General features: G+C 41.6%; 6 protein-coding genes, 2 long non-coding RNA genes and 3 other non-coding genes across 16 annotated transcripts; 4 read left to right on the top strand and 7 right to left on the bottom strand.

Moving 5' to 3' along the window:
- Nucleotides 1–29,260: 29,260 nt before the first annotated feature.
- ncl (nucleolin) lies at nt 29,261–40,923 on the bottom strand. 2 transcript variants are annotated; one of them, XM_063045697.1, is made up of 15 exons: nt 40,767–40,923; nt 38,809–38,904; nt 37,862–38,006; nt 36,941–37,051; nt 35,709–35,882; nt 35,054–35,140; nt 33,023–33,149; nt 32,240–32,364; nt 31,858–31,987; nt 31,618–31,766; nt 31,127–31,244; nt 30,772–30,896; nt 30,551–30,674; nt 30,108–30,331; nt 29,261–29,629 (listed from the first exon to the last, which is right to left on the bottom strand). In XM_063045697.1, exons 1-15 carry the CDS (start codon nt 40,782–40,784, stop codon nt 29,574–29,576), a joined length of 1,809 nt encoding a protein of 602 aa, XP_062901767.1. In that variant the 5' UTR covers nt 40,785–40,923; the 3' UTR covers nt 29,261–29,573. The 2 variants fall into 2 exon arrangements, with proteins under 2 accessions (XP_062901767.1, XP_062901768.1); XM_063045698.1 differs by having other exon boundaries at nt 33,023–33,146.
- On the bottom strand, nt 29,961–30,038 carry LOC134346042 (small nucleolar RNA SNORD20). Its single transcript, XR_010017804.1, has one exon. It is a non-coding gene; the product is annotated as a small nucleolar RNA SNORD20 (small nucleolar RNA).
- On the bottom strand, nt 31,431–31,509 carry LOC134346041 (small nucleolar RNA SNORD20). The gene has a single exon (XR_010017803.1). It is a non-coding gene; the product is annotated as a small nucleolar RNA SNORD20 (small nucleolar RNA).
- LOC134346040 (small nucleolar RNA SNORD82) lies at nt 33,227–33,292 on the bottom strand. The gene has a single exon (XR_010017802.1). It is a non-coding gene; the product is annotated as a small nucleolar RNA SNORD82 (small nucleolar RNA).
- Nucleotides 40,924–92,583: 51,660 nt separating the features above from the next.
- On the bottom strand, nt 92,584–116,520 carry LOC134345930 (erythropoietin-like). Its single transcript, XM_063047281.1, has 5 exons — nt 116,441–116,520; nt 116,047–116,174; nt 103,465–103,545; nt 101,236–101,400; nt 92,584–92,592 (listed from the first exon to the last, which is right to left on the bottom strand). Exons 1-5 carry the CDS (start codon nt 116,451–116,453, stop codon nt 92,584–92,586), a joined length of 396 nt encoding a protein of 131 aa, XP_062903351.1. The 5' UTR covers nt 116,454–116,520.
- A 209,327-nt stretch (nt 116,521–325,847) lies between these two features.
- chrd (chordin) lies at nt 325,848–365,646 on the top strand. The gene is made up of 23 exons (XM_063044856.1): nt 325,848–325,986; nt 326,303–326,406; nt 327,791–327,917; nt 328,029–328,178; nt 328,801–328,915; nt 337,666–337,762; nt 337,855–337,996; nt 338,622–338,762; nt 339,074–339,156; nt 339,941–340,088; nt 343,276–343,382; nt 344,834–344,950; nt 345,054–345,210; nt 346,987–347,228; nt 348,429–348,542; nt 354,238–354,444; nt 354,559–354,652; nt 354,894–354,944; nt 357,837–357,940; nt 359,938–360,040; nt 360,375–360,529; nt 361,966–362,059; nt 364,374–365,646. The coding sequence occupies exons 1-23, from the start codon at nt 325,848–325,850 to the stop codon at nt 364,457–364,459; spliced, it is 2,877 nt and encodes a 958-aa protein (XP_062900926.1). The 3' UTR covers nt 364,460–365,646.
- A 41,293-nt stretch (nt 365,647–406,939) lies between these two features.
- On the top strand, nt 406,940–431,618 carry LOC134344768 (uncharacterized). Its single transcript, XR_010017517.1, has 4 exons — nt 406,940–406,999; nt 411,395–411,469; nt 413,421–413,727; nt 430,483–431,618. It is a non-coding gene; the product is annotated as an uncharacterized LOC134344768 (long non-coding RNA).
- Nucleotides 431,619–442,672: 11,054 nt separating this feature from the next.
- On the top strand, nt 442,673–998,731 carry LOC134345279 (chloride channel protein 2-like). Of its 2 annotated transcripts, XM_063045695.1 has the most exons (24): nt 442,673–442,811; nt 547,480–547,636; nt 687,925–688,056; nt 707,045–707,173; nt 722,746–722,879; nt 743,052–743,129; nt 754,981–755,059; nt 762,926–763,051; nt 763,168–763,252; nt 779,105–779,206; nt 782,844–782,928; nt 792,563–792,718; nt 832,827–832,896; nt 849,851–849,961; nt 850,076–850,289; nt 894,368–894,501; nt 900,872–901,062; nt 910,769–910,871; nt 930,269–930,339; nt 932,302–932,355; nt 961,738–961,776; nt 975,254–975,358; nt 984,234–984,320; nt 992,673–998,731. In XM_063045695.1, exons 1-24 carry the CDS (start codon nt 442,761–442,763, stop codon nt 992,865–992,867), a joined length of 2,688 nt encoding a protein of 895 aa, XP_062901765.1. In that variant the 5' UTR covers nt 442,673–442,760; the 3' UTR covers nt 992,868–998,731. The 2 variants fall into 2 exon arrangements, with proteins under 2 accessions (XP_062901765.1, XP_062901766.1); XM_063045696.1 differs by lacking the exon at nt 932,302–932,355.
- A 13,446-nt stretch (nt 998,732–1,012,177) lies between these two features.
- Nucleotides 1,012,178–1,020,812, bottom strand: LOC134345278 (heat shock protein beta-7-like). The gene is made up of 3 exons (XM_063045694.1): nt 1,020,539–1,020,812; nt 1,016,192–1,016,337; nt 1,012,178–1,015,263 (listed from the first exon to the last, which is right to left on the bottom strand). Exons 1-3 carry the CDS (start codon nt 1,020,729–1,020,731, stop codon nt 1,015,078–1,015,080), a joined length of 525 nt encoding a protein of 174 aa, XP_062901764.1. The 5' UTR covers nt 1,020,732–1,020,812; the 3' UTR covers nt 1,012,178–1,015,077.
- A 42,847-nt stretch (nt 1,020,813–1,063,659) lies between these two features.
- On the bottom strand, nt 1,063,660–1,147,701 carry fam131ab (family with sequence similarity 131 member Ab). Of its 4 annotated transcripts, none has more exons than XM_063045693.1 (6): nt 1,147,600–1,147,701; nt 1,143,320–1,143,459; nt 1,100,894–1,100,987; nt 1,094,017–1,094,199; nt 1,074,260–1,074,388; nt 1,063,660–1,065,139 (listed from the first exon to the last, which is right to left on the bottom strand). In XM_063045693.1, the coding sequence occupies exons 3-6, from the start codon at nt 1,100,961–1,100,963 to the stop codon at nt 1,064,640–1,064,642; spliced, it is 882 nt and encodes a 293-aa protein (XP_062901763.1). In that variant the 5' UTR covers nt 1,100,964–1,100,987; nt 1,143,320–1,143,459; nt 1,147,600–1,147,701; the 3' UTR covers nt 1,063,660–1,064,639. The 4 variants fall into 4 exon arrangements, with proteins under 4 accessions (XP_062901763.1, XP_062901760.1, XP_062901762.1 ...); XM_063045690.1 differs by having other exon boundaries at nt 1,147,416–1,147,634; XM_063045692.1 differs by lacking the exon at nt 1,147,600–1,147,701 and adding an exon at nt 1,143,671–1,143,807.
- Nucleotides 1,147,702–1,148,376: 675 nt separating this feature from the next.
- Nucleotides 1,148,377–1,153,225, top strand: LOC134345277 (uncharacterized). The gene is made up of 3 exons (XR_010017647.1): nt 1,148,377–1,148,500; nt 1,150,546–1,150,632; nt 1,153,117–1,153,225. It is a non-coding gene; the product is annotated as an uncharacterized LOC134345277 (long non-coding RNA).
- Nucleotides 1,153,226–1,153,433: the final 208 nt, after the last annotated feature.

The following is a 1,153,433-nucleotide window of genomic DNA, read 5'->3' as shown; positions in this document are numbered from 1 at the left end:
CCATGACTAATAAAGAATCTATCAACTTCTGTCTTAAATATACCCAAAGATTTGTCCTCCAGAGCCATCTGTGGCAACAAGTTCCACACATTCATCACTCTCTGGCTGAAGAAATTCCTCCTTATCTCCATTCTAAAAGGATGTCCCTCTATTTTGAGTGTGTCCTCTGGTCTTCGACTTCCCTACCATAGCTAACATCCTCTCCGAATCCACTCTATGGAGGCATTCCAATATTCCATAGGTTTCAAGGGGGTCAGCCCTCATTCTTCAGCATTCCAATGAGTAGAAGCCCAGAGCCTTCAAATGCCCCTCATATGACAAGCCTTTCAATCCCAGAATCATTTTTGTGAACCCCTTTTAAACCTCTTCCAATGTCAGCACATCCGTTCTTAGACAAGGGTCCCAAAAATGCTCACAATACTCCATCTGAGGCCTCATCTGGGCTTTATAAAGCCTCGACATTACATCCTTGCTTTTATATTATAGTCCTCTCGAAATGAATGCTAACATCGCATTTGCCTATTTACCACCTATTCAACCTGGAAAGTAACCTTCAGGGAATCCTGCATGAGTACTCACAATTTCCTTTGCACCTCAGGTTTTGAAATTTCTCTCCATTTAGAAAATAGTCTATGCTTTTATTTCTTCTACCAAAGTCCATGACCATACACTTCCTGATACTGTATTCCATCTGCTACTTCTTTGCCAATTCTTCTAGTCTGTCTAAGTCTTTCTGTAGCCTCTTTGCTTCCTCAAAACTACCTGCCCCTCAACCTATCTTTTTATCTTCCACAAACTTGTCCATAAGGCCATCAATTCCATTATCCAAATCATGGGCATATAACATAAAAAGAAATGATCCCAACTCAGCCCTCTGTGGAACACCACTAGTCACTGTCAGACAACCAGAGCAGGTTCCCTTTACTCCCATTCTTTGCCTCCTGCCAATCAGCTAATGGTCTCTGTATGCTAGTATCTTTCCTGTAATACCATGGGCTCTTAACTTATTAAGCGGCCACATGTGTGGCACTTTGTCAAAGGCCTTCTGAAGATCCAAGTACACATTATCCACTTTGTCTATCCTGCTTGTTATTTCTTCAATGAATTCCAACAGATTTCTCAGGCAAAATTTTCCCTTTAGGAAACTATGTTGATTTTGACCTATTTTATCATGTGCCTTCAAACACGCCAAAACCACATCATTAACAATCAACTCCAACATCACTGAGATCAGACTAACTGGCCTATAATTTCGTTTCATCTGCCTCTCTCCCTTCTTGAAGAGTGGAGTGATATTTGCAATTTTCACTCTGGAACCAAGCCAGAATTCATTGACTCTTGAAAGATCATAACTAATGCCTTCACAATCTCTTTAGCCACCTCTTTCAGAACCCTGGAGTGTACAACATCTGATCCAGGTGACTCATCTGCCTTCAGACTTTCTGTTTCTCAAGAGCCTTCTCCCTAGTAATGGCAACTTCACACACTTCTGCTCCCTGACGCTCTCGATCTTCCAGCATATTGCTAGTGTCATCCTCAGTGAAGACTGATGAAAAATACTTATTCAGTTCATCCACCATTTCCTTTGTCCCCATTACTACCTCTCCAGGATAATTTTCCAGCAGTCCAATATCCACTCTTGTTTCTCTTTTACACTTTATGTATCTGAAGAAAGGTTTGGTATCTTCTTTAATACTATTGTCTAGCTAACCTTTGTATTCTACCTTTTCTTTCTTTATGATTTTTAGTGGCCTCTGATAGTTTTTAAAAGCGTCCCAAACCTCTAATTTTCCACTAATTTTGGCTCTATTATATGCACTCTCTTTAGCTTTTATGTTGGCTTTGACTTCTCTTGTTAGCCATAGAACATAGAACATAAAATAGTACAGCACAGTACAGGCCTTTCGGCCCACAATGTTGTGCCGACCCTCAAACCCTGCCTCCCATATAAGCCCCCACCTTAAATTCCTCCATATACCTGTCTAGCAGTCTCTTAAACTTCACTAGTGTATCTGCCTCCACCACTGACTCAGGCAGTGCATTCCACGCACCAACCACTCTCTGAGTAAAAAACCTTCCTCTAATATCCCCCTTGAACTTCCCACCCCTTACCTTAAAGTCATGTCCTCTTGTATTGAGCAGTGGTGCCCTGGGGAAGAGGCGCTGGCTGTCCACTCTATCTATTCCTCTTAATATCTTGTATACCTCTATCATGTCTCCTCTCATCCTCCTCCTCTCCAAAGAGTAAAGCCCTAGCTCCCTTAATCTCTGATCATAATGCATACTCTCTAAACCAGGCGGCATCCTGGTAAATCTCCTCTGTACCCTTTCCAATGCTTCCATATCCTTCCCATAACGAGGCGACCAGAACTGGACTCAGTACTCCAGGTGTACTCATGCATTAAGAAAAGTTCCCTAATCAAATCTGGTTAATTGCACAACACCTAATCCAGAATACTTGATCCCCTTGTGGTTCAAACATGAACTGCTCTAAAAAGCCACCTTGGCATTCTACAAATTCCCCACTTGGGATCCAACAACAATTTGATTTTCCCAATCTACCCTTATATTGAAATCCCCCATGACTATCATAACATTGTCCTTTTGACATGTTTTTTCTATCTCCCATAGCAATTTGTAGACCACATCTTTACTACTGATTGAGGGTCTGTATATAACTCCCATCAGGGTCTTTATACCCTTTCAGCTCCTTAGCTCTATCCACAATGATTCCGTCCCTATGGCACCTCTTTTTAATGATTTGTTTTCATTTTTTATCAACAGAGGCATGCCACCCCCTCTGCCCACTGCCTAGCTGCCTGTCCTTTCAATACAACATATATCCTTGGACATTAAGCTCCCAGCTATAATCTTCTTTCAGCCACGATTCAGTGATGCCCACAATGTCATACACGCCAATCGTACCAGTGCTACAAGTTCATTTACCTTATTCCATATGCTGCATGCATTGAAATATAACACCTTCAGTCCTGAATATACTCGTTTTGATTTTGTCCACCTTTTATGTTGCAACTCATCCTGTTGACTGCAATTTTGCTTTATTATCAGTCTCTCTTTGCTAGCAGTCTCACCACACACTGCCTCTGTTTGTAAACCAAGTTATCCATCATCAGCACCTTCACTCTGGTTCCCATCCCCCTGCCAAATTAGTTTAAACCGTCCCGAACAGGTCTAGCAAACCTGCCCACAAGGATATTGGCCCCCCTCAGGCTCAGACATAATCCATCCCTTTTGTTCAGGAGAGATCCCAATGATCCATGTCCACTGCATGAGTTCTTCAGCCACAGATTCATCAGCCAAATCATCCTATTCCTACCCTCACTGGCATCTGGCACAGGCAGCAATCCAGAGATTACTCTTTGCTATACAAAGATTTTTACTCCCTCATGTTGTGGGATGGGTGTAAGATTTAAATAAATTCGATTCAAATTCACTTAATAATGAATGCTACCCTGGAGGTTCTGTATTTGAGCTTTCTACTTAAAATCTCTCTTCAGGATCTCCTCACCTTTTCTCCCTCTGCCATCGGTGTCAATACGTACCAAGACTTCTGGCTGTACCCCTTCCCCTTTCGAATACCGTGGACTTGATCGGGATACCCTGCGTCTAACACCTGGGAGGCAACATACCAACCAGGTGTCTCTATTCAACCTCTCGTCTCTGTTTCTCTGACTATGGAATCTCCTATCATCACTGCAATCCTCTTTACCCCTGTTCTCTTCTAAGCCACAGCGCCAGTCTCAGTGCTAAAGGCTTGGTCGCTGCGGCTACCCTCTGGCAGATCCACGTCCCCCCCCCCAGACAGTGTTGAAAGTGGTACACTTAGTATTGAGGGGAACCGCCACAGGGATACTCTGCACTGGCTGTTTGTTTCCCTTCCTTCTCCTGACAGTCATGCAGTTACCAGCTTCAAGCAAGCTAGGGGTGACCACCTCCCTGTATCTCCTATCTATCATTTTTTCAGCCTCCTGTATGAGCCAAAGGACAGCGAGCTGCACCTCCAGTTCCTTAGCACGTCTCCAAGGATCTGCAGCTAGGTGCAGATGTGGTTAACAGGGAGGCTGGAGGTCTCTCAGAATTCCCACATCTCACACACAGAACAAAACACAGCCCCCGGAGCCATTCTCACTGCACTCACTGTGCCTTCACTGATGAGGAATGAAGAATAAAGGAGAAACCTATCAAGTACTTACCTTGCCCAAGCCTGATGAGTCAAAGCCACTACAACACTAGCCAACTCACAATGACGACCATTCCATTTGACCCTGCCTTATTTTTATTCGGCCTTTCTAATGAATCCCACTCACTGATTGGGCACAGTCAAGCTTTGAAAAACTGACACAAACCGCTACCTTTTTAATCTCCAACCACGAACCTAAATGAAAATGTATTTTGTTGCTGTGCTCCTGCTCACTGCTTGGGTGCAGTCCAACTCCCTGTATTTATCTTGGAGATGTTGCATGGTAAAGATGTGTACGAGAGGTGTACAAGATAATGAGAGGCATTGATCGTGTGGATAGTCAGAGGCTTTTTCCCAGGGTTGAAGTGGCTAGCACAAGAGGGAACGGTTTTAAGGTGCTTGGAAGTAGATACAGAGGAGGTGTCAGGGGTATGTTTTTTACGCAGAGAGTGGTGTGTGCGTGGAATGGGCTGCCGGTGATGGTGGTGGAGGCGGAAACGATAGGGTCTTTTAAGAGACTCCTGGATGGATACATGGAGCTTAGAAAAATAGAGGGCTATGGGTAAGCCTTGGTAGTTCTAAGGTGAGGACATGCTTGGCACAGCTTTGTGGGCCAAAAGGCCTGTATAGTGCTGTAGGTTTTCTATGTTTCTAAAATGATGTCCACTATGATACTCAATGGATGCAATCCGCACTGCATCTTGGGAGCAGTTCTTCAACCACTGGGTGGTCTGCGCCATTGACTTTCCAGCTGACAACAGGGAGTCCCCTCTGCAGTTATCATGGTTGGATTTCTTTCTTTGCTTGAAGATGGTCATAATGATGGCATTGTTAAGATTTCTTGGCATATCCTCTCCTTCCCAGATGTGGATGATGAAGTCGTGGACTTCTGAATTAAACTCCTCACAACCTTATGTTAGAAATTCAGCAGGATCTCTGCCTTTGCATGAGGATTGTTATCCATTAATTGGGATATGGCTTTTTCAATTTGAGTGTCAGAAGTAGCGGTGTGGCTAGACTAATAAGACTGTTTAAGGATGGAGCTAAGGGAGGCAGAGAAAAGTGAAGTGATATATTCCAGTAGCAAGGAAGAAGAGAGGCAATTTAAAATGGAATGCAGAAACAGAGTGATGTGTGTTATGATAGATAGGTTTCATGGCAAGTTGGAAAAACTGTTGAAGCGCATATGGAATCCATGTATTTGCTAGTGAAAGTACATACAGTCATCCCTAGTTGTGATTAGTAGTGGCTGTGCTTTCTACTCTGATTCTGAACCACTGTAGAAGTTTCAGAAGAGGAATGGAAACCATATATTGCTTTTGAGTTGTTACCGATATTTCTCTCATACACATGACCCTCTTCTCTGTTACAGGAAAATGCAAACGTTGAATAATCTGAGCTCTCCCAGCAAAAATCAAAAATGCTTCTGTCCTTCCTTTGATGATATCTTCAAGTGGACAGAGCACAGAGAGATTGAGTAGGCTGGGCTGAGTGTGATAACAGAGTAATACAACTAGTGGTAGCTTTTCCTCTATAGCCTCCTTGTTCGAGAGATTCTTTCAATTGCTATTTATTTTAATAGGTTTTTGCAGAGCAGACTCACTTGCAAGTTGTATCCTAGCATTTGGATCCCTAAAGGTTCATGGCTGTAAGGACAACATGGCTTTAGTTTTGAGCTGCTATTACATTTCACCTAATCTTCATCACATTTGTCATTAAGTTTTGGTAGCAACAACACCAGCTATTGTCCATCATTCCTACTTAAATGTATTAATTTCATTTCAAATATTTAAGCAGGAAAAGTGATATTTTGTTGAAACAGAAACATTGTCTAAAGCATTTCTTTTCTGGAATTGAGGCATTGTATTTTTTCACAACTTAATCTGAATATGCTACTAATTGTTAAATGATTGCCTTTTTTTGCTTGTTTAGCTTGATAGCAATATATTATACAATACAGAACTGAGAACAGAGATTATCCTGAGGTCATTTTTTTACGGCATCAATTGCCTTGTCTGATGATGTTGGCATGATGTTGTTCTTGGTTTGGCCTTTATTTAATAAATCTGAATATCTGTGCAGATGAAGCTTGTTTCTGATAGGTGGCCTATTAACCTCATCTAATTGGGGAATGGGACCTTTGGAAACAGCACTGTGTTCTGTATAGAGCACCATATAACATCAAAAGATGCAAGCATTCTGCAGGTTGCTCGGGATTGGAAAATGGACGTGGACTTGGGAAAAAAGCTTGTGTTTCCTCCAGACATTGCGGCTACAACACTCCGGCCAGACATGGTCCTGTGGCCCACAACAGCCAAGCTGGCATATGTTGTGGAATTGACAGTACCATGGGAAGATGGTGTCGAAGAAGCTTATGAGAGGGAAAAGACCAAGTACTCTGAACTGGCAACTGAAGCTGCCCAGAATGGCTGGAAGACCACGATTTTCCCTGTAGAAGTGGATGCAGGGGATTCGTTGCTACATCTACAAGCAGTCTATTGAAGAAGATGGGGGTGAGGGATCACTCCCTCCAACAAGCAATCAAGTCCTTGTCAAATGCAGCAGAAGAAAGCAGCAATTGGATTTGGATTAAAAGGAAAGGAAAGACTGAGCTGCAAGATGACGACAGGAGGGGATGGAACTGAGGGGGGTGTATCTGGGACACCAGATAGCACCGTTGAGCCCTCTGGAGATGTCGTGGGCTTGTCAACGAAACGTCAAAGAAGGAGGGTGCCCACCTGATGACCCTAATGACGTACCTACCCTCCCTCCTTGTCACCACTCCAAGCCCACTGCCAACATTGAGAGTGCCGACTTACCATAGGGATTGAAACATCAAGTCTTAGTAGCTCTACTGTATTGTACTAATAATCTGGTGTGAAAACACTATCAGTTAGCAGCATTGGGGCGGGGGGCTGAGTTAATCTTTCAGGTTAATGATGTTTTATCAAAATTGAGAAAAATCATAAATCTGAATTATCTGAAGTTGCAGCAAAGTGGAGGAATGGAGAGAAGGGAGAAATTTGTGATAGAGTAGAGACTAAAACAAATTGAATGAAACATTTGATGAATAGAATGTGTTTACAGCTCAGCAGTTTTGCCAGAGAAGATGTAAGTAGAAAAAAGCAATTAAAAACAAGAGGTGAGTGAAAAAGCAAAAGGTTGTGTTGTGATGCAAATCAGCAGTGGGACTTCTAAATGTCCATTGAGTTCATGAAACCATTACATCAATTGCAGCAATTCAAGAAGGTGGATTCTCATCTTTTAGAGGAGAGCTGGAAATGCGAAGGACATAACAGCAAACATTTGTGGAAAAAATTAAATATGTTGCTTTTGATTTTGCGGTCAGCAATGAATATATGACATTATCACGTGCTTACAGCTGCATAGAAATTTTATATGCTGTGTGATAATTCAAGATCCTTTTTGGCTTTCTATTCCACCCCTCCACCCCCACAGGAGAACAAAGAACAGCTTAAGCAGAAGGATGTGCCTTCACACAAAAAGGTAGAAGAATTCTTAAGGAAACAGAAAGGTCTACATCTGGAAATGTAAAATAGGAAATTTTATTCAATACAAGGCCTTGTAGAAAAGGTAAAATAAAGGGATGGGTTCCAAATTCAATCAATAAGAAAATAATATAAATATCTCCAGTACTACAGCTTCAATGTTTATAAGTTTATAATTTTTCTGTTGATGAAACAGGATAATTTATGGAGCCAATTTTGAACAGGGTAATTAATCTTGGTTATCTCTGTACTACTTTTGGTTTTGATCTCTTGGACTTCTTTAGATTTTCTATCAAATAAACCTCCCAAAATCACATATTATTAGTTCATTAAATAAAGTTCTAATTTCCTACACTTAATCTAAGATTTTGAATGGGCAATAAACCTCAATGGCTCAAAGCAAAGACTCCCACATGCCTCACAAATGTATTTGCCACCTTATTTTACTCACCTCCGTATTTGGTTGGTCTTTTTTCTTTACAAATGAAAGTATGCGGTGGAGTTGCTACCAGCCCTGTAAAGAGCTAATATGGATATTGAAGCCCTGATCATGTTGGTCAAAACGTGTAGGCCCTGATGAAGAGTTTTGTCCCGAAATGTCAATGATTCCCTCCCTCCTACAGATGCTGCACAGCCTGCTGGTTCTTCTGGCACATTGTTTGTTGCATGCAAGTTAAATTCACTTCTGAATGAGTTTGCATTAAAAATTCCATTATCCAATTGGACTGGAAACGGTTGATGTCTCAGTTTATATCCCATGTGATTTTTATTTCCTGACTGCGAAGGAGATTCAAAATCAGTTCTGCAAGCTCCAGCTTCTCAAATTCAAATTGCACACTTTAATTCTGAGTCTCTTTCTGAGGAAGGAATGTCATCCACTTCAGTATAGAAGAAATTACTGCAGATCGATTTGAATTGTGATCTTGAACTTATAGCGATATGGAAATGAACTGCTTTCAAATAGCGATACAACATTTAACTGATAAGTAAAAGTGAAAAATGAACAGCAACAGATTTGAATAGTAGTTCTATCTGAAATGATACAAATATCAGAATCAATGTGAATTTTGTTTTAACGTTCCAGTATATTGGTCCATGGCCTCATCTTGGTACACCCTGAAGGTGGAGGAGCAACACTTTAAATTCCATCTCGGTGGCCTCTAGCCTGATGACATGAATATCGATCTCTCCTTCCAGTAAAATAATATTTTCCTCCCCCTTCCCTCTTTTTTTATTCCCCACTCTGGCCTCTTACCTCTTCACCTCCCCCGGGTCCCCTCCTCCTTCCCTTTCTCCTATGGTTCACTCTCCTCTCCTGTCAGATTCCTTCCTCTCCAGCCCGTCACCTTTCCCACCCACCTGACTTCACCTATCACCTTCTAGCTATCCCCCTTCCCCTCCCCCCACCTTTTTATTCTGGTGTCTTCCACCTCCCTTTCCAGTTCTGAAGAAGGATCTCAGCCCAAAACGTCAATTGTTTATTCATTTTTACAGCTGTTACCTGACCTGCTGAGTTCCTCCAGCATGTTGTGTGTGTTGCATCAGAAACATTATTTTGTGGGTAAGGAGCCCATGTTACAGGTGAGTGAGGAGAATGAGAATCTTTCCAAGGCTACATATTTTGACATCTAAAGGATTAATGCTCTGTAATTTCCCTTTCTGCTTGCTTGCTATACTTGAAAGACAAATTCATACTGCTGTTTTAGTGTATTAACTTCTTGAACTTGTGTGGAATAGTCACAACTATTCACCCACCATTCATTCAATGAATGCTGAAATTAATGCTACCTTGTGATTTATTAGCAAATGAAACTGTTCTGATACTTTTTGCAGCTGCTACTTGTGTAGCTGACCAAATATTTAGACATTGAATCTACTTTTCCCCCCAACAACTTTACATGCTCTATCAATGGCAGATTTTTTTTCTCGTGCCAAAGCAATGAATGTTAGTCCAGGGGCCCAATGTAATAATACTGGTTTTAAAACTTACTCAATCAGGCAATTATGAAGGACCCATCATCCCATATGATTAAGCAATGGCAGATGGTGAGGATTTGGATGAAGACAGGAGAAGAAGCAACTTCCAGAGCCCATTTCACCCCCAACAAATAGTATCACTTTGTACACTCTGAACTTGGATTTTTATGTTCTTTGCTATAGTTATGGTATAGTTCCACTATTTCTCAGTAGCTACGATCAGCACAAAACATGATATAAAGTTATTGAGGCTGGTGACTTCAAAGAATCATGTGATTCTTAATACTTCTCATTCATTGATGCCATCTCACCTTAACTTTAACTTGCTCTCCACCCATCTATCCCTTTGTCACCTTTAGATATTGTTACTGGTGTCTGATTTTCCAGTTCATGCAAAATCCTGTGTCCTTACATACCAAACTATGCTTTCAACCAGCAAAACCCTCTGCTTTGGACTTACCTTCCTGAACCTCTCCACCTCTATGCCTTTCAATTTTTTTAAGGTTTTCCTTAAAACCCAACCATTTAACCAAGATGTTCCTATATAAATGCTTGGGATGAAGCGAGCAAACTCTCTGAATGTCCTGAACGTGGGCAGCAGGATTTCTGGAGACACTTTTCAGGTAGCCTGTTTTTCTTCGTCAGAAAACAGAACTCTGGAAAAATTCAGAGGGTCAAGCAGCTTCTGTGGAAGCAGAAGACACAGGCTCATGTTTCGCATTGAGACCTTGCATCAGGATCGAGGCGGGAAAGGAAAGATGGATGGTGTACGTCAGTATGCTGGAATAGGGTTGGGATGGAGACGCCATGATGATGGGTGGAAGCAGGTGGAGATGGGGTGATGGGCAGATGGAATGAGATTAGAGAAGTATGTAGATAGGACAGTGGCCCATTCCCCATTTACTTTCACCTATCACCTACCAGCCACAATCCCCCCCCCCCACCCCCCCACATTGCTGTCAGTTTTTCCTCTTCCTTCTTGATCCTGATTCAGGTCTCAACCAGCAATAATGTTATGCCCTTTCCCTCCACAGATGCTGACATCTTCTGATTTCTTGCAGGATTTTTTTTTGTTCCAGATTCCATTATCCGCTGCCTCACCTGCTAGGTCTTGCATCACAAAAGTCCTGGTGCCCGGAAAAGGCATATAAGCTGGCATTGCACACCAGGGCAGTGGAAATCGGCCTTGAGGGGCCTGACTGCAGACTACGACGCTGAGACTCGGGAGGCTGCATGCAATGTGCCTCAAACAGTATGCTCAAAAGTATCTCCTCACTGCCATGTAGCCGTCCTAAAGCCTTCACCCTCTTGAACGACGTGTGTATTGGCTGAAGTTAGGGGAGTGAAGGGTTTGGGATGTGTACATGGTCAGTCAGCAGCCAGTGAGGAGAGAGGGAGTATCAGTGAGGAGTGGGGAGATGTGGGATAGAGGGTCAGGCCAAGGAAGTATTGCTCCACTATTTAAATTAAACAGGATCTACCAGGCTGCTCGCCACCACCAGATGCCCTTAAACCAGGTGCAGCACACAGAGTACTGGAGCAGCTCGGCGGGTCAGGCATCATCTGTGGAGGGAAGTGGACGTTCGACGTTTCAGTTCTAGGGTCCCGACCTGGGGCATTAACTGTCCAGTTCCTCTACAGATGCTGCCTGGCCCGCTGGATTCCTCTAGTGCTTTTTGAGTTGCTGCAGATCATAGTATCTGCTGTCTCTTGTGTCGCTTTTCTCCCTTTTGTCATAACATCGGGTTTTTGATGTTACAGAGTATTAGCAATAACTTTTCCAATTAACTTGGACCAAGTACCTGGCAGGAGCATAGTAACTGTATGCTATACAACAGCTTTAATATCAATTTGATCCTTGAGTTTGATGGTTTTTAGTAAAAGTTGTAATATCTGGTTCAAGTTGTGACAGCAAAAGCCTTAAGTCCCCACGTGTAACAATGCCCAAGCGGTTTCTGGTTTTTATGAGTATGTGGTTCACTGCACTGAAGCCTCTTTCATCAAGGTAGGAGGTTGGAAATGCAATGAAGAGTAGTTTGGCTGTTTTCCAAAGACCAGGAAACGTATGGCAGTGTAGCCACATACCACAAAGCCAACATTTTTAAAAAGCACTTTTGCTTCATCATTCTGAATTTAGATAATTTCTTCTTGCAAGCTCTCTTCCTGTTCTTCCACCTTGCAAAGAAATGGGTTAATTACCCAGTCTGGAATTTCCAGATCGTTCAAATCCTTGAATCAATTCTGAAAATCCTTCTTCAGCAACTGCAGACATAAGCAGTACTCTTGCAAATCACTGTCTGTGAAAGGGGGTGCCTTACTCTCCATGCAGGGAAACCATGAGAATACTCTTCTTCCAATGTTTTCCAATTTTCCAATAAAAGTGAACACTGCACCTTTTGCTTGGATTAAATCAAAATTGTCACCCTAAAGTTTCATATTTAGAATGTTCATTTTTGTATACAGTTCTGGTCACCAAATTATAGGAAAGATGTCAACAAAATAGAGAGAGTACAGAGAAGATTTACTAGAATGTCACCTGAGTTACAGAGAAAGGTTGAACAAGTTGGGTCTTTATTCTTTGGAGCGTAGAAGGTTGAGGGGGGACTTGATAGAGGTATTTAAAATTATGAGGGGGATAGATAGAGTTGATGTGGATAGGCTTTTTCCATTGAGAGTAGGGAAGATTCAAACAAGAGGACATAAGTTGAGAGTTAAAGGGCAAAAGTTTAGGGGTAATATGAGGGGGAACTTCTTTACTCAGAGAGTGGTAGCTGTGTGGAACGAGCTTCCAGCAGAAGTTGTTGAGGCAGGTTCGATATTGTCATTTAAAGTAAAATTGGATAGCTATACGGACAGGAAAGGAATGGAGGGTTATGGGCCGAGTGCAGGTCGGTGGGACTAGGTGAGAGTAAGCATTCGGCATGGACTGGAAGGGCCGAGATGGCTTGTTTCCGTGCTGTAATTGTTATATGGTTATATGTTATGTTTGTGTTAGATTTTGCTTGATAGTCTTCTGATGTACCTGGAATATATTAGTGTTCAAAGTGCTTCAGAATACTGAATTCTAGAATGGTCAAGGAGAATTGAGAGGATATGGAGAAATGATAGCTGGGTGGGATCTTTATTGGATATCGCTCCGTGGGCTTAGATGTAATGGACAATCAGGTTTCAGTGCAGTTTAGAAAAATTTAGCAGAGTTTTAAATTACCTTAACTTTACATTGGTGTAAGACTTGAGGCTGGATAGGAGAGAGTGGTCTAATATACTGCAGGAGGAATTTATTTTGAACTTTGAAGATGAGGACAACTTTGAGAACAATAGCTTTTATAATTTTAAGAAAGCAAAATAGCCTTAGTGGCCACATTATTAGGTATAGGAGTGGAACCCAGTGTGGTCTTTAGCTGCTGTAGCCCATTCACTTCGAGGTTCAACATGTTGTGTGTTCAGAGATGCTCTTCTGCACACCACTGTTGTAATGCGTGGTTATTTGAGTTACTGTCAACTTCCTGTCAGCTTGAACCAGTCTGGGTATTCTCCTCTGACTTATTAATAAGCCATTTTTGCCCACAGAACTGCCACTCAACAGATTTTATTTTGTTCTCACACCATTCTCTGTAAACTCTAGAGAGGGTTGTGCGTGAAGATTCCAAGAGTTCAACAGTTGCTGAGATACTCAAATCACCCCATTTGGCATCAACAATCATTCCTCGGTCAAAATCACTTAGATCACATTTCTTCCCTTTTTTGTAGTCTGAACAACAAATGAACCTTTGACCATGTCTGCATGCTTTTATTTATTGAATTGCTGCGACATGATTGGCTAATTAGATATTTGTATTAATGAGAAGATGTACCCAAAATGTCGTCCTTGAATGTAATTTGTAATACTTTTCTTTTGTAAGTGAATAGTTTAATTCATATGAAGAACAATGAACTCCACCATTGAAACAAATGTGAAAGATATCCACTCGGGTCAAAATTTTGGTAAGAGGAATACCAGTCAAGATTATTGGTGCATTTTGGTCACAGGCTAGAAGGAAAACTGGTGCAAATTTGATCTAGTAGGGTCTGTACTACCCATACCAGCTTATGCTTTCCGCAAGAAATGGATTTTAACTTGCATTGATACTTGATGCAGATCTATCATTGCTGCATAGCTCAGGTGGTTCCTCTGCATGTCAGGTTACAAACTGGTACAGGGGAGTCTGCAAGAAATAGTTCAGATGTTGGTCTGAAACACTCAGGATATGTTGGATTTTGGTTTCAAGTGTACATTCATACTGTTTTTTACTACCCAATGATTAGCAGCAGCTTGCCAGCTGGTGGCGTAGTGGCATCAGCGCCAGACTTCGGAGCGAAGGCTCCCCGGCACTCTTTCTATCTGTGCTGGGTTGAGTGTCGAGCTAGCGACTCAACCTCGTAAAAAAGACCTGCTACAGAAACATCAACAGCAAAAAGTTGATGGCCTGTGCTCTCTTGTGAGTTTAAAAGGCAATTTCTTCTTCTTCTTAGCAGCTTGAACTTCTTGGCTCCTGCTGTTCATCGTTGATCAACTAAAAGGGGTTCTGAAAGCAGTAAATATCCTCAGTATAGGTCAAACAAAATACATGAGCAGAAAGAATAATGACAGTAAAAACTTTTAACATAGATATCTGGTAAAATGTTACATATGGAAGAAAGCATTATTACCACCTGAATTCTATAAATAGAACAACAGTTGAAATGCAAAACCTAATACCTTCTAAGGTTTAATGGGCCCTAAGACTGAGATCCTAGTCTAAAACCTCTAAGAGTAAAGACTAGAGAACTATTTGGCAAGGAGACAGCTGATAAATGATTTCATTTTTAAATTCTTCAATCAGAAATTAAACGAAGGAATACCAATTTAAGCAAGAGAAAGATGCCCTTGAATGTCATAAATTCTCCATTACAAAGCCTAATTAATATTAAGTATACATTCTCTGAATGGAATAGCCTAGCCTTTGTATCAGCAAGCTTTTATACTAAACAGTTCTTTCTCAATTTTTAATTTGAGCAAAATGATCTAATAATCTCAAAACCTTAAACTTTGCAGAATAGGGGAAGCTCATCAAAATATTTTTGTTTAGAATACATATTAGATTAAGTCATATGAATGTTTATTAAGAATGTAATACAGTATACTTTCCCAGGTTCTGATCCAGCCGTTCTGTACAAGGTGTCTTTGAATTACAACTGTTTTTTATAGTAAGGCTGCCATCTACAGTACAGAAGTTGAATGACATGGAGGGATTGCACATCGTTTTAGAAAATGGCTGAAAACCGTTCTGAAATAGTGCTCAACAATGTAAATAATTCGTAAAATTAGAGTGATAAACTCTAAAAAATGAGGGTGCTTTTTAATTTCATTCTTTGAAAGGTCAGATAAGGGATGTATTAACTTTTGACCTCTTCCACTTTAAGGTGCAAAGTCGTTAATTTTTCTCACTTGATTGCTCATTCTCTGGGGTGCTCTCTTTAAATAAAGTTACATAAAAATAAAATATTTACAGATGAACATAGATATTAACAACAAGAGTTGTAGTGCATGCCTAAGATTAAGGTTTTGAAAATCCATTGAAGTAAATCATGGTGCACATTTATAAAGCTTCTGCAGATGCTTATTTACAGTTTGTCTTTCTGGGTTCGATGACTCAAATCTGATAGTAGGAATGCTCCACGTTTAGATTGGCTATAGGGACTTCCAACGTGTTAGCTAATTCTGAATAATGTGCATTTTACCTTGGATTACTGCAACGTCAGAACTGATTGGGGCTGGAATAAACATGTATTCCATGAACAGTTAAAAGATTAAATTAAGTTTTGTTCTAAACTCTATTAGAAAAAAAGGAATGTTATGTAGGTGGGAAGAGTTACTAGGTTAAAAGGTTAATATCAATATCATGGGCGGAGGGATTGTACTGTGCTGTTTCTTACAAAGCAAGACAAGTCTTCACATTAACCAAAAGTGAATCTTTCCCTGAAATTCCAGTGCTATGCCTAAATGCCCCAATAATGCCTGTCATCTGGTAAATATTGGATGGGGAGGGATTTAAAAAGTGCTCTCAAGCCTTTCACATTTGTTGAGCAGCAGCAACAGGGATTTTTAACAGAGCACGAGTTTCAGTATCCAGTTTTTTTAAATAAGTTGAAAACTATCTCTCTTCAAAACCTCATATGTTTTATATACATGTTGCTTTGATTGCTTCAGATCAGAGAAATGATGTCTGAGGTACGCCTTTCCTGAACAAATGACCAAGTGAATGAAAAACCAAATGAATATTGTGATTTGCAAGGTGGGTTTGCTCCTGCTTCCATCCTTGGTTGAATGATGAAATCCACAATCTCCTTAAAAAAACAGGAGTAATGCAAGCCTTTGTTTCCATATCTAGCAGAATCCCACACCTTCAATTCTTCAAAGTCAAGCCAAATAGATTCTCAAGTTGTGTGGTTAGCAATCTCAGTGCACAATTAGTTCATGGCTCCTTGAATATGTGGAGCATCAACACACATTTGGACATTCACCATGTTCTATTTTTGTTCTAAGTTTCGTGGTCGTAGCAGGATAGCCATTTTGCTTTGTCATTCATCAAAGTTAGTAACTTTTCTTTAAACTACGCTTCTATAGAAAATCATTTTCAAACACCTCTAGAAAATACTTATTCTAAAGCTGGTATAATTGTGTCAAAGATTTTGTTGTAAATCTCATTCATTCATATCACCACACGATGCATCAAGTTCAACCATAAAATGCTGGAGAAATACTCAGTAGGCCTGATAGCGTGTTTGGAGAGAAAAACAATATTAATCTTTCTGGTCATTGATTTTTCATTATGCTCTCTCTAGGAGTTGTTTGGACCGAATATACCAATGACTTAGAGAGTACCCCTGTGACTGTACCCCTTGTCAATAAGTACTCCTGCTTGAGTACTGTTGGGGGGGACGGCCTACCTGGGGGAAGCAACAGTGGCTGTGCCTCTGGCACAGAGTCTGGCCCTGTGGCTCAGAGGGGTAGGGAAAGGAAGAAGATGGCAGCAGTGACAGGGGACTCTATAGTTAGGGGGTCAGACTGGAGATTCTGTGGACGCAGGAAAGAAACATGGATGGTAGCTTGCTTCCCAGGTGCTAGGGTCCAGGATGTTTCTGATCGCGTCCATGATATCCTGAAGTGGGAAGGAGAACAGCAAGAAGTTGTGGTACATATTGGTACCAATGACATAGATAGGAAAAGGTAGTAGGTCCTGAAAGCAGACTACAGGGAGTTAGGAAGGAATTTGATAAGCAGGACCTCAAAGGTAGTAATCTTGGGATTACTGTATGTGCCACACGACAGTGAGTATAGGAATAGAATGAGGTGGAGGATAAATATGTGGCTGAGGGATTGGAGCAGGGGGCAGGGATTCAGATTTCTGGATCACTGGGACCTCTTTTGGGGCAGGTGTGAACTGTACAAAAAGATTGGGTTGCACTTGAATCCCAGGGGGGGCCAATATCCTGGTGGGGAGGTTTACTAAGACTATTGGGGAGAGTTTAAACTAGAATTGCTGGGGGTGGGAACAGCACTGAAGGGACAGAGGGAAGAGGCGGTTGGCTCACAAATAGAGAAAGCTTGGAGACAGTGCGAGAGGAAGGATGGGCAGGTGATAGAGAAGGGACGCACTCAGACCAATGGTTTGAGATGTGTCTATTTTAATGCAAGGAGTATTATGAACAAAGTGGATGAGCTTAGAGCATGGATCAGTACTTGGAGCTATGATGTTGTGGCCATTACAGAGACTTGGATGGCTCAGGGGTGGGAATGGTTACTTCGAGTGCCAGGCTTTAGATGTTTCAAAAAGACAGGGAAGGAGGCAAAAGAGGTGGGGGCGTGGCACTGTTGATTAGAGATAGTGTCACGGCTGCAGAAAAGGAGGAATTGTCTATGGAGTCTCTGTGGGTGGAAGTTAGGAACAGGAAGGGGTCAATAACTCTATGGGGTGTTTTTTATAGATCACCCAATAGTAACAGGGACATTTAGGAGCAGATAGGGAGACAGATTCTGGAAAGGTGTAAAAATAACAGGGTTGTCGTGGTGGGAGATGTTAATTTCCCAAATATCAATTGGCATGTCCCTAGAGTGAGGGGTTTAGATGGGGTGGAGTTTGTTAGGTGTGTTCAGGAAGGTTTCTTGACACAATATGTAGGTAAGCCTATAAGAGGAGAGGCTGTACTTGATCTGGTATTGGGAAATGAACCTGGTCAGGTGTCAGATTTCTCAGTGCCAGAGCATTTTGGAGATAGTGATCACAATTCTATCTCCTTTACCATAGCATTGGAGACGGGTAGGAACAGACAAGTTAAGAAAGTGTTTAATTGGAGTAAAGGGAAATGTGAGGCTATCAGGCAGGAATTTGGAAGCATAAATTGGGAACAGATGTTCTCAGGGAAATTTACGAAAGAAATGTAACAAATGTTCAGGGGATATTTGTGTGGAATTCTGCACAGGTACGTTCCAATGAGATAGGGAAAGGATAGTAGGGTACAGGAACCATGGTGTACAAAGGCTGTTTTAAATCTAGTCAAGAAGAAAAGAAAAGCTTACAAAAGGTTCAAAAAACTAGGTAATGATAGAGATCTAGAAAATTATAAGGCTAGCAGGATTAAGGAAAACCCCAAGGCATTCTACAAGTATGTGAAGAGCAAGAGGATAAGACATGAGAGAATAGGATCAATAAAGTGTGAGAGTGGAAAAGTGTGTATGGAACTGGAGGAGATAGCAGAGGTACTAAATGAATACTTTGCTTCAGTATTCACTCCATAAAAGGATCTTGGCGATTGTAGGGATGACTTACAGTGGACTGAAAAGCTTGAGCATGTAGATATTAAACATAGAAACATAGAAAATAGGTGCAGGAGTAGGCCATTCGGCCCTTCGAGCCTGCACCGCCATTTATTATGATCATGGCTGATCCTCCAACTAAGAACCCCGCCCCAGCCTTCCCTCCATACCCACTGACCCCCGTAGCCACAAGGGCCATATCTAACTCCCTCTTAAATATAGCCAATGAACTGGCCTCAACTGTTTCCTGTGGCAGAGAATTCCACAGATTCACCACTCTCTGTGTGAAGAAGTTTTTCCTAATCTCGGTCCTAAAAGGCTTCCCCTCTATCCTCAAACTGTGGCCCCTCGTTCTGGACTTCCCCAACATCGGGAACAATCTTCCTGCATCTAGCCTGTCCAATCCCTTTAGGATCTTATACGTTTCAATCAGATCCCCCCAAATCTTCTAAATTCCAACGAGTACAAGCCCAGTTCATCCAGTCTTTCTTCATATGAAAGTCCTGCCATCCCATGAATCAATCTGGTGAACCTTCTTTGTACTCCCTCTATGGCAAGGATGTCTTTCCTCAGATTAGGGGACCAAAACTGCACACAATACTCCAGGTGTGGTCTCACCAAGGCCTTGTACAACTGCAGTAGTACCTCCCTGCTTCTGTACTCGAATCCTCTCGCTATAAATGCCAGCATACCTTTTGCCTTTTTCACCGCCTGCTGTACCTGCATGCCCACTTTCAATGACTGGTGTATAATGACACCCAGGTCTCGTTGCACCTCCCCTTTTCCTAATCGGCCACCATTCAGATAATAATCTGTTTTCCTATTTTTGCCACCAAAGTGGATAACTTCACATTTATCCACATTAAATTGCATCTGCCATGAATTTGCCCACTCACCCAACCTATCCAAGTCACCCTGCATCCTCGTAGCATCCTCCTCACAGCTAACACTGCCACCCAGCTTCGTGTCATCCGCAAACTTGGAGATGCTGCATTTAATTCCCTCATCCAAGTTATTAATATATATTGTAAACAACTGGGGTCCCAGCACTGAGCCTTGCGGTACCCCACTAGTCACCGCCTGCCATTCTGAAAAGGTCCCGTTTATTCCCACTCTTTGCTTCCTGTCTGCTAACCAATTCTCCACCCACACCAATACCTTACCCCCAATACCGTGTGCTTTAAGTTTGCACACTAATCTCCTGTGTGGGACCTTGTCAAAAGCCTTTTGAAAATCCAAATATACCACATCCACTGGTTCTCCCCTATCCACTCTACTAGTTAAATCCTCAAAAAATTCTATGAGATTCGTCAGACATGATTTTCCTTTCACAAATCCATGCTGACTTTGTCCAATGATTTCACCGCTTTCCAAATGTTCTGTTATCACATCCTTGATAACTGACTCCAGCAGTTTCCCCACCACTGACGTTAGGCTAACCGGTCTATAATTCCCCGGTTTCTCTCTCTCTCCTTTTTTAAAAAGTGGAGTTACATTAGCCACCCTCCAATCCTCAGGAACTAGTCCAGAATCTAACGAGTTTTGAAAAATTATCACTAATGCATCCACTATTTCTTGGGCTACTTCCTTAAGCACTCTAGGATGCAGACCATCTGGCCCTGGGGATTTATCTGCCTTCAATCCCTTCAATTTACCTAACACCACTTCCCTACTAACATGTATTTCGCTCAGTTCCTCCATCTCACTGGACCCTTTGTCCCCTATTTCTGGAAGATTATTTATGTCCTCCTTAGTGAAGACAGAACCAAAGTAATTATTCAATTGGTCTGCCATGTCCTTGCTCCCCATAATCAATTCACCTGTTTCTGTCTGCAGGGGACCTACATTTGTCTTTACCAGTCTTTTCCTTTTTACATATCTATAAAAGCTTTTACAGTCAGTTTTTATGTTCCCTGCCAGTTTTCTCTCATAATCTTTTAGAAAGAGGATGTGCTGGAGCTTTTGGAAAACATCAAGTTGGATAAGTCAGGGGTCCCCAACCTTTTTTGCACCGCGGACCGGTTTAATATTGACAATATTCTTGCATACTGGCCGACAGGGGTGGCGGGGGGTGCTGTTCAAGTTCAACAGTGCGTGACAGGGAATGAGGTAAGCTGCAGCTGACCGGTATTGTTTCATATCGCCAAATCATATCGTTTCCTCACGGCCCGGTAGCACATGCTTTGCAGCCTGGTACTGGTCCGCGGCCCAGTGGTTGGGGACGGGACCAGATGAGATGTACCTCAGGCTACTGTGCGAGGCGAGGGAGGAGATTGCTGAGCCTCTGGTGATGAACTTTGCATTATCAATGGGGATGGGAGAGGTTCTGGAGGATTGGAGGGTTGCGGATGTTGTTCCCTTTTTCAAGAAAGGGAGTAGAGGTAGCCCAGGAAATTATAGACCAGTGAGTCTTACTTCAGTGGTTGGTTAGTTGATGGAGAAGATCCTGAGAGGTAGGATTTATAAACATTTGGAGGCATAATATGCTTAGGAATAGTCAGCGTGGCTTTGTCAAAGTCAGGTCGTGCCTTACAAGCCTGATTGAATTTTTTGAGGATGTGACTAAACACATTGATGAAGGTAGAGCAGTAGATGTAGTGTATATTGATTTCAGCAAGGCATTTGACAAGGTACCCCATGCAAGGCTTATTGAGAAAGTAAGGAGGCATGGGATCCAAGGGGACACTGCTTTGTGGTGTTTGGAATTAGGTACAGAGGAGATGTCATGGTTAAGTTTTTTACGCAGAGAGTGGTGAATGTGTGGAATTGGCTGCTGGTGACAGTGGTGGAGGCGGGATTCGATAGGGTCATATAAGAGTCTCCTGGATAGGTACATGGAGCTTAGAAAAATAGAGGGCTATGGGTAACCCGAGGTAATTTCTAAGGTAAGGACATGTTCGGCATAGCTTTGTGGGCCAAAGGGCCTGTATTGTGCTGTAGGTTTTCTACGTTTCTATCCTGCTATGACCACAAAAATTAGAACTAAAATGGAACATGATAAATGTACAAATGTGCCTGGATTCTCCACACATTCAAAGAGCTATGAACTAATGTGCACTGAGATTGTTAACCACACAACTTGAAAATTTATTTGACTTGACTTTGAAGGATTGAAGGTGTGCATGTGTTAGATATGGAAACAATAGCTAATATTACTCCAGTTTTTTTTAAAAACGGGATTGTGGATTTCAGTATTCCAGCAATGATGGGAGCAGGAGCAAGCCACTTTGCAATCACAATATTCCTTTGGTTTTTCATTCACTGGGTCATTTATTGAGGAAATTACTTAATTTGGCACAGACATCATTCTTCTGATCTGTGCAATCAAAGCAACACATATAGAATACACATGAGGTTTTGAAGTGAGATAGTTTTCAATTTATAAAAGAAAAATTGAAGACATAATTGAGATGTAATAGATGTGATAAGCAAGGATAAACAGTACCAGGCTCTTAATTGACTAATCTGTGTGACAACTATCACATCATCAACAGCGCTGCATTTACATTCATTGCACCTGATAGGGAACATCCAATATCTTAATATTGATTCTTAAAGTGGGTGGTCTCAAACTACTTTGTAAACATTAAAATTAAATCATGTAGTCCAAGATAGGCGGCTACCATGTTTTAGTATATTATCAAAATCGATATTTAGCTTTGGGATGTTTTGGTTTGTTGTCTGTCTTGTGGAGTTTACCAGATTATAAACAGCAGTTATTGCCAATGGATTGGCAAGGAGATCCAGAGCCTAAGGGAGTTTGAAGGGCTGTGGGAAGAATAAGGTGGCCAGGCAGCAACTCTCAGACACCTATCCCCTCATAGAGGACCCCACTCCGGACCGTTAGAAAACTGTCTCCAACACATCATCATGGTTCCATCCACTGCCACCAAATTCATTGTTCCCTTGCCCTGCATTACTCACTTCCACCTCCTACCCAAGATCCACAAACCTGACTCTGCAGCCTCTGCCTGCAGCTGTCCCACTGAACCCATGTCTTCCTACCTCGAGTCCCTTCTATCCCTCTTGGTTCAGTCCCTTCCCACCTACATCCGTGAACCTTCTCATGCTCTCTATAATCTCATCAACTTTCAATTCCCTGGCTTTGACTGCCTCATTTTCACTGTGGCTGTCCAGTCCCTATACACTTCTATCCTCCTTAAAGCTCTCTGCTTTTTCAATAAAAGAGCAAACTAGTTCCCCTCCACTGCCACCTCCTGTCTGGCAGATCATGTCCTCACCATCAAGGATAATTTCTTCTCACTTTCTCCAGACTCGACTGGTAGCTCTGGACACCCATATGGGCCCCAGCTATGCCTGCCTTTTTGTTGGCAACGTAGAACAGTCCATGCTCCAAGCCTTCCCTGGTAATGCTTCTAACTCTTCCTTTGCTACATTGACAATTACATGCACGCGTGCTGAGATTGTTAATTTCATCAACTTTCACCATGCCCATAAATGAACATAAAAGTCCATTTTTGACACCTCCCTCCCCTTTCTTGATCTGAATCGATCTCTGGAGGCAAACTGTCAACCAACATCTTTTATAAATCTACCAATTCTCAGTTATCTTCCGGCCTGACTCCCATAAAAATGCTATTCCTTTTTCTCAGTTCCTTCGTCTCTGCTATGTTTCCAGGATGTGGCGGCTTTCCTTTCCAAGGCATCAGGCATGTTCTTCAAAAAATGGGGTTTCTCTTCCTCCACCACCAGCACTGCCCACACCCGCACCTCCTCCATTTCTTAAACACCCGCACTCGGCCCATCTTCACACCGCCTTTAGCATTATCTACCACCCCATGAGCCTCCACATCCAACACATCATACTCTGCAACTTGAACCACCTCCAAAGGGATCCTACTACCAAACCTATCTTTAGCAACCACCTACCCCCTTTCCACAGTAGTCGCAATCTCCGTGCTTCCCTTGTCCATTTATCCGTCCCCACAAATCTCCCTCCTGGCACTTATCCATGCAAGCAGCTAAAGTGCTACATTGGTCCATTCAGGGCCCCAAGTCCTTCCAGGTGAGGCATCACTTCATCTGCGAAGCTGCTGGGGTTGTGTATTGTGTCCAAAGCACCTGTTGCAGCCTCCTCTACATTGGTGAGACCCATGATAAATTGGGGGACTGCTTTGTTGAGCACCTCCACTCCAACTGCAGAAACAGGAACTTCCCAGTGGCCAAGGATTTTAATTCTGATTCCCTTTCCAATATGTCAGTCCACAGCCTCAACGCCTTAAATGGATTCAGGTTAGCCTCCAACCTGATAGGGTGAATGTCCATTTCCCTTACAGTAAAATTTCCTTCCCTTCCCCTCCCCTCTTCTTGCTTGCCTGTCACTTCCACTGGGTTCCCTTCCTCCTATAGTCCAAGTTAGAGTGAATTTTTTTGGGTAGATGATTTGTTTACACTTAAATGACTTTGGCCACCAGACTTCTATTTTAACTGTTTGACGAAGTACTGTGGATTGAGTCCACAATGTGCTTCCTAAAAAGATATGAATACCAGATGCTTCTGGTGCCGTAGTTTGACCTGATGCTGTAGTTTCAAAGACAGTATTATCTATACATTATAAATATTAATTGTCTTCTATGTTAGCACGGGAAATGCCAAATAAATGTATCGTAGACTTAATTTACATTCCTAAAGGTTGTGGATACCAACCCAGACACGTTGGCGTCGGAAGGAAAGGCCAGTGTGATATTTTGCATGTAGCTTCAATAGGAAGCATTGTCTATAACTTTTTAAGTAGCGATTGCCTTTGTGTTTAGCATATAATTATCGAGCCCACATTGAGCTAGCAGACCTTTCTCTGGAAAGCGTCTCCGTCCGTATGATGCCTGCTTGTTGTGTTGAATAAAGAAGCTGCTTAATATCTACCAGTGACTCTTGTCTCTCCAGTGATTTCATCCACACTGCAAGTCCACTCTTCTATCAGGTCCCTCCCTCTCCAGCCCTTTATCTTTCCTACCAACCTGGCTTCTTCACCCCCCCTCCCCAACTTTTTTATTCTGTTGTCTTCCCCATTCCATTCAATACCCGAGAAAGGTCTCAGCCCAAAGTTGACTAATTTATTGATTTTCATAGATGCTGCTGAGTACATCTAGCATTTTGTGTCTTACACTGAAATGTGTAAATTGCATTAAAAACCAACATACCCAAGAATAGTAACAGCCCTTAAGTGTTGCCAGATTCAGGCACCAACATTGAATGCCCAGCGGCTTGGCTGCCAACTCTTCCACATATTTGTCCCAAGACCCTAAAATTACCTCTAATTCTCCCAAATTCTTGTCCCTAAAGCTAAACCTGACCCCTAACTCTCCTCTGTCCCTGAACCATCCCAACATGTCCATTTCCACTACTCTTTTTCCTACCTAGAGGTATCACCATCATTGATATTTCCATCAACTATTTCCAAGTCCTCTCTAGTGCAACACATCCCTTACACTGCTTTACACTTTTACTATCAACCTCTCTCCTACACAAAGCAAGGATTGAACAAAAACAATGATGGTAAGAAGCTAGCAAGTCAAGCTGTGGAAGGTAATCTTTAAGGATGAGACCCTTCACTAGGACTCAGGAAGAGCAGAGAATACTGCCAATATGAAGTAGACTGTCCAACAGAGGCTAGGCAGTGATAGGTGGAATGAGATGGTTAGGGGGTTTCAAGTGTTACATACCTTGTGGGTATCCTGTGACTGTCTTATGAGAATGATGTAATAGTTTTGTGGAGGTCACATGATGTAATTTCCCCGCCAATGTGAGGTCACGTGTGGATATCTTCACGATAGGTATAAAAGGGAGACCCCTGGTGTGAGATAGTTTCAGTTGAGTTGTTTGCTTCGTTTGTTACTCTGTTATGCTGCGCATTCTGAGTGCATTATGAGTTTTTAAACCAGAGTTTTACTTTCTATTTTAAGGTAGAACCTTTGTGCTGGTGGTTTCCACAATATCTGCCAGGTTTTTGTTTTAGTTTTACCTTTGCAGTTCAGTATTGGAGAGTGAAGACCTTTATCAAAGTACAGGACCTGAAGGATTGAGAAGTTGGTGTCGTTCAGCAGTTTCATAAAGGATCGACCTTATTGAGCCTTCAGTCAAGTAGTGACCTGCATCTGAGATAACTCCTGCGGAAAGAGCAAGGAAGTTCATGCAGGGTTCACTCGTCAGGAAAAGATCAGTTCCTTTTAAGCCATTTATTTCCTTCGTCATGAATCCTTCGGACAGAACCAGCAGAAACGTTGCATCTATGAAGAAATCCTTCTCCAGAGAAGTCTCTCCTTATTGACTATGTAAATCACTTGGCCTTTCGAATTTACCACTTGAACTGTTTTCAAATTTACCCTTTGAAGAATTGTTCCAGAATTGCCGTATAGCAGTTAACTTAATCCTTTGAATATATTTTTCGCTATTGTTGAGCAGTTTAATAAATGTTCTTTTAATATAACCAGTCTCAATTTGATATTCATTGTTGCCGGTCACGTGCCACAAGGCAGGTAGAAGGTGGTAGGAGGGGTGAACAGGAAGAAATATAGGTGGGACTGGTGAGTGTATGCCAGTTCACTGGATGACACACAACTGAAGATATCCATGTTTATTATCGACTATATAACCAAATGAAACATTCCTCCAGACCACAATGCACCCACAAAACACAATATAAACCAAAATATCATATAAGTTAATAATTCAAATAAATGCAGCACAGTATGCAGTTCCCTGACCTCGGAAGGGAATTCATTAATCTCACAGCCTGAGACATAGATTGGTAGTCATACTAATGCTTCTGTAACTCCTTCCTGACCATAGCGGGGATCCTCAACAGCGCTGTTCCCAAATGTCACAAATGGGGGGGGAGAGGAAGATTCCAGTAATCCACTTGGCAATTTCAACTTTCCTCCATAGGGTCTTGCAATCTGCTGCCTTGGAGCCTCTATACCAGTAATGCAGCCAGACAGAACTCTCTCATTGTTGTCAGCTTTCTGTAGAAAGTTAGAATGGGAGTGGGGAGACTTGCATGCTCCCCTAAGTGCAGCCGTTGTTATGCCTTGACTAGCACAGGTTAATTGTCATTATGAGCATACTAAGTACCTTTGTGCTCTTCACTCTCTCTACAGAAACACTGATGTGCAATAGAATGTGGCACCATCTCGACTTGTCTGCATTGAGACTCAGGTTATTGTTCTCACACCATCTGACAAGCCTCTCAACCTCCTTTGTTTGCTAATTTATCATTGTGGCTAGTAAGGCCAACCACTGTAGAATAATCAGCAACCTTGATGATTCTGTGCTAAGCACGTAGCCCCATAGAGCACCAGTGCTCAACATTAGGGGAGGTCCAGAACGAGGGGTCACAGTTTGAGTAGGATAGAGGGGAAGCCTTTTAGGACCGAGATTAGGAAAAACTTCTTCACACAGAGAGTGGTGAATCTGTGGAATTCTCTGCCACAGGAAACTGTTGAGGCCAGTTCATTGGCTATATTTAAGAGGGAGTTAGATATGGCCCTTGTGGCTACGGGGGTATGGAGGGAAGGCTGGGGTGGGGTTCTGAGTTGGATGATCAGCCATGATCATAATAAATGGCGGTGCAGGCTCGAAGGGCCGAATGGCCTACTCCTGCACCTATTTTCTATGTTTCTATGATGGCACTTGAGATGTTGCTGCCAACTTGGACCGACTGAAGTCTTTCCATTAAGAAGTCATGGTTCGAGTGGGCTATAGAGTCCCAATAAACTTATCCATCGGCCTAAGGGATGATTGTGTTCAACACTAAGCTGAAGTTGATATACATCTGCCATATGAAACATCATTTTCTAGGCACGACAGGGAAGGCATTATCACTCACCAGGAAGGGTTGTTTGGCTCTTGAGCAGCGGTGAAGCGTTAATAGTTACCTCAATGGCAGGGATTCACATCTCAACTATATCTTGACTACATCTCTCCCCAGCAAGTATGCCAACTCTTTCTCAATTTATTTTATCTCCATTACAACACAAGTATCTTGGAGAACTTGCCACAGTTCTGCAGACTTTAGCTGTCTCAGTTGTTTCTGTCTCTCCAGGTAATCCCAGCCTCACTGTAAAGATCAGGACTCTGGAGGCTCTATCATCTGAAACCATATACCGAAAAATATAGGGTGATTAAGACTTTTGCACAGTTCTGTATGTGTCTTTTCACCTCCAGCACCCAACCACCACCTATGGTCCTGCACCTCTTCCAAGCTAGTCTACTGTATTTGATGCCCACAACTTGGCAAAAGGAAACAGACTAGGCAACCATTTTGGAGAAATGCACTGTTCCCTCAGACCTGCTGGGAGATCTCAATCCAAAATATTGACTTGTACCTTTTGCTTGAACTGATTTCTTCTAGTATTATTTTTGTTCTGGACTCCTGTTGTCTCTAGTGCAAGGATAGTGTGGAATTTTCATCCACCACTAATATTCTTCCCATCTCCTTTCAATTTGCCAAAGGGACAATTCCCATCCTGACTCTTCAACAAAGAAGCACAACCTATCTTTTCCAAACTGCCTGATCTGTTAAATGTTTCCATGCTTACCAAAAATCAGTTATCCTGCTTCATTTTCAGATAGATGTTAAAAGGCATCAAGTTAGACATGACTAAATACAGCTTTGCTAAGGGATAGAAGATATGACAAATCTCAGTAAAGCACACTAATTCATGTAATGTTAATTCAGATGAAATGTTCATTTATACCACCTGCAGATTTTTTTTTAACGTTATATACAACACAAAAAAAAAATCACTTCTGAAGCTTAGAATCTCTAGAATGCACCCGAATTCTCAGCCATGACGGGTAAAGGAGAAAACAAAAAATACAAATTGTACCCAAGGTCAATAAATAGAGGTTAAAAAACAACATTAGTCTCAAACTGGCAAACCTCAAGGGCTTTTTTCACAGCTTACAAAAGACTAATGCACATTCAACAGGAGAGCAAGTCCATTTATTCCATTTTTAAAAATATTTTCTACAATCTTACACCTTGGATACTTTCATTTTGTAAAAATTAAATTTTAAAAAACGTGTACGTATATACAATTGACATGTTCCAGCACCCCCAAATCTACAATTGATAAGTTTAACAAGTACTGGGTTATGGGATAGGCAAATAAAGGTTGCAAGTCCCAATTGTCAAGTTGTCCGGTTATTAATGGGAGCATGCAGCCACAGACATTACGTGATCAATTTAAAGGCAGCAAGCTCTTGGCTATAATCACCTGGAGATATCACTTTGTTGAATTGTAAATACAAACGTTTGTACTTAAAATGCCCCAGAGTGAAATCATTATAATCACCATTTAATGGGACAATTTTAGCATTACTGGAATAAGTTGCTAGTGCAGATAATTCTTCGTCTATGCCTTTAAAACCAACGTTAATTTTTCCATTAGAAGAATCGGTGCTGTTGACTACCTTGAAAATCTTCAAAATAATAGTAAAATGAGTAAGCTGTAAATTTAATCTGTACTTGTGCCTAACCAGTTAATCCTTGCCACATCCATGTACTGACCCCAGAATCAGAACCCAGACCAGTTTTCCAGCTTGTCTAGTAATTGCAACAGGCAAGATGCCCCGAGTTGAATGGCAAAATTAATCTACTTCAAACATTACTGTTATTAACAATCTAAAATGGAAGTGCCAGCTTTGAACTTTTGGTGGTGCTTAGGTGAAGTATTTTAAATGTCACAGTATGCATACTATTGAATACCCAAAACATGAAATAAGGTATCTTTTAATCCATTAGACAGTATGCCAAGCACAACATTCTAAAACATTATTTTGCATTTACTAAAAAAAAAATCAGAAACAGTACATTTACACATTAGTGAAACAGAATACTTAATAAATTTGACAAAAATCCACAAAGGTGTACCAACAATTTCTGTCTTAATTGCCAGTCCATTCAGAAACTTGGAGCTACCATCACACTCCAACCTGCACAGCTTGCCACAGCATGCAGAACTCTGGAATGTCCAATTGAGGCAATCAGAGGCTCTGTCCGAACATGATAAAACAGTCTTATCAGCCTCTAATCAAATTTTATTTTCTTTCCCTGAGGACCACCCATCTTTCCACCTCTGAAACCTGCAAAAGAAAGTAGAGACCCAAGTTATAAATCTGCAAAGTCAAGCAAATTATCTCTGACAAGAACATGAGATTTTTAGTGGGCAAACAGAAAGCAACTGGGAAAATAAATCAAAATATTTGAGTGTTCATGGCATGTGACATAGGAAGTTCAAATGAACAGACAGTCTCATTTCAGTTATAAATGGGGAACCAACATCAAGTTAATATAGACTGAAAACTGGATTTATCGAGTCATCCATCTCCATCTTTAATGTTGTAACAGGTTACTAACAATTGTTTCCAAATGCCTCTATTTTGTTCTTGATTCAGTTTCTCTGCCACCCGATAGCTGGATCAGTACTTGACTATCTGAGGAATTTTTTTTTAAAAATCATCACATTGATCAGATGGTAATTCATCATTTCCAGCTAGCGGATTTCTACACAAATTTGTTCAAGATTGTGAACTTAATCCAGAATAAAATAAAATCTTGTACCTCCAAAGCCACCCCGACCACCACCTCGGCCACCTCGACCTCTGCCACCAAATCCACCTCTGCCTCTTCCGCCTCTTCCAAAACCTCGACCACCACCTCGCTGGCTTTCAAACTTGGGTCGAGCAAAGTCCAGTGTAACTTTGCATCCATCAATTTCTCCATCTTCCATCATTTCCTTAGCTGCTTTCGCATCTTCTTCAGATGTGAAGTCCACAAAGCCAAAACTAAAACACATGATAGTTGTATTAACTTATAAAATACAAATGTATCCTTATACAAAAAAAAATCTGTAACACAACCTGACCTCTCACAATTTGAACTATTGCGACTGACAGACAGGCAGTGTTTCAATTTTCTTCTCTTGCGAATCCATCTACTGTCATTAATTAAGACAGCAAGGAGCTCAATGAGAAGGAACCAAAGAACAATTTAAAATGTTGTACCCTTTTGATTTTCCAGAATCTCTGTCTGTCACAATTCTTGCATTTTCAGCTCCTTCAAAGGCTTCTTTTAATGTTTCTTCAGTTGTGTCTTCAGAAAGGCCACGAATAAATAACGTTTTGCTGACTGTTAAAAGATAGAATTGGGAAGCAGGATTAACTATAAAACTACCGATTAGCAAAAATTTCAAAACTGCAAGGGGTTATGTGTGCCTTTTACTTACCATCACCACCTCTTTGTCCTTGATTGTATTCTATTCTGACATTTCTCCCTTCAATTTCTGTATTGTTGTGACTTTCAAGGGCTTCTTTGGCATCTTCAATTGATTCAAATTTGACAATTGCAAATCTAGAATTGAAAAGCATGAAAATATTCAAGTGTTGTGAAATGAAACCATAGACTTATCTACAATTGAATATTACACTGGGCATTTTTCTATTTTAACTAGTTGGAAAAATTGAATCAAAATTAACGCATGCCTCTAACATCTAGTTTGCTTTTAAAGGACATCCTGTCCTTTAATGTTATGTTGAAGTACACATCTAGTGGTGCAATAGTTCAAATAAAAATGATCTTACCCCCTTGGCTTGCCATTCTTCTCTGGTATTTTGATTGATGACGCTTTTTCAAAAATATTCTGTAGGGTTGTTTCAGTAGCAGAATATGCCAAATTATTTATTGTAAGTGTATCAGAACCTAAAATTTGAAATGAACTAGTCAAACTTCCAATAAGACACTGGAAATTGGAAAGTAAAAAATTTTCAAGGGAATAACAAGTTTAAAAAAATAACCATCTCTTTCCACAATGCAATCCTCTCTTTAAGGATTTTCAGTGATTTATCTAATTTGTTCTTGATTCAGTTTCTCTGCCATCCCCAATAGCTGGATCAGTACTTGACTATCTAGAGGAATGTGTTCAAAAACTTCATCACATTGATCAGATGCTAATTCATCATTTCCAGCTATCAGATTTCTAGACAATGCAGGACTGCCAATTAGTCAATTCAAATTCCACAGGAATTTAAGTCAGAAACACTCAAGTACATTTTGGATTAAAACATTTTCCTACCTGGCTGTGCTTGCCCACTTTTTGCGTTGAATGTACTCTTAGCACCGGCGTAATCAATAATGATGGACCGACCCTCAACATCAATGCCCTGCTTCTGCTTCAGTAACATTTCTGCAGTAGCTTCAGTTTCAAATTCAATATACGCAATACTAAACGAAAGAATGTAGAGTTGGTTAGAAACCACCTTTGTAAAGCAGTATGATAAACAATTAGGAAGGGAATAACAGTTATAAAACATACCCACGAGTTCCTGAACCATCACGAGAAGTAGGAATCCTAATGTCGATAGCGTCTTCAAAAATCTCCTTGAGATCATCCTGAGTTATCTTGAATGGAAGATTCTTTACAAACAATGTTCTGTTATCCCTGTCTGTAAAAAAAAGGGGGGAATCTTATTAGTCTTCCAAAGCTATTACATTATGAACACATGGCACGAGCCATATCCACAGCTTCATTTTTGGGGGTGACAGGGGCATGGTTGAAGCACAACATACCCATTATAGTGACAAAAGATGACTTTTATAGTGACCAAGTGGAGATTGTGTGCTCCTTGTCAATGTCCACCAGAATGATTGAAAAGCCATGGCCAGAGAATACAAAAGACCACCTGTACTTTAATTACCTTGATGGCTTTCCTTGCTGCGTGCTTTGTCAAGTTTGACTACCTGCCCCAGCACTTTGTTTCCATTGAACTTTAATGCCTTTTCCAGTTGTTCTTCAGTCTCAAAATCCACATATCCAAATCTCCTAAATCAAGAAATAAAAAACTGAAAACAATGCTCAAAATGAAAAGTATAAACAAATTCCCTGTAAGACTGACTGAAAAATGCAAAACAAGAAAATTACCGGGAACAGAAATCTGACCATAGACTCAACCAGACATGAGCAACTTTCTACAGGGCACTCTAATCAACCATCACTGTTTGGTCAGGTGGGGGGGCTACCCAGGACATGCCTCTTCTCATTGCTACCATCACTGAGGTGGTACAGGAGCCTGAGGGCACACACTCGACATTTCAGGAATAGCTTTTCCCCATCATCAGACTTCTAAATGGACATTGAGCCCATGAACACTACCTTGTTACTTTTCTCTCCTCTTTTTACAATTTCATTACATATTGCCATGTACTGCTGCAGCATAACAAATATCACAACAAACGCCAGTGAGATTAAACCCAATTCTGAAATAGAATTGCCAATAAACGTTCATCCTAAACAGCATATTAAAAGATTAAATTCACCCCCTTGGGAGAAGAAACCATCACAACACGGGGGGGGTGGGCTCAAATCTAGCCCCACAGTAGTCAGCCAGCATCAATGTGTCCTTCTCTAATACACCCACCCATAAAACACATACAGTCATCATTAACCTCAACTAGGGGGTTACATCAGGAGGCAAAATTACCTGCTCCCTCCAATTCGGACACCTGCGACTGTAAGTTTCTTTTTAGTGAAGAAGTCGTTTAGAGCTTTCTTCAATTCTTCAAAGTTCTTCTCTGAGTTCAGGTTTCCAACGAAAAGTGAAAATGCTGCTTTGAAGACATGTAGATGAGAAAATTTAGTAAGTGTACATTCTTGAAGCTTCAATTATCAAGGTGATGCACTACCAACACATCAGAATGAAGCAGCATCACATACTTCAGTATTAAGTCCCTTCACAAGATCATCATGTGTAAGTAGAAACATTGAATAATATGAATTGGCTCAAAGATCTTTTAATGCTTTCCAAATGCTAACCAAGATGCTTGTGTTACAATCAATTGATTCCCGTTTACATCTAGCACTGTGAATGTGAAAAAGTTAAATAATCTAAAGCCAGGATATTAATCTATCTAGATAAAGCAAACTATGAAGATGAGGAGTAATTTAGCTATGATACTTTAGAAAATCTGCATTAAAAGCAATGCAGAAATTTCAATTGCAATGTACTGCAAAAACTGAACAGTAAGAATTACCCATCTAGGACTAACATGTTGAAGCACCATTAAGTTAATCATGAGAACTAGCAGGGTCTAAATTCAAAGCCATGACCATCCTCATTTAAAGAAACAAAATGGAACACAAATGTAACCTAACAAAATCATAGAAGTTACCAAGGAACCATAAGAGGAAATAGAAAGTTAAAATAGACCCTTCTGCAAATCAAAAATGACTGTGAAAAGGCAAACAAACCTTCCAGTCAGACTTGCTGTGGCAGGGGTGCTACACAGGGAGACTCGTGCTGTGGGAGAGGCAGTACTGGACGAGTGTCACACAGAAGATATTGAAAAAGGTGGCAGCATTTGCGATTGCTCTGAATTTACAAATTACAGATATTAAAATGAGAACCAGTCTCCAGGAAATAAACATTTTAATTCTCTCTTCAAAATTACTCAGGGATAAAATGAAGACAAGCCTTCATTTATAGAACACACCAAAAAGTTGAAAGTAGCATTAACTGGCAAAAAAAAAATCCTTGGGAAAATTAATGCAACTGAAAACCCTATAAATTTCAATGGCCTCATGGTCCATATCCCAGTTTTGAACAAGGTAGCTTTAAAGGTACTAGACGCATTGTCATGTTCTTAAAATTTAAGATTCTGTAATGGTTTGATCTGCAGAGAATGAAGTGGCAAATTAAATCCTATGGACTCCACAAGGATTCAGAGAAAATAGGGCGCCAGAGAACAATTACAGAAGAGTGCTTAAAATCTATTACTAAGAAACAGGTTACATACAGGAGGTTGCAGAACAGGTACAGGAAAAAACAGGTGTGTAGCACTTTTGGATTTTCAGAATGCATTTGATAACAGTGTGTAAAAATTAAAACTAAAGCACACAGGACCACATTTGAAATACTGGCAGATTAAAACTAGTGTTCATCTTGTACGCAAATCACTTGAGTTATGATAGTGTATCCTTTTGCAGTAAGGGGACAGATAAATGAACGAGAATAAAATTTATTTTGTTTATGAAGGATAATACAAGTCTTATTCTCAGTTACTACCAAATGTATTCCCAGCAGTATTTAAGGTTTATTTCTAACCGAGATGAAGCCACAAGTTTTGCACCCATGGCAATTGTTTCCATTTCAAGTTAACTCAACATCTATTTTTAACACTTACTTTGCACTATTCTCAACACAAATGCTCACAATATGGCCAGTCATCTCCAACACATTCCAAGGGCCTGCAAAAGGTTAGTGTGAATGGTCTACGGCTTAATCCCTTTCTACATCAAATATCTACCCACCTCTCCTAAAATAATCTCCACCTTCTTTTAACATCTGTGATGTCAAATGATTTCAACTCAATGCTTACTTAAAATTATGTACTTCTTACTTATTTTGTATCATTTTACCACACTATCCTGAATAAGTTGATTAACATTCGGTACTACAGAATCTTTGGAGAATTTTCACAGAATGCTTCAATTTAATGAGTTTCCCTGTACTCACCGCTGTCGGTCTTCTGTTTCTTAGCCGGTGTCGCTGCCTTCTGATCTTCTTTCTTTCTCTTCCCTGCTTTCACTGGCACGGCTACCTCTAAGAAAATCCAATCAATTTAAAAAATTATCCATCAAGATGGAGCAACTGACTTAAACAGAAGAGCTCCCAAGTGTTTTGTCCTCAGCAGTAGGCATTTCAAACGGAATAGGAAATGCTTAGACATGGGATTACAGGGAAATGGGATTTGTGCAGAAAGGCATCATGGTCAGCATGGATGAGATGGGCCAGATACCATAATTATATGAAATCATAATAGAGGATTATCAGTCCCAGCCATTCATAAGTACCCAAAGATAGCACTGCACAGTCCAGCCACAAAATATGACAGGTGTGTAACCTTTTCTCTACAACAAGCCATCTGGGGGGGTGGGAGGAGGAACTCTACTTAAAATATTGAAGTAGCAATTCCAAAATCTACCTGTTGGATTTGAGAAATGTTCAGTGTCTAAATGTTGGCTGTAAAACTGGTTCCCTTAGCTTACATTTTTAATGCTTAAAAACATGAATGAACAAGCAACAAGAAATCATGAATGACACTAACGCAGAAAGTTGAATTCTCACATTTGATACATCTATAAATTCCCTTATAGGGTAGCAAACTTACCATCAGCACCCTCTTCCTCCTCCTCATCCTCTTCCTCGTCATCATCCTCTTCCTCATCATCCTCATCATCATCCTCTTCCTCATCATCGTCCTCATCATTCTTAACTTTTACTAACCCAGTTTTTTTCACTTTGGCAACTGGTGCTGTATCCATTGCCTCTTCTTCCTCAGATTCTAATAGGGGGAAGAGAGTAAACAAGTATGTCCTTAATGCTGTTCATTCCTGCTTAAGTGTACATAAAAACCAGTTTGAAACTAAAATGGGAAATAACCAAGTAGAATACAAGCACCATGTGTAGAACAGATTTTGTACTAAACTTCCAGTGAAGAAAATCAATACCACAGGACATAACCTTTCTGATTGGTTTCATCAATGCTGACTCTACACATGCCACGGAATTTCAGCATTCATCAACAACTGAATCTAATACTTCTGATTGTGTTCTCAAGATGAGCAACCCAAATTAAGTCCTTCCCATTTCTATTAGCAGGCCTTCATATTTGATCTGCTAGGAATCAATGGGTAAGTATATTCTTCAGAAGTTACAGGGTATTGTCAGTCTTCAATCTAGGACAAAGATAGGAGCAAAGAATACACACCTTTTGCAGAGGGAGTCATCTCTCCAAATGTTAAAGGGTACATGGTTTCCCAAAAGTGTTTGAATATGCAGATATTCCTGTCAGTTGAAAATTGCTTCCATTGTAAGTAAGCATTTCTAAAGCTATTTACCTCTACCTATAAACTTACGTTGACACTATATTTAATCAATCTGGTGTCACCCTGGTGGCATGACCTCAATGACCAAATAACATTCTACAAGTTTCTTCCACAAAGCCTGCTTTTGATGCCGGATAAAAATCTTATGCATCTACTACTAAAGTTTGGTGTCTCACTCAAAAATCACAACAGCATCAACATCTGGGCATGAACACATTTGCTGCACAGCTAAAACCCAAATATTTGGAAAAATGAAGAACAGAAGAATCTGAATTTATTGAAGAAATAAGAGCAACTTTAAAGAGGTCCCCTTGGTTACAAATAACCCAATGTATGAGGAGACAATCTAAACTTGACCGAAGAATAAAATTAACCCAAGATACCCAGAAATCCATACAGTAAATTTTAAGTAGGCTTGTTTCAATCGTTTCTGATGAGGAAAAATGTTTCTCATAAACATGGTATAACAGTCAATGCATGACTATAACCTATTCATTACACATCAAATATTTACCATCTTCCTCGTCATCCTCTTCTTCGTCATCTTCATCATCCTCTTCTGCTTCTTTTTCTATCAACTTATCAACTTTTTTAGTGACAAGTTTTTCTTCTTCAGATTCTTCTTCTGAAAAAGAAAGTATATTTACTGCAAAAGCCTCTGAAAATGATGAGTTCTCCAGAAAATCTGAATTCATGAAAATGTTGCAATACCTTTCCAATTTTACATCTGAGTGAATAATGAATAATGCCAAATTATTTAGTGCAAGATTCCAGGTATATCAGAAGTCTGAACCATGCATTAGCCAATTACTAGCTTACATTGAGTTTGGTCTGGGGGTGGGACAGCAAATATTCAAACTCCATTCTGTATTCCTCCTGAAGGATGTACAGAAGCCTGAAGGCATACACTCAGCAATTTATGAACAGTTTCTTTCCCTCCATCATCCAATTTATAAATGAACACCACCTCACTATTTTGCACTAATTTCAGTTCAGCGTTTAATATTACTGTAATTCATTTTTCCCTATACATCATATATTGCATCGTACTGTTGCAGCAAAGTTAACAAATTTCACGACATATGCCAACATTAAACAGAATTCTGATTCTTCAGATCCCAGGTCACTTTGGGTTTCTTGTCTGTAATTTCTTCCAGTTTACATTCAGATTTGTACCTATCCAAATTTGGACTGAATATCCACGTTTACCATCTGTCAGTTATCTAGATCCCAATTCAAGAAATGCCTCCTCAACTCTGTGACTTTCTTGCATTGGAATCCTCTTAAAACATGACTAAATCCTAAAAACACTGGCTTATTTGTCATAGCAATGCCTAGTAAAAGTGCGCCAGTGTGAAGTTTTATTATAAAAATATTAGACAAACAGACACTGCTACACTGAGTTAGATAACAAGTACCGACACTGCATACTCACCAGATTCTTCATCTTCCTCCTCATCTTCACTGCTCTCCTTTTTTATAGCTTTACCATTCTTCTTGTTGACAGACTGTGGGGTTGCCTTAGCAGTTGCCTTGGCAGTTGGAGTAGCAGCCTTTTTAACAGGAGGTGCTGGCAGATCCTAAAAAGAATGCAAATTAAATCCAATTACTTTGGGTAGTATTAAGTGTAGCAAATCCTAAAAAGCCACCCAAAGAAGCAGTAGCCTAATAAGCACAAACACAGACAGCACTAATCCCAAAAGCTACCAATCTGATTCTCATTTGGCAGCCCTGTGCAAAAAAACACAATTAACACCTAAAATTGGCCCCACAAATATTCTCAGCTATTACTAACACTAAATTGGTAAACACCATCCATTGTACAGACTTCCATTCTCATGGTGCCCTTTGGAGATAAATCTAGTTGAGTTCCAATTTGTACTGCCACAAGAGGAAACAGAATGAGGGAACAAACTGGTGATATAGTGCAGAAGGGGTAAATATTGGACAGAAGACTATACTGGCTGTGTGCAAGCATAAGCTTCAATTTTTTATTTCCCATAACCCTTAAATTTTCCTTTTGAATACTTAGATCCTGAGCCTTCAGGAACGCATCTTGTCTTTTGGCAAACAACTTCATTCCTTGCCGTCTAATTCCTGAACTTCTTCCCATCAAGACGCTTCTTTATTTTTATTTTCTTGGTTTCTCTCTCAACTTAAGTTTCAAAGAGAAACATCTCAGTGACTGCTGTTTATCCACACAACTGAAGTTATTTAATCTTTAATTAAAATATTGCATTTCTTTCATCCACATTTTCATAAGCAAAAACTTATCATTTTCAATAGGCTATTGGGACTAATCAACAAATCTGCAGACCAGTCATGGATATCCACGTTAATCTTGCAAGAAACTACTCCATGATTAACCCAGCATTACATTACCTCTTCTTCACTTTCCTCTTCAGAAGTCGATTCTTCAAAATCTTCTGGGGGTGGAGGTGGTGCAGCCTTTTTGGGTTTTGCTTGCTTTTTACCTGCCTGGTCAAAAAAGCTAGTATCGTAACTTTGCACTACATTCGAAGTACAAACAGAATCACTGTAATTTCAATGCATGAGGTCTGGTGAAGTTTACTGATCGACACTGCCATAGTAAAAGTAAAATTCTGAAAACTCGTTTCTTTTAACCATAATCCCTCTCCCAAGAGTTTTTCAAGTGAACACTTATTTTTTTAAGATTCACATTTCATACAAAAGTATCTGACTGGCTGTAGTATAAATAAGGCCTTGATTCATCTTCTATAAGCACAGATTGAATTTTCCCCAAATTGAAGTTGTTCTTAACTTTGCTGTGAATAGTTTCTGTTCTAACAATTTTTATAAACATCAATTATTTGGATAGGAGATGCAAACAATTCAGATGGTATGGTTATAGCAAGGAAGGTAATCTTGCGTTCTAGTTCTAGACAGGTTAAGATGGACGCAGACTGAATTTAAATGTATGAATGATATAGGGAAAATACACAATAAACGCAAGAGCTTGATGAACATCGGTATCTTGCTATACAACAGACTCCTTATGGTGGCAGTATGTTGAGGCGAGATGTTTGGTGCAATTCCGAAAACTGCAGATGGTGGAAATCCGAAATTTTAAAAAATTGATACTGGAGATGGTCAGCAGGTCAAAGCTGTGGGAAGCAAAGCTAATGCTTCAAGTTGTAGACCCTTCCTCCTTAGTGGTTAGGGAGGCTAGCAGCATACTGCCTCCTGAGTAGTAAAGTCATGGCTCTACTGCATAAAAATAATTGGCCACTAGTATTGGACACAATTCTGGTCGCCACACTACAAGGATGTAGTGGCACTGGAACTGGTGTAGAAGAGAGTCACCAAAACTTAGCCCTGAGAAGCATTCCACTCATGAAGAGATCGGCTAGAGGTTTCCCTGAAGTAGAATAAACTTGGAGTTGGGCAAAAACTTACCAACGGGTTAAAAACTACATGCTTTGAATAAGAGGTTAAAATTATTTAAGGGGAGCTGAGGGTTTCTTTTTAATCCAGTGTAGCAGAAACTCTCACAGTCGACATAACAAGACAGAAATTCATAGGTTTAGTATGGTCATCATGGCATGTAAACCCGAAAAGTTTTACTAATATGCTTTATCGCTATGACAGTAAAGTCATTAGTTTGTAATGTAAACTACTTTCATGTTCATAGATTTCCACTTTATGCACATTTCATAATAACTAATTAAGTGTTACTTCCGCAGACTATCCCTTAGGGAAAAAAAAACAAGTTAAAGCAACTTCAATCCCAAAGAGGGTCGCGGCTGCACGTGTTTTCTGAACCTTGGCTACTTCCACAAGGGCAGCACATGCTCAGACCTCCCTCTTCCACGTTCCCCGATCTAGCTCGAAGTGAAGACCGGATGGACAGTGAACAGCAAGTGACAGCGAGCCCCGCGCGAAACAGGCGCTGGCTCCCTTTGCCATCCATCCACTCGCGAGATGTGTAACAGGAGCCCGGATGGCGTGAACAGAACCAACCCCATCAACCATACGCGAGGCCTCCCCGGATGGACGGTGCTGAAGGGGCGTCAAGGGAACAGTAGCTGAAAAGTAATCGGAATACTAAAGCACAACTTTCAGGGGGCCGAGAAGTTGGGAGAAGTGCTGTGAAGCACCTAAAGCGTTCAGTATCTCTCCCCCACACCACCAAGGAGGGGGTGGTGAAGAACTGAACACCACGCGGTCGAGCGCCGCGTTCTCGGGCTCAGCGAAAAGAAATCGACCGAAGGCCTCACTCTCGGCGCCCAGCCAGAACCGCCACAAATCGGCGTTTATTCGGAGCCCCCCGCCCTCCCTCCCGTCTGGCGATCGCGCGAATAAATCGTTAATAAATTTACCTTGACTAATTTCACCATTTTGTAATAGAATCGCTGGCTTTCTCCCTCCCGGCAAACAAATCGGCCGACTCTTCAGAAATGGTGACCCACGTGTTACAGCAGAAGCGACCTGCGCAGCAAAGAGAATGTCCTGGCCGACGTCACCGCTTTGAAAGGCACCCTCCAGCACGTGATCGGCTTTTTATGGCTCGGAACCGCCCCAGAAGTCAGTCAGCCAATCGCACGCCAGTGTGTGGGTCCCCTCTTCACCAATTGCTGCCCAGGTTACGGACCAATCCAATTCGACCATTTGTGATCAGGATTGACCAATCAGCGTTGCCATCTATACGTGGCAGCCAATCAACATTAGAGCAAAAGTTTGACGGACGCGTAACTTTTAAAATGGCTGACAGAACGTGGTTCTGTGGTAAATGGTAATAACTATCTGGAAGTTTTTTTGTGTGGGGGAGGAATGGAAAAGAAAGTCATTGCTTACGATAAATTCTATTGATTTATTTAATCTTCTGTAATCTTGTGTTATACGTCATTAAAGGTTCTTTTTTAGTGTTTATTGAGTCGCAAACGTGAAATTATAAAATGGCTCTCAACTGGAGGAGGAGCAGGAAACTTCTCGAACTGCTTTTGTGATACTTTAGTGTGCTACAAATTAGAAAATGTTGTTGGATGTACATCTGTAATTAGACGTTGGAAAATATTCCCAAGGCGTTTTGATTTTGATCGACTTATTTCTTATCCCATTCACGTGTGTAAGAGCCAAGGTGCATTAAACAACTCTCGTTTTTGCCTCCACTACCTCACCTGGCAGGGCGTTCTAGGTACTCAGCACTTTGTGTAAGCAAAACTGTTGGTCCACACATCTTTGAATTTTCCCCTTACCTTAAATGTTTCTCTAGTTTCAGACCCTGGGGTTACTGGCTGCCTGTCTCTATCTCTCATAATCTTATAAACTTACATTAGACCTCTTCTCAGCTTCACCAAATCCAGAGGATTTGTTCAATACTTTGTTCAATATGGGCCCTCCTCTAGTTGGACTATTTACATATTAATTTAAGAAACCACCTTGGATGCACCTAACAAATACTGTGTATTGCACTGAAGAGGTCCCAGTCTTTACTGGGCTTGTTGAAGTTGCCCACAACAGCAAACCTGGTGATTTTACATCTTTCCCTAATCTGCTTGATTATTTGTTGCTTTATATCCTGGTGGTGGTGGAGTATCTAGTAAAATCCCATCAGAATGATTGCTCCTTTTCATATTTTTGTGTTCTACCCATATAGGCTCATTGGATAGACCTTCCATTATTTCCCCTCTGGGTGCAGTTGTGATATTGTCTCTGATTAATAATGTAACTCCCCCCCCCCACTACGTCCTCCATCATTTCTAAAACTTTGAAACCCAAGAACATTAAGCATCCAATCCTGTCCATATCTGTACCAAGTCTCTATCTGGTCTCAAATCATAGTTTCATGCTCTAATTTCTTACCCCTAATATTCCCAGCTTTAGAATAAACACACTTCAACCTGTCCATCCCATCTTGTCAATTTTCTTGCTCCTGCCTGTCCTTCATTACAGACATACTGGTCATGATATAAACCTTCCTCTCTATGCTTCACTTTGTGACATGGTGCTCTAGTTTCCATTTCCCTGTCAAACTTGTTTAAACCCATCTGAATAGAAACAGTGAATTACCTTCCTCTTTTTTTCCCCTCTTCTTCCATCAGTCATCCATCCTTCTGCCTCTGAACTCCATCCTTTTCTGTCTGGCTCAATGTACCCATTGTTCCTCACCCATCCCTTTTGCCCGCCTCTCGCCTTTGTCTCACCACTCACCCTCTCCTCTTTATGTTAGCTATCTCCTCTCTGCACAAGGTTCCGACCTGAAATGTCGACAACTTCTTCCCCCAACAGATGCTGCTCAACCAGTTGAGTTCCTCCAAATCCAGCCACCTTACATATGTAGAGTTGATAATGCAAAATAGAGGTAAAACCTGAAGCTGTTATTTTGAATGATGCCCCAGACAGTCCTTCCAGGTGAGGCGATACTTCACCTGTGAGTCGGCTGGGGTGATATACTGCGTCCGGTGCTCCCGATGTAGCCTTCTATATATTGGCGAAACCCGACGCAGACTGGGAGACCGCTTTGCTGAACACCTACGCTCTGTCCACCAGAGAAAGCAGGATCTCCCAGTGGCCACACATTTTAATTCCACATCCCATTCCCATTCTGACATGTCTATCCACGGCCTCCTCGACTGTAAAGATGAAGCCACACTCAGGTTGGAGGAACAACACCTTATATTCCTTGTGGGTAGCCTCCAACCTGATGGCACGAACATTGACTTCTCTAACTTCCGCTAATCCCCCGCCTCCCCCTCGTACCCCATCTGTTATTTATTTTTATACACACATTCTTTCTCTCACTCTCCTTTTTCTCCCTCTGTCCCTCTGACTATACCCCTTGTCCAACCTCTGGGTTCCCCCCCCCATCTTTCTTCCTGGACCTGCTGTCCCATGATCCTCTCATATCCCTTTTGCCAATTACCTGTCCAGCTCTTGGCTCCATCCCTCCCCCTCCTGTCTTCTCCTATAATTTTGGATCTCCCCCTCCCCCTCCCACTTTCAAATCTCTGACTAACTCTTCCTTCAGTTAGTCCTGATGAAGGGTCTCGGCCTGAGACGTGGACTGTACCTCTTCCTAGAGATGCTGCCTGACCTGCTGTGTTCACCAGCAACTTTGATGTGTGTATTTTGAATGATGATGTTGAGTTGAAGCTTTGGGACAATAAGCATGAGTGCTGAAGGAGTCAATGATATGAGGCGTTAAAGTTGAATTATGTGTTACAAAGTGTGTGGACAATATCTTCATTCTATGTATGTAGACCAAGAAACATTCTGCTCAGTGGTTTGAGTAGCACCTGTGGGGTGAGGAAGAAATTGTTGACATTTCAGTTATAAACCTTGCATCAAGGTTAAGAGTGGAGAGGTGAAATGGCCAGTATAAAGAGAACAGAAGACATGAGAAAGGAGTCCAGTGGCAGTTATGCACCTTTAAGTTGGACTGCCAACCGCCATTAGAAGTCACAAGAAGAAAGGAGCTTGATGGAATGAGGGGTGTTGAAAGATGATAGGCAGGTTGTGCCATATCGGGAATGGGAACAGGGGTTGAAATAGGAGGCAATGGTAAGTGAATGATAGATGGAGGTGATCAAAGAAAGAAAGGAAAGAAGAAAAATGGTTAAATGGGGTAAACCAGGTAGAGCAATGTGGGGTGGGGTGGGGTGGGGTGGGGGGAGTGTGAAGTTTGGAGATAAGCAGAACACAAAGGACCACCAGTGCTGGAGTTTGATCAGTCAAAGAGGTGAGAATTAAAACCATTAGAGAAAAGGCAATTGGAACTTGAACCAGAACTGCAGAGAGGGGGAGGGAAATGAAATCTGTATGTGAAATTCCATATGTGTTGTGGTCAAATTGAACCAGAAGTAGGAGGGAGGATGAATATGGGTGAAGGGGGATGGGGGGTGGTTGAGGGAAAGGAGCAAAAATGAGAGGACTAGAAGAGAATCAGAGAGGGAGGGGGAAGGGAAATGGAGCTATTATGTATGGAGTTCTAATAAAGACAAAATAACTTGGTAGACTCCATTTGAGATGGAAATGTACCAGTACGGAGGGGGTTCAGATTTTTTTTTTGTTTTGTTAAACAACAGAGGCAATTGAATCAACATACACAAAATTCTGGAGGAACTCAGCAAGCCAGACAGTATCTATGGAAAAGAGTAAACAGTTGATGTTTTAGGCCTGGACTCTTCATCGGGATGGGTTTAATTGAAGTCCTTAAGTTCATATCCTATGTGAGAGAGGAAAAGGTTTGCAGTGGAGAGAAGCTGCACTTTATATTTTTATATGATACTGAGCAAATTTTCTAGAGGAGAGGAAAGCCTGAAAATCTTTGTGCAGTTTGGTTAATCCAGTTGACTCTCATACCAAAAAAAGCCTGTGCCATTTGGGCTTGAGGTGCGAAGGTTTAAGGGGCAAGAACCTGATAAGGGGAGGAAGCTCATCGCTTCTAAATGAGGTGAACACATTCTATGCACCTTTTTGAATAGAACAGAGTGCAATGTCACCACATACTCTGACAGCCTCCAATACACCTGAACCCATGGTCACTGTTGCAGATGTAAGATCAATCTTCTGAAGAGTGAACCTGCAGAAGGCATCTAGCCGGGATTGTATTCCTGGCTGTATCCTCAGTTCCTGTGCAGATCAGCTGGTGGGCTATTTGCAGACATTTTGAATCTCAGTCTGGGGTTCCCACCTGCTTTAAGAAGACCACTGTTAATTTGGTACCTACGAACAACAAGCTAACCTACCTTAATGACTACAGCCCAGTCGCTCTGGCCGTGCTTTGAGAGGCTGGTCATTGCACGCATTAACTCCAGCCTCCCAAAATACCTCAACCCACTGCAGATGGCTGACTGCCAAAGCAGGTCGACAGCAGGCACCATTTCTATGGCCCTACACTAATCTCTAGAGCATCTGGAGACTGCTGTTGATTGATTACAGCTCCATTTTCAATACTATAGTTCAAAGTAAACTCATTTTCAAACTCCTAGACCAAGGGCTCAACAACTCCCTTTGCAACTGGATCCTTGACTTCCAGACCAACAGACCACAATGAGTAAGGAAAGGCAGCAACATTTCCGCCATGTTTATGCTTAATACAGATGCCATGCAAGGCTGGGTCCTCACCCTCCTACTCTACTCCCTATACACACATAACAAAAGACCAGTGGTGGACGAACAAGGCCAAGGAGTTACAAGCCTTCGCTGACTGTAATGACTCAAGAAGCTTCTATGAAGCAATCATGGTTGTGTATGGTCCGTCAGAAGAAGGCACCTCACAACTCCTGAGCAAGGACAGTACATCCATGAGAAGTCAGAGCACATGAAAAGATGGCAAGAATACTTCCACGAGCCACTGAACAGACTAGGAACCATCACCGATGAAGCACTGGGCAGAGTACACCCTCGACCCATACTGTTCGAGCTAGATGCTCCCCCTACTCTTCAGAGGTCATCAAAGCCATCAAACAGCTAAAACCCAACAAAGTACTAGGGCCTGATAGTATCGCAGCCAAGATCTACCAGTATGATGGTAACACACTGACATCATGCCTGCAACAGCTGTTCACAAAGTTGTGTGGAGCTGCAGAACTACCACAAGACTTCAAAGACGCATCAATCGTGACCACCTACAAGAACAAGGGAGACAAGAGAGACTGCAACAATTACCGTGGCATCTCTCTTTTGTCAGTTGCGGGAAAATGCCTTGTGAAGATCATCCTTAGACGCTTGGTGTCCAACATCAGTGACAACGTCCTTCCAGAAAGCCAGTGTGGTTTTTGAACAGGTCATAGTACAGTGGACATGATCTTCTCACTGAGGCAGCTCCAAGAGAAATGTGTTGAGCAGCAGAGAAGTCTGTATGTCACATTTGTTGATCTAACCAAAGCGTTTGACACTGTTGGTAGAGATGCCTGTGGAAGCTCCTACCAAAATTCAGTTGCCCCACCCCTATGCCTAACCAACATCATTTGTCAGTTCTGTGAGGGGATCCAGGAGTACCCCTATTAACTGTTTGGAGAGAGACATTTATCATTGATGGTTTGTTTGAAAAGGAGAGAGAGACAGAGTTATTTACCACTGATATGTTGCTTTTGAAAAGAGAGAGAGAGAGAGAGAGAGAGAGAGAGACGAAGATTAACAGTTGGACTGTCACTTTAAGGCATTGGAAGTAACTTTGGATTTTTACTGAGTTTGGAGTTAGAGACAGCACCGAGCAGCTCGAAAGTTGCTATGGTGACTAAAAGGCAGATTGTGGATATTTCTTCAAGGACAGGTTGCCTGCTTGCATTCCTTTACAGACAAAGGAAGGAAGGACTCTTTGAATGACAGGTGGTGCTCAGCCTGGTGAAATCATTGGGAAATCAGATGATACAGACCTCAGGACACATGATCTGGACACTGAATGAGCATTGTTGTGCCCGCAGGAAAAGTGGGTTTTGGAGGATTGATCAGGCGGATCGATCCAAATTGCTATTCCATCAGTAAAGAAGGGGTTGACTGGTGGGGAATTGTCTATGTGTCCACCCTCACCTGGGTGATAGCTCCACCACAGAAGACCGGTCTCCCTGGTTAAAGTCACAGTCGGTGACTTGTGGAGGATTTCGGAGGACGACGAGAAGATCGACGGCATCAGCTCACCTGAAGACTCAACTCACTCTCTCTCTCTCTCTCTCTCTCTCTCTTTCTCTCTCTCTCTCTCTCTCTCTCTCTCTCTCTCTCTCTCTCTCTCTCTCTCTCTCCCTCCCTCCCTCCCTCCCTCCATCACTACTCAACTAAATACCACGAACTGAACTGAACTTTACTCAACATTGTCAGACTGTATCTTTTTACCCCCTAGACGTAAAGAAGCTTGGTTTTTTCATACATATATATTCCACACTTACTTTTATATACAATCATTGCTAACCTGTTTGATTTATTTACATTTATATTACTGTATTGCATAGTTACTAATAAATATTATCAGTTTATAGCAATACAAGACTGCAAAGTGGTTTCTATTTCTGCTGGTTCTTTATCCCCGTCACGGGGTCCGTGACAGTTCCATGAGGGCATGGAAGGCCACATCAACATGTGTGGTGAGTTGTCAGACCCATTTCCCATCAGCAACGGCATAAAACAGGGTGGTGTTCTGGCTCTTACTCTGTTTGGACTATTCTTTGCTGCTGTTCTTCAGGATGCCATATCAGACCTGAAGTCGGGGGTCTTCCTACAAACGAGGGTTGATGACAGACTCCTCAACCTCGCAAGACTGAGAACAAAAAACAAAAGTCAGGGACATTGTGGTGCATGAGCTACAGTTTGCTGATGACTGTGTACTGGTTGTCCACTCTCTCGAAGACTTGCGGGAGATGACTAGTCGCTTTGCCAGTGCAGCCAAAAGCTTCGGACTGACAATCAGCCTGAAAAAGACAGAAGTTTTGTACCAACCAGCTCCTGGCTTAAGCTACGAAGAACCAACTGTCCTCATTGATGACACTCGTCTCAATGCAGTCAACAAGTTTTGCTACCTGGGCAGCATAATAACATCCTCAGCTTCTCTGGATGTAGCGATTGAGTCAAGAACCAAAGAAGGCTGCTTTGTCTTTGGTCAGCTAAAAGATCAAGTTTGGTCACAGAACATCAGGTTGGCCACCAAGTGCAAGGTATACAGGGCCGTTGTCATATCAGCCTTGCTATACGGATGTGAGACACTCACGCCAGCTTGACCAACTGCAGCAGCGTCACCTACGTTCTCTGATGAAGATCACCTGGTGAGACAAGGTCTCCAATACTGAGGTCCTGTCTCGAGCCGGAATGCCAGCAGTTTCAGCCTTGGTGATGTCAGCCCAACTGCACTGGGCAGGACATGTTGTCAGAATGCCTGATGAAAGACTGCCCAAGGACACCTTGTATGGCCAACTGTCCAGTGCTACCTGAAAATGAGGAGGCCAGCGACTACGGTACAAGGATGTTCTGCTCAGGAGCCTCAAGAAAGCTGACATTGCCCCATCAACATGGGAGGATCTGGCTCAAGATCGCTCACAGTGGAGGGACGCCATCAGAAAAGGTGTGGACGCTGCTGAGAACAAGCTCAATGAGGCAACAGAGGAAAGGCACAGGAAGTGCCACAATAGAGCTTCTGCCCCTGCTGCCCCTCCAGGCCTCACCTGCCAAGTATGTGGCAAGCGGTGCCTGTCAAGGATTGGCCTGTACAACCACTCCAGGATGCACATATCCCACTAACTGACTGAAAGGAATCATCATCTTCCTATGGGATGGAGGGAGGGAGGGAGAGGGAGAGAGAGAGAGACAGACAGAGAGACAGAGACACCTCCTACTCTACTCCCTAAACACACATGACTGCATGGTCAGGTTCTGCTCCAATACCCTCTAAGTTTGCAGGTGATACCACTGCCCATCTCCAGATCTCAGGGCTCTGGGAACAGGTGGATTGAAGGTTGGTGTCCTGGTCTGGTGTGTCGTGAGATCTGGAAGATCTTTGGCTGTGTGCCCAGAGACCTGAGATGTTTGGGCACAGAGTTGGGAAAAAGTGACGCAACGTACTTTTAACAATGTAAACCAGTGAATTGTTTGTTCTGTCTCCCCTCTCGCTGTGAAACGGAGATATCTCTTTCTCCCTTATTAGGGGAGAGAGAGAGACTGTGGTATGTCGAATACCGGGTGAAACGCGAAGTCGTTGGAGTACTGCAAGTCTAGGTCTTTGCTATTGTTTTGCTCATGCTTGAGTGCTTGGTGGCGGGTGCCGATGCTTTTTTTTTCCCATTTGGGGAAGGGGGATAGTTGCCTGCCGCTGCTTACGTGTGGGAGGGGAGCTGAGGGGGGACTTTGGGGTTCTAACATTTAACTGTCATTCATTCTTTGGGGCATTCCTCTTTTCATGGATGTTTGCAAAGAAAAAGCATGTCAGGATGTATATTGCATACATTTCTCTGATATTAAATGTACCTTTGAAACCGTAGACAATATCACCAATACTGATGAGTCAGAGTATAGGAAGGAGATAAAGAGCCTAGTAAAATGGTGTAATGACAACAACATTTCCCTCAATGTCAGCAGACAGAAGAGTTGGTCATTGACTTCAGGCAGAGGAGTGGAGCACATTTTCCTGTTGACATCCATTGTGCTAAGGTTGAGAGTTTTAAGTTCATAGGATTGAGCATCACCTAGGCCCAGCCTTCATCCAGTCATAAGATCATAAGACATAGGAGCAGAATTAGGTCATTCTGCCCACCATGGTTAAGAAAGTTCACTAGCACCTCTACTTCTTCAGGAGAGTAGAGAAATTTAGGATGTCCCCTCTGATCCTCACCAATTTTTATCAATGCATCATAGAAAGCATACTATCTGGATGCATAATGGATTATAAATACCTTTGTGTTATCATTTCAGAGGATCTGTTCTCGATCCAGCATGTAAGAAAGCACGGCAGCGCCTCTACTTTCTTAGAAGTTGGCAAAGATTTGGCATGTCATCTAGAACTTCAACAAACTTCTCTTCATGTGTGGTGGAGAGTACATTGACTGCTTGCATCATGGCCTGGTATCAATGCCTTGGTACAGGAGGTCCTGAAAACAGACTACAGGGAGCTAGGAAAGAAGCTGAGAAGCAGGACCTCAAAGGTAGTAATCTGGGGATTGCTGCCCATGCCACGTGACAGTGAATATAGGCATAGAGTGAGGTGGAGAATAAATGTGTGGCTGAGAGATTGGAGCAGGGGGCAGGGATTCAGATTTTTGGATCATTGGGACCTCTTTTGGTCCAGGCGTGACCTGTACAAAAAGGACGGGATGCACTTGAATCCAAGGGGGACCAATATCCTGTCAAGGAGGTTTGCTAAGACAATTGGGGAGAGTTTAAACTAGAATTGCTGGGGGCTGGGAACTGAACTGAAGAGACAGAAGAAGGGGCGGTTGGGTCACAAATAGAGAAAGCTTGTGGACAGTGTGAGAGGGAGGATAGGTAGGTGATAGAGAAGGGATGCACTCAGACTGATGGTTTGAGATGTGTCTGTTTTAATGCAAAGAGTATCATGAACAAAGTGGGTGAGCTTAGAACATGGATCAGTGCGTGAGCTATGATGTTGTGGCCATTACTGGTACTTGGATGGCTCAGGGGCAGGAATGGCTACTTAGAGTACCAGGCTTTAGATGTTTCAGAAAGAGTAGGGAGGGAAGCAAAAGAGGTGGGGACATGGCACCGCTGGAGATGGTGTCATGGCTGCAGAAAAGGAAGAAGTCATGGCGGGATTGTCTACTAGGTCTCTGTGGGTAGAAGTTAGAAACAGGCAGGGGTCAATACTCTACTGGGTGTTTTTTTACAGACCACCCAATAGTAACAGGGACATCGGGGAGAAGATAGGGAGACAGATTCTGGAATGCTGCAGTAATAACAGGGTTGTCGTGATGGAAGATTTTAATTTCCCCAATATTGATTGGCATCTCCCTAGATCAAGGGGTTTAGATGGGGTGGAGTTTGTTAGGTGTGTTCAGAAAGGATCCTGACACGGTATGTAGATAAGCCTACACGAGGAGAGGCTGTACTTGAATTGGTATTGGGAAATGAACCTGGTCAGGTGTCAGGTCTCGCAGTGAGAGAGCATTTTGGAAATAGTGATCACAATTCTATCTCCTTTACCATAGCATTGGAGAGGGATAAGAACAGACAAGTTAGGAAAACGCTTAGTTGGAGTAAGGGGAAATGTGGTGCTATTAAGCAGGAACTTGGAAGTATAAATTGGGAGCAGATATCCTCAGGGAAATGTACAGCTGAAATGTGGCAAATGTTCAGGGGATATTTGCGTGGTGTTCTGTATAGGTTCGTACCCGTGAGACAGAGAAAGGATGGTAGTGTTCAGGAATCACGGTGTGTAAAGGCTGTTGAAAATCTAGTCAAGAAGAAAAGAAAAGCTTACAAAATGTTCAAAAAACCTAGGTAATAATAGAGATCTAGAAAGTTATAAGGCTAGCAGGAAGGAGCTTAAGAATGAAATTAGGAGAGCCAGACAGGGACATGAGAAAGCCTTGGCGAGCAGGACTAAAGAAAACCCCAAGGCATTCTACAAGTACGTGAAGAGCAAGAGGATAAGATGTGAGAGAATAGGACCTATCAAGTGTGACAGTGGAAAAGTGTGTATGGAACTGGAGGAGATAGCGAAGGTACTTAATGAATACTTTACTTCAGTATTCTCTATGTAAAAGGACCTTGGCAATTGTAAGGGTGACTTACAGCAGACAGAAAAGCTTAAGCATATAGATATTAAGAAAGAGGACATGCTGGAGCTTTCGGAAAGCATCAAGTTGGATAAGTCACCGGGACCAGATGAGATGTACCCCAGGCTACTGTGGGAGGCGAGGGAGGAGATTGCTGAGCTTCTGGCAATGATGTTTGCATCATCAATGGGGACAGGGGAGGTTCTGGAGGATTGGAGGGTTGCAGATGTTGTTTCCTTAGTCAAGAAAGGGGGTAGAGATAGCCCAGGAAATTATAGACCAGTGAATCTTACTTCAGTGGTTGGTAAGTTGATGGAGAAGATCCTGAGAGGCAGGATTTATAAACATTTAGGGAGGCATAATATGATTAGGAATAGTCAGCATGGCTTTGTCAAAGGCAGGTCGTGCCTTACGAGCCTGATTGAATTTCTTGAGGATATTGCTAAACACATTGATGAAGGTAGAGTAGTAGATGTAGTGTGTATGGATTTCAGCAGGCATTTGATAAGGTACCCCATGCAAGGCTTATTGAAAATGTAAGGAGGCATGGGATCCAAGGGGACATTGCTTTGTGGATCCAGAATTGGCTTGCCCACAGAAGGCAAAGAGTGGTTATAGATGGGTCATATTCTGCCTGGACGTTGTTGACCAGTGGTGTGCCTCAGGGATCTGTTCTGGGACCCCTTCTCTTTGTGATTTTTATAAGTGACCTGGATGAGGAAGTGGAGGGATGGGTTAATAAATTTGCTGACGACACAAAAGTTAGGGGTGTTGTGGATAGTGTGGAGGGTTGTGAGAATTTACAGCGGGACATCAATAGGATACAAAAACTAGGCTGAGAAGTGGCAGATGGAGTTCAACCCAGATAAGCGTGAGGTGGTTTATTTTGGCAGGTCAAATATGATGGCAGAATATAGTATTAATGGTAAGACTCGGCAGTGTGGAAGACCAGCGGGATCTTGGGGTCTGAATCCATAGGACACTCAAAGCTTCTGTGCTGGTTGACTGTGTGGTTAAGAAGGCATATGGTGTATTTGCTGTTATCAAGAGCCGAGAGGTAATGTTACAGCTATATAGGACTCTGGTCAGACCGCACTTGGAGTACTATGCCCAGTTCTGGTCATCTCACTACAGGAAGGATGTGGAAACTATAGAAAGGGTGCAGAGGAGATTTGATATATTCCATCTGGGTCGCCTCCAACCTGATGGCATGAACATTGTTTTCTCTAACTTCTGTTAATGCCCCTCCTTCCCTTCTTACCCCATCCCTTAGTTATTTATTTATTATTCCCCTCCCTTTTTTTCCTCTCTCTCTTATTTTCTCTCTCTGTCCCTCTCACAATCACTCCTTGCCTGCTCTCCATCTTCCTCCGGGTTCCCCTTCTCCTTTCTTTCTCCCTAGGCCTCCCATCCCATGATCCTCCCCCTTCTCCAGCTCTGTATCCCTTTTGTCAATCAACTTCCCAGCTCTTAACTTCATCTCTCCCCCTCCTGTCTTCTCCTATAATTTTGGATCTCCCCCTCTCCCTCCCACTTTCAAATCTCTTACTATCTCTTCTTTCAGTTAGTCCCGACGAAGGGTCTCGGCCCGAAACGTCGACTGTACTTCTTCCTATAGATGCTGCCTGACCTGCTGTGTTCCACCAGCATTTTGTGTGTTGCTTGAATTTCGTCATCTGCAGATTTTCTCATGTTTGCAGAGGAGATTTACAAGGATGTTGCCTGGATTGGGGAGCATGCTTTATGAGAATAGGTTGAGTGAACTTGGCCTTTTCTCCTTGGAGCGATGGAGGATGAGGTGATGTGATAGTGGTGTATAAGATGATGAGAGGCATTGATTGTGTGGGTAGTCAGAGACTTCTTCCCAGGGCTGAAATGGTTAACATGAGAGGGCACAGTTTTAAGGTGCTTGGAAGTAGGTACAGAGGTGATGTCAGGTGTAAGTTTTTTTTACGCAGAGAGTGGTGAGTGCGTGGAATGGGCTGCCGGTGATGGTGGTGGAGGCAGATACTATAGGGTCTTTTAAGAGACTCCTGGATAGGTACATGGAGCCTAGAAAAATAGAGGGCTGTGGGTAACCCGAGGTAGTTTCTAAAGTAATTACATGTTTGGCACAGCATTGTGGGCCAAAGGGCCTGTACTGTGCTGTAGGTTTTCTATGTTTCAAGAAAAGCCTACTAAAAGTAGTGGATATGGCCTAGTCCTTCACAGGTAAAGCCTTCCCCATCATAGAGCATATCTACTCAGAGCGCTGTCGCAAAAAAGCTGTAACCATCATCAAGGCCCCCTTCATCCAGACCATGTTCTCTTCTCGCTGCTGCCATCAGGAAGGTGGTACAGGAGCCTCAGGACTTGCACCACCAGGTTCAGGAGTAGTTATAACCCCGCAACCATCAGGCTCTTCAACCAGAGGGGATAACTTCACTTGCCCATCACTGAACTGTTCCCACTTCCCTTTTTGTTGTTTTGCATCACATATTAATTATGGACTCATTTTCAAAGACTCTCCATCTCATGTTCTTAATACTTATTGCTTATTTATTATTACCATTAATACTGTATTCTTCTTTTTCTCTTTGTATTTGCACACGAGATAAAAGGTAAACTATTGCCAAGGGGCTGAGATGTCACAATTGTAGAAGGCAAGGGGAGTCACAGAAAGTATCCTATGTATGGGAAGCAGTGTGCGCAATGTGGACTTGAAAGTAAATTGTACAGTGCAGATTGAAGATAAGATCAAAAGTCCATGGAATTGGCAAGATAAACTGTACAGGATATGATATGGGGCCAAATTTAGGACACAATGCACTGGTGTGAACAGAGGACAACTTTGTGAAAAGAGTATCTGTCAGATACGTTCATCTCAAGATATCAGTACATGGTAAGATGGTCACAGATTTGATGAAGCAGATGTGAGTGTATTGGATTGGAAAGGAAGGAGCAGAAGCCAGAGTAAAAAGGGAGGATGGGAGAAGTACAAGCTGGCAAGTGACAGATGAGTCGAGTTGAGGGGGAAGGTAGGTACATCTATAACCAGGGCCAGAGAAAGGGAAATGAGAGAGAAAAACAAAAAAAAACAACTAAACATTGTTTAACCTAGTGCATGAATTGAAATTGATAAAGAATGGATATGATCTCATAGCCATCTGCCAGGTGACCAACACTGAGAATTGGATTTCCCAGGCTAGATGACTAATCAGGTATAATTAAACAAATCTGAAACTTTAAAAAAGTCAGTTTTAGTTACATAAACCTTGAAACTTTTGCATTGATTTTAAGAATCTTTCTGATTCACTAATGTTATTCAGGAAAAGAAATCTGTCATCCTAAGGCTTCTGATTATCATTTTCTTATCAGATTCCCCCACTGGTAGTCTTTGTGTTCCTATATAACACTCTCCTAGCTGTCTCCAACTACACTCTGGCTACCTGAAATGTTGACATTTCTTTCTCTCCTCAGATTCAAAGCACATTTATTATCAAAGAATGTATAAATTATACACCTTGAAATTTGTCTGCTTGCAGGCAACCACAAAGCAAGAAACTCAAATAACTCAATGGAAAAAAAACCAAAACCACAAAAAGAGTGAGAAAAAAGACCATGCACATCATGCAAACAATAAAAGCCACAGCATTCTGAACTAGACGGAGCCCCCAGATCTGCTCCCGGAGCAGTCAGAGTAGGCCCAAGCCTCGGTCTCAATTCATCACCATTTCAGTGGGACAAAAACGCAGAACAGCCTTGGTGCCGTGGAGAGAGCAGGTGAAGACAACCCGACTTTTGCAGGAGAGCCAGCAAAATCAAGCCGACCCTCGACTCTGGTCCTGACATTGGGGCTTTCAGTCTATCTGGGCCGACATTTAAATTTTCCAAGCACTGGGTAGTGCCACGGTCTAGGACCTGGATGCCAGCATGGTGACATGCTTGGGCTGTCCAGCCGGAATCCGTTCTCAATTTCACCAAATCGACTCGGCACTTGGAGCAATCCAACCTCGCACCAGGGTTAGGTGGATGGGCATCAAAACTCTTTCACATCGATCCCTCTCCAAATCACAAAGTCCATCTCTGGTAGCAATACGAACTCCGCCTGTCACCCTGGCTCGAACACGTTGCATCTCACAATGCCCCAGCACGGTTCATCCCCCAAACCAGCCTCACCTCTGCCTGCCTCCTCACTATCTGCTGTGATAGTTCATAACAATTTGTTTCAGAAAAATGCTATAAGTAATGTTTTTAGTCGAATGTCATGCTGTACAATCTACCACCAAACTCTCTCACATCTTTGGTAGCACCATCTTTAAACCGGATGCCACTCAAGCTATCTTAGAATTATAGAGTAATATAGGATTGAAGCTGGACCCCAGCCCAGCTCATCCATGCCGTATGGTGCCCTCCAAGCTAGTCCCATTTGTCCACATTTGGCCAATATCTTTCTAAACCCGTTGTCATTGTACCTGTCTCAACCACTTTCTCTGGCAGCTCATTCCATATGCACACCCACCCTCTGTGTGAAGAAGTCGCCCTTCAGGACCCTTTGAAATCTTTCACCTCTCACCTTAGGCCTATGACCTCTAGTTTTAGTTCCCTTTCCTGGGGAAAAAAGACCATGTGCATTCACTCTGTCAATACCCATATTGATTAAATGAACATAGAGTAGTCATAGCCTAGCCAGCCTTTTCGTATAACTCAGGTCCTCAAAGCCTGGCAGCTTCCTTGTAAATCTTCCCTGAACTCTTTCCAATTTAATGATGCTATTGGGATGACCAAAACTGTGCACAATTTTTAAAATATGCTCTTACCAACATCTTGTACAAATGTAGTATGATATCCTGACTTCTATACTCATTGCCCTGACTGATGTAGGCCAGTGTGCCAAATGCCTTCTTCACCATTGTGTCTACCTGTGATGTGGTTCTCAGTGCTCTATATGCTTGTATTCCCAGCTCATTTTGTTCTACAACATTGCCCAGGGCCGGACCATTCATTTTATAAGTCCTACCCTGGTTTGACTTCCCTAAATACAACACTTTCCACATGTCTGAATGGAAAGTCAATTGCCAATCTTCAGTTCATCTACCTAACCCACTGTGATTTTTGATAATTTTCTTCACTGTCTGAGATACTGCCTATTATCGTATCATCTGCAAACTTACGAACCATGCTTTAAACATGCACATTCATATCATTTATAGAAATAAAGATCAACAAAGATCCCCACACCAGCCCCTGAAGCACACCTCTACTCACAGGACTTCAGTCCGAGAAGCAACCTTTGACCATTGCTCTCTGCTTCCTACTATTGAGGCAATTTTGAATCAAGCTAGCACATCTTTTCCTTAGATCTCGTAGGATCTAACTTTCCAAACTCACCTACTATGCATGACCTAACTTCTTCTATCTTCTTGGAAAAATTTTATGATTTTCCGAGCACAGATTTGCGTTGACTATCCCTAACTAGACATTGTCTATCTAAATGTCATTGGGTCCTGTATCTCAGAATTCTCTCCAGTAACTCATCAACCTGTGATTCCCTAGCTTGTCTTTGCTGCTCTTCTTAAATAACAGTACAACATTAGGTACCCTCAGTGTTCCAGAACATCACCTGTGTGTAAAAATGAAGCAAATATCTCTACAAGGGTCTCTGCAATTTCGTCCCTAGCTTCTCACAAGGTCTGAGGTTGCTCTGAGTCATGCCCTGGGGATTTACCTAATTAATGTGCTTTAAGGCAATTTTCTTGGTAATTCATATGCAGTTCAAGATGTTATCACTCATTTCCCTCATTTCATTTGCATTCATCATTTTCTCAACAGTAGAAACTGGTGAGAAATACTCATTAAAAATTTTGCCCATCTCCTGTGACTCCACACATAGGTAACCATGCTGATCTTTAAGGGGACCTATCCTGTCCCTAGCCACCTCCTTACTCTTAATAAAACTGAAGAATCTCTTGTAACTTGCCTTTCTGTCAGATCCATTTCATAACCTGATTTCCCTCTTCCGTGCACTCTCACACTTCTTACGACAATCAAGGATTTCACCTATTACTGGTTGCCTAAACCCAAAGATTCAGGAATAATCCAGTCTGTTCTCTGTTTGTCCATCACTGTCTGGTTTGGATCAGCTACCAAACAAGACAAGAATAGACTTCGAAGAACCGTCAGGGCTGCGGAAAGGATTATTGGTGTGAAGCTGCCCTCGATCCAGGACGTATATATGCATCTAGAGTCAGGAAATGAGCAAGCAGCATCATTGTAGACCCATCACACCCTGGACATCATCTGTTCCAACTCCTTCCTTCTGGTAGGCACTTTAGATCATTGTATGCCAGGACAAATAGGTACAAGAACAGTTTCTTTCTGTCTGCCATCAGTCTTATGAACACTTGGATTTTAGTCTATTACAAACCAAGTCCACCTGTACATACACAGATATACCTCATTGTAAACAACAGAAATTCTGCATATGCTGGAAATTGAAGCAACACACATCAAAGTTGCTGGTGAACGCAGCAGGCCAGGCAGCATCTCTAGGAAGAGGTGCAGTCAACGTTTCAGGCCGAGACCCTTCGTCCTGATACCTCGTTGCTTATACCTCATTGTATATAGTTTACGATTATTTGCACTATTGTTTTGTTTGCTTTTTGATTCTGTACAGCGAGAGGTCAGGGAAACCGGCATCAAATTCCCCGTATGTGTCCACATACTTGGCGATAATAAAGGATTCTAATTCTGTATGAATTGTTTAATTGGTGTATTATGTGCAAGGTTTTCTGAGGTCAAAGCCAATGAACTAAAGGCATGATGTTATGATTATAACTAACCATGCAACATAATTCTTTTGGAGTTTAACTTACCTGTTAAACATAGAAGGCTTGTAGGTTTCAAAAACATTTATTGAAATATTGCTATGAAACAATGGTTACTTTCAGTCCTTTAATTCTCCCATCTTTGCAAGGATTGAGCAGATGTCATGATGTGCAAATTGCAGCTGTCCGTAACACTAGATGTTGCAAAACTACTGTAACAGTTTCAATTAATTCTAGAAGCCAGTATTTAATTCTGGAAATGAGATAAGCTGTTTACTGCTAAAAACAAATCTATAAACCCAAAACCATGAGAATTAATTATTGGAACTACAATGCTTCAGATATTCATGATATTGCCCATTAATTTTTCTTGCGAATTTTGTTGTAGGACTTCTGTATAGCAAAGTGAGTGGCCACTGTGTCAAAGAACTATATAGAAGATGGTTTCTATTGTAGATGGAGGGCTATTTAATTGTCTGGTAGAGTGAATGGTCTTCAAAGATTAAAAGTACATTTATATTTTAACTATATATAAATTATACAACCTTGCTTACAGGCAGCCGCAAAGCAAGAAACCCGAAAGAACGCAATTTAAAAAAAGGAAGACAACACCTAATGCGCAGAGAAAGAGAAATAAGACCAAACAAATCATGCAAGCAACAGCATTCCGAACCAAATTGAGTCCATGGATCCGAATCCCTGAAGCAGCTGGAGTAGGCCCAAAGCCTCAGTTTCAATTCATCACATTAGCGAGCAAATCACCGTGAAGCTCACAGACATGAAGCACAGCAGCTCTAACAACTACAGTCAAGGTGGAAATCATTTCAGTTTGCAGGTATAACTTGTTAGATAAAGAAATTTACAAGTTGTCTCACCACCTGTTTTACATCTGTTGGCATCTCTTAGTTTGCATTTTAGAGTTATATCGCTCTGAACCACACATTTTAAAATGATAACTTTATCACCAACACTGGGGCATTTGGACAGCAAGGAAGGCCATCAAAACTTGCTGGACCAGCTGGAAAAATGGGCTGAAAATGGCTGATTGAATTTAATGTGGACAAGTGTGAGGTGTTACATTTTGGGAGGATAAACCAGGGTAGGACTTACACGGTGAGAGATAGGACACTGAGGAGTGGGGTAGAACAGAGGGATCTGGGAATACAGATCCATAATTCTTTGAAATTGGTGTCACAGGTAGATAGAGGCATGAAGAGAGCTGTGTTGCCGTTAAGGCATTTATTTGACTTTGTTGGGTCTATGCTTTAAATGATTTGTTTGTAACTATTTTCTAGTTAAAGTTAAAGGTTGATAATTAAGTTACAATATAACAAAGGTAAATTCATTGTCTATGGTATATCGCGGCATGCGATAATGTCACTTATGGTTTCGCTGCATCTTATGTGTAACCGGTTCGAAGAAGGTGTGAAGGTGGGTGTCATGCGTGCAGCATGATCATGAACAGCTCCGTTTCTACCCACAAAGAAACATTATAGAAGCAACACCTTTTCACCATACGATGTTAATGTGGAAAAGTGAACAGTAAATGGTTAACCTTACTACGACTCTGTCTTCATTGGCTCCGGTTTAACTTGGTGTTTAGTCAGAGTTTCAACACACTGCACGAGAACACTACAAGAGCTTTTGGCAATTTGCCCTCATAAATCAAAGTGTTGAGTGCAGGAGTTGGGATGTTATGTTGAAGTTGTGCAAGATGTTGCTGAGGCCTAGTTTGGAGTGTTGTGTGCTGTTCTGGCTACCTACATACATGAAAGATAACAATAAGATTCAAAGAGAGAGGAGCAGAGTTAATGACACTATTGGTTTTATCTGATGTAACATAACAGCCCTTTTTTTTAGTTTAGTTGATTAGGTTGATTTAGATTAGGGTTTTTTTTCTCCTTCTTATTGGGGTATATAATTTTCTTTTTTTTCCTCTTTCCATGATACTTTTCTATTTTTTTTCTATATATTTGTACGCTAAGATTTTGGGAGGTTAATATCTGTGTGTTAACTGTGTTTATATTTATACAATCGTTTGTATATACTGTACTAATTATTATCAATATAATCCCAATAACTTGTATCAATTCTTTGTAATGTTTAAGAACTTGATATTAATAAAAAGATTGAAAAAGAAAGAAAGATTCAGAGAGTGCAGAGAAAGTTTACAAGGATGTTGCCGGGACTTGAGGAAAAGAGAAAGATGGATTAATTTAGGATTTTATTTCCTAGAGTGTAGGAGAATGATGGGAAACTTGATAGAGATATACAAAATTATGAGGGTATAGATAGAATAAATGCAAGAAGACTCTTTCCACTGTTGGGAGAAACTAGAGGTCATGAGTTAAGGGTGAATGGCGAAATATTTAAGGGGAACATGAGAGGGCACTTCTTCATTCAGAGGGTGGTGTGAGTGTGGAATGAGCTGCCAGTAGAGGTGGTCAATGTGGGTTTGATTTCAGCATTTAAGAGAATTTTAGGTAGATACATGGATGCGAGGGTTATGGTTGGGTGCAGGTTGATGGAACTAGGCAGCATAATAGTTTGGCACCAACTAGATGGGGCAAAGGGTCTATTTCTGTGTTGTACTTTTCTATGTCTTCCCAGGAATTAGCTTTGTGAATCTCTTCTGCAATGCCACCAATGCTACTACTGTAACAGAGGAGGAATTTTTTTCCCAGACGGTAGAGAAACTCCGGAAATCATTGCCACAGACAGCTGAGGAGGGCAAGTTATTATGTATATTTAAAATGAAGGTTGATAGATCCTTGATTAGCAAGGGCATCAAATGTTATGCAAAGAAGGCAGAACAATAGAGTTGAGGGAAAATAAATCTGCCATGATCAAATGACCGGCCAAGCAGAATTGATAGGTTAAGTGGCTTAATTCTGCTCTGATGTCTTGTGTTCTTATGGTCTTATATCCTTTTTTTACTTAAGGAGGCCAAAACCTTTCACTGTATTCCAGGTGTGGTGTCATATCTGTTAAAAAATTCCCTATTCTTGAACTCCAGCCCTTCACAAGGTGCTGTTTTCCTTCTTGTTAGTTTTCCTATACTTCTTAGATTTGCCTGCTAACCTGCTAGATCAGTCATTTACAGTTTCTCTCTAATAATAAAGAATAAATTGTCTTTTGCTGGTTCCTCTTGTTGAAGCACATGACCTTGTACTTCCTCAAATTATTTTAATTTGCCAGATTTTTGCCCAAACTCTCAATCTTTCTCTATCTTATTGTAGAATCACCACATGCCATTCTCTGTGGCCAATAATCATTTCATCCTCCAGGTCATTAATGTAAATAAAACAATTCAGGGCCAAGACTAGATTCCTACGGCACTCCAGCAGTTACATATATCCAGCTTGAAAAGGACCCACTTATGTCGATTTTTTCCCCCGATCTTCCATCATGCAAATACCCTTTCTCCAATATATACACCAGTTTCGTATGTGTCACTTGGCCAAAACCCCCTTTTAAGATCCAAATGCACCATATCAGAATCAAAATAAGATTTGTTATCACTGGCATATGTCATGAAATTGTTGTTTCATTGTAGCAGTACAGTCTAAGACTTAAAACATTACAATAAATAAATGAGCAGTGGGAAAGCAAAGTCATGAGGAAGTGTTCCTAGCTTCATGGACCACTCAGAAATCCAATGGCAGGAAAAGCTGTTCTTAAAACTTTTGGGTATGGGTGTTCAGATTCCTGTACCTCCTCCCTGATAGTTGCAATGAGAAGAGGGCATGTCCTGGATAGTGAGGGTCCAAAATGATGGATGCCGCCTTCTTCAAGCACTGACGAGCCTTTTGAAGATGTCTTTATGATGGGGAAGGTTGTTTCTGTGATGAAGCTGGCCGAGTCTACAACCGTCTACAGCCTCTTGATCCTGTGCATTGGAGCCTCTGTACCAGAATGCTCTGCACCATTCATCTGTAGAAATTTCCTACATACCAAAATTCCACAAACATCTAAAGTAGTGTGGCTACTGTCATGATTTTATTATGATTGTATCAATATGTCGAGCCCAGGATAGATCTTCTGAGATGTTGAAGCTACTTATCCTTTCCATCACTGACCTTTTAGTGTGATCTGTTGTGTGTCCCCCTGACTTCCTCTTTCTGAAGTCCAAATTGAATTTGTTGGACCTGCTGACGCTGACTGCAGAGTTTTTGTGACATCAGTCAACCAGCCAATTTATCTCACTCCAGTACTGTATGCTTCTTTGTTGCCATCTGAGATTCTGCCAACAATTGGCAAATTTATAGATGGCCTGGTCACACACTGATGTGTAGAGAGAGTATAGCAGTGGGCTAATCATCCTTGAGGTGGGCCTGTGTCAATTATCAGTGAAGAGATGATGACATTACCAATCCACACTGACTGTGGTCACCAAATGAGTTGAAGAGGGGGGTACAAAGGCCCAGGTTTTGAAGCTTGATGATTAGCAGTGAGGGGATGAATGTATTGAATGCTGCTGGGTGAAAATCGTTAAGGCAGCTCACCCTGCTCTTCTTGGGTATTGCTATGATTGATAGTTTTGAAGCCGGTAGAAACCCTTGACTTTGAATAGTGAGTGGTTGAAGATGTCCTTCAACATTCCAGCCAGTTGGTTGACATAGGTTTTTGGTATACTGCCTGATAAACCATCGGGTCCTGACCCTCTTGAAGGATGTTCTAACATCATTCTCCAAGACTGAGATCACAGGATGCTCTGGGGATTCTTATAGATGTAGCTTTATTCTCCATTTCAAAGCATAAAGGCATTGAGCTCATTAGCGAGTGAAGCATCACTGCCATTTATGCTGTTACGTTTTGTCTTATAGGAAATAATGGCACGCAAATTCGCCACTGCTGTATATATTATACCTATCTACAGGTTATCCTCTATTAATTTTCCCTGGCACATCCTCAAAGTGTTTGAAAACATTTTTCAAACATGATTTATCTTTCATAAAACAAATTTAATTGTATAAAGCATTCATAGTTCAATAACTATTTCCTCTTTGATTATTGATTCTCGTAGCATGCTAGCAATAGTTGGAAGGTAACAAATTTTAGAAGGAAAATCATCTGAAAACAACTGCAAAATGTAATTCATCCTTCTTTCTTGCGAGTGTTAAAATATCCCTTCTAATCCCTTCAACCGTCTGCATGAGATGATGGGACTTTTGAGAGACCTTGAGAATGTTTTAAACATGCCTATGGTCTGTTCTTCATCAAATTACGGTATTGTTTTGCACTGTTGTAACTATGTGTTATAATTATGTGGTTTTTGTCAGTTTTTTTAGTCTTGGTTTATCTTGTGTTTCTGTGATATCATTCTGGAGGAACAAATTGTATCATTTCTTAATGCATGCATTACTAAATGACAATAAAAGAGGACTGTGTGTCCTCATAATCTAATCTAATAATAATGAATGGACTCCTAAATCCTGTGTCAGGTTTCACTTTTACTGGATGGAAGAGTAGATTCCCAACATAAGTGTTGGGAGTTCCTGAAAACTCCTGCTCCACCGCTTGACTCCATGCAAAAAAATACTGAAAAATTCTCTAGAGCACAGTTTTGTGCATCATAGGTTAAAAAATGACATTTGGCTGTCACATCCCTAAATAGTTAAAGTCGTAAGTTTTCTAAAAAGTACTCTACATGTTTTTAAGATGTTCAAGAATTTTTAAAGCACAAATCCCAAAAATAAAATTTAAGTTACAAAACAAAATATAAAGGGTTAGATTGATCTTAAAGTGGGTAAAAATGTCAGCACAACATCATGGGCCGATGGGCCTGTGCAGTAATATTCTAAAAAAAAGGGACATTTTTTGATCTATATGCATCTTCTGAAAAATCAACCTGAGAAAGCTATTAGATAATATAAAAATAATCCTTGGGAAGATTATTTCTAACATATTTATAAATCTTTATAGGTTACTAAGCTCTTACCTATGGCTCTAGCAGCTGTTTCATTCCATTAATCTTGTGAACAGGGGAATACCTTGGCATAGAATTTTCTGGCAAGCTTGTATCGGAAATTCATGAGTGTTGCATAGTTGTATCTTGGATTCCCACTGTTGTTCTGAACACAATGCAGCCTGATGTGTGCGCGTGTGTTTATATCCTGAAGTTGCTCACAGCATCATGGGGTCACATTGGCAAATGCTAACAGATTTATCAATATTATTCTGCAAGATCCAGGCCGATGTGCGTTGTGGAGTTGATGGGCCTTTGGTTAAATACTTACAAGTGCTTTCAATTTACCCTTTATAAATCTATCATGATCTTGACACCCCTATCAGTTCTAACTTTGTAGTAAAACTCTAACAACCCCAGAACCATGGTGGTAAATTATTTCTGCACCCTTTCTAGGACCTTTAAACTCATCCTAAGGTGTGGCCATTTGGTCACAGACTGCTGGAAGAATTCAAAGGCCGGGCAACATCTATAGAGGAACAGGGATTGTTGATGTTTCGGGTCAAAACTCAGGTGTTTAGACTGAAAATGTAGAGGTGAGATAACCAGTATAAAGAGGTTAGGAGGCATGAGCCAGGGACTGACAGGTGACTGTTAAAGTCAAAATTAGAATCAGAATTATTGTCACTGATGTATGACATGAAATATATAGCTTTTCAGCAGTAAAGTGCAAAAACACAAAAATCTATAAATTTCAAAAATAAAGAGTGCAAATAAAAAATAATGAGGTAGTGTTCATGGTTTCACAGACCATTCAGAAATCTAATGGTGGAGGGGAAGAAGCTGTTCCTAAATCTTCGAGTGTGGTTCTTCAGGCTCCTGTACCTCCTCCCTGATGGTAGTAATGAGAAGAGAGTGTGTCCCAGATAGTGAGGATTCTTAATGATGCATGCTGACTTCTTGAAGGTTTCCCGAATGGTGGGGAAAGTTGTGCCCATACTGGTCTGGCTGAGTCTTCAGCCCTCTGCAGCCTCTATGCATTGGAGCCTCTAAACCAGGCAAGCAATCAGAGCACTCTTCACCATGTGTCTATAGAAATCTGCAAGTCTTTGGTAACATACCAAATCTCCTCAAACTCCAAATGAGTCGAGCCACTGGCATGCCTTCTTCATGATTACATCAACGCGTGGGGCTCTGGATAGATCCTCTGAGATGTTGATGCCCAGGAACTTGAAGCTGTAAACCCTTTCCACCGCTGAACCCTCAATAAGAACTGGTGCATGTTCTTCCAACTTCCCTTTCTTGAAGACCACAACCTTGGTCTTGCTGACATTGAGTGTGAGATTGTTGTTGAGATACCATTCAACCAATTGATCCACCTCACTGCCATATGCCTCCTTGTCACCACCTGAGATTCTGCCAGCATCAGTGCTGTCATCAGCAGTTTAGGAGTGGGATGATGGGCAGATTGATACTGATAAAGCTACACATGCTGCCAAAACTTTACTTGAGCAAAAAACAAACCATAGTTGGACAGCAGTGTTAGACTTGTCAGGCTTTGGCTCTAAAGGCTTGGGCAAATACAAGCCTGAGAAAGTTTTTAGTAAGTATTTTTTTCTCTTTCTTTGTCTATTAGTACAGGGGTCCCCAACCTTCTTTGCACTGTGGACCGGTTTAATATTGACAATATTCTTATGGACTGGCCGACCTGGGGCGGGGGGTGGGGGGCTGTGGTGGTAGGGTTGCCAATGGACAAGAGTAACAGTCAAATACGTTGTGTTTACAACAAAGACTACAATGACTGCGAAGCCGTGCGCGGGCACCAGTGCGCATAAGTGACTTGTGCATACGTGTACGTGCTGATTTTTTTCTACAAATCATTTTTGGTGATTCTGTTCGCGGGGGGGGGGCGGGGGTGTTAATCACGACCGGAATATAGGTGATAAGTGGCTAATACACTCAATTTCGTTTCTAAAAGGGTTTATCTAATGAATTTAATATTAAACACACAGCGCATATTTTCCTCGCATGAAGTCAATTATCAGGGGAGGACAGGGGAGCTTGAAGTAAGTGTTGAAAGAACTTCCAGTAGAAGTGGTAGAGGCAGGTTCGATATTATCATTTAAAGAAAAATTGGATAGGTATATGGACAGGAAAGGAATGGAGGGTTATGGGCTGAGTGCAGGTCAGTGGGACGAGGTGAGAGTAGCGTTCGGCACGGACTAGAAGGGGAGAGATGGCCTGTTTCCATGCCGTAATTGTTATATAGTTATATAAGTCATTTATAAGTCAATAGCATCATAACATTTTAAGTAATGTTTGGATATTAAACACACAGCGCATATTTTCCTTGTATGAACATGTAAAATCATTGAAACACACCAATATCGCTGAATCAGTGGGAGCCCTGGGCTTGTTTCCCTGCTACAACACCGTCCTATCGAGGGGTGATGGGAGACAGCGATACTCGAAAGGGGTTCCTTATGTCCAGTCTATTCCGCAATTTAGTTTTCGTTGCATTCATTGCAGAAAACCCCGCTTCGTAGAGATATGTTGGAAATGGAAGCAACGTTTTCAGTGCTTTCGTGGCTATCTCAGGATATTCAGCCTTGACTTTGATCCGGAAGGCCGACAGAGATGTAATGTCAAACATACCTTTCAGCCCGTCGTCATTTGCAAGCTCAAGGAGTTGATCTCCTTCCTGCGCTGACACGGATGACGCGTGGGTAATGACCTCACGTGTGTAATGGCTCAACAGTGGCCATGACAGGGAATGAGGAAAGGTTTCCTCGCGGCCCGGTAGCACATGCTTTGCAGCCCGGTGGTTGGGGACGGCTGTATTAGTACATAGCTAGTGGGATGAGAATGGGACCAGGGTTCGTGGTATGTTCTTTGTGTGAGATATGGGAACTCTGGGAGACCTCCAGCCTCTCTGATCACTACTGTATGTCTGCATGAAGCACATTGAGCTGCAGCTCCTTAGAGAACTGGAGTTGCAGCAGTATGACCTTCAGCTCATACAGGAGAGTGAGGGGAGGCGAGGCGAGGCGACGAGACAGAGGAAGGTGGTTACCCCAAGTTGCAGGAGGCTGGCACATGGGTGACTGTCAGGAGTGGGAAAGGGAGTAGGTAGCTGTGCAGAGTATCCCTAGTGTCACTCCCCTCAATAATAAGTATACTGCTTTAGATACCATGGGGGTGGGGAGGAACAACTTACCAGGAGGGAGCCGCAGTGACCAGGTCTCAGGCACCGAGTGTGGCTCTGTGACTCTGAAGGGAAAGGGGGAGAAGAGGAGAGCAGTAGTGATAGGGGATTCCAGAGTTAGAGGTGGACAGGAGAATATGTGGGAAAAGACACCTGGGTGCTATGTGCCTTCCAGATATCAGGGTTAGAGATGTCTCGGATTGGGCTCACGGCATTCTAAAGGGGGGAGAGTTGTGGTACATATTGTTACCAACGACATGGATTGGAAGAGGGAGGAGGTACTGAGAGAGAATATAGGGAGTTAGGTAAAAAAAAAATGAAAAGTAGATCTTCAGAGTAGCAATCTCTGGGTTGCTGCCTGTGAGGGTAGAGATAGGATGATTTGGCGAATGAATGCATGGCAGAAGTGTTGGTGCAGGGAGTAGGGTTTCAGATTTCTGCATCATTAGGGTCTCTTCTGGGAAGGTATGACCTGTACAAAAAGGATGGATTACATTTGAATCTGAGGAGGTACAATATCCTTGTGGCAGGTTTTCTGGAGCTGTTGGGGAGAGTTTAAAGTAATTTGGTGGGGGGGGGGCGTGAGAACCAAGTGATAGAGTAGTTGATATATAACTAGATGCAGTGTGTAGAGAGAGTGTGAGGAAGGACAGGCAGATGATAGAGCAAAACTGAAGTGTAACATGGGGCAAAAATCGAAAGGGTGATGAATTAAATTGACTAATTACTCACATCCTTCATATACATGAGTAAAAATCTTTACGTTTGTAGTAATTTATAATAAATAGTATATACAACAGGACAGTAACCAGATGGTTAAATATGAACAGTCAATATAACATGGTAATACAGTGTGTCAGCATGAATTAAGCAGTCTGATGGCCTGGTGGAAGAAGCTATCCCGGAGCCTGTTGGTCCTGGCTTTTTATGCTGAGGTACTGTTTCCCAGATGACAGCAGCTAGAACAATTTGGGGTTGGGGTGACTCGAGAACCCAATGATCCTTCGGGCCCTTTTTACACACCTGTCTTTGTAAATGTCCTGAATCATGGGAAGTTCACATCTACAGATTTGCTGGGCTGTGTGCACCACTCTCTGCAGAGTCCTGCGATTGAGGGAGGTACAGTTCCCATACCAGGCAGTGATGCAGAACCAGCATCAGGTTTATTATCACCGGCATGTGACGTGAAATTTGTTAACTTAGCAGCAGCAGTCAATGCAAGACATAATATAGAAAAAATAAAATAATAATAATGAATAAATAAGTAAATCATTTATAGTATGTGTATATTGAATACAGTAGATTAAGAAATGTGCAAAAAACAGAAATACTATATATTACAAAAGTGAGGTAGTGTCCAAGGGATCAATGTCCATTTAGGAATTGGATGGCAGAGGGGAGGAAGCTGTTCCTGAATCACTGAGTGTGTGCCTTCAGGCTTCTGTACCTCCTATCTGATGGTAACAGTGAGAAAAGGGCATGCCCTGGGTGCTGGAGGTCCCTAATAATGGACGCTGCCTTTCTGAGACACCGCTCCTTGAAGATGTCCTAGGTACTTTGTAGACTAGTACCCAAGATGGAGCCAACTAAATTTGCCAGTCTAACTGTAAAATTGAAGTTTATTAAGTTCTACTCACTGTTAACCATACTTCCAAGTTTTGGTGTCATTACAAAGTTTAAATTTCTAATGTACACAACCACACTGAAGTCAATAACATGTATAGAAAGGCATCAATAGTTCCAACTCTGGCTCTGGGGAACAGACCATCAGAATCAGAATCAGTTTTATTACCACTGACATATGTTGTTAAATTTATTGCATTTTGGTAGCAGTACAGTGCAAGATGTAAAAAAATTACTATAATTTTACAATAAAAAGTAAATCAATACTCCAAAAGAGGAAGAGTGAGGTAGTATTCACGGGCTCATGGACAGTTCAGAAATCTGTCCATCAACCATCCTCCAGTCTCACCAGCAATCATTTTCCATTGCATTGCAACACACTGAAACTGCCACAAATTTGAAATGAAAGCAGGGAAGACTGGATATACTCAACAGGCTGGGCAGCATCTGAGGAGGATCAGAGTTAAAAGATTATGAGAGAAAACTGGCAGGGAACATAAAAACTTACTGTAAAAGCTTTTATAGATATGTAAAAAGGAAAAGGCTGGTAAAGACAAATGTAGGTCCCCTGCAGACAGAAACAGATGAATTGATTATGGGGAGCAAGGACATGGCAGACCAATTGAATAATTACTTTGGTTCTATCTTCACTAAGGAGGACATAAATAATCTTCCAGAAATAGTAAGGGACAGAGGGTCCAGTGAGATGGAGGAACTGAGTGAAATACATGTTAGTAGGGAAGTGGTGTTAGGTAAATTGAAGGGATTGAAGGCAGATAAATCCCCAGGGCCAGATGGTCTGCATCCTAGAGTGCTTAAGGAAGTAGCCCAAGAAATAGTGGATGCATTAGTGATAATTTTTCAAAACTCGTTAGATTCTGGACTAGTTCCTGAGGATTGGAGGGTGGCTAATGTAACCCCACTTTTTAAAAAAGGAGGGAGAGAGAAACTGGAGAATTATAGACCGGTTAGCCTAACGTCGGTGGTGGGGAAACTGCTGGAGTCAGTTATCAAGGATGTGATAACAGCACATTTGGAAAGCGGTGAAATGATCGGACAAAGTCAGCATGGATTTGTGAAAGGAAAATCATGTCTGACGAATCTCATAGAATTCTTTGAGGATGTAACTAGTAGAGTGGATAGGGGAGAACCAGTGGATGTGGTATATTTGGATTTTCAAAAGGCTTTTGACAAGGTCCCACACAGGAGATTAGTGTGCAAACTTAAAGCACACGGTATTGGGGGTAAGGTATTGGTGTGGGTGGAGAATTGGTTAGCAGACAGGAAGCAAAGAGTGGGAATAAACGGGACCTTTTCAGAATGGCAGGCGGTGACTAGTGGGGTACCGCAAGGCTCAGTGCTGGGACTCCAGTTGTTTACAATATATATTAATGACTTGGATGAGGGAATTAAATGCAGCATCTCCAAGTTTGCGGATGACACGAAGCTGGGTGGCAGTGTTAGCAGTGAGGAGGATGCTAAGAGGATGCAGGGTGACTTGGATAGGTTGGGTGAGTGGGCAAACTCATGGCAGATGCAATTTAATGTGGATAAATGTGAAGTTATCCACTTTGGTGGCAAAAATAGGAAAACAGATTATTATCTGAATGGTGGCCGATTAGGAAAAGGGGAGGTGCAACGAGACCTGGGTGTCATTATACACCAGTCATTGAAAGTGGGCATGCAGGTACAGCAGACGGTGAAAAAGGCGAATGGTATGCTGGCATTTATAGCGAGAGGATTCGAGTACAGGAGCAGGGAGGTACTACTGCAGTTGTACAAGGCCTTGGTGAGACCACACCTGGAGTATTGTGTGCAGTTTTGGTCCCCTAATCTGAGGAAAGACATCTTTGCCATAGAGGGAGTACAAAGAAGGTTCACCAGATTGATTCCTGGAATGGCAGGACTTTCATATGAAGAAAGACTGGATGAACTGGGCTTGTACTCGTTGGAATTTAGAAGATTGAGGGGGGATCTGATTGAAACGGATAAGATCCTAAAGGGATTGGACAGGCTAGATGCAGGAAGATTGTTCCCGATGTTGGGGAAGTCCAGAACGAGGGGTCACAGTTTGAGGATAGAGGGGAAGCCTTTTAGGACCGAGATTAGGAAAAACTTCTTCACACAGAGAGTGGTGAATCTGTGGAATTCTCTGCCACAGGAAACTGTTGAGGCCAGTTCATTGGCTATGCTTAAGAGGGAGTTAGATATGGCCCTTGTGGCTACAGGGGTCAGGGGGTATGGAGGGAAGGCTGGGGCTGGGTTCTGAGTTGGATGATCAGCCATGATCATAATAAATGGCAGTGCAGGCTCGAAGGGCCGAATGGCCTACTCCTGCACCTATTTTCTATGTTTCTATGTTAACGTGTTGTGTCAATGATTATTTATTAAAATTGCTGGAATTTTAATTTACTGTAAGTGCCTGCTTACTTTCCTTAAACCTGTTTCTAAGCCATACTACCACTCATCTTTTTCTCATTATTCTGTAAACTTTAATTTTGAAACTTAAGAGTGATACTTCACCAAATACCTTAAGAGAAAGGGAAAGAAAGAACTTGAGTTGACAGCAAATGATGGCAATGAAGCATGGCAGAGAGACTGGAGGACCGAAGTTATTGAAAAGGAAGTAGGGACTGTAACTGAGGAGGAATGATAAGGAAATGAGATAAAGTTAGGGTGCCTCATCATGAGTGAATATAAGAAAGACCATGCTGTGGGATTACCCGATTTGCATGCTGTGGGTTAGAGTTTAGATTCTCATTTCAGTGTGATTTTTTTTTTTGATTTCATTTGTTCCTGTATGCCATATACTGTAAATAAGAAAAAAATATAAGAACTGACCCTGTTTTTAATGCTTAATTCATTTTTCAAAGCATTTTGGAAAATACATGATAAAAATGAAAATGCTTTCAGAAAATATTCGGCATTTATTCCCCAGAAAATACACTAGATGGCACTCTTTGATTAGTAATTACCACAAAATGTATTTGATTAGGCAATTTAATATATATTACGAAATCTTCAGAAATGTCTGGTGTAGCAAGGTGATTGGAAATAAATGATGGTACAATAGTGACATTTAAATGATTCTTAGATAGGCACATGGAAACAAATGGAGGGTTATGGGCTGTGTGGGAGAGAAGGGTTGAAATGGTTGTGAAGTAGGTTTATATAGGTCATTGTGGGCTGTCGGGACATTACTATGTTGCACTGTCCTATGTTCTAATATGAAAATACAAGAGAAAATCTGTAGCATCTCAGCTCAGCTAACTGTTGCTAGCACAGTATGTAGTGGGGAATTAATTAACATACACGTTCTCGAGAGGAGAAATCTTCAGATGACGGAATATGAAGAGCAGGAGAAAGAAAATATACTTTAGAGGAAGTAGTTTCATCACAATCTCATCACAGCAGGGTTAACTTTTCATGGAAGAAGTCAGTATCACAAAGATTTTCAACAGCATGCCTCGCAAACCTAACATGCGTTTCTCCAATGTCTATGCAAAAATTTCACAGTGTAGTTGGGATGTTCCAAAAGTGTCCTGTTCCCTGAAAATGCCGTGTCCAGTTGAGGAGAGCTTGGAGCACCCTGCACTCTGAGGTGGACTGCTAACCCCGTCTTCACCATCCACTCTTGCATACTCATCTTGCTTGAGTACGAAGGTGAACAATTCCTGCGATGATGCTTCTTTTTAATGTGTTACTTCATGTCCACCCCATTGGATGAAGGCCATGTGGGACGAGGTACTTATAAAGTGGAACTGCCAGACAACCAATTTTAAGGTTTTCTTTGTGAAATTTTAAGAAATGTAGTGCTAACTTCAGGTCCTTGTTAGTGAATTTTGTTTTTCTCTATCATTAAATTCTATCACCAGGTAGTTATATTCGTGTCACTGTCTTTGTTTTTACATGCTAGTCCTCTGCACATGTTAGTGCTGAGATTGCTGGAAAGTACCCAAGTCTCTCCTTGGTATTTGGAGTTTTCTGAAAGGAAGGGGCCTTCAGGTCAATAAAGCTTGCATCAGGATCTCCAGTGGTATGCTCTTTGCTCCAGATTATAGCATCTGCAGTCTCTTATGTCTACAGTGTCTAGAAACACCATCTTGAATTTAATTGGGAGAAAGTTGGTAGATTAACTGGTCATTAAAAATTGTCCCGTGATTAGGCTAGGAGTAAATGGGGTAGGGGGCGGTGTTGCTGGGTGGTGTGGCTCATTCCGCATTGTATCTCAGTAAATAAATAAATAAATTTAAGTAAATAAATTTAAGTAAATAAATATAGTAAAATGATAAATTGAAGATTCTTTACAGGAATGCACAGAGATTTGGCAACAAGATCGGTGAATTAATGTACAAATATAAATAAATGGGTATGATGTAGTAGTCATTACAGACACATGGTTACAAAGTGATCATATTTGGGAATTATGTATTCCAAGATACTTTTAAAAGTTCAGAGTTTCATTTTATTGTCAAAGTATGCATGTACAATACAACTCTGATATTCATCTTATCCACATAGCCATGAAATACTGAAAAACCATGGGAGTTGTTCAAAGAAAAGACATCAACCCTCCTTCCTCGCATAAAAAGGAAGAAGAAGCAAAATTCACAACACCCCACCCCTTCCCTCGCACAAAATAAGCTAAAATGAGAAATGGCACCTGGAACATCAAGAGACAGGCAAAGTGGAAACAGAGGAGTGAAAATCATTATGACAGTTAATAGTATAAAGGCAACAAAGAGAAATGATCTTTGCTCATAAAATCAAGAAGTAGAATTAGTTTAGATGGAGCTAAGAAACAGCAAGTGCTAAAACACATTAGTGGGAGTTGTCTCGAGGTCCCTAAACATTGGTGGTAATTTGAAGCATAGTATAAATCTGAAAAGTGTGGTGAAAAAGCAAAGGTAATGTCAGCAATCATAGGGGACTGTAGTCTATATTCAGACTATATTCTATATAATCTAGAATTTTCTCCATGGCAAATCCATGAGGATTTAAGAGATCATTTTTCTAGGTCAGTTTATTGTGAAACCAACAGGGGGTGGCAGGCAGCTATGTCAGATTTACTTTTGTGTAGTGTGAAGTGGTTATTTAAGAAAAGGTGTCCTCAGAGGTGAGTAATGGTAATACGATAGAATTTGTGATTGGTTGGAGCTGAAACTAAAAGACATAAATCTAAACAAAGTAAACTATGAGAATTGAATTGATTTTGATAAAACCCAGCACCTTTAATAATACCTTCCAAAATGCTGCTGATGATTGAAAACAGACTGATTGGGAACTCTTATTTTTTATGAGATTACACATTCAGTCATGAATGATTACTGATGGATGATTAAACTGCTAACAGCATCAAAAAGTTCCTGTTTGGGCAGAGATTTCCTGGATTGTTATTGGCTTAGGTTGTCAGGTAGCCGGTGGTGTTGCAAATCAAGCTGTAAGTGCTTGTTTGGAGATGCAACTTGTTCTGGAGCGCTGGTATTCAGTACTATAGCTCTGCTGTTCTCTGGCCCAATGGTCTTCGCTGCATCTGATGCTCTCAGTTGTTCGGTGATGTTACATGAAGTGAAACAAGTTGGTTGAAAGGTGACTTCTGTTTTGGCCTCAGGAGGAAGATGAGATGAGCCTGGCTGAAGGTAGTTAAGAATACTCTTGTCATCCCTGTCTTTTGCACTCACTTGTCAGCCATGCCATCACGGAGGATGCAGATCTTCTTTGAGCCTTGTGATCTTGTTAACTGTTTAATTGTTCCCATTTTTTATGATAAGCTGTGTAAACTAGTTAAAGTAAAAGTATTCGACAAATACCCATAACAAATCTAGGAGGTTAATGAGGATATTATGTTGTTAGATAAAAATTATGGGGGGGGGGGGGAAAAAAATAAAGTTAAGTCTGAAGAATTATCTAACTTTAACATTAAAATAGAGACTTGTCTCCCCTTTCGCTGTGGAAGGAGCAATATCTGTCACTCCCTTATGAGTGAGAGAGAGAGAGCCTGTGGAATGTCAAAATGTTGGAGTGAGCAGTTAGCGTTTGATGGGCTGTAGACCATGGTCTCTCTGGGGGCTTTGCTGTTGCTTGTATGGTGGGTGGTGGGAATGCTGATGCCTTGTGCTAGGATAATTGGGGGAGGGTTGATGCTGCTAGCTGCTGCTTGTGTTGGGAGGGCTTTGAGGTTTTCGTGTCTTTTTTCTGTCATTCATTCTTTGGGTTTATCAAGGAGAGTAAGAATTTCAGGCCGTAGATTGTATACTTTCTTGATATTAAGTGGAACTATTGAACTATTGAAGAATTGGATAAATTCACAATCTAGAAAAAGAGAACAAAATAGATAATAAAGAGAAAAAAATAAAATATAAGCTCAAACTAGTGAGTAAAATAAAAATGGACTTAAGAGTTTATTTAATTATATAAAAAAGAAGATGGAGAGTTATAGAACGTACTTTATACTTTATACTTCAATGTCGCCAAACAATTGATACTAGAACGTACAATTATCACAGCGATATTTGATTCTGCCTTTCCCGCTCCCTGGATTACAAATCAATAGTAAATATTAAAAATTTAAATTATAAATCATAAATAGAAAATAGAAAAATGGAAAGTAAGGTAGTGCAAAAAAACCAAGAGGCAGGTCCGGATATTTGGAGGGTACGGCCTAGATCCGGGTCAGGATCTGTTCAGCAGTCTTATCACAGTTGGAAAGAAGCTGTTCCTAAATCTGGCTGTAGGAGTCTTCAAGCTCCTGAGCCTTCTCCCGGAGTAAAGAGGGATGAAAAGTGTGTTGGCTGGGTGGGTCATGTCCTTGATTATCCTGGCAGCGCTGTTCCAACAGTGTGCGGTGTAAAGTGAGTCCAAGGACGGAAGATTGGTTTGTGTGATGTGCTGCACCATGTTCACAATCTTCTGCAGCTTCTTTCGGTCTTGGACAGGACAACTTCCAGACCAGGTTGTGATGCACCCTAGAAGAATGCTTTCTACGGTGCATCTATAAAAATTCGTGAGGGTTTTAGGGGACAAGCCAAATTTCTTTAGTTTTCTCAGGAAGTAGAGGCACTGGTGGGCCTTCTTGGCAGTGAACTCTGCTTGGTTGGACCAAGTCAGGTCATTTGTGATATTGACCCCGAGGAACTTAAAGCTTTTGACCTGTTCCACTTGCGCACCACTGATGTAAATTGGGTCATGCGGTCCGCTACTCCTTCTGAAGTCAACAACCAATTCCTTCGTCTTGCTGACGTTGAGGGATAGGTTATTGTCTTCGCACCATGCCATCAGGTTCTTAATTTCCTCTCTGTACTCAAACTCATCATTACCCGAGATACGGCCTACAATTGTTGTATCATCAACAAACTTATATATTGAGTTTGATGGAAACTTGGCTACACAATCATGGGTGCACAGTGAGTACAGCAGGGGGCTGAGTACACAGCCTTGTGGGGCACCGGTGCTCAGAGTGATTGTAGAGGAGAGCTTGTCCCCTATTTTTACAGCCTGGGTCCTGTCTGTGAGGAAGTTGAAGATCCAGCTGCAGATCTGAGTGCTAAGGCCCAGGTTCCGGAGCTTAGGAATCAGTTTATTTGGAATGATAGTATTAAAGGCAGAGCTGTAGTCAATGAAAAGGAGCCTTAGATATGCATCTTTATTCTCCAGGTGTTCTCAGGAGGAATGTAGGGCCAGAGAGATGGCATCTGCCGTTGACCTGTTGCTCCGTTAGGCGAATTGCAAAGCGTCGAGGTTGACCAGTAGGCTGTGGTTGATGTGCGCCATAACTAATCTCTCAAAGCACTTCATAGCAATTGAACATAGAACATAGAAATTTACAGCACATTACAGGCCCTTCAGCCCACAATGTTGTGCCGACCATGTAACCTTCTCTAGAGACAGCCTAGAATTTCCCTAGCGCATAGCCCTCTATTTTTCTAAGCTCCATGTACATGAAGAGGCTCTTAAAAGACCCTATTGTATCCGCTTCCACCACTGCTGTCGACAGTGCATTCCATGCACCCACCACTCTCCGTGTGAAAAACTTACCCCTGACAGCCCCTCGATACCTAATTCCAAGCACCTTAAAACTATGCCCCCTCATGTTAGCCACTTCAGCCCTGGAGAAAAAGCCTCTGGCTATCCACACGATCCACATCATCTTATACACCTCTATCAAGTCACCTCTCATCCTCTGTCGTTCCAAGACAAAAGGCCAAATATGCTCAATCTATTCTCATAAGGTTCGCCCTCCAATCCAGCCAACATCTTTGTAAATCTCCTCTGCATTCTCTGTATAGTATCTACATCCTTCCTGTAGTGAGGTGACCAGAAATGAACATAGTATTCCAAGTGGGGTCTGACCAAGGACTTATATAGCTGTAACATTACTTCATGGCTCTTGAACTCAATCCCACGGTTGATGAATGCCAACCTACCATGCGCCTTCTTAACAACACTGTCAACCTGCACAGCAGCGTTGAGTCCTATCAACACAGACCCCAAGATCTATCAGATCCTCCACACTGGCAAGAGTCTTACCATTTATATTATATTCTGTCTTCAAATTTGACCTACCAAAATGAATCACTTCACATTTATCTGGGTTGAAGTCCATTACCACTTCTCAGCCCAGTTCTGCATCCCATCGATGTCCTTCTTTAACCTCTGACAACCCTCCAGACTATCCACAACACCCCTAACCTTTGTGTCATCAGAAAACTTACTAACCAACCCTTCTACTTCTTCATCCAAGTCATTTATAAAAATCACAAGGAGGAGGGGTCCCAGAACAGATCCCTGTGGAACTCTGCTGGTCACCGAGCTCCATGCAGAATACAAATTATCTACAACTATCCTTTGCCTTCTGTTGGCAAGCCAATGCTGGATCCACAAAGCAAGGTCTCCATGGATCCCATGGCTCCTTACGAGCAGTGATTGATAAGTTCGTGGCCTAAGGTAGAAGGAGTCAATTTTAGAAAACCTAGCACATTTATTTTTCTACATAGGCCCCTCCTACATTTACACACTTAGTCCAGTGGTCGTGGAGCATACGGATCCCTTCTTTGTAGAAGTGGGCATCTTGGACCTCCAGAAAGTGGTCCACGGCAGGAGTGAATGATAAGTTTGTGGCCAAAGGTAGAAGGAGATGTGTTATTAACTTCAAACTTTCTGCATAATCACTCAAAGAGTTGAACTGCACGTGCATGTAACGAGAGCTGTGTAACTCATCTCTTTCTACCTTAGTCCATGAACTTATCAATCACCCTTTCCTGGAGGTCCAAGACACTGACTTCTACAAAGAAGGGATCCATATGCTCCACGACCGCGGGACTGAGTATGTGTATATAGGCGGGAACTATGTTGAAAAATAAATGTGCTAGGTTTTCTAAAACTGACTCCTTCTACCTTAGGCCACAAATTTATCTATCACCCTTCATACTTTGTGAAGAAGCCTCGCATGGGGAACCTTATCAAATGCCTTACTGAAATCCATATACACTACACCCACGCTCTACCTTCATCAATGTGTTTTGTTACATCCTCAAAGAATTTACAAGTGAACATTTTGCAACCTTCCCCTTCCCAAGAAGATGAGACTGGAGAAACTTAAGGGAATAGGCCAATGCCAGAGGGGTTAAACAGATATTTAGCATCATTCTTAATGGAAGAAGATATGAGAAACATCATAACTAGTCATGTAAGGTGTGGACAATCAAATTGTTATCGGAATGACAAAGGTCCAAGTATACCCCTGTCATCAACGATGGCAAGATCAGCATGTGAGTGCTAAAGACAAGGTTTGATTTGAGAATTATTATCGGGCAAACCAACGAGGGTAAACTCTGTAAAGTTCCCTGGTCCAAATGACTTGTATCCTACAATCCTATAAATAGAGGCTTTCAAGGTAGTGGATACATTAATTACAATTAAACAGAGTTTTATTTTAAATGGTAAAAAAATGAAAACAGACTGCTGCAAACAGAAAGCCAGCACAACAGATATTATGTAATGCTCATGGGATATTGGCTCTGATGTCAAGGGGGCTACAGTATGAATGCAACAAAAACCTACTGCCATTATACAAGGAATTTATGAGACCACATCCAGAATATTGTAGGAAACTTTGGTTCCCCTGTCCAAAGACAGATTTTATTTTATTGGTGTTTTTTTTTCAGAGAAGATTAACTAGAATGATCCTAGTTATTGAAGGGGTGTCAATGAGAAAAGGTTGGTATTCCTGAATGGTTGAGGACATATCAGATCAAACATAAAATGGAATATTTGAAGTTATCCACTTAGGTAGGAAAACAGAAAATGATGTAAGATTGAAATGTGTTTCAGAAAGACCTACATGGGCATGTACATGAATAGCTGAACAGGTAAAATGCAGTTGCAGCAATATATGAGGAGATCAAATAATATACAGCTCTTTTTGCAGGAAGATTTGAGAAGAACGTGTGATGGTATCCTTCAGGGTGACACTCTCAGAGTCAGGGGATGGCCAGTCATGACTGAGATGGAAGGAAATGCCACAGGCTATTGTTCAGAAGGGTGATGGAGGTTCAGTTGCTGAGTCTATTCAAGATAGCGATCAGTAGATTTTTAGAGTATTAGGGGAATATGGAAACTGACGTTGAGGTAAAAGATTGCCTGTGATCTATTGTCTGTCAAGGTAAGAATTAGGGGTTTAAGGGTAGCACATTATTTGACTTCTTTTAAATTCATCCTTGTCAACATCTTCAAGCATCTAGTCCTAGGCGCAACATGTTGATGCAATCACGAAGAAGGCAAGTCAGCAGCCCTACTTTGTTCAGAGTTTGAAGAGATTTTGTATCACTAAAGACTTGCAACTTTCTATATATGTAAGATGCAGAGTATTCTGAATGGTTAATTCACAGCATGGCATGGAAGGCAGCTACATCATAGCCACAACCCTCATCACCATCAAGGGCATCGTCAAGAGGTGATGACTCAAGAAGTTGGTATTGATCATTATGGGCCCTCGCCATACAGGACATGCCCTCTTCTTGCTACTGCCATCAGGGAGGAGGTACAGGAATGAGTGTGAGCAAATCTGCAGATGCTGGAAATCCAAGCAACATGTACAAAATGCTGGAGAAACTCAACAGATCAGACATCATCTATGGAAAATAGTAAGGAGTTGACATTTTGGGCCGAGACCCTTCATCAGGACTGGGAGAAAAAGATGAGAAGTTAGAGCAGGAAGGGTGGGGGAGGGGATGAAGAAATACAAGGTGGTGGGAGATAGGTGAAACTGGGAGAGGGGGAGGGATGAAGTGGGATGAAGTAAAGAGCTGGGAAGCTGATGGTGAAAGAGATAAAAAGTTGGAGAAGGGGGAGTCTGATAGGGGAGGGTAGAAGATCATGGAAGGGAAGGGAAGGGTGAGGAGAACCAGAGGGAGGTGATGGGCAGGTAAGGAGATGAGGTGAGAGAGGGAAATGGGAATGGAAATGGTGAAGAAGAGAGGGGCAATTACTGGAAGTCAAGAAATCGGTGTTTATGCCATCAGGTTGGAAACTACCCAGACGGAATATAAAGTGTTGCTCCTCCAACCTGAGTGTGGCCTCATCGTGGCAGTAGAGGAGGCCACGGACTGACATGTCGGAATGGGACTGAGAAGTGGAATTAAAATGGATGGTCACCGGAAAATCCTGCTTTTTCTGGTGATCGGAGCATAGGTGCTTGGCAAAGCAGTCTCCCAGCCCACTTTGGGTCTCACCGATATACAGGAGGCTACACTGGGAGCACCAGGTACAGTAGCTGACCCCAACAGATTCACAGGTGAAGTGTGTTGCCTTACCTAGAAGGACTGTTTAGGGCCCTGAATGGTAGCAAGGGAGGAGGTGTAGCGGCAGGTATGGCACTTGTTCCACTTGCAAGGATAAGTACCAGGACGGAGATCAATAGGGAGGGACGAATGGACAAGGGAGTCGCTTAGGGAGTGATCCCTGTGGAAAGCAGAAAGTGAGGGGAAGGGAAAGATGTGCTTGGTGGTGAGATCAGGAGGCACAGGAGCCTGAAGACCCACATTTATTGATTCAGGAACAGCTACTTCCTCTCCATACTTAAAGGATTGACGGTGGATATGCAATGGCAGGCATTTAAAGGTTGCATGGATGAACTACAACAATTGTTCATCCCAGTTTGGCAAAAGAATAAATCAAGGAAGGTAGTGCACCCGTGGCTGACAAGAGAAATTAGGGATAGTATCAATTCCAAAGAAGTAGCATACAAATTAGCCAGAGAAAGTGGCTCACCTGAGGACTGGGAGAAATTCAGAGTTCAGCAGAGGAGGACAAAGGGCTTAATTAGGAAGGGGAAAAAAGATTATGAGAGAAAACTGGCAGAGAACATAAAAACGGACTGTAAAAGCTTTTATAGATATGTAAAAAGGAAAAGACTGATAAAGACAAATGTAGGTCCCCTGCAAACAGAAACAGGTGAATTGATTATGGGGAGCAAGGACATGGCAGACCAATTGAATAATTACTTTGGTTCTGTCTTCACTAAGGAGGACATAAATAATCTTCCAGAAATAGTAAGGGACAGAGGGTCCAGTGAGATGGAGGAACTGAGCGAAATACATGTTAGTAGGGAAGTGATGTTAGGTAAATTGAAGGGATTGAAGGCAGATAAATCCCCAGGGCCAGATGGTCTGCATCCCAGAGTGCTTAAGGAAGTGGCCCAAGAAATAGTGGACGCATTAGTGATAATTTTTCAAAACTCGTTAGATTCTGGACTAGTTCCTGAGGATTGGAGGGTGGCTAATGTAACCCCACTTTTTAAAAAAGGAGGGAGAGAGAAACCGGGGAATTATAGGCCGGTTAGCCTAACGTCGGTGGTGGGGAAACTGCTGGAGTCAGTTATCAAAGATGTGATAACAGCACATTTGGAAAGCGGTGAAATGATCGGACAAAGTCAGCATGGATTTGTGAAAGGAAAATCATGTCTGACGAATCTCATAGAATTTTTTGAGGATGTAACTAGTAGAGTGGATAGGGGAGAACCAGTGGATGTGGTATATTTGGATTTTCAAAAGGCTTTTGACAAGGTCCCACACAGGAGATTAGTGTGCAAACTTAAAGCACACAGTATTGGGGGTAAGGTATTGGTGTGGGTGGAGAATTGGTTAGCAGACAGGAAGCAAAGAGTGGGAATAAACGGGACCTTTTCAGAATGGCAGGCGGTGACTAGTGGGGTACCGCAAGGCTCAGTGCTGGGACCCCAGTTGTTTACAATATATATTAATGACTTGGATGAGGGAATTAAATGCAGCATCTCCAAGTTTGCGGATGACACAAAGCTGGGTGGCAGTGTTAGCAGTGAGGAGGATGCTAAGAGGATGCAGGGTGACTTGGATAGGTTGGGTGAGTGGGCAAACTCATGGCAGATGCAATTTAATGTGGATAAATGTGAAGTTATCCACTTTGGTGGCAAAAATAGGAAAACAGATTATTATCTGAATGGTGGCCGATTAGGAAAAGGGGAGGTGCAACAAGACCTGGGTGTCATTATACACCAGTCATTGAAAGTGGGCATGCAGGTACAGCAGGCGGTGAAAAAGGCGAACGGTATGCTGGCATTTATAGCGAGAGGATTCGAGTACAGGAGCAGGGAGGTACTACTGCAGTTGTACAAGGCCTTGGTGAGACCACACCTGGAGTATTGTGTGCAGTTTTGGTCCCCTAATCTGAGGAAAGACATCTTTGCCATAGAGGGAGTACAAAGAAGGTTCACCAGATTGATTCCTGGGATGGCAGGTCTTTCATATGAAGAAAAACTGGATGAACTGGGCTTGTACTCGTTGGAATTTAGAAGATTAAGGGGGGATCTGATTGAAACGTATAAGATCCTAAAGGGATTGGACAGGCTAGATGCGGGAAGATTGTTCCCGATGTTGGGGAGGTCCAGAACGAGGGGTCACAGTTTGAGGATAGAGGGGAAGCCTTTTAGGACCGAGATTAGGAAAAACTTCTTCACACAGAGAGTGGTGAATCTGTGGAATTCTCTGCCACAGCAAACTGTTGAGGCCAGTTCATTAGCTATGTTTAAAAGGAAGTTAGATATGGCCCTTGTGGCTACAGGGGTCAGGGGGTATGGAGGGAAGGCTGGGTTCTGAGTTGGATGATCAGCCATGATCATAATAAATGGCGATGCAGGCTCGAAGGGCCGAATGGCCTACTCCTGCACCTATTTTCTATGTTTCTATGTTTCTATACTTCAGAGCGGTTCATTTACTCATGATCACCACCTCATTAGTCATAGTCATAGTCATTGTCATCAGTCATAGTCATATAGTCATTAGTCATAGTCAGTCATTGTCATTGTCATAGTCATTGTCATAGTCATAGTCATTGTCATTGTCAGTCATTAGTCATAGTCATGTCATAGTCAGTTGTCAGTCATTGTCATTAGTCATAGTCATTGTCATAGTCATTGTCATTGTCATAGTCATAGTCATTAGTCATAGTCATTGTCATAGTCATTAGTCATAGTCATGTCATAGTCATTAGTCATAGTCATGTCATAGTCAGTTGTCAGTCATTGTCATTAGTCATAGTCATTGTCATAGTCATAGTCATTGTCATTGTCAGTCATTAGTCATAGTCATGTCATAGTCAGTTGTCAGTCATAGTCATTAGTCATAGTCATTGTCAGTCATGTCATAGTCATAGTCAGTCAGTCATTAGTCATAGTCATAGTCATTAGTCATAGTCATGTCTCATAGTCAGTCAGTCAGTCATAGTCATATGTCATTAGTCATAGTCATTGTCAGTCATTAGTTATAGTCACAATCATAGTCATATGTCAGTCATAGTCATACTTTATTGATCCCAGGGGAAATTGGTTTACAGTTGCACCGTAAATAATAAATAGTAATAAAACCATAAATAGTTAAATAGTGATATGTAAATTATGCCAGGATATAAGTCCAGGATCAGCCTATTGGCTCAGGGTGTCTGACCCTCCAAGGGAGGCGTTGTAAAGTTTGATGGCCACAGGTAGGAATAACTTCCTATGACACTCTGTGTTGCATCTCAGTGGAATGAGTCTCTGGCTGAATGTACTCCTGTGCCCAACCAGTACATTATGTAGTGGATGGGAGACATTGACCAAGATGGCATGCAACTTGGACAGCACCCTCTTTTCAGACACTACCGTCAGAGAGTCCAGTTCCATCCCCACAATATCACAACATTACGAATGAGTTTGTTGATTCTGTTGGTGTCTGCCACCCTCAGCCTGCTGCCCCAGTACACAACAGCAAACATGATAGCACTGGCCACCACAGACTCGTAGAACATCCTCAGCATCGTCCGGCAGATGTTAAAGGACCTCAGTCTCCTCAGGAAATAGAGACGGCTCTGACCCTTCTTGTAGACCGCCTCAGTGTTCTTTGACCAGTCCAGTTTATTGTCAACTCGTATCCCTAGGTATTTGTAATCCTCCACCATGTCCACACTGACCCCCTGGATGGAAACAGGGGTCACCGGTACCTTAGCTCTCCTCAGGTCTACCACCAGCTCCTTAGTCTCTTTCGCGTTAAGCTGCAGATAATTCTGCTTACACCATGTGACAAAGTTTCCTACCATAGCCCTGTACTCAGCCTCATCGCCCTTGCTGATGCATCCAACTATGGCAAAGTCATCAGAAAACTTCTGAAGATGACAAGACTCTGCAGTAGTTGAAGTCCGAGGTGTAAGTGGTGAAGAGAAAGGGAGACAAGACAGTTCCCTGTGGAGCCCCAGTGCTGCTGATCACTCTGTTGGACACACAGTGTTGCAAGCACACGTACTGTGGTCTGCCAGTCAGGTAATCAAGAACGCATGACACCAGAGAAGCATCCACCTACATTGCTGTCAGCTTGTCCCCCAGCAGAACAGGGCGGATGGTGTTGAACGCACTGGAGAAGACAAAAAACATGACCCTCACAGTGCTCACTGGATTGTCCAGGTGGGTGTAGACACGGTTCAGCAGGTAGACGATGGCATCCTCAACTCCTAGTCGGGGCTGATAGGGGAACTGGAGGGGATCTAAGTGTGGCCTGACCATAGGCCGCAGCAGCTCCAGAACAAGTCTCTCCAGGGTGTTCATGACGTGGGAGGTCAATGCCGCCGGTCTGTAGTCATTGTGGCCACTGGGGCGCGACGTCTTCGGCATAGGGACGAGGCAGGACGTTTTGCACAGCACAGGAACCCTCCGGAGCCTCAGGCTCAGGTTGAATACATGGCGAAGTACTCCACATAGCTGAGGGGCACAGTCTTTGAGCACCCTGGTACTGACACCATCCGGTCCTGCAGCCTTGCTTGGGTTGAGACGTTTCAGCTGTAGCGCTATTTATTTTGTTTGTAATTTATAGTGCGTTTACATCTCGGCACTGTACTGCTGCCACAAATTTCCTGTCATAATAGATGATGGTAATAAACCTGATTCTCATTCTGCTGCTGAGACACAACAGAGACTGCTGATAGATGTTGCCTGGCCTGCTGAGTTCCTCCAGCAGTTGGTGTTGATTCTCACTCGGATTCTGATTCTAGTTAATTCCTATACCAGTCGGTGAACTTTCGGTGATTTATGTACACGGACACCCAGCTATCCATAGTAACACTTTTCAATCTCATTTTGTCACCAAAATAGATGACTTCATAATTTTCCACATTACAAACCTGACATGTCCTGACCCATTCACCTATGCTTACCTATGACACCTGCAAAGGTAAAAGCTTGGGCACTCTTACACTTCAAATTGATAGGAAGTCATTGAAGGACAGGAGGAGAATTTGTGTGGAATAAAATCGTGAAAAAATGCTGACTGGTGAGACCTAAACGGTCAGCCGCCAGCTTTTCTGGCCTGTGTCCAGTAATAATCCCAGCTGAGTTTCAAAATGCATTAGTTGGCTCCTCTGTTCTGCTGAGCCTTTGATTACCTTCTGACTCCTTTCAGCCCTCTCTGATTCACTTCATTTTTCAATGTCATCCTGAAGGCCAATGTCAAGGAAAGGGTAGAATCTCTGTTTGTAATTGGTTCATCTACTGCTATGCAAATCATAGAATCACAATTATTACTTTGGTGGTGATGAATGCTGTAGAGGAGAGGGTGAATGTATAAAGTATTTTTAACTTGGTAACTTATCTATAGAACAGCTGGAAAATGAAGCAAGAAAGTAAGTCCTTCATTCCAGAGGAGATCGTTAGTATATCTTTTAGGACTTCCCAAAGCATATTACAGTATTTTTGAAGTGAGGTCACCAATGTAATATAACAATTGCAGTGGCTGGTTGATGCACAGTGAGCTCCCACAAAAAAAAACCATTGTGATAATGACCAGATAATCTCTGTGTTAGTGATGCTGCTTGACAGATAAAAATCTTAGCTATATCAAAGGCTTGATGAAGCAACTCTGATTATTGTTATATTTTTATGATAAAATGTAAATTGATTATGCTAGCATAACATAATGCATTGAAATTGCTATTTCCTGAATAAACAATCTATATTAGGTAGGATCATGCACCAAAGAACAATTGCGTTAAAAAATTAAAGAGTGAAATTGTAAGAAAGAATATTAATAATAATGCTGACTCTGTTCTTTGAGCTTGAGATTCATTGGAGCACTGATATATAACGCTGTTTATGGATAAAGGTAATTTAGTTGAGAAATATTTTGATGCATTATTCTGAGAACATGAAATTAGGTATGACTCATTCTGGCACTGAATTACATGGTTGTGGATTGAAGATCTGTTCTAGAGAGCTGACCACGAAAAATGCAGACTGACACTCTGAGATAATGTTGCATAGCTGGTGGGCAGACTTTTGGACATGATATAAATCTGACTCCTTATGCACTTGCACAGGCAGGTGAAAAAGTTTCCATCATACTACCAAATTTATTTGAAAGGAAGATGGAGATTCATCCCAGGTTACATGACCAATATTGTTATTACCTTACCCTCCTTCCAACTGAAATGCCACCAAAAATCCAACAGCCATATTTTTACTACTGATGAACCGATTGTCTCTTCTGAGTACCAATATATCACCCACTGCATCCTTCTTCCTTCTCCTCCCTCCCCCTCCTCAGCCCCAACGACTACCAATTGCAGCCCAGTTACAAACCCGACCATCCTCCCAGAGTTAGCACAGGTTCTATTTCCAAATGCCAACACCACTTCTGGGTCATGGTCTCTTACAACCTCATTATCTTCTACCTCAGCTCTGGATTACTAACAAGAGAAGGCTTTTCCTAGGGTAAGCCATGTTCAGGAGAATACATCATTTTACACTATTTTGCTGTCAAATTCGGCAGCAGTGGGCCCTCAAACAAAAAAAAAAGGCAGATTGAACCTCTGCATGCTGACTATTTATAGCATAAACACAAGAGGTTCTGACGATTCCGGAAATCTTGAGCAACGCACACAAAATGCTGAAGGGACTCAACAAGTCAGGCAGCATTTATGGAGGGGAATAAACAGTCGACATTTCAGATTGAGACCCCTCATTGGGACTAGAAGGGAAGTTGGGGGGGGCAGAAGACAAAATAAGAAGATGGGAGGAGGGTCAGGTGGAAGGTGGACAATCTGGCAGGACATAGATGAGAACTGGTGAGGGGGAAAGTGGGTGGGTGGGGGAGGGCGGATGAAGTAAGAAGCTGGGAGGGGAAACAGTAGGTGGACTATAACATATTTACTAGCACTGTTTGATTTCTAAGCAATTATCTGGTCATTGATATATTGTGGTTTGTAGAATCTAGCTGTATCTCCAACAACAATGAGTACATTTCAGAAGTATGTCAGTGGCTGTAAAGTCCCCTCAAAACTAATCAATTATCTCCAAGGCCTAGGCCCCGATACCTCCTTGTGCAACTGGGTCCTTGATTTCTTCCTTTGCAGACCCCAGTCTGTTCAGATTGGCAACAATATCTCCTCCACCATCTCCATTGGCACAGATGCACCATAAGCCCCCTGCTCTGCTCACTTTATACTAATGACTATGAGTCTAAGTACAGCTCCAATGACATATTCACGTTTCCTGATGATACCACCATGATTGGCCGAACCCTAGGTGGTGACAAATTGGCATACATAGGTCTGAGATTGAAAATCTGGTTGAATGGTGGTCCAACAACAAACTGTCACTCAACATCAGCAAAACCAAAAAGCTGATTATTGACTACAAGAGGAAGAAACCAGAGGTCCATGAGCCAGACCTCATCAGGGGTTGCATGTGGAGAAGGTCAGTGACAACGCTCCCTCTAATTTTTTTTTAACAGCTGCACAGACCAACTATTGCTCCGAGCAGGAAATTCTTACAGCTGTACTGTATGGCTCTACACCCACGCAGGTTAGAAGGAACAGTGTTCAGTAACTTTAAATTCCTTGGCGTTATCATTTCAGAGGATCTGTACTGGGACCAGTTCACAAGTGCCATTGCAAAAGAAGGCACAGCAACACCTCTACTTTCTTAGAAGTTTGCACACATTCAGCATGTCATCTAAAACTTTGACAGACTTCTATAGATATGCAGTGGACAGTATACTGACTGTTTGCATCACAGCTTGGTGTGGAAACACCAATTCCCATAGATGGAGAAGCCTACAAAAAAAAGTGGATGCGGCCCAGTCCAGCCTAGGAAAAGCCCTCCCCATATCTCCAACAAGTGCTGTCACATGAAAGCAGCATGCATCATCAAGGACCCCCACCATACAGGCCATGCTTGCTTCTCTCTGCCGCCTTTGGGAAGGAGGTGCAGGAGCCTTTGGTCCTTTACCACTAGGTTCAGGAGCAGTTAGTACATTTCAGCCATCAGGCTCCTGAGCCAGCGTGGATTACTTTAACACTGAACTATTCCACAATCTATGGACTTGCTTTCCAGGACTCTATATCTCATATTCTCAATATTATTTATTTAATATTATTCACTTTTTCTGTAATTTCACAGTCTGCCTTCATCTGCAAATTGGACATTTGTCCTTTGTTTATGTGTAACTTTTCAATGATTCTGTTGTGTTTCTTTGTATCTGCTGCGAAGGCCTGCCAGTAAATGAATCTCATGGTATGATGACATATACGTACTTAGATAATAAATTTACTTCGAAAATTGAAGACTTTGGGAAGTTCTGAAAATGACATTAAAACTAGTTGAATTAGCAAAAATAATTGTTATGCTTCTGCATTTCTAGCTTTATGTTGCTCCACAGCAGTAAATTCAATTTACAGATATTCAGATAAGAAATGGAACAAAAGGAATTGAAAGAGGTTTGCATTTTATTACACCATAAAATATAACTTTCATGTCAGCTCTTTCTCTATCCTTTGCAATGTGACATTGCTTTAGTAATTGGAAGCCATGGGGATAGCTTAGTCTTAATTTCCCTTAAACAACATAATTATAAACACATTTTCTTAGAATTTTATTTAACATTCTTTAAAAAAAGGACTGTGTAACACCATAAAGAACTTTTCATTTAATGAACTGCTTATCCTCCACTGCTGTGCACTTGAAATAATTTCTGTTGTTCATAACGCAGTTTTTATCCTTAAGGCATTTGCAATGTAAAAAGAATAATATTGTATAAAACTCATGGAAATTAAAAATTCAGCCACATCATAATTGAAGATGTATGCAAATAAAATGTAATTTTGCTGGATGTAAACCAAACTTTCCATAAAGACTGGCAGGACTGAGTTTCAACAGTAAATTTCTTTTTTGGATGGATTTTACTCTACAAATACACTTGAACTGAAGATTATTTTCTCATTGGAGCAAAGCAAATGGACTTAAACACCACAGAAATATTGGATCTCATTGCTTTTGTCCCATAGGATTTTGCAAGGTTGTAAAAAGCCAAGGAAAGAAGAGAATACTGTTACACACATGAATTGTGATTGCCAGAATTCTGGGTGAACAGCAGGAGTCAGTTTTCTTCCTGAGAAAAAAAGGTTTTCTTTCTTGTGCCCAATTTACAACAAATATGATTTATTTCAAAACACTGCATCCTATATTTAAAAACATAATCTTATTCTTAACTTCAGCATTCTTTTATTTTACATATAGTTTAATGTTACATTCAAATAAAAAATGATGAGACTGAGTGCTGAATTTTGGACACTCCTTTCTATCTGGAAGTCATCTCATCCCACCAGGAGACTGAGAAGAGGAAATTTATTTCAGATTTTAACTCGGGATAGGAATCAGACAGGTGGGAAATAAACCACCCTGAAGTCATCCATAAAATTCTTGTGCGATTTTAACTCTTCAGGGTTACTTTGCTTGGCCCAGTCAGTTGTCTGCCCAAAGTAGCAGACAGTTATTGACCAGGGGCTAGTGTGTAACAACAGACAACAGAATGTTATTCATGGAATCTTAAGCAATAGTTTTTGACACTATAAGCTGATAGAAGGAGGGTTCTGTAGACAGAATAGACTTGGAAAGACTAGAGAGCACTCCTGTCATTCTGCGTCACAAAGAAATTTGAAAAAAAATTACAAATTGACCACTGTGGGCCTCTTTTCACTCCAACTCTATTTCAAGCTTACTTCAGTTGGTGGAAAAAGCACAAAGGTTCTCTCAGTCACACCACTGGTTAGAATGCAAGTTCAGCTCCCAATGATCTCATCATAGTTCAATCATCATATTTATGTAGCAGCTCAAATGGTTTCGTAAATATCATCCTATTTAGTCTCAAGAAGAAATGAAAATCAAAGATTGTGGGAGCAACTGGACTGTTCGTGAGCAATTCTCCAGGGCAATTCTAACTATCTGCCCATTTGCTCAGTTTTTCATTTTGCATTCCTTGGGGGTGTCTATAATTTTGAAGCCTTAGCTTAATTTGCATTTGGGGTGATCTCCCTGTATATTCTGGGCAGGCAACGAATGGAAGCAGATGAGAAAGATGAAAAATTAAGTTGAAGATATTCTTTAAAGTGATGTATAAATTTGAAGTAAAGCCTTGGTTAAGGAATAATGGCAATGATACATTTTGCAAAGACTGCTAATATTCCTAACAGTTTGGAACCATTTTAAGATCTGAAGTGAAAATGTCAGCCAAGTGTAACATAAAATCACCACTGATGTTGGAAAACTTTTATGGAAATGGCATTCCTTCCAAATTCCGTTGATAACATTGAATGAATGTTCCACATTTGCACCTCTTTTAGGCTCTCTCACCCTTTTGTAACTCCCATTTTCCACTCTATCGTGAACCGTCCCTTTTGTTCTACCCTCCCCAATTCTATGCATCTAAAAATCTGTTAATCTCTGTCATTAAATCTGATGAAAGGTCATAGACCTGAAATGTTAATTCTATTTGTCTCTCCACAGAATTTAGTTTATTTAAAGATACAGCACAATAAAGGCCATTTCAGCCCAACGACCCTGTGCTGTCCAATGACATCTATATGGCTAATTAACCTACTTATCTGTACATCTTTAGAATGTGAGAGGAAACCCACATGGTCACAGGGGGGAATGTACAAGTTCCTTACAGACCGCGGCGGGAATTGAACCAGTTATTGTTGGCATTGTAATAGTGTTATGCTGTTACACCACCATGCCACCTAGATGGTGTACCTCTACCACTAATAGGTAGTTGGAAGAAGGTTGCCAGATGAATGCAGTCTTCTCTGACCTTTCTTGTTCCCTCATTGCTTTTCCTTCACTTTCACTAAAAACATTTCCAAAGGCAAACTCAATAATGTAGATCTGCCAGAATAATGATGTCCCATAACACAAGGCATAGGCCATCTTGCTGTGCTTGATCGAGTTAGAAAAGATAAAAGAAAAACAAAGCACACCCTTGAAGTCAGAAACTCATACTTTGAATGTTGAAAATCTGAAACAAAAACAGAACATTCTGGAAATACTGAGCCAATTAGACTACATCAGTGGAGAGAGAAACAGAGTTAACATTTCAGGTTAACAGCTTTCATCAGCTGTCCCTGTTAACAGAGGTTCCCAATCATCAGTTAGTGATAGGGGTGTATGGCATAAAAAAGGGTTGGGAATCCCGCTTGTTAATGAGGTTGGAAGTTTAAATTTTAGTGTTCTCAAATTGTAAATGTACTTTGGATCAGGTGAGAGGTATTGACCTGAAATGATAACTTGACTAAAAATTTGGATGGGAGCTAAATGTACAGAAATCAGTTTTGATGGTTTCCATGCATTTTCCAACTAATTGTGACCACTTTGATTAAATGTTGACCAGTTCAAAAGAATGTATCTTAGCTTACTTGTCTTTAAAATAGTATGTGATTCCATTGCACTTGACAAACATCATAAATTGTATGTATATCATCAATAACCCAGCAGTTCTTCCTACAAAGCATCGATAATGCTTTATGTATAATATAATGCTCAATCTGACTCAACAAGGATTACTCTGACTGATACTTTCCAATAGTGTTGTTTTGGATGAGATTGATGCAAGTTCACTTATTCTGCAAAAAAAAATGACAGTAACAAGTTATTAGGGTTACAAACTATAAAAATGAATAGAAAACTGCCAAAGTAAATCGGGTAAAATATTCTCCATGTTTTGTATTATAGCCACAAACTCGTGCATCCAAGTGAGACCTTGGAATTTGTTGGCATTGCAACATGCATTTGGCAACTTCTCCTAAATTCAGAACTTGCATTTTCTTCCTCTTGAATTGCACACGATAGTCAAAATTTCAGTGCTGAACTCCACAAAGTGCAGAATATACACATGCAGGAATCTGGTTGTTGGCACCTTCAAAATTTCAGTGCTGAACTCCACAAAGTGCAGAACATGCACATGCAGGAACTGGTTGTTGTCACCTTCTTCTTTGTTTGCAATATTCTTCTGCCATTTCCCGGTAAAATATATTGATCTTTCCACACATCAGGCGGGTGTATGTGTATAATACGTTCTGTACAGTTCTTCCCATTAATGGCTTTGTATGTTCATAAACCTGGCTTGATGTGTCCTGTAAGGTACAACAGGGGTTTATAACCTGCAATGGTTTGTTGAAATAGCATCAGTATTTTCCACCAGATCCTTTGACACTGAACAATATCCTATAGGATTTATAATGGCTTGGGGAGAATGTGCTAAAACTATCATGTCTTTCCAGAATTAAATCTCCAGACTGAAATTGAATTGATTCCATTGAAAATAAAAGAGCTGAATTCCAACTAAAACAGTAAAAGTACCAAATTTTCAGTCACTTTCTTTAGATAAACAAAATTGTCAATCAGGATGGGGCAACACATAGCTTAATATGATTTTAATGTATAACATATGTTCCTGCCTATTTTCTTCCATATATCTCACCTAAAATGCATGAGAAATATTGAAATCTCTTTTCATGAAGCAATCTCATAAAAGTGAATTAACCTTGGATTGTCAAAAACAATTTACTATGGCCAAATAAATGACAAACTGCACAATATAAGCAAGTTTCACCTTGAAATTCATTCTAGGCTGGTATTGTTAAATGATCAGTATAGTAACAGCTACTTCTGAAATTTGTTTCCACTGCTTAATATGACTAATTTTGAGTTGCCATTTTATAGTTCATTTCATAATATTAATTAAGGAGTAATTTCTACCTGAATTATCATGTTAACAGTAAAGCAAGTTACATTGTATTTGGTCAACTGAATGGATGTATATGTGTTTCTGAGACTAACACACCTCAAAGGTGTGATGGTCTCAGTGCTAAGTTAACCATGGGAGTCACCACTGAAGCCCTGTTCCTGGCAGATGCCTTGCCTGCCTTCGATGGGAGACAATCTGACAAAATTGAAATAACTGTAAAATCACTTAAATTTCTCAGATTTGTAGAAGCACTTAAAAACAATAAATAATTCAAAGGATAATTAAAAGTTTATCAAAAATAATGACATCAGGGTTAATGAAAACATATTACTATGAAGTATTGAAAAATATTTAACATAAAATTATATCACTAATCAGAGTGAATGGAAATTTCATTCCATCTGAATGGAATGAAATGGAAATTTCATTCCATTCAGATGAACGGAAATTCAATTCTGAGGCTGAACCTGGATTCCTCAGCATAATGTTGAGGAACTGTGCTGATCTGGTTCCATTTTTGTACTCTATAAGGTGCCCATAGGCAGAGCCAATCACACTTGTGCTGGCATCTGTTATTCAGCATGACCTACAGTTACGGTGGGTCCGTGATAAGTTTGGGACTTAGCCGAAAACAGCTGAATGCCATGATTCTTTTTGAAGCCCCAGCCACAGCCAATGCAAGTCAACCTATTAACTGTATTAGAAATAAATCGGGTTATATGGGACTGAATTCACAACAATATTAAGTACCACTGTACTTCTATCATTTTGTTTATATGTCCATTTGGAATCCATTTTTTCTAGTAGACAAGATCTCATATGCTGAAAAGCAAGATCATAGTTCCAACTATACACCTCAAATTCCAAAAGACCAATTTAGACTTTTAATAATAACCTGTATCTCTCCTTCCGGATCACATCTGTTAACGTGCTTGAACATGTTCATTTTTAATACCATTTTTTTTCAGAAGCTAATAGCCCACAATGATGCACTCTTCTGTACTAACAGCAGCCTTCTCTTTCCTCAGCCAAGCAAACTTTCTTTACTAACTCTAGACAGGAATGCACTGGGCCAAGTGTCCACATTGTATATTGACGTCACTCAATGTTCACACATTAACAACCTTTGGGTGTAACTGAATATGGATCAGGAGCAAAACTCTGCATCAAGTTAGTTAGCTAAAAATCATTTGCATTCTTACAAGGCAGTTATTGGCAAATTAATCACTCTGGCACTGGGAAGCTTGATCACAAATCAAAAGATAATTTCAAATTATCAATATGACTAAAAGCAAATTGCAAACAGATTGGATCAAGTGACATATTTCAGTTCTTTGCTAATTGTGCTGGTGTGTAATGAAGCACAGCCATCTTCATAGTGGTTTCTCACTATCTCTCCAGGGATAGGCTGGAGTTGCTGTTCACATCCCACACAACAGTAATAAAAGAGCCCCAGAGTTGGGCCTCTTGTCCAGTCCCACCTGGTGGTGTGAACTGCATCAAATTTCACCTCCTAGGCAAAGTGCCGGAGTATTATTAACATCCTCCTTGCCAGAGTCGACAATCCTAATTCACTAAATTAAGATTATTAGAACGTGGAAGCAAGTAATCTAGATAGTGTTCTTTTACTTTATAATTATATGATTTACAAAAGTTTTGCTTTGTTGTGAATAATGCAGAATGTGCATATTCCAGTTTTAAATGAAGAAAACTATTTTACAGCTGATAAGTTTGACATCAAATGATAAATTTGAATTCTACACTTAATCTCTCTGTTCGCTCTGGTAACATTTCAGTAACTCCTTTGAAAACTTTGGCTCAGGAATTACTGTTTGTTGTATTTTCCTGAAAGTTTTTTTTATGCTGTTGTAACAAGAGAATGAACTCTTTGTTTAACTAAGTTGGTGACTTCATGAAAGCAGTAGATATACAGTGTGTGTGTGTGTGTGTGTATATATATATATATATATATATATATATATATATATATATATATATCCTCTGCTATTTGTACTAACCATGAACAAAATAGCAGCTGCACATTGTACACTGTTTCAAAAGTTCAATTCACATCAATTTAAACAAATTTTTGAAGTAGATGGGCTATCAATTTGTGAATTCAATTCAAGCAATCAAGAATTTCTTCATCACAATGCCTAAAGGTGTTAATGATTTTATACATTGCACACTGGTACCGATATCTCTATCACTATAAACAACTACTCTGATTTAAAAGCAATGTTAAATATAAAAATGCAGTATGTTGGGAAAAATGCAAATCACAGTTCTTAGTTATCCTGGTTTTCATCACCTTAAGACTTATTTATCTTAATCACCTTTGCTAAAAAAAATCTATCTGTCACTGGGGAATATGCTAGGGTTCAGAAATTAAGAATTATTTTGCAAAAGTACTTAAAAATTGCTTTACATCCTCTGTTGGATTTCTGATCCTCTAGGGTTTTGAGTAGTTAAGCATATTGTCTGGCTGCTTTGTTTCTAAAGTAGGTTTTTAGTAGTAAAGTAATATTTATATCTATTAGCACTTAAAAGGATTTATAACAGCTTTCAGAAAAATAATTTAGCCCATAATTACTTGAGATTTCTGAAAAGAACGGAAACAAGAATTCTCTGGAGAAGTTATAAAGAAAGAAAATTGAGATGTTTTTGTCTGAAATTCTACTACCCTTTTTGTAAGTCCTCCAAACCTTGCATGGTGTCATTGTGCGCTTTGATAGGTATGATTTTCTTTTCTATACTTGTAGTAAATATACATCAGGAGTTGAAAACAGATGCTTAGCTCTCGGGTGTATATACCTTTCTAATGAGAATCGATGATGTACTGGTAAATAGAAGTAATAAATAGATCTGCAGAGAGCAACTTGCAAAGAGTCACCGTGCTCCATTTACCCATTTAGCAACTGCTGATGTTTTTGTTCGAGACTCTGTATTGGAACTGAGAGTAGAGAGTACTAGGAAACCATTCAATGGTCTTATAACTGCAGACTAGAATGTGTCCTTGAGCCCAGTGGGATGTGCTTTCAGGCTTTTGTATCTTCTGTCTTATGGGAGGGGAGAGGAAACAGAATGTCCTGGGTAGGTGAGGTATTTGATTATGCTGGCTGCATTACTGAGGCAGTGAGAAGTATTATCAGAGTCCATGAAATCTGCTCTGCAAATCAGCTCTTCTGCACTTGGCCTCGCTGGTGTAGAAGAAGCCACAATGGTAGTGATGAATGCAATAGATGCTAGAGGAGGTGTATGTGAATCTTTGTCTTCCCTGGAAATGCTGTTTAGGTCACAGATTGGTGGTCAGGAACAAGGTGTTAGAAAAGTGTTGCATCTCTCAGGGTCAGAGAGGAATTGGTCATGGGGAATGAACAGATCAGGAAGTCAGGGAAGGAGTTGTCCCTGTGGAAAGTGGAAATGGTTGAGGAATTCAAAGTAAGAGGACATGGGCTTAAAATGAAAGAGGAAATATTTGTAAAATATCTGAGGGGCAAATTGTTCCCACAGAGTGTGGTGGATAGATGAAATCAGCTGGCAGAGGAGTTGGAAGAGTCAGGGAGAATCACAATGTATAAAAAACATTTGTCAGATATATGGATAGGACGGGAATAGAGGGTTATGAATCTTCATATCTTTCAGCTTCCCTAGCATCTTCTCCATCATAATAGCAGCTACACTCACTTCTGTCCCCTGACACTCTCAAATTTCATACGTGCTGCTGGTGTCTGAATTATTAAGTTCTTCCACCATTTCTTTTTTCCTCATTACCACTTCTCCAGTGTCATTTTCCAACAGTCTGACATTCAGTCTTACTGAGTGGAAAACTTTTGCTGTCCACTTTTATATCATTTGCTAGCAAATCTTCATATTTCATCTCTTTTCTCCTTATTGTTTTTTTAGTTGTCTTCTGTTGGTTTTTAAAAGCTTCCCAATCCTCCAACTTCCCTCAAATTTTTGCTATATTTTGTATTCCCCCTGTTTTGCTTTTTTTGCTGTCTTTGATGTCCCTTGTTAGTCATGGTTGCCTCATCCTCCCTTTAGAATACTCCTTCTTCTTGCCTCCTAAATTACTCCCAGAAACTACAGTCATTGTTTTTCATCCCTGCCAGTGTCTCCTTCCAATCAACTTTGGCCAGCTCCTCTTTCATGCAAAAATTTACTCCCAACACCTTTCATCTGCAAATTCCTGATCAATCCTTGTGCATTCACATCCAGATCATTTATATGGATAATCAATAACAAGGCTCCCAACACTAACCCCTGCAACATATTATTAGTCACCAGCCTCCATTCTGAGAAAGAGCCTTCAACCACCAGCCCTCTGCTTCCTACAACTGAGTCAATTTTGAATCCACCTGGCTTAGCTGGGTTCCATGGGACCTAACATTACAGGCCAGGCTGCAGATCTTGTTGAAGGCCTTGCTGAAGTCTAAATAGATGACGTCCATCACTCTCACCTACCCTTTTGGTTGCCTCTTTAAAAACTCTAAAAGATTTATCAAACACAACTTTCCGCACACAAAGCCATGCTGACTCTTCCTAATCAGACTCCGTCTATTCAAGTGTTGATAGAGGCTCTCCCTCAGAATTCCCTGCAGTAACATGCCCACCAATGATGTCAGGCCGACCACCCTGTAGCTCCGTCTTGTTCTTTTCTTAAACAGCAGAACATTAGCTACCTTCCAATCTTCAAGAACTTCAGCAGCGGCTAACAGTGAAGTAAATATCTCTGGAACAGGCCTCCCTCACGGTCCAGAGATGTACTTGGTCAGGCCCTGGAGATTTATCCACCTTAATTCATTGTAAGGCTAAAAATACCTCATCCCTGATAATACAAGTATTCTCCAAAACATCATCACTCTTTCCCCCTATCTCTTGAGCAACCATAATTTTCTCATCAGTAAACACCTAGGAGAAATATTTACTAAAAATCCCACCCAGCTCCTGTGGCTCAAGACATTGTCAGCCCTGCTGATCTCTAAGGGGACCTACTCTCTCCCTCACATACTTACACTCCACCTATATAACCTGGGATTTTCTTCAACTTTACCTTTCAGGTCCAACTCATACCCTCTTTTTGCCCTCTTGATTTCCCTCTGAAATGCACTCTTAATCTTTTTTAATAACCCGATGTATGAATCTGTCTTTTCCTTGACTCTTTGATCCCAAATTCAGTTCCTTCTTGCCCAAATCATATTTTAGTTCAATTTTGTGTGGTTCGTCGCTCTCCAGAATCTCAGTTGAATTGCTTAACTTAAACATCAATGCAGAAAGGATATTCAAGGATGAACTCTTGCAATGTTGGCAGCTGAGTATGATTCTGTGCTGATGCAGTCTCTTAATTATATCTTCTAGCAAATGTTACTGAATACTAATCTGGAGTTAGGAAACCTAATTCATCTTTCTTCTTCCTAATCCAAAGTTTAGAGGTTTCAATGCCACGCTGACTTCAGCAATCTAACTGAGAAAAGGTGATATTCTGGTTTGTCCTTATTATTTATACAGTCTTTTCCATAAAAGTGGGCAAAGGAACTGAATGTTAATCTAGTAAGATAAATAAGAGAAAATATTTAAAATATTGCCACTAGTTTGAACAGAGAAAACTATTGATTGCTGACTTACACACTCTCAATCACTTTAAGTTCCCTGGCCCTGATCACCTCATTTTCTCAATGGACGTCCATTCCTTATGCACTTCTATCCCCCGTCTGGCAGTCCCTAAAGCTGTCCGCTTATTTCTGGCCAACAGGCCTAACCAATTCTCCTCCACTACCACCCTCTTCCATCTGGCAGGATTGGTTGTCACTTTCAGGAATATTTCTTTCGCTTCTCCCACTTTCTCCAAACCTATGGGCTCTAGCTACATCTGCATTTTCATCATCTATGTAGAAAAGCCCATGTTTCAAGCCTACATGGTAATGCTCCCCAACTCATTCTATGCTACATTGATTGTATTGGACTGCACTAAGGCTGAACTTGTCAATTTCATCAACTTTGCCTGCAATTTCTACACTGCCATCAAATTTACTTGGTCCATCTCTGACACCTCTCTCCCTTTCTCAATCACTCTATCTCCATTTACTGATATCTTTTACAAACCCACTGACCCTCACAGCCATTTTGACAATACCTCTTTCCACCCTGCCATTTGTAAGAATGCTATTCCTATTTCTCAGTACCTCTGTCTCCAATGCATTTGTTCTCTGGATGAGGCTTTCCTTTCCAGGTCATCTGCGATGTCCTCCTCCTTCAAAGAATGGAGTTTCCCTTCCACCACCATTGATACTGTCTTTCCGTGCATCTCCACCATTTCCCTCACATCTGTCCTAACCCCATCCACCTGCTACCATAACACAGAGTTCCCCTTGTCCTTACTAACACCCACGAGCCTCTGTGTCCAGCAGGTCTTTCTCCATAACTTCTGCTGCTGTCTACAATGGAATTGTACCACTAAGCGCATCTTTCCCTCCCACCCCCGACTCTACATTTTCCACAGGGATCACTCTTATGTGACTCCCTTGTCCACTCATCCCTCTCCACTGGTCTCCCTCCTGGCACCTATCCTGCAAATGTGATAAGTGCTACACCTATCCCTACACCTCCTCCCTAATCACTATTTAGGCCTAAAACAGTCCTTCCAGATGAGGCAACACTTCACCTGTGAGTCTGCTGAGGTTATCTTCGATAGCTGGTGCTCCCAGGTGAACTGCAATGCAGATTGGGGGACTGCTTCATCAAGCACTTTGCTCTGTCCACCACAAAAGCAGGATATTGCATTGGCCACCCATTTCAATTCAACTTCCCATCGCCATTCTGACATTTTAGTCCACAACCTCCTTTACTGCCACGATGAGGCTACACTTAGGTTGAGGGAGCAACAGTTCATATTCCATCTGAGTAGCTTCCAACCTGATGGCATAAATATCAATTTCTCTAACTTCTGGAAATGTCTCCCTCCTTCCCCTTTTCTCTTTGTTCATTCCCCATTCTGGCTCCCCTCTCACCCCTTCTCTGCCTAGCGCCTCCCTCTGGTGCCCCTCCTCCCTCCCTTTCTCCCATTATCACTATGCCCTCCTAACAGATTCCTTATTCTTCAGCCCTTTTCTTCTTCTACCCATTACCTTCCTGTTTCTTATTTCGTCCCCCCGTCACCTTCTCAGTCAACTGGTTTCACCAATCACCTGCCAGCTTGTACTCTTTCCCCTCCCTCATCTTGTTATTCTGGCTTTGTCCCTGTTCCTTTCCAGTCCTGATAAAGGGTCTCGGCCCAAAACATTGACTGTTAATGTGTGAGTGTGTGAGTGTGTGTGTGTGTGTCTGTGAGTGTGTGTGTGTGTGTGTGTGTGTGTCTGTGAGTGTGAGTGTGTGTGTGTATGTGTTTGTGACTCTGTGTGTGTGTGTGTGTGTGTGTGTGTGTGTGTGTGTGTGTCTGTCTGTCTGTCTGTGTGTTTCTCAAGATTTTCAACATCTGCAGAATCTCTTGCGTTTATGAATTGCTGACTTAACATCTTACCGGCACATCCATCAATTGCAGTATGTGGATGAAAGTTCTAGTATTCCTGTAAATCTTATCTAAGAGAGGTTCTGTAGAATTATTTGTGATAAAATGTTTTGCTGTCTGTGTTGCATTAGAAAGCATAATTAGGCCTGCCTTGATTTCTTCATTTTTCAGATGTTTCTGTAAAAGAAAATAATATAAAAACACTGTTTAAGAGACTTCTGGACTCAAGTTCACATTACAGTTTATAGGTACACAGTGTTATTACCTTGGCTCAAAAATACTATGCTGTTCTATTTGTGCCTTGCCTGTTAGCAGGTTTTGGCAGTAATCAGGCTAATGTGATGCCCAGTGAAAGTAAATAATTATAGCACTGTTGATTCCAGATTGGTGTTCCTCTAAAAGGTTGTGTGTTTTAATGTAAAATTATATAATGACATCTGAACCATAAACACAATACAACTATACACTCCACAATACTGGAAGTTACTTACCTCCCCGCAGTGAAGTGTTATTTAGATTTAATCCATCTGAAGGAAACTAACTAGAAAAAGAAATGACTTGCTATTATTATTTGCATTAAAATACTGCAGCATTTAGAGGAACTGTACAAATAGGCATCAAAAGTAGGGACTGATGGGAGCACTCAGGAAGAAACACACATTGGCAGGGAGCCGGGTCAGAACGACTGGTGAATGACTGTACAAATTGAGAAAATAAGATTGTTGAGTAGCAGAGAGAGGAAGGAGTGAATTGACAATTGTCCGTGTCAGGGTACATGACAAAGGTGTCAGGGCAACAATCACTTTTAAAAAATGGCTGTTGGAGACCAGAAGAAAAATTAAACACATTTTGATTGGAGGAAAGTATAGGGTGTCAGAAGTAGTTCTTTTACACAGAGAGTGGTAAATGTGTGGAACACACTGCCAGGAGCGGTGGTAGAGGCAGGTACAATAGGGAGATAAAAGGGACTCTTAGATACGTAGGCACATGATGAAAGAAAAATTGAGGACCATGTGGGGGGGAAATATTAGATCTTGGAGTAGGTTAAAAGGTTGGCACAACTTTGTGGGCTGAATGGTCTGCACTGTGTTCTACTGTTCGAAGTTTTATGTAAATTGAAACAGAGACATATATTCACATCTGACTGAAAGCCAAGGGTGGCTACCTGAAATAGTCATATTCAATATTAAGTCATGAGGGCTGTAACATAAGATGAATCAGAAGATGTTGTATTCTTTCTTGATCCAAGCTGTGTTTGCTTTCACCATTGTAGACCACATGATAGGCATGGAATACAACACACTAACTAAAGTGGAAAAAGTGCAAGGGAATTTCTGCTTCACATCGCAGGAGAGTTGGTCCTTGGATGTAAGAAGGAATGAGGTAAAAGGGCAGGTATTGCATCTTGACAATCGATGGGAAAGGGTGTGGTTGAGATGGAAGCATGGCGATGGGAGTCTTGGAGGGAATAGTTCCTTCAGAATGCTGGAAGTTAATAAGAAGAGAAGGCCTGTATGGTGGTGGATTTGTATTGGAGGTAACTGAAATTGTGCAGAATGGTCCATGGAATGTAAAGGCTGGTGAGATGGAAGGTGACAACAATGGGAAGACTAAACATATTGTAACTAGAAGGAGAAGTAATAAGAGCAAAAGTACAGAAAATAGAGGAAAAGTGTTAGGAAAAGAAAAGCGATTAATATTATGACAAAATTTGTTACCCTTTTCCCTTAGCTGTCATTTTCAATTATATATAGTTGAAAAGTAATTGAACAACTATAATTTTAACTTGTTTTCGGAAAGTGATTAAGAAATCCTTTGAAATTTATTTTATACCTTTATAAAATAGTAGCCGGCTGGTGGCGTGGTGGCATCAGCACCGGACTTCGGAGCGAAGGCTCCCGAGTTTGAATCCAGCCGGCTTCCTTGCACGCTTTCCATCTGTGCTGGGTTGAGCATCAAGCTAGCAACTCGGCCTCGTGAAAATAAGAAAGCCTGCTAAAAAAAAGGCCGTCATAACGGCGTCCCAATGACTCCACTCGGAGTTAAGGGCTTTCTTCTTCTTCATAAAATAACGTTGTTAATGTTAAGAAAGAGCATCTGTGCCATCCTTCAAATTTCTACATCAAAATATTAACAATTTGGCATCTGCAATTAAGTCCTGCAAGAAATTCTCATAAGTTATGTAATTGTTTTAAAAGCCCCAGATTAAATGTGATATATTTACTGAACAGGGGTACTTACACTTTTGGACCTCCATGCTCGCAGATTAAGACCAGTACTTGGAAGAGGAATTGCATTAGGAAATTGAAATCTTTGGTTACACTGAAGGAAAAGACAAAACAGAAAGGCTGACTAGGTTATTCTGGAAAAATAACAGAGGGTTAGTTGTATAAATCCATGCTCCCCACACTGAATTTTAGGTGCAAATCTGTAACAGTAAACTGTTTTCCCTTTTATCCCATTCTGTTCTCCTCCAAATTATTTGTTCCCTTCGAGGTGTATGGTTCCAAAGTCTTGTTAAAATACTCTGCCCTAAAGACCAATATTCATATCAGTGCCATAAAAATATCATCAGCCTTTAATGTTGCTCTTATACTTCCATTGTTTGCCCAAAAGCAGACCATATTTTGTCAATCAAGCTTTCAAAGGCCCATAGCAATTGCATCTCCTTGCATCTCAATCATTTTCTTACATTTTTGATGATCACTAACCTCTAAAATAAATTGAAGAATGAATTTTTAAAAGACAGTTGATTTGTGGAAAAATGGGCATAAATGCAGGAAAATTAAATGTACTTTATTAGTTGTGATAATCTGTTAAAACCAGTTAGCATATTTTTTCCATAGTGAAAAAGATGACAACAACTTTCAACTGCATAAACAGTTAATTGTTTTTCAAACAGTTTCCCAAATATTTAATTGTGACATTAAATTAGATCTCTGGGGTGTTTTATCTTATTGAATATCATCTTTCCTTTAATTCATATGCAGTTCATTACTCCAAACCAGGGATATAGCTGGTTTGGCTCCTGACATGTGCTGCAGAAATAGTTGAGTTGGGAACTCAAAAACAGATGGGCAGATGGCAAGCCCCAGTAGTGCTCTAAACTGGAAGAATTGGATCAGCCCATGATTGAATGGTGGAACAGACTCAATGGGCTGAAAGGCCGACTTCTGCTCCTATACCTTATGGCCTAAAGCCCGACGAGCAGAAAAAATGGAGGCCGCCAATCCTGGAATGGTTGAGCGGCAGGGCCAAAATATTCGATACTTGATGAGTCCATTGCATTGGAGACCTGTCAAACCAGGTACTGCTTTAATTTCAAGCAAAGCTTGTCTGCAGTTATAGAGCCAACATATTTGTACTCAAACCCGTCAGATTTGATCTGCTCAATGGAACTGTTAGCAAAGGCAAGGAGGCTATAAAAGGAAAATGCCACTTTTTTTTTTACTAGCCAGAAATTTTGAGGCTACAGGCAATCTGGATGTGGTTTGTGCACAGCAGCCACAAAGCACTGTAATGTAGTGGCTTTAATAATGCAATGGGTCTCTTCAGCTTGCAGCACTATTTGGATTTGTGTCCTTTTACTGGCAGTGAGCTCCTGGAAAATAGGTATACTGCATCTCAGGGAATTCAGCTGATTAAGATGATTTTGCATTGGAAATATAGGTTGTTTCAAGCTGAGTGCTTTATCAGAGCAATTTTTCTTTTGCCATTTAAAGTAAATATTGTAATATGTTTCTAAAGCAGCAGTCGGCAGAATGTCCCTTTATTTTGTCATCTGTTCACTAGTAAAGGCAAGTCATTTCTGGTACTTAATGACCAAGATAGGAACTACCATATTTAGAAAAATATAAATCTGTTGCTTTCTGATCATCATTTCTTAAAATTATAATAGTAATCTTCTGATTTTATGGAGGTATGACTGGATGATTTTATAGAAATGTGAAGTACATTCATTGCATTGTCTCCTAAATACGAGGGTTTTTTTCACATCTCGCATTATGTAACTGAAAACCAGGTTTTATTTTGTGACTTCTGTTTGTTTAAAGTTCAGGAACATTTTTTAATATCAATTTCCTTCCTGTATTCCTGTCTCATTTTGAAGCTGTCTAATTCTCTGCCGAAGTTCAAAGAATAACTGAATGCCTTCAGGTATTTAATTCAAGGATCATTTCTCATTTATGAGCAGCATGGGGACAACACAGGGAATCCCAGAATCTATAAACTGCTGGACGAACTCAATGGGGGAGAGGGATTGTCGACGTTTCATGTTAAAGGCCTGTAACCCTGAGAGTGGAGAGGGGAGTAGACAGTATAAGGAAGAGAGGGGGAGTGCTGGTGAGATGGGGGGCCCCAAGAGATTAGTGCACTGAAAGGGGGTGAAGGATGATGGGCGGGTCAAGCCAGGTAGGGAAGGTTTGAGGGGGAGGGGTGGAGTTAGGAGCCAAAGACAGGTGGATGATGGAGGCAGGCAGAAAAAAAAGACATGCAGTTATGTTTGAGGAAGGAAGGCGGAGGTTCACTCTCTCCCTCTTAGTTCCATCTACGGATAGTTCACCCACAGATATCTTCCCTCCCCACTTTTGCGAACAGGTTCTGTTCCCATCTGCCATTCACTTCTTCCCTAAAGAACCCCATTATCATCTCCCTGTCATGGTCTGGTCCGTGAAGTCCATATTCCAGTTCACGGTCTGGTCCATCGATCCTTGCTCCAGGTTTTCCTGTCTACCCTGTTTCTGTTCTTGTTGAGCTCTAATTGGGACAGCTGATGCTCATTGGGGCTGGCTGCATAAATACCTTCAGAGACCAGGGTGTGGCGGTTAGATTGTTCTTGTCCTTACTCCTTGTATCCCTTCCTCTGCCTTCTGTTTCCTTGCCTGAAGCCTTGCCGGTAACTCTCGCCTCGCCTGAAGTTCTCGTTTCGCCTTGCAATGCCTGAAGCCTTGCCTTGTCTTGCCGGTAACTCTCATAGAAACATAGAAAATATAGAAAATAGGTGCAGGAGTAGGCCATTCAGCCCTTCGAGCCTGCACCGCCATTCAGTATGATCATGGCTGATCATCCAACTCAGAACCCTGTACCTGCCTTCCCTCCATACCCCCGATCCCTTTAGCCACAAGGGCCATATCTAACTCCCTCTTAAATATAGCCAATGAACTGGCCTCAACTGTTTCCTGTGGCAGAGAATTCCACAGATTCACCACTCTCTGTGTGAAGAAGTTTTTCCTAATCTCTGCCTGAAGCCTTGCCTTGTCTTGCTGTCTTGTCCTGGAGCCACCCCGTACCTAGCTCCCTTCCTGTCCCTTGCCTCCATCGGGTAAGCCAGGCCATCTTGCCGTTACCTGCGGTTGGTTCTGTCCCTTGCCTCCGTCGGGTAAGCCAGGCCATCTTGCCGTTACCAACGGTTGGTTCTGTCCCTTCCTGTCCCTTGCCTCCATCGGGTAAATCAGGCTGTCTTGCCGTTACCTACGGTTGGTTCTGTCCCTTCCTGTCCCTTGCCTCCATTGGGTGGAGATCTGTGCCCTGCCCAGGAGTACCGCGCCCTGCCCAGGAGGAGCTTCCAGTCTCCTGCAGCCTTGCCTCGCCCTGCTCAGAAGGAGCTTCCAGTCTCTTGCCTCCAGCCTCCAGCCTTGCCTCGCCTCAAGTCTCCTGCCTCCAGCCTTGCCTCGCCTCGTCTTCTGCCTCCAGCCTCACCTCGCCTCAAGTCTCAAGTCTCTAGCCTCCTGTCAAGCCTCGCCTTAAGTCTCAAGTCTCCAGCCTCCTGCCTAGCCTCAAGCCTGAAGACCCTGGCCTCCTGCCTAGCCTCAAGCTTGAAGACCCCGGCCTCCTGCCTTCTGCCAAGCCTCGCCTCTAGTCTCCAGCCTCAAGCCTGAAGACTCCAGCCTTGTCCTGCCTGCCAGCCTAGCCTCGTCCTTGCCTAGTTCTGGAGTCCGAGCCAGAGGCAAGACCCAGGTACTGGGTCCTTGTCCAGTCTCTGGCTCAGAGTCCAAGCCCGGGCTCCTAGCTCTCTTGTCCAGTCCTGTTCCGGGTTCCCGGTTTTTGTGTCCATGTCCTTGCCCTCACCCTGTATCCTAGTCCTGTCCCTAGTACTTCAGTGTCTGTGTCTTGCACTTGGGTCCATCCCCAGCCACCGCCTTATGACAGAACGATCCAGCCACCCATGGACCCAGCGACACAGTCACTGTTATTTTCCTCTTGCCACCCGGGGATCCTTTCTGTTAAATACCCTCCCACCCGCCCGGGTTGTCCATAGTTTGGATACCCTGTTTGGTCGCCAGGAGGCTCCCGTGGAGCGGGGGGGCGGGGGGGGGTGGTACTGTCACAGTCAGGTCCGAGAAGTCCATATTCCGGTTCATGGTCCGGTCCATCGACCCTTGCTCCAGGTTTTCCTGTCTACCCTATTTCTGTTCTTGTTGAGCTCTAATTGAGGCAGCTGATGCTCGTTGGGGCTGGCTGCATAAATACCTTCAGAGACCAGGGTGTGGCGGTTAGATTGTTCTTGTCCTCACTCCTTGTATCCCTTCCTCTGCCTTCTGTTTCCTTGCCTGAAGCCCTGCCGGTAACTCTTGCCTCGCCTGAAGTTCTTGTTTCACCTAGCAATGCCTGAAGCCTTGCCTTGTCTTGCCAGTAACTCTTGCCTTGCTTGAAGTTCTGTCTTCCCTTGCACTGCCTGAAGCCTTGCCTTGTCTTGCTGTCTTGTCCTGGAGCCACCCCGTACCTAGCTCCCTTCCTGTCCCTTGCCTCCGTCGGGTAAGCCAGGCCGTCTTGCCATTACCTGCGGTTGGTTCTGTCCCTTCCTGTCCCTTGCCTCCATCGGGTAAGTCAGGCTGCCTTGCCGTTACCAGCGGTTGGTTCTGTCCCTTCCTGTCCCTTGCCTCCATCGGGTAAACCAGGCCGTCTCGCCCTTACCTGCGGTTGGTTCTGTCCCTTCCTGTCCCCTGCCTCCGTCGGGTAAGCCAGGCCGTATTGCCGTTACCTACGGTCAGGGACGGTGCTAAGGTGGTGCTAGCTGGGGCTATAACCCCAGCAGAAATTGCAATAGCTCCACCATAGCACCACCAAGAAATTAACTGCAGCTGCTTTGTTTTCTCTGTATAGTTTTGAATACAGCTTGTTTCTCCAGTTGATCTAGTGAAACAGCGCCCCCAATTACCATAGCACCCACGCAGCAATAAAGCGATAAACTCTGTCAGATCCACCCTACACTTCTGCTTATTCGTTCGTTGTCAATGTCTTGCCGTTGCTGTCCTCAGATCAGTTAAGCTGATCTAAGATCACTTAAGGTGGTGATGTCACTCACTTTCACTCACGTGAGAGATTGATAGTATACATCCAGGCGTAGATCCGTGGTCTCGCGAGACTAACGGATGCCACACGTGCATATTGTTCTTTTGCAAGCTAGTGTCAACCTGGCACATGCATTATTTTGGCCGGCGTGAAAAATGGATCGATTTTTAGTCAGAAAACGACCTCATCCAGAGGAATCAGTGGTGTCTCAGCCTGAGCCTGTCTTAATTGAAAGTGACATGCAGAAAGGAATAAGTGGGGATGAGGACGACAGCAGTTCATTGAAGGAGTGTGAGGGCGAAGTAGAGGAACAAGAAATGGAGCGGGATTCAGAAGAGAACTCGGATGAAGCTGCTCTTAGTGCGAGTGGGAATACTGTTAGCGATGTTAGCCAGCAGCCTGAGGAAGGACCCTGTCGGCCAGCATTGAAAAAGTACCCTTCACAACAGTTTGGCAATCAGCAAAGGAGTTTTATTCGTGGCTGGTTTGACCTGTACTCCTGGCTGGAATATTCAATCACAAAAGATGCTACATTCTGCTTCGCATGCAGGCATTTCCTGTGTGGAGAACATGGGTTCCATTCTGAGTCTACCTTCACTGTCACCGGTTACCACAACTGGCAGAAAGCTACAACAGCTTTCAAAACCCACCATGTAAGTGCAGCTCATAAGTTTGCGATGGAGGCATGGGCCGAATTCAGATTGAGAGAACAAGACGGTTCAAGACTGGGAAATATGCTTGATAAAGGACGTGCAAAGATTGTCCAAGAAAATCGTGAGTATTTGAGAGTATTGGTTGAGTCTCTACGCTATACTACATGCCAAGGCATTGCCCAGCGAGGACACTGGGAAGAATGATGGATCTGGCAATAGGGGAAACTTTGTTGAGTTGCTCAGTGTAATTGGGAAGTTTGATAAGACTGTAGCTAAAAAAAAAAGAGGACAATCCTGGAAATGCAAAAAACATCCATCACGATATCCAAAATGAAATTATGGGTATTATGGCAGATATGGTCAGACATCAAATAAGTGCAGAAATCTAGGAGGCTGGACATTTTGCCATCAAAATGGTGGATGAAAGTAAAGACTTGAGTAAAAAGGGGCAAATATCAGTGGTGGTGCAGTATTTGAATAACGAAACAGTGCTTGATGAATTCTTGCACTTCACTCCAGCAGAAGGGTTGGATGCAGAGTTGCTTCTTAAAAGCATTGCACAGACACTCGCCCAGTGTGTTATTGATAAGAACGTGTGTATAGGTCAGTATAGGTCCTCATGCGAACGGAGTTTCTCTTGCCTCAGACGCGTCAAAAACTACTTAAGGAATAGCAGCGGCGATGCTCGGAACAGCAACTTGGCTCTGTCGGCCATAAACAGCCGGAGGACCAAGGCACTTGAGATCCAGAAAATCATTGATTCTTTCGCCACCAATCACAACAGATGGATTGTGCTTCTCTGAAAACATTAGTGGTGAGTGCAGTTGATTTTTTTAAAAATTTGGGCCAAGACTAATGCTGATTATTTTTACTATTATTTTGTGGTGGATACCCCATAGTCCTTATGTTTCCTGGAAATCCTAAAATATTACATTTACTGCTATTAAGCCTACTGGTTTTGCTTAGACTTCCAAGCGGTGATTCTGTTGTTTTTGTTTAAATTCAATAGCCGAATTAATTGAGGTATTGCATGGTCAGAGTACGATTTGTCCAACTCCTGGTAAAGCCTTGCATCTGTTGTTTGCTTTATTTGACTTTAATAACGGTGTATCTTTTGGCATTGCTGTCTATGTAATGCGAATAGCAGTGGGTTCATGTTGTGCTTTTCAGTTGAAAAGCATGCATTTGACGCTGATTGCGGGATTGGTGCGTGATTCACCTTGTCCGCTGTTGCTCAGATGCTCTGTTTGTTTTTTTTGTTTATGCTCCATGTAGCCCAGGTTGTCTCCGATGCCGTTGACACTGTAACAGTTCACTTCTATATTAGATCTATCAATTGCTGTTGCTTGTGAATCAACAGAGGCATTTATAGTAGGCACATAATGCTTGAAACTGACTTTTTAACGCCACGCATCTGGCCTTGCGAATACATATTACTATACAGTGCATCCCTCAGCACCATCACTGAATCATTTTGCCCCTCTGTAGCACCAGCAAGAAAAAATCTCTGGCGCCGCCACTGCCTGTGGTTGGTTCTGTCCCTTACTGTCCTTTGCCTCCGTCGGGTGGAGATCCGCACCCTGCCCGGGAGTACCGCGCCCTGCCCGGGAGGAGCTTCCAGTCTCCTGCCTCCAGCCTCGCCTCACCTCGTCTCCTGCCTCCAGCCTCGCCTCACCTCAAGTCTCCTGCCTCCAGCCTCGCCTCAAGTCTCAAGTCTCCAGCCTCCTGTCAAGCCTTGCCTCTAGTCTCAAGTCTCCAGCCTCCTGCCTAGCCTCAAGCCTGAAGACTCCGGCCTCCTGCCTAGCCTCAAGCCTGTAGACTCCGGCCTCCTGCCTAGCCTCAAGCCTGTAGACTCCAGCCTCCTGCCTCCTGCCAAGCCTTGCCTCTAGTCTCTAGCCTCAAGCCCGAAGACTCCAGCCTCGTCCTGCCTGCCAGCCTAACCTCGTCCTTGCCTAGTTCTGGGGTCCGAGCCAGAGGCAAGACCCAGATGCTGGGTCCTTGCCCAGTCTCTGGCTCGGAGTCCAAGCCCGGGCTCCTAGCTCCCTTGTCCAGTCCTGTTGCGGATTCCCAGTTTTCGTGTCCATGTCCTTGACCTCACCCTGTATCCTAGTCCTGTCCCTAGTACTTTATAGTACTTCAGTGTCTGTGTCTTGCCCTTGGGTCCGTCCCCAGCCACTGCCTTATGACACTCCCTTACTTATCAGATTTCAGCACGGGTAGTCTTTGTGTCCATGATTATCACAATCAAGCTGCTGCCTTCATATTCACCACCCCTCCCCCAACCCAGTCTTCTCCTTTACTTGTCTAATTCTATCATCCACCTACCTCTATCTCACCACTCCACCACTTCCCCTCCCTGTCCCCTCCATGGTTTGACCTGCCTCCTGCATCCACCAATCACTTCAGCCTCTTGTCTCATCACTCCCCCCCACCCCGCTCGTAGTCCCGACACAGAGTGTTGACCTAAAACATCAACCATTCCTTTTCCCTCACAGATTCTGCTCGGCCTGCTGAGTTTCTCCAGCAAACTGTCTGTTGCTCCAGACTTCAGCATCTGCAGTCTCCTGTATCCAGAACCTATCTTCATTTATTATGCTGAATATATTTACAGTGCCTGCAAGGCAGGCTGAAGAGCAATTAATCACAGATATATGGCCTATTTCCTTTTCCCACAGTGAGGGATATCCCAATTTATTGCATTTTATCTGGATTTCGATCCAGATTACATTGCATTACTGAATAGAGGAACCATTCTCAAGAATAGCAACTGGCCTATAACAGCCACACAAGTGGAACATGTAAAAGGCTGTTGCCTTGTGATATTTACTTGACTCCTTCACTGCAAGAGGAACAGAAGCACATTCCTTTGGCTCGAAATGGTCTTCGTCAATCATTTGCCCTGACATGAATAAAAGTTTGGACAGCTTTGTCTGTAATTCTCAAATAGTCAACTCATTCCTCTGGTTATACTTTCAACTGTACAGACTGGATAAGCAGTTCCCACTCACTTACTCTCAGGGACTACCCCAAATATGCAGAAGGTATTAATTTAGCTCCTGTGCATATGATATCTTGAGTTTCGATCCAGCCAAAATCTGAATGTGATTTATTTCAGACATTTTCCACCAGTCTGATGTGAATTTCTTGAATTCCAGCTCAAGGTAGCTCCGAGGGGAACATATGAGTATTCTCATTCTGGGGGCCATTTGAAGTGCATAATTCTTTTGCATGTATGATCAGTTTATATTCTATAGTCACAACATTGTTTGAAAAGTGTAGCACAAATAGCTACTCGAGAAAGCAAGTTGTAAAGCTGGGAGTAAATTTACTCAACCACTTTGTCCATTCATAGATCATAATTAAATGATTTTTGATGTTCAATTTTAAGAACATTGGCTCTAGGGGGGAAAATTAGCTAAATTCCTTGAGTATCAGTAAATCCAACTCAAGTATGAACAATTCAGATTTTTTCCATTCCATAGAGAAGTATTCATTCTGGAAGATTATTCTGCTCTGTCCAATTGTCTCATTGTAACATCCACATAGAAACCCAGAAAAATGAATAATGATCATCTATCCAGGTAGTTAAACAGGGTGGGAAAATTCAGGACTGATCTTCAAATGGTACATGCTGGAAACACAGCACATCAGGCAGCATGTGTGGAAAGAGTTAAAATGTTTCTTGTTGAAAACCCTTTATCAGTTCTCAGTGTTTCCAGTATTTTCTATTTTTATGAGTAGATAGGAAACTCTAGTAAAGTCTAGCTGACATTCTTCCCTCTAGTGCAAGGACACTGAAACAGGTTAGCGTGTCTATGCCCTTATTTTGGTTGAGAATGTCAGGAACAATATCACATTTTTAGGTCACAACCCAGTTCTTCGACAAAAGGTTTTCACTGTAACTATTTACATCATTATGAGTCTATCATTTATTTCTTTATTAATCCCATTACTGCCCCCTTTTGTTAGTTGATCATCCCTGTATTCCACTTTTCAACAAGTACTTGTTTACCATCTCCTGACCCCCTTATCATTTAGCTTGGCTTTGTACATGCTTAAAAACAGAGGCAGGATTTGCCTTTAGGGCCGTGCTATAAATGCATTGTAAAAATGGCCGTCTTTGAGCTCCATTTCTTAAGAATAATAACAGCAGAAACAATAAAAGCAGAAATAGACAAGTTGGCCTATCGTGTGTGCTTCACCATTCAGGAAGATCATGGTGACCTTTCACCTCAACTGCTCTTTCCTGCACTTGATTCATAATTCTTCATTCCCTTATTATCTAAAAATCTAACAGCCCCATTACCCCTCTCCTTATTTCCCTTCATCTCTGCCACCATTTCTTCTGACCCACACATATCAGCTCCATCAAAACCCTTGTGATAAACATCTTTATTCTTTATTCTTTATTCTTCAGCAGTAATATGAAGCTATCTACTTGATAGCTCTCTGTTTTCTCTCCTTCCTTTAATAAAATACAGGGTTACATTTGTCATCTCCTTAAATGTGGGAACATTCTAGAAATATGGAATCTTGGAAAATGGCAGTCAGTGAATCTGCTATCTTCATAGCCATTTCCTTCAAACCCCCCCCCCCCCCAAACCCTGGGATGTAGGTCATCAGGTCCGGGAGATTCATTGGCCGCTTGGTCCGATTAATTTCTACATTGCCAATGCTAACTACTTTCAGTTTCATGTGCACACTAGATCTGTTGCTTTCCAATTTTTTTTAACACATACATAAAATATTTCTTTGATTTCCCTGCCACCTCCTTATTCGCGTATAAAGTCTGCTATCTGTCTGTTTAATACATATGACCAAGGTCAAATTTCTGATCCAAATCTGTCACCTTTACCAGTTCTAATTGGAGGTTCTTGATTGGAAACTCTGGGTTGAGCTGTGGGATGCAAAATAGAGACAGGTGCTCAGTGCACACTTTATTGGGTACTTCCTGTTTGTAGCCTTCTGCTGCAGTAGCCCATCCATTTCAAGGTTTGATATGCTGTGCATTGAGAGAGAGAGAGAGACCGACCACTGTTGCACCGTGGTTATCTGAGTTGCTGTTGCCTTCCTGTTAGCTTGAACCAGTCTGGCCCTTCTCCTCTGACCTCTCTCATTAACAAGGTATTCTCACCCACAGAACTGCTGCTCACTGGATTTTTTTTTGTGTTTTTCACACCATCCTCTGTAAACTCTGGAGACTGTTTGTGAAAATCCCAGAAGATCAGCAGTTTCTGAGATACAACCCTATCCTGGATCAACAATCAACCCACCGTCAGAGTCACTTAGATCATATTTAACCTCATTCTGATGTTTGGCTTGGACAACAACTGAACCTCTTGACCAGGTCTGCGTGTTTTTATGTATTGAATTGCTGATTAAGTATTTGCATTAAAGAGCAGGTGCACAGGTGTACCTACTAAAGTGGCCACTGAATGAAGATCTAGTCCTCCCCTCTTCCTCAAACCAAAATGTTTTAAAATAAGAGTTTGGGGACACTCCTGCACATATTTGTTCCATAATAATACGGATGAGTTCACCTCATAGGCTGTCTGATTTAATTGCCTGTACAGGACCCAGGAAAACTTCAGCCGTTTCCCCCTCCGTAGATGTTGCTGTTGAAAACATTCAATCTTCTCTGCCGTTATTTCATATTTCCACCACTTATCTTTTTTTTTGTTTCTGAGGACTCCGAAAGTACCAATGTAGTGTAAAATAGGTGCAGGGTTTTCACCCGAAATGTCGACAGTTCCTTTCCTCTCAGATATGCTGAGTTCCTTCAGCAGATAATTGTAATATAGATTAATTCTCACAAGCAGCGAGAACAAAAAAAGATAATCTTTGTCATTGGTGCCAGTTGAGATAGAGGCACGGTGACTGGATAAAAATCTGGAGGCATTCGCTATCTTCGCTTACTGACGTACCTGGAAGAGGCTGCCGCTGATCCCACTGACCCCACTGACCCCGACACGGGTCAGCAACACGAAGGCGCCTATGAAGGCAACTTACTTATAAACTAGAAATATTTCCACATAAAACATGTACAAAAAAATAAAAACGGAAAAGGCGGGAACTGGCGATAAGGCTGTTAAACTGCACAAATATTGCTGAGCTAGCAGATGTGTCTGAAACAGTTCTGACAGATGCTTCCGCGACATATTGAACTTGAAACACAATAAATAAAAATATACACATACAGACAAATGGAAAGATGAAATTGCGAAACTGAGTTGGAAGAGTGTTTTATAAGAGCTGTGTGCATATATTGGTCTGATTCCCCCCCCCCCCCACCCCGGGCACATCTTGAATTCCCTTAATCTGGGGACGTGTCTTATCCCACATATTTCTTGCTTCCCTCACCTGGTTCGCATTTTAGCAGCTGGCCATTTCTAACATTTCATATATTTTACAGGCACTTAAAAATCATATTTATTTTGGCAATTACGTTTGAGCAAAGGAATGTCGAACCCCTGTGCTTTTCCAACAATCACAGCGCTCGGGTTTATTTATCTAAGTTTCGTTTGTTCAAATGCAAGAGTTCCCGGATTACCCATCATATCCTTTGGGGAGAAAGAAAAATCACACGTTGCCCCCTTTCCGATTACTTTAAGCATCGGACGTTTAAAACTCCACAGTCTAACGTAAAGCACGGAATCTACCCACTCAAGAGCTGCTTAAAATTCACTGTCGGTGCAACATGTGGGCACATGACAGCTTGGCTTGATTTCACACCCTTTTCCTTTCGCACCAATATCATTCACTGTTAGCTGCAATGGGTTCTTTTAGAAAGCGCTTGGGACATTGGAGTAGCGGTTCTGTCATAGATCACATTAAATATAACGTACAGCTCAGTGCAGAAACTTGCAGTAAGTGCTCTTACCGAAGCCTTCAATAGATCTTTAGCTTCCCTGATATATCGGTCCATTACGCGACTATCACATAGAGGGCGTAACAGTATCATCTTTGCAAGTCTGGTCTGTACTAGGCATGTTACGAGGAGCAAAAGTCCTGCAAATCAAATTATAAGGGACAGTTAGTAGCCCTTGATACACTTTCAGTTATTGGTTTTTATAGTACATTCATTCTTTGCACCGTGCAATCTCTGGGCAAGCCCGAGAGGATTGCAAGATCCGGATGAAATCCATGAGTTTCCTCTGCGGTGCATTAATTGAACAAACTAATTAACAAAATGCAATTCTCTGAATGCTACTCCATTAACAACAGCAAAAAGAGAAATACCATCTTAACCGTACAAACATTTTCCAGATACTTACTATTTAAATCCATAACCAGCGAGTTCTATTTTCCTCTTCTCTTACATGCCTTGATCCCGCTTGTCTGAATCTGTTTTCCATTTATATAATGTGCAAGATAGCAAGAGTCCCAAATTTCACAGGAATTTTTCTTTTGCGTTGAAAGTTAAGAAGACGATTTTAATCTTATCACTTATAATAAGTTGTGAGACTTCCGGTTATTGAATTGTTCTGCATATCTGAAACAGAGTGACATCTCGACAAACTTCGTGATCTCACTAAATTTCCGCGACGTCAAGCGAAGAGATCAAATACGTTCCCGCTTATATGAAGCAAGCACATCTCGAAGCTAAGTGGATACTTTTAACATTTAACAGATTGGAACAGTCTTCCTTCCAAAGTCCTTTTAAGAAATCTTTAGTTCATTTCAGCACTGCAGATAGCTGCATGCTAGTCTCTGTGGGATTTAATAGCAGTGTAAAGCACATCTCGGCATTTGTTCCACTAAGTAACCCATAGGTTTAATATACCGGGGAAACTTGGAATGGGTGGAAGGATCCAAGGAGCGGTAGAGCATGGTTGTTGCGTTCTCCACAATCCCACAGCTGCAATTAGTGATGCCTGCCGTTTGCTCTGCTTTACTTCGCTGTAACTTATTAAAGCAAGCGCTTGCCATTTAGTTCTACAAGTTGATACTTCTGTCAATGTAAGAATAAACCTGTTTTGGTCATAGATCTAACGATGGGGCATGCTATATCGAACATATGGCACTAATTTTCGTACTTTCGTCTAACTTACTGGTCAAATTTTAAGACAGATTTTCGTTAGTTAGTTGAACCTAACTTCTCTCCTAGACGTGTAATCCGGCAAACATCTGCTGGCGAGCATCTGCTGGTGAGCAAAATAAACTTGCCATTGATCAGGGTTGCGAAACTGTGGAATTCAGTATTGAGGAGGGCACATGGGATTTTTACTGCTGGTTGCGTGGAGTACTAGTATCAGCAGCGACCGGGTTTAGTTTTATTATGTAATTCTGTTAGTTATTTTTGATTTGATGTGATTATCTGCAGCCTGACGTTAGTAAGAGCGAATATTGGAACCTCTACAGCGGATGGCCACCTATACAGAAAAGACCGCAATCTGCACATTGGGTTTGGAAACTAACCTCAGGTTCAGTTTGGAGATCAAAAGTCTTGGCTTCAATTCAGATTTTACAGCCATTCCAAATTTGGTTTAAAATACCCCATGATACTTTTACAACGGTTGGTTTACAAATGGAGAAGTTTAGATAATTTTCTTTTCATTACAAAGTCATAATGTGTTTATCATTTGTCATATCACCACAGCATGGAAAATACGTTAGCAAAGAGCCTAGAGCATGATTAAAGATAGTATTTCTTTTGTCTGCATTTTCAGATTCAGAACCAAGTTTATTATAACTGTCTTATATGACATAAAATTTGTTGTTTCATTGCAACAAGACATAAAATTACTGTAAATTACAACATAAATAAATAGTGCAAAAATAAAAAGGGAATAATGAGGTCATGCTCATGAGTTCATGGACCATTCAGAAGTCTAATAGCACCATTTTTGAATCATTGAGTGTCTGTCTTCAAGCTCCTGTACCTCCTCCCTGATGGTAGTATCAGGAAAAGAGGGCGTGCCCCCGGTGAGGGTTTTCTGTGGTAGATGCAGTCATCTCGAGGTACGGCCTCTTGAAGATGTCCTCTGGAGTGGGATGGGGGTGGGGTTGGGGGTTGTGTTAGTGATGGAGCTAGCCGACTCTACAACCCTCTGCAGCTTCTTGTGATCCTGTGTATTGGAGCTTCCGAACCAGGCTGTGATGGGGCATTGTAGAGGAAAGATCCTGTCATAGCCAATGATGCAACTAGTTAGAATATCTTCCTCCATATATCTATAGAAATATGTAAGTCTTTGGTGTCTTACCAAATTTCCTAAAGCTCCTAATGAATTAGAGCTGCTTGAGTACCTTCTTCATGAACACATCAGTGTGTTGGGCCCATGATAGATCCTCATAGATGTTGACACCTAGGACCTTGAAGCTGCTCACTCTTTCCACTACTAATCCCTCAATGAGGACTGGTTTGTGTCCCCCTGACTTCCCCTTCCTGAAGTCCACAATTAATTCTTTGGTCTTGCATGCAACCTTGTTGTTGCTGATGTTGAATGCAACCTTGTTGTTGCTGCACCACTGAAACAACCGATCTGTCTCACTCCTTGTCACCATTTGAAATTTTACCAAACCATTTGATGTGGTTTGCTGCTGTCTAGGTTCTCCAAAGCAGAGCAGAGAGCCAGTGAGATTGCATCCACTGTAGACCTGTTGCAGGTGAATTGTAGCGGGTCCACATCCTAGCTTGGGTATAATCATACTTTTGAGAAAAGAGAAACTGAGATGACATGTCATCAGAATTGTGAAAGAGAGAAACAAATTCGCTCTGATGAATGGGTGGGGCATCAGGACAGAGGGAGGCTTGGGTTACTATTGGGAGAGGTTGTAATAACCCACCAGTCAAATTGGTTATCGAGGCTAGTTAGAGGGTTCTCTTACAAAGGAGTATGCTACAAATGGTAAGGCTGTGGTCTATGGCCCGGTCAGACTGCACTAATAAAGAAAAAATGGAACCAAAGTCACAGATGGATGACTTTCATCAGAAATAGCCAGTTCTGATACTGATGGAAAGCAAATTATCCGAAAATTAAAAGCTATAGGTTACAGTTGCTGGAAATGGGATAATTTGGCTGAAATTGAAGAACTGAAAGCAAAATTTTAAAAAACTGCTGAAAGAACTCAGAGAGGGTCAGGTTGCATCTTGGGAGGGAAATGGACAGTCGATGTTTTAGTTGGAGACTCTTCATCCAGACTCAGTTGAAAAAATTCTCATTGAGCCTGGAAGGCTGTCCTGATGCAGATTTAGGCTGTTCAGCTCACCAAGTCTGCTCTGCTAGCTCTTGACTTCCCAACCTTGGGGAAAAAAGCTGTGTAGATTCACCCTAACTATGATCCTCATAATTGTATATGCCTCTATAAGATCGTTCTCCTTGGCTCAATGAAAAATGTCTTAACCTGCTCAATTTCTCTCCATATCCTAGTCCCTCAGGTCCTGGCAACATCTTCATGAATCTCCTTTCTAGTTTAATTGCAGCTTTCTTATAGCCAGGTGACCAAAACCGAACACAACATTCCCAATGTAGCCTCACCAAAATCTTGTGCAACTACAACTTAATGTACCAACTCTATACTCAGTGCACTGACTGATGAAGGCCAGAGTGCTAGACCCATTTTCATCACCCTGTTTATCTGCAATGCCACTTTCGAGGAACCGCGTACTCTACTCCTAGATCTCTCTGTTCTACGACCCTCACCAGAGCCTTAACGGTTACTGCAAAAGTCCTACCCTCGTTTGCTTTTTTCTAAATCCACACCTTGCATTTACTGAATTAATCTACATTTGCCACTCCTCAGCCCACTTGCCCTGCTGATCAAGATCCCTCTGTAAATCCTGACAACCATCTTCACTGTCAATAACACCAGCTGCAAAAACTTACTAACCATACCTCGTATGTCCTCATCTAAATCACTGATACAGATGACAAACAGCAATGGGCCCTGCAACAACCCGGAGGTCCTCCAATAGTTATGGGCCTTCAGTATAAGAAGCAACCTTACATCATCACCCTTTGTTTTCTACCATCCATCCAATTAGCTAACTCTCCCTGGATCTTACACAATCTAACTTTCCTTAGCAGCTTACCATGTGGAACCTCACTAAGAGATGCTCTCTTTTCTCAGTAATTACAATATTTCCTTTAATTCAGCTGACCATATACCGTATTTTATGCTGTATTTTTTGATTTACATTGTTAAATCTTTTCTTGTTTGTAAAATTTTAGCCATGATTGTAAACCTTGAAAACCAAATTTGGCATACTTGAGAATTCTCATTCATCTGATGGGTCAGAGCTATACAGCGTGAAAAAGTCTCTTTGGCCCACAGATTCCATGTTGTCTTTCCCACGCATACATATTAATCCCATTTTATTCTCATGCTATTCACTTCAATTTCCTCCCAAGTCTACCTATGCATTTGGGACAGTTTACATTCACCAATTAACCCAGTATGTGGGAGGAAACTGAAGCACTTGGGAAAAATTTATCCAGTCAGGAGAAGGATGTATAGATTCCACACAGGCACCACTGGAGGTCAGCATCAAATCCAGGTGGCTGGAGCAGAGAAGCAGTCACTGTGCCAGCTGTACCACTGTGCTGCCTACACTGATTCACCAACCAGATCACACTGTTATAAGCAAACCAAGTTCCACACACCTTCTAGTCAAAATTTCTGGTAAACTGGTAATTTTGATGGGTCATGCATCTCTAATTGTCAATTTTTAAAGTTCTGTTCCCAATATGAGGCACATTAAAACAACTCATCTAATTGACATTTTCAATCTCCCTGCAAGTAGCATCCACCAAAAAAGGCACCCACCTCCAATCCAGGTATAAGATAAAACTGAGAATTAGACTTAAATCTGTTTTGCTGTATGATACAGATCATACAACATGGGCACTCAAGTGATCCTTAACATTAGAACACCGTTTCAAGTATACCTGTTTTTTATGATTCCACATATTTATGCTTGTATTATACTTGGTACCTGAGACGAGTCTGAAAAAAAATCTAGATTATTATTAATTAAGGTGTAATGTTTGTTGAAATTTAATGAAACATTAATCACGGATCCACAATTATCAGTTTGCCATTTGAATGGTTAAGAAATGAAATAGTTGTAAGTCAAAATGAATTGTCAGAATCTTTGGAGTCTTGATCAGACAGAAAAGCCTTTTCCTTGATATAAGTTGTCATCACTGTTAAAAAGATATGAAGCAAAGGTGACATCAATCACGATCTGAGGCTCCGCGCAATCCACAAGGTAATTCTTGGATGATGTTACTATCCAAACAAATAGTGTTTACAGAATTTGGCAAGAGGTTACTGTGAGGCAGCACAGTCAAAATAGGAGAGGTCTTAAGCCATAATAAACTGAAATTGTATGACATTGCAAGGTTCTGCAAAGAAGCATAATCAAACAGAAATTGTTGCAGAGCCAAAGAAGGAAAGACTGCAAATAAGTCAATAAAAGATTAATCCAAGGCATAGGTTTTACTAATGAACCTACAGGAGGGCTGGAAATACAGGGCAAAAACCCTGGGATTTTTGGCCCTAGCCATTTGAAGCTTGGCTGCAAAAATGGTACAGAAGGAATGAAGAAAACACAACATTTTAATCTAGAGATGCTTTCCCCACGGGAAAAGCGTTGAAAAGGGAGAACCTCAGCCAACCTCTTCTCCTTCCCAAAGGACTTTACAACCCATTGCATTACAATAACTAAGGCATTGATTCCACTCTTGAAGTACACATACACACAGTGGCCACTTTATTGGGTACCTCTGGTACCACTTTAAGGTTCGACATGTTGTGCATTCAGAGATGCTCTTATGCACACCAGCATTGTAACACATGGTCATTTCAGTTACTGTCACCTTCCTGTCAGTTTGAACCAGTCCGGCCTTTCTCCTCTGACGTCTCTCATTAACAAGACATTTTCACCCACAGAAACGCCGCTCACTGGGTGTATATTTGTTTCTCGCACCATTCTCTGTAAACTCTAGAGACTGTTGTGGGTGGAAATCCCAGGAATTCAGCAGTTTCTGAGTTACTCAAACCAGCAACAATTATTCTACAGTCAAAGTCAGTTAGATAATATTTCCCTTCCTCCCCATTCTAAAGTTTGGTCTGAACAATAACTGAACTGCTTGACCATATCTGTATGCTTTGCTGCATTGAATTGCTGCTATATGATAGCTGATGAGATACTTGCATTAACAAACAGGTGTACAAATGTACCCAACATAGAGGCCACTATCTGTATATGAACTTGGTAAGCTATTATTTTAAAGTTTTCATTTTCATTTTACATTGAATGCAACTCAGCTACAACAAAAGCAATAGTGCCATCTGGACTTCGTTTTGCACACTTCTTGCCATTCTGTATCTCCTCCACTGCCCATTTCTTCTCTTAATCAAACAATAATTCAGAATAAGTATCAATGATGTACGTCCATGAAAGATTAGTTTCAGAAATTCAGGAAGCCACTATTTAATTGCTTTCCAACAATAAAGGGAAGGAAATGTATTTGTATGTCATTATTCCATAAGTGAGATGTTTAGATGTTCTTGCAGCAATAGCTGGATACTGTGTTCTTTGAGTTTGAACATACATAAGCTAGTGCTATTGCAATGAAAGCTTGTTATCTACATCTAATACTTGGTGGTTTTAAGATGTTAATGCACACAATCTCAGAGTATCATCATTATCTTCTAATATAATTCATAGTTTTGGTTTTAAAAATACATATCAACTAATGAAAACATAGCCGAGAGGCATCATTCTTGACCCAAGTATTTAAGGCACACACACACACACACACACACACACACACAAAATTCTGGAGGAAATCAGCAAATCAGGCAGCAGCTATGAAGCAGTTAACGTTTAAGGCTGAGACCTTTCCCACCTTGTCATCGTTAAAGCCACCAGTACTCCAATTATCAGAAAATGTTTGGTCTAAACTCTGAAGTGTTGACAAATGCTTTGCCATTGTTGTTGGTTAATGTAGATAAATGTTACACCACAACTATTTTGTGTGGTTCTGTTTGTGTGTGCAATGGTAGCACAGATTTCCCATTTAAAAACTAATCCACCAGATGGCACAAGACACAGAAGATATCTTTTGTCCTTGGTTGAACTTTGACCACTAAAGTAAAACCCTGAATTGGTGTTCGAGAATTATCAGTGTGGAGTCGTGTATCAAAAACTGCATATACCAGGTTGCACTGTAGTTCAATAGCTTATAGAGTTTTGAATGATATTACTGAGTAAGTATTAGTCAGAGTAAAAAGAAATTGCACCTTGGAGCAAGAAGTGGTTGTACGAGGCAAAGCCAGACTTCATTTATGCAAAAGTCCACATCTGGCTGTGCACTCAGGCTGAATGTTTCTGTTTTACAGTCGCTCTGTTTCAAAATGTTGGATTGATTAAATTCTGGCAGCCCTTCATGTGAGCTCAGCCAGGAGTCTTGAGCTTTGAGGAGATTTCCAGAGGCAAGGCCCTTAAAGATACCAAGTGGCATTATTAACTGTAACGGTGTAGCATCAGGCTAGTGGCTAGACCCGTGATCATTAAAGAATGTCTAGAAAAAGAATATACAGCTGTCTTCTTGTTCCAACAATTAATTTTGTGTAAAGACTTTGACAATTTTCCTATTTTTCTTCTCGGTTCAAAAATGATAAAGGCAGTTTGGCTATCCTAAATATCTATAATGAGGCACTTGTTCAACTTATTTTCTTCTTTAATATCACTGTAAGAACATTAAAAGTGTCCTTTTTAACATTGAGCATCACTGGCAAGGGGACAGAGCATGTACGAGCAAGTTTTCACATTTTTGATGAGATGCCGTTGTTATAACAATACTGAACAGCTTGCCTGGAAACTGGTGGATCTGGAGCGCAAGTCTTCTCATATTGCTGTCATTGGCAATATTCATCCCATCCGTAATTTCTTGTTCAAGCCCAATTACCCCTGAGAAGGTAAAAGTGACTCATTTTGCATTTCCACAGTTTTTCTGGTGAAAGTGCTCCCACAATGCTGTTGGCAATTCCAGGATTTAGACCCACTAAGGATGAAGGGATGGCGATATATTTCCAAATTGTGATGTTGTGTGACTCAGAGGGAAACATGCAGCTAGTGGTGTTCTCATGCGTCTGCAGCCTTGATGATAGAGGTTAAGGTGATGCTATCAAAGTAACCAGTTTGTATAAGAGCAAATCATAATTTAGAGGCGACACTATACATGCAAGCTTTGTCTGTAATGGAGGAAGTAGGTGACCAGGGTGATTGACCAGGGTGATTGATAGAGTGCCAACCCTGTCAGCCATTTTGTCTTGGATGATTTTGAGCTTCTTGAGTTTTGTTGCAGTTAATGAAAATCTAGGAATTATGCCTTTGCTATTTCAGACAGTCTATTCCAGAATCATGGAATTAATTGTACTTAAATTCCACTATTATCAGTGAGATTTGAAATCATATCTCATTAATTCAGATCTCTGAATTAACTGTCTATAAAAATTCTCTTGGAATTCAGCACAGTGCTTGAAAATTGCCATCCAGAATTGGATGCTTTAAAAGAGAAGTAAATCTAATACTGTCCTATGGATAAAACAACATTCTATGTCTTACAGTCTGCAACAATCATTTCCCACTAATAACTTCAGGTCAGGAGACTTGAAAAGTTCAAAAGCAGTCTTAAGAGGGATATCAGGAGGGCAAAAGAGAGTATGAGATGGATTTGTCAGACAGGGTTATTGATAATCCGAAGAGGTTCTTCAGTTATTTCAACAGTAAAATGGTGATCAGTGAGACCTTTTAAAGACCATCAGGGCCACCTATGTGTGCAGCTGCAGGAAATGGCGAGATACTTAATGTCTATTTCTCATCTGTTTACTAAGGAGAATATAATGGTTGCCAAAAAAAAAATGAGGGTCATATGTAGTGAGATTTTGGAACAAATACATATTACAATGAAGAAGGTATTTGCAACCTGCAAAAAATGGGAAAATCCCCAGGGCCTAACCAAGTACATCCCCAGACTCTATATGTGACCATGGAAGAAACTGTGGAGGCTCTTGTGATATTTAGTTCATCATTAGCCACTGGTGAAGTTCCAGAAAACTGGAGGGAAGCTAATGTTGTTCCATTATTCAAGAAGGGTAGCAAGGACAGGCCAGGAAGCTGTAGTCTAGTGAGCCTGGCTTTAGTTGTTGGGAGGTTACTAGAGGGAATTCTGAGGGACAAGATCTATCTTGACTTGAATAGTCAAGGCCTGATCAGGAATAGTCAGCCTGATGAATTTTTTGGCATTTATTGAGGAGGTATCTAAAGGGATAGATGATGACAGGGCAGTGGATGTTGTGTATATGAGCGTTCGTAATGCCTTTGACAAGGTCCTGCATGGTAGACTGATCTGGAAGATTAGGTCACAAGAGACTTAGTGGGGAGCTGGTGAGGTGGAATCAGAATTGGCTTGATGAATGGAAGCAGAGTTTGAAGATTGATTCTCCATCTGGAGGCCTGTGACTAATGGGATGCCCTGAGGGTCAGTGTTGTGACCTCTGTTATTCATTATTTATGTAAATTATTTGTATGTGAATGTACTGTATATAGCACAATTAGTATGTTTGCTGATGATATTTAAATTAGGGGTTATGTTGATAGTGAACCAGTTACAATGAATTACAAAGCGATCTTGATCAGTTAGGGAGATGGCTGAGGAAGAGAAAATGGATTTCAATTTAGATAAGCATGACTTGCTACATTTTGGACATTCAAACCAGGGTAGGATCTATACAGTGAATGACAGGCTCTGGTGAGTATTGTGGAACAGAGGGATCTGGGAATACAAGTACACACTTCGCTGGGAGTAGCCATACAAGTAGACAGAGTGGTGAAGAAGGCATTTAGCATTCTGGCCTTCATCAGTCAGGGCAGTGAGTTTAGGAATAGGGACAAAAAGGTGTTGGTGAGACTGCACTTGGAGTTTAAACGCAAACAACAGGAATTCTGCAGATGCTGGAAATTCAAGCAACACACATCAAAGTTGCTGGTGAACGCAGCAGGCCAAGCAGCATCTATAGGAAGAGGCGCAGTCGACGTTTCAGGCCGAGACCCTTCGTCAGGACTAACTGAAGGAAGAGTGAGTAAGGGATTTGAAAGCTGGAGGGGGAGGGGGAGATGCAAAATAATAGGAGAAGACAGGAGGGGGAGGGATAGAGCCGAGAGCTGGACAGGTGATAGGCAAAAGGGGATACGAGAGGATCATGGGACAGGAGGTCCGGGAAGAAAGACGGGGGGGGGGGTGACCCAGAGGATGGGCAAGAGGTATATTCAGAGGGACAGAGGGAGAAAAAGGAGAGTGAGAGAAAGAATGTGTGCATAAAAATGAGTAACAGATGGGGTACGAGGGGGAGGTGGGGCCTAGCGGAAGTTAGAGAAGTCAATGTTCATGCCATCAGGTTGGAGGCTACCCAGACGGAATATAAGGTGTTGTTCCTCCAACCTGAGTGTGGCTTCATCTTTACAGTAGAGGAGGCCGTGGATAAACATGTCAGAATGGGAATGGGATGTGGAATTAAATGATCCTCTCGTATCCCCTTTTGCCTATCACCTGTCCAGCTCTCGGCTCTATCCCTCCCCCTCCTGTCTTCTCCTATCATTTTGCATCTCCCCCTCCCCCTCCAGCTTTCAAATCCCTTACTCACTCTTCCTTCAGTTAGTCCTGACGAAGGGTCTCGGCCTGAAACGTCGACTGCGCCTCTTCCTATAGATGCTGCTCGCCTGCTGCGTTCACCAGCAACTTTGATGTGTGTTGCCTGCACTTGGAGTATTGTGTACAGGTTTGGTCCCTCCGTCATAGGAAAGACATTGTCAACCTGGAGAAGGTGTAGAAAAAATTTATGAGGATGCTGCATAGACCAAAGGGTCTGAGTTATAGGTAGAGGTTGGGCATGCTGGATCTTTATTGTTTGGAGCGTAGAATGAGGATGACCTCACAGAAGTGTATAACATCATGAGGGGTATGAACAAAGTGAATGGCCATAGGTTTTTACCTAAGGCTCAAGGAGTTCAAAATGAAAGGGCACAGATACAAGATTAGAGGGGAGAAAGGGAAGTACTGACCATCTGGAATGATCTGCCAGAGGAAGTGGTAAAGGAAGATATAAATGCAACATTTAAGAGGCATTTAGAACGGTAGATTGAGGGGAGCAGCTTGAATAAAACCTTCAGTTGCATTATATTTGAAATAAAAACAATAAAGTGTTGAAAATACTTAATGGGTTTCTGCACAGAGGGAAGCATATCTGATGCCCCAGGTCAAAAAAGATCATTGACCTGAAACGGCAAATGGACAGAATCTGTACAGGAGTAGAAATGACAGCAAAACAAAATTTGAACTCCTGTGTATTTGTCTATGGTTCTACAAGTAATAGCTGATTTTCTTTTTTGCTATTTGTGTAATAACAGGACCTTTCAGTTGACTCTTTGATTAGGTGAAGCGATAATTCTTTGACAACAACTAGGAGCTACTACCTGCTCATAGTCTTCTGCCTGCTTTGGATCTCTTTATCACTAACTGCTGACAGGACATCAACCGTCTCGACTTCACCACACCTTGTTCCCATTCCAACCTTACTCCTTCCGAACGCTCTGCTCTCCACTCCCTCCGCACTAATCCTAACATTATTATTAAACCCGCTGATAAAGGGGGTGCTGTTGTAGTCTGGCGTACTGACCTCTACCTTGCCGAGGCGCAGCGACAACTCGCGGATACCTCCTCTTACTTACCCCTCGATCGTGACCCCACTAAGGAGCACCAGGCCACTATCTCCCACACCATCACCGACTTTATCCGCTCAGGGAATCTCCCATCCACTGCTACCAACCTTATAGTTCCCACACCCCGCACTTCCTGTTTCTACCTCCTACCCAAGATCCACAAACCTGCCTGTCCTGGCAGACCTATTGTCTCAGCTTGCTCCTGCCCCACCAAACTCGTTTCTGCATACCTCGACGCGGTTTTATCCCCGCTTGTTCAATCCCTTCCTACCTATGTTCGTGACACTTCTCATGCTCTTAAACTTTTCGATGATTTTAAGTTCCCTGGTCCCCACCGCTTTATTTTCACCATAGATGTCCAGTCCCTATATACTTCCATCCCCCACCAAGAAGGTCTCAAAGCTCTACGCTTCTTTTTGGATTCCAGACCTAATCAGTTCCCCTCTACCACCACTCTGCTCCGTCTAGCAGAATTAGTCCTTACTCTTAATAATTTCTCCTTTGGCTCCTCCCACTTCCTCCAAACTAAAGGTGTAGCTATGGGCACCCGTATGGGTCCTAGCTATGCCTGTCTTTTTGTTGGCTTTGTGGAACAATGTATGTTCCAAACCTATTCTGGTATCTGTCCCCCACTTTTCCTTCACTACATCGACGACTGCATTGGCGCTGCTTCCTGCACGCATGCTGAGCTTGTTGACTTCACTAACTTTACCTCCAACTTTCACCCTGCCCTCAAGTTTACCGGGTCCATTTCCGACACCTCCCTCCCCTTTCTTGATCTTTCTGTCTCTATCCCTGGAGACAGATTATCTACTGATGTCTACTATAAGCCTACTGACTCTCTCAGCTATCTGGACTATTCCTCCTCACCCTGTCTCTTGCAAAAATGCCATCCCCTTCTCACAATTCCTCCGTCACCGCCGCATCTGCTCTCAAGATGAGGCTTTTCATTCCAGGACGAGGGAGATGTCCTCCTTTTTTAAAGAAAGGGGCTTCCCTTCCTCCACCATCAACTCTGCTCTCAAACGCATCTCCCCCATTTCACGCTCATCTGCTCTCACTCCATCCTCCCGTCACCCCACTAGGAATAGGGTTCCCCTGGTCCTCACCTACCACCCCACCAACCTCCGGGTCCAACATATTATTCTCCGTAACTTCTGCCACTTCCAATGGGATCCCACCACTAAGCACATTTTTCCCTCCCCCCCTCTGTCTGCTTTCCACAGGGATCACTCCCTATGCGACTCCCTTGTCCATTCGCCCACCCCCCCATCCCTCTCCACTGATCTCCCTCCTGGCTCTTATCCTTGTAAGCGGAACAAGTGCTATATATGCCCTTACACTTCCTCCCTTACCACCATTCAGGGCCCCAGACAGTCCTTCCAGGTGAGGCGACACTTCACCTGTGAGACGGCTGGGGTTATGTACTGCGTCCGGTGCTCCCGATGTGGCCTTCTATATATTGGTGAGACCCAACGCAGACTGGGAGATCGTTTTACTGAACACCTATGCTCTGTCTGCCAGAGAAAGCAGGATCTCCCAGTGGCCACACATTTTAATTCCACGTCCCATTCCCATTCTGACATGTCTATCCACGGCCTCCTCTACTGTAAAGATGAAGGTTGGAGGAACAACACCTTATATTCCGTCTGGGTAGCCTCCAACCTGATGGCATGAACATTGACTTCTCTAACTTCCGCTGATGCCCCACCTCCCCCTCGTACCCCATCCGTTATTTATTTATATACACACATTCTTTCTCTCTCTCTCTCCTTTTTCTCCCTCTGTCCCTCTGACTATACCCCTTGCCCATCCTCTGGGTTTTCCCCCCCCTCCCTTTTCTTTCTCCCTGGGCCTCCTGTCCCATGATCCTCTCATATCCCTTTTGCTAATCAACTGTCCAGCTCTTGGCTCCATCCCTCCCCCTCCTGTCTTCTCCTATCATTTTGGATCTCCCTCCCCCTCCCACTTTCAAATCTCTTACTAGCTCTTCCTTCAGTTAGTCCTGACGAAGGGTCTCGGCCCGAAACGTCGACTGTACCTCTTCCTAGAGATGCTGCCTGGCCTGCTGCGTTCACCAGCAACTTTGATGTGTGTAACTATGAGCTACCGGTATTTCTAGTATTTTCTGTGTTCTTATACCTTCTCCCTTCTTCACTTGCTCTGTTTCTGGCTGTATATCAGCTTTAATTCATGTTCATCAGCTACATGTTTAAAGCTGCCTGTTAAACATCCCGTGACCCTGCTTGTTCTCTGTTTTCCAATGTGCTTTTTCCAAAAGAGCAATTATTTAATTTTCATTTCCAAGTCCAGAATTCTGGACAACAGTTCCATACTGTACTGTAAATCTTGGCTGCTTTGTGCTTTTATGGGTCTTAAGTGAGCACTGGATCTTCCTGCAGCCTTAGAGTCCAATTTCCTGGACCTTGCTGGACGTTCATTAGATTACACTGTAAAATAAGAGCTGCTGTGTCTTTGTTTTCTTACTCAGCTCTAAAATGTTATTCCACTAACCAGTTTCCAACTGGCATTTTTGTGTCTGTTACTGGGAAAATCTGGTTCCTCCCTCGAGCTCACCAGTTTCTGTAGTATATTTCTCTGATCTGTTTGAATCTAATGATAACCTCCAGTTATAAACATCTGTTTCATTTTTATGCCCCAAAGCTGATTTTGTTTGGATCTTAAATTTTACAAAAATATAGTGGATTAATAGTCAATTGGGCCATTGGTTAATCGGGGCAGCCTTTTATTTGGGACAACTTTAAAAGAACAAAAAATAATCCAGAAAGTAGCAGGGACTCCCTTCATTTATTTGGGATGCTATGCCGCTTAATTTGGACAGGAGACTGTTACTAGAGTTTCTAATTAGCATCAGTCGCATGCATTTGTGTGGCCATTAAACATTACACCATGTTTAGAATGAGCAGTTTTTAAATAGCGTCAGTTGTGTTTGTGTTTGTGTTCTAAAAGCAGTGGTTTTGGTCACTGATAGTTGGCAAGAAATAAGCAGTAAGACAATTCAAAACTGTTTTGCTCACTGTGCTTTCAAACACTCATTGAAAATCCCAGACATGGGCGGGAGTGAAAATGAAATGATTTCACTACTTCAAAAAGTTAGGAACCACAAAGAATTTGAAGATATTGGCAATCATCTGCAATGTTACAATGAAAATGAAAATTGGAGGTTGCAATTGTCCACTGTATTGCTTGAAGGTAATTCATGATCTGCACTAGGTGTGTGTGCTGATTTTGTTCATTTACAGTCAATCAAAGGAACACAGCAATGTACACTGGATGAGTTCTTCCATCAATAAAGTATTAGGAACTATAATTTTATAGTGCTAAAGTAGTATTGATAGTGTTCTAATTTTTCTGTATTTTAGTTAAATACATAATTTGTTGCTCAGTTAAATGGTAGTTTGTCTTTTTTATACCTTTTTAACTATTTTGATGAAACTTTGGCTAATTAGGGAAGCCGCTTAATTGGGCCATAATGTACTGGTTCTGATGTGTCCCAATTAACATAATCCACTGTACCTCCATCGTTTTTCAATTGTTTTGCAATTTCGTGCACTTGTTATATTAATCTGCAAACCCTGACAATGATTTATTAAAGGCCTATGTATATAATCCTGTATTGAATAGTTACCAAAAAAATCTGGCAGCCACTGCAGTAGAAGCTATTGGCATAAATCCTGTATTCAGCATTTTTCTGGTTTGACCTGTCTCATTTAGTGTTTGTTAATACCCAGCATGAAGTAATATTTTATTTTTTCTTTGCTATTTGTGTAATACAGGACTTTTTACTTGCCTCTTCTGACTTAAAAACTACAGGTGTGTCTTTGACAGGAACGTGGCATCTCAGAAGCATGGGAAATTTAAGTCAATGGTATTCATAAGCAGTACAAAGAAGGATGGTTATGATTGTTGGAGGCCAACCAACTCACTGTTGAACATGGCTACAAAAGCTGCCCATCCACCAACAACTGCACCACCGACCATCATCTTAAAGTAAGAGACGAAGATGTTTATTGATTATTGCTCAGTTCCATTCACAACTACTCTGAAAATGAAACAATGCAGGCCTGCATGCAAAAAGAGCTGGATCATTTACAAGCTTGAGGTGATATGTGTATAAGCAACTTCCATGCCAAACAAGAGTCTAGCAACAGCTTCTCTCCAACTTTCAATGACACTTGCACGGCTGAAAATGGGTTTCATTACTGATGAAAAAGAACTACTTGGATAAGCAACAGAAATGCAGTATTTACAAGAAAGGTTTCAAAGGTTGAGCTTATTTCATGACTTGCCAAGGCCATGCACCGTCTGCAAGAAACAGGTTAGGAATGTAAAAGAATATTCACTGTTTGCTTGGATGAGTGCAACATGAACAACATCCAAGATGTTTATCGACATTCAGGAAAAAGCAATCCAGCATGTTCATTATAATAAATATTCAATTTCATTCTTGAAAATGTATCACAATTCCTTCAATGCCACAGAATCAAACTGCAGGATCTCCTACCTGACAGCACAGAAGAAGTATCTTCATCACCACCATCTCATCTGCATTAAGGGAAGGGCAGTAAATATCTTACCATGTATCAGAAACAGAATCAGATTTAATAGCAACGTCACATGTTGTGATATTTGTTAACTTTATGGCAATAGTACAATGATAAACAAATATAGAGAAAAATACTGAGTTATACTTAATCTATATATCTATTAAATAGTTAAGTTAAACTAAGTAGTGCAAAAATAACAAATATAAAAGTAATGGGTTCAATGTCCGTTTAGAAATCGGATGGCAGAGGGAAAGCAGCTGTTCCTGAATCGTTGAGTGTGTGCTTTCAGGTTTCTGTATCTCCTTCTCGATGGTAACAGTGTGAAGAGGACATTCCTGGGTGGTGGGATCCTTAATGATGGATGCCACCTTCTTGAGGAACCACTTCTTGAAGATATCTTGAACACTATGGAGACTGCCAACCATGACAGTGTGCTAACTGATGATTTTACACCTCCCTGCAACATGAATAAATAACACCTACCAGAAGGTTCTCCAGTCAATTGACCAGAGGTAGCACCATATTCAATACAACACCACAGAGATAGGTCATAATATTATGCAACTTAGATCCTGCAGTTTTGCTCAAATAATTCAGCTTTCCATTTACGTTATTATCTTTAGGGTGACTTAGATGTAGAATTCTTGTGGGTAGAGTTAAAAATTTGCAATGGTAAAGAGACACTGAAGAGAGCTATATTCAGGCCTTCAAACAATAGCTAGGGAACAAATTACAACAAGAGATAGATGTTACGATAATCATGGGGGATTTCAATATGCAGGTACATTGAGAAAATCCGGTTGGTGCCGGATACCGAGAGAGGGAATTTGTAGAATGTCTACAACATGGCTTCTTAGAACAGCTTGTGGTTATGCCTTCTAGGAGAAATGGCAATTCTGGTTTGGGTCTTGTGTAATGAGCCAGATTTGATGAGGGAGATTAAGGTGAAGGAACCCCTAGGAGGCAGTGATCATAATATGATAGAATTCACCCTGCATTTTGAGGAGAAGCCAAGAGTGGATGTATCATTATTACTCTGGAGTAAAGAGAATTAGAGGCATGAGAGATGAGCTGACCAAAGTTGACTGCAAGGGGACACTAGCAGGGATGACAGCAGAACAACAATGGCTAATATTTCTGGGGAAAATTCGGAAGGCACAAAAGAAGGATACATCCCAAAGATGAAGAATTATTTTAAAGAGAGGTAGAGCCAATCGTGGCTGATAAGGGAAGTCAAAGACTTCATGAAAGCAAAAATGTGTGCAAAGTTAGAGGATTGGAAAGTCTTTAAAAATCGACAGAAGGTCAGAACACCTCACAGACCTATGCATCCTCCCAGGGAGGGCTGCAGGCTTCCCTCTGAGCCTCACATCTTGATCTTAATCACAGACTCTCGTGCACTCCCCATCGAGCTGCCTCGCCTTTCTCTGATATCCCTCCAGAATGGGCTGAAGGACCATCAGGTAGGAATGTTCCTTCCTGAATGTGAAGCTCCATCAGTAACAACAGCCATCGAAGCTGCCTGAGTACCTCCAGAACCCCACCACCCGGGACATGCCCTCATCTCAGCAAGGAGGAGATACAGGAGCCTGAAGACGCACTCAATGTTTTAGGAGCAGCTTCTACCCTGCTGCCATCAGATTTCTGAATGGTCCATGAACCCATTAACACTACTTCACCACTTTGCTCTCATTGCGCACTATTTATTTAAAAACATTTATTTATTTATTGAGATACAGCAGGGGATAGGCCCTTATGACATTTTAAGCTGCATTGCCCTGCAATCCCCTGATTGAACCCTATTTAGCTTTATTTGTAATGTCCACCTCGAAACATAGAGTGAAATGTGCTGTTTGCTTCAATGCCCAGCGCAGTTCAGATAGTGCTGGTGAGTCAACCTGCAAGTGTTGCCATGCTTCCCCTGCCAACAAAATACACCAGGTAACGTAGTGGCTAGCCTAATGGTTTACAGCACCAGTGATTGGGGTTCAATTCCCACCGCTGACTGTAAGGAGCCTGTACATTTATTTTTATTTATTTACTGAGATACAGCACAGAACTGGCCCTTCAAATCGCGCTACTCAGCAACCCCTGATTTAATCCTAGTCTAATCAGAGGACAATTTACGTTGACCAATTAACCTACTAACCGGTACATCTTTGGACTGTGGAAGGAAACCGAAGCACCCAGAGAAGAACGTATAAGCTCTGTTCTCCCCATGACTGCGTGAGGTTTCTCCACATTTCAAAGACGTACGAGTTAGGGTTAGTGAGTTATAGGCACATGATGATGGTGGTGCAAAGCGTGCCAACAAATCCTTAGACCATGTTGGTCATTGATGCAAACGACGCATTTCACTGTATGCTTTGATGTTTCAATACGCGTGTTAAGCAAAACTAATCTTTAACCTTTTCCCTTTCTGATGCAGACATTCTGACTCCCTCCTACCTCCACGTTCTTCAGTACTGCAACATTTTGTTGTCTCATTCAACAGAACAAATCATACTTTGTTTTTAAGTCTTCCCTACAGTATGGATAACCTCACAATTCCCAATTCCCAGCATTATGCTCCATCTGCCAGCTTCTTACCTGCTCACTTAGCCTGTTGACAGTTCTGTGCCGACTCTTTGCATCCGCCTCTTGCTAACCCACCTCTCTTGGTATCTGCAGTGAGTCTGGCTACAGTGCGCTCAGTCAGTGTAGGCTGTAGATAATTGTGTCCAGCACCGATCCCCATGGCACCCACTAGTTCCTGACTGCCAGTCTAGAGGTTGTTATGTTCTTGTGATTTCAAAACATTAAACTAATTCAAAGGGAAAAAAAACCCAACAGAAGGTAAATAATTTAAAAAAAGGAGAGAAAAGATGAAATATGAAGATAAGCTAGCCAATAATATAAAAGAGGACACAAAAAGTTTTTTCAGGTATATAAGGAGTAAAAGGGAGATGAGAGTGGATATCTGACCACTGGAAAGTGATGCTGCAAGGGTAGTGATGGGGGCAAAGAAATAGTGGAAGAAATTGATAAGTATTTCGTGTCAGTATTCACTATGAAAGACACTGGCAGAATGTCAAAAAAGCAAAAGTGTTAAGGAGCAGAAGTGAGTGTCGTTGCTACTACTAAGAAGAAGTTACCTGGGACACTGAAAAGTCTGAAGGTGGATAAGTTACCTGGACCAAATGGACGACACCCCAGGCTTCGGAAAGAGGTGACTGAAGCAATTGTGGAAGCATTGTTAATGATCTTTCAAGCATCACTAGATTCTGGAATGATTCCTGAGGACTGGCAAATTGCAAATGTCACTCCTCTCTTTAAGAAAAGAGGGAGGCAAAAGGAAGGAAACTATAGGCCAGTTAGCCTGACTTCTGTAGTTCGGAAGATGTAGTCCATTATCAAGGATGAGGTTGCAACGTACTTGGAGGCTTATGATAAAATAGGCCAAAATTGGCACAATTTTCTAAAGAAATCTTTCCTGACAAATCTTTTAGGATTCTTTGAGGAGATAACAGGCAGGTTAGACAAAGGAGAGTCAGTGGATGTTGTTTATTTGGATTTTCAGAAGGTCTTTGACAAGGTGCTGCACATGAGGCTGCTTAACAAAATAAGAGCCCATGGTATGGGAAAGATACTAGAATGGATAGAAGATTTGCTGACTTGCAGGAGGCAAAGAGTGGGAATAAAGAAAGCCTTTCTGGTTGGCTGTTATGACTAGTGGTGTGCCACAGGGGTCGGTGTTGGGACTATTTCTTTTCACGTAGCATGTCAATGATTTGAAGGAATTGCGGGATGTGGGAATGCAGGGAGGTCTCCAATGCTCCTGATGACTGCAGCTGCAAGAGGTGCATCCAGCTGTGGATTCTAACAATCTCCGGATCATTTGGGTGGCCAAGGGGGTGATAGATAGGACAAATAGGGAGGTAGTTACACCCAAAGAGCAGGATACAGGAAACTAGATGACAGTCAGAAAGAGGAAAGGGTTAAGGAACCAGTGCAGAGTACCCCTGTGGCCATCCCCCTCACCAACATGTATATCACTTTGGACACTGTTTGGGGGGGAGGGGGAATGACCTAACAGAGGAAAGTCACGATGGTCAGGTCTCTGGTACTGAGGCTGGCTCTGTGACTCAGAAGGGAAGGGGGAAGAAGAGGACTGCTGTGGTGATAGGGATTCGTTAGTGAGGGGAACAGACAGGAGGCTCTGTGGGAGAGAATGAAATTCCCAGATGGTATGTTGCCTCCTGGGTGCTAGGGTCTGGGGTATCTTGAATCGAGTCCTCAGCATTCTCAAGTGGGAGGGTGAGCAGACAGAAGTCGTGGTCTATGTTGGTACCAATGACGTGGGTGGGTTGAGTGACAAGGTTCTCTGTAGGAAGTTCAGAGAGTCGGGTGCTAGGTTAAAGGATAGGACCTCTACGGTTGTGATCTCAATAGTGCTACCCATATCATGTGCTAGTCAGGCCACAACTAGGAAGATTATACAGTTTAATACATAGCTAAAGAGTAGTGGGGAGGACATAAGATTTTTGGATCATTGGGCTCTCTTCTAGGGAAGGTGGGAACTGTACAGAAGGGACAGTTTGCACTTGAACTGGAGGAAGACTAATATCCTAGCAGGAAGGTTTGTTAATGATGCAAGGTAGGGTTTAAACTAGAATTGCAGGGGGAGTGGAATCAGAGTTCCAGAACAGTTAGTGGAGAGCTTGTGGAGGCAGATATTGCTGAGACCTCAGGCAAAGTTAGGAATCAAAAGGTTGAGCATGGTGCGACTAGTGTCCTGAGCTGCATAAACTTCAGTACAAGAACGATGATAGTGCTGAAGATGAGGTTGCTTGTTTACAAACAGAGCCAATGTGTAGTGAGGAGAGGCTGTTGATAGGGCAGAATTACTGTCAACAGGATGAGTTGCAACATAACAGGCAGACAAAATCGAAAAGCGTGAATACAGGACTGAAGGTGTTCTATTTGAATGCGCACAGTATACAGAATAAGGTAAATGACCTTGCAGCACATACATGATGTTGTAGGCATCATGAAATCATGGCTGAAAGATTATAACTCGAAGCTTAATGTCCAAGGATACATGTTGTATCAAAAGGACAGGTAGAAAGGCAGAGGGGGCAATGTGATCTGTTGGTAAAAAAAATCAAATTATTTGAAAGAGGTGCCATAGGTTCGGAAGGTGTTGAATTGTTGTGCAAATGAGCTAAGGAACTGCAAGAGTAGAAAGACCTTGTTGGGATTTGTATACAGATCCCCAAACAGACACGAGGAATTTCAATATGCAGGTAACACTCACAACAAGCTGGAGGAACTCAGCAGGTCAGGCAGCATCCGTGGAAATGATTGAGTCCTGATGAAGGGTTCCGGCCCGAAATGTTGACTGATCATTTCCATGGATGCTGCCCGACCTGCTGAGTTCCTCCAGCTTGTTGTGAGTGTTGCTTTGACCCCAGCATCTGCAGAATATTTTGTGTTTTCAATATGCAGGTAGATTGGGAAAATTAGGTAGGTGCTGGATTCCAGGAGGGGGAATTTCTAGAGTGTCTATGAAATGGCTTTTTTTCAGAGCAGCTCATGGTTGAGTCCACTAGGGGGATCAGCTATTCTGGATTGGGTGTTGTGTAATGAACTAGAATTGATTAGAGAGCTTAATGTAAAAGAACACTTAGGAGAAGTCATCAAAATATGATTGAATTCACTCTGAAATTTGAGAAGGAGAAACTAAAGTCAGATGTATCAGTATAAACAGTGGAGTAAAGGGAATTACAGAGGCATGGGAGAGGAGTTGGCCAGAATTGATTGAAAAAGAACACTGGCAGGGATGATGGCAGAGCATCAATGGCTGGAATTTCTGGAAGCAATTCAGAAGGCACAGGATATATACATCCCAAAGAGGAAGAAATATTCTAAAGGAAAGCTGACACAACTGTGGCTAACAAGAGAAGTCAATGTCAATGTAAAAGCCAAAGAAAGGGTATACCGTATAATACGAGAGGTGATTGATAAGTTTGTAGCCTAAGGTAGAAGGAGATGAGTTATACAGCTCTCGTTACATGCACGTGCAGTTCAACTTTTTGAGTGAAAATGCAGAAAGTTTGAAATTAATAACTCATCTCCTTCTACCTTAGACCATGAACTTATCAATCACCCCTGCTGTGGACCACTTCTGGAAGTCCAAGATGCCGACTTCTACAAAGAAGGGATCCATATGCTCCACGACTGCTGGACTAAGTGTGTAAATGTAGGAAAAATAAATGTGCTCAGTTTTCTAAAATTGACTCCTTTTACCTTAGGCCATGAACTTATCAATCGCCCCTCATAAAGCAAAAATGAGTAGAAAGTTAGAGGATTGGGAAGTTTTTCAAAACCAACCTGAGACAACTAAAAAACTCATTAAGAGGGTAAGGATGGAACATGAAAGTAAGCTAGCAAATAATATTAAAGAAGGCACCAAAAGTTTCTTCAGACACACAAAGTGTAAAAGGGAGGCAAGAGTGGATATCCAAGAGTGGAAAACGATGCTGGAAAGGTAGTAATAGGGGCAATGAACTGAATAATTATTTTGCATCAGTCTTCACTGTGAAAGAAACTAACAGGATGGTGGATATTCCCGATGTCGGGTGCGGGAGGGGGCATGAAGTGTGTGAAGTTACCATAACTAGCGAGAAGATTCTTGGGAAAATGAAAGGTCTGAAGGTGGATAGGTCACCTGGACTAAGGTTCTGAAAGAGCTGGCTGAAGAGATTGTGGAGGCATTAGTAATGATCTTTCAAGATTCAATTGATTCTGGCATGGTTCTAGAGGAATGGAAAATGACAACTATCACTCCACTCTTCAAGAAGCAAGAAAGAGGCAGAAGAAAGGAAACTACAGGCCAGTTAGTCTGACCACAGTGGTTGGGAAGATGTTGGAGTCGATTATTTAGAATGAGGTCTCAGGATACATGGAGGCACATGATAAAATAGGCTGTAGTCAGCATGATTTCCACAAGGGAAAATCTTGCCTGACAAATCTGTTGGAATTCTTTGAAGAAATAGCAAACAGGTTAGACAAAGGAGAATGGTTGAGGTTATACACTTGGATTTTCAAAAGGCCTTTGACAAAGCGCCACACATGAGGCTGCTTAACAAGCTACAGCCCATGGTATTACAAGAAATATTCTAACATGGATAAAGCAGTGGCTGATTAGCAGGAGGCAAAGAGTGGGAATAAAGAGAGCCTTTTCCGGTTGGCTGCCAGTGACTAGTGGTGTTCCACAGGGGTCTGACTTGGGACCGATTCTTTTTAATGATTTGGATGATGAAATTGATGGCTTTGTTGCAAATTTTGCAGACAATGTGAAGGTAGGTGGAAGGGTAGATAGCTTTGAAGAAGTATAGAGGCTACAGAAGGCCTTAGACAGCTTAGGAGAATGGGCAAAGAAATGGCAGATGGAATACAGTGTCGGGAAGTGTATGGTCATGCACTTTGTAGAAGAAATGAAAAAGCTGACTATTTTCTAAAAGGAGAGAAAATACAAAAAACTGACATGTAAAGGGACTTGAGATTCCTTGTGCAGGATTCCCTAAAGGTTAATTTGCAGGTTGAGTCTGCAGTGAGGAAGGTAAATGCAATGAATATAAAAGCAAGGATGTGATGTTGAGACTTCACAGAGCACTGGTGAGGCCTCACTTGGAGTACTGTGAGCAATTTTGGGCCTCTTATCTTAGAAAGGATGTGCTGAATCTAGAGAGGATTCAAAGGAGGTTCACGAAAGTGATTCCAGGATAGAACGGCTCGTCATGTGAAGAGTGTTTGGGTCTTTGTATTTACTTGAATTCAGAACAATGAGGGGTGACTTCATTGAAATCTATTGAATGGTGAAAGGCCTTGATAGAGTGGATGTGGAGAGGATGTTTCCTAAGGTGAGAGAGTCTAAAACCAGAGGACACAGCCTCAGAATAGAGGGGTGTCCTTTTGGAATGGAGATGAGGAAGAATTTCTTCAGCCAGAGAGTGGTGAATCTGTCTAATTCTTTGCAACAGGCAGCAGTGCGGGGGGGGGGGGGGGGCGCGGAGGGCAAGTCTTTATGTGTATTTAAGGCAGAGGTTGATAGATTCTTGATTGGTCAGGGCATGAAAGGGTATGGGGAGAAGGCAAGAGATGGGGGCTAGAAGGAAAATTGGATCAGCCATGATGAAATGGCAGAGCAGACTCAATGGGCTAAATGGCCTAATTCTGCTCCTATGTCTTATGGTCTTTTGGAATTGTTGGCTTTGAGGCCAAGTTTGCAGGCAATATGAAGATAGCTGGAAGGGCAGATAGCATTGAGGAAGCAGGGTGTCTGCAGAAGGATTTGGATAGATTGGGGTAACGGGGTGGCAGAGGTGGCAGGGGGAATATAGTGTAGGGAAATACATGGCCATGTACATTAGCAGAACAAATAAAGGTGTGGACTGTTTTGGAAATAGGGAGAAAAATCAAAAATCAGAGGTGCAAAGAGATATCCTTGTGCAGAATTCCCTAATGGTTAACTTGCAGGTTGAGTCAGTGGTAAGGAAGGCAAATGCAATGTTAGCATTCCTTTCAAGAGGACTAGAATACAAAAGCAAGGATTTAATTTTGTGGCTTTATAAGTCATTGGTCAGACTGCACTTGGAGTATTGTGAGCAGTTTGGGCCTCCTACTTAAGAAATAATGTGCTGGCATTGGAGTCCAGTGGATTTAACGACAATGATCCCAGGGATAAAAAGGTTAACATATGAGAAACATTTGATGGCTCTGGACTGGTACTCACTGGATTTTAGAAGAGTGAGGGGAACCTTATTGAAATCTATCGAATATTGAAAGATCTTGGTAGAGTGGATGTGGAGAAGATGTTTCTTAAAGTGGGTGATTTAGAGTGAGAGGGCTCAGCCTCAGAACTGAGGGACATCCATTTAGAACAGAGAGGAGAAAATTTTTTAAGCCAGTTGCTAGTGAATCTGTGGAATTCTATGCCACTGTTGGCTGTGCAGGCCAAGCCATTGGGAAGATTTAAGGCTGAGGTTGATAGGTTATTGATTATTAGTGCCTGAAAGGTAATGGGAAGAAGATTGGAGAATGGGGTTGAGAAGGATAATAAATCAGCCATGTTGGAATGGCAGAGCGAACTCCAATGAGTCGAATGGCCTTGTTCTGCTCCTAGATCTTACAGCCATATGGTTTACTTCATGACTTAAAGTTCTGCCATGATTGAATGACATTTATTAGCTGATGTTGGTGACATATCTATAGGAAATATCATTTAATGACAGTGTGTAGGTGAGGGATGAGGGTTTTAAGGATTTGATGTTTGTGAAGGAATTTTGAGTGATAATAACACAGGTTAATTTCTGGACACATACTGGATAGATTTTGGATAGGTAGAATGAAATGAAGAGGATATCAAAAGCAGTGGAGGGAAGGTGAGTGAACACTGAAACAGTTAGTGTAACTTACCATGGTTACCTCTGAAGGTTATGTTACTTGTCATCCATATTGCATTAATTTATGATTAGCCATTTATGAAGCATCTTGAACCATATACTCATCTTCCAATTTTAAGAGTTACACTCAGAAAAAATATGCAATGTTTCAGATGTGGATTGTCCAAATGAGTAAAAATAGTTGTGATTTTAAGAATCAATTGCTAAGAGAAATATGACACACAGAAGCTCTAACGATTTTAATAAATTCACTAATTCATTGTTCAATTATCAGAGCTCAGTAGCAGCGCTCTGATATGGTTCATCTTTCCCAATGAATCTGTTGCTGAAACCTTTGCCCATTCGTTAGTTTCTTCCAGATTTATCTATTCCATTGCATATGAAACTGGGTTCTCTTTTTCTATCTTCTAATTACTTTCCTAGCTCATCATCGTCTCCATATGCTCTTTGGTTTTCAATTGGACAATGTATTGGTTTTAAAATTTGCATCCAAACAAAATCTCTAGGCTTTACTGAAAAAATCAGAATCAGGTTTATTATCACCAGCATGTGTTGTGAAATTTGTTAACTTAGCAACTGCAGTTCAGTGCAATACATAATATAAAAGAAATCAATCAATCAATTACAGTATATGTATTTTGAATAGATTAAAATGTGCAAAAACAGAAATAATATATATAAAAAAATGAGGTAGTGTTCATGGATTGAATGTCCATTTAGGAATTGGATGGCAGAGTGGAAAAAGCTGTTCCTGAATCGCTGGGTGTGTGCCTTCAGGCTTCTGTACCTCCTTCCTGATGGTAACAGTGAGAAAAGGGCATGTCCTGGATGCTGGAGGTCTTTAATAATGGACGCTGCCTTTCTGAGACAGCACTCCTTGAAGGTGTCCTGGGTACTTTGTGGGCTAGTACCCAAGATGGAGCCGACTAAATTTACGAACTTCTACAGCTTCTTTCTGTCCTGTGCCTTCAATATCTTGGACACTTTTGTATTCTGGTGTTTTGCCAGCAGTTGGCCATTGGTGCCATTGTCTTCAGTTGCTTAGACCTGATGGTTTGAATTCCCTTCCCAAGTTATTCACTTCTCTAATTTTTGCCCATCTTTAATTTGCTTCTTAAAATCGCTCTCTTTCAAAAAGTGTTTGGTTACTTGTTCTAATATATGGATAAGATGAAGGATCTTGAAATATACTGCTGTATTTTTTTTTAGTGTGGTACACTTTTAATCCTATTAAGCATTCAATAAGAATGCATGAACAAAAAGCAGTTTGCAATTACAATATATTGCAAAATTCCCTTCCATTACAGTACTTGTTTAACAGATTCTTGTTTCTGTATTTGTTGGAAAGGTGCTTTGTGGCCAGCAGGCCGATGTATAATATGTGGACTCCTCACGAAATATTGGCATGTACTATAGCAAAAATAATTGTTTATCTGGAGGAGGACATACACTATTATCTAAAACATTATTGATGGTTTTGTTGAGCCAGCTGGGATATGATAACAGAAAACAAATGAGGCCAATATGTGAATATAATGATCAAGTTGGAAATGATACTAGGATGTTCATTACATTCAATGAAACTAGGCATCTGCTTCAGATCGTGTGTCCTTTTTGATTTGGCCAAACTTCCTGTATGCAAATGTCAGCTTACAGATAAATTGATGCTTTACTTTAACAGAGGAAAATCTGCACTTCAAAGAGCATTGCCTTCTTAGGAATTAGTGACTGTCTGTCTGTAAGTATTAGCCTGCTTAAGTTGTCTCTAGTTTGAAGGAAGAGAAATTTGGTTTATGAAAAAGATAACTAGGGACTAGCAAATCTTTATTCCTTTTTAGTTTTATCATCTGTGAATCAAAATTTCATGACTGGGTCTTAAGTACCCTTAATTGATAAATCATGATCTCTAACATAAATCCAATTCAGAACTTAATCCAGTTTCTATTAAAAATTATTTTCTATTTAAAAAAGTACTAAACTTCTTTTGAAGTATAATTTATCTGTTTACATATCCAGTAAAAAGATTTTTTTTTTGTTTTGGGCTGATCCTTTATCAAGTAAATCAACTTGCTGAATTAAAGCAACCACCTGTAAAGTGTATGTTTTTCTGTGGCCTTCTGAATTTCATCGTGAGCACTTGGTTGCAATTGTAGCTGCATAAATCCAGGGCCATTGATGTCGTTTCATTTAAATGTGGCTAGCAAATATTCTCTAAACAGATAAGACACAAATATAAAATTAACTAAAAATGGTTTCCCTTAAAAAGCCATATTTTAATTAAAACATTTCATGGGGAAACATCGTGGTCTTGTTTATGTAGTTGAAAGGTTTAAGAACAGGAAGTGAAGATGATTTAATCCCTGCCTGAAAAGTATATTTTCTTCTGCATGTGAACCATTTGTCTTTGAACAATTTCAAGTTTTCTGCATCAATGGTACAGGTAGGAATTGCACAACTCCAAGGCTTGAAGATTTTAAGATACCTGTAGTACAATGACTGTCAAAAATATAGAGATCATTATTTTTGCCCAACTTCTAGGCTGTGTGTAAATTCTTTCAAGATGCTTGGACCAGTTCTCTGAATTTTAACCACCTGGTTTTATTCAGACATTTTAAGTCTTTCTTTGCCTTCCAATTTTCTGAATGGATGAATGCTGCCTGGATTCTAAGGTATTGATCATGGAATATAACAGAAGAAGAATAATTGGATATTAAATTCTGTGCTAATACATTGTTTCAATTGATGTGAATGATTTATTACATTGAAATGTTTAGGTCATTCAGCCCCTGGAGTTTGTTCTGCCGTTTACTCCTGCTTTGTGCCATGTTCTGAATACCTTTGCCCAAGGAAAATCTTTTCATTAAATGCTGGAAAAGGTACTCAGCAGCTGGGCAGCATTGGTGGAAGAGCAATAGTCTTAAACCCTTAATCAGAACCAGGGCCGGATTTAGTGGGGCTGGGGCCCCTGGGCTGGAGGCCCTGATGGGCCCCTGGGCTGGAGGCCCTGATGGGTCCCTGCCAACACTGTAAAATGCTGCTGTACCAAGCAAAAAAAGGCAAGAACAAGAGCAAAGGTCGTACTGGTCTAAGTATCAAAGCTGTGGACCAAGACAATGGTTTAGTACAATACGTAGGCTATAAACTTACAGACCTTAAGAGGGAGGACAGAAAGTAATGCAGATTCTTAGTTTGAAGGACAGCATCTAAAGCACTCAAAAATTGACCTAGGCTTAGTTGGTTTAGTAAAATTATGAAGGAGACGAAGTATAATGTACCCAATCTTAAATCTTTATTTGGCCATCTTTAATAAATCTTTAATAGGCCTTATTTCTCAAACAATGCCGAAATATTTTTGTCTAGGTATTTTTCTCAACCATGTGTTCTCAGAAAGTAAAATGGAAATGAGAGACAAAAAGGCCAAGAGAGATGGCACGATGGCAAACTAGGAAACTTGACAATACTCCAACAATTTTTTTGAAAAATGAGATCTAGCACACACTAACCTATTGCTGTGCTGTGTGGCTTGCAGAGTAAAGACCACTTATTACTGACTAGGTTTGTAAACAGTCAACTGTTAGCCTTTTGCCACAAAAACAGGAACAGCACTGACACACAAGCCTAGATATTTACAAAGTCAGGTGCTTGTTTTTCAAAATTAAAGCCTAGTTCTTCTGGATTTCTTCGCAGCAAAGTCCTTGATCAGATCACTAAGATCCAGTTTCTGAACAAGATCACTTTCAAGTGACATCAGAGTAAGATGATTCAGCTTGTCCTGTCCCACTGTGGATCTGAGCCCATTCTTCACTAGCTTGAGCTTGGAGAAAGATTGCTCACCACTTGCACTTGTGACAGGGAGAGTCAGGTAAAGCCTCAAAGCAATGCTTACATTTGGGAAGATGATCTGAAGTTTTTTTCTCTGAGGAAGCATAAAAGCTCTGTTGCGGATGAAATATCTTTGCCACTTAACAAATTCTCTGAAATAGACAATCTCCTCCACAAAGTCTAACTCCAGGTCAGCTGAATATCTGCTTTGGAGATCAGATGCTCTCTTGCGCAGATCTCATACAGAGAGAGAAGGGATATTGTTTAGGATGCCAAATGTGTTGTTAAGGTCATTATATATGATGCAAATCTGCAATCAATTTCTGCAAGTAATTGATCCATCATGACCAAAAAAACAGTAGCTGAGAATTTTTCTCTGGCTGACAAGCCAACATCAGGTGTTGTGGATTCACCCAGAAAGGCTTTACGTTTTCTTTGTCATTGGGTGTCTTCTTTGTACCCTTGTGAGACTGTTGGAGACATAGTTTCAAATTGATCACGCAAGCTTGCTATGTATCCCTGTAGTGATCTCACCAAATCCACAGCATTACACAGGTCTAGATTTACGGCTTGCAATGCAACACCTGCACTTTCAAAGCGCTGAACAACGCAATGCCACAATTTGCTCAGAAAAGCCATCTCAAGCTTGTCCATTTTTTTGTATAGTGACCTTGCTTCATTTCTAGTTGCCACATTCTGATTAATATCATCTGCAGTGCTCTTTAACGAATCTTGAACATTGGCATAATTTCCGCACAATGCCTGTGTGGCTTCTGCATGTGCTGCCCATCCAGTATTAGAGAGAAACTTCAGAGTTTCAATGCGCTTGTTCGCATTAGGCTGAAGTCCTGCGGTCACCAACTTCCACCTAGAAGTTGACTTGGAGCAGAAGTTGAACACAAACTGCATGAAGCTGAAAAAATCAGCTGTTTCAACAGAATATTTGACACTGTTGATTCCAACAAGATTCAATGTGTGTGCTGCATATGGAACCCACTCAACAAGTGGATTGATTTCCTTGATGTGGGATTGTAAGCCTTTGTATGCACCAGACATATTTGCAGCATTGTCATAGCAGTGCCCCCTGCAGTTGCTTATGTCAATATTCACCTCTCCTAAAACTTTGAGCACAGACTCACATAAAACCTCCCCTGTGTGGCTCTCAATGGGTAGAAATTGTAAGAATCGCTCCTGAATGTTTCCATCAGTTAACACATAACGTAAAATGAATGTGAGGTGATCTACATGTGCAACATCTGTGCTTGAATCGATGCTAATAGAGAAGTATTTGGCCATTTTGACTTCACTGATGATCTCTGACAGAACTCGATCGCTCATGAGCTCAATAAACTCCTTACATGTTTTAGGTGAAAGATATAAAGGGGTGCCTGATCCTGCATTTCCAAATTTCTGTCTGTGTGCCTTCAAAAACGGGTCAAACTCACTTATTACCTCTAGAATGCCCATGTAGTTGCCGTGCCTGCCAAATATGTCACTGGAGCCTCGGATATCCAGTCCCCTCTCGACCAAAAACTTCACAAACGCCACCGCTCTTCTCAATACGTCGGTCCAGTAGACACACTCTGACTCGAACTGTTTTTGTAGTTCTGTATCTATTCTTCTGCTGTCAGACGCTAGTGTAACATAGGTCAGTATCGTTTTCCTGTGGTGTTCGCTATTTTCATGCTCTCCTATGCGCTCAGCGGCACGTTTCCAGTTGCTAAAGCCAGTTTTAAAGGTGGACTGACAGTTACCATCACTGAAGATGTGGCATGCAAAACAAAACACACAGCCGGTGGAAGGGGAATATAAGAGCCATTGCTTTGATATGTACTCACCATTTACGAGCTTGCGTTTGAAGTGAAATTTGGAGAAAAAACATCTCTGCTGTTTGTATACTCGTTCCGAAGCTTTGATATCCACATCCTTATTCTGGTAGGACTCTGGCCCTTTCTTAGCCCAGTATGCTCGGACTGAATCATCTAACGTTTCCTTTCCCCAGAGAGCAGGATCGGTGCTGTAAGGATCCTCAGTAGCGGTAATGTTAACATTATGGCGACCCGACTTGGTTGTTCGGAGGCCTCTGTGGTCGGGAATCCCAAAGTCATGCTCTCTGCCTCTTCAACGTTAGCTGCTGACTGTGGCAAGGACGGTGGTCCTGTGCTAACGCTGGTGCTAGCACTAGCTGTTGAACAAGTCTCCATTTGTCCACTGTCTCAGACTGTGACAAGAGCGATGGTACTGCTGCATCATCAAGAACAGGTTTAAAAAATTCTATCAATTTCAGTGTCTTTTTTAATGCTTCTTTCTCACGGTCTTTTTCATCTTTCTTTTTTCTTTTCTGTGCTCCATCCTCGTATTTTTTTTGTCTGCCATGATGATAGCTACCTGTTTTAGGCCCCTCTGCAGCTCTGGCCCCCGGGCTGCAGCCCAACCCAGGCTAGCACTGCCTAAAGACCGGCCCTGATCAGAACTGAGAATGAGTAAAGGCAAGTTAGTTTGCAGTTGCAGAGGAGTTGAGGGAGAGATGGGTCAAACAAAAGGATTATCTCTGATATGGTAAAAGCAAATGTGTTAGAATACCAATTTAAAAAAAACACATGGTGCTTCTTTATGTGTGTAATGTGTTAATAATAAGGCTGTGAGACATGCCAATGGGCTAGGCTTGTATGAATAGAATAAGAAAATTGAGTCAAAGTGAAGACAGGCAAAAATGGCCAGTTATACTCAACAAGAAAAAGTGAGTTACCCAGAACTGGAGGATTCAATATGGAGTCCAAGGTGCTGCAACATGCTCAGATGGAAGATGAGATGTCGTTCCTTAAGCTGTCATTGTACCCGGAGGTAACAATACAGGAGGCCATAAACAGATAGGTCTGTGTGAGAAAGGGCTGGGAATTAAAGTGACAAGCAATCAGAAATTCAAGGTCTGAATGGAAGTGCTCAGCAGAATGATCACCCAATCCACTTTTGTTTTCTCCTATGAAGAGGAGACCACATTATGAAAAAGGACACAATACAATACAGTAGATTAGAAGAAATGTATTTGAATTCTTGGTTTCATGGATGGTGAAGGGAAGAGGCAAAAGCACATCTTTTGTACTGCCTGGCCATGCACAGGGATAGATTGCCAAAATCTTAATGAGAGAGATAGCTTTTAAGAAAGAAATAATGATGAATTTATGAGGAATTTCCAGAGCTTAGACCTTGGCAGCTGAAGGCAGTGGTGTCAATGGTGGAGTGATTAAAGTCATTCAAACAGAACTGAATTCATAGACCTGAGAGTTTGATGTAGGAAATACTTACGTATTTAAGGAAAACATGAAGCTTAATGTACAGAACATATGCACTAAATAAACATACAATAATCAACTGCTGAATGTGAAACTAATCTCTGAAATTAGTGAGGGACCAAGTCAAGTAAACTTAAAAAGAAATTAATTGAAATAAGTGTGTTTTGGGTTGCATCAGCAACAGCCAAATAGCTCTGCAGACACATAGTTAAACCTCTGATATGATTAAATGAATTATCAACAATCAAGTCAAATTATGTCTTTGTAGTCTCCATGGCTCTTTAATTTTTGTGCATTCTGTTTGAAAACTATTGTTTTCTTGTTAAACATGGCTTTCAAGGGATTTAATTTTATAACACTTGTTATTTGTTTTCTACATAAGAACAAGTTCTTGGGAAAGTAAAGATACCCAGGAAAATAAGAAACTTGTTATTCTTTTGTACACTATTAATGCACATCTGTAGGTTCAGAAAAATTAATGTTAAATATGATTTATCCATGCACACTTGAGTAACTTGAGTAAATTTTCTAACTGTGATGTAGGTTTGTCTTCTTATTCAGAGATTAATTGCTTTCTCGTGTTCTCAGTCTTTGGAAGATGACCTATCATTTCAACCAGTAATAAGTCAGCTTGTCAAGACAGATATAATTTATATACAATAGCGATATTTTGCCTATATTCTGAGCAGGTCAGGCAAAATTTCTCTCTTTTTGGTATAGGTAATATTCCAGAATACTAACTGAAACTAATGGACAATTATTTACCTGTATGGTGCTACATTGAAGATTCTTCCTCTAAAATTTTATGGAAAGTCAGCAGTGAAAGTAAAACAGGTTTCTACAAAGAAATCTATTATATAGGCACCAGGACAAATCTTTAATTACCAACAAAATTAACTTCAGACTACATATGAATTAGAATATGATGCACCCCACAATGTAGTTACAATCAGATTACAAAATAGACAGAGATATACTTTACACAACACACATCAAAGTTGCTGGTGAACGCAGCAGGCCAGGCAGCATCTCTAGGAGGAGGTACAGTCGACGTTTCAGGCCGAGACCCTTCGTCAGGACTAACTGAAGGAAGAGTTAGTAAGAGGAACTTACTATATAGTTTATACTTTATTGTCGCCAAACAATTGATACTAGAACGTACAATCATCACAGCGATATTTGATTCTGCGCTTCGTGCTCCCTGGAGTACAAATCGCTCAAAGCACTTCATAGCAATTGATGTCAGAGCCACAGGTCGATAGTCATTCAGGCATGCCACCTTGCTCTTCTTCGGCACTGGGATTATTGTTGCCTTCTTAAAACACGAGGGGATCTTAGACTGAAGCAAGAAGCAGCTGAAGATGTCAGCAAACACTCCAGCTAGCTCGCTTGCACAGGCCCGGAGAGCCCGTCCCGGGACGCCACCTGGGCCCGTCACCTTCCTTGGATTTATCTTTAGGAAGGCCCTTCTAACGTCCTCCTCGGTGACGATGAATCGCGATGCCACCAGGTCCGGTTCATCCAGAGGGAGCGGGATGCTCCTCTTCTGTTCGAATCTTGCGTAGAATATGTTAAATTCATCAGGAAGAGAAGCACCACAGTTATTGATATTCCCAGCCTTTTCTTTGCATGCAGTGATCTCATTTAGACCCTGCCATAGTCTACTGGCATCCCTTTGGTTAGCCTGGGCTTCCAATTTGGCTCAATATTGCCTCTTGGCGCCCTTAATGGCTTTCTGGAGTTCACGCCTGGATTCCGTGTAGCAACTGGTATTCCCGGGCCTAAAAGCCGCAGCTCTAGCCTTTAAAAGGGACTTAACCTCATAAATCATCCAAGGTTTCCGGTTAGGGAATACCTGGATCGTCTTGCGAGACACACAGTCCTCCGTGCATTTCCAAATAAAGTCTTTGACACTGAGGCATACTCATCGAGCTTAGCTGCCGAGTCTTTGAATACTAAACCAGTCCACCGATTCAGAGTAGTCACGGAGGACCTCATCCGTTTCCTCCGTCCAACGCGACACTACTTTTGACACCGTGACCTCCCGCTTCAGTTTCTGTTTTTAAGCCGGGAGGAGGAGTATGGCCTGATGGTCCAATTTTCCGAAGTGAGGTCGTGGGATCTGTTTACATACAGTATATAAACAACAAATACACACTTACAAATCCCCATCACTAAAGAAACGGAATATTCCACCGTGTATGGCAGGAGAGGCACCAATAAACCAATCCACACACTTCAGCTTGGTTTCCGACCCAGCAGACACCACGTCAGGTACAAATAAGGAATGAAATTAAACTAAACCTTGGTGTCTGACTCTGAATGTATGTAGCAATGCTGAGGGAAAACAGTGGGTTAATTATGAGAATATACCGGGGAAGACATTGAAGTGTGTGCAGTCGCCTCAGTGTTTGTATGTAAGTGAATGTGTGTGTGTGAGGAGTGTGTTTACCGAGTGCTGTCCATCACACTTGCATATCAACTTCAACAGCTAGAACACAACATCCATGGTCAACTGCAACTGACAGAGGCCACCAGTTTCCAGCTGGACCAGATCACCCTGCAGGCTTTGACATCCTTCTCACTGGTCACTACACCCCAATCTTGGTGTCACTTGCAAATTTCCTGATCCAGTTTACCATATTATCATCTAAATCATTAAAATATATGATAAACAACAATGGACCCTGCAAAAATCACCGTGGCATATCATTAGTCAGAGGCCTCAGTCAGAGACACAACCATCCACCACTACTCCGTGTATTCCCTGCTAACCCAATGCTGAATCCACTTTCCTACTTCATCCTGAATGCCAAGCAGCTTAACCTCCCAGACCAGCGTCACATGTGGGACTTTGTCAAAGGCTTTGCTAAAGACCATGTAGACAATGTCCACCCCCTTTCCTCCATCAACCTTTCTCGTAATCTCAAAAAGATTGGATACACATGACCCACTGCACACAAAGCCGTGTTGACTATCCCTAATCAGACCCTGTCCATTCAGATACTTAGAAACGTAGAAACATAGAATACAGGCCCTTCAGCCCACAAAGCTGTGCCAAACATGTCCTTACTTTAAAAAAAGCTTTTTTTTTACCTTATCTTACCATCTTTGATGGTGTGTATAACCCAAGGGCTTTCTGTTCCAGAAACCCCACTAACATTGCTCCACTGCATTCTTTCCAGCAAGCTGCTCCCATCCATATTAGGTCAAGTGACTGCCATTCTACCTATCCATTTTCTGCTGCAGTGATAAAGTGACTCAGGCCAAAATGTCGATTGTTTGTTCCTCTCCACTGATGCTGCCTGACCTGCTAAGTTCCTCCAGCATTTTGTGTGTGTTGCTCCAGATTTCAAGCATCTGCAGATCCCTTGTGTTTATGCTCTGTTACAGTCTCATTTGTGTTTTAACATCTGCAAGCTTAAACAAATTTGGATTATTGATCACATATGTCCAAAAAGGAGCAGTGGTCCTGGTACTGTCTACACTCTATGCTTCCCAGCCGTCTGGAAGACAATCATTGATCATTGCTCTCTGCTTCTGCTGTTGTATTCCCATGGTGGTGCCTGCAGAGGAAACTGTCAGTGCTGTTGTTGCCACCTGCATCATTTTCATGTTACTTGGCATATTGTGTGTGATCCGTTTTGTATTCTCACTGAACACATTTTAAGTGTCCTTGCCTGAGCAGCGCTGAGCCAGTTGCCTTGAAACTGCTAATTGACGTACAGGGTTCCCATCTCACATGTAATCAGCTGTTTATTTTCACTTGGCTGGTTTGAAATTATCTGCCGTGTTCTTTATGCTTTATTTTACAGTTAATGTTCTGTAATATCTCTACGGTTGGGAGCAGGTAGTGGTGAGGGAGGGATGCTGTACTGTAGGGATATTACTCTTCGATCAACACACGAATCCTGGAGGAGCTCAGTAGGTCAAGCAGCATCTAATAATCCCTGTATTTGGTCTCTCAAGCATCCTACTAACAGGGACACTGATTGCAATGCTCTGGGGGAGGAAATGAATGGGGTCTGGTAAATTCCTCAGTAGGCCAAATGCTGTAGCGATTCAGTGGAATGCAGGCAAGATGATAATTTGGTGCTAATTATAGTGATTACTGTGTTCATTCACCACTGACTGTGCTGCTCATTGCACGGAAACTCCCGTGAGGGGCCAAAATGGTGACTAGCTGGCACTAGACATCGTTTATCTGTATGGCTTAAAGGTAACTGGCATCTCTTGAGCATTGCAGTGGGGGGGGGGGCACTGGCAGGCCTTGTACAAGTGCAGCTGACCAGAGATGTCAACAAAACCAAAAAAAAACACAAATGGCTGAAGGAACTCATTGTGATAGGAATTGGACAGTTGTATTACTGGTTGAGACTCTCCATGTGGACTGGACAATGACCAACACAGGAGGGAGTGCCCTCCACAGTTTACAGGCATTTGGTGGAGGAGATTTGTTGGCTGCTGTGGGGCTGTGTGGAAACACGGTTCAATCTGCATATCTGACTTGTGAACTGCCCAGGTTATGACAGTTGTGTGGTATGGTAGTGCAACAGTTAGCTCTTTGCTTTGCAGAAATTAGCAATTGGAGTTCATTTCCCGCCACTGTCTGTAAGGAGTTTGTATGTTCTCCCCGTGACCACGTGAGTTTTATACTGGTGTTCCAGCTTCCTTGCACTTTTCAAAAATGTACAAGCTGTGTGTATGCTATGCTGGTGCTGCAGGTGTGGCGACACCTGCAGGCTGCCCAGAACCGTTCTCACTGATTTTACTTGAAGCAAAGAACGCGTTTCATTTAATGTTTCGATGTACACATGCCAAATAAAGCTAACTTTCTTCTTCTTCTTCATTCATAGGAACAGGACGCTGACGTAACCTGGGAGGCTCTCAAGGAACACGGGAAGGAGGAAGCGGGAGTAGATTGCCTTGCAGTTCAATCCCAGCTTTGGAGTTCATTGCCAGATATCAAGCCCCCGAGAATCTGGATTCCCTACCGCAGGAAAAAGACACGTGACTTCATAGGAGTGATTGTGGTCCGAGTATCTAGTGTAGCTGCCAATTTCACAACTACACGTAGTTGCAGACACTGATCACTGCACTGCCCGGAGGCCCTCCACTGGCCAGGGTCAGCAATGGATGTTACATCCCAGTTGTCTACATGATACGCAAGCCAGGTCAGTACGATATGGAGAGCAAGCTGTTGCCCATGCAGCAGGCCCCCCCTCTCCGCGCAGCTGATGAATCCAAAGGAACAGGAGAGGTCAATACAGTTTGGCACCAGCGAAGTCGCAGGAGCTGCCAGTCAACATTGAACTCAATGTGGGATTGCCTGAGGGACTCCAGCTCTGCATTTTTCCTCAGGGTTTACTCCCGAAGCCTTCCTCATAAGTGGGTATAGCCACAAGATGGCGGAGGTTTGAGATTAGAGTTTTTCTTCTCCTAGATGAGCTGCCAAGTGACTGGTTTTAATGTGTCAGTAATCCACTTTACCCCTTCTTCTATCAGTAGAAATGGTTCCTCCAGGCTTAAGAGCTAAGCCACACTTGAAAGCCAGGAGCAGGACTTGGTTGTCAGAGGCTATTTGAGACACATGCCATTGGGAGCATTTTATAGGTAGCTGGAGCTTATCCCATTACCAGCCCCGGCTATGACAACCTTAAGGCACCATTGCACCCCTGTCACTCAAAAAAGCACCGATCTGGTGCAGGTTTGATCGGTTAAATGGTTTCCTCTGTGTTGCAATTATTCTATCATTCTGTAATTCTATCACCATCATCTGGGCCCATTCTGTATGCTGTTACATATCACATCACAACAAAAGGGAAATCTACAGCTTCACATAGTGTTAGCAGCTATGGTTTCCGAACACATTGCAAGATATCATTCTTTGTCCTTCAAAGTACGGCATGGAGGAGGGGGGAAGCTAAACCAATGTGAATAAACTCAGATTATGGCATATCAGTTTACAAGCGTCTCTGACTCTGATTATGAGCTGGATGTTGAGAGCACGGAAGCCCTTTCCATTTCAGTACAGACCAGAACCGAGAAGCAGTGCTCACAAAGCATGTTGTATGCACTGAAAGGTTAAGCACAAGGGAAACCTGCAGTTCTATCAAAGTCAGGTATTTTCTCTCCTCTCTAGCCTTGGGCAGGAGAAACTGAAATATGGCCCAATCTCTTTGACAGAGTTGGTTGTGTGACCTCCCTTCAGCTAAAAGTGCAAACATTGCAAGTCATGGACCTGAATCATTAAATTCCATTGCCATTGTCACCTTGGCGACCGCTGACAATTCAACCCCTGCCCTGGTTGTAGCTTAGTAAGTGGTAGATGCTGTGCACATAAATGTGTCACATATGTGCACATGTGCAGAATAGTTTTGAGAGTGGAATAAGTAAGAAACATGTGTTTTAGCAATTCTTCATCTCTTCAGTGGTTCAGTATATATTACTGACACTAAATGCATTGAGAAAAGAACCCACTTGGATGTTGCAACCTGATAATGTGGATGTAAAGAATAATGAAACAACCTCTTAATGAGAAAAAAAAACAACAGGTTTTGAATGAAGCAAGAAAACTTAAGCTGGGAATCGGTGGTAATGGCAACTATACCACCTGCAGTCAATGAAGTTAATTTTATAACCCTGATTGCCTTCCTCAATTGAATATTTGGCTCTTACTCACAATAATGGTTTCGAATAACAGCAGGGTTAAGCTCAAGGGTGAAATTAGTTCCACTGATAAAACTTCAATGAAGGAGAATCCAGTCCAAGCCCAGACACCTTGAAATAATAAAGTTTCAGTAGCTCATCTGGGTTTCTCCGGTTTTAAAAGTGCCTGTAATTTATGACACTGAGTGTTAAGGGGACAGGTTAAATATAAAAGGAATAGGTTCACAGCAGAGCCTGAAGCTGCTCTCATTGACGTACACAAACCTATTATCTCTACTGACCTGTAAAGACCTGTTACTCAGTTTTTGCATTTAGTAATGATTTTAACAGGGAAAATTATGAAGGGCCTCCACTTCCTCAATGAACATAGCCCAAGCAGTTTCCCTCCATCAATACAGGCAATCTCTGTGTTGTAGACCTTCAGCTATAGAAATTCACCCTTACAGTATTCACAAGTCTCTACCTAAGGTTTGAAGATACAGAATAGAATCCTCACAGAATTTATGTAAAAAAAGGAAATAGACAAACACAAAATTGATTTCAACTTGTATTTCTTGGTGCATGCACAGATATTGTTGGTTACCATTGTGGGAAAATTGTGATATGAATAGTTTTCAATGAACACAACCCTCCCTAGTAATGCAGAGATCACTTTTACACTCATTCACCTTCAAATCCATTTATTTTCTGTAGATCACAGGTGTACTTAACGGCCCAAGTTATACCTGCCTATTTGTGGGATACGTGAAACAGCCTCTGTTTCAATCCTACTCAAACTCGCTCCCCCATTGAGAAGCTGGGAGAGGTTAAGTGAAAGAGGCAAAGCACTGAAGAAGCTGGAGTCGAATAGGAGAGGACAGTAGACCGTGGAAGAATGGGAAGGAGGAAGGCAACCAAAGGGAGGTAATAAGCAGGGGAGGAGAAGGGGTGAGAGGGGAACCAAAATGGGGAATGGAAAAAAAGAGGAGAGAAATTACTGGAAGTTAGAGAAATCAAAGTTCACGCCATCAAGTTAGAAGCTACCCAATATGAGGTGTTACTCCACCAAGCTAAGTTTGTACCCTTGCTTCTGTAAGCCCTCCATTCCACCATGAGGAGCTCCCACTCACTGGTCTGTGCTTTCATCAATGTAATATGGCACTTTTCCAAGTAACATAATACCTTTCCACCTCTTTCCTTTCCATCATCCACAAACCAAGCTGTCTCTCCAGGTTTAGCACTGATTCACTTGCACTTTTTAACAAAACAACAAATTTCACGACGCATTCCATAGAGGACTTTCTCTTAGGGCTTAATTCTGTAGAGCGTAGGAGATTGGGAGGAGATTTAATAGAGGTAGACAGAGTTATGAGGGGTATAGATAGCATAAATGCAAGCAGGCTTTTTCCACTGAGGATGGGTGAGACCGGAACTAGAGATCATGGGTTAATGGTGAAAGGTGAAATGTTTAAGGGGAACATGAGGGGGAACTTCTTCACTCAGACGGTGAAAAGCTTCCATCTGCTTGCCATTTTAATTCGCTATTGCATACCCATTCTGACTTTTTAAAAATCTGTAACAAGTTATTTGTGAAGAATAGGAATAGGAAGTATATCTGTGAGGCCGGTGTTCTGTACCAGGTGTCGGATGTGGATATTTGGGAGACTCCCAGCCTCCCAGACGGCCACATTTGCGCCAGGTGTGTCAAGCTGCAGCTCCTTACAGACCACGTTAGGGAACTGGAGATGCAGTTCGATGACCTACGTCTGGTCAGGGAGAGTGAGGAGGCGATAGAGAGGAGCTATAGGCAAGCAGTCACACCAGGGCCTCGGGAGACAAATGAGTGGGTAACAGTCAGGAGAGGGAAGGGCAAGAATCAGATACTAGAGAGTACCCATATGGCTGTCCCTCTTAACAATAAGTATTCCTGTTTGATTACTGTTGGGGTGGATAACCTACCTTGGGGAAGCAACAGTGGCTGCGCCTCTGGCACAGGGTCTGGTCCTGTGGCTCAGATGGGTAGGGAAAGGAAGAAGATGGCAGCAGTGATAGAGGACTCTATAGTTAGGGGGTCAGACAGGAGGTTCTGTGGACGCAGGAAAGAAACACGGATGATAGTTTGCCTCCCAGATGCCAGGATCCGGGATGTTTCTGATCACGTCCACAATATCCTGAAGTGGGAAAGCGAACAGCCAGAGGTCGTGGTACATATTGGTACCAATGACATAGCTAGGAAAAGGGAGAAGGTTCTGAAAGCAGACTACAGAGAGTTAGGAAGGAAGTTGAGAAGCAAGACCTCAAAGGTAGTAATCTCGGCATTACTGCCTGTGCCACGTGACAGTGAGTATAGGAATAGAGTGAGGTGGAGGATAAATGCGTGGCTGAGGGATTGGAGCAAGGGGCAGGGATTCAGATTCCTGGATCATTGGGATTTCTTTTGGGACAGGCGTGATCTGTACAAAATGGACGGGTTGCACGAATAAGAGGGGGACCAATATCCTGCTGGGAGGTTTGCTAAGGCTAATTGGAGAGAGTTTGGGAGATGGGAACCAAACTCAGGAGACGGAGGAAGGGGCAGTTGGCTTACAAATCGAGAAAGCTGGTAGACAGTGTGAGAGGGAAGATAGGCAGGTGATAGATGTGCTCAGTCTGATGGCTTGAGATGTGTCTATTTTAATGCAAGGATATTATGAACAAAGCGGATGAGCTTAGAGCGTGGATCAGTACTTGGAGCAATGGCCATTACAGAGACTTGGATGGCTCAGGGGCAGGAATGGCTACTTAGAGTGCCAGGCTTTAGACATTTCAGAAAGGACAGGGAGGGAGGCAAAAGAGGTGGGGGCGTGGCACTACTGATCAGAGATGGTGTCATGGCTACAGAAAAGGAGGAAGTCAGGGAGGGAATGTCTACTGAGTCTCTGTGGGTGGAAGTTAGGAACAGGAAGTGGTCAATAACTCTACTGGGTGTTTTTTTATAAACAACCCAATAGTAAGAGGGACATCGAGGAGCAGATAGCGAGAGAGATTCTGGAATGGTGCAATAATAACAGGGTTGTCGTGATGGGAGATTTTAATTTCTCCAACATTGATTGGCATCGTCCTAGAGCAGGGGTTTAGATGGGGTGGAATTTGTTAGGTGTGATCAAGAAGGTTTCCTGACACAGTATGTCGATAAGCCTACAAGAGGAGAGGCTGTACTTGATCTGGTATTGGAAATGAACCTGGTCAGGTGTCAGGTCTCTCAGTGGAAGAGCATTTTGGAGATAGTGATCACAATTCTATCTTTTACCATAGCATTGGAGAAGGATAGGAACAGACAAGTTAGGAAAGCGTTTAATTGGAGTAAGGGGAAATATGAAGCTATCAGACAGGAACTTGGAAGCAAAAATTGGAAACAGATGTTCTCAGGGAAATGTACGGCAGAAATGTGGCAAGTGTTCAGGGGATATTTGTGTGGTGTTCTGCATAGGTACGTTCCAATAAGACAGGTAAATAGATAGATAGGTGGACATACTTTATTGATCCGGAGGGAAATTGGGTTACGTTGCAGTTGCACCAACCAAGAACAGAGTATAAATATAGCAATAAAAAACCATAAATAATTAAATAATAATATGTAAATTATACCAGATGGAAATAAGTCCAGGACCAGCCTATTGGCTCAGGGTGTCTGACCCTCCAAGGGAGGAGCTGTAAAGTTTGATAACCACAGGCAGGAATGACTTCCTAAAACGCTCAGTGTTGCATCTCGGTGGAATGAGTCTCTGGCTAAATGTACTCCTGTGCCCAACCAGTACATTATGTAGTGGATGGGAGACATTGTCCAAGATGGCATGCAACTTGGACAGCATCCTCTTTTCAGTCACCACCGTCAGAGAGTCCAGTTCCATCCCCACAACATCACTGGCCTTATGAATGAGTTTGTTGATTCTTTTGGTGTCTGCTACCCTCAGCCTGCTGTCCCAGCACACAACAGCAAGGACAAAGGATGATAGGATACACCAGGAACCATGGTGTACAAAGGCTGGTGAAAATCTAGTCAAGAAGAAAAGAGAAGCTTACGAAAGGTTCAAAAAACTTGGTAATGATAGAGATCTAGAAGATTATAAGGCTAGCAGGAAGGAGCTTAAGAATGAAATTAGGAGAGCCAGAAGGGACCATGAGAAAGCCTTGGTGAACAGGATTAAGGAACACCCCAAGGCATTCTACAAGTATGTGAAGAGCAAGAGGATAAGACATGAGAGAATAGGATCCATCAAGTGTGACAGTGGAAAAATGTGTATGGAACCAAAAGAGATAGCGGAGGTACTTTAATAAATTCTTTGCTTCAGTATTCACTATGGAAAAGGACATTAGTGAGTGTAGGGATGACTTAAAGTGGACTGTAAGGCTTGAACATATAGACATTATGATAGAGGATGTGCTGGAGCTTTTGGAAAGCATCAAGTTGGATAAGTCACCGCGACCGGATGAGATGTACCCCAGGTTACTGTGGGAGGTGAGGGAGGAGATTGATGAGCCTCTGGCAATGATCTTTGCATCATCAATGGGGACAGGAGAAGTTTCAGAGGATTGGAGGGTTGCAGATGTTGTTACCTTACTGAAGAAGGGGAGTAGAGATAGCCCAGGAAATTATAGACCAGTGAATCTACTTCAGCGGTTGGTAAATTGATGGAGAAGATCCTGAGAGGCAGTATTTATAAACATTTGGAGAGGCATAATATGATTAGGAATAGTCAGCATGGCTTTGTGAAAGGCAGGTTGTGCCTGCCAAGTGTGATTGAATTTTTTGAGGATGTGACTAAACACATTGATGAAGGTAGAGTAGTAGATGTAGTGTATATGGATTTCAGCAAGGCATTTGATAAGGTATCCCATGCAAGGCTTATTGAGAATGTAAGGAGGCATGGGATTCAAGGGGAAATTGCTTTGTGGATCCAGAACTGGCTTTCCCACAGAAGGCAAAGACTGGTTGTAGATGGGACATGTTCTGGATTGAGGTCGGTGACTAGTGGTGTGCCTCAGGAATCCGTTCTGGGACCCCTTCGCTTCATGATTTTTATAAGTGACTTGGATGAGGAAGTGGAGGGATGCGTTAGTAAGTTTGCTGATGACACAAAGTTTGGAGGTGTTGTGGGTAGTGTGGAGGGCTCTCAGAGCTTACAGCGGGACATCGATAGGATGCAAAATTGGGCTGAGAACTGGCAGATGGAGTTCAACCCAGATGAAAGTGTGAGGTGGTTCATTTTGGTAGATCAAATATGATGGCAGAATATAGTACTAATGGTAAGAGTCTTAGCAGTGTGGAGGATCAGAGGGATCTTGGGGTCCAAGTCCATAAGACACTCAAAGCTGCTGTGCAGGTTGACTGTGTGTGGTTAAGAAGGCATACGCTGCATTGGCCTTCATCAATTGTGAGATTGAGTTCAAGAGCCGAGAGGTAATGTTACAGCTATATAGGACCCTGGTCAGATGCCACTTGGAGTACCGTGTCCAGTTCTGGTCACCTCACTACAGGAAGGATCTGGAAACTATAGAAAGGATGCAGAGGAGATTTACAAAGATGTTGGCTGGATTGGGGAGTATGCCTTATGAGAATAGGTTGAGTGAACTTGGCCTTTTTTCCTTGGAGTGACGGAGGATGTGAGGTGACCTGATAGATGTGTATAAGATGATGAGAGGCATTGATCGTGTGGATAGTCAGAGGCTTTTTCCCAGGGCTGAAATGGCTAACACAAGAGGGCACAGTTTTAAGATGCCAGGAAGTAGGTACAGAGGAGATGTCAGGGTTAAGTTTTTTATGCAGAGAGTGGTGAGTGCATGGAATGGGCTGCCAGCAATGGTGGTGGAGGCGGATACCGTAGGATCTTTTAAGAGACTCCTGGATGGGTGTATAGAGCTTAGAAGAATAGAGGGCTATGGGTAACTCTAGGTAAGGTAAGGACATGTTCGGCACAGCATTGTGGGCCGAAGGGCCTGTATTGTGCTGTACGTTTTCTATGTATCTGTGTTTCTATTTTCCTGGGCATATTGCAATTTTTGGGTTCCAATATCATGTTCTTTAAATTTAGAGAACTTAACATTTTCTATTTGTATTAGAACAGGCCATTTCTGTCCGTCATCTTGTTGGTTTTTTTTAACAGGTATAGTCTGGCCTGTGAGTCATTTCCCACAACCACACTATTATTAGCATAGTATGTGGACAAGAAACCATGCTATACTTTGAATTGCTACTTTGTTATATTAACTCATTTATACTGATACTATCAGAGATGCAGCCTTTGCTCTTCAAACCACTCCTTCACTTTGCCACTGTAAACTATTTCGAGAAACAAGAGATGCTGGAAATCGAAGGGTCTCAGCTCGAAACGTTGACTGTTTATTTTCCTCCGTAGATGCTGCCTGGCCTGCTGAGTTCCTCCAGCATTTTGTTTTGTTGCCAAAAGCTCATTTATTATCTCTCTTTCCCAGTTCTGACGATGGAATTCAACAGATAACCTTACAAAGATGCTGTCTGACCTGTTTCATTAAGGAAAAATGCATTTTAGAAGGAAATGTTTTCTTGATTACTCCGGGTACCCCTAACGTTTTACTAGAATAAATTATATACAACCAAGTGGCAATATGCAATTCTGACATTTTTATGAAACATATTGTTTCTCTTATTCATTAGGTGTGAAGTTGCTAAGGACCTATTTCCGACGTCACTTTCTGGTTTTCAGTTTTACCTCTGTGGGGAACGTAGTGGAATTTTTCCTGGAAATGTTTTAGATGCAGTTTTTCTTGTGGCAGTATGTAAATTCCTTATTTTCAGGACTCCCAAGGCTCCTTTCAGAGCACCTGTTAAATCTACAGCTCCCATGCTTTGAAAATAGGAACAATGTGCCCTCCAGGATGAAGGCTATCCTGGATTGGAAATCGATTGCCGGACAAAAATCCTGGATTTCTTTACTGAGCAGCCATGGTTCAGGAAGACGGCTGACTGCCACCTTCACAAAAGCAACTAGAAATAGGTAATAATAAGCACATCATAATGCCAACATCCCATGAATTTGAAAAGAAGTGCCTCATTTCATGATTATCTAGTTTGTCCAGGTTCTTCTCCTGTTTGAAGAAGCTTCAGTGATTGTTTACTTAACTCAATCACATCTTTTTTCAATTATCTAATAAAATGGACAGGTACAGTACAAGTTCTAATTCCATTTCTTCGTTTTTTTCTTGAGATGTGATTAGAATTAATTGAAAAACTGTTAAAAGCAATGAACAGTGAAATATCTCATGAAGATCACTGACAGTAATTTCCACCTCTGCATTTTTACCAGGGCAGCTGGGCTACATTGAAGCATAGTTATCCTCTTGAGTTATAAAGCTGTGGTTTCATAGTCTGAGGTGGCACTTTCACTGCAGTCTAGGATGAGCTATTAAAGAGTAGGCCTTGAGCTCCCGATTGAAGACAATATAAAAGATCCCAGATAAATGTGACATAGCTGGGAAATGGTCTTTGATTAGTGTTCTTACTAACTAACAAATAAAGATTTCCACTAGTCATTCATATAGTTGTTTCTGAGATTTAGCTTTGTAAAACTTGGCTACTCAATTTCCTTGCAACACACATCAAAGTTGCTGGTGAACGCAGCAGGCCTGGCAGCATCTCTAGGAAGAGGTACAGTGGACGTTTCGGGCCGAGACCCTTCGTCAGGACTAACTGAAAGAAGAGATAGTAAGAGATTTGAAAGTGGGAGGGGGAGGGGGAGATCCAAAATGATAGGAGAAGACAGGAGGGGGAGGGATGGAGCCAAGAGCTGGACAGTTGATTGGCAAAAGGGATTAAAGAGGATCATGGAAATCATGAATTTCCTTGTACTATTGTGGCTAGATTTTCAAAGGTGCTTCATTATCTCTGAAGTATTTTGTACTTCCAAAGCTCATGAAATGCATAACATAAATGTGAATTTAGTCTTTGTATAGAAGATATGTCTTCTATTGGTGCAAGTGACAATCCAATATTCTGTGAAATTTTTCCTTTGCTATTTGTAATGAATTCCCAAACACAATTGTGTTCAGAGAACTTTTAAGTTGTGCCAACTTAAATGTCCTCATGACCTCATGGGCAAAAGGCCCAGAACTGTGCTGTTTTATCTTGATCTATGTTCTACATTCAAACTTTGCTCCCATGCTAATGTATTTTATAATTTCAACAGTACCTCGCATGGACGAGGAGGTGTACAGGAGTGAGATAGATCAGCTGATTGAGTGGTGTTACAACAGCAACCTTGCACTCAATATCAGTAAGACCAAACATGATTATGGACTTCAGGAATGGAAATTCGAGGGAAAATCCACCATTCCTCATCGAAGGATCAGAAGTGGAAAGAGTGAGCAGTTTCAAGTTCTGGGGTGTCTACATCTCTGAATACCTACCCCTGGCCCAGCATAATGATGCAATTACAAAGAAGGCTTAACAGCAGTTATATTTCATTACGAGTTTGAGGAGAGTTGGTATGTCATCAAAAACTCTTGTAAATTTCTACAGATGTACCATGGAGGGCATTCTAACTGGTTGGATCATTATATGGTATGGACGGGCCATTGCACAGGATCAGAAAAAGCTGTAGAAAGTTGTAAACTCAGCTAACTCCATCATGGGCACTAGCCTCCCCAACATTGAGGACACTTTCAAAAAGGTGGTATCCATCTTTATGGACCCCCATCGGCCAGGACATGCTGTCTTCTCACTGCTACCATCAAGGAGGTACAGGAACATGAAGACACACACTCAACATTTCAGGAACAGCCTCTTTCCCTCCAGCATCAGATTTCTGAATGGACAATGAGACCACGTGAACTGCTTCAATTTTTTTTTCCATTTTTGCTCTCTTTTTGCACTACTTATTTATTTGTCCCCTAAAACCCTCACTAATTTTTATAGATGCACCGTAGAAAGCATTCTTCTAGGGTGCATCACAACCTGGTATGGAAGTTGTCCTGTCCAAGACCGGAAGAAGCTGCAGAAGATCATGAACACGGCACAGCACATCACATAAACCAATCTTCCGTCCTTGGACTCACTTTATACCGCACGCTGTCGGAGCAGTGCTGCCAGGATAATCAAGGACATGACCCACCCAGCCAACACACTTTTCGTCCCTCTTCCCTCCAGGAGAAGGTTCAGGAGCTTGAAGACTCATACGGCCAGATTTGGGAACAGCTTCTTTCTAACTGTGATAAGACTGCTGACCCGGATCTGGGCCGTACCCTCCAAATATCCGGACCTGCCTCTCAGTTTTTTTTGTACTACCTTAATTTCCCTTTTCTATTTTCTAATTATGAGTTATAATTTAAATTTTTAATACTTACTATCGATTTGTACTCCAGGGAACGCAAAGCGCAGAATCAAATATCACTGTGATGATTGTACGTTCTAGTATCAATTGTTTGGCGACAATGAAGTATAATGTATATATATGTTTCTTATTGTAATGAATGTACGTTTATTATGTATTGCAGTGTAGTGTTGCTGCAAAACAACTACTTACATGACATATACCAGTGATATTAAACCTGATTCTGAGTTATCAGGAAATGCTGAATAACATAAATTTATTTATATTTAGCAACAAAATATATTTATATTTCTCCCTCTGTAGCGTGGTGGTAAAAAAATCATCTGGCTTGATGGTACTGGGGAAGTGCAAGCACCAGTGAAACTTTAACTCAACAAGGGTTCTCTGGAGTGTAAAACTGCCAGAATGTGAACGATATCATATTGTATTCTGTATGTGAAGCAGCCAAAAGAAGAAAAAGATTTATAGCTCAGGGTGTTCCTTCATTTTCTAAAGGGATAAAAGAACATAAATAAAATCATTCTATAATGTCGCCAAGACTAGAACTATTGTTAAAGATGTGCCACAATATATACAGTAGGCTTTTATTGAAACTCTTTTCTTTTGTGCAAACAATGCTTGCATAGATTAAAAGTAATTTGAGAATTATAGCCAAAGCTCATAACATTTAAAGAAAATTTGCCAACTTTCCATGCAGAAATTGAGCAAAGAATCTTTATTTTTGAGAAAGACATGCTGCATTTGGCAGTTCTAAATTATCACTTTATCATGGAAGTGTCAGCATATATATTAACTGTAGGACATTGTCTGCTTCCATTTTGTCTTTCCTGTTTAATCAATCAAATGGAAGAAGTACTTAAGTGTGTACTTTAGGATTTCTTTTCAAATACAGAAGCTATATTAATTTCTAACTTTGCAACCTAGCTCTAATACTACTTTGCTCAACATTTTATCTCTTCTAAAGGTTTACATGCAGCAAATATTTCAGAGAAGGTATAATGAAAAAGAAGGCATTAACTGGTAATCAGCCATGGGCATACTTCATTTCTACAACTAATTGGATTTTGGACACATGAATGTTATTAACAAAAATAGAAAAGGGATCATGATCGTTTGGAAAACGCCTTAGATAATATTTGTTACATAATTAGAGAGTTTAACTTTGCATATATTCTCAAAATTTATTCAAGCCAATTAATTTACTCAAAACTATTTAGAGCAGTTCTGATAAAAATGTGTCCACATGAAACTTGGCAATATTACATGGACTTGTTTTGATGCAAATTGCCAGCAAGCAATAAAATATGATATCAAAACATCATAACAAAATCTTGCAGGAACTAAGTTATTTGATCATTTCATTCTCACTTTAACTTAAGCAGAGAGAAAATATCACAGTCCAAGCACCATGACTTAAAGCTGAAAGAAAGCCTGGCAGGCGGAGAACTCTGCTTCCTTAATGCGATGGAATGTGATGGATGTCATTGGTTGTCTTTTGGCAAGAATGGAGTTTTATATTTGGAGAGTATCTGCTTGGTTTGGCAAATATAATTGGAAGCTCAAAATGGCACAAAGGTCAGACTGAAAAACAATGACTAACAAATCTATTAACAATTTGTTGCAAAGCTCATTGTACATTACTGGAAATGCTTCATAATTTTTCAACAGAAACCTAGGAAAAATTGACTGTATTTTAATATTGGAAAATTCTTATTGCATGTCTGCTATTGTTTCGGCCAAAATCATATAGTTCCATAATGCAAATTGTAATGATTTTCTGGAAGCACATATTATACTCAGATTATGCCTTTGTATTCTACATAAAAGTAATACAGTATGCCAATTTTGTTCTGTGGTTTGCTTTGACAGAAATATGCAGTACAAAGCTTGCTGATCATGCAGCACTCTATAACCATAATGAAGAAGCAGCCGAAGGCCTTATGTGAAAAGCAAGAATAGACACGTAGAGAAGAAGTGATCAGGTAAAGAAATAGTGCTATAAAAAGCCAGTAAGTACAATTGTCAGTGCTGAAAATTTTAATATCTGTTAAATCAGGATTAATATAATACACTTCTTAAAAACTGACTGTATAGTGAATGTTGGAGCAGATCAATATTACAACAGAGGTGTTGAAATGCCTAAAGGTGGATATATCCCCAGAGCCTAAACAGCAGTATCCGAGATGATATAGGAAGCAGGAGAGGAGATTGCTGGGGCCTTGGCAGAGATATAGCCACGAGTAAGGCAGTAGAAGACTGGAGGATTCTGCCTTTATTTAAGAAAGCCAGCAGGACTAAGCTTGAGAACTTCAGGACAGTAAGTGAGAAAGTTACAGGAAGGGATTCTGAGAGACAGAATTTATTTGCATCTGATAAGGCAAAGGCTGATTTGAGATGTTATGCTTGGGAAATCATGAGTTGGATTGAGTTTTGTTGAAGAGGTGATCAAGAGAATTGATGAGGGAAAGGTGGTTGATTTAGCAAGCCCTTTCACAAGGTGCCACATAGTAGCCTGTTCCAGAACGTTAGAACATATGGGATCCAGAGTGAATTTGTAAATTGGATACAAAGTGGGCTTGGCAGTAGGAGGGAGAGAGTGTTATTGGTCGTTGTTTCATAGATTGGAGGCTTATGACCAGTGGGGATTTGATAGTGTGAAAAAAACTCATTAAGATAAAGTACACAATAATAAAAAAAACACAACTAATATACTGTAAATGCATATGGTAGCTTATATACATAGATTGACTATATGTTCGTAAAGTGACGCTAAGTACTGGAGTACGTAAACTGACTGATAGGACATTATAAAGTGGTGGTGGTTGGGGGTGTTGAAGGATGGGTGAGTGAGTGGATCAGTCTTACAATTCGGGGAAGATAACTGCTTTTGAGTCTGCTGCTCCTAATGTGGATGCTACATAACCTTCTCCGTGATGGGAGTGGGATAAGCAGTCCATGAGCAGAGAGTATGGGATCCTTCATGATGTTACTGGCCTTTTTCCTGACATCTTTTTGTATATATGTCCTTGATGGCAGGTCGGCTGGTGCCAGTGATGCATTGTGCAGCTTTAACTACCCATTCTAGAGCCTAGCTGTCCACTGCAGTGCAGTTTCTGTACAATGCAGTGATACAGCTTGTTAGGATGCTCTCTACTGCACACCTGTAGACGGACGTGAGTATAGATGTGTGTCGTCCAGCTCTCTTCAGCCTTCTCAGAAAGCAGAGGTGTTGGTGAACTTTACTGATTGTGTAGAATGTGTTCTGAGATCATGAGAGGTTGTGTGAGATGTGCACTCCCAGGGGTTCAAAATTGTTGACAGTGTACCCTGCTGTGCCGCCATTGTAAAAAGGGGTGTGAGGGTGTGAATTCTCCCGAAGTTGATAATCATCTCTTTTGCCTTGCTGGCATTGATGAAGAGGTTATTTGCCTGTCACCAGGCCTCAAGCTCTTCCTTCTCCTCTCCCTGGGAAGTCTCATGTCTGTTGGTGATGACCCCCACCACTGTTATGTCATCGGCGAACTTGACGATGTGATTTCAGTGGATTCTGGTTAACTGGGACACATCTGGACCAGTACCTCTTTGCCCGTTTAAGCTGCTGTCCCAATTAGCCAATATTTCATGGAAACAGTTAAAAAGGTATGAAAAAGACAAAATAATTCTAACTGAGCAACAAATTATGTATTTAAAATTAAAAATTTAGAACACTAAATTAGAACACTACCAATACTACTACAGTATGATAAAAGTGTGTATTACTTCCTAATAATTATTGACAGAGGAATTCATCCAGTATATGCTGCCAGGTTCTTCAGAATCAGGTTTAATAACATTGGCATGTGTCCTGAAATTTGTTTTGTGGCAACAATGCATTGTAATACATAATAATAAAATACATAAATTGCAATAAGTATATACATATTAAAAATTTAAAGCAAATAAATAGTGCAAAAAAAGAGGAAAATGATACTGAGCACATCCTCAGCGGCTGTGCAAGGGCACTTGGTGAGGGACGGTACAGATGGAGGCATGATCAGGTCCTGAAGACCATCGCTGAAGCTGTCAGTACAGGAGTTGAGTGGGTGAAGCGGTCCCGACCCTCCAAGCCTTTGTCAGAGCTGGGGAGCAGCCAATACCTGCCAAAAGAACATCTGCAGGCATTCTGACCTCTGCAAGGGACTGGTAGCTGTTGGTGGACCTTGAAGGGCAGCTGAAGTTCCCCAACCATATCGCAGCCACCACCCTGCAACCAGACATTGTCCTAGTGTCTGAGTCTACTAAGCAAGTGGTGCTGCTGGAGCTGACAGTCCCATGGGAAGATCGCTTGGATGAGGCCTTTGAAAGGAAGCTCTCCAAGTACGCAGGACTGGTCAGCAACTGTCAGCAGGCTGGATGGAGAGCAAGGTGTCTCCCAGTGGAGGTTGGTTGTAGGCGATTTGTACCCCATTCCTTAGTTAGAGCCTTCAGCATTTTGGGCATCGAGGGAGAGAGGAAGAGGAGAGCCATCCGCAGTACCACCGATGTGGCAGAGAGGGCCTCAAGATGGCTGTGGCTCAAAAGGGGGGAGCCATGGAGTCATAAGTAGCTAGCCATCTGGACAGAAGCTGGGGTCTGATCAGCCCCAGCTGGGTCACCTGGAGGAGGTTGTATGATGTTGAAAGACCCGAAACACCCGATAATTCCAGGAACATCACTGAAGATGTGTCCAGAAGCATCAATAGATGTATATACACAGCAGTTAGTGTTCAAGGTCATTGTTCATTTTCAAGAGTTTGTTGTCTTATGATTGACTGTAAAGGAACAAAATCAGTGCAGATAATGAACTGCCTTCACACAAAGCTTTCGATGATCGCCTCCTCCAAATCTTCATTTTCATTGTTACATTCAAGGTGATTGTCGATACCTTCAAATTCTTCATAGTTCCTAACTTGTTGAATTAGTGAAATTGTTTCATTTTACTCCAGGCCATTTCTCACAATCCCAAGCCTGAAAGCTTGAAATTGGAGTGAGCAAGTGAGTTCTGAGTTATCTTACTGCTTATTTCTCGCCAGCTATCAGTGACAGACATCACTGCTTTTTGAACACAAACACACGCTGTTTAAAAAGAGTTCACTCTAAGTACAGTGTGTTGTCTAACAGCCACAAAAGTGTACACAACTGATACTGGTTAGAAACTTTGGCGACAGTCTTCTGTCCCAATTAAGTGTAATAGTGTCACAAATAAATGAAGGAATTATGGCTATTTTCTTGATTAGTTTTTGTTCTTTAAGTGAATCCCAAATAAGTGATGAACTAGTGGCTCTATTAACCAGAATCCACTGTACTCAGTTGATTGGCCATGCAGTCAAGTGTGAGCAAAGTGTACAGTCATAGGCTCAGTACATAGCCCTGGGGGTCACCCGTGTTGAGGATGATGGGGAGGGAGGGACGATTGTACAACCTGACTACTTGAGGTCTTTTGGTTTGGAAGTCCAACATGCAGTCGCACAGTATTCAGTCCAAGGAGTAGGAGTTGGTTCATCAAGGTCTGTCAGACAATAGTGTTGAATACCAAACTGAAATCTAGAAACAGCATTCTGACATGTGTCCTTATTTTCTAGATGTGTCAGGGCCAGTTGCATCTGTCGTGGAGTGGTTCTGTTGGTAAGCATATTGGTGAGCGTCCAGAATGGCAGGAATGGAGTTTCTGATATGTGCCATTACCAGCTGTTCAAAGCAGCTCATGATAATTGGCATCAGTGCCACCAGCAGAAGTCGTTTAGTTCTGAGGGTGTAGAGTTCTTTCCTTGATGTGAAGTAAGCTGAGAGGTGATATGATGCAAGTATATAAAATCATGCATGTCATTAGTAGAATAGATAGGAGCATTTGTTTCCCTGGTAGGAGTGCCTAAGATAGTGCATAGGTTTAAGGTGAGAAGAAGGTTTTCTCACAAAAAATGTAGTTAGTATTGAGAATGAGATGCCCAAGAAGATGCTTAAGACAGGAATATTTAAGAGGCATTACTTCAGGTCTTTGAATGAGCAAGGCAAAAAAGGGATATGGAATTAATGCAGACAAATGGGATAGTACAGAGAGGAATGATGGTCTGCATAGATGCTATGGCCCAGTAGCCTATTTCTCAGCAGCACATCTCTATGAATACAGTGTATAATCAAACTAGAGAAGATCTGAACTGTTAACCCTACAACCCAGCTCATTTACTTAAAGTGGCTGCTTTTCCTTGATTTTAACCATTAGTGCCTGTGCCTTTAGCAATGGAATTCCGTTATTGAGCACAGGGTGTAGACTTGAGTGAGTCTTATTTTGTTGCTGCTTAGTTACATGGTGGAACTGATTGTTCATCCATTGCAGAGCTTGTGCAATTTTCTTTATTGAAAGCAATGAGATGGAAATCAAACCATTTCTGACTAACCATTTATTATACTCTGCCTTATTACTGCCCAACTGGATATTGCCCATTACATGCTCCCTCGTCGTACCAATGGCATTTGATGCATTTACTACCGGCACAATCAGTGCTATTGAGCAATTTAGTCTCATTTAGAAATCTTGATAAGAGAAACCTATGGATGTGCATGATGTATCTTTATGGAATAATGTATTGGTTCAATATAATTCATTAATGTTGCTTTCAACACTTCTATAATTAGTACTGATCATATGCAACACATTCTGTTACACTGCAGACAAATACCAGGGCCAGTGCATAATAATAGGCTCATTTTTACTAGATACTATTTCAGTTACAAAGGAATAATGGTATTATTGCCAAAATGTCAATGGGATCTAGTGGTGACATCTTTAGAGAATTAACAATTATTATAAGGGAGTCAAAACATATTAGAGAGGCATTAATAGACTGGATGTGAGCCATTGTGGCTATGCCAGTCATCGCAATCAGACATCCATTATTATTCTCTGCAAAATAATTGAATCAATTACCAATTATCAACTATCTGATAATAGTTTACCATGAATTAGATTAAGACAAAAAAAAACAAGTGAATGAATAAAATTTGAATTTACACTGGTTATATTGTATCTGAGAAGGTTATCTTCATCAATTAGATTAAAAAGAACACTGAGTATGTATTAGCATCTGTAGTAGTTTATTTCACCAACATTGAGGGCTAATAGGAACTCAGAGTATTCAAGTTGCAGCAGAAGTGCTACCACGGAAATTAAGCACAATGTGAATCATACACTAAAGACATGATTAGGTTGACAAAGTAATTTTGGAAACCTGAACAAGAGGAAGATATTCACATTGATGTTGATTCTTGTATGGGCCCATAAGAGTATTTCAGATAGGCAAATTGTTTTCTATAGCAGATGATTTTAAGAGTTTCTCTACCCTGCAGTGATATAGAAGTATTTTATGAGTTTACAAAGCCACTTTTCTCAATGAGCTTCTCATAGAATTGGACATTCATTGGAATAGATTTGCTTGATCATTCAATGGTGCAACATTATTCTTTTAGATCAAGGGTTCCCAACCTTTTTTATACAATGGATCAATGCCATTAAGCCAGGGGTCTCTGGACCCTGGGTTGGGAACCTCTGTTTTAGATAATGCAACTGTAATTTTTTTTAGGACTGAAATATGATAAGAGCTATTTTTATGTTTTTACATGACCTCAATATAATTTCTGCATTGGGGCACACTTGCTGATGACATATTTCCTCTTGGAACCATTTTGGAGAATGTGGATCTTTTATTCTGTTCTTGGACTCTCAGGGTAGAAATGATTTTCATTGAACTGGAGAGACTTTCAAGATAACATTAATACTTACTGACATCTTTAAGGCACATCACAACATATGCTTTAGCAATATCCCCCATAATCTATTATAGTCTGCATCTCCACCAGATTACAGATTGCAAGAAACCACAAGCCCATGACTAAGGCCCTAAGACCATGATTTACCCACAAAGCTCATGATTCCTACACACACACACCAATGCAATGACTTGCTGTTTTGCTCCAATTTTTCTCCAATTGTTTTGTTCCCTGCTTTGTTGCTGTTCTTGACATCAACCCACTCATCACCAACCTCAACATCATGAGAATCCCCAAAACTCTGTCTGTCAATCCACACCAACTCTTCGCTACAGCCAGAAATCCAGTTCTCATCTCCTGCCTCCTGGCTCTGCACATCCATCACAAATGATTGGGAGGTTGTCAGCCTGTGGTTAATGACCTCCCAAACTCAGCCTCAAGAAACGACAACTGGGCAGCATACTTTACTAAGGAAGATGTGGTCTGTCCAAACCATTATGTCTCAGGACTCTGGCACAGCTGAAGTTTTATGTGGTTGCCTAATATCCAAAACAATCATCATGACCTTACACTAGTGTCATTCTGGAATTCCGTGATGGCTACACCGAAATTTTTATTTTATTTTTGTTTAGAGATACTGGGCAGTTGTTTCAAGATTGAACTGACTGAATTATTTCTCATTTGAAACCCCATATTTATCTCTCCAAAAGCAAAGTTCTGCACATCTGAAGTAACAGAATTTGGTGTTAGGTGCTCAGCAGATCAATCTCTGGAGAGAAAATCAGGATTAATATCTCAGGTCAATGATCTTATATAATGGATCATTCAAAGTTCAATGCAATTTTATTATCAAAGTACATATACGTTACCATGTACTATGCTGAAATTCATTTTCTTGTGGCCAATCACAGTAAGTACAAAAAACACAATAGAATCAATGAAAAACTGCACACAAACAGACTTAGAGCATTAATTCATTTTCTTTCTCCACAGTTACTGCCTTTGATAACTTTGATAAAAGGCCTCCTTTAAGATGAATATAAGTTAAACTGGTGAGTTTTTCCAACAGTTTTTCCAAGAGGATCACAACTCTTATGGTGATGCACTCCCTGCAATATTTAGGAGTTATCTAGATTATATTCTGGTGTTTCTAGAAAGTAGGTTTTACCATTTCCCTCCAAGAGGGCTTGTACTGACCCAAAGCAAATAACATTTCAAAAGATTTAATCCATTAACCAGCATTGTCTTCCTTCACTTTTAAGAGGTGCACACCAGCCCCTTCACCAGTATCCAGGGATCTGAAAAGCCCTTCCATGTGAGCAGAGATTCACACATGTCTCCTCTGTAACCTTGTCTATTGTATTTGGAGCTCTCAATGTTGCCTCATCTATGTCAGCAAGATCAGGCACAGATTGGGTTACTGGTTTGCCAAGCACCTACACTCTGTACACAGTAGCCTTCATGAGCTCCAAGTTCCATCTTTTTATCCACCCATACAGTCCCCCATCACCGCCCATCCTCCCACTGTCCCCATTTTGCCTAACATCTTTCCTTTATTTCATTCCAGTACCCCCTTCCTTCCGCATCAGAATCCGTAATCTGCAGCCCTTTGTTTTCTCCATTTATCCCCTCCCAGCCTCTGTCGCTATCTCCACCCTTCGATCTCCCACTTCAATCCATCAACCACTGCTCACCTGGATCCACCTTCCATTCAATTCTCTATATTGGTTAACTCCTCTTGTCATTCTCTTAACAGTCTTGATTCAGGGTCTTGGCCCAAAATGTCATCTATACAGATCTCAATGGACCTGCTGAGTTCCTCCAGCTTTCTGATCTCTGCTTCACTTTAAGACAGTTGGAAAGCCATTACTTATGCCTTCAATAATATTTTCCACAATGAATTATTTATGGTTTATTTAGATATACCTTGCAGTAGCAAAAATATATATAAAGTCTTCCATTGCTTATATTGATTGATGTGCTACACAAAACTGTTTCTAATAAATTTGGCACATCACTGGCAGACAAATGCAACTTTATATATATTCAATCATTTTTGGAATGCAAAATGCAGCAATTACATTTTATTGTGGTTTTTGTAGTGGTTTTCCATATGCAACCAGTTAAAGTTTTTTGAAAATTTATGAAAAGTAACAGCATGTGTCATTGTCGCAGAAATGTGCTGCCCTACTTATAAACACTGATCAATTAGGAGGAGGAAGAAATTTTACTTGTGTACTGTAATAATGTTCACAAACTCAGTTTTGCTGAAGACACACTATACAGATTGAATTTAAGAAGAATATTACTTCATTACACTTGATTACATTATGATTTAAAAGTAATGCCACAGCTGCCTGTTTCTCAAATAACCGTCCAATTCTCCTTTATCTTTTTCAACATTACCTCCATTGCTATTCTTTGCTAGCCATGCCCTAGCGAAAACAGTTAAATCTAAATTCTGTCTGCACCATTGTTTGAGTTCCAGCTTGTAGATTTTGTTTTCCATGATGGCAAATTCAATCATGTAAATTTTATTTAACTGTTCTCTTAAGTTATCTCAGATGCTTGAATAATATCTCCCCAAGGTCTCTACTTTCAAAGATAAACAATGCTGATTTTTCATTTCTTATTGTAATTATGGCATATGAAAGAAACCTTTTCATTATCTAGAATGTCTGAATATATTTTTTATAGTACAATAAGCAAAATATTTGCATCTCTGACTGGACCAATACACTGTACACCTTTATAAATACATAAAGTTCTGTCAAAATGTGTGCAGAGGGAGGTATACCATCTTTTGCCCGTTTTAAATTAAGTCTTGATAATCCTGGAAGATGGATGGAAGTTGGGAGGGCTAGATCTGTCCTTTTCATTAAATTGCTTGAAATCCATGTGGAGGCACAGCTCCCTCAGCATTTTAAACCGAATTACAATTTCAGATCTCCCCTTCTTGTCAAGTTATTGAGTGTCACCTCCTTAGATCTCTGCTTTATTATGCTCAGAATTTATTTGGTTTTCTTTTGCTTTTTTTTTGCTTTTAATCCACACAGAAAACTGGCATAATCCTAACTGTGCAAACACAGAAGGTAGATTCCTTTACACAATAACTATTTTATTATGTGTATATTTGCAAATGGATATGTCTAACTTTCTATCCTAACTTCACCTTCTATTTGAACTTGAGTGACATATTTCTTCAATTTCTTTTGTTATCTATGAAGGAAGAACAAGGGCAACAAGGGAATGGAAACTTGGATGTTGAGAAAGGTGTTGAATTAAGTCAAAAAGGAAAATGAAGTGTATGAAAGGTTTAGGAAGCTAAAATCTAACAATGTCTTTGAGAATTATAAGGAGGCTAGAAAATAATTAAAGAAGGGAATTACGAGAGCCAGGAGGGGGCATGAAAAGTCCTTGGCAAGTAGGATTAAAGACATTCTATGCCTACATCAAGAGCAAGAGGACAGCAAGGAGCAGGGTAGAACCACTGATGGATAAAGGAGGAACACTTACTTGGAGGCAGAGGATGTGGGCGAGATCCTAAATGAGTATTTTGTGTCGCTATGTACCGAGGAGAAGGAGAAAGAGGCTGGTGTACAGCATGCTTTCATGTTAGGACATACTGAGATTTAAAAAGAAAGTGGTAGTGTTTGGTCTCTGGAAGAACAGTAAGGTGGATAAGACTCCAGGGCCTGATGGAATATACACTAGGTTGTTGAGAGAGGTAAGATATGAGATTGCTGGGACCTTGATCAATAATTATGTGTCCTCCCTAGCCATAAACAAAGTCCCTAAGGACTGACAAGTAGTTAATGTTGTCCTGTTCTTCATGAAGAGAAATAAGGGTAATTCTGAAAACAATAAACCAGTAAGACTAGTGCCAGAGGCAGGGAAGCTATTGGAGAGGATTCTTAGGTTTGGATTTATCAGCATTTGGAAAGCCATGGTCTAATTAACAACAGTCAGCATTGCTTTATATGGGGCAAGTGATTTGGATGAAAATAGAAATGGGTGGGTTATTAACTTCATAAGTAATCAAAGTGAGGTGTTGCATTTTGGGAAATTAAATTAAAAGTACACAGTTAACAGCAAGACTCTTAATTATGCCTAAACAAGGGAGACTGCAACGGGATGAGGGAGGAGTTGAATAGGGTAGACTGGGAACACAGGCTACATGGTGGGACAGTTGAGGAACAGTGGAAGTCTTTCAAAGAGATTTTTCATGGTGCTCAACAAAAGTATATTCCAGTTAAAGCAAGAACAGTAAGGGTGGGGAGAGCCAGCCATGGATAACTAAGGAAATAAAGGAAGGGACATCAAATGAAAAGCTCATGTGTACAAAGTTCCCAAGTGTAGTGGGAAACTGGAAGATTGGGAAAACTTTAAAAAGCAACGAAGAACCACTAAACAAACAATAAAGAAAGGGAAGATAGATTATGTAAATAAACAACCACAAAATATGAAAAAGGACAGTAAAAGTTCTTATTATTATATAAAGCGGAAAAGGGTGGCCAAAGTGAACGTAGGTCCCTTGGGGGACAAGAAGGGGGAATTGATATTGGGTAATGAGGTAATGGCCGAGGCTTTGAATGACTATTTTATGTTGGTCTTCATGGTGGAGGTCATGTCTAACATGCTGAAAAGAGATGATATGGATGTGATGGGAGGTGAGGACCTCGATGCAATAGCTATCACAGGAGGTGAGGGCCTCAATACAATAGCTATCACTATAGAGGTAGTGCTGAGCAAACTTGTAGGCCTAAAGATAGACAAGTCCCCTGGTCCTGATGGAATGCATCCCAGGGTACTGAAAAAAAATGGCAGAAGTTATAGTAGAGGCTTTGGTGATAAATTATCAAATTCTCTGGACTCTGGGCAGATCCTGGCAGAAGATGGATAATGTCATACCACTGTTTAAAAAAAGAATGTAGGCAAAAGGCAGCTAACTATAGGCCAGTTAGTTTAACATCTATAGTTGGGAAAATGCTTGAAACTATTATTAAAGAAGAAATAGCAAGGCATCTGGAAAGAAATGGATCGATCAGGCAGGTGCAGCATGGATTCAGCAAAGGTAGGTCCTGTTTGACCAACTTAATGGAGTTCTTTGAGGATATAATGAGCACAGTGGATAGAGGGGAACAGATGGATGTTATTTACTTGGATTTCCAGAAGACATTCAATAAGGTGCCACATAAAAGACTTATCCAAAGATAAGGATGCATAGAGTTGTGGGTGATGTATTAGCATGGATAGAGGATTGGATAACTCATAGAAAGCAGAAAGCTGAGATACATGGGTGTTTCTCTGGTTGCCAATCAGTGGTGAATGGTGTGCTGTAGGGGTCAGTGCTGGGCAGAAAGACTTGGGAGTTCTTGTACATGAATCGTAAAAGGTTTGTTTGCAGGTGCAGCAGGCTATCAAAAGGCAAATGGAATGTTGGCCTTCATTGCTATAGGGATTGATTTAGGAGCAGGGAGGTTATGCTGCAACTGTACAGTGTGCTGGTGTCCCCACACCTGGAGTACTGCCTGCAGTTCTGGTCTCCTTACTCTAGGAAGGATATATTGGCTTTGGAGGTGGTGCAGGAGAGGTTCACCAGGTTGATTCTAGAGATGAGAGGGTTAGACTATTGGGAGAGATTAAGTCAGCTGGGACTGTATTCGCTAGAATTCAGAAAGATGAGAGGAGGTTTTATAGAAACATATAAAATTATGAAAGGGATAGATAAGATAGATAAGTTGTTTCCACTGGTAGGTGAGACTAGAACTAGGGGACATAGCCTCAAGATTCGGGGGAGTAAATTTAGGATGGAGATGAGGAGGAACTGCTTTTCCCAGAGAGTGGTGAATCTGTGGAATTCTCTGCTCAATGAAGCAGTGGAGGCTACCTCAGTAAACGTATTGAAGAAAAGGTTGGATAGACTTTTGCATAGTTGGGGAATTAGGGGATATGGGGAAAAGGCAGATAGGTGGAGATGAGTCCATGGTCAGATCAGCCATGATCTTATTGAATGGCGGAGCAGGTTCAACAGGCCTGATGGCCTACTCCTGCTCCTATTTCTTATGTTCTTATGTTCAATGACAGTGTTGATGTTCAGAAGGACCTTGGAGTCCAAGTCCATAGCTCCCTGAAAGTGGCTGCACATGTTGTTTGGGTGATAAAGAAGGCATCCTTGACTTTATTAGCTGAAACACTAAGTTTAAGAGTTTGGAAGTCATGTTGCAGCTTCATAGAACTCTGATTATTCCATATCCAGAGTATTGCATTCAGTTTCAGATGCCCCATTATAGAGAGAACGTGGAGGTTTGGTGAGAGGTATCAGGATGCTGCCTGGATTAGAGAGCATGTGCTATATGGAGAAGTTTGATAAAGTTGTGTTGTTTTCTCTGGAGTGGCAGAGGCTGAGAGAAGACCTGATAGAAGTTTATAAAGCCCTGGGCCTTTCAGAACTTTCCGTCGGGATGCTATCACTGTGGTCTTTTAGGCATTCGTCAGTGGCCAATAAAAAGATGCAAGGTGAAAGTGGGGCAACCATTGTGTGAGTGGGCCAGTGGTAGCGTAGTAAGGCTTTGACTCAACAAGCTTGGGCTAGAACAGATGCAGGCTAGAAGTTAAGCTTGAGAAGTCAGAGGCTTCTGACTGACAAGGTCAAGAAACTGGAGTTGGAGCTGGATGTGCTCAGGACAGTCTAGGAGGCTGGAAACTTCACAGATGAAACTTTTACCTTGGTGCTCACACCCAGCATGCAGGCTTCAGGTTCCCCTGTAGCCATTCCCCTCAGGAACAAGTATACCCCTTTGGATACCACTGGGGTGGGGATGGGGGCACAGCAGCAGCAGCCAGGCCAGCAGCGCTGTGGTGGGCTCTGAGGCTCAGCAGGAAAGCGGAAAGTCAGGCAGAGCAACACTGATAAGAGAATCTATAGTTAGGCAGATGGACAGAAAGTTTTGTGGCTGCGAAAGAGAAGCCAGGATTGTGTGTTGCCTCCCAGGAGCTTGGGTCCAGGATGTCTTGGAGCAGCAGCAGAAGGTACTCAAGATGAGCAGCCAGAGGTCGTGGTGCACATTGGCACCAATGACGTAGGTAGAACAGGGAAAGAGGTCATGCGCAGTGAGTATTGGAAGTTAGGGGAGAGGCTGAAGAGCGGGAACTCCAAGGTAGTAATCTCTGGATTAAACCATTACCACATGCTAGTCAGGGCAGGAATAGGATGATAGTACAGATGAATGAGTGGCTGAGGAGGTGGTGCAGGGGGCAGGGTTTCAGATTTCTGGATAATTGAGATCTCCTCTGGAGAAGGTATAACCTGTACAAAAAGGAGGGGTTACACCTGAACCTGAGGTGGACCAACATCCTAGTGGGCAGGATTGCTATGGTTGGTCGGGAGGGTTTAAATAAATTTGGCAGGAGAATGGGAACCAGAATGATAGGGCTGAGGAAGGGGAAATAAGTATACAAATTGATGAATTGTGTAATGAGATTGTGAGGAAGGATAGGTAGATGATAGGGCAAAATCGCAGTCAGTGGGATGAGTTGAAGTGTAACACAGAGGGAAAAATTGAAAAGAGTGATGAATAGGGAACTGAAGGTTGAGCATGGAGTGAGTGGTTGCGTGTGAGTTTGGCTCCCGATTTTTATTGAAAATCTACTGTTTATCTTTGCCGTATTCTCGAGATACCTGAATATTTAACATTGTGAACAACCCGGGACATTGCTGGACACTGAAATGGCAAATAAAATATACCTTCCAAGTAAAACTGGGGAAAAAGATGCCTCAAGCAAGAAAGCTGATGTTACAGTAATGGCGTCGTTGCACACTGCTGGACCTGGACCTGCGCTACCCGATGACCTGGAGAGGTTTCGTTTAGTACTTCTTACTGACATGATGCAAGCGGTGCATTCTGCCTTAAAAAGAGAACTTGAAGATGCTTTATCACCAGTGAATGCTACCATGGAGCAAATTATGTCTTATTACGAGTTGCACGACGAACACATTCGTGAGGTTGAAGATGGCCTGAATGATTACAGGGACCGACTGGTGAGCGCCGAAGCCGCCATTGCAGCGTTGCAGAGTGAAAACGCATTTCTGAAGGGAAAGCTAGATGACCTCAAAAATCGGTCACGGAGATCCAATTTGAGAGTGGTCGGCATTCCTGAAAATTTGGAAGGCTCGGACCCTGTTAAATTTATTTCCGAGTTTTTTGACGGAGTGCTGGGGACAAATTTCTTCCCAAGGCCTCTCGTACTTTCGCGTGCTCACTGAGTCAGGCCTAAACCATTCGGTGTCTCTGAAGCCAAGCAAACGAGACCAAGAACGTTCCTGGTTTGCTTTCACTTCTTTCAAGATAAGCAACGCATCATCAATAGATGGAAGCAAGAGCTGTATTTCCGCGGACTTCGCGTGTTTTTTCATGAAGATTTTAGTGCGGAGCTGGGGAGAAAACGAGCAGCTTTCAAGGAGGTGAAATTCCTGCCTTACGGGAAAGGAGTCAGGTTCGGCCTCTTGTATCCTGCCCGGCTCTGGGTCATGCATGAAGGTAAAAAGCATTATTTCACTGCACCAGAGGCAGCCCAAGAGTTTTACCATTCGCGCTGGGGAGAAGAAGAACGAGAGGAGCAATGACGTTTTTTTAGGTTATTCATATAACATTGAAGGCAAACTGTTAATTTTCACAATCCACTTCTTTGTTCATTTTTTCCAGTTTAATTTGTGGAACGCGATCGGGTCAAACTGCTATGCTGCGGAATCTGATAAACAAAAACTTTCAACCAGCAAAACGTAAATATTTGGGATTTGTATCTCCGGCGTTTAGCTTCCTAAATTTTTTTTTTGTTTTTAATGCTTTGCTTGACCTGTGTTATCCTTAGCCTATATATATTAAAGGTAGAATAAGTGATAGTATAAATTTTAAGGAGGGGAGCCACCCTAGATTAGATTGAAAGTTTGGTTGTATGGGGAATGCTTTGGAAGTTTTTTGTTTGGTAATGCCTGAGATCATCCTCAGTTGGGGAGGTAGATCTAGGTTTCGGGGGTTAATTGGGTTTTTTTGTTGTTTGTGTAAAGGGGTGGGGGAGTGTTTTGGGGGATTACCATGGCAGTTTATTCTTTTGTGTGTTAAGGATTGGCCAGACTGACTTTTCATTGTGCGTTATTGTGTGCAACCTGTGCCCTCACACTGTTTTGGATTGTAGGCCCTGTGTGTCTTCTGATACGGTTAACATGGGTGATGCTGATGGAGGTCACCCTGTGAGGTTTATTTCTTGGAATGTAGAGGGGCTCAATGGTCCTGTTAAAAGAGTTAAAGTTTTCTCTCATCTGAAACAATTAAAAACAGATATACCATTTCTACAAGAGACACACTTAAGAGTGGAAGACCATAATAGACTTCGTAAAGCATGGATTAGTCAGGTTTTTCATTCCAGATTTAATAGTAGGTCCAGGGGGGTGGCAATATTAATCACTAAAAGAATGTATTTTACACCATCTGATGTAATCAGTGATCCTAATGGTCTCTTTATTATAGTCTCTGGATCTCTCTTTCAGATACCTGTCATTTTGGTAAATGTTTATGCCCCTAATTGGGATGACATCCACTTTGAAAATAAGGTTTTGTCATTAATACCTAACCTGACTACACACCAGCTAATCTTTTCAGGAGATTTGAACTGTGCTATCAACCCACTGCTTGATATTCAGGTCTAGCTCTAGGGGAACATTTTCTGGTATGGCAAAGGCCTTCTCGATGTTTATGCAACAAAATGGTTATATGGATCCTTCAAGATTTTTGAATCCATCAATTAGGCAATTCTCTTTCTTTTCTCATGTTCACCACTCCTATTCCAGGCTAGACTATTTCTTTATAGATAGCTCCTTGATAGATCACTCGCCCGTGAAACTGGACCTATGTTTTCCTTTAAACATTAGAGAACGGCCTCTGTGGAGACTTAACCCCCTTTTGCTTTCCAATGAGAAATTTTGTAGTTATATATCGGCTAACATTGACACATTCTTCGAGACTAACAAAACTGAGTCGGTATTGTACTCTTTACTTTGGGAAACTTTAAAAGCTAACTTGAGGGGTCAATTAATATCTTATACTTCACATGCCAATAAAGAGCGTAGGAAGGAAATGCAAGTGTTATTGCAATCTATTTTGGACTTGGATAGGCAATATTCTTAGGCACCCACTGCGGAATTATATAAAAGCCGGGCTGATTTGCAGGCGAAGTTTAATCTTCGATCTACAAACCTATCAGAACAATTATTTCTTTAGACACGTGGCCTCTATTATGAATATGGTGACAAGGCAAGCTGGCTTATGGCTCATCAGTTGAAGCATCAAGCTGCATCATGACTTATTCCCCAGGTAAAAGACACGCACCAAAACTTGACAAGCAATCCAAAAGAGATTAATAACATCTTTGCAACTTTTTATTCCTCTCTGTATACCTCAAGAGTACCCCTCAGATATAACAAATATGGAACGTTTTTTAGATAATTTGGAAATACCAACTCTTGAACCAGAGGAAGTGGAGAATTTAGATTGGGCTCTTGGGCAGGAAGAGATTAATAATGCCATTATGACTATGCAGAGTGGTAAGTCCCCAGGACCTGATGGTTATCCGTCAGAATTTTGTAACAAATTTAAGGATAAGCTCATACCAGTCCTTCTAGAAGTGTTTCAGGAATCTTTGGAGAACAGTTCCTTACCCCCTACTCTTTCACAGGCATCTATTTCACTTCTTCTTAAAAAGGACAAGGACCCGACTCAATGTGGATCATATCACTCCATCTCACTTTTGAATGTGGATGTGAAAATTTTGGCTAAAGTGCTTGCGTGCCATTTAGAACATCCCCTTCCCAAGATAATCTCAGATGATCAAACAGGTTTTATTAAAAATCGCCATTCTTTTTTTAATATCCGTTGACTGGATGATGTGGTTTATTCACCCAGTGATTCTCCGAGTCTGGAGGTTGTTATCTCCTTGGACGCGGAGAAGGCGTTTGAGAGAGTGGAGTGGGTATACTTGTTTAGTGTTTTGGAGAAATTTGGAATTTGGCAGAATACTTGTAGTCTGGGTTAAACTATTATATCACTCGCCTTTAGCGCCTATACAGACAAATTATTTTCGATCTATTTCCCATTAACACATGGCACTCGCCAAGGCTGCCCATTGTCCCCTCTTCTTTTTGCAATTGCAATTGAGCCTCTTTCTATTGCACTTAAGTCAATTACATTATTTCAAGGTGTTAAGAGAGGGGACATGGAACACCGTGTATCCCTAAATGCTGATGACCTCTGACTTTATGTTAGTGACCCTGCAGGTTGCAGTCCTGCCATTGTGTCATTATTAGGTCAATTTGGAGCCTTCTCTGGCTATAAGCTGAACTTTTAAAAAAGCAAATGCTTTCCCATTAATAACTTGGCCCTACAGATCCGACAGGAATCTTTGCCTTTTCCTTTATCTCAAGATGGTTTTGTATACCTAGGAATCCACGTTACTCGCTCTTTTACATCTCTGTTTGAAGCTAACTACAGGCCTCAGGTTAGCCAAATGAAGGCTGATTTTGAGAGATGGCGCAGTTTACCCCGTACTATAGCTGGGAGAATTCTGTCAGTGAAAATGACTATACTTCCCAGATTTCTTTATTTGTCATAGTCATAGTCATAGTCATACTTTATTGATCCCGGGGGAAATTGGTTTTCGTTACAGTTGCCCCATAAATAATAAATAGTAATAAAACCATAAATAGTTAAATAGTAATTTGTAAATTATGCCAGGAAATAAGTCCAAGACCAGCCTATTGGCTCAGGGTGTCTGACCCTCCAAGGGAGGAGTTGTGAAGTTTGATGGCCACAGGCAGGAATGACTTCCTATGACGCTCTGTGTTGCATCTCAGTGGAATGAGTCTCCGGCTGAATGTACTCCTGTGCCCAACCAGTACATTATGTAGTGGATGGGAGACATTGTCCAAGATGGCATGCAACTTGGACAGCATCCTCTTTTCAGACACCACCGTCAGAGAGTCCAGTTCCATCCCCAAAACATCACTGGCCTTATGAATGAATTTGTTGATTCTGTTGGTGTCTGCTACCCTCAGCCTGCTGCCCCAGCACACAACAGCAAACATGATAGCACTGGCCACCACAGACTCGTAGAACATCCTCAGCATCGTCTGACGGATGTTAAAGGACCTCAGTCTCCTCAGGAAATAGAGATGGCTCTGACCCTTCTTGTAGACAGCCTCAGTGTTCTTTGACCAGTCCAGATTATTGTCAATTCGTATCCCCAGGTATTTGTAATCCTCCACCATGTCCACCCTGACTCCCTGGATGGAAACAGGGGTCACCGGTACCTTAGCTCTCCTCTGGTCTACCACCAGTTCCTTAGTCTTTTTCACATTAAGCTGCAGATAATTCTGCTCACACCCTGTGACAAAGTTTCCTACTGTAGCCCTGTACTCAGCCTCATCTCCCTTGCTTGCCAGTTCCAGTGCTTGCCAGTTTTCTTATCTAAGTTATTTTTCAAATCAGTCGACCAAGCTATAACCTCTTTTATTTGGGAAGGTAAGGTCCCAACGGTTAATAAGCGCACTTTCTAAAGAGGTCGTGACGTAGGTGGAATGGGCCTTCCTAGCTTTATTCATTATTGCTGGGCATCGAACATTCAAAAGGTATTATTTTGGCTCCACTGGCCAGATATAAACTGGTGCCTTCTTGAGACATGGTCTTGCCACTCCTTGTCTCTCCCAGCTTTAGTGTGTTCTTCCTTACCATTGAAATCCTCTCAATTCACATCTAACCCAGTCATGCTCTCCACCCTGGAAATTTTTAATCAATTTCGCTGCCATTATAAGTTCACATCAGCTTCAGTTTTGGGTCCCATTCATAGAAACCTTCTATTTCTTCCCTCCACACTCGATTCAGTTTTTAGACAATGGGATTTGAAAGGTCTTATGCGCATTAAGGGTTTGTACATTGATAACATATTTGATAGTTTTCATAAACTGTGCGGTAAATATGGCCTTCCGCATAATAATTTTTTAAAATACCTGCAGATTCACCACTTTGTCAAGGAAAAATTTCCCTCTTTTTCTGATCTACCACCTGCTATGTTGTGGGGAAAAACTCACTCTTAGCTTTAATAATAAAGGGCTGATCTCTGTACTATACTCTCAGCTGATGTCTTTGGGAGTTCAAGATCTAAATAAAACTAAGACTAGGTGGGAGGATGACCTTGGTATGGATTTGGCTGAGGAATATTGGGCAAAAGCATTGAATAGGGTTCATTCCTTGTCATCATGGGGCTCATACAATTTAAAGTTTTACACAGGGTACATTTAAGTAAAGCCAGGCTTGCTGACATATATCCTGGGACAGACACTGGCTGTGCAGGTGTTCCTTCTCTCTGGCTGGTTTAGTGCATGCATTTTGGTCTTGCCCTCGGCTTGATGGCTATTGGGCACTGGTTTTTAAAATTATCAGTGAGGTTTTGGGGGTGACACTGAGACCTTGCCCACTTATAGCTGTATTTGGTGTGGCAGATGATGCTTTGTTTAAATGCAAGCCAGTTGGATATCATTGCATTTACATCGCTATTGGCCCGTAGGAGAATCTTGCTGGTCTGGAAATCTGCCACTCCCCCATCTGCTGCTGCTTGGTTAGAGGACATAATGTTTTTTCTGAAATTAGAAAAGATTAAATTCACTTTGAGGGGGTCTGTGAAAAGTTCTATTCGAAATGGGGACCTTTCTTGTCATATTTTGGGAGTCTTAAGGAATTACCTACTAGTTGAGGGCATTTGATTGTACTTGGGAAATTGCCTTCCTTTTAATACGCATATGGTTTACCTCACAGGGTGGATTATGAATTGTAATATGAGTGTATTTTGGATCATCTGACATGTTGTGGATGTGTGTGAGCCTTCGTCTTGAAGTATTGAGGGGGTATGGCTGTGATATGTCCGTACTTGTATTTGTGAATTGTTGTATTGTAAATACATTAGCTACCATGGTATGTTCGGGGAGGGCGGGTGAGGGGAAGTTTGTTTAGGGGTAAGATATAAAAGCAAAATGGAGAAAAATGTAATCCATTATGTATTATGTATTGTATCATTCCTTCAATAAAAATATATTTTTAAAAAAAGAAGAAAGGCAAGTAGGCAGAGGGGTTGGGTGGCTCCATTGGCAAAGAATGAAATCAAATTCCTAGAAAGAAATGACATAGGATCAGAAGATCAATTAAGGAACAAATGGCTAAGAGCCATGAGTTTGAACCCCAAGGGGTAGGTCAGAGTGTTCACTCTCAGCCTGCTCCAGAAAGGCACTCTGAACCTATGCCATATCCAATAGCACAGGATGCTTCTGTGACATTGGTTTACAGTATGATGACACTCGTGTTCCAGATGGTAAAGATCTAAATGCTGCGCTGGAGGCCATAAAGACACGAAGCAAGTGATGCAACAATAACGCATTGTATCTCGACCTAAAAGAAAGATTCAAATCTTCAATGGCAATCTATTGCAGTATCATTCATTTATGAGGGATTTCAAGAATGGCATTGAAGGCAAGATTTATAATTATGGTGACTGCTTCTATTTTCTCAATCAGTTCACTGAAGGTTATCCTAGAGAGTCTGTCAAAAGTTGCCACCGGGCCAGCCCAGAGCAAGGATATTTAAAACCCAAGCTTTACTGCAGAAACATTTTGTGATGAGCACAAAGTTTCTGTGGCCTACTTGGGAAAGGCTCTTCCTTGGCCACATATCAAATCAGAAGATGTGGAAGTTCTTCAAGATTACAGTCTTTTTCTTAGAGGCGTTTGCAACGCCACGGAAAACAACCGGACATGCATAAGATGAACGTGCCTGTTAATATGAGTATTGTCGTGAATAAATTGCCTAATGAACTTTGGAACGTATGGAGATCGAGGAGCAATAAACTGCAAGAAAGGCACATCTGTAAGGTGACTTTCACTGACATTGTTGATGTTATTGAGTGGCAGGTAAAGACTGCCACACACTCATTGTTTGGGAAAAGATACAATATCCTATTGCAGTAAGTAAAGATGTGAACAAAACAGGATCACAAATTCATTCTCAAGCAAAAGGAAGCAGCTTTGCCACTGCTGTGGCTACTGTGGAATGTGAAACTGAAACTGAACCAGGAGTCGTTCAAAAGGGTTCGGATTCAAAACAATCCATGAATGAAGCAGACTCTCAGGGATCTAATGATCTTACGGGGGCTGGTGGTTATGATTGTAAACTTCCCATATTTCCAGTTCAGGTGAAGTCTAAGAATAGTAACAAAGACAGTGGTTGCTTATGCTTTCCTAGATCAAGGAAGTATAGCAGTGTACTGCACGGTGAGCCTCATGAACGAGTTCAACCTGATAGGAAAAAGAACACGCATTCTGTTATGCACCATGGGTCAACAGAAGATTGTGTTGTTTCAGGATTGGAAGTGGCTGCCTTAGATAGTGAAAACTATTGTGAACTGCTGAACATCTCTATGCAGGAACAAAGGGAACGTTCCTCATCAGAGAGATCTTCAGGAATGGTCTCACCTGAAGTGCATTCATTTGCCAGAAACTGAGCTGCTGGTAGGAATGAAAGTTCCTAATGCATTGGAGCCCTTACAAGTGATTTGCAGTGTTAATGATGGACCCTTTGCAATCAGAGCAATGCTGGGTTGGACTGTTACTGGACCATTGAAGGGAAACCGTGGTGATGGAAGAGGTTATGCTTGGCCAGAGCTAGCAGTTAATGGGGCTTCAGTCTTGCACTTGAATGGGCTTTGGCGGCAGCAATTCAAGACAGATTTTCTTGAATGCAGTCAAGAGGGGTAACCTGATTTGTCATGAGAAGATCGCAACCCAGGATAGACTGCTGACCAAAAGAGGACATTTGTGTAACAGTTGAGATTTCATGCCTCCTGCGTCTTGGTAGCATGTACAGTAGTTGTAACAATTAGGGGGTTGGAATGTAGGAGTCATGCATCTGTTCTCTGTGTGTTCTGCGTTTTGCGTCTATTATGGTAACTAGTCATAACTGGAGGTGCGGTAAAAGTGAAAATAAGTTATGTATTCTTGCTTATTTCATTGTAGTCTGTAGCTTGGAACCAGCGGAGGTCGTATCTTTTGCTGAGATAATGCTCAATAATGCTTAATTGTATGTTTGTTAATTGCTAATAAAGCACCGAATAAAGGGTTTGACTTTTAGAGCAATCATTGGAGCTGAGGGTGCATCACGCAAGTATAACACGCTGTAATGGCTTCTCTGTAATGCTTCACTGCTAAGGCCAGTGAAATGGCTTCTCTGTAACGTTCACTGCTGAGGTAATGGTTTCTCTGTAGCAGCAATGTTTGGGTTATGGCTGGAGATAACAGGACTGAGGTATACAAGTTAGCCAATCAGTATTTTGTTGCTCCGTCTTGTGAATCTGGAAGTAGATTTTTCGCGGGCTTTTGCCGGGGAGATGATGAGGAGAGAAGACACGAATGGAGAGAGGTGGTAGACCGCCAGACGGGGTGGACTTGGAGCAAGGGTCCGAAGGGAAGCGATGATCAGAGGAGGTCGATGGTGAACGATTGATTTATCAGTGAGCTCCAACTTTGCGCAACAGACTGTTTAATACGATTGGGCCCTTTTTTTCTTTTACTTTGTTTCTGTACTAACCATATAGTCAAAGTAAGAATTATAAAGATTAATGGTTTAATGGTATATTGTGTACTGTTTGTTATTTCGGGGTACTGATTTGTAACGGATGCATTGCGCAGCATCCACTCAAACAAGATTTCTTAAGTTTGGCTGGGCAGGGGGCTATCACCCCCTATATTAAGCCGCTAGCCGAAGCGAGAGTTACCCAAGCATAAAGTATAGTCACAGGCAAGCGTCAGTTGTTGGATTTTGGATTAGTTTTGCCGTTTCACGGGGTACTTAGAGCCATATGTTAAAATAGGCCAAAGTCAGCACAGTTTCCTTAATGGGAATCTTGTTTGACAATTCTGTTGAAATTTCTTGAGGAAATAACAGACAGGATAGACAATGGAGAGTCAATGGATGTTGTTTACTTGAATTTTCAGAAGGTCTTTGAAGGTCAAAGACCATCAAGAATGCCTACCGTGCTATTCCATGCCCTCACTTTGGGAAGTCTGATCACCTGGCTGTACTTCTACTCCCTGAGTATAGGCAGAGACTGAAGACTGCTGCACCAGCAGTGAGGACCAAGAAGGGTTGGACAAGGGAAGCACAGGAACGCCTACAGGACTGCTTTGAATCGGTGGACTGGACTGTATTCAGGGATTCATCTTTGAATCTGGATGAGTTTGCTGCAGCTGTTACTGACTTCATTAAAACCTGTGTGGATGAGTGTGTACCTGCAAAGACTTACTGTACATTCCCAAACCAAAAATTGTGGATGAATCAGGAGGTATGTCATCTGCTGAAGGCTAGATCTGTGGCATTCAAGTCCGGCAACCCAGGCCTGTACCAGAAAACCAGGTATGATTTCCGGAGGGCTATTTTAAGGGCGAAGGGACAATTTCGAACGAGATTGGAGACAATATCAGATGCACAGCAAGTGGCAGGGACTGCAAGATGTTACTTCCTACAAAGCAAAACTCAATAGCATGAATGGCAGCAATGCTTCGCTACCAGATGAACTCAATGCCTTCTATGCACGCTTTGATAGGAAGAACACACTACAAGCTATGAAGATCCCTGCTGCACCTGATGACCCTGTGATCTCTGTCTCAGATGTCGATGTTAATCTGTCTTTAAAGAGAGTGAACCCTTGCCAGGCAGAAAGTCCCGATGGAGTACCTGGTCAGGCTCTGAAAACCTGTGCCAGCCAACCAGTGGGAGTATTCAAGGACATTTTCAACCTCTCACTGCTATGGGCAGAAGTTCCCACTTGCTTTAAAAAGGCAACAATTATACCAGTACCAAAGAAGAATAATGTGAGCTGCCTTAACGACTATCACCCGGTAACACTCACACCGACAGTGATGAAATGCTTTGAGAAGTTGGTTATAACTAGACTGAACTCCTGCCTCAGCAAGGACCTGGACCCATTGCAATTTGCCTATCCTAACAATATCGACTATAGCTCAGCATTTAATACCATCATTCCCACAATCCTGATTGAAAAGTTGCAGAACCTGGACCTCTGTACCTCCCTCTGTAATTGAATCCTAGACTTCTTAACCAGAAGACCACAGTCTGTGCGGATTGGTGATAACATATCCTCCTCACTGACAATCAACACTGGTGCACCTCAGGGGTGTGTACTTAGCCCACTGCTCTACTCTCTGTATACTCATGACTGTGGGGCTAGGCATAGCTCAAATACCATCTTCAGATTTGCTGACGATACAACCATTGTTGGTAGAATCTCAGGTGGTGATGAGAGGGCGTACAGGAGTGAGATATACCGACGAGTGGAGTGGTGTTGCAGCAATAACCGTCAGTAAGACGAAAGAGCTGATTGAGGACTTCAGGAAGGGCAAGATGAAGGAAGACATACCATCACATATACATATACACATAGCAAGAGGATTTGAGTACAGGAGCAGGGAAGTACTACTACAGTTGTACAAGGCCTTGGTGGGACCATACCTGGAGTATTGTGTGCAGTTTTGGTCCCCTAATCTGAGGAAAGACATCCTTGCCATAGAGGAAGTACAAAGAAGGTTCACCAGATTGATTCCTGGGATGGCAGGACTATCATATGATGTAAGACTGGATGGACTAGGCTTATACTCATTGGAATTTAGAAGATTGAGGGGGGATCTTATTGAAACATATAAAATCCTAAATGGATTGGACAGGCTAGATGCGGGAAGATTGTTCCCGATGTTGGGGAAGTCCAGAACGAGGGGTCACAGTTTGAGGATAAAGGGGAAGCCTTTTAGGACTGAGATGAGGAAAAACTTCTTCACACAGAGAATGGTGAATCTGGAATTCTCTGCCACAGGAAACAGTTGAGGCCAGTTCATTGGCTATATTTGAGAGGGAGTTAGATATGGCCCTTGTGGCTAAAGGGATCAGGGGGTATGGAGGGAAGGCTGGGGCGGGGTTCTGAGTTGCATGATCAGCCATGATCATACTGAATGGCGGTGCAGGCTCGAAGGGCCGAATGACCTACTCCTGCACCTATTTTCTATGTTTCTATACCAATCCTCATAGAGGGATCAGAAATGGAGAGAGTGAGCAGCTTCAAGTTCCTGGGTGTCAAGATCTCTGAGGATCTGACCTGGTCGCAACATATTGATGTAGTCATAAAGAAGGCAAGACAGCGGCTATACTTTATTCGCAGTTTGAAGCAATTTGGCATGTCAACAAATACACTCAAAAACTTCTATAGTTGTACCATGGAGAGCATTCTGACAGTCTGCATCACTCTCTGTATGGAGAGGCTACTGCACAGGACCGAAAGAAGCTGCAGAAGGTTGTAAATCTAGTCAGCTCCATCTTGGGCACTAGCCTACAAAGTACCCAAGACATCTTTAGGAAGCAGTGTCTCAGAAAGGCAGCGTCCATTATTAAAGACCTCCAGCACCCAGGGCATGCCCTTTTCTCACTATTACCATCCATCAGGTAGGAGATACAGAAACTTGAAGGCACACACTCAGCCATTCAGAAACAGCTTCTTCCCCTCTTCCATCCGATTCCTAAATAGACTTAGAAGCTTTGGACACTACCTCACTTTTTTGGTATACAGTATTTCTGTTTTTGCACATTTTAATAAACTATTCAATATATGTAATTTATTTATTTGTTTATTTATTATTATGTTTTATTTATTATTATTGTTATTTTTTCTCTCTCAGCTAGATTATGTGTTGCATTGAACTGCTGCTGCTAAGTTAACAAATTTCACATCAGATGCTGGTGGTAATAAACCTGATTCTGATTCTGATTATGAAGGTCGGTATTGGGAATGCTTCTTTCACATTATATGTCAACGGTTTAGATCATGGAATTGATGGTTTTGTGGCAAAGTTTACAGACAATACAAAGATCAGTGGAGGGGTAGTTGGTGTTGAGGGAGCAGGGAGTCTCTTGAAGGACTAGGACAAATTAGGAGAATTAACAAAGTGGCAGATGGAATATAGTGTGGGGTAGTGCAAGGTCATGCTCTTTGGCAGAAGGAATAAAGGTGTAGACTATTTTCTAAATGGGACGAAAATTGAAAAATCAGAGTTACAAAGGGAATTGGGAGTCCTTGTGCAGAATTCCCTAAAGCTTAACTTGCAGGTATGAGTCAGTGTAAGGAAGGCAAATGCAATGTTAGCATTTATTTTGAGAATACTAGAATATGAGAGCATGGATGTGATGCTGAGGCTATATAAGGCATTGGTCAACTGCACTTGGAGTATTGTGGGCAGTTTTGAGCCCTTATCTAAGAAAAGATGTGCTGGCATTGGAGATGTTTCAGAGGGGTCCACGAGAATGATCCCTGAATGAAAGAATTCATGTATGCGTACGGTTTGCTGGCTCCAGGCCTGTCCTTGCTGGAGTTCAGAAAAATTGGAGGGAATGTCATTGAACCCTATTAAATATTGAAAGGCCTTGATAGAGTGGATGTGGAGAGGATGTTTCCTTTAGCAGGTGAGTCTAGGACCAAAAGGCACAGCCTCAGGTTAGAGGGATGTCCATTTGGAACAGAGATGAGGAAGAATTTCTTTGGCTAAGGTGTGGTGAATCTGTGGAATTCACTGCCACAGAAGGCTGTGGAGGTCAAGTCATTGGGTATATTTAAAGTGGAGGCTGATAGGTTCTTGGTTAATCAGGGTGTCACACGTTGTGGGGAAAAGGCGCGAGAATGGGGTTGAGGGGGGATAATAAATCAGCCATGACAGAATGGCAGAGCAGACTCGATGGGCCATGTGGCCTAATTCTGCTCCTATGTATTATAGTCCAATAGTCTTATGAGAGATGTAGACAGACAGGCGATATCTTTTCCCCAGGGACAAAATGTCATATACCGGAGGGCATGCGTTTAATGTGAGGGGTGTAAGTTTAAAGACATGTGTGGAGCAAAGTTTTTTTTAATACAGAAAATGGTGGATTCCTGTAATGCACTGCTTAGGGTGGTGGTGGAGGTAAATCCAATAAAGACACATTTAACCAGCTTTTAGATAAGACCTTAAGACCAAAAGACATAGGAGCAGAATTGGGCTATTTGGCCCATCAAGTCTGCTTTGCCATTTGATCATGGCTGATCCTTTTTTTCTCTCCTCATCCCCATTCCCTGGCCTTCTCCCCATAACCTTTGATGCTGTGACCAATTAAGAACCTATCAATCTCCGCATTAAATACACCCAACGACCTGGCCTCCAAGCTGCCTGTGGTAACAAATTCCACAAGTTCACCACCCTCTGGCTAAAGAGATTTCTCTGCATCTCTGTTTTAAATGGATGCCCCACTATCCTGAGGCTGTGCCCTCTTTTCCTAGACTCCCCCACCATGGGAAACATCCTTTCCACATCTACCCTGGCTAGGCCTTTCAACATTCGAAATGTTTCAGTGAGATCCCCCCCACCTTATCCTTCTAAATTCCAGCGAGTATGGGGCCAGAGCCATCAAACATTCATCATATGATAATGCTTTCATTCCTGGAATCATCTTTGTGAACCTTCTCTGATTCCTGTCCAATGCCAGCACATCTTTTCTGAGATAAGGGGCCTAAAGCTGTTCACAACACTCACAGTGAGCCCTACCAGTGCCTTATAAAGCCTCAGCATCACAGCCCTGCTCTTATATTCTAGACCACTTGAAATGAATGCTAACATTGCATTTGCCTTCCTCACCACCGATTCTACCTGCATGGCACATGATGGGTTCATAATTATACAAAAAATGGAGAGACATGGACATTGTGTAGGTAGAAGGAATTAATTTAGTTAGGATTTTAATTACTAGTGTGATCAATTCAACTCAACATTGTGGGCCGTTGCCTTATTCCTGTGCTGTATAGTTCTATGTTCAACTTCCATATCCATCACAACCCTCATAATTTTATAATTCATTAACAATTGATTTTTTTCATTGTACTCATTCACTGTAGGTTTTTTTCCAATTGGTTTTCACGTTTTTAATTCATCTTCCTCATGGAATTGCACGGTTACAGAAAAGATACTAGCATAGATAAAGGAAAGGCTGACAGGCCGGAGGCAGTAAGTAGGAATAAAAGGGGGCTTGTTCTGGTTGGCTGCCAGTGCCTAGTGGTCTTCCTCAGGGGTCAGTATTGGGATCGCTACTTTTCACATTGTTTGTCAATGATTTAGATAGTGGAATTCATGGCTTTGTGGCAATGTTTGCAGATGATATGAAGGTAAGTGGAGGGGTAGGTGGTACTGAGGAAGTAATGCGCTTGCAGAAGGACTTAGACAAATTGGAAGAATAGGCAAAAAAGTGGCAGATGGAATACAGTGTTGGGAAATGTATGATAATGCATTTTGGTAAAAGGAACAGAAGTGCGGACTATTATCTAAATGAGGAGAAAGTTCAAACATCAAAGGTAGAAAGAGACTTAGGACTCCTTGTGCAAGACTCCCAGAAGACTAATTTGCAGGTTGATTCTGTGGTAAAGAAGATAAATGAAATGTTGGCATTCATTCCAAGGGGAATAGAATATAAAAATAAGGAAATAATGATGAGCCTTTATAAGACACTAGTCAGGCCACACTTTGAGTGCAGACATCCCACCCTGCAAAAACTCATTTCAGGGAGGTAGCACCCCCACCCCCCGCAACCCCATATCCCCCCCCCCACCGGTTGACCTCCAAGGGTGCATGTATACAAGACATTTGATTATGAAAGAACACAACAATTTACTTGATCACATATTGAAGCTATTTACACACACATACACGTTTGTATGTGTGTGTGTATATATATATATATATATATATATATATTTTTTTTTTTCCTTATTGAGTATTTTGTTGGCAGTCTCAATGCTAATAGCTAAACGCTAATGCAAATAGCTTTTCTATTTCTTTTGGAAACTTTCCTTGTACTGTGATGTGGCTTGCTTGGCAAATTTGAGCATTTTGCCGGAAGTCTCAACCTCATCGCAGTTTGTGTCAATGAATTTGTTAATTTTGCAAGACATCAGATTCACAAGTGTTTTGTGAGACAGCTGACTTTTGAATTCTGTCTTAATGTGACGCACCATGCTGAATGGCCTTTCTACATCACAATTAGAATTTGGCAGCACCAAAAGCAGCTTCATCAACTGGCACAGCTCTTTGAATCTCAACTGCCCTGTGCTCACAGATTTTACTTTGGACAGCTTCCCTCAGAACTCATCAACTGGAAAACTTTTGTAGTTTGGCACCAGTCCTTCAAGGTTAGTTGAGCCATAATCCAGGACTTCCAAGTCGAGCTGTTCTCTTGCATCTGCCTTGATCACGTTTGGAAATCTCTCTGCCAAAGTCAAAATCTAGTTTGGATTCACCTCATCTTGGCTCTCTGTATTGACTACTGACCGATTTTTCAAGATTTAGTCTCTCATTGGGAACTTCTACAAGATTTTTTGAAAGCACCTGACATAGAATGCTCTGGCATCTTTGAGGAACTGCTTTGACTTGTAAGGGGGAATCTCTTGTGCTTCCTCGCTTAGCAACTGCCTCTTTGCCAGGTACCCAGTAAAAAGCTCTTCATCTGGCCGGTGAATTTCAGGGTTGCTCACATCTATCCCCTGAATGTTCTGTTCTCTCAGTACCTTTGGCTCAATAAATCTGCTTGCTATGTGATGCAGGAGCTCTTCTACACTCTGATCCAACTTGAAGAGGATAGTTGTCTTGTTATGAAAAATCAAATTGAATTTGTCGAAACATTGTGTGACATTATGGAGAAAGCATGTGTATATTTTCATTTGGGGGTCTTTCAGCCTCTTCTGAATTTGAGATGACTTCTGATTCTCACTCTTTGACTCAAAATATGAAATAAAGGCTGGCCATTGGTGGAGCAGATGGTCCAAACCTTTTCCTAAAGAAAGACAGCGTGTAGGACAATGCTTTTGTACTCTCTGCTGGGCAACACTGCAAAACTCTTGAAACTGTTTTAGCTCTTCTCTTCGTTTGGAACTTTTCTCAAAGTAGTGGTAGATGGCAATGAACAGTTCTTCAGGTGACATTGAGAACTCCTTAGCAGCAGTTTTGGCACAAATGTTGACCAGGTGACTCGGACAGCCAACGCTGTAAATATGAGGGGCCTGTCTTATCAACTCTTGATAAGACAGAGTTGTTTTTGCCAATCATCCCATTGCAGTTGTCACTGCTAAATCCTACACAATTAGACAATTCAAGGCCTTTGTCCTGCATGGATGATGCAATGCGGTTGAATATGTTTTCAGCTTTGGCATCATTGCATGTCTACAAATCCAACTGTTACCAAATCCTGTGTTTCATTCTAGTACCTGGCTAAAATGGCACATGATATCGTTGCTTTCATCAACCAAAATACTGCATGGCCTTCTTTCTGTCCGGATGAACTTGTACAGATCCTCTGAACATTCAGGTTCCAGTGCCATGGTCACAATTGCTGCTGTCTTGGTTGATGAGCAGGCATAGTTTTTGGCTATTTCTGTACTTATATTGTACTACATTATCAATAGACAATAGGTGCAGGAGTAGGCCATTCTGCCCTTCGAGCCAGCACCGCTATTCACTGTGATTATGGCTGATCATCTGCGATCAGTACCCCGTTCCTGCCTTCTCCCCATATCCCTTGACTCCGCTATCTTTATCATGGAGTCGTTTTTTTTTATTCTGTTACAACTTTAAGCCTGACTACAGGGAGTTTGGCCTCATCACGTAGGACATCAATAGAGTGGCTCCTTAGCAGCCAGGCAGCTAGTTTAAATAATGTTAGCTATGCTAATGAACGAATGACACCTGTTAAACTCACTTCAATGTGTATTTTACAGTCATTTGGGCAATAGAAAAGTCACTGTTGCAAACAGTGCAGCGAGCAACACTGTCATTATTTTTGACCCCTATTAGGCAGAAGTACACTTTACTGTAGTCTGGGGTGAAGTGTGTTTTATATATTTTTTTGAAACTCTCTGCCATGGCAGTGCAGGACACGAAACTGAACTGATGGAGAGACAGAGGTCGACTGTAAAGCCCGCCCACAGAGAAATCTGATGAGTCTACTTAGCACAAAGAGAGATCAATCAGGATGCTTGCTCTCGCTCTCGCTCTCCCTCTCAAAAAATCAATTTCCGGGATATTGTATATAATTTGTGGGTGTCAGGGAGCTGCCATCAATATGCGGGATACTCCTGGAACTTCCGGGAGAGGTGGGATGTCTATGAGTATCGTCAACAGTTTTGGGCCTCTTATCTCAGAAAGGATGTTTTATCATTGTAGAGAGTCCGGAGGAGGTTCACGAGGGTAATTCAGGAATGAATGGGTTAACATGAGGAGCATTTGGCAGCTTTGGGCCTGTGCTCATTGGAATTTAGAAGAATGCGGGGGGTGGTGTGGTGATCTCATTGAAGCCTACTGAATGTTGAAAGGACTAAATAAGGTGGATGTGGAGAGAATGTTTCCTGCGGTGGGAGTATCCAGAACCAGAGGGCATAGCCTCAAGATTGAGGAGCAACCCTTTAGAACAGGGGTATGGAAGGATTTTTTTTAGCCAGAGATCCGTGGAGGCCAAGACCATGGGTATATTTAAACCGAAAATTGATCGTTTCCTGATCAGTCAGGGCATCCAAGGTTATGGCGAGAAGGCAGGAGGTTGAGTGGGATCTGGAATCAGCCATGATGGAATGGTGGAGCAGACTCGATGGGCTGAATGGTCCTAATTCTGCTCCTGTGTCTTATAGTGTTTATCTGTTTTGGATTCTCATGAACACTATTTCCCAATGTTATTCACAAGATGTCATTTATAACAGTTTTGTCCAGGCTATTACTTCTATCTGATGTTTTAACTCCTTTCTAAATTTAAATATTTTCCATCATAGTCCAATCTGGGATTTGTCATAATGGTGACAGTTAATTGTGTTCTGTGACTAACTGTGCAACTAGCACCTTGTTATTACTAAATGACAGGTCCAACAGGCTTTTCTTACGAGGGCCAATTGACTTACTTCTTGCATGAAATATTCTACTGGGGTACCAGGATCATGATTTGTCTAGTATCCAGCCTGTGAAGTTAAATGTGACTGGACTATATACATACTGAATTAGCTACAGAGTCTTTGAATTGTCCTCAGGATTGAGTCTGAATTTTGTGTAAAATAACTGATGGACAGACATATAATATTTTTAGACTTTCTCTATTTTTTACAATATGACTGCGCAATTTAAATGCAGCTTGAGACCTTTACTCCTTCATGCATAAAATGCTAAGATTACTTTTAATATATCCATTAAAAATCTATTTCCTTTTCTTGAAAGAATTTGCAGCGCAAATCAAAAACATTCAAAATATAAGACCATAAAATTTAGGAGCAGAATTAGGGCATTTGGCCCATCAAGACTATCCATGAAATAATTCTTAAAATGTCACTTGTTGCAAAGTGAGTTAAGTTTTGATGTTGCAAATTAATTTGACATTTGCTTTGAGACTTCCTATTGCCGCTAAGCAATAACAGACTAAAAGGTCAGAACCAATACAACAGACTTTGTTAGGTGAACGTGACTGCATGTAGCCCCAGTCAGCAGCAGAGGAAATGCACAAGTGCATAGGGATATGAAGAGATACTATGAGATTTTGTACTATGAAGAATCTCAACCTCCCAGAATACATACTGACAATGTAGGCACACATTTCCCAGAATTTACCACTCCTGAAATTGTAAAGTTATAAACTTTCCCAGATTTTCTGTTCATCCTAAACACATGCAATTGTCATTGTTTGAAGTAGCGAGTGAGGGAGCAACATCTTGCAGAGCAGAAGTTACTTGAAAACAGTGTCTTCTGGGGAGTGAGTCTTACTTGAGCCAATAAAAAGAAAGGAGATGTAGACAGCCATTGTGGGTATGGCTGTTATGGAGTGGGCCAACATTAAGAGTGATCAGGCTTTGGCTCAACAGGCTTGGGTGAGAACCGGTGTGGGCTAAAAGTGCTGAGTCTTTTGGAGTCATCTAGTTGATTGTAGAAATTAAGTATAAGAAGTTAGAGCCAAAAGTATAACTGGTGTAGCCAGGTTGGTAGTTAAGGTAGTGGAATCTCCTCCTCTAACATGTGGGATTGCAGGGTACCTAACAATCTCCCTGATGACTACATCTGCAGAAGTTGCACCCAACTTCAGCTTCTGACTGACAACATCAAGGAACTAGAGCTGGAGATGGAGTGGGATGTATTCAGAACCATCCGGGAGGATGGTTCTCCTTCTCAAATCTCATTGATAAGATTTTCACTGAATTGGTCACACCCAGAGTGCAAGTTTCTGATAGTAGATGGGTGACCACCAGGAGAAGTAAGGGGAGTAAGCAGTTAGAGCAAAGTTCCCCTGTGGCCATTCCCCTCAGAGATGAAGGTCTCCCTTTTGGTACTACTGGGGGGAGGAGGTGACCTATCAGAGCACAGCAGCAGCAGCCAGACTAGTGGCACCATGAACAGCTCTGAGGCTCAACAGGGAAGTGTAAAGTCAAGTAATGCAATAGTGAGAGGAGATTTGATAATTAGTGGGATGGCACTGTTCCCTCTACGCTGCACAGGTGCCCGGCCGCGCAGTAACTGAAATGCTCCCGTGCACATTGCCTTTGTTGCTGCACAGCTGGAATTTTCTTTTCTTTCTTTTTCAATCTTTTTTATTGAGTTTTGATTGATAAACATAACAATGATAATGATGCAAAGAGATCTGGATTACATTAATAACAGTTACCGTATACAGATACAGACTCTGAGTAACATATTTAATTTAAACCTCCCAATCTCTTAATATCTGAACATGAAAAAGATTCAAAAAAAATTTTACCCCTACACTAAAAAAAACAAAACAAAACAGAAACCAGGCTGCCATATTTCATCGGTTAAAATCAATATTTGTCATTAACTCTGCTCCTCTATACACAAACAAAAAGTTATTAAAAAGGATTCAAAAATGAAAATGTTGAATAAATGGCCTCCAAGTTTCTTCAAATTTAACTGAAGGATCAGTGGTACCACTCCTAATTTTTTCCAAATTTAAACATGTTATAGTTTGGGAAAGCCATTGAAATGTAGTAGGGGGATTAGAATCTTTCCATTTAAATAAAATGGATCTTCTGGCAATTAATGTAACAAATGCAATCAAACGACAAGCTGAAGGGGATAAATGAATAAAGTCTATCATTGGTAATCCAAAAATTGCAGTAATAGGATGAGGTGGTAAATCAATACGTAAAACTACTGAAATAAAATCAAAAGTGTCTTTCCAATATTTTTCCAAAAGAGGGCAAGACCAGAACATATGCTTCAAGGAAGCTACCTCAGAATTACATCTGTCACAGACAGGATTTATATGACCATAAAAACGAGTTAACTTATCCTTGGACATATGGGCCCGATGAACCACCTTAAATTGTATCAAAGCGTGTCTGGCACGCATTGAAGAAGTGTTAACTAGTTGGAGAATTTTCTCCCATTTCTCTATGGGTAAAGGTATTGGAGGTTCTCTTTTCCATTCATTCTTAATTTTATCAGACATACGTAAATGTATTTCTGTAGTTAAATCATAAACAATTGCTATTAAACTCTTCTGATAGGGGTTTAAACCTAAAATATTTTCTGTAATTTCAGTTTGATGTGATATCGGAAAAGTAGGTAAAATAGCCTTCAAAAAGTTTCTAATCTGTAAATATCTGAAAAAATGTGATCTAGGCAAATAATATTTATTAGACATCTGTTCAAAGGACATGAGACAATTATCCATGAATAAATCACGAAAACATGTTATTCCCTTCGTTTTCCATAAAAGAAAAGCGTGATCAGTTAGGGATGGTTGGAAGAAAAAATTAGATATAATAGGACTTGACAGGATAAATTTATTCAATCCAAAAAATTTACAAAATTGAAACCATATTCATATTGTATGTTTAATTATTGGATTAATCATTTGTTTATTCAGTTTAGTAAGTGCAAAGGAAAGCAAAGCCCCTAAAATAGAAGCCAGTGAGAATCCCTGTACAGACTCACACTTGAGGTTCACCCATCGTGGACGTTAAATTTCATCCAAATCTTGCATCCAGATTAGCTATCGAATATTGATTGCCCAATAATAGAATCTAAAGTTCGGCAATGCCAAACTGCCATCCTTTTTTTGATTTCTGTAAATATTTCCTACTTAATCTAGGATTTTTATTCTGCCATATATATGAAGAAATTTTAGAATCAATAATATCAAAAAAGGATTTAGAGATGAAGATTGGAACAATCTGGCCCTTAACACCCAGAAGACCAAGGAGATCATTGTGGACTTCAGGCACGCCAGGAGTCACACTCACACCCCCATCTACATCAACGGAACTGTGGTGGAGCGTGTATCAAGCTTCAAGTTCCTTGGTGTCCACATTTCCGAGGATCTCACCTGGTCCCTGAACTCCTCCACCCTGATCAAAAAGGCACAACAGCACCTTTATTTCCTGCGGAGCATCAAGAAAGCTCACCTCTGTCCCAGGATACTGACGGACTTTTACCGCTGTACCATTGAGAGCATACTCACCAACTGCATCTCAGTGTGGTATGGCAATTGTCCCGTATCGGACCGCAAAGCACTCCAGCGTGTGGTGAAAACTGCCCAGTGGATTATCAGCTCCCAATTGCCCACCATTGAGAACATTTACCATAAATGCTGCCTGGGCAGGGTGAAAAGGATTATCAGGAATGCATCTCACCCTAACCATGGACTTTTTACTCTCCTCCCATCCAGTAGGCGCTACAGGAGCCTCCGCTCCCGCACCAGCAGGCATAGGAAGAGCTTCTTCCCTGAGGCTGTGACACTGCTGAACCTCTCATCACAGCGCTAAGCAGTATTGCATCTATATTGTACTGTCTCAGTACTTTTATATTTGTGTGTTGTAGCACTTTTTAAATTCACAATTATTTTGTGAATAACACTATTCTTTGCATTTCTGGTCAGGTGCTAAATGCATTTCATTGGCTTTGTATCTGTACTCGGCACAATGACAATAAAGTTGAATCTAATCTAATCTAATCTGATCTAAATAGATACAGAAATTTAGGTAAAATAATCATCTTAATAGCATTGATTTGACCAATTAATGCTAGGGACAATGGGGACCATTTAGTAAGCAGTTGTTTAACATGATCAATTAAGGGTAAGAAGTTAACTTTAAATAGATCCTTATGCTTCTTAGTAATTTTAACACCCAAATAAGTAAAATAATCAGTAACCAGTCTAAATGGTGATTGTCTATAGATTGGAACTTGCATATTTAATGGAAAAGCTCACTCTTATTAAGATTCAATTTATAACCAGAAAAACTAATAAACTGAGCAAGTAATAATATTACTGCAGGAATGGATTTCTCTGGAGTAGAGATATATAGTCATCTGCGTATAACGATACCTTATGCGTCTCATTCCCACGAATAATGCCAAATATATTGGGTGAATCACGAACAGCGATTGACAAGGGTTCCAAGGAAATATCAAATAGTAAAGGGCTTAAAGGACAGCCGGGAATTTTCTTATATATAATGTTAATATAATTTTCAAATTATGTTAATATATTCTTTACATTATGCTCAAATAGTTCAAATCTATATTAATATTGTTGTGAAATGCCCTGTAATTAATTATGTTAATGAATATAAACCATAAATGTTCTATATAATAAATGTACCACAACCTTTACTTTCAAACATTTTAGAACTTCAGTGTATTTACATTGTCAGTGTTTCAAGTTACAACACTGTTAAACATTGTAACAATAAACACAGAGTGGAAGCTCATTGTTAATAAACCCCTGGTCTGCTGAATGTCAATGCCATCTAGTCAAAACATTTTACTTTTGCCATTGTGCTTGTCAGTCCATTAACTGCCTGACGTCATTTACTTGTGTTGTGAGTTGTGGTTTGTGTTTTTTTTTATTTTTTTATATTGTATATATATTTTTTTGCTCAGCATAACAAAACCTTCAATTTCCAGGTACATTTACATTTCTTTCGCTCACTGATATCAGCTATCAGAACACTTCCATCAAAGTATAGACATCACCACCACATCCTATGCAAAAACCTTTATGAGTATAGCAGACAGGTTTACATCTACATATTGTAGAAAAGGTTGCCATGTTTTATGAAAACTATTTGTTTTTGAGTTTACCATACATGTTAAAAAGTCCAAAGGAATGTATTCCATGATTAATTTACTCCAACCAGAAAGTCCAGGGGCCTTATCGGATATCCAAGAATGTAAAATGTTCTTCCTCGCACAAAAAGTCAGGATATTCAAAAGTTTTTTCTGATGTGCATTAATAATACGACTGCTGGGTAAGCCTAAGAGAAAAGACACTGGGTCCAGTTCAAGCTCCATCTTCAGAATCTTTTCCATTTCACCCAAAATATCACCCAAAAATACCCTCTTATTAATTTGCTTTTCCTCAATAAGATGAAATTAGTTAAGCAATATTGTCACAATCCAATAATAATTAACACAATCAGGACTTGGAGGGTAGTGCGACAGAATGAGGGCAACACAGCGAAAATATCACCCTTCGCTCCAATAACCGGCAGTCCAGATTTTCAGCCTGGCATACTGGATCCTGGATTTAAACTTTGGATTTCTAAGGATATTTTCCATCTAGGAGACTTGTTTGATGAAGGAACAGTGATGTCTTTTAGTCAAGTAGTACAGAAATTCAACATACCCAGCGAGGATCTTTTTTGTTTCTTTCAGATAAGAGATTATTTTGCATAAAAAAAATCATTGTTAACTGATTTCTACAGTTCTGACATAGAAAAGAGGGTGTTTTGTTCTAAGGGTGAAGTCTCTATTACTACTTTTTACATCATCCAGAGGGAATATCCTTGTGGAGAGGCTGAGCAGCTGGGAAGGGTCTGGGAGGGAGAGCTGGGAGTAGAAATTACAACTGAAACATGGGAAGACATCTGTGATAATCTAAAGAAAGTTTCAGTTTGTAGTAGAACTAAAGCATTGCAACTCAAAATTCTTCATAGAGCCCACCTGACTCCAGATCATCTCTCAAAATTTAAGACATGGGTTTCTCCAATGTGTTCTATATGAGCTTTCACCCATTGTTTTTGGACCTGTCCCAAACTTCAGACATATTTTGGGTGAAATGGTTTCGGTTTGTTTGATGTGCATATAACAAAAAAACATTTAAAGTGCCACACAGATTTCAGGCCATGTAAAAATTTCCTGCTCAGAGCAATAATTGGTCTGCGCAGATGTAAAAAAAAGAAGGAACGTTGGGGGACAGACAGGAGATTCTGTGTCACATAAACAATGCCTGGATGGTGTGTTGCCTGCATTTCCTCTGTGGCTGCAGAATATTCTCAAGAGGGAGAGTGAGCAGCCAGAGGTCATGGTGCACATTGGCACCAATGACATGGGTAGAAAGGGGGAAGAGTTCCCGTGCAGTGAGTATACAAAGTTAGGGAAAAGGACGAAGAGCAGGACCTCCAAGGTAGTAATCTCAGGATTATCAGAATCAGAATCAGGTTTAAAATCACCGGCATATGTCGTGAAATTTTAAACGAGAAAATCTGCCTATGATAGAAAGCAACACACACAAAATGCTGAGGGGAAATCAACAGGTCGGGCAGCATCTGAGGCAGCACCAGCAGTTATTGTACTGCCCTGCACTGTTTTGTGCACTTTATGTAGTCTTGTGCAGGTCTGTAGTCTAGTGCAGTTTTTATGTTGTTTTACATAGTCTAGTGTACCCTTGTGCAGTCTCACATAGTCTAGTGTAGTTTTGTGTTGTTTCCTGTAGCACCAGGGTCCAGGAGGAATGTTGTTTCATTTTTACTGTGTACTGTACCAGCAACTTCTATTCTAAGCTGTATAGTTCTGATCCTCCTAAAGATAATATTGTAATGAATAATTTCTTCGATTATTTAAACATTCCTACATTTTCTGAGGATAATCGAATATTGCTGGATGAACCCATTTCTTATAAGGAAATTGCGAGATTGTTCACTCTTTGCACTTGGGGAAGGCTCCGGGTCCTGATGGATTTTCTGGAGAGTTTTATAAGGCTTTTTCCTCTTTGCTTATACCTCACTTATATTTAGTCATTTCGGACTCTTTTAAATTAGGTAGGTTGCCACAATCCTTTTATGAAGCCTTTATTTCGCTTATTCTTAAAAAAAAGGATCCAACTGAATATTCTTCTTATCGACCAATTTCCTTACTTAATGTTGATACTAAAATTTTATCTACACTTTTGGCTTGTAGGATTGAAAATATTTTGCCATCTATTATTTCTGATGATCAAACTGGATTTATCAAAAATCAATACTCCCGCTTTAATATCCGTCATTTATTGAATGTTATTTATTCTCCTTCCAAAGAGATATCAAAATTTGTGATATCCTTAGATGCTGAGGAAGCCTTTGGTTGGGTTGAATGGAATTATTTATTTAAAGCTTTAGAAAAATTTAACTTTGGACCCAATTTTATTCAATGGATTAAATTACTTTATTTATCTCCCTCCGCTCAGGTTCTTACTAACTCTCAGAATTCTAAACCATTTAAACTTCAACATGGAACCAGACAAGGTTGTCCTTTGAGTCCTTTGCTTTTTGATTTGGTCTTAGAACATTTAGCTATTGCTTTCCGGGAATCTAATGATATCACTGGTGTTTTAAGGAGAGGTATTACTCATAAAGTGTCACTTTATGCTGATGACCTTTTGCTCTACATTTCTAACGTGGAGTCTTCTTTACCTTCCGTACTTTCTTTACTCTCCTGCTTTAGTCAGTTTTCAGGATATAAACTTAACTTTCATAAGAGTGAACTTTTTCCTTTGAATAATTTGGTATTAGTTAATACTAACCTTCCTTTTAAAATTGTAAGAAATCAATTTACTTATTTGGGCATAACAATTACTAGGAATTATAAATTCCTTTCTAAAGAAAATTTTTTAATACTTCTGAATTATGTTAAGAAGGCACAGCAAATTGGTCACCCCTCTCTTTATCATTGATTGGCTGAATTAGTTCTATTAAAATGAATATTTCACCTAAATTTTTGTATTTATTTCAGGCAGTACCTGCTTTTATTCCTAAATCCTTTTTTGATTCTCTGGATTTTATTATATCTTCTTAAATATGGAAAAATAAAATTTCTTAATTAAATAAAGTTCACCTTCAAAAAGCTAAAAAGAATGGAGGTTTAGCCTTACCCAGTTTTAGGTTTTATTACTGGGCAGTCAATATATGGAAGCTTACGTTTTGGTTATATTATATTAATCGAGAGGTCTGTCTGGTCTGGGTTTCTTTAGAAGTTAATTCTGTTAATAAATTTTCTATCATTTCTTTCTCGGATCCTCAATTCCTTTATCTTTATGTAATTTAACTGATAATTTTGTAGTTAAATACACCTTGAGGATCTGGGTACAATTTAGAAAATATTTTGGGTTATTGAGTTTTTCACTTTCAAGTCCCATTTTTCTAACTTTTTTAAAACCTTCTATGACTGATATAGTTTTTAAAGAGTGGAATAGATTGGGTATTAAATGTTTTCAGGATTTGTTTGTTGGAGATTATCTCTCTTCATTTGAACAATTGTCTGCTAAGTATAGCCTACCCAAAACCCACTTTTTTCGATATTTACAAAGTAGAGATTTTTTGCGTTCTCAAGTACATACATTTCCTAAAAGTCCAAATAAGAATTTACTTGATACTAGTTTTAATTTGAAACCCTTCCATAATGGATCTATATCTTATATCTATGGTATGTTGTTGGGAATGAGAAATATTCCTTCAGACATAATTAAACATCTCTGGGAACAAGATTTACAGATTCCATTTTCTGAGGATACTTGGAATGAAATTTTTAAATTGGTTAATACATCATCATTATGTGCCCGTCATTCCCTTCTTCAATTTAAAATGGTTCATAGGGCCCACGTGACTAAAGATAAGCTCTCTCGTTTCTATTCAGATATATCTCCCTATTGTAACAATGGAGAAGCTTCACTAATTCATATGTTTTGGACTTGTCCGAGTCTTGAAAAATATTGGAAGGAAGTATTCCAAACTTTTTCGGTGCCTTTTAAAGTAAATGTTAAACCTAATCCTTTGATTGCCTTATTTGGTATTGTTGGAGGAAATTATATTATATTATTTATATTTAAATTATATTATTTTGGAGTCACATGATGTGCATATTTTGGCCTTTATTTCTCTTATAGCCAGGAGGGCATTGTTGCTCAAGTGGAAGGATGCCACTCTGCCTGCTCATACTCATTGGTTAAATGATGTTATGTCATGCTTAAATTTAGAGAGGATTCGCAGTTCAATTTCTGAACCTAGACAAGATTTTTTAACATTGTGGGGACCTTTTTTGAATTATTTTCAAAATCTTTGATTTGCTTTTAAGCACAGATATTGGCTAACAATATGTTTTATTATATGATAAGGATTTTTTTCCTTTTCTTTTTTTTAACCAAACAGCTGTTTTTTTTCTGGTAGTGGGTTTAGATTTTTTCATATAATAAAATTATCTCATTTCAATATTATGTTTAAATTTAATGTATATGGTATGGGGTAATGAGAGTATGTTTGTTATTTCAATATATTGTAATCAATATATATTACATATCGTACTGTACTCTGTAGACCAGGGGTCCCCAACCTTTTTTGCAACACGGACCGGTTTACTATTGACAATATTCTTGCAGACCAGCCGACCCGGGGTGGGGGTGGGGAGGGTTGCCACCGGACAAGAGTAGTAGTCAAATACGTTGTGTTTACCCCAGAAAGACTACAATGACCATGAAGCCTTGTGCGGTACCAGGGCGCATGCGTGTACGTGCCGATTTTTTTTCTGCAAATCCTTTTTGGCGATTCTGTTCGGCGGGGGGGTGGTGGTGTTGAGTGTTAATCACGACCAGAATATAAGTGATAAGTGGCTAATACACTCAATTTCATTTCTAAAAGGGTTTATTTAACGAATTTAATATTAAACACACAGTGCATATTTTCCTCGCATGAATATAGTGATAAGTCAATTATCAAGGGAGCTTGAAGTAAGTGTTGAACGAACTTCCAGTAGAAGTGGCAGAAGCAGGTTCGATATTATCATTTAAAGAAAAATTGGATAGGTATATGGAGAGGAAAGGAATGGAGGGTTATGGGCTGAGTGCAGGTCGGAGGGACTAGGTGAGAGTAGCATTCGGCACAGACTAGAAGGGCAGAGATGGCCTGTTTCCGTGCTGTCATTGTTATATGGTTTTAGGAGTCACTTATAAGTCAATAGCATCATAACATTTTAAATAACGTTTGGATATTAAACACACAGCACATATTTTCCTCGTATGAACATATAAAATCATTGCAACACACCAATATCGCTGAATCAGTGAGAGCCCTGGGCTTGTTTCCCTGCTACAACACGGTCCTATCGAAGGGTGATGGGAGACAGCGATACTCAAAGGGGGTTCCTTATGTCCAGTCTATTCCGCAATTTAGTTTTCGTTGCATTCATTGCAGAAAACTCCGCTTCGCAGAGATATGCTGGAAATGGAAGCAACGTTTTCAGTGCTTTCGTGGCTGTCTCAGAATATTTAGCCTTGACTTTGATCCAGAATGCTGGCAGAGATGTTATGTCAAGCATACTTTTCAGCCCGCCGTCATTTGCAAGCTCGAGGAGTTGATTTTCTTCCTGCGCTGACATGGATGACGCGTGCGTAATGACCTCACGTGCATTCAAGTTCAACAGTGGGCGTGACAGGGAATGAGGAAAGGTGCAGCTGACTCATATCGCCAAATCATATCGTTTCCTCGTGGCCCGGTAGCACATGCTTTGCGGCCCAGTGGTTGGGGACCGTTGCTGTAGACTTTTATGTAAGAGATCAATAAAAATATTGAAAAGAAAGTGCTGGGACCATCCATTAGAATTCAATAGTCTGACTGGCAGTCTTCTGAAAAAAGTGGGATTTTTAACAAAATTAGAAGAGGCCTTGATGGAGTTTCTGCAAGTTAAGTCATGCTTTTCCATTCAAGGCTCCCGGGTATTTTTTACACAAATTGAAATTCATTGTTGCATTGAAATGACAACAGAAGTGCATTGCATGCCAATGTACATCACTGCTATTCATCCATCACTCTTCATGCATAAACCTGTCACACATGTGGAGAGCTACAGATAGAATAAAGGAGCTGATTGCTGTTCGTGATCGTTTTTGGCAACAAACATACAGTAAATGAAAACTTCACCGCATGTGATAGTACTAACATCCTGTGTCTCTTATGATCCAAAACTTAAACTAATCAATGTAGTAAAAACAGTAAATTCTTGAAATATTCAACAGGTCAGGCAGAATTTGTAGAGAGAGAGAGAAGCAGATTTAATGTTTTGTCAGCAGCCTTTTCATCTGATCTGTTTTAAATTAGGATTGAAATGAGCTTTAAGCTGCAGAAGAAGCAGGGAGAGATGGGGAAAGCAAAAGGGAAGGCTTAAGTTTTGCAGAGAACATGAGAGAGTGGCATATTATGTTGGCTAAAAATGGTGATAAAGGTATGTCAAAAGGAGCTGTTAATAAGAGGATCAATGTTATTGATGTGGAATTGACTAATCATCATGTTCTGCTGAACTTTGAAGTTCCAGTTGGCAACTATTGCATCCACCATTGGTCTGGACAGGTATTCAACACCAAAATGATTTGAGTCATCTTTCAATATCCATGTTACTTCCTGTAATAACACAAAGAGAGGTCATTCAGCCCATGTAGGGCCATGTTGGCTCCCAAGAGAGCAATCTCATCAGTCCCCTTCTTGTGTTCTTACTTTCAGTAGTTCTGCAGATTATTCACTCTCACCTGCTCAAGGGTTGAATTTCATGCAGTCACTGGTAGGATGTTGCCAACTCCACACTGCTACCAACTGTGGTCAGAATTTCTGAGTCACTGAGCAGTGAGACAGCCAATTGAATTACTACACCACTATGCTGCCCATATCTGAAGTATAGCTCCCTCTTGGCACTTAGTTCTGCAAGCAGAAGAAATGCTGCACCTACCCTTACACCTTCTCCCTCACCACCATTCAGGTCCCCAAACAGTCCTTCCAGGTGAGGTGACACTTCACCTGTGAGTATGTGCGAGTCATCTGCTGTATCCAGTGCTCTCACTGCAGCTTCCTCTACATTAGTGAGATCTGACATAAATTGCTGGGCCGCTTTGTCGAGCACCTTTGCTCTACCCACCTCAAAAGACGGGAGGTCCTGGTAGTCACCCATTACAATTTAACTTCCTATTCTGACTTGTCAGTCTGTAGCCTCTTCCACAACCACAATGAGGTCACACTCAGGCTGGAGGAACAACACCTCATATTTCCTGAACAGACTCAGGCACGGACATTGATTTCTCTCGCTTCCAGTAATTTCTCCCGCTCCCCCTTTTTCTATTCCCCTTTCTGACTCCCATGTTACTCCTCTTCCCCTGCCATTATTCTCCCTCTGGGGGCTCTTCCTCCTTACCTTTCCTCCAGGGTCTATTCTCATCTCATATCAGATTCCTTCTTCTTCACCCCTTTACCTCTTCCACCTGTTACCTCCAAGCTTCTCACTTCATCACCCACCTACCTTCCCCCTCACCTGGTTCCACCTATCACCTCCAAGCTTGTACATATTCCCCTCCTCCCACCTTCTTATTCTACTTTCTTCCACCTTCCTACACCGATGAAGGGTTTCGGTCTGAAATGTTGACTATTTCTTCCCTTCCATAAATGCTGCCTGACATATGGAGTTCCTCCAGCATTTTGTGTAAGTTGTAAAAGTGTAGTAATGTGCTGATTTAGACATTCTGGTTGTATCTGAATATAGCAGCAGTGAGAAAATAAGGAACAATGCTTAACTATGTGTGTTGCCTGACAACGAGCTGGATCAGCTGATCTTATAATTTCTGTGGTTCCTGGACAAGATTGAGGACTTGTAAAAGGACAGAACAGTGAACAAGTTTACCAATGGAAATCCAAGGAGGAGGTGCATAAGGTCTGAATCACTTTGCACTTTTGACAGAGTGAATGTTCAAAGCTGCTGAAGCTGGAGGAGCCCGGAGATTTTGTAGAGCTTGGAGGTACCAAGATAAGGAACTGGAAGTCAATGTTGGCATGGTGAGGGGAGGGGAGGATGAAAAAGATAGCATGAGGAGCAGAAAGCTATGTGAATCTCGCTTTACTGGATGGAAAATAAGAAACCAAGGGAAGTGACTGTTGGAAGGTTTCAGTTTGAAGATAACAGCTGAAATAACTGCTCCTTTGCTATATATACATGTGAAATAGAACATTGATTCTGATGTTTACCTCTCTCAACTCAGAGCAATTGCATGCATAAGCACCCCTAAAATTCTTTCAGTAATTTGATAATCCAAAAAAAGCCACAGTTACTGGAGATCGGCAGTGACCTTTTTGATATCATAAACAGGACTTGTTTACGGTGAAAGCAAGTTGTTCATCCACGCAGACCATCGAAATTATCGGTGGTGTCTTCTGTATCTACAGTATGTGTGCATGTGTATATGATTACTTGTCGAACTTCCCAGAATTAACTTAGTACAGCTGCTCCCCATGTGTAAATGTAGAAATGTTGCAAGAATGCACCAGTGTACAAGAAAACGAAGCAAAGCGACAGACACTAAATAAAATCCACATCTACATATCTTGCCACTAAAGAAAACTGGATAGAAAAGCGATGACTAATTATGTACTAATTAACAATCTAAGATATGGAAAAATTAATACTTAAATCAGAGACATCTGCGCACAGACAACCAGGAGTCGTTTCCAGTTACCAAATGACGGAGCCTATAAAGCATCATGTAGCTCAGTCGAATAAACACTGAGTCAGCATTACAGAGAAAAGTGCCACAAATGCCACTAGCATTTTGGGGGGGAAAAATCAGTGATTATTTTGGTAACTCAACTTTGATTAAAATCATGCTGTTATCTGCAGGGTGGTTTCACTAAACTGTAGCTTAATTGAAGTATTTAAAGGACTCATTTAAGGGTAATTGAGACCAATTAACATGAACATAAAGGTGAAATGTGACTAGGCGAACGATATTAGCTGTTAAAAAATTAACCACAATAATGCCTGCTCAAGTTGACACATACATACAGATTGTGATATGCTGCAATTGTGTGTATCAGAGCATTCTAGAGATTACTATGTGCCAAACAGACAGAAAACATTTTTCATGTGTAGCATAAACTTTAATAACTTCCCTCTGTTACTGCTGGCAATGATACCATTAAGTAAAAACAGATGGAGTTGTTGAAGGTCTTTTTTTAACAAGAAGCAGATTTCAACCGCAAGTGTTTTATCACTGTATCATTAATTACAACTGCAATGTAGTTTCAAATGTGCTTTAGAACAGAGAAGACAATTGATCAGTTAACATTTCATGTACTTTTCTGTTATGCTTAGAGTGCTTAACACTATTTTGTAGCTTTCAAGCCACATAACACAGATGTAATTTTTTTTGCATGCATTACCACATCAAGAGAAGTGACTACATAGCCCTGCTAAGAGTAAACTTGCCTCTGAGTCACAAATTTCAGTTGCCCACCCCCACCCACCAGGATTTGAGCATCCTAATACAGACCAATTAAGTGTTAGATTGTCACTTGTTGCTACCTTTTCGCTGGTTTGTTAAACAGAGGCTCTCTCTTCAGTCATCATAAAAGTTCCAACTGCAGCTTTTCAAATTAAGTAGTTCAAGCCTCCCACTCGCCCCCCCCCCAACCACATTCTGGCCAAGACTTAAATCCTCTGACGTCACTATCAAAGCATTATTAACAGTTCATTCATCAAGAAATCTGGTGAGAAGCTACCATCAGTCTCCTGAACCAGTGTGGATAACTTCACCTCACACCTCAGCATTGAACTGATTCCACAACCTATCAACTCACTTTCATGGATTCTGCAATTCATGTTCTCAGTATTATTAATTTGCTTATTTATTATTATTAATATTATTTTGTGTTTGTCTTCTTTTGTACAATGGTTGTTTTTGGTCTTTGTGTGCAGTGTTTCATTGTATTTCTTTGTTTTGAATCTCAGGAAAGTATATGGTGACGTATATGTACTTTGATAATAAATTTACTTTGAATTTTGTCATTGTCCAATGAATGGGCTTCCATCTTTAGTAGGAGTTGCCATGCCTATTTAACTTCCATAAAATTTGTACAGACAGAGTTCAAAATGTGACATAGAAACAGAGCATCTGAGACCAAAGCCAATTGAGCAGCTAATGACCAATTTCCTCCACTTGAAAGACTTTGAAATTAATAGCACCCAATCCAAACAAGCATTATTGAAAATGATAAATATAATGTCATATTGGATATTTGTTAATAATATGATACATGAAATGAAACAATTTGAATTTTTGCAACAACTCGAGGCACAATAACAGTAAATTATGAACATTACATTGTTGGTTGCATTTGATTAAAGCAGGCAGTGGAGCAGCATATCTGAGGCAGAAAAAGTTAGAAGCAATTAATTGTCCAAGTACCCTCTTCTGAAGTTGCTGTGGCATTAGGATCAAATTATTTTACAATTTATTGGCCTTGCTATTATTTTGACATTTCTGGGCTCTTGTGCATAAATTGATCACCATTTATACCTAGATAATAACAATGATTACTGTAACTGCACATGAGAAAATCTACAGAAGTTGGAAATCCAAGCAACAAAATGCAGGAGGAACTATGAAAAAGAGTATAGTTGATATTTCGGGCTGAGACCCTTCATCAGCATTCCAGAAGTCCTTCACATAAGTTTCAGGGAGTTAATGCTATTGTAGTAACGCTGAAGCATTCTTTTTCCCAACAAATTATAATAATCATAATAATGGTGATCTATTAGTTACTGTAACTAAGTGGTTGTGAATTACGGTGACACATCTCTAAAGAATGAATTATGCTGTGTAAAGTACTTAATACGTTTACATTTAATGTTTTGACGCATAGCATTGTGTATGTAAAGGAAGAGCGAATTGTTCGCTGAATCTCTGTGGGAAGGAAGGCCAGGCAGATTATCATCTATTATTTCTCCTTTGGTGTTTGCTGATGGCTGCTATTCCATTCCATTATTCTACTTTGCTTCAGTTGGGGAATACAGACGATTGAACCAAATGATGCTACCAGCAAACAGTTCTTAGAATCAGTCCTCATGTGGTTAGGAAGAGTCTGGGGATTCCAGTTCTAAACAAAGACAGTGAAAGTTAAGTATGCATACCCACGAATCCTTCACACAAGTTTCATGGGGTTAATGCTGTTGTTAGTGTGAAGGAAGAGCTATTATGTTCTTTTCCCAATTTAAAATTTAGGCTTTCCTTTTATTGTTATTGTTTTTATTATTATTATTATTATACAGTAATCATAATCATAACAATCCATTAGGCACTTAGCTAATGCCAATACAAAGAAGTCAGGTTTTAAGCAGAGTGGCCATAGTGTGAGTGGGCCAGTGTACGAGTGGTTAGTTACAGGCTTTGGCTCAAGAGACTTAAGTGAGAAGAGGTGAAGGCTTGAGGTAAGTTTCTGTCATTCTTTGTCTATTAGTATGTAGCTAGTGCCATGAGAATGGGTCCAGGGTCCATAAGGCATAGGAGCAGAATTAGGCCATTCAGCCCATCAAGTCTGCTCTGCCATTCCATCATGGCTGATCCCAGATCCCACTCAACCCCATATACCTGCCTCCTTGCCATGTCCTTTGATGCCCTGACCGATCAGGAAATGATCAACTTCCACCTTAAATATATCTACAGACTTGGCCTCCCCTGCAGTCTGTGGCAGAGCATTCCACACATTCACTAATCTCTGGCCAAAAAAAAAATTCCTCCTTACCTCTGTTCTAAAAGGTCACCCTCAATTTTGAGCTGTGCCTTCTAGTTCTGGATACCCCACCATAGAAAACATCCTCTCTAGTGGTATATTCTTTGTGTGAGATGTGGGAACTCTGGGAGACCTCTAGTCTCCCTGATAATCACATCTACACAAAGTGTATACAACTACAGCTCCTTACAAACCATGTTAGGGAACTGGACCTGCAGATGGATGGCCTTTGGCTCATATGGGAGAATGAGAAGGTGATAGATATGAGCTACAGGGAGGCATTCACCCCTAAGTTACAAGAGGCAACAGCTGGGCGACTGTCAGGGGAGGGAAAAGGAATAGGCAGCCCTTGCAGAGTACCCCCGAGGTCATTCCCCTCAATAATAAGTGTAGCCCCCCGGCCAGCCTCAGGGTCGCTCGGCTCGCTGTCGTCTAGGGAAACAGCCCTCAAACCCGGCAAACTGGGTAATTAGTTTGTGTGGATGCTGTGTGATGTACCCCACCCCTCCCAAATAACAGACAATACACCAGATATGATTAAATGATTTACATTTTATAGATATTACTGGAACTATATAATTAATAGAGAATAAAATATAAAAGGAAAATCAAAGGTGCCACACTTATCAAAGTTCAATCTCTTCGTGCACAAACAGTTGGAGCTCAGGACCCTTCTTCTTCACCCTGCGACCCCTTGAATCACCTTGACCGGCCGCCTGGGACCAACAACGGTGGTCGACCAGACGCTCCACACGAGTCCGTCTCTGTCTCATCTCCTCGCCGAACGCCCCGCTTGGGGTCTGACCCCGTTAGCAGACTCACAGCACCTCATCCTTCCTCTGTCTCTCTCTCCCGCCTTCTGCCCCAAAACCCCGCGCATACAGTAACTTCAAATACACCAAAAACATAACAACTATCCTAATTAGTTCGTAACATATTCTTATCACACTCTAACCCAAAACAAGCTGCTAGTGCAAGAACTTTCTCAGCATTTAACATAACAAAGAAGCATTCCCAAGTATAACATAACAAAGAAGCCATTTTAATTAGACTACGCAGTAACATAAAAGACGAAACCCCCTTACATAAGTATACCTCTTTGGATAATATCTGGAGGGGGGACCTAACGGGGAAAGCCGCAGAAACCAGATTTCTGGCACTGAGTCTGACTCTGTGGCTCAGAAGGGAAGGGGATAAATGAGGAGTGAAGTAATGAAAAAGAATTCATTAGTTAGATGACAGGACAGTAGATTCTGTGCACATGAAGGAGATACTCGGATGGTATAGCCAATAGTATTAAAAAGGATATCAAAAGTGTCTTCAGATACATAAAGTATAAAAGAGAGGTGAGACCACTGGAGAATGATGCTGGAGAGGAACGAAATGGCAGACAAACTGATTAAGTATTTTGCATAAATCTTCACAGTGGAAGACACTAGCAGTATGGTTGAAGTTCCAGGTGGCAGCTGACTTGTGGTTTTCTACAGGGGTCTGTGTTGGTTTTGATTCTTTATACATGATATGTCAATGATTTGGATGATGGAATTGATGGCTTTGTTGCAAAGTTTGCAGATGATATGAAGATAAGTGGAGGGAAGGTAATTTTGAAGATGTAGAGAGGCTACAGAAGAATTTAGACAGATTAGGAGAATGGGCAAAGAAATGGCAGATGGAATACAGTGTCAGGAAGTGTATGGTCTTGCACTTTAGTAGAAGAAATGAAAGGGTTGGTTATTTTATAAATGGAGAGAAAAATTACAAAAAACTGGTGTGCAAAGGGACTTGGAAGTCCTTGCGCAGGATTCCCTAAAGGTTAATTTGCAGGTTGAGTCTGAGGTGAGGAAGGCAAATGCAATGTTAGCATTCATTTCAAGAGGACTCGAATATAAAAGCAAGGGTGTAATGTTAAGACTTTATAAAGCACTGGCGAGGCTCAATTGAAGTATTGTGAGCAGGTTTGGGCCCCTTATCTTAGAAAGGATGTGCTGAAACTAGAGACAGTTCAAAGGAGGTTCACAAAAATGATTCCAGGATTGAATGGCTTGTCATATGAAGAGCATTTGATGACTCTGGGTCTGTATTTGCTGGACTTCAGAAGAATGAGGGGTGACCTCATTGAAACCTAGTGAGTGGGAAAGTCCTCGATAGAGCGGATGTGGAGAGGTTGTTTCCTATTGTGGGAGATTCTAAGACCAGAGGACACAGCCTCAGAATAGAGTAGGGTCCTTTTAAAACGGAGATGTGGAGGAATTCCTTTAGCCAGAGAGTGGTGAATATGTGGAATTCTTTGTCACAAGCAGCTGTAAAGCTGAACTCTTCATGTATATTTAAGGCAGGGGTTGTTAGTTTCCTGATGGGTCAAGGCATGAAGGGATACGGGGAGAAAGCAGGAGACTGGGGCTGAGGGGAAATGACAGAGCAGACTAGATGGACCAAATGGCCCTATTCTGCTCCTATATCTTATGGTCTTATAATATGTTGCCTCACAGGGGCCAGGGTCAGGGATGTCTCAGACAGCATTTTAAAGGGGGAGGTTGAACATCCGAAGTCAAGTTACATGTTGGTACTAATGGTATAGGTTGGAAAACTTGGCAATATGAAAATCAGTGCAAGAATTAGAAGTAAACCTCTATCTGATGTTCCTGCCATCATAGAAACCAAGTTGCAGCAAATTTCATTCAGTCCACAGGATGTCCAGCTATGTCTGAGTGTGCTGGATACAAAAACATTCCAGCTGTGCTTCTGGAAGACTGGCACTCCACAGTCATCTGCATCTGCAGGCAGACCAGTCCAGTACAATTACAATATTTTAAGGATTAGTTTTATTTGTCGCATGTACATCAAAACGTACAGTGAAGTGTGTCATTTGCTTCAACGCTTAACACAGTAGTGGGGGACAGCCCACTCCTGTCCCTATGCTTCTGGCACCAACATAGCCTGCCCACAACTCATTAGCCCTAACCCTAACTTTGGAATGTGGGAGGAAACCACTGTCATGGGGAGAATGTACAAACTTCTTACAGAAAATGGCAGGAATTGAGCCCAGGCACTGTAAAGCATTGTGCTAACTGCTACACTACATCCCACCCACGTTGTAATGTGAAAAAAAATTGTCCAGGTATGTTCTATTTTCAAAAATCCAGTTTGGCTAACAGCCCCCTCAATCATCAACTTTCAGTTATCAGCAGAGTGATGCAAGGTTTATTGCTGTGACTTGGCAACTTTCCAGTAAACTGCCATCTAATGGGATTTTCAGCTCCTGACCTCAATACAGCTTTGATCTAAACATGAGAAAAAGAGCTGGTATTAAACAATGAACCACATGGAATTCAAATTGTGAATTAAAAAATCATTTTGATTTGATGCCCAATGAAACCGAGAGAGATAAAAAAAAACACCGCACCAGCTGGAGTCTTAACTAGCACAAATAAAACCTGGTTAATAACCAAATAAAAGCTGTTCAAGCATCATCATCTCATCCCATCATTACTGCAGGAATTCCTCAAAATACTTCTCTCACCTCAACAACCTTCAACTGTTTCATCAATGGTTTATCTTCAATTATAACTGGAACATCTCAGTGACTGATGAGTTCAATTCCGTATCAAGTGTAATGGCTTCTCTGTAATGTAATGGCTTCTTTGTAATGTTCACTGCTGAGGTAATGGTTTCTCTGTAGCAGCAATGTTTGGGTTATTGCTGGAGATAACCGGACTGTTGATGCATGTTAGCCAATCGGGATTTTGTTGCCCTGTCTTGTGGTTCTGGAAGCAGTGTTTTCCCGGGCTTTTGCTAGAGGGAGAGATGAAGAGAGAGGACGCGAATGGAGAAATTTGGTAGACCGCCGGACAGGGTGAGCTCCGAGCGGGGGTCTGAAAGTCAGTGACGCTTGGAGGAGATCGATGTTGGAAGATGGACTACTGAACTGCATGAGCTCCAACTATTGTACACAGACTGTTTAATAAGATTGGCACCGTATTTTCTTTTATATTTTGTTTCTCTGCTAACCATAGTCAAAGTAAGAGTTATAAAGAGTCGTTCAATCGCATATTGTGTACTGTTTGTTATTTTAGGGTACTGATTCGTAACAGGGGACACATCGTGCAGCATCCATCCAAATGAGATTTCTTAAGTTTGGCCGGGCAGTGGGGGTTATCACCCCCTAGATCAAGCCACTAGGCAAAGTGAGTGTTACACAAGTCGTTAGAAAATGAAACAGTTTATACAGTACTTACATTTGATGAAATATAGACAACTTTGTCTTTCACTGGTGAGAAACCTGATACACTAATAGTAGGTAATAACTATCTTCAGCAAGAGAATCTCATCACCTTCCTTGATATTCCTTGGCATTACTTACCATCACTGAGGTTACAATCTCTTTTTGGCCAATGTCAACCAATAACTTATCAAAACAGTCATACAGATATAGTCATTGCAACAGCAATTCTATCCAATGTCTACTTTCTCATAATTTGACTCTTCAAGTGGTTCCATCACCTACAAGGTATGTTAAGATGATTACAGAATGCTTACCAACTACCTAGCAATAGTTACCTCAAGCAGCTTTCAACCCATCCAGCACAAAACAGATGGCATAACTGGCAGACAGGCCAACCAGCAAATTAGTCTGATTGCATTATCCTGATCTGGGCAGAGGTCCAACTGAGCAAGCTGTCTGTAATGAAATGCCCTTCCACAAAGTTAAGTAGATTTCAAATTGTGGATCCTGAGCAACCTCTCCTTCCAACCCTAGCCACCAGAACACTTCGAAAATTCATCAGTATCTTCGCTCCTTGAACTATCAGAGTAATTTAAAAGTAGTTCAAATAGTCCTTATAATTGAAAAAAAATAACTTAAGGTAAAGAGAAATAAACCATTGACCTGCTTTTGCCTTTTTAATAAAAGGCCAAATGTGTAGTGTATTCACCTCATCAGCTTAATACGTCAGTGATGAGTCCAGTGGCAGTGTGGAAGTCCAAACGTGTTGCTATATGGTTCCAATTTATCATTGACCATTTTGTTCTGTACAGGACTGCCAGGTACATCAATTCCCTCTATCACTGTAGCATCGTGCTCCATGTGATCTACAGATGCATTGCAAAAACATGTCAAAGCAGATTCTGAAGAAGTATCATCAGTCCAAAACCAAGGCTCTGTATTTATCTCAGGTGCTGCCTGGCCTGCTGAGTAACTCCACCACTTGTTTTTTATAATTAGAATGAAGAGCCGGGGACCGCAGTCTCCAGTGATAGATTCTCCACTTTTAATTGTTCATACAGGTTCACAACACAACATTTTCTTTTGATTATCTGCCGTGTCCAATGTAGTTAGTGACTGACTCTAAAGTCCTCTTGGATAGTAAATTCATAAAATTGAAAACTCTTGTCGTGAAAAGTCGTATAATCTCAGGTCTTGGTGTAGGATCTCGTACCAAGAGTACGTCAACTCTTCATTCCTTTCTATGGATGCTGCCTGACCTGCTGAGTTCCTTCAGCATTTTGTGTGTGTTGCTCTGGACGTCCAGCATCTGCAGAATCTCTTGTGTTTAAAGTCTTAATTACTTGATATTTACGAGGGGTGATTGATAAGCTCGTGGCCTAAGGTAGAATTTTAGAAAACCAAGCACATTTATTTTTCAACATAGTCCCCTTCTATATTTACACACTTAGTCCAGCGGCCGTGGAACATACGAATCCCTTCTTTGTAGAAGTGGTCCACGGCAGGGGTGATTGATAAGTTCGTGGCCTAGGGCAGAAGGAGGTGCATTATTCACTTCAAACTTTTTGCATAATCACTCAAAGAGTTGAACTGCACGTGCATGTAACAAGAGCGTCTTGGACCGCCAGGTGGTCCACAGCAGGGGTGAATGATAAGTTTGTGGCCTAAGGTAGAAGGAGATGAGTTATACAGCTCTCATTACATGTACATGCAGTTCAACTCTTTGAGTGATTATGCAAAAAGTTTGAAGTGAATAATGCACCTCCTTCTGCCCTAGGCCACGAACTTATCAATCACCCCTCATATCTCAGAATTAAACTAATGCTCATTTAAACGTTTGAGTAACAAATGTCTTCTGTAAAGAAGTTGGATGTTTCTGAAAAGGGAAAAGAAATTATCTTTTATTGAGCGATTATTTGCATTGAATGATTTGAAAACTCCCTTGAACATCTCATTATCTTTGGTCATTGAATGTGTGTGCTCTGCATTACTCCCTCCAGTTAGTTTTGGAGAGAAAGGGCCCCCAAGTGAAAGAGCTAATTGCACATTTCTTGGCAGCAAAAGCAGGATTACTTATGTTAATAGACCTTACACACTGCAAAGATCCAATTTTTGTTCGTTTACTGCCAAGTACAGTAAATATGTGTGCAGAGATGAACATTTTGGACATTGCATTGAGAACAATAAATATTTGTGTGATGAAGCCAAGACAGAAACTGACTTTCCTCAGTGTGGTAAGGTAATACTTGAACATAATAATTTGCAATATTTTTAACATAAAAGCAGCTGCTCAACCTGCACAAGATTAAGTAAAACGGTTATCCTGCTAACGTTGTTGATAATGTGGTTTCACCTGTAGTTTAAGGTTCAAGCCACCCAGCTGTAATGTTTCACACCAGTGAAAGTAGACCCAGAATTCTTAGGCATTACTGTGTTACTTAGGCTTATGCAATTGCTTATAAAATGGATCACGGCTGTATGTTGCGTTCCCTGAATTTTTTAACAAATGATCGTGCCAATTGAACTGAAATAGATGTGTGGAAATTATTAAAATAGAAGATAAATTTATGAAGTTACATACTGTATAACATATTAAAGTATCTGAAACAACTCAAATTATGTTTAGCATACACGAAAGATGGATTAACTGGAATCTGAAGTAAATTAGAGTTAACATTGCTTTTAGGTTAGATGCATACCTCATTATGAAAACAACAAGAGTCCTGAAGAAGGGTCTTGGCCCAAAATGTCAACTGTTTACTCTTTTTCATAGATGTAGCCTGACCTGCTGAGTTTCTCCAGCATTTTGTGTGTGTTGCATTTGGATTTCCAGCATCTGCAGATTTTCTGGTGTTTGTGAAGTCTAATTAATCTATGTGACACAATTACACAGCTGGTAGTGCTACTGCTTCACAAGTCCTGCAACCCAACTCCAATACCGATTGTGTGAAGTTTGCATGTTTTTCCCATGACTGTGTGAGTTTCTTCTAGGAACTCTCATTTCCTACTTCATGCCAAGATTTGGGGTTGGGAAAATTGATCCTGCTGTGTAGGTGAGTTTGGTTAGTGATTGAACCTGGGTGGAATTGTAAAATGAGATTAATGTACGATTAGTGTAAGTGAATGCTTGGTGGTGAGTGCGGTTTCAGTGAACTGAAAATTTTAATTGTCTCTAAACCAAACCTATGTAATAATATAAAAAGAAAACACCATTTAAGGTCATAATTTGAAATTTCATTTTCTTTTACTATGTAAGAGCTTTAACTGGGAAGATTTTTTAATGCCAGGTTTCTTTAATCAGCTTCTGCATTCCAATAAAGCAGGGTTTCCCAACCTTTTTTTTATACCACGGACCAATACCATTAAGCAAGGGGTCCATGAACCCCAGGTTGGGAATTCCTGCTCGAAAGGAATTTAGTTGAAAGTATCTTTAAAAAGCATATCATGGTAGTGTTCTTATAAACTGTTTTTTTGTTATGAGCTTCATGAAGTGTATAGTTTAATAACAATATTGATAAACAAATTAAAAATTCTCATTAACAAAGGAAAGAACTGGAAAATACAATCAAATGCAACGTTGTAACTGCAAATCCTCTCAATATGTTGGAATAAACATATTTTTGAGAAGTTACCCATATGATCTTTGCAGGTTGGTACATTTCCCAATCAACCATAGCAATAAATCAAGCAAAAAGGAATGCAAGAGGTTAAAAAAAGTGGACAGTTTGACCCTGAGTATTTTAAGATCTGAACTTTAACAACTAGAACTTTTCTAACCAATAACACACTCTGTAGTAGAATGTTAATGCGCATTCCATTTACTAAACATCAGCTGAGGCCCAAAAAGAGGGCAAAATATGTAAATTACTACATCCTTATTTTTACAAATTCAAAGTTTACATTTTAAGAAAACTTTCTGCTTCTTACATGCAATGCACAGCAACTGAACTAACCAGTCTCTCCAAATGATTTATATTGGTCTTTGTCTTGTACACAAACCCCCTTCTAACCTTCATCTAATCCCATCAGTAGACTAAGAACACAATAGGAGCAAGAGTAGGCAACCTGATTTCCTAGATTACGCTGCTAGTCAATACGTTCATGGATAACCTAACCCAGACCTCAGCGCCTCATCAGAACCAGATCCCCGGAGTTGATAATTCCCTAATCTTTCCAAAAATTATCCACCTCCACTTTAAATATCCCAGTCACTCCGGGGCAGAGAACTCTCCGTAGAAGAAAGCTCTATATACCTGGGGTCTTTTCTTGAAATTATATTCCCTCATTCAAGGGTTTTCCACTTCTGAAAACTGTTCCTTCCTATTCCTTTCTTCTTTATGTGTTTATTCAATTTCCCCAACAATGTATCTTTGATATTTGCCTCGAGGATTCATTTCAGGAGTGGGTTTCACGTTCGTCAGACTGTTCTGCTTTATACAGATGGAAACAGTGCTGGAAAAATTAGTTTTTAACTGGATAAAGACTATTGATTTTTGTTTTGGAGAGTATATTATTTTTAAGACTTTGCCTTTAATTTTCAGAATTAATATTTTTTATTAATATGGGAACTATTATTTCCTTAAGACAACTTTTGTGCATGATAAAAGAGACTGCAGAGTGCACAGCTTCAGAACAAAAAGGACGTCCCTTTAGAGCAGAGATGAGAAGGAATTTCTTCAGCCACAGTGTAGTGTGGTGAATCTGTGGAATTCATCACCACAAATGGCCAAGTCATTTTTATATTTAAAATATATTTAAAGCAGAGTTTGATAGGTTCTTGATTAGAAATGGTGTCAAAGGTTACAGGGAGAAGGCAGGAGAATGGGGTTGAGAGGGATAATAAATTAGCTATGATTGAATGGTGGAGCAGACTTGATGGGCTGAATGGCCTAATTCTGCTCCTATATCTTATAGCCTGTGGTTTTATTCCATCTATGTCTTCTTCTGATTGTCTTATGATCTACTGTACACAAATTAGAAATCGGCCTAAATAAATTATTAAATAATATTCAGTTTTTCAGTGTTTTTTTTCTTGTGGCCAATTGGTGGGAGGGTGATCTGTTGATTTTTGTGTGTGTGTGGGGGTGAGGGTTTGGTGTTACTGTTGCTGTTCTTTTCTGTGAGTGAGGGGTCAGGGGATTATTATTGTTCCTGCTTTCCTCTGTGTCGGGGTAGATTTCTGAGTCTACGAGTTTTGTTTCTTTTCTTTTTCGTGCCTGGGAGGAAATTGATGTCTTTTCTTTCATCAGCATCCATGGTCCTTCTGTATTTCATGGCTATCTGGAGTAGACAGATATCAGAGTTGTATTCTACAGGCATACTTTGACAATAAAATGAACCTTGGAACCTTTTATCTTGCTTTTAAATACCATTTTAGCAGGTAAATACACCTGTCTCCCTTTTCTCATTCTCTCTATCTCAATATAAGACTGGAGATAACACAGTCTACTGATATCTCAGATAAACCCACTGCCTCTCACAGCTATCTCAACAATACTTTCCCACCCTGTCATTTGTAAAAATGTCATTTCCTTTTCTCAGTTCCTCCGTCTCCACCACATCTGTTCCCAGGATGAGGCTTTGCATTCCACAACATCAGAGGTAATCTCCTTTCTCAAAGATGGCTTTTCCTTCCTTTCACTGATGCCGTCCTCACCCGCATCTCCTCCATTTCCTGGATATTGCCTTAACCCCATCTTCCCACTACCATATCAGGGATAGAATTCCCTTGCCCTTACCTACCACCCTAAGGGCCTCCACATCATCCTCCGTAACTTCCACCATTTTCAATGGGAACCTACCACTAAACACAGCTTTCCCTCCTGCTCCTCTCTCCACTTTCCATAGGGATCACTCTCTATATGACTCCCTGGCCCACTCAACACCTCCCCACTGATCTCCGACCTGGCACTTATCCCTGTGGACAAATGCTACACCTCCCCCTACACCTTGTCTTGGAGATATTCATGATACTTCACCTGCAAGTCTATCAGGGTCAGCTACTGTGCCCTATGCTCCCAGTGCGGCATCCTCTACGTCAGTGAGACCCAGTGCAGATTGGGGAACCACTTTGTCAAGCACTTTTGCTCCATCCACCATAAAAGTTGGTGCCTCCCATTTTAATCCTACTTCCCATTCCCATTATGACATTTCAGTCCCTGGCCTTCTCTATGGTCACGATGATGCTGCCTCCAGGTTGGAAGAGCAGCACCTCATATTCTGTCTGAGTAGCCTCCAAGTTGATGGCATGAACATCGATCTCTCTAATTTCTGGAAATTACTCCCCTTCCCCCTTCTCTCTTTTCCCATTCCTTTTTCTGGCTCCTCTCTTACCTTTTGTCCTCTCCTCACCCACCCATCACCTCCCTCTGGTGCCCCCCACCCTTCTCCCATGGTTCCCTCGGCATTCCTATCAGATTCCTTCTTCTGCAGCCCTTTACCTTTTCCACCTATCACCTCCCAGCTGTTCCGCCCAAAAAGTTGACAATCTTATTACCTCCAGGGGTGTTCCCTGAACTGTTGAGTTCCTCCAGGAGTTTATTTTTGCATCAAAACATCAAAATTGTACTGGCATTTTAAAACTGTATCTAAACTTGTATATCATTAAGGAAATGAATGTTCTAGTGTTAAGATCCTGCAGAGGTCTGAAACAAAAGCAGAAATGCTGAAAACACAGAGAAAGTCCGGCAGCGTCTGTGCAAAGAGAGAGCTACGCTCCCAGTTCTAATCAAGGATTTTTGACCTGAAATGATAATATTTTTAGATGCTACTGGGTGTGAACAGCATTTTCTGTTTTTATTAATATTTTTACTGTGATACTGCAAACCCATAGAAAACCCTCGTCATGCAATAGCTGGAGTATTAAATACGTAAATAATGATTGAATATGGTTAGTCCTGACGAAGGGTCTCGGCCTGAAACGTCGACTGCACCTCTTCCTATAGATGCTGCTTGGCCTGCTGCGTTCACCAGCAACTTTGATGTATGTTGCTTGAATATGGTTAAGAGTGAGTTTACAGAAGCTCTGGAGTGCCATCTGCTGGAGAACTATATCTAACAATTAGAACTGCTCATCCATCCATTGAGATACGTGTCAAAGAATTCTGAAATGTTCTTTTTTACTTCACATAATTTCTCATGTAACTAACTAATGATGATGGCATAAAAATGATTTTGCTCGTGTGAAATGGTTATTTATTTTACAACTTTGCACAGCTTTTCCAGAAACAATACCACTTTAAGAAAAGAAATAAAACTTCATCACACTTCCATTTATTATTAACTAAAACATACACGTTATTAAAGTAGATAGATGTCTAATGAACATTATAACAAACAACAGAGGCCAGCTGTGTTTCCACTTGGACTGTAGGGACAAGATAGGAATTTACTTTTTCTCTCTAGGGGGAGATTTCTGTTTTTTTCCTCAGAAGTGTGAAGGTTAATCTGCTGTTTGAAGGGTGGTGCTTAGATCTTGGCTCTGCAGTGGAAGTTAAGAATAAATTAAAGCCATAGTCTGGTAGTCATTTGTTTGTCCATACATCCAAAGCAAGGTGGTGGGAATGAGAGCTGATTGGAAGAAGCATAGGGCCTTTTAGCCAATGCTTGAAACTATCAAGACTTCCTCAAAAGAAATGATATGATTGTGGTGACGCTCATTCTACGTAGGCAAACCGGCTCACAAAATGGCATGCACGTCAGCAGAGAGGCCAGCCCCAAAATGGCGCTGGACCTTCTTCCTCACCAGCAAGGGGAGAAAGCCCGCGCGTGGGAAGAGACTTTTGTAATGCACCTCTGACGTCATTTCCACCCAGAGAGGATGGGAACGGAACTGTGTAAAAGCCAGTGCCGTGAAATTGGAATAAACTAGTCTTGAGTGCAATTTACAGACTGTGTGTCGTTATTTCTAGCTCTGTGTGTAGCACATCGCTATATTGGTGACCCTGACAGTCCAAATGGGATTTGGACCAAAGATGATTGACTCTTCATCTGTTCACACAGTTTCGCTAAAACTGCCAACTTTCTGGACGCTGCGACCATGCGTGTGGTTTGACCAAGCAGAAGCCCAGTTCCAGATCTGACAGATATCTTCTGATTCCACGCGTTACTATTACGTGGTGAGCTCCCTTGACCAGGAGACAGCCACCCAGGTTGAGGATTTCATACAGTCACCCCCAGAAGAAGGAAAATATGCAGCATTCAAAGCGCTACTCACAGGGACCTTTGGCCTCTCACGGCATGAGCGAGGTGCCCACTTGCTGCACCTGGACGGTTTGGGAGACAGGCCGCCGTCAGCATTAATGAATGAGATGCTGGCCTTGGCTGAAGGACACAAGCCCTGCCTCATGTTTGAGCAGGCATTCCTAGAACAACTACCCGAGGACATACATCTGCTGCTGGCCGATGCAGATTTCAGTGACCCCCGAAAGGTGGCGGCCCGGGCAGACTTGCTGTGGAAAGCCAAGAGGGAGAGCAGGGCATTGGACAGATTACCAAGCCACACGCCCAGCGGCAGGCCAGACCAGGCCCGGCAACGGAGTGCACACAACCCAGAGGCAGGAGTGAGGAGGCCAATGAACAGTGGTGTTTCTACCACCAGCGATGGGGCACAGAAGCCTGCCGTTGTCACCCGCCCTGCAAGTTCCTGGGAAACGCCAGGGCCAGCTGCCGCTAATGGCTACGGCGGCTGGCCACCAGGACAGCCTCTTGTACATCTGGGACAAGCAGTCGGGACGCCGCTTCTTGGTCGACACCGGAGCGGAGATCAGCATCTTACCCCCAACGGGGTACGACACCCGCAATAGGGAGCCGGGACCCACCCTGAGGGCCGCAAACGGCAGCACGATTTGGACCTACGGCACCCGTACGGTGCGGCTACAGTTCAGCTCCAGCCGGTTCACGTGGGACTTCACACTGGCCGCCGTGGCCCAGCCACTCCTGGGGGCGGATTTTCTGCGAGCTCACATCCTGCTGGTCGACTTGCAAGGGAAGCGACTAGTGCACGCCAAGACTTTTCAAACGTCCCCCCTGGGTGAAGCGAAGTTGCCAGCCCCACACCTGGACTCCATCACACTGTCCGACGATGAATTCACCAGGGTCCTGGCGGATTTCCCATCAGTTCTGGCACCGCAGTTCACGGCAGCCATGCCCAGACACGGAGTACAGCACCACATTCTGACCCAGGGACCACCCCTCCATGCCCGCGCACGAAGGCTCCCCCCAGACAAGCTCCGCCTGGCGAAGGAGGAGTTCAAGAGGATGGAGGAATTGGGGATCGTACGGCGGTCCGACAGCCCATGGGCCTCCCCCTTGCACATGGTGCCCAAAGCAGCCGGAGTCTGGAGACCATGCGGCACCTACCGCAGACTGAACGAGGCTACAACTCCAGACCGCTACCCCATGCCGCACATACAGGACTTTGCAGCAAACCTGCATGGGGCAAGCATCTTTTCCAAAGTAGACCTCGTCCGGGGATACCATCAAATCCCGGTACACCCTGAAGACATCCCCAAGACAGCATTCATCACCCCGTTCGGCCTGTTGGGATTCCTCTGAATGCCGTTCAGCCTGAAGAATGCCGCACAGAAGTTCCGGCGGCTAATGGATGTGGTGGGATGCGACCTGGACTTTGTGTTCATCTATTTGGACGACATCCTCATAGCCAGCAGTAGTCATCAGGAGCATCTGTCCGACCTCCGCCAGCTCCACTCCCACCTGAGTGATTTCAGCCTCATGATCAACCGGGCCAAATGCCAGGTCGAACTCGACACCATCGACTTCCTGGGCCACAGGATTACCAAAGACGAGGCAACACCTCTGCCCGCCAAGGTAGACACAATCCGCCACTTCGCCTGGCCCAAAACAGTCAAAGGCCTGCAGGAGTTCGTTGGTATAGTAAACTTCTACCACTGCTTCCTCCCCTCAGCAGCCCATATCATGTGCCCTTTGTTCAGCCTGATGTCAGGTAGAGACAAGGACATTACTTGGGATGAAGAGGCTGCGGCCGCTTTCGTTAAAGCCAAGGAAGCCTTGGCAAACTCCGCGAAGCTGGTGCACCCCAGAACGGACCTTCCAACTGCCCTCACAGTGGACACATCCAACACAGCAGTCGGTGGGGTGCTGGAACAACTCATTGAGGGGCGCTGGCAACCCCTGGCGTTCTTCAGCAGGCACCTACGACCACCTGAACTCAGGTACATTGTCTTCGACTGGGACCGGGAGCTGTTGACACTATATCTGGCAATCCAGCATTTCAGGTACTTCTTAGAAGGCAGCCTGTTCACTGTGTTCACAGACCACGAACCATTGACCTTTGCGTTCACGAAGGTGTCCGATCCCTGGTTGGCCCGCCAGCAGTGACATCTGTCCTACATCTCCGAGTACACGACGGACATCCAGCATGTCTCGTGAAAGGACAACGTCGTGGCAGATGCACGCTCCAGAGCAGCTATCCGGGCCCTGTCCCGGGGGTGGACTATGCAGCACTGGCAGAGGCGCAGCAGGCAGACGACGAGATGCCCAGCTACAGGAACGCAGTCTCGGGTTTGCAGCTGCAGGACTTCCTTGTAGGCCCAGGTGAGAGGACCCTCCTGTGTGACATGGCTACCGGCCAACCTCGCCCCATCGTCCCGGCAGCCTGGCAGCGGCAAGTTTTCAATTCCATACATGGCTTGGCGCACCCATCTATGGGGACAACCGTCCGGATGGTCTCCAGCAAGTTCGTGTGGCACGGACTTCGCAAACAGGTCAGTGAATGGGCCAAAACGTGCACGCAGTGCCAAACGGCCAAGGTGCAGCGGCACACCAAAGCCCCACCGCAGCAGTTCGAACCCACCCGCCGGAGGTTCGACCACGTTCATGATCGTGGGGCCCCCGCCAGCGTCACGAGGAGCGCGGTACCTCCTAACTATGGTAGACCGGTTCACCAGATGGCCAGAGGCAGTCCCACTCACCGACACCACCGCCGATTCCTGCGCCTGAGCGCTGATTGCTACCTGGGTAGCACGCTTCGGGATACCGGCCCACATTGCCTCCGACAGGGGCGTCCAGTTCACCTCCAGCCTGTGGTCGGCTGTGGCCAACCTGTTGGGAGCACAGCTACACCACACAACTGCCACCACCCACAGTCGAACGGACTAATGGAATGCTTCCACCGTCACTTGAAGTCGGCTCTCATGGCCCGCCTGAAAGGCCTATCTGGGTGGACAAGCTTCGCTGGGTCCTGCTTGGAATCCGCACGGCACCCAAAGAGGATCTGCACACGTCATCGGCCGAGCTGGTGTACGGCACACCCCTGGTTGTCCCAGGAGAGTTCGTACCAGCCCCAGGGGGCAAGAGGAAGAACCCGCAGCAGTCCTGGACAGACTACACGAAATGCTTGGCAAGCTGGCCCCCATCCCCACTTCACAGCACGGACAGATCCCGACCTGCGTACCCAAAGACCTGCAGAACTTTAAGTTTGTATTTGTACGAAGGGGCGCACACCGTGCACCGCTAGAGCGGCCATATGAGGGGCCATTCAAGGTAATCAGGAAGAACGGGTCCACGTATGTTCTGGACATTGGGAGGAAAGAGGAGGTTTTCACGGGGGACTGACTCAAACCGGCCCATGTGGACGGTGCAGCCGGTTGAGGTTCAGGCACTGCGGCGCAGAGGCAGACGGCCCAAACAGAGACTGATCCAGACTGTGGACATTGGGGGGGTGTATCGCCGGTTCTTGGGGGGGGTGGGTTATGTGGCGACCCACTTTCTACGCAGGCGAACTGGCTCACAAAATGGTGCTGGGCCTTCTTCTTCACCAGCAAGGGGAGAAAGCCCATGCGCGGGAAGACACTTTTGTAATGCACCTCTGACGTCATTTCTGCTTGGAGAAGCGGGAACAGAACTGCGTAGAAGCCAGTGTCGCGAAGTTGGAATAAACTAGTCTCGAGTGCAACTTACAGACTGCGTGTCATTATTCTAGCTCTGTGTGTAGCACATCACTACATGATATCCAATCATGAAGCCAGGAGATTAAATGGAATAATGAATTATTTCCATTTGCATTGGATGCAGTATGTAGTCAATCAAGAGCAAAGGATTTCCTCTTGGTTTAAGACAATCTCTGATCTGTTTAGTTTTCATGAATAAACCCAGTTGTTTTCTTAAAACTACAGAAGGGGGATTATAGGGGGATTAATAGACTGTTGACGTATGATTTAGATGTTAATAAACAATCTATAAAAGTGTTTCCTAGCCTAATTAAAGTCAAATGTTACAGCTAATATTCATACTAATTCATAAATAATATCTTCTGTAGGTGAGAAGAGAAATGGCTGATACACAACACAATAACAACTAAATTACCTCAGTGAGGTTGAAGGTGCATTTCTGTTCATGATATAAATATTTCTAATTCTCCAGATTACAGTTTTAAAAGACATTGTCACCCATTCTTCAAAAGCTCTGATTTTGTAGATACTCCATCTACAACGTAGTAAGGACTTTTTTTTTGTTTTGCTATGGGAAGAATGTCAAGTAATCAAATAGTGACAGACTGGTAGCTACTTTTGTGAGAATTGTTTAAGTAAGCAACTTGCATTTGCTCTAACCAACTTCTGTAGTGTTACTGTGGTGGTGTATCCAGCAATCTTCATAGAGAAGAGTTTTCAACTTTAAACGCAAGCTCCATTTCACTTTCTGGAAATGCTGCCCAAACTGATGCGTGTTTCCAGCACTTCCTGTCTTACTTCGGCCTCGTAGAGAATCTAAAAAAGCTACAGGTCCACAATGTCAAGTATTGCTTTTTTTATCTATTTATTCAATTTCTAAGATTCAGATACAACAAGTGAGTGGGCACATTCATTCTTCATTAGTATGGTGAGTGGGCCAGTGAAGGAGTGGAGCTTTGAGGCTTTGACTCGAGAGATTCTGGCAGTTTTGGCAGTTGGTCTGTGCAATCAAGTCAATCAAGATTTGAATAGATCAGCAGAAAGCCGTTGATTAGACAATCAAGATTTGAATAGCTCAGACTCAGCAGAAAGCAGCTGATTGGGCAGTTGAGGTCAGGTGACCAAACATTTTGAAAAGCTCAAACAGATAAATAGAGGGATAGCTCAAGTGAAGTGGCCAGAGCGTGAGTGGGCCAGTGAAGGAGTGGAGCTTTGAGGCTGTGACTCGAGAGGCATCGACGAGAAGAGGCGGAGGACAAGCTAGCTCGCAGTTAGTTTTTACGATGTCTCCTGAGACGGTGATGTGCCTCTCATGTGAGATGTGGCAGTCTTGGGGGAACTCCCCTCTCCCGCAGAGTCACATCTGTCAGAAGTGCATACGGCTGGGCGATCTGGAAGACCGTGTAAGGAATCTGGAGCAGCAGCTGGATGCCCTTCGACTCATAAGGGAGAATGAGGCAGTCATAGATGAGAGCTACAGGGAGGTAGTCACACCTAGGCTGTCGGAAGCAGGTCGTTGGGTGACAGTCAGAGGGGGGAAAGCGAAGGTGAGCAGACAGGTTGTGCAGAGCACCCCTGTAGCCATTCCCCTGAATAATAAGTTTACCATCCTGGATACTGTTGGCGGGGACGACCGACCAGGTGTGAGCCATGGTGGCAGGGCCTCTGGCACTGAGTCTGACCCTGTGGTGCAGAAGGGAGGGATGGAGAAGAGGAGAGCTGTTGTCATCGGAGACTCTATAGTCAGGGGAGCAGACAAGAGATGTTGTGGACGTGAGAAGGACACCTGCATGGTTTGTTGCCTCCTGGGTGCCAGTCCAGGATGTCTCTGACCGGGTGCACGACATCCTGGTACGAGAGGGAAAGCAACCAGAAGTTGTGATACATGTTGGGACTAACGACATAGGCAGGAAGAGGGATGAGGTCCTGAAGTGTGAGTTTCGGGAATTAGGCAGGAGGCTGAAGAACAGGACCTCAAGGGTGACGTTCTCAGGATTGCTGCCAGTGCTACGTGACAGAGATGATAAGGATTGGAGGAGATGGCAGTTGAATGCCTGGCTGAGGAGTTGGTGCAGGCAGCAGGGTTTTAGATTTTTAGATCATTGGGTCTCTTCTGGGGAAGGTGGGACCTGTACAGATTGGATGGGTTGCACCTGAACTCGAGGGGGAGCAATATCCTTGCAGGTAGGTTTGCTAGCGTGGTTCGGGAGGGTTTAAACTAATTTGCAAGGAGGATGGGACCCAGAGCGATAGAGCAGTGAAAGAAGTGCATGGAGTAAAGCCAGATCTAACATACAGAGAAGCTTTGAGGAAAGAGAAGCAGAATAAACAGTGTAAAGACAGTAAGGTAGAAGGGCTGAAATGTGTGTACCTCAATGCAAGAAGCATCAGGAACAGATGATGAACTGGGAGCTTGGATACATACATTGAATTATGATGTAGTGGCCATTACAGAGACTTGGCTGGCACCAGGGCAGGAATGGATTCTCAATGTTCCTGGATTTCAGTGCTTTAAAAGGGATAGAGAGGGCAGAAAAAGGGGAGGAGGGGTGGCATTACTGGTCAGGGATACTATTACAGCTCCAGAAAGGGTGGGTGATGTAGCAGGATCCTCTTTTGAGTCAATATGGGTGGAAGTCAGGAACAGGAAGGGAGCAGTTACTCTACTGGGGGTATTCTATAGGCTCCCTGGTAGCAGCAGAGATACAGAGAGGCAGATTTTGGAAAAGTGCAAAAATAACAGGGTTGTTATCACGGGTGGCTTTAACTTCCCTAATATTGATTGGCACCTGATTAGTTCCAAGGGGTTAGATGGGGCAGCGTTTGTTGAGTGTGTCCAGGATGGATTCCTGTCACAGTATGTGGACAGGCCGACCAGGGGGAATGCCATACTAGATCTAGTACTAGGTAATGAACCGGGTCAGGTCGCAGATCTCTCAGTGGGTGAGCATCTGGGGGACAGTGACCACCGCTCCCTGACCTTTATAATTATCATGGAAAAGTATAAAATCAAAGAGGACAGGAAAATTTTTAATTGGGGAAAGGCAGATTATGAGGCTATAAGGCTAGAACTTGCAGGTGTGAATTGGGATGATGTTTTTGCAGGGAAATGTACTATGGACATGTGGTTGATGTTTAGAGATCTCTTGCGGGATGTAAGGGATAAATTTGTCCCGGTGAGGAAGATAAAGAATGGTAGGGTGAAGGAACCATGGGTGACAAGTGAGGTGGAAAATCTAGTCAGGTGGAAGAAGGCAGCATACATGAGGTTTAGGAAGCAAGGATCAGATGGGTCTATTGAGGAATATAGGGAAGCAAGAAAGGAGCTTAAGAAGGGGCTGAGAAGAACAAGAAGGGGGCATGAGAAGGCCTTGGTGAGTAGGGTAAAGGAAAACCCCAAGGCATTCTTCAATTATGTGAAGAAAAAAAGGATGACAGGAGTGAAGGTAGGACCGATTAGAGATAAAGGTGGGAAGATGTGCCTGGAGGCTGTGGAAGTGAGCGAGGTCCTCAATGAATACTTCTCTTTGGTATTCACCAATAAGAGGGAACTTGATGATGGTGAGGACAATATGAGTGAGGTTGATGTTCTGGAGCATGTTGATATTAAGGGAGAGGAGGTGTTGGAGTTGGTAAAATACATTAGGACAGATAAGTCCCCGGGGCCTGACGGAATATTCCCCAGGCTGCTCCACGAGGCGAGAGAAGAGATTGCTGAGTCTCTGGCTAGGATCTTTATGTCCTCGTTGTCCACGGGAATGGTACCGGAGGATTGGAGGGAGGTGAATGTTGTTCCCTTGTTCAAAAAAGGTAGTAGGGATAGTCCGGGTAATTATAGACCAGTGAGCCTTGCGTCTGTGGTGGGAAAGCTGTTGGAAAAGATTCTTAGAGATAGGATCTATAGACATTTAGAGAATCATGGTCTGATCAGGGACAGTCAGCATGGCTCTGTGAAGGGCAGATCATGTCTAACAAGCCTGATAGAGTTCTTTGAGGAGGTGACCAGGCGTATAGATGAGGGTAGTGCAGTGGATGTGATCTATATGGATTTCAGTAAGGCATTTGACAAGGTTCCACACGGTGGGCTTATTCAGAAGGTTAGAAGGCATGGGATCCAGGGAAGTTTGGCCAGGTGGATTCAAAATTGGCTTGCCTGCAGAAGGCAGAGGGTGGTGGTGGAGGGAGTACATTCAGATTGGAGGATTGTGACTAGTGCTGTCCTACAAGGATTTGTTCTGGGACCTCTACTTTTCGTGATTTTTATTAACGACCTGGATGTAGGGGTAGAAGGGTGGGTTGGCAAGTTTGCAGACGACACAAAGGTTGGTGGTGTTGTAGATAGTGTAGAGGATTGTCAAAGATTGCAGAGAGACATTGATAGGATGCAGAAGTGGGCTGAGAAGTGGCAGATGGAGTTCAACCCGGAGAAGTGTGAGGTGGTACACTTTGGAAGGACAAACTCCAAGGCAGAGTACAAAGTAAATGGCAGGATACTTGGTAGTGTGGAGGAGCAGAGGGATCTGGGGTACATGTCCATAGATCCCTGAAAGTTGCCTCACAGGTGGATAGGGTAGTTAAGAATGCTTATGGGGTGTTAGCTTCCATAAGTCGAGGGATAGAGTTTAAGAGTCGCGATGTAATAATGCAGCTCTATAAAACTCTGGTTAGGCCACACTTGGAGTACTGTGTCCAGTTCTGGTCACCTCACTATAGGAAGGATGTGGAAGCATTGGAAAGGGTACAGAGGAGATTTACCAGGATGCTGCCTGGTTTAGAAAGTATGCATTATGATTAGAGATTAAGGGAGCTAGGGCTTTACTCTTTGGAGAGAAGGAGGATGAGAGGTGACATGATAGAAGTGTACAAGATAATAAGAGGAACAGATAGAGTGGATAGCCAGTGCCTCTTCCCCAGGGCACCACTGCTCAATACAAGAGGACATGGCTTTAAGGTAAGGGGTGGGAAGTTCAAGGGGGATATTAGTGGAAGGTTTTTTACTCAGAGTGGTTGGTGCATGGAATGCACTGCCTGAGTCAGTGGTGGAGGCAGATACACTAGTGAAGTTTAAGAGACTGCTAGACAGGTATATGGAGGAATCTAAGGTGGGGGCTTATATGGGAGGCAGGGTTTGAGGGTCGGCACAACATTGTGGGCCAAAGGGCCTGTACTGTGCTGTACTATTCTATGTTCTATGTTCATGAAAGGTGTTAAAGCAAAGTTATCTATGTATTGCATCCTAGTTGTACCCTATGAATATTGGCTCAGAACTTCATGCCACAGACTCCCAGGCTTTGCAGATAAATTGATTATCAATTTTCTGAATAATTTCCTCATTGGTGAATCCCTGTGTATGGGTAAGTGCTTGAAAGCTAGTGTGTGGGAAAAGCTGATATCTGTCTTGCAGGCTTTTATTTCTGTGAAACATATGTTATGTTTGTGCATTGTATTAGAAAATATATCTTAAAAAGCCATTGAAAAATAAACAGTTTAAATCTATTTAGCAAATACTACAACCTTTAACAAATAAGAACACAATTCAAATTGACTGGAAGTTACCTTTACCCTTCACAGCCATTCATTTCCTTTAAGCTGAAAGGAGATTTAACACACAATCTGATTTTTATTTTAGCATAGTACTTTGGAAGTACTGAAAATATGTGCTTTGATCTTGTACCATTGCCAGCTTGGAAACAGCCTGGTCAATAGGGGACAGATAACTTTGAATTCTATGTTCCTACTCGAATGTGCAAGAATCACAATCTTCCTTGACATAAGACTATAACCATAAGTCATGGGAACAGAATTAGACCATTCAGTCTATTGAGTCTGCTCTGCCATTTAATTATGGGTGATTTATTTTCCCTCTCAACCCCATTTTCCTGTCTTCTCCACATAATCTTTGACACCCTTTATGATCAGTAACCTACCAATCTCTGTTTTAAGTACACCAAATGACGGCCTCCACAGTCATCTGTGGCAATAAATTCCTTACATTCATCACCCTCTGGCTGAAGAAATTCCTCCTCATCTCTCTTCTAAGGGGACACTCTTCAATTCTCCACATCCACTCTATGTGGGGATTTCAAAATGCATTAGGTTTCAATGAGATTCCATTTGATTCTTCTGAACTCCAGTGAGTACACATCCAGAGCCATCAAACGTTCCTCATACTTTAACCCTTTCATTCTTGTAAATCTCCTCTGTACCCCTGCCAAAGCCAGCACATCCTTTCTTGGACAGGGGGCCCAAAACTGCTCACAGTACTCCAGATAAAGACACTCTTCACAATACAGAGAAATGCCAGCATTCTGTGCCTTCATGGATTAGTGCCTTCTGTGGTATGGAATCTAATGGCTCATTAAATGATCATGTAATGGCTCAAGATTTGATGGAATCTCCATTATGTAATGCCCTGAATTCTTAAATTGGGTTGTTTACTGTCATTGCAATGTCAAGACCCTATGCAGTCTTTGAATGTAAGCCTGTGCGTGAGGAAACATACTTTAAAATATTTCAAAATTGACCTTCTCTTTGACAAAATCCATCTGTACAGCGTTCATTGCTCTAAAACATGTAGGATAACAATCAGTCAACAAATAACATTCCGACATGTCGCTCCTTGGACTCTTCTTTTGCCACAATGAGGCCACTCTCAGGGTGGAGGAGCAATACTTCATATTCCATTTAGGTAGCCTCTAACCTGATGGCATGAATATCTATTACTTCTGCCAGTAATTTTTTTTCCTTCCCCCTTCCCTCTTCTATTCCCTGCTCTGACCTCTTACCTCCTCTCCTCACCTGTCTATCACCTCCCTCTGGTGCACCTCCTTCTTCCATTTCTCCCATGATCCACTCTCTTCTCCTATCAGATTCCTTCTTCTCCAGCCCTTTACCTTTCCCACCTGGCTTCACCTATCACCTCCTAGCTCATCATCCTTTCCCTCCCTCCAACGTTGTGTTCTGGCATCTTCCCCCTACTTTCCAGTCCTGAAGAAGGGTCTTGGTCCAAAATGTCAACTGGTTATTCACTTCCATAAATGCTGCCTGACAGGCTGAGTTCCTCCAGATCGATGGAGCCTGTGTTCGACTCCACTGATTCTCTCCAAATGAGGCATTGAGCAAAGTTGAAGTTGACGAAGACAAGGGCAGAGGACAGGGGGATGCTTGGTGCCATCTGCCTCTCTTTGACCAATCTTCCTCTCCCTCTTGCTACCTGCTGTCGGAGTAAAGTTCAGGAGTCTTGGGATCCATGTTGCAAGGATAGATCGGCGAGGCTTGTGGCTGTGAATGCATTTTGGGGGAATTTCGAGGGTCATGTCGCATGGTGGATTCTGGTTACTCTTTATTTTTTGCTGTTTTTGAGCAGTTAAGTTGGGGGCAATTGGTGAGGATGGGGGGACTTTGATGGAGTCTGGCTCTGCGACCTGCAGTAGGCTAGTGGTGCAGCGCTGAACTGGACTGAACTAAACTGAATACTCCTGGACTCCTGGTTTGATTTTGATATTCTGTGTTGTTCACTCACTTATTGCCATTTGCACATTTTTTTGGGGTGTTTAAAGTGTCCATGATGTTTCTTTGTTTCAAGGTTGCCTGCAGGAGGTCGAATCTCAGAGCTGCATTCTGTATACATACTTAGATAATAAATGTAATTTTATATTTGAACTTTGCCTTGGGATTTTTTTTACATTAAAGCTGCTACTTAAGTACAAATCACTGCTGTTGTAACCTAGGTACTTCTGTATGGAAAAAGATTTTCTTGTCTTTTTCATTAAAGTTGATATAATTGCCCACCAGAATATTCCATATTCAGTTTATTCCACTTCAAACACAATGACAGACATGCTGCAACATTCACAAAGCCATGGTTAGGTTAAATCCGTCTATTTTCTTGGTGTCGAACTTCATAAAAAAACAGAATGACAGAAAAGGGACCTTCCTTAGGTCATATAATCTGGTCCAGGAAATGGTAAAATCTTCAAGGCTAATCTGTAAAATGCTATGATAATATTCACATTATTCAAACATTCCAATGTATGCTTCATGATTTTCCATTACTGGCTCTGTACCAGAAAATTGTGGTCTCCACCCGGGCTATTAGTTTCAAGAGGCAAACGTAGACAGGCTTCTTCACCAAAGTGAAGCAAATTCCATCAGGTTTTCAGCAGATGGGGAAACTATTTATTGCATCATTCCATTTCAATACTGTGCTGGAACTTCTCTGGATTAATCCAGAGCTAACTTGTTTCCCCATTCTCCCCACAGATTGGTTAATTGGTCTACTTCAAATATTTAACCCGCTTTCCCTGAAGGATCGCTGCTGTTGCCTTTGCTATTCCTCTGGCAAAGTATTCCATGCCTAAACAATGCTCAACATAAATAAAAAATATAGCAATTTTTATGCACTGATTGCCGTCTGGATCACCAGCTGGGTGGGGCAGGGGGGGAATTCTTCACTCTTATCTAAATCTTTAATCTATTTTAAAGAGTACATTCATTTTCTTCTGCTGCTTTAGATCTGGTGAGAATAGTCCCATATCTCTTATAACAAACTCACCACAGAGACTTGGATGGCTCAGGGGCAGGAATGGTTACTTCGAGTGCCAGGCTTTGGAAGTTTCAGAAAGGACAGGGAGGGAGGCAAAAGAGGTGGGGGCATGGCACTGCTGATTAGAGATAGTGTCATGGCCGTAGAAAAGGAAGTCATGGAGGGGTTGTCTACAAAGTCTCTGTGGGTGGAAGTTAGGAATAGGAAGGGGTCAATAACTCTACTCGGTGTTTTTTATAAACCACCCAATAGTAACAGGGACATTGAGGAGCAGATAGGGAGACAGGTTCTGCAAAGGTTGTGGTGGGAGATTTTAATTTCCTAAATATCAATTGGCATGTCCCTAGAGTGAGGGGTTTAGATGGGGTGAAGTTTGTTAGGTGTGTTCAAGAAGGCTTCTTGACACAATATGTAGATAAGCCTACAAGAGGAGAGGCTGTACTTGATCTGGTATTGGAAAAAGAACCTGGTTAGGTGTCAGGTCTCTCAGTGGGAGAGCATTTTGGAGATAGTGATCGCAACTTTATGTCCTTTACCATAGCATTGGACAGGGATAGGAACAGACAAGTTAAGAAAGTGTTTAATTGGAGTAAGGGGAAATATGAGGCTATCAGGCAGGAACCTGGAAGCATAAATTGGAAACAGATGTTCTCAGGGAAATGTACAGACGAAATGTGGCAAATGTTCAGGGGATATTTGCGTGGAGTTCTGCAGTGGTACGTTCTAATGAGACAGGGAAAGAATGGTAGGGTACAAGAACCATGGTGTACAAAGGCTGTTGTAAATCTAGTCAAGAAGAAAAGAGCCTACGAAAAGTTCAAAAAGCTAGATAATGATAGAGATCTAGAAGATTATAAGGCGAGCAGGAAGGAGCTCAAGAAAGAAATTAGGAGAGCCAGAAGGGGCCATGAGAAGGCCTTGGCAGACAGGATTAAGGAAAACCCCGAGGCATTCTACAAGTATGTTAAGAGCAAGAGGATAAGACGTGAGGGAATAGGACCAATCAAGTGTGAGAGGGGAAAAGTGTGTATGGAACCGGAGGAGATAGCAGAGGTACTTAATGAATACTTGGCTTCAGTATTCACTACGGAAAAGGATCTTGGTGATTGTAGGGATGACTTAGAGCGGACTGAAAAGTTTGAGCATGTAGATATTAAGAAAGAGGATGTGCAGGAGCTTTCGGAAAGCATCAAGTTGGATAAGTCACCGGCACCAGCCGAGAGGTACCCCAGGCTACTGTGGGAGGCGAGTGAGGAGATTGCTGAGCCCATGCAAGGCTTATTGAGAAAGTAAGGAAGCATGGGATCCAAGGAGAAACTGCTTTATAGATCCAGAACTGGTTTGCCCACAGAAGGCAAAGAGTGATTGTAGACAGATCATATCCTGCATGGAAACACTCACAACACGCTAGAGGAACTCAGCAGGTCGGGCAGCACCCGTGGAAATGATCAGTCAACGTTTCGGGCCAGAACCCTTCATCAGAAACCTTCGTCCTGACGAAGGGTTCCAGCCTGCCTGAAACGTTGGCTGATTGTTTCCACGGATGCTGCCCAACCTGCTGAGTTCCTCCAGTGTATTGTGAGTGTTGCTTTGACCCCAGCGTCTGCAGAGTATTTTGTATTTAATGTTCTGTTCTGCATGGAGGTCAGTCACCAGTGGTGTGCCTCAAGAATCTGTTCTTGGACCCCTACTCTTCATGATTTTTGTAAATGACCTGGATGAAGAAGTGGAGGGATGGGTTAGTAAATTTGCTGTTGACACAAAGGTTGGAGGTTTTGTAGATATTGTGGAAGGCTGTCAGAGGTTACAGCGGGACATTGATAGGATGCAAAACTGGGCTGAGAAGTGGCAGATGGAGTTGAACCCAGATAAGTGTGAGGTGGTTCATTTTGGTAGGTCAAATATGATGACAGAATATAGTATTAATGGTAAGACTCTTGGCAGTGTGGAGGATCAGAGGGATCTTGGGGTCCAAGTCCATAGGACACTGGTCGACTCTGTGGTTAGAAAGCATATGGTGCATTGGCCTTCATCAATTGTGGGATTGAGTTTTGGAGCCAAGAGGTAATGTTGAAGCTCTATAGGACCTGGTCAGACCCCACTTGGAGTACTGTGCTCAGTTTTGGTCGCCTCACTATAGGATGGATGTGGAAACCATAGAAAGGGTGCAGGGGAGATTTACAAGGATGTTGCCTGGATTAGGGAGCATGCCTTATGAGAATAGTTTGAGTGAACTCGGCCTTTTTTCCTTGGAGCAACCGAGGATGAGAGGTGACCTGATAGGCGTGTGTGTATAAGGTGAGAGGCATTGATCGTGTGGATAGTCAGAGGCTTTTTCCCAGGGCTGAAATGGCTAGCACAAGAGGGAACAGTTTTAAGGTGCTTGGAAGTAGGTACAGAAGAAATATTTTTTACGCGGAGAGTGGTGAGGGTGTGGAATGGGCTTCCAGCGACGGGGGTGGAGACAGATATGATAGAGTCTTTTAAGAGACTCCTGGACAGGTATGTGGAGCTCAGAAAAGTAAACGGCTATGGGTAACCCTAGGTAATTTTTCAGGTAAGGTCATGTTCGGCACAGCTTTGTGGGCCAGAGGGCCTCTATTGTGCTGTAGGGTTTCTATGTTTCTATGTTTCACCATTATTGACAGATCTACACTGAAAATACTCTGTATTATCCTACTTGTGATCTAATCAATGTTCGGGATAAATTACCTGCCAGCTTGTTCTCGTTCCCCTTTCCCCACCTTCTTAATATGGCCTCTTCCATCTTCCTTTCCAGTCTCAGCCCAACATTTTAACTATTTATTCCTCTCCATAAATCCGCCTGATCTGCTGAAGTCCTCCAACTTTTTGTGTGTTGCTCTGGTTTTCCAGAATCTTCAGAATTGCTTGTGTTTGGGATAACTTTTAATTCACTTAATTGTTCCTGCGGATTCCCACACTGATCTGCCCATCCTCAGCCCACTCCACTGCCATGGTGAGACCAAATGCAAGCTAGTAGAACAACATCTTATATTCCACTTGGGTAGCCTTTAACCCAGTGGCATCAGCACTGAATTTTCCAATTTCAGGAAACCCACACTCCTACGTCCCTTTCCCATTTCTACTTTTCCACCTGGGTCCCCTCTCCCTTTGCTTAAATTTTTGATGTCACCCTTTCCCCACAAGAACTCTGTCACCTAGATTTGTAACTCTCCTCCACCTGGCTCCTTCCACCCCTGATCCACACCTATCCACCTGAGTTTCTTCCCCTCTCCCATCTGGTTAAATCTGTCATTTGCCCCTTCCTTATCTGGCTACTAATCAGCTTCCACCATCCACCTCCCTTTCATGGTTCCACATGCCCATGTTTTTCATCTGCTTTTGCCTATCGCTCACCAGACTTTCTCTCAAGACTGCCCTCCACCCCACACTGGCTCCGTCTGCCCATCATTCACTAGGTTCCAGCAATTACTTGCTAGCCCCTGTCAGACCCTTTCCTCGCTCCTCTTTACATTGGCTTCTGAAGAAGTCCCTTCTGCACTCCAATCCCAAGGTAGTCTCAACCCAAGACATCGACCAGCCCTTCGCCTCCACAGATGTGGCTTAACTCGCTGATTTCCTCCAGCAGTTTGTTTTTTAACAAAATGTGAAAATGGCAAAGGCCAAAAAAAAAACAGCATGATGAGTAACACACACGAAATGCTGGAGGAACTCAGCAGGCCAGGCAGCATCAATAGAAATGAGTGAACAGTCGATGTTTCGGGTCAAGACCCTTCATCAGGACTGCATGAAAAATTTATCAGCATGATGATCAATGATTGCTAACTACAAGAATATAATGAAGGACGGCTATGATTGAAGTTTGTAAACGGTCAAGCTACCAAGTGTGGCATGAGCTGGGACAATGTTAATTTTGAAATAGATATACAGTATAGCCACAGAGAAAAGATTAATTCATTCTGAAAGGAATGTACTAATGAGGTACGGTTCTTGAAACAGAACATTAAGTAAATTGAAGGCAGAGCACTCAGAAGACATGCAATAAATGAGGAGTTATAACATCCAAAGGACATTACCACTGGAGCAAGGACACATGACAAAATATGGGAAGGGTTCACATGAAAGATCCAATTTAAGGGAATTCAGTCTGAGACAGAAGGGAATTCTGAGACAGGAGGAACAGGGGTGATAATGAATAAAACATAAGAGTGCAGTATTGAGTGGAGGGATAAGATAGGCCAATAAACATTTAGCCACCATATAAGATCAGTGGAAAAAATGTGTACAGAAGTACATCTGGGCAAAAAGTACTGCAATTAGAGGACCAGAACCTGCAGTCAACAGGACAGAACAAGAGATGAAGGCACCTTGCCAAAGTCACCCAGAGGACAAGACTCACCATTCCAGAAACAAACCACGACTATTGCCGATGTTAACTGTTATTTCCTTTTGCTTAATAAAAATTAGTTAATAAATCTGTTCTGATTATAACCAATGCCCATAATAATTTAAGACAGAAAATGCCAGAAACATCTGTATAAATCTGTAAACAAGTGTGAGGTGTTGCACTTTGGGTGGTCAAACTGGGGTAGGTCGTACACATGGTAGGGAACTAAGGAGTGCAGTAGAACAAGGAGATCTGGGAATGAGGTCCATAATGAATTAAAAATAGCATCACAGTTACACAGGATCATAAAGAAAGCTTTTGGCACATTGGCCTTCATAAATCAAAGCACTGAGTACAGGAGATGAGATGTTATGTTGAAGTTAGTTATGCCAGATTTGGAGAACTGTGTGCAGTTCTGGTCACCTGTCTGCAGGAAAGATATCAATAAGATTGGAAAAAGTACAGAGAAAATTTACAAGATGTTGCCAGAACTTAGTTATAAGGAAAGGTTGAATAGATTGGCACTTTATCTCCTGGAGCATAGGAGAATGAAGAGAGATTTGATTGAGGTACACAAGATTAAACGAGGTAAAGGTAGGGTAAATGCAAGAAGTGAAAATAGAACTAGAGGTCATAGGTTATGTGTGAAAGGTGAAATATTTAAGGGGAACCTGAGAGGGAATCTTCTTCACTCAGAGGATGGTGCAAGCTGCTAGCGCAAGTGGTGGATGCAGGTTCAATTGCAATATTTAAGAGAAGTTTGGATTAATACATGGATGGGAGGAGTGTGGGTGGTTATTGTCCAAACGCAGTTTGATGGGACAAAGTAGAATAACAGTTTGGCACATACTACATGAGCCAAGGGACCTATTTCTATGACTAAAGAAATGCAGTATTAATGTTTCAGATCAAAGATCTTTCATCAGAAATGGGAAAATTGAAATCAATGTTAGAGAGTCTGGATTAAAGACTCTCTAAATAAATCTACACAAAGTTAGATTTACATTGCAGAGAGAGTGGGGTGCGAGCTTTTGTTGTCACAAACAAGTCTTTTCATTTAGAAAGCAGAAATAAACAAAATATAAAATCTTGTGTAATGATAACAACAGTAGTGTATACATGCACTTTTGGTTCTTGACAATTAGGAAGAATTGAGAACTCTATCAGAGTTCAGGTGACAGGTTTCCTATTGTTCGATGGAGTAAGATTCCTTTTGTGAAGAAGTAAATATCCTCATATCAATTTATGCCAGTAAATGTGTTCTTATAGATCATAATTTACTCAGTGAAATTCAATCTTAGCTGGAGCCTCAAAAGTTACTGTACTAAACATGCCTTACAATTCAAAATACCCACAAAATAAAGCAAAGGCCAAAGTTGTAAGCGTAAATTCTCTCAACAGAATCCATATTTCACTGAGAGCTGTGCTTGTGGAGTAATGACTGGTACTAATAATTTGAACAAATACTTGCTGGGATTGGGTACGAGTACTTAAATCCTGGGTTTAAGTAATTGCTCAGTCTTTCTAATTCGATCTGGGCACTCCCAAAGCAACTGGAAAGCAATGAAAAGTTCAACTACTTTATTGACAGAGTTACACTAAGGTGCCCTTATTTTCTCAAATCCACAATGATTGTTGAAAGATGTTTAACTGAAAGATAATATTTTGCAATTTCTGTAAAGGTCATCAACCATAATTCTGTTCAGTGCTCTGGACAAACAGGCAGAGGTCTCCATTGGTGAGACCAAGCACAGACATCCCACCCTGCAAAAACTCATTTCAGGGAGGTCTCAACTGGAAGCCTCAACTTCATAGCAGTCCATGTCAATGAATTTATTAATTTTGCAAGGCATCAGATTCACAAGTGTTTTGTGAGACAGCTGACTTCTGAATTCTGTCTTAATGTGCCATGTTCACAATAGCTACTGTCTTGGTTGATGAGCGGGCATAGCAGAAATTTTGCTATTTCTGAATCAGGAAACATTTTCCTGAATAGCTTGCCTGTGTGCTTACACACCTGGAATGGCAGGTTATGCTCAATGATGAAAGATATAAAGTACACCTCAGCTCTGGTGACCTTCTCTGTCAGACTTCAGTTTTCTGCTGAAAAGAGCTGTGAAATACTTGAGCAGCCTTCCCTGCGCTTAGCCTCCCTAATATGTTGTGGTCCTTAAAAGAAATAAAAGCAAAAGGTGTATCCATATTACAGATGTGCGCCACTTAATGTCCATTCGGACAATGTCCGATCCCATATACGTCCGTAGTCACACACACACACACACACACACATTGCCTGCAATAGTCGGGATCAGAACTTACTTTTTTACAGCGAAATGGGGGATTTTAAATGAGTGATTTAGAAGTTCTGTATCTTCAAGTTCAAGTTTATTGTCATCTGGCTGATTGTCCACCAACGAAACAACCTCTGTCCGGACCACGGTGTAGCCACAATACATATACCATGCACACCACATAAAACAATATATTACCGTATTATTTAATAAAGTGTAATTCAAAATGCATATAAAGTGCACGGCACAGGTAAACAGTTCTCTGCCCTAATGACGAGACCTCGGTGAGGGCCGGGTATTTTCTTCTGAAACAGCTGCGCTTAAACCCAGCGCATCGCGGGCTTCGATGTACCTGTAAGTAGAAGTGTTTCAGGAAAAAAACCCCGAAGAATTTGCTTGCTGCGAGCGCGTTTTTAGAGATGTCTTAGTGGATGATTTTGGAATTTCGCTCCAATTTAAACCCTGCTCTAATCCCCTTTAAGACGACAACACGCCCTGCCCATATAGGACAGCCTCATGTAATCAGGTTGTCACCACCAGCCTTGGGAATTTCTTCGCCAGGCTTTTGTACTTCATCACCGACAGTTGTCCAGATCATTTCAGCGTCATTACAGATGGCAGTAACTGAACTGTTGGAATATAGGAGAGCGAGAGAGGTCGACTTTAAAGTCTGCCCACAGAGAAAACTGATATGTCTACTTAGCACAAAGAGAGATCAAGCAGGATTCATTCATTTTCTTTCTTTCTTTCTTTCTTTTTCTCCCTCTCCCTCTCTAAAAAATCGATTTCCAGGATATTGTATATAATTTGCAGGCATCAGGGAGCCACTATCGACATGTGGGAGACTCCCAGAACTCCCGGGAGAGGTGGGATGTCTGCCAAGCACAGACTAAACGACTGCTTTGCCCAACACCTGCAGAGGCCATCTGGAGCTCCTGGTTGTAAGCCATTTTAATTCCATTCTCAGTCCCAGACCAGCCTAGCCGGCCTCTGCACGAGGCCAAATACCAGCCAGAAGAACATCATCTCATATTCCCCCTGGCTAGTCTAAACCCAGAGTTAGAAACAAGGTCTCGGCCCAAAACGTTGACTGTACCTCTTCCTAGAGATGCTGCCTGGCCTGCTGCGTTCACCAGCAACTTTTATGTGTGTTGCTTGAAATTCCAGCATCTGCAGAATTCCTCGTGTGTGTGTGTGTGAGAATCAGAGTCAGGTTTATTATCATTGATATACATCATGAAGTTTGTTTTGTGGCAGCAGTACAGTGCAAGTGTACATAAAATACTGCAAGCTGCAATAAATAAAATAAACAAGCAAGCAAACAAATACCACAAAAGAGGAATAGAGAGGGAGTGTTCATGGGTTCATGGACTGTTCAGAAATCTGATTGTGGCGGAGATGACGCTGTTCCTAAAAAGTTGACTGCGGGTCTTCAAGCTCCTGTACCTCCTTCCTGAAGGTAGTATGTCGAGTTGGTGAGGATCTTTAATGATGGATGCTGCTAACATTAGTAGTGGAAGAATGCTAAGATGCACAATAGGAGATGCATTGACACAAAATGTGACAAGCATTGGTGGGACTGGATAAATAAGCATTGGTTTATGAAATCATACTTAACCAGAATCTCCTTATTTTATTTTTAGTGTATTTGGCCAAACAGCCATCTTCTGTGCTGCAGATTCTTTTTTGTTATTTTTAGAGAGGTGTTCACTAAGTGTGTGAGTAAATTGAAACCTATCAAATGGTGAAAGGCCTTGATAGAGTGAACGTGGAGGGGATGTTTCCTATGGTGGGAGTGTCTAAGATCAGAGGACACAACCCCAGAATAAAGGGGCGTCCTTTTAGAACGAAGATGTGGAGGAAATTTCTTAGCCAGAGAGTGATAAATCTGTGGAATTTTTTGCTACGGGTATCTGTGGAAGCCAAAATCTTTATGTATATTTAAGGCAGAGGATGATAATTTCTTGATTGGTCAGAGCATGAAGGGATATGTGGGAAAAGCAGGAGACTGGGGCTGAGAGGAAAAATGGATCAGTCATCAAGAAATAGCAGAGCAGACTCGATGGGCCAAATGGCTTAATTCTGCTCCTATATCTTATGGTCTTAAAGTCTAAATAAACTGAAGTGGTAGAGTCTTGGCTAACGTATGTGTTTAAAACAGAGTGTGATTGGGATGAGTGTGTGTGTGTATGAAATGTGTGATTAGTACAAGTGGATGCATGTTATAGGGAAATATTTTAACAAATTATGAAAGATGATGAAAAAAGATCTTTAGGTATAATGAGAAAGTCTTAGGTTCTGAGTACTCACTTTGCCCTCAAGCATAAATGTTGCAGTTATCTATGTGTGAACAGCCTTTCCAGTGGCTGGAAGAGAGTAGCTGGCATACTGTGCTTTACCTTTAAGGGCTGACTAATGAGCTCTCAATTGTGTGATTAAGAGGAGGTGGCTGCAAGAAATTTAACTAAAGTTTCTCAGTAACACTTGTTGTTTGTGAAGCAGCATGGTATGATGCCTAACGATGCTGCTTTTCAAACACTGATGTTAAATATATTCTTAAAGCTGTTTAAAATAGTGTTTGAGAGGCATGGTGATGGCATTTTAATGTCTAGAAAACAGCACATTTGAATTTCTGGGCCAGAATATATTTGATAATATTTGAGAAACCATAATACTCTATTTAAACTCTATTCTTGGTTGGTGCAACTGTAATGAGAACCAATTTCCCTCGGGATCAATAAAGTATGACTATGACTATACAGCTCAGTCTATAATAAATGTTTCCTAACAGGGAGGAAAAGCAATAAGGATCAAATTGCAGAAAGTTACATTTAATGACAGGAGGGATTTTAATGATAATAAACCACTGGAAGAGGGCTTAAGCTTGTTCCTCCCTCACGGATGTTGATTGACTTATTGAATATTTCTAGCATATTCAAAGTTCAAAGTAAATTGTATCATTCTTTTAGCCAAAAGAAGTAAAGATCTGACAGAGTGTTCTTCATATAGGCCAATTTCTTTATTAAATATCGATGTTAAAATTTTGGCTGAAGTTTTGGTTCGTAGATTAGAGAACATTAAACCTTCTATTATTTCTGAAGATCAAACTGGTTTTATTAAAAATCGTCTTCCTTTTTTTAATAAACGGCACTTATTTAATATCTTATATTCACCCGCAACTGGGACTCCTGAATGTGTTATTTCTCTTGATGCGGAGAAAGCGTTCGATCGTGTGGAGTGGAATTACCTTTTTGCGGTTTTAGAAAAATTTGAGTTTGGACAAAGTTTTATTGCATGGATTAAATTACTATATTCATGTCCCACCGCTTCTCTTCTGACCAACTCTCAGCAACCCCAGTCCTTCAGCCTTAAACGGGGCACTCGTCAAGATTGCCCTTTAAGTCCCTTACTCTTTGATTTGGCTACAGAGCCACTGGTGATTGTATTTCGTAGCTGTGCTGGATTGATGGGGAGTTGGAGGGGAGGTGTTGAGCATAAAGTTTCCCTTTATGCTGATGATCTTTTACTTTTTATATCAAACCCAACTACCTCCTTACCCCCGATGTTTTCACTTCTTAATAAATTTAGTCAGCTTTCCGGTTATAAACTTAATTTACATAAGAGCAAACTCTTTCCAATTAATAGAAAAGTACAAGCTTTAGTATTCCATGACCTCCCTTTTAAAGTAGTTAACAATCAATTCACTTACCTTGGTATTACAGTAACAAGGAACTTTAAGAATCTTTTTCGAGAAAATTTTACCAATCTTCTAAACTCTACAAAACAGAGTTTGACAGTGGTCACCCTTGTCTCTGTCTCTTGTAGGTCGTATTAATGTTATTAAAATGTATATCCTTCCTAAATTTTTGTATCTATTTCAGTCTTTACCAATTTTTATCTCTAAAGCTTTTTTTGATGCATTAGATTTTATTATTTCGAACTATCTATGGAAGGGTAAACGCTCTAGACTTAATAAAGCTCACCTTCAAAAATCTAAAACGGAAGGTGGTATGGCCTTGCTTAATCTTCATTTATATTATTGGGCAGCCAATATTCATTGTCTTATTTTTTGTTCTTTCTTCCATAATCAGTCTGACTGCCCAAAATGGGTGGCAATGGAGTTGAACTCTACTAAGGATCTTCCCATTTCCGCACTTCTTGGATCCGCACTTCCTTGTCATTTGCCTAGAGTAATTGTTAATCCTCTTATTAGACATACTCTGAGAATATGGGCTCAGTTCAGAAAATTTAATGGTCTTCATGGTTTTTCTCTCTCTCTAGCCCTATTTTACACAATCACCTTTTCCTGCCTTCCATGCGGGCTTCAACATTTTACCATTGGTATAGAAAGGGTATTAGGCGCTTTGAAGATCTTTTCATAGATAATTGTTTTGCAACTTCTCAACAACTGTCTGTAAAGTTTAACCTACCTAATACTCATTTCTTTAGATATCTTCAAGTTAGACATTTCATTAACCGTTTAATATCAAACTTTCCTGAGATGCCTGAGAAAAATGTTCTGGATCCGTTTCTTTGTATCAACTCATTGGGTAAACGTTTAATATCTGCTACTCAGGATAAGTTAGTGATTTTGAGGCGAGCCCCTTTCGATAAAATCAGAACTGCCTGGGAACATGATCTAGATATCTCCTTATCTGATGAGGTTTGGGATTCAATTCTTAAGTCAGTTAACTCAACCTCTTTATGTGCTGGCCACTGCCCTTTGCAGTTACTTGACATTAGTCCCATTTGTGATAAGTGTAAAGGGGCAGAGGCTTCTCTTATCTATATGTACTGGGCCTGTCCTAGTCTTGAGAACTTCTGGAGAGAAATCTTTTCAACCCTGTCTCATATTCTTAATTGCCATTTAGAACCTAACCCTCTGGTTGCTCTTTTTGGCACCTTGGGTGAAGTAGCTATGCACTTGAGTCTGACTAAACATTGAACATTATCTTTTGCCTCTCTTGGCTAGACGGTTGGTTCTTCTTAGGTGGAAAGATACTGCCCCACCCACTCATGCTCAATGGCTTAGTGATATTATGTCCTGTTTAGACCGTGAAAAGATTTATTATTCACTTCTTAATTTGGATATAAAGTTTCATAAGGTGTGGGGACCTTTTCTTGAATATTTTCATAACTCCTCTTTAGGGTAAGTTTATCCTTTTTTTTGTATGGTACAATCCCTTACTTTCAGCTTTTTTTCCTGTAAGTTTTACGGTTTTTTGTTGTGAATTACATCACAGTTGTGGTAGTCGGCATTATACAGTTTTTGCTTATATATATTTACGGCTCTTTGGGGTTGAATGCTCCGATTAATTTTTTTTTCTTTTATACACAGAAATGGTTGGCCTGGGTTTTTTTTTCAGTGGGAGGTTGGGGTGGATACTAATCTTACATGATTTTACTTCCGGTGCTTTTTTTTATTGTTATGAATTATATATTGGACTTGTTTGTTTTGCACTGTATAATCCCCGTTTTGTTGATAACAAAGTAAATTTATTATCATTGTATACGTACCGCACCTCCTGCTCGATGGTAGCAGTGAGAGGAGAGGGAGATGGGTCAAATCCAGGCAAGCAGGATGGGCTTAGGTCTGACACGGAGAACTGAGCTGAACACCGGTTTATTTTCCGCTCCTGGCCTCAAAGCGTTCGTCGTTTCAATCAGGTTTGATACTTAAAACGGCTAAACATCGGTTTGTTTTCCACTCTCGGGCTCCGACACTTTAATCTGGCCTGAAGTCCGCTCCAGCAATGGTTGCTGTGGCGATGGCTATAGCTGCATTCTTGGGAGTCCAGTTTGCCAAATCCTTCAAGAGATCATAAAAACATTTAAATAGTTCTTAAAGAGAAATAACAGGCTGAGTTTCTTAAAGGGGAACTACAGGCTGCAGACTGCAGTGATTGTAGTCCAGAAGAAGTATATTTAGTAAAATAGCTAGTAGTTTTGTGAGATGTCTGCAAAAAGTTGCCTGATATCACTAGCACCATTTTGAGTTCTTACTTCAACTGAAATGGGAATTTGTTCACTAATTGAAAGCAGAATTTACAAATGTAGAAAAATAACTCCATGATTGTCAGGTGTAAAGGTTAAGGAGCAATGGAAGGCCTTCAACCTGGACAAAATTGAGGCCCACCTTTTCATAATGGTGACTTGATAAGCTTTTGGTTATAAAATGAAGAAATAAACTGAGAAATCCACTGTAGCTAGGACTTTGTGGAATAACTACCTCTAACATGAGAAAGTCTAACTGCACACATTTTATATTAATAGTATTACCTTTACCAATTCCTCTTCACCAACATCCCAGGGGATCAACATTTTCCAAAAACACAACAGGTATGGGGGTTGGATATCCTGCAGATGAGAAAGTCTGCAGATGCCTATAAATCCAAAGCAACACACAGGAGAAACTCGGTAGGTCAGGCAGCATCAGTCAACATTTCGGGCCAAGTCCCTTCTTCGGGATTCAGGAAGAGGTCCTGAAGAGGTGTCTCGGCCCTAAACATTGACCACCTATTCATTTCCATAGATGCTTCCTGACCTGCTGAGTTCCTCCAGCATTTTGTGCATGTTGCTTTGGATATCCTGAAGTGAGTGCCTCATCTCCTGACATCCTATTCTATACAGCCATATAACCGTACAACAATTACAGCATGGAAACAGGCCATCTCAGCCCTTCTAGTCCGTGCTGAACTCTTACTCTCACCTAGTCCCACCGACCTGCACTCAGCCCATAACCCTCCATTCCTTTCCTGTCCATATATCTACCCAATTTAACTTTAAATGACAAAATCGAACCTGCCTCAACCACTTCTGCTGGAAGCTCGTTCCACAAGAATGTGATTGGCTTGCTTCCACTTGCCTGGATGAGTGGAGCTACAACACTCAGGGACCTCAACTTTCTCCCAAGACAATGGAGCCCACTTGATTACAGCTGAGCTTCCTGAACGTTGTAGCACCACTCATCCAGGCAAGTCCATCACGTTCCTGAACTTTCCCTTGTAGAATAGGGTGTCAGGAAATGAGGCACTTGCAAGGGATATCCAACCTCCCACAGCAACACACATCAAAGCTGCTGGTGAACGCAGCAGGCCAGGCGGCATCTCTAGGAAGAGGTACAGTCGACGTTTCAGGCTGAGACCCTTCGTCAGGACTAACTGAAGGAAGAGTTAGTAAGAGATTTGAAAGTGGGAGTCCAAAATGACAGGAGAAGACAGGAGGGGGAGGGATGGAGCCAAGAGCTGGACAGGTGATTGGCAAAGGGGATATGAGAGGATCATGGGACAGGAGATCCGGGGAGAAAGACAAGGGGGAGGAGAACCCAGAGGATGGGCAAGGGGTATAGTCAGAGGGACAGAAGGAGAAAAAGGAGAGCGAGCGAAAGAATGTGTGTATATAAATAAATAACGGATGGGGTACGAGGGGGAGGTGGGGCATTAGCGGAAGATAAGGAAGTCAATGTTCATGCTTGCAGAAATGAGTTCGGTGGGGCAGGAGCAAGCTGAGACAATAGGTCTGCCAGGACAGGCAGGTTTGTGGATCTTGGGTAGGAGGTAGAAACGGGAAGTGCGGGGTGTGGGAACTATAAGGTTGGTAGCAGTGGATGGGAGATCCCCTGAGCGGATAAAGTCGGTGATGGTGTGGGAGACAATGGCCTGGTGCTCCTTAGTGGGGTCACGATCAAGGGGTAAATAAGAGGAGGTATCCGCGAGTTTTCGCTGTGCCTCGGCAAGGTAGAGGTCAGTACGCCAGACTACAACAGCACCCCCCTTATCAGCGGGTTTAATAATAAGGTTAGGATTAGTGCGGAGGGAGTGGAGAGCAGAGCGTTCCGAAGGAGTGAGGTTGGAATGGGAACAAGGTGCGGTGAAGTCGAGACGGTTGATGTCCCGTCGGCAGTTAGCAATAAAGAGATCCAGAGCGGGGTGTCCATGAAGAAGAGGAGGGTTGAAGACGGGAGAAGGGGTCATCGGTGGGGGTGGAAGAGTCCTTGCCGAAGAAGTAAGCTCAGAGACGGAGACGGCGGAAGAAGAGTTCCGCATCATGGCGAACACAGAACTCGCTGAGGTGTGGGCGAAGGGGGACAACCTCCCACCCTGGATTACAGCAGTTCACTTTCTCAGGTGTCATTAAGAATGGAAATAGATGCTGACAAGGTCAATGAATTAAAGAAAATGCTGATGAATATCTATAGCATCACAAAACATTCCAAGTATTTAATGAAATCCATTTGAAATGCAGTAAAGTTGGAAATGCAGATTAATTTAATTTTAATTGGATTTTTTATAGCTTGGTAGGATCCCAAACCAATTTACACTTCTAAACTTCTCACCAGTAACACACACCTGGTAAATTGCCCTTGTTTTCAATATTTTAACGTTGGCCATAATGATATAATTAGTGTAATTCAGTGCCTAATTTGCAGTCACAGCATTCATGAGTAGGAAACATTTCCATTTTTGGCACTAAGAGTAAGCATCAAAAATTCCCAAGTGATATATAGTTTGCCAAGATCCAGAATAATACTCCTTTCAATCAGTCTCCATGAAATGTATTGGTTCCATTTAATTATCTCTGTTTCAATACACAGGTCATTATCATAACTGCCCCTCACTGAGATTGCTGCAGTTTTTGCCACGAGTGCTGTCCTGTACATAATGGGAAATAACTTCATTCAAAGTTGGAGATGGGGTTCAGCTCGATTCAAATGGAGATCCAAGAAAGGACTTTGTTAAGCCAAGTTGTCCCTTGAGCAACAAAGAATTTTTTAAAAGTTTAAAGCATTTCCAAATGTAATGCTAATTTCTATCCAATAGTTTTTTTTAAATATATAATCAATTACACATTACTTTTATTCAGTGATGAAACCATTCTATCAGGACAAATGATGAAGACAATGATTTAATATATATACAGTGTACTTACTTATGGAATGCTTTTGTATTTACTCTTATATCTGCTGCACTCTTGCAGTTCCATGGGTCAATCAAACTGGAGGTCTGGATTCTATATCTGTTTAGTGAAGTAGAGAGAGCTGTAAGTACCACCGAGATACCGTGAAAAGCTTTTCTTTGCATACAATCCAGATAAATTATTCCATGCCTAAACACATCAGGAGTACCCAAGAATATAGTGTTACAGTTATAGAAAAAGTGAGGTGCAGGTAGGCAAATGAAATGTGAGGGCCACGATGAGTTCAGTTCCGAAATTAAGAGTTCATTATTAGCATAGAAAAGGTGCATTCAAGAGTCTTATAACAGTGGGATAGATGTTGTCCTTGAGCTTGGTGGCACATATTCGCGAGCTTTACTATCTTCTGCCTGGTGGAAGGGGAAGAAGAGAATGACCAGGGTGGGAGTGTCCTTGACGATGTTAGCTGCTTTCCTAAGCCAGTGGGAAGTGTAGAGAGAATCAACAGAGTGGAAGCTGGTTTGCATAATGGACCAGGCTGTGTTCCCAACCCTCTGCCATTTCTTGCAGTCTTGCCATACAATGTTTTGGTGCATCCAGGCAGGAATTTCCTCTCTGTAAAAATTGGTGAGAATCATCAGGGACGTACCTTTGAAGAAATAGAGGCAGTGGTATGCTTTCTTAACTGTTGTGTCCATGTGACTAGACCAGGACAAATTGCTGGCAGTATTTACACCTAAACAAGAAGCTGTCAACCATCTCCACCTCGCTACCATTCATACATACAGGAGCATGTTTTCTACCCCACTCATGAATTGATGAACAGCTCTTTTGTTTTGCTGACATTAAGGTAGAAGTTGTTGTCTTGTCACCATGCCACCAGGCTCTCGATCTCCTTCTTATATTTCGTCTCATCATTGTTTGAGATTTGACCCACTGTATTATGTCATCTGCAACTTTTTAAATGGAGTTAGAGCTGAATTTTGCAATATATTCATGAGTGTATGGGGAATAAAGTAAATGAGGACATGGTCTTGCAAGGCACCAGTGCAGAGGATAATCATGAAAATATGTTCTAACATAATTAAAATATTCAAAATTTACAGATAGTTTAAAGTACTAGAAGTGATTTGAAAGTATAAAGTGAAGTAGTGAAAACACACAAACCATTGTTTCACCTTTTAATTAACATGGTGATACTTGGCATCCACTATGACTGGAGTCTTTAGCTATGGAGTTAGATATCAAGCACACCCAGCCCCTTACCTACCCTGGACTCACTGGCAGCATACGCCTCCAGCTCCTTTCTAACTCCTGCACTTTCAATATACAATTGTGGAATTCAGAGAAAAGCTGGACGACAAGGTAAGTATTTCTGGCAGATCCTCATGGAAATGCTGGCTGGAGGGTTGCTCCCTGCACCGTGAAGTGTTCTAATTTCAACTGCAGGGGGAGCTGGTGCTCTGCATTCCTGATCAGAATTCTCGTCACTTCTTTCCAGATCTGGCAACGCAGTCACTCAGCAATGACTGAGATTAAAGTAAGAGTTGCTGAAAAATGCATTTAATAATTATTACTTTTCAAAAATCTCAACTGATAATAAAAATATGGAAGTGTAATTTTTAACATGGCTTCAGAAAAAATGCAATTTTTTGTTAATTTAGTTTATTTTTTAATTTGTTCACAAATTTCTATTTATCTTAATCTATTTGATTTTTAAAATATTTCTATCAAAAATATTTATAAACAACTTCAAAGGTCATTGAGTGTGGAGGGACAACTCAATGGTGCTGGTTGGCTGGACCCATGGGCAGAGAGTTCTAAAACAGCCTTTTTCTATTGATGTTGCCTGACTTTATTTATTGTGTTTATTTGGAAATATATAGCACAGGACAGGCTCTTCTGGCCTTTTGAACCATGCGACCAGCAACCCGCTAATTTAACCCTAGCCTGATCATGGGACAATTTGCAATCACCAATTAACCTACTAACCGGTACGTCTTTGGACTGTGGGAGGAAACCGGAGCATCCGGAGAAAACCCAAGTATTCACAGGGAGGACGTACAAACTCCGTACAGATGACGTCGCAAATGAACTCTGAACTGCAACGCCCCAAGGTGTAATAGCGTCGCACTAACTGCTACACTACTATGGCACATGTGGAATACAAATCCCTGATTTAGGAACATCTTCAGAGAAAGCAGAGATTTATTTTTGTATAACAGCTCTTTGGAGAATTGTCTGCCTATTCAGTTCACTTCTTAATTCAATATTTTTCAACTGAAAAGTGACACAAACTTTCTGACATACTTTACGGAGTGTTTCTTCATGGTCTTCCTATTGCAGCTATCATTTCTTGTAAATACTTCCACTGCGTTTGATAGTGACTTGTGACAAAATATGTTGCAGTGATGTCATACATTATTATTGAGATGAATGTTCCATAATTTCAATTATGTCATTAGCGTTACCCTGTGAGTGCCTTATTACATCAGTTCCTATGATGGACAGATTAACTGGTGAGGAGAGCATAGCAGACTGGGTCTACACACTGCAGTTCAGAACAATGAGAGATGATCGAATTGAAATATTTTTTAAAATCATAGCTTACGAGGAAGATGTAGGGCTGATGATTTTCCAATGACTTAACACACTTGATTAACTTGGCTTTGAGAAGTGATGGGTAGATTTATGTCAACAGGAAATTTAAAAACTTGTTTGTATTGCAACAGGATGTCAATAAAGCCTTGTTTGTAATGGTAATGAAAACATGTAGGGAGCAGCACCTCAATGTGTAAATTCAGCACATGCACATAAATTGAACGTTTGGATTGACTTAAACCAGGACAAATGGGAGTTCAGCATCTGCCGAAGAGATGCCAAAGGCTGTCCTTAAAGTCTGGTGGTGACTGGAAGGTGAAGAATAAGATGGGACTGATGACTGTCTTGGGCATCTGTGGGTGCTGTAAAATCTTTGCTACCTGCGGAGCTCACGGAAATTGGTCTCAGACTGATTTGATTACTCTTAATGCAATTTGCCTAAGCTTTTGCTTCCAACGCCACTTTAGCTTCCTGTTAAACAAATATAAAGATGATAATTAGTGAGGGTGACCTTGAACAGAGTTTGCACTTTGGATTTGTGATTGAGCATGATAACGTAGGTGATGGTGAGAGCCAGAATGAGTATTCTGAAATGTTCCTAGCACGATGGGACAGTTGGGGGCCAAGATCAAATCTTTTGAAGCTTATAACTGCTGCAAGGATCGAAAAGGAGAATTATGTGCACAGTTTTCAAAAGTTATGCTCCCTCCCTTGAAACCACAGTTATCTGAACTGGCCATTCTCAGGAATGAGGAGACCTGCGGAATGAGATTAAAAACGATGGCCAGCTATTCATCTAAATCTTTCAGAGCGATAATATTTCCCTCTGATAGTTATTGGTCCCACAACAAAGCTTGGACATAAATTGAACCTCAGGGTGAATGGTAACAAGATGGATTATGTATTTACATTATTCTCTTGTTCAAGAAAATGAGTAAGGAAAAGCCAGCAACTACAGGCCAGTAGTTTAATATTGGTGAGAGGAAAGTTTTTAGAAACAATGATCTGAAACAATACAATTAGTCACCTGGAAGAAAAATGGATAAATTAAGGTCAGCCGGCAAGGATTCGTTAAGATCAAATCATTTTTAACAAATCTGAAAGAATGTTTTGATAAGTAACAAGTTGGGTTGATAAGGATAATCAGCTAATGTGTAAGCCTTTGATATGGACTGATCAGCAACACTGTAGCACATGGGCACAAAAGAGACATTGATGACATAACACCAAATGAGGCTCTTGGTAAAGGGTTTTTTCTTGAACAGAAGGAAGGTGAGCGGTGGAATTCCACAGGACATGTCGTTAAGGACAATAATTATTAATCTATTGATGCCTATTGCCTATTGACCTAGACTTGGATGGACAAGTCAAAATTTCCAAATGTGTGGATAACAGAAAATTTGGCAGGATTGTGAACCATGAAAAAGAACAGTGGAGTATTACATAGACACAGGAGATCTTACGGGTGCTGGAAATCTTGAGCAACACACGCACAAAATGCTGGAGGAACTCAACATGTCAGGCAGCATCTATATGTATTACAGAATAAAGGCGTAGACTATTTTCTAAATGTGAAGGAAGTTCAGAAATCAGTGGTGCAAAGGAACGGGACTTCCAGTGCAGAATTCCCTCAAGGTTGATTCGCTAATGAAGAAGGCAAATGCAACAACAGTATTCATTTCAAGAGAACTAGGATATAAAAGCAAGAAGTTAGTGCTGAGGCCTTATGTATAAAATGGTAGTCAGACTACATTTAGAATATTGTGAGCAACTCTGGGCTGCATATCTAAGGAAAGATGTACTGGTCCTGGGGAGAGTCCAGAGGAGGTTCATAAGAATGATCCCAAAAATGATAGGCTTAATGTTTAAGGAACATTTGATGGCTGCAGGCTTGTACTGAATGAAATTCAGAAGAACTGGGCTGGGGAGATGGAATGTCTTCGAAATCTACCTAATACAGCAAGGCCTGAACTGAATGGATATGGAGAGTTGAGTAACTCAGAATAAACTAGAGCTGTGAAGAGGGGAAATTTCTTCAGCCAAAGGGTGGTGAATCTGTGGAATTTGTTGCCACAAAGGGCTGTGAAAGCCAAATCTTCATGTTTATTTAAAGTTTAGTAAATTCTTAAGATCATAATAGATCCCCAAAGATGAATATAATTGATTAGGTTTTTAATTGGAGAACGGGGTTGAGAGAAAAAAAGCCATGATTGGTCACTGGAGCAGATTTGATGGGCTGAATGTTCTAATTCTACTCTTGTATCTTAAGTTAAACGAACAGTTAATAAGGCACCTTCATTGAGCATCACCAGTTTCGTATGAAAACAGAAATTATGCAGAATTTTAAAAAGTACTGACAAGGCTTTAACTGGAATATTTTGTTCAGTTCTGGAGCGAAGTGAAGACAGCAGGGAGGTACCAACAGAAAGCTCCAAGAAAATTCCTAGGCTGAGGGATTACAGTTACAAAATAGATTAGAGAGGGTGGGACTGATTTCTTTTGAGAATTGAATGATTTAGGAAGGTTGCTGAAAGAAGCTTACAGAAGTGTATAAAATGATGAGGGACCTGTATGAAGTCCATAGTGGGAATCTGTTCCTATTGCTGAAGGGGTTAAGGACTGGACATCACAAGTATAAACCAAAAGGGAAGAGAATTAAGAGTGAGATGAGGAAAAAAGCATTTTATGCAGAACATGATTAGAATGCATTTCCTGCAGATGTGATGGAGGCATATTGCATAGTGGCCTTTAAAAGCAATTTGGATAGATGGATGTGGTGGAGAAAACTTACAAAGGCATGGAAAAATGGTTAGTAGCTGAAACTATAGAGTTATGGCAGAGGGCTAGCAAGGACATGATAGGCCAAATGACCTCCTTTAGGCTGTAAACATTCTAAAGTTCTATGACCTTCTACATTATTGTTTGAGTGACATTCCTATTCCGAAATTGGCTGCTCTGCTTCTATATTAGAAGAGTGACTACACTTCACAAAATGCATCAATGTTATACAGTGCCTTCAAACATTCTGAAAAATACTATATAGATGCAAATCCTCCTTCTTTTATCCAGTGGTAAACAGAGCTTCTCTTCTGTGGTTAATTGCATCGTTGAATTTAGTGTGTCTCTGCCTTCTTGAGATATGCCAGATGTTACTTAGAATATCAGTTTTCTGCTCTGCTGCATCTGTTGACTCGATTATGCAATCCTTTAAGTTGCTATAAGCCTTTAGGCCCTTCAGCATGCTACTTTCTGTTCCCCCAACAGGCAGGCTCCAGATCCGATACATGAGTTTGCTCCAAGATGTTGCCATCATCCGTGCAATAGTATGCATGAAATAAGATCTAGCCTAACTTAGTCCTCGATCTTGAGGAATATTGCTTTATCTTTTCTGATGTGTAAAAAAGTATCAATCCTTGAATTGATCTTGCAATAGTTCTAAGGTGCAAATTAGACATTGGGCCAAACAAAATTGAATGATCACATTGAATGGGTACACTAATACACTGCTTAAATTACTGGACCTGCTTTCAACAGCTTGGACTGTTGATTGGGGGTAAAAGTTCACATCCCATTAGAGCAACTCTGGAATTTAAATTTAAACAATAAGGTAAATCTGGAATTTAAAAAAGAATGTAACTGCCCAATTGTTATAAATGTCACCCAGTTCGTTAATGTCCTTCAGGGAAGGAAATCTCTTATCCTCAGTCAAAGAGGCACACTTATGATTCCGGGTACCACAATATCACAGTGGTTAGTGCAATACGATTACAGCTTGGAGCGTCAGAGCTCAGAGTTCAATTTTGGCGCCGTCTGTTTTATACTTTCTACCCATGAACACTTGGGTTTCTTCCAGGTACCCCTGTTCGCTCACACAGTCCAAAGACATATAAGTTAATAGATTAATTAGTCATTGTAAAGTATCCTGTGTTTAGATTAGTGTTAAAAAGGTGTTTTACTGGGTGGTGAGCTAGAAGGGCCTGTTCTGAATCAGAATCAGAATCAGTATTAATGTCACTAGCATTAATTTGTTGTTTTGCAGCTGCAGTACATTGCAATCCGTAATAATAAAATCTATAAATTAAAATAAGAAGTTTTTTTTTGTGTGCCATACTCTGCCAGAGTCTCGGCGACCACTTTTTCAAGTGGTTGTCTTGGAGGAAAGATTCTGTGAGTGGTCCCCCACGTCCTTCTCACAGCGCAGTTTTTTTTATGACGAGGCCAAGTTGCGAGCTCGACACTCAACCCGGCATGGATGGAAAGCATGCCCGGGAACAGCCCGACTGGATTTGAACTTCGGAACCTTCGCTCCAGAGTCCAGCGCTGATGTCACTGCGCCACCAGCCGGTATAAGGAGTATACATATTTTTTAAAAATAAATTAAATAAGTAGTGCAAAAAGAGAGGGAAAAAATAGTGAGGTACTATTCAAGGGTTCATTGTCCATTCAGAAATCTGATGGCAGAGGCGGGAGGAGAGAGAAGCAGCGGGCCGCGCATGTGCAGCCCTCCGGTGAAAAATGATATTGTATCTGTTAAATAGGGGCCGTGGACAATTCTGATTTGATGGAGATGGACATGAAAGCACAGAGGAACACCTGGAGAAATTTCTGAAATGCTCGTTCGCTGCTGTCGTTACTGCATGGTTGGGAATCTTTCGGAGGGTAGGCCTCAAAATCCCCGGCTTTGCCTGCTGTTGGCAACCAAGAAGGAGGTTGAATCGTTTGGATAGAGATGGCGCTCAGTACTCGGTGTCGGAGAGCTGATCAGAGCTCGAAGTTTTCGGATGACTCAGAGTCAGACCGTGGTCGGGCATGGCAGGGAGAGTTTTTCTTCCTTCTCTCCGTCTGTGTGAGATGTGGGACATTTGAGAGACTTTGAACTTTTACTGTGCTCATGGACTTCTTCATCAAGTTATGGTATTGTTGCACTGTTGTAATTATATGTTATAATTATGTGGTTTTGTTAGTTTTTTTTAGTCTTAGTCTGTCCTGTGTTTTGTGATATCACATAGGAAGACATATTGTATCATTTCTTAATGCATGCATTACTAAATGACAATAAAAGAAGACTGCATGTCTTCATAATCTGAAAAAAAGAAGCTATTTCTGAATGGTTGTGTGTATGTCTTCATGTGCCTGTATCTTCTCATTGATGGTAGCGATGAGAAGAGTGCATTTCCTGGGTGGTGGGGATCCTTAATGACGGATGCCACCTTTCTCAGGCATTGCCTTTAGAAGGTGCCGTCGATGCCGGGAAGGCTAGTCCCCTTGAAGGAGCTGGATGAGTTTACAACTTCTGGCAGCTTTTTCCAGTCCTGTGATGTACAATGGCTCCTCCATATCAGGCATTGATGCAGCCAGTCAGAATGCTCTCCACAGTACATCTGAACCCAAAGGGGACCAATATCCTTGCAGGCAGGTTTGATAGAGCTATTGGGGAGGGTTGCAGCCAGTTAGAATGCTCTCCTCTGTACATCTGTAGAAATTTGCAAGTGTCTTTGGTGACATACAAATTCTGCTCATTTTTGTACCATCTTTGTAATTTCATCAATACGTTGGGCCCAGAATAGATCCCCAGAGATACTTACACCTAGGAACTTGAAAGTGCTCACCTTTTCCACTTCTGATCCCTCGAAGAGGACTGGTGTGTGTTACCTCGACTTTCCCTTTCTGGAGTCCATAATCAGTTCCTTGCTCTTACTGACGTTGAGTGCAAGATTGTTGCCATGATACCACTCAACCAGATGATCTGTCTTGCTCTGTACGCCTCCTCGTCACCATCTGCAATTCTGCCAACTATCAGCAAATTTATAGATGATGTTTGAGCTGTGCCTAGTCACACATCCGTGGGTGTGGAAAGAATAGAGTGGTGGGTCAAGCGCACATTCTTGAGGTGTGCCAGTGTTGACAGTCAGCGAGGAGGAGATGTTATTTCTGATCCGCACAGACCTCCTCTGCCTTGAAAAGACTAAGTTGTCCTGTCTTTATGGAGAATAGTGAAGCCAGCAGGCTGCAGTGCTGATTCTGAAATTCTGGTTGTGAACCATGTTTCTCTAAAGCAGAGTACACAGAGTCCGCGCTGTATGTCTAAATAAATAAATAAGTAAACTAGTGGTTGGCTTTTAACTGCTACATTCAGCAATTAGAGATGGGTAATAATCCCATGACCTTGGCAGTGACAACCACATCTTGTGAATAAATTAGTAAAAGAATTTGCAAATCACCTACAATACAACCTTCTGACAAAGGATGCTGTCAAAATGCATCCATCTGATTTTCAACCAACAACAGAAAGTAAAAATACAGCCTTTTGTTCAAAAAAATTGAAAATAGGTTACTCTGTACAAGTATAGAATAAATATTTTTAGATTATGGTCACATTCAAAAAACAATGAGTGGGCAAAACTTACAGGAGTTCATTACACATATGGATTTACTATGGAAAATCCCTGAGAGGAGGGTGGAGACTTTACAAGAAATGGTGCTCAAATTGTACTTGGACTTGTGTTAGTTTTGCAATTTAAAATTGCACTTTACAGGCCCCACCCCCATTTGAATGATCCTGAGTATGAGATTTACCATTTATTAGTGAACACAGCAGAAGTACAATGCAAAAAATGGATCTGTGACCGTGAATAGAGTCACGTAAAGTAGCTGAAAAATATTTTAATTGTAAGGCTGAAAATCAGTGGATAAGGGCATGTTTCTCTCTCCCAATTGCTCTTGACATGTAGCCTATTTTTATACATTGTATGAGAATCTTCCTAATTGGCTTAACTTAATTTTAATTTATCAGTCTGTAAATTTGAATAGTGCGAGGAATTGATAGCGGGCTGGTCACTTTATTGAACAAGTAATCTGGATTAATGATTTTCTTTATATGATTAAATTCAGTTAATGGAAAAACTCAATTAAAAAGCTGGAATCAGAATTAAACTACAAGATTGCTATCAAATCCCATCTGATTCAATAGGGAAGAAAACATACTCCTCCCGTTTCAGTCTATAAGGAGTCAGAGAGAGATATAGCACAGAAACGGGTCCTTTGGCCCTTTGAGCCTGTACCAAATATCAACCACTCATTTACACTAAACCGACATGAAACCCATTTTTTATTCTCTGTATATTCTCATCAATTGTCCCAGATTCTCACTCCAAACTACAAATCACAGATATTTGCAGTGGCCAGCTAACCTACCAACCTGCATGTCTTTGGGATGCAGTAAGGACCGAGACAATCCAAATGAAGCCCATGGTGAACATGGGAGAACAAGCAATTCCATACAGACTGCTCTCAAGGTCAGAATTGAACCTGGTTTCTCGGCACTGTGAGGCAACGGCTCTACTGGCTGTACCATAGTACTGCCCAGAAATTAGACACTATTCCAGACACTGATGTTGAAATAAGTTAACAAGTGACTAGAGAAAAAGAGTCAAGGATGTGCTCAAAGCGGTCCTGGAGAAAGGTAACATACCCAGAGACTCAAAAAAGACTGCAGGTACTGGAAATCTGGAGCAACTCACAAAAAAAAGCTGGGGAAGTCGGCAGGTCAGGCAACATCTAGGGAGTGAAATGAACAGTCAGTGTTTCAGACCAAGGCCCTTCATTAGATCTGGAAAGAATGAGGGCAGAAGCCAGAATAAAAGGGTAGGGGGCAAGGGAAGGAGCACATGCTGGTGGGTGATGGGTGAATCCAAGTGAGGGGGGAAGATAAGTAGGTGGGGGCAGGAAGTGGGAATAATGTGAGAAGCTGGGACATAATAGGTGGAAGAGGCAAAGGGCTGAAGAAGATGGAATCTGGTAGAAGAGAATGTGTTTTAGTGTTAGCATTCTTGGTTCTCTTTCTACAGATTCTGCCTGATTATTCCCAACATGTTCTATTCTTATGTGACAATATTTTGTGTGATAACTAGTCTTAAAAATCTAAATATATTACATCTATCAGCTCCCCTTCACTTTGCCAGTTCTGGCCTCAGCTTTGTCAAACACTATTTCCCATTCATTAAGCCACGTTGACCCTGCCCAATCATGCCATAAATACCCAATTACGACGATCTTGACAGATCATAACACTTTGGTGATAACATATGATCAAGTTAACTGATCTGTAGTTCTCTAACCTATCCCACCTTCTCAGCACCAGAGACATGGCTTCAGTCCTGAAGCTGTCTGCACAGAGTTTCTACGTTCTCCCCGTGACCGTGTGGGTTTCCTCTAGGTGTTCAGTTTCCTTCCACATCACCAGGGCATGTGGGCTAGTAGGGTAATTGGTTACATGGGTGTAACTGGGCGGCGCCATCTTGTTTGACCAGAACGGCTGATTACCGTGTTGTATCTCTAAATAGCAGTAAAGAAAAATAAAGGACAGTTGGCCAAGGATTCCTGGGGAATCTCTGGCCATGGACTGTCCAAAGTGGAGCAGCAACATTTGGGGTGGTGGTGAAAAACCCAATGCTAGACGTCAAAAGTCCATAGTGGCAGATGAAGCATGCCATTCACAAACTGCCACCCACCCCTCGAGGCATCTCCCACCCCATCCATGGAAGATTCTGGATCTCACTATCCTGGAATTTCCTTGCAACAATTATTAATTGTACAACAACATATTATGACTATTTCTTACTTTGAAGCTATTTCAGTGAAGTTCTTCAGTTAGAATTAGAAATCTCAATTATGTCATAGTTTGTTTGGAAATATATCAGGCTGTCAGTTCATTAGGAGATCATTGCTTGTTTTTTCAGTATAATACCTCTTTCACCCTTCAAAATAATCTGAATCGCCAGTATACACTCAGTGGCCACTTTATTAGGTATACCTGTTCAACTGCTTGTTAAAGCAAATATCTAATCAGCCAATCATGCGGCAGCAACTCAATGCATAAAACCATCTGGACATGTTCAGACCATACATCGGAAAGGGTAAGAAACATGATCTAAGTGACTGCCTGTGGAATGATTGTTGGTGCCAGATGGGGTGGCTTGAGTATCTCAGAAACTGCTGATCTGGGATTTTCACACACAACAGTCTCTAGAGTTTAGAGAGGAGGGTGCAAAAAAACAAAAAAACATCCAGTGAAATGGCATTCTGTGGGTGAAAATTAACAAGACATTTTCTTGTTAATGAGAGGAATCAGAGGGGAATGGTCAGACTGGCTCAAGCTGACAGGAAGGTGAGAGTAACTCAAATAACCATGAGTTACAATGTTGGTGTACAAAAAAAATCTTTGAATACACAGCATGTTGAACCTTGAAGTGGAAGGGCTATAGCAGCAGAAGACCACAATCATTCACTCAGTGGCCACTTTATTAGGTACAGGAGGTCCCGAATAAAGAGGCCACTGAATGTGTCGCTAGTTTGGCTGACAAATGTATGGCTAGTTTCAAACATAAGAGTACAAGACACAGGGTGAGTAGGCCATTCAGCCTTCTCAGCTTCTTTCCCATTCACCAAGACCATGACTGTTCTTTTATTGCAGCAATCATTTCTTGTGCTCACAAACCTCCCCCACCGTGCCTTGACTCCCTCAATATCCAAATAGTGAGCTTTCTCACCAATTGAGCTGTCACAGCTCCCCTGGGGAGAGAATTGTGAAAAATCACCACCTGCTGAGTAATGAACATTATCCTCATCTCAGTCTTAAATGGCCAACTCGGTGACCTTTGATTCTAGAATTCCATAGCTCTCATCATCCCAGCTAGAATTTTCAGTTCTCTTAACTATAAAGTGTATAGGCTCAGCCTGCATAAACCAGTGACCATCGTGGAGAAGCTTCAATGAATTCCTTCTCTTACAAACATATCCTTCCTTAGGTAGAGGGACTATACTTGTACAGAATATTCTGGGTATGGTCACAACAGGATACTGTATACACAAAATGATCTGCAGATGCTGGGGTCAAAGCAACACTCACAACACGCTGGAGGAACTCAGCAGGTCGGGCAGCATCCGTGGAAAAGATCGGTCGACGTTTCGGGCCGGAACTCTTCATCAGGGCTGTAGAGGGAGGGGGCAGAGGTAAACTAGGATACTGTATAATTGTAGTGCTCAAATCCCTTGTCACAAAGGTCAATACTAACAATTACTTTTCTAAGTTTTACTATTTTACTTTCATGTTTACTTTCAGTGATTCACTAAATACCCAGACTTTTTGAACACAAATATTTTCAACCTCTCATCATTTAAAAATATGCGAGTTCCCTGTTATTTTTTTAAATCAAAATTAATTAACTTATGTCCTTCTTTGTTATGCCCCATTTTCCATGTTCTTGCTCATGAATTTAACCTGTTCTTATTCCCTGAAGCCTCCATGCATTTTTACAATCCTCATTGCTAGTCAGCTTTGTATCATCAATAAGCTTGGATATATTATGCTTGCTCTCCAAAAGCAAATCACTGTCCTCACCAACACCCCCCCCCCACCCCCGACACCTCTTATTATCCAAACTACCACCCAGTTTGTATCTTCAGCATACTTGCATGTGTTACCCATTGATAAAAATTGTGAACAACTGAGGCCCAAGCACTGATCCTAGCAGCACCCGACAACTCACACACTGCCAATCACACCTTCTGTTTTTTCAACTTCTTGACCAATTCTCATTCCGTGATAATATATTTGCCTCCAGTTTCAAGTCCTCCTGCAAACTGGATTATTGCTGCCGATAGGGTGTTGAGATAAAGGGATTGACAGAATCCATGAGGTACTATAAATATTGCCAGTAGATCTCAAGGAGATTGCTGTTAGACTGAGATGAATCACAATAATGAAGGTTCATAAGGTATTTTTTGCCTATAACACTATTTTAAAATCTGCCTTTTTAAAAATGACATAGAATATTTTACCAGTCATTACTTACTCTTGGTCAGATAATAAGAGAAATAAAATGCGCTCAAGACATCAGCATACATCAGCATAGTTTACTTTGAACGCAAGAGATTCTGCAAGTGCTGGAAATCCAGAGTAACACACACACAAAGTGCTGGAGGAACTCAGCAGGTCAGGCAGCATCTGTGGGGAGGAATAAAGAGTTGGACATTTTGGGCTGAGACCCTTCATCAGGACTGGAAAGGAAGGCGGAAGAAGCCAGTATAAGAAGGTGGGGGAAGGGGAAGGAGTACAAGCTGGAAGGTGATAGGTGAAGCCAGGTGAGGGGGAAGGTAGTTAGGTGGAAATGAAGTGAGAAGCTGGGAGGTGAAAGGTGGAAAAAGTAAAGGCCTGAAGAAGAAGGAATCAGGTAGGAGCAGAGAGTGGACCATGGGAGAAAAGGTGGAGGATGAGCACCAAAAGGAGGTGCTAGAGAGGTGAGGAGAAGAGAAGGGGTGAGAGAGGAGCTAGAAGGTGAGAAGTGAAGGCGGGGGGAAGATCGCCCAGCATTTGTGTGTGTTACTCCAGTTTATTTTCCTTGTTTCATCGATTCACTTGTTTTTCAAAAACATGTTCTGGTGTTTGTGAGATTTTTAAAAAAGCAGCCTTGTGATAGCTGCAAACAGATGTAAACAGATGGATAATTAATACAGGGAGCAATGGATAATACATCTGGTTAGACACGATAAGTAAAAAGTGTGAATAAAATCTGTAAAGAAAGTAAGAAAATCTCAGGGTAAAAAGGGCAACTTGATTGAGAAACACAAAAATAGATGGACAATAGTTGGAAGTTTTAATAAAGTTGTGAAAGCAACTACAAGTTGGCCTTGACAACAAGAAGATGAGTGAGAGCAAGAGAAGTAAATACCAGGAGAACCAACTGTTGACCCTAGCAAAGTCCCCAGCATCTCCCCCTTTAAAATTGCTCAGTGAAGATTTATCCAAGATATGAATTCTAAAAACATCTGCATACACCTTCACCAACAAGATTTGTCAAGTTTGTGCTATGTTTCTACATTGCCGCAGGATTTCTTGGCTACTCACAATTTACCAGGGCTGAGGAAAGATGGAGGAAATTGTCTCCAATACTCCACCTCATTTTTCTGAGAGGTGTGCAGATGCTGGAGGCCAAGCAAGTTCACACTGGGCCTCACACCCAGTAAATGACTTTCATTGTTGCAAGGACCTGTTGTCACAGCATCACTTTGAATGATGTTCTCTCACAGGCCAGAAGCTGTCATCCTGTTTCACGTGTGCCAGCCTTCCTCTTTGCTGTTTCTAGCCAGGAGAACATGTTGAATGCTCCCCAAGGCTATGTGCTCAGCCCGCTGCTGTTCACAATGCTGACACATGACTGCATCACAGGATCCAGCTCAAACCATGTCCTCAAGATTGCGATGTCACAACAGGGGTTGGTCTTATCAAGAACAATGGTGAGATGCAGTATAGAGAGGAAGTGGAGGGGCTGGTGGATTGGTGTCAGAAGAACAACCTAAGCCTGAACATAGAGAAAACAAAGGAATCATTGTGGACTTCAGGAAGGTGCAGACAAACCATCTTCCTGTGTGAATACATGGCTCCTCCATAGATAAAGTTAAGTGCACCAAGTTCCTGGGAGTTCACATCACAGATGACCTCACCTGGTCCCTTAATATCACCTCTCTGAACAAGAATGCACAACAGTGCTTTCACTTCCTCATAAGGTTGAGGCAGTCAAGGCTCCCACCATCACCGCGCCCCCCCCACCACCGCCCCGCACCTATCTTTACTGTGTTTTACAGGAGCACCATTGAGAGCATCCTGACAAGTTGCATCTCCATCTAGTAGGGAGCAGTTGAGCACTGGACAGGAAGGCCCATCAAAGGACTGTGAGAGCAGCTGAGAGAAACACAGGGTCTCCCTACGATCCATCGGGACATTTATCAGGAGCACTGCGTATGCAGGGCCCTTAGTATTATTACCGGTCATTCCAGAATCTTCTTTGACTTTCTACCATCAGGCAGGAGACTACAATGCATAAAACCAAGAATGGCCAGGACAAGAAACAGTTTCTTCCCCCAGGTCATTAGACTTCTGAACTCCAGCCACAACATATTCAAAGTGTCGGGGGTTAATCTGTTCTGTATCTTCCAATATTTAAAATTAATGCACGTTAGTTATTTATGTATGATTCATCTGTAGAGTTTATCCTTATCTATAAGTTATCATGTGTATAGTGTGTTCTGTGTACTGCTTTGCTTTACACCCTGGTCTGAAGAAACATTGTCTCGTTTCTATATACATTATATGGTTATATGCGGTACATGTATACAATTAAGTGACAATAAGCTTGACTTGTTTTGACCAGTTTGGGTTCAGCTAATAGCCTTCCATATCAAATCGTAAAATATCTTTTACACAAGGAAGAATTTGTATGTGTTAGAAGATTAGCCCTTTTGGATTTAATAGTTTTAAAAAGTTACCTAAAAGGGTTGTTGTTTGGCTACTTTTTTTCAACAGCTATGTGACTAGTAAGAGCCAAATATAATGAATAGAAGCAAAGAACCAGTTTATTGAATTAATTACTGCAACATTACTAAGTGGCTATCAAAGCAGCATTGTACCAATGCAACTAGATTACATAGACATTAAGGTCTAGATTTAGATTATTCCGTCAATCTTTAGGATTAAGATTACAAGCAATTGTTTACATTGCAGAAGGTCCTTGTTGTAATACATTATTATTTGAAAATCATCTTAAATTGATTACAACTTGCAATTACATAATATCTAAGGAGGATATTCTATCATACACCATTCCAGACAAGAGTCAGTGATCAAACTTGCCCTCCTCCTGGAGGTCTTATCATCAAGGTCTTCTTGGCACAGCTAGTGAAGCCTCTTCCACACAGCACTCAAAGCTTGGATTCAATCCATGCTATCTGCGAGGAGTTTGCATGTTTTCCCAGTACCGCCTGACTTTCCTCCGGGTACTCTGGGTTCCTCCCACCTTCTAAGGACCTGTAGGATGGCAGTTAAGTTGGCCACTGTAAATAATCAACAGGGGGTGACAGAATCTGCAGGATGTTGATGGGAACAAGAGGGGTATAACAACAAAGGATTAGCCGAATTGGGCGACTGATGATCAGCACAGACCCAATGGGCTAAAGGGCCTGTTCCATGCTGTTTCTCTCGATGACCTGTTATAGCAGTAAGTCTTTAACAATTCAATTCAGTTTATAAGACAGCAACAAACAGCTGAATATATTGGGCAAGGAAAAGGGTACAGAGGCTGAAGATGTCTTATCTGCAGTGCTCAATATCTGTCACAGGACTTGCTGTGGAGCAGTGTCCAAGATTTATACCAGTTTGTGACGCATTCAAGCTGTTGTAGTGGTTAGTGTAACACCATTAACAGCTCCAGTGACCAGGGTTCAGCTCCGCCACTTTCTGTAAGGAGTTTGTACGTTTTCCCCGGTGGGGTCCTCTCCAGCAGCTTCAGTTTCCTCTCACATTCCAAAGACATACGGATGAATAGGTTAATTGGTTACATTATGTAATTGGCCAATGCGGACTTGTCGGGTTGGAAGGGCCTGTTTAAATAATTTAAAACATCACTGGCATCCATCTGACGAAGTGGGAAATGACCCAATCGTCACCTTAAAAAAGCTGCATCAATCAATTTCACTTGGTCATCCCCTCATTGCTGTAAAGTGGTCTTGTAATAACTTTCACACTAACACTCAGATTTTATTCTGCCAGTGCAACTTCTTCAGGCCTTATTAAAAGTTTGATCCACCATGCTTAATTAAATGTAGTTGAGAGCTACGGTGAAAGAGGCTGTCTTGGATATCCAAGTTAAGCACCAAGGAGCTTGAGTAGACGGAAGTTAGTGGGGTCGAGGGGAAATACTCCTCTGGCTGTGGTCCTCCTTAGCTGTTGGGTATATGGCTGGGACTATTGGACTCTGTTGTAGGACAGTACCTTCCAATCATTTACAGCTACTTCACCTCTCCGTAGTGCTGGAAATGGCAACATACCCAGATGGCTGCATAGCCTTTAATTCCAGTTTCAACCCATCACAGTGAAGCAGCACATAGCGAGATCCAGGCTTTGGACTGATGTGCCATAGAACAATTACATCACACAATTCAGAGGCACAAGATATTCGGCAGATGCTGGAAATCTTGAGCAAACACACACACTAAATGGTGCAGGAACTCACCAGGTCAGGGAATATCTAACTCTCTGACTCTTCATTTCCTTTTCTCCATCTCGGGGAATAGGATACAAATATCCACTGCATGCCCAGAGACTTCCACATCCATCATGATTATAAAGACAAGAGATTCTGCAGATGCTGGAAATCCTGAGCTACCCTGCACATGTGCGTACACACAATGCTGGAGGAGCTCACCAAGCCAAGCAGAATCAGTGGAGGGAAATAAACAGGCCAAGAATCAGCCAGAAATGTTAACTGGTGTCTCTTTCTCTCTACCTGACCTGCTGAGTTCCTCCAGCATTTTGTGTGTTTTACATCAAACAACTGGCAGACAATTATCATCTCCAACAGCAGAATGTCCTAATTGTTATAGAATCATGCATCACAGAAACAGGCCCTTCAGCCCACAATACCCATACTGACCAAGATGTCCATCTACGTTCATCCACTTCCTGCATTTGGCTCATATCCCTCTATTTCTTTCTTATTCACATACCTGCCCAAATACTTATAAAATGCCATGATTTTACCTGCTTCCACCACCTGCTCTGGCAGCTTGTTCCATGTGGCCAATGCCCTCTGTGTGGGAAATCTCTCCTTAAATGATTTCCCCTCTCACCTTGAGCATCCTGTATGTCCTCTTGTTTTATGCTCCCTAACTATTCGATAAAAACTATGATATCTACTCTGTTGGTGCCTCCCATGATTATACAAGGTCACCACTGCTCTCCAACAAGAACAATGACAGCATACCCAAACTCTCCTTGAAATAAAGCCTAGGAAAGTCTTGGAGAATATTGTCTACATGTGTCCTGGTACTGTTACATCCTTTCTGTAATGCAGTGTCCAGAACATCACACTATATTCTAAGTGTGGCTTAATCAATGACTTATACAACCACAGAATGAAATCCCAACTCTAATACTGAATATAAGTGCCTAGAAAGGCAAGCAACCTAAACACCACCTTCGCTTCTTCACTATCCTGTCTACCTGTATCACCTTTTACAAGAGTTAGGAACTTGCACTGCAAGGTCAGACTGTACATCAATGCTACTAAGGTCCCTGCTGTTTACTGTACATGTCCAGTCAGTATTAGACAACCAAAAATGCATTATGTCTCAATTGTCTGGATTAAAGTTTATCTGCCATTGCTCAGCCTAACTTTGCAGTTGATCTTTGTCCTGATAGATCCTTAGACAATCTTCCATGCTGTATACAGCTCCAACACTCTCCATGTCATCTGCAAACTTATCAGATTCCAGATATTCTTATCGAAGTCATTCATATTTATGTCAAACAATAAAGAATCCAGCACCAAATCCTGCACCAAACCGTGTTGTATAGCCACTCGTTACAGACCTCCAGTCAGAAATTGATTCCTCCACCACTACCCACTACCTCCTAAGGTGGACCCAGGATACTGTCAAAAGAGTGCTGGTAAAGTATCCTTGCAAATAACAGGACCTTCATATAAGAGTATATTTTTCCAGCGACAGCAAGGAACTCCCTACATGTTGTGCTCTGGTTTTGTGTGTCACGAGGTGACTGATGCCAGCGTGGGATCTGTATACTGCGCCAGAGGTTTGTCAGATGGGATGGAATTGTGGATAGATTTGAGGTGATGTTCTTCCTCTCCTGTTGGTTCCTTGAGGAGCTCCTCGTGCAGTTTCTCAGATTGGTCTCCACTAGTCAAAATCATCTTCCTCTCAGTTTATAGCAGAAGAAATTTAATGCACTCAGTTTTATGTGCACGTGGACTTGAGGTTCTCAGTACAATAACGAGTGATCTTTCTTCACATTGTGTGCCCGTGGGCCAGGAATTTCTGGACAGCTGTGGGGATGATGCACATTTTCAAGGGGGGCATCCTTGGATTTTCCTCTCTCCATCTGGTAATCTCTTCTCATGAGAGTGCTCAGGATAATGTATCTGTGGGAATCAAAAGGGGAAGGAGGAGGGAAAGGACTAACCAGCAGGGAAGTGAATAGGAGAGGGTGCTGAAAGGGAGGCAGAGGGTAAAGGGAGTTAGGGAAATTGAGGAAGGGACAAGTTTGGAGAAGGTGAGAGAGAAGAGCTGAGGAAAACTGTGTATGTGATTGCATCACAGTGAGTGTGACTACAGCGTACGTGCCTGTTTATTCTGTGTGGGCGTGGATATGTGTGCACCCGTAAGACTATAAGACATAGAAGCAGAATTAGGCCATATTTTCATCAAGTATGCTCCATCATTCAATCATGGCTGATGTTTTTTTCCCCTCCTCAGCCTCACTCCCTGGCCTTCTCCCCATAATCTTTGATGCCGTGTCCAATCAAGAACCTATCAAGCTCTGCCTTTAAATATATCAAATGACCTAGCCTCCACAGCTGCCTGTGGTAATAATTTCCACAAATTCACCACCCTCTGGCTAAAGAAATGTCTCCGTATCTCTGTTTTAAATGGACAGCCCTCTATCCAGAGACCGTGCCCCTTGTCCTAGACTCCCCCACCATGGGATATAGTGTGTGCTAAGACAGTACAGCAGATTCTGGTCTGCAATTGACCATCCACATATTCCAGGTATTTGTATAGTGAACCATCTCTGCTTCCAATGCATTAACATCATACCTTGAATAAGGAGACCAGTTCTGCACGCAGTACTCCAGACAAACTTTTATAAATGGTCTTACTGTAAGTGAAGCACAACCTCTATACTTCTGCATTCAATTCACCTATCAATAAACAAAATCATTCTGTTAGTTTTCCTAATGACCTGCATATCGGCCTTTTTGAAAATCTATGCTAAGACAGCCAGATCCCTCTGCAACCACTTCATAAAGTAGATTTTCCCCTCAGACTTCATTGTTAAAGATTTTCAGTGCGGGAGCGAGGATGGGTTGTTGCAAGTATACAGGGCCTTGGTGCGGCCACATTTGGTGTGTTGTGTACAGTTCAGATTCCCTTGCCTATGAAAGAACGTGCTTGCCATAGAGGAAGTGTTTCAAAGGTCCACCAGATAGGTGTCTGCATTAGTGGTACAGCCATACAAGATCTAACTAGGATTGTGTTTATATGAGTTTATAAGAACAAAATGGAATCTAACTGATAAACATGAGATTCCGCATATGTTGGAAATCTAGAGTAATGCACATACAAAATGCCAGAGGGAACTCAACAGGTCAGGCAGCATCTATGGAAAGGAATAATTGAAACTTACAACTTTCTAACAGAGCAAGACAGACTGGATGTGGGGAGGACGTTTGCACTTGCTGGGGTGTCTAGAAAGAGAGGTCATTGTCTCAGCTTACAAAGCAAAAGGTTTAGAACTGCGGTAAGCAGAATTTTTGTCCTGATTGGAATGGAATTCCTTGGCAGTTTTCACTACCACCTACATAGAAATCAGAATTCTGCACGCCATATCAAATGTAAGGCCCTATTTGCCTAACTCTTTTGATTCTATTCTTTATGTGCATTCCTAAAATGACTTAAAATTAGACAATACATAAAACTTGCCTGTGCATGCATGATCCAGAATCTCCCTGAAGTGACAATACCTTCATAGATCTTTGAACGTGTTGATATTTTCATTCATGGTTTCTGCCAATTTTGACTGCGTATACAAAATTTGTAGCCTTCTATTATTTCAATGCCTGCAGACTCTGCAAATGTGATACCTGTCATTTTCTTCAGATCATTGAGCTTCTGAGTGTACGTTACACCTTGAACAAGTTCTGTGAGTAATATTGCCTTCTTCTGTTTCCTCGTTGCAGCAACGTTCCTGCATTTCAGCACACATTAAATTTGCTGGTGAACGCAGCAGGCCAGGCAGCATCTCTAGGAAGAGGTACAGTCGACGTTTCAGGCTGAGACCCTTCGTCAGGACTAACTGAAGGAAGAGCTAATAAGAGATTTGAAAGTTGGAGGGGGAGGGGGAGATCCAAAATGATAGGAGAAGACAGGAAGGGAAGGGATGGAGCCAAGAGCTGGACAGGTGATTGGCAAAGGGGATACGAGAGGATCATGGGACAGGAGGTCCGGGATGAAAGACAAGGGGGGTGGGGAAACCCAGAGGATGGGCAAGGGGTATAGTCAAAGAGACAGAGGGAGGAGACCTTTTTCTCCCTCTGTCCCTCTGACTATACCCCTTGCCCATCCTCTGGGTTTCCCCCCCGCCTCCTTTTCCTTCTCCCTGGGCCTCCTGTCCCATGATCCTCTCGTATCCCCTTTGCCAATCACCTGTCCAGCTCTTGGCTCCATCCCTTCCCTTCCTGTCTTCTCCTATCATTTTGGATCTCCCCCTCCCCCTCCAACTTTCAAATCTCTTACTAACTCTTCCTTCAGTTAGTCCTGACGAAGGGTCTCGGCCTGAAATGTCGACTGTACCTCTTCCTAGAGATGCTGCCTGGCCTGCTACGTTCACCAGCAACTTTGATGTGTGTTGCTTGAAATTCCAGCATCTGCAGAATTCCTGTTGTTTCCTGCATTTCAGTGTTGTTTTCCAACTTAAGAATATCATTGGCCTTGACAACCATAACTAGCTTCCCCATGTGGGCTTTGAGTGATCTATACACCTTGTTCTGTGCCTAGGCTGTACCTACAGCTGCTTTGGCTGATTTATTTCTTATCCACCGAGAGAGGACAGCTGTACTCCAGCTTCCAGTCCCTGAGTACTTCTACCGTCAGCAGTTGCACTCACTTACACTGACCTAATTGCTTTAACTTTGCTTTAAAAATTGGTGCAGCTTTAAGAACAACAGCTGCCTGGAGCTCTCCATGCATTCCTTTGATATGACCCCCGTAACCCATGCAAAGCGGTCTTGGTCTGCAGTCAGGACATTGAACCATATGGGTCTGTTTTAGCTGGCAGCATGGAGTTTGCACAAAGAATGCTTACGTTAAAGATGTAACTCATTTTTCTTCTGCTTTGATTTTTACCTATTCTGATTTGTGTCACTGTGTATGAAAGGAGACCCTGGATCAGGCCAGAGGGTGAGTGGATTATACTTACAATAACAGTTACAGGACTCTGAAAGAAGAGTGCTGTCATGGTCCGGTCCGTGGAGACCGTATTACGGTTCACGGTCCGGTCCATCGACCCTTGCTCCAGGTTTTCCTATCTACCCTGTTTCTGTTCTTGCTGAGCTAATTGAGGCAGCTGATGCAAGTTGGGGCTGGCTGCATAAATACCTTCAGAGACCAGGGAGTGGTTGCTGGATTGTTCTTGTCCTTACTCCTTGTGTCTCTTCCTCTGCCTTTTGTTTCCTCACCTGAAGCCCTGCATTGTCTTGCTGGTAACTCTCACCTCACCTGAAGTTCTCGTCTTACCTTGCTTTGCCAGAAGCCTTGCCTTGTCTTGCCGGTAACTCTCGCCCTGTCTCACCTGCAGTCTTGTCCTGGAGCCACCCCGTACCTAGCTCCCTTCCTGTCCCTTGCCTCTGTCAGGTTGTGATCGGCGCCCTGCCCAGGAGTACAGCGCCCTGCCCTGCCCAAGTGATCACGCCCTGCCCGGGAGGAGCCTGCCAAGCCTCGCCTCAAGTCTCCTGCCTCCAGCCTCGCCTCAAGTCTCCTGCCTCCAGCCTCGCCTCGTCTCCTGCCTCCAGCCTCACCTCAAGCCTCCACCTCCTGCCTCCAGCCTCGCCTCACCTCAAGTCTCAAGCCTCCCGCCTCGCCTCAAGTCTCAAACCTCCAGCCTCGCCTTGCCTCAAGTCCCAAGCCTCCAGCCTCGCCTTGCCTCGTCCCAAGCCTCCATCCTCCTGCCTCGCCTCGAGCCCGAAGCCTCCATCCTCCTGCCTCGCCTCAAGCCCGAAGCCTCCATCCTCCTGCCTCGCCTCGAGCCTGAAGCCTCCATCCTCCAGCCTCGCCTCGAGCCCGAAGCCTCCATCCTCCAGCCTCGCCTCGCGCCCGAAGCCTCCTGCCTCCTGCCTCGCCTCGAGCCCGAAGCCTCCTGCCTCCTGCCTCGCCTCGAGCCCGAAGCCTCCTGCCTCGCCTCGAGCCCGAAGCCTCCTGCCTCCTGCCTCGCCTCGAGCCCGAAGCCTCCTGCCTCCTGCCTCGCCTCGAGCCCGAAGCCGCCTGCCTCCTGCCTCGCCTCGAGCCCGAAGCCGCCTGCCTCCTGCCTCGCCTCGAGCCCGAAGCCTCCTGCCTCCTGCCTCGCCTCGAGCCCGAAGCCTCCTGCCTCCTGCCTCGCCTCGAGCCCGAAGCCTCCTGCCTCCTCCCTCCTGCCTCGCCTCGAGCCCGAAGCCTCCTGCCTCCTCCCTCCTGCCTCGCCTCGAGCCCGAAGCCTCCTGCCTCCTCCCTCCTGCCTCGCCTCGAGCCCGAAGCCTCCTCCCTCCTGCCTCACCCCGAGCCCGAAGCCTCCAGCCTCCAGTCTCTAGCCTCTTGCCAAGCCTAGCCAAGTCTTTAGCCTCTAGCCTCTAGCCTCTAGCCTGAAGACTCCAGCCTACTGCCTCCTGCCAAGCCAAGTCTTCAGTCTCTAGCCTCAAGTCTGAAGATTCCAGCCTCGTCCTGCCTGCCTGCCAAGCCTCGTCCTTGCCTAGTTCTGGGGTCCGAGCCAGAGGCAAGGCCCAGGTATTGGGTCCTTGTCCAATCTCTGGCTCGGAGTCCAAGCCTGGGCTCCTAGCTCTCTTGTCCAGTCCTGTTCTAGGTTCCTGGTTTTCCTGTCCATTTCCTTGCTATCGCCCTGTATCCTAGTCCTGTCCCTAGTACTTCAGTGTCTGTGTTTTGCACTTGGGTCCGTTCCCAACCACCACCGCATGACAAGTGCTTGCTCTGTTCTAGCAAAGGTAAGGAACTCTACATGTTGTGCTTATAGAAACATAGAAACATAGAAAATAGGTGCAGGAGTAGGCCATTCGGCCCTTCGAGCCTGCACCGCCATTTATTATGATCATGGCTGATCATCCAACTCAGAACCCCGCCCCAGCCTTCCCTCCATACCCCCTGACCCCTGTAGCCACAAGGGCCATATCTAACTCCCTCTTAAACATAGCCAATGAACTGGCCTCAACAGTTTGCTGTGGCAGAGAATTCCACAGATTCACCACTCTCTGTGTGAAGAAGTTTTTCCTAATCTCGGTCCTAAAAGGCTTCCCCTCTATCCTCAAACTGTGACCCCTCGTTCTGGACTTCCCCAACATCGGGAACAATCTTCCTGCATCTAGCCTGTCCAATCCCTTTAGGATCTTATCCGTTTCAATCAGATCCCCCCTCAATCTTCTAAATTCCAACGAGTACAAGCCCAGTTCATCCAGTCTTTCTTCATATGAAAGTCCTGCCATCCCAGGAATCAATCTGGTGAACCTTCTTTGTACTCCCTCTATGGCAAAGATGTCTTTCCTCAGATTAGGGGACCAAAACTGCACACAATACTCCAGGTGTGGTCTCACCAAGGCCTTGTACAACTGCAGTAGTACCTCCCTGCTCCTGTACTCGAATCCCCTCGCTATAAGTGCCAGCATACCATTCGCCTTTTTCACCGCCTGCTGTACCTGCATGCCCACTTTCAATGACTGGTAGTATAATGACACCCAGGTCTCGTTGCACCTCCCCTTTTCCTAATCGGCCACCATTCAGATAATAATCTGTTTTCCTATTTTTGCCACCAAAGTGGATAACTTCACATTTATCCACATTAAATTGCATCTGCCATGAGTTTGCCCACTCACCCAACCTATCCAAGTCATCCTGCATCCTCTTAGCATCCTCCTCACTGCTAACACTGCCGCCCAGCTTCGTGTCATCCGCAAACTTGGAGATGCTGCATTTAATTCCCTCATCCAAGTCATTAATATATATTGTAAACAACTGGGGTCCCAGCACTGAGCCTTGCGGTACCCCACTAGTCACCGCCTGCCATTCTGAAAAGGTCCCGTTTATTTCCACTCTTTGCTTCCTGTCTGCTAACCAATTCTCCACCCACACCAATACCTTACCCCCAATACCATGTGCTTTAAGTTTGCACACTAATCTCCTATGTGGGACCTTGTCAAAAGCCTTTTGAAAATCCAAATATACCACATCCACTGGTTCTCCCCTATCCACTCTACTAGTTACATCCTCAAAAAATTCTATGAGATTCGTCAGACATGATTTTCCTTTCACAAATCCATGCTGACTTTGTCCGATCATTTCTCCGCTTTCCAAATGTGCTGTTATCACATCCTTGATAACTGACTCCAGCAGTTTCCCCACCACCGACGTTAGGCTAACCGGTCTATAATTCCCCGGTTTCTCTCTCCCTCCTTTTTTAAAAATTGGGGTTACATTAGCCACCCTCCAATCCTCAGGAACTAGTCCAGAATCTAACGAGTTTTGAAAAATTATCACTAATGCATCCACTATTTCTTGGGCTACTTCCTTAAGCACTCTAGGATGCAGACCATCTGGCCCTGGGGATTTATCTGCCTTCAATCCCTTCAATTTACCTAACACCACTTCCCTACTAACATGTATTTCACTCAGTTCCTCCATCTCACTGGACCCTCTGTCCCTTACTATTTCTGGAAGATTATTTATGTCCTCCTTAGTGAAGACAGAACCAAAGTAATTATTCAATTGGTCTGCCATGTCCTTGCTCCCCATAATCAATTCACCTGTTTCTGTCTGCAGGGGACCTACATTTGTCTTTACCAGTCTTTTCCTTTTTACATATCTATAAAAGCTTTTACAGTCCGTTTTTATGTTCTCTGCCAGTTTTCTCTCATAATCTTTTTTCCCCTTCCTAAATAAGCCCTTTGTCCTCCTCTGCTGAACTCTGAATTCCTCCCAGTCCTCAGGTGAGCCACTTTCTCTGGCTAATTTGTATGCTACTTCTTTGGAATTGATACTATCCCTAATTTCTCTTGTCAGCCACGGGTGCACTACCTTCCTTGATTTATTCTTTTGCCAAACTGGGATGAACAATTGTTGTAGTTCATCCATGCAACCTATAAATGCTTGCCATTGCATATCCACCGTAAATCCTTTAAGTGTCATTTGCCAGTCTATCTTAGCTAATTCACGTCTCATACCTTCAAAGTTCCCCTTCTTTAAGTTCAGAACCTTTGTTTCTGAATTAACTATGTCACTCTCCATCTTAATGAAGAAGTCGACCATATTATGGTCACTCTTACCCAAGGGGCCTCTCACGACAAGATCGCTAATTAACCCTTCCTCATTGCTCAAAACCCAGTCCAGAATAGCCTGCTCTCTAGTTGGTTCCTCGACATGTTGGTTCAAGAAAACCATCCCGCATACATTCCAAGAAATCCTCTTCCTCAGCACCTTTACCAATTTGGTTCACCCAGTCTACATGTAGATTGAAGTCACCCATTATAACTGCTGTCTCATAGGAATGGGTGCACAATGACATTGCTATGCTCTCTGCCCATATGACTTATTTACATAACTATAAATGCAAAAATCACACTACTGGCTTCTATGTGACACACGTCCCCATTATTACTGGTGATTCATTCATTCTCGATATCTTGGAAATTTTTAGTGCTCATAAACCAAATGCAATAACCCTGTTACTTATGCAGTTGTGCATTAATTGCTGAGTGTCTCATCACTCTGGCTATTACATATCTGGTTTCTTACAGGTTACAAGGCACAAGTCAGAAGTGTGACAGAATATACACATTTGCTTGGATAAAGCATTCTAAAGGGGGAGGGTGAACAGCTAGAAGTTGAGGTACCTATTCGTACCAACGACATAGGTAGGAAATGGGAGGAGGTCCTGAAGAGAGAATATAGGGAGTTGGGTAGAAAGCTGAAAAGCAGGACCTCCAGGCGAGTCATCTCTGCATTGTTGCCTGTGCCATGCACCAGTGAGGATAAGAATAGCAATATACAGCAGATAAATGCGTGGCTGAGGAATTGGTGCAGGGGGCAGTGATTCAGACTTCTGGATCATTGGGATCTTTTCTGGGGAAAGTATGACCCGTAGAAAAAAGATGGGTTACACCTGAACCCGAGGGGGACCAATATTCTTGCAGGCTGGTTTGCCTCAGCTTTTGGGGAGGTTTAAACCAATCTGGCAGAGAGATGGGAGCAAAAATGATAGGGTTGAGGATGGAGCAGCTGGTACACAAGCAGTGTATAGTGAAACTGTCAGGAAGGATGGACAGATGATGAGGAAAAATTTCAGTCAGTGGGATGAATTAATGTGTAAAATGGGGGTAAAATTGAAAAGGGTGATGAATATAGGACTGAATGTGTTATATTTGGATGCAGACAGTATATGGAATAAGATAGATGATCTTGTAGTGCAGTTACAAACTGGCAGCTACGATGATTTGGGCATCATTGAGTCATGGCTGAAAGAAGATCATAATTGGGAGCTTGACATCCACGGATGCACCACGTATCAAATGGACAGGCAGGTAAGCAAAGGGGGTGGGTTGGCTCTGTTGCGAAAAATTGAAATCAAATCCTTAGAAACATAGGATCAGAAAATGTAGAGCCTTTGTGGGTAGAGTTAAGAAACTGCAAGGGTAAAAAGAACCTGATGGGAGTTGTATGCAGGCCTCCAAATTGTGGCCAAGATGTGGAATAAAAAAAATGGGAAATAGGGCGTGTAAAAAGGGTAATGTTGTCATAGTCATGGGGGGGGGGTTTCAATATGCTAATCGAGTGGGAAAATCAGATTGTTTCAGGATCCCAAGCGAGAGAATATGTAGAAGGCCTATGGGATGGCTTTTTAGAGCAGCTTGTGGTTGAGTCCACTAGGGGGAAGACCATTCTGCATTGGGTGCTGTGTAATGTACCAGATTTGATTAGGGAACTTAAGGTAAAAGAACCTTAGGAAGCGGTGATTATAATATGATAGAATTCACCCTGTAGATTCAGAGGGGGAAGGTGAAGTCAGATGTATCAGTGTTATACTGGAGTGAAGGAAATTACAGAGCCATGAGAGAGGAGCCAGCCAAAGCTAATTGGAAGGGGACACCAGCAGGGAATAAGGCAGAATTACGATGGCTGGAATTTCTGGGGACAATTCGGAAGGCATTGGATAGTTACATCCCAAAGATGAAAAAAGTTTTCTAAAGAGAGCTAACACAACCATAGCTGACAAGGGAAGACATCTTAACAAGCATTCATTTTTCTGAGGAACTTGAGGTAGGGACTGCCTTTATTGAAATTGATTTTAGATAATTAACAACAATAATTAATTCAAAGGTGATGTGAAAGATTATTTATTTGTGGTGAAGAAGGGAAGTTTGAGTTTTGATTAAATGCAAGCAATGTGTATGTAAAGTTAAGGTTAGAATATTTCCCAGATGGTAACATTGATGAAAACATTAAATTTTATCATATATCATAAGCAAAACTGAGACATACAGAAAATAGCCTTTGATCTTTCTTTTACATTTTACAGATAAAAGTAGCTAGCTAAATCAGCACAAATTTTGCTTTTCAAAGGTCAGTTTAATAAATTGCAGGGGAGTGGTTTTTAACTCTACAGACTGCACCCAAGGTAACAAGTTGATGTGTCATAAAATTTAGGTTTAATAGATGTTCCCTTTTAGATCAATACAGATCTTCAGACTTCTAAAATATTCCTTGTTTCTCAAAAGACTGTAAACGTAGTTGTGCATGCTTTAACTTCATGAATTGCTCATCGCAACCTTAATCTGGTAATAAAGTGCAGTGTTAAACATTACTTGTCCCTTCCTGTTTGGCTGTCCCTTGGGACTTTTCATTCATATTCAAGATTCAGGCATGCTCACTGTGGCCAGCATTTATTGTCCATCACGAATTGCCCATGAGTAAGTGATGGTGATCAGCTCCATGAAGTACTAGAGCTCTTTTGGTGAAAATACTCTCACCATTGCAGAATATAAATCCATTGACAATGAATACAATGTATTTTCAAAACAGGATGGTTCTTGACCAGAAAGGAAGGTGGTCATGTTCTCGTATAACTGTAGTCAATACTTCTTTGCGGCAAGGGCTGCAGGTTTGGACAGTGCAGCTGGAGCAGCCTGGGTGAATAACTGTAGGATATATTGTAGATCTTACTCACTGCAGCCACTGTCCACTGATGGAGGAAGGAATAAACGATTAGGATGGTTGATGGGATGCAATCAAGTGGGCAGTTTGCCCTTGATGTGGAACTCCTTGAAGGTAGAGTTGCTTCCATGATTGTTCTGTGGGTTTTAAGATGATTATTGACTCTGCCACAGTTGAAGCAAGGGCTTGCCAGAGTTTTTGGATTGTTGTACAGACCTCCCACTGTTTTCACATGGCTTCCATGCACACTTGTTGGCCTATCCCACCAAAGGAGTTTGAAGATATTGTGGAGACAGTGTTGGTGGTGCTTTGAGACTCCTGCAGAACAGCTGTAAGTTCATGGCTGTGGTGCATACATTATCATTCAGTAGACCAGGAACCTTGTGCCTGGTTTGAAGTACTGGTGTTCAAATACCTTTTTTCTCAGGTGACCAAATATTGCATGAGTACATTTGAAACTGTGGTGAATTTCATCATTAAAGGTGTCCGCAATAGCAGGGTGTGGTAAACTGAGCTTAAACAGAGGTTAATAACAGTCTAACAGGAGGGGGCCATCACTTCCCTGGTGATAGGTTGACTCATTATAGAGCCTAATGGCCGAGGGTAAGAATGACCTCATATAGCGCTCTTTGGAGCAGCAGAGTTGTCCTGGTCTATTACTGAAAGTCTCCTCTGTTCAGCCAAGGTGGCATGCAGCGGGTGAGAAACATTGTCTAGAACTGCCAGGATTTTCCGGAGGATCCTTTGTTCTACCACAGCCTCCGATCTGTCCAGTTGACTCCTATACCAGAGCCAGCCTTTCTGATCAGTTTAATGAGCCTCTTGGCATTACCTGTGTTAATGCCATTGCCCCAGCAAACCACTGTATAAAAGATTGTACTGATGACAAGAGCTGGTAGAGCATATGAAGGAGAGGCTGATTACTCCAAAGGACCTCAGCCTCCTCAGGAAATAGAGGTGATTCTGGCCCTTCTTGTACACAGCCTCCGTGTTGGTGCTCCATTCAAGTCTGTTATCCAGGTGCATCCCCAGGTACTTGTAGGTCCTCACCACATCCATGTCCTCACCATCAATAGTAACAGGGAGCAGCCCAGGCTTGGTCTTCCTAAAGTCCATCATCACCTGCTTTGTCTTACTGATGTTGAGCTGCAGATGTTTCAGCTTGCATCATTTGACAATGTCCTCCACCAGGGCCCTGTATTCATCCTTCCATCCTCCCTTTATATACCCAACTATTGCTGAGTCATCAGAGAATTTCTGTAGATGACATGACTGTGTTGTATCTGAAGTCCAAGGTATAAAGGGTAAACAGGAAGGAAGCCAATACAGTCCTCTGTGGGGTGCCAGTGCTGCTTATAACCATGTCTGACACGCAGCTCTGAAGCAACACAAAGTCAGGTAGTCCATCATCCAGGCTACAATGGAAGTGCCAAACCGCATTGAACAGAGCTTTTCCCCCAGCAATGAGGGCTGTATGGTATTGAAGGCAAAATCAAAACACATGATCCTCACAGTGCTGCCCTGCTTATCCAAATGGGAGTAGGCTCTGCTCAGCAGGTAGATAACAGCATCGTCAACTCCAATCTGCTCTTGGTAGGCAAACTGCAGGGGTTCCATGGCTGATCCGGGGGTCAAGGTGAGCCAGGACCAGCTTCTCTAGGGTCTTCATGACGTGTGAGGTCAGGACCACTGGACGGTAGTCATTCAAGCCTTTTGGTTGGCCCTTCTTGGGTACTAGAACCACACATGATGTTTTCCACACAGTCGGGACTCTTTCCAGGCTGAGACTCAGATTGAAAATGGACTGGAGAACTATACACAACTGCTCAGCACACTCCTTCAGGACAGGGTTCACACCATCTGGTCCCAATGCTTTGCCGTATCTGAGTTTCCCCAGACCCCTTCTCACCTGCTCAGTACTGAAGTTGATGACTGGGGAGCTGGTGGAAGGTGAGGGCTGGGTGGGGTGAAGATCAGGTATGTGGAGGTGTGGATAGTAGGTGCAGGGGAAGGAGGGGATGTAGACGTTGGTAGCCTGTGTTGTTCATCCACATGTTGAATTGGAGGTGGGAGGAAGGGAGGAGGGGAGGCATTGGGTCTGAGGGAACTTTGGGTGCCCTGGCACCTAGACTGGTGTGCTGAGGGGTGTGTGAATAGGAGGGCAATTGTGAAACCTATTGAAGACTTGGTTTAACTCATTAACCCATTCATCGCTGCATTCCAAGGCTCTGCAGCTCGGCTGATTGAAGCCAGTGATGTTCTTTGTGCCTCTCCACACCTCCCATGTGACACTCTGTCCAGTGTGTTCTCCAGCTCTCTCCTGTATTCCACTTTAGCCACCTTAATCTTCTCCTTTAGCTCCCTCTGCACATGTTTCAATTCCTCCCAGTCTCCTGATCTAAAGCTCTCTTTCTGTGGTTGAAAAGAGCCTTGAAGAGTTTTAGGTGACAATTCCAGTTTGTTTCTAATTTCAGCATGTCCTTGGGTTTCTTTTTCCTAGACTGGGAGACATGCTGGCAAAGTTGCTCATCACTGATAAAACAGTGAGGGTATTTTTCTTTAAGTTTAATTGCACAATGAGTAGCTAAGGCATTTGAAAGAACATTAAGAATTCAACACTTTCAAACTTTTGTTACAGGCACTTGGGGGAGGTGTAGTGAACAGGAAGTCCACTATTCCAGGTTTCCCAAATGCTCAGCAGTTTTCAACCACAGACAGCATTTTTTCTCTCTTCAGTAGAAACAGGAAGTCATGAAAACACTCAGCAGATTCTAACAGGAGGTCTTGGACCCAAAAGATTACTCTGTTTCTCTTTCCATGGGTACTGGGTGTTCTGAGCATTTTCTGTTTTATTTCGTATTTCCAGCATCTCTGGGTTTTTCATGTTTTCAGTTTTCTTGCCCATTGTCTGTTAGGGTTGAACATAATTTACTTCCTCTCTGGTTCTTTGTATCTACAGTAACTGATGAGGCTGATTTTGGACTAGCAGAGTGTGCCAGAGTGCAGCAGGAGATTCTTGGTGGGTTTGGCAGGTTAGTGTTGTGTTCCTTCCACTCGTTCACTGAGCTTCACACATGCTCCTGTCAGACACTCGAGGTTATCAGTGCCAGCCCAGGAGACCCTTCTCCATCTTACATTGTCATTCGCCAGGAATCTCATGAGTAGGTGAGGATGCTGCATCCTTTTAAGTTGGCTCTCTCTGCCCTTCTGTTAATCTGATGCCATTTTGAAACTTGAAGTAGAACACTTTCTTCTGATGAATGCTCAGAAGGAACGGGGAATATCTTGGACTGGCTTAGACTTAGAGAGAGCACCGACATTGTCCTGTCAATGGATTTTGGAGGATTGTGCATAGAACACTTGGGTCCTATGCCTCCAGTCTTTTGAGGTGCCTGCTGTGGGTAGTGCACAGGAGAAAATAGCTTTGTATCGGGCTTGAGGTCTTGATCTTTGGTTGGCCTTCAGATGTCCTGAATTGAATCCTCGATTTCCTCACTTGCAGACCGCAGTCAATTTGGATTGGCAACAACATCTCCTATACGATCTCCACCAGTACAGGTGCACCTCAATGCTGTGTACTTAGCTCCCTGCTCTACTTGCTTTACACTTATGACTGTGTGGCTAAGTACAGCTTAAATACCATGTTCAAGTTTGCTGCCGACACCATTGTCATAGACCACCTCAAAGGTGGTAACGAATCAGCAAATAGGAGGGAGACTGAAAATTTGGTTGAGTGGTGCCACGGCACCAACCTCTTATTCACTTCAGGATTATTGACTTCAGGAGAAGGAAACTAAAGGTCTATGAGCCAGTCCTCATCAGAGGATCAGAGGTGGAGAGGGTCAGCAACTTTAAATTCCTTGGTGTTATTATTTCAGAAGACCTGTCTTGCGTCGAGCACGTAAGTGCAATTATGAAGAAAGCACAGCAGCACCTCTATTCCTTGAGAGTTTACGAAGATTCAAGATGATGTCTAAAACTTTGCCTAACTTCTATAGATGTATAGTGCAGAGTATACTGACTGGCTGCATCAAGCCTAGTATGGAAACACCAATATCCTTAAACATAAAATCCTACAAAAAGCAGTGGATACGTCCCAGTTTATCATGGGTAAAGCCCTCCCCACCAGTAAGCACATCTACATGGAGCATTGCAATAGGAAGGACGCTTCCATCATCAGGGATCTCCACCTCACAGCTCTTGTTTCTTCTCACTGGTGCAGGAACAATTATTATCCCTCAACCATCAGGTTCTTGAACCAAAAGGGATAATTTCACTCGCCCCATCATTGAAATGTTCCCACAACCTATGGACTCACTTTCAAAGACTGTTCATCCCATGTTCTCGAAATTTATTATTTACTTTTTATCTCTATCTCTCTATCTCTCTGTCTCTCTCTCTGTCTCTCTCTCTGTCTCTCTCTCTGTCTCTCTCTCTGTCTCTCTCTCTCTGTCTCTCTCTCTGTCTCTCTCTCTCTGTCTCTCTCTCTCTGTCTCTCTCTCTGTCTCTCTCTCTGTCTCTCTCTCTCTGTCTCTCTCTCTGTCTCTCTCTCTCTGTCTCTCTCTGTCTCTCTCTCTCTGTCTCTCTCTCTGTCTCTCTCTCTGTCTCTCTCTCTGTCTCTCTCTCTCTGTCTCTCTCTCTGTCTCTCTCTCTGTCTCTCTCTCTCTGTCTCTCTCTCTCTGTCTCTCTCTCTGTCTCTCTCTCTCTGTCTCTCTCTCTCTGTCTCTCTCTCTGTCTCTCTGTCTCTCTCTCTCTGTCTCTCTCTCTGTCTCTCTCTCTGTCTCTCTCTATCTCTCTATACATTAGTTGAACACCCATGTCGGTTCAGCCTTTCATTGATCCTGTTATGGTTGTTATTCTATTGTGGATTTACTGAGTATCCCCACAAGAAAATGAACTCAGGGTTGTATAAGGTGACATATATCTACTCTACTAATAAATTTATTTTGAACTTTCAAAAGCTGTGGTGATGTATTGGAAACTGATGAATTTCATCATGAATATCAGCTGTGGAAATTGGCTTCCAAGACAGTAAAAGTGGCCTTTGTGTGTGGCAGTGAAAATAATGTTCAACGGCTGGGAGGAAATGAGAATGTGTTCCATCCTCAGCGGTGGACAGAAATAATAGGTTACTGACATTTTTAATAACTGGCTGGATTCAAAAATATTCAGGGGTTGAAAAACACAACAGATTCTGCAGATGCTGGAAATCTTGAGCAACACACACAAAATGCTGGAGGAACTTAGCAAGCCAGGTTGCATCTATAGAGGGGGGACATGTTTAAATGTGTCAGTGTTTAAATAGATGTTTGTACCGCTCCATAGATGTTGCCTGACTTGTTGAGTTCCTCCAGCATTTTGTGTGCCTATGTTCAAGCATCAAAGAAAACTTAAGTGTTTTTAAACAGGATTTGACAACCTAGTGGGGTATTCTCTCACACCATGGAAAATTCATATGGCATAGTTGGCTGCAATGGACAGCTTACATTGCTCCTCAGTTTCTGAGTTCCACCACAGTTTGACTCAAGAGATTTCACAACCAATCCACTATCTGAACTGGTGGCTGCAAGGGTAAAGAGGGACTTCTTCATCACTCTCATGCTGTTCAGTTTAACAACAGAGAAACTCTCATCTGTCTGAAACAATAAAGACATGTGGATCAAGTTATGGAGAGGACAAACTGGGGGTTGTGGTAGGATGAAGGGAGAAGTAAGTAAGGGGAGCTTTCTTAGGCCACCTGTAAATCGTATATCTGTATGCCGTTAAGGATCAGTGTGGTGGTTAAACTGATTATCATGAGTATATCCTCCACGGGATGCAGCCATTGGAACTGTGCATGCATCTACGAGGTTTAGTGCTGCTTCTGGCCATTTTGTGACATGTCATGCAGGAGAGAGGATTGTTTTGGAGGATGTCACCCAATGTACTTGACTGATATGTGATATTACTTCCAAGGAAAATTTATTAGCATCATGTACCATCTCTGAAGTGTGGCTACCAGGCATAGGGTTTGTGGTAAGTTGTGGGAGAATATTTTGAATATTAGGCTCCAACCTGGATTGATAAAGAATATCACTCTATTGCCGAATAGTGTATGAGGATATGCTGTATTTGGTGGGAGATGGGGACAACCTATTTTGCTAATCTTAAATGTACATGTAAAGTTACCAAGCCTCTAGAGGCATTGTCTTCATTTCTTGGGCTTGGTTCCTTTGCCTTCACATTGCCTCCTGACTGTCTGCTGCAAAGTTTTCTTGCCCCAAAGGTAGAAGACTTCTCCTCTTTCCACCTTATTAAATCAAAGCACCCATCGCCATACAGAAATCCATGTGCCCGCACCCACCCATGTTTTACCATCCATGGCCAAACAGAAATCTGTGTGGCCGCACCCACCCATGTTTTACCATCCATGGCCAAACAGAAATCCATGTGCCCGCACCCACCCATGTTTTACCATCCATGGCCAAACAGAAATCTGTGTGCCCGCATGCACCCATGTTTTACCATCCATGGCCAAACAGAAATCCATGTGCCCGCACCCACCCATGTTTTACCATCCATGGCCAAACAGAAATCTGTGTGCCCGCATGCACCCATGTTTTACCATCCATGGCCAAACAGAAATCTGTGTGCCCGCACGCACCCATGTTTTACCATCCATGGCCAAACAGAAATCTGTGTGCCCGCACGCACCCATGTTTTACCATCCATGGCCATACAGGAATCTGTGTGCCCGCACGCACCCATGTTTTACCATCCATGGCCATACAGAAATCTGTGTGCCCGCACCCACCCATGTTTTACCATCCATGGCCATACAGAAATCCACGTGCCCGCACCCACCCATGTTTTACCATCCATGGCCAAACAGAAATCCATGTGCCTGCACCCACCCGTGTTTTACCATCCATGGCCAAACAGAAATCTGTGTGCCCGCATGCATCCATGTTTTACCATCCATGGCCATACAGAAATCTGTGTGCCCGCATGCACCCATGTTTTACCATCCATGGCCATACAGAAATCTGTGTGCCCGCACGCACCCATGTTTTACCATCCATGGCCATACAGGAATCTGTGTGCCCGCACCCACCCATGTTTTACCATCCGTGGCCAAACAGAAATCCGTGTGCCCGCACCCACCCACGTTTTACCATCCATGGCCATACGGGAATCTGTGTGCCCGCACCCACCCATGTTTTACCATCTCTCAAAGTCTGTTATCAATGCCTCTGGAATGACTTCCAACTCCATTTGCAGGTACAAACCAACTCAGCCTTGAGATGTGCAGACTGACATTACATCACTTTAAGCCACTTTTTTTATAATGCGGTTTACATAGTCAATATTGTATATGCTGGTATTTGTATATTTATGCACTTTTTATTCCATATCCATACTTCTAACTTTATTTTTATGTTTTTTATCTTTATAATTGTTAAAATGTTTTTGTTGGATGTCACAGCAACACACCACAGCAAATTCCTAATACATTTAATAATAATTCTACGAGGGGTGATTGATAAGTTCATGGCCTAAGGTGGAAGGAGGTGAGTTATACAGCTCTTGTTACATGCACATGCAGTTCAACTCTTTGAGTGAAAGTGCAGAAAGTTTGAAGTTTCTCCTCGTCTCCTTCCACCTTAGGCCATGAACTTATCAATCACCCCTGCTGTAGACCACTTTCTGGAGGTCCAAGATGCTGACTTCTACAAAGAAGGGATCCGTATGCTCCACGACCACTGGACTAAGTGTGTAAATGTAGGAAAAATAAATGTGGTAGGTTTTCTAAAATTGACTCCTTCTACCTTAGGCCATAAACATATCAATCACCCCTCGTGTCTGGCAAATAAAGTTGATCCTTGATGAATTCAAGGATCAACTTTAAAAACTTCTATAGATGTACTGTGGAGAACATTCCGACAGGCTGCATTACTGTCTGGAGAGGCTACTCCGCAGGACCGAAAGAAGCTGCAGTAGGTTGTAAATCTGGTCAGCTCCATCTTGGGCACTAGCCTACAAAGTACCCAGTACTTTTAGGGAGTGGTGTCTCAGAAAGGCAGCGTCCATTATTAAGGATCTCCAGCACCCAGGGCATGCCCTTTTCTCACTGTTACCATCAGGTAGGAGATACAGAAGCCTGAAGGCACACACTCAGCAATTCAGGAACAGCTTCTTCCCCTCTGCCATCTGATTCCTAAATGGATATTGAAGCTTTGGACACTACCTCACTTTTTTTTTAATATACAGTATTTCTGTTTTTGCACATTTTAAAAAATCTATTCAATACACATAATTGATTTACTTGTTTATTTATTATTATGTTTTATTTTATTTATTATTTTTTCTCTCTGCTAGATTATGTATGGCATTGAACTGCTGCTGCTAAGTTAACAAATTTGACGTTACATGCCGGTGATAATAAACCTGATTCTGATTCTGATTAGTCGACACTGGCTGGCTTGAGCTGACTCTTACCATGAGAAATTTGGGTCTCGTAATTAAATTCTGAAGCAACAAACAAAGCAGTTACAAATATTTGTTTGCTGAAATCATGCTGAATAGATTGGACTACAAAATTTTTTTTCTGCACCAGATCAAACAGATTGGTTTCCAGCACTATTCCAACTAGTCCTCATTCATTCCTCATTGCTCAGATATGACTAAATTGTGGTTTGAACTGGGAAATGAGTCCTGCCAAAAATACAAAAAGACTTCAGTGTACTGGGAATCATCAATAAATAATTGGGAAATGGCAAAATATTCTGCCTGTGTAATGTTAAGCCAATGATATCAACCATGCACTACAGAAATAATGGTGTGGAGAAAGACGTTTGTAACATTAGTTGCTCACAGGGAATTTTAAAGTCAAGACAAACTGATGGTGTTGAATGGTCAGTTTCTATTTGATAACTTATGTGCATTTTTCTATTTGTCAGGGGTAAACTGGACTGCATTAATCAGATATATGTAGAATGCTCATTATGAACTGATTATCTGCAGTTAAAGCATTCAAGTTGTAGATGTGTTTCAATGGACTTCCACTTAAGATGGGTTCAATATGATATTGGTGTAATTCTCGGATCTCATGTGTTTTGCATTAGATGTTATATTTGGTTTTCAATAATGTATTCCTCACATCCATGAGTGTTAGTATGTTAAAACACTGATTATGCCCCTGACCTCCAGTTCTTCGTGGCTAGGCAGGCACCCATATATAAACTCATCCAAGCTGGCATCTGCCTTTCAAAAATCCTCACTATTTTTAAAATAGAATTAGACAAACAACTTTAATTGTTGTTTTACTGGAAAGTGTTGCTGGATGTAAGAGAATATTTAATGAATTTCAGTTGAAAATGTGATACTCTTTGGCATCACCCATTGCTATAAGATTTGTGGTTTTAACAAATTTTGGCTGAAGATGAAAAAATCTTGACAGTTCCAATTTTTACATCAATCAGTATGTGAATAAGGTCATGAAAAAATATTTGAGCCTGTTTTTTTTTTCCAAACTGCAGTTATAACTTGGAAGTTTGCAGCTACCTTAGTTTGATGTAAAGAATTGAATGTGCCTCTGGGATCACACAGTAGTTCTTTCTGACGAGTAACAAAAGCCATTCAAATCTGAAGGTGGTGGATTGGATGCCCACTAAATGGTGACGTAGCTTATCCGAACCCAGTGAGGAGAGGACATTGGTTATTGGTTTTAACATCCTGGTAGTTGTGGAAATAGAATTTGAAGATTGGAGGATGGAGCTGACAGGAGGAGGGGCCACGGTAATCAAAAATGCAATGGGAAAGAGAACAGAAAGAAACTCGTCCTCAGGCAAAACCTGAGCTTTCCAGATGATTAAGTCATGGAATATGCAACAAAGTATTCAAACCCCTGCAATGACTACTGCGAGACATTGCCATGGGGACACCAGAATCTCTTCTGGAAGCCACAGTGACATTTTACACTAAGATGCTGATGGTATCATAGCAATTGTAGTAAGAGCACTGCTGGACTTGGAGCAGGGACAGGAATCAAGGGTCAGGGAGATAGGAAAGGCCCATTTTCCCAAGATAATAAAACAGGGAGTTCTAGAATGGGGCTAGCAAGCATCCGTGAAAAGAGCAACAGTTTTGAGTTTCAGGTCTGGGGCCCTTCATCAGACCTGGGAAAGAGAGAAAATGTTACTTTTCAAAAAGAGGAAAGTTGGAGAAGGAATAGATTGAACATAAGGAGTATCTCCTATAATGTGAAAACAAATGACTTGAAGTGGCAATTAAGAAGCAGATTACGCTTTGTTGTCTGGTGGATGTGTTGCGAATTGTAAGGTGCTGAGGAATTACCCAGCAAGCCAGACTGAACTGAAAAACTGCATCGTAATGATGATGGGCAGAAGTATCCAGGCCTGATGTGGACAGAAGGGCGGAGTGAGTTAGCCAAAGCTCGAGAATTCATTATTGAGTCCCACTTTCCCAGGATGTAGTCATTCTGGTAAAGAGACTGGATCTCCTGGCACACCTGGAGGAATTATTAAGTGAAATCAATTGTTTTCATTGAAGGAGCTTACAGAAAGTGCTGATATTAACTACATAGTGCCTATGTCGAAACTGTCCCACCTGTTCATACTTAGCTAAGTCCTGGTATAGACAGTAGGCTTTAAATCTAGGAGACAAATAAATCACAATAGATTCAGCATCATGCTATTCGCCCAGATACAGGAATCCAGGGGAGATGAGAAGAGGAATCTCTTACTGCAAGGACCAGTGAAGTATGAGAATTTGTACTTATATAACCTTAGATAGTCAACTGTTCAGCATTGAACGTTGTGACTCAAATTCAGTCCTACTAGAACAGATGGACAAAACCTTGACCCAACCAGTGCAACAAATGGACATATGAAGGCTGCAAAACTCTGTACACCCTTGGGCATGTTTGGAGTCTATTTTCTAGTACAGGTGGTCTCTAAAACATACCAATGCCCATATCATTTCATGTTCAAAGATTTAAAGGTGGAACCATTGAAGAATCTTGGTAATTTCAACTCACGGTTGAGGGACATTACCAACTAATAGTGTGTTTAATACTTCCAGACTGACCACTTCCTACTCCTCATCGTCTGGGGAGCTCCTATATAGTATCACAGAATGGGTGCTGGAGTGTGGAGACTGTTCGGTTTTGGGGCTGATATGCTTCCTACTTAAGCTAGATTTGTTGATGCCTGCATCAGAGGCATCGGAGTGGGTGTGCAAAGGAGATGTGCAGTCGAATAGCAAGGAATCATCTTAGTCACTTTTCTTGAGATTGCAAAACCCTGCTGGAAATTGTTGATGTGGAATACAGCAAATCCTATTCACTAGTTTATTGGAGAACAGCGGGGCGGATGGTGAGGAAGCTGCGTGGTCTCAGTCGTAACAAGGACTAGGCCTCAGTCATAGCAAGGACTAGGCCTCAAGCTGCGATGCCATCTGTTTGCAGTCACCCAGGAGAAAGAAATCAGAGTCAATGCACTCCACCGGAGTGATGGAGGCAGATTGGCACAGCGTACAGGCTGGAGTCGATGCTGCCCTCCAGTGCCTGCTTGGCTGACTGCTGCAACATGCATGGATTCTGGGATTTGGACTTTTTTTTGTGTGACTGTATTTTACTGCTGTCTTATATGTGCTGTGTGCTACTGTGTTTTACACCTTAGCCCCGAAGCAACATTGTTTCATTTGGCTGTATTCATGGGTATTCATGTACAAACGTTTGTATGTTTGAATGACAATTAAACTTGAACTTGATCAACACTAAAAAGAAGAGCATGGTAATTATGAGTAAGGGTGCTGTTAGGAAGGGTGTCCGACTGACGTTCTGAAACACATAGATGCAATTTTCATTTCTTTTTAGAACTTAGAATTTATTTAGACCTTACATCCATCCCACAACATGAGGGCGTAAAAATCTTTCTGTTATGACTCCATTGCAATGTACAGACATGTGACTTTATGAGCCTAATTGCCTGTAGAAAGAAGCTGTCCCGTAGCCTGTTGGTCCTGGCTTTAATGCAGCAGTAGAGTTTGCCAGACAGAAGCTGCTGAAACAGTTTATGGTTGGGGTGCTGGTGTTGCCGATGATCTTCCAGGCCTTCTTTCTGCACCTGCTGCTATAAAAAGACATGGTGCAGGACCTGTCAATGTCTGCTTATCTGCAACATTGATGGCATCCTCTCCTTCAGTGAGCTGTGATGGCATAAGCATGTCTGTAAATATCAGGTACCATTGTGTACCATCCAGCACATGGGGAGTCTGCCTTATCTTTAGCTGTTTGAGTTTTAAAAATTTCAGATCTGTATGGTGTTTTCAAGAATATATGAAAGGTAAAATTTTCGAAATGCAAGATTAAAGGTAGCCATGTAATTGACATTGCTTCATAATATTAGAGAAAATATCGCTGTACAGCTGGTTCATTTAACATCTCCCTTATGAATATTTATTATTCATTATTCTGACGGTTCAATCAGCGGCAGTAGCAGGCCACAGTGGCGAGGTTTCTCGCAGGTTGGTGACTTTTGTTTAAAAGTACAGACGGGACATAAGGGGCGGCCATTGTCAGGAGTAGGCCAGTGGTGAGAGTAAGAGTGTCAGGCTTTGGCTGAAAGGATGCTTCACTCGGAAGAGGCATTGGCTCTGGGTACGCTTCTGTTAAGGTTCTTTTTGTTTCCTCTTACTGTACCTCGTGTAGTGAATGGCTGTTATGTGTTCTTCATGCCAGCTCTATGAAGACCGTGTTAGGGATCTGGAGCAGCAGCTGGATGATCTGCTTGTATGGGAGAGTGAGGAGATAAGGTTTCAAGATTTCAAAGGTACATTTAATGTCACAGAAATATATACAATATACATCCTGAAATACTTTTTCTTCGCAAACATCCACAAAAACAGAAGAGTGCCCCCAAAGAATGAATGACAGTAAAATGTTAGAAACCCAAAGTTCCCCCCCAGCTTCCCTCCCTCCTGCATGTAAGCGGCAGCAAGCAACGATCCCCCCTCCCCTCCCACTGGCAAAAGCAAAGCACCAGCACCCACCACCGAGTACTCAAGTGTGAGCAAAGCAACAGCAAAGCCACAGACTTGCAGTATCCCAAAGACTAGTTGTTCACCCGGTATTCGACATACCACAGGCTCTCTCTCTCTCCCTAATAAGGGAGAAAGAGGTGTCTCCATTTCACAGCGAGAAGGGAGACATAACATCGTAAACCAATGAGTTGTTTGTCTGTGCCCAAAGGTCTTGGGTCTCTGGGCACACAGCCGTAGATCTTCCGACTCCCCCCGATGACACACTGATCTCCTGCCTTGACACCGACCTTTGATCCACTCGTCTCCAGGGCAACGAGATCTCGGTCTTCCAAAGGTGAACTGAGCTCTTAGGCTGAGCCCTTGGCATGCTGAATAACAGTCAGTCATGAAACCCCGAGAGCAAGTCCCATTCCTGCAAAGAACTATAGTCAGCATGTAATTCCTGGTCAGGGTCTTTAACAGGGGCGGCGCTAAGGTGGTGCTAGCTGAGGCTATAGCCCCAGCAGAAATTGCAATAGCCCCACCATAGCACCACCAAGAAATTAACTGCAGCTGCTTTGCTTTCTCTGTATAGTTTTGAATACAGCTTTTTTCTCCAGCTGATCTAGTGAAACAGCGCCCCCAATTACCATAGCACCCACGCAGCAATAAAGTTATAAACTCTTGTCAGACCCACTCTACACTTCTGCTTATTCGTTCATTGTCAATGTCTTGCCGTTGCTGTCCTCAGATCAGTTAAGCTGATCTAAGATCACAAAAGGTGGTGATGTCACTCACTCTCACTCACGCGAGAGATTGATAGTATACAGCCAGGCGCAGATCCGTGGTCTCGCGAGACTAACGGATGCCACATGTGCATATTGTTCTTTTGCAAGCTAGCATCGACCTGGCATGTGCAGTATTTTGGCCAACGTGAAAAATGGATCGATTTTTAGTCAGAAAACGACCTCATCCAGAGGAATCAGTGGTGTCTCAGCCTGAACATCTCTTAATTGAAAGTGACATGCAGAAAGAAGTAAGTGGGGATGAGGACGACAGCAGTTCATCGAAGGAGTGTGAGGGCGAAGTAGAGGAACAAGAAATGGAGCGGGATTTGGAAGAGAACTCGGATGAAGCTGCTCTTAGTGCGAGTGGGAATACTGTTAGCGATGTTAGCCAGCAGCCTGAGGAAGGACCCTGTCGGCCAGCATTGAAAAAGTACCCTTCACAACAGTTTGGCAATCAGCAAAGGAGTTTTATTCGTGGCTGGTTTGACCTGTACTCCTGGCTGGAATATTCAATCACAAAAGATGCTACATTCTGCTTCGCATGCAGGCATTTCCTGTGTGGAGAACATGGGTTCCATTCTGAGTCTACCTTCACTGTCACCGGTTACCACAACTGGCGGAAAGCTACAACAGCTTTCAAAACCCACCATGAAAGTACAGCTCATAAGTTTGCGATGGAGGCATGGGCCGAATTCAGATTGAGAAAACAAGACGGTTCAAGACTGGGAAATATGCTTGATAACGGACATGCAAAGATTGTCCAAGAAAATCATGAGTATATGAGAGCAGTAGTTGAGTCTCTATGCTATACTGCGTGCCAAGGCATTGCCCAGCAAGGACATCGGGATGGATCTGGCAATAGGGGAAACTTTGTTGAGTTGCTCAGTGTAATTGGGAAGTTTGATAAGACTGTAGCTAAAAAAAATAGAGGACAATCCTGGAAATGCAAAAAACATCCATCACGATATCCAAAATGAAGTTATGGGTATTATGGCAGATATGGTCAGACGTCAAATAAGTGCAGAAATCAAGGAGGCTGGACATTTTGCCATCATGGTGGATGAAAGTAAAGACAAGTAAAAAGGAGCAAATATCAGTGGTGGTGCGATATTTGAATAACGAAACAGTGCTTGAAGAATTCTTGCACTTCACTCCAAGCAGAAGGATTGGACGCAGAGTCGCTTCTTAAAAGCATTGAACAGGCACTCGCCCAGTGTGTTATTGATAAGAACGTGTGTATAGGTCAGCGTTATGACGGGGTGGCAGTGATGTCCGGGTGCAATAACAGGGTACAAGAGAGGTTCAGGAAAGAGATCCCGCAGGCACTATATATACACTGCCATGCTCACAGACTTAACCTTGTTTTAGTGGACAATGTGAGCAATATACCACAAGCAGGTGAGTTTTTTGAAACTGTGCAGCTGCTTTACAACTTCTTTTCAAACTCTGTTGCCCACGATCTTTTCATGAAGAAACAGAGAGAACTGGAATCAACTGCACAGCCCGTGGAGTTGAAGAAATTGTCAGATACACGCTGGGCATGGCAGTATACAGCTTTGTGGGCTATAAGGAAATCAGTCCCTGCCATTCTAGCTACACTACAGGATATGGGTCAACCAAATGCATGGAGGAAAACAGAGGCCAGAGCTGTAAATGGACTGATTGACGAGCAGTTTGCTTTACTTCTCACTCTGTTTGAGGATTTATTCCGAGTCACCAAGTTCATGTCAGACCAGCTACAATCTCCCAGTTTGGAACTTTCATCCGCTGTGGACTTGGCTCAGTCTGTTATTGATGCACTCTCAGCAAAACGGGGAGAGGAATCATGGAGTGAAATTCAGACAAGAGCTAGGGATCTGTGCGTCAAGGCCGGTATACAGAGCAGAACACGTGAAAGGAGACAGGCCCAGCCACCCCGCCGCCTACATGATTTTGTTGTTGAGGCCCAAACTGAAAGCACACCTGTCAAATCCTCTGATGACCTTCGTAACCACTGCTTCTATCCGGTTATAGACAGACTTCTGATTGAAATGAAAAGACGGTTCTCAATTGAGACTGGGGGTGTTCTGACTGGAGTCTCAGCATTGAGTCCCAAACATAAGTTCTTCCTAGACAAGAATTGTCTTTGGCCAATGGCCTAATACTATGGAGTGACTGAAGTGAACCTGACTGCAGAGCTACATCAGGTGCGGCATCTGCTGGAAATAAAACAAAGGCGAGGACAGACAATGACATCCAGAAAATCATTGATGCCTTCGCCACCAATCACAACAACAGAGGGATTGTGCTTCTCTGAAAACATTAATGGTGAGTGTAATTGATTTTTTAAAAATTTGGGCCAAGACTAAAGCTGATTATTATTATTTTTTTTGTGGTGGATACCCCATAGTCCTTATGTTTCCTGCAAATCCTAAAATATTACATTTACTGCTATTAAGCCTACTGGTTTTGCTTAGACTTCCAAGCGGTGATTCTGTTGATTTTTGTTTTAAATTCAATAGCCGAATTAATTGAGGTATTGCATTGTCAGAGTACGATTTGTCCAACTCCTGGTAAAGCCTTGCATCTGTTGTTTGCCTTATTTGACTTTAATAACGGTGTATCTTTTGGCATTGCTGTCTATGTAATGCGAATAGCAGTGGGTTTGTGTTGTGCTTTTCAGTTGAAAAGCACGCATTTGACGCTGATTGCGGGATTGGTGCACGATTCACCTTGTCCGCTGTTGCTCAGATGCTCTGTTTTTTTTTTGTTTATGCTCCGTGTAGCCCAGGTTGTCTCTGATGCCGTTGACACTGTAACAGTTCACTTCTATATTAGATCTATCAATTGCTGTTGCCTGTGAATCAACAGAGGCATTTATAGTAGGCACATAATGCTTGAAATTGACTTTTTAACGCCATGCGTCTGGCCTTGCGAATACATATTACCATACAGTGCATCCCTCAGCACCATCACTGAATCATTCAGCCCCTCCGTAGCACCAGCAAGAAAAAATCTCTGGCACCGCCACTGGTCTTCAAAAGAACCCTGAAAGGGAAAAATAGAGATATCAAAGATGGAAATAGAATTGTTTCCAAAGATGCAAACAAAGGAGTTGCTGTGAGGTGCCATTAATCCTCCTAAGCTCCTTTCTGAGATAATCAATCAGAGTTACAGGGAACTAGTCACCTGAAGTTGCAGGACACAAGTAGTTGGGTGACTGTCAAGAGAAATGGAATTGTGAATAGACCGTTAGTGCAGTGCACCCCTGTGGCCATTCCTCTCAATAATAAGTATACCACTTTGGATACTTTTTTGGGGGTTGACATTCCAGGGAATGCCATGGAGACCGGAGACCAGGTTACTGGCATGGATCATAGGTCCATGGTGCAGAAGGGAAAGGGAGAAGAAGGGAGTGGTAGTGATGGGGAACTCAGTAGTGAGGGGAACAGACAGGAGACTCTATGGACGTGAACGGGACACCTGAATGGTATGTTGCCTCCAAGGTACCAGGGTCAGGGACGTCTCGAATCTCATCCACATTTTGGAGAGGGAGCAGGAGCAGCCAGATGTCCTGGTACAGATTGCTATCAATGACATAGGAAGGAAAAGCAAAGAGGTCCTGAAAAGACAACTTAGAGAGCTAGACAGAAAGCTGAGAAGCAGGACCTCCAGGGTAGTAATTTTTGGATTGCTGCCTGTGCTGTGTGCCATTGGGGGTACAGAAAGGATGATATGGCAAATTCAGATATGGCTGAGAAGCTGATGCTGGGGGCAGGGCTTCAGGTCCTTGGATCATTGGGATCTCTTCTGGGGGAGGTATGACCTGTTCAAAAGTGACAAGTTGCACCTGAACCCAACGGAGACCAATATTCTCGCGAGCAGGTTTGTTAGAGCTGTTGGGGAGAGTTTAAGCTAATTTGGCAGGGGGTGGGAACCAGAGTGATGGGACTCAGGATAGGACAGATGGTAAAAAAGCAAAGATAACGAGCAGTCACACTGTCAAGAAGAGCAGACAGACAATAGGACATAATTGCAGGCAACAGGGTTAGTATTGGAGCATCAGGGATGCAAAATCAAAAAGGGTAGCAAATGCAGCACTCGAAGTGTTATATTTCATTGCACAGAGTATAAGAAATAAAAGGTGGATGATCTTGTTGCATTTTTACAGATTGTTGGGTATGATATTGTGGCCATCACTGAATTGTGGCTGAAGGATGGTTGTAGTTCGGTGCTGAATGTTCAAGGTTACACATTGTATCAGAAGGATAGGAAGGTAAGCAGAGGGGGTGGCGTGGTTCTGCTGGTAAAGAATGGCATCAAATCAGTAGAAAGATGTGACATAGGATCAGAAGATGTTGAATCCTTGTGGGTTGGGTTAAGAAACTGCAAGGGTGAAAGGACCCTGATGGCAGTTACATACAGGTCTTCAAATAGTAGCTGGGATGTGGACTACAGGTTACAAGAGGAAATAAAAAAGGCGTGTCAGAAGGGCAGTATTATGATAGCCATGGAATATTTTAAAATGAAGATCGATTGGGAAAATCAGGTTGGTAATGGATCTCAAGAGGGAATTTGTTGAATGCCTACAAGATGGCTTTTTTTTTAGAGCAGTTTGTTATTGAGCCTACTAGAGTATCAGATTTACTGGATTGGGTGTTGTGTAATGCAGGGGTCCCCAACCTTTTTTGCACTGCGGACCGGTTTAATATTGACAATATTCTTGCGGACCGGCCGACCCCGGGCGGTGGGGGGGGGGCGCGATAGGGTTGCCAACGGACAAGAGTAGCAGTCAAATATGTTGTGTTTACTCAGAGAAAGACTACAATGACCATGAAGCCTTGCGCGGGCACCAGTGCGCATGCGTGGCCTGCGTAGCCGTGTACCAGCCGATTTTTTTTTTTCTCTGCAAACCGTTTTTGGCGATTTTCTTCGCGGGGAGGGGTTAATCATGACCGGAATATAGGTGATAAGTGGCTAATACACTCAATTTTGTTCCTGAAATGAATTATCTAACGAATTTAATATTAAACACACAGCGCATATTTCCTCAGATGAATATAGCGATACGTCAATTATCAGGGGAGGACGGGGAGCTGGAAGTAAGTGTTGAACGAACTTCCAGTAAAAGTGGTAGAGGCAGGTTCGATATTATCATTTAAAGAAAAATTGGACAGGTACATGGACAGGAATGGGGGGTTATGGGCTGGTGGGACTAGGTGAGAGTAGCGTTCGGCACGGACGAGAAGGGGCGAGATCGCCTGTTTCCGTGCTGTAATTGTTATATGGTTATATAAGTCACTTATAAGTCAATAGCATCATAACATTTTAAGTAATGTTTGGATATTAAACACACAGCGCATGTTTTCCCCATATGAACATATAAAATCATTGCAATACACCAATATCGCTGAATCAGTGGGAGCCCTGGGCTTGTCTTCCTGCAACAAGACGGTCCTATCAAGGGGTGATTGGAGACAGCGATACTCGAAGGAGGTTCCTTATGTCCAGTCTAGTCCGCAGTTTAGTTTTTGTTGCATTCATTGCAGAGAACTCCGCTTCGTAGAAAAATATTGGAAATGAAAGCAACGTTTTCAGTGTTTTTGTGTCTGTCTCAGGATATTTAGCCTTGACTTTGATCCAGAATGCCGGCAGAGATGTTATATCAAACATACTTTTTAGCCTGCCGTCATTTGCAAGCTCGAGGAGTTGATCTCCGTCCCGCGCTGACATGCATGATGCGCCGGTAATGACCACGCATAAATTCAAACTCAACAGTGGGCGTGTCAGGGAATGAGGAAAGTTGCAGCTGACTCATATTGCCAAATCATATCGTTTCCTCGCGGCCCGGTAGCGCATGCTTTGTGCCCGGTTCCGGTCCGCGGCCCGGTGTTTGGGGACCACTGGTGTAATGAACCAGAGGCCATTATGGAGCTTAAGGTAAAGGAACCCTTAAGAGGCAGTGATCACAATAAGACTGAATTCAACTTGAAAGTTAATAGAGAGAAAGTGAAGTCTGACAGCAGTATTTCAATGGAATAAAAGAGAGGAGTTGGCCAAAGTAAATTGGAAGGAGATGCTGGCAGGGATGACAGAAGAGCAACAATGGCATGAGTTTCTGGGAAAAATGAGGAAGATGCAGGACATGTTTATTCCAAAACCAAATATTCAAATGGCAAAATAGTACAACCATGGCTGACAAGGGAAGTCAAAGCTAATGTAAAAGCAAAAGCGAGAGCATACAACAAGGCAAAAATTAGTGGGTAAGGCAGAGGATTGGAAAAATTTTTAAACCCTACCAAGAGCAACTAAAAGAATTATTAGGAGGGAAAAGATGAAACATGAAAGCAAACGAGCAATCAATACCAAAGTGGATAGTAAAAGCTTTTTCAAGTATGTAAAAAAAAAGTAAGAGATGAGGGGAGATATAGGATGGCTAGAAAATGAGGCTGGATAAATGCTAATGAAGGCTAGGAAGATAGCAGATGAACTAAATGAGTATTTTGCATCAGTCTTCACTGTGGAAGACATTAACAGTGTGCCAAATGTTGAAGGGTGTGAGGGAAGAGATGTGAGTGCAGTTACTATTGCAAGGGAGAAGGTGCTCAAAAAGCTGAAAGACCAAAGGGTATGTAAGTCACCCGGGCCAGATGAACTGCACCCTAGGGTTCTGAATAAGGGAGCGGTCTTAGTAATGATCTTTCAAAAATCATTGGACTCTAGCATGGTGCCAGAAGACTGGAAAATTGCAAATGTCACTCCACACTTTAAGAAAAGAGAAAGGCAGCAGAAAGGAAATTATAGACCAATTAGCCTGACCTCAGTGGTTGGGAAGATGTTGGAGTCAATTGTTAAGGATGAGGTTATGGAGTACTTGGTGACACAGGACAAAGTCAGCATTGTTTCCTAAAGGGAAAATCTTGCCTGTCAAACCTGTTGCAATTCTTTGAGATTAAAAACAGGATAGGTAAAGGGGATGTAGCAGATATTGTATATTAGGATTTTCAGAAGGCCTTTGACAAGATGCAACACATGAGGCTGCTTATCAAGTTAAGAGCCCATGTTACTGGCATGGTTAGGGCATTGGCTGATTGATAGGAGGCAGTGGGTGGGAATAAAAAGATTCTTTTCTGGTTGGCTTCCAGTGACTAGTGGTATTCTGCAGGGGTCTGTGTTGGAACCACTTCTTTTTATGTTGTATATCAATGATTTAGATGATGGAATAGATGGCTTTGTTGCCAAGTTTGCAGATGATATGAAGATTGATGGAGGAGCTGGTAGTGCTGAGGAAACAGTAGGCTGCAGAAGGACTTAGACAGATTAGGAGAATGGGCTAAAGAGTGGCAAGTGGAATACAATGTTGGAAAATGCATGGTCATGCACTTTGGTAGAAGAAATATATGTGCAGGTGATTTTCGAAACGGGGAGAAAATCCATAAATCTGAGATGCAAAGGGACTTGGGAGTCCTTGTGCAAAACACCCAAAAGGTTAACTTGCAGGTAAAGTCGGTGGTGAGGAAGGTGAATGCAATGTTAACATTCATTTTAAGATGTCCACGATACAAGAGCAGGGATGTGATGCTGAGGCTTTATAAGGCACTGGTGAGGCCTCACCTTAAGTATTGTGAACAGTTTTGGGCTCCTCATCTAAGAAAAGATATGCTGGCATTGGAGAGGGTTCAGAGGAGGTTCACAAGGAGTTTTCCGGGAATGGAAAGGTTTTCATACGAACGTTTGATGGCCCTGGGTCTGTACTCGCTGGAATTCAGAAGGATAAGGGGGGATCTTATTGAAACCTTTCAAATGTCGAAAGACCTAGACAGAGTAGAAGTGGAAAGGGTGTTTCCCATGGTGGGGGGAGTCTAGGACTAAAGGGCACAGCCTCAGTATAGAGAGGCATCCATTTAGATCAGAGATGTGGAGAAATTTCTTTAGCCAGAGGGTGGTGAATTTGTGCAATTTGTTGCCACAGACAGCTGTGGAGGCCAGGTCATTGGGTGTATTTAAGGCAGAGCTTGATCTGTTCTTGATTACACACAGCATCAAAGGTTATGGGGAGAAGGTTGGGAAGTGGGGCTGAGGAGGGGAAAAGGATCACCCATGATTGAATAGTGGAGCAGACTCGATGGGCCACATTGGCTAATTCTGCTGCAAGGTCTTATGGTCTATGGTCTTATTATTGTTATAATTTAATACTGTATTCATTTTTAACCTCTTTGACACCTACTGTAAAATAGTATTTCTTGCAACCTTTGCTTTACATCAATGATGTGCCACATCCCAATTTTGGAAAATTTGTGTTCCAGTATGAGCTCTTGGCTGATGGTAGTGTTAGTGGTGGAGAGTTGGGAAGGATGGTGGTAATGTACCCTCTCGATTTCGAAGCTTGAATAAGCTTTCCCCCAATTTATTGTCCAATAAGTTGAGGTAACTTGTTTTCCAGGAATAAAAATCAACTGTATTTGTCATGTATACATTGAAGCATCGAAACATACAGTGAAATGTGCTGAATGCAGCATATCAAATAGTGAGGATTGTGCTACCGGCAGCCTGCAAGTGTCACCACACATCCAGCACCAACAACAGCATGCCCACGACTTACTAACCCTAACCTTGCATCTTTGGAGTGTGGGAGGAAACCAGAGCACCTGGAGGAAACCCATGCGGTCACAGGGAGAATGTACAAACTCCTTGCAGGCAGCGGCAGGAATCGAACCCCAATCAGTGATCACTGGTGCTGTAAAGCAATTGTGCTAACCACTATGCTACCATGCCATCCCTTGTATTTCCAGCAATGCAATAGAAATCCACAGACTTGTGACACTGTGCTACAGCCCACAGTATTCTAAATCTGTTCTTCCCAATTCAAAATCAGAAATCCGATGAAGTTCGAACTGTCAATTGCAGAATGGCATTAAGAGATTGTGCCAATTTACAGCTAAATTGTTTTCCTCTTTTGAAATCTTTAGATTTCCACAAACAAAACTCTACACTAGCTAGAGCCTGATTCCAGGTTAGACAAAGGTGAAAAGATAACTTGCCTATCCCAACAACAGGAATTCAGCAGATGCTGGAATTTCAAGCAACACACATCGAAGTTGCTGGTGAACGCAGCAGGCCAGGCAGCATCTCTAGGAAGAGGTACAGTCGACGTTTCAGGCTGAGACCCTTCGTCAGGACTAACTGAAGGAAGAGTTAGTAAGAGATTTGAAAATGGGAGGGGGAGGGGGAGATCCAAAATGACAGGAGAAGACAGGAGGGGGAGGGATGGAGCCAAGAGCTGGACAGGTGATAGGCAAAAGGGATATGAGAGGATCATGGGACAGGAAGGCCGGGGAGAAAGGCAAGGGGGGGCGGAAACCAGAGGATGGGCAAGGGGTATAGTCAGAGGGACAGAGGGAGAAAAAGGAGAGAGAGAAAAAGAATGTGTGTATATAAATAAATAACGGATGGGGTACGAGGGGGAGGTGGGGCATTAGCGGAAGTTAGAGAAGTTGATGTTCGTGCCATCAGGTTGGAGGCTACCCAGATGGAATATAAGGTGTTGTTCCTCCAACCTGAGTGTGGCTTCATCTTTACAGTAGAGGAGGCCGTGGATAGACATGTCAGAATGGGAATGGGATGTGGAATTAAAATGTGTGGCCACTGGGAGATCTCTTACTAACTCTTCCTTCAGTTAGTCCTGACGAAGGGTCTCGGCCTGAAACGTCGACTGTACCTCTTCCTAGAGATGCTGCCTGGCCTGCTGCGTTCACCAGCAACTTTGATGTGTGTTGCTTGAATTTCCAGCATCTGCAGACTTCCTGTTCTTTAGGTTGTAGAATCATTTCAGGTCAGAAGTGATTGAAGTTTTCCTTGGCAGTTCAGGAGCCTAGTAGTTGTTGAGTAATAACAGCCGCTGAACTTGCTGGTGTGAGAGCTAAGGCTTCAGTACCCTCCTGCCTGATGGTAGTAGTGAGAAGAGGGTGTGACCAGGATGGTGGGGCTTTTGATGATGGATGCAGCTTTCTTATGACAGAGCTCTATGCAAATATTCATTAGTGGGGAGGGTTTTGCCTGTGACAGACTGGGCTGTATTCACCTCTTTCTGTAGCCTTTTTCGTTCTTGAGAATTGATGTTTCCGTGCCTGGCTGTGATGCAGCCAGTCAGATTACTCTCCACTGTGTACCTATTGGTTTGTCAAAGGTTTTTGGTGACATGACAAATTTATGCAAAATTCTAAGGAAGTAGAGGCACTCCACTGCCTTCTTTGTTAAGAAACTTACATGCTAGTCCCAGGGACAGATCTTCTGATATGTTATAAATCTATTTCTGGAATTTGCTGCGTTTATTTTAGATTTCTAATTTCTGCAGTTTTGTTTTGATTTTCAATATATTCTAGTTCTCAGGTTGACATTTCAGTGGCTCATAGTTTTTGTTCATCCAATCATCATTATAAGCTAATCCTTTGACTACTTCAATGTTGTCCACATTTACTGATTGATTATCTGCATGATGACCTTTTTTGTTAATATGTGTATGGCTGCCCCCTGGTGGAAATAAATATTGAGATACTCTGTTGAACCTAGATTGGAAACTAATAGCCAAATTTCCACTGCAGTCTCAGATAACAACCAGTACAATTCGAGGTGTTCAATTAGTACCACAAAAGATTAAACAGGAATAGAGGAGGGGTCCATTTGGGATCAACGTGGTATTCTGTGAGGTCTTAAGTGAATACTAGTTTTCACTGTGGAGAAGGACATTGTAGTTAGAAATTTCAGAGAAAGGCCGTGGAACACTAAAACAAATTACCATTAAAAAGGAAGAAAATGGTGGGATACAGGCCATATGCAGACAGAAGTGATTAGATGTCATTAGCTCAATTAGTTTGGTGTAACGTTGTGAACTGAAGGGTCTATCCCTATGCTGTATTCTACTGTATGTTCTATGTATTATGTATTTTAATTAGCCAGATGAGTAAAAATCCTCAGAGTTTGATGAGATGCATCCCAGGCTGCAAAGGGAGAGAAGTCAGGAAATTATTGGGTTCATTCAGAAATTGTCAAGTTTTATTTTTCAATCGAGTAGGTGCTAGATGAGTGGGACAACAATTGTAGTATCCTGATTCAAGAAAGGTAGCAGGGATAAACCAGGTAATTACAGGTCAGTGACAGGGAAGTTTTTGGAAAATATTACAGAAGACAGGATTAATCTTGCAATATCTCTTGTACTTCTAGATGAACGACTTAGAGATGTCTGAGTGGAGAAGCAGGGATTAAACAAGGAGAGTCACCATGGCTTTATTCATGTCTTCTCTCCTCTTGCAGCCTGGGAGCATCTCATCTAACTAATTGTGATAAGACTGCTGAACGGATCCTGACCCAGATCTGGGCCGTACCCTCCAAATATCCGGATCTGCATCTCGGTTTTTTTGCACTACCTTACTTTCCATTTTTATATTTTCTATTTATGATTTATAATTTAAATTTTTAATATTTACTATCAATTTGTAATCCAGGGAGCGGGAAGTGCAGAATCAAATACTGCTATGATGATTGTACATTCTAGTATCAATTGTTTGGCGACAATAAAGTATAAAGTATAAAGTAATTAGAAGTTTTCATTGTGGATGAGGGGAGTGCAATTGATAATCTACCTGGACTTCAGTGAGGCCTTTGATAAGGTCTACAAGGAAATAAATGTGAATGGTAAGAGCCCATGGGAATCAGAGAAATTTGGCAAATTTGATGTAAAATTGCCTTGGTGATAGAGGTCAAGGTGATGGTTGAGGGTGGTTTATTCTGTGACCAGTGGTGTACTTCATGAGTCAGCAATGGTGTCCTTGCTGCTTGGTATATCTGGGTATGAATGTGGAAGGCTTGATTAGTAAATTTACAAATTGGTGATGAAATCAACAATGAAGAAAATTAGTGTTCAGCTACTGAACAATATGAATTTGGTAAATTGGGCAGAGGAATATCAGGTAGAATTCAATCTTGAAAAATGTGAAGAGATATGAGAGGATTACTAAGGCAAGGTTATATACAATGAACGGTAGGAGCCTGGTGGGTTTTTAAGAACAGAGGAGTTTTTGTACACAGGCTCAAAGAAGGCAACCCCACAGGTAGATCAGATGGCAGCCACAAGCAGCAACATGAGAGAGACAGACTGCAAGGGAGAGACGGCTCCATAATTATTCCCAGGCCTGGCAGATCCCAGCCAATAATATACATGCTGAGAAGATTCTGTCGGTTAGGAAGGATCACGAGACCTGCCAGGCTCACCTTGAGAAGGGGTTAGTAGGAGGGAGAAATAGTGGTCTCCTCCAGGAATGAGAATTCCTGTTTGATGGAGCAATGCTGGAGAAAACTTCACATTCTCACAAGATATGACAGGATATTGCACTTACCGCTACTTATTCCTGCAGGGTTAAGATCCTCTCAAGAAATATATTTTATGCAGGGCTCTGAGTTCTTTAAGTGGAGAGTAATTAATTAATCAAAAATACAGAAATATTGCATCAAGACACTAAAATTAGCTGGAGGAAAGTTTCTTTTATTCACGTTTATATTCATGAATATATATTTATAATATTCATAAACATGAATATAATTTGCATATGGACCCGAATAAGAGAACACGAGATTTCATACATCTTCTGCTCTCACTGGTTGATTGTTGCCACCCCATGTTAGTGTTAAGTATTGTAATGTTTTTATTTTAGTTTAGTTTATTTAGAGATACAGCTCAGTAAAAGGCTCTTCCAGCCCAATGTGCCTATACTGCCCAATTACACCCATGTGATCAATTACCTGACTAACATGTACACCTTTGAAATGTGTGAAGAAATCGGAGCACCCAGAGGAATCCCACGTGGTCACGGACAACGTGCAAACTCCTTGCAGACAGTGGCGAAACTAAATCCGGGTCACTGGCATCTGTTAATGATTCCCTTATTTCCCCTGTAAATTATTCCTGCTTCTTCCACTCAGCTGGGAGGTAAAGTTTTGCATACTGTGCAGAAATATTTCCTGCTCCTTGTGTTCCTGCTGCTCTAGTAGCTCTGTCTGATGGATCTTTAGGCTTTCAGTTTTTTGCTCCTTTGGCAATGGCTGCTAGTTGTGTTTTGTCAATTCGTATTAGCAAAGTCTCACTTGAAGTGTTTCTGCAAGTCCTCTTTCTGAATGCTGCAGGCCACAAAATTCCACCTTCAAGAAGCCGATGGTACTTTTCACCCCTCTCCCGTGTGCTTCTGCATCTGCACAGTGGATAACGTGACAGAGATCTGCTACAACTGCTTGTAAAACTCCCTCTGCAGAGACATTGAGGGTACCAGAGAGTTGGCAGTCTGGGTAGCTGAGCATGGCCAAGTGTCTTCTCTGATGTCAGTGACAATAAGCAAAAAAAACAAAGATCTAGAGACCTGAAATTTAAAAAAAAACAAAATGCTACAAGTATTTGGCAGGACAGGCCACACTTACAGAAGAGAAACAGCGTTAATATTTCACCTCTATTTCTGTCTCCACAGGTCTCTTACATACCTCTGCTTTTGTCTCTGTGATGACACTTAGAAAATGTACAGAAAATCTTTCAATACATTGCTCATCAGCAAGACCCGGGCAGAGTACTCTGGCAGAAGTCTCCTTGCTGATGGGCACATCTTTGCCTCCGGCCCTGAGGTCTGTGACCCATGGCCATAATAAACACGTGTAACGTCGGGAGTGAGGCAACCATTGAATGCAAATCTCAGCAGGTAAGTATGCGAAAAGGCAGTAACTGTTACATTTCCTGCACTCTACTCAAGCCAGTCTGATGCACTGCAGTCAGGTACTGTATCCTGTTCAGCTAAATGCCTCTTTATAAAGTAGAAAAAGTAATTAGCTACAAGATGAGTCTGCTCCATGACAATTGTAGATCACAGCCTTCTTCCACAATTTATATCAGCAAGGACAGAAGTATGCTTCACACAGACAATGATGTCATTTAAGGGTTCCCTCATGCTGGAAGAAACATTAGGTCGGAGTGCTAATGTGAATAACACACAGACATGCCAGGCCCAATTTTGCGTCTGGCGCCTTTTTATCAAGGATTGGTCTTCAGCACAATAAACTCTGGATAAAGTGGAACTTGGACTCCTTACACTCAAAAAGTAGAGGCCAATTTCTCGACTATTATCCAATTTCTAGACTATTATCTACACAGACAATGTGCTACACTTGCCTAGTTCCCAGACGCCAAATTATAAACAAAGTCTTACATATAGTTCTTGGTATTTGTATGGCTTCCTGAGATTCTGTGTCTGAAATTATACATGACAGTTATGTCTTTTTCATATTTATGAATTAAATACTAATGTTGATTTGAAAGAATGTTCATTGTGAAGAGAAACCACCGGTATTTGATGAGATGTTTAGTCAGTTCCACAGAGGAATAACCAGAAAAGTTTTCTTTTCCAGATGTCCGTAAATTCTGTTTTATTTCAGATGGATGTAAGTTATTTTTAATTAGATTTCCTGTCCGTTTTGTGCAGCTACAAATATCATCGGTGTTGTGGTTTTCGTTTCCAGTGCAGCTAATGGCTAGCCGCGATTAATATTATTTATTCACAGGACGCCAGTTCTGTTGACAAGCACAGTTATGTTGCCCAACACCAATTTCAAGGTCACTTATGAGCCGATGACTCTGCTGTGGATCTGGACTCGCGCGTAGCTGATTAAACAATATTAGCTCAATGGAGTTTTGTTCCAATGTTTCACGTTTACAGTCCTAGCTTTCAAGAGCAAGTTATTGAACTGAATTTAAATTCCCTGGCTGCTGAGGCCTGCCCCTAGATCATTTGCCCAGAACATTGCTATTCTGGTAGCTATGCCATTATACCTCATGGCCCTGGGTTTGTAGTTAACACTTGAATGCAAGAATGCAGGATTTCTAATCTCTTAGCTAATAGTTGTGACTTGCATTTTGAATTGATTGCAGTGATGGCAAACTGAACACCAACAGTAATCTGTTCAAGGGTCCATTTGTAACTGAAACAAGTTTTTAATGTTATAGCCTACACAACTGAAAACTTTGAGGGGTTTTATACAGTGTGTTTATGCTTACTCTATTTCTCTTGAAACCCATGCTATCTTTTCTCTTTATTATGTTTATTTTGCAATGCGTAACAAACCGAATTTTAACTCAGCTTGTACTTCATTGATGATTTGCAACAGAGATGCTATGGCCAAGAAAGTACACCAATGCCTCGACTTCCTCAGAAGGCAAAGGAAATTTGGCATGTCCCCAAAGCCCTCGTTGATTTTAAGGATGCACGATAGGCATCCTATCCAGAGGTAGCATAATTTGTTGTTATGGCAACTGCTCTGCTCAACTGCAAGATATTGCAAAAAGCTGTGAACACAGTCCAGCTGATTACAAAAACCTGCTGCCCCTCCTTTGACTTAGTGTATATAAAATCATAGCTGGCTGGTGGTGTCATGGCATTAGCACCAGACTACAAGGCAAATGGTCCTGAGTTCAAATCTGGCTGCTCCTTGCATCCTTTCCATCCATGCTGGGTTGAGCATCAAGCTAGCTACTTGGTCTTGTAAAAAAGATAGTCAAATGCTATGGAACTGGCAAGGATGCTGCTTGATGTATCACAAGGCGTGAAAAGGAACAACACTGTAAAACCATAATACTTTAAATTATTCAGCCCTTCAAGTCGCAGTTGATGTTTTTAACTCCATTCTCTTGCCTTCTACTAGCAACCTTAACCCCCTAAACAATCAAGAGCCTATCAATCTGTGCAGCTCCACAGTACAATGCTTTACAGTAACAGCAACCAGGTGGGTTCAAATCCCACCATTGACTGTAAGGAGTTTGTACGTTCTCCCCATGACTGTGTGGGTTTCCTCCAGGTGCTCCAGTTTCCTGCCACAGTCCAAAGATGTACCGGTTGGTAGGTTAACTGGTTAATGTAAATTGTCCCGTGATTAGGCTAGGGTTAATTCGGGGGATTGCTGGGTGGCACACCTCGAAGGGCCAGAAGGATCTATTCCATGCTGTTATCTCAATAAATAAAACAAATAAATAAAGATATGCCTTGGCCTCCACAGCCCTCTGTGGCAACAGATTCACCACCTACTGGCTGAATAATTTCCTCCTCATCTCAGTTTTAAAGGAATGTCCCTTTATTCTGAGGCTGTACCCTTAAATTCTAGACTCCCCTACTAATGCAAACACTCCACTTCCTCTCCATCCAGTCCTCTCAGTACCTGGTAGATTTCAATGAATTGACAGACAGATAGACCTCAGTCTTCTGAACACTGAGTGCAGGCCCAACGATATCAAATGGACTCGTATATTAAGTCTTTCATTTCTGGAATCATTCTTGTGAACACCTTCTGGACCCTCTCCAGGGCTAGAACATCTCTCCTTAGATATAGGACCCAAAATGGCTCTCAATATCCCAAATGCAGACTAACCAGTGCCTTATAAAACCACAGCATTCATCATTACTTTCACACTCTAGTCCTCTGGAAATTAACGCTAACATTTCATACGCTTTCCTTACTGTCAACTGAAACTACAAGCTAATCCTGAACTAGGACTCTCTATTCCCTTTGCATGTCTGATTTCTTAACTTTCTCCCAATTCAGAAAATAGTCTATACCTTTATTATTCCTACCAAAGTGCATAATTCCAGATTTCTCTATGCAGTGTTTCATCAATGTTTCTTTGTCCAATATCGAAACCTGTCCAAGTCCTTCTGCAGAATCCCAACCTATCCAACATTACCTGTTGCTGCACCCATGTTGGTATTGTCTGCAAACTTGGCCACAATGCCATCTATTTCTTCATCCAGATTATTAAAGTAAATGTTTTTGTCTCATTACTGATCCTTGTGGAACTCCACTGGTCATCAGGAGCCATCCTGATAAAAAGACCCCTTTATCCCCACTTTCTGACTTTACCTATCAGCTAATCTTCTAACCATGCCTCTATCGTGCCTCCACCACCTTGGGCTCTTACTTTGTTTACCAGCCATGTATGTGGCAGCTTGTCAAAGGCTTCTGGAATTCCAAGTAAGCAACATTCACCAACTCCCCTTTGTTTAACTTGCTTATTACCTCTTCAAATATTCCTAACAGGTTTGTCAGGCAAGACAAAAATGCGCAGACTTCGTCCTATGTTATTAAATATTTCCAAGTACTCAAAAATGTCATACTTGATAAAGGACTCCAAAGTGTTACCAACCACAAAAGTCTGACTAACCAGCCTATAATGTCCTGTCTTTTAAAGGCCTCTTCTATGATAAAGAATTCCTGTTCTCTCAGTCTACCTTGTCATTGCCTTCACACCTTATCTGTCTACCTGCAGCGCACTTTCTCTTAACGACAAGTGCATTCTGTTAATGTTATTTTGTTTGTAGTACTTTGATGCCTTTATGTATGCATTTATCTATCTGGTGGGCATACAAGCAAAGCTTTTACTATGTTTAGGTACAAGACACAATAACAAACTAATTACTATTTACCAATTATCTTGATTGGCCTTCATAGCAAAATTAGAAAAGCAAGGAAACCTTAAAAAGAACGAGTTCAACTTCAGTTATATTGTTATCTGCCGCGATTTTGCTAAAGTTATGGTAAGTGTTTCAAACTCCTGCAAGAAGTCAAGTTCACTAACATTTTAAAAGTTGAATGACAATATTCTCCTTAGGTTGATATTGGCACAAATAATCATGCTACTAAAATGCCGAAAACACTGGCAATTAGCCCTGAACAAGCTCCGAACACCAGCCGAGATGAAGGACCTTCATTTCTACCCTAAATGCCAGTCGTGTAATCGGCAGTTTTAAAAAAAACTGGCAATTATTTGCCAAAAATGTCATACTTGAGTTAATCCTACTTATATTCGAGTCTAATAGTTGCTGTTTTGTGCAACCTTTTCCATCCTAAGAAGAGATCAATTGCTGGTGGGAAAAATGCCCAGAATTTAAAGTTAGTTATGAGACTAGATTTCAACAAATTAAGTTTGCAAAGTTTTAGAACAAAGAACAGAGAACAGTACAGCACAGTACAGGTCTTTAGTCCCACAATATGCTGCTAACCTTTTAACCTACTCTAAGGTCAATCTAACCCTTCCTTCCCACATAACTCTCCATTTTTCTTTGTGATTCTTTCATCAGTGTTATTTTTTCTTTATTGTCGTTAGTGTTAAAGTCAACAAATATAATTTTATATCATTTTATTTCAGAGATACAGAAGGGTAACAGGCCCTTCTGGCTCATGCTTCCCAATTACACCAGTGTTATCAAGTAACCTGCTAACCTGCACACCTTCAGAATGTGAGGGAAAACTGGAGCAACGAGAGGAAACTGAGGTGGTCACCAATAGAAAGTACAAACTCCTTATAAGCCTCAGTAGAACTGAAACCAGGTCACTGGTGCTGTAATAGTATTATGCTAACTGATACACTACCGTGCCTCCCATAAATAAATAGATACACAGCTCTATATTTATAGTGGTATTCTTTTTAATAATTTTTACTTAAGCGATAAACCAAAAATCTTCTCATGTTCTTTTTTCTTTTTGCAGAAATAGTCAATCTATCAAAGACAGCATCTACTGTGCATCCCCTTATTGCAGTTCAGAAGGTGGTGGTGAACTGAATTCTTCAACCACTGCAGTCCCTCCAGTAAGTGTTCGTAACAATGTACCTTCCTGCTCATTCAATATCAGCCCTTCCAATCAATGCAAAACAGAGTTCACAAAGTCCTGGATTGTTCATCCATTCATAGAGAATGTGAGCTGGATTAGACTATCATGAGACAGGTTAGATCTACCCACCAATGATTTGTTGCTGTTCAGTATGAGAGGAATCCCAGGTTTGGACAATTTGTGTATGTGCTTGTCTGAGGAGCCAATCGTGCAAAGCTACCATCCACATGATTTTGACTGAATGCTTCCAAGTCAGAATATCTGCTAAATGATATTGGATAGGGAATTCCAGAACTTAGTTCCAGGTATGGTGAAGAAATGGTGACATATTTCTAACTGAGGAAGATGTGTGATTTGGACAAGGGTTTGCAGGTGACTGGTGTTCCCATATGGTTACTGTTCCTGTCCTTGATGGTGACAGTGCCTGTGTGATTAACCAGGTGTGTTTTGTAGATGGTAGACACTGCAGCCATGGTGCACAGGGGTGGAGAGAAAGAATGTTATAGTGGAGAGTAGAAGAGTAGAATGGCAACCAAACATGCTACATTGTCCTGGGCAGTGTTCTATTTCTTAAGTGTTGTTACAGCTGTATTCATCACACTGAATGGAGAATATTCCTTGTTTCTGAATTCCACCTTGCTTACGGGTATTGACAATGTGTTACTCATGACAGGATACCTAGGTCCTGACCTCCTCTTGCAGCCACAGTGTTCATGTAGCTGATCTCATTGGGTTTCTGGTCAATAGAGTCAGAGAAAAATACAGCACAGAACCAGGCCCTTTGGCCCATCTAATCCATGCTAAACCATTTAAACTACTTACAATGTTGAACTCCCAGGGTGTTGATGTTTTGGGACTTATTGTTCGTTTCACTGAATATCAAAGGTTGGTGGTTAGATACTGTCTTGTTGGGATGTCTTATGATACTAACTTTACTTGCCATTCAGTCGTTAGCTCATGACTGAATTTTGCAAAGATCATGTTCCATGCAAGCCTGGACCAGTTCAATTCCTGATGAGTCATGGACAGAAAGGAACACTGCAATCATTAGATGCAAGGAACGTCATTGGAGAAGCAACTGAAGATGGTCAGGCTAGAATGGGTACCCTCATTAATCATCACCTTCTTTGTGTAGGCTAATGTTGGCCAACATCTGTCCATTGACTAACACCGCATAAAAAAAACTAACTTTACTAACTGGCAGTTACAAGAGAAGTTGATTGTCTACTAACTTTACTAACTGGCGGTTACAAGAAAAGTTGATTGTTTGTCTACAGGACAATGGCTTACATATTAAAATGGTCCACTGATAATGGATCTATGGATTATTAGGGTTTTTTTTGTTAAACAAAACCTTGAACCCATCAGAATAATTTGTTAAGCTCTGGGTCTTGCTTTAAATACTTTAAGCCATCTTCCTTATATTTGTGGCATTTGGATGCATATGGAATGCCAATTGATGAGGCACAGGAAGAGTTTCTTCACACCTACTCTTGGGCACCTAGACATCAACCTGTGCAGAATGATGGCCTTACCTGAGCAATGGACAATGTTACACACACGCTAGAGAAATTCAGCAGGTCAAGCGGTATCATTGGAGAGGAGTAAAGAGTTGATGTTGAGGGCTGAGATGCTTCACATCAGAATGCCCTTCGCTTTTGGGCTGTAAATCTAAGATTTGTAGGGGGCTTTCTTTAAGATGCATGGGGAACACAACAGCAAATTCTAAACAGGGAATTGATTCAGATCCCTGTGGTTGAGGATCAACTGCTTTCCTTCAGATCCCTGGGATGTGAGGTGGTTGATGAAGCCAATACAAGATCCATGTGTGAGAATTTGCCAAAGACGGAGTGCGTAATCTGATAGATTGGTGCCACTATGCTTCTTCCACCGTTGTTGCCGGTCTTCTGTGTGAGTCCGGTGAAGATACCCTGGATGCTCCTGTACTTTGGGCAGTCATAGGCCAAGAATCCCCAGGAATTGATGAGGATGCTACTTTGCTACCATCCATCAACTATTTCTTCTGTCCTCTTGGTAATCTTTTGCAGTGATGAGGCTTGAAGCATAGTGCTTGTTTGAGGAGTCTAGTGTTAGGCATGCAAATTGTGTAAGCAGATAACAACAGTCTGACCAACGTTTTGGATACACATTTTAAACACATTGTTTCCATTATATTTTACACCAGAACTGTATCATCACCTTCTAGCTGGAGGGAGGAAGCAGTAATAATTACAAAGTCATGAAGTGCTTAATCAGAACGTGATTACATTGCCCATTTGTTAAATGTGGATTGACAAGATCCAATGCTTATTTCTCTTCCCCCAACCCAAACTAGTCTCTGCGGCAATCGCAAATGATTTCCTAATTGGAATCAATAAACACCTCGTTATCCCCCAGGAAAGTGTTGGAAGTGTCCGCACAGACCTTTCACACGAGGAGAAAAAGCTGTGAAAAATTAATTTTGGTGATGTTTAACTGGGGTTGCGTGTCATCAATTTACACCTTTTACTAGCAGGAGTTGCACTTAGCATTCTCAAATTAACAATACACAGCCACTTGGGTGTGATTAAGTTTTATACTTAATCTGCATGGTTAAACTGCCTCTTTTTCCACTTTACGAAACAGGAATATGTTAGTATTCAGCAAGTTTATGAATACGAAATGCAAAATGTGTTTAGGTTTTCTAATAATTTGAGGTTTCTTTTCTTGGTCCTTTTTTGCAGAATTAGAAAATCATTTTTTTGTAATAAACTCAAACGTACACGTTTGAACCCACCGCTTATTACGGTAAATGAAGTAGTAACTTGTTTAACTAAATTTAAGTTTTTAAAAATCTCCTAATATTTTTCAAAGCTTTCAGCTGATTGATATATTTTGCAAGCGAATCTTTAAATAATAGCAGATTTCTCTCCTTTACTGATTGTAAAGGATTCCTGAAAGTGACAATAAAATCAACCCAAAGTACCAACCAGGTTAAAAGTCTGCGTTCCGCTAATTTTGAATAGGTTGGTTGAGTATTCCCGGAACTATATTAAAATTGCAGTTCAATAACCGATTTTAACCATGTTATAATTCGGTAGTGAGGTGGGATCAAATTTTATAATTGAAGTTGCGGTTTGATTTTCTAAGTGAGCCGAACCTAATTTGTAAATAATTACCTATTCCTTTTTATTAATTATTCCGTCGATGTTTTAAACGTCCCTTTCAAAGCTATCGTTGGGCCTTCAGATATAATGCCAATGCTGTCTCGCAATAAGGCGAGTTTATGTTGCAATTACGGTAGATATCACACTTAAAAATAAAACATGTTTGAATACAGGCCTTAGAACGAGTGTTGGGACACAATGAACAGAAGGTGCATTCAGAGGCTGAAACCGTTCACTATCTAGATGTCACTTCCCCTCGTGTGAGGAGGCGACAGTGATAACGTATTACGGAATAAATCTCTCTTTTCAAGTTTTCTGAACTCGGGGATAGCCTGCACACGCTTCCAACACCCTCTGTGTTGTGCCGTGGGCATTTAATGAAATGTTTATTGTGTGTAATGGGCGCATTATCGCTCAACTTTTAAAACTACTTTGCGATGTGTATTTATCTGAAACCAACAGCTGAGCCCTGAGCCCAAAGTGGCAACAGTCTGCAGTCCAAAGAAAATGTCATCCTTAAAGCATATGTTTTCACTTCGTGGCCTTGTACATCGAAAATAGTTGAGTACATTTTGTAAAACAATGTCACGGCTGACTCGCACTCAGAAATTCCCCGGTTTATTTATTAACAGACTCTTAACGGTTCTGGACCGCTCAAATTGAATTTCAAAGGGCACTGGTCGGATTTGTTTTGCGACCTCTTGGGCTGGGTTTGCCCCACACAAAGACGATGCCTCTTTCTAATTCATCAGAAGTGACGGAGGCGGGTGTGTCGTTGGCGGTAATAGACGAATTCCTGCCACTGCCCTGTGAATTTCTGGAGCAAATATTTGACCCCGCGCTCTCTCCACTTGTGTGGCTTTCACATGGAGAGTTCGCAGCTGACACCTTGAAGCACCCTCATTTGCACCTCTTCCGACCCGCATTTCCACGCGGAGCGGAGCACGTGATCCTCATGGGTGGTGAAAATGTCAGAAATAACATCCAATTACAATTTAGTCAAAATTTTAACGAAATCCCAAATTCTGATACTTTGCCTCCGAATGGCCAATTCACAAGTTCACGTACAATGTTAGGCTGGTCATTACACCGTCCATTTACAAAATGTCCTCTTCAACCTTCACTGTAGTTGTCCAAAACGAATCTCTTCAATTTTAAATATATAGTCGAGTCCTATTCCCAATGGCCACAATCATAGGAAAACGCAAAATTTTCAGGAGATCTTGCTTGGCGTATATAGGATTTGAACTGACTACATTCGGCCAGTCATATCTTTAATTCCTGCGAATCACGGAGCGGGTGCTATCCTCATTATCTCAATGTTATATTCTAATACATGGCCTACCAGTTCCGTGGGCCGTTCTCCCCCAGATATGTGGGATTGAACTAAAATGCCAGATGTGCCTTCGCTCTGCGTTCCCTTCGAAATATTTCTTGAATCATTTCCCCCTTTTTTGCATCAATGTTGCAACATTGCCGCGGGGCATGTGGTTCATAACATTCGACAAACGTCTAAAATATTACTCGAGTCATAGCGGTCCCAAACATGGCTGTTCTGAAGTAATTAGATTTCCCAGTCCCTCATTTGGTGAGGATATTACAAATAAATTAAGGCAACGTTTATAATATATTTATAGCAATATTTCATGCAGTTGGAATTTAGAATGACAGATGCAGACGGTCGCTGACAGCGGGGTCTGTTTGTGGCGTGAACGCCTTTGCTTTGGGTGAAAACTTTCTTCAGTATTCGCATGAATGTATTGGTTCAGACAGAGGAAGTTAATCTCTCTCTCCCAGATCCTTGGATCAAGATACAGTTAATGGCAAACGGTTGGTTGAGCGGCTGGAGAGGGTTGCAGCGAGTATCCAGTCTGACAGCGGCATCAATAAACTAACATAACTATGTAGGGTCAAAATTACAGCCAATTCCGCAAGTGTCGACGGAAGTCTACGTGCATCCTACACCAGATATCATCTGTGACTGACTGAAGTAACTATTTGGCCTTGATCTTCTCAGCCTGTCTGCAGGCTCCTCATGGTCGACCACATATTCCCCGAACCATTATGCAACCATTATGAAGTTTCATTAACCTGGTTCCCAGTCTAAACCATCTAATCTTGGTCCTAAATTCAGGCGCTCTGCATTGTTAAGTGAATCCCCAGCGATGTTATTTGGCTACTTTCAGATTTCCCTTTGGCCTGCAGCTCACCAACGCTTCTCAGATGCCCGCAATTTTAAACATTGTTATCCTTACGTGACCACCTGCAAACTCTTCCAACCCTCCAGATGTCTGGGTTTACTTTGGAGTTAAATGTAACAGCAAAGATGAGACCATTGTGGGTCATTTTCAAACGGTAATGATCACGGGAGAAAGTTGTGTCAATGGAAGTCAGTCGTTTACAGGTACTTAGTTGGAGGGAATGTCTGCGCATTCTAGTTCTGACAAATTAGGCTTGATAGAAGGGTGGGTTGGGTGTGGTTGAGCTGGGTCTGATATTAAATGCTCGGGTTTTATTGTGTACAGATTCAGTTGGGATACCATGTGGTCGTTTGGTGTCCCGTATCTTGGGCATGCAGTTGACGCCTGGACCATGACACAAGAAATTTCTCAATATTTAAGGCAGGTCGAACGCTGGTCCTGGGAAGAATGGCTCTTTTCATGATACTGCCTTTAACACCGATAATAGAAGAGGTATTACATTCTTTGGCGAGCTGCGTTCCTGAGTTAAAGGACCACTCTGTTGGCATTAGATGCCAACCCCGATATATGATGCACAAGCGGGAATTTGTATGTGCAAAATGCAAGTGAGCAATCGGAATCTTAGCAGAAATAATATGTTCACTGAGCGGGAAGAAATTTTCCATTCAGAATGTAGGGATTGAAAAAAAGTTGCGCAGCGCTAATGAGAATATTTTAAAACAGGCCATGTGATTATAATCATTTAAGTGAACTTTTGTGAATGATTGTTATTGTTTTTTGTTATGGGTAAATGTGATTATTACTCAATTATCACCCTTTAGCAATCATTCTTCATATTGGGTTGGACGATTTGTTCCTCCCCAACTCCATGTTGTCGGAACCCGCGGTATGAGAAAAAACGGCAGGATGGGAAAAAGATGGGAATTCCGCTCAGTGTTCAGGACGTTTAAATACTTCAACATAACTGACGAGGTTTCTTTTTATGTGTAATATTCTGAGGTAGAAGACAATGAAAAATACAAATTTGTGTAATGTTTGCATTATAACATGATTTCCCACATTAGACATTGTATATATCAGCTAGTTGTTTGAGTTTTTGTTGTTGGTTCGAATGTATGCCATATTAGTTCCTTGATTTCTCGCCGATGATCACCAAGGCGTTTCAAAACGCGGAACATTTCCGCGAACGAGCAAATTCGTTATTATTTGTAACTACGCAATCGGCCAATTTCGGAAGCCGACAAAGGTATTTTTTTCCATTAATATCTGGAAAATCGGATTGATGCAGAATCTAAATGAGTTCTGACTCTCGAGTCCAACGTCAATTTATTCCAGCTCCAACTGTAATCGTGAGTCGTTGGAGACTTTTCCGGGATTAGAAATATTTTTATACAAGTATTTTCAACAGCGCTATCTTTGGCGATTGTAGGTAAGATGAAATAGGCTAACATTCAGAGAATCGCAGGAGCAAATTCCAAAACGAAAGTTATTCTAAGCTTTAGGAGAATGGCCCTTCATCAGTATTGGCACCACGGCACCTAATTTAAAATCCTACTCTGCAATAAGGAACAAGCAAACATACTTGACCATCTTTTTGCCAACCTACTGGTTGAATACACCTAATGGCCTCTAAAATTCGGATCTTAAATATACGTAAAACTATAAAATTCGGAATAGTTGTTTGTATTTCAATGCCTTCGCATGAAAAGATTTGTTCCTCTTTGCCAACAGGTATACAGTATCTAAGAAAAGAAGGATAAAGCCAGACAATCTTTCCAGTAACACAATCAAACAAAATGTACTTTGCAACTTCCTTGCCTTGATTTCACAGACAATTTAGTGTTCAGTCAATCTTGCTTTGGTTTAGACAAATGCAAAACACTGCCCGAGGGCTTGTAAAAGTGTATTTCGCTGCTCAATTGATTCAATCTCACAGCGATAGTTCTCAGTTTTAAAATACACACTTGGTTCTCGGCTCCGAGCGGCCCCACGTCTGTTTTTCATTGTTTTAACACTTTCCCAGTGAGTTTGAAGAGGGTCCCACGCTGTGTCTGCTAATCATCTTTCTATGAGTCGATTTGAATATTCCAGTGATTAAGGCTTTGTTGACTTTGATGCATGTCCACGGCTTTGTTAAGACTATATAAAAACAGGGGAGTCCGCGTACAAGGTAGTACTAGAAGGTTGGAATTCGTGTAGCCACAACAAACTTTCGCAGCTTTCCAGAACTTCTCAAGGCCTCTCAACGGTCTGTTGTTAGTTGGAAAGGACCGTTTCCCTCTCAGAAATCGAATTATCACTTACTGGATACAGTAGACACAATGAGAAATCTTTATCTGGTATCTGCGTTACATGTAGTGTTTTTGAAGTTGATATCTGAAGCAGATGGCTTCCGACCGAAGATTCAGCCTTTGCCCATTCAAGCAGAAGATGACCTCGTCCATTCTAAAGGAGTAGCAGGTAATTCTCTCTTGAAACCTTTTCTTCCCTGATCATCTTTCATACAGTTCTGGGGCAACAGAGTATAAAACACCGCATTTTCTTGCTATAATAGTTTTCCTCTCGGTCTTTCGGGAATAAATCTTATTTGGCATTAGTTTTGATCTTAGATGTTTTTGCAAGAAGATTGTCCCTCTTCCTAACCCTTTAATTAGCACTAATGTCAGTTGCATGTGTGTTTAATAGAGGACGCTGTTCATTTCTGGATGTGAACACAACGTATTTGTATATACTGGTGAAAGATCGGGACTTCAGATGTTCTGTTGTCACCCTGCAGGTTGCTCTTTCGGTGGGAAACTATACGCGCTCCGGGATACCTGGCACCCAGACCTAGGACAGCCTTTCGGAGTGATGCACTGCGTCATTTGCCACTGTGAGCCGGTATGTATCTCGCCATATCTCGATGTTTTTAAAGCTGCATTTTGCATTTTTCAATCGTTTTCTTTGGAAGAAAATGCCCATTGAGTTCACGTGTATAGATCATTAGTGCGTTACTTCCTGTTACTTCCGTGTCATTCGCACTCTCCAGCGGGCTTTCCTCAGTACACGACGCATAATCCCTCCGTTACTGAGTCCGCTCTGTGAAACATTTACGTTCACAGAATCGTGGCACTGAAAGAGGCCAGTCGGGCCATCGAGTCCATCTGCTGATCGATGTACTCTACGCACCCCCCCCCCATCCCGTAAATTATTTTATTTTAGCGCCAATCCTATACGCTTTGGGAAGCGCTGATGGTCCTTACTTCACCCATCAAGCAACCTCTCAACTTTCTTTTTCCCATTCAGAACAATTCCATCTGCTCCATCTAACAGATGAAATGCCATGTCCCCAGAAGCACTCTAGTAAATCTCTCCTGCGCCCTTTCCAAGCTCATCACTTCCGTTGTCATTCTATAAGATTCTATTCTCTGAACGTGTGTTCTCTTCCATGGCTTCTACGTCTTGCAGAATTCAGTCTGCAATGCCATTCAGAAGAGACGAAGAGATTTCCTTCAGAATTATTTTTTCGTTAGTGGGTGTTGACACATTGCAATCACGGTCTAGAAACAAACCAAGAACTTGGAAACACGAGGAAATCTGCAGATGCTGGAAATTCAAGCAACACACACAAATAATGCTGGTGAACGCAGCAGGTCAGGCAGCATCTATAGGAAGAGGTACTGTCGACGTTTCGGGCCGAGACCCTGCATTTTTTGTGTGTGTTCCAAGAACTTAGATGAGTTTTCTGTGAATGATCCGAGAGTTTCTGTTCAATAAATTCAGCGGTCAGTGTTGAAATTATTTCATCTCTGTCCTCGTCAATTCGTCACTTCGCCTAATCCCTGTTTTCCTTTTAACATACTATTCCACGCTTAACATAAACCGATTTTACTCAACAACCTTTCGTGCTAGTTTGCAAATTGCGCGCAATTACTTAAAGTATTATTCGCCTATTAGCTAAAGATCATGAGATACTTAAAGAGCAATACACATTTCCGTTTTAAGGAAGGCATTCAGCTCTCCGATTTCCATTACTCACCTCGCTAATTAGGTGTTTTTTTTACACAGATGAATGTATATTTGATAAACATTCGCGACGCTGTATAGCTGCCAATCAGACTGATAGTTAATTCCCGGGCAAATGTGGTCACCCTGAGGAATTACACAGGGCAACAGAATAACTCGTGAAGATTAAACGAGTGGAATATTTTACCAAGATAACGATTATTTCTTAGTTTGTAATACATTTTCAAATCTAAGATGTACTTTAATTTTTTTTTCAAAGCAACGAAATCGAAGAGGCAAAATTCACGGCAAAGTAAGTTGCAGAAATATCAAACATGACTGTCGCGAGCCTCCCTGTCACGACGCGATATTACTGCCCGGACACTGCTGTAAAACCTGTCCCAAAGGTGAGGATATTTCGCTCTCGTCGTCAATTTCCAACCAAACGAAACTTCTAAAAGAAGCCATTGCCCCAGTTTTCCGGAAATGACTAACCCGCCGTGTTTTCTAACCTGCAGAAGGTACCAGCAGCTCAGAGAAGGAAGCTGACCTCACCCTGGACGGTTTTGAGTATTTCCCTCTGGAGAAGGAGGATGACCTGCAAAAAAGTCACAACGACCGGTCATACCTCACCTCCGAGGATATTTCAATGGACGACAGCCGGACAGGTACAAATCATACATGCCCTCAACCATCAGGATCTTGAATAAACACACACAAAATGCTGAAGGAACTCGGCAGGCCAGGCAGCCTCTATGGGAAAAAAAAGTACAGTCGACGTTTCGGGCTGAACCCCTTAATCAGTCTCGGTCTGAAACGCCGGCTGTTTACTCTTTTCCATAGATGCTGCCTGACCCGCCGAGACCCTCCAGCATTTTGTGTGTTGCTTGGATTTCCAGCATCGGCAGATCTTCTCTTGTTTGTATCTTCAGTCACGTTCACTTGCTCATCACTGAACTGTTCCCACAACCTACACCTCATTTTCGAGGACCCTTCATCTCATATTCTTGATATTTATTGCTTATTTATTATTATTTTTCTTACTTTTTGTATTTACAGTTTTTTTTCTACACTGATTGAACACCCAAGTTGGGTAGTCTTTCATTGATTTTTTTATGGTTATTCTATAGATGTATTGATTATGCCCACAAGACAATGAATATTGTATATGGTGACATATATGTATTTTGATAATTTACTTTGAACTTTGAACTTCACGTGGTCAATGAGGCAGCATTTATCTTTGGTGCTTGTGCTGGGAATTCACCGGGCTCTGCACTTCCCCTGCAGATTTTGTGGCCTTGCTCACGTCAACGACCGGCCAACTATCAGCGTCCCCAGGAGTGGCTAAAGCTCGACTCACTCTGGTCAGATCCAACCTGGTATTCGCCATTCATTATGAAAGGTATTTTAAATGGGCACGTCGGGGAGGAGAGCCGTGGAAGGAGGAGATGTGTGAGGGAGGAAGGTCGCAACTATCCATTTGGCACATTGTTTAGCCAAAGTCAATGAGTCTTTGGATGCATCCTAGTACCGTGAGCAAAACTTACTAGAATTTTAACGATAATAAATGAATGTTAAATAATAAAAAAACAACTTAAATTTAATGCCCAAGTGAGTGGGTGCGGCCTCCCATCTCATAGCATAGGCACTGAATTGTGTGGTCTTCACTGTGGCAAATTCCATACTGGTTGTGCACCTCATGGATACTAGGCACAGAGAAGAAAGCCAGGGGATGGCCTGGGGAAGTGTTTAAGCCACCAGGGGAAGTCAGTGTGGATTGGAAGGACTAAGACCACCACTGCCACCACCAACTCGGACAGATTCCGCTCTGCCCCCTCTGACCAGCTCAGACCGGAACCAGATTCTCTTTGATTTTGATCACCATCATCCCCTGCACGTCAGCAAACACATGCTGTAACCTCCAGGACAGGAAGAACAACGGACCCCTCCCACACAAGGTGAAATCTTGCTCTCTGTTTCCTTAAGTCTATGTAATGGCGGCAACTGGGAGAATGGGAAGGTCTAATTCAATTTGCCAAGGCTGCTTCTGCTTTTATGTATCTCTCTTAAATCTTCTCTGCACCAAAGAAAGTGACCACAGCCTAAATAATCAGTCCTTATAACTAGAATCATTTAGCCCAGACAACATGGTCATAATTCTCTGCAGACCCAGTGTTCCTTCATTGGTTTCAGACATTTTCCATAGTTCAGGTATATCCCCCTTGCTCTTCTACAGCGTCTCCCATAAAAAGAGCAAAGCATAATTTATCCTGGCCCATGATCTCCCTCTGCACTTGTCCCTGTGTGTTTCCTTCCTTTCCCAAATACACTTCCTTCCTTTCCCAAATACACTTCCTTCCTTTCCCAAATACACTTCCTTCCTTCTCCATGGATTGAATTGCACTTGCCAAAGATTATCCACCAGGCTCACACGTTAATGCCTTCCCATAATCCACAGTATTCCACCTTGTTAACAGCCACAGGCATAATTTGGCAATCTTTGCAAATTTCTCGGTCATTGCTCTTGGGGCGGCACGGTAGCTCTCTACTGTACAGGCGACCTGGGTTCAATTCCCACTGCTGCCTGTAAGGAGTTTGTACGTTCTCCCCATGATGGTGTGGATTTCCTCCGGGTGCTCTGGTTTCCTCCCACAGTCTAAAAGTGTTCTGGTTGGTAGGTTAATTGGTCATTGTAAATTGTCTCACGATTAAATCCGAATTATCGGAATAAACTGGGCAGCGTGGCTCGTAGGCCCAGAAGAGCGTACTCTGCACTGTATCTCAATAAATAAATAGATTTACCATTACACAACTTAAAGCACTGAGTCTTGAAGAACCCCACTGCAAAAAGCCACAAGAACGCATTTAGATCAACACTCTCTGCTTCCTTCTACCGAACCATTGGGGTTAGCCTGTCATCTGCCTTGGATCCCAATGCTAAATCCTTACACTAGAAGTTAAGCCTAATGGGTCAAATGTGGTTGTCATTTAAGAGATCTGAAAATATGGGACATGATAAGGAAATGGATATCTCAATCTCAATAATGTTTAAAGTGGACAGGAAATTAGAATAGTTGACAGTAATATACACAATCAAAATAGTAAATTTAAGAGTTTTTAATTTTGGTATTGAAGTGCGAGGTAGTGTAATTCAAATAAAAAAGGGAGAACCTATCTAGGATTGATTTGGTAAACTCCTTTGGCCAAGTATTTCCACATTAAAGAGAGTTGGCACGGACTTATCGAGGTCAGGTGCTGTTTGACTTATCGTTTTGCCTGTATCAAGTAAGTCAGCAGTAGAAGTTATTTAATAAGGTTTAGTGAATGAAAAAGTGAGATCAGGCATTGTAAGGTAACTTTGTGATGGAAAAATAATTATTTGAGAATTGGGATAAGGAAATTAAGGAGTAATGATTTGTGAACTGATTTAGGGCGAGGGGTCGCTTTATGGTCTGCATTGAGCCTACAATGCCACTGAATGCGTTAATAATTTGAAAGAAGGAATAGAGCTCATATTCATGTTTTAATGTACACCTTAGTTAGTAGGGACAAGTTGTAGAATTGAGAGAAGTAATTTGCAATGTACAAAGGAACATAAACTGGGTCATCATCATCATCATCACTATGTGCTGTATCCCAGGACATCGGCGGTCATGCCCTCATGACCATGATTGTTCTTGGCAAATTTTACTACAGAAGTGGTTTATCATTGCCTTCTTCTGAGTGTCTTTACAAGACAGGTGACCCCAGCCATTATCAATACTAATAGAAACATAGAAAGCCTACTGCACAATACAGGCCCTTTGGCCCACAATGCTGTGCCAAACATATACTTACTTTAGAAATTACCTAGGGTTACCCATAGCCCTCTGTTTTTCTAAACTCCATGTACCTGTCCAGGAGCCTCTTAAAAGACCCTATTGTATCGGCCTCCACCGCAGTCGCTGGCAGCCTATTCCACGCACTCACCACTCTCTGCATTAAAAAAAACAACTTACTCCTGACGTCACCTATTTCCAAGCACCTTAAAACTGTACCGTCTCGTGTTAGCCACTTCAGCCCTGGGAAAAAGCCTCTGACTACCCACACGATCAATGCCTCTCACCATCTTATACATTTCTATCAGGTCACCTCTCATCCTCCGTCACCTCAAGGAGAAAAGACCAAGTTCACTCAAGCTATTCTTGTAAAGCATGCTCCCCAATCCAGGCAACATCCTTGTAAATCCCCTCTGCACCCTTTCTATAGTTTCCATATCCTTCCTGTAGTGCGGTGACCAGAAATGAGCACAGTACTCCAAGTGGGGTCTGACCAGGCTCCTACACAGATGTAACATTACCTCTTGGCTCTTGAACTCAATCACACAGTTGATGAAAGTCAATGCTCTGTATGCCTTCTTAACCATAGATTCAACCTGTGCAGCAGCTTTGAGTGCCCTATGGACACAAACTCCAAGATCCCTCTCATCCTCCACACTGCCAAGAGTCTTACCATTGATACTATATTCTGCCATCATATTTGACCTACCAAAATGAACCACCTCACACTTATCCGGGTTGAACTGCATCTGCCACTTCTCAGCCCAGTTTTGCATCCTATCGATGTCCCGCTGTAACCTCTGACAGCCCTCCACACTATCCAGAACACTCCCAACCTGTTTGTCCACTTCCTCATCCAGGTCATTTATAAAAATCATGAAGGGAAGGGATCCCAGAACAGATCCCTGAGGCACACCACTGTTCACCAACTTCCATACAGAATATGACCCATCTACAACCACTCTTCTGTGGGCAAGCCAATTCTGGATCCACAAAGCAAGGTCCCCTTGGATCCTATGCCTCCTTACTTTCTCAATAAGCCTTGCATGCTTTGCTGAAATCCATATACTCTACATCTACTGATCTACCTTCATCAACATGTTTAGTCATATCCTCAAAAAATTCAGTCAGGCTCATAAGGCATGACCTGACTTTGACAAAGCCATGCTGACTATTCCTAATCATATTATGCCTCTCCAAATGTTCATAAATCCTGCCTCTCAGGATCTTCTCCCTCAGATCCTCTGAATCCTCTCCCATCCCCATTGATGATGCAAAATTCATCGCCAGAGGTTCTGCAATCTCCTCCCTCACCTCCCACAATAGCCTGGGGTATATCTCGTCCGGTCCCGGTGACTTATCCAACATGATGCTTTCCGAAAGCTCCAGCACATTCTCTTTATTGATGTCTGTATGCTCAAGCTTTTCAGTCTGCTGTAGGTCATCCTTACAATTGCCAAGGTCCTTTACCGTACTGAATACTGAAGCAAAGTATTCATTAAGTACCTCTGCCATCTCCGGTTCCATACACACTTTTCCACTGTCACTCTTGGTTGGTCCTTTTCTCTCATGTTTTAACCTCTTGCTGTTCATATACTTGTAGAATGCCTTGGGGTTTTCCTTAATCCTGCTTGCCAAGGCCTTCTCATGGCCCCTTCTGACTCTTCTAATTTCATTCTTAAGCTCCTTCCTGCTAGCCTTATATTTTTCTAGATCTTTAGCATTACCTAGTTTTTTGAACCTTTCGTAAGCTTTTCTTCTTGACTAGATTTACAACAGCCTTTGTACACCATTGTTCCTGTATCCTACCATCCTTTCCCTGTACCTATGCAGAACACCACGCAAATATCCCCTGAACATTTGCCACATTTCTACCATACTTTTCCCTGAGAACATCTGTCCCCAATTTACGTTTCCAAGTTCCTGCCTGATGGCTTCCTATTTCCCCTTACCATTTCCCCTTAGTCCAATTAAACGCTTTTCTAACTTGTCTGTTCCTATCCCTCTCCAATTTATGGTAAAGGATATCGCATTGTGATCACTATCTCCAAAATGCTCTCCCACTGAGAGACCTGACACCCGACTAGGTTCATTTCCCAATACCAGATCAAGTACAGCCTCTCCTCTTGTAGGCTTATCTAGATACTGTGTCAGAAAACCTTCCTGAACACACCTAACAAACTCCACCCCATCTAAACCCGTTGATCTAGGGAGATGCCAATCAATTTTGGGGAAATTAAAATCTCCCACCATGACAACCCACGACAATCTCTTCAGAGATTCCCTGCCAGGTGTCAATGATTGCATAACCAAGACTTGTAATATGCATCAGGTGATCATATGACCATCCACCAACCCCTCCTATGGCTTCATGTGACCCTGATCGGGAGGCAAAAGGTGCTACAACTTGCCCAAGGGTGGCCTGCAAGTTAGCGGAGGAAAGGAGCCCTTTACATCTCCTCTGGTAAAGACCTATCCCCACCACCCAATAAACTGAGTAAGAGAGCAAAACCACAACAGATGGAGTTCAAAGGAGGGGAGTGTGAGACTCCCACCTTGACGCTCTGAAAGGAAAACCCGCAGTGAAGAAAGGTCTTGGCCCAAATTTTTGATGGTTTATTCATTTCCATAGATGCTGCCTCACCGGCTGAATTCCTCCAGCATTTTGTGTAGCTTTGGATTTTCAGCATCTGAGGACTTTCTCTTGTTTAAAATATTTTCTTACTGTGCAGAAACCCAAAGTTGAAATGAGCACAAAAATTCATGTGTCCGGGTGGACAGGTCACTGAATGCCAGTGTAAAAAAACAGAACTAAAAAGTCTGATGGATTGCTAGCCTAAGAGCATTTAAATGCACACAGAGGAAGTGATGCTTCTGTTAAATAGAGCAATGATCAGTTCTCACTTGGAAAACCGTATTGGACACTGAGAATCAGGGGGAAAAAAAAGATATTGGTCCTAGAGGAGGTACAGGATATATTCATCCATGTGATACTGTAGCCTGGGAGATAAATGCTGAGAATATGCACCATAAACCTAGCTTGTGTTTCTTTTTGATCAAAAAGTGTCTATAAGAATAAGGAATACAATCTTAAGGGAAACCATTTCCTGAAATGGAAGCACACAGAACTAGACCATCTGGTGAAAACTGATAAATATTTTTGCACTTTCATTATGGTTGGAGATGAGGAACAAATTTGCTATGGATGGTGAATCAATACATTTAAACACTGAATTTGATAGGTCTCACAAAGAATATGGGATAGAATGGTCTCATAGAATTGAGGTAGGTACAAATTGGCATAATTTAAGTAGGTGAAAGAATTAGCTTGACAGGATATCAGAGTTCACCATACTCCCTACCTCAAATCAATTGTCAGTGAAATACTTGATCAATGGTATCGATCGTTTATATTCAATTTCTCCTATTCCTCTCTTGCCAGACTTTCATATTCTTCAAGTATCAGGTTATTCTAATGGTCATCTTCTCTTGCAGGTAGCACTATTTTACCAGCGTAATCGTCCTCCCTGACCTACTGCCTTCTTCGACCTGTCTTTAAAATTCTTCACTCTAAGCTATCCAGTGGTTTTACACCCACAATTGGAGTAGTTGACAAAGGTGTAAACTGGGTAAAATGTGTAGAGCATAAATCAGATACTCTGAATGTTCAGTGCTCAGCAAGGGCCTTACCTTTGTCCCCTTTCACCCACACCTCTGTGAGTTCTGTGCCTGCCATGATGCTGGGCTCCTCTTCTGTTGTGCCTGTCTCCAAGCTCACTTCTTCATCAAGAATTCCCCAACCCGTACCTTGCACCCCTTCTCCCATCTCCAACCTTTCTTCTCTTCTTGGGCACACCACTCTGGTTCTCTTACTTCCCTGGATCTTTTCATCTCCATTTGCCGATGAGGCGTCAACCAGGTCAACTTCAGCATTCTCTCTCCTCGAACCTTACCTCCTTGGAACACACTGCACTCCATTTTCTCCGTACCAAACCCTAACCTTATCATCAAACCTGCAGACGATGAAGTGCTTTTACTGCGTGGTGGACTGATCTCAAATTTGCTGAGGCCAGGCAGCAACTCTCAGACACCTCCTCTTACACCTCCCTTTTAATAGGACCCACTCTGGACCATCAGGAAACTGTCTCCAACACCTTCACTGACCGTATCAACTGTGGAGAGCTCCTTCCACTGCCACCAAACTCATAGTGCCCTTACCATCAGTGCTCACTTCTACCTCCTACCCAAGGTCCACAAAACAGACTGTCTAGGTAGGTCCCTTGTCTCTGCCTGCTCCTGCTCCACTAAACTTGTGTACTCTTACCTCAACTCGATTCTGTCCCCCTTGGTTCAGTCTCTTCCCACCTACATCCAGCACACTTCTCATGTTCCTGATTCCTCTTAACTTTCAATTCCTTGGTCCTGACCGCTTAATTTTCTCCATGGATGTCCAGTCTCTCTACACTTCTATCCCCCATCAAGAAGGCCACAAAGCTCTCTGCTCTTTCTCAATTAAAGAACCAACCAGTTCCACTCCACGGCCACCTTCCTCCATCTAGCAGAACTAGTCTTCTCTCTCAGCAATTTCTCCTTCGGCTCCTCCCACTTTCTCTAGACATGAGGGGTAGCCATGGGTATTCACATGGGCCCTAGCTGTGGCTGCCTTTTCATTACCTACTTAGAACAGTCCACTTTCCAAGACTTGGTAATACTCCCAGCTCTTCCTGTTACAGTGAAGACTGCATTGGTGCTGCTTCATGCACCCATGTTGATCTCGTCAATTACATGAACTTTGCCTCCAACTTCTACACGGCCCTTAAATTCACTTTGTCCATCTCTGATGCCTCCCTCCCCTTTCTTGATATCTCTGTCTCCATCTCTGGAGACAAATTGTTGTCTGATATCTTTCATAAACCTACTGATTCCCATAGCTATCTTGACTATATCTTTTCCCACCCTGTCTCCATTAAAAATATTATTCCTTTTCTCAGTTCCTTCATCTCCACTGCATCCATCTATACCCAAGATGACGTTTTCCTTTTCAGGACATCAGAGGTGTCCTCCGCCTTCAAAGAACCGAGTTTCCTTTCCTTCACTATTGTTGCTATTCTCATCCGTATCTCCTCCATTTCCCAGGCATCTGAGCTCACACATCTTCTCGTCGCCTTAACAGTGACAGAGTTCCTTTGTCCTTACCTGCCACCCCAAAAACAATTTCTGCCATCTCCAAAGGGATCCTACCACCAAACACATATTTAACTCTTCCACCCCCCACCAACCACCAACTCTCTGCTTTCCACAGGGATCATTCCCTCCATGATTTCCTTGTCCATTCATCCCTCCTAACTAATCTCCCTCCAGGCACTTATCCCTGCAAGCATCCGAAGTACTACACCTGCCCAGTCACCTCCTCTCTTACCTCTATTCAGGGCCCCAAACAGTCTTTCCAGGTGAAGCAACACTTGGGGTTGCATATCGTATCCAGTGCTCCCGATGCAGCCTCCTCTACATTGGTGAGACCCGTCGTAAATTGGGGGACCGCTTTGTCGAGCACCTTCACTTCCTCCACCAAAATTGGAACTTCCCAGTGGGTCAACATTTTAATTCCCATTCCCATTCTGACATGTCGGTCCATTGCCTCCTCTTGTGCCACAATGAGGCCTCCCTCAGAGTGGAAAGCAACACTTTATATTCCATCTGGTTAGCCTCCAACCTGATGGCATGAATAAAAATTTCTCCTTCCAGTAAAAAAGATTTTCCCTTCCCCTGGCCTTTTCTTCTATTCTCCATTCTGGCCTCTTATCTCTTTTCTATCTGCCTATCACCTCTTCCTTCCTTTTCTCTTATGATACACCCTCCTCTCCTATCAGATTCTTTCATCTCCAGCCCTTTACCTTTTCCACTCATCTGGCATCACCTTCTATCTATCCTTCCTCCCTTCCACCCACCTTTTTATTCTGTTGCCATCCCCCTTCCTTTCCAGTCCTGATGAAGGGTCTCGGCACGAAACATCAACTGTTCATCTCCATGGATGCTGCCTGATCTCTTGAGTTCCCGCAGGAGTTTGTGTGTGTTAATCTGGATTTCCAGCATCTGCAGAACCTCTTGTGTTTATAGGTTTTTATAAAATTTGATGTTTCACATACAGATACAAATCTGTACTTCATTAATTTCTTAAGGTTTGCCTCCTTGAGGCTGTAAGATAAACAAGGGAGATTAAGGGAACCAAGCCAATATAATGTTGTTGTTAATTTAGGTTATTATGCTAAATAAAATGATCATTCTGAAATGCATCCCTGTAATCTGAATATTAGCTGTTTTCTTCTGTCTATAGACTCAGCCGCCCTATTAGGGTAAGCTTTCGGGATCAGGATGGGACAGTTTTATTTGAGCATCCAGTTCACAAGATGGCTACACCTCAAAGCAACCTGGTAAACTGCTGATTGTCTTTCACGCATTACCAGCTGGATTCTTTGTTTTCTGGTGCTTTCTCTCTGATGTTTGCATTTGGCCTTGTTTGCAGATCTGTGGCCTGTGGAGAAATGTACATAAACCTTTTATCAAGCTGCTGAAGTCTGATCAGCTCCACATTGCACTGATGACACAGCCACGGTCAAATGCTGGCATCCTAGGCAAAATTGTCAAACACAGAGCACTCTTTGCTGGTAGGTTGATCACCTTTTTTTTAAAAAAAAAACCTCCACTAAGCATTTAAGCAAAGCTTGAAAAGTTTGGGGTGCTTCATGCTTCAATATTCTCCCCCATCGGCTCCCAAAATACTGGAGTTTATATATTAATAAATAAACATATCTTGTTTATAAGATAACTGCAAAAGGAGGGCACTCAACAGCAGCTTCCTCTGCAGAACCAGATGGCTTCCAAACTGAAAATAATATAGGCATCCGTTAGTCTCGTGAGACCATGGATTTGCGCCTGTCGGCCTGGGCAAGGTTGTACGGAAGACCAGCAGTTGCCCATGCTGCAAGTCTCTCCTCTCCACGCCACTGATGTTGTCCAAGGGAAGGGCACTAGGGCCAATACAGCTTGGCACTGGTGTCATCGCAGAGCAATGTGTGGTTAAGTGCCTTGCTCAAGGACACAATACGCTGCCTCAGCTGAGGCTCGAACTAGCGACCTTCAGATCACTAGACCGACACCTTAACCACATGGCCGTGCGCCAACATTAAACTGAAAAAGGGTAACAAAAACTTAAAGGTCAGTTGTAAATATTATTCCTGAAGAGGTACCAAACCAATGTTTTGTATTTTAATAATATGCTTCATTCCCCAGAAACATTCAGTTCTGTTCTGACCTCGACCAACACTGATCACTCAGGACTGGGTGGCATTGCCATGATGACACTCAGCGATGTTGAAAATAATCTACACTTTATCATCATGTTTGAAGGGCTGCTGAAGAAGAGTGAAAAAGGTAAAACCATTTACTACACTTGTTCTTTTTATTGGGTTCAGACATCAGTTCATAAAGAGTTTATGATCCTCTAACACAACTTAACCCTACATTAGAGTAGCCTCAAATGCTATATAGCACATGCATGACTATAAGAGATTTTGTAGAAGGTAATGTTCCACCTACTATGATTTTCATAACTCTTTTCATTTTCACTGTTATTTTCATGTTGTGGCTTTGGCCATTTGGTAAATTGTATTGCAAACATCCCGTTTATCTCCACATAATCTTGAGGTATGCTGCTCACATGCAATTCCTTTGTTCTCTTGCAGACCACAGCCTGGTCCCAGTCCGCGTGCAATTATCATATAGGAGCCAGCCATTGAGAGAAGTCAGAGCCAACATCACCACCCATGTGAGATGTTGTTTTCCCAAATTTTACACTGCAACAGGTTTTAAACACTAAACACACAGGGCATGGATGAAGGAATTATAAATACTCTGCCAAGCCTCATAGTACTTCAGAAACTTTGCCTTGTACCAGAATTCGCATGGGAACATGTGAACACATCACTAGTTCAATTTGTGTTACCATTCTCACGGTTGTAACTATTACCCAAGTTCTGTAACCCAAAACTTCACCTGACTTTGAATCTGGTCTAGATTGCCACTGCAATTTAATTACAAATATTATTTTTTTAGGATGAAATTTTATTTGACAACATTTTTTAAATTCATATATGAGATCTAGATGACATTGGCAAGGATAACATTTGTTGTCCTTTCGAATTCCCAAGTCAAGTATCTACTGAGACAAGCTCAGAGGTCAATTAAGAGTCAACTGCCCTGTTGTAGGTCCAGTGGGGGCTATTACAGGTTTCTTTCCCAAATTGACATTAATGAACCATATGGGTTTTTACAACAGTCTAGTTGTTTCATTCTCACCACTCCTGATACTAGCTTTGAATTTCAGATTTTTAAAATTATTTTAAATTCCTGCCAATGCATTCATGAGATTTGAACTCACATCTGCAGATCATTAATCCAGAAATGTGGAATCTAATTAATTCTACCATGCCATCACACTCTAAACTTTATTAACACTCAGAAAGTTGATTCCATTGAATAAGAAAATCCCAAGTACTCTGATGTTATCACTTTATATTACATTGAGAGAAATGCTTCTCCTCTTTGCCCAGGACTCCAATTTTGCTGAAGTGATAACTGACCTCAGTAACAAGGAGATGTTCCTGCTTTCACATGGCCAATTGGAAATTTCTCTGGAAACTGAAGGCGGAAATCCAAATCGTATTTCTGGAATCATCACAGCCAAGAAAACATGTGATAGTAAGTGGGAACACTTAAGTAACTAGGAACATGAAAGGACGGGGGTGAATTACTGCATAAGTTCTGAAACTGCAGCTCGGCTGAATAACTATGGAAACCATGGGGTAAATGTACTTTATGCTGTTTTGCTAAAGCTTCTGGCACTTTACAGCAAACAAGAGAATCCCTTTATCATTGTCTGCTGTTTAGATGACATGTGTACAAGGTTTTGAAGCTTTGCACTGATGTTAAATGAGGGAAAATTTGGAGTCAACATGCACACAATGATCTCAAAGAATCCACAAGAAAATATCATCAAGGCATCAAAGTCATTTTGTCCAGCAGATGGTGTTATCACAACAACACAATCTACTGAGTTGTGTTGTAACTCAATATAACATGATCCTGGGAACCATCTATCATCCCCATTCCTCTCCTGGGTGAAGAATGGGGATGTTAGTTGGTGCACAAGGTAACACAAGAATAAACCCTGTGATTAATGTAGCAAAACTCTGGAAAATTCTGCTTCAATCTCTGGAGGAAATCAGGGAAACTTTAGGAGATCCTGATAGCCATTGGCATATTATAATGTAATTTGTGATGTCCTCTTCTTTCAGGAACTTCTCAAGTTCCTTTTTTAAAGAACCATAATAAATGGACACCCACCATTGTTGTGCAGGAATTTGTTCCAAAGGACTGAATAAGCAATAATTCCTGGCATCTATCCCAATTAGATTCAGCAAAGCATGACATGTTTGCCTCACGAGAGCATAAATTTGAGAGCTGGATTTTCCTGCCAGAATACCTTCAAAAAAGAAAACATTACAGTGGTATTGTAATAAAAATATTTAAAAGAAAGTAAGCAAAGCTATACACTGTCTTAGAGTTATAGAACAGTTCAGCATGGAAATAGGACATTTGGAACAATGAATCCATACCCTCCAGAGCGCCCACCCATCTAATCCCAATTTCCTTTGTATGGTCCATATTTCTCCAAGTCCTGCTCTCACATGTAACTTTCCAAGTACGTCTTAAATGATATTACTTTACCTGCTTCAACCACTTCCTCTGGCAGCTTGATCCATATACTCACCCACCTCTGCGTGAGTTGCCCCTCACCAGGTCCCTTCTAAGTCTTTCCTTGCTCACCCTAAATCAATGCCATCTTGTTTTGGACTCCCCTACCCTAGGGAAAATACTGTTACTATCCACCTAATCTATGTCTCTGATAACTTTAAAATGTTCTATAAGGTTGCTCCTTATTCTCCTACATTTCGGGGAATAAACACCTATCTTGGCCAACCTCTCCTTATAACTCAGGCACCTGAATCTTGGTAAAATCCTCAGAAATCTTTTCTGCACTCTTTCTAAATTAACCAGGTCTTTCCTATAACAGAGTGAACAAAACTATACACAGTATCCCAAGTGCAGCCTTACCACTGACTTGTACAACTGCAACGTAATGGCTCATCTCCTATATTCATTGCTCAGACTGATGAAGTCCAGTGGGCTACACACCTTTTCTGCCATCCTGTCCACCTTTGGTGCCACCTTCAATGAACTGTGCACAATGATTTCTACATCCCTCTGTTCCATTAGGCTCCCTATTGCTCTACCATTCAGAGTAGAAGTTCTTTGTTGGTTTGACTTACCAAAATGTATCACCTCACACTTATCTGTATTGAAATCCACTTGCCACTCCTTGGGCCACATCCCTAACTGATCAAGATTCCCCTGTAATCTGTGACAACTTTCTTCACTATTAACAACAACTCCTAATTTCATGTCATCTGTAAACTTACTGATCAAGCCTAACTGACCCCAGTCATTCCCATAACTGACCTCAGTGTCTCATGACTAGTCATGGACCTTCATTCTGAGAAGCAGCCTTCAACTACCATCCTCTGCTTCCTACCATTAAACAAATTTTGAATCCATCTAAATAGCTCTCCCTGGATTATAAGGGACCTAACCTTCCAGACCAGCCTACCATACAGGTCATTGTTAAATGAAAGGAAATAGAATAGAATACAACTTTATTATCATTGCTCAAGACACCAAGATTGCAGTGTTACTCCAGTCCATGGAAAAAGGATACTTAATAATGCATGTGGTATGGCTCTCTCTTAAAAAAAAATAGAAATTCCCATAGTTACAGTACATGCAACAAGTGACTTTTTTGGCCCAAACACTCAAAGGCCGCTGGTAAGCTGGGGTGCAGCATTATTCAGCTGCACAACAGCTCTCAGGAAGAAGCTGTTCTCCAGTCTTGCTGTCTTGGCTAAGATGTTTCTGTATTTCCTACCAGATGGCAGGAGTCTGAGCAGACAGAGTCTGGGATGGGATGGGTCTTTAATGATGTTAACGAGCCCACAGTTGGCATCGAAAGCTATAGATTGTCTCCAAGTCCGGTAGTTGTGTCCAAAGATGTGCTGAGCTGTCCTAATCACCCATTCAGTTACCTCTCTGTTTGCTTACAATTTTCACAGTGTTAAGATTTCATACTGTTCTTACAGCATTAGCTCTTTCCCAATTTGAATCACACTAAATTTGACATACTTGTCATGCATTCAAGAGTAAACATTTTTCTAAATATTTATCATTTATTTAATGTGAGATGAACTTACTTTCAGGCCAATTAGTTAGTCCTGCCTATAACATCACATACACAATGATGCATCAATAAGACATGCCTTTAAAAATATGAAAAATGCACAAGGGAAAGTGTCAGTGAGAGAAAATGCCTGCACTTACTGTATATGAAACTTTTCATATAATACATTTTATTGCTCATGAATTATTATATAAAGTCATAATTGTAGTTTTATGGACAAACAATCTTGTAACAACTAGTTCCAACATAAACCTTTGAGCTTCATTGTAGATTTTATTGGCATTCAGAATTGTGTGCTCTCCAATTGGGAAAGTTTGAGAATTTGGCCAGATTTCTGGATATACTTGAACTAAGTTGTTTAAGAAAGGGGGTCATGGCTAACAGAAGAGCAAAAATTTGAATGATCAGTCCTCACTCACCAAGATGCACCTCTCACTGGTTCATAATAAGGTGGTATTAATGTTGACACTCTTTCAGGAATCACAAAATCCAACTGATTTCTTAAATAATAATGAAGTGAAGCACTGATGTATGTAATCCAATTTGATTTAGTATACTTAACGTGGTTTAATGCTATTTTCCCCCTTCTATTAGCTATTCAGAGTGTACTCTCAGGGGGAAATGCTCTCATGCCCACTAAAACTGGTGCCGTTGGTTCAGCAAAGTTTACTTTACATGACAATGGGACTCTTGAATTTCAGGTAAAAAAAAGTTTTATTCCATATTATTGTGTAACCAAGTGCACAAAATACTCATTCTAATAACACAGATACCTCCTTCTATAGAATATTATCTTTCTTTATTAATCTTTTTATTGATTTAAAAGGAACATAAATACAAACAAGGAGAAATATCTCAAGTATATATACCAATAATAATACAAACCGAGATTGAGATAGACATTATCAAAATCATACATAGTGTTAAGCTAGTATATAATATATAATAAAAAAGAAAACAGCAATTCTCCTCTTATCAGTTCATGAAGAGGAAAGAAAAAACTTTGAATTTTAAATGAAGAGGAAAAAACCCACTACACTATATATTTAAAAAAAAAGGGGACTGGGCAGTCCATTCTGAGGATACGACCCAAAAAAAAGAAAGACTTTCTGATCAAATCTAAAACTTCGAAAAAAATTGGAAGAGTAATAAATCAAATTTAATGAAAATATTGAATAAAAGGTCGCCAGATTTGCTCAAATTTAAAGGATGTGTCAAATGTCTGACTTCTTATTTTCCCTAAACTTAAACAGGACATAATGGAGGAAAGCCAATAAAAGACGGTAGGTGGATTAGAATCCTTCCACTTCAGTAAAATGGCTCTCCTAGCCAATAAAGTTGAAAAGGCTATCATATGTTGAGCAGAAACAGGAATGTTTCCTGCTTCCGATGGGATAATCCCAAAAATTACCGTAAGCAAATTAGGTTGTAGATCCAGATCCAAAACTTTTAATAGCATTTTAAAAATGCTTTTTTCTCATGTCTTTTTTTCCAATGTCTTTTTCTCAGTTAGTGGATAAATATGATTTATCTAATGTACACTTTTTTAGATACAGTATTTACAAATTGGGAATTTTTTACGTGGTTTGTTGCCAAATTACCCTTCTGCTTATCCACCTAATATGACAGATGCTCTTTTTCAGTTTAAACCATTTCAAAAAGGGTTGATAGCTATAATCCATAAACGGTTATTGAACTCATGAATGATATCTAATGATAAAATTAAACGTGCTTGGGAATCGGAATTTCAAGAGTCATTTTCAGATAATCCATGGAGTAAAATTTTTCATTTGGTTAATAACTCATCTATTTGTGCCCATCATTCCTTGATACAGTTCAAGGTAGTGCATTGGGCCCATACGTCAAAGGATAAACTAGCGCGTATTTTTTCCAATATCAATCCTATTTGTGACAGATGTAATATTGAGCTGGCCACTTTAACTCTTATGTATTGGTCTTGTATAAAGCTAGATAACTTTTGGAGAGATGTTTTTAAAATGCTATAGAATATTATCTGCATTGTTTAATAACAGAAAATGCATGCATATTATTAATCCTTTAATTATAATTGCAAAGGATTTCAAATATTTGATTATAATAAATCGCACATATTGTTGGGTAGCGCCAATGACAAATGAATGTTATGTTACAGGTACAAGTAGCTGGCACTGCCAGTGAAGTCATAGGGCTCACAATTGAAACAAAGCCTCGACGCAGGCACCGACGAAATATTTTACACGATTTAACTTCAGACTACAGGAATAATTTCGTAAGTACAGTGTTCGTATCTCTTTCTGGAAAGGTAAAATGCACAGTATTCAACAAGTAGCTGTCTGTGTTTTAAGCGCCAACTGGTTTGTTTGTAATTTTAGGCAATTGGAATTAGCAACAGTCTGAATGCCAGGGACGTTCATATGCTGTTACAGAATGAGCTGTTCATCAACGTTGCAACAAAGGACTATGAAGAGGGGGAACTGAGAGGACAAATCGGTTCTTTACTCTATAGTGGCCTTCAAGCAAGATACTATGGTAAGGAAAATAATTATGTCAACAACTGTTTACCTGAGAATGATACCCATTTAAGTTATCATTCTTTCTAAATGCATAATTTCTAAAGTTTCTAATTGAACTGATGTTTTCTGCTCAAATTCAGTGGTTTTATGAACTCAATTTTATCTTCTATAATAGAAACAACCAAAAAAATACACTACAAAATGTGGATTCTGGAAATATGAAATAAAAGCAAATAATGTTGTAAGTTCTCAGCAGGTCAGGCAATATCTGGGAAGAAAGACATAAAGTTTAATAAATAGTTGCCAGAGCCCCATGAATTCTTGCTCTTCCTTTTGTTGGCTACGATAATACCAAGTGTCTGAAGGATAGTCTATTGACTAGGTTTACTTCATGGAATCTAGAGCTGTAACCAATACAATGGATCAAAGAGTAATAATCCAGAAGATCTGGGCAGGTAGCTAAATAACCCAGGAAAGTGCAGAATGAGGGTAGCATAAGTAAGTGTACAACTAGGAGACTGAAAACAGTGAAGAATTGAATTGTATTGCAAGTGGGAATGCATTTCAAATAACAGACTGGGAAAGAGTGGGGCTTTGTTGCGTAAGTTATTGGAGTAACAATAAAATTATCAACATACTTGGCTAGCACTTTTAATTCAGATGAAGATAGCACATATTCATCATTTCTATAATTCCCAAGTAGTCAGAAAACACATGACACAATTCATTCAACTGGAGACCTTTGAAACCAGGGAGGATGATTTTGGAGTTGTATCTGACAATCTAACTATGCAGTTGGAGTCATGTTCATTTCAGATTCCTGAATCAGACTATAAGGGATTTAAATAGTCTTGAAAGGAAGCTGCGAGATTTCAGAATTTATAGAATAACATTGTGAGAAAAGGTTATCTATCCTAAAGAAGGGTCTCAGGCCAAAACATCAACTACTTACTTTTTTTTATCCATAGAAACTGCCTGGCCTGCTGAGTTCCTCCAGTATTTTGTGTGTGTTGCTTTGGATTTCCAGCATCTACAGATTGTCCTGTGTTTGTGATTCTCTGTACTGATACTTTACTTTTTTTGAGAATTTTAGAGCAAGTGAATGAATTCTGATCTATTTAATCTTCAATAGTTAAGAATTAACTATTACCTGAAAAGAATTTCTTTGAAGTAAAAACACTTTGAAACATGCCTCAAAGCTAAGAGTGTCATTGAAAATAAGGAATTTACTTAAAGCCTTCTTTTTTCATTTGAATGGGATTAGAAATGTAAAATGGCCTACCAGATGAAAGAGCTGCAACAGCAGAATCCAACAGGTTTAAGGAAGGATTAGATGGTGTTTTCTTGGAAATAAGTTTCACGGTCACTGATTCACAGGAAAGAACCAGATGGGAGCTTCAGACAAAGCACTGACCTTTCCTACTCAAAACTTTAATGGATTACACAACGTGTCAATCAACGCCCAAACAGGATAGATTTGCATGTTGGACAAAACTCTTAATCAGATTTGATATGATTCGATGGGTCACTTTCTTGGCCCTCAGTTCTGACTGAGGTCCTTTCAGGCCAGAAACATTAGCTGTGTTCCTCCTTTCAGTTGCTGATTAACCTGTGGTACTTTGGTAGCATTTTCTGCTTTCATTTTGTTTGGCCCCTTATTTTATGTAATTCTGTTCTTATTGCAAAAGTTGCTTTTAGCTATTAAAGCAGGCCACGTGTAAAATGCAAAATAAAGTGTGTTGGGGAAGAAGCTCAACATTCAATACTAATTCAAACAACTGCTTCTCCACAGAGCTGCCAATCCCATTAGCTGGACAGTTTGTGGTACCACCCGTAAAGACTGGCTCAGCAGGGCATGCTTGGATGTCTTTGGATGAACACTGCCACCTACACTATGAGATACTCATGGCTGGGCTGAGTAAAACGGAAGACATTACCATTAACGCACATCTCCATGGATTTGCTGAGATTGGGGAAATGGATGAGAACAGTGGTGAACATAAACGGCTCCTTAAAGGGTTTTATGGATCTGAGGTAATACTTTGTTTAAATAGCACATTTTTAAAAAAACATCAAAATCACTTCAAACATATGGATGGGGAGAATTTGACCCAAGGCAACATTTTCATGACATCAACTTCAGAAAGTTATTTATTGACGGCATACTCACTAAATGTGTAACCAACATGCCAAACTCTTCCCTGGATTCATGATCTGCTCTGAATTATCTGATCTCAGTTGGGCAGCCATTAGAATGCTAACACTGACAGAATGTTCCTGGGCGATAGAGGGGAATCAGCTGGGGTTCCAGCTCTGGATTCTAATAGACTCAAATTTCTCAGGAGCAGATGTTGAGTGGGAATAAATTGGAATTCACAGTCATCCATGTTAAATTACAACCTGTCAACTTCTCTCTAAGTGGGCTTCTTACAAAATTAAATACTTTATCTCATAAAAAGAAATTCAATGCATATGCCCAAGAAAATCTCCACATTTTCCATGTCAGGTCTCACGTGCAGAATCCTAACTGATTCTGGTCTGCAGATGTTTTTGGAACCAAACCTCTGGAAGAAGACAATACCTTTATTTTCACAGCAAAACGGGAGACTGACGGTCACCATCACGATACCACAGTCTGCCACGTCATTTTTTGACTCTGAGATTCCTAACTCTAGAATTGGCAGCAAACGTCCCCCGCCCACCCCTCCACGAGAGAGAGGGAGAGGGAGAGATATATAGATACAGATGGTCAACTACAGAGAACTCTGTCTGTACATTGTCGCAGCAAAATCCTGATGTTCCATCTCCTGTAACGCCTCGGTCGGGAACATCGGCCTGGAATCAGTTGTCCACCAGGCTGCACCTTGGAGGCGCCATCTTCCAAGCCATGCCTGGAGAATGTCGGAAAATAGTCGGCCAGCAAGCTCCAGGAACAGGAACTCATCTGCCGTAAAATAAAAGGATTTTGAGTGCCATTGCAGATCAGGACTTTGACAGAAACATGACCACCAAGAAAAGGGAAAAAAAGAGGCGTTGAAGAGAGGAATTTAAGCTGTTTCCTCAGATGAGCTCGAAGAGACAGCCACTTGGTGCCATCTTAACTCGAATCATTGAAAAGTTAATTATTGGTATTTTTAAAATCCGGTACCAATGCATTTAAGCAAATCAAGGAATGTATGATAATTTTGATTTTTATATACAGCTAAAATAGTTTACTTTGTATTGGTCTTTTAGGCTCAAGGAATATTAAAGGATATTAGTAGTGAACTTCTGCGACATCTTAATAGAGGAACGGCATTTATTCAAGTTACCACAAAACTTAATCCTAGAGGAGAAATACGAGGACCGGTATGTACCAAAGTGCTACAATTGGAAGCAATCTTTCAGCATGGCTACAAAATGGTATTGATGAACTGGGTAGGAGGAGAGAACAACAGCAAATGGGGTGTAAATCCTGATAAATGTGAGGTGATACCTACTGAGAGGGTCAACAACAACTAGAATATATAATGAATGATGGAACCCTTGGAAGTAGTGCAGAACAGAGGGAGCTTGGCATGCATGTCCAAAATGGCTGAAGGTATAAAAGTAGTTAAGAAGACATGCAAGATTCTTGTGTTCACTAATTGTGGCACAGAAGATAAGAGCAAGGAGGGTATGATTCAACCACAGCAGGCATTGGTTAGACCATATCTGGAAAGCCATGTTCATTTCTGGTCACCATATCATAGGATGCATATAATTGCACGAGAGAGAGAGAGAGAGAGTGCAGAGGAATATCAAGCTATTGCTTGCTTGGAGCATTTCAGCTATAAGATGAGAATGGTAAGACCATAACACCATGACTCATAGGAGCAGCATTAGGTCACCCAGCTGTCTGCTCCGCCATTCCATCATGACTGATTTATTATACCTCTCAGCCCCATTCTCATGCCTGCTCCCTGTAACCTTTGACATCCTGACTAACCAAGAACCTTTCAACCTCCGATTTAAATATACTCAGTGGCTTCCCTCCAGAGCCTTCTGTGGTGATGAGCTCCACAGATCCACTGCCCTCTGGTTAAAGAAATTCCTTCTTATCTCTGTTTTAATGGACACCCCTCTATTCTGAGGCTGTTTACTCACTACAGGAAATATCCTCTTCAAATCCAATTTATCTAGCCCTTTCAATATTCAATAGGTTTCACTGTGATAACCCCACCCCCCCACCTACTAAACTCCAGTGAGTACAGGCCCGAAGCCCTCAAGAGCTAACAGCACACACTAACGCTTTCATTCCCGGAACCGTTCTTGTGAACCTGCTCTGGACCCTCTCCACTGTCAGCATATCCTTTCTTAGTTAAGGGGTGCAAAACTGCTCACAATACTCTAAGGGTGGTCTGATCAATGCTCTATAAACACTCAGCATCACATCCTTACTGTTATATTCTAGTCCTTTTGAACTGAATGCAAACATTGCATTTGCCTTCCTTACCTCTGACTCAATCTGCAAATTAACCTTCAGGGAATCCTGCACGAGGACCCTCTGATTTTTTTTTAATCTTCTTCCTATTTAGAAAATAGTTTACGCCTTTATCCCTTCTACCAAAGTGCATGGCCATACACTTCCCCACACTGAACAGGAAGGCAGATTACTATCTGAATGGTGTCAAGTTAGGAAAAGGGGAAGTACAACAAGATCTAGGTGTTCTTATTCATCAGTCACTGAAAGTAAGCATGCAGGTACAGCAGGCAGTGAAGAAAGCTAATGGCATGTTGGCCTTCATAACAAGGGGAGTTGAGTATAGGAGCAAAGAGGTCCTTCTGCAGTTGTACAGGGATCTGGTGAGACCACACCTGGAGTACTGTGTGCAGTTTTGGTCTCCAAATTTGAGGAAGGACATTCTTGCTATTGAGGGAGTGCAGCGTAGGTTCACGAAGTTAATTCCCAGGATGGCAGGACTGTCATATGTTGAAAGATTGGAGCGACTGGGCTTGTATACACTGGAATTTAGAAGGGTGAGAGGGGGTCTGATTGAAACATATAAGATTATTAAGGGTTTGGACACACTAGAGGCAGAAAACGTGTTTCCGATGTTAGGGAGTCCAGAACCAGAGGCTACAGTTTAAGAATAAGGGGTAGACCACTTAGAACGGAGTTGAGGAAAAACTTTTCACCCAGAGAGTGGTGGATTTGTGGAATGCTCTGCCCCAGAAGGCAGTGGAGGCCAATTCTCTGGATGATTTCAAGGAAGAGTTAGATGGAGCTCTTAAGGATAGCAGAGTCAAGGGATACGGGGAGAAGGCAGGAACGGGGTACTGATTGTGAATGATCAGCCATGATCACAGTGAATGGCGGTGCTGACTCGAGGGGCCGAATGGCCTACTCCTGCACCTATTGTCAAATATCTGCCACTTCTTTCCAATTGCTCGTTCTCTCCAATCTTTCCAAATCTTTCTGTAGCCTCCCTGCTTCCTCAACGTTACCTGCCCCTGTACCTATCTTTGTATTGTCTGCAAACTTGGCCTCAAATCCATCAGTTCCATTACTCAAATCGTTGGCATTGTAACGCGGAACGCAGTCTGAAAATCTCAGGAGACAGGTGTAGGAGTCGGTGCGCTCCACCAGAGGTGGTGTGGCGTGACATCCGTGCTGGAGTCGGTGCTGCTCCCCAGTGTTCGCTTGGCTTGGTATTGTCTTCAGCTGCAGACTGCTGCAACATTCATGGACTCAGGGTCTTGGATTATATTATTTTTGTGTGACTGTATTTTACTGATATCTTGTACGAGCTTGCAATCTTATATAAACCTATATGTGCCCTGTGCTGCGTGTGACTGTTGGTGCTTTGTTTTGCAGCTTTGCCCCGGAGTAACGCTGTTTCATTTAGCAGTGTTCCTGGGTATTCATGTATGATTGAATGACAACTAAACTTGAACTTGAAAGAAATGGTCCTACTAGGTAGCCAATCAATCAGAGAGGGCCCCTTTATTCCAACTCTTTGCCTCCTGCCAGTCAGACAATCTTCTAGCCATGCTTGTCTGTTTCCTGTGATACCATGGACTCTTCTCTTTTTATGCAGCCTCATGTGCAGCACCTTGTCAAAGGTCTTCTGAAGACCAGTTAGACAGCTGTCCTTTGTCTATATCGCCTGTTATTTCCTCAGAGTTCCAACAGATTTGTCAGGCAAGATTTCCCCTTAAGGAAATCGTGCTGACTAAGGCCTCCAAGCACCCCAAAACCTCATGCTTAATAATAGACTCCAACATCTTTAACCACTGAAGTCAGGCTAACTGGCCTATAATTTATTTTCTTCTTCATCCATGCCTTCTTAAAGAGTAGAGTGACATTTGCAATTTTCCAGTCCTCCAGAACCATTCCAGAATCTAGTGATTCTTGAAAGGTTATTACTAATGCCTCCACAATCTCTTCAGCTCCCTCTTTCAGAACCCTGGGGTGGAGTCCATCTGTCCAGGTGACTTATCTACCTTCAGACTTTTCAACTTCCCAAGCACCTTCTCCTCAGTAATAGCAACTAACTCACTTCTGCCCTGACACTCTTGAATTTCTGGCACACTGCTAATGTCCTCCACAGTGAAGACTGACACAAAATACTAATTAAGTTCATCCACCATTTCTTTGTCCCCCGCAACTACTGCTCCAGCCTCATTTTCCAGTGTTCCAATATCCACTCTCACTTTCCTTTACTCTTTATATATCTGGAAAACTTTTGGTATCATCTTTGATATTATTTGTTAACTATTTCATCTTTTCTCTGGCTTTTTTAGTTGCCTTCTGTCGGCTTTTAAAAACTTCTACCTTTCCACTATTTTTGCTACATTATATGCCCTCTCTTTTGCTTTTAGGCTGTTGTTTACTTCCCTTGTCAGCCACTGTTGCCTCATCCTCTCCTTAGAATACTTCTTCATCTTTGTTATGTATCTATTCTGTGCCTGTCCGAATTGTTCCCAAACATCTGACCATTGCTACTCTACCACCAGCCTGCCAGTGTCCCCTTCCAATCAACTCTGACCAGCTCTTATGCCTCAGTAATTCCCTTTACTCCACTGTAAAACTGTTACATCTGACTTTATTTTCTCCCTCTCAAATTGTAGGGTGAATTCTATCATATTAAGACCACTGCCTCCTAAGGGTTCCTTTACCTTAAGCTCCCTAATCAAATCTGGTTCATTGCATAACACCCAGTTCAGCATTGCTTTTCCCCTAGTGTTTTTATGTTTTGAGTTGAAATTTATATCTCACATCCTAGCTACTGTTCAGGGGCCTGTATATAATTACCATCAGGATCTTTTTACCCTTGCAGTTTCGTAACTCTATCCACAACGATTCTACATCATCCAGACCTATGTCACATCTTTCTAGGGATTTTATTTCATTTATTACTAACAGACCCACCCTACCTTCTCTGCATACCTGCCTATCCTTTTGATACCTTGGATGTTAATCTTCCAACTATAATCTTCTTTCAGCCACGACTCAGTGATGCCCACAACATAATTTCTGCAAATCTATAACTGTGCTACAAGATCATCTACCTTATTCTGTATACTGTGTGCATTCAAATATAACACCTTCAGTCCTATATTCATTACACTTTAATTTTGCCCTTGGGTTACACTTCAGCTCATCCCATTAGCTGCTATTTTCCCCTATCATTTGTCTGCCCTTCTTCACTACATTGACTTGTCCATCCTCAGCCCTGTCACTCCAGTTCCCATGCCCCTGCCAAATTAGTATGGATGTTTGCCAACAGCTTTAGCAAACCTGCCTGCAAGGATATTGATCCTCCTCAGGTTCAGGTATAAACCATACTTTCTGTACAGGTCATACCTTCTGCAGAAGAGATCCCAGCGATACAGAAATCTGAAACCCTGCTCGCTGCACCACTTCTTCAGCCACTCGTTCATCTGTGCTGTCATCTATTCCTGCCTTGATTAGCACATGTACTGGGAGGTCCAGCTCTCCTCCTCTTCCCTAACTCCCTATACTCACCGCACAGGACCTCGACCCCTTTCTACCTATGTCATTGGTGCCTATGTGTATCACAACCTCTAGCTGCTCAGCCTCTATCCTGAGAATCTTCTGCAGGTGCTCTAAGGCATCCTCGACCCGAGCACCTGGGAGGCAGCACACCATCCTGGCTTTTCTTTTGCGGCCACAGAACCTGCTGTCCATCTCTCCTAACTACTGAGTTCCTAATCACTATCACTCTGCCTGACTTTACCTTTCTCTTCTGAGTTGGCAGCTGCTGCCGTGCCCTTTTTGGTCATCGAACTAGCAATATCCACATGGGTATACTTGTTGCTGAGGTGAATCACCACAGGGGATCCTTACACTGACTGCTTACACCCCTAATTCTCCGTGTGGTTACCTATCTACTGTCTGAAGCCTGCACTCTGGCTATGATCATCTCAGTGAGGTTTTCAGCCTCCCGATGGTCCCGAGTACATCCCTCTCCAGCTCCAGTACATTGACCTTGTCAGTCAGGAGCTGAGGTTGGGTGCACAATCTCCTGCTCCACAGACAAGCCCTGACAGGCTCCACTCACTTTTCAGCGAAAGGGCGGGTCTGTTTTCCAGAGATTGGGGAAAGTTGAGGTAGGACCTGATTTGGGTAAACAAAATCATTAGGGGCATGAATGGGTTAGATAGTGAGAAACTTCACCCCCGAGCAGAGGTATCTATAGCCAGATATGGGATAGGGGAGAGAACTTGTGAAAAATTATTATGAAGAATAGAAGGTGGTTGAAATCTGGAATTTCTGCCTGAAGAGGTGGTGGGGTGACATACTCTCACAGATAAGAAGTATTTAAAAGAGCACTTGAATCCAATGTCACAGGTGGCCATTAGCTGAGTTTTGGAAAATGACAAAGGTATAGGCATGTATTTCATAGTCAGCACGGAGTTGGTAGGTCACAGTATCTGTTTCATGGTGAATGAAACTACGAGCATCAAACATTTGTTTAAAGAAATATCTGTCATATTTAACAACTGCCTGCTGTAGTCCCAGCATTTTCAATTGTATTAAAGCTATAATCTTCTTCAGGTGCTGATTCCAAACCAGTGCGAGTCGAGAGGATTTGTCACAACTAAGGAACTGGAGTTTGAAGACGATCTTTTTGAGGAAGTTGCACCTGATCCAGAGGAGTTGAAGAAAGATCCAAATTCTTGTTACTTTGAAGGGAAACACAGAGCCCATGGGTCCCAGTGGGCACCAGATTATGATCGGAAATGCTCCATCTGTAGTTGCCAGGTGACATAATGAAAGCAAACTTGATAGAGAGAAGGTTCAGTTGGATTTACTTTATCGATTATTTTTTCCAGCTTGGCCAGTTTTACTCATGTTAGGCATATTTCTTTTTTTCAGAAAAGGACTGTAATATGCGACCCTATCATATGTCTTCCTCTGAACTGCACAGATATTGTTCATGTTGAAGATAAGTGCTGTCCTGTTTGCCAAGGTATGTTTTTAATCAATAAGAAGCAATGTGCCATACAATTAACAGCAACTATCAGAACCCATCATTCTGCAGTTAGAGTAAATATAACTCTGGATACATGCAATTAATATATTTAGATAACTACCACTAAATCGGTGCATCAAATAGTCATAAGTGACATTGGTGGAATTTTTTTTAATTGTATTAAAATCATCTGAAACTATCATTTAATTTAAGCCTTGCTCAATTATAATTTGAACAGATAAAACCAAAGCAAAAGATGAAAAGGAAACAGGAATAGACCAGGCTGAAGGTAAGTTTTCATTGACAAAATAATGTTTTAGCTGATACAATCATACATGGATTGTTGTTAAGTAAATGTTTAAGCCTGGAATTTCTGCTTAATTTTTCTGCACAGTCTCATCAGTATGAGCTTACCAGGTGATAAGATTGTGGAAATTTAATGTGTAAATTTTGTCCAGCATAACTGAAAGATGTTACAACCTTTAGCACTTGTTCAGAAGCAGTGTGGCAGCTCCCAACACAAAAATGTGAACTGGTAATTGGGAGTTGGAATGGAATGGCCTTTAACAAAGCAGCAGCAATTAATCTGGATATTTTCAACACAATGTTAATAGGGTTGAATATTTTTTGGAAAGGTTGCTATGAAACCAACTTCTGTATCACAATGAAGGAACAATAACCATAAGACATTATTAAGATATGCTTCCAATAATATAAAATCAGCATGCTGCCATGTGCAAAATAGACACCATGATTTAATTTAATTATTGTTTGGAATGGCCACACTTTCACTGAAATCTCATGATGTTACTGCATTTAAAGGAATTTTTTTTAAGCAAAAATTAGATTTTTGGTAATATGCAAATGAGATTGAAGAGAATTGTTCAAATTTTTGGAGCAACTTTTGTTGGAAACTGGACTGCACCCAAAGTGGAAACTTCATCCCCTAACTTTTATTGAGGTAATGCTCAGAAATCTGACAGGCAATTTAGAGGAAATTGTACAATATATATGAAGATGAATGCTTGAAATCAGAAAAGGTAGAGAACGGTGAAATTAGACTGTTGAAATGTTTTATTTTTAAAGATTGGCACGGACATAGTAGATTATTTTCCTCATTTCCTTTAGGTAATTTCCTTTGTCTCTTTGACATTTGTTTCTGATTTTATTCTGGATGAGAACTCCAGAGATTTTTTTGTTTTAAATTTCACATGACATCGAAGGGTGCTATTCAGCCATTGAATATATTGCCAGGTCTTTGGACAATCCCACCAATCGTTTCATCAACTCATTTACCTATTATCTATTCTTTTTCATGCTCACCCTGAGACACCTACATTCAGCTACACTTGTTTTATTATGGTACCTCAGACTGACAAACCTCTCATTTTGGCAGTCTGAAGTACCCACCTTCTTCAAGCAGGCCTCAATCATACCTGTGCCTAAGAGAAACATGGTAACCTGCCTCAATTACTATATCATCCCAGTAACACTTACTTCCACTGTCATGAAGTGTTTTGAGAAGTTGGCAATGAAATATGTCAACTGCCTGAGAAGCCACTTGGATCCACTCCAATTTACCTACTGGCACAACAGGTCCACAGCAGATGCCATCTTATTGCCCCTTCACTCAACCCTGAGACATTTGGACAGCAAAGATGCATACATCAGGATGCTCTTTATTGTTTATAGCTCGGCCTTCAATACTATCATCCCCTCAAAACTAATCAATAAGCTTCAAGACCTTGGCCTCAATCCCTCCTTGTGCAATTAGGTCCTCTATTTGTTCACTTGCAGACACTAATCAATTCAGATTGCCAACAGCCTCTCCTCCGCAATCTCCATCAGCACAACTGCACCACAAGGCCGTGTGCTTAGCCCCCTGTTCTACTCACTTTACACTTGTAACTGTGAGAGTTTAGCCAAATCAAAGGTGGTGATGAATCAGCACATAGGAGGGAAATTGAAAATCTGGCTGAGTGGTGGCACAACAACCCCTCACTCAATGTCAGAAAGACCAAGGAGATGATTATTGATGGCAGGAGAAGGAAACCAGAGGTCCATGAGCCAGTTCTCATCGGAGGATCAGAGGTGGAGAGGGTCGGTAACTTTAAATTCCTTAATTCAGATAAAAACTACTATTGCAAGGCAATTAAACATTAGAATGATAGAAATTTCCCCCTTAATCCTTTACTTTGTGAAGTAGATATTATTACTGATGCTTTAAAATGTTGATTATATTTTGATTCAATCATTAGTCAACATAGTTGCTTGTACAAGTCAAGTAGCAGATACAAATATGTATTGGCAGTCGCTAAAAATTGACAGCATTTTCCGCTCTGCTTTCTGAGGTCGCCTTAAAGTGTAGCAATGATTAGGACTGAATCATCTTGCCGCGCGTCATGAGTTGTGTCCGACGCAGCAATCAATTGAGGACTATCATATTTTTGTATCGGCTAAAATTTCTAATTTTTAACAATATTGTTTTCTGCTATATTGAGAGTTTCATTGTTAATTTCCAAAAGTAAATCTTTCTGATGATTGCTTAGAAGAAAGTACTTTTTGCAAAGAACGTTTATTTATGGAGATACAGTGTGGAATAGGTCCTTCTGGCCCTTCAAGCCACGCTGCCCAGCAACCCCAGATTTAAGCTGAGCCTAACCATGGGACAAATTACAATGACCAATGAACCCAGAACCAGTATGTCTTTAGACTGTGGGAGGAAACCAGAGCACCTGGCGGGCACGGTGGAAGATCGGACTAATGTGCAACAGGAAGTTGCAACACATCCTTGTCCCAAGTACTGTTCATTTGTGGAATACATACTTTAAATGTAGTTTCCTATCTTTTGAATCCTTAGCCATGTCACCCCAAGAAGCGTGACTCTAAGGGAAAGTTATAGTTGCTCTCATATATTTTCCTATTTCACTCTTGCTAACCAAGGGCTGAAAGGGGATGCTAATTCATCCAAACAATGAAGCATCCCTGCAGCAATAATTTATAGAATTTGTAAAAGGAAGGGAAATTTGAAATGAGTATTAGAAATTTCAGTAAACATTTCTGGGAAGTTTTCATAGGGATAATAGGATGTTAGTATCAGTTATCTATTTTTTTATGTCCATGTACAGAACAAATGAAGATGAAGTAACTCTAATAAACCATCCTTCTTATTATGTTCTAGGCTGCTACTTTGATGGGGACAGGAAATGGCATCCTGCTGGGACAACCTGGCATCCATTTGTACCACCGTTTGGTTATGTGAAGTGTGCAGTGTGCACCTGTAAGGTAGTAAACTCTTCAGACGATTATCAGAATGAGGTTTAATATTACCGGCATATGTCATGAAATTTGTTATTTTGTGGGAGCTGTACATTGCAATACATAATAAAATCTATAAATTACAATGAGAAGTACAGTGTATATATAGAAACACAGATAAGTAGTGAGGAATAAATGAAGTAGAATACTGAGAAAGTGTCATACATAGGTTTATTGTCCATTCAGTAATCTGATGGAGGGGAAGAAACTGGTCCTGAAACATCGAGTGTGTGTCTTCAGACTCCTGTACCACCTGCTTGACGGAAGCAATGAGAAGAGGGCATGTCCTAGATGATGGATATTGAGAGATCACGTTTTGAAGGGGTCCTCGATACTGGGGAGGCTGGTGCCCAAGGTGGAGCTGGCTGAGTTTACAAATTTCTGCTGCTTTTTCCTGCTCCTGTGCAGTGGCCCCTCCATACCAGATGGAGATGTAACCAGTTAGAATGCTCTCCACTGTGTATCTGTAGAAATTTGAGTCTCTTTGGTAACATGCCTATTCTCCTCAAAATCCGAATGAAATATGCTGTAGCTGCTGTTATACCTTTATGACTGCCTCAATATGTTGGGCCCAGAATAGATCCTCAGAGATATTGACACCCAGGAACTGGAAACTGCTCACCCTTTCCACTTCTGATCGCTCGATAAGGATGAGTGTGTGTTCATTTGACTTGCCCATCCTGAAGTCCACAATCAATTCCTTGGTCTTACTGACACTGAGTGCAAGATTGTTGCTGCGACATCATTCAACCAGCTGATCCATTTTACTCCTGTACGCCATCTGAAATTCTGCCAACAATAGTTGTGTTGTCAGCAAATTTATAGATGGCTCTTGAGCTGGCCTTGCCATCCAGCCGTGGGTGTAGAGAGAGCGGAACAGCAGGCTAAGCACGCATCCTTGAGGATGAGGCAGAGATATTATTTCTGATCCACTCAGCCTGCAGTCTCCCAGTGAGGGAATCAAGGATCCATTTGCAGAGGGAGGTACAAAGGGCCCAGGGCTTAGAACTTGTTGATTAGATGTAAGGGTATGATTGATTTCATGAATTGGATAACATTTTCTTGGGTAATTTTCTTCTGTTGATTGTTATAATGTTTTAAGGAAGAAGTGATAAAAAAAATTACTTTCACTTTAACATTTTCTGTTTAGTGAATGTAATGACCTTCAAGTGGCTTTCTGCTGTAAATTCATGGGGCAATGTGAGAAATCTGTTGGTATGTGTAAAAAAAGCATTGTTATTTGAACAAAGGATATCAGAAATGAGTGAGCAAGAATGTCCTTTGCAGTGTGATTGATTAAAGTAAAATTTGATGTGATTTAGTTAAATAGAGGAGAGGTAAAAAGCCATGAGCCAGTGGGATATATCATGAGTTCTACGAAGAGTTGATGGAACTGAAGGAAATCAATTCAGTTACCAGCACTAAACATGTAACTTGTCAGTATTTGTGTATAGCATTCTGTTTCTAAAATTCATTACCATTGAAATGGGTCCAAATTACAGAAGAGGAACATAATGTTTTTGTGTATTTCACAATTGAATTTCTATCATGTGTAATGTGTGGAGTGGTAGAGAAGCAGGTATTATCAATTTTTAGAAAGATAGATAAAGTAATTCTTGGCAGGTCCATGCTTCTCAATTAAGCCTGAGTTAGGGGAAAGAACCTAACTTCATTGCCAGCATTTAGTGTCTGGGATGAATGCTTATATCAAGCACTGCTTTACTCTACTACATTCCATTGGGATCACAGGAGCCAAATGTCCAAAGGGAATACAGTCATCTACCATATACGCACATATATTTAAAAGAACCAACCAAATTTGAGTTTCTTCTTCCATAAATTTAGAAAGAAGGGAAATAGTTTAACCAAAATGAGCAAAATTATGAATTGCAGGAAGGTTCCTGATATGTTGTGTGATATAGGCTGTCTAAAAATTAATATTAAATATTTCTTGTGTTTCAAAGGGGGCAACTGGGGAGGTTCATTGTGAGAAGGTTCAATGCCCAGCTCTGCCTTGTAGCCAGCCCATTAGGAGGAATGCATCAAACTGTTGCAAAGAATGTCCAGGTTAGTAATTTGTACTACTTAACCTTTTAATGTAGTACATTCACAAAACAGAAAACATCTTATACTTTTAGATCACTTTTATTACTTTGGAGTGTCCCAAATCTCCTGACTTTTGAAGAGTAGTCACTGTTATATTGTAGGAAATTAATTAGTTGGAATTGACTTGCGATTACTAAATGGGCAATTGGTCAATTAATAGTGTTGGGCAACATCAGCAAAAAATATCAAAATGTACCCCAGAGTATCCAAAGCACATTACAAGTCAGAAATAGACTTTGCATAGTTGTGGATTGATACTCTGAACTTGCTTCTGAAATTTGCTTTTTTACCACAGTTACAGAGATTGCCCCTTTTGACCACACAGACATGATGCAGGCTGATGGGCCCAGGCCCTGCAAATTTGGGCGTCATATATACATGAACAATAATAAATGGCATCCTGAAGTTCCTCCGTTTGGGGAAATGAAATGCATTACTTGCTGGTGTGATGTAGGTATTCTATTTAACGTTAAGAATCAGACCACAACAAAATGCTCATATTGCTTGAAATGTTGGAGTTAATACTTAAGGAGTTACCAAAATTCTGCTATCAAAGCTATAACTTGTCCAGCCAGTTAGAAAATAAACTCTAGCTCTAAGATATTCAATGAGATTTATGTATAGTGGTTTAATAATGTAACTTGTTGTTGGATTTTGTTGTTTCTCTTGCATTGGAAAATACCAATTTATCAAAGCACAAGTGCACAGTACGGGGCTGTATTGGTGGATTACTGTTTCAGTCTTCACCTTTTTGAATTGTGAGGAGGTTTACCCCAGATGATTGAACCCCCAGCCTTAAAGAGAGGGGTGATTACAAATTGAACCAAATCTGTGACTCTCTCCAGCTGATTCAGAGCAATGTTGGCAGAAGCTTTATTCCCCCTCCTCTTGGTTTTAGCAGGCATCATCTTCAGTATAGTGGAGGGAAAGAAATAAATTGAAAAAGCAAAATAGTTTAATTATTATCCTCTAATTGCATGAATTAATCAAATAGTCGAAACATAATGCTCAGATTTGATACAGGCTTAAAGCAAGAAGTAATTATATGAGTAGTCAATAAAACGGATGGCACAAAGCCAGAGCTATGAGAGCCACTGCCTCACACAGCCAGACACGCTTGTGTTCAATCCTGACCTCAGGTGATATCTGTGTGAAGTTTGCATATTCTCCCTCTGACTGTGTGGGTTTATTCTGAGTGTTCATTTTCTTCCCTAATGCTCTGAGTGTGTAGATTAAATGCAGGGAGGGGGAGTTAATAAATGTGGTGTGAATAAAAATGGGATTAATATAAATGGGTGGTCGCTGGTCAGTGGGGCAAAGGATCTGTATCCATGCTGTACGTCTCTGACTACGAAATGGTTTGAAATGACGTCACTCTCCTAATATTAGGAAGCCCACGAAGCTAATTTATGCATAGTAAGATCCTTCAAACAATAATGAGATGAGGGCTAGGTAAGCCATTTTACTGGTGATAACTGAAGGATAAGCCTTAACAAAGATTTATTTGAATGGCGTAGAGGTTCCCAAACTCTTTTATGCCACGGAGCCTTACCATGAACCAAGGGGTCCATGTACCCCAGGTTGGGAACCCCTGGGTTGAACCTTATTGTGTTTTATGTCCTCTCTGAGTAGAAGGAACCTCATGTTTTAATCTTAACTTGATTCTGACAGCCCAGCATTCCCTTGTGGCTCTGAACTGTGAGAGGATTATATGTTTAAATCTCTGGTGTGGATTTAAGCTCATAACCTCTGAATCAGAGGCAAGGATGCTACCATAGGGCCAAGACTAACAGCAATTAAGTAAGTAACAAAATTGGGAATTCTGCATGTCATTGTGAGCCAGGAATGCTGTGACAAAAGTCCACTAATTGTGCGTAAAATTTCAGGAGGGGTCCACAAAGTGTCAACGAGAGAAGTGTCCGCCACTAACCTGTGAGAAAATTGTAAAGCAACAGCATAAGTGCTGTCCAGAGTGTGAAGGTAATTCGCATTTGTTCTAGTAAGGGAAAGCTGTGTCCGACCCACTTGATACTATTTTGAGGGAGGTAACAAGGAAGATCAATGATGACAGTGTATTTGACACAATCTACATGGTGTTCGGCAAGGCTTTTGACAAAGTCCTGTGTGGCAGGCTGGGAAGAAAGTAAACATTGCCAGGATTCAAAGCAGAATGGAACACTAAACCCAAAACTGACTTTGTGGCAAGAAGCACAATGATTCTGATTGGAAACGAAAGTTCCACTGGGTTCAATACTCAACTTCTTGCTTTTTGGAGTAAATATTAATGATTTAGGCCTAAATTTATGGAGTAAAATTATTCAAAACCTGACCATATATTTGAGAGTGAAGAGGAAAACTTTGTATTTGCAGGAAGTTAGAAATGTTCTGGTTAGATGAGAAAAAAACATTTTCCTCTTTCACCTCTCCAGGTGGGAGGTAGGGAGGGAATTCTATATTATCCTTAGAATATTAGTATTACCCATCAAAATCAAGGATAGATTTCACATTTTGCTTTGTACTAGTTAGTTTTTTTTACCAGTATAGACATAATGGGGCTAAGATGTTACTGACAAATTTAATCCATTTAATGGCAATTGCATTCTTAAAGTTGGATATTGAGAGTGTAGATAATAATTCAGAAAGATGCCATACTAGTGACAGAAATCATACAGACCTTTTGTATGTTGGAGCTTGTTTCTGAAGTAGTCAGGATGCATCATTTTGATTATTCATGCACTGAGCCCACATTCTGTGTGAAGGACACCAGCCACAGTTCGAACTTCCATCGAAGACCATTTCAAAAGAACTGACTAACTCAGGAGTATTGGCACTTGCTCCGTGGAAACTTTCGTCTGCACAAAGCACTTCTTGCAACAGGGTCTCTCCTGCAGGCATTTTATCCACAGCTCCTGCCAACAGACCCCAAAATAGACCACTGTCCTTCAGAAATCTGACCCTGCCCAATCTTCCATCACATCCCAGTGGGCAGAATGTTACAACATATACCAAGACAAACCCAATTGGTGGAGACAACGTTCTGAAATTGGACAAAACTGCTCCTTATCTTTAGCTGAAGCCAAAGCACTCTTACTAACAGAACACACTGCTTTTGCAGAAAACTGATAAAATAAAAATACCTCACAGCATAGCAATAAAAACTTTAATTAGGACATTACTTAAGTGTGCGCTGCAAGCTGTGAAATGTAACTGACGGCACCTCCAGCAGGCTGGAGGATACATTGCAGCTGTTGGCAGCGCTGTTCATGGCTGAATGGTCCTGTCTCCTTTATAAAGTGAAGATGCTGGAGACGTATTCCCCAGTAGTTCATATTAGAAATGCTTTTGAAGTTTTGTTGTGGTCATGACCAATGTTTCTGGCATTTCTCCCAATTGTTCCTACTTCCTTTTGCACCCCCCCAGATTCTCTAAAGCTGTCCGTACCAGGCCACCCACGACTGAAGATGGGAGACAAATGTGGTGCTGTAAAATCTCACCTTAATCATGAAGGCTTAAATTTCAAATTAGAATATGAATGAAATAACTCAGTAAACAATCAGCCTGCATGATAGACTTGTAACTAACATGCTTGTAATGAATTAACTGTTCAAACTGAATTACTGACAGTTTTTTTGAGTGTTGAGCAAGCTTATTATGTGTTAAATCGGGGCAGACCGAAGTAACAAAAAGATCACATGATGAGCTTAAGGATCTTATTTAGATATTTTAAACATTGCTGAACAAAGTTCCTGCATCAAAATACACAGCAGAGTACCCATTGTACATGATGTATCACAAGTGAAAGGCTCAAAAGCATTTCTATATTAATAACTTTTTAAAAATATGTAGTTAGTACTGTTACTAATTGCTGAATTTCTAATAATTTTCCTCTTAAAATGAAAAGAAGAAACGTAAAGGAAGAAATTGAACTAAAATTAGTTATAGTGCAGAGTTTAGCCTCAGAGAGCACCTGCAGAATGTATTTCTCGGTTGAGCATACAGTATGTGGAGTACATGGCTTTTATTTTGCAAGCACTATGGAACTGACAAAATGATGTCAGCATTTCAAATGGATGCACCATTTTAGTGAACAATTTAAATTGCATTGTCATCGAAGTAATTCAAGAGAGAATTTCCTTGGGGAGATGTGGGTACAAGACAAGGAAGCCTTTTAAAAATGCAAATGATATAAACAATGATTTCTGCTTCTGGTATGCTTACTATCTTCCATACAGGCACCTTATCAGTGTCTCTAACAATATTGTTTCAGTCTACTGATTGTCTTTTACTTCTTTAGCAGAGACTTCATATTATAATGAAGATGGAGAGAAATTAAAAAGCCAACAGGACAAGAGCCGGGATTCTCAACCACTATCTGACTGAATCTGTTTTAATACATTCCACATGTGCAATGAACAGAGTAAGCATGTGCAGTGTGCAAGGATGCCTACTTCAGTTCATCAGATTGAGATTTTGAGGCTTCACTTGAAAGATGGATGAGAAATCAATGAATTAAGTACACACAGTTGACTCAGTATTTGGTGCTGTTAATGGAAGAGAAACAAAGCTGTGAATACCATTGGCAACTGTGACTTGTTCTTCATAGTGAATTCGGAAGTAGGTACTTGAGTTGCATGGAAAAAAGACAATCAGATCCTGCAAGGAAGCATGAAATCTTTCAGAAATTAGATGAATGAGACAATGATGAAATAATCATTGCCGAAAGGTGTCAGTTGGCTATCATCAATGCTTTCTGCAATTCAGAGGACTTTGAGGAACAGACTTATTTCATGTTGTTAGATAACTTTGGTTTAAAATGGCAAGATGCTGTGCCTCCCGTCCACATGTTAGCTTTTTCTTGAAGTGCAAATCCACAATCATGTGATTATCGCACAACAAAAAAAAATCACATGGGTGTGTGAGTTCCATCCAGTGAGGAACTTCCTCTGGGGAGGAAGCCCAGAACACAGCTGAATGAATGAAGGTGATACCTTTCGTTTTCTTTTAGCAATTTGTCGTTAAGTTTCTCTTGGAAACTCCCAGTGGGAGAAGCTGCTTGGTTCATGTGCCCTGATCTGCATTACAATTGTCCTTTTTTATATATCCTCGCTATGAATGAGATGCTGCTTCTGTGATAGTCGTTTGCATATGCAGAAAGCCCCCAGGGATGAAGGAATCAGATAATTGAAGTGTTAAGTATGAGGTGATTTATATGTGTGCCCTCAACAAGCCCCAGTTGCATTCTTCCTAAATTCCTCACAGGGTCTTTATTTGTTAACCTCTGCAAGAGTGCACTTGTTGAGAGATTTCTCCAGCCAACATTTGCTTTAAATCATAAACATACGAATGGAGGAGCAACTTCGCCTTACTGTGTGTATCTGTGTTAATGTGAATAATAATTTGGTCTCTGCTGTAGGTGACGTGAAATGTAGATAATGTAAGTTCCTGGTTTATCTTTTTCCCGTTTCAATATTTTGCTATTTAATAGAAATATACAATGGTAACCTTGTTAGTAAAATAGTAACCAAACCACATCAAAATGCTGGAACATGTTTAAATAGTTACGTACTGCTTGCTGAGTTTTACTTTGAATAAATAAAAATTAAATTTACCTGTAACTTTTGGGACAGAGATGATCAGTAGGAAGGTGAGGACTTAAAAAAAACGAGAGGGACACCTGTATTTGACAAAAGAAAGTTGATGTGAACACTAAAGGATGTGCTGACGCCTCCTGCTCTTTCTCCTCCCAACAACATCCCGACATCTCCATACCAGACCCACATTACTTTCCCAACAATTCCGGTTTAATTGTCAATCAACCATACACATGTACACAGCTAAACGAGACAGCGTTCCTCTGGGGACTAAGATGCAAAACACAGTGCATACACTCACACACGGTATGTATAGTTACGACAGCAGTTACATTCACAAAAAATATTAGCACAAGTCCCTGAGAGGCATGGCCTTGAAGATTGATGGTGCATGGGGTGTTATCCTGGAGCTATGTTTCTGCAACCCAGTGGGTAAGTCCATACAGTGGAAGAACCTAGCAATGGAGAAGGCGAAGGACAGATGTTGGTGTGGGAGTCAGAAGGAGAGTTCACAGGGTGCTATGGGGAGGCCAGTCTCAAATTGGGAGAACGACATCTTGTATTCCACATGAGTAGCTTACAACCCAATGATATGAACTTCGAATTTTCCAATTTCGGGTTTACCAACTCTCTTTCCACACACACTCACCTGTCCACCCAGTTTCTTTCTCCCTGTGTTCATCTCTCCACTTGGTTTCATTTCCACACCACCCCCCACCCCAGGTTCCACCTGTCACCTACAAAATCTCTGCTACGCTCCTTTGTCCTTTCATGTACAGGTAAGCTTCCCTTTTCTCTCTCCATCCTGATGTGTAATATCTGAGAGAGGGAACAATTTCAGTTTTAGAAATCAACAGAGCAATTCCAAGGAACAGAGGACCATTTGAAGAATAATTATTTTCTTGGCATTATATAAGACCATAAGGCATAGAAGCAGATTTAAGCCATTCGGCCCATCAGGTCTGCTCTGTTATTTGATCAAAGCTGGTCCATTTCCCTCTCACCCCCATTCTCCTGCTTCTCCCCATAACCTTTCATGCCCTGACTAATCAAATCACTAAAAGCCATCAATTCCATCATCCAAATTATTGCCATACAACATAAAAAGTAGTGGTACCAAGATTGACCCCAGCAGAACACCAATGGCAGCCAATCAGAAAACGCTCCCTTTATTCCCACTCTATCCAGGCTAGTATCTTTTCTGTTATATCATGGACTGTTATCTTGCTAAGCAGCCTCATATGCAGCACTTTGTCGAAAGCCTTCAGAAAATCCAAGTACACAACACCTTACTTGTTATTTCTTGCTTGTTATTTCCTCAAAAACTTCCAACAGATTCGTCAGGCAAGATTTTCCCTTAAGGAAACCATGCTGACTACAGCCTATTTTATCATGTGCCTCCACCTACCCCGAAACCTCATCCTATTACAATGAAGTGTAATCATAATTGCTAGAATTTTGCATAATAGTTGTCAAATGCCTAGATTCATGTACTGAAGCAAAAGCACCAGCTATTCAAATGCATTTGATTTTCTTCAGAACGTTAGTTACTAATGGAGAGATGCAGGAACTATAGTGGAAGCAATGAGAATCTTAAACCTGAAAGGGTTGGTTCATTTCATTAGTATAGAAAAATGGAATCAGAAGCAATTTTTAAAGTTATATGTATAGTAAAGGTTAGCCAGAAGGAATTCTTTTGCCAGATTGAAATTTCACTTCAGTTTGGAAGTTTAGATTTCATTTGGCACCCAGTCCTTGCCTGCTTTCGCTACATTATCCTCCCACTTGAGTCAGTTATAGCCCAAGAACTTCACAACCACATTTTCAACTGAAGACAACATTGGTGTTCTGGTTCCAGCATCCAGCAATTACTTGATAAGGGTCTTCACTGAATCAGGAAAAACAAGATATGGCAAGTTCCATGTCAATGATCAATCAAACTCGATGGCAAATCTTTCCAAAGAGCACAACAAAAACAGATCCCCATATACTTAATTCCTGACCCATGTATCCTTTTATGGGAATTAGTGTTTATCTATTTTGGAGGAATAGGGATTAGCCTTGTGTGTCGGATTACTGCCCTTTTACTTTTACAAAACCATATTCTAATATTATTGGAACTATGGTTAAGTTTATTTAACACCCTGTTTAATATTTGTACTGCTATGCAGTTCTGTAAGAGCAGTCTGTTCTGCCTGTTTGGGTTTGAGCTGAGATAACAGGGTTTGTTGTTCAACTTAGGAATGTGGTGTCACCCAATCAGGATGGTGAAATTGGGAGAAGGTTCAAGAGAATGCTGGGCAAGGAGGTTTTGTGAGAGACACTGGTGTGGGTTGAGGTTTTTTTTGGCAGGGGCTGAAAGAAGACAGGAGGGAAGATGGCTGAGGATGCTGTCCCTGTTGCACAAGGTGCTTTGTGCAGATGAATGGCTTCAAGGAGGAAGGACCAGTACTCCCATGGGAAACCTATTTTTTTGACAAGGATTTCGAGTGACATTGGGAAGGTAGTGTGTGCTTTCATGCAGACAGAGGGTCCAGCATGTGAGTTACCGTCAAGTTCAAGATGAGCTCCAACTTATGTGCATATTTGATTTTTTAATTATAATGGGCCCTTTGTTTTTTTCTTTCATCTCTTTGGTTAAGTTAACGTCCATAAATATACTGTCTTTATAATTGTATGTGGTGACCATCTGTTATTTCTTGCCGACGGGTGATTGCAGGGGGCTATAAATCACGTAGCATTCACTGTCACGTGACTGGCAACACTGAATATAGAATTGAGTCAGGTTTTATAAAAACAAACATTTATTAAACTCTGCTCAAAAGTAGTGAAATGTATTTAAACGATTAACTTAACCGGAAGTTAACTGCTATACGGCAACTCTGGAACAGTTCTTAAAAGGGTAAATGCGAAAACAGTTCTTAAAGTGGCAAATTCGAACACAGTTCTTAGAATAGTAAATTCGAAAGTCCAAGAGATTTATATAGTCAATTAGGAAAGACTTTCCTGAAGTAAAGAATTCCTTGAAGACGTGACGTCACTGCTGATCCCAGCTGGAACCTGCCTTCTCCACAGGATTCACAATGACGGACATAAAACGGTTTAAAAGGAACTGACCTTTTCCTCTGGAGAATAGACACTGTACAACCTTTCCTACTTTAGCAGACATTATCTCATGCAGGTCACTGTTTGTTGAACGAAGATTAAATGAAGGTCAATCCTCTCCAAAACCGCCAAACGATATCAGCTTTGCTCAGCTCTGCGAGTTCCTGTACTTTGGTAAGGTCTTCACTCTCCAATACTACTTGCAATAGAAAGTAGAACTCCACCTTAAAACGAAACTGCGTCATAAGATGAATATGCAGAAATACAGAGTAACTAACACAAAACTAAACTGAAAACTAACTGTGTCACACTCGGGGTCTCCTTTATATACCTGTTGAGAACAGGTCATCATGTGACCTCACTAGTGGGAAAATTACATCATGTGACCTCTGCAAGACTATTACATCATGCTCATAAGATACTCAATTACATCATGGTCATAAGACAGTCACAGATAACCATGAGGTATATAACATCACACAAACCAGGTTTGGGAGGACACGTCATCCCAACCTCACGGGTTTGGCAGAACCAAAGTGTAAACTCTAGAAATATGGAGCCTGAGAAAGGCAGGGTTCTCGCCACAGGGTCTAGTGGCTATTAGCGAGGGGCTAATGAGTGCATTTCCAGAGACACCCAGAAAAAAGGGTTTCATTTAAAATTATTCAATGCTTCGATTCAAGATTCAAAGGTTCAAAAAACTTTGTTGTCATTCTAACTGTACATCAGCTCTGCAGGGCAGAATGAGACAGCATTTTCCAGGAGCAGTGCAATCATAACATAACATAACAAACGCAACACTAAATAATAAACATAACAATAAATAGTAAAACACAAAAGCCACATGTCAGTTAAAATCAAGTTATAAGTGTCCAGTGCAAGTTAAAAGTACCCAAAGCAGAGTCAGGTAGAGCAGCTATTTAGCAGTCTGACTGCCTGCGGGAGGAAGCTGTTTAGTAGCCTTGTGGTTTTAGTTTTGATGCTCCTGTAACATTTGCCTGATGAACAAACAGTTCATGGAGAGGGTGTGAGGGGTCTTTAATTACGTACCGTGTCTTCTGGAGGCATCGACTCTGAAAGAGGTCTTGGACAGAAGATAGGGAGACCCCAGTAACCTTCACTGCTCCCCTAACCACCCTCTGCAAGGCTTTTTTGTCGACAGCACTGCAGCTGGAGTACCAGGTTGTGATGCAAAAGGTCAGCACACTCTCAACCACGCCTCTGTAGAATGTAGTTAAGATGTTAGTGGGGAGTGATGTTTGTTTAAGCTTCCTCAGAAAGTGCAATCTCTGCTGGGCCCGTTTCACAATCCCAGTGTTGTTCCTGGACCAGGTGAGATTGTCCGAGATCTGCACCCCAAGGAACTTGATGTTTTCCACTCTCTCCACTGTGGAGCTGCTGATGCTGAGGGGTGTGTGCTCAGGCTGAGACCGTCTGAAATCGACAATCATCTCCTTGGTTTTGGTGACATTAAGCATCAAGTTGTTATCCCTGCACCAGCTCTCTAGGTGTTTGACCTCCTCCCTGTATATCGTTTCATCATTTTTGCTGATGAGCCCCACCACTGTGGTATCATCAGCAAATTTAATGATCAGGTTCTCCTTGAATCTGGCTGCACAGTCATGTGTTAGCAGTGTAAACAGCAATGGGCTAAGCACACAGCCTTGTGGGGATCCAGTGCTCAGTGTGATGGAGTCAGAGATGTTCCTGCCAACATGGACTGACTGTGGTCTTTCTGTCAAGAAATCCAGAATCCAGCGACACATGACAGTGCTAGGGCCAAGCAGCGACAGTTTCTCCACTAGTCTCTGCGGGATGATGGTATTGAACGCTGAACTAAAATCAATGTGCTGGATTCTGGCATAAGTGTCTTTGTTGTCCAAGTGAGAGAGAACTGTGTGCAGTGTGGTAGATATTGCGTCCTCCGTAGAGCGATTTGGATGATAAGCAAACTGTAGAGGATCCAGCGATGAGGGGAGGCTGGCAGTGATATGAGGCTTGAAACTGTTCAAAACATTTCATCACTGTGGGGGTCAGGGCAACAGGACGGTAATCATTCAGACAGGCTACAACTGATTTCTTTGCGACAGGGATGATTGTGGAGGTTTTGAAGCATCTGGGGACAATGGCTTGACTAAGGGAGATGTTGAAAATGTCTGTCAGGACATCTGCTAATACATCAGCACATTCCTTGAGCACACGTCCAAGGAATAGATACTTTCCAAAATCTATAGTAACCATAGAATAACTAGAGCAATTGTAGTAAATTGATTTGTTTTTGATTTCAATCTGCAAGACTTTTATTTGGTTTATCAGTCACTTTTACCCGCTTCTCAAATGCTCAGTAAGAACCATCAATATATTCTTTTGAATAAAGTAACTGTTCACAAAAGCTCTCTTATGCAATCTAATTTCCTCTTTCATAGTGCAGATGGCATGTCTGCTTATTGTTTCCTCTTAATTTAAGAATTTCTCAGATACCTTCTTGCTACAACTCAGTTCCTTTTTAACATGTATCATCTACTCCAGTTATTATCCAACCACCATCAGCTCTACTTTTGATTACTCATCTTTGATTAATTTCTTCAATTCTTGCCGGCTTCACAGATGACACAGTGATGCCAACATCATCTCATCTTAATGATCATTTGTTGATATTTCAGAGGACCTGTCCTGGGCCTAGCATGTGCATCCAATAATGAAGAAAACGTGGCAGTGCCTCTACTTCCTAAGAAGTTTGCAAAGATTCAGCATGACATCTAAAACTTTGAGAAACTTCTATAGACGTGTGGTGGAGAGGACGTTAACTGATGGCGTCACGGGCTGATACGGAAACACCAATGACCTTGAACAGAATTTGCTACAAAATGTACTGGATACAGCCCAGTCCAGCACAGGTAAAACCCTCCCCACTGTTGAGCACATCTACATGGAGCACTGTCACAAGAAAGCAGCATCCATCATCAATGACCCCCACCACCCAGACCATGCTCTCTTCTCACTGCTGATATCAGGTAGAGGATACAACAGCCTCAGGAACTGCACCACCAGGTTCAGGAACAGTTATTACCCCTCAACCAACCTTCACACACCCCATTACTGAACAATTTCCACAACAGATGGACTCACTTTTAAGGACTCTTCATTTGATGTTCTCATTTTTCTCCTTTGTATTTGCATATTGGTTGTTTGTCCATCCCAGTGGGTATGGTCCTTCATTGACTCTATTGTGTTTCTTGGATTTACTGTGTATGCCCACATGAAAATAAATCTCAGGGTTGTAAATGGTGGCATATATATACTTTGGTAATCAATTTACTTTGAACTTTGAACTGAAGACCATAATTCCATCACACATAGGAGCAGAATGAGACCACTCGACCCATCGAGTCTACTCCACTGATTCATTATCCTTCTCAACCTCATTCTCCAGCCTTCACCCCGTAACCTTTGATCTCATGACTAATCAAGAACCTATCAACCTCCTCCTTAAATACACCCAATGATTTTGACTGCACAGCTGTCTATGGCAATAAATTCCATAAATTCACCACCATTGAGTTCAAGAAATACTTCCTCATCTCTGTTCTAAATGGATGTCTCTCTATTCTGAGGCTTTGCCCTCTGGTCTAAGACTCATCCAATATAGGAAACATCCTCTCCACATCCATCTAGGCCTTTCAATATTTGATAGGTTTTAATGAGATTCCCCCTTCATTCTTCTAAACTCCAGTGAGTACAGGCCCAAAAGCCATCAAAAGCTCCTGTTCAACCTTTTATTCCCAGGATCCCTCTATTTTTCGAAGCTCTATCTACCTATCCAGGAGTCTCTTAAAAGACCCCATTGTATCCGCCTCCACCATTGTCGCTGGCAGCCCATTCCACGCACTCACCACTCTCTGTGTAAAAAAAAATTACCCCTGACATCCCCTCTGTACCTACTTCCAAGCACCTTAAAACTGTGCCCTCTCGTGTTAGCCATTTCATCCTTGGGAAAAAGCCTCTGACTATCCACATGATCAAAGCCTCACATCATCTTATACACCTCTATCAGGTCACCTCTCATCCTCCGCCGCTCCAAGGAGAAAAGGCCGAGTTCACCCAACCAATTTGTTGCCCTCTGTTGGTTTTTAAAAGTTTCCCACTATTTTTGCTATATTATATGCCCTCTCTTTTGCTTCTATGCTTCCTTTGACCTTTTTTTAAGAGAAGTACAGCAGAGAAACAGGCCCTTCAGCCCATCTAGTCCATGCAGAAACCATTTAAACTGCCTACTCCCATCGACTTGCACTGCGACCATTGCCCTCAATATCCCTACTATCCACATACCTGTCCAAACTTCTCCTGAATGTTGAAATCTGGCTCACTTGTGCTGACAGCACATTCTACACTCTCACAATCCTTCTGTGAGGAAAGTCTCCTCTCGTGTTCCCCCGCACTTCTCACCTTTCAACCTGATCTCATGACCTCTGGTTGTAGTCTCACCCAACTGTAATGGAAAAAGCCCGTAGTTCCCTTGCCAGCCATAGTTGCCTTATCTTCCCTTTCAACTACTTCTTCATCTTCTTGATGTATCTCTCCTGCAGCTTCTGAATAATCTCCTTTATGACCTTCAGTGGGGGAATTATTTTATTATATAAAAAAGATCAGAAATATTTTCTACCTGATAATGCTTTTAATATTGAGTCTCCTTTACCTGTTAATATTGTTCATCTTTACATGATCTTTGGCATCCAAAAGAATTTCTACTGTTGAAACTGTCTTTAATAAGTATGGCTTCCCACAAAGCTCTTTCCTTTCTTCTTCCAGTTTTCAAATGTTTAAAATCTAAATGATATTTTCTGATTTATTTTTAGCCTTTCATTCCTTCTTTCAAGCAGTTGTAGTGGCCTGGACTATAAAATCTGTAAAAATTCACTTAAGGTATCAATAAAACAAATGACTTTCAAATTTTTCTACTCTGGGCATTTCAATACATGCGTTTGTTATAGTAGTTTTCCTGAATACAGATGCTTGACATAAAAAGGACAGAAATTAATATTGACTCAAAGCAGAAACTTTCAAATGATTTTTAACAAAGAGCTGTCAAGCCTGCACAAGGTACTATTGTTGTTTCATGAATCTGTGAACTCCTAAGATTAATTGCCATAAAATATTCTAAGTAATTACCAATGAAGTATTGTTGAACTAATTACTATAAGCTTTATTACAGATCTGTTGGACAGCTGTGGAAAATTTTAGATCACAGAAACAGTTGAAGAGCATTCATCTTACGTGCTGCTTCACTTTGAGATTTTAATCCTCAAGGAATTCCAGTTTCTTTGGCTGGGGGATTTTTCTACAGAAACTGATGCCTGTTAGTTTACATTAATAAAACTACTTCTTTGTTGGTACTTCCACTTACACTATCACCAAAATTCAGAAGTTTTCTTTTATTTAAGATTATATTTTCACTTTGTGGAAACAAGCCAGAAAGTCATTCCTGGTTACATGTGCTACTTGCTTATATATAATAGTAGCCTTTGTTCTACTTCCCAACCTTCAGCAAATGTCTCCACCTTCACATCCCATCTCTCCACTCACGCCTGTAGCACTATTATTTCTGTAGTAGCACTTTCTTATTATTATTTATTGAGATGAAGTGCAGAATAGGCCCTTCCAGCTCTTTAAGCAATGCCGCCCAGCAATCCCCCAAGTTAATCACGGGACAATTTACAATGACCAATTAACCTACCAATCTGTACGTGGGAGGAAACCCACGTCATCACAGGGAGAATATACATACTCCTTATAGGGACTGGTGGTGGGAATTGAACCTGGGACACTGGTATTGTAAAGTGTTGTGCTAACGACCATGCCACAATGCAGCCCCATCAATATTATCCATCACTATGGCAGATGCTTAATTGTGTTAAAGTAATTGATAGAATTTAACAAGAATAAGTTGCAATAATTGAGAATCTTTCACAACTTTAAAACAAACCAAGCCAGTTTCAGATAATTATCAAGATGGTGCCTTTGTGCAACACTCCTTCGGTTGACATCTTCTGGACAGATCATGAGACCATCCATTTCACCTCTTTTCTGTTTTTTACATTTGCTTTTCATCTTGAATGTGACTCTGGAACAGTTGGAGCCTGTGATTTGCAGTTTGGAGATCGTTCGGATGTGCCAGTGCTCTGCAGTCTCCGAGGATATTCCAGGAGGCACAGGCAGCATGCAGGAACCTTGTGGCGAGGAGGCTGCAAGCCGGTGTTGGACTCCATTTCGCTGATTAAAGCTTCCTTTGTTCACCATTTAAAGTGGTGAGGGAGATTGCAACGTCGGCTGCCTGCCATTTTATCACTGGGGGATTGCTCTGCTGCTGGAGAGGGGAGACTCTCCTTTTATCGCTGGTGAGATTGCTCTGTTACAGAGAGGGGAGACTGCCTTTTTATTGCTGGTGAGAGCGCTCTGCTATGGAGAGAGGAGACTGCTTTTTTATCGCTGGTGAGATTGCCTTTTTATTGCTGGTGAGATCGCTCCGCATGGAAGGGCCAGACTGCCTTTTATCACTGGTGAGATCACTCTTCTACAGAGAGGGAGAATGTTACCCAGGTGTTCTGTGTTTTGGATGTGGACTTGGACTGGGGACTTTTTTTTCAGTCCTATGGTTTTTTTTGTATTCTGTGTTTTTTTTCCCGATCTTTCTTGGATTTGTTTGTTTGTGGGGGAAGGGGATTTGGGGGTCAATGTGCCTGCTCCATTTTTGTTTGTTTTTTTGTGTGGGAAGGATGGATTTGGGGGTTCATGATTGTGCTGCCTGGAGAAGAAGTATTTCAGAGCTGTATACTTTGATAATAAATGGACTTTTGAACTCTTAAGGTTAAAACAGAAAATGCTGGAAGCACACAGTAGGTCGCATTGCATCTGTGGAAAGAGCAGAAAAGTCATGTTTCAGGTCAGAACACAGTGCCACTCAGGTATTGATATAAAAAAGGAAATGTCTCAGTCGATATGTGCACCAGTTAGCATAACCAAAACTGAAACAATAATCAGGATTAAAAAAAACAATATTAACTGAAGCCTAAATATTACCCAATATACTCAGAAAAATTATTCCTAACAGTACCATTGTTTCTTTCACATCAGCACTAGATAATGTCACATCCAAAAGAAGGGAATTTATTCAGCTGTACGCTGAAATATCCCACTAAATTTTGAGCTCAAGGCCTCTGAGGTGGAATTGACTCCTCAAGGTTCTAATTCCAAGACAATAGCACAAGGTAATAAACTGATGTAAAAGAGGGAGGGGAAATGGAAGGGTTCAGCAGGCAAATGTTCCCTTAAAGTACTCAGTGATGTTAGTGGCCAATATAGGAGTGATCTTGTGAGTTCAGGTGAGAGTATGAGCAATCAGCTATTCACATATACATTGAAATTAATTGTGCAGGTTGACATAATTGATTTAAAGCAGTTATTGTATTTGACTTAGCAAAACCTCTGTTATAATGAAGAGAGAAAACTTCATCTGCCTTACCAAAAGCCAATATAGTATTCTAGAAGTGCAATATGTCTGGAAATCAGGTTGCTGGTGACTTAAATACAAATCTAAGACTAAAGTTTGCCTGCGCATGATTGCATTCTGTTTCAATAGAAAATGTTAGTATATACAACCAGAATATCATAACCCTTGGTTCATTATTTGAATATTTTTAGTTTTGTTTGCACTGTGTCAGAGAGTTCAATGGTGTGAATCAGAGCAGCACAAATAACTTCCAGGCTCTATACCACTGGAGTAACCATTGAAATTGCATTATTTGCAGAAGAGAAAGTAATAGTCAAAACGGGAAAGCTCCTATGGTGTATGGATCTCTTTGAGAGTTGGTAACTAGAACCAACAAATAATGTATTTAAAATTGAAATAAACTGGAAGTCAAATTTCTTAAAGCAGAAAACTACAAATGATGAAAATTGGAAACAAAAAATAGAAAATGCTGGAAGTGCTCTGCAAATCCAGCAGAAGTTATGGAGAGATGAAAATTCAACAGCTTGAAATGTTAAATCTTTCGCTGTCCACAGATCCTGCTTGACCTACCAACCACTTCCTTCAGATTAACTGTGTTTTTATTATGGAAATAGAAGTTCCTCATTTTCTGAATTCCTGTTTGTGTGACACATGGACATAAACTCAGTGGGCACTTTATTAGGTACCCCCTGTACCACTGAGTATAAGTCAGTGATCTTCTGATTCTGTAGCCTATTTACCTCAAGGTCCAACATGGGCATTCGGAGATTCTCTTCTGCACACCATTGTTGGAACACGTGGTTATTTGTGTTACTGTTGCCTTCCTGTTAGCTTGAACCAGTCCGGACATTCTCCTCTGACCTCTCTCATTAACAAGGCATTTTCACCCACAGATCTGCTGCTCACTGGATTTTTTTTTTTTGTTTTTTGCACCATTCTCTCCAAACTCTAGAGACTGGTGTACATGCAAATCCCAGGAGGTCAGCACTTAGTGAGATATTGAAACCACCCTGCTAGCACCAATAATCATTCCATGGTCAAAGTCACTTAGATCACATTTCTTCCCCATCCTGATGTTTGGTTTGAACAAATGAACCTCTTGATGATGTCTGCATGCATTGGGCTGTTGCTACATGATTGTTTGATTAGATGTTTGCATTAACAAGCAGGTGCACCTAATAAAATGGTCACTGAGTGTAAGCTGAGCAAAGTATTGGTGAAGCCAAGTTGGTTGTCAGAAAGGTAAAAGGCAACCAGAATGTCTGGGCTTGTCAATGAAAAAAAGTGGTAAAATCTCAATGTACACAATGTATATTCTTAGTGTATTCAGACATTGCAGAATCTCAGACAGGCAAGCTGGAGACACAATTAAGACCATAGACACTGGAAGTCTGGAGCAACACAAAATGCTGGAGTAAGTCATTCAGGCAACCTCCATGGAGGAAATGGGAGGTTGTCGTTTGTTCAACACTTGATTCAGGTATTCTCCAATTCTCCCTTATCCAAAACACTGCTGGCCCCAAGCATTTTGGATAAGGGATACTCAACCTATATTGCTTTTATAAAGAAAAATACATAAAATTTGTACCATTACATGTTTTAACACTTAAATATAGAATATCTGCAGCATTATGTTCGATATGATGAGTTTGACATCGTAAGCCTTCGCTTACTTTTTACAATTCAGCCAGCTGGGGTTGCATAACGAAAGCCTCTGAGCTATTCTGTATGTGCTATGCAGTGAAGTGTAATTGCGTGTCATGGCAGATTAGGTTGGGCAAGGTGGGTTGAAAGCTGTGTTTATCCTTCACATTTTTTCACTGCCTCTGCCTTCTCAAAGGTTTATGTGTCCCCTTTGTATACCACTGGGGGAATGGGGCAGGATGAGGTTTTTCTTGTTTCATCCCAGAGCAGTTCATTCTCCTATCAAATAATACTGGAGAAAACAACATCAATTCAGAATTAAGTTGTACTTTCCCTTCACATTTTGTCAGACATGCTAAATTTATGATGCTAGCACTCCCCTGCAGCACCTGTCAAGCGCACCTATTTCAATTAGATTTAAGAGGCAGGTGTGGTGAAAAAATATTGACCCTTTTCTGTAGCTCACAGAGTAGTTCCTCCACAATCTGAAGAACTTTTAAAAGTAACATTGACCTGTGTACTTTGGTGTCATGAACTGAAACACAGAAATATAGAACTTGAATATGTGAACCTGCTCGGGGCTTATTAGGGGAAAAGGGAATTGAATTCATTATTTTTATCCATTTTTCTTAAATTCTAAGTTACACATCAAAATGCCTGATGAGTAGAAGTAAGAGTAGGATTCTGTACCTAGTTATATGTTGGCTATAGTTACAGCCCTGTAGGTCTTGTCATTGCAGTCAGTCTAGTTTCAGAAAAATTCAAGGAATGAGTTATCCCGATAATAACCACCTTGCACATCTCTTAAGTATTGCACATTGACACTAATTACTTCACTTGGATCTCATAGAGAGTATCCACTACTGTCTGTTCTGGATTGCCTGTTCCCATGAGTCATCTGTACTGTTCTGGGTCAACATCCCAGGCCGTGTACTCAGGAAGTCTGCACACCAGCTCACTGTCATCTTCATGGATATTTTCAACACCACGCATCCAGGGTGCTGTCCCCATATGCTTCAATTCAGCCACCATCATCCCTGTATCAAAGAGCGCTACCCCATCAGAACTAACCAACCATTGCCCGGTGGCACTGATGCCAATCATCATGAAGTATTTTGAACAGCTGATAATGGCACATAGCAAAAACTCCATTCCTGCCACATTAGACCCACCCAATTTGCTTACTGACAGAACCACTCTTTGACAGATGCCATAGCTCTGTGATGCACTGGGCCCTGACACACCCAGAAAATAAGAACACTTTTGTCAGAATGCTGTCTCTGGATTTCAGTTTGGCATTCAATGTTATTGTCTCACAGACCTGGGTGAACAAACTCCTACGCCTCAGTCATAACATGCCACTGTGCAACTGGGTGTTGGATGTCCTAACCAACAGAATTCAGATAGTCAGGATGCACAACTGCTCCCTCCTCCCCATCATCCTCAACACAGGTGCCCCCCAGCACTGTGCACGGAGCTAATTGTGGTGCCCTCGTACAATCACATTGTCAAGTTTGCTGATGACATGATAGCGGTGAGGCTCATAACCTGCAATGGTAAGATAGTCTGCAGAGGGGAGGTGGAAGAGCTTGAGGTCTGGTACAGGGCGAATAACAGCATCCTCAATGTCAACGTGATAAAGGAGATGGTTATCGACTTCAGAAGAACACACACTACTCACACCCTCCTTTACGTCAGTGGCACAGGCAGGTTTCTGCTTAGATGTTGCAATTTTGTTCATGCCTACTGGCATTCCTACTGCAACTCAATTCACCGCCCCCCCCGTTGATTTTCTTTTTCCCCCTGTTATACCTCAACCCATCCCACAGACTGCAATTTTGGCCCATCATCTGCCTGTCCTTCCTCACGGTCTCAAGGTACACTGCATCTAATTCTATACCAACTACTCCATCCTCAGCACTACTACTCTGGTTTCCATACCCCTACCAAATTAATTTAAACCCTCCCCAACGGCTCTAGTAAACCTGCTCGCAAAGATATTGATCTCCTTCAGGTTCAACTATGACCCATCCTTTTGGTACAGGTCACGATTTCCCCAGAAGGGATCCCAGTGGTCCAGAAACCTGATGCCCTACTCTCTGCACCAATTCCACAGCTGCGCATTCATCTGCCAAATCATCCTAATTTTACAGTCACTGTCATATAACTTGCACACAATGCATAAAGTAATATTACCCAAGTAAATGACCAAGTAATACTTAGTTTTCTTATCGACTAGAGTTCCTTTTAAGAAGCACAAGAGCTGAACCATTCACTGTTCCCAAAGTCTAGACAAGTGGTTTCCAAATTCAGTTATCCAGATTCTTCAGATGCTTGACTCCCTCAGGGGGGCTGGCAAGGTGTTGGTTTGCAAGATTAGAAAAGAACAGTGAAATTATATATAATATTGAATTAATTAAGTTAAAAGTTTCACAAAAAAGTTAAAAGAACAAGATAGTAAGTGTTGAATCTGATAATACTGTGATCTATAAGTTCCTCAGAAGTCAACATGGTATTTATGTCCATTCTATTACTTATTTATAACAAAGGAATGTCAGTAATTAATGTACTCTACTGTAAGGAAGGGAAAAAACAAAAAATAAACTAAGAAAGAAAAGAAGAATAAAGCATTCCTGGTCACCATATAATAAAATTAGTTCAGACCAGACAGATAAAGAACATTCCATTGATAAGTGGTAAATAGTGAGGTTCAGTGGTGTGACACAGATTGCAGAGAAAATTCCGAAATAAAATACAGAATCAGCTATACAACAATTTCTGAAAATCTACTGAAGAATTACACACATCTGGGTGATTATATAAAAATATAAGCAAATATTCAAAGTTCAACAATGTTAAAATAATAATTTTACCACTCTAATTCAATATTCTCCCTCTTGATTCTAAATCACACATTTAGAATTATTGCATCTGAAAATTCAGAGGCAGAAAAACTTGTGGTAGCTGCGTACAGCATAAGACTTAATCTACACTTTGCTCCAAGTTATGCAAACATCAAAGAATATTTATAAAACTATGTCATATTCAGGTTGGTCGTACTTATGGGTAGACACACTATGTGCAGTTGCACTTACACATCTTTGAGCAGCTTTATTAATGATGACTCTAATGCAAGTAATTAAGATGTAGGCTATGATGAGGCACACCAGGGCAATATCATAGTTTGTAGCTTCAGGTAACCCACGCTTCTTTGCTTTGATTTGATCCAGTCAAAGAAATCCTGTCCATCAGATTGATCATTGAATATGATCAAAATAATCATTTATGTCTTCAGACTCGCCAGGTATATATGTACAACACTTCTTGTATATAACTGCACATGCTCCCTCCCCCACCCTTAACTGCTAAGAGAATATCTAATATTATATGATTTTACATCGTATTTTATACAACCATTTTATGGGGTATCATCATAAATTGGGAATAAAATTGCTGCAAAATAAGGAGGAGGCAATCTTTGTCCCCATAGTATCCTTCATAATCATATAGTTTGATTATGATGGAATTTTAATGATATCATAGCATAGTTTGACAATGGAAAAAATATAGAGTTCTGACTAAAGGTCATTCAGCTAGAACAGTTTCCATTTCTGCAATATCTGCGAGTGGGTGGGGGATGGTTCATAAATTTCACAAAATGTAAACAAGTGAGGATTTCATTTAAAAAGGTGGAATCATTAATACAGAACCCAATGTACCACCTCTGAAAATGTCCATTTGGAGATTGAAATAATGGGGTCGTCGTATACTTGGAAAGAGAGGTTGTAACATTCTCTTACAACCTTTAAATATCATGAATATCACTCAGCTGCAGGGAATGACTGTGTTATTGAAAAGCAATTAAAAAGCAAAAATAGTTGCTATTGTCTATGACAGATGGCAAATGGGAGAGGAAATATATTTTTAAAATGTTAAATTGGCTAAAATTAAGTAGAAGAAAACTGGATTTATACCATTTAGGAACAACTAAGCATGAACATGCTTAACTGAAGGAAGACTAATTTTAGTGTGTTGGAAAGTGGTTACACTATAGTCAAACAATGATAGTTAAACACTGATGATAAAGGCAGATCAAAGGGGAAATTTGTTCTCAGTCACATGTGCAAATGGAACAAAACGGTAGTCATGACATGTTTCACCTTGCTTCCCAAATTTGATTCTGTTAACTCCAACAACATCCTTTTTCAAAAGCAAAGTACTTTACAAAGCTGCTCCCACATTGCCTTTTTCTAACTTGATTGCATTCTTTGTTAAAAAGGATTGATGAAGGCACTGTTGTCACTAATTCTGATTCTCTCGCCACAGATGCTGTCTGATCTGCTGAGTATTTTTAGCATGAATTGAATTGAATTGACTTTATTACTTACATCCTTCATATACATGAGGAGTAAAAATCTTTGTTACCTCTCTGTCTAAATGTGTAATTTATAATAAATAGTATAGAACCATAGAACCACGGAAACTACAGCACAGAAACAGGCCTTTTGGCCCTTCTTGGCTGTGCCGAACCATTTTCTGCCTAGTCCCACTGACCTGCACACGGACCATATCCCTCCATACAACTCCCATCCATGTATCTGTCCAATTTATTCTTAAATGTTAAAAAAGAACCTGCATTTACCACCTCATCTGGCAGCTCATTCCATACTCCCACCACTCTCTGTGTGAAGAAGCCCCCCCTAATGTTCCCTTTAAACTTTTCCCCCCTCACCCTTAACCCATGTCCTCTGGTTTTTTTCTCCCCTTGCCTCAGTGGGAAAAGCCTGCTTGCATTCACTCTATCTATACCCATCATAATTTTATATACCTCTATCAAATCTCCCCTCATTCTTCTAAGCTCCAGGGAATAAAGTCCTAACCTATTCAACCTTTCTCTGTAACTGAGTTTCTCAAGTCCTGGCAACATCCTTGTAAACTTTCTCTGCACTCTTTCAACCTTATTTATATCCTTCCTGTAATTTGGTGACCAAAACTGAACACAATACTCCAGATTTGGCCTCATCAGTGCCTTATACAACCTCATCATAACATTCCAGCTCTTATACTCAATACTTTGATTAATAAAGGCCAATGTACCAAAAGCTCTCTTAACGACCCTATCTACCTGTGACGCCACTTTTAGGGAATTTTGTATCTGTATTCCCAGATCCCTCTGTTCCACTGCACTCCTCAGTGCCTTACCATTAACCCTGTATGTTCTACCTTGGTTTGTCCTTCCAACATGCAATACCTCACACTTGTCTGTATTAAACTCCATCTGCCATTTTTCAGCCCATTTTTCCAGCTGGTCCAAGTCCCTCTGCAGGCTCTGAAAACCTTCCTCACTGTCTACTACACCTCCAATCTTTGTATCATCAGCAAATTTGCTGATCCAATTTACCACATTATCATCTAGATCATTGATATAGATGACAAATAACAATGGACCCAGCACTGATCCCTGTGGCACACCACTAGTCACAGGCCTCCACTCGGAGAAGCAATTCTCTACTACCACTCTTTGGCTTCTTCCATTGAGCCAATGTCTAATCCAATTTACCACCTCTCCATGTATACCTAGTGACTGAATTTTCCTAACTAACCTCCCATGCGGGACCTTGTCAAAGGCCTTACTGAAGTTCTTGCAGACAATATCCACTGCTTTCCCTTCATCGACTTTCCTGGTAACCTCCTCAAAAAACTCCAATAGATTGGTCAAACATGACCTACCACACACAAAGCCATGTTGACTCTCCCTAATAAGTCCCTGTCTATCCAAATGCTTGTAGATTCTGTCTCTTAGTACGCCCTCCAATAACTTACCTACTACCGACGTTAAACTTACTGGCCTATAATTTCCCGGATTACTTTTCGATCCTTTTTTAAACAACGGAACAACATGAGCCACTCTCCAATCCTCCGGCACCTCACCTGTAGACAGCGACATTTTAAATATTTCTGCCAGGGCCCCTGCAATTTCAACACTAGTCTCCTTCAAGGTCCGAGGGAACACTCTGTCAGGTCCCGGGGATTTATCCACTTTAATTTTCCTCAAGACAGCAAGCACCTCCTCCTTTTCAATCTGTACAGTTTCCATGATCTCACTACTTGTTTCCCCTAATTCCATAGACTTCATGCCAGTTTCCTTAGTAAGTACAGACGCAAAAAAACCTATTTAAGATCTCCCCCATTTCCTTTGGTTCCACACATAGCCAACCACTCTGATCTTCAAGAGGACCAATTTTATTCCTTATAATCCTTTTGCTCTTAATATACCTGTAAAAGCTCTTTGGATTATCCTTCACTTTGACTGCCAAGGCAACCTCGTGTCTTCTTTTAGCCCTCCTGATTTCATTCTTAAGTATTTTTTTGCACTTCTTATACTCCTCAAGCACCTTATTTACTCCCTGCTTCCTTCCTTTACATGTCATACAACTCCCTCTTCTTCTTTATCAGAGTTGCAATATCTCTTGAGAACCAAGGTTCCTTATTCCTATTCACTTTGCTTTAATCCTGACAGGAACATACAAATTCTGCACTCTCAAAATTTCTCCTTTGAAGGCTTCCCACCTACCGATCACATCCTTGCCAGAGAACAACCTGTCCCAATCCATGCTTTTTAGATCCTTTCTCATTTCTTCAAATTTGGCCTTCTTCCAGTTAAGAACTTCAACCGTAGGACCAGATCTATCCTTGTCCATGATCAAGTTGAAACTAATGGTGTTATGATCACTGGAACCAAAGTGCTCCCCTACACAGACTTCTGTCACTTGTCCTAACTCGTTTCCTAACAGGAGATCCAATATTGCATCCCCTCTAGTTGGTCCCTCTATATATTGATTTAGAAAACTTTCCTGAACACATTTTACAAACTCTAAACCATCTAGACCCCTAACAGTATGGGAGTCCCAATCAATATATGGAAAATTAAAATCCCCTACCACCACAACTTTATGTTTCCTGCAGTTGCCTGCTATCTCTCTGCAGATTTGCTCTTCCAAGTCTCGTTGACTATTGGGTGGTCTGTAATACAATCCCACTAATGTGGCCATACCTTTCCTGTTTCTCAGCTCCACCCATAAGCACTCAGTAGACAAGCCCTCTAATCTGTCCTGCCTGAGCACTGCCGTAATATTTTCCCTAACAAGCAATGCTACTCCCCCACCTTTCATTCCTCTGCCTCAATCACATCTGAAACATCGGAACCCTGGAATATTAAGCTGGCAGTCCTGCCCCTCCTGTAGCCAAGTTTCACTAATTGCTATAACGTCATAATTCCACGTGTACAATGAGACAGTCAATATAACATAGAAATACAATTGTGTCAGCATGAATTAATCAGTTTGATGGCCTGGTGGAATAAGTTGCCCGGGAGCCTGTGGGTTCTGGCTTTAATGCTGTGGTACTGTTTCCAGGATTGTAGCAGCTGGAGCAGTTTGTGGTTTGGGTGACTCGAGTCCCCAATGATCCTTCAGGCCCTTTTTACACACCTGTCCTCGTAAATGTCCTAAATAGTGGGAAGTTCACATCTACAGATGTACTGGGCTGTCTCCACCTCTCTCTGCAGAGTCCTGCAATTGAGGGAAGTACAATTCCTGTACCAGGCAGTGATGCAGCCAGTCAGGATACTCTCAATTGTGCCTCTGCAGAAACTTCTTAGGATTTCAGGGCCCATACCAAACTTCTTCAACCATTTGAGGTGAAAGAGGCACTGTTGTGCCTTTTTCATCACACATCTGGTATGTATAGACCACGTTAGATCCTCGGTGATGCAGACGCCGAGGAACTTAAAGCTGTTTACCCTCTCAACCCCAGATCCATTGACGTCAATAGGGGTTATCCTGTCTCCATTCCTCTCGTAATTCACAACCAACTCCTTTGTTTTTGCGATATGCTGTGTTTTTATTCAAATTTCTAGCATATGTTTTGTTTTTTTTAATGTTCAACTTTCAAGTCTTATCTGATGGAAGGTATAATATAAAAAACATTTAGCAAAGCTGAGATTAAGGAGGTTTTAGCAGAATGGCTAACAAAAAGTAGAGCCTAATGCTGAATGTTGTTTTATTTTATCCTGTTATCACCAGGGACTGTTTCTTTAGGATTACTTGAAATAAAATGTTCTCTCCTTTGGGTATTTGGATCAATTTCAATGTTTCCAGGTATGAAACAAAGAAATGTAAAATTAATTTGGCGAGGAATGTTGTAAGCATTTGCAGAAAGACATCAGCTGATAGGATGAACCACATACATTATAGATGAAAGTTAAGACTAGGAAATATGAAGTGATTCATTTTAGTATGAAGAGTGAAGGGGGAAGTGTACACCACTAGTTCTGAAGGGAGATTCAGGACCAAAGGAGAGACTGTAATTTGAAAAAGCAAGGCTAAGTAAGAATGATATTTGGTTCAACAAACAGAGGTTTGGAGAATAAAATCCAAAAAGGTTTGCAGATCTTTCAGTGATCATTAGAGTACTCTGTGCAATGGCATGCACCATACTTTGGAAGTGTGCTAAAGGCTTTGGAGAGCCCAGAGAAACATCACTAGAGTAACATAGAAACATAGAAAATAGGTGCAGGAGTAGGCCATTCGGCCCTTCGAGCCTGCACCGCCATTCAGTATGATCATGGCTGATCATCCAACTCAGAACCCCGCCCCAGCCTTCCCTCCATACCCCCGATCCGTTTAGCCACAAGGGCCATATCTAACTCCCTCTTAAATATAGCCAATGAACTGGTCTCAACTGTTTCCTGTGGCAGAGAATTCCACAGGTTCACCACTCTCTGTGTGAAGAAGTTTTTCCTAATCTCGGTCCTAAAAGTCTTCCCCTTTATCCTCAAACTGTGACCCCTCATTCTGGACTTCCCCAACATCGGGAACAATCTTCCTGCATCTAGCCTGTCCAATCCCTTTAGGATTTTATACGTTTTAATAAGATCCCCCCTCAATCTTCTAAATTCCAACGAGTATAAGCACAGTTGATCCAGTCTTTCATCATATGAAAGTCCTGCCATCCCAGGAATCAATCTGGTGAACCTTCTTTGTACTCCCTCTATGGCAAGGATGTCTTTCCTCAGATTAGGGGACCAAAACTGCATACAATACTCCAGGTGTGGTCTCACCAAGGCCTTGTACAATTGCAGTAGTACCTCCCTGTTCCTGTACTCGAATCCTCTTGCTACGAATGCCAGCATACCATTCGCCTTTTTCACTGCCTGCTGTACCTGCATGCCCACTTTCAATGACTGGTGTATAAGGACACCCAGATCTAGTTGCATCTCCCCTTTTCCTAATCGGCCACCATTCAGATAATAATCTGTTTTCCTGTTTTTGCCACCAAAGTGGATAACCTCACATTTATTCACGTTAAATTGCATCTGCCATGAATTTGCCCACTCACCTAACCTATGCAAGTCACCCTGCGTCCTCTTAGCATCCTCCTCACAGCTAACACTGCCGCCCAGCTTCGTGTCATCCGCAAACTTGGAGATGCTGCATTTAATTCCCTCATCCAAGTCATTAATATATATTGTAAACAACTGGGGTCCCAGCACTGAGCCTTGCGGTACTCCACTAGTCACTGCCTGCCATTCTGAAAAGGTCCTGTTTATTTCCAATCTTTGCTTTCTGTCTGCCAACCAATTCTCTATCCACGTCAATACCTTACCCCCAATAGCGTGTGCTTTAAGTTTGCACACTAATCTCCTGTGTGGGACCTTGTCAAAAGCCTTTTGAAAATCCAAATATACCACATCCACTGGTTCTCCCCTATTCACTCTACTAGTCACATCCTCAAAAAATTCTATGAGATTCGTCAGACATGATTTTCTTTTCACAAATCCATGCTGATTTTGTCCGATGATTTCACTGCTTTCCAAATGTGCTGTTATCACATCTTCGATAACTGACTCTAGCAATTTCCCCACCACCGATGTTAGGCTAACCGGTCTATAATTCTCCGGTTTCTCTCTCCCTCCTTTTTTAAAAAGCGGGGTTACATTAGCCACCCTCCAATCCTCAGGAACTAGTCCAGAAACTAAAGAGTTTTGAAAAATTATCACTAATGCATCCACTGTTTCTTGGGCTACTTCCTTAAGCACTCTGGGATGCAGACCATATGGCCCTGCGGATTTATCTGCCTTTAATCCCTTCAATTTACCTAACACCACTTCCCTACTAACATGTATTTCCCTCAGTTCCTCCATCTCACTGGACCCTCTGTCCCCTACTATTTAGACCATAAGACCATAAGACAAAGGAGCAGAAGTAGGCCATTCAGCCCATCGAGTCTGCTCCACCATTTTATCATGAGCTGCTCCATTCTCCTATTTAGTCCCACTCCGCCGCCTTCCGGAAGATTATTTATGTCCTCCCTAGTGAAGACAGAACCAAAGTAGTTATTCAACTGGTCTGCCATGTCCTTGCTCCCCATAATCAATTCACCTGTTTCTGTCTGTAGGGGACCTACATTTGTCTTAACCAATCTTTTACTTTTCGCATATCTATAAAAGCTTTTACAGTCAGTTTTTATGTTCCCTGCCAGTTTTCTCTCATAATCTTTTTTCCCTTTCCTAATTAAGCCCTTTGTCCTCCTCTGCTGGACTCTGACTTTCTCCCAGTCCTCAGGTGAGCCACTTTTTCTGGCTAATTTGTATGCTTCTTCTTTGGAATTGATACTATCCTTAATTTCCCTTGTCAGCCACAGGTGCACTACCTTCCTTGATTTATTCTTTTGCCAAACTGGGATGAACAATTGTTGTAGTTCATCCATGCAATCTTTAAATGCTTGCCATTGCATATCCACCGTCAACCCTTTAAGTGTCATTTGCCAGTCTATCTTAGCTAATTCATGTCTCGTACCTTCAAAGTTACCCTTCTTTAAGTTCAGAACCTTTGTTTCTGAATTAACTATGTCACTCTCCATCTTAATGAAGAATTCCACCATATTATGGTCACTCTTACCCAAGGGGCCTCTCATGACAAGATTGCTAATTAACCCTTCCTCATTGCTCAATACCCAGTCTAGAATAGCCTGCTCTCTAGTTGGTTCCTCGACATGTTGGTTCAAAAAACCATCCCGCATACATTCCAAGAAATCCTCTTCCTCAGCACCCTTACCAATTTGGTTTACCCAATCTATATGTAGATTGAAGTCACCCATTATAACTGCTGTTCCTTTATTGCACACATTTCTAATTTCCTGTTTAATACCATCCCCAACTTCACTACTACTGTTAGGTGGCCTGTACCCAACTCTCACCAGTGTTTTCTGCCCCTTAGTGTTATGTAGCTCTACTCATATCGATTCCACATCCTCCCGGCTAATGTCCTTCCTTTCTATTGCATTAATCTCTTCTCTAACCAGCAATGCCACCCCACCTCCTTTTCTTTCCTGTCTATCCCTCCTGAATATTGAATATCCCTGAATGTTGAGCTCCCATCCTTGGTCACCCTGGAGCCATGTCTCTGTGATCCCAACTATATCATATTCATTAATAACAATCTGCACTTTTAATTCATCCACCTTGTTACGAATGCTCCTTGCATTGACACACAAAGCCTTCAGGCTCGCTTTTAAAACACTCTTAGCCCTTATACAATTATGTTGAAAAGTGGCCCTATTTGATTTTTGCCCTGGATTTGCCGGCCTGCCACTTTTACTTTGCACCTTACTACTTTTTGCTTCTACTCTCATTTTACATCTCTCTGTCTCTCTGCACTTGTTCCCATTCCTCTGTTGTGAACAAACCTCCTCTCTCCTAGTCTCTTTAATTTGATTCCCACTCCCCAACCATTCTAGTTTAAAGTCACCTCAGTAGCCCTCGCAGTAGCACCTCAGTAGTCCAAGGATAAAAATCTACAGCACATTACAGGCCCTTCAGCCCACAATGGTGTGTCAACCATGTAACCTACTCTAAAGACTGCCCAGAATTTCCCTACTGCAGAGACCTGTATTTTTCTAAGCTCTATATATCTATCTAAGAGTCTCTTAAAAGACCCTATTGTATCCGCCTCCACCACCATCACCAGCAGTGCATTCCACGCACTCATCTCTGTGTGAAAAACTTACCCCTCTGTACCTTCTTACAAGTACCTTAAAACCATGCCCCCTCATGTTAGTCATTTCAGCCCTGGGAAAAAGCCTCTGGCTATCCACACGATCAAAGCCTCTCATCATCTTATACACCTCTATCAGGTCACCTCTCATCCTCCATCGCTGCAAGGAAAAAAAGCCAAGTTCACTCAACCTATTCTCATAAGACATGCTCTCCAATCCAGGCAACATCCCTGTAAATCTCCTCTGCACTCTCTCTATAGTATCCACATCCTTCCTGTAGTGAGGTGACCAGAACTGAACACAGTACTCCAAGTGGGGTCTAATTAATATCTTATATAGCTGTAACATTACATCACGGCTCTGTAACTCAGTCCCACGGTTGATGAAGGCCATCACACCATATGCCTTCTTGACAACACTGTCAACCTGTGCAGCAGCTTTGAGTGTTCTATGGGCAACAGATCCCAAAATCTCACTGATCTTCCACACTGCAAACAGTCTTACCATTTATATTATATTCTGTGTTCAACTTTGGCCTATCCAAATGAACCACTTCACACTTATCTGGGTTGAACTGCACTTGCCACTTCTCAGCCCAGTTCTGCATCCTACTGATGTCCTTCTGTAACCTCTGACAACCCTCCAGACTATCCACAACTCCCCCAACCTTGGCATCATCAGCAAACTTACTAACCCATTCTTCTACTTCCTCATCCAGGTCATTTATAAAAATCACAGAGAGAAGGGGTCCCAGAACAGATCCCTGCAGAACACGATTGATCACCAACCTCCATGCAGAATACAAGCTATCTACAATCACCCTTTGCATTCTGTAGGCAGGCCAATTCTGGATCCATTAAGCAAGGTCTCCTTGGATCCCATGCCTCCTTACTTTCTGAATGAGCCTTGCATGGGGAACTTTATCAAATGCCGATGAGAAGTTTTATCATTTTTTGTACAGGGTTTGGTCTTATTACTGCATCTTTTTGAATACGCAAACTATGGAGACATTGGAGATGTTGGTGTTGTGCATCTTACAGCAAATATAAGGGGACTTCTAATGGAACAGTTAAAATGTAGATGGGAAGTAACATTATTTGAAGTGAAAATGATTTGCAGAAACTTCAGAGCTAGTAACCAAAGGATTTAGAGGAATCTGAGATGAACCGAAGATAACATTTTTATAAATTAATTTTGAAAGGTTCTAGTTGAAAGGCTGGTGGAAGCATGTTCAATTTACTAAAAGAAAATGAATAAATACTTCAAGCTGAAAATATTGGAGGGCTTTAGGAAAAAATATCAAGGGAAATACAATTAATTTAGTAGCTCTTTCAAAGTTTTGGCATAGTTATGATTAAATAAATTACCTCCGTTGTGCTGTGTAACTTTATAATTTAATAAGAAGCAGTGGGAGACAAGGAATCATTGTCATTACCTGGAAGAATTAATAAATGTAGCATTATGACAGCCTTAAAAGTAAATGCACTCTGGACATAATTAAAAAGGTAGTTAATAACATAAAACCAACAAAAGGCTTGAAACATTTAACAAGTCAAGTGGCAGCTTCAGAGGAAGCAATAGAGGAAGAAGTAATCTTGACCAAAATGGAAAACCGTCACAGTTTGAAAAGCAACAACAAAGACGGTGATGAACAAGGAAGAAGGTAGAACAACAGGAAGGTCCTTGCTGTGGGAAAGCAGGAGAGATTAAATGAGAGAAGTTATGGTACTAGAAAGGAAAAGAGAGGCGCTGATGTGAAAGTAAAACTTGAGGTGGGTCAGTGATGATATGAAAGGCTTCTGTAATTTCTATTCCTCTTTTTTTCTATTTCTTTCTGTGCACTGCACTTCTGGCTAGAAAACATTCAAACAGCAAGAAATCTGGTGCTCTCTTACCAGCATCTTTCACATCTCTTACTGAGCTTCCAAACAGCTTCACAGCCAATGATTTGGAGTTGAAGTGTCTTCTCATTTGTAATGTAACAAGTTTGGCTGGATATTTGCACATATCAAACTCGCACAAACAACATGGTGATAACGATCAGGTCATCAGGTTTACTAATATTGAGTTCAATAGTGGCGAAGACCAGCTGGTAAGGAGAACTGCGGCAAGCTGCAGTGCATGTGTCATGTGTTTTAGATTTCATCATGGGCACGCTGCTGTGCAGAAGTACAGCATACACTGTAATCAGACGTCAGCAGGCCTGACTCCCATTCTGTTTCTGGACTACAGACAGGATCTCCCAGTAGCCACCCACTTCAACTCTGCTTCCCACTCCCATTCAGATATGTCCATACATGGCCTCCTCTACTGCCACGATGAGGCTAAACTCAGGTTGGAGTCACAACACCTCATATACCGTCTAGGTAGTCTCCAACCCCTTGGTATGAACATTGAATTCTCCAACTTCCGGTAATTCCCTCCCCCTCCCTTATGTCACTTTGCCCCCTCCCCCAGCTGCCTATCACCTCCCTCTTGGTTCCGCCTCCTTCTACTACCCATTGTGTTTTCCCCTATTCTTTCTTCACCTTTCCTGCCTATCACCTCCCTGCTTCCCCTCCCACACCCCTTTATCTTTCCCCTTACTGGTTTTTCACCTGGAATCTACCAGCCTTCTCCTTCCCACCCTCCCCCCACCTTCTTTATAGGGCCTCTGCCCCTTCCCTCTACAGTCCTGACGAAGGGTTCCGGCCCGAAACGTCGACCGATCGTTTCCAAGGATGCTGCCCGACCTGCTGAGTTCCTCCAGTGTATTGTGACTGTTTCTGAACTAACCATTGACTCCAGGTGTGACGAGAATACACATAAATTAAGATGTTAGCTGTCCTGTGCTGGCACCAGTGGGATCAGCAGTTGGTCTGCCACCTGTCTTCAGGAGAGAGAGAGATCAGGAAAACAATGGAGCAGCATTTGGAGATGTTAATGAAGCGACGGGAGAGAGTAACGGAAGGAGAGCTGTCAAGATTGGCTCCCCCTTTGAACCCTGAACTGTTTGAAGTGATGGACAGGCGATACCCCAGCAGGGGGATAAAAAGGGACAAGTTCGCTAAGGCGACACACACGACACCCCGAGGTAACGAGACCCTGGAAGCAATGCATCTCTCACAAGTCGGTGGGAAGTTTTGGAGGTCTGGTCGCGGGACAAGCCATAGACGCACAGGGTGGAAAGGCACGATCGGCGGGAACCTGGTGTGTGTCCACCCTTGCCTGGGTGCCGGGTTCATCGCAGAGAAACGATCGTATCTGGAAATGGAGGGGTCACGGTCGGTTACCTCAGATGACATCACAAAGGGCTCGCACGAAAGCTGACTGCGAAGGTCTGTGTGTGGAAGCCGTTTGAATATTCATTCGTTTTGCTCTCTCTCTCCTTCCCCCCCACTGTCTGCGAACTGAACTGAACTAAATTGAACTGAACTTTGCGTCACTTTGAAACTGGTCATTTACCCCTAGACAACGATAGAGCTTGATTGATCCTGTTAACTTAATTCTGTGTACATGTGTGTTTATCATTGCTGAACTGTTGCGTTTATTATCCTTTTGATTAGAGTACTGTGTTGCTTGTTTCTTTAATAAAACTTTCTTAGTTCTAATAATCCAGACTCCAACTGAGTGATCCATTTCTGCTGGTTTGGCAACCCAGTTACGGGGTACGTAACACAGGGAAGATCAGTATTTTTAAAAGGAAGGGGTTGAATACACCAGGCTCCCTGGGTTTAGGTCAGTTACACCCGATGATTCCCATTCATTTGTATGGGCCTTGATGATCCTTCATTAAAAGAGTGCAGCTTGCTTTTAGTTGTTCGGTTTTCTTTATTTCACTGCATGTTAATACTTATAGTTAAGTGGTTGTATTTTATGTTTTATATGTTGCTTTCTAAGTAATTTCAATTGATTTTCAAGGATATCTTACGACAATGAAACAAGCCCTAACAGCAGTGCTGAGACCTGGGCCTTAGGATGTAGTGGCAGCCACACCCTGGCTCACAGAGAACCAAGGGGCAAGTGTGTTTAGCAGGTTGGACTGCATGTGACTGAAGGATAAATGTTGACCAGCACAGCTGGGCTAACTCTTAGCCTTTACTTCACACTGGTGCCAAGAGATTTTTAATGAATTGTGAGAGAAAAGACGGCCTTGATTTTCTATCTTTACCGAAATATGGCCCCTCCAATAGTGCAGCCGTGATTGAATGGACTGCCAGCCTCGAGCTTTCTGCTCAAGTCCTTGTGGTGTGACAATGATATGAGAGCCTTCTCACATAGCTACCTACCGAGCCACTGCTGCATACTGGACGAGCACCCTGCCAGCATGAGCGATCAAGCTTCATCTATGTGTGAGGACATGGAAAACATTTGATGCCCAAAGAGACATGCCTGAGTTAGTGACAACAGAGGAGACCACGGGGGAGAAAAAGTACTAGTGTATATTAAGGAGTAAGCTGTTCATCTGTCTTTCTGTCTTGGGTTGTTTTGGGGCAAATGGATCTCTCTCAGTTGCCTCAGTATTACCAAATTATGCCAGATCGCAAATAACCTGGGCCGCTGGATGTAGTGGGAGAGCAGGAGGCTTTGACCATAGGTACACAATTCTAAAGATTTTCCGTAGAAACTCTTGAGAAATTGCAGGCAATAATTAAAAGCTCAGTACAGCTTGTTAACACTAGAGGTTGCTGATGGGCTTTTAAAATATTTGATGAAACCTTATCAGGAACATTAGCAGCTATGAATTCGAATCGGAATGAGGTTTAGTACCATTGGCATACATCGTGAAGTTTGTTTTGTGGCAGCATTTCTGCACTGATGAAATTTGCACAGAACAAATCTCATCAGTGCAATCCCTGCACTGTAGGCCAGAGTGAAGATCTACAGTGTGGAAATCTTGCCCTGTGCTTGGCAGCAGTTCAGTGCAAGGCACAAAACAAGTGCGAAGGAGGCAGGGCGAGGTAGTTTTCATGGATGGTTCAAAAATCTGAAAGTGGAGAGAACAAAGCAGTTCCTGAAATGTTGAGTGACAGTCTTCAGGCTCCTCCATCTCGTCGCTGATGGTAGTAATAAGAGGGCATTTCCCAGATGAAGAGTCCTTCAAATCAAATTAAAGGTGGCAGAGAATTAGCATATAGCAGGGAGATGAAAACCTGGTTGAATCATGCCACAACAACCTTTCATTCAACATCAGCAAAACTAAAGAGCTGAATCAACTACAGGAGGAGGAAGCTGGAGGTCCATAAGCCTATCATCGTAAGGGGAATGGAGGTGGAGAGGGTCAGTAGCTTTAAATTCTTTGGTATTAACATATCAGGGGATCTGTCCTGGGACGAGCACAACATCTCGAGTTTCTTAGAAGTTTGTGTAGAATTCAGCATGTCACAAGTTTGACAAAATTCTACAGATGCATAAGGGAGAGTGTCCTAACTTGTTGCAAAACAGCCTGTTATGGAAATACCAATGTCCAGGAATGAAAAAGACTGCAGAAGGTGGTGGATACAGCCCTGTACATTACAGGCAAAGCCCTCTCCACATTTATATGGAACACTGCTATAAGAAAGCAGCATCCATCATCAAAGAACCCCACCATCCAGGCATGCCCTCTTCTTGTTATTACTGTTGGGCAGGAGGTTCAGAAACTTTAGGTCCCACACCAGCGAGTTCAGGAGTAGTTATTACCCTACAACCACCAGGTTCCTGAACTCTCTCTGTGTGTGTGTGTGTGTGTGTGTGTGTGTGTGTGTGTGTGTGTGTGTGTGTGTGTGTGTTTGTACGCCCTTAACTCCTGGTGGAGTCGTCAGGGCACTGTCATGACAAGCTTTCTGCTCATCGTACGGCGTGTCTTGGGCATCTGAAACCTGGTGGAGCCCGTCCCTCTCCAGGTTTTTTTTTATGAGGTCACGTTGTTAGCTCGACATTCAACCCAGGCATGCATGGAGAGTGTGCAAGGCCGGCCAGATAACTCACAAAAAAATGAGAAGTTTTATTTTTATATTTCCTGTTTTCAAGCTGCATTTTCATTAGTTCTTGTTGCTTTTGAGGTTCTTTCTCTCTTTAATAATGGAGTCAAAAATAACTCAACTGATTGCCTGTTGTAATTGTAACTTTTTACAAAGATTTGCCAGAACAGATAGAGGTGAAACAATAGAGGGCATGAAAAAGAAGAGCTATTACAATGCATGTATTCACAGGAACCCAGGGAGAATGGAGGCTTTGAAATGAAGGGCCCCATAACGGTGGTAAGTGAAGGTAACATTAGTGACGGTGGTTGGTTACCACCACGACACAGATTTTCAAGGTTGCAATGAAGCAGGAAGGTGAAGATACAGTCTATAGAGGCTGCCCCTAGTAAGGCATCAATCATCAGGGGTAGCTAACACGCCTATCTAACTGGTAAGAAAAATTTAGCAGTGCCCTGACTTTGCCTAAAGTGAAGGCAAAACACAAACTATGCATGCTGGCCAGAAATATGAAATGGGTAATTCGTCATGCTCTATGGAGTTGTTGTTTTGATATCAAATGCATCTCAGTCATAAGGGAATAAAGAATTTGTTCTCATTTTCCTATTCATCCAGCTTCAATGTTCAAAGTTCAAAGTAAATTTATTATCAAAGTATGTATATATCACCATATACATTATCTTTAAGAATAGCAAGGTATAAAATTTGTCCTCGAAGATCAGTTTATGGAGCTGAAAGAAAAGAAACACAGATCATAAATGTATTTCTTTCATCTGTATTTACTCAGGGGACACATAGACACAGAGTCTATAGAACTAAGGCAAAACAATAGTGAGGTCAAGGACTATATACAAATTACGGACGAGGAGTTGTTTGCTGTCTTGAGGCAAACTAGGGTGGATAAATCCCCAGGGCCTGACAAGATGTTTCCTTGGACTGGTGGGAGGCCAGTGCAGAAATTGCGGGAGATATTTAAAACATCCTTAGCCATAGATGAGTTACCAGACCATTGGAGAATAGCTAATGTTGTTCCATTGTTTGAGAAAGGCCCTAAGAATAAGACAGGAAATTATAGGCTGGTAAGCCTGACATCAGTAGTGGGTAAATTATTGGAAGGTATTCTATGAGACCAGATAAATAAGTATTTGGTTAGACATGGACTGATTAGGGATATTCAAGGTAGCTTTGTGCATGATAGGTCATGTCTAACCAACCTTACAGAGTTTTTCGAGGAAATTACTGGGAAACTTGATGAAGGGAAGGGAGTGGGTGTTGTTTACATGGACCTTACCAAGGTCTTTGACAAGGTCCCACATGGGTGGTTATTCCTGCTGCTCAGTTTACTCTGTCCCAGGGCCATGGTTATTCCTGCTGCTCAGTTTTCTCTGTCCCAGGGCCACGGTTATTCCTGCTGCTCAGTTTACTCTCTCCCAGGGCCACGGTTATTCCTGCTGCTCAGTTTACTCTGTCCCGGGGCCATGGTTATTCCTGCTGCTCAGTTTACTCTGTCCCAGGGCCATGGTTATTCCTGCTGCTCAGTTTACTCTCTCCCGGGGCCATGGTTATTCCTGCTGCTCAGTTTACTCTCTCCCAGGGCCACGGTTATTCCTGCTGCTCAGTTTACTCTCTCCCAGGGCCACGGTTATTCCTGCTGCTCAGTTTACTCTGTCCCGGGGCCATGGTTATTCCTGCTGCTCAGTTTACTCTCTCCCAGGGCCACGGTTATTCCTGCTGCTCAGTTTACTCTGTCCCAGGGCCACGGTTATTCCTGCTGCTCAGTTTACTCTCTCCCAGGGCCACGGTTATTCCTGCTGCTCAGTTTACTCTCTCCCAGGGCCACGGTTATTCCTGCTGCTCAGTTTACTCTGTCCCAGGGCCACGGTTATTCCTGCTGCTCAGTTTACTCTCTCCCGGGGCCATGGTTATTCCTGCTGCTCAGTTTACTCTCTCCCAGGGCCACGGTTATTCCTGCTGCTCAGTTTTCTCTCTCCCAGGGCCACGGTTATTCCTGCTGCTCAGTTTACTCTGTCCCGGGGCCATGGTTATTCCTGCTGCTCAGTTTACTCTGTCCCAGGGCCATGGTTATTCCTGCTGCTCAGTTTACTCTCTCCCGGGGCCATGGTTATTCCTGCTGCTCAGTTTACTCTCTCCCAGGGCCACGGTTATTCCTGCTGCTCAGTTTACTCTCTCCCAGGGCCACGGTTATTCCTGCTGCTCAGTTTTCTCTGTCCCGGGGCCATGGTTATTCCTGCTGCTCAGTTTACTCTCTCCCAGGGCCACGGTTATTCCTGCTGCTCAGTTTACTCTGTCCCAGGGCCACGGTTATTCCTGCTGCTCAGTTTACTCTCTCCCAGGGCCACGGTTATTCCTGCTGCTCAGTTTACTCTCTCCCAGGGCCACGGTTATTCCTGCTGCTCAGTTTACTCTCTCCCGGGGCCACAGTTATTCCTGCTGCTCAGTTTACTCTGTCCCAGGGCCACGGTTATTCCTGCTGCTCAGTTTACTCTCTCCCGGGGCCATGGTTATTCCTGCTGCTCAGTTTACTCTCTCCCGGGGCCACGGTTATTCCTGCTGCTCAGTTTACTCTGTCCCAGGGCATGGTTATTCCTGCTGCTCAGTTTTCTCTCTCCCGGGGCCACGGTTATTCCTGCTGCTCAGTTTACTCTCTCCCGGGGCCACGGTTATTCCTGCTGCTCAGTTTACTCTGTCCCAGGGCCATGGTTATTCCTGCTGCTCAGTTTTCTCTCTCCCGGGGCCACGGTTATTCCTGCTGCTCAGTTTACTCTGTCCCAGGGCCACGGTTATTCCTGCTGCTCAGTTTACTCTGTCCCAGGGCCATGGTTATTCCTGCTGCTCAGTTTACTCTGTCCCAGGGCCACGGTTATTCCTGCTGCTCAGTTTACTCTGTCCCAGGGCCATGGTTATTCCTGCTGCTCAGTTTACTCTCTCCCAGGGCCATGGTTATTCCTGCTGCTCAGTTTACTCTCTCCCAGGGCCACGGTTATTCCTGTTCTCCTCACTGTCTCCCAGGGCCACGGTTATTCCTGCTGCTCAGTTTACTCTCTCCCAGGGCCACGGTTATTCCTGCTCTCCTCACTGTCTCCCAGGGCCACGGTTATTCCTGCTCTCCTCACTCTCTCCCAGGGCCACGGTTATTCCTTTCTTTTTAAATCTTTTTATTGAATAAGTATACAAAAAGGTAAACCATATAAACATTAATACAATGTTAAAATATAATAGAATTCCAGAAGGTATCAATACCAAAAAAAATACTACAAACAATGTAATTTAAACATAAAAAACCAAGATAACATAATAGTATACTAAATTTTATATATATATCAATGGAAAAAAAAAGAAAAAAAAAACCCCCAAAAAAAAACCCACCGTGCAACTAACTAAAAGCAAAGCAAAGCAATGGGCTAACTTGAAACCAAACAGAGTTAAACTTAAAATCACGTCCTCAATCCCGACCTTCTTTAAAAACAGTGAAAAAAAACAAGAAGGGTATGTATTACATTAAATGAAAGTATCGAATAAAAGGTCCCCAAATCTGTTCAAATTTAAATGAAGAATCATAAAGGTTGCTTCTAATTTTCTCCAGATTCAAACATAAAATCATCTGAGAGAACCAAAAAAAGGTAGTTGGAGCATTAAGCTCTTTCCAATGTTGTAAAATACACCTTTTCGCCATTAAAGTAAGAAATGCGATCATTCTACGGGCTGAAGGGGAAAGATTACTAGAAATTTTAGGAAGTCCAAAGATAGCAGTAATAGGGTGAGGAGAGATATCTATATTTAATACCTTAGAAATAATATTAAAAATATCTCTCCAAAAAGTTTCCAAAGTAGGACAAGACCAAAACATATGAGTTAAAGAGGCTATCTGCCCCGAACATCTATCACAAAAAGGATTAATATGCGAGTAAAAACGCGCTAACTTATCTTTGGACATATGTGCTCTGTGAACCACTTTAAATTGAATTAGGGAATGTTTAGCACAAATAGAGGAAGTATTAACTAATTGTAAAATCTGCCCCCAATCATCCACAGAAATGGTGAGCCCCAATTCCCGTTCCCAATCTACCCTAATCTTATCAAATGGAGCTTTCCTAAGTTTCATAATAATATTATAAATCATAGCCGATGCACCTTTCTGACATGGATTGAGGTTAATTATCGAATCTAAAATATATGTAGGAGGAAGCATTGGAAAGGAAGAAAGTATAGTACTTAGGAAATTTCTAACTTGTAAGTATCTAAAAAAATGTATTCTTGATAAATTATATTTATTAGATAATTGTTCAAAAGACATAAGGGAACCATCTAAAACTAAATCCAAAAACCGTAAAATACCCTTAGTCTTCCAGGTTTGAAAAGCGCGATCCGTAAAGGAGGGAGGAAAAAATATGTTACCTAAAATAGGAATCGCTAACCCGAATTGATTAAGATCAAAAAATTTTCTGAATTGAAACCAAATGCGCAAAGCATATTTAACTATCGGGTTAGAGACCTGCTTAAGGCGTTTCGAATCAAAAGGGAGAGAGGAGCCTAAAATAGAGCCAAGTGTATAACCCTGAACAGATTGTAGTTCCAATGCTACCCATTTAGGAATAGATAGTATATCCTGATCAAGTAACCAAAATTTCATATGTCGAATATTAATAGCCCAATAATAGAATCTAAAGTTAGGTAATGCTAAACCTCCATCTCTCTTAGCTTTCTGTAAATGTATTTTACCCAGTCTCGGATTCTTATTCTGCCAAATAAATGAAGAAATTTTAGAGTCATCTTTATCAAAGAAAGACTTTGGAACAAAAATTGGTAATGCCTGAAACACATATAAAAATTTTGGCAAAAAAAACATCTTAACTGCATTAATATGACCAATCAAAGTTAAATATAAGGGAAACCATTTAGATGAAAGTTGAGTAATATGGTCTATTAATGGTAAAAAGTTAATCTTAAATAAATCTTTATATTTACAAGTAATTTTAATCCCAAGATAAGAAAAATAATTATCAATCAATTTAAATGGAAATTTATAATATAAGAGAAGATGTTTATTAATCAGAAAGAGTTCACTCTTACTAAGATTTAATTTATAACCTGAAAAAAAACCAAATTGTGCTAATAACTCTAAAACAGCAGGAATGGATTTCTCAGGATTAGAAATATATAACAGTAAATCATCAGCATAGAGTGATAATTTATGGGACTTTAATCCCCGAGTTATCCCAGTAATATTTGAAGATTCTCGAATAGCAATTGCAAGAGGTTCTAATGCAATATCAAATAATAGGGGACTAAGAGGACAGCCTTGTCGAGTACCTCGAAAGAGAGGAAAAAAAGGTGAGTTTAAAGAGTTAGTACGGACCGAGGCTACAGGGGAATGATATAACAGTTTAACCCAGGATATAAATTTCAAGCTAAAATTAAACATTTCAAGCACCTTAAATAAATAGGGCCATTCTACTCTATCAAAAGCTTTCTCGGCGTCTAAAGAAATAACACACTCAGGAACATTTTGTGAGGGAGTATAAACAATATTTAACAATGTACGAATATTATAAAAAGAGTAACGACCTTTAATAAAACCCGTTTGGTCTTCCGAAATAATAGAAGGAAGTACTTTTTCTAGTCTATTTGCTAATAACTTAGAAAAAACTTTAGAATCAACATTTAATAAAGATATTGGTCTATAAGATGCACATTGAGCAGGGTCTTTATCCTTCTTTAGTATTAAAGAAATTGACGCTCTATTAAAAGATTCAGGAAGTTTACCAAGTTTCAGAGAAGCCTCAAAGACCCTACAGAGCCAAGGGATCAATAAAGAAGCAAAACATTTATAAAATTTTCATTACTTTCAAGATAAGGAGAGACTGTTTCGATTCACTCGATCTAAAAGTTTTATTGATTTTTCGGATCTTAAGTTCCGATTCGTGGAAGATTTCAGTAAACCAATCTGGGACCAACGGGTTCGCTACAGATCTGTGATGTCGGAATTCTATAAGATGGATTTAAGACCAGCGCTGCTGTACCCTGCACGTCTAAGGATTCGCATGTCAGATGGCGTCCTTCGTTTTTTTGATTCTCCATCGGATGCGCAGAGTTATCTGGATCAATTGTCACCTTCAACATCTTAATTGCCATTTTTTTTAATTATCTCCGTTGATCGGAGGCTGTGAATTGGTTGGTTTTAACTTTTTCGTGCCCTATTTGGGCAGAAAAGTTTATTTTTTTGATTTCTTAATATGGTTGCTAAACTTTCTTTTTAACTGCGTCATTTCTTTCTTTTCCCAGGGGATTTTGGGTGGTTACTTCCTGTTTGTCATCTTACGTATTTCCTGTGTGGCCTTAAATTTTGTAGTTTTTTAAAAAAATTTTATTTTGTTTTGCTTTTTATAACTAGTTTATGTTAATAATCTTATTTTTTCTTGTTGTTTTTTTGTTTATTCATGGGTTTGGGGTTTATTGTGGTTTTTTTTTAATATATATTTTCTGGCTTTTGTTCTGTTGTGTGTGTATTTTAATTGAGTTACCTTTTATTTACTTTTTTACTGTTTTACAATTAGCTGATCTTTTTCATATTTATACCTTTTTTTTAGGGAGCGTATACCGGAAGTCATGGGGGTAGTTTTAGCGCTTGCTTCTTTCCGGCGGGTCTGCTTTAGATTTTGCCTTGGGGTCTTGGGGCAGGGGGGTGGTGGGAGGGGCTTCACGTTTTAGTTTTTTTCTCTTTGGGCTATATACATTATTGAAGTACTGGTTGCGTCCTTTTTCCCGGTATCTTTTGTATGTTCTGTTTCCTCTCCGGGTTCGTGGGTCGAGCCTATCGTCAATCCCCCTCGATGTGGGTTGACTTTAGGATTTATGGAGTCTATTATTAATTTTGTCTCCTGGAATACTAACGGTCTTAATCATCCTATTAAAAGGAAAAAAGTTTTTAAAGTGTTCCGGAGACTTAAAGCACAAATTTTATTTTTACAAGAGACCCATGTACGGAGGGGGGACAGACTACGTTTTTTTAAATTCTGGAAGGGGCAACAATTTCATTCGAACTCCAATGCTAAGATTCGAGGCGTCTCTATTTTTATAGATTCCTCAGTTACTTTTATACAACAGGATATTATTTCTGATCCGAATGGTAGATTTTTATTGGTTAGTGGTTTACTATTTAATAAAAAAGTAGTTTTGGTTAATGTTTATGCTCCTAATATGGATTGTCCGGAATTTTATAAATCATTGTTTAATCAGTTTCCGAATTTGAACGAGTTTTCATTGATCTGGGGCGGAGATCTTAATACCTGTTTGTCTCCAGCTTTGGACCGTTCGGCTCCTTTACGGACCTTACCTAATAAATCTGCAACTTTGATTAACTTTTTCCTTTCTGATTCTGGGTCGACGGACATTTGGCGTTTTCTGCATCCTCAGGAAAAAGATTTTTCCTTCTTTTCACATGTTCATCATTCCTATTCAAGAATTGATTATTTTTTTATTGATTCTCGTCTTATTCCTTCAGTGATTAAATGTGATTATGATTCTATAACCATTTCGGATCATGCTCCACTTAAGCTTTCTATTAAAATTATGGCCAATATACAAAATAATAGACAATGGCGTTTTAATTCGCTGTTGCTTCAGGATTCGGACTTTGTTAACTTTATGAATGAACAGATTGAGCTTTTTTTTACAATTAATCATACAGAGGATATCTCGGTTAACACTCTTTGGGACACTTTTAAAGCCTATATTCGTGGTCAGATTATTTCGTCTTCTGCTGCTTTGAGGAAGAAACAGAAGCAGGAGGAGATGGCAATTGTGGACAAGATTAAAGAAATTGATAAGAAATATGTTATGGCTCCTTCTGAGGAGTTATACAAACAAAGAACTGAACTTCAAATGGAACACAGTTTATTAATATCGTCCTCGATTGTAAACCAATTAAAGAAAACAAGAAGTGAATTTTATGTTCACAGTGACAAAATTGGCAAGCTGCTGGCTAATCAATTGAAATCTAATTATGTTAAATCTCAAATCAATCAGATTTATGACCAAAATGATCGATTGATACTGGATCATGTGGGGATTAATCAAACCTTTTGTGATTTTTATTCTTCTTTATATCAATCAGAGTCTCCTCGAGATTCTAAATATATGAATGATTTTTTAGATAAGTTAGACTTCCCTAAGATTTCACAGGATATGTCTTCTATATTAGATACTTCCATTACTATGGATGAGATTAAGAATGTTATTTTTTCTATGAATCTGGGGAAAGCTCCTGGCCCGGATGGGTTTACCGTTGAATTTTATAAATGTTTTGCTTCTTTATTGATCCCTTGGCTCTGTCGGGTCTTTGAGGCTTCTCTGAAACTTGGTAAACTTCCTGAATCTTTTAATAGAGCGTCAATTTCTTTAATACTAAAGAAGGATAAAGACCCTGCTCAATGTGCATCTTATAGACCAATATCTTTATTAAATGTTGATTCTAAAGTTTTTTCTAAGTTATTAGCAAATAGACTAGAAAAAGTACTTCCTTCTATTATTTCGGAAGACCAAACGGGTTTTATTAAAGAGTTTCATGAAGACAAGTGTGAAGTATTGCACTTTGGGAGGACAAACCACGGTGAGCAATAGGGGCACTGCAAAGTGCAATAGGACAGAGGGATCTGAAAGTAAAGATCCATAACTCCTTGAAAGTGGCGTCACAGGTAGATAAGGCAGTAAAGAGATCTTTTGGCACATTTCCCTTCGTAAATCAAAGTACTGTTGGGATGTTATGTCAAAGTTATGTGAGATGTTGGTGAGGAGTATTGTGTGCATTTCTAGTCACCCACCTGTAGGAAGGATATCAATAAGATTGAAAAAGTGTAGAGAAAATGTACAAGGATATTGTTGGGACCTCAGCTATGGGAAACAGTTGAATAGGTTAGGACTTTATTTCCTGGAACTTACGAGAATGGAGGGAAATTCGATAGAAGCATACAAAATTATGTGGGGTATAGATAGGGTAAGTGCAAGCAGACATTTTCCACTGAGGTTACGTGAGACTAGAACCAGAGACCAGGGGTTAATGGTGAAAGGTGAAGTGCTTAAGGGGAATCTGAGAGGGAAGTTCTTCACTCAGAGAGTGGTGAGAGTGTAGAACGAGTTACCATGGGAAATGGTGGATATCAACATTTACAAGAAATTTGGATAAATACATGCATGGGAGAGGTAGTTCCAGGTACAGCTCTAGGGACTAGGCAGAGTACTAGTTCAGCATAGACTAGATGAGCTGAATGACTTGTTTCTATGCTGTTATTATCCTATAACTCCATATACTACCTTGAGATTCAATTTCTTGTAGGCATTCATAGGCAAACAAAGGGACAGAATAGAAGGAGTGAAACACTTTAATATACCACAAGTTATTCTGGATCAATTTAGATATTTTGTTCCAGAATGAGAATATGAAACACTTCTGAACACATTGGTGGTAAATTTGGATGCGGGTTATGATGCCCAATTATTGTGTTGATTCCCAGCAGGCAGCACTCAGAACTTACTCTGCTCTTTCACTATCTAACGATAATTGATTAGGTGGATGCATGATTAGGAGTCCAAAGTCATGTGTGGTTATCAGCAGGCAAAGATCCCAGCACTATGTTAAGCCACCCTATCAAAGGGTAGGTCCATTGTGGCCATCGTGCATCAGTCTCTCAGAAAATGAACTTGATCTAGAAGACTTACACCCCCACAGAAACCTTAATTGGGTTGGTGAAAAATAATTTATCCACAGGAGAAGAAGCCCTTGCAACCATGCTCAGAAGGTGGAGGAAATGAGGAGCTTTGGTGGTGAAAGTCAAAAGTCAAGCTCCAATGTGCAGTGCTGCAAGAGTTTCAAAGATTTGTCCTGAGTTGTCAATGTCAGTGACTGCTTCTTCAAAGGCCGTACCACATTTCACTGTTCACAGACACCGCTTAAAGCACAACATCCTCACCACATATAGAGAAAACAATTTCTGTCCATACCTAATGTGCATATATTTCACTGTTCCCTCATAGAGCATTTAAGGATATCTTGGACCCACATCCTCATAACTTGTACAACCTGCCAACTATTCAACCATGAGAGTTGCACACCACCCCCAAAACAAATTGCATAACAATCACTGGCACACATTTGTCTTTCTTGCAAGACAGGTTTTATGAAAATTTGTAGCAGTAGCAGCTAATTTGAGGGGAAGCTGCCTGATTTGCCTCAGAGGTGATGGTGTTGGGTATAACTGGGACTGCTTTTGCAGAGATTATGATAGGTAATCTTTAATGGATTCAGCCCTGCAATAGCAGTACCAATCCATTAAAGATTACCTATCTTGATACTTCATCCTCTGTCTTGAATCCTATCTTCCAATTAATCCACCTTCTTCTGATTAATAAGTAGCAATTGGTGTAAGGGTGTGTCCCATATTTCTCCACACCACACCTTTGTCCTTTACACCTTAACTATCAAAATAATAGAGCAAGGCATGAGAAGACCTTTCAAACACAGTTTGATACCAAACCAATTATGTCGATTTTAGTGACAATAATAAAAAACTTGGTCAAAAAAGTATATTTTAAGGAGAGCCCCAGTTTTTTTTGAGCAAAGCCTTTCTTATTATCACTGATGTCGACATAATTAGCTTGGTTTCAAATTATGTTTGAAAGGTCACTTCATGTCTGCTGTGGTTAAAAAAGATAATGCTGGAAACACTCAATATCTGTAGCAATATTTTGGGCCAAAGGCCCTTTGTGAGTCTGAGTTAAACACTAGTGACCTGCAGATAGCCTAGTAGTTATCTTCTGTTTGTTTGTGGTGATTCAGATATGGTCAGAACAGCAAGAAATGATAAAGGAAAATATCTTGACAGCTGCCAAGCTCACAACCTCTTATCTACAGAATTTGCTGTTCACAGTCAAAGCAGTAGGGTGCTCAGAGAACAGGATTCTTCTGGGTGGCAACACAAGTCAGAATCAACATGCAACGTCTGCAAGCAATGTTCAGGGCAACAGTGGGACATTTCACTAAGGAAACTCAAAGATCCTGGTAAAGTCACATACTCTGTCTTCTTGCTGTTTTCTGGTAACAGAGATTAAGAGATAGTTCTCTTTGAATAGAAGAGTTTGGTCAGCTCCTTTACACAAACCATAGGATTTTACCAATACTTCCAGCTAAAGCTTGAGAGGAAGCTAGCACATAGAAGTGTATAGACCTTAGCAGCCAGTAGTCTTGTAATCCTTGTCTTGAACTGAGGAAGTAGACACAGCAACAGAAGGCAACATGTTTTAGCAAGGGAGTCTTCAATGAAATACTGACATCTCATACAGTGTTCCTTACTGAGGTTTGGGTAGAAAAGAATCTAGAACTGGTTAGGTGGACATGTCAGTCTGAGAGAGCTTCCCCCATTTCTGCTTTCTCCAGCACTTTTCCCTGCCTTGCATGCCCTCTGCTCATTCTCCCTGTCGTGCTGTTTCAAAATGCTTATTAATGCACTAGTGTCAAGAGGCAATTGAATTAATCAGAAATTCTGAAGCTTGTGCAAAGTCCTTCAAGCATACACCATTCCTCTCCCTGAACACTTGTGCAATCTGGACTAATTTCAGTAAGTGCCACGTAATTATTGTAGTAATAGCCAGGAGAAATCAATCAGTAACCTACCTGGATTTAGTTGATAATGTTTCCAAAGGGTGCTGATTAGTTGTGATGGGCATTCCTTCCTGTTGCCCTTCCTGAACGGGAGTTCCCCTTTCAAGTAGATGTGAAGGCGTTAGCTGGTGTGTACAGCTCAAATTGACAGCATGACATCCTCAAAAGTGCATGCTCCTTAACATCATGAGTTGGAAGTTTTGCATTCTTCCTGAAAATTCCTGCTGCACACACACAAATGTCATCAAGAATGTGTCTATTGTGATTCACCGCAGCTGTGCATACAGGCCACAAATGTCATTATGGAGCTCCATGGGCATTTACAATGCCAAATGTTCTGATCCTCCTGAGCCCAATTTTATCTGGGCTAGTTTACACCATGTGCAATATATTAAATAGCAGCTTATGTTTTCAAATAAGCCCGAAATAAGTAAATGTCAGCCTGAAATTTAATAAACTAAAATTAGTATTAGTGCCAATGCATTATCATGATAAGATTGATTATTTCTGGGAAACTTTAAGTACTTTTCAGAATTTAACAAGAAAGCAATTGTTACAGAATGCAAAAGACTCTTTGTTTTTATTTAGTTAAAAGGTAATTTTGACTGTGCTAGTTACGCCAAATATAGGTTGATAGAAAAAACATACAAGATTTTTTTTTAAAAGTAGCCGGACAAAGCTGATGAAAAGTTTTGGCCCAAGACATCGACTGTTTACTCTTTTCCATAGATCCTGCCTGGCCTGCTGAGTTACTCCTGCATTTTGAGTGTGTTAGCAGGAGAAGGCTGTTTAGCCCTTTGAGTTTGCAATGCCATCCAATACAATCATGGCCAAGAAATGCCTTCTCTCTCCTTATATTCCTTAATGATCTTTCTATCTAGCTCCTTCTTAAATATTTTTAATGAACTGGCTCCTACAACTTTCTGTGACAGGTTCTACAGATTCACCACCTGATCCCAGTCCCATCTGCATCAAGCCTGTTTAGCCCTGCCAGAACTTCCAATGATATCTCCTTCATTCTCTCTAACCCCAGCCCTGGGTGATTCAATATTTCTCTGTATGACTGTTTGGTGAACTTTCACAACACTCCCTGCACTACAAAGCTAGGAGAACAAAACTGTACTCTTGCTCTCACTGAGGTCCTGAGTAACTTTAGTAAGACCTGCTTGCTCCTGCATTCAATGTCACAGAGTCAAAGAGCAGTACTTCGTGGGCACAGGACCTTTATCCAACCAGTCCATGCTGACCATGACACCCAACCAGCTTGTCCCCATCTCCCTCTCAGGCCCCTCCATGAAACTACCCAAGTCCTTCTTAAATGATCCTACTGTATTTTGCAATTACAGTAGCATGATTGAGAAACAGCTTCTTCCCCTCTGCTATCAGATTTCTGAACAACCCATGAACACTATCTCATTTATTTCATTAATCTTTTACTTTTGCACAATATCTTTATTTTCGTAATTTATAGTGATTTAATATATTTGCACTATACTGCTGCCACAAAACAACAAACCTCATAACAGAATAAGAATCAGAATCAGTTAGATTTGTTATTACTGACTTATCACAGAAGTTTGTGATAATAAACCGGATGCTGTTTCTTAATCTGATACCATTTGCTTTCCTAACTGCTTGCTCTATGCCCAACATGTTTGCTTTCAGTCACCATTGTACAACAGAACCTAGATCTTTTTTTCAAATTTCTACCAAAGTTTCTAATTTATATTTATCCACATTGCACTGCATCTGCACTTGCCCACTTGCTCAACCTGTCTAAATCATCTTGTAGTCTTACTTGTAAATTCACAAATGACTGCCCATAAACACATGAGATTCTACAGATGCTGGAAACTTTGACAACAGTTTTGCAAAGTGCTGAAGGAACTCAGTGAGTTGGGCAGCATCTATGGAAGGGAATATAAGAGTTGAGGTTTCAGTTCAAGATCTCTCAACAGGATTGGAAAGGAAGGGGGAAGAAGCCAGATATTGTATTCAAACCTGGAAATATCATACTTAGTTCCACCATCCACATCATTGATATACATTGTGAATAGTTTGGGCTCAAGCATTCATCCCTGTGTACTTTAGTAGTCAATGCTTGCTACCTAAAAAAACCCTGCTCTCTGTTTCCAGTCTGTGAATTAATTTCCTATCCACACGGTTATTTTACCCCTAATCCTATATTCTTTATATTTGCAGCTGAACTCTTAAGTGAGAATATTGTGAGAGACCTTATGAAAATCCAAATACACCACATCCACTGTTTCTCCCTTTACTACTCAATCACTTACACCCCCGAAATACTCCAGCAGGCTTGTCAAGCATGATTTTCCATTCATGATTCCATGTTGACTTTGTCTAATATTTTCTAAGTGTCCATTGTCCCATTCTTTATAAATGAATAACATTTCGCTACTACAGGATGGTCTAATTGCTTTTGAGTTCTCTTAGCTGTCTTTTTAAAAAGGTAGCCACGCTTGCCACGCTCCAATCATTTTGGAAGATGACAACCAATGCATTTACAATTTCTATGGCTTCCATTTTTAAAGCAGATTATCAAATTCTTGGAAGATATTAATTTTCAGGCCTCTTAATTTTCCCAGCATTACTTTTTCCAATACAAATTTTGTTTAATTTTTCCGACACCTTGTAGGAAGCTTCCTGTTTTCTCTTCTATGAAGACAGAACCAAAGTAGCTTTTGACCTGCTGTGCAACTTTTTTTGTTCCCCATTATACATTTCCCTGTTTCTGACTGTAGGCATCTTACATTTGCCTTTGCTACTCTTTTCTTTGATTAAGTAGTTTAAGTGTGCAACGCAGAACTAAAAATGAACCTCAGTTGTTGTATACAAGTACCTAAAGCAAGACAGAGAACATTATATTATCCTACGTCAAGTGTTTTAATGGAACATTTCAGCAGCATTGAGACTTACCTCCTGTTCAGTTTTGTGTTTTCTGAGTAAATATCATGGTCTTACAAAAGTTTTCAAAACTGAATATACTAAGATCTCATATCGTCCAAAATTCTGATTTCCCATATTCTATATAAAATATAATGAAGTTAAACACACTGAGTAGTTTCTAAATAGTTGATTTGGAGAATAGTTCCATAAATTTCTCAGTAAATTATAAATGCTATTTTGATGGTCATATTTGTTGTTTGTGATGGAGAAGAGCCAGAGGAGCCATCACCATAGTGGTGTCCATACCTCATGCAATGATGCATTTCAATTCACTTTATGCCATTTGATCACATTCTTATAAACAAGAAAAAAACCTTTGCCAAGATTTTTATTTTGTATAAAGGTTGTAAGGTGGTGGTGTGGGTAAATCTTAAACTATTACCTGCTTGGGATGGAGGGATACTTTTTTTTAAAAAGAGGACAATTACCAATGGAGATTCTGCTGGTGGTGGATGTGGCACCTGCAAGAGGCTCAATGTTCAAAGTAAATTTATTAACTAAGTACGTATATGCTACTGTATACTACCCTCAGATTTATTTGCTTGCAGGCATTTACAGAAAAAATACAAATGAATTTATGAAAAACGCTACATAAACAGACCAGGACTGACAAACACCAATGTGCAAAAGACAAACTGAGCAAATAAAAATAATATTAGGAACATGAGTTGTAAAGAGGCTTTGAAAGTTATTCTGTCGATCAGTTCGGAGTAGTGATGAATGAAGTTATCCATGCTGGTTCAGGAACCTGATGGTTGTGGGATAATATCTGTCCCTGTACCTGATGGTGTGGGGACTAAGTTTTCTCTATCTTCTGCCCAATGGTAGTAGCGAGAAGAAGGCGTGGCCTGGATTGAGGTGGTCTTCGATGATGGATGCTGCTTTCTTGTAGCAGAGCTCTATGTAAGTATACTCATTCTTTCAGTAAAAGGTTCTCTGCAGACTGAAGAGGAAAGTCATGGCTTATTCTGCCCTGGTCACTTATCACTTCCCTCCTCACCACAACAGCCCAAAAAACCTCCCTGCTCTCCACTCTGCCCCCCACAACACGGGCTACCACAGTCTACATCCCCTCCTTCCCCTGCGCCTACCATCCACACCTCCATAAACCAACTGCTATCGCCCCACTCTTCACCTCACCCAGCCCCCACCTTCCACCAACTCCCCAGTCATTGTGCCTCACCTTCAGTACTGAGCAGGTGAGAAGGGCGCTGGGGAAACTCAGACATGGCAAAGCATTGGAACTGGATGGTGTGAGCTCCAATGTTCTGAAGGAGTGTGCTGAGCAGCTGTGTGGAGTTCTCCAGTGCACTTTCAATCTCAGTCTCAGGCTAGAAAGGATCCTGACTATGTGGAAGACATCATGTGCGGTTCCAGTACCCAAGAAGAGCCGGCTAAACACCTTGAATAACTGTTGTCCAGTGGCCCTGACCTCACACATCATGAAGACATTAGAGAGACTGGTCCTGGCTCACCTCTGACCCCTGGTCAGATCAGCCCTCGATCCTCGGCAACTTGCCTACCAGGAGCACATTGGAGCTGATGATGTTGTCATCTACCTGCTGAACAGAGCCTACTCCCATTTGGATAACAGGGCAGCACTGTGAGGATCATGTGTTTTTGATTTCTCAAGTGCCTTCAATATCATACAGCCCTCATAGCTGAGGGAAAAGCTCCATTCAATGCAGGTTGGCACTTCCATTACATTCTGGATAATGGATTACCTGACTGGCAGACTACAGTTTGTGTGGCTTCAGAGCTGTGTGTCAGACATGGCTACATGGCTATAAGCAGCACTGTGGGCCCACATGGGTCTGTATTGGCTCCCTTCCTATTCACCCTGTATACCTCAGAATTTAGATACATCACTGTCATGTCATCTGTAGAAATTCTCTGATGACTCAACAACAGTTGGGTGCATAAAGGGAGGACGGGAGGATGAATACAGGGCCCTGGTGGAGGACTTTGTCAAATGATGCAAGCTGAATCATCTGCAGCTCAACATCAGTAAGACAGAGGAGATGGTGATGGACTTTAGGAAGACTAAGCCTGCATTGCTCCCTGATACTATTGATGGTGAGGACATGGATGTGGTGAGGACCTACAAGTACCTGGGGGTGAACCTGGATGACAGACTTGAGTGAGCACCAACACAGAGGCTGTGTACAAAAGGGCTGGAGTTTCCTCTGCTTCCTGAGGAGACTGAGGTCCTTTGGAGCATGCAGGCCTCTCCTTCACACGTTCTACCAATCTGCTATCATCAGTGCAATCTTCTATGTGGTGGTGTGCTGGGGCAATGGCATCAACATGGGTGATGCCAACAGGCTCAATAAACTGATGAGAAAGGCTGGCTCTGAAGACATCCGGTCTGCAGATTCTGGCTTTTATCTCTCTATTGGCTAAGAGGGCGCTTTTGTTTAAATGGAAGGATGCTGTTCTGCCTAATCATACTCAGTGGTTACGGGATGTTATAGCATGCCTAAATTTAGAAAATATTTGTTGTTCAATTTCTGAATCTAACCAAGATTTTCAAAATTTGTGGGGGACATTTTTAAATTATTTTCATAACCTTTGACTTCTTGTTAAAGTACAGAAGTTCGTTAATAGCATATTTTATTATCTGATAAGTTTTTTTTTCTTTTTTTTCCCAAACAGCTTCAACTTTGGTAGTGGGTGTAGATCTTTTTTTTTTAAATAAAATTGTTTATATTCTAATACACAAATTAATCTAATCTATATGAATATAGAGTAAGGAGTTCGTTAATGTGATTCAATATACTGTATCTGGTATGATTATAATTTTTCTTTTGTTTTATGATATGTATTCTCTTGGACTCTGTATTCTTCTATATAGAAATCAATAAAAAATATTGGAAAAAGAAAAGAAAGACTGGCTCTGTTATAGGAATCAAACTGGACACACTGAAAGCTGTGGTGGAAGAAAGGACCCTACAGAAAATCCTGACAATTCTGGACAACGTTTCTCACCCTCTGCACGCCACCTTGACTGAACAGAGGAGCATCTACAGTAAAAGACTAAGACAAATGCACTGCTCCAAAGAGCACTATATGAGGTCATCCTTACCCTTGGCCAGTGGGCTCTATAATGAGTCACCCTATAGCCGGGGAAGTGATGACCCCCTCCTGCTGGACTGTTTGAGGTAAGTTATTTTTTATTCTTTCTACTTCTGTTTGAATATTTTTATATTGGTATATCTGGGCACCTGTAATGCTACTGTGACACTGTAATTTACATTTGGATCAATAAAGTATCTATCTCTCTATCTATCTATCTACCTCTGGTCATGTCTTCCAACATGTGGCTGCTTCTGGGCAATGTAGTTTTATCCAGTTTCAGTCTGAAGGCACATTCTTCAGAAGCAAGAAGTACACTCACAGGTGAGTGGATTATATTGCATTATTACTTATCATGTTATTGAACCTGCAGTGGGTTGTTACTTGGCAGCTGGTGTAGAGCTTTGTCCTCTGCTATATGCATGATGTAATAACATCTGTGCACTGAACTCTAGTTCTAAAAGTGACTTCGGCAGAGCAGAAACATGAGATGCTGGAAATCCAAGCAATCAGAAATGATTCTAAAATGAAACACTGGAAAAATTCCCATTCCCATTCTGACATGTCAGTCCATGGCCTCCTCTACTGCCTGATGAGGCCACACTCGGGTAGGAGGAGCAATACCTTATAATTCCGACTGCGTAGCCTCCAACCTGATGGCACGAACATCAATTTCTCAAACTTCTCGTAATATGACGGTTGGCCACTAATTTATCTGTTTTTGGTGGTGTTGGATGAGGGAATGAAAAACTAGATTATCCAAGCTGATTGTGATACCCGGACAAACTTTCTCTCAACTTCCTTCAAACCAGCATAACATCTGAAATTTATCAGTGTTTATCATCTCTTCACATCAACAGTACACTGTTCATTTTCTAATTACTGTCTAAGCTCATTCATTTTTTTTTGATTTTCATCCAGTTTCATAATTCTTGTGACCTAATTTCCACGATATCTTCAATACACACTGTGTCTGTTCATGGATTATAATAGTAATCATCATGCATTATCCAACTGAAGCAATAATTAAGCTTGCAAAATAATGGACATTTGGCAGAGGGAGCTTTCAAGCTAGATCAGTTTAGGGAGATCCTTTCTTAGAAAAAAATGTGAATAGAAATATTTTAACAAAACTGGGTTCTTGACTGTTCAGACACTTATTCAAACATCTTAAATGCACTCTCAAAGTGATGCTTCACTTCAAAGAAAATACCCAGTCTTTGAATATTTTCAGGGTGAGTAAGATAAGAGAGCCTCCTTAGGATCATGGATGACCTGTTTCCCTTTTGTTTCTTCAGGTTCTGAGGTCACCAGAGGCCTATGAAGGACAATTACACATTTAAACAGGAGTAGCCTAGTGGGGTGTGCAGGAAGTTACATGAGAGATAGAAAACTGTTCATAAAGAGTCCTTGCCCATGACTTCTTGTAATAGAGAAGCACATTTGGAATGACAGCAAAAAAAACCTGTGTTACATACTGCTTCTGTATATTTACCAATATATAGAATTGAGTTTTTTGATGTCATTCTAAATGCACTTCGTTATTACAAGTAGTCATGGGCATTTATGAGAATCTGTGGGGATATTGTAATTTTGCAAAGAGGCTTTGAGAACATCATTGACTCATTCTCTGCCCATTTGGTAATTTCATCCTGTGGCAGAGCTTAAAAGAGAGTGTCTGGTGAGAATGACAAATCACAAAGTAAAGTATAAACTATTCTGATGCAATGGGAAGACAAAGTACGTGTAAAACAAAATCAAAATGGTTAACTAGCTGTTTGTAAACAGAAATTCAACCAAATAAAACATGCTGGTTGTTGGAATTCTGAAGGATTCTTTCAATGGACTGGGGGACAGCTAAGGTAGGACCTGTACTCAAAATGGACAACAAAGGGAACAAGCAAGTTCGAGGTTCATTTGCAGGAAGTAGCAGGGGAGTATACTACATTCAGACATACAATGACCTGGATAGAGCAAGGATTACTAGGGACTCCCAAAATGGTTTCTGAAAACAAGATGTCACCAACATGAAATATTTTAAGGATGCTGTTTTTGAGAGAGTTCAGTCAACATCACGGTACTTCTGGCAAGTTGACACTGAGTAGAAAAATCAAGAAAACAGCAGATTCTAGAAAACAGAAAATGTTGGAAACCCTCAGTAAGTCAAGCTACGTCTGTGGAAAGAGAAGCGGAGAATAGAAATACTGTAGGTCCTGTTGAAGGGTCTCAGCCCCAAAGGAAGACAGCTTACTCCTGTGGGGTTCCGCCAGCATTTTGTGTGTGTTGTTTTGGATTTTCTCTTGTTTGTGCCTGATAAGAAGTAGATGCAAATGCCAGAGGAAAAATCCTACTGCGAAAACATAAATGGTGGAAGAACTCAGTAGGTCAAGCAGCATCTGTGGAGGCAAGGGGACGGTTGACATTTCGTGACATGCAACTGCATCAGGACTGAGACTGTAGAGCACAGGTAAGCAGTTTATGGAAGTGAGAGATTGGGTGAGTGGGGGTTAGACAAAGACTGGTAGAACCAGATGAGAATGGGGTGGAGGGAGGGATGATGGGCAGATAGAGCCAGGTGAGGGAGGGTGACTATTGAGTCAGAGACTAGTAGGAGTTAGGTGGAAATAGATAAGGAAGGAATTATGGAGAGAAGAAACACAGTTCTTGATTGAACCAGGTGAGGGAGAGCGATGAGTTTAGGTAATGACTGGGGGAGGGATGGAAAAGGTGAACAAAGTTAGAGAGGTCTCTGGGAGACTGGTGGGAATAAGAAGGGAACACAGGGGTTATGAGTAATCTGAAATTGTCAAATCAATATTCATATCATTGGGCTGACAGCTGTCCAGTGGAATATGAGATGCTGTTCTTCTAATTTGTGTTTGGCCTCATTGTGGCAGTGGTAAAAGCCAAGGAGAGACAAAAGCTCAAGATAGCCATTGGGAACATATCACCAATATAGAGGATGCACATTGGGAGCACTTGGTTGGAGGAGGTGAAAAAAACTACTTTTGTTTTACAGGGAGAGTGTTATGATTAATATTTGATCATGGGTTTTTTATAACCTGTATTTACAAATACTTTCTTCAGGAAAGCTGCCTGGCATATTGGCGGATATGAATACATTATATGGAGTGGAGAGGTAATCAATACATGGCTAAATTAGAACTGTTATTGGTTCTCTTCAGTCAGAGTCAACTTCACCATCCGAAACTGAAGGCCAGATAACCTTTTGTAATTTCACCTCCTGGTCTGATGGTAAACTTGCCAGTTTCACTTGTGTTTACCAATTTAGTCTCCTTCAAATCTGTAGGATGTTTATATTTTTGGCCATTTAATTTGATTTATTAGTTGACTGAAATTTTGTTATTGTCACTTTAGCCTGGGTGCTTCCATGGAGGCCTGACACCATATCTGTATTATTACTAGAAATTAAGATCAGTATCTAATTTTAAATACAAGAGATTCTACAGATGCTGGAAATCTTGGGCAACAGACACAAATTGCGATGGAAACTCAGTAAGCCAGGCAAAATCAGAATCAGGACTGATGAAGGGCTTTGGCCTGAAGTGTTAACTGTTTAGTCCCCTCCATAGATGCTGCCTAACTTGCTGAGGACCATCAGCATTTTGTGTGCGTTGCTCAGCATCTAATTTCTGAAGTTTCTTCCCTAGGAAGTTAAATAAATAATCATTTATGAAATCTAAAAATCAGCTGATTTTTTGCTGAGTGGGAATCAAACCAGCTAAGTAGCTCATCATAAGAACCCTACTTAAGTTGAAGTATAGCACATCCTGCATGATCAGGCTTCGACCGTAATAGGCCTGATTATCCAGTCCAATGGAGATTATTGGCTTTCCCACTCTTGGAGTCCCAGTACTCCCTTCTGCAAATGACTACAATTAATAGAAAATAAATATTGCTTTTCTGTAGCTTGGTCTGTCTTGCCTGCAACTCTGCAATTCTTTGCATTTCATCCCACAGTTTAGGTAGGGCCTGACTAATCTTGCATTAATGCAATGTTGAGTGTTGTACTGAGCCATGAAAGGAAATAAAGATTTTTCAGTCCTGTTTGAAAATAATAGGAAGCCTTGAAAATGGTAACATTTTCAAAGAGGAACTATGACCAGTTTTGAATGAACAGTCAGGATGTCAATACATGCAATTTTTTTTCAGAGTCTTCCACTATCCAGCTGTGACTGATTCTTTCCAGAATCCGTAAGTGCCAACATTTCCCAATGATTGACAGCGAACATCAGAAAGATCAGACATTTCCTTCTGTATTCAATTGTTTTCCCACTTCTTTGGCAGTAAGATTATTTAGTGTTGATATTCCTCAGCTGTCTGATCTGTTTACCAATCTTTGTTCCGCGTGGTATGCCTCCTTCCCTTTCCCCACTGCCTTCCTCCATCAGTTTCATCATAATCACTAACATATTCTCCAATTTAATTAGAAAGGTTCTTTTTCTCACTAAAGTACCCGCTGAGTATGGCCTCCAGGGCAGAACTATCCCTGGTTTGGTTAAAAGTGGAAAATCTCACTTGGAGCACTCATGGGATGATTGCTGCAAAAATTTACATTGCTGATTTGAGGCGAAGCACAAATTTCATTCTCCATGTGTAACATGAGACCATTCACATTATATCAGGTTTTCCCCTTTAGAAAGAAAGAAGAAATTAAGGCCAAGCTAGCCTTGTGGTAGAAGAAGTGATCCAGATGTACTAGGTTTTCCTCTCACAGACAAGAAAGTGCATGGGCCTCAGCCAGGAAAACAGACTTTAATAGAAAAATGAAGGCCAGCTATGATATTCCAGAAAGGAACAGTCTTTATATGAGATACTGCTGGGGAGTCTGACATGGAAAACCACAATAGATTCTCTTCCTCCAATGTACCAATGGAACAGAACAAGCCGAAGGAGATTCCTAAGGGTTTCTACAGATATATTAAGAGCGAAAGGATAGCAAGGGACAAAGTTGCTCCTCTGGAAGATTAGAGTGGTAATCTATGTGTGGAGCCGAAAGAGACGGAGGAGATTTTAAATAGAATTTTTGCATCTGTATTTACTCAGACAACGGACGCAAAGTCTACAGAAGTGAGGCAAAGCAGCAGCGAGGTCATGGACCCCGTACAGATTACAGGTGAGGAGGTGTTTGCTGTCTCGAGGCAAATTAGAGTGGATAAATCCACAATGTGTTCCCTCAAGTCTAGTGAAGTAATTGTAGGGACCCTAGCAGAGATATTTAGAACATTCTTAGCCATGGGTGAGGTGCCAGAGGATTGGAGGATAGCTAATATGGTTCAATTGTTTAAAAAGGCCTCAAAGAATAAGCCAGGAAATCATAGGCTGGTGAGCCTGACACCGGTAGTGGGAAGGTTATTTGAAGGTATTCTAAGGGACTGGATATACAGTATAAATATTTGGATAGATAGCATCTGGTTAGGGATAGTCAACATGGCTTTGTGTGCAGTAGGTCATGTCCAACCAATCTTATAGAGTTTTTCAAGGCATTCATGATAAGGTAGTAAATTGGATTAGACATTTGTTTCATGGGAGAAACCAGAGATCGGCAGTAGAGGGTTGCCTCTCTGACTGGAGGTCTGTGACTAGTGGAGTGTCACAGGGACTGGTGCTGGGTCCATTATTGTTTGTCATCTATATCAATGATCTGGATGATATTGTGGTTAACAGGATCAGCAAATTTGTGGATGACACCAAGATTGGGGGTGTAGTGGATGGTGAATAAGACCATCAAAGCTTGTGGTGGGATTTGGATCAGCTGGAAAAATGGGTTGAGATGTTGCACTCTGGGAGGACTAACCAGGGTACGTCTTTCACGGTGAGGGGGGGCACTGGGGAGCGCAGTAGAACAGATGGATCTGGGAATACAGCCCCATAATTCTTTGAAAGTGGCATCACAGGTTGATAAGTTCGTAAAGAAAACTTTTGGCCCATTGGCCTTCATAAGTGAATGTACTGAGTACAGGCATTGGAATGTTATATTGAAATTGTATAAGACATTGGTGAGGCTTAATTTGAAGTATTGTGTGTGGTTTTGGTCACCTGCCTACAGGAAAGATGTAAGATAGATTGAGGGGTGTATGGGGTGTCAGGGAGGGGTAGCAGCTCTGGTGGGGGAACATGTCGCATCCTTTTCAAGGCAGTTAGTCCACCCTTGGTCCCCACCTGGCACTCAGCTCTCACCTGTGGCTCCCCGTAGCTGTTTGCACGTGACAGCTGCCACACTCCGGGCAATGACTTTGACAAGCCGGCTAAACCAGGTGAGGGTAGCCGACGGGTCTCAAACCCTTGGTGAGATAGGGAGTTGTTTATCCCAGCATGTGAAGACAGACTCCGGCGGATTGAGCGGACGAGACCAATGGAAGGTCCAACAGTTGAGAAGGTGGTCTCTGCAAGCGTTGCAGAACATGTAGAGCAGGACAAGACACAGAAGACGTCCGGTCATCCACTGCGCCTGGTCCCATCTCCAGCCCTCTCGACTCTGTCTTGCCACTGGATCCAGATGGGAATCGGGAAGAGAGAGTGAGGGTGATGCTGCGCAACTCTCCCTCACTTAAATCCAAATCACGCGCTAGTCTCGACAGCATCATAATGCTGTTGAGTTCCCCTTTGACGTCAATGACGGACGAACAACAACAACAAGTAAAATTGAAAGAGTGTAGAGAAAACTTACTAGGATATCAGGGCCTGAGTTACAGGGAAAGGCTGAATAGATTACAACTTTATTCCCTGGAAGATAGAAGATTGAGGGTAGATTTGACAGAGTGATATAGAATTATGAGGTGTATGGGTAGGATTAATGCAAGCAGGCTTTTTTCACTGAGGTTGGGTGAGACTGCAACGAGAGGTGATGAGTTAAGGTTGAAAGGTGGAATGTTTCTATGGTTTCTATGAGGGGGAACTTCTTCACTCAGAGGGTGGTGAAGGTGTGGAGTGAGCTCCAGCATGTGGTGGATGCAAGTATGATTTGAGGTATGGAGGGCTATGGTCCAGTTGCAGGTCGATGGAACTAGGCAGATTAATGGATCAGCATGGACTAGATGGGCCTAAGGGCCTGTTTCTGTGCTGTAGTGTTCTATGACTCTAACAGTGTGCAACTGAGATTTTCTATTTCTTTAAGTTGGGATGAGTTTATTCCAGGTGTCAACATCTGCCAAGACAATGTCCAGCCTCAGGTGGCTCTTTATTGTCAGTCATAGAATTAGATGGCCTGAACCCACATTTACCTACGTTTACCACCAATTGTCTTTGAGTATTGCCTCTTTAAGAGATCCCATCATGACAGAACACTGTAGAGGTATATTTTTGCTTCCTGGATTAGTTCTGAGACCCCAATCACTTTATGGTGTGAACATTATGTCACTAAAATGCATAATAATTCTCTCTTCCCAAGCCTGGATAACTTTGCACAGGTCTTCTTTGCACTGTGCAATGGGAAAACGTACTGTGTGTTAGAAAGACAAGTTTGACAGGGTTGATGTGTCTGATGTGCCAGAATTCCCCTCAGAACCTGAATTTAAACATGAAAGCATGAGGGACATTGGAAGTAAGTTTCAAAGGTAAAGTTATCTTGTACCTTGACCAGGTTTTTGTGTTGCAAACCATTCCTTGGTAATATATCACTTACGTATGCATTCATGCATTCTTGGCCCATCTATGTTCACTATATCTGTCCTTACTTGGAATGGTGATACATCATTTTGAATGTAAATATCCTTGAGTCACATTTTGCATGTTTATAACTAGACGAACAGGTAGGTTATATTCCTTACACATTCAATTTCTTGTTGCTTGCAGAATGCCGTGACATTTCATTAAGAGAAACAAGCCCCTCCTGAAGATTGCAATGACTCAATTCCCTTGGAGGAAAAATAGGATGTAAGAATAGGAGCGGCTCTCAGGGAGTAGTCAACACTAAAACTCAAGACCTGTCAGGTCTGCACCATGCCCCCTCTCTAAACACCCCGCATCCTCATACCAAACAACCTTAAGGCTAATACCATTCCGTCAATGTCCTGCTAGTTCAGACATGTACTCAGATACAGAAACAGCAATATAGTGTAGAGTATTTTAAGAACTGTCAAAGGCAATATGTAGGGAAGATGGGATTACTTAGAGTGGGTTAGATCAAGAGAGACCAGTTACTGATTCTCAGAGTTATGAGGACTTTCTTCAGCCAGAGGGTGGTGAAAAATTTGTGCAGTTCTTTGCCACAGAAGGTGGTGGAGGCCAAGTCATTGGGTGTATTTAAGGCAGAGGTTGATCTGTTCTTGACTGGTAAGAGGATTAATGGTTATGGGCAGGAGGCAGTAAAAATGGCATTTTAAAAACTAAGCCATGATTCAGTGGCAGAGCAGACTCGATGGGCCAAATAGCCTAATTCAGCACCTACATCTTGTGGGCTTGTGAACTTTTGCTAATTTGTGACAACCTATTTTTCTTTTATTGTAGGCTAGGTAAAATTGGCTACCAATGAGGCAGTGGGTCTGAGCTAATCCTAGATCCTTGCTAAGCACTCTCATAAGTATATCCACAAATTCACATCTTTATTTTGCACTCACTCACAGCCGAAACAGGTTCTCTGTTCTGTCGCATGCTTTCATAATTTTAAAGAAATCCCAGGTATCCTATAAATGCTATTTATTTCAGAGAAAAAAAGCCTTTCTTGTTCAACCTTCCTTGATTTTTAGATTTCCACAATTCTGATAGCAGCCCACCAAATATCTTCTGCAAATCATCAATACGTATTTTGTACTCTAGTTACCGAAATTGCATGCAACATTCAATGAGGGCTTACTAAGATTCAATATAACTTTATTTTACTTCCTTGCTTTTGTACGCTGTTATTTTAGAATGAACTAATCATCAGCCTTGGTAATTATAATATAGAATATTGACTTCACCAGTGATACCATGGACTCACTTGTGAAGGTTTTCCATAAGGAATGGGATTCAAGGGCAAAGCAAATGGACAACAAATAAAATGTACCACTTCCTTCACCTCTTCTTTAGTTATTGTCCAATGATTATCATTGTGCAATTATAAAACCAATTGTTAAAAACTTTATCATAAAGGAACAAATATAAAATTCTCCAGAACAATGGCCATCAATACAATTACAATTTTACCTTGAATGTTAATATGATTTAATTTATGAAAGAATTACTGAAGGAATGTCAAATATCCAGCTTTCATTATAAGGAATGTTAAACTTTTGACCTTCATCACAAATCATTTGATACTGCTTGCTTTTCACAATCCTGAATCTGTTTAATGTTCATTAAAAACATTTTCTTAAAGTTTAGCTAGGACCTCAAGAGTAGACATATTTTAATTAATTATTCCAGTGTCTAGGTTTCTTTCAACTTGCTGTTCACAAAGATAGAACAGCCAGCCAAATGACCTTTATTAAAAGCAGTGAACCCCAACTGCTTGTAAACATGTATCAAAAATTATACCATATTAATGTCAAAATTACACATACATCACATTCACATTACACTGTTTTTTTATTTAAAACATATGTAAAATGGCCCCAACATTTTATTTTCAATAATTATACATCAGGTTAAATATATATTCATATACATAACAATTTTCAACTATAAAATCAATCAAGAGATGGGTCTTTATAACATTTAACAGCACATCAACTGCAAGGATATTTGTTCAAATCCTGCAGGTGGTCTCAATTTCAGTTTCTCCCCATCTCTGGTTTGTCCATCGATATTTTCAATGGTTCCATTTAATATCAGGGAAATGTATACAATATACAATCTAAAATTCTTGTTCTTTGCAGACAGAAGAGTGGCCCAAAGAATGAGTAAAAGTAAAAACATTAAAACCCCAAAGCCCCCCTACCCACAAGCAGCAGCAAAGCAATGGCCCCCTCCCACTTCTGCAAAAAAGCATCAGCACCCTCCTTCCATCAAGCCAGCAATAGCAAAGCCCCCAATAAACACCATGATCTGCAGTACAACAAAAACTAATCACTCACCCAACAGTTTGACATGACACAGGCTCTGTCTCTTCCTCATAAAGGGACAGAGAGGTGTCACCCTTTCACAGTGAGAGGGGAGACATAACAAAACAACTTCCTGATTTGCAATGAAGTCTGCCATGTCACTCTTTTTTTTCGGTTCTCTGACTCAAGAATCGCAACAAACTCTCCCCCACCAATGAGAGCGAGAAAGAGAGAGAGAGAGAGAGCACAATTCGTCAAGTACACAGCCGCTGTTCCGATGTTCTGTTTTCTCCCATGATGCTTCAGTTGGCGGCACTGGCATAGAATCAGCTCGTCCACAGGGCCGCAAAGCCTCGGAACCCCAAAGGCACACTGGCCTTCGAGGCTGCATCCTTGGGATATCAAAAAGCGGCCAGTCATCAGAACGCTGGGAGTGGGTCCCACCACTGCAGAAAACCAAAGTCTGAGTGTAACTCGAGGTTGGGGTTTCCACCAGAACCCCATCCACCCTGAGAAGGAAAAAGAGAGACACTAAACGTAGAAATTAAGCTGTTTCTGCAGGTGAGCTTGAAGGAGTCGCTGTTGAGCACCATTGTAGCTCCCTGTCCTCCCCCTTCTTAATTTCCAGTGCCTCCTAATCCACATCTCGTGCAGTAACTAGTACATCATAGAACCTGATCTGTAAATTAATCCCAGTCCTACCGTGTACATCTTGTTTGCTCCCTGGTTATCATATGCCTGTACAAATGAAACAACATGGAACTTTCATACATCTTTATTAAATAGTTCCTGGCCCTCAGCAATTCTTCATTCTCCTCATGGCTCCATCTTGCCAATTCTCCATGGCCTGGTGATTGGAGTATTCCCACAGTGGCTCTCATCGGAAATCTTCTCCCATAGTTTTCTGTCTCTTCATCTAGCTCCAATTCCTTTCATCCATCTGTCCTTCAAATTTGGTCTACACCAAACTCAGCTGAGTTATTACCACCTAGATGGAGGGTACCTTCGGTAGAGTGTAAGGTAGTGCTCTATTAACATAGAAAATAGGAGAAGGATTAACCATCCAGGCATTTGTGTCTCTTCTATCAGTGGTGATCATGGCTGTCATTAACTTCTGTACACTGCTCCTGCTTTGTCCTCCCATCCATTGGTCATCTAGCATTACCAATTTCTGGAATATATTTAATGACTTGGCCTCCGTGCCTTCTGAGCAGGGGAATTCCACAGCTCCTCCACCCTCAGAGTGAAGAAACTTCTGCTTGCAGTTCTAAATGGCATACACTGTGTCCCAGGGCTTTGACCCTTCTCTTTGAATTATCCAGTCACCAGGAGCATGTACCTTGCCTTGAGTCTGTTTACTCCTCTCTCGTTCTTCTGTACTCCTGAGAATAATGATATTATCAACCCAATCTATCCTACCATTCCATGAATCAGTCTGGTAAAACTGTGGTTACATTCCCTCCACTGCAAGAGCATCCTTCCTCAAATAAAGAGACTTGCGCTGCATGGCTAATGACAGAAGCACTCCCACTAATATAGGTATAGCTGCAGCAAGACATCCTTGCTCCTGTATTCAAAATCTCTTGCAAAGAACAACAACATAATATTAGCATTCTTAACTAACTCCTTTCTGCATTGTAATATTTGACCTCAATGACTGGTGTACAACTCATGGTTAGGTTTCCTGTCTGCTCAGCAATCACCATACAGATAATGATCTGACTTCCTGTTTTTATAACCAAAGTTGATAAATTCACATTTCTTCGCATTAAACTGTATCTGCCATATACTTATCCAGTCACCTAACCCATCTAAATTCCACTTCACAGCTCACACTCCTCCCAGTTTTGTGTCACATGCAAACAAGCAAATCTTAGATTTATTTCTCATATACTAATTATTGATTTACAGATATCAAGAATAATTCGGCCCAATCACTGCCTGCCACCCAGGAAAATAAAACATTTTCTCCTGTTCTCTGTCACTGGGTGGCACAGTAGTGTAGTGGTTAGCACCATGTTTCGCAGTACAGGTCCAATTCCCACCGCCGCCTTTAAGGAATTTGTACGCTCTCTCTGTGATCCCATGGGTTTCCTCTGGGTGCTCCGGTTTCCTCCCACAGGCCAAAGACATATCTGTCGGTAGATTAATTGGTCATTGTAAATTGTCCCTGGATTACACCAGGATTAGACTAAGGCATTGCTGGGTCGCATGGCTCAAAGGGTTGAAAGGGCTCTATTTCAATAAAAAAAATTTAAAAAAAGACTCCAGGAGATTTATTAAACATGATTTCCCTGTGCTGTCTTTGTCCAAACCTGTTGATGTCTCCCAAGTGATCTGTTATTACATCTTTATAATATACAGTAATGTTTCTCAAGGATGTCAGGTTAACTGGTCTGTAATTCATTTTTTCTCCCTCCCTTGTAGTCTGTTTCAAGCTGCATCAATGCTTGTGTTCTGTTTCTGCTATGTACTGTGGCTCTGTAGTCAAGTAATACTACCCGCAAAATCTTCCTGGCCTTCTGTTTGATCTGTGTGACAATGAAGAAATGATAAATACCTCGAGATGTCTGTTGTATTTTGTCCATGGCAGATGGAAAGATCTTAGGGGATGCCTTAACTCCATGGGGTATTAATAACCAGGTAGCTATGACTCCCTAAATCCAAGTTCAGCCGTGCACGGGCTTGACGTGCATACAGCATGCTAAAATATTTGGGCCTCTGCTAACACTGAGAATAACTTTTATAGTTTTGGTAAGGACTACCTCCCACCAAGAAGAATTCTCTGTGTTACCTTTAAATAATTACTCCTTTTTCCCAGTGTGAGGGATGACTATCAATAAGGCTGCGCCTTTAGCAACACCTCATTCTTTCCAACCTTGCACATTTTGTTCTATGCATGTGGCCTAAAGCCAGAGTGAATTAATCTCAGCTGATAACAAATAGACTTAGCTCCTGGACGATTGTGAATGTAAGCCTTGTACCCTATAATCATGTTGTATGGGTAAGAAGGTGTTTGTTAGCAGCAAAGGTATTTGTAGACCACAGATACTGTTACAACACTATTGTTTTTTTGCCCAGTTAGCAGGCATTGGCTGTACCCAATCCACCCCATGAGTATTGACTAAAGGTCACGAACCTGAACCTTCACCTTGGTTTCTCTCTCTACAGCTGCTTCCTGACATGCAGAGTATTTCCAGCGTTGCATCCATTTTCTTTTCACAGTTTCTTCAGGGTGTCAATGATGTGTTTGCAATTCCACTATGTACAGATTACCATAGTAATCACTAACATACAATTGTGAAGTATTTGTGCAGGAAATACTTTGCAAGTAAGGTGCTCCAAAATACATTTTGTTTTTTTAATTGTGCATTCAGCCACTAATACATTTTTCAGTTCAAGTGGTCTCAGACGATTGTGGTGTTTCCCACTGAACCATGTACAATAACAAAGCAGGATCTTACCATGAGAAGAGAAAGTGAGCTTTTCCTCCATTGCAGAGAAACATAATCAAAATGGGAGCAGGAGTAGGTCATTCAGCCTTTCAAACATTCAGCTGCTTGATGTGGTAGAGAAATCCTCAGGTTCCTCACTGTCTGGGAGAAGGAATTTCTACTCAAAAATCTGATATTCATCCCTTGCTACATATAATGTTCTATGAAAGACACATCCTATACTTCCAGCTCTTAGTAAAAGTGGATGTCTAATGACATGCACTGAGTTGGAGATGTACGACAAATCTGCACACATTTGAACTGTATAAGATGCACATATTATTTGTACTTCCATCTCATTTTTATGAATACAGCATCCAGGCAGTACTGGCTGCCCTACTTATTCGATAAAAATTTAACCCCAGAATACAATTTCAGAATTACCTGGTGCTGATCAAAGCCATTTCTTCATATATTAATATTAATGGAAGATATTGATTGATCCCAATTACTTTTGAAATTTACTTGAATAGTTTGGATGGAGCATGGAAGTGGTTTCTGATTTTCTGACATGCCTCTTGATGCCCTTATTGGCTAGATGGAGAGGCAGAGCAAGGTCCTATCTTCCAAGATTTGCAGGAAATATCTAGGTCCATACTGAAGTGACAGTAAACGTCTGTACTACTTCTCCCCTCTCGTAGAATGATATCCAAGGGCAATACAAACAAAAGCAAAATTTTGGCATCAGTTTACCTCCAGTTGCCTCGTGACCTCTAGGAGATGGAAGCAACAAAATCTGGAGATAGATGGCAGGTTTGGATTTCTTTCATCTGAGTTGGTGGTCTGAGTAGCATTACTTTACAGCAGAAAGAAAAAGATGTCAGTATGGCACTACAGGTATAGGCAGCTAGGCATGAGTCCTGATGAAAGGTCTTGGCCTGAAATGTTGACTTTTTATTCCTCTCCATGGACGCTGCACCACCAGCTGAGTTCCTCCACCATTCTGTATCTGCTACTCTGAATTTCCAGCATCTGCAGAATCTTTAGTGCTAGAGAAAAGGCTGATGCCTTCTCATTATTATTGGTGTTCCAGCTTGACTTCTCGCTTCATGATGAGATTTTTGATGAAATGAGTCATTTCATACTGGGGAAATGGTAATGCTTCTGGAGATGCTGGGAAATGTGCACTGCATTGTAGCCTCAATCTATTGAAAGGGGCTGGAAAGGATCTGTAATAAACTCAGTGGTATTATGTCCTCTTTCTATTATACTCATAGCAACATCAATTAGCCACAGTTTCTTGCATTCTATTGGTTTCTAGGAATCTTGTTTCCTCTCTTTGTTCTATTTTAAATACAAATCACAAATTAATTGCTGTCCAATGAAAGCACAATGGGAATTCCACGGAAAGGAGACATTAATATCCATGATTCTGTGCGTGTATGTTGGGGGAGGATGTATGTGTGGAGGAGAAGAAATTGCAGTATTGGTGGGAGTAGACAGTCCTCTTCTATGGCATCCATGGAATGTAATGAATACAACCACCTCCTCTTAATATCATTGTTTGTCTGCAAACTGAGAAATCTCACCACCGTGTCCAGTGCCGAATTAACAAAGATCAAAAACATGTTGCAGCCAGACTGTTATGGATCGTACTGTCCCAGTGAAAACTTCTGATATAGTGGAAACAACATATGTTGGGAGAGCCAATAGAAAAAGGTTGATGCATAGTTTATAATTTCCCGTCCATTCATATTCCATGGTAGGATAAATCTTGGGTGTACTCCTGGATTTTTGTGAGATTGCTTGCAGTCTTTGTCTTCCTCAACTGAATGAAGTTTCCATGTGAGATCTCCCAGCTGATAAATTGGCTTAGTTGTAGCAAGAGCTATAGCAACACTGTGTATTGTAACTTGGTGCACTTACTCCGTAATGGTCAATGATGAAGAGACAGCAACGAGCTAAACATTACTAAATCATCCCTGTGGAAATTCTCAGCAGAATATCCTCTTCCTCTTGGAAACAATTTGTTTTTCTGCTCAAGCATTAATGCCAGAAGTAATTTTAGGATTATACTGTTTACACAAGGGATGCTGTGTAAAATGAATTCTGTGCACAATATACAAGAAAGTTGGCCAAGCAATACAACATTGACCAGACATTTCTTTAAACCTGAGAAATGTTTTGAAACAGCTTAATATCAAAGTTACCTATTTGGTGAGAACAGTTTGCTCCTTAAGGGCTATGAAATAGTATCTGGCTTTTCCAAACTAGAGCAGCCTCGTGGCCCAACACATTGAACAGAAAGAGAGGGGAAATATTCATTACCCACTGGAATCTGCATGGCTGTGTGGATAGCTAAAATCATAAGTTAACTGCATTAGGGAGTGCTTTGTGCTGGCCAGCATTTGCCCAAATGCAGACGTCTGGCACATCTGATCTCCTGCTCCACCGCGGTGCTCACTATTGGATCTTGCGGCGGACACCTTGCACGTTAGAGAGAAGAGCCAGATCCACCTAACATTTGGCACCTTAACTTTATGGCAGACAGATCTCGTGTACAAGTGGGAATCCCACCACTTGAATGACATTGCCAACTCTGGAAAAGGCAGGCTATATTTTTTGACTCTGCCTATTTTAACAATACAGAATATATATACAACACCACAATCATGAACTCTGGTTTGGATCATGTATTCTTAGGAATTCCTGGTTTTATCTCCATCACCGATTTGTAAACGGGGAATAACTTTAACTTCAGCTGCAAGGCATCTGAATAAACAAGACTCTGCAGTTTTAACCCAATAAATTAATAACTTACATTAATAAAATATTTGGAGCTTGACTAAACCTCACTTTTGTTCCTGTGCCGAAATAAATAGGCAGAAGGGAAGGTGAAGTGGGGAGGGGGTCAAATTGACTCCAAGATAACACACTTGATAATGGAAGACAGGCCTTTCCGTTGGACTTCAGCAGCAATGGCAGCTACCACTAAAAAAACCTCTCAAACTGTGACATGAAATTTGCTTATTGACAGGAAAAAATGTCATTTATTTTTTCTTTCTTTAATTTTTTTCTTTCTTTCTCTATCTACATATTTGTTTGTATTTGTTTTGCATTTGCACAGATTGTCTTCTTTCCCGCATTGATAGTGTGTTAGTTTTTATGTGCAGATTTTCATTGATTCTATTGTATTTCTTTGTTCTAATGTGAATGCCTGCAAGAAAATGAATCTCAGAGTAGTACAGTATATGATATATATACAGTGGCATGCAAAAGTTTGGGCACTCCGGTCAAACTTTCTGTTACTGTGAATAGCTAAGCGAGGAAAAGATGAACTGATTTCCAAAAGGCATAAAGTTAAAGATGATACATTTCTTTAATATTTTAAGCAAGAAAACTTCTCTATTTCCATCTTTTACAGTTTCAAAATAACAAAAAAGAAAATGACCTACTCCCAGGAATCGAAATTGTCTACAGAACAGATGGCAGACTTTTCAATCTTGCCCGTCTCAAATCCAAAATGAAGACATCCACGAGTTCCCTCATCGAGTTCCAATACGCAGATGACAACAGTGTTGCAGCTCTTTCAGAAAACCACCTACAACAGATTCTGACTGCCTTCAACTGTGCATACACAAAACTTGGACTTACCATCAATTCCAAGAAGACTCAGATCATCTATCAACCTTCACCAATTGAGACAAATCGGATAGAACCATCATTTCAACTTGGCGAAAGAACCCTGGAAAACGTGGACCACTTTCTGTATCTTGGAAGTCACCTCTCCTCCAATGTCGACCTTAATGACAAAATCCAACATCGTCTTAAATGCGCTGGAACAGCTTTTGGACGTCTCCGAACAAGAGTCTTTCATGATCGTGACATCCAAACAGACACCAAGATGTTAGAGTACTAAACAGTGGTAATCCCAACACTCCTGTATGCATCAGAAACCTGGACAACATACCGACAACATCCGAAGGCACTTGAAAAGTTCCATCAACGCTGTCTTCGAAACATCTTAAATATCAGCTGGGAAGATAGAACAACCAACGGCAGTGTGCTAAATGAATCAAAAACAACAAGCATTGAAGCCTACGTCATCAAGAACCAACTAAGATGGAGTGGTCATGTTGTTCGGATGAAGGACGAACGTCTGCCAAAACAAATCTTCTACTCCCAGCTTAAAGGCGGCAAATGTAAAAGAGGCGGATAACAGAAGAGATTCAAAGATGTTTTAAAAGCCAACATGAAGAAATGTAACATCAACATCAACAATTGGGAAACCAATGCCAAGGACAGGAAACTCTGGCAAACCATCATCCAAGAAGAAACAGCAACTTTCGAAGCCAACAGATGTGCAGAATTAGAAGAAAAGAGAAGAAAATGGAAAGAGAGGCAGCAACAACCAAAGCCCGATCTGCCATCTGGAACTACCTGTCCTGAATGCGGAAGCACTTTCAAAGCCAAGATTGGACACATAAGCCACTTGAGAGCCCATCAGTAGATCAAAAGAACGAAGACCATCATCCTCGACCTCGAGGGATAGCCACCACAACGACGATATATACACACACACACACACACACACACACACACACACACACAGAGATAATAAATTTATCTTGAAATTTGAACTTCGAATGCCTGAAGTATATTACCATTCCTCTAAGTGATGGCCCTTGAGTGCCAGATAGCTATTCCACACTATGGTGATTCTCAGTTACTCACTCTCAATCGGAAAATATAAATCCCAACAGCAGTGACGTTGTTAATAATAATGAAGTTTCACAGCATATTAAAATATTCAAAAATCTGTATACACAACTTTAATAAATTAGGTTTTGTCTATATTCACCTATTGTATTCAAATGAAATCAAGCAATTGATCAGAAAATACAAGAAAAAGAGATTCTACCAAGCAACTTGAAAAAGAATTGCCCAGGTAAGCAATGTTCTGAGTGGAAGATTAAAGACGACATTCCGAATCATTGTTGTGTCAGGGGATGCTTAGCAACCAGTATTCTCACTTCTGGATCAGATCTGGATTGGCTTAATCTTCCCAGATTCTTTAGCATATCTAAGAATTACCAGAAATGATAGTGCTGCATCGTATAATCTACTAGAAATAGCCCCTGCTTCTCTCTTTGCCAGTAATTTTAAAATATCGTTATTTGAAAAAGAACAAGTGAGATACAGGCAAGACCTTACCCACATTTTTACCACCAACTAACACAATTAAAATGTATTGATTATTTGTATAACTTGTTGCTAGCTATGGGAGTTACTATAAGATCAATACACTTTACAAAGTAAACAAAAAAGGCCTTATGAACTCTGGCCTTCATACACAAAAGAATGAAGTGCATAGAATAAATATCACAGTTTTTCAAAGTCCTGGTTAGACTATACTTGGATTATTCTCTGAGTAGATTCAGTTCCACACTCCAGAAAGAATATATTGATCTTTGAGAAAGTGCACCAAAGCTTTACTTGAATAACAGCTACATACTAAGGGCTGAATTACAAAAGAAGATTAAACTATTCCCTGGAATTTAGAAGTTTAATCATGAACATTTTAAATGTACAAAATAGGAAGAGAAACTGTTAAATATTTAGAGGATCTAGCTCTATTAATTGAAGTTTGCAGTGCTACATTTGGGGTTAGGTCTATTAAGAATGAAGTTAGAAACCATTTCAAGTTCAAAGTTCAAAGTGCAATTTACTATCTGAGTACATACATGTCACCATATGCATCCCTGAGATTCTTTTTCCTGTGGGCATACTCAGCAAATCTATAGAATAGCAATTGTAAACAGGATCAATGAAAGAGCATGAGCATAGGAGGCAATAAACTGTGTAAATGCAAATATAAGTAAATAGCAATAAATAAGGAGAGCATGAAATAACAAGATAAAGAGTCCTTAAAGTGAGATCATTGGTTGTAGGACTCTCTCAACAGGTAAGTGTAGTTATCCTCTGTTGTTCAAGAGCCTGATGTTTGAGGGGTAATAACTATTCTTGAACCTGGTGGTGTGGTTCCTGAGACATTTGTACTTTCTACCTAATGGCAGCAGCCTGGGTGGTGAGGATCTTTGACGATGGATGCTGCTTTCTTACAACAGTGTTTCAGGTTAGTGTGCTCAATGTTTGGGAGAGCTTTACCTGTGATGTACCGGGCCGAATCCACTCCCTTTTGCCAGATTTTCCATCCAAATGCATTGGTCTTCCCATAACAGGCTGTAATACAGCCAGTCAGCACACTTTCCACTGCACATCCGTGGAAGTTTGGCAAAGTTTGTAATGTTACGCTGAATATCCACAGACTCCGAAGGAGTGAGAGGTGCTGTCGTGCTTTCTTTGCAATTACGTTTATATGATGGGTTGAGGACAGGTCCTCTGAGATAGTGACAGCCAGGTATTTGAAGAGAGTGATATAAATTTGGAATTCTTTGGCAACTTGTTTTCCCACAATTATATATTAAATCTGATATTAATAGATTTATGTAAACCAAAATTATTAAGGGGTACAGGGTAAGGAAGTTGATCATGCATAGCCAAACAAGAGGAGCAGGTTTGAGCTATTGACTGCCCTACTTATATTCCTATGCACTGGCTAACATTTTGCCTCAAGGCATGGTTAAGGCATTGGCTAGCGACCTGAAGGTCGTGAGCTCAAGCCCCAGCCGAGGGAACGTGTTGTGTCCTTGAGCAAGGCACTTCATCACACATTGCTCTGCGACGACACTGGTGCCAAGCTGTATGAGTCCTAATGCCCTTCCCTTGGACAACATTGGTGTCGTGGAGAGGGGAGACTTGCAGCATGGGCAACTGCTGGTCTTCCATACAACCTTGCCCAGGCCTGCGCCCTGGAGAGTGAAGACTTTCCAGGCGCAGATCCATGGTCTCGCAAGACTAACGGATGCCTTTACCTTTTTAAGCAGAGAAGCTGTAAAATATTTAATTATTTGTGAAATGTTTTGAAGTGTACAGACAACATAGAAGGACCTGCACAGATACTTGCTGTTTCCTTTCTAAATTAACCTACATTGCAATGGTTGTCATGACCACAATTTAGAAGTTGTCAATTATTAATTGAATAGAAATCCCATTATTATCCATCTCTCTCATATTTCATGTTTGTGTATGGTTTCTAGGATTAGATGTTAGTTAGTAGGTACTTTTAAAAGCTTGATTACTGGGTGAACACTTTTACACTGTTCCAAGGTCCTATTTCCCTGAATTCCTATCCAAGATACAGATGAAACATGGTGACTGTTCCACATTACCTCTGACATTAAGTATCACTCTAAGGCTGCTTGTGAAAATCACATATAGAGAGAGAGAGCTTTGAGTCTGATGTTTACAGTGCTATTGGAGGTTCTTGTGCAAACCTGACATGGAATTGACATTGATAGTTCACACATTGTTGGCTCTATTGGGTGTATTGAATGTTCTGACAAACCTCAGCAATCACGCAGATATGATTTCTGCAGCCAGCTCTTCAGGAGACATCACACAGTACAAGTGTTTCTCTCCTAGCTACAGGATTGATGGATTCTACATGGATGAAAGGGCATAGGAGTGTTCTTTCGGCGGGGAGCGGTGCTTTTTGTCTCTGCACTTTGGGCAAGGTGCATGCTTTACTTTTTTAGCTGGTGCAAAGGAAAGAAAATTAGCTGGAGCCTCGTGTTTGGGGGGCCTCCCTACAGTACCAGTGAACAGCAAATTGTTCCATGTGGCCAAGTTCAATAGCAGCAGCATGGATTGAGCCTGAGACCAAGAATGCCCGTGTCCCTAAACTCATGGAAAAGCAGTTAAAGGAAATACAAGTCGCCTTTGAGGTCACTGTAGGTTACAAATCTCAGTGTGGATGGAATAACAGTTTTGAGTGTTGACCCTTCGAGCAGCATCAGAGTTAGGAAAAAACAGTTGATTTGTACGTAAATTAAAAAACACTGCTTTTCAAACCAACTGAATGCACTGCGTGTTGCATCAGAGTTCATGTCATTTGTGGAAATTTAACACTGGAAATATGCTAAGGAGGCAAATTTCCTGCATTTTCTGCTATACATTAGGTTAAAATTTTCAACAACGGAGCATTATTTTCTTTCAAGTCACATGAACACATTTCTAGCCTAGGATGGATAGCTATCGTGAATCAGGTTATGTTTACAACTGCTTTGTATTTAAGCAATCTCAATTTACTTTTATCAACAGAATGGACTCACCATGCCTGATAGCACAAACCATGAACGTCTCCTTCTGTGTCATAGTTGAGCGAAGATTTTATAATTAGTTATTGCTCTCCGCTTCTTCCAGTTTTACTGTCAATTTCTTTGATATACTGTTGCATTAAAACATAACCTCAAGTGCCATTATTTTCACTTCCCTTTACTCTTAGCTGGACTGCTTTTATCTACAGACCATGCTTGTTTAAATCATTTGAAGTTGCTGCTATTTACTGCATGGTAATTGAAATATGAATAGTCTAAGGAAGTTACTTTCTTATTCCATTTTGATGCTATCACAATTGTGAAATTTGGTTACATTCCTTAAATTTGCCAACACCAAGGAACACTCACTCCCTCCAACTGGAGAGATGACTACACATATTGCTCATTGTGTAGTGCATGATCAAGAGAAACGTAAAATTGACACAAACCCATTGGGTGTAATCAGAGGTCATTAGTTAACAGACCTATTACTCTTTATCTGCAAAGCACAACTAAAGTTTATTAAACGTAATACTGAAGAGTTACAAATCACCACCATTAGGTTTTATTAGGTTGCAATATTTAACTTACACCTCCTCATTAACTCTTGAACCTGGAGCATGTCAATCAGTAATAGATCTGAATCTTAAGCATATTGTAATCATGAAACTATGCTGAGCTGTGTAAAACCTTCAGCAGAATAGGAATTAATGAGGTGGAGCGTGGTTGGGAATCGGTTGGGGGAAGTGGTTGAAACTGATAATCAGTCTCTTTCCCAATAACTGACCCCACTCCACTCAGAGAGAGGAAAAAATAGAGTGACATCACTGAACTTAAAACAGGTTCACATTTAACAGGTTCTTAAGCTTGCAACTCAGCATATTAAAAACAAGCTGTATATTAAGGCAATGAATTGAATTTTCCTGTGGAATACAATCCAAGTATCAGAAATTTTAAGTGTTAGTGGCATTTCACCCTCAAATATACTATTAACAGCCTGGGGCACTTTGACTGACCATTCACAACAACTTGTGATTACTTCCAGATTCCTGCCAGAACAAAAAGGTGGACTGACTTTCCAAGGTATTTTCAACACACATGGGTTTGAGGATTTTCTGCTCGAGGGAGGAGAAGCTGCACCAAATTGGGAAAGTGCCCACTTTACACCTGCCTGAGGTTACTCTCCATTGACTTTAGGCAGCCAGTTTCCACTGGGCAAGACTGGATTCAGAATTCCTCCAGTGAAACCAAAACCTTGCAATTATTCATGGCTACAAACCTTGGCAGAGACAATAGACTGATTTGGGTGTAGGGTGACATGGCAGCAGGAGGCCTGGACAATTTTCTCCTCTTAGAACATAGAAATTTACAGCATATTACAGGCCATTCGGCCCACAATGTTGTGCTGACCATTTAACTGACTCCAGAAACTGCCAAGAACATCCCTACCGCATAGCCCTCTATTTTTCTAAGCTCCATGTACCTATCCAGGAGTCTCTTAAAAAACTCTACAATTTCCGCCTCCACCGCCGGCAGTCCATTCCACGCACTCACCACTCTTTGTGTAAAAAACTTACCCCTGACATCTCCTCTGTACCTACTTCGAAGCACCTTAAAACTATGCCCCCTCGTGTTAGTCATTTCAGCCCTGGGAAAAAGTCTCTGACTATCCAGACGATCAATGCCTCTCATCATCTTATACATCTCTATCAGGTCACCTCTCATCCTCCGTCGCTCCAAGGAGAAAAGGCCAAGTGCACTCAACCTGTTCTCATAAGGTACGCCCTCCAATCCAGGCAACATCCTCGTAAATCTCCTCTGCACTCTCTCTACAGTATCCACATCCTTCCTGTAGTGAGGTGACCAGAACTGAGCACGGTACTCCAAGTGGGGCCTGCCCAGGGTCCTGTATAGCTGTAACATTATCTCTCAGCTCTTGAACTCAATCCCACAGTTGATAAAGGCCAACACACCATATGCCTTCTTAACAACACTGTCAACCGGTACAACCTTGATTAGCAACTCACCCAAAACAGATAGGCAGTGGGGGGCGGGGGGGGGGAGGGTTGATGGTGCAGGCTTGAAGGGAGTAGCTGGAGGTCAAAAGTTCGGTTTTGTTGGTCATATGATAGTTCATAGGGGAGGCCTCAAAGGTAATAAAAAAAAGCAGAAGGACTACTTTTTTTTAGAGGAAGCAGAAATACCAGAGCAGCTTTCCAGCACAGGCCACAGTTTCACACCGTCAGTTGTCTTTGCTTTCTACTTAGGTGAACAGGTTTACATTGAGCCGAGTGGCTCCAATGTGGATAGTTGGTGAGTGAGTCACTTGGAATTTCTAATTCCCAGTCTTTACCAACTGGTTACGAGTTAAAATCAATTACCAGTATGATGGGAGACTGGAAGCCTCTTCCATCCAAGGGTTTCTGCCATTTCTTTGCCAAAGTTAACATAGGCCAGTGAGAAGGGCTTCTGAAGAAAATCTGTATATATCTGCAGTAACCAAAAGCAAAATTACCCATTATCTGGGACATCTTTTGAACAATTCTAATAACCCACCCCCAGTACTCATGGCAGACATTAAACATAGAAACATAGAAAATAGGTGCAGGAGTAGGCCATTCGGCCCTTTGAGCCTGCACCGCCATTTATTATGATAACGGCTGATCATCCAACTCAGAACCCCGCCCCAGCCTTCCCTCCATACCCCCTGACCCCTGTAGCCACAAGGGCCATATCTAACTCCCTCTTAAATATAGCCAATGAACTGGCCTCAACAGTTTCCTGTGGCAGAGAATTCCATAGATTCACCACTCTCTGTGTGAAGAAGTTTTTCCTAATCTCGGTCCTAAAAGGCTTCCCCTCTATCCTCAAACTGTGACCCCTCATTCTGGACTTCCCCAACATCGGGAACAATCTTCCTGCATCTAGCCTGTCCAACCCCTTTAGTATACGTTTCAATCAGATCCCCCCTCAGTCTTCTAAATTCCAACGAGTACAAGCCCAGTTCATCCAGTCTTTCTTCATATGAAAGTCCTGCCATCCCAGGAATCAATCTGGTGAACCTTCTTTGTACTCCCTCTATGGCAAGGATGTCTTTCCTCAGATTAGGGGACCAAAACTGCACACAATACTCCAGGTGTGGTCTCACCAAGGCCTTGTACAACTGCAGTAGTACCTCCCTGCTCCTGTACTCCAATCCTCTCGCTATAAATGCCAGCATACCATTCGCCTTTTTCACCGCCTGCTGTACCTGCATGCCCACTTTCAATGACTGGTGTATAATGACACCCAGGTCTCTTTGCACCTCCCCTTTTCCTAATCGGCCACCATTCAGATAATAATCTGTTTTCCTATTTTTGCCACCAAAGTGAACAACTTCACATTTATCCACATTAAATTGCATCTGCCATGAATTTGCCCACTCACCCAACCTATCCAAGTCACCCTGCATCCTCTTAGCATCCTCCTCACAGCTAACACTGCTGCCCAGCTTCATGTCATCTGCAAACTTGGAGATGCTGCATTTAATTCCCTCATCCAAGTCATTAATATATATTGTAAACAACTGGGGTCCCAGCACTGAGCCTTGCGGTACCCCACTAGTCACCGCCTGCCATTCTGAAAAGGTCCCGTTTATTCCCACTCTTTGCTTCCTGTCTGCTAACCAATTCTCCACCCACACCAATACCTTACCCCCAATACCGTGTGCTTTAAGTTTGCACACTAATCTCCTGTGTGGGACCTTGTCAAAAGCCTTTTGAAAATCCAAATATACCACATCCACTGGTTCTCCCCTATCCACTCTACTAGTTACGTCCTCAAAAAATTCTATGAGATTCGTCAGACATGATTTTCCTTTCACAAATCCATGCTGACTTTGTCCGATCATTTCACCGCTTTCCAAATGTGCTGTTATCACATCCTTGATAACTGACTCCAGCAGTCTCCCCACCACCGACGTCAGGCTAACCGGTCTATAATTCCCCGGTTTCTCTCTCCCTCCTTTTTTAAAAAGTGGAGTTACATTAGCCACCCTCCAATCCTCAGGAACTAGTCCAGAATCTAACGAGTTTTGAAAAATTATCACTAATGCATCCACTATTTCTTGGGCTACTTCCTTAAGCACTCTAGGATGCAGACCATCTGGCCCTGGGGATTTATCTGCCTTCAATCCCTTCAATTTACCTAACACCACTTCCCTACTAACAAACACTTCCCTACTAACACTTCCCTATTAACTGAGCAAAAATAAAACAATCTGGCAACATCTGTCAAAGGAAATGGACAGTTGATATTCAGTTGAGACTCTTTGTCTGATCGTTTTTTTTTTTCGTTTTCTCATTTCAATTGAGTCTTTATACTTCCACTTAATTGCTGATCTGAATTTCCTTTCAGCACAAATGGGGTGAAGGCCATTCGGTATATGAATTCTGCTGTTCTTGGCCTGTACTCCAGTAAACCAACTGCACAATTAACTCAAGCAACACACATCAAAGTTGCTGGTGAATGCAGCAAGCCAGGCAACATCTCTAGGAAGAGGTACAGTCGACGTTTCGGGCCGAGACCCTTTGTCAGGACCAACTGAAGGAAGAGTTAGTAAGAGATTTGAAAGTGGGAGGGGGAGGGGGAGGGGGAGATCCAAAATGACAAGAGAAGACAGGAGGGGGAGGGATGGAGCCAAGAGCTGGACAGGTGATTGGCAAAGGGGATATGAGAGGGTCATGGGACAGGAGTCCTTGGGAGAAAGGGGTGGGGGGGACACCAGAGGTTGGGCAAGGGGTACAGTGAGAGGGACAGAGGGAGCAAAAGGAGAAATAAATAAATAATGGATGGGGTATGAGGGGGAGGTGGGGCATTAGTGGAAGTTTGAGAAGTCAATGTTCATGCCATCAGGTTGGAGGCTACCCAGACGGAATATAAGGTGTTGTTCCTCCAACCTGAGTGTGGCTTCATCTTTACAGTAGAGGAGGCTGTGGATAGACCTATCAGAATGGGAATGGGACGTGGAATTAAAATGTGTTGCCACTGGGAGATCCTGCTTTCTCTGGCAGCCAGAGTGTAGGTGTCCAGCGAAATGATCTCCCAGTCTGCGTCGGGTCTCGCCAATATATAGAAGGCCACATCGGGAGCACCAGACGCAGTATATCACCCCAGCCGACTCACAGGTGAAGTGTCGCCTCACCTGGAGGGACTGTCTGGGGCCCTGAATGGCGGTGAGGGAGGAAGTGTAAGGGCATATGTAGCACTTGTTCCGCTTACAAGGATAAGTGCCGGGAGGGCGATCGGTGGGGAGGGGTGGGGGTGACGAATGGGCAAGGGAGTTGCGTAGGGAGCAATCCCTGCAGAAAGCAGAGAGAGGGGGGAAGGAAAGATGTGCTTAGTGGTAGGATTAGTTAGTTTGCCTCCAACTTTCATCTTGCCCTCAAGTTTACCTGGTCCATTTCTGACACCTCCCTCCCCTTTCTAGATCTTTCTGTCTCTATCTCTGGAGACAGCTTATCTACTGATGTCTACTATAAGCCTACTGACTCTCATAGCTATCTGGACTATTCCTCTTCTCACCCTGTCTCTTGCAAAAATGCCATCCGCTTCTCGCAATTCCCCCGTCTCCGCCGCATCTGCTCTCAGGATGAGGCTTTTCATTCCAGGACGAGGGAGATGTCCTCCTTTTTTAAAGAAAGGGGCTTCCCTTCCTCCACCATCAACTCTGTTCTCAAACGCATTTCCCCCATTTCACGCACATCTGCTCTCACTCCATCCTCCTGCCACCCCACTAGGAATAGGGAATCCGTTGTCCTCACCTGCCACCCCACCAGCCTCCGGATCCAATATATAATTCTCCGTAACTTCCGCCGCCTCCAATGGGATCCCACCACTAAGCACATCTTTCCCTGCCCCCCCTCTCTGCTTTCTGCAGGGATCGCTCCCTACGCAACTCCCTTGTCCATTTGTCCCCCCCATCCCTCCCCACTGATCTCCCTCCTGGCACTTATCCTTGTAAGCGGAACAAGTGCTACACATGTCCTTACACTTCCTCTCTCACCACCATTCAGGGCCCCAGACAGTCCTTCCAGGTGAGGCGACACTTCACCTGTGAGTCGGCTGGGGTGATATACTGCGTCCGGTGCTCCCGATGTGGCCTTCTATATATTGGCGAGACCAGACGCAAACTGGGAGACCGTTTCGCTGAACACCTACGCTCTGTCTGCCAGAGAAAGCAGGATCTCCCAGTGGCCACATATTTTAATTCCATGTCCCATTCCCATTCTGATATGCCTCTCCACTGCCTCCTCTGCTGTAAAGATGAAGCCACACTCAGGCTGGAGAAACAACACCTTATATTCTGTCTGGGTAGCATCCAACCTGATGGCATGAACATTGATTTCTCAAACTTCTGCTAATGCCCCACCTCCCCCTCGTACCGCATCCATTATTTATTTATATACACACATTCTTTCTCTCACTCTCCTTTTTCTCCCTCTGTCCCTCTCACTATACCCCCTGCCAGTCCTCTGGGCTTCCGCCCTCCCCCTTTTCCTTCTCCCTGGGCCTCCTGTTCCATGATCCTCTCATATCCCTTTTGCCAATCACCGGTCCAGCTCTTGGCTCCATCCCTCCCCCTCCTGACTTCTCCTATCATCTTGGATCTCCCCCTCCCCAATCCCTTACTATCTCTTCCTTCAGTTAGTCCTGACGAAGGGTCTCGGCCCGAAACATAGACTGTACCTCTTCCTAGAGATGCTGCCTGGCCTGCTGCGTTCACCAGCAACTTTGATGTGTGTTGCTTGAAATTCCAGCATCTGCAGAATTCATCGTGTTTGCACCATTAACTTCCTTGTTAAAGTAATAAGAATCTAATCAAATTGTGAAGCATAGATATCAGATACTAATTTAAAAAAATAACTAATCAACGACTTCCTAAAATTTGACTAGTAATGAAGAAAAACACAACAGAAGCAAGGTTTGCCTGGAGAGAGAGGAAGTAAAACAAGCCGGTGAGGGAGAATACCAGTACTATTTCGACAGGTCACAGAATACAACGGCTAAAATGCTACTACTTAACGTCTCGCACTACCAAGACATTCACGCCGTGAGCCTGTTTGGTAGAAAATATGCTGCATCTATCTCTGAAAGAAAACATCCTGCAGCGCTGGCGACAAATATCCGGAACTCGCCTCCCGACCAATGTGCTCCGCATAACCAACACGGGCCGTGGGTGAGGAAGGGGGATCCCGGGTCACCGGCTGACTCAGACCACCGCCGATCCCGAGCACACGGGGCGTTAACACGGGAGGCAGTGGAGGCGGAGGCAGTCCCCCCGCTTCAGCGCCGTGGCGTGGCGTGGCGGGGCGGGGTGACGGGACGACTGACAGGGAGCGCTCACCCCCCTCTGCTGCTTCTGGCAAGTGGTGCGCTCCGCGGCTCAAATTGACACAGTTGCGGGTTGCTCGGCTCGGCGCTGCGCTGCCTGGCAGATGCAGACATGGCTAGAGTCGAGGAAAATCGGGGGGCGCTCCAATATGAACAAACTTTGGTACGAACTTTTATTTTGTTAATAACCATTTTGGTACTGTTGGGCTGGCGTGGTTCAGCATTTGACTGAGTGACTCGCGTCGGCTCAATTTTGTGCGTCGCTGTTGGTTTAGTCTTACACGATCTGCTGCTGTCCAGTCTTACCCAGTGAAGTCGGAGTTTCGCTGCAGCAATGTGTTCACGGTACAGCTGGAGCATCAATTGAACCACCATACGTTGCCAGATATGAACACCGTTCTAGGTGCAGGGACCACGCGTATTCTTTCCAGCTAAAATCCGGTCTTGATAGTTTGTCAAGAGTAGTACGGCAAACACACACTAGAAATTTTATTTTAGGATGGAGTGGAGGTAATGTCTTGGTAACAAGGCAGAGATAAATCGCGCCATTCGCAAAGACACATCCAGTGTTGTTTTTAAGTTACTATCTGGGCAATAATTTCACAATCAGAAATAATGAAGTGAAGCTTTAAAACAGTGCTTTCCTTTTAGAATTTTTAAGATTTTGCCCCAAAGGCCTCACCCGACGCCAATAATTGGTGGGATCAGTTGTTAAATCCTCGGAGCAACTGCAGTATTCTGATTGCCCATTCTCAGACTTGAGCTGAGAACTTTCCCCAGCGTTTTGTATCGTCCGGTAAATCTCAAATATTGAAAGGGATTGTCATTTGATAAAGGAAAACAGCTATTTGGGAAGGGTATGCATGGATTAACCAATCAAAGACTAGGAAATGTTAAAGAATGTAGGTTTAGCGTTGTACTTCCCAATTGAAGTATCCTCAAATTTAGCCTTGGCACTTTTGGGTGTAATACAGGGACCTAAATTTAAAGTGCAGTTTGTGCCAATGATATTTGCTGGATGGTATGGGTTGTAAGGACAGATTCTATATGATGGCCGTGCTTGCCACCTGTCCTAAATTGGAGTGTTTTTGTGCCAATGGGTGTTTGATGATTCACCTGTTTAGAGGGGGAATGTTGCAAACGCACCTTCAGCAGTATGTGATGGCTCTGCCGTTATGTTCAGGAAGGACTGGTGCTCAGCTAGGAATAGTGACCAGTTTATGGCCATCTTCCCCTTTATCACCACAAAGGCCAACGTGCAGGGGTTTCCCACTTTTTTTTTCTGCCCTGGACCAATCGAGGGGTTTGTGGACCCAGGTTGGGAAGGAAGTAGGTGTATGTAAGCACCACTGACCACAGGTTCCTTTCCAAGTCCTGTGTGTTGCTACTGAGGAATTAAAAACTGTTTTAGAGGATGTTGAGGACTTTTTTTTTGTGAGTGCATGGGTGGGGGGAGGTTAAGTCACCAAAGCTTTCGTTTTGAGTGAGCAATGCTGTCCCTTCCTCCTTTGCTATAATTTATGGGTATGGATGATCAGATAATCTACATTTATGCTTTCCAATTACTATTTTATCTCACGGCTTTATTATCATTGCTGAATTCACCCCCTGGAGCTCAGTACAATGGGGAGGCTTTTTGCAGAAGGACTGAACACCACATTTATTGGCTACTGGAAGTGATTCCTGCTTCCAAAAATACTGAGAGGGAAATAAACTGTTTTACAAGACTTCCCTCAATCCTACTGCTGTTTGCAAATGACCAAACTGTAATCCAAAGTCAAAGATTTAGTGTTAGTAGGCCTACTACCCAAGTAAGCATTGGGAAGGCCAAAAGCCTTTCTCCTTTGTCCCTAAATGGAGCTGCATTCCCCAGCAATGGACTCTATCTTTCTACCTTGCAACTGCCTGAAATGAGGTGTTTGCCTGTTTCTTTCACCTGACTCTGACTGTGCTTCAGTTTATTTGCTGGTGGTTCTTTATCCTTTTTTTTAAACTTTTAAAACCTAAACACAATGCACTCTTAACCAGACTGCACCTTATCTCTGAGTATGAGATTATCATTGGTGCTGATGTCTGTCCTCTCAATTCCAGCAGGTCCTGGAGCTGTAGTGTCATACAGCACAGAATGGGTCATGCACCCTACCATGCCCTCTGCACCTCCCCTGGACATCTGGCTAATCTGTACATTGTCAATTATTCTCGTATTTGTTTTCCAGTCGCTCCACGGCACTTTGTGTGTGTGTCTTTCATTCTCTTTTCCAGCTCTACAGACTTGTTGGATATCTGGACTCTCAGCCATCCACTGACTATACCTGTAGCTGTAGCCAATATTTCTAATGTTTGATTTTGTTTCTTAAGTTTCTCCTGCCTCTGCTTTTTAGTTAACTTTTAAGCACACATTGTTGTCGAAGATGAGGCATCCTCTTTCTGGGACACTCCAAAGTTCTCCTCTTTCAGTGGCCCTAATATCTCCTTGTCTTGCAATCCCAAATTTTCTTTGAAACCACTCCTCTGCAGCATCCACGATGTTTCACTACGGAAAATTTCCAGTAAAGGGTAAGGTTGATTTGAAGTATTAGGGTAAGAAGTTCATTTTTGGTTGCTTGTGTTCTGCTTGTAGGAATACTAACCTCCTCATGCAGGCCAAAATATTTCTCTTGTGTCGTTGAGTTCCAAGTTTTCAGTTCACTTTCTTTGCTTCTATTTGTCATTCTCCTGTGTACCTGGTCTTGTCCAACAATATCACTTATTAGCATTTTGCCATGTTTCACTATTGTTTCATCTTCATTTATTGTATCCAGTGTGTGTGAGAGGAATTTTCCCTGTACCTTTAAGACTTTACAGCTTGTTCAGTCATTGAAAAACTCGCATTTTAATTTTGTTATTGTTGGTGACTCTTGTGGGGGGAAAAAATAGAGCAGAATTCAAGACTATATTTTTCCTGAATTGTCATAGACCGTAAGACATGGTAGAAGAATTAGGCCATTCGGCCCATCAAGTCTGCTCCATTATTCTAACTTGGCTGATTTATTGCCCCTCTCAACCCAATTCTTCTGCCTTTTCCCTGTAACCTTTGATGCCCTAACTAACCAAGAACTAGTCAACCTCCACTTTAAATGTACTCAACGGCTTGGTCTCCACAGCCGAATGTGGCAATAAGTTCCACAGATTCAGCACCTTCTGGCTAAAGAATTCCTTAGTATCTTTGTTCTAAATGGATGTCCCTCTGTTCTGAAGCTGTATCCTCTGGTCCTAGACTCACCCACGATGGGAATCATCCTCTCCAAATTCATTCAATCTAGGCCTTTCAGAATTCGATAGGCTTCAACGAGATCCCTCCTCGGGGCAGTATCTATGGAAGAAAGTGCAATTGACTTTTCGGGCTAAGACCTGAAGGGCCTGCCGAAGGGTCTCGGCCCGGAACATTGATTGTACTCTCCTCCATAGATGCTGTCTGGCCTACTGAGTTCCTCCAGCATTTTGTGTGTATTGCTCCTTTTAGAAGACTTCATTTTAGGATTGCATCTATCCTGCACCTTCTGACTTGCCTCCAGAGACTCCAGCCTCTGCTGTTCTACTGCCATCACTGTTAGTGTCCCTTCCAGTCAAATTTTGCCAGCTCCTGTCTCATGCTTCTGTCATTCCCTTTACTCCACTGTAATACTGATACATCTGACTTTATCTTCTCCCTCTTGAACTGCAGGATGAACTCTATCATATTATGATCACTGTCTCCTAAGGTTTCCTTTACCTTGAGCTCCCTAATCAAATGTGGTTCATTACACAATGTAATCCAGAATTGGCTTTCTCCTAGTGGACTGAACCATAAGCTGCTCTAAAAACCCATTTTGTCGGCATTCGTAAAGGTCACTCTCTTGGGATCCAGCGCTAACCTGATTTTTCCAAACTACCTGTATACTGAAATCTCCCATGGCTTTTGTAACATTGGCTTTATTAACCGCCTTTTCTACTTCCTATTGAAATTTATATCCCACATTTTGACTCCTGTTTGGGGGCCGTACAAAACTCCCATGAGAGTCTTTTTACCCCTTACATTGCTTAACTCTACCCACAAAGATTCTACATCTTCTCTTCCTATGTCAACTCATTATTTGTATTTGATTTCATTCTTTTTGCCAACAGAGCAATGCTACCCACTCCGCCTACCTGCCTGTCTTTTCGATACAAGGTGTATCATTGGATGTTAAACACCCAACTCTGATCTTCTTCCAGCCATGGCTCAGCCAATCTCTAACTGGACTACAAGATCATCTGCCTTACTTTGTATACTATGTACATTCAAATAACGCTTTCAGTCCTGTATTCATCACCCTTTTCAATTTTGCCTCCATGTTGCACTTCAACTCATCCCACTACTGCAATTTTTGCCCCATCACCTTCCCGTCCTTTCTCACAGTCTCACTAATCACTACATCAACTTGTGTACTAACTGCCCCATCTTTGGCCCTTTCACTCCAGTTCCTATCCCCCGATCACTTATTTCCAGCAAGAACTGAGACCCAATGGGTACTTTATAGTTCCTTCCCAAAACATTTGTCTTAATGTACTTCTGACTTTGTGTATCAGCAGAATGATATTTGTATTATTATAACATTAGTTAATCCAGTGTTTTCATTTGAACTCTTTAAAATGGCATCCTGTGTTTGTTTAGACACTGGATGTGCATCCTATTCAGCTTGGCTTTTGTCACCAAACCACAATGACCTTCAGTGTTTAAATACTTGCGTCTTGTTGAGGAGTACTGTACTCCGAAGCTTCCATTTTATAAACCATTTGAGCAGTGAAAGTTGTGGTCACTGTAGTTGTACAGAGTACTGTTTTCTGATCTGAATGTCCTTGTTAAGAATGGAAAATAATGTCTCAAAGGTGGGGAAAGAGGTCTGGGAGGTAACATTTTGGTTGTTTTTGGAGCAATGATAAGACACAATGATGAGTACTATATGAATTTGGGCACTACATTTGCCTGAGGAATATGCGGTGGATCTGGTTAATTGGGACACATCGCGATTGGTACATTTTGGTCCAATTTAAGGAGCTGCCACAATTAGTTGAAGTTTCATGGAAATAATTAATAAGTTATTAAAAAAGACTGGCGTCCATTTAACTGAGTAACAATTTATGTATTTAAATGAAATAAAGAACTAATTAGAAACCTTCCAATACTACTACATGCTACAAGTCTGAATTAGTTTCTAATTCCTATCGATGGAGGAATTCATCTTGTGTATGCTGCCGTGTTCTTTTGATTGACTGTAAATGAACAAAATCAGCGCAGATACCTTCATACTGCTTTCATAGAATACTTTCAAAAATTGCATCCTTCAAATCTTCATTTTCATTGTAACATTCAAGATGATTGTTGTTGCCTTCAAATTCTTCAAGGTTTGTAACTTGTTGAAGCAGTGAAATTGAATTTTTCATTTTTACTCCTGGCTTTTTGTGGCATCTCCATGCCTCAGTACTTGAAAACAGTTCAGAATTGTCATACTGCTTATTTTTCACCCACTATCAGTGACAAAAATCACTGCTTTTTGAAGACAAACACACACAATTGATGGTATTTAAAAGCTGTTTGCTCTGAGCATGGTGTCGTGTGTAATGGTCGCACAACTGCACACGATGACACTAGTTTAGAAACTGTTCAGCAACAGCTTCCTGTCCCAATTAACAGCATGGGGTCCCAAATAAACAAAGCGAATCCTGACTATTTTCTCAATTGGCTTTTGTTCTTTAAAAGTTGTCCTAAATGAGCAGCCGCCCAGATTTACCAATGGCCCAATTAACTGGAATCCACTGTATTATTATTGCCAGAGTTGTAATGCAGACAGCCCAGAAATGAATGTGAGCCTGGTGTGTTAGACTGGAAAGAAGGAGGGGGGTGATCCAGTGAATGGTTTAAAATGGTTTGTTAGTTTAGCTTCTGTTATTTCTGAATGGCTTCCTTATCATTACATTTAGTGAAGGCTATGGAACATAATTCATCCTAGTTTGAGGTTTGCACCCGTGGAAAAAGTGAGAGCAAGGGACTGACCGCAGAGAGCAAGGGACTAACCACAGAGAGCAAGCATTGACCTCATCAGCTGAATGGGACCTTTCTTTACTGTAATGATTGCAGTATCTTAAAATAGCCCACCTCCATTTCTGTTAAAATAATTTATTATGATCTTGCCACAGCCTGTCCTGAACCATTGTCCAGGCCTTTGTTAACTGCAAACTTGACTCTTTAGTGCAATTCCTTGTTCTATCCTTCATAGTTGAAATTATTTAAAACTCTGTAGCCCATTTACAAACTTGCTCCAAGTCGTGTTTCTCCCCATCATCTATGGCTCCTGTTTTTGCTCCTGATTAGAAAATATTAATCTACAGCACCTTACAGGTCTTTTGGCCCACAGTGTTGTGCTGACCACTAGAAACTGCCTAGAATTTCCCTACTGCATAGCACTCTATTTTACTAAGCTCCATGTCCCTATCTAAGAGTCTCTTAAAAGACCCTATTGTATCCACTTCCACCACAGTTGCTGGCAGTGCATTCCACACACCCACCACTCTCTGTGAGGAAAATCTTGGCTCTGACATCCTCCCCCCCAACTATGCCCCCTTGTGTTAGCCATTTCAACACAGGGAAAAAGCATCTGGCTATCCACACGATCGATGCCTCTCATCATCTTGTATACCTGTCAGGTCAGCTCTCATCCTCTGTCACTCCAAGGAGAAAGGGAGATTGCTGAGCCTCTGGCAATGATCTTTGCATCATCAATGGGACGGGGGAGGTTCCGGAGGATTGGAGGGTTGCAGATGTTGTTCCCTTATTCAAGAAAGGGAGTAGAGATAGCCCAGGAAATTATACACCAGTGAGTCTTACTTCAGTGGTTGGTAAGCTGGTGGAGAAGATCCTGAGAGGCAGGATTTATGAACATTTGGAGAGGTATAATATGATTAGGAATAGTCAGCATGGATTTGTCAAAGGCAGGTCATGCCTTACAAGCCTGGTTGAATTTTTTGAGGATGTGACTAAATGCATTGATGAAGGTAGAGCAGTAGATGTAGTGTATATGGATTTCAGCAGGGCATTTGATAAGGTACCCCATGCAAGGCTTATTGAGAAAGTAAGGAGGCATGGGATCAAAAGGGACATGGCTTTGTGGATCCAGAACTGGCTTGCCTACGGAAAGCAAAGAGTGGTTTTAGAAGGGTCACAATCTGCATGGAGGTCGGTGACCAGTGATGTGCCTCAGGGATCTGTTCTGCGACCCCTACTCTTTGTGATTTTTATAAATGACCTGGATGAAGAAGTGGAGGGATGGGTAGTAAATTTGCTGATGGCACAAAGGTTGGGGGTGTTGTGGATAGTGTGGAGGGCTGTCAGAGGTTACAGTGGGACATTGATAGGCTGCAAAACTGGGCTGAGAAGAGGCAGATGGAGTTCAACCCAGATAAATGTGAGGTGGTTCATTTTGGTAGGTCAAATATAATGACAGAATTTAGCTTTGATGGTAACACTCCTGACAATGTGGAGGATCAGAGGGATCTTGGGGTCTGAGTCCATAGGACACTCAAAACGGTTACACAGGTTGACTGGTTAAGAAGGCATACGGTGCATTGACCTTCAACTGTGGAATTGAGTTTGAGAGCCGAGAGGTAATGTTGCTGCTATATAGCACCCTGGTCAGACCCCACTTGGAGTACTGTGCTCAATTCTTGTTGCTTCACTACAGGAAGGATGTGGAAACCATTTAAAGGATGCAGAGGAGATTTACAAGAATGTTGACTGGATTGGGGAACATGCCTTATGAGAATAGGTTGAGTGAACTCAGCCTTTTCTCTTTGGAGTGATGGAGGATGAGAAGTGACCTGATAGAGGTGTATAAGATAGAAACATAGAAACATAGAAAATAGGTGCAGGAGTAGGTCATTCAGCCCTTTGAGCCTGCACCGCCACTTATTATGATCATGGCTGATCATCCAACTCAGAACCCTGCCCCAGCCTTCCCTCCATACCCCCTGATCCCCGTAGCCACAAGGGCCATATCTGACTCCCTCTTAAATATAGCCAATGAACTGGCCTCAACTGTTTCCTGTGGCAGAGAATTCCACAGATTCACCACTCTCTGTGTGAAGAAGTTTTTCCTAATCTCGGTCCTAAAAGGCTTCCCCTTTATCCTCAAACTGTGACCCCTCGTTCTGGACTTCCCCAACATCGGGAACAATCTTCCTGCATCTAGCCTGTCCAATCCCTTTAGGATTTTATACGTTTCAATCAGATCCCCCCTCAATCTTCTAAATTCCAACGAGTACAAGCCCAGTTCATCCAGTCTTTCTTCATATGAAAGTCCTGCCATCCCAGGAATCAATCTGGTGAACCTTCTTTGTACTCCCTCTATGGCAAGGATGTCTTTCCTCAGATTAGGGGACCAAAACTGCACACAATACTCCAGGTGTGGTCTCACCAAGGCCTTGTACAACTGCAGTAGTACCTCCCTGCTACTGTACTCCAATCCTCTCGCTATAAATGCCAGCATACCATTCGCCTTTTTCACCACCTGCTGTACCTGCATGCCCACTTTCAATGACTGGTGTATAATGACACCCAGGTCTCGTTGCACCTCCCCTTTTCCTAATCGGCCACCATTCAGATAATAATCTGTTTTCCTATTTTTGCCACCAAAGTGGATAACTTCACATTTATCCACATTAAATTGCATCTGCCATGAATTTGCCCACTCACCCAACCTATCCAAGTCACTCTGCATCCTCTTAGCATCCTCCTCACAGCTAACACTGCCACCCAGCTTCGTGTCATCCGCAAACTTGGAGATGCTGCATTTAATTCCCTCATCCAAGTCATTAATATATATTGTAAACAACTGGGGTCCCAGCACTGAGCCTTGCGGTACCCCACTAGTCACCGCCTGCCATTCTGAAAAGGTCCCGTTTATTCCCACTCTTTGCTTCCTGTCTGCTAACCAATTCTCTATCCGCATCAATACCTTACCCCCAATACCGTGTGCTTTAAGTTTGCACACTAATCTCCTCTGTGGGACCTTGTCAAAAGCCTTTTGAAAATCCAAATATACCACATCCACTGGTTCTCCCCTATCCACTCTACTAGTTACATCCTCAAAAAGTTCTATGAGATTCGTCAGACATGATTTTCCTTTCACAAATCCATGCTGACTTTGTTCGATGATTTCACCGCTTTCCAAATGTGCTGTTATCACATCTTTGATAACTGACTCCAGCAGTTTCCCCACCACCAACATTAGGCTAACTGGTCTATAATTCCCCGGTTTCTCTCTCCCTCCTTTTTTAAAAAGTGGGGTTACATTAACCACCCTCCAATCCTCAGGAACTAGTCCAGAATCTAACGAGTTTTGAAAAATTATCACTAATGCATCCACTATTTCTTGGATCTTACATCTAAGGTGATGAGAAGCATTGATCGTGTGGATAGTCAGAGGCTTTTTCCCAGGGCTGAAGTGGCTGGCACGAGAGGGCATAGTTTTAAGGTGCTTGGAAGTAGGTACAGAGGAGATGTCAGGGGTAAGCTTTTTACGCAGAGTGGTGAGTGTGTGGAATGGGCTGCCGGTGGCAGTGGAGGCAGATACGATAGGGTCTTTTAAGAGACTCCTGGATAGGTTCATGGAGCTCAGAAAAATAGAGGGCTATGGGTAAAGCCTAGGTAGTTCTAAGGTAAGGACATGTTCGGCACAGCTTGTAGGCCGAAGGGCCTGTATTGTGCTGTAGGTTTCCTATGTTTCTAACACCATCCACCTTATTTTTTTGTACTCCGTGCATTGAGATATAATTGAGTACTGTATCCTTTAACATTACTGTCGCCTACTGCCATATCAGATTTCTTGACTCTTGCATTTCCAAAATAATTGTTCAACCATCGATACCGTTCCTCCCTCCCCACCCCCGCATCCCCCCCGAAACACCTGCCAAGGTCCCAAGTCCCAGAATTTCCCTGTCTCGTTAAAAGACGGCTTAAAGCTGTGTCCTCTGCACTGATATCTGGTTGTCTAACTTCAATTTTGTTTTTGATGATGCTTTTCAAAAATGTCTTGAGTTTTTTTCGCTACACTTGAGGCCTGATGCAGAATTTGCTGTTAGTTAGACAAGTGTTAGCTCAATGTCAGTGGCAGGAGAGAATAATGGATTATATTTTCCTCTCAAAAATGTGACAGAGAAGTTGCTGGACATTGAAAATATAATTACCTATAGCCAGCAGGGATTTCAATTGGAAAGGGATTTTTGATTGGTTATTTATTTGCGAATAGAAGAACAATGGACATGGTTAATGCAATGTATTTAATATACTTTGGTCTTTAAGAAGATGTGGCATTGCTGTATGTAGGTGTTAAGGTTAAGGCAAGTCAACACGGGACAAATAATGAGCCTCAAAACAACAAGCAGGGAGTTAAGGATCCAAGGTAATTGTTCAGACTGGTTAAAAAAATCTGGAAGTGCTCTGCATGGATTAGTGTGAGATCACTGCAATTTACTTAAATGATATTGACTTGAGAATCACAAGTACAACATTTGCAGACAATATCACATCGGAGAGAGAGCTATTGCAAAGAAAGATTGTGACGAAAGGACTTAAGTATGCAGTGCAATTGGCAAAATAGCTTCCGTGTAGATAAATGTGAAGCTGTGCATATTTGTGAAGAATTGATGGACTGCTTGGGTAATGAAACATTGAACAGTAAAGCACAGGTACAGGCCCTTCGGCCCACAATATCTGTGCTGAACACTTGAATTAAATGCTGTTCTGAATGCACTTGATCCCTGCATATTTGTACATCTATCAGCCTCTTAGACATGACCATTGTATCTACTTTCACACTCCCCCACCAATAAATAAAAAAAGGAGAGAAATTAATTCAACTGTGATTCATTTCCATAGATGCTGCCTGACCTGCTGAGTTCCTCCAGCATTTTCTGTGTGTTGCTCTTGGAATATTTAATTCCTTACTTGGGTCACCTTTGCAACTGTATTTCCTTTATCCTTATTAGATCTAACCCACTCTTGCTGTCAATTTACTTTGTTTAAACTGCTACCTACATCCAGAGAACCTTCAACTTTGTTGTGTACAATTGTTTTTGAAGAATATGCCTGATTTTTCTCAAATCTTAATGGAAAGCTTATTGGAATTGTCGATAATGTGACACTTCACTTAATAGCTGTAGCAATTACCGGGGTAGCACCTCCATTTTTGGCGAGATGTGAAAGTGGCAATATCAAGTTGCCACTTCATTTCACACCGTTTTTTTTTAACTTTCCAGTAATGTAATTGTAAAGGAAATATTTGCAATTTGAATAATGAATATATAATCTGACATTGCCTATTTTAACACTAAATTGTAGTTCTGCCTGAAACTTGCATACTTCCAGGTTGCAGAAGGTGGCTTCTCAAGGGTAATAAGGATGGATAATATATCCTGGCCTTGATGATGCTTCCCACATCTTAGAAATGAAGAAAATTATAAATTAGTTTTTAAAATAAGTTAATAAAAATCATAAGGGATTTACTTATCAACAATAAAATCGCTTTAAAATAATGGTTCACCAGATAGCTTCATCAAAATGGATTCTTTTATTGAACCATCAATTTAATTTATATTGGTAGCAATTTTATTTTTTAAAAGTATAAGCAGAAAATGAGTGCTCTTCATTCACACTACCTTTTGTCCCAGTTGAGTGAACTTGTTTTCGGTCCATAACGTTTGTTTTTCTTTTGGATTGTGTGAATCAATTCTAGAGTAAACATTAGAATTAGGAGAGGAATTTTGCTGGATGATAAGACATTTGTGCCTTTAATTCTATTTTGGTTGTTTTGGAGCATGGTACTCTTGAGTAGTGAGTTTAATAATCAGGGGGTGGCTGCAAAAATTAAATGAAGATTTGATTCTTTGGGTTATTTTGTCAAATGAAGGACTGCAATTTTTTTTCTACATTTAGTGTGGAATATTCCTCTGAATCTCATCTTGCCAAAGTAGAGCGATTTAGCTATCTGTTTATTTAATGCAGTACTTTTTATTCTTTGAAAATGCCTTGTGTAAATGGGGAAATTTCTTCAGACAAGAATTTGTTTAAAGCTTGCCACAACTTCTATCAGCCCCAAATAAAAAGCCAAGTAAATTTGTCTGGTAGAGAGTTGGGGCTAATTAAGTGAGTGAAGAAAAATGTACGGTGTCGCTTAAATTGCAGTTTATTTTGGTTGTGTCCCATCCACAGTGCAGTTCAGGACATAAAAGTTGGGTGCTCTTCTATCGCTGGTAGAAAGACCAGCAGAAATTTTTGACATTTGGACATTGCTTTGCAATATTCCATAAAATAATGCTACAAGAAAGCTAAAAGTTTTGAAGAAGAAACTAAATCAAAATTTATGGATAAGGAAAAATCGTGGAGTCATAGATCAGTACAGCACAGAAACAGGCCCTTCGGCCCATCTAGTCCCTGTCACACTGTTATTTTGCATAGTTTCATTGACCTGCTCGTGGACCATATCCCTGCATACCCCTCCCGTCCATATACTTGTCCAAACTTCTCTGCTTGTATTTACCCTATTGATACCCTCAGAATTTTGTATACCTCTATCAAATTGCCCCTCATTCTCAAATTAAAGAAAGATTGCAATTGTAACGAAAATGGAGAGAGACTTTTTAAAGGAAAGTTGAAGAAAATTATAAAAAACAAAGGAAGTACAGGTGAAAGTAATGGCTCATGAGAGGGGCCTTTACTCTGTGATAATAGTCCCTCTAAAGTAGAATACCTATAACTGTTTTCTGAATAAGTATTACTCACAATCGCTAGATGACTTAACTATTCATCAATGATGAAAATTATTGTATTGATAAAGGAACATCCATTTCTTTTATGTTAGACTTTATCAGATTACACTTTACTCTCCTAACAAGACAGTAACTCTGGATTTAAGTAGGATCCTCTTGATTGCAGCAATAAAACTTTCATGAGCTTTTAAAACTGGTTGTTTGTTCCTTCTTTAAAATTTTATTTCCCTTGTAAACTTGAAGCTTTTCAGGATGGTTTTTCTGTCTTTTTTTCTCTTCATACGATTCCTATCATTGTAAAGAGGCAGGCAGCACATGTCTCTAAACTGAGTTGGTGTCTTTTTGTGGAAGGTGACCTCCTGGTCTTCAGCAGGACCTTGTTGCAAATAGAGATTAGTTTACTGCCTTTTAGTCCTTGGTTTTACTGTGGCATGTAGCATTTTTAACTTGTACTGCCACCACAGATTAAAGTTGTATTTTCTCTAATTGGCATATCATATTATTATGGCTAACTGCTCAGCTTAAAACCGGCGGATTTTCAGTGTTCTATTATGAGAGTTTACATCAGTAATAATATTATTAAATAAGTTTCCTTTCTTTTAAATTCTTGGGTACTTTCAATTGAGTTGCAATGCGCTGCTAACTTCCAAACACTTTTTTTTGACTTGCTGAGTACCTATTTGTAATTGGCACAGTTAGAATGATTTCTGATAATCTCAGTAAAAGGTAACTCATCCTGGAGATTTGTACAGGCTTATTGCTCTTTGATTTGTTGAATAGTAATGTTATGCTGCAGCCCTGACTGTGGCACATGTCAGCATATCTATAAACAGCTTGAAAGTTTAAAAAAAAAATTACAGGTGCTGGAAATCTGAAGTAAAAGGAAAACTGTGGAAATACTTTGCAGGTCGGACTGCATCCATGGGAAGGGAATTTTTCAGGTCAAAAACCCTTTATCGGAAGTGAATGAGAGTTTGAAGGGTCGTCAATCTGAAATATAATTCTGTTCCTCATCCCTAGAGGTAGCCTCGCCTGCTGAGTATTTCCAGTAGTTTTGATAACTACAGACATATTAATAACTATGGACATATTAGTCATTTATCTGGAATTGCAGCAGTGAAATTTTGATATTCACCAACTTAACCTAATATTAGAGTTTGCAAAGAAATTATTTCCACCTCAACCGGCTGGCATTTGCTTGATATTTTCATGGCCTGCTATTAATTCTTCCAATTTAAGAGTAAGAGTTTTAAATATTGTCACAGCTGTATTTACAAACTAGTCGCTGGTCAGTGACTCAGAAGGCACAGCCCTGGTTTATTTTCACACTGTGCTTAGATGAGCACGCTATGTGTCGCAGCCCACTGTTCGCCTTGTGTCGCCCGACATTAAGGGTGGTATTGTGACGACTGTTGTTGTGCCACGGGGACATGGCAGTGCTGGCGCTGTGGTGGAACATCAGGGTGGTATTGTGACGACTGTTGTTGTGCCATGGGGACATCGCCATGCTGGCTCTGTGGTGGAACATCAGGGTGGTATTGTGATGACCGTTGTTGTGCCATGGGGACATGGCAGTGCTGGCGCTGTGGTGTAACCTCAGGGTGGTATTGTGACGACCGTTGTTGTGCCATGGGGACATCGCCATGCTGGCGTTGTGGTGTAACCTCAGGGTGGTATTGTGACGACCGTTGTTGTGCCATGGGGACATGGCAGTGCTGGCGCTGTGGTGTAACCTCAGGGTGGTATTGTGACGACCGTTGTTGTGCCACGGGGACATGGCAGTGCTGGCGCTGTGGTGTAACCTCAGGGTGGTATTGTGACGACCGTTGTTGTGCCACGGGGACATGGCAGTGCTGGCGCTGTGGTGTAACCTCAGGGTGGTATTGCACATGCTGTCTAGAGTAACATTGTCACTTCACATCTTTTGCCAAGGGCGCCAACCAAAACCTTAGTTGGTCTGCATACTAATGCAGATAAAGCTATAATGTGCTGTCGCTGTAGAGGAAGACCAGCTCCTGCACATAAATATTGTTTGTTTTCCTTTATGTAGACTGCATTATGAAATTTTATATGTGACCTAAAGTATTGTAATTGAATGGAGGAAATTACTTTTGAGATTTTCAGGATGTACAGCTACTGTTTGAATGTTATTTGAAATATTACATGTTAGAAAATGTTGTTATATATGATATAGAAAAATTGAGCTCACTGGGATCTTGTAAATCTTAAAAGTAAGGATTTGCCAAAATAAGACCATTTAGATATTGTGTGAGCACGTGGCCAAGTGGTTAAGGCATTGGACTAGCTACCTGAAGGTCATGAGTTCGAACCCCAGCTGAGGGAACGTGTTGTGTCCTTGAGCAAGACACTTAATCACACATTGCTCTGCGACGACACTGGTGCCAAGGAAACCTTGGACAACATTGGTGCTGTGGAGAGGGAAGACTTGCAGCATGGGCAACTGCTGGTCTTTCATACAACCTTGCCCAAGCCTGCGTGGTCTTGCAAGACTAACGGATGCCTTTAAGATATACACATTGCATGTGGCTCTTGGGTGTGAGTGGACATAGCCTGCTAGAGTCTGTGCCAGAAAGTGTTTCGAGACGTCCCAATTTGACTGTGGGCATCTGGGGATTTCCTTCGTATTGAAGCTGCTGCTGGGGATTGAGGTCTCCAAACGTCTGATATGGACCCCAGCAAGAACCCTGCTGCTACTCTTGGACAGTTCAACTTGATACTTGTTGGTCATGGAGCTGCTCCCGTCACAGTTCTGTTTCAGGATGCAATTGGTGAGGAATTTTCCACCCCTCTCCTCTCCTCCCCAATTGTACATTATAATTAACATGGTAACGCTGTGCATGACGTCTTCATCTTGAGTTGGGCTGTCCTGCCTTGATAGAACCAACTGGTTGGGAAGATGTGCTTGGGAAGCATGTTTTTGAATTTTTACCTCTGATTCATTTTGCGGAGCTAGTGATCGCGGAAGCTGTTGCTTATGGATTTTTAGCACCAGATATAAAAAGTGAGTGGGGCCTAACAAGACGTTCTGTGGAGCTTGAGATTGTTTGGGTTATTAGGCACTTGGCAAGGCCAATAAAGACAAGGTTAGATCCAAGCAGAAGGGTCGTTCTGGGAGCAGCTGTTGTGTCAGTGGGTTGGATTAGAGTGGGGAACTGAGGATTTGGCTCGAGAGACTTCATTGAAAAGAGATGGAAACTTCTTCCCTCCCTCCCTCCTTTCCCTCATCCCCCGCCACCCAAACCCCAGTTGGAGCAGTGGGAATTACAGTCAAGACAGTGGAGCACTCCTCTTGTAGGACGTGGGAAGCCAGGGAGGCCTCCAGGGATCTGCCCCTGACAACTGAAAAATTTGAAGGTATCGACAATCATCTTGAATGGTAAATGAAAATGAAGATGTGGAGGATGTAATCGTTGATAGCATTGTATGAAGCCATTCCATTATCTGCACTAGGTGTCTGCATTGATTTTGTTCATTACGTACACTGGATGAATTCCTCTGTCAATAGCTATTAGGAACTATACACAGTTTTGGAGTACAATACTACTATTGGTAGTGTTCTAATATCTTCTGAATTTCATTTAAATACATAATTTGTTACTCAGTATGTCTTTTTTTATCTCTTTTTAATTATTTTACGAAACCTCAGCTAATTGGGACAGCTGCTTAATTGGGACAAAATGTACTGAAGATGGTGTCCCAATTAACCAGAATCTACTATTTCAATTTGCTTTGATGACCAGGTGGAATTTGACCCTGTCTGTTTAAAGAAAGCTGTGAATAATTTGCTGTAATCACATGATAAGGTTTCTACTTTTTAGACTACGTATAAACATTGAACCTAACAAGCTCTTAAATCATTAAGATAAACCTGAGGGTAAAGTCCTGACTGAGTAGCCATAAAATGATAGCCATAAGCTTGGTTTGCTTTTTTACCACAGTAAAAAGGAATGTAAACTCTGACTCCCAGAGGTTAAATACATTTTTCAAAGGAACCTGTGTGCTGTGCTAAAAACAACTGCAGTAACTTTGATTTTTTAAAGGAAGCTATTGACTTGGCAAGAAAGCTGCTCTGGGTAATCATTTCTCAGTTGTTCTGGAGAGGATGGTGGTTGGTTCTTCCTTATGAAAGGCATCATATTGTACCAATGGTGTTATTCCAGTTGATATACACCAACACATGCTTTCTTCATCCAGAGATGCAGATGTCTGTCAGAAAGTTGAACTTTGGCTGATGTTCATTCCCAGCTGACTTTTCCTTGCAGAGGCCAGCTATGCTGTTTCCCTTCATGATAGCTAAGTCCAGGTAGAGTAAAGATTAAATATAAGACCTGTCTGGTTATGAATATTTATGATACAATTCAAGTGTAATTTCTGAATTGCCAATTACATATGGCAAAACTATCTGGTTATTTTTCTTTCCTCTATTTTTGTGATTCTTTGAAAATAGAGATTAAAAATTGGACCTCCTCCCAGAGCTTGCGTTTCCCTTCCTTACTTTTTAAAAATATGTTTAACTTTATTGAAAGGCAGTTTGAAAAGCTGTTACCAGCACAGATGGAAAAAATCACTGGTGAAATCACAACACCATCAACTTTATTCACGTGGCTTTCTGCCTTGAATGAATAGAAAGCTTGCCAGCTATCCATGGAATGAGACCCTAACCTTGTGCAGACTAACTACTGTACCAACCCATCAAAAATCCTGGATTCAAAAGTTCAAATGCTTGTGCATGTACTGTGAATTAATTTCAAAATAATTGACTGGAAAAGAAGCTTTAAAATTTATATGAAGACACAGTTTTTTGGTTGTGCAATAATAACCTGATTGTATATATCAAGTCAGATGCAGAGTTGAAGAATAAACAGAAACGCTCACTTATTTGTTATAGGCACAAGTTTTTCCCACTTTTTTGTTGAGAGTGACATTAAGTGTGGTCACATCTCAGTGAGGATATGCGATGTGATCAGTTGCATCGTGTCTTGAGTGTACTTGTTTGCCACTGTGGCAGTCAAAAATCCAATTCATTCTCATGTTGGATTCTGGAAAGAGAAGAGGCTGGGGATTGGGATGTTTTGGCCATTGGGATGGATTCCACCGGTCTTTCAGTAATAGGTGAGTTGCTTCAATAATAAAGCAAACAGTAAGGCTGATCAACACCTCCACCCACTAACATACCCCAACTATTGCTTCCTGTCAGAGTCACCTCTGTACAGACACTCCTGTGCCTAGAGTCACTATTTAAACATACAGTCAACCTGTGTGTATAAACCATCTCATGTATTTATATTTATTGCTTGTTCTTTAAATTTTTGTTTTTTTTTCTTGCATTGCATCCATTCCAGAGTAACAATTATTTTATTCTCCTTTACACTTGTGTACTAGAAATGGCATTAAACAATTTTGAATCTTGTTTATTGTAGATTGTTGTGTAAGACTTTTAAGAAATGGGAGTGAGAGTAAGACATACAAGCCCTTAAGACTACTCCCTTTGTAATACAAGATCTGACTTTGGCTTAACACTCCGCTGCCTGATCCTAAAGGGTTTTGTTTTTAAGAATTATTTTATATCCTGGATTCCAAAAGTCTTTGGAGTTTGAAAAATAGCTGAAGGGTACATATAAACCAGAGTAATTTGTTCCTCTGCCAAGGGATCCGCATGTAGCTAAGATTTAAATTTCAAAGCTATTCCTTTATTCATAGAATTTGCAAGTGCATTCATGTTGCCATTTTCAGAACAAGATGTAACATCCTATTTGGATTATATAAGCATGCTATCAAATGTCCCATGCATACATTCCTCGAGGAAATAGTCCAAGAATATTTTGAAGAAGTTCTTGCCACTTAGTATACAGTGATGTAGGAGGCTTCAAACTGTGGTGTTCTCTCAGTCTTTGGCGGGAGGGGGTTGTTGCAGGGCTGTACCAAGGACCTGAGTGCATTTTGGCATGTGGTCCTGAGTAATCAACATTCACAAAGGAAGACTGTTCCTTTTATTGGAAGAGGAGGAAAATTTTGGGCAACTGGTATTTAAGCCCATTTCTAATTGCCCTTGATTTACACTGCTTGCCAGAACATTTCCAGAATGAGGGTAGTGGTTCTGGAGTATTATCTTAGTGATGCTGGACAAAGCCAGCCACCAGACTTTTCTGGGGGACACAAGTGAAACAGTTAGGGTTTTATCAACAGTGTGGTAGTTCAATAGTTGTCAACACTGTTACTAGCTCTACTGCCCCTGTAGTGTGTATGTACAAAGCTATGCAGTGAGTTAAACACCTTCTCAAAAACCACCCAAGACAGAAGCTTTCTTCAGAGTTTTTAATGAGATCTTCCTTGTGGAAAACGAACTGCTGTTTCAAGGGCAACTAAAGAGGGGATGGAGATAGATGCCTTTCCACCGTGCGCTTCAAAATGAATCCAAATTAACTCGCCCAGGAAATGATATGAAAAGCAGCTTGCATACAGGAAGTGATGTTCATGTGAGAGGCCTGAGCTCTAGCATGTATTTAACTGAATACAATGTGAGATTTGCATTTTTCTTTGGATCATTTATCCAGAGCCCTAGGTAGCTCAGTGGTAGCAGAACTGTTGCACTTTTCCTCCCTTCGAAATTTCTGTGTCACGAAAGGGTGGAATCTGCTCTGTTAGGGATGAGAGACGAGATTGTTGGGGCTCAATGCGGCACTCTTTTAATGTTTGCTGTTTGTCATGTCACTGCCCTATCGTGTCAGGTTGCTCTTCATCAACGTAATTTAAAATCCATTTCAAATTTTGAGTAAGAGTGTTAACGTGGAAATGTAGTTCTGTTGGTTCTGTGCGCATGGTTGACTTTGATTGACTAATTTTTTTTAATACTTTAAAGTTTTGATCATTGTAAGCAGCGGTTACGTTGATTTTAAAAGCTGAAGCCTCCATTGGAATCTTAAACTTTGGTTCATTCTTTACATTTTTAAAAAATTTGTTTGAACTTGCCTTTTTAAAATAACACCTCTTCTGTACTATTATTTTTGAGAGACTTGGTGCCACTATTCTGTCTCATCAGAAGGTAGTCCTGAACAATGCCACTACAACCTTGTATCATGTTTGCATTGCATCAGGAGGTTACTAGGAAGATAATTTTAAGTCTTTTAATTTTGTTTCAGTGGTTTTTATTCCATACAAATAACTGTGACCTTGTTTTGATGTGGACTTGTTTTTGCTGTGTGGTCTCATAATTGAGCAAATCAGAAAGTTCATCATAAGATGTGTACAGTTTTTTTTAAAATCAGTCCTTCCCTCAAAGCCTGTTGAAGTTTTTGCCAAAAGAGATCAGACTCTGCTGATTATGGCATCCTGTGCTGAATGCACCTGGTAATCAAATGGATGACTTTTTCATTGGGAGTCCAATGTTTCTTGCTTGATCTGGCGAATTGCCAGTAATATCTTTGTCTGTGGCTGGTGACTTGGAGAAAGTATCTGTTGGTCCTTGACAGTTTGACATTAATTTACCTGTATTGCAAATTTATTATATTTGATCAGCCTCAATAACTTAGTGGTTTGTTCTAATATTGTAAATGAGTACGAAACCAATAATGTTGGCGCAATTCCTGCCCAAGTTTTTTTTTAATGTTATTGTAACTTCCAGAAGACTTTTGGGACTGCAGCTTTAAATTCAATTATGAGAATTTGTAAGATTTTTCAATCCCTTTCGGGCCTTACTTCATGGGGTTTCTTACAGCTGTTATTTTCCCCTCTGAAGATCCATTGAAATGTTCAGTATGTTTTGTGGCAATGTAACTTTTCCATTTTATGTGTTTGCAGAAATGATGACTTTTATTTTTAACTGGTAAATGCAAAAGCAAAAAATGCTGGGTGACTGGTTTTATATCAACCCAATGAAATTCATGTAATTTTTATCTTGGCTATCAAATGCATTTGTAGAAGGGTTTCTTGTGTTAATTTCTCTTCTGCGTTTTGTATCGCCAGTGTACTTGGAGCTTGAAAACTTTTCATTTTGCACCACTTGCTGTTTCAGTTTTATTTTTGTTTTTCAAAGAGTTGGCTTTAGTGCATCACTGTAGGGGGAAAGAAACCTTTTTATGTTTTGGTGTAAAAGGCCTCCCTATGAATGTTGGCACAGAATGTTCCACTAAATACAGATTAATGCTGCGTGTTGGTGGAAAAGTAGAGCCTACAGAGGCTCCTCAGGATGTTGAAAGATGGCTTCAGATTAATTGGTGGTGTTGAAGTCACACAGAGGTTGCCTTTGTTTTCTACAGCCATGTGATTACAAAGTGAGGTTTGTTAAAGAAAACTTCTCAATAATTTAATATACAATTTCTATTTAAATTGCCAGACGCAAAGGCTATTTGAAAAGCTGTGGAAAGTTAGAAATTAAAATAAACCAAATCTTTCTTTTATAAATCAGGCTTTAAATGTATCTGAATATTCCAAATCTGCCCTTCAACATTGTGCTAATCTCTCTACTAGAATTATGAGACACAATAATAATGTGCACTCTCAAGATCTGTGTGTTTCAAGTGAGTGGGATGCACTGTAAATGTAAAATAAAATCATTTTTCCATCAGGAAGAAGCATTAATTCTTGTATCCAACTTTTTTTTTGTTGCTTTGTCCTTGAGTTACACACTTTCACCTGAAATGAACCTAGACATTCACCATGGAGAAATCTACTTCCCATTCTGAGACATGGCTGTTGATCTTTAAGTTTTTGTTGTTTCAGGAACGCTGTCACATACAAACTAACAAGTTTTGTTCTGAGACTATGATCATGGTGCATTATTCTCCTTGCCTCCCATTACTTAGCTGTGTGGGAGAGTACTTGCTGGGGAATGGTCAGAGACCGAAGAATCTCTTGACTTAATTGTGCCATCCTGCTCAAACTGTGGATAACTGTGTCCCAGGCCAAACGTATATCAGACCAAAGGCACTTGATACACTCCCCTAACAAAGAATCCTGATTCTTAAAGTGACACATCTATAACGTTAATTCCCATTGTTCTGGATTCCCTCATGCATCACCAGTGCCATTGTACTTCATCAGACCCCTCGAGGAGCGAAACAGCCTGGTTTTTCAATTATTCTTGCATTTTAAACGTGAATGAAATGTCTTTGATTGGCTGGGGTGTTGAGTGTAAAAGTCGGGGAGCTGTGTTGCAGCTGTCCTGAGTTAATCAGTGTAGTTCGAACGGCCATATTACAGGAAGGATGCGGAGGCTTTATAGAAGATGCAGAAAAGGATCACCAGGCTGTTGCCTGGATTAGAGAGTATTAACTACAAGGAGGGGTTGGACAGATTTTGATTATTTACTCTGAAGTGTCAGAGGCTGGAAGGCAGGGGGAGGGGAGAGGTGTTCTTGTGCTGTACTGTGCTACGTTCTTAATTTCCATAAATCTCAACAAAGGAAGGTGGTTGTGGATGTTGGGAAGCCAGTCATCTCGTCCCCAGGACAATTCATATGCCTGAACAATTCATGAATGATGTCCTTATTGTGGACAGCTAGCTGCTTCATCAATGACCACCCATCATTAGGTCAGAGGTAGGAATGTTCACTGTTCAGTTTGCAACTCCACTTCCAAATCCTCAGATAATGGGATCTCAGCTTGATACGACTTTTGGCACTGAACAAGTGGAAAATAACATTGATGTTGCACATGTCAGGATGTGATGATCTCAAATGACAGAAGGTCCAACCACTGAAGAAGCAAAGGCATTTCCAAAATCCAACCTCCCTACCATAAACAACATGGGATTTATTATGGAAATCAAATTGGGCCAACCACTAAATTACTGTGGAGATTAGAGCAATTCGTTCTCAATAAAAGAACCAACCAGTTTCCCTCAGCCAGCACCCTCCTCTGTCTGGCAGAACTGGTCCTTGCCCTCAACAGTTTTCCCTTTCACCTCCTCCCACTTTCTCCAATTTCAAGGTGTAGCCATGGGCCTCAACAATGCCTGCCTCTTTGTTGGCTACGTTGACCAGTCCATGTTTCAAGCCTTCCCTTGCAATGCTCCCCAACTCTTTCTCCACTCCATTGATTGTGCGTTTGTGCTGCTTCATGCACCTATGCTGAGCTCATCAATTTCATCAACTTTGTCTCTAGCTTCCACCCTGCCCTTAAATCCAACTTGGACCTTTTCTGACATCTGTGTCTCGAGATAAACTGTCAACCGACAAGTTTTATAAACTACTGATTTCCACTGTTAAATTTGACTATACCTCTTCCCACCCAGTCTGCTGTATAACAAAAAAAAAGGCTTTCCCTTTTCTCAGTTCCGTTGTCTCCACTGCATTTATTCTCAGGTTGTGGCTTTCCTCTCCAGAACATTCATTGATGTTGTCCTGTCCTCCTCCTTCGAAGTACGGAGTTTTCCTTCCTCTACCAATGACGCTGCCCTCAACCGTATCTCCTCTATTTCCCAGACATCTGCACTCATCCCATCTTCCCACTGTCTTAACAGTGATAGTTCCTCTTGTCCCTACCTACACACCTGATATATCATCCTCCACAAGTTCCCGCCATCTCGGAAGGGATCCTACTCCAAGCATATCTTCAACTCTCCGCCTCCATCCGCTTTCTGTAGGGATTGCTCCCTCTGTGATTCCCTTGTAAATTCATCCCTCCACACAAATCTCCCTCTTGGCTGTTGTCCATGCTACAGCTGACTACTCACCTCCTCCCTCACCTCGATTCAGGGCCCCAAACAGTCCTTCCAGGTGAGGCAACACTCCACCTGTGGATCTGCAGGGGTCGCCTATTGCGTCCGATGTCCCGATGAGTCTCAGCAATGTAGAAGAGGCACACGTAAACTGGGGGACCGCCTCCTCGAACACCTCCACTCCATCCGCCAAAAGCATTACTTCCTGAAGGCCAGACATTTTAATTTCAATTCCCATTCTGTTCTGCCATGTTGGTCCACGGCCGCCTCTTGTGCCATGATGAGGCCGGCCTCAGGGTGGAGCAGCAACACCTTGCATTCCATCTGGGTAGCCTCCAACCTGATGGCATGAATATCAATTTCTCCTTCAGGTAAAGCATTTCTCCCCTCCCCTTCCCTTCCCTTCTTCTGTTCCCCACTCTGGCCTCCTTCTACTTCTCATCTACCTGTTGTCTTCTGCACTCTGGTTGACTGCCCTTGGTGAGTGGTCCTGCACTGAATCTGTTATGGTTATTGAGTACGTACAGGAAAAAATGAATCTCGGGGTTGTATATGGTGACATGCATTTACTTTGAAATTTGAACCAACATGCTCTCCCAGTTGTGTGGTTTCCAGACTTGGAAATATGTTGATTTCTTTCTGTGTTGCTGGCTCTTTAAACAAGAATTCTCCCTTGAGGTTCTGCCATGTTGGTCCACGGCCGCCTCTTGTGCCATGATGAGGCCGGCCTCAGGGTGGAGCAGCAACACCTTGCAGCAACTCCTTGTGGCTATCCCTTGAGGTCAAGGATGATGGTCTTCGTTCTGAAGAAGTGGTCCACAGAGTGAAGACACCTGTGTGTGTATTTGTTTAATGTGTACTTGATGTTGCACTCCCAATATCTTCTCAAAGGCGATAATGGCACCACTTCCACACAACTTCTACTGCAGCATGTTGCTGCCAGCCTGCCTCTCCCTGTGCCCCACTGCTTGTTCTCCTGTGCCCTCCAGCATCCCACCCTTCTTCAACCAGGCTCACTGGTCATGTCATTAGAATGATGTGGATGTTCAATAATATTGATGTTTAGTCAACCTGTGGGAGTTCATTGCTACAGACTGTTGTGGAGGCCAAGTCTTTGGATATATTTAAAGCAGAGGTTGCTGGGTTGTTAGGCATTAAAGGTTATGGGGAGAAAGCAGGAGAATGGGATTGAAAGGGAAAATAAATTGGGCATGATTGAACAGCAGTGCATACCTAATGGGCTGAATGGCTTAATTCTGCTCCTCTGTCTTATGGTCTAAAGTTTGTCCTTGCCAGCGTTAATCAGTTCCCCACATATATGCATAATTTAACTCTTGAAGTCCTGCTATTGTTCTGATAAATGTGTACTTCTCAGAAGCATCTTTACTGGGGATCTTTGTAGTTCTTTGAATGGGTTCTGATTAAGGTGTACTGCATTCCAAACCAATTGAAGTAAAATCCAACATTCCTTTAGTCTTTTCCATTGCTTTTTACACTTAATACAAGCTTCAAGAAATTGAGTCCACGGATATCCAAATTTCTTGAACACAAGGGATACAGGATTGCTAGATAGAAATGTTTGAAGTGGATTGTGGAGACTGCAGTTACTTAAATCTGGAGTACAGGGCAGTGTTTTTGTTCTCTACAAAACATGTGAAATGCCCATGCATTGGACTCATATGCTAGGGACGACTTGACAGAGCTGTGCCGATGTTACTTGTCAGCAGCAAAGTCCACACGAAGAGCGTGTTTTGCTGTACGCTGACTCGATAGGAGCCAGGAACTTGCTGTTCATTTAGGGGAACTTAATTGCCAGAGAGTTGCTACCCCACCCTGGAGATGGGCACTACCTGCCCTGGATTGGTGATACATGAATAAATTGTAGCTGGTTAGCCTAGAATGTACATTGGGGAGTAGTAGGTGGAGCCCAGTAATGACCGGTATAAAATTATCTCTATAGATAGACAGCCTTGTGATTATCCTCTATGAATTAGGCCCTTTTTCTGCTGATTTTGTTTTTTCTTCTGGTCTTGGGAAAAACCAGCCCTCTGAAAACCTGCTTCTATATTCAAGACGTGTACTGCTCATGAAGTATGTAATTGCAATGAGAGTATATGACAGTTACCTCAACCATGTGTTTTGACCATAGATGTTACTGCTGCATCTGGCTGCACCATTGTACTATATGCACAGAGAACAGTGATGTAATTTCTTAAAGTAGCAGATTGCAGTTTGCAATCTATGTTCTGGCAATATTTCTATTACCTGATGCAGAAAAAATCATTGCATTTTTGATGGACTCCCTAGTCCTTTATCTATCCAATGCAGAATTTGCAGGATGGCATTTTGTTTTGATTTGTGTTACAAGCAGCAGTACCTTGGCATAAATATTCAGTCCTTGGGATCCAAAGATTCCCAAACTTGGTCAAGGTTGTAAAACAAAAGCCATTGCCTGAGATCTCATAATTGAGAAGGAATTTTTTGATATAACAAATTGATTTGCTTGCCTTCCTCTGACTTCCCTTTCTGTTTATCTCTTTCAGTTTTTTTGTTGCTTTACTTGTCTGATCTCCTTCCATTTTCCCAACTCCACCCCTTTCCTTTTCTTTCTCTTTGATTCATCTGCTTCATTTCCTTCATGTTGGTTATTTTTAGTCTTCTGTGTCTATTCCTCTGAGAAGAGGAAGAGTGTGCATTTTCGTGGAAAAACAAGTAAAGTGATACTCTGCAAACCACTTGTAACTCTGTCAGCAGACATTTTGTCATAGTCATAGTCATACTTTATTAATCCCGGGGGAAATTGGTTTTCGTTACAGTTGCTCCATAAATAATAAATAGTAATAGAACCATAAATAGTTAAACAGTAATATGTAAATTATGCCAGTAAATTATGAAATAAGTCCAGGACCAGCCTATCGGCTCAGGGTGTCTGACCCTCCAAGGGAGGAGTTGTAAAGTTTGATGGCCACAGGCAGGAATGACTTCCTATGACACTCTGTGTTGCATCTCGGTGGAATGAGTCTCTGGCTGAATGTACTCCTGTGCCCACCCAGTACATTATGTAGTGGATGGGAGACATTGACAAAGATGGCATGCAACTTAGACAGCATCCTCTTTTCAGATACCACCGTGAGAGAGTCCAGTTCCATCCCCACAACATCACTGGCCTTACAAATGAGTTTGTTGATTCTGTTGGTGTCTGCCACCCTCAGCCTGCTGCCCCAGTACACAACAGCAAACATGATAGCACTGGCCACCACAGACTCGTAGAACATCCTCAGCATCGTCCGGCAGATGTTAAAGGACCTCAGTCTCCTCAGGAAATAGAGATGGCTCTGACCCTTCTTGTAGACAGCCTCAGTGTTCATTGACCAGTCCAGTTTATTGTCAATTCGTATCCCCACATATTTGTAATACTCCACCATGTCCACATTGACCCCCTGAATGGAAACAGGGGTCACCGGTACCTTAGCTCTCCTCGGGTCTACCACCAGCTCCTTAGTCTTTTTCACATTAAGCTGCAGATAATTCTGCTCACACCATGTGACAAAGTTTCCTGCTGTAGCCCTGTACTCAGCCTCATTTCCCTTGCTGATGCATCCAACTATGGCAGAGTCATCCGAAAACTTCTGAAGATGATAAGACTCCTTGCAGTAGTTGAAGTCCGAGGTGTAAATGGTGAAGAGAAAGGGAGACAAGACAGTCCCCTGTGGAGCCCCAGTGCTGTTCATCACTCTGTCGGACACACAGTGTTGCAAGCACATGTACTGTGGTCTGCCAGTCAGGTAATCAAGAATCCATGACACCAGGGAAGCATCCACCTGCATTGCTGTCAGCTTCTCCCCCAGCAGAGCAGGGCGGATGGTGTTGAATGCACTGGAGAAGTCAAAAAACATGACCCTCACAGTGCTTGCTGGCTTGTCCAGGTGGGCGTAGACACGGTTCAGCAGGTAGACGATGGCATCCTCAACTCCTAGTCGGGGCTGGTAGGCGAACTGGAGGGGATCTAAGTATGGCCTAACCATAGGCTGGAGCAGCTCCAGAACAAGTCTCTCCAGGGTCTTCATGATGTGGGAGGTCAATGCCACCGGTCTGTAGTCATTGAGGCCGCTGGGGCACGGTGTCTTTGGCACAGGGACGAGGCAGGACGTCTTCCACAGTACAGGAACCCTCCGGAGCTTCAGGCTCAGGTTGAATACATGGCGAAGGACTCCACATAGCTGAGGGGCACAGGCTTTGAGCACCCTGGTACTGACACCATCCGGTCCTGCAGCCCTGCTTGGGTTGAGACGTTTCAGCTGTCTTCTCACCTGTAGAGCTGTGAAGCCCACTGTGGTGGTTTTGTGTGGGGAAGGGGTATAGTCATGAGAGCAGGGTGGGGGACTGTGAGGAGGGGTAGGAGGGGAGAGTGGAATATGTGTTGGTTGGGGGCCAACAACAGATGGCTCATGTGTGGGATGGACAGGGGCCACACTGTCAAATCTGTTAAAGAACAGGTTAAGTTCATTGGCCCTGTCCACACTGCCTTCCGCTCCTCTGTTGCTAGTTTGCCGGAACCCAGTGATGGTCCTCACCCGCCTCCAGACCTCTGTCATGTTGTTCTGCTGGAGTTTCCACTCAAGCTTCCTCCTGTACCTGTCTTTAGCCTCCCTGATCCTGGCTTTCAGGTCACTCTGTATTGCCCTCAGCTCCTTCCTGTTTCCATCTCTAAACACCCTCTTTTTTTGGACAAAGAAACTAAGTGGTTTGTTGGAATGAGAAATTGTGGCTTGTGTTGTACTTGGACATTCTTTTGCTGGAAACACAGAGCACCTCTGCTACTTGGATAGATACTTTATTGATTCAAAGGAAATTACAGTGTCACAGTTGCATTACAGATATACAGTTAGACATATTAAGAGAAGTAAGAAATTAAATGTCAAACAGTAAGAAATCAAACAGTCTAACAGGAGCAGATCATCACTTCCCCGGTTATAGGTTGACTCATGGAGCCTAATGGTTGAGGGCAAGAATGACCTCGTATAGTGCTCTTTGGAACAGCTCAATTGTCTTAGTCTATTCCTGAAATTGCTCCTCTGTTCTGCCAAGGTGGCATGCAGAGGGAGAGAAACGTTGTCCAGAATTGTCAGGATTTTCCGTAGGGTCCTTTGTTCTACCACAGTCTCCAGTGTGTTCAGTTTCACTCTTATAACAGAGCCAGGCTTTCTAATCAGTTTATTGAGCCTGTTGGCATCACCCGTGTTGATACCATTGCCCCAGCACACCACCACATAGAAGATTTTACTGGCGACAGCCGACTGGTAGAACGTGAGAAGAAGAGGCCTGCACACTCCAAAGGACCTCCTCAGGAAGTAAAGGCGACTTTGGCCCTTCTTGTACGCAGCCTCTGTGGTGGGGCTCCACTCAAGTCTGTCATCCAGGTGCATCCCCAGGCACTTGTAGGCCCTCACCGCATCCACATCCTCACCATCAGTAGTAACAGGGAGCAGTGTAGGCTTGCTCTTTCTAAAGTCCATCTCCATCTCCTTCATCTTACTGATGTTGAGCTGCAGATGATTCAGTCTGCACCATTTGACAAAGTCAAATTAGCTACATGTTTACATTGAGTGAGTTGAATTTAAACTTTGTTAATGTATACATCTGGATTATTTGGGACAATACCTTAAATCAGTTAGGATGATGTGCCTTTTTGATTCTGCTTTCTATAATCTGGGGGCATTGAACAAGACCAGCTTCATGGCTAAAATATTTTCTGTTCAGTAGATTGAGTAATCTACTTGTAATTTATTATTTTAACACAAGTGTTTTGTATTTTGATGTTGCTGATAATTACAGGTCTGTGAATAAAAATGTTGAGTTGTGTGCCTGCAGTCATTACAGGTGCACATTACTTCATCTGAAATTCTGAAATCCAAAAAGCCTGAAAACCGAAGTTTTTTTCGCTAACAACTGCGCCACTCAGCTGTGACGTGGCAGCACGAGCAGAGGCCGCCAGACGTCAGTTGTGGCTCAGCGCTTGTACTGGTTACCCACGCATTTGCTGTTCACTGATATTTTGTGTTCACTGTTGACTGTCTGTTTAATTTCACTGTGAAAATGTCAAAAAGAGCTGCAGATACCCCTATGGGTAACAATGAGAAAAAGAGAAGGAATCTTCTCTATCAATAACGCAGAAAGTGGAGTTATTGCAAAAGCTTGATCGTGGTGTGTCTGTGCGGCGTCTTACTGAAGAAAATAGTGTCGGAACTACCACTGTATATGATTTAAATAACAGAAAGACAAGTTACTGAAGTTTTATAGTGACAGTGACGTTCTACACTTATTCCAATAAGCCATTTACCATGTGTTTGATTCGGTTTGTTTGAAGCTGTATATTTTTATGTTTTATTGAATGTTTTCGTTGGAAATAAAATTTCTTGTCATTATTCCCTAAGCAATACAGTATAACAACTATTTACATAGTATTAACATTATATTAGGTATTATAAGTAATCTAGAGATGATCTAAAGTATACAGGAGTATGTGGGTTGGTTTGGTGCGCTGCTGGGTCCTAAAGTCAACCGCATTGAGGCAAGTTAAATAAGGGACTTGAGCATACATGTTTTTTGGTATCGGGGTGGGGGGGGGGAGGTGTCTGAAATCTGAAAAGTTCTGAATTCCAAAATGCAACTGGCCCCAAGGATTTGGGATAAGGGATTGTGGACCAGTATCTTGGTCTTTAGGCAAAACAGATCTGGACGGTTTCCAGCAACACACATCAAAGTTGCTGGTGAACGCAGCAGGCCAGGCAGCATCTGTCGGAAGAGGTGCAGTCGACGTTTCAGGCTGAGACCCTTTCAGGTCTCGGCCTGAAACGTCGACTGCACCTCTTCCTACAGATGCTGCCTGGCCTGCTGCGTTCACCAGCAACTTTGATGTGTGTTGCTTGAATTTCCAGCATCTGCAGAATTCCTGTTGTTCTGGACAGTTTCCCTTTGTTTAGTGAATGTTCTTTGGCAGAACCTGCCTGGTCATATCTGAAGTGGTAACAAGTAATGAACATTTCTTGGTTTGTGGAGTGACCCCATCTTTTCCCCATGGTTCTCTGTGAGATTTGAGAAACATGTCTTACTCAGAAGGTCTCCATTAGAAAGTGCTGGTAAATGCTCTGTTTGCAATGGTTTTGGATTTTCTTGGTTATGGAAAGAATACAAACTAAGAATCCAAGTATGGCAAATGGCTCTTTTATTCTGCAGTACAGTTCATTAACACCATGACTGATCCACCTCAGCACTATTTTCTTGAACTTTCCGTGTCCTTTGGTTTCTTTCCCTGATCCCACCAGAAACACTGAATTCTCTGTATTGGGCAAATTCAGTATCTGACCCACCAAAGCCTTTCAGGATCCAGAATTACAGAGATTCACTTTCCTCTGCTCAAAAATATTTCTCCCTTCAGTTTGAGATGGCCTCCCTCAGGCCATGATGTCTGGTTCAAGACTCCTTAGTGAGTTTGCATCTCCCCCTCCCCCTCCAGCTTTCAAATCCCTTACTCACTCTTCCTTCAGTTAGTCCTGATGAAGGGTCTCGGCCTGAAACGTCGACTGCGCCTCTTCCTATAGATGCTGCTTGGCCTGCTGCGTTCACCAGCAACTTTGATGTATGTTGCTTGAATTTCCAGCATCTGCAGAATTCCTGTTGTTTTAGTGAGGGGAGTTGGGCACAGGAGTACTTTCAGCCACAGACTCATTCCACTGAGATGCAACACAGAGCGTCATAGGAAGTCATTCCTGCCTGTGGCCATCAAACTTTACAACTCCTCCCTCGGAGGGTTGGACACCCTGAGCCAATAGGATGGTCTTGGACTTATTTCCTGGCATAATTTACATAATACTATTTAATTATTTATGGTGCAACTGTAACGAAAACCAATTTCCCCCGGGATCAATGAAGTATGACTATGACTATGGGAGAGGATCTCATCAAGTGGCTGCCTTGTTAGTTGGTAATGTTTTTTAAAAGTTTTGGAATTGGGAAAGGCTGATGTGAGGCATTTATTCCCTGGAGAAAAGGAGAACGAAGGGGGATTTTATAGCAGTATGAAACATTATAAGAGGTACAGATCAGGTGAATCAGGCTCCCCCCCCCCCCTCAGGTTGGATGAGAACAGGAGAGGTCATGGGTTTAGGGTGAAAGGTGAGATACTTAAGCAGAGTCTGAGGGAGAACTCCTCCACTCAGAGGGTGGTGTGAGTATGTAATGAGCTGCCAGCAGAAGTGGTAGATGTGAGTTTAATTGCAACATCTATGAAGAGTTTTGGTATATACATGGATGAGAGCGATGTGGAGGGCTATGATCTGACTGCAGGTGGATGCAAACAAGCAGGAGACTGGACTGGATAGGCTAAAGCTCCCAACTCTATGCTGTAATGGTTTGATTCCATAGTAGAACTGACATCTTGTTGACTTTTTTCCCCTATCGACTCGTTTTTTTTAAAAATTAAGCATTTTAAAGAAACTGTTTTTGATGGAAAGGGTGGGGGAACTCTTTCCTTTGTAAAATAAAATTAAAATGTGTACCATCATGTTAGGTTTGCAGCAGTTGGAACAGAGACCATAAGACTATAATGTATTGGAGCAGAATTAGCACGTTGAGTCTGATCCACCATTTCATCGGGGTTGATTAACTGCCGCTCTCAGCCCCATTCCCCATAACTTTGTCTTTACTAATCTACAGCCTTTCAACCTCTGCTGTAAAAAAAAACAAGCAAACCCCAAATGATTTGGCCTCCACAGCCATCTGTAGCAATGAATTCCACCCTTTAGATAAATTCCTTCTCATCTCTGTCTAACAGGACATCCTTGTATTCTGAGGTTGTGCCCTCTGGTTCTGGACTCCCCCACTATAGGAAGCCTGTCCGCGTCCACTATATCTGGGCTTCTGTAGCAGAGTGAGGCTGCATTGCTTGCTTCTGTTCTACTGGTAGATTTTACTGCTGAGCTAAAATTTTGAGAGACTTAGACTTTGTACCATCATGAATGATTCAAATAGCAGCCTGGACACCATATCTGATTAAATTTGCCTCAGCACATTTCTGCTCATTATCAGGACAATGTTGAGAATTCCTTTGAAAGATTACTCAATATTTTGTGCACGTAGGAGAAGACATGCCTGTTTTGAACAGCTAGGTTTTAACTGTGACCTTTTAACATGTACCACTTACCGTGTGGTAGCATGGTAACGGAGTGGTCAGCACAATGCTTTTCAGTAACAGCAACCCGGGTGCAGTTCCTGCCGTAATCTGTAAGGAGTTTGTATGTTCTCCCCCCGACTCACATCTACGATGATGAAGTGCTTTGAGAGGTTGGTTGTGGATAGAATCAACTCCTAGGATCTGGACCCACTGCAATTTGCCTATCGCCACAATAGGTCTACAGTGCATGTGATCTCATTGGTTCTTCACGTGGCCTTGGATCACCTGGGCAATATCAACAGCATGTTTATTTCGGCTTTTTTCTTAAAGATGTGCTGTATGCCTCCCGGCTACCGTTGCATTCTCCGTGAATCAGTATCTGTCCGTGGCTTGTGGGTTGGGGTGGTGGGACACTGGGGTGTCATCACATCATCGTCTATTTCCATTAGGGCAGGCAGGTCATCTTCTATGACTGCCCGCCTCAATGTCGAAGGTCGAGGTTCATTGTCTGCTGTGGCTGATGTGGAAGGCTTGCTTGACTGCTGAGCCTCGGGCATTTTTCTATCACACAGTTCATTGTAAGGACTCAAACCATCCTGCAAATATCCCCTAAACCGACATACTCTTTCAAAATTAAAGTCATACTTTATCATTATTCATTCAGTTTCGATTGTTATCCTTTTTTCTTCCAATTGCATCAGCTCTTCATCTGTCAGTTCTTGGTCATGGGATGCCAAAACCTCTTCAACATCATGTTCGTCAGCTTCCACAAGCCAAACTCACTTAGTCCTTACTTCGTTCACCACGATCAAAAAGCTTAATTATGTCTAGTTTTACGCTAAGTGTAACACCCTTACGAGCTCTTTTAGGTTTTCCGATACCATAGAACTCATCTTGCAAACGGCTGCTCACAGGCACGTGTTAAAGCAATGCCGTTCCGAATCCGGGGGAGAGCGGCTGCTCAGGGCGCATGCTGCCTTTTATCGCGCTGATTTTTTTTTCGTAACAGTGAAAACACCTTCTGAAAGCGAAAACAGGGTACTAATGTAGGTCCTTCATAACAGTGAGGTTTAGTAAAGCGAACGTTCGCAAAGTGGGGGCCACCTGTATCAGGCTGCTGTTTATTGACTACAGCTCAGCTCAGCATTTAACTTGATCATTCCTATAGGTCGGATTTAAAAGCTCAAAAACCTGGGTTTTTGTACCTCCCTCTGAAACTGGATCCCTGACTTCCTCACTGGGCGACCACAATCTGTGCAGATCAGAAGTAACATCTCCACCTCGCTGATAATGAATCAGAATCAGGTTTATTATCACCGGCATGTGACATGAAATTTGTTAACTTAGCAGCAGCAGTATGATATGAAACATAATATAGAAGAAAAAAATGTAATTATTAATAAATCAATTACAGTATGCATATATTGAATAGATTAAAAATCATGCAAAAAACAAATAATATTTTTTTAAAAAGTGAGGTAATGTACTAGGCTTCAATGTCCATTTAGGAATCGGATGGCAGAGGGGAAGAAGCTGTTCCTGAATCGCTGAGTGTGTGTCTTCAGGCTTCTGTATCTCCTACCTGATGGTAACAGTGAGAAAAGGGCATGCCCTGGGTGCTGGAGGTCCTTAATAATGGACGCTATCTTTCTGAGACACCGCTCCCTAAAGATGTCCTGGATACTTTGTAGGCTAGTGCTCAAGATGGAGCCGACTAAAGTTACAACCCTCTGCAGCTGCTTTTGGTCCTGTGCAGTAACCCAACCCCCGCCCCCCACCCCCCACCCCCCACCCCCCACCCCCCACCTCCCACCTCCCCATGCAGCCACACTGAACACTATCACACCAGAAGGATATGTGCTCAGCCCACTGCTCTACTCTTTCTACATCCATGACCATGTGGCTAGACACAGGTCAAATGCCATCTATAAATTTGCTGTTGTCACAACTATTATTGGCAGAATTTCAGATGGTGACAAGGCAGCAAGTGGAAGCGAAATATATCAATTGGTAGAGTGGAATCGCAGCAACATCCTTGTACTCAGTGTCAGTGAGACCAAAGAACTGATTGTGGACTTCAGAAAGCATAAGGAGGGGGAATACATACTAGTCCTCATTGAGGGATCAAAAGTGGAGAGAGTGAGCAATTTCAAGTCCGTGGGCAACAACATCTCTGAGGATCTAACCTGGGCCCAACATATTGATGCAATTACAAAGAAGGCATGACAGTGCTATATTTCATTTGGAAGCTTGAGAAGATTTGGTATGTCACCAAAGGCACTCTCAAATTTCTACAGTTCTGCTGTGGAGAGCATTCTAAATGGCCGTATCAGGGTCTGGTGTGGGGTGGCACTGTACAGGATTAAAATAAGCTGTAGAAAGTTGTGAACTCAGTCAGCTCCATCATGGGCACTAGCTTCCCCAGCCTTCAGGTTGTCAAGGAGTAATGTGTCAAAAAGGCAGCATCCATCATTAAGGACCCCTCTACCCACAACATGCCCTCCTCTTTTCAGGGGTGAGGTACAGGAGCCTGAAGGCACAAACTCAACAATTCAGGAACAGCTTCTTCCCCTCTGCCATCAGATTTCTGAATGGATATTGAACACATGAACACTACCTCATTTCAGTTTTTTGCATTAATTATTTAATTTAACTATAATATATATACTCTAATTCACAGTGGATTTAATTTGGCTTTTTTGACACTGATCCACAGCAAGTGAAAACAGATCTCTACTAAGTGATCTAAATTAATTACAAATATAAAACACAAAAAAATTGCATAAGTATTCACCCCCTTCACGTCAGTATTTAGTAGCTGCACTTTTGGCAGCAATTACAACGTTGAGCCTGTGTGGATAGGTCTCTATCAGCTTTGCACATCTGGGCACTGCAATTTTTCCCTGTTCTTCACAAAACTGCTCAAGCTCCATCAGATTGCATGGGGATTGTGAGTAAAACAGCTCTTTTCAAGTCCAGCCACAAATTCTCAATTGGATTGAGGTCTGGACTCCTGCCTTGGTCACTCCAGGACATTAATTTTGTTGTTTTTAACCCATTCCTTTATAGCTTTGGCTTAATGCTTGGGGTCATTGTCTTGCTGGAAAACAAATCTCCCAATTCTTGGTTCCCTTGTTGATTGCATCAGGTTTTCTTCCAGGACTTCCCTGTATTTTGCTGTATTCATTTTACCTTCTACGTTCACAAGCCTTCTAGGGATTTCTGCAGTGAAGCATCCCCACAGCATGATGCAACCACCATGATGATTCATGGTAGAGATGGTGCGTTTTTGATGATGTGTGTTGTTTGGCTTACACCAAACATCGTGTTTAGTTTGATGGTTAAAAAGCTCAATTTTGGTTTCATCAGACTGTAGAATCTTCTTCCAGCCAACTTCAGAGTCTCCTGCATGCTTTCTGGCAAACTCTAGCTGAGATTTTATGTGAGTTTTTTTCAACAGTGACTTTCTCTTTGCCGCTCTCCCATAAAACTGCGACTGGTGAAGCACCTGGGCAACAGTTGTATGTGTGGTTTCTCCTGTCTCAGCCACTGAAGATTGCAACTCCTCCAGAGTTGTCATAGGTCTCTTGGTGGCCTCCCTAACTAGTCCTCTTCTTGCACAGTCACTCGGTTTTGGAGGACGGTCTGCCCTGGGCAGATTTACAGCTGTGCCATATTATTTCCATTTCTTGATGATTGACTTGAGGGATATTCAGTGACTTGGAAATTTTTTTGTATCCATCTTCTGATTTGTGTTTTTCAATAATCTTTTCGCGGAGTTGCTTGAAGTGTTCTTTTGTCTACATGGTATAGTTTTTGCCAGGATACTGACTCACCGACAGCTGGACCTTCCAGATACAGGTGTATTTTTACTACAAACAGTTGAAACACCTGGACTGCATACAGGTGATCTCCATTTAACTAATGATGTGATATCTAAAACCAATTGGCTACACCAGTGATGATTGGTGTGTCATATTAAAGGGAGTGAATACTTACGCAATCAGTTATTTTCTGTTTTATATTTGTAATTAATTTGGATCACTTTATAGAGATTTGTTTTCACTTTGACATGAAAGACTTTTTCTGTTGGTCATTATTTAAAAAAAAAAGTGAAATTAAATCCACTGTGATTTAACGTTGTAAAACAATAAACCATGACATCTTCTGGGGGGGGGGCGGTGGTTAAAACTTTTTATCAGCAATGGGTAATCACATACATACTGCAATTCCATTTTTATTATTGTGTAGTGCACTGTACTGATACCTAACAACAAATTCCACGGCAAATGCCGGTGATACTAAACCACGTGGATTTCCTTTGGGTGCTCCAGTTTCCTCCCACAGTCCAATGATGTACTGATTGGTCATTATAAATTCTCTTGTGATTAGGCTAGGGTTAAATTGGGGGTTGCTTGGTGGTGTGGCTCGAAGGGTCCGTCCCACGCTGTAGCTCAATCAATAAATAAATAAGTAGGCCTACTCTGAAAATGGAAGTTTGGGTCAGTCTGATAAACTTTGTATATTACAGGTTAAAACAGTAAAAGAAATATTTTCAGCTGTTTTGAACAAGACTTGGGATGGGTTAGGCACTTGTGCGAACAGTGCCATAGGCACTACAGTGAATAACCCATTTAATCTGCTTATTCAGGATATCGTTGGAGGACTGATGACTGAGCAGAATGCTATGTGAACTTACTGCTCTGTACTGTACTGAAATGTAACATTCTCAAAGATTGACAGCAATAGCTGATGTACCAATTTCACTGAAGAGCTGCACTAACAAGATGACAACTCATCCATGCTGTGTAAGATTGGAAGAAGGTATTATGACCAAGAAAAATGAGCTTAACCATTGCCCAGCTGCCCAAACCATTGACGACATGAAGCATTCGGCTGCAACCTGGGTTGAAACTTAAATCAATTTTATTTCAGGGATTTCTATCATGTTTGTCAGGATTTATACCCAGGCTTCATGGATAACTATCTTGAACTGATGTTCTGAATCATTAACTCTGTTTCCCTCTCTTCACAGATATTGCTTGACCTCCCGAGTATTTCCAACATTAATTTTATTTTAAAAGCCTGATTTTTTTTTCTTTGGCCTATCAGCGTACTCAGCTAACCTGTGCAGGAAAACGGCTGAGTGCTTCTTTAGAAATCTCTTGGTTGGGGGGAGGCTTTTTTTTTAAGGACCATCCTGAAATGTGTATCTGAAATCAGAATTTGGAAAGTTTGGGTGAAACTTGTTTCAGTAGTAAATTAGAAAGCAGAACTTTTGAGTATCATCCTTAGTTTGAATCACACTCTCTAAGTCGGTGGTCCCCAACCTCCGGGCCGTGAAGAATGCAGTGGTACAGCGGTAGCCGGAATGCACCTGGCACATCTTTAAGAAAAAAGCCGAAATAAACAAGCTAATTAATTAGGTGCCACCCGACACGTAAATGTCGGCCCAGATCCTCTGACCCTCTGGCCTGGAGGTTGGGGACCTCTGCTGTAAGTGATTAGGTATGCAATATATTACTCTATCATCTGATCATCTGGCATACACTGCTATTGAACAAATTACTTGAACTCCAGCTTGTGGAGTGCTAGTAATGAGAAACATACTGGTTAAGTGCTCACAAACACAAGAAAATCTGCAGATGCTGGAAATCTAAGCAACACATGCAGAATACTAGAGGATCTCAGCAGGCCAGGCAGTATCTATGGAAAACAGTAAACAGTTGATGTTTTGGGCCAAGACCCTTTGTCAGGACTGGGGAAAAAGATGAGAAGTCAGAGTAAGAAGGTGGGGGAGGGTGGGAGGGGAGGACAACCCCTGACGCTGTTAGGCAAGTTTAATCATGGTTATTGCAGTTTGAATCATGAGGTTATCCTTGTGTGAATGCAATAATAATTATTTTGATTCCGATCATAGCTTTTAAATTGGCTTTGACTGGAGATGGTGTGACTTCTGCTGGGACTTATCAGTTATCTTTCCCCAGTTGTTTGCCTGATGAATAACTGAAGCATGGTTGAAATGTAATTCATAGGAAAGGCAACAGTTCCCAGCTTAGTTGATTCAAATTGTTTGGATATTTTGGAAAATGTAACAGGGAATGAATGACAAGGTCTCAAATGGATCATCGATGGGCAATAAGGCCTGTTTCAGTGCCGTTCTATTTCGTCTTGTGATAATTCCAACAAGACTAGGACCTTAACTGTAATTTTGATCCTAACTGACAAAACCAGACCTTGAGTACAAACAAAGAGGGATATTATGAGATGATGAGACTCTGGATGGGGGTGGAGTTTGTTTTAATAGACCGTGACAGGATCCCCAACAGTTTTGAGTGTGACACTGACAGGAAGTGCTGTCCGAATTCATCAGGTACTCAAATATAGGGATCGGCTCTGGCTTTCCGAAGAAAAGTTTTGAATTTGGAGTTTGCAGAATAAAGGAAATAAACGGAAACAGGCATTATCAGCGTTACTGATTGTTTCTGAGTTCCGCAGGCTCCTGCAGTAGTAGGGGTTGCTGCCTGTTGGGCTAGGTTTGCAAGTTGCCACAAAAGAGCATAGTTGCAGGTGGATCCACATTTTCATGTAACAGAAATTTGCCCTTATAGAATTAGCCAGTTGCTCCTCAATAATTAAAAAAAAATTGAGTAAAATTTGCCCTCACAGAATTTATGTGAAGAAAGGTAAGTGAATGCAACTTTTATTTTCAAGTTTTGTTTCTTGGCCCATACACAGATAACAGAGCTTTGCATTATGGAAGATCCAATTCAGGACCATTTTCACAAAACATAACCTAGACAACCACATCTTGATTAACTTGAGGGTTACGTTTTTATCAGCTGTTATAAAATACAGTGCAGGCACAGCTGCATTTGTATAGATCGAAGAGCTCAGCAAAAATATTGAGATTACCTATTTGAGTTATGCTGGCTGGCATTCTTGCTGTTGCATGACTCAGTTCATTTTTCTGTGTTAACAGCTCTGCACATACTCTAGCTGTCATTTGTCAAGCTCCAATAGTCTCTGTAGATGAGCAAGACATGGCTATCACCAGGTCGGATCTCCAGCTACGCTGCCCTTCTTGCACACTTTCCTGAAAGGAAACTGCATTAACAATGGACTTCCTAACATCATCAGAAATGGTTTGCTCACCTGATAAACTTGGAAATCTGTTGATTTCATGTACTCTTTTTAAGATGCTAAATACCACTGATAATGTAACTAAGCTGCTTTGCCACCATTTGTGGTCAGTCATTCATTCCACCATAAATGGCAGTAATCATCCTCCATCGCAGAAATACTTTGACATCTGGTTAAGCCACACTTCGTGTCCTAGCTATCAAAGGCATTGTGTACCACATTCTTTCAAAGATCAATATTAATTTATTAGATGAAAGTATAATCGAAGTGTCAGATTTAAGTGGTCCCTGGCTGATGACCCTGCAGCTAACCCAAGAACACTGCTGGAGGTGTAGCAGGCAGCAATGCCAAGCAGGAAGCATCTTCCTGTAAACCTCATTCATGCAGTAAAGTAAATTTTGATACTTTATTGTTGCCAAACAATTGATACCAGAATGTACAATCATCACAGCGATATTTGATTCTGTGCTTCACGCTCCCTGGAGTACAAATCGATAGTAAATATTAAAAATTTAAATTATGAATCATAAATAGAAAATAGAAAAGGGAAAGTAAGGTAGTGCAAAAAAACTGAGAGACAGGTCCAGATATTTGGAGGTTATGGCCCAGATCTGGGTCAGGATCCGTTCAGCAGTCTTATCACAGTTGGAAAGAAGCTGTTCCCAAATCTGGCCGTATGAGTCTTCAAGCTCCTGAGCCTTCTCCTGGAGGGAAGAGGGACGAAAAGTGTGTTGGCTGGGTGGGTCGTGTCCTTGATTATCCTGGCAGCGCTGCTCTGACAGCGTGCGGTGTAAAGTGAGTCCAAGGACGGAAGAGTGGTTTGTGTGATGTGTTGGGCTGTGTTCACGATCTTCTGCAGCTTCTTCCGGTCTTGGACAGGACAACTTCCATACCAGGTTGTGATGCACCCTAGCAGAATGCTTTCTACAGTGCATCTATAAAAATTAGTGAGGGTTTTAGGGGACAGGCCAAATTTCTTTAGTTTTCTCAGGAAGTAAAGGCGCTGGTGGGCCTTCTTGGCAGTGAACTCTGCTTGGTTAGACCAAGTCAGGTCATTTGTGATATTGACCCCAAGGAACTTAAAGCTTTTGACCTGTTCCATGTGCACACCACCGATGTAAATTGGGTCATGCGGTCCGCTACTCCTTCTGAAGTCAACAACCAATTCCTTCATCTTGCTGACGTTGAGGGATAGGTTATTGTCTTCGCACCATGCCACCAGGTTCTTAATTTCCTCTCTGTACTCAAACTCATCATTACCCGAGATACGGCCTACAATTGTGGTGTCATCAGCAGACTTATATATTGAGTTTGATGGAAACTTGGCTACAGAATCATGGGTGTACAGTGAGTACAGCAGGGGGCTGAGTACACAGCCTTGTGGGGCACTAGTGCTCAGAGTGATTGTGGAGGAGAGCTTGTCCCCTATTTTTACAGCCTGGGTCCTGTCTGTGAGGAAGTTGAAGATCCAGCTGCAGATTAAAAGGTTTAGAAAGTAACTCCCCTACCCACCCTCCTTGCAAAGGTCTAAGTGAACAGAGTCACCCTTTTAATCTGCTGTGGTCATGTTCCCCAGCTCTCCTGCTGAAAACAGAGGAGGAAATTGGAGTCCAACCACAACAACTCACAGTTGTCACATTGTCTAAGTGACCCTTGGGTGTCGTGAACTTAAATTATGTTCTTCTTATAAGTGTTGTGCCCTTAGATGTGATGTACTGACAGAAGTTGTGACTTTTTTGGTGTAAACTATTTTGTGCAGATGTGTGACACTTGACTTTTTTTTGGTTGTGCAAACCCTTTTGTGATTCTTGTCCTTTTGCCTTTGCACTTGTGCTTGCTATACATAACTGTAATGTATTGCTGTATTTCGTCATGACGCAGGTTATTCAGTCCACAGGAATTTTGCCAACTTTCAGAGGATTCCTCATGTCTCATGCCGTCATTTTCCCTGTAATCTATTTTCTCACTCTTGTTCGCCTCCCCCCATCCCACCCCACCATGAAACACACCTACACTACAGTAACCAATTAATTTGCCAACATCTTTCTGGGATGTGGGAGGATACCAAAGGACCCATGAGAAAAGTTTGCAGTGACAAGCAGAACTTTAATCTCTGCATAGACAGTATTTGTGGTTAGGATCGAACTGAAACTATGAAGCAGAAGTACTGACCTCTGTGTCATATTTTCACACTATTAAATAATGGGAAATTTTAGCAAAGAATGGTGTTATTCAGTCCCTTTGCAGTTGTAACTGCTCTTCAACCAGGTCTGCTAAACCTTATTTCCTTATCCCATACCTATGTCTGTTTATGGTCTTCAAGTAATAATCACTTAAAGAAAAGGATATAATTATTGTGTAGTGTAAGAACTTGAGTAAAGTACTGCATTTTCTAATAAATAACATGTTGTAATCTATACCCTTTTATTCTTTAAATAATAAGACTGTGCCATGTTGCTGAATCACCAATGCGTGAGATAATTCTAAGGAATGATCATTTTATATTGTGAAACCTTTCATTTATTTTGGAAACCTCTTCAAATTGAATGAACTGCTCCCCTTATAATTTTTGGGTTCTGATAGGCCTTTGATACTGTGATAGACCTAATATGTAATTAAATTTGAGCAAAGTGTTTAAAGGTTTTGTGTCTGGCTTTGGCTTGTGGAGAATTCTACTATTCTGTAATTTCCGAAGTACAGGCAGAAATTACCAAGCAACCTGCACAACATTGCCAATGGATGGTTGCAGTGGTTAATTTATTTATGTTGATATATATACTGTAGTCTTTTTTTTGTCAGATTTGATCTGTCTCCATGTAGTGAGGGTTTGCTTCAGAGCTACAGAATAGGTAACCAAAATAGAAAATACACTTTCCCAGTCATATCATCAAAACCATTTGTTAGTATAACATTAAAAAGTAGTCTAATTAAGTACTAATTCCTGAAATTCGAGGTTCACTGCATTTTTACTCTATACCACAACTACATTTTCTATTGGTGGCAAAAGCCACTATTGATTAAATGAATTTAATAAGCTCAATTGCTTCTGCAAACATGTCTCCCAGAGGCGTCATGGACCTGCTTTTGCACAACTATGTTTGTTATTTTTGTGATGTTCATAAGTGCTCCATTGCAATAGAAATACTACAGTGTGAAGTTTTGCTTTTTAGGTGAAAACAGGCAGCCAATTTGCACAGTGTGTGACTGAGCAAACATTAAGATCTTACTCCAAAAACTGGCATAGATGTACTTTCCTCAAGTAATAATACTGTTTGTGTATGTTTATCGTTCCAGGAAAGACAGTTTATGTCTCACCCTAAAGGTACCTTCAGTAATCCAGAGTTGTTTTCTGCAACTAGTGTTTGCAACTACACCCCTCCCCCCCCACAACCCCACACATCTGTGGCCTCAAAATACTGTTTGCCATTTCTGTGTCTCTAGAGTCTAACATCCACTCCTCTCAGACACGACCGGGATTTCTGAGCTCTCCCTTCCTGCCCTGGATGCTCTTGAGATGATCGACCTCGCAGCTGCTCCTGAACGCTCCTTTTCGCCTACATCTCCCACCACCACTCAGCCCATTTCTAGGGCAGCCTTTTCTTCCCCGTTCATTCCTGAGGTCTCTGACCCTTCTCCCAATAGACTCCAGGGATGACCCCTCATTATCCTTATGGCCACTTCCTGGGATCTCTAACGTTGCTAATTGCACTGTGGTTTTCTAGGGTAACCCAACATGTGACAGCGAAGGATTCTAACGCAGTGCTCGGGTTGTACTGAGTTAGTTGACCTTTGCTGTTACTGTAGGAGTCTTGCTGGGCTTTGCCTTGCCCTTTGAAGGTTATTGTGGGAATTCCACTGAAGATAGGGTTGTCCATTGTTTTGCTGCTTAAAACTGAAATTTGTTGCTGTTTGAGCCATGAAAGATGCTTCAGTTATTGAGGAGACAGATGTTTGCTTGGATCATGTTGAATAATGACATTGCTGCTGTACAATATAAATTATCAGCCATCCCTTAGGAACAACTGCAAAAACAATTTGGTCACCATTATTGTGTTAGAAAAGAATATGTGGAATTGTCTGGAACATTCTGTAAAACTGCCTAATTACATTCAGGAAATTATTTTTAATAAAATCCTATGTAATCTAATGGAGATGTGGAACCCACTGATTAATGTTTGAACTTCTGCTAATTAGCTCATTGAAAAGCTAATGACGTATTAAGTTTGAATAAATACATAAACAGCTGCTAAAAGACACAGATTTTGAAGGCAATTGCTGGTGGATCTAGCTTAATGTTGCATTGCATTCAGCTTCAAAACTTGCTCAGTCTGCAAATTGAACCTTGGGAAGAAATGTGTGGGCACGATGCTGGGACTAATTTACATTCTTATAATGTCACTGTGTCACGAGTGTATTTGAAAGCTGAATAAAATTTATTTTGACCAGCATAATAGCTGCTTGTTTTTATTGATTTGAGTAATATAGCAAATTTGTGACAAACTGTAAGTGCAGATGGACAAAAAGAAACTGTATTAACACATCAGTTCTCTGTTGTAAATATCTGTACCACGATGAGGGAGTCTTAAAGGACAAAGAAGTCTTGAGCAACCTTTAACATAGATAAACTGCTTTAGTTAAACCATGTATAGATTAGTGTATCTTTTTAATCCTTAGTTACTTATTTAGTTGTTAAGTTTTGTAATTCCAGAACCTAAAATGAATTGAATGAAAAACACGGAGCTGGGAGATGTGTGTTTTAGTTTCCTTTTTTTACTTTAATGAGGTCTGCACTTGAGACGCAGTGGCGTAGTATGCCATTCGTGCACTTTTACATACAAGCTGTTATGAATCATCCACATGAAACCTGTAATTTGCCATCCACAGTATGGTAAAATTTGAAATTGACTCATTCGGGCCTAAAGATTTAATTGCTATGGAGGATTTCTTGCTCTTGTGGGATAATGTCTTTCCTGACAAGTGAGGTCACTCTGCTTAGCAGCTTGGACTTGGCTGTGAAGCAATCTCGGGTTCTGGGACCTCCTCCATCGTGGTTGTAGGAGTTAACTGTAGGAAGTAGTTCTGTCAGCTCTGGACACCTTTCCCCACCAACAATTGACTCTGCTCTCCTGAACTGATTGATGTGTTGTCTCCATATGACACCAGGCATAGTCTCCACTGTGTAGGAGAGTGGTCCTGTTTTGTCTTTAACCTTCCCAAGTACCCACTTTTTGACCACCTCTGCAGTCGCTCACCAAGACTGCTTGTTCAGGAGTGCTCAATTTGTCTCAGCTGTTTGTCCTGTGTGCTCCACCTGGGATTGGGTTTGAGCTGATCCAAGTGTGAGCTCAAGGGATGACGCAGGAACCGTATAGCTGGTGAGTTGTTGCAGAACATTACGATAGGCAAGGGGGAAATTGGTAAGCTTCTGATTGGGTGTCAGTGTAGTGTGTTCTGTTGACATTGTTTGCAGTGTGTACTTTAGACTCTGGTCAAATCTTTCCACAAGCCATTTGTAGCTGGTTTATATGGTACAGATGTAATAAGTCTTATTCCATGAATTGTCAAGAAGGACTGAAACTGTTCCGCAGCAAACTGTGAACAAACAAGAGTAAATCTGCGGATGCTAGAAATCCAAGCAACACACACAAAATGCTAGAGGAACTCGGCAGGCCAAACAGCATCTGTGGAAAAGAGTACAGTCGACATTTCGGGCCGAGACCCTTTTGATTCTGTTTATGAAACCTAAAGCGTTCTGCAATCAACAGTGGGTCCTGATGAAGGGTCTCGGCTCAAAACGTCAACTATACTGTTGTCCATAGATGCCGCCTGGCCTGCTGAGTTCCTCCTGCATTTTGTGTGTGCCACAACGAACTATGGTCCATGATCACTGACTATGTGTTCTGGAACACCAGTCCTTGAAGAGGCTTCCCAACACATCAATAGTGTGCGAGGCTGTAGTGAAGGCTATTAGGAACCTTTCTGGCCACTTCACACTGCATTCACGACTACCAAGAAACTTGTGCCCATGAATTTGGCAAAATCCACATGAATCCTCTGCCAGGGCATTGCAGGCCATTTCCCAGGGATGGAGAGGTGCTGTTTTTGGCATCTTCTGGAGGTGTTGGCACCCCGAACAGTGCATGGCAAGCAGTTTGATCTGCTGATCTGTCCCAGGCCACCAGACAAAGCTTCAAGCCAATGCTTTCAATTTGACCATGCCTAGATGACCAGCATGTAGCTCCTCGAACACTTTAGATCTCAGCTTGATGGTACAACAATTCTCAATCACCACATAAGGCAACCCCCATCAGGGGCAAGTTCATCCCGGCACTGGTAAAAACGAGGAAATTGGATCATACTGCACTTGTGTTGCACTCTTGTGCAATCGAACGCGTCTATGCTGTGGCGTAATGGCGTATGCCTTTCACATACTTTTATGTAAACCTGTAATGAATTATGTAAACAACAAAGAATGCTTAATGAAACAATATACATATTAACAATATTACATAAATATTAAATGCACAATAGTGAGAAATGAGCAGCAAGACAATTTAAGAGCTGTTTTGCTTACTATGGTTTCAAGTATTCAGGCTTGGAGACGCCAAAAACAGTCAGGAGTGGAAATGAAAGGTTCGATTTCACAACTTCAAGTTAGGAACTACCAGGGATTGGAAGGTATCAACAGTCGTCATGAACGCTACAATTAAAATAGATTTGGAGGATGTAATCATCAATAGCATTGTATAAAGACAGTCCATTGTCTGCATTGGTGTCTGTGCTGAGTTTGTTCATTTATGGTCAAAAGAATGAAACTCGGATTAATTCCTCCAATAAGTATTGGGAACTAATACAGTTTTATAGTACTGTAATAGTATTAATAGGTAATGTTCTAATTTATTTTGTATCTCATTTAAATACACAATTTCTTACTCAGTTTGTCTTTCTTTATATAGTACAGCTAAGGTTGCCAACTTTCTCACTCCCAAATAAGGGACAAAAGTAGCAGTCAAATACGGGAACACACACACAAAATGCTGGAGAACACAGCAGGCCAGGCAGCATCTCTAGGAAGCGGTACAGTCGACATTTCGGACCGGGACCCTTCGTCAGAACTAACTGAAAGAAGAGATAGTAAGAGATTTGATGGGGGGGGAGATCTCAAATGATAGGAGAAGACAGGAGGGGAGGGGTGGATCTAAGAGCTGGAGAAGGGAGAGGATTATGGGATGGGAAACCTGAGGAGAAAGAGAAGTGGGGAGGGTTAGAATCCAGGTAAGAAGGAGAAGGTAGGTGGTTGAGGAAGGGGGGGGGGAAACGGGAATACTGTGGGAAGCTGGGAGGTGATAGGTGAAAGAGACGCAAAGGCCTGAATAAGCTGGAATGCATTAGGAGAGGACAGTAGAGCACGGAAAATGAGAAGGAGGTGGGAAACCAGAGGGAGGCTATTGTTGGTGATGGGAAGGTCGGGGTGAGGTAGGGCAAAGAGATGGGACCAGAGCAATAAGGGAATACAGTCAAGAGAAAATCTGTAGATGCTGGAAATCTAAGCAACACATGCAAAATGCTGGAGGAACTCAGCAGGCCAGGCAGTATCTATGGAAATGAGTACACAGTCGACGTTTTGGGCTGAGACTGATGATGGTTCTCAGCCCAAAATGTCGACTGTACTCATTTCCATAGATGCCATTTAGCCTGCTGAGTTCCTCCAGCATTTTGTGTGCATTAAGCCAGTAAATAAATGCCCAGTTTAACTAATCCCTTCTGCCCACACAGTATCTATATTCCTCTATTCTACGCACATTATGCACCTAAGAACCTCTTAAATGCCTCTGTCGTATTTGCCTCTGGCTATCTGCTACTGTTTTTTTAATTTATAGAGCTTGTCTTGTACAATTCCTCTCGCCTTTAAATGCTTGCTCTCTTGTATTAGACACTACAAGCATGTTACCAGCTCTCTATCCTATATTAGCCTCTCATAATCTTATAAATTTATATCAGGTCTCCCCGCACCTCCACGGCTCCAAAGAAAACAACTCAAGTTTGTCCAGCCTCTCCTTATAGCACATGCCCTCCGATCACTGAAGGAGGTGGGAAGTGGGGTCTTCATTTAATTTTGTAGCCAAAGTTGGTATCGCCTTCTCTTTTGAAAAAGTACTGCAAAGTATTATAGGAGTTTCAACCTGTTTTGTAATCGAATTCAGTACATCATTAACTACGTACACATTAAAATACCTCTTATCAAATCAGCTGCAAGACAACTTCAAACAGTTTCTGTTTTGTTTTTCCATCTGCAGTTCTGAATTCAAGGAGAATTAATTAAATTTTTTTTCATTGTCAAGAATAAAGTGTTGGATTTGTGCATTCCATTAACTACATGTGGGAAATTTCCAGTTAAGTCTTTAGTTCTATTTGGTTAACTTGCATAGAACAGGAGTTGGCGTACATAGTAGTGCTGTTCGGTGCCAGTTCTTGGAACCAGTTCATTAGTCTTCTGAGATCGTAATAAAATTTGGGTGGCAAAGCACAAACCAGGTCTCTAATAAATGGCGATCGTACTGTAGTAGTTTTGAGGTAAAGGATGGAGTGTGTAGAACGAGGCAGTTGGGGATCTGTGCTTTCATTATACGGTGTTGCAGGCAATTTATTTAAAACCTGAAAATGGAGATTTGTGTAATTCAGCTTAACCCAGGATCCAGAGATCATTGAAAACACTGAAAATTTCCAGATGTGGTTAATTTTTCAAAGAAGAGGTGAACCCATCTCATTGTTCTCCATAGAGATGTATGGTAAACCTAGTCATTCAAAAACTCTGGTGCTTTTAAATCAGCTAAATCGGGAATAAAATAAACATCCATTGTTTTGAATTCACAGCTAAACGTGCGCTATTTTCTTATTTTGTTTTTTATTCTTGAATTCTTCCAGTTTGTGAGAAAAAAAATCCTTTCAGCCCAGCAACTGCAGGTTGTGTAGTTGCTACCCTCATGTCTTGCCATGTCACTGCGTTTCTGAAAACTTGCGCCAAAACGCTTGGTGTCCTTTCCTTTTTAAAGCCAGAGTTTGAACTTGTGGCAATGTGGTGTTACAGTCTTTGTCCTATTGGACTGGACAAGTCCAGATTTTTGTCTAATTCAGTGCCCATTAGCAATCATCTTGAAACAGTACAATCTTGTTATCTGCCCAGACTAGAGTAATGTTATTTCCAAATTCAGAGAATTCAGTAAGTGAAGTATAGGCAACCTGGCCCTGGCTGCAGTCTGTGGGGTCTCTGTGGAACATGAATGCACTTTTAAGCTTTCAATGAAGTTTCATTATCCAATAGAACCTACGATGACCTCCCATGGAACATTTTTATTAATTTTCTGTGTTTTTATATTCAATACCCCCTCATATTTTGCTGAATCTTTAGTTTTATATTTTGCATACAAGGTTGAATATCCTATTTTTCATAGTTAATAAATTTTATTTTGAACTTTGAAGTATAATTTAACTAAGTACATATGTCACCATATACAACCCTGAGATTCACTTTCTTGAGGGCATTCACAGTAGATACAAAGAAACGCCCCAGAATCAATGAAAAATCTTGCACAAACAACCAGTGTGAAAAGACAACAAACTATGCAAATTAAAATAAGTAAATAAATAGGTAATAAAATTCAGAACATGAGATGAAGAGTCCTTGAAAGTGAGTCCATAGCCTATGGGTGAGTGAAGTTGAGGGAAGTTACCTCCTCTGGTTCAAGACCCTGACGGCTGAGAGGTAATAACTGTTCCTGAACCTGATGGTGTAGGTCCTGAGGCTCCTGCACCTTCTTCCTGATGGCAGCAGCGAGAAGAGAGCATGAAAAGAGTGGTGGTTGGGGGTGGGTCCTTGACGATGGATGCTGCTTTCCTATGACACTGCTCCATGTAAATAAGCTCAATGGTGGGAGGGGTTTACCTGTGATGGACTGGGCTGTATCCACTACTTTTTGTATACAAATCCATTCAAGGTCTTTTCTTGGTGTTTCCATGCCAGGCTATGATCCAGCTGATTCTCTCCACCTCTCCTCCCCCAATGAGGTCAAGCTTATGGACCTCCAGTTTCCTCCTCCTGTAGTCAACCAGCTACATGGTTTTGCTGACATTGAGTGAGGGGTGTTGGTGCACTAGTCCGCCAGATTTTTAATCTCCCTGCTGTATGAAGATTTGTCACCGTATTTGATTTGGACAATGACAGTGGTGTTGTCAACAAACTTAAACAGGGCATTAGAGCTGTGCTTAGCCTCACAGCCATAAGTATAAAGCAGGGGCCTCAAGTACACAACCTGTGCTGAAGGTGATTGTGGAGAAGATGTTGTCAATGTGAACTGATGGGGTCTGCAAGTTAGAAATGGAAGATCCAGTTGCGCAAGAGAGTATTAAGGACTAGGTCTAAGGGTTTATTGATCAGTTTTGAGGGGATGGTAGCATTGAGTGATGGGGTGTAATTAGTGAAGAACATCCTGATGTATGTATCTTCACTGTCCAGATTTTCCAGGATTGAGCGAAGAGCTAATGAAATGGCGCCTATTGTTGACCTGCTTTGACGGTAGGTAAACTGGAGCAGATCCAAGTCGCTCCTCAGGCAGGAGTTGACATGTTTCGTCACCAACCTCTCAAAGCACTTCATCGCAGTGGATGGAAGTGCTACTGGATGATGGTCATTGTGGCAGCTGTCACGTTCTTCTTGGGCACTGGTATAATTGAAGCCTGCTTGAAGCAGGTAGGTACCCCAGACCGACGAAACAAGATGGAAAGTTATCAGTGAACACTCCAGCCAGTTGATCAGCACAGGTCTCCAAGTGCCCCCATATGCTTTCTATTTGTTCACCCTCCTGAAGGATGCCGTCACATCTGCCTTCGACCCTGTGATTTCAGTCTATTCGGGGGCTGTAGTTTTCCTGTCGGGGCCTCCATGCTTTATTGATCAAAACAAGCATAAAAGGCATATTTGGTACAAGCTGTTCTGGAGCACAGATCTTCAGTCGTGCAGCTGGAACGTGAACTGGTCCCAAAGCATTTTCTGTATCCAGTGCTCTAAGCCAATTTTTTTTTAATGTCATGTGGTGTGAATGGGAATTAGTTAGCTGGAGACTAACTTCTGTGATGGTAGGGTGATTTGGGAGAAAGCAGAGATGGTTTGTTCATTGGGAACTTCTAGCTGAATGAGGTTCTGAATATTGTAATTCTTCAGTACTTAGGCAAGGCCCAGCATTTGACCATGGCGATTCCTGGTGCTATTTCCTGCCATTAGCTTTTTAATCGATCACCACCATTCATGACTGGATGTGGTTGTGCTGCAGAATGTCTATTTGATTGGTTAAGAGATTGTATGCTGATTGTTTTTGTTTTGCTGCTTAGCATGTGAGTTTATTGCACCTTTACATGCCTGACATATTGTTTGTTTTTAGGTGCAGTATGTTTGCTCTTGCTCATTGCATGCCCCTCTGCACTTCCCCCATTAGTCCTGGCTGGATGCTGGTGTTAGAGTGAGAGATGCATAGCAGTGTCTATTTCTGGTACTGCTGATGGTTTGCAGAACCTCGTTAGGGCCCAGTTTTGAGCTATCAGATCCGTTATGTCATACTTGTAGCACCATGTCCTCTGTGTGAAGACAGGAATTTCTCCACTATCATGGTAGAGACTTCCATCCCCAATAATGTTGGTAGATGCATCTGCCACAGAGATTTACACGAGCCATCATCCCTCTCAGTCCTGATACAGGGTTTTATGTCAAACAGTTAACTATCCGGTTTCCTCTGCAGAAACTGCCACTGAGTCATTCCAGTAGCTGGTAAAGTGCAAGTTGAAAAATTTGGGGTAGAAGGTACAGTGGGCATACTTTCCAATATATTCTCTCCTCTATTGATCTCCCTTTCCTGATGACTTTTATAAAGCAGCCAGCATAATCAAAGACCTCACCCAGCCCAGACATTTGCTATTTTCTCCCTTTTCCATCGGGTAGGAGATACAAAGCCTGAAAGCATGTACCATCGGGCTTCTTCCCTACTGTTGAATTATTTCCTAGTGTGATCAGGTGGACTCTTGGTCTCACAATCTACCGTCTTATAATCTTGCGCCTCATTGTTTACCTGCACTGAACTTTCTTGCACTTTATTTTGCATTCTGTAATTGTCACATATTTTTCTACCTCAGTGCACTGTGTAATGATTGATTTGTAGGAGTGGTATGCAAGACAAGCTCTTCATTGTTATGTTGGTACATGGGATAAACCAATTCTAATTCTGATTCCAGTGCTTTCATTTCTTTGCCTCGTTGAACAAAGTTGTATTTTCTGTAGACTGATTGGTTTTAGCATTAGACTCAGACTTATATTATACTAACCGACAACATACACTCAGTGGCCACTTTATTAGGTACAGGAGTGGAACCAGATGTGGTCTAAAGCTGCTGTAGGCCATCACATCAAGGTTCAACGTGTTGTCCATTCAGAGATGCTCTTCTGCACAGCACTGTTGTAGTGCAGGGGTTATTTGAGTTGCCTTCACTTTCCTGTCAGCTTGAACCAGTCTGGCCATTCTATTCTGACCTGTCATTAACAAGGCATTTGCGTCCACAGTACTGCTGCTCACTGGATTTTTTTTTTGGTTTGCACCATTCTCTGTAAACTAGAGACTGTTGTGCATGAAAACCCCAGGAGATCAGCAGTTTATGAGATATTCAAACCACCCTGTCTGGTACTAATAATTATTCCACAGTCAGTTACATAGGTCCCATTTCTTCTCGTTTATGATGTTTGGTCTGAACAACATCTGAACCTCTTGACCATGTTTGCATGCTTTCATGCATTGAGTTGCTGCCAGATGATTGACTGATTAGATGATGAACAGGTGTGTCTAATATAGTGGCTACTGAGTGTAGTTCACAATTATATTTTCCTAATTTGCTGCTAATTCCAATGTTATCCTGTGAAGATAACAGTTCTTGTTATTTCATTGATCTTGAATCTTTGACTATTTTTGACCATTTTGAGATCAGTTTTTCCTTCTGTGTAATGTTACACCTTCAGTAATTTCTCAATGCACTTATCTATTTACTATGATGTCTTTTCTCTCTATTTTGAGCACTTTGTGTGACATGGGATCAATTTTGATTGATTTCTGTGTGAAACTTTGGGACCATCTTGTCGCATTAAATGGGACATAAATGCTGACTGTTAGTGGTATCTTTTGAATGTTTAGATTGATTAGGTTCTTGATTAGTAAGGGCGTCAGAGATAATGGGGAGAAGGAAGGAGAATGTGTGAGTGTGCATGTCTGTGAAAATAAAACAATAAATTGGCCAAGATGAAATGACGGATCGGACTCGGTGGGCCAAATTGTGTCTTGTGTCTTTTGGTCTTTCTTTTTAATTATGAAAACAAGCGTAGACTTGATGAACTTAGTGGTGGCTTCCTTTGTCATATGAAAACATGATATGAGCTCCTATAATGTATGTAGGTTGATTTGGGATCACTCTCTTGAATGTTGATAGTTGACCTGATTTTTGTCCCTTCCAAAATCCAGTACTATCTGAAACCAGAATTCATAAAAGTAAAATAATCTATCAAAGAAAATGTAAAATAACCTAGTTTTTTTTAAAATATAATTTAAAGCTGAAAAAATAGAATGGATCTTACAGCAATGAGAATAGGTCACCTAGCACAGTGAGCTAATGAGACTGATGACCTTTGAACAGATGGCTGATATTCATAGCTGATATCAACTGATTTCTGACCTAATTCCGTATAGCTATCATCACATTTTTATTCCTCAATACCTTTTGATGGAATCTTGCAATGAAAATTAATGATTGATGCACTATCAACTTCCCTTTATGAAGTAATTTTAGAGTTCTCTCATCCTTTTCCACATTCACCTGTTTGCTAATTTCACTCTTTTAAAAAAAATTGAGCTCTAATTTCAGGTTAAATTATTGGCGCTATTCTGTACCTATCCTTTCATTTCTTCTAACTTTAAACTTTAATTAAATTACCCTTAATCTTATATTTTATGGGAAAATTAGTTCTGATTTGTATAACATCAGATTTTCATAGTCTGACCCTCGGAGACCAAATTTTCTTCTATCAAATTTATTCTGCACGTTTTTTTGCTGTCCTTACCTGGTTTGCCTACATGCATGTCATGATCACATCATGTGATTGGCTCTCAGCAATCGGCTGAAGTGATTTAGCCAATTACTGTTACAATTAAATACTATGACAAAATTTATGAATGGAACTGGACAGTCTGACCAAAGTTGATCCAGCCCCAAGAATAGGACACAGTGGTGCAGGCCATCCAATTAACAGCTTGTCGTCTTCCCACTGAACATCTGGAAGCTTGTGAATAAATTGGCAGCGCTGTCCCACAGACCGGTCAAGAAACAATCTGTCACAGTAGTTCTCAGAATCATACATTTTAGCCAATTGCCCAGACACATCAATCATCTCTTTTGGGGATGACCTTTGCCAATACAGGAGGGTGCACTTTGTGACACTGCTCTGTAAGTTGTGGGATGAGTGAATGAATGCTTTGTATGGTCTTGAGAGTTTTCAACATTGATTCTGGACTCCAGGGAGAGACAACATCATGGGCAAGGAAGCCTTTGCTGTCACCTCCCACCCACCCTCAGCAGATGAAGGGAAAAGTAGTGTGAGTGCACAATATTATAGATGAGCGATCAGTTGCTGATGTTCTTAACTGCCCACCATCTGCAAGGTATATCTGCAGTGTGAAGGAATAATCTCACTTGCCTGAATAAGTGAAGCCCCAGTGATCCTCAAGGCGTTCCACACCATCCAAAACAAAATAGAAAATTTGGCATTCCTTCCCCACCTTAAATGCTCATTCTCTCCATCGCAAGCTGCAAAATGCTCTCTAGTAATGTGCTGTTACAACTCCTGTACCGTCCAAAAGGACAGGAATACCAGTGTTAGCAATATTTACTTGGCTCACAGATCATCCTGATTTGGAAGCAATCCCTCAAAGTCATCGGAACAAAAGCCTGGAACGATTTCCTTAACAGGAAGCTGTGATGTCTGAGTGGTTAAGGCATTGGAATCAAAATCCACTGGAGGTTCCCCGTGTAGGTTCGATCCCTGCTCGCAGTGGGTTTATATTTCAGGGTGGCATGGTAGCATAGTGGCCAGTGACCTGGGCTCCATTCAGCCACTGTCTGTAAGGACTGTGCATGCTCTCCCCATGACCACATGGGTTTCTTCAGGCTTCTCTGGTTTGCTCCCACGTCAAAATTCAAAGTGCATGTATGTCATTACCCCAAGATTCACTTTCTTACGGGCATTCACAGTAGATACAAATAAACGATAGAATCAATGGAAAAACACACACAAGACAAACAACAAAAGTGCAAAAGATAATAAACTGCAAATGCAAAAAGAAAAAAAAAAAGCAATAAATATCGAACATTATATTAGGCAGGAAATGGTGTTGGATAGACTGTTGGATTTGAAGGCTGATAAGTCCCCGGGATCTGATAGTCTGCATCCCAGGGTACTTAAGGAGGTAGCTTTAGAAATCGTGGACGCATTGGTAATCATTTTCCAAAGTTCTATAGATTCAGGATCAGTTCCTGTGGATTGGAGGGTGGCTAATGTCCCTCTCTTCAAGAAGGGAGGAAGAGAGAAAACAGGGAATTATAGACCGGTTAGCCTGACGTCGGTAGTGGGAAAGATGCTGGAGTCAATTATAAAAGATGAAATTACGACACATCAGTAGCAGTAACAGGATCAGTCCGAGTCAGCATTTACGAAGGGGAAATCATGCCTGACTAATCTTCTGGAATTTTTTGAGGATGTAACTATGAAAATGGACAAGGGAGAGCCAGTGGATGTAGTGTACCTGGACTTTCAGAAAGCCTTTGATAAAGTCCCACATAGGAGATTAGTGGGCAAAATTAGGGCACATGGTATTAGGGGCAGAGTACTGACATGGATTGAAAATTGGCTGGCTGACAGAAAACGAAGAGTAGCGATTAACGGGTCCCTTTCGGAATGGCAGGCGGTGACCAGTGGGGTACCGCAGGGTTCAGTGCTGGAACTGCAGCTGTTTACAATATATATTAATGATTTAGATGAGGGAATTAAAAGTAACATTAGCAAATTTGCCGATGACACAAAGCTGGGTGGCAGTGTGAAATGTGAGGAGGTTGTTATGAGAATGCAGGGTGACTTGGACAGGCTGGGTAAGTGGGCAGATGCATGGCAGATGCAGTTTAATGTGGATAAATGTGAGGTTATCCACTTTGGTGGTAAGAACAGGAAGGCAGATTATTATCTAAATGGAGTCAAGTTAGGAAAAGGGGAAGTACAACGAGATCTAGGTCTTCTTGTACATCAGTCACTGAAAGCAAGCATGCATGTACACCAGGCAGTGAAGAAAGCTAATGGCATGCTGGCCTTCATAACAAGGGGAATTGAGTACAAGAGCAAAGACGTCCTTCTGCAGCTGTACAGGGCCCTGGTGAGACCACACCTGGAGTACTGTGTGCAGTTTTGGTCTCCAAATTTGAGGAAGGACATTCTTGCTATTGAGGGAGTGCAGCGTAGGTTCACAAGGTTAATTCCCGGGATGGCGGGACTGTCATATGTCGAAAGATTGGAGCAACTGGGCTTGTATACTCTGGAATTTAGAAGGCTGAGAGGGGATCTTATTGAAACATACAAAATTATTGAGGGATTGGACACGCTGGAGGCAGGAAGGATGTTCCCACTGATGGGTGAGTCCAGAACCAGAGGCCACAGTTTAAGAATAAGGGGTAGGCCATTTAGAACGGAGTTGAGGAAAAACTTTTTCACCCAGAGAGTGGTGGATATATGGAATGCTCTGCCCCAGAAGGCTGTGGAGGCCCAGTCTCTGGATGCTTTCAAGAAAGAGATGGATAGAGCTCTTAAAGATAGCGGAATCAAAGGTTATGGGGAGAAGGCAGGAACTGGATACTGATTGTGGATGATCAGCCATGATCACAGTGAATGGTGGTGCTGGCTCAAAGGGCCGAATGGCCTACTCCTGCACCTATTGTCTATTAACATAAGATGAAGAGTCCCTGAAAGTGAGTCCTGAGATTGGGGGGAACAGTTCAGTGTTAAGGCGAGTGAAGTTATCCCCTCTGGTTCAACAGCCTAGTGGTTGAGGGGCAGTAGCTGTTCCTGAACCTAGTAGTGTGGGTCCTGAGGCTCTGGTACCACTTTCCTGATGGCGGCAGTGAGAAGGGAACATGGCCGAGGTGATGGAGGTCCTTGATGATGAGGGCTGCTTTCCTCCTGTAGCAGGAAATATTCCAGAGGTGTGTGGGTTAATTGGTTACATGGGTGTAATCGGACAACATGGGCTTTTTGGGTCAGAAGGACCTGTTACTGTGCTGTATTTATAAATAAATAAAAATAAATTTGTATAAGTCTCTTCAGTGCATGGACAGCAGTAGTTCCAAGTTTCAAAGAGACAGCACATTGACACTTTTTCAGCAGTACATGCTATCCATGGCAGTTATATTCAAAGTAAATTTATTATCAAAGTACATGTGTCACCATATACAACCCTGAGATTCATTTTCTTGTGGGCATTCACAGTACAAACATAGAAAACCTATAGCACCATACAGGCCCTTTGGCCCACAATGCTGTGCCAAACACATACTTACTTTACAAATTACCTGGGGTTATCCACAACCCTCTATTTTCATAAGCTCCATTTCTGCCATACATTTCCCTGAGGACTTCGTTCCCAATTTATGCTTCCAAGTCACTGCGTGATAGCTTCATATTTCCCCTTACTCCAATTAAATGCTTTCCTAACTTGTCTGTTCCTATCCCTCTCTAATGCTATGGTAAGGGAGATAGGATTCTGATCACTATCTCCAAAATGCTGTCCGACTGAGAGACTTGACACCTGACCAGGTTCATTTCCCAATACCACATCAAGTACAATCTCTCCTCTTGTAGGCTTATCTACATATTGTGTTAGGACACCTTCCTGGACACACCTAACAAATTCCACCCCATCTAAACCCCTTGCTCTAGGGAGATGCCAATCAATATTTGGGAAATTAAAATTTCCCACCACGACAATCCTGTTATTATTACACCTTTCCAGAATCTGTCTCCCTATCTGCTCCTTGATGTCCCTGTTACTATTGGGTAGTCTATATATTTAAAAAAAAACACCTAGTAGAGTTACTGACCCCTTCCTGTTTCCAGCTTCCACCAACAGAGACTCCATTGACACTCCCTCCATGACTTCCTCCTTTTCTGCAGCAGTGACACTATCTCTGATCAACAGTGCCACACCCCCATCTCTTTTGCCTCCCTCCCTGTCCTTTTTGAAATGTCTGAAGTCTGGCATTCAAAGTAACCATTCCTGCCCCTGAGCCATCCAAGTCTCTGTAATGGTCACAACATCATAGCTCCAAGTACTGATCCACGTTCTAAGCTCATGGGCTTTGTTCATGATGCTTCTTTCATTAAAATTGACACATCTCAAACCATTGGTCTGAGCATATCCCTTCTCTATCATCTGCCTATCCTCCCTCTCACACTGTCTACAAGCTTTCTCTATTTGTGAGCCAACCGTCCCTTCCTCTGTCTCTTCAGTTCAGTTCCCAGTCCCCAGCAATTCTAGTTTAAACTCTCCCCAATTGTCTTAGCAAACCTCCCCACCAGGATATTGGTCCCCCTCAGATTCAAGTGCATACCATTCTTTTGGTACAGGTCACGCCTGCCCAAAAAGAGGTCCCAGTGATCCAAAAATCTGAATCCCTGCCCCCTGCTACAATCCCTCAGCCACACATTTATCCTCCACCTCACTCTATTCCTATACTCACTGTCGCGTGGCACAGGCAGTAATCCCGAGATTACTACTTTTTGAGGTCCTGCTTCTCAACTTCCTTCCTAACTCCCTGTGGTCTCTTTTCAGGACCTTCTCCCTTTTCCTACCTATGTCGTTGGTACCAATATGTGCCATGACCTCAGGCTGTTTACCTTCCCACTTCAGAATATCGTGGACATGATCAGAAGCATCCCAGGCCTTGGCACCTGGGAGACAAACTACCATCCATGCTTCTTTCCTGTGTCCACAGAATCGCCTGTCTGACCTCCTAACTACTGAGTCTCCTATTACTGCTGCCGCCTTCCTTTCCCCACCCTTCTGAGCCACAGGGCCAGATTGTGCTAGAGGCATGGCCACCATTGCTTCCCCCAGGGAGGCCATCCATTCCCCCCCCCCCGCAACAGTACTCAAACAGGAGTACCTATTTTTAAGGGGGACAGCCACAGGGGTACTCTCTAGTATCGGCTTCTTGCCCTTCCCTCTCCTGAGTGTTACCCACTTATCTGTCTCCCCAGGCCCTGGTGTGACTACCTGTCTATAGCTCCTCTCTATCGCCTCCTCTCTGTACCTGACCAGACAAAGGTCATCAAGCTGCAGCTCCAGTTCCCTAATGCAGTCCTTAAGGGGCTGCAGCTCGATGCACCTGGTGCAGATGTGCATCTGACACCCAGTACAGGACACACACAATAGAATCAATGAAAGACTGCAAATAGAAAGAGGAGAAAAAAAAAACAATAATTATCAAGAACATCAGAAGAAAAGTCTTTGAAAGAGAGTCCATAGGTTGTGGGAATAGTTCAGTGCTGGGGCAAGAGAAGTGGAGTGAAGTTATAGAGTTATCCCCTTTGGTTCAAGATGGTTGAGGGGTAGTTATTGTTCCTAAACCTGGTGGTGTAGGTCTGGAAGCTCCTGGCAGCAGTGAGGAGAGATTATTGCCTGGATGGTGGGGATGTAGATTGCTTGTGGTGGGGAGGGCTTTACTCGTGATGGACTGGGTCATATGCATTACTTTTTGTAGGATTTTCTGTTCAAGACATTGGTGTTTCCATACCAGGCCATAATGTAAACAGTCAATATATGCCCTACTGCACATCTGTGAAAGTTTGCTAAAGTTTTAGATGACTTGCCGAATCAGAAAGTGGAGCAGCTGCTGCATGTTTTGGTATTGGCAATTACGTGCTGGGCCCAGGATAGATCCTCTGAAAGGATAACACCGAGGAGTTGAACGTTGCTCCTCTTTTTATTTCCCCCGATGAGTACTGGCTCACAGACTTCTTGTAGCCAATACTATACTTCCTGAGAAGGATAAGAGAAACTAGTATGGTGTTCAGAGTTGCACGAGTGGTTTAGTGATGACCTGTAGAGCTGTAGCATTCCTTCCAGACTCGGAAGATCAGCATTCTATTGGCCTTTGACATTTTACTTTGTCTATGTTATGACTACCAGATTTTTTTTGGGACTGCAGATTTATGAGCGTTTAGGCTGTTCTGATCTCTGGGTCCAGAGACTTGCCTAAATTGAAATTCAGTTGCAGGCTTTTGACATTTTTATTTATATAATTTCAAAGTAATTTTATGGCACTATCTAGGCTGCTTTTAATATTACCTATCTTTATGCCACCTACAACTTGGGTGTGCCTCTGTTTTGTCAGCTAGTCATTAGTGAATGCAGTCACTATGAGATTCCATCATACAGTGCCTGTTAAAGGTATTCACCTTCCTTGGTAGTTTTCATGTTTTGTTTCACAGCATTGAATCACAGTAGATTTAATTTGGCTTTTTTGACACTGATCAACAAAAAAAAGCTCGTGTCAAAGTGAAAACAGATCTCTACAAAATGATCTTAATTACAAATATAAAACTCAAAATAATTGGTATTAATTTTAATATTTGCTGCTTTTAATATGACACACCAAATCATTGCTGGTGCAGCCAATTGGATTTAGAAGTTACATAATTCATTAATTGAAGATCGCTTGTGTGAAGTCAAGGTATTTCAATTGATTGTTTTAATTAATTTCCCTGCCACGTATTTAAGCCAATTGGACTATAATTCCCTGTTTTCCTTATGTATGTCTCAAACTGAAGCACTGTATCAATTCTACAATCTAGATAGAGTTCCTGAGTTGAGAAATTATTGGAAGATTTAAAGTAATGCGATCAATCTAGATTCTTACTGGGGTGAGCATCATGTGGTTCTGGGGATACAGTATTTCAGCTTTTTGAACCATTATTGTCTTCATTACTGTTAGTTTGCTCATAATTATCCATTATTGGCTCAAAATTGGTTTCTTGAGAAATCTGACATGATCGTCCCTCAGTTTCTGCAAGTGTCGATATAAAGTAATTATTGATTTGCAATAATTTACAAAAGGACTTGCACCATTCTTCTGAACTATTTTCCTGAATTAGTGATATTTTATATTGAGTTTCAATTTGGCAATATCTTTTACTTTAAAATGGATTTTGACTTTCTAAATAAGGCGATCTCTCTGAAGTCACTATCTTTAATGGTTTCAGCTTATCGTCCTTTTTAAGAAGAAGTTTCAATGATTAACTAAAGCCTGGTGAATTGATGGTGCATACAGTATTTGATTTGATAATTGATCCATAGATCAATGGAGGTTTCAGGCCATTGGTGGACATGGAGATCGAAGCATCAGGGAGTCGGTCAGGTATAAGATTTCATCATAGCATTGCGTAGCATGGAAACAGGCTTTTGGTCTAACCAGTCCATGCCAGTCAAACTCTACCATCCAGGTTAATCCTATTTGCCAGTGTCTGGCCCATTGACTTCTGAAGGTTTCTAATCCATGCAGCTGTTACACTACCTGCCTCACACCCATCCAAATTAAACTCCTCTATTTGTTATTCTTTGGCCCATTTACTCAGCTAATTCAGATTCCCCTGTAATTTTTGATAATCTTCATTATTCCCTGTACCACCTATGTTAGTGACATCTGCAAGATTATTAACGATGCCTTGTACTTTCCCATCCAAATCATTGATAAGAAATGACAGACAACAGTGAGTGTAGCATTGACCCCTGAGGAATGCCACAAATCTTCAGCCTCCGGTCCAGAGGTTCCCAACCTCCGGTTCATGGACCCCTTGCTTAACAGCCCATGGCATAAAATAGGTTGGGAATCTCCGACTCTAATCTGAGAAACAGCCTACCACCATTACCCTTTGCTTTATACCAGTGGTCCCCAACCTCCGAGCCGTGGACTGATACATTGCCGCGAAGCATGCAGCAGTGGCCGGAACGCACCCAGCACATCTTTAAGAAAAAAAGCCGAAATAAATAAGCTAATTAATTAGGTGCCGCCCGGCACGTAAATGTCGGCCCAGATCAGAGGCGATTGCCGATTTCACTTGCTCCACGTGATGTTCACTCCTCTTTCCAGGGCGCTGGAGCCTTTAGCTGTTCCATTGTTTGGTCAATTTATACACCTGCCCAGACAGGCTGAAAAGACAGGGCTGTCAGGATCTAGGTGACATGTTGAATCTACACAAACTTCTAATAAAGTATAGGCACTGCTGTGCTTTCTTTGTAATGACAGTTACGTGCTGGTCCCAGGACAGATCCTCTGACACTTTTCAGAGAGAGAAATGTCAATCCTTAATGCCAAAGAATTTAAAGTTATTGACCCTCTCCACCTCAGTTCCTCTTATGAAAACCGGCTTCTGGGCGGTACCTAATTAATTAGCTTGTTTATTTCGGCTTTTTTCTTAAAGATGTGCTGGGTGCGCTCTGGCTACCGCTGCATCCCTGCGTGCTTTGCGGCCCGGTATCAGTCTGCAGCCCGGAGATGGGGACCACTGCTTTATACCATCAAGCCAATTGTGTATCCGATTAGCCAGCTCTCCTTGAATTCCATGCAATCTAACCTTGCAGGGTAGCTTAACATGGGAACCTTATCAAAGGCCTTACTGAAGTCCATATGAATCGGGGTTGCCAACCTGGGTCCACAGACCCTGTGCTTAATGGTATTGGTCAAGGGCATAAAAAATAGTTGGGAACCCCTGATGTAAACCATGTCTACCTCCCTGCAGTCATCTTGGTCACGTCATTAAAAAAACTCAATCAAATTTGTTAGATGTGATCTTCCATCTACAAAGCAATGCTGACTACCCCTAATCAACCCCTAACTTTGCAGATCCACGTACATCTTATTCCTCAAAATACTTCCCAGTAACTTGCCTGCAATAGGTGTTAGACTCACTGACCTATAGTTCTCAAGTTTTTCTTTGCCATTCTTTTTGCTACCCTCGAGTATTCCAGCACTTCACCCATGGCTAATAATAATGCAAAAGATCTTATTCAAAACAGCCTAGTTTGTTTCCTTGCCTCGTGCAGCGTTCTTGGATAAGCCTAATGTGGTCCAGAAAATTTGCCTACCTTCATACTTTTATTTAAGACGGCTAGCAATTCCTCTGCTGTAATAGGATCTATTCCCAAGAGCTCTCCATGTACTTTTCCTGATTCTGAAGTCTTCATTTTTTTCCGTTGTAAAAACAGAAGAAATATTCATTAAGGACCAAGTCCATCTCTCGTGGCTCTGCACAAAGGTGTTCCCTTTGCCGCCTAAGGGGCCCTGATCTCCTCCTTTCTCCTGGCCAGAGTCTCAATATCCTATTTCATCCAGGGTTCCCTACTAGGCTTTCATTTCACTCTACAATAGGAACATGTAAACCTTGAACTCTCACTTTAAAAGCCTCCCACTTGCTTGTGGTCCCTTTGTCTGAAAACAATCTACTCCCATCAACCTTTGCAAAGTCTTGTCTGCTACTGTCAGACTGCTCAGTGCCCCAATTGGATCTAATATGCCAGCACACACCAGTCCACATTGAGGGATGAGCCGTGGAAAAGGTGAGCAGTTTTAAGCTCCTGCGTGTCAATGTCTTTGAAGGTCTATCCTGGACCCAATTTATTGATGCAGTTACAAAGAAGGCACAACAGTGGCTATGTTACATTAGGAGTTTGAGAAGACTTGGTATATCACAAAAGATTGCCCCAAATTTTTACAGATGTGCCATGGAGAGCATTCTAACCGGTTGCATCACCGTCTGGTATGGAGGGGCCACTGCATGTGATAGGAAAAAGGCTGTAGAAAGTTGTAAATTTAGCCAGCTCCATCATGGGCACTAACCACCCCAGCATCAAGGACATCTTCAAATTGTGATGCCTCAAAAAGACGTCATCTATCATTAAGGACCCCCATCACTCAGGACATGCTCTCTTCTCATTGCTACCATCAATGAGAAAGTACAACAGCCTGCAGGCACACTCTCGTTGTTTCAGGAACAGCTTCTTTCCCTCTGCCGTCAGATTTTTGAATGGACAGTGAGCCCACGTTACAGTATCTCACTTTTTTCTTTCTTTTCATCTCGTTTTTTGCAAATCTTCCTGCAGGTTTGTTCTTCCTATTTCCAGTGCCTACTTGGGGGCCTGTAGTACAATCCCTACAATATTATCATTCACTTCTTTTTTTTCTCAGCTCCACTCATAAAGCCTCAGTAATTTCATCTCAGTTGTGATTAGGACACTGAGCAGACGGATATAGGGGGCAAGAAGTTGGTAGGAGCAATATTATGCAGAAAAGTGTGTAGTTATCCATTTTGGAAGGAAGATTGAAAGGGCAAATTATTATTTAAGTAGTGAGAGTTGAATGTATTCCAGTACAAAGGCAGCAGCTGGTCAAAATGTGTGAAGAAAAAATGGTCATGGCAAGTAATTAGCAATGTGAATGAAATGTCCATTTTTGCAAAGAATATATAGTGTAAAAGTGGTGAAGTTTTGATGCAACTTACAGGTCTCCACTTGGTGTCTCACACAGTTTTGGCTTTCATATTTAAAGAATATTGCAGGCTGTGGACAGAAGGATTAGTAGTTTGGTTGCTAGGGTGAAGGGTTTGATTAGAGAAATTGGGTAGGTTGAGGCTTTTCTCAGTGCAGCTTAGTAAACCAAGTGATCTTTTTCATCATAAAGATTCTCGGGGGGGGCGGGGGCGGGTAAGCTGGATGTTTTCCCCAAGTGGGGCAAGGTTCCAGAATAAGGGGTTACCCATTTCAGACAGATAGAACATAGAATAGTACAGCACATTACAGGCCCTTCGGCCCACAATGTTGTGCCGACCCTCAAACCCTGCCTCCCATATACCCCCCCACCTTAAATTCCTCCATGATGAAGATGAGGAAGGAGTTCTTCTTTCAGTTGTAACTGTTTCGAATGCTTCATTTCAGAATTCAGAATCTGATTATGTTCAAGGTGGAGACTGACAGACATTTAGACTGTCTGGAAGTTGAATGGGATGGGATAGGAAGAAGAGGGGAGCGTGGTGTTGAGCCCATGAATGGCAGAATATGCTTGGGGGAGGATACAGGTCAGATGTCATAAAAGGGAATTGGCATTGTGGCAAAGAAAAACATGGATTTGAAGATGTGGAATTGACTAAAATGTTGCATTACTGATGTAAAGGAACGAAAATAATTGCTGGCAGTAGGGTAGAGGGCTTGAAACACACTAAGAATTTGAAAGCCTGCTGTGAGAGTGGTGAACTGCATCCAATTCGGGTAGGAGAAATTTATGAAGAATTACATATTATTAGTCAAAAGTAATTCAAGTAAAGAAGGAAATAGTTGTGTCCTTTCAGGAGCAAATAGTGAGAGTATATTAAATTTATACTTGAATTGAGGGGCTCTCTGCTGCCTTTTTCATTCATACAATGTTAAAAGAGGCTTTAGGATTAAATTCAAAAATGCCTACAAATCTTAAAAGAATTGAAGACAAATGGGTGCAAGCAACATAAAGCAGAAATAAAGTAATAGTTTTGATACAAATAGTCCAAACTAATTGATTACATGTTGTGATCTACCCAAGAAAATTCCACTCAAACTACATCCTGGAATGGAGTTTTTCTTAAAGTTGATTTTTTTTCTCTTCCAAAGTTTTGGCTCAAGCTTATTTGCATTTCAGCAGACAAGTATTTTTTTTAAAAAAATTTCTTTATAATTTAGGATGAAATTTTTGACTAGCTTGATGTTAGTGAAAATCAGATTATCAAAAGACAATGTGCATGTTTGTTCCAATGAGTAAATTAATTGTATGTTTTTGGCTAGCAGTTGTCTTGTTTTTAGATAAACTTGTGTACTATTGCCAATTTTTTTATTTGTGTAAGAACAGTTTTATTAAATACTTTTTAAAACCTTGCTATTTTGTCTTTGTGCTGTCATATACCTTTATTATTGCAATCCCATGCATTGTTAATTTACCTGGCACATAGTAATTAGTTAATCTCCAAAATACCAACTATAACAGTGGTCCCCAACCACTGGGCCGCAAGGAAATGATATGATTTGGCAATATGAAACAATATGAGTCAGCTGCACCTTTCCTCATTCCCTGTCATGCCCACTGTTGGAACTTGAACGCACGCAGGTCATCACCCACGCGTCATCCATGGCAGCGCGGGAAGTAGATCAACTCCTCGAGCTTGCAAATGACGGTGGACTGAAAAGTATGTTTGACATAACATTTCTGCCGGCATTCTGGATCAAAGTCAAGGCTGAATATCCTGAGATTGCCACGAAAACACTGAAAACATTGCTTCCATTTCCAACATCATAACTCTGCAAAGCAGGCTTTTCTGCAATGAATGCAACGAAAACTAAATTGCGGAATAGACTGGACATAAGGAACCCCCTTCGAGTATCGCTGTCTCCCCTCACCCCTCGATGGGACCGTCTTGTTGCAGGGAATCAAGCCCAGGGCTCCCACTGATTCAGCGATACTGGTGTGTTGCAATCATTTTATATGTTCATACGAGGAAAATATGCGGTGTGTTTAATATTAAATTCATTAGATAAACCCTTTTTATAGAACATAGAATAGTACAGCACATTACAGGCCCTTCGGCCCACAATGTTGTGCCGACCCTCAAACCCTGCCTCCCATATAACCCCCCATCTTAAATTCCTCCATATACCTGTCTAGTAGTCTCTTAAATTTCACTAGTGTATCTGCCTCCACCACTGACTCAGGCAGTGCATTCCACACACCAACCACTCTCTGAGTAAAAAAACCTTCCTCTAATATCCCTCTTGAACTTCCCACCCTTTACCTTAAAGCCATGTCCTCTTGTATTGAACAATGGTGCCCTGGGGAAGAGGTGCTGCCTATCCACTCTATTTATTCCTCTTAATATCTTGTACACCTCTATCATGTCTCTTCTCATCCTCCTCTCCAAAGAGTAAAGCCCTAGCTCCCTTAATCTCTGATCATAATCCATACTCTCTAAACCAGGCAGCATCCTGGTAAATCTCCTCTATACCCTTTCCAATGCTTCCACATCCTTCCTATAGTGAGGCGACCAGAACTGGACACAGTACTCCAATTGTGGCCTAACCAGAGTTTTATAGAGCTGCATCATTACCTCGCAACTCTTAATTGCTATCCCTCGACTTATGAAAGCTAACACCCCATAAGCTTTCTTAACTACCCTATCTACCTGTGAGGCAACTTTCAGGGATCTCTGGACATGTACCCCCAGATCCCTCTGCTCCTCCACACTACCAAGTATCCTGCCATTTGCTTTGTACTCTGCCTTGGAGCTTGTCCTTCCAAAGTGTACCACCTCACACTTCTCCGGGTTGAATTCCATCTGCCACTTCTCAGCCCACTTCTGCATCCTATCAATGTCTCTTGCAATCTTTGACAATCCTCTACACTATCAACAACACCACCAACCTTTGTGTCGTCTGCAAACTTGCCAACCCACCCTTCTACCCCTACATCCAGGTCGTTAATAAAAATCACGAAAAGTAGAGGTCCCAGAACAAATCCTTGTAGGACAGCACTAGTCACAATCCTCCAATCTGAATGTACTCCCTCCACCACGACCCTCTGCCTTCTGCAGGCAAGCCAATTCTGAATCCACCTGGCCAAACTTCCCTGGATCCCATGCCTTCTGACTTCTGAATAATTTAGAAATGAAATTGAGTGTATTAGCCACTTATAAATAACATAGTTGACTTATCACCTATATTCTGGTCGTGATTAACACCCCCCACCCCCAGCACCGGTCGGCCGGTCCGCAAGAATATCGTCAATGCTAAACCGGTCTGCAGTGCGATAAAAGTTGGGGACCCCTGAACTATAATATTTGTATCTTGTGTTTTGCATGTTCTCCCCTTCTTCAGGAATCTTGGTTGAGTTGTGAATCAGAGATCTACAGCACTGGAACTAGCGCCTTTGCCCACCGTATGCTTTTCTTGTGTTTTTGTTATGCATGGGCATCATTCATTTTAAACCAGTTGTAATATTGCAAAGCAACGTGCGCAGAATGCTGGAGCAACTCAGCAGTTCAGGCAGCATCTGTGGAGGTGAATAAACAGTTGCCGTTTCGGCTCGAGACTCCTCATCAGGACTAGAAAGGAAGGGGGCCAAGTCTCCCCCTCCACTGATGCTGCTTGACTTGCAAAGTTCCTCCAGTATCTTGGTGCATGTCGCTGAAGGTTTCCAGCGTCTGTAGAATCTCTTGTGGTTTGCAATAGTAGCAGTGTATAATGATCACATCACAGCTACTTTCCTGATATTGAGGTGATGTGCAAGTTTTGTATATAATACAAGTCACGGTTACGTAGTCGTTAGCGCAACACAATTACACAATTAGGGGCATCAGAGTTTGGAATTCAATTTCCAGTGTAATCTGTAAGGAGTAAGGGTTTTCTCCAGGTTCTTCGCTTTCTTCCCACAGTCCAAAGATGTACAGTTAGTAGATTAATTGGTCTTTGTAAATGGCCTGTGATTAGGCTAGGGTTAAATGAGGGGTTGCTGGGCAACATAATTCAAGCAGCCGGAAGTGCCTATTCCATGTTGTATCTCAATCAACAGCCAAACAGTCAGTTTAGGGATAACTCTTGAGTCAAGCTATCCAGAAGCGATATGTCAATATAATGAAAAATGCTTGGTGGGTGGAGTTATAGTAAGTTACTTACTCCAGCAAGGGTGGTCTGTGCCTAGTCAGATTAGAGAGACTACAGTGCTTTCTCAAATTACATGATTTATGTGGAATTTGTTACCCACCAGACTCCTGCAGAGTGGTGGCATTGCACATTCTAACGAGAAGTTCAGTTTTAAGTGACTGTAAGATTGTTGAAAAGACGCACTCAAGGTTCTTTAAATAATTCAGTAGGTAATTATCTTTGATTCTGTGAGCCAGGGAGATGGGGAAGTTGTCTGAGCCGTGTGGAATCTCAGTTTGGTCTGATCTCCCATGGGTATATGCTCTTCATTTAGAGTTTTCAAAACCATGTGAAAGGTGGTTTCTTTTCTTGATTTTGTGGCTATCTGGAGAAGAAGAATTTCAGAGTTGTATACTTTGATTAATAAATGGACCTTTGAAAGATGAAGGAAAGGGAGTGTTCTGCAAGGTTTTACACTCTGAGCTGCTTCTCACTGGTTGTTGTGCAGTGTTTGTGTATGGTTCTGAGGGCAGCGATATACCTGACACAGTTACAAACCAGAGCTTAATGGCTGTCCTCCTTTGTTTGGCTTCATACATGAGGAGCAGACAACGGCAGGTTCTCCTGGGTCTTTGGAAACTTGCAGTTTACTGCTTGGATAGGGCAGATGCTGCAAGGATCAGCCACCTGCTTACAGAAACCATTGAATTTTCTCTCCATTGTAATGGTATAAGGGATTCATTTTATTCCCTTAGAATAATTTCACTTTATCACTTGGCTGCTTAAAGCTGCTCCTTTCAACGTTTGATTAGGCAATCCTTAATCAGCAGTCACTGAAGTTTGTACATCTAGGTCTTGGAGGAGATGAATGCTAATACTTTCAGTATTCTAAGGTGGGCAAAGAGGATAAACCAAACCCTGCTGATGCTGGATATCTGAATTAAACTCTCCCAACTTCAGAGTTTGATATAAATTGGTCATTTAAAAAAATTCTGCCTGAGTTTCGACAAGTAATATTACTGATATAGATAGTACCACAAAACAGTCTGATTGCTGGTGCCAAACAGATCACCAGATGCTTTAGCTTCTCAATGGCTGTTATTAAATGGCATGCTTCACCATCAACATGCTCTCCACAAACATTCAGTTAAATTAAATTTTCAGGTGTTGTCAAATGATAACAAAACTGATTTTTGTCTTGTTTCATACAGCCCATAGATACATCCTTTGGATAACCAGTGCAGTAATGTTGTCAGATTGAGAAGGAGCAATTAAGTTTGCTGAGTAGCTGGTAATTCATCTGCTAACACGGACAACAAGAACATGCTGACAGATAGGGACGCTTGATGCTGAGAGTAATACTGCTTTTGGGAGAAAGGAATTTGACAGCTGAAACCCCTTTTTAATCTAAGCTGTTATTTCAGTATTGTATTTTGATAGTCAATCCAGACTGTGCCCATTCACCTGTTTGGATATTGACAAGATAATCCCAGTTGAATATTCCCACTTTTTGTGTCTCTTCTGCCTTCTCTTCTTCCTCCTTCTTGCCATTGCGGGCCCCCAACCCCATGCACCCTGGCTTTCTGTTTTGGTAATTATTTTCATCTTGCAAATTAGAAGTAAATATCATGATGTGAACACTATCCTGCAGAACACTCGATGGCCCTCAGATGGCAGTAGGCACATTGAAGCATTTGCTGTGCCAGGTGTCCTGCTTATCGCTTCTGTTACTCTTTTGATGGGAGGCCTGACAATGCAGCAGTTAATGAATATCATAGGTGGATGTGTGGAACATGATGCCGGGTGGCGGTATAGGCAGGTATGTTAGGGATAGTCACTTCAGACTGATAGTGCAGGCCCACAATCCCTTATCCGAAATCCTTGGGGCCAGTTGCATATCGGAATTCAGAATTTTTCAGATTTCAGAAAATTGGTAATTATATTGATAATTAACCTCGCTCAGTGTGGGTGGACTTTAGGACCCGGGGGAGCTCAGGGCCTATGCACATCCTCCCATATACTTTAAATCATCTCTAGATTACTTATAATACCTAATACAATGTAAATGCTATGTAAATAGTTGTTATACTGTAGTGTTCAGGAAATAATGACAAGAAAAAAAGTCTGTACATGCTCAAATGAGTGCTGGAGAGAGAACTTCCGCGTTTTCCCAATCTGCAGTCTTTTTGATTTATTGGAATAAGTGTAGAATGTAAATACTCTAGGACATATACAGGTTCAAACTAAGCTAAATACTCTACAGGTACAGTACCTGATGGGCCAGGAACAGGATTCTCAAATTCTGAAGCAGCACTATGACAGATGGCATTTTTAAAGACGTCTTCACGTGTCATCTGTGTCATTAACATAGGTTTATGTCTAAGCTATCTCTTTTTAACTGAGTAAACTGCCATAATCTCATTGTTACCCATAGGGGTATCTGCAGCTCTTTTTGACATTTTCACAGTGAAATTAAACACAAAGTCAACAGTGAACACAAAATATCAGCGAACAGCAAATGCACGTGTAACCATTACGAGCGCTGAGCCACAACTGACGTCTGGCGGCCTCTGCTCGTGCTGCCACGTCACACCCGAGTGACGTCAGCTGTTGGTGCACCAAACAAGCCTTGCTCTCACTCACACTCCACGAAAAAAACTTCAGTTTTCGGAGCTTTTCGGATTTCAGAATTTTGGATGAGGGATTGTGGACCTGTACCATCGCATTTTTATCACTTAAGGTTGCAAAGAAAGTTAAATTTAGGAGTTTATTTGATCTTGGGCATGTGGATGAAAGTAAACTGGAGGCTATGCGAGAGAGAAGCATTAGCTTGATCTTGGAGTGGGTTCAAAGATTAGCACAACATCATGGGCCTGAGGACCTGTACTGTTTTATGGTCTATGTTCAGACCAATATGCATGGTTTTACGGACGAAGTGTATCTTTTCCTTTCTATCTCATTATGTTTGCTGTGTTTCTTTTGCTCTCTGTGTCTTCATTTATACCTTCTTCCTCTATCTACCCCAACCACCACCAATCTGTAAGTCTTACTGTTCCTGCATAATAACCACCTTTAAATTCAATCTTGATCTAAGTTGGAGATCCCCAGCCTGGGATCCATGGACCTTTTGCTTAATGGTATTGGTCCATGGCTTAAACCTCTGGGAACCCTTGCTCTAAGTATTCATCTGGAGTTGCAGAATTGCTAGACCAGGTTTGGAAGTGACGTGCTGTGAGGTATTTGTCACTGACAGCAGTGCAAAGGGAGTTTTCAGCTGACAAATTAATTTACTTCAAAATTGCTAGAAAAACAAAACACTGGCAGAAATGTATTATGGTGCCTGGACCTTATTTCACCCTCTCTGGCTCATATTTACAAACTCCTGTTATACTGCCTCCTGCTGTCAATGGTGTGCAGCAGACTCATAATTTGTATTAGAAACTAAAAATTATAACTTGTCGAAATCAAGTGGATGGATTTTCTCCCTTTATTTTAGACTCCTCAATGTGAAAGGAGCTCTGTTTATATTACCATCAACATTTTTGTCAAAAAAGGAAGTTACATATAGGAGATTGTGATGAACAGTAACTTTAATTATTTATTAATATTGTTATTAATTTTAAAGCCTCTCAGAAATAAGCTCAGAACTTGGCACAAATGAATTTGGTTGTACAGGTTTTGTCCAGTCCCTTAATAAGAAGTTTCCTTCTCTGAAAATGAACTGGCTTGACATTCCATCTGTTGATAATTGTTCAGTTAATACAGGTTTGTCATTGATATGATCTTCAACTTTGAAATACAGGGGTAGATTTTATAACTCAGTTCATGAAAGTGCTCTGTCATTATGATTAGATAAGATTATGAGAACAGCGTCTGTCACTGAGCACCATTGATAAATAAGGTATTCTGCAGTTGGATTTTTCGCGTTTGCCTTTATTTTAGGAAAGAATTTGAAGGATCACAAAAAGGGTTTCTTCCCGGTTTTCACTGCATACCAGTTTGAAGGGTAGGTAGTTTTTTGAAAAAGGTGCGTGTACATACACATACACATGCACACCTACCTACCTGCCTGCCTACAGGAATTCAGCAGGTCAGTCAGCATCTATGGAGTGAAATGAACAGTCGACGTTTCAGGACAAAACCCTTCATCAGGACTTGCTATTTCACTCCATAGATACTGCCTGACCTGCTGAATTTCTCCAGTGTTTTGCTCAAGATTTCCACTGTCTGCAGTATCTCTTATATCTTCTGTACTTTGTAAAAACAAACTTTCAGTGTGGTAGACTGAGAATTTTGTGCGAGCGTTGACAAAATTCAAATTCAAACTCAAACCACTTGTGGTCACTTATGTTAAGGTCACTTGAATTTTTTTACGAAGTAGATTGAAAGATGGAGAGGTTTAAGTTGTGAATTCCAGACCTTGATGCCAAGATGGCTAAAATGTAGCCCCCAAAGATAGGGTTGTGAGATCGTTGTAAACTTGGTCTTAAATTGTTGCAGGTCGTGATTAGTACAGTACAGGTTTCCCCTGCCATCCGAAGGTAGAGCGTTCCTGTGAAACGGTTCATAAGCCGAAATGTCGTAAAGCGAAGAAGCAATTAGCATTTATTTATATGGGAAGATTTTGTGAGCGTTCGCAGACCCAAAAATAACCTACCAAATCATGCAAATAACACATAAAACCTAAAGTAACAGTAACATATAGTAAAAGCAGGAATGATATGATAAATATACAGCTTATATAAAGTAGAAATACTTTTCCACAATCATTATTGCACTGTTCTCCGTAGCGAAAATCTCACGCAAGCGCTATCGGCAGAAAATGTCACACAGGCGCCGTCAGCAGAAACACAGCGCAAGCGCTCTCCAGTAACCTTTAAGCTATGAAGCTGCCAAATCATACCAAATAACACATAAAAATACACAACCTATATAAAGTAGAAATAATGTATGTACTGTGTAGTATCACTTACCGGAATTGGGACAGCACCGAGCACACTGATGATGGTGTGTTAGACTGAGTCGTCGCAGGTTGGGGTGGTGCAGTGGCCCCCACCCTCCGGGCCGCCGACCCGATACATTGCTGCGAAGCATGCAGGGGTGCAGCAGTAGCCGGGAGGCACACAGCACATCTTTAAGAAACAAGCCGAAATAAACATGCTAATTAATTATGACACGTAATTGTCGGCCCAGATCAGTGCCGATTTCCGATCGCGTCGTCTATGATCTGGGCCGACAATTACGTGTCAGGCGGCACCTAATTAATTAGCATGTTTATTTCGGCTTTTTTCTTAAAGATGTGCTGTGTGCCTCCCGGCTACCGCTGCATTCTCTGCGATTTGGTATCTGTCCGTGGCCTGGGGGTTGGGGTGGTGGGACACTGGGGTGTCATCTCGTCATCGTCTGTTTCCATTAGGGCAGGCAGGTCATCTTCTATCTCTGCCCGCCTCGATGTCGAGGTTCGTCGTCTGCTGTGGCTGATGGGGAAGGCTTGCTTGGCTGCTGAGCCTTGTGCATTTTTCTATCACACAGTTCTTTGTAAGGACTCAAACCATCCTGCAAATATCCCCTAAACCAACGTACCCTTTCAAAATTAAAGTCGTACTTTATCATTATTCATTCGGTTTCAATTGTTATCCTTTTTTCTTCCAATTGCATCGGCTCTTCATTTATCAGTTCCTGGTCATGGGATGCCAAAACCTCTTCAACATCATCTTCGTAGGTTTCCACAAGCCAAACTCACTTTGTCCTTACTTCGTTCACCACGATCATAACCCTTAATTATGTCTAGTTTTACGCTAAGTGTAACACCCTTAGGAGCTCTTTTAGGCTTTTCCGATACCATAGAACTCATCTTGCTAACGGCTGCTCACAGGCATGTGTTGAAGCAATACCGACGAGAATGCAGTTCCGAATCCGGGGAGAGCGGCTGCCTTTTATCGCGCGCGGCTTTTTATCGCACACTGCTTTTTTTTCGTAACAGTGAAAACACCTTCTGAGAGTGAAGATAGGGTACTAATGTAGGTCTTTCATAACAGTGAGGTTTCGTAAAGCGAACGTTCGAAAAGCGGGGGACACCTGTAGTATTATGTTTAACAAATGGTGCTGTAGCTAATGTATATAATAAGCAGTACAAAGCTCATCAGATCTGACTCTCAGTCCCTTAAATTCTTCGGTGCTCAGATTCTTACTGATCAGAGATAATTTTGCCCAATATTTGTTCCCTGGTCCCCAAACCCCATCCCACTCACTTGCCTTCCATTGCATCAGTGGAAAGTGCTAAATCCTTTCTATTCCATAATACACATGCCACAATTATTTGCCCCAATAGTCTGGATCATAGTCTGGATTAGTTTATCAGTGTTATAGCTGTTCAATGTGTACTTGGGCACTGAACAGAATAGCTTGGGAAATTATGATAAGCTTTTAGAAAAGGATTGTTATTTGACAGTATATTACGGCTATCAGAGCCCAAATAATCAAAAGCAATTTTCACTTCCATCTCTTGGTGAAATGAGATTGAACAAGTTAGGTCTTTATTCTTTGGAGCGTAGAAGGTTGAGAGGGGACTTGATAGAGGTGTTTAAAATTATGACGGGGATTGATAGAGTTGACATGGATAGGCTTTTTCCATTGAGTGTGGGGGAGATTCAAACAAGAGGACATGAGTTGAGAGTTAAAGGGCAAAAGTTTAGGGGTAACATGAGGGGGAACTTCTTTACTCAGAGAGTGGTAGCTGTGTGGAACGAGTTTCGAGCAGAAGTGGTTGAGGCAGGTTCGATGTTGTCATTTAAAGTTAAATTGGACAGCTATATATGGCAGACATCCCACCTCTCCCGGAAGTTCCGGGAGTGTCCCATATATTAATAGTGGCTCCCTGATGCCTGTAAATTATATACAATATCACGGAAATCAATTTTTGAGAGCAGGTGAGAGAAAGCAAGTGAGAGCGCGAAAGTGAGAGCGGAGAGAGAGAGAGAGAGAGAGCGCGAAAGTGATAGCGGAGAGAGAGAGAGAGCGCGCGTGCGCACCATGGCAGAGTATTCCAAAAAAATATATAAAACGTACGTCACCCCAGACTACACTAAAATGTACCCCTGCCTAATAGGGGTCAAAATAATGACAGTGTTGCTCACTGCACTGTTTGCAACAGTGACTTTTCTATGCCCATGGTGTGTAAAGACCGTAAAAGACATGCTGAGGTGAGTTTAACAGGTGTCATTCGTTCATTAGCATAGCTAATGTTATTTAAACTAGCTGGCCAGCTGCTAAGGAGCTAGTCCGTTGCAGACATCCCATCTCTCCCGGAAGTCTCCCGCAAATTGATGGTGCTACCTCCCTGAAATGAGTTTTTGCAGGGTGGGATGTCTGATATGGACAGGAAGGGAATGGAGGGTTATGGACCGAGTGCAGGTCGGTGGGACTAGGCGAGAGTAGGAGTTCGGCATGGACTAGAAGGGCCGAGATGGCCTGTTTCCGTGCTGTAATTGTTATATGGTTAAATGGATTTCAAATTGACTTGTAGGCCTTTGTTAATTTCACTTTTGAAGAAAAATTAAATGAGCTGTGTATTCAAATCCAGGAAGGTCTAAACTGACTTACTACAAATGTTCCTGTAATGTGATTTTGATGTTGCTGGCAGAAGTAAATGACTGGGTGGGGGAAATAACCTCCTTATCAAGAAGCAAAGGTGTTATTAGAGTTGAGGGGACTTAAGAATGCTTATTCCCATTAGGAAGTACTGGCTTCCAGAACGGCTTTCCTTTATGATTGTATGATTGATTGAAAAATACCCAAATTTGGATGCCAAATGGGGTAATGGTATATCGACTCTCTTGGGAAATCAGCATAAATATCCTATTGAATATCTAATATTCCATCATAGATAACACGAATGTCAATAAACCTACACTGATCATAAAGTCAAAAGTGTGTGTGTGTGTTTTTTTGCTGTGCTCAGTGGAGTGGGGGCAGTTAAAGTTATTTTGATGTTTCCATGAATTTTTGGTTACAAGTTGAAGCAGAAAATGTGTCTTCCAGTCTCGTGCTCCTGTTGTGGCCAGGGGCTCTGTTTATTGTTCTGATTTTTATAGGTTGTGTGTAATGGGATGAAATACTGCTTTATCTCTGAGAGCAGCACCCTCTGATGGATAAGAATGCAATTGTTCCTAAAAGCTGAGGGTTATATAATCTTTCTCCAGAGTCTGAATGCACAATGATGGAATTTTGTTAGTGTGGATTATTGATTCTCAATAAAAGTGACCTACATTTGTATTTGTTATATTTGCTTCAAGTAATTATTAAATTTGCAAGAGTAATTTATTTCTCTAATGTTCCATTTGTAGCTGTTTCCAAAATTATTATATCAACACTTTGCAAGATCAGGTGAATATTTTATTATTCATTCAAGGAATGTGGACTTTTTAGGTCCATTCCTAATTGCCTCTGAGAAGGTGAGTTGCCTTCTTAAACCACTGCTCTGTCAGGGGGAAAACTGCAGGAATGGTGACAATCACAGGCATTAACAAACATTTGATTCCTTTAAAAATAAACTCACCAAAGTTAAAATTAATACTTTGTGCTGGTGTTGCACATAATGCACTGACATCAGTCTTGTTCCAGAGTAATAGACTGAGATTTGTTGTTTCTGTAACATTTAGAATAGGTAGGGTGTTAAAGTATGTCATCATGCATCTGCACTTTTTAAAGCAAAAGAGTTACCTGAAGCTCATGTTGTCTCTGGCCATCTATCCCCAACTATCTCTTGGTGCAAAGCATTTAATTTTTCTAACACTGAAGCTTCAGGCAACGTTTTTGGAACAGGAGCCATATCTCCACAATTACTTTAAGAAAGACAAAGGAGCAGGAGCAGGTTATTTAGGACCACTTGAAGAGGAAAAAGCTCAATCCCAATCCCATAAATTAAATTGTTTCCTAATGACAAACGTACAAGTTGATTACCCTGCACTGGTTTTCTGTATAACTCAGGATTTGTATACAACTCCAGGATTGGCCTTCAGGCCTCCAGTGGAGTCACAGACTCGCGGACAATGTTCCTTTGACTTCCACAGTTGACTTCAGACTTGTAGACCCAGGGCTATCGCCACTGGGCGTCGACTTCCAATCTTCAATCAAACTGAAAGTTTCGATCTTTGATATCAACCCCAAGACTAGTGATAATGGGACTGGAAATACCAGGCCTCAAAGTTCGGACTTGCCAACTCGTGTATCTACGGAGTCACAGGCCCTCATGCCCCCTCGCACGGGTGTCCAATCCTGGGACCCACTGATTCTATGGGCCGCCAACCCTCATCCATGGTGCTTGCAAGCCTAACATCCGCGGATTCACAAATTCACATTGCTGGCCTTCGAGCCTAGGCTCTGGATGTCTTTCATCCCATGCCCACATCACTGATCTTCGAGCATGGAGCATAGACCTAGACTTCAGTCTGGCCTCTAACTCTTCTCTGTCCCCCAAACCATTTGTATGAACTTAAAAAAGACGAGCGAGTCTGAGTAACAGTAGAAAATCAAACTGCAGCTATTATTCTGCTATTATTTTGGCCTTTGTGTTGATGGTTTTATATCAAATGTTAATATTGAAGACTATTCATTTTGTCTTCTCTTCCTGCCTTGATTACAGAAGTGTGAGTGTCACTAACATTTCAGATAAACCCTATCAAACCATTATTTCCCCTTGGATACCTTGTCTACATACACTGGACAGTTACTGGAGCAGAGCTTGCTGGCACAAGTCCACTATTTGCACTTATGACTTGTGATCATACCGTATTGGTTCCTAGCTTGTCTGGGTGCAGAGTTTCTATCATAGATTCCTGACCTTAAATGGACAGGGCTCTGGCACGGTGAAAGTGCTTTGAAAGCTTTGACTGGTGAGAAATCCATACTCGTGGCATCTGTTGTGAAAGAGCTTCTGAGCTATTAAAAATGAAACATAATTTTAGAAAGTGATATCCATTAAACATTAATTGAAAAGATTAAATCTGTAATAGTTTGAAGTAAGGAACTTGCTTATCTTTCTTGCAGCCCTTTCATTCCCATTGAAATCAAAGGCCAAACGTTCTGTGCTGAATCAAATGTTGCTGGATGCAAGAGCTGAAATTTACCCTGTCCCCTCTCCGTTCCCTGATGAGTTTAAATGGTGGGGAATCTCGGTCAGAGGGATGCCCACTGATGAACTTGGTAAAATTCTGATAATCTTGCTATCCAGTTGTTTTCAAATCCTGATGGTTCAGCACCTGCCTCTCTGGGAAAGGTTTTTTCCACTGCCTTTAAACTCACTGGGGTTCTCTTTTAAGCTGACTAGGGTTTAATACCAACAAACCTTTTAAACTCAGCGGGGCACCATTTCTTGAGCTTTTAACCTACCGGCTTCACTACTATGTAACTCCTTAATAATAATGAAAAAGAGTTAAATGTTTAGTGTATTAATAGAGGTATATCTGAAAGACCGGAAAATCTGTTGGAGTTCAAAGTAAATTCATTATCAAAGTGTATGTATGTCACCATATACAATCCTGTTATAAATTTTCTTGTGGACAATCATGTCAATACAAGAAACACAGTAGAATTAATAAAAGACCGCACCTGATAGGCAGGGACAACAACCAGTGTGCAAAATAAAACAACAAACTCTGCAAATGCAAAAAAAAGAGAAGAAACCAAAATTAAAAAAAAACATTAAATATTGGGAACATGAGATGAAGAGTCCTTGGGGGCTGTGGGAACAGTTAAGTGCTGGGGTGAGTGAAGTTGAGAGCCTGATGGTTGAGGAGTGATAATTGTTCCTGAAGCTGGTGGTGTTCCTGAGGCTCCTGTACCACCTTTCTGATGGCAGCAGTGTGAAGGGAGCATGACCTGGATGGTGGGGCCCTGGACGAGGGATGCTGCTTTTCCCTCAACAATGTTCCATATAGGTGTGCTCAATGGAGGGGAGAGCTTTATTCCTGATGGACGACATCGTGGAATACAGTTTTACTACATGGGTGACAGATATGGGGGTCTTAGGAGATCGAGCTTTTCTGCCTTTCGCCATGCATGCCTGGAAGTAGTGGATTTGATGTCTTTTAAATGGGCAGTTGCCAGTTGTCTCTATGGGCAGTGGGTTAAAACGAGAAATGATTGACAAACGCTTTGTTGCAGTCACAACATCACAAGCCATGTAAACCAAACAAAGATTCAATTTAGGACACGGTTTTCAAAGCGAGTAACAATCACTTTGTAACACTGGAAACGTCAGTGACTGTTCAGTATTTCACCAGTCTGAATGATTCGTATTAGCTTTTATTTCTCTGCTGAAAGATGGAGAAGTGGGACATGGAATTCAAATTCTTTTGTAGAGCAGAAGCTCCAGTATGGACTTGTTGAGTTGAGAGGCTTATTATTACACAGTACACTCAAACTAATTTAATTCCATCTGTCTACTGTATTTAACTAATCTCGGCAGCCAAACAGTGTGGATAGTTTCTTCTCCTTACCTCACCTTGTCCACAACTGTGCAAGGATAAGCATATTTAACTGTCGATCTACGTAGAAAAATTAAGCCCTCCAACTCTTGCATTGTTCTGTTCACAATAACACTTTGCTTTGAGAACATGGTGCTTCATGTGCTATTATGTAAAGTAAGTCAACACCATAAACTTTTACTTTTTATTCTCCTGGGCTTTTATTCCCACTGATGTCAATATAGATAAAGAGAGTGATGTAAAACTCAGCTGATTTCCTGCCAGCAGTTTTACACTGTGGCACAAGTGTTCTGCTTTTTGTGAACAGATCGTTGGAGTCATTTTTTTTTTGAATGGTACCTTGGGAATCTCATCTTGCGCTCCTAACTTTGAAGGTCTGCTCCAGATGATAGATCTACACATCACGCCCTTCCCAAATGTGAACTGAATTTGTAAATGGGAAACTCGTGCAGTCATTTATTATAATTTTGCTGTTGTGCATCTGTCAAATTATTATCAAAAGAAATAGCATGAGGCAAATGGGCTCCTTTGGGATTCTCATACTCAGTTCTCTGCTCAGATTTCTTTTGATGTAACTTGGCAGCTTGATGAACCCCAGTGTCACCATGTAATGAATGTTTTGTCAATTCTAGGTTCTGGCAGGCAAATTGGAAATTTCTGACGCATGCTTTTAAATCCTTTACTAAAGATGTAATCCAGGGTGACTATATCCCTCCTGGACTTGATGTCGTTTTCCCCTTTTTATGTGTTGATGTCTCTTGTCTTTTTATTGGGCCAGAAGTAAAAGTGATTTTACACAAAAAAAAAATCTGTAACTGAGCAACTGTCATTCCTTGGGGGAAAAATAAGAAGAATATCTGACGTCTGCAGAGCGACCTGTCATTAGTTCAAATTGTGTTCATTGAAAAGGTCAAAATCTTCAAGGAAAATTAAGAGAAACTTCTTCCTCAGTATAGTGGAGTGCAGAGAATTAAAACAGACTAACTAACCTTCACAATCTATGGCATTCTGTCTTTGATATGTGTAGAAGTAGGGCACATTTGCCTGTCCTAGTTGTCTCTGAAGAATGATTAACCTTCCCTCACTTACGGAAGATGAAGTGTCTTTAAGTGGTACAAAAATGATGATGCCTTTTTGGGAGTATTTTCTTTCCCCTCCTGATGTGCTAACTCTTCTTGTACATTTTCATAAGTGCCTCAAATAGAGAAGGAATGCATTTGATTTTAAAACAATAAAAATTGGGCTACATTTTTGCATTGCACCTTCAACATAAACGTAGTTTAAATCCATCCTTCCTGTGTTTCTATCCTACAAGTCCCTTTGCCTTTCATCTGCCATTTCTCAGCAGACAAATGACACCGCAAGTATTGTCTGCAAACATTGTGGCTATTTACTGTGGAGCTTGTGGTTAATTAGAATCCAAAACTCCACGATAATCTCTACAGGGACAGGTTAGGCAGGACAAGTAGAGAAATCTGTAATGTCTTTGCAGAGTCTGAACTAGAAACTGCTAAGTTAGGACAGTAAAACTAAACTCCAGATACGATTCTGAACACTGAGTGGGGAAAAGAAAGAAAGGTTGTATTGAGAGAGTAAACAGAAGATGAACGTAAGCATAAGAGATTCTGAGAATGCTGGAAATCCAAGCCACACATACAAAATGCTGGAGGAACTCAGCAGGCCAGGCAGCATCTATGAGAGAGTAAACGGTTGACATTTCGGGCACAGGCTGTAAATCCTGCTGAAGGGTCTCGGCCCAAAGTGTCAACAGTTTACTCTTTTCCCATAGATGCTGCTAGGCCTGCTGAGTTTCTCCAGCATTTTGTGTGTGTTATCTAAAAGGAGGGGTCACAATCAAGGATGGGGTCAGCCATTTAGTTGAAAGAATTCTTCAACCTTATGACTTGTGAACCTTTGGCTTTCTTTTTCAAGAGGACTATGTGAACTCAGTCAATAGCTTCAGAACAGATTGATAGATTCTTGGTTATTACCAAAATAAGAACATAAGGTGCAGCAGTAGGCCATCTTGTTCGTCAGGCTTGCTCCATCATTCAATATAATCATGGCTGATCTAGCTGTGGACTCAGCTCCACTAAGCTGCCTTTTTCCCATAACTTAATTCCCCTGCTATACAAAAAGTTATCTAACTCTGTTTTACATATACTTAATGAAGAATTCCACAGATTTGCTTCTCTCTGGGGAAAAGCAGTTTCTCCTAATCTGCCCTGGATTTATTCCCCCAAATTTTGAGGCTATGTCTTCTAGTTCTTGTGTCCCTTATCAGTGGAAACAACTTTCCCACCTCGATCTTATCTATCTCTTTCATAATTCCATGTTTTTACAAGATCTGTTCCCGTTCTTCTGAATACCAGCAAGTATAGTCCCCGGCAATGCAACTTCTCCTCATTTGCTAACCTCCTTATCTCCAGAATCAAATTGGTGAACCTCCTCCACACTGCCTCCAAAGCCATGATGCCTCTCCTCAAGTGAGGAGACAGGACCTGCATGGAGTGCTCCAGGTGCTGGCTCAAGTTCATTGTACAGTTGCAGCATAACCTCTCTACTCTTAAATTCAATCCCTCCAGCAACGCAGGCCCACGTTCTATCTGGTACCTTCTTAACTCGTTGCACCTGTAAAACAACCCTGTCAGATTCTTGCACCAGCTCTCCCAAGTCCCTCTGCACAACAACATGCTGCAATCTTTCACCAGTAAGTAACAAATCTAATCTTGTATTTCCCCTTCCAGTGTGGATTTACCAACATTCCATTTGTCAGACAGACCCTTGCCCATTCACTCAACCTATCGAAATTTCTCTGTAGACTGGCTGTATCCTCTTCGCAATTTGCTTTTCCACTCAATTTAGTTGCATCAGCAGTAACTACGCTACACTTGGTCCCCTCTTCCAAATCATTAATACGATACAGTATATGTCATTAACATTTGACGGCCCAGCCTATAATTACCCGCCATTTGCCTACATTCGTTTATAGACAATGGTGTGATGTTTGCTATCTTCCAATCCATTGGCACTGCCCAGAGGCACTGCTCAAAATTCAGAAAATTATGGTGAATTATCGCAGATGTTTTACCATTTCTTTCAGTACCCTGGTATGCATCCTATCAGGGCTAGGGGACTTGTCTTGCTTTAGTCTTTGTCTACTAGTTTGCTCATTGCTTTGCTCTTTAGTGACAGCAATTGTTCCAATGTGCTCACCTCCCATGGCATCTTATCATCTCTCTTTGGCATGTTAGACGTGTCCTCCACTGTAACAATCAACACAAAATAGTCATTCAAGGTCTCTGCCATTTCCACATTACCCAATATTAATTTCCCCTTGTCATTCTCCATGGGACCTGCATTCACTTTAGTCACCTTTTTCCACTTTATATAATTATAAAAAAAAACTTTAAAAAATATTTTCTGCTAGTTTACTTTCATAATATATTTTCTCTTATTGCCTGCTTAGTGGTTCTCTGTTGCTTTCTAAAGTTTTTCCTGCTTTTCCAGTTTCCCACTACTCTTGTCAACTTTGTATGAATGAGCTTTTAGTTTGATGGCTTCTTTTATTTCCTTAGTTATCCGAGGCTGACTTTTACCCGTACTGTCCTTGCTTTCAACTGGAATGCACTTTATTGAGCACTGTGTGAAAAATCTCTTTGAAAGACTTCCACTGTTCTTCAACTGCCCCATTATCTAGCCCATGGTCCCAGTCTATGCTTGCCAGATCCTCTGTCTTCTTTGTTTAGGCGTAATACACAGACTTTTAGATTGAACTCCATTTGTATGAGAAATTCAATCATACTCTGATCACTGTTTCCAAGGTGACCCCTAACCACAATATCGTTCATTTTACCTCTCATTGCACAGGACCAGCATTTTCCCTTGTAGGTTCTCTAACATGCTGTTCAAGGAAGCTATCACTGATTCACTCTCTGAAGTCCTTAATACTGCCTCCACCAACTTGATTCGTTTAATCAATGTGCAAGTGAAGTCCCCCATGACAACTACTGTTCCATTCTTACGTGGATCAGATATTTCTTTTGCCCATAGACAACTCCCAGTGATTTTTCTTCCCCCCCCCCCTTTACTATTCCTAACCTCTATCCAGATGGACTCAACATTCTCCTCCTTGGATCTTATATTGTCTGTCATTATCACCTTGATCTCATCCTTAATTAAGACAGCTACCCCACCCGTTACCTTCCTGCCCATCTGTCTATTTTACCTGACTCTCTCTAATATTTAATTCCCATTTCTCCCCACCTTGTTACCATGATTGTTTTGCAGCTGCTAAATCATACCCCTCTGTACTGAATTGTGCCACAAGTTCACTGACCTTGCTTTGAATTCTACTGTTGCTGTCCAAATTTACATTTTAATATCAGTGAATGTGGATACCCTTCCTGATAATTCTACTGCAAAATCTGCACCATTGCACACTTGCATTGCAATGCATGCCAACAGTCCAGACTATAGTATAAATGTGGAGGCAAAAGTTTATAATACAAAGTTTGTAGAAACTGCTTGAATAAACTCTGAACACTGTCACATCTCCGTTGTGGGGAGGTTTAATTACAAGGTGCAATGCGGTTATACAAGATTATATTGGAAAAAAGTTGTCAGGAAATGCTGGCAGATGTAGGATTTTTAATAACATACTAGTTGATTTCCCAGGCACTGCAGACACACAATTGTGATCAAGATCAAGTCTGAGGTGGAGTGGATTAGAAAACGAGGAATACTTGGGTGACAGTGGGGAACTGTGACTTTTAACAAGGTTCTAAGTAAATGTATTGTCAAAGTTTGTGTATGCTACACTGAGCTTCATTTTGTTGTGGGCATTCACAGTAGGTACAAACAGACAATAGAATCATGAAGAATTATGGACAACCAGTGTGCAAAAGAAGACAAACTGTGCAAAGACAATGAATAAATAAATAATATTGAGTTGTGCATTCCTTTAAAGTGAGTCCATAGGTTGTGAAATTAGTTCAGTACTGAGGTAAATGAAGTTATCCACGCCTGTTCAGGACCCTGATGGTTGAAGGGTAATAACGTTTCCTGGTGAGGGACCTAAAGCTCCTGTATTGCCTGAGCAAGAAGAGAAACGTGACCTGGGTATTGGGGGTCCTTGATGCTGCTTTCTTGTCACACTGCTCCTTGCAGATGTGCTCAACAATGGGGAGGGCTTTTACTGTGATGGACTGGGCTATATCCACAATTTTTTTTTGTGTAGGCTTTGTCATTCTTGGGCTCTGGTGTTTCTGTATCAGGCCGTGATGCAACCAGTTGGTATACTCACCACTGTGCTACTATCAAAGTTTTAAATGACGTCAAATCTGTGCAAACTTCAGTAGAGGCACTGCTGTGCCTTCTTTGTAATGGCACTTGTGCGCTGGTCCCAGGACAGATCCTCTGAAATTGTAATTTTAAGGAATTTTAAATGGACTGTCTCCACCTCTGATCCCCTGATGAGTACTGGCTGCTGCACCTCTGGTTTCCTTCTCCTCTAGTCAATAATCAGCTCCTTGGTCTTGCTGACATTGAGTGAGAGGTTGTTGTTGTGGAACCACTCAGCCAGATTTTCAATCTGATTCATCATCACTTGGGATTCGGCCGACAACAGTGGTGTTGTTAGCAAACCTAAATGTGGCATTGGAGCTGTGCTTAGCCTCACCCTCACAAGTATAAAGTGCGTAGAGCACGGGGCTAAGCACACAGCCTTGTGGTGCACCTGTGCTGATGGTGATTGTGGAGAGATGTTGCTGCCAATCCAACCTGACTGGAGCTTGCAAGTGAGGAAATTGAAGAACCGGTTGTACCAGGGGCTTTTGAGTCCTAGATCTTGGAGCTTATTGATTAATTTTGAGGCAACAATAGTGTTGAATGTAGACTTATTGTACACTTGTGTAGTTTCTGTTTCTATATATCCTTTAATATTTTGTTTTTTTGACTTGAATATGATTTACTTCATTTATTTTCACCTATGAATTAAACATTTCTGATGTACAATGGGAATCATGAAAATATGTGGTCTCTGACATCTGTAATTGTTCTAATATATTCTTGCCTCAGAGAGGAATGCAAGTCTGTGTAGATAAAGCAGATCAATTTTAATCAGGGACTTGAACTTCCACAAGGATGGGGACAAGTGAACAAGCTCCTGTATGAAGAATCGTGACTTGTTGAGAGTCTTCAGGACTGTTTCCTGTAATTATGCATGCTAGACTAGCAAGGAATCGGGCCAGAGTAAAGTTAGTAATCAGGATTTGGTTAACAAGCTAAGAATATGTAAATGTTTACCCTAATATTAGAGAATCATGGAATGTTTATAGTATAGAAGGAGCACGTTCAACTCATCGTTTCTTCGCCAATTTCCCATCAGAACAATTCTGCAGTTCCATCTGTTGCTGCTGGCCTCTCCTCAATAACCTCACAATTCTCTTTTTCTCCCCCATTTATTTATCCATTTCCTAGCAATAAAAAGCTGCTGGTCCTGGATATCTGAAATGAAAATATAAAACACTGGATCTACCAAGTGGGTCAGATGGGATGTTTGGTAAAAGAAACAGTTAACAGTTCAGTTCTGATGTCCAAAATGAAGGGTCTCAGCCCGAGTTCTGATGTTCATTCCCCTCCATGGGTGCTGTCTGACTTGCTGAGTTCCTCCAGTATTTCGTGTGTTGTAACAATTCGTAATGGGTAGAAGTTAGAAATAAAAATGTTTTATCCTGCAAATAAGGGTGAGAATAAAGAAAGGTGACTCTGAAGCTTTCATCTCCTCCATAATTGCACTTGCATCATTCAGTCTCTTCATTTTCAACGCAGAACAGATATGCCCTCTGTTCTAATTCTGATTATAGGTCATCAATCTGAAGTGTTAACTATTTGTTTCTGCTCAGATCTTTCCTGACTTGCTGTGTATTTAAAGAATTTTCATTTATTATTTCAAAGAACCATAGTATGTCAGAAGTCCAATGTCAAGTTTGAAAGGGAAATATGAATAAGAAGTAGCATCAAAGTTTCTGGACTTTGATAGACCACATTACATAGAGGAAGCACAGACTATTTGTGTTAAACTGGACAAATCTGTTAATGGGTAAAATAGAAAACCTTTGGCGTTTTCATAAGAGGATTTATCATGATACAGAACCAGATGCCAAAAGACACATGTAAAGGAAAGTAAAATCTGAACACCAGCACAAATTTAGAGCACATCAAAAGATCCGGATGAGAAGCGTTACAAAGAAAACAACTATGAAAGAATAACAAAATCAACATTTTTACAATGCAGTCCCATATTTTAAAACACACTAATGTGTTTTTCTAAATGGGGAAATGCCAGGCAAGCTAATTGTAGAATTCTTATTGTAGAACGTTTACGTATAGCATAGAAGGAGCACATTCGACTCATTGTGCCTTCGCCAGCTTCCCATCAGAACAATTCTGCAGTTCCATCTGTTGCTGCTGGCCTCTCCTCCATAACCTTACAATTCTTTTTTTCTCCACCATTTATTTATCCATTTCCTAGCAATAAAAAGCTGCTGCTCCTGGATATCTGAAATGAAAATATAAAATACTGGATCTACCAAGTGGGTCAGGCGGGATGTTTGGCAAAAAGAAATAGTTAACACTTCAGTTCTAATGTCCCAGTTTTAGGTCTCCGTACGAGTTCCGCGTTTATTTCTCTCCATAGATGCTGTCGGACTTGGCTGAGTTCCTCCAGTATTTAGTGTGTGTTGCAACCTTTCTAAACTGTGTATTGATTTTAAAATCCCTGTTTTTGTTGTGGGTTTTTTTTGGTTCAGATATTTCTGTAGCTTCATTTCTTTTTCGTGTTGCAAACTTTGAAAATGCTTTCTTAAATAGTAACTGCACAGAAGGTCTTCTCATCCTTGGAGTCAATGACTGGTCTCCCTGAAATAATAATGCTGCCATTCTCACTCTCCTTCCTTTTCGGATCCAAATCCTTTGTTAAAACCATGACTGAATCTGTACTGCGTACAAAATGATTCTCTCTGATTCATCTTTGGTTCCTTGCCACACATTCTCTGCCTGTATTTTCTGTGATGGGAACAGTTTATTCTTGTTCATTTGGTTTGGACCCCTCATTATTTTGAACATGTCTTAACCTTTAATAATGTTAGGTTCTCAAAGTTCCTAACACTCATAGAGTGAATATTGTTGATATCTCAATCCTAAATCCATTCGTGTAAACATTTTTTGAACTCTCTCCAAGGCATTTACCCTTTTTGCAATGACTAGTCAGTTGTTTAGCTAGGCATTGGAAGTTACCTCACAGATCTCAATGAAGTTCAAGAGACACAAGAGATTGCAGAGGCAAAGAATAAATTGCTGGAAGAGTTCAGCAGGTCAAACAGCATCTGTGGAGGTGAAGGGATGGTTAAAGTTTCAGGTCAAGACCCTTCTTGATTAAATTCTGACAAATATGTTCTTTGTATTTTAATTGACTTTTGTTAGTGGAACAATTCCATATAACTATTGTATATTAAGTGTGTGTGTGTGTTGTATTACCATAGTATGTTGAAGGTCAATTAGAAAGATGTATCCATGGCTCTTATGAAGCTATTGTTAAACCTTTCTGAGAATACCCCTAGCTCCAACAGAATATTCTAGATATAATAAGGAGAAAACCAATAAATGTACTTTTGTTGGAGTAAAATTTATTTTAACATCCTTTTCTGCTTTGGTAATGATCTGATATGGGTCTTAAGAAGAAGTCCTTGGAATAGATTAGACTTGCTGCTCATGTGTGCCGAATGGTTTTAACAAGAGTAAGGTGATGGCATTGTTGCTGTGCTTTGACAATAAGCTGACACTTTGATTATTCGATAGGTGAGATGCATACTGTTATTAGAAGACTATAATATGGGCTGAATCATCCTTTATTTATGCCATACCTTCTCTATTTTCAGAAGAGCTGAAAGCACCAACCATCCAATAAACAACATTTAAACATTTGGCATCCGTTAGTCTTGCGAGCCCATGGATCTGCGCCTGGAAAGTCTTCACTCTCCAGGGCGCAGGCCTGGGCAAGGTTGTATGGAAGACCAGCAGTTGCCCATGCTGCAAGTCTCCCCTCTCCACGACACCAGTGTTGTCCAAGGGAAGGGCATTAGGACCCATACAGCTTGGCACTGGTGTCGTCGCAGAGCCATGTGTGATTAAGTACCTTGCTCAAGGACACAACACGTTGCCTCGGCTGGGTCTCGAACTCACGACCTTCAGGTCGCTAGTCCAATGCCTGAACCACATTTAGCATTCATTTGTTATTCAGGCAAATGCTACAGGATGTTTGTGCACAGCTAGGCCTCATAAAGAGATGGAAATAATAAGCTGCTCTGCTGGCCTTGGTGTGTAATGCCATGTTATCTTTTATGTTTACTGAAAGAGTAGGCTTTGATGTCAGTGCTTCAGATCACGCAACAGTGAGGATATAAGTAAATGAGGTGGAGGATAAATGCATGACTGAAGAATGGGAGCAGGGGGCAGGGATTCAGACTTCTGGGTAATTGGGACCTCTTCTGGGGCAGGTGGGACCTGTACGAAAGGGACTGGTTGTACTTGAATTGGAGGGGGAACCAGTATTCTTGTGGGCAGTTTTACTAGAGCTACAGGGAGTGGTTTAAACTAATATGGCAGGGGGATGGAAATCGGTATGGCAGAGCTGAGGATGAGCCAGCAGGTTTACAAGTAGATGATGTAATGTCAATGTAAGGAAAGATAAGCCAATGACTGGGTACGAATGCAGACAGAGCAAAGAGTTAAACTGTACCACAGAGGCAAAATTCAAATGGGCGAAGAATACAGGACTGAGGTGCTGTATTTAAATGCGCATGTCATTTGGAATAAGGAGGACTGTCTCTTGGGACAGTTAGAAATTGGTCGTTATGACGTTGTGGGCATCACTGTCGTGGCTGAAAGAAGGCCATAGTTGAGAGCTCAATATCAACGGATATACATTGTATCAAAAAGACAGGCAGGAAAGGCATCAGCGGTGATGTAGCTCTGTTGGTAAGAGATAGAATTCTGTCTTTAGAAAGAGGTGCATAGGGTCAGAGAATGTCGAATCTTTATGGGTAGGGTTAAGAAACTGCAAGGGTGGAAAAAAAAATTATGTGAATTATATATAGGCTACAAAATAGTAGCCAGGATGCGGGGTTAAGATTGCAAAGGCAGCCGGTAAAGGCATGTAATAAGGGTAATGCCACAATTGTAATGGGGGACTTCAATATGCAAGGAAGGTCGGGTTGGTGTCTGATCACAAGAGAGAGAATTTGTTGAATGCCTACGAGATGCAATTTCAGAGCAACTTGTGCTTGAGCCTACTTAGGGAAAGGCTATCTTAGATTGGGTATTCTGTAATAACCTAGATTTTATTAGGGAGCTTAAAGTAAAGGAACCCTTAGGAGGCAATGATCACAATATGATTGAATTCATATTGCAGTTTGAGAGGGAGAAGCATAAATCACATTTATCAGTATCACATGGAATAAAGGGAATTACAGAGGCTTGAGAGAGGAACTTGCCCGGTGGACTTGGAGGAAGATACTGACGGGGATGATGGCAGAGCAGAGGTGGTTGTAGTTTCTGGGAATCGTTCACAGAGCGCAGAATAAATATGTCCCAGAGAAAAAAATAGTTCTTAAATGGCAGGGGTGGGCAACCGTGGCTGACAAAGGAAGCTAAGATCTGCGTAAAAGCCAAGGAAAGGACATACAAGGTAGCAAAGGTGAGTAGGAAGTTGGATGATTGGGAAGCTTTTAAAATCCAACAAGAAGCACGAAAAAGGCGAAAAGAAGGGGAAAAGATGAAATATGAGGGCAGACTAGCAAATAATATAAAGCAGGATTTTTTTTTCCTGTTATGTAAAGAGCAAAAGTGAGGTGAGAGTTGATATTGGACCACTGGAAAATGATGCTGGTGAGGTAGTAATTGGAGACAAAGAAATGGCAGATGATCCTAATGAGTACTTTGCATCTGTCTTCACTGTGGAAGATACTAGCAGTGTGCCAGAAGTCCGTGAATGTCAGCAAGCAGGAGTGTCATTGCTATTACAAAGGAAAAAGTGCTGGGCAAACTCAAAGGTTTGAAGGTGGATAAGTCACCTGGGCTAGATGGACTACATCCCAGAGCCCCTAGAGACATTGCTGAAGAGGTAACAGATGTATTGGTCATCTTTCCAGAATCACTTGATTCTGGTATGATCCTGGAAGACTGGAAAATTGCAAATGTGTCTCTATTCTTAAAGAAGGGAGGAAGACAAAAGAGAGGAACTTGTAGGCAATTAGCCTGAGCTCAGTGGTTGGGAAAGTGTTGGAGTTCATTATTAAGGGTAAGATTTTGGGGTACTTGGACACTTCTGGTAAAATAAGTCAAAAAAGTCAGCATGGTTTCTGTAAAGGGAAACTTTGCCTGACAAATCTGTTAAGAGTTCTTTGAGGAAGTAACAAGCAGTGTGGACAACGGAGGGGCAGTGGGTGTCACTTACCTGAATTTTCAGAAGGCATTTGATAAGATGCCACACATGAGGCTGCTTAACAAGGTAACATCCTAAGGTGTTACAGGAAAGATACTGGCATGGATATTGGAATGGCTGACAGGCAGGAGGCAGTGAGTGGGAATAAAGGGGGCCTTTTTCTGGTTGGCTGCCAGTGACTAGTGATGTACCACTATTTTTCACATAGTTTGTCAGTGATTTGGATAATGAAGTTGATGGCTTTGTGCCAAAATTTGTGGATGATACGAAGACAGGGGAAGGTGGTGCTGAGGAAGCAATGTGATTGCAGCAGGACTTAAAGAAATTGGAAGAATGGGCAAAGGAGTGGCAGATGGAATTCAGTGTTGGGAAATGTATGATAATGCATTTTGGTAAAAGGAACAATTGTGCAGACTATTATCTAAATGGGGAGAAAATTCAAACATCAGAGGTGCAGAAGAACTTTGGAGTCCTCATGCAAGACTCCCAGAAGACTAATTTGCAGGTTGTTTTTGTGGTAAAGAAGACAAATGGAATGTTGGCATTTATTCCAAGGGGAATAGAATATAAGAGCAAGGAGATAATGCTGATGCTTTATGAGACACTAGTCAGGCCGCACTTTGAGTATCGTCAATAGTTTTGGGCCACTTATTTCAAAGGATGTTTTATCATTGTAGAGAGTCCAGAGGAGGTTCACGAGGGTGATTCAGGAATGAATGGGTTAACATGAGCTTTTGGCAGCTTTGGGCCTGTACTCATTGGAAGTTAGAAGAATGAGGGGGTGGGGGGATCTCATTGAAGCCTACTGAACGTTGAAAGGACTAAATAAGGTGGATGTGGAGAGAATGTTTCCTGCGGTGGGAGTATCCAGAACCAGAGGGCATAGCCTCAAGAACAGGGGTAAGGAGGACGTTTTTAGCCTGAACGCAGTGAATCTGTGGAATGCTCTGCCCCAGACTGCATGGAGGTCAAGTTTGTGTGTATATTTAAAGCAGAAGTTGATAGTTTCCTGATCGTTCAGGGCATCAAAGGATGTGGCAAGAAGGCAGGTGTATGGGGTTGAGTGGGATCTGGGATCAGCCTTGATGGAATGGCAGAGCAGACTTGATGAGCTGAATGGTTAATTCTGCTCCTATGTCTTGTGACCTTAATTAAATGACACTGAATAGTAAAGAAGCATAATATTGCATTCCTGCTGGTGTTGGCTATTGTAATGGACACTAACGACAAAATTATGAAAGTATTTGTTACTTTTCCATTCACACCATCCTAATAGCTGTTTAGTTCTGAAGTACAACTGCATTTTGTCTCTTATGACTCCCATGTACCTGCCCAAATATCTTTTAAATGTTTGTACCTGCCTCAGCCATTTCCTCTGACAACTCATTCCGTATATGTATCATCTGTACTGTATGTAAAAAGTTGCCCCTTGGCTTACTCCCCTTCATGGTTTTATAAACCTCTGTAAAATCACCTCTTGGTTTCTTCTTGCCTATCCAATCCATCCCGAGAACTCAGTCCGTCAAATCCTGGCAACACCTTCGTGGATCTTTTCTGCACCCTTTTCCGTTAATGGTGTCTTACCAATAGCAGGATGATCAAAACAATCCAACAAATGCAGCCTGACAACATCCCAGTCTTTACTCATTGCCTTACTGATGAAGGCCAGCTGCCTTCACCTCCCATCTACCTGTGATTCCACTTTCACAGACCCACAGTATGCCCTTGTCTCCTTGCTCCTCTGTTCTTTAACTGTGAAAGCCCTAACCTAGTTTGACTTGGCAGTCCTTCATCCAAGACCATTCTCTAGCCCATTATAAGCGTCTAGTTATTTGAAAAAAAAAAGCACAATTCCTACTACCACTGTGTACTGTTGACGTAGAAGTTGCAACAATTAAATAGGCCAGTCTGGTCAGGATGTTGTTTGTCCAGTAAAAACGCAGCAGGCCTGATCCATATCCACTCCCTCATTATTTCTCTTTTCTTTAACTATATCTTCAACAATGTATCTAAAACTATTCTGTTGCATTGCTGATCTGGTTTCTGCCTGTCTTTAATTTAGAGAGGTAATGTATTCTATAACTTGAGTTTCCTCTTCTCTGGTCCTAATACTTTTGCATTTTTCTTATTGTTTGTCTGTTTTTATGTACCATGTTCCAATTTATGAATTTTCCCTTGTTTCAATGAAAATGCTAACAATTTTTGACTTTGAGCTTCTTCATGCTGTGAAGTAATCACAATGGATCTTTGCTACGCCTTCTGTCATTTAAACATCCTTAGAAAGTTTACAGAGCAGAACAGCATTCAGCGCTTCAGTGCTGCTGTTATTACTATTTTGTACAGATTAACAATTACATTTTATTTTTAGATTTTGGATCTCTGAACACAGATAACAGAATGGCATTGTTTTTTTTCTTTCTGGCTGTATTAGCCTGAATGACCATTGTCCATTCGTCCTTCCCCACTGGCTCCTCCCCCGCCCCCCCGCCACCCCAACCCCGGCACTTATTCCTCTGAGCGGCCAAAGTGCTACAGCTCTGTTCAGAGCCACAAGCATTTCTTCCAGGTGAGGCAACTCTTCACCTGCGAATCTGCTGGGGCCGTCTATTGCATCTGGTAACTGCGATGTGGCCTGCTCTACGTTGGTGAGGCCTGTTGTAAATTGGGAGACTGCTTTGTTGAGCCCCTCTGCTCCATCTGCCAAAAGTGGAACTTGCCAGTGGCAATGTTTTAATTCCCGTTCCTGTTCCCGTTCCGACATGGTGATGAAGCCACCCTTGGGGTGGAGGAGTAACACCTTATGTTCCATCTGGATGGTCTCCAACCTGATGGCATGAATATCTGTTTCTCCCAGTTAAAAAAAAATCCCTCCCCCTTAGCTCTTCTTTTCCCCTCTCTGGCCTTTTACCTCTTCTCTACCTGCCTATTACCTTCCCCTGATTCCCTCCTTCCCTTTTCTCCTATGGCCCACTCTCCTATCAGATTCATTCCTCTTCAGCCGTTTACCTTTCACCTGGCTTCACACATCACCTTCTCACTATTCTCTATCTCCTATCCCCACCTTTTTTATTCTGGTATGTCACAAAAAACTGTGGGTCCGTTGTTTAAGAAAAATGACAAGATGACTTGAGTCGCAAAACTAGATTGAGGTGATATACACACATATATATATATATATATAGCCACCCTCAGACTAAACGCAAAAGAAAACTAACCCCAAAGCCTTGGTAACCTGAGGCTTATAACTGCTAAGCCCCTCTCCCTAGACCAACCAAAAGCTAATTAACTCAATTATCCAATTAAAGATGGTATCCTCCACTATCAGCACGACTGTGCAGGTTGCTGCTGCCTCTATATGAAACAGCTCTATGCAGCAGCTCTGTTTCAGACCCAGTCACTGTTACTGCTGGGGATGAGTGTTTCACTGAGTGCGCCATGTGCCATCCATAGTCAGTGACGAGCCTTCGTCACGTGGTGTCTTCCCCATTCTTTTTCAGCTATGATGAAGGGTTTTGGCCTATGTGTGGTCTATTTATTCATTTCCATGGATGCTGCCTGACCTGCTGAGTACCACCAGCATTTTGTGTGTGTTGCTTTGGATTTCTAGCATCTGCAGAATTTCTCATATTTATGAAGTTTCTTTCAATATTTTATGTTCCTGAGTTCTTCCTTCCCTCTGACCCCCCACATCATTTATCAAAAATATATTTTAAAATCAAAATGCCACACTTTTTGCTGGTTCTTTGTGGGAATGGGACCCGCTCTTGGGATTTCACGACTGGCCATTCTTCGACACGCTAAGGGCGCGGCCTAAGAGATTCGCTCACCTTCAGAGGTCCGTGATTTCGTTGCTCTGGAGACGGGCGGATTGAAGGTCAGTATCCTGGCAGGAGATCGGTGTGTCATGGGAGTCGGAAGATCTAAGGCTGTGTGCCCGGAGACCTGAGATCTTTGGGCACAGAGCTCGGAAAAAACGATGCAATGGATTTTTAACATCATAAACCAGTGAGTTGTTTGTTATGTCTCCCCTCTCGCTGTAAAATGGAGACACCTCTTTCTTCCTTATTAAGGGGGGGAGAGAGACAGAGAGAGACACTGCGATATGTCAAATACTGGGTGAACAAGTAGCCTTTGGGGTACTGCAAGTCTGTGTCTTTTCTGTTGCTTTGCTGCACGCTTGAGTGCTTGGTGGTGGGTACCAATGTCTTTTTGCTGGTGGGGGGAGGGGGGATTGTTGCTGCCGCTTACATGCGGGAGGGGGAGCTGGGGGTACTTTGGGGTTCTAACATTTAACTGACATTTATTCTTTGGGGGCACTCCTGTTTTCGTGGATGGTTGAGAAGAAAAAGAATTTCAGGATGTATATTGTATACATTTCTCGACTTAAAAAGTACTTTTGAAGTCTTTGAAACCTTTTTCACATTTCATCATCTGATCCATATTTCATATATGGCACACTTTGGTTCATAATTATTTATTGTCTTTCTTTTGAATTCTTGGACAAATTTACATGCTGTTTTTTTCAGCCCAATATCTAACATTGATGTAAATGGTGTAAGTGCATTTTTGTGTGATATCAGCACCAACTCCCATTCACTTTGTATCCCTCCTCACCTTGAAACTTAACTTCCTGTTTTACCTTTGATTCAGTGTTCTAAATGCATCCTATGTGGTACCCAACCATGGGCTCTCTGTAAGTCTGTGAATATCACATTGACATTATTTTCATTAACCACTTTAGCAGCTCCCTCGTAGAACATAATAATATTACAAAGAACATAAAATACAAAAATTAATTACTTATGGTGCAACTGCAGTGAAAACCAATTTCCCCCGGGATCAATAAAGTATGACTGTGACTACTACTATTGTCTTCTTTCCTGAAATCCATCTTCACTGACTTGTATAATTATTTTTTCAGTCATTTAGTAATCTTTAATTAAACAAAATCTGGCATTTTATCCATTAGACATGTTAAATTCAGCCTGTATTATTTAGTTTGGCTCTGTTTCCACCTTGAATGTGGATATTACTATTGACTATTCTAATTCATTGGTATGTAGTTACTATTAGTAGAAGTCTGATACTCTTTTTTTCTTAAGTACTCACCTTTCCTGTTTGCTGTTTTTCTCTGAGTTCTTGGATATATCACTCATGGCCCTTGAATATTGTTCTTCATACTTAAATCATCTCTTAACAATTATTTTCTGTTACAGCAACCTTTTTGTTTTAGCCAATTGACCAATCACTTTAACATTATGTTTCACTTTTATAAATTCTGCTAAGTGCCTCACTTCGGTGTTTTTCTTTGACAGGAAGGCGGACAGTCCCGTCTCTTATCCCAAAAGGGATAATAAATCTTAAGAATTAGATTTATTATCACTGATTTGTGTCATGAAATTTGTTGTTTGATGCAGAAGTACAATGCAACGATAGAAATATTGCTATAATTTATCAAAAAAAACTTTTGAGACAGGCTTGTGTGTAAGAATCTTCTGCATTTCATTTTATAGCTGAGATCAAACTGCTCAGCTGTAAAGGTTGTTGGGACATAACAGAATATGAGAAATGTAATATAATCAGCAGATTATTCTTCGTTACTGTTGAATTTTTGTGTTGCTAAATTTTTGTGTTTGCATTTTAACGGTTCTGCCTTTCTATTAACATTGGTCAGTTTCTGGGATCTGATTCATGGTAAATAGAAAAATTAATTTAGGACCTTTATCAAAGAAGCCCAATATGTCATTATTAACTTTAAGCTGCTGTCTATGCCAGCATTACAAAGTGTACCCCCAACTAATGCAAAGCTTTTATTTCTAAAACCTTGAACTTTAAGGCATAACTGAAATGCATTTACAGCCACTAGAAGAATTGTTTTTGTTCATTCAAGACATACTTTCAAGCAATCTTTAGAAAAACAGCATGTCAAGTGGCAATAGTTTTATTTTTGCTCATGGTTGTATAATGCAGGGCAGTAGGTTAATTGTGGGTGGACGCTTTTTTTTCCTGATCTCTGGAGTCTCTTATTATTTAAACCAAAGCTTTTCAAACTAGAGGTTTAGTCTAGGATACATATATTGCCCTGGGGACCGAATGTACCTTCATTGTTCTTGAGCCAAAGTAAATTGAAGCAGACAAAAGGCCGTATTTCATTTAGAATTATAAACGCACACCAGGAAATGAGATTAGTGATTATCATTTCTTGTGCATTATCTGCAGGAAGTAACCAAATTTGTTGTTGTCTAAGTTTGATTTAGTTAATCATTTGAACATAATAGTAATTCAAACTGTTCATGGTTGGAAATCCCTAATGATGCCGGTACTGTTGTTGATGTACTTCACCATCCATGGTGCACTTCTCCCACTTGTTTATACATGGCTGTTGGTCCTGCGCTGTGGCTTTGGAACCTGCATTGAGAGATGTGCATTGGATCTCTGAGGGTCGATGGTTTTCTGGAATGTAGTTGTAATCAAGTCATTGTCAGCAGTGGGTGCATAGATGGTAAGTAATTACCAGAGAAACAATTAACTGTGTGCTGTCATAATGTAAAACAATCTAAGGACTCCAGTGGTAACAGTCCAAGAAAGCAGGGATCAGCCTACTTGAGCTGAAGCCAGAACTACAGCATTATGGACCATACATGGTGCCAATATCACTTTTACTTTGTACTGTTTTACACGGGGGGGGGGGAATACCCCTAGTTTTGTGAGCGCATGAGATGGATAATAGGCAAAGTATCAGCACGATGAGCCAATATCTCAAATATGATGCAGTCACATTAATTTTCTGTTGGAACTAGAGTAAAAAAAAAAGTTAATTCTCCCTGCAATTAAGAATATCTTTTCTGTCCAATAAATGCTTTTGTAATCTTATTTAAAACTGTTACAGGTTGATTCCTATTATTTATCTGGTGTTTAAAAGCAGTGAACATAAGCCCTCTAATATATAATGCAGCAAGAAAAGAAATGGTATTGTCTTACCAGTGATGGAAGATGTCCCGTGTAGTACAGTGAGCGACTGATCCTTACTGGGGTTCTTTCATGCCTTTTGATGTGTGGTGGTCATTTCCTAATATGATTTTTAAGGGCAGATTAATTCAACAGTAAAGTTTCAGTAGTTCAGCAACATTGATATTTGGTTGATGGTTACGTTGGGAGCAATACGCTCGGCTTGAATGATATAATCTGGAAGACAAGGCATCAATACAAGTGAGAAAGGTGTGGAAGGCCACCTGTATGTGGTGACTAGATGTGGCTGATAATCAGATCACTTTCTTACTGTTTTTTTTTTGTTTGTAACTCGTCCTTTTCTAATTATTTGAGGAATATGTTGTCCCTCCTAACAATGTAAAGTCTCTGTTTTTCTTGAAATGCTCTGTCCTGTGCGCATTACAGGTTTTAAAGTTCATTATTCCCTTTTCATTTTGATAGTTTTGTTAGAAGCATTATTGCTTTATTGGAAATGATGATGAGATGAGCAGTTTGAAATTGACAGAAGCAGTTTGAAGTTGCTGATTCATTAGAAATAGATGCACAATTAACTTACAGATGCATTTCTCTCACTACTTTTTGCAGTGATCATATGTAAATGTATATCCCAGTCTATAATCCATAAATAAAATAATAATTTCTGTGAATAACAGCAATTGAGGAAGAATTTGGCAATGGCAACTATTTTGCAATCTGAAATACAGTTTTTGAAGGAGGACTGTCAGGAATGCTGAGCCTTGCTACATCTGTTCTACACTGTTTATGACACTTAAAATGGAGATGTACAGTATATCTGTGTTTACGATGGATTACAATGCGCACAATTGACCAAGTGCAAATGGGATTCTCAGCCTGATGAAATCTAGAGTCGTGCACTATCATGCTATCCATTTGGATACTTCCAACTGGCTCCGCAATAACATTTAGACCATGTAAGCAAGCCAGGAAAGTTAATAAAAGTACCTCATGGCCTGATTGAATATCTTTCTGGCTTCATGGAATCTGAAAGGTGAATGGAGCTAAAAATCAATCGTATTGATAAATATGTCACAGATACTGATTTCAGTTCATTCAGGAAAGAAAGTCGTGCATTTGAAAAACCCTGCTGATGATTTTGATATCTGCAGGTCAACATTTGTAATGTCTGTTTTATGAAGGTATTTCTTAGTCTATGGAGGGGATTAACGGTCAATGTTTCAGGTCCTGATTAAGGGTCTTCGCCTAAGACATTGACTGTTTATTCTCCGCCATCAATGCTGCCTGATCTGCTGAGTACCTCTAGAATTTTGTGTGTGTTGCTTAAGATTTCCAGCATCTGAAGAAACTTGTGCTTGAAGTTTTATTCCTGAGTTTTGCATCTGAACTCATTAAGCAAAGCAACAAACATATTTCAGAGAACAAACAGAAACATTTAACTAAGATCGCGCAGTTGAATGTTTTACAGTGATCATTGTTACCCCATGTCTCAATTTGTTTTAGTCACCGTGATGTGATCTGCGGAAACCGGGTGACCAATTTGATAAATCGTGTCTGTTTTCTTTGGAATAAAATTAGACAGCTTTAATTTGTGTAGCACCTTGCATAACCTCAAATGTCTTGATATGCTTTCCAGCCAACAAAGAACTTGGAGTGGCAATTTAGAGTCAGAAATTCACAGAAAAATGCAGCCCTTCAGTCCTTCTAGTCTGTGCCAAAACCATTTAAACCTACCTATTGCCATCGACCTGCACTGGGACCATAGCACTTCATGCCCCTACTGTCCGTGTATCTATCTGAACTTGTCCAAATTGCCATGTATTGAGATAGAGTGGAAAAACCTGTCTTGCATACTGTTTATGTGGATCAATTCTTTACACAGTGCACTGAGGCAGTACAAGGTAAAAGAATAACAGATTGCAGAATAAAGTGTAACCGTTACAGAGAAAGTGCACTGCAGGTAAACAATAAGGTGCAAAATCATAAGGTAGATTGTGATCGAGTCCATTTTATCCTGCTAGGGAACCCATCAAAAGTCTTGTTGCAGCAAGTTAGAAGCGGCACTTGAGTCTGATGTCACATACTTCCAGGCTTTTGTGTCTCCTACCTGATGGGAGAAGGGAGAAATAAGAATGTCTGCGGTGTGTGGGGTATTTGGTTATGCTGGCTGTTTTGTCGGAGACAGACAGAAGTATAGACAGAGTCCATGGAGGGGAGGCTGGCTTCTGTGATGTGCTGAGCTCTGTCGTTTCATCTGGTCACGTGTGCAGAGCAGTCACCATGCCAAGCTGTGATGCATCCATGGACAGGAGATTCTGCGGATGCTGGGAATCTTGAGCAACACACACACACACACACACACACACAAAATGCTGGAGGAACTCAGCAAGTCGGGCAGCATCTGCGGAGGGGAACAAACTGTTGACAATTGGGGCTAGGACCCTTCATAAGGACTGGAAAGGGAGGAGGCAGGGGATGGGGCGGTGGAGAGTACCAGTTGGCAGGTGATAGGTGAGGCAGAAGGTGGGTGAGGAAAAGGAATGAAGTAGGAAGTTAGGAGGTGGTAGGTGGAAGAGGCAAAGGGCTGAAGAACAAACAAGGGAGTGAAGGGAGGGGGAGGGTAGCCAGAGAGAAGTGATGGGTTGGTCAGGAGAAGCAGAAGGGTGAGAGGGTAATCAGAATAGAGAAGGGAAAAGGGAGAGAGGAGTAGTTACTAGCTAGGGAAGTCAATGTTCATGCTATCATTTTGGAGGATACTCAAGGAAAATGCAGTGACGCATGCTGATCAGATGCTTCCTATGGTGGATTGATTAAAAATTGGTAAAGGTTGACAGAGACATGCTAAATTTCTGTAAAAATGTTCACTGTTTTAATATGGGCAATTGTGAGGAACAGTTTTCATTTAGTCATAGTCATACTTTATTGATCCTGGGGGAAATTGGTTTTTGTTACAGTTGCACCATAAATAATTAAATAGTAATAAAACCATAAATAGTTAAATAGTAATATGTAAATTATGCCAGGAAATAAGTCCAGGACCAGCCTATTGGCTCAGGGTGTCTAACCCTCCAAGGGAGGAGTTGTGAAGTTTGATGGCCACAGGCAGGAATGACTTCCTATGACGCTCTGTGCTGCATCTTGGCGGAATGAGTCTCTGGCTGAATGTACTCCTGTGCCCACCCAGTACATTATGTAGTGGATGGGAGACATTGACAAAGATGGCATGCAACTTGGACAGCATCCTCTTTTTAGACACCACCGTGAGAGAGTCCAGTTCCATCCCCACAACATCACTGGCCTTATGAATGAGTTTGTTGATTTTGTTGGTGTCTGCTACCCTCAGCCTGCTGCCCCAGCACACAACAGCAAACATGATCGCACTGGCCACCACAGACTCGTAGAACATCCTCAGCATCGTCCGGCAGATGTTAAAGGACCTCAGTCTCCTCAGGAAATAGAGACGGCTCTGACCCTTCTTGTAGACAGCCTCGGTGTTCTTTGACCAGCCCAGTTTATTGTCGATTCATATCCCCAGGTATTTGTAATCCTCCACCATGTCCACACTGACCCCCTGGATGGAAACAGGGGTCACTGGTACCTTAGCTCTCCTCAGGTCTACCACCGGCTCCTTAGTCTTTTTCACATTAAGCTGCAGATAATTCTGCTCACACTATGTGACAAAGTTTCCTACCATAGCCTTGTACTCAGCCTCATCTCCCTTGCTGATGCATCCAACTATGGCAGAGCCATCCGAAAACGTCTGAAGATGACAAGACTCTGTGCAGTAGTTGAAGTCCGAGGTGTAAATGGTGAAGAGGAAGGGAGACGAGAGTCCCCTGTGGAGCCCCAGTGCTGCTGACCACTCTGTCGGACACACAGTGTTGCAAGCACACGTACTGTGGTCTGCCAGTCAAGTAATCAAGAATCCATTACACCAGGAGAGCATCCACCTGCATCGCTGTCAGCTTCTTCCCCAGCAGAGCAGGGCAGATGGTGTTGAACGCACTGGAGAAGTCAAAAAACATGACCCGCACAGTGCTCGCTGGCTTCTCCAGGTGGATGTAGACATGGTTCAGCAGGTAGACGATGGCATCCTCAACTCCTAGTCGGGGCTGGTAGGCGAACTGGAGGGGATCTAAGTATGGCCTAACCATAGGCCGGAGCAGCTCCAGAACAAGTCTCTCCAGGGTCTTCATGATGTGGGAGGTCAATGCCACCGGTCTGTAGTCATTGTGGCCGCTGGGGTGCGGCGTCTTCGGCACAGGGATGAGGCAGGACATCTTCCACAGCACATGTGATAATGCTCAGATAACAACAAAAACAAAATAATGGTCAAGGCTTGCAGATTTTGTTTTGCCGTAACATTCATCTGAAAGATAGCATTTTCAATGGTTCAGCTCTCTCCCCCTTCCCCCCCGCCCCCATCCCAGTACTCGGCTTGGGTTTTAAAGCAACAGCAGGAACTGACACTGAATACCTCCATTTTGGTAATGTAGATTATTTCTGCGTCTGATATTTTTCTTTTCAAATAAGTGATGGTCCAGGTTGCTCCTATGCTTTTTGTTTTAAACTCCACTTAAGAAGCTGTGTATTAGATTTCCCGATTCTAACTAGTATTTAACTAGTATTGTAGATTGTTTGAGGAAGATGAATTATGCAACTATTATATATTACTGGCCTCAATGGATGTGCTGAAGATGGTCAGATTTGACACTGTGATTTTGAATAAATTCCAAGGACTTTTTGGTGACTGTTCGTTGGTACTCAGTAAGTTCTTGAATATAAAAGGCCAACGGAAAGTTCCTCGAACATGTTGCCTACCAACCATTGCATTTGACATCCGGTGACTGGCTGTGCTTCAGAGACACTTTAGGGGAAAAAATAATTTATCTGCTGGACTGTCCCGGTTATCATGGACCTGAGTGTTATCTATTGCACCCAAATCAAGGGAGTACGAAATAGGCCTATTGTTAGCTGTAGGCTACTGGCTTCCAGTTTCTTAAGATCTGATTGTGTTGGCAACTACTTGCTGTTGGGGCAACTCCAAACTTTACCTGTGGTGGACAGTGCAAGGACAGCAAACTGTTAGCTAGCTGCATTAGGTGAAAAACAGTTTGTGAAAATTCAGGGTTTGAAAAAAATAATTTTATTTGGTATTCTCACAAATTTAAATGGGTTGCAAATGTTTGAAAATGAAACTACTTTATTTCTGTTTATCAAATGCTCTAACATGACAGTGCAGTTAAAAATGAGACGTATTATTATGCCTTGTAAATGTTATCCAGCCACTAGGTATTATATCATAGTAGAGAAAGTAACCTTTTTCCATTGTTCTTTCTTTCTCTCCCACCTCAAAGGTGAGTGATGTTTCATACAAATTAAACTGCTGTTGAGAAAAATGACTTTGACTTTGTGACAGGAGAATGTGAATTACTTTCAAACCAGGTAATTGTGCAGTATTTTGTATTTATGCAGATGCTCAGTATGTACAAAAGGTTTGTAGCTAAGTTCTTATTTAGTCCAAAGAATCTCCTCCACCCTCACCCCAAATAATTTTCAGAAACAGATTTCCCAGACAACACAGCGGTAAGCGATAATCAATTTGCAGCACTGCTATGATGGCAGTTTAGATAACTTCTTTCAAGTACTCGGAAAGGGACACATGAATCCATATCCTAAATGAGGATAATGGACTGGCATTTTGAAATGTAATATAAAATTTCTCTCATTTGTCTCATTTGCAGATCTCCCTTCCCCTCTTTCATATATAAAAAAACATTTCATTATTTGTTGTTGCCACCCATTATCTGGTTCATACACAACAGCTAACCTATGCAATTTTACCAAGTAAATGAGAATTAAAAACTGGGTTAGTCCCGGTCGTTAAATGGTGTGTTGTCACGAAAAAAAAAGTGATGATTTCAGTCCATGAAATGTGCCAAACCTACAGTGGTGTTGCGACTATAATCACGCACCTCAGCTGTATCAGTCAACAGTTAGTGCAGCCAACTCTTAATTCTAGGCATTCATCTTGAGAAACTCAAATCTGCAGTTGGTTTCCATTGCAAACTAGAGTTGATTTGACAGAATGCTCGTCAAGTCAATGGAGGTGAGGAAGGCAACCAGATGGTTGAACTTGGAATGGTAACCTGGCCCATTATTATTATATTGCTAACAATGCCTCTCTATTTACATATTATTTATTTGATTCTGCTTTTCCACTTTATTTCTAGATGTATGGCAGATATACCCAAGACCTGGGAGTATTTGCCAGAGAAGAAGCAGCTCGTTTGCGCCAGGAGAAGGACCACATACGAGTATTTTCCAGAGAGCACGCCAAGCGTGCTGAGTTGATCGAATACGATCGAAGCCGTTGTGCCCGATGTCGAAGTAAGTCATTTTAAACTAAATCTATGGCTGTATATCAGCAAACATTAAAATTTCATATGGCTTGTGTAATAGGCAGTAATGTAACCTGGTGAAAGCCCTTCAACTGATCTACCATTTGCTTTAATATTTTGTTGTGAGATGGTCAATGGTTCTAGTTATAAAATAGTAGTGTTTTTATTATTCTGATTTTTGTTAGATTCTGATCTTATTGTTTAAATTTGGTTATATAATGTATATTCTCCTTTATAATTTTGTCTAATTTTGAGAGATAATTTAATGTCATGCTTTGCTAAAGAAATCAGTGAGCAGTATTTTGACTTAGCTGAGGTTAGAATAATAATGGATAATATTTGTTGTAATTTTTTTTTGAATTATCTCCAACTAGACCACTACCAATAATAGAAACTTGTCTTAAATCCAAAAAAGTTCTGTATCTTAGAATTTTTCTTGATAAAACATTGGTGGATTTTTTCTGATGCAAGAGGGAAATTTATTCGTTGTTTAATTTGGCCAGAGAACACTTTCTCTGCTAGAGGGAAGTGGAAAGGGAAGGAAAGTAACTTATCTATCCTATGTGTAAGTTACTGTCTAATTAGGAAATCCAAACAGGAAAAATGGTACTATCCTCATGAATGGAAGATTTTCCCCAATCCTCTATTTAACTATGTTTCCTAACAAACATCTCACTTGCATTATTTGATTATTTCTCATGCCTTTTCTCCCTTTGTCAGCTAAAGCGATTAATTCAAACTTCAAATATTTGAAATATTTCAGTTCATAATGTCCTGGTGTTTAAAACTCCCAGCCCATATCTTATATCAAGTCTTTCCCCCACAACAATTGATCTTGTTCAAAGTCAATTTTTATCTGAAATTATTCAATAGCGTCCCAAGTAGCTGATAAAAGAGACACCTAAGGTTACAATTTTTCTTTTAGTGTGGTTGATGATGTGAACACAGATTGCTCCCAAAACTGACTAATCTCGATAGGAGTTTTATTCCCTGCAGGTTTCTGCTGAGATGCAATTGATCATTGCTGAAAGCGAAATATGCCCTGAACTAATCTAGTGCATTGAATCAAATTAGTTTAATATATAAGAAAAATAGTAAGCACTCTGTAGCCTAGTTTTCATAATTTGAAATGGGCCTTCCTAATTTAAAAAAAAGTCATTACAAAAATCAAGAGTTTTTAAAACATCAAAAAAAACCTAGAGTTTTTATTTGAGCCAACAAGTAAACACAACAGAGCTCTGAAAGGTGATTAATTCATATTGAATCGCTTGCCAGTTCAGTTTGTAAAAGTGCCACTTTCTGCAATGGGCTTTGATTTAAGCTGAGGCAATTAGTGTTTAATATTCTGCAATCCTTTTGTGTTAATTTTGCCAATTTTGGAAATATTGTGGAGAATAAAAGATTGTAGTTAATGAGAGCTCCAGGCTCAAGTGAACAAGCCTTGGAAATATGCAGCTGCTCTGCAAAGAGTTGTACTTCGGTTGCAGCTTTGAGACACCAAGAAGTTGCTAAAGTTCCCTAAGGCAACTAGAACAAGGTTCACACACAAAACACCATTGATTTTGGAGACGCAAGACTGCGGATGCTGGAATCTGCAGCAACAAACAACTCAGCAGATTATGCAGTGTCTGTAAAGAGAAAGGACTCATTGTGTCGGGCCAAAACCCTCTTTCAGGACTAAAGGGAGGGAAGATGGCCAGGATGAAGAGGATAGAACACAGAACATAGAGATCTACAGCACATTACTGACCCTTCGGCCCACCATGTTGTGCCAACCATGTAACCTACTCTAGAAACTGCCTAGAATTTCCCTACTGCAGAGCCCTTTATTTTTCTAAGCTCCATGTACCATCTCTTAAAAGATCCTATTGTGTCCACCTCCACCACCATCACAAGCACCAGCAGTGCATTCCACACACCCACCACCCTCTGTGTGGAAAAACTTACCCCTGACATCCCCTCTGTACCTCCTTCCAAGCACCTTAAAGCTATGCCTCCTCGTGTTAGCCGTTTCAGCCCTGGGAAAAAGCCTCTGGCTATCCACACGATCAATGCCTCTCATCATCTTATACACCTCTATCAGGTTACCTCTCATCCTCCGTCGCTCCAAGGAGAAAAGGCCAAGTTCACTCAACCTATTTTCATAAGGCATGCTCTCCAGTCATAGGATAAGATGAGTGGTGAGTCGGTGGCTGGTAGGTGATTGGTGAAGCGAGGAGGGTGAAGGGGTAATGGGCAGATGAAGCCAGATAGGGGAGGGTGAGGGGTGGATTTGGGCAGGTGGAGGCAGACAGGAAAAAATGGCAGGTGGAGTTGGGTGGGGGCAGGGGAGCATTAAGTTGGACTCAGGGACTGCTCGGAGGGTGACAAGCAGGAGCACAAAATGCTACCAGTCTCCAGTCTGGAATGTCTGTAGAAAGGAAATTTTATCCCAATGTTCTCGCTGCTTTTTGTGCTCCTATTTCTTATATTCTTATGAAATGTTAGTGAACAGTATTGATAAAATGATGGTATATCTCCTATTCAAAGTACATTTATTATCAAAGTATGTATACTATGTACAACAAACAACAGGAATTCTGCAGATGCTGGAAATTCACTGTTGTGTCTGCAGTAAATGGGATTACTTGGGTGTTCGGTGATGCAGTCATGTGAGCACAGTGTACAGTAATGGGCTCGCCGCTCCAGAGTACTGAAACTCCCAAACCAGTGGAAATGTTTTCTACCATCATGGAAATCTCTTCCTACAGATGCTGCCTGGCCTGCTGCGTTCACCAGCAACTTTGATGTATGATACTATGTACAACCCTGGAATTCGTCTTCTTACAGGCAGCCACAGGAAATAAGAAACCTATTAGAACGCATTTTTTAAAAAAGTTTCAAACACCCAATGAGTGGAAAAAAAAGAACAAACAGTGCAAACAATAAAAAGTAAAGAAATCACACTTAGAACTAAAGTTCATGAAAGTGAATCCACAGCCTCAAAGCCAGTTCATTGCTGCATCTGCTCTGAAGCCTGTTAGTTGCAGGCCACATCTTCAGTCCAGCGTAGAGCCGAGTTAAGCCTGTGGAGCCTATCGGGCCCTCTGCTTAAATTGGCCAAACACTGGCTCGTTCTTTGCTCTCAGGCCCGGGGCCTACACTTTGACTCGGCCCCAAGTATGCTCTGGCAATGGCAAGCGTTGGCTCGTTCCTCACCCTTGGCCCGGAGCCTGCCACCTCGATTTGGCCTGTACACACTGCACTGCTCCTCCACTGAATCCCCCAGGGCACTGCAAAACTGCCAGCCCGTGCAGGCAGTTCAAAAGGACAACTCTGAAAGGGAAGTTACAGGCTAATTAATTGCAGTGGTTGTTGTCCAGAAAAAGTGTGGTTAATAGAGTAGTTAGCAGATTTGTTTGCTGCCAGTAAAGCGTTGCCATGTCTCACCAGCACAATCTTAAACCAGTCCTGCTCAGCTGCTTTCTATTATAGCATGCAGCCCTTCGATTTGACAGTTGTTCCACCCGTGATATCTCTGTTGCTATGATGCAAGTAGACAGCAAGTGAGCACATCTTTCCTTATTTCCCATCCAGCAACATTTGAACTCTCCAGGTGACAAGAGCTCCTGTTACCAATAAGGGTGACTTTTATGTATGGCTTACAGGTTGGGATTTGAAGACCAAAAGAATTGCTAGGCACCGTAAATCTTAGTGAGGCCTAATAGGACTGCTCCCAGAGAAGCAGGTAGCAAGATTCAGAAAGGCACAAGCTTGGGCATTTAGGTGATCAGCATCAGTGTGTTAGTTTTTTCAATGGTATCTGACTGAGACAAGATGTGACGTGGTGTTCAGCATTGATCTGTGTTTGGGTTGTAGTTGATCATAAGCTGCATGGATGCTGGGATGGATAGCAACATGACCAAGTTTGCTGAGCAGTGTTTGCTGGAACTGTGACTGCCGTGCAGATGGAAGTTGGAGATTACAATAAAATTTTAACAGATTGGGCAAATTTGTGGCAAAGGGATTCGCTCTAGGTAACTATGAATTCTTTCATTTTGGATCTAAAAAGTATAATAAAATGAATCGCTTTCTACATCATGAAAAGCCGGTATATTGGAGGCCAAAAATAAGTTGGAGATACTTGGACAATTAAATATCCTAGACATGTATAGGATATGGAACAGTGGAATTTTTATTGGAGGACTGGAAGGCCATGAGTTTAGCTGTATGCTGAGGCTTTGCAGTTCTGCGTTTAGATGGCAGCTGGGGGACTGCCTACTTCACAGCATCACATCTTGTTAATGATATATTGGCTGCAGTGCACTGTAAATTTATCAAACTAAAACTGAGTCTTTACTGGTTCATTTAAGCAGAGAGATTAAACAAACTTTGGTAATTTTCCAAGAACTTAAATGGTGATAATTAAAGTTCTCCGGATATTAAAGAGGACTGAAATGATGGGTAGAAAACATTTCCACTGGTTTGGGAGTTTCAGTACTCTGGAGCGGCGAGCCTATTACTGTACACTGTGCTCACATGACTGCATCACCGAACACCCAAGTAATCACATTTACTGCAGACACAACAGTGATGAGGCTCATCACCAACAAGAGAGAAAGGAAGAGCTCGAGGCCTGGTGCCAAGCAAATAACCTTTTCCTCATTGTCAACAAGACAAAGGTAAAGGTTGTCGACTTCAGAAGAACTTACACCTTTGACATCTGTCTTTACATCGGTGGCAGAGCAGTGGAAATTGTGGCAGTTCCAAACCCTGGGAGTGCACTTCTCACACAAGTTCTCATGGTCCAAGAACACATCGTACACAATCAGGAAAGCTCACAAGCTCCTCTACTTTGTGAGGAGGCCGAAGAGAGCTGGACTGTGTACATCTATACTCCTGCCCTTCTCCGGATGCACAGTAGAGAACATTTTAACAAGCTGCATCACTGCATAGTGCAGAAACTACACTGTGGTGGACAGGAAGGCTCGACAATAGGTAGTCAAAACTGCCCAACGCATCACTGGTACTGGCCTACCTGCCATCAAAGACGTGTATACAGAAAAGGGCCACTAAGATTGTGAAGGATCTCACCCACCCTGCTCTTGGACTATTTCTCCCACTGCCATCAGGAGGAGGTTGTGTGGCATCCGGACCAGGGCCACCAGACTCATGAACAGTTATCTCCCCAAGCACTAAGGCTGATCAAGCACCTCCACCTACTCACTTGACCTTCCACTCCTCCTGCCACCACTGCTTTATCATTCCTGTCAGAGTCACCTCACGTGCAGACCCTCCTGAACCTTGCGTCACTTTATGGGCATTCAGAGAGCCGCTACACGTAAGCTATCTTCTGCATTTCTACTTGGTGTGTTTTTTATTTCTGTTGTGTTCCTTATTGTACTGTTTTTGTACTGCCTTGGATCTGGAGTAACAATTATTTCTTTTCCTCGACACCCGTGTACTGGAAATGACAATAAACAACTATTATTATTATTATTAACCACACGTTGCAGCAATAGTGCGTAGATGAGCATTTCTGAACGGAAGACACATCGAATGTTGAAGTTGGCGAGCAGTAGCAGTGGACGTACCTAATAAAGTGGCCACTAAGTGTAGTTCCCTCGTGTGATGAGGTAGATTCCTGACCGCACCAATTATCTCGTTATGATCTTGCACCGTATTGTTTACCTGCACGGTACTTTCTCTGCTGATGTTGCACTTTATTCTGCATTCTGTTTTTGTTTTACCTTGTTCCTCCTCAATACACTTTGTAATGAATCGATCTGTATGATCAGTATGCAAGATGTGCTTTTCACTGTGTCACAGTCCCTGTGACAATATTAAACCAATTCCAGTTCCATTTTAAATTTAGGATCCTGGTATCATACAGCACAGAAACAGGGCATTGAGCTGATGTCCATGGCAACTGATGCTAGTTCCATTTTCCTGCACTTGACCCAGATTCCTCCGTTCCTTTCCTATTCGTGTACCAGTCCAAATATGTTTTACTACAGTATTGTGTTTGTACTTGTCTCTTTCACCTCCTCTGGCAGCTCGTTCCTCATACCCAGCCTTCACTGTGTCGGGGGAGAGGAACCTTACCTCTCAGATGTCTTTGAAATATTGCCTCTCTTACCTTTTTAACCTTTGTTCTCCCCTTTCCTTGGAAAAAGACCATTCACTTCATCTGTGCCCTTAATGACTTTACAAACCTTCATCAGGTCACCCCACAGCCTTCCGGGCTCCGGGCTCCGGGCTCCAACAAGAACGGAGGGTAGATGGGTTCAAGGGGAGCTGAAAATGGATGTTTTCACCCAGAGTCTGAAAGGGTGGCAGAGGCAGGAACCCTGGCATTTAGAACTGCTGGGGAATATACCCACAGAGCCAGGTATTGCTGTAAGGTTGGGCTAGATGGGGCAGCTGCTTCTAAACTGGCACAGGCTTGATAGAATGAATGGCCATCTCTTGCAAATTTTCCACGGCTCTATGACTTTATTGTGCATTGTAACTCTCCTTTGCAAATGACAACTGATAGTAAGTTAATTTTTTTTACTTTAAATCAGAAATTTTAATATATTTTGTATGCGATGGGTTTTGAGTGAACATGGGTTAAGCATGGAAAAAGGTCACAAAGCAGCTATAATCTCATTGAATGGCTTGATGGCTTGATTCTGTTCATATGTCCTTGCTGCCTAACCATCAGTAAGCACAGAAAGCCTCTGATCAATAATGTCCTTACTCCGTGTATTGAATGGAGGAGGAGTGATGGCAGCTGGACTAGAGCCTTCCACTTATTGATGGTCTGTGTAGAAGTTGAATAATTAGGGTGAGAGTGGCAGAAAGCTCTACCCAAGCCATTGGGGCTCTTTGTATGTCTTGCAAAGTTCTGTTTGCCAAGATGGCATGTTTTGGCAAAAAAAAACTTGCTGCACCCTGCGTTAGGGAATGAAACCATGTCTGGACCATTAAAGGGACCAATTTTCTGAACCACACCACCATGGGATCCTTTCAGCGTGCTACTGAGAATGTCTTGTACATTAGACTTCCAATGCAACCGACATACACTAGGTGGGCTGTAATCTGTCTGTGATTCCATGCACTATTCAGCAAGATGAAGACATCAAAACATATGGAACTCTTGACATACTCGGATCACCAGGGTCAAGTTGCAGTATTTTGAAATCCTTAAGAGGCTCCATTAATGTGCTCCTTGAATATTGTAATGGAAATGCAGATTTAGACAATAGACAATAGGTGCAGGAGTAGGCCATTTGGCCCTTCGAGCCAGCACCGCCATTCACTGTGATCATGGCTGATCATCCACAATCAGTAACCTGTTCCTGCCTTCTCCCCATATCCCTTGACTCTGCTATCATTAAGAGCTCTATCTAACTCTTCCTTGAAATCATCCAGAGAATTGGCCTCCACTGCCTTCTGAGGCAAAGCATTCCACAGATCCACAACCCTGTGGGTGAAAAAGTTTTTCCTCAACTCCGTTCTAAATGGCCTACCCCTTATTCTCAAATTGTGACCTCTGGTTCTGGACTCCCCCAACATCGGGAACATGTTTCCTGCCTCTAGCGTGTTCAACCCCTTAATAATCTTATTTGTTTCAATCAGATCCCCTCTCAGCCTTCTAAATTCCAGTGTATACAAGCCCAGTCGCTCCAATCTTTCAACATATGACAGCCCCGCCATCCCAGGAATTAACCTCGTGAACCTCCGCTGCACTCCCTCAATAGCAAGCATGTCCTTCCTCAAATTTGGAGACTAAAACTGCGCACAATATTCCAGATGTGGTCTCACCAGGGCCCTGTACAACTGCAGAAGGACCTCTTTGCTGCTATACTCAACTCCCCTTGTTATGAAGGCCAACATGCCATTAGCTTTCTTCACTGCCTGCTGTACCTGCATGCTTACTTTCAGTGACTGATGAACAAGGACACCTAGATCTCGTTGCACTTCCCCTTTTCCTAACTTGACACCATTCAAATAGTAACCTGCCTTCCTGTTCTTGCCACCAAAATGGATGACCTCCCATTTATCCACATTAAACTGCATATTAGTTTCCCGTTTCTTATCGTGTACATTCGTATTCAGTGTCTATGAGCACCGTATTGACTTGCTGCTATCAATGTGGTGAAGGTGCTTCTGAAGTTGTTTGTTGGGAAGTTCTAGGATTTAAACCAGGTGTTCGTGGAAGCACTTACTACAGTAGTTTGTTTGTGAGAGCAAGTTTGGGTGATATCAGAGGTTGGAGGCTATAGAACATTTGTAGATGGGGATATTGCTGTCTTGGTGGTCCGGTGATGGAGGAAAGGGATGTTCAAACTTCAGCATTAATCACTTTCTGACAAGGTTGGCAGCATCCTGCAGATCAAAGTGCGAAGAGTGCGTGGATGTTCATTCAAGCACTCAAGTTGGCAATCTCCTGTGTGTAGGCCTGTAGAGTCTTTATGCACATGCCATTGCATCACAAGTGCTCCCTCAGTAAGTAGCGGGAAGCGCCTTTGAGGTCCTTGAAAATGGAGACATCAGACACGTTCAATAACCCATGATATAATATAACTCATACATTCCACTAAGACAACTGAAGTTTGAGGATGGAGATTGTCCCCAGCCTGGCTCCCTGGACTTCTTTTCCAGTAGATTTCGTCACTGTCTGATCTAGCAACTAATTCAAAAGCTGGAAGAGGGATAAAAACTTATTCCTCCAGTGCACATTAAAACAATAATGTTTCGAATCCTGTCAGTGGATGAGGAAAGGTTTCTATTACAATCCAGGAAAGGTCTCCTATCAGTGGGGAACAGACCCTGCCAAACAGTGCAAATGCTTTGGTGTGGATGAAGTGTGAGTCGCCCAATGATCGGCCATGACACAAATATGAAACGATATACCAAGTTCAAGGAAAGATTTATACTTTATAGCAAATTTTTGGTGATGGGTTAGTAGAAACAACTACAAGAAAAGGTGCCACATAAGTAACTAATCAGTCTTGTGCACATAATATTTTAATACGTTGGAGCTCCCGCCTCCAATTCCATTGACAACGTCCTTCCGAGACTCCGGCCACCCTCCGAACCCCCGAGGTCCGGTATCCGCCGCCCTGGAACTGCTGTCCATTCCTCACACGTCTGTCCCTCACACATCTGTCCTCTCTGCTCGCCTCCCGAAAAAGCCCGCGCTCTTCAACTCAGCACACATATACAAGATAACAGAACGCAACTTCCATTGGCTAACAAATGAATACAATTTCCATTATCTCACTGTATAACCCAAACATTGCTGTTACAGAGAACCCCTTGCTCAGCAGTTAACATTACGAGAAGCCATTTTAATATAACATTTCAGAGAAGCTATTTTGGTAATAGGTGATCAACAGTTAACAGTCCATCTAGTATACTGAGAGCCCTACAACTGCATTCAGACAGGAGGTTACCTTGTCTTTGGTGTGCTAATGTAATGCTGCTTGAACCTTTGGCCGTGGACTTCTCAATGTACTTTAGCGTGCAAGGTACAGAGCTTTTAATGTGAACATCTGTAGCATGGTATTCTGTTCATCTCACAGTCTGGAATTTAAAAAAAAAAGTTTTTCAAAGTAAACTTGAAGTTTATTTATGTCACCAGCATACAATTGGCACCAGCATCCAGGATTTTGCTTGCTGGGATTTGGACCTGTCCTTTGTGTGTTTACAGGCTCTGCTATTTAGATTTAACTGCATAACCCAGGCTGCCGGTCCAGACAAAATTATCGGTCTGATACAGATGGAAACCCCCTTTTGAGCTGTACTGCTCTAATATGTCACGAAGGCATTGGTCTGCATGCTTATGGAGGGAGATTAGATATGCGACATCATTGAATACCACAAATCTCCACATGAAGCAATTCCAACTTCCAGACCTTGTAACAAACAACGGATATCACATAGAGAGTAATTGTTTGGTCCACAGTTAATACTGAATGCAATTTAAAATGAATTTTGGAGTTACAAATCATAGTAATTGTTTAAAGTAGATTATTTCTTGAATTTGTATGGGGAAAACATGATTGGAAAACATGGAGTGACAGAAAGAGAGAAAATTTGCATTTATAAGCTTGCTTTCACCCATCTGTGATAAGATTGATATTTATAATAAACATGCAAGACACACTGATTCCCTGGAACCAATCAACTGAGCTTCATTCCAACTTTAATAAGAGAATGCATATTCTGGGAATGATTATTCCGCAAGTTGCATAATGTAGATCATTTGATTTCTCAGGCCCTTAGGATATACAAGGGAAGTGTGATGTGGAAGTAGAGAGAGTTTAACTCGCAGGGTCTACCTGCCGCATTTGCAATCATACACTTGTCTGATCGCTACCTGGCCATCAGATCTCTTAGAGACCGAGCTGCCAGCTGGCATCAGGCTAAAAATGATGTCAGAATGGTAGAATTGAAGGTGATTGAATTGCAGGTGCCCAGTGTTTGGTTATGGGGCAAGATGGATCACTACTGCTGTTGAACAGAGACAAAACCTATTTTCCAGCAGCAAAGTAAGTCTGTTGCTGCTATAGTCAGTAGGATTGCTCTCAGAATAGGATCAAAGGATTTTTATTATATATTAGTATGGTAGCTTCTAGTTTTTATTGTGCAGTATCCAGTATGGGGATTTTTTTTTATCATTATTGAGCTGTAAACATCATATAGCCAATAACATCTCCACTGCACATCTCTGTAGGTAATGGATTTTATTGTTTACCGGGAGGACTGCTTTCCATGTATTTTCCTCAGCTTTAAGTTGGATTTCACAGGAAGCAGATTCTTGTTTATGGAAATGGGTGTTTCCATTGAATGTGACCTTAGTAAGTAATTAGAGGGTGCTCCTAACATGAGGTTTCCTATTGCTTTTACAGCTGGAATGAGTGATAATCGCGTGCCCTAAATTCAGTAATAAAAACCTGGTTCATTACTGCAGTTAACAGTGAATGACCACTGGAGGTAATCACAATAAGATAACTCTGTCTGACATGTACTTAAGAGTGACATTAACATAATTATTTTAACCTAGAGTTCCTGTTTTAAAAAAAATGTAACTTGGCTTTGCACACAAAATGCTGGAGGAGCTCAGTAAATCAGGCGACTCTTATGGTGGACCTTTTGGGCTGAGACTGTTCGATATCCACTGTCTGTTCCTCTCCAATGCTGCCTGACTTGCTGAGTTCCTCCAGCATTTTGAGCGTGTTGCTTAAGATTTCAGCATCTGTGGAATCCCGTGTGTTTATGAACTAACTTGGCTTGTTTTGCTTTCATTTAGCTGAATCAGTATGCAAACATTTTCAATGAACTCACAATTGCATTATTAACTTCCTTCTATTTGGAGCATAAAAGATCGAGTGATTTGCCAATGGAATTTTTTCAAGGTATGTACAGTCAGTGGCCACTTTATTAGGTACATCTGTACACAACTTTAATGAAAATACCTAATTACATCCTGAGAAAGCAAAAGAAATTTGGCCTGTTCACTAAAACCCTCACTAATTTTTATAGATGCACCATAGAAAGCATTCTTCGAGGGTGCATCACAACCTGATATGGAAGTTTTCCTGTCCAAGACCGGAAGAAGCTGCAGAAGATCGTGAACACAGCCCAGCACATCACACAAACCAATCTTCCATCCTTGGACTCACTTTACACCGCACGCTGTCGGAGCAGTGCTGCCAGGATAATCAAGGACATGACCCACTCAGCCAACACACTTTTCGTCCCTCTTCCCTCCAGGAGAAGGCTCAGGAGCTTGAAGTCTCGTATGGCCAGATTTGGGAACAGCTTCTTTCCAACTGTGATAAGACTGCTGAACAGATCCTGACCCGGATCTGGGCCGTACCCTCCAAATATCCGGACCTGCCTCTCGGTTTTTTTGCACTACCTTACTTTCCATTTTTCTATTTTCTATTTATGATTTATAACTTAAATTTTTAATATTTTCTATCGATTTGTAATCCAGGGAGCGGGAAGCGCAGAATCAAATATCGCTGTGATGATTGTACGCTCTAGTATCAATTGTTTGGAGACAATACAGTATAATCAGCCAATCATGTGGCAGCAACAGTGCATAAAAGCATGCAGGCAAGGTCAAGAGGTTTAATTGTTATTCAGACCAAACATCAGAAAAGGCAGGAAATGTGATCTAATTGACTTTGACCATGGAATGATTGTTGGTGCCAGATGGGGTGATTTGAGTCTCTTAGAACTGCTGATCTCCTGAGATTTTCACACACAACAGTCTCTAGAGTTTACAGAGAAAGGTACGAAAAGCAAAAAAACCCTCCAGTGATTGGCAGTTGTGTGAGCAAGAACTCATTGTTAATGATGGAGGTCTGAGGAGAATAACCAGAGTGGTTCAGGCAGACAGGAAGGTGACAGTAACTCAAATAACCAAGCATTACAACGGTGGTTTGCAGAAGAGCATCTCTGAACACACAACACTTGGAACCTTGAAGTGGATGGGCTACAGCAGCAGAAGACCATGGAATAGAGTGGCCACTGAGTGTATTTCCCTTTTCAAAACTATATAATTTTGGAGAACATATTGGAAACACCAGGCTGATGCTGGATGCCGCTTGTTCCAAAGGTTTTGTATGCTCTGTATCTACTGGTGTCAGCAAAGGGTAAACAGGGTCCTGTTCTTCATCTGGCTGTGATGATTTTCTCTCCATTCGTCTTAGACACTTGAATTAGCACAGAACCTATTTCACGCACCAGGGTAGAAGTGGACAGACATTAATTGATTAGCACAACAGCAGTTTTGCCAAGTTCAGTTTGGCATTGCTACTAGATTGCTACTTTGAAATACTTAGAAAACTTCCTGGCTGGGGAGTCCTTCCGACAAATTTCAACAGCAGTGGCAAACTTAGGGGTGTGATTGGCTGTGACTTGTTCTTTCACTGCCGTTGGGCAGTCAAACCTTGTTGCTGATGTTTTTTTTCAAGCAGATCTGACCTGACTTGGCCCACCAAATCCAACCCTGCTGCTGCTGTGTCTGAAGTATACCAGGTCTATAATTATCTGTCTGATCCATACACACCCAGCTATTACTTGTGTGTCTACTGTAGTTAATGAGTTATGCTCACTACCTTTCCAACCACATATGCTAGAAAGTGGGTTCTTGGAATCTTAGACTTCCAGATTGAAGGAGGCAGTTTACCCCCGAGTGCCTGCGTTATCTCTCTGAAAAGAGCACCGCACGGAATCGATACGACACAGAATGTGGCCATTTGATCTATTGAGACCACATGAGAACAAATCAACCAAACCCACTTCCCTGTCCTTTCCCCAAAACCCTGCATGTGGTTTCCTTTTTCAATTAGTCCCCCATCCACGTTCCTGCCTTGTAGCCCGACAAAACTTTTGAGTTTTGGTTTTTGACATCCAATGTCCTTGGCAACATAGAGTTGATGCATCTCTATTGTCCCTTAATTCCTCCCTCCTTGATTGTTACAGGGTGCTCTTCTATACAGCAGCACAATATTTTACCACTCCCCCATGCATCTTGTGTCCAGATACTTTTGGAGCCCACTGCTGTCTGTTTTCTTCTCCATATCTTTGTTGTTGCCACAATCTTGTGATCCCACATGGTTAGTTGTGCTCGTCCCATGTCAGCTTTGCAAAATACCCTTTTTGTGTTTACACACGCATTCTGTAAACCCATCTTGGATCATCTTGTATTCTCTCCATCTGTGCTGTCGTAAAGCTTCCTATCTCTCCGTTAGGGCTTATTTATCTTTCTCAGTCCTCTGTGCGTGTGTGCACGCATGCCTGTGTTTTAAATTTCACTTCACTAGAGTGTCTTTCGCCAAGCTCCTTCATTGACTTCTCTGTGTGATGTCCCTACTGCCAAGGTTGCAGAGTGTCCTTGTTTGCTCTTGAAAGCTGCTGATGATCTTGAACACCTGCAGTGAATCTTGCCTGATCTCTGAGTGCTGAAAGGTGAATAAAATCCCAGTAGGGCTCCCCTCTCTGCATGACACATTCCTTCAGTGGTTACATAACAATTATTTCTGCTGGATATTTACATTCCCAAATCTGAGCAACTCATCAATGTAACTCCAGATACTCATTCGTCACCCCCCCCAGCAGAGGAAGCAGTTGAATACTTCTCTGTGTCTGCTTTCTTTATTCTGCCACATGCAGTCGGAACATTGCTGACAGGCTGAGTTTCTGGTTTGCAGGAGTGGGAGGTGAGGGTGCCGGACCGTGTGGTGAGCTCAGTAGGCGCATGCTGCTCGTGTGCTCACCCTCCGGGCGCAGACCCAGAGGGGGATGTGCGACCGTCCCACTGCTGACCGGTGAGGCTCGCAGAGCTGGTGGCCGTTCCCACTCCTGGTGCTCGACCCTGCTGCTGCCTGTCCTGGGCCGCTGGTGAGGCCCTGAGCCTTGCACTTGCATTGTGAGACCTGCAGGCACACAGATGCAGGCGATGAGTGGTCTGGCAAGGTACTTGTGCTAGGAATTGTGTCATAAAATCCCAGGGAGCAAGCAAAGACCCAGACCTCAGCCCCTACCTGGGCTGGGGAACTGCAGGTCCTGCTGGAAGGAAATCAGCAGCATGAGATGCAGAAGGATCAATGGGAGCCCATTAGAAGATGTCCCATGGACACCTTCTTCCCAACCCACTCCTAGCCTGCCCTTTGGTCACCAGCAACAGTGGTGGTAATTGACAGTATGCCTTTGGAAGGTTGGTGACCAGTTAAGCATAGGTGTGAAAATCAGAAGTGATTGGGTGGTTGTTGGATTTCTGCTTTGGGGTACGTCATGCTCTCGTGTAAATGATCAATGAGATACTTAATGTTACCTCATTGACGAGCTGATGTTCTCCTTGCCGTGTACTCTCAGGGAAACCCATTCCGTAACCAAGAGCTGACACAGTCAGTGCTGTCCATCATCTTCCAGGCTAAATCTTTCTTAAGCTGATAAAATCTAGCCTGGAATTTCATTTAGATAGTACTTACTGTTTAAGCTCTACAAGTCTAAGCTATAATGTAAAATCTACCATAGATTATATAAAGTAAATGTTAGTGATGTGCATAATAAATCTGTCAAACATACTGTTTTATGTAGGTATTTACTGCATTACCCAAAGCTCACAAGGCCAGGTTAGTTGGTGGGCAATGCTTGTCCTGTGAGCAACAACCACCAAAAGAAAATCTGCAGATGCTGGCAATCTAAGCAACACACACAAAATGCTGGAAAAACTCAGCAGGCCAGGCAGCATCTATGGAAAAAAGTACCGTTGACGTTTTGGGCTGAGACCCTTTGGTGTGAGTTTGAGGAACTCAGCTGCTTCGAGTAGCATCTGTTCAAGTTCAAGTTTCAACCATGTACATAAATACAGTCAAACAAAACATAATTCTTCTGGGTCCAAAGGGCAAAACACAGTACATCCAATCGCACACAGCTCATGTAGTTACGAAGGCAGAAAAACAGTCACAAAAAAAAGGAAAAAATATAATTTTTTTCCTTTTTTTTCTTTTCTGAGACTATTTATTTACTTTTTATCCACTCCAAGTCCCTGAGTTACGGTCTGTAGATTGAGGGTGCTGCCATCCTCATGATGCACCAGGACAGCCACATCTGTGGGTGAGGTGGGGGGAGGAATAGCTGTTTCAGATCGAGATGTTTTGACAAGTACATGGATAGAAAGGTTCAGGAGGATATGGGCCAAATGAGACTGGTCCCAGGAGACACCTTGGTCAGCATGGATGAGCTGGGCCGACAGGCCTGGTTCCCTGCTGGCCTCCTCAGTGACTCCACTGTGTGCACGGGGGAGAAATGTACTGACTGATGCTTAAGTGAGGGAGTCATTGCACAAGCTCTATACTCTGCTTGAGGGCATCTGATGGCATTCAAAGGAATTGAGGAAAAAAATCGTATCTAGTGTTCCCAATTGTGTATTCGCAGATAATATATACAAACTGAAACAAGAAAACTAGTCATGCTTGGAATCAAAGCCAGCTCAAAGTTGTAGGTTTGGAATTTACCCAGCTGTCTTCTCAAAAGCAACAAATTGGATGCAGTTGGTTACTTTTTCAGTTATCTCTTCAAAGGAATCCATCAGATTCAAGGAAGCTTCTGCACAGCAGATTAATGGAGATAGTGTCCTGTGAAATGGCCTTGGGCATTTTACCCATTCCAGGTATAAGGCAGTGCTTCACCAATACCTATTGTATTCCTCTTTGAGGTACAGAATCTGTTTTTCACCCCCATACCCTCTATGTGCGTATTTTGTGTTCTACCTTTTACTGAGGGCCCTGATGCCCTTGACTTGCGTGTATTTTAAGTTCTGTCTCTCATACTGACTTCTCTTTTGTGAAAGCCTGCCAAAGCTATTCCGACTGTACCTTATGTTTAACTGCTTGTGTTTTTAGTTGCTTAAGGACTTGTGTATTTTTCATCTTCATTCTTGCTGGTGTTTTATTCAGATGATTGACATGCTGTGCAAAGAGTGGAGAATACTCTTTGAAAGTGTACAACTTAATCTTTGCTTTCTGATGCACTGTTCAAGGAATGAACTGTTTCATGTGATAGCTCCTCGTTTCACAAACTGGCGTCTTTTATTTCAGATGAAGCCCAGTGTGCCCTGGTTTCTGGTGAAGACTTTGGATTTCCTGCCACCTGCTGGCCGATCATTATTACTGCAGCATTGCAAATTATTAATGTGCAATCCAGCAAAGTATAAATTCTTCCAAGCTATTTTGCATCTTATGTGAAAAATACTGAAGAACATAAACAACGTTAACCATCTGTTCATGGCAGTGAATAATGCTGAAGTCTTCTGGGCTGTTATTTTGAGTTGAGATTTAAGTGCCTGTGAAGTCATTGTTAGGAGTTTATCATTAATATTAAATTTGCCATTCCACATTTCCTTATGAAGGTAGGAAGCCATTTCACAGAGTAATCCCATTCCCCCGCTCATTTCCTCTGCAGAGAGATTCTTCCCTCACTCCTATTAATTCCCCCCAGATTCTACCACTCATTTAAACATGGGGGATTTGCAGTGAGCAACTGGCCTACTAGCTGTTATGCTTTTGGGCTGTGTTAGGGAACCAGACCGTTGGGAAACCTGTGCTGTCACAAGGGAGCCTACAAGCTCCAAATGGTGTTGTTCAGAGTAAATAAATGATTAAAAATCATGTGAGTTGGATTTTAGAATGTACCCATAGTCTTGGAGATTTATTCCATTTAGTCCATCAAACCATGATTTAAAAAAAAGGTTAGTCTAACTCCATTTCTTAATTCTTAGTCTATTCCATTCTGACTCGTGTAGAATTAAAGCAATTTGCTCATTGCAGGGTGTCCAGTATAACTCTTTTGGAATGCACCCTGAGGGGAAATTGACATGTCTGGCAGATTCGGATTTGCTTGAATGGAAAAACACAGCCCTTTGTGTGAATTGCTTCTGAGTCTTGGCATCCTCTTTGAAGGAGTTATTGCTGCGGATAGTCTGGATATTCAGAGCCCTAAAAATCTTGGCCTTGGCTTGTAGATTACCCATTATCTGCAGCAATTTTGCAAGTATGTGAAAGTGTTGGCATGTGGCCAAGTGGTTAAGGCATTCGTCTAGTGATTTGAAGGTCACTAGTTCGAGCCTTGGCTGAGGCAGCGTGTGTGTTCTTGAGCAAGGCACTTAACCACACATTGCTCTGTGACGACACCGGTGCCAAGCTGTATGGGTCCTAAGGCCCTTCCCTTGGACAACATCAGTGGTGTGGAGAGCGGAGACTTGCAGCATGGGCAACTGCCGGTCTTCCATACAACCTTGCCCAGGCCTGCGCCTTGGAAACCTACCAAGGCGCAAGTCCATGGTCTCATGAGACTAACGGATGCCTATATAAATAAAAGTGATCTGCATTACAAGTAGCAGTGAGGGTGGCTGTAAAGGACTTCTAGATTGTAATTGATCAAAATAATTAATTCTTTGGAATACAGTGGATTTGGTATGAAGTTCGCTAGGAGTTAACTCCCAGCAATGTTGTTGGATATGGACACTCTTTCTGTTCAGGAATACTGGTGTGGAAACCCTTAAATGTGATTGAATGTTGCTGTGTGATTTTGAAAATCTCAGTGCTTTTCTCGGCTTCATTAACCAAAAACAATGGCTGTGTCAATTTGATTGGTGTGGAGTGGCGGTTGAGAAAGTTGCAGCTCTTCCTTGAAGTAATGAAACAAGGCTCCAGGGTTTAGGGTCAATTCTAGCAGGCACAAGGCTTTTCTACCAACAGTGTTCGTTATTATATGAGTTGTGTTTAGTGCAGTTGACAGAATTGGCTGGGCAAAAGTGCTGCATAAAAGCCAGGATCTGACATTCTGACAAACAAGCCTGGGTTGCAAATTGTTTTTTTAATATTCTTCTTTTAAAACTATGCTGAGGAATTGGGGGGGGGGGAGGGATTGGGATTCATGACTTAAACAGGCCCTTTGACATCAACAACTTGGTCTGAAGGCCCCTTTCTTGTGCTGTATAACAGTTGGAGCCAGCATGGACCTGAAAGATTTAAACTCCCTCCCCCCCCCCCCAATAAGTACAACCAAGGCATGAAGGGCATTGCATATTGGCCTGGTCAAGGGAGTTGGGGTGTGGGTGTTGAAAGAGAAGGCCAGCTATAACAGGCCCAGTTGGGGTCTGATCTTGGGATGGGTCAGAAGGCAGTTATTGAGGCCAGCTCTACCCTTGCACTGAACTGCACTGTTTTGAGATTGTCCAGCCTACAGAAAGAGGCAGACACAATCCAGTTCATCACAGGCAAAGCCCTTCTCACCATTACATACAATTATGTGGAACACTGCCATGAGAAAGCAGCATCCATTACCAAAGACTCCCTCCATCTAGGCTTTCCCTCTTCTCAGAAGCCTTGGGTCCCACAACAGGTTCAGGACCAGTTATTGCCCCATAACCAGCAGGCTCCTGAACCAGCGTGAATAGTTTCACTCGCCACAACTTTGAACTGATTCTACGACCTACAGACTCACTTGACTCTCCAACTCATTCTCTCAGTATTTTTTTATTTGTACAGTTTGACTTTTGCACATTGGTTGTTTGTCAATCTTCGCCTGTTTATGCAGTTTTTCATAAATTCAGTTGTAATTTTTCCTGTAAATGCCCGTAAGAAAATTAATCTCAAGGTAGTATATGGTAACATGTGCTTTGATACTGAAGTTACTTTGAACTTTTGAACACCTGTTAATTGTTGCTGGGGCTGCAGAGGGAACAATATGATCTGCTGCTCAGCGGATGAAGTTGTTGTGTTGTAACCCTATTTTTATTTTCTCCGGTGTGACTTAATTAGTTAATATAGAATTAGATCATTTGAGCGAAAAATAATTTTTATTGTTTTTTTTTATCTGAGTCCATGTTATTATCACTTGGTGATCTCATCATTGAATGCTCCTTTAAGAGTTCCAAACTGATTTATTCCACATTCCACACAGCCATTGATGCACACTCTGTAACTGAATTACCCAGCTCGGGAATGCCCTGCAGTGCCCTTCGAAGGCCAAACAGTTCACCCAATCCCATGTAGTAAATAGACTTCAAACTCAAAGATCAACTGTTTATTGATTAAATACTCAGGAGGCTAGATGTCATTTTGTTTAAGTAGTCCCCGCTTTGTGAGCAAATAACTGGTGCTATTGTTCCATTGGAAGAAGGAACATTCAGAACTGTCCCCTACCTTGACTTGTCCAATTTCAATTTGGGTACACATTTTCGCTTGTTCCCTCTGGCACCTTTCACGGTCTAAGGATGGATGGGGAATGCTTGACGGACGTGCCTTTATCATTTTTTTCTTCTTGTGCTAGGAACACTGGATATTATTGTTTCCTAGCACATTCAGCAGTTCCTCCCTCACCATTATATCCACTGCTTTGCAAAGCACGTTCTGCCTGAGAGGTATGGGGTAGGTTAATAAAGTGTTAAGTTGCCAAAATGCTGAAGCTACATGTACAACATCAATGCAAAGGTCACAGTTTAAGTTGTGTGCTTTATGGCATCTCCAGTTGTAATGTTTAGTTAATTACATTAAAAATAAAATATTCTAACTGAGTTGGTCATTTGCTGAGCTCTGACCACATATTTTCTTATTACTAATGCTGCCTGTTTCCACCTGCCATTTGACCTTCACTTCAGCTCATCAGTTCACCAAAACTCGCTCATGCCTTCCTGGGCACCATACTTGTTATCCCAACTCTCTTCACCCTTTCACTACCATCTGTAAATTCTAGCTCATCCTGAGCTTTGTTTTATATATTCCAACACTCTGTTGCATGTGTCCCATTTAGTTATCACACCTGTCCCATTATTAATAATAATAATTGTATTTCCTTGTGACATAGAAAGTGGTTATTTGTTCCTCCCGAGCTGTTGCTGGCTCTCAGAGCAATCCCATCAGTTCATTCCCACACTCTTTCTTGTACTTCATCTTTTATCTCCACCAGCTTCAAGGTTCTTCTGTCTCTCATCCACCAGAGCCTGCCAGTGTATAATCAAGCCTTTGGTTGTTGCTGAGTGTCGTTAAGTTACTGCTGACTTGTGGCAACCCTGTGGATAGTGTTGTCCATAGGGTTTTCGTGGCAAGATACAGAAATAGAATGCCAGGCCTTTCTTCCGCGCAGCTACTACTGCTGCCAGAGTTGGGACCCAGCCAGATTCGAACTGGGGACCATCGGCCTCAAAGTCCAGTGCTGGTACCATTACCCCACCAGCTGACCCCTGGCCTTTGTTATTTAGGAGGAAACTGGATCAACGGGGGAAACCCACACAGTCACGAGGAGTAGGTGAAAAGGCCACATAGACAACACCTGAGTCAGGACTGAGCCCAGGTCACTGTCTCAGTGAGGGGGTAGCATTGATCTGTGACGGAGCAATGTGCGGGAGGAACTCAAAATACTGAGCAGTACCTGATGCAGAGTTTTGACCCAAAACATTAACAATTCGTTATCCTCTATTAATGCTGCTCAATTTGCTGAGTTCATCCAGCAGGTAGTTTGTTCCCCCAAATTCCAGCATTTGCAGTCTCCTGGTATCTCTTGACGTATATAAGCTCTTCTTTAGGCAATGCCTCTTTTTAAAAATTCCTCTCCTTGTTTACGGAGTTTTCCATGGGCTGCTGCTTCTGTCTATGTAATTTCCACTGGCCATATAATGTCCAAATTATTACAACTTCTTGAGAATCCTAGTTTATATTGGTCTCCCATTTGAGTTCTGTGCTTGTTGGAGTCTACGCAGCCAAGCTAGTCTGCCTCACTAACTCTTTTTCCATTCTCCAAGGTACTTGTTCAAATCTATCTCTTTAACCAAGCTTCCTCAGTTTTCCTGTAAGTGATGTAGACAGTTTTTATTTAATTGTACTTGTGTGAAGCATATTGGGAAGATTCATTGCATTAAAGGTGCTTCATAAATATTGGTGGCTGGGTTGTCTTCCCTTCTCTGATTTATACTGATTTCTGATTTAATTGAGCAATCACAACATCGGTAGCATAAAATGATGAGATGCAGTTGATGTTGGTTTTCTGACTGACTGCCTTTGTTTCATTTTCTCATTAATCCTTGAAACATCAGAAATGCAGAGATTATTTTTGTCAGCATGATTAAAGAAATGTAAAATACTTTTCTGATATTTTAAATTCAAACTGAACTAACATTTCACCAAGAAAATAGTGCTGCACTGCACCTTAATTTCAATTTTTATTTGAAAAAGCTTGACCTAATTTTGTTTATTTAAACAAATGATCTGGAAATTTGTGCTTAAAGTGTTTTTTTATATGTCAATGCTGCCTATAGGAAAATCAGTCATTTTTCTTGTTTCTTGTTTATGACCATTTCCAGGTCAAATCACGTACTTCAGAAAATTGAACAGGAACTTTTGTGAGCCAGCATTGTACATCTAGTGAACCTCCCTGTACAACGTTCCTTTTGGGTGCTTGCTGGGGAAGTTGATCCATGATGGCTTGGGAGTACCATTCACTGGGTGCTCCAAGAGCATCTTGTGATCAAGCTGAGCCCACTCGTGTAAGCATCATTATTTTGACCTGACCCCGTTCTCTGTTAATCAAGCCCTCCCTTCACCTTCCTCGAAGGCAGCCCACTTTTATTACTGAAGATTGTTTTAGCCACCTCAGGTGCTGCTGAAGGTTTGCAGTGACCTTCTCAAATTGGAGATGCCTGTATGTGTGCGCTGCAGTGATCCAACACGCAGTCAACAACCATTATGTCTGTTTGGTTTTAAGTTACTAATTCACTCATCACTTGAATTTTATCGATCAATTCCTTTGCCTTAAAATGGTCGTCTTTGATGGAAATCGGGGAGGCATGAGAAAAGATGCATGCTGCATTGTCAGTCCTGTAGACTGAAGATTGGCTGACTGCCAAAAGGCAAAGAGTTGGAATAAAGGGAGTCTTTTCTGGTTGGCTGCCAGTGTCTGCTGATGTTCCTTAGGGGTCGGTGTTGGGGCTTCCACTTTTCATGTTATAGGTTAATGACCTGGATGATGAAAGTCATGGCTTTATTTTTCAGATGATATAATGATAAATCGGGGGGGGGCAGGGGTAGTGTCACGGGAGTAGAGAGCCTGCAGATGGACAGATTAGGAGAATGGGCAAAGGAGTGGCAGGTGGAAACCAGTGTAGGGAAGTGTATGGTCAGGAGTCTTGCTGGAAGGAATAAAGACATAGACCATTTTCTGAGTGGGATGCAAATTCAGAAATTGGAGGTGCAAAGTCCTTGGGAGTCCTACTGCAGATTCCCAGAAGGTTAACTTGTGGTTTGAATCAGGACTCAGGAAGGCAATGCAATGTTAGCATTCATTTCAAGAGGACTAGAATATAAAAGCAAACATGTAATGCTAAGGCTTTATAATGCATTGGTCAGACCACATCTGGAGTATTGTGAGCAGTTTTGAGCCCCTACCTAAGAAAGTGAGATGGAAAAGATCCAGAGGAGGTTTACGAGAATGATCCCAGGAATGAAAGAATTAACATATCAGAAGTGTTTGATGCCTCTGGACCAGTACATACTGGAGTTTTGAGGGGGCATCTCATTGAAACCTACCAAATATTTAAAAGGCTTAGACAGAGTTGTTATGGAGAGGATGTTTCCTATAGTGGGAGAGTTTAGGACCAGAGAGCACAGCTTCAGAATGGAAGCGTATCCATTTATAACGGGGATGAGAAGGAATTTCTTTTGCCAAAGGGTGGTGAATTCATAAGCCTGTTTAGGCTGTCATTGGGTATATTTAAAGCAGAGGTTGATGAGTTCTGGATTAGTCAGGGCATCAAAAGTTATCAGGAGAAGGCAGGAGAACGGGGCAGATAGGGAAATTAAATCAGCCGGGATCGAATGGTGGAGCCAACTCGATGGCCCACATGATCTTGTGTCTAATGGTCTGTGCTTCAGCTGATCTTGCAATGCACGAGCTCAAGCAGCAGCCCAGTTTCAGAATGGGACTGGCTGTTGGATGAACTTAATGAGTGTAAGGAAATCAAGTCACTGGAAATTTGAAACAAAAATATCAGAATGCTGGAAACAGTCAGCACGTCAAGTGGCATCTGTAGAAAAAGAAATGGATCTTTGTCAAATCCTTTGCTGCTGATCTGAACGTTTCCAGCTTTTTTCTCTTATTCCAGAAAGCGTAAACCTGGGGTGAATTATTATATTCCGCCCCCTGCCCCCCCACCCCCCCGGTTGCTTGTCTCACTTTTGTGTATGTGGCAGCAATTTGTACGTCATCATTTCACTAAGGCGTTGATGCACCGGCGAATAGCATTCCTTGACAAAACAGCACAACAGCTTGCCACTCCATGGCTGCAGCGCTGACGAGAAAGAAGGCCAAATTGAGAAGACTGGTCGGAAGAAAGGAAGAAAGCTTACACGTACAAGAAATCAGTGCAGAAGTTAGGAAGAAGCCTTAGAAGGAAATGTAGCTACATTTAACATTTGGTTTGACTGCTGAGATGTTGCAGGTGTACTGGGACCAGTGTTTACACTCATGAGTCCCACGCTGTGATCCTGATCTCAGATACATTACAGTGTGTGCTGTGGTCTGAGAGATCACTTCCTCTCTGGAGAGGATAAGGCAGATGAGTGAAAACACACCTCCCTTGGTGCTTGTCTCCAAAACTGACAGTTGATTGCTTTCCAGCTGGCTCTCTGTCTGGCATTCAGCAAATCAGGGGGAAAAAACAGACAAGATGTTTCTCTTCAAGTTGGAGTACAGGAACATTCTCAAGCTGGCAGGCAGTAATATTCTGCTCAATACTACTTCCATACGTGGCTTTGTGATGCTGTTAATGGGGAGCCACTCATTGATGTCTGGCAGCTGTGTATCCCAGGAAGAAGCATGACAGGGTGTCTTACGTCAAGAAGATCTTCAGGCGAAAAGGAAGTCCTGCCCAATGCACCCATCTCTTTGGCCTATCTAGCAGGAAGTCCCAGCTCAAGGTTCAGTTCCCCAAGCACCATCACCTCAAGATTTCCCAACCAGCAGTGAGACAATTGCAGCTGATGTATGAATTATTGAATATTGAGAGACATCCGTTACTTCCTACAAGAGTATTCTCTTCTGCAGCAGTGGATTTGAATTTATTGAAATCTTACATCCATCCCTCAACGTGAGGGAGTGAAAATCTTTGCGTTATGACTCCATCGCAATGTATAGACATGTGAATTTTAAGTCTAATGGCTTGTAGAAAGAAGCTGTCCTGTAGCCTGTTGGTCCTGGCTTTAATGCTGTGGTACTGTTTGCCAGATGGAAGCGGCTGAAGCAGTTTATGGTTGGGGGTGACTAGTGTCCCCAGTGATCTTCCAGGCCGCCTTTATGCACCTGCTGCTGTAAATGTCCTCAGTAGAGGGAAGTTCACACCCACAGATGCGCTGGGCTGTCTGTACCACTCTCTGCAGTGCCCAGTGATCAAGGTTGGTGCGGTTCCCGTACCAGACAGTGATACAGCCAGTCAGGGTGCTCTCAGTGGTGCCCCTGTAGGAGGTCTTGAGGATTTGGGGGATCATGCTGAACTTCTTCAGTCACCTGAGGTGGAAAAGATGCTGTTGTGGTTTTTTTTTTGCCACACAGCCGGTGTGTACAGTCCAGGTGAGATCTTCGGTGATGTGTATACTGAGGAACTTGAAACTACTCACACTCTCAACTGCAGACCCATTGATGTTTACTGGAACAAGCCTGTCTGTTCCTCCTAGCTGCATGATTCAGACCAACCTGATACTACGTACTTGTCTCGAGCAAATGGGTGCCACATTGTATGGTCTGAAAGTGTCAGCACACCAGTTAGCCTCATCATCAGTTCTCCAGGCTAATAGATTGTATCAAAAAATCACTGCTGTTTGATTCTAAAATTAAAGCGTAAAAAGTCCTGATGCAGTGGTTCTCATCATTATCGGAGAATGCTTTTTAATCGTGCTTTAACTTTTCTTGTTGTCAGCTTTCGGGAGCTGCGTCAGCATTTAAAAAATTTATCTGTCAGCTTTTTTGAATTTGTATGCATACTGCTGAAAACTATTCGACACTAAATTAGCATTTCCTAGCTTGCTTCGTGGAGCGGAGAAAAGTATCATAAGGGCTTTTTAATATCGGATATTAGCTTGAGAGGCAAATGTTTGGAGTTACTTAAGAGGTTCTGCAGTTCACCAACATAGAGGACGAGGACTGAAATGCCATAGGGCATCGAGCTCCTTGTTTATCAAAATAATTCAACCAATGTTTGTGTCTGAGTGTAAAAAGGTTTCCATCAAACTTGCAAGAAAGTTAATGGTTTCCCAGAGATGGACAAATACAAACATTTAAATGGAAGTCATTCACTAATTTTTTTCCCCTAAACTATCTATGAAATTCAGACTGGTAAAATTTAACTGCATAGCAATGCTTGGTTTATTTGTTAAAAAAAATAAAGGCCAAAACTTTTTTGTAATAATACATACAACTAGACAATTGTGCCAGTGTAATAATTCCTTTGTTATCTTGAGAAAGATGAAACATTATGATCTATGCTTTTATTTAATGGTTTACATCTGTTTTTATGCATAATTAATTTCTGCACTTTTCAATTGTCTTAATAGTTTCCTTCGTTACAACAGTGCTCAGTGAACTTTTGTTTCTCTCAATTAATAATGGAATAGACAAGCGATGTCTGATTTTTAAATAGAACCTGAAATAGCTAGAAGTTCTTAGATTAGGCCATAGCCATGTTTGTTTTTCCATCGTCTAGTGTTTCTTGTAACCTATTCTCAGTTTTTTTTCACCATGTTACAATGTTAAATCATGAAGGTTATGTTGTTATACATTTCCCAGGAGTGCCACATCTTTTCATTGTCAACTGTCGGCAATTGGGAGTTTCTCAGCCCAACAGCAACCATCTTACTACTTCTATTTATTGATTTCTTCTTTTACAAGAACATATATGTGTATATCTTTAATGTATAGTTCGATAGATTCCTGTAAAAAAAAGTTGTCCAAATTTCTTAATTTATAGAAATTGATCGGGGCATGACTATGCAAGTGTGTGGACGTCAACCAGTGAGAACAGCGAGAAGAGTTTTAAAGGAGACACCTTGTAGAGTAGGCGTCTGGAGTGGGAGACAGAGTAGGAAGGGTTTGGCTCAACAGGGCTTTGGTGATAACGGGTCTAGGTGAGGTAGGTTGCCTGTGTAGAATACAGACAGGAAGAACGCGTGTGAGGTCAGTGTTCTGTGCTGGGTATCAGATGTGGGAAGTCCGGGAGACTCCCAGCCTCCTGGATGGTCACATCGGCGTCAGGTGCATCGAGCTGCAGCTCCTTAGGGACCATGTTAGGGAACCGGAGATGTAGCTCAATGACGTTCGTCTGGTCAGGGAGAGTGAGAAAGTGATAGAGAGGAGCTAAAGGCAAGTAGTCACAATGGGGCCTCGGGAGACAGATAAGTGGGTAACAGGAGAGGGAAGGGCAGGAGGAGTCAGAAGCTAGACCGGGGTGGCCAACCTTTGATATTCCATGCGTCAATTTTTTCACACATGAGTTCAGATGCGATTTTTTTTTTCTCACACGAGTTCTATATTAATATATTTTTACAAGAATTGAGTGGGGGTTCAAGAGTTGTATGGCGCATCTGAACTCGTGAGTGAAAAAATTGAGGCACGGAATGTAAAAGGCCGTACCCCTTGTCAATAGGTACTCCTGCTTGAGTACCGTTGGGGGGACGGCCTACCTGGGGGAAGCAACAGTGGCCGTGCCTCTGGCACAGAGTCTGGCCCTCTGGCTCAGAAGGGTAGGGAAAGGAAGAGGATGGCAGCAGTGATAGGGGACTCTATAGTTAGGGGGTCAGACAGGCGATTCTGTGGATGCAGGAAAGAAGCACGGATGGTAGATTGCCTCCCAGGTCCCAGGGTCCAGGATGTTTCTGATCGTGTCCATGATATCCTGAAGTGGAAAGTTGAACAGCCAGAGGTCGTGGTACATATTGGTACCAACGACATAGGCAGGAAAAGGGAGGAGGTCCTGAAAGAAGACTACAGGGAGTTAGGAAGGAAGCAGGACCACAAAGGTAGTAATCTTGGGATTACTGTCTGTGCCACGTGACAGTGAGTATAGGAATAGAGTGAGGTGAAGGAAAAATGTGTGGCTGAATGATTGGAGCAGGGGGCAAGTATTCAGATTTCTGGATCATTGGGACCTCTTTTGGGGCAGGAGTGACCTGTACAAAAAGGACGGTTTGCACTTGAATCCCAGGGGGGCCGTTTGCTAAGGCTATTGGGGAGAGTTTATACTAGAATTGCTGGGGGGGGGAACCGAACTGAAGAGACTGAGGAAGAAGTGGTTGGGTCACAAATAGAGAAAGCTTGGAGACAGTGCAACAGGGAGGATAGGCAGGTGATAGACAAGGGACACGCTCAGACCGATGGTTTGAGATCTGTCTATTTTAATGCAAGGATGTTATGAACAAAGCGGGTGAGCTTAGAGCGTGGATCAGTACTTGGAGCTATGATGTTGTGCCCATTACAGAGACTTGGATGGCTCAGGGGCAGGAATGGTTACTTTGAGTGCCAGGTTTTAGATGTTTCAGAAAGGACAGGGAGGGAGGCAAAAGAGATGGGGGTGTGGCACTATTGATCAGGGATAGTGTCACGGCTGCAGAAAAGGAGGAAGACATGGAAGAATTGTTTACTGAGTCTCTGTGTGTGGAAGTTAGGAGCAGGAAGGGGTCAATAATTCTACTGGGTGTTTTTTATAATCCATTCAATAGTAACAGGGACATTGAGGAGCAGATAGGGAGACAGATTCTGGAAAGGTGTAATAATAACAGGGTTGTCATGGTGGGAGATTTTAATTTCCCAAATATTGATTGACATCTCCCTAGAGCAAGGGGTTTAGATGGGGTGGAGTTTGTTAGGTGTGTTCAAGAAGGTTTCTTGACACAATATGTAGATAAATCTACAAGAGGAGAGGCTGTACTTGATCTGGTATTGGGAAATGAACCTGGTCAGGTGTCAGATTATTCAGTGGGAGAACATTTTGGAGATAGTGATCACAACTCTATCTCTTTTACCATAGCATTGGAGAGGGATAGGAACAGACAAGTTAGGAAAGCGTTTAATTGGGGTAAGGAGAAATATGAGGCTATCAGGCAGGAACTTGGAAGCATAAATTGGAAACAGATGTGCTGGAGCTTTTGAAAAGCATCGAGTTGGATAGGTCACTGGGTCTGGATGAGATGTACCCTGGGCTATTGTGCGAGGCGAGGGAGGAGATTGCTGAGCCTCCAGCGATGATCTTTGCATCGTCAATAGGGATGGGAGAGGTTCCGGAGGATTGGAGGATTGCGGATGTTGTTCCATTATTCAAGAAAGGAAGTGGGTCTTACTTCAGTGGTTGGTAAGTTGATGGAGAAGATCTTGAGAGGCAGGATTTATGAACATGTGGAGAGGCATAATATGATTAGGAATAGTCAGCATGGCTTTGTCAAGGGCAAGTCATGCCTTATGAGCCTAATTGAATTTTTTGAGGATATGACTAAACACATTGATGATGGTAGAGCAGTAGATGTAGTGTATATGGATTTCAGCAAGGCATTCGATAAGGTACCCCATGCAGGCTTATTGAGAAAGTAAGGAGGCATGGAATCCAAGGGGAAATTGCTTTTTGGATCCAAAACTGGCTTGCCCACAGAAGGCAGAGTGCTTGTAGATGGATCATATTCTGCATGGAGATCAGTCACCAGTGGTGTGCCTCAGGGATCTGTTCTGGGACCCCTACTCTTTGTGATTTTTATAAATGACCTGGATGAGAAAGTGGAGGGATGGGTTAGTAAATTTGCTGATGACACAAAAGTTGAGGGTGTTGTGGATAGTGTGGAGGGCTGTCAGAGGTTACAGCGGGACATAGATAGGATGCAAAAATGGGCTGAGAAGTGGCAGATGGAGTTCAACTCAGATTAGTGTGAGGTGGTTCATTTTGGTAGGTCAAATATGATGACAGAATATAGTATTAATGATAAGACTCTTGGCCGTGTGGAGGATCAGAGGGATCTTGGGGTCTGAGTCCATAGGACACTCAAAGCTGCTGCATAGGTTGACTCTGTGGTTAAGAAAGCATATGGTGTATTGGCCTTCATGAATCGTGGGATTGAGTTTAGGAGCTGAGAGGTAATGTTGTCGCTATATAGGACCCTGGTGCGACCCCACTTAGAGTACTGTGTTCAGTTCTGGTCGCCTCACTATAGGAAGGATGTGGAAACCATAGAAAGGGTGCAGAGGAGATTTACAAGTATGTTATCTGGATTGAGGAGCGTGCTTTATGAGAATAGGTTGAGTGGACTCGGCTTTTTTCTCCTTGGAGTGACGGAGGATGAGAGGTGACCTGATAGAGGAGTATGAGATGATGAGAGGCATTGATCGTGTGGATAGTCAGAGGCTTTTTCTCGGGTCTGAAATGGCTAGCATGAGAGGGCACAGTTTTAAGATGGAAGCAGGTACAGAGGAGATGTCGGGTAATTTTTTTTACAGAGAGAATGGTGAGTGCGTGGAATGGGCTGCTGGCGATGATGGTGGAGGCGGATATGATAGGGTCTTTTAAGTAACTCCTGAACAGGTACATGGAGCTCAGAAAAGTAGAGGGCTATGGTATCCCTAGGTAATTTCTAAGATAAGGACATGTTTGGCACAGCTTTGTGGGCCGAAGGGTGTAGGTTGTGCTGTAGGTTTTCTATGTTTCTTTTTTAAATCCATAAAGAGCATTCGTCAAGATGTCAAACTAAAGCTGAAAATTCTGGAATTATTCATCAGATAAGACGGCATCAGTCGAGGGGGAAACCGAGTAATACCTAGACTGTCTACCAATGCTACATCGAAACCATTGAGGACTTCCACCGTTAGTGCATGCTTCAGATCTTGTGGCATAATTGTGGAGGAGGACCGATCGGCTAATCCAGGCTATCTGCATGAAGTTATTTTAAATCCACCGGCGTCAAAGCTCTTTTCTTTAGCACAATTACATGTGTGCTAAACTGGAGAAAGAAGCTCTCATAGATTGGCCACTGTATCTGGATGCCCAGGAAGCATTTTCCTTTCCAGTTGCTTTTCAGTGAGCTCTCTGATCACCAATGTTCACAAGGTGGCAAAAAGAAATAGAACAGAGACATGCTCAAAACAGCCCATGATCAAGGAAGCAATGGTGGTAATGGTGGAGGAGGGAGCAACTAACAGTCCAATTAACAGGTGGCATTTTGATGTCAACTGCTGAGTTGGACTCCAAAGGAAAGAAAAGGCATCATCTTGGGCTGCTGCAAACTGTGTATTCCCCTCAGCAAAAGCAGGCCCCTGCTGTTAAACAATATATGCATACAAAATTAGGCTCCTCAGACATCTGAAGATCCTTAAGCCTAACAGATATTTGCTGCAATTCTGTGTGACCATTGCCAATGTATGATTATCAGGCTGTGTGGAACCAATCATGGCGTGAAGTGCAAAGCAGCAGCAGGCATTCCTGTACATGTGACAATATGAAATGACTGATTTTGCAACGTGACTCTATGCGTGCTGAACTGTAGACGCAGCATGCCTGGTCAAAGTCGAGCATTCCCACAACCAGTGAACTGTCCAAAGTTGTGTCCTGTCATGTCATGGGTGCTGGTGGATAATTAGCAAAGGGGAGAATACTCCAAGAGCATCTCCTTCCTTAAAGCATTTGCAACTATTTTTAGTCAGAGGTTGGTGATACATCTCATCTTCCTCCAGAGAACTCAGCCGTGCCAGAGGGAAGACTTTGTTTCCTGAACACAACAGCAAGAAATAATTGAGGCTTCTGGATACAGTGAGTGGATCAGATGATATCCTGAATAAAATGCTGAAGATTTATCTTCAAGAAATGGGCACACCACCAGTCAATAAAAGTTGCTGGTGAACGCAGCAGGCCAGGCAGCATCTATAGGAAGAGGTACAGTCGACGTTTTGGGTCAAGACCCTTCGGCTGGAAACGTCGACTGTACCTCTTCCTATAGATGCTGCCTGGTCTGCAGCAACTTTTATGTGTGTTGCTTGAAATTCCGGCATCTGCAGGTTTCCTCATGTTTACACCACCAGTCAAGCTGTTTTCAGTGCAACCAAAAGACTGTATTTTCATGGCAACTCTTTTAAATAGAGCACAGGCTTGTCCAGGCCCTTCGGCCCACAATGTTGTGCTGATATTTTAACCTACCCCAAGGTCAGTCTAATGCATCCTCCCACACAGCCCTCCATTTTCCTTATACCCATGTGCCTCCTTGACAGACTCTTAAATGTCTCTTGTGTATCTGCCTCTACCACCACCCTCAGTCACGCATTCTGTGCACTCACAACTTCCTGTGTACAGTGAAAAAAGTACTTCTGACATCACCCGTATCATTTCCTCCAATCACCTTGAGATTATATTCTCTCATATTAGCCATTGCCACCCTGGGAAAAGGGCACTGGCTGTCCATTCTCTGCCTCATCGTGTACACCTCTATCAAGTTGCCTCTAATCCTCCTGCACCCCTAGCTCACCCAGTCATGCTTTTTGATCCAGGCAGCATCCTGGTATGTCTCCTTTGCACTCTCCCTAAAGTTTCTACATCCTTCTAAAATTCCAGAACAAACCAAAACTGATCATAATTCTCCAAGTGTGATCTAACCAGAGTTTTATAGAACTGCAACGTTAACTCACAGCTCTTGAACTCAATCCCCCGTACAAGGCCAATGCACTATAAGCCTTCTTAACCACACTACCAACTTGCATGACAACTTTGAATCCATGGATTTCGATGGATCCAAGATCCCTCAGTTTCTCCATACTGCTACGAATCCTGCCATTAACCTTGTTGCACCCTGCTCCACCTTCTGATTCTGAATTTTTACCTGAGGTCTTACCAACTTCTGTCTCCACAACCTCTCTACTAACTGTTCCTGTACTCTGGTTCCCATCCTAGGCACATTTTCCACTATTCCTTTTGCTAGACTAATATCTTTTTAAATAATATGTAAAGTGCATAAATGGGAAACTGTTTTAAAAGAAAAGTTTAATGTATTGCAAAGTATCTTCAAAGTACTGCAAGAACTTGATCGGTGAGTGATCTGCTGTAATCTGGAAGCTATTTTTCTGTCCAGGATGTATTTTACTGATGGTGAATTAATCAAATGTTCACTTTAACACAGGTGCAGTATCAAATGCAGTGAAGATTGATATATGTGAGATGTTTGTCAATAATATGCTGATTAACTCAACTCTTTCAAGCACACAAGTTTTAAGTTATTTCTGAGATCCGTTTGTCTGCTGTCTCTTAGTCACTTCTCACTTCAATGTGATAATTTGGAAATTGGCCAGAATTGCTCCCTGAAAGATTTGCCTGTGTTGGGAGCAAAGTAAGAGATCTAAACCTAATTGCTTCAGCAGATTTGCTTTTTACATGAAGCTTTGATAGCTTAAGTAAATTCATTTCTCAGGCTGCTTTGGAACAATTTATTGTCTGATTCTGTATTATAATGCAATGCTTTGTGTATTTAAAAAGTATGGAGCCTAAAGATAAAATGCAGTTTCTCTAATCCAGCACTTAATATTTTTCACCCAAAGCCATGGATGTTCATAGGTTGATCTAATTGTGAACAAGCAAACGAGTGTGTACAGTGGTACTGCTGAGCTGAACTCTCCTCTGTCATCTGACTTTCATTCAAAAGAGCCTCTTTCATTCTGCACTTCCTATGTACTGACGATGCTGCTCTTGTGACTCTGCAGCATAATAGCCATGAAAAGGAACCTCCAGACTTTACTATTTTCCAAGGCCAATTTTCCACGATTCTTTTGGCTGGACTTGTATAAAAAGGAAATTGTTGAAAAGAGTCTTCAAACTTTAATGTATCGACAAGTATGTATTGCAACATATCTTCAAAGCACCGCACAAGCCTTGACCCAGTTGGTCAGCGATCTGTTCTAATCTGAAAGCGACTTTACGGCACAGGATCTCCCCCTCCCCCTCCCACTTTCAAATCTCTTACTATCTCTTCTTTCAGTTAGTCCTGATGAAGGGTCTCGGCCAGAAATGTCGACTGTACCTCTTCCTATAGATGCTGCCTGGCCTGCTGCGTTCACCAGCATTTTGTGTGTGCTGCTTACTGTCCAAGATGTATTTTACTGATGGTGAATAAATTGACAATTAGAGGCATGTTAAATATTTATTTATATTTAGCAGGAAAATTCTGATAAAGCACCCACTACTCCAACCTCTGTTAACTTCGTATGCCTCAATTTGGAATTCAAGGTGAAATATTGGAGAAGCATATCACCAGCTGGGCATATATGGTGGGGGGGGGGTGGGGAATCCTCAAAATTTTTACTAAGCTTTTATTCTTTTTGCTGCCTATTTCAATACTCTGCAATATGCTATCGATAATTTTTGGTTGCTGTCTATGGTGGGTTTTTACTGTAGAGCTCAGTGCATTTAATATGTGGATCTTGTTGCAGATTAACACTAAGGTTACATGGAATTGCCTTGCTTGTTTTCTTGGCATTGGTTTGCAATGGATGCTTGAGCAGGTAGGTTGCAGAGTATCAGAGATAACAAGGAGAGTCATAATGATGCCATATTTGAGGAAATATATTCATATTTTTAAATCATGTTCAAGTAAGGAATTCAGCATTATTTCCTCTTGACTTTAATTTTTGGTCCACGTGTTAATTGATGTACTTTAACATAGGAAATTAGAAAGCATTGCCATCATACCTTGAATGTTTGATTAGAATTGATTCTGAGAATATTTCATTAGTTAGTATATAACTGGAGAAAAATCGTTTCACCAGATTCAGGTTTTAAAAATTTGTACTGTTTACATTATCTACTTATCAAATGCTTAGATCATCTTAAGCAATATTGATTATTTTGTATTATAATTGTTGAATGATTTTGCATTCTGTGAATATTTAGGAAACTTAAGTTTTTATCTTTTCTCTTGGAAAACGACGCACTTTGTTCACTTCTCTTCGGTTTGATTTTATGAGTTTACCATGAACATGGTGAACTTTAAAGGCCAGAAAATGTGTGTTTGGGAGCAGTTAATGGGTTTAAATCTAGGACACAACAACACATCAGGAAGCTGATTCCAGTCTGATGACTTCTGCATGTTATTGAGGCAGGGCAAACAACGGATAGCTAATCCACTTCCTGATGTGGGAGGCATGACAAATATTGAGGCTGGAAGCTTCTTGTTTAACTTTTTGTAATGCATTGTCTCGGTCCCTTTGAACCAGATAACCATAGGGAAAGATGAGTTTCTGCAGCCATGACTGAGGTGTGTCGATGACGTGTGTTTTTTGTCTGAGATGAAGGATTTGATAACCTGGGCACTAGGCAATGGTCTCTATTCGTCCTGAGACCAACCTAGAGCATTCACTTCCAGTTAGGTCAACTTTGGGCTGGGTGTCTGTCAGGGCCTTTAACTCCAAAGGGTGCTAGGAAATTCTGACTTTCGGGTTTATTACCTGAAAATTCATCTGCACAATTTGATATAAGCATCCAGGTCAATGTTTCATTGGGCTGAGTCATGTCTACCGTGGCTGGCAGTTCCACTAGAAGTTATTGCTGTGTCTTTGTGGATCAACTTGTCTGACTTTCACAAATGCGCATTGCTTCACAAAAGCCGGAGATAAGCTGGGTAGGTGGAAGCTGGCACATTCAATCTTCCATCTCACTGCTGGCCTCGGACTGGCTCCAGCTGTAGAGCATCAATATAATGAGCTCAGAGGCAGAAAACAGGAGAACTCAGTGGGTTGAGCAGTGCTCGTGGGGGGAAAGGATTGTCAATATTTCATATGGAAACCTTGCAGCATTCCCTTTCCTCCCATTCAACCCACTGAGTTCCACAGGCAGATTATTTTGTTGCTCCATGTTTTAGCATCTGTAGTCTCTTGTGTCTCTAATGAATTCAGGGCCAGATGGAGGAGCCAGATACATCTCCATAGCTCTGTGCCAGGGTCTGCCACCTGGCAGTGTGACCCCATTTATTGGACTGGCATCAATGAGCCAGAGTTAAAGGACACATGTTTTGCTTATTTTAATTTATCCTGTATAACTGGAGAGGGTTGACCTGGATTGGAAGGGGATATGATTGTGTTATATAAAAACTATGACCACTATAGATAGGGTAGACTAAGAAATATTTTCCTTTTCCAGAAGTAGTTAGAGAACGTGGATTTAAGGTGATGGGTGAGAGATTTAGATTAAATCTGAGGGTTTTTTTTTCACCTAGAGAGTGGTGAGTTCCTGGAGCACACTTCCTGAGAGAGTTGTAGAAGCAGAGTCACTGACAGCATTAAACATTTGTCTAGATCAGGGGTTCCCAACCTGAGGTCCACCAACCCCTTGCTTAATGGCAAGGGTTTATGGCACAAGGAAGTGTTGGGAACCCTTGGTCTGGATGAACACTGAATTGCCTAGTCCTATGGCTATGACTAAGTGCCAGAAGATGGGATTAGTATGGAAGGTGTCTACTGGTTGACATGGATCTGGTGGGTTTTATGGCCTGTTTCACTGCTATTTGAGTTCATGACTTAACATTTATATTTAAATCCTAAGACATTCTAAGGTTTTTTTTCCTAATGCTTATTTTAGTCTATTTGAACTGTTCTTAAACAGATCTGATCATCAGAAAAAGTTTTAAAAAAAACAAACACTTTGGTAGAAGCAAACTGTTTAGAAAAGATTCATGCGGGCTGCACAAACGGGTGAGGCCTTGGTTTCAAGAACCATTTTGCTTCAGTGGATGGCCGTGGCAGGTGCACCTTGTAGTCAGTATTTCTTGTAGAGTCACGAGCGGTTAGTATCTCTGCAGGAACAACTTGGATCCTGTGTGGTAGGCGGTCAGCTGAGCCCAATTCATTTCTTTTTAGCTTTTGCAAGGGAATTTTATCAGTCTGTCATTGTTCAGGTTTAAATGTTTGAATTTAAGCTAATTAATGGCTCAAATTAAAATATTTCACCGGAATTTCATACAGATCACTAAAGAGTTTTACAATTGCATATTGTGAAGTAGTTTTGAGGCCTTGCCTAGGATTATGCATTTTATTTTGACATATATTTTCCTTTGCACAAGACCATGAGCATTTTCAACATCTTTCGGAACTGTACCATGACATTTGCTCAGCATTTATCATCAGCTTCTTCTTAAATTAAAGATACTTGAGCAGAATTTTAACCGACCTCACTCACAAGAGCAAGGTGAATGAATGTTTAAGTTGATGTTTGATAGTTACCACTCTATTCCTATAAATAGCCATTTTATAAGAATAAAAACAACAGGAATTCTGCAGATGCTGGAAATTCAAGCAACACACATAAAAGTTGTTGGTGAACGCAGCAGGCCAGGCAGCATCTCTAGGAAGAGGTGCAGTCGACGTTTCAGGCCGAGACCCTTCGTCAGGACTAACTGAAGGAAGAGTGAGTAAGGGATTTGAAAGTTGGAGGGGGAGGGGGAGATCCAAAATGATAGGAGAAGACAGGAGGGGGAGGGATGGAGCCAAGAGCTGGACAGGTGATAGGCAAAAGGGATACGAGAGGATCATGGGACAGGAGGTCCGGGAAGAAAGACAAGGAGGTGGGGGGGGGGACCCAGAGGATGGGCAAGGGGTATATTCAGAGGGACAGAGGGAGAAAAAGGAGAGTGAGAGAAAGAACGTGTGTATAAAAATAAGTAACAGATGGGGTACGAGGGGGAGGTGGGGCATTAGCGGAAGTTAGAGAAGTCGATGTTCATGCCATCAGGTTGAAAAGGTCCCGTTTATTCCCACTCTTTGCTTCCTGTCTGCTAACCAATTCTCCACCCACACCAATACCTTACCCCCAATACCGTGTGCTTTAGGTTTGCACACTAATCTCCTGTGTGGGACCTTGTCAAAAGCCTTTTGAAAATCCAAATATACCACATCCACTGGTTCTCCCCTATCCACTCTACTAGTTACATCCTCAAAAAATTCTATGAGATTCGTCAGACATGACTTTCCTTTCACAAATCCATGCTGACTTTGTCCGATCATTTCACCGCTTTCCAAATGTGCTGTTATCACATCCTTGATAACTGACTCCAGCAGTTTCCCCACCACCGATGTTAGGCTAACCGGTCTATAATTCCCCGGTTTCTCTCTCCCTCCTTTTTTAAAAAGTGGAGTTACATTAGCCACCCTCCAATCCTCAGGAACTAGTCCAGAATCTAACGAGTTTTGAAAAATTATCACTAATGCATCCACTATTTCTTGGGCTACTTCCTTAAGCACTCTAGGATGCAGACCATCTGGCCCTGGGGATTTATCTGCCTTCAATCCCTTCAAATTACCTAACACCACTTCCCTACTAACATGTATTTTGCTCAGTTCCTCCATCTCACTGGACCCTCTGTCCCCTACTATTTCCGGAAGATTATTTATGTCCTCCTTAGTGAAGACAGAACCAAAGTAATTATTCAATTGGTCTGCCATGTCCTTGCTCCCCATAATCAATTCACCTGTTTCTGTCTGCAGGGGACCTACATTTGTCTTTACCAGTCTTTTCCTTTTTACATATCTATAAAAGCTTTTACAGTCCGTTTTTATGTTCCCTGCCAGTGTTCTCTCATAATCTTTTTTCCCCTTCCTAATTAAGCCCTTTGTCCTCCTCTGCTGAACTCTGAATTTCTCCCAGTCCTCAGGTGAGCCACTTTCTCTGGCTAATTTGTATGCTTCTTCTTTGGAATTGATACTATCCCTAATTTCTCTTGTCAGCCACGGGTACACTACCTTCCTTGATTTATTCTTTTGCCAAACTGGGATGAACAATTGTTGTAGTTCATCCATGCAACCTTTAAATGCTTGCCATTGCATATCCACCGTCAATCCTTTAAGTTATTACAAAGGAAAAAGTACTGGGCAAACTCAAAGGTCTTAAGGTGGATAAGTCACCTGGACCAGATGGACTAATGCACTTGCCTGCATGAAAATCAATTTGCTATTTTTCAGCCCATTTTTCCAGCTAATACAGATCCCTCTGCAAACCATGATAGCTTTCCTTGCTGTTTATGACAACCCTAATCATGGTGTCATTCGCAAATTTGCTGACCTAGTTAACCACATTATCATCCTGTTTGTTGATATAGATGATAAACAATAATGGACCCAGCACCGATCCCTGTGGCATTCCACTACTCACAGGCCTCCAGTTAGAGAGGAAACACTCTACTACCACTCTCCGACTAATCCCACGAAACCAATGTCTAATCCAATTTACTACCTCACCTTCATTGCTAAATGACTGAACCTTCTTGACCAACCTCCCATTTGGGACCTTATCAAAAGTCTTGTGGAAGTTTATGCAGACAATCCACTGCCTTGCCTTCAGCCATTTTTCTGGTAATATCCTCAAAAAACTCTATGTGATTGGGTAGACAGAACCTGTCATGCACAAAACCAAGCTGATTATCTTTAATTAGTCCATGTCTCTCCAAATACTTGTACATCTGGTCCCTTAGAATACCTTTCAACAACTTTTCCACAACTGATGTCAGACTCACTGGCCTATAACTTCCCAGTTTATGTTTAGAACCTTTCTTAAACAGTGGACATCATTGGCTATCCTCCAATCCTCTACTGCCTCTCCTGCCGTTAAGGATGATTTAAATACCTCTGCCTGGGTCCCAACACCCTGATTTGCCTCAGAAGAGTAAACACCTCCTCCTCTATAATCTGTATAGGGTCCATGAAATTGATGCCCCTTGACCTCACTTCTATGGACTCTGTGTCTGTCACCTGAATAAATACTGTTGCAAAGTACTTAATTAAGATCTCCCCCATTGCTTTTGGCTCCGCACATGGATTACCATTCTGATCTTGCAGAGGAGCAATTTTATCCCTTGCAATCCTTTTGCCCTAAATGGACTTAGTGTCGGCAGTGGTCGGCTGCTTCCAAGGCATTGGCAGTGGTCGGTGTCTTGGAGGTTTATGGCAGGGAGTTTCTCCCTTTTGCTGCCTGCTATCGGGGACTCGGGAGTCAATCGACTTGGGACTTTGAGACTTTTTTTTACCGTGCCCATGGTCTGCTCTTCATCAAATTATGGTATTGTTTTGCACTGCTGTAACTATATGTTATAATTATGTAGTTCTGTCAGTGTTCGTCTTTGGTTTGTCCTGTTTTCTGTGGTATCACTCTGGAGGAAGACTGTATCATTTCTTAATGCATGTATGCATTTCTAAATGACAATAAAAGAGGACTGAGTGTTCTCATAATCTAAAAAAAAACATACCTGTAGACCTTAGGATTCTCCTTCACCTTGTCTGCGAAGGCAAAATTTTCCCTTCTTTTAGCCCTCCTGATACCTTTCTCTTGCTTTTCTTATACTCCACAAGCACCTTATTTGTTCCTACTTGCCTATACCTGCTATGTACCACCTTTTCTCTCTCTCTCTCTCTCAACCAGGGCTTCAATATCTCTTAAAAACCAATGTTCCCTATACCTGTTATCCTTACCTTTTATTCTGACGGCCACATACCAATTTTGTACTCTCAAAATTTCACTTTTGAAAACCTCCCTCTGACCAAGTACACCCTTGCCTGAAAACAGCTAGTCTCAGTCCACACTTGCCAAATCATTTCTGATACCATCAAAATTGGCCTCTCTCCAATTTAAAAATTCAGTCTGTGGACCAGACCTATCTTTTTGCCTATTAACTTCAAAATAATAGCACTGTAATCATTAGATCCAAAGTGTTCATCTACACAAACTTCCGTCATCTGCCCTGTCTCATTCTCTAATCGTGCTCTCTCTCGTTGGGACTTCTATGTACTGATTAAGGAATCTTTCCTGACATATTTGACAAACTCAATCCCATCTCATCCTTTTAGAGTATGGGAGTCCCAGTCAATATGTGGAATGTTAAAATCAGCTACTATAACAACCTTGAGTTTCTTGCAAAAGTCTGCATTCTCTCTACAAATTTGTTCTTCTAAATCCCTCAGGCTGTTGTACAGCCCCATTAACATTGTCATATCTTTCTCATTACTCACTTGCATCCATAATGCCTGACCAGACAAGTTCTCCAGTCTGTCCTGACTGAGCATGCCATGAGATTTCCCCTGACTAGTAACACCAACCCTCCTCCTTTAATCCTTCACACTCTGTCATATCCACAACTGTACTGAGCTGCCAATCCCGCAACACACGCAAAATGCTGAAGGAACCAAAAGACCAGAAGACATAGCAGCAAAATTAGGTCACTCAGCCCATCGAGTCTGCTCTGCCATTCCATCATGACTGATCCCGGATCCCACTCAACCCCATACCCTTTGATGCCCAAACCTAACCAAACAGGAAACTATCAAAATCTGCTTTAAATATACCCGCAGTTTTGGCCTCTACCACAGTCTGTGGCAGAGCATTCCACAGATTCACTACTCTCCAGCTAAAAAAATTCATCTCTCCCTCTGTTCTAAAAGGTCAACCCTCAATTCTGAGGCTGTGCCCTCCAGTTCTGGATACCACCAACAGAGGAAACATCCTCACCACATCCACCCTAACTAGTCCTTTCAACATTTGGTAGGTTTCAATGAGATCCCCCCTTATTCTTCTAAATTCCTGTGAGTACAGGCCCATAACTGCCAAACACTCCTCATATGTTAATCCCTTCATTCCTGGAGTTATCCACTTGAACCTTCTCTGGACTCTCTCCAATAACATCACATCCTTTCAGAGACATGGAGTCCAAAACTGTTGACAGTACTCCAACTGCAGTCTGACTAGTGTCTTATAAAGGCTCAGCATTATTTCTTACTTTTATGTTCTATTCCCCTTGAAATATATGCCAACATTGCATTTGCCTTCTTTACCACAGACTCAACCTGTAAATCCAACATCTGGGAGTCTTGCACGAAGATTCCTATTCTCCCCATTTAGATAATAATCTGCACTGTTGTTCTTTTTACCAAAATGCATTATCATACATTTCCCAACACAGTAAAGTCCTGCTGCAATCGCATTGCTTCCTCAGCACTACCCAGCCCTCCACTTACCTTGTATCATCTATAAACTTTGCCACAATGTCATCAATTCCACTATCCAAATCAATGACAACCAATATGAAAAGTAGCAGTCTCAATACTGACCCTGAAGAACACCATTTGTCACAGGCAGCCAACCAGAAAAGACTCTCTTTATTCCCACTCGTTGTCTCCTACCTGGCAGCTATTCCTCTATCCATGTCAGTATCCTTCCTGTAACACCATAGGATTTTAGCTTGTTAAGCAGCTTCATGTGTGGCACCTGATCAAATGCCTTTTGAAAATCCATCCACTGCTTCTCCTTTGCTTGTTACTTCATCGAAGAATTCTAACAGATTTATCAGACAAGATTTCTCATTATAGAAACCAAGCTGACATTGACGTATTTTATCATTAGTCTCCAAGTATCATTAGTCCCCCCCCCCGATCAATAACATATGACTATGACTAAGTACCCTGAGACCTCCTTAATAATATTATCCTTAATAATAGACACCAGCACTTTCCCAACTGCTGAGGTTAGGCTAACTGGTCTATAATAGATAGAACATAGAACAGTACAGCACAGTACAGGCCCTTCGGCCCACAATGTTGTGCCGACCCTCAAACCCTGCCTCCCATATAATTTCACTAATGTATCTGCCTCCACCACTGACTCAGGCAGTGTATTCCACACACCAACCGCTCTTTGAGTGAAAAACCTTCCTCTAATATCCACCTTGAACTTCCCACCCCTTACCTTAAAGCCATACTCTCTTGTACTGAGAAGTGGTGCCCTGGGGAACGGGCGCTGGCTGTCTACTCTATCTGTTCCTCTTAATATCTTGTATACCTCTATCATATCTCCTTTCATCCTCCTTCTCTCCAAAGAGTAAAGCCCTAGCTCCCTTAATTTCTGATTATAATGGATACTCTCTAAACCAGGCAGCATCCTGGTAAATCTCCTCTGTACCCTTTCTAATGCTTCCACATCCTTCCTATAGTGAGGTGACCAGAACTGGACACAGTACTCCAAGTGTGGCCTAACCAGAGTTTTATAGAGCTGCATCATTACATCGCGACTCAAACTTTATCCCTTGACTTATACAAGCTAACACCCCATAAGCTTTCTTAACTACCCTATCTACCTGTGAGGCAACTTTCAGGGATCTGTGGACCTGTACCCCCAGATCCCTCTGCTCCTCTACACTACCAAGTATCCTGCCATTTACTCTGTACTCTGTCTTGGAGTTTGTCCTTCCAAAGTGTATGTAACACCATGAATTGGAGAGCATGCATGAGCCAGGGCTTTTCTCTTTGGAGTGAAGGAGGGTGAGCGGTGACTTGATGGAGGTGTACAGGATGATAAGAGGCATAGATCGAGTGGACAGCTATAGGGACTTTCATAGGGCAGAAATAGTTAATACAAGGGGCCATAATCTTAAGGTAATTGGAGGAAAGTGTAGGGGGGATGTCAGGGGTGCGTTTTTTTTTACAGAGTGTGGTTGGTGTGTAGATCATGCTGTCGGGGTGGTAGTAAAGACAGATGTATTAGGATATTTAAGAGACACTTAGATGGGCAAGTAATGATTGAAAGATGGAGAGTTGTGTAGAAGGGAAGGGTTAGAATGATTTTGTGTCTACATTTTCAAAATCAAGGGCTGAAGGGCCTGTTCTGGGCTGTAATTTTCTTTGTTCTAATTGATGAAGAGTGAAGATCCTGAGAAGGTGCAACTAGCATTATTTTAGATTTGAAATGCCGGCAATCACTGACAGTAGCCAAAGGGCTTTTTGAGCATCTGTAGTGCCTTTTAATTCTGCATTGTCCAGTGCGTAGTTTCCAGTGTCATTACAAGTGAATATGTTAAGATTCTTCAAGACCAGTGGTCTTTGAGGCAGAGCAGTGATTGGATTGAGGATTAACTATGCAGTATTGTAGCAGGGAGCAAAAGCATTGGGCAGGGTAGAAAGTAGAAATTTCATGCAGGGAAAAGAAGTGCCCATGAATTGAACAGAATATCTGCTACCCAAACTTTCAAAACTAACTTCCAAGGATGTGAACTGGTGAAAAAAGACAGCTTCTAGGAAATGAATTTTAATCATGGATGAAATTCTGAGGAGTATGTAAATGATAGTAGTTCTTCTTAAGAATTTTAGAGAACAATGCACAATTGTGTTCCGCATAGTATTGAAAAGAATTGTTGTCCTCTCATCACACAGCTGCGTTTGGTTGCCATGAGTCTGATCTGTTCTTCCAACACTCGATGCAAACCCAGCACTTGAGAATCCCTTTCTCTAAACAAACTTGGACCATAAGATACAGGAGCAGAATCAGACCATTTGGCCCATCGAGTCTGCTCCGCCATTTCATCATGGCTGATCTATTTACCTCTCACCTTCAATCTCCTGCCTTCTTCCTGTAGCCCTTCGTGGCCTGACTAATCAGAACTTCTTCCATGACGTGTGGATTGGTGCAGTGAAGCTTTTAGTTGATAGTGCATTATATGTATTGTTTTTTAGGAGTGCCTAATGTCTTGAAATTCATGTGCATTATCACTGTATCCTTGCCTATCGTTGTATTTATAGAGGAGAGCTTCAGCCCGCATAGGCTTGTGAGCCACTGATTGAATGATGTGAGCTGAATGTAATGCAGGTTGCATCATTTCATAAATGTTAAGGGAGTTTATTAGTGGTTGAAGGAATTCACCTGGATCTTGAGTGATTCGTGAGACACTTAATTGCTTAAGCTTAAAAACTAGGTGATGTCACATTCTGGGCAGAAGATGTAATGTGCAGTAGCTCTCCCTGGTAATGAATAGTTTTCATTTTCATGGGCATCCAAAAGTCGATTTTGTCCATCAGTAAGAAAATACACAAAAAAATCACTCAATATGGTAAGCACTCCTCCGTAGTATTTGTAATGAATGGTATCAAAAGCACATAGACTGATGAGAAAGAACAGTTGCTAAAAATGGAGAGAAAAAAGGAACCAGTTCCGCTGATCATGAGCACGAGGATGTGCACTTGCATCAGACTTCAGAATTTAGTACAATTATGAAAGGTTGCTCATATGGAGGGTGTCTATGTTTGGCGTTTGTAACCCAGGAACTGCCTATACTCGGTGTGATCCTTTTATAACAGAATGTGAGAGAAGGAACAAGCAGAAACATTTGATACTTCAATTGTCATTAGTAACTAATGACCTGTAAATTTGAAGGGAAGAGAGTTGGTGACATTCATGGTTCTTTGGTCTGTCATAAAGCAGCTCTGGTTGGAAAATATATTCACATTTTGTGGACTAAAATATGTGAGTTGTTTCTACATTGTTACAGATTGCCTGCTATTCCACTATCATCAACAATGTATTTATGTGAATAAATTTGGATAACTCCATGTGTATAGCCAAACTGCTTTTGAAATGACTGCTAAGGCTAGGCTGTCCGCCCACAATCGGTTCTAATTGTGCTTGGAATCGTTATGATTTCATAAAGTGTAATTATAGTTCATTTCTGTCCAAAACTATTTATGTAGTCACAAATGTGAATTGTCTAATTATGTCTGTCAATTAGTCATTGCAATAGAATAATTTTTTTAAAATTCCGTGTTTTAAAACTGCTAAGTGCAGTAACTCAATGCGTTGATAAAACAGGAGTTGGGAAGATGGTGTATTCATCAACTTAATGACTGTTTGAACAACCTAGGATTTACCTCTTCTAAAACCACTGAATCTGCAGCAGGCAATTTCCCTTCAATCAATGTACTTTGGAACTGTCTTCATCAACTAGCGCTTTCAAGATCTTCAGGAGGACTTGACTCTCAAGCATGTGGATACGGCACCTTTAAGCGGAAGAAGGTACATCTCTGTGGCTGGAAGCGAGGGAGAAGAGGACTGCAAGCCAGACTGAAATACCAAGCAGAGAAAGTTCCTGTACCCAGCAACTTGTTAGCAAATGTACAGTCGCTGGAGAACAAGATTGAGGACCTAAGGCAAGATTGCTCTAACGGAGAGAAATGAGGAATTGCCATATTCTGAGTTTCACGAAGACATGGCTCACTCTGGACTCACCAGAAATATTGATAAGACCAGAAGGCTTGTTGATACATAGGAAGGACCAGACTGCTGATTCAGAGGAGGCTAAATATGGGGGTTTATGTTTCATGATAAACTCTTCAAGGTGCTCGGACATGGCAGTTTTGATGCACTCTTGTTCCACCGACCTGGATTGTTGACCAACAACAGTGCTGTTTTCAACAGAGGTGGTGACGCCAGCATGTAGGAAGGAGATTGAAAATCTGGCTGAATGGTGCCTCAACATACCCTCTCACTCAACGTCATCAAGACCAAGGAACTGATTATTGACTTCAGGAGAAGGAAACCGGAGGTCCATGAGCCAGTCCTCATTTTTGGATCAGAGGGTGGAAAAGGTCAGCAGCTTCAAATTCCTCGGTGTTATCATTTCTGTCCTGGGCCCAGCATATAAGTGCAATTATGAAAAAAGCATGGCAGTTCCTCTACTTCAGTAGAAGTTAATGAAGACTTGGCATAAAATTTAAAACCCTGACGAACTTTTATAGATGTGTGGTGGAGAGTATATTAACTAGTTGCATCATGGCCTGGTATGGAAACAGCAATACCCTTGAACTGAAAATCCTACAAAAAGTAGTGGATACGGCCCATTCCATCACTGGCAAAGCCCTCCCCACCATTGAGCACATCTACATGGAGCGCTGTCGCAGGAAAGCAGCATCCATCATCAAGAACCCACACCACCTTGGCCATGTTCTCCTCTCACTGTTGCCATCAGGAAGAAGGTACAGGAGCCTCAGGACATTCACCACCAGGTTCAGGAACAGTTATTACCCCTCAACCATCAGGCCCTTGAACCAGAGGAGATAACAACAATCATTGGACTCTGTTTCAGGCACTCCACCTCATCTTCTTGCTATTTATTGCTTATTTATTCGTTGTTTTTTATCTGCACTGTTTATTGTTTTTTGCACATTGGTTGTTTGTCCTGTTGGATACAGTCTTTCACTGATTCTATTATGTTTCTTTGTTTAACTGTGTATGCCTGCAATAAAATAAATCTTGGTCGTATATGGTGATATATATGTACTTCGATAATAAATTTACTCTGAACTTGAACTTTGATAATTGCTTATTTAAAATTTGCTTAGTAGTTAAATATTTCAAATGTTCAAAGTATTTTTTTTTTTAAAAATGAGTCAGGAAGATGTGAGCTTACTTCCCAGACACACTTGAATATACACAATATTTAGTATTTTAACCTGCAGTCATGGGCCATTTTGAGAGTGAGCTAATTTTTCAGTCAGTGTTGAATGTTGTTGAATCTTGATTTTGAACTTCATATAATGTGCACTTAAAGTGATGCAAATTCCTGTGCTTTGACTGATGGTATTTAGCTGGACAGTACTTATAAAATCCATCTTGGCTGGTGGCAGCTCCTAGGTCTAGAAATTGTATTGAATAATGCATCTCCATCAAACAGTAAAACTTCATCCTAACCCTGCACACTGACCATGATGAGATACTTCACATGCCAGTAGTGAGCTCCTGTAAGTTCCATCTGAGATTTTTGTGTTATGATGAGTTGTTTGAGAAAGACAATGACATAAATGGGTAGAATGGTGTCTCAATGCCTTGTTATATACCTTGATGAATGATGCAAGCCTTGATTAATTGAGTAGAATGCATTTGAGGCAGAAATCTGATGTGGCAAAAGTTAACAGGCCTGTCCCTTTCGGAAAGTTTAGCAACAAAATTATTTGAATGACTATTCTTTGACTAAAGTTTCAGTCTTGTCATCCCCTCCAGCTTGATTGCTCCAGCCATTCCCCCCCCCATAGCTGAACTCCTCAACCTACTGATGTCCTTTGATTTCAGACATCCTTCTTCTGCCTTAAATCAATCTGTAACCCCACCCCTTGGGTCTTAAGTCTTTTATCTGAACTCATCCATCTTCTGTTTCCTCAGTTCCTCATTCATTACCTCAGTACCATTCTTCACCTGAACCCAACCCATTTGTCTACAATATCAAATACCCCTGCAATGGTGCTTAACTATGCAGCTAAATATAATATTAGCAAGTACACCTGAAAGCTGTGTTAATTTAACAACATTTGCAGTTTTAAGTTCATTATTCTGTTAATTAAATGGTGCAAACTCTAATTTCATTATGGAGTTTACAAAGTAACCACCTGGGAAGGTTTGTAAACCTTATTTTGTTTATGTGCATTGCTTAATGAGATTTAAGACTACAGGGGTAACTCATGGACAATCTGATAGCATTTCTGTTGGCAGGGGTTGAGGAATTTGGTAAGTTGTTATATTTACTTTCCATGTATATGTTTTATGCATTGCAGTGTCATAAGACAAGATAAATTGCAGTTTTGTTCAATGAGTTTTGGATCATCAAACCATTTTCTTGAAGTTATATTAACAAATTTGCCCAAAAACCCAATGGCAATTTACAGTATTATGTAATTGAAAATTAACTAAACCTGATGTAAAAACCTTTTCAGAGCCAAATCACAACACTTAGGAAATATAACCAAGTACAATTAACCTTACTCACTCTTCCTTCAGTTAGTCCTGACAAAGGGTCTCGGCCTGAAACGTCGACTGTACCTCTTCCTACAGATGCTGCTTGGCCTGCTGCGTTCACCAGCAACTTTGATGTGTGTTGCTTGAATTTCTAGCATCTGCAGAATTCCTGTTGTTTACAATTAACCTTTCCTTCCTTGTCACAATTTCTTAGCAAATTGTGCATAAGATATCAATCCCAACATACGATTACTTTTGGAGAACTGCAGGAACTTGGACTAAGAGTGACCACCACCATCACTTTCCTCAGTATTGTTACTAACCCCATGAGGTCCATGATCTGACTTTCCAATGGTCCAGTGGCTCAATAATCCCAAGCGTCTTCACTTAACACAAGGATTTCCAACCTTTTTTATGCCATGGACCCTGCCATTAATCGAGGGGTCCGTAGACCCCAGATTGCGGACCGCTGCTTTTGGAAATCTTCAAAGCAACCAAAAGAGACACTGAATATTAAACCCAACTTCTTCACTCAGCTACTTGGCTATTGCTGTCTCCATTTGCATGTACAATATCATTTTTATATGAAGTATTAAAATTTGATGTAGCTTAAGTTTTCTTATTCTTAAATTAATCTTAAGACAATGAAAGAAAATGTCAGGTGGAATGTAAAACCAACTGTGCTTCACCAGTGCTTATTTGGTTTCTGATAATTGTTAGAATCCAATAGATATTATAGTGTATACCATTATATACAGTTCCATTTTTTGTAACTACGTTTTTATAATAGTTTTCACAAGTTTTTATTTAAACTCTAATTGTAACCTTTGTTTTATGTGTTATGTTGACCTTTCACCAAAAGATGATGCACTTTTGTGTGGGACGAGTACATGTTGTGCAGTTGTGCTAGTGAATTTTGTAGTCCCCTGTACTGAAAAACAGCTTGGTGACAGTTAACCATTTAAACTTCATGGTACCCTGTTTCTCCCCCTAAACGGAAGAGCCTGCGGATAATAAACAATAAAGGAATATTGCAGAGGATCATCACAGGAATTAACTCTTGCAGGTATTATGTGGAGATCATGTTGAAAATGGCAGAGAAATTTCTAAATTCTTATTCTTTCACTCTTTTCATTCTTGATTGCAGTTAACTTGGAACATTTGATGATAAAAGATAAATAACTAGGCTTTACTGCAAATATACAGTACTTGGATCATTCTAATTAGCAAAAGCCACACCTACAGAATCTCAGTGGTCACAGAACGTCAGGAGGACCATTCATCCCTTTGTCCATACTGGCCCTTTTTGAGAGCAGTCTAACAATAACCCACTCCCTTACCCTTTCTCCATAGCCCTGAAAGTTCTTTTCCCTTCAATATACTTGTCCAGTTTGTTTTTAAATGTTCCCAGTGTTCAAGGATGGTTAGAATGTAATTAGGATATATTAGAAAAAGTTAGGAAATTGATTTGATCATGAAGAATATTACTCTATTTCATTCGTCTTTTCGAATCCAATTAAAGCAAGAACCACTGGAGCCATTAAAGAACTTTAGCTTTGAATTATTATTAGTCTACCCTTTTAGCATTTGGTAATCTTGGTAGCATAATTCATGAGCTTGGATAATTCACAGGCTTGCATAATTGCTAGGCACCAATACTCAAATACTTGAATATGTAGACAAATCCTTTGTTAAATAACATGCTTTAGTTCTGCAAAAAATTTTATATACATTACCAAAGTGGGAATCCATTTTGAAGTGGTAAACTGTCCAAATCTGGCCTTCCCGTCAGTGTGACGAATAACATGACAACCAACTAATGATTCTTATTTACATCATTTGATATCCATGGATGAACAGGCATTTAGAGTGAAGAAGCCATTGACGTATTGAAACTCCTGTGAGTGTTTCAATTCAAATTGACCATCAAACCTCATGCTAAGTTCTGCATATTAAAATACAGCCAATACTAATGGGATTTTCACCATATCCAGTTATGTCAAAAGTGGATGGGGGGGGGGAACCATGAAGTGCATTTTAACCTCTCGCATGATTTACAAAATTTACTTATTTGTTTCCTGCGGGGCTTTGTAGAACTTGTCAATATGGCTTCTTATCTTTAGGTGGCACACGAGCACAAGGCTTTACAGTTCAATTCTCACCTCTGTCTGTACGGAGTTTGTATGTTCTCTCTGTTACCGCACGAGTTTCTTCGGGGTGTTCTCATTTCCTCCCACAGTCCAAAGATGTACCAGTTGGCAGGCTAATTGGTTATTATAAATTGTCACATGGTTAGGCCAGGGTTAAATTGGGGATTGCTGGGTGGCGCAGCTCAAAGGGCCGGAAGAGCCTTTCTGCGCTGTACCTCAGTAAATAAATAATCTTCATGGGTTACGAGAGCAGTCAGACTCCAACTGGGGCCAGCACACATACTGCACTTGATGTACTGCCAGTAGATTTTCTGTACAATCTGTACTCAATCATTCACATTTCAAATTGAGCTCTGTAAATAGTGCAAAACATTAATATTCAGTATTTTAAAACTTAATATGAACTATGAAGAATAGACTCTCATTGCTTATCTTTCTTTCCTGTTCAACATTTGCATGGTAGTAAGATATGTCACCTCTCTCCTTACACCACAAACTGAAATTATTAACTGCAATCCCTGGCTCTCAACTAAAAATTATTAAAGCCTGAAGTATGATTTTTACCTGAGGTATAGCATTTTTGATGCGTGACTCTGTTTATGCATGCTGGACTTAATAAATGCAGTCACAATTAAAAAAAACAGGTGAGGAATTATAAATAAAGCAAGATTCCTGTGTGCAAATACTGGAAATCCTGAAATTTACATTTTTTTCATCATTCAGATAAATAATCAATAATCCCTTGTGTGTCTTCCAAGCAACTGTTTTGACTGGCTTTTCTTTTCCCAGTAAAGTCACCATGAGATGTTTGCTTTTGGATGAATGAAAATTATGTGTTGAAAAGTTGCGACGCCCTGTGTGTTTTCGTGTGATGCACTATTTCAGTCTTTGCACATGAATTCAACATAGAATCATTGATTTGATGTGATCGTCAATGTTTTTATACATGACTCTCTGTGCAAAATATGAAATTGCTGGTTTGTAGCAGACACTGCTACAGACACCGGAAAGCTAAAACACATGGAAAATACAAAATGCACTTGACCTGACAGGCAGCATCACTGGGGTGAAAAACAGAATCCTTCATTAGTGTGTGTTAGATCTGGTTGAAAGAAAAGGATCTGGTTTAAGTGAACTTTTAAAGCCTTAATAATTATTGCTTAAACTCGCAGGCACTGTAAGTTAATTTTGTGTTTCATTCCTTTAAACATTTAAAAATTACAGGGCTTTTCACATAATATCAAATAATTTATATTTTCGAAGTTTGTGACCAATGACTGGCCTGGATTACTCTACTGTCTCACAATGGTCCCACTGAACAATGAGCAGACATTTTATAGCAAGTAATTATTGGATAGATTGAAGCTACTGTTTGGTTTCTGCAACAAGCACAGTTCCAGACCACTATAAAGACTTAAGCTGTATGTTACACAGAATTGAGTTTACTGCCACTGGTTTCAATGTTAAAACTTCATCATTCAACCCTGTAACTGGATACAATCAGGTACTGCTTCAGCTCATCTACTGCTGAAATCCTCCTTCATGCCTTTGTTACCTCTTGGCTTAAGCATCTCTGTGCTCTGGTGGGTAACCACAGTTAACTTGTGCTCATCCAAAATTCTCTTCAAGTCTGGTTAATGAATTCTGCTTGATCTTGCTGACAGCTCTAGCTTGCACTTGACAATCATTCTGCTGTAAAATGCATAGGTTTTCCAAATCTCATGCTGTTACTTCTGCAACAATTTCTAGTCCTGCAAGAACTGAGGATCTCTTTGTTCTTCCAATTCTGGTTTCTGTGTCAACGCCCCCCCCCCACCCCCGGCTGAAATATCTAGGAATTCTATCCTTAAAACACTCACCCTCTGTATCTCTATTTCCTTCTTTAAAAATCCATAACTTTTATCAGGTCTGCAATTATTCTTATATCTTTTTCCTTCTTCCTACCTTTCCCTCATATCAGATTTTTGCTTGATATTCCTTTTCAAGAGTCCTGGGACCATGAATTGTAATGGAAATGTCATATGAAAGCAAGCTATTCTTGCTGAATTTTACCTTCTGCCTTAGTTACAAATACATGTCCTCGAAGTTATAAAATCTACGGTGAGTTGGTAAATAGGATCTAAAATCGGTTAAGTAATATTAGACAGAGGGTAGCTGTAGAAGGGCGTTTTTCTGACAGCCTCTGGTGTTCTGCAGAGATCAATTTTATATATAGGTGATTTGATTAGCGATTTTTGCAGATAATGCGAAAATGTGTGGAGTTGCAGATGGCAGAGATATAGCAACATGTAGATCAGCTAGAAATTTGGCAGAAAAATGACAGATGAAGTCGATCTAGATAAGTGTGAGGTGATGCATATTTGGAGGTCAAATTCAAGAGGAAAGTGCACAGTAAATTGTAGGGCCCTGAGGAGCATTGAAATACAGAGGGATGTTAGGATGCTCTCCGGAAGTGGCAACCCAGGTGGGCATGCTGGTGAAGAAGGCAGATGGCATGCTTGCTGCCTTTGGCTCAAGCCGCTGAGTGTAAATTTTGGGAGGTCATTTTGTAGCTGTACAAGACTTCTTTATGCCTCAATATTTAGAGTTTTGTGTGCAGTTCTGATTACCACATTGTAGGAAGGCCGTCGAAGCAATGGCGTGGATGAAGGAGAGGATCACCAGCTTGCTGCCTGGATTCAAGCACATTAGCTCTAAGAAAGATTGAACAAACTTGAATTGTTTTCTCCGGGAAGCTGGTGAGGTGTGACCTGACAGAAGTACACAAAATTATGTGGGGCGTAGATTAGGTGGATGGTGAAAGTCTTTGTCCCAGAGTGGAAGTGTCAGATACTAGAGGGTATAGGTTTAAGGTGAGAGGGGAATAGTTATAAGGAGATTTGTGAAACTTTTTTTTAAAACAGAGTCATGGGTGCCTGAATTGACAAACACCCAAGTAAGTGTGGAATAGCAGGTTATGGACGAAGTATAGACAGGTGGGATTAGTGTACATTGGCTTCATGGTTGGCGCAGACATGATGGGCCAAAGGCAATGTGCCTTTGCCATATCTTTCTGTGTTCATCTCTTTGACTTCTTGATTTGCTCCTTGTAAATACCTTTCATGCTTTTTCCGGATGACATCACAGATTCCCTTCAGACCTTGTGTGAACTGGATTGTGTTGCAAAAACCTCAGTCCACGTTACAGCTCTGTTTTCATGGCACCCATGGCCAGTGTGATGCCTTCATTACAGACTGGAGCATCTTAAAGGTAACTTGCATTAAGAACGATTGTAACTTCCTGAAAGTTTGATATCATTTCTTACATAAGGGATTTCTGCAAAGGTACTTAGCCCCAACAAAATTTCAGTAAATCTGCATGATAAATGGAAAGGATAATCTGCTTTCCAGTAGGAGGTGTGATTAGCCCTTAAAATCTTCCCCACACTGAAGTAATTGATTCTGTTTTCTTTACATCAAAAAAAATTCTGCATAAATTGTTATATTTATTGAAGTATGACAGAGCAGATCTTATTTTTCCTGTCACTTTTGACATCCAAAAATATTTATAGCATCTGTGTTGGTGTTAAATTGTCATTTTTTTTGCCAAATGGTAGGAAGTGTATGTTACTCATGGGAAACTTTGCCTCCCACAAGGCTTTATTATCCCCGGTTGGTTACAGTTTTCTCCAGTTCTTTTTGGCTCAAAAACTTCTGATCCTTAATTTGCTAGAAATATAAGTTAATGACATCACGGTGAGAACAACTGGATACCTGGGGTCTTTGTGAGTGGAGTGGGGAGGGGTGACCCTTTACCCAATGAGAATCCAGGAATTAAAGAATGGTAAATTAGAGTGATAAGACTCACTATCAAATTACTTACAGAAATAGAAGTAAGCAGGAGGAACAAAAGATTGGATTGAGGAGGGGAATGCAAAAAAAAAATTATGATAAAGAATTAAGATATTAGACAAGTTCTCCAGTATATTTTTTTTCTGAAAAAGTGAGAAATCACAGTTTAATTTTTAATTTTCTGGACCGGGGTTGGAAAAGTGGTTTATGAGTAAGCATGAACGTTGATAAAAAGGCAATAAAAGACTTTAATTAGTAACTTGCACTATTAAACATAAAACAACTTGCTGTGGTTTTATTATGTACTGTAATGAAAGCGCAAATCCAGCACATTGATGTAAAGTACGTGTGTATAGTGTGCTCTTGACCTATAAGAAAGACAGGATGTGTAGGCTCACATACAGTTAGTTTCGTGCAAGAATCAAGCCGCAGATATAAATTCTGAGACTTGAGGAGCTGAAACAAAGCGTAATTTGTTAATTCCGAGACTCTCCCAAATTGCGACTGCAACTGGGAGGACAGTTAGTCTCATTACTCAAATCCATCAAGGGGGCATCAACTTTAGAGTAAGTGGTTGGTCTCACCAGATGGTGTACCTGCCACTGTTCTAACAAGTAACAGGAGAACTGCAGATACGATGTTTTCTCCCCCAGAACAGTGAAGTGTTATGAGCTAGCTAATTCTATAGATATGCAGTTCAGTGGCTTATAAATTCTATTCGGTGATTAAATGCTTTAGTACGTTATGTGGTGGAATTTTCACAGAATTTGTATCTGTGACATGATTCTTGCAGGAAACCAGACTGTTTCTGAGTTTTAGGTGCTTGTTTACTGTATGCACTCGTGTGCAGAATGGCCTTTATGTGCATAGCAGCATCCAATGTATGTGTTGGTTTGCTATTTGCATAATGTTGGTAGCTCAATTTGAAGACAATATAGTATTAATGGTAAGACTCTTGGCAGTGTGGAGGATCAGAGAGATCTTGGGGTCCATGTCCATAGGACGCTCAAAGCTGCCAACACAAAGAGTGGTGGATGCGTGGAATACACTGCTGGCGACAGTGATGGAGGCGGATACTATAGGGTCTTTTAAGAAACTCTCAGTTAGGTACATGGAGCTTAGAAAAGTCGAGGGCTATGTGGTAGGCTAATTCTAGGCAGATTCTAGAGTAGGTTACATGGTCGGCACAACATTGTGGACCGAAGGGCCTGTAATGTGGGGTAGAATTCTGTTTTCTATGTTCTGTGGGTTGTGATTTTCAACATCAAAATCAAAGTAAATTTATTATTAAAAAAGTATAAATTATACAGCCTTGAGATTTGTTTGTGTACAGGCCGCCACAAAGCAAGAAACCCGAAGAACCCAATTCTTTGAAAAAGGAAGAGCAGAGCCACTGTGCAGAGAAATGGAAATAAGAACACACCATGTAAGCAATAGATGCAAAGGACAGCATTTCAAACCAGATTGATCAAGGCTACTACTGTAGTAACAGTTTTCCAGAATAACCAGGAGGCTCACTTCAATGCAAATTACCGAGGAACATTGGCAGCCTTTTCAGCCCATGGAGACCACTAGCTCCTCACTTATCAACATATGTCCTCTAATTTTCCTACAACCTATTCTTCTCACTATCCCCTGATTCTACCACTTACCTTCATACTAGTGGCCAGTATATCTGTCAAATGGCTTGCCAGATTTTTCATACTGGATATCTTGTAGATCTCAGATGAAAAACTAACAATTTTTATGCCTGAAAATGGACCCCACTTGCTATTTCCCAACCTCACCTCTGGATCTTCCTTGAGCCCTCTGCCACTGCCCCCAGCCGCATCCTGTATTGCTCTGTACCTGCAGTTCTGCATTAAGCATTGGTCTTATTTAAGGGAGAACGTTAAAGGATTGTAAGAAGTCCAGTAAAGTTTACTCGACACATGAGGAAAGGTTGGATGACCTAGGCTGTTTCTGCTGGATCTGAGAAAGTTAAAAGTAGGTATGAATGATGTATACAGGATTGTGAGAAGTTTTGACAGTATATATCCTGCAAGTCTGTCTTCTTGTGGAAGAATGTAGAGCTAGGAATTATTATTTGAAGAGAATTGGGTCAAGCTTTTAAGACGGTCGAGATTTTATTGCCTGAAGTTGTCCTTGGAACTCTCTTCCTCAGTCTGGTGGAAGCACTTTAGAAGCATCTTTGAATATTTTAAGGTATAGTTAGATACTTGGTAAGCAAGAGGGTGGAAGTTACTATGGAAACATGAGAACATGAGGTGAGGTTGCAGTCACATCTGATTGAAGGTTGACATTATTTGGAGCTCTCCAATGTTGAGAATATTTTACAAATATATTTGTTATAGATTGCTGTAGGTGACATCTGTTTATGCTGCAGTGACTTTGTTTAATTAATGTAAGATGCTAAAAAATGTTTATTTTTTGCAATATTCTTTACAAAGAGAGAAACCATTTCCCAAATTCTCTAAAACATGGGGGGGGGGAGGGGCGAACGTATTCCATTGAAAATGTGTCCCACGAGGAATAGTTTTAGTCAGTCATGGATGGTTTAAAAATGCAAGAAGGGTAAGTATGCTGAGAATGATGAAAAGCAGATGTAATGTCATGAAAGGTAGCATAAAGGAGCTTGAGCATATGGTTTGCAGAGGCCATAGATTTCACTCTGATGCAGTCACGTGACCAGTTGACACTCTTAATTTTAAAGCTACATCACAGAGACATGTCGAATCTGTCCAATTATACAGGTGTAATAAACGTGAGCATCCAGGCATACTTTAGAACAAAAGTTCAGCTCTGATGATTTAGAGAAATAATTTTTGACCATCCAGTAAAATTATTTTCTTCTTTGGTGACTGGTGACCCTAACAATGAGAACAGTCCATGCTCTAGGAGGCCCTCCTTCAAAGGTACCGTTACCCTTTTGCTGTTGAAGTTGTGTAGTGACCACAGTTTGGAGTGGGTGTTCCCAGTTACTTTAAGACCTTATTGTCAGAATGAAAGATTGTACAAGACTAGGATGAATATGTGTTTTGTGCATGATTTAAAGGTAGCTGAAGATTGAAATGTGGTAGACATTAGAATACTGGTCCTCTGTGGCCTTGCACAAAGTTCCTCCTGCTGCCCATGCACGGTAACCTTAACCCACAATCATATATATCTGAGAATTACTGGGCACATATGTTTCCGAAACTCGAAGATTTTGTCTCAGACTGCCAGACTATCCAGACTGAGATGTTCTTTAAACTAAAACTTAGCAGGAAACAGTGACATAATAATGAAGCTCATCTTGAAGGCAAATCGAAGGGCACTTTATTCTGCATATTGCTGTGATGGTTAATTACCTTTGGGCAACTGGCTTCTCTCACTATTGCCAATATTGGGAGTCTCCTAATGATCTCAGTAAATCACTATTATAAATAAGTGCCTACAATCTGACAGTTCAGTGATGGCCCAAGAATTCTTTAGTGCATTAAATATATGGTGCGTAGTAGCCCAGCATGTATTATGCCTGTAGATAAATTCTCTTGTTTACAGAGCCCAAGGTCTTGTAATCCCCAATAATAAATTAACTAAAATAATTGAGCCCAGAACACATGCACTCTTACGACTCAAACATTTTTATTTTACTTGTGAACAGGAGAACAGAACAGCCCCTATCACCCACACTGTTCTGAAGTCTGAACAGAGAACAGTTATTTTTATACAGAATTGGCTTATCAGTTATGGATATTGACTACTGTATTTGGTAAATTGTATATGCTTGAATTCATTACTTGCAAGATCAATCGCCATGCACAATAGAAATGTTAAAAGTCAATCGCAACTCCAAGCTGACAACCGATGATATTTAGAGGTTACTAAAGTAATTATCCCTTAGTTGTTGGGTGTGTTTCACATCCTTCCATTATTCTTATCTTGTCTGTCTCTGGCAACCTCTATTCTGTAAAGAGAAGCTATGTTCTTCTAGGTCAGGGATTCCCAATCTGGGGTCCACAGACCCCTTGGTTAATGGTAGGGGCCCATAGCATAAAAAAGGTTGGGAACCCCTGTTCTTGGTTGATTATATACTGTCAGAGTCTTTCTCACCAATCTGCAGTAAGGAAGATTGTCTCTGGTGGTCTCACTTCAAAGGTCTTCAAACTCTTGTCTGGTTTTGAGTGTCACTGTTCTATACTTTACAATATTTAATTTGTGTACTTTAGTTTGTTATTTATGTACCATTCATCTGTAGATTTTATTCTTGCCTTCATAAGTTATCGTATGTTATGTGTACTACTGTGCTTTACACCCTGGTTCAGAGAAAGGTCTTGTTTCTATATAATTATATGATTTGTATAAGTTTTATATATAGTTAAATGACAATAAACTTGACTATACACCACTGCAGTTAACTTCACCTGGATGTTGTGTTTAACCCTTGCATTACCAGAACTTCCACAGTCTCATGCGTAAAAGAGCGCACAGCTACTTGGGTTGTGCGGTGGTGCAGCAGTTTGTGCCTCTGCTTCGTGGCTCAAGGCACCTGGGTTTGATTCTGACTTTAAGTGCTGTCTGTGAGCATTTTGCACATTTCTTCTATAGATCTGCAAGTTCCTACCAGGTTCTCTCAGTTTCTTCCCATACTGCGCAAAAAATTATGGGTAGTTAACTGGCTACTGTTAGTTACTCATGAATGTAGCTTAGAGGTAAAAGAAGATCAAAGGGTAGGTAATGGAAAGGTGTTGGAGAGAGTAAGTTGCAGGTAGGTAAGGAGACAGGTTTCCTAACTAATGGGATTGTTGCTTTGGGAGCCAAAGTGGACTTGATGGGCAGAATGGCATCATAGTGTAAAAGCTTGCACATTTAATGTCCTCAAGTTATTCCTCTAAAAATTAGATAGGACCCAAGGTTACAGGAAGTGGGAAGATGGGAAGTGTTACAAACTGGATGAGGACCTCAAGGGTTGATTTGGGGCATCAATAAAGAGTTGGTTATGGGGATTGTGTTCAATTAGTGTTTCAGGGTTCTACGTTGTAATGATGTTGCTTGGGATGTAATGTGAAAGGAAAAGTGCTTGGATCAAGTTGGGGCTGTCTAAGGGAGAACTGCAGTGAGGGATAAATTTGTAATGTAGGGTACCTAACTATTGGCCAGATCTTAGATGGATAAGGATTTTGACTAAGCAAGCTTCATTGTTGCACATGGGTTATGCTAAAATAAATAATATTAATTTCAGGTCTGTCACTGAACACTGAGGCGGCACGGTAGTGTAGTGGTTAGCACGACGCTTTACGGTACAGGCGACCCGGGTTCAATTCCTACCACTGCCTGCAAGGAGCTTCTGTGTTCTCCCCATGATCACGTGGGTTTCCTCTGGATGCTCCCACAATTCAGAGACATACTGGTTTGGTAGGTTAATTGGTCGTTGTAATTTGTCCCATGATTATACCAGGATTAAGTTGGGGATTGCTGGGTGGTGCAGCTCGAAGGGTTCCATGCCGTATCGCAATAAGATAAATAAATAAATGTTGGGGTGAAGTATTGGTGGGAACTGGCCTGTCGTATGTTAAGCATCACTGCCCATGTGTATTAACTCACACAGGTGGATAGCTGGGAAGGGAATCACAAATTTTGAGATATTAAGTGACAAAGATCAGTTTTCAGATTAAATGTGATTGTACACTACTGTATCATGTGATGTTATTTCTTGGTCTTCATACTTGAAATCTGAAGGGCAAATTTACTAGAGAAATATTACCAGTCCTCTTTGGCTCCAGAAATGGGGTTTGTGTGATGAATAGTTATTTGGCTGGAATTACTTTATGCACTAAAATAAAATTACCTTTTTCAATTGAGACTTGTATTCACTAACAAACAGCTTTTATTTTGTGTTCTAGCAAAGGTCAGCAGAAGAATGGTGTGAATTTAACTATTTTATTACACTCCTACATATCTAGAGACAAGTTTCATTTCATGCTGTATGATTTGTTTTCTAAATGTATTTCCCAAATGAGAACAGCACATAGCCTCCCACTTGCAAGTGACCGTCCATGCTGTACTCTGCTGCCTTGATTGATCAATATCAACTGTTAATTACTCGGTGAAAATTAATTTTACTTCACCTTTGTTTGGATTTGCAAATTATCCATGAACACAGGAACATAAGAAAATATGAACTGCAGTAGGCCATCAGGCAACTTGCACAGGAGAATTTTGCAACACCAGTCGGGCTCTGGTGACTTAACTGGCTTTAGACCCTGAGTAGAGAACATCATGGTAAAAAAAAGTTTTGATTTCTGCTCGGTCTCTGTACAGAGCACCAAAGATCAGTATGATGCTCGGTTTTATCTTTATCAAGGTGGCAATTTTGACACGTGCCCGTGACTAAATAGGGTAAAGATGGAATTGCGTCCCTGACATGACTCTCCAGCATTGATAATGGTGCAAGAAGATGGACAGAATCACTTGGAGGGTGTACAACTCTTGTTCTTTAGTTTGACATTCCTTAACTGCATTCTGAGCCAAAATGAATGTCAAAATGTATAGATGACATCCGCCTGTGGAAATCTTCATAGTGAGTATTATGGGAGTGTTTTAACTTAAGTGGGAGTCGTTAATTTCCACATTACTCAGATATGATATGAGTGAAGTGGCAGTTTTTTCTGGAAAACAGCAATTGTAATCCAAATGTAGTCCAACTCATTGTTCAGGCTTGATGAACATCTTTAATTTTAACACAACTCACTTGGGCTGGACTTGTTAAAATTCTAGTCAACATCTAAAAAGCAATATATGTACTTTTTTTGGAATAATTTGTATTTTAAATATTTAATACTGAAGATTATGAAGAGAAAGAAATGGAAATGCATTAGCAAATGCGATTTTTTTTTTGTTAAGTAATATGTAATGAAGCCTTCAGTGTGGGTGTATAAAGTAGAGAGAAAAACAGAATTTATGTATAAATTAATAACTGCCCCTTGTCTGTCACTTTATGGATGACTTGAAATTTTGGATAAACTTTTCAGTTAACCCATTCATTGCTGGGTGATGAGGAGCTGACTTGAAATGTCTGATGCCATTTTTCTTCATGAACAGTCGGAGTTCTTCTGACGTGTATTGTGGTCCGTTGTCACTCATAATTTGTTCTGGTAAGCCGTTTCTGGTGTAGATAGTCCTCAGAGTGGAGATAGTCTTTGCTGAGGTGTTTGACTTCACTGGTATAACTTCCGGCCACTTCGAATGAGCATCCACAGCAGTCAGGAACATGGAGTGCACGAATGGCCCAGCAAAGTTAGTTTGTACTCTTTGCCATGGTGAAGATGGCCGCTCCCGTGGGTGTAACGGTGCCTGTGGGGTGCATTTTGAACTTATTGGCATCCTGAACAGATTTTGGCCAAGTTTTCAATCTGTTCATCTATTCCTGACTATCACACATCGCTCCGGGTGAGACTCCTCATCTTGACTGTACCCAGGTGTCCTTCATGCAGATTCTCTAACACTCTGATGCAGTTTAGAGGGAACTATAACGCGAGATCCATACATCAGTGTTCTTTGACGTATCGACGGTTTGTCTTGTCTCGCCGAGAATTCTGGAAACATGGTGTTACCATGAGCTGGCCATCCTTGTGCTGATTTCATAGACTTTTGACAATGTCTGGTCATTCCCTTTGTACTTCGGAATTTGTTACCGGCAACTGGCCCACCCATGCGGTGTGGAATTACTTTTGCTGGGTCACAGTACGAAGACTTTTCTTCCTCAGTTGCCAATAGTGGAAGACGTGACCAAGCCATCAGCATTGCTGTGTTGTTTGGTACCCTTGAACTCTATGTCATAAGAGTGGCTCCTAGGAATAGTGCCCAATGTTGAACTGGGTAGCAGTGATCACTGGAATTCCCTTCCTGGGATTGAAAATGGACACTAGGCTGGTGGTCTGTCACTAGTGTAAACTTTTGTTTGTAGAGGTAGTGGTGGAAGTTCTTTACTCCCCATACTATACTAAGGGCCTCTTGGTCGATCTGTGCATCAGTGATCTTGAAGCAAATGTATTACTAAATGACAATAAAAGAGGACTGCGTGTCTTCATAATCTAAAAAAAAATGTAATTGGTTGTTCAGATCCATCTTTCATAATGTATGACAAAACTGCTCCAATTCCTTAAGGGGATGCATCGCATGCCAGTCTGATAGGCAGGGATGGGTCATAATGGGTGAGCAGTTCATCTGATGTTATTAGTCTCTTTGTTTCCTTGAATGTTCTTTCACACCTTTCTGACCATTCACACTTCGCTCCTGTCTGTAACGGTGCATTCAGTGGATGCAGCACTGTGGCAATGTTTGGGAGAAACCAGTAGTAGTAGTAGTAGTTTACAAGGCCTATGTATGACCTGTTGTGACACATTTTAGAGCATGGGTGCCTGTCACACTGCTTCAGTCTTCTCTTGTGATTTATGTAAGCCATGCTTGTCAATGACATGTCCACATTCACTTAGCCTGTTAAGCACTTTACCAATGTTCTGGAGGTGCTGTTCATCATTTTTGCTAGTCACAATGATGTATTCAAGGTGACGTTATGTTCCTGGGATATCTTGGAGCACTTGATCCATTGCTGTTTGCCAAATTGCTGGAGCTGATGCGACGCCAAAGATGAGACGATTATATTGGAACAGTCTCTTGTGAGTGTTGATTGTGAGGAACTTCCTGCTTGACTCCTCAATCTCCATTTGCCTATAGGCTTGTGACAACTCAATCTTTGAGACCCTCTCCCTGCCTGCCAGAGATGCAAAAATGCTATCTATTCGTGGCAGGAGATACTGCGTATTACGCAGTACAGGGTTGATGCTCACTTTGAAATCCCCACATATGTGAATGGCTCCGGCCGTCCCTTTCTTGATCACCAGGAGAATGTGTGTGGCCCAATCGCTCCTCTCAACCCTGGAGAGAATTCCAGATGCCTCCAAGCTCTGCAGTTCAGCATCCACTTTAGGACATAGTGCATAAGGTACTGGACACACTTTATGGAATCTTAATGTTGCTTTTTCATCCAGTTCAAGTCTGGCCTTCATGTCATTGAGTTTACCAATCCCCTTCTCAAACACCTCCTCATTAGCATTAAACAGGGTGACAGTCTCTGGTTCGTGCTACCATTTGGACTGATGTTGTCTGTTAGGCCACTCTGAAAGCTTTGGTCGGATTTTTCTCAACCATTCATGTCCGAAAAGTGCTGGCCCTCCACTCTTCAATACATAAGGCTCTAACTGCTGTGTTTACTCTCCATACATCACCTTCACTTTCAGTTTGCCTTTGGGAGACACTTTTTCACCTGCATAGGTCTTTAGCACCACTGAGGTCTTCTCTAATGGTACCTTAGAAAACAGCTTGTTGTAGTCAGCCTCTGGAATTTTGGACAAAGCTGGCCCTGTATCCAGCTCCATTTTCAGTTTTACACCGGACACATCTGTTGTGATCCAGATGATTTTGTGATCTGTTTCAGTTATACTCTGCAGTTCTAGGCATGACAGTTCACCTTTGTCAGACTCTTTGTTTGATTCTGATTTAGATTCGCTAACTTTATACATTTGTTTAGTTTTGTGTTTGAGACTTCTAGGTTGTGCTTTTTGTCTGCCTTGCACATTCTCTCTGTGACCTTGTCTGTGTGACTTTCTGCAGACTTTTTCTTTGAACCAACAGTCATTTGCATCATGGGAGGATTTGCCATATCGATAACATTTTTGACTTTTTACACCATTCAGGGACATTTTGTGCATTTCATATTCTAACCTCAAAGCCAGCAGTATTTCTGCTGTTGTCTCTAATGATATTGCAATGGCCAATGCCCGTTCTCAGGTTAGATCTCTTTCGGATAATAGCTCTTTTGAGTGCCTTGACTATGTATGCCAGTTACAAGCCTGTACCTTAATGCATCAGAAAGTCCATCTCTAAAGTCACAGTACTGGGAAAGTTTGCGCATTTCTGCAATCTATTCAGAAATACTTTCATCATTTGACCGGTTCCTTTTGTAAAATCAAAATCTCTTGGCTATTGTCAGCAGTTTAGGGCTCAAGTGATTTTGCAAAATTGTAACAATTTCATCGAACGTCTTGCTTGCTGGCTTTGGAGGAGTTATTAAGTTGCGTAAGAGGCTGTACGTTCTTGGGCCCATTAAGCGAAGAAGCATAGGGGCTTTTGTTGTTCTTCCACATTGTTCGTGTTACAATACAGTTCAACCCTTTCGATATACGACTCCCAGCCTTCATTAGCACTATCAAGTTCATCAACTTTCCCGACTGAAGCTATCGCCACATTATTTTAACTTTAAAGTGTGAAGGCAGGAGGAGAAGATGGTGGCGTGCCTGCGTGTGCGCAGCCCTCCGGTGAAAAATGATATTGTATCTGTTAAGTAGGGGCCGTGGACAATTCTGATTTGATGGAGAATGGACGTGAAAGCACAGAGGAACATCTGGAGAAATTTCTGAAACGCCCGATCGCTGCTGTCGTTACTGTGTGGTTGGGAATCTTTCGGAGGATAGGCCTCAAAATCCCCGGCCTTGCCTGCTTTTGGCGACCGAGAAGGAGGTCAAATCGTTCGGACAGAGATGGCGCTCAGTACTCGGTGTCGGAGAGCTGATCAGAGCTTGAAGTTTTCGGATGACTCAGAGTCAGATTGTGGTCGGCATGGCAGGGAGAGTTTTTCTTCCTTCTCCCGTCTGCGTGAGATGTGGGACATTTGAGAAACTTTGAACTTTACTGTGCTCATGGACTTCTTCATCAAGTTTTCGTATTGTTGCACTGTTTGTAACTATATGTTATAATTATGTGGTTTTGTCAGTTTTTTCAGTCATGGTCTGTCCTGTGTTTTGTGATATCACACCGAAGGAAATAATGTATCATTTCTTAATGCATGCATTACTAAATGACAATAAAAGAGTCTTCATAATTAAAAATTCAGCGCATCTTTCACTGTTTCTATGCACTGTACTGGCATGGTTGTTAGCCCCTGTGACGGCTTTCTCGTGCTGTATAACTCTCGCTGTTTTGTCTAGTAACTGTCTGAGACATTCAGATTTGTACCCATCGCCAATTTGTTGTGTCTGTGCACAACTACATGTGTATTAAATAAAAGCACGCACGAGGAAGGTGGCTTTAACTGGTGTATTCATATTGCAGCGAGGGAGAGAGAGGACCAATGCATGTGTGTGGACAACAGATCAATACGTTGTGCTAAGCAGGGAGGGGTCATTGCTCTAAAACAAATTGATCCATACATTACAGAAGTAACACACAAAAGGCTGGAGGAACTCAAGCAGGTCGGGCAGCATCTACAGAAGTGAATTAACAATCGACGTTTCGGGTCGCGATCATCCTTCAGGACAGGGAAGGAAGGAGGAAGAGGCAGTAATAAGAAGCTGGGGTAGGGGAGGGGAAGGAGGCTAGCTGGAAGGTGATAGGTGAAGCCAGGTGGGTGGGGAAAGGTGAAAGATGAGCCAAGTTTAAACAAAGTATCATTCTGGAGGAGGTGTACAATTATTTTAAACAAATAATTCAATTGACAACATTATAGCAACCATTGAATTGGAGATGTGGGTGGGAGAATGTACATGACTTGTAACAAACAGTTTATTGTAGTGTAATCAAGGTCTATTAGCCCTGAAAACAACACAATCACTGGTCACATAATTAGATGAGAGGAGTGGATGAAAGTACCATAATTATAATAGTATAAATGTATACTGATAATTAGCAACATACAAGTACCTCATTCTCACCTTGACTGATCAATCATCAAACACCATTTCACATTGTTCCTACACCTAAGTATTTTAATTTCCTTTTAATCCCATCAACACCCCACAGTCTCTACCGACAAATCTGCTCTCTTTTGGAGCATGGGGATAAACTGAAGCACCTGTGAGAAAGCTGTCTCGTGTAAACTCCACGTAGAGAGCACAGGTTTGAACCTGGGTTGCTGAGGCAGTAGCTCAGTGCTGCATTCTGACTTTTTATTGGTGTTATCACTAAGTACTTTAATGGCACTTAATCCTTTTATTAATTGCTTTTTGTTTGTTCATCCACTAGTGGGAAACATTTTGGAGGAAAAAGTAAATTAAGTTGAAAGACCGAAACCTTCATAAGAGAATAAGTCACCTCCGGTTAAGTGTTTCTGTTGAAGTTTTATACATAACTTAGTTAACTTGCCAGGGTTAAGATAAATTCCATTTGCCATTTCTTTTAGGCAATATTGTGGATCAGGGGTTCCCAATCTTTTAAATGCCATGGGCCCCTACCATTAACTGGGGGTCTGTGGACCCTAGGTTGGGAACCCCTACCATTATCCAAGGGGCCCATGGGCCACCTCCTGTAGATCCTATATGATGGTTCATAAACTGAAGCGTAATTTGAAGAGATTTTATGTCATTTGTCAAATTTTTTTTCAGTACTTTTGCTTTTTTTTTATAATTTACAATGGATTTATTCTGAGAATATCTTTTATACAGAAGCCTCCCTGCCTGCCCAAGGAAAAGTGCTCAATGGTATGTTGTTTGTAATTGAATATTATAAAGAATTCAAAATAAAAAGAGAACGGTATGAATTTCATGAGGTGCTGATTTTGTCCTTGCTGATGAATTCCTGCTCCCTTTGGGTCAGGGTTGTAGACAGTGTTTCAATTCTCCGTATTCCTTCAGTTTTATATGAACAAACAAGAATACCTTTTGCCAGCCAAGAATAAGCTTTCTTAAGCCAACTGTGTCCGCATTCAGTGTGGTTAGAGACTGCCTTACTCCTCAGTCAACATCTGTGTAGCCGTCCTTAAAGTCATGGAAGCTCATGACTGCTAGCCTTAGAAAAGATGTGCCTTGTGTCCCATACTCAATTTCTGTACATAAGGACAGGGTGCATGCATTGGCAGCTAAAACAATGCCTGCATGCCCAACCTCATTAATAAAACAATGTGGAAGCTGTTGCAACCACGGCAGCAACTTATTATTTTGTGCATTGCCTGTGATTGAAACCATTTTGGAGAAAGGGGAAAAAGCAGGCAGTAATCATAGTCTCCACGGCAACAAAAAGAACAAGTTGAAAAGGTCCAGGTTTATTATTCGGCTTTCAATTTATTTAAAATCTATCAGTGGGGAGTCATTACTTTCCCATGATTTATGATTCTTTTCCCTATTGGTTTATAATGGTGTGGAGTGTGTCCTTATTCAGAGTATTTGTAGTTAAGTACCAAATTCGATAGTCTGAAGCCAGCAGTAGTGGGGATGGAGCATCTGACAGAGCAGAGGGGTTTAAGTGTTGCAATATCTATGAATAACCAGTGTGTAACATTGAGCTGGTAACTTGCACTGGAATTCTTTTTATTCAGTATGACACAGAAATGGCAGAAAGCTTGAGATCCCAGTGCAACTAGGGTTAGATCCAGATGTCCCAAACTTCCGGAGGTACTTGCAGGGACTTTGCCGACTCTGTGCACTTCATAGGCTTTGGCCGCAGAGTGCAAGCTTTGCACATTTTCCCGACGTTTGCAATGGGAATCTACCCATTGAACAGACATGCAGATGGCCCAGGAACAGGTGGGAAGCAACAGTTGTGATGTATTTTTATTTATTAAATTTACTTGCCTTATTTTAGGCAGTTAGATTAATTTTTAATTAGTTTTGGATGTCAGAGACATTCAGGAACGTTTAGTGGTGTGACATTTTTGACAGGTTGTTAAACCGTGAACTATACTGGGAAGCCAGCTATCAAAGATGTTCCAGCTTTTCTCTCGACATTGCTTGTTCTGGCCTCATCACACAATGACAGTTGTACAAAATGTTGGTGAGACTACACTTCAAGTACTATGTACAGTTCTGGCAGCCTGCTCTAGGGATGATATTAAATTGTAGAGGGCACAGAAAAGATTCATAGGGACGTTGTCTGGTCTGTGGGGTAGATATAGTTATGAGGGGCACAGCTAGGGTATTTGGCCAGAGTCTTTTTCCTTTTTCTTATGATATAGCGGATCATAAAATATATATATGTATAATATAGACCAGTTGCCAGAGGATGTGGGAGAAGCAAGTGAAATTTTAAATTCCAAATTTCAAGAAAATTTCTTATCAAAGTACATACATCACCATTTACAACCATTGTCTTGTGGGCATAGTCAATAAATCCATAGAGTAATAACCATAACAGGATCAATGAAAGATGACACCAACATAGGCGTTAAACCAGTGTGCAGTATTTAAAGCACACATGAGGACATTCACATGGATTGGAAAAGACTATAGGGATAGGGGCCAAACGCAGGCAAATAGGACCAGCTTAGTGTGAGTGTGAGGTGGTACACTTTGGAAGGACAAACTCCAAGGCAGAGTACAAAGTAAATGGCAGGATACTTGGTAGTGTGGAGGAGCAGAGGAATCTCGGGGTACATGTCCACAGATCTCTGAAAGTTGCCTTACAGGTGGATAGGGTAGTTAAGAAAGCTTATGGGGTGTTAGCTTTCATAAGTCGAGGGATAGAGTTTAAGAGTCGTGATGTAATGATGCAGCTCTGTAAAACTCTGGTTCGGCCACACTTAGAGTACTGTGTCCAGTTCTGGTCACCTCACTATAGGAAGGATGTGGAAGCATTGGAAAGGGTACAGAGGAGATTTACCAGGATGCTGCCTGGTTTAGAAAGTATGCATTATGATCAGAGATTAAGGGAGCTAGGGCTTTACTCTTTGGAGAGAAGGAGGATGAGAGGAGACATGATAGTGGTGTACAAGATAAGAGGAATAGATAGAGTGGATAGCCAGCGCCTCTTCCCCAGGGCACCACTGCTCAATACAAGAGGACATGGCTTTAAGGTAAGGGGTGGGAAATTCAAGGGGGATATTAGAGGAAGGTTTTTTACTCAGAGAGTGGTTGGTGCGTGGAATGCACTGCCTGAGTCAATGGTGGAGACAGATACACTAGTGAAGTTTAAGAGACTACTAGACAGATATATGGAGGAATTTAAGGTGGGGCTTATATGGGAGGCAGGGTTTGAGGGTCGGCACAACATTGTGGGTTGAAGGGCCTGTACTGTGCTGTACTATTCTATGTTCTTAGATGGACATCTTGATCAAGATGAATGAGTTGGGCTGAATGGCCAGCTTCCATGCTATATAGTTCTGTGAATCTATAAAGAATTGGCCTGCAGTTCTTCAGCGTGGCCCACAGTTTGCAATATATATGATATTCTTGATAGTGAAGGGTTTGTTGGGACCGATGTATCCTTCCCCATTACTTACCATAGATCTGATGGGCAACTTTGCATGTTTTGCTCTTTCTTTCATGATATTAAAAATTTATGGAACATATTAGTTGTCACACCCACCTTGATAAAGTTGCAAGGATAAGGTTTTCTTTATTTTAAAATGAAATTTGGATCATCTCTAATGCTACATCAAAGGAATGTTTCACAGACCATATAATGTTTAATCAAAGTTAACAATTAATTATTAAGAAAACTGTTTTCAGGTATGATAATCATGCAATTACTGAATTTTCAAAGAAACTGTCCTAGTTCACGGACAATATTCAGGAGAGAAAATCACAGTCCTTGCCTGATCTGGCCTGTGTGATTACTCACAAACATGACTGACTCTCATCTGCTGTCTCAGTTTAGAAGCATTTGGAGTGGCAATAAATACTGACGTTAGCGCGATGTTTACGTCTTGGGAATGAATAAATAAAAGGCAAAAATAACTTGCTCTGGAGCTTGTTGTTATTTCATAAGAAAAAGAAAATGCTGGAAATACACAGCTGGTCAGCCAGCATCCATGGAGTCAGATAAATAATGAGATGTTCAGATGGAAGGTCATTATCCTAAAATATTAACTCTGTTGTTCCTTCCTCTGAGGCTGTCTGACTACTGAATATTTATAGCTTTTTGTATTTTATTTTTAGTTTTCCAGCAACTTCGTATCTGGATTGGAGTTCTGCATTTTATCAGAATATGTTATACCTCTTATTTAAGTTATACAGATGACATTGTATCTGCCAGGGGAGTATTAAGTTAACATTGGAACTACTTTAACAGCTGAATGACTTATTGTATTGACCTCACTTTTCTGCAATCAGATGTGTGAACGATCAGCTGGAAAGTCCTTCTACATAACCAGATAGAAATCCAATATTTTAACATGGGTGTAATAATTAATTTCTTTAAGTTAGAAATTTGTTTGATATGTGTACAACATTAAATGAATTTTCAACAAAATTGGTAAATGTAAGCTCCGGTTTTTATAATAGCATGTCATAATGAGTCCCCTGTAAGTGCTGATGAAGAAGCTTAATCCAAACCATCAACAGTTTATTTCCCCCGTTGATGCTGCCGGATTTACTGAATTCTTCCAGCAATTTATGTGGGTTGCTCGAGATTTTCAACTTCTGCAGAATCTCTTGTGTCAGTAATAGTGAGGATGAACACACTTAAATGTGTTAAATATTTGATGACGCTTGTAATGTGAGGTTTCTATTACTGGTGCATTTGCTAATTTAATGAGAAGTAGAAAATGACCTTATGCACAATGCATTTACGCTTACTTCCTGCCCCAGTGAGATTATCGTTTATGGTCAATCTGCATTTGGATATAATTAAATATGGGAGGTGACCAGCAATGTGTGGACCACATTTGTGGAACTGCTGCAGAGAATGCTTTCCTAATTTTTGTTTTGTTTTTGTATTTTGATCATTTTGCCTCGGATACTGGAATTTATTGCTAGATTTCTGCCTTTTGAATTCTGTTTTAGTTTTATTACATTCTGCTCTAGCCCACTAAGGAACTGAAACAACTGGCATCAGTGAATCAGCCTTTGACAATGTCTTAGTCAAGACAGCAGTACTTGCTTGGGGGCGGGGGGGATCTAGTTACACCCTCCTCCCTTGGCAAACTCTGCTCTCATTTTAACTGGCAATCCTGAAAAGACACAGAGCTCATTTCTTGGTACCAGTGAGTAGAACGATAGTCTGGCACTAAACCAATCTCAAGTTCTTTCTGCATCAGGTTCAGATAAAGCTGCTTAAATGATGATTGTGGCTATTTCTGCTCTTTTAAAAAAAACAAAGTTCTCTTTACATTTTATTCCATTATGTCTTACTGATAGAAGTCACTCCTTGCTTCACAGCTGATTCATTGCATTTCAATCGACAATAAAATTAAGTATGGTGTTAGAGGGAAAGTCACAGATGCTGTAAATATACAGTATATTATAGGCCAAACTGAGTGTGCATGAACAATAAAGGTTTATCCTGCTGAAGTTTGAAATTTGCTTTTGTATAGGTGGGGAATATTTGGGTATATGCATCAAGCAGCCAGAGGAAGTGAAAAAGAGGGTTCAATTACAGTGTTTGAAAGACATTTGGACAGATACATGGATAAGAAAAGTTTTGAGGGATATTGGCAAACACAGGCAAACGGGACTAGTTCAGATAGGCTACTTGGTTAGTATAGACTTAAGAGTCTCTCTCCAGGCTATTTAATTGTGACTCTGTAAACAACAGACAGCAATAGCACCAGTTACCAGTTGATTTTATTGGAAGGAATAAGAACAGGAGATTCTGCCAGTTGTGTGAGACTACACCCTCAGTCATTGACACTGGAAACCCAGGGGAAGGGGTTGAAGCTTATATGCATTAGCGACAGAGTTGGAGGGAAAGTTCAGTTCTATGCTAAAGATAATGGGAATGATGTAGATCATAGCACTGGAAAGGGATGGAATAAGACAATACTAAATCTCGTAGTAGATGGAAGCTGAAAGGAAATCTGTTTCTGAGAGTGGGTGCATCACCATTATACATCGGCCTGGAAAGGCATTATGAAAAGGGTGCTTAAATATGAAGTCTGTGGGTTGCATATGAGAGGATGTTTCTCTAAAATGCTGACAAATTTGCCTTTTGTTTTTATTTGAAATTGTGTTTAAATTAAGAAGGAAAATTTTAAATTAATTTATATTTGAGCAATGTTCTGCCAATATCTACAGTGTGAATTACATAAATGTTAGCTTGCACTTTAAATATCCGTTGGTGTATGATAATATCCGTGATTTTGTTGGATCACTAAGTCTGAAGTTTGTGAGTACCTTTTCACGTGCATCGACTTGCTATGCTGTAGTCAAGAATATGACCCTCAGTGGACCTGTAATTACTCAGTTTGTCATACTCTATCAGTCAGAAAGATAAGGTTCAAGGCTGCTCCTATGCAATATTAAAGAACTGTTAGATGATCCAAAGTATTCAATCCGAATCAGGTTTATTTTCACTGACATATGCTGTGAAATTAGTTTTGCAGCAGCCAAAATCAGTTATCCTCTCAGGTGGATATGAAAAGTGGCGAAGCACTAATTCACATAAAACCAAGAAAGTTAGCCCCAATGTTCCGTGTGTGTCACAAACTTAACAGTACCAAGACAGATTTTCTATTTGTTGATCTCTGTGGAAGCATCTCATTGTTTTTATACGGCTGAATGATGTACTGAAAAGTGTATGAACAACATTAAGTAAATACAAATATTTGTTGCTTCAGATTAGGTACAAGCCGAGTCAATAGTGACATATTTAAATCATCATCCAAAAATAGTGATTCATTGAAGTCTTCTGTTGGTATGATTGTTCTGCTGATATGATTGTCTGTGATCTGTGACTCATTGCCTACACGATGCACTGCAGAATAGATCTGATGCAAATGCCTTTGGAAGCATATGAAGTACATCAAAAAGTGAAAGGTAGAATAATATTTTAAACATCTGTACTTGATTTTTGTTTGTGTTTGATTTGCTTCTATATCGTTCTCAAGGAAGGGAATTACTTCTGTAGTACAATGTTTCGTGAAACAAACAGGACATTTAGTTTAACTGACCCATGTCAATCTTTGTTTCACCAAAGATGCCTCTAACCCCGTCATATCTCTTTGTCCCCACTGTGTGTGCCATGAGTTTCAACTGTTCTTTGTAAGTGAGGGCAGAACATCACCTAGCTCCTTGCTGCATAATTCTGATTACAATTGGCATTTTGTAATGTACGGAATGGTGGGAAAGCTGAAGGAAAAAGTGGCATCCTACCATCTCCATTGCTCTCTTTATTTACTGGAACTAATCTTTTCTAGATTATTACTGTACTTCCTAACTTCACGGTCTTATTTGCCATTAAAGTTCCCTGCTTAATTTCGGGAAGAGCTTCACTGGTATGTATTCACAGACCAGATCATGCTGACTGGATCCACTGCCAAAATTCTGCTTGCTATTGTCCCTGTCTGAACTTACTGTCCTGAAGTCGAGGAGCAGTATTGCTGTCCTTCCTCTTTAGGACTTCCACAGGCGAAAGGTGTGAGCTTAGCAGTGACGGGGCCTGCAGCATGTACAAGAGTCCTGCCCCTGCAAAACCCTTGACTAATTGAAATGTAATTGACTTTGTTTCTAGCAGCTAACACTCAGATACATTTATGAACTTGGTATGTTTAAAAGTAAATAAATAAATTTATCTAAAACATCCCAAATCTGCCTACAAAACTTTTAAAGACATTCACACAAAGAAAAACAGTCAAAAAATGTGCTACTTCCCCAATCACGAATGAGAAAATGTGCAGCAATTTTATTCTGTCTGGGTAGCCTCCAACCTGATGGCATGAACATCGATTTCTTGAATTTTTGGTAATGCTATTCCACTCCGCACCCCCCCCTCACCCACCATTCCCTTTTCCCTCTCTCACCTTATCTCCCTGCCTGCCCATTGCCTTCATCTGGTGTTCCTCCACTCTTTTCTTCCTTCCATGGCCTTCTGTCCTCTCCGATTCCCCCTTCTCCAGCCCTGTACCTCTTTCACTAATCAACTTTCCGGCTCTTTACTTCACCCCTTCCCCTCCTGGTTTCACCTATCACCTTGTGTTTCTCCCTCCCCACCTTTTAAATCTACTCCTTGTCTTTTTTTCCTCCAGTCCTGCTGAAGGGTCTCAGCCCGAAACACCATCTGTACTCTTTTCCATCAATGCTGCCTGGTCCATTGAGTTCCTCCAGCATTTTGTCTGTGATGCTTCTTCCCCCCTTTCTCTCCAGTCCCGAGGAAGAGTCTCAGTCCAAAGCATCGACTCTTTCTTACTCTCCCTAGATGCTGTCTGACCTGCTGAATTCCTCCAGCATGTTATGTGAGTTCCTCAAGATTTTCAGTAGCTAAAGAATCTCTTGTGTTTATATTAAAAAAAAATCGTTTCATCCACTTTCAGGTCAGACACGGGCTAGGATCGGAGTGGTAACTATCTAGTACTGAGGACCCAGCAAGACTTGTCTGATTACCTGGAGAGTGAGCTCAGTGGTCTCTGAATTTACAAGTAGATCCCGCACCTCCATGCTTGCCTTTACTTATGTGGAACTCTAGGACTTAATGCAGTTTCAGTGACTGCAGTTGTCGGGAAGTAATGAAGAAAAGCAAACAGGACTAGCCCACATTTAATCCCCAAACCTGCTCTGCATTCAATAAGATTGTGACTGATCATTTACCTGAACATCATCTTTCCTTCACCTGACACATATTGATTATTTTCCTTAAGATTAAGATCTTTCAATCTCTGTCCTGAACAGAATCTGCAACTTGGGTTTCTACAGCACTCATGGGTCGATAATTTCAGTGAGTCACGGCTGTCTAGGTGAAATATAGTATTCCTGAATGGCTAACTCGTTTTTTTCAGACAGACCTTATTTCTAAACACCTCATTATTGAAAACTTCTTCCTTTCAACAATTCCATTAAGTCCCTCAAGAATTTTGTATTTTTCAATGAGCTCATGTCTCATTTCTCTACGCTTTGGAAAGTAAAAGCCCCGTCTGCTTATTTTCTCCTTGTATGAAAATCACACTAACCCAGGCATCAATCCTAACGAAGCTTCACTGTGCTCTCTCTCTCTTGCAAGCAGGGAGACCAGAGCTACATGATATTCCAAATGCATTCGCTCCAGGTCTCTATGTAACTAATTTCTACTCTTGCACTCAAGCCTTTGGATTACTCTTCCTCTGTCTTTGCTAAATTCAGCTCGATCCTTAACAATGGGTATTCTTGACTCCATTGTGCTGAAGCCAGATTGATCGATTCTCGCTGATGGGAAAAGAAGTTAAAAAAGACAAATGCTGACTAAAAGACAAGGTTATGGATTACAGCAGGAAAGATGATACTGAAGTAAAAGATCACCTATGATTATTGCGAGGCAGAACAGATCAGAAGGACCAAAATGATGTGCCTCTACTTTGTTTCTTTCATTATATTCTGACAAGTGCAGCAAATGAAACTCAATATTAAGTCCCAGACTTTAACGCAAGCTCAGTCAAGCATGAAAGTGCAAGGCTTACTGGAAGGTTCACTGAGCATCCCAGTTCACTCTTCAACAGTGATGGAGTGGAGTCTTGCTAGGTCTCTGAAACCAACGTTTGGATCCTGGGCTGTATCTGCCTGAAACTGGAGACAGAAGAAGGGAGGAAATTAATTGTTTTCCTTTACTCTGTTTTATGCTTGGTTCGTGATGGTATGTGATTTGCTAACCAAGTCCACAACTAAAGCCAGTCTTCTTGCAGACTGGTGTGAATTGAGGCTGTGTTGTTGTCCCAAATCTTCAGACTTTCTCAGGACAGTGCCACACTTTGTATCCTTCAGATTTCCCAATGATAAGGAACTAATGTGTAGAAATAATGAGAAACTGTTCAGACTTGTACCATCACTCTAGAACTAAGATCAACCAACCTGGTAGTAAATCTGGTGCATGTATATGATGCACCATAAGACAGAAAAGCAAGTCTGCTCCGCCATTTAATCATGGCTGATCCTTTTTTTTCCCCCTCTCCTCAGCCCCACTCCGTGTCCTTCTCCCCATAACCTTTGATGCTATGGCCAGTCAAGAACCAATCAATCTCCACTGCAAATACACCCAATGACCTGGCCTTCACAGATACCTGTGGTCACAAATTCACCATCCTCTAGCTAAAGAAATCTCTCCGTATCTCTGTTTTAAATGGATGCCCCTCTATCCTGAGGCTGAACCCTCTTGTCCTAGACTCCCCACAATGGGAATCATCCTTTCCACATAGTCTGCCTAGGCCTTTCGACATTCAAAAGGTTTCAATGAGATTCCCCCCTCATCCTTCTAAATCCAGTGAGTACAGACCCAGAGCTATCAAACGTTCCTCATATGATAACCCTTTCATTCCCGGAATCATCCTTGTGAACCTCCTTCGAACTCTCTCCAATGCCAGCATATCCTTTCTTAGAGAAGAAGCCCAAAACTGTTCACAATACTCAAGATGAGACCTCATCAGTGCCTTATAAAGCCTCAGCATCACATCTCTGCTCTTATATTCTAGACCAGGGGTTCCCAACCTTTCTTACACCACGGACCGGTTTAATATTGACGATATTCTTGCGGACTGGCCGACCTGGGGTGGGGGGGGGGGGCAGTGTTCAAGTAGGGTTAAACTCACCTCAACATGTCTTTTACAGTTAGGGTTGCCAACTTTCTCACTCCCAAATAAGGGACAAAAGTAGCAGTCAAATACGGGACACTTGTGTTTACCCCGAGAAAGGCTACCACGACCATGAAGCCTTGCGCGGGCACCTGTGTGCACATGTGTGCACATGTGTGATGTGCACATGCGCGTACAAGCTGATTTTTTTTTCCACAAATCGGTTTTGGCTTAATCTTCCTGACTACACTGTACATATATTATTTCTACTTTATATAGGCTGTGTATTTATCATATCATTCCTGCTTTTCCTATATGTTAGTGTTATTTTAGGTTTTGCGTTATTTGGTATGATTTAGTAGGTTATTTTTTGGGTCTGGGAACGCTCAAAAGTTTTTTCCATATAAATTAATGGTAATTGCTTCTTCACTTTACGCCATTTCGGCATGAAAGGTTTCATAGGAACGCTGTACCTTAGCGGGGGAAATACGGAACAAGGACGGTCCTGTATGGGACAAACCAATTTAGCCCAATATACAGGATGTCCTGGCAAATACGGGACAGTTGGCAACCCTATGTTCAAGTTCAACTGTGCGTGACAGGGAATGAGGAAAGGTGCAACTGACTCGTATCATTTCCTCGTGGCCCAGTAGCACATGCTTTGCGGCCCGGTGGTTGGGGACCGCTGTTCCAGAAATGAATGCTAACATTGCATTTGCCTCCCTCACCACTGACTCAACCTGCAAGTTGACCTTTAGGGTGTTCTGCACAAGGACCCCCAAGTCCCTTTGCAGCTTAGATTTTTGGTTTTTCTCCCCGTTTAGAAAATAGTCTGTACATTTATTTCTTCTACCAAAGTGCATGACCATGCACTTTCCAACATTTTATTTCATTTGCCACTCTCTTGCCATTCTCCTAATCTGTCTATGTCCTTTGATAACTTTGATAACTAGACCATCACCTTAATCATTGGTATACAGCATAAAAAGAAGTGGTCCCAACACTGACCTCTGCGGAACACCACTAGTCACTGGCAGCCAGCTAGAAAAGGATCCATTTATTCCCACTTACTGCCTCTTACCAATCAGCCAATGCTCTAACCATGCCAGTAACTTTCCTGTAATACCATGGGCTCTTAACTTGGTAAGCAGCCTCGTGTCTGGCGCTTTGCCAAAGGCCTTCTGAAAATCCAAATATACAACATCCATTGCATACTTTCTACCTGTCTTTCTTGTAATCTCAAAGAATTCCAACAGGTTCGTCAGCCAAGATTTTCCCTTAAGGAAATGATGCTGGCTTTGTTCTATCTTGTCCTGTGTCATCAAGTACTCCATAACCTCATCCTCAACAATTGACTCCAGTATCTTCCTAACCACTGAAGTCAGGCTAATTGGTCTATAATTTCCTTTCTGCTACCTCCCTTCTTTCTTAAAGAGTGGAGTGACATTTGCAGTTTTCCAGTTCTCTGGAACCATGCCAGAGTCCAGTGATTCTTGAAATCCATAATCTCTACCGCTACCTTTCAGAATCTGGTGCGCAGTTCATCTGGTCCGGGTGACCTATGCCCCTTTAGGTCTTTCAGCTTTTTGAGCACCTTCTCCCTTGTAATAGCAACTGCGCTCACTTCTCTTACCTCACACCTTTCAACATTTGGCTCATTGCTAGTGTTTTCCACAGTGAAGATTGATGCAAAATACTCATTTATTTCATCTTCCATATTTTAACCACTCCCTTAACCTATCTGTTTGAGGCCCCCACTAATCTTTATATTGTCAGCAGAGTTGGTCACTTTAGCTAAGTCATCAAGATAGATTGTAAATAGTTGAGGGTCCATTATTAGTCCTTGGGACATCCTAGTTACTGCTTGTTGTTGATCCTTTTTGTGCCTTGTGCAAGGTACATTGGGTGACATTTTATGCTGTTTCCATAGCAAGTGACATTTTCTTTATGAGGCCGAGTTGCTAGCTCGGTGTTCTACCAAGCATGGATGGAAAGCGTGGAAGGAGCCGGCCGGATTTGAACTCGGGACCGTTCGCTTCGAAGTCTGGTGCTGATGCAGCTGCACCACTGGTCAGCAGCTACTGCTTGATAAAGATCCATCAATCCCAACTCTCTGTTCTCAACCAGCCAATCTTCCATCCTTGTTAACAAATTATTTCAATATCTGGAGCTCTTCCCTTGGCATGCAACCTTTTATTTCACACTTAATTGAATGCCTTCTGGAAATCCATTGTTTACCATTTATTCACCAGGCTCATTATATCCTCAAGTAACTCTAATAAAATTGTCAAATGTGATTTCCCACTTACACAATTATGTTTGAGTGTTTTATGATTTTCTGAATGTCTGGGCTCTTCCTTAACAATGGAGTCCAGCGTTTTCCCGATGACTGATGTCGTTAACTGGCTTATAGTTTCCATCTTCTCTCTTCTTTCTTTCTTGAATAAGAATATTCCATTTGCAATTTTCCAAAATGCTGGAAAAATTTGCAAGATCATAGAAATTCAGCCACACCTTTTAACACCTCAGAATGCTAGTCTGAGGAATGTAATGCCCTTTAGTTCCATTGTTGCCCTTGTATTGTACTATTATTGGGATGATCTTAGTGTCTATTGCTATGTGATAGATGGATGCTAATTCCTTAAATAATTCCAGCTTCATCTTTTATGAAACATTAATTTTACTCCCATTTTGTGTACTTACATTAAAAAAAAGCAACTTTAATTTCGTGCTCTGATGACATATTTATTCTTTGACCTCACCAGGACTTCAGAATTGCAGAAAAACAAAACATTATTCATAGGAGCAATTTCCAAAAGTCTCTCTAAAAATCAAATGTACTACTACCACAGCAGCTGGGGATTTAAAAGTTCCTGAATAATGTGCACTTCATTGTAAGCTCCATGATAAAATTTGATCCCTTCACTAGGGTAATATTTCTGTGTGCTTTTCTGATGAAGCCTTGCTGGAATTTTCATGCTTAGCAGCAGCCTTTTGTTGTAAAACCCTTTTCTTACAAAGCATTGCTGGAATGGTATTGCATCTTTCAAGTCTGAAACAATTAAGAATTTTTAGTTGTTGACTAAACTTTCAGGAAAAAAGTCCCCGGCAATAACTCTACATAGGTGAAAGAATTCATGTTTCAGGAACATATGTTGGACTGCAGTTTTACTAGAAACCATTTCTATTGATTAATGATGATGCCAGATAGATATACCATTTATTATATTCACAGAGTAATTTTGGTTAGGATTTTCTTAAAACCATTAAATTTATTTAATATTGTGGCTGGTATTTTGAATACAAATACCATGTACAGTTTACTTCAATAAAACCGATAATGCTGGAAATACTCAGAAGTCAGGTTGCATCTGTGGAAATACGAAACGGTTTTTCATTTCAGGTTGAAGACTGTCAGAACAGTGAAGTGGGACAAAGCTTGTCAAATTATAGGGAGTTGGGATAGGGTAAATTATCCTGCTGCTTTTGTTTTCTAAACAGCAAGGCGCCAATTGTAAAATCACCAAAATGGAGAAATCTTCAAACCGTAGTCATTTCTGTTTCATATTCTGCATACGTATGCTCGTGGTGTGTGTGATAGCATGGCAATTAACGCAATCACTAATTGGAGTTTAATACCCGTTGTTGTCTGTAATGTGTTTGTGCATTGTCCCTGTGACCATGTGGGTTTCCTCTCAAACTCCAGAGATGCCCAGGTTCGGGTTTTGAAGTTCTGGGCATGCCACATTGGCGTTGGAAGTATGGCAGCACCTTCAGGCTGACCCCAGCACAAACACCACTGATTTGATTTGATGCAAACTACATATTTCACTATGTTTCTGTTTCGATGCACACGTGACAAATAAAGCTTATCTTTATCTTAATCGTTATATATGAATACTTGCTACTGTATTGAGGTGTCTTCAATATTTTCATGCGGAGTCTAGTATTTTTTGACAATATCTCAGGAGGTGAATGATTTGATACTTATGCAGGTTTTTATTATTATCAAACACCATTGCAACAAAACAGGATTGACTTGTGATCAATAGCACATTTTGAAAGTGAAATTGATTTATTGTTTTCTAACAAAAAGGAATACTAATGAATCAGCACCATATATTGCTGTGCACCCAATTTTATCCGTGCGTGGAGTGACTTATTGATTTGCACTTTTGGCTGGGACTAAGTTCACCCCATCAGACTCTTGATCCTAAATCAACGCTCGCTTTCCAAATGAAGGCCTAGAAATGATGTTCTTGGTTCTGAACACTAGCTTGGCTAGAACCCCATTAACTGTACTGATCAAGCTAAATATTTTCAGCTCACATGTTTATTATAACCATTCATTATTGCCTAGAATTTGGATTTCATTAATTTTCAAGTGTTTGCCTGAGTTTAGCCGTAGCACCAATTGGTAGAATGGTATCTGGCTCAAAGAAAGATGAAAGCAGTTTTTAGAAGCCAACCATCTCACTGTCAGGACATTCTTCAAAGTTTCTCAGCGCTTTCTTGCCGGTCCATTTCTTCAGAATTGAAGTCATGTTTATTATCACTGATGTATGTGTTGTTTTGCCGCAGTACTACGGTGCTGAGATATAAAATTACAATAAATTGCAAAATAAATCGTGCAAAGAAAGGAACAGTGTTCATGAACCATTTTAAAATCGGATGATGGGGAAGAATTCGTTTCTGAATTATTGCGTGTGAGTCATCAAGCTCTTTACCCCCTCCCTAATGAGTGAGGGCATTTCTGGTTGCTGAGGATCCTTGGTGATGGATGCTCCCTTCTTGAAGCATTGCCTCTTGAAGATGACCTCAGTGGTAGGAAGGGTTGAACCCTTGATGGAACTGACAGAGTCTACAACCCCCGTAGCCTCTCGTGATCCTGTGCATTGCGGCATCCATTCCAGGCTGTGATGCAACCAGTCAGAATGCTCTCCACCATACATCTGTAGAGTTTTTGGTGACATACCAAACGTCCTCAGGCTCCTAACGAAATAGAGTCACTGGCATACCTTCTTCATGATTCAATGTGTTCGGCTTAGGTTAGATCCTCTGAGATGCTGACACCCAGGAGCTTGAAGTTGCTCACCATTTCTACTGTGGAATCCTCAAATTTGACTGGTGTGTGTTCTTCCAATGTGCCTCATCACAAGATTAGAAGTAGAAATGTTAAATAATTTCAAAGTTTCCAGTTCCATTTGTAATTCCTCTGACTACATATTGCAAGACCTAATCAAATTTCAGGGTGCTGCTGAGAAATGGCAAAAACAGTCTTTTGCTTGACCACATCACAAAAGCGAGATCTCTGCTTAAAAGTCAACATTTGCAAGAAACTCAACCAGACCAGTCATATAAATGGTTTGGTCACAAATGTAAGTGAAAGATGAAGCATCCTGCAGTCAATGATCACCCCATTTACAAATTACAAGCCAGGTGTGGTGGTATACTCACTGCTTGCACAAATAGATGCAGTTCCAACATAAGCTGAGGCTCATCTATGAAAAGATAACATATTTGATTGTCACTAAGCATTCACTCCTCCACTCCACCACCTGCTCCATGACTGCATTGTGAACCAGAACAAAGCTCACTGTTGCCTTTTCAATATCACCTTCAAAATGCTTAATATCTTGCCCAAAGGGAAAAGTCTGGTAAGAATATGGGTTCCCATGGCCTACAGCTCCCAATTCAGGCTGGATGCAGATCTGACCTGGAATTCTGTATCCATCATCACTGGGGCAATATCTTTGCCATATAGATGACAGTAGTTCACCACCTACTTGTAGCCACTCTCAGATGGGTAACAAATGCTGGCTCTACAAACTTCCAAGAGGAAATAGGAAAAAGACTGTCTCACACTGTCCCACTGTGATAACACTGAAACCTTTGTAAAATCTAAGTTCAGTACACATTAAGCTGATCTGTATAGGCCATGATCTCAAGTTTTATATTGAGGTTGCACATAAAAGTGTGTTTATGTTATTGGTGTGACTCACCTATTCATATTTTCTCTGTGTAAAGGGCAGAATGTTCTGAGCAGCTTTGATATTATTATGCCACGAATCCTGTTTCTCATAATATTGCTTAACTGTGCAGTGAGACAGCAGGGAGCTTTCATTCTGAAATCTTGTCAGAATTTCTCCAAGCTAGTGAAACTTGAATGTAGAATACAATCTGCGGACAAAAGTTCTTCAGTTCTCCCCTAGGCTCTTTAGTATTTTCTGCAGTCTTCAATATGATGCTACCACTAGACAACCCTTCCCCTTCCTCCCCAATCCTCATCACTCAGCCTGAAATAACTATCGCCTCTGTGATTCCTTGGTTCACTCTCCAATACCCATGCCATGAAAAGGCGATGACTCTTTTGTTTCTTCCCTTCCTACCCTCCAGGACCTCAACAGTCTTGTAAGCGAATCAACAATTCACTGGTATTATTTCCAATCAGGTGTTCTACATTTGGAAGTTGCAACGTGGTCTCCTCTACACTGGGGAAGCAAATGCACATCAGATGACTGCTTTGCAGAATACCATTGTTCATTCCATAGAGGTGATCATTCGTCCAGTTGCCTGTTACTTTAATATTCTGTCTCACTCTCACTCCCACTCAATTCAGTTTAGGCCTCTTGCACTCTTTTATGGAGCCAAATGTAAACTCGAGTGGCAGCAGCTTGATCTGTATTTGGATGGGCAACAACCCTCAGTCCTCAAAGAATTCTAACAGTTTCAGATCAGCCTTTGTCAGGATTGGCCAGATCTGATGAACAGTTGTCAAGCTCTAATGCTAATTCAGTTTTTTTCCCCCTCGCGATATTTAAGCTGACTTGATGGGTGTTTCCTGCTATCTCTGTTTGAGATCTAGCTCGCATGATGTTTTGTTTCCCATGGTTGTAACATTTGTTTTTTCTTTGACCTCATTCCTCTGCTTTTATTTAAATGTCAGCAGCCGATGAATTGCAATTAGTAAGCTATTCCATCCTCCCTTTGCCTGAGCTGCAACCTTTGGTGTCATCTCCCTTGGTTTCCATCCTATCACAGACATTTCCTTTGTTCTCTTCACTTCACTCCCTTACAGTTTTCTTTTATAATTTCTAATTTTTCCTTGTGATGAAAGATAAATGTGAAACATATACGAGTGTCTCTCCTTGTACTATATTCTACTGATAGTATTTCTAGCATTCTTTTTTTAATTCTTACGATTCCAAGTTACAGACAGCCTCAGTGTAAATGCTGCTTTAGCAGAAGTGTAAACACTTCAAATCCTGTAACTGGGAGTTGATGCAAGTGTTGAACCAGCCTTGCATAATTTAATTGCGTTAATAGCACCTTTGTAGACATTCCATGTAATATTGGCAGTGAATCTGCAACTATGATATTGACAATGAAAACCACAAGTTAATTTTCTGCATCCACTGACTAAAGTACACATCATGAGAAACGAACTCTGGATCAATTCCTGAACTGGTGTGCACCTTCAGAAGCAAACTACAAATTTGACCTGTGCAGTGTATTGGGAGGAAACAGCATAAAGATTGGAAGGGGCTTTAGCATTTAGAAACAGAGAACATGTAGAATTTGAAAAATAGGGTAAGAATTTAAAACTGGCAGATAGTGCAGTAGTGGGAGCTGAGGCCAGAAAGTAGCATTGGGTGAAGATAGACATGGATAGGAGTTTTGGGTGAGCCAAAAGAGGCATTGGAATTACAACTGGACTTCCTATGTCAGCAGCTTGATAGACTCTGACAAAGCTTTCTGCTTTGCTGATAGTGCTCACTCAAACAGGTATCTTCAGTCATGTTGATTAAACACAGCAATCCCCAAACTTTATCATGTTTCCAACTAGCCATAATCTAACTCTTGAAAATTAAACATTATTCAAATGCTGAATTGCAAGTTGAAAATGGCCTCGCAGTTATATTAAATGTTTCAAACCTTGGACTGTCTGCATTATACCACACTTGGCAGAATCCTTTGTTGGTATGGTAGCTGTCTATTGTGCTCCGCTGCTGCCTGCAACTTGTTTGTAATGTAACAGAGGTAGAGTAGTTAAGGTGTTGTTGATACTGTGCTTTGAATTCCCAAACAATTCTAAATGCAAATAAATAAAACTGGGGTACTCCTAAAGATACAGATGATCCATAGTTAATATCAACCTTTGCTAATTTTATAATCCTTAATTTTTAGATGCCACTTTCTGAGACATTGGATAGAAACTTCACATAAATCACCTACTGCATCTATGTTTGTCTTTTCACAATGATCGCAGGGCTGAATCAGTAAGCTAATTAACTGATAACCAGCCACACTACTCAATAGCTTAAGAGTAACAAAATGGACCCAAGATTTTAAACTTGCAATTAAGATTGAGCAACTGAACATGTGCAACAGCTGTTTGTAATCAAAAAGCAAAGAAATTCAACTAAAAATCACTAAAAATATATTTTCGGAGGTAAGATGTGTTAAATTATTGCTGCAAACTATGAAGGGGCGAGTGATGGCGAGGTGAGATTGGTGGATGATCCAAGATGGTGTGTTGCAGAATCGTTGCAGATGGGGTTCTGATGCCTAAACAGCTGGCCTGGAAGCGAGGTTGGATCGCTCTGGGCACCGAAAGGAGAAGCCCAAGCTCTTCAAATCAGCTTGGTGCCTGTAGCGATCCCGGACCAGTTGCACGGGCACCAATGGGCAGAGGAAAATTGGTGCCCGTGCAACTGGTCCGGGATCGCTACAGGCACCAAGCTGATTTGAAGAGCTTGGGCGCGGCTTCGGGCTGGGTGAAGAAATCTGGGCCAGGAGTAAGTTTCTGAGTGGGTTTTCTAGCAGTGGTGCCTGTGTCCTAGTCCGAGGTATGCTGTTTAGACAACTTCAACACCGGCCCAGATCAGGGGCGGGAGCTGATTTCGCTCACTCTCAGCGATCTTCACTCCTCATTCCAGGGCGCCAGAGTCTTTCGTTGTTCAGTTGTTTGGTCAATTTAAATGCCAGCCCAGATAGTCTGAAAAGACAGCATCAGTCAGGACGAGACCCAGTTTCACTGGATCACCACAATGGTCATCTCCATGGCTCTGAGGCTATGAAGAGAGCCTTGGCTGCTGTGCTCTGTGCCCGCTAATATGCTGAACTGATAAGTGAGGCCTTCAGCCTGCTCCGGGATTTGGATCTGAGGACTCAATTTTAGTTCAGATGTTCGCTTCATTTGTTTGCTTGACTTGTGTTTATGCATCAAGTGTTGGTCTTTTATTTTTATTCTCTTTGTTTCTTTAAGTTGGGTTCTTTCGGGTTTCTTGCTTTGTGGCTACCTGTGAGCAAGCAAATCGCAAGGCTGTGTAATTTATGCATTCTTTGATAATAAATCTACTTGAATCTATAAGAAAACAAGAAATAGAAGAAAGAATAAGCTAGTTGGCATCTCACATCCACTCTGTATTCAATAAGATGAAAAATTACCTTTAACCTTAGTGCCACCACCCTATAGTAATACCATATCCCTTAATTTCTCTAATGTTGTCAGATGCTTCATTCATGCTGATTCCACGGGGACTTGAGTGCTCTAATCGCACTGCCCTGATCATCATTTAATTTGGCTAAATGCCCTTAGCACATGATGAAAAGACTACACACAGATTTGGGAGCTCAAAGTCGCAGAAAGTCTGATCCCACCTCAGAATGTTGCTGTTGCCTCATAAGCCAACCCACAGAACTCTCAGCGAGCTACTATCTAATTAATCCAAGATCCACCAACTGCTGTATTCTTTACCACTTCACTTATATCTACCATTATTCTTGCTTTAAGATGATCGCTCCCTCAGGCTTTTTGTAATTTAAGTAATTCTTTACACTCCCATTTATCATGTCATGTTGGTACTCAGAGCTCCATAGATTTTTGTCTACTAATTCCCAGTCTGAAATATTAATATGCTGTTAGTGTGAATACATCTATTTTTCACAGTCACAGATCTTGGTGCTCTAAAGCATTGGTCCCCAGCCACCAGGCCACGGACCGGTACCGGGCCGCAAAGCATGTGCTACCGGGCTGCAAGGAAACGATATGATTTGGCAATATGAAACGATATGAGTCAGCTGCACCTTTCCTCATTCCCTGTCACGCCCACTGTGGGAACCTGAACGCACGCGAGGTCATTACATAAGAAACCCCCTTCGAGTATCGCTGTCTCCCATCACCCCTCGATAGGACCGTCTTGTTGCAGGGAAACAAGCCCAGGGCTCCCACTGAATCAGCCATATTGGTGTGTTGCAATGATTTTATATGTTCATCGAGGAAAATATGTGCTGTGTGTTTAATAGCCAAACGTTTCTTAAAATGTTATGATGCTATTGACTTATCACTATATTCATGCAAGGAAAATACGCGCTGTGTTTAGTATTAAATTCATTAGATATACCCTTTTAGAAATGAAATTGAGTGTATTAGCCACTTATAAGTGACTTATAGTTGACTTATCACCTATATTCCGGTCGTGATTAACCTCCCCCTACCCTGGTCAGCCGGTCCGCAAGAATATTGTAAATATTAAACCGGTCCACGGTGCAAAAAAGGTTGGGGATCCCTGCTCTAAAGCAAGGGTAAATAATTAGTTATGTTAGCTTTAAATATGTTTGCCTTTATTATTAAACAGGTTGTTCAATACAGTGGGCTTGAAATCTTTTTTCATGTAGGAAGGTTTACTGGTGAACCATGGCATGCAGGATTCAAAGTCTAGAAAAGGCAATTCTGATTTAAGCACTTAGAAGATACCTGAAAGTGCAGAATTCAGTGCCACAGAAAAACTGTGGAGGCCAAGTCATTGATTAATAAGGGTGTCAATAGTTACAGGAAGAAGGCAGGAGAAAGGGGTTGAGAGGCATGATAAACCAGCCGTGATGGATGGTGGAGCAGAGTTGATGGGCTGAATGGCCTCATTCTGCTCCTATGTATTACACTACAGTCCTATGGACTGGTTAAGAGCAGAAGGGATTTGATTTCTATCTCTGGACTTGGTGATTTTCTGCAAAGCCAAGCAATATAAAACATAGTTTTGATGCATATTTTTGTTAGAGTTCTTCGAGGAAGTAAGAGGCAAGGTGGACAAAGGAGAGGCAATGGATGTCATTTACTTGGATTTTCAGAAGGCTTTTGATAAGGTGCCATACATGAGGCTGCTTAACAAGGTAAAATCCTATGGTGTTACAGGAAAGATGCTGGCATGGAATGTTGATGGGCAAGGGGCAGTGAGTGGGAATAAAGGAGGCCTCTTTTTGCTTGGCTGCCAGTGACAAGTCGTTTTCCACAAGGGTCAGTCTTGGGACTGCTACTTTTCACATTGTTTGTCAATGATTTAGATAGTGGAATTGATGGCCCCGTGACAAAGTTTGGGGATGATGCAAAGATAGCTGGAGGGGTAGGTAGTGCTGAGGAAACAATGCAATTGCAGCAGGACTTGGACGAATTGGAAGAATGAACAAAAGTGGCTGAGGAATACAGTGTTGGGAAATGTATGATAATGCATTTTAGTAAAAGGGACAAGAGTATGGATTATTATCTAAATGGGGAAAAGGTTCAAACATCAGAGGTCAAAAGGGACTTGGGAGTCCTCGTGCAAGACTCCCAGAAGGTTAAATTACAAGTTCAGTCTGTGGTGAAGAAAACAAATGCAATGTTTGCATTTATTTCAAGGGGAATAGAATATCAAAGCAAAGAAATAATGCTGAGCCTTTATAAGACACCAGTTAGGCTGTACTTGGAGTATTGTCCACAGTTTTGTGCCCCATAACTCAGAAAAGATGTGCTGTCATTGGAGAGAGTCCAGATGAGGTTCACAAGGATGATTCTGGGAACAAAGGGGTTAACATATTGGCACTTTGGGGCCTGCACTCACTGAAATTTAGGAGAATGCAGGGGATCTCATTGAAACTGCCGAATATTATAGCGAGTACTCTTTTGTCTCTCATCTTCATCATAAGTATTCTAGAATTGATTTTTTTTATTGATAACCAAATGATTCTATTAGTTCGATCTTGTGAATATAAAGAGATTGCTCTCTCTGACCATGTTCCTGTGCTTTTATCCATAAATCTTCCCGGTTTTCCTCAGACAAACAGATTCTGGCGTTTTAATTTAACTTTGTTATCTGACAAGGATTTCTTAAAGTTCTTGGAGAGGCAAATCACTTTTTTTTTTAAGAGAATACAGTGGAGGAGACTTCTAGCCTTGTCATATAGGATGCCATTAAAGCATACAACCATATAACAATTACAGCACAGAAACAGGCCATCTCGGCCCTTCTAGTCCGTGCCGGACTCTTACTGTCACCTAGTCCCACCAACCTGCACTCAGCCCATAACCCTCCATTCCTTTCCTGTACATATATCTATCCAATTTAACTTTAAGTGACAACATCGAACCTGCTTCAACCACTTCTGCTGGAAGTTCGTTCCACACAGCTACCACTCTCTGAGTAAAGAAGTTCCCCTTCATGTTACCCCTAAAACTTTTGTCCTTTGACTGTCAACTCATGTCATCTTGTTTGAATCTTCCCCACTCTCAACGGAAAAAGTCTATCCACATCAACTCTATCAATCCCCCTCATAATTTTGAACACCTCTATCAAGTCCCCCCTCAACCTTCTAAGCTCCAAAGAATAAAGACCTAACTTGTTCAACCTTTCTCTGTAACTTAGGAGATGAAGCCCAGGCAACATTTTAGTAAACCTCTTCTGTCCGCTCTCAATTTTATTGATATCTTTCCTATAATTCGGTGACCAGAACTGTACACAATACTCCAAAACTGGCCTTACCAATGCCCTATACAATTTCAGCATTACATCCCAACTCCTATACTCAATGCTCTTTTTTATAAAGGCCAGCATACCAAAAGCTTTCTTCACCATCCTATCCACATGAGATTCCACCTTCAGGGAACTATGCACCATTATTCCTAGATCCCTCTGTTCTACAGCATTCTTCAATGCCCTACCATTTACCATGTATGTCCTATTTTGATTAGTCCTACCAAAATGTAACACCTCACATTTTTCAGCATTAAACTCCATCTGCCATCTTTCAGCCCACTCTTCTCACTGGCCTAAATCTCTCTGCAAGCTTTAAAAACCTACCTCATCATCCACAACACCACCTATCGTAGTATCATCTGCATACTTACTAATCCAATTTACCACCCCATCATCCAGATCATTAATAAATATGACAATCAACATTGGACCCAGTACAGATCCCTGAGGCACACCGCTACACACCATCCTCCAATCTGACACACAGTTATCCACTACTCTTCTCTGGCGTCTCCCATCTAGCCACTGCTGAATCCATTTTACTACTTCCATAGCCTAACGATTGAACCTTTCTAACTAACCTTCCGTGTGGAACCTTGTCAAAGGCCTTACTGAAGCCAATATAGACAACATCCGCTGCTTTACCCTCGTCAACTTTCTTAGTAACCTCATCAAAAAATTCAATAAGATTTGTCAAACATGACTTTCCACGCACAAATTCATACTGACTGTTCCCAATCAGACCCTGTCTATCCAGATAATTATATATACCATCTCTAAGAATACTTTCCATCAATTTACCCACTACTGATGTCAAACACACAGGCCAGGTTTACTCTTAGAACCCTTTTTAAACAATGGAACCACATGAGCAATACGCCAAATATATTAGAGGACAAATAATTTCTTATACTGCAAGTGTTAAGAAAAAAGCTAATAAAGAGAGAATTAATTTAGCCAATCAGCTGAAACAATTAGATGAAGAATATGCTTTGACCTCAGATCATGTTTTATATAAAAGACGGGTTGAAATTAAAACTAAATATGATTTTTATTAACATACCCTATTGAAACTCAATTGCTAAAGGATAAAAGTCAATTTTATATTCATGGAGATAAAACGGGTAAATTATTGGCTAACCAAATTAAAACTTCTAGTGCTAAACGACAGATTAAATACGTTTGTAAATGTATAAAGCTAATGGTGCTAGGACAACTGATCATTTAGAAATAAATGATACTTCTAGAGAATTTTATTCTAAACTTTATAGGTCTGATCTTCTTCAAGATAATACAGTAATGGATAACAGACCAAATAAATATCCTTTCGCTTTCTGTTGATAACCTAAAACAATTGGATCAATGTATTTCTCACGAAGAAATAGCCGAGGCTGTACGTTCACTGCATTCAGGGAAAGCTCCAGGTCCTGACAGATTTTCTGGAGAATTCTATAAGGCTTTTTCTTCTTTGCTTATACCACATTTATGTTCAGTTTTTTCAGATTCTTTTAAGTCAGGTAGGTTGCCGCAATCTTTTTACGTCAGGTAGGTTGCCGCAATCTTTTTACGTAGCTTCTATTTCGCGTATCCTTAAAAAAAAACCCAACTGAATGTTCTTCATATAGACCCATTTCCTTACTTAATGTTGATGCTAAAATTCTACCTAAAGTTCTGACCCGTAGGATGGAAAATATCTTACAATCTATCATTTCTGTTGATCAGACTGGTTTTATTAAAAATCAATATTCTCATTTTAGTATCTGTCGATTATTAAATGTTATCTATTCTCCTTCTAAGGAGATATTGAAGTGTTTTATATCCTTAGACGCTGAGAACGCTTTAGATTGGGTTGAATGGCATTATTTATTTAAAATCTTAGAAAAATTTAATTTTGGGTCCAACTTTATTCAATGGATTAAATTACTGTATTTATCCCCTTTTGCTTGGGTTCTTACTAATTCTCAGAATTCTAAACCATTAAACTTCAACATGGAACCAGACAAGGTTGTCCTTTGAGTCCTTTGCTTTTTAACCTGGCTTTAGAACCCTTAGCTATTGCTTTTCGAGAATCTAACGATATCACTGGTATTTTACGGAAGGGTACTATCCACAGAGTTTCACTTTATGCGGATGATTTATTGCTTTACATCACTAATATCGAAACTTCATTACCTTCTGTGCTTTCTTTACTCTCTTGTTTTAGTCAGTTTTCTGGATAGAAACTGAACCTACACAAGAGTGAACTTTTTCTTTTGAATAATTTGCCATTAACTGATATTAACCTTCCTCTTAAAATTGGCGAGAAACCAGTTCACTTATTTGGGTGTAACAATTACTAAGATTTATAAATACCTATTTAAAGAAAAATTTCTTACTTTATTAAATTATATAAAAAGAACATTATACAATTGGTCGCCCCTTTCATTATCATTGATTGGTCGAATTAATTCTATTAAAATTGGTGTTTTACCTAAATTTATATACATCTTTCAGGCTTTACCTGTTTTTATTCCTAAATCCTTTTTTGACTCTCTGGACTCTATTTTATCCTCCTACATAATGAAAAATAAACGATCTCGACTGAATAAAGTCCTTCTCCAGAAAGTTAAAAAGAATGGAGGTTTAGCTTTACCAAATTTTAGGATTTATTACTGGGCAGCTAATATACGGAATCTCATGTTTTGGTTATACTATATTAATCACGAGGACTGTCCCAGGTGGGTTTCTTTAGAAGCTAACTCGGTTAATAAATTTTCTATTATCTCTCTTTTGGAATCTTCACTTCCTTTATCCTTAAGTAAGGTAACTGAAAATGTGGTAGTCAAACATACTTTGAGGATTTGGATACAATTTAGAAAAAATTTCCTTTTCTAGTCCTATTTTTAAAAAAATTTTTTAAGCCTTCTATGACTGATGTAGCTTTTAAACAATGGGAAAGATTGGGCATTACATGTTTCCGGGATCTGTTTGTTGGAGGAAGTCTTTCTTCGTTCAAACAATTGTCAACTAAATATGGTTTACCAAAAACCCATTTTATTTCGGTACTTAGAAATGAGAGATTTTCTGTGATCTCAATTATTTACGTTTCCTGATAGTCCTGATAAGAACGTATTAGATGAAAATCTTAATATGAAATCATTTTATAATGGTTCAATATCCAGTATTTATGATATGTTGTTGGGAATGAGAAATGATTCTTTAGACAAAACCAAAAATCTTTGGGAACAAGATTTATAGACCTCAATTTCTGAAGAAACTTGGAATGAGATCTTTAAATTGGTTAAAACGTCATCGTTATGTGCTCATCATTCCCTCCTACAACTTAAAGTAGTTCATAGGGCTTATATGACCAAGGATATCTCGTTTTTATATGGATATATCTCCCTACTGTGATAGGTGTAACAATGGAGAAGCTTCATTTATTCATATGTTTTGGATGTGTCCAAGTCTTGGAAAATATTGGAAGGAAGTATTCCAAACTTTTTCTGTACTCTTTAAAGTAAATTTTAAGCTAATCCTTTGACTGTTCTATTTGGTATTGTTGGAAGGAAAGATATCATTTTGAAGACATCTGATTTGCATATTCTGGCTTTCATCTCTCTTTTGGCTAGGAGGGCGCTTTTGTTTAAATGGAAGGATGCTGTTCCGCCTAATCATACTCAGTGGTTACGGGATGTTATGGCATGCCTAAATTTAGAAAAGATTTGTTGTTCAATTTCTGAATCTAACCAAGATTTTCAAAATTTGTGGGGGCCATTTTTAAATTATTTTCATAATCTTTGACTCCTTGTACATTTTATTATCTGATAAGTTTTTTTCTTTTTCTTTTTCTTTCCCAAACAGCTTCGACTTTGATAGTGAGTGTAGATCTCCTTTTTTAAATAAAAATTGTTTATATTCTAGTATACAAATTAATCTAATCTATATGAATATAGAGTAAGGAGTTTGTCAATGTGATTCAATATACTGTATCTGGTGTTATTATATTTTTTCTTTTGTTTTATAATATGTGTTCTCTTGGACTCTATTCTTCTATATAGAAATCAATAAAAAAAAACTGGAAAAGAAGAAACTACAGAATATTGAAAGGACTAGATAAGGTGGATGTGGAGAGGATGTTCCTTATGGTCAGGGTATCCAGAGCTAGAGGGCACAGCCTCAAATTTGAGGGGCAACTTTTTAGAACAGGGGTAAGGAGAAATTTTTTAGCCAGAGAGTAGTGAACCTGTGGAATGCTCTGCCACAGACTGCGGTGGAGGCCAAGTCTGTGGGTATATTTAAGGTGAAAGTTGATCGTTTCCTGATAGGTCAGGACATCAAAGGATATGGCGACAAGGCAGGTGTATGGGGTTGAGTGGGATCTAGAATCGCCTAATTCTGCTCTTATGTCTCATGGATGCACACGAGGACCTTTGTATGTTATTTTAAAAAATTAATTTTCTTTGTTTGAAGAACAAACATTTTTTTCTAATATTTGCAGTTTGCTCATCTGGTTTTTAAATATTTTGGTAGCATTGGATATTTGGCTCTTCAGATGCCATGCCATTCACTCATTTCTGGTCTTAGTGGAAATCTAACATTACTCCATGGCTCAGTTACTGAAAGAAAGAGAAAAATATCTAATTTTGAATATGTTTCATTAATGTGGAATTCTGTACCACTGGTGGGATTTTTAAAAAAAATACCCTAATTATATATTTACCTTGTTGAATTTCTGTTTTGCTGCTGATTTACTGGAAGTGTGTGCAAAAGTTATTGCCACTGATTAAATCAGCCCTCACAACTAATGAAGCAGATGACCTCACTTATTTATTCCTTTCGGATTTCTACTTGATATTAGTGCAACTTGAATCAGAAGCACTGTTAAAAGCAGCCACATCACCACTTCTGTGATCTTCGTATCTGTGCCGTTTTAACAAGATCCCTCCGAGTAGATGACATGCGGTTGTAACTACCAGATTCGATCTCTGGTATTAGATGTCGGACCGAAGCAGGTGGATGCAATCTGAGCCATCTGCTGTTGCACATCTGATTCACCCTGCCCCTTTAATAGCAACTCAGCATGAAAATCCTGGCTGTGTTTCTGTGGCTCTGGCGGTGGGAGGTGGGTTGCTGTGAGGTGGACTATGTTGCACTTTGCTTGTTGCTAAACAACATCAGTAACAGATTTTTTTTCTTTTAATGTGCTTCAAATGGCGTAACCCCAGGGTGCTTAAGGAAGTAACTGTGACAGGGACAGATGTCTTGTCTGTTTGACCCTTTTGGCTGCCGATAGCACAGTGACATTTGGGGAAAGTTCAGTGGCACTGACAACCTGCTTTCCCTGTTTCCACGTGCACGATTGGCAAGCTGACCCTGGTGATTGCTTTCGTATATAAAACAGAGCAGAGTTTGAGGACATATTTAGCAGAAGTGGAATCTGAGACGAGAGAATCCGCAGATGCTGGAAATCTGAAGCAACACGCACAAAATGCTAGAGGAGCTCAGCAGGCCAGGCAGCATCTATGGAAAATGGTGAACAGTCGACGTTTCAGGCTGAGACCCTTCATCAGGAGTCATGGAGAATTCATGAAATGACGACTGTTCACTCTTCTCCCTGGATGCTGCCTGGTCTGCTGAGTAACACCAGCATTTTGTGTGCATCACTTTATTGCATTTATTCTTTTGTATCAATTCGGAGTTCTAAAGCTTTAATAGAATCCATCTCTTCCTGTTAGAAACATGGAATATTTAAGAATATTCCTTTGTTGAGATGCTCTCATTGCTGTTTTTTTGGAGTGGATGACTGGCTTCTTCAAGCCAGTTAACCAATTTTTTGAACTGTTCCAACTGAATTAGCAAAGAGATTACTGGGAGGAGTTCTAAAATTGATCAACATTGAAATGTATGATCTTGTAGAATAGTGCTGACTGATTTTCTTGTTGGTATGGCTGTTCCAGCTTTTCCTCCAACATTACTTTTATCTGATCAATGCTGGTTATGGGTGATGGTGGCATGCAAATTGCCTGTCAACTTTGTTACATTGCAGAGGAGTTACACTTCAATAGCTTCTCATTGCTTTGGGTTGTACCTAAAGGGACCTAAGATTACATAGAATGCAAGCCTTTTAATTTTCCAGGTTCCTGTGCAAAAAATTTGAATATTTGCTTCTTGAATGAAGTTTGCAGTTTGCAGAATTAAAGACAATGCAATCTAGGGTGAATGTAATCACCTGTGTGTGTACTGTGCCAGACATCCCTCCTCTCCCGGAAGTTCCCGGAGTCTCCTGCATATTGATGGCAGCCCCCTGACACCTGCAAATTATATACAATATCCCAGAAATTGATTTTTTTGAGAGGGAGATTGGGAGTGGGAGCAAAATCGAGAGCGGGAGGGAGAGCAAGCATCCTGATTGGTCTCTCTTTGTGCTAAGTAGGCTCATCAGATTTCTCTGTGGACGGGCTTTACAGTTGACCTCTGTCTCTCCATCAGTTCAGTTTCATGTTCTGCACTGCTATGGCAGAGTTTCAAAAAAAATATATAAAACGCACTTCACCCCAGACTACACTAAAGTGTACTTCTGCCTAATAGGGGTCAAAAATAATGACAGTGTTGCTCGCTGCACTGTTTGCAACAGTGACTTTTCTATTGCCCAGATTGCTGTAAAAGACATGTTGAGGTGAGTTTAACAGGTGTCATTCATTCATTAGCATAGCTAACATTATTTAAACTAGCTGGCTATTTGCTAAGGAGCCACTCTATTGATGTCCTACATGATAAGACCAAACTCCCTGTAGTCAGGCTTAAAGTTGTAACAGAATAAAAAAAAACGACTCCATGATGAAGATAGCTGAGTCAAGGGATATGGGGAGAAGGCAGGAACGGGGTACTGATCGTGGATGATCAGCCATGATCATAGTGAATGGCGGTGCTGGCTCGAAGGGCTGAATGGCCTACTCCTGCACTTACTGTCTATTGATAATGTAGTACAATATAAGTACAGAAATAGCCAAAAACTATGCCTGCTCATCAACCAAGACAGCAGCAATTGTGAACATGGCACTGGAACCTGAATGTTCAGAGGATCTGTACAAGTTCATCCGGACAGAAAAAAGGCCATGCAGTATTTCGGTTGATGAGAGCAACGATATCATGTGCCATTTTAGCCAGGTATTAGAATGAAACACAGGATTTGGTAACAGTTGGATTTGTAGACATACAATGATGCCAAAGCTGAAAACATATTCAACCGCATTGCATCATCCATGCAGGACAAAGGCCTTGAATTGTCTAATTGTGTAGGATTTAGCAGTGACAACTGCAATGGGATGATTGGCAAAAACAACTCTGTCTTATCAAGAGTGAAAGCACAGGCCCCTCATATTTACAGCATTGGCTGTCCGAGTCACCTGGTCAACATTTGTGCCAAAACTGCTGCTAAGGAGCTCTCAATGTCACCTGAAGAACTGCTCATTGACATCTACCACTACTTTGAGAAAAGTTCCAAACGAAGAGAAGAGCTAAAACAGTTTCAAGAGTTTTGCAGTGTTGCCCAGCAGAGACTACAAAAGCATTGTCCTACATGCTGTCTTTCTTTAGGAAAAGGTTTGGACCATCTGCTCCACCAATGGCCAGCCTTTATTTCATATTTTGAGTCAAAGAGTGAGAATCAGAGTCATCTCATATTCAGAAGAGGCTGAAAGACCCCCAAATGAAAATATACTCATGCTTTCTCCATAATGTCACACAATGTTTCGACAAATTCAATTTGATTTTTCATAACAAGACACCTATCCTCTTCAAGTTGGATCAGAGTGTAGAAGAGCTCCTGCATGACGTAGCAAGCAGATTTATTGAGCCAAAGGTATTGAGGGAACAGAACATTCAGGAGATAGATGTGAGCAACCCTGAAATTCACCGCCCAGATGAAGAGCTTTTTACTGGGTACCTGGCAAGGAGGCAGTTGCTAAGCGAGGAAGCACAAGAGATTTCCCCCTTACAAGTCAAAGCAGTTTTTCAAAGATGCCAGAGCATTCTATGTCAGGTGCTTTCAAAAAATCTTGGAGAAGTTCCCAATGAGAGACCAAATCTTGAAAAATCTGTCAGTGGTCAATACAGAGAGCCAAGATGAGGTGAATCCAAACCAGATTTTGACTTCGGCAGAGAGATTTCTAAATGTGATCAAGGCAGATGCAAGAGAACAGCTCGACTTGGAAGTCCTGGATTATGGCTCAACTAACCTTGAAGGACTGGTGCCAAACTACAAAAGTTTGCCAGTTGATGAGTTCTGGGGGAAGCTGTCCAGAGTAAAATCTGAGAGCACAGGGCAGTTGAGATTCAAAGAGCTCTGTCAGTTGATGAAGCTGCTTTTGGTGCTGCCAAATTCTAATTGTGATGTAGAAAGGGTATTCAGCATGGTGCATCACATTAAGATAGAATTCAGAAGTCAGCTGTCTCACAAAACACTTGTGAATCTGATGTCTTGCAAAATTAACAAATTCATTGACACAAACTGCGATGAGGTTGAGACTTCTGGCAAAATGCTCAAATCTGCCAAGCAAGCCACATCACAGTATGAGGAAAGTTTGCAAAAGAAATAGAAAAGCTATTTGCATTAGCATTTAGCTATTAGCATTGAGACTGCCAACAGTATGTATATAATATATGTAAATAATTTCAATATGTGATCAAATAAATTGTGTTCTTTCATAATTAAATGTCCTGTGTACACGCACCCTTGGAGGTCGACCGGGGGGAGGGGGGAATATGGGGTTGCAGGGGGCGGGGGTGCTACCTCCCTAAAATGGTGGTGATACCTCCCTGAAATGAGTTTTTGCAGGGTGGGATGTCTGCTGTGCAATGACATCTAAAGGAATGAAGGATTTGCCTTGAATAGGAAGAAGTCAAGCAGTGCTTCCAGGAAATGAGTGGGAAATCTTTTTTGAATGGTTGTTGAAAGTTAGTATTACTATCGGCTGACATTTTGTCATACAAATGTTTCATTTTAGATTGAATACCCTGGTAAAGTCACCAAATCCTTTTTGCTTTGCTTTCGCCTGCACAGTATATTCCCCTTGGTGTATGCTCTGTTGATTAGCCTTTGCTGTTGTAAATGGACCGTGTTATTCAGCATCATTGGTTCCAAAGCCTTCCTTGCTACACATCGAGGACGGCGACACGCTGAAGTATTTCTGATTATAATGCTACCTTACTCCCTCTATCCCTGTCCTTTAAACCAGCAGGGCAGCTGGAAAATCACTAACTTCCCACAGGTATTGTGCACAATGGGAAATTTTGTCAAATAAGCAAACAGTGCTGTTCCCAGAAATCTGTTTCTACTATCTTCAGTTACAGATGTTAAAGCTTAGTTTTGTCTGCTATAACTTGTACACAAAAGTACATGTTTTTATTTTAAAAAAAGGTTCAGGATCTTTACTTCATCATTGAAATTTTCCCACAGCCAATGGACTTGCTTTCAAGGACTCTTCATGTCAAGTTCTCATTATTTATTGCTATTTATTAAGAACATAAGAAACAGGAGCTGGAGTCGGCCATCTAGCCTGTTGAGCCTGCTCCACCATTCAATGAGATCATGGCTGATCTGGCCATGGAGTCATCTCCACCTACCTGCCTTTTTCCCCATAATCCTTAATTCCCCTACTATCCAACCTTATCTTTAAATATATTTACTGAGGTAGCCGCCACTCATTGGGCAGATAATTCTACAGATTCACGACCCCCTGAGAAAAGCAGCTCCTCCTCATCTCCATCCTAAATCTACTCCCCCGAATCTCGAGGATATGTCCCCCAGTTCTAGTCTCACCTATCAGGGGAATCAGCTTTCCTGCTTCTATCTTTTCTCTCCCTTTAACAATTTTATATGTTCCTATATGATCCCTTCTCATTCTTCTGAATTCCATGGAGCACAGTCCCAAGTGTCTCAATCTCTCCTCATGGTCTAACCCCCTCATCTCTGGAATCAACCTGGTGAACCTCCTCTGCACCGCCTCCAAAACCAGTATATCTTCCTTAGGTAAGGAGACCAAAACTGCATGAAGTACTCCAGGTGCGGGGACACCAGTACACTGTACAATTGCAGCATAACCTCCCTGTTCTTAAATTCAGTCCCTCTAGCAATGAAGGCCAACATCCTATTTGCCTTCTTGATGGCCTGCTGCACCTGCAAACCAACATTTTGTGATTCATGCACAAGCACTCCCAAGTCCTTCTGCACAGCAGCGTGCTGCAGTTTTTTACCATTTAAATAATAATCTGATCTTCCAGTTTTCCTTCCAAAGTGGATGATCTTGCATTTACCAACATTGTACTCTATCTGCCAGACCCATACCCACTCACTTAACCTATCTATATCTCTCTGCAGATTCTCTGAATCTTCTGCACAATTTGCTTTTCCACTCAATTTGGTATCATCAGCAACCTTAGATACACTATACTCAGTCCCCTCTCCCAGATCGTTAATGTATATCATGAAAAGTTGCGGGCCCTGCACCGACCCCTGTGGCTCACCACTCACCATTGTTTGCCAACCAGGGTAACACCCATATATCCCAAATCTGCTTTCTATTAGTTAACCAATCCTTTATCCGTGCTAATGCATCACACCCAACTCAATGCATCTTCCCCTTATGAATAAGTCTTTTATGCGGCACCTTAGTGAATGTCTTCTGGAAATCCAATTAAGTAATGTCCATCTATTCCCCTTTATCCACTGTGTTCATTATATCCTCAAAGAACTCCGGTAAGCTGGTCAAACGGGACCTACCTTTGCTGAATCCATGCTGTGTCTGCCTGATCGATCCATTTCTTTCCAGATGGCTAGCTATTTCTTCTTTAATGTTAACTTCAAGCATTTTCCCAACTACAGATGTTAAACTAACTGGCTTATAGTTACCTGCCTTTTGTCTACATCCTTTTTTGAACAGTGGTGTGACATTCACCATCTTCCAATCTGCTGGGACCTGCCCAGAGTCCAGAGAATTTTGGTAAATTATCACCAAAGCCTCTACTATAACCTCTGCCATTTCCTTCAGTATCCTGGGATGCATTCCAGCAGGACCAGGGGACTCGTCTACCTTCAGGCCCACAAGTTTGCTCAGCACTACCTCTTTAGTGATAGCTATTGTATTGAGGTCCTCGCCTTCCACCACATCCATAACATCTTTTTTTGGCATGTTAGTTATGTCCTCCACTGTAAAGACCAACACAAAATAGTCATTCAAAGGCCATGGGAATGGTGTGGGTGGTGGAGATGGAGATGGGGATGGAAATGGTGTGGGAGATGGAGATGGGTGGTCAATATCATTTCCCCTTTCTTGTCCTCCAAGGGACCTATGTTCACTTCAGCTACCCTTTTCTGCTTTATATAATTATAAAATCTTTTACTAACTGCTTTTATACTTTATGCTAGTACTCTTAGTGACTTTGTATGCACAAGCTTTTAGTTTGATGCCTGCTTTTATTTCCTTAGTTATCCAAGGCTGGCTCTCCCCACCCTTACTGTCCTTGCTTTTAACTGGAATATACTTCTGTTAAGCACCATAAAAAAATTCTTTTTGAAAGTCTTTCACTGTTCCTCAATTGTCCCACCATATAGCCTGTGTTTCCAGTCTAGACTAGCCAAATCCTCCCTCATCCCATTGTAGTCTCCATTGTTTAGGCATAATACACTGGTTTTATATTAAACTATTGCACCCTCCATTTGTATGAGTAACTCAGTCATATTGTAACCACTCTTTCCAAGAGGATCCCTAATTTTACCTGTCTCATTGCACAGGACCAGATCTAAGATAGCACATTCCCTTGTAGGTTCAGTAATATGCTGCTCAAAAAAGCCATCATAGATGCATTCTATGAAGTTCTCCTCAAGATTGACTAAACCAACTTGATTCACCCAATCTATGTGCAAGTTAAAATCCCCAATTATAACTGCTGTTCCATTCTTACATGCCTCAGTTATTTCTCTGTTTAACGTTATTATTTGGTGGCTGATAGACAACTCCCACCAGTGTTTTTTTCCCTCTCTCTCTCCCTCGCTCCCCCATCTCCCTCACTCCCCCTCTCCCTCCCTCTCCTCCTCCTCTCTCCCTCCCCCTCTCCCCCTCACTCTCCTCCCCCTCACTCTCCTCCCCCTCACTCTCCTCCCCCTCACTCTCCTCCCCCTCTCTCCCTCACTCTCCTCCCCCCCTCTCCCCCACTCTCCCCCCCCCACCGAATTGATTGATCTGCTACTAATACGCAAAGCCCGTAACACACTCCTTTTTTATAAACTCTTGTCCCCGACCTGTGCTAAGCTATCTCTGCAAATTGATTGGTTCGCCACTGCTAATGTGCTGAGCCCTGCAAAACGTCCCCTTTTTAAACTCTACAGTTACATTTAGAATCTGACTGTTCCCTATATACAACTAAAATATATGTAAAGATGATCGTTATGAGTTGCAGTGAGAACCTGGCTGCCATCCAAGCAGTGGGAGTTTTGCAAACACCAATAACTGAAATAAATAATTAGATTTAAATTATTCTGCTTTAACATAATTTTCATTTGTTGCCTTAGAAACTTCTCCTGTGCTTTGTGTAATGAATTCAGGTCTCCCTGGGTTTGGGAGAATAGAACTATCACACAGACTTTGTGTGTTTTGTGGACTATCACACAGATTTTGTTGTGCTTCTTGGCCATCCAAGGGGACTTCGTGCAAGAACGTTGGAATTTACTGAATGAAATCATCACTGTTTCCTTATTCCACTCTGAACCCTACACCCTGCACCCAGCCACTCTGCCTGCATTAAGCCAGAGCATTTGATGTTGCAGGAGAGAAATGAAGAGAATGTGGAGTTTGCTGCCACGTAGGTTGATTGATCTAGTAGTAAGGCATTCACGGGGAGCCTTGAGAGTCGTATATAAGATGAAAGGGAATGCAGAGATGTGGAAGGTGAAAGTACAAACACTGGCATTGAACAATGGGGTCAATTACTTCTGCTGATTTTATGTACTCTAAGTGTGGAAATGATGGGGTGGTAGGGAAATGGAACGGAATTGAGTTCTGAAAAGTAACAATTCTTTTTTGCAATTGTAAATTAATAGGCAAAATTAGGAAATGTTTGAGCAGTTTACCCAATATATTTGTACCTACTCAAATACACAGCTTCTATCTACAGTGGATATTTTCTAAGGGTTTGGTGGCATACTGGTGGCTATGCCGACCGTTCCACTGACCAAGACAGTTCTTTTCCATGATTCTGACTGCCAAAAGGTGACATTGCCCAGACACTCGAGATATTGAACATCTCCTCCACAATCTCCATCAGCACAGGAGCACCACAAGGATGTGTACTTAGCCTTCTGCTCTTGTTGCTTTACATTTATGACTGTGTGGCTGAGCACAGCTCCATCAACAACACTGTTGTAGGCTGAATCAAAGGTGGTGATACATCAGCATATAGGAGAAAGATTGAAAATCTGGCTGAGTGGTACCGCAAAAATAACCTCTCACTCAATCAATGTCAGCAAGACCAAGGAGCTGATTATTGACTTCAGGAGGAGGAAACTAGAGGTCCATGAGCCAGTCCTCATCAGGGGATCAGAGGTGGAGAGGGTCAGCAACTTTAAATATCTTGGTGTTATTATTTTGGAGAACCTGTCTGCGCATAGCAATTTGGAAGAAAGCACGGCAGTGCCTCTACTTCCTTAGGAGTTTGCGTAGATTTGACATGGCAATAAAACTTTGACTAACTTCTATAGATGTGTGGTGGAGAGTATATTGACTGGCTGCATCACAGCCTGGTATGAAAACACCAATGCCCTTGAAAATCCTACAAAAAGTAGTGGACACGTCCCAGTCCATCACAGGTAAAGCTCTCCGCACTATTGAGCTTATCTGCATGGAACGCTGTTGCAGGTGCGACGAGAATACACATAGATAAGGTGTTAGCTGTCCTGTGTGATCAGCAGTTGGTCTGCCACCTGTCTTCAAGAGAGAGATAAGGAACACAATGAAACAGCATCTGGAGATGTGTAATGAAGGGACGGGAGAGAGAGAGCTGGAGCGGCTCCCCCTTTGAACTCTGAACTGTTTGAAGTGATGGACAGGCGATACCCCAGCAGGGGGATAAAAAGGGACAGGTTCGCTAAGGCAGGACACACACGACACCCAAGGTAACGAGACCCTGGAAGCGGTGCGCCTCTCACGAGTCGGTGGGAAGTATCGGACAACGCACAGGGTGGAAAGGTACGATCAGCGGGAACCCGGTGTGTGTCCGCCCTTGCCTGGGTGCCGGGTTCACTGCAGAGGATCGACCGCATCTGGAGGAGGGGTCACAGTCGGTGACCTCAGGTGACATCACCAAGGACCTGCCCAAAAGCTGCTTGTGAGCAATTATCGCCGGTCTGTGAGTGGAAGCCATGTCTGAATGATCAGTCGTTCCTGTTCTCTCTCTCTCTCCCCCCACGTTGTCCATCGCCATGGCAACGATTACTGCGAACTGAACTAAATTGGACTGAACTTTTGTGTCACTTTGAAATTTGGTCATTTACCCCTAGACAACGATAGAGCTTGATTGATACTGTTATCTTAATTCTGTGCACATGTGTGTTTATCATTACCGAACTGTTGCATTTATTATCCTTTCGATTACTGTGTTGCTTATTTCTTTAATAAAACTTTCTTAGTTCTAGTAATCCAGACTCCAACTGAGTGATCCATTTCCGCTGGTTTGGCAACCCAGTTACGGCGTACGTAACACAGGAAAGCAGCATCCATCATCAAGGATCCTCATCACCAAGGCCATACTCTCTTCTCATTGCTGCCATCATGAGGAAGGGACAGGAGCCTCAGAACCTACACCACCAGGTTCAGGAACAGTTATTATCCCTCAGCCATCAGGCTCTTGAACCGTAGGGGATAACTTTCACCTGCCCCATCACTGAACTGTTCCCACAGTCTCACTTTCAAGGATTCTTCATCTCATGTTCTCGATATTTATTTATTGATTTATTTTTAATTTTTTTTTCTCTTTTGTTTGCACAGTTTGCTGTCCTTTGCACATGGTTGGTTGTCCTGTTGGGTGCAGTCTTTCGTTTATTCTATTTTGTTTCTTGGATGTACTGTGTATGTGACATATGCAGTATGTGTGTTGATAGTGAGTAGGGTCTCTGTATCTCAGTGGGTAGGTGTGCTCGTAATTCTAACTTTTACACTGATGCAACCACTTGTTTTCTGTAATATACGATGGTACAAGTTAAAAGATTAACATAGTTGTGATGGTAAAACAATCAGCGGCTGATAATAGTAATATAAATCATATTAAAAGTCAATATTAATTTAAATCTAAGCTTCTGATTTAAATCTAACCTAATTCTGATGGTTTTAAACTTTGAACGAAGTCTCAGCTCCACATATTTGCATTATCCTGTTGGATAATGAAAGACCATGTCAGAAAACAACATGCACACAATGGTCATCCGTTGGAAAAGTAGCAGCCTCCGCATGTGTGAGCTTCTGGTAGTTTTCTCAAGTCAATCATCTGAAGATGGCCCCTAAACACATGGGATTCTGTCTTTCTAAATCATTACCGTTCGTGTTTATTTTCTATCTCCCATCACTCCCACCTGCCTTCCACAATTTCCTTAAACTAACATTTCTTTCATTAATTAAATATCAAAGGTAGAACCAGAGATTAGGAGAGGATAAGCAAACTTTGATTATATTCAGTGCAAGATCTGCTATTGCCCACCATTAATCAGCCAAGTAAAGCGAATCGAGCAATAAAGAGCCCTCGATTAATCCAAAAGTAGCCAAATTCTAAAAGTGACTTTGGTTTAGCATACTTCCTTGCGTTTAATGAACTGAAAGTCATCTGAAAACCTGACAAATTGCTGGCAAATTACTACCTGTATCATTTATTCTAAATGTGAAAGTTTAAATGTTTTTGCAGAGCAGTTGTAACTAAACCATTGTGGGACTGACTTTCTTTACGTAGGCTAGGTGGATATGTGCATTTTTTCCCCTTTATTTTGAAAACCCATAGGTGTCTGACAACAAGGACCGTACATTACACCAGCTTCCTCTTGGTTATCTTGAACTACACATATTTGAACTGGAAGCCAAGAGATTTGAGAATTGAGTGATTAGACGTGTTGTCTCTGCTTGCTACAAGAGACTCTCTGGCGGTATCTATTGGGCTAAGAAGTTCAATAAAAGAGTGCTGGCTTAACAGATTGTAGCCACTGCAGCTTCTGTCATGTGATTCAACCCTTACTCTTTAATGTGCACCTTTCATAATGAGAAGTGCTTGTAATGTAGGGCAGTTAAAGTCCTGGGGAGAAATTCACTCCAGAAAAAATTTATAAAGCAGGCTCCATTAAAGGGAAGCAGCATGGTTCATGATTTGTCTCTGCCAATGTTGTTATTTATTCTGTATGGAAATTTGCTCTTGTACATTTGAAGCATCTTTTTCCGGTCATTTACATCCATTAATTCTCTTCAAATTGTACACTTTCTTTTCCTTGAACTGTTATTTCACTAGAGAGGTATACAGCAAGTTAGAAAGAATAACAGCATCACTACGTGGAGTCATTCAGTTAAAAGGTCATCCCTATGGCAACTCAGTAGTTGCTAGGGTGAAGGATGGCTGTAGAATCCATTCCTTTTAGAGATTTAAAGAAATAATCGCAGTCTGCCACACTTGAGTTCAGGTGATTATGGTAACTTAGAGTTGATGCCTGCTGCTGCTATGGAAATAGGTGTCTACGCAAAGAAAATACGAGGCAATGGAGTTTTAGTCTCCATGGCAACAAAAGCTGATGCTCCAGGGAAATCAGGCTAATCACAGCCGACTGGTTTTCATGCTTGAGCTCAGTAGATAAAAGGGTTGCTACATTATAAATTTGCTGAGAATTACAATCATTATTTCTAACACTCTGATACTTGGTGAACAGAATTTTGCATGAGGTTCCTGTGAAGAAGCAGGTTGTAGCTACTAGGTTGTTGAATTAAAGCACTCTGTTCAATTTTGGTTAACAGGTCCACCTTGAGGCCTTGCTGGTTATTTGTGAAATTAATGTGTTTGTTGCTAACAAGCACGTTGAAGTGAAGTCCCTCAAAAGATAATTGGCAGGTCAATTTTTGTGAACTACATTCCTAAACTATGGAGCTCAGTATCTAAAATTATAAGGGATGCAGATTCAGTTGACACTTTAAAATGCCAATTCAAAAGTTATTTATTTAACCTTGCTTTTAATGAACATAGTTTTGCTTTTAATTTCATTTTTGCACTCTACCCCAGTGTAAAGCATTTTGAACTACATCATCTGTATGAAAAGTGCCCTATCTTTAAAAAGGAAGTGTATTCATTTTGATAATTAGGTTTGAGTGAAAGCATATGTGCCACCTGTAACTTTGATCTTTTCTCAAAGAGTATAAAGAGTATGTTTCCTTCCATCCAGAAGTATTGATTATTGCCTTACATTTTGCAACTATAAAAGAAGTTGTTATGATTGTACATCTAGCTCAGTGTTGCCGTTTGCAGTCAGGGTTGCATCTTCAATCATGTTCTTCATCATTTACATTGTTATCGGACTCCATACAAGGGAGGACAAATCTTAGCACAACAAAAAATATCTCAAACAAAAAAAAAATCTGTAGGTGCTGGAAATCCAAAGCAACACACACAAAATGCTGGAGGAACTCAACAGGCCAGGCAGTTTCTATGAAATGAATAAACAGTCAACATTTTGGGGTGAGACCTTCATCAAGACTCCAGGAAAAATCTCAAACCAGATTCATAAACATTATGTGATGTATTAAAAAAGTAACATGTTTAGTCACATTACAGCTGATTTCTATATTCCTCTGAAAAATCAAACTATTATCATAAATTGTCCAGACAGTATTGTATTTTTTTAAAAAATTGGGCAAGAGATCTATATCATTGGCTTTATAATAATCTGTGGGGATATCTTTTAGTTCAGTTTAATCTGTGGATACACAGTAACCCAAGAAACAATTTGTGTTACATGAATCACAAACCTCTGAGCATATCTGTAATCTGTTTATAATGATCAATAAAGGCTATGTTCTTCCAGCATTTTCTGACAGCACTTTTTTCCCATTTTAGTACTGTAAATTCCAAGGCTGCTGGTGATCAAAATGATACAGGGAGAAGACAAAATTAGACCCATTATAATGTTGCATTGGCCATCAGAGAATATTCCTGGTAGTAAAGAATATTGCGCAGATAAATCTGTAAGATTCAAGGGACTCCATTTTAAGGGTTTCAGTGCAGGGCTGAGTATGTAGCTTGCCTCAATGATAATTCATAATGCTGTAGTTATGAAGTTTCTTTGGCATTTGTAAGATTTAATGATTGGTTGAGTTTCTTTGGCATTTGTGTAAATGTAATGGTTGGTTTGAGGTAAGTCCTTGGTTACTGATATTTCTACTAATTGAGATTAACAGGAAAGTAAAGGTCCTATTTTTAATGTACTTTTTAAAATGTTATTTTTGTCAAAATGAGATAAAATGCATTTTGAAACCGTCTTTGCTGCACCACCACATTATGCAACACATATTTTGCTTCACATTGACTATTAGTACTCTAAATTCCTTTGAGTATTTCTGCCAAAGTAAGAGCCTGGTACATCTTTCATTTTGAGAAAGAAAATAGCCAGCATAATTGAGAAGTTTAGAATGACTTGTTTCTTGTTGGGTATACTATTCCTTTTCATGATGACAAGTGGGGATAGTCTAGTTTCTCCACGATAGCTTAGGGTATAGTTAGTCCTCCCTGTCATTGAAGAGTAGTAGTATTCAGATGGGTGCTGGAGCCCAGTTAAGCATTAAAAGCAAAAAGTTACTGCCTTTCTCCACCATAAAATTTTGTCCAATACCTCTGCTGGAGACTCAGTAATTCAATATTGAAAAACATGGAATGCCTGAAGTTCATGAGTATGAGACCTGACAAAGAGTAAGTGCCGTTTTAGCAGTGTAAAATGTTTTCAATACTACAAAATACCAGAATTTAATCTAAATTTGAAAATAAGTATTTTTGTTACTTTTTCTTGGTTTATATTCTTCCTCTGCCTTTATCCTAGCATGATTTCTCTCATACACCTCTCTTTTTCTCCCTCTGTTCCTCTCACTGTAATTCCTTGCCCGCTCTCCACCCTCTGGGCTCCCCTCACCCCTTCTCTTTCTCCCCAGGCTTCTGGTCCCATGATCCTGTCCCTTCTCCAGCCTGGTATCCCTTTTGTCAATCAACTTTCCAGCTCTTAGATCCACCCCTCCCCCTCTTGTCTTCTCCTATCATTTCGGATCTCCCCCTCCCCCTCCCACTTTCAAATCTCTTACTATCTCTTCTTTTGGTTAGTCCTGACAAAGGGTGCCAGCCCGAAATGTCGACTGTACTTCTTCCTATAGATGTTGCGTTCATCAGCATTTTCAGACATCCCACCCTGCAAAAGCTCATTTCAGGGAGGTAGCACCGTCAATTTGCGGGAGACTTCCGGGAGAGGTGGGATGTCTGCAATAGAGTAGCTCCTTAGCAGCTAGCCAGCTAGTTTAAATAACGTTAGCTATGCTAATGAACGAATGACACCTGTTAAACTCACCTCAACATGTCTTTTACAGTCTTAACCCACCATGGGCAATAGAAAAGTCACTGTTGCAAACAGTGCAGCGAGCAACACTGTCATTATTTTGACCCCTATTAGAAAGGGGTACACTTTAGTGTAGTCTGGGGTGACGTACGTTTTATATTTTTTTGGAACACTCTGCCACTCTGACTTTTTTTTTGGAACTCTCTCACTCTTGCTCTATCGCGCGTGCGCTCTCTCGCTCGTGGTCGCTCTCAGTCGCGCTTGCTTTCTCGCTCTCTCATGGTCGCTCTCACTCGCTCTTGCTCTTGCGCTCGCTCTCTCGCTCTCTCTCGCACGTTCTCTCACGCTCGCTCTCAAAAAAATCAATTTCCGGGACATTGTATATAATTTGCGGGCATCAGGGAGCCACTATTAATTTGCGGGAGACTCCCGGAACTTCTGGGAGAGGTGGGATGTCTGCATTTTTTGTGTGTGTTGCATGATTTCTCTCATTTTATTTTGCTTTCGATAAATGACTTCCCACTCATTACTTGTTGCCAGAAGTGTACATCAGTACAAAATGCACCCCATGGTATTGGAATGAGGCTGTGATTGACTGAGACTTGTACTTCCGTGCAGGTATAAGGAAAAGGAGAACAAGTCTTAGTTACTCACCTTATGCCTGTATTAGCGTATTTCCAACTCTCAAGAAGCTTGACACACCCAAGAACATTTCCTGGTCACCACCTCTGTGATGCTGATCCCTTCCAAGTCACCCTTCTTCCTTCAAACTTCCTTCTTCCTCTTGACTAAAAGTAGCATCTCTTTTGTCAACGGTGGTGCCTCACCCTACTGTCCTTTCCCTGCCTCAATGGGACAAAGCTATACAGAACCCCATCCAAGTTCTCCCAAAACAGCCTGTACATTTCCCTGAAAACATCTGTGTTCAATATACAGTACGCTCCTATGTTCCTGCCTAATAGCACCATAATTCACCTCCCCTAACTAAATACTTTCTCATATTCTTCAATGCACAATTTTGAAATCATTATTGTATTACTTACTTTGTTGGAGCTCTATAGTGCTTTAGTATGTTTAGTTTTCCTTTTACCCTTGGGTCTCTACGTGAGGCACTTTCATCTGCATCATGCATAATGCATTAATTGCTGTCGACAATATATTTAATACTGTATAGAAGTTGCTGGGTAACGGTGCATGTTTTCAGCGTTACTTAAAGTGAGTACAGCTGGTAAATACTCAAACTATTGTTAGGTCATTGATTTCACAAAATCATTTTGGCAAATCCTGAAAACAGTGTTCCCATGGATGAGTAGGGAACCATTGACAGCAACTTCTGGACTGAATCTGTGCTTATTTTGGCAAGTGCTGTCACTTTCATATTTAAGTGACAACAAATACTGACTGTTACACTCTCACTTCAACCACAAACCTTGGGCCATCTGGTTTACATAGAAACATAGAAAATAGGTGCAGGAGTAGGCCATTTGGCCCTTTGAGCCTGCACCGCCATTTATTATGATCATGGCTGATCATCCAACTCAGAACACCACCCCAGCCTTCCCTCCATACCCCCTGACCCCTGTAGCCACAAGGGCCATATCTAACTCCCTCTTAAATATAGCCAATGAACTGGCCTCAACTGTTTCCTGTGGCAGAGAATTCCACAGATTCACCACTCTCTGTGTGAAGAAGTTTTTCCTAATCTCGGTCCTAAGAGGCTTCCCCTTTATCCTCAAACTGTGACCCCTCGTTCTGGACTTCCCCAACATCGGGAACAATCTTCCTGCATCTAGCCTGTCCAATCCCTTTAGGATTTTATACGTTTCAATCAGATCCCCCCTCAATCTTCTAAATTCCAACGAGTACAAGCCCAGTTCATCCAGTCTTTCTTCATATGAAAGTCCTGCCATCCCAGGAATCAATCTGGTGAACCTTCTTTGTACTCCCTCTATGGCAAGGATGTCTTTCCTCAGATTAGGGGACCAAAACTGCACACAATACTCCAGGTGTGGTCTCACCAAGGCCTTGTACAACTGCAGTAGTACCTCCCTGCTCCTGTACTCGAATCCTCTCGCTATAAATGCCAGCATACCATTTGCCTTTTTCACCGCCTGCTGTACCTGTATGCCCACTTTCAATGACTGGTGTATAATGACACCCAGGTCTCGTTGCCTTCCCTTGCCTCCCAATTAATACATTTTTGTTTGGCATGTTGCTTCACTGGCAAGTTTGAATATTAGTCACATTTAGAATGAAAAAAAATCTTTATGAACAACAGTCCTAGAATGTTAGTTCACTTGTGTTGGATGATATCATCATTTGTATTCCTGATTTATTACAATAATACCAGTTAAGATCTGTAAGTTTGTAAATCTGCTCTGCTGTCCTTTAATAAAACAAAAAAAATCAAATAAGCCTCAAATTTACCCAGACACTATGCATTGCTTTGTGGTTGCTCCCTGCAAGAATTGAATGTTTCCTTGTGCTTTGACAACTAAGACTGGACAAAATGTTTCAATCTTAACCTCATAGTTCAAAGTAAATTTATTTTCTAAGCATGCATATGTCCACTGAGATTCATTTTTTATGGTGTCTTGCCATGTACAGGTTTAGCACCATGTTCTCCAAAGCACAATTTTTGAATCATTATTATACAAACAGATTCAATTATGTACTTCATTGCAGCTCTACAATAGGTCATTATGTTTAGTTTTGTCTTTTACCCTCAGGTGTCCACACGTGACATTTTCATTTGCGTTATGCATAGTAATGTGTTTGTTGTTCCTGTCAACAATCTGTACATTAATATATTTCACTTACAAATCCATTGGTGGAAATTATAACTCCATTCTGAGTGGAACAGCAGTGGGGAAAAGAATGTAACATAGAAACACTGCCAATTCCTTGCTTGCAAATCGAAGTATTTTTAAACACGCGATTCTACATGTACTGGAAATCCATAGTAACACACAAAATGTTGGAGGAACTCAGCTGGTCAGGTAGCATCTATGGAGAGACATAAGCAGTCGACATTTTGTGCCAAAACCCAACCATTCCTCTCCCTAACGTTGAGCACAACCACACAGGGCGCTATCGCTGGAGAATAGTATCCATCATCAAGGGCGCCCACCACCCAGACCATGCTTGCTTCTCACAGCTGTCATCAGGAAGGAAGTACAGGAGCCTCAGGATCAGGCGTCGGACGTAGTATATCACCCCAGCTGACTCCCAGGTGAAGTGTCGCCTCACCTGGAAGGACTGTTTGGGGCGCTGAATGGTAGTGAGGGAGGAAGTGTAAGGGCATGTGTAACACTTGTTCCGCTTACAAGGATAAGTGCCAGGAGGGAGATCGGTGGGGAGGGATGAGGGGGACGAATGGACAAGATAGTTGCGTAGGGAGCGATCCCTGCGGAAAGCAGAGGGGGGGAGGGGAAAGATGTGCTTAGTGGTGGGATCCCGTTGGAGGTGGCGGAAGTTACGGAGAATTATATGTTGGACCCGGAGGCTGGTAGGGTGGTAGGTGAGGACAAGGGAAACCCTATTCCTAGTTATTTATATACACACATTCTTTTTCTCCCTCTGTCCCCCTTACTATAACCCTTCCCCATCCTCTGGTTTCCCCCCCCTCCCCCTTTTCCTTCTCCTTAGGCCTCCTGTCCCATGATCCTCTCATATCCCTTTTGTCAATCACCTGTCCAGCTCTTGGCTCCATCTCTCCCCCTCCTGTCTTCTCCTATCATTTCGGATCTCCCCCTCCCCCTCCTCCTCCCACTTTCAAATCTCTTACTAACCCTTCTTTCAGTTAGTCCTGATGAAGGGTCTCGGCCCAAAACGTCAACTGTACCTCTTCCTAGAGATGCTGCCTGGCCTGCTGCATTCACCAGCAACTTTTATGTGTGTTCCTTAATGAAGTAGGAGCAGATCCACGGAGATGTTGATACTCGAGAACTTGAAGGTGCTCATCCTTTCCAATGCTGGCCCCTCAGTGAGAACTAGTGCGTGTTCTCCCAACTTTCCCTTCCTAAAGTCTGAAGTTCTCTGCCTTGCTGACGCTGATTGCGAGGTGGATGTTGTGACATCAACCAACCAGCTGATCTGTCTCATTCCTGTATGTCTCTTTGTTTCTGTCTGAGATTTTACTAGCACCAATGGTGTTACCTGTGAATTTATAAATGGTGGTTGAGCTGTGCTTAGCCACACAGTCGTGAGTGTAGAGAGAGAAGAGCAGTATATGGTGATATATATACACCTTGATAATAAATTTACTTTGAAATTTGAACTTTGATCAAAGCATGGATCTCTAAGGTGCACCTGTGTTGATTGTTAGCGAGGGGATGTTATTATCGATCTGTACTGACTTAGGTTTCCCAATGAGGATGTCAAGACTCCGGACGCAGAGGGAAGTACAGAAATCCAAGTTTTGAAGCTTTGTGATTAATCATTCTAATAGGCAGAATTGTTTATCAAAAGTTGCAGCACAATAATTCTCTCCCTTGCACAGATTTTCTGATCCAAATATAGATTTTGAATTATGACTCAGGGAAGCCAGACAATGAAATTTCTCATTATTTTTCTACAGTTACTGGTAGAGCCTGTCTAGTTAAAGCTTTCCTTCCTTGGAATGACAGGGAAGCAAGAGTCAACATAAGATTTCGGAGCCTTCGGGCCACTTAGAAGCAATAAACATTAGACAGGCTCACCACACTGTTACCGCTATTAAGTCAAGTCACTTTTTATTGTCATTTCGACCATAACTGCTGGTACAGTACACAGTAAAAACGAGACAACATTTTTCAGGACCATGGTGCTACATGAAACAACACAAAAACTACACTAGACTACAGACCTACCCAGGACTGCTTAAAGTGCACAAAACAGTGCAGGCATTACAGTAAATAATAAACAAGACAATAGGCACAGTAGAGGGCAGTAGGTTGGTTTGTCAGTCCAGGCTCTAGGTATTGATGAGCTTGGGGGAAGAAACTGTTACGTAGTCTGGTTATGAAAGCCCGAATGCTTCGGTGCCTTTTGCCAGATGGCAGGAGGGAGAAGAGTTTGTATGAGGGGTATGTGGAGTCCTTTATAATGCTATTTGCTTTACGGATGCAGCGTGTGGTGCAAATGTTTGTAATGGCGGGAAGAGAGACCCCGATGATCTTCTCAGCTGACCTCACTATCCGCTGCAGGGTCTTGCGATCCGAGATGGTGCAATTTCTGAACCAGGCAGTGATGCAGCTGCTCAGGATGCTCTCAATACAACCTCTGTAGAATGTGGTGAGGATGGGTGGTGGGAGATGGATTTTTCTCAGCCTTCGCAGAAAGTAGAGACAGTGTTGGGCTTTCTTTGCTATGGACCTGGTGTTGAGGGACCAGGTGAGATTCTCCGCCGGGTGAACACCAAGAAATTTGGTGCTCTTAACGATGTCTACAGAGGAGTCGTCGATGTTCAGCGGAGAGTGGTCGCTCCGTGTCCTCCTAAAGTCAACAACCATCTCTTTTGTTTTGTTCACATTCAGAGACAGGTTGTTGCTCTGCACCAGTCCGTTAGCCGCTGCACCTCCTCTCTGTATGCTGTCTCATCGTTCTTGCTGATGAGACCCACCACGGTCGTGTCATCGGCGAACTTGATGTGGTTCGAGCTGTGTGTTGCAGCACAGTCGTGGATCAGCAGAGTGACAGAAAATAAATCTTACCATCTGATTGGATCGCACTGGTAGATATAATCTTTAGTATAAAACTTGGTTGCTGTAGGAATTTGTTAAGCCTTGATGATCTGAATGACTCGTTCCCATAGCTGACTGTCTATTCAAAATAGAATTCTGGCTTCACTTTTAGGAGGTTCTTAGTTTACAGTGAGACAGAAACTCAACTACCAATTGGGCAAGACACAAATGGTAACATTTATTTGAAATTACTAAATAACCATCCAAGTGAAAATCTGACCTGAAATGGGAAGCTGACATCTAATCCTTATTGTTTTCAGGAATGCCATTTATCAAACTTAATACTGTAGTAAATAAGCATTCTATTTACTTATAAAGCAATTAAATAAATTCCAACAAAGTAACCTCTGATTTTATTGTAATGTAATATGTAATTTGGTTATAATGCTTTGCATCTACACTCAGTAGCTATTTTATTAGGTACTTAGTAACAAAGTAGCCATTGTTGTGCGTTCAGAGATGGTCTTCTACGCACCACTGTTGTAACGCGTGGTTATTTGAGTTACTATTGTCTTCCTGTCAACTTGCACCAGTCTGTCCATTCTCCTCTGACTTCTGTCATTAACAAGGCATTTTTGCCCACAGAACTGCTACTCACTTTTTTTTTTGCACCGTAAGCTGTAAACTGTGTGAAAATCCCAGGAAAGCTGTGTTTCAGAGATGCTCAAGCCACTCCATTTAGCACCAAAAATTATTGCACGGTCAAAGTCACTTAGATCATATGTCTTCCCCATTCTGATGTTTGGTCTGAACAGCAACTGAACCTCGTGACCATGTCTGTGTGCTTTTATGCATCGAGTTGCTGCCACATGATTGGCTGATTAGATATCTGCATTAACGAGCAGGTGTACCTAATAAAGTGGCTACTGAGTGTAGAATTTGTGTTTCTCTCTCACTTTTCTTGCTGGCCGTGATTTACAATCTACCTCCAGGGGATTATAAATAGCCTTATGCAGTCTACTGTATCCTTCATGTGTACTAGCTGGTAAACGGCAGAATACCCATGTAGTCCTTTCTCGTGGGGTTTGTCTGATCTGAGGAAAAGCTTGATAGGGGAATTATTGGCTTATTCAGCAAAAGGATACAAAGCTTAGATCTAGCAAGTGTGTCTGAATAAAAAGGAATGATTTTAGCAGGCTGGGTATATGCCAGCCAAGAATGTTAACTTGAAAAATTATTTTACTTCAGTTGTGCTAACATGAAAATGAAACTTTGTTTGCTAACAGTATGATTTTATAAGAACAATTTAGCCATTCATTTATAGAAATGAAAAATTAAAAATTAAAAAGAAAAATCAGGGGGATCAGCAACATCTGAGCTAGAAAGAAAAATAAGCTTTCATGAAAACACTGTTAATGTACAATTATCTATGTTCATGATGAGAGTATTTTTCAGAGAAAAAAAAATTGATTCTATTCAGGACATTTTATTTTGAACCGAATTTGCATGGTAATTCTGTGGATGTACCCAATGCCGAAGGAGACAGCGCTCATTGTAGGTTTGTTGTATGGATGATGTTACTGGCCAGTCGGTGGTTCAGTGGCAAACCTGCGGCCAGCTCCAGTGCGTACTCCCACTCATTCCTCACATCTGCTCCAGCTCACTGGAAGCAGAAGATGGAGATCAAATGATGCTACATATCTCATTCCACTGCTGGGCTCAGCTCCAAATCCAGAGTCAGAGCTCATCTGTGCTGAACTGTGGTGTCAGAAGCACTTAACAGTTGGCCTCTCAGCTTTGCACCAGCTGGTGAATGTAGGACAGCCTCATTCATTTGAATGGGGGAGTTGAGCCAGTTAGAGTACGTTCATGTTTTTAATCAATTTCTACCACTTAAATACAATACATATGCTTAGAAAAATATTTAATATTTGAAATATTTCCAAGTTCAAAGTAAATTTATTAACAAAGTACATATATGCCACCATATACAACCCTGAGATTCTGCTTTTACAGGCATACTCAATAAATTCAACTACTGTGATGGAATCAATGAACGTCTGCATCAGGAGGGCCGACAACCAGTGTTGCTAAAGACAGCAAGCTGTGCAAATACAAAAAGAAAGAAAGAAAAAACAAATGATACTAATCATAATAACTGCTCTCTAATTTACTGAATGGGATGAAAATAGGGTATCAAATCAGACACAACCAAACAAATTATACCTTGACACACCTTCTATACATGGACAATTTGAAATTGTACTTTCCTTCATCAGTAACACTAAAGCAGTTAATTCAAATGGTAGAACTTTTAAAAAAAGATATAAACATGAACTTTGAATTAGATCAGTGCAGAACATTAGACATAAAGTAAGGTGCAATAGAGCTAGTAGAATATAGAACAGAGCAGCAGGATACAACACAACTGATGGATGAACAGACAGATAGATACTTTATTGATCCCAAAGGAAATTACAGTGTCAGTGACTCTAATATGAAGGACACTGTAATATACCGAACAGTGAATATGAAACATAAGAAGTATTTGGGATACCAACAAGCAAAGAAAATCCATCATACTGCAATAAAGATACAACTTACAACAGAATTTTCTTCAAGGCATAAGAAAATCTGCTAAACCAAACTCAATAATAAAAATATAATAAATACATTAAATACTTACGCTCTACCCATATTAACGTATTCTTTTGGCATAATATCTTGGTCCGAAACCGATCTGGAAAATTTACAAAGAAAAATGAGATGACAAATTTTAGAAGTCACTATGTACACTCGAACACACTTAGATTAATACTACCTGGGACAGAAGGAGGAAGAGGAATAAAAGATATACAGTAAAAAATTTCACACAACAGTCAAATAAAACTTGAGGATATATTTTCATCGACAAAAATAGGATTCAGCTCTCCTTGCGAGCATATGCAATTCTGATAAGAATTACACATCACTAAGCTTAAATGAAAGAGGAACCCAGAAAAATGAAGAAATTATCACTATAGAAGAAAAAGTTAACTAATGGAAGAGCATGACCCTTCATGGAAGCCATCCCCACGATCCAAGCAGACTAGATGTTGACAAGGCCGCATCAGATGCCTGGCTCAGAGTTGGAGACATCTTCTGAAGGGTTCCTTGTGGCAAATCAGGACAAGGGTTATAACAAAATGTGATGAAAAATATATAATAAAATACCAACAAATTCAAGATGATAAATGCAAAAAATGCCGAGAGAAACCAGAAACAAGCCTGCACATTACAGGGTCTTGCATCATTTTAACTTAAACTGATTACTTACACAGGCACATTCACCAAAATCTTGCTTTAAAATACAAACTCATAAAAGAAATCATACGTTATCATAAATACAAGCCTGATCCAGTTTTAGAGTCAGAGTCCTACAAATTATATTACAACCAATCCATTGTCACAGATAGGACAAACAAGCAAGAACAACTTACTTGAATTGAATTGTCTTTATTACTTACACTTTGATACTCTGTCTAAATGTGCAATTTCTAGTAATCTGCAATGAATAGTATGTACAACGGGACAGTCAATATAACATAGAAATACAATTGTGTCGGCATGAATTAATCAGTCTGATGGCCTGGTGGAAGAAGCTGTCCCAGAGCCTGTTGGTCCTGGCTTCAATGCTGCGGTACCGTTTCCCAGATGGTAGCGGCAAGAACAGTTTGTGGTTGGGGTGACTCGGGTTCCCAGTGATCCTTTTTACACACATGTCTTTGTAAGTGTCCTGAATAGTGGCAAGTTCACACCTACAGATGTGCTGGGCTGTCCACACCACTCTCTGCAGAGTCCTGCGATTGAGGGAGGTACAGTTCCCATGCCAGGCAGTGATGCAGCCAGTCAGGATGCTCCCAATTCTGCCCCTGTAGAAAGTTCTTAATAGATATAACCATTCCAAACACATATACAGAAATCAACAAGTCAAAAACACCAGAAATATGCTGAATTAAAAAAGGAAATTAAAAGACCATGGAACATGAGAATGGTATACATTGTCCCAATAGTAATATCCACAGCTGGTGTCACTTCAGATTCACTATATAATAGCATTAAACAATTATGCCTACACAGCAATATTTATGTATATACACTGAGAGCCACAATACTAAACACCACTAGAATAGTCTGAAAGTTCCTAGCAATTGAGAAATGAATGTACTTAGCTATACCCATACCTGAGGTTTTACCAGCTTGAGCTGAAAAAATATAATAATGAGTAGTAAGTATCGAGACCATGAGATGACGAATCCTTGACAGTAAGTTCATAGGCTGTGGACACAGTCAGTGATGGGGCAAGTGAAGTTGAGTGAAGATATCCTCTCTGGTTCAGGAGCCGGAGGGTTGAAAGGTTATGACTGCTGCTGACCCCATCCTCCCACTGCCAAACCAAGGATAGGGTTCCTCATCCTCACCTATCACCCCACTAGCCTCCACATACAGCACATGATTCTCCATGACCACTGCCACCTCCAAAGAGATCTCACCACCAAGCACATCTTTCCCTCCACCCCCCACATTCGACTTTCTGCGGGGATCACTCCCTACACAACTCCCTTGTCCACTCGTCCCTCCCCACTGATCTCCCTCCTGGTTAACATTCCCCTCCTCCCTCACTACCATTCAGGGCCCCAAATAGTCCTTCCAGGTGAGGTGACACTTCACCTGTGAGTCTTTTGGGGTCATATACTGTGTCCGGTACTCCCAGTGTGGCCCCCTGTATATTGGTGAGACCGGACACAGACTGGGAGACCGCTTCACCGAGCACCGAGTATCTTATATTCCGTTTGGGTCGCCTCCAACCTGATGGCAAGAACATTGATTTCTCAAACTTCTGGTAAATGCCCTCCCACCCCTACACCATTCCCCATTCCTGTTTCCCCCTCTCACCTTTTGTCCTGACCTGCCCATCACCTCCCTCTGATGCTCCTTCCCTTTCCCTTTCTTCCATAGTTTCCTGTCCTCTCCTATCAGACCCCGCCTTCTGCAGTCCTTCATCTCTTTCACCAATCAACTTCCCAGCTCTTTACTTCACCAGTCCCCCCTCCCGGTTTCACCTATCACCTGCCACCATGTACTTCTTCCTCCCCTACTCCCACCTTCTAACTCTGACTTCACCCCTTCCTTTTCAGTCCTGAAGAAGGGTCTTGGCCCAAACCGTCGAACTGTGTACAGTACTTCTTTTCCATAGGTGCTGCCTGGCCTGCTGAGTTCCTCCAGCATTTTGTATGTGTTGCTTTGGATTTCCAGCATCTGTAGATTTTCTCATGCTTGTGATGACTGTTCCTGAAGCTGCTGGCGTGGGTCCTGATCCTGCGGCACTGCTCTGTGTAGATGTGCTCAATGGTGGAGAGGGCTTTGCCTGTGATAGACTGGGCTACCCACTGCTTTTTGTTGGATTTTCCATTCAAGGGCATTGGTATTTCCACACCAGGTTGTGATGCAGTCTTCAGTACTCTCCACTACACTTTTACAGAAGTCAGTCAGAGTTTTAGCTGTCATGCCGAATCTTTGCTAATTCCTAAGTAGAGGTGCTGCTGTGCTTTTCTCACAACTGCACTTAGGTGCTGGGCCCAGGACAGGTCTTCTGAAATGATATCACAGCGGAATTTAAAGTTGCTCACCCTCTCCACCTCTGATATCCCATCCCCCCTCCCACCTGATGTAGACTGGCTCATGGAACTCTAGTTTTCTCCTCCTGAAGTCAATAATGGGCTCCTTGGTCTTGCTGATATAGAGTAAGGTGTTGTTGTTTGTTTTTACTGTTTACATCTATTTTGGCCGTTTACTTGCAAGCTATTTTTAAAACAAGTAAAATGGCCTTTGGTAGTGAGTTGTCAGAATTTCATTAAGGCATTGCAGGGGTAAAGGCATGGATCTGCCCCCGAGGATGGCAGCCTTGTAGGCATCATTCAGTGTTACACGCAGTATGGAATAAGCAAGAAGCAATCTATATCAAACATGATCTGGCCTGTTGAAGAAAGACTGTTTCTTACTGTTACAAGCACTTAAAACACTGAAGGAATAGAGCTTAGTTATTTCTCGTGAAAGCACACTATATCTTCAAGCAATGAAGGCTACACTCATTAACGTGAATGAAGCATTGTTGTTTGTGAAAGGAATTCAGAAACTGAAGATTATTTACCTTTGGAGAACACAAGATGATATTGCATCATATCACTAAAAATCTTACAATTTTTGGTGCATTATCTTATTGTAAGTAAGTTAAGCATATAGCACTAAAAAGTCAGGAGACTTCTCTAGAGATATTCAGTCATATGCCATATTCAATTAACCATTTGTCTGATGTAGTTAACTTTATACTTCAGAACTTATATTATGTGTCAAACCTGCATCTTATCAAAACTACCATCTGTTTATATTTAATTTATTACTAAGATCTCTGAAAATCATTTGTCTTTAGCTTCTGCATGATGTAACATGTCCAGAGGGTGGCGCTGCAGAGCTCCCAAATCTTCAGTTAGTTACCATGGACCAGAAAGTTTGCTTTCTTTCACCATGGAGTTATACTGATGACTTTAGTCCACTTAACTGTTATTTCCTCATATCCCTCAACACCATTGGTTAAGAAATACATCAATTTCAGATTTAAAATAATCTTTGAGCTGGTAACTAATTCTGTTTGAGGAATAATTTTTTATCACAATCTACCTCCAAAGTCTAGGTTCTAATTTTTAGTCCATCCTCACCTATATTACCAAGAAAGTGAAAATATTGAAGGCCCTCTCCATCAATAAGCTTCAAGACCTTAGCCTGAATACCTCCTTGTGCAATTGCATCCTTGATTTCCTCACTTGCAGATCTCAGTCGGTTTGGATTGGCAACAAATTCTCCTCTACAATCTCCATCAGCACAGGTGCACCACAAGTCTGTGTGCTTAGCCCCCTGCTCTACTCACTTTACACTTATGACTGTGTGGCTAAGCACAACTCCAATGCTATATTCAAGTTTGCTGATGACACCACTGGCGTTGGCTGCATCAAAGGTGGTGACAAGTCACCACATAGGATGAAGAATGAAAATCTGGCTGAGTGGTGCCACAACAACCTCACTCAATGTCAGCAAGACCAAGGAACTAAATATTAATCATGTCTACATGGGGCGTTGTAGGAAAGTAGCATCCATCATCAGACGCCCCCACCACCTTGACCATGCTCTCTTCTCGCTGCTGCCATCAGGAAGAAGGTACAGGAGCCTCAGGACTTGCACCACCAGGTTCAGGAACAGTTATTACCCTTCAACCATCAGGCTCTTAAACCAGAGGGGATAACTTCACTCAGCTTCACTTGCCCCATCATTGAAAGGTTCCCACAACCTATGGATTCATTTTCAACGACTTTGTCTCCTGTTCTGGACCTTTATTGCTTATTTATTTATTATTATTATTTCTTTCTTTTTATAATTGCACAGTTTGTCAGCTTTTCACACTGGCTGAATGTCTAAGTTGATGTGGTCTTCCTTTGATTTGATTATGGTTATTGTTCCATTATGGATTTATTGAATATGACCACAAGAAAATGAATCTCAGGGTTGTATATGGTGATATATATGTACTTTGATTTTTAAAAAAAATGCTTCAAACTTTCCAATCAGTTCCCTCCAAGTATTTTGCAAAGTGCAATCTAATTCCCCTGAATCTAAATTTTAGGGAATACCAAGTCAGTTTCTGTAATGTCTTTAAAATTTAACCCTTGGAGTCCAGTTATCACTCTAATGAATATCTGTACTTTGCAGTCTCTCCAAAACCAATAGAGTATACCCTATTTAAAGAGGGAGTTCATTTTTGTTCATGTATGGGGGTATTAGCAAGCGCAGCAATTATTCTCTTTTGCTAGCTGGCCTTGAGGCGATGAGCTGTCAGTCCACGGAATTAAGATAAGTCCACAGTACCAGAGAGATGAAGCTTCTGTACTCAGATATAGATGTGATGAGAAAAGGGCAAGCCTGGATAGTGTGTGACGCAGAAGAGGAATTTCAGATGGCGGCACTTTCATGTGCCAATTTCCCTTGTCCCTCTAATTTCACAAACCTTTAGTACTATCAATGGAACATTGCTGATCCTGAAGGCCTTTCTTGCATTCAGTGCTTCCACCGGATTTCAGATACCATACTGTTGTGTGCTGAAAACTGGCCTTTCAGATGGTAAGGCCTTCATGTAGAGCCTGGGTGAATGACACACTCAGCCCTTCTGACTGGTGAATTGCAAAAGCTCCAGCCTTGTGTTTGGCACTCTTGTGCTTGATGCTCCCTAAAATGAGGGTGAGGATGTTCATGGAGTGTCCGTATTCCCTATCAGTAATGATTGCTTATGATATGACTGGAAATTTTCGATTTCATCATTCAGCTGTTCTCTTACAAGTATATATTACAATTGCAAGTATGCACCTGGTCCTTTGTTGTAAATTTACTAGGTTGCCATTTCATTTAATGTTGCTCTTGGCATCTTCCTTTAGGTCACTAATTGAACCAGAGATGGTCTCTGACTTGATAATGTTGGGTCATGAGGTTAGACATTGTGTGATGTGACTCTACTAATGATGACCCACAGTGTCTCATGGAAGCTTCCGAATTTGATATTTGTTCTGAATATATCTTGCTTGGGATATTGTTAATGCTATTTTGTATGTTAACATCAGCATGAAGACAAGAGTTTATTTCTCCTTACAGTAAACAAATTCCCCTCCCCCTTCCTTTTTCCCTCACTCTGACCTTTTACCTCTTCTCACCTGCCTATTACTTCCCCCTGGGTCCCCTCATCCTTCCCTTTCTCCTGTGGTGCACTCTCTCCTCCTATCAGATTCTTTCTTCTCCAGCTCTTGATCTTTGTAACCCACCTGGCTTCACCTATCACCTTCTAGCTAGCCTCTTTCCCCTCCCCCACCTTTTTATTCTGGCATCTTCCCACTCCTCAGTCCTGATGAAGAGTCTCAGCCCAAAACATTGACTGCTTATTCTTTTCCATGGATGCTACCTGACTTGCTGAGTTCCTCCAGCATTTTGTATGTGTTGCTGTGGATTTCCAGCATCTGCAGACTTCCTCTTGTTTATTTCTGCAGATTTACTCCTCCCAAATCTGTCATGACAAGGCCTAAGTGCAATGGGTAGGTTGGTGAGAATTAAGTCCATAGATTAGGCTTGTTGTCTCTCAACCTTCTGCTGATTTTGTCCATGCTTCACATGTTGATGAGCTCACTCAGTACCACTGTCACCAAACTTTATGATAGAGCTCTACTGCAGATGGGCTTCAGCAAGAAGTTTCTTTGCCAGTTTTTGAAGGATCTGGAGTCAACATTAACTAGTCCCTGTCATTTTCCAATCACCTTCCCTCCAGCTATCTATGTGCTACTGTGCCATCACCTTTGGTGGAGCTGGACATGCTTGAAGGTCATGATGGTAGAAAGCAGAGTATTGTTTCAAAGGCATGATCTCCTGCGAGTGATTTCAAGCTGTCATTTGCCTAGATTGTATAAAAGTTGTCTTAACTGTGGCACAGGTCACTAGATGTCCATAAATAAAGTTTTAAGCAATTATGCTGGTGTGTATGAGGGCCTTTGCTATCTCCAGTTCCATGCCTCAGTTGGTGCCAGATTGTCCATGTCCATACAGTTTTCTTTTCTTGTGTTACTTTGAAATTGTAGTTTAATTTGTAATGGATTGCTGGGACATTTGTGAAGACATTTAGTTTTCCAACCATGTTGCTGTGGGTTGGAATCAAATATAGGCTAGAGTAAGTAAGACTTGTATGATTCCTTCACTAAAGAATATTAGTGAATCAAGTGGTTTCTGTGACAATAAAACCAGTTTCATAACCATGCTGTTAAGACCTTATTATACTAGATTTATTTTAACTAATTGAATTTAAATTTTCAAGCTATATTGGTGTTATTTAAACTAGACCTTCGTATCATTAGCTCAAGCCTCAGTAATTGCTTTAATCACCATTCATGTTGTAGTTGTTGACATCCACTTGTTTATTAGCATATAAAGGGCTATTGGCTCACACAACATATGGCTAACATCAGCAGGTATTGCAGATTAATAGCTGAGAAGAAATGCGGTTTCACAGATGCTTCTCTCTTCAATCTTCCAAACATTTGAGAGTGAATTTGATAAACAACGATACAGATGAATTCAATAGAATGTGCAGGCATATATTGTAACAATCTCTTGTGAAGTTGCTTAATCTTGTTCTACCACCGGGTCATATAGACATCCAGTATAACATAACAGGAGGCTAATCAGCCCAATGTATCTAAGCTTGTTCTTTCAAAACTGCTGTCCAAATTAGGGTCCTTGCCTATTTTTCTTTTTGAAAGTACGGTCATTTCATATTTGAAAAAAATATTTCCATCAGATTAAAGTTTTGGATTGATTACAACTAAGTGTGCTAAAAATTGTCTCTTGTCTTTCACAGTTTTTTTTTAGCAATTACCTTAAATCTGATATTAGTGACCCTGCTACCAGAAACAATTTGTCCCTGTCTACTGGAGCAAAGACTCTCTAATTTTGTAAGCTCCTATTCAATGCTTTGTTCCAAGGAAACCAGCCTACTTAATCTCCATTTATCTGAAATCACTTGTTCCAGGTACCATTATGGTAAACCTCATTTGCACTGTCTCTTACCTCTTGAAATAATTATAAAATAAAGGAATTGGAGTATCCCATGAGATAGAAAAATAATTTATGTTCATGCCAGCTAAATGAACGTAGCCTTGAAATTGGAGCTTGGCTGGTTGGCTGTGACTGGGCTCACTAAATATTAACGATACGAGTAATCTGAAAAATTGTCCCAAAAAGGTATTGAGCTTTGCATCAATTGAAAATTTTAAAACTTCGAATTTAATAAAGTTTTATTCTGCCCCATTGTCAGTAGTTGATTTCAGATATTAAAACTGAGTGTCCTTGTACGTTCTGATATTTAGTGCTATATCATCCTCCCCGTCCTCATTCTCCTCCTCCTCGCAACTTTGCAAACACATGTAGGAGCTAGACTATGCATTTCTTGCCTGATTTTGACTATACTAGATAGCAACAGCAGGGTTACAAGAAACCTTTTATATTTTGTCAGTATAGAAGGGCTGATCACTCTGGATGATCTGAGTTCTTGCTCTGGGAACCTTGATGAATAATATTTTCTATTGAGTTTGAAGAGAAGAGGAACAGAGTGAGATATTGCATAGCTCTGTGCTCTGTTGAGGAAGAAAGGTGACGAAGTGTCATTAGTAAACTAAACATTAGCCATTATTTGGTTCCATGCTTGCTCACTTCCTGTTGGAAAGTACTTGGGAAGGCAGATAATGCATTGCTCTTTCAGTGCATGCTTGTTCTATGAGGAGAATTGAAACAGAATGGCCCTGTACCTACGGAGAAGAATGAGAGGTGATCTCTTTGGAACACGCAAAAGGGCTTGACATGATGAATACAGAGTTGTTCTTCTCGCAATTCCTCCGTCTCTGCCGCATCTGCTCTCAGGATGAGGCTTTTCATTCTAGGACGAGGGAGATGTCTTCATTTTTTAAAGAAAGGGGCTTCCCTTCCTCCACTATCAACTCTGCTCTTAAACGCATCTCCCCCATTTCACGTACATCTGCTCTCACTCCATCCTCCCACCACCCCACTAGGAATAGGGTTCCCCTGGTCCTCACCTACCACCCCACCAGCCTCCGGGTCCAACATATTATTCTCCGTAACTTCCGCCACCTCCAACGGGATCCCACCACTAAGCATATCTTTCCCTCCCCCCCCTCTGCATTCCGCAGGGATCGCTCCCTACACAACTCCCTTGTCCATTCGTCCCCCCCATCCCTCCCCACTGATCTCCCTCCTGGCACTTATCCGTGTAAGCGGAACAAGTGCTACACATGCCCTTACACTTCCTCCCTTACCACCATTCAGGGCCCCAAACAGTCCTTCCAGGTGAGGCATCACTTCACCTGTGAGTCGACTGGGGTGATATACTGCGTCCGGTGCTCCCGATGTGGCCTTTTATATATTGGTGAGACCCGACGCAGACTGGGAGACCGCTTTGCTGAACATCTACGCTCTGTCCGCCAGAGAAAGCAGGATCTCCCAGTGGCCACACATTTTAATTCCACATCCCATTCCCATTCTGACATGTCTATCCACGGCCTCCTCTACTGTAAAGATGAAGCCACACTCAGGTTGGAGGAACAACACCTTATATTCCGTATGGGTAGCCTCCAACCTGATGGCATGAACATTGACTTCTCTAACTTCCGCTAGGCCCCACCTCCCCCTCGTACCCCATCTGTTACTCTTTTTTATGCACACATTCTTTCTCTCACTCTCCTTTTTGTCCCTCTGAATATACCTCTTGCCCATCCTCTGGGTCACCCCCCCCCCGTCTTTCTTCCCGGACCTCCTGTCCCATGATCCTCTCGTATCCCCTTCTGCCTATCACCTGTCCAGCTCTCGGCTCTATCCCTCCCCCTCCTGTCTTCTCCTATCATTTTACATCTCCCCCTCCCCCTCCAGCTTTCAAATCCCTTACTCACTCTTCCTTCAGTTAGTCGTGACGAAGGGTCTCGGCCTGAAACGTCGACTGCACATCTTCCTATAGATGCTGCTTGGCCTGCTGCGTTCACCAGCAACTTTGATGTGTGTTGCTTGAATTTCCAGCATCTGCAGAATTCCTGTTGTTTACAGAGTTGTTCTTGATTAGCCAGGGCATCGAAGGGTATGGGGTGAAAGCAGGGGAGTGGGGATGACTGGAAGAATTGGATCAGCCCATGATCGAATAGTGGAGCAGATTCGATGGGCTGAATGGCCTACTTCTGCTCCCATCTCTTATGGTCTTGATGTTTCTCCTGGTTTGAGTGGCTAGGACCAAAGGTTATTGACTCAGCATAAGGGTTGGCAATTTAAAGCAGAGATGATAATGTGTTTATTCATCCACAGGTTGTGGAGTCTTTGGAATTTATTGTCCAAATGGCCTGTGGAGACTGAGTTGGCAAGGATATTCAAGTCTGCGGGTATTGAGGGACTTGAGAACAACGGGGTTAGTGCAGAAGTTAAAGATGAGCTTTGACTTTATTGAATGGTGCAGCAGACATGAAAGGTCAAATCATGTTTTCCTTTTACCTCTGAAATTTGCAATTAATATGCCTGGGCAAACTCAGCCTGCATTCTGTGTAACCTACCAGCTGACCAAATGAAGCAACATATAAGTGCAAACAAAAACAGAGCTGCTTTAGTAGACTTGAAGCTTGCAACAACATGGGCACTATTATGATTGCATTGGTACTACATCCTGGTCATGAAATACAATTGGTTAAGAAGGTTAAGTTGGTTTGCCGTTTTATTTATGAATGTATGTGGTTTAAGCGATTTGCAAAACTTAGTCATTTTATCAGTCAGATGGATCATTTCTGATTGGAAATCCAGTTTGATAATCTTGTCATAATGCATAATTGGCTACATAATTTAGATACTGAAATACTCATTGTTTTACTATGACAATAAATTAATAAAAATTATTTTATTAATCCAGTCCTGAGAACTGTGGCTAAAATTGTTAAGTATGGTATATCCTTGACTGCATAATTTAGGTAAGAAGTAGAAGAACAATTGACCGTTTACAGTGATGAATTTTAAATGATCTAATATAATTCTAAAATGGAATGAAGGTGTAGTAATCTCATTTAAGCTATTATGTAAATGATTCCAATGGAACTTGTATCTTTGTTTCATTGTCCTTATCTTTTTTTAAAACCCTAGAAAGGATAGAACAGGAAATTGAAACAGGAAAAGAATGTTAATGAATCGCAGCATTTAAGAAAGTTTCGGAACACATTCATGTTTTTGGCTGGATAATGAAATTGCCAATGCAGCAGGAGTTTTTGGTTATTGAGTGATTAATGTACGTGTGAAAATTATATAGCTTACTGGCTATCAGAAAAAGAGGCTCATGCTACTTACAAGAACAAATTTGATTGCTTCTGTCGAGTTTGGAAAAGCTTGATCATTAATATGGGAATCACTTTTTAGTCTGTCTTTTCATTGGAAAAACATTATTAAAAATAAATTGAATTACCTCCTCAAAAATTACACATTTCAGCGACAATAAGATCTGTTCTTAACCACAGGGAAATTTATGAGTGAATGCAGGTCCAGCAGTTCATCAACACTTTCAATGGCGTGCACAGGATTTGTGCTAGTCTCTGCCATTGACCATTTTGATTGTGAGCTTATCGTTATAAAATTCAGTAGTGCCTGAGGCACAAACATGAAAACAAATACATTTAAACAAATTGATTTAAGTCAAATAACGAGGTCTGCTACTTGATTTCAACACGGCCACTGTAGTTAATCTTGGCTGAAGCTCAGCAGGCAGATCTCCCCCTCTGAGAACTTGGAAATCTGCAGAAACCTGTGCTTCTCCAGTAGATTTGGTAGGTAGTCCACAGGCACAATGCAGAACACTGCAGGTTGGCTGTTGAGTTCATAGTCTAAGTTCATGCCAGTCCTGCACTTTGGGACCTCAATGAAAAAAGCAGCAAGCCCTGTTGAAAGCATTAGTGCCTGAACAGAAGCTGAAGTATATATTTTTTCCAACAATTATTGTTCCCCTTTATGTGCTTTACTTGAATGTTGCTGCCTTTGGTTTGGAAGCCTCAGAAACAGATGATAACCTCAAGTTGTTTTCACGCAGGAAGGTGGCCAATATTTCTGGTCTCCAAGGCTGACTCTTCAGTTGGTGATGAGCTACTTTCCTGTCACAATTCTGGGTGGGGATAACAGCTGCCAAGAGGTAAAGGCCAGGATTTCCAGTTAAGGTTGGGGAGAAAGGTGTGGTAAAGCTTAAGAAGGGAAATGTGGGTCCAATGGAGTTCACAGATTTCCATGATGAGTCTTGAAATGTTTCCTCTTTCTTGGATGATTAGTGCATTCTTCTCAGAAGCTAGTAATCTGCTTCTACCTGGAGGGAAGGTGCAGGTGATTTGCTGCTCAGGTCTCGGGTAAAAGTTCGCTGAGACTTTAATGGCATTACAGACCCACTAATTAGCAAAATTTAAAATTCAACCCAAGATGGGAAGGCAATCCATCCACTGTCAAAGTTTGAATCAAGAGATCAGTAAGTAAAAATGGGCACAAATTTGTACTTCTTTGTAAGCAGTCAGTGTAGGGATCCCCTGTGGCTATTCCCCTCAGCAACAAGTATCCTTTTGGATGCTGCGGGGGGTGATAACCGTTTAGAGTGCAGCAACCGGGGCTGTTCCACTGCAGCCGGATCTGAGGCTCAGCAAGGAAGTCAGGCAGAGTGACGTTGATAGGAGACTTGATAGTTAGGGGAGCGGACAAGAGATTCTGTGGCTGCGAAAGAGATGCCAGGATGACGTGTTGCCTGCCAGTTGCCGGGGTCCAGGATGTCTTAGAGTGGCTGCAGGAGATTCTCAAGGAGGGTGAGTGTCGAGAGGTTGGGGTGCACATTGGCACCAATGACATAGGTAGAAAGGGAAAAGAGGTCCTGCACATTGAGTACAGGGAGCTATAGGGAAAAGCCTGAAGAACAGGACCTGCAAGGTAGTATTCCCTGGATTTCTACCAGTCAGGGCAGAAATAGGATAATAATACAGATGAATGAGTGAGGAACTGGTGGGGGGGGGGCAAGGTTTCAGATTTCTGGAGTATTCGGATCTCTTCGAGGGAAAGTTCGACCTGAACAAAAGAGGCTAGTTACACCTGAACCCACTATCCTTGCGGACAGGTTTGTTAGATCTGTTGTGGAGGATTTAAACTCATTTGGCAGGGTGTTGGAAACCTGAGTGATAGGGCCGAGGATGGGACACTTGGTGCACTGTGTAGTGGGACCATTGTGAAGGACAGGCAGATGATAGGGCAAAATTGCAGTCAGTGGGATGAGTTGAAGTGCAACTTGGAGGCAAATTTGGAAAAGGTAATGAATTCAGGACTGAAAGTGTTATATCTGGATGCACATAGTACAGGAAATAAGGTAGATACAGTTAGAGATTGGCAGGTATGATGTGGCTGAAAAGAAGGTCATAGTTGGGAGCTTAACATCCAAGGATACACATTGCAGCAAAAGGACAGACAGGTAGGCAGGCTGGCGTGGCTCTGTTGCTAAAAATGAAATCAAATTCTTAGAAGGAGGTGACGTAGGACTGGAAGATGTAGAATTCTTGTGGGTGGAGTTAAGAAACTACAAGAGTAAGAAGACCTTGATGGGAACAGTATCCAGGACGTCAATGTGAAATAGAAAAGGCATGTAATAAGGGCAATGTTATGATAGTCATGGGGGATTTCAATTTGCAAGTACATTGGGGAAAATCAGTATTACAGTGCAGTAAAGGGAATTACATCAGTATGAGAGAGGAGCTAGATAAAGTTGATTGGAAGGGGACACTAGTAGGGATGACAGCAGAACAGCAATGGGTGGAGTTTCTGGGGTACAATTCAGAAGATCCAGGATAGATGCATTCCAAAGATGAGGAAGGGATGTCAAAGACAGCGTAAATGCAAATGAGAGGGCTTATAATAGAGCAAAAATTATTGGGAAGTTAGAGGATTCAAACCAAAGGAAGGCAACTAAAAAAAGCAGAAGGAAAGGAAAGCTAGCCGAAAATATCAAAGAGCATGCCAAAAGTTTTATCAGTTATGTAAAGAGTAAAATCGAGAAAATGACACTGGAGATATAGTAATGGGGGACAAACAAATGGCAGATGAACATATGAAGTATCTTGTGTTTGTCTTCCCTGGGGAAAACATTAGCAGTATGCCAGAAATTTCAGAGTGTCGGGACATAAGTGAGTTTTGTTGCTATTACTAAGGAGAAAGTGTTTGGGAAGCTGAAAAGTCTGAAGGTAGACAAGATATTTAGACCAGATGGACCTCACCCCAGGGTTCTGAAAGAGATAGGTGTAGAAATTGTAGAGGAATTAGTAATGATCTTTCAAGAATCACTATATTCTGGAATGTTTCAGGAGGGTTAGAAAATTTGCATATCTCACTCCACTCTTTAAGAATGGAGAGGGGCAAAGAAAGGAAATTTTAGGCCAATTAGCTTGACTTCAGTGGTTGGGATGATGTTGGAGTCCATTATTAAGGATGAAATTTTGGGGAAAGTCAGCATAGGGGAAATTTTGCCTGACAAATCTGTTGGAATTCTCTGAGGAAGTAATAAGCAGGATGGACAAAGTAGAACCGGTGGCTGTTGTGTACTTCGATTTTCAGAAGGCCTTTGACAAGGTGACACAATGAGGCTGCTTAACAAGATGAAACCCCATGGTATTACAGAAAAGGTACTAGTATGGATATAAGATTGTCTGATTGGCAGGATGCAAAGAGTTGGAATAAAGGGGACGATTCTTGTTGGCTGCTGTGATAAGTGGTGTTCTGCAGGGATTGGCATTGGGACCACTTCTTGTTATATGTCAATGATTTGGATGACTGAATTGATGGCTTTGTGGCCAAGTTTCTAGACAATACAAAGATGGGCAGAGGGGCAGGTGGTATTGAGGAATTAGGAAGTTTGCAAAAAGACTTGGACTGATTGGGAGAATGGCCAAAGAAGTGACAGATGTAATATACTTCATGTAAGTGTATGGTTATTCAGTTTGACAGAAAAAATAAATACAAAGACTATTTTCTAACCAGGGAGATAACTGATAAATCAGAAGTGCAGAGGGACTTGGGAGTCCTTGTGCAGGATTCTAACTTGCAGGTTGAGTTGGTGGTAAGGAAGGCAAATGAAATGTTGACATTCGTTTAGAGAGGATCAGAATATAAGAGCAAGGATGTGATGTTGAGACCTTATAAGGCACTGGTCAGACTGCACTTGGAGTATTGTGAGCCGTTTTGGGCCCCTTATCTATGAAAAGATGTACTGACGTTGTCACAAGAATGATTCCAGAAATGAAAGGATTAATGTCTCTGGAGCATTTGATTTGTCTGGGCCTATAATCACTGGAGTTTAGAAAAATGAGGGGGAATTTCATTGAAATCTATTGAATATTGAAAGGTCTAGGCAAAGTAGATGTGGAAAAGGTGTTTCCTATAGTGGTGAGTCCAGCTTCAGAGGGCCTCAGAATAGAGGGACAGCCATTTGGATCAGAAATGAGACGCAATTTCTTTAGCCAGAGGTTGGTGTATCTGTGGAATTAATTGCTGTGGTGGACTAGTCGTTTGAGCACACAAAGCAGAGGTTGATAGGCTCTTGGTTATGTTTATGTTGAACCCTAACATTAGGAGTCAGCATTACGGTATTTCTCGGGCTATCTTTCAGTATTTGTTTGGTCTTTTTGCCAATCGAAGCTGAATACAGTTTCATTATATTTTGCTCTGGCATGAATCCTACTGAATTAGCTGTAATATTAAGTATTCTACAGATTAAGCTAATTGCTTCACTTAAGATAATCAGATGTGATTTGATATATGTACCAACGTCACTCAAGTCTCTTCCAACTTATCAGACTCAGGTTTAATATCACCGTCATATGTCATGAAATTTGTTAACTTTATAGCAGCAGTACATGATAAATATAAAAAAATCTGAATTACAGTAATTATATGTAATTAAATAGTTAAATTAAGTAGTGCAAAAACAGATTTTTTTTTTAAAGTTGTGAGACGTTGATGCAGCCAGTCAGAATGCTCTCCACAGTACATTTGTAGAGGTTTGAGTGATTTCGGTGACAAACCAAATCTGCTCAAACTCCTGATGAAATATAGCCACTGTCTTGGCTTCTTTATAACTGTATTGATATGTTGGGATCAAGTTAGATCCTCAGAGAACTTGAAACCCAGAAACTTGAAATTGCTCCCCACTTCTGATCCCTCTATGAGGATTAAATTGTGTTCCCTCGTCCTACCCTTTCTGGTCCACAATCAGCATATTCATCATTTCTACACATTCATGAAATCTGTATGTTGCCCCTGTTGTCTTCATACATGTACTGCTTTATACTGAATTTCTTCCGTTATTTAGTGGTCCTGCTTCATCATCTTGCTGCTTCAGGGCACCTCCTTCAATTCCACCGTCATTCATGGTTTGGCATTAACAGACTATCTGATAAATTTGCTTTGAATTTTTGACACCATGTTACTGATATAAATTCAAAACAGCCTAATGTTATGACTATTGCCCTGAGGTTATTTCTTTAATCTGTGCTAGATATTTCCATACACAAGTTCAATTTTCTTTTATCCATCCCTTCTGGCGCTTAAATCCTACATCCATTCGATGTTTCTTGAAAATCTTTATGTATAACTTTTATCTAATACTATATAGAATTCACAAGTAAATGCTTATCTCAGTCTATTTTTTGATGATCAAATAAATACTTTATATGAATGAAGTGCTTCAATAGAAGGTTAAAGGAGATAATAGTTTGATTTCCTTCTGATAACAGATTTCATTGTTTTTTATGGAATATAAATTAATCCACAGGACCTGTGCTGCCTGGCAACCCATTGCAAGGTAGAAACTGCTTAATGCTTTCCCGTACCATCAACTCGCACATATTGATTGCCAATGTCAGATCTCCTAGCTGGTTTTGTACATTAGAAATAAAAACATTTGAATTTGAATCATAGATCACAACAGCACAGAAACAGGGCCTTCTGTCCATCTAGTCCGTGCTGAACTGTTATTCTGCACAGGCTCATCAACCTGCACCTGGACCATAGCCCTTCATACCCCTCCTGGCTATATACTTAGCCAAACTTATCGTAAAAGTTAAAGTTAAACCTGCATCTATCACTCCCTCTGGCAGCTTGTTCAAATTTCTTTTAGGAAGGTTAATTTCTTTTAAAATCTTGTCTAGTTTTTCCATTTTATTTATGCCAATTATATATATCGCTTTAGTACGTTTATTTCTTGAGTTATTTTAAATGTTGGCGCGTGGCCAAGTAGTTAAGGCGTTTGTCTAATGATTTGAAGGTCGCTAGTTCAAGCCTTGGTTGAGGCAACGTGTGTGTCCTTGAGCAAGGCACTTAATCACACATTGCTCTGCGATGACACCGGTCCTAATGCTCTTCCCTTGGACAACATCGGTGACATGGAGAAGGGAGACTTGCAGCATCGGCAACTGCTGGTCTTCCAGACAACCTTGCCCAGGCCTGCGCCCTGGAAACTTTCTAAGGTGCAAATCCATGGTCTCATGAGCCTAACGGATGCTTATTATTATTTTGAAGAATAAGAGTTTTCTTTTAGGGGTCTTTTTCTCCAAATAACTCAGTCCTCCAATACCATGTCAAGGCAACATGCACAGAGAATGTCTTGTATGTGCTGAAAGGTAAAGGGAGCTGGTACGAACATTTTTCTCAGTAAAATTACTGCAGTCAACCTGTCACCATTTAGACAAATATCAAGCTTTGCTCTCAATATACAGCACTTGAACATAGGAGTGCTTAGTTCTGCTGTGGTTTCAGCCATTTTACGTATTCAGTTAACAGCAAAAACCAAACCTTTTCATAACTTATTGTAGTTTAAAGACTTGCACAAAACCTGAGCTTCCAAATGAAAGAAATCTTCTGATTGTAGTGCCTGACTCAGAAGACAAAAACAAAAGAATAAAGCCAACTGGTTCAGTTTTGGACCATTATAAAAAGAGAATTAGTTTTCAACATGAAGCATTGTTCTTTAATCAGGTTGTATTTGAACTTATCAAAGTTTGCCAAAGTTTGGTTGTAATTTGACAGTACTGGCAGCTTTTTTCACGTTCAAGTGGGTTTGTCCATAATGGACTGCAGCTTTATTACCTAAGAATTCAATCAATCTTGTCAGACTAGTCAACTGGCAAAGTACCAGCCTGAAACAGAAAGGAAGTTCCTTCTAAATTTTTAGACTAAGCTTCATTTCTTTTTGCTGTCGCCTGCAGCTCTTTGAAATCCAGCAAGTTATCTTTTTAATTATACTTTTTGGTTTTATTGACAGAAAAGTTTTTGACCATCTTCCTACAAAAAAAAAATCAGCTTATGGGTTTAAATACAGTGCCTATAAAAAGTATTCACCCCCAACTTGGAAATTTTCATGTTTCACAACATTGATTCACAGTGGATTTAATGTTTTTTTTTGACACTGATCAATAGAAGAGACTCTCTTGTGTCAAAGTGAAAACAAATTGGTATACACTTATTGCAATTATTAAACAGTAAATAATTGATTGCATAATGACTCACCCCCTTCAAATCAGTATTTAGTAGATTCACCTTTGGCAGCAATTGAGTCTGTGTAGATAGGTCTCTATCAGCTTTGCATATCTGGATGCTGCAATTTTCCCCTATCCTTCTTTACAAAACTGCTCAAGCTCTGTCAGATTGCATGGGGATCATGAGTGAACAGCCCTTTTCAAGTCTAACTACAAATTTTCAATTGGATTGAGGTCTGGACTCTGACTTGGCCACTCCAGGACATTAACTTTGTTGTTTTTGAGCTATTCCTGTGTATCTTTGGCTTTATGCTTGGAGTCATTGTCTCGCTTTACAACAAATCTTCTCCAGCATTGTCTTGCTGGAAAACAAATCGCAGTTCTCTTAGATCAGATTAGATTTCATTATGAGGACATGCAGTGTCCTTATTGTCACTTAGTAATGCATGTATTAAGAAATGATACAATGTTTTTCCAGAATGATATCACAGAAACACATGACAAACCAAGACTGAAAAACTGACAAAACCACATAACTATAACATATAGTTACAACAGTGTAAAGCAATACCATAATTTGATAAGAACAGAACATGGGCATGGTAAGAGTCTCAAAGTCTCTCGAAAGTCCCATCATCTCACGCAGACGGTAAACCTCCAGCGCCGCAAACTTGCCGATGCAGCATCCTGGAAGCAACCAACCACAGTCCGGCCGAAAACTCAGAGCCTCTGACCAGCTCTCCGACACCAAGCACCGAGCACCATCTCTGCCGAGCATTTTGACCCCGGCTCCGGCAACAGGCAATAGGCAAAGCCGAGGATTTGGGGCCTACCCCTCCGGAGATTCTCGATCGCACAGTAGCAGCGGCAGCGAAGCAGGAATTTCAGAAGTTTCTCCAGATGTTCCTCTGTGCTTCTTTACGTCTGTCTCTATCAAATCAGGATTGTGTACGGCATCCTACTTCACAGATACGATATCATTCGGAACGGCTGCGCACACTGCCATCTTCTCCTCCCTCTTGCAGGCTGCATCATGTTTTCCTCAGGATTTCCCTGTATTTTGCTACACTACAAACATAGCATTTAGTATGATGGCCAAAAGGCACAATTTTGGTTTCATCAGACCATAGAACCTTCTTCCAGCTGATTTCAGAGTCTCCCACATGCCTTCTGGCAAACTCTTAGCTAAGATTTCATGTGAGTTTTTTTTTCACCAGTGGCTCTCTCTTTGCCACTCTCTCATAAAACTGCGACTGGTTAAGCACCTGGGCAACAGTTGTATGTGCAGTCTCTCCCATCTCAGCCACTAATACTTGTAACTCCTCCAAAGTGATCATAGGTCTCTTGGTGGCCTCCCTCACTAGTTCCCTTCTTGCACAATCACTCAGTTTTTGAGGATGGCCTGCTCTAGGCAGATTTACAGCTGTGCCATATTGTTTCTATTTCTTGATGATTGGCTTAACTGTACTCCAAGGAATATTCAGTGACTTGGAAATTTTCTTGTATACATCTCCTGACCAGTGCTTTTCATTAACCTTTTTGTGGAGTTTACTTGAAGTGTTCTTTTGTCTTCATCGTGTAGTTTTTGCCAGGATACTGACTCACCAGCAGTTGGACCTTCCAGATACAGGTGTATTTTTACCACAAACAATTGAAACACCTGGACTGCACACAGGTGATCTCCATTTAACTAATTATGCGACATCCAAAACCAATTGGCTGCACCAGTGATGATTTGGTGTGTCATATTAAAAGGGGGGGGGGGGAGATGAGTACTTATGCAATCAATTATTTTGTGTTCTATATTTGTAATTAATTTAGTAATTTAACTGTACTCCCAGGGATATTCAGTGACTTGGAAATTATCTTGTATCATAGTCATAGTCATAATCATACTTTATTGATCCTGGGGGAACTTGGTGTATCCATCTCCTGAATTGTGCTTTTCAATAACCTTTTCATGGAGCTGCTTGACTTAATGGTGTAGCTTTCGCCAGGATACTGACTCACCAGCAATTGGACCTTTGAGATGCAAGTGTAATTTTACTACAGTCAATTGAAACACTTTGACCGTACACAGGTTTCCAAAAACAGATCTCCATTTAACTAATTAAATGAGTTCTAAAACCAATTGGCTGCACCAATGATGATTTGTTGTGTCATATTAAGGGTGGGAGTGGGGAGTGAATGCTTATGCAATCAATTATTTTGTTTTATATTTTTAATTAATTTAGATCACTTTGTAGACTTTAACATACAAGTGTTTTTTTCTGTTGATTAGTGTCAAAAAAGTGTCAAATTAAATCCACTGTGATTCAATGTTGTAAAACAATAAAACATGAAAACTTCCGGTGGGTGGGGGGTACTTTTTATAGACACTGTATACACTCATTGGCCACTTGGTTAGGTACTGTATACCTATACACCTGCTTGCTAATAGAAATATCTAATTAGCCAATCGTGGCTGCAACTCAATGCATAGAAATATGCAGATGCATTCAAGAGGTTCTATTGTTGTTCAGAGTGGAGGGTGGAGGGGTGGGAAATGTGATCAAAGTGATTTTGACTGTGGAATGATAGTTAGCAGCAGACAGAGTAGTTTGAGTGTCTCAGAAACTGCTGATCCCTGGTATTTCACATACAACAGTCTCTACAGTTTGCAGACAGTGGTGTGAAAAACAAAAAAAATCCTGTGAGCGGATCTTCTGTGGGCAAAAATGCCTTGTTGATTCTGACAGGAAGGCGACATGAACTCAAATAGCCATGTGCTACAGTGTTGGTGTGCAGAAGAGCGCCTCTGTCGAACTTTGAAATGGATGGGCTACAGCAGCAGAAGACCACAAACATACACTCAGTGGCCACTTTATTAGGTACAGGAGGTGTCCAATAAAGTGGTCGCTGTGTGTATAGATCATGTAACTACAAATTAAACAATTAATAGGAGGCAATAATATGAAGTTAAAGCAGGAAAACAGATATTTTGTGAATTATAATGAAAATTATGATTTCAAAGCTTGAAGTACATGGGTGCAATTGTATCCATTTTATGTGCATTTAAAATCAAAATTAAATTAGATTAACATTTTAAATTGTGAAATAAATCATTTTTAATAACTTGACGGGCCTGACTATATAGTTCAATAGGTTGATGTCTATGTTTCTTTATAATATATTAAAATGTCATTACATTTCATAGTTCACTGATTGGATTTTGTAATATTACTGCAGATGTTAATGACCAAGTTGCCTATTGCATTCATTAAATATGTAGCTGCTTGAATTTGGTAATTCAATTACTAGAGTGTATTTTATAAATTGGTGACAATTCACAAAGGTATTGAGAAATAATTCCTAGTTTATTAGTTTATGGTCTGTTATTCTGATTCCTTGCATTTTGTCCGTGACTGATGCCATGCGAATCAACTAAATATAATTTATCAAAGACGACGCAGGAAGGAACTTCCTGACCGTATTATCACACAGTATCTCAGGCACTCGTTAGGAGAGCACGTTAACAATATAAAAAACACAGCAGTATACACTTGCTGCATTTAGCTAAATTTGCAGTGATACCAGACCTAGTAAGGTGAATTAATAGGTTTCACTAATACAAGATGAGAAACGATACACTCAATATTAGTACCTAGGATGCCCATACCAGACCTGCAGGTATAAGTTGTTGTAACTTTATACAAGTATGCATCTAGGGATAATGGAGCCATCTCCTGGGCGATTCTCATTTTATTGAAGATAACTTGTATGGATGTCTCAGTCCTGTATGGATGTCTCAGTAATGATCAGGGGTCTGGTTAGAGAGGAGGCGCAAACCTGCACATGTAGACCTGATGCCACCAGAGAAAGAGGGTCTTTACCTGTCCTGATCATTCAGAGCTATTTGTGTTGGAAGAGATTAATTGCCATCTTCTGTACATCATCTGCTCAGTGTTAAAACGTGAATGTTTGTACAGTGGGTGAAGATAGTGTACCTTATTTCAAAGTACATTTCAGTGTACCAAGCCTTGTACAGTTGGTGATTGTGTGGACCACGTCTTCTAACTTGAATAGGCTCCACTCCCTCCTGCAGGTGTGAGTAAGTACTTCTGTCTTGACCAGAGAACAGACAAGTGTGAGTGATTCTTTGTTGCATAACTTTCCAGTTCGGTTTAAATACCCGTCATTGTTCTGGACCAGAACAGTAAATATAAGGGATATTATCCAAACTGAGTTTTTGGTAGATTTTCTGGTGCGGCAACTTTGGTAATACAGATTATTGACTTTTTTTTGGATAAAAAAAGCTCCAGATGGAATCTGGTGTTTTTCTGGTATTTGATCTGATTGATACTTTCTGATGATATCAACCCGTTTATAGTTGTTAACTGTCTTACACAACATGTCAAGATGGTGAGATTGTGAGATTAAGTAAAAGCAATGATATGTTGGAAACGAAGGGTTGTTACTCTTGCAGCTTGTAACAGCGTTGAAAAAATGACAATCATTCATGTCAAATGATCTGATCTGTAATCTGCAGCACTCTAATGCTTTCCATTTCTTTTTTCCTATAGTACTGAGTGTGCAATGCCAAACGTTCCTCATCTCAAAAGTGGGGGAAGACTGGATTTTCCTGATTTTATTAGGATTGTTGATGGCCTTGGTGAGCTGGGCCATGGACTTTGCTATTGCTATGTGCTTGCAAGGTAAGAACACAATATTGCTGATTGTAATTGGAAATGGAAGGAAAATTGGGGGAGTTCATGGCCAATAGGTTAAAGGAAAATATGTAGGAGAATAGCATTAATTATAATTGTTCTGAGAACCAGAAAGTTGCCAAGGAGCTGAATGGCTGCCTTCTGTCTCATCAGGAAGCATTGTGGGAAATCTTCCATCTTGGGTTTGCTCTGATGACTGTGATGTACCTCCAGATGCTATATGGTCACTTTGATGGAGGTTGATGAAAATCTGCTTCCTTGCAGGAAGGAGAGGTGGGCTTTTGCTGTAATTTCTATGGTGAGAGATGGTTAATTAGTTAAAATGAACACTGGCCACTAAAATAGACTCAAAAGTTGAGCTGCTTTTGAGTCAGACAATATTACCATTTTTTTAAAAAAACCTGTTGTGTTCAAATCAGTTTGGACTCCAAATGGCACTGACATGGATCACTAAGGTAAATGTAACCTCAAAGTTATGCAATAGTGAGAGGACAGGAGGAAAACAAACATTTACCGTAAGCACAAATATCTTGAGCATGTGATCTCATATTGAGGTAACTTACTTGATTAAGATGAGTGTGATTATCTTCCCTTTGTAGTCTAGTAACATGACAATATTTCAACAATTTCATCATTTCCTTGCCTTTTAGAACACTTTGGCTCTGCTATTTTTCTGGTGCAAGTGAGGGGGATGTTGGGAGTGAAGTTTTAAAAAAAACTGATGAAGATCCTGGGAAGTGAAGGATTCTGCTGAGTTTAACAAAGTTAAAGTGACATGATGCAGAATATGCAACATTTGGCAGACTTGTGGATAGCGAGGATGGTTTTCAAAGGATATGATGGGATCAGCATATTGCTGCTCTATAAAGCTCTGGTTTGGTGTCATTTGAAGTATTGTGTGCAGTCCTGGTCACCACACTTTATGAAGGATATGGAGGCTTTGGAGAGGGTGTCGAAAAGTTTTACTGGGTTATTACTTGGAATAGAGTGTATTGCATTTAAGGAGAGGTTGGCCATATTGGATCATTTTCTCTGGAGCATAGAGATTGAAAGGCAGCTTGAAGGTATATAAAGTTATGAGAGGCATTGATGGTCAGAATCTTTTTCCTGGAGTGGAATTGTCAAGTACTGGAGGGTATTGGGACAGGGTGGGAGGTAAAAGAAGTCAGGGATTGGCATTGCTAATCAGAGATAGTATCACAGCTGCAGAAAGGGAGGGATCTTGAGTCAGTGTGGGTGCAAGTCAGAAATGGCAAGGGAATAATCACTCTATCGGTTAGTAAACTTTCAGATGACACAAAGGTTGGTGGTGTTGTGGATAGTGTAGGTAGTGTATCAATGGGACATTGATAGGATGCAGAACTGGACTGAGAAGTGGCAGATGGACTTCAATCCAGCAAAGTGTGAAGGAGTACATCTTGGAAGATTGAACTTGAAGGCGGACTACAGAGTTAATGGCAGTATTCTCAGCAGTGTGGAAGAACAGAGTGATCTTGGGGCCCAAATGCACAGATCCCCTAAAGTTGCCATGCAAGTTGATAGGGTGATTAAGAAGTTGAATGGTGTATTGGCCTCTATTAATTAGGGGATTGGGTTCATGAGCTGCAAGGTAATACTGCAGCTCTATAAAACTCTGGTTAGACCACACTGGGAGCATTGTGCTCAGTTCTGGTCATTTCATTGTAGGAAGGATGTGGAAGCTTTAGAGAGCATGTAGAGGATGTTGCCTGAATTAACTAACATGTCTTACTGAGGATAGGTTGAATGAGCTAAGGCTTTTCTTTTTGGAGCTAAGGAGGTTGAGAGGTGACTTGATTAAGGATCTCCTGTCCTCTCATCAGAAGGAAAACCGTACACAAGGGATCATTTAGAATAACAAGTGGATAAATAAAACTTTGAATCTCATAAAACTCAATATTTTAACCTACAGATGCAAAGGTTTTGCAGTGCCAACTGTTGTTTTATATTACCAAATCTATCTTTTAAGCTGAAGTTATGGGGATGGTTTGGATATGTGAAAGAGAATTGGATCAAGTCAGTCACAGGGCAATTTGAAGATTAGGCTTTAGACTAGTTAGAAGTCACAGAATAAGTTGGAAATTTGGTTTGTATTGAAGCTGATGCCGGTTTTCATTTGTGATCCTGTGTAGTCTTTACCCTCGATGTTTTATCGGCAATCAAAATGCTGATTTGTTATAAGATTTTTTGAGGGGAGGAACTTAACTGTAACTCAGAGCTAGAAAGTTTATGTATTTCAGATTCCACAACATTGTGGTACTTTCTAAGTATTATTAGATTGGTTTTGGGGTAACAAGAAGGTTCTATACTGTGAAATAAAACAAAGATTGGCTTTCAACCTACAACCAATACATTGAGCATTCCTGGTTTCAATTTTGGAAACCGTGGTAACAGTATGCAGTGCTGTACTATAGGTTTCAGCCCTAGTTCTCTCATCAGTATTAGACAAGATTCATAGTTCTATTTGTTGTTTTCACTAATATTTACAGATTTTCATGAAGGCGTTCTGAATTTTGAATGATCTCAAGTTTTTGAGCTTTTATCCATTGGAATTGAATTCGGATTACCTGGATTTAGTTTACAAACTATCTACAATTATTATGAAATTCTGCATGTTTAAAAACTTTGCTTAGCTTCAGATGTGTAGGCAGTTTGCAGACAGGCATAAAAGCCAATTGGATTCCAGTAATGCGGGATTTAAACTTTATTGATTGGATTATCTAAGTGCAAGAGGCTAAGTTGCATGAAATTTGTAAAGTGTACCTAAGGATTTTATAAAGCTGTATGTAGAGAACCCTCCTAGGGAGAGGATTATACTTGACCTTGGGGAATGATGATGTGCAAGTAATCTAACTGTCTCTGCACTGCAACCATTTGGGAACACTGACTATAATTCCGCAAGCTTTCTGGAGTCATGGAAAAGGACAGGTTTGGTCCCTGAGCTGGGGGAAGGCAGATTTCAATAGTGTAAGGCAGGACCCAGCAGAAGCAGAATGGAGCAGGTGCTAGGAGTGAAAACAACATCTGATCATTTGGAGGTGGTTAAAAACAAGATATGAGGAGTTCAGAGGCAACATCAGAAGTAAAGAAGTAAGGCATAAGAAGTATAGTTTGATTAAGAAAAAGAGGGAAACATATGGTGGGTATAGGAAATTGGTACTGAGCGTGTCTTTTCGGCTTTATAGAGGATGAAAGAGAGAACATGAGAAAGCAATCAGGAGATCAAAAAGGGGATATGAAATGGCCTTGGGAAGTAGAAATAATGAAGATCATAAAACCTTTTATAAGTAAATATTAGAAGTTAGAAAGTAGTTAAGGAAAAGGGGATGTCTCTAGGCATTATAGGGTTAATCCCTGTGTGATGCCATGGGATATGAGTGAGATCCTGAATGAATACTTCTCCTCGGTATTCACCAGGGAGAAGAATATGGTGGCAGGAGAACAATGGGATCAGCACTCTTGATATTCTGGAGCATTGCTTTTATCAGGAAGAAGGAAGGGTTAGAAATACTGGAGTATGCTTGGATGGTAACCTCCTTGGGGACTGACGGATCTATCCCAGGGTGCAATGGAGGAGATTGCTGAGGCTTTGATGGAGATATTTGCTTCTCTGTTTTCATGGGTGAAGTTTCAGAACATGCTCTTTTTGTGCAGGAGAGATCATGGCTCTCAAATCTGACTGATTTTTCTGAGGGGATAACTGAGAAAGTGGTTGAAGGCAGCATGGGGAATGTGGTTGGCATGGACCAGAAAACTTTTGATAAGATAGCATGTGGTAGCTGGAACATTAAGTTAAAGAACAAGGGATCCAAGGTGTATTGGCAAACTGAAACCAAATTTGCTTGGTCATAGGAAGGAGAGGGCCTTCTTTAACAGGAAGTCTGTAATATGTGGTGCCAGGACCTATATTGTTTGTCATATATATAACTAACATTGAGAATGTAGGTGGTTCAATTAGTAAAGTTACAGACAAGGTTTAGATGGGGGCAGAAACTGTTAGGTGTGTCCAGGAGGGATTTCTGACTCAATATATAGACAGGCCGACTAGAAGAGAGACCATACTGGACCTGGTGCTAGGCATGAACCAGGTCAGGTGTCAGTTTTCTCAGTGGGTAAGCAGGTCGGAGACAGCATCTACAGTCTTGGACATAGATAGGAGTAAATGGTATAAGAAAGTGTTTAATTGGGGATGAGGAATTATGATGCTATTAGGCAGGAACTGGGGAGCGTAAATTGGGAATAGATATACTCAGGGAAAAGTACAACAGAAATGTGGAGTTCATGTAGGGAGCACTTGCAGGGGGTTCTAGGTAGGTTTGTCCACTTTGAAGCTGGGAAAGAATGGTAGGATGAAGGAGCCATGGTTGATGAGAGATGTGGAACATCAAGTTGAGAGGAAGAAAGGAGCATACTTAAGGCTTAGATAGCAAGAATCAGATGGAGCTCTAGAGAGTTACAATGTAGCCAGGAAAAAGCTGAAAAATAGACCTAGGAGAGCTAGAAGTGGGTATGAGAAGGCCTTGGCAAGTAGGATTAAGGAAAACCCCACGGTGTTCTACATGTATGCAAAGAACAGGAAGGTAGCCAGAGTGAGGGTAAGATTAATATCAGGGGTAGTAGAGAAAATGTGCCGGGAGGTAGGGGAGGTCCTTAATGAATACTTTACCAGTATTACTAGTGAGAAAGATTTTATATTTTGTGAGGATGGGGTAAAACAGGCTGATTTACTAGAACAGGTCAATATTAAAAAATAGGAATGTGCTTTAACTTTTGAAAAACGTTAAGACATACAAGTCCCCACGGCCAGATGGGATACACACCAGCTTACTACAGGAAACGAGGGAAGAGGTTACTGTAGCTTTGTGTCCTCACTGGTCACAAGAGTTGTACCAGATGATTGGAGCGTGGCAAATGTTATTCCTTTGTTGAAGAAAGGGAGTAGGAATTATAGACCAGTGAGTGCACAAAGTATTGGAGAAGATCCTTAGGGACAGGATTTATGAACATTTGGAGAAGCACAGTCTGATTAGAGATACTTGGCATAGTTTTGTGTGGGGCCTGTCATGTCTCACAAGCCTGACTGAATTCCTTGAAGATGTGATGAAGCACGTTGATGTAGGCAGAGCAGTGGCTGTGGTGTATATGGAATTTAGTAAGGCGTTTGACAAGGTTCTTCATGTTAGCCTCATTCAGAAAGTCAGGAAGCATGGGATCTAGGGAAACTTGGCTGCATGGATGCAGAACCGGCTTCCCTGTGGAAAGCAGAGGGTGGTAGTAGATGGAGCATATTTTGTCTGGAGGTTGATAACTAGTGGTGTTCGCAGGGATGAGTTCTGGGAGTGCTCTGTGATTTTTTTTATAAAAGACTTGCATGAGAAAGTGGAAAGGCTGGTTAATAAGCTTGTAGATGACATGAAGGCTAGTGGAGTTGTGGATGGCCTGGAGGGTTGTTGTAGGTTGCTGCAGGACATTACAGCGTGCAGAACTGAGCAGAGAAGCAGCAGATGGAGTTCATCAGGAAAGTGTGAAGTGATTAATTCTGGAAGGTCAAATTTGAAGGCAAAATACAGCTATTTGAATAGCAAGCTCCTTGGTACCACACAGGAACGGAGAGATCTTGAAGTCCATGTCCATAGATCCCTCAAAATTGCCTCATAAGTAGATGGGTTTGTTAAGAAGGCATATGGCATGTTAGCCTTCATTAGTTGGAGGATTGATTTAAGAAGCTGCAAGGTAATGTTGCGTCTCCTTAAAACTCTGGTGTGGCCATACGTGGAATATTGCATTCAGTTCTATTGGAAGGGTGGGAAAGCTTTGAGAGGGTGCAGCGGAGGTTTATCAGAACGCTGCCTGGACTAGAGAGCATGTCAGATGAAGACAGGTTGAGCGAGTTCGGGCTTTTCTCTTTGGAGTGAAGGTGGATGAGAATTGATAAGGTGAGAGGTGTTCAAGATTGATAAGGGGCATAGATCGAGTGGATAGTCAGAAACTTTTTCCCATGATGGAAATGGCTAATATGATGGGGGATAATTTTAAGGTGATTGGAGGAAAGTATAGGAGGAGGATGTCAGAAATAAGCTCTTTACAAATGGAGTGGTGGGTATGTGGAACGCTTTGCCAGGGGTGCTGGTAGAAGTTGATACATTACAGGCATTAAAAAAAACTCTTAGATAGGCACATGGGTGGTAGGAAACTGGGGATTAGATTGTTCTTAGAGTAGATGAAAAAGTTGGCACAACATTGTGGGCCAGAGGGCCTGTACTATGCTGTAATGTTCTATATAAAATAAAAATTGGGCAATTTTTTTTTAACAGAGGTTACTTATTGATACAGTGGCCAGGCCCATGGATCAGATAGAAATTTATCTAAACAAGTACAAGATAATGTGTTTTAAGAAGTCAAATTCTGGAGGACATATAATGGCAGGGTCCTTAGGAGTTTAGATGAGCAGAGGGACCTTGACACGCACCTCTACAGCCTGTTGAAAGTGGCAACATGGGCAGTGGATAAGGCATTTAACATGGTTGCCTTCATAGACCGGGATAATGAGTATAAGAGTTAGAATTTCATATTGCAACTATTAAAACAAAAGACAGCATTGAAATATAGTCTGCAGGTCGGGTTGCCACACTGCAATAAGAATATGGTAGCAATAGCCATCCAACAAGTGATTGACCAGGATTGACCTGGATTGGAGCATTGTAGTTTTAAGAAGAGATCAGATATGCTGTGTTTTCTTCTCAGTAGAGAGGTGACCTTATGGAGATTTATATAATTATGAGGAGAATCTACAGCTAAAGGTCACAAGTTTTAAGTTAGAGGGGAGAAAATTAAAGGAGACTAGAGGGATACATTTTTCACAATGAGGTAGGAAGTAGTGGAGACAGCTAGGATTCCAACATTGAAAGGGAGTTTGGATAGATACTTACAGTGCCTTGATAAAGTATTCAGCCCCCAACACTTTGTTCTCGTAAATGAGTATTACAACCAGGGATTCTGATCAATTTAACTGAGAACTTTTTTTTTCCACAGTAGAGCTGAAAAAACAGGGAAAATTGTAAAGCATGAAAAACTAAAAATTCAAAAAACCGAAATTGTCTGCTGTTCAAAAGTATTCATCCCCCTTTGCTCAGTACTTGGTTGAACCACCTCTTGCGGCTCTTACAGCCAGTAGTCCTTTGTATGTCCCTATTAGCTTTGCACAACATGATGGAGCAAAATTTGTCTAATCCTCCTTGCAAAATTGCTCAGACTGTGCCCAGTTAGTTGGGGAGCAGCGGTGGACAGCAATCTTGAGGTCTTTCCAGAAATGTTCAATCAGGTTGTCAGGACTCTGACTGAGCCGCTCAAGAACATCTATTTTCTTCATTTGAAGCTACTTCATGGTTGCTCTGGCAGTGTGCTTTGGGTCATCGTCCTGCTGAAAGGTGTATTTCCTTCCCAGTTTAAGCTTTCTGGCAGAGGCGAGCGGGTTTTTATCAAGGATCTCTGTCTGTATTTAGCAGCGTTCATCTTCCCATCAATCCTGACCAGACTTTCAATCCCTACTGCTGAAAAGCATCCCCATAGCAAAATGCTACCTCCATTATACTGTACAGTAGCGATGGTGTTACCTGGCTGATGCATAGTATTAGAATTATACCACATGTACTGTTTAGTGTTGAGGCCAAAAAGCTCCACTATGGTCTCATCTGACTACAAAATCTTCTTCCACGTCTTTATAGTATCTTCTAAGTGATGCCCTGAAAAGTCTTTACGGGCAAGGATATGTTTTTTTTTAGCTAGGGTGTCTTCCTTGCAACTCTTCCATAAATATACTTTTTGAGCAAAGCCTTAGAGATCGTGGAGCCATGAACTTCACCTCCAGTTGCAGCAACTGACTTTTGTAGCTCACTCAGAGTGATTGTTGGCATCACAGTAGCCTCTCTAACAAGTGTCATTCTCCTCTGGCAACTAAGTTTAGAGCAGAGGCCCGATGTCGGCAGTGCGGCTGTGGTTTTATGATGGACCTCACTGAGCTCCGAGATATGTTCAGTGCCTTTGAGATGGTCTTATACTCTTCCTCAGATTTGTGTTTCTCTATTAACACTTCCCTAACTTGTCTTGAATGCCCTTTTGTCTTCATTTTGGTTTCATCTGGTGAAAATCTACCATACTGTTAGACCTTACAGATAGAGGGTATGTTTATCTTATGAATTCATTGAAAGCAGGTGATCCTCCAATTTTCTGCATCAACAAATTGGGTGAGTTAGTAAGGTAATATACAGTATTGCACCTGCGGAAAGTTAACATGGTAATTACAGAGGGAATGACTACATTTTCAGTCTCGCAATCTTGGTTTTTAATTTTTAGTTAATTGTTAACAAGTTTTGGAATTTTTCTTTTGATTTGCTAAAATTCACAATGTTTTGTAGATTAACTCAATAAATCCTACTTCAATATATAAATTTTTAAAAAATGAGTCAGTAAAATGTGAAAATAGTTGTGAGGGCTGAATACTTTTTCAAGGCACTGTGTATTGGAAAGGAATAGAGGGATATGGGGCTACTGAAGGCATGTGTGATTAGCATGGATAGACATCATAGCAAAAAGCGGTCATTTCTGTGCTGTACAGTTCTATCAGTCTTTGATTCACTCCAAAAGACTGTTTAAACAGATATTCAACAGCTGCTCCCAATGGCTGATTTTGAGGTAGTTAACTCACTGTAGTGGAAATTTACAATTATTGGTGGGAGCTTAGCAGCTTCGTAATTTAACAAACACCATCTTATTGTGTTCTAGACTGAAATTAGTTCCCAGTTGCGAGAGAGAGAGAGAGAGGGAAGATGTTATTTGTCACTTCATTAAACAGCTTGTTGATATTAAGTGAGAATGAGAAATTGCTTTCATTTTAAATTGATCTGGGCTAAATTTGAATTCAGGAGCTTGTGGGATAAGCTGTGGAGGTATAAGCTGCGTAGAAATGTCTTCATTCTTGTACTTCTCATCCTTCAGATGTGTTAAGATAATTTGAAGGGAAAGTTATTAGAAGACGTGCTTTTTATAAATCATTTTAATTATTTGTGGACTGCATGGCCTCAACCATTACAGATTAATAGCACTATGTTTCTCTTGTTATTGCTTGTTAGATTAGATTTCCTCAACATCAGCTAAATTAGTGTAAATCTGTGTTATTTCTTAAGAAATATTTTCTCTTCCAATGGATTATTTTTCTGAAAAAATATTGCTCCTCACTCACCAGCCTTCCTTTCCCAAACTCACTGACAGGTTTGATGTGGAACAAACTTCAATTCTTGCATCTTTTCATCGATATTGTGGGCATGATCGAACTCCCCAACGTGTGCAAGACGATCACATTATTTTTGTTTCTCAGTTGGCTCATTCCATCTTCAGAAACGTTGCTGTCATGACCCAATGTTAATGTTATTTAATACCCCAGTATTCCTAGAACCATTTTTTTGTCATTCATATTAAAATTGTGGTGCTGTTTCTCCACACCGGGCTCCATATTTTGAGAATACTTTCCATTATGATTTCACTGGGGTACCGTTACCTGGTTTAGCCTGCCTGTTGAAGCAGTGTAACAGAGTGTGGCCACTGTCGCATGCAAACAGCTACTTGGAGCCACAGGTGAGAGCTGAGTGTCTGCTGGCAACCCAAGATGAGTGAGCTGCCCTGGAATGGTCACGACAAGCCCCTTCGCCAGAGGTGCTACCCCACCCCTGACACCCCCATACATCCTGGCATGTGAATAAAGCTGAAACAAGTTTGAATGAGTTTAAAACAAATGACACCTCTGGATTTAATTTCACAACATGATGCTGTGACTGTTCAAAAGTAAGTCATTGGAAATTTGAAAATGAGTGAAGCTGAAAATATTCATCAGGTATGGCAGTGCCTGTGGTAAGGGAGTTAAAACTTCAAGGTGACATTCTTACATCACTCTATTTCCCTCGTTTTCTCATTACGTTGATGTATTAAACTGCTGGTGCAGTGCACTTAATCTGATGACCTGCCCAACCAGTGATGAAAAAGATTCATTCACAGCACAGTCTTCTGTATAGAGCGGATTGACATGTGGGCACGTTGTCACATCCCCTTCAAACAATAACACATGTATTGTTAACATTCAAGAAGTGTAGGTGCTTGATTTTTTTTTTGTAAAAATCAATCTTAGAAAAATAGGTCACTGATGAAATTTCATGCCTGATTCTGAAAGCTTTGTGAACCAAATCTTAATTGAGTGATAAGTAAGTTTTCCATTTGTAGAGTAGGCCCTGATTCTCAATCATCTTAGTAGAAGAATAAGAAATAAAGCTTAGGGTTTACAGTAATAAGGATAATTAAAATAGGGGAAATAATGTATCTGAGTATTACAGAACTTTGCACTGTTGCATTTTTTGCAATGGACAGAGAATAAATGGATTATATTTTCATACATCTTGCAAAACTGAACTATGAACCTGAAATACAAACCTTACCTTCTGCTTCCACCAGGTACTGCCTTAACTTTTGTACATAGTGCTGTGAAAGAATCTTTCACATCTCTGGTTGAACAGGTCATCAGATTAGGAGTATTGTATCAGCATTTTAATACATTGTTATAAACAGAAAATGAACAATTTTTCCAGTGTTAACTCTTCTCTTATCTCAGATGCTGCCTGTTCGGATGAAGATTTTCTACTGCACCCACTTTCCTTTCAAATTTCCACTTTCCACAGTGTTTAGAATGGATTTTAAAATAAGTACAAAGGGGAGCAGACATTAAGCTTGTCTTGGCTCATCTATTTGGAAAAAAAGCATGAGAACTAAAACAGAATGAATGTATGAAGTATGAATGGTGTGATGCCACGTAAGCAGTACTGTATTTAAGTTTCTGTCTCTTTGAAAGTGACAGCTGGTATTTAAGAGAAAGTTCATTCAACTGCTATATTTGTGTTGCAGTTATTTTCTGCTTTGATTGCTTTAGTTTAACATAATTTTTTTTGATTGGGTCCACTTTCAAGTAAAATGTTTATTTTCTATACGTCACTATTTTTATAATTAATGAGCGATCATAAATGTAATTTACTTTGGTGCATTCCGCCTTTCAAGTTTCATGAAGATATACTTTAAGGATGGTATATTTTCACAGCAGTACTGTACATTTAGCTAGTTGCATTATTTAGGTTATTTGTAGTTTAAAGAAGACATATTTTCTGTCAATGGAGTATACTCTAACATTGCCATTGCTGCTTTGTTCCCTTCTAGAACTTTGCTCTGTTGTACAAAGTAATTGCTAGTAGAACAGTGATTAATTTGCCAGATGCTTAGAGGCTTGGACCAGTAATCCAAAGACTCATGGTGGCTATGGAATTTAAATTCAATTAATAATCTGGAATCTTGAAGAAAAAATATCGTGAAGGTGGTGATGAGTCAACTTCTTAACTTGTTGCAGCCCTCTTGAAGAAGGTGCTGCCACAATATTTTTGAGTGGAGAGTTCTGAAGGAAGAATGGTGATATAGAGTATCTTCAAGCTAGGATGGTGTGTGATTAAGAGGGAATCCTGCAGATGGAGGGTCACCCATGTACCTGTGCTCCTTGTCGGATTTGGGAGATACTGTCAGAATAGCCTGGATGAGTTGTGGATTGAACACACTGCACCTGTTGGGGAGGGAGAGAATATTTGAGGCTGATGGCTTTCCAGTTGGAAGCCTTTGTCCTGGATGATGTCAGGCAACTTGAATGCTGTTGGAGCTGCACTCATGCAGGCAGGTGGAGAGTATTTGATCAGAGCTTTATGAATTGTAGGTGACAGCCAAGCGTATCATGTCCAGAAGGTGAGTCATTCACTACAGGATACTCAGCTTCTGCCTTTGTTGTTAATGCAGCATTGTTGGCCAGAGAACAATGAGAGCGAAGGACTTGGTGAGAATGGTACTGAATATCAAAGGTAAGTCAAATCACAGAGAAAATCTGCAGATGCTGGAAATCCAAGAAAATGCTGGAGGAGCTCAGCAGGCCAGGCAGCATCTATGGAAAAAAGTACAGTCAACAATTTGGCCCAAAATTTATTATCAAAATACGTGTATGTCACCATATACCATCCTGAGATTAATTTTCTTGCGGGCATTTGCAGTAAATACAAAGAGAAACAATAGAATCAATGAAAACGCACGGAGCGTCATTCTGGTAGCTGATCACTGTTGTCAGCAGTCATGAAAAGCACTCCCTGATACCTTCCCTATCATTGTGGGGGACTTCAACCAGGCCAGCTTGAAGAAGTCTCTGAACATCTACCACCAACATATCACCTTGTGGATCCAGAGGAGTCAACACACTTGACCAGTGTTACACCACCATCAGGAATGCCTTCTGTGTTGTCCCATGCCCGCACTTTGGAAAATCCATCCACGAGGTTATACTTCTACTCCAGGAGACTTGAGGTCTGCGGAGGGTTGGACCTGTGGCATTCAAGACTGGTGATGCACTACTGTACGAGAAATCCAGGTATGATCTGTGGAAGGCTATTTTAAGAGCGGTAAAACAATTCCAATTGAAGTTGGTGACCGAATCAGACGCTGGTCAGCACTGGCAGGGTTTGTGGGCCATTACTTCTTAAAAGGCGAAATCTAACATCGTGAAAGGCTGTGTTGCCTCACCCCCAGATCAGCTCAATGCCTTTTATGCTTGCATTGAAAGGGAGAATAAAGCTATGCTGGCGTGAATCCCTGCAGCATCTGGTGACCCTGTGGTCACTGTCTGATGTCAGGACATCTTTCAAGAGGGTGAACCCTTGAAAGGCATCAGGGCCGTCATGGTGCCTCTGGCAGGGCACTGAGAACTTGTGCCAAACAACTGGCTGGAGCGTTTAAAGACATCTTCAATCTCTCACTGTGGCATTCGGAGGTTCCCACCTGCTTCACAAGAGGAACTATCGTGCCAGTGCCCAAGAAAAGCAGGGTGAGTTATACCAACAACTGGTGTCCAGTTGCACTCACATCAACTGTGATGAAGTGCTTTGAGAGGCTGGTCACGGCCAGAATCAACTCCTGCCTGAGCAAGAATGTGGAGCAGGTGCAATCTCACTGGCTCTCCACTTGGCCTAGGATCACCTGAACAATAGCAATACCTATCTACGTCAGGCTGTTTGTTTACTGATTACAACTCAGCATTCAACATAATCACGCCCTCAGTTCTAATCATCAAACTCCAAAACCCGGGCCCCTGTACTTCCCTCTGCATCTGTATCTTACCCTCCCTCATCGGGAGACCGCATTCAATGAGGATCGGAAATAACATCTCCTCCTTGCTGACAATCAACACTGTCGCACCTCAAGGATGTGTGCTTCGCCCACTGCTCTACTCTCTACGCCCACGCCTGTGTAGCTAGGCACAATTCAAATGCCATCTGTAAATCTGCCAATGTCATGTGTTTAATTGGCAGAATTTCAGATCGTGACAAGGGGGCATACAGGAGGTGAGATAGAACAGCATTTGAGTGGTGCCACAACAACAACTTTGCACTCAACGTCAATAAGACCAAGGAGCTGATTGTGGACTTCAAGAGGGGGAAGTAGAGGGAACACTCACCAGACCTCATCGTGGGATCAGCAGTGGAAAGGGTGAGCAGTTTCAAGTTCCTGGGTATCAATATCTCTGAGGCCCAATATATTGACACAATTACAAAGAAGGTACAATAACAGCTATATTTTATTAGGTGTTTGAGGATAATTGGCATGTCAACAAAGACACTTGCAAATATAGAGAGCATTTGATAAAGTGATGCACAATAAATTATTCAAAATATTACAGGAAACTCTGGATCTCGATTCGAAAGACCTCCGCCTAATCAGAAATCTGTACTGGGAACAAACTGCCGCTGTCAGAATAGATGGAGAAGTGAGTCAGTTTACGAAAATCAAGAGAGGCAGTAGACAAGGGTGTGTTTTCTCCCCTGATTTGTTTAATGTGTACAGTGAAACAATATTACAAAAAATAAGAGACATCCTGGGGATCAAAGTTGGCAGTGAAAACATCCATAATTTAAGATATGCAGATGACACTGTTAATTGCAAGTACGGAAGAAGAACTACAAAACTTAATTGAGAAAGTTGTTGAAGAAAGTGCAAAAATGGGTCTATCTATCAATTGCAAAAAGACATAATGTATGGTGATATCCAGAAAGAAGGAGAATCCTATCTGCAGGCTGAGAATAAATGGGGAAGACATAAAACAAGTACAGAACTTTTGCTACTTAGGAAGCTAGGTGACATCAGATGGCAGATGTGACATGGACATCAAAAGAAGAATAGGGATAGCAAAAGATACCTTTACAACAATGAAGAGTATACTTTATCAACACTAAACTAGGCATGACAACCTGCCTGAGTGCACTGAAATGTTACGTTTATCCAGTTATGTTATATGGCTCAGAATGTTGGACAATATCTAGTAACATGAGGAAATGAATTGAAGCAACAGAGATGTGGTTTTTGAGAAGGATGCAAAGAATATCATGGACGAAACAAATATCTAATGAGGATATCATGAACAGAGCATACACAAAAAGAGAAATAATGTGTGAGATCATGAAAAGGCAACGTAACTTTATTGGACATGTGATTAGGAAAGAGGAGTTAGAATGCATGGTAATTATTGGAAAGATTGAAGGGAAGAAAGCAAGAGGAAGACAAAGACAAATGATGATGGAGACAGCAGCCAGAGAACTGGAAATGAATACCAATGAATTGATCCACTTGACCCGAAACAGGAGTGTGTGGGCCATGGCAGTCAAAGCCCAAACTGGGCACGGCATCTGATGATGATGATGATTATAGAGAATATTCTAACTGGTTGCATCACTGTTTGCTTTGGAGGGGCCACTGCACAGGATCAGAAGAAGCTGCAGAATTTAGTAAATTCAGCCGGCTCCATCATGGGTACCAACTTACCCAGCATCAATGACATCTTCAAAAGGCAATGCCTCAAAAAAGTGGTATCCATTATTAAGGACCCCCATCATCCAGGACATGTTCTTTGCTCATTGCTACTATCAAGGAGGAGGGGCAGGAGCCTGGAGATGCACACTCAGTGCTTCAGGAACAGCTTTCCCCTCCTCTATCAGATTTCTGAATGGACAATGAACCCATGTACACTACCTCAGTATGTTTTGCCTTTTTTGCTGTCTTTTTGCACTACTTACTTAATTACATTTTTAAATATATATCTATTGTAATTCATTGTTTTTTATTATTATGTATTGCAATGTACTGCTGCCACAAAACAAAAATTTCATGACATATGCCAGGAATATTAAACCTAATTCTGATTCTGATTTATATTCTAGTCCACCAGTCGTCATGGTTGGCTTTGAACTTGTGTGTCGGCATAAACACAATTTTGGCTGTGTCCAGTTACCAAGCCACCTATTTATCAAACTTGTACTTCAGTAACACAGTGGAGGCCACATTTCCAGTGAGTCCATGTTGGCACTCTGCAATCTCATTGATTTCAGTCCTCTTCTTTATTTCCCTGTGCTGCTCCAGTTAATTCTTTCTGACTGTACATCTGCCTCTCAACTCCCACCAATTCTCCTGCCACACTCCTAACCCAGGGACTATTCACCGTAGCCAAGTAATCTCCCGGAACACCTTGGGGATATGTGAGGAAGTTAAAGCTCACACAAACTCATTTCAGAAATAGTGACCAACCAGGATTGAGCATTCATACCGGTAACTTTGTGTTTAAATTCCAGATTTGGTAAAATTGTACTGATTATTTGCATTTTTAAAATATCTATGACATTTCCTCTGTAGAGGAAACTTGTCTTGATTAAGCTTGGATTATAACAATCTCAAAAATACTGAAAATTGTTGCAAACACAATTAAATTTTATGGGTCATGAAGATTGATGGAGTGGCTAATCTTAAACCACAGGTTGATATTGACATGTTACTGAACTAAGCAGAGACGTGGCAGCTGAAATTAGATAAGTGTGAGGTAATGCATTTCGAGAGCAGCGATGAGTTTAAATAATGCACTATGAATGGTAGAGTCCTAGTGAGTACAGACAAACATTTGGACCTGTGTCTATGTCCAGACCTCTCTGAAGGTGGCAGTGGAGAGAGAGGTATAATGTGGTTAAGAATGCATACAGTATGAGAAATTGTCCTTCATTAGTTGGGGAAGTGAATGCAAAAGTGGATATATTCTGCTCCAACTTTTTTAATACTTTGTTCCAACCACTGATAGAGTTCTATGTGCTGTTCTGGTGCCTCATACTGAGAGATGAAAAGCTGATAATGTTGGGGCAGGTGCTGAGGAGATTCACCAAGATATTGTCACAGATGAAACATTTCAGATATGAGGAGAGGCTGGTTCTGTTTTCCCAGCAGTGGAGGAAGTTAAGAGGAGGCATGTAACTGAGGTTTGTAAAAGTATGAGGGGATAGAAATTTGGGAACCCTGTAGAATTTTCTCTACTTCTGTATAAATATGACCTAAAATGTGATCAGATCTTCAAGTAAGTCCTAAAACTAGACAAAGAGAACCCAATTAAATAAATAACACAAAAACGTTATACTTGTTCATTTATTGAGAAAAATTATCCAATATTACATGTACTTATGGAGAAAGTATGTGAACCTTTGCTTTCAGTGACTGGTGTAACCCTTTTGTACAGCAATAACTTCAGCCAAACGTTTCCGGTAAAGTTGATCAGTCCTGCACATCAGCTTGGAGGAATTTTAGGCCATTTCTCCTTACAAAACTGCTTCAACTCTGGGATGTTGGTGGGCTTCTTTGCATGAACTACTTGCTTCAGGTCCTTCCACAACATTTCTATAGGATTAAGGTCAGGATTTTGACTCAGCCATTCCAAAATATGGATTTTCTTCTTTATAAACCATTCTGTTGTTGACTTAATCTTGTCTTTCGGATTGGTTTGTTGCATTATCCAACTTCTATTAAGCTTCAGGTGACGAACTGCTACCCTGACTTTCTCCCGTAAAATATCTTGATAAAATTTTGAAATGATTGCGAACTGTCCAGGCCCTGAGGCAGCAAAGCAGCCCAAAATCATGATGCTCCTTCCACTAAGCTTCATAGTTGGGATGAGATTTTGGTGTTGGTGTGCAGTGCCCTTTTCCCTCCAAACATAGCAATGTGCATTTCTGCCAAAAAGCTCAACTTTTGTCTTATCTATCTACAGAAGATTGTCCCAGAGCATTGTAGAACATCTAGGTGGCCTTTTGCAAACTTGAGACTTGCAGAAATTTTTTTTTCAGAGAGCAGTGGTTCCTTCATGGTGTCCTTCCTGCAGAGATTTCTGAAGGTCTTTGGGTTCTTTTTCACCTCCTTCAGCATTGCATGTTGTGTTCTTTGTGTGATCTTTGCAGGTGCCCACTCCTAGGAAGAGTAGCCACAGTACTAAGTTTCCTCCATTTGTAGTTAATTTCTCTTGCTGTGGACTGATGAACACTCGGGTCTTTAGAAATTTTTTTGTAGCCTTTTCCAACTTCATACATCTCATACATCTCATACATCTCTACAATTCTTCCAGTATGGTCCCCTGAAAGTTGTTTTGATCAAGGCATGATGCACAAAAAGAGATCTTTCTTGAGAAGAACAGGCTCTGTCAGTAACCTGACTTTGTGAGTCCTTTTTTATAGGGCAGGGCCCCTCTACGACCCACACCTCTGATCTCATCTCATTGGAACACCTGACTCCAAATAGCTTTTGTAGAAGGCATTACCTTAGAGATTCATATACTTTTTCTAACAATACATGTAATATTGATCATTTATCTCAATAAATAAAGAACAAGTATAATTTTTTTGTCTTATTTATTTAAATGGGTTCTCTTCATCTAGTTTTAGGATTTGCGTGAAGATGCGATCACATTTTAGGTCATAATTATCTAAAAGTAGAGAAAATTCTACAGGGTTCACAAACTTTCTGACACCACTGTAGATGTAGGGTAAAGGGTTGTAGATCCAGATAGGATCAGGGGGAAGTATTCAACTCAGTGATGAATATCCAGACTAGTGAAAACAGAGTTGTTGATAACACTCTCGATTCACTAGAAATGCCAAGGCAAGGACAGCTATAGATCAAGTTCTGGAAAATGGGATTAATGTAGATGCCTTTCTGTCACTGTGTTTGTGGTGGGCTGAATGGCTTGTATCTATGCTGTATGACTCTGTGACTAGGAGTGGTATTTTTCACCACACTGCACCAGCAAATTAAAAATTGATAAGGATGAATAAGTATCAAGATTTGTTAGTAGAGCATCTGCAGAATTGTGAGTGTTGCTTATTCAATGCAAATTTACACTGATAAGGTAAATTTGTGTATTCCATACATTGTGACAATGTCAATGTCAAAATATTTTTCCTCAGTATTGTGTTCTTTGGAAGCTATTTACCTTCAGGTCTGAATTGTAAATCCCACCCAACTTTAATAAACCTGTCAACAAACAAGCTGATCCAGTCAGCCCTGTACTGACCTTCCTTCAGTTAAAATTAGGCCTGGGATTCAATGAAAGGAACTGTTGGTTGGCATGACTCTGTTCTATGTAGATGTGGATTTATATTTACATTGAGAATGATGAGATTGTTAATACAGTTTAAATAAGGCTACCAAAAAAGCAATAACTGACAAATGATCTCTGAAGCTTCTTTAAGCACGTTAAACTTAATGATAAAAATAGGAAAATTAATGTAACACACATCAAAGTTGCTGGTGAACGAAAAGTTCACCAGCAACTTTGATGTGTGTTGCTTGAATTTCCAGCATCTGCAGAATTCCTGTTGTTTGCAGAAAATTAATGTGTAGGTTTTACTGAAAATCCACAAATTATTTTTGATGTCGATCATATCATACCATGGTAAAGACCAGGTGAACAAAATTAAGGATACCTTTACCAAGTACCTGTTGAACTCCATTGTAATGTTGGTTTTAATACTTGTTTCCACAGCTCAGAAATGGATGTACGGTGGCCTCACCCACAATGTCTTTCTTCAGTACTTGGCCTGGGTGACATACCCTGTTGTTCTCATAACCTTCTCAGCGGGATTCGTCCAGATCATTGCTCCTCAGGCAGTAGGTATGTGCCCCTTGATCTGAAATGTTTAATGCTGCAATGCTTTTGCATTGGTAATTTGTATGTCGTGTTTATTCTCTTCTTTCATTTATCCGTTTGCCTTTACTTGGCGCCGGCCAGAAGCGGCCCTTGGGGGTGGCTCTCAGTTCAAAGTTCAAAAAGTTCAAAGTGAATTTATTATCATACGGTGCCAGTAAAAAGTATTCACCCCCTTTGAAGTTTTCATGTATTATTGTCTTACAGTGTTGTATCACAGTGGATTTAATTTGGCCACTTTTTTCACCCTGATCAACAGGAAAACTCTTTTGTATCAAAGTGAAAACAGATCTCTACAAACTGATCTAAATTAATTACAAATATAAAGCACAAAATAAGTATTCACCCCCTTTAATATGATATAACCAAATCACCAGTGGTGTGGCCAATTGGTTTTGGAAGTCACATAATTAGTTAAATAGAGATTACTTGTGTGCAGTCAAGGTGTTTCAATTGCTTGTAGTAAAAATAGATATGAGTCAGTATCCTGGCAAAAACTACACCAGGATGACAAAAGAGGGGACTAGTGAGGGAGGCCACCAAGAGACCTATGACAACTCTGGAGGAGTTACAAGCTTCCGTGGCTGAGATGAGAGAGTCAGAACATACAACTGTTGCCCAGGTGATTCACAAGACACAGACTTATGGGAGAGTGGCAAAGAGGAAACCACTGTTGGGGAAAAAGAACTCACATGAACTCTCAGCTAGAGTTTGCTAGAGGGCATGTGGGAGACTCTGAAGTCAGTTGGAAGAAGGCTCTATGGTCTGATGAAACCAAAATTTTTGAGTTTTGTGGCCATCAGTCTAAACACACCATTCCTACCATGAAACAGAATAGTACAGCACATTACAGGCCTTTTGGCCCACAATGTCGTGCCGACCCTCAAACCCTGCCTCCCGTATAACCCCCACCTTAAATTCCTCCATATACCTGTCTAGTAGTCTCTTAAATTTCACTAGTGTATCTGCCTCCACCACTGACTCAGGCAGTGCATTCCACGCACCAACCACTCTCTGAATAAAAAAACCGTCCTCTGATATCCCCCTTGAACTTCCCACCCCTTACCTTAAAGCCATGTCCTCTTGTATTGAGCAGTGGTGCCCTGAGGAAGAGGCGCTAGCTATCCACTTTATCTATTCCTCTTAATATCTTATTATCCTCTTATTATCAATGGCTGCATCATGCTGTGGGGATGCCTCACTGCAGGCCCTGGAAGGCTTGTGAAGGTAGAGGGTAAAATGAATGCAGCAAAATACGGGGAAATCCTTGAGGAAAACCTGCAACAGTCTGCAAGAGAACTGTGACTTGGGAGAAGAATTGTTTTCCAATAGGACGATGACCCTAAGCATAAAGCCAAAGCTACACAGGAATGGCTTAAAAACAACAAAGTTAATGTGCTGGAGTGGCCAATTCAGAGACCAGTCCTCAATCCAACTGAGAATTTGTGGCTGGACTTGAAAAAGGCTGTTCACTCAAAATCCCCATACAATCTGACAGAGCTTGAGCGGTTTTGTAAAGAAGAATGGGGAAAAGTTGCAGTGTCCAGATGTGCAGAGTGATAGAGACTTATCCACACAGGCTCAAGGCTGTAATTGCTGCCAAAAGTGCATCTACTAAATACTGACTTGAAGGGGTTGAATACTTACGCAATCAGTTATTTTGTGTTTAATAACGTAATAATTTTAGACCAATTTGTAAAAATTTGTTTTCACTTTGACACAAGAGTCTTTTCTGTTGATCAGTGTCAAAAAGGCCAAATTAAATTCACTGTGACTCAAAGTTGTAAAGCAATAAAACATGAAAATTTCCATGTGGTGGGGTTGGGGGGGTGAGTACTTTTTATAGGCACTGTGTATGATACCAGGTACAACCCTGAGATTTGTTTTCTTGCAGGCGTACTCAGTAAATCCAAGAAACACAATATAATCAATGAAAGATCACACTCAACAGGACAGACAGACTACCAACGTGCAAAAGACAACAATCTGCCAATACAAAGAAGATAAAAATTAATAATAAATAAATAAGCAAAGTAATAGATACAATGGGTTCACAAACAAGAGAAAGTCTGCAGATGCTGGAAATCTGAGCAATACACACAAAACTCAGCAGGCCAGGCAACATCTATGGAAAAAAAGTACAGTCAATGTTTCGGGCTGAAACCTTTCAGCAGGACTGGAGAGAAAATGCTGAGCAGTAGATTTGAAAGGTGGGAGGACAGGAGAGAGAAGTGCCAGGTGATAGGTGAAACTTGGAGGGGAAGAGATGAAGCAAAGAACTAGGAAGTTGTTGAAAAAGGCAGAAGGTCATGGGAGAAAGAAGAAAGGTTGTGGGGGAGAGGAGCACCAGAGGGAGGCAATGGGTGGGCCAAGGAGATAACACGAGAGAGGGACAAGGGGATGGGAAATGGGGATGTGAAATGGTGAAGGGGGTGGGTGGAGGCATTACTGAGAAATTGATGTTCATGCCATCAGGTTGGAGGCTACCCAAATGGAATATAGGGTGTTGTTCCTCCAACTTAGTGTGGTTTTATCCTGACAGTGGAGGAAGCCATGGGGGTACATATGGGAATGGAAAGTGGAATTAAAATGGGTGGCCACTGGGAGATCCCATTTGTTCTGGCAGACGGAGAGTAGATGCTTGGTGAAGTGGTCTCCCAATCTACATCGGGTCTCACCGATATACAAGAGGCCACACCGGGAGCACTAAGCACAGTATATGACCCCAACAGACTCACAGGTGAAGTGTTGCCTCACCCAGAAGGACTGTTGGGGCCCTGAATGGTAGTGAGGGAGGAGGTGTAGGAGCAGGCGAAGCACTTGTTCCACTTGCAAGGATAAATGCTAGGAGAGATCAGTGAGGAGGGATGAATGGACCAGAGAGCGATCCCTGCAGAAAGTGAAGGGGAGGGAAAGTTATGTTTGCTGGTGGGATCTAGTTGGAAGTGGCAGAAGTTTTGGAGAATTATGTGCAGGACGTGGAGGCTGGTGGGGTGGTAGGTGAGGACAAGAGGAAGCGTATCCCTGGAAGTATGGCGGGAGGATGGTGTGAGAGCAGACGTGCGTGAAATGGAAGAGGTACGGTGGGTGTATCTCAGTCTCTCTGGTTAGAACTCCAAAATAGAAAGGGTTCAATTACTCTGATGAAGGATATGGGCATTGTGTAGGCAGAGGAGATTAGTTTAGTTGGCCATTTGATTACTAATTTAATTGGTTCAAGACAACATTGTTGACTAAAAGGCCTGTTCTTGTGCTGTGTTATATGAGGAGTGATTGATAAGTTCGTGGCCTAGGGTAGAAGGAGTCAATGTTAGAAAACCTAGCACATTTATTTTTCAGTATAGTCCCCTCCTACATTTACACACTTAGTCCAGCAATCATGGAGCATACGGATCTTGGACCTCCAGAAAGTGTCCACAGCAGGGGTGATTGATAAGATTGTGGCCTAAGGTAGAAGGAGATGAGTTATACAGCTCTCGTTACATGCACATGCAGGTCAACTCTTTGAGTGATTATGCAGAAAGTTTGAAGTTATTAACTCATCTCCTTCTACCTTAGGCCACGAACTTATCAATCGCCCTCGTATGTTCTGTTTGAGGTTTCACTTGTTTGCATTTACTTACACACTTGCCCACAGAAGCACATGCTGGAGCTTGCATGCCTCTGGAGAGCCAGAGACTCACTTTACAATTTTACACAGCTTTGATCACAAATACAATTGCCAACAAAAATACAATTGACATTGTTTTGCTATTGCACCGTATTTGAGGGTAGATGAAGTATGTGTCAAGGCGTGCATCATTACATTAATCCAAATCCCACTCCAGTTAAGTAGATAGGACTAAATAATATTATTTAAATTCAGCTTTTGTGTTTGTCTGGTACAATTTTCCTCCTAGGGAGACCCTTGGGTGTGAAAACAACTGATTTTGTACTTACTGCAGGGAGTTAATGAGGTTAAGTCTGCTTGCAAACAAAAACAGACATGGATGCCAATTATACTTCTGACACACACCACAAGAAGGTTGCAAATTATTATTGGATATGTTTCCATTTTTTGCCGCACTTTGTTGGTTCATTAATCTCAAATGCACAGGCCATATTGTTTTCTTGCTGTTGTGACAGTGTGTGACTGATGATGAGTGGCAACCCAAGGTCTTGTTCAAATTAAGTCTTATTAATCCCACTTGGAAAAAAAATGAAAATTGAATCTTAATAATGCAGTTTAGCTAGCTTGCGCTGCAAAGGTTAGATTAGCAAATGTTCTGTGGCAGTCTGCATTTACAAAATGACTTTTAATTTCAAATCTGTTGCACTGGTTGGGACTGAAAATTAAGATTCAAGATTGTTTAATGTATTATTAGTACAGAAATGCAAAGGAGAATGAAATAATTGTTACTCCAGATCCAACGCAGCAAAAAAACCCGATAAGATAAGAGAACATAATAATAAAACACACGGTAATTATAAATACATAAGATAGCTTATATACATACATAGGAGTATCTGTACATAAAGTGACTGAGAAGAAATGATAAAGTTGTGGTGGTTGAGGTTGTGGAGGGTTGGGTTCATGGGTGGAGGTATTGATCAGTCTCACTGCTTGGAGAAAGTAACTTTTTGAGTCTGGTGGCCCTGGGAGTGGAACAACAGTCCATGAGCAGGGTGGATGGGATCCTTCATAATGTTACTGGCCCTTTACCGGCACCTTTCTGTATATATGTCCTTGATGGTGGGCAGGCTGGTTCAAGTTAACTGCTGAATGACATAACTGGAAAAATTATCGTAGTTATTGCAGTAAATCAGATTACTCACGGTGAAATGAGGAGCCTGGGAATTTGAAACTAAAGCAAAAGAAAACAGCAAGTTAGCTAGGAGAAAGGATGTACTCCCTCAATAGAACATATAATGAAGAGCACACCAGTAATATCGAAGCTCTTTCTCTTTATGTGTGCTCATTGAGCAATTCACTGTTGCTTTAATTTACACAAGATTGTATGTTGTGTTTGTTTGGTGTTGATGGGATAGAATATTGTAAAATGGCTTTTGCATAGTTATAGGTATTTTTGATGGTGTTGGTCCTTTTTGATTAATTTAGAATCTACTCTGTTGGATATGGTGAAAAAGGTGCCTACGTAGCAAACTGTTCTGATTAATATTTCCCCATGGGTACCTCGGAAAATTGCTTAGTTTATAAAAATGTACAAAGTGAAACTTGGTTTTCAGAAGTAATGTCTGCAAAATATTTTGCAAGGTGAAAGAGAAAGATTTGCCTTTACTCAGCACATTTCCTGACCGGGATGTTCAAAGGACTGAACTGCAAACAAGTTATTTTGAAGTAAGTTATTGCAGTACAGGAAATGTAGCAGCCAGTTTGGCCAGAGCAAGCTCCAAAAGGCAGCATCGTGAGAATGATTAGGGCACTCTATCGATTCTGTTTCCTTTCTTTGAAAGAATGCCATGGAAACTTCTGTTTCAGCCTGAGCGAGCCAAAGGAGCTCCTTTTTTTTTAACATCATTATGAATCAATTCACATCCAGGTACGTGGGAACAGATGCCATTTCTGTATTCACCATCAGTTAGATCAGCTTTCAACCTACAGTTACTGAAGTAAAGGATTTGCTAATAAACTCTTCCTGAATAATGAACTAATGATTAATTTGATATCCTCTTGCATCTGTACAATTTTCTTAATCTGTTTTGCACTTTCAAGAATCTTTTGATAATGGGTGCATGATCACAGTGAACACTTGAATGGTGTAGTACTGTACATCATCCATTAGTGTCAACCACGACCAAGTCTAATGGGTACAGGGAAATGCTTTTATCTTAACGGGGCATTGAATCATGTTACTTTCTCCTGCCTTCTGAAATCTTGCAGATTTATAGCAGTATCTCTGCAGGGCAGCCCCGGGAAATGGCAATAAATAGAAGTTCCAGCACACATCTGAGCCTGACTCTCCTGGGATACTGCAGCTAGGAAAAAGCAGGATGTCCTGGTGGAGTTGGTGGAGTACAGTCCCCCCTGTCAGACTGCACTGCAATCAGGACTGCCAGCTGAATTTGAACCCTTTCTCTGCAGCGATTCTACTTGTGATCTTGACGAAATTCTCTCCTTATACTGAAAGCTGTATGAAACTATCCCATAAAATCCAAAACTCCTACAAAATAAAGTCTCTGCCCCTATCATTGCAAAATTAATTCTTACCATGCATTTTACAGTGAAAAAAACTTCTCTCCGGTTGCCATGGCATTTGTTCACCCACATACAATACAGTTTTAAAAATAACATAATGAATCAAAAACAAAAAAGTTCAGTAATGCAACGAAAATCCTGGTTTGTCGTTAACGCATTCCGCAAGAGCTTCCGCTGCCTACAGCTTGTCCCTCTTCAGTATTTCCCAGTCCCCCCCCCCCATGCCAGTGCAGGCCCCCACTTTTACCACTGCTTGCAAGAGTAGGGAAATATCATTAATCCTTTTCTTTCTCCTCAATGTCTTCTCCATTGACTGTTAGTTCTATGGTCTGCTTGTTCTCAAGTTCACATACATTTCAGTTTCAGGAATAAATTGCAGGCAGTTCCCAGTTGACGACAGGGTTCCAGTCCTGAGAACTGCTTGCAACCCAAACTGTTCAAAATGAACAAATAATGTTTTGCATCACATTTGACTGTTATTTTAACCATAACCAGCCATGATTTAACAGCAACATACATCAAAGTTGCTGGTGAACGCAGCAGGCCAGGCAGCATCTATAGGAAGAGGCGCAGTCGACGTTTCAGGCCGAGACCCTTCGTCAGGACTAACTGAAGGAAGAGTTAACAGTTAACATGATTTAACAGCCTAGCTGGCTTTCCAGCGTTCCTCAACTGATCCTTGAAAGGGAAATCACCTTCTATTAAAGACATCCTTTTCCCTTCTGCCTTGCTAGTTCTTTCTCTACTTCAAAGCTTGTTTCTGCATGTAAGCCTGTGTACATTTGTTCAATTAGTTTTCAGTGCTTGACATTTCTGTTCCTATGGACCCACTAACTGGTTAAATTTAAAACGGAGGTTGATAGGTCCTTGAATAGGAAGGATGTCAAAGCTTTCAGAGGGAAGGCAGCAGAATGCAGTTGAGAGGGATAATAAATCAACTGTGATCGAATGGCAAAGCAGACACAGTTGTCTAAATGGCCTATCCTGCTTTTTATCGCCGTCCAGTTATTAAAGCTATATTTGTGTTCAAACTGGAAAGAGTGCCGAAAATTTTGTGTGAAGTTGTTTGTCTGGGTCGAGGGCCTGAGTTGTAGGGAGAGGATCGCAAGGCCAAGGCTTCATTCCCTGGAATGTGGTAGAAGGAGGGACAGTCTTGTAGTGATGTTTGAAGTCAGGGAGGCGCAGGTAAGGTGGATGGTAACAGCCTTTTCCCCAGGGTAGGGGACTGCAAAAGTAGAGGACACAAGTTTAGGGTGAAAACTAGAAAGCATATGTTGTGGGTGAGAGGGGAAAGCCTTAAAGGGGATTTGTGCGGCAACTTTTTCACGCAAAGTATATGGAAAAAGCTGCCAGATGACATGACTGGGGCAGGTACATTTAGTATCATTTAAGAAGGACTTGGATAGGTACATGGAGGGGTGGTCCTTGCTCGATCGCAGGAAATTTGGACAAACTGGGTGAGCACTGTGGTCATTTGGGCCAAGGGGCTTGTATCCATGCTGTATAGCTCTGTGACTCTATTCCTTTTACCTGCCTTTCTTGTATTTGTGGGCTTCGAAGGACACTGAAAGAATGATCTGTTCTTTCAATGGTGCAATAACAGTCACAGGGAAATACAGCACGGAAAGTGGAGTTTCAGCTCAGCTGATCCATACCAACCACAGCATTCTACCGTTGCCTGCTTTCAACCTATAATCCTCCAAACTTCTCCCGTCCATGTACCTGTCCGAATGCCCCTTAAGTCTTCCAATTGTACGCTCCTCCTCCACTTCCTCTGGCAGCTCGTTCCAAGTGCTCACTACCATCTCTGTATAGAAGCTGCCTCCCAGCTCTCTTTTAAATCTCTCCCCTCTTGATTCTGTACATTCTAGTTTTGAACTTGCCAGCCCTGGGGAAAAGACTATGACTGTCCATCTTTTTAATACCCCTCATGATTTTATAGACTTCTGAGACTTTGTAGCATGTGACATTGTTTGAAATCTGCTGGTGTGTGAACACTTTTGAAGCCTTTTGTTAGACAGTGGTAGAAGGATTCTTCCCTTACGTCTTTGACAAGACTCAGAGGAAATGTCAAACTACTAAACTGAAGCTGCCAGCAGAAATGGACAAGCCAAACTGAGTTTGGGGATTGTTTTTATCAAAAGAAAGGGAAGTGTATGATATTCATCTGTTACCTTCATGGCTCATTCAGGTTGATTCATTGGAACACAAGTAGGAGAATTCCTACTCCAGTTGTATAGGGTATTAGCAATTTCCCTCAAGTGTGGTTTGCATTTTGATTTCAAAGATGTATAACTCTGGAATGGTGCAGCACACATCAGTTGATTGATTGCTGGGAGGACCAGTCTGTGAGTACATCTAACCATGCTTACTGAATTTAGAAGAGAACTCATTGCAATGTTCAAAATTTTCAAAGGTTTTGTGCTGAGAGGCTGCATTCTCAGAATTCAGAACTTGTTTTGGAATCGCATTTAAGTCATTTAAAACTAAGATAAGGAAAATGGAGGATGAGGATTCTCAGTCTACAGGTTTCCCCCGCCATCCGAAGGTAGAGCGTTCCTATGAAATGGTCCGTAAGCCGGAATGTCATAAAGTGAAGAAGCAATTACCATTTATTTATATGGGAAAAATTTGTGAGCGTTCGCAGACCCAGAAATAACCTACCAAATCATGTCAAATAACACATAAAACCTAAAATAACAGTAACATGTAGTAAAAGCAGGAATGATATGATAAATACACAGCCGATATAAAGTAGAAATAATGTACGTACAGTGTAGTATCACTTACGGAATCAGGACAGCGCTGAGCACACTGATGATGGTGTGTTAGGCTGAGTCGTTGCAGGTTGGGGTGGTGCAGTAACCCCCCACCCTCCGGGCCACCGACCGATACCAATTCGCGGAGAATGCAGTGGTAGCCGGGACGTACCCAGCACATCTTTAAGAAAAAAGCTGAAATAAACGAGCTAATTAATTAGGTGCCGCCCGGCACGTAATTGTCGGCCCAGATCAGAGGTGATTGCCGATTGCGTAACCTCTGATCTGGGCTGACAATTATGTACCGAGTGGAACCTAATTAATTATCATGTTTATTTCAGCTTTTTTCTTAAAGATGTGCTGTGTGCCTCCCGGCCACCGCTGCATTCTCCGCGAATCGGTATCTGTCCGCAGCCCGGGGATTGGAGTGGTGGGACACTGGGGTGTCATCTCATCATGGTCTGTTTCTATTAGGGTAGGCAGCTCATCTTCTTCTATGTCTGCCTGCCTTGATGGCGAAGGTCAAGGTTCGTCGTCTGCTGTGGCTGATGTGGAAGGCTTGAAAAACGACAGTATGCTTGACTGCTAGCCTCGCGCATTTTTCTGTCATACAGTTCTTTGTAAGCACTCAAACCATCTTGCAAATATGCCCTAAACCGACGTACCCTTTCAAAATTAAAGTCGTACTTTATCATTGCAGTGAAAAGCTCACGCAGTTGCTTCACGTTTAGTTCCTGGACGACTTCACTTTCGGTCCGTTCGCTACTGCATTCAGTTTCGATTGTTATTCTTTCCTCTTCCAATTGCATCAGCTCTTCATCTATCAGTTCTTGGTCATGGGATGCCAAAACCTCTTCAACATCATCTCCGTCAACTTCCACAAGCCAAACTCACTTTGTCCTTACTTCGTTCACCACGATCAAAACGCTTAATTATGTCTAGTTTTACGCTAAGTGTAACACCCTTACGAGCTCTTTTAGGCTTTTCCGATACCTTAGAACCCATCTTGCTAACGGCTGCTCACAGGCACGTGTTTAAGCAATGCCGGCGAGAATGCCGTTCTGAATCCGGGGGAGACCGGCTGCTCGGGGCGCGCGCTGCCTTTTATTGCGCGGCTTTTTTTTTTGCGCGCTGCTTTTTCGTAACAGTGAAAACACCTTCTGTTAGCGAAAACAGGGAACTAATGTAGGTCTTTCGTAACAGTGAGGTTTCATAAAGCGAACATTCGAAAAGCGGGGAACACCTGTATTGAGCTTGTTTAGGAATTTAGGCAGGATTAAGAACAGCTATCTAAGCCATTTGGTTCTTCGTCTAACTGACACAACCCTAATCACTGGGATTTAGCAACACTACGATCACTGTACAAAAGTGGACTTTGTATTTTTTGTACTGATTGTGTTCTTCCTTGTAAAAATTGTGTTTAAGTTTTTTTTCCGTGAATGCCTCTTATATGATGCTATGTGCCTGAAATGCTGCTGGAAGTAACATTTTCAATGTACTTAGGCCATAAGATAGAGGAACAAAATTAGGCCATTCAGCCCCATTGCGTCTGCTTTGTCACTCGATCATGGCCAATTTATTTTCCCCTCAAATCTATTATCCTCACTTTTCCCCATAACCTCTAACATGTGCCTATGTGTGTGTAAGGGGGTTTCGTCTCTTATGTTATTGCGTAGGCTAATTAAAATGGCTTCTTTGTTATGTTATACTTGGGAATGCTTCTTTGTTATGTTAAATGCTGAGGAAGTCCTCCCACTAGCAGTTTGTGGAATCACATTACTGATAAGAAGATGTTATGAACCAATTGGGATAGTTGTTATGTTTTTGGTATATCTGTAAGAAATTGTATGCGCAGGGTTTTGGGGGAGAAGGCGGGAGAGAGAGACAGAGGATGGACCAAGTGCTGTGATGTCTGCTAACGGGGTCGGACCCCGAGGAGGGCGCTCGGCGAGGAGATGGAGACGGACTCGTGTGGAGCATCTGGTCGACCACCGTTGTTGGTCCCAGGCGGCCAGTTGAGGTGATCCGAGGGGTCGCAGGGGAAGAAGAAGGGTCCTGAGCTCCAACTGTTTGTGCACAAAGAGACTGAACTTTGATAAGTGTGGCGCCTTTTATTTTCCTTTTATATTTTCTCTATTAATTATATAGTTCATGTAGTATCTATCAACTGTAAATCATTTAATCGTATCTGGTGTATTGTCTGTTATTTGGGTGGGGTGGGGTACATCACACAGCATCCACACAAACTAATTACCCAGTTTGGCGGGGCCAAGGGCTGTTTCCCTCGACGACAGCGAGCCGAGCGACCCTGAGGGTGGCTGGGGGGCTACATGTGCATATGCCAATCAACTCAAAAGCATGAATGCAATAAAGAGATATCAGAATACTAAATTGTTATGCAGACTTGAGGGACAAGGTCTATTCGTGCTTCCAGTGCAATGAAACAACATTGCATAATATACCTTGATGTGTTATCTGTCCTGTAGTGTAAGCATGGCAAGATTGGCACTCCTAGAAAGCTGAACTGGTAAATCTAAATACTCTTATCTGTAATCATCTGTCTATATTCCATATTTTGGCTTGTGCTTTGCTAAATTTCCAGCACCAAGATCTGTTTTTCAGAATACCCTTAAATCTGAGACCTATGTGTAAATTAACAAGGAATCAACTCAAAACAAGGTTCAAGAATCTGTAGAAGGTTTGAATCTATGAAAATCTTTAATTTTTGAGGAAATATTCTCAAAATTTGTTCATGTTTTTGTGTGGGTATTTAATAAGAAATGAGGAATTATTAGACTTTTTTATAATTGGGTGCCCATTGACAACATATTATCAACCAATGAGTTGAAGGCAAGGCAAAGAACTCAGGAAGCACAAATAGATCAAAAAACAGAGTATTTAAGCAATAAATAATAAGTTATGATCAAAACTATGTCGGTGATTTGGGTAAGAATATATAAGGCGTGGTTCACAGATGATACCTAAAATCTATGGTATTGCAGACAATGAAGAAGGATATTAAAAATTACAAAGGGTTTTTGTTGAGCTGAGTAAGTGGGCTGAGGAATGGTAAATGAAGTTTAATTCGGATAAATGACAAGGGTTGCTTTTTGGAAAGTCAAGTCCAGGCCGGACTTTCACAGTGAGTGGCAGGACTCTGGGGTGTTTTGTAGAACAGAGGGACCTTGCAGTACAGTATAAGTATATTGCTCACTAAAAGAAGAGTCACAGATAGATAGGGTGGTGAAGCAGGACTTTGGCATTCTGCCCTTCATAAGTCAAAAGTTAGGAGGTGATGGTGAAGTTACTGGTGAGGATGTAGTTGGAGTATTGTGTTCAGTTTTGGTTGCTCCGCTATTGGAAAGGTTTATTAAATCAGAAAAATGCAGGAAAGATTTACAAAGATGTTGCCAGGACTTGAGCGACTAAGCTGTAGAAAGAAGCTGGACAGGTTTGGACTTTATTCCTTAGAGCATAGGAGACAGAGATGTGATCTTATAGAGGTAACTGAAATCATGAGGGACATGTGTCGGGAGAATTAACTCAGTATTTTTCCCAGGGTTAGGGCATCGAGAACTAGAAGGCATAGATTTATACTGAGAGGGGAAAGGTTTAATAAGAACTTGAGGGGCATTTTTTTTTTACATAAAGGGTGGCATGTAAGTGGAATCTACTGCAGAGGGAGTGTTGGAAGCATCTACAATAATAAATCTTAAAATATTATTTGGACAGGTACATGGATTGGAGAGGTTTAAAATGTTACAGGCCAAATGCTGGCATATGGGACTAACTACTGCAACATCACCAAAATACAACAAAATAATTTCTCCAGATAAAAATGCAGTGAACAATGGACAATTACAACTTGCATGCATGAAATTGGCCCACCTCTTGTGGCAGACTAGGTACCGGACTTTCTTGGCAGAACAGTTACTCCATCGCCTTCACTTATTGGGAATAGTACCATCGTTATTTACAAAGTTTTATTTTAAGAAGTAACTTAAAAAGCCCAAAACAATTTTAAAATCCTACCTTTCAATATGTATTGAGTATCTATATCTCTACTGATTGTAACTCTTGCCTGTACAGTACTGGATCTTGTGGTGTGACAAAATAGTCTCATGTTGTATTCTGTCTGGGCTTTAGACTTGCTTGTGCCCTACTCCTGTAATTCTGACTCCCATTGTTCGAAGTATTTACAAACAGCTTTTAAGCGTTGGTCTTCGATAACTCGTGTATCCACTATGGCCTTTTTTTTGCTTTGCAAAAACATTATTTCACAAGAATGAGAGCAGACTTTATAAATAATTATCAGCCATTAACGGCCCCTACATTGCAATACATTTTAGAAAAAGCAAAATGCTGGAGTTCAGACATTTAGCTTGCAGCTAGATTATCTGAATGTTGTCAAGTATTCATCATATTGATTTGTTGGACAAATGTAAAGATTTGGTGGCTACAAATACATGATGTTTCACACGTCAGTTAATATTTAAATACTGACACAGTAGTCAGGATGGTTAATGTGTGTCTCTCGAAGAGCTGGATGCTGGACTTCAACTTTGTTGGTTTTGTGGGGCCTGCATCTTTAAAATCTTAAATTGTGTTAGGGAATCATGCAAATTGCTGGAGGAAATCAGCAGGTCCATGGAGAGGAATGAACAGTCAACATTTCGGGCTTAGTCCCCGCACTAGGACTGGAAAGGAAGGGGGAAGAAGGCAGAGTAAGAAGGTGGGTGGAGGGGGAGGAGTACGAGCCAGAGGTGATCGGTGAAGCCAGGTGGCTGGGGGGGGTGGGGTTGTTTATTAATTTCCATAAATGCTCTCTGACCTGCTGAGTTCCTCCTGCATTTTGTATGTGTTACTCTAGATTTCCAGCATCTGCAGAATCTCTTGTGTTTGTGTTAGGGAATGAATGCTTGGATATAAAATAGTAGCTGATCTAATAGGCTAGTCACCAATGCCTCCTACGAGATTTGAATAGACCCTGGCAGATGTGGTATCCAAGCTTGGGTGATGAACTAAATACTGAAATTGGGGAAAAAAAAGTAATTCTCCATCAGCGGTGATGCTGAATCTATCAGAATGTACTAAAATGTGGTCTGGTTCACTGTGATGTTTAGAGATAGAATAGGCACAGCTTATATATGTAGCTCCAGAAATACTTATGTGATTGACTTCATACTGTTTCATCAGTTATGATATAAGGAAAGGACTATAAATGACAATATCACCAACAACTTCTATAACCACATCACATAAACAAATCAGTTTTAAACACTTGTCCAAAATCTCAATGTTACACACTTTCTATGGCTGATGGTGATGATGGTATGGGAGTGATTGGGGGTCGGGGGTGGTGGTAGTGGAGGGTAATGCCAATGTTGCATTTCTCCTCCTTGAATCTGCAAGTTTTTGGTTTCTTGGGTGTTTTCTTTGCAATAGTAATAATGTTGAGCTTAATAAGTTTTGATCTTTACATCAAACATTTTATCACCTTGCTTTCGATGAATAGAAAAGAAATTATGTCAGCCAGGTGCATTCTGTCATTTTACATGTAAACCTCATTGTCAATTCCATGCGTAAAAGGTGGATTATAAACCAATTCGTGAACTCACAAAGCTCTCACTGCTGTCAGGAAGCCTTTTGCTAAGCTACCTCTTGATGAGATTTTGTATTAACAACACTCTGGTCAAAATGGAATCGTGCATTTGAATGCTCTTAGCATGCGGGAACTGAATGTTCTCTAGTCACTGAAGTTAACAGAGTAACAATTAACGAAACAACCATTACCAACTTTAAATGTTATGGACTGGATTGCAATAATCGTTATTTATTTTGGAGTTCTATGCATAGGTTTCCATGACCCTACAATGACAATAATTAAAGTAGGAAAGCACTGAATTTTCACACGAAAGGTTGCTAAGTGATTGATAAGCAAGGTTGTAAACAGTTGGTATGCATAGCTGAGGTTACATGGATCAGACATTATCTTGCTAAATAGCAAAGCATGTTTTGGGATTGCCCCCCTCCTCCTCCAAAATGGTATTAATCCTGAGCCCACTTCCCCTTTCAGTCATGCAAGATTCACTTGTTTTCAGTTACAGCAGAAAATGTTGATAACAGACTAAATGTGGACTTGTTTAAGAAGAGGAATATTAAGTCAGGCTCTGATCCCATAAAAATTTATGCAGAAGGACTGTTTATCCTGGTTATGAAACTTGTTGTAATTGTTTAGACTGAACTCTAAAATGGGGCAAAGAGATGGAGCAGATAAATACAGAATTCAGATCAAATAATGTCGTGAGCATTGTCATGTGCTGCATCATGTCTTGTTACTGTGGGGAACCGTTAGGTCATTTGTAAGCATATGGGGTTTGCATTCTTTTGGTCCTTCTTCATGGCCTGAAGCAATAATGTTTGTACTAATACTATTTAAAGTCAACATTATCAATGGTAGTCATCTGTTGTAGTAAGCATTGTTTTATTTACTCGTACTTTTAATATATATTCATTATTGATTAAAATACAAACCATTCTTCTGGGTCCTATCTGAACACAAAATGTGTGTTCTTTTCTCACAGGTTCTGGGATACCAGAGATGAAGACGATCCTACGTGGAGTGGTGTTAAAAGAATACCTCACCTTCAAAACTTTCGTAGCAAAAGTGATTGGCTTAACTTGTGCATTAGGAAGTGGAATGCCATTAGGGAAAGAGGTAAGAGTTTTGAAAATAACTAGTCACGTTCTGGGACTTTTCTCTTTTTGACAAAATAAATGATTCAAGCAGCTAAAATAAAATCAGGGGCCAACATTGGGATTGCTACTCTGTCAATGATTTCGATAGTGGAATTGATGGCTTTGTGGCAAAGTTTGCGGATGATATAAAGATAGGTGGAGGGGTAGGTAGTGCTGAGGAAGCAATGTGATTGCAGCAGGACTGGGACAAATTGGAAGATTAGTAAAAAAAAAGTGTCAGATGGAATATAGTGTTTGGAAATGTATGTTAATGCATTTTGGTAAAAGGAACAACAGTGCAGACTATTATCTAAATGGGGAGAAGATTCAAAGATCAGAGGTGCAAAGGGACTTAGGAATCCTGGTGCAAGACTCCCAAAAGGTTAATTCACAGGATGAGTCTGTGGTAAAGAAGGAAAATGCAACGTTGGCATTTAGTTCAAGGGGAGTAGAATATAGAAACAAGAAGATAATGCTGAGGCTTTATAAGACACCAGTCTGGCTGCATTTGGAGTTATGTCAATAGTTTTGGGCCCCTTATCTCAGAAAGGATGTTGCTCTCATTGGAGAGAGTTCAGAGAAGGTGCAGGAGGATGATTCCAGGAATGAAGGGGTTAACATGAGAAGCGTTCAGCAGCTTTGGGCCTGTACTCACTGAGTTTAGAAGAATGCGGGGGGAGTCTCATTGACACCTATTGAATGTTGAGACGGCTAGATAAGGTGGCTGTGGAGGGGATGTTTCCTCTAGTGGGGTGTGCAGAACTAGAGGGCACAGCCTCAAAATTTGGGATGGCTTTTTAGAACAGAGGTAAGGAGGAAATTTTTTTAGCCAAAGAGTGGCGAGTCTGAGGAATCTTCTGCCACAAACTGCTGTGGAGGCCAAGTCTGTGGATATATTTACAGCGGAAGTTGATAGATTCCTGATTGGTGGGGCATCAAGAGATATGCTGAGAGGGCAGGTGTATGGGGTTGAACAAGATTTGGGATCAGCCATGATGAAATGGCAGAGTGGACTTGATGGGCTGAATGTGCTCCTATGTCTTTATGTCCTGAGGTCTTAGAGTATCCTAGGAGTATCTCGAACTCCTTTTAAATAAAGTGGAAATCTATAGCCCCCCTACAATATAAAATTTCTCAACAATTTCATTCATAGCTGTTTTAAAGCTAAACCTAGGCAGTGTTGAAATGGAAGAGTGGAAGAAATGAAAAGTGGAAGAAGGATTATACTGGTAGAGTTTCTCAGTTGATTTGTGATTTGCTTCTGTTACTTTGAAGCTCGAGTTCTTGTGGACTTTTAATGGCTTTGTGAAAACTGCTACAAAATTGCTCCCATATAGAAATTGAAATTGGAATAGGGGGTGGCTGCACTCTACTGACCATTTTACAAATGGTGCCAGAAAAATTTAGGCTATCATGGGAGCTTTCCTGAACACAATGTAGACACTGTCTAGTCCAGCATAAAGGCGTGGATAGTTCTAGGGACTGAGCACTGCACAAGTCCTGTTTGCTATTTCAAATCGGCTCTGTCTGAACATGCTGCAGTTTCATCCTGTCACTAAAATGGAGTTGATGCTAATTGTTGAAAGTTGCAGTGCAAATGTCTTTCCCAGGGGTTTGGTGTTCAGTGTGGCTGACTAGCACTTGTATGTGTTGAGTTAGTCAATGACATTTGATGCTAAAGCTTCCCTCTGTCCAATAAAGCTCGTTACCTTTCAATCAGGCATCCATGCAACTAACCTGATGGTTCTAACATCCTCTCTGTAGCAGGACAGCCAATCACCACGTAAAATGGATAAATCTCTGGAAAAAGGCATATTATCAGTAATGAAAATTATTGCAGATGTATTTTATATTCATTGTGCCTCATTGCTACTGCAGTTTCTTACTATCGCTGCACTGTTTAGAACATAACTCCTAGACATGTGTAATCCTCCTCCTTCCCTTTCCCCTATGGTCCACTCTCCTCTCCCATCTGATTCCTTTCTTTCCAATCCTTTGCTTTTTCCAACCACCTGGCTTCACCTATCACCTTCTAGCTAACCTCCTTCCCCTCCCCCACCTTTTTATTCTGACATCTTTCCCCCTTCATTTCCAGTACTGAAGAAGGGTCTCGGCCTGAAACATTGACTGCTTATTCATTCCTGTAGATGCTGCCTGACCTGTTGGGTTCCTCCACCATTTTGCACGTTGTTTTGGATTTCCAGAATTTGCAAAGTTTATCGTGTTTATTTGTAACTTTAATGTCTTTCCCCCGATGGTGTTACAATATTGTCTAGAAATTTTGTTTTAACTTTGGGACTGAGCTGTTGGAATATTCCGGCATACTCAACTCTGTTAACTCTTACTGATAATGAACATGAGAGGATGAACTCAGGCAGTCCGTGGAGGCCAATCCAGGAACGCACAGAGTGGAGGGAAACTAAGCACCAAAGGCACAACAATAATTAGCCACAAGGAGAGCACGGTGGCCGTGCAAGGTGAAGAGGTGCAGAGTTTTGAGCCAAGTCTGCTCATCACCCTGCCACACCAGACGGGAGGACGCTCCAGAGGGGAAATGCTAAACTGGGAGCCGATCCGGCAGGAGGGAGCACGAGCGGATTTGAAAGGGTGTTGGCACGGTGCAGTGTAGGCAGACCTGGGAGGTAAACGGCTGGCAGAAGCTCAGGCCAATTTGGAGTCTTTGGGTGTGGCTCAGTTGGACCTTAAAGGGAGAAGGCAGGTGTGGAGCTGAAAGGGAAAGGACGGGCTGCAGCTTCGGCCAATGTGAAACAGAAATGCAGGGTGGAGATTACAGAGACCTGAAAAGGCAGTGACCCAGGAGCAGGGATGGATCACCAATAACCTCAAGAATCAGGGCCATGGATGGGCAGTGCCTTTTCCTGATTTCTGGAGATTTCATCGATCCTTCTGGATGTCCCTCATCTTTTTGTTTTTGCCAAGCTGCATGTATGCATGGGTAACGATGAGATAATTTACCTGAATACCATCCACCATATATGGGTCCTATGAATGAAGGAATGTAATGGGGATAGAAAAGAGATTAGGGCACCCTGCATTGGAAAAGCAGATGGTATTGTTGACACAGTCTGAAACAGCGAGGAAGGGGGAGAGCAAATGGAAAGAGATGGATATCCAATATACACTTTAATTTTGCAAGGTCATGGAGAGAGGAGCACCTTTACCATTTAACAGATGATACCAGAAAAGCATCGGGCTATGATTGGTGCTCAGCTGAAAGCACTGTGCAGCCTCAGTAAGGCCATGTTCCTAATCCATCTTGAGCAACATTGCTGCACAGGAAATGCTGGGGGAAATCCAAGGTCAAATCTTGGGTTTCTCAGTCAAATCACAAAAGACATTAACCCCAATTCTTTCAGATTGAACAAGAGAAAGTAGTTAAACTTAATGTGGGCCTGTTTTTCAAGTAACTACTGATCTTCTAAATAGATTGTTTAGCATGTTTTCTTATGTTTAAATTACAAAAACCAGAACAGCTTCTAAAATAAAGGGAGGGAAGAAGGAGGATTAGGAAGAGTTGAACTATAGTCTTCCAGTGATCTTGCACTTGCCTCTAGCTGTTGGCTCTTTCTTAGACGCTCCATGTATGGCATGCACTCTGGAGTGGGATAAGGTGAGGCAGCTGACCTGACCCTTGCTGATTTGTTGCTGCTACAAGTTGTGTGGCATCTTGTCTGCCAAGAGAAGCAATGTTAATGAGTATTACACAATGTGCTTGGAGGCTTAGTCAGAATCATAGAAACACACAGCACAGAAACAGCTTTCTTTCTCTCACCTTGTCCATTTCAACTATGATGCCGAGCCATACTCATAGTTTAGTGTATTTGAGACAGAAATTGATAGATCTTTGGATGCTAACGATGTGATGGTATTGGGTTTGCTGACCACAAAGTTCTAAAGTCAAATGAAGTCCTTGAGCCGTATCAGATAGAAATAGCCGCGAGCAGCCTTGTTAACAGGAGATTATACTATAACTAACAAATCTTCAAAGACTAGTTTACTTCACTGTTTATTCTCCACTGCGAGTTTAGCTGCCAATATCCACTATTTAAGTGGGGGGGTCACCTCACCCTGTCAAGGAGAAGATACTTATAGCCAACAAAATAGATGAAAACACAATTCACTTATTTTTAATGATACACGTTTAAATCGAAGCAACACTCTTAAAACACATTTAAAACTCACAGAGGATTTATATCTTAAACATTTGCAAATCATAATACATTTCTTAAACACAAAGCATTAAGCACAAAGCACAAATGATTTAGATTATGAGAACACTCAGTCCTCTTTTATTGTCCAAAACATAGGTAGAATTCCTTTAAACTAAAAAGAAGTATCAAATAGTTGCAGATAAGCAAGTTGTCCGTCGTAGAAAGTGAAGCTGGAGGAATGGGTTCTCATTCATTCTATGTTTCTTTCTTATTTCTTGATGTTCCTTACCCCATTCTTAATAAGATTGAACTGCTCTTTACGTTTATACCATTTTCTTCTCCACTTGGATGACTTCAGATGCATGTATTTCCTCAGACATCCTTTTAACAGATGGTCTAAAAGCCTCTTTTGGAGACATAGACCTCAGCTTAATGTTCACAGTTCACAATTAATGCTGTAAATGATGTAAAGCTAATTTCCTTGAGTGCATAAACTTCCCAACTTAAAACCACAACAGTTAATGATGTGCTAAATGTCCATCTAAATTATCCGCAAGCTTCCTTGAACTAAGCAGTTTAAAGTAAGCTTGTCTAAAACAACCCATTGTCTTGTACTACACCTTGAGCAAAATTAAAGCTGGTGCAGTGATTAGCATCTGCTTTTTCACAAACTGAGGCTACATCTACACTAGACCAGATAATTTTGAAAATGCCAGTCTCACGTAAAAACGATAGGCGTCCACACCAGGCGTTTTTGAAAGTACCTCCGTCCACATTAAAGCGGGTTTTTGGCCGAATCTCCTCTTACTGGGCATGCGCAGGACACATCTACAGAAAACAAGTGAAGAGGAAACGGTATACCTGGTGCGCTGGAGGAACTCAGCAGATCAGGCAACATCGATGGAAATGAAGGAACAGTCGATGTTTTGAGCCACGATCCTACTTCAGGACTGAAAAAGAAGGAGGAGAAGTGAGAATAAAAAAGTGGGGCAGGGGAAGAGAGGAGGAAGGAGGATAGCTAGAAGGTGATAGGGGAAGCCAGGTGGGTTGGGAAGATAAAGGACTGGAGAAGGAGGAATCTGATAGGAGAGGAGAGTGGACCATTGGAGAAAGGGAAGGAGGAGATGCATTTTTCTCCTCTCCTTTTATTTATCTGATTTAGGTTTCTGGACAGGATCCTCAGACCCCGACAAACAAACATCATTCCAACTTGTGGACGATGATCTCCCATGCTCTGGCAGAAAACTGTGGAGCTTTCTCTGTCAAGCATTGTGCTCTGCTTGCAGTGTGTTATCATCACTTTCAGAATGATTTCCAACACCTACTACAGGCACAGTAGATGTTCCCTTTAGGAGGTCTTGGTTGGCCTTGAGCTATGCAAGATACCTTAAATAATACTCAGGAAAGCTAGGCTCAGTAATGACGTAGCAAAGCAATCAACAGCAGGGCTCAGCTGAACACTCACAAATTTATGCTCGGCATGCAGTGAGACAAACAGACCCTGGTTAGTCACACCTCACAATCCCAGAATTCCTTTCTCAGTTTATCAAGTTTTGGCTGCAAAATAGAGTGTAAAATTCAGCCAAATTCCCATAATGAATGGCTCTTTGGTGTTATAAAATTGCTTTGGGTTTAGATTATTTACTACCTGCCTTACATGTTGGAATATTTGTGTAAATATATGGCTACTCAGCAGCCATTTAGCACTGAGAATTTCTGCCACCAGCACAGGCGTTGCAAGATTTGTATTTGGAGCATTGGATTTCTGAGAAATTAGCAATAATAAAGCTATATTTAGTCTACTAATAAGGACACGGCATTGCTTCAGTGATTAAATTTACCAGCAGTTTACTCCTCACTAACGTAACTGATTCAGCTATAACTTATTTAATGGTGTAAGAATGTCGACAAAAATCGACACGAGTGTAATTATTTCTAACGTACACTTTATTTACCCCGCAAACAAATGGCAACATTGTATATATATATCAGAAAAAAAACCCAGCACATAATAATGTACAACATAACACGTAACATACACAGCAAACTTAACTCTTAACAGTTTGGGTGAATCCTGCCTGATGAAACTAAGGAGCCCCTACGATGGCTTAGAAAATTTATTACGTTCTGGAGACAGGAATTCTGTATAATATTTCAACTTGATAGAAAAGTGTTGGAAATTATTATCAGTCAATCAAATAATGAAAGAATGGTTTTAATTTTACAGCCAAATACATTGTTTGCACAACCTGTCTCTGTGATATGAGATTGTGTGGTTGCACTTATTAATGGCTCTCTGAATCAACACCATTCAGAAATTACAAAGCCATTTATAGCTTTTGATATAAGTAAACAACATATGCAGAAACTCTTAATAAGCTGCATTCTAACAATTTTATTGCACTTTATATTTCAATATGTTTAGTTTTCCTTTGAGACCTTTCGCTGACCATGGCAGTACAGTGGATTCCAGTTAATTGGAACACATTAGGACCTGTACGTTTTGGCCCAATTAAACGGCTGCCCCAATTAGCTGAAGTTTCATGGTAATCATTTAAAGGTATAAAAAAGATAAACTACTGTTTAACTGAGTAACAATTTATTCATTTAAATGAAATACAGAACAAGTGAGAACACTACCAATACGTCTACAGTACTATAAAACTATTAGTTCCTAATAGTTAAAGATGAAGGAATTCATCTGGCATGTAAATGAACAAAATTAGCGCAGGCACATAGTGGACTGCCTTCATACAATGCTTTCATCAATTGCATCCTCCAAATCTTCACTTTCATTGTAGCAGTTGCATTGACAGGTTGGTTATGGTTAGAATTAACTCCTGTCTCAGCAAGGACCTGGACCCACTGCAATTTGCCTATCACCACAATAGGTCTATTGCAGATGTGATTTCATTGGCTCTTCACGTAGCCGTGGATTAACTGGATAGTACAAATACTGATGTCAGGATGCTGTTTATTGACTACTGTTCAGTGTTTAACACAATCATTCTTACAGTTTTGATTGATAATCTCCACAACCTGGGCCTCTGTACCTCGCTCTGCAACTGGATCCTTGACTTCCTACCTGGAAAACCACAATCTATGTAGATCAGAAATGACATCTCCACTTCGCTGACACTCAACACTGGTGCACGTTAGGGATGTGTGCCTAGCCCACTGCTCTACTCTTTGTCTACACTCATGACTGTGTGGCTAAGCATAGCTCAAATCGCATCTATAAATTTGCTGATGATACAACTATTGTTTGGCAGAATTTCAGATGGTGACAAGAGGATGTACAGAAATAAAATATATCGGCTACTTGAGTAGTGTTGCAGCAAAAAGCTTGTACTCAGCGTCAGTAAGACCAAGGAACTGATTGTGGACTTCACGAAGTGTAAGATGAGGGAACACACACCACTGCTCATTGAGGGATCAGAATTGGAAAGGATGAGCAATTTCATGGTCTTGGGTGTCAACATCTCTCAAGATCTATTCTGGGCCTAACATTGATACAATTACAAAGAAGGCAGATTAGCCGATGGTCCAGTTAACCAGAATTCACTGTATTTGAAATGATTATGTCAGTACTGACAGCCTGCAACCATTTGATGTTGTGTAAAATAGAGTCAGGAACTGGTGGTGCCTGTTAAATATCCGTCAGTTTTTCAAATAACAAATGACTCACTGTTTTCTAAATTAGTGTTTAATATCAAGGAGAGTAAATTATCTAATACGTAAATTGAGGTAGCAAGACCTTGGAACAGCGAGATTAGTGCTTACCAGTGCTATATGCTGCCCTAACCTTGAGGGTTTGTTCAGGTAGATATTTGTAGGAACGTATCTCTTGGATTAGGCTTGTTAGGTCGTAACCAAAGTTAGAATGATCAATATAAAATCAATATAAAGTACATCAGCCATTCTAGTTAGCCCCCCACCTCCTCTCTTACCCTCGTTATTGCACTGCACTGTAAACACTTTAAACTGCTTTTTATACTGCAAAGACATGCTGGTATCTATCCATTTGTGCACATTTTATTTCATATCTATATTTTAATCTCTAACTTTATATTGTTCTTTATTTTTTATAATTGTTGAAAGTTGTTTTGCGTGTTGCACCCTGGCCAACACACCACAATAAATTCCTAATATGTGTAATTGCATATAGTGAATCAAGTTGATCCTTAATTCTTGATCTTCAAAGAATCTTCAAACATGCATCCATATATATGGTCACCTATTTTTCCAGCTGCCTTCTTTTTAATATTCTGTCCTATACCACAAGGTGACATGAAAGAAACTTTCACAGATTAAAAATTCATGATTAGTCCAAAAGTTAGCAAACAATAAGCTTAGATGTTGACTCATCACGAGGATTTTGTGAATTCCAATATCTGGATTGTGGCAGTTTTAAGGAATGTGTAGTGTTTTAATTTCAGCCCAAACCTGCAGTTTTGAGATGCCACTATTATAAATGTTATTCATACTTTATACTTTATTGTCACCAAACAATTGATACTAGAGCGTACAATCATCACTGCAATATTTGATTCTGCTCTTCGTGCTCCCTGGAGTACAAATCGATAGTAAATAATAAACATTTAAATTATAAATCATAAATAGAAACTAGAAAAGGGAAAGTAAGGTAGTGCAAAAAAACTGAGAGGCAGGTCCAGATATTTGGAGGTTATGGCCCAGATCCGGGTCAGAATCCGTTCAGCAGTCTTATTACAGTTGGAAAGATGCTGTTCCCAAATCTGGCCATATGAGTCTTCAAGCTCCTGAGCCTTCTCCCAGAGGGAAGAGGGACGAAAAGTGTGTTGGCTGGGTGGGTCATGTCCTTGATTATCCTGGCAGCACTGCTCTGACAGCGTGCGGTGTAAAATGAGTCCAAGAACAGAAGATTGGTTTGTGTGGTGTGCTGGGCTGTGTTCACGATCTTCTGCAGCTTCCTCCGGTCTTGGACAGGACAACTTCCATACCAGGTAGTGATGCACCCTAGAAGAATGCTTTCTACAGTGCATCTATAAAAACTAGTGAGGGTTTTAGGGGACAGGCCAAATTTCCTTAGCTTCCTCAGGAAGTAAAGGTGCTGGTGGGCCTTCTTGGCAGTGAACTCTGCTTGGTTGGACCAAGTCAGGTCATTTGTGATATTGACCCCGAGGAACTTAAAGCTTTTGACCTGTTCCACTTGCGCACCACCGATGTAAATGGGGTCGTGCGGTCTGCTACTCCTTCTGAAGTCAACAACCAATTCCTTCGTCTTGCTGGCATTGAGGGATAGGCATGCCACCAGGTTCTTAGTTTCCTCTCTGTACTCAAAATCATCATTACCCGAGATACGGCCTACAATTGTGGTGTCATCAGCAAACTTATATATTGAGTTTGATGGAAACTTGGCTACAGAATCATGGGTGTACAGTGAGTACAGCAGGGGGCTGAGTACACAGCCTTGTGGGGCATCGGTGCTCAGAGTGATTGTAGAGGAGAGCTTGTTCCCTATTTTTACAGCCTGGGTCCTGTCTGTGAGGAAGTTGAAGATCCAGCTGCAGATCTTTATTCTCCAGGTGTTCTAAGCAGTAATGTAGGGCCAGAGAGATGGCATTTGCCATTGACCTGTTATTCCACAAAACTAAAGGATTTTCTGTGCTCTGTTTGCAGTTGCAAGCTAAAACTACTTTGTACTCGGCTGATGCTTATTTATAAAATCACTTTGGATGCTGCGGAGATGCATGATGGATGTTTGGAGCTATTATTAGCTTGATGGTTTCATTCCTACTGATCTGCTTGCCATTGTTCATCAATACAAATGTCAATGAGCCAGAACAGTTCCTCAATCAATTATTGCAATATTTCTTTAGAAGCTAAAGTATTTTAATGCTCATGTCAAAATCACTACAGCATATGAAGCTTGGCGAGAAACACAAAAGCTGGCCCATCTTTCTGGAAAATATCGGAAATGCTATTAAATTAAAAACCAGAGCAGTTCTTTGGTATTTTCTTATGTACAGGATGTAGTTCAATACTGTTTGCATTTAGAGCATTTTTACCGTAGAAAAACATTCCAATGCATTTCACAGAAGCCAAATAAACCAAGTACTAAACGTAAAGACAAAGAACAATTTGTTAAAGTATTGCTCAAAGAAATGGGGTTCCAAAGAATGAAGCGGGGGATATGAAGGTGCAGGGGGGACTTTGAGAAGAATGCCAGCATAAAGAACTGAGACGCTAAAGACACCCTTCGTTTGTAGTGGGAAGGAGAAAGATGTCTGATAAGTGATTTAGGAATCTACATCAGGAAATTTAGAGTTGAACCAAAAAAACAAGGAAGCCACCAGGAATGGGTCATGGATCTGTAGTCTTTATGATGATGCCCACTGTAATTTGCATATCGCCACAAAACCAGAGCAATCTCACTGGCTGTACGCTCGGCCTTGGATTACCTCAGAGATAGTAATGTCTACATCAGGCTGCTGTTTATTGATTGCAGCTCAGCGTTCAAAATCCTGCCCTCAGTAGTAACCAACAAGTTCCACAACCCCAGGGCCTCTGTACCTCTCTCTGCAACTGGATCCTTGACTTCCTCACCAAGAGACTTCAGTCTGTGCGGATCAGAAATAACATCTCCTCCCTTCTGATAGTCAGCAGAGGTGTACCTTGAGGTCATGTGCTTAGCCCACTGCGCTACCCTCACTACACACACACCATTGTGTGGCTAGGCACAGCTCAAGTGCCATCTGTCTCTTGGATAAATAATTGTTTGCACTCGCAGCTGGCACTGATTGCTTGGGTCTGGCCTAAACTATACAAAGGTATCAACACACTTCCCTTCAGTGCAGGGTCCCACCAGCACTGTGCTATTCCCAGCTGCAGTTGTAGCTCAATCCAATTATATAGCTGATTGGGTACTTTTTTTTATTATTTTCAACATTCTCCTGCTCAATTCCCTGAATTTGTTGCTCTGGTACTGAGATTTCATCCTTCAACAAATTTCCACCAACAAGCTCAGATACCACCTGTTGCTACTTGAAAAATATTCAGCTTGAATGTAATGAGGATGTTCATGTCCAGGTCATGCTCAGATTCCCCGATCCCGCTGGGTTCTTAAGTTCTGTCCATAAGATTCACAGCTCTAAATCAATCAACTTTCAATCTTCAGCTCCTCTGCCTGGGTTGTATGTTTAGTACTCACGACTGAGATTCCCTGTGGCAGGCCAATGAGGTGAAGAATGTCAGTGATAAAGATGGCAGATAGGGTGGGTGCAATGATGTAGCCCTGTTTGACAGTGAAGGGTTCAGATTCATCACCACTGTTGCTGCGTACTGTGGCTGACATGCAGTCATCCAGTAACCTCAGTATTCATTAGTACTTGTCAGGGTAGTTATGTCTTGATAGTGTACGCCAGAGATCTTGGTGGTCGACTGTATGAACTGCCTTTGTCAAATCTATGAAAGCCAAGTGCCAGGGTTGCTTTTGTTCGCAGCATTTTTTCCTGTAATTGGCATGCTGTGAAAATCACGTCTGCGGTGCCTCTAGATGGGTAGAAACTGCACTGTGATTCAGGGAGTACTTCAGATAGTGGAACGAGTCAGTTGGCAAGGTGCCTGCTGGTGACAGGAGGGATGTACCTATGTAATTGCCACAGTCTGCATTGCCTCGCTTTTTGTATATGGTCACTATTGGAGCATCCCTGAGCTCTGAAGATAATTGTTTATTTTCCCAGACCTTCAGGAGCACGGCTTGTATGTGGTGCAGGAGTGCTGGTCTACCTTTCTTGCGGATCTCTGCTGGGATCCTGGCAGAACCAGTGGCTTTGTTGCTTTTCCGGTTCCTGGTGGCATCATGGACCTCTTTCATAGAGGGAGGCTCCCCCATGACTTCTCTGACAGGTCCCAATCAGATATAGAATGGACAGCAGGCTTTTCAACCTCAACTGATTCAAGGCCAGGAACAAGGTCAGTGCCACCACTGTCATGGAGCTTCAGTATGTGGGTAACAACGCCATCACAACAGACTCTGAAAAATCTCCTAATGTATAATGAATGCCTTTGCCAAGGCATATAGAGCCCTGGGCCTTGTTTTGAATATAAAAAAAAGACAGGTCCTGTATCAGCCACTGGCAAGCCAGCCATTTATCCAGCCCGCCATAAAAGACGCCAATATCACCCATCAAAATGTAGACCACTTCCCCTGCCTAAGCAGCATTCTCTCCTCAAAAGCAGACATTAACTCGGGGATTAACCTCCCCCTGAGTAGTGCTAGTGGAGCCTACGCAAGCTTAAGATAAAGAGTCTTTGAAGATCGCGATGTTCAGGTCCAAATAAAACTTCTGGTCTATGGAGCAGTTGTCCTTCCTACTTTACTGTATAATGGACCACCTACAATAGGTACCTAAAAGCTCTGGAACAATATCGCCAAAGGACCTTATGAAAGATTTTGAGAATCAGCTGGAAGGACAGATACACTAACACCAGCGTACTGGAAGAGGTTAACATGAACAGCGTCTTCACTACACCATTTCCGATGGATAGGTCATGTTATCCAGATGCCTAACTCACATCTTGAGAGGCGGTGATCATAATGTGATGGAATTCACCCTACAGTTTGAGAGGGAGCAGGTAAAGTCAGATGTATCAGTATGACAGTTGAGTAAACGGAATTACAGAGGCATGAGAGAGGAGGAAGCCAAAGTTGATTGGAAGGGGACACTAGTAGGGATGACAGCAGAACAGCAATGGCTGGAGTTTCTGAGGGCAACTTGGAAGGTGCAGGATAGGAACATCCCAAAAATGAACCAGTATTCTAAAAGGAGGATGAGGCAACCATGGCTGACAAAGGAAGTCAAAGACAGCATAAAAGGAAAAGTGACAGCATATAATAGAGCAAAAATTTGTGGGAAGTTAGAGGATCAGGAAACTTATAAAAACCACTAGAAGGCAACTAAAAAAAACGTGCAGAAAGAAAAGATGAAATATGAAGGTAACCTCACCAAAAGTATTAAAAAAGGTATTGTCTTTTTCAGATATATAAAGAATTAAAGAAAGGCTAGAGTGGATAGTGGACCACTGGAAAATGACGTTGGAGAGGTAGTAATGGCGGACAAACTTCTTTTCAGGCTACATTGGAATTGATAGCTTTGTGACCAGGTTTGCAGATGATATGCAGATAGATGGAGGAGTACATTGTGTTGAGGAAGCAGGAAGTCTGCAGAAGGACTTAATTTAATCTGATTGGGAGAATGGGCAGGTGGAATATAGTATAAGGAAATGTATGGTCATGTACTTTGGTAGAAGGAATAAAGGCTTAGACTATTTTCTAAGTGGGGAGAAAGTTCAAAAATCAATGGTGTAAAGCAACTTGGGAGGCCTTGTTTGTGATTCACTAAATTTTAACTTGCAGATTGTGTCAGTGATAAGGAAGGCAAATGCAATGTTAGCATTCATTTCTAAAGAACTAGAATTTAAGAGCAAGGTGATAGTACTGAGACTCTATAAGGCATTGGTCAGACCACCCTTTGCGTATTGTGTGCAGTTACCTAAGAAAAGATGTGCTGACATTGGAGAACGTCCAGAGGTTCATGAGAACAATTCCAGGAATGAAAGGGTTAATGTATGAGGAGCATTTGATGGCTCTGGGCCTGTAGTGGGGTGGATATTCATTCAAACCTATTGAATATTGAAAAGCCTAGATATAGTAGATATGGAGAAAATGTTTTCTTATTGTGGGTGAGTCTAAGACCAGAGGGCACAGCCTCAGAATAGAGAGGGAGGTTGATTTAAAACAGAGATGAGTGATTTCTTCAGCCAGAGGGTAGTGAATCTGTACAGTTCATTGGCATAGATGGCCGTGGAAGCAACATTATTACGTTTATTTACAGCTGAAGTTGATTAACTCTGGATTAGTCATGGTGTCAAAGGTTACAGAGAGAAGGCATGAGAATAGGGTTGGGAGGGATAATAAATCATCCATGATGGAATGGCGGAGCAGACTCGATGGGCCAGGTGTCCTGATTCTGCTTCTAGATCTTATGGTCTCATGGTTTCCCTTTAGGAGAACATAATTCTCAACTTGAATGATTGTACAGTATTACTCATGTTACTGCATTCAGCAGTCTCTGGCTGTGTGTATAAAACATAGACAGTACTGCAATTAATTGTAGTATTGAGAAAGCAAAAGAATGTTTTAGCAGCTTCTGACCGCCAGTGACCACTTTTAGTCTTGACGGATTCCTGGGCAGGGGCGTGCTGTTGGAAGGTTGGGAATCTGCAGAATGTAACGATGCTTGGTGTGCTGGAGACCTTGGGCAATGGGATAGCTGCTTCCTGATGCCAAGACCCTTCATTCAGATGTGTTGGTAATGCGGGATCATGAGGGATGGGCAATACAGTGTGGTATTTGTGCCCTATAATGCTCATTTATGGAAATCTCAGCCCCAATGTCACAACTTCAATACATTGAGTAAGGAAGTAACAAGAAGGGAATTCGTTGCCACATACAGCTGTGGAGGCCCGATCATTGAGCGTGTTTAAGGAAGAGATTGATAGGTATCTAATTAGTCAGGGTATCAAGGGATATTGGGAAAAAAGCTGGAAATTGGAACTAGATGAGAGAATAGTTTAGCTCATGGTGGAGTGGCGGAGCGGCGGAGCAGACTCGATGGGCCAGATGGTCTACTTCTGCTCCTTTGTCTTGTGATCTTGTGAAGGGGTTGACAGCCTATGAGATCTCTTGATGTGCAGGAAGGTGCGGGATCCTTGTGGGGCGGGACAGTGAATGGGGTGCACTAATGAGGTAGAGATGGCTTAGGGTAAGAGTGGGTAACTGTGTGTGAAATAAAAGCAGAAACTGTTGGAAATAACCAAGTTATCCAGTATTTGTAAAGAGGAAAAACAGTTTCTGGTCAATGACCCTACATCTGAACCTGAAAATATTAGAAAACGAGATTGTTTAAGTTCCATTAAAGGGATGAGAAGAACAAGAAAGGCTGTATGGTGCAGCTGGGAGTGCTCCTCTCTCCTGAGTAACACATACAACCAGCCACTTTTTATGATTTAACAAAATGCATTCCCATCAAACCGTCTTTTAAACTCTTTCCTTTCACTCACCATGAATCTACGCCCTCTTGTTTTTGACATTCTGAGCATGGTGAAAATTTGCTAACTATCCATCCTACCCTTTCTTGTTCTGGATTTTCAGCATCTGCAAAATCTCTTGTCTTTGAGATTTACTACCCTATCCATGCCTTTTTTTTTGGCGTGTGCCTGCGTGCGTGCAAGTCTGTGTGTGTGCGCGTCCATCATGATGTCTTTTTCATGGCTTTTTACAAGGCACGGAACGAGAGCGAGAGAGAGAGACTGTGTGGCGTGCAACTTCTCACACAGACATTTTCACAGTTTTTTTTCCCCTTTTATTTTACGAGGTCGAGTTGCGATCTCGACAGTCAACCAGGTACAGATGGAAAGCGTACTCAGGAGCGGACCTGACTGGTTTCGAACCCGGGGACCTCAGCTCCCAGGTTCGGCGCTGATGTCATTGCACCACCAGCCAGTCCTTCATGCCTTTTTTTTAATTACATTTACCAATGTCAGGTCATCCTTCTGTCTCCTTTGCTCCAGGAAAACAAATGCAACCAATCTAATCCCTCTCCTTTACCAATATCCTCCAATCCAGGCAACATCCTGGTGAGTCTCCTCTGCACTCTCCATTGTAACCATGATCTTTCTATAGCGTAAAGTAATCCAAATGTGATCTAACCAGTGCTTTGTAATGTTACAACATAACCGTCCAAGTTTTACGTTCTGTCCCGTATCCTATGAAAGCAAGCATATGCCTTCTTCACCATCCTCTCCAACCGTGCAGCCACTTTCAGGGAACTTTGACTTGGACCCAGAGGTACCAGCGTTCATCAATATTTTTTTGAAGTCTGCTCTTTATTGTATATATCCTACTGCTGTTTGACTCCCCAGAATTCATATTCGTCAGGATTAAATTCTATCTGCCAATGCTCTGCGCAGTTCCACATTTGATCCATATCTTGCTGTACCCTTGGATAATCTCCCCCGATATCCGCAACTCCATCAATTTACTAATCATACCTCTTACATTCATATCCAATTACTAAATTCATCAAAAAAAAAACAAGTTAATATTATAGACAATAGAACCTCAGTAGCTCAAAATCTGTGGAATAAGTAAAAGTCAACATTTCAGGTCAAAACTCTTCATTAGGATTTCCCACAAATGCTCTCTAAGTGGCTGAGTCTTTTGGCATTTTCTGTTTTTTGGTTCCCATTTATAGTATTAATAGTGCTTTGATTTTATTTAATATTTTAGACTGAAGGTTCTTCATCAGAATTGGCGAGCTTTGGCGCAAACTGTAAAGACTTGTTATCTTTTATTGTTGAATTCAGCATGACATCCTGAGGGCATTAGCTTACGTGGCTGAAAAATGTAATGATGTTTCCTGGGCTTTATCCGAGCACTGCAGGAGGCTAAAGAAAGAGGTCAGAGTGCGAGAGGAGTGGAGAATTAAATTAATGTGGGTGGTGGGAGAGGAGAGCTCCTTTTTGAGGGAAGTTGACCTCTGATAATGGTTGTGAGAGAGGGACTGTTGCTGGTAGATTGTTCTTGAAGGAAGCTGGCTGCCTCTGCTGTACAAGTAGTACTATAAGGTTAAATACTAAGGGGATTCAGCCTTTGTTGAATACAATCATTTGCTGAGTTTCCCAAGGCCAGGGCCCTCTGCCATCTCTGGTTAAATATAGAATGACTATTAAAATAAAGGCTGATAGCCTTGAATTTAAATGAGCAACTGCTTCCTGTGAGCACTTTGGCCAATTCCTTGACCACTGCTGAAGTAAAGGGATGTGAACCCAGCTCTGTTCTTCCAGACTTTTTTTATTTCGTTTTAAACCCCGATATAGATTAATTGGACATTTGGGTAGAGAATAGAGAAATAGATTAATTAGACGTTTGTGTTTGTGCTACGCTAATACAGCTTGGGCGTTCCGGAATTCAGAGTTCAGTCCCTGTACCATCTGTAAGAAGTTTCTACGTGAGCCATGTGGGTTTCTTCCCACAGTCCAAAGACCTACTGGTTAGTCGGCTAATTGGTCATAGTAAATTGTCCAGTGATTAGGCTGCTGTTACATAGGTGGGTGGCTGGGCGGTGAGGCTCAGTGGGCTGGAAGGGCCTGTTCCGTGTTCCATCTGAAAATAAGTGGTGGTTGAGGTTGAATCTGGGCAAGAGTGAGGGCAATACAGTTTGAAAAGGCCAATGCAGGAGAAGAGTATACAGTAAATTGCAGGACACTTTGGAGCATCAATGTACTAAGGGAGCTTGAAGTGAAATTCTATAACTCCCTGAATGGCAACACAAGTGGATAGGGTTGTCAGGAAGCTGAGTGGCATGATTGCCTTTCTCAGCAGAGGCATTGAGAGTAAAACTGGGACATTATGTTGCAGCTGTATAAAACCCCGACTGGGCCACATATGGAGATGTGCCGTTCTGGTCACCGTATGGAGGCTTTGGAGAGGGTGCAGAAAAGGATCACTGGAGCTTTGCGAGATTGGCATGTGTTAGCCATAAGACGGAGATGGATAAACTTGGAAAAGCAAACACGGGTGATAAATACTGCGTCCGGTGCTCCCGATGTGGCCTTTTATATATTGGCAAGACCTGACGCAGACTGGGAGATCGTTTTACTGAACACCTACGCTCTGTCCACCAGAGAAAGCAGGATCTCCCAGTGGCCAGACATTTCAATTCCACGTCCCATTCCCATTCTGATATGTCTATCCACGGCCTCCTCTACTGTAAAGATGAAGCCACACTCAAGTTGGAGGAATAACACCTTATATTCCGTCTGGGTAGCCTCCAACCTGATGGCATGAACATCGACTTCTCTAACTTCCGCTAAGGCCCCCCCCCCCCATCTGTTATTTATTTATATACACACATTCTTTCTCTCTCTCTCTCCTTTTTCTCCCTCTGTCCCTCTCACTATACCCCTTGCCCATCCTCTGGGTTTTCCCCCTCTCCCCCTTTTCTTTCTCCCTAGGCCTCCTGTCCCATGATCCTCTCATATCCCTTTTGCCAATCACCTGTCCAGCTCTTGGCTCCATCCATCCCTCCTCCTCCTGTCTTCTCCTATCATTTTGGATCTCCCCCTTCCCCTCCCACTTTCAAATCTCTTACTAACTCTTCCTTCAGTTAGTCCTGACGAAGGGTCTCGGCCTGAGACGTCGACTGTACCTCTTCCTAGAGATGCTGCCTGGCCTGCTGCGTTCACCAGCAACTTTGATGTGTGTTGCTTGGATAAACTTGGGTTGTTTTCTCTGCAGTGTCCGAGGCAGATGTGTGACCTGATAGCACTAAATAAAATTTGGAGAGGCATAGACTGGATAGCTAGTCGGTCTTTTTCCCAGGGTAGAAATGTCATATGCTGAGGGACATCGGTGGAAGGTGGAGATGTGCAACACGGGTTATTTTACTTGCCTGAGATGTGCTACCAGGGAAAGTGGTAGAAGCAGCTACAATGACAATGTATAAGAGGAATTTGGGCAGGGAAGAGAAGGGGAGGAACCGTGTGTGGGTAGATGGGATTAGTTAGATTGGGATTATGGTCAGCACAGACACAGTGGCTCAAAATGCCTGTTCCTGCATTGTCCTACTCTGTTCTACATTCAATGTAAATGAGTTCCCAACTGACACAGTGAAGATTTAGTCTCTTGTCCTTGGACTATTTCACGAAGCATAGTACACTCGTAAGAGAGTGATATGGGCTTATAATGAATCCTTTGGAGGCTGCAGTTTTTACAGCACAGGAGGGAGGACTCTCTGCCCGTGATTGGATAGCCTGCAGGACTAGATCTGCAGGGATTAGGTAGTGGTGGAGAGGTTCTTGAGGGGGCTGGGATAATCTATCAGTGACAAAGAAGACGGATGTACTACTATCACAGTGGCTTTAAGAATTAAAGCGGAAAGTAGGAGTAAAAGTGGGAGTAAGGGATAGCTATTCATAGTGGAAGAAAATGAAGAAGCTATGTCGTGGTTCTCTACAAGAATTGCGGCCAGGAACAGTGCTAATCACAATTTTCAAAAATAGTTCAGACCTTGGGATGTGAACTTGTAGAAGAAACTAAAATGGCTTGTTGGTGTGTGGAGAGGTGATACTGAAGGAAGCGGTAGTAATCTATGCACTAAACCTGCAGAATGGGCAACTAAAGGTTCTGCCACAGGTTATCCATCTATAATATCTACACACTGTTCTCTGTCCATTAGGCTTTCCTACAGCTCTAATGTGCATTTCACAGTTTCGATAAGTTCCAGTATTTGTTTTCACTGTTCCTCTCTCTTGCTCCCCTTAACCCAAACACCCACTGTCTCCAACTGAAAACAAACTTATTTTCTTTTGTTTCTTGTCCTTACAAAAAGCATTCTGCTGCCTGATTTACTGAGTGTTCATTGCATATTCTGTTTTTTTTAAATTTCAGATTTTCAGCATCTTTGGAGTTTTTATATTTTCATTTAAACTAGAAGGGTCTGGAGTGATAAATCACTTATAAATGTTTATAAAATAGTAAATTATTCAAGTGAGGTGCATACATACAACTTGAAAACTCTACATTCAAGAAAATATGGTGAAATAGTTTTCAATGCATATACCTGATTTAAAATGTCAGTGGTATGCTGTTGCTAGGCTCTATTCAACTCGTATACATTTAAAATTCTTTCGGGAACTCTAATACTATTTCCAATAAAATGTTGATTTTAAATGCATAGACCAAAGAATATGTTTTTAAAAATACTCAGATTGCAGTATAATCTTTTTTCCTGCTCACTAATTGTATTATTAACATCGGTGTTTTGCTTCGGGTACAAAAAACAACTCCCTCCTTGGTTGACCTTTACAGACCAGAAATATTGTTGGTCATATTTATATCTCACTTTTTGTTTTTTTTCTTGTCTGATCCACAGGGACCATTTGTTCACATTGCAAGCATGTGTGCTGCATTGCTGAGTAAATTCATGTCACTCTTTGGTGGGATTTATGAGGTAAGACTTTTTTTTCCTCACACCGTCAAAATTGCCAATTGAAGCAAGAAGTTTCTGTTCTCTTTTGCTTTCTCTCTCATCCCTTTATCTCAACACTTCTAACTAAAGCTATTGCAGCCAAAAGATTTAAAACTTAAGCCTTGCAACTTGGCACTTAACCAGAATTCTCTGGTTTATTTCTCCTTTCCACTTTTCTTTTCAAACTTGATGCTTTTTAACTAGATTACTGTAAAAGATTGGAAATATATTGAAAATTCACTAACTTTGAGAGCTATCCTGGTGAGCTACAAGGCAAAATTATTTCTATGTAGCTAAATTGGGCAGGGAAATCCAAATGATGCTCATGTTAAATAGATTAACTATTGAGTGGCAATAAAGCCTGTGCAGGGAAAGTGAAAGGAGAATCTAGTTAACACTTAGACAGGCGAATCTGGAATTGTGACCAGCAGTTTGAATACAGAGAAAAGGATGCCTTAAGCAAGAAGCTTGACGATAAGCAATCCTGAATCTGAGGAGTGTGAGACAAGCTGTTATCTGTAATTCGGAATGACTTTGGTCAAGTCTTCACTCCATCAGAATGTCAGATGGCCAAGGAGCATGCTTTGGGGCACAATGAATGGGAGAGACTGTATACAGCATATATTTATTTTAATGCTATTATATTTAGAGATACAGAACAGGCCCTTCTGGCCTATCAAGCTGTGCCTGCAGAACAGGCCCTTCCGGCCTAGCAAGCCGTGCTGTCCAGCAACCCTCCAGTTTAACCTTGGCCTAATCACAGGACAATTTACAATGAGCAGTTAATCTACTAACCGATATCTCTGAACTGCGGGAAGACACTGGAGCACCCACAGAAAACCAACGCGCAAACAAGAAGAACATACAAACTTTTACAGCGGACACTGGAGTTGAACTCCGAACCCCGACAATCTGAGCTTCGTGCTAACTTTGATACTACTGTGGCCTTGAAACTTAGTGATGAACAATGACAGCAGGAGTCCTCACAACAGTTATTACGAAGATGCATGTAATATTCATACACTATTAATGATGCCAGCTCCCATATTGAAAGGGTTTGAAGGATGTCAGTATTCCAACTTGGGACAGATTCCAAAGCTGCTTAAGGAAGACATAAAATGAACCCTGGCAGAAAACTAAGGCTCAGATTTTCAATATATTCTATTAGTATTCATTTTGGTTAACTGCATTCTACTAATTACTAATGTTGCCCACAATCTCTTCAAATTCAGGATTAATGTTGTGCATTGTAATTGAATTGCAAAGTGTTGGATTGTTTACTTAAAGAAAGAAATGAGGCAAATAACTGTGAATTAAATACATTGGTCTTTATAAGCATTACGCAATTGAAAATAAATGTGTTTAAAGAGTAAATTGTGAAGTTTAGTTAATTCTGCAGATGCACAACAATCATCGGACCTTGATCTAGCAGTTCACTTTGTGGTTCCTGCTAGCGTGTCTGAGATGTTTGATGCCTGGGGCGAACCCAGAATAATATCAGCCATCATGCAGAAGTCGTTTAGAGCTGGGTGAAACAATATCACATTTTTCTGCTTGAGGTAAATTGTCAGCCACTGATCGGGAGCCAAGTCTACTCAGTGCTCCATTTTCTGAGCTGACCAATTTAAACAGCCAGTCATGCAGTTGGCAGTTCCATGATCTGCTGTGGAAACTGTTAATGCTCTTTATTTATTCATTCATAGGACGGAACATTACTGGTAGTGCCAGCATATATTGCCAATATTTATTTATTCCAGTGTCAGAGAGTTGCTATTTAACTGCATAGGTGGGTCCAGAGCTGAACATGGCAAAAAATGATAGATTACTTTCCTTAAAGGATGTGATTCAGCATGATGGTTTTGACAACTGTCTAATAGCTATGAATTTACTAGGAAATGTTTTTAAAGTTTAAATTTATTTCATTTCTTAAGAAATAACATGAGTAATGGTAGCAGGAATAGGTCATTTGGTCCCTCACAGCTGCTTTTCCATTCAACAATATCAACAGTATCTTTTACTTCAGCATCATTTGTCTGTGTGAACTCCCGATATTCCTTGCTTTCCTGAATATACTGAAGACCGATATGGACAAAAAACATTTACCCTACAGAAAGTGCCAGGCAGTGATCATCTTCAACAATAGAGAATCAAACCACCTTTCCTTGATACTCAGTGGCATCACCATCATTGAATACCCCTCTGATCAGACGATCCGCTGTACCAGCCACATAAAACCAGATCAGAAACCTGGTATGCTGCGGAGAGTCATTCAACTGCTGACAACTCCATACATACCCAGGCTGTTCTTCCATCTCTACGGCACAATGCTGAAGGATAGCGAAATACGTTGCACTTGCTTGGCTGGGGGCAGTGTCGACAAAGCTCAACAGCACTTGGGACAAAATTGCCTACAATTGGCATCGCATCAACCACACCCAGTATTCATTCCCTTCATCTCCAGCACATGGTGACTGCAATATGCATCATCTACTTGGGTGACTCCATTGGCACTTACCAGATCTGCAACGTCCATCACCAAGAAGGGCTGGAGGAGCAGATTCCTCTTCAAGTTGCACACTGTACTGGCTTGCATATATTAGTGGGCCTGTACCACCACTGAGTCCAAATCCTGAAATTTCCTCTCGAACATTACTGTGGAAGTACCTTCACTAGATACTGAAGTAGTTAAAGGAAGTGGCTCAACACCATCTTTTCAAGGGTAGTAAGAGTTAGGGCAGAAGGTGTTGGCCTTGTTACTACTGCCCAGATCCTGTAAATTAATTTTTAAAATTTGTCAATAAATGACCTGAATATACTGAGTGACTAATCCTCTTGCCTAGGGAGTTCCAAATATTTACTGTCCTCTGGATAAGGCAATTTCATCCCATCTCTCTTCTGAATGGCTGATCCCTTATTTTGAGATTGTGAGCGTGATTCCATATACCCCTGGTAACCGTTCAGCCGCTACCCTGTCAAGCTTTGTAGCATTTTTATGTTCAATAGAGATCACTCTTCATCTAAACTCTAGAGAAAATAGGACTGGTCTGCTTCATCTCTCCTGAAAGGACTATGCTGCAGCTCAAAATGACCCATCCCACCAACTCTTTCCACCTTCCTCCAGTAGGAGCCCACATTCATTCCCTCAATATTTTACGTATGGTCTCATGAATGCTCTATTTATTTTCAGGAAAGTATCTTTACTCTTCTACTCAAATACTCTTTCAACACAAGCCAGCATACTATTTGTTTTCCTGGCCGTCTGCTGCTTCTGCAAGTTAGCTTTTGGTGATTTATGTACAAGGGCATCCAGATCCCTCTGAAGACCAACACTTTCAATCTTGCATCATTTAAAAAAATACCCTGGGTTCCTGTTTCCCTTACCTTTGTGGATGAGTTATGTTCTATCTACCATGCCCTCACTCATTCATTTGAACTCTATAGCCCCCTGAAGACTCTCTGCGTACAGTACCTGCAATTCACAGTGTCACACAGCCTAGTTTCAAGACAAGTGGAAAATATGCCTTTGTGCTCCTGTGTTGTGCTTTGGTGAGAAGACTACATGTTAAATTAGTTGTCACAGAATACCTGGTCTCCGTCCTGTTCTGCTAACCACAATGTTTATGTGGTTTTTTTTGTGTTGACGATTGCTGGCGTATTGTTCAAATACCAATGCAAATAAAATACATAACCTAAATAATGAGGGAAGCAAGTTGCTGTCAGTATAGATATGATTGGCAACAATGGCAGGACGATTTCTCAACATGCTTATAAATTATTACAATCCAGTGGACTCATCAAGAAGCCTTGCAGAGAACAACTATTATTAAAACCCATACACCTGAAAAGGCAACGATTTACTTTCAGATTTTCATCATCTGCAGTTTTTTTTTGCTTTTTAGACAAATTAAATATACAGCAGCTATGATTAGGAAGGGAAATTTGTAGCTTTCACTATAACCTTGCAGGCATTTTCCAAGTTACAAATACCCAACAGCCTGTAGATGTGAGTGTTCACAGGAACGTTCCCTGAGGAAAATCTGTTCAGGGCAGACCACTAAACACTATAATTCCTACATGTACCATGGATTTAGTGTATTCAATTTGGGAAGCCTGCAGCAAAGTTCATTTTTACTGTTTAAGAATAAGAAGCTAACACATGTCAAACAATTAAAACTGAAAGAATGCTGTGGCTAACTGCATATAAGTCCTTCTGGAGAAAGTGATGGATTACCTTCTTTTTGACATCTGAATGGCTGTAACTTTGAAGAACCCATATCAAGAGATTTAATCTTTCTAGAATGCTTCTGATCTTAAGTAGCATGCATACAAGTTTGTAAAAGTCCTGATGCTTCATGTCTAGTACAGTACTAGAACACTGTTGCTTGTTTACTGCTGCAATACCAGCTAGTATGGCTTTTTAAGAACAGATTTCGCAAGGTGACTGTGAAATATCCATGTTAGATCAAAGTACTTTAATTTAGCAAATATCATTGGTCACTTTCACCTCATGCTACTGACCATTGCTTCAGGTTCTAGTTCTGTTTCGTGTATTTTGCAGTTCAAATTCCAAGGCTGCAGTTCTGAAGGATTGATTTCACTGCCTCACTGGGATCGACCCTACATTAAAATTCTTTTATGGTCTTCTGTGTTTTATTCTAGATAAATGGAGTGACAGGATGTCACAGGGACCAGGGAAGTGGAATATATAAAACCGAGTTTTGCATAATCTTTACCAATGCTAGAAGTGTTTATGGAGGGTGAATCATAGAGGAATATTTGGATATTCCGAATGAGAAACTAGAAAGGCTTAGGATCAGGTTTTTCTTTATTTTCCTAGTAGTTGTTTCAAAATACCAAAATAAAGCCATATTATGAATAATTATGATAATACTGAACTCTATTATGTCCTCCAGCATCTTGTAGATAATAGCACTAACTATTTCAATTTTTTTTTTAGCAACTATACTTGTGTGCAACTTATGTCCTTTTAAGAAAGGATTAAATGAAAGGCTTTTTCAGGCTTAGAAAAATGGAAAGTCTAGACTATTACGTCAGAGTGGAAAATTTGGGAAAGATTCAAATTTGAATTGACTGGCCTGTCTGATCATTCCTCCTAAGCACAATTTAAAACTTCATATATTTACTGTAAGTTAATTACAAGAGTGCATTGAAATGTAATTTGCATGTAATGTCTTAACCATCAGGCTCTTGAACCAGAGGTGATAACTTCACTCACCCCGATACTGGACTGTTCCCACAACCTATAGACTCATTTTCAAGGACTCTTCATCTTGTGTTTTTGATATTTATTGATTATTTATTTATTTTATATATATTTTCCTTCAGCTTGTCTTTTGCACATTGGTTGTTTGTCCATCTTGTGCGCTGTCTTTCATTGATTCGACTGTGTTTCTTTGTATTTACTGTGAATATGCACCAGAGAACAAAAGCTTAGGGTTGTATATAATTACATACAAGTACTTTGAACTTCTGATTAGTTCAGCAAAATAGTAGGTCAATAATATACTGGAGGGAATAGGTAGGTAACTTGTCTGCAAGCAGTGATGTGATCTGGAACAAATAACAACTAAATATGTCACTGATCAGGATAATTCTCTATACTTAAGATGTCTTTCTGATGCATTTTTTTTCTTTTAGATAACACTTTTAATACTATTATTGCCTATTTATTTTAAACTAACTCTTACGTAAGGGACTACACAACAGATTTTCAGAAATGTTCGACTGTTCATTGCACAGGGTTGAGAGATGGAAGCAGATGAATGGCCATGGGGGTTTTAATGTGAACACTGCTAGGGATTAAAATGAATTTTCTGGTTGGTAAAGGCAGAGCTTAATGAGAAATTGATAAGGAAGGACATTCATTTTAAAGGCAAATAGGGCAATGTTTGTTTCCTTTTAGTGTTGTGGGAGATAAGAATAGGAGTGGAAAGGAATACAGAGACTATTAAAATATGTGAAACCTAAAGAAGCAGCACCCGTGTTCAGCATTATGTAAGCGTAGTCAGTCTGTCTTGCTGACAGATTGCAAGATCACGACTGAATAGTTTGGTTTGGTTGTGGTGACCTCTCATGCAAAACACTGCTCTACACACACAGTGAAATTTTCTATTTGAGTAAATAATTCTTTCCTTTATCGTGAGCAAGGCACTCTTTTTCCAGTGCCTGGTGTTGGTAGCCCTGGGATTTTGACAATAGATCTCTTATTCTCCAGCCATCACTTTGGCAGGAAGTCAGCAGGAACGTTTGATTAGGTGGCACTGGGCCACTATTGCTGATTTTCAGAGGCCTCTACTGCAGTCATAGTGGGAATTCAAGAATGGCCCAACAGGAATTCTGTCACTGTGTAACACTACCTCAGCAAACACTGAACTCTGGCATAGGTTTTTGAAATCAACAGACTGTAATCATCTTTCCCTTGGAATTAATGATGCACAATAACCACAAATGTTCAATTTTCTTATTATGAATTTAATTTCTGATGCAAAGGTCCATGATCCTACCCTTCAAAGTAGCACTCATAGTTTCAAGCACACAGACAGATTTTTCCCCCATTCAAAATCTGTAAAAAAAAATTACAATATTATCAGGTACTTATCACTTTTATAGATGCTTCAGTCTGATCCGAATTACAACATAATTTTGGTAATAGCTTCAGTCGTGTGCATCAGTGTGAGTTATGTGAACTGATTACTTGTAATGAGTTTAAACATGTCTGAGTTAATAAAATTATTAAGGTAGTGCTGGACATCATCCTGCACTGAACAGACTTGATCCATATTTGAAATGTGATTGATAAGATGCAATGGGATTCTAACAATATTTGATCAATTTTAAAGAGATACCAGATGAAATTTTCATCCGTGCTCACTGAGTGAGACTCTAAGAAAGTAGATTGCCACAGCTTATGTAGCACAGATTTTCTAAAAAAAAAACAAAATTGCTTCTGCACCAAGCCCAGTGATCTAAGATGCACCATTATCTCTTCACCAGTTTATTCTACCCAGGGCAGTGATAAATTACAGTGTAATTTCTGCTCACTTTATACTTAAAGTTAGCATTTTTGTAGCCTTTGAAATACTAAAGACAAAAAGGAGCACAGGTAACGTGAAAGGTCACTGTCTTTCTCCTTGGTTAGGGGAGTCCAAAAGTAAAGCTCATAGGTTGAATACAAGTGGGGAAGGATTTAAATGAGACCTGAGGAACTTTTATTTTCTCTTTGGTGGGTAAATGGAGTAAGCTGCCATAGAGTGTTGGCTAGGCGATGCAGTTACAAAGCTGAAAAGGCATTTCGGCAGGTACCTGGATTTAAAGCTTCAGGGGGATGTGGGCTCAATGCAGGCACCTTTTCACCTTTTTCGCATGAATGAATTGGAGCAACGGGCCTGTTGCCATGCCTGTGACTCTGAGTCAGTATGGATGGTCCTGAAAAAATGCTGACAGCAAGGAAGGAGTGGTATGCTTGTGTTAGCAGAATCACATCACACTTGCTAAAGAGTACTTGCTAAAGTACTCTTAGCAGAATCGCTCCCTTAACACCTTCAGTGGATCAGACTTCCTGCCAAGGGAATGTTTCCTTTTTCTCCTTAACTCTGAGTTGGTTGCTCTTGTCGACAGGCCCTCTCCTTATTGTTCTTATGCTGTATTCCGAGGTTACACACAAGTGTTACCACAGCACATGTAGGCCTGTAGCCAAGAAACCTAGTACTTCCTCAGCAATACCATTCACTGCAGACTCCATAAACTGAAATTACTCCAAACAATATTCTATGTAAATACATTAGCAATTGAAAAAAAACACAAAACTGCCCAGGCTAGGAACCTAAAATAATTTCAGAACATGCTCCAGATACTTCGCAGGTCAGATCTTGTCTGTGGGAAAAGAAAGAGGGGCTGAGAAGAGGAAGAAGGGGGCATGAGAAGGCCTTGGCGAGTAGGGTAAAGGAAAACCCCAAGGCATTCTTCAATTATGTGAAGGAAAAAAGGATGACCGGAGTGAAGGTAGGACCGATTAGAGATAAAGGTGGGAAGATGTGCCTGGAGGCTGTGGAAGTGAGCGAGGTCCTCAATGAATACTTCTCAATGAACTTGATGATGGTGAGGACAATATGAGTGAGGTTGATGTTCTGGAGCATGTTGATATTAAGGGAGAGGAGGTGTTGGAGTTGTTAAAATACATTAGGACAGATAAGTCCCCGGGGCCTGACGGAATATTCCCCAGGCTGCTCCATGAGGCGAGAGAAGAGATTGCTGAGCGTCTGGCTAGGACCTTTATGTCCTCGTTGTCCACGGGAATGGAATCGGAGGATCGGAGGGAGGCGAATGTTGTTCCCTTGTTCAAAAAAGGTAGTAGGGATAGTCCGGGTAATTATAGACCAGTGAGCCTTACGTCTGTGGTGGGAAAGCTGTTGGAAAAGATTCTTAGCGATAGGATCTATGGGCATTTAGAGAATCATGCTCTGATCAGGGACAGTCAGCATGGCTTTGTGAAGGGCAGATCATGTCTAACAAGCCTGATAGAGTTCTTTGAAGAGGTGACCGGGCATATAGATGAGGGTAGTGCAGTGGATGTGACCTATATGGATTTTAGTAAGGCAGTTGACAAGGTTCCACATGGTAGGCTTATTCAGAAAGTTAGAAAGCATGGGATCCAGGGAAGTTTGGCTAGGTGGATTCAGAATTGGCTTTCCTGCAGAAGGCAGAAGGTGGTGGTGGAGGGAGTACATTCAGATTGGAGGATTGTGACTAGTGGTGTCCCACAAGGATCTGTTCTGGGACCTCTACTTTTCGTGATATTTATTAACGACCTGGATGTGGGGGTAGAAGGGTGGGTTGGCAAGTTTGCAGATGACACAAAGGTTGGTGGTGTTGTAGATAGTGTAGAGGATTGTCAAAGATTGCAGAGAGACATTGATAGGATGCAGGAGTGGGCTGAGAAGTGGCAGATGGAGTTCAACCCGGAGAAGTGTGAGGTGGTACACTTTGGAAGGACAAACTCCAAGGCAGAGTAAAAAGTAAATGGCAGGATACTTGGTAGTGTGGAGGAGCAGAGGAATCTCGGGGTACATGTCCACAGATCCCTGAAAGTTGCCTCACAGGTGGATAGGGTAGTTAAGAAAGCTTATGGGGTGTCAGCTTTCATAAGTCGAGGGATAGAGTTTAAGAGTCGTGATGTAATGATGCAGCTCTATAAGACTCTGGTTAGGCCACACTTGGAGTACTGTGTCCAGTTCTGGTCACCTCACTATAGGAAGGATGTGGAAGCATTGGAAAGGGTATAGAGGAGATTTACCAGGATGCTGCCTGGTTTAGAAAGTATGCATTATGATCAGAGATTAAGGGAGCTAGGGCTTTACTCTTTGGAGAGAAGGAGGATGAGAGGAGACATGATAGAGGTGTACAAGATAATAAGAGGAATAGATAGAGTGGATAGCCAGCACCTCTTCCCCAGGGCACCACTGCTCAATACGAGAGGACATGGCTTTAAGGTAAGGGGTGGGAAGTTCAAGGGGGATATTAGAGGAAGGTTTTTTACTCAGAGAGTGGTTGGTGCGTGGAATGCACTGCCTGAGTCAGTGATGGAGACAGATACACTAGTGAAGTTTGAGAGACTACTAGACAGGTATAGAGGTATATGGAGGAATTTAAGGTGGGGGCTCATGTGGGAGGCAGGGTTTGAGAGTCGGCACAACATTGTGGGCCGAAGGGCCTGTACTGTGCTGTACTATTCTATGTTCTATGTTAATGTTTCAGTTCAGAGATCCTTCATCAGAATTGGGAATGATATGAAAGATGCTTATTAAGCTACAGGGCGGTTGGGGGAGGGGTATGTCTCTGATCGGGCAAAACAGAGTGACCAGAAGGATAAACAGTGAGTAAGGTTGTCTTGTTGATAAGTACCAGTAAATGGGAGCAGCTGGAGGGTGAGATCATGAACAAAAGAATGTAGGAGTTACAAAATGCAGAGCAAGAAGATATGTCAAGCAGATCAGCCCAAACATGTCCTCCACTCCCAGAGGAAGGAAGAATAACAGAGCTAATATCAGATAATTAATTGGAAAGCTATTGATGATTTAATTAATCCTTCTGCAAATCATTGGGTTCTTCAAGTTACGTGTAACATGTAGAGAATGGACCTTGTAACGGCTGATTCTTCTGCTCTATATCATTAAACATGAAAAGTAGAATGTCTTTGAAAATTGGGATCTTACCATCCTGACTTTGAGGTCACTGAATTTTCTTCTGGGCCCTCCATGTATTTGTTACACTGGCATACAGAAAGCTACCCAATTGAAACAAAGGAATTGTTTACAAAGTCCGTTCACAGTTCATACAAGAATTGTATTTATTCAGTGAGTTTTATTTTACTACAAAAAGGAAGAGAAATGCTCCTTCATCTTACCAGTGTAGTCCACACACAATCTCACCAATGTTATTTCGATACACATTCAGAGATGAGACTAGAAGTACTTCCAATACATATACTATCAGCTGTCACTTCTTCACTAATCCAAGACAAACGGCATGTGACCAGGCTTTTCTGAAACTACCACTGCTGCATCTTATGCTGGTTGGTGTTTGATCTGGTGACCCATATTCCTTTGTTCAAAGTTAAGGTCTTGTTTATCATGGTAATGGCAGTAGAATCAGGCCAACTATTTCCAAATGCCTCCTTCCTCACAGGAACTTTTAGGTATCTCTTATTTTGTCCTCTGTTGCTTAGACCAGGTCTGATTTACTTCAGTGAATAGAAATATACTTCTCTCTTGCAATAAATTTACAATATCTGCTTTGTCTAGACAATTCACAATTGATTTTGGTGTTAGTATTGGTATCATGACACAGTGTCTTGCATACTGTTCGTGCAGCTCAAATCATTACACAGTGCATTGCGGTGGAACAAAGTGAAGAACTTACCAATGCAAGTAAAGTGTAAAAGTTGCAGAACAATTGCATTGCAGATAAACGAAGTGCAAGATTCTAACAACATAGGTTATGAAATCAAGCCCATTTTATCGTACAAGAGGTCCTGTGCATTCAAGAGTCTGATAACAGTGGTATAGGTCATGGCGGTACTTGCTTTTGTGCTTTTGTATCTTCTGCACAATGGGAGAGGGCAGAAAAGAGAGTGTCTGTTTTACTGAGGCACCGAAAAGTATAGACAGAGTCCATAGAGGTGAGGCTGGTTTCTGTGATGTGAACAATAATATTTAATGATGTGCAATTTATGTCTGGATACTACTTTTGAGATATGTGATTGATATGGGTGATGGATAGCTTTTTCTCCTATAAGACTAATTCAGAAGCCCATGGGGAAATTATGCAGTACTGAAGCTTCCTGGCTCCTGTCAACACAAAATGAGTTTGTTGGCTTACCATGCCATGTCTGACTAATGGGTCTTTGAGATACCAATTAATTTAGGTGATGGAGTGCCGTAGATGAAGTTGGCAACATTGGTATGACAACCCAATTGAGACAATGCAAGCAATCTCTGTTGATTTGTCAATACATTGAAAGAGCTTAAAATGTTACCAAAAGTTGGAATTGTAGTGGGTGGTGTCATTGGGTTAACCCCAAATTGTTCTGCGTTAAATATTCTCATCTTCTGTCTGAAAGCCTCTATTAGCACAACTACAGTATTTTTTTTTGTTGATGTTTTATTTCTTACACTTTTTACTAAAATAATTATCTTTTCAACTGCATTCTTGTGTTTAAGTGTTGTTTGATACTTTCAAGCAATGCTTTTCGTTGGCAGGTAGATGCTGTCTGTTTTAACTGCCAATTTATTTATTTTTTATTTATTTTTTTTAGAATGAATCCCGCAACATTGAGATGCTGGCAGCTGCCTGTGCTGTTGGAGTTGGCTGTTGCTTTGCTGCCCCAATAGGAGGTAAGAACACTTTGCTTCTTTGTTGGATGGAAAAGTATACCCAATGCATGGTCTCCGTTGTATTCTAGCTCCACGGATTTAACAATAATCATTTCATTCAAGTGAAATTGACTTAAGTCTGCAGCCATGGAAAATTGTACTAGATGGCTGTCTAATGAGATCTTCCTACTAAGATAGACACCTTAAAGTTCAGGAGGATCAGGTCCCTTCTTCAAAAAGCCATTTTTTAATTTGAAAGATCTACTTACCATTTAATACAGTTTCTAACTCAAGCACCAATTGACATATGGAGGAGTTATTAATTGAATATGGTATCCAAAATGTAGGAAAGGCAGCAGGTCCTGATGAATTAGTAATAGAACAAATTATCGCCCTTGAAGATTATGGAATTGAAAAACTTACTGATTTAATCAATGACTTGTTACATACACCTGTTAGGGTGCATTCTCCAGTTACCTTATAAGGTAACCATAGCCTTCAGCCAGGAGCAGATGTCATCATGCGGTTCCCAACCTTCACAGAGTGTTTTGACCCTTAACCACGACACTCTCCAGTTGGTGGGCCAGCAGTGGTGGCCAAATCACTGCCCATCTGCTCCTGGTTTCCAGCTCCCCTCCTCTCACCTACTCCAAATCCAACAAAAGGCTTGTTCTGCCTCTTCCCCCATCCTATGAACTGCTTGTTTATTGCTCCTTTCGTCCAGGCCCAGAGCTGACAACAACTGCTATGCTGATTTGGCTGGGAAACCTCTGTAGCCGATCTCCACAGGGAACAACCATGCCTGCCATCCCTTGTCTTTACACCCCTGCACTAAGGGCTGATACTTCAAGGCCTTTCTCTCGTAGGTCTCTTCCCATCCCTCCTCCCACGGCACAGTCAGCTTAACCAGAATTATTTTCTTGTCTTCGGTTGACCACAGTACAATGTCCGGGCATAGGGTTGTGTGCACCACATCCGAGAACTGCAACCTCCTTCCCACATCAACCCTCATCTCCCAGGACCAGGCCGTTAGCAGCAGATGGGGCTTTGGTTGTTTGGTTACGAAAGGCCTGGCTCCCTCTTTGATGAAGGTGATGGCCTTCCTCAAATCTGTACCAGCCGTCCTCTTCTTGCATCTCTCTTGCTCTAGTGTGTCAGCAAGAGCCAGAAGCACCTTATCATGGTACCACCTATACCGTCCTAGAGTTAGAGCTGTTTTACACCCGGACAGTATATGAGCCAGTGTCCCCTTTTGACCACAGAGCTTGCAGTTCGGGTCCGATCTCATCCCGTATGTGTGCAGATGTAATCGTGAAGGAAGGGTGTCATACACGGATCGCAAGAGGAAGGAAATACAGAAGGACTCCAGTCTCCATAACTCTGCCCATGAGATCTTGCTTAGGCAGATCCCATTTTGTCCAGGCACCCTGGGACCCTTGTTCCACTGCCTTTGACATCCGCTTCTCTTCCTCAGGGATCCGTGCTTCTGCCTGTATCATGTCTCGCCTGTTCCTTATGCTTGTGTTTCCTCACTGCTGGAAGTGAACTGAGCCGAGGCCTTGCTGCCCGACACAGGGGTTGCTGATGATATCTGGCAGCTTCAGAGAACACACTGCCGGCTCCACAGCTGCGTTGTGTAACGACTGCTTGCTTTACCAAGACGTCATTGGAATCTCTCAAGCTTAATAAGGCTCTGCATTTTGCCACCTTGACTTCCTCCACAACAGATGACAGGGGAAGCTGCAGTTGCCCAGGTCAAATATAGAGGCCCACTGAAGAGAAGCTTGGGGGAACTCCCAACCATCTCCGCAGGTGCTTGTTGGTTTTCCTCTCGATGCCCTCTACAACAGTCATGGGGAACTCATAAAGTGTGAAGAGCCAGAAAAGCCTGGGCAGAATGCCGTATTGGTACAGCCAGGTCTTGAATTTACCCGGAAGTCCAGATTTATCGATCTTATTCAGCCATTCATCTGTCTGTTTCACAGCATTGGTGACATTGGCCCCATCTGTCAGTGACATATTAAACCACTTCCCCAAGCATTGGGTTATCTTCCATGGAAGGGATGACCTCACCCTGAACTTGGAGGCTAAACTCGCTAGTAACTTTGCCCTTTCTGATCACCATGCACCTGGACTTCTTGGCCTTGAAGGACATCCTCTCCCAAGTGGCTACATCACCCAGGGTTTCCAATACCCATCTTGCTTGGACATGTGACACAGTTGTTATAGTGATGTCGTCCACGAACCCTCGTAGAGCCGGCTGAACAATGCCTGACTCCAGCATTGGGCCGTGGGTTACATCTTCTGCTGCTGATAATAGGAGGTTCGTTCCCATAATAAATAGGATGGGGAAGATGGTGCACCCTGTTGGAATCCCCTTCTGGAGGTCCTGCCAACTAGTTGTGAAATGGGCTGATGTAAATCTGAGTTTGAATCCTCCTAGGTAGCTGGTGATCATGTCTCGAATAGCCACTGGGATGTAGTAGTGGTCGAGTCCTTCTAGGATGAGGTCATGTGGAATAGACCCATAGGCACTCACGAGGTCTAACCAGACAACTGTTAGGTCGCCTTTTTTCTGCTTGGCCTCACGGATCAAATGGCTAATCATTGAGGTGTGTTCCAGACACCCCGAAAAGCCTGGAATACCGCCTTTCTGGATGGATGTGTTGATATAGTGGTTCTGTGTCCATGTAAGAAGTCAGCCTTCTTGTGAGCACAGAAAAGAAAATCTTACATTCCACATCCAGGAGAGAAATTGTCCTAAACTGGGCAATTGTGGAAGAAACTTCTTCCTTTGGAATAAAGTATCCCTCTGCCAATTTCCAGCTTGATGGAATAGTACCTTTGGCCCAGATCTCTCTCATGGCCTTCCACAGCCTCTGAAGAAGTTTTGGGCATTTCTTATACACCTTATAAGGTATGTCGCTTGGGCCTGGGGCAGCTGATGCTTTAGCTTTCCCGATGATATCCTGGATTCCTGCCATGTAGGCTCCTTCACATTCAGCTCAATTGATAGATTTTCCGGTCTACGCACAGCCCGATTGGTTCCTAGTCCCTGACCCCTCCGTGGGTCGCTGTGTGCCTCCCGCAGGAACTCCTCTACCTCTGGCTTCGAGCTGGATAGCATACCAGATTTTTGTTGGCTGTGAAGAATCCCAGTGAAGCTGAACGTATCTCTCACAAACTGCGCTCGCCTTTTTCTTCCTTCTTTGCTGTCACAGATGTTCCACCCTCCGGAGTTTGCACAGCTTTTCCCGCAGCATACTGGTTAAATCCTTGATACCTTCTTTTTCAGCTGGTGAGCTGGTTTTAAACCTCTTGTTGAACGCCTTTAATTCGCCTCTCAAGCGACGAATCTCCATTTCCTTCCTATTTGGTTGCCACGGTAACTCCAGCTGGCTTCTCCACTCCATTGGGCCAAATGTTCTTTAGCTAGATTGTGTGCTATGGCTGTGAGTGAGTCGATCTCTCTGTGTACTGGACCTGCTAAGGCAACTTCCAGGATGCCGTCTAGATCATCATCGAACTGCATCCAGGCGACGTTGTCTGACGATCAAGGCCATTTGATCCTGTCTTTCCTTGACAAATGGATTGGGGTAGCCGAAGAGGAACTCACTAGGTCTGTTGTTCAGTGCAGAGGCAACTCAAGTGTGGAGAGATTTTCAACTCTGTGGGGTGCTTCCTGGCTGGAATTCTCCTTCATCTCATCAGACACTAAGTCTGTGTACTGCACTTGGGTCACCATTGATCCACATCTAGACCTGCTCTGGTGTATCTTGAACCCTCTGATGTTTTTGCAGACTTTCCCGCAATGACACCTTACCGTGAATTCCTCTCTGGTCAGTGTTATTTGCTTTAGCTTCTTCATGGTCATATTTCCTGTCCTGGCGGTTGCCGGGATGACCATCCTGTTGAGTCTCTCATCCTCCACCCCACTTGGGAGACCCTGGGGGTATTGCTCTTCGTGTTCAGTCATAGCTTGAGTGGTGCCCTCTTGCGACATTTATGAGACAGGAATAATAGCAGAAGAGATGAAAAAATCAGAATTTATCACTCTTCCCAAGAAGCCTGAAGCAATAGAATGTGAATTACATAGGACCATAAGTTTAATGAGTCATATCACCAAAATACTTCTAAGAATTTTGATGACAAGAGCTAAAAGTCAGATGCAAGCTGAAATAGGTAAAGAACAATGTGGTTTTGTGAGAGACAAAGATACAGGAAACACAATATTGATGTTAAGGATACTATCAGAAGAAGCTATTCAAGTGCAAAAATATTTGTTTGTTTGTTTTATCGACTACACAAAAGCATTTGATATTAGAGCACAGTAAGTTGTTTGATATATTACAGAAAACTCTAGATCTAGATTCGAAAGACCTCCGCCTAATCAGAAATCTGTACTGGGAACAAACTGCCGCTGTAAGATAGATGGAGAAGTGAGTCAGTTTACGAAAATCAAGAGAGGCGTTAGACAAGGGTGTGTTTTCTCCCTTGATTTATTTAATGTGTACAGTGAGGCAATATTACAAAAAATAAGAGACAACTTGGGAAAGCAAGAGGAAGACAAAGACAAATGATGATGGAGACAGCAGCCAGAGAACTGGAAATGAATTCCAATGAATTGATCCACTTGACCTGAAACAGGAGTGTGTGGGCCATGGCAGTCAAAGCTCAAACTGGGCACGGCACCTGATGATGATGATCCAAAATGTATAATAAAGAAAGAGGGTGCAGCGACTTAGGTAAATAAAACATAATTGTAGAAATTAAACTTTTCTAAAGTGAACATTCAGTCCATTTCTTTATTTTCACCACAATTCCTTTTTAATTTGTACCAGGACTGCATTTAGAATCAGTGAATGATTTATGTTACAGGTATCACCCATGAGTTTTTAAAATTAAACAAATACACAGCAATAATGGGGTGTAATGGGATGCCAGTGAAGAATTCATTTGCCTATTTTATAGATTTATTAAAATAAAAAATGGATCTTAGATTTGGGTTAACTAATATATTGACACTCTTGCCAATTTGATTTTAAATTTTTGAAATAAAATTAATTTCAAGGACTGAAAAGCTCTTGCCGCTATCTTTGATCTGGCTTAGGATGAAGTTATAGGCAGCTGAAATGAGAGGGGTCTTGGAAAGTCCTGGCTGTTACTGAGAACAGAAGCAGTTGGTAAGACTAGTCAAGCCTGAGATTGTCCATTGCACACTCCATTGTCTGGCAACTATATTCAGGAGCTACATGGTTTTGGGGAAAAAAGAAGATGCTGTCTGCTAATAATTATGTAATTAATCTGCCAATAATTAAAGAACAGACTTTCAGACCCATTCAATCATTTCCAAGTCTGCATGCAGTTAGCATTAGGGACATTAACACTTTTTATACTGCTGTCCTCAGAAATGCACTACAACTCTGGAAGGAATAGGTTGAAGAGAGATCAGTAGCAAATATGCCAGAGCTGTGCTCTATCTGTTAGTCAGCTGGGTGCAACTTCCGACTATAATATATTGCTAGATAGTTGTCCTGAAGTCTGTCCTTGCAGTCGGTAGTATCTTGATTCATACAATAGATTAGGCTGTGCTAAGTGTGTTACTGATGATGGCACTGTTTGGTGATTGGCTTAGATTAAAGGAAGTATTCAATGTTATCTAACATTTTGAAGTCATAGTGTTTGGTGTGTAGAGGAATCAGGATCACATGATAAAATCAAGTTAAGAACCTTTCCGCACTACGTGGCTCAGTTATTCTTCTTATCAGTCTGGGGCAGGAGGCTATAACTCCTCAAGATCCCATGCTTAGCAGTGGAAGTATATTGTTGCTCCCTCATGCGTTTGTTGAACTACATTCATTCTTGGTCTGGCACTGCATCAATTCCCAAATTCTCAACATTCAAGAGGGCAGCGTTGAAGGTGCAAAATTACCGTAAAGGACTGCAACATCTCACTTCTCTTACAGTCCTTTATGGTCACTTTGCGCCTTCAATTCTGCCCTCTTGCATGTTGGTTTCAATCTGTGCATCAATTATGGCTCAATCAGCTTTCTTGACTTTAATGTTTGGAATTTCTTTCCTTAAACTCTCTGCTTTCCCTCTTTCTTTCCATCTTTTCAAAAGAATCATTATAGCCAAATATTTTTTGAACAAGTTGATGGTCTTCTGTCCAAGTTTCACTCCGGTTTGCGACAAAGCTTGTCTGTCAACACCACCAGGAAGCCTTTGGAATATTTTGTGATAAAGGTGTTATTTTGATGCTTTTTAATATGTTGTTAATTTGAGTATTGATTATCAGGCCAGACTGATGGACCCCTTCATTTTTTTCTTGACTGAAGTGATCTGTTAAGGTGATTCAGGAGTTAGCTGAAGTTAGCTAAGTTGAGAATGAGGAATGTTGTCCTGGAACCCAAATTGTTTTCTGAAAGTGCCATTATCAGAGTCAGGTTTGTTATCGCTGACATATGTCATGAAATTTGTTGTTTTGCAACAGCAGCACTGTGCAATGCATAAAATATACCATATTAAAAAATAAATTTATACAAACAGAGAACAAAAATAAAGGAGTATCGTTCATGGGTTGGTTCATTGTCCATTCAGACATCTGATACCTGAGGGGAAGAAGCTGTTTCTAAAACGTTGAGTGTATGTCTTCGGGCTGCTGTATCTCAGCACCGATGGTAGCAATGAGAAGAGTGCTAACACTGTCAACACCACCACTTGCTTTCCATTGTTTCTTGGCTGCGTTTTCATGATTGTGCCAAGCCTCTCTGGCTTATTTGCACAATGCCAAGTGGCTTCATGTCTGGGTTAAAAGAAACAGCAAGCTTCTAATATGGAGCAAATGCTAGAGATCCAAAAACTAATAGCAGAAAGTACTGGAAGCTGTCAGCGGATCAGACAGCGTCACTGGGGAGAGAAACTGACTCAGTGTTACAGGTCAGGGGCGCTTCCTCACAATTCAGACGACAGGTAGGTTTTAATTTGCAAAGAAGGAGAGGAAATTTCTGTAATCAGGTGCCGGCCAAGGTTGTCAAGGTAACAATCCCTTTGAAAGCTAAAACTTGGATACTGATGAGAAAAAAATAAACTAATTGAAACAAAGGAATGGCAATATCCACGTGATGATGGGGGAGCAAGAAGAGAGTTTCCTTGAAATCGTTAAATTAGGTGTTCATATTTACGTATTCTGAGAGTCCTAAATTATTTCTTGAAGGAGAGAAAGGAGAAGAGTTGCTCTGCCCAAAGGGCAGGAACAAAGTCAAGTACACACTAAAGGTTCTATAATTTCCAGTTGACAGAAAATTGAGTACCACCAATTAAATAAAACTGTACCATATAAGATTATTTAACCAGAGCTAATAGAATGTTTTAGCCACAAGAAGGTTACTCTTTTCTTTCTGAATCTTTTTTCCTTTTCCATTTTTTTAACAGATTAACAACAGCAATGATATATTTATTGTACAGATTTCTTAATTCCTTTGGCAGAGTCAGTATTTTTAATCCATTCTCATTTAATCTCATTGTAATCTTAAATATTGGCCACAGATAGTGACCTTTGTGGCTTTAGCTGATCTTGCAGCTGTTGCTTTTAGGTTAGCAGCGTCTAGCTGCCCCTTACTTGAGTGTTGGCATTGTGTTGGCCTTTGACGTGTGCTTGTGTGACTGTGCAGGTGCTGCTGTGGCTGCTCAGTTTTATTTGCATGTTTGCAACAGTCCTTGAAGAAGAGCAAGTTACATGCTTTAGATTTTATTTTATTCTGTGTGCTGTTTTGTTCCTGGAATGTTTGTTCTTTTGTTAAATTATTATAAAATATGCAAAATTAACTTTCATGTCATGTGTATGAAATTGTTAAAGTTGTTGATTTTCTGGCTTCCTTCCAATAGGTGTACTTTTCAGTATTGAAGTAACTTCAACATTTTTTGCCGTCAGAAATTACTGGCGTGGCTTCTTTGCTGCTACCTTCAGTGCCTTTATTTTCCGAGTCCTAGCTGTCTGGAACAAGGATGAAGGTATATCGCTGTCGCAAGTAGATTGTGAAGTCAAAATAATGCCCTATTTTTGAGAAATACTTCCCATCTGTCATTAAATAATTAACAAGATACAAACTTTCATCCATCTTTTGCAGAAACCATCACTGCCTTATTTAAAACTCGATTCCGTCTCGATTTTCCATTTGATCTTCAAGAGCTCCCTGCTTTTGCAGTAATTGGGTATGTTTCTGTAATGAGACGGTTGTAATTTGTTTAAGTAGCTTAAAGCAATGTACAGGTATTACAACAAAATTTAGCCTAAGTCATTATGCAAATGTGAAACTGGTCACTTTTATGAATTAAAATGGTTGGGTCTGCAATATTGGATTAGTAGTCCTCATTAACGTGCTGAACAGGATGCACGTGATGTTAGCAGCGAAATGTAATTGATGCCATTGTATTGCAAGTAACATCTGGTATTCGCAACAGATTAAGAACTTTTTACAGCCTCCTTAAAGCTCTTTCTGATCAATAAAATAAAATGCAGAGACCCACTAATTCTGGTGTAACCAATGTTAATTTTGATGCTGTTCTGACTGTTATGTCTTTGGCCAGTGGTGTTCCTCAAACATCAGCAGCAGAACCTCTTTTTTTTCTGATATGTACAAATGATTTGGATGAAAATGTAGGTGGACTGATGAGCAAGCTTGCAGAGTTGTGGATCATGAGAAAGGGTGTCAAAGGATATCGACCAGTTGCAAATGTAGGCAAATATGTAGTAAATAGCAGGGCCCTGGAAATGTTGGTCAACACAGGAGTCTTGGAGGCAAGATCTGATGGAGGTAGATAAAATAATGAAAGGCTTAGATAAGGTAGATTGTCAGGATCTTTAGCCTAGGATGGAATTGTCAGATACTAGAAGACATAGTTTTAAGGTGAGAGGGGGAATGTTTGAAGGAGATTTCTGAGGCAAAGAGAGGTAGGTGCCTGGAACCCACTGCCAGGGGAAGTGGTGGAAGAAGATATGATCATAATGACTGAGGCATTTAGACAGACGTGAATAAGCAGTGAATGGAGAGTTTTTGACCATCCACAGCAAATAGGAGTAGTTAACATTAGAATGGCCAGCATAGTCATGATGGGCCGAAGGGCTGATTTCTGTGCTGTACTATTTATTATATGATCTACAGCGTGTACTCCATGAAAGGCTTCACCTTCATCTGCCATACTTGTAAACTCTGGAGCTCCCTCACTAAATCTCTCTGTCTCTGCTTCTCTTTCTGCCTTTCCAACGTTTCATTAAAAATCATTTGTGTCGATGTTCTTCCTATCAGCCTTTGAGTAAATGCTAGGCTGCTCAATGTTGTACTGCAGACTGCTTGTAGGAATTGTTGCTGAAGAAGTTGCAAGCTAAAGAAACTTGGCACAAAAGTTGTATCATTTAGAATGAAAGTTAATGACTTAATTTTGGAATCAAAAGGAGAAAAGCTGTGATGCAGAATTACGTACCTGCTTATACTTCAGGTGTCTAGACTTGCATGTGTGCACCTTGGATACTGCTGAAGAAGTTAAGTGTTTAGGACAGTCAACAGTTTAATGATGGCAGATGAAGAACAGGTTGGAAATCAAATACTGTGAGTGGCCGGAAACTTCGGTTCCATAGGTGTTGCCTGACTTGCTGAGTTCCTCCTGCACTTTGAGTGGTCAGGTATCTTAAAGACTCAGTACATAAATCAAAATGATGTCCCAGAATGTTAAAGATAAAATTGCAAAATAGGTTATAGAAGGTGTAATTAATGGTGCTGTTAAATGGCATTTACAAGCCAATAACCCGTTCACCAACACACAGAACATTCTGATGAATGTTTCTCTTTTCACAGGTGCTGAGTTTTATTCCAGTATTTTCTGTTTTGGTTTCATATTTGCAGCATCTGCAGTTTTTTTACTTTCATTACCTGTCTGTTATGCTCCAAATCTCAAACCATCCTGACCTGGAAATGTGTTGTTGTTCCCAGCTGCTGCAATCCTTCTGGTGAAGGTATTCCTGAAGGACTGCACCAGTTCAAGCTTTTTGCCATCATCCCCTTCTGAAGAGCAGCTAGAGACTGGCAATAAATGTTGTCATTGACAGCCCAGTTACAAACAATGAATGACCTGGGAGAAATCGAGTGATTGTCCTCGTTCCAAAAGTAGATGGGTTTTACAAAATACCTGCAAATATGCTATTTTTGATTCCACTACAGCACAGTGGTAATGGCATGGTGGTATTGTGATTTATATTTGAGCAAATTGTTTTATTTTTGACGCTTTACTGGGGTCGATGGGGTGCTTAAATAGAAATCAGATCCCATTTCAGCCAGCCGCAAAATCTTCATTATGGAATGTCATTCCTCCTGGTTGAAAGTTGACGATGGCAGGCAGGCAGAGGAATGTAGATTTGACAAGAAGAGTAAGCTTCCCACAGAAAGTTGAATGGTTTCCAGTCCTCAGGAGATTTAGGCATCGGAGGTTTCCATCTGTGAGGGTCTTGGCAGAGCCCAGCACAGGTCACCATCAGTCACTGGCTCATTATCTTTAAATTCACAGGTGATAGAAGTCACTGGGTCTTTGCAGGATGGACCAGTCAGTGTGCTTTTTTTCCAAACCAAACTATGCTGGTATGGATGTATGTCTATATCAGTTGAGCATGCCAATGTGTAGTTAGCAGGAGTTTACCACTGATGGTGATGATTACTGTGAACTCAGGAAACAATTATTCCATTGTGAGGTTGCCATAAATCCAAAAGATCCTTTTCACAGGGAACATACATCGAAGTTGCTGGTGAACGCAGCAGGCCAGGCAGCATCTCTAGGAAGAGGTACAGTCGACGTTTCAGGCCGAGACCCTTTGTCAGGACTAACTGAAGGAAGTGTGAGTAAGAGATTTGAAAGTGGGAGGGGGAGGGGGAGATCCAAAATGATAGGAGAAGACAGGAGGGGGAGGGATGGAGCCAAGAGCTGGACAGGTGATAGGCAAAAGGGGATACGAGAGGATCATGGGACAGGAGGTCCGGGGAGAAGGAAAAGGGGGGAGGGAAGCCCAGAGGATGGGCAAGGGGTATAGTCAGAGGGACAGAGGGAGAAAAAGGAGAGTGAGAGAAAGAATGTGTGTATATAAATAACGGATGGGGTACGAGGGGGAGGTGGGGCATTAGCGGAAGTTTGAGAAGTCAATGTTCATGCCATCAGGTTGGAGGCTACCCAGACGGAATATAAGGTGTTGCTCCTCCAACCTGAGTGTGGCTTCATCTTTACAGTAGAGGAGGCCGTGGATAGACATGTCAGAATGGGAATGGGACGTGGAATTAAAATGTGTGGCCACTGGGAGATCCTGCTTTCTCCAGCGGACAGAGCGTAGGTGTTCAGCAAAACGGTCTCTCAGTCTGCGTCGGGTCTCGCCAATATATAGAAGGCCACATCAGGAGCACCGGACGCAGTATATCACCCCAGCTGACTCACAGGTGAAGTGTCGCCTCACCTGGAAGGACTGTCTGGGGCCCTGAATGGTGGTAATGGAGGAAGTGAAAGGGCATGTGTAGCACTTGTTCGGCTTACAAGGATAAGTGCCAGGAGGGAGATCAGTGGGGAGGGATGGGGGGGACGAATGGACAACGGAGTCGCGTAGGGAGCGATCCCACGGAAAGCGGGGGGCGGGGAGGGAAAGATGTGCTTAGTGGTGGGATCTCGTTGGAGATGGTGGAAGTTACGGAGAATAATATGTTGGACCCGGAGGCTGGTGGGGTGGTAGATGAGGACCAGGGGAACCCTATTCCTAGCGGGGTGACGGGAGGATGGAGTGAGAGCAGATGTACGTGAAATGGAGGAGATGCGTTTAAGAACAGAGTTGATAGTGGAGGAAAGGAAGCCCCTTTCTTTAAAAAAGGACACCTCCCTCGTCCTGGATTGAAAAGCCTCATCCTGAGAGCAGATGCGGTGGAGATGCAGGAATTGCGAGAGGGGGATGGCATTTTTGCAAGAGACGGGGTGAGAACAGGAATAGTCCAGATTGCTGAACACCTACGCTCTGTCCGCCAGAGAAAGCAGGATCTCCCAGTGGCCACACATTTTAATTCCACATCCCATTCCCATTCTGGCATGTCTATCCACGGCCTTCTCTACTGTAAAGATGAAACCACACTCAGATTGGAGGAACAACACCTTATATTCCATCTGGGTAGCCTCCAACCTGATGGCATGAACATTGACTTCTCTAACTTCCGCTAATGCCCCACCTCCCCCTCGTACCCCATCCGTTATTTATTTATATACACACATTCTTTCTCTCACTCTCCTTTTCCTCCCTCTGTACCTCTCACTATACCCCTTGCCCATCCTCTGGGTTTCCCCCCTCCCCTTTTCCTTCTCCCTGGGCCTCCTGTCCCATGATCCTCTCATATCCCTTTTGCCAATCACCTGTCCAGCTCTTGGCTCCATCCCTCCCCCTCCTGTCTTCTCCTATCATTTTGGATCTCCCCCTCCCTGGGCCTCCTGTCCCATGATCCTCTCATATCCCTTTTGCCAATCACCTGTCCAGCTCTTGGCTCCATCCCTCCCCCTCCTGTCTTCTCCTATCATTTTGGATCTCCCCCTCCCCCTCCCACTTTAAAATCTCTTACTAGCTCTTCCTTCAGTTAGTCCTGACGAAGGGTCTCGGCCTGAAACGTCAACTGTACCTCTTCCTAGAGATGCTGCCTGGCCTGCTGCATTCACCAGATGTGTGTTGCTTGAATTTCCAGCATCTGCAGAATTCCTCGTGTTTGCCTTTTCACAGGGAGGCACTTTTCTCCAAGGGATAAACATAGAACGAGTGCAGTCTCTTTACATTTGTTCTACCACGGTGCATTACTTCACATTTGGCTGGGTTAAACTCCATCTGCCATTCCCGTCTCCATATCTGTGCTGATCTGTATCTCCTTGTATTCTTTGCCAGTTTCCACACAACACCACTAATCTTCCTATCATCTGCAAATTTACTAACCATCCATCTACAGTACCCCACAAAAGCCTTACACACACACACACACACACACTCACTCACTCACTCACTCACTCACTCACTCTATCTCTCTCTCTCTTTCTCTCTCTATCTCTCTCTCTCTCCTCTCTCCTCTCTCTCTTCTCTCTCTCTCTTTTCTCTCTCTCTTTCTCTCTCTCTTTCTCTTTCATTCCACAATAGAGACCCATCTCAGAATCAGGTTTATGATCACTCACATGTGTCATGAAATTTGTTTTTTTTGTGGGAGCAGTACAGTGCAATACATAAAATTACTACAGTACTGTACAGAAGTCTCAGGCACCTGAGATATATGTCTATATCTACTGTACATTTTCATCTAGGTAATTTATCTGCATCACAAAGAGCAGATCCCTGCAGAACTCTACTAATGACAGCCCTCCATCTAGAATAAGCTCCTTTGACCACTGTCTTTGATGTGCATGCTTGGCTGAATCGCTAGTACTCCTGCTGTTAAGGTAGCTCTTGCCATGTATCTAGCCAGGAAATAAAGCTGCTAGAAATTTAGACCTCTGGAAATGGATAGTAGTTTTCATTATTCTGAAATTGATGTTCAAGTTCCCCAATATCTGCTGAAGATATTATTAAGTATTGCAGTGTGTTTTTTTTGGATACAAGGCACACAGTAGTCCAGGTACTGTACGTTAGGAATTAGAGAAACTTCATGACAACTTCTCTTCAGGTTTTTGCAAAAGGGATTATCTTCAAAGGTTATTCCACACTTAAAGGAGATTGTCTCATTCTCAAGGGTAAGAAGTTGTTCAAATATTGTTTTTCTTACTTGGGAATATGGGATAATTGCAAAGGCAAGTTGCTATAGAAACCCAGAAGTGGAAGTTGGGAATTTGTGCTGTAAGGAAGCAGAAGAATATCAGGGCCTCAGCTATGCAAATGTTTACCGTGATTACTTTTAAAAAGTGAACTGTAGAATTAGCATATTAGGCATTAATAATCTTTCACTATTCACAATAACCTTTTGCATTTTATAATAATTTCATCCTCAGTTGCAATCCAATTTACACACTTCTCATCTATTTTCACATTATTATTAATTATCCTGTTGAAAATAGTTTTAAGGACAATTTTGAACGGTTGCTGGGAAACAATCTTGACAATGTGTTAATCAGTTAATCAAAAGCATTTAATTAGTACATTAATTTAGCAGCAGTGATTCAAATATTGCAATATGATCAGGGGTTATTTTTCCTCATTCCATCCAGTTACAACTTCTTGTGTTATTATTAATTATGGTTGTATTTCTTCTCCTTCAGCTATTTTATTTTTCTATTGAAATTTGCTTTTTGAAAATGCTGAGTGACGACTTATAGAGGCCTTTGGATTTACCCTCAATAAAATGTGATGGCAGTGGGAAGAGGAAGTAATCATTACTATTAAAATCAAGAACCTATCAACCTTTGCTTTAAATATATCCAAAGACTTGGCCTCCATAGTTGTCTGCAGCAATTACTTCCACAGATTGACCAACTTCTTTAGAAAAGGGTTGGTGAGTCTGTGGAACACATTGCCACAGACGACTGTGGAGGCCAAGTCATTGGATGTATTAAAGCAGAGTTTGATAGGTTCTTGATTAGTCAACGTGTCAAAATTTACAGGGAGAAGGCAGTAGAATGGGGTTGGGAGGGATAATAAATCAGTCATGCTGAAATAGCAGAGCAAACTCTGGGCCGAATGGCCTAATTATGCTCTTACGTCGGATGGTATGAATGAGGATGTACAATTACAACGTTTAAAAACATGACTTAATTCTGCACCTATGTCCTATGAGTTAATTGTGGAACAAAAAAAAACCTTGTGGTCTAAGGACTGAATGTTTCAGCAGAGGGTTTAATGCCTGGGACTGAAATACAGCTTTAGAAATAAAAATACTAATTCATATTACCTTTCTGGCTACATATTGGAATCATCAGCTGTAATGGCCTTCATATAAGCACTTCCTTAAAATATAAACTACAAGAAGCTGTTTTAGAATCAATAGTTCACAAAATTATTTTAGACTGATAATGAACAGTGATTTAGATCAAGCAGATTAATAAGAGGCAGCTTATCGTAGAGTGGCTGAAAGAGTTTCTTCAACATGCATTACTGGTCTGTCTGTCATAAAATTCCCTTATAATGGAACAGATGAGAGCAATGAATATTCTTGTGTGTGTAAGGGGAAAACTTGATTTACACAATCATAAGACATAGATATATTGGAATAAATCAAAAATTGCTAGAAGCACTCAGCAGATCAAGTAGTGTCTGGGCAAAGAGAGTTTTAAGTGTTCGGTCCAATACTTTTTGACAGAACTGAATAGTTCTGAAACATTAACTTAGTTTCTCTTTCCACAGATATTGCCTGACATGCTCAGTTTCTGCAACATTTTCTGTTTTTATTTCGGATTCCCGGTAACTGCAGTTCCCTGGATTTTCAGCAGTGTATGGGAGTCAGTTTGTCATGGAATTTTTTTTTCTCAGTTCGACTGAGAGTGAAGATTTTGGATTTTTAAAAAAAGTTTATTTGATTAATTTTCTAATAGAATTTCTACATTATTATCTTGAATCGGGAGCCTCCTGGTATCAAACAGAATGTTTGAACCAAACTAATTTCCAGCATTAGACACCATTGTGTTCAACAGTAATCCTGACTTTATGCTTGTTTTAGCAGTTACACAGGCTTTTGCCTGTCCAAGTACAATTAAAGACGCATATTTTAGCAAAATAGGGTTAGGCATTTAATTTTAAAGTAGATATCTTCGAATACAGTGAGGAATTCTAAACGTAAACTCCCATCGGATAATGAGGAAGATCGGAACAACTTCTTCCTTGTCTTTTGTTAAACCAGGAGTATAGCTTAAAATGAGCAGGACTTGAATTACCAGAATAACCACAGCAGCAGAGAATGTTTGATCTTATTCGTTCAAAGTAAAAAATCAGTGTAAAATTATTTAATTCTGTTTGTCATCAATGATCCCTTAAATTTGAGGATCATCTTCTCCACAGATTTACTAATTACTTCTGAGATAACTTAGGAGTATGATTGTGGAACCACAACCTCTCCTGACGGAGGATACGAATATCTTTGCCTGCTTGGGGGTGGTTCTGTCCTTTTCCTTCCCACTCTTATTTCAGTGCTGTGGGGTTCTCCTCAGAGCCAGCCATCGCCTGGTTCAGGATGTGATATCATCCACCGGCTTCTCCAAGCTGGTGATGATGATAACTGTTTCTACTGCCTGGTATTTCTTTAAACTAGCTTAGGGCTTCTGCCTGTGGGAGAGCTTGAGTGTGGATAATTGAGCTCACACTCTCCAGTTGGTGTATGAGAATATTGCCTCATTGCTGGTGGCAATGACTGCACAATTTCTGTGTTGTAAGTATGGTCATCTCCCCACATGATGAAGCAGATCTTCTACCATTACCTCAGCAGACATTTCAGATATTGCTGGTAGGTCACCCAGGTTTCATCTCAGCAGAGGTGACCATGATAGAGGTAATATCGGTCAACGTAGCTTTCCAAAGGAAGCACTTGTGTTCTTAATCTTGGGTTGAATCGCGCCGATGATGGTGGGATTTTAGAAACGGTGGCTCCCAAAAATTAAATTGTCTGTTGCCTCCAACCTATGTCTCTTGTCAGTAGCTTATGGAGAGTTATGTACTAATCTCCTCAGTGTGAATCCTGGGCTACATTAACTGTGCAAGAAGTTTCAATATGAACTTGATTGGTATAAGCATGTCAGAAATGTGAATGTGGAAGTAAATAAGGCCCTCATTTAGTCGGTGTAAACCGTGGATGTTGCGCCCAAGCTTTCAAAGCCAGTATGCAAGTCCGGGCAGTGCGATATGGAGAACAAGCTGTTGCCCATACTGCAGGCTCTCCCTCTCCATGCAACTGGTGAATCCAAAGGAATGGCAGTGATGGACACAGCTTGACACCATTGGCGTTGCAGGAGTTGCCAGTCAGTGTTGAATTCAGCCTAGGACTGCCTCAGGGATTCCAGCTCCAGAACGTTCCTCAGGGTTTACTCTAAAAGTCTTCCCCAGGAATGGGTAAAGCCACAAGGCAGTGGGGGTCTCAGATCAGACTTTTCCTTCTCCTAGATGAGCTGGCAACTACAGCTGATGAGCCTGAAAGAAAGCAAATACTTTGGTTGATATATTTATTTTCATATCAGATTTGGATAGAGCTGACTGACTAAACCTATGCTAAACGGGGAATTATTGGAGAAAGCCAACAAATGTATTGAGAGAGGGTCACAGCTCTTCAACCAGCTACAGTGCCTATAAACTGTATTTACCACCCCCCCCCCCCGGAAGTTTTCATGTTTTATTGTTTTACAACACTGAATCACAGTGGATTTAACTTGACTTTTTTGACACTGATTGACAGAAAAAGACTCTTTTGTGTCAAAGTGAAAACAGGTTTCTACAAAATGATCTAAATTAATTACAAATATAAAACACAAAATAATTGATTGTATAAGTATTCACCCCCCCCCCACCTTTTAATATGACACACCAAATCATCACTGGTGCAGCCAATTGGTTTTGGAAGTCACAATTAGTTAAATGGAGATCACCTGTGTGCAGTCCAGGTGTTTCAATTGTTTGTAGTAAAAATACACCTGTATCTGGAAGGTCCAACTGTTGGTGAGTCAGTATCCTGGCAAAAACTACACCATGAAGACAAAAGAACACTTCAAGCAACTCCACAAAAAGGGTATCGAAAAGCACAAGTCAAGAGATGGATACAAGAAAATTTTCTAAGTCACTGAATATCCCTTGGAGTGCAGTTAAGTCAATCAACAAGAAATGGAAAGAATATGGCACAGCTGTAAATCTGCCTAGAGCAGGTCATCCTCAAAAACTGAGTGACCGTGCCAGAAAAGGACTGGTGAGGGAGGTCACCAAGAGACCTTTATCAACTCTGGGAGAGCTACAAGCTTCAGTGGGTGAGATGGGAGAGACCGCGTACAACTGTTGCCCACGTGCTTCACCAGTCGCAGCTTTATGGGGGAGCGGCAAAAAGAAAGCTGCTGTTGGGGAAAAAAAAACAAACATGATATTTTGGTTAGAGTTTGCCAGAAGGCATGTGGGAGACTCTGAAGTCAGCTGGAAGAAGGTTCTATGGTCTGATGAAACTAAAGTTAAGCTCTATGGCCATCAGACTATGTTTGGCGTAAGCCAAACACTGCACATCAACAAAAACATACCATCCCTGCTGTGAAGCATGGTGGTGGCTGCATCATGCTGTGGGGACACTTCACTGCAGCAAGCCCTGAAAGGCTTGTGAAGGCACAGCGTAAAATGAATGCAGCAAAATACAGGGAAATCCTGGAGGAAAACCTGATGCACTCCGCAAGAGAACTGAGACTTGGGAGAAGGTTCGTTTTCCGGCAAGACAATGACCCCAAGCATAAAGCCAAAGCTACACAGGAATGGCTTAAAAACAACAGAGTTAATGTCCTGAAGTAGCAACTCAGAGTCCAGACCTCAATCCAATTGAGAATTTGTGGCTGGACTTGAAAAGGTGTTGTATACTTATGCAGTCAATTATTTTGTGTTTTATATTTGTAATTAATGTAGATCACTTTGTAGAGACCTGTTTTCACTTTGATACAAGTCTTTTTTTTGTTGATCGGTGTCAAAAAAGCCAAATTAAATCCACTGTGATTCAATGTTGTAAAATAATAAAACATGAAAACTTCCAAGAGGGTGAATACTTTTTATAGGCACTTGTATATGCATGCTTATCTACAGGCTTACTCAATACCATCATTCTATGGCATTGCATTTCTTGAGAAACACAACCTTGGCTGGAGAATATTGAGCTCTGGCATTCTTTCAATAAAGAGTCAGTTGTGGAGAGTTGAGGTGAGGAGAAATTACTGCACTCAGGTTTGTAAATCTTTGGAATTCTCTATGCCATAGATCAAAGAATGCTGTGGTGTTGAGTACTCTCTTGAGTACTTTTTGTACACTGGAAAATGGATGTAAAACCTCCAGGATTTTGAACTTGAATCAAGCGCAGGCATCTGTGAAAATTAACCAGATGTTTCAACTTCGTCGCAAGGCTGACCATTGAAGAGCCTTTTTTTTTCAGGTTATATGTTTATCATTTGGGGCTAAAGTGACATTATTTGGATCAAAATGACTAAATGTGTACATAAGAGTAAATAATGTCAATTAGTTACTTAATTATATTCTAATGTCTTAAATGTAATGTTTAGGCATATCATTTGGTGCCAATCTGTCAAGCAATCTCGGATTAATTCAAACCTTCATGCATTTCTCTTTATGCCTGAAGTGGGATGTGAGGCTTTCAGAGATGACACAGTTGTCATTAATCTGTGTTGGTATATGACATCTATCCTTGTGCCTTTTATCTTATGTTTGTATGCCAGTCACCTTGTCACCCTGGGACCACATTTAAGAGTTCCTGCCTGATGCCCCACATAGGACTGTTCAGGCTGTGTTTTTGCCCAATTCTTACATTGTGACACTAGATTAGAATCCTGAATTTGCAAGCAAGATAATTTAGCAGATTTTTAAAAATTCCACATAACTTGCCAAGTAATTTCCTGTCTGGACTAGGTCTGGTACCTCATGTTGTCATGGCAATCTACTTGAGGAAGCAAAATTCAACAGTCTTTTACCTTTGCATGCACGTTAACCCATTGTTAAATGCCCTTGATGTACATTTTCAATAACTGCAATGAATGAAAATAAATCCATAGAAGAACTTTAAACCTTGGTGTTCTAAAGTAACATACATCAAAGTTGTTGGTGAATGCAGCAGGCCAAGCAGCATCTATAGGAAGAGGCGCAGTCTGACGAAGGGTCTCGGCCTGAAACGTCGACTGCGCCTCTTCCTATAGATGCTGCTTGGCCTGCTGCGTTCACCAGCAACTTTGATGTATGTTGCTTGAATTTCCAGCATCTGCAGAATTCCTGTTGTTTGTGTTCTAAAGTAAGTTGTCTTGAGGCTAAACAAGAATTTTAAAATGAGCAAGTTACCGTAATTTTTAAAGGTAAAGTTTAACAAAAGTAGAATGTATTAGCAAATATGGTAAATGTGGTTATGTGTAGAACAGATAATGTAGAGGTTTCAGAGCTTCAGGAGATGTTAAGCAGTGCCTATTCAGCTTTTAGTTTTTGGAGTGCTTTTGGTCCTAATTCTGTTTTTAGCCAAATTACCATTTTTCCAATGTAGATACTATTTCAAAGTTTGCATCCAAATCTGTAAAAGTGAAGTTTCATTGTTGCTAGACATGAGAAAATATTAGAGAAATACTCAGCATGTCAGGCAGCATCTGTGGAGAGATACATAATGTGAATGCTTCAAGTTAATGAGCTTCCTTTAAATATCACCATGTATTCAGTTTTAATACAAGATCATTGATAGAAATGTTAACTGCTTCTCTTACCTCTGAGGCTCTCTGGCTTTTTGAGTAATTTAATTGCAAACATGGAGAGATGTTTAAAAAAAATGTGATCAACAGCACGGAAGTTGTGATAATGAACAGAACACAAATGTACCTTGCTATCTGTTTTTTTTTCACAGCAAATGGTGGACACAGGGTAATATGAAATCCCATAACATTTTGAAGGGTGTTCTCATCTTGTTCTCTCCTCACGTCCTCCTCAAGGTGTTAACAGGTTGTCTGATGTAGAACTCCATCAATCTGATGGTATTGAAATCTCTTCATGCTATTTTATTTGAACATTGAATAGAGCTACCAATTTAAGCACATTTACAATACTAAAGATGTCCCGATATTTATAACTTTTATACTTTGTGGAATTCAGTTCCAGAAAACATTGGAGAGAACACTAATTTCATGTACTTTTAATTGTAAGAAATCATGTTAAACAATTGAAAAGTGGTAACTATTTGATTAAATTCACCAGTGCTGCCTCGTAAGGTAATGCCATGCTGCTATCTGAGACAAGATCCAGTTGTTGTGTGAATAACATTTGCTGTAGCCAGGAAAGTGAAATGAATGTTCTACGGTGGCAAGCTGAACAGCTTTTATCTAATCCATAATGTATTTCTGGCCAGAATACAAAAACTACTTTGATTTGATTGTCTTTTTCTAAGAGCTGGACATGAATGCTTTGCCTTGAGAATGAGTCACCTGGCAAAGCACTCAGAGCTGAGGATATATTATTTGAAGATACTTGACAAGGCACTGCCTTTCCCAAATTGTACCTGATTTAGTAGGGTGCTTGAATTTACATGAAACTTTGCCCATCAATGTCACTTCTGGAGCTAGTTTGCTGTGATACTAGCAGTCAATTTGCTTTGAAGTTTAACTTGTATGTCTTTTCCTCTTTCAAGAAGTGAAGATTTTATTGAATTATGTTGACTGCCTTGGTGATTTCTGTAACTTGTAGTGTTTATATGAGGAAGGACATTGAAGCTGATTGAAGTTTTGGCTCAAGTACAAAAGGAGTCTGCCAAAATATGCTGAAAGCTTCACTTAGTTAAATGTAAAGCAATGTTACCAATATAGATCCTTCATCTCTTGAAATATTTGAAAATTATCCATTTCTTGAGTGAAAATGTCACTGATTCCTGGATATTTTTGCAGAGGGTAAATATCCTTCCATTGCAATGTGGTCTCTTTTTGAAGATCCATTGAAATTATTCATGCAAATTCGTACGGTAAAGTATGAACGTGACATAATTAATTGGAAACGAGAAAATCTGCAGATGCTGGAAATCCCAGCAACACACACAAAATGCTGGAGGAACTCAGCAGGCCAGGCAGCATCAAAGGAAAAGAGTACAGCTGACGTTTCAGGCCCGAGACCCTTCAGCAGAACTGGAGACAAAAAGATGAGGAGTCAGAGTTAGACTTTGGAGCAGGAGTAGGCCATAGAGCCCTTTTGCTATTCAGCAAGATCATGGCTAATCTTCAAGCTCAATTCTATTTTCCTACCTTATTCCATATCCCACAATTCCTGTAATATTCCAGAAATCTGTCCAGTTCTGTTTCGAATGCAATCTATAAGTGAGCCTCAATAGCTCTCTGGGGAAGAGAAATCTAAAGTTTCACAGCCCAATGATTGAAAATATATAGTATAATATAGGTTCTAAAATGCATATGCTATATGTTGAGACAGTGACCCCACCCCCCCACCCCCAGTTCTAGATCTGTCAATCATGGGAAATATCCTCCCCATACCTTCATTCTGCTTCCTCTAAGAAATTTGCCGCATTCCATGAGAACAGCAGAAAACAGAGGCCCAACCTACTCAGTTTCTCCTGGTATGACAGATCTACTATCCCAGGACCTCATTTGCCTGTACTTCTTCTAAAGCAAGTCTATTTTTTCATGTATCGGTCCAGAACTGTGCATCAGGTGCTGACTCTCTAGTCCCATATAGTTGAAGCAAGGTGTGTTTACTCTTGTACTCAAATTCTGTTGCAACAAAGGCCAACATACTGCAGCACCTGCATGTTTGATTTCAATAGCTTATGTACAAGGTCCCTCTGAGAATGACATTTACCTATATTTTGCCATTTGAAAGAACACTCCCAAGTTCTGTGTTTTTTACTGAATAAAATGATATTTTCTAGCTCCTTCTACCATGCTCTTGCTCACTCACTCAACTTGTCTGTATCTCCTTAACAGCTTTTGCATCCTCATCCTTTTATTAACATTTGCAAATTTGGGAAGGTTACATTTGAAGCCCTCAGCACTGATTTGAAGCACTGATCTCATCAGTACTCTAATAGTTACAGACCAAGCAGAACTAATTTCTTCCTGCACTTATACTGGCTGTCTTCCCTCTCTACTTTTGGTTCGAATGCAGGGTTTTAAACCAAGCTGTTAACAATTCCATTTCACCCAACAGATGCCACTCGATTCGCTGCGTTCCTCCAGCAGCTTGATGCTTCAGATTGCAGCATCTGCCGTCTCTTGTGTCTCCTTGTTCTTCTTCCTGTTCTTTGTTTGATATCCATTAGCCAACAGTCAATTAACACAAGAACACTAGCTCTAGTTCCATAACTGCAATCCTGTTTACCACCTCCCTCATGGGGTCCTATTGAAAATTCAAATGCACCCTGCCCAGTGGTTTCTGCCTCACCTATTCACCTGGATACTGCATCAAGAATCTCAATAGATTAGTCAACTGTAATTTTCCTTTCATAAATCTTTGTTAAGTCTAATCAATCAATGTATGTCACGTCATTAAAAATTCCAGCATTTCCCCACCACTGATTTCAGGCTACTAGACTGATAATTTTCTCTCTTCCTCTTTACACAACCAGTAGGGTCACATCTCTTTCTTTTCCAATCTGCAGAAACATCAGCTATACATCTAGGGGGGCTGCTTTTCCTGTCTTCCCTTTGATTTACTCATAGTTCCCTACGTTTTAAACTGCAACCACATTTTCAGACGTATTTCTTCAGCTGAGATGGAAAGGCACTGTGCACATTCTTATTTGTTCTTTCTGTCTGAATCCATAGCTGGATTCCTTTCAGAAATGTATGAAGTAATAGCTGTTGTTTTCTTTGGAAAGGGGTTGGAAAGGTGGTTACCAACTAAAGCCCAGATGCAGCACTCTAGATCCAGAAGCAGGACATCATCCACTGACACCTTATGTCAAAACTTCAGTCTGCACTCAACTTGATGCCATCATGCTCCTTGCTATTCCAAGTGAATGCTCTTGGCAGTATCCTTCCAAAGCGGACAGTAAATCCAAGCCTTTTCTGCCTTCTTGGACAGGTGTACTGTTGTTCAGAGTGCTGAGCGAGGAAGAGCTGGAGGAGTCCCTGCCCATAACAACCTCCCACCCCCACCCAAAACCTGGAGAGCACAACTACAGCTGTGAAGATCCCTGCTGTACGCCATGATTCTGTGATCTCTGTCTCGGAGGCCGCTGTCAGGCTGTCTTAGTATATCGTGTTTCCTCTCATTTTGATTTTGCTTCAGATTTACAAGTTATGTTATGCGAAAAATCAGTAGCAGTGTTTTACGGAAATAAATCATATTGAAATTATTAATATTGCCATTCCTATTTCTTGCAGGATTGCTAGTGGCTTTGGAGGTGCCTTGTTCGTTTACTTCCACAGAAAAATTGTGGCTATAATGAGAAAACAAAAAACCATTAGCAAGTTTTTAATGAAAAAGTAAGTATATAATACTGTGTCATTACTTAAATATTTAGGACTCAGTGTATGACAGCTAATTTAATGAAGGTGTTCAAAATGATGAAAGGTCTACACAGAGCAAGTAAAGGGAAACTCTTCCCATTGCAGAAGGATTGGGATACAGAGGAAGTAGGTCCAAAATGATTGACAAAGTGGCAAGAGTGATGTGTGGAAATTGTTTTTCATCCAGTGAGTGGCTGTGATCAGAAATTCACTAGGGAAGTGTGGGAAGCGGATCCAGTCACAGTCTTCAGAAGGAGTCTAGTCGAGATAGAAAAGATTTCAGCGTTTGGGGAAGTTCTGAAGAATGCGACAGAGTAGATTGCTTTTGCAGGGATCTGGTATCGATTTATTGTCCTTCTGTTCTGCAATGATTCAGTGACTGTCTTTACTGCTGTTGCCTCCAGAAGTCAATATAATTCCTTGACTGTAAATGGCAAGGATGTGACAGGAGCACTGGCCAAGATTTGGCATCTCTTCAGTCCAGCTTTGTCGCACTACATGGCTATAGAATGTCAGCCTCCATTCTGCTCCATACTCACCCACAAGTAACGTGTAGGCAAAACCAATCTGGGACCTAGCGTAACTATTTGTGTCGTGAGGATTTTATTGACAGTGTTGCAGGTTTCCCCCGCCATCCGAAGGTAGAGCGTTCCTGTGAAACGGTTTGTAAGCCAGAATGTCGTAAAGCGAAGAAGCAATTACCATTTATTTATATGGGAAAAATTTGTGAGCATTCGCAGACCCAAAAAATAACCTACCAAATCATACCAGATAACACATAAAACCGAAAATAACAGTAACATATAGTAAAAGCAGGAATGATATGATGAATACACAGCCTATATAAAGTAGAAATACTTTTCCACAATTATTGCCGCACTGTTCTCCGTAGCGAAAATCTCACGCAAGCGCTCTCGGCAAAAACACGGCAGAAGCACTCTCCAGTAACCTTTAAGCTATGAAGCTGCCAAATCATACCAAATAACACGTAAAAATACACAGCCTATATAAAGTAGAAATAATGTATGTACAGTGTAGTATCACTTACCGGAATTGCGAAGACAGCGCCGAGCACACTGATGATGGTGTGTTAGGCTGAGTTGTCGGAGGTTGGGGTGGTGCAGTGGCCCCCACTCTCCGGGCAGCGAACCGATACTGATCCGCGAAGCATGCAGTGGTACAGCGGTAGCCGGGAGGCACCCAGCACATCTTTAAGAGAAAAGCCGAAACAAACAAGCTAATTAATTAGGTGCCGTCCTGCATGTAAATGTCGGCCCAGATCAGAGGCAACGCAATCGGCAATCATCTCTGATCTGGGCCAACATTTACATGCCTGGCGACACCTAATTAATTAGCTTGTTTATTTCGGCTTTTTTCTTAAAGATGTGCTGGGTGCGTTCCGGCCACCACTGCATTCTTCGCGGATCGGTATCTGTCAGCGGCCCGGGGTTTGAGGTGGTGGGACACTAGGGTGTCATCTCGTCGTCTGTTTCCATCAGGGCAGAAAGGTCATCTTCTTCTATGACTGGCTGCCTCGATGTCGAAGGTCGAGGTTCGTCGTCTGCTGTGGCTGATGTGGAAGGCTTGCTTGTCTGCTTAGCCTCGCACATTTTTAGATCATACAGTTCTTTGTAAGCACTCAAACCATCCTGCAAATATGCCCTAAACCAACATACGCTTTCAAAATTAAAGTCGCACTTTATCATTGCAGTGAAAATCTCACGTAGTTGCTTCATGTTCAGTTCCTGAACCACTTCACTTTCGGTCCATTCGCTACTGCATTCGATTTCGATTGTTATCCTTTCCTCTTCCAATTGCATCAGCTCTTCATCTATCAGTTCTTGGTCATGGGATGCCAAAACCTGTTCAACACCATCTTCGTCAACTTCCACGAGCCAAACTCACTTTGTCTTTACTTCGTTCACCACAATCGAAACGCTTCATTATGTCTAGTTTTACGCTAAGTGTAACACCCTAACGAGCTCTTTCAGGCTTTTCCAATACCTTAGAACTCATCTTGCAAACGGCTACTCACAGGCACGTGTTTAAGCAATGCCGGCGAGAATGCCGTTCCAAATCCAGGGGAGAGCGGCTGCTTGGGGCGTGCGCTGCTTTTCTCATAACAGTGAAAACACCTTCTATTAACGAAAACAGGGTACTAATGTAGGTCTTTCGTAACAGTGAGGTTTCGTAAAGCAAACGTTCAAAAAGCGGGGGACACCTGAATTGTAATTTTCTGTTTTAAATTGAGCAAGATTCCTGCTTCAAACTTCCATGTATTACCACATTGTTTTAAGCTTATTTTTCAAGCACTTGTTTCAGAATTTGCATAATCTGATTCAAATATGATGCAGAATTTATTAACGTAGATGTTGAATTCGAAGTATGAATTTAGCAATTCAAAAAGAAAATATCTTGAGCTTCTAAAATAACGCAGAGCATGCTGTGAATACTCAGCAGGTGAAGCAGTATCAGTGGAAAGAGGAACAGATTTTTATTTTCTGGTCAATAATTCTTCCTTTGAACCTTTAATTTCATGGAAAGTTAACGACCTGCAGCATTTGCTCTGAGACCTTTTTCACAGTTGTGCCTGACTAGCTGAGTACTTCCGATTAGGAAAAGGGGAGGTGCAACGAGACCTGGGTATCATTATACATCAGTCATTGAAAGTGGGCGTCCAGGTACAGCAGGCGGTGAAAAAGGCGAATGGTATGCTGGCATTCATAGCAAGAGGATTCGAGTACAGGAGCAGGGAGGTACTACTGCAGTTGTACAAGGCCTTGGTGAGACCACACCTGGAGTATTGTGTGCAGTTTTGGTCCCCTAATCTGAGGAAAGACATTCTTGCCATGGAGGGGGTACAAAGAATGTTCACCAGATTGATTCCTGGGATGGCAGGACTTTCATATGATGAAAGACTGGATCAACTAGGCTTATACTCGCTGGAATTTAGAAGATTGAGGGGGGATCTATTGAAACGTATAAAATTCTAAAGGGATTGGACAGGCTAGATGCAGGAAGAGTGTTCCCGATGTTGGGGAAGTCCAGAACGAGGGGTCACAGTTTAAGGATAAAGGGGAAGCCTTTTAGGACTGAGATGAGGAAAAACTTCTTCACACAGAGAGGGGTGAATCTGTGGAATTCTCTGCCACAGGAAACAGTTGAGGCCAGTTCATTGGCTATATTTAAGAGGGAGTTAGATATGGCCCTTGTGGCTAAAGGGATCGGGGGTATGGAGAGAAGGCAGGTACAGGGTTCTGAATTGGATGATCAGCCATGATCATACTGAATGGCGGTGCAGGCTCGAAGGGCCGAATGGCCTACTCCTGCACCTATTTTCTATGTTTCTATATTTCCTGTATTTGGTTTTATTTCAGGTTTACAGCATCTGCAGTATTTTATTGATGGATTTTCCTTCAGCTTTTCACTTCAACTTGGGCATAAGTTTTCCACTGGTGTTAAAGAGAGCCTAATGCCAGTGGAATAGCATTTCAACATCTATGTGGCATTTACACCATGTAAATAAGTGTATAGACGATGAAGCTTTGTGTGATGTGTAGAATCTGCTGGAATGAAACACAATTGATTTAAACTATCTCCCTTCCTTTTATAGGCGCCTGCTTTATCCAGCAATAGTGACTTTACTTATTGCCACTCTCTCATTTCCTCCTGGCTTTGGCCAGTTCATGGCCGGAAAGGTATGTTTTATTTTTCTAACTCCATCAGCATTGAATTCTAACATCAGGTAGGTCGCTGCTACTGCATTTCAGAAGTAATAGAAAGGATACTTGATTTATCCTGATAGGATTCTGAATAAGTTTGGTGGAACATGAAAACTCCGCATAGGGAGCCAGAAGTGTGGCAAAGCAGCTAAATCGCTAAATGTGGCAGCAAAGGAGGGAAGAATGTTTGGTGGGAATGTTCCTCAGGGAAGTTTACTGATCTTAAACAATTGAAAAATACAGTACTGTGCAAAAGTCTAGGATATATATATAGAATGCCTAAGACTTTTTTCACAGTACTGTAGTTATCTTGTGTACTGCACTGTACTGTTGCCACAAAAAAAAACAAATTTCATGATATATGTGATTGATGATAAATCTGATTCTGATATGGGTTTCTATTGTGGACTGAGAGTGGGAAGGGGGCAGGGAGAGGGGAATCGAGGTTGGGGAAAGGGGAAGGAAGAGGGGAGATACTGTGTATATGACTTTTGCACCGTACTGTATGGGATTTGATCCATCGGGATAATTCAAGAAATTGTACTCTTCATAATGTTTGATATGGTCTGAGACACTCCCCATTAGAATGCTAAAGGTTGAGCAGTAGAATGAGAAGCGACTTGACAGAAGTGGATATGATTGTGCCAGGCGTAAATAAAGTGGACAGGGCAGCAATGGCCAATACCAGAAGATATCTATTTAAGGTGAGTAGAGGAAAGTTTAAGGGAGATATTAGAGGTAGGCCTTTTACACAGAGTGGTGGGTGCCTCGAACATACTGCCGGGATAGTGGTCAAGACTGATACAATAGGGACACTTTTAAAAGACACTTAGACTCCATAGATATGAATATAAGAAAAATGGAGGGTTCTGGGCTACGTAGGAGAGAAGGGTTGGATTGATTGTGGGGTAGATTTATATAGATTGGTACATGGGCTGAAGGCCCATTCTGTGTGGTACTGTTCTATGTTACGGGATTTTAATGATGCCAAAAGAATTGATCAGTTGTAGGAGGAGATAGTTCTGCAAAGCCTTCAAGATTCAAGTATTGATTGACTTGGAACAGGGGGATCTTGGGGGATCAGTATCCATAGATCATTTAAAGTTGCAGCACAAGTTGATGGACTGGTTAAAAAGGCATACGATGTGTTGGCTTTCATTAGTCGGGGGATTGAGTTCAAGAGTCACAAGGTAATATTGCGACTCTGTGAGGCTCTGGTGGGACCACTGTTGGAGTACTGAGTTCATTTCTGGCTGCCACATTACAGGAAGGATGTGGAAGCTTTAGAGAGGATGTAGAAGATGTTTACCAGGAAACTGGTAAAGAGAAGAGAACGTGGATTAGAGAGGTTGAGTGAGATAGGGCTTTTCTCTTTGGAGTGAATGAGTAAGAGGTAGCTTTATAGAGTTGTATAACATTATGAGAGGCATTGATAGAGTGGACAAACAGCACTTTTTTCCCAGATCATAAATGGTTAATATGAGAGGGCCTAATTTTAAGGTGATTGGAAGAATAGGAAGAGCGTCAAAGACAAGTTTTTTTTACATGGAGAGTGGCAGATGCTTGGAATACGTTGCCAGGATTGGTAGCGGATGCAGATACATTTGGGACATTTAAGAAACACTTGGGCAGGTGGATGAAAGAGAAATGTAGGGGTTTATGGGAGGGAAGTATTAGATTGATCTTGCTGTCAGCTAAATAGTCAGTACAACATGAGCCAAAGGGCCAGTACTGTGGTATACTGTTCTATGTTCTTGACCCAAGTGTTTATCAGAGGTCTTATTTGAGAACGTTGAAGGAGTACTTTGTGTTTAAAAACCCACTTTGATCTGTTCTAATGCAATATGTAGATATTTGGGGTAACATCAACTCTGAGCAGCTTCTAGAGCATTATTGGTGGTTTGATTAAATATTCTACCAGGCTACATGGATGACATAGCAAACTGTGATTTAAAATCATCCAGCAGAAATGGGGTGAAGAATGTGAGCGTGTTACACCACACGGAGTGGTGAAGAATGTACAGCTAATTGTGAGCATGTTACACCATGTGGAGTGGTGAAGGATTTATAGCTAGTTGTGAGCATGTGGTGTGGTTCTTTGGGTCTCCAGAACTGTTGTTCTGCCTTAAGGAAAGTGAGAAAGTTTGAAGCCATTACATGACGGATTCCAAAGTGCAAATGGCTTCAAGTCAGAGGTTGCCAGAAGTTTAGACTGGAAGCCTGGAACAGTTGAGTAGTTGAAGGGCACAGTAAAAGAATCTAAGTAATGTCAAGACAATTGCAAGTATCTACCAGTTTTTCCTTTCAACCTGCATCCCTGTCTGAACAAACTGTGGTCAAGGTTTAGTATATCCTGATACTAAATATGATCATGTATTTGGAGTAGCACCATTGGGATGGCTGCATAAAACTTGCACATGTTGGCCATCTCATGCTGACTTAGGACTTGCTTCTATATGTTTTTAGATCAAATAAATGAGGCTATTATGATTGCCCATTTCATTTTCTCATCTAAATGCAGTTAGAGTCCAAGAGCAATACAGCACAGATGCAGACCATTTCACCCAATCAGTTTATGCCTTTCCTTATAATTCAGGCCTTCTGGTCCTGGCAATATCTTCGTAAGTTTTCAGTAACAGTCCCCCGACTGCCAACCTTCTGATGTGAGTTCCTCTTACCCCATGACTTATTTCCTACCTATTCCTGCCCCCCCCCCCCCATTACTGATCTGACCTCATGCTCCGGACTTCCGACTGCTCCTTTTTACCTTTCTGCCCCCAACAACTCCTTCAGTAAGGTCAGTAAGATCTTTAAGGCTTGGATTTTTATCCCTGCCTCCACTTCCCATTCCCGGGCCTCATCTGTCCCTCAGGCCCAGTTTATCAAATTTTCTATGCAGAATTATAATGCAAAGCCTGTCAGGTGATGCGTGCTATCTTGAACTATGCTTCTGAATTTTGTAGGAGTGGACCTTTGACCAAATGGTTTGTTGATTCACTATAGGGGAACTGCTGAACTCATCCCATGACAGCATAACATTCTTCATAAAAAGCATCAAAGTCTTTTCACAGGTCTCCTCCAATCCTTGTGAAAAGTTGCATGGAAATAAACAGTTCCTTTTTCTGTCAACCTGGAATTAAAAAGGATTGAATTGAATAGGGAAACGTTTCAAATCAGATTACAGCTTTCCCTCACTATCCGAAAGTACAGCATTCCTATGAAATGGTTCGTAAGCCGAAATGTCGTAAAGCAAAGAAGCAGTTACCATTAATTTATATGGGGAAATTTTTGGGGCGTTCCCAGACCCAAAAAATAACCTACCAAATCATAACAAATAACACATAAACCAAAAATAACAGTAACATATAGTAAAAGCAGGAATGATATGATAAATACACAGCCTATATAAAGTAGTCATACTTTTCTGCAATCATTGCAGCACTGTCGATCGTAGCGAAAATCTCACATAAGTGCTTCACGTTCAGTTCCTGGACGACGTCACTTTCAGGCCATTCACTATTGCGTTCGGTTTTGATTCGTATCCTTTCCTCTTGCAATTGCACCAGTATTGATGAAATAGATGCAATCCATAATTGCATCAATCTCAACAAAAGGACTAACGTATCCAGTCACGTACTCAGAAAAAATCACTTGGGTATTCCAACCACTTGGATGTAAACAAAACACAGCAAGAAGTGTTCACCTCGCTGCTTGCTGCAAAACAAATGCTGAACGCTATTTTCGCTTTATGCCTTTTTTCGTAAAAGTGAAAATCCTCTTCGGATTTCTTTCGGTTAGCGAAAACAGGTACTAATGTAGGTCTTCTGTAAAAGCGAAGTGGCGTAAAACGAACTTTTGAAAAGCAGGGGATACCTGTACGTTGAATGATGATTTGCAGAATGGTCGGTTTGAACTGTTTATAATTTAATTCATTTGGAAAGCCAGTCTTTATAAACCTTTAAAAGAGTTTCTATTCGTTCATAAAATGATCTCTTATTAATCTCCAATATGACATTTTCATTTAGTATTGTCGCTTGCAAGTACTGAAAATGTATTTACAGAAATGGTTCCCAACAAAGGGACGTCATATTTTCTTTGTAGCTTTTGGAAGCAAAGTCCTCATGCTTTTACTTTCTAAACATATAAACTATTGAATTGCTGCTGGATTTTCTTTGAGGCAATTACTTGATAGCCTTCCTTCCTGTGGCTTTGACATTTATATGCATAAACTATATGTGACTGACCAGAATGAAAGATTTTCTTTAGACTTTAATCTTTCATTACAATAAACATGGGATATGTGAACAGCAGAGTTGGCAGCCTATTCTTCAATTATCTGCCCAGTGACTCACCATTGCAGAGCCCATTTTTGCAATTCCTTTTACAGATTGCTCTGGGTATGATTTTAATCAATTCTATAAGCCCATGCTTTTTCATGACAGCTATCATTTTAAAAATCACTAATAAATGCATATTTCTTGCAAATTGGAGCAGCTGGCTACAGTCTGGTTATTATATGGTTTTGTAATGAAGCATTGTCTCGAAGAGAATTCAAACCAATGAGCTGAGATTGCCCAGCACCGTCTTCCTAATTGGTTCCCATGTCAGCATATCGTTGTTCATAAAAGGCTGATTGGTCTATCAAAAAGAGTGAAATATTATCACTCTGGTGCAGCTAGAAAAACATCTAATTATGCTGAGTATAATGTGCAAATTGAGACAATTTATCTCCCAAAATTGCAGCATATGTCATGGTGTTCGAAATCCTATTGTATTTGTTAACTAGTTGAAGTACTACAAGCTAATGATAAAATTCGTGAATTTTTGTATTATGAGAAATGTCAATAGAGAAAGCAGTGTTTACATAAGGGCTAAAGAACTACCCATGAAGAATTTGATCATTTTGGTTTGGAGACTGTTTTTATAAACTCTCATTGGCTTTCCTGGCTGAGCTGCATGTTTTTGAAAAACATATTCTTCTTGGTTTTTAACGGAGTTAAGTTTTCAGTCCTGGGGGTGGGGTGGGAATTTGTGGAATTTTTATTCTACACAATGACCAGCCATTGCAAGACACAAGGAGCAGAAATTAATTGATCAGCTCATCGAATTGCTTCTCATGGAATTAAACCATGCTGTGACAGTAAGAGCGCTGCTTTTCTTTATTTATTCAGGGGATTTTGGGGTTCACAGGCTGAGCCAGCATTTAATTTTAGCTAAGTTACAAGAGGAGATTTTTGATTGGAGAAAGGCTAACTTTGAGGAGATGCAAAAGGAATTAGAAGGAGTGGATTGGGACAATTTGTTTTATGGGAAGGATGCAATAGAGAAATGGAGGCCGTTTAAAGGTGAAATTTTGAGGGTACAGGATCTTTATGTTCCTGTTAGGTTGAAAGGAAAGGTTAAAAGTTTAAGAGAGCCATGGTTTTCAAGGGATATTGGAAACTTGGTTCAGAAAAAGAGAGGGATCTCCAATAAATATAGGCAGCTTGGAGTTAATGAGGTGCTCGAGGAATATAAAGAATGTAAAAAGTATCTTAAGAAAGAAATTAGAAAGGCTAAAAGAAAAATACAAGGCTGCTTTGGCGAGTAAGGTGAAAATAAATCCAAAGGGTTTCTACAGTTATATTAATAGCAAAAAGATAGTGAGGGATAAAATTGGTCCCTTAGAGAATCAGAGTGGACGGCTATGTGCGGAGCCAAAAGAGACTGGGGGAGATTTTGAACAATTTCTTTTCTTTGGTATTCACTAAGGAGAAGGATATTGAATTGTGTAAGGTAAAGGAAACAAGAAGGGTAGTTATGGAAAGTATGACGATTAAAGAAGAGGAAGTACTGGCACTTTTAAGGAGTATAAAAGTGGATCAGTCTCCGGGTCCGGATAAGATATTCCCTAGGACCTTGAGGGAAGTTAGTGTGGAAATAGCAGGGGCTCTGACAGAAATACTTCAAATGTCATTAGAAACGGGGATGGTGCCGGAGGATTGGCGTATTGCTCATGTTGTTCCATTGTTTAAAAAGGGTTCTAAGAGTAAACCTAGCAATTATCGGCTTGTAAGTTTGACGTCAGTGGTGGGTAAATTGATGGAAAGTATTCTTAGAGATAGTATATATAATTATCTGGATAGACAGGGTCTGATTAGGAACAGTTAACATGGATTTGTGCATGGAAGGTCATGTTTGACAAATCTTATTAAATTTTTTGATGAGGTTACTAGGAAAGTTGACGAGGGTAAAGCGGTGGATGTTGTCTATATGGACTTCAGTAAGGCCTTTGACAAATTTCCACCTGGAAGGTTAGTTGGGAAGGTTCAATCGTTAGGCATTATTATCGAAGTAGTAAAATGGATTCAGCAGTGGCTGGATGGGAGATGCCAGAGAGTAGTGGTGGATCACTGAGTGTCAGATTGGAGGATGGTGTGTAGCGGTGTGCCTCAGGGACCTGTACTGGGTCCAATGTTGTTTATCATATATATTAATGATCTGGATGACGGGGTGGTAAATTGGATTAGTAAGTATGCAGTTGATACTAAGATAGGTGGCGTTGTGGATAATGAAGTAGGTTTTCAAAGCTTGCAGAAAGGTTTAGGCCAGTTAGAAGAGTGGGCTGAAAGATGGAAGATGGAGTTTAATGCTGATAAATGTGAGGTGCTACATTTTGGTATGACTAATCAAAATAGAACATACATGGTAAATGGTAGGGCATTGAAGAATGCAGTAGAACAGAGGGATCTGGGAATAATGGTGCATAGTTCCCTGAAGGTGGAATCTCATGTGGATAGGGTGGTGAAGAAAGCTCTTGGTATGCTGGCCTTTATAAATCAGTGCATTGAGCATAGGAGTTGGGATGTAATGTTGAAATTGTGTAAGGCATTGGTGAGGCCAAATTTGGAGTGTTGTGTACAGTTCTGGTCACTGAATTATAGGAAAGATGTCAATAAAATTGAGAGAGTACAGAGGAGATTGGGCTGAGTTGTGGCAAGTTGATTTCAGCTTGGATAACTGTGATATTTTGGGCAGTTAGATAGTGTAGGACTTGAAGAGGGCAGTGGTGAGTATTGTGGAAAAGCGGTGACCTGTGAGTACAAGTGCACAGTTCACTGAAAGCAGCTGACAAGTAGACAGGGTGTTTATCATACTGGCCTTCATTAACCAGGACGTTGAGTTAAGAGTTGGGGCATTATGTAAGTCGTTGGTGAGACTATCCTTGGAGTATGGTGTACAGTTTGGGTCACACTGATATAGAAGAGACATTGACTGGATGCAAGGATTCTGTCTGGACGAGAGAGTCTGAGTTGCAAGGAAATGTTGGCCAGACTGGATCTTTATTTTTGGAGTGCAGGAAATGAGGGGTGGCCTCACACAAGTTGATAAAATTATGAGGGTGTGGATAAGGCTGAAACTAGAGGACACGTGCACTATAATAGAAGAGAGATTGAAAAGAGATCAGAGGATTGTGATTACCTGGAATAAGTTGCCAGAGGGAGTGGTCAAGATGGGACAATTGCAACATACAGTGCCTTGGAAAAAGTATTCAGCCCCCACAACTATTTTCACATTTTACTGTCTCCTTTTCTGATTTAAAATATATTGAAGTAGGATTCTTTCAGCCAAATCTACAAAACATTGTGCATCATGTCAAATCAAAAGGAAAAATTCCAAAACCTGTCAACAATTTACCAAAAATTAAAAACCGAAACGGTGAGCCTGAAGTATACACCCCTCCCCCACTTTGTAATTACTACTCCACATTTAAGAGGCATTTGAAAAGGGGCTTGGAAGGTTATGAATCAAATGTAGGAAACTGGGACTGGCAGGACCCATTTCTATGCTCCATTACTCCACGACTCTAATTGCCCATCCCTGAATAGATAATTGCTCTTCTTAAGGTGGTGGTGAGCTGCCTTCTGGAACAATTCCAGTCCTTGAGATGTGGTTATACCCACAATGCTGTTAAGAAGGGATATCCAGCCTTTTGACTCAACAATGGTAAAGGAACAGCAATGTTTGTTAATGCAAATATCGAATCAGCCAATCATGTGGCAGCAATTTGATGCATAAAAACATGCAGACATGGTCAGGAGGTTCAGTTATTGTTCAGACCAAACATCAGAATGGAGAAGAAATTACTAAGTGACTTTGACTGTGGAATGATTGTTGGTGCCAGATAGGGTGGTTTGAGTATCTTAGAAACTGCTGATCTTTGTGGATTTTCACACACACCACTCTCTAGAGCAGGGGTGGCCAACCTTTTACATTCCATGCATCATTTTTTCACGCACGAGTTCAGATGCGATTTTTTTTTCACGAACAAGTTCTATATTAACATATTTTTACAAGAATTGAATGGGGGTATTAGAGTTGTATTGCGCATCTGAACTCGTGAGTGAAAAAATTGACACATGGAATGTAAAAGGTTGGCTCTAGGGTTTACAGAGAATGATGTGAGAAACAAAAAAATCGTCCAGTGAGCAGTGCTTCTGTGGGTGAAGACACCTCGTTATTGAGAGAGGTCAGAGGGGAATGGCCAGACTGATTCAAGCTGACAGGAAGGCGATAGTAATTCAGATAACCTCACGTTACAATATTGATGCTCAGAAAAGCATCTCTGAATGCACAACACATGGAACTTTGAAGTGGATGGCTACAGCAGCAGAAGACAATGAACATACACTTGGTGATCACTTTATTAAGTACAGGAGGTACCTAATAAAATGGCTACGGAGTGCAAGTTTATGCTTTTAATATTTGTTTGGTTCCTTAAGATGTTTGCAATCATCCACCCAACTCTTATTTCAGTGATTTTGTTACAATACCCTTTTCCCAGGGCATTGTAGGCCTTCTTCACTGAACTACTCCCATCATTTCTCTTCCCAATTCTTAGCCATCTTGGTATTTGCAAGTTAACGTTCCATCCAGACTAATACTAGTCCTAATGAAGACCTCACAATCAGGAAGACAAGTGATTGCAAGGTGTGTTTTTAATCAAAGATTTTGTCTTTGCCTTTTAATCAAAAGTTGTGTTTCTAATTGGTGGGAAAAATGAACTGCCATTCTTTGTCCCTTTTTTATGGTGACATACATTTAATGAAAGTGTATATTTTATATCTACTCATATATTGGTGGCACATCATAAGTGCATATACTGTACTGCTCAAGGTTAGTGCTCCAACACTGAAGAAATGCGTCTTTATTCAAGCATAGCAACAGTAAATACCTGTGGATTCCTTTGTGTCCTGCCAGCTGCTTCAAGGGATTAATTGAAGACTTGAACTATATGAAATAACTACGATTGTAGTTTTGAAAAGATAAGCAGGTTGTGATTACTTTCATGTTCATTGTTATGCAATGGCTTTGACAGTGATGTTTACCTTTTCTAATAGTATAAAGAGTAAAATAATTACTTCTATGCTAAATATTTTTCAGGTTTCTTATGTTCATTGTTCTGTTTCAAAGAGCTGCCACTGCATAATGTCTAACCAGTGTTGAGTTGCTGCAGTTCAGCCGGTTCATTAGCCACCCAATGTCTCGAGCAGACTGTTTGCTAAACTCACCTCTTGTTTGACTTTCATTTGTAATTTTACTCAACAAGCTCATTGTGTTTGTCTCCTAGCTCACCCAGAAAGATACGTTGGTAACCCTGTTTGATAATCGGACGTGGGCAAAGCAAGGTGTTGCGGAGGAATTTGATTACATTGGAATCTCAGAGGCCTGGAAAAATCCTCGAGCAAATGTCTTTGTGACACTAGTGACATTCATTCTGATGAAGGTGGGCCTATAATAAAAATTTTCTAACAGTAAATGTAAGCAACGTGGAACATTTTAAAAGTAAGAGGACAGCAGCTATCCTTCACCCTTAATGTGAGTGTTGCCAATATGAAGCAAGGAGCAGCTTGCTGCTGTTAATCTTCCCTCGGGCTTTCCTGAAGCCTACAGTAGGTAATGGAGCCTTTCTCCCACCTCTTGTTTTGGGAAAGAGCTCCAGAGTTTTAATTACATTCCTCAAGTCTTTTTCAAAATGACAGACCTTGGTAATTTTTACATAAAAGCCTTAAGCTGTTTGCTTTTATGACTGTGATTCCTCAAGGTCCAGATCCATTAATGCCAATCTTATGTGAATTACTCGTTGAAGACTGTTTGCATCAAAGCTGTCTGTTCACCTGCATGACCAGGCACACATGTACGGTACTTCAGTGGCTGCAGTTTCAAGGCTTCAAAGGATTCAACGATTGAGGCTGGAAATCTGAAAACAAAAATAAATAGAAAATGCTAGAAAGCTCAGCAGGTCAAGCAGCATTTGAGGAAAGAGAAATAGAGTTAACTTTTCAGCTCAAAAAGAATGCAAATTAGTTTTAAATTTCCAAGAGTGTGGGGAGAGATAGATGGAACAAAGGGATTATCTCTGAGTGAGGCTTAGATGCAATCATCCAGTTGATAAATTAACAAGGGTGGTATAGGTAGTGCCCGGTTGGTCAAGTGTTTCTCAGAACGAGAGAAATAGAAGTTCTACACCTTCCCCACCAGGTACACTTTCCTTTTCCTCCTTTCAGTATTCTGAAGGCGAGTGTTCCCATCGCATGTCCTTGATCCACACACCCATCTCTACTGGCAAGCCTTCCCTTTCCAGCATTTTCCCATGCAGCTAAGAGGAAATGCAACTCCTGTTCCTTTACCTTGCCCCCTTGAGACCCAGGCAAGCCTTACAGATGAAGCACGTGCATTTGTTTCAACCTGGTGCACTGCATTCCTTGTTCCCAGCATGGTTGCTTTTACACAGGTCTGGGTGACTGCATGTTGCAATGGCTGCATTCAGTCAGGAGGCAACTTGACCTTCTGGTTGCCTACCTCTTTAATTCTCAGCCCTGTTCTCACTCTGAATTATCTATTGCACTGTCAGAACATCACCCAACCCAAGCTTAAGGAATAGAGCAATATATTCTTTCTAGGCATTTTGCAGCTTTTCAGATTTAATGTTGAATTTAACTACCTCGGGTACCTCAAATAATTTTTATCAGAATTGCCCAGTTCTGCTGTGGGTCATCATCAGTAATATTAGCCCATTTTTTTCTCTGTCCATCAACAGTACTTGACCAGCTGCATATTTCCTATTTCTCTTTTTTCATATCCCTTTCTTTATTTTTAACTTCTAACTGCCCTCATTAACCTATCAATGCAGTGACTCCATTTACAACTTGTACCCACCACAAACCACACCTCGCCCTATCTGAGGTATCCCCTTTGCCCTATCCATCTCTCTCTCACCTTTTCCTTTTTCTCTTCCCCAGTTCTGATACAAGATTAACCTTTTTTCCCCTTTTGTCACAGATGCTGCTTGACCTGTTTAATGTTTCTAACACTTCCTCTGTTTATTTTGCAAGGATTCAAAATTTTGTGCCCTAGGCAGACACAAAACAGCATTAAATGTTTTTTTCTATTAAATATATTTGTCAAGATCTGTAGCTGAAATTGTTTTGTGACTTTATTACGAGTCACTCTTGAGTTGATATTAATTTCAAAACATTGAGTATAGCCAAAATTGAGATCAGGATTTTTTTTAAATGTACAGAGCTTTGAAGTAGGGTACAAGCCAGTTGTTCAGGTGGGGGGGTTTTGAAAACAGTAATGGCACCAACTTCTTGATCTGCACTGTGTCTTATCTTTATGACTTGAAAGGTAGTAAATGCACAGTCTTTGGCATTTTTATGTATGGCATAGCTCTACCTGACCCACAGAGTCCAGCATCATGAATCCCCTGGATAAAGCTGCGTTCCTTTTCCAAGAGTGACTGACTCTGATTTTCATGCATCTGAGAATCAGTTGCTAGTTTTAGGGTGTATTTCTGGTGTAGACCTCTGCATTAGCAGTCTATTGATCACTAGCATGGCACCAATTGCCTGGGCTGCTCTCAGCTCTGGCCTTTCTCAGCGTTATGCCTACTGCTTTTTCTGTTTCCCTGAATCAAATGACTATCAATATAACTACCTCTGCGCTCAGGGATGAGGTTCTGGATTATTCAAATTTCTTCCAGTGACACAATGGTATGATCAAAGATGCTGCCTTCAGAGTTCATCATTAGCTTGCAATGACTGTGACTGTACGTTGAACTTGGGGCAAAACTGCTAGTGTTATCCTCTTCAGCTGCCTGCCCCTTAGTGCATAACTTGTAACTTGTTGCCTCACACTGTGCTGTTCCTCAGAGCATTCCAGATTAGACAGAGTTGTAAGCATCGGGCAGCATTGCCACTGTCACAATATATGCCCACCTCCTTTAATAGTGCAGGCTGGCTTCAGTGTGGTGCCTGCGTCTCATGCCATTGACCACCTGCAGAGGCATGCAGATAGTGAACAGCACGGCTAGCACTGGCTGCACACAGCATCTTGCAAATGGTTAGATGTGCTGCCTGTATCAGAGCCAACAGGCACAGCTTAATCATTCATCTCAAACCCATGTCATTTTCACAGGCTATCACACTTGGCTCACTGCAAACTGGATGCTGAAAACAAAAATCCAAACAATTATATTCACAGTATAATAAAGGCACTAGAAAGAAATTGAAAGTTCTACCTTGTGTCTAAATCTCAATCTGTATAAAGAAAAATTGTATGCTTCTTTCACAATATCTCCAATGAGAAGTGCTATGTTAAAGCAATAATTTTTGCACTGTCTAAGCAAGTAATCAGACCTCACTAGCAAAACCTTCCAAATGTTTCCCAAATTACTGGAAGCCACCAATTAAACAAAATATTGCATGGGATATGGTTTCAGTGATAGATGGCAAATGGAGTCCAAAATTACCTCAGAGGTTTAACCAGTGTTGAAGGAAAAGTTTTTACTTTGTAATAAAGGGGAAAAGCCCTCATGGGGTTATAATTTTATCTCTGTTCCAAATGGCTTTATAATTGCTTATTTATTTGTCAGCTTCGACTTGGTTCTGGCTCCTCTTTGTGTAATTTGGAGTTGTTGAGGGTGTAAGTGTCCTCCCTAAAATGAAACTAATTATACATGCCTTTGATTTACTGCTGATTCCAACTGACGTCAGTCACAGCAGGCTTATAACTGCCTGATTATTGCAGCCCTGGTATTAATACTTTGTCAGATTTTGGAGCTTGTGTGAAGTTACCCTGCAGGTTGTGCTTGTAATTAAACAAGGCTTGAAACATGACTTTAAGCCCAATAAATGAAAGCAGCTTAGCATATGCAGTTATTAAGAATCCCTAACAAGAGGTGAAGTGCGAAGGCTAATTATGTGGAAATACCATAGAGTCGTTGAAAGACAATGTATTTGTAAAATAAGATGGTTCAAATTTAGCATGTGTTGTGTTTAGTAAAATAAAGGCATGCCATTGGAATGTAGGGAAAATAGCTTTTACAAGGCATAGTAAAGAGCGAACATTTTGCCATTTCAGCTTTAATGTATAAGCATGATTCTATATATCTGGTTGCTTTATTTGGCTTCCCCAGTCGGCACATTCTGATATTTTTATGACAGGTTTTATTATAAGAGCATCCATGCACTTCCCCAAAAGTATAAGGGAAGTTGGACACTGAGACCAAAAAGAAAATAATAGAAATGATTGCTAGGGTTGGAAAGGCTTATTCTGTGCAGTATCTCAATCAATCGATCAATAAATATTGAATCTGTATTTTAGAGGTGGCCTTAAAGGGCAAGGCTTTAGACTGGAAGTTTCAGGACAAGGAACTGCGTCTTTGGAAATACAGAAAGTAGTAGCGAAGCGAAGAGAAAGGATGCTTACAATTCAGGTTATGGATATGGGAAACTCAGGAACTGCAGTGTCAGAGGAACCACTGACCTACAGATATGATTGGAGCAAGGAATCAAGGGGTTTAAACAGAAGACTCAAATGCAATCTTAAGAAATCAAAGGTCTGAGTATCAATTAAGTTAAGGGTCATGGCAAGTGAGATTGATGAAGAAGGAAGGTAATAAATGTGCTGAGGGTTGTGTGGCAAAAATTGAAGCCTGATCAAGATTCAAAAGGAAGCGAAAGAAATTAAGTGTTTCAGTGAGGGATAATTTTGGAAACCAATTTTGGGCTGGGTGATGTTATCAAAATCTTAGTGACAAGGAATAATGGTTTTATGTTCTGTGTTGGAGTGTTCACATAAATAGGCTGGTAAAACAAAAGCAGGGTTTAACAATGAGTGAACCTAATATTGTGGTCATTGAAATACACAAGACCAGGAATCTGTTCATTCCTCTGAGAGTCATAAAAAATGGAAACAGGTCATCCATATTAATCCCATCTTCTAGCACGGCCATTTTTGGTGAAAATGTGCCTCCCCAGAGCACCTCAATGTCTCTCATACTTCATCCTATATTACTGTCCACTCATTTTATCTACTTCTGTTAAGGGGGAAAGTTTCCTCTAGTCTAATAATCCTAATTATACCCTCATAATTTTAAATAACTCAGTCACATCTGCTGCTAGCCTTCTCCACTCCAGTGAAAACAGAGCTGGCCTCTCCAGATCTCTCTATAATTGAAATGTTCTATCCCAGATGACATCCCCCTCTTCTCTAGCACAATCACATCTTTCCTGTGGTGTGGTGGCCAGAACTGCATGTCGAAAGCACCAAACTTGCTAATCATGCCACCTCATACAACACAAGAGTTTCTGCAGATGCTGGAAATCTTAGAGCAAGACACAGAAAGTGCTGGAGGAACTCAGCAGGTCTGGCACCATGCTTGTTCCCCTCCATAGATGCTGTCTGACCCTGGAGAGTTCTTCCAGCATCTTGGGTATGTTAATCATGCCACCAACAATCTCACCCAGATCTCTGGCATTGGAGAGGGTCCAGAGGAGGTTCACAAGGATGATTCCAGGAATGAAAGGGTTACCATACCCATGGCTCCGGGTCTGTACTCACTGGAATTCAGAAGGATGAGGGGGGGATCTCATTGAAACCTTTCGAATGTTGAAAGGCCTAGACAGTAGATGTGGAAAGGATGTTTCCCATGGTGGGAGAATCTAGGACAAGAGAGCACAGTCTCAGGATAGAGGGGCGCCCTTTCAGAAACAGAGATGTGGAGACATTCCTTTAGTCAGAGGGTGGTGAATTTGTGTAAATTGTTACCACAGGCAGCTGTGGAAGCCAGGTCTTTGGGTATTTAAGGCAGAGAGTGATAGGTTCTTGATTGGACATGGCATCAAAGGTTACGGGGAGAAGGCCGGGAACTGGGGTTGAGGAGGAGATTAGGAAAAAGGATCAGCCATGATTGAATGGCGGAGCAGACTCGATGGGCCAAATGGCCTAATTCTATCCTATGTCTTATGGTCTAAACAACAGGGGACCCAGCACTGAACCCTTTGGCACACTCTGATCATAGGTCTCCAATCTAAAAAAAACTCCCCTCCATATTCACTTTCTGACTCCCTTCCACTCTTATTTCAAATTGCTAGCTCCTGTTGTGCTTTACCCTTATAGTTCCAGCATTGCTTTTTCCTCCTCTCCTCAGTTACAATTCACTTTCATTCATGTCCCACCTGACATTTCAGCTGTGCTTGATAAGCCTTGGCTCTCTTCTCTGTCATTCAGACTTGCCTTCTGTTTTTACCATCCCTGTTTAATTTCTTACCTCTTCCAAATTTTGATGAAAGCTCTGAAATGTTAACTCTTTCTCTCACCACTGATGTTTGTCTAACCTGCAGAATATTTTCAGTATTTTAATAATTACATTATTGCCTTTCGATAGCACTAAAACAGCACTGTGTAGGTTGTCACACTAAGTCACATCAGGATCAAGAACTTCAATTGTGAAATTCACAGAGAAGTTGTTGGGTTTCCCTGTACATTGATGCGTTAAAACAGATATTAGTTCTTGCAGCTCTTGGCTTTTAGCCCAGCAGGTGTGCTCACTGAAGCCAAAGAACAGTGCAAGCAGCATTCTTCCAGCCAAATATACAGGTGATTCGAGGAAGATCAATGAGAGAAGTTCTTTGAGCAGGGAGGCAATGGAGATCATTCAGGACTACAGTTTCCCATTTCTGGTCTCTGTAATCACATGTTAACAAAGGTCTCGATAAGAACATGAGTGTGATCTGTGAATCCTTTGTTCCTGGAGGAGCGGACAGTGTGGGGAAAATGCTAGTGCCCACTTGCCCCCGCTTGCAAGCTGAAGGTAAATTTGGCATGTGGAGAGGAGATCACCCAGTGACATGTGGAGAGATGTAGCTGGGCAATCTCTTTAATGGAACAATTAGCAATGAACTATGAGACATGGTAACGATCAAGAGCAGCAAATTGTAATATGCCAGAATCTCAGAAGCAGACAATCACTGTGATTTTGGCCTCTAAGAGCAAAGCACCTAACACTCAAGGTTGTGTTGGAGCTAATCAGATGTCGCAGATATCAAAGTTGATAAAGAATGTAGATGAGTATCGAAAAAACCAGGTCTGAAACACCTTTTCCTTTCCCAAGTTAACAAAAAGCCCTCTCTTTTCAGAACGGTGAAGTTGAAACTTCACTGCAGATGCAATTCATTGCTTCATGATTGATGTTATTTGGTGAAGTTTTATTCTGGGGAGAAAGGTCCTAGGGCAATCAAAATTCTGGGTGAAAAATTAGCACTTGTATGTCCTGGTGTTAAAGCAGTACTTCTCTATTCTAACACCACATGCCTTTTTTTTCAACCATTTCTAAGCCATTGTGTCTGTTTATTTCTGAGCTCCGAACTTACTGGAGGGTAAAATAAAAGATAGCAAAGAAGGAAATAGACAATATTTCTGACCTGCTGGTGTTTTCATTTTTTAGACCAAGCTGAGGATTGAAGATCAGTGTGGAAATGCCCTTTCTCTAACTCCTGCACTTTGCCAAATATCATGGTGGGCATACAGAAAGTGGCGTGATTGGTCTTGCACTGAAGTAGATGATTCATTGCACTGTTCAATCTTTATTATGAACACAGAAACAGGTGGTCACTCACTTGGGCCTGGTCCAGAGTAGCTGATCGACTTCAACATTAGTACCAAGTTGGTGTTGATGTATTCTATTAATATTACCTGCTCACTCGGATGCAAACAGCAATTCCCCTTAGTGTTACAAAAAAAAAGTTTCATTAGGGCATGAGGATTATTTATTTATTTAAAATACCACGGAAAGAAAAACCTCACATTTTTGAGTGTTTGATAGTTCTCGGGCTTTCCTGTTGTTATTCATAAATTCTCTCCCTGGTTGCCACAGCAACTTGCAAATTATAGTTCCACTGGAGCAGAGTTGAAAATAAGCAGTTTTATGACATGCCTTTCTTTTCGGATGCATCTTGTTCATAGGTATAGTTCTGTTGTGGTTAAATCAGCGGTGATTAAAGCTCTCTCAGATTCTGAGTTTAAGTCTAGCTCCAGACAGTGGAGCAGAAAGGCTCAGGTAGCCATTCCAATACAGTACTGAGGGTGCAACACACATAAAATTTGCTGGTGAACTCAGCAGGCCAGGCAGCATCTCTAGGAAGAGGTGTAGTCGACGTTTCAGGCTGAGACCCTTCGTCAGGACCAACTGAAAGAAGAGCTAGTAAGAGATTTGAAAGTGGAAGGGGGAGATCCGAAATGATGGGAGAAGACAGGAGGGGGAGGGATGGAGCCAAGAGCTGGACAGTTGATTGGCAAAAGGGATATGAGAGGATCATGGGATAGGAGGCCTAGGGAGAAAGAAAGGGGGAGGGGGGAAGCCCAGAGGATGGGCAAGGGGTATAGTGAGAGGGACAGAGGGAGAAAAAGGAGAGAGAGAGAGAATGTGTGTGTGTGTATGTGTGTATGTATGTATATATATATATAAAAATAATGGATGGGGTATGAGGGGGAGGTGGGGCATTAGCAGAATTTTGAGAAGTCGATGTCCATGCCATCAGGTTGGAGGCTACCCAGACGGAATACAAGGTGTTGTTCCTCCAACCTGAGTGTGGCTTCATCTTTACCGTAGAGGAGGCCGTGGATAGACAAGTCAGAATGGGAATGGAACGTGGAAATTAAAATGTGTGGCCACTGGGAGATCCTGCTTTCTCTGGCAGACAGAGCGTAGGTGTTCAGCGAAACAATCTCTCAGTCTGCGTCGGGTCTCACCAATATATAGAAGGCCACATCGGGAGCACCGGACACAGTATATCACCCCAGCCGACTCACAGGTGAAGTGTCGCCTCACCTGGAAGGACTGTCTGGGGCCCTGAATGGTGGTAAGGGAGGAAGTATAAGGACATGTGTAGCACTTGTTCCGCTTACACGGATAAGTGGCCTCCGCCTCGTACCCCATTCGTTATTTATTTATTTATATACACACATTCTTTTTCTCTCTCTCCTTTTTCTCCCTCTGTCCCTCTCACTATACCCCTTGCCCATCCTCTGGGCTTCCCCCCCTCCCCCTTTCTTTCTCCCTGGGCCTCCTGTCCCATGATCCTCTCATATGCCTTTTGCCAATCAACCTTCCTGCTCTTAGCTCCATCCCTCCCCTCCTGTCTTCTCCTATCATTTTGGATCTCCCCCTCCCCTCCCACTTTCATATCTCTTACTAGCTCTTCTTTCAGTTAGTCCTGACGAAGGGTCTCGGCCTGAAACGTCGACTGCGCCTCTTCCTATAGATGCTGCTTGGCCTGTTGCGTTCACCAGCAACTTTGATAGGTGTTGCTTGAATTTCCTGCATCTGCAGATTTCCTCGTGTTTGGGCAGTACTGAGGGTGTACTGCATTGTCAGAGATGGTAATTTGTTTGTGATATTAAACTGACTCAGGCTTCACTATCAAGTGGACGTAACAAATTCCATGTTGATATTGTAAAGGCCAGTACTTATTCCTCAACTATTGTGTTAAAAATAGTTCACTTAGTTATCGCAATGGTGTTTGTGAGAACTTGCTGGTTTCCTTATATTGCATTATCTTTGTGGTAACATTTCGAAAATATGTAATCCTTGGCAAACCACTTTGGAGTATTCTGAAAGGGTCAGGAGTTGGTGCTAGGTAAATGCATTCCTTCTACATGGTGTTACATTGTGCAGATCGATACTCCACTCTAGATCTGCATTCGAAGAGCAAAAACAGTAATCTCACAATGTACATTCTGATTCCCAGGGAATTACATGCACAAACAAAGATGCCAAAGTTGAATGCCTAAAGATGAAAGATGCCATCAGTAATCATTATAAAATAAATGCTCATTTATAACGAACAGAGGATACAAAATTTAAAAACAAAAGATACAGCGAGCCTGTAGTCAGCTATGGTATTACAGACACCAAATATAAACACATCACCTCCAGTGAAAGGAATCTAGGCATTGTAAATTACCCCTAAAGAAATAGTTGGGACTTAGCCTTCCTTTCAATTATTTAGAAAAGTCTTTGAACAATTTCCCTGATGTTGTGGGATTTGAACTTGAGTCTCTGGATCAGTGGATTCTACTCTCGTAGCTACAGTAATACTGAACTGTAATGTTGCTTTTCCTTAAAAAAATGTATGCTCTGGACCCTCAAAATTAGTCTATCAGTGCTGAGTAGTTTATATGAAACACAGAATTCATTTTGAATAATTTCAGAAATCTATTTGCAGCCTACGCAACCCAAGTGATAAAACTATCATCTCAAGCGTGAATACAAAATCCTATAATAGTGCAAATTTGACTCAAAATATGTTAAACCTTGAGACATGATTCTTTTGGAACAATGTGCAGATGTCAGGTTTTCTTTAACAGCCATAGATTTTACAACTATGCATAACAGTCTAAACTATTGTGTAATGGTTGTAAAAGAGCAGGAAACTAAATGGGAAAATGATGTAAATTTACACATTAGTCATGTTAATATCCGTACGGTATTGATGGCCAGTGCAACTATTCTAAACAATATGAAGTGCACTTAACACTATATTGCAGAGAATTTAGAACTACTTTGATTATTGCTGTGATAAATTGCAATTAGAATTACGAATCAGAGTAACTATTACATCATTGCAGCAGAACTTGGACAGCAGAGCTGCAAGCATCAGCTTCCTCAGGAAATGAATTTTCATACGCATGATTATAGTTGTTGGACTTGGCACCTAGCTGTTCTAACCACAGGACACCCTGATGTGGAAGCATCTTTGAACTGTCTATCATTGTGTTAACTCTTGCCCTCCTGGTGCAGTGAGGGTTTTATTTGTTATTAATTGGCACTTTGGAGCTCAAATTCCTAGTTAGTTTAAGACAGGGTAAGTTTATTTTTTTATTGAGTAGTTCATTGAATTATTGATTAGTTCATAAATGCATTAAAATAGAAGATAATTGTAAAAATGCTAGCAAATAAATAGTAGGCATGTTTAAAGGAGTGGTTTTTCACAGAACTTGGAATGTGGGACAGGAATGTGGAGTGGGGGCCGGAAGAGAGTGAAAGGTTACAGAGTCACCATGAAAAATGTAGAACTGTAAAATGGAAGGGAAAAATCTATAAAAATAAGAGACTCTGGAAATCCAGAGTAACTTGCACAAAATGCTGGAGGAACTCAACAGGTCAGGCTGCATCTATGGAGAGGAATAAACAGCTGACGTTTCAAGCTGAGATTCTTCATCAGGACTGGAAAGGAAGGAGGAAAAAGCGAGAATCAGAAAGTGGGGAAGGGGAAGGAATACAAGTGGGCAGGTGATAGGTGAATCCAGATGAGGGGGAAGGTTTGTGCGTGGGGATGGGGGATGAAATGGGAAGCTGGGAGGTGATAGGTGGAAAAAGTAAAGGACTGAAGAACAAGCTGGCAGTGGAGAAATACCTGTATCGGTGCTGAACATAACACTTTGAAGTGATTACAATATAGTTTCAGATCCATTGGCCCTGAAATTCTATCTCAGAGGTTGAATATTGTGATAATAGTACAAGAATATTGAAATCACATCCAGTAACCTATGGGTACAGAATTGAAAGTTGTGTGTCTTGCAGAACATCGCAGAAGATTGCCTAGCTCAACCTTAATCACTTCATGCTTTCAGAATTTACCCACATCATTAAATGAAAATATAACTGAGAAATCTGATAGATGTACAGTTATATCTATATATAATTACATTGTTCAATAAATTACTTGATCTGATTTTAAACTCAACAATGCTTTAGGTCACATGACTTTACACCAAGGTTTTAGTGTATGATTTGTAAGACAGAATTGTTAAGGAGTGGTATTAGGTTAGGTTAACCTGTATGGTTAGAAATTCTGGGTTTCAGGTGCTGTTTTAATTATCCTGAAATAGTTTCTGAATCCATGCGTACCACCCTAAGACATAGCAGCAGAATTGGACCATTTAGCCAATGCTTTGCCATTCGATCGTGGCTGATTTATTAACCCTCTGAAAACCATTTTCCTGCCTTCGCTCCATAACCTTGCTAATCAGGAATCTATCAATCTCTGCTTTAAATATACCCAATGACTTGGCCTCCACCGCCATCTGAGACAATCCATTCCACGGATTCACCACCCGTTGGCTAAAGGAATTGCTCCTTGCATGGTTAGACCACACTTGGAATGTTGTATTCAGTTTTGGTTGCCTCATTATAGGAAGGATGTAGCAGTTTTAGAAATTTACCAGGACGCTGCCTGGATTAGAAAACATGTCTTACCAGAGTAGGTTGAGCAAGCTAGGGCTTTTCTCTTTGGAGCGAAGGAGAATGACAGGTGACTTGATAGAGTTGTACAAGATGATAAGAGGCCTCGATCGAGTGGTTAGCCAGAGACCTTTTTCCAGGGCATAAATGATTAATACAAGGGGGCAGAGCCTGCCTTAATGACTATCGTCCAATAGCACTTACGTCCACTGTGATGAAGTGATTTGAGGGGTTGTTCATGAAGCTTATTAATTCATGCCTGAGGAGTTACTTGGATCCACACCAATGTGCCTACTGCCACAACAGGCCGATAGCAGATGTCATCTCACGGGCTCTTCATTCAGCTCTGGAACATCTGGACAGTGCCGATGAATACATCATGATGCTCTTCATTGACTACAATACGACATTCCAAACCATCATCCCCTCAAAACTAATCACTAAGCTCCAAGTTCTGAGACTTAATACCTCCCTGAGCAACTGGATCCTCGATTTCCTCATTTGCAGAGCTGAGTCAGTTTGGATTAGCAACAACATCTCCTCCACAATCACCATCAGCACAGGTGTACCACAAGGCTGTGTGCTTAGAACACCCCCCCCCCAATTACTCTCCTTGTGCCTACGATTGTGCAGCTGAGCACAGCTCAAATGTCATATTTAATTTGCTGACAACACTGCTTTCGTTTGTTGATTCAAAGATGGTGCCAAATCAGTATATTGAAAACGTGGTCGAACCGTGCCACACCAACCACCTCTCACTCAGCAAAACCAAAGAGTTTATTATTGACTACAGAAGGGAGAATCCGGAGGTCCATGAGCCTGTAATCATTAGTGATTGGGGATGGGGAGGGTCAGCAACCTCAAATTCTTTGGTGTTAGACAAATCAGAGGATTTGTGCTGTGACCAGCGCACAAGTGCCGTCATAATTTGTCGTCCTATGCACACTGGGTGTTTGGCACTCTTTATTAATGTATATTTTTTTTGTGAATTCTATCGTATTTCTTTATTTTCACATAAACGTCTGCAAGAAAATTGAATCTTAAGGTAGTATATGGTGACATAAACGTACTATGATAATTAAGGTGACTGGAAAATCAGAATCAAGTGTAATATTGCCGGCATACATCATGTGATTTGTTGTTTAGTGTCAGCAGTACATTGCAGTGCATAATAATAAAAACTATACATTACAGTAAGAAGTATCTATGGATAAAAATATAAAATAAGAAGTGCAAGAAGTGAGGGAAAATTACTGAGGTCGTGTCCATTGGGTTCATTGTCCATTCAGAAATCTGATGATGGACGGGTAAAACTTTTCCTCAAACATTTAGTGTACATCTTCAGGCTCCTGCACCACCTCCTTGTTAGTAGCAATGAAAAGCAGGCATGGCTTAAGTGATGTGGTCCTTAATGCTAGATGGTGCCCTTCTGAGGCATTGCCTTTTGAAGGTGTCCTGGATATCGGGGAGGCTGGTGCCCATGATGGAGCTGGATGAGTTTACAAGTTTCTGCAGCTTTTTCCAATCCATGCAGCGACACCCTCCATACCAGATGATGATGCAACAAGTTAGAATGCTCTCGACAGTACATCTGCAGAAATTTGTGAGAGCCTTTGGTGACATACCAAATCTCCTCAAACTCCAAATGAAATATAGCAGCTGCTATGCCTTCTTTGTAATTGCATTGATATGTTGGGCCCAGAGTGAAGCCTCAGTGATGTTGATGCCCAGGAACTTGAAACTCCTTTCCCTTTCCACTTGTGATCTCTGAATGAGGGCCAGTGTGTGTTTCCCTCAGCCTCCCTTTGCCAAAGTCCACAAACAATTCCTTGGTCTATCTGACATTGAATACAGGCTGTTGTTGCAACCACCACTCAACCAGCTGATCTATATCGCTCCTGTACGCCTCCTCATCTCCATCTGAAACTCTGCCAATGGCTACGTCATCAGCAAGTGTACAGGTGGTGTCTGGGCTGCGCCTAGCCACACAATCATGAGTGTAGGAAGAGTGGAGTCGTGGGCTAAGCACACATCCATGAAGTACACCAATGCTAATTCCATCAGTGAGGAGGAGATGTTATTTCCATCTGCACAGACTGTGCTATCTCGTTGACAAAGTCAAGGATCCATTTGCAGTGGGGTGTACAGAGGCCCAGGTTTTGGAACTTGTTGATTGGAACTGAGGGTAGGATTGTGTTGAACACTGAGCTGTAATCAATAAACAGCAGCCTGATGTACTGCGGGTACTACTATTGCCCAGGCGGATCACAGGGTCACCAGATGCCGCAGGGATTCGCATGTGTATAATTTTATTCTACCTTTTGAAGTGTGCATGAAAGATGTTGACCTCGTCTGGCAATGAAGCATCACAGTCATTCATGATGTTGAGTTTCGCTTTGAAGAAAATAACGGCCTGCAAACCCTGCCAGAGCTGACGTGCATCCAGTTCCGTCTCTAACCTCAGTCAGAATTGTTTTCCCACCCTTAAAATAGCCTTCCATAGGTTGTACCTGGACGTCTTGTATAGTTCTGGATGAACAGTCTTGAATGCCACGGATCTATCCCTCAGCACACCACAAACCTCCTGGTTCATCCACTGCTTTTGGATTGGGTATGTCCAGTACGTTCTCGAAGGCACAAACTCATCCACACAGGTCTCGGTGAAGTCGGTGACAATTGTCGCATATTCATTCAGACGTGAAGATGAATCCCTGTGTATTGTCCAGTCCACCGACTCAAGGCAGTCCCGTCAGTGCTGCTCTGCCTCCCTTGACCATTCCTTCTTGGTCCTCATCAGTCTTTGGTCTCTGCCTATATACTGGGAGTAGAAGTACAGCCAGATGATCAGATTTTCCAAAGTGTGGGCGTGGGATGGCTCGGTAAGTGTTCTTGATGGTGATATAACAGTGTGTGGGCTCCTCTGGTTCCACAGGTGTATGTTGGTGGTAATTGTCCAAAGGCTGCTTCAAGCTGGCCTGGTTGAAATCCTCCACAATGATAGGGAGAGCATCAGGGTACTCTGTTTTGTGCCTGGTGATTACACTGCTCAGCTGCCTGGCCTTGGCCTGAGGTGGAATGTACACCACTACCAGGTCGATGGTGGAAAACTCCCTCAGCAGATGAAATGGACGACTGCTAGATGTTCCATGTCGGATGAGTAGGTCTGTGACAGAACCGCCACATTTGTGCACCACGATGAGTCATCGTAAAACATACTCTGCCTCCTCTATCTTTAAAAGACTGAGCTGCCCTGTCTTTGTGTCGAACGGTGAAGCCACCAGGCTGCAACGCTGTGTCCAAAATTGCTGGTGTAAATCAGAGTACACAGCAGACCCTGATGTCCCTCTGGCACAGCAATCTTGCTCTGAAGTCTTCAGTTTTATTTTCCAGAGACTGTAGATTTGCCAACAGATCATCTGGAATGGAGTCTCAAGCCTCTGCATTTCAATCATAGACTGACGCACCATCCCCAATTCTGTTTTCTGAAAGGGGAGTCTGCCCTCCAAGGTTCATCGATTTTGAGTATAGATAGATTTTTTTTTAAAGTCTTAGAACGGTGCTGCTTATTGAAGTACCCATGGCTGAGACTGCAGATTTCATCTGTAGTAGTCCTAAACAGGAATATTTGGTCATCTCTATTGGAGCTGCAGTCGAAGATTCACCACTTAATGAGGCCATGTTAATATATAGAGGTAAGTATAGGGGAGATGTCAGAGGTATGATTTTTACACAGAGAGTGTGAAGTACCTGGAATGCATTGTCATGGTGCTGTTAGAGGCAGATCCAGTACATTAGGGACATTTAAGAAACTATTAGATATCCAGATGGATTAGAGGAAAATTGAGGGCCATGTAGAAGGGAAAGAGTAGATTGATCTTGGAGTAGGTTAAATGTTTGGCACAATATCTTGGACCACAGAGCCAGTTCTGTGCTATAGCGTTCTATGTTCCATCTCTGTTCTAAAGGGGTATTCTGAGGCTGTGCCCTCTGATCCTGGGCTCGGCTACTATTGAAAATATCTATACATTACATTACAGCTATATGAGACCTTGGTCAGACCCCACTTGGAGTACTGTGTTGAGTTCTGGTCACCTCACTACAGGAAGGATGTGGATACTATAGACAGAGTGTAGAGGAGTTTTGCAAGGATGTTGCTTCAATTGGACGGCATACCTTATGAGAATAAGTTGAGTGAACTTGGCCTTTTCTCCTTGGAGCCACAGAGGATGAGAGGTGACCTGATGCAGATGTATAAGATGATAAGGGGCATTGATCGCGTGGATAGCCAGAGGCTTTTTCCCAGGGCTGAAATGGCTAACACAGGGTGGGGGGGTGGGGGGGTGGGGGGTTAGTTTTATGGTGCTTGGAAATAAGTACCAAGGGGATGTCAGTGGTAAGTTTTCCACATAGAGAGTGATGGGTGCGTGGAATGCACTGATGGATACAAGGAGCTTAAAAAAATAGAGGGCTATGTGCTAGGGAAATTCTAGGCAGTTTCTAGAATAGGTTACATGGTCGGCACAACATTGTGGGCTGAAGGGCCTGTAATGTGCTGTAGATTTCTATGTTCTATGTTCTATTTCTCCACGTCCAGTCTATTTAGGCCTTTCAGTACTCGATAGGTGTCAATGAGATACCTCCTCAATCTTCTAATGGGCATGGAGCCAGCAAACACTCCTTACACGTTAACCCTTTCATTACCAGGATCAGAGAGTCCAGATCATGGACCTCCTCCGGACTCTCTCAATTGCCATTGTATCCGGGGCCCAAACTGCTCACAATGCTCTAAATGTCTTCTGACTAATGACTTGTAAAGTGTCACATCCGTGCTTAAAATGAATGTCAACATTGCATTTGCCTTCCTCACTACCAACTCAACATGTAAGTTAATATTTGGAGAATCCTGCACTAGAACACCCAAGTCCCTTTGCAACTCCAATTTCTAAATTTTCTTCCCGTTCAGGAAATAGTCTACATTCACCTTTGTTCCTTCTCCCAAAGTGCATGACGGTACATGTCCCTCTGCTGTCTTCCATCTGCCACTTCTTTGCCCATTCTCCTTATCTGTCCCTGTTCTTCTGCAGACTCCCTGCTTCCTCAATACTGCCTGCTCCTCCACCTTTCTTTGTATCATCCGCAAACCTGGCCACAAAGCCATCAATTCTGTCATCGAGATCATTGACATATAATATAAAAAGCGGTTCCAATACCAACCCCTGCAGAACACCAGTGGTCACTGGCAGCCAACCAGAAAAGGCTCCAACTCTTGAGTGATGAAACCCTCCTTCACTACGTATAAGTACTCTGTGTGGGTTTGGTAACCACGAAGTCATGAACTCAGATGAAGGCGTCAAGCCCCATCCGATATAGCCAGTTATTGATACCCTCACTAGAGGGAGGTTATATTGTAAAACCCAATCATCAAAGACTAGTTCACTTCTCCATTTCTCCTCCATGGCATGTTTAGCTGCCAATTCCATTGATTTGAACAGTTTGTTCCCCCTCCCTACCAAGGAGAAAACACTTCCAGCTAACAAAGTGGTTTAAACACAGTTCATTTTTACTGAGACACATTTAAATCCAAACAACATTCGTAACTCAGGAGATTTCTCTTATCAAAGAGTTCCAAAACAAACTGTTTCTAAAACACAATGGATTTCTAAAACACAGGTACAATTAAAGACATACCCATGAGCCAGAGACAAAGCAGTCATCCGTTGCAGAAATCGAAGGCAGAGCAATGGATTCTAGTTCACCCCATGTTTTTGTCATGCATCTTGATGTTCCTGGACTATTCCTAAAAATCCTGACCTGTTCTCTAAATTTATGTTGTTTCTTCACCACTTGGACGACTTCACACGTGTGATATTCTTTCAGATATCTCTCAACACAAGTGAAAGTTTCTGGAGACAAAGTTCCCACAGTTACTGCTGTGACGTTGACTGCATGAGTATACAAACTTCCCAAATGTAAACAGATCTGTTGTTCATGCATTAAATGGTAATATTAATGTAGTCTACAAGCTTTATTGAACTAAACAACTTAGCCAGCATTGTTTATTTTGAAATAAACCAGATTAAAACTTCCTGTTTAAGATGACACTACTGAAGGCGAATGACAGCTTACTTCAGTACTGAAGGCAAGCGGTAGTTCGAAAGGCAAGAAATTCGACTAAAAACATTATTAAATACACCTTTCCTGAAGTGAATTCTGGTTAACTATCACCACAGACAATGAAGTGGTGAATGAAGGCGAAGCAAATTCAAGAGATGAGCCATATTGATGCATCGCAAAATTGGTGCAGATGGAGTTGGAGCGAGTGATTCAGAGAGGAGAAATCGAGACTGGGGCGTTTTGATGCCTGCGTGCGAGGTTGAAATACACTCCTCTGTCCGCGATGCTGAGGCTGTGAGACTGCCCTGGCTGCTATGCTTCACGGTGATTTACCCCGCTATTAACGATGAACTGCTTGGGTCTACTCCGAATCCTTGGGGATTTGGATCTATGGACTCAAATCAGTTCTGAATACTATTGCTCACTTCTGTTGTTTTGCATGATTTATGTATTTTGCTCTTTCTCTGTGCATTGGGTGTTAGTATTTCTTTTTTTTTTTAATTGGGTTATTTCAGAATTCTTGATTTGTGGCTGCCTGTAAGTAGACAAATCTCCAGGTTGTATAATTTATACATTCTTTGATAATAATTGTACATTGAATCTTTGAATTAACATACCCCATAGTCTTGTACTGAAATTTTGAGCAATAGGTCCAAGTGCTGTGGACCAGCATGTGTGCTGTATAGATCGTGTTTGTTTGCAAAGCTGTCTTTTTAACTTCAAACTGATTACAGCTTTCCACTTACACTAAGAACTGAAAGCTGGTTCCTGTTTACAGCCAGAAGCTAAACAAAGAATATTGGTTAGAAATTTAACTTATTCAAAAATAGCACTTTGATCTTTAGAAGTGTTAGCTATTAATGCTTAGAAAGCTGAGCTTGGCAAAACACGAGGCCCCATGGCCCAGAGACAGTAACTATGCATCACATGTGAAATTAGCTTGGATAGTATTAAACTAGTTTCTAATCAGCATTAAATTACAATTGTGCATGAAATGACATCAAATAAACCAATTAATTTCAAAGCCATATGGATTGCTGATGTGGGAACCACAAATGTTGGAAACATTTGGAAAGTGCTCAGTTGGACCATCAATTTTGGTTAAAATCAGTGCTACTGACAGCAATATCTAGGGAGCTGAAGTCAGTAAAGGTACTGATTGTGTGATAGATGTCCTAAGTGCATATATGTTCTGCACCTGCATGTTGATCAATCAAGTGTTTTCATTTACTACCTTATTTAAGAAGAAAGTAAGATTAGCTTTATTTGTTGCATATGCATTGAAACATACAGTCAGATGTATTGTTTGCGTCAAATCAAATCAGCGAAGATTAGGCTGGGCAGCCTGCAAGTATTGCCACACTTCCAGAGCCATCATAGCTTGGCCACAACTTGCTAACCCTAATCCATGCATGATTGGAATGTGGGAGGAAACACGCGCTGTCACGGAGAAAACATACAAACTCCTTACAGGTGACAATTGCATGTGTGATCAGTGATCGCTGGCACTGCAAGAATTTAAGCTATCTGCTGTGGTAATGTGCCACCCCCAATGAATATGCGTAGTGTCTACTAACAAGTGATTGTTGCTCAGGGGTTGTTATGTCAATGTCCTGGAAATTTAAGAGTACCTGTAGATGCAAGTCGCCCAAGGTACAGTTTTCTCAAGAATGCATCACTGCAAAATTCTGCAGCGCTCAAGCATGCTGAGGAGTGTCTGTTTCAAAGGTCTGTGCTCACTGGAGACAGCAGCTTAGATGCTGAGGGCTGGGCTGAGACAACAGTCAGGTGAATCAATACTTGAAGATTTTGCAGGGAGGGGATTGAAGATTAGTTGCAGGAAGTTGGTGGAGGTGCTGGGGTGAAGATGGATTGTTGAGAGTCAGTGGAAACACTGGTGGAAGACTACTGGGAGGTCAGCTGGAGGGATTGGGCTGGGAGACTGTTTTAGGCAGTGAGGTGAGGATCAATGTCCTGGGGTCAGCAGGGGTAAAGGTGTAGGGGATGGTACTCGAGTGGGATTGCTTATTGAAGGGGCAGGGAAAAGTCTATAGTGAGGTCCATGAGCGGCTGATTGGAATGGAATTAGAATTGGTTTTGTTTACTATCATCACATGTACTGAGATACAGTGAAAACCTTGGCAGGCGTTTTGCTCGCACAAATCGTTACACAGTGCATTGAGGTAGTTCAAGGTAAATACAATATCGTGCAGAATAAAGTGCAATAGCCGCAGAGGAAGTGCAGTACAGAGAGGCAATAAGGTGCAAGATCATGACAAGGTGGATTGTGAGGTCAAGTATCCAACTATCGTACTAGAGAGACATTGAATAGTCTTATAACAGTGTGGTAAAAACTGCCCTTAAACCTGGTGGTTCTTGTTTTCAGGCTTTTGTATCTCTGCCCGATGAGAGTGATGAGAAATGAGGATGTCCGGGAGGGTGGAGTCTTTCATTATGCTGGCTGCTTTACTGAGACAGCAAGAAGTTATAGACAGAGTGCGTGGAGAGAAGGCTGGTTTACTGATGTGTTGGCCTGTTCCTACAACTGTTTGCAGTTTCTTGCAAGTCATAGGCAGAGCAGTAGCTAAGAAAGAGCTGCCACATTGGTGTGAAGGTTACCTGAAGCTGGTTTGCATCAATAGACTCCATTATCCCTCTTCAGCATAGTCATAGTCATAGTCATACTTTATTAATCACGGGAGAAATTGGTTTTCATGACAGTTGCTCCATAAATAATAAATAGTAATAGAACCATAAATAGTTAAATAGTAATATGAAAATTATGCCAGTAAATTATGAAATAAGTCCAGGACCAGCCTATTGGCTCAGGGTGTCCGACCCTCCAAGGGAGGCGTTGTAAAGTTTGATGGCCACAGGCAGGAATGACTTCCTCTGATGCTCAGTGCTGCATCTCGGAGGAATGAGTCTCTGGCTGAATGTACTCCTGTGCCCACCCAGTACATTATGTGGTGGATGGGAGACATTGACCAAGATGGCATGCAACTTAGACAGCATCCTCTTTTCAGACACCACCGTCAGAGAGTCCAGTTCCATCCCCACAACATCACTAGCCTTACAAATGAGTTTGTTGATTCTGTTGGTGTCTGCCACCCTCAGCCTGCTGCCCCAGCACACAACAGCAAACATGATAGCACTGGCCACCACAGACTCGTAGAACATCCTCAGCATCGTCCAGCAGATGTTAAAGGACCTCAGTCTCCTCAGGAAATAGAGACAGCTCTGACCCTTCTTGTAGACAGCCTCAGTGTTCATTGACCAGTCCAGTTTATTGTCAATTCGTATCCTCGGGTATTTGTAATCCTCCACCATGTCCACACTGACCCCCTGGATGGAAACAGGGGTCACCGGTACCTTAGCTCTCCTCAGGTCTACCACCAGCTCCTTAGTCTTTTTCACATTAAGCTGCAGATAATTCTGCTCACACCATGTGACAGTTTCCTACCATAGCCCTGTACTCAGCCTCATCTCCCTTGCTGATGCATCCAACTATGGCAGAGTCATCCGAAAACTTCTGAAGATGACAAGACTCTGCAGTAGTTGAAGTCCGAGGTGTAAATGGTGAAGAGAAAAGGAGACATTATCCCTCTTCAGCATAATGAAAAGGCTGACCAGACAAACACTGTGAAGAGCTGCCTCTGTGTGTATGTGTATGTGTGTGTGTGTGTGTGCGAGCTCTCTGTACTGCCCTGATGTACGTTCGCCAATCCTGCAAATGGCTACTCTACATAAGCAACTGTGTTCCACACCATGCGGAGGATAGGGACGCAAAGTTGTGGAATTCACAGATCTATAGCTATTGCTTAAGTGCCTAATTGGAAAGCTATTTTGAAATTTAACTGGATGCTAAAATCATGTGAGCCTGATGGGTCGAGAAAATGCTGCATGAGCTGTAACAATTAATAGAGACTGGGTTTTATCAGAATGTTTTTGAGGCCTCTTGGAAATGGGCTTTAAGTTAATGCACAACTATTTGACTAATTCCTCCTTGAAAGCAATTAATGAATTTGCTTCCATGATGTTACAACTTGCAGGAAAACCTTTTTCCCATGACTCATGGCTCTCTGATCAGTTATCTTAAACCTTGCCATTGGTTGGTATCTGGACCTAAGATTCTTCGATGTTCTTATCAGTGACTGGTATTTAAAAAATTTAGGAAACTTTACATCTGTTAGTTTCCTGCTTGGGAGACCTATAAGCAAAGGTACAAGATCTGACTAATCCTGTATTAAATTGTTATGCTTTGTGATACTTTGTATTCCGATATGGGCCTGAAGTGAAACAGTTTCTCTCCCAGTAAATTCTGTGTAGTATATGAATCTTTGTGAAATTGAAGTCCTCTCCATAGCCAGTCAAATTAATTATTCTTTAATCAGCAGAATATATTTTGTCATTCCAAGTCTCATTGAAACAACATAAGGAACTTTCTGCAATGCATGTGTGATGTGCCTCATTAGGGTACACACCTTCCTTTTGTATCTTCTGAAACTATAACCAGAGTCCTTCCCAATATTGGCATTACCTCTACCCATCTGTGCACCATCCTAACTATATGATTATTTACAAGGGATCCTAGAATTCCCATGTCAGTGGCTGTGTGGTAGTAGTCAAATTCACAAGTGCTGCAACGCTTCCAGTTGTTAGACCCACAACCGTCATAGAGACAGGTGTGGGCAATAAAATGCTGGTCATACTACACATCTCAAAACAAAATACATCAGGATTCATTCCCAGATAAACATGCCATGCACAATCTGTTATTAGTTGTTTTCCCAGAACCATCATAAAACAGCTGTGATGTCATAAAGTATTCCCTTTTTACAGCTATAAATGTCTTCCTTTTTAAATAACTGCTAGTCATCTCTTCAGAAATAGATACGTAGTTCATGATGCAGATCCAAACAGAATATTAAAAATATTTATAAGTATGCGGAACATGTTCGACAAAGTAATAACTGTGCATCATGAATTTTTTTCTTGACCATTTTGAAAACACAGAAGAATAATAGTACATTATTACCCATTAGCAACCCCGGCATGTTGTATAATCTATTCCTGAATATGAGCTACTTTTAGAATAGATTTCTCAGCTGCACCAGGAATTAAATATTGGTAATAGCAGAGCCCAAGTAAATTTGCTTGATCCTTTTGTTTCACTGTTTTCATATAGACATATTAATGTAATTAATCTACAGAAAATTGTACAGGTGTATACAATCACATAGATTAGCTGCAATAATGGAACCACTATGCACTACGGTGGAGGGAAGGGGTTGTACCAATTAAACAGGATGTTTTATCCTAGTTGATGTTGAGCTCCTGGAGTATTGCTAGAGCTTACTAATCCAGGCAAATAAATGGTATTCCAGCATAATAAACCTAGTTTGTGTATTTTGTGTGTTGGACAGGTCTTACAATTTTGTAGTGTGAATATTACTTGCCACTTAACGGCCTCTACCTGAATTTGGACTTCAGCCACAACTATCTTCCTTTGTGCAGAGTATCAGTCGAGCCAATGCTGTGCTTTTCTCTTGATTTAACAGGGCTACTTGATACCACATTTGCTAAAGTGCCCCCTTGATGTTGAGAGCAGTAATTTTTCACCTCATCTATGAAATTCCATTATTTAGTTGTGTTTGAAAAATGACTGATGGGATCTGGAGCTGATGGTCCTGACAAAGCCCAATCCAGGTTATTGGTGGACCAATGTTGCTTGCTTTCATTACTTTTGCCGATGACTGGGAGTATTTTGAGTGAACTTGTGCTGCTCTTTGTTAACAGCACATACCTGGGAAAATTTTCCAGCCTCTCAGGAAGATGCTGGTTTTGTAAATGTTTGGAAGAGCACTGATCAAGAAAGGGCTCATTTCAGTATTTCCGTTGGAATGTGAGGATATACTGGACTACAAGGTTACACATTGTGGTGGCGTACATTTCTGTTGTTCATGTTGGTTTAAAAGGCTTTGCTCTACCACACAGTTGCAAGGTCGTGGAGCAGCACTGCAAGATGAATGGTATTAGGCACAAAGTACCTGCAGGTGCTGGGATCTGAAGTAAAAAACATAGAGCAAACTGCTGGAGGAATTCAGTGGGTTGAGCGTCTTCTGTAGTCCTGATAAGTCTTTTGTGCAACTTTAGTTAAGTTGCAGAATTTCAGCATAGTTCTGTTCAGTTCCTGGATGTCAAGATCTCTGAGGATTTAACCTGGTCCCAACATATTAATGGAATTATAAAGGCTAGACAGCAGCTGTACTTCATTAGAAGTTTGAAGAGACTAGGCATGTCAACAAATACATTCAAAAACTTTTATAGATGTACTGTGGAGAGCATGCTGACAGGCTGCATCACTGTCTGGTATGGGGGGGGGTGCGGGGGCTACTGCACAGGACCAAAAGAAGCTGCATAGGGTTGTAAATCTAGTCATCTCCATCTTGGGTACTAGTCTACAAAGTACCCAGGACATCTTCAGGGAGCGGTGTCTCAGAAAGGCAGTGTCCATTATTAAGGACCTCCAGCACCCAGGGCATGCCCTTTTCTCACTGTTACCATTAGGTAGGAGATACAGAAGCCTGAAGGCACACACTCAGCGATTCAGGAACAACTTCTGCCTGTCTGCCATCGGCTTCCTAAATGGACATTGAACCCTTTTTTAATATACAGTATTTCTGTTTTTTGCACCTTTTTAATCTGTTCAATATATGTGTGATGTAATTGATTTACTTATTTATTATTATTTTTATTTTATCTTTGTTCTCTTCTATATTATGTTTTGCACTGAACTGTTGCTGCTAAGTTAACAAATTTCATGTCACATGCCAGTGATAATAAACCTGATTCTGATTCTGAACCACAGCTATCTCAGAAAACTTAGATTGTTGATCATGCTATAATAATAGATTAGGAGGTAACTGAGAAACAACCACTCTATTAATGTAGATCTAGTTTTAAAAGAGTTTAACATTTAATTTAACAATTTAAGTCTGCATTTTTAAGGGATCACAGATACCAACATTTGCTTGGTCATCTGACATTTGACATAACATTACTTATGAGAAAAGCAAAAAATATAACAATGTTACTAGGACAATATCAAGACCACTTCATAAATACTCTACTATTTTCTGTTTATAATTTGAAACAGAATATGTAAAATGAAACAACTAAACAGAAGCAATTTTGTAAAACTAGCTTTAATTTGGACATCTAAATTAAGATTAGCATTCCAAAGTAGATAATTCATAAGGATAATGAATGGTTAACCATTAACCTTACTAGTTCTTTGCTCAAGTTTTCTTAATTAGCTTAAAGGCCTCATAGTTTAGCTTTATTTTCAGTACTCGACGGCATTCATATGATTCAGTTTTACTTCTTTTCCATTACATCAAATGCCTTTGATATAATAAAAACACAAATATATTTTGTAGTCAAATATAAATGCAAGATCCTGCAGGAGCTGGAAATCCAGAGTAAACACTGGAGGAACTCAGCCAGTCAGGCAGCGTCTGTGAAGAGGAATAAACAGTTGATGTTTCAGACCGAGACCCTTTATCAGGGCCCATTAGAAACATCTGTATTCCTTACTGCATTTTGATCAATGAATTGCCCCTTTTTTGAAATCAATGTTGTTTCATCCAGAAATACATTGTCACCCAGCACATTACAAGAGAAGCATGCTGAACATTTTAAATGGTGGTGGCATCCATTAGTCTCGCGAGACCATGGATCTGGGCCTGGAAAGTCTTGCTTCAGTCTGTGTTAGAGCAGCGTCTGTTGTGGCTGTAGAGGCCCACACGGGAGAGACAGTCTCGGCTGCAGCGACTGCACTTGAAGGCGCTGTCCTCCAGTGTTGCCTTGGTGCCGTTTTTCCAATGAGTGTGCTTTTCTTCAGCAGCAAGCCTCAGCTTCTCTTCTCCTCTTTTGAGACCTCTGCGTAGTTCCACCTCCAGTGAGAGCGATCGCTTGCGATGTCCTCCCACCTCTCGACGTTCATTTTCAGTGACTTCATGTCTCTCTTGCAAATGTCTTTGAAACGAAGATGGGGCCGCCCTTGTGCTCTCTTGCCGGAGGCCAGTTCCCCGTACAGCAGGTCTTTCGGGATCCTCCCGTCTGACATGCGGTGTACGTGGCCCAGCCAGCGGAGATGGCATTGTTGGAGCAGGGTGAAGAGGCTGGGTATCTGGGCGTGGGCCAGGACCTCATTGTTGGCGACTCGGTCAGTCCACGTGATGTCCAGGATGTGTCTCAGGCTGCAAAGGTGGAAGGCGTTGAGACGCCGCTCTTGTCTGTAGTAGAGGCTCCAGGTCTCGCTGCCGTAAAGAAGTGTGCTGAGGATGCAGGCCCTGTAGACTGCAACTTTGGTGTGCATCATCAGCTTTCAGTTCTCCCAGACTCTCTTTGTCAGCCGGGCGAATGTTGAGCCTGCTCATCCGATCCGTCTGTTGATCTCGGGGTCTAGGGAGAGACTGTCCATGATGGTGGAGCCAAGGTATATGAACTCATGGACTACCTCCAGCTCGTAGTTGTTGATGGTGATGGCAGGGGGGTGCTCAATGCCTTGGCCCAACACGTTGGTCTTCTTCAGGCTGATGGTCAAGCTGAAGTCTTGGCAGGCACTTGAGAAGCTGACCATGAGGCATTGCAGTTGCTCTTGAGAGTGTGTTGCCAGTGCCGCGTCGTCTGCAAACAACATGTCCCTGATGAGTACTTCACGAACCTTGGTTTTCGCCCTCAGCCGGGACAGACTGAACAGCCTCCCGTCCGATCTGGTGTGGAGGTAGACACCATCAGTTGATGTTCCAAAGGAGTACTTCAGCATGACTGCGAAGAAGATGCCAAACAGGGTGGGGGCAAGCACACAGCCCTGCTTCACACTGCTGCGGATGTTGAAGGCCTCCGAAGAAGAGCCGTTGAACTGAACGACACCCTTCATGTCTGTGTGGAATGACTGAACTATCCTGAGGAGCCTCGGGGGACAACCAATCCTGGCGAAGATTTTGAACAGGCCGTCTCTGCTCACGAGATCTAAGGCCTTCGTAAGGTCAATGAAAGCGACGTAGAGTGGTTGTCTTTGCTCTCTGCATTTCTCTTGTAGCTGTTGAAGGGAGAAGATCATGTCGATTGTGGAGCGTTCTGACCTCAAACCACCCTGAGACTCGGGATATACCCTTTCGGCTATTTTCTGCAGTCTGTTCAGGATCACGCGGGCGAAGACCTTCCCAACGATGCTCAGCAAGGAGATTCCCCTGTAGCTGTTACAGTCGCTTCTGTCCCCTTTGTTCTTATATAGGGTGACAATGTTGCAGTCTCTCATGTCTTGCGGCACTGCTCCCTCTGTCCAGCACTGGCACAGTAGTTCGTGCAGGTGGTTTAGCAGGACGCCCTTTGCGCATTTGATGGCTTCTGGTGGAATGCCATCCAGTCCTGGTGCCTTCCCAGTGGGCAGGCTGTCGATGGCTTTACTCAACTCTTCGGCAGTCCGCAATGCATTAAGTTCCTCCATGACAGGCAGGCATTCCACAGCATCTAGCGCACTGTCCGAGATGCTGTTTTCTCTGGAGAAGAGTTCAGAGTAATGCTCCACCCATCTCTCCATCTGCTTGCCTTTGTCATTGAAGGTCTCGCCTGTTATGGTTTTCAATGGTTTTCTATGACATTTTAAATACTGCTGCTGAAGTAAGATTTTATTGAATTTGGATTTGATGCCCCAGATAAAAACACAAAAAAATCGATCTGAATAAGTGTATTCCATGGCATTGTTTTCTATTGGCTGTTTTAAAGCACTCTAAGCGCATTGTAGCATGTGCTGCTGTCATTTTGATTTTTGGGGGCAATTTTTTGTGGTCAGAGTTTAAACATTAGCTGTATTGTTTGCCATCCTCATCTGGAGGAATTGACTGAAATACATCATACATAAAGGTCATTTACAATGATCACTTAATTTTAGCTGCTTTTGTATATGTATTTTAATTCAATTTGCTTCAGTCTTTTAATATATTTCCCTTATAGTTTAGAATAAATAAATCAATTACTAATTAGATTAAAAGCTCCTCTTTATCATTTCATTTCTTAATGAAATAATAAAGGCCGCATTTGGAATATTTTCAACAGCTTTGGGCCGCATATCTCAGAAAGGATGTGTTGTCATTGGAGAGAGTCCAGAGGAGGTTCACGAGGATGATTCTGGGAATGAAGGTGTTAACATATGAGGACCGTTTGGCAGCCTTGGGCCTGTACTCACTGGAATTTAGAAGAATGTGTGGGAATCTCATTGAAACCTACCGAATGTTGAAAGGACTAAAGGTGGATGTGGAGAGGATGTTTCCTATGGTGGGAGTATCCAGAACTAGAGGGCACAGCCTCAAAATTGAGGGACGATCTTTTGGAACAGAGATAAGGAGGAATTTTGTTTTTTAGCCAAAGAGTGGTGAATCTGTGGAATGCTCTGCCACAAACTGCGATGAAGGCCAAGTCTGTGGGTATATTTAAAGCGGAAGTTGATCGTTTCCTGATCGGTCACGACATCAAAGGATATGGTGAGAAGGCATTGGAGTTTAGTGGGATCCAGGATCAGCCATAATGGAATGGCAGAGCAGACTCGATGGGCTGAATGGCCTAATTCTGCTCCTATTCCTTGTGATGTTAAATGATGTTGTATATTACATGAGATCCATTGTGGTATTAGACTTAGTGATTATTTTCAAACATTTAAAATATTTGTAATGCTGTTGAGGGGTTAGTTTTGAACACAGAGAATCCTACAAAGGGCCCTGAGAGAGAATCTTTTAAAACATTGGCCTCAAAATCATGAAGTGCTTGGCATGGAAGCTAAATTCTGTAGAACAATACACACACTGAGCCTTTGGGTTATGTGCTTCCAGGAGAACAGTGTGCTTACTCCCAAAGGTAAACACGGTGGTGATATCAGTCACCATGTCTCATGTGCTACGCATCTCTCTTTCGACAGTGGCCTGCAAAGAAACCTTGTGAGCCACAAACAGGAAAGCAGCACTAATAGAAGTAAACAAGTGTTCAAGAGCATTAACTTTGTAGGCCTCTCCATTACAGAAGACGTTGATCAGTTCAGTGCACATCCAACACGGGATCAGATTTGTTCTTTGTTCATGCCATCCAGTGACCCACAAGTGACCTGCTAACCTGGACTCCTTTGGAATGTAGGAGGAACCTGAAACACCTTGAGGAAATCGTTTGGTCATGGGGAAAACATGCGAACACAGTACAGACATCAACAGAGTTGAACCTGGGTCGCTGACGCTGTAACAGCATTGCGCAAACCGCTATGCTACTGCGCCCGATTGGTGATCATTGTTCAAGTGACGTCTCCTATATTTTAGCAGAAGGGGCCCCAAGTGTCCTGATTTTCATTCTGTTTGCCTGCCTCTCTCTCCAAGTTCTCTAGTGCGTAGCAGAGCAGTAGCCTACCAGCAACAGGTTAAATTCAGAGCTGTGGTATTAAATGCTCTAAGTAGAAATGGGCACGACACAAGCTAGTTTGTAGTCACAGCTGGCCTCCGGGCTTGCATGCAGTTAGTCTGTGGAGCAGCACAATGTATTGCCATTCACACCTCCTGTGCACATTTTTTTTGTATGCCTGTGTTGAAACCTATCCCCAGCAGCAATGGAACAAATGTCATGCTTCTTCCACCATCCCCTACCTTCTCTCCATCATCACCTTCTACGTTTTAGACGTGGTGGAATTTCTTGTCAATTTTCTATTTTTTTTCTTTTGCCAAAATGTCAGAATGTTGTGACAATAAAGGTACAGCCATTTTGTTTCCCCAGATGCGTTTCAGTATGTACACAAGGAAAGCACTCACTGATAGCAGAGTTTTATGCTTCAAAATAGTTTGAGGTCAGACTCATCCACAGGAACTGTGCTTTTAATCGTTGTAAAGATGGCCACAGTTGTTTGAGTCCTAAAGCTGCAATATCAGGGCATCATAAACTTGATTCAGATTTCTTGTTCGCCAGATCTTTGAAGAAGCCACAAAGATGACAGAAGCTTTAATTTTTTAAGTAAAAGTCAAAGTTAAGTTTATTATCATGCACGTAAGTACATATAAGTGCAGGTGCAATGTAAAACTTGCATAACAGGCACATAGCATGTTAGCAGCATTCACATGAACAACTTAAGCCTGCCATATATTGTGCAATTTTTAAAAGAAGGAACACAATTAAAACAGAAAAGCAAAGTCGATTTTAGTCGAAAGTGGTCATAGTTTTGTTTAGACTAAAGATTAGGGTTTTGCTGTTTGGTTCAGGCACTGAGCAATTGAAGGGAAGTCGCTGTTCAAAGTTAACCTATCACGGAGCCAGCAAAGCACCAGATCACACAGCCCTCCCAAAAAAAACACCATTAAATTGTTTGTCACAGGTTCCAATCACACGCAGCTTCGTAGTAGAATCATATTCGAAAGAAGCAGCAAAGGAAGTAGTTTTGTGACCTGTCTGAAGGACATCACCGTTTGTTGCGTTGTTCACTAGTGCCATCTCATATTACACAGGTTTCAAGGACTCTGGTTCGATGTTTAATATTCTGTGTGCTTTTCACTCATTTTTGCTGTTTGCGCAATTTGTTCTTTCTTTTGCGTGTTGGGTGTTTGATGTTTCATTGAACAGGTTCCATGACGTGTCTTTGTTTTGTGGCTGTCTGCGGGAAGACAAATCTCAGTGTTGTACGCTACATACGTACCTTGATAATAAATGTTCTTTGAACTTTGAGAAGGTGAAAGATTCTGCTTAGCTCCACAGCAATATTGTGAATATCCACAAATCTCCCACCAGTGGGACTCAGCCACGACTAATTCTTCTGCAAGGTAAATTAGTTTCTTATTGCCACATGTACTGAGGTACAGTGAACTGCTCTTCTTGAATACCATTCATACAGATCAGTTCATTACATAGAAACATAGAAAATAGGTGCAGGAGTGGGCCATTCGGCCCTTCGAGCCTGCACCGCCATTTATTATGATCATGGCTGATCATCCAACTCAGAACCCAGCCTTCCCTCCATACCCCCTGACCCCTGTAGCCACAAGGGCCATATCTAACTCCCTCTTAAACATAGCCAATGAACTGGCCTCAACAGTTTCCTGTGGCAGAGAATTCCACAGATTCACCACTCTCTGTGTGAAGAAGTTTTTCCTAATCTCGGTCCTAAAAGGCTTCCCCTCTATCCTCAAACTGTGACCCCTCGTTCTGGACCTCCCCGACATCGGGAACAATCTTCCCACATCTAGCCTGTCCAATCCCTTTAGGATCTTATACGTTTCAATCAGATCCCCCCTCAATCTTCTAAATTCCAACGAGTACAAGCCCAGTTCATCCAGTCTTTCTTCATATGAAAGACCTGCCATCCCAGGAATCAATCTGGTAAACCTTCTTTGTACTCCCTCTATGGCAAAGATGTCTTTCCTCAGATTAGGGGACCAAAACTGCACACAATACTCCAGGTGTGGTCTCACCAAGGCCTTGTACAACTGCAGTAGTACCTCCCTGCTCCTGTACTCGAATCTTCTCGCTATAAATGCCAGCATACCGTTCACCTTTTTCACCACCTGCTGTACCTGCATGCCCACTTTCAATGACTGGTGTATAATGACACCCAGGTCTCGTTGCACCTCCCCTTTTCCTAATCGGCCACCATTCAGATAATAATCTGTTTTCCTATTTTTGCCACCAAAGTGGATAACTTCACATTTATCCACATTAAATTGCATCTGCCATGAGTTTGCCCACTCACCCAACCTATCCAAGTCACCCTGCATCCTCTTAGCATCCTCCTCACTGCTAACACTGCCGCCCAGCTTCGTGTCATCCGCAAACTTGGAGATGCTGCATTTAATTCCCTCATCCAAGTCATTAATATATATTGTAAACAACTGGGGTCCCAGCACTGAGCCTTGCGGTACCCCACTAGTCACCGCCTGCCATTCTGAAAAGGTCCCGTTTATTCCCACTCTTTGCTTCCTGTCTGCTAACCAATTCTCCGCCCACACCAATACCTTACCCCCAATACCGTGTGCTTTAAGTTTGCACACTAATCTCCTGTGTGGGACCTTGTCAAAAGCCTTTTGAAAATCCAAATATACCACATCCACTGGTTCTCCCCTATCCACTCTACTAGTTACATCCTCAAAAAATTCTATGAGATTCGTCAGACATGATTTTCCTTTCACAAATCCGTGCTGACTTTGTCCGATCATTTCACCGCTTTCCAAATGTGCTGTTATCACATCCTTGATAACTGACTCCAGCAGTTTCCCCACCACCGACGTTAGGCTAATCGGCCTATAATTCCAACAGTGCATTGAGGAAGTACAAAGTCAAAACAAGAACAGAGTGCAGAATTGAGTGTTACAATTACAGGGAAAGGGCAGTACAGGTTATCAATAAAGCGAAAGGTCATAATGAGGTAGATTGTGAGATCTAAAGTCCATGTTACCACCAGGGAACCATTCATTAGTCTTGTATCAGCAGGATAGAGCTGTTCTTGAGCCTGGTTGTCCGTGTCTCCGGGCTTCTGTATCAATGTAGAGTGGAAGGAGAGAGAAGAGGTTAATATATGAAGAGCATTTGATGGCTTTGGGCCTGTACATGGAGTTTAGAAAATGAAAGGGAACCTCATTGTAACTACTGAATATTGAGAGGCCTCGATAGAGCTGTGTGCAGAGGATGTTTCCCATTGTGGGAGAGCCCATCACGAAGAGGGCACAGCCTGACATCCCTTTCGAACTGAGATGAGAGGGAATTTCTTTATATTTAAATTCCTTCAACAGTTGTTTCAAGTGTGCATCTCTTTGACAAAGGTAACTGTTGGGCTGAGAAATAAAGGTAGGTCAGAAAAGGTAGTAAGAGTGTTTGAAGGAATGACCATGTAAAACAATAGTTGAAACAATGGTCATGCACATATAATAGATCATGTACAGTGTTGGATAGTTTGATTTGCAATGACTATATCTTTGTCTTTGTGCCTGTAATAATGACTTTTATGCATTGCATTTATTTCATGCATTGACACTAAATCAAAATTTGGCAAAGATAAAGCAGACAGCAAAATATCAATTTTTTTAAAAAGCTAACCATGGGCAGCAAGCACTGATCACATTTAGCTGCCAAAGTTCTGTAACTCAATTTGCTGAAGCATTTTCTGTTAATAATTATAAACATTATACAGCATATTGGTGCTTTGCTGCAAATTTTGGACTTCTGCGGGGAGACTAGTGTCTTCATCGTAGTGTATTGTGTTATGAAAGAGAATGTTCTGGAACTTGTGGCCTGGCACAATATGCTTCTAAAGGACTACGTGCGAAGTAGTTTCCATGATTAATGATATAATTTAGTAAAGGTGTACTAAATGTATTACACTTATCAACTATCTCAAGCCGCTAATTGACACCTTCCACCACCTTCGTCGGGTTCGTTAGCAAATCGAGCTTCACACTCCTGATGGGAAGTACACGTACTCATAGGTGCACTGAAAAATTTGCAGTGGCATCACAGGCATACAACATCACATGAGCAGCATTCACAAGCAGAACATAAATTATACTCAATTTTACAGGGGAAAAATATAATTAGAGCAAAAATGTGCTAAGTGATCAGAAGAATCATTGTGTTGGAATGGTAGAAGAGAGGTAGCTGTTCCTGAAGCTGGTGGCGTGGGACGTTGGGCTTCTATACCTTACGTCTGGCGGTAGTTGCAAACAGTATGATCCAGAGAATGGGGATTTTTGACGGATATTACCAGCCCGAGGCAGTTTCTGCCTCAGTGGGAGTGGAGGCGGCGGATGGAGGGATATGCCTATAATGTTTTGGACAGAGATCATTACTTTTTGCAGCTTTATGCTTTCCTATGCATTTGAATTCACAATATACGCCGGTGATACTAAACCTGATTCTGATTCTGAACTGCCACACCAGACCATGATGCAACCAGTTAGGATATGTCCAACTGGACATCTGTGGAAGTTTGTTAGAGTGTTCATGATCAGCCTTAATCATCCTTAACCTCCTAAGGAGAGTAATGATACTGGCAGACTTCCCTTATGATTGTATGTATGTGCCGGTCCCAGAACAGGTCGCCCGATAGGTTAACACCCAGGAATAGAAAGCTTGCGTCAGTGTAGTCTGGTGCGCTGTAGGTTGGCTTTCTTTCCCTTTGCTGAAGTCAATCATTGCTGATGTTATGTAAGAGATTGTTGTTGAGGCGCCATGCACCCAGGTGTCCTAATTAGCACTGATTATATTTCATAATTTAATTAGTCTTATTTATTTTAGCTCAATTAAAATAAAATTAAAGATCTAATGTCTATGGACATACAGCTGATACCTGGAGCATGCATCTGAAATTATCAATTAACAACAATGCAATTTACCAGAAAATTCACAGATCCTAAAACTGGGAACTGTTGTTCAGTAATTCAGTCACACCTACAAGACAATTACCAGCTGTCTGGATTTGCATCAGTTGTATTGCATCTTCTGCCTGGTGCAGAAATATATATCAAAAAACTATTTGCTGTTTTATTAGACTTGCTGGAACTATCATCCTTCATGTGGGACTTGTGTAAATAATCATGAACTTACAGATCTCTGCTACTAAGCTCAATGCAACTCACGAGGGTCAGTCAAGGCCCCACGTCTCTCAGCTCTTCATTGCGTACCAATCTTGGGCCATTATGTGACATTGACATGATAAAGGTTCAAGTTATATGTATTCCATCCGATTTCCTATTTTGTTGCCTTCCTTCCCTTTACTGAAGTCAGAAATGGCTGGTGTTATGCAACAGGTTGTTGTTCAGCCAGGTGTCCCAATTTAAACTGATAATAATCTTATTTAAATTGCTTGCATTTCCCATCTCTGATAGCAAGTACATAGAACACAGATCAGTGCAAATTCTTTAGCTCACTATGTCTGTGCCGACTAAATGCCAATTTAAATTGCATATCTGCCTGCACATGGTCCACACCTCTCCATTCCCTGCTTGTTCGTGTGTCTGTCTAAATACTACTTAAATGTTGCTGTCATATCTGATTCCACCATTTCCCTTAGCAGTACATTCCAGGCACCTACCACATTTGGTGATTAGAATAGCTTGCCCCAGCAATCTCCTTTACGCTTCCAACTCTCATCTTAGGGCTTTGCCCTCTAATTCTTGCCTTTTCCATCCTGGAGGGTAAACGACTCTGACTACCTGCACCTCACATAAGTGTATATATTTCTGTCAGATCACCCACTCACTCAGATGCTCCAGAGAAAGCAATTCAAGTGTATCCAGCTTCTCCTTATAGATAAAATTCTTTAATCCAGGTGACCTCCTGGCGAAACTCTTCCAAAGGCTCCACATCCTTCCTGTAATGCAGTGACCAGAACTGCATGCATTACTCTAAATGTGGCCTAACCAAAATTTTATACAGTTGCAGCATAACTTCTTGACTTTTATATAAAACACTCCAACTGATGAAGACAAGTAGAAGTTTACCACAATCATGCTGCCAAGAGTCCTGCTACTTAGTGTCTCCCAATTACTTTATTCTTTTAACCTCTCAAAGTTCAACACCTCAGACTTAGAATATAGATCAGTACAGCAATGGATGGGCCGTTTGTCCCATGATGTTGTACTGATGTTGTTGTTAATTTATACTAAATGTCCTCCTGTCTGTCATTCATATCTCTCCATTCTTTTTGTTTTCAATTGTCTGTCTGAAATCCTCAATCTAAACTACAAACTGCTTTCTTCCACTATTAACCCTGGTAACCTATTCCAGACACCAACCGCTCTCTGCATAACAAAAAATCCTTGCTTGTCATGCCACCTTTACACTTCCCTTCCCTCCAACCTTAAGAACATGCCCACCACCCTGGGGAAATAATTCTGATTATCTCTCCTATTTATATTTTTCGTAATTTGAAAAACCTCTATCAGGCCTCCCCTTAGCTTCTGACACTATAGGGAGAACCTCCCAAGTTTCTCCAAGTAGAAACTTCCATCCAAATAATTTTTATATATCAGAAACAACAGAGGTTCCAGCACTGATCTCTGCAGAACACCACTGGTCACAGACCTCTTGACAGAAAAACGCCTTTTCACCCTGCCCGCTGTCTTCTGTGGCCTCCAATTTTGAATCTAATTTGCCAAGTCACTATGGATGATTTATTCCAAATTTTTTGGATCTGTTACCAAGAGGGACTTGGTGAATGCTTTACTGAAGTCCATGTTTACAACATCAACAGCCCTACCTTCACCAAGTAGATAGGGTCTTTTCTCAAACTATTGGATATGGAAGCTCCCAAGCAGTGATCGCCCTAAATCTCCACAAAATGCCTCATTTTCACTGAGGATTGTCATCTTGTCATGGTGGAGGGACTTGCGTGTTCCTGAGATCCTGAGAGCAGTGCCATCTGGAGTTTAACTCCTGGTCGAGTCATCCAAAATGGTAAGGTCAAAGGGGAGGTTCCAGAGAAAGTGATCCAACCAAGACCTCATCGGTGGAGCTGGCGGAAGGTGATACCACCTCACAACATCAGTGACGGCAGTGGAAGGCCGCAGCAGTGAAGGGACCCCAGTCATGTTGCACCCCATGCCACTAGACCCTGAGCCCGAGCTGCCAAGGACCGTCATGCTCCCCACGTTAAGCAAAGTCACACACAGTCTTTCTCCATGAAGGGAATCCATCCTAACATCGCAGACTAAGTCCCATGGCAATCAGCAAATAGCGAAGTGGGGAGGAATTTGAGGTCTAGAAGCCCTTGGTCACGAGCCAGCATATTTGGGTGGTGAGTGTTTGATTCAGTTGCTGGCCTCTTGGATTGAGGCAGAAAGAGCACCTCGGCAGCTGCAGTCACAACCCTAACTATTTAGGACCCACTGTGCTCACCCTACTCAGGGAACGGGCTGGAAAGGGTGCCCTGAGAATAGCCTAATCACAAACAAGGGAAAAGCTGCAGATGCTGGAAATCCAAGCAACACACTCGGAGTACTGGAGGAGCTCAGCAGACCAGGCAGCATCAGAACTGTTCTGATCATAGGGTTTGGCCAAAATGGCGACTGTTTACTCTTTTCCATAGATGCTGCCTGGCTTGCTCAGTTCCTCCAGCATTTTATGTGTGTCGCCTAAAAATAGTCTGTCTTGAAACCTTCTGAATGGATTACTGCAACCAGAGGGATCACCATGTCTGGTCAGAAACATGAGCTTTGGAGCGCTCTCTGATAGATTGTGCAGCTAGTGATCAACAAGAAAGTAAAACTGCGACCATCGCCAGAGGACTGAGATGATGCCTGATTGACTTAGCTACTCCTTCTGAAGTCCACCTGGCAGATGAAGGGCAACTGGAGGAGGAGAGGGGTGGTTGCACTTTCTTCTGGAAAGGGAAGGCAGCTAATGAGCCCAAGATCCATAGTGCTGGGTTTGCAGTAAAGAACCAGCTTGTCAGTCAACTCTCTGAATTTCCCGTAGGGGTCAGTGAATATCACATAACGTTCCGTTTGATGCTTGCTAACAACTACATGGCTGTTACTCCATTAATAATTAATAGTTTTTGGTATTGCAGTGGAAAATTGCCCATTCTTCCTGCATTCCAGACTTTAAGGAATTTTGAAAGACCTGTTAGCCAAACCCCTCTCCCCCCTCCATCTCAATAGATTGTCTGACACCAATTCCATGTCTGTATCCTTTAATATTGGTGAAATGCTCGTTGTATCTTCTACCGTAAAATATCTGTTTAACTCTGACACGTCTGTGTGTTTCATAAGTATTTCTGAAGCCTCATTCTCCAAGGAGCCTGTGTTCACAGTAATCTCGCTCTTTTCCACCTCTCGTACTTGTCATTTTTTTTCTCACAAGTTTAGTATCATAGTTTCTCTTTGATGGTCTGCTTGGTCACCTTTGCTAAATGGAATTTATCCCAATTTTTGGCCATTGATTTTCCTATTTTCCATATTCCCATTTCCTTCTGACATGATAAACCAAGCGGCCTCGTGCTGAGACTGCGCTGGCTGTCAGGACATTCCCATCAGTCCCATTCTACGTTGTTTTCGGTAGTTTCACATGTGCTCATCCAATTCCCCTCATTCTTCTGCTGCTACCACACTATATAGTTAATGAACTCACTGGCTGGGTGAGGAAACCAGAGAACCTGCTTTATTTTTCACTTTCTTCCTTAGTTTCAAAGTAATTTGTCAAAACATTTCTTCAGGTTTAAAGTAGTAGGAATGGCTCTGTCGGTTGAAATAAATTTAACTGCCTTTCAGTACACGGTGACGGTGTTTTGATAAAGTTTGTAGCATCTGTTAAATGTAACTTGCCAAAATGGATAACGTCAAAGCTTTGGTGCATGTCCATTCATTAGGAAAGTATTCATTCTAATCACAGTAAGCTAATGTTTTTAACACACACATTGATGTTTGAATAACCCACAAAGGGCAGGGGGCAACGTTGATATTAAATTACTTCCTGCAAATAATCCCTCATGTGGATAAATCTGCGTATCTTACTTCCTGTGTGCTTTATTTTCAAACTGTTTTATTCCTAATGGCAGAGAATGCTGTCTGTTAGAAGCAGTCAAAAGTTTAGTGTTGAATTGGCATCACCCTAATGACCTTCACATGATCACCAGCTCCTTGCTTTAGTTAGAGTTGTATGATTAGCCAAAGGATTGGTGTAGACATAATTAATTAATTATGAGAAGATTGCTGGAATGCATATCTTGGACCTTATACAAAATCAATCTTGTTGGCCGCCTTTTTCCAGATGAGTGCACTCCCTGGGTTAAGGTCACATTTTTCATGTATTTATGTTTTGGTACAGAAGAAAGGGAAGGTGGTTATTATGTAATGTTAGAGCAAAGATCGGTATGTTCAGTTTTTTTCAAATATTCCATAATTACAACAGAACTGAAAATTAATGACCAGAAATTTCTCTTGTTGACCTAAAAGCAAATTTGAGCAAAAACTGATCCCTCAATTGGTTATTCTAATTCCTCACTAAAGATATGGGATATCTAAACAGTCCCATTGAACTTTCAGGTAATGGTTTACTAGGTCATGATGCATCCAGGTTTGAAACAGGCCCCTCAACATCAAGCACCCATTTACACTGTTCTCTCACTAATCTCATTTTTATTCTCCCCTCACTTCCATCCACTTGCTTCCATAGTTGGGATAATTTGTAATGTCTGATTCATCTGCCAATCAGCACATCTTGGGGATGCAGAAGCCACCCAGAGGAAACCCATGCAAACTCCACGCAGACAGCATCAGAGGCTAGGATTTAGGACTTGCGTGAAGATCTGATCACATTTTAGGTCATATTTATGCAGAAGTAGAGAAAATTCAGCAGGGTTCACAAGCATTCTAGCACCATTGTACATAAATGTAAAGGGAATGGGGGGGATATGGATGATACACAGGAGGAAGACTTATAGTATAAATTGACATCAAGATCAGCAAAAATCATGAGCCAGATGGCTTGTCCAACCATTTGGATCTTTGTCCAGCCGTGTACTGTGGCCTGTGGTTAAGGAGCTACTGTACTAAAAACAGAACTGCTTTGCGGTGTGCAGGCTTCAAGTGATTGAACTTCTAATGAAATATGTGATGTTCATCAACTCCCTCCTACACCAAGGTGGTTGAATTTTATGCTATTTTTACATTTGTAGACACAAAAACAACATGCTTAGTGAAGTTATTGAAGACTACTAGTCCAACATTTCAAGTTTAAGTGCAGTTTAGAAAAACTGAAATAGCACAGCAATTTGGGCACTGTAGTTCTTAATTAATGGAAATATGCAAACATGATCTGATGTTTGATTTTCATTTTGTATTGCAGTTAAATCTCATTTTTTTCATTATGAATAGCATCATATAATTTTAAAATATTTATTACTTTGCATAACTGTTCACCTAATGTAAAGGATCCCAGTAAGACCTTGTTTTGACAGTCTTTCCCCATTTATTTTCATCCTGTTGGAAAAATAAATGAAAATTCTACAGTTTGATCTGATAAATTTGCTAGTTTCTGTTTTTCCTGATTTCTAACTTGCAGCTATGGTGACACAAGAATTAATCACTAGTTTATTTAATTCTGTTTTGATTGTTTGCCTTTGAGGTCTCTCTTGAACCGCATAAATTTAATGAAACAATTTGTTTCATTTCAGTTTTGGATGTCTGCACTGGCCACAACAATTCCTGTACCGTGTGGAGCCTTCATGCCAGTCTTTGTTATTGGTGAGCTTTTTTTAAATCTTATTTACAAGTTTTCATCCCCACCCGAATCTTAATCCATTTGCTGTTTGCTGTGTTATTTTGGCCCATTCTTCATAGAAATCACATTTCCACATCTCCTTCTTTCAACTGCAGTCCTCTGTGGTTTCTGTCCAAACCTGGTAAAACATCGGGTTACCTTGATATGTCATTGTAAGGTCTATCAGGGTTGTACTGTACATGCATACTTTGACAATAAAATGAATGTTTGAACCTCTGAAATAGCGGAGTTTAACGGAATGCTTGTATTTTTTATTTCAGCTGCTCTTCGTTCTTGTCATTCACAGAATTGCCGTAGAACCTGTGTTCCCAACCTGGGGTTCACAGACCCCTCTGTTAATGCTAGGGGTCCGTAGCATAAAAAAGGTTGGGAACTCCTGCCGTAGAGCTTTTAAACTTCAAATTGTCTTATTATTGCAATCTGTTTCTTAGTGAAATCCTACACCAAATGAGGTTTTGCTTGAAATCTTCCTTTTGTACATTTCAACACTGCTCTCTGCAATACGTTAGCCAGCACCCTCTTTGGAGACCATTCAAGGGTACTTGAAGTCTTCTTGACAGTGGATACGTGATCCTTGCATGGATTACATTCTTGCATATAGGTGTCTAATCGATTCTCACAGTAAGTAAAGGCAGTAATCTGCTTGAGACAGGCACTATTTGCACTGTAGGCCTATCTGAAATGGATCCAAATCGATTTTGCATCAAGCTTCATGTGCTAGCTTTGCTGTTTAGCTGCTGTCAAGACGTTGTGCTCTCTGAGGATGAAAATGATGAGTGGTTTTGATGTGCTCGGATGGTAGGTGGACTGCCATCCAGAGGAGGCAGCGTGGAATCCATTGTTTTGGGCCAGTATATAGAGCTGGTAGCACAAAGTGCTTTGCCCAGCTGATAGTTCACAGTCCCTACACAAAACAACAGTATGTAATTGGAACCTTCACAGTAATTGCATGAGATAGCAGTTATATTAAGATGTGAACCTTAGAGGCAAGACGACTGAAAGTTCTGTCAGCTTTAGCTGACAGATGAGGGCTGCTTCAGTTATCACTGAAAAGAGCCAGCTGTTGACTTGAGCAATGTGTGGTTGATGGCTAATAGCAAGAACAGATATCAGATTGAAACACAAGTGGACTGTAATCTTCGTCATGGTACATGACCTGCATTTCCATTCTGAAGCTCCCACCTGTTTCTGACAGGAGATTCAGTCACCAGGATGTAGGTCCACCTGAAGCTCCGAGTAGATAATAATAACTAGGTGAGTCAGCATGACGACCCAACATTTAAGTTCATTTCTACTGTTGTCCTGCAGTATAAGTGAAACAATATCCTGTCCTCCTTGAGATGTATTATTTATTCCACATTTAGTTTAAAAAATATGATAGAGCACTGGACAATATTTCCCTTTGTTTTAATGCTGAGCAGAGAAAGACAAAATTGCTTTAATCCCATAATTGTGAAATTGGAGTTCTAAAATCGCTTTGTCGTGTATTCCATATCTTTTCTCTAACAGTTGTCTGTATTCATTCAAGCTGTTCCTCCAGTGATTTCAGAGAGACTGAATCCCATTTCACAGTTATAACTGTATATAACTGAAATGACTTCTTTGGGTGAGAGCTGGACTTGTAATCGATAGATCTGTATCTTCATTTTGTGTGAGAGTTTGTGGAACAATATTGTCTATTAATGTGAGTGTGCAGTAAAGTGTAGGTTCCTTATTTTCTTACAACATGGAAGAAAGCCATTTCAGCCACTCAGATTTACTGCAGCTCAAAAGAGCAATTCCATTTCCCCACTAATTTTTCCAGTTAAATTTATACTCCCCAGTTTCCCATCAATACCCAATCCTCCAGATACTACAATGTACATGCACACTGGGGGCAACTGACAGAATGTAGAACAGTCCAGCACAGGAGCAGACCATTGGGCCACAATGACTGTGACCACCATGATGCCAGTTTAAACTTTTCACCTGCCCGCATGTGGCCTTACAATTCCCTGCCTGTTCACGTGTCTGTCGAAAATCATATCTGCTTTCAACAGCTTTCCCAGCAGCACATTTCAGGCACCTACTACTCTCCATCTTTAGAAAAAAATGTTAAAATTACACGTTAACCTTCTTTAAACTTCCTTCTTCTCACCTTAAAACAATGCCCTTTAGTATTCGACATTTCCACTCTGTGTAAGAGACACCAACTATCCACCCAGTGTGTGCTTCTGATGATTTTATATGTGCCAATATAGGTTTTCCCTCAATGTTCCACAGAAAACAATCCAAGTTTGTCCACCCTCTCAATGCTAGTACGTTCTAATCCAGGCAACTTCTTGGTGAATCTGTTCTGCATCCTCTCCAAAATTTCCTCTTCCTTCCTATATTGCAACAATCAGAACTATACATAACACTGAACAGTTGTATTCAGTTCCTCTTGACTTCCCTGTTTTTATACTCATTGAATTCAATGAAGACCAGTACAGTACGTGCTCCTCTCTACCACCCTATCTACTTGTTTTGCCACCTTCAGGGAACTATAAACTTCCACACCAAGGTCCCTCGTTATAATTGTCCTACAATCTTTGGAATGTGGGAGGAAGCCAGGGTCCTCAGAGGAAACTCACACAGCTACACTACATACAAAAAAAGTCAGGAAGCGGGTCACTAAAGGTGTGAGGCAGCAGCTCTCCTAATTTTGCCATAGTGCCACCCATGAGCAGCTGTCGAGCTCTCTGATCGTGACCTGTGAGCCAATACTGTAGTACTGGCAGGCACTATTTATTGTAATTCTGAAAAGAAAACTCAAGGTTTCAACATGTGGATACATCCTCCCTAAGCTGGTAAACAGCAGCCAATGTGTGCTTATAACATGCATATGAGGATATAATTGTCTGAAATACTCAGCTTTTTATAGACCCTGTAAAAGAATGATTTACACTTATACAGCAATTATGAGTCCACTCTGATTTATCAGACTTCCTTAACTGCTTTTAGGTCTCTGATGTTGTAACTTGTTGATGTGATGGATGTGTGACATCCTCAGTTAATTCACAGTTAATTTATCTCTTCTGCAGTAGCTGTTTCTATGTCCAAATTTACTCGTCATAATATATTTCTTTGATAAATTCCATTACATCTCTCAAGGCAATCATTTGGGCCAGGTGGACACTTCTTGTGCAATTTGAAGCAGATATCCATTGGTCCTGCAGATGTGTTCCACTTCACCATTAATCACTTCTGCATTTTATATTTGTTTCTTAGTCTTTTATTTTTCTATTTTGATGTCATTTAAACTGCTTTTCAGTGCCTGTTTTCTTGAGCTGTATTGATGCAAATCATGCTGCGTCTCTGAGCTTTCTCCAAAACTAGACTAAAAAGAACCCAAGTTTGTTCAGTTTGTAACACAGCAACAGTTCTACTAAAGTGAACCTTCTGTTTTAATGTGGTATCGTACACCCAGTGGTCACTTTATTAGGTACTGCCCATACCAAATTAAGAACCACTGAGCGTATGTTCATAGCCTTCTGCTGCTGTAGCCCATCCATTTCAATGTTTGGCATATTGTGCAGTCTGAGATGCTTTTCTGTACACCACTGTTGTAAACGTGGTTATTTGAGTTACTGGCACCCTTCCTGTCAGCTTGAACCAGTCTCAACATTCTCCTCTGATCTCTTCCATTAACAAGGCTTTTTTGCCCACAGAGCTACTGCTCATTGGATTTTTTTTTTTTTTTGTTTATCACGCTATTCACTGTATGAAAATCTGCATGAAAATCTCAGGAAATGAGCAGTTTTTGAGATACTCAATCCACCCTATCTGGCACCAACAATCATTCCATGGTCAAATTCACTTAGATACTTAGATCACATTTCTTCCCCATTCTGATGTTTGGTTTGCACAAGAACTGAACCTCTTGACCTGTCTGCATGCTTTCATGCATTGAGTTGCTGCCACATGATTGGCTGATTAGATATTTGCATTAACCATGAACAAGCAGGCGTACAAGTATACCTAATAAGATGGCCACTGAGTGTATGATACTTGAATTAGAAGTTGGCTAAATGGTAAAGCATGGAACAGTACATCACAAGAACAGGCCCTTTTGCCCACAATGCCTGTTCAGAACTATGTTAAACTAAATCTCTTCTGGCTGCAAATGATCAATTTCTCATCTCTTCATATTCGTGTATCTATCTAAAAGCTTCATGAATGTCACTATAACATGTGTCTCCACTGCTACCCCCAGTAGCCTATTCCAGGCTTCTGCCACTTTTTGTGTTTAAAAAAAAAAAATTGCTCCTTTAAATTTCTCCCCATCACCCGAGATTCATATCCTCTAGTATTTGACATTTCTACCCAAGGATAATGATTCTGACAGTCTACCCTATCAATGCCTGTCACAATTTAATAAACTTCTATCAGGTCTCTCCTCAGCCTCTTGAAGCTCCACAGCAGGGGTTCCCAACCTTTGTTATGCCATGAACCAATGCCATTAAGCAAGGGGTCTGTGGACCCCAGGTTGGAAACCCCTGCTCTAGAAAAGATACTCCAGGTTTTACAACCTCTCCTTGTCGCTTATAATCTCTGATTCATGCTGCATCCTAATGACCTTACTTTGTACCCTTTCCAAAGACTCCAGATCCTGTAATGAGATGACCAGAGTTGCACACAATACCACAATACTGCAAAATTACTTCCTTATCCTTATGCTCAGTGCCCCAACCATCAAAGGCAAGCATGGCATACACCTTCTTTTCCACTCTATGTTCAAGGAGCTATGGACTTGGACCTCATGATCTTTTTGTATGTCAATGCTGTAAAGAGTCCTCCATTAACTGCATATTTTTCCTTTACATTTGACCTCCCAAAGTGCAACTTTGCTCAGATTAGACCATATCTGTAAGTGACCTATTTTTCCTGTATACTTTAATAAACTGCTTCACTGTCCACAGCTCCCCAAATCCTTGTGCCAGCTGCAAGCTCCACCAAACTCTCTTTTATCTGATGGTTAAACTCTTACCGATTTGGAAAACTTGTCTCTTCAATGTTTTCTTAAGAATTTGGTTATGTTGTTAGACTCTGGGTATCATGGGAAGTTCACAGGATGGTTGATGTTGCTGCATCTCATAAACTGTTCAAACAGGACACGTCATGAATAGAGGCCCACTGTTTGACACCTATTCTTCACATTGCCTGCCTTGCCAGCTGTGCACACCCTCTGTAGGTATATAGGATAGAAGTGGCCCTGAGAGTCTTTGACAATGACTCCACCTTTCATAAAGTCAAACCTGGGCAAGGATACATCCAACCTCAGATGATGAATCGGTGCTGCTTCATGACATTTGGGAGATACATTGATAGCAATAGCACAGAATATACTCTGTCACTGTCAACTGACACTGACTGGGCTGGAATTCAGCATGTTGGAAAACCTGCTTTACCTTGTTCTCTCCAGTTAGAGTCATAGAAAACTATAGCAGTTTCTAACTGAATCACAACACTCTCATTGGGACTTCTATGTACTGATTAAGGAAACTTTTCTGAACACATTTGACAAACGGTATTCACCTAGCCCTTTTACAGTATGGGAATCCCAGACAATATGTGGAAAGATAAAATCACCTACTAGCACAACCTTATGTTTCTTGCAACAGTCTGCGATCTCTCTACGAATTTCTTCCTCTAAATCCTGAGGACTGTTGAGTAGTCTATAATATAGCCCTATTAACGTGGTCATATCTTCCTTATTCCTCAGTTCCACCCATATGTCCTCACTAGACGATTTCTCCCATATATCCTGACTGGCCAATGCCATGAAATTTTCCTTGACTAGTAATACCACCCCTCGTCCTTTAATCCCTCACACCTAAAGCAATGGAACAGAGTTTATTTGTGGCAGATTCATCTGCTCGTGGTTCTGCTGGTAGAAGTAATTTCCGTGCAGTTCTGTGGCAATGAAGTGTTCTCCTTTTGGCTTCCTTCATGTAACTGACCGATTCTCCTCTTCTTTTACACCTCAAGCTGAAGTTGTAACCATGCTATTTCAAATGGTTTATTCTGGAGTTTCTGGACGACCAGATTAGTTAGGTTTTGAAGCTGACAGGGTGGCCATTTAATACTTTATCATATGTCTGCACATTCTTGACAGACAGTAATCCTCAACTTCAAGAGCATTATCCACAAAGAACATTTCCAGTTGTCTATGCTGCAAAGTGTGCTTGCTTGTAGATGCCTAGCCTGCCTGCATCATCTGTGCCAAGCCATTTAGTCCTACTTCACTGTGCACAGAGCTTCCGTCCCTATGCTTGCTCCTCATGACCGCTGCTGTTTTAACATGGCATTGCTTACTCTGACTTATCCACTCAGCATGCCTGCAGGAGAATCTACACACCTTGTCCAACTTTACACCCCTCAGCATAGGGTCTTGAGATCCTGTCTTGAGGCTACTGATCTGCAGTGCTGAATAGGTGCTTGTAAGTTTATTCAAAGTTCAAAGTAAATCTATTATCAAAGTGCATGCAGTATGTGTCACCATATACAACCCTGAGATTCATTTTCTTGTGGGCATACAAATAAATATCAAAAAAATGAGATGAAAAGTCCTTGAAAGTGAGTCCAAAGGTTGTGGGAATATTTCAGTGATGGGGCATGTGAATGTGAATGAAGTTATCCCCACTGGTTCACAAGCCTGATGGTTGAGGTATAATCACTGTGTTCCTAGACCTGGTGGTATGAACACTGATGCTCCTGTACCACCTTGGCAGCAACGAGAAGAGAGCATGACCTGGATGGTGGGGTCCCTGATGATGGATGCTGCTTTCCTGTGACAGTGCTCCCTGTAGATGTGCTGATTGGTGGGGAGGTCTTTGCCCTTGATAGACTGGGCAGTAGCCGCTGCTTTTTGTGGGATTTTCCATTCAATGGTATTGCCCGGCTGTATTGCCAGTCAATATACTCTCCACCACACAACTATAGAAGTTTGTCAAAGCTTTTGATCTTTGCAATCTCTTAAGGAAGTAGAGGCATTGCTGTGCTTTAAAGTGCTACAGCACTACAGAAGCAGGTTGTAGTTGTGATGAAAAACCAAGTTATCAGAAGATTGATGCAAATGAGAGAGGTAAGGGAGAAGCATTCAAAATGTTAATGAGAGACGAGAGAGATTAATGAAAAGAGACACAGTTCTGAGTATTGACAGACTGGTTGCTTTGAACTTGAACTGTTTGAAGTTTGATGGACAGGCGATACCCCAGCAGGGGGATAAAAGGAACAGGTTCGCTAAGGCAAGACAGTCACCACGAGATAACGAGACCCTGGAAGTGCGGTGTGCCCCCACAAGTTGGTGGGAGTTTGGAGGTCTGGTCGCGGGACCGACCATAGATGCACAGGGTGAAAAGATACGATCGGCGGGAACCTGGTGTGTGTGTCCGCCCTTGCCTGGGTGCCGGGTTCTCCACGGAAGAACGAACGTATCCGGAACGGAGGGGTCATAGTTGGTGACCTCAGAAGACATTAAAAGGGCTCGCGCCGAAAGCTAACTGCGAGGAACATCAAAGGTCTGCGAATCGAAATTTGCATTCGCTCGCGCGCTCTCTCTCTCTCTCTCTCTCTCTCTCTCTCTCCAACGGCACAACAGCGATTACTGCGAACTGTACTCAGCTGAACTGAACTCTGCGTCACTTGAGACTGATCATTTTACCCCTAGACTGCGATAGAGCTTGATTGATTCCTATTATCCTAGTTCTGTGAACATGCGTGCTTTATCATTGCTAACCTGTTGCATTTATAACCTTACGATTAGAGTACTGTGTTACTTATTTCTTTAATAAAACTTTCTTAGTTCCAGTAATCCAGACTCCAACTAAGTGGTCCATTTCTGCTGGTTTGGCAACCCAGTTACGGGGTACGTAACAGTATATTTGGTGTTCTGTGAACACAACACTGTAGTGCTATCTATAATAATCTCTTGGAGTTTGAAAACATAGATGGGAAATTTACTGAAGCCCAGTAACAATTAGTATGTGCCCACATCATGTGTATGAAGAAACCATTGCATTAGACACCAAGGACTTCTGTATACCATATGCAAGTGAGTAAATGTGCAGAAGTATACAGCGACTTGGTGAGTGAATGCAGACATCTCACCTCTCCCGGAAGTTCTGGGGTCTCTCGCATATTAATAGTGGCTCCCTGATGCCCGCAAATTATATACAATATCACGGAAATCAATTTTTTTGAGAGTGAGCAAACGAGAGAAAGCAAGAGAGAGCAAGAGCAAGCAAGCAAGAGAGCACGAGAGAAAGAGAGAGAGCGTGCCATGGCAGAGTGTTCCAAAAAAAGAAAATATAAAACATACGTCACCCCAGACTACACTAAAGTGTACCCCTGCCTAATAGGGGTCAAAATAATGACAGTGTTGCTCGCTGCGGTGTTTGCAACAGTGACTTTTCTATTGCCCATGGTGGGTTAAGACTGTAAAAGACATGCTGAGGTAAGTTTAACAGGTGTCATTCATTCATTAGCATAGCTAACGTTATTTAAACTAGCTGGCTAGTTGCTAAGGAGCTACTCTATTGCAGACATACCACCTCGCCCGGAAGTTCTGAGAGTCTCCCGCACATTGATGGTGCTACCTCCCTGAAGTGAGTTTTTGCAGGGTGGGATGTCTGGTGAATGTGCTATGCTAGACTCTGTTGGACTGTGAATATGTAGAGAAGTGCACAGGAAGTCAGTTGCAGCATAACTAAATTGCTTTTCTCCACTTCCTAATGTTGGTGTCAGTTCAGAAATTTGAGCAGCAGTTATGCACATGAGTAAGCTCTGACCAGATCCCTGCATGTAAAGCTATTTTGATAGATTACGGGACATCCTGGGCACTCCTGGAGCAACGTGGCATTTCTAGTACTGCGGACTTCCTTGTAAATGTCTGAATTAGTTGTCTTTATCCTTTGGCTCACACTGCTCCCTACTACTAGACCATCAGCCACGTGACTGACTGACAGTGGTTGGTGAGATGTTGGAATCCATTATTAAGGATGAGGTTTCAGGATACTTGGAGGCACAAGATAAAACAGGCCAATGTCAACATGATTTCCTTCAGGGAAAATCTTGCCTGGCAAGCCTGGTGAAGTTCTTTGTGGAAGTAACAGGGTGGATGGACAAAGGAGAATTGGTGGATGTTGTTTATTTGGATTTTCAGAAGGCCTTTGACAAGGTGCTGCACATAAGGCCACTAGCCAAGATAAGAACCTGTGGTATTACAGGAAAAGTACTAGCATGTATAGAAGGCAGGAGGCAGAGAGTGGGAATAAAGGAGCCTTTCTTGGTTGGCAGCTGGTGACTAATAGTTTCTGCAGAGCTCAGTATTAGGACCAATACTTTTCATGGTATATGTCAAATGATTTGGATGATGGAATTATGGCTAAGGTTGCAGACAATACAAAGATAGGTCTAATGACAATGGTCACCCCTGCAGAGGTAGTCACAAATAGTGCAGGTATGCATATGCAGTGGAGCTTATTGTTCGTTGCGAGCGTGGAGATAAGGTGCCTTCATTTGTTGAAGTTATACAAATAATAGTTATATATTTAAATGTGCAGTTCCTTACATCCATTACAGTATTAGTTTGACGCACCTCTTCTGCTCTAAGGGAACATTTCTTATCCACAACAAGAAATCACGGTTGTGCTCATCATCAAAGCAAATGGGCTGGAGTACTTGTGTAGCATGCCTGCAATTTCCTGATATCAGTGCCCTGCATGTGAGGCCCCTCATCAAAAGTATAAACTCGTGAAATCTGCCTTTGCGTCACTTTGTGAGTAATCTTTCACTTGCTAAGTCTATGTAAATTCACCTTGTGTAATCGCCATCATTTTGATACACCAAGGCATTCCACAGGAACGTTCAATTGTCAGCAAATTTTAGAATTTGCTTTCAATCCTCTTCTGCAGTATGTCAATAGGCAGAGGCAGGTATTCATCAAAGAAACATTTTCAGACATTGCCTCACAGTGATGTTTTCAATTTACAACTGTTTTCTTATTTAATTGTAATGCAGCTTTACCTTTCTATTATTAAAAGATTTTTGTTCAAAAATACAAATAAATATTACTGTTTCAATTTACTTTATCCATCAATTCCTTCAGAGAGATCTAATATTTCTGAGCTGTGACTTTTTTATCTGAAGTTGCACAATCTTTTACACATCAATCTTCCAAAGCTCAGTTATTCATCACTGTAGGCATATTTTCTATAGTTAACTCCATCATTGCCTTGACTTTTCTGCTAGTCAACTATTTTACATACCTTATTCTTCTATTAAACTTCAGTCAACTTACTGTCTCCTACTTCACTTTTTCTGTGTTTAAAAGTTTTGTCCACAAAAACCTTTATATTGATAAAATCAGTTCAATTGTAATCCAGTGTAATCACGCTCAGATTATGGAGAGGTGATGATTTCCTTTAAGTCTCTGTTGTCCCAGCTGAAATCTTCATGTAGTTTTGCTACACTTGGGCAAGTTCACAAAATTGGACAGAAGGAGGGACTGGTTGGAGGTAGATATATTAGGGAAATTTAATAAACTCTTAGATAGGCACATGGATGATAGAAAAGTGGAAGATACTGTCTTGGTCCCTTAGCTGGATGGTGAGATGCTATCAAAGAATTATTGGCAATTTGTTTTATTGTGTGATATAAACTGTGTGCCCTGCAGCCGGTCTACAGGATACAAAAGCAAAAAATAGTCAATCATGTTACCCATCAGCAATTTTTTCCCATCAACGTCCTTGAAATCAGCAGGTGAAATCTTATCAGATTCATCACTGTTCCATCCTTCTCTCCATCAGTAACAAAATGATGGAAATTACTAGTAAGCAGCATCTACTCACCAAACTCTTGCTCACTGACACTTAAGTTATGCCAAGACCATTTGGCTCCAGATATCATCACTACCATGGTGTAATGAGCTCTCCAGGCCTGTGTGGGTCACTGGAGAACATTGAGCGCTGAGGTTTCAGAGCAATTGAATTGGTCAATTGTTGTTTAACAAGAGTCATCAATCGCTTGTGTTTTTCTCGAGTGGCTTGCTGTTTGTAATGTGGTCTCCCGGTGCTCTCTGTTTAATCCTCTTAAGTTTATTTTGATTGGCTCAGTGACTCCTTGTTACTTGTATTATTTAAGTGGATTCCTGATAAACACTAATCGCGGGGTCCTAGTTTTGAGAATGTTAATTCTCATTGTGTCTCTCGGCTGAGCCACCAATGTTATTTTGCTATTATTATGAATAAATTCTAGTTGACATCTCTACATCAGAGTCTATCTTTCCTCTGCACTTGGATTTCAATATTGCCAATGCACATCGTCCAAACACCAACCAAAGAGCTGAATTTCCAAGAGACTGCCATTTGCTGCTGATAGAGAGAAGGCTGATTGGATGAGTCCTTGTGAACAGAAGAGTGTTGATACAGGGTATTAGTGACGTTATCATAATTGTAAAAATTAGATGATTGGGTTCCTTGTGATTGGAGATGGGGTTGCCTAGAAATTGTATCATGAATGTTGCTTACCACTTTGCCTATGCCTGAATATAGCAGGAACCAATTAATTATCTCAACTCCAAATTAAACTGTGAATACATTTTTGACATTTTTTGGCATGCTAGAAGGAAGATACTCACAAAGTATTTGAAAATTATTGGACCATGCTGCTGCCCAAAGCAACTCTTGTAACAATATCTTGGGACTGACACAACAGACCAAAAGCCACAAACGTTTTGTGTTTGAGTTGTGACTACTACCAGTGGAAAGTTTTCCACTTTGATTCTTACTGGCTTCAATGTAATTAGGACTCCTTGACACCAGACTCAAATGGGACTGTATTGTAAAGGATATGCTCTCTCTCTTTATCCCTGGAATTTAGCTCTTAAATCCATGTTTGGATCCAAGCATGGCTGTGAAGCTTTCTACACTGGGGAGGAAACCAAATTTCTTAATAAAATGCATAAATGATAAATCAGAATTTTAATCTTGTTTACCTTTAAGGAATCATTAGAGGAAACTTCCATATCAGATGAAGCACAGTAAATGCAAAACAAATCGTGATTTCACTGTTCCGTTCCCCCACCCACTGCCACCACTTCCCCGGTATATCTGTAATTTTACTTCATATTTTTGCACACATCTTTTTACCCATAAAATTACATCTTAATTAGCAATCTTGTCGTGAGAGGCCCCTTGGGTAAGAGTGACCATAATATGGTGGAATTCTTCATTAAGATGGAGAGTGAGATAGTTAATTCAGAAACAAAGGTTCTGAATTTAAAGAGGGGTAACTTCGAAGGTATGAGACGTGAATTAGCTAAGATAGACTGGCAAATGACACTTAAAGGATTGACGGTGGATATGCAATGGCAAGCATTTAAAGGTTGCATGGATGAACTACAACAATTGTTCATCCCAGTTTGGCAAAAGAATAAATCAAGGAAGGTAGTGCACCCGTGGCTGACAAGAGAAATTAGGGATAGTACCAATTCCAAAGAAGTAGCATACAAATTAGCCAGAGAAAGTGGCTCACCTGAGGACTGGGAGGAATTCAGAGTTCAGCAGAGGAGGACAAAGGGATTAATTAGGAAGGGGCAAAAAGATTATGAGAGAAAGCTGGCAGGGAACATAAAAACTGACTGTAAAAGCTTTTATAGATATATAAAAAGGAAAAGACTGGTAAAGACAAATGTAGGTCCCCTGCAGACAGAAACAGGTGAATTGATTATGGGGAGCAAGGACATGGCAGACCAATTGAATAATTACTTTGGTTCTGTCTTCACTAAAGAGGACATAAATAATCTTCCAGAAATAGTAGGGGACAGAGGGTCCAGTGAGATGGAGGAACTGAGCGAAATACATGTTAGTAGGGAAGTGGTGTTAGGTAAATTGAAGGGATTGAAGGCAGATAAATCCCCAGGGCTAGATGGTCTGCATCCTAGAGTGCTTAAGGAAGTAGCCCAAGAAATAGTGGATGCATTAGTGATAATTTTTCAAAACTCGTTAGATTCTGGACTAGTTCCTGAGGATTGGAGGGTGGCTAATGTAACTCCACTTTTTAAAACAGGAGGGAGAGAGAAACCGGGGAATTATAGACCGGTTAGCCTGACGTCGGTGGTGGGGAAACTGCTGGAGTCAGTTATCAAGGGTGTGATAACAGCACATTTGGAAAGCGGTGAAATGATCGGACAAAGTCAGCATGGATTTGTGAAAGGAAAATCATGTCTGACGAATCTCATAGAATTTTTTGAGGATGTAACTAGTAGAGTGGATAGGGGAGAACCAGTGGATGTGGTATATTTGGATTTTCAAAAGGCTTTTGACAAGGTCCCACACAGGAGATTAGTGTGCAAACTTAAAGCACACGGTATTGGGGGTAAGGTATTGGTGTGGGTGGAGAATTGGTTAGCAGACAGGAAGCAAAGAGTGGGAATAAACGGGACCTTTTCAGAATGGCAGGCAGTGACCAGTGGGGTACCACAAGGCTCAGTGCTGGGACCCCAGTTGTTTACAATATATATTAATGACTTGGATGAGGGAATTAAATGCAGCATCTCCAAGTTTGCAGATGACACGAAGCTGGGTGGCAGTGTTAGCTGTGAGGAGGATGCTAAGAGGATGCAGGGTGACTTAGATAGGTTGGGTGAGTGGGCAAATTCATGGCAGATGCAATTTAATGTGGATAAATGTGAAGTTATCCAATTTGGTGGCAAAAATAGGAAAACAGATTATTATCTGAATGGTGGCCGATTAGGAAAAGGGGAGGTGCAACGAGACCTGGGTGTCATTATACACCAGTCATTGAAAGTGGGCATGCAGGTAGAGCAGGCGGTGAAAAAGGCGAATGGTATGCTGGCATTTATAGCGAGAGGATTCGAGTACAGGAGCAGGGAGGTACTACTGCAGTTGTACAAGGCCTTGGTGAGACCACACCTGGAGTATTGTGTGCAGTTTTGGTCCCCTAATCTGAGGAAAGACATCCTTGCCATAGAGGGAGTACAAAGAAGGTTCACCAGATTGATTCCTGGGATGGCAGGACTTTCATATGAAGAAAGACTGGATGAACTGGGCTTGTACTCGTTGGAATTTAGAAGATTGAGGGGGGATCTGATTGAAACGTATAAGATCCTAAAGGAATTGGACAGGCTAGATGCAGGAAGATTGTTCCCGATGTTGGGGAAGTCCAGAACGAGGGGCCACAGTTTGAGGATAGAGGGGAAGCCTTTTAGGACCGAGATTAGGAAAAACTTCTTCACACAGAGAGTGGTGAATCTGTGGAATTCTCTGCCACAGGAAACAGTTGAGGCCAGTTCATTAGCTATATTTAAGAGGGAGTTAGATATGGCCCTTGTGGCTACAGGGGTCAGGGGGTATGGAGGGAAGGCTGGGGCGGGGTTCTGAGTTGGATGATCAGCCATGATCATAATAAATGGCGGTTCAGGCTCGAAGGGCCGAATGGCCTACTCCTGCACCTATTTTCTATGTTTCTATGTTAATCAACTACGGGGATGAAAGTGAACTTTCCTTTAGTTAGATCAATGAATATGGTACTTCTGCAAGTTTAGACAGGTGGAAAATGAAGTGTTATGACTTGGCCTTCCTATGGGTTGCAAATCTGTTGACTCTGGGAGAAAGAGAAACCTTGATAACTTGGTGATATGAATGACATTTTTTTCAACAATGCTTTGTGTAGATTGCAGATAAATCAGAGCCAAATGGAGATGAAGATTAAAGTGTGAATGTAGTCTTGTATCAGTCGCACCACAGATATCGCTTGAACTTCCAGCATAGTTTCACCTGTCCTTTGTGTAAATACAATATGCATTGCGCAGTGCTCTTTATGAGCAGCTTAACTAAAAATCTGAGCTCTAAGACCTATATCATAATATGCAGGTTGAGCTTTGAAAACCTGAGTCATTCCTGATCCATTGCCCAGATTTTACATTTCATTGGTTCACATCCTTGTTCTTGTGTGCTTCCTATGAATATCTTAGACTGGACCAAAGCATCGACTGTACTCTTTTCCTAGATGTTGCCTGGCTTGCTGAGTTCCTCCAGCATTTTCTGTGTGTTGCTCGGATTTCCAGCATCTGCAGATTTTCTCTTGTTTGTGATTAGACTGGATCTACTCTTGTTTATTCATTCCCAATCTTAGTTCATAATTCTCTATTGATGCTATTTTACTGATGACTTTTTAGCCCCTTGCAACCTATTATTTCTTTATTGATCACTGGCATTAGTTTCATTCTTTCTGTTTGTAGATATATACATACCAATTACTTTAAGTCCATACAGCTTATTCAGCTGGTACCTTTAGTTAAAGGTTGCAGAATAAAAATAATCAACATGGAACAGGCACTAGGAAAGAGCAAAATCAATCAGAGCTGCAGTTAAGATTACTGAAGAAAAAAACAGCCACTGACAGAAGTGCGAAGTCAGCATGCGTGAGAAAGCTTGTCATCAGTGAATAACTTTTCATTGCGACGGGAGTAGAAACGCTTTCCTTGGCTATTCTTGGTTTTTGCTGTATGAAGGACATTCCCTTTATTCTCTCCATTTCTCCCCTTCCCCTTCCCCTGACTTAGCACATGCAGGTTTTCTCAGTTTCCAATACCAATGAAGAATCACTGACCTGAAACATTAACTGCTTTTTTCCCCACATGTGTTGTCTGACCTATTGATTATTTACAGTATTTTCTGTTTTTAGTTTACTCTAATAGACTGCTGTCTGTTTTGGATGGATTGTAAATAAGATCCAAGGGAAATTCCAGATCTTACATCTGATCTGAGTCACAAGGAATCTGGGGTATTTGGTTAAGCATTGAGTGATATTATAACAGAACCTTCCAAGTGCATATATCTCATGCAAGCTAAAACCAGTAAACCTAGGGTACACTTAGAAAATACAGATGATTATAATACTTCTGAATTATATATTGGCTGCATAAAATTGTCTTAACTTGAAAAAACTAAAGAGGATTTAAGAGAGCATTTGACATTACCACACTCTGCTCCCAGCATATGAAGGGAAGATGGTACTCTTCACATTCTGTCTCTCAATGTGGCACATTAAAGCCCCAGGAACCACAGTAGGTTAATTTTGAAACATTGACATTTTTCAGTGTAAGAAATTGAGGGAAAACAGTTTCTGAACAAAATATGGAATTCAAGTGCTAGATTTGAGTGATTTTGTTGATATTTATAACCTTAGTATATTCACTGATTTTGTTCTAATCTGGTATAAATTTCTTTTGCTACCATTTAAATTTAGATATGTGAATGTAAAGGAATACTTTAATGTCCTTTGTATAGCCACTCTGATACTAAGACCACTGTGCTGCTCCAAAGAGCGCTATATGAGGTCATTCTTACCCTCAGCCATTTGGCTCTATAATGAGTCAACCTATAACTGGGGAAATGATGACCCCCTCCTGTTAGACTGTGGTAACTATCTTGTATTCTTTCTACTTCTCTTCTAATATTTATATCAGTGCACTTGTAATGCTGCTGTGCCACTGTCATTTCATTTGGGATCACTAAAGTTATATCTATCTATTTTGTTCTGACCTGGTATAACTTTCCTCTTATTATTATGCTACCATTTTAGTTCAGATATGATTACTGTGAATGTAAAGGAATACTTCAATGTGCTTTGTACTTTGGATTTGTAAAAGCAAGATTGTTAATTCAGAAATTTAATGGACTAATTAAATAGAGAACCATTGACTTGCTGCCATCTTTGCACAGTAATTGTATTCAAAAAGTGTTGAAAAATTTGGTGCATACAGAAGAGGCAAATCTTCATGTATATAAACAAACGGACATGTTTTGTTTAGGTAGTGAAATCTGACTGCTTTATTTGATTCAAGCTTTCAAGTCTTGGCTTCTTTTCCAGGAGCTGCATTTGGTCGCCTTGTTGGAGAGAGCATGGCAGCCTGGTTTCCTGATGGTATCCATGCAGATGGTAGTACTTATCGTATTGTGCCAGGTGGATACGCTGTTGTAGGTAAGACTTTTTCTGTCTACAATAATTATTTTTGGCCACAACGGAAAAATAAATAAATGCAGTGTACGCCAAGTTCACCAGTCAGGTGCTTCATTCACCGATTTTTCTCCCCAGGTGCGGCAGCGCTGTCAGGTGCAGTGACCCACACGATTTCCACCTCAGTCATTGTTTTCGAGCTCACGGGTCAGATATCCCACATTCTGCCAGTTATGATAGCCGTCATCCTGGCCAATGCTGTTTCCCAAAGCCTGCAGCCCTCCGTCTATGACAGCATCATTCGCATCAAGAAGCTTCCATACCTTCCTGAGCTCGGCTGGGGGCACCTTGAGTGAGTAGTTTGATCAGTTACTCCTCTTGAAAGGGATTGGTTACATCAAGGATGTTAAAGCTTTAAAGAGTTGATATTTTCATTGTAGATTATGTGAAATATTTTGGCAAGTTAACTGATGGTTGGCACCCATTGGCACCCTGACCTCACTGTTTTCAAATGCTAGACAAGGATCACTAGAAATTCTGATTTTGAAAGATGGAATGAAGGCATTTGGAAGGATGTAAAGGGGCTGCCAACTTTGTATCATGGTTGGAAGAACTGAGAACCTTGCCAGCATTTAATATTAGAGCTTGATTCCTCTTTAGTATATTTTGAGGCAAAACCCAATTCATGAATTGGAGACACCAGACGCTGAAGGTACTATAGTCCAGAGCAAAAAAAAAACAAACTGCTGGAAGAAGGAAGAACCCAGCAGGTGAAGCAGCATCTGTGGAAAGAATGGAAATGTCCACATTTCAAGCTGAGGCCCTGCATCAGAACAAAGGGATGCAGGGTCTTGATCAAAACATTGACAATTCCTTTCCCTCCATATATATACTTCTCAACACTGAGTTCTTGCTGCAGTGCTTTTTTTGTTCTGTCTTGTAAACTGAGCATTAAAATCATATTTGAACAAAGGTGCAAAGAGAACTGATGAAACCAAGTGAGCACTGGTGATTAGACTATAGCTGACAATCACTTTTTTGCTTGACGAACAGAATCGCATGAAAAAGCTTAAATCTGCCTGTTTTTGGTTGTGTACATGTCCTTTATGTGACAGAGCAAACGTGTGTTTATGCTTCTAATATTCTATTTTTCATATCTTTTCAATGATCATTGACGGTTTTGCTGCTATGACCTGCTTTCTCACCCACATACACATATCTAAGGATCAAAAATCTGAGGTACAGTGGGACTTGGGAGTCCTCATGCAGGATTCCCTGAAAGTTAATTGCAGGTTCAGCTGGTGGTGAGGAAGGCAAATGCAATGTTAGCATTTATTTGAGAGGACTAGAATATAAAAACAAGGATGTAATACTGAAGCTTTTAAAGGCACTGGCGATGCCTCACTTGGAGTATTGTGAGCAGTTTTAGGCCTCTTATCTAAGAAAGGAAGTGCTTTCATTGGAGAGGGTTCAAAAGAGGTTCAAAAAGGATTCTGGGATTGAAAGGCTTATCATATGAGGACCATTTGGTGGCTCTGCACCTGTATTTACTGGAATTCAGAAGAATGAGTGGTGACCTTATTGAACCTATCAAATGTTGAAAGGCTTCAATAGAATGGATGTGGAGAGGATGTTTCTTATGGCAGGGGGAGTTTAGGACCAGAGGCCACATCAACAAAATAGAGGGATATCCATTCAGAATGGAGATGAGGAAGAACTTCTTTAACCAGAGGGTGGTGAATCTGTGGAATTTGTTGCCACAGATGGCTTTAGAGGTCTGGTCAATGAGTGTATTTAAGGCAGAAGTTGATAGACTCTTGATTCATCGGGGTGTGAAAGGTTACAGGGAGAAGGTGGGGGAGTGGGGTTGAGAGGGAAATGGATCAGCAATGATCAAATAGAGCAGACTCGATGGGCTGAATGGCCTAATTCTGCTGCAACGTCTTATCGTCTTAAGCTCAGTGACAATGACTCTATCTTATATTTGCCTATAATTCTCTCTACTGTTGTATTCCGCCTTTAAAAAATAATTCCTATTGCTGTATCTCCTTTGTCATTGATCATCCAGTTTAAGTCATATTGCAAAATATTTTTCAAGTTTCAATATTTTTCCACAGTTTGATTAATTCAACATGTGCATTTTCTCTTGATTTTCCAAGATCATGAATCCTTTTCTCATTTCTGCTGATGCCTGTGATACTCTTACCCTCACTGCAGTCTATTTCCCTTTTGCAACTTTGTGTTGTTGATAATTTATTTAATATCTGACAGCCTTGCAATTGAAATATTCTTTTCATGACTTTATTTTTAGTACTTTAGGTGGTAGAATATTGCAAAATATTGATCAAATTGTTATTCTTTCCAATTTAATGATGGTGAAGAAGAAGACTATTTGGCCCAATGAGTCGTGCCAACTCCCCAGTAAAACAAGTCCCATCAATCCTACTCTTTATTTTTCTGTGGCCCTTCGCATTATTTTCTAGCTCCCCTTTAAATTTTTCTCCTACATACCTGTAATAATTGGTAATATTCAGTAACCAATTAACTTAACAGCATGTGAAAGGAAATCAGAGTACATGAAGAAAATCCACGTTACCACGGAGACCATACAATCTCCACACAGAGCTCTGGTCTGAACCCAGGTCATTGGAAGCCATAAACACTGACTATTGCACCAGTCTGCATCAGTGATCCCTTTTAGAAGTTTGCATCTATGAATGTCTGTTGTGTCATGGTCTTCTCAAGATAAAGTACCTCAACATTACTGTTATTGGTAACATTATTAATGAATGCTCTTTAGATATATAAATAGACTAACTAGAACTATAATACCAAAGCAAATTAAATTGAGGGGACAAAAGTTAACAAAGAAACTTAATATTGAACAAGTCATTAGCAACTGAGCAACGAAGCAATTGTGTGATCTCCTCTAGTTCAATATGTGGCCTGGTCAGTGGTTCAAAATAATTCAGAATGATTTGAGTTTGATCCCAGGTTTGTGCTGGGTTAGCCAGTCATAACAAGGATGATACAGTACTGCAAATACTGAGAATGAATTGAGCATTGCAAAGCCAGAGGGGAAAAAAAAGTCACAGCTTGGTTCCCAACTCCTGCCTCTTTCAATAATCCCTGTTTTATCATGCGGCAAATGGACAAAATAGTTTGCGACCGTGACGCCCAGTTAGATGAAGCACCTCTTGGCATGCACTGACGAGACTTGCCCTTGAAGAGGTTACTGAGGGGCTATTAGCAGTGTGGAGCATGGCCTGTAATGCAACAGTACATTAATTTATCAGTACAAAATATTGTTAGCCAGCAATATTGAGATTAAATGAAGAATTACTGGACTTTATGATATAAATGTATAGTTGATGTTTCAGAATAAAAGGAGAACGGTAATCTGGTGGCTACATTTCTACTTTAATTATGATCTTTCATGATACTCAAGCTTTAGATCTTTACTGAACTAGTTTGCTGGAAAAGTCGAAGATTAAAAATGTTCATGTTTCATACATTTTTATTGTGTTGAGTGAATTGTTTATACAATAGACTACTAATACGATTAGAATCTAATGTCTCTATAATATTTAATACCCAGCACTTGGAAAATGGGTGTTATCAAGCTCTGTGCAACATGTGATTAGGACCTCCCTTGTGAAACTGATTTACAGATTTGCAATTAGCACCATATGTGGATCCAAAACAAGAAAGGAAAGGTCTTAGTAGCAGGAGTAACACTATGCCAACACTAAAAGATTATAATTAATTAACTGCAGTTATTGTGGAGGAAGTTAATGTGGAGAAGAGATCACAAACTCAGCATTGTGGTTGGAAACTGTGCAGAAAGTGTAGATGAGTGCTTGAACATATTTTGGAAGGATTGTTGTTGATCCTGCTGGATCTCCATCTTGACTAAGGGCCAGAGGAGTAAAAGAAAAGACAAGGCAAACTGGCCAGAATAGGAATGTATACACTGTGATCGTCAATAAATCCTCACTCACCCTCTGATTAGTAATTGGAGCAGCTATGCCCACAATAAGGGAAGAGTGTGTACCATGTGTGGTACTTTCTTCTATGGCTGAAGAGCTATGACAACAAAGCATACAATTTATGAGAGAGTGGGCAAGTGAATGATTCAATCTTGACCAGACCTGGGGCAAATAAGCATCTTGCTATTATTGTGGATATTGATCTCTTGCTTTTGTATTTGATGACTTTCTGGACTCTCTAGGCATCTACCTCTTCTATGCTGGTCAACATGCCTTGTGTGTGTATGTGAAACTGAAACCCATTCCTGTGCGTGAAGCTGCTGTAAGTGCTCCACAATCTTCACCATCACTTTCATCAATAATGGTCCTATGATCAAAAAAGTTCAAAGTAATATTTATTATCGGAGTACGTACATGTTACCACATTTAACCCTGAGATTCTTTTTCCTGTGGGCATACTTAGCAAACCTATAGAACAGTAACTGTAAACAGGATCAATGAACAACAAACTGTGCAAATGAAAATATAAATAGCAATAAGTAACGAGCATGAAATAACAAGATAAAGAGTCTTTAAAGTCTTGGAACACCAGAAATAGAATGAGTGTCATTACCCCCTTTTATTCAAGAGCAAGAGCCTGATAGTTGAGGGGTAATAACTGTTCTTGAACCTGGTGGTGTAAGCCCTGATGGCAGCAGCGAGAAAAGAGCATGGCCTGGGTGGTGAGGAGTTTTGATGACGGATGCTGCTTTTCTATGGCAGCGTTTCATGTAGATGTGCTCAATGGTAGGGAGGGCTTTACCCATGATGTACTGGGCCAAATCCACTACCTTTTGTAGGATTTTCCACTCAACGGCATTGGTGTTCCCATACCAGATGGTAACGCAGCCAGTCAGCAGACTTTCCACCACTGCATCACTGCCCCTTTAAGAGTTACAGAGGGGGAGATATTCAAGCTGAGTATTTGCTGCATTGGAGCAAATTAAAATGGGTACTTCTTAAGCACCCAGGTCTTTGTAAAAGATCCGTGTGTGTGAAAATTCTGCTCAGAAGGTTGTATGGCAACTGACATGAGTCTCCATTTTAACAAATACTTATGATAGATTAGCAAATTCCAGTTTATAATCTTTACAAAATTAAATTACAAAAATAATGCACAGCAAGCTATTCAAGTACAGAGAAGAAATTAAGAACCTGGTGGCATGGTGCAAAGACAATAACCTATCCCTCAACGTCAGCAAGACGAAGGAATTGGTTGTTGACTTCAGAAGGAGTAGCAGACTGCACCACCCAATTTACATCGGTGGTGCGCAAGTAGAACAGGTCAAAAGCTTTAAGTTCCTCGGGGTCAATATCACAAATGACCTGACTTGGTCCAACCAAGCGGAGTTCACTGCCAAGAAGGCCCACCAGCGCCTTTACTTCCTGAGAAAACTAAAGAAATTTGGCCTGTCCCCTAAAACCCTCACTAATTTTTATAGGTGCACCGTGGAAAGCATTCTTCTAGGGTGCATCATGACCTGATATGGAAGTTGTCCTGTCCTAGACCGAAAGAAGCTGCAGAAGATCGTGAACACGGCGCAGCACATCACACAAACCAATCTTCCGTCCTTAGACTCACTTTACACCGCACGCTGTCGGAGCAGTGCTGCCAGGATAATCAAGGACACGACCCACCCAGCCAACACACGTTTCGTCCCTCTTCCCTCCTGGAGAAGGCTCAGGAGCTTGAAGACTCGTACGGCCAGATTTGGGAACAGCTTCTTTCCAACTGTGATAAGACTACTGAACGGATCCTGACCCGGATCTGGGCCATACCCGCCAAATATCCGGATCTGCTTCTCGGTTTTTTTGCACTACCTTACTTTCCATTTTTCTATGTTCTATTTATGATTTATAATTTAAATTTTTAATATTTACTATTTTTTACTATTTTTAATATTTAATATTTGTAATCCAGGGAGCAGGAAGCGGAGAATCAAATATCGCTGTGATGATTGTACGTTCTAGTATCAATTGTTTGACGACAATAAAGTATAAAGTAAAGTTAATCATTTCTATTCCTTTTAAACAAACTTGCACGGAAATCTTCTTGTAATTTTGTTCTCATCGCCTACAAGAACATAACGCAATTAAAAGACCAAAATTACCTTTTAAAAAATTTAGCAATGATCTTTATCCTAGCAGCTCTTCAAAAGAAATATTATAAATATAACTTCCAACAAACCTCTCAGGGTAGATTGCATCGTTTGTTCACTTTGAGTCTTAAGTAAAATCATTTGGCAGGTTGTAGATTCAGCTTTCAAACCTTCAGTGATCTATCACGTATCACATTTACTGCCACTTCAAATTGGTGCCTTACTAAGTGAACATCAGTTTTACTGAATAGTAACAGTGGGTGTTAATGGGACAATGTACAGATACTTGTGTTCCTCAAATACACATTAATTCACAGGAGAGTCCTTGGGGACTTGAGTGCTCTCTGATTGGTCTTTTCTCCTGATACAGCATCTCTGTGGTAGCCCACCCTTCACTGTTGTCACAGATACTGCAAGGGAAGGCACTACGGACTCAGTTTTCCAAATGGACCTTTTTTGTCCGGGAAAACAATGAGTGGAAATTTATTTTATCAGATCTCTGCTCACTTTTCCTCATGTACAATTTCCCAAGGCCTGAAGCAGTTGTCTGCCTTAAGAGCAATTATCAAATTTGATAGTAAGTTCGTTTCTAAATTACCTTCCATAATGATGTTCAGGACATTGTTTCTGCCTATAGGAAGGCAGTATCCATGGTTGTCCTGACATATTAGCATTATACAACATGGAAACAGCCCAACTGGCCCATTTGGGCCAGGATGCCCCATGCAAGCTTGTCCCATTTGCCAGCCTCAAGCCCATTACCTTCTAAACCCTTCCAATCCATGTACCTGTCCAAATGCCTTCTAAAAATTGTTATTGTACTTGCCTCAACCACTTCCTCTAGCTCATTCCACATACATACCACACCATGAAAAAAGCAATGTTTTCCCTCGTTCCTATTAAATCCTATTTGAATCTTTCTCTCTTATCTTAAACCTATGCCTTTGGATCTTGACTCCACAATCCTGGGAAAAAAGCTGAACATGCTCACCTTATCTTTGCTCCTCATGATTTTGTACATCTCTGTGAGATCAATCGTCAGGTTCCTACACTCCAAAGAATAAAGTACTAACCTATCCAATCTCTTCCTCAAGCTCAGTCCTTCAAGTCCTGGCCACGTCCTTGTAGGTCTTTTCTGCACACTTTCCAGTTCAATACCATCTTTCATATAGCAAGGCATCCAAAACTGAATACAATACAGCAGTGTCCTGTATAACCACGGTGACCTCCCAAATGCCGCCTCTCAGGAGGAATGGAATGACATTAAACAAATGTAGTTTTCTTTTCTCTCACATCTCTGATGTCTTAGTTTATTTTGCCACCAATATAACTGGCACCGTTTGTCTTTCTCAAAGTGATTTCCATCTGAGATATTTGAAAGAAGAAAAGCACCTCGGGAATCTGGTCAGATTGTGTGTGCGGTTCGATAGGGACCAGATCACTTACATCAGAAAGAGAGCAGCTTGGTGCAGCTGACAGAGCAAACCTGATTGAACTTCTGGCATGTTCCATGGTGTTAATGCTGATGCTTCCAATATTCTGCATAGTATTCAGTTTAGTGGAGCTGCATTAAAACCATGGTCAAAATCCAGCAAGACGTCAGCAGTACATTTAGCAGGTTCTGCCACATTAACATTGCCCAACCTAGAGAGCCTGGGTTCCCAACCTGGGGTCCCTCTGTTAATGGTCGGGGTCCATGGCGTAAAAAAGGTTGGGAACCCCTGCTGTCGATAACTGTTGTACATTGGTGTACCTTGTGATAATTTATTTCATACATTCTCAAACCTTCAGGGATATTTTGTTTTCTCCTGCCCCTGCCTGTTTTTCACTTCAGTTGCAAACATTGAATAAAAGCTATCATTTATCCCTCTTTAAAATTTACCCATTTTACCTTTAATTTATCTGAAGCCATGAATGTTCACAAAAAATTAGTGTAAGAGGGCATGTCCTGGGTGGTGAGGATCCTTAATGATGGACGCTGGCTTCCTAAGGCACTGCTCCTTGGAGTTGGCAAGTTCCAGCAGTGCTGGGTTAATGTCTAATGTCACATTCAGACTACACAATGAATGACTTGCTGCCATGGGCTTTCTCTGATTTTGCTGCGACACAATTGATGAACGATATTCAGGATAGAATTCGAGGTTAAAAGCTTTATGCTTTCTGTAAGTTTAAAAAAGTTCTTTCAGAAATAAAGGAGAACAATTAGCCAATAAATTGGTCTTTCTGCCACATTTTCAAATTATTATTTCTCCCAGACATAGTCAACGAAATGTTACATCATGATAATTTTACTACTCTGCCCATGAATTTAATAACATCGAATATTAAATATTAAAATTCAATCAAAATAAGCATCTCTGAGATATATTGACTGAAGGCAATATCTTCAGTTTATACACATACTGTATGTCAAAAAAAGCCTGTTTATGTTGTTAAAATATCACATTTAAGACTGTTAAAAACTGTACCCAGCCTTAAAAGCCAGGAAATTCCAAGTTTTGTCCATTACCCCAGTCTGCTTTAATGCCGATCTTTCCAAGAAAGCCAATACATCTTCTGCAATGGTTTCCCACCTCACTGCTTGACAATTCCAAGCTCACCTCAGGTCTAACCCAGGCTCATGGTCAGCCCTGATAATAAAACAGAAGTTGCTGGAAATGGTCAGCAGCATTTGTGAAAAGACTCTTCAACAGCGTTGGAATCTTCAATTTAAAATATTATCTCTGTTGATTTTTCCATTGCCTGACTTGCTGAATATTTCCAATATTTTCTATATTTAAGATTTATGGCATCGACACTTAATTTACTTCCAATTTCTGTACTCTTCTTTCTTCACAGTTCCCATCCTCCTCCTTTACATGTGTTTTGTTTTTAATAAACATTGATAACGTGCATTAACAGTTCTTCCTATCACTGGCTTCTGAACCATTGTGCATCCAATAGCATAGCCAGAAACAAATATCAAATACAGCTTCCACAAAAGGGTCCTCCAGCCAGCACTCTTCAAGGTTGCTCAAGCTGATCCAGGCATGTATTTCTATGACCCTGTACCATCAAACCAGCTCGTTTGCATCTTCATAGTGTTTATTGGTGTTCATTTTTTTCCAGGTTCACTACCGCTAATTAATCATATGTATTACTCCATTAGTTTTTGTGCCAGCCTTCAGGGTTCCATTCAATAAGCTTTGCAATTCACGAAGATCCGTACACCTGAAGCTTACCTGCTCTGCAATATTCATTCGTTTTGCTAGTGCATCAGTTCCAAAGCCTTCAACATAAGATATTATTCAGATGCAGGAAATCAGAAGTATCACATAAAAAATGCTGGAGCAACTTAGATTCAGGCAGCATGTATGCAAAGGAATAAACAGTCAAAGTTTCAGACAAGGCTCTTCATCAAGGTATGATGGAGGTTGTCCTGATGAAGGCTCTCGGCCCAAAACGCCAGCTGTTTATTCCTTTCCATTGATGCTGCCTGACCTGCTGTGTTCCTCCAGCATTTTGTATGTGTTATCCAAAGCCTTAATCTTGACAAGTTGCTTCTGAGGATATGTGATAGAACCGATATGGTTAGGAAATATCCCGTTTTGAGCAGTGTTTGGGAAGTGAATTTGGAAAGAGTTGTTGGCATTGTTTATAAAGTGTGAGGCTGAGATAGCAGAAGGGTTTGCTGCTAAATGTAAGGTGATAGGAAGAGAACGTAAAGGAGGTTGGGGTCGTGGAGCGTGGAGTTTCACATCAGTTCCATCACCTATCCTCTGGTGCTGGAGAAGTTGACTCCCATGCACCTCCACCCAACCTCCTTTATATGCCATCCCCATCACCTCACGTTCTGCAGCAGACTCTTTAGCTATCTCACCCCCACACCAACCTATGTCATGACTTCTTCCAAATTCACTTCCCAAAGCTCTACTCAAACCTATCACCAGGCCACACTTTACCCTCACTATGTTTCGTGTTTAATTGTCTTTGCCACCCTGAAGTACTGCAGTGTTTGTTATTAATTTTTTTGACATTGAGTTAGCTGTTTCTAATTAGGTTGGCAGCAGGCACTGCGCAATTTGCTTTGCTGTTCTTGGGTCATTAACCCTGATAATTATTCAGTGTGTCAGATTGGCGATATGTGTGTGGATATTAGTTAGCACAGAATTAAGCACAGTTATAGTTTTATAATCTGCTATCACTCTCTGTCAAGGTTCATGAAGGATCGATGGACAATTAGATGAGGTACTTGTACATGCCTGGTACAAACAGAAGTGCAGCCAGCAAGGAGCCAACAGCTGCAGGAAAGGAGGAAGCAATTAGTCAATGAATTAAAGAATAGAATTTTATAAAATGGATGCTAACTAATTCTGACAGCTGCAGAATGATAGGGGTGATAAGACGCTATTGTCTGCTGATTGCACACTTGCTTCTGAGTGCCGTTTGTGGCTTTCTGGGATATCTGCACTGACCTTAGAGGTCTCCAGGTTTGATCATGCAGGAGTGTCTGTGTGGTGGCATGAACTTGAGGTCCTTGCGCCATACGGACTACTTGGCTGCTATGAGATGAGTGCATAAGCTGGTGACGTTGAGTTCACTTTGACCATTAAAACCGAGAGGAACCATTGCAAACTCCCACAGCCCCCGATGATCCTGTGAATTCAGTCTCTGAGGCGGATGTGAAAGCATCCTTCTGGAGGGTGAACCCACAGAAAGCATCTAGATGGGGTACCTGGCCAAGTACAAAAGACCAGTGCTGATCAGCTGATCATCTGGCTGGAGTGTTCACTGAGATCATTAACCTCTCACTTTGGCAGTCTGAGGTACCCACCTACTTCAAACAGGAAACAACAGGAATTCTGCAGATGCTGGAAATTCAAGCAACACACATCAAAGTTGCTGGTGAACGCAGCAGGCCAGGCAGCATCTGTAGGAAGAGGTACAGTCGACGTTTCAGGCCGAGACCCTTCGTCAGGACCACTTCAAACAGGCTTCAGTTATACTGGTGCCTAAGAAGAACGTGATAATCTGCCTCAATAACTATTGTCTAGTAGCACTTACGTCCATAGTGATGAAGTGTTTTGAGAGGTTGGTGATGAAACGTGTCAACTACTGCCTGAGAAGCAACTTGGATCTGCTCCAAGTTGCCTACTGGACCAACAGGCCAATAGCAGATGCCAAATCATTAGCTCTTCACTCAACCCTGAAACATCTGGCAGCAAAAATGCATACACCTGGATGTTTTTTATTGACTACAGCTTGGCATTCAATACTGTCATCTCCTCAAAACTAATCAATAAGCTCCAAGACCTTTGGCCTCAATACCTTCTTGTGCAATTGGATCCTGGATTTCCTCACCTGCAGACCCCAGTCAGTTTGGTTTGGCAACAACATGTCCTCCACAATCTCCAACAACACAAGGGCACCACAAGGCTGAGTGCTTAGCCCCCTGCTCTGCTCACCTTATACTTATGACTGAGCAGCTAAGCACAACTTCAATGCCATATTTAACTTTGCTGATGACACCATTGTCATTGGCCGAATCAGTATATAATCTGGCTGAGTGGTGCCACAACAACAGCCTCTCACTCAATCTCAGTAAGACCAAGGAGCTGATTATTGATTCCAGGAGGTGAAAAACAGAGGCCCATGAGCCAGTCCTTATCGGGGGATCAGAGGTGGGGAGGGAGCAACTTTAAGTTCCTCAGTGTTATCATTTCAGAAGATTATCCTGGGCTCAGCAGCAAGTGGCCCCAGCATGCCACCACAGAGAAGATTGTACTGGTGACAACAGACTGGCAGAACATACGAAGGAGAGGCCTGCATACCCCAAAACAACTCAGTCTCCTCAGAAGGTAGAGGGGACTCTGGTCCTTCTCTTACACAGCCTCTGTGTTGGTTCTCCACTCATGTCTGTCATCCAGGTTCACCCCCAGGTACTTATAGGTCCTCACCATCAGTAGTAAGAGGGAGCAGTGCAGGCTTCGTCTCCTTTGCAGTTCAACATCAGTAAGACAGATGATTTACCTTGCACCATTTGACAAAGTCCTCCACCAGGGCCCTGTATTCATCCTCCTGTCCTCCCTTTATACACCCAACTATTGCTGAGTCATCAGAGAATTTCTGTAGATGACATGACTCAATGTTGTATCTAAAGACCGAGGTAGACAGGGTAAACAGGAAGGAAGCCAATACAGTCCTCTGTAGGGCCCCAGTGCTGCTTATAGCCATGTCTGACATACAGCTCTGAAGCTGCACGTACTGTGGTCTGCCAGTCAGGTTGTCCATTGTCCAGGATACAATGGTGCCAACCCGCATTGAACAGAGCTTTTCCCCCAGCAATGAGGGCTGTATGGTATTGGAGGCACTTGAAAAATCAAAACACATGATCCTCACAGTGCTGCCCTGCTTATCCAAATGGGAGCAGGCTCTGTTCAGCAGATAGATGACAGCGTTGTCGACTCCAATGTGCCCCGGGTGGGCAAACTGCAGGGGATCGAGGGCTGATCTGACCAGGGGTCGGAGGTCAGCCAGGACCAGCCTCTCTAGGGTATATATGATGTGTGAGGTCAGGACCACTGGACGGTAGTCATTCAAGACTTTTGTTTGGCCCTTCTTAGGTACTAGAATCACACATGATGCTTTTCTCACAGTCGGGACTCTTTCTAGGCTGAGACTCAGATTGAAAGTGGACTGGAGAACTATACACAACTGCTCAGCACGCTCCTTCAGGACCTTGGGGCTCACACCATCCGATCCCAATGCTTTGCTGTGTCTCAGTTTCCCCAGATCCCTTCTCACCTGCTCAGTAGTGAAGTTGAGTCCATGATAACTGGGGAATTGGTGGAAGGTGGGGATTGGGGGAGGTGAAGATCAGGACGATAACATTTGGGATGTGGAGGTGTGGATGGTAGGTGCAGGGGAAGGAGGTATGACACACCAAATCATCACAAATGCAGCAGTTGGCTTTAGAAGTCACATAATTAATTAAATGGAGATCACCACGTGCAGTCAAGGTGTTTCAATTGATTGTATTAAAAATATACCTGTATCTAGAAAGTCCAACTGCTGGTGACTCAGTATCCTGGCAAAAACTACACCATGAATACAAAAAAAACCACTCCAAACATCTCTGCAAAAAGGTTATTAAAAAGCATAAGTGGAAATGGAGACAAGAAAATTTCCAAGTCACTGAGTATCCCTTGGAGTACAGTTAAGTCAGTCATCAAGAAATGGAAACAATATGGCACAGCTGTAAATCTGTCTGGAGCAGACTGTCCTCAAAAACTGAGTGACCGTGCAAGGAGGGGATTAGTGAGGGAGGCCACCAAGAGACTTATGACAACTCTGGAGGAGTTACAAGCTTCAGTGTCTGAGATGGGAAAGACTGCATACAACTGTTGCCCGGGTTCTTCACCAGTCACAGCTTTATGGGAGAGCAAAGAGAAAGCCACTGAAGGGAAAAAATCTTCCATGAAATCTCAGCTAGAATTTGCCAGAAGGCATGTGGTAGACTCTGAAGTCAGCCGGAAGAAGGTCTGATGAAACCAAAATTGAGCTATTTGTTTATCAGACTAAATGCTATTTTTGACTTAAGCCAAACACCACACATCACCTCTACTGTGAAGCATGGTGGTGGCTGCATCATATTGTGGGGATGCTTCACTGCAGCAGGCCCTGGAAGCTTGTGAAGGTAGAGGGTAAAATGAATGCAGCAAAATTCAGGGAAATCATGGCTGAAAAGAACTGCAACTTGAGAGAAGATCTGTTTTCCAGCAAGACAATAACCCCAAGCGTAAAGCCAAAGCTACACAGGAATGGCTTAAAAAGAACAAAGTTAATATCCTGAATTAACTAAGTCAGAGTCCAGTTCTTAATCCAGTTGTGAATTTGTGGCTGGACTTGAAAAGGGCTGTTCACTCACAATCCCCTTGCAATCTGACAGAGCTTGAGCAGTTTTGTAAAGAAGAATGGGGAAAAATTGAGCATCCAAATGTGCAAAGCTGATAGAGACCTATCCACACAGACTCAAGATTGTATTTGCTGCCAAAGGTGTATCTAATAAATACTGACTTGAAGGGGATGAGTAATTATGCAATCAATTATTTTGTGTTTTAATAATTGTATAAACTTAGACCGATTTGGTTCACTTTGATCACATTCTGTTGATCAGTGTCAAAAAAGCCAAATTAAATCCTCTGTGGTTCAATGTTGTAAAACAATAAAAATGAAAACTTCCCGGGGGGGGGGGGTGAATACTTTATATAGGCACTGTATGTTGGCTGAGAAATGAACTTGTAGTTCTCAATTTTATCCCAAATGCATGATCTCCATTCTGAAAATGTATGGGCTACAGATCCCAAAGGTTAGTGGGGATGAAGCCCTTTTCTCAGGACAACTTTGAGAACTTCCTTGATTCCTTTCAGCTGAACACTTTGGAATCTCTTGCTGTGACAGAGGTTTGGACAGGGATCTGTTTCAGAAGTCTGGACATGTTGGCTCCAAGGGGCATATGAATGACATGGCTTGTCCATCTCTTGATTGATTTCCTACAGGAATTTCATGACCCAGGTGTGAATGAGATGTCAGAGACCAAGGCTATAAGGTAAACCATGAGCATCTGTGCCAGCCTTGAAGTCTTAATCTTCAAGTAACTTTTTCCTTAGGCAACCAAATGTCATGCAGGTGCACTGAAGGTCATGACTAATTCCATCAGCCATACCTGCCTTTGTGGAGAGGTGTCTCTTGATATATGGAAAGCAGACCACATTTTCCAGGGATTTACAATGAAAGTTTATCACCAGAGGACAATGTTGTACAGCAGGGCAGGTTGGTAGAGGACATTTGTTGTGCAGGTCTCAGATATAAGGCTTGTTCCCTTGGATGCTTCAGTGAACAGGTTAATTATGGCTTGGGGCTGTGACTCCAAATGTGTCATCTGTATTTTGCAGTTCAGTGACTGAAGTGGAGATGACATTGTGGATGACACAAAACAAGGTGGCGTTGCTGATAATGGGGAAGATAGTCTTAGGTTACGATGACATTGATCAACAGGCAAATTGGATGAAACAATGCAAATAGTATTTAATCCCACAAGGTGTGAAGTGATCCATTTTGAATGCTAGGGCTCAGGGAGTATTGGAGAGCAGAGGTGTACAAGTACATTAACTCCCTAATGGTGGTAGCACAGATAGAGCAGGTGTGAAGAAGGATCACAGAATGCTGATCTTCATTTATTGGGGCATAGAATGGTACTGGTGGCATAACTTTATAAAGCTTTAGTTTGGCCAAAATATTGTGTGCAGTTCTTTTCTGAGGTGTTTTCTTGAGAGATACAGCACAGCAGCAGAACCTCACAGCCCAAAGACTGCATGTCACCCAATTACGTAAATGTAACCAATTAACTTGCTAATCCATACGTTTTTGGAATGTGGGAGGAAACCAGAACGCCTGTCAGAAACACAGGCGGTGATAGGGAGATTGTACAAGCTCCTTACAGACAGCAGTGGAATTGAGCCAAGTTCCTGGCATTGTGAAACACTACTCTAACTGCTACACTACAGTGCCACCTGAATCCTGGACATTACACTGTGGAAAAAAATGACTTGAATGCACTGGGTATGGAGAAGAGCAGGTTTACCAAGATGTTGCGTGGGATGCAAAGTTCCATTTAGGAGGAGAGACTGAGCTTACAAGGATTCATTTTTTGTAGAGTAGCAAAGGGGGTGGGGGAGGGGGGGAACCGATGCACATTTTTCCCCATAATTGAGATGTCTGAAACTGGAGGGAGTGAGATGAGGAGTAAGAAAATTAGTGGGGAACCGAGGAAAAACATTTATGGTTGAAGTCAGAAGTTTTCATACACCTTAGCCAAATACATTTAAACTCTGTTTTTCACAATTCCTGACGTTTAATCCTAGAAAACATTCCCTGTCTTAGGTCAGTTAGGATCACTACTTTATTTTAAGACCTGTGAAATGTCAGAATAATAGTAGAGAGAATGATTTATTTCAGCTTTTATTTCTTTCATCACTTTCCCAGTGGGTTGGAAGTTTACATACACTTTGTTAGTATTTGGTAGCATTGCTGTTAAATTGTTTAACTTGGGCCAAATGTTTTGGTTAGCCTTCCACAAGCTTCTCACAGTAAATTGCTGGAATTTTGTTCCATTCCTCCAGACAGAACTGGTGTAACTGAGTCAGTTTTGTAGGCCTCCTTGCTCGCACATGCTTTTTTAGTTCTGCCCACAAATTTTCTATCGGATTGAGGTCAGGGCTTTGTGATAGCTACTCCAGTACCTTGACTTTGTTGTCCTTAAGCAATTTTGCGGCCACTTTGGAGGTATGCTTGGGGTCATTGTCCATTTGGAAGACCCATTTACGACCGAGCTTTAACTTCCTGGCTGATGTCTTGAGATGTTGCTTCAATATGTCCACATAATTTTCCTTCCTCATGATGCCATCTATTTTGTGAGGTGCACCAGTCCCTCCTGCAGCAAAGCACCCCCACAACATGATGCTGCCACCCCCATGCTTCACGGTTGGGATGGTGTTCTTCGGCTTGCAAGTCTCACCCTTTTTCCTCCAAACATAATGATGGTCATTATGGCCAAACAGTTCAATTTTTGTTTCATCATACCTGAGGACATTTCTCCAAGAAGTAAGATCTTTGTCCCCATGTGTACTTGCAAACTGTAGTCTGGCTTTTTTATGGTGGTTTTGGAGCAGTGGCTTCTTCCTTGCTGAGCAGCCTTTCAGGTTATGTCAATATAGGACTCGTTTTACTGTGGATATAGATACTTATCTACCTGTTTCCTCCAGCATCTTCACAAGGTTCTTTGCTGTTGTTCTGGGATTGATTTGCACTTTTCGCGCCAAAGTACGTTCATCTCTAGGAGACAGAATGCGTCTCCTTCCTGAGCGGTATGATGACTGCGTGGCCCCATGGTGTTTATACTTGCGTACTATTGTTTGTACAGATGAACAAGGATGAACCAGACTTGACATCATTTTCTGACCTTAATCCGATAGAAGATTTGTGGGCAGAACTGAAAAAGTATGTGCGAGCAAGGAAGCCTAAAAACCTGACTCAGTTACACCAGTTCTGTCTGGAGGAATGGAACAAATTTCCAGCAATTTACTGTGAGAAGCTTGTGGAAGGCTAACCAAAACGTTTGACCCAAGTTAAACTATTTAAATGCAATGCTACCAAATACTAACAAAGTGTACGTAAACTTCTGACCCACTGGGAAAGTGATGAAATAAAAACTGAAATAAGTCATTCTCTCTACTATTATTCTGACATTTCACATTCTTAAAATAAAGTAGTGATCCTAACTGACCTAAGACAGGGAATGCTTTCTAGGATTAAATGTCAGGAATTGTGAAAAACTGAGTTTAAATGTATTTGGCTAAGGTGTATGTAAACTTCTGACTTCAACTGTACCCAGAGGTTTGTTACTATTTGAAATTCCTGCCTGAGAAATGGGGGACGTTTGTTCATCTTGTGTGCAATTTTTCATTGATTTTATTATATTTCATTGTATTTTTCTGTGAATACCCACAAGAAAATGAATCTCAGGGTACTATATGGTGACAGGTACAGTACGTACTTTGATCTCTGAACTTTGGGGGGAAAAGATGTCATCCTTGTGAAGCTTCTAAATTCACAGCTTCTTCTCTTATATCTAAAATGTCAGAGGACCTGTGAGATGCCACATTCATGATCAGCTTCTAGAAAATAAATTTTCGGATTAGAATAGCTACTGAACAGTTTCCCTCCTGTTTGCTCAGGGAAAGTCGTCACCAAGGCCCTCCTCAGCTGCCTCCTTCCAGTGGCTGAAGAGATACCTGCTAAATTATTGCACAAATTTTGTTCATCTGGTGGCACAAAGGATATGATTTGCACCACACGGCACTCCAAGAAAAATGCAGGGAACAGCTTCAGCTGCTGCATGTGGCCTGTTTTGACTTCACAAATACCTTTATTTGTCAGGTCCAATAAGTGACTGAAATACGCAGCTTCACTTTGGAGCAAACAATATAAATTTACGGGTGTTATTTGCATTGCATTTGGCTGTACAATCAATTAAAATCAGCATAACCTGATGCATTGCAATTTCATTCATTCAGCACCATCAGCTATTGTGTGAAGCTTAACAGTCACCAATCCTCAAAGCTCAAAGTAAGTTTAATATCAACCTGTCACCAAATACTACCCTGAGATTTATTTTCTTGCAGGCATTTACAAAGCAATACAATAGAATCAATGAAAACTACACACAAAGGCTGACAAACAACCAATGCACAAAAGAAGACAACCTGTGCAGGCTAATAATAAATAAACAATGCTGAGAACATGAGCTGTAGAGACGTTGAAAGTGAGCCCATAGGTTGTGAAATTAGTTCATTCTTGAGGTGAGTGAAGTTATCCACACTAGTTCAGGAACCTTGATGGTAGAAGGGTAACAACTCTTCCTGAATCTGGTGATGTGCCACCTAAGGCTTCTGTACCTCCTTCCCAATGGCAGCAGTAAGAAGGGAGTCTGACCTAGATGATGGGATCTCATGTCTCCCTACAAGAAAAGCATTTTTTGGGTTTGTTAGTCTTTCTTTGCATTTTATTTTGCTCTTTTAACTACCCCTTGAAAAATAGCTAAAAATAACTTTGTTTTTCATTTCCAAATTGAACATCCACCCCCACTAGACCAGGTACACCAGCATGAACAGAATGCTTAGTTGATTTTCTGTAGGTGCACAAGCAAATACATATGAGGCACTCAGCAATTTGCTATCACTTTCCTGCTGGTAAAATTGCTCTGAATTATAGGATCCATCACCAGAAGGACAAATTACCTTCAGAAGAAGCTGTGTATTAGGTTTGTTTGAGATTCAATCCACTCCTTAATATAACTACTAAACATCATTAGTGTGGAGTATTTACCCATGAATCCTGTTCAGTTCACCAGTGGTAATCAAACTTATAACCATGTGAACAGCTATTAATTTAGCTTGCAATTATATTGTCAGAACTACTCTGAGAATAGTGCCCACTGATTGTGAAATGCAGACGGCAAACCTTTATTATACTGTAGTCCTCTCTGATGAAATCAAGGTAGTGGCTTTGAGATGTGTGTGCATGATCGCATGCATCAGTGACAGCAGTATATGCTTTTGCCTAATGGCAGCGTGTCTAGAGCACTTTACCTCACCTAGCAGAATGATTGCTTTGGAAATTCTGCAAAGAGGCCATTTAAAAATGGGACGCTGCGCTGACTGTAACTGTTGCAGATGGAAAGTTGATACAAAGCATAGTTGCACTACTTGTGTCCGTAAAGTCAGATCAGAAAGGAGCTGCTTTTTACACTCATGCATAATTAAACCCAAATTATGTTGAGATGACATGTGTGTTATATGAGGTGACCCTTAGAAAACATAAAGATATGAATGTAGATGAAATGGTCTGTGTGCGGTGACACACGAGCACATAAGCCTGTAGCGCGAGGATTTAGACCAATTGAGCTTTGCTAATGTTATTCTTTCCCCAGAATTAAACAGGGTGCAAACATGTGAAAACCTTTTGAGAGAAAGCTTGACCATGTTTGAAGAATTGTGAACAGTGTTGGTTTCCTTATTTGAGGGAGAATAAAACTGTACTGGAAGCAGTTTCAGAGATTTATCCAACTGATACCTGGAATAGGTGGATTGTCGTAGAAGAAAACTTGACAGGGCAAACTTGTGTCTGCTGGAGCTGAAATGAGGAAGTGATGCCTTGATTAAAACATTTAATCTTTATGACCCATTTAAGATCTTTATGGCTATTGTTGGGATGGACGTGGAGAATCTAGATTCAGGGTTAGGGTTTAAAAATGAGGGGTCACCTATTTAAATTGGAAGTGAGGCAAAATATTTTTCCTGAGAGCAATAAGTCTTGGAAAATTTCTTCCTCAAAGGGCAGTGGAAGCCTAGTCTTTGAATATTTTTCAGGCAGAGGTAGACAGACAGACAGACAACTAAATAAACACACAGACTAGCAGTGGAATGAAAGGTCACCAGAATCAGTGAGCATAGAGTTGAAATTATAATCAGAACGGCCCTGATTGCACTGAATTGTGGAGTAGGTTTGAGGGGTGAGTCACTGACTTCTGCTCCTAATGTGTATGACCTTCGGAGTAAAGCTGGGGAATGCAACATTCAGCAAGGCAACAGATTTTAAAGGGCTTCAGCACTATGAAAATGGGGCAGATGTGATTTCTGCAGAAACATGGATCACTTAATATTGCATCATGGAGCTGTGGACAACGTGGCTCCCTTTAAATCTGTAAAATTAGCAGTGCTGCTTCATGAAACACATTGACAATAAACGTGCAGGTACAAGCTGCAGTTACCCTAGCTGCAACTCCTCCATGTCTGCATGCAGATTGGAAGAGGTGTGCCAGTGCAAAAGGAAAATACTGTGATTTTATATATTTTCACTGAATTAGGGGCCCATCTTCCATGCCCCTGAAGATGTATAATGCTTATGAATTGTCACAGCCCAGGAAAATGATTGTCCCTTTAAACAGAATCAGTATGTGACTGAATCACTTCTTTTAAACATGCAGTTAAACAAAAGCAGGTGTTGACATGTGCATGATATGGTGTTCTTTTATTTCTTGTGTGAGAAGCTAAGCTGTCCTGGACGATGCTCCATAAAGCTGCTTCTCCTTGGAAATGGAAATGTACCTGCACCCATCTTGAGAGTATTCCATCAGTCACCAGGTTTCTGCCTTGTGGTGATGGTGGAGTAACTTTGGGAAATCTAGAAATGAATCTCTTAGTCTCTGACCTTCAGATATACTCTTAATTTCCATTAAGGAATTAATGAGATATGGGATCAAGTAGCCCTGGTAGAACAAGCTGATTGATAAATGCTACTTGGTAACCACATGTCAGTGATATCTTCCATTACTTTTCTCATAATAGAGAGTGCATTTGCCTTTCAGCAAAACTCATCTGCGCCAATCAGGGTACCTTCATAGCTGGTCCCATTTGGCTGCATTTGGTCAATATCCCTCTAAGCCAGGAGTTCCCAACCTGAGGACCCTTTGCTTAGTGGTATTGGTCCATGGCATAAAAAAGGTTGGAAATGCCTGCTCTAAACCTTTCCTATCCATGTACCACCCAAATGTCTTTCAGTATTGTAATTGTACCTCCTCTGTCGACTCATTCCATACCATAATACATAGGAACAGAACCACAAAGCCATTCATCCCACAAAGTTTGCTCTGCTATTCCATCATGGCTAATTTATTTTCCCTCCCAACCTCATTCTCCTGTCTTCTTCCCGTAACATTTCACACCCTGACTATTCAAGAACCTATGGACCTCTGCTTTATGGACGTCTCCTCCACAGCCATCTGTGGCAACGAATTTCACAGGTTCACCACACCCTGGCTAAAGAAACTCCTTCTCATCTCCATCCTAAATGAACATCCCTCTGGTCCTAGACTCATCCGGTATAGGAAACATCCTTTCCACATCCAGTCTGTCTCGCCCTTTCAATATTCAATAGGTTTCAATGAGATACCCAACCCTCCCCCATTCTTCTAAACTCCAGCGAGTACAGGCCCCCAGAGCCATCAAACGCTCCTCATACATTAACCCTGTCATTCCCGGAATCATTCTTGTGAACCTCTTCTGTACTTTCTCCAATGTCAGCACATCTTTTCGTACATTAGGGGCCAAAAACTGCTCTCAATATTCCAACTGTGGTTTAACCTTTGCCTTATACATCCTCAGCATTACAGCCTTGCATTTATATTCTAGTCCTCTTGAAATGAATGCTAACATTTACCTTCTGACTCAATCTGCAAGTTAACCTTCAGGGAATCCTGCATAAGGACTGGTCTCTTTGCACCCCTGATTATTGAATTTTCTAAGGAAATGCAGGACCACACACTTAACGACTCTGTATTCCATATGACACTTCTTTGCTGATGCTCCCAATCTGTCCAAATCCTTCTGCAGCCTCTCTGCTTCCTCAACGCTTCCTGAACCTCCACCTATCTTCGCATCATCCCCAGAACTGGCCACAAATCCATCAATTTTGTCATCCAAATCATTGACATAAAACAAGAAAAGGGGCAGTCCCAACACAGACTCCTAGGGAACACCAACCAACCAGAAAAGCCCCTTTCACTCTCACCCTTTTCCTCCTGACATACAGCCAATCTTCTGTCCATGCTAGTAAGTTTTTTATAATACCATGGGCTCTTATTAAGCAGCGTCATGTGTGGCACCTAGTCAAAGGCCTTCTAAAAATCCAAGTGAACAACATCCACTGACTCTCCTTAATGTCTATCTTGCCTGTTACTTCCTCAAAGAGTTCCTGCAGATTTGTCAGGCAAGATTTCCCCTTAAAGAAGCCATGCTAACTTTGGTCTATTTCATGTGCACACCCATGATTCTCTGTGTTGAAACCTTACCCCTCAGATCTCCTTTAAATCTTTCTCTCCTCATCTTAAACCTATGTCCTATCATTTTAAATTCCTCCACCATGCAGAAAAAGACTGCCCATCAACCCTATCTATCTCCCTATGGTTTTATAAACCTTTGTAATGTCACCCCTCAGTTTCCTTTGCTCAAGGCAAAACACTCCCAGCTATCCATTCTCTCCATATAACTCACAACCTCCAGTCCTAGCAATATCCCTGTGAATCTCTTCTGCACTCTCTCTAATTTCCTGTAATAAAGCAACCAGAGCTGCATACAATATCTCAATTGCTGTCTCACCAACACTGCTCCCTCTAGTGCCACACAATGTTCAGGCCATTTAAAAGTTTCCTGCTCAGAGCAATGGTTGGTCTGTGCAGCTGTAAAAAAAAATTGGGGGAACGTTGCATCCACACGTTTACAGTTGTCACGTGATGGCCCAGCTCCTGTACTCAGTGCCCCGGCCGATAAAGGCCAGAGTACCAAATTCTTTCTTTACCACTCTGTCCAAAGTGGTGCCAAAGGGCCTGCCTTTCACTTTGGTTAAGCTTCCAAAAATGCATCATTTTGCACTTGTCTGAGTTGAATTCCATCAGCCATTTCTTTGCTTACTTTCCCCATTGATCTGGATCCTGTTGTAACCTCAGGTAATCTATTCTGTCCACTACGCCATTGATTTTGGTGTCATTAACAGACATTCTAGTCATGTCACATACATCCATGTCCAAATCATTAATGTACACAACAAGCAAGTGATGAAGGTGCTTGGTACACTGGCCTTCATTGGCTGAAGACATAAATGGGAAGATTATGTTGCAGTTGTACAGGTCGCTAGTGAATCTGTCTTGGAGTGTTGACGAGTTTTGATCACCCTGCTACAGGAAAGGTATTATTAAACTAGAAAGGCTGCAGAAAAGATTAATGAGGATGTCGCCAAGACTTGGGACTGAGTTATCGGAAGAGTGTGAATGGGCTAGGTCTTTTTTCCTTGCAGCATGAGTGGTTTTAGTTGTGGAAAAATCATGAGGGCGTTAATAAAATGAATGCACTCAGTTTTTTTTTGCAGGGTTGGTAATCAAGGGCCTATTTTTAAGGTGAGAGATGAAGATATAATAGGACCCTGAAGGGTACATTTTCTACACAGAGGGCAGTATGTACAGTGACATGCAAAAGTTTGGACACTCCTGGTCAAACTTTCTGTTACTTTGAATAGTTAACTGAGTAGAAGATGAACTGATCTCCAAAAGTCATAAAGTTAAAGGTGAAACATTCTTTTCAACACTCTAAGCAAGATTAGTGTATTATTTTTGTTTTCTACAATTTTAGAGTGAAATAAAGGAAAGGAGCACCATGGAAACATTTGGGCACCCCAAGAGATTGGAGCTCTCAGATAACTTTTACCATGGTCTCAGACCTTAATTACCTTGTTAGGGCTATGGCTTGTTCACAGTCATCCTTAGGAAAGGCCAGGTGATGCAAATTTCAAAGCTTTATAGATACTCCTCAAACCTTGTGCCAACAATCAGCAGCCATGACCTCCTCTAAGCAGCTGCCTAGCACTCTGAAAATTAAAATAAATGATGCCCACAAAGCAGAAGAAGGCTATAAGAAGACAGCAAGGCGTTTTCAGGTAGCTGTTTTCTAAGTTCGTAATGTAATTAAGAAATGGCAGTTAACAGGAACGGTGGATGTCAAGGTAAGGTCTGGAAGACCAAGAAAACTTTTCGAGAGAACTGCTCGTAGGATTGCTAGAAAGGCAAATCAAAACCCCCGTTTGACTGCAAAAGACCTTCAGGAAGATTTAGCAGACTCTGGAGTGGTGGTGCCCTGTTCTACTGTGCAGTGACACCTGCACAAACATGACCTTCATGGAAGAGTCATCAGAAGAAAACCTTTCCTGCATCCTCACCACAAAATTCAGCTTCAGAAGTTTGCAAAGGAACACCTAAACAAGCCTGATGCATTTTGAAAACAAGTCCTGTGGACTGATGAAGTTAAAATAGAACTTTTTGGCCACAATGAGCAAAAGTATGTTTGGAGAAAAAAGGGTGCAGAATTTCATGAGAAGAACACCTCTCCAACTGTTAAGCAGGGGGGTGGATTGATCATACTTTGGGCTTGTGTTGCAGCCCATGGCACGGGGAACGTTTCACTGGTAGAGGGAAGAATTATTTCAATTAAATACCAGTAAGTTCTGGAAGCAAACATCACACCGTCTGTAAAAAAAAAGCTGAAGATGAAAAGAGGATGGCTTCTACAACAGGATAATGATCCTAAACACACCTCAAAATCCACAATGGACTACCTCAAGAGGCACAAGCTGAAGGTTTTGCCATGGCCCTCACAGTCCCCCGACCTAAACATCATCGAAAATCTGTGGATAGACCTCAAAAGAGCAATGCATGCAAGACGGCCCAAGAATCTCACAGAACTAGAAGCCTTTTGCAAGGAAAAATGGGCGAAAATCCCCCAAACAAGAATTGAAAAGACTCTTAGCTGGCTACGGAAAGCGTTTACAAGCTGTGATTCTTGCCAGAGGGGTTGTTACTAAGTACTGCCATGCAGGATGCCCAAACTTTTGCTTCGGGCCCTTTTCCTTTTTTTGTTATTTTGAAACTGTAAAAGATGGAAATAAAAAAGTAATCTTGCTTAAAATATTAAAGAAATGTGTCATCTTTAACTTTATGCCTTTTGGAAATCAGGTCATCTTTTACTCGCTTAGCTATTCACAGTAACAGAAATTTTGACCAGGGGTGCCTAAACTTTTGCATGCCATTGTATATAGATGAGCTGCCAGAGGAAGTAGGTAGAGTAACAACTTTTCAAAGAAAGGTCAGACAGGAAAGGTTGAAAAGGATATGGGTGTATGGGGCTAACTAGGATGGGCATCTTGTTCAGCATGGACTAGTTGGGCCAAAGGAGCTGCTTCCATGTTGTAAGATTCTTATCAACACCAGCGCCACTCAGCATGAATCAACCTGCTTCAAAACCTGGTCTTCTTTACCTCCCTGTGCAATTAGAGCCTTGACTTTCACATTGGGAGAACGGAGACTGCGGATCGGTATAACATCTCCTCCTCACTGAGAATCCACACAAGTGTACCTTAAAGATGCATGCTTACCCCAATGCTCTACTCTCTCTACACTATTGACCCCGTGGCTAGTTACAGCTCAAAGGCCTTTGATAAATTCGCTGATGACATCGCTGTTGGTGGCAGAATCTCAGATGGTGTTGAGGAACCATACAAGAGTGAGATTGATCAGCCGGTTAAGTGATGTTGCAACAACAATCGTGTACTCAGTGTCAGCAAGGCCAAAGAACTGCTTGTGGATTTCAGGAATACACACACCAGTCCTCCTTAAGGGGATCAGCAGGGAAAACGGTGAGCAGTTTCAGGTTACTGGGCATCAACATCTCAGAGGATCTGTTCCAGGCCCAACATATAGATAAAATCATGAAAAAAGGCATGCCAGTGGCTATACATCATTAGGAGTTTGAGAAGATTTGGTATGTCACCAGACACTCCAGCAGATTTTTACTGATGAACTGTGGAGAGCATTCGAACTGCTTGCAAAACTGCCAGGTGTGGAGGCTGTAACACACAGGATCAAAAGATTCTGCAATGGGTTGTAGATTCAGCCAGAGCCATCACAGGCAGAAGCCTCCCCGCCATCTTCGAAAGGTGGTACCTCAATCATCCATCATGCACCATCCAGAACATGCCCTCTTCTCACTACTACCATCAGAGAGGAGGTACAGGTGCCTGAACACCAACACCCAGCAGTTTAGAAACAGCATCTTCCCCTCCACCATCAGCATTCTGAATAGTCCATGAATACTATATTCATTTCTTTTAGTCCTGTTTATTTATTTTATCTCATTTTGTACCTTACAGTAATTTTTTCATGTCTCACAATGTATTGCTGCTGCAAAACAACCAACTTCACAACGTATATCAGTGATAATAAATCTAATCCTGATTCTTTACAGAAGTTGGAACAAGGGAGGGTAATCAAGGAAGTTCATAGTGGTCAAGTCTAGAATTAACAAGGTTGTAGATGAAACTTTCAACAGCAGATAAGCTGAGGCACATGGTGATGTCAACTGATGTCGCTATGGGGGTGGGGAGGGGTTGCCAGTGTAGATTTATGGCTTGAGACTCATGTTTGGCGTAAAAAATAGCACTAAAGTTGGAAACAGTTTTATTCAATTCCAGACTAGAAAGGAGAAGACCTTGGGGAGGAAATAAAATTTATAGCAGAGAGTGACAACAAATGTTTTAGTCTTCGGAATATTTAGTTGGAAGGCATTGTTGCCTACACTGCATTTTATGTCAAGAAACACACAACAGTTTAGGAGAAGTGATGTTCTCTAAAGTTGTGTGTTGTTTGGCTAAGTCGACAATATCATCATGGTTTTGCTGTTGCTGAGAGGCTGTATGTGAATGAGAAATGAAAGGTGGATGAGTGCTGGTCACAGAAAAAAAAACAGCAGAGTTAACTACTGATAACACAAAGGTTGGCCATGTTGTGGATAGTCTGGGATGACACAAAGGTTGGCCATGTTGTGGATAGTCTGGGATGACACAAAGGTTGGGGATGTTGTGGATAGTCTGGAGGGTTGTCAGAGGTTACAGCAGGACATCGATAGGATGCAGAACTGGGCTGAGAAGTGGCAGATGGATTTCAACCCATAGGTCCAATTTGAAGACAGAATATAATATAAATGGTAAACATAGAACATAGAATAGTACAGCACAGTACAGGCCCTTCAGCCCACATTGTTGTGCCAACAAGATTCTTGGCAGTGTAGAGGATCAGAGAGATCTTGGGGTCCATGTCGCTAGGACACTCAAAGCTGCTGTGCAGGTTGACTGCGTGGTTAAGAAGGCGTGTGGTGTGTTGGCATTCGTCAACTGTAGGATTGAGTTCAAGAGCCATGAGGTAATGTTACAGCTATATAAAAACTTGGTCAGACCCCACTTGGAGTACTACAGGAAGGATGTGGATACTATAGGGAGAGTACAGAGGAGATTGACAAGGATGTGTTACGAGAATACACATAAAATTAAGATGTTTGCTGGCCTGGGCTAGCATCAGTGGCATCAGCAGTTGGTCTGCCACCTGCCCTCAGGGGAAGGAGAGATAAGGAACAATGGAGCAGCGTCTGGGGATGTGTAATGAGGGGATGTGGGAGGAAGAGCTGTCTGGAGCGGCTCCCCCCTTTGAACTGTTTGAAGTGATGGACAGGCGATACCCCAGCAGGGGGATAAAAAGGGACAGGTTCGCTAAGACACACACACGCCACCCGAGGTAACGAGACCCTGGAAGCGGTACGCTTCTCACGAGTGGGTGGAAAGGTACGATCAGCGGGAACCCGGTGTGTGTCCGCCCTTGCCTGGGTGCCGGGTTCACTGCAGAGGATCGACCGCATCTGGAGGAGGGGTCACAGTCGGTGACCTCAGGTGACATCACCAAGGACCCGCCCAAAAGCTGTTTGTGAACCATCTCGCTGGTCTGTGAGCCATCTTGCTGGTCTGTGAGTGAAGCCGTTCTGAATGATGAGTTGTTCCTATTCTATCTCTCTCTTCCCCCACGTTGTCCACCGCCATGGCAACGATTACTGCGAACTGAACTACAAACTGGACTGAACTTTGAGTCATTTTGAAATTGGTCATTTACCCCTAGACAACGATAGAGCTTGATTGATGCTGTTATCTTAATTCTGTGCACATGTGTGGTTATCATTGTTGAATTGTTGCATTTATTATCCTTTCGATTACTGTGTTGCTTGTTTCTTTAATAAAACTTTCTTAGTTCTAGTACTCCAGACTCCAACTGAGTGATCCATTTCTGCTGGTTTGGCAACCCAGTTACGGGGTACGTAACATAAGTGGGGTTCTCGTCCGCGATTTTGAACGCTAAATTTGGGACGGAGTAAATTGATTGGGTTAAAATTCCCGAAAGAAAGAAAAGACAAACAGCAGAAATGGAGGTTGAGGAATTTATAAAGGCGCCGACCTTGGAGGCATTAGAGGATGCCAGGAAATCGGAATTGATAGCTGTGGCCAAACGGGTGAATCTTGCTAAGGTGAAGTCGACAATGAGGAGAGAGGAGATACACAGAGCTATTGTAGAGCACTATGTATCTAAAGGTGTGTTTCCCCAAGGTGAGCTGGGGGAGGTGTCTATTGAAAAACCTGCTGGAGACGCGGTACAGGTACAGCTTGAAAAACTGAGACTCGAGCACGAGTTCCGGGTACGGCAGTTAGAAAGGCAGGAGAAAGAGAGAGAGTTAGAAAGGCAGGAGAAAGAGAGAGAGAGGGACAGACAGTTGGAGAGAGAAGAGAGAGAGAGGGACAGACAGTTGGAGAGAGAGGAGAAACAGAGGGAAAGGGAATTTGAGCTGGAGAAGTTAAAGATAAGGGCCGAGCAGGGGCTCGTGCCGAACCAAGGTGGAGGGTTCCGGGCGACCCAGGAGGTTAGGCTGGTTCCCCCATTTGACGATACCGATGTGGATCGGTACTTTCTCCACTTCGAAAAAGTAGCTATAAGTCAGGAATGGCCGAGGGATAAGTGGGTTGTCTTACTTCAGAGTGTACTGAAAGGGAAAGCCCAACAAGCTTACTCCGCTTTATCCCCGGAAGATGCCCAGAAGTATGAGGTGGTGAAGGAGGCCATCCTCAGGACTTATGAGTTGGTCCCGGAGGCATACCGGCAGAGGTTCCGGAATGCGAGGAAGCGGTGGGACCGCACGTATTTGGAGTTTGCTCGCGAGATGCAAACATATTGTGAGCGTTGGTGCGCCTCGAAAGGGGTAGAGGGGGATTATGACAGACTGCTACAGCTGGTTCTGATTGAGCAGTTTAAAGGTTGTGTCCCTGAGGGTATGAGACCCTACCTCGATGAGAAAGAGGCAGCCACGTTAGCCGCAACTGCTAAGTTAGCGGATGAGTATGCGTTGACGCATAAAATGAAGGTTGCCCCGAGTAAAGGCTACCAGAAGGGTAGTCAGGACGGCGGGGAGAGTCCGCCGGAAAAGTCAGAAAGTAAGCCGGGGACTAGTGAAAAGGATAAGGTAGACCGGGAGCAGTCTGGTAGGAAGTCTCCTGGGGTCGTCTGTTATAATTGTGGGAAAGTCGGACACTTTGCGTCCAGGTGCTTTGCCCCAAGGAAGGAGACGGGGAAAGGAAAGCGGAAATTTTGAATGGCTGTATCGAGCTGTTAAGCGAACCGCTAGGGAAGGACAGGTCTGAAAAAGTCCAGGAAGGGCGCGAGAGGTTTATCTCGGCCGGACTGGTGTCAGTGAAGGAGAGGTTAAAACCAGTTCCAGTGCGGATCTGGAGAGACACGGGAGCGTGTCAGTCACTAATACTGAAGAGTGTATTAGAGTTTAGCTCAGAGACCCAGACTGGGGAGGTAGAGGTCAAAGGTGTTGGGGAAGGGACAGAGTCAGTCCCTTTGCACCAGATACATTTACAGAGCAACCTGGTCTCTGGACTAGTCACGATTGGGGTGAGGTCCGAATTACCGATGAAAGACGTGGAAGTCTTGCTCGGTAATGACATCGCCGGAGGGATCGTGTTCCCAGTCGTGAGATTGACGGGTCAGCCTGCCAGCATGGAGGCCCCGCCCGCGATGGTGAATTTGGCTGAAACATTTCTGCCAACCTTGTATGAGACAGGGTGTAGTGAGATAAGAGGTAGTGAGGGAGCTGGGACGGACGTAGCAGTAGCCAGGAAAGAATTTGTGCAGACGCAGGAGCGAGACGAGGGGCTGATGGTTTTGGCCGAGACAGCTCTCTCTGACACAGCCTTGACAAGGGAACTAGTAGGCTATTGTGCGGATGAGGAAGTGCTAAGGAAGAAAGGGAAATCAAGTACAGCATCCGCAGATGAGGAGTGGGGGGTGGTGCAAAAGAGTTATGGGGATGAGGTTTTTAACATGGCCCACGAGGTACCCCCCGGTGGACATTTTGCGGTGCTGGAGGAAACAGTTGGTGGAATCATGAAAGAGAGTTACCGGCTGCCCAGGGGGAAAAATGTTATTGATCATGACCGACGCGAACTGAGACGGTCACCGGCTTTTGATATGCTAACAAACCTAGTCGGTGTTAGCGTGGAAATCAATGAAGCTAGGGGCCCCTTGATAAGAGGAAAAAACCATTTTGAAAAGATTAGGATGGGATCGGTCAGATGGGAGAAGGCTATTGTTTTGGCCAGGTCTACTGATAAGGTCTCTCCCTTAATCCCCGAAGGAGTAATTAAACGACTCGCACCCATGTGTTTGATTGTCCCGAGGAAATGCAAAGAACTGGGACGTTGGGTTATGTCGGTTACAATAGGGCGGCCAAGCAAACAACACCCATATTTTTCGAGTAATTCAGTGACTAAAGGGCTGATGAACACAGAGGTGTGTATTGGCAATTTAATACGGCTGTCTGAAGCCAGCGTGATAGTGAGCCTTGGAAAAAATGAATTCGGCCACACGAATGTCACTTACCTGGGAATTGTGGTGACACAGGGGCAGCTGGCAGTGATGCAAGCTACAGTGCAGGCTATCGCTGACCTCCCAACCCCGACAGACAAGAGGGCCCTCAGAAGGCTTTTGGAGATGGTGGGGTACTGCAGGAAGTTTTGCAATAACTCTGCGGTCAATACCCGTCCCCCTCCTACTAAGCCCTTGCGAGGGAAAATTGAGTCGGAATGGGACGACCCTTGTTGTTGTGGTCCGGGACAAAACCAAATGAGAGGTTACATTGGTCGCAATTCATCAGTGTTTTTGGCCACTATGAAGTTTGCTGAGTTGGAGCCTGGTCTAAGGGATTATTAATAACACGTGTAAAAGGAACAGAAAATGTGATGACTGTCTGTCAAGGTATTGACAGCTTCAAATTCTCTGTATTAGCTAAATAACTGTTAAAGATGTATATTGTGTATGTATCAGATAATGTAGTCATGTTTGTAATTTTTACCTCCCGGTAAAAATCCTTAAAGGGGGGAAGTGTTACGAGAATACACATAAAATTAAGATGTTTGCTGGCCTGGGCTAGCATCAGTGGCATCAGCAGTTGGTCTGCCACCTGCCCTCAGGGGAAGGAGAGATAAGGAACAATGGAGCAGCGTCTGGGGATGTGTAATGAGGGGATGTGGGAGGAAGAGCTGTCTGGAGCGGCTCCCCCCTTTGAACTGTTTGAAGTGATGGACAGGCGATACCCCAGCAGGGGGATAAAAAGGGACAGGTTCGCTAAGACACACACACGCCACCCGAGGTAACAAGACCCTGGAAGCGGTACGCTTCTCACGAGTGGGTGGAAAGGTACGATCAGCGGGAACCCGGTGTGTGTCCGCCCTTGCCTGGGTGCCGGGTTCACTGCAGAGGATCGACCGCATCTGGAGGAGGGGTCACAGTCGGTGACCTCAGGTGACATCACCAAGGACCCGCCCAAAAGCTGTTTGTGAACCATCTCGCTGGTCTGTGAGCCATCTTGCTGGTCTGTGAGTGAAGCCGTTCTGAATGATGAGTTGTTCCTATTCTATCTCTCTCTTCCCCCACGTTGTCCACCGCCATGGCAACGATTACTGCGAACTGAACTACAAACTGGACTGAACTTTGAGTCATTTTGAAATTGGTCATTTACCCCTAGACAACGATAGAGCTTGATTGATGCTGTTATCTTAATTCTGTGCACATGTGTGGTTATCATTGTTGAATTGTTGCATTTATTATCCTTTCGATTACTGTGTTGCTTGTTTCTTTAATAAAACTTTCTTAGTTCTAGTACTCCAGACTCCAACTGAGTGATCCATTTCTGCTGGTTTGGCAACCCAGTTACGGGGTACGTAACATATGTTGCCTGGATTGGAGGGTGTACCTTTTGAGAATAGGTTGAGTGTACTTGGCCTTTTCTCCTTGGAGTGATGGAGGATGAGAGGTGATCTGATAGAGGTGTATAAGATGATGAGGGGCATTGATCGTGTGGATAGCCAGAGGCTTTTTCCCAGGGCTGAAATGGCTAACACAAGAGGGCATAGTTTTAAGGTGCTTATAAATAGGTGCTGAGGAGATGTCAGGGTAAGTTTTTCACACAGAGAGTGGTGGATGTGTGAAATGCACTGCCGGTGACAGTGGTGGAAGCAGATACAATAGGGTCTTTTAAGAGCATCTTAGATAGGTACATGGAGCTTAGAAAAATAGAGGGGTATGCGCTAGGGAAATTCTAGGTAGTCTCTCAGGTAGGTTACATGGTCGGCACAACATTCTGGGCCCAAGGGCCTGTATTGTGCTGTTAATTTGTATGTTCTATGTTAACAGTGTAGACATGGGAAGAGAAGTGAGTGTAGCCAGGTGATTGACAGATTGTGATTAGGTAACTAGAACAGAAACAGATGGATGTGATCCCACCTATTTGGACACTAGTGGAGAGGCTTTGGAAAAGATTGCTGTGGTCAGAAGAAGAGTTTGGTGAGATTGAGTAGAATGAAAAGCAATTTTATTTCCATCATCTAAGACCTGTAATAACTTTGATAAAGAATGGAAATACAATTGATACCATTTAAGGAGGGGATTTGGGGAAAGAGTGCTGTGAACCAGAAAGGCCTCAATATGTTTGGGATTTTGGTGAGTTGTAAGGGCAGAGGAATCAGGGGTTCATTTTCTGAGGAGAAAGCTAAGGACAGTAGAACTCAAAATAAGACAGTAACATTAGCAGCCAGTGGAAGGTCTTCAAGAGAGTTTGTGTAGTCAACAGTATAATGGGAATGAAGTTGAGGGTATACTAGAGAGGTAAAAAAGGCTCCGATTCAGTGTGGGAAAATAGGAACATACTAAAAAAAAGAAGCACATTCAGGCCTAGGATAGTTGGGGTGGTGGGGGGTGGGGAACCTGTGAAATTCAGTCCAGTACATTAGGGAAAGGGAGGAAAGAGAGATAACGGACTGTATGTTCTCAATCCAAGAGACAAAAATAAATCCATCACCTCCTTGCACTCATCGTAGCCAGGCTGAAAAAGATCGACACACCCAACATTTGTGTGAACATTTAAACAGACACTGGAGAGAAATCCAACCTTGATCATGTACATATATCATATTGCTGCTGAGGTCACTGTTCTATTGGCAGGGCCGACGGCGAGAGAGCTGCATCATCTCAGTTGTACACCAGACTAGGAGTCAAGCGGTTTGCAGTCACCCAGGAGAGAGGCATCAGTGCTGCCCTCCAGTGTTTGCTCAGTGTAAGACAAGCTGGATGGTGTTTGTCCTCAGACTGCTGCAGGTTTGCTCTTGCCGACAACATTCCTGGATTCGGGCTATGTTGTTTTGTGTGACTGTATGCTTACTGCTACATTATATGTGATATATGTGCCTTGAGCTGTGTGTGACTGTTGGTACTGTGTTTGCACCACTCTTCCGATTGGCTGTATTCATGGGTATTCATGTACGTTTGAATGACAATTAAAATTGTCTTGAACTTGAACTGGAACTGAAGTTTGAAATGTTGCACAGTCAGCACTTCATTCCATAATTGGTGCATGTGACTGGGGGCAATTCACAGTCATAAGTTCAAAGTTCAAAGTACATATATGTCACCATTAAACAACCCTGAGACCTATTTTCTTGTGGGCATGCGCAGTAAATCCAATAACCATAACAGAATTAATGACAGGCCACACCAACTGGGCCTGCAACCAGTGTGCAAAACTCAGCAAACTGCGCAAATACAAAAAGAAAGAAAAAAATAATTAATTAATAAGCAAGCAGGCAATAAATATTGAAAGCATGAGATGAAGAGTCCTTGAAAGTGAGTCCATAGGTTGTGGAAACAGTGATGGGACAAGTGAAGTTATCCCCTCTGGTTCAAGAGCCTGATGAATGAGGGGTAATAACTGTTCCTGAACCCAGTGGTGTGGGTCCTGAGGCCCCTGTTCCACCTTCGTTATGGCAGAACACAGAGCATGGCCTGGATGGTGGGGTTCCCTGATGATGGATACTGCTGTCCTGCGACAGTGCTTCAGGTAGATTTGCTCAATGGTGGAAGGGCTTTAACCATGGTGGACTAGGCCCTATCCACAACTCTTGGTAGGATATTCCGTTCAAGGGTGTTGGTGCTTCCAAACCAGGCTGTAATGCACCCAATCAATGTAATTTCTGCCACACATTCATAGAAGTTTGTCAGTCTTAGATGTCACGCTGAACCTTCACAAACTTCTCAGGAAGTAGAGGGGCTGGCTTGCTTTCTTGGTGATTGCACTTGCATGCTGGGCCCAGGACAGATCCTCTGAGATTATAACACCAAGGAATTTTAAATTGCTGACCCCCTCTACCTCTGATCCACCCCGATGAGTACTGGCTTTAGTTTCCTTCTCCTGAAGTCAGTAATCAGCTGCTTGGTCTTGCTGACACTGAGTGAGTGGTTGTTGTTGTGGCACCGTTCAACTAGATGTTCAATCTCCCTCCTATATGCTGCTCTGTTACCACGTTTGATCCGGCCTATGATAGTGGTGTCATCAGCAAACTTGTATGTGGGATTAGAGCTGTGCTTAGCCACACATTCGTAAGTGTAAAGCTAGTGGAGCAGGGGGCTAGGCACACAGCCTTGTGGTGCACCTGGGCTGATGGAGGTTGTGGAGGAGATGTTGTTGCCGAGCTATAGGCAATAATGATTTATGCATCTTTGCTGCCTAGATGTTCCAGGGTTGAGCAACGAGCCAATAAAGTGGCATCTGTTATGGATCTGTTGCTCTGGTCGGCAAATTGGAGCAGACCCAAGTTGCTTCTCAGGCAGGAGTTGATATGTTTCATCACCAACCTCTCAAAGCACTTCATCATTGTGGATGTAAGTGCTACTGTATGAAAGTCACTGAGGCAGGTCACCATGGTCTTCTTGGGAACTGGTATAATTGAAGCCTGCTTGAAGCAGGTGGGTACCTCAGACTGCCAAAGTGAGAGGTTAAAGATCTCAGTGAACTCTCCAGCCGGTTGATCAGCACAGGTCTTTAGTACTTGGCTGGGTTTCCCATCTGGGCTGGTTGCTTTCTGTGGCTTCACCCTTCTAAAGAATTCTCGCACCACAGCCTCAGAAACTGCTATCACAGGATTTTCGGGGGCCATGGGAGTTTGTGATGGCTCCTCCATGTTTTGATGATCAAAGCAGCCATAGAAAGCACTGAGCTCATCTGAAAACAAAGTCCTGTTGTCGCCTGATTTCACTTTATAAGTGGTGATAGCATTCAAGCCCTGCCAGTACTGTCAAAGATACTTCATTGATTCAAATTTAGTCCAGAATTGCCACTTTGCCTGTGAAATGGCATTCTGGAGATCTTTTGACTTTCTTGGTTGCCAGAATCTGATCTAGCCCTCAACAGATTGCAGATCTCATAGTTCATCTGGGCCTCATGTTTGGGGAGAACGCTCAATGATTTTGTGCAGACACTCGTCCACAGCAAGTCCATAAGGTAGCTATATCAAAACAGTATCTTCTACAGGGCTGCTGTGGCATAAAAAGTGAGGATCTTCAACCAGACTGTAGCACAACGGGCAGGCTTAAAGGGAATGTAAACACCAGCTTAGTTTTCGTCTGAAGGTAAGTGTCTTCATATTTATTAAAATTAAGTTTTCAGAGCCAGTGAGATTGTTCAGCAGTGTTTGTTACTTATTGGCCCTTTTTAATCACATGCTAATACAACGTTCATATTGCTACAGTCATTCCTCAGTCTATCACTGAAGACTGCATTAGGAATAGTGGAGTACCTGTATTTGCATATTTAAGTATGCAGGGATGAAGTCCAACCGTGGTTCTCAATTTACTCTGTTAAATGGTTGGGACATTTAGCCTCATTATTAATAGAAATTAAGAATGTATCCAATAGTACTCATTCTAGACTTACACTAAGCATATTTTTATTTACAGCACAATTAACAATTATTTCAAGCAATATATTGCTGAAATCCTGTGTCATCTATTCGATTGTACCAGCAACTAAGTGCACATAAAAAGGAGAGTTGTGTTTGAAATGAGTACGTGTGATGTTTCTGTGAAGTGCCATTTGATACATGTTTACAAATTAGTAGCAAGTCTTGCATAGATCCCTGTTCAATCAGGCAATGCTACTTGCAAATGTTCCTGCTGTGTAGTTCAGCATAACTAATAACATTTTGATAAAAACAAACTTAAAGATATTACATCTAACTTTGAAGCTTTGCAAACAGATGTTCTGGCAGATTGTTTTACCATATCTCAGTACATCATGTGACAATAATAAAATAAATACTAATTACCAAACCAACATACTTCAACAGTTCAGAGTGTAGTAAACTAATCATGCACTCTCAAAACACATACATGGTGATCGCTTTCACCTTGCTGCAGTATTTCACATGGCCTTGTTCTGGGAAGTTAATGGCTCAGAGGTATACTTTGCTCTGGGAAGTTTTGTTAACTCAGAGATATACAGATGAGCAGGAATCACTGCTGTCTGGTTGACCATGTATTTTGTGTTTGCTTCGAGGTGTTGACCTTCAAATACACGTGCCCCTGCATTACGATGGGCTCCGTTCCTTGGAAACAGATTTTTGTATAGCAGAGGAATTAAGGGTTATGGGGGAAAGGCAGGTAGATGGAACTGAGTCCACAGCCAGATCAGCCATGATCTTACTGAATGGAGGGGCAGGCTTGACAGGCCAGACAGCCGACTTCTGCACCTACTTCATACTTTCCATCATTCGAGACCATGTCATCTTGAAACATGAGTTTAAAACAATTGTGCTTATTTATTTAATTTTATTCACATAAATTATGAATTAGTTTTATTTAATATCTCAAATTTTTGGTAGTGCTTTGTGAATTTTGTAACAATTTTTCAGCAAATTACGCATCCTCGTAGATTATAGACTGGAACCTACCAACACAAACAACCAGCAGATCACAAAGCACATGTGAAAGCAGCTAAATCAAGAACTTTGAAGTCATTCATTTTAAAGACAGCATATCAAGAGGATTCCATGAAAAATCTCATTCATAGATTTTTACTTTCCAGTTTTATAATATTCGCAATTTAATAATGTATAGATTCTAGGAAGGAAATTCATTTTAACTTTATAGGTCATTATTTCCTTTTATTCATATTAAATTTTGACACTGTATCTTCCTCCGCAGCAGGCAGGATTTACTCTGTGGAGAGCAGTTACTTAAAATGTAATTTTTTTTACAAGAGGCTTTAACTAACAAGTGATAACCTTATCAATCAAACTAAGTTTCTGGAGTGTTGAATCAGGAATGCACAGAGTTTGACAAGTGGTGTCCTCCTGCAAAATGTACAGTTGTATTTCTGTCGAATGTAGTCGAAATGTCAGACGGTAGAAGAAAGCCTAAACAATTTGTAGCAAAACAGGTCAGATTTGGGATCCAGCAGAAAACAGGAAGGTTCTTGAACATCCTAATGAGAAGTGATTTTACACACTGTGATGTAATTCATCCAGGATTTGAGGCAACAATAATTCAGAATGTACAGTCTTTTCTGTGCATCAAAGATGTGAACAGAAGCAAGAATGATGTGCCAAACTCTCAGTAAATGTTTTTGGCTTTATCAATAGATGTATCATGATAAATGTTGAAACAAAATATTCATATATTGGAACAATTGTTATTGAACCTCGAAATAATGAACCTACAAGATATTAGAAAATGAGATAGTTAAAGCTTCCTTTGAATGGTGTACAACAAAGAGAATATTAGAAACTCTGTAAATCAGAAAATATTTGCAAGAGGTAAGCACCTGTGATAAGAAATAGGAGCAAGAGTAGGCCATCTGGCCCGTCGAGCCTGCCCCACCATTCAATAATATTATAGCTGATCTGGCCATGGAATCATCTCCACCTACCTGCCTTTTCTCCATACTCTTAATTACCCTACTTTGCAAAAATCTTACATCTAACCTGGAAAAGATTTGTCACCATGTAATGGTTGCATCTGTCTGACTCAAAGGACAGTAGGTGATGATCATCAACATCACAAGTCTGGGCGGAAGGCATGGAGATCCTGAGATGCCCATTCTTCAAGATCCCCCTCTCGTCCTCACGAGTGTAGTCTCTTGCTGTTGGAGAGGCTATGTACTGGCAGGGAGAGACTTACTCATTCAGCTCTCCTTCTTGCAGGATTGCTAGCCAGCAGTGGTTGCTGAAAGTGAGAGAGACAAGCACTACCCACTAAACCACCACACTAGACACGTCACAACAACCATTTTGAAACCACCATGAAGTACTTCTAGTTAAAAGGTTCAAAGGTTCATTTATTATCATAGAACTCTGAGATTCATCTTCTCCAGATAGCCATGAAACAAAAAAAACATGGAAGTCATTCAAAGAAAAATATCAACACCCCCATACAAAAAAAAACAGATCTTGCAAACCCCAAACCCCCAACCCCTCCCTTGCACAAAAAAACTAACAAATCGCTCCACATGGAAAATGGCAACTAGGCCATGAAACCCCCAACTCCCAACCCCCTCCTTTACACAAAAGTACTAACATATCACTCCCAAGAAAGAACAGGCAAAAACACAGAATGCAAAAAAAAAACACATAGAACTAAAAGAGGCCAATCTGAACTACAGCTAGTTTGGACTCTCGTCCAGTGAGAGATGCACATTGGGAGCAGCTGTATCATGTAGCTGAAAATGGTCCAATTCAGAAAGAACTGTAAATTGTTATTTAGCAAGGATAAGCTCGGCTCAACTGAAAGGTGCCTGAATGTGTTCATTCCATGTTGATTTTCAGCTTATATTAACTGTAAGAGCAGTCTAATATTCGAAGAGTCATAAACTCTATGACTCACCATGGAAACTGGGCATTTGGTCCAACTGGTCCATGCAAAGCAAGATGCCCAACCAAACTAGGCCCATTTGTCCGTGTTTGCCCCGTGATCTTCATGGAATGGAACTACAGCATGTGATATCAGCTATGTTGCATAAAGTGCTAATGGTAGTTGCTCTTTGGGAGAGAAAAGTTGTATTCATAACATGCAGCTTCCAAAGGCACAGGGACCTTAGTCTATGGTTCCTCCTCACAGAGCCTTTACATGAGCTGCATCCTTCAACGTGGACCATCACGGCCATAGGTGTTTAAACTTTGACCTGCTCTGCAGCTGAAGTTATGTGGCTACCACGTGTCAGTAACTTGATAACGTGTGCTCGTTTGTCACCATTTTGGAACCAATTTTGCTTCAGTAGTGACCAAACTGCAGTTGTTCCTTGATCAACTTCTTTGGCCCATGTTTATTTAAGCAAGTCGATGTTGAGTGAGAAATACTGGCCAGATTAGAAAAGCAAGGTATTTTCTCAAGCTTTCATTTACAAGCTTGCTATACACAAGTGACCCACTAAACCACACATACCAAGTTCTGAAACAGCTACTGAAATTTTATTGTGGAAATATATATGATATCGTCATTCAGTTTTTAAAAGAGATATATCTCATTTGTGAGATCAATACATTATTAATGTTTCTGAGGGGCCATTTGTCGTTTAATATTGAAGAAGTTACAACAAAATTGGGGTGCCACGGTAGCATAGCAGTTAACGCGCGCTATTACAGTTTGGGGCTTTGGAGTTTGGAGTACAATTCTGGAGTCATCTGTTAGGAGACTCTATGTGGAATGTGTGGGTTTTACCTCAGTGCTCCTGTTTCCTCTCACAATCCAAAGGTAGGATAATTTCTCATTGTAAATTGCCCCATGATTAGCTTAGGGGTTAAACCAGGGTTGCTAGGGCGACGGGGCTTGAAGGCCTGGAAGGGCCTACTCCATGCTGTATTGTTAAATAAATAAATGAAAATAAAATTTTGTTGTTTTGCTTTTTTGGTCTGCCCTATCAGGAAGGCAGTTGAATGGTAGAACAAACCCTGCGCAAAGATCTAGAGGCAATAAATCAAAAGTTATTATACTTTATTAGCTTTTGGTCTCATAAAGTTCATTCCATTCCAAGGTATTTTCAATATTTGGTTGCTCTTCCATGTTTAGACAGCAGATCGATATTTTGCTTAAATATTTCAACCACTTATTTATGTTGATGTGCTTGTGTGCAGTGTTCAACAAATTTGTCTCCAGCAAATGTATCATTGTTTTTTGTACCAAGGAACTCGCACTGTTGCTGAGCAACCAATGAGAAGCAGCCAGTTAGCTATTTTTGTAGGTAGAAACAATTTAATTTGGTTAGTTGTTCAGAATATGGCTCAAATCTCATTATCTCGAAGATGTATGGGAGGTTCAGGTGACAGGCAATCTCTTCAAAAGCTTTGATGCAAAAATTACCTGTTTGACATCAATGAAGGAGTTACTGTAGTTCGGAGACTGTGTTCTGTTTGGAGAGCAACCCTGTATTCTGAGGAGTAGGCCGTGTTGGGAAGTGGAATTTGAGGGAAAAAAACAACTGTCAAGTATTCATCCCTAATTGGAAGTGTCAACTGCACTGCATTGCAGTAGCAGTGAACTCAAATTCAATTTCTATAGTTCGGTTCCACTATGATATTGAGTTTTGGACCCAATGTGGAAATTGTAGCCATGACAATGTATTGGCTGGGGATGAATTGCTGGTGACTTGTTATGAATCATTGACTACATCACAATTTGAATATTGGCACCACTTGTATTCAAAGTTCAAAGCAAATTTATCATGAAAATATATGTATGTTACTATATATTACCTTGAGAATCATTTTATTTCAAGCATTTACAGGGTAAAAAGAAATGCTATTTATTTTATGAACAAACTGTACACAGGGAGACAAAGACTGGCAAGCAACCAATGTGCAAAACAAGACAAATTGTACAAATAAAAATAATACAGAGAGCATGAGTTGTAAAGAGTCCTTGAAAGTGAAGTTGGTTGGCTGTAGAATCAGTTCAGGGTAGTGGTAAGTGAAGTTACCCACCGAGGATCCAGTTGCAGTTGTGGGGGACTACTCCTTTAAAAAGAAGTGTCAAGCCTTTGGAGTTAATGCTGGTGTGATTTCTCAGTAATGAAGGAGTTCATTTATGTGGAGAGACTTTAGAAATTGGAGTTACACCTCATAAAGCAATGGAGTTTAAGGGGAGATTTAAGTGGAACGTTTAAAGTGATATTGAGCTGTGATAGAATGGATGACAGGAATTAACTTCAGTGCCTGGATCGCTGGTCACATAAGTGTGGTAATTGAGATAAGTACAATGTCTTTCTAATTAGTTCCTTTAAGAATCTTGAATGCATTGCATGGAAGGATGCTGGAAGTAATTAATGCAGTGACTTTTGATTTTCAAAAATAATATACTCCTTTGCTTTCTTATTTGTATGCTGTTCCTGCATGATAATTCCTCATGATTCATATCCAATGAACTGATTGCCGTCTGAGTGCCAGCACATGCTGATCTTCCAATGTTCAAAAAACTTCTCCTTTTACCATTTTTCTACCAGAACTAATTGATTCATATTTCCCCGTAATCATGCCGCAACTTCCTTCCTATTGACCACCCTCTTAAGTGATCCATATCACCTTGCAGAGAACTTGAGTCCACAATCTGTTTCCCCTTTCAGTTTTGTATCATCAGCAAACGTGGATAGGTCACATTTTGTACTTTCATCAGAATCATTGAAATGGATTGCATATAGTTGAGAAGCAAGTACTGAAATTTCCTAAAGTCCTTATTGCTACTGTTCAATCTTCAAACTGTGTAATATATTACACATATTGAGGATATCATGAGCCCCAATCTGGCATAACATTCTCTTTTGGGCACCAAATTAATTGTCTTTTGGAAACTCAAGTAGAATATGTTCATCAGTTCCTCCTCATGTACTGTTCTAATTATATCCTCAAACAAAATCTAATAAAGTTGACTTGCACATTTTCAAATTCGTTTTAAGTTGATTCCTTTAGACATTGTCATTGCAAATGTGAGGATGGAAGATGTCTCTAGAACCCCTTCTAGTAAAGTGTAATTAATCAGCTTACAGTGTTTGTTGTGGCATGGAAGTTATTTGACTAACTAGCTTGGCATCATCTCCTGAATGTTGCTATTATGTTAGTGGTGGTGATGTGAGAATTGTGACAGGTGAACCAGCAAGCATCTGTGGATGGACAAGGACCCAGAATTAACCTTTAATACTATTAAGCACCAGCTCATTAAGCTCTGTTATTTTTCACATTAATGATTCCAAGTGCAGTGAGGATAGTACTAATTTCTAGCATTTAATAAGCATCTTGAGCTTTTGTGTTGCCAAGAAAGTAGAGGAAATGGGTAGAAAAGGTCATATAATGTAGTAGTTTGAAAAGGAACTAAAAATACAATGCTTTAATGTCTATGGGAAATATCGAATAGAAGGAAAGTCACTTTAGTGCTTACATATGAAATCATTGAGGCCTATTGAAAGGCCAGCAGGCAGTCATCTATCATGGCAAAAATACATAATCATTTAAGGCAATGCTAAGAGTTGTGCTCCGGTAACTGAGTGAACAATTGCGATGTATAAATGAGGTGATAAAAAGAAGTGTCTAATACAGGGCAGTTTAATGGGAGATTTTACTTTTTAGTTAAATTAATATGATCAGACTAGTTGTCAAAAAATGACTGATTTTTTTTTTAGCTCAGTCAGAGTAATTTCTGAAACAATATATACTGGTACCAATAAGGTTCAAGCCATTTTATTTTGTTTTGAGTAATAAGTAATGAAACAAGACTGGTTTTGAAATTAAAATAAATTTTGAAATCTGAAACCAGAATAGGAAGTGCAGAAATTAGTTGGCAGTTCAGACAGCATCAATGGAGAAGGAAGCAGTTAGCATTCCTGGCTGATGACCTTTTATCATAACTTGCTAAAATTGGAAATCAAAGATGTTTTAAGTTGCGTAGAATAGTGGTGGAGTGGGAGTGACAGGGATGTACGTGAAGGGTAGAGACCAGGAGGGGCTGAAAGAAGCGAACACTAAGAGAGAGTAGTGAAGACATGTTAGTTGCTGCTGCTATTTCTGGAGAAGATGTAATCAGCAGATGAATGAGGACAGAAGAGAGAGGAAAAGTACATTATTAGTACTATAGGTCTGAAGCACAGCAGCTGCTGGGAATCTGAAATAGAAGAGTATGATAGAAATACCCAGCAAATCAGGCAGAAACTGTGGAGATCTTTCAACTAGCAAGATCCATTTTGAATTAAGGTACACCAAGCAAAGAGGATTTGGAGCTGGTGTGGTAGATGGGGTGACTGGTTTGTTTTTGTGGTTGAAAAACACTCAAACCTTATGTTGCCCAACCACGTTCTGTCCTGCATGTAATTAATTCATTTTGAGCAGAATTCCTCACCTGTTCGCCCTCTTATCATATGGAAGGGATGCAACATCTATTCTAAACACCAAAGATTTTCTGAACAGTCCATCTCCAGTGCTAATTGGTGGTTTTCACCTGTTTTGCAATGTCATCTATTTTCCAACCCTGAAGAACACAAGGAGTAAACTGTCAGCTTGATTCATCTAGTCAATTGTGCCTTTACTCGCTCCCTTGATACATTGTTCTAGCAAAACCTGTGATAGTTGGTCTTGAAAGTTTAAGTTAGTCCCAAATTCCCCATTGGGACACAATTACAAAATGTGTCAATTGACGCATACTGATTTACTTACGGATGGCCTAACTTTGATTTAAAATTGTCATGCTACAGTAATTGTGAGGGAATTCACAATCACATTAAAAGAATAATTCTATAGCAGTACAGTGGATAAGTTCAGGATTATGTTTTTCCTTTTGCCATTCATAGATATGCTTAGGTGTTTTGACCTCAGACAGTCAGAGGAACTCTTTTACAGATCATTTCATTTTGAAATATTCTTTTCAGAAAATATAACATCCGTGTGGAAGATATCATGGTGAGGGATATCCGATTCGTCATTGTAAACTGCAAGTACAGGGACTTGCAGGATCTCCTTCACAGCACCAAACTTAAACATCTTCCTCTTGTTGAGTCAGCAGGTAAGAAAACGAGCAGCATTGAATAATTTGTGATAAGACTATGAATTAGAGGGGTTTCAGCATCCTAAGGAACCCGAGCTTTACTTGAATTATGAAGGACTATTTTTGCAATTATCAGACTTGCTTTGCTTTGATATTTCTTCAGGAAGTACAATTCATTATCCACACTGTCAATTTGGAAATCACTTTGGTCCAGTAAAACTAATTAGAGGTCTAAAAGGATATAGTACAGGATTTTTATTTTAGAATGGTATCAGCAGCATTGCATATTTTTGCTAAAGAAGGATTGCAATATCGTTCTGTAAAATTCAGTTTCTGAAGTATTTTTCTGCAACAAATGCCATGGAACTTTTAATTGTCCTTGTTTTGACGTCATTGTCAAGGGCAGCATTTAATTTCTATCCCTAATTGATCTTGCAGAAGTTATGGTGAGCCTTGAGCCTCAACAATCGTGATTTGAACACATTTCCACAGTTATGTTATTGTATTTTGATATAGTGGTTTCACACTTTTGGGTGACTTACTGAATTCATTCAGAGGGCAATTAATAGTCAACCACTTGATCCTTGGCTCGAACTACGTACAATCAGTATTGGGTTCGGCTGGTAGAATTTTTCCCCAAAATTGTATCAATTAAGTTTTTGACAATACAGTTACATCATTAGTTTTTATTTAATACTAAGACTACGTCCACACTAGACCGGATAATTTTGAAAATGCCGGTTTCACGTAAAAATGATAGGCGTCCACACCAAGCGTTTTTGAAAATACCTCCGTCCACATTAAAACAGGTATTTGGGCAAATCTCCTCCTACTGGGCATGAGCAGGACACATCTACAGAAAACAAGCGACATGTTTGGTGTCGAATCTCGCTGTGAAAGTGCGTGTTTGTGCAGTTACAGACTAGAAAAACTTAAAAGGAAATTGGCAAATGATGGACAGCTGTTGGCTCTCGCGCAGGAGGACTTAAAACTAAAAAAAAGCAAATACTGGAGCGTATGGAGGCAACCAACAGGGAGTTCACGGACAGTATGACCCGGCTGACGATGAACACTGAAAAACTGACTAACTCTGTTGCATTAATAAAGCACCTTGTTAAATGTATAAAACATGTCTGCATCAGTGTTATCTTGTATTTCCATACAATGTTACATTAGGCTGTTACACATTATTGTCAGAGAAGTACTTGCATAAATAGGTAAACCACCTTCATACAAGCAAGGACAGAAAACAGGGCAAAGTGAGTATACTTATTTATTCAGTAAGTTATGGGTCAAAGTATTTGGTGAGTACATTTCTAACTCTTCTGGCTTCAGTCTTGTTGCATCTGTTCTGAAATTGTTATGTTGTTTGGGGGGGTTGCGTTTAAAAAAACAATGAAACGCTGCGTTGCCACCACCATCTGCTCCGGCACGTCATGACAGCGTTTTTAGAAATCTCTGGTTACCCCGTCCACACTACTCTGCCCAATCGGCGTTTTCAAATTTACACACTCTGGAGGGCGTTTTAGAAAAGCTCCGTTTTCAGGGGAGGAAAACAGCGTTTCAGTGTGTACGGAGGGTCAAAACGAAGAAAAAAAGCTTCGGTTATGGATTTATCTGGTCCAGTGTGGACGTAGCCTAAATGACTTAATTAACTATTTAAATTCCATGGGTGCAAACTCTTGTCTGCAGGCCATTAGTCCAGGCCTCTGCATCACCACTCCAGTATTACGGACAGAAATTTACTGTTTCCATTACTGCATATTTAAGTACTATGGAGATAATATTAAATCTAGCTGAGTTATGTATCTTAAGTGCAGCTTATATATAAATTGCACAGTTGCAGCAGATCGATAATGGCTGTTTAATGCCAACGCAAAAAGATAAGATCAATCCCCAAAGCTGAAACTGAGAAATGCTAATTTCTGTCTCCCTTGCTGCTTTCAGCATTGTTAACAGAGCTCCCTTAGCATCAGCGAAGTAATTGGAGCACAAATATTGAAATTTCCATTCGTGTGTTTTATGATTTTTTTGTATTTATTCTTTTAATTTACTTTTTTTTAGTTGCTGAATGTTAGAGATGTTTAAATTACCTAACTGATGTCAGTACTCTAAACCAGACTAAGCCATTAAGGAAAAAATAATTGGCTACACAAGAGTCATGATTTCCTGATCCCTGAAAGTGTCCTCTGTAAATAGTTGGGCTACTGCAGTAATTAAGTCAGCATAAATTTGAATTGAATAAAAAGAGCTCAATTGTAAAACAGAAGAAGTCAACAGAGTGTGAAGTTCATCGTCAGGGAAAATTAAACTTTGAACTGTTGTTAGATTTTTTTTCTTTCTATAATTAACAATTTTCTGAGTGAGTGGGAAGAATTTTATTCTTGCTAATTTGGCATTGTAGGGAAAGGCTGGATTTTAAATGCATGGAAACAGCAGTACAAGAAACCTTCGGGTGTTCATAAACCCTTTGTACTTCCAAAAGGGTGCAGCAATAGCATAGAGTGATGAGTGACCATCCAAAGATTGCAGAGGGAGACCAGATTCAGAACTCCAGAAAATCCCTGATATATTGCTATTGTGTGAGTGAGGTTTGGGCTTGACCAATGTGAAGTGGGCTGTAACAACAGCTCAGGCACGAGGTTCGGGAGCATCACTGTCAATCAACGAGCTTGGGCTTTTTTTTGTCTGGTTTAATCAAGTAGAGCGAGCAAAAATGGGTTAATAACACAATTCACAAATTTAATAAGAATTAATTGAAAAATGACTATATGATTGGGAAGTTGCAGAACCTGGGCATCTATACTTCCCTCTGCAATTGGATTCTGAACTTCCTAACCGAAAGACCGCAGTCTGTGCGGATTGGTGATAAAATATCCTCCTCGCTGACGATCAACACTGGCACACCTCAGGGGTGTGTGCTTAGCCCACTGCTCTACTCTCTGTATACACATGACTGTGTGGCTAGGCATAGCTCAAATACCATCTGTAAATTTGCTGACGATACAACCATTGTTGGTAGAACCTCAGGTGGTGACGAGAGGGTGTACAGGAGTGAGATATGCCAACTAGTGGAGTGGTGCCACAGCAACAACCTGGCACTCAACGTCAGTATGACGAAAAAGCTGATTGTGGACTTCAGGAAGGGTAGGACGAAGGAACACATACCAATCCTCATCAGAAGTGGAGAGAGTGAGCAGCTTCAAGTTCCTGGGTGTCAAGGTCTCTGAGGATCTAACCTGGTCCCAACATATTGATGTAGTCATAAAGAAGACAAGACAGCAGCTATACTTTATTAGTAGTTTGAAGAGATTTGGCATGTCAACAAATACACTCAAAAAGTTGTATAGTTGCACCGTGGAGAGCATTCTGACAGGCTGCATCACTGTCTGGTATGGAGGGGCAACTGCACAGGACCAAAAGAAGCTGCAGAAGGTTGTAAATCTAGTCAGCTCCATCTTGGGCACTAGCCTACAAAGTACCCCGGACATCTTTAGGGAGCAGTGTCTCAGAAAGGCAGCGTCCATTATTAAGGACCTCTGGCACCCAGAGCATGTCCTTTTCTCACTGTTACCATCAGGTAGGAGACTCAGAAGCCTGAAGACACACTCTCAGCGATTGTATATAAATAAATAACGGACGAGCACGAGGGGGAGGTGGGGCATTAACAGAAGTGAGAGAAGTCAATGTTCATGCCATCAGGTTGGAGGCTACCCAGACGGAATACAAGGTGTTGTTCCTCCAACCTGAGTGTGGCTTCATCTTTACAGTAGAGGAGGCCCTGGATAGACATATCAGAATGGGAATGGGATGTGGAATTAAAATGTGTGGCCACTGAGAGATCCTGCTTTCTCTGGCAGACAGAGTGTAGGTGTTCAGCGAAACAATCTCCCAGTCTGCGTCGGGTCTCGCCAATATATAGAAGGCCACATCGGGAGCACCGGACGCAGTACATCACCCCAGCCGACTCACAGGTGAAGTATTGCCTCACCTGGAAGGACTGTCTGGGGCCCTGAATGGTAGTGAGGGAGGAAATGTAAGGGCATGTATAGCACTTGTTCCACTTACAAGGATAAGTGCCGGGTGGGAGATTCCGTAGGTGCTGGAAATCTTAAGCAACACACACAAAATGCTGGAGGAACTCAGCTGGTCAGGCAGCATCTATGGAGGGGAATAAACAGTCACCGTTTCAAGCCAAGACCCTTCAGCTGCTTTCTTCCCTCCATTGATGCCGCCTGACCTGCTGAGTTCCTCCAGCATTTTGTGTCTGTTGAATAAATGTTTGTAATTTATAAAGATTTGCTGAAGGCTGGGGTTGCGTAAAGTGTACAGTTTTGGTACCAAGTTACGTACAAGGGATTAATATGCATTGTGGTTCTAGCATTAAGTTAACGCAATGCTGCTGGGAATGAGGAACTATGTACGTTTATGAAAGAACTGAGATGCTCACTGATTTTATCTAGAATCAAAGCTGGCTGATCAAATGGTGAGGTGTAGAAAACTTGGAATTTGGGAATGCTCCATATTCTGCAACCTATACAATAAAGTCTGGATTATTTTAGCAGCCAGCTCACAGATTTTTGACTTTCTGATTAAGAGAGAAGGTTAAAATTGAAACTGACAAGATACTGTGGGCTACTTTAGAAAGGAAACATTGATTATTGCAGAATTAATGGAGTTTACATGTGACGTATGCTCTTTTTGGTAAACACAACGTTTAGGAATTAGATTTGTTTCTGTACTTGAGCTTGTGAAATAAATGTGGAAGTGTATTTTCCAACTTGATTCCTCTCTCTCTACTTGGAAGTGCTAATCTTGTTTCAATAGGTATTGATTTAACACTGTCTTTAATTCACTCGAATTAAATGGCAAAAGAGATAAAACAACACTGTTTATAACCTCTTGTGTTCCTGCTCCTTCCTCTGACATTTCCCAATATTTTTGATTTCTCTCAGGCTTTCCATTCTTTTTTTCACTTCCTTCTTGCTCTTTCCTGGTGCATTTTATCATTTTCTGGCTTTCAGTTTTGTACCTATGCATTGTGTGTCTAAACTATCCTCTTTTCCCAAATCAGTTCTTGCATCGTTTAGCTTTCCAATGGTTCATTGTACAGACTAATAATGATATATATACATCTGCAATTTGTAGTCATGGATAGTTGGTATTGTTTTATATTGAACATATTATAATCTTTTCAAAATATTTTAAATCTGATCAGTGGCTATTACAGAATAACTTCATCAATTTACAAAATTGGTAGCCGAGATCTGAAGTGATTGGCAATAGCTTATAAAAATAAAGATTAGCTCAATTAGTCACACGTACATCAAAACTTTGAAAAATACAACAAAATGCCTTGTCTACATTGGCGACCAACCCACAGTCCAAGATATGCTGGGGTCAGCCTGTAATTGTCGCCATGCTTCCAGCAGTAACAAAACATGCCTACAACATACTAAACCTAACTTCTACTGGAAGGAAAACGGAGGACCTGGAGGAAATACACATAGTCACGGGGACAACATGCGGGACAGACAGTGGCGGGAATTGACCCTCCACGCGCATTAACCTTAAGAGTACTCGTAAGTCTTTTGATGCAGAGAAATGACTCTGGGTACTTCAGAAAAATAAAATGTTTTGAACACCAGTAGGCAAATTGAGAGCTCACTGTTGTTGCTATTCTATGAGATTGCAAGATGATACGCATACCTAATTTGATTGAGTGAGTGTAATTTAAAATGTTCCTAACCTCTGTAGGCTACCAATTTATACTCTCTTAAATACTGCATTGGATTATTAAACTGGCAGCCATGCTGCTTCCAATATCAGTGCTTTTATTACTGTTGGTACTAACGAATTCTTTATCTGCATTTGCAAGCTGCACATTTTGCAGTGCAGGAGTGCTCCTGACTTTTCAATCTCCCACGATAGGTTGTGTAAACTAATTATAATACTGTGAATGGTTTATCCAACTAGTAAGTCGTCTTAAAGTTGTACAATGTAACCATTGATGTGTATTACTTTCCCTGAAAATCTAATTTGTCTCTCCATTCTGAACAGTGTGCGACATTACTGTGGAAACCAAGCACATCCTGTGAAAACTTTTCACCCTTGTGTAATAATTTCAAAGCTCCCGTAACATACTGGGTTATTGAGGTGACCTCTGTTTGCACGGATATTGATCTTTCTATCTGCTTGGTTGTGTTAGCAAAGCAAACATGAAAACATGAAGCAGGTATGTGCAGTTGTCTGGAGCTTGAATATAGATTATTCAAGCTGACGGAGTAGCACTGTGATGAACTGATTGGCAAACTTCAGCATTTAGGGTTTATATTGAGTACTGGCTTTACATTTCTACGTATCTAACGTGAGATGATTTTGTCTGTAGATTCCATGATTCTGCTGGGCTCCATCGAAAGGAATCATCTGCAAGCCCTTATTGATAATCAATTGAGCAGACAGAAGAGAATGGACTACCTTAGAAAGAGAGCTCAGGCACAGGAGAAGGTAGATCCTGACTCACTCAGAATTATCGATGAAGGAAACAAAGACGCCCCTGACTCTGGAGTCAGATTTGAGGTAAAGATTTGGATCCACATTAATAAAACATACTAATCACTGAATAGCAGTCCATTATTTTCTCAGCTTTAAGCTGTTTCATTTGAACCTTCTGTAAATGCTGCTGGTGTTGATGGTAGGTAGTCAGCCCATGGTAAAGTGGCATTAACGGTCCTGAGACTCCGGTACAATCTGTTCAGAATGCACAGTCTGCAACACTCATGTTTTACAACCAGACAGCAGGCTGATAATATTTCCCAGTATTTTTTTGTTCATTAATCAGGTAAGAGCACTGATTGCAAGACTGTCCTTTATTGGCCTTGATGACCTCCTCTCTTCCCTTCTAATGGAGCTATATCGATAGTATGAATTATTCATTGGGTGGGGTGTTTCAGGGTTTAGCCCCACCCAATGAAGAATGGTGTGAACCTTCGAAAGGAATCTGTTTGTGTGGCATTCAATCTGTCTATTATCCTAATTCTACTTGACAAATGATTGGATGGTTCTGTCTGTGTGGCCTGGGTAATGAGTGCATTTTGTAGATTGTTCAAACCACACCCACATTGGAGAGTGGAGAAATGTTTGGTGTCATGGTAGGGTTCCTAATCAAGTCGCATATTTTGTTCATTTATTGTGGCTTAATCTTTTGATTACCAGCGGTTTTCTCAAAAGTGACCAAACATGAATGTTGAGTAGGCTTCCGAAGTATTTCAGTCGGAATAGATGATTCTGGCACTGTTTCTGAGTTACCCTTGGAGCACGAACTGCCTGCACTCCAACCACACACACACAATCACGTATTCCTACACATGTCACACGCATCAAAGTTGCTGGTGAACGCAGCAGGCCAGGCAGCATCTCTAGGAAGAGATACAGTCGAAGTTTCGGGCCGAGACCCTTCGTCAGGACTAACTGAAAGAAGAGCTACTAAGAGATTTGAGAATGGGAGGGGGAGGGGGAGATCCAAAATGATAGGAGAAGACAGGAGGGGGAGGGATGGAGCCAAGAGCTGGACAGGTGATTGGCAAAGGGGATATGAGAGGATCATGGGACAGGAGGCCTAGGGAGAAAGAAAAGGCGGGGGGGACCCAGAGGATGGGCAAGGGGTATAGTCAGAGGGACAGAGGGAGAAAAAGGAGAGAGAGCGAAAGAATGCGTGTATATAAATAATTAACGGATGGGGTATGGGGGGAGGTGGGGCATTAGCAGAAGTTTGAGGTCAATGTTCATGCCTTCAGGTTGGAGGCTACCCAGACGGAATATAAGGTGTTGTTCCTCCAACCTGAGTGTGGCTTCATCTTTACAGTAGAGGAGGCCGTGGATAGGCATATCAAAATGGGAATGGGATGTGGAATTAAAATGTATGGCCTCTGGGAGATCCTGCTTTCTCTGGCGGACAGAGCGTAGGTGTTCAGTGAAACGGTCTCCCAGCCTGCGTCAGGTCTCGCCAATATATAGAAGGCCGTATCAGGAGCACCAGACACAGTAAATCACCCCAGCTGACTCACAGGTGAAGTGTCGCCTCACCTGGAAGGCCTGTCTAGGGCCCTGAATGGTGGTGAGGGAGGAAGTGTAAGGGCATGTATAGCACTTGTTCCGCTTACAAGGATAAGTGCCAGGAGGGAGATCTGTCCGCCAGAGAATGCAGGATCTCCCAGTGGCCACACATTTTATTTCCACGTCCCATTCTGATATGTCTATCCACGGCCTCCTCTACTGTCAAGATGAAGCCACACTCAGATTGGAGGAACAACACCTTATATTCCGTCTGGGTAGCCTCCAACCTGATGGCATGAACATTGACTTCTCTAACATCCGTTAATGCCCCACCTCCCCTTCATACCCCATCTGTTAATCTTTTATTATTATTAATATTTTTTTTCTCTCTCCTTTTTCTCCCTCTGTCCCTCCCACCATACTCCTTGCCCATCCTCTGAGCTTCTCCCCCCCCCTTTCTTTCTCCCTAGGCCTCCTGTCTGTTCCATAATCCTCTCATAATCCTTTTGCCAATCAACTTCCCAGCTCTTAGCTCCATCCCTTCCCCCTCCTTTCTTCAACTATCATTTTGGATCTCCCCCCCCCCCCCACTTCCAAATCTCTTATTATCTCTTCTTTCAGTTAGTCCTGACAAAGGCTCTCAGCCTGAAACGTCAACTGTACCTCTTCCAATAGATGCTGCCTGGTCTGGTGCGTTCACCAGCAATTTTTATGTGTGTTGCTTGAAATTCCAGCATCTGCAAATTTCCTCATGTTTGAGTTCCTACACATGTCCCTTCCGTGTCCCCACCTCATACCTTCCCTTTCCCCTAAACCTGTCAATTCCTCAGACCCTCTGCAACCTTATATCCTGCTCCTCTGCTTCTTTCCTTTCACACAGACCCTTCAGACCCCTTCCCTCTTAACTCTTTTCCTCCCCAAACGTTGCTTTATTGTCTTCCTTCCCCCCTAACTCACTAGCTGCCAGCCCTGCTGTGCCTCCAGGTATGTGATCTCCTCCCAAATCACCCACCACCCAAGACAGCAGCCTAGGGTGGATGTCTCTCCAATCTCCCAAAACCCTTGGGGAAGGCCCTGAAATCCATTACTGTAGGTGGATTGATAAGTCCCAGCACATGTTACCCTGTCTCAACATGGGTGTACGAGGCAGCAAGTAGGAACCAAGCAGAAAGAGGATGCAAGGATCCTGTCAACCTGCCCAATACCTGTACCAGCTGTGGCAGAGTCCAAGGATCGTGTATTGAAGAACATAAGATATAGAAGCAGAATTAGGCCATTTGGCCCATCGAGTCTACTCAGCCATTTTATTTTTGCTGATTCATTTCCCTCTCAGCCCCAATCTCCTGCCTTCTCCTCATATCCCTTCATGTGCTGACTAATCAAAAATCTATCAAGCTCTGCCTTAAATATACCTAATGACTTGGCCTTCACAGCTGTCTGTAGCAATGAATTCCACAGATTTACCACTCTCTGGCTGAAGAAATTCCTCCTTATCTCCATTCTAAATGGACGTTCCTCTATACAGAGGCTGTGCCCTCTGGTCTTAGACTCTCCCACCATAGGAAACATATTCTCAAAATCCATTCTATCGAGGCCTTTCAGCTTTCAATAGGTTTCAATGGGATCTCCACGCACCCCCCACCGCCATTCTTCTGAATACCAGTGAGTACAGGCCCAGAGCCATCAATCGGTCCCCATATGATAACCCTTCCATTCCTGGAATCATTCTTGTGAACTTCCTCTGAACCCTGTTCAGTGTTAGCACATCCTTTCTTAGAAAAGGGCCCCAAAACTGCTCACGATACTCCAAGTAAGGGCTTTCCAGTGCCTTCTAAAGCTTCACCATTACATCCTGGCTTTTATATTCTAGTCCTTTTAAAATGAATGCTAACATTGCAATTCCCTTCCTCACCACTGATTTAACCTGCAAATTAACCTTTAGGGAATCCTGTACAAGGACTCCCAAGTCCCTTTACACCTCAGATTTTTGTATTTTCTCTCCATTTAGTATGTGGTCTTTGCTTTTATTTCTTTTACAAAGTGCATGATCATATAATTCTTGACACTGTATTCCACCTGCCACTTCACTGTGCATTCTCCTAATCTGTTTAAGTCCTTCTGCAGCCTCCCTGCTTCCTCAACACTACCTGCCCATCCACCTATCTTCATATCATCCACAAATTTGGCCACAAAGTCATCAATTGCATCATCCAAATCATTGACATCTAACATAAAAAGAAATGGTCCCAATTCAGACCCCTGTGGAACACTATTAGTACCCAGCAGCCAACCAGAAAAAACTCCATTTATTCCCAGTTTTTGCCTCCTGCCAACGAGTCAATGCTCTATCCATGCTAGTATCTTTCCTGTAATACCATGGGCTCTTATCTTGTTAAGCAGCCTCATGTGCAGCACCTTGTCAAAGGCCTTCTGAAAATACAAGTTTACAACATCAAGCGATTCTCCTTTGTCTATCCTGCTTGTTATTTCTTCAAATATTTCCAACCAATTTGTTAGGCAAGATTTTCTCTGAATGAAACCATGCTGACTTCAGCCTATTTTATCATGTGCCTCCAAGTACCCCAAAACCACATCCTTAACAATCAACTCCAACATCTTCCCAACCGTTGAGGTCAGACTAACTGGCCTATAATTTTCTTCCTTCTGCTCCTCACCTTTCTTGAAGAGTGGAATGACATTTATAATTTCTAGTCCTCTGGAACCATGCCAGAATCATTTGATTCTTGAAAGATCATTGCTAATGCCTCCATGGTCTCTTCAGCCACCTCTTTCAGAACCCTTTGGTGTAGACCATCTGGTCCAAGTGATTTATCTACCTTCAGACCTTTCAGCTTCCCAAGCACCTTCTCCCTAGTAATGGCAACTTCACTCATTTCCACCCCTGCTTCCACCATATTGCTAGTGTCTTCCACAGTGAAGAGTGATGCAAAATACTTAAGTCGCCTCAGAAACCAAAGAGAAAGAGCAAGATCTGATTACCCCTCTTGTGCATCACGTTTGCCTCACACTTCTGATTGGGAACATTCTGAGTTCAGTAATTCTACCTCAGCAGATAACTTGGGCTGACACTGTGATACAGTAAGGAAGAAGTGCTTCAATGTAAGAGATCCAGTTTTTTTGCATAAGATTTCTCTAATCACTGATACAAAGAGTAATCAGAAACTGCCTTTCCTAATTCCTTAAACTCTGCATGCAAGACCTCATTCTATTTGATCCTCTCTTATGATATCAGTGAAGACCACGATCTCTGACAGTTCAACTGTTCGCCTTCAGAATTTAGGCAGAGTTTCCATAATATCCTAGAATCACATCTGCAGTCAAAGAAATGTCCACCTGATTCCCCAAAGGTAGAATATTGAACTATAACTATTATTGCCTTAACTTTTCACTTCCCTCCTCTCGAGTTGAACCACCCATAGTATTTTAGCCTTCACTGTCCCCCTCCCAGAAAACCCTTTTCCCTTATCGTTACTCAGAAAGAAACTGCTGGCTAGAAAACAAAATGGCCTTGGGCTTTTCCTAGAGCACCTGCTTGCTACTCTTTTTTTTAACTGCTGAGCACTCTCTTGAGATGTAGAGTGATCCCCTCCAAGAATGTGCTATCCATGATTAACTCAGCCTTGTTATTGCTGAACCTCCAAGACCCAGATCCCAGTCTCCACCAACAGACAAGATTATCCAAGATTGAGGATGTGCCCTTGGGTTTATATGGTGCAGGATCCATAGTCCACTCAATTAAGAGAAAAAGAATACACAAATTACCTTTAGTGACAAATTACTTGTTTTATATCCCTGAATAACTATTTACAATTTACCAAAAGATTATTTTAGTTCACTGTAATATATTTTATACACTTTTTTTTGTAAACCTCACACAAGCCTTTTCTCCCCCCTATTATTTGTAAGCTCAATAAGCTTTCTTTTCCATTATCTTTTTAAACTCTCCTGGGCTTTCCCAACCACATTTCTTTCAAACACACTGGCTTTCTGTTTCCTGCATCACCTTTAAAGTCGCTGGGTCTCTATTTGTCATCATCCTTTAGAAATTATTGGGAATCTATCTCCAGTGGTCCTTCCACATTCACTCTCTCCATCTCCTTTCTTCTTTTGCTACTGTTATTATTTGGGGTCCCTGTCTATTGTGCTCCTTTTAAACCTCATTTTCTCAGCGACACACATCAAAGTTGCTGGTGAACGCAGCAGGCCAGGCAGCATCTCCAGGAAGAGGTATGGTTGACGTTTCGGGCCGAGACCCTTCGTCAGGGACTTTTCTCAGTGATCAAGTCTTCAAGGAGAGTCTTTTCTACATTGTTTGGCATTTTTTTGTATCCTGAAATTCTCACGTTTTTGAGACAATGAATCAGGAATAGGACAAATGTGCCTTTTATCAGCGATCTTCCAAATCCTTTGAACTTAATATATTTGCTGCAGTTTGACGCCCACGTTTTTCCACTGTTTGGAAGCAAAATGTCCATACATTATCCATGTTAATTTTTCTGTTGCATAAGCATTAATTGCAATCTATGCTCTCTGCTTTGAAAACGCTAGCATTTGAAAAAGGCTTTTGTTCACTGCTTCAGGGAGGAAGATTCCATGTCTTTGAACTCTCTTTGTAAAGATGATAAGAATAGTCTCATGTTTACAAGGAATAGATAAGATTCAAAAGCAAGTTAAATTGACATTTCTTTCTCTATTGCAGCTTGCATAATCTCAGCATTCTCAGAATTACTTCATTTTATAATTTTTAAAGAAAAAAATTTACTTGAAATAGAGACACAAGAGTCGAGAGATGTGGGAATTTAGAGCAAGGAGTAAACTGCGGGAGAAACTCAGCAGGTCAGGCAGCATCTGTGGAGGCAAAGGTTTCAAGTCAAGACCCTTCATTAGCCTTGGAGAGAGTGTGGAAGGGAAATGGCCAGTATAAAAAGTTGAGGGGGAGGGGTGTGGAAGGGGATGAAGGGCAGATGGAGTCAGGTATGGGGAAGGGTGGATTTGGGGGTCAGAAGATGGTGGGTACTAGGTAGAACCAGATAAGGAGGGAGAAAAATGGGTCACCCATTTTTTTGGCAGGGGTGGAGGATGAGAGGACAGTGGAGGCAGAGGTAAAAGCAGTGATTAGATGGTAATAAGTGCAGATGCTGGAATCTGATGAGTAAGGCAGGTGATAAGTAGAACAAGTTAAGGAAGGGCTGATGGAACCAGTTGGCGGATGGATGGGATGCTGTGGAGACCTAGTATGTTAAGTGGGTGATACTCAGATGAAGCAACACACACAAAATGCTGGAGGAACTCAGTGGGTCAGGCAGCGTCTATGGAAAAGAATGAACAGTGGATATTTAGGGTCAAGACCTTCTATAGGTCTGAGAAGGAAGGGGGAAGAGTCCAGAATAAAAAGATGGGGGAAGGTGAGAGAGGCTAGCTGGAAGGTGATAGGTGAAGCCAGGTGGATGGGAAAGTTCAAAGGTTGGAAAAGGAAGAATGTGATAGGGGAGGGGAATGGACTACAGGAGAAAGGGAAAGAGGAGGGGATCCAAGGGGAAGTAATAGGTAGGTCAGAAGAAGTAAAGGTCAGAGTGCCTGTCTTGGAAAATATTAGACCATAAAACATAGGAGCAGAATTAGGCCAGTTGGCCTATTGAGTCTGCTCCACCATTCACTCATGGCTGATCCGTTTTTCCCCTCCTCACCCCCACTCCCTGACCTTCTCCCTGTAACCTTTGATGCCATGGCCAATCAAAAGCCTATCAATCTCCACCTTAAATACATCCAGTGACCTGGCCTCCACAGCTGCATGTGGTAACAAATTCCACAAATTCACCACCCTCTGGCTGTAGAAATTTCTCCGCATCTCTGTTTTAAATGGACGCCCCTCTATCCTGAGGCTGTGCCCACTTGTTCTATACTCCTCCACTATGAGAAATGTCCTTTCCACATCTACTCTGTCTAGGTCTTTCAACATTCGAAAGGTTTCAGTGAGATCTCTCCCCCCCCCCACTTCTAAATTCCAGCGAGTACAGGCCCAAAGCCATCACATGTTCCTCATATGATAACCATTTCATTCTGGTAATCATCCTTGTTAACCCCCTGTGACCCCTCTTCAGTTCCAGCACATCTTTTTTTTAGATGAGGAGCCCAAAACTGTTCACAATAACATGATGTGATAAATGTAGGTAAATTTCAACAATAGAACATTGACTCTGCATTGTAAGTCTCTGCTCACCTGCACTGTCCATAAATTGATATTAGAAAATCCAGCATTTTCTCACCAACAGAATCAACAAACTTATTCGTAAGGCCAGTGATGTTGTGGGGATGGAACTGGACTCTGTCAGGGTGGTGTCTAAGAAGAGGATGCTGTCTAAGTTGCATGCCATCTTGGTCAATGTCTCCCATCCACTACATAATGTACTGGGTGGGCACAGGAGTACATTCAGCCAGAGACTCATTCCACCGAGATGAAACACAGAGCGTCATAGGAAGTCATTCCCGCCTGTAGCCATCAAACTTTACAACTCCTCCCTTGGAGGGTCAGACACCCTGTGCCGATAGGCTGGTCCTGGACTTATTTCATAATTTACATATTACTATTTAACTATTTATGGTTCTATGATTATTTATTATTTATGGTGCAACTGTAACGAAAACCAATTTCCCCCTGGGATCAATAAAGTATGACTATGACTATGACTTGTAGTCAAAAATTTTAATTGAACTGAAGAGCAATGTGTACCATTTTCATTGCTGACTTTCAGACTGGGGAATTTATTTGTGAAATGAACAATATTTTAAGTCAGTTCTACTGTTTATTTAGCTGACTAGTGTTATCAGTTCAGTCAAACATCAATAAAATTCTATCAAGCAACAAGATCAATGTTTAAAGGGATGGTAAACTCATGTTCTCAGTACTGTTTTTATTTGTACAAATTGTCTTCATTTGCACATTGGTCGTTTATCATTTTTGTTCATATAGCTTTTCATAAATTGTGTTGTATTTCTTTATGTTCCTGCAAGAAAATGAATCTCAGGGTAGTTTATGGTAACGTATAAATACTTGCATAATAAATTCACTTTGAAACTTGAATTTTAAAGTTTGTGAATCGCATCCTACATCCAAGGGGAAAAGTTGTTTTGCTGACCAGGAAATCTTTTTTTTTGGCGTGTGCCTGTGTGCGTGCGAGTCTTTGCGTCTGCGTGTCCGTGTGCGTCCGTGATATATTTTTCATAACTTTTACAAGGCGCGGAGCAAGAGAGAGACTGTGTGGTGTGCCAGTCCTCACACAGACACTTTTGCAGTATTTTCCCCTTTATTTTTACGAGGTCGAGTTGCGATCTCAACAGTCAACCCGGCACGGATGGAAAGCATACTCGGGAGCGGACCCGACTGGATTCGAACCCGGAAACCTCCGCTCCCGGGTCTGGCGCCGATGTCATTGCGTCACCAGCCGGCCCAGGAAGGAAATCTTTTCTTGAAGTCCAGACATGATGACATTAGTGCTACTATCCTCTCAACAGAGCAAGCTTCCAGTTCATTCAAGACTTAACTGCAAACCCATGGGTTTCATCAGCCTCAGTACATGGGTATTTTAGACTAAATTCAAACAGATCATGGGAGATATAATTGCTTAAAGCATTCCTTTGCCAATGAATGTGTAATTACATGAAGGACAGTGCCATTACGTTCTAGCTTTGACCGATAAAACTCCTTTTAAAATAAAAACAGGAACTGGCTTGCAATCTTCAAACTAATTTATAGATGTTGCTGCAGCATTATCTGTGAAGATGAGGATTTTTTTGGGTACAAGGTTACATACAGGAATTTATATAGTGGGAGAAGTCCAGGACCTGAGGGCACGGCCTTAGAATAAAAGGACATCTCTTAAGAACAGTGATGAGGAGGAATTTCTTTAGCCAGAGGGTGGTGAATCTGTGGAATTCATTGCTGCAGACATCTGTGGAGATAAAGTCACCAGGTATATTTAAAGCAGAGGTTGATAGTTTCTTGATTAGTCAGGGTATCAAAGGTTATAGGGAAAAGGCAGGAGAATAGGTTTGAGGGGGATAATATATCAGCCATGATAGAATAGCGGATAAGACTCGATGGGCCAAATGTTCTAATTCTGCTCCTATGTCTTATGGTCTACGGGGTTGTTGTTTCTGATGATACTGCAATGACTAGTGCTTTTCTGAACACACTATTGTTTCTCCAAAGGTTGGAACTGAGGAATCATCATTTTCTCCAGCTCGAAGTGGATTACAGAAGCCACTGAAGCCAGCACTAAAGCGAGTCCCAAACAGCGTACACGATATGTCGGGTATGTGCAAGTTTCATGTGGATAGGCATAGATATTATAAAGTTCTCGTAACAGTAATTTCTTAGAAACAGTTCTTTCACTGTAAGTGTTTAGATGTCTCCAAATGCTTGTCCATTGAGGCCATTTGTGCCAGTAGTTTCACATCTGCTGATTTCTTTGTGATACTGGAAATTATGCAAAAAATGCATCAGTTAATTAGATTATATTCTGAAATTTGATTTTCAGTTCAATAATCTCATACACTTAAAGACATTTTATGTGAGAATAACCTCAGATGAAAAGATCTGACTGATTTCCGACCAGCTTGAAAGCCAGTGCCTGAACATCTACAACAGAAATCTACATAAAACATTGGAAATTATGCCTGCTAGTGTTTCATTCTTGCCTATAGTTTCTGCTTTCCGTTCTTGTAGCTACATTTATAATGGAGGCCATCAAGGCAAAGCAGATGTAATGACGTTCAACTCCTGGTGGAGGCATGAGAGAATGGATATTATAAATGTGGACAATAAAGTGTTGAAATTACAAAGATGTGATCAAAATATTAAATGTGGATTGAATCACATCAGTATATTATTGATCCTTCGGCCTTCCTCACTTGGACTAAAACATTTCTTGCCTGTATGTGTGCAAATTGCCACTGGAGATGTGTTAATCTTGCTGGCTTTTACCAGTAGAACAAAACTTTGGGGCATGAGCAAAGGTGGACTTTTGATAATTTTGCTCAGCTGCTTGTCAATTCCAGAATAATTGTGCTCCACTAGTGGACTCCTTGTTGATTCCAGTAGGGAAGTATGAACATCTGCAATTGTACAATGCAGGCCGGGCAGTAGGTCCAGTGAGCCTTCCCAAGATTAACCTGGCATAAGTCCAGCATCTGCCTTGAATGGAACAGCTATACATAGAAACATCAGCACAGGGCAAACCCTTTTTCTATGGATTTCACTGAAACTACCTGAATACATTTTATTCTTCTGTTTGCTGGTACCTTTGCAAATTCATTTTTAAAACTTAAGAATTTAAAATGCTTTGCTTGTATTTTTAGAAGTTCAATTCTTTTGGATGTTTGTGGGAGATGCAGACTTGCATTCAATCTCCCTGATAGCTTTGAAAGTAAGTAAATCCAGAGCAGAGTTTAAATATCTCCCTAACAAAATCCAGAGACTGACTGTGTTACTCAGGAAAGGTTCCTGCCTCGAAATGAGTCTCACAAATCAGCTCGTGCTGGGTTCTCAGGAATCGATTGTGCTTGGAACCTTTGCTCCAGGTAAGAGCCATCTATAAGGGTAAATGGAAGGTGAACCCACTCACAAGGTCTGAGTCAGCCCTTCAGTTTCATCAATGAATTATCCACAATAATGTGAAATGCTAATTACTCTTAAAGGGAGTAGCAAAAGAACATGCAAACTCATTTTTGCTGTCACTACTTAATAGAGCTTCCTAGATGATTGAAATCTTAAGGTTCGTATATGATATTTATGATCAGGATCAGTATGTGGAAAGGTTTCACCATCTGATTGATATTGGTAAACGTACTGTGTTATTCACTTTTGATTGTGTGTTTTTATGTTCGTTCGCTTCTACATGTGTCCTGCAGTGCTTAGTGCCGAGAGATCAGATAGCTGCAAACCTGGAACAGGCTTTATTAATCTGAGCCACCCTGTAGGGAGTATGAAAAAACAGCTAAGCAATGAATCAATTTTCTCACCTCTCTAGAAGATATCTTTGATTTTCCTGATGTCTGCTCACAGTAGTACAACTGAGATTGGGAACTGAGTAGATTGTAGATCATTGCTACAAAGCTGCATCGTATCCCGGTGCACTGCACTGTTCCTGCGGCTTCAGTCTGCCTTTCCAAAGCCTCTAGCTGGATTGATACCATTACTTCCACAAAACATCCAACCCATATATCTGCCGGTTCAACGACTGGCAATTCTTTCTTTTCAGCAACATGCAGTGTAAAGTCTCTTGCTTCCGGACCGAGACATGCTAACAACCATATTCCGGTCATTTTGCATCAGTCTACAAACTTGACATTTTTACTACTGAGCACTGAGTACTTTTCAACCCTGCTGTAATTTCTGATTGAGGTATGAGGGATAATGTAGTTTGCCTGACCTTGTTCCTTTCAGACAATTCTAGGAAAACGTGTAAAATGTTGGATGAGAGTGACCGCTGCTAGGTACTCCTGAAACAATATGGCAAAATGCCAGGCCAGTTCAGCTGCAAGACTGAGTGAATTATCTACCTTCACCCTTGAGCAACACTGCACCTTCAACTCTGCATTGCACTGTCACCCCAAAACCCCTACACCTGCTGATCCCACTCCCAATATTCCCCTCAACTTTATGTGGCAACTTGCCCTACCTACTCAAGGAATTATTGATGGGCAATAAACGCTTGTCGTACCACATCCCCTTTCTTTAAAAAAAGCACATATAAAAGTTGGAATGCAATTCCTATTCTATAACAAAAATGGATTTTCAGACAAGCATTGGACCATTTATAAGCCATGTGCTACTCTCAGCTTATTTTTCAGAAGTCTGTCCAAAGCCCTGTTGAAATCTGTAAAGAATCGATATTCACTGCATCTATCAAGGCAACAAGTAGCAATAATTTATTTACAGGATGACTATATCAATGGTATTTGTTGTCCGTTTCAATTAGCCACAGGAAAGTGATGGTGAGCTACCATGGACCTTTGCAGACCCTTCCTCCTGAGGTTCTCCTCAGTGCTGTTAGATAAGAGCTTCAGGGCATTGATGAAGATGACCTTCAAATCAGAACATTCTGCAGATGTGAGCAAAACTTCGAGGTAGCATTGCTCCAATGTGCTAGCTGCCCTGCAGACAATATACCAATGGTGGTTTATTTTGTACTCCAATTCACCTACGGTCAAGCAGCACCAGCAGATCATTTGCCTGGAACACACACGAAATGCTGAGGGAACTCAGCAAGCCAGGCAGCTTCTAGGAAAAGAGTACAGTCGACATCTCGGGTCGAAACCCTTCGGCAGGTCTGTGGGCGTTGCTCGGATTTCCAGTATCTGCAGACTTTCTCTCGTTTGAGATCATTTTCCTTTCTAATTGCTGACATCCAAGTCGCTCTGATTCTGTCCAGGTAGCTGAGGCATGTAAATGCAGTGCATCCTATAAGACCATAAGATATAGGAGCAGAAGTAGGCCATTCGGACCATCGAGTCTGCTCCACCATTCAATCATAGCCTGATCCAATTCTTCCAGTCATCCCTACTCCCCTGCCTTCTCCCATACCCTTTGATGCTCTGGCTAATCAAGAACCTATCTATCTCTGCCTTAAATGCACACAATGACTTGCCCTCCACAGCCACTCATGATAACAAATTCCACAGATTTACCACCCTCTGACTAAAGTAATTTCTCCACATCTCTGTTCTAAATGGATGTCCTTCAATCCTGAAGTCGTGCCCTCTTGTCCTAGACTCCCTAACATGGGAAATAACTTTGCCATATCTAATCTGTTAACATTCGGAATGTGATACATAAGCCATATGCACCAAGGATGGAAAGACATAGAAACATAGAAAACCTACAGCACAATACAGGCCCTGCAGCCCACAAAGCTGTGCCAAACATATCCTTACCTTAGAGCTTCCTAGGCTTACCCATAGCCCTCTATTTTTCAAAGCTCCATGTACCTATCCAGGAGACTCTTAAAAGACCGGATCGTAACCGCCTCCACCACAGTCGCCGGCAGCCCATTCCACACATTCACCGCTCTCTGCATAAAAAAACTTACCCCTGACCTCTCCTCTGTACCTTCTTCTAAGCACCTTAAAACTGTGCCCTCTCGTGCTAGTCATTTCAGCCCAGGGAAAAAGCCTCTGACTATCCACATGATCTCATTATCTTGTACACCTCTGTCAAGTCACCTCTCATTCTCTGTCGCTCCAAGGAGAAAAGGCTGAGTTCATTCAACCTATAGGGTACAAACCAAGCAAGCTTCTTTCTTTGGTTTAAGGTGGGAGGGAAACGATTTAAAAGGAACCTGGGAGGAAACGTATGTGGAACCAGCTGCCAGAGGAAGCTGTAAAGGACGGTACAATTTAAAAGACTTTTAGTCAGGTACATAGATAGAAAAGATTTATGGGGATATTGTCCAAATGCACTGTGTAGTGATTTGATCCATATGACCAGTGCACAAGACAAAACTTTTCACTATCTCTTGGTACATGCGACAATAATAAACCATTACGATCTAATACCAGTGCCAGTTTATTTCTGCGGCCAGGATTGCCTGGTCCTTTAGCCTCACTGTGGGCGCTGCATTCAGCCGTTTCTTGGTGTCACATCGAGAGACTCGCATTGCTTCCTCTGACAGTAGCAATCTCTCACCCATTTATCACATTTAGCTGAACCTGCATGCAATTCCACTCACATACTGGAACCTGCCATTGTTGAGGCTGTAAGAACATCTCCACTTCAGCAGGGTTTTAATTGTCCACAATCACCTATGACTGCAATTTAGTATGCCCGCTACCAGTAACCATGACCTGAAATTCAAAAATCATATCATCCAGTTTCTCTTGTTTGCTCTTAATTTTCATTCACAGCTTGATTGTCTTTCTTCATTACTGCATGATTGGTGTCATCTTTACTGCCTTCTTCGGCCTTGATGTTTTTTGTCCTGCAAGGACACAAAAACTTAATATTGTAAAACTGGAGGTTGTTGTCTGAGCTGGGAGTGCATAAAAGTTGTTTGTTCTTTCAAAGCAGTTTAGAACCTTAACCATTTATAATTTCATTTATGTGCCACTTTTATTAACAGTTGCAATATAAATTAAAATATTGGAGAGAATGGTTCAGATAACATGTCCATATTAAATGTTGTTCATGCTAATTTTCTAGTTGCAAAATGCTTTTCTATAATGTCAAAATTGGGATTTTTGAATCATTTGAAAATAAACATTTTGTTTCTGTGGGTTTTCTGCTCTATTATTAATGTAAATGTGTCTCTTGTTCTGTTCAATCTTTCAGACAGATTTTAATAAGTTTTCATGTGATTTGCAGTTCAATCAAATCATAACATTGCAACTGTACAGGTAGCTATAAAATATTTGAGAACCGTCAGACGAATCTGTAATATATTTAAAGATATAATTTAAATATCAAGTACTTTAACCTGGAATGTACCGAAATTCACTTCAATGCAGATCTTTAAATTATTAACTCATCTCATGAAAAAGAAATTCATGGTCCAAATTTTCCCTTATTTGTTGCTGGGAAGCTTATTTTGTACATGCATAGATTTCATGGAGCCATGCTTCCAGGTCCATGAAATGTCATAATGTACTGTAAGTAAAAGAATGTTGTTTAGATTTCATTGCATTCGAAATTAGGATCAGATTGCTATCCTGTCAGGACAAGAGAAGGTGATATATATTCTAAGGATGATTTGTATTAACTGGAGATGAAATAAAAACAAAAAAGCAGAGCCCCTCAGTTTTTTAAAGAAATAAGCCATTACAGTGAGGTGAGAGGGCTGTGGGATCAAACTGGGCTCATACAAACTTAAGTTCCATGTGACATAATTTTAATATCATGTCACATAATTCCTAATATCGTAACTTCTGGGCAGTATGACAGAAAAGAACCCAGAACCTAGCTGAGAAATAGTTTGATTCTGTTTTGCATTTAAATAGTTCATTAACACTGTAGACTGACTTCGCTATAGTTTATTATCCATTAGTGCATCTAATCAGAAATTAGCACAAAATCTCTCTTCCACATTGAAAAATCTATCCGGTTCCACGTTTAGACAATTTAATGTTTTCCAAACAATTACTTTATTAGTAGATAAGAGCATGCGCAGAGAGAACCCTCAAAACAATTTGCTCGATTAATAGCTCCTTAAACCGAAATCAACCGCCCAGATTGTTCAAATCATTCATTCCATCCTATTTCACCACCACTCTTAATTTTTGTATATTTTCAAATTTCACTCTTCATTTTGCTAAATAGTATAATCCTAGATCCTTTAGAATATCTCAGAAAAGGTCTAGAGGTTCAGAATTTGGTGCTGCCTTGCTATTTTCTGTGTTCAGTGGTGTCAGTCTGCTTTTCTGTAGTTTCTGCATTTATCTCCTTTGAGCAATGACTCACACTGCCGCATTTAAAGTCTGGTCCAAATATTAGTGTCCACTCCATCAAGCTACCCTGGATCCAGAAAAACACTAGATAAATCAAAGTTTGATTTAAATAATTAATCTGACTTTATGCTCATTGAGGTGAACTTTAAAGATCAAGATATATTAAGTTTATTTCATAGATAAAGCTTATTTATGTGTAATGAAACAATGTTAGAAAAATGCTACATTGCACAAATATCTTGCCTGACTTCAGGCTATTTTCTAAATCCTCCATTTATGTTTATACATCACTGCACAACTATTTTAGTAGTACTTTCATGATTTTTCTTTTTAGCATTTTAGCTGCTCCTGTCATTGTCCTATCCTCATAGGAGGTCTAAATTTCATTCTTTATAGAAGGGTTGGTTACCTGAGCCTTTACATTTTTCCTTTGAAACTAGCTTCAAGTACAGGACAAGAAAGAATGTTTTACCACTGTTTTCCGTGAAAAGGCTTGATGAGCCATGTCTCAGGGTTTTGAAGAGTTGGCTTTGGAGAGAGTGGATGCATTGGTTACCACCTTCCAAAATTCCATAGGTTTTTACTGTGGCTCCCAAAGAATAGAAGGTAGCAAATCTAAGCACGCTATAAAAGAAATGAGGAAGAGAGCAAACAAGATGCAATAAATCAATTAGCTTGACATAAGAGTTATGAAAATGCTGAAATATTTTATTAAGATTTCAGGTGGCAGGGCATTTAGAAATTGATTTGGTAAACAGGGTGGAGTTGTGGACAGTGAAGAAGGTTGTTAAATGATACAGAAGGTTATAGTTCAGTTACACATCTGGGTGGAGTAAGGCCAGATGGAGGTTAACCTGAGCAAATATAAGCAGCAGCACCTTGGCTGGTCAAAGTGAGGGGAAAATATACAGATTATGGCAGGACCCTTAACAGCATTGATGATCTTGTGGTCCAGGTCCATACCTCTCTGAAAGTAGAAACGCATGTAGGAAAGAATGGTAAAGAAGGTACATGGCCAGCTTGTCTTCATTGCTAGGGGCCTAGAGTATAATAGTCAGGAGGTAATGCTACATATGTGTAAAACTTTGGTTGGGCTGCACTTGGACAATTAGGTGCAGTTCTGGTTGCCCCATTACAGTTAGTGTGTAGAGGGTTTGGAAAGAATGCAGAAGGTGTTTACCAGGATGCTGCCTGGATAGAAAGGATTAGCTATCAGGAGAGTTGGAAAACTTGGGCTGTTTCCTCTAGAGCGCTGGACGCTGGGGGGGATTTTCAGATTTAGAAATGGTCTGCTGGGCCAGTCTGCAAGGGTCGCCATAAATTCTGGCGCCACCTTAGCATGCCCACAATGTTCAGCAGAGGAGGACAAGAAGCAACAACAACAACAGTAGCATCAAAACAAACCCCTTTCCCACTGACACAGACAGGCCGCCTCCAGGTCTCCAATCTTGGCCCTGGACTCCCAAACTTACAAACATCAGGACTTCATCTCAGATGTCACCGATTATTGGTTTGATCTTCGAGCCTAAACCCCAGGACACGCCAAACACAAGTTTGACCTTTGGACCTCAGTTTCTAGATGCACACAGACCCCAGTTCTGACTCCATTTACCCAAACCTTTGAACGCTTCAGGCATCTACCTTCAGCCTTCGACATCAGGACTTGCCATACTCTGGACTTTGACCTTCACCTTTGCCCTCCAGACCACACTGCCTTTTAGCTATCGACGCCAAAACTCGCTTACCACCAGTTTGACCTTCAGGCTTTGACTCCCGACTCATAGGGATCTCTGACTCCAGTGCTCTGGGGGGGGGGGGGGGGTTGCTCACAGGTCCTCACGACTCCTGCCTGTACCTGGGACTCACTGCCTGTATGAACCCCCGACCTAGAACCGAGGACCGCTAGTCTGCTCCTGGCGACCTGACTTCTGGGATCGCTGACGTTTGACTACGGAGCACTCTGACCTGCATTCCCAATAACTCCTGCTCAGATTCTTCTCTTACAGTCCCTGACCTTTAACTTCCACTCATCCTGTCCCTAAACTCAAACCTGACCCCCAGCTTCCCATGCTTCCTCCAAAACTAACCCTATAAACCTAAAAAAAGCTAGGTGTGAGCCAATATATCAATGAACATGGGACTAGAGGGCATAATCTCAGAACAGAAGGATTTTTGACAGCATAGTTCAGTTGGGCTGAAAGGCCTGTTTCAGTGCTATCGTATAACATTGCAGCTTGACAACACCTTGACCAGAAATTTTGACATTTGATAGATGATTACAAAATTATGAGAGACATAGATGGGATAGACAGTCAGAATCTTTTTTTTCCTATGGTAGAAATACCAGATAGAATGCGTTTCCAGTGAGAGGGGAAGTTTAAAGGAGTGTTTTCTTTACACAAAGAGTGGTAGGTGCCTGGGGGTGGGGGGGTGGGGGGCGGTGGGGTGAGGTCATAGAAACAGATATAATAGTAGTGTCCGCAAGGCTGTTAGACACATGATTATGCAGGGTATGAAAGGATATGAATCGTGTCGGCATAGGGGATCAGTTTAGAGATTATTTAGCAAAATTAGCTTGCATGTAATTGAAGGTAGTGAACAGGGATGAAATGAGGATTGGTTATCAAACTGAAAAGCAAATTGGTCTAAGTGAGCAATTTTAGATGGAAGGCTGTGATAATGGTTGTTGATCAATGAATTGGTGCTAGGATCTCAACTGTTCACAATTTTTTTCAAATTGTGTGAAAGACTAATATATCCAGATTTGCTTTTGTGAATTTATTGGGTTTGATGACCATGATATTCTTAACTCAAATTAAGCTCTATCAGATATAAATAACTACGAGTAATCTCACCAAAGGGAGATTATACAGTAACCACCCAATCTTTAAAGACTAGTTTACAACTAACAATACTCTTAAAACACATTTAAAACTTATAGAGGATTTCTATCTTAAACAATTCCAAATCACAAACCATTTATAAAACATAAAGGATGAAGGAAATCCAAAACACAAGTACAATCTATTGACTAAAATGGCATACTCATAGTCGTAAGTTGCAGATGAATGAGTCATCTGTTGCAGAAATGAAGTCAGAGGAGTGCTCTCTAATTCACCCTTTCTTTCCTTCATGGTTTCTTTCCCCATTCCTAATAAGCCTGAACTGCTCTCTACATTTATGCCCTCTTCCTACTACTTGGGTGACTTCAGGTGAATGTGATATTTCTTCAAATACTCTTTTAGCGCAAATGGACTACAAGCATCTTTTGAAGACATAGACCTCAGGTATCTCACAATCAATGCTGTGAAGCTAACTTCCATAAAACTCCAAATTATAAACACATGTTATTTAATACCCTAAATGATGATTTTATCCATCCGATCTGCATGCTTCCTTGAACTAAGCAACTTAGTCAGCTTGTCAGTTTGAAATAACCCAAATTAAACAACCTATTTCTTATATTGCTACTCTGAGCAGTAATAAAGCAGGTGTAATGAGCTGAATCTTATTTCTCACAGACAGAATGCCTACTATCTACAGAACTTGTTTCCAAAGCTGCTCAGAAGAGAGTGCTCTTTAACTTTAAGCTGATTACCACTTGCCATTTACATTTTAGGAACTGAAGACTGAATTCCATTTACGAATAGAAGTTGAAAATTTACTTAGAACAGTTTGAATCTTACAAGTGGCAGCTGCTGTGTGTAGTAATCTGACATTTGCAAACATGAACAATAGTCCTAGGACAGTGAATATCCATCACACTGATGATGCAAATATGATCTGTTATTTGTTGTGGAAGGATACACAAGGACCTCAGGAACTTACAGATGGGCAACATTGAAGTTAATGTGGAAAACTGTGAGGTTATCTAATTTGGTTCAAAAAAAAAAGAGCAAGTTAGACTTATTATAAATGATAAGCGATTGAAGGGGTTTATTGCTATAATGACTTGAGTCTTTGTACAGAAACATTACAAGTTAGCATGCAGGTACAGCAAGTAATTTGAGAAAGCCAATAGTACGTTGACCTTAATTGCAATAGAGTTTGGGTATAAGAATAGAGACAGCACACTGCCATTCTATTGTAAGGAGTTTCTTCTTTTATGTTACTGCGTATGTTAATCAAAATGGCTTCTTTGTTATGTTAAATGCTGAGAAGGTTCTTTCACTGCAGTTTGTTTGGGTTATCTTATTGATAAGAGGACAAATGAACCAATGGGTGTCCACGTTATTCTTTTCTGGGGTAATATTCTGTCTCATATGGCTGGGAAACGGCGTTTTTGGCGGGCTTTTGGAGGAGAGACCGGGAGTAAGATGGGCACGCTGGGAGCGATCTGGTTGATCACTTTGGGTGGTTCCCGAGCTGTGAGTCGAGGGGGTCAGAGTGGATCGCAGGGTGAAGAAAGACGGTCCGGGGTATTTGAGCTCCAACTATGTGCACGAAGAACTTGAACTTGGATAAGTCTGGCGCCTTTTTCTTTTCCTTTTATATTGTATCTCTATTAATCTCATAGTCTTAGTAAGATTTATAAAGTGTATTCTGTGAAATGTACACTGTGTGCTGGCTGATGATTGATGTTCGAGGCTGAATCAGGTGGCATTGCACAGCAACCGACATAACTGGGAGACAAGGTTGGGTGGCGGACGGGGTTTCCCCCAGATAAATACGAGCCGATATAGCTGAGTGTTACACTATTATTGGTCCTGGTCTGATTACACCTGGGACCTTATCTACAGATCTGGTTATCCAAAAACACAATAAGGATCCACTTCTAATAGATTGAATGCAATAAAGACAAACTGATTGAAATCTACAAAGTTCTTGATAGGGCAGATGCAGGGGGATATTTCCACTGGCTACAAAGTTTTTATTATCGGCAGTTAACATTTAAAAATAAAGATTGGACAATTCATAACTGAGATGAGAAGAAATTGGTTCACCCAATGTCTAATGAATCTTTGGAATTCTAAGCTCATGAGGGTTGTGGAGTCTCAGTTGCTATTTTCATAGAGATTGTTGTGTTTTCATGTGAAGGGATTCAAGGCATATAAAGTTAATTTGAGGAAAGAGAGCTGTTCTTTTACCTCAGAACTGGATGTTATTGAATGGCAGAACGTACATGAAGAGCCAAATGGTCTGTTTCTGCTTCTAATTCATATTCTGATTAGAAGTGATTCCTTTGGTTTCCATCAGCTCCAGATTTAGATTTATTTATCACATGTAGATCAAAATATACAGTGAAGTTTGTCATTTGTGTTAACAACCAACACACCCAAGGACGTGCTGGAGACAACCCGTAAGTGTTGCCACATATTCTGAAGCCAACGTAACATGCCTGTCAGAACACAATAAAACTGAACATACCAAGAACAACAGCAAATCAAGCCCTCTTCCTCCCTCTTTCCCAGCCACCCACTCATCATGCACATACACAGTCCTCTAAACCCAGGCCAGGCCGTTTCTCGGCCTCCAGCCTTCAGTAGACTCATGGATTCGCAGACATTGAGCCTAGATGATAACAAGTCAAATTTTAATGTGTTAACCAGTTTATGACCCACTTTTTGGAATAATTTTTTATTTAAATATTGAACATTTGATCATAACTATATTCCATTTTAATTCCATGAAAGATGTTCAAAATAATCCAGATGTGCTGGGACATTGATTTAAGTCCTTCAGAATGATGATGCAATCTGTAATGCAATTATCAATCATTATGTTTCTGAAAACTGCAATTATGGCTGTATTACACCATGCAGAAAGAAAATATTCTGAAACCATTTAACTTTCTTTCATTCTTTAAGATTCCTGTGTATTCAGAAGAATGGTGACTAAAACTATTTTATGAGTTTACTTTAAAGAGTTAATAACAAATTTTTGAACTCATGCTCCTAACTCTTAATAATGCAGTGAAGACCTTTTTAGCTAATTATTTTATCTCACAGCACAAACTCATGCCAGATTTAATTTCTCACATCTTAAAGACTTTGCACTATTACCTAACAAGATGAGTAACAATCTGTCATTGATTCTTGCAGTGCCATCTGAAGCTATTCATTTAATACTCTGAAATCTGAGGATTGAGCTATTCCAAGATTTTTCTCTGGAATAATCTACATCAAAGTTCAACCTTCTATCTTGTAATCGCATTAAATGTGATTTGTTGTTAGGTGCACCATCTTATTTATCTGTACTAAACAGCATTAACTCAAAAGCTAATGCTCTCCAGATCTCTCTGAATTATCTCCTCATCGTACATTTTGACATTCCGTGTATTTAGTGTCAACAATGAACTTTTAAATTTGTCCCTGTAACATCTGACATTCCCTTTGAACTTGCATTAGCAACTGTAAATAGAAAACAGGTTTCCATGTTGTAACTTGAGTATTTTTAAGTTTATGGTTGCTTACTCTTCTTACACCTATCTGAGATAATGCTCTCCTGTGTAAACATAGTGTCCAATATATTTTGCCAATGTAAAAACATATATATATATACATATATACATAAATTTTCCTTTACAACTACTTGCACAATTTCTCAGCCAGTCATTCCAACCAAAGCAGCTTCTCTATTTATCTCGTTCAATTGTCAATTGTATACAGCTAAATGAAACAGTGCATTGCACAGAGCGCACCCAGTATAGTTACGATAGCACATACAGTCGCAAAAAGTAATATTAGCACAAACTTGAGCACAGGAACACATACCAAATGCTGGAGGAACTCAGCAGGAAAGGCAACATCTATGGAGGGGAATAAAGGTTTATTCCTCTCCATAGGTGCTGCCTGACCTGCTGAGTTCCTCCAGTATTTTGTGCGTGTTGCACAAGATCTCCAGCTTCTGCTGAATGTCTTGTGTCTCTCACAGGAAGATGGTGAAGAAGGCAGATATAAACTTGCGCCAATAATTATGGTTATAAGCACTTTCTTTCAGCCCCTCCTTCACATTCTAATTCAGTAGTCCACTGTCTGGCACAGTCAGAATGATGAGTAAGAACGCACTCTTCTCTGTGCAAAAGTCTGAGGCACATGTTAAACATTCTCTAAAGCCAAGATGCTTTCAAAAATAACGAAATGAAAAGTTTCCAAATATCAAAAGAATCACTATAACGAGTAGTAAGCAGGGGTAAAAAAACTAAATCAAATCAATATTTGGTGTGACCACCCTTGCTTTGCCTTTAAAACTGCATCAGTTCTCTTCGGTACACTGTCGTGCAATTGTGTAAGAAGATTGTCTGGTAGGTTGTTCCAAGCAATTTGGAAAACTTGCCACAGTTCTTTGGCAGACTTTGGCTGTCTCACTGGCTTCAGTCTTTAGGTAATCCCAGATCGCCTCGGTGATGTTGAGATTATGGCTCTGTAAAGGCCGTACCATCTGAAACCAGATAAAAAATCTGGAGTGCCTAAGACTTTTGCACAGTACTGTATTTCCGCTTTCCTAATGATGGTAAAGGAGGCCATTCAGCCCATTAAGTCTATGCCAGCTCTCAGACGACATCTCTTTGTGCCTCACCAATATCTGCTTTGATTTTCTTTCCATTTTCATGCTATCTGTACTCGTGTTTCAAGATGGGGCCATAGCTTAAAAGACCAACATTATTGCTCATCTCTTATCACTCTTGAATCAGAATCAGGTGTATGTTGTGAAATTTGTTGTTTTGTGGCAGCAGTGCAGTGGAATAGATTTAAGAATTGCTTTAAGTTACAAGAGGAAGTATTTCAAAATAAGTAAGTAGTGACAAAAGGGAACAAAATAGTGAGGTAGTGTTCATGGACCATTCAGAAAACTGGTGGTGGAAAGGAAGACGCTGTTACTGAAATGTTGAGTGTGTGTCTTCAGGCTCCTGTATACCTTCCCTGATGGTAGTAGTGAGAAGAGGGTATGTCCTGGGTAGGAGGGTCCTTAATAACGGATGCTGCCTTCTTGAGGCATTGTCTTTTGCAGATGTCCTTGATGGTGGGCAAGCTGGTACCCATGATGCATCTGGCTGGGTTTGCAAGCCTCTGCAGCTTCCATAGTAAATGGAGATGCAACCAATCAGAATTCTCTCCACGGTACATCAGGAGAAATTTGCCAGAGTCTTTAATTAAATATAGACTCTGGCGTGTCCACTTTATAATTGCATCAATTCGTTAAGCCCAGGAATAGATTTTCAGAGATATTGACACCCAGGAATGTGAAGAAGTTCCCTCTTTCCACCGCTGACCCCTCAATTAGGATGGTGTGTGTTCTCCTGACTTTCCCTTCCAGAAGTCCACAATCAATTCTTTGGTCTTAATGACGCAGAGTGCAAGGTTGTTGTTGTGACACCACTCAACCAGTTGATCTATCGCTGCTGTACACCTCCTTATCACCATCTAAGAGTCTGCCAACAAAAGTTATGTCATCAGGAAGTTTATAGCTGGTGTTTACACTGTACCTATCTACACAGTCATGACTGTATAAAGAATAGATCAGCAGGCTAATCACGCATCCTTGGGGCGTGCCAGGTTGACCTTCAGTGAGGAGGAGATGTTATTTCCAATCCACACTAACTGTGGTCTTCTGATGAGGAAGTCAAGAATCCTTTAACAGAGGGAGGTACAGAGGCCCACATTTTGGAGGTTGTTCTAATCAACTGCGGGTATGACTGCTGGTGTTTATTGATTACACTGAACTGTAATCAGTAAGCAGCAGCTTGTCATAGGTATTGTTAACATCCAGGTGGTCCAAGGTCAAGTAGAGAGCCAGTGAAGTTGCTTCTGCTCTAGAACAAACATGGCAGGAGGCAGATTGAACTGGATCCAGGTCCTTGCTTTAGGCAGGAGTTAATTCTAGCCATTACCAAACTGTCAAAGCATTTCATCACAGTAGATCTGAGTGTTACCGGGTCATTGGTCTTGAGGCAACTTACCCTGATTTGCTTGGGTACTAGAACCATTGATGCCCTTTGGAAGCATGCGGGAACTTCTGACTGTAGCAGTGAGAGATTGAAGATGTCCGGGAATGCTCTGGCCAGTTGGTTGGCACAGGTTTTCAGTGCTTTGCCAAGTATACCATTAGTGCCTCGTGGGCCAGGTATACTGTCGAGGCCTGGTGGGCCACTGCACTTTTGATGAAGGTTTTCTCCCAGAGCTCTTGGAATATTTCTGCGACTTGGAGGCAATCTGCACGTGGTGTTTTATTGTACCAGCTGCCTTTGTTATCCTTGATAGTAGAGATTTTGGTACTAGGAGATGCTTTTTAAGTGACCTGGGCAAATTACTACAGTGTATTTTGTAGACAGAATGATGTCTAATTGTAATGTATTTTGTGTATATCTCAATACTGAAGGATATTATCAAATAGATGTGAGAGTAAAACTTTATATAGAATATAGCATAAAGATGTTCTGAACTATAATTTTATGTTTATATTGGCCACTACCTGGAAAAGGTAGAGAGCAGCATCAATAGATACTTGACCAAAAAGGCCAATTTTACTCTGTATGACTAAATGTGGCAGAATTGCATTACATGTAGTTTTAATAACAGCTGTTATGTTTTCTGCATTTCAATTAGATACTCTGCTGCATTTCTTATTTTTCCTGAGTACTTACCAAAAGCTTACAGATGGAAAAGTGATTGAAACGTCGCATAATTTGCACATTTGGTCAAGATTACAAATCAAAAATTTTGTAACCATCCAAATGGACTTTGGTAATCTCTAAGATACACTCTATATACATAACTGAAAGAGTGAAAATTGATTTAAAAGTCTTTCTGGTACTTTCTATTGCTTGATTTTGTGAGTAAATGCTCCAAAGTCCTTCCACAATCTCAAGGCACATCAGCAAAAATAATCTTCATTACTGTAAAGAATGGAGCTCCAACAGTGTGTAAGCTCTACATTATCCAGGATGAAGCAACCTGCCTGATTAATATTCCATCCAATGCCCGAAGTAAATTTTACCCCATCACAAGTACGATATCATCAGAATATGCCCATCCATAAGTACAAGGTAGTTTCTTGCCCCAGCTCTTTAACCACAAACACCACCATCTTGGAAACGGGTTGCAGGGTCACATGCAAGTTATGCATTATCAATAATCCTTATCATGGCTCAGTCTAAGTACTAGAACCCCTGGTGTGGATGAAACTTCACTACCCACTTTCTCAAGAAGAGCTGCCATTGTTGGTGATGTCCTCATCCTATCAGTTCTGTACTTATAATGTTGTCAGTGCCTGTTTTATTTCTTGGAATTTTACTAACAAGTTTAGAAGCAATCATTTGTCAAATACTTTTTCATTCGGTATATGTATGACATAAACCATTTTACCATTATTAATCCTCACCAAATAACTCAATCTAGCAAATCCAACTTGATTTTTTTCCACATCCATGCCTACTTTCCATTATTAGCAACTAATATTTCGAATTAATTTTGTCCCAACTTATTTCCCTTAAACTATCTCCTCCATGAATGAGAACCACCCTTGATCCTTTCTTTAATGAGTTTAGCCCTTTCTGTCTTGTGAGCATTGTGCAATATTTGCCATTCTCAATTATTCTGACACCACAGTCCTGCCTTGGGAAACGTATAGGGTTTTTAATCCAGGCACAGCTGTATCCACCCTTCACTCAGACACTATCCAGACTACTTCAATTGTCTCTTTTGAGACCTGTCATTCTTTAATGTATGCATTTCTTAACTATTTTATATTCAAATATTCTTTAGTTCTATAGTGAAGATCAAGATAAAGTACTGATAGCTTTTCTCATAACCATCCTTTCAGTTTGAACAAAGATTGCTGACATATAACCATATAGAAATTACAGCACAGAAACAGGCCATCTCGGTGCTTCTACTCCCTTCTGAACTCTTACTCTCCCTAGTCCCACCGACCTGCACTCAGCCTATAACCCTCCATTCCTTTCCTGTCCATATAGCTGTCCAATTTAACTTTAAACGACAACGTCAAACCTGCCTCAACCACTTCTGCTGGAAGCTCGTTCCACACAGCTACCACTCTTTGAGTAAAGAAGTTCCCCCTCATGTTACCCCTAAACTTTTGCCCTTTAACTCTCAACTCATGTCCTCCTGTTTGTATCTCCCCCACTCTCAATGGAAAAAGCCTATCCACGTCAACTCTATCTATCCCCCTCATAATTTTAAATACCTCTATCAAAAGTCCCTCCTCAACCTTCTATGCTCCAAAGAATAAAGACCCAACTTGTTCAACCTTTCTCTGTAATTTAGGTGATGAAACCCAGGTAACATTCTAGTAAATCTTCTCTGTACTCTCTCTATTTTGTTGACATCTTTCCTATAATTCGGTGACTAAAACTGTACACAATACTCCAAATTTGGCCTCACCAATGCCTTATACAATTTCAACATTATATCCCAACTCCTATACTCAATGCTCTGATTTGTAAAGGCCAGCATACCAAAAGCTTTCTTCACCACCCTATCCACATGAGATTCCACCTTCAGGGAACTATGCACCATTATTCCCAGATCCCTCTGTTCTACTGCATTCTTCAATGCCCTACCATTTACCATGTATGTCCTATTTTGATTAGTCCTACCAAATTGTAGCACCTCACATTTATCAGCATTAAACTCCATCTGCCATCTTTCAGCCCACTCTTCTAACTGGCCTCAATCTCTCTGCAAGCTTTGAAAACCTACTTTATTATCCACAACACCTATCTTAGTATCATCCAATTTACCACCCCATCATCCAGATCATTAATGTATATGACAAATAACATTGGACCCAGTACAGATCCCTGAGGCACACCACTAGTTACCGACCTCCATTCTGACAAACAGTCATCCACCACCACTCTCTGACGTCTCCCATCCAGCCACTGCTGAATCCATTTTACTACTTCAATATTAATACCTAACTATTGAACCTTCCTAACCAACCATTCGTGTGGGACCTTGTCAAAGGCCTTACTGAAGTCCATTTTGACAACATCCACTGCTTTACCCTCGTCAACTTTCCTTGTAACCTCTTCAAAAAATTCAATAAGATTTGTCAAACATGACCTTCCACACACAAGTCCATGTTGACTGTTCCAAATCAGACCCTGTCTATCCAGATAATTATATATACCATCCCTAAGGATACTTTCCATCAATTTACCCACCACTGAAGTCAAACTCACAGGCCAATGAGAATGCTTACAAATGATCATAATGCTGTATATTGTTGCAACTTTAATTACCCCCACAGTACGGCCAGATTTGGGAACAGCTTCTTTCCAACTGTGATAAGACTGCTGAACGGATCCTGACCCAGATCTGGGCCGTACCCTCCAAATATCTGGACCTACCTCTCAGTTTTTTTGCACTACCTTACTTTCCATTTTTCTATTTTCTATTTAGGATTTATAATTTAAATTTTTAATATTTACTAATTTTTACTATTTTTAATATTTAATATTTGTAATCCAGGGAGCTGTGATGATTGTACGTTCTAGTATCAATTGTTTGGTGACAATAAAGTATAAAGTACAAAGTAAACTGAAATCTTTTTTCAATATTTTACTTGTTAAAATTTTACATTATATTCTTGCAAACTTCAAATCATCGTTACTTTGGAAAGAATTAAAATGGCTTTGTACATGGAAGTATATTGGAAAGAATGTGAATTTTAGTCACAGTACATATAGGGTTTTACTTTTTTGTCCTGGGATACACCTTCAAAGGGGAAAATGAAGTCTCTAATAAAATAGAAAGCTGCTACGGAGAATACTGTTTCAAACTTTTAGTCATTTAGTTGCCGTATAGCTGTTCTTAATTTTGCCTCTGGCAGCATCAAGCATTGTAGATTCTCCAAGTAGTTACCTTTAAAAATTATTGTAAATCTCACATTCTGCTTTAATTCTGCTCAGAGTATACTTCACTGCTGTTGATACTGATTGTAAACTAAAGCTATCTGCAAGAATGAATGTTGTCTTCAGCAATGCCCTCTGTGTAGAGGTTATTTGTGTTGAATTGCAATAGAGAATGCTCAGCCAGATTTCTGCACCCTGTTAATATAATTTTTAGTCAGTAATAGTTAGTTTGTGACTCCTGTGAGGTATGGTTGTATGGTATTCCGTGAACAACAGCTGCTTTGATGAACTACTCAGCATTTCAATCTCAACAAATGAACCCCAGAAAAGGATGGATGGGCAGTTAAAATGGAGTGACTTAGTCATCTAACCCGTTATTGAAAATTTAATTATGAAGAATGTGAATACTGAGATAAGTCAGTGGAATTTTTAACATTAATTTATTTTCTTTAGGTACCCTCGATCAAACAGGAATTGCGTTGAAAAGTCTGTTTTGTGTAAACTCAATGGATGAACCAGGAGAGGTAAGTGGCCCCTTGTTATTTGTTCAACTCATTTCTTCCAATTTTGTGGTTATAGTTCAAAGTACATTTACCTTCATCTGTGAAGTTGTGTCAAGTACATCTCTAGGTATCAGGAACAGAGTTCATCTGAGAGTTTTTCTCTGAAAGTTCTGTATTCTTCATACCATTGATGAAAATGGTTTCCATAGTAACATGAACTTCAGCCAAAGTCTTGTACCTCTCCTCGTATTATAATCTTTGCTCCGCAAGCTATTGCAGTTTCCTTCCTATTTAACCATATTATAATGCACACAATAAAATTTTACTGTCACTTTGCCATTTCTTGGGGAAACCTTTTCACATGATAATATGAATGATCTCTACACATTTGAATATGTTTTTGTAGTAACATACCAATCAGGAGAAAATGATGGTGCTTGACTGATTCTCAGCAAATCTACAGAAAAATGTTTTTATATCTTATTCAGTTCATGGGATAAGTGATATTAACTGACAGCTTTGCCATCAACCATTTTTCCCTAGAGCATAGGACACTGAGGGGTAATCTGATAGAGGTATATAAAACTACAAGGGGCATAGATAACGTGAATGGTCACAGTCGTTTGCCCAGGATAGAGGGGTCCAAAACCAGAGGGCGTAGATTTAAAGTGACAGGGAAAGATTTAAAGGGAAACTGAGGGGCAACTTTTTTTCACATAGAGAGAGATGGGTATGTGGAACGAGCTATTAAAGGAAGTGGTAGAGGCCGGTACAATTACAACATTTAAAAGACATTCAGACAGGTGCATAAGAGGGATTTCGAGGGATATGAGACTAGCTTTGGTAGGAAACTTGGTTGATAACAACAAGTTGGATCTCAGTTCCTGTTTTTGTGCTGTATAACTATAAGTATGATCCTTACTTCATCTCGGAGGCTATTGAAGGGAGGGGAGGGAACGTCGACTCAGACCATGAGAGGCCTGCGTCGGGCATTTTCATGCCTTACAAGGCACAAGTTGGAAGTCCGTGTGGGGCGCCACTCCTCACACAGACACTAGAGCAATGTGTGGTTAAGTGCCTTACTCAAGGACACAACACACTGCCACAGCTGAGGCTCGAACTAGCGACCTTCAGATCACTAGACGAAAGCTATTGAAACATAAAACATATAAGGAAGATGCTCAGTCAAATATGTTCTGTTAAAGCTAACTCTTCAGAAAGAAGGAAAAAAATGGTGTACAAGTTATTTTGAGACAACATAGCCCAAATTTTACGTCAACAGCAAGCTTTTGGATGAACTTTGGATGAATAACATTGTTTCCTTACAAATAATGTGGTAAAGTTGTTGGGATTCAAGGAGGCTGCTATTGAGAGATTGTGATGCCAAAATCACAGGCTAACTTGTTTCCAGTGAATAAGGTGTGATTTTCATATTGAGTCATGTTGGTTTAAATTCTTCCTCTACATGAAAGGATATGGTAAGCAAACTGTTGAAAGTACTGCGAATTAATGTGCTGCCTTCAAAAATTTACACTGCTTTGCATTGGATCATCGCAGACTGCTGAGTGACAAGTAAAAAGCTTTATTCATTCCTCCTCATACAATACACCATGCTTTTATTATGTAATAAATCTCTAGTGCTGCTATATTTGTACTATATCTGTCATGTTTCATAAATTGTAGCTGAACAGATCCTATTGTGACACCCTGTCAGATTGTGACATAACCTCCAGTGATGTGAGGCGTCAGCAACTGCATCACTATTAAGTACTGCTGCATTTTTTGGCACAGTAGATTATTATTATGAAGTAATTTTTTAAATTATTGGTCGGTGAAAGACAAAGAAGCATGAAAAATTTAACTGTTAGAGGAAATCTTGTTTTGACTGAAAATGTTGCAGCTAATTTTAAGGCAGATGCAAGGCTTCATCCCTGATGGTGCTACAAGAGATGTATAACCTGAATTATCCTCTTTCCATCAAAGAATCAGGCAATGTCAGAGCACAGAAAGTCGAAACGTGTACGCATATCTATAGTGGTAAGTGAGGAAATGACATGCGGTCAAACCATTATCATCAATATATAACCGCATTGTCCAATCAAAATTAATACAGATTTCTTTTATTTTGCTCAAAGCATCATGCAAATTCATTTAAATTTTATCCCATGAGCTCAAAAGAGTGATAATTAGACACAGCTGTGCAGTTGAACAGCAATATTGTCTCAGGACCAGAGGCCTTTATAGAGTTAATGCTACACAATTGAAAAATTTGTTTCACCTGCAGAACTTGTTATAAAATAGTGACTGCAATTCTTCAAAAAAATTATAACGTATTCATATACATATGAGTGATGCATTTAGTAAAAATCTGCATGAGCATTGAACATCCTCAGAATATATAAACAATTTCCCTAGAGTTCAATGCAAATAGTCTCAGTTTTGGAAAATTTAAATGAACTATAGTTACCTTTTTTAATCAAGTTTTTGATTGAATCTAGTATTTGTTAAAGAAAGGCAAATGTTAAACTTTCCTAAATCTAAGAGAGAAAACTATGAATACTGCAGAACACGACACGGTGCCTGAGAATGTCGATTAATCACAATATCCAAATGTAACGGGTTATAGATCATTGTCGTACTGCTGAATTGGTTGTCAGGTTGCTAATCTACATCAGCCCAGTGATAATGGTATGTTACACATTTCAACAGCCATCAGACAGTCTAGCCGGCTCGTCTGAGGGGTCCTAATTGAAAAGAATATTAGCGTCTTCTGTCATTCTCTTTAGATTTCATGGGATAACTTTTTCAATAAATACTTACACACATGAAAATCATGTCCATTCTGAGGTACTTGCTGCACCACTGCAACAATATTTTGTCAAGAGGAGCGGTGCTGTTCAGCCAGTAAGGCTATGAAAAATAATTACCTTTGGCTGAACTCGTACTGTGGCAGCATCAGCACTGAGATAACTGTTGTCCTCGGTAGAGCTGCCTATTGAAAATGCTGATGCTTTCATGTTAAATGAGCAAACAACCAATCAATGTTGAGCAAATCCACTGAATTCAAAGGATGACCCATTTTGACAATGGCTGATTTGTCAGTTGTTTGATCTGATTTGTACTTGATTCTCTAAATCATATTTACACAATTACTAACCTGTATTGATTCTATTTGGCTGTGATGAAAGAAATCATTCAGAATTCACGTTTTCTGCATATTGACAAAATTCACATGTCCTGCACATTGACGAACTGTTGGTGCTCTTTCTTGTATTGCTTTCCAGTCGCCATCTCCCACCACCATGCTTTGCCGTGTGGCATGGGGACAGAGTTGTCCAGTTTGTTGATGCGTCCATTCTTTGATAGACCACTGCGTATATGTCATGACAATGAGAGTTGTCCATTTTATCTTGCTGCATTTCACCTCTTACAGTGAACTACTTCAATAGTGCACAATGCTCCAAGTAATAAACTACTAGCAGTTGGCAGAGTTTGACCAGCAGTCAGAGTTGAGTTCTGATCTCAGCTGCAATTGTTTGGTGGTGTTATGCTTGCAGTCTGTTTCTGGGTACTAGCCTTTGTCTGGTCTGTGACTTCATATGGGACTGATGAATATCAAGAAGATGCAAATAAAATAGAAAATGCTGTCAATACTCAGCAGGTCAGGAGAGGGAGAAACAATTAATGTTTCGGGTCCACTAGAGCAAAAGAAAGTTTTAAAATGCAGATAAAAGTTGGGGCTAGGGAGAGAATAGAAGGCAGGGCCTCTGATGTGCCAGAGAACAGAAGAATTTAAATGACTGGAAGGTGACGTAAACTGATAAAGGATCAGTGAGTAAATGAAGGGCAGTGTTGAATTCATAGTGAATGATGGCTATACTGCTACTGGAAACTATTTACTCATGAAAAACAGTTTGGTGAGATGAGAAAGGTGCAATGTAGAGTTGATGAGATGATATCATCTACAGGAGAAATTATATATCCGTAGTGATTCTGTGATCACATACTCCTTGCGGGAAAATACCAATGCAGTGACTTGAATTCAGCGCCTCAGCATTCAAGCTATTAAGTGTGGCTTCCTTCCAGAGGACTCGATTTCCTCACTGGCAGAAGTTGGTTTGGATTAGCAACAACATCTTCCAGGCTCACCATCAGTACAGGTGCACGCACGGTTCTGTGCTTGGCCTCATGCTATATCTACTTAATGCCTATGTTTGGGTGGCTAAGTACAACTCTAATGCCACATTTAAATTGTGCAGGCAACAGTACTGTTGTTAACCAAATCAAAGGCAGTGATGAATCAGCATGTAGAAGGGATACTGGAAGTCTGGTTGAGTGGCGCCGCAAAAGGAACCTCTCATTCAACATCAGCAAAACCAAAGAGCTGATATCACCCACAGGAAGAAGAATCTGAGGTCCATGAACCAGTTGTCATTAGGAGATCAGAGGTGGAGAGGGCCAATAGCATTAACTTCCTTGGCAATTGCATATCAGAGGATCTAGCACGCAAGTGCCATCAGAAAGAAGGCACACAGTGCTTCGACCTTCCTAGAAATTTGCATAGATTTGGCAGGTCATCAAAAACTTTGACAAACTTCTGTAGATGCACAGTGGAGAGTGTCCTAACTGGTTACATTGCAGTCTGGTATGAAAACACCAAAGCCAGGAATGGAAAAATGCAGAAAGTGGCGGATATGGCCCAGTCTATCACAGGCAAAGACCTCTCTACCATTGAGTACATTTACATGGAGCAATGCCAGAAGAAAGTAGAATCCATCATCAAGGAATCCCACTGTCCAGGCCATGCACTTTTGCTACTGCCACCAGGCAGAAGGTCCCACACCACCAGGTTCAGGAACAGCTAATACCCTACAACCATCAGGCTCCTGAACCAATGTGAGGAACTTCAATCACCACAATTCTGAACTGAATCTATGACCTACAGACTCACTTTCAAGAACTCTTTGCAACTCCTGTTCTAGGTATTATTTTTTATTGTCTTTTGCACATTGGTTGTTGTCCATCTTCATTTACGTATAGTTTTTCATAAATTCTATTGTATTTATTTTCCCAAAAATGCCTACAAGAAAATGAATCTCAAGGTAGTGTATGGAAACATATACATACTTTGAAAATAAGTTTTCTTTTAACTTTAACTTGGCGCCAGGACACAGCATCTTTAGTAGGGATCAAATAAAAGTATTAAAAGTTTGAAAGTGTGTAAAAGTTGAACCATCCACTAGAATCCAGAACAGATTGTAGTTAATAAAGTTAAGTCAAAGGGATATTAGATGAATATTTGTGAAAGGACATTTGTTGCAAAGTTAGTACCATTGCAAACAAATGAGGCTTTCTTGCATTGCTGTCTGGTTTTACAGTGAGCTCAATGAGCCCTTGTCACAAAAAAAATTTGTGCTCCTCGTCATTTGGATTTTGTTTCATATTAAGAACACACAGTAATATTTGGTTACTGTCTGCACCTTGTAGGGGTGAAGTTCATGCGAACACAATTGTATTTCTAAGCTATATTGACTGTTATGTTGTATATCTTACTGTACATACTATTTATTACAAATTACTATGATTTGCACATTGCAGATTCAGACAGAGACATAACGGAAAGATTTTTACTCCTCACTTATGTGAAGGATGTAAGAAATAAAGTCAATTCAATTCAAGTTGTCTGGAATTGGGTGGACGGCTAGGTGTGGAAAATTGACATGCAGGGTTACAATTTGAAGGCTAACAGCACCTTTTAAAGAAGGTATTTGGTGTGGCTGAAATTGAAGAGTAAACTGGTGGATTGGACCCTGAGGTACCACTGGGAGAACCTGGGTAAAAATCAAGCACATACTGAAGCAGTATAGACTTGAATAAACCTACTGCTTATTTTTTTCCCCAGTTAACTATGTTCTAATGTAAACCAAATTGCTGTACAAAAATTTCTGAAATTTTGCATTTGGCATTAGCATTCCTTAAATTAGTTGTGGAGGAGACCTACGAGGTACACTGGAAGGCGGGTGGGCAAGTGCTGGTAATGAAAACTGAGTTTTTCGAGGTCTGGGGAGGGTGGCTCGAGTGAATGATCCTTGGAAGATGTTCTGGCTGCCCATGATGCTGCTGTTTGAGTTATGACTGAACCTGCACTTCAACTGCACCCTATAGAATGTAGAGGCAGTGCCTCTAATTTCTTAGAAGTTTGCAAAGATTCGGTATGACTTCTAAAACTTTGACAAACTTCTATAGATGTGCAGTGGAGAGTATATTGACTGGTTGCATCACGGCCTGGTATGGAAATACCAATGCCTTGAACAGAAAATCCTACAAAAGGTCGCGGATACGACCCCATCTATCACAGGTAAAGCCCTCCGCACCAATGAGCATATCTGCATGGAGGCCTGCCACAGAAAAGCAGTATCCATCATCAAGGACCCCTACCACCCAGACCATGCTCTCTTTTCACTGCTGCCATCAGGGAGAAGGTACAGGAGCATCAGGATCTACACCACCAGGTTCAGCAACAGTTATTACCCCTCAACCATCAGGCTCCTGAACCAGAAGGGATAATTTCACTCAACTTCACTTGCCCCATCACTGAAATGTTCCCATAACTTATGGATTTCTCTTTCAAGAACTCTTCATCTCGTGTTCTTGATATTTATTGCTTATTTATTTATTATTATGATTATTTCTTTTTTTTTCTTTTTCTAGTTGCAGTTTATTGTCTTTTGCTCATTGATTGTCCAACCTGTTGGGGGCAGTCTTTCATTAATTCTATTCTTTTTCTTATATTTTCCATGAATGGCCAAAGAAAATAAATCTCAGGGTTGAATGTGGTGACGTATATGTACTTTGATAATAAATTTACTTTGAACTTTTGTTTCACTTATCTCTTCACCCTATCCCTCCTCCTAACTGTTCTGACTTTTCTGCCTTCAACCTCAAACGCAAGCAATAGGAATTAGCTATTTCTGCTGCTGGTTAGAGAGACCAGCTCCATGCGTTCTCTTGGAAATCAGAATTTATTTCTGGAATGAAAGATAAAGCCCACAGATGTGCTAGATGGTCAGAGAAGGTGTTCTCAGCTTTCTAGGTTTCATTGGATCACATTGTTTCCTAATTGCAAGAGGAAGGTAATCTCAACAGCATGTTCTGAACTATCAGACTGATAATGGCAACAAGTTTGGAAAATAGTATATACATAAAGAAAATTCTGGTATTAGTATGATCTGTTATACCTTTGCAATTTTAGATTGGGTTGGCTTCCTCAGTTCTGTTCAAGTATTTTCTGTTTTCTGTAGTAATAATGGTTTTAGTCCATCTGTTTGATAGGAGTAGCCCTGCAGCATAGGGATTGACAAGGTCAGCTGAAGAAATAGCTCCTGAATCATGGTTAAACACTAAGAATATTCAGAACCCAAAATAATTTGGGATTTCTCGCATTACTGTCAAATTAGAAGTGAAGTGCAGAAGATGTAAGCTGACTGCTAGTAAATGTCCTTCGGCAAGGTGTTTCCAGGGGAAAATAGCAAAATCTGTACTAAATTATTTAGGTATAAGTTGTTATTATTGTCAACTGTAATTATAGTTGACTCTGTACCTGAAAATTTATAATTGAAAGAAAACATTATAAATATATACAGTTTTCATGTTTTATTGTTTTACAACATTGAATCCCAGTGGATTTCATTTGGCTTCTTTGACACTAATCAACAGAAAAAGACTTTTTCATATCAAAGTGAAATCAGATCTCTACAAAGTGATTTAAATTAATTACAAATATAAACACAAAATAATTGATTGCATAAGTATTCACCCCCTTCCAATCAGTATTTAGTAGATGTACCTTTGGCAGCAGTTACAGCCTTGAATCTATTTGGATAGGTCTCTGTCAGCTTTGCACATTTGGATGCTCAATTTTTCCCCATTCTTCTTTTAAAAACTGCTCAAGCTCTGTCAGATTGCATGGGGAATATGAGTGAACAGCCCTTTTCAAGTCCAACCACGAATTCTCAATTGGACTGAGGTCTGGACTCTGACTTAGCCACTCCAGGATATTATCTATGTTGTTTCTAAGCAATTCCTGTGTAGCTTTGGCTTTATGCTTGGGGTCATTATCTTGCTGGAAAACAAATCTCCCATGTCATAGTCTTCTTGCAGATGGCATCAGGTTTTCCTCCAGGATTTCCCTGTATTTTGCTGCATTCATTTTACCCTCTATCTTCACAAGCCTTTCAGAGCCTGCTGCAGTGAAGCATCCCCACAGCACGATGCAGCCACCGGCATGTGGTAGGGATGGTGTGTTCTTGATGATGTGCGCTCTTTGGCTTACGCCAAACATAGTGTTAAGTGTGATGGTCAAAAAGCTCAATTTTGGTTTCATCAGACCATAGAACCTTCTTCCAGCTCTCTTCAAGGTTTCCCACATGCCTTCTGGCAAACTCTAGCTGAGATTTCATGTGAATTTTTTTCAACAGTGGCTTTCTCTTTGTTACTGTCCCATAAATCTGTGACTTGTGAAGCACCTGGGCAACAGTTGTATGTGCAGTCTCTCTCGCCTCAGCCACTGAAGCTTGTAACTCCTCCAGAGTTATCGTAGGTCTCTTGGTGGCCTCCCTCACTAGTTCCCTTCTTGCACGGTCTCCCAGTTTTTGAGGATGGCCTGCTCTAGGCAGATTTACGGCTGTGCCATATTCTTTCCATTTCTTGATGATTCACCTAACTGAACCCTGGAGGGTATTCAATGGCTTGGAAATTTTCTTTTATCTCCGAGCTTGTGCTTATCAATAACCTTTACAAAGAGTTGCTTGGAATGTTCTTTTATCATCATGGTGTAGTTTTTGCCAGGATACTGACTCAGCAGCAGTTGGACCTTCCAGATACAGGTGTATTTTTACTACAATGAATTGAAACACCTTAACTGCACACAGGTCTCCATTTAACTAATTATGTGACTTCTAAAACTGAATGGCTGGACCAGTGATGATTTGGTATGTCATATTAAAGGGGGTGAGTACTTATGCAATCAATTATTTTGTGTATTATATTTGTAATTAATTTAGATCACTTTGCAGAGATCTGTTTTCACTTTGACATGAAATAATCTTCTTGTGTTGATCAGTGTCAAAAAGCCAAATTAATTCCACTGTGATTCAATGTTGTAAAACAATAAAACATGAAAACTTCCAAGAGGATGAATACTTTTTATAGGCACTATGTGTGTATATCAGTCATAGATAAACCTTCAGGTGTGTTCCCACACTAACTCCAGCTAAAGTCTAGTGAAATCTCCCAGAAGTCGATAAAGATACAAGTAAATCCAATATATATATGATGCTTGCACCTGACAAGTTGTGACTTCGCGTATTGAAATAAGTTAGATCACATAATGTCTACTTAACTTTTCTCTTGTGTGGTTCAGTTTTATATTTTATTAATAATAAAGGGAATTTATCCTCAGAGCTTTGCGGACTAATACCAGGAAATGAGTTCTCACTCAAGACAGTTAAACCCAGTTAATCACGTAGTTGAGCACCAACGAAATACTCTGAGATTTCCAGCGGCACGCTTAATGGCGATGGTTATTTTGTGTTCCATTACCTTAAAGCAGTGGAATATATTCAGAGACCTTGTATACGTAAAAGTGGAGCCAGTTGAAGATGACATGGTCTACTTTCTTTTGAAACAATTTGGGCTTTAACTAGCAAATGGAACTGGACAGCAACTTCCTTAGATTTCTTCTGTTTTTATTCAAGTGTGGCTACCATGTCCTGTCACAATCAGAAGCTGCAAGTAGGTCAGATCCTTAAAGTAGGGGAGAATTGGCACAGGACTAGACCTGGCTGACATCACTGACTATATGAAGCTGTTGGCATTTAGAAATGGATTCTGAAATTACGTAATTCGGTAAGAATGCTTAAAAATAATCTCTCTCTTTTCAGTACCAGCCCATCCTATTAAACCCTGAAATAGCTGATGACAGCTGAAGGTATTGTGGAAGGTGTTTATGAATGCACCCTAGACCCTCACTTGGACTTCACACAATTTGTGTGTAAACTTATCTGATGTTTTGTTGTATGTAATTTATCGATTCATTCCTAAGTCTGGTGCAGAAAAACAGGGTAAATGCCACTCAGATGGTCTGGGGAGTGGACTAATGCCCACTCTTCAGCAGGTCTTACTCATTCAGCAGGAAAAGCATATATTATCTTTAACATGACTTGTCACTGCTCTTCCAAACAATATGGAATTACATGTAGAAAAAAACAAAATAAGTAACTAAATCTCTTGGAATCACATTAAGTCCAATGTATCATGTGCTGTCTGATTGTCCAGCTAGAGGAAGGATGTTATTAAGCTGGTAAGAGTGCACAGACGATTCATAAATGTGTTACCGGGACTGGAGGGCTTGAATTACACGGGCAGACTGAATGAGCTGGCACTTATTTCCCTGGAGTTTAAGAGGCTGCGGAGGAGGTGACCTTTCAGAGGCATATAAAGTCATGAGAGGCATGGGTAAGGTACATGGTTGCAGTCTTTTCCCCAGGGTTTGTGTGGGGGGCTCTAAATTAGAGGGCATAAGTTTATTAGGGGGAAGATTTAAAAGGGACCTGAAGGGAATTTTTTTCACAGAGATGGTGGTGGGAACTTAGAATGAGCTGTCAGAGGAAATTGTAGATGTGGGTATATTTACAGTGGTTAAAAGACAATTAGACAAGCACATGGATAGGCCTCACTTGGAGTATTGGGAGTACCTAAGAAAGGATGTGCTGACATTGGAGAGGGTTCAAAGGAGGTTCACGAAAATGATTCTGGGATTGAACGGCTTGTCATATGAGGAGTGTTTGATGGCTCCTGGCCTGTACTGACTGGAATTCAGAAGAATGAGGGGTGACCTCATTAAAATCTATCAAATGTTGAAAGGCCTCGATAGAGTGGATGTGGAGGAGTTGTCAGAATAGAAAGACATCCACTTAGAGTGGACATGAGAAGGAATTTCTCTAGCCAGAGAATGGTGAATCTGTGGAATTTGTTGCCACGTACAATTATGGAGGGCCAAGTCATTAGGTATTTTTAAGGCAGAGGTTGATAGATTTTTGATTAGTCAGGGCATGAAGGGATACAGAGAAAAGGCAGGAGATTGGGCTGAGAGGGAAAATGGATCAGCCATGATGAAATGATGGAGCAGACTCGATGGGCCAAATGGCCTGATTCTCCTCCTGTATCTTGTGATCTTATGGTTATGAGGGATATAGGCCAAGCACAGGCAAATGAGACTATCTTAGGGAGACAGTTTGGTTTGCATAGACAAAGTGGGCTGAAGGGTCTGCTTCTTTGCTGTTTGACTCCATTTGTAATGTGCACACGTATAGTACTGAGTGTAGCACTTTATCAGTCTATGTTCAGTTCTGGTCACCTCACTGCAGGAAGGATGTGGAAACTATAGAAAGAGTGCAGAGGAGATTTACAAGGATGTTGCCTGGATTGGAGAGCATGCCTTATGAGAATAGCTTGATTGAACTTGTCCTTAGAGTGATGGAGGATGAGAGGTGACCTGATAGAGGTGTACAAGATGATGAGAGGCATTGATCGTATGGATGGCCAAAGGCTTTTTCCCAGGGCTGAAATGGCTGGCACGAGGGGACATTGTTTTAAGGTGCTTGGAAGTAGGTACAAGGGGGATGTCAGAGGTAAGTTTTTTTACACAGAGAGGAGTGGGTGCGTGGAATGCACTGCTAGTGAAGGTGGTGGAGGTGGATACAACAGGGTCTTTTAAGAGACTCTTAGGTAGGTACATGGAGCTTAGAAAAATAGAGGGCTATGCGGTAGGGAAATTCTAGACAGTCTCTAGAGTAGGTTACATGGTTGGCACAACATTATGGGCTGAAGGGCCTGTAATGTGCTGTAGATTTCTATGTTTCTATCAATCAATTACATTATGTAGAACAACATTAATATATTAATGTCCCAGGCACTGCTGTATTACTTGAGAGTTGCTGCTTATCTCTACCTAACATCAACATAAATAAACCTATATACACATAGGTATCTATTAATATTAAATATAATGTTCATCTTTGATATGACGGTGTTAAAATAAGATGGTTCCAGACAGGCAAGTTTTTACTAAGGGGTTCAATCCGTGAAAAGCTTCCTTTTTCCATGGACGCTATCGGATATGCTGAGTGTTCCCAGCGTTTACTGCTTTTATTTCCGATTTTTTTTCCCATTTGGCATATTATTCTGCAGTTATACTTCCCCTCATGAAGCTCAGGTAGTCAACATGCCAGGTCTCAATGGACACTCTAATGATTCCAGTGCAAAGAATTCAAATGAGAAATTTAATGCAGACGTGAGCACAGACATTGCATTGGCAATATATTTGAGCTAAGACTAATTTAAAATTTAATTGGAATTATTTTCTATTAAATGGTCCAGATTGCTGACTTGCCTATGGCACACCTGGCAACACATCAATCTTATGCTCACTATCTCGAGGGCTTCCTTTATTACCCTCTTTCGCTTGCTGCTTGGTTTCTTCACTGAGAGCAAAATGGCAACAATGCATCAAATTGCAGACATCTTGGGTGTCGTGATGGGGCTGTTCAGTTCAGTACTCTCAAATCTTCCCAACTGGTGGATCCTTTACCTCTGTGTGCCAGTGATATGCTGATTTGTGCCCCTGAGGAAGTATGTCCTTCTTGTATCTTATTTAGTTGAAATTCAAATTTTGGATCTGGCCAAAACACCACCTTGCGTAGATTTATCAAGCATGTAGTAGAATCAGCTTGGCAGTGAATGTCTCCTCTAGATGAAAGGGAGTAATAAATCAGCTCTGATGGAATGGGAAGCAGCCACAATGGCCTGAATGGCCTAATTACACTCCCATGTATTATGGGTGCTGCAGTTCAACATCGAAAGCATCACAGGCTCTGATAAATCAGGAAATGTCTCACATCCACATACTTATAACACAGGGCATACGTGCATGGGGAATGAGCCTCAGCAGGTCATTAAATAAGGTTGGAGGACTACCCTTGCTGTTGGGGGGGGAGGGATGTAGTGGGCAGTGGTTTATCAAGCCACACACAATCAGCAGAAGCAAGTGAAAATATACTAGTCAAGGCAACAGCTGTTTGCAGTATCCCAGCCTGTACAGATTGCAGAACGAAAATGTTGCCAGTGTATGATCATTTGCGCAGGGTATACAGATAAAAGGCTGTGCAGGTAGAAGTAGAAAATGATTTAAATGCACAGCAGGTCAAGGAGCATCTGTGGAGAGAAACTGAGTTAACTCAGCAAAACAGAGCAGCATTCCTCTGTGGGCCAAGGTACAAAACACATTACCAGCAGCACACAGCACAAAGCACATAGCACTTATGGTTATGATAGCAAGAAGCATATGGTCACAAAAAAAATATAGCCCAGATCTCTGAATGGCATGGCTTGTAGAATGATGCTGTCTGGAATGTTGTCCTGGTCCATTCATTCTTCTACCGAGCGGACACTGGAGAGCAGCACCAAGGGAACACTGAAGGGCAGCACCAATGAGAGGTGCTAGCCCCATCCCAGCATGGGCTCCAGAGGCCTCTGCTTTCTCCCACACTGCCTCGGCATCTACTTTCCTGAGCGACTACAATAGGCTACCCCACAGCTAGTCCTCGCCACAACTGAGCTTCCATGCCATCGGACTCACCAATGAGCCAGTGATCTGGACTTGCAGTATTCTACATTACCAATGTCCAACTGGGTCTTGCAATCACAAGAAAAGCTTCCTAGACAATCACTCACTCTTTTTTTTTAGACTGCACACAGCCTCAGCACAACAACGGTATGTAGCAAGTGACAACACAACAATAGGTCCAGCACCATCACTACCGAGCAACTCGCAGTACTTGATAACCAGCAGTGTCTTGTGATCATATAAAAGTCAGGCACGGAGTGAGAAGGGAGATAAGGAAACTAAAGTGGGTGGAAGCTATTGGTGACAAAAATGATAATAAAGGATTGGGATAATGGTGGTGGATTAAATGAAAAGGGGCTTAGTCTGAAGGAGATGTAAGGTGATGGAAGAGATCATGTATCTAAAATTACAAATGGAAAGTAACTGGAAATCTGAAATAGAAACAGGAAATGTGATTATCTAAAATTGTTGGTGAATCCCAAAGCTGTGATGAGCTGCCTTGGACAATAAAATACTGTTCTTTTAGCTTACATTGAGATTCATTCGACAAGAGTCGTAGGCTGAGGACAGAGTTGTCAGAGTGGGAGTGAGATAAGGAATTAAAATGACAGTCAACCAAAAGCTGGCAATCACATTGAGCGGAGTTATTTCACTCAGTGTGCATTTGGCACTCTCCCTATAGAGGACATCCGATCATAGGCAGCAACTGCTAGGTAATAACTCAGAAGAAGTAAAACCAAATCACAGTTCCACCTGCAAGGATCATAAGGAAGATTTGTGGTAAAATGGCAGGTGTTGCTTCAGTTTCTGTTTGCGTGGAAAAGTGCCGTGGGAAGGGCTGGAGGAAATGGAGGAGTGAACCATGGTATCACGACGGGAAAACTTTAATTGGAATGTTGAAAGAAGGAAGTAAAATTGTACTTAGCAGTAGCAACAGGTCAGCATCGTCAGAAGTGTGGAAGCTAGTGGGGCAAAAGGTGAGGACAAAGTAATTCCCAGTTCTGGGGGTGTGAAGAAAGAGTAACAGCAGAAGTGCAGGAAATGGAATAATATATATTTACACACATACGCAAATTGGTAACTAGGGAGAGTAGGTCCCTTTAAGAGTTAATGTGGTCATCTATGTGGAGAGATTCAGGGGATGGACAAGGTCTTAAATGAATGTTTCCCGTCTGCATTGCTTACTGCAGAGATCATGGAAGGTAGAGAGTTCAGGGAAGACAATAGTGATGTTTTGAAGTGTTTAAAGTTGGATAAAACCCCAGTGCCTGACTACGTATATCATTGGACACAGTGGAAAGCTGGTGAAGTAATTGCTGGGTGCCTAGCAGAAATATTGTGCCATTGTTAAGCATAGGTGAGCTACTAGAAGATTGGAGGGTGGCTAATGTTGAGAAGGGATGCGAGGACAAGCCAGGGAGCTACAGACCACTGAGCATGGTGGGAAAGTTACTGGGGGGGGGGGTGGATTTAGAGAGGCAGGTTCTAGTTGTATTCAGAACTAATTTGGGATGGTCAACATGACTTTGTGCATTTAGAAAGCATATCTTATGAATTTGATTGAGATTTTTGAAAAAATGTTGAAAAAGAATTGACAAGAGGACTTATTGGTGAGAATGCAGCTGTAGTATTATGTGCAGTTCTGATCATCCAGCTACATGAAGGATGTTATTAAGGTAGGAAGGGTGCAGAAGATAGAAGATATTCACAAAGATCTTACCAGAACTAGAGGTCTTAAGTTATAAGGAGTGATTGGATAGGCTAGGGCTTTTTCCCCTGGAGCATAGGAGGCTCGGGGGGTGGGGGGGGGGAACAGAGATGATCTTACAGAGGTATATAAAATCATGAGTGGTATAGATAAGGTGACTAATCAGTCTTTTTTCCCAGAGCAGAGGAGTTTAAAACTAGGGGACATAGGTTTTACAAAACGTTTAGACAGGGATGTGATAAAAGGAGCACAGGCAAATAATACTAGCTCAGGTAGGCAACTTTATTATGGATGAGTTAGGCTATAGGGCCTGCTTCTGATCTTTACAACTCTTGTGCCTCTTGAGCGGGAGAAACCTGTGGAACGGGACTGAGCCCTTGGTAGAAGCTGGGTGGGAGGAAATGTAATGGTGACAGTCCATGGGATCCAGTAAATGTTGTTAGTCAGCCTGTCTACTATGAAGTCAAAAAAGAGTAAGAAATGGCTGTGTGACAGTGAGAGGTTACTGAAATGTCAGGTGATTGAGTGCTTTAGTTCAGGGCAAGTTGCACAAAACATTTCAATGCACTGGAAAAAGTGGTGAATCAAAGGGCGTGAATAGCCAGCCAGTGCTAAGTGGCATCTGCACTGGACTTCAGTGCAAATGGACCCAGGTTTGAAGCCGGGTAGCTTCTTGCACACTTTCCATCCGTGCTGGGTTCAGCGTCGAGCTAGCAACTCGGCTTCGTAATAAAGCAGACAAATGCTGAAGAAACAGCAAGGTTGCTGTGCAGTGTGCCACAAGGCACAGAGAGGAACAGCAACAAAAGGGACAGGAAATGTTTCACATGTTCTTTGAGTCCCCACAGTAACGCTTTTAGAAGTGAATAGAGTCGAAGCAGGTGATTGTCCATGTGAGAATGCATTCAGTTCAGTGGAGGAGAATGATTTAGCATTTTTCTTTCTTGTTTATCTGTTTCCCAGAATCTGGGTGACAACTTCAATGCTAGCATTTAGTAACCACCGCTAACTGCACTTGACTCGGTGGTAATGAACCACTCTACAATTATCCTGAGAGACCAAATTCCACAATGCAGATGGGAATGAAATTACAGGATTAAGATCCAGCAATGTTGAAGGCCTGGTGAGTTCTCAAAGTCAACAGCGCACTGTTCGTCATTCAGGGAACCTGTGGGTGGCAGTGTTTCCAATATCCTGTGTTTTTTGATGGTGACTAGATGAGTTTGGGAGATAGTACTGGAGAAGCCTGGCTGAGGAAGTCCATTGGACTTTGCAGCTAGCAGCCGATGGAAACACTCTACGAGAGCTTGAGAAAATGATTGCTTAGGTAGTCAATTGAGTGCTGTTGGGAAGGTTACTTCATCCTGGATGCCATTGAGTTTCTTGAATGATGCTTGTTCTGCACTTAGGCAAATGGACAGTATTTCATCATGCTGTTCACCTATGCCTTGTGGTATCAGACATAAATCACTCTCTGCAGGGTATCCTGCAACTAGTTCAGTTGAATTTTCTGGACAACTGTGATACCCTGGATGCTGACAGTGGGACAATTTAGTGATGGCAATACCATGTTCTTTTGTTGGAGATGGCCATTGTCTGCCACTTTGGTGCTGTAAATATCACTTGCCTCTTGTCAGCATAAATCAGAATGTAGTGCAGGTCATGCTGCATGCAGGCATGGGCCCCTTCATTTGATGAGGAGTTGTCAATGGTATAGATCTTTATCAATTTCTGACCTTGTGATAAAACAAGTCACCTGTGAAACAATAGAAGAATTTTGGTGACTAGAGGAACTCCTACGATGCTGTCTTAAGGTGGGGGGCATGATTCACACCCAACAATTATAAATATTTTCTTCCATGATAGGTGTGGCTGCAGGGATTCAGATACTTTCCCGTTGATGCCCTCTAATGTCAAAGATGGGTCATCTTCAATAATCTGTCTGAAATTCAACCCTTTGGTTTATGTTAGAACCAGCTTTCTCAAACGGGTAAACTCAGAAGACCTGTGAAGAGCAAGTACTGTCTTTGTGTCCAGAAAATGTCAGTTAACTTCTCTGTCAGAAGACAAAACCAGAGGATAAAATCAGAGAGCAAAGAAAATAGCTTGTACAAAGTATAATGGAAAGAACCCACGACTGTGAAGCAATACACAGTTCAAATCACATCATCAAGTTCGCCGATGACACGACTGTAGTGGGTCTCATCGGCAAGAACGATGAGTCAGCATACAGAGAGGAGGTGGAGCGTCTAACGGCCTGGTGCAGAGCCAACAACCTGTCTCTGAATGTGAACAAAACAAAAGAGATGGTTGTTGACTTCAGGACAGCACGGAGCGACCACTCTCTGCTGAACATTGATGGCTCCTCAGTTGAGATCGTTAAGAGCACCAAATTCCTTAGTGTTCACCTGGCAGAGAATCTCACCTGGTCCCTCAGCACCAACTCCATAGCCAAGAAAGCCCAGTAGCATCTCTACTTTCTGTGAAGGCTGAGATAAGTTCATCCCTCACCCCCCATCCTCGCCACATTCTACAGAGGTTGTATCGAGAGCATCCTGAGCAGCTGCATCACTGCCTGGTTCGGAAATTGCACCATCTCGGATCACAAGACCCTGCAACAGATAGTGAGGTCAGCTGAGAAGATAATCGGGATTTCTCTTCCCACTATTACAGACATTTACACCACAAGCTGCACCCGCAAAGCTAACAGTATTGTGAAGGACCCCACACACCCCTCACGCAAACTCTTCTCCCTCCTGCCATCTGGCAAAAGGTACTGAAGCATTCGGGCTCTCACAACCAGACTATGCAATAGTTTCTTCCCCCAAGCCATCAGACTCCTCAATACTCAAAGTCTAGACTGACATCTACATCATTTATTATTATGTTGTAATTTGTCCTCTACTGTGCCTATTGTCTTGTTTATTAATTATTGTACTGCCCTGTACTGTTTTGTGCACTTTATGTAGTCCTGTGCAGGTCTGTGGTCTAGTGCAGTTTTTATGTTGTTTTACATAGTCTAGTGTAGCCTTGTGCTGTCTCACATAGTCCAGTGTAGTTTTGTGTTGTTTCATGTAGCACCAGGGACCTGGAGGAACGTTGTTTCATTTTTACTGTGTACTGTACCAGCAGTTTATGGTCGAAATGACAATAAACTTGATTTGATAACCAAATCATTTTTCCAAAATGAAAGCTTGGTTACCTCTTCAGAATTAAAACCTGCCTCCCTGCCAACTCATGCAGCTTCATTGATCCCTATGTATGGTACCAATTAACAAGCAGACAAGCAACTGAAGCTCTGACAAAAAGAAGATAAGTGAGTACCAACTTGCCAAAAGCCACAGCACCTAATTAGTAATGGTTTATTATTGTCACATATTCAATGGTTCAATTGAATATCAGAGAATCTATACAGTATACAACCTGAAATTCTTACTCTTCACAGACGTCCACGAAACAGAGAGGAAAAAAAACCCAAAGAATGAAAGACAGAAAACCATTAGAATGCAAATCCTCCCTCCCTCCCCCCCCATGCACAAGCAGTAACAAAAGCATCAATACTCTCCCCTCACTTCAGCAAAAGCACTAACCCCACCACCCATCATCAAACAACAGCAAGCTGTTGCTCATGTAGCAAGATTCAGTGAAAAGCTCATCTTGACTACTGTCTGGACAGATCAAATCATTATACAGTTCGTTGTGCTAGAATAAGCTAAAACAATAACAATGCAGAACAAAGGGAAGGCCACTGAGAAAGTGCAGTGCAAGTAAATAAAGTGCAGGGTCGTAGTGAGATAGACTGCGAGATAAAGAGTCCACCCTATTGTACAAGGGGTGCAGTGTATTTCCTGGTACAGATCTCATGATCCCATGTGCCTGCTGCCAGACTGAAATGTAGAAAGGTCACAGTTTGTTGGTTAAAAGTTGTCAGACTGCAGTAGTCTTCACTAAAGTGAATGAATTTGAAGGCGGTGGAGGAGGGGCCATTCAGGTACACTGCTGGATCGTAGCCACTTTAGAGATTCTTGACGAGTGTAATTTGTGTTCCATTCAGAAGACTTCGGGAGTAAACCCTGATGGGGAGTCCCTAAGACAAGTCCTACTTTAAGTTCAATGTTGGTTGGCCACTCCTGTGACACCACTGGTGCCAAACTGTATTGGTCTCTGCCATTCCTTTGGATTCACCAGCTGCTTGAAGAGGGGAGACTGCTACACGGGCAACAGCTTGCTCTCCGTATTGTTCTGCCCGGCTTGCGTATCACATGGACAGCTGGGACACCATTCATTGTCCACCCCGACCAGTGGAGGGCCTTGTAAACAACAAAGGCCTGGAAGAACAATGTGGAGACCCAAGTTCAGATTCTGTCGCGGCAGCCAAGCAATTGAGGGTCTCAGCCTGAAACGTCAACTGTTTGATCATTTCCATGGATGCTGCCTGACTGCTGAGATCCTCCAGCATTTGGTGTACATATGTACTATTTAACTGATAACCCGAAATAAAGAACAAGCCAATCAGTTATAATTAAGGCCACAAAATTACTGGGTTGTTGCAAAAATAATATCTTGTTTCTACTTGATTTTTGCGGGAGGAAGTCTACCATCTTTACCTAGTCAGCCTTAATGTGACTTCAGGTTACCAATGTGAGTAACTTTTCAATGTTACTTCAAAATGACTTGCAAGCCACTGACTTCAAAGCAAGTAGGGAAGGGCAATAAAAGTTGTCCCTGCCAGTTGCTTCCATATCCTGAAATTTTAAAAAAACAGTTCCACACTTGTGGCCTGGATATCCTTTTGTCACTGAACAACCCCCTGCTACACATTGTTCAGGTTTTGCTGGATGCTGATGTAAACTATTGTACCTTGTTATCAGAGACTGCACAACATTACATAAAGCAGCTGGCTGCAGTATTTCTTTGAATGAGACAGCAAATATTCTATATAATTCGCTAAGGAACAATTTAAGAAATGTTTTCTTCTGACAATGAAACCCTTAAGCACATGTACTTGACAGCCTGGTTTATATACATGCCTCAGAGGGAGGATCTTTTTTTTTCTCAATTTCCCTTAAAATCTGTTTGATAAAGGTACAATAGTCAGTTTTTCTGACATATGTGCACACATGTAGAGCATTATGTAAAAATACTGCTTAAAAGTTAGCCCAAGAAATATTTATTTTAATTGAGTTCATAGTGATTAACTCCACATCAGAGATTACTTTTTGAACAATACAACTTGTCTGACATGTTTTCTGGCTGTTTTGTGAAAGCAACTTTGTCTTTGATTTGTGGATGAGGATATAGTTACTGCTGGATGTAAAGCATTTATAAGGCCACAGCTAGAGTGCTGTGTGCAGTTTTAGTCACCGTCCTGCACAAAGAATGAGTTATGCGAGGGTTAAACCAGGAAGCAATCATTCCCCTAAAGTTCCTAAACAAGGAAATTGATAAGCCAGGAGCGTTGATAATTGGAAAACATTGTGAAATATTTTTCATCTTAAGTGTAGTTCAGGTCTGAATCTCATTGTCAGAAATATTGGTGGACACAAAAACCTTTATTAAATTAGTAAATTTAATTGGTAATTTGATTCATTATTGTCAGATGGACCAAAGTAACATGAAAAACATTGTTTTGCAATCGATCCATGCAAATCATTTCATTGCATCAGTACATCGAGGCAGTACAAGGGAAAAGCAATAACAGGATGCAGAATGTATTATTACAGAGTTACAGAGAAAGTGCAGTGCAAACAGATTGTGAGGTCAAGAGTCCCCATCTTATCACATTGGGGGGCTATTCAATTGTCTTATAATGATGGAAGCTATCATTAAGCCTGGTGGTGTTATGTGCTTTCAGATTTTTTGTATCTTCTTACAGAGTGCAAATGGGAAGAAGAGAGAATATCTGGGGTGGGTATGGTGGGGTCTTTGATTATGTTGGCGGCTTTACTGCATGGTGTGTAAACTGAACCCATGGAGGGAAGGCTGGTTTTCCTGATTTGCTGAGCTGTGTCCACAATTCCCTGCAATTACATTACACTTAGATATTTCTTATATCTTTATTTCACATAAAGATCTGTAGCATACCAATCAATAGCCAGAGAGTTCTGAATAAAATCCTGCCTATAGCTTCCTCACTTTTCCATGCAGCACAAAATCTCCCTTTTTTTTATTTCTCTTTCCCAGTTCTGATAGAAAGTCACTCAATTGAAACTTTAACTTTGTTTCCCGTTCCATAGATGTTTCCCCAAACGACTGGATGTTTCGAGCATTTTCCGTTTTAAACCTAAATTGATCCGTGCCTGATATGGACATTTTGGGCCAAATAGCATCCTCCTCAATTCTGTGGCAGGAGTTTTATTTTCATTGGGTAGACTAGATATTCATTGGATTTCTGGGAGGAGGCAGCTGAGTAGGCTTCAGCTTGCCTGTAGACTTGTTGTCAGTGTAGGAATTTGGATTAGGCTCTCCTTAATACTAAGGCATTTCTTTAGTGTGGTTGTAGGAAGTGTAATGGAATGAATCTTTATCAGGAATGTTGTAGGTTGTCTGCTGGCAGCATAAACATTTACAATGAGTAGAGAGAAGCCTGTTGGTTAAACAATAGATTGTCCTTGTAAGGATTTACAGCAGATGAAGTTCTGAAAAATTGCAATCAAAAATTACCACAATGTAAAATTTTGTTTCCTTTGAATTCTATAGTAGTCAAAATGAGTAATACTAGTAAATGGAGAATAAGTGAAACTTACCCCAAATACATTCTGGACTGATTATAAAAAAAACCATCCTCCATTAGGTCAAATTTCATTTTAATTGGATTCATTCTGAATTATTTGCTGGAATGTATTTCTCAAAAATTGGATTAAATGTGCCATCTTTCCTTTTATTTGTGGATAGCGCCCTTTCCTAATCAAAGATTAAATGCTTATATCTTACTGCTCAGCTCTTGACAATACAAATCAGTAGATTAAAGTTTAGATTTGATAACTCATAATTCTTTACATTAATTCCTATAATCATTGCATCCTTTTGGCAGCAAGCATCAGACCTCCATTATGTACATTTTTTTGAATTGTAAATTGTAAATATTATGGTAATGGCTTTCACCTGCTTCCACATGGAACATCTGTGATGCTTTGTATAATAAATAGTCTCTTTTTATAGTCACATTCATTGATCCCTTTCATGATAAGATTAGATTAGAAATGAATTACTGGAGCTCCCACCTTTAGTTCTCAGCTACCTGTTTCTTGTCTCACTCCAGTCTTTCCCAGGTGGCCATCTTGAGCTGGTACACGATTTTAGTTAGCTGCTTAACTCCAGACTATTCCTCTTTCTCTCCATCCATTTTGTTTATTACCAGCACAGTACTGTTTCAGAGTAGGCATTTTTCTCCTCCTGTTGTCAGTCACTTGAAGGTTCATCTCCAATTCAATCCTCGATTGGGCACTCTGCCATTGACAAATTGTCTTGAACCACACCACTATCCATTCTCCTCTTATCCCATCTGCTCTGTGATTTGACCTCACTTTAAAGACTCGATATGCTCTGTTTCCTTTCATGTTTCTTCTGTCACCCTTGTCATTCTCACACTGTTGTCTGCTTCTTCTGCAGTACCACGGGTGGCTTTGCTTTCAAGTACTATTCCCCGTCCTTTGAGTCATTGAGCACTACAGTTCAGAAACAGGCCCTCTGGCCCACCTGGTCCATGCCGAACTATTGTCCTGCCTTGTCCAACCAACCTACACCTGGATCATAGCTCCCCCATAAACCTCCTATCCATGTACTTATCCAAACTGCAGTTGAAAATTGGACCTCAATCCACACACTCTCTACCCTCTGAGTGAGGAAGTTCCCCCTCAAGTATTTAACCTTTGACCTCTAGTTGTAGTCTCACCCAACCTTAGTGGAAAAAGCCTGCTTGCATTTACCTTATCAATGCCCCTCATAATTTTGCATACCTCTATCAAAATTCTCCTCATTCTCCTACACTCCAGGGAATAAAGTCCAAACCTATTTCACCTTTTTCCTATAACTCAGCTCCTCAAGTCCCGGCAACATACTTTAAATTTTGTCCGCACTCTTTCAGTCTGATTGATAATTCATTTTCCATGCTCCACGATATTGATTAACAACCTCCCTGATTTTAAAAACACCCCTCTGAAAGTTTATAAAATGTATCTTGAACTCTTCCTGCAACTTTCAGTATTTCCCCTTTGTAGGCCATTCAAGTCTCATTTTTCCACCTGCCTGAGGTGTCCTCCTGACATTATTCAGGTATCATCGTGAACTTTTGAAGATGTATCCACTCCGTCTGCAGGACTGAGCTAAAAACAAAGCTGGTCTCATTGCTTAGCCCTGTAAAACTTCTCAGGATTTGCTACAAGCTTCTTCATGGGGCGAGAATATTCCGTTTGTAGTTTTATGAGCTGTGTAGGTGATTTCCCAGCCGTGTGCTGCTTCATGAACCAGGTTGTCTGTCAGAGATGAGGTTATAGAGCTGTGGGCAATTGTGTAGTTACAGCCACTCCAAATTAAAATCAAAGTTTAGAACTAACCTCCCACAGAAACCTTGAGGGTTTAATAATTCTGCCACTTATTCTTTCAATTTGATGCTGAAATGATAATACCTTTGAGAATTCACTTCTAATTGCAGAGAAGAAATAGTATCTGTCATTGGGCTCCAGGTTTGATGGGTACATGTATTGCTAAAAAAAATCTATTCTGATGTTGGTTTCATGTACTTGGGAAGACTGTTATAAAATCACATCATAGATCAATACAGCACAGGAACAGGCCCACAATGTCTATGCCAAACACAGTGCCAAATTAAACTAATTCTCTACATGATCCATATTCATCCTTCCCTGCATATCGATGTGTATGTCAAACAATCTCTTACATGCCACTATCAATATCTGCTCCCTTCCACTCCCCCTGGCAGCCTACTCCAGGCTGCTGTTGCTCTGAGTGAAAAGAAACTTGCCCCACTCATCTCCTTTAGACAATCCTCCTCACATCTTAAGTGCACTCCTTCAGTACTTGACATGTCTTGTGTCTGCTCTTGGAGAAAGGGATTCCTCCATCTCTGTCTTTTATAATATTAAAAACTTTGGCACTCCAGAGAAAACAACCCAGATTTGTCAAATCTCTCCTTATCCTCTCATATGGGCAGCATCCTGATAAAACTCTTCTGCAGCCTTTCCAAAGCCCGTATAATGGGATGACCAGAAAGTCACACAAAAATTTTATGTAACTGCAACATGGCTTCCTTATATGCCCAGCCCCGACCAGTGAAGGCAAACGTGCCAAATGCCATCTTTGTCACCATGGCCAATTTCACTGAGCTATTGACATGGACCCCAAGGTCCTCTGTACATCAGCGCTACTAAGGATCCTCCCATTATCTGCATACCTTTTGCTTACTTTTGTTGCAACGAACGAGATGAATCCAAACGCAGGACACAGGCACGGAGATCGAGTTAGGATGCAGACGCGGGCGTGAGCATTGAGCAGCAAACAGGAGAGAGTGCAGGAAAGCAGGAGGCAGGCAGAACTTATCTTGACACAGAGCGTAGAAAGGAAAGCGGCAGACGAAACTTTTCTTAGCACAGAGAGACGGAGTTACACAGGTAAACCTCGGTGCTGAAGTAGAACTTAGAATACTTATCTTGACACAGAGAGACTGAGTTTCACAGGTAAATCTTGAAACTGGAGTAGAACTTAGAAAACTTATCTTGACACAGAGAGACTGAGTTTCACAGGTAAATCTCGGTACTGAAGCAAAATGTAGAACACACAATCCTAAGCGGCTGGGAAACGTTAATTTCCACACTGGCAAAACCAACGATCTGGCAACTAGTGGGTGCAAAGCCGGGGTTCTTATGCTGCAGGTCTTGATGAAAACCAGCTGTGCCGCCATCAAAGGAGATTAGGAGAAAATGGGGAATTAATGGCCGGAACCATGACTACTTTAGTCTTCCTAAGGTGATACACCTCACACTTGCATGGATTAAACTCTGACATTTCTCCACCTATATCTATAACTGATCTATATTCTGCTGTATCCTTTGATAGTCCTCTCCACTCTCCATAACTCCACCCATCTTTGTGTCCTCGGCAAACTTACTAACCTACCCATCTACATTTTCGTCTGAGTCATCTAGGCAAATAAAAGATGTTGCATTTTGGGAGGTCAAATGAAAGGAGAAAGAATACTGTTAATGGTAGACCCCTTAATAGCACCGAGGTACAGAGGAAAGTCCATAGTTTGTTGAAAGTGGCTAAGATAGTAAAGAAAGCATATGTTCACTTGCCTTCATTGGTAGGGGTGTTGAGCATCAAAGTAAGGAAGATTCATGCTGCCGCAAAATAAAACTTTAATTAGACTGCACTTGAGTTATTGCCTGCCATTCCAATCGCCCTATAATGGGAAGTATGTAGAGAGTGTAGAAAGAGTACAGAAGTTTACCAGGAGCCTTAAATAGAGGGTATGAGCTAGAAGGAAAGATTTGGCAAACTTGGTTCGTTCTCACGGGGGTTCCTAACCTGGGGACTACAGACCCCTTGCTTAATGGTATTGGTCCATGGCATAAAAAAAGGTTGGGAACCCCTGTGAGCATAAAAGGTTGAGAGCAAACATGATAGTCGTTTTACAAATGGTGAGAGGCATAGATAGGATAGGCAGACAGGTTCCTTTCCCCATCGTTGAAATGTCAAACACCAGAGGACATGCTCTTATTGATTAGAGAGAGGAAGTTTAAACGTGACGTGTGTGTATGCAGAGAATGGTAGGTACCTGGATTAGGCTACCAGAGATTGTGGTGGAATCAGGGAGCTTGATTTTCTTTAACAGGCTTTTAAATGGATATGCAAAGGAAGGGAATGGACAGATATGAATGATAGACGGGACATTTAAAATAATTGATACTAATGTCAGCACAAAATTGTGGGCTGTCCTATGCTGTACTGTTCTATGTATTAGATATTCAATATAAGAGATATGGGGAAGGAGTATTCTCCCATTCTTCCGGGCAGACCCTAGAGCATTAGTATTTAATTGTTTCTGAAATGATACCAGAGTCTCAGTAACCACTTTGCTACGTATTACGCATTTTTTATGTGAAACTTTTATCGCTGTTGGTCACAACCTTTCATAGTTTGAGCCTCTCCAGCTTGGTGTTATTTGCAAATTAACAGCCAGTGAGTGACCTTCACAGTTTTCTATATAGCTTGCTGACCTGCTCACCTTCATTAACTAATTTAATCCTAGCAGAACTGAGAGTGCCAGATGTCTCAGTTTTACCTTCCAAGTCAAATCGTTGACCTCAGAGACTAGCCTCATGACTCTTCTCTGCACACCATGCAGAATTTGCATTTTACGAGGCCAGAAATGAACTCGGCAGTGTGATTTCATCCTAAACAAAACTGCCTCATATTCCAGAACATCTTTTCCATTCAGCTAGCCATTCTTTATTGAATGTTCTTTTGTATTAAATAATTTCACCTGAATTATTTCATCTGTCATTCTGCATAGTCTCTGAAATGAGAAGATCTAGACTAGTACATCTTACAGCTGACTTCACTCTCACCTTTTTTCTTGTCTGCTCACCGGCGGCACATGCTGTCAGAAGTTTCTGATGGTGCTAATCAAGTCTTTTGTTTCTCTGGCCCCTCCACTGACAACAATATCATCTTCCTCTTTTTGCGTTTTGATGCATTTCTCTGTTCTCTGCCCTCCCCTGAACCATATAAACCATATAACAATTACAGCACGGAAACAGGCCATCTCGGCCCTTCTAGTCTGTGCCGAGGGACCTTGACACTATAGTTTGCCTTCAGGATACTTACATACAGGCAGGATAAACGGCAGAGCCTGATCACATCTCCCAAGCTCATTCACATATTTGCCATATCCACTGGTCATCATTGTCACTGCACCACCTCAGCCTCTCTTCATTAATCACTTCTTACTGGATCACTGTCCTTCTGTTCCCTCAGGTCACAACATCGCTTACACCCCATTATAGTGTCCATAGGCTTTTGAGTGTTGCTATTTTCAAAGCAAGTAGCAGAGGAAGATCTGTTGTAGAACATCCTTAAGTAGGGGCAGTGAACTCTCACTTAATCATCAGTGAGTGGTACACAAGTACCTAAATATGCAAGTTGATCCTTTTGGTTAAAGTCTATCACGTTCTCTTCACATTCAAATGTATTACCATCGCTGGATCCCCTGCCATCCTGGGCTCACAAATGACCAGAATCTTGCATGGATCCAATGTAATTGCTATATTACAGCAAGCCATTTCCTATTATTAACAATGCTTTTCTAATATCTGTGGAACGTAAGAGTATGATGAAATATTGTCCTCTTGACAGGATCAGTACTGCTGCAACATACTAGAAAATTCATATCATCAAGGGTAAGCCAACCAGCTTCATTGGCGACCCATCCATCACTTTAAAGTTCCTTTCCTCCACTATTAGCACAGTGTGTGCTGGCTACAAACCCAGTGTTTTATGAGCAACAGCAACTGCTAAACCAATGGTCTCCACAAAGGCAGCTGGCAGCAAGAGAACACTGCTGCTGACAGGTTCCTCCCCAGCTTGGATAAATGTCTGATGGTACTCCCTTGTTGGGACACAGTGAACCGCAGAGTTAGCGTGGTTTCAGAAGGCAAGTATACTCCCCATCGGCTTTGCAATTGTTGCCATGTTGAGCATGTTAATAGATGATATTGCTGTTCATCTTCCACTAAAGAATGAAAATAATTATCATCCCTCAATCTGCCACAGAACCCATTTTACCTTCTCATCTGCTAAGTATCTCCAACTGTGCTTTATCAGAGCTAATGAACACACGTCTGAAGCATTCCAACATTCCAACCCATCCTCATACAAAGAATCAAGACTAAAATCATTTGATTAATCATGCACTCCCTTAGCATCAAATTTACGTATGACTTTTGCCAGTTTTATTGCTTTTACTTATCAGATTCAGCCACTCTGGTGAGCGCCTTGTCTATTGCATCGGAGGGAACTGCAGAAGGCATTGAAAGATGGATTCATGCAGTTGTGGGCCTAGTTAATAGTCTGGCCTCAGACAGCATCATCTTTCCACAGTGACAGAACTCTGTGCCAAATAATGGAAAAGAGAAAGAGCACTGGCTGGGAGACAGTGATGAAATTCTTAATGCTGATAATGTGAGAGAGGACTTTGATTTATATCAAAGAGCTCCCCACAGGAGCAGTCCTTGGCAGCTCTGGAAACCCGTAGAGTGGTGTATTAGAATGTCACCCCATCTTCAAAGCCCCTTTGTACACGGCTATCCAACACCAGTATGAACCCCCTGCAGCTGCTAATCCTGAAGTAGTTTCACGTTCAAATTCAGTTTATTGTCATTCAGCCATACCCATGTGTACCACTAAACAAAACAGCGTTCCTCCAGCCCAAATTGCACAACACAGTACATGCAACTCACACACAATGCATAAAGTAATGTATGACAAAAAAATTAACAAATAGTAAGGTGCATATACAACACAGGTTTAAAAAGTAAACAGTATAGCGCTACAGGTGCTTCATACGTGATGAGGTCTGCATGGTGGCGGGGGGTTCAGTTGTCTTCTGGCCTGGGGGAAGAAGCTGTTTCCCATCCTGATAGTTAATGGCCTGCCCCTGCCTTGTAACATACGCAGTGAGGTGAGGGCATGACAAGTTCCTGTGGATGTAGATGAGTGTCACACAGTGTGTAGCTCAACAATGCAAGCGGTTTTTGGGGGCTATGTAAAGTAATCGGAGTGTACTGAAATCAGCTGTACACTTAAACTAGCAGGCACAGGATCCTAACTCGGATGAGATGAAGTTTGCAACATAGAAACCCAATGCATGTCGATGGGAGTAAGCAGGTTAAATGGTTTGGTGTGCTCCAAATGGGCCACCTGACCTGTTTCTGAGCTGTGCTTTTCTATAACCCTTGGCTTTTGATTAAAGATGGATTAATTAATTTCAAGGTGGCAAAAGAAGAATTAGTATTCTGAACTAAGAAGCACTTAGTAATTTTGAACAAAAACCCTTGAGTTTAGTTCCTTGCAGCAGTCCTTTTTTTTTGTTGTTCTCTCATGATGACAAAAGAAGGTGAGTTTTCCACTAACTGCTCTGTGTTTGATTTGGACTTCAGTCCAGTGATTCTTCCTTGTGTTTTCATTGTAAGGCAAGCAGTCTGAGTAACTTATGGACAAACATTGGTGTGAAGTGTCATATACGGCGAACGTTCAATTGTTTATCCCTTATGGTAATACACATTACTCCAAAGATCAAACAAGATAGTTCTGCTGTTGCCTTCAATGGCAGCAGGCATCCTTTCGTCAGACTATGAATGGAGGCTAAAATTTACATATGGTTTGATTTATCCTGCACTAGCTGTTTTGTTGACTGACTGTAAACCTGTTGGACATTTGGGAATGTAATACTATAGTGTAATTAGTTAAAATTAAATGTGATACAGGATTTTTTAAAATCAAAACTGCTTTTTGAAATTAAATTCTTGAACTGCTTAGTAATTTGGATGTTTGGTTGATCGCCGAGCTCGGCAAAATGTCTGCAGACATTTTGGCTTTAATCGAGAAGCCGTCATCAGTGTGTAGTTGAGGGTGTTGTCTCCTCAGAGTGCAGCTTATATACTCTGGGGTCCCGAATGGATTACTGGCATTTTGTTGATTGTTGACTTCGTTATTTCTCTTTTCTCTATAAGGATTCATATACTAGATCTATGTCATAGGTAATCTCAGGATCTGGACAACGAAGGAAACACTTCCAAGCGACTTTCCTCAAAGCTAGCCAGTCAGAATCTTCTACTGCTAAACTGCTCAGTGTTTTGAACCAGCCAACCAGATCACAACATCTAATTGGTATTCGTTAGGACCCTGGAGCAGTACATAAGCTGGCATTCTGAGGAGACAACACCCTCAACTATGCACTGATGATGGCTTCTTGATTGGAGCTGAAATGTCTGCACACATTTTGCCAAGCTCGGCAATCAACCAAACTTCCAAATAGCCAACCTGAGCTACCAATATTCCGCAATATTTCAAACTGCATAGTAGTTGTTAGGCTTTTGGATGAATCATGAAACTTTCTGGGGTGACATTTCTGGTGTTCTACTAAACTTTGCGGTTCAATAATTACAGCTAAAAGTTGAAGAGCAGTAATTCCTACTACACATCCCTCAAATCTTGCTCATTTTGCCAAATGCTGATATTAGAAATGTATTCACTAATTTGCAAGGAAATGCAGGTGTCACCCTATCCCAGAAACAAGGGATTGGCTCTTTGGAGTTGGGAGGTGAGAGGTGGGTAATGTCGAGATCCAGAAGGATCCAATGCAAAAGGTGAATTTTTAAGTTAAACTGAATGAATGAATAAACGTTACCAAACAGGTGCACTGGCAAGTCTTACACGTGGCATCTCTGTACATGTGCTTCAGACATGCAGAAGGTGCAGTAGCAATATAGAAGTCTATGCACTCAGGTAGTTCTGGATTTTACATTCAGATGGTCCTGAATTCCTTTAAAAATTCTGTTTTTATGGAAATTGTGCATTCAAGTGTGGAAATGCAGGGTTCTTGGGAGAATCCTACAAAAAATTGCGTAGTTATTCTGGTAGTGCTAGCCAGTGTTTATCCCATTGGAAATTTAAAAGAAATTGACTAGTCATTATCACTCTGCCGTATGAGATTACAATTAGATTTAGTTGGCAAAATCCTAGATTATGTTTTACTTACCATAATAATTTGTGAATTGTCTGTCACTTTATTTCATTTGGAATGTGTGGTAATCATTGCTTAGGATGTACACCTGTGGGTGAATTCATGGACAATTTGTTGTGCATTTCCTTCTAAATTTATCAAGCTTGTTTTTAATTTGAGCATTTCTGAATTGGATGTTCAGCTACAAGCATGGGCATATTGTAATTTACATGTATAAAAGTAGTAAATATTAAAAAATATTAATTGATTTTATTTTTGGGTTAGGATCCATATGCAATTGAAGATGACATGACAACATCAGAGGTAAACCAGCTTTCTTTCGAATTTTAAACTTGTTTATAATTTTGTCCACATTTCACTTAATAAAATTAGTAAATGATATAATTCATTCACTAAATTATCTTTCTCAGATGTATTTTTTCTGCCATGTTTATGTAATGTTATGATGTTCTCTAACCATATTTGAAACATTTCAATAAATTGCTCAGGGGTTTGCTTAATGAAAATACAAGCTTAATTAACTTAGACTCCGATATCCAGACATCCAGAATATTGCGGAAGCCTAGATGAATTTTCCACCACTTGGTACACAAGCTGTAAAAGAACAAGATTACAAAGATCAAGACAGGCAATGACAAACTTATCCTTTGCTAATTTTATTAAGAGCGAAACATGTGCATCGAAAGGATAAAGAAAATGCAACCTTTCCAATACAATCAATCAGGGCTAGAATGGCTGTCTGTATTATTGGATTGCAGCCTAGTAAAGCAGGGAAAATTGTGCAGGATCAATATAAAGGATTTGTTTGATATGTCCATTTATGCTCGCTCTTGTATGATCAATGACAACGTACTTTTAACAACAACATTAGATTCATAGTGTAATGCAGCATGGAGACAGGCGCTGTAGCCTAACTGGCCCCTGCCAACCACAGCAACCTCCCTGCTGTCTGAGTTAGGCCCATAACCCTCCAATCTCTCTCCTCCCTGTATCCATCCAAATGTCTCTTAAATGTTACATTGTACCCTCCTCGACCACTTCCTTCGGTAGTTTGTTCCTGCTACTCACTACACTCTGTGTAAAGGAGTTACCTCTCAGGTCTCTTTTAAATCTCTCTCCTCCTATCTTGTATCCATGCGCTCTAGTCTTGGACTCCCCAGCCTGGGGAAAAGACTATGATCTTATCTATAGCACTCGTGATTTTATAAACCTCTGAAGTCACCCTTCTTTCTCCTGCCCACCACAAATTAAAGATCCAGCTGATCAGCCTCACTCTATAACCTAGACCCTCCAGTCCAGGCTGCATCCTGATAAATCTCTTCTGTCCCCTCTCCAGCTTCACATTGCCTTTCCTATAACAGGGTGACCAAAACCGTACACAATATTCCAGGGGACCTCACCGTGTCCTCACCAATTAGCTGAACTCTGAAACGCGCGCTTGTTCCTCAACACACACAAAATGCTGGAGGAACTCAGCAGGCAAGGCAGCATCTATGGAAAATGTAATGATGCAGCTCTATAAAACTCTGGTGAGGCCACACTTGGAGTACTGTGTCCAGTTCTGGTCACTTCACTATAGGAAGGATGTGGAAGCATTGGAAAGGGTGCAGAGGAGGTTTACCAGGATGCTGCCTGGTTTAGAAAGTATGCATAATGATCAGAGATTAAGGGAGCTAGGGCTTTACTCTTTGGAGAGAAGGAGGATGAGAGGAGACATGATAGAGGTGTACAAGATAATAAGAGGAATAGATAGAGTGGATAGCCAGCGCCTCTTCCCCAGGGCACCACTGCTCAATACAAGAGGACATGGCTTTAAGGTAAGGGGTGGGAAGTTCAAGGGGGATATTAGAGGAGGTTTTTTACTCAGAGAGTGGTTGGTGCGTGGAATGCACTGCCTGAGTCAGTGGTGGAGGCAGATACACTAGTGAAGTTTAAGAGACTACTAGACAGGTATATGGAGGAATCTAAGGTGGGGGCTTATATGGGAGGCAGGGTTTGAGGGTCGGCACAACATTGTGGGCCAAAGGGCCTGTACCGTGCTGTAATATTCTATATTCTATGTTCTATTAAAAGAGGACAGTCGACATACCGGGCCAAAACCCTTCGGCAGCACTGGAGAAAAAAAAGCTGAGGAGTAGATTTAAAAGGTGGGGGAGGGAGAGAGAAACACCGGGTGATAGGTGAAACCTGGAGGGGGAGGGATGAAGTAAAGAGCTGGGAAGTTGATTGGTGAAAGAGACAGAAGGCCATGGAAGAAAGAAAAGTGGGGAGGAGCGCCAGAGGGAGGTGATGGGCAGGCAAGGAGATAAGGTAAGAGACGGAAAAAGGAGATGGGAAATGATGAAGGAGAGGGGGGTTGGGGGGCATTACCGGAAGTTTGAGAAATCGATGTTCATGCTATCAGGCTGGAGGCTACCCAAACAGAATATTTGTTCCTCCGTCCTTAAGGTGGCCTCATCACGGCAATGGAGGAGGCCATGGATGGACATATCGGAATGGGAAGTGGAATTAAAATGGGTGGCCACTGGGAGATTGTGCTTTTTCTGGTGGACGGAGCATAGATGGTCAGCGAAACGGTCTTCCAGTCTACGTCAGATTTGACCGATATACAGGAGGCCATACCGGGAGCAACAGACATAGTATATGATCCCAACAGACTCACAGAAGTGTCGCCTCACCTGGAGGGAGGAGGTGTAGCACTTTTTCCACTTGCAAGGTTAAGTGGCAGGAGGGAGATCAGTGGGGAGGGACGAATGGACAAGGGAGTCGCGTAGGGAGCAATCCCTGCGGAAAGTGGTAAGTATGTGGGAAGTGGGGGGGGGGGGGCGTCCTCAATCACATTTTATTTACTTGCACATAAGAAGAACAACACAGCACTATCAGCACGAAGAAATACCATATTTATATAGAGTTGACTCGCAGTCGTAGTCATAGTCATACTTTATTGATCCCGGGGGAAATTGGTTTTCGTTACAGTTGCACCATAATAATAAATAGTAATAGAAAAATAGTAATAAATAGTTAAATAGTAATATGTAAATTAAGCCAGTAAATTATGAAATAAGTCCAGGACCAGCCTATCGGCTCAGGGTGTCTGACCCTCCAAGGGAGGAGCTGTAAAGTTTGATGGCCACAGGCAGGAATGACTTCCTATGACGCTCTGTGCTGCATCTCGGTGGAATGAGTCTCTGGCTGAATGTACTCCTGTGCCCACCCAGTACATTATGTAGTGGATGGGAGGCATTAACCAAGATGGCATGCAACTTAGACAGCATCCTCTTTTCAGACACCACCGTGAGAGAGTCCAGTTCCATCCCCACAACATCATTGGCCTTATGAATGAGTTTGTTGATTCTGTTGGTGACTGCTACCCTCCGCCTGCTGCCTAATGACCAATTGGTAAATAGTCAATGCCACACACAAAATGCTGGAGGAACCCAGCAGCCCAGGCAGCATCTATAGAAAAGAGCATACGGTTGACTTTTTGGGCCAAGACCCTTTAGTCCTTTCTTCGAAGGCCTGACTTGCCTGGGTTGACTGCATACTATCTGTAAACTATCCTTACCTGGACATTACCTTAACCCTTGCTATAACTTCCACAACCAGCGACCTGCATAACTGCAATATCATGTCCCTACTCCTAAACTTAACTACCTTGTCTCCATTGCTAGTCTTCAGCGATCATATCCTATCTTCCACATGTTTCAATTGGTGCAAAAGCAAAATTTTGCTGCACATAATTTGCACCAAGAAGACTAGATTCATGCAGTGCAAGAGCATTGGCACCTTATTTGGCTAATGCAGCAATGTATTTGCTAATTAATTTTCTTTGGTTTTCATATCCTAAACAATTGGAGGCAAGTAGATTCAGCCAGAATGTAATTTCAACAAGATCTGAGAAGCCTCTTTGGATTGTCACTTCCATACAGGGTTGGTGCATTCAAAATGAGTGAATTTGTAATGAAGTAGTGTGCTAAATTCTGCTAAGAAGATTGCAACAACTAACTTAATGCTGACATAGCTGTCATTCCTTCTGAAATCTTCATTTCACTCATTCCCCCACTTTCTTTTTCACTTTCCTTCCATACAGTAGTTAAAATGTGACTTTCTAATAAATCTTCCCATGCTTAATTGCAAGGTTTAGAATCAAGCATCTTATGACAGCAACCATGTACTTTGTGAGTGGCTGTTGGTGCAGTGGACAATTCCCGTTCATGTGCCACTGATTAGAAAATCCAGGCATAAAGATGAATTTATCTTAATCGTTGCTAAAATGACCAGTTTTACAAAATGCCCTTTGCCTTTTTATGAAGTCATAAGATTATCTGCCCGAAAGCCCTGAAAGCAGGTCCCTGAATGCTGAAGTCTTTTTAAGATTATTATTATTAAGGTGAATTAAGATTTCTTTCCCCTGAAGCCACCATCTCCATTAAGGTAATTAATTCCACCTCCCTGTCAAATTCCTTTGAGGATTTTACCTTTAGGTGAGTTGCTTGTCAAAAAGATTAGATAACAAGTGGGAAGTGTTGTGGGACTAATATCATTTCCTTTGTAAAGCCCTGCTTTTTAATGATCTCTTAACTGCAAGATAATGGAATATATGGAACACTAAAAAACAGGAGCAGGAGCCGCTCAGGTCACCAGGCTCCGCAAGCCTGCCTTCCATTCAATAGGAACATGGCTGATTATAAGCAACACACACAAAAGTTGCTGGTGAACGCAGCAGGCCAGGCAGCATCTATAGGAAGAGGTACAGTCGACGTTTCGGGCCGAGACCCTTCGTCAGGACTAACTGAAAGAAGAGCTAGTAAGAGATTTGAAAGTAGGAGGGGGAAGGGGAGATCCGAAATGACAGGAGAAGACAGGAGGGGGAGGGATGGAGCCAAGAGCTGGACAGTTGATTGGCAAAAGGGATATGAGAGGATCATGGGACAGGAGGCCTAGGGAGAAAGAAAAAGGGGAGGGGGGAAACCAGAGGACGGGCAGGGGGTATAGTGAGGGGGGCAGAGGGAGAAAAAGGAGAGAGAGAGAAAAAGAATGTGTGTATATAAATAAATAAGTAACGGATGGGGTACGACGGGGAGGTGGGGCATTAGCGGAAGTTTGAGAAGTTACAAGGGGGAGGTGGGGCACACATTCTTTTTCTCTCTCTCCTTTTTCTCCCTCTGTCCCTCTCACTATACCCCTTGCCCATCCTCTGAGCTTCCCCCCTCCCCCTTTTCTTTCTCCCTGGGCCTCCTGTCCCATGATCCTCTCGTATCCCTTTTGTCAATCACCTGTCCAGCTCTCGGCTCCATCTCTCCCCCTCCTGTCTTCACCTATCATTTTTGATCTCCCCCTCCCACTTTCAAATCTCTTACTAGCTCTTCTTTCAGTTAGTCCTGACAAAGGGTCTCGGCCCGAAACGTCAACTGTACCTCTTCCTATAGATGCTGCCTGGCCTGCTGCATTCACCAGCAACTTTTATGTGTGTTGCTTGAAATTCCAGCATCTGCAGATTTCCTCATGTTTGCATGGTTGATTATAGTCCATGTCCTGAGCGTTTAGTTATTTCTTTGAATATTAACTCTAGCATCGTATTGACGAGAGCTCAGCGATGCCCAAGGGCAGAGGGAGAGGCACAGACACAGTATGAACAGCTCACTGGACTTTAAAAAGAACTGTACTGAACCAAGGAAAATAATAACTGCAAGACGAACAGGGCTGCTAACTAAAAACCCTCAAACAATCCAAAACCTATTGCCATCACTGCTGCTCGAAAGCAGTAGCCTAGAGATAAACCAATACCGCTTCTTTAACAGTGTCGATCAAAATCACTAATCCCCTTTCTCAGAACATGGACTAACGTAAGCAAGGAGCTCTCTCGTCGCCGTGCTTCAATCAAAACTTGACAAGACTGAACCAAAAGAAAGAAAGTTAAATGAAATTACAAAGGAACCCTAATTGGCTGGAATGTGTGCATTCTCATGTGCATGATTGCTGTGTTATTTCAGCTGCCTGCCTGCCTGCCTGCCTGCAAGAGCGCCCAGATTCCCAGCAGTGTCCGTGACTGTGACTGAATCCACGCCCCCCACCTCCAGCCACAGATCCCAAGGCACCAGAGGCCTGTGCCTGCTGGAAGTCCTGAATGAAAGACGTCCAGGATGTGTCAAGCCGGAACCCAAGAACGTTCCTCTGGGCCACACTCCTCCCAATCAACATGCGACTGGACATCCAGGAAGATGCCAGGATGCACCACACAGAACAGACCAGGATCCATCCACCAAGCATGGAGTTGGGGGTGGGGTGGGGAAGGTGGTGGTGACTGGTGCAAGCGGAGGAGTAGTCACTGGCATGAGCTGGCAAACATGGGTGAATCTTCGTGGATGATGCTAGTCACACACAGCTTAGAGGAGGCTTTGTTAACAGCCTTCTCTACTACGAATGGTCCCGCGTAGCATATGGTCAACTTGCAGCTCTCTACGCTCAGTGGATGATCTCTGGATGCCAGCCAGACTTATTCCCCTGGTTTGAGAAGCCTCACCTGCCTTTGGAGCTGATCAGCAGGCTGGGCATATTGTTTCTGTGTTTGCAGCAGAGACGATCTGGCTCATCTCCATGTGCGCTTGTAGCAATGGACCAATGGTTTAGCAGCAGGGACTCGGGCATCCATCTCTTGGCCAGGAAAGAGAGGTGGCTAGAATCCCTTTTGGCATTCAGAGTGGGGGTATGCCAGTGCAGGACAACTAGAGGTTATTGCGGGTAACCTCCGCCCAAACTGCTGGGAACTCCGGGTCATGGGGTTGGAAGAGTCAGTGCAGCATAGAATTGTCTCCAGCTCCTGACTCACTCTCAGTCTGGCTGTTAGATTGGGGGTGGGAAACTGACGAGAGGCCGGCCGTAGCTCTCAAAGGAGAACAGAAAGCTTTCCTAAAACGGGACATGACCTTTGTCATTGATCAGACACTGTGTCCTGATCGTGCAGTCCGATCTTGTACTGAACCACGAGGGTGGCAACCTCACGAGTTGACAGGAACTTGGGAAGAGCAACAAAGTGGTCAGCTTTAGAGAACTGGTCCACAATTACCTGAATGGTAGTGTTCCCATCTGACAGAGGCAGACCAGTAATGAAGTCCATCAAGGGATAGGACCAGGGGCAATAAGGCACAGGCAATGGGCAGAGCAGACCATCAAGGTGCTGATGTGATGTCTTGTTCTGAGCAAAACATTGCACAGGCAGAGACAAAGTCATGGACATCTTTGGACATAGATAGGCATCAAAATCATCTCCCTGTAAATTGCATGCTCCATCGAATCCCCCGGCGGCCAACCTGATGGGAAGAGAGGCCCTACTCCAATGCTCTGGGGCACACAGCAGCAGGGACAAACAGCTGGTTGGGACATCCCCATCTGGGCCTAGATCTGACTGTTGGGCAGCCTTCATCTCTGTTTCCATTCCCCTAATCATCGGAGCAGCTAGGAATGTGCGGGAAGGATGGACTCTGGATTGAGGTTGTCCTCAGAGATATCAAGTTGGTGGGAGATTGCTTCGGCCTTGATATTCTTGCTGCCAGGGAGGTAGAGGGGGGTAAAATTAAACCAGGCGAAGAAGAGAGCCCAACAGGCTTGACTGGAGTTAAGTCTCTTGGCATCACAAATGTAGGAGAGGATTTTGTAATCGGTCCATGCCAGTAAGGGGTGCTTTGCTCCCACCAAGCAGTATTGCCATGACTGCAGGGCCTCCTTGACAGCCAGAAGTTCTCATTTCACGACATCATGGGGGTCAGCTGACAGGAAAGAAAAGCACAGGGAGCGCTGGGAGAGTACAGCTCTAATGCCAACATTGGATGCATCGACCTTGACGCTGAATGGATGAGATGGGTTTGGATGCTGCAGCACTGAGGTAGTGTTGAAGTGTTACTTCAGCTCTAACAACGCTTGATCTGTTTCACGTGTCCATTGGAATCCTGCAGAAGTTTTCTTGCGGAGTACATTTATGGGAGCCACGATGGAACTGAAGTTTCTGATGAACTAGCAATGTAAATTTGCAAACGCCATGAAGCACCTCAACTGTTTGACTATGGATGGTTTGGGCCACTCTTACAACTGCCTGAACTTTACATGGGTCTAGTTGAATAGTGGAATGTAGCCCAAGAATGACGCATAAAGGTTGTTCTCGAGGAGCCATCCAAGAACCTTCTGGAAATGCTGGATGTGTTCTTAGTGAGAGTGGGAATAGGTAAGAATGTCATCCAAACAGACTGATTCAACATGTCCCGGACCACATCATTGACCACGGCCTGAAAAACAAAAGGAGCGTTGGCCAGACCAAATAGCATCATAAGGTACTCATAGTGGTCAGAGGGAGTGTTGAATGCTGTCTTCCACTCGTCCCCTTCTCAGATGCCAACTAGGTTGTAACCATTATGCAGATCTATCGTAGAGAACATGGCTGATCCTTGGAGATGTTCAAAAGCTGAGGCAAGCAGGGGAAGAGGATAGCACTTTTTCACCGTGATATTGTTGAGGAGCCAATAATCAATGCAGGCATGGAGCTTGCCATCCTTCTTCCTCACGAAAAAGAAGTCTGCCTCTGCTGGGAGGTGGTGGTTGTCCATTTTGTCCAATGATGACAGGAAACCTGTGTGGGAGGGAGCTTAAAACAGAAAAGCCATTTCACTGGGGCAGTTCCATTCTCTTAACCTCAGAAGTTCAGGTCTAGTGGTACGAACAAGCATCACAAACTGGGCTCTTCTTTGGTTGCTGTGGATGACCATGACATCTTCTGTGCTTCATCATTCCCATGGCTCTCCATGGAGCATTGCAGGGCCACCTCCCTGCAGATCTCATCCACCCAGTCCGCCAGAGCTACTTCCCCATGCTAGGACAGACAAATCCCTATCTCACTGGGGTATGAGGCCACCAGCTACCCTCACCTGGTTTAGCCTGCCTGTTGAAGCAGTGTACTGGGGTGTGGCCGCTGTCACATGCAAACAGCTACGTGGAGCCACAGGTGAGAGCTGAGTGTCCAGTGGGGACCAAAGGTGAGTGAGCTGCCCTGGAATGGACACAACAAGTCCCTTCACCAGAGGTGCTACCCCTCCCTGGACACCTTATACACTCCACGGTGAGGCAGATGGTTTGATAAATCCTAAGGCCATTACCTCCTTGATGTATTCTTCCATGGCCACTGTTTCAGTATGAGACAGGAAAAAGAGTTCACCCCAAGGAGGACCAGAACCAGGTAAGAGGTTAATCGAGCAGTCGTACGGCCAGTGTCAAGGCAGGGAGGTGGCCGCCTTCTTACTGAACACCTCAAGAAAGTCAGTATGTTCAGATGGAACTCCAGACCAGTCCACAATAGCAGTTTGCCCAGGAAGGGATATGCTGACAGGGGTGTGAGCTGGACCCAGACAGCTAGATAGGCATGCCAGCCCCCACTCTTGGAGCGTCTTTTGGGACCAATTGATCCATGTGTTGTGTTAAGAGAGTCAGGGAAAGCTAAGCACCTGCAGCAGATCAGAGGACTGAAGGAGAGCTGTTCCCTGTGGTTGCCTTCTAGCACAAATTGGAGGGGTACTGTGGAAAGGCAGATCTGACCAGTGCCCAGACGCCAACCATCCAGTGCCTTGATGTCAATATTCTCTTTCAATTGTTGAGTGGGGATTCCCCATCATTGTGCTTAAGACATGTCCGTAAGATTCCTGGCTGCCCCGGAGTCAATAAATGCCAGAGGGTGATGGGTCTGGAACGCCATGCTGGAGAAGATGAGAGCATTACTCAATTAGGGAAAGGTGCTTGCAGGGAGAATCAGCCCCTCAGAATTCCATTTTTCACTGATGGGTCTTCTTATTTTACTGGTTGCTTGGGTCATGATGCCCAGAAATGTCCTGGAGATCCACAGTAGAGGCAGCAACCTGTTCTGCACCAACCTTGTTCCTCCTGAGATAGGTGCGGGCACCCCCCCACTTTCATGGGCTCCTCCGGGGACTGCATAGAGAGGGAGTGAAGACAGATGGTGATCTGATGAGTTAGGAGGCTCTAGCTGTTTTTTCTCTCTGTCACTCTGATGCCCAGCTGTCTATTCGATTGGCCAGATTTATCAGCTCATCCAAGCTACCCCGTTCATCATGCACTGCTCAGCCCACACTGGAAAGAGGTGATGAGAGATCTCTCGTTCCACCCCATCTTAACCTCAAGAGTGCGGAACTTTACTTCGTAGTCTCTCACTGACCCTCTCCCTTAACGCAGGGGTCGGTGGGCAGACTCCTGACCCTGTACGGGAATGTCAGACACTCCCCTAAACTCGACAAGAAATTGCTGGGAAGACTGGGCTGCAGGAGAACCTGTTCTTGTTGGTCACCACGTAAGCCAGTTTGACATGTATCATCTCTGAGCTGACTTGACTGTGCTTGGAAGGTCAGTTCACACTAGGGAATAATGTTTCTGCAGCTTTCAGGGTAACCAGAGTATCTGCCTGGTGAAGGGATGCTCAGTTCAGGTCCTGAAGCAGTCAAGGGAATTGGGGCATTAGTGGCTAAAGCTGATGAGATTGCAATAGAGGAGGATGGGGGAGATGCTGGCGCTGGAGGTGGGGCTGTTCTGGCAGAAAGCTGCTCAGTAGTGGCTGCCGCTTGATTCTGACTGTCTATGATGAGTTGCTGAACTGCCACTGTAAGTGCTGGCACCTGATCTTGCCGCTCTGAGAGTAATTGTCGCACTGTGGAAGCCATTTCTGCCAACCCAGCCTCTACCGACTCTAACTTCTCCTCCACCTGACCAATGAAATTCAGGGTCAGTTTCAGCTGTTCTCTCTCCACCAGGTCCATTTAGGTGATCAAGCCTTTCTGACACGAGTTCAGTGATGGCCCAGGTGCACAGACATAGAGTGAACAGCCCAAGGGCTTTAATAAGAACTGAACTGAACTAAGGAAAAAATAAATGCTGGGCCAACAGGGCCACTAACTTAAAAACTCTCAAACGAACTAAAAACTAACATATTCACTGCAGTTCGAAAGCAGTAATCTGAAGCTATATTACTACCACTCCATTAACACCATCTTTCGAATCACTAATCTTCATTCCTGGAACATGGACTAAGGTAAAGAAAGAGAGATGTTGCTGTGCTTAAATCAAGACTTGACAAGACTGAACCAAAAGAAAGAGAGTTAAATACAATTACAAAGAAACCTTAATTGACAGTAATGTGTATACTCTCATGTGCATGACTGCTGACTTCTTTCAGCTGCCTGTGTACAAGAGTGCCCAGACTCCGCATTTGTGACACTTATCAACAACAGATGTTAACCTAACTTGTCTATGTTTTCCCGCCTTCTGACTTCCTTCTATTATGAACCTGGTTTTCCAATTTTCTACTGCCTCCAGGAATTTAGCAATTTTTGAAGCATTACACTGTAGCCACTTTTGAAGAGCCTTTATATGTGGGTGATTGGATTCTGGAGATCTATTCATCTTTGACTCTAATACATTATCCCTTGTGATCGGGATTTATAGGAATTCCTCCCAATTGTTTAAAATTTTCCCGTTTATTTCTTTATTCATATTTGCAGTGAACTTCATGATGCAAAAAACATCTGCTTTTTCTTTGTTTCCTATTTTTAATTGTGAAATCCTACAGCAATCTTAACTGCCTTTTCATATTTAATTATCTATTGAAACTCTTACTATTTATTTTGATATTATTCTCACAATTTTTCTTACAAAATCATTTTCTCCCTTATATTTTTATTCTTCCATTGCTTGATCTTAAGACTTTCCAGTCCTCTGACCTGCCACTGCCCTTAACACTTTATATAGCCTAGTCTTCAGTTTAACAATGGTGCTGAGCTTTTGTTAATTTCTAGTTTGTAATTATAACCCTGATATCTCTAATGCATAAGGTCTAAAATAGTTTGTTAGATAATGGAACAATCCAGTGCTGGGTCCTCCAGCTGATTTTAGCTTAGGCTGCAACAACTTCCATTTATAAGCACCTTTACCATAGCAAAAATGTTCCAAATGTTTTCCCACCAGGTTTATCAAATTTTAAAAATTCTCCTATGTGCCAGGTTAGGATATCAGAGGAGCATTGCTGGAGCAGTGAACAGACCATTAAAAACTGTTCACAGTTGCAACTGGATATTTGAGAATGGCACCAGGCAAATACATTGTGATTAAAGAAGAAAATGTTGAAAGTACTCAGCAAGTAAGGCAGCATATGCCTTACACCAATGCCTATGAATGGAAAATCCTACAAAAGGTAGTGGATTCAGCCCAGTACGTCAGGTAAAACCCTCCCAACCATTGACCACATCTACGTGGATCGCTGTTATAGAAAAGCAGCATCATCATCAAAGATCCTCACCACCCAGGCCAGGAGGTGGAAGGTACTAGAGCCTCAGGATTCGCACCACCAAGTTCAAGAACAGTTACTACCCTTCAACCATTAGGCTCTTGAACAAAAGGGGGTAACTACACTCATCTGCCCATCTATTGAGATGTTCCCACAACCAATGATCACTCTTTAAGTACTCTTTATCTTGTTATTTCATGTTCTCATTCTTTATTGTTATTTATTTATATTTGCATTTGAACAATTTGTTGTCTTCTGCACTCTACTTGATCCTTCATTGAAACTTGTTATCGTTATTATTTCTTTAGATTTGCTGAGTATGCCTGCAAGAAAAAGAATCTCAGGGTTGTATGTGATGACATACATATATGCACTCTAATAATGAAATTTACTTAGAACTTTGAGCATCTGTGAAAAGAGTTAACATTTCAGATCAAAAACCGAAGGCTGTCTTACTTCTGATTTTATTCTGGATATCCAGCGTTTGCAGTGTTTTGCTTTTGGCGTGCAGGCCCATTCATCTGGGTGTAAGTGGAGAAACATTGCAGGAGGATGATATGGTCAACCATGTGAAAGACCTCAGACAAGTCAAGACTGACAATGGGGATTTTACATTTCTGTTAATGTAAACTCATTTCTTCCACTTTGCAAGCTATCATAGACCATATCCTTTACTGGCTGTGTGAATATTTTTGGAGATGAAACTTTTGATATTTTGGAACAACTAGTTCTGTGTCATATAATTAGGAGTTGTTTGTGCATAGTCATATGTAAACTGTTCCAGTAGAGTATTATGAATTTCATAACTGAATATTAATTAAAAGTTCAAACTAAATTTATTATCAAAGTACAGTACATATATGTCACCATATACAACTCTGAGATTTTGTTTTAATTTTCCTGAAAGTTCTGTTCATTTGTACTTATTAAGTGTATTTCGTTTAAAAAATGGAAATTACTCTTTTAGTGATGTGATGTTGAATCTTTCAAACAATGTTTTGTGCTGCATTTCATTATAAGAGATCTATTCCTCTTGACATATTTAGCTGATCATGTACACAACTGTGACAATATTTTCTTTAGTAATTGCTGTTCAATTTTGTGACATTAAAGCAGTTGGGGACTTAACCAAGAATTGAAGAATTAATTAGGATTTCCAGTCTGTATTCAAGATCACAAATGTCAGAAAGAAGATCAAATCCTCAGTGAAGCTGATACTAAAATTGTCACTAGAATTGCTGAGAGGCTCTAAAACCTGAACTTCCTGGCTTCCTGAAATGACAGATTGGGACTACTTAACTAATTGAATCTATATTGAACTCTGATTTAGACACTGAAATGCCATAACTAATTACCTGGATGTCTCTATGCTGTTTCTGTGTGCTGAATTCAGTTGTGAGCCGCGGAAACACTGTAATTGCAAACTGATGATTAAAACTGTTTCCCTAGGTTATGGAATGGGAAGAAAAACAGTTGGATGAGGAAGTAGACTTCAACAACTGTAAGATTGATCCAGCACCCTTCCAACTTGTTGAGTGGACGTCTTTACACAAGGTAAGATCCATTAAATGTTTCCTAATGCTGTATTGCTAAAGTTATTGTAACTTTGTGCTATTAGGTTGTCATCCAGTAGTGTTGCTGCAGATTAAATTGTTATCTATAGCATCAATTAATTATTTAGTTATTTGTTTAATGTTTCTCAATACATTTTCGTTAGAGTTATTTAGAATTTAGATAAAATAGGCTTGAAAATGAATCATGGTATTTAGAAGCAATGGTCAATGAAGTATTTCATCTACGAGACTAATCCTATTTTCTGTGAATGTGCAGTTAGTCGATACATTATGTTAATTGTTGAAACAATACACGTGCACTTACAACCTCTGGTATTAAAGTCCAACATACTGTACAATTTGCTTTCCTAATTGAGTATTTTTGTGTACAAGGACACAGGTCACTTTTTTTTACTTTACTTTATACTTTATTGTCACTGAACAATTGATACTAGAGCGTACAATCATCACAGCGATATTTGATTCTGCTCTTCGTGCTCCCTGGAGTACAAATCGATAGTAAGTATTAAAAATCTAAATTATAAATCATAAATAGAAAAGGGAAAGTAAGGTAGTGCAAAAAAACCGAGAGGCAGGCCCGGATATTTGGAAGGTACGGCCCAGATCCGGGTCAGGATCCGTTCAGCAGTCTTATCACAATTGGAAAGAAGCTGTTCCCAAATCTGGCCATACAAGTCTTCAAGCTCCTGAGCCTTCTCCCGGAGGGAAGAGGAAGGAAAAGTGTGTTGGCTGGGTGGGTCATTTACTTATTACTCATCGTAAAATAGAAGACTTTTTTTTTTAATTTTATACCACAAAGTGAACAACCTCACATTTTCCTACATTACAGTTAATCTGCCACATTTTCATCTACTCATTTAGTTTATCCATGTCTCCTTGGAGCCTCTTTGAAACCTCCTTCCTATCATGGTCTTGCCCTGTGTTGTGACAGTAGTAAACTTCTAAAGTCGTTATTTAGTCCCTTCTGCCATATTTTATTGATTATGAGTAAGTGAGGACAGTTTCACCGACTTCTCTCTTTTTTACAAATACTAATTTTCTTTAGTTCTTTATGTTTGTGGGATCCTTTACTATTTAGTATTTCTAGCAGATTTTTTTTGTCTTTTCTATGAAGACTGACATAAAATATTTAATCTCTCTCTCACTTCCTTATTCCCCATATTTTGGTCTATAAAGGAACCACATTTACACTTGCTAGTCTTCCTTTTTAAGTACCTACAGATGCTCTTTTTCATACTTCTTGCCATTTTACTCTCAATTTCTAGCTTTCCTCTTTTTATCAATTCCCATGCTCCAGTTGCAGAGCCCAGATGAACCTTATTTCACACTTCAACTCTATAAACTATTTATTCTTTTTAAAAAAGGATCTGGTGCTCTCTCGGTGTATATGATGAATGAACTCTGCTCTGGCTTCCAGCCAGGTACAAGTGTCACTTATAACCAATGTTTTTGATGACAAACTCTGCCACCTTCCTCAGCGATGATGCCTGGGCACGTCTAGCCTGGTGGTATTTATATCTGGTTTGCGTCCCAGTTCATCTTTGACCTACATAAGCTGTGAGTTGAGCTTCCTTATGGGTTTATCGATGGTATTAATCTGGTATTTCTACAGGATGCTGGTGATCCTTCTAGAAACTGTGGAAATATAGGGAAGACAGGCAATAGCGACAGGTTCCTCCTCGTTGTTAGGTTTCCTGGTTTTCTGTCAGTCCTTTTAAGGGCCCAATTGATTTCTTTCACCTTGTAACCATTCTTTTAATACCATCCACAAACCCATAAGGAAGCTCAAATCACAGCCTATGCAGGTCAAAGATGATCTGGGACTCAAATGGGCTAGTGTTTACAGGATTCCCTGTGTATGTGGATCAGCGTATATCGGCTAGATGGGATGCACGGTGGAAACCTGCATCAAGGAGCACGAGGTGTATCTGGGATAACCAGAGAAATTGGCGGTAGGAGAACGTTACATTCACAATGGCAATAGGATTGACTTCAACAACACGAAACTACTGTGCCACCCCAATAGCTTTTGGAATCACCTGGTAAAGGAAGCCATTGAAATAAAACTAGAGGAAAAGAAATTTAACAAAGGAGGAGATCTCACTCTAACTAAGAACTGGAATTCAATTGTAAACAAGGTTTCAGAATAGGAACCTATTTGAATGAGGACTAACCAATCAGGAGGAACAGACAACGGGTGCATAAATACCACCGGACTAGACGTACCCAGGCATCATCCGTGATGAAGATGGCAGAGTTTGTCTTCAAAACATCAGTTATAATTGATATCTGTACCCGGCTGGAAGCCTGAGAATAGTTTATTCGTATTTGTTCTAAATTTCTTGCATCCTTTCTTATAGATTCCAGATATGTGTGTGTGTGTGTGTATATATATATATATTTTTTTCCCCCCCCCTATAAAAAGTATTCAACCTCCCCCAGAAGGTTTCGTGTTTTATTGTTCTACCACACTGAATAACAGTGGATTTAATTTTGCCTTTTTGACTCTGATCAACAGAGAAATACTTTTCGTGTTAAAGTGAAAACAAATTTTTACAAATTGGTCTAAATGTATTACAATTATTAAACACAAAATAATTGATTGCATAATTACACACCCCCTTCAAATCAGTATTTAATAGATGCACCTTTAGCAGCAAATACTGCCTTGAATCTATGTGGATTGGTCTCTCTCAGCTTTGCACATCTGGACATTGCAATTTTTCCCCATTTCTCTTTACAAAACTGCTCAAGCTCTGTCAGATCGCAAGAGGATTACGAGTGAACAGCCCTTTTTAAGTCCAGCCACAAATTCTCAATTGGAATGGATTCTGACTTGGGCACTCCAGGACATTAACTGTGTTGTTTTTTAAGCCATTCCTGTGTAGCTTTGGTTTTATGATTGGGGTCATTGTCTTGCTGGAAAACAGATCTTCTCCCAAGTCGCAGTTCTCTAGTAGACTGCATCAAGTTTTCCTCCAGTATATCTCTGTATTTTGCTGAATTCATTTTACCTTCTTACAAGCCTTTCAGGGCCTGCTGCAGTGAAGCATCCTCACAGTATGATGCAGTGACGACCCTGCTTCATGGAAGGGTTGGTGTGTTTTTGACGATGAGTGGTGCTTGCCTTACACCAAACATAATGTTCAATCTGATGGCCAAAAAGCTCAATTTGGTTTCATCAGACCATAGAACCTTCTAGCTGACTTCTGAGTCTCGCACATTCCTTCTGGAAAGCTAGCCAAGATTTCATGTGTGTTTTTTCCAACAGTGGCTTTCTCTCTGCCACTTTCCCATAAAGTTGCAACTGGTAAAGCACCTGGGCAACCGTTGTATGTGCTGTCTCTCTCATCTCAGCCACTGAAGCTTGTAACTCCTCCAGAGTTGTCATAGGTCTCTTGGTGGCCTCCCTCACTAGTCCCTATCTTGCACGGTCACTCAGCCTTTGAGGACAAGCTGCCTCACAGCTGATTTACAGCTGTGCAATATTCCTTCCTTTTCTTGATGATTGACTTAACTGTACTCCAAGGGATATTCAGTGACTTGGAAATTTTCTTTCTATCCCTCTCCTGCTTTTCAATAACCTTTTTGTAGAGTTGCTTAGAGTGTTCTTTTGTCTTCATGGTGTAGTTTTTGTCAGGCTACTGACTCACCAGCAGTTGGACCTTCCAGATACAATCAATTGAAACACCTTGACTGCACACAGCTGATCTCTATTTACCCAATTATGTGACTTTTAAAACCGATTGGCTGCACCAGTGTTGACTTAGTGTGTCATATTAAAGGGGGGGGGTGAATACTTATGCAATCAATTATTTTGTGTTTTATATTTGTAATTAATTTGGATCATATTGTAGAGATCTGTTTTCACTTTGACACAAAAGAGACTTGTTTTGTGGGTCAGTGTCAAAAAAACAAAATTAAATCACTGTGATTCAATGTTGTAAAACAATAAAACATGAAAACTTCCAAAGTGAGTGAATGCTTTTTAACAACACTGTATATATGTGCCTAAGACTTTTGCACGGTACTGCAGATGCTTTTCATTTACAGTGTCAGTAGTGGTATAGAATACAGAGGACAATTGGCTCCACAAGTTCTGCAAGAAAGATGAGGTTATTTTTGTAAAAGAGATCTTCAAAACTGTTGATAAGTAATATGGAGTGAAATGTTGAATTGATATTTAAGTGTTCCTCTTGAATATTTACAGAAGAATTTTCTGTTTAGAAGAAGGAGTATATGTGAAACATGAACTTGCTGCTTCTCTTCTAGATAATACATGAGTCACTGATTGTTTTAGACCATGAGACCTAGGAGCAGAATTGGGCTATTTGGCCCATCGAGTGTGCGTGCTGTTCCCATCATAGCTGGTATACTATCCTTCTCGACCCTATTCTCCTGCCTTCTCCCTGTAACCTTTGATTGCCGTACTAATCAAGAAACTATCAACCTCCGCTATAAATACTGCCAATTCACCACCATTTGGTGAGAGAAATTCCTCCTCATCTCTGTTCTAAAGGTCCTTTCATCCTTCTATGCAGAGGCTGTGCCTTCTGGTCTTAGACTTTCCCACTACAGGAAACATCTTCTCCACGTCCACTCTACCTAGCCCTTTTCAAACATTACTTCAGAATTCTAGCGCATGCATTTCTTTTGTTCATTATTAGTTAAGAGTTCTTTATGCATTGGTTTATTTTTCTGGTCTCTGAAATAGATCATGCCTTGCTGATGAGGACACTGCAGTATATACAGAATCCACTTTGGCTTTTCTTGAATATTTACTGTTGTTTTTATGCTGACATATATATGTATGTGTCTCAAACTCTATTGGGAGATGTATTGTTAAAATAATACAAGGGATTCTAATATGAAAGAGGTAGATACAATTTTGATTTGGTTAACTGCATGTTTTAATGTGTATGTGAAATACTCAGAATGTATTAAAAATTAGAAACAAATTCATAAAAAATCAGACATTGAAATTGCACAGTTGAATAATTGATATATTTTTCCTGAATTTTTTTTTTACCAAACAGTGCTACAAGTAAATATAATTGCCTTAATGTGGATAATTCATAATGTAGGCAGCTCTGAGGTTGCTGTCTCATTGTTTAAATCTCTGATTTGTGAGTATGTCTGGCAGCAGTCGGCATATTATTCATCATGTTGTGCAATAGCATGGCAAATAATGCTGTGTAGAGTTACTGTCATAAATATTTAATAGAGGAAGATAATAAAATAACATGTTGCATGTCTCCACGGAGGGTTGACAGTATGATATAAGTAAATTTTGACATAGAATGATGCACTGTTTCTTTGCATACATTCTCAACGACATTGTTTTAATCATTTGAAAATCTCCTATCAGCACGAGTAATTCATTCTATTAAGACCACTGAGTTAGATTTCAAATGAATCTGTGTGCTCAAGGACAAGTCAATTAAATGGTTATTTGTCAAAGCAGTACTATTTAGACCACTGTGAGGAATACTCATGAATGGCTGTTAGATATTTTATCTTCTCAGTGTGATATTTTTATCATTACCCTCCTTATTATGCTTTTCTACTGTGTAGTCTTTTTCAATTCTTTTGTACATTCATTGTGTTCTTAAAAATTAGAAACTGTTCTAGTAGTTAAACCAATTTTTTTGTATAAAGATGCAGTGCTCTTAAAAGTTTCAAAAGCATAAATTTTCATGAGTTTTATTTGAGGCATTCCTTCAGGCAGATTATCACACAGCACCTATTTTGGTTGGGAAATTTAAAGGTTCAGATTCCAACCTACAGGTAAATGACTGAGAAGTGCTGCTGAGGGGGAAATTAACGATGTGCCCTCTGTCACAAGGAAGGTTCAATACCCATATTTCATCATAGTCAATGCTCACTGATAATGTGATTAGAAATTGTGGCTTGTGCTCTCTATCAATACCTCCTATCATGTTAAATACCTCTGTCAGGTCACACTCTGCCTCCTTCATCCTTAGTCAAACAAACCAATCTCTCCCATAACTGAAGTCCTCTAGTCCGGACAACATCCGGTGAATGAATCTCCTCTGTATTCTCTGTAGTGCAATCACATCCTTCCTGTGATATAGCAACCAGAACTACAGGCAATAAGTATAATTTTCTGAGAATATATATAGTGCCTATAAAAACTATTCAAACCCCCCCCCCCGGAAGTTTTCATGTTTTATTGTTTTACAGCATTGAATCACAGTGGATTTAATTAACTTCTTTGACACTGATCAACAGAAAATAAAACTCTTTTGTGTCAAAGTGAAAACAGATCTCTACAAAGTGATATAAATTAATTACAAATATAAAACTCAAAATAATTGATTGCATAAGTATTCACCCCCTTTAATATGACACACCAAATCATCACTGGTGCAGCCAATTAATTTTCGAACCCACATAATTAGTTAAAAGAAGATCTGTTTTTGGAGACCTGTGTGCAGTCAAGGTGTTTCAATTGATTGTAGTGAAAATACGCCTGTATCTGAAAGGTTCAATTGTTGGTGAGTTAGTATCCTGGCAAAAACTACACTGTGAAGACAAAGGAACACTCCAAGCAACTCCGTGAAAAGGTTATTGAAAAGCACAAGTCAGGAGATGGATACAAGAAAATTTCCAAGTCACTGAATATTCCTTGGAGTACAGTTAAGTCAATCATAAAGAAATGGAAAGAATATTGCACAGCTGTAAATCTGCCTAGAGCAGGTCATCCTCAAAAACTGAGTGACTGTGCAAGAAGGAGACTAGTGAAGGAAGCCACCAAGAGACCTATGACAACTCTGGAGGAGTTACAAGCTTCAGTGGCTGAGATGGGAGAGACTGCACATACAACAACTGTCGCCTGGGTTCTTCACCAGTCACAGTTTTATGGGAGAATGGAAGAGAAAGCCACTGTTGAAAAAAAACTCACATGAAATCTTGGCTTGAATTTGCCAGAAGGCATTGGGAGACTCTGAAGTCAGCTGGAAGAAGGTTCTATGGTCTGATGAAAAGAAAATTGAGCCTTTTGGCCATCACAATTAAAGCGATGTTTGGCATAAGTCAAACACTGCATATAATCAAAAACACACCATCCCTACCATGAAACCTGGTGGTGGCTGCATCGTGCTGTGGGGATGCTTCACTGCAGGCCCTGGAAGGCTTGTGAAGGTAGAGAGTAAAATGAACACAGCTAAGTACAGAGAAATCCTGGAGGAAATCCTGATGCCATCCGCAAGAGGACTGTGACTTGGGAGATTTGTTTTCCAGCAAGACAATGACCCCAAGCATAAAGCCAAAGCTACAGAGGAATGGCTTAAAAACAACACAGTTAATGTCCTGGAGTGGCCAAGTCAGAGTCCAGACCTCAATCCAATTGTGGCTGAACTTGAAAAGGACTGTTCACTCACGATCGCCTCGCAAAGCTGCTAGAAACCTTTCCACACAGACTCAAGGGTGTAATTTCTGCCAGAGGTGCATCTACTAAAAACTGACTTGAAAAGGGTGAATACTTAAGCAATCAATCATTTTGTGTTTTATATTTGTAATTAATTTAGATAACTTTGTAGACAGCTATTTTCACTTTGACATGAAAGGGTCCTTTTCTGTTGATCAGTGTCAAAAAAGCCAAATTAAATCCACTGTGATTCAATGTTGTAAAACAATAAAACATGAAAACTTCCAAGGGGGTGTGAATACTTTTTATAGGCACTGTATTTGCGAACTAACTGCCAGTCACAGCACAGTAATAACAACTCTAATAAGTTATCTACTTTTTAATTTTTCAATTCGCAGCAAATTCATTGTCAGCATTGTGATGATACGTCATTGATAACATTTGATAACACAAAGGGTTTACTGCAGTAGGTTGCAATGTTGCTGTGCTGAGCATTGTGGGCATGCAACGTTGGTGCCAGAATGTGTGGCAACACTTGCGGGCTGCTCCCCAGCAATCCCTGGGTGTGTTGGTTATTAACTCAAAACAATGCATTTCACTGTATGTGATGAATAAATGAATCTGAATCTAATTAGAAAGGATGTCAAAGATTAAGGGGAGAAGGCGAGAGAATGGGGTTGAGAGGTATAATAAATTGGCCACAATGGAACGGCAGATCAGACTTGACGGACTGAGAGGCCTAATTCTGCTCCTACGTCTTGCAGGCTTAAGGCTGATTTATACTTCTGCGTCAACTCGATGCCGTAAGTACAACATCGCCACGAACCCTATGCAGAGCCTACGCAGATCCCTATGCCGTAGCCTGACGCGCACCTCTCCCAAAATGTAACTACACGTCGCGGCAACACAGACCGAACAACTGTGATTGGTCCGCCTGGTAGCATCGCATTTCCTCCTACGCCGCAATAGCTTCCCATTGGCCGACTGAAGGGCAGGGAAGAAACTCTGGCTGCAGTACTTTCCATAAAGCTTTACAGACCTCCGAAATTATGGAGGACACTTCTTGCTTTTACGAAAAAAGACGCTCGCTTTAAACTGGTTTACCCTGAGAAAGACTAAAATGACCATGATGCCTTGCGCAGGCAGGTGTGTGCGCATGCGCGACGTGCCCGAATTGCAGAGCGACACAGACACACCAACGCACAAGTATAAATGGTCACAACACACATAGGCCACTTGCGTAGGTTACGGCGTCGAGTTGACGCAGAGGTATAAATCAGCCTTTATTGTTCATGCTCAGCTATGAAGAACATAAAACATTGAAATTTTAAGTTGTGTGATGTTTAAGTTGAGATGCACTGAAGTAAATCTTGAAAGAAATAATAGAATCACAATGTGTATTGAAATGGAGTTCTCTATCAAATTACAGTCAACTACCTAATCAAAAATTCTTATCTCCTTTCAGACTCACACCATGTTCTCCCTGTTAGGACTTAACCATGCTTACGTGACGAGTATTGGAAAGTTAATAGGAGTGGTAGCTCTTAAAGAGGTGAGATATTTTACACTTTATTAGCAACATGAAGCTGAGTGACTGCAGTAGAGAGTCCATTCTGGGTGCCTGTCTAAGCCTGTTTGCAGTTCAGAACTGTCGCATGTAGTGTTGATTAATGTTGAAGGATTGGTGTGAAAAGGAGATTTTCTAAATTAACCTTATTTCCACCCCTGTCGCGTTGGCTAAAAGAAGATGGACTTATTCATCTGCTGGCATAATTTGGAGATTTACACTCTCGCTATCGATGTGATGCAGAGAAAGAAACTATATTTTGCACAATTATCTGATGTCTGATTTTCACTAGGTGACGTTTGCCAAATCCAGTGGAGTGAGTGCATTTGCTTTTGTGGCGGGTGATTGACACCCAATACCTACTAGCAGGGTAATATGTTCTAAACATATAATAGTATAATTCCATCATGACAGCCAACTAAATTCTTTATAAGGGGGTTGATCACTTTGTCAGTTAACCAGGCTATCACTAAATGGGGCAACATTTGGTTCAAATTTTGGACCTTTAGTCAGTAGGCTGAGATTTGCTGAGAAATGAACCACGTAGGAAATCCAAGCCGATGAAATAGCCTGGATACCAGAAGATAAGGTCTGTTTTCATTAGAGCTGAAAGGTAATGCACAGGGAAGGAAAAAACATTCTACATTTTCAGAAGCAGTTCTAAAAGGCTTACTGAATAACAATACCACCTTTGTTCATCCATGCCTGAAGGATGAATAAGATGGTACAGGTGTCTGCTCCAGCCTGATTAATACCTTCCCATATCTCTTTGTGCTTCAATTGAATAAGAGTTGTAGGACAAGTGTGAAATGTGTGTGTGTGTATGTCTATACTTAAACAGACAAGAGAGGAGTGTAGACCATAGGATTTAGCTCCCAAGTAATCAAAATAGCTTCTCACAAGTTTCTTAGAGGAATCAGGTTTATAGTGAGGAACAGCAAATTTAAATTCAGTGTCAAGAATTATGGAGTAGAAATTTGTACTTCGCAAATGCAAAAAGCAGTTACAGTCACATGCTGAACCCTGACTGCAAAGTCAAAGGAATGAAATTTAAGGAAAATGCAATGCATAACTGCTATTAAAAGGCATAATTAATGCAACCAAATCTCCACACATTTCTAAAGCAATACCTTTACCCAGAGGGAGATCAACACTTTTATACCAGACCATAAAATTTTACAATGTAATGTGACTCAGTGACTAGCAGTTAAAATTTTCATTAACGTATGAAGTTTGCACATCATGAATAGGAATAGGTGTTAAACTAAATGTGTGATATTCAATGACTAACTGAGGTTTTGCGTGTTTCTTTTATTCTGTCTGTTGTGGCGGCTCGCCCACACGGCAAGCGAACCGGCTCCAGCAGTCGTGGGCGAGTCCACAGCCAGCGGCAACCGAGGGGGCTCTGAGTGCAGGGCAGACCTCGGCCCGGAAGCCGACGTCACTTCCGCCCCGCAAAGAGCTGGGGATGCTGGGAGCAGGACTTTTGGTGTGCGGATTGAAACAGTAAACAGTTTGACCAGACCCTGCTCAACTCAGTGTGTTCCTTTCACTCATTCCGTATCAGCACAACTACATTGGTGACCCCGACAGTCCAATGGCATTTGGACCCAGCATGAACGACTCGGCTCTGCAGAATGCAGTTTCACTTAAACTGCCAACCTTCTGGACCACTAAACCCCTGGTCTGGTTTGAGCAAGTGGATTCCCAGTTCCAGGTCAGGCAAGTTGTCTCAGACGCCACCAAGTAATACTACATGGTGGGCGCCCACGACCAGGAGACAGTGGGCCGCATTATCGACTTTCTGCATCAGCCCTCGGCAACAGACAGGTACGAGGCACTCAAGGCCCTGTTAATCCGCACATTTGGCCTCTCCCGCCGCGAACGGGCCACGCGGTTACTGCATATGGACGGCCTGAGTGACCGCGCGCCATCAGCCCTGATGAGCGACATGCTAGCACTGGCAGACGGCCATAAGCCTTGCCTGCTGTTTGAACAGATCTTCCTGGAGCAAATGCCAGAAAACATCTGCCTCGGACTAGCAGATGAAGACTTCAGAGACCCACACAGGGTGGCTGCCCGCGCGGACGTGCTTTGGCGCGCCAAACAAACTGGCAGAACCACCATCGGAATTAGTGCTGCGGCACAGCCGAAAGCCCAGTCCTCCCACACCCCAGCAGCGGAGCACCGAACACCCACACCAAGGGACGGCACCACTTCCAAGTCTTGGTGTTTTTATCATCAAAGGTGGGGTTCCGGGGCCTGCCGCTGCCGACGCCATGCTCGTTCCAGGGAAACGCCAGGACCAGCCGTCGCTGATGGCTACGGCGGCTGGTCACCGTGATAGCCTCCTCTACGTTGGGGACAAGCACTCCGGGCGTAGATTCCTGGTGGACATGGGGGCAGAAATCAGTGTCCTACCCCCCTCGAGCTACGATACCTGAACTAGAAGAACAGACTGGACCTTACGGCAGCCAACAGCAGCACCATCCGCACCTATGGCACAAGAACCATCCCCTTGCAGTTCGGTTCCAGCTGCTTTACATGGACATTTACACTGGCCGCAGTATCACAGCCACTGCTGGATGCGGACTTCCTCCGCGCGCGCTGCCCGCTCATGGATTTGAAGGGACAATGATTGGTCGATGCGAAGATGTTCCGGACTTTCTCCCTCAGTGAGGCCAGGTTACCGGCCCCGCACCTGGACTCCATCACTTATTCTGACAACGAGTTCGCCAGAGTGTTATCAGAGTTCCCATCTATCATCACACCACAGTTTTCCTCAACAAACCCCAAGCACGGCGTGATACACCACATCCCCACACAGGGACCTCCCCTTCATGCCCAGGCCCGCAGGCTATCGCTCGACAAGCTCCGCCTTGCGAAAGAGGAATTCAAGAAGATGGAGGAGATGGGGATTGTGCGGTGTTCCGACAGTCCGTGGGCCTCCCCACACCATATGGTGTCCAAGTCTGCGGGAGGGAGGAGACTGTGCAGCGACTATAGGAGGCTGAACGATGCCACCATGTCCGATTGTTATCCAGTACCACACATCCAGGAGTTTACTGCCAACCTGCATGGGGCATGCATCTTTTTGAAGATTGACCTGGTCCGAGGGTATTATCAGATCCCAGTCCACCCAGACGATGTACCCAAGACGGCCCTCATTATCCTCTTTGGCCTGTTCGAGTTCCTCAGGATGCCGTTCGGGCTCAAAAATGTGGCACAGACGTTCCAGCGCCTGATGGACGCTGTAGGGCGAGATCTGGACTTTCTGTTCATCTGCTTGGATGACATACTTATCGCCAACCGCTCCCGCCAGGAACATCTAGCACATCTATGCCTGCTCTGCCGCCCCCTAAGCGACTACGGCCTGGCTATCAACCCCGCCAAGTGCCAGTTCGGCCTACCTGCCATCGACTTCTTGGGACACCGGATCAACCGCCATGGAGCTCTGCCCCTGCCAGCAAAATTTGAAGCCATCCAGACCCAGCACTGTTAAAGACCTGCAGGAATTTGTTGGGATGGTTAACTTTTATCACCGTTTCCTGCCCTCAGCGGCCCGGAAAATGCGGCCCCTTTTCAGCTTGATGTCCAGCAAGGTGAAAGAGGTCACCTGGACAGAGGAGGCGACGGCAGCTTTTGAACAAGCCAAGAACATACTAGCAAACGCCACGCTCCTGGTCCACCCCTGGGTCGACGTCCCCACTGCCCTCACTGTGGACGCTTCCGACGCGGCAGATAGCGGCATGCTCAAGCAGCTCATCGAAGGCCAGTGGAAGCCGCTCGCTTTTTTCAGCCGGCACCTACGACCCCCTAGAACTTAAGTACAACGCTTTCAACAGGGGGCTGCTGGCCCTGTACCTTGCCATCCGGCACTTCAGGTGCTTCCTGGAAGGGAGGGAGGTCACGGTCTTCACAGACCACAAACCCCTCACTTTCGCGTTTGCCAAAGTGTCGGACCTATGGTTGGGCCGTCAGCAACGCCACCTGTTGAACATCTCGGAGTTTACCACCACGATCAACCACGTCTCCGGGAAGAGCAACATGGTAGTTGATGCGCTGTCACGCACCTCCATCCAATCAGTGCCCTTTCTGTCTCCGGAGGTGGATTATGCAGCATTAGCTAAGGCGCAATGGCTGGACAGCGAGATGCCGGCATACCGAACCGCAGTCTCAGGACTCCGCCTTGAAGACATACCCATTGGGCCTGAAGTTAATGAGCTCCTTTGCGATGTATCCACCGGGCAACCTCGGCCCATTGTCCCGACCGCTTAGAGGCGCCGCGTTTTTGACACCTTGCACGGTTTAGCCCACCCTCCCATCCGGGCGACCATCCGGCTGATCACAGACAGGTTTGTGTGGCATGGCCTACGCAAGCAGGTCGGGCACTGGGCCAGGACATGCACGCACTGTCAAACCTCCAAAATCCAGAGGCACGTGAGGGCCCCACTGCAACCCTTCCAGCCGACACATAGGAGGTTCGAACATGTCTACGTGGACATCATCGGCCCACTGCCGGTTTCGAGAGGAGTGAGATACCTGTTCACCATGGTGGACAGGTACATGAGGTGGCGGGAAGCTGTCCCACTCGCTGACACGGCCACGGAGACATGCGCCAGAGCCCTGATTACCACCTGGGTGGCACGGTTCAGACTCCCAGCCCACGTCACTTCCGACAGGGGTGCGCAGTTCACATCGGCTTTGTGGTCTGCACTGGCACAACTCCTCGGAACCCAGCTCCACTGAACGACTGCTTACCACCCGCAGTCCAACAGCCTGGTGGAACGTTTCCACAGGCACTTGAAGTCAGCCCTGATGGCATGCCTCCGAGGGCCAGACTGAGTTGACGAACTCCCCTGGGTGCTGCTTGACATCCACAAGGCACCCAAGGAGGACCTGGCCGCATCATCGGCCGAACTGGTTTACGGTGCCCCGCGCACAGTTCCCGGTGAGTTTGTGCCAGCACCCCGTGGCCAAGAGGACAGACCTGCTGGGGTCCTAACTAAACTCCGGGAGCGGCTTGGAACACTTGCCCCAGTCCCGATGTCCCATCACGGAACAACACCCTCTTTCGTGCCCAAGGGCCTACAACAGAGCAAGTATGTTTTCGTTTGCCGAGGCACAAACAGACCACCCCTGCAGCGACCATACGAAGGACCCTACAAGGTGGTGCACCATCAAGGGACAACCTGCGTTCTTGACATCGGCGGTCGGGACGAGACTTTTACCATTGACTGTCTCAAACTGGCGCATCTGGGCCTTGAACGCCCGGTTGCAGTGCCACCCCCACGACAACGAGGCCAGCCACCTAAAAGAACTGAGAGTGTGCAGGCTGTGGACTCTGCACCTCCTAGCGCCGGTTCCGGGGGGGTGGGGGGAGTGGTGGTCATGTGGCGGCTCGTCCGCGCGGCAAGCGAACCGGCTCCAGCAGTCGCGGGCGAGTCCGCAGCCAGCAGCAACTGAGAGGGCTCTGAGTGTGGGGCAGACTTCGGCCCGGAAGCCGACGTCACTTCCGCCCCGCAAAGAGCGGGGGATGCTGAGAACGGGACTTCTGGCGTGCGGATTGAAGCAGTAAACAGTTCAACCAGACGCTGCTCGACTCAATGTGTTGCTTTCACTCGTTGCGTATCAGCGCAACAACACTGTACTACTTTGGTTGAAATTATATCTGACACTTCTAGAAAAAGGGGAAAATGTGAAACAAAAGCCAGGTTTGGGTGAGGATGCTGTACCTTTTGCAACAATTTTATTGCTGCCAGGATAGGGCTTCAAGTATCCTAACTGGACTTTAAAACTGGTATTTCCTTATCCTGGCCACCTCAACAAAATAGTTTATTTCATTCCCCGTACAAATGCCAAGATTGGTATCTTACTATCCCAGGAGAAGTGTGCATCGATTTTTTAATTATTGTTCATGTTGTTCATGTATTTGCTTTTGGAAGTTCTATACTCACTTGATTAAATCTGCTTTTGGTCCCTGAGGTACTGGGAATTAATGTTAATGTTAATGTCCCTGAGGTACTGGGAATTAATATTTTCATTAACAGTAAAAATTAATTTTGCTATTATTTTTGTATTTGAAGCTTAAATATAGTCCCTGAATGTCAAATGCACTTCAGACATTGCATTGAAAAAAAAGATCATACCAGGAATCTAACCTGTGCAATATCCTATCAAATGCAATGAAGTTATAGTTAATTTCTTATTCTAGCATTACAAGTATAAGATATCATTTTCCTGACACCAGACTTAGTCCAGTCAGAAGGTGATTTGGGAAATTAGAACTTAGCACATAGAATGTTACAGCACAGTAAAATCATAAGACATAGGAGCAGAATTGGGCCATTTGGCCCATCGAGTCTGCTCTGCCATTCAATCATGGCTGATCCTTTTTTCCCCCTCCTCAGCCCCACTCCCTGGCCTTCGCCCTGTAACCTTTGATGCCGTGTGTAATCAAGAACCTGTCAAGCTCTGCCTTAAATACACCCAACAAACTGGCCTCCACAGCTGCCTGTGGTAATAAATTCCACAAATCATCACCCTCTAGCTAAAGAAATTTCTCTGCATCCCTATTTTAAATGAACGCCCCTCTACCCTGAGGCTGTTCAGTCTTGTTCTAGACTCTCCCACCATGAGAAGCATCTACTCTGTCTAGGCCTTTCAACATTTGAAAGGTTTCAATGAGATCCCCCCTCATTCTAAATTCCAGACAGTACAGACCCAAAGCCATCAAACATTCCTCATATGATAACCCTTTCATTCCCGGAATTATCCTTGTGAATCTCCTCTGAACCTTCCCCAATGGTAGCACATCTTTTCTTACACAAAGAGCCCTAAACTGTTCACAATACTCAACATGAGGCCTCACCAGTGCCTTCTGAATCCTCAGCATCACTTCCCTGCTCTTATGTTCTAAACCTCTTGAAATGAATGCTAACATTGCATTTGCCTTTTACACCTGTAAGAAAAGCTTTAGGGTGTTCTGCACAAGTACTCCCAAATCCCTTTGCATCTCAGATTTCTGGATTTTCTCCCCGTTTAGAAAATAGTCTGCACATTTATTTCTACTACCAAAGTGCATGACCGTGCATTTTCTAACACTGTATTTCATTTGCCACTTTCTTGCCCATCCTCTTAATCTGTCTAAGTCCTTCTGCAGTCTATCTGTTTCCACAACACTACCTGCCCCTCCACCATTCTTGGTATTATCTGCAAACTTGGCAACAAAGCCATCTATTCCATCATCTAAATCATTGATATACAACATAAAATAAGTGGTCCCAACACTGACCCCTGCAGAACACCACTTGTCACTGGCAGCCAGCCAGAAAAAGATCCTTTTATTCCCACTCACTGCCTCCTGCGAATCAGCCAATACTCTAACCATGTCAGTAACTTTCCTGTAATACCATGGGCTCTTAATTTGGTAAGCAGCTCCATGTATGGCCCCTTGTCAAAGGCCTTCTGAAACTCCAAATGTACAACATCCAGTGCATCCCCTTTATCTATCCTATGTGTAATCTCCTCAAAGAATTCCAACAGGTTCATCAGGGCAAGATTTTCCCTTAAGGAAACTATACTTCCTTTGTCCTGTCTTGTCCTGTGAAACCAAGTACACCATAACCTCATCCTTAACAATTGACATCAACTTTTTCCCAGCCACTAAGATCTAGGTAACTGGTCTATGATTTTCTTTTTTAGAGTGGAGTGACATTGCAATTTTCCAGTCCTCTGGCACCATGCTAGAGTCCAATGATTTTTGAAATATCATTACTAATTCCTCCACAATCTCTCCCTCAGAACCCTAGGGTGCAGTTCATCTGGTCCGGGTGACTCATGTACCCTCGGGTCTTTCAGCTTTTTGAGCACCTTCTCCCTTGTAATAGGAACTGCACTCACTTCTCTTCCATCACTCCCTTTAATATGTTTTCCACAGAGAAGACTGATGCAAAATACTCATTTAGTTCATCTGCCATCTTCTTGGCCCCCTTATTATTTCTCCTGCCTCATTGTCTGGCAGTCCTATATCCACTCTCGTCTCTTATTTTTTACATACTTGAAAAACCTTTTTCTATCTATCTTGACATTGTTTGCTAGTTTGCTTTCATATTTCATCTTTTCCCTCCAAGTGATTTTTAGTCCACTGTAGGTTTTTAAAAGCTTCCCAATCCTTTATCTTCCTGCTAATTTTTGCTTTGTTGTATGCCCTCTCTTTTGCTTTTACGTTAGCTTTGACTTCCCTTGCCAGCCATGGTTGTACTATTTTGCCATTTGAGTATTTCTTTGTTTTGTAAAAGAAATGTTCATTTCTATCTTTGTTTTGATTAATTTCAGCTGAGAAAAGCCATTGAGGGCTCAGTCACATCCAAAGGTGTGAAGGTGAGGCCACCTTTGGCCAGTTTCAGGGAGAGTGCCAACAGCAGCAGTGAGTCGGATACCACGGAGATCCACAAGCTGTGGGACAGAAGAGAAAGCCTTACACTTCCACGTGAATCCAGTCCATCAGACACAGATGACAAATCACACTGAACGAGCCCAGCAGGGAACAAAATGCCTGATTATAACTGCACTATTCACACTTAAAGCACTTGATTTGGATGTGGAAATGAAATCTTTCAGCTGTTGTCAGAAGGGTTGGATTTGTATGATGCACTTCCAAACAAAAAAGTAATTTGAAGTTGGTAACCTTAAAAGCACTGATTGTACATTTTGTTGAGGAACTTCCAGGGGTATGCAGATTTTCATATACTAGCAAATGTCTTTTTTTTAACTCGTATACAGCCCGATTTTTAAATTGATAGATCAGTGTCTGAAAGTGAATGCAGAAAGTTTGGAAATGGGATAGTTGAAAAGATGATTTCACTTCCATGTTGGAATTAATATTTTTGTGTTTCTTAGCATCTTATGTCTTGATATCATTGTTCAGTTGTACCAGTGTTTACAAACAAACATGCATATGAGGTGATAGCAGAAATATCTGGAAAGAAGTTTGGAAATGCAAGTTTAATATTTAGAGTTCTGAGATGAAATGTGGGAATATAAAGGGGCACATTCCATTTACTGTTTTGCTCTACCCAGATATTTGCATGCTAATGAAATAGGCTTATTAAAGCATGCGGTGTTTTAAATTTTGATTAACAATGTGCACCAGTCAGGTCCAGAATTGTATTCTAATACAGGGAGTTGATTTGCAGTATATGTGTCTTCATTACACCTAAGGTCCACCTTCCCAAGAAAGTGATGGTCATTTATTCAGGGTTTATATATGCATGGTCATCTTTACCAACCAGATATTAAATTCTACTACTGAAACTCTTTCCAGGTGCTGTTTGTGTGGCAGCCAATGGAATGGCCAAGCTGTTTCCAATCTCAAGACATTTCAATAGTATGTTCTGCTCTGAGTTATCAAGTGCACATTTCCAAGGAATATCGATCTGTAGTTATTGCAGTGAGTCTGTTGAAATCTTAATACCTCAACTTAATGTTGTCTACCCAGGAATGAATCATTGCTGCAGGATCAATTTAAGCTCTTACATTAGTTTTACTTAAAATCCAGGAAATCTCAAAAGTATTGGGAATGATTTGTGCCAAATCTGTGCTGGATTTTTATTCTTGGTCAGTCGTTGTGCAGCCAAGACTGGTGTACATCTGGTGTGACAGGAGGCATTGACAGATACACTATGACTTGTTATCGATATGTTGATGTGGTGAGTCAATTCTTTTTCTAATACAGAGGTATATTCATGGTCACTGCACATGGTTTTACAATACTATACATAGTCATGTCCCTATAATTGAATTTGAATGTCAATAAGTTGACTTCCAAACTCATTACACAACTGGTTAAAAGTGCCACTTCCAAAAGCCAGTGTCACCTTGTATTCATGGAAGTTGTTTCATCCTATTCTGTTAATAAACTCTCATTAAAACCCATTAACCACAATGCGTACTAGCTACAACAAACGTAAGATCAAGCTAAGCAAAACTCATTATTTACAAATGAGATCCCACTTTAGATTTTAAGGTCAAATGTCAGTTCAATATTATTTATGTTTATCTTTTATGTTGGCTTTCTGCTTTTATGTTGGCTTTCTGCCAATGTTTTAAACTTCTGTTTAGAACCACAGGCCAGGCCAGGTCATAAATGGATCACGTTTCATGGAAATAAAAACCTGCATCCTTTTGCTGAATGTGATTAGAATAGTAATGCCTTGGTACTTAAGGTATCCCTAAAGTATTACATACTGGTGACTAGTTCCGCAGCAGGTGAAAGATTAAACACCATCAGATTATTGTATTCAAGCTGAGTTAAATTATCAGATATAATATGAAATAATGCACAGAATTTCCAAGGCAATGTAAGCGAGTGGTGCAGACAATAAAGAATATAATTAGTCGACAAATTATTAAAATTATTGGTAGAAAAGAAGGTAATTTGCTATGACAGGTCCAAAGTTATCCCTTCTGAGCTCAGGTTTGCAAACAAATGGGACCAAAGATGAAGAACAAGAAAGTCTCCTTTAATATCTGTGTAAGATAATGAATTTGTATGCATCTCTAAAATATAAAAACTCAAACTCACATACTTTGATACTGTAGCTACCAAACAAGCTCAGCATTCAAATCCAGGCCATGGCTTGACACTCTCAATGCAAGTAACAGATAGTCACTTTTGTGTATTCATAATTCCATTTAAAAAATGTAACACAAAGGGAATTAGAGGTAGTGGGCGTGAAACCAATCAAAAATTATAATGCACAAATGTTACATTTTATTTTTTAAACAAATGACAGGCAATTTGATTCTTGTTCAAGCATCATCCATCAAGGCTCTGAGTCTTACTGTGTAAGTAAGAATGTTAAAAATCAGTTTTCAGTTTGGTGCCTTACTAACTTGCATTGAGTTTTTTAAAGGGACTCTTGAATTTAACGAGTTGAATCAGTGGAGTGCTTTACCTCCACAACAATTCTTCATTTATTACAATCAGGGACTCATTTGGGAGGCAGTGTCCATGCATAAAGACTGAACTTTGGCATAGATCTTCAATATTGGTCACAAATACAGTGCACATTGAAATAGTAACCTAGCCATATCCTTCCTTCTTGAAATCGTATTCTGAATTTCTAGACCTTTTTTGGAGAATTGATTTCAGTGGTTCTGTCTCTTCCTATCTTTTTTTAGAGTAATATAATTACCCTGATTGGCAACTGTTATAGGATCATCTGTTCTTCCTGTGAACTAACAGCACGTTTACAATTTGTTTGTTCATGCTTTAACGTTTTATGGATGCTTCTCAGTTGTGGAATTCACATGTGAAAGAAATGTTTAAAAATGCATGTTTGTATTTTTATGGAGCAGGCAAAATGGATGCAGTGCAACACTACTGAGCTAGTGCTGGAATTTTGCAAATATACTGTCAATAGTTTTATTCTGTGTCAGTTCTCTGTAGAAGTGATCTTATGCCTCTTGATAATTTCTTCTCAAAACTGACTTCCAAGCACTTGATAGGCAATCTTTCCTTTTTTCTTCATCCCATCCCTGCTTGTTCTTGCTACAGTTCTGTTCTGATTGAAGTCTGTCATAGCCTCTGTATTTATTGACAGTTTCCATATTGAGGACCTTCTTTGTTTGGTTGTCTGTGAGTGCTTGTTGGCGTGTGCCAAGGAAATAGTTTAGGCTTGATTAGTTATTTGCAAAATGATGACAGGTTATTTAGCTTATTTAAAACATTCCAAAGGCAATTTATCTTTTCAAAATTGAATGATATTAATGTACAGTAGTTATTGCCTTAAGTAAGCTAAACAAAAATCAGATACCCAACTCTGCATCAAAGTGTGTCAGATAATATATAAAATAGAAGTATATCTATGAGGAAAGAACATTGCAAGATGAACTGCCCAAGTTAAAGATGGGTACACCATATGTAGATTGAGATTTGTAAATGAAAAGTAAAGCTATTGTACGTTGTATTTAGTGTGTATGTATATCATCATTGTTTTGCAGTCTCAGTGATCTTTCCTGAACTGTTATCACGTTTTTCTTGGCGGTCACCTATGAGAAACGAACCATAGGAAATAAAAGTAGGGGTGGGCTGTTCTGTCCCTTGAGCCTGATAGCGAGTGATATTTGAACAAATCACCAGTTCTAAGTTTTATTATTTTTTGTATTTTCTTTAAATTCCAACTTCCACATCCTTTCCTTAAGAAGTGCAGGTAGCTCATGAGCAGAATCTTCATACACTTGGTTTAATCACGATCGCACTGAAATAAGGAATCTTGCATTGGATGTTTGCCAAGATCCTTTAACTACTGAATCGGTAGTGCCCAGGTTAGATTTTTTTTAACTGACCTTCCAAACTAGAATATTATCTGAGTACCTGTGATTTTCCTGGTCAGGTTTATTTTGCTTTTACTCTATATGTAAGAAATATAATGCAAATAGCTCTACTTCATCTATATTCTCATTCCAATCCAACAACCAGTTGAGTAATTTTTGGAAAAAAGGCAAGGTAATTTTTGGTCATTACTTTTGGTAAAACTACGATGAACCATTGTACCTTTGCTTTTTTATCAGTGTATCAAAAGGAGGTAGGTGCACTCATGTTCTTCACAATTATCGGTTTGAATTAGACCCCAACTGTTATGCCTTCACCATCTCTAATTGTTGGTTCCCAGTAAGAGATTGGTCCTGTTTGTTCTCAGGATTTAACCTGGTAATAGGCACTGCAAGCACTAGGACAAACTTACATCCAGGAACCTTGTCTCTGCTTATCATCTGGTTTGACTGTCACTTCCACGGATTTTATTGGCTATGTAAGCTTCCTATTCACTGTGTGGGACGTCATTAATATCGAAATCTAAACCAAGCTACTTTATGCATTTTTTCAAAAATTTTCTGAATATATTGTCTGGGATTAAACTTGAATTTGTTTTTACCACTGGCTTATGGGAGCCCTTCTATTAAATCTTTGATAAGTTGGCTACTCATATTTTTGACCTCAAATTATAACAATAACTTATTCTGCAAGATTCATTCTTGGCTTAAAATTGCATTGTGTAATAGCAGGCTATTTTATAGCAATTATTTAGCTCCTTCTCAAAAGTTTTATTGATTGCATAGAAAAATGTTTAGGCATTATGCAAGTAGAGCTCAAAACAAGCCTGGAGTACAACATATTACTTAGCCTGTTAGCCTTGGGTGTTCTTGCAGCAATGTATATCACTCTGAGGAAACAATCCTAAAATAATGTTTATTATACATATTTTATTCTCAAAAGACAAAATACTGTTTCTGCAATATAATTTATTTCTGTTGACCTTTCATTTGATTTGCTTTTTCAATTCTTGACTGTGTAAGAACTTTCCATGGTGAGATGAAAGTTAAAATGTCACAGAAGTGCAGCTGTCTTTCAGGATTCTTCCTGTAATGACATGGTTCAGGAGCTAAATTACATTCAGAACAATGAACATCGTTTAGAAGTTGATTTGCAAGATATTAATGGTGATATTCTGGAAAATTAAATAATCTACAAAAATATAACATTTGCGGCTTTGTAAACACTGAGATGATTGGAAACCATAATTATAGCTTGGATTTTTGAGCATTACAAACATTCTAAAATCTTAAGCAATATGTCTGTAGTCATTAAATTCAAGCAAACAACTGTCTGCAAACTATAATAATATTTTTACATTGATTTATGAGATTTGACATACTGTGAAAAGTTTTGCAATCTGTAGGGTTTGTGTAAGAATTCAAAATCAAATGCTACATATTATGGGACCACTCACTAATGTGCGGTCTGTGTAAAATACATTCTGTTATATTTGTTGTGATTCTTTCTAACAGTGGAACAAAAATGTGATTCTGAAGTGAGGTATCAATTTAGAAACAATATCAATGAAATACTGAGAACACTAAATAACAATCTGATTTTGAAAATCGCTGTAATAATTGACCTAAAATATAATGATTGAATTGCATTTTAATATTTGAATTATCCTTTAATTTAATTTGAACATATTTTCTATATAATATGATAATGTGCTCTATTTAGATACTTGTGCAGTTTTTCACGATTATAAAACCATATGGGTACTTCATGTTGATATTAGCCTCAGAATCACTACTTGTGCAATAAATTTTTGAATGGCAGATTTTGTCATTCAGTTCTATATATGGAATTAATTCAATTAACTTCATTTTTATATCAATTGATCAAACTTCCACCATTAATTTCTGTTGTGCTACATTCAGATTATTTCTGATCTGTGTTAAATCTTATGTAAAATAATTTCTGTATATTAGAGTGAACTCAGAGTTTAACAAATTTCAGTGTTATTTAAAAAAATAATTTGTTTATCTTGAAACTACAAGGAATAATAAATTTTTAACCAATGTTTACTGCTGTTGGAGTCTTGCTTGAGAAAATTGATTCTCATCAGCGTTGATCAATGAATGCTGTAGTAAGCCATAATATAAGATGATGATAATTGTTGGTAGAGTACTTAGAACTGGAATTTCTTTATGTGATACAAGATTAACTTTACATATGTTAATCTGTGACCCTTGAAAGAAACAAAACACGTTATGATAATATTCTTAAAATATTTAGGGAATATTGTAATATAGCTGGTCTGTTTTAAAAAATGCCGCCTCAGCTGATATAACATTTACTAACCTATTCAGAGAAAATTAAATTTTTGGCATGATAATTGAAAATTTGACGCCTGAAAATGGTATCAAAGATAGGCTTCAGAGATTAAGGGTGAAACCAACAAAGCAATTTACAACAAATACGGGCAGTTCACAACATCTGTGATGATTTGTTCTGATGACTAGGATGATTTCTGCTTACACCAGAGTGGGTCATTTTATACACTGGCAGCGCATCTATTAACTATTTAGGAACTATTTTGGGAGTAGGGGTTGCTACAAAAAAGCAGTTGCATCCTCTTAAATGAAAGATATGTTCTGGTCGCAAGAAGCTGATTAAGAAATGGCTAAGCAAAAGGTCAAGTGTGCCAAAGGTTTTTCTACCACTCATTGGGGCACTGGAGTAGATGGTAGTATCGTACAATCTAGTTTCCCCTTTGAGACTAGCGAGCCTGTCCACATTTTTAATTACTCTGAGGTGGGGAGAAAAGATTGCTGAGAATAATGGTCAAATGCATCAGAATCACTTATAACATATTGGTGGTGTTGGTGCTCTGCAGAGGGGAAGGTGAAGGGCTTTGGTCTTCCAGATTTTCATGTGAGACCCATCCTCTCAGACATAGTGATGAATGACTTGATGACGGTTTGAATGCAGGCTGCGGGTGTACAAAGATGCAATCATCACTACATACCATAACTCAAAATTGATGTGATAGCAACGTTTCCTCCCTCTCTACCTACATCCTTACAGTGGTGCTAGAAAGTCTGTGAACTCTGCAGAATTTTCTCTATTTCTGCATAAATATGACCTAAAATGTGATCAGATCTTCACATGTCGTTAAACTAGATAAAGAGAAACCAATTAAATAAATAACACAAAAACATTATACTTGTTCATTTATTTATTGAGAAAAATGATTGATTATTACATGTATTTGTTGGAAAAAGTAGGTGAACCTCCAGAGTAATGCCTTCTACAAAATCTATTTGGAGTCAGATTGAGATTGGAGGTGTCGGTTGTAGAGGTGCCCTGCCCTATATAAAAGACTCACAAGTCAGGTCACTGACCGAGCCTGCTCTTCTCAAGAAAGATTTCTTTATGTGCACCATACCTCGATCAAAACAGCTTTCAGAGGATCTTAGAAGACTGGCATGAAGCTGGAAAAGGCTACAAAAACATTTCTAAAGACCTGAGTATTCATCAGTCCACAGCAAGGCAAATTGTCTACAAACGGAGGAAACTCGGTACTGTTGTTACCAAGGAGTGGGCATCCTGCAAAGATCACACTAACAGCACAACGTGCAATGCTGCAGGAGGTGAAAAAGAACCCAAGGGTAACAGCAAAAGACCTGCAGAAATCTCTAGAACTTGCTAAAGTCTCTTCATGTGTCCGCTATAAGAGAAATACTGAACAAGAATGGTGTTCATGGAAGGACACCACAAAGGAAACCACTGCTCTCCAAAAAAACATTGCTGCACTTCTCAAGTTTGCAAAAGACCACCTGGATGTTCTACAGTGCTACTGGGACAATGTTCTGTGGACAGTTGAGACAAAAGTTGAACTTTTTGACTGAAATGCTCATTGTTATATTTGAATGGAAAGGGGTACTGCAGACCAACAGCAAAACCTCATCCCAACTGTGAAGCATGGTGGAAGGAACATCATGGTTTTGGGTTGCTTTGCTGCCCCAGGGTCTGGACATCTTGCAATCATTGAGGGAACAATGGCTTCAAAATTGTTTCAAGATATTTTACAGGAGAATGTTAGGGTAGCTGTCTATCACTTGAAGCTTGATTGAAGTTGGATGATGCAACAAGACAATGATCTGAAAGACAAGAGTAATCAACAGCAGAATGGTTTAAAAAGAAGAAACTTCCTGTTTTGGAATGGCTGAGTCAAAGTCCTGACCTTAATCCTATAGAAATGTTGTGGGAGGATCTGAAGCAAGCAGTTCATGCAAGGAAGTCCACCAACATCCCAGAGTTGAAGCGGTTTTGTAAGGAGGAATGGCTTTGAAGACCCTGACCTGGAGTTACATTCTGACTTCGGTTCTTTGTGGGAATGGGACCCGCTGTCAGGGCCTCAGGGTCGTTTTTTGATATGCCAAGGATGTGGCCTGGATGACGAGTGCGCCTTCAGGGTTCCAGGATTTTGTGGCTCTGGGGACGTGCTGATTCTTGGCCGGTGCCCCTGACGTCGCGGGAGAACACAGAACATCAGGAGCAGGGGGTTAGCTGCCAGGACAGCTGCGCCTTTTTGGTGCTGACTCTCTGGAAGCAGAGCTCAGAAAGAGTGATGCAACAAACTTTTAACATCGTAAATCAGCGCATTGTTTGTTATGTCTCCCCTCTCACTGTGAAACAGAGACACCTCTTTTTCCCTTATTAGGGAGAGAGAGAGCCTGTGGTATGTCGCATTACCGGGGGAATGAGTAGTTGTTGGGATACTGCAAGCTGCCTTTATTGATGCTTTGCTGCACACTTGAGTGCTCAGTGGAGGGCGCCAATGCTTTTTTGCTGGTCAGGGTGGTGGGTGTGCTGTTGCCTTGCTGCTGCTTGTGCGTGGGAGGGGGGAGATGGAGGGGTGGTTTGGGGTTCTAACACTTTAACTCATTCATCCTTTGGGGCACTCCTCTGATTTTGTGGATGTCTGCAAAGAAAAAGAATTTCAGGATGTGTATTGTATCCATTCCTCTGACATTAAAAACACCTATTGAACCCACAATTCCTCCAAGCTGATATGCAGGACTGATCAATAGTTACCGGAAATGTTTGGTTGAAGTCACTACTCTACAAAGGGGTCACACGTTACTGAAACCAAAGGTTCACCTACTTTTTCTAACAAATACATGTAATATTGAATCATTTTTCTCAATAAATAAATGAACAAGTATAATGTTTTCGTGTTATTTATTTAATTGGGGTCTCTTCATCTCGTTTTAGGACTTGTGTGAAGTTCTGATCACATTTTAGGTTGTGTTTATGCAGAAACAGAGAAATTTTTGCAGAGTTCACAAGCTTTCTAGCACCACTGTATCTCCTTCTTTCAACCATCTCTCCCATTCACATGACTCTGCCATGCCTCCTTGACTCTCCCAATCTAACCTTTTGCTCTTTTCCTCCCTACCTCTCTCACACTTTCTCTCCAACCACCATTCTCTCTCACATAAAACACCCCCTGCTCACTCCCATTTCCATTCTTACATCTGCTTCCCATGCTCGTCCTTACCCCTTCAATGCCATCGTCCTATTGGTGTCAGTGCCCCATGCCATGATACAGTAAAAAGCTTCTCTTGCATACTTATACAGATCAAAGTAATTTGCATAGTGCATTGAGCCAAACAGGGTAAAACAACACTGCAGAATAAAGTGCAAGATCATAAGAAATGGATTGTAACATGAAAAGACCTTTTTATTGTATTAGGCAACCATTTACTAGTCTTATTACAGCGGGGTGGAAGCTGTCCTTGAGCCCTGGTGGTACATGTTTTCAGGCTTTTGTATCCTTGCCCCAATAGAAGAGAGAATATCCAGGGCGGGGTGGGGTCTTTGATTATGTTGGTTGCTTTACCATTGCAGTTAGAGGTGAAGACACAGTCTATCATGGGCTGGCTGGTTTCCATAATGTGCATAACTGCACCCACGATTCTCCAGAGTTTCTTGCAGTCACGTGCAGAGCAGTTGCCATACCAAGCAATGATGCAGACAGACCGGATCCTTTCCGTGGTACTTTGATTAAAATTGGTAACAGTGGATGGAGACATTTCTTTAACCTCCTGTGCAAGTAGAGGTGTTGGTGAGCTTGCTTGGCTGTGGTGTCTATGTGGTTGGACCAGGGCAGGCTGTTGGTCATGTTCACTCCTTGGAACTTGAAGCTCTCAACCTTAACACTGTGCGTGTGCATTGCCCTCTCCTGAAGTCAATGACCAGCTCTTACATTGACATTGAGGGAAAGAATGCTGTGACACCATGTCACTAAACTCTCTACCTCCTTCCTGTGCTCTGACTCATCGTTATTTGAGATACAGCCGCCTATGATGGTATCATCACCAGACTTGGAGATGGAGTTGGAGCTGAATCTGGCCACACAGTCTTGACTGTACAGGGAGGAGAGTAGGGGTTGAGGATGCAACCTGTGGAATACCAGTATTTAGAATAATCATGGCAGAGGATTTGCTGCCTAGCCTTACTGATTGTGGTCCGTTGGTCAGGAAGTCAAGGATCTTTCTTTATTTGTGACCAGTGATGTGCCAAAGGGATATTTGCCAATGACTTGAATGAGAATGTTCATGGCTTCATTTGCATGTTTATGCTTGACCCCAAAATTGGTGGTGTGATGGATAGTGAAAAAGGTTGTCTAAATTTACAAAGGATCCAGATCAAGCAGAAAAAAAAGAGTGAAGGAGCAATAGAAGGAATACGGTCTGGTTAAGAGAAAAAAGGAGGTGCATAGCAGGTATAGTTGGGAGGAACAAATGAGGTGCTTATGGAGCATAAGAAATGCCAGAGAACACTAAAGAAAGAAATCAGGAGGGCTAAAAGAAGGCATGAAGCTTCCCTAGTGGACAAGGTGGAGGAGAACTGTAAGAGATCCTACAGATATGTTGAGAGCAAAAGGATTGCAATAGACAAAATTGGTCCTCTGGGAGATCAAAATGGTAATCCATGTGTGGGGTCAAAAAAGATGGGGGAGATCTTAAATAATTATTTTTTCATCAGTATTTACTCAGGAAATGGACACAGGGTCTTAGAAGTGAGGCAAAGCGGCACCAAGTTCATGGACCCCATAGAGATTACAGACAAGGAAGGTCTGACAAGGTATTCCCTTGGACTCTGCGGAAACAAATGCAGAAATTGCCTAGCAGAGATATTTCAATCATCCCTAGTGTCAGGAGAGGTACCAGAGGATTGGAAGATTGCCAATCATGTACTGCTGTTTATGAAAGACTCTAAAACCAGGAAATTATAGGCTGGTAAGTCTGACATCAGCTGTGGGAAAGTTTTTAGAAGGTATTCTAAGGGATTGGATGTATAAGTATTTGGATAGACAATGACTGATGGCTTCGTGCGTGGTAGGTCATGTCTAGTCAGTCTTAGAGTTTTCAAGGAAGTTACCAGGAAAGTGAATAAAGGCAAGGCAGTGGATGTTGTCTACCTGGACTTTAGAAGGCATTTGACAAGGTCCCACATGGGAAGTTGGTCAAGTATGTTCAGTCACTTGGCATTCAAGATGAGGTAGCAAATTGGGTTCGATGTTGGCTTTGTGAGAGAAGCCAGAGAGTTGTAGTGGAGGGTTGCCTCTCTAACTGGAGGCCCATAACTAGTGGTGTGCCGTAGGGAACGGTATTGGGTCTGTTGTTGTTTGTCATCTGTATTAACGAACTAGATGATAATGTGGTTAACTGGATCAGCAAATTTGCAGGTGACAACAAGATTGGGGGTGTAGTGGACAGCGAGGAAGACTATCATGGCTTGTAAAGGGATCTGCATCAGATGGAAATTTGGGCTGAGAAATGGCAGATGGAATTTAATGCAGACATGTGCGAGGTGTTACACTTCGGTAGGATCATCCAGGGTAGGTCTTTCACAGTGAACGGGAGGACACCGAGAAGTGTTGTTGAACAAAGGGATCTGGGAATAGAGGTCTATAATTCATTGAAAGTGGCATCACAGGTAGATAGGGTCATAAAAAAAACTTTTGGCACATCGACCTTCATAAATCAAGGCATTGAGTACAGGAGATGGGATTTTATGTTGAAGTTTTATAAGACATTGGTGAAGCCTAGTTCAGAGTGTTGTGTGTAGTTTTAGTCACCTACTTAAAGGAAAGTAAAGTTGAAAGAGTATAGAGAAAATTTACAAGGATGTTGCCAGGTCTGGAGAACCTGAGTTATAAGGAAAGAATGAACAGGTTAGGACTTAATTCCCAAGAACGTAGAAGATAGAGAGGAGAATTGATAGAGGTATACTAAATTATCAGGGGTTTGGATAAGGGTTTTCCACTGAAGTTGGATGGGACTACAACTGGATCACAAGTGGTGCATGCAAGCTTGATTTCAACATTTAAGCAAAGTTTGGATAGGTAGGGGTTTGGAAGGCTATGGTACCAGAGCAGATTGATGGGAGAATGCAATTTAAATGGTTTCAGCATGGACTAGATGGGCTAAAGGACCAGTTTCTGTGCTGTACTTTTCTATGACTCCATGACAAGTGGAAGTGTTGCATTTTAAGAAGTTAAGAGCAAGATATTATTTAACTGAATTTTCCAATGGCCATTGTGGGGTTTGAACTTGTATCTCTTTATTTTTAGTCTAGGTCTCTGGATTACTGGAAGTATGAGTACCTGACGTGAATGAATGTCAGCAGTTGCATTGATTTTTGCAAATAAAAACCAACACTAATTAAAACTGTTTGCATACTTTATTGACCCTCTGGCAGAACACATTTTTACTGTAACTCTAGAGATATGCTGGTGTCTAAATTTGTTAGATTCTGTCACCTAATTAAAAATATTCAAAGCGTTTATTTTCAGGTTGCTGATGTCACTGGCAAAGGGAAATTGTCCCATGAAAGAAACAGAATAAATTACTGCCTTCAAAAGAGAATGACAAAGCATTTAAGAAGGAATAATTTGCAGGGTTATGGAGAAAGAGGAAGGATATAGGATTGCTCTAAGAGACAGGCATAGGCACAAAGGGTGAATGACCTTCTTTTGGACTGTAACAATTGTACGATTCTAAGCAAAACTTCAGCCCGGGGATCAGAAGAATAAATGTTCCTTGCCATTTTTTATTTTGGCAGTTTCTCAAGTTGGCTGACACTAAATTACCCATCAGCATGACAATGTTTGCACTGTGCACAGAGAAAAAGTTTAAAATTAAAATTAATTTTGTTATCATAAGTATTTGCCATGTCACCATTATCTGTATGGTTGATATGGCTCAAAATCCCAAGCATGTAATATCTTACCTAATGATTTTCATTCACCTTTTGTAGCACAGTCCAAGTGGCTTAGAACAAAATGCAAGTACTATGTTCTGAAGAATTAAGCTATCTACAAATGTGAAGTGCAATCAGTGCTAACTCTGTTACAGACAGAAGAAAACAACTTGATGATATTGCTTAATGGTACTTAAGAGAATTGGGAGATTACTTTAGGAGGGCTGCCAGCATTTTCATCTAGTGCTTCCCCTTCCGAGATTTTCACGTTTTACCTGTCATCAAGTTATTCCAAGATAGATTAAGTTGCTTGTGGAGAAAACAATTTTTGCTGCATCTTCCAAGCATTCTCATAATTGTTAAAGCACTATTGTAAACCTTTCATGTCTTAAAAAAAGGAACTTGTCTGGCTTTCTCAAGAGGAAGGGTCGAAGCATTTCTAGAGCAGGAATTGATTATGGTACAAATAATTGTTTGCTTTGAGAAGAATTGCTGTGATCACTACACTACGTTACAGAAATCATTTATCTATTACAATGCTATTGAGAGTTATGTTTGTTCGAGGATTTGTTATACCAATGTGAAGGATGCTGAAGATGCAGATCCTATTACAGGATGCGTTCTTTTAAATACAAACATATCTCTTTTTAAAATCCCTCCAGTGTCTGCAACCAATTGGTGCTTGCACTTACATTATGGTTTCTCTGAGACATTTGTCGATTTTGATTTCACATCATTTCGTACCATCAATATTAATGCCATTAATTCGAAACAACATCAACAAAATGGGCCTAAGATATTCCAGGATTCTTAATAACTGATGTAGGTGAGTAAAATAAGATGGTGCATCGTCTCTGCTTCACCACTTTTCCATTTTGCTCTTATGTTGGGATTTTATGTCAACATTACATCTGTAATTATGTTAAGTGTCTAATGTAGAATGACTGCCCCCCCAATGAGCCTTACTATATGGGTGGATAAATTTATGACCACATCAATGCAATGGCTGAAAGTGACACATGCATTAGAACCAACATGTCAAAAAAAGTTTAAAGCCCAGTCCTGCACAGTGCATGCTCATAATTTGGTGAAATAAGCCCTAAAATGAGAAAAGGTAAATTGAATTTTTTAGAATTGAATTAACTTAACTTTTGGGAGGCCAAGGCTTGAAGGGTTACAGCAACGGTCCCCAACCAAGGAAACCTTTCCTCATTCCCTGTCATGCCCACTGTTGATCCATTACGCATGCGAGGTCATTACCCACGCGTCATCCATGTCAGTGCAGGAAGAAGATCAACTCCTCGAGCTTGCAAATGACGGCGGGCTGAAAAGTATGTTTGACAGAACATCTGTGCCAGCATTCTGGATCAAAGTCAAGGCTAAATATCCTGAGATAGCCACGAAAGCACTGAAAACGTTGCTTCCATTTTCAACATATCTCTGCAGTGAATGCAATGAAAACTATATTGCGGAATAGACTGGACATAAGGAACCCCCTTCGAGTATTGCTGTCTCCCATCACCCTTCGATGGGACCATCTTGTTGCAGGGAAACAAGCCCAGGGCTGCCACTGATTCAGCGATATTGGTGTGTTGCAATGATTTTATATGTTCATACGGGGAAAATATGTGCTGTGTGTTTAATATCCAAACGTTACTTAAAATGTTATGAACCTATTGACTTATAAGTGACTTATATAACCATATAACAATTACAGCACAGAAACAGGCCATCTCTGCCCTTCTAGTCCATGCCAAATGCTACTCTCACCTAGTCCCACCAACCTGCACTCAGCCCATAACCCTCCATTCCTTTCCTGTCCATATACCTATCCAATTTTTCTTTAAATGATAATATCGAACCTGCCTCTACCACTTCTACTGGAAGTTCGTTCAACACTTACGTCAAGCTCCCCTGTCCTCCCCTGATAATTGACTTTTCACTATATTCATGTGAGGAAAATATGCGCTGTGTGTTTAATATTAAATTTGTTAGATAAACCCTTTTGGAAACGAAATTGAGTGTATTAGCCACTTATCACCTATATTCTGGTCGTGATTAACCCCCCCCCCACCCCCGGAAACTGAATGGCCAAAAACGATTTGTAGAAAAAATATCGGCACGTACACGCATGCGCACACAGGCGCCCGCGCAAGGCTTCATGGTCATGGTAGTCTTTCTGGGGTAAACACAATGTATTTGACTGCTATTCTTGTCCGTTGGCAACCATACCCCCCCCCCCGGGGTCGTCCGGTCCGCAAGAATATTGTCAATATTAAACCGGTCCGCAGTGCAAAAATGGTTGGGGACCCCTGGGTTACAGGATCAAGTCTATCAGAATTAATATATTGGATATGTCATAATCTAGCTCAGCGGCAGAATCAGCCTGTGGGGCTGAATGGCCTGCTCGTGTTCCAATAACCCACTCACCCTGTACATGGACACATGCCGTAGCATGGTGGTTGTTACTGGGCTTGCAAGCCTGAGACTTAACCAAGGATCCAAAGATATAAGTGTGCCAACTACAGAATTTAAATTCGGTTAATTTTTTTTAAAAAAGGAATAAAGGGGTAATGCTAATAATGAGAACAAAAAAAACCATTGGATTACCATAAGCCCCCTACTAAATTTAATGTAACAAATTTGGGGATTATATTTCAGCAACAAAACAGCTGATTGAGTGCACAGTCCACATAATTCAGTGCATTGTAAGAATCCAAGTCCTATAAACTACAGGATCTTACATATCTCAGTAATAAGTTCCTTCTTTGAGTCAACGGACTGCTCCAGCAGTCAACATAAAGTGAACATAACTGCAACTGGTGGCCATAATGGAAGAAGGCATTACATACCTTTCAGTATGGGCTGGAAATTAATTCCCTATCCATAACCAGAACAAGTTGTACCTGACTCTGTAAATGCTGAATCAATTATTCTCGCAGAAGTGTACATTCTGTATTCCTGAAGTAAATCCAGAATCTTCCCTTGGTAACAGTTTTCAAGTTATGAAAATGAGATTACCTGTAGATCTGAGTGGTTACTAATTTCACATCACAATTTACCTCAAATACTTCAATTCCATGGAAGTTCAATTTATCTGAGGTTGGAAGAATTCAGATCAATTATAAATGTTGCATTTCTACAACAAGATTTATACGTACTGTGTGTGTTATGTATTGAAAATTGTCTTAGTTACTCGGCATCTAATAGCTAACATCAGAATCTTGGTGACCTAACTTACTGCTTCCAATCCTATTCACATGTAATTATTAAATATACTTTGTGAAGCAGAAAATACAGTTTAGCTCTTTTACATTGATTGCCTTGTCCACTTCCCCACTGTCATGCCAATCTATCCCCAAAAGGCAAATGTATTTAATATGTAGGTTTTTTCAAAAATTACTTTGAAATACTCAGAGCAACTTCTTTCAAGATTAAGATGGCTAAGACGTGTGCTCCATTGTTTCTTTACAATGTTCACGTTGTCATCCACATCTGACCTAGTCGGGTCTCGACAGTGACCGCCCATTAAATGCTTCAGAAATTACTGCTTTGAAACATTAATATATGCAGATTTACAGACACAGCAGATGAAAGTCATTAACTCCTATTGCTGAATTTCACTATGGTCAACATTTTAATATGGATTTAGATCTTGACATGTCACAGATAGAATTAGAATCAGATGTTAACGTTCAATGCTGATACTTACATAACAACATAATCTTGCGTATTGAAGTTTGCCTTTGATTTTTAAACAAACTTTTTACGTATCTCGTTTTCTCAGTTTTAGCTGTTTCCGCTTTGAGATGATAAACAACCATTTCGTTAATATATGTAATGTCATTGGAGACAAACGTGCAAATGTTTTTGGATTAGACTTAAAGATTCAGCACTCTATGCTGTTTTCAGTGCATTCAATAATTTAAAGGCTGCCAGTTTCCTGTTCAGAGTCTCTGCTTCTGTATGATTAACTTGCTGGTTTTAAAAAAAATCATTTGTTTTGGCCTGAATGTTTCAATCTGACCTTGTTACACTGAATGTTGTTTGAGGGAGTCTGGAGTCTGGGAACATTCTGCATATCCCATCTGTTCCCTGGTAGAAACATTCAGTTATTGCATTACAGAGAAAGACATAATTTTTTATTGATAAGGTCAAGTCATTTGTTGGAAATTTTCTTTCATTTCTGAAAATATAATTAAAACTTGAAAGAAAACCAGAATTGTAACATCCATATTCTCAGTGACTTGGGGATTAGGTCATACTACTGGCATTAGGTCATATACCACCTGTAAAGTTCAAGTTCAGATTATTGTCCTTCAAACACCAAACGAAACAGTGTTCATCTGGGCCAAGGTGCACAACACAGTACATATAACTTACACACATAACACATAAAGTAACATTACCAAAAATAACAAATAGTAAAGTGTACTTGCAATACAAATTTAAAAAGAAAATGATGTAAGGCTACTGGTGCTTCATATGTGATGAGATCTGGGTGGTGACAGGGAGTTCAGTAGGCTCATGGCCTGGGGGAAGAAGCTGCTTCCTTTCCTGACTGTTCTTGTCCTAATGCTGTGGTACCTCCAGCCTGACAGTAGGGGGTCAAAGATATTGTTGCACAGATGGGAGGGATCATTGACAATGCTAAGGGCCTGGTGTATGCAGCGCTCCTGATTAATATCTCTAATGGCTGGGAGATGATCCTCCCAGCAGTCCTCACAATCCTTCGTAGGGACTTGCGGTCAGATGCCATGCAGTTCCCGTACCTGCCGGTGATGCAGCTGATTAGGACACTCTCGATGGTGCTCCTGTAAAAATTGGTTAAAATGGGAAGTGGGGGGAGCCTCATTCAGCTCAATCTTCTCAGGAAGTGGAGATGCTGCTGTGCTTTCTTGACCAAAGAACTGGGGCTGAGGGATCAGATGAGATCGTTGTTTCTGTGCACTCCCAGAAACTTGGTGCTTCTAACTTTCTGCTGAGAGGAGCCAAGTATGTACAGTGAGCAGTGGTCGGCCTGCACCTTCTGAAAGTCCACAATCATATCTTTGGTCTTTTGGCATTGAGACTCAAGTCGCCGTGCTCACTCCGCCTCAGCAGCTGCTCTACCCTCCCCCGGTACGCCGGCTCGTCATCGTCGTTGACGAGGCCAGCCATTGTTGTGTCGTCAGATTGGGTTTGAACGGGACCTAGCTGTGCAGTCCTGCATCAGCAGTGGGCAGAACACACAGCCCTGGGGAGTGCCGGAACTCAGTGTGATGGAGCTAGAGATGTTTCTGCCAACACGGCCCTTCTACCAAAAAATCCAAGATCCAGTTACAGAGACAGGCATTGAGACTCAATGAGAACAGTTTACTCACCAGCTTCAGAGAGATAACCATATTAAATGCCGAGATGAAGTCATTAAACAGCATCCTGGCGTATGAGGCACCATTTTCCAGGTAGGACAGGACAGAGTGGAGTGCAGAAACTCTGGTATCATCAGTGAACCAATTGGAGTGATATGAGAACTAGAAAGGATTCAGTGTAGCAGGCAGATGGTATTTAATGCAATCCATAAACAGCCACTCAAAGTACTTCACTGTTGTTGAGGTCAGTGCCATTGGACAGTAGTCACTGAGGCAGGTTACTGTCATCCTTTTGGGCACCAGAACGATGGTGGCCACCTTGAGGTCTGAGGGGACAGTGTACTGTTCCAGAGAGATGTTAAAGATCTCTGTTAGAACCTAAGTGAATTGGCCTGCACAGTCCCTCAGCACTTGACCAAGTACATTATCAGGCTCTGCAGCTTTACATGGGTTGACCCTGGCTAGGGTCTTTCTAACATCAGCTGTGTCCAGACAGAGTGCCTGCTCCTCGCCAGCCAAGTCATATAGTATGGGAAAGAGTCATTCAGCCATCAAACCCCACCAAAAGTAATCCTGTTTTCCTTCCACACCTTCATCAACTCCAACCCCTGCTTCTCTCTGGCCACTGATCTTGCCAACCACCTTCTGAAGGAGCACTTTCTGTAGGCAATTAGCCTCCCAACTGATATGCCTTTGGCTTGTGAGAGCAGACTGAGGGGGAAACACTCACATTTCCGGGGGGAGCATGCAAAATCAGCACAGACACGATCCAAAGTCAGAACAGAAGCTGTGTGACAGCACCAGTGCTGGCTGCTGTGCACCAGCCCTCTCCACCCCCACCCACCAAATATTCATTTTCCTCTGCACACAGCAAGCAGAGATATCCTCAGCTTTGATGGTAATTTGAACAAGTGATCTTTGGTAGTGAGGAATGTCATTGGATCCAAGGCGGTACACTGGCACAGAATGTACTATTTTGCTGTTAATTACTGAGCTGCTGAGATCTGGGACTTTTAAAGAAGTGGTATTAATAAAACGATTTTTCTCATGTAGTTCTTATCCCTTGTGATTGACTCAAAGTAATTTGCAAACCAAGGAGTTTGATGGACAACTAAGTAGCTGGGATCTGGAAATGAAACAGTAAAGGTCGGCCATTGGGTCACAGGATGTAATTGGGTTGAGGGTAGGATGAGGTGGCCAATGATCAGCATGAGGGCAAGGAGAGGGTAAAAGTTGGAGTCTGAGAGATCTATCAGCAGCGTTGTGGATTCAGGAACTCATTATAGGAAGATCATAGACCTGGAAGAAAGGATGGTCAAGTACTGGGAGATCAAGCCTCTGGGTGATTAGAGGACTTTGAGCCTCATTGCAGGGAGCTTGAAAATTAACCTGGTCAAGGTGGAGGTCAGTCATGGGGGCACCATCATGGGATGGGCTGTCTGTGCTAGAAAGTATATTCTGCTTCTTACTTCAGTAGTTTCCCGGTTCAACTCAGAGCTGTGGAAATGTTCTGAGAGGAACCAGAGATTGCCACATCCTGGACAACTTTTACTAGTTTTCCCGGCAAGATTGGTAAAGAAATAGCAGAAGGGGGAAGGAGCCACAGCAATTTACTATGATTTATTGTGCAAGTCATCAGCAATTAGAGAGCGTTGCATCCTACCCTGATGTATTTTGAGGTTTAACTGGTTCTCTGGATATTTTCATGTTTACATGATTATTTTTCTGAAAGCATCTAGGAAGTCAGGAGCTGTCCTTCTCCTTGTTGCTTGAATACAGAAGCGACTGTAGGAAATGCAAACATGAAGAATTCTGCAGATGCTGGAAATTCAAGCAACACACATCAAAGTTGCTGGTGAAAGCAGCAGGCTAGGCAGCATCTCTAGGAAGAGGTACAGTTGACATTTTGGGCTGAGACCCTTCGTCAGGACTAACTGAAGGAAGAGCTAGTAAGAGATTTGAAAGTGGGAGGGGGAGGTGGAGATCCAAAATGATATAAGACAGGAGGGGGAGGGATGGAGCAAAGAGCTGGGCAGGTGATTGGCAAAAGGGATACGAGGGGATTATGGGACAGGAGGCCCAGGGAGAAAGAAAAGGGGGAGTGGGGGGAAACCCAGAGGATGGGCAAGGAGTATAGTGAGAGGGACAGAGGGAGAAAAAGGAGAGAGAGAGAAAGAATGTGTGTATATAAATAAATAACAGGTGGGGTACGAGGGGGAGATGGGACATTAGTGGAAGTTTGAGAAGTCAACGATCATGCCATCAGGTTGGAGGCTACCCAAACGGAATATAAGGTGTTGTTCTTCCAACCTGAGTGTGGCTTCATCTTTACAGTAGAGGAGGCCGTGGATAGACATATCAGAATGGGAATGGGACGTGGAATTAAAATGTGTGGCCACTGGGAGATCCTACTTTCTCTGGCGGACAGAGCGTAGGTGTTCAGCGAAGCGATCTCCCAGTCTGTGTCGGGTCTCGCCAATATATAGAAGGCCACATCGGGAGCACCGGACACAGTATATCACCCCAGCCGGCTCACAGGTGAAGTGTCGCCTCACCTGGAAGGACTGTCTGGGGCCCTGAATGGTGGTGAGGGAGGAAGTGTAAGGGCATGTGTAGCACTTGTTTGGCTTACAAGGATAAGTGCCAGGAGGGAGATCAGTGGAGATGGATGGGGGCGACGAATGGACAAGGGAGTCGCGTAGGGAGCGATCCCTGCAGAAAGCAGAGAGTCGGGGGAGGGAAAGATGTGCTTAGTGGTGGGATCCCATTGGGCGTGGCGGAAGTTACGGAGAATTATATGTTGGACCTGGAGGCTGGTGGGGTGGTAGGGAACCCTATTCCTACTGGGGTGGCGGGAGGATGGAGTGAGAGCAGATGTGCGTGAAATGGGGGAGCTGCATTTGAGAGCAGAGTTGATGGTGGAGGAAGGGAAGCCCCTTTCTTTAAAAAAGGAGGACATCTCCCTCGTCCTGGAATGAAAAGCCTCATCCAGAGAGCAGATGCGGCAGAGACAGAGGAATTGCGAGAAGGGGATGGCGGTTTTGCAAGAGACAAGGTGAGAAGAGGAATAGTCCTCTTCTAAGCTGTTACAGTCAGTAGGCTTATAGTGAACATCAGTAGATAAGCTGTCTCCAGAGATAGAGACAGAAAGATCTAGAAAGGGGAGGGAGGTGTCGGAAATGGACCAGGTAAACTTGAGGGCAGGACGAAAGTTGGAGGCAAAGTTAATGAAGTCAACGAGCTCAGCATGCGTGCAGGAAGCAGCACCAATGCAGTCGTCGATGTAGCAAAGGATAAGTGGGGGACAGATACCAGAACAGGTTGTGTCAAGTTAGTTTTGGAATTTCTGAAATTTGTTGAAGTTGGAATTTATTTGTCCTTTAGCTCAAACTGCAATAAAAACAGCAGGAGTTTAGAGCTAAACATATATTGCAGACCAGTACAAGTAGCAGAAAACATAAAATGAAATATTTTATAAGCGCTGTAGTAGCAATAATGTTTAATATTACCTAAGAGTTTGAAATTTAGCCTAGTACTTGTTATGCAGCTTTATATATTTCTGCAAAATGTGAATTTGTACAAATTTGGTTTGATTTAGTAGAAAATTAAATTATTTCTGCATGATATTTTTGAAGTAATTCAGTATTTCCCCCCAAATGTCAAGCAGCCTGTGAATTGTCTACACAATTAGGACCTTTACAATAACTCTAAAGTTAAAAGAAAATGCAAAGGTTGTACAGAAATGTTCATGTATTTTTAGGCAACATTACTGAACCAGTATGAGTTAATACATCTATAACTGAACTTCACTCCGATAAACCGGTTGTGGAGATTCTGCTGGTTTCAATCGGCTCCTTCTTACATTGATTGTCAGAATACCAACATCTGTCCGTGAGCAGCTCACAGATAGAGGGTCCATGTCTTCAGGGAGCTGACACTTATGAGTGAAGGTATTTATGACAGTCCCATCTTCAGCCATCTGGAGAAATGAAAGCAAACTCTTCTTAATATTTGAGGTTTATGGTATAGAAATAATTGTTCCAATAGAAGCCTCTTAATTTCACAATCCTAGACCTAAACACTATTACTCCCACCGCAGGTGCTACTTGTCTTGCTCGGAATTTCCAGCATTTTTGTTTTAATTTCATATTTACAACATTGGCATTTTGTGCCTTACATTTCTCAATAGTGTGCATTCGATTCCCTCCATTTTTAAACCTATAGAGCAAAATGTTATTTAAGGTACCTGAATTAGAATGTGAAAATAATGCTAAACCAAATAGATTTTAAAACATCATTTGTTAAACATCATTGATCTGTAAAGACTAATTCTGCGATATATTTGTAGTAAAAGAACATTTTAATTTACAGAGTTGTGTGCTGAAAGCACAATAATGCTCCAAATTTCACTTGCAACAAATGAGATTTTCATTAAGTCTAATTGCAATGCATTACAGCAGCCTTGAGACAGTAAAAGGTTATATTTGAATAAAGGAAACTGAAGACTAATTAACTAACCATCAACTGTATTTCTCTGTACTCATTTTGTTTTACAAAGGACTCCATAATCCTGATCCATAAATTCAGTTCTTGTGTCTGCAGTCTGAAATCCCTTTATTTCAGTCATTGATACGAATGTTCTGCTTCTCCAGTCCTGCCTTTTGAGGGCCATTTTACATATGATACGAGCAGACTGTACTGATACTAATTACATCCTACAGTAATCGGTGGAAGGTGTGTGATACCTCCTCATGTGACAAATGATGACAAGTAATGTGCGGTTATGAAAGAGACTACTTAAACTCAGTTTAAATAAACCACCTATCATCTGGAAATGAACTGTTAATCTTTTAAATATTTGCTTTTGCTATTTTGTACACAGCAAAGTAAGGATGAGTCATTTGGACCTTTTCTGCTTTGATGACTATGTGGTAGTTGTACATGGTGACAACGATCTCTTCCGGATCAAACTGACTGACATCAGCTGTAACTTGGTAAGTATCCCCAATAGTTCTGACATTTCCAAGGCTTCCTGGATGCCCAGATACTGGAGCTAGATAAATAAAACAAAACATAGTGAAAAGCAAAAATGGATTCTTATTTATATTACGCAGGTATATAATTCTGTCTAAGATAGGCTGATTAAAATAACTCAGTATAACATAATGCGGAAAGAGTTGTGCCAGACTGAGGTGTCACTGAGGTTTGATTGGCCAGTCATCGAGCTGCCATTTCCGGTTATTGTATAGAAAACATTGTTCAAATAGAAGTACCATCATTTCACAATCATAGACCTAAAACACTGTTTCTCCCACCTTAGGTGCTACTTGACCTGCACAGTATTTCCAGCACTTCTTCTTTTAATTTCACCTTTCATTTTTGTCTTTCGTTTCTCGTCAGTGTGCAATATGGGGGGAGAGTATTTCCTGAGATATGGGACAAATGAGCAGGAAAATCTACATTAAGTCTTCACCCCAGACGCCAGGGAATAACCAAGACCAGTATCGAGTTCATAGATTGTGGTATGATTGGGCTGTATAAATTTGTCTGTGGGCTCAGGATTTACATATTTCATCAAGTGGACATTCCAGAGTATCTGTGAACAGATATTCTACCACTGGATAGAGTTCTGAAAGAATTCTTAAGTTTTAACTCTCCTTCAGTCTACTTAGCTAGCAAGGCAGTTTCATTGACCAGGAGAGCCTGGTCCTGATTAACTACAAGAATATAACAACAAACAAAATCTTCTGTTGACTTTTTTATAAATAGCAACATAAATAGCAATACTGTATAAGGAACAACAGCACATCATTCTCTGCAAATTCCAACATCTCCAATGAGATCCTGCCATGAAACATGTCTTTCACTACTCCCTCCCCCTCGTTCTCTGCTTTCTGCAGGGATCGCTCTCCATGTGACTGCCTTACCCTTTGATCTCCCTCATGGCACTTATCTCTGCAAGCGAGACAAGTGCTACACCTAACCCTTCACCACCATTATGGCCCCAAGAAGTCCTCCCAGGTGAGGCAACACTTCACCTGCTAGTCTGTCAGGGTCGTCTGCTGCATCAGTACTCCTGGTGTGGCTTCCTCTGCATCAGTGAGACACGACCTAGATTGGGAGACAGCTTCATCAAGAATCTACATTCCGTTCTCCACAACAAGTGGGATTTCCCAATTCTACTTCCCATTGCCATTCCGGCATGACAGTCCATGGTCTCCTCTGCTGCTATAAAGAGGCCACTATCAGGTGGAGAAGCAATAGCTTATATTCCTTCTGGATGGCCTCCAATCTGACGGCATGAACACTGATTTCTCTAACTTCTGGTAATTTCTCCCCCCTCCCCTTCTCTTTTTTCATTCCTCATGCTGGTTCCCCTTTTACCCTTTTTCTTTACACCACCTGCTCAGCATCTCCCTCTGGTACCCCTTGTCCTTCCCTTTCTCACATGGCCTGCTCTCCTCTCCCTTCAGATTTCTTTTTCGTCAACCCTTTACCACCTATCACTTCCCAACTTCTCACTTCATCCCCCTTTCCCCGCCTCACCTGGTTTCACCTATCACCAGCAACCTTTTACTGTATTCCTTCCTCTCCCCCCCGCCTTCTTATTCTGGCTTCTTCCCCTTTTCAGTCCAGTCCTGATGAAGAGTCTCGGCCCAAAACATCGAGTGCTTATTCCTTTCCATAGAAGCTGTCTGACCTGCTGAGTTTCTCCAGAATGTTGTGTGTGTTGCTCTGTATTTCCAGTATCTGCAGAATCTCTTGTGTTTATGTAAAGAACAATCGTTTGCACACTTTCCGCCTCACTAACTGTAGTAATTATATATTGCGATACTCTGGATCAAACTGACTGACATCAACCACGTCTCGATTGGTATCCCAGGTTGTTCTGAGATTCCAAAGCTCCTTCAATGCCCAGCAACTCCCAGATTTTCTATTTCGCTGTCTCCATTGTAGCTCCTCTGCTGATGAGACTTTCCACACCAGTGTCTTTAAGATGTCTTGCTTGTCCATGATTGTCCCTGACAGGACGCCCAGCTGCATCTTTTCCATTTCCACCACTTCCACTCTCACCCCCTCTCCCCAGGGACACATCTTTTTTACAGTCCTAACGAAGGGTCTCTGCCTGAAATGTCAACTGTTTACTCTTTTCCATAGATGCTGCCTGGCCTGCTGAGTTCCTGCAGCATTTTGAGTGTGTTGTCCACAAATAGGGTTCCCACTATCCACCCTTCCAGCTTCCACCTTTGGAGGATCATCTGCTATAATTTCCAATACCTCCTAAGGGATCCCATCAGCAAATGCAAATTACTTTTCTCTTCTTTTCAGCATTTTGACGGAACCATTCTCTCTTCAAACCTCTGGTTCAATGTTCCATCTCTGCCAACCATTCTCCTGTCTGACTGCTGAGTAATTCCAGTATTGTCTAATGTTTTCCTGATTTCCAACATGACAGTATTCCGTTCCAGCAACATCTGTGTTTAACTTAGGATGGCATGGGAGTGTAGTGACTAGCACCATGCTTTGCAGTACCAGCAACTCAGGTTCACTTCCCGCTGCTGCCTGTCAGGAGTTTGTACATTCACCTCCTGACCACGGGTTCTCCGGTTTTCTCCCACAGGCCAAAGACATACTGGTCTGTAGGTTACTTGGCCATTGGAAATTGTCCCGTGATTAGGCCAGGACGACAAAGGGGTTTAATGGGCGGCATGGCTTGAAGGGCCAGAAGGGCCTATTCCATGCTGTATCTCAATCAATCGATAGAGAAACCAGCATCAAAAGTTGATCAAACGTTTTAATTTGGAAATATTTTGTTGCTCATAAATTTTGCAGCTACAATTACATTTATAACAGGTCACTAGTGTTAAAGTAAAGATATGTTCTTTGAGATTTCTTTTCTTATAGATCTAGTTACCCAATCCTTTTTTTAAAAGTATGGAGAGAGACGCTTTGTACATGGCACAAAAAAAATGTAAAATGTTCTTCAGGTCATGATACACTTAAAATTTAAGCAAAAAGCAAGAACATGTCCCACACCAGGAAAGGAAAGATGGACAGAAAGCAAATTGCAGAGGAAAGAATGTAAAAAACTAAAAACAAAGTAATCGATGAATCGAAGGATGACAAATATTAAAAAATTGGGGAAAATGTGCAAAGCAAAATAAATTTAAAACAGTGATTGAAAGGGTGTTTGGATCAAAAAGCAACAACGCATTGTTCTCGTTAATTTTTTATCATCTTGTTTCATACTTTTCAAAATGGGGGAATTTGGTTATTAGAAATGAAATGTCTTTCAATTGTTTGCATTAATATTCAGGTCAATCATCTAGCCTTTGCCCTTTCACAAAATTGTCCTAAACTCATTGTTATAGCTTCTGTTTACATTTTATGTCAAAGAAGGTTAAGGATTATGTGCAAAATAAACTTCTCTATATTCCGACAGAACTGTGCCGATCTTGAAATAGTGGGTTTACTCCATAGCAAGCAGTTCAATTCTCTCCCATATTGAGATTGCAAATGATGGTCAGTTTTGTACTGCTGTCTTAGATTTGTGTGGAACTGGTTTGAGGTTGCCTGAAATTCCCTTCACTGCTAGAGTGGCAGCCAACAGCAAAGACTCTTCACAAGGATGGAAGATAGTAGAACTGTTGACTTTGATTTTGTTCTGCCTTATTTTAGCTTCTCTTTCATATAATGAGTAAACAGACATGTTGCAATATTAAAGCAAAGGTGTGACTTGTGACCAATTAAGCAATTTTTAATTAATGTATTTGTGGCAATTACCATGAGTAGCCTTTGATATTTTTATTATCACAGCTAGAACAAGTGTTGTGTTGCAGTCCAAACTCCAGCAAAAATCCCACAAATTTCAATGTTAGCTAGCTGTGGCATGATCTGCTTGGGGACCACTGAGTTTGCACATATCTGGAAAATACCAGCATCTGAGTAACAAAAGAAACTCTTGCTACAACATTCTAATTACAACTAGTCAAGAATTATTTTGCAAACTGGTAATTTAAACAATCCTAACCTTTACAATATAGCAAACACTGATAGTTAACTAATACTTCCCCATTAGACATGTATGGTGATAAAGGAGGATTTGATGTTGGATTAGTTTTTAATTAATATATCAACATTAAGAAACAAATTATATTTTGATTTATTTATAGTTCAAAAGCAAAGGCTACATAAGAAAATTCCAATTAACTATGAAGTCAAAGACAAAAGAATTCAGGCATTAAAGACCAAACCTGCGTATCCAAAGGATTCATTCCTAGGCCTTGCAAAATGGCCATTCCCGAAGGAGGATTTTTCCATTTCTTCCTCGAATATGTTCCGTGCTGCATCTATGTATTGATCGAAACAGGGGTCACCCGACGATCGCCGGCTATAGTTGCTATAACACTCGGATCTGAAAGTTGAGGAAGAACTACGGGATGACATTGTATGTGTAGCAAAGCAGGAGAAGAGCGAGTGTGGCTGGTATCTGAGACAATAGCAGCAAACCTCACAGGTTCTGGCTGAAAGCCAAAGTATTTTTAATAATCTGAAAGACCACCTCATCAGCCAATAATAAACGTTCAATTGTTACCATAAATAGGAGCTATCAATAGTTTCCAATACAAATAAGCATAAGGATTCCAAGTACTTGACTGATGATAACAAAAAAGGAATAGTGTTCGTGGAATGTGAGATAGGACGGCTTTCTCTGATATCAGCAAAATTCCATTGGACAGATAGTTCGTGAGGATTTTATAAAGACACTGCAAACATTAAGTTTAGAAAGAAACGATAGTGTAAGAGGAGATTCAATTATACTTCATGTACTTTTTGCAAAACAACAAACTTATTGAGAGTTGTGGACTGCCCGGGTCATTGAAAATAGATGGATATAAATGTTCCTAAGTCCATCTTGAGCACAGAAGTTGAAATCTGTGTTTATAATATAGCCTCATTCATGTGCCTATGGACAGCAAACAGAAGGTGCTTCTGAGAAATCTTGTTGAAGAAATCAAAGTTCAGGAATATTAAACAACAGAATAGCCTTTAAGAATGTCAAACCATACAAAATGAGTTACAACCTCTGGTTAACCATTTAGTTTTGGTTTGGAAAAGGATTCTTGTTCCAAATCTTCACAGGGGAGGAAAACTAAAAGGCAGTGAAGTATTGAGACTTCCAATTCAATTGAAGTATTAGTAGGTGAAGGAAGGGGGCTGGATCACATTGGATTGAACCTACTTCTTGGAATTGCCCCTTTAGACCCTGAGTGCAGACTTATATTATACCTGGGGCTGTCTCAAGTTAGATTGTGAGGTCCAGATGATAACTAAGTGACTGATAGTAAAATGCAAAGTTCCTACCCTGAAAAGCCCCTGACAACCACTGACAGCCAGCAGACCTGGGAATGGAGCAGAGGCTTGCCTTCCATCAAACGCTTCTGATGTTTAATGATTGTTTAAAAAAACTAAAGATGAAAAGTTAATTAAAGTACATTAAAATTTAAAAAAAATAATTAAGCCTTACCTTCCCAATACGTAACAATCTTCTGACGTGCAATGCCCACTGACTGAACGGGATTTTGGATCCTATGGCAGCTCCAACTGGCACAGATGCTGAGAAGACATTCTACAATGTAACATTGATGAATCCCAGCAAGACTGGATCTCCAACTGAGCTTTGTTTGAATGGCCGACCATTGACAGTTCCTATCGGACCTTCGCTTCACAGCCAGCAAGATTTGTCTCCTAGGATACTTCAGGTTTTGCACATGCAGAATTTAGTAGAGGGAAATCGTAGATCGATGTGACCATCCCTCTGAGAGAGAGAAGAGAGACCAGCTGCCACACTTCCCTGTACACTTGATCTCATTAACTTACCTTCACCAACACTGCAAAAATACTTCAGTGACTATTTCCAAAGCTATAGATGCATTTATGCTTCATACAAGAAACTGCATTTCTTAAATTATTGAAGTACTTATTAAATTAACTCTACTGGAAATTATTTGAATTTTCTGCCAGACCCACTGTTGTATTGGCTGTTTTGGAATATTTGTAAGAGGAGGCATATGTGTGAAGAATGAAAGATGACATGTGAAATACCATGTAGGATGTTCAAAGACAGCCAATTGTGATAAGACCGCAAGGTAGTTGGGGATGTTAGGCCAGGGTGGTGTTTGTGAAGTGGAACAGTGCTGTTGTCTAACAGCACTCAGAGGAAGGATCCTGTGATCCAGAATCAAAGAACGGTCTTCATGGATCAGAGCAATAGGTGATAAGGTGTATCAGAATCAGCTTTATTATCACCAGCATGTCTCATGAAATTTGCTAACTTAGCAGCAGCAGTACAATGCAATAAATAATAACATCGAAAGGAAAAAATAAATATATCAATTACAGTAAATATATTGTGTGTATATTATTTATATATTGAATAGATTAAAAATAGTGCAAAAGCAGAAATAATATATAAAAACGTAAGGTAGTGTTCATGGGTCCAATGTCCATTTAGGAATCATATGGCAGAGGGGAAAAGCTGTTCCGGAATTGCTGAGTGTGTGCTTCAAACTTCTGTACCTCCTTCCTGTTGGCATAAATGAAAAGCAGGCATGTCCTGGGTGATCGGGATCCTTAATAAGGGATGTCGCCTTTCTGAGGCACTGCTCCTTGAAGATGTCTCAGGAATTACAGAGGATAGTACCCAAGGGGGAGCCGACTAATCTTACAACTTTCTGTAGCTTCTTTCAGTCCTGTGCAGTAGCCCCCCTCCATGCCAGACAGTGATGCAGCCTGTCAGAATGCTCTCCAAGGTACATCTATAGAAGCTTCTGAGTGACTTAGTTGACATACCAAATCTCTTCAAACTGCAATTGAAATATAACCATTGTCTTGCCTTCTTTATAGCTGCATTGATATGTTGGGACCAAGTTAGATCCTCAGAGATCTTGACACCCAGGAACTTGCAATTGCTCACTCTCTCCACTTCTGATCTCTCTATGAGGACTGGTTTGTGTTCCCTCATCTTACCCTTCCTGAAATCCACAGTCAGCTCTTTGGTCTTCCTGGCAGTGCTCTTCAAGGGTAATGGGATGATTAGTGAGAAAATGGTCCAATGGGCAATGGGGAAGGTGAACAATTGGGATTAATTGAGAGTTTGAAGGTAATATTAGCTAGCAACCCCAAAATTTATAGGATGTCTGCATTAGTAGAAGAAACTATGAGATAGTTCAGAACACAAGAGACTTTTTTTGAAACTTATGATCAAACAATCAGAGTGGGATAATTTCACAGGGGATTCTGTTACCTTGCACATCCTAAAAAGTGCTGTTAGTAACTAGTCACTGTGAACTGACCTTTAGTATCGGTTGGCGGAGAGAAATAAGACAGAAAAGTACGTGAGAGTAAGATGCAGGGCTAAAGGGGAACAAGACAAAATGAATTTGGATTCACGGGATGGCTCTGCTGAGAGTGGGAATGGCCTCTTTTTTTATATTGTATTAATGGGGTTCCTCCATAAGCAAGTAAAAATTACTTCCTAAAAACACTCATTTATTAGACGAAACACGAAGAAACCACTTCCCTCTGTTATAATTCCACTAGAATTAATTCTCAAACCGGGGTCCAAGGGGTATGCTGGGAGCAGTACCAGGTGTGCTTGAAAATGAGGTGAAAAATCAAGTGAATCTTCAGCACAGAACATCATACATATTGAACATGTAATAGAGCTCAGTAGTTAATGTAGGAAAGTTCCAGAATCTAAGTGGAGTTTATGGGAATTAGGTAAAATAGATTACAAGGAAAAAATTGTTTAAGCCAGCATAGGTTTGAAGGGCCAAATGGCATACTTCAATGTCATGAAGTATGAAATGTCACCTCAGGAGTGTTCTTGCTGATGTGTTCAGCTGCTTTGTCAATAACCTTCCTTCCTTCACAAGGTCAGAGGTGGGGCTGTTCACTGATGATTGCACAGTGTTCATGATAACAATGCAGTCCAGTCCATCCCGGTGTGCAGCAAGAACAAGACAGGTATCAGATGCCCACTGATACATGACAGGTAGTAGTCACACTACAAACGTGGCAGGTAATTCAGATTCAGCTTTATTTATCACATGTACATCGAAACATCCAGTGAAATGTGTCATTTGCATCAACAACCAACTCAGCTGAGAATTTTATTGATTGATTGATTGATTTAGAGATAGAGTGCAGAATAGGCCTTTCTGGCACTTCAAGCTACTCCACCTAGCAACCCCCGTTTTAGCCCTAACCTAATCATGGGGCAATCTACAATGACCAATTAATCTAATAACAGTACGTCTTTGGACTGCGAGAGGAAACCAGACCAGTCTCTGACAGCAGGCTGCAAGTGTGGCCATACATTCCAGCAACAAGCAATATCAGCAGAACAAGCCCCTTTTCTCCCTCTCTCCCACCCGCACACACGGACACTATCTCCAACTCCTGGAGAGGCCTCCAGTCTCAAGGCTTTGGACACTGGGCTTTGACTTCCAGACTTCCATTCAGCCTTTGGTTTCAATCACCCCCCCCCACCCCCCCAGACTAGCCAAAGGCAGGGCCCGGAACTCCGGACTCAAACTCCAAGTGCACCGACTGACTGGCTCTCATGCCTCCTGCTCACATCCCAGGGCACATTGACATGGGGCAGCCCGACATCCTTGGACATCCTGTGTCACACGTTCACTGATGACACAAATTCTTGATATTCAGAGGTGTTAACTGTCCCCACAAGTAACATCCTGGAGTGACTAGCAAAAAAAAACAACTGCTGGAGGAAGTCAGTGGATGAGGTAGTGTCTGTGGAGGCTCATGACAGATGACATTTCTGATTTGAGACCATTCCCTTCAACACCCTTAGGGGTCTATTCACTCACTCCAGATACATTATGCCTACAGTACCATGAACAAAATTCACTGCAGCTACTCATACGGTACCCCCCCCAAACTAATGACCTCTAACTCCAAGAAAGACAAGAACAGTAGGCATTTGGGAGAGCCACAGCCAGCAGTTTCTCCTCTGAGTTACACACAATGTCGACTATGAAAAATATTGCTAATCTTTTTTTGACTCTAAGTCCTAGCAGTCCCTATTCTAGCAGCATTAAGGAGAAACCTTCATCCGAACTGCAGCGACTTTACAAGGTGGCTTATTGCTGCCTTCTCGAGGAATTGGGCTCAAGCATTAATGTTGACACTGCCATGATGCCTAAATTTTGAATTTTTTTTAATCTAAGGGACCGCATATGCATAAATATTTCCAGATACAACTTTAGGCTTTGCTGGAAGAAAAACTCTGACACTGACAGCAAACTATCTCTATCAAGCCAAAAATGTCACAGATTTAAAAGTAAAGTACCTGCAGATATTTTCCATCGATCTTATTTTTCCCTATGTTTGTTGTCGTATATTTTCCGCTATTTATCAAAGAACAAATGCCTAATCCTGCAATAATTTATCTTTTATCATTACACGGTACTGCTTGACACTTGCATTTGCTGAATGTTTATTTCTGCATAAAAAATGTGTAGATTATGTGTTTCAGTTTCTGTATCCAGTCATCAGCACTCTTCTCTTCACATATATTGTTAGGTCCATAAAAACAAATGTAGGAAGTATTGAGATTTTCTAATTTACACTGAGAAGAGAAATGTCATATCTTCTATAGTTAAGAAAACAATCAAGAATTTAGCCTAAATCAGAATCCTGGGCCAATCATTGTTACTTTGTTAAAAATCTGGGCTTTTATTTTTTACTTGTCAGTAGAGGGGCTGCTGAAGCTCTTTCCTCCAATGCAGTGGTCAAACTATGGGGGGCCTGATTTTACCAACTGATGACCAAGATTTCCAAAGGGATCTGCCAGCTATCAGTTTTTCACGCTATAAGGAGACTCAGACTTCCAGGTTTGTGTGGCTAAACATAGAAGCTTGAAAATTTCTGCAGGCGAGATGCTGAGGCATTTGACAGTCCGCTCCAGTGCTGAATTACCATTGGGCCGAGTGGTGGAACATAGACCTCCTGAAGAGAGGGTCCCAAGTCATCTGTCTGACTGGAGTCACTAACCTCGTTTTATTTTAATTTAACATCCTTATTACTTGCGGTATTATAATAAGTTATACTATTATATTTGTTGAAATAGTTTGATAAATTTTAATGTTTTGATTATTTTAAACTATTTTGGTAGTTTTTAAATATCTCTGACAATTGGGGCACTGTACCCTCTAAGTAGTACAGGTGCGTGGCCATGCAGTAACTGAAATGCTCCCGCGTACATTGCCTTTGTTGGAGCTTGAATTTTCTTTTCAATAATGCTTTAGTAGAGTGCTGCACAGTTTTCAGGCAGTGTAAAAATTTCCTGCTCAAAGCAATGGTTGGTCTGTGCAGCCGTTAAAAAAAAATAGAGAAAACATTGAAATGGAGACATTTATAAACTGTTAAAAAATGTTTACAGACTTTGAGATGTGGACAGGACCAGGACCTGAGACCTGAGGACTACACACGTACGGATCCCACTCTTGCTCATCAGATGCTGTCAGCTGGGGAGGGTCACATCATGAAAAAGTCGATCCAAGCTCCATTTAAGTAATTGATACCATCCTGAGAAAAATTTTGTTAACTGAAGTTTTATAAATCAAAAAGGCTGGACAAGACAGCCAATGACTCTGAGCCCCACCAAAGCCAGTATAAACTAATTCAATCTTGCTTGTGATAATACTACATTTTAAATTATTTATATCGATTTTCCTCAAGTATGAATGGTACTGCCAACCTTGATCAGTTAGGGAGATGAGCTGAGGAATGGCAAATCGATTTCAACTTAGAAAAATGTGAGATAATGGACCTTGGACAATCAAACCAGGGTGAACCTATCCAGTGGAAAGCAGGGGACCTATGAGTATTGCAGAACAGAGGGACCCGGGAGTACAAGTACACAATTTGCTGATAGTGGTCAAAGGTGGTTAAGAAGGCATCTAGCAGCATGCTGACCTTCATTAATCAGTACAGCGAGTTTAGGAGTGAGGACATTATGTTACAGTTTTATAAGTTATTGGTGAGGCTGAATGTGGTGTATTGTGTACAGTTTCGGTCACCCTGTTGTATGATATTTTAAAAAATTGTCAAACTGGAGAGAATACAGAAGAGATTTACAAAAATATTGCCTGGACCAGAGGGCCTGAGTTATAGAGAGAGACTGGCCACACTGGACCTTTACTCCTTGGAGTGCAGGAGAATGAAAGGTAAAAGTTTATAAAATCATGAGAGAAATGCATGAGGTGGAGGAGCAGGGGAGTGTAGAACTAGAGGGTACAGATACAAGATAACAGGTGAGAGATGGTGGAAATCTTCATTAAGATGGAGAGTGATATAGTTAATTAAGTAACAAAGGTTCTGAACTTAAAGAAGGGTAACTTTGAAGGTATGAGACCTGAATTAGCTAAGACAGACTGGCAAATGATACTTAAAGGGTTGACAGTGGATATGCAATGGCAAGCATTTAAAGATCGCATGAATGAACGACAACAATTGTTCATCCCAGTTTGGCAAAAGAATAAACCAGGGAAGGTAGTGCACCCGTGGCTGACAAGGGAAATTAGGGATAGTATCAATTCCAAAGAAGACACATACAAATTAGCCAGAAAAAGCCGCTCACCTGAGAACTGGGAGAAATTCAGAGTCCAGCAGAGGAGAACAAAGGGCTTAATTAGGACGGGGAAAAAAGATTATGAGAGAAAACTGGCAAGGAACATAAAAACTGACTGTAAAAGCTTTTATAGATATGTGAAAAGAAAAAGATTGGTTAAGACAAATGTAGGTCCCCTACAGACAGAAACAGGTGAATTGATCATGGGGAACAAGGACATGGCTGACCAATTGAATAACTACTTTGGTTCTGTCTTCACTAAGGAGGACATAAATAATCTTCCGGAAATAGTAGGGGACCGAGGGTCTGGTGAGATGGAGGAACTGAGGGAAATACATGTTAGTAGGGAAGTGGTGTTAGGTAAATTGAAGGGATTAAAGGCAGATAAATCCCCAGGGCCAGATGGTCTGCATCCCAGAGTGCTTAAGGAAGTAGCCCAAGAAATAATGGATGTATTAGTGATAATTTTTCAAAACTCTTTAGATTCTGGTTTAGTTCCTGAGGATTGGAGGGTGGCTAATGTAATCCCACTTTTTAAAAAAGGAGGGAGAGAGAAACCGGGGAATTACAGACCAGTAAGCCTGACATTGATGATGGGGAAAATGCTAGAGTCAGTTATCAAAGATGTGATAACAGCATATTTGGAAAGCAGTGAAATTATTGGACAAAGTCAGCATGGATTTGTGAAAGGAAAATCATGTCTGACGAATCTCATAGAATTTTTTGAGGATGTGACTAGTAGAGTGGATAGGGTACCAGTGGATGTGGTATATTTGGATTTTCAAAAGGCATTTGACAAGGTCCCACACAGGAGATTAGTGTGCAAAGTTAAAGCACACGGTATTGGGGGTACGGTATTGATGTGGATAGAGAATTGGTTGGCAGACAGGAAGCAAAGAGTGGGAATAAACAGGACCTTTTCAGTATGGCAGGCAGTGACTAGTGGGGTACCGCAAGGCTCAGTGCTGGGACCCCAGTTGTTTACAATATATATTAATGACTTGGATGAGGGAATTAAATGCAGCATCACCAAGTTTGCGGATGACACGAAGCTGGGCGGCAGTATTAGCTGTGAGGAGAATGCCTAGAGGATGCAGGGTGACTTGGATAGGTTAGGTGAGTGGGCAAATTCATGGCAGATGCACTTTAATGTGGATAAATGTGAGGTTATCCACCTCGATGGCAAGAACAGGAAGACAGATTATTATCTGAATGGTGGCCGATTAGGAAAAGGGGAGGTGCAACAAGACCTGGGTGTCATTGTACACCAGTCATTGAAAGTGGGCATGCAGGTACAGCAGGTGGTGAAAAAGGCGAATGGTATGCTGGCATTCATAGCAAGAGGATTCGAGTACAGGAGCGGGGAGGTTCTACTGCAGTTGTACAAGGCCTTGGTGAGACCACACCTGCAGTATTGTGTGCAGTTTTGGTCCCCTAATCTGAGGAAAGACATTCTTGCCATAGAGGGAGTACAAAGAAGGTTCACCAGATTGATTCCTGAGATGGCAGGGCTTTCATAAGATGAAAGACTGGATCAATTAGGCTTATGCTCACTGGAATTTAGAAGATTGAAGGGGCATCTGATTGAAACATATAAAATTCTAAAGGGATTGGACAGACTAGATGCATTGTTCCCGATGTTGGGGAAGTCCAGAACAAGGGGTCAAAGTTTGAGGATAAAGGGGAAGCCTATTAGGACCGAGATGAGGAAAAACTTCTTCACACAGAGAGTGGTGAATCTGTGGAATTCTCTGCCACAGGAAACAGTTGAGGCCAGTCATTGGCTATATTTAAGAGGGAGTTAGATATGGCCCTTGTGGCTAAAGGGATCAGGGGGTATGGAGAGAAGGCAGGCACAGGGTTCTGAGTTGGATGATCAGCCATAATATGGTGGAATTCTTCATTAATATGGAGAGTGACATTGTTAATTCAGAAACAAAGGTTCTGAACTTAAAGAGGGGTAACTTTGAAGGTATGAGACGTGAATTAGCTAAGATAGACTGGCAAATGACACTTAAAGGATTGACGGTGGATATGCAATGGCAAGCATTTATAGGTTGCATGGATGAACTACAACAATTGTTCATCCCAGTTTGGCAAAAGAATAAATCAAGGAAGGTAGTGCACCCGTGGCTGACAAGAGAAATTGGGGATAGTATCAATTCCAAAGAAGTAGCATAAAAATTAGCCAGAGAAAGTGGCTCACCTGAGGACTGGGAGAAATTCAGAGTTCAGCAGAGGAGGACAAAGAGCTTAATTAGGAAGGGGAAAAAAGATTATGAGAGAAAACTAGCAGAGAACATAAAAACGGACTGTAAAAGCTTTTATAGATATGTAAAAAGGAAAAGACTGGTAAAGACAAATGTAGGTCCCCTGCAGACAGAAACAGGTGAATTGATTATGGGGAGCAAGGACATGGCAGACCAATTGAATAATTACTTTGGTTCTGTCTTCACTAAGGAGGACATAAATAATCTTCCAGAAATAGTAAGGGACAGAGGGTCCAGTGAGATGGAGGAACTGAATGAAATACATGTTAGTAGGGAAGTGGTGTTAGGTAAATTGAAGGGATTGAAGGCAGATAAATCCCCAGGGACAGATGGTCTGCATCCTAGAGTGCTTAAGGAAGTAGCCCAAGAAATAGTGGATGCATTAGTGATAATTTTTCAAAACTCCTTAGATTCTGGACTAGTTCCTGAGGATTGGAGGGTGGCTAATGTAACCCCAATTTTTAAAAAAGGAGGGAGAGAGAAACCGGGGAATTATAGACCAGTTAGCCTAACGTCGGTGGTGGGGAAACTGCTGGAGTCAGTTATCAAGGATGTGATAACAGCACATTTGGAAAGCGGAGAAATGATCGGACAAAGTCAGCATGGATTTGTGAAAGGAAAATCATGTCTGACGAATCTCATAGAATTTTTTGAGGATGTAACTAGTAGAGTGGATAGGGGAGAACCAGTGGATGTGGTATATTTGGATTTTCAAAAGGGTTTTGACAAGGTCCCACACAGGAGATTAGTGTGGAAACTTAAAGCACACGGTATTGGGGGTAAGGTATTGGTGTGGGTGGAGAATTGGTTAGCAGACAGGAAGCAAAGAGTGGGAATAAACGGGACCTTTTCAGAATGGCAGGCGGTGACTAGTGGGGTACCGCAAGGCTCAGTGCTGGGACCCCAGTTGTTTACAATATATATTAATGACTTGGATGAGGGAATTAAATGCAGCATCTCCAAGTTTGCGGATGACACGAAGCTGGGCGGCAGTGTTAGCAGTGAGGAGGATGCTAAGAGGATGCAGGGTGACTTGGATAGGTTGGGTAAGTGGGCAAACTCATGGCAGATGCAATTTAATGTGGATAAATGTGAAGTTATCCACTTTGGTGGCAAAAATAGGAAAACAGATGATTATCTGAATGGTGGCCGATTAGGAAAAGGGGAGGTGCAACGAGACCTGGGTGTCATTATACACCAGTCATTGAAAGTGGGCATGCAGGTACAGCAGGCGGTGAAAAAGGCGAATGGTATGCTGGCATTTATAGCGAGAGGATTCGAGTACAGGAGCAGGGAGGTACTACTACAGTTGTACAAGGCCTTGGTGAGACCACACCTGGAGTATTGTGTGCAGTTTTGGTCCCCTAATCTGAGGAAAGACATCTTTGCCATAGAGGGAGTACAAAGAAGGTTCACCAGATTGATTCCTGGGATGGCAGGACTTTCATATGAAGAAAGACTGGATGAACTGGGCTTGTACTCGTTGGAATTTAGAAGATTGAGGGGGGATCTGATTGAAACGTATAAGATCCTAAAGGGATTGGACAGGCTAGATGCAGGAAGATTGTTCCCGATGTTGGGGAAGTCCAGAATGAGGGGTCACAGTTTGAGGATAGAGGGGAAGCCTTTTAGGACCGAGATGAGGAAAAACTTCTTCACACAGAGAGTGGTGAATCTGTGGAATTCTCTGCCACAGCAAACTGTTGAGGCCAGTTCATTGGCTATGTTTAAGAGGGAGTTAGATATGGCCCTTGTGGCTACAGGGGTCAGGGGGTATGGAGGAAAGGCTGGGGCAGGGTTCTGAGTTGGATGATCAGCCATGATCATAATAAATGGCGGTGCAGGCTCGAAGGGCCGAATGGCCTACTCCTGCACCTATTTTCTATGTTTCTATTTACAAGAGACCTGTGAGGTAACTTCTCCACACAGAGGGTGGTGAGTACCTGGAATGAGCTGCCAGAGGAAGTGGTTGAGACAGATACAAATGCAACATTCTAGAGGCCTTAGGATAGGTACCTGGAGAGGAGGGGCTTGGAGAATAATGGCTGAATGCGGGAATTTGGGACTGGTAGGAAGGTAGGACTGTGGTTAGCAAGGGCTATTTTCCGGGGTGTGTTGCTCGATGACCCTGATATGCACCTGTAATCATATTATTCAGTATGTGACTGACTGAGTTCAGTTTTGATCAATTGTCACCACAGGCCGCTGAGGATGGTGGTGCTTGAACAATAACTGCAGGGCATGAATATTGCCTGCCATTTATCATCACGTTTGAATACTATCTCCAGATCATGAAATTAAAACAGGAAATGCCAAACAAACTCAGCACATCAGACAAAATATCTGTGAGGGAGAAGCAGTTAATGTTTCATGCCTGGACCTTTCACTGGAATGTTATTTTCAGCACAGTACCACAGTGGTTTGAGAAGATGCGTTCTCACCATTTCCCAAGGACAAGCAATACTAACGTTGGTGGAACTATTGGCACGTCCGTAGAAAGTGCAATCCAGAATGCTTTGATTTATATAAAGTCAGTATATAGCAGGAACAAACTAACACAAAATACTGACTACAACCAAGAAATCTTACCATAATGGGTTTCAAACGGTTAGATTTATTGAATGCACTTTAATATACACATTTTGATGCAAGCTCATGTTCTGAAGTAGTAAGGATTCACATTTTAAAAGAAGGAATAAAAACTGCAAGATTATCAAGATAGGATATAAGAGCATATGACATAGGAGCAAAATTAGGCCATATGGCCCATCAAGTCTGCTCTGTTATTATCCCTCTCAACTCCATTCTCCTGCTTTCTCCACGTAACCTTTGACACCCTGACTAATCAAGAACCTATCAACTTCCACTTTAAATATCCCCAATGATTTGGCCTCCACAGCTGTCTGTGGCAATGAATTCCACTGATTCCCCACCCTCTGCCTAAAGAAATCCCACCTCATCTCTGTTCTAAAGGATGTCCTTGTGTTTCCTTGATATAATGGAAATAAACTAAAGCAATTTATATTTCTTTGGCAGACCATTCTTCAGGAATGGGAAAGAAATCGGCACATAAAACCTTGTCTTTTTTCAAATGCCTAGAAGCCCGCTGTATATTCTAAACCTCTCCTGAACTGTACATGATTCAGTGCTATCTTCAGGACAGAATGATTACAATTTGAGTCATTGAGATATGAAACATGGAAGCAGTCCTTTAGCCCTCCAAGTCCATACCAGCTATTTTTATCCAACATAATCATCCATTTAAAACACTACTACTACATTTTAAACAAGTCCTACATTAACCCTAAATGAAGATTCAAAAGGTTCAAAGGCTCATTTTATTACCGAGGTATGTAGGCGGAATACAACTCTGAGATTTGTCTTCTCCAGATAGCCATAGATTACAGAAAACAATATTAGTTGAAGGAAAGATATCAATTCCCTCCCCCACCATGAAAAGAAAAAGAAACAAAAACTCACAAACTCCAAGCACCTCCCCCAACCCCTCCCTCGCACTAAAACTAACAGGACATCCATACCACCCAACCCACCAATCCACAACAAGAAAGAAAGGGCAAGAACATGGAAAAAAAAACATAGAACTGAAAGAGACCAATATGAACTACAATCCAGTCCGTAAATCTCAGAATTTCAATAGCATCTCGCTGCTCCGAGGCAGCGACTCAAACCAGTGGCCCCTCCGAGGGCAGCGACTCAAACCAGTGGCCCCTCCGAGGGCAGCGACTCAATCTAGTGGCCCCTCCGAGGGCAGCGACTCAAACCAGTGGCGCCTCCGAGGGCAGCGACTCAAACCAGTGGCCCCTCTGAGGGCAGCGACTCAAACCAGTGGCCCCTCCGAGGGCAGCAACTCGATCTAGTGGCCCCTCCAAGGGCAGCGACTCAAACCAGTGGCCCCTCTGAGGGCTGCGACTCAAACCAGTGGCCCCTCCAAGGGCAGCGACTCAAGGTGGAGCATTTAACAGTGACCTACACGTTGTTGGGATGTGGGGAGAAAATCAGAGCACCCAGGGGAAGCTCGTGCTGCCATAGGGAGAACGTGCAAATGCCACACAGACAGTATCCGAGGACAGGGGTAAACCCAACCTGGTTTCTAGTGCTGAGAGGCCGTGACTCTACCAGCTACAGTGTGTGCCATTGTCTCTGATATCATCACAGTCAAATAGTTATGTCACCTTTTAAAAATCACCTTGCGATCTATGGTGTAACTACTTCAATATTTATCAAAATGTGGTAAATATTTTTTAGATGCTGCTGGGCTACATTTTCTTCCTGTGCACAGTTTTGATTGTTACAATACCTCCCTCGGTCACTGGTTCTGTCCCATCAATCAGACAATAATTGTCCAGATTCTTTTGAACACAGTGTGCCAGCAAGATGCTATTAAGACCCACATTTAACTTCAGACAATGAATTAAGCAACAACATAACCCACAGAGACAAATCAGAACTTGGCAAATCATTTGTACCTTGTAATGATTTAAATCAGGGCTGTGTGATAACAGTCTGCCTAATTAGAAAGATTAAATCAACACCTCTTGAAATTGTTCATAGCCCGATCTTACATGGATACAACTATCCGTCCATCGATTTCTTCCATTTGGGATGCAAAGGCACAATAGTGCAGGAGTTTTTCTTTACTCACTTTTTTCTCAACTTTTATTCAATTGCTTACCAAAAATAAAATAATTTCTAAACACTCAGCACTTGCCAGAGAGAGCTCTCTGCGGTTTGAAAACCCAAGGCCAGAAGTTTATTGCTCTGTTTACTTAACTTTGAAACATAGTTACACATCTCCCTCACATTGATACAAAAGTATCCTGATGTTGCACGCTGCAGTGTGTTTTCTTTTGTCTTTCTTGTGTAGCGACTGCCACGTCTTCACAAACAGCGGGTGTTATAAGAAGTGCCACCCAAAATTCTTTACGGTTGTGGAACACAGCCAATACCTCATTATACATACACACTCATCACACCACCAGCACTCTTCCACACACTGAACAGTGCTGCTAACTTGTAGGTGGCTGCACCAGCTGTCACTGAGGGCAAGGACTGTGTTGTCAGGATTAGTGAGAAGGACCTTGGAGGCTGTGGATCAGGAATAATGTCAACTGGTTACAAGAGATCCGGAGACTGCTAAACTGACGTCATCCCAAGGTAGAGGAGCTTCCATTAGGAGCAACACCCCCTTATGTTTACCATTGAATCGTGATGAAGAGTCTCAGCCCAAAACATCGACTGTTTATTACCATCCATAGGTGCTACCTGGCCTGCTGAGTTCCTCCAGCATTTTGTGTTTGTTGCTCAAGGTTGCCAGTATCTGCATTTGAGACTTGCAGACCTTGCCTTCTCCTTCATTCCTTTCTCGACAACGGGCTCACTCTGCCTGTCACTTCTACGCACAAGCTGATTCTGCCTGCTTTTTTTTAAATTTCTATCCCCCCACCCCCTTCCTCGCTATAGGTCCTGCTGCCCTGCCTGCCCCATTCCATTTTGTGTTTTGCTCAACTTCTCCTTAATCCACGCCAACTCGGTTTAATTTACATTCGCAAACACAAGAAAATCTGCCGATGCTGGAAATACAAGCAACACACACAAAATGCTGATAGAACGCAGCAGACCCTGACGAAGGGTCTCGGCCCGAAACATCAACTGTACTTCTTTCAATAGATGCTGCCTGGCCTGCTGCGTTCACCAGCATTTTGTGTGTGTTGCTTTAATTTACGTTGCTCATTTATTCAGAGACAGTACCAGCTAAAGATGCTTATGTCACTCCACTAGAGACTAAGGAAGTGTAGGATTATTATACTATGAGAACTCCTTATCAGGATGCCTTGTAGATATGAGGTCACAGCTTGTAATTAGTGCACACTCATAATGTTAGAGAGTCATTTGCAAAACTTTATTTAGAAACACTTGGCTTGTGTCCTGTGGTGGCAGGCCATCTTGGGACATTAGCTTCAGCGTGAACTCATCTTTCAGACACGTTTAAGGAACTGTACGTTTGAATGCACAGAGACTGACGTGTGTAAAATGATGCCAGCTCCAGCGTATCACAAGTGCTCTCACTGCCGTTGCATTCTCGGTGATAAGATACAGCACGTTGCTCAGCATGGTTGCAGCACCACACAGACGCATCCCTTTCGCCCTTCACGCTCTCCACAGGGAGGCAGGAGAGGGAGGCCTGGGTCGGGAGCAGCTGCCCCAGGGGAGAAACTGCAGCCCGCCACAGGCCAGGAGGATTTACCACTGTGGCAGTCGATTAATCTCATGCACCTTGTTTCTGCTGAACTTAAGCCCTTACGCACTGGCACCCTGAGGGAAGGGATCAGAGGGGTGCACTGCACAAGTAATGACGTCAGGCAGTAGTAGCGGGTAGTCAGTCAGGAGAAGGGACCCATTGTCTCAGTTCCTTGGAAACTGTGCCCTGTCAGTGGTGCTGACTCCGCCAGCCCAGCCCCTATATTGGGAGCCATTTAGGGGCAGGCTGTTGGGCAGATATTCTCAAACATATGGAAAAGCACCTGTCCTGTCAGACTAGCCCCATGAGATGTAGGAGTGTGGAAGATTCCACGTCTTCATTATCTCCAGAGCTGGTGCAGAATCAGGGGAACGCCCCTTGCCCCGTGGAGAGATGAGTCTGTGCCTAACAATGACAGTGCCTGGGAACACAGCCGCTGAGGGAAGAGCCTACACTCCCTGCTGAGGAACGATCCTGGTCGTCCTGGTCCTTCAGAGCTGTGCTGAGCCTGACCCAGAAAAAAGGGTCAGCCATGTTTGAATGGAGGAGCAGGCTTGATGAATTGAATTGAATGATCTTTATTGTCATTATACATAGGTACAATGAAACTCTGTTTGGCTTTATTGAGCCCAGTGGCCTAATACTGCTCCAATGTCTTACGAACCAGCTGTAGACTAATCGGGGGGAGGAAGGGAGGGGCGGAGAGCTGCAAATGGCGTTGCTGTACCTCAATGCCACTATCAGCAAGCAGACGGCTGTGATCCACCGCCCTCTGCTGCCTCACCAGAGCTCTGGAGATTACATTGACATCTGATCAGCACCGGCTCTACACACTTTTGTCTGCCCTGAAGTACGTGACGGCAGTGGAAAACCAGACCCTTAACGTCACTGAGGTGCACAATCCCTCCTGCAACGGCAAGCTCTCAGGAACTGCCAGTGCATCCCAACCTGATATCTCCTCATCTGGAGCAAGGACACACACTCATCCTGGCCATCGTCAAAGCCAGCGACCATTGCGCAGTGGTTGCATTTCAGATTCAGATCCTTATTTATTTATTTATTTATTTATCTATCTATCAACACATGCATTGACACATACCGTGCAATGCATCAATTTGCATAAATAACCAACACAGCCTACGGATGTGCTGGGGGCAGCCCGCAAGTGTCATCACGCATTCCAGCGCCAACAGAGCATGCCCACAATGCTCAGCAAAACACAACATTTCCAAGTCACATGGAAAACGTGACAAAGGTGCTAAGTGAGTGGATTTTGACACATTGCCTCACAGAAACAATTGTTTCAGCAAGTTAGCTTATCAACTGGATATGTTGATCCATTAAATAAATAAAAGAGATCCTGAAAATCTTGAGCAACACACACAAAATGCTGGAGAAGCTCAGTAAGTTGGGTAAGTTGGGCAGCATCCATGCGGAGGGAAACAAACAGTCTACATTTCGGGTCTTGTCCTGAAACATTGCATGTATATTCCCCTCCATAGATGCTACCTGACTTGTTGAGTTCCTCCAGCATCTTGTGTGTGTTTTTCCTTTTAAAGTTGGTTTTCCATCTGTACACTTCATGCTGAGTGAAGTCAGTTAACTGACTGCAGATTCTGCTCATCCTTTGTGCCCCTCAGCTCTCAATACTTTCTTAACCAAGGTAGTTCAGCTGGGTGCATCACTGGAGCATTTCTGCAGCTGTCACCACAGATCACAAGCGCCTTTCTCAATCAATCCCATGTCCTGTTGGAGTATAAGCTTCCTCCCTTACGTGTCTCCTGTCCTTTCCCTGAGCAACATCATGCACCATTCAGTAGAGAGGACATTGTGCCTCACAGTGGAAAGCCAACATGGGGCGGCATGGTAGTGTAGTGGTTAGAGCAATGCGATTACATCTCCAGCTGTGAGATCAGGGTTCGATTTCTGCCGCTGCCTGTAAGGAGCTTGTACATTCTTCCAGTGGTCGCATGAGTTTCCTCCGGGTGCTCTGGTTTCCTCCCAAAGATGCATGGTTTGGGTTACTAAGTTGTGGTCATACTATATTGGCACCAGAACTGCGGCAAAACATGCACAATCCTTGTTGATTTGATCCGATGTAAATGACATGTTTGTTGGTATGTTTCGATGTACATGTGATAAATAAAGCTAAGCTTATCTTAATCTATGGTACAATGCCATGAGTTCAGGTACCGAGGCTCAGAGTCTGCTGCTGCTAGACTCCAGTACAGCACAATGATTTCTATTGTAGCAAGTAACAGTGGTTCAGGTGCTTGCCTGAGACAAGGAGTTTCCTCAGAAATTCTATTGTAATACCTAGTGATGTCATGTTGAGTAGGACTCAGGGGCAGAATCACTAGCCAGTGACATAAACAACTTCAGATGAGCTCAGTGCTGATGACAATGACAGATGCCATTTATCAGAAAAGGGGGAGGAGTGGGAGGGACTAGGCTTCATGTCCTACTGTTTGCAGGATGGCTGTCATTCAAGAATTATCATTGGGAGAAGTACAGAGACAGGTGCATCTTCTTTGAACTACTGTGCATCATTTCTCAACTCCAGCCACTTCATTAGGAGGCTTTGTGGGAGCATAGAAACATAGAAACATAGAAACATAGAAAATAGGTGCAGGAGTAGGCCATTCGGCCCTTCGAGCCTGCACCGCCATTTATTATGATCATGGCTGATCATCCAACTCAGAACCCCGCCCCAGCCTTCCCTCCATACCCCCTGACCCCTGTAGCCACAAGGGCCATATCTAACTCCCTCTTAAACATAGCCAATGACTGGCCTCAACTGTTTCCTGTGGCAGAGAATTCCACAGATTCGCCACTCTCTGTGTGAAGAAGTTTTTCCTCATCTCGGTCCTAATAGGCTTCCCCTTTATCCTCAAACTGTGACCCCTTGTTCTGGACTTCCCCAACATCGGGAACAATCTTCCTGCATCTAGTCTGTCCAATCCTTTTAGAATTTTATATGTTTCAATCAGATGCCCCTTCAATCTTCTAAATTCCAGTGAGCATAAGCCTAATCGATCCAGTCTTTCATCTTATGAAAGCCCTGCCATCTCAGGAATCAATCTGGTGAACCTTCTTTGTACTCCCTCTATGGCAAGGATGTCTTTCCTCAGATTAGGGGACCAAAACGGCACACAATACTGCAGGTGTGGTCTCACCAAGGCCTTGTACAACTGCAGTAGAACCTCCCCACTCCTGTACTCGAATCCTCTTGCTATGAATGCCAGCATACCATTCGCCTTTTTCACCACCTGCTGTACCTGCATGCCCACTTTCAATGACTGGTGTATAATGACACCCAGGTCTCGTTGCACCTCCCCTTTTCCTAATCGGCCACCATTCAGATAATCCCTTGTCCATTCGTCCCCCCCATCCCTCCCCACTGATCTCCCTCCTGGCACTTATCCGTGTAAGCGGAACAAGTGCAACACATGCCCTTACACTTCCTCCCTTACCACCATTCAGGGCCCCAAACAGTCCTTCCAGGTGAGGCATCACTTCACCTGTGAGTCGACTGGGGTGATATACTGCGTCCGGTGCTCCCGATGTGGCCTTTTATATATTGGTGAGACCCGACGCAGACTGGGAGACCGCTTCGCTGAACATCTATGCTCTGTCCGCCAGAGAAAGCAGGATCTCCCAGTGGCCACACATTTTAATTCCACATCCCATTCCCATTCTGACATGTCTATCCACGGCCTCCTCTACTGTAAAGATGAAGCCACACTCAGGTTGGAGGAACAACACCTTATATTCCGTATGGGTAGCCTCCAACCTGATGGCATGAACATTGACTTCTCTAACTTCCACTAGGCCCCACCTCCCCCTCGTACCCCATCTGTTACTCCTTTTTATGCACACATTCTTTCTCTCACTCTCCTTTTTCTCCCTCTGTCCCTCTGAATATACCTCTTGCCCATCCTCTGGGTCACCCCCCCCCCGTCTTTCTTCCCGGACCTCCTGTCCCATGATCCTCTCGTATCCCCTTCTGCCTATCACCTGTCCAGCTCTCGGCTCCATCCCTCCCCCTCCTGTCTTCTCCTATCATTTTGCATCTCCCCCTCCCCCTCCAGCTTTCAAATCCCTTACTCACTCTTCCTTCAGTTAGTCCTGACGAAGGGTCTCGGCCTGAAACGTCGACTGCGCCTCTTCCTATAGATGCTGCCTGGCCTGCTGCGTTCACCAGCAACTTTGATGTGTGTTGCTTGAATTTCCAGCATCTGCAGAATTCCTGTTGTTTACCATTCAGATAATAATCTGTTTTCCTATTTTTGCCACCAAAGTGGATAACTTCACATTTATCCACATTAAATTGCATCTGCCATGAGTTTGCCCACTCACCCAACCTATCCAAGTCACCCTGCATCCTCTTAGCATCCTCCTCACTGCTAACACTGCCACCCAGCTTCGTGTCATCCGCAAACTTGGAGATGCTGCATTTAATTCCCTCATCCAAGTCATTAATATATATTGTAAACAACTGGGGTCCCAGCACTGAGCCTTGCGGTACCCCACTAGTCACCGCCTGCCATTCTGAAAAGGTCCCGTTTATTCCCACTCTTTGCTTCCTGTCTGCTAACCAATTCTCCACCCACACCAATACCTTACCCCCAATACCGTGTGCTTTAAGTTTCCACACTAATCTCCTGTGTGGGACCTTGTCAAAAGCCTTTTGAAAATCCAAATATACCACATCCACTGGTTCTCCCCTATCCACTCTACTAGTTACATCCTCAAAAAATTCTATGAGATTCGTCAGACATGATTTTCCTTTCACAAATCCATGCTGACTTTGTCCGATCATTTCACCGCTTTCCAAATGTGCTGTTATCACATCCTTGATAACTGACTCCAGCAGTTTCCCCACCACCGACGTTAGGCTAACCGGTCTATAATTCCCCGGTTTCTCTCTCCCTCCTTTTTTAAAAAGTGGGGTTACATTAGCCACCCTCCAATCCTCAGGAACTAGTCCAGAATCTAACGAGTTTTGAAAAATTAACACTAATGCATCCACTATTTCTTGGGCTACTTCCTTAAGCACTCTAGGATGCAGACCATCTGTCCCTGGGGATTTATCTGCCTTCAATCCCTTCAATTTACCTAACACCACTTCCCTACTAACATGTATTCCACTCAGTTCCTCCATCTCACTGGACCCTCTGTCCCTTACTATTTCTGGAAGATTATTTATGTCCTCCTTAGTGAAGACAGAACCAAAGTAATTATTCAATTGGTCTGCCATGTCCTTGCTCCCCATAATCAATTCACCTGTTTCTGTCTGCAGGGGACCTACATTTGTCTTTACCAGTCTTTTCCTTTTTACATATCTATAAAAGCTTTTACAGTCCGTTTTTATGTTCCCCGCCAGTTTTCTCTCACAATCTTTTTTCCCCTTCCTAATTAAGCCCTTTATCCTCCTCTGCTGAACTCTGAATTTCTCCCAGTCCTCAGGTGAGCCACTTTCTCTGGTTAATTTGTATGCTACTTCTTTGGAATTGATACTATCCCTAATTTCTCTTGTCAGCCACGGGTGCACTACCTTCCTTGATTTATTCTTTTGCCAAACTGGGATGAACAATTGTTGTAGTTCATCCATGCAACCTTTAAATGCTTGCCATTGCATATCCACCGTCAATCCTTTAAGTGTCATTTGCCAGTCTATCTTAGCTAATTCACGTCTCATACCTTCAAAGTTACCCCTCTTTAAGTTCAGAACCTTTGTTTCTGAATTAACAATGTCACTCTCCATATTAATGAAGAATTCCACCATATTATGGTCACTCTTACCCAAGGGGCCTCTCACGACAAGATCGCTAATTAACCCTTCCTCATTGCTCAAAACCCAGTCCAGAATAGCCTGCTCTCTAGTTGGTTCCTCGACATGTTGGTTCAAAAAACCATCCCGCATACATTCCAAGAAATCCTCTTCCTCAGCACCTTTACCAATTTGGTTCACCCAGTCTACATGTAGATTGAAGTAACTGCTGTTCCTTTATTGCACACATTTCTAATTTCCTGTTTAATACCATCTCCGACCTCACTACTACTGTTAGGTGGCCTGTACACAACTTCCACCAGCGTCTTCTGCCCCTTAGTGTTACGCAGCTCTACCCATATCGATTCCACATCTTCCCGGCTTATGTCCTTCCTTTCTATTGCGTTAATCTGTTCTTTAACCAGCAACGCCACCCCACCTCCCCTTCCTTCATGTCTATCCCTCCTGAATATTGAATATCCCTGAACGTTGAGCTCCCATCCCTGGTCACCCTGGAGCCATGTCTCTGTGATCCCAACTATATCATAATCATTAATAACAATCAATTAATAACAATTAATTTCAATTCATCCACCTTATTACGAATGCTCCTTGCATTGACATATAAAGCCTTCAGGCGCTCTTTTACAACTCTCTTAGCCCTTGTACAACTATGTTGAAAAGTGGCCCTTTTTAATGCTTGCCCTGGATTTGTCGGCCTGCCACTTTTACTTTTCTCCTTTGTACTTTTTGCTTCTACGCTCACTTTACACCCCTCTGTCTCTCTGCACTGGTTCCCATCCCTCTGTTGTGAACTAACCTCCTCACGCCTAGCCTCTTTAATTTGATTCCCACCCCCCAACCATTCTAGTTTAAAGTCACCTCAGTAGCGCCCGCTAATCTCCCTGCCAGGATATTGGCCCCCCTAGGATTCAAGTGTAACCCGTCCTTTTTGTACAGGTCACGCCTGCGCCAAAAGAGGTCCCAATGATCCAAAAACTTGAATCCCTGCCCCCTGCTCCAATCCCTCAGCCACGCATTTATCCTCCACCTCATCGCATTCCTACTCTCACTGTCGCGTGGCACAGGCAGTAATCCCGAGATTACTACCTTTGCGGTCCTTTTTCTCAACTCCCTTCCTAGCTCCCTATATTCTCCTTTCAGGACCTCATCCCTTTTCCTACCTATGTCATTGGTACCTATATGTACCACGACCTCTGGCTCCTCACCCTCCCACTTCAGGATATCTTGGACACGATCAGAAATATCCCGGACCAGAAACCACATTTGGCTGTCGGATCTGTAATTGAATAGACAGAGATGTCAAATGGTCCTGACTGAAATCTCAGCCCGTTCTCTATAAGGCTGCTGAGTGCACTTCTTGATCATCAGTCTGACTCTGAATGCAGGTCCACCGTGGACGGCCGTAGAATGGGAATATTTTTGAGACACCAGTGTTAGTAAAATCTGGTTCTCCTGTGAGTGAACATGAACTGTTCCTTTTCATTAATGTGTCATTTAAGTATATATTTATGGAGATAGGAATTAGGAGTGGGAGTTAGTTCACTCAGTTCTGAGAACCTGTTCCACCATCGCTGATCTGTCTGCAAATTAACCTTGCTCTCTCTGCTGACCTGTGGTAAACCTACACTCTCTCGCTTAACATAGAAACATAGAAAATAGGTGCAGGAGTAGGCCATTTGGCCCTTCGAGCCTGCACCACCATTCAGTATGATCATGGCTGATCATCCAACTCAGAACCTTGTACCAGCCTTCCCTCCATACACCCTGATCCCTTTAGCCACAAGGGCCATATCTAACTCCCTCTTAAATATAGCCAATGTACTGGCCTCAACTGTTTCCTGTAGCAGAGAATTCCACAGATTCACCACTCTCTGTGTGCAGAAGTTTTTCCTAATCTCGGTCCTAAAAGGCTTCCCCTTTATCCTCAAACTGTGACCCCTCATTCTGGAAGAATCTATCTTATGAAGAATCCATCTACCTCTGCGTTAAAAACATTTAAAACCTGGCTTCCACCACTCCTTGAGATAGAGAGAGTTCCAAGAGCTCACAGCCAAATGAGAGAAAAGATTTTATATCATCTCTACCTTGAATGTACAAAACTTACTTCTGAACAATGATTCTCTGGCAACAGGTAAACCATTTCTGCACATCCAGTTCCACCCGTCGAACCCACTCACACTCTTTTATGATTTAATCACGTCTCCTCTCACTCTCCTTGAATAGATGCAAGTTTAGCTTGTCCAATATGTCCTCAAAAGACAGCCTGTCCATTCTAGATGTTAGGCTGTCAAGTTTCTCTGCACTGCTTTCAAGGCAGTTACATCCTTCTTCAAATAGACCAATACTGTAAATCATATTTCAGATTTCCTCTCACCCCTGACATTAAACAAAAGCCTCCCTACTTTTGCATTCAACTCACAAAAATATTGTGTGTACTTCATTAATAAATTATATCTTCATACTTCAGCAAATCATAAACTACAATAGCAATACTCCGTGTGTCTCAGCACTCTGCAATCTCTCCTCATTTAGATGATGTTCCTGTTTTGTTTTCCTACCAAAATGAGTGTTCACATTTCTTGCTCTCACTGCTTTAGCAGATCTTTGCCTACTCAGTTAAACTGATTTGTATCTTCTTGTAGCTTCCTCATATCTTTCTTACTACTTAATCTTCTACCTAACTTTGTGGCATTGGCAAATTTAACAACAAAGTCCAGTCCCTTCATCCAAGTGTATTGAAGTGTAAATTGTAAAAGTTAAGGCACCAGAACCAACTTCCATGGTGAAACACTCATTATATCTTGCCAACCGGAAAAGGACACATTTATGCCTACGCTGTGTTTCTTTCCTGTTAGTCAGCCATATACTGCACCCATATACCTCTTGTACCACAATAGGAAAATGTGCTGGAAAACGTGAAAATCTTGTTCAAAAATGAACTGACAATGTTAGTAACTGTTGCTGATATTCAGACTGTATTCCTAAATTATTCTGCATTAATTATAAACCATCAAATGTTCTCTTTTGACATTTATTCCTCAGTTAGTTCCAGGTGACTTTCTGTTGCCAAACGATTTTCAAAGATTATCTTTTGTTTCATCTACTCAGGACGTCTATCTGGAGCATTTGATGTACTGTTTGTACATAAATATTTTTTAGAAGTTGCTTTAAAGTTGTTCCTGTGGAGATAATGTCATTCACTTCATCCTGAAAATGGAATGAGCTGTAGAATTGTACAGCACCTTGCGACAATTGGGCAGGAGTACAGCAGGAAAGAAATAAAATAGTGTATTAAAAGGAAAAATATTCTTACAAATCTTGCAGTTAAAATACAGAGTAGAACATATTGTAGAGTATATGTGCATGCAGTCCACTGCCAAGCATTTCCTGGCCTCGTGCAAAACTGGTTAATTAGAGGAGTGCCGATTTGTGATTATTTTCACCACTTTATCTGTGGAAATGGTGGAAGGCCTTATGTAAATTGCATTGGCTTTTTGATTGCATATGTTGTTTTTGATGCCAATGATTGTGTGTAAATGAATGTCTTCCTTTGGTCAGAGATGTGTGAATGTAATTGAAAACTTGTTTCAGATTTTCTTTAGTTGCTTGTCTGTGAAGGTATAGATTTTGAATATTCACTTTTCCTGCTACCCCCATCACCCTGAGAAGCTTAAATGTTCCTTCTAAAGTATAAAATCATGGTTTTTAAATGACCACATCCTGTTGGTGGATGGAACATGAAAATTTGTGACCTTCAATTGGAAAATTGTTTTGATTTCATTAAATTAAGTGCCATGTAATAGCCTGAAATTGATGAAGTAGTGAATCTGCTGCCAGCAAACTGGCCTTACATCCAGTCGGAGCCCGTACAGAGTCGGAGCAGTTTACACTTGCTGCAGCATTTACTTTGCTGAACTGCTGTAACTGGGCTAGTGAACTCCTCTCGGCTCACACAGACTTCAGCAGAAGATCCAGCAACTCTGCCCACCAAGCATTCTATTTATTTAATTCAGCTAGTTTAAGCATAGATATTCTCCCTAAGTGTCCAACTGATTTTCAATATTCTTTTGTGAGTTTTGGAACATTCACGAGCAGCCAACTGAACTAGTAGCTCTGACAGCTAGCGAACTGGAGAACAGGACCACACCTACGGTTGCAACCCTTGTGTGTGTGTGCAGACAGCCACCGGTCACCATGTTGTCTTGGCCCCTCAACCACCTTGGACGTAACAGGATGGGCCAAAGCATGCAGCTAGTGAGCGGCTGCCCAAAGTGCTTTCAGTTTCTGTGTATTTTTGACAGCGATCTTTGCCTAGAAATAGGACTAGCTGCACTGGTAACAGGGTAACAAGTAGCTGACCTCGTGCTGTTTCTGAAGTAAAATGCCTTGGGTGTAACGGACTGGGCGCTGCACATACCTGGAGTCCGAGAACAGAGGGTTGAAGGTAATGGAGGATCAGGGTATACTGCAAGAACGTCAGGGTCCTGCAGATTGAAAGGCTGGTGTAGAGGAGACCAACAGTCTGGTTAGGTGGATTCAGAAAGCAGTGGTGGGCAATCATTCAGGGGGATCAAGACTGGCTATTTGTCATTTGAATTGATGGGGGTGGGGGTGAGGGGAGGAGAAGAACTGCAGGCTCGGCAGATCTGCAGCATGTTCGAGACTGAAGGGAGATGAGTTGGAATGGTAGAGTCTGATGCTGAGAAGATGAAGGAATCTATTTCAAGTCCAGCAGTATGTTGAGACCAGGGAGAACCAACGATGTCCCAGGACAACTTGGTTCAAGACTCCCCCACAAAAGGTCCATTGTTAGGAGAAAACGCTGATGCCCTAAAAGAATTGATCCTCAGCCCTCCGCTCTACTCCTTGTGCACTCATCACTGCGTGGCCAAATTCTGCTCCAGCCCTACCTAGAGTTTGGAGGTGATACCACCGTAATGGGCAGCATCTCAAATAATGATGAGTCAAAGTACAGGAGGGATATAGCGATCCTAAAGATAGCGTCATGGCAACAACCTTTATGTTAGTGTCAGCAAAACGTTGTTGACTTCAGGAAAGGAGGCAATGCCCATGTTCCTCAATGCTGAGCTTGATTCCTAGGGGCGAGTATCACCTGTCCTGCTCCAACCACATTATGCCAAGACCAGGGAAGCTCACCAGTCCTTCTACTTCCTCAGGAGGCTAAAGAAATTTGGCATGTCTCACATTGACCCTCAGCAACTTCTATCAATGCACTACAGAAAGCATCCTATCTGGATGTATCGTGGCTCGGTACAGCAGCTGCTCTGCCCATTAATGCAAGAAACTGAAGGGAATCATGGACACCGTTCAGCATGCCATGAAAAGATGCCTCCCCTCCATGCACTCTGTGTACACTTCTCCCTGCCTCGGTAAAGCAGATAGCATAATCAAACACCAGATATTCTCCCTTCTCCCGTCCCATCCGGCAGGAGATCACAAACCCTGAAAGCACATACCACTAGACTTAAGGACAAGTTCTACCCCACCGTTATAAGACTATTGAATAGTTCCCTAGTACAATAGACCTCACAATCTACTTCATTATGACATTGCACCTCAATGTCTACCTCCACCATATTTTCTCTGTAACTGTATTCTGCATTCTGTTATTGGTTTACCTTGTACCACTTCAATGCCCTGTTGTAATCAACTGATCAGTATGAACAGTATGCAACATAAGTTTTTCACTGCATCTCGGTCCATTTGACTTTAATAAACCTATTTACCAATTTACCTCCCACAGGCATCAACGCAGAAATCACATCAGGTACACAAGGGTGACTCAGGCCTGGAAATCCCCAGTAAATGAAATACCCCAAAAATAGTTGTCAATTACATTTCACTAGAATGTAGGGGTTGGGGCGTGGAAGGTGGAAAAGTCAATTTCCAGTGTTACAGCACTGTCATGTGCTATGTTACTCTAATTTCTGGATACAAATCATTTAAACTGTAGCGGTAGACCTAGTGGTTAATAACATACTTCAGTTTAGCAAACAATCATTACTAAAAGAAAAATTTGCTTAAATATTTCCATAAGTTTTTTTACTCTACACAAAAAGAAAATAATTTTACTTGTGCAGCAAATGGGAATGCACCAATAACTATTCATTATAAAGGTTCAGGTTTTATTGCAGTCAGAGGCAGTCTATTGAATAGCGAATTAGACAGTGTTTTGTGATGGATATTCAGCTTCCAGGGCCAGATAGGCTCATTGATGAGCTCAGCTTTCCAGCCTCAGCATTACCTTTCCAAAGGGACAGAGTTGGTTGTGAAAAAGTTAAACTTGTAACCAATATTTCTTGCACAGCTTTTTGTTCAAAGTTCAAAGTAAAGTTATTATCAAAGTACATTTATGCCAACAGTACGCAACCTGAAGATGTATTTTCTTGCGGGCATTCACAGTAATTGTAAAGAAATACAATAGAATTGGTGAATTACCACACCCAACAAGGCAAAGAACCAATGTACAAAAGACAACAAACTGCGCAAAAACAAAAAAGGAAAGCAAAATAACAATAATAAATAAATAAACAATAAATATTGAGAACATAAGATGAAGAGTCCTTTAAAGTGAGTGCCAGGCTTGAGGGAACAGTAGTTGAGGGAACTGGAGTGAGTAAATTTGAGTGAAGTTATCCCTTCTGGCTTATGAGCCTGATGATTGAGCGGTAATAACTGTTGAGGCATAATTATTCGAACCTGCTGGTATGGGTCCTGAGGCTCTTGTGCCTCCATCCTAATGGCAGCAGTGAGAAGAGAGCGCGGCCTGGATGCTGGGAATCCTTGTTGATGGATGCTGCTTTCCTGCGACAGCATTCCTTGTAGATGTGCCCAATGGTTGGGAATGGTTTACCTGTGATAAGCTGGGCTGTGCCATTGTAGGCTTTTCCATTCAAGGGATTTCGTCTTTGCATGCCAGGCCATGATGCAGACATACTCCATATACTCTACACTGGACATCTATAGAAGTTTGTCAAAGTTCTAGCTGATATGTCAAATTTTCACAAACTTTTAAGAAAGTAGAGGTGCTGCTATGCTTTCTTAGTATTAGCACTTACAAGACCCAGGACAGATCCTCTGAAGTGATAACACCGAGGAATTTAAACTAGTTGACCCTCTCCACCTCTGATTCTTTGATGAGTACAGACTCATGGACCTTGGGTTTCCTACTCCTGTTGTTTATAATCAGCTCCTTAGTCTTGCTGACATTGAGTGAGAGGTTGCTGCTGAGGCACCACTCAGCCAGATTTTCAACCTCCCTCCTATATGCTGATTCATTAGCAATTCTGATTCGGCCACTGACAGTGGTGTCGTCAGCAAACTTAAATATGGCTTTAGAGTGGGCTTAGCCTCATAGTCATAAGCATAAAGTGAGTAGAGCAGGGGACTAAGCACACAGCCTCGTAGTGCACCTGTGCTGATGGAGATATGTTGTTGCCAATCCAAACAGACTGAGGTCTGCAAGTGAGCAGATCAAGGATCCACTTGCACAAAGAGGTACAGAGGCCCAGGTCTTGGAGATCACTTCACCTGTGAGTCGACTGGGGTGATATACTGCGTCCGGTGCTCCCGATGTGGCCTTTTATATATTGGTGAGACCCGACGCAGACTGGGAGACCGCTTTGCTGAACATCTACGCTCTGTCCGCCAGAGAAAGCAGGATCTCCCAGTGGCCACACATTTTAATTCCACATCCCATTCCCATTCTGACATGTCTATCCACGGCCTCCTCTACTGTAAAGATGAAGCCACACTCAGGTTGGAGGAACAGCACCTTATATTCCGTCTGGGTAGCCTCCAACCTGATGGCATGAACATCGACTTCTCTAACTTCCGCTAAGGCCCCACCTCCCCCTCGTACCCCATCTGTTACTCATTTTTATGCACACATTCTTTCTCTCACTCTCCTTTTTCTCCCTCTGTCCCTCTGAATATACCTCTTGCCCATCCTCTGGGTCACCCCCCCCCCTTGTCTTTCTTCCCGGACCTCCTGTCCCATGATCCTCTCGTATCCCCTTTTGCCTATCACCTGTCCAGCTCTCGGCTCTATCCCTCCCCCTCCTGTCTTCTCCTATCATTTTGCATCTCCCCCTCCCCCTCCAGCTTTTAAATCCCTTACTCACTCTTCCTTCAGTTAGTCCTGACGAAGGGTCTCGGCCTGAAACGTCGACTGCGCCTCTTCCTATAGATACTGCTTGGCCTGCTGCGTTCACCAGCAACTTTGATGTATGTTTCTTGGAGATAATTGATCAGTTTTGAGGGGATAATAGTATTGATCACTAGACCATTGCTATACTAAGCTAAGGGATACCTACTCTTCCATCCCCCAAACTGCACGATGGGAAATCGGATCACTTGTCAGCCATTCCCCTACCTGCACACAGGCAGAGGCTAAAGGGCAAGGCTCCAGAGATATGGACAACAAAGAGGTGGTCATGGGAGGCAGAGCAACAGCTACAGGATTGCTTTGAGTCGCTTGACTGGGCCATGTTGAAGGACTATCTGTGGATCTGAGTGAATACACCGTGGTTGTAACGGACATTATAAAAACAGTTGTAGACGAGTGTGTCCCCACAAAATCATTCAGAGCCTTCCTCACTCAGAAGCTGTGGATGAACCATAAGATCCACAATCTGCTGAGGGCCAGATCAGTTGCATTCAAGTTTGGTGACCAAGAAAGTTACAAGACATCCAGGTACGATTTCTGAAAAACCATCTCACAGGTGAAGTGGCAATTCTGGCCTAAACTTGAATCAATGAAGGATATTTGAGAGCTATGACAGGTCTTGAATGCTAGCACCTCTTACAAAGTGAAATCAAACGTCATAGTCCACAACAGTGCTTTGCTTCCAGATGGGCTCATTGCCTTCTATGCTTGCTTTGATTATCAAAACATGAAGAAACCATCACAAGCTCCCACAGCCCCCAAAGATCCTGTGATTTCAGTGTCTGAGGCTGATCTGAGAGCATCCTTCATGACGGTGAAGACACAGAAAGCATCCAGTCCAGATGAGGTACCTGGCCGTGTACTAAAGCCCCATGCTGATCATCTGGCTGGAGTGTTCAATGAGATCTTTAACCTCGCACTTCAAGAATCTGAGGTACCCACCTGCTTCAACCAGGTTTCAATAGTACTGGTGCCAAAGAAGAGCTTGGTAACCCGTCTAAATCAGTACCTACGTCCACGGTGATAAAATGTTCTGAGAGATTGATGACCTACCACCTGGGACATGCTCTCCTCTTGCTGCTGCCATCAGGAAGAAGGTACAGAAGCCTCAGAATCCACACTGCCAGGTTCTGGAACCATTAGACCCCTCAACCATCAGGCTCCAGAACCAAAGGGGATAATCTTATTCAACTTCACTTGCCCCATCACTGAACTGTTCCCACAACCTATGGACTCACTTTGAAGGACTCTTCATCTTGTGCTCTCAATATTTATTGCATATTTATTTATTTATTATTCTGATTATTATTTTATTTTAATTCTTGTTGTCTTTTGCAGATTGGTTGTCTGCTCCGTTGGTGTGATCTTTCATTGACTTTATTATGCTAATTGGATTGATTGAGTAGGACTGCGAGAAAATGAATCTCAGGGTTGTATACAATGACATATATATACTTCGATAATAAATTTACTTTGAACTTTGAACTTTAAATCCATGAGGATAGAAAAGATGAACTATGAAGAATGCTAGCCAAAAATATTAGAGGATACACAAAAGTTTATAAGGAGTAAAAGAGAGGTCAGAGTAGATATCGGACTGCTGGAGAGAGATAGTAATGTGGGGCAAAGAAATGGCAGGTGAACTTACTATGTATTTTGCATGCCCAAAATTTTAGAATGTCAGAGGACAGAAGTGAGTGCAGTTGCTATTACTAAGGAGAAGGTGCTTGGGAAGCTGAAAGGTCCAAAAGTAGATAAGTCGCCTGGACCAGATGCACTACAACCCAAGGTTCTGAAAGAAGTAGCTGAAGAGATTGTGGAGGCATTATTAATGATCTTCCAAGAATCACTAGATTCTGGAACGGTTCCAGAGGACTGGAAAATTCCAAATATCACTCCACTCTTAAAGAAGGGAGGCAGGCAGGAGAAAGGAATTATGGGCCAGTTAGCCAGACCTCAGTAGTTGGGAAGCTGTTGGAGTCCATTATTAAGAATGAGGTTTTGGAGTACTTAGAGTTGCATGATAAATAGGCTAAAGTCAGCATGGTTTCCTTAAGGAGAAAGGTTGCTTGGTAAATCTGTTGGAATTTTTTGAGGAAATAATGGATAGGACTGACAAAAGAGAATCAGTAGATGTTGTTTACTTGGATTTTCAAAAGGCTTTTGACAAGGTACTGTACATGAGGCTGCTTAACATGATAAGGACACAGGGTATTACAAGAAAGATACTAGCTGGATAGAAGATTGATTGATTGGCAGGAGACAAAGAGTTGGAATATCACGGGCCTACTCTGGTAGCTACCAGACAAGTTACACAGGAGATGGTATTGGGACCGCTTCTTTTCACGTTATATGTCAACGACTTCAATGACAGAATTGATGGCTTTGTGGCCAAGTTTGTGGATGATAAAGAGCTAGTTGGAGGGACAAGCTACTTTGATGAAGTAGGGAATCTACAGAAGGACTTGGTCAGATTGGAAGAATGGGCAAAGGAGTGGCAGAAGTAGTCATGCACTTTTGTGGATGGATAGACTATTTTCTAAATGGGGAGAAAATTCAAAAATCAGAGGTGCAAAAGGACCTGGGAATCCTTGTACAGGATTACCTAAACGTTAACTTGCAAGTTGAGTCAGTGGGAAGGAAGCTAAATACAATGTTAGCATTCATTTCAAGCAGACTAGAATATAAGAGCAAGGATGTGATGTTGAACCTTTATAAGGCATTTCTCAGACCTCACTTGGAGTATTGTGAGCAGGTTTGGGCTCCTTATCTAAGAAATGATGTGCTGGCACTAGAGGGGGTCCAGAAGAGGTTCATGAGAATGATTCTGGGAATGAAAGTGTTAATGTACGAGGAGTGCTTGATGGCTCTGGGCATATAGAGTCGTAGAGAAGTACACCACAGAAACAGAACCTTAGACCCATCTAGTCCATGCCAAATCCAATTAAACTGCCTATTTCATCAATCTTCACTAGCCCTATAGTCCCCCATACCCCTACCATCTACATACCTATCCATACTTTGCTTAGACGTTGAAATTGTGCTCACATGCACCACTTGTGCTGGCAGCTCATTCCACGCTCTCACAACCCTTTGAATGAAGAAGTTTCCCCTCATGTTCCCTTTAAACGTTTCACCTTTCACCCTAAACCCATAACATCTGGCTGTAGACCCACAAGACCTCCGTGGAAAAAGCCTATTTGCATTTACCCTATCTATATCCCTCATAATTTTGTATACCTCTATCAAATCTCCCCTCAATCTTCTACATCTTAAAGAATACAGTCTTAACCTATTCAATCTCTCCTTATAACTCAGGTCCTCCAGACCCAGCAACATCCTTGTAAATTTTCTCTGTATTCTTTCAAACTTATTTACATCTTTCCTGTAGGTAGGTGACCAAAACCACACACAGTACTCCAAATTATGCCACACCAACGTCTTATATACCTTCAACATCCCATCTCCTGTACTCAATACATTGATTTTTGAAGGCCAATGTGCCAAAAATCTTTCTTTACAACCTTATTTACCTGTGATGCCACTTTCAATGAATTATGGACCTGTATTGCCAGATCCCTTTGTTCTACATACTCCTCAGTGTCCCACCATTCACTGTGTAAAACCTATCCTGGTTGGTCATACCAAAGTGCAAAACCTTGCACTTGTCTGTATTAAATTCTCGCTACCATTTTTCAGCCCGCATTTCTAGCTGATGCAAATCCCTCTGCAAGCCAAGATAGCCTTCCTCACTGTCCACTGCACTTCTTGGTCATCTGCAAATTTGCTTATCCAGTTAAACTCATTATCATCCAGATCATTGATATAGATGACAGACAACAAAGGATCCAGCACTGATCCCTGCAGCAAGACACCACTAGTCACAGGCCTCCAGTCAGAGAGGTAGCCATCTACTACCAGTCCCTGGCTTCTCCCACAAAGCCAATGTCTAATACAATTTACTACCTCATCTTGAATGCCAAGAGACAGAACATTCGTGACCAACCTCCCATACAGGACCTTGTTAAATGCTTTGCTAAAGACCCTTTGCACTGCCTTACCTTCATCCACTTCCCAGGAAACTTCCTCAGAAAACTCCATAAGATTGGTTAGACAAGACCTACCATGCATAAAGCCATGCTGACTATCCTTAATCAGTCCATGTCTAGCCAAATACTTATACAGTATATCTGGTCCTTTAGAAGACCTTCCAATAACCTTCCCACTACTGATGTCAGGCTCACTGGGCTACAATTTCCTGGTTTCTTTTTAGAGCCTTTTTAAAACAGCGTAACAACATTGACTATCCTCCAGTCCTCTGGTACATCACCTGTCACTAAGGATGATTTAAATATCTCTGCTAGGGCCCCAGCAGTTTCTGCACTTGCCTGATCAGGCCCTGGTCATTTATCCACCCCAATTTGCCTCAGGATAGCAAATTCCTCCTCCTCTGTAATCTGTATAGGGTCCATGAAATTGATGCTGCTTTGCCTCACTTCTATGACTGTGTCCATCTCCAGAGTAAATACAGATTCAAAAAATGTATTTAAGACCTCCCCCATCTGCTTTAGCTCCACAAATGGATTACCATTATGGTCTTCCAGACAACCAATTTCGTCCCTTGAAATCCTTTTACTCTTAACATACCTGCAGAATCCCTTAGGAATCTCCTTCACCTCATCTGGTAGAGCAACTTCATACCTTCTTTTATCCCTTTTGATCTCTTACATTTCTTATACTCCATAAGCACCTCATTTGCTCCTACCTGCCTATACCTGCTATGTATCTCCTTTTTTTAAATTTTAACAAGGGCCTTATTATCTCTTAAAGCCATAAGATATAGGAGCAGAATTAGGCCATTCAGCCCATCGAGTCTGCTCTGCCATTCCATCATTGCTGATCCCAGATCCCACTTAACCCCAAGGCTCCCTACACTTGTTACCTTTAGCTTTAATTCTGACAGGCACATACAAGCTTTGTATTCTCCAAATTTCACTTTTGAAGGCCTCCCACTTACCAAGTAAAAAACAGCCTCTCCCAATCCACACTTGCCAGATCATTTCTGATACCATCAAAATTGGCCTTCCTCCAATTTAGAATCTCAACCTGCGGATCAGACTTACCTTTTCGCATATTTACTTAGAAACTAATGGTATTGTGGTCACTAGATGCAAAGTGTTCCCCTACACGAACTTCTGATACCTGACCTGCCTCGTTCCCTAATAACAGATCCAGTATCACACACTCTCGTTGGGACTTCTACATACTGGTGAAAGAAACTTTCCTGAACACACTTGACAAACTCTATCCCATCTAGTGCTAAACATTATGGGTGTCGCAGTCAATATGTGAAAAGTTAAAATCATCTACTCTTCAATCTCATTACAATTTTGTTCCTGCAAGAGGGGCATTCCACTATCCTCTACTGTTCTAACTGAGCAAATGTAAAATGTAAAGAAAGGGGACGGGGAATAAAAAGACTATTACAGCTTATTTTTTCTTCCTTTCTGCCTTCTCTGACTGAAGCTTTGAAGAGCTAAAGCCTCAAAATCTAACTCTGTCCACTACAACGATGGTCGCTGCGCCAGCCCCACCTTCCGTTAATTTGTTTTTGCTAATCAACCCCAAACTTCGATTGGACGCTGGTCAAAGCTCCATAAGACTGCCATGAGTTGTTGCCTTTTATACTCGCTCAGCAGACCTGAGTGAATGACATCCTCTCAAGCTGCCGATCGCCCGACTGGTCGCTCATCAAAGCTCCTTTTGTATTTTATTTTATAGAGATACAGTGAGTTTAGGCCTTTCCAGCCCTTGGAGCTGCACTGCCCCTTAATCCTCCAATTTAATGCTAGCCTGGTGACGGGACAATTTGCAATGACCAATCAATCTACCAACCAGTATGTCTTTGGATGATGGGAGGAAACCAGAGCATCTAGAGGAAACCCATGTGGTCATGGGGAGAACATACAAACTCCTTGCAGGCAGCAGCCCAATTGAACACAGATCACATGTACTATAAAGCATTGTGCTAACCACTATGCTGCTGTGTTGCCCCGCTGGAGTTTAGTAGAATGGGGAGGGGGGGAATCTCATTGAAATCTATCAAATATTGAAAGGCCTAGAAAGAGTGGATGTGTAGAGGACATTTTCTATAGTGGGAGAGCCTATGATCAGCAGGCACAACCTCAGAATAAGAGGATGACCATTTAGAACAAAGATGAGAGGGAATTTCTTTAGCCAGAGTGTGATGTATCTGTGGGATTCTTTCCATGGATGGCTGTGGAGGCCAAGTCATTGAGTATATTTAACACAGATGTTAATAGGTTCTTGGTTAGGGAGAAAGCAGGAGAATGGGGTTGAGAGGGATAATAAGTCAGATGAAACGGTGGAGCAGACTCGATAGGCTGACTGGCCTAATTCAACTCTGTCCGCCAGAGAAAGCAGGATCTCCCAGTGGCCACACATTTTAATTCCACGTTCCATTCCCATTCTGACATGTCTATCCACGGCCTCCTCTACTGTAAAGGTGAAGCCACACTCAGGTTGGAGGAACAACACCTTATATTCCATCTGGGTAGCCTCCAACCTGATGGCATGAACATTGACTTCTCAAACTAATGCTAATGCCCCACCTCCCCCTCGTACCCCATCTGTTACTTATTTTTATACACACATTCTTTTTCTTTCTCTTTTTCTCCCTCTGTCCCTCTCACTATACCCCTTGCCCAGCCTCTAGACTTCCCCCCTCCCCCTTTCTTTCTCCCTAGGCCTCTTGTCCCATGATCCTCTCATATCCCTTCTGCCAATCAACTGTCCAGCTCTTGGCTCCATCCCTCCCTCTCCTGTTTTCTCCTATCATTTCAGATCTCCCCCTCCCCCTCCCACTTTCAAATCTCTTACTAGCTCTTCCTTCAGTTAGTCCTGACAAAGGGTCTCGGCCCAAATCGTCGACTGTACCTCTTCCTAGAGATGCTGCCTGGCCTGCTGCGTTCACCAGCAACTTTGATGTGTGTTGTCAGCTCCTATGCTTTATGGTCTAATATCGTGTAGTCAGAGAGTCAGCCCTCAAGACATTAATTTTGAGTGCCTGGAGTTTCTGTCCCCAGAAGCTTTTAAACCATCTGTGTGAATTACTTTGTCCCAGCAAAGGTATCTGAAAAATGCACATGTGAATAATGTCAACTGGTAGCAAAACAATATAGATGTTGAAAAGCATTGGGGTTTGTTAGGAATGACAAGGAGAATGAGAGAAAGATGGGGTGATAGAAAGAAAAACTAGAATTCATTCCTCAAGCTTCAGATACTGCAGCTCATTGGTATGTTCTTTTAATTCTTAAGAATTGTTCCTGTGCTTGGAAATCCTTTGTAGTTTGTAAGTCTTTTGTAATTTGGAAAACTTATAAATCAGAAATCCTCTGTGAGTTTTAAATGTGTTTGAAGAACTATTTCTCTGAAGTAAAATGTGTTTAATCAAAATGAAAATAGACTATTTTGTTAGCTGGAAGTACCATCCTTGTTTGTGGGGGGTGGTGTTGAGGGCGAAGTACAAGTAGTGAGTATTGGCAGCTGGACCTCACCACATGAAAGTAAACTAGTCTTTGAACAGGAAAACCACAAACAAGAGAAAATCTGCAGATGCTGGAAATCGAAGCACACACACACAAAATGCTGGAGGAACTCAGCTGGCCGGGCTCCATCTATGGAAAAGAGTAAACAGTCGACATTACTGGCCAAGATCCTTCACCAGGACTGGGAAAAAAAAGATGAGAAGTCGAGAATAAGAAAGTGGAGCGAGAGGAGGAAGAAGTACAAGTTGATACGTGAAACTGGGAGAGGGGATGGGGTGAAGAAAGAGATAAAGAACTGGAGAAGGGAGATTCTGATAGGAGTGGGTAGAGGACCATGGAAGAAAGGGAAGGTGGAGGAGCACCAGAGGGAGGTGATGGGTAGGGAAATAGGAAAGGGGAATGGTGATGGAGAGGGAGGGCAAATACTGGAGGTTTAAGAAATCGAAGTTCATGCCATCAGGTTGAAGGCTACCCAGACAGAATATGAGGTATTGCTCCTCCAAACTGTGTGGTCTCATCATAGCAGAAGGCTGACATATTGGAATGGGAAGTGGAATTGAAATAGGTGGCCACTGGGATATCACACTTTTTCTGGCGGACAGAGTGTAGATGCTCAGCGAAGTGGTCTCCCAGTCTACATCAGGTCTCTCCAATATGCAGGAGGCCACACCGAGAGTACCAGATAGAGTAGATGACCCCAGCAGTCTCACAAGTGAAGTGTCGCCTCACCTGGAAGGACTGCTAGGGCCCTGAATGGTAGTGAGAGAGGAGAAGTAGGGGCAGGTGTGGTACTTGTTCCACTTGCAAGGATAAGTGCCAGGAGGGAGATCAGTGGGGAGGGACAAATGGACAAGGGACAGTATAAACAGTATGTTGATACAGTATAATCTTCCTACAGCGAAGGTACCCATAGATATCTATATTGGATAGGGCTTAAAATTTCCTTTAGAGTTTAGGGCTTTGCAGACAGTGAACCCAATACCATCACAGTTTTACATGGATCCTGTTTATGTAACTTCTTTTGAGGTCAAAGATCTGATCAGAACAAATGTGCATTCTATGCAAGATTAGTGCATGTACATTACAAACTCTACCCTGGTCAGTATCTTTTATTTTTCATCGGTACATGTATAAAGTGTAAATACCAAACTTGTGGTCAGTGATGAAGATCTTAGTTGCCTCCAAAACATGCTGTGCTGTTTTCAGGCATCTCTACCACAACCAAAATAAACAAATTGACAAAAATCTAACATGGTGATGAACTAGCATGTAAAATAAGACCATAAGATAAATAAAAGGAGAATTAGGCAGCTTGGATCATCAAGTCTACTCCACCATTTCTTCATGGCTGATCCAATGCCCTCTCATCCCCAGTCTCCAGCCTTCTCCCTGTATCGCTTCACACCCTGACTAATCAAGAATCCTCCAACCTCTGCCTTAAATATACCTGATGACTTAGCCTCCACAGCCGCTGGTGGCAATGAGTTCCACAGACTCACCAATCTCTGCCTAAAGAAATTCCTCATTTCTGTTCTAAACGGATTTCTCTTTATTCTGAGGCTGTTTGCCCCGGTCTTAGACTCACCCACCATAGGAAACATTCTCTCCGCACCCACTTTATCCAGGTCTTTCAACATTTGATAGGTTGCAATGACACCCCCCCTCGTTCTTCTGAATTCCAGTGAACATAGGCCCAGAGCTATCATCGCACCTCATATGATAAGCCTTTCAATTCCAGAAGCATTCTCGTGAACCTCCTTTGAACCCCCTTCAATGTCAGCACATCCTTTCTTAGATAAGGGGACCAAACTGCTCACAATACTCCAAGTGAAGCCTTACCATTGCCTTATAAAGCCTCAACATTACCAGACATCCCACCTCTCCCGGAACTTCCGGGAGTCTCCCGCATATTAATAGTGGCTCCCTGATCCCCGCAAATTATATACAATATCACGGAAATCAATTTTTTGAGAGCGAGCGAGAGAAAAGCAAGAGAGAGCGCGAGAGCGACGAGAGAGAGCACGCACGCGAGCGAAAGAGAGCGAGAGAAAAGCAAGAGAGAGCGCAAGAGCGACGAGAAAAAGCACGCACGCGAGCAAGAGAGTGAGCGAGAAAACAAGCGAGAGCGTGCGAGCGACCACCAGAGAGAGAGAGAGAGAGAGAGAGACAGACAGAGAGAGAAAGAGACAGAGAGAGAGATAGAGTGACAGAGAGAGAGAGAAAGAGACAGAGATAGAGTGAGAGCGAGAGAGAGAAAGAGAGCGAGAGAGAGAGAGAAAGAGACAGAGAGAGATAGAGTGAGAGCGAGCGAGAGAGAGAGAGAGACAGAGAGAGAGAGAAAGAGAGAGAGAGAGAGAGAGAGAGAGAAAGAGACAGAGAGAGAGAGATAGAGTGAGAGAGAGAGAGAGAGAGCGCGCGCGCGCACGCCATGGCGGAGTGTTCCAAAAAAATATAAAACGTACGTCACCCCAGACTACACTAAAGTGTACCCCTGCCTAATAGGGGTCAAAATAATGACAGTGTTGCTCGCTGCACGGTTTGCAACAGTGGCTTTTCTATTGCCCATGGTGGGTTAAGACTGTAAAAGACATGTTGAGGTGAGTTTAACAGGTGTCATTCGTTCATTAGCATAGCTAACGTTATTTAAACTAGCTGGCCAGCTACTAAGGAGCTACTCTATTGCAGACATCCCACCTCTCCTGGAAGTCTCCCGCAAGTTGATGGTGCTACCTCCCTGAAATGAGTTTTTGCAGGGTGGGATGTCTGCATTACATCCTTGCTTTTATATTCTAGTCCTCGGAAATGAATGCTAACATTGCATTTGCCTTCCTCATCACAGACTCAAGCTGTAGGTTAACCTTTAGGGAAAGTCCCTTGCACTTCTGATTTTTTAATTTTCTCTCCATTTAGAAAATAGTCTACGCTTTTATTTCTTCTACCAAAGTGCATGACCATACACTTCCTGACACTGTATTCCATCTGCCAGTTCTTTGCCCATTCTCCTAATCTGTCAAAGTACTTCTGCAGCCTCTCTACCTACCCCTCCACCAGCCTTCATATCGTCTACAAACTTGGCCACCAAGCCATCGATTTTGTCATCCAAGGCACTGACATATAACATAAAAAGCAGTCCCAACGCAGACCCGTGTGGAACGCCACTAGTCACCGGCCGCCAACCAGAAAAGTCTCCCTTTGCCTCCTGCAATCACGCAATGCTCGATCCATGCTAGGACCTTTCCTCTAACACCATCAGGCCCTTACCTTGTTGAACAGCCTCAAGTGTGATACCTTGTCAAAGGCCACCTTAAAATCCAGGTGCACAACCTCCACATGATCCCCCTTTGTCTATCACTCTTGTTATTGCTTCAAAGAATTCCAATTTCCCTTGAAGAAACCATGTTGACTTTGGCCTATTTTATCATGTGCCTCCAAGTACACTGAAACCACATCCTTAGCAATCAACTCCCAACATCTTCCCAACCACTGAGGTCAGACTAACCAGCCTGTAATTTCTTTTCTCTTGCCTCTCTCCCTTCTTGAAGTGGAGTGACATTTGCAATTTTCCAGTCCTCTGGACCATGCCAGAATACATTGATTCTTGAAAGATCATTACAAATCCCTCCACAATCTCTTCAGCCATCTTCTTAGAACCTTGGGGTGCACACCATCTATTCTAGGTGACTTATCTACCTTCAGACCTTTCAGTTTCCCAAGTACCTTCTCCCTAGTAATGCACCTTGACACATTTCAGCCCCCTGACACTCTCACACTTCTGGAATACTGTTAGCATCTTCCACAGTGAAGACTGATACAAATTATTCAGTTCATCCGCCATTTCCTTGACCCCCTATTACTACTTCTCCAGCACCATTATCTAGCAGTCTGGTACTTACCTTGCCTCTCTTTTATACTTTATACATCTGTAGGAAATTTCAGTATCCTCTTTAATATTATTGGCTAGCTTACCTTTGTATTCCATCTTTTCCTTCTTTGATGTTTTTAGTTGCTTACTGTTAGTTAAAGGAGTGGACGTCGTCATCGGATTTCGATCGACAACCGAAGAAGAAAAAGAAGACTGTTAGTTTTCAAAAACTTCCCAATCCTCTACCTCCCAACTAATTTTTGCTCTATTGTATGCCCTCACTTTGCCTTTGATGTTGGCTTTGACTTCTGTTGTAAAATAATCCAAAGATGTCCTGCCTTCTTTGGTCCATGAGTTTTAATAATACAAGAATAATTACTGTGCAGCAAACTCTGATTAAAAATAAACACACAAAACTTTGTGAATTGCAATAACCTATATTAAAATCCATAATAATGTATAGTTATCTATAGTAAATTACTTTATATCAATTCAGCTTCTACCTTAATCACACATGACATTCCCAACCTTTACAGACTTTGAACTATTGCAACTTTTGTTGGTATCTGCACAGAGCTTGCCCAATATTGGAAGCTCTGGTTTAATCTCCCTCACATCAGAATATGGACCATGGAACCCTACCATTAAGGAATTTACCATTTTCAATGCGATATATTTATTAGTGCAAAAACTGTAATGGCAATTACTATAGTCTATGAATTCTAGACATTGACAGAAGATTGGAGAATATGAATCTATTGCAAGGTCCAAGAATAAAAGTCCACAAGCTGTTTGAAGCAAACAAAGGAACTTCACTGATAGTTTATTTGGAATTCTTAATTGTTGCTATAACAAAGAAAATGATAGACAAAAGAAGACATTATTTTCTAAAGAACAGTACCGCATCATACATGTACAATTTTACAAAATAAATGAGTGCAAATAGATTTCATCAGAACATTCACAGTGGCATCTTCCATTAAACTGGGAATTTTTAAAACTTTCAGAGAGATGAAAATATTTTGGCAAAGCTTGTAATGGGAGAGGTCTGCATCCTATGCTAATCAGTGTGAAAAATCGTTTGAAGTGGTTTATTCAGCAAGGTTTCTGAGATGCACAAAGCATAAGTGCCCTGTGCTAAATCCAAAGACTTTAACAAGGACTAGCATATCCCTAGCTGCAGACTCAAACACATCCAAAACAAACAGGCAATATCATCAAATATCCATGACTGAAAAGTGATTGATTAACAGTTTTCCTAATTGTAGAGACTGATCTTTTAATGTTGCTCAGTTTTTATGTTTTTCCCAGATGGTACCATACGCTTCTCTTAAAGTGTTTTTCAAGCAAGAACAGAAACTAAACATGTTATTTCAGTATTCTGGAGAAGACAGAAGTGTATTCAGAGAGCGCATGAGGTCATGGAAACATTTTAGTACATAATCGAAGCAGATGATGTTTCTTGTGAAAATTAGAATATCTACAAACATATCCAAATAAAATGCTAGACCCAGTCAAATAACAGAACTTTTGCTTATGAGGTCTAGCAAAGCCATGACTGAAGCAAATTGCAGGAAAACAGCCATAAGCAAGAAAAAACATTGCATGGGGAGTTTTCTTTCCATAGCCAATCCATTATCATGCCAAGGGAGCATCAACAACACAAAAAAGCTACAGGCAGAGGACTGTCATCAACTAAAGTCTTCCTTACATGCAAGTATGTGATCTGAAAATGAGAGCCCTGGATACTGTAATAGTGGACCTTTCTGAATGGAGTGGTAAAGAAAAAACTGCATGTTTCATTGTTAAGAGTTTTCACAGCAAGTCACGTCAAGAGAGAACTTACTGGTGAATTTTTCTGACTTTTACAGAAAGTGAGTGCGAGTCTCACCGATCAGTATTTCAGGCTGTGATGTGGCTTTTTTTGGAGTGGGAGGATTTCTGTATTAGTTTTATGCAGATGTTTGTTGAAACACTTGCCAGTTAAACAGCATGATTATGAAAGTCAGTAATACCACAGTATTTTTGTTTGTAGACGATATCACACAGTGATAACAAAGAAATATCCTACAGCAACAGCACTGAAGCCCCGTGCAATCCAATTTACAGCAATACCTCACAAGATGCAGACACAAATACAAAAATATAAAATTTGAACCATAATGCACTTTTCCTTTACTGCATCAGTGGAAACTATTTTATCCAAAATTAGAGGATTCAACTGTGGGAATTTAAAAGATTTAGACACTTCCATGTGTTTCATTAGACCATTGAAAATTAATTATTTGTCAGATTATAGTATGTTGAATGGTAGAAAACTAGTAGGTTAAAAGCAAATACCTCTCAGGTGAAATATTTTTAAAAAGACATTGCATGTCTGTTTTTAAGAACATTCCAGCAGCTGTTTAATCTTGTATGAAGATTATAATTTGGCCATTTTAACACAAGACGTAGCCATGCCGTTGAGACTGCAGAGTGCTTTCCAGCAAGAAAAAATAACGTAGCATGTAATTTAAAGATCCAGTACGAAAAGTTCTCAAAGCTTGAGCTACATACCGTGCTAAGAACATTTCAGCAAACAGTTCCTTTCGGCACCTCATAGCATGCAAACCTGCGAAGTGCTTGGACTTTTGCACCAAATCTCAGGCAATTACTTGTGCAAAGGGTAGTCTTTTACAAAATACAGAGCGATTGTGTGGACGCCTAAAGACCAGTATCAAAGAATGAAATGCATGCCAGGGTTACAAGGGTTTATTGATCTTCAGTATCGTCCTCTTCCAGAGATACTACACCCGAGGAAGCAACGTCTGATACCTTCCTCCGCCCTTCGTATTCCCCATCCTCCTTCTTAGAAATGCTTTTGTAGTCTTGGCATGACATATCGTCTTCTTCTGGAGTAAAACAAGATTCAGCATAAGACACAGAATAAGAGGAGTCCTCGCAGATAAGGTTCCTAAAGGCACATTCAGTGTTTCCATTTGGGTGCAGCTGAGAAATCACATCCTGATGACCGGACATCGCACCGATCTGGCCAAACAGTTTTGCAGCTAATTCGGTCGGGGTCCCCAGCTCCATTTTAAGCAAAGGATGGTCCTCCAGACTGCACAGACTTGAACAAAGGGTCTCTGGGGAGACAGTCTGGGAGGACTCACTCTCCTGTTCGCATGATGTCTGCCGCACTGTAAGTTGGCACAAATGACTGTGCAGCCTGTCTCTTGAATAATTCACTTGTGGGTGCTGTCCTGCTGGATCTGAAACAAGAACATGGTATCTCGTGAATAGAGGCACATTTACTGATTATTGGTAATTATTCCTTTTTTAAATCTTTTATTAATTATTATTGAAAATCAACAACAAAAAAATACATTGAAGTAATCAAGTCAACATATCAATATGTACAATAAAACTATCAACCAAGTTAAACAATATATCAATAATAAGAAGAAAAAACAAAATGTTAAAGCTATTTTTTTTTGGAAAAAAGAAAGAAGGAAAAAGAACCCCTACTAACTAAAACAAAAAAAAACTAACAAAAAAAAAACATTTGGAGCACAAACCGAGCTATACGCCATACAAGCTTCCATCAAAGAAAGACATCAATTTGCCAACCAAATCCATTTACCCAAGAATTATTCTTAACAGCAGATTAAGATTCATTGCATTCAAGTAAAATCTAAATAGGATACACCATGCTTTTATTTAAAGCATCATCAAAACAAAAAACAAAGTACTGAAGAGGATCTATAGCCATTCCTATTAAAGCTTCTCTTCCCACAGCCCTCCAGCTAGAAAAGGAAGATGTGGCCAAATACTGGTCTCCACATAAATTTGTGCATCAAATCAATGTATTTTGTGCTTATACCCATTCATCTCCATGGCTTAAATCACAAAGCTGGCCAAAAGGACATTTGAAATAGCATTAGGGTGGTAAGTACTCGGCATCGGGGTGTAAAGTTACTCTGAAGTGAGAGTGGTGCCATCCCCTGTGCGATCACTCAGTTGAACACGGTTCTGACAATTCATTAAGCACTCATTTTGGCAGAGCTTCAGTCTTTCAAGTTCAAAGTAAATTTGTTGTCAATGTATTTATATGTCACCATACACTACCCTGATTTTCATTTGCTTGTGGACATTCACAGTAGAAGAAAGAAATTCAATAGAATCAATGACAAACTGCATGCGAACAAAGACTGACACACTACCAATGTGCAAAAGAAAATAAACTAGCAAACACAACATAAAATTAATAATAAGTAAACCAACAAATGAATAAATAATAATGAGAACAAGTAGTAGAGCCCTTGAAAGCGAGTCTAATGGTTGTAGAATCAGTTCAGTGTTGAGGTGAGTAAAGTTATCCATGCTGGTTCAGGAGTCTGATGCTTGAAGGGTAACAACAGTTCCTGAGCCTGCTGGAATGAGACCTAAGGCTCCAGTACCTCCTGCCCGATGGCAGCAGCCACTCCCCATGGCAACCAGACAGTATCACATACTGTAAGGAGAAGTAAAGGCCCCAAATGTTGTCATTCCCATCAGAAAGATAACACGGGACAACAAAGCTTTTGTTTCCTGAATAGTTTTGGGTGTATCTTATGAAATTTTGGCTGCTAATCATGAAAATTGCCATAAAAATTTCCTAGCACACACCACTCTTTTGAAATCACCTATATTTGTTATTTCAATTCATAATTCAAGTCAGAATAACTGATTCCAAGTTGAAGGAAGGCATTTTTGTTAGTCCAGAAATCAAACAGGTCATCAATGACAGGCAATTCGAAGAACTTCTAGTGGGACTAGAGAAAATTGCATGGAAGGCATTCAAGAATGTTGTTGAAAGTTTTCTTGGCACCAGACTATATGCAGCTGGTTGACAACATGTTTCAAGCATACAAAACCATGAAGTACAACGTCACTAAAGATTCATTTTCTGCATTCCCGTTTAGAATTCTTCCCTGCAAATCTTGGCACTGTCAGTGACGAGGATGGTGAAAGGTTTCACCAGGACATGGCAGAAAAAAACTGTATCAGGGCAACTGGAATCCATCAATGCTGTCTGATTATTTTTGAACACATAAGTGAGAAGCCTCAGACACTGAGTACGAATGAAAGTCATCAACAAAACATTCTTAGCTTAGTTGAACTATTGCAAAGTGTCAGCACCATTATGCAATTAAATGCATTGTCAACAAAAGTTAATTTCTTGTTTCTCCGAATTCCTACATGATACACTAGTCTGAAATTATATTGGTGTTCAGCTTCAAGTGATCTATCAAACCAAAAAAATATTCTGAGGAAGCAACAGTTTTGAAAAAATTTATTGTCCTGTGTAAACACCCAGGTGGGTCTGAATGCCAGGGGATCTCTGAGGCTGTGCTGAGTAGAGTCTGCTGACAAGTATCTATAGTTGTCAGGTATGACAATTTATAATCAAATGGACAGGTCTGAACCATTGATAGAATAATTTGGTTAACTGTGGGCATCATGATTTTGCAGACTCCTTGCCGGAAGCATCGTCTCTATCAAGAAGTCCCTCGTATCCCAGGCAAACAATGCTTCATTCCCTCTACTCTGCTGGTAAAAGGACTGAGTTCGTTTATCCTTCTGGCTGCCACCTTCTGCTTCTTGCACCTGCCACTCTTCGGGCTCTGCCTAAAGCATTAGATCTCTTTGTCAACACACACAAAAAATGCTGGTGAACGCAGCAGGCCAGGCAGCATCTATAGGAAGAGGTACAGTCGGCGTTTCGGGCCGGGACCCTTCGTCAGGACTAACTGAAAAAAGAGATCTCTTTGTCATTCTTTCTCTTCCTTCAGAAGGCAGGTTATGGAGTATGCAGCGTCCCACTGAAAAGGTCTCTGTGCCTGTGCATGGTGCAGTTCACCCTCAACTACTGCAGCTACTGGAACCATTGGTTTTGAGCACCAGTGCTGCTTTCTGCAATAGGACCATAAGACCATAAGATATAGGATCAGAATTAGACCATCTGGCCCATCGAGTCTTCTCTGCCATTGATCATGGCTGATCTAATTTTCCTCTCAGCCCCAATCTTTAGCCTTCTTGCCTTGTCCCTTCATGCCCTGACCAATCAAGAATCTATCAACCGCTGCCTTAAATATTCATAAAGACTTGGCCTCCACATCTGCCTGTGGCAAAGATTTCCACAGATTCACCACTCTCTTCATCTCCATTCTAAAATGACGCCCCTCTATTCTGAGGCTGTGTCCTCTGTCTTAGACACTCCCAACATAGGAAACATCCTCTCCACATCCACAGTATCAAGGCCTTTCACCATTCTATAGGTTTCAATGAGGTCACCAATCATTCTTCTGAATTCCAGTGAACACAGGCCCAGAGCCATCAAACACTTTTCATATGACAAGCCATTCAATCCTGGAATCATTTTTGTGAACTTCTTTTGAACCCTCTCCAGTTTCAGCACATCATTTCTAAGGGGCCCAAAACTGCTCATAATACTCCAAATGCGGCCTCACCAGTGCTTTATAAAGTCTCAACATTATGTCTTGCTTTCATATTCTAGTCCTCTTGAAATGAATGCTAACATTGCATTTGCCTTCCTCACCACATACTCAACCTGAAAATGAACCTTTACAGAATCCACCACAAGGATTCCCAAGTCCCTTTGCACCTCAGTTTTTTGTATTTTCTCTCCACTTAAAAAAAGTCAACGTCTTCACTTCTTCTACCAAAGTGCATGACGATACACCGCCAAAGTATTCAATCTGCATTTTCTTTGCCCATTCTCCTAATCTAAGTCATTCTGTAGCCTGTCTACTTCATCAAAATTATCTGCCCCTCCATCAACCTTCATATCATTTGCAAACTCTGCAAGAAAGCCATTCATCCCATCATCCAAATCATTGACATATAATGTAAAAAGCATTGGTCCCAACACAGACCACTGTGGGACACCACTAGTCACCAGCAGCCAACCAGATAAGGCTCCCTTTATTCCCACTCTTTGCCTCCTGCCAATCAGCCACTGCTTTATCCATGTTAGAATCTTTCCTGTAATACCATGGTCATAGCTTGTTAAGCAGCCTCATGTGTGGCACCTTGTCAAAGGCCTTCTGAAAATCCAAATACACAACATCAACCAATTCTCCTTTGTCTATCTTGCTTGTTATAAGACCATAAGACAAAGGAGCAGAAGTAGGCCAATCGGCCCATCGAGTCTGCTCCGCCATTTTATCATGAGCTGATCCATTTTATCCTATTTAGTCCCACTGCCCCACCTTCTCACCATAACCTTTGACGCCCTGGCTACTCAGATACCTATCAATCTCTGCCTTAAATACACCCAATGACTTGGCCTCCACTGCTGCCCGTGGCAACAAATTCCATAGATTCACCACCCTCTGACTAAAAAAATTTTTTCGCATTTCTGTTCTGAAAGGGCGCCCTTCAATCCTGAAGTCATGCCCTCTCGTACTAGACTCCCCCATCATGGGAAACAACTTTGCCACATCCACTCTGTCCATGCCTTTTAACATTCGAAATGTTTCTATGAGGTCTCCCCTCATTCTTCTAAACTCCAAGGAATACAGTCCAAGAGCAGACAAACGTTCCTTATATGTCAAACCTCTCATTCTCGGAATCATTCTAGTGAATCTTCTCTGTACCCTCTCCAACGTCAGCACATCCTTTCTTAAATAAGGAGACCAAAACTGCCCACAGTACTCCAAGTGAGGTCTCACCAGCGCCTTATAGAGCCTCAACATCACATCCCTGCTCCTATACTCTATTCCTCTAGAAATGAATGCCAACATTGCATTCGCCTTCTTCACTACCGACTCAACCTGGAGGTTAACTTTAAGGGAATCCTGTACGAGGACTCCCAAGTCCCGTTGCATCTCAGAACTTTGAATTCTTTCCCCATATAAATAATAGTCTGCCCGTTTATTTTTTCTGCCAAAGTGCATAACCATACACTTTCCAGCATTGTACTTCATTTGCCACTTCTCTGCCCATTCTTCCAATCTATCCAAGTCTCCCTGCAGACTCTCTGTTTCCTCAGCACTACCGGCCCCTCCACCTATCTTCGTATCGTCAGCAAACTTAGCCACAAAGCCATCTATTCCATAATCCAAATAGTTGATGTACAATGTAAAAAGAAGCGGCCCCAACACTGATCCCTGTGGAACACCACTGGTAACCGGCAGCCAACCAGAATAGGATCCCTTTATTCCCACTCTCTGTTTCCTGCCAATTAGCCAACGCTCTATCCACATATGTAACTTTCCTGTAATTCCATGGGCTCTTATCTTGTTAAGCAGCCTCATGTGTGGCACCTTGTCAAAGGCCTTCTGAAAATCCAAATATACAACATCCACTGCATCTCCCTTGTCTAGCCTACTGGTAATTTCCTCAAAAAATTGTAATAGGTTTGTCAGGCAGGATTTTCCTTTAAGGAATCCATGCTGAGTTCTGCCTATCTTGTCATATGCCTCCAGGTACTCTGTAACCTCATCCTTGACAATCGACTCCAACAACTTCCCAACCACCGACGTCAAGCTAACAGGTCTATAATTTCCTTTTTGCTTCCTTGCCCCCTTATTAAATAGCGGAGTGACATTTGCAATCTTCCAGTCCTCCGGAACCATGCCAGAATCTATCGACTTTTGAAAGATCATCGCTAATGCCTCCACAATCTCCACAGCTACTTCCTTCAGAACATGAGGGTGCATTCCATCTGGTCCAGGAGATTTATCGACCTTTAGCCTATTCAGCTTCCTGAATACTTTCTCTGTCGTAATTGTGACTGCACACACTTCTCTTCCCTGCCACTCTTGAATGTCCGGTATCCTGCTGTCTTCCTCAGTGAAGACTGATGCAAAATACTTGTTCAGTTCCTCTGCCATCTCCTCATCTCCCATTACAATTTCTCCAGTATCATTTTTTTATCGGTCCTATACCTACTCTCACCTGTCTTTTACTCTTTATATACTTGAAAAAGCTTTTAGTATCCTCTTTGATATTATTTGCTAGTTTCCTTTCATAGTTAATCTTTTCTCTCTTAATGACCTTCTTGGTTTCCTTTTGTAAGGTTTTAAACACTTCCCAATCCTCTGTCTTCCCACTAATTTTTGCTTCCTTGTATGCCCTCTCCTTAGCTTTAACTTTGGCTTTGACTTCTCTTGTCAACCACGGTTGCATCCTTTTTCCACCCGAAAATTTCTTCTTTTTTGGAATATACCTGTCTTGCACATTCCTCATTTCTCGCATAAACTCCAGCCACTGCTGCTCTGCTGTCTTTCCCGCCAGAGTCTCTTTGGCCAGTTCCTCTCTCATGCCACTGTAGTTTCCTTTACTCCACTGAATTACCGACACATCAGATTTCAGCTTCTCTTTTCAAATTTCACAGTGAACTCAATCATGTTATGATCACTGCCTCCTAAGGGTTCTTTCACCTCAATCTCTCTAATCACCTCCGGTTCATTACACAATACCCAATCCAGTACAGCCGATCCCCTAGTGGGCTCAACAGCAAGCTGTTCTAAAAAGCCATCTCGCAGACATTCAAAGAATTCCAACAGATTTGTCAGGCAAGCTGAGGAAACCATGATGACTATGGTCTATTTTGGCTTGTGCCTCCAAGTACCCTGAGACCACAATCTTAATAATCAACTACAACAATTTCGCAACCACTGAGGTCAAACTAACCGGCTTACAGTTTTCTTTCTTCTGCTTCTCTCCGTTCTTGAAGAGTAGAGTGGCATTTGCAATTTTCCAGTCTTCCAGAATCATTCCAGAATCTAGTGATTCTTGAAAGATCATTACTAATGCCTCCACAATTTCTTCAGCCATCTCTTTCAGAACCCTGGGGTGTACCCATCTAATCCAGGTGACTTATCTACCTTCAGACCTTTCATTTTCCCAAGAGCCTTCTCTCTAGTTATGGTAACTTCACACACTTCATGACCCCTGACACCTGGAACTTCCACCATAGTGCTAGTGTCTTCCACCATGAAGACTGGTGCAAAATACTTATTCAGTACACCCACCATTTCATTGTCCCATTACTACCCCTCATGCATCATTTTCCAGTGGTCTGATATCCACTCTCATCTCTCTTTTACACTTTATGTATCTGGAGAAACTTTCGGTATCCTCTTTAACATTATTGGCTATTTTACTTCCGTATTCCATCTTTACCTTCTTAATGACTTTTTTAGTTGCCTTCTGTTGGTTTTTGAAAGCCTCCCAATCCTCTAACTTCCTACTAATTTTTGCTCTATGCCCTCTCTTTGGCTTTTATTTTGGCTTTGACTTCTCTTGTTAGCCATGGTTGTGTCATCTTGCCTTTAGAATACTTGTTCTTCGTTGGGATGTATACACCCTGTGTCTTTCAAATTGCTTCCAGTAATTCTAGCCATTGTTGCTCTGCCATCATCCCTGCCAGTGTTCTTTTCCAATTAATTGCGGCCAACTCCTCTCTCATGCCTCTGCAATTCCCTTTTCTTCACTGTAAAACTGATACATCAGGCTTTAGTTTTTCCTTCTGAAATTTCTGGGTGAATTCGATCATATTATGATCACTTGCCCCTAAGGGCTCTTTTACATTTTTTAATTCATTTATAGGATGTGGGTGTCGCCAGCTAAGCCGGCATTTATTGCCCACCCCTAGTTGCCCTTGAGAAGGTAATGATGAGCTGCCTTCTTGAACTGCTACAGTCTCTGAGGTGTAGGTACACCCACAGTACTGTTAGGATTAAGTGCTCTAATCAATTCTGGTTAATTGCACAACACCCATCAGCTAATCCCAGAAATTTCTCCCTCTTGGAATCCAGCACCAACCAGATTTTTCCAATCTACCTGCAATGTTTCTGGTTCTTGTGTGGTTGTTGTAGCAGCAGCCATCTTCTCAAGTTCGAGGAGTTGAAGCATAGTCATTTTCTTGGAAGACACCAGCTGTTCAAAATGTTGGTGTGAATTCCCAAGAAGGAGCCTTGATGTGTTTCTTTTCTGGAAACATATTACCCATGGGGATGTTCTTCTGATGATCCACTAGCTCCCGAAAACCTTTTCTCAATAATAAGAGGTAGAAACATTGAAGCTGCAAATATTTTGCTCATCCTAGAGGTGAAGGTACATGAAATTCCAAGGAAGTCAAGTTAACAGGACTAGCAAAACAAAATCACCTTCAATGTGTTAATGAAGAGTCTTCGACATGAAAGATAGAAATCTGCCTCACTGTTTGAGCTTTCCCAGCATTTCCTGTGATTATTTCAGATCTCAAGCATCTTCAGGTTTTGCTTTTCAATAGCTTGAAGTCTTTCTGCTTAAAGATTAGCCACTAAATTGTATTCAATGCAACCATCAAGTAGCTTCAAAAGTACATCATGTGGAAGCACCTGATAGTGATAAACCAAAGAAAGTACTTCCAGAAGTATTACTGTTGGCATTTAAATTTTCAAATGCATTTGAATTGTCCATAACAACACCATATGTCAGGGACATCTGTTAGATTCTGGCAACCTGCATTGCCATGGCAGTGATTTCCATACGAGTCCCTGAGTGCTTCTGATGGCAGGAACAGAGCAATCAGATGCTCATCCCACAATATCATTGCTCTTTCACTGTACAACTGATCTCGGATTCCAAGATCTAAAGATGAAAAAGCTGGGCAGTGTCCACTCCTTATATTGGAAACTGCCCCCCATATAAGAGATGCCTATAAGTGGAGATCAGACAAGTGTAAGAATGGCTCTGGTTATGAACTCTGCCAATTTAAGACTGCATAACAGCCACAGGCAAGGATCACACATGAATAATGGAGTGATAACCAGCCAAGAGATCATGGCCCAGAGAGAAAACATCAGAAGGAGGCTAAAAAGTAAATTAATGCTAAAATATTTAAAAAGTGATGATGTGGTGTGAGGTTAGCAAATTTGCAATGACTAGTAACGTTCCTTTTGGAATTTCAGAACTAAAAAAAATCTAGTGGGAAAGAGAGAAAGAAGGAAGACAAAATTCAAGTCTTAAGTAACATTATTACTTATAACACTGATGAAGGATCACAAAATATCAACTGTTTATTCCTCTCCATAGATGCTGCCTGACCTGCTGTGTTCCTCCAGCATTTTATTCTGGATTTTCAGTATCTGAAGAATCTCTTGAGTTTATTGTTATTGTTACTTATAAACTTTTGACATCTTATAATAACACTATTTTTTCATTCTTTTTACCATTTTTACACTGGAGTGAGCTAAAGGAAATATGCACAAGGACCATTAACAGAAAAAACAGGATAGCTTATAAATAATAATTTCTATAGCAACACTCCTGCAGTGATTCTATAGTTGCAGACTAATTATAAATACCACAGAAATGCTTGTAAAGGTCACCATTACCAGCTGGTTGTGTGCTGTCAGTAGTTGGTACAAAATCTTCATCATACGAATCATCATTCGACTCATCACCATCGACAGATGACCATGCTTTCAGTTTAGCCTCTGCAATTTCAAACTGTTCCGCCACACCTGAAATACAACTAATATCATGTAAAACTACTGTGTAAACAGATTAGTGAAACAAAACCAAAAAAAAAGTTACCCAGTCAAAAGTTTCAACAGTCTGGAAGAAGATGCATTACAATTACTCTCTGAACTGCAACTCATTCCTCAGTGGGAGAAGAGCAACAACAATTTGCATTTACAAAGAATAAAATTGTAAAATGCTGGAACCAGTGGGTTAAACAGCATCTGTGGAGAGGAACACAGTGTTTCAGGCTAAAGACGCTTCAACAAATTTGGGAAAGACAATACAAGTTAATTTTAAGTTACAGAGAATGTGAAGTCAGAGGTCCATATGACCATAAACCCATAAGACAAAGGAGCAGAAGTCGGCCATTCGGCCTATTGAGTCTGCTCTGGCATTTTATCATAACCTGATCCATTCTCCCATTTAGTCCTACTCCCCCACCTTCTCACCATAACCTTTGATGCCCTGGCTACTCAGATACCTATCAATCTCTGCCTTAAGTACACCCAATGACTTGGCCTCCACTGCCACCCGTGGCAACAAATTCCATAGATTCACCACCCTCTGACTAAAAAAATTTCTTCGCATCTCTGTTCTGAATGGGCGCCCTTCAATCCTTAGTCATGCCCTCTCGTACTAGACTCCCCCATCATGGGAAACAACTTTGCCACATCCACTCTGTCCATACCTTTCAACATTTGAAATGTTTCTATGAGGTCCCCCCTCATTCTTCTAAACTCCAAGGAATACAGTCCAAGAGCGGACAAACGTTCCTCATATCTTAACCCTCTCATTCCCGGAATCATTCTAGTGAATCTTCTCTGTATCCTCTCCAACGTCAGCACATCCTTTCTTAAATAAGGAGCCCAAAACTGCCCAAAGTACTCCAAGTGAGGTCTTACCAGCGCCTTATAGAGCCTCAACATCACATCCCTGCTCCTATACTCTATTCCTCTAGAAATGAATGCCAACATTGCACTCGCCTTCTTCACCACCGACTCAACCTAGAAGTTAACCTTAAGGGTATCCTGCACGAGGACTCCCAAGTCCTGTTGCATCTCAGGACTTTGAATTCTCTCCCCATTTAAATAATAGTCTGCCCGTTTATTTCTTCTGCCAAAGTGCAAAAACATACACTTTCCAACATTGTATTTCATTTGCCACTTCTTTGCCCATTCTTCCAATCTATCCAAGTCTCCCTGCAGACTCTCTGTTTCCTCAGCACTACCGGCCCCTCCACCTATCTTCGTATCGTCAGCAAACTTAGCCACAAAGCCATCTATTCCATAATCCAAATCGTTGATGTACAATGTAAAAAGAAGTAGCCCCAACACGGACCCCTGTGGAACACCACTGGTAACCGGCAGCCAACCAGAATAGGATCCCTTTATTCCCACTCTCTGTTTACTGCCAATCAGCCAACACCCTATCCACGTATGTAACTTCCCTATAATTCCATGGCCTCTTATCTTGTTAAGTAGCCTCATGTGTGGCACCTTGTAAAAGGCCTTTTGAAAATCCAAATATACAACATCCACTGCATCTCCCTTGTCTAGCCTACTTGTAATTTCCACAAAAAATTGTAATAGGTTTGTCAGGCAGGATTTTCCTTTAAGGAAACCATGCTGAGTTCTGCCTAATTTGTCATATGCCTCCAGGTACTCCGTAACCTCATCCTTGACCTCATCAACAACTTCCCAACCACCAATGTCAAGCTAACAGGTCTATAATTTCCTTTTTGCTTCCTTGCCCCCTTATTAAATAGCGGGGTGACATTTGCAATCTTCCAGTCTTCCAGAACCATCTATCGACTTTTGAAAGATCGTTGCTAATGCCTCCACAATCTCCACAGCTACTTCCTTCAGAACGCGAGGGTGCATTCCATCTGGTCCGGGAGATTTATCTACCTTTAGACTATTCAGCTTCCTGAGTACTTTCTCTGTCGTAATTGTGACTGCGCACACTTCTCTTCCCTGCCACCTTTGAGTGTCTGGTATACTGCTGATGTCTTCCTCAGTGAAGACTGACGCAAAATACTCGTTCAGTTCCTCTGCCATCTCCATATCTCCCATTACAATTTCTCCAGCATCATTTTCTATCGGTCGTATATCTGCTCTCACCTGTCTGTTACTCTTTATATACTTGAAAAAGCCTTTAGTATCCTCTTTGATATTATTTGCTAGCTTCCTTTCATAGTTCATCTTTTCCCTCTTAATGACCTTCTTAATTTCCTTTTGTAAGCTTTTAAAAACTTCCCAATCCTCTGTCTTCCCACTAATTTTTGCTTCCTTGTATGCCCTCTCCTTTACTTTAACTTTGGCTTTGACCTCTCCTGTCAGCCACTGTTGCATCCTTTTTCCATTCGAAAATTTCTTCTTTTTTGGAATATATCTGTCTTGCACTTTCCTCACTTCTCGCATAAACTCCAGCCACTGCTGCTCTGCCGTCCTTCCCACCAGTGTCCCCTTCCAGTCAACCAGTTCCTCTCTCATGCCACTGTAATTTCCTTTACTGCACTGAAATACCAACACATCAGATTTCAGCTTCTCTTTTTCAAATTCACAGTGAACTCAATCACGTTATGATCACTGCCTCCTAAGGGTTCCTTCACCTCAGTCTCTCTAATCACCTCCGGTTCATTACACAATACCCAATCCAGTACAGCCGATCCCCTAGTGGGCTCAACAACAAGCTGTTCTAAAAAGCCAGCTCGCAGACATTCTACAAATTCTCTCTCTTGAGATCCAGTGTGGACCTGATTTTCCCAATCCACTCGCATATTAAAATCTCCCACAATTATCATAACACTGCCCTTCTGACAAGCCTTTTCTATTTCCTGTTGTAACTTGTAGTCCACATCACTGCAGCCGTTTGGAGGCCTGTATATAACTGCCATCAAGGTCCTTTTACCCCTGCGATCATATGTCACCTCTTTCTAATGATTTAATATCATTTCTTACCAATAAAGCCACGCCTCCCCCTCTGCCTACCTTCCTATCCTTCCGATACACCGTGTATCCTTGGATGTTCAGCTCCCAGAGACATGCATCCTTTAGCCAGGTCTCAGTGATGGCCACAATATCATACCTGCCAATCTGTCGCTGTACAACAAGATCATCCACTTCATTTCTTATGCTGCGTGCATTTAAGTATATCACCTTAAGACCAGTATTTAGTACTTTTTGCTTTGATTGCACTGCAACTCATCCCAGTGGCTGCAAATTTGCCCCATCACCTGCCTGTCTTTCCTGACATCTTTACTGCTCACTATCTTAGATTTATTTCTGTTTTCTCCTTCCTTGCTCTATCATTCCGGTTCCCATCCCCCTGCCAAATTAGTTTAAACCCTCCCTAATAGCTCTATTAAACCTTCCCGCCAGGATATTGGTCCCCTTCGGGTTCAGGTGTAACCCGTCCATTTTGAACAGGTCATACTTCCCCCAGAAGAGATCCCAATGACCCGAGAATCTGAAGCTCTGCCCCCTGCACCAGTCTCTCAGCCACGCATTCATCTGCCTGATCCTACTATTCTTGCCCTCGCTAGCACGTGGCACAGGTAGCAATCCCGAGATTACTATTCTGGAGGTCCTGCTTCTCAGCTTCCTTCCTAACACCTGGAAATCTCTCTTCAGGACCTCCTCCCTTCTCCTGTCTATGTCACTGGTACCAACATGTACCAAGACAACTGGCTGGTCGCCCTCTCCCTTCAGAATATTCTGGACCCGATCCGAGACATCCCGTACCCTGGCACCTGGGAGGTAATACGCCATGCGGGTATCTCTATCAGGCTCACAGAATCTCCTGCCTGTTCCCCTATGGAATCCCCTGTGACTAACGCATTCCTCTTCTCCCTCCTTCCGTCCCACACAACAGCGCCAGGCTCAGTGACAGAGACCCAGTCACCGTGGGCGTCCCCTGTCAGGTCAACCCCCTCAACAGCATCCAGAACAAGATACTTGTGCTGAGGGGGGCAGCCACAGGGGTGCTCTCCACTATCTGGGCATTTTCCTTCCCTCTCCTGACAGTCACCCAGTTTTCTGACCCCTGTAGCCTAGGGATGACTACCTCCCTGTAGCTCCTGGTTGATGAAGTGCAGTAGGGTACAGTGGGTCAGGCTGTGTTAATGGAGAGAGCAAAACTGAGCCAATATCATAAATTGATGAAATGCAGTGGAAATAGCCAGTTTTGACACAGGTAGAAAAGGAGAATTAACTCAGTGTAAAATTCAAAGTTGCAGCCAACTTGGTATAGTTCAGTATTTCCCAACCTTTCTGAGCTCTTTCATACTTGCTAATGTCCCCCTAAAGCACCTTCAAACTTGCCAATGCCTTTCTTAGGAACAATATACTTTCATACTTTGTGGCGCCCCCATAGTGTAAAAATATGTCTACCATATGCTAACATGGGAAAAATTATTCTGCTTTAAATTTTTTGTTTGTCTTTAGACCTAGCTTACACAGTACCTGTGCACTGGACAGCAGCTTCAATATCAATATGATCCTTGAGCTTGATGGTTTTTAGCAAGAGTTGAAAAATCTGGTTCAAGTTGTGACAACAAAAGCCTTAAGTCCCCAGTGTAACAATGTCCATGCGGTTTCTGTTTATTGTGAGTATGTGGTTCACTGCACTGAAGCCTCATTTCAACAAGGTAGGAGGATGGAAATGCAAAGAAGAGCAGTCTGGCTCTTCCCCAAAGACCAGAAACTTCATATGACAGTGTAGCCACGTATCACAAAAGCCAACATTTTTGCAAAGCGTTTTTGCTTCTTCATCATTCTGAATTTTGATAATTTCTTCTTGCAATCTCTCTTTCTGTTCTTCCACCTTGCAGAGAAATGGGTTAATTACCCAATCCAGAATTTCCAGATCATTCAAATCCTTGAATTGCTTCTGAAAATCCTTCTTTAGTGACTGCAGGCATAAGCAGTACTCTTGTAAATCACCATCTGTGAAAGAGAGTGCAATACTTTCCATGCAGGGAAATTGTGAGATCATTCTTCTCCCAGTGTTTTGCTTATATATTTCCAAATTTCCAATGAAAGTGGACACTGCACTTTTTGCCTGGATTAAATTGATATTGTCACCCTGCAGTTTCATATTTAGAATGTTCAGTTTTTCATACAGATTGGCTAGGTGTGCCACATCTCCACTTAGAAGTTCAATCTTGTTTCCCAAGCTCTTGTCGACTTTGAACAAAATTTCAACCACAGTGTCAAAAAGATCAAAGAAACACTTTAAGCAACAGCCTTTTGACAGCCAAAGCATTTCAGTATGAAGAAGCAAATGTTCAAACTCTTCATCATTATCTTGGCATAACTGGTGAAATATGCTGCTAATTAATGGATGAGCTTTAATTTTGTTGATAACAAACATTACATGAGTCTTGCTTGAAAAAAGTCACTGGCTGAGATTTTTGGCTGCGAGATGTTGATGATGAATTACATAATGGATTGAAAACAGTAAACACAAAATAATCTGCAGATGCTGGGGTCAAAGCAACACTCATAACACGCTGGAGGAACTCAGCAGGTCGAGCAGCATCCCTGGAATTCCGGCCCGAAACGTCAACCAATCTTTTCCACGGATACTGCCCGACCTGCTGGATTGAAAACAGTCTTGGTTTTTCTTTGTTCATAAATGCCATTAAACCAGCATGGCAACCTGTCATATATAGTGCTCCATCTTGTTGCACAAGAAATCATGTTCTTAATCGGAATACTTGTATCCTCAATATACATTTCAAGTTTGCTGTAGGTTGATTCTCCATTGATAGTTGTTCTTTAACTTTCTACAGAAGAGAATCTCTTCTTAAATGTTTCCATTTTTGAAAAACTGTACATATACCATTAGCAAAGCCTCGTTGTCTCACACAGTTGACACATCAAATTGTATCCCAAATTCTGCTTTTTGTAGCTCTCTGCATATTTGATACTCAATGTCTTCACTCATTTCATCAATACGACTAGCTGCAAAGGAAATGATTTTAAAATACTGGTATCCATTTTGAGAACAGTGGTGAGCACTTGTGATACAGTAGGCATTATTGACCTTTCACCAACTGTATGAGATTTTCCACACTTTGTTATCATCATTTGGTTTTGGCCAGCGCTGTATCATTGGGTGACCTGTTTTCTGTAGATCTGTAGAGAAAGTTGAGAGGGTGTACTTGACTTACCAATTGTTAAATTGCATGAACTCATTCTGTGCTGCAAATCAAGGGGAACTGTTGGGCACCCTGGTTGCTAATATATGCATTCCCAATAATGTCTGGTTGGTAAGGCTGAATGAGACTGCCTAGTTTCAGACGTTATGACGATGAGCGCTCACTGCCTGCAGAGCCGTGATTCTTCCAGTGTTCCAGCGCCTCATCCTTTTTTTTGGAAGTGCCTGCTCTACTAACGGTCAGTCAGGTCTCGTGCCTCAAGTTACAGTGCCACTTACCATCCCCCCAAGAATCTTAAATGCCCCCTGACACACACTTAGGATGTCTAAATGCCCCCTGGGGGGGCAGTACCATCCCTGTTGAGAATCACTGGTCTAGCTCTTCATGCCCCCATCCTATCTGTAGCCTTCCTATTATCGTGCAATGAACCATGGAGATAGATCAGAAAAGAAATGGGATTGAAAATTGAAATTGCAAACAAAAGAGAGCTTGAGTGTCTGTGGATGAACTCAGGTGGTCTCCAAAGCGATTATCCACTCTGCATTTGAATTTACAAATTTAGCGAACACATTGTGAACAACAAGTGCAGTATGTTTGCAAGAAGAGCAAATGAATTGCTGCATCACTTTGAAGGACTGCTTAGGTCGATGGATGATGAGACAGAAGAACATGGCACCTCCTGTGATTCCGTAGGAGAGTGCTGTGAGGGGAATGATTGGTGGAGACAGAAAGTAGACAAGGACAATTACCCAGTTGACAGAGTATGTTATCTTTTCTGAGAAGTTTTCATGTAAATTGTTTTTCCAAAAAAAGGTACACAAATACTTTCATACATGACAGAATTTCTAGATTAAACTTTAGTTTATAACTTAAACTTCCATCTGAGAATTCCATGTCTAAGATTTTATTTTATTCACTTGTCTGAGTGTTGTCTGCACTTATCTGATTCATGTTCAGAAGTTTGATACTTAGGTGTAAAGTATCAAAGCAACACTTCGATAGTATCACTCATCTGTCACTGTTTAAAGGCCACAATAAGTGACATTTATAATCTCTGCTTTCGATCCTCAATATGTAAAGCACCAAAGCTCAGAATTATTGCACAATGTTAATATAGAATGCAGATACTGATTTTCAGATTTAAATTTTAGACGTAATGAAAAACTATTCCAGTTCAATACTGAAGGAGGAAAGTCTAAGATAACTGAGACAGTTTCAACAAAAGCAAAAAGAGCCAAGTGGAAACCAAGCATGCTTCACTCTTGCCTACTAAACTGTTGCTTTTGTGCCCACTAATACCCTTACACTGCTCCCCCACCGCATGTCATTCCCTATAGGACCTTCCTCCCTTACCTCTGAAGAATACATAATTGGTTGAACATTCCACCACAAGAACTGATGAGGCCACATCAAAAAATAGTGGACCTCAATCTCTTAGTACAAAGCCAGACATTACTCATGGTTTATCCAGGAGAACTAAGATATTGCCTGACATCTTCATTACCATGTTCCTAGTCTCCTCTGCTCCTCATAGTCCACCCGCCGGCAAGCTAAAGAAGTCATGAACTTCCTTTATCTGATGATCAAGGCCATCCTCTCAACAGGCTCTTGTGTTTGATCCACCCGTCATTTGCCACTAAACCGCCCCCAGTAGGCTCACAGTTCTTGAGTCTGTTGTCTCCAGCTGCTCTCCTCTCTACCCACCCGCTCTCCCCAGCTTATATTGTATACGAGATCCACCTCCCTCTAATATGACCATGTTTCTACTAAACTTTTGCTGCGACCTCTGCAAGATGTTGTGTTGTTATGTGTGTACATGGTATAAGCAATAAAGAAATTCAGTTCCCAGTGTGCAATGCGGGCAGTGACATTGGTGAAAGGGACACACACACACACATACACACACACACACACACACACACACACACACACACACACACTCTCTCTCTCTCGGCGAGCTGAAGGTCACGAGTAAAATGTGGCCAAACTGAAGCCATTCTGTAAATCTGTAAATAAAATAGTTCTAGCTGTTTTACCCGTGCAAGTTTGTCTTGTAAAAGAATGAATATAACATGGTGACAGAAGTCAGCATGAAGTCTATATACAAAGCGAACTGAATATTGTGAGCAACTGAGAAAGAGTCTTTTAAGAAACTCCTGGATAGGTACATGGAGCTTAGAAAAATAGAGAGCTACAGGTAACCCTAGATAATTTCTAAAGTAGGTACATGTTCGGCACAGCATTGTGGGCCGAAGGGCCTGTATTGTGCTGTAGGTTTTCTATGTTTCTAGTGAAGCCGCTACCCAGAGAGCACATTGTGTCTTGAAGCTGCTGAAGTTTACCGGATTCACCAAGAGAATACCAGGTGAGAGAAGCCCAAAAAATTCTGTAATGGATAACCCAAGTCTTCCCGAAGCTATGCAGTTTACCAGCAATCTAGCTGGTGATCTGGAAATGCTTCAAACATCAATTCAATATATATTCAAAGCGTAATAGAGCTTTGATCAACGGCCATTCGGCTGGGTTTGGGATTGATTAGTGACAGCAAATGAAAGGAAGGCAGGGCAAGCAGAGTGGTCATTGTTGCAGCATCCATCATCTGAGTGGGCAGAGTCAGAGTGGTGATCTTGAGGCTTCAGTTCTTCGCAGCTTCATCGAAGAGAAGCTTCATCGAAGAGAGGCTTCAGTCAGAGAAAGCAAAGGAAAGAAAAGTTTGAAGTTTTTTTGTTCACTTTATATCTGCCCAGCTAGGGACAGTAAGGATGCCAGGCAGGATAGTGAAATGCTCCTCTTGTGGGACGTGGGAAGGCAGGGAGACCTGTAGTGTTTCTGATGACTACAACTGCGAGAAGCACATCTAGCTGCAGCTTCTAACAATCCGTGTTAAGGAGCAGGAGCTGGAACTAGATGAACTTGGAAGGCCACAACTTGGAAGATTATACAGTTTAATACGTGGCTAAGGAGTAGGTGTAGGGAGGGCATTAGATATTTGGATCATTGGACTGTCTTCCAGGGAAGTTTGGACCTGTACAGAAGGGATGGTTTGCACCTGAACTGGAGGCATCTAATATCCTAGCAGGAAGGTTTGTTAATGCTGCACAGTGGAGTTTAAACTAGAGAACCAGAGTGCCAGAACAGTTAGTGGAGAGGTTGTGGAGGCAGATATTGGTAAGACCTCAGACAAAGTTACGAATCAAAAGGTTAAGCATGGTGTGACTAGTGTTCTGGGGTGTGTATATTTAAATGCAAGCAATATCATAGGAAGAGCAGATAATAGTGCTGAAGATGAGGTAGCTGATTTACAAACAGAGGCAATGTGTAGTGAGGAGAGGCTGTTGGTTGGTCAAAATTGTAGGCAACAGGATGAGTTGCAATGTACAAGGTGGACAAAATCGAAAAGGGTGAACACAGGACTGTAAGTGTTGTATTTGAAGGCACTGAGAATATGGAATAAGGTAGATGAACTTGAAGCACAGCTGCAGATTGGTAGGTATGATGTTGTGGGCATCACTGAACCATGGCCGAAAGAAGATTATAGCTAGGACCTTAATGTCCAAGGATACACATTGTATCAAAAGGATGGGTAGGAAGGCAGAGGGGGCAGTGTTGCTCTGTTGGTAAAAAATGAAATCAAATCATTAGAAAGAGGTGAGATAGGGTCAGAAAGTGTTGAATCATTGTGGATAGAGCTAAGGAACTGCAAAGGTAAAGAGACCCTGACTGAAGTTGTATACAAACCCCCCAAACAGCAGTAATGGTGTGGCCTACAAATTACAATGGGAGATAGAAAATACATGCCAAAATGGCAATGTTGTAATAGTCATGGGGTACTTCAATATGCAGGTAGATTGGGAAAATCAGGTTGGTTCTGGATGGTACGGGGTATTTCTAGAGTGCCTACGAAATGGTTTTTTAAAGCAACTCATGATTGAGCCCACTACAGGATCGGCTGTTCCAGATTAGGTACTGTGCAATGAACCAGAATTGATTAGAGAGCTTCAGGTAAAAGAACTTTAGGGGCAAGTGACCACAATATGATCAAATTCACCAGGAAATTTGAGAAGGAGAAACTAGAGTTAGATGTACCAGTTTTACAGTAGAGTACAAGAAATAACAAAGGCATGAGAGGAGGGTTGGTCAGAATTGATTGGAAAAAAGCACTGGAATTTCTGGAAGCAATTCAGAAGGCAAAGGATATATAAATCCCAAAGAAGAAGAAGTATTCTAAAGCAAAGATGACACAACCGTGGCTAACAAGAGATGTCATGGCCAACATAAAAGTCAAAGAGAAGGCATATAATAAAGCAAAACTTAGTGGGAAGTGGGATTTGGAAGCTTTCAAATACCAACCAAAAAATTCATTAAGAAAGTAAAAATGGAATATAAAATTAAGATAATCAGTAATATTCAAGAGGATACGAAAAGTTTATTCAGATACATGAAGTGTAAAAGAGAGGCGAGAGTGGATATCGAACTGCTGGAAAATGATGCTGGAGAGGTAGTAATTAGGGGCAATGAAATTGCAGACGAACTGAATAAATATTTTGCATTAGCCTTCACTGTGGAAGACACTACCAGTATGCTGGAAGTTCTAGGTGTGTGAAGTGTGTGAAGTTACCCTAACTAAAGAGAAACCTCTTGGGAAACTGAAAGGTCTGAAGGTAAGTAAGTCATCTGGACCAGATGGTGTATGCCCCAGAGTTCTGAAAGGGATGGCTGAAAAGATTGTGGAGGCATTATTAATGATCTTTCAAGAATCAGTAGATTTTGGAATGGTTCTGGAAGTCTGGAAAATTGCAAATGTCACTCCACTCTTCAAGAAGGGACAGAGGCAACTAAAGCAAGAAAGAAACTTAGTCTGACCTCAGCGGTCGGGAAGATGGTGGAGTCGATTATTAAGGATGATGTCTCAGGGTTCTAGGAGACACATAATAAAATAGACCATAGTCAGCATGGTTTCCTCAGGGGAAAATCTTGCTTGACAAATCCGTTGGAATTCTTTGAAACAAGTAACAAATAGGATAGACAAAGAAGAATCAGCTGATGTTGTGAACTTGGGATTTTCAGCAAGCCTTTGACAAGGTGTCGCACTTAAGGTTGCTTAACAAGCTACAAGCCCATGGTATTACAGGAGAGATTATAGCATGGATAAAGCAATGGCTAACTGGCAGGAGGCAAAGAGTGGAAATAAAGGGAGTCTTTTCTGGCTGGGTGCCGGTGACTAGTGGTGTTCCACAGGGGACTGTATTGGGACCAATGCTTTTTACGTTATATGTCAATGATTTGGATGATGGAATTGATGGCTTTGTTGCGAAGTTTGCAGACGATATGAAGACAAGTGAAGAGTTGATGAAGTAGAGAGGCTACAAAAGGACTTAGACAGATTCAGAGAACGGGAGAAGAAATGGCAGGTGGAATACAGTGCTGGGAGGTGTATGGTCATGCAGTTTGGTAGAAGAAATGAAAGGGTTGACTATTTTCTAAATAAATAGAGAGAAAGTACAAAAAACTGGGGTGGAAAGAGATTTGGGAGCCTTTGTGCAGGATTCCCTAAAGATTAATTTGCAGGTTGAGTCTGTGGTGAGGAAGGCAAATGTGATATTAGCATTCATTTCAAGAGGACTAGAATATAAAAGCAAGGATGTAACGTTGAAACTATAAAGCACCAGTGAGGCCTCACTTGGAGAATTGTGAGCAGGTTTGAGCCCCTTAACTTAGAAAGGATGTGCTGAAACAGAAGAGGATTCAAAGGAGGTTCACTAAAACGATTCCAGGATTGAATGGCTTGTCATATGAAGAGCATTTGATGGTTTTGGGCCTGTACCCACTAGAATTCAGAAGAATGAGAGGTGACCTCATTGAAACCTATTGAATAGTAAAAGGCCTTGATGGAGTGGATGTGGAGAGGATGTTTCCTATGGTGGGAGAGTTTAAGACCAGAGGATACAGTCTCAGAATAGAGCTGAGGAGGAATTTCTTTAGCCAGAGTGGTGAATATGAGGAATTCTTTGCCATAGCCAGCTGTGGAGGCCTAGTTTTTATGTATATTTAAGGCAGAGGTTGATAGATTCCTGATTGGTCAGGGCTGGTAGGGATACGGGGAGAAGGCAGGAGATTTGGGCTAGAAGGAAAATTGTATCCGCCATGATGAAATATTGGAGCAGACTCGATGCGCCAAATGGCCTGATTCTGCTTCTATATCTTATGGTCTTATTTAACAGTGAGTAGAGCCAAAGGCACAGATGAAAAATTGAATGTGTCTATCTTTCTACACATAATTGGCAAAGATGTTTTGAACAACTATAACAGCTTTCAAATTGATGAGATGGCCTTGACATTGGACACTCTGGTGATAAGATTTGAGGAGTATTTTGTCCTAAGTAAAATCATCACATTTGAAAGATACAAATTCCTTGCCTGTGAATAGAAACAGGGTGTTAGCCTTGACAAATATTTAGCTGAACTTCACACACTGAGTAAGTGCTGTGAGTTTGCAGATTTGACAGACGCACTAGTTAGAGACAGAATAGTCTGCTGAAACTCAGATAATGGATTTAGAGAAAGCCTGCTCTGTGAAAAAGAATTAACACTAGTAAAGACTGGAATATGTGTAGGACAGTGGAGACCACACGAGCACAAGCTAAGGAGCTGCACAGAGCAGAAACAACAATGCATGCTGTGAAAACCAAGGGGAAGAGCCCAAGGTGTTTCCCAAAGCAACAGTATAGCAAAGAGATAGGCTCCAACAGCAAATGTGGAGGTAAGCACATTCCAAAGAAGTGTCCTGCTTATGGAAAATCCTGTAATAATTGTGGGAAGAAGAATGATTTTGCAAAGTGCTGGAAAGCTGGGGCTACCATGAAAAAGGTGCATACGGTTGATGAGGAAATGGAGGAAATCTTTGTAGATTCTCTAGACTGCTGGTGCTGGTAAAACAGAATGCATTGTTCCAGTGAATGTGAATGAGACAGTAATTCCATTCAAGCTTGACACTGGAGCTAAGGTGAATCAGTTATCAATAGATGATTACAAGACTGTCAAAGTAAAGAACAAGTACCCAGAGAAGTTAAAAGTGACAGACTATATTGGGGAGAACATTCCAGTAAAGGGGGGGCTGTATGGTGACCATCAAGCGGAAGGAGCCACACCTAAAGGCACAGCTACTGGTTGCAGAAAAGTGAGTACAGCCAATATTAGGTATGCGTGCATGTTAAAAGCCTCGACCGGGTGAAAGGGTTTTCATAGTGGCTTCACAGACCGTAGATGTCCACACTTCACTCATGGAAGAGTGTGCAGTTGTCTTAGAGGGGCTTACCTCGTGTACACAAAATTCATGCAGATGAGACAGTAGCTCCTGTTGTCCATGCATGCTGGAAAGTTCTGTTTTTACTTACATACAAACTTAATCAAGAACAAGCTCACATGGAACGGATAAATGTTATACAGAAAACTGAAGAACCAACGGATTGGGTGAGCTTATTGTCATTGTGTAAAAAGAAAATGGAGCATTGTGGATATGTCTAGACCAAGAGATCTCAATAAAGCCATCCAAAGGGAGCATTTTAAATTGCAAACATGGGGGGAGATCATGTCCCGGTTTACATGTGCCAAGTGGTTTATCAAACTCGATGCATTGTCTGGGTTTTGGCAGATGAAGCTTGATGCGGAAAGTCCAAGACAGTGTACTTTTAACACACCAGAGGATGGATATCACTTTCTTTGGTTATCTTATTGGATCCTGTCTGCACCATAAAACCATCCACACGATCCTTAAGGGCGTGCCTGGTGCTGAGTCCACCAAGGAAGAACACGATGCACAACTGAGACAGGTACTAGTCATGACAATTTGAAATTAAATAAAGAGAAAGATGAGTTTGGTGTTAAGGCACTGACTTTCATAAGAGATGTCATATTGGAAGAGGGAGTAAAGCCTGACCCAAGAAAGATGTCAGCCATCGAGAACCTGGAGAGGCCCTGAAACAACAAGGAGGTGAGACGTTTCCTGGGGATGTTGACTTACCTGGCTAAGTTCATCCCTTGACTGTCTACATGTCAGCCCTATTTAGGTTACTCCTTGAGGAGCGAAATGAGTGGATTTCGTCTTAGAAGCAAGAAGTGTGTTTCCAGAGACGGAAGAGAATCTTAACTGAAGAGTCCATTCTGAAATTTTATGATCCGGAGAGGTGTACGAGGATCTCGGCTGAAGTTTCCCTGTACGGCCTTGGAGCAGTACTACTGCAGCAGCACGATGACACATGGCAACCTGTGGCCTGTGCATCAAGGGCTTTAACAAGTGCAGAAGGAACTATGCAAAGATAGGGAAAGAGCTTCCTGCCAGCACATATGCATGTGAAAGATTCCATCAGTACATCTATGGAAAAGCTTTTGAAGTAGAGACAAACCATAAACCACTGGTCTCAATTATGTCCAACCCACTGAATGACTGTCCAATGAGGACACAGCGCATGTTGTTAAGATTGCAGAAATATTTATATATCGGGAAAATATATGTTTGCTGCTGATGTATTGTCTCACTGATATACAGATTAACGCTGATTAACCTCATGATTGTTAGCTCAGTTCCAATATCTCCCGATAGAACAGAGAAGATTAGGACAGGAGCAGGGACAGATAAAACAAAGAGACTATACGGAAAGGATGGCCAGCAACTAAGAATAGCTGTCCAATGTGTATTCAGTGTTACTGCGTACGCAGAGCTGAACTGTCAGTAGTGGAAGATATTGTCTTCAAAGGGAACAAGTTTATGATGCCAGTATTGCTACGCAAGGAAATGCTTCAGAAGATACATAAAGGGCATCTTAGTGAAGAGAAATGTAAACGAACAGTTTGTGAAGTGATGTATTGGCCATGAATGAATCAAGACATCAGCCACACCACTGCTTCACGTGAGATAGGTCTTACCTACAGGCCAAAGCGGAAAGCAGAACCGCTTACACCACACCCTGTACCAGACAGGCCGTACTTCAAAGTTGGAGTGGATTTGATTGGTTGTAATTGGAAGAGTCGTATTGTTGTAACAGACTACTTTTCCAATTACCCAGAGGTTGCAACACTGCAATCAACATCCAGAAAAGCGGTCATCACTTTCCTGAAAGCTGAGTTTGCGAGGCATGGAGTTCCATGGGAAGTGGTATCAGAAGATGGCTCACAATCCTTGAGCTGTGAATTTGAGTCCTTTGCTAATGATTGGGGGTTGTGACATATGACTTCAAGCCCACATCACCCAAAATTTAATGGCCTAGCAGAGACTTTGGTCAAGATAGTGAAGGGTCTCATGAAGAAAGCGCAAGATGGATGAGAGGACTCTCACAGATTTCTGATGATTTACAGAAGTGCGCCACTGCAGAATGGCCTTTCACCAGCCCAAATGCTGATGGGTCGACACATACATGAAAACCTGTTGACACCTGAAGAAGCACACAAGGTCAAATTAACTAAAATGACAGGGAAAGAAAAACAGAAACAGTATAACAACAAGACTGTGAAAAGCCTACCAGTCCTGAAACCTGGAGATCAAATACGAATCCGAGATCACGATACCGGTGCACGGTCCATGCAAGTATACATGTGCAAGCGGAAGTTGCTCCATACTCCTACCAGATCCAGACAGAGCGAGGAACACCTCTGAGAAAGAACCATGCGGCTCTACGACCACAAGCTCCAACCCTTAGCTGTGACACATCACCTGTCAGTACACCAAAGGGTCCAGCAGATGAGAAAAATAAACTTGTTGTTCAGAGTACTCAAAAAGACACTAACATTAACACAGCAAGTGAAAGCAATACATCTGTGGAGAGAAACAGCAGACCAAAAAGGACCACTAAACCACCTCGGAGACTAATTGAGAGTTGGTGAGTGAATAAGGGACTGTATTTGTTCATTACAATTGAAGTTAATGTAAATATCTGTGTTGGAATGCTCATTATAATTGACATTAATGTAAATATTTTTGCTGGGAAGCATTATTGCTTCTTGCAGGTTTATGGAGACACAGTATTGTGTTTGTTTTTCTTCAAAGGAGGAAGGTATGTTATTTTATGTGTACACAATAAAGAAATTCAGCTCCCAGTGTGCAATGCTGGTGACTCAGACGGAACTGGAAGTAACGATGGTGAACGGGATACACACACACACACACACACACACACACACACACACACACACACTCACACACACACTCACACTCACTTTTGGCGGGCTGAAGGTCTTGACTAAAATGTGGTCGAGCTAAAGCCATTCAGTTAATCTGTAAATAAAAATATTCTAGAGTTTTTAAGCACGCACTGTGTCCTTTTTAAAGAAGAAATATAACAGATTCTCCCTCTTCAGATATTATTGCCCATTCCCTGACCCCCTTTTTTAATTTTAAAATGCCATTCCATCTAGTCTTCAGCAATCTCTAATCTGTGCCCAACTTTTCTGCAATACCCTCACAAACTCAGTCATTTAGTGACCCTAATAAAACTGGTAATTTCCAAGGCCAGTATTCTGTGGTTTAGACTCTACATGCTTCACTCGTTTTTAGAATCGGATTTGGTTAGGGAGATGCAATTTTTTCACACAGGTCCAAGATCTTCTAGAAAGGAAGCTGGGCTGAAAGTTATTTTTTTTTAAATCACATTTAATTCCAGTGTGAAGTCCATTGAATGTCTACAAGTAAGCATTAGCCAGCACTGACTGTGCTTGGCTGAGCCCACTCCATAGGGCTCTGAAATGGACTACTTTTTTTCTCAGTGTCCTTTGTTGCTCTGCAGTCAATATAATACTTTTTCCATTCCATGGTCCATTAACCTTCTGCCATTGTTTGGGGTAGTACCACCCCCACCCCCTTATTTAATTCAAGTACAGCATATCAATAAAACACTTTTTCTCTCCCATCTTTACAACACTGTGGAATTCTCTCACTGGCTGATGCTTTGTCTCACCTTCTTCGTTATGCAAGTACTATTACCTCACAAGTCCACCTCAAGACATGGTGTCACCAACCCTCTCACTTCTCGGTCTTTGCCTATATGGCATCTGGCTACTTACTGGAAGAACTAATGACTAATTTCACATTGTGCAGAGCTTCCAAGCCAGTAAATCTATTATCATAAAATCACCTAGGCTCATCTCGGCTTAGCCTGCTGACTGCTCAAACCCATGCCAATATTCTTATGTAAAGAGTTGAATGTAATCCCATGATCTCCCATCTTTCACCTCCTATAAAGCAGCTCACCTGAGTCTCATTATCTTAACTTCCTCACCAACCATCACCAAGTTCTACTTTGCTTCACTTTTGTTTCACTGATACCACAAATCTATTTTTCTTCTTGGGATCTAGCGTAACTTGCTTCCACTTCAATTTTGTGGGTTTTGAGGTGGCTGCTGAGGCCAATCTAGAAACCACAAAACTCTTCCACAGATGACGAAAGAGGTGTCTGTGGGGACAGATAGGTATCCTGTGAGGTGGTGAGGTGGTGCATTGCTTCTCTCCATTCCTTACACAAAGCTTCTGTGTGTATCCAGTGACTAATGGTTCTCAACACCATCTAAACGAACTTGAGCACCTTTCTGCAAATAGAAGTAAATGAAAATCCAAAACTCCCAGGTGCAAAAGGATTTGTGAATCCTCATGCAGGATTCCCAAGTGATTAATTTGCTGGTTGAGTTAGTGGTGAGGAAGGCAAATGCAATGCTAGCATTCATTTTGAGAGGACTAGAATATAAAAGCAAGGATGTAATGTTGAGACTTCATTAGGCACAAGTGTTGCCTCACTTGGAGTATTGTGAGCAGTTTTGGATCTCTTATCTAAGAAAGGATGTGCTGATCTTGGAATGGTTTCAAAGGAGGTTCACGAAAATGATTCCAGGATTGAATGGATTATCAAATGAGGAGCATTTTATGGCTCTGGGCCTGTATTCACTTGAATTCAGAAGAATGGGGGGTGCGGAGCCTCATTAAAAGCTATCAAATGTAGAAAAGTCTTAAAGGAGTGGATGTGGAGAGGATGCTTCCTATGGTGGGAGAGCATAGGACCAGACGGAACAGCCTCAGAATAGAGGGATATCCATTTAGAATGGAGATGAGGAGGAATTTCCAGAGAATGGTGAATCTGTGGAATTCCTTACCACAGGCGGCCAAGTCAGAGTATATTTAAGGCCTCGGTTCATCAGTTCTTGATTAGTCTTCTCACTCATCCTTTCTAAGTTATCCTATTGAATTACGAGTACATTTTCTGGAATGCTTGTGTTGCCAGAAGCACTAAACTTATTTAAATAATGTTTCAGCGTTTTCCCTGAAATTCTGCAGGTGCAGCTCCAAACTACAATTAGGAATATGAGCATTTTTTTCTGCAAATAGATAGCAAGCAGAAAAGACTCTCACTCACATTAACAAGAATTAGATCTATTCACCAGCCTATCCAAAAAGAAATGTGAGTCTGTTTATCAAAACAACTTTCACCCTGCCATCCTCTAAGTTAAAACCTATCCAACCCTATGTCAAACAGAAGCAAACACTGTAAAATTTTACCTTAAAGGGAAGAGAGAAATTTGAAAAAGAACACAAACTAAGCTCAGTTACTGCTGTCTTGAACAGTTTCATTTAATCGCAATTTAATTTCTGTCCAATGCACATACATCGAACGTAAGGTTACACTCCATTAATGTATTCAATTTATCATTTACAAAATGCATTCATTATCACCTGTGTAGCGGGATGTGAACTTCACAGATCTCATTGCATGTGAATTTGGTAACCGTTAAAATTGATTTCCTTCGTAAACCAATGCACAAGCTGGGATATAATGCTACCCATGGACATATTTGAATTTCTTATCAACATTAAGGGACATTCTTCAACTGAGGAAGTGTCCATATGCTAAAAAAAAAGTATGCAATTATTTATATACTTGCACCAGCTTTCCAAACAAGAAAAAATGGGCTGAACAGCTTTAGTGCATGAACTATGCTTACTACTTGTTAATTGCTCTAGTGCACAAGTGCAGTCATTATATTGTTCTGGTTTGAAACTTCAATCCCCATGGAAAAACAAATCTCGGCTGAAACTCAGTACTGTACAACACTCAGGAATTAATTAACTGTTAAGGTGCAAGAAACCATTAAAAGTGCAAAAAAAACGTGGAAAAAATTAACTTTTTTAAGGATGAAATCCTTCTCTAAAAAGAAATAAATTTAAGAGGGTGTGAAATTAACACTACTGCACAAGAAAAAAACTATGAATTAATGACACAACCAGTTCCAATAATACGGATAATTTAGAATAGTACTTAGCATAAGATGACAATACAATTATCATTGAAAACACTCATCAACACATTCTCAAAATATATCATTTTTATCTCTAAGGGCCAAAGAGATTGAATTGCATGAAGTGAGCTATCTACGGGCTACATTACATTGGTTTCATTGCACAGGTGTCTGTCTAAGAGCTGGATTTACCTGCTGCAAATCGTGCTTCCTGTTCACCTTCGCTTAAGTCGGAGTAGGAATTGAAATCAATCTCAAGAGTCATCGGCGACTCCATTGGCTTACACCAACCTTTCCACTCGATGAGATGAGCAACTCGACCCTGAGCCATGGCTGTAGGCTTGGTTACATGGTCTTTCACCACCTGGGAAAAACCTGGAGGAACAATAAGAAGCTTGTTCAGAAAAATAAACACATGGAAAGTGTGGTCATCTTCAATGAATGGACCAAACAATGAAAGGACAGACCCTGATTTAAACATCCAATTACTGAACTAATCACTTCTAATGCAATTCCAGAGAGTTGTATAAAGAAATTGGTATAAAATGTAAACATCCACAGGAATTAAACACAAACCTACCTTCATCATTACAAATGTACAACAAGCCTCACATTCATCAAGAGCAAGCAGGTTCTAATCATACAGGACAAGGATAAGTTGCCTTTAAACAGGGCAAGGCAAAAGGCACAGTTGCATCTTGACTTCACCATGGACAAAACACAATAGAGAGATGTAAAACTTGGCTTGGAGTTTAGGAAACCAAAAATTCCAAAATATAAATGATAAAGATGTGAAAAAGAAAATAAAACCTGCTAATCCTCTAAATATTGTAACAGAAGGTTGCAACAAGATCCAGGAAAGTAAGAAATACTGAATTGTTAGGGCTGTGATTTTATTCTTGGATTAACTGGAGAAATATTAACAAATTTCATGACATATGCCAGTGGTATCAAATCTGATTCTGATTCAAACAACATAGGGTAATTTTAAGTTCAAATTTATTAATGGTGTAACCTTCTCTACAGCACAGATAAGCAAGTAGCATCTTGGTTAAATTCATATAATCTGATTTTATTTGTGCACTGCTAAACTCCATAACTCCATCACCTATTATCTCAGCAGCCTCTGCGTCCAGCACGTAATTCTCCATAACTTCCACCATCTCCAACGAGATCCTACCACCAAGCACATCCTTCCCCTCCCCCACCCAACTTTTTGCTTTCCACGGGGATTACTCCCTATGTGACTCCCTTCTCCATTTGTCCCTCGTCACTGATCTCCCTCCTGGCACTTATCCTTGCAAGCGGAACAAGCGCTACACCTGCCCCTACACCTCCTCCCTCACTACCATTCAGGGGCCCAGGCAGTCTTTCCAGGTGAGGTGACACTTCACTTGTGAGTCTGTTGGGTTCATCTATTGTATTTGGTGCTCCCAGTGTGGCGTCCTGTATATTAGTGAGATGCAGCGTAGATTTGGAGACCACTTCACCAACAAAAAGCGTGATCTCCTGGAGGCCACCTATTCCGATTCTACCTCCCATTCCAATTCTGACATGTGAGTCCCTGGCCTCCTCCACTGTCACAATGAGGCCACAATCAGGTTGGAGGAGCAGGGGGATGGAAACTAATGTGGCGGGAGATGGGAACCAGTGCAGAGAAACAGAGGGGTGTAAAATGAGGGTAGAAGCAAAAAGTAGTAAGGTGAAAAGTAAAAGTGGCAGGCAGGCAAATCCAAGGCAAAAATCAAAAAGGGCCACTTTTCAACATAATTGTATAAGGGCTAAGAGTGTTGTAAAAGCGAGCCTGAAGGCTTTGTGTGTCAATGCAAGGAGCATTCATAACAAGGTGGATGAATTGAAAGTGCAGATAGTTATTAATGAATATGATACAGTTGGGATCACAGACACATGGCTCCAGGGTGACCAAGGATCGGAGCTCAACATTCAGGGATATTGAATATTCAGGATGGATAGACATGAAAGAAAAGGAGGTGGTGTAGTATTGCTGGTTAGAGAGGAGATTAACACAATAGAAAGGAAGGACATTAGCCGGGAGGATGTGGAATCGATATGGGTAGAGCTGCATAATACTAAGGGGCAGAAATCACTGATGGGAGTTGTGTACAGGCCACCTAACAGTAGTAGTGAGGTTGGGGATGGCATTAAACAGGAAATTAGAAATGCATGCAATAAAGGAACAGCAGTTATAATGGGTGACTTCAATCTACATATAGATTGGGTGAACCAAGTTGATAAGAGTGCTGAGGAAGAGGATTTCTTGGAATGTATGCGGGATGGCTTTCTGAACCAACATGTCGAGGAACCGGCCATTCTAGACTGGGTATTCAGCAATGAGCAATTAGTTAACAATCTTGTCGTGCGAGGCTCCTTGGGTAAGAGTGACCATAATATGGTGGAATTCTTCATTAAGATGGAGAGTGACATAGTTAATTCAGAAACAAAGGTTCTGAACTTAAAGAAGCGTAACTTTGAAGGTATGAGACGTGAATTAGCTAAGATAGACTGGAAAATGACATTTAAAGGGTTGACAGTGGATATGCAATGGCAAGCATTTAAAGATCGCATGGATGGAAGCCTTTTAGGACCAAGATGAGAAAAAACTTCTTCACCCAGAGAGTGGTGAATCTGTGGAATTCTCTGCCACAGGAAACATAGAAACATAGAAAATAGGTGCAGGAGTAGGCCATTCGGCCCTTCGAGCCTGCACCGCCATTCAGTATGATTATGGCTGATCATCCAACTCAGAACCCTGCACCAGCCTTCCCTCCATACCCGCTGATCCCCGTAGCCACAAGGGCCATATCTAACTCCCTCTTAAATATAGCCAATGAACTGGCCTCAACTGTTTCCTGTGGCAGAGAATTCCACAGATTCACCACTCTCTGTGTGAAGAAGTTTTTCCTAATCTCGGTCCCAAAAGGCTTCCCCTTTATCCTCAAACTGTGACCCCTCGTTCTGGACTTCCCCAACATCGGGAACAATCTTCCTGCATCTAGCCTGTCCAATCCCTTTAGGATTTTATACGTTTCAATCAGATCCCCCCTCAATCTTCTAAATTCCAACGAGTATAAGACTAGTTCATCCAGTCTTTCATCATATGAAAGTCCTGCCATCCCAGGAATCAATCTGGTGAACCTTCTTTGTACTCCCTCTATGGCAAGAATGTCTTTCCTCAGATTAGGGGACCAAAACTGCACACAGTACTCCAGTTGTGGTCTCATCAAGGCCTTGTACAACTGCAGTAGTACCTCCCTGCTCCTGTATTCGAATCCTCTTGCTATAAATGCCAGCATACCATTCACCTTTTTCACCGCCTGCTGTACCTGCATGCCCACTTTCAATGACTGGTGTATAATGACACCCAGGTCTCGTTGCACCTCCCCTTTTCCTAATCAGCCACCTTTCAGATAATAATCTGTTTTCCTGTTTTTGCCACCAAAGTGGATAACCTCACACTTATCCACATTAAGTTGCATCTGCCATGAATTTGCCCACTCACCTAACTTATCCAAGTCAACCTGCATCCTCTTAGCATCCTCCTCACAGCTAACACTGCCGCCCAGCTTCGTGTCATCCGCAAACTTGGAGATGCTGCATTTAATTCCCTCATCCAAGTCATTAATATATATTGTAAACAACTGGGGTCCCAGCACTGAGCCTTGCGGTACCCCACTAGTCACTGCCTGCCATTCTGAAAAGGTCCCGTTTATTCCCACTCTTTGCTTCCTGTCTGCCAACAAATTCTCTATCCACATCAATACCTTACCTCCAACATCGTGTGCTTTAAGTTTGCACACTAATCTCCTGAGTGGGACCTTGTCAAAAGCCTTTTGAAAATCCAAATCCACTGGTTCTCCCCTATCCACTTTACTAGTTACATCCTCAAAAAATTCTATGAGATTCGTCAGACATGATTTTCCTTTCACAAATCCATGCTGACTTTGTCCGATGATTTCACCGCTTTCCAAATGTGCTCTTATCACATCTTTGATAACTGACTCTAGCAGTTTCCCCACCACCAATGTTAGGCTAACCGGTCTATAATTCCCTGGTTTCTCTCTCCCTCCTTTTTTAAAAAGTGGGGTTACATTAGCCACCCTCCAATCCTCAGGAACTAGTTCAGAATCTAAAGAGCTTGAAAAATTATCACTATTTCTTGGGCTACTTCCTTAAGCACTCTGGGATGCAGACCATCTGGCCCTGGGGATTTATCTGCCTTTAATCCCTTCAATTTACCTAACACCACTTCCCTACTAACATGTATTTCCCTCAGTTCCTCCATCTCACTGGACCCTCTGTCCCCTACTATTTCTGGAAGATTATTTATGTCCTCCTTAGTGAAGACAGAACCAAAGTAATTATTCAATTGGTCTGCCATGTCCTTGCTCCCCAGAATCAATTCACCTGTTTCTGTCTGTAGGGGACCTACATTTGACTTAACCAATCTTTTTCTCTTCACATATCTATAAAAGCTTTTACAGTCAGTTTTTATGTTCCCTGCCAGTTTTTTCTTTTTTTCCTTTCCTAATTAAGCCCTTTGTCCTCCTCTGCTGAACTCTGAATTTCTCCCAGTCCTCAAGTGAGCCACTTTTTCTGGCTAATTTGTATGCTTCTTCTTTGGAATTGATACTATCCCTAATTTCCCTTGTCAGAAACAGTTGAGGCCAGTTCATTGGCTATATTTAAGAGGGAGTTAGATATGGCCCTTGTGACTACAGGGATCAGGGGGTATGGAGAGAAGGCAGGTACAGGGTTCTGAGTTGGATGATCAGCCATGATCATACTGAATGGTGGTGCAGGTTCGAAGGGCCGAATGGCCTACTCCTGCACCTATTTTCTATGTTTCTATGTAACACCATATATTCTGTCTGGGCAGCCCCCAACCTGATGGCATGAATATTGATTTCTTGAACTTCAGGTAATTGCACCCCATTCCCCATTTCCATTTCACTCTCTCACCTTATCTCTTCACCTGCCCGTCTCCCGCCTCTGATGCTCCTCCCCCTTCCCTTTCTTCCACGGTCTTCTGTCCTCACTTATCAGAATCTCCCTTCTCCAGCCTTGTATCTCTTTCAATTGACTTCCCAGCTCTTTACTTCGCCCCTCCCCTTCTCCCAGTTCCACCTATCACCTCCGACTGTGTATTTCTTCCTCCCCTCCCCCCACCTTCTTGCTCTGACTTCTCATCCCCTCTTCCAGTCCTGATGAAGGGTCGCAGCCTGAAACATCGACTGGTTACTCTTTTCCACAGACGCTGCCTGGCCTGCTGAGTTCCTCCAGCATTTTGTGTGCGTTGCTTGGATTTCCAGCATCTGCAGATTTTCTCCTGTTTGATCATCATATCATTACTGCCATTGACAGTTATGGAAGTCAGAAAAAAATCCAAATGGAACTAAGATATATTTTTCTAGAGCTTTCTCTGAGATTGCCAAGTTTCTCCTTACAGGTATGTGGCACAAATATAGGCAGTGGAAAAAGTAGATCCTCCGAGATTAGCTTCAGATGTAATCACACCTGGAATGTTTCAATAAGTATTCTATTCTGTCTAGTAAGTCGAGCCGTTGTTTGCACATACACATGTCCAATTATTCAATGTTTCAGTGTTGAAATACATCTGCTTTGACACACTGGGGATGGGCTATCAGAAACCGTTACAAACCCAGGGACACCCAGATTTCCAAATGGTGTAGAAGTGGATCAGCATTCAATGCCCACCATGTCCTGTGAGTTAGATCGATGAAGGGTTGAAGCGAAAAATAGATGCGTTGACTTCATAGATTAGATTAGATTAGATTAGATTAATTAGTCACATGTCCATTGAAGCATACAAAGAAACACATTGTTTCTGTTATCAACCAACACAGTCCGAGCATAGCCATGCTTTTGGCAGCAACATAGCATGCCCACAATGTTCAGAAGAACAACACGCAGCCAACATACTAAAAAACAGGCACAACAACAGCGAAGCAAGCCATGCCCTACCCTCACCACCCGCCCCCCCATCAGACATCACTAGCTCTTATCCTCCGAGATCTCCACCTGCAATCCTTGACCTCAGGCACTGCAGAGAAACTTGTTCCGGCTCCATTTCTGCCCCTGCCTTTCTGCTGTGACTCCAGGTCCACTTTACATCCCTGTTATGGTTACTGAGCATTTTCCACCTGGGGCACCATGGTGTAAACATAGTTTATTACTGAGATAGGATGTATTTGCTTTTTTCACTTCAGGAGGTCAAATGTCAGATACAGTGTGCTTTAAGTTTACTCACTAATCTCCTGTGTGGGACCTTGTCAAAAGCCTTTTGAAAATCCAAATATACCACATCCATGTGAAACATTAATGTACTTGAACTTGTTCTATTTTACATGCTGCATCTGATGCTCACAAACCTAAGGTAACCAAAGCAGACGGACTGGTTGCTTTGCACATCGCCTGCATTCAGAGTAAAGTGGTGACCCGGAACTTCAACTCTCCATTCCTCTTCAAGCTCTTCCTTGAAGCTCGGTAGAAGCTCCAAGTACCGCACCTCCTCTTCAATTCAGGCACGTTGCAGCCTCAATGCTGAATTCAACGTTTTCTGATGATTCCCCATTCCAGTGTTGTTTCTCATTTCCAGAAATCAGTTTTTCCCTGTCCCCTTATTGAGATTTCATTCACGTCCTCCTTTTCACACCCACACAAACAAGACTAGTGGTTGTCATTCATTTGTCCTTACTAGCCTCAATTTCTATCATTCAGTCTCTGCTGGTGTTTATTTACTCTCTCTCTCTCTCCCCCCCCTCTCTCTCTCTCTCTCTCTCTCTCCCCCTCTATCTCTCGTTCTCACCACCTTTCCCCACTTTCTCTACAACTTTCAGTTATAATTTCTCAGATGTCATGAAAGGTCAACAGTCAGAACCTTTATTTCTCTTTTTGTGAGTGCTACTATTTCCAGCATTTTATTTGAATTTCATTCTTCCAGCATCACCAGTATTTTCTGGCAAAATGTAAGCCAATGGATTCTAAAGCATGTTTATATAAATACAATTAATTATTAATGCACACATACCATGTAAAGATGATCTTGCAAGTGCAGCAATCTCCTGAATAGTAAGCGCGCGTCTTGATTTTGGTAACATTTCAATAGTGTCTTCAACATTTACCTGGAAAATTGGAAATCGGGTACAAAGGTTGAGCTGTTGTTCAAGTGTTCTCAGCAATTTAAAAAAAACCTACACATAACGTCCTTTTACATTCAGAGCACTAGCTCTTGACAGCAATGTATAGTCTGTTTTAGTCGCGATGCTTTTTCCTCTGTAAAATTGTACATTAGAGTTAACTAAAATACCCGATGCCAGCCAGGTCTGTCTGTCTGCATCAGGGTGCACACATGCTTTACGGTCTGCCTGTCTGTGTGTCTTTCTCTCTATGTACTGTCTATGGTCTCAGATCCCCTGAGGACGCACAGGTTTTCTGTAGAAAATATTATTCTAGCTTTTTGATGTAGTGCAGAGCAGTTATAGAGCAAACAGAAGATTTCATAATTTTTCTCCCCACAATGCTCAGTTTAAAAATTGAAAACTTTTATCTGAAAGAGTTTAAGCTGCGTACTTGATTGAAGTATAAACAGGAAGTGCTAGCCAATCAGTTAAGATTTCACTTTTTACTATTTGTATGAGTAACTAACAGAATGAAACTCCAAGTCATTACTGTCAGAAAGAAGCCACGTGGTGTAGTAAGATAAAATAAGCATAATATTATTAGAAAAAATTTCTAATAAGATAGAGCCTGAAGTTTTGATATTATGCAGCTCTTCCACTGTAAAAAAAATCATTTCAAATTATGCAAGCATCATGCACATGGCTTCACACTTAGTACTGTCAGGTACAATTGCTTTCACAAATGCTGCAAAGTTTCCAAGTCATCATGACTTTGACAAACCTGTCATCTCCTTACTCTATACAATGATCTTTGTAAATATTACTAAAATGCAAGGACACAAGAAACACAACCAGAAGCAGGAGCTAGCCCTTCACCCCAGATCTTTGCTGAAGGCTGATTCTTTCATCACAGTGCCATTTTCCTTAACTCCCCAATGTCTAATACCCTGTCTTGACATTTTAATAAACAACTCCACAGCTTTCTAGAATAGCAAATTCCAAAGATTCACCATCAGCTAGATGAAAAAAAAACTTCTCACGTGAATGGACAACCCCTTATCTTGAGACTAGTACTGATAGATCTGGACTTCCTCATCAGAGAAAACATCGGTTTTGTGTCTATACCAACAAGCCCCCTAGGAGATCATATTCATTCTAAACTCTGGGGAATAAAGGCCTCTGTTCTTAATCTTTCCTTGTCCAGTTAACCCTTCATCCCAGGAATCAATCCAGGCATGCTTTGCTGTGCTCTCTCAATCATGGGCGTATCCTTTCAAAAGTAGGGAGGCTGGACTTATACACAATAATCCGTAGTGTTCTTATACAGATCTGTACTCAAAACCTAACACAAAAATGTCAACATACCACTTACTGTTTGAGCCACTTGCTGAAACCACATACTAACTTTTGGTGGCTCATGTACAGGGGCAACTAGGTCACTCAGAACAATCGTGCATGGGAAGATGGGTGGGACAGGAATTGATGCTTAATGTTTCAGGGTTTCAATATTTTAGAAAAGATAGACAGGGAGATTAATGGTCAGGGTTGAACTACTAATCGTTGCACTCTGAGGGGACAAGATGGAGGGCTCCCCTGCTGAGTCTGTGGGTAGAACTCAAAAACAGGAAGGGTGCAATCACCCTAATGGGACTGTACTACAGACCAACCCCACCTCCCCCACCCCTAGTAGCCACTGGGACACTGAGGAACAGATAATGCAGGCAGATTAAGAAAAGGTGAAAAAACAACAGGGTTGTTGTTATGGGGTCTGGTGATGGGTAATGAGCCTGACTAAGTGACCGCCCTCTCAGTGGGTGAGCAGTTAGGGAACAATAACCACAACTTATTAGTAGCTATGGATAACGATAAGCATGGGCCTTGTGGGACAGTATTATTTCGGAGCAGGGCAAATTATGAGAGCAATTGGCAAGATCTGAGGAGCGATAATTGGGAACAGCTGTTTAAGGGCAAGTCCATATCCAGCATGTGGAGCGTGATTAAAGACCAACTGCAGAGAATACAAGACAGGTATGTTCCAGTCAGAAGGATGGACAAGGATGGCAAGATAAGAGAACCTCGGATGTCGACAGAGGTGATGAATTTAATCAAGAAGGAAAAGGAAAAGTATGCAATGCTTAGAAACCAGAATTAAACAGAGCCCTTGAGGGTTATAAAGAAGCCAGAAAAGAACTCAAGAAGGGAATTAGGAAAGCCAGGAGGAGCTATGGAAAGTCATTGGCAAGTAAGATTAAACAGAATCCCAAGGCATGCTATACATAAAGCTAAAGCAAGAGGATAACCAAGAAGAGGAGGGGACCATTCAAGGATAAAGGGGAGCAACATTTGCTTGGATGTGGGGGATGTGGGTGAGGTCCTTAATGAGCACTTTACATCAGTATTTACCAAGGAGGATGCGGACAATAGGGAACATATTAATATGCTCGGGCATTTTGAGGTGAAGGAGGAGGTAGTGTCAGGTCTCTCAGAGAGTGTTCAGGTGAATAAGTCTACAGGGCCTGATGGGATACCCCTCAGCTTATTGAGAGAAGCAAGTGAAGAGATCACGGGTCCTTAACCAATACCTTTTGTCTCTTCTCTAGCTACAGCCAAGATCCCAGAGGATTGCAGAGTGGCGAATGTTATTCCATTGTTCAAGAAGGGAACCAGCAATAGTCTTGGAAACTACAGGCTGCTGAGCTTCATGTCAGTGGTAGGGAAGTTACTGGACAGAATTCTTAGGCATAGGATTTATGAGCATTTGGAAAACCATGACCTAATTAGGGAGAGCTAGCATGGCTTTGTGCAGGACACGTTGTCTCATACTAACTTGTTTGAGTTTTTTGATGAGGTGACAAAGGTGATTGATCAAAGTTCAAAGATCAAAAGTAAATTTATAATCGAAGTACACATACCTGTATGTCACCATATGCAATCCTGAGATAGGTTTCGTGACTGAGGTAGAGCTGTGGATAATAATGTCTACATGAATTTTAGTAAGCAGTTTGACAAGGTCCCTCATGGGAAGCTCATCCAGAAGATTAAAATTCATGGGATTTCATCATATGAACACATGTTGGGAAGAACTAACAGTGAGGGAAAACAGCAAGACGCATGGGATCAATTTTGGTTGTATGTTAATTTAAACTTAAATTAGAACTTCTTTCTGCCTCTAAGTTTTATTTGTTTTCCTGTCATGGGATGGCTGTGTAAATATGCTGTACTGTATCTGCTCTGTGATATGCTGAGCTGCTTTGTAAAATAAAAATAAATAATAATAAAAATTTGAATTAAAAAAGAATTGCATGGGATCCATGGTGAATTGGCCATTTGGATTCAGAACTTGCTTGCCCATAGAAGACAGAGGGTGGTGATTAAACTGACTTATTCTAGCTAGAGGTTTGCGATTAGCAGTGTTCTGCAAGGATCTTTACTGGGGCCTTTGCTGTTTGTGATGTATCTAAATGACCTGGATGAAAATTTACATGGATGGATTAGTAAGTTTGCAGATGATACCAAGATTGGTGGTGTTTTGGATAGCGTAAATAACTGGCAAAGAATACAGCGGGATATAGATCAATTGCAGAAATGGACAGAGAAATGGAACAAGGAGTTTAACGTGGCCAAGTGTGAAGTGTTGTATATTGGAAGTCAAATGTCAAGAGACAGCACACTATTAAGTTCAAAATCTGCAGATGCTGGAAATCCAGGCAACACACACAAAATGCTGGAGGAACTCAGAAGGCCAGGCAGTATCTATGGAAAAAGTACATTTGTGGTTTCAGGCCGAAACCCCTTGGCAGGAGTTCCTCCAGCATTTTGTGTGTGATGACTAATTCATTAGGTTCAGCACAACATTGTGGGCCGAAGGGCCTGTCCTGTGCTGTACTATTCTATGCTCTATCTTCCCATTTTGAAGATAATTCATGCCAGTATGTTACCCCTAATACCCAATACTATCTGTTCTATTTGTTTATCAACAATAACATCTGTGACATCTTATCAAAGGCCTTCTAAGAATCCAAATATACTACCTTAATTGGTTTGCCTTTACCTATGTATCTACTACCATCTCAAGGAGGTAAAGTACATTTATTAAACATGATTTCCCTTTCATAAATCCATGTTGACTCTCCCTAATACTATCACTACTTTCCAAGTCACAAACAAGAGAAAACCTGCAGATGCTGAAAATCCAGGCAACGTACACAAAATGCTGGAAGAACTCAGCAGGCCAGGTAGCATTTATAGAAAGGAGTACAGTCGACATTTTGGGCCGACAGCCTTCCTCAGGAGTGGAGAGAAAAAGACGAGGAGTCAGGATTAGAAGGTGGTGGGAGGGGGTGAGGAAACACAAGGTGATAGGTGAAACTGGGAGGGGTGAAGTAAAAGAGCTGGGAAGTTGATTGGTAAAAGAGATACAGACTTGGAGAAGGGGGAATTTAACAGGAGAGGACAGGAGGCCAAGGAAGAAAGAAAAGGGGGAGGAGCATCAGAGAGTGCGAGCAAGGAGATAAGGTGAGAGGGAAAAGGGGCTGGGGAACAATGAAGGAAGATTCGCCATTACTGGAAGTTCGAGAAATCAATGTTCATGCCATCAGGTTGGAGACCACACGGAGAGAATATAAGATGTTGCTCCTCTAATAGTCTTCCCTTGATATGGATTCCTGATTTCCCTTACTATTGTTGTTAGACAAATAGATCCATTGCAAAAAGAAACTGCTGGAAGACCTCAGTAGGTCAAGCAACAAAACATAATTTGGCAATGTTTCATGTCAAGTCTTTGCATCAGAACTTCCCCACATTCCTGCTCCTCCTCTCACTCTGAGGCATACCCTTCAAAATCTAAACAACTAACTCATATTTTGTGCTTTTATGGTTTGATTTGTTTAAGTTTAAAACTCTGATTTCAGATTGAACTAACATCACCTACCATTTTTAATGAAATATTAATATATTCTAATCACTGTGAAACGGGATGAGTGCTTTATCGTTATGATAAAAGATGAACTCTTGATCTCTCAGTCTACCTCGTCATGGTCCTTGCGTTTTATTTGCCTACCTGCACTGCACTTTTTCCTGTAAATATAACATTATATCCTGCATTTTGTTAACACTGTTCCCTGCATGCTACCTCGACATAGTTATGTCTTGGAATGATCTTTCCAGATAGCATGCAAAACAAAGCTTTTCACCCTATATCAATAATGAACCAGTTACCACAGTTTCCTAAAGACCCCTTCAATCAAAGCATCAATAATGCTTTCCTCAATATATAATACTAGATATAAAGCAGAGTGTTCCGTTGCCGTTTCTAGTTCAATATGTTGATGCACCAGTCTCGCATTTATCTTCCATACTGTTACTTCCTATTTGTTCTTTCCAGTCTACAGGCAGGTTTAAAGTTCCCAACGATTATTGCAATCTCCTTACAATATCCAACCCTTATTTCCCAAATTATTCGATATCCTACATTGCCTTTAATTTCTGGGTCCTTCATATAACTTATTTGCTGTTAGCTTAGCTCAACCCAAATTGATTCTACTTGATTTTCTGTGCCAAGATCCTTGGTTGCTGTAGTCCGTATCCTGTACTTTAAAATCAGGCTACCTCACCTCCTTTTCCATTTTGCTTTCCCTTCAAAATCTCAAGTATCCCTGAAATTTAATTAGATTGCAATGACATTCTGAAGTGGCTGTTAGACCGTATCCAATAGTTTTATTCACGCTATTAATTAACAAATCTTTTTAACAAATGCTGTGAGCATTCAGATAAAGATCATTCTGTTGCATTTTAGTCTATTTTTCCCCTTTTGGGGTTTAATTTGAAGTAAACCTTTACATACCCTTATATTTAAGACCATAAGATACAGAAGCAGAAATAGGCCATTTGGCCAGTCAAGTCTATCCTGCCATTTCATCATGGCGGATCCATTTTTCCCTCAGCCCCAATCACTTTCCTTCTCCCCGTATCCCTTCATGCCCTGACTAAAGAATCTATCAAACTCCTCCCACAGATTCACCACTCTCTGGCTAAAGAAATTTCTCCTCATCTCCGTTCCAAATGGACGTCCCTCTATTCTGAGGCTGTGTCTTCTGGTCCTGGAATCTCCCACCACAGGAAGCATCCTCTCCACATCTTTTCTATCAAGGCCTTTCAACATTCGATATGTTTCAATGAGATCCCTCACACATTCTTCTTAATTCCAGTGAACACAGGCCCAGAGCCATCAAACTCTCTTCATATGATAAGTCTTTCAATCCTGGAATCATTTTCATGAAACTTCTTTGAACTCTCTCCAATGTCAGCACATCGCTTCTCTGATAAGGGGCCCAAAACTGCTCACAAGTGAATGAGGCCTCACTTTCTCTGCAAGTGAGGCCCGTGCCTTGTGAAGCCTCAACATTACATCCTTGCTTTTATATTCTAGTCCTTTTGAAATGAAGGCTAACATTGCATTTGCCTTCCTCATCACCGACTCAACCTGCAGATTAACCTCTGGGGAATCTTGCATGAGGAGTCCCAAGTCCCTTGGCACGTGAGATTTTTGAATTTTCTCTCCATTTAGAAAATAGTCTACACTTTTATTTCTTCTACCAAAGTGCATGATCATACACTTCCCTAGACTGTATTCCATCTGCAACTTCCTTGCCCATTCTCCCAATCTGTCTAAGTCTTCCTGCAGCCTCTCTGCTTCCTCAATACCTGCCCCTCCACCTGTCTATGTATCATCCACAAACTTGATCATAAAGCCATCAATTTTATTATTCAAATCACTGGCATATAACATAAAAAGCAGTGCCAACATAGACCCCATGAAACACCACTAGTTACCGGCAGCAAACCAGAAAAGGCTCCCTTTATTGTCACTCTTTGCCTCTTACCAATCAGCAACACTCTATCCATGCTAGTATATGTCCTGTAGTATCATGGGCTCATAACTTGTTAAGCAGCCTTATATGTAGAATCTTGTCAAAGGCCTTCTGAAAATCCAAGTACACAACCAATTCTCCTTTGTCTATCCTGCTTATTATTATTTCGTCAAAGAATTCCAACAAATTTGTCAGGCAAGATTTTCCCTTCAGGAAACCATGCTGACTTAGGGCCTATTTTATCATGTGCCTCCAAGTACCCTGAAACCTCACCTTTAACAACAGACTCCAACATCTTCCCAACCTCTGAGGTCAGATTCACTAGCCTATAATTTTCCTTCTTCTGCCTCTCTCCTTTCTTGAAGAGTGGAATGACATTTACAATTTTCCAGTCCTCCAGAATCTACTGATTCTTAAAAAAAAAATTACTAATGCCTCCACAATCTCTTCAGACACTTCTTTCAGAACCCTGGGGTGTACTAAAGTTGATAAGGCCATTTGGTCCAGGTGATTTATCTACCTTCAGACTTTTCAGTTTCCATGGCACCTTCTCCCTAGTAATGGCAACTTCGCGTTCTTCTGCTCCCTGATATTTTCGAACTTCCAGCATACTGCTAGTATCTACCACAGTGAAGACTGATGCAAAATACTTATTCAGTTTGTCCCGCATTACTACTTCTCCAGCATCATTTTCCAGATGTCCAATATCTACTCTTGCTTCTCTTTAATTCTTTATATATCTGAAGAAACTTTTGTTATCCTTTTTAATATTATTGGCTAGCTACCTTTGTATTCCATCCTTTCCCTCTTTATGGCTTTTTAGTTGTCTTCTGTTTGTTTTTAAAACGCTTCCAAATCTTCTAACTTCCCACTAATTTGTACTTTACTATATGGCCCCTCTTTGGCTTTTATGGTGGCTTTGACTTCCCTTGTCAGCCATGGTTGTGTCATTTCACCTTTAGAATACTGCTACTTCTTCTGTGGGATCCTATCCTGCAACTTCCAAATTGTTCCCAGAAATTCCAGCCATTGCTGCTCTGCCATTATTCCTGCTAGTGCACCCTTCTTGTCAACTTTGGAACAGCTGATCCCCTAGTGGGCTCAAACACAAGCTGCTCTAAAAAGCCATCTTGTTGGCATTCTACAAATTCCTCCTCTTGGGATCCAGCACCAACCTGATTTTCCCAACCTACCTGCATATTGAAATCTCCCGTGACAATCCTAGGATTGCTATTTTGACGTGCATTTTCTATCTCGCATTGTGATCTGTAGCCCCCATCTTTACTACTGTACGGAGGTTTGTATATAACAGTTCTTTTTACCTGTGCAGTTTCTTAGCTCAACCCACGATGATTCTAAACCTTACAATCCTATGTCACCTCTTTCTAATTATTTGATTTCATTTTTTACCCACAGATCCACCCCATCCCCTCTGCCTACCTGCCTGTCCTTTTGATACAATGTGTATCCTTGGACATTAAGCTCCCAGCTATAATCTTCTTTCAGCCACAATTCAGTGATGCCCACTATGTTATACATGCCAATATGTAACTTTGCTACAAGTTCATCTACCTTATTCCATATACTGTGTGCATTCAAATATAACACCTTCAGTCCCATATTCACTCTTTTCGATTTTTGTCCCCATTTTATAATGCAGCTCATGCCATTGACTGCAATTTTGCCCTATCATCAGCCTGTCCTTGCTAGCAGTCCCACTACACACTCCCTCAGTTTGTAAACCAACTGCACCATTCAATTTTCTAACCTTGATCCCTGATCTACTTTATCCACTGCACCTTTGTAGTTCTGTTTTTTTTACTTTTAATACCGGGTATTCATATTCCTTAAGCAGAATGTCCTTGGTTTCATCTACATCTGTGGTTCCCAGATGATCCACATTAACCAGATTTTCCCTCCGGTCCAACAGAGATAGCCGTACCATTCCCCCACTCACGGCCATCACGTTCCTCGTCATGTTACCAATTTGAATGCACCTTGCATCACAGCGCTGTGGCCAATTTACTCATTCACACTGTTAAAGTCTACACTAATATCACCACTTCATTGATTGTCTTTTCACAACACTCGGGGGCAGCAACAGCCAAGCGCAAAAGCCACTGAGAACATCCAATGCCCTAATTAAATCTCAAGGCCCTACTGATGTTCAGAAAGCCAAGTAACATTATGCTATTGGGATCATTAAATCTTCTCTGCTGAAGTCCAGCCTGGTTATTTATTCAGTACTCATGACTAATTAATACTAATTTACAAGGTAATTCATAATTTTATACACAGTCACAATCTTGTGATGTAGAAACACCACTTCCCAGCTGACAATGCAGATGGATTCAGGTGAGGGCAGATGGCAGCTTGACAGTGGCATCCACAATTATAAATACATGTTGTTCACACACACACACACACACACACGCACGCACCAGCACTGGGCAACCAACCAGAGTACCAGACCGGACTGCTGTTCAGGGACTCCAATAGAAACCTTGTACTAAATGAACAAGTAAAATTGACGGTAGAGTCAAAAGGGCTTTAGATGCTGCATTCTATGACTTCATTTTAGATTTTCAGCAATTTTGCTTTTACATTAAAAAACTAATTTGCAGCTAGCCAAGCCAAGCTGTCCTCTTGATCAAAGCTTCAGGTAGTTCAGGAACGTAGCTTCTTCTGTTCCTATCACATAAAGTCATAAGACACAGAAACAGAATGAGGCTATTCAGCCCATCGTATCTGCTTCACCATTCCATCATGGCTGATATGCTGATTGGTAGATTCATTAGCTCTGTAAATTGCTCCTAGTGTAGAAACAATTGTGTCCTTTCTTGTAGAAAAATGTACAATTCAATCTGTTTTTCTTGTCAGTGCTGCATATATGATGCTATACCAGCCTTTAATGCTCCCGCAAGCTTTTCAGTGCATGCATTCTTGTGCAAATGACAATGGACTAGAGAACTGAGGGAGTGAAGTGAGTGGGATTTACCGTGGGCTGGCACTGATTCAACAAGCTGAATAACCCCAGTCATTAAAAACATCTTCGAATCAGAATGGCACAGGACCTGGGTGTGTCAGTACTGCCATCTGCCTGCTCCGCTTGCTAGTCCTGTCAGCCATGCCAGTCATACCCTGAAGAGCAGATAAGCATGTTCAGGCTCTTAAAAAGCTTAAACCCGCTTTTATACCCATGATGAGAACTACAAGCAGAAGAGTTTACCACATTACAAGGCCTCACCGTGGAGGTCCAAGTCAGCTCCAGCAAGCAGCTCACGATAGAGAGTAAGGAAAAAGTTTGTGAAAATGAAATTCAGAGATCAGTGGAGAACAGCGACAGCCCCACACAGGGTGCTGGCAACACTTGCATTTATTGGCCACCTCTCTGAGTCAACTTCATTTGATCTGGAGTCATTTCTAATCTATGAGGTCCTCTTTTGGTCAGGGTCAATCAAGGATATTGCATCCTAGCTGTCTAAGCGATACGCAAGCCAGGGCAGTACGATACGGAGAGCAAGCTGTTGCCCAGGCAACAGGCTCTCCCTCTCCACTCAGCTGATGAATCCAAAGGAACAGCAGAGACCGGCACAGTTTGGCACCACAGGAGTTGCCAGTCAGCATTGAACTCAATGGTGAACTGCCTTAGGGACTCCAGCTCTGGATTTTCCCTTAGGCTTTACTCCCGAAGCCTTCCCCATGAATGGGAATAGCCACAAGGCAGCGGAGGTTTGAGATCAGAGTTTTCCTTCTCCTAGATGAGCTGCCAAACACAGCTTACAAGCCCCATCCGCCTGAAGCGACTGGTTGTAAGGCACCAGTAACCCACCTTGGCTCCTTCTCCTGTCAGTAGACAGGGTTCCACCGGGGCCTAGTAGTTAAGTCACACATGAAAGCCAGGAGCTGGATTTGATTGTCGGAGGCCATTTGAGACGCATACTATTGGGAGCATTTAATGGGTAGTTGGAGCTTATCCCCACTACCTCCCCCAGCTATGACAAACTTAAGGAATCATGATCTAAACTAGATGAAAAAGGCAGATATTAGTGAATCAGGTAACTTCACAGATATTGAAATTAGTTCTCACTTCCCCAAAAATTACAGATTTATTTAATTTTTGACTTTGAATTTCCCAGCTGTCAGTGTGGGAGTCAGTAGTCCAGAGCTCCAAGTGCTAAATATATTTACAATAATATGCATCACTACCACTGGTATTAATTTAGCAGCATTTCACCTGGGTAGTTAGGCATGAGATTTTAATAGACTCATAAATAAAGATGTAGAGAAACACACACAAAATAGAGGAACTCAGTGAGTCACATAGCATATATGGAGGGGAATAAACAGACAATGATATAGACTGGCTCAGTCGGAGCAATAACTACAACATATAAAATAATATGAAATTCAAGATTGTGGGAAATGCAATATTGATGTAATGAGATCATTTACATTATGTAATAACTTTAATAGGTTTCGCAACAAATTTCTCGTCATTAGCCATGATAAAGGATAATAGTAAAATAAGATTGTTGATGTAGTTAATTTAGTATATTTTGTTTATCTCCAGAAGCCAGGAAGAAGTGAGCAGACCGAATATAAATGCTAAAATTGCAGTAAGTGATAGTCCTTACTAATGCTTGTGCAGCTTGTTATTTATTGGGTTTTTTGGAGGGACAGGTAACCATGTTTCATTGCTAAGGGGAATAAATGGCCTTGCCTACAATATTCAACAGAAAGTCATAAATTAACAATGGCAACAAGAATTAAGTAATGCCTCTAACTGTACTGTATCCATTTTCTATGTTGCCATCAATTGTGCGCAAGTTTCGATTGGGCATGTCCTCTTCTCATTACAACCAGCAGGGAGGAGGTGCCGGAGCAGGCTGTCACATTCAACGACTCAGAAACAGCTTCTCCCCATCTGCTGTTCAGTGAATGATCCGTGAATACTATCTCTTTATTCATTTGTTTTTACACTATTTATTTATTCTATAATTTACAGAAATTTTTAAGTTTGCGCTCTACTGCTGCTGCAAAACAATAAATTTCACGTTATCATATAAAAAAAAGTGATAATAAACCTGATTCTCATTCTGAGATGTAACGCGGGTGACTGCTCAAACAAAGTTCTGGTTAAAACTGCTGTAAACAAGTAAACTGTAACAATCTCTTGTGATCCAAAAGCAAATCACCACAAGTTGGCTATTTTAGATACTGGCAGCAAAAACCTGAAAACTCTAACTGGTTGCTTAAATGCAATTTTGGAACGTACCAATTCTTACAACATTAGTCAGAAAATATTTTTAACCTTACCCAATGGTTTACTTTTAGAGGAAGCAAGATGACAATACAGTGCAAATGACAATGAACTAGAGAACTGAGGGAGTGAAGTGAATGGGACTTACTGTGGGCTGGCACTGATTCAACAGGCCAAATAACCCCAGTCATTAAGGATAAGAAATACATCTTCGAATCAGACTGGCACAGGACCTGGGTGTGTCAGTACTGCCATCTGCCTGCTCCGCTTGCTAGTCCTGTCAGCCATGCCAGTCATACCCTGAAGAGCAGATAAGCATTTTCAGGCTCTTAAAAAGCTTAAACCCGCTTTTATAGGGGCTTTTGTAGGGCACTGACCCATAGTGGGCATCCACTCTTTTTTGGCATGGTTATTGTGGTCCGTCTTCCAACACTTGCAAATTGTGACAAGCTCCCTGCATAAAGGCTGAAGATTATGTATTACAGCAGTTCTTCTGGAGAGAGGGTCCTGGGGAGGTTCATGAGATTCACCCTAGGAATGAAAGGATTAACGTATGAGGAGTGTTTGGTGGCTCTGGGACTGTATTTGCTGGAGTCTAAAAGAACAAGGGAGAGGATCTCATTGAAACCTATCAAATACTGAAAAGTCCTAGATACAGTGGACATGGAGAGGTTGTTTCCTATAGTGGGAAAGTCTAGGACCAGAGGGCACAGCCTCAGAATACAAGGGTGTCCCTCTAGGACAGAGATGAGGAGGAATTTCTTTAGCCAGAGGGTGGTGAATCTGTGGAATTAATTGGTACAGATGGTTGTGGAGGCCAAGAGATTGGGTATATTTAAAGCAGAGGTTGATAGGATCTAGATTCATAATTGTGTCAAAGGTTATTGGGAGAAATCAGGAGAATGTGGTTGAGAGGGATAATAAATAAGCCTAGATGGAAAAGCGGAGCAGACTCGATGGGCTGAATGGCCTAATTCTGCCCCTGTCTTATGGTCTTCTTTTGAGGTGAGGTTGGGGGGAGTCGAAATCTTGATTTTCATCGCAACCTAATGAATCAATGGCATTAATGAACAAAGAGATTCAGCGATGTTCTCCCCACAGCCAATGGGCATGAGCTACTTCCAAGCTGGCAGCCCAAGCCACACTCCTTGTAACAGTGTGAAGCAGATTGCATCACCGCCTCCAGTATCAAATCAGGAACGAGATGAGGAAGGCACTTAGCAGTCACTGCAAATCTGTCACAGTAGGGCTAGCCAGCAGATTTATTTAGCAAGTATAATTGGCAGAGAGTGCTTGTCAGAGTGCTTTCTCTTAAATCTGTTACAAATGGACCCAACCTGCAAACCAAGCACACAAACAATATCATGATTCACAGCAGCACAAGAAAACATCCGTATTGACACTTAATACCAGGTCTACCACTATATCTGCATTTGAAATACAATTCTGTAACATACATGCAAAATACATGTACATGTAATAATTAACCACTTCCTTTCGTACAGCATGGAGTCCAAGAGGGGTTTTTTGGAACAATCCAACACAACCATCCTGATTTTAAACTCTGCCATAAACAGTCCAAGCCGGGCTGCAAGAGGAAGAGGGTTGGGCATGGGACGAGTAACCCTACCCCTTAAAATCCAGTGCGACAGACACACCAACAGAAGCTGCAAAGACCTCGTCCTGGGGAGAGAAAGGAGAAGATGGGCCACGCCTGGGTTAACTTGAGGAAGACTGGCCCAGGACAGAGTACTCCGGCAAGGCACTGTCAGCGGCCTACGCCCCAGTAAGCAGGTAATCCTGATTTGAGGGTTAAGTGACGCACAAGAGGAAATCACCATCTTGGAAGGTAGCTCCTTCAACTTGACACTTCCAGGGTGCACAAGGTCCACAAATCCAGACACTGTAGAGTTTGGAGACAGAGTTAAGGTCGATGTCACTTCTACGGCAGAAAGCTGACTAGTATTCTTTTCCTTTGGTTCTATCCCCGCACAGCAGTGTGCAAACGTGTCAACACAACATTCAGAACCATTTCCTGTTTTTTTTATAAACATCCCTGCCAAAGCCTAATTTAACAGAGAGTAGATCTGACAATTCAGATGAAGTAGTTGATGTATTTTTAATTTCTATTACATGATACTTGACAGGTTGCCCCAATCTAATTATTGCTGACTTGCTTTCCCTTGGCTGATGAAACTGCGCATTGCTGGCAGGTTTACTTTATGGACATTATTCAAATACAACATATTTGGACTGGAAATCAAGTACAAATCAATCACAGTTTGTGCACTTATTCCTTCCAAATTCTTTCGAATGAGGATAAAATGCTTGGTCACAAGTATAAATAGTTTAATATACTGTGTTTATATGTATGCACACCACAGTACTGCAAATGAGTGGGGTTGAGTTACCATGCTTACAAATCAGTTTTCTGTATTGTTGACAGTGGGTCATACACATTAGGATTAGTACATGAAATGTGACATTTCTGACTAGTTTTGTACACCCATGGAAAGGGTACATTTTAACAGTTCTGAACCGAAAGGTCTATATCATTGTTTGTCTGATGGTTTTTTATAACCTCATCTTTAGTTTGTAGACATTACCATTTTTGACAGAATATTTCATCTTTTATTTTCCAAATCTAAGAGATCAAAAGATGGGAGTGTGTCATATCAACTGAACTAATAACATGACAATGGTTTCTAATCAACCTCAAGGCAAAAGTAAATTAGAAAGTGCATGTGAAATCAAACACCAGCCCATGGGGAGCACAGGCTTGTTATGAGCACAGTATGTGCAGCACTGTACTGGAAAATTACGTGTGCCCAATAATATTTCACAATATAGCCTGTCATAGCACATAACGTTAACCATTCCATGTACCGCAACCCAGGACAAATTGAGATTGAAGGAAACAGACTAGACGTGCACATGAACAGGAGCAGGTGGCGCTGACAGTAAAGGAACAGAGACATATTGTTTACAGAGCTAACTTGTTTTCTTCCTCAGCTTCTGCCCGCGGCTTCATACAGTCACTGAAGGGTGTGTAACAGACACTCCAATCCGTGCTGATGAATTTGGAAATATCCATTAACCATATTTGTGTAATCACATGCAAATGTTTTTTTTCTTCTGAATCACGGGTCACAATGGCATCCACAGTTCTAAAGACGTAAACCATCAGTATCAAAATACCCTTCACACTTCTGGTGTGGTGGGGGGGACTTACTAATAAAAGAATCTTTTCTTGGGAAGATGAGGAATCAGACCATTAAAATCAAGCCAAATCTCTCCAGGACACTCATTACTGTTTCATGGTCTGCTCACTCTGTTTCTGAGATGCTCAGGACACGTCCAGCAGGAGAGATGTTCAAAGAGACATAACTGGCATAGTATTGCGATTTTATTTGCATGATGTCACACAAATCTCATTCAGAACTAACTGCATCAGCCACTCTTGTCCCAAGTTTGTATTTCAATGTACATGTAAGAGAAAAGGCACGGTTGCCCAGCTCTAGATGGGGTCAAAGCAGTCACAAGACTACCCTATAAACCTGCTGCAAGGGACAACAAGGTGACTCACTGATACACAGCCAACAGCCACCATGCTCACTGCAACCAGGAACAGCTGAAAAGAGTGCTTTGTATTATGCAAACACAATCAATTTGATCCTAATCAGGAACTCATGATATTTCTTTCAAAAGCATTTTAGATCGGGCATAAGTGAGTCCAGCATGGGCCAAATGGACGGAAGGGTCTGTTTCTGTGCTTCCTGCTTCATGCATCTATCAGCTTAATGATGACTGTCCAGATGAAGCCCAGTGTAAAATGGTAGACTCCACCAAAAAGGAATCCCTAATGAAGCTCCTGGCCCTTTGGCCTGAAAATACACCCTTTGAAAGAATACTAACTTTTATGCAATTGAGCACTCAATTAAATAATGCTTTTTTAAAGAGTTCATGATTTTGTTGAAAGTTATTTGTCTAGTCCATCAATTTAATATTTTCACTTTTGAATGGTGTGGTTTTACTTTAGACTTTTGATTTCTTTTCAAAACCTTTGTAGTCAAGATATTTGAGAGTGCATTAAAAATTGTTTCCTACTCGGTCTGGACGTCCAGTGATAAAATTACTAATCTTGTCTGCTGAGGCACATGAGTGTTTTCACCTCATTCATTCTGTGCATCAAGCAGTTCACTACGAAGCATTCCTCCACCTTTGCCTTGATCTTTAAGTCATTTACTGTCTCATTCCAATGTGCCATTGAAGGGTGGGGTGTCTGGGACACTGATCCACTGATCACAAATGAATGGCAGCAAAAGGTTTCTGAGTCAATGGGAGAGAAATCTGAGACAGAGAGGATGTCATTTTATCTTTTACAGTATGGTATATTACATTTGAATACTGCTAGCTAGTGACATTTTGACAGGTGGAACATGTGCTTAATCATGCCTAACCAGGCTAAGTCATTACCACGACAATAGATTCTTTGTGTATACACCTGATTTACATGCCGTAACTGGTTGTGTGTTGTTTTTGTGATGAAGTGGCAAAGAAACAACAACTGTGTCCATCCCAGGGCCTAGAGAAACAGGGTCTCAATCCAGGAAATTATGGTCTGACTGCAATGGTTGGCAAAATGTTAGATGAAGTTTCGAGGTACTTGGAGGAACATAATAAAATAGGCTGACGTCAGCATGGTTTCCTTAACGGGAAATTTTGCCTGAAAAATCTGCTGGAATTCTTTAAGGAAATAACAGGTAGCGTAGACAGTAGATTTTCAGAAGGCCTTTGACAAGATATCTCTCGTCAGCTGCAAAACAAGATATGAGTCCATGGTATTACATGGGCAGAAGACTGGCAGCAGGCAAAGTGTGGGAATAGAGGGGGCCTTTTACGGTTGGCTGCCAGTGACTAGGAGTGTTCCACAGAGTTCGATGTTGGGTCTGCTACTTTTCATGTTCTATGTTAAAGACCTGGATGATGGCATTGATGGCTTTGTGGCCAAAATGAGACAAAGATAGGTGGAAAGGCAGGCAGTGTTGAGGAAACAGGGAGTTTGCAGAAGGACTCAGACAGATTAGGAGAATGGGCAAAGAAATGGCAGAAAGAATACAGTGTAGGGAAGTGTATGGTCATGCAGTTTGGTAGAAGAAATAAAGAATAAAGAGGCACAGATAATTTCTAAATGGAGAGTGAATTCAGAAATCGGAGGTGTGAAGGGATTTGGGAATCCTAGTTCAGGATTCCCTGAAGGTTAACTTGCAGGTTGAGTCATTAGTAAAGAAGACAAATGCAATGTTTGCATTTATTTCGAGAGGACAAGGATATTGGTTGGCACGGTAGCGTAGTGGTTAGCACAATGCTTAACAGTCAGGCCACATGGGTTCATTTCCTGCCACTGCCCATAAGGAGTTTGTACACTCTCCCCGTGACCATGTGGGTTTCCCCCAGGTGCTCCAGTTTCCACCCATAGTCCAAAGACGTCCCAGTTGGTAGGCTAATTGGTTATTAGGCTGGTATTAAATTGGGGGGTTGCTGGGCAGCGTGGCTCAAAGGGCTGGAAAGGCCTACTCCATGCTGTGTTTCAGAAATAACAATAATAATAAAAAATGCAAGAATGTGATGCTGGGGCTTTCTAAGGCATTGGTCAGACCACATCTGGAGTAATGTGAGCAGTTTTGAGCCCCTTACCTAAGAATCGATGTGCTGGCAACCAGAGGAGGTTTATGAGAATGATCTTCGGAATGAAAGGGTTAACATACAAGGTGCATTTGATGAGTCTGGGCCTGTCCTCACTGGAGTTTAGAAGAATAAGGTGGGGGCGGGGAGGTCTCATTGAAACCTACCAAATACTGAAAGGCCCTGGTAGGTGGATGTCAAGAGTCTGGGACCAGAGGGCAGCCTCAGAATAGAAGGACGTCTCTTTAGAATGGAGTTGAGGAGGATTTTTTCATTCAGAGGGTAGTGAATCTGTGGAGTTCATTTCCACAGATGGTGGTGGAGCCCAAGTCACTGGGTATATTTAAAGTAGGGGTTGATAGTTCTTGATTAGTAAGGGTGTCAAAGTTACAGGAAGAAGGCAGAAGAATGGGTCGGCAGGGAAAATAAATCATCCGTGATAGAACGGCGAGCAGGCTCAATGGGCCGAAAGGCCTAATTCTGCTCTTATGGTCTTCTGGTTCATCTACTCCAAATCCCAGATAACAACAGTAATTACTCTCAGAGTCCAGATAAAGTGCTGCTTCACCCAAACAGTTGCTGGGACTCTAAATTTCTCTTAGTATTGGATCAACATTTCACTCTGTGACCAGGATCAACCTAATACTTCATTACATAAACTAACTTGACTCAGATGGAACATGTCACCACCAAAGCAATAAAGCTAAAACTATCTCAACACCCAGAACTTGAAATGATGAGGGTTCATCAAGTAACCCTTGATGCTGCATCAATTAACAGTATCAAGTCTGTTAAACACACTTTGCCTTTAACAGATCTATGCTGGTTATATCCACTCAATCGAAATAAGAATAAGTGGCTGCTCATTCTACCCGTGATTATCTTTTCCAGAACTTTTTCCATTACATTGATTAAAGAGACTTGTCTTAGATATTGAACAGAATTGACATTATTTCTTACATCCATCACATACATGAGGAGTAAATATCTTTATGTTACGTCTCTGTCTGAATGTGCAATGTGCAAATTATAGTAATTTGCAATAAATAGTATGTACAGTAAGATATACAACAGAACAGTCAATTTTAACTTAGAAACACAATTGTGTCAACGTAAATTATTCAGTCTGATGGCCTGGTGGAAGAAGCTGTCCCGGAGCCTGTTGGTCCTGAATTCTGAATTCAGTCCTCTTTTTTAGAACAATATAGATTGCATACATGTTGAAATTAATATCCATGGTATTATATTTACTAAGGTAAGGAAATGCAGATTTGAATTTTTACCACAGATACTGACGTTTTACCACAGGTGCTGATGTTGCCTCAGAGTGCGTCAATGTGCTCTCATTGACAAAGAAATGGGAAAGTATTATTATAATAATATTGAATGAATTATAATTAATTATCTATTTATAGCGTTTATCTATTTACAACGTGAAACACTGTGGTGGAAGTTGAAATCTCTTAGGATATTTCCAATGCTGCCTTTAAGAACGCCAATAAAAAATATTTCACAAAATAAAACTTATTACCATGGCTGGGCGCAGCATGGCAGTGCAGCAGTTAGCATGACGCGGTTACAGCTTGAGGCATTGGAGTTCAGAGTTCAATTCTGACGCTGTCTGTAAGGAGTTCGCAGGCTCTGCCCGGGACTGCATGGGTTTCCTCCGGGTGCTCCGGTTTCCTCCCACAGTCCGAAGACGTACCAGCTAGTAGGTAAATAGGTCACTGTAATTGGGTTAGGGTTAAATGGGTGGGTTGCTGGGAAGTGCGGCTCGCTGGGCTGGATATGCCTATTCTGTACTGTATCCCCAGATAGACAGACAAATAAATAAATAAAAGGTCACACTTAGCATTTTCAACAAGGATGTTCCTCTAAAGCAGGGGCTTCTCAACTTGGGCTCCATGGACACTTCAGCTAATGGTAGAGGTCCATGGTATAGAAAAGACTGGGAACTCCTGCAAGGCATAGGAACTATATTGCCTACGTTCAGTACGGCTCCCCACCTCTTTTTCTGAAAACGGTAACAGATCTCCTACATGTTTCTGGCGTAAGTACTTTTATTTCACAAATCGTCATGGGCATTAAAGAGCAAGAGGTGAAGTTATGCATGCCTCCTTTTCAGATAGCTAAAATTCAGCAGAACGGCCAAGAAGTTCCAGAAAAATGGCATAAATGAGGAAGAGACAGTTATCCTAGGAAGGTCTTTGCCCTTCTGAAAGACAAGCAGGAGAACCTGTGTGAAAATTCAACTTCATACAGCATCTTTGAATCGAATTTATGCAAGTCAAGGAACTTGATCAAAACTGAATAAGCCTCTGTATAAAGCAAGTGACTCAGAGCTCCTCTGTGGGCAGTTTCAAGCCTCCAGCTGCTTTAAGTACTTATATAAAGAATTTTATTGAAAAAGAAATGAAAAGGCTGCCAAGACAACATAGCGGAAAACTTTCAGATTCCAATCTGCTTAGCATGTGGGAAGAACACCTGCCCAAAGCAAGTAGATTGTTCTTTAATTATGCAAATCATGTTCCAAAGATACCACTGACTTTAATCAGTGGGACGCACAAGGGAGCTGTTACAATGTTCCCACCAGGCCAAATTGGCAGCAGGAATTAAAGCCTGGGGGAGCCACTAGAAAAAAAAATTCCCTACACTTAAATTTCTGTGTGGGTCCTTGTACAGAAGTAATCATCCAAGCCCGAAAAGAAGTTCACATCTTTCCTTTCTCCATTCTTTTCCTTCCTCGCCTAATCAGAAGTCTTGCAGGCACCTTCCCAGCAAATTGCTGAATGCTACTGGCTGTCCCTTCAGTATCAGACTTGCTTCTGCATTGGCCTGATTCTGAAAGAATGTACAATGCTTCCCAACAGATCCAGCTAGAAAACTGACGAAGCCTCGATTCTCACCAGAGAGCCGCTGTCCAGAGTTAAACTCAGGATTATTACGTAGGAAGAGCTTTGGATACATTAAAAAAATGAATTTTAGACAAGTGATGAAATATAAAACTTATATCAACACACACAAAATGCTGAAGGAACTCTGCAGGTCAGGCAGCATCTATGGACGTAGATAGATAGTCGACATTTCAGGCAGAGACCCTTCTTCAGGACATTTATATATCATTTATATAATTTCTTTCCTATTTTGCATCAGTGTTCAATTATGGAACAAGAGTGTGACGCAGTTTTGAATGAAAGTATCAACCATTCACTTAAATTGCACATAACCTGAGGTTTTAAGCAAACATTGGTACTAAGGACAAGCAGATCTCTGCTCCCACATGCTAAAGGTGGTCTATGTACCAGCGTACAAATGTCAATGGACTGATGTCACACCCGACGCCTCCTAAAATTTTCTCACAGTGTTAGTGAATCATAACAGTATTAAATTTGCCTTCATAAATACTCTATGAAGATTAATTAACAACTGGGCAGCATGTTTAGAATTTCCATTACAACTTGAGGGATCATGAGGAATTAATAAACTAGAGAAATGACTTTTGATCCCACTACAGCAGTTAGGGAAACATGTAACAACAAAAAGAAAACTGGTAATGCTAACCATGAAACTGCAAGATTAACATTAGAAAAAAAGGTAGAGGTTAATTAATATATTTTAAATCATCTGACCTTTGACTAGTCTTGCCTATACCTGATTCCATTAAGGTTCATTCTTGATTGTCTTCTGCAGGACAAGCCATTGAGTTGGATTAAAAGTCTACCAATAATAAGACCTTCCCTCCACCCCCATCCCCACAAAAATGTCCATCGCTACCCTGTCAGGGAAAGGAAGAATGACAAAAGTCCTGGCCTTATCCAAGAAGCCCACAGACCAAGAACAGAAATTATGACTAAATGCAGTTCATTTAATTAGTGCAAGAATCAATACATCACATTTGCACCACTTTCATCATAATTTTGTCTAATTGTCTTCAAAAGGATATTGGTGTCTTATAGAGGTTTCAAAGAAACGTGATAAGAATACGTAAACAATGAAGAAAAGCTCAAAAAGCTGACCCCCTTTGCTAATGGTTACTAAAAGTTTCATAAACAAGCATGATGGAGTTTGAATACATCCAATTTCTATTTATCACAGACCTAGTGGATGTAAATACAAAATAGGAAATCTCGCTTTTTATATGAAATATTAAATTGTGAAGCTTGTCAAAAGCAGTTAATTATATGGTAATTGACTACCTTGAAAGGAAATGGTTGAACATCTGGCTTTGATCAGGACTGAGATTACAGCACTATATAGAGAATTAGCTGAGGAAACATTCTATCTGCCTATAATGTTAAAACCCTGTATGTTTCACTTGTCAAAACTGAATTTTCCAGATTGTAAAGACAGATGTAATATAGGGTGTTGCTAAACTAACCACCAAATCAACACATGCAAGGTTTCTTTTAAAAGAAAATAACATGTGCATTACTTTTCACATTACATGAGTGGGGCAGTCAATACAAATTGCGCTTTGTTTTGTGGAAGGAATACATTTAAAGGATAAATTAACCATTTCCAGACATTGTTGTTAAGATTGTAAAGTTCAGGTTTCCTGCTGCTGGTCTCTTGACAAAATACACAAGAATTCACTGAGCCATGATTTAGCATAATTGCCATAGCTCTGCCCTCCAGCATCGGTCTCTTTAGAGTGCAAAATCAGGGGTGTTAATCAATTGCACTTTCCTTAGACCAAAGAAGAGGCTTTTCTTCAATAACATTCAAGCATGTCCAATATTATTCATTTGTCTCCACATCAAATATCGAATTTGAACTCCATTTTGCATTCAGCCTTCCCTTTAACATTTCATAGATTATATATTCAGTTCACAATCTGTAGGTCATTGCATAAGGAGTGTGCAAGACGTGTGTAGACGGGTTAAGCCAGCAGCAAATGTTTACCAGCGGCAACGTAGGGAAATCTAGTACCAGCTTGTGGTTTAGCAATCGGAGCATCGCTGATGTAGAATGAAGATGGGGAGGAATTTATTATCTCAGAGGGTCATGAATCTACGAAGCACAACCCAAAAGCAGTGGAGATAGCGCCACTGTGGGCAAGGAAGACAGGTAGATCAAGAAGGGAACTGAGGGTTATGAGGTGATCTTACTGGTTGGAGGACCAGACTCTAGAAGATAAATGTTTTACTCTCACGTTTTTTTCTTCTGTTGTCAATTACGTTTTACAAGAATACAAGCTATAAAGCATTAGAATCAAATATAGCAGACCCGTGTAGATCACAGCAGTTCTGATGCCCATGAGGATCTATTCTAGCTTCTCCCTATTTTTCCGTTACATGTTGTCCTTCAACTATAGGTACAACCTCCACACTCCATTCCACCTCACCTGCATCATAACTTATCAATAGGGTGTCCGGTATCCAGCATGAACAGAGATTCCCACCTACTAAACAGTGGAAAGACTGAATTAGCAACAACATCTCCTCCACACTCACCATCAGCACAGGTGCACCACAGGCTGCATGCACAGCCCCCTGTTCTACTCACGCTATACTTAACAGTGTGCAGCTAAGTACAGCTCATATTTGAGTTTGTTGATGACAGTACTGTCACTAGCCAAATCAAAGGTGGTGACATGAATCAGTACATGGGAAGCAGATTGAAGGTCTGGTTGAAGGATGTCACAATAACAACATCTCACCCGACATCAGCAAAACCAAAGAGATTATTGACGACAAGAGGAAGAAGCCAGAGGTTCTTGAGCCTCATAATGGGAATGGAGGCAGAGAGTGGCAGTAGCTTGTAATTCCTTGGTGTTAACATATCAGAGGATCTGTCCCAGAATCAGCACCTGTCATCACAAAGAAGGCATGATAGAGGCTCTACTTTCTCAAAAGTTTGCATAAATTTGACATGTCACCAAAGACTGACTAACTTCTATGGATGTACAGTGGAGAGTATCCTAACTTGTTGCATTAGTATGGAAACACCAGTCCCCAGCAATGGAAAAGGCTACAGAAAGTGGTGGACATCCCAGCCCACTACAGGTAAAGTCCTCCCCACCACTGAATACATTTACACGGAGTGCCACTTCCAGAAAGCAGCATCCATCATCAGAGAACGCACCCTCCCCCCATACTTCTCACCACTAATTCTACAATCTACAGATTCTTTGCAATTAATGCTCAAAACATGACTTTTTATTCTCGCAGTTTGTCTTCAATTGGTGCTGCAGTAGCATAGCAGTTAGCGCAACACTATTACAGCTCAGGGCGTTGGAAGCCAGTGTTCAATTCCTACGTCATCTGTAAGGAGTCCATACAACCAGCCCATGAAACGCATGGGTTTCCTCCGGGTGCTCCGGTTTCCTCCCACAGTCCAAAGACGTACCAGTTAGTAGGCTAATTGGTCATTGTAAATTGTCCTGTGATTAGGCTAGGCTAAAATCAGGGGTTGCTGGGCAGCATGGCTCAGAGAGCTGGAAGGGACTATTCAGCCCTGTATCTTTAAATAAATCAAATAAAAATGCACTTTGGTTTGTCAGTCTTCATCTGTTTATGTACAGTTTTTCATCAATTCTATTGTATTTATTTTCCCCTGTAAATGCCTGAAAGAAAATGAATCTCAAGGTCATATATCGCAACTTATATGCACCTTGATAATAAACTTACACTGAACTTCGATTATGTTCAATCCCCATGGCAAGGTCAGCTCCCTGGCCCTTGTTCCAAGGATAAACAAGACAGTTTACAAATTTGGCATCATATTTGTGCTTACAATTAGATATCCACACAACTATCAATGATGTATATCTCCAGCTGGTTAGCAGCATTATAACGTTACCTCTGACTTTTCATGCTAGTAAGGAACATCTCCTACTGGAAAGGATATGAATGGTTAAATACTAGGATTTCTGAAATTCAGTGCTCATATATTCAAGATACAACAGTGGAATATAATGCTAATATCTTCAGAAGAGAAAAAAGGATTTGGTATCTTCAAGAGGTGAGAACAGAAATGAGTAGCAAATATCTGCATGTGCAACCAATAATTTAGCCAAAATAAATTATAAAATAACACATTTTAAAATTCTAATCTGAATCCTAAATCCAATTTTATATTTTACTTTAATTGTATAAAACTTCTGAAACTTAATTCCAGGCAAATAACTGGTCAAGTGAGAATAAGCTCCTAACATACGACAGCTATCAATTTATTAAGATAGGAAAAGACACTTACAAAGCAAGAAAAATTCCACCAAACAAAACATTACTTTCTCCAATCAATTTCATCCAAACCGTTTTAAGATATTTTCAATTCCTTCGTTACAAAGGTCTTCCAGTTACAACATAGCATTTCCACAGTAACAAGAAATCATGAAACAATGCTCCCTGTGATTACACCAACATCACAAGAAACATTAAATACTCATGGCTTCAGCAAATTAGCTTGGCTTTCACTTTGATGCACAAACTAACTGGGAGAGTAAGATCATTACTTGAAAGGCAATGCTGTTAAATCTAATCTTGTAGAACACAAGTTTTTTATTGCAGTAGCATATGTGATGGCTCCACATTGTGTAAAAGGCCCCCTAGTGGTTATTCCACAAATGGCAGAACAGTTTTTTTTGTACAAAATATTTCTTCTCTGCTCCGTGTAATTATTTATTTATTTGTTTGTTTGTTTGTTTATTGAGATACAGGTCAGAATAGGCTATTCCAGCCCTTTCAGCCATGCCACCTAGCAACCCCAGATTTAACCCGAGCCTAATTATGGGACAACTTACAATGACTAATTAACCTAGCAATTGGTAGGTCTTTGGTAGGCTGTGAAAGGAAACTGGAGCACCTGGTGAAAAACTCACCAGGTCACAGGAAGAATTCCTTACAGGCAATGGTGGGAATTAAACCTAGGTCACTGGTACTGTAAACCACTAGGCTACTATGTCATTGTCCACTAACTATAATTGTTGTCGTTCCTTTCCCCGCCTTGTGGCACATTGGGTAAAAACCTTGCCATTTCATTAGCTCCTTTTGTCTGTTTTTTTTTAATGAGGCCGACGTTCAACCCAGCACAGATGGAAAGTGTACAAGGAGGATTCGAACCCAGGACCACTCGTCTCTCAGTCCGGTGTGAATGCTACTACACTACACCACCAGCCGGCAGCTATAGAAGTCATGGGTAAATGTACTGCCCAAGGTGAAACCAGACAACACAACTATCTGACTTCAGCTGGGACAACAGGAGACACTGCAAAATTGGATCCTGCTGCAGGGCCAGCCAAGTGGAAAGAAAGATCCACAAATATTTAGTAGTAAAGGACTACTGAAGGACCCACCAGTTAAGTTCCAGGTGAAATGAAACCATCAGCAGCATACTATGATCCAGTAGTCTGCTGGTACTCAGGATCCAAATTCATACACACATGCAAGTCTGAGCCCATAAAATTATGATCTAGCAGAAGTCAGTGGCTTCATAGGACAGAAAATTTTTATTAACAGAAAAAAAGCTGACTGGACGTTGTGATAACCTTAACACTTGCACTTGCATTTTCTTCATTATCACCATCCAACTGCAATTCCACTAACTTCTTGATAGTGTGTTGAGTAAAAATTAACTACTTTTAAAAGAAAAGATTTAAAATATGTTTATTGGGGAGCGGCTGGTGGCACAATGACATCGGCGCTGGACCCGGGAGCGGAGGTTCCAGGGTTCGAAACTAGTCAGGTCCGCCCCCTGAGTACGCTTTCCATCCGTGCCGGGTTGAGTGTCGAGATCGCAACTCGACCTCATAAAATAAAGGGAAAAATATTGCGAAAATGTCTCTGTGAGGAATGGCTCGCCACACAGTCTCTCTCTCTCTCTCTCTCTCTCGCTCCGCGCCTTGTAAAAGCCATGAAAAAGACATCATCACGGACACACGCATGCACACGCAGATGCACGTGCCAAAAAAAATGTTTATTAGTGCAAAAATTACTTTAAAATATGGTATTTCCAACAAAAGGCCACTGAGGGAAAGTATGCAGTTCTTTCTAAAGTTGTTCTGGTTATGAAACAATTAGATTCTGATTGCTTAGTAATTGTAGGGGAAACAAATTACAACAATACATAGATGATTATTTATGCAATCCCCTATTACTTAAACACATTTGTTGCTTGTTTATTCAGTAGTTCATCTGCAAAGTTCAATGCCATTAGTCCCAGAGGATCTGTTCTGCACACTGCTGTTGAATCCCCTAGGCATTCATTATGTGTAAAATTTCATGCAATACTATATTGGAGACATGTGATTCAGTTAATTACTGTGCTCAGGTAGCTTCCATGATACAGTATATTGTAACTTTGCATTGTGCACAGCTGAGTTCCTATGAGATTTTCATCCTCCTTTAACCATTATCGCACTGATACGTCCCAGGATTTCACTAAAGCATGAATAATTTTAAGTATTGTCAGCTGGCAGACTACAAGTGTCTACAAATATAAAATGTTGAAGCATTAAAACTCAAAACAAATTATGAAACATCTTCTTTATAGTCATCTCTGGGCTTTTCTAATTTTTAAGATGCTCTGTATTAATATTAGAAGTTGATATTTTCTGTTCGCCACCAATCTATATTGTTGGCCCCACGGTAGTGTGGCAGTTAGTGCAATGTTATTACAACGTCCTGGGGTTCGGAGTTCAATTCTGAGCCATTCCATAAGGAGTCCTCCCCGCGGAACACATGAGTTTTCCCCGGGTGCTCAGGTTTTCTCCCACAGTCCAAAGGCGTACGAGGTAGGTTAATTGGTCTTTGTAAATTGCCCGTGTTAGGGTTAATCGGAATTTGTCGGGGGTTACTGGGGTGGTACGGCTCAAAAGGACCAGAAGGGCCTACATTGCGCCATGTCACTAATAAAGAAACAATAAAATTTGAAATCTGTTATTCATGAGCATTTCAACAGAACCACATGCACTTTGAATTGCTGGAGTGATTATCTGCTTGCTACAGAAGATATTGATCACTTCAACAAAATTCAAACCGATCAATGCAGCTAAACAGAACCTTTCACTCAGCTTACTGCTGTCATAAGAATGGTGTACAAATTACTCTATATATTTTGGGAAAGAGATGAAAACAAGAGGACAGGGATTGAGTTATATTAGTTCCACTAGAATATTTAACTAATGAAATTGGACTTGGTAAATTTCAACATGTTTTTTCAAACCACTTGTTGATGTCTTCATTATGATACTTTATATTTTCCTGAAATCCACAAAGAAATTACACAATACAATACAACGCATGGTTAAGTGAAATAAGTGGTGTTTTACATTTGATTTTTGGGCTGAAGATTAAAGGTGAAAAAATAATTATATTTAAATCCAAAACCAAATTTGTTTCCCAAAACTAGAGTTCCCAAAACAGGAAGGCATCTATGCAACTTATCTTCTGCTTTTGACAGTAAATGCAGGAACAGCAGCAGGTGTTTCATTAGGAGAGCAGGTAGAACAAACACAATCACTTCCACATTCACAGGTCAGCAAGATAGGTTGATGAAGCAGACTGTTTGCCCATAAAAGTAATGAAAATTCATCTTGTTCTGTAACAGGCGAATAATCACTCCAACAATTCAAAGTCCGCGTGGTGATTATTCACAGTCCTATTGGTATTATGCAGTTCACTCAACAGAAGAAGCAAAAAACACCTACGTCATTTACAAATCCAGTATTTATTCTGCTGTAATAATAGCCTTCAACGTGAAGATAAAATTTCCAATGTTTCCATACAATCCCTAGTTATCAAGTCAACAACAAAATTAGTCACTTTTGCTTGAATAAAAGCCACCAAAAGGGCTGGTACACACAACATTTTGTTTCAATTTTACAGATAGAACAAAGGGGAACTATGAAGCTATCAGGCAGGAACTTAGAAGCATAAATTGGAAACAGATGTTCTCAGGGAAACGTACTGAAGAAATGTGGCAAATAATCAGGGGATGTTTGCGTGGGGTTCTGAGCAGGTACGTTCCAATGAGACACAGAAAGGATGGTAGGGTACAAGATCCATGGTGCACAAAGGCTGTTGTAAATCTAGTCAAGAAGAAAAGAAGAGCTTACGAAAGGTTCAAAAAACAAGGTAATGATATGAGGCTAGAAGATTATAAGGCTAGCAGGAAGGAGCTTAAGAATGAAATTAGGGGAGCCAGAAAGGGCCATGAAAAGGCCTTGGCGGACAGGATTAAGGAAAACTCCAAGGTATTCTACAAGTATGTGAAGAGCAAGAGGATAAGACGTGAGAAAATAGGACCAATCAAGTGTGACAGTGGAAAAATGTGTATGGAACCAGAGGAAATAGCAGAGGTACTTAATGAATACTTAGCTTCAGTATTCACTACGGAAAAGGATCTTGGCGATTCTAGGGATGATTTACAGCAGACTGAAAAGCTTGAGAATGTAGATATTAAGGAAGAGGATGTGCTGGAGCTTTTGGAAAGCATCAAGTTGGATAGGTCACCAGGACCAGACAGGATGTACCCAGGCTACTGTGGGAAGCAAGGGAGGAGATTGCTGAGCCTCTGGCAATGATCTTTGCATCATCAATGAGGATGGGAGAGGTTCCAGAGGATTGGAGGGCTGCGGATATTGTTCCCTTATTCAAGAAAGGGAGTAGAGATAGCCCAGGAAATTATAGACCAGTGAATCTTACTTCAGTAGTTGGTAAGTTGATGGAGAAGATCCTGACAGGCAGGATTTATGAACATTTGGAGAGGCATAATATGATTCGGAATAGTCAGCAAGGCTTTGTCAAAGGAAGGTTATGCCTTACAAGCCTAATTGAATTTTTTGAGGATGTGACTAAGCACATTGATGAAGGTAGAGCCCTATTTATAGTGTGTATAGATTTTAGGAAGGCATTTGATAAGGTACCCCATGCAAGGCTTATTGAGAAAGTAAGGAGGCATGAGATCCAAGGGGATATTGCTTTGTGGTTCCAGAACTGGCTTGCCCACAGAAGGCAGAGTGGTTGTAGACGGGTCATATTCTGCATGGAGGCCAGTGACCAGCGATGTGTCTCAGGGATCTGTTCTGGAACCCCTACTCTTTGTGATTTTTATAAATTACCTGGACGAGGAAGTGGAGGGATGGGTTAGTAAATTTGCTGATGACAGAAAGGTCAGGGGTATTGTGGATAATGTTGAAGGCTGTCAGAGGTTACAATGGGACATTGATAAGATGCAAAACTGGGCTGAGAAGTGGCAGATGGAGTTCAACCCAGATAAGTGTGAGGTGGTTCATTTTGATAGGTCAAATATGATGGCAGAATATTGTATTAATGGTAAGACTCTTGGCAGTGTGGAGGATCAGAGGGATCTTGGGGTCCGAGTCCATAGGACACTCAAAGCTGCTGTGCAGGTTGACTCTGTGGTTAAGAAGCCATACGGTGCATTGGCCTTCATCAGTACTTGGAGTACTGTACTCAATTCTGGTCGCCTCACTACAGGAAGGATGTGGAAGCCTTAGAAAGGGTGCAGAGGAGATTTACAAGGATGTTGCCTGGATTGGGGAGCATGCCTTATGAGAATAGGTTGAGTGAACTCGGCCTTTTCTCCTTGGAGCAACAGAGGATGAGAGGTGACTTGATAGAGGTGTATAAGATGATGAGAGGCATTGATCATGTGGATAGTCAGAGGCTTTTCCACAGGGCTGAAATGGCTAGCATGAGAGGGCATAGTTTTAAGATGCTTAGAATTAGATATAGATCAGATGTCAGGGGTAAGTTTTTTACACAGAGTGGCGAGTGCGTGGAATGGGCTGCCGACGGTGGTGGTGGGTGGAAACGATAGGGTCTTTTAAGAGACTCTTGGGTGGCTACGTGGACCTTAGAAAAATAGAGGGCTATGGTAAAGCCTAGGTCGTTCTAAGGTAGGGACATGTTCGGCACAGCTTTGTGGGCTGAAGGGCCTGTATTGTGCTGTATGTTTTCTATTTCTATTTCCATAAAGTGGCCCAAAAAAACTATCAAAATGATGGCAAGTCTAAGCGCCTTTTTCATGTCCAAATTCTGCAGGAAATACAGGTACAAACATAAGCTGATTAAACTGAAACATTGAAATGTTTGTTCAAGATGCATCACCTGGCAGCCTGCCTCACAAAGGCATCATCTAGCTCCTGTCTACAGTTACAAGTACAATGAATAGTGTCAGTCCCTGCACCTGCACAATAAATATGAAGTAAATTCATCACAAGAAATAGTTTTGAGGCTAATTACATGGTTTTGCCATTCAAACTCTTTGGCCATGAGGTCTCACCTCTTCAAGTTTTAATAGAATTGAGTGCTTATTTTTTAAAATTTAAAACAAAACAAAATTAACTTTCAATTCTCTTCCTAACTCGAAGTTGATAAGTGAATTCACTGTTTTTTAAACTTAGATTTCCCAGTTCAGACCTGTGCTGCACAATCATTCCATTTCATAGAATATTACAGCACAGTACAGACCCTTCGGCCCACAATGTTGTGCCGACCCTTAAACCCTGCCTCCCATATAAGCCCCCACCTTAAATTCCTCCATATACCTGTCTAGTAGTCTCTTAAACTTCACTAGTGTATCTGCCTCCACCACTGACTCAGGCAGTGCATTCCACGCACCAACCACTCTCTGAGTAAAAAACCTTCCTCTAATATCCCCCTTGAACTTCCCACCCCTTACCTTAAAGCCATGTCCTCTTGTATTGAGCAGTGGTGCCCTGGGGAAGAGGCGCTGGCTATCCACTCTATCTATTCCTCTTATTATCTTGTACACCTCTATCATGTCTCCTCTCATCCTCCTTCTCTCCAAAGAGTAAAGCCCTAGCTCCCTTAATCTCTGATCATAATGCATACGTTCTAAACCAGGCAGCAACCTGGTAAATCTCCTCTGCACCCTTTCCAAAGCTTCCACATCCTTCCTATAGTGAGGTGACCAGAACTGGACACAGTACTCCAAGTGTGGCCTAACCAGAGTTTTATAGAGCTGCATCATTACATTGCGACTCTTAAACTCTATCCCTCGACTTATGAAAGCTAACACCCCATAAGCTTTCTTAACTACCCTATCCACCTGTGAGGCAACTTTCGGGGATCTGTGGACATGTACCCCGAGATCCTTCTGCTCCTCCACACTACCAAGTATCCTGCCATTTACTTTGTACTCTGCCTTGGAGTTTGTCCTTCCAAAGTGTACCACCTCACACTTCTCCGGATTGAACTCCATCTGCCACTTCTCAGCCCACTTCTGCATCCTATCAATGTCTCTCTGCAATCTTTGACAATCCTCTACACTATCTACAACACCACCAACCTTTGTGTCGTCTGCAAACTTGCCAACCCACCCTTCTACCCCAACATCCAGGTCGTTAATAAAAATCACGAAAAGTAGAGGTCCCAGAACAGATCCTTGTGGGACACCACTAGTCACAATCCTCCAATCTGAATGTACTCCCTCCAACACCACCCTCTGCCTTCTGCAGGCAAGCCAATTCTGAATCCACCTGGCCAAACTTCCCTGGATCCCATGCCTTCTAACTTTCTGAATAAGCCTACCGTGTGGAACCTTGTCAAATGCCTTACTGAAATCCATATAGATCACATCCACTGCACTACCCTCATCTATATGCCTGGTCACCTCCTCAAAGAACTCTATCAGGCTTGGTAGACACGATCTGCCCTTCACAAAGCCATGCTGACTGTCCTTGATCAGACCATGATTCTCTAAATGCCCACAGATCCTATCTCTAAGAATCTTTTCCAACAGCTTTCCCACCACAGACGTAAGGCTCACTGGTCTATAATTACCCGGACTATCCCTACTACCTTTTTTGAACAAGGGAACAACATTCGCCTCCCTCCAATCCTCCGGTACCATTCCCATGGACAACGAAGACATAAAGATCCTAGCCAGAGGCTCAGCAATCTCTTCTCTCGCCTCGTGGAGCAGCCGGGGGAATATTCCGTCAGGCCCCGGGGACTTATCTATCCTAATGTATTTTAACAACTCCAACACCTCCTCTCCCGTAATATCAGCATGCTCCAGAACATCAACCTCACTCATATTGTCCTCACCATCATCAAGTTCCCTCTCATTGGTGAATACCGAAGAGAAGTATTCATTGAGGACCTCGCTCACTTCCACAGCCTCCAGGCACATCTTCCCACCTTTATCTCTGATTGTTCCTACCTTCACACCTGTCATCCTTTTTTTCTTCACATAATTGAAGAATGCCTTGGGGTTTTCCTTTACCCTACTCGCCAAGGCCTTCTCATGCCCCCTTCTTGCTCTTCTCAGCCCCTTCTTAAGCTCCTTTCTTGCTTCCCTATATTCCTCAATAGACCCATCTGATCCTTGCTTCCTAAACCTCATGTATGCTGCCTTCTTCCTCCTGACTAGATTTTCCACCTCACTTGTCACCCATGGTTCCTTCACCCTACCATTCTTTACCTTCCTCACCGGGACAAATTTATCCCTAACATCCCGCAAGAGATCTCTAAACATCGACCACATGTCCATAGTACATTTCCCTGCAAAATCATCATCCCAATTCACACCCGCAAGTTCTAGCCTTATAGCCTCATAATTTGCCTTTCCCCAATTAAAAATTTTCCTGTCCTCTTTGATTCTATCCTTTTCCATGATAATTATAAAGGCCAGGGAGCGGTGGTCACTGTCCCCCAAATGCTCACCCACTGAGAGATCTGTGACCTGACCCGGTTCATTACCTAGTACTAGATCTAGTATGGCATTCCCCCTGGTCGGCCTGTCCACATACTGTAACAGGAATCCATCCTGGACACACTTAACAAATTCTGCCCCATCTAAACCCTTGGAACTAATCAGGTGCCAATCAATATTAGGGAAGTTAAAGTCATCCATGATAACAACCCTGTTATTTTTGCACCTTTCCAAAATCGGCCTCCCAATCTCCTCCTCTGTATCTCTGCTCCTACCAGGGGGCCTATAGAATACCCCCAGTAGAGTAACTGCTCCCTTCCTGGTCCTGACTTCCACCCATATTGACTCAAAAGAGGATCCTGCTACATTACCCACCCTTTCTGTAGCTGTAATAGTATCCCTGACCAGTAATGCCATCTCTCCTCCCCTTTTTCCTCCCTCTCTATCCCTTTTAAAGCACTGAAATCCAGGAATATTGAGAATCCATTCCTGCCCTGGTGCCAGCCAAGTCTCTGTAATGGCCACTACATCATAATTCCATGTATGTATCCAAGCTCTCAGTTCATCACCTTTGTTCCTGATGCTTCTTGCATTGAGGTACACACATTTCAGCCCTTCTACCTTACTGTCTTTACACTGTTTATTCTGCTTCTCTTTCCTCAAAGCCTCTCTGTATGTTAGATCTGGCTTTTTCCATGCACTTCTTTCACTGCTCTATCGCTCTGGGTCCCATCCCCCTCGCAAATTAGTTTAAACCCTCCTGAACCATGCTAGCAAACCTACCTGCAAGGATATTGCTTCCCCTCGAGTTCAGGTGCAAGCCATCCAATCTGTACAGGTCCCACCTTCCCCAGAAGAGATCCCAATGATCTAAAAATCTAAAACCCTGCTCCCTGCACCAACTCCTCAGCCACGCATTCAACTGCCATCTCCTCCAATTCTTACCATCTCTGTCACGTAGCACTGGCAGCAATCCTCAGAACGTCACCCTTGAGGTCCTGTTCTTCAGCCTTCTGCCTAATTCCCGAAACTCACACTTCAGGACCTCATCCCTCTTCCTGCCTATGTCGTTGGTCCCAACATGTATCACGACTTCTGGTTGCTTTCCCTCTCATACCAGGATGTCGTGCACCCGGTCAGAGACATCCCGGACCCTGGCACCCGGGAGGCAACAAACCATGCGGGTGTCCTTCTCACGTCCACAAAATCTCCTGTCTGCTCCCCTGACTATAGAGTCTCCAATGACGACAGCTCTCCTATTCTCCGTACCACCCTTCTGCACCACAGGGTCAGACTCAGTGCCAGAGGCCCTGCCACCGTGGCTCACACCTGGTCGGTCGTCCCCGCCAACAGTATCCAGGATGGTAAACATTATTCAGGGGAATGGCTACAGGGGTGCTCTGCACTACCTGTCTGCTCACCTTCGCTTTCCCCCCTCTGATTGTCACCCAACGACCTGCTTCCGACAGCCTAGGTGTGACTACCTCCCTGTAGCTCTCATCTATGACTGCCTCATTCTCCCTTATGAGTCGAAGGTCATCCAGCTGCTGCTCCAGATTCCTTACACGGTCTTCCAGATCGCCCAGCCGTATGCACTTCTGACAAATGTGACTCTGCGGGAGAGGGGAGTTCCTCCAAGACTGCCACATCTCACATGAGAGGCACATCACCATCTCAGGAGACATTGTAAAAACTAACTGTGAGCTAGCTTGTCCTCCGCCTCTTCTCGTCGAAGCCTCTCGAGTCAAAGCCTCAAAGCTCCACTCCTTCACTGGCCCACTCATGCTCTGGTTAATGAAATATACAAGTCCTTGCCCTGATCACTCAGATCCCAGATGCTCCATAACAGATGAAGTGTTATTTCCAACTTCTACTTTTAGCAATTTTAAGCTACTTTTGAAATATTTGATGCATTGTTATAATAAAAACAGAGGCTTCAAAATGAGACTGGATTGCATATAACTTCTTTGATCAATACAGAGTCTGACGGAATTTCATGAAATATGGGGAATGCAATACAGAATAAAATAATATTATACAGCCTAACAACTGTGTTAAAATAGAATATATAAAGTATATTTATTGAGTGCATTACCAAAAAACGTTTATAAACTTGGTAAGAAAAATTATAGTCAAATACCAAGCATCTAAACATAAACTACATAAGAAAAGTTACTTTGCACAGTAATAAAAACTTTAGATAGTGGAAGTGTGCATCAAATATGCAGTAAGTGTTCTTCCATCCATAAACATTGATGTCACAGTAGATAATGAAATACTGCGCTGTGGGATTCTTTTGTAAAACATCCAAAATGTTTGGAACCCACATTGTTAAACTAAAACGAAATTTGCTTTTGCATTTTACGAGAGTAAGTCTTAAAATAATGCATCGGGGGGAGTGGGAGGTTACTGGAGCAGTATTTAATTAGTTATATCAATGTATCAGTTTTGGATGGATAAACATGTACTCACAGGCTGTACACCTACCAGGACACTCATATCCCTACAAACACACGAATTGAGGGCACGAGTACGCCACTCGGCCCTTTGTACCGCTCTGTCATTCAGTGCAATCATGGCTGATCTGATAGTAATCTTACCCCGCACTGCTGTCTAACCATAGAAATTCTTCACTCCTCTGATTCTCAAGCAAGCATCTACCTCTGGCTTCAAACTTTTCAAAGACTCTGCTTCCATTACCCTTTGAGGAAGAGAGCTTCAGTGATCCTCAGCTTAGTGGGAGGCCAAGTTACATCTCATCACTTTCTAAAATGGGTGATCCCTTATTTTAAAACAGAGACCCCTGATTTTAGAAAACATCCTCTTTTTATACCATAAGGACCTCAAAGAATCTTGTTTATTTCAATAAAGCCCCCCTCCAGAGATTACAGTTCTAGCCTGTCCAAACTTTCCAAATAAGACAACCCACTCATTCCAGGAATCATACCTGTAAATCTTTTCCTAAATGCTTCCCATGCATGAAGATCCTTCCTTAAATAAGGAGACCAGTACTGTACACAGAACTCCAGTTGTGGTCTCGCCAATGTCCTTACCTGAACCATAACTTTGCTACTTCTGTATTCAATTCATGTCACAATAAACAATGTTGTTCTGTTATCTTTGCTAACTGCTTTTGCCTGCATACCAGCTTTTATCAAATCATGCACTAAGCCACTCAGGTCCCTCTGCAATCACTTGTTATTTAGAAAATATAATTTCTTATAATTTTTCTGAAGGAGCCAATTCAGACTTTCTTACATTGTACTTCATTTGTCCTCTCACATAACCTATCTATATTCTTTTGTAGCCTCCTTATACCTCCTTCACACTGTATGCTCCAACCCATCTTAGAGTTCTCTGTAAATTTAGCAAACATACCTTCAGTGCCTTCACCCATATTATTAATATAAATTATAAGAAGTAGAGGTCCCAATACTGATCCCTGTGGGCCACAACTCATTATGTCTTACCAACCAGAAAAAAAAAGATCAATTTATACCTGCTCTTCACGTCCTGTTAGCAAGTCAATCTTTTATCCCTACATCATGAATTTATTTACCACAGTTGACAGGTTTATCAAATCACTTACAGAAATTTCAATGCATGTTCTTTATTCACAGCATATATTTCTTCTTCAAGAACTCCAATAAATTGGGCAAATGTGACTTTCCTTTCACAATGCCATGTCAACTTTGCCTGTTTACTCTGAATTTTTCCAAGTGCGTTGTCTAACAACTGAAAAATACTCACTGGTCTGTTGTTTCCTGCCTTCAGTCTGCCTTCATTTTTAGGTAAAGGAATACATTTTCCAATTTCCAACTTAACGGAACCTACCCAAAATCTAGGGAATCGACGATAATTAAAGCCAAAGAATAAACTTTTCAGTAGTCATTTCCTTTAAAACCTTGAAATGAAGTCAGTTAGGGCCCAGCAACTTCAGAGACCCGGAATTTGTTCAGTACCACTCCCCTCATCAGTGTAGTGTTCCTGACTTCCCTCTTCCCTTTTACATTTAATTCACAGCTGGTTTCAGGAAGGTACTTGTATACTCAGTAAGGTAGCCTGGTGAAAAATGCTTGTTTAATTCATCAGACATCTCCTAGTTTTCCATTAATACACTGACAGAACCACGCTTGCCATGTCAGCTCTTCTTTGTTTAATATCTATAGATGTGCAACTAAAGGCCACAACAAATATATTTGGAAAGAATGAAATGCAAAGTTTCCCTATGAAATCAATAGTAAAACACCATTACTGTTAACAGCTTTACAAAACCTGTTAATGACAGTTCTATCATGAACTGTTGCATGACACTTAACCCACACTCAAATATCTCAATTTATTCATCCAATGTTGTTTCTCTCCAGGCATTGGCAATTTTTATTTGTCATTTCTTTAGCATTTGTCTGGTTTTTATGAGGCTGAGTTGTTAGCTCAATGCTCAACCCAGCACAGATGTAACGTGTGCAGGGAGCTGGCCAGATTCAAACCCGGGACCCCTCACCTTGAAGTCTGGTGCGGATACCACTGCACCAGCAGCGGGCTTATTCAAGTGTACAGCTACCTAATAATTACCTCAGAAGTACTCTTGTTCAATCTATATTATACTTTTTGAAGCCACATACACACTTTTCACCATAACAGGTAAAAGTTTGATTCATTTAATTCAAGTCTGTTAACTAAGCTCAAATACAGGACAGAATATGCTAAAAATATTCTACAGTCAGACAACATGTGCAGACAGTAAATGTTTCGGTCTGATAACCTATCAGGCCTTGGAAAAGCTAGGAAATATGCATGTGTTAAGCCCCAGAGAAGGTGAGAGTTGAGTGTGGAAAGAGGAGTGCAGAGGGCAAACATGAAGTTTGTAAAAGGGTGTAGACTGGGAAATCGAATGGTGCACGTGGTGGTGGTACTGTATGAGAGGGGAACACTTGGTAATCATGGTCCATCGGACTGGAGAAAATGTAAACAGAAGATAGGTTGGTAAAGAAAGTATACATTCTGCTTAACGTTCAGGGCAATGAATATAAAACTCAGGAAGTCGCGTTGCAGCTGTACAAAAGCTTTAAGGTGGGAGAGGAGATAAAAGATGTGCAAAGCAAGTATATTTTTACAGAGAGGCTGCTAAATGTCTGGAACATATTGCCAGGGGAGGTGATGGAATCAGATGATTTAAGAGGCATTAAGATAAACACATAAATGGGCAAGGAACAGAGGGGAAAGGATCAAGTGCAGGCAAATGGATTAGTTCAGATTGGCATTATGACCAGTTCAGATATGGTGGGCCAAACGGCCAATTCCTGTTCTGTACTCTTCGATGTTCAAATTCTACATCTGTGGTAAATAATGCCAGGTGAACATGGTTGAGAAGGGTCCCAAAGAGTACAGAATGATCGAGAGGAGAAAAATGTATCTAGTGGTGATATCTGAGTAAAAAGAGTGTAGCAGAGTCCATTGAATAAAGTTGGTGGATGGAAGTGAGGTTATGGGGAAAATTATCCTTCCTCTGATTGAGATAAGATGGACTGAAAACTGTCATGAGGGAAATGGAAAAGAACCAAATGAGAATCCAGTCAATCAAGGTAAAGAGCAGGCCTTCTAAAGATGTCTCAACAGCATGGACAAAGAAATTGTCTTCATTATATACTTATGTATGTTAGGGAGAATAGAAAGTGTTCATAAACAAAGACAGTTAGGAGGAGTTTGCAAGATACTGCAGGAGTCTGTGGACTTGAATTTAGTCATTAAACTCTCCACAAGATAGAAATGATAAGTCAAGAAAAGGAAAGAAGGAGTTAGAGATAGATCATGTGAAAGTGGCAGGAAAATTTTACAAGCTCTATATGGCAACGGGAAACATTGTCAATACTGTCATGAGTGTACCAAGAAAAAGGGGTGAGGGAGGAACACTGAGTAGGACCAAGAAGAGCAACAATAGCACTGGAGGAATCAACAGGTCAGGGAATATCTACGGCGGGAAATAGAGATTCAACTTTTTGTGTTGTGATGCTTCTTCTGGCCTGTTAGACATAACTCCAGCAATCCAGATGAAGATAAAGCAATAACTTTAGGAATCAATGGCCTGATGTTCCGTGGTAGGACCATAGTACATCGAGGAAGACATGATGAGGTGTCAGAGTGCTGGATTCAGCAGGTACAACACCATTACGTCAATATAGGGGTTAGCCCTCAGTGAGTGACATGCCACAAGTTCATGGGGGTGGGGTTTTAGGTTTCAGTGAGTTAGATCAGTGGAGAAACTTCTTTTGATACAGTGATGATTGATCAGCTTCCAGCTTTCATACTGAACCAAAGGTTTTGTTATCCTTGTTGCCAATACCCACTCATCTCTCCCTTCCACATGGTCTATCTCTGACTTTCTGTTCCCCTTCTCAAATTCTCTTTCTCAAGCATAGCGTTTAGCACAACATTATTACAGCACAAGCAAGCCAGGTTCAAGGAGTTACCGTGGCTTCCCCATGACCATATGGTCTCCTGAAGCTGAGCTGGTCTCCCCCACATTCCCAAGGCATAGGGGTGAGTAAGATGACTGGTCACATGGTGTAACTGGGCAGCATGGGCTCATTCAGCCAGAAGGGCCATTTACTGTGCTAAATCTTTTCATTCTAATTTAAAAATACCTAAATCAATCTCAGTGAATAGTGATCCATATTCATTACAAGCCCAGAAACATCTATCTTGATTCCATCTCCTCTCACCCTTTTCCCATAAAGACTCAATCCATTCTTCCAGTTTCTCTGGCTCTCTCATCTCTGCTCTGATGGCACCTTCCACACAAGCTCTCAGGAGATGCCTTCTTTGACCTTAACCATCATAACTGACAGAACTCTCGACTGCAATTGTTCCAGTTCCTGCACCTCTGATCTCACTGCCCTTTCCTCCCACCCAGAGCAAGGGATGGGTTCCTCTTGTCCTCAGCCTCCACCCCACCAGCCTCTGCATTGAGCATTGATATACAGAGAGATCTTGGAGAGCGTCCAGAGCCCCCTGAAAGTGTCATTGCAAGTAGGTAGGGTGGTAAAGAAATGATACAACATACTGCCTTCATTAGTTGAGGCAATGAGTATAAAAGTCAACAAGTCCTGTTGTAACTGTGTAAAATTTTAGTTAGACTACATTTGGAGCACTGACCTGATCTTCACATTTTGGGAAGGCTGTGGAACCTTTGGACAGAGTGTAGAGAGGATCACCAGGATGTTACCCAGACTACAGACTATTAGGAAAGGTTGGACAAACTGGGACTGGTTTCTCTGGGGCATCGAACACTGAGGGGTGACCTGATACAAGTATATAAAGTTCTGAGAGGCGCAGAAAGGATAGAATAGGGTCTGTTTCCCTCAGTGTGGGTTTAAGATGAGAGGAGAGAGTTTAAAGAAGATTCATGAGGCATTTTTACGCAAAGAGTGGCAGGTGCCTGGAACTCACCGGCAGGGAAAGTAGTGAAAATAGATATTTTAGAGGCACTTGGACAGGCACACGGGTGGGCAGGAAAAAGAAGGAAGTACATCAAGTGCCGGCAAGTGGGATTAATGACCACAGAGATCATGAGCCATGGGTTCCTGTGCTGTGCTGTACTGGTCGATGTTCATTCAACTGAGCGCCCGCTGCAATTTCTGCTCGCTTCACTATGAAGCTATAACCAGACTTACTTTCCCTCCCCTCTTCATTGTGAACCTCTCTGGTTCACACTTACAACCGCAGAAGAAGCAGCAACCCCGTTTCACCACTCCCCTTCTTCCAGAAACCCAAACATTCCTTCCAGGTGATTGACTCCAATGTATTACACTGCCTTCAGTGCTCACTGTGTGGTGCACTTTACCATGGAGAAACCAAACGATGCGTTGGTGACTACTTTGCATAACACATTTGCTCCGTCTGTAGAAATGATCAAGTTTCTGGTTGCCAGAAATTTTAGTTCTCCCTCCTTCGCACCCTTTGACATCTCTATGTTTCCGTCTCTCACCGAGTTCTAAAAAGCCCAACGCAAGCTTGAAAGAAAGCTCACCTTCTGACTGAACATCTTACAGCCTTCAAGACTCCAATAACAATCTCAGATAGTCAGCTGTTTCTGTTTTGTATCAGAACTAGTCAGTCCTGATTTTAAATCTTTCATCAATCTGAACGATTAATATTCTCTCCACAGATCCTACTTCGCCTGCTGATAATTAGCCCTTTTCCTATACAACAGATACTGTTTTGTATGTTGCGTCCAATTTTTTTTCTGTTTCGCCTCTGTTTGCGTTTGTTTTGTTTTACTGATAGCTCTGCCGGACAGATCAGATTTGCTAAACCAGCTTCAGCAAGTTCTCTCAGCCTCACGGGTGTCCCTCTGTTTGTCTGGGTCTCCACCCTATCGCTGACCTTCCATCTCTTCGCCCCCTCCCCTTCTCCGTAGCTTAAAACATTTGATTTCTCATTTTTCCAGCTCCAATGAAAGTCAAACATCGACCGTTTTACTCTCACAAACGCTGCCTAGTTCTTTGTTCCCGCTTCTTGTTATCCGTCCGGTGTAAACTGCTCAGAGAATTCCATTAAAATGAAGTCTGTAACTCCATTCAAATAAAACATCTTCATCAAAATCACTTAAATGCACAAATCCCAACATTCATCTAACTAGGTTCCACATCAACATGAAAGTTTACTTAAATGAAAGATTTATACCTGTAATAGATGCAGGTGCATATATTTGAAAAACATCTCACCTAGTTTCCTACCGATACTTAAATATTTGCTGTCACTGTGCAAACATTGATAAAGAGCAGTTTAAAATTGATCCCCCTGTTCTGCAGTCATGCCTTGAGTTATACTTTGGTTCTATCAACACACATCCAAATGGAACGGAGCCGTACCTCGGCAGTTTCCGGGCTGTCGATTGATGTCTGGTGTGCCAGCCTTCGCACCAGAGAGGTCGTAGTATTTCCCAGCGGAAAGAGAGCTGCGGCCGACTTGACTTCCTTCCACTCCACGCGTAAGGTAGTATCGACTGCCACTGTGAAAGAGAAAGCAACACTCCATTCATCCAGCACATTGGATAAATACTAGCTTTAGCCACGACAAAATACACAACTAACTGCTTGGCAAAACTGACAGCTACGAGTCGACTTTAACGCGCTAGGATTAATTATGAGCGAGCCCCTTCCACATTCTAGCTTTCGGAATACAGATTTCATAGAACTTTATCAATCCTTTCGATGCAATACCTTGTAAACTAACCGGCCGTGCATGAATCAATGTTTATGTATCCCAGAGCGAACGCGGTTATCACAGCACCTCCTACAGCTCTGTGTGCGCACGTCCCTGCTGCAGCCCCGCTGATTCGCTCTCTCCAGAACACAATAGCATGCTGACATTCAGGGAAGATTAGCACAACACTGGGACACGGCAGTGCACGTTGCCAAGGAAACGCATCGATTTGCAATTTTGCTTGCAACTCCTACGCAGGCAATGCATAAAGGAAGCAAAGGGCGCAGCAAGCAATCTCAACGTGCAGGAGCTGGGTGCTTAAAGTAATACCTAATTGGAATCTTGACAAGGATGTCTCTACAATCTGCGCGTTATGTTCAGAATTACATCGTAATATTTGACAATCAGCCGCGGCTGGACGGTTATCCCAGACAGTCTGAAGCTATCAATGCGATTGCGTTGATATTATTTGTCCTAACTGGTCATTCAGAAGGAAGCCAGCGACGTGGCGGCAATATGCCTTCTGTTCTTGCCATGGGGGCCAATAATTACGGTCGAATAAATACAGATTTTATTATTAAATAAATTTTACTACTTGCAGCTTGAAATCAAATCTGTCTCTAACGTAGGATGTAGTCGCTAAATTATTTAGTCTGTGGCCGAATTACACAACGCGGATAAGCCTCCCATTCTTGTTAAAGCGTTAGAAAAGCTACCGCTGACAAAACCCGTGACAGTACATAAGTATGCGTTGTTCAATTAAATATACTGTATTGGATTGCAATCCAAAGATTATGCCAGCGATACTATTTAGATTGTTCAATATTCCATGATAAATAAGCCTGAATTTAACAAATAAATTAGTAAGATTGTTGCTTCCGTTTTTGAAATCATTTCCCCGTATTTACAGTACAGTATATATAACTATTCTTTCAAATGACATAATTAAAGCAGGTTTTCGTTGCGAGCTGGAATGAGTATAAAGAATGTTTGCTCACAAGAAACAATTAATGTTTGGAATAATCTATCGAACCAGGTCAGGAACAAATAGTGGATTCACTCCACATGCAATTAACTTCAATAAAAGCAGAATTTAAGTGAATAACCACTGGCGCCTTTTCAGGTCTGGTTTGTTTTAATGTATCTTAAACAGTTTCAGTTAGCAAATTGAACAGGGCAACAACACGCGTCCAATCCGAATCCTGGGGGATCTCCAAGAGATAACCCAGCACCAAGAGGTGACTCGAGCATAACTTGTCCACGGAATCAGATCTTACCCACCCTTTCCATCTCAAACTGGTTATTAATCTCAGTGTTCCTGTTCTAATTGTTTGTTTTATAACCATACTTGGTCGTGAAGGTTATGTGCTGTAACTGGGAGGCTAGCCTAGCCTGTAATGCAAACTCGTGCATTGAAGCAGTTCGCGAGTTAGCTCAACAAGTAGTTTAATCTCAGATTGTTTTTATACTTAAGGACGAAGGTCTACCTTGGTTTTGTTCAGTTAGGGATCATCAATCTGCCAGGCCTCACAGAGGGGACCCACTAACCTTTACTCAGGCAGATGAAAATCAGGAACTAACGCCAAGGTTTACAGGGAGACATGAAAACCAGCAGATGGTTAGACCCTTGCAGGACGCGAGTTTTCAATTCATTTCAAGGCAGGTCGTTTTTACTTCAGGGCATGAAGGGATACGGGGAGAAGGGAGGAAAACTGGGGCTGAGAGGAAAATTGGATCAGCCATGATGAAATAGCAGAGCAGACTGGACCAAATAGCCTAATTCAGCTCCTATATCCTATGGTCTTACTAACCAAAATGAGTGGCGGAAAAGGTAACAGTGTGAAAGAACTGAAGATGGGTATTTAATGGTATAATGAAAGAAACGAGCGCCAGATCCTTCGGTACATTCGAATCGCCGGAGAAACTGAAACTCAGTACGACTGCTGTTAAATCAGCCCCACGGGCCATCTGAAACCCCGAGTCTAGCGAACAGAAATCACAGGATCTAGGCGAGATATATGCTCATTAAATCATCTTGCTGATATAATCTCTCTCTAGACTTCCATCCACTCTCTGCAGTCTTGATGTTTAAAACTTCATTGAGCACAACAGGCAACTGATACGAAATATTCTTCCGGGATATAGTTGCAATGCTTACTAATCAGACAGCAGCTGAAAAAGCGATGGGAACGATGTTATGTCTCTGGTGAGACTCGGGAAGCTGCTTTCATGATAACGTATTCCCTATCCAAATAAATTATTGACGTTCCTTGGGGAGAAAATAAGCCGTTTATCACTGCTCCCAAACTCTTTATCATTAAACGGGAATTGTGCGTGAGGACAGTCTGAAACTCCCGGTGTTTGTTGATTATCCTACAACAGTAATGGTCAAAAGACACGTGCGCATCAAAAATATGTCAAACTGGTTTAAATGTCAAATTTAAAATGAAAAGGGATTGCTCTGATAAGGACTGCTCGTGGTCTACGCACTGGACATGTGCCTGTCTCAACAGTCCTTGAATGATGTGGTGAAATGTATTGATCGTGTTGTGGCATCGATGAAGCAAGATTGATTCGCGTTGAGGCCGCGGCTCATCTTCGCAGCGGTTGGGGCTCTCTCGATCTGATGAGCCCATCGCTTCCCACTAACGTGGAGGCGCCGCGGGCGGTGCCGGGAGGATACTCACCGTGGATCATTTGTCAGTCGCCGTACATTTCTGTACCGCGTAGATCAGGCAGATGTGCGGCGAATGAGAAATATCAATGGGAGAATCAGCGGCTCCAGCAGGGCCACGCCCAAAGGAAAGATGTCGCCAGCTGTGGCCGCCACCTATTCTATTCTTGCTATTTCTTCTACCAATGCTGCGAATCAGCGTGTGCAAAGTTAATTAAACACTCGTATAATAAACACGCATGTAATTCTGGCGCCTGTGCTGGTTACAGAGTCTATAGTACAAAGTCCAAAAATGACTCCTTGCTAGTGCCATCGGTTTTGAAGTAGTAAATGAAAATAAAATGTGGGCGTGTGAGGTGCACTGTATTTGTTCATCTCATCCTAAATTGTGGCCCGCTTCTCTGAAAGATAACTGGTCGTTTAACTCGGATTTCAAACCGCTCTCTTTCAGCACACTGAGACCTGTTTCCAATCATTTTCTCTCGCTTGCTGCCAAACTCTCCAATCTGAGTTCCAAAGCAAAACGGAGAGTGACACTGCATTTGCAGCGAGTGAAATTCTGCTGCTTGCTTCGTTCGAAAATCAGAGTCGATACGATACTAAATCGGCAGATTTCAAAACTGGAACGGGAGGACTAGGGCGACATCGAAATAGAAACAGATCGTTCGATTTCGAAAGGAATGTTACAAGATGACTTTTTAAATAAAGGCAATTAATGTCCATTCGCATAGAACATCTTCGGGGCTCATAAATAAACATGCTTCTGAGTGTAATTGGTACTGGAAAATTATGATCGCCTATTGAATGGTTGTGTGGCTCCATCTGAGTTATTTTGCCGTATACAATAAGATAATTACTCCCTCTGACTAAGTGACAAGAATCTGCGTGTACAAAGAGCCCCTTGGCAGAATTGGGCTGCGGTGGCCCATTGAAGGTGTGGGGTGATGCACGCTTTACGGTCCAAACATTGCTTCATTGCTCGCTCTCAACGCCAATCCCAACAGCCTACAACCATTTGCTTACGATTAGAGGCCGTGCAATTGAACTCTGCGCAGCCCAGAGCACAATAAGAAAGCAAAGCTTCTTACCAATAGTTGTTTTGGAGCCAATACAGCCCATAATCGGCGCGTTTAGATGAAAAATTAACCCTTGTTCCAGACTGGGAACATTTCCACAGTACCTCGTGGAAATTAACTCGCCCGATCTGAACGATTAAGCCTCCGTAGCAATGAAATCGCGGCGCTGAAGTCTTTCAAACGCGCCGATGAATACCTAGATGAGTTTGCCTCCAGCTTGGGTTGATGGGCTCGGCTCCCTTGGGCTCTCGTTCGTGGACATTCACCTTAGCACGTCACACGGGCGGGTTTGTGTGGGGTGCGGCGGACTGTAAGGGAGCCCTGGCTGCTGGTGTGATCTTTTATGGACGGTGGATGGGCGGGGGTGCCGCTGCTCACTCGTTCTTCTGCATCTCGTCGTTAGAGGACAAAGCGGCGGCTGATGGTCCCTGCCGGCGGTCTGCGGGAAGTACAAAACCCCACGCAGCATCCAGCGAGAGCGCGTAACCAACGGTGCCGTCCCGGCCAACATTTCATATTGAAATAATAAAAGGATATTTATTATCTATGTAATATGCTTTGTCTTGCACTGGATAAGTAAAATGGCTGATAAATCTCTCCAGTTCAAGGAATGCATGGAAAAACTCAAGCAAGCTTGCCCACAGTGTAAAATTGAGGAAACTACTTTCATCATTTGAGGGAGCGAAAATTCTGAACGTTTGGAGGTAGCCTAAAGCTCAGGAACTCTCGCCTACTCTCCCTGTCTCAGATTGCTACTGGAACAGACCTTTGTCCAGGATTGAACAACGAAGGCGATGTTGGAGTCTGAAAATCAATCAATTGGATCCCATTGCGAAGAGTGACTGAAACTGGATTTTCCATTACTTCCTGATATCCGCAAAAAGGTCTCAGGTGAAATGGAGCACTTCCGGAGGCAGCGTGGCCATCTGCACCCCAGTGGGGAGATCTCGGTGTTCATGAACACGCCACACCTCTCCCAGGTTTTCTCGGCTTTGTTTTAGTCTTTGCATCAACTCCCTGTGGAATTGCTCTTGAAAAGTGTCCAGGTGATGCACAGCGTGTCCAACAGTACAACAGCTTAGTTAAAACATATTTTGGTATGGTCTTCCTTTCGTAATATTGTAGATTCGCCTCGCTCACTTACTCGCTTCTTACTCGTTGGTTACCAGTCATGCCCCAAACTTAATACTCCACTAAAGGTCACATTCCACAAATAATCTGAGATTTTATCTATAGCATAAATGCAGGCTAGGGAGCAATTATTCCATCAGCGATATATTTTAACAGGACCCAAGTACAACAAAACCAGATCGAACAAACCATGATATTGTGTTAACTCCTTCTATGGTGCAACACACATCAAAGTTGCTGGTGAACGCAGCAGGCCAGGCAGCATCTCTAGGAAGAGGTACAGTCGACGTTTCAGGCCGAGACCCTTCGTCAGGACTAACTTCAGAACCAGCAACTTTGATGTGTGTTGCTTGAATTTCCAGCATCTGCAGAATACCCGTTGTTTTCCTTCTATGGTGACTTGTTTATCTATTGTTAATTGACAGGATAATGTGTGCACTAAAAGATAGACTATTTGATTTTGTGCAGTTTGGGTAATGAACATTTTCTGTTAACTTCTGCATGGTGTTAAAAAGATCTAGCAGTCTTCCACCAATTTAATAGAAAGATTAAGCAGTGGAGTAAGCACTCAATTTATTCTCTATCAGAATGGATGTGCATGGTTTGTGAAGCAATGCCTCCACATTGCTGTGTCTGTGCCCCAGACCAAGTCATTTGCAAGGATCAGGTAAGAGGAACAAATGCCTGAAGGCACACACTCAGCGATTCAGGAACAGCTTCTTCCCCTCTGCCATCCGATTCCTAAATGGACATTGAATCTTTGGACACTACCTTACTTTTTTAATATATAATATTTATGTTTTTGCACTTTTTAAAAATCTATTCAATATACGTAATTGATTTACTTGTTTATTTATTATTTTATTTATTTACTTTTTTCTCTGCTAGATTATGTATTGCATTGAACTGCTGCTGCTAAGTTAACAAATTTCATGTCACATGCCGGTGATAATAAACCTGATTCTGATTCTGATTCTGAGGATCATTTTTCGTATATTTTGAACAGGTGCCCAAGCCATTTAAGGAACACCTGCTACACTTGTCTCAGATGTGGAAACTAGCCACATCACCTGGTTGGGCTGACAGAAATATTCAATAGGAAAAGATCCCAGTTTTACTGAGCAAAGGTTGAGGGTTTAATGTAAATTCTCCTCTTTCAGAAGCATTATTGCAAAGGTGTACAGTGTGGTAGAACATTGATATTTCCCTTCCTTTCCATGTCTGTTACCTGAGCCCTGAAAATCCAGATAAATTCTAACAGCAAAAAATAGTGGGATATGAACCTGGTGTAAATAAATATTGCTCCCAATTCCACACAAATTCTGTTGTTCCTGAGTAGATGCAATAAATATTTGGTTCCAATGTTTTGCATTTTTATTTCAGATAGCCATGAAGTCCATTTTTAGAAGTTAGTTATGCCAAATCCTTGACTTTCTCCCAAGGAAACGTGCAGTAGCTTTGAAGTAAAGAATTAATAAACCATTTAGATATTGATTTATCAGGCTAATCACACTGTGACTTCGAATTGGTTGGTTCTTCTGTCCTGAGATACCTACTTCAGCTATTGATACAGTACCCAGCAGGAAAGTTGTTCTTTACCCAATCCATTCATTACATGGATTCCATCAGAAATGCAAGTGTATCCCAACACTGAGGATCTGCCACACATCTGATTGCTCGTTGATGTACACAACGGAGGCAATTGGACTATGCCTGTATTTCTTCGTGAATAAATCAAAGATAACCTCAAAGATGGAGTGCCTTCTGGATTTGAGTCAACAATTCCAAATATCTAGATAAAAATCAAGCTTATTCAGATTGCTACATTTTAGCACAGTACAAAAAAAACTCTAGTCCCAGCTGTTTAATTTATGTTATGAGACTGCCTACATTTTATTAACCAAATAAATAGGAACAATAAGACTAAAATTTCCAATTGTAAATTAAAGCATTCACAGTTGAGAATTCGTTGTTTTGTTAAATTGCTGTTTGTTTATAATAATTTCCACAGATGTTCAATTAATTATCACTTAAGCAGAGCTGTCAAGAGTCTACAACCAACCCGTTCAATGTTGTAAGCACTAAACAGATAAACCAGGTAAGTGGCACTCAACTTCCTTTGTCAACAACTTTCGGTTTTTTAAAATCTGTGCAACGTTTGATTCTAAGGCAACTTTACTTGCACAGATTTAGTAAATATCAAGTTGTAGATATGTTAAGGCAAGGATTAACATTCTATTGGGCCAATATAAGCAATTTTAAAAATAATTTCCTGTTTGTTTTTTTTTTGCATCTGCAGATATTACAACACTGCAGAGAGTAGTGTGCTGGTAATTGTACAATGATGCAGTTACTACCAGGCTGATCCTATCTTATCATTGGCTTGTATGTTTTAATTTATGGTGCTGGGCAATTTTTTAAAACCCATTGAAGCATATTTTGGTTGGCAAACTAAAAAGGCAGCACTTTCACTTATTGATATAGATCTGTGCCCAAGCAATCCCAAAGCAAAATAAGTGTTTTATTGCATTAATGGCTGTGTATTTGCCATTAGCTGCATCACATTAGCCCATCAATAAATGAGCTAGGGGATTTACACGTTGAAAGCAGAGGAAAAAATATCTTTAAAGCAAATATCCTTCATTGGTTTGACAAATCTTATCGAATTTTTTGAAGAGGTTACTAGGAAAGTTGATGAGGGTAAAGCAGTGGATGTTGTCTATATGGACTTCAGTAAGGTCTTTGACAAGGTCCCACATGGAAGGTTGGTTAGGAAGGTTCAATCGTTAGGTATTAATATTGAAGTAGTAAAATGGATTCAGCAGTGGCTGGATGGGAGACGCCAGAGAGTGGTGGTGGATAACTGTTTGTCAGATTGGAGGCTGGTGACTAGTGGTGTGCCTCGGGGATCTGTACTGGGTCCAATGTTATTTGTCATATACATTAATGATCTGGATGATGGGGTGGTAAATTGGATGAGTAAGTATGCAAATGATACTAAGATAGGTGGAGTTGTGGATAATGAAGTAGGTTTTCAAAGCTTGCAGAGAAATTTAGACCAGTTAGAAGAGTGGGCTGAAAGATGGCAGATAGAGTTTAATGCTGATAAATGTGAGGTGCTACATTTTGGTAGGACTAATCAAAATAGGACATACATGGTAAATGGTAGGGCATTGAAGAATGCAGTAGAACAGAGGGATCTAGGAATAATGGTGCATAGTTCCCTGAAGGTGGAATCTCATGTGGATAGGGTGGTGAAGAAAGCTTTTGGTATGCTGGCCTTTATAAATCAGAGCTTTGAGTATAGGAGTTGGGATGTAATGTTGAAATTGTACAAGGCATTGATGAGGCCAAATTTGGAGGATTGTGTACAGTTTTAGTCACTGAATTATAGGAAAGATGTCAACAAAATAGAGAGAGTACAGAGAAGATTTACTAGAATGTTACCTGGGTTTCATCACGTAAGTTACAGAGAAAGGTTGAACAAGTTGGGTCTTTATTCTTTGGAACGTAGAAGGTTGAGGGGGGACTTGATAGAGGTATTTAAAATTATGAGGGGGATAGAGTTAACGTGGATAGGCTTTTTCCATTGAGAGTGGGGGAGATTCAAACAAGAGGACATGAGTTGAGAGTTAAAGGGCAAAAGTTTAGGGGTAACATGAGGGGGAACTTCTTTATTCAGAGAGTGGTAGCTGTGTGGAACGAGCTTCCAGCAGAAGTGGTTGAGGCAGGTTCGATGTTGTAGTTTAAGGTTAAATTGGACAGCTATATGGACAGGAAAAGAATGGAGGGTTATGGGCCTTGTGCAGGTCGGTGGGACTAGGTGAGAGTAAGAGTTTGGCACAGACAAGAAGGGCCGAGATGGCCTGTTTCCGTGCTGTAATTGTTATATGGTTATATGGTCTTGCTGAGCTATGAGGATGCATTCCTTAGTTCGTGAACTGTTGCCCTGAAATACATAGCATAGCTGTGATTTTAAGAAGAAGGTTCTTAAGAGAACTTGGAGAGGTATTCACAAGAGACTGCAGATACTGGAATTTGGGCCAACACACAAGATGCTGGAGATCAGTCCTAATGCTGGAACTCAACCCAAAATGTCAATAATTCCTTTACTGGCAGATGCTGAATGACCCACTGAGTTTCTTGTGTGTTAATTGGGAGAGGTAAATGGGAACAGAAAGCCAGCTACCATGAACTGATATGGCAGGAAGAAAAGTGTTCAGATAATCTGTGCTTGCGGTATCCAGTAAGTGAATAAAAATAAAATATAAATGATATTCTATCATAAATTCAAACTCAACAGTTTAATATTAATTTCTATATAGTGGGCATTGGTATGCAGCAAAATATAGAGAAAATATTTGTGGTCATGAAGACATGAACAATGGAAACAATATGAAAGTTCCACTTGAGTATCAAAGAAGCAACAAGGTTATCAATAAATTTGTGTAATCAGATGTAATCACTCTATATCATCGCTTCACAGCCAGAGCACAGAAGACGACATGATTCATTCCTGAATCAGTCTAGTGAATCTATAACTGGCATCTACTAACCTGAATTTACTTTCCATTTTTCCTAGAGGGAGCACAGCAACAATTCACTGACTTCCTAGGAAGGCAGGTTTGCCATAAGGAAAGATTAAGCAGGGTGGACCAATACATTCTAGGGTTCAGAAGAATGAAAAGTGATCTCATTGAAATATATCAGATTTTTATGTGCTTGACACTGTGTAGAGTTAATATTTTCCCCTGGCTGAAGCTTCCAGAACCTGGGGTCTTAGTTTCAAAATAAGGGGCTGGTCATTCAGGACAGAAACGTGGAGAATTCTATTTCACCTAGAGTACGGTCAATTTTTGGCACTCTCAATTCAAGAAGGCTATCGAGTTTCAGTCGCTA

Source organism: Mobula hypostoma, chromosome 4 (genome assembly GCF_963921235.1).
Source record: "Mobula hypostoma chromosome 4, sMobHyp1.1, whole genome shotgun sequence".
In the NCBI taxonomy this organism is placed as follows: Eukaryota; Metazoa; Chordata; class Chondrichthyes; order Myliobatiformes; family Myliobatidae; genus Mobula; species Mobula hypostoma.
This window is presented reverse-complemented; position numbering and strand designations above follow the sequence as displayed.

Bases quoted from the DNA above. Each gene is read 5' to 3' on its own strand.
- LOC134345930 (XM_063047281.1), bottom strand. The intron at 103,546-116,046 runs GTAAGAGCACTT...CTTTTCCTTCAG, and splicing joins AAGATCTATTGAAGGCTTCG to TGTAACCAAAGATTTCAATT. The intron at 101,401-103,464 runs GTAAGTACCCCT...TTTCTTTTACAG, and splicing joins GAGCATGGAGGTCCAAAAGT to AAACATCTGAAAAATGAAGA.
- LOC134345279 (XM_063045695.1), top strand. From the start codon at position 442,761: ATGGCTAGAGTCGAGGAAAATCGGGGGGCGCTCCAATATGAACAAACT. The intron at 901,063-910,768 runs GTAAAGATTTGG...GTTTCTCCAAAG, and splicing joins ACTCTGGAGTCAGATTTGAG to GTTGGAACTGAGGAATCATC. The intron at 930,340-932,301 runs GTAAGTGGCCCC...TTTCCATCAAAG, and splicing joins CAATGGATGAACCAGGAGAG to AATCAGGCAATGTCAGAGCA.
- chrd (XM_063044856.1), top strand. From the start codon at position 325,848: ATGAGAAATCTTTATCTGGTATCTGCGTTACATGTAGTGTTTTTGAAG. The intron at 343,383-344,833 runs GTAAAAAAAAGT...GTTATGTTACAG, and splicing joins ATGGGACTCTTGAATTTCAG to GTACAAGTAGCTGGCACTGC. The intron at 345,211-346,986 runs GTAAGGAAAATA...GCTTCTCCACAG, and splicing joins CCTTCAAGCAAGATACTATG to AGCTGCCAATCCCATTAGCT.
- ncl (XM_063045697.1), bottom strand. The intron at 38,007-38,808 runs GTAATGTAATGC...CATTCTTTTTAG, and splicing joins AAGAGGAAAGTGAAGAAGAG to GATCTGCCAGCACCTCCTGT. The intron at 35,883-36,940 runs GTAAATATTTGA...TCCCCCTATTAG, and splicing joins AGAGGATGACGAGGAAGATG to AATCTGAGGAAGAAGAGGCA.
- LOC134345278 (XM_063045694.1), bottom strand. From the start codon at position 1,020,731: ATGTCATCCCGTAGTTCTTCCTCAACTTTCAGATCCGAGTGTTATAGC. The intron at 1,016,338-1,020,538 runs GTTTGGTCTTTA...TTATTTATCTAG, and splicing joins TGAATCCTTTGGATACGCAG to CTCCAGTATCTGGGCATCCA. The intron at 1,015,264-1,016,191 runs GTCCAAATGACT...TCATTTCTCCAG, and splicing joins TAGTCATCAAAGCAGAAAAG to ATGGCTGAAGATGGGACTGT.
- fam131ab (XM_063045689.1), bottom strand. From the start codon at position 1,143,640: ATGAAATCTGTATTCCGAAAGCTAGAATGTGGAAGGGGCTCGCTCATA. The intron at 1,094,200-1,100,893 runs GTATGTGTGCAT...TTGTTCCTCCAG, and splicing joins TGCAAGATCATCTTTACATG to GTTTTTCCCAGGTGGTGAAA. The intron at 1,065,140-1,074,259 runs GTAATGGTGACC...TTCTTGTTTCAG, and splicing joins TGACAGCACACAACCAGCTG to ATCCAGCAGGACAGCACCCA.